General features: G+C 43.3%; 1 long non-coding RNA gene and 1 pseudogene across 1 annotated transcript; one reads left to right on the plus strand and one right to left on the minus strand.

Annotated features, from left to right (window-relative positions):
- Positions 1 to 194,843: 194,843 nt before the first annotated feature.
- LOC126100607 (uncharacterized) lies at positions 194,844 to 758,229 on the plus strand. Its single transcript, XR_007522186.1, has 5 exons — positions 194,844 to 194,923; positions 366,598 to 366,651; positions 575,286 to 575,359; positions 690,045 to 690,121; positions 758,114 to 758,229. It is a non-coding gene; the product is annotated as an uncharacterized LOC126100607 (long non-coding RNA).
- Positions 622,145 to 622,261, minus strand: LOC126102168 (5S ribosomal RNA; annotated as a pseudogene).
- Positions 758,230 to 930,873: the final 172,644 nt, after the last annotated feature.

A 930,873-nucleotide genomic window follows, 5' to 3' on the forward strand; every position in this document is an offset into this window, starting at 1 on the left:
ACACGCGATAGTTTCTCTCAAACCCAATTTTTCGTGAACGACATAGAAATACGTCTCGTTAAGGCTCCTTTCGCCGACGCAGTCCAAATTACTGTTATTCCACGTTTCTCACTTCACAGCCTTACATAAAATCCTGGAAGTCTAGGGCATTTCCACTGCAGTTTACACTCCACTCTCTACCCTCAACTTCTTCTTTCGTTTTCCAATACAGATCACATTTAATCGTAAGTTGAGCATAGCATTTAATAAATTAATTCACAATAAGTTATTACATCGTGCATATTTTGATAATGGGAAGTATTTTAGAAGCAACACTTTTACATAACAAAACGTGCTGAGAAGTTAATTACATCTGCATTCACAGAATATGCACTTCAAACAAACAAACAAGCAATCAAACAAACAAAACAAAACAAAAAGAAAGAACATTGATTTCTTAATTTACACGTCCACATCGTCAAAGTATCATCTAAATGATGGAACCTTTTTAACCATCGTTGTTGTTGTTGTGGTCTTCAGTCCTGAGACTGGTTTGATGCAGCTCTCCATGCTACTCTATCCTGTGCAAGCTTCTTCATCTCCCAGTATCTACTGCAACCTACATCCTTCTGAATCTGCCTAGTGTATTCGTCTCTTGGTCTCCCTCTACGATTTTTACCCTCCACACTGCCCTCCAATGCTAAATTTGTGATTCCTTGATGCCTCAAAACATGTCCTACCAACCGATCCCTTCTTCTAGTCAAGTTGTGCCACAAACTTCTCTTCTCCCCAATCCTATTCAATATCTCCTCATTAGTTACGTGATCTACCCACCTTATCTTCAGCATTCTTCTGTAGCACCACATTTCGAAAGCTTCTATTCTCATGGCTACACTCCATACAAATACTTTCAGAAACGACTTCCTGACACTTAAATCTATACTCGATGTTAACAAATTCCTCTTCTTGAGAAACGCTTTCCTTGCCATTGCCAGTCTACATTTTATATCCCCTCTACTTCGACCATCATCGGTTATTTTACTCCCTAAATAGCAAAACTCCTTTACTACTTTAAGTGTCTCATTTCCTAATCTAATTCCCTCAGCATCACCCGACTTAATTTGACTACATTCCATTATCCTCGTTTTGCTTTTGTTGATGTTCATCTTATATCCTCCTTTCAAGACACTGTCCATTCCGTTCAACTGCTCTTCCAAGTCCTTTGCTGTCTCTGACAGAATTACAATATCATCGGCGAACCTCAAAGTTTTTACTTCTTCTCCATGAATTTTAATACCTACTCCGAATTTTTCTTTTGTTTCCTTTACTGCTTGCTCAATATACAGATTGAATAGCATCGGGGAGAGGCTACAACCCTGTCTTACTCCTTTCCCAACCACTGCTTCCCTTTCATGCCCTCGACTCTTATAACTGCCATCTGGTTTCTGTACAAACTGTAAATAGCCTTTCGCTCCCTGTATTTTACCTCTGCCACCTTCAGAATTTGAAAGAGAGTGTTCCAGTTAACATTGTCAAAAGCTTTCTCTAAGTCTACAAATGCTAGAAACGTAGGTTTGCCTTTTCTTAATCTTTCTTCTAAGATAAGTCGTAAGGTCAGTATTGCCTCACGTGTTCCAACATTTCTACGGAATCCAAACTGATCTTCCCCGAGGTCGGCTTCTACCAGTTTTTCCATTCGTCTGTAAAGAATTCGCGTTAGTATTTTGCAGCTGTGACTTATTAAACTGATAGTTCGGTAATTTTCACATCTGTCAACACCTGCTTTCTTTGGGATTGGAATTATTATATTCTTCTTGAAGTCTGAGGGTATTTCGCCTGTCTCATACATCGTGCTCACCAGATGGTAGAGTTTTGTCATGACTGGCTCTCCCGAGGCCATCAGTAGTTCATCAGTAGTTCATCAGTACGCTATATTGTAATACGTTTTCATACGATTTTAAATTCGTGACGTATTTGTTGTACCTTATAGCACAAAGGCACATAGGTGAGGAAATTTTATTGACTGTAACAAAGAGATACTGAATCAAAGAGGAGAAGAAAGAAATTTACAGCGAGATTCGACTAAAATCAAGGTATCGGATGACAGGACACGTCATGAAGCGTCAACAAATCAGCAATTTAGCAGTGGAGGGAAGTTGGAGTGTTAAAAATTGTAGAGGAAGACCGAGTGATGAATACACCAAGCAGGTTCAGATGAATGTAGGTTGCAGTAGTTATTCGGAGATGACGAGGCTTGCACAGGATAGTATAGTGTGGAGGTGCATCAGTCTTCGGACTGAAGATCACATGAACTAAACTGAAAATATACTAAACTGCAGAAAAACGGCAAAGAAATAACTGCGCCAATATAATAACCAACTTCTGTAAAAGTAATTTCAAAGACTGAGCTGACATCGGAAACACATTTAAAATAGTTAGTACATGCAGTCATTATTCCTCAGTTGTTACTTCCATCACGTGAATCATGTAGAAAAGGAAAATGCCATCTTTTGCAACTGATTACTTCTTTTGCTTCTAACAAAACATGTTTCGTCTATTCATGATAGGAACCACATATGTATATGGTCTATAACGTAAAAAAATTATTTAGTTATATATGTATATATATATATTAGGAAACATGCAATTATTTCTGGCATCTCATCCAAATTATCCAATTCTGTATGTACTAGATGTATGGTGCAATGTGCATCTAACAAAATACTTATCCTTATAACTGAACAATTGAACAGTTTTGTTTATATTATAGACCACTGATGATACCTATAATGAACAGAAGAAACACGTTTACTTAAAAAAAATATTCAGTTCCGAAAGACGGAATTTTTCTTAGCTACATGGTAAACATAACATTCAAAATATTTCCCAGCTTTTGTCGACCACCTTCCCGCACGCTGTGTGAATAATCTGTAATTACTTCTATGGTCCATATCTAAATTCTCATTGATAACTTAAAGAATATGAGCCACACTATACTCATTCCTGATCTCCTCGATTCCTGTTCTCCATTTATTACTTATACGTCACTGATACGAGTGTACTACTTTTCAGTTTTTCCACAGGCAATAATCCGGAGCACGACGATTTTCGAAAAGTCGCTTCGTATTCCAGTCATTAGCATGTAATAGCAAACACGAAACTAGATACGCAAAGCTTTACTGGGAATTTATGCAACGCACATCCTGCGAATTAAACGAAGTCTTCGCACACAGATGACGATACACCCTTCGCTCTGACATTAGCTCACTTTGCGCTCGTTAACGCACCAATTTTCATTATTAGCGAGTATTCTTGTGGTGTAATAGAGCGTCGGTCAAGTCGGTGCAAAGCGTAACGTTCCACAGAATTGTGCTAATTTCAGATGTTGTAATGACCAAGTACAAATGAGCAACAGCAGCAGCCTGCTCCTTTATCGTTAAGAATGTGGAGAGTTTTTTAAACTTACTTTGCAGTTAAATCGTTTGAACGCTCATATTTAAATTAAATGACACTTGGAATGCTGCTATTGAGTCGCGGAAGGCCGCGTTAGCAGAACAAGAAGTTAATAGTTAAAAATTTGTGACAAGCGTAGATTACAGACCAAACAGAGAGTGGTGTTCGGAAAGTATGGTTACGAGCTCGTCCGCCTGCTTAGCTGGGCAGCAACGTGCTTGCCTCCCATGCACTGAGCCCGGGTTTTCCGCGGGGGGACTGGGTGTTGTGCAGCCCTGATCATCATTTCATACTCATCATCGGCCGCGTGTCACCCTATGTGGAGCCGTCTGAAATAAGACTTGCACTTGGCGGCCGAACCCGAATGGACCTCCCAGCCATACGATAACTTCATTTCATGTTTTTAGTACGAGCTAGAGACAAGTTGATGTTTTGAGGTGATGTGTGCCAGGCCACCACAACTGGTAACGCACTGTCTATAAAATGCAGGTATCTTTGTTAACGTTCCGGGACGGCACAAACTTCTAACTTGATACAAATCGTAGTCACAGAAATTATTCCTCAAAAGAGTGTAGATAAATTATGTCTGTAACTGTCAAGGTCTGTGCTCAATAATGTAAACGTGATCCTGGCAGTCATCAGAACCCATCGCGGCCTTCCGGTCGACCTACAATCACGCAAATTTGGAAGAAGCAGGGTTTCACAGAACAAGTAAAGGGAAAATACCGAAAATTTCTAAGTTGTAGTTATGCTACATAAAAATATATGTTTTGCTGTTACAAACTTACATTGTGTTCGTAATCTGTCAAAATGAAGAGATGCAAACAACTACAGAAGAATATCGCTACTAGAGGTCGGATACAAGGTGCTGTCAAAACTATTGCTCAAGAGAGTAGAAGAACAGGTAGAAAGTACAGTTGGCGACTACCAAGCGGGATTCAGGAAGGGAAGAGGCTGTATAGAACAGATATTTATCCTGAAGCAACTGATAGAACACAGGGCCTTCAAAAACAAAAAGACAGTAATAACCTTCGTGGACTTCACGAAGGCATATGACTCCATCGACAGACAGACTCTTGTTAGGATCCTGAAGAACAGAGGACTTGATGGAACTACACTAGAACTCATAAAATAAATTCTGACAGACACAAAAGCAAGGGTGACATTCAGAGGAGCACTTCAGAAAAATTTGAGATCAAGACTGGTGTTAAACAGGGAGATGGATTGTCACCATTGTTGTTCATTATAGCACTGGACGAAGTGATCAGGCAGTGGAGAGCAATAAATGATGAAATGGGAATACTAAAGACCCATGTGAGGGACAAAAGGGACAACAGGGCGCAAGTGGACTGCCTAGCCTTTGCAGACGACACAGCAATAGTAAGTGAGACGGAAGAAGACGCAAAGACACAACTCGACAACTTAAGTAAGGTAGCCAGAAAGGTGGGACTGAGGATCGCCTATAACAAGACAAAGACATTAAATACCACTGCAGACTGCGAAACACCGGAAGGCACTGTGCAAATGGTGGCCAAATTTAAATATCTGGGAGAATTTATAACAGGAAGGAGCAGGAGCAGGGCGGGAATAACAGAGAGGATAAAGAAGATGAGGTCAGCCTTCTGCATGACGAGAGACATACACAATAAAAAGAATATATCCACAGAGGCAAAGATACGCCACTACAAGGCAATGGTGAGGAATGCAGTATTATATGCTGCTGAGACGATGATACTAGGAAGAAATGGGGCAGAAGAACTTGAGAAAGAAGAGAGAAAGATACTGAGAAAAATACTAGGTCCCAAAAGAGGTGGAGAGAGGTGGATGCGAAGACCTAGGGAAGAACTGTACCGGAACTTGAGAACAATATCCGGGGAAATCAAACTCAAAAGGGCAATGTTTGCTGGACATGTAGTTAGGATGAGTATGGACAGAATGACGAAGAGAGTGTAGGAAACAACAGGGAGGACAAGTGGAAACACAGGAACCAAGTGGGTTGTTGAACTTCAGAAGGACTGGTTGGAATTGGGGATCAAGGTCGAAGGAAAGGAAAATTGGAGGAACAAATATGCACCGACCAATATGCCGGAGATCAATGACAGAGAAGAATATAGGAAAAGATTAGAGTGTCACCAGTGGAGCCGACAGGAGAAACGGAAACTGATGATCTCGGAAGGAGAGCGGGAGAGAAGAAAAGAAAGATTGAAGAGGTTCTGGGAGAAGAAGAGGAAAATGCAGTCTACGAAGGGGCTACCCGCGGTCCTACAGAGGCCGTAACGCAAGAAGAAGAAGAAGAAGAACAAGAAGAAGAAGCTGTCAAAATCTCAGGAACTTTTGTAAGGATTTTGGTCTGGTTTTCAGTAATAGGTAGAGTGATTCATGAGGAAGATTTGTGCGAATAATTTAGAAAACTGGCTCAGCTATGATCAAGTGAAGTCCCGTGCTTCTGTGAAAACGATGCGATTGCCATCTAGCGGTGACAGGCGTAAGGCCGCCCGTCTACTGCTCCTGCAGTCTATGTCTACGACAGGTACAACATCTGTACTGTTTCAAATCAAAGTAATACTGGTAACTGATGCAGTACTGAACTTCCGTTGTTTGGGATGAAGTTCCGATATCCCATAAAATATCCGTTGAAGTGTGCCACAGAACTATTCGACATTAGTGTAACAAGCGTAGCCCTACGGCCAGCTGTACCACTTTTCTGGAGACTTCCGTCAAATCTTACTAGTAATCGCAACAGGGATGAGAGTAGACGAACCCAACACATCTCCAATTACCAGTTAGCTCAGAATGTTAATATAACTTAAAAATTAATAAAATAAACGAAAAACTGCTACAGCAAATGTGAAACTGCACAAAAAAATTAAACTTGAAACTTAAAATTAAAGTTTTGGAATTCCCAAGACTGATATCATGCCGGTATCGATACCAGTAACAGATGAAAATCGTCCAGCTCTTCGATACCTGGGATGGATGAACGTCTGTATACACAATTATGTTGATATGGGAGCCCCGGTGTGGAGACCTTCTCGCATTTATCCCGATGTTTTTTTAATGAACTGTGGCCTAGGTGCAAAGTTAATCGCAGGAAGTTGGTAGGCATTCAGCACCGGCACTCAGATGGGTGAGTTTAAACTGCAAATTTGGCTCGTGCCGAACACACGATTGAGGCTGCTTCAAAATAAATGGTCGATAAAATTCGTGATATATCGCTGCAGGAATAAGATTCGTCAGTGTTGTTGTTGATGATGATAATAGATGTCCTTTGACGTATGACAGGAGGGATGAGGTACCTTATGTGAAGAGCTGTATCATGTGCTTATGGAGCTACGTGTATAGAGAAGTTCAAAACTCAACGGATCGCTCTTTTGTTGAATACAGAACGAAAAGCAAGGCTGAAGGACATTTCCACATCAGTGTTCTTCAAGAAGAAGAAGAAGAAGAAGAAGAAGAAGAAGATGATGATGATGATAGATATCCTTGGGCGTATGACAGGAAGGAGGAGGTACGGTATATGAATAGTTATATCATGTATTTACGAAGCTACGCGTTTGGAGAAGTTGAAAACTCAACCGATCGCTTTTTTGTTGAATACAAAACGAAAACCAAGGCTGAAGGAATTCCAAACACTGTCCATGGAAAATTGAAGCAGAAACACAAAATATAGCGGTACAACTATGTAGCAGACAAAACGGCGATTTTATGAAGCGAAGATGAAAGTACAGCCAGAAAGGCGATATGTAGTCACATTTGATGGACGGTAAAGCTGACAGCAACTGTTGTACTGTAGAGGGGATTTTTATACCTTGAGACACTTTCAGGCTTTCACCTCTAGCCCGCTCTGTAAAAGTTTAATGTACTTTCTTACTGTATTTCTAAATGATAGGCTTCACTTACGTGCTGTAGTCTTCCAGAAATTAAAAAAAAATTACAGTAAACAGTAAGTGAAGTCAAATTAAGCAGAAGTATTACCAAAAACCAGTTACAAGTTAAAAGAATTTTGAAATAGAAGCCATTGGAAATTGAAACATATTTCCGTTTTCAAGACAGGTACAACTGTTAAGACATTAAAGAAACTCATTCCAGTTACAAGTATCACACGTTCCATGGTAAAAGACCTACTTCTTTTTCAGAGACCGACCAAGTATGGCTTAACTGCTCATATGTTATACATAGAAACATGTAGCATTTTAGTCATCATAAACATATGTAACTGAAAATTTGACAAAAGACATCCTGAATAGCTTCAGTATGTTCAACTGTTTACAAATGCTGTGTAAAACACAACATCACGTCTGTAAACAAGGAAAGCTGTACAAAATGAGAGAAACTGAAAATGGAGGTCCCAAGTGCGCATTCCTTCATATCATCCTAAAATCAGTCACTAGAAAGAAGTACCAGCCAAAACACATCACCTGTTCCTAGGTACACTGTACTTCAGGGAAAATACTCTTCTCTACTCAAAGGTACCATGGCCACTGACTATCTGAAAAAAAGGTGAAAAAGCGACTGACTCATATTTCTCAACCTTGCTGTATTATTTGCATAGTGAGTGTGTAATCAAGTTTATCTCGCCAATACGACACAAGCGCCATGGCTGCAGATGACCTTTCCTCTTCTGGGAGGATGGTGTTCAGTTCCGTTCACGTAGAAGGCGTTCGTGCAGGTCAGTATCGCAAAATATCTGCAGCTGGACTGTTATTCACTGGTTCAACGTTTAGAATTGGAACACAGGTTGCATTTGCTGAAAATTCTGGTACTATTTCTGTACTTTGGAGCGGTGCTACTTTGTTGAGAGATGTTGAACAACGTTTAGGAAATATTTTTATTAATCACATAAAATCTTAACTGATAAATAAAATCAAGGGACCCATCCCCCTCCCAACCAACCTGCTCAACTACTACATACAGCTTGCAATGGCCTCAACACACGTCCGTTAAAAGAAAATAAAAAACGTTGCTTATACAGAAATATATCAAATTGATTCCTCACACTAATCATTTACCAGTGCTACAATTAAAATACCCTGAAAGTCTCTTAAAACAACCATATAACGTACATTATTATTTCAAGTCCAGTTAGATCATTCCATTAAAAAACATCACCTCAAGCAGTAATCACCACAATTTTTAAGAAATACAATATAGTCAAAATTGGGCCACACAAAGCACTCAGTACTCAAAACATTAGGAATAAGGATGGCTATGAATTATTACAGACGGGGTTAGAAAAGAACGCAACTACTGCCATTTAAATGGCAACGTAAGTTAACATGGAACTTCATAATGTCTTTAATGAATCGAAACGTTTGTGTAAATAAAGAACATAATCACCTTTAAACTTGTCAACAATGAAATTTATAGGACGTGCACTTCAAATGTTTTCTTGCACAGTATTGTTGGTCTGGAAGGAGAGCACTTAACAAAACATGGTACGCGTCTGACTAAAGGGGAAAATCATTAGTAAAGCTGAAGATGTTGCTGGAAAGTGTTTTAGGACTAAATGTGAGTAGCATTATGTGAAGTTTTGTCTGCGTCCATACCAATTGTAATGTTCCAGATGTGAATAAACAAATAAATTATGGTTTGAAATAATCAAAAGTAAAATAAACGCACAAGCAATTAATGAACATAGAATGAGATTCTCACTCTGCAGCGGAGTGTGCGCTGATATGAAACTTCGTGACAGATTAAAATCGTGTGCCAGACCGAGACTCGAACTCGGGACCTTTGCCTTTCGGGGGCAAGTGCTCTACCAACTTTTTTTTTCACGCTTACCACTTTTTTTTCTAATTATCATTTTGTTCGTTTTCGTTCGTTGTATGTGCTCGGGGCGGACGTCGTAAGACATCCGTTTTAGTTCGTCTTTGATCGGTTAACTCAGTTTTTTATTACAGAGGGCTGCTAACCCTCTGACCGAACACGCTGAGCTACCGTGCCGGCAACCAACTGAGCTACCCAAGCCAGACGCCCTCCCCACAGCGTCAATTCTGCCAGTACCTCGTCTCCTACTTTCCAAACTTCACAGAAGCTCTTCTGCGAACCATCTTTCCTACAATTAATATCCGGTTGTTTCCTCTCTTGATGAGGTTGTCTGTCACCTCCAATGGTGTAATAAATACTGAATGGTGAATGGACAAAAGGGATAATCCATTCTGTTTTCTCTGAAAGGATAAAACACAATTATCAACTTAATTCAGCTGATAGAGCTATATACATTATTTATTTTTGGAACTTATAAATAGTAATAAATGTTAGTCTAATAACTGTCATGTGACCCAATATGAGACAATAAACTGCCAAACTTGCCTGTCATGTCGAATTTCTCAGGCACGTCTTTATTCTCGGTAAAGTGGAGATGACCTCTCTGCTGTGGCTATAGTTACAGGAAGTGTGGCCAGTATATTCAGAAGGTTGTTAATATTTAGATACATGTTACTGCTGCATAACTTCAGTGCTTCCATGGCAGATGATGGTGTGGAATCTCTTTCACAAATTTTCTTCTCCATAAATGTAATTCAGCAAGATCATCTTCAATTTCTGTATGTTCAATGCAGATTTCAGTTAGGGCCATGAACTCTACTCGTTCTACTCGTTTAAGAGTTCACCGCTGGCTGAAATCAGGAACAGTGAAGAAAAGCTATACAGTACTTTCTTATTCTCTTTCTTTAATTCCGTTATAGAACAATCTAAAAACGGCATTAAGACGTGCCCTCTGTACTACTGTTCGGGATCATGCATCATGTAGTTTCGTCTGTTATTTTGGATCTTAATCACCCGAGGAACCAAGACAAAGACGTTCAGCTGTTGACAAATTTCAGTTGGTCCCTCAAGAACAGCCCCGAAAGTTTTTGCCCCAGAATTTTTACTTCTTCTGGAGTGCTACTTCCGTGGCTTCTTTCAAACACAGTGTTTGTTTCTGAAGTCACACTTCCAGTTTTCCCAACACGTCTGTCTTTCGTTATCATGACCCTTATCTTTAATGCATTTAAAAGGCCACTAGAAAGAGAACATATATGGTTTATTTCAGTTGTGACCCCTAAGCTTAACATTGAATGGATGACGTAAAAGTTACATTTACTGTCATGTAAAGGTAGCATCATTAAATTATCACAAGTACCTAATAATACTTCACCCTTCCAAATTATAAATAAAAAACCTTACCCTGAAATATCTCTTCAGGTGAAATGGACAAACAACACAATCTGAATTACGCAGAGCATTGCAACTCCCTTCTTGGTATGAGTGTGACGAAACGTTTGAAAACTTCAACAGGCTCCCTTCGTCGTTTAGCCCTTGTGTTAACAAATACATACTCAGTGATTAGTCAGCGACCTAAGGGCACAACCATCGGGTGTTGCTGCGCCATTGGAAACAGGTCCAATTTATGTATTAGGTACATCGTTGTTACATTGCTACGAATCAAATGCTCACTCTCAAGTCTAAAGCATTAAAAGTCTTTAAGTTCTTAGTAGCCACTACATTATTTAAGCCACGTTTCTTTCATTTCAAGTTTTAGTGATTTCAGATGGAATAATCGCACTCTACTGTTATCGATAGAAGTCCGTATAAGTGTTCGGTGATAAGTTAAGCTTCGACGTCAGTATAGTGTGACTTGCGCAGGAAGTAGAACTTTATCGCCACGATGAGGCGGGTAGTAAGGAGGGGGAATGTTGTCTCTCTGCTATAAAATGATGCAACTTTAGACACGCGTTCGTGCACACAATCAGCAAGTATGATATTAATTACACACGGAAGTAACAAGGTTATGTGAAAGCATTTGACAGAATTGTTCATGTTCAGGGACACAAGTTACTGTATTTATTTTTCAGCTGAAACACAATTCGTGTTCGCCGTGCTAGATCTCTTACATCACTGAAATTGGCAGCAGTCATGAAATCGACATGTACCGATAACGAGTACGGAGCTGAAGCTCAACTCAACAGCGCCAAACTCAGCAATGTAACACTCATCGTAAGTGCTCAAAATGCAAAATATAATCTTCATTACGACTTGTAAGTGCCATATTTTAACGTGAGTGACTTTAAAACTAGGCTCCTAACATGCACCGAGACAATGAGCTTACTCATACGTGGATCTTTGAGAATGCTGACGTGTGAGGATTTACTACAAATTAGTTCCTCATCCAACCTATAGTTGGTTCAACATAATTTTCTTGTGTTTCCTGTCTTCACAAAACGGCTAGGAAGAAATTTCCTTCTACTGCAGAAGGAAGAAAGAATATCAGGTATAATCGTTCCATGATGAGCGGGGCCAATGGAGACAAATTCGTAAGGGCAGGATGGGCTGGAAACCGGCTGTCTCTCGAGCAAAGGAATCATCCTGGCAGTTGCCTTGAGTGATCTAAGGTAACCTTGGAAAACATGATTCTGGATGACTGGACCGGTAGCTGAAAAGCTTTCTGAACCAAATGCAATTAACATGATAAAGATTGTGTCGGGAAAGAAATGTTGTTGTTGTGGCAAGAGAATGGTTTGATGCAGCTCTCGATGCTACTCTATCCTGTGCAAGCTTCTTCATCTCCCAGTACCTACTGCAACTTACATCCTTCTGAATCTGTTTAGTGCATTCATCTCTTGGTCTCCCTCTACGATTTTTACCCGCCACGCTGCCCTCCAATACTAAATTGGTGATCCCTTGATGCCTCAGAATAAGTCCTATCAACCGCTCCCTTCTTCTTGTCAATTTGTGCCACAAATTTCTCCTCCCCCAATTCTATTCAATACCTCCGCATTAGTTATGTGATCTACTCATCTAATCTTCAGCATTCTTCTGTAGCACCACGTTTCGAAAGCTTCTATTCTCTTCTTGTCTAAACTATTTATCGTCCACGTTTCACTTCCATACAAGGCTACACTCCATACAAGTACTTTCAGATTCCTGACACTTAAATCTATACTCGATGTTAACAAATTTCTCTTCTTCAGAAACGCTTTTCTTGCCATTGCCAATCTACATTTTCTATCCTCTCTACTTCGGCCACCATAAGTTATTTTGCTCCCCAAACAGCAAAACTTATTTACTACTTTAAGCATATGTTTCCTAATCTAATTCCCTCAGCATCACCCGATTTAATTCGACTAAGTAAGGCACCGAGGTCAGTTCGAACCTCTGCCGATAAGCTTGATAGCAACATAGAAATTAATAAAGCGAAACAAATATCTGTTTTGTAAAACTTTATTAATTTCTATGTTTGTATCAAGCTTATCGGCCGAGGTTCGAACTGACCTCGGTGCCTTACTTTTTTTCCAATAAGGCACGTAACACCCTTATCAGAATTTACAGCCAACCATTATCGCCACTCTCCTTTATCCCAGACCTGGAGGGCAGTAATTCACCTGCACCGTGTCACGGCATTAGAGTCACGACAACATGATAAACTGCGTCGAGGCACGCCGTCTACTAGCTTGCAGTCATAGTTCCTAGTGTTATTGGTCGTAGTACCCGTGTTCGAGAAGAAACGCTGCTACAAAACAAGATGTGTGCACACTTTATAAAGACTGGTTAATGAGAAGAGCTATACAATATTTTCAGCTCCTGCGTGACGTAGATGCACCATAAGATTAGATATTCCACGTCATTACTTAAAAATAATACACTCCTGGAAATTGAAATAAGAACACCGTGAATTCATTGTCCCAGGAAGGGGAAACTTTATTGACACATTCCTGGGGTCAGATACATCACATGATCACACTGACAGAACCACAGCCACATAGACACAGGCAACAGAGCATGCACAATGTCGGCACTAGTACAGTGTATATCCACCTTTCGCAGCAATGCAGGCTGCTATTCTCCCATGGAGACGATCGTAGAGATGCTGGATGTAGTCCTGTGGAACGGCTTGCCATGCCATTTCCACCTGGCGCCTCAGTTGGACCAGCGTTCGTGCTGGACGTGCAGACCGCGTGAGACGACGCATCATCCAGTCCCAAACATGCTCAATGGGGGACAGATCCGGAGATCTTGCTGGCCAGGGTAGTTGATTTACACCTTCTAGAGCACGTTGGGTGGCACGGGATACATGCGGACGTGCATTGTCCTGTTGGAACAGCAAGTTCCCTTGCCGGTCTAGGAATGGTAGAACGATGGGTTCGATGACGGTTCGGATGTACCGTGCACTATTCAGTGTCCCCTCGGCGATCACCAGTGGTGTACGGCCAGTGTAGGAGATCGCTCCCCACACCATGATGCCGGGTGTTGGCCCTGTGTGCCTCGGTCGTATGCAGTCCTGATTGTGGCGCTCACCTGCACGGCGCCAAACACGCATACGACTATCATTGGCACCAAGGCAGAAGCGACTCTCATCGCTGAAGACGACACGTCTCCATTCGTCCCTCCATTCACGCCTGTCGCGACACCACTGGAGGCTGGCTGCACGATGTTGGGGCGTGAGCGGAAGACGGCCTAACGGTGTGCGGGACCGTAGCCCAGCTTCATGGAGACGGTTGCGAATGGTCGTCGCCGATACCCCAGGAGCAACAGTGTCCCTAATTTGCTGGGAAGTGGCGGTGCGGTCCCCTACGGCACTGCGTAGAATCCTACGGTCTTGGCGTGCATCCGTGCGTCGCTGCGGTCCGGTCCCAGGTCGACGGGCACGTACACCTTCCGCCGACCACTGGCGACAACATCGATGTACTGTGGAGACCTCACGCCCCACGTGTTGAGCAATTCGGCGGTACGTCCACCCGGCCTCCCGCATGCCCACTATACGCCCTCGCTCAAAGTCCGTCAACTTCACATACGGTTCACGTCCACGCTGTCGCGGCATGCTACCAGTGCTAAAGACTGCGATGGAGCTCCGTATGCCACGGCAAACTGGCTGACACTGACGGCGGCGGTGCACAAATGCTGCGCAGCTAACGCCATTCGACGGCCAACACCGCGGGTCCTGGTGTGTCCGCTGTGCCATGCGTGTGATCATATCTTGTACAGCCCTCTCGCAGTGTCCGGAGCAAGTATGGTGGGTCTGACACACCGGTGTCAATGTGTTCTTTTTTCCATTTCCAGGAGTGTAGAAGTACCACCTCATAAATTGTCTTAAAGGTAAAAGATTTAAGTGTTATTCGTATTACCTTCCTTGTTTTAATAGAGGGCGGTTGTAATGAAACTTACGGTATTTGAGCCAGTGAGCATGGGTACCCACCTTTATGGGAATGACGTTGAGACTGTACGCTGCTGTATTTACGCTGTTAGTAGTGTTAGTGTCATGACCTGCAATTAGACGACGATACCGATACGGTGATGTAGGGCTGAAACACAAGCATCAGTGTGCTTTATACACACATCAAAAAAGTTTTGCATCACCTCGGTTCCGAGAGTTCCGTAACCTATACAGAAAATTGGAATAGAGATCAACGTAAACATCATTTCCGCCATTTTTATTGCTCATGAAAATCACAAATTCCATGTTGAACCACCATACAGTGAGATCCTAAGAGGTGGTGGTCGATTGCTGTCGACATCGGTACCTCTAACACCCAGTAGCACGTCTCTTGCATTGATGCATGCCTGTATTCGTCGTTGCATGCTATCCACAAGTTCATCAAAGCAGTGTCGGTCCAGTTTGTCCCACTCCTCAACGGCGATTCGTAGTAGATCCCTCAGAATGGTTGGTGGGTCACGTCGTCCATAAACAACCCTTTGCAGTCTATCCCAGGCATGTTCGATAGGGTTCACGTCTGGAGAACATGATGGCCACTCTAGTCGAGCGATGTCGTTATCCTGAAGGAAGTCATTCACAAGATGTGTACGATGGGGGCACGAATTGTCGTTCATGAAGACGAATGCCTCGCCAATATGCTGCCGATGTGGTTGCACTATCGGTCTGAGGATCGTATTCACGTGTCGTACAGCCGGAAGGCACGAGCAGCGCACTAGGGATGCAGACACGCTTGTATTGTGCCAGAAAGAGATACACAGTGATGAAAACGGGCATCGGGTAGCTATATGCAGATATAAAGCTGGCGGCAGTATCGCTTTGTTGTTGTTGCTGTGGTCGTCCGAGACTAGTATGATGCAGCTCTCCATTCCACTCCATCCTGAGCGAGCTTTCTAATCTCCGAATAACAACTTCAGCCTGCATCTTTCTAAACCTGCTTATTGTATTCATCTCTTGGCCCCCCCTCTACGCTCTACGATTTTTATCACCCCCCCCCCCCCCCGCCCCCACACACACACACACATCCCTGTAACACTAAACTGGTGATCCCTTGATGTCTCAGAAAATATCATACCAAGCGATTCCTCCTTTTGGTCATGCCGTGCCACAAATTTCTTGTCTCCTAAATTCTATTCAGTACTTCCTCATCAGTTACTTGATCGAGCCGTCTTCTGTAGTACCACAATTCTTAAGGTTCTATTCTTCTTGTATCCAAACTGTTTATCGTCTATATTTCACGTCCATACATGGCTGCACTCCAGATAAATACCTCCAGAAAAGACTTCCTAACAATTAACTCTATATTCGATGTTAACAAATTTCTCTTCTTCAGAAATGATTTTCTTTCCATTGCCTGTCTACATTTTATACACTCTCTACTTTGGCCATCTTCATTTACTTTGATGCCCAAATGGCAAAAATCTGCTACTTTGAGGGTCTCGTTTCTTAATCTGACTCCCATAGAATCACCTTATTTAATTCAACTACATTCGATTGTCCTTGTTTTGCTTTTGTTGAGGTTCATCTTATATCCTCCTTTCGAGACGATGCCCATTCGATTCAATTGCTCTTACAGGTCCTTTGCTGCCTCTAACAGAATTACAATATCACCGGCAAACCTATAAGTTTTTATTTCTTCTCCCTAAACTTTAATTCCTGCTCCAAATTTTTCTTTGATTTCCTTTACGGCACATATTGAATCACATAGGGGATAAGCTATAAGCCTATCTCACTCCCTTTTGAACCACTGCCTCTCTTCCGTGCCCTCGACTCTTACAACAGCCATCTGGTTTCTGTACAAGTAGTAAATAGCGTTTTGCTCCTTAAACTTTATCCCTGCTACTTTCAACGAGGGTATTCTAGTCAACATTCTCAAAAGCTTTAAAGCTATAAATGTAGGTTTGTCTTTCCGTAATATGTCTTTAAGATACGTCGTAGGATCAGTATTGCCTCGCTTGATTCTACATTTCTCCGGAATCCAAAGCGATCTTCCCCGAAGTCGGCTCTATCGTGTTTTCCGTTCTTGTGTAAGGAATTCGTGTTATAGTTTTGCAACCACGACTTATTAAACTGACAGTTTGGCAGTTTTCGCACCTGTCAGAAACTGCTTTCTTTGGAATTGGTATTATCATATTCTTCTTGAAGACTGTGGGGATTTCGCCTGTCTCATACATCTTACACACCAGATGGAAGAGTTTTTTCATTCTGGCTCTCCAAAGGCTATCAGTAGTTCTGATGGAATATCGGCCACTTCCGGGGCTTTGTTTCTACTTAGATCATCCAGAGCTCTGTAAAATTCTTCTCGCAGTATCATACCTCCCATCTCATCTACGTCCACTTCCTTTCCTATAATATGGCTTTCAAATTCATCTCCCTTGTATAGATCCTCTATGAACTCCGTCCACCTTTCAGTTTTCCCTTCTTTGTCTGGAACTGGCTTAACGTCCGAGCTCTTGAAATTCATACTGCTGTTTCCCTTTTACCCAAAGCCCTCTTTAATTTTCCTATTGGCGGTATCTATCTTTCAGCTGGTGAAATATGCTTCTAAATCCTTACATTTGTCTTCCAGCGATTCCTGCTTAGCAGTTCAGCACTTCCTCTCAATCTCATTTTTTAGACGCTTGTATTCCCTTTCGCCTGCTTCATTTGCTGCATTTTTAAATTACTCCTTTCTTGAGTTAAATTCAGTATCTCTAGTATTATCGAAGGATTTCTACTAGGCCTTGTCTTTTTACCTATTTGATTCTCTGCTGCCATCACTATTTCATATCTTAAAGCTAACCATTCGTCTTCTACTGTATTTCTTTCCTCTGTTCTGATCGACGGTTGCTTAATGCTTCCTCTGAAACTCTGAACAACCTCTGTTTGTTTCAACTTATCCAGATCCCATTTCCTTAATTTTTACCCTTTTCCACTTCCTTCGGTTTTACTCTACAGTTCGTAATCAATAAATTGTAGTCAGAGTCGAAAACTGCCACTAGAAATATTTTACAGTTTAAAGTCTGGTTCCTAAGTATCTGTCTAATATAATCTACCTAAAACCTTCTGGTGTCTCCAGATCTCTTCCACGTATAGAACACTCTTTTGTGATTCTTAAACAAAGGGTTAACGTTGATTAAATTATGCTCTGTAGAAAATTCGTCTTTCATTCCTTTCCCCCAGTCCATATTGACCAACTATTTTTCTCTCTCTTACCTTTCCCATTATCAAATTCCAATCCTCCATCACAAAGTTTCGTCTTCTTTAACAATCTAATAATTTCTTTCACCTCATCATACGTTTCTTCAATCTCTTCATCATCTGCGGAGCTAGTTGGCATGTAAACTTGTAGTACTGTGGTACTTGTGGGCTTCATGTCTATCTTGGCTGCGATAGTGCGTTCACTATGCTGCACGTAGTAGCTTGCCCACATTCCTATTTCTTATTCATTATTACTACTAATCATGTGTTACTTCATTTGACTTTTTATTTATAATCCTCTATTCACCTGACCAGTCCTTTTCCTCCTGCCATCGAACGTCACTAATTCCCATCATATCTAACTTCAACCTATTCATTTCCCTTTTTAATTTCCTAACTCACCTGCCCGATTAAGGGAATATAATATTCCATTCTCCGATCCGTGGAATGCCAGTTATGTTTCTCCTTATGACCACATCCTCCTGAGTATTCCCGCCCAAAGATCCGAATGGGTCACTTTTTTACCTCCGGAATATTTCACACAAGAGGAAGCTATCATAATTTAAAAATACAGTGCAGCTGCATGTCCTCGGGAAATATTACGGCTGAAGTATCCCCTTGCTTTCAGCCGTTCGCGGTACCAGCACAGCGATGCTGTTTTGGTTGATGTTACAAGACCAGATCAATCATCCAGATTGTTGCCCTTACAACTACTGAAAACGCTGTTGCTCCTCTTCAGGGACCACACATTTGTCTGGCCTCTTAGCAGATACCCCTCCGTTGTGATTGCATCTACGGTACTACTATCTCTATCGCTGTTGCACGCAAGGTATCGCGTCGACGGCAAGATCCATGGTTCGTGTGGGAATAGTATCACGTACACAAGGTATAAAGGGCAGTGCATTGGCGGATCTGTCATTTGTACTCAGGTAATTCATGTCAAAGGTTTCCGAATTGATTATAGCCGTACGACTGGAATTAATAGATTTTGAACTTGGGATACTAGTTGTAGCTAGGTGCATGGGACATTCCATTATAGAAATCGTTTGGGAATTAAACATTGCAAGAGGCACAGTGTCAAGATTATGCGGAGAATACCAAATTTCAAGTATTACCTCACACCATGGAAAATGCAGTGGTCGAGGCTTTCTCTTAACGACACCGAGCAGTAACGTCTGTGAAGAGTTTAGGCTGCTAGCAAACAAGCAAGACTGCGTGAAATAACGCCAATGTAGAACGGACGAAGAACGTATCCGTTAGGACACTGCGGCGAAATTTGGCGTTGATGGGCAGACGACCGACGCGAGTGCCTTTGTCAGCAGCACGACATCGCCTGCAGCAGCTCTTCTGTGCTCGTGACCACGTCGGCTGGACCCTATACAACTGGAGAACTGTAGCCTGGTCAGGTGAGTCCCGATTTTAGTTCGTGGGGACTGATGATAGGGCTCGAGTATGGCGCAGATTCCACGAAGCCATGGTCCCAAGTCATCAACAAGGCAATGTGCAAGCTGTTGGTGGCTCCATGTGTTGTGTGTTTACATGGTATGGACTGGGGCCTCTGGTCCAACTGAACCGATCATTGACTGGAAATTATTATGTTCGGCTACGGGAAGAATGCAGTAAATGAAGCAGGCAAAAAGGAATACAAACGTCTCAAAAATGAGATCGACAGGAAAAGCAAAATGGCTAAGCAGGGATGGCTAGAGGACAAAAATGAGATCGACAGGAAAAGCAAAATGGCTAAGCAGCGATGGCTAGAGGACAAATGTAACGATGTAGAGGCACATATCACTAAGGGTAAGATAGATACTGCCTACAGGGAAATTAAAGAGACCTTTGGAGAAAAGAGACCCACTTGCATGAATATCAAGAGCTCAGATGGAAACCCAGTTCTAAGCAAAGAAGGGAAAGCAGAAAGGTGTAAGGAGTACATAGAGGGTCTATATAAGGGTGATGTTCTTGAGGACCATATTATAGAAATGGAAGAGAATGTAGATGAAGATGAAATGGGAGATGTGAGACTGCGTGAAGACTTTGACAGAGCACTGAAAGACCTAAGTCGAAACAAGGCCCCGGGAGTAGACAACATTCCATTAGAACTACTGACAGCCTTGGGAGAGCCAGGCCAGACAAAACTCTACCATCTGGTGAGCAAGATGTATGAGACAGGCGAAATCAACACAGTCTTCAAGAAGAATATAATAATATCAATTCCAAAGAAAGCAGGTGTTGACAGATGTGAAAATTATCGAACTATGAGTTTAATAAGCCACGGCTGCAAAATGCTAACACGAATTCTTTACAGACGAATGGAAAAACTGGTAGAAGACGACCTCGGGGAAGACCAGTTTGGATTCCGTAGAAATGTTGGAACACGTGAGGCAATACTGACCCTACGACTTATCTTAGAAAATAGATTAAGGAACGGAAAACCTACATTCCTAGCATTTGTAGACTTAGAGAAAGCTTTTGACAATGTTGATTGGAATACTCTCTTTCAAATTCTGAAGGTGGCAGGGGTAAAATACAGGGAGCGAAAGGCTGTTTACAAATTGTACAGACACCAGATGGCAGTTTTAAGAGTCCAGGGGCATGTAAGGGAAGCAGTGGTTGGCAAGAGAGTGAGACAGGGTTGTAGCCTATCCCCGATGTTATTCAATCTGTATATTGAGCAATCAGTAAACGAAACAAAAGAAAAATTCGGAGTTGGAATTAAAATCCATGGAGAAGAAATAAAAACTTTGAGGTTTGCCGATGGCATTGTAATTCTGTCAGAGACAGCAAAGATCCTGGAAGAGCAGCTGAACGGAGTGGACAGTGTCTTGAAAGGAAGATATAAGATGAACATCAACAAAGCAAAACGAGGATAATGGAATGTAGTCGAATTAAGTCGGGTGATGCTGAGGGAATTAAATTAGGAAATGAGACACTTAAAGTAGTAAATGGATTTTGCTATTTGTGGAGCAAAATAACTGATGATGGTCGAAGTAGAGAGGATATAAAATGTAGACTGGCAATGGGAAGGAAAGCGTTTCTGAAGAAGAGAAATTTGTTAACATCGAGTATAGATTTAAGTGTCAGGAAGTCGTTACTGAAAGTATTTGTATGGAGTGTAGCTATGTATGGAAGTGAAACGTGGACGATAAATAGTTTAGACAAGAAGAGAATAGAAGCTTTCGAAATGTGGTGCTACAGAAGAATGCTGAAGATTAGATCGGTGGATCACGTGACTAATGAGGAGGTATTGAATAGGGTTGGGGAGAAGAGAAGTTTGTGGCACAAATTGACTAGAAGAAGGGATCGGTTGACAGGGAATGTTCTGAGGCATCAAGGGATCACTAATTTAGTACTAGAGGGCAGCGTGGAGGGTAAAAATCGTAGAGGGAGACCAAGAGATGAATACACTAAGCAGATTCAGAAGGATGTTAGTTGCAGTAGGTACGGGCAGATGAAGAACCTTGCACTGGATAGAGTAGCATGGAGAGCTGCATCAAACCAGTCTCTGGACTGAAGATAACAACATATTTGAAGACCATGTGCAGCCATTCATGAACGTCATGTTCCCATGAGAATTCATCATGTCACTGGGCCATAATCGTTAGCAATTCGTTTTACGGTTATTCTGGACATTTTGAGCGAATGATATGACGGCCCAGATCGACCGACGTGAATCCCGTCGAACTTTAATGGGAGATAATCGAGCGATCAGTTCGTACACAAAATCCCGCACTGGCAACACTTTCGCAATTCTGGACGGCTGCAGAGTAAAGGCTGTCCGACATGATATTAGAAGGTATCCAGTGATTTTTGTCACCTCAGTGTAATTCAAGAAGTTTGCACGAATAATCGAATATGAGCATAGGATATCTTGGTTGAATACTGGAAAAATGATTTTGCGAGGTTAGGAAAAAAATGAGCAAATTGAAAGTGCTGCTCAAAACATGCTGCTGCCTCATTGGAACAAAAAACATAACATCCTTTAAGTAAATTATGATCTATAGGATTGAATGTTAGCAAAAATATTCGATTTTGATAGTGATAAATAAAAATTTCGTAAATAATGAAATCTTAAACATAAATTAATGATCGTAGTTAAGTGGTCTTATAAGCTTCTTAGGAGCCTATGGCAAAATTTTCCAGTTTATTGCGTGATTGGAGATTCAGTTACGGCTTCCTGTTAAAAAACTAATGAAGAATAAAAAAATTAGTACGTAAGGCAAAATACAAACCTTTGGTCTTGTACTATATTTTTACATTAATTGTGAAGGTCTTTTCCTACGCGCATGCAGATAGCTAGTCCACTACCATACCAATCACGACTGTCAAGTGTTTTTATAGGAACGTTTACATTTTCTGCAACATCCCCCCTTGATAGGGCAGGATAGTATAATAAAACTGGACGTTATTTTTATGTCTGTCTTAATACATTTCATCTATTCGTTGATCGAACTAGCTACTCTCATTCAGCATGTAGACAGCAAATGCATTCGGCAGCAGCTGCCCGTATCGAGGACAAGAGGTACGAGACCTGCCCTTCACCCTGCGCTCTGCCGGTAATTAGTGGAGCCTAGACTTTAGTGAAAGGTGGCATACGACAATCTCTAGTGACGTCATCGCCTCAGTGCTACGCACATGCACAGGCACGATGGCGCTTGCAGTTCTCGGCGTAATTTCTAGTATGATATTTTGGTGCAAACAACAATCGTTAATTATGGGGAATTTCAGGGAGATTACATTGCGCTGTAGAGGAGACGAAAATTTTGGTGCAAACCTGTAATCGTCATACAAGTATGTGCATTTCACGGGGAATACATTACGCTGCACAGGAACCGAGGAGAGAAAGTAAAAAGTACCAAAACTGTTCAGTAAAATCACTTAAATCATAATATAATATTCAGGGCAATCATTTGCTTCATTTTCGTGGTATTTCGAAATGTGCAGCCTTTGAGTTTGTTCTAAAATCAGAAATACAACTTTTATATTATAGGAATACAAGGATTGAAGAAACCTAATACTGGAAAGAAAAGAGACATCACTACAAAGAAATGTACATTTACACTGCCCAGACACAATAATATGACCATCTGTCAAAAGCCTGAACAACCACCTACTCCAGTACGGACCGCCTCGAGACGCGCAGGTAAAGAGTCAGTGATGTTCTGGTAGATACCGACAGGGAGTTAGAGCCATTCTATGGCCACCTGGGCTAGGTTGCCAAGCTGCGTATCCATGGCACGAACACCACTATCGAGCTGCAACCACAGATTCTCGACTAGGTTCAAATCCGGAAAGTTTCGTGGCCAGAGGAGTACTGTAAACTCACCCTGGTCCTCGTCGAACCATGCATGAACACTGCATTATTCACGTTGCATTGTACTACTGGTAGATGCCATCGTACCGAGGAAACACCAACTACATGTAGGGGTGGACATAGTCCTTAAGTATAGATTCCTTGTGGTGATACACTGTGCCTTTCAGATTGACGAGAACCTACAGGGAATGCCACAAAGATATTCTCGAGACCATAACGCTCCCTGCTCCGGTGTGGACCCATCCGACGATTTTTGCAGGCTGTTTGCTTTCAGATGTACACGCCAGCGGCCATCTGTCCGGTGGATCATAAAACGTGATTCATCTAAAAAGGCCAGCTTTCGCCACTCAGTGGACGCCCAGTTACAGTTACAGGCGTGCAAATTCCAGCGTTTGTCCCCGATGAACAGCAGCCAGCGTGGGTGCACGAACCATGTCCCTGCTGTATGGGACCACACGCAGCAAAGTTCACTGAATGGTCGTTGAGGAGACACTGTTGGTAGCCCCGTGGTTCGTCTGGGCCGTCAGTCGCTCAACATTTGCGTGTCTGTTCGCCCGTACGCATCTCCGCAGCCATCGTTGAATCCTGTAATCTGCGACCTAGTGAGGTGGTGCAATGGTTAGCACACTCGCATTCGGGAGGACGACGGTTCAATCCCGAGTCCGGCCATCCTGATTTCCCTATACCTCTTCAGGCAAATTCCGGGATGGTTCCTTTGAAAAGGGCACGGCTGACGTCTTCCCCATCCTTCCCTAATCCGATGAGACCGACGACCGTGCCCTCCACAAAACAACCCAACCCTGTCATCTGTTGCCCGTGGTGCAGCGCAGTTTCCTCCACATCGGCTTTGGACAGCGCCATTTTGTCATGTACGGTGTACTTTAACCACGACGATACGTGAACAGTTTAGAAACTTAGCCGTGTCCGTAGTCATTCCACGCCTGGCACGAAACTCAATGATCGTGCCCTTCTCGACGTTAGATAAATCGCTCCATTTTCACATTACGACAACGACTGCTCTATTTTCAGGTCACGCTTCTACCCCCTACTCCCGATGCGCTTTGTGTATCCATCACTGCTAGTGCTTTCTGTGACTGCTTACTGCACGTTGACGTAGAAAATAGGCTCGCACGGAAGAATTTAAGTGTTCGTTGTTCCTGCGCGCTGTTATAGAATGGAATGGCATAGAAACATAAAGTGGTTCGAGAAAGACACTGCCAGGCACTTAAGGTAACTTGCCAGTGAATGGCTGGAAAAACGGTAATAACTTTCATAAAGTTTATGAGGGTCTAACTACATGATGTGAACTCTGAATACAAAGAAATTTTATGACAATGAAAGTGTTTTTAGGACGAAGATTTTGGTGTAAAAATAATCAGAATAGCTGTGAAATAACTTTATTCTATAAACATCTACGTCGGTCAGTAATTTTAAAGTTTTCCTGCTAGTTTATGTTTGAAGCCTATAGACTTATTAACTACTTTTCCTAGATGCTTAAAACTTTGTGCACACATTTATTACATTATCTAAAAAGTAGACTATAATCAAATGCTCTCAATCAATAGTTTTTATACTATAAATACATAAATTAGATAATCAAAATTAAGGTAATTTTCTTATAATCAATAAGGGTATATTTTTCCTCCTGGTGATAGTAAGCTGTTGTCTGTAGTCTACTTTTTTCAAATGGTTGCCTAAGATATCACAAAAAATTTCAGACCTCTAGCTCAAATAGTTTTGTTTTGCATGTGTTCCTCATCTTCTCTCTGCTACTCTCGCTCTTTGGTGCCTCAAGAGCCCATACTTTGTTCGGAATTTTTTATTTCACGGCTCGGGGTATAATTGTCCTCCTCGTTATAGTATGCTGGTGTCTATGGTCTGCTTTTCCCGAAATGGTGGCCTGAAATAATCACAAAAAGTTTCAGGCCTCTAGCTCAAGCAGTTTTGTCCTGCATGTGTTCGTGTTCCTCATCTTCTCTCTACTATTCTCGCCTCTTTGGTTGCCTGAGGAGTCCATATTTCCTGCGACTAATCTCTTCCTTCTCTGTGCTATTCTCGCCTCTTTGGTTGCCTCGGGAGCCTATATTTCGTGCGGGATATTTCGTCACAATTACATTTTTCAGTAAAGCTACTACTGTCGCCATTTTCAGCAGCTGTTGAAACAGTTTTCTATGATTTGCACTGTTTATGAACGGACTTACAGACTCGTGAAATGTAAATTAATTGTTAGGTTCAACAAAAAATGAAATATGACGTACAAAATCACATGGATACTTCAAGGCTGTGCTTCACAGAAGGACGAAATATAATGTCAGTGTTTATCCCGCTTGCTATGAACTCATCACCACACTCTGACTGAGTGTCTGAAGAATGTAAACCTGTCTTCGAATGATGGAACTTGCTTAATTAAATTATCCTCTTCTTCCTAATGATAAACGCTCTTTAACTCTTTCAAATTACCAGTTAAAATATTACGTAAATCATTAAAAGGAGGAAATGTAAACACTTGTTCCTCATCACATTAATTTAACCTGTTAGTCCATATACTTATGAATAAATAGAAAGCGTAATAAAGGAAAAAAATACACTCCTGGAAATTGAAATAAGAACACCGTGAATTCATTGTCCCAGGAACGGGAAACTTTATTGACACATTCCTGGGGTCAGATACATCACATGATCACACTGACAGAACCACAGGCACATAGACACAGGCAACAGAGCATCCACAATGTCGGCACTAGTACAGTGTATATCCACCTTTCGCAGCAATGCAGGCTGCTATTCTCCCATGGAGACGATCGTAGAGATGCTGGATGTAGTCCTGTGGAACGGCTTGCCATGCCATTTCCACCTGGCGCCTCAGTTGGACCAGCGTTCGTGCTGGACGTGCAGGCCGCGTGAGACGACGCTTCATCCAGTCCCAAACATGCTCAATGGGGGACAGATCCGGAGATCTTTCTGGCCAGGGTAGTTGACTTACACCTTCTAGAGCACGTTGGGTGGCACGGGATACATGCGGACGTGCCTTGTCCTGTTGGAACAGCAAGTTCCCTTGCCGGTCTAGGAATGGCAGAACGATGGGTTCGATGACGGTTCGGATGTACCGTGCACTATTCAGTGTCCCCTCGACGATCACCAGTGGTGTACGGCCAGTGTAGGAGATCGCTCCCCACACCATGAAGCCGGGTGTTGGCCCTGTGTGCCTCGGTCGTATGCAGTCCTGATTGTGGCGCTCACCTGCACAGCGCCAAACACACATACGACCATCATTGGCACCAAGGCAGAAGCGACTCTCATCGCTGAAGACGACACGTCTCCATTCGTCCCTCCATTCACGCCTGTCGCGACACCACTGGAGGCGGGCTGCACGATGTTGGGGCGTGAGCGGAAGCCGGCCTAACGGTGTGCGGGACCGTAGCCCAGCTTCATGGAGACTATTGCGAATGGTCCTCGCCGATACCCCAGGAGCAACAGTGTCCCTAATTTGCTGGGAAGTGGCGGTGCGGTCCCCTACGGCACTGCGTAGGATCCTACGGTCTTGGCGTGCACCCGTGCGTCGCTGCGGTCCGGTCCCAGGTCGACGGGCACGTGCACCTTCCGCCGACCACTGGCGACAACATCAATGTACTGTGGAGACCTCACGCCCCACGTGTTGAGCAATTCGGCGGTACGTCCACCCGGCCTTCCGCATGCCCACTATACGCCCTCGCTCAAAGTCCGTCAACTGCACGAACGGTTCACGTCCACGCTGTCGCGGCATGCTACCAGTGTTAAAGACTGCGATGGAGCTCCGTATGACACGGCAAACTGGCTGACACTGACGGCGGCGGTGCACAAATGCTGCGCAGCTAGCGCCATTCGACGGCCAACACCGCGGTTCCTGGTGTGTCCGCTGTGCCGTGCGTGTGATCATTGCTTGTACAGCCCTCTCGCAGTGTCCGGAGCAAGTATGGTGGGTCTGACACACCGGTGTCAATGTGTTCTTTTTTCCATTTCCAGGAGTGTATATTTGATAACTGAAAACTAAGAACTCAGCAGAATTTTCACAGCAATTTCATTCCTTTGTCAGAATCGACGTAGCTGCTCATCTCCATAGGTAGGTTTGGCAAAATCTGTAAGTCATCTAAGGGGAAATTCACAATTTTCTTGTATGGTTTCAGCCATTTAAAGTTCTCTCTTACACACGATACCAGACCGGCTTTCAATCCAAATCAGTGTCACCTGAAATGTCATGTACGACGGATAGCGCAATAACAACACACATGAATTCGTGGTCTGTTTGCAGGCATCAGGAAATGGGAAAACCACAAAAGCAGTGGATGGTACTTCCCACGTCACTGTGGGATCTCACACAGGAGTCGCCCTGGCGAAGCACTGACTTCGTGGCGTCACGCAGCTTTCCTGTCGGAGTCAACGGGAAATATGGGCCCTACAACGAATTTATGACGTCACACTAGTTGCCTTGCCCGACATACATCTCTGATACTTTCCCGTCCGGGGTCCATGGGAAATAAATATGCCAATGAAAAAGAACTAACTGAAAGTCTTAACTTACTCATGTGTTATTAAGAGCTTGCTTGTATTTAAAATAGCGGTTATGAACCATAAAATTTGTCTAAAATAGTAGCTCGCTTCACGCTGTAGACGATCACTGGGACTCGTGAGAACTTGTAACACCACAGCTCTTATGCTGTATGAATTTATTTTGATTTTGCTTTATTTAATGTTACATTGTTGATCTTCAGTAAGTGTGATAGAATCGATAACATAAAATTGTGTACTCTTTTCTTTGTCAAACCTTTGATGTCGTGATTTGATTCTATGCAAAGTAGTGTATCTGTAATTTAAAGTTCTTTGTCCCATTTGGAGGGAACAGAACTTATTGTATGTAATTGTAATTTTGTGTGAATAATTTTTTGTAGAATTGTCAATATGTGAAAATGTTGTTTTATTTAATGTATTTGTTTGCTGTTATGTAAATTGCTGATCCTCACTTAGGGTTCTTAGTTAGTTTGTATGTAAATGGTGTAGTGGTTCCCCTCTGGAACGGAAATGTGTAGCGCGCGCAAATTGTGGTTGGCATAGGTGGAAAAGATGGAACTGATAGTCAGTCGGGGAAGAGCAGCCAGTCGGAGACGAGCCACCAGTCGGAAAGGAGCTACGAGTCTGTGCACTGTCATTGTAAAGGTGCATATCGTGCTGATTCAGAGAGAGGCTTTTCCTGCTTCTTTCTAAAGCCTCGGATGGGTGGATAAATAGCTGGAACTATTCTGGAATTTGTATGAATCATCGCCATGAAGATACGATAAAGTCCGGCAATTCTACCTGCAATTCCACCTACCAACATGCAGTTGCCACCACATTGCGCAATCACTGTAACGTAATACTATATTGATGTACAGTGAAGAATCAGCCTAATGGATTTGTTAATGTGCTGAAATATAAGGTAATTCATATCGGAATTTATTTACCTAATACCTTGATTTTACTCCTCATCATAACACCTCTCAGGGTCCTCTCCGTTTGAAGAAAAGTGATTACCGAGTGTCCTTACTGAAAGTACGTTGAAGCCTAGAGCTTTGTTAAATAATGCCTCTTGAACTTATTAAAAAGATACTTAAAGCTAAAGTGGTAACAGAATGAGTTAAAGCAAATGTTATTTGTCCAATAATAATCTTTCTATTGAAACTGCTATTTAAAGTGCTGTTACTAACTTCAAACTTTAGGCTGAGTCTTATGAAGTAAATGAACACATTGTTGTCTGTAGTAAATTCTAAAAAGGAGAGTCAGTTTCTTGCAATTTTGTCAACATTGTGTTTCGTTGTAGTAAAAGTGAGAAAGCTGCAGTTGTGAAACGTTACATTCTCATGTATGCCAAGTGTTTGTCTCTCTTGTGTGCATATTAACAGTATAAAGACCACTCAGTTTGTGTAAACCCTGATAGTGATAGTGTTTTTCTGTATCTGTTATAATTTTGAAAATAGTTCCTGCTGCTCTAACTGTTAGCTTCAATCTTAAAACATATGTGCGTCAGAGTTCATTGCACTCGCGTGTTACTAAGTCTAGGTTGTGTCTGTTGTGTTGTCCATTATAGTTACTTATACCTACTGTTATAAACGAGAATGTTAATCTTTCTCTTGCCTAATTAGGCTGGCGACCGTTTCCCTTATTCTAGGAATAGTATAGCTAAACAAAATTTTGATTGTCACTATTCCAATATTAACGTAATTCTGACTTTCATTTCCGATAAGCCACTTCCATTAGGAACAATACGGTCAACTTAACAAAATTCCTCTCAGAGGGTAACACTGCTGTGTTGCTTTGTGCCATAGTTGCTTTTACAAAATTGTTTTATGTTACAACCTGCTTCTAGCATTGAGGTTATGGTACAGTAGTAACAGACAAAAAGGAAGTGTTATACGTGGCGACCGTGACAGGACTATTTGTTCTGTTGGGGCATACTACGTAATAAACCAAATTTGGTAATTGATTACGTAAGCTACGTAAACGCAGTTGGAGTGTTATACGTGGCGCCGCGTGACAGGACGTTGTTCAGCTTGCAACTACAGACGGAAAAAATTATAAGTAGTTAGCATTTTACAAACATTGAGTGAACATAAAACGTCCAGCGGCACGAACCTGTACATTACTTGACAGAACTAGTAGTGAAAGTTCAGTTTAAATTAAAAATAAAAGGTATCAGTACTTAATAATAGCTAAAATGGACAGGAAATCAGAAATAAGTGTAGACACGCGAGAGCAGAATGCAACCGAGAGCAGTTCAGGCAGCACACCAACAGATGGCATGACGCGCGAGTTAAATTACGTACGTTATCACGCAGACGTTAATAAATAGATCGAAGCTATGTGTGTAGCGCGTACTAAGCAAGACAATGTAGGCGATGTTGTCGAAGACAGTGGCTATGCTGATGAATCGAGGGATATGTTTGAATCACCAAAAACTGAAAGGAAAGTAGAACTTGAACACGAAAATGTAGCAGAACATAAAACTGAAAAGAATTCAGATATGATAGAATTGTTAAAAATGTTGTCTGCACAAATTGCAGCACAAAACGCAGCACTAGGTAGTGATATTAGTAAACAAATGCAAGAGCAGGGTACCAGACTTAGTAAACAAATTGAAGAAGTCAACTCAAAGGTAGGAACAGTGAGTAATGAAATCAAAAGTATTAAAAGCGAAATTACTGCCATCAATGGCAATATTGCCAACGTACAAGGACAAATTGATGACATTAACGAAAGATTTGACTCTGAAGTAATTAAAATTCAAGATCAAATTGAACCCTTAGTCTGTACTAAGGTTGACGAAAAGGTATTCGGTATTAAATCCGAAATACAAACAGAATGTAACGCGGAATTTGCACAGATTAAACAATCTGCAACAGAAACAAGCAGAGCTCTAACCAAACAGATTCTTACTTGCGAAAAGAAGTGTGAACATAACACTTCACAAATCCAAGGCAAAATGTATGACTTGGAAAGAAAAATACAAACCGGACCTACACATTTTACTGAAAAAATGCCTTTCAGTAAAATAATAGAGGGCGAGGAAAAATTCGACCCAGTAAAGAGACATAACGGATGGCACCCCTTAGACTTTGTAAAGAATTGCGAAAGAAATTTTCCTGAATATTTGACTGACCAGGAAAAAATTAATGTTGTAATCAGTGCATTAACGGGAGAAGCAAAAAGGTGGGGGTTGAATCTTGATACTAACCTGATGTCTTTTGAAATCTTTAAACAAAAGTTTATTGACGAGTACTGGTCAGAACAAAAACAAGACCAGTTGTGGCGTGAGTTTTTGATGGCCAGGTTGTATGACATCAGGGGTAGGCAAACCATGAAAGAATTCTGCGAATCATGGTATAGAAAACTGATACATTTAAAAGCAAGAAGGACTGAAGCCGAGATCGTTTGGGTTCTTTGGCAGAAATTGCCTGAGGATTCGAAACGATATGTTGGGAGTACACACAGTAGTTTTTCTGCTTTCTTGGAAAGGGTAGAGGATGAAGATCACTGGCGAAGAAATCGCGAGTACCGTCCCCATAATAACAGTAATTATTCGCGAGAAAGTAATGACCAAGCTGAACGACACGAAAATGAAAGATATCGTGTAAACGCGATTCAAAGAGGTCGTGCAAGAGGCAGGGGAAATTATACGACGCGCGGCAGAGGATACATAGCACGTAATTCCCAAACCAGAAACGAAATGGAAAACTAAAAACCGCGTGTGTTACGGGCCGGATTCACGCGGAAACCGGTTTTGGGCCCAAAGAAAAGATGCCAAATATTCGATTCGAGAAGGAAAGACGTGAACTACGGGGCAGGAAGGTTAAGGGCGCGCCTATAGCAGACGGGCGCGGAATGATACATAGTGGCGTTCCCAGTGCGAAGTCACGTGACTGTTCGTGCTCGGGCCAGCCGTTGCCGAAGCAGCATACATTGCACTTGGCAGCAGACATAAATGGCAGACGTCAGAACAAGATGGCTGCCGTAGAGAGAGACAGAAGAGGCGGGATCGGATACTTCCGATGGCCGGTTTCAGTAGTAGATGAATGTAGAAATGAAAATAAAGTTAATATGTCATATGATAATGATAACTCGGTATCGGAATCGTGTGAAAAGACTTTATTAAAGAATAAAAGGGAGCCAGAAAATGTGAGTGAAAAGGAGAACATTTGTACTGTTAATGATGTGTATGAGGTAAACGACGTAGATGTGGGGGAGATTGTGATGAATAAAGAGGAAAGGGAGGTAGAATATGCCACGCAAAAGACGTGTGCACAATTAACAATAGGTAAAAAAGAGGTAGAGGAGGACGTTAGTAATCATGACATTATGACCAGTGCAGATGAAATTATTGTTGATGGAAAGGTGTTTAATAGTTTTGATGCAGAAGGATCTAGTAAGAATTTCGCACGATTACCTGAAAATGACAGCATGGAAGAAAATGAAATGAAAATTAATGAAGTATGTGACGATTATACTAAGTATGAAGTTAAGGCTGAAATCGTTCAAAGTGATATAACAGAAGTGCCTGACTGTCCAAACGATATGCATTGTGTAGAAAATGAGTCGGAAAACGAAGTGACTGAAACATCTAGTGATAATCTGCCTCACTGTCTAAAAGTTGCTTTCCTGCTCGAATCTGATAACGAAATAGAACCTAGTGATAATTCAGATGATGAAGGGTACATGAATACAGATAAGAATGAATATTCTAACTTTCCCTATTGTTCAAAAGTCGAGTACTTAAGTGAATCTGATGGTGAGGAAGAGAGTAGTGATGACTCCAGTGAAGATGAATTTTCAGGTGTAGACGAAAGTGAATATACTTTTACAGACAGAGGGTATGAGAAAATTAGTGACATTTTTCTAAAGCAAAATACAGAAAGTAAAACTGGGCCAAAACCGAATGAATTATTCAGTAATATAACGCAGGGGCATAATTTGAAAGAACCTCCTGATAACACTATACTGGGGCAAGCCTTAACAAATGTTTTGAAGGAGTGTGAATTACAGGAACAAAAAGAACCACCTGTTAAAATGATAGCAGAGCAGGAAATGTTGTACCTTGCTAAAGACTTTGAAATTCCAAAACCTAAAAAGCCGCCTGATGAAACAAAACGTTGGCAAGATCTGAATAGCTTAGTGAAAGATGTAGAAAGTAGGAGGCCTAAAAAGCCACCAGATTTAGTAACTGTTTTATGAACCATAAAAGACTGCCTTGTTAATAAAGAGACTGGGGGCAGGGTGCTGTACTTGTATATATGTTGTTAATATAATGTATGGCTATTATTATTGTATCTGAGTGTTACCTGAAAGTGGATTATTGTTTTGTTGATCTTGAGGCCTGTGGGAGGTTGTTGCTTATTTATGGTAGTGTACTGTTTGACTTTGCTTAGGAAATGTTTATTTTCAATTGAATACTTACTGTTGCCAGTCTAATTATGAAGACAGGGCCATGTAGTGTGAGAAACCTGAAAACTTAATGACTAATGATGCTTATAGTAACCTAACGAGAGTGCAAAGAACTCCACAAGATAATAATTAATTTCTAATATACTTAAAGACCAGAAAGGGCTTATGTTTGCACCATGTTGTGTATTTAAAGGTACATGTCCTCAGATGAGGTTTGTTTAAACCTCAGGGGACATGCACTCTTTGCATTGTCAAGTGTCTGACGAGCACTAGGTACCCGAGTTGTTGCCAGCACTACTTCCATTTCTTTTCGTGCTGCCAACCTTCCTCTTCATCATTCAGAACTTTTACTATCTTCTTTCCTTCTTCTGTATCAGAGTGTATTGAATAGTGTGGAAATATTGTAGAATACTATGTATTGTTTGTGGACAAATAAATGGATAAATAATATAGGTACACTAGAAAATGACCAAGAATAATGAAAGTATAGTGGGTACTGTAAAGGAAAAATGTAATGGAAAAGCAATTGGAAAGAGAAATATGGATAAGAAAAGGTAAGACTACTGAAAACAAGGTAAATTAATATTATAATATAATTAAATGTAAATGTTTTTGAAAAAGAAAGGGGCAAATATGGTGTTGAAAAACTGTATATGTGTTTAAAACTGTGGAAATGAACCTGACTAATGTATGTAAGATAGATATGAGATGTATATGCCTTGTGCCACAAAAAAGTGGGCAGAAACCACTTGCAATAGGATATGAAATTATTGTCCTGATCTTGATGTATTTAATGACCTAACTGTGTGTGGAAAAGCAATGACAAATGAGTAGTAAAAATACTTTATCCTAACTTGATCCTGAATATGACATTTAATTTTTTTTCTCGATTAATGTATATGTTACCTCATTGTGTCATTTGAAAAGAAATGATTTTGTTGCCAGTGTCTAATTACTGTTTCAAAGTTGCAGGTTTTATGTTTTATACCATTAATGCAAATTTTACCAAAAATGTGACAGAATGATGAAAAACTTGGAAATGATGACAATAAACTGCTCAAAAATGTGTTGATGGGCAGTAAAACAAGACGAAGTAATAAAAATGCTGTGGTCGTGGAGTTGAGGACTACCATATATGCTATGTGAGCAATAGCCAAAGGACTTGCCATTGTGGGGCAAGGAGCTGATAAGTGGTCATGAACTGCCAAACCTAGAGGATGGGACAGTGTGTCAATTTAAAAATGTGTTTTTTAGTGTTCTTTATTTAAATTGTGTATTTGTGCCTAAATGTGTATGTAAAAAGACTGCTAAACCAATAATGGGCAGAATGTGTAACATGGACTGCTAGTGCTGAGGCAAGCAGTGAAGTAAGTTAGGTTTTGGTCAATGTGTTATGGACTGACTACTATTGTTGGAGTCAGTGAAAAGTTATTATAAAATGTATAAGGAATCTTATTTAAATGGATGTAGATGTTTTTGATTCTAGGTTTTTTTAAATAACTTAAAGTTTTGGACTGCCTTGTTTTAAAACACAGCAGTGATGATTAAAGATAGGCTCTGAATATGTTAGTGTGTTTATGTGTAACAAATATTTTGGACTGCTATTAATGAAGAGCAGCTTTAAAGTTAATTAATTTGAAAAAAAAAACCTTGCAAAGTTACTTTGGTATTTAAGGAGTCAGTTGGAAAAGGTTTCCATAGCTGTTTGTGTAAATATTTGTGCATATCTGGATGCAAACTGAAATTTTCAATATTTCATTAATTGCTGAACCTTGTAAAATGTACTGTGATCATTAATATGCTTGTGTGTCTGTGAAATTTTACATTCCTCTAAAATTATTGAGAGACAAACTTCTGTTTTGTTAAGTTAAAATGCTCTGTGCTATTATACATGTGTTTATTCTTTTATTTTATGTTGAAGGCTATACCTTTGCTACTAATATGCAGATTTATTTTGTGTACTGATTGCCTATTAATTGAACTGTATGTGTATGAAAAGAACATGCTTGAAGATATCTTGTGTAATGTTGAAAATTAGTTTCCTTCAACTAGTGTGAAATTGAAAATCGCTTGAAAGGTCTTATTTTGAAAATATTTTGAAAAAAAATGTGTGCAATTTCTTAGTGCATATACTGTATGTTTGTAACATGTATATTTTTTTTTCCCAACTAAAGTTGGATGAAATAATTTTTTTGTCACCACCAGCACCACTTAGGTGTTATAGATGTTTCCTTGAAGTATCCCTGACGGGAAACTTCAACGAAACATGGGGCATGTGTAACACCACAGCTCTTATGCTGTATGAATTTATTTTGATTTTGCTTTATTTAATGTTACATTGTTGATCTTCAGTAAGTGTGATAGAATCGATAACATAAAATTGTGTACTCTTTTCTTTGTCAAACCTTTGATGTCGTGATTTGATTCTATGCAAAGTAGTGTATCTGTAATTTAAAGTTCTTTGTCCCATTTGGAGGGAACAGAACTTATTGTATGTAATTGTAATTTTGTGTGAATAATTTTTTGTAGAAGTGTCAATATGTGAAAATGTTGTTTTATTTAATGTATTTGTTTGCTGTTATGTAAATTGCTGATCCTCACTTAGGGTTCTTAGTTAGTTTGTATGTAAATGGTGTAGTGGTTCCCCTCTGGAACGGAAATGTGTAGCGCGCGCAAATTGTGGTTGGCATAGGTGGAAAAGATGGAACTGATAGTCAGTCGGGGAAGCGCAGCCAGTCGGAGACGAGCCACCAGTCGGAAAGGAGCTACGAGTCTGTGCACTGTCATTGTAAAGGTGCATATCGTGCTGATTCAGAGAGAGGCTTTTCCTGCTTCTTTCTAAAGCCTCGGATGGGTGGATAAATAGCTGGAACTATTCTGGAATTTGTATGAATCATCGCCATGAAGATACGATAAAGTCCGGCAATTCTACCTGCAATTCCACCTACCAACATGCAGTTGCCACCACATTGCGCAATCACTGTAACGTAATACTATATTGATGTACAGTGAAGAATCAGCCTAATGGATTTGTTAATGTGCTGAAATATAAGGTAATTCATATCGGAATTTATTTACCTAATACCTTGATTTTACTCCTCATCATAACACCTCTCAGGGTCCTCTCCGTTTGAAGAAAAGTGATTACCGAGTGTCCTTACTGAAAGTACGTTGAAGCCTAGAGCTTTGTTAAATAATGCCTCTTGAACTTATTAAAAAGATACTTAAAGCTAAAGTGGTAACAGAATGAGTTAAAGCAAATGTTATTTGTCCAATAATAATCTTTCTATTGAAACTGCTATTTAAAGTGCTGTTACTAACTTCAAACTTTAGGCTGAGTCTTATGAAGTAAATGAACACATTGTTGTCTGTAGTAAATTCTAAAAAGGAGAGTCAGTTTCTTGCAATTTTGTCAACATTGTGTTTCGTTGTAGTAAAAGTGAGAAAGCTGCAGTTGTGAAACGTTACATTCTCATGTATGCCAAGTGTTTGTCTCTCTTGTGTGCATATTAACAGTATAAAGACCACTCAGTTTGTGTAAACCCTGATAGTGATAGTGTTTTTCTGTATCTGTTATAATTTTGAAAATAGTTCCTGCTGCTCTAACTGTTAGCTTCAATCTTAAAACATATGTGCGTCAGAGTTCATTGCACTCGCGTGTTACTAAGTCTAGGTTGTGTCTGTTGTGTTGTCCATTATAGTTACTTATACCTACTGTTATAAACGAGAATGTTAATCTTTCTCTTGCCTAATTAGGCTGGCGACCGTTTCCCTTATTCTAGGAATAGTATAGCTAAACAAAATTTTGATTGTCACTATTCCAATATTAACGTAATTCTGACTTTCATTTCCGATAAGCCACTTCCATTAGGAACAATACGGTCAACTTAACAAAATTCCTCTCAGAGGGTAACACTGCTGTGTTGCTTTGTGCCATAGTTGCTTTTACAAAATTGTTTTATGTTACAACCTGCTTCTAGCATTGAGGTTATGGTACAGTAGTAACAGACAAAAAGGAAGTGTTATACGTGGCGACCGTGACAGGACTATTTGTTCTGTTGGGGCATACTACGTAATAAACCAAATTTGGTAATTGATTACGTAAGCTACGTAAACGCAGTTGGAGTGTTATACGTGGCGCCGCGTGACAGGACGTTGTTCAGCTTGCAACTACAGACGGAAAAAATTATAAGTAGTTAGCATTTTACAAACATTGAGTGAACATAAAACGTCCAGCGGCACGAACCTGTACATTACTTGACAGAACTAGTAGTGAAAGTTCAGTTTAAATTAAAAATAAAAGGTATCAGTACTTAATAATAGCTAAAATGGACAGGAAATCAGAAATAAGTGTAGACACGCGAGAGCAGAATGCAACCGAGAGCAGTTCAGGCAGCACACCAACAGATGGCATGACGCGCGAGTTAAATTACGTACGTTATCACGCAGACGTTAATAAATAGATCGAAGCTATGTGTGTAGCGCGTACTAAGCAAGACAATGTAGGCGATGTTGTCGAAGACAGTGGCTATGCTGATGAATCGAGGGATATGTTTGAATCACCAAAAACTGAAAGGAAAGTAGAACTTGAACACGAAAATGTAGCAGAACATAAAACTGAAAAGAATTCAGATATGATAGAATTGTTAAAAATGTTGTCTGCACAAATTGCAGCACAAAACGCAGCACTAGGTAGTGATATTAGTAAACAAATGCAAGAGCAGGGTACCAGACTTAGTAAACAAATTGAAGAAGTCAACTCAAAGGTAGGAACAGTGAGTAATGAAATCAAAAGTATTAAAAGCGAAATTACTGCCATCAATGGCAATATTGCCAACGTACAAGGACAAATTGATGACATTAACGAAAGATTTGACTCTGAAGTAATTAAAATTCAAGATCAAATTGAACCCTTAGTCTGTACTAAGGTTGACGAAAAGGTATTCGGTATTAAATCCGAAATACAAACAGAATGTAACGCGGAATTTGCACAGATTAAACAATCTGCAACAGAAACAAGCAGAGCTCTAACCAAACAGATTCTTACTTGCGAAAAGAAGTGTGAACATAACACTTCACAAATCCAAGGCAAAATGTATGACTTGGAAAGAAAAATACAAACCGGACCTACACATTTTACTGAAAAAATGCCTTTCAGTAAAATAATAGAGGGCGAGGAAAAATTCGACCCAGTAAAGAGACATAACGGATGGCACCCCTTAGACTTTGTAAAGAATTGCGAAAGAAATTTTCCTGAATATTTGACTGACCAGGAAAAAATTAATGTTGTAATCAGTGCATTAACGGGAGAAGCAAAAAGGTGGGGGTTGAATCTTGATACTAACCTGATGTCTTTTGAAATCTTTAAACAAAAGTTTATTGACGAGTACTGGTCAGAACAAAAACAAGACCAGTTGTGGCGTGAGTTTTTGATGGCCAGGTTGTATGACATCAGGGGTAGGCAAACCATGAAAGAATTCTGCGAATCATGGTATAGAAAACTGATACATTTAAAAGCAAGAAGGACTGAAGCCGAGATCGTTTGGGTTCTTTGGCAGAAATTGCCTGAGGATTCGAAACGATATGTTGGGAGTACACACAGTAGTTTTTCTGCTTTCTTGGAAAGGGTAGAGGATGAAGATCACTGGCGAAGAAATCGCGAGTACCGTCCCCATAATAACAGTAATTATTCGCGAGAAAGTAATGACCAAGCTGAACGACACGAAAATGAAAGATATCGTGTAAACGCGATTCAAAGAGGTCGTGCAAGAGGCAGGGGAAATTATACGACGCGCGGCAGAGGATACATAGCACGTAATTCCCAAACCAGAAACGAAATGGAAAACTAAAAACCGCGTGTGTTACGGGCCGGATTCACGCGGAAACCGGTTTTGGGCCCAAAGAAAAGATGCCAAATATTCGATTCGAGAAGGAAAGACGTGAACTACGGGGCAGGAAGGTTAAGGGCGCGCCTATAGCAGACGGGCGCGGAATGATACATAGTGGCGTTCCCAGTGCGAAGTCACGTGACTGTTCGTGCTCGGGCCAGCCGTTGCCGAAGCAGCATACATTGCACTTGGCAGCAGACATAAATGGCAGACGTCAGAACAAGATGGCTGCCGTAGAGAGAGACAGAAGAGGCGGGATCGGATACTTCCGATGGCCGGTTTCAGTAGTAGATGAATGTAGAAATGAAAATAAAGTTAATATGTCATATGATAATGATAACTCGGTATCGGAATCGTGTGAAAAGACTTTATTAAAGAATAAAAGGGAGCCAGAAAATGTGAGTGAAAAGGAGAACATTTGTACTGTTAATGATGTGTATGAGGTAAACGACGTAGATGTGGGGGAGATTGTGATGAATAAAGAGGAAAGGGAGGTAGAATATGCCACGCAAAAGACGTGTGCACAATTAACAATAGGTAAAAAAGAGGTAGAGGAGGACGTTAGTAATCATGACATTATGACCAGTGCAGATGAAATTATTGTTGATGGAAAGGTGTTTAATAGTTTTGATGCAGAAGGATCTAGTAAGAATTTCGCACGATTACCTGAAAATGACAGCATGGAAGAAAATGAAATGAAAATTAATGAAGTATGTGACGATTATACTAAGTATGAAGTTAAGGCTGAAATCGTTCAAAGTGATATAACAGAAGTGCCTGACTGTCCAAACGATATGCATTGTGTAGAAAATGAGTCGGAAAACGAAGTGACTGAAACATCTAGTGATAATCTGCCTCACTGTCTAAAAGTTGCTTTCCTGCTCGAATCTGATAACGAAATAGAACCTAGTGATAATTCAGATGATGAAGGGTACATGAATACAGATAAGAATGAATATTCTAACTTTCCCTATTGTTCAAAAGTCGAGTACTTAAGTGAATCTGATGGTGAGGAAGAGAGTAGTGATGACTCCAGTGAAGATGAATTTTCAGGTGTAGACGAAAGTGAATATACTTTTACAGACAGAGGGTATGAGAAAATTAGTGACATTTTTCTAAAGCAAAATACAGAAAGTAAAACTGGGCCAAAACCGAATGAATTATTCAGTAATATAACGCAGGGGCATAATTTGAAAGAACCTCCTGATAACACTATACTGGGGCAAGCCTTAACAAATGTTTTGAAGGAGTGTGAATTACAGGAACAAAAAGAACCACCTGTTAAAATGATAGCAGAGCAGGAAATGTTGTACCTTGCTAAAGACTTTGAAATTCCAAAACCTAAAAAGCCGCCTGATGAAACAAAACGTTGGCAAGATCTGAATAGCTTAGTGAAAGATGTAGAAAGTAGGAGGCCTAAAAAGCCACCAGATTTAGTAACTGTTTTATGAACCATAAAAGACTGCCTTGTTAATAAAGAGACTGGGGGCAGGGTGCTGTACTTGTATATATGTTGTTAATATAATGTATGGCTATTATTATTGTATCTGAGTGTTACCTGAAAGTGGATTATTGTTTTGTTGATCTTGAGGCCTGTGGGAGGTTGTTGCTTATTTATGGTAGTGTACTGTTTGACTTTGCTTAGGAAATGTTTATTTTCAATTGAATACTTACTGTTGCCAGTCTAATTATGAAGACAGGGCCATGTAGTGTGAGAAACCTGAAAACTTAATGACTAATGATGCTTATAGTAACCTAACGAGAGTGCAAAGAACTCCACAAGATAATAATTAATTTCTAATATACTTAAAGACCAGAAAGGGCTTATGTTTGCACCATGTTGTGTATTTAAAGGTACATGTCCTCAGATGAGGTTTGTTTAAACCTCAGGGGACATGCACTCTTTGCATTGTCAAGTGTCTGACGAGCACTAGGTACCCGAGTTGTTGCCAGCACTACTTCCATTTCTTTTCGTGCTGCCAACCTTCCTCTTCATCATTCAGAACTTTTACTATCTTCTTTCCTTCTTCTGTATCAGAGTGTATTGAATAGTGTGGAAATATTGTAGAATACTATGTATTGTTTGTGGACAAATAAATGGATAAATAATATAGGTACACTAGAAAATGACCAAGAATAATGAAAGTATAGTGGGTACTGTAAAGGAAAAATGTAATGGAAAAGCAATTGGAAAGAGAAATATGGATAAGAAAAGGTAAGACTACTGAAAACAAGGTAAATTAATATTATAATATAATTAAATGTAAATGTTTTTGAAAAAGAAAGGGGCAAATATGGTGTTGAAAAACTGTATATGTGTTTAAAACTGTGGAAATGAACCTGACTAATGTATGTAAGATAGATATGAGATGTATATGCCTTGTGCCACAAAAAAGTGGGCAGAAACCACTTGCAATAGGATATGAAATTATTGTCCTGATCTTGATGTATTTAATGACCTAACTGTGTGTGGAAAAGCAATGACAAATGAGTAGTAAAAATACTTTATCCTAACTTGATCCTGAATATGACATTTAATTTTTTTTCTCGATTAATGTATATGTTACCTCATTGTGTCATTTGAAAAGAAATGATTTTGTTGCCAGTGTCTAATTACTGTTTCAAAGTTGCAGGTTTTATGTTTTATACCATTAATGCAAATTTTACCAAAAATGTGACAGAATGATGAAAAACTTGGAAATGATGACAATAAACTGCTCAAAAATGTGTTGATGGGCAGTAAAACAAGACGAAGTAATAAAAATGCTGTGGTCGTGGAGTTGAGGACTACCATATATGCTATGTGAGCAATAGCCAAAGGACTTGCCATTGTGGGGCAAGGAGCTGATAAGTGGTCATGAACTGCCAAACCTAGAGGATGGGACAGTGTGTCAATTTAAAAATGTGTTTTTTAGTGTTCTTTATTTAAATTGTGTATTTGTGCCTAAATGTGTATGTAAAAAGACTGCTAAACCAATAATGGGCAGAATGTGTAACATGGACTGCTAGTGCTGAGGCAAGCAGTGAAGTAAGTTAGGTTTTGGTCAATGTGTTATGGACTGACTACTATTGTTGGAGTCAGTGAAAAGTTATTATAAAATGTATAAGGAATCTTATTTAAATGGATGTAGATGTTTTTGATTCTAGGTTTTTTTAAATAACTTAAAGTTTTGGACTGCCTTGTTTTAAAACACAGCAGTGATGATTAAAGATAGGCTCTGAATATGTTAGTGTGTTTATGTGTAACAAATATTTTGGACTGCTATTAATGAAGAGCAGCTTTAAAGTTAATTAATTTGAAAAAAAAAACCTTGCAAAGTTACTTTGGTATTTAAGGAGTCAGTTGGAAAAGGTTTCCATAGCTGTTTGTGTAAATATTTGTGCATATCTGGATGCAAACTGAAATTTTCAATATTTCATTAATTGCTGAACCTTGTAAAATGTACTGTGATCATTAATATGCTTGTGTGTCTGTGAAATTTTACATTCCTCTAAAATTATTGAGAGACAAACTTCTGTTTTGTTAAGTTAAAATGCTCTGTGCTATTATACATGTGTTTATTCTTTTATTTTATGTTGAAGGCTATACCTTTGCTACTAATATGCAGATTTATTTTGTGTACTGATTGCCTATTAATTGAACTGTATGTGTATGAAAAGAACATGCTTGAAGATATCTTGTGTAATGTTGAAAATTAGTTTCCTTCAACTAGTGTGAAATTGAAAATCGCTTGAAAGGTCTTATTTTGAAAATATTTTGAAAAAAAAATGTGTGCAATTTCTTAGTGCATATACTGTATGTTTGTAACATGTATATTTTTTTTTCCCAACTAAAGTTGGATGAAATAATTTTTTTGTCACCACCAGCACCACTTAGGTGTTATAGATGTTTCCTTGAAGTATCCCTGACGGGAAACTTCAACGAAACATGGGGCATGTGTAACACCACAGCTCTTATGCTGTATGAATTTATTTTGATTTTGCTTTATTTAATGTTACATTGTTGATCTTCAGTAAGTGTGATAGAATCGATAACATAAAATTGTGTACTCTTTTCTTTGTCAAACCTTTGATGTCGTGATTTGATTCTATGCAAAGTAGTGTATCTGTAATTTAAAGTTCTTTGTCCCATTTGGAGGGAACAGAACTTATTGTATGTAATTGTAATTTTGTGTGAATAATTTTTTGTAGAAGTGTCAATATGTGAAAATGTTGTTTTATTTAATGTATTTGTTTGCTGTTATGTAAATTGCTGATCCTCACTTAGGGTTCTTAGTTAGTTTGTATGTAAATGGTGTAGTGGTTCCCCTCTGGAACGGAAATGTGTAGCGCGCGCAAATTGTGGTTGGCATAGGTGGAAAAGGTGGAACTGATAGTCAGTCGGGGAAGAGCAGCCAGTCGGAGACGAGCCACCAGTCGGAAAGGAGCTACGAGTCTGTGCACTGTCATTGTAAAGGTGCATATCGTGCTGATTCAGAGAGAGGCTTTTCCTGCTTCTTTCTAAAGCCTCGGATGGGTGGATAAATAGCTGGAACTATTCTGGAATTTGTATGAATCATCGCCATGAAGATACGATAAAGTCCGGCAATTCTACCTGCAATTCCACCTACCAACATGCAGTTGCCACCACATTGCGCAATCACTGTAACGTAATACTATATTGATGTACAGTGAAGAATCAGCCTAATGGATTTGTTAATGTGCTGAAATATAAGGTAATTCATATCGGAATTTATTTACCTAATACCTTGATTTTACTCCTCATCATAACACCTCTCAGGGTCCTCTCCGTTTGAAGAAAAGTGATTACCGAGTGTCCTTACTGAAAGTACGTTGAAGCCTAGAGCTTTGTTAAATAATGCCTCTTGAACTTATTAAAAAGATACTTAAAGCTAAAGTGGTAACAGAATGAGTTAAAGCAAATGTTATTTGTCCAATAATAATCTTTCTATTGAAACTGCTATTTAAAGTGCTGTTACTAACTTCAAACTTTAGGCTGAGTCTTATGAAGTAAATGAACACATTGTTGTCTGTAGTAAATTCTAAAAAGGAGAGTCAGTTTCTTGCAATTTTGTCAACATTGTGTTTCGTTGTAGTAAAAGTGAGAAAGCTGCAGTTGTGAAACGTTACATTCTCATGTATGCCAAGTGTTTGTCTCTCTTGTGTGCATATTAACAGTATAAAGACCACTCAGTTTGTGTAAACCCTGATAGTGATAGTGTTTTTCTGTATCTGTTATAATTTTGAAAATAGTTCCTGCTGCTCTAACTGTTAGCTTCAATCTTAAAACATATGTGCGTCAGAGTTCATTGCACTCGCGTGTTACTAAGTCTAGGTTGTGTCTGTTGTGTTGTCCATTATAGTTACTTATACCTACTGTTATAAACGAGAATGTTAATCTTTCTCTTGCCTAATTAGGCTGGCGACCGTTTCCCTTATTCTAGGAATAGTATAGCTAAACAAAATTTTGATTGTCACTATTCCAATATTAACGTAATTCTGACTTTCATTTCCGATAAGCCACTTCCATTAGGAACAATACGGTCAACTTAACAAAATTCCTCTCAGAGGGTAACACTGCTGTGTTGCTTTGTGCCATAGTTGCTTTTACAAAATTGTTTTATGTTACAACCTGCTTCTAGCATTGAGGTTATGGTACAGTAGTAACAGACAAAAAGGAAGTGTTATAAACTGTAGTGTCACGTGCTGTGGCGCATATCACAGGGTCCGTATAATTACCGTACGCCGTTGGCCCCGTGTTAGGTGTCAGCTGTCGCAGGCTCTATACCACGTAGTATTGTATTGTATTGTATTGTATGTTAACTGGGGACCTAGAAACGAGGGAGAGGCTCCGTCCCCGCCGCAGCCGCAGTGGTTCACAACCCCACGACGACTACCGCAGTCCATTTCACCCCTCCGCCGCCCCACACCGAACCTAGGGTTATTGTGCGGTTCGGCCCCCGGTGGACCCCACAGGGAACGTCTCACACCAGACTAGTGTAACCCCTATGTTCGCGTGGTAGAGTAATGGTGGTGTACGCGTACGTGGAGAACTTGTTTGCGCATCAATCGCCGACATTAACTGATGCGGAATAAGGGGAACCAGCCCGCATTCGCCGAGGCAGATGGAAAACCGCCTAAAACCATCCACAGACTGGCCGGTTCACCGGACCTCGACACAAATCTGCCGGGCCGATTCGTGCTGGGGACGAGGCGCTCCTTCCCTCCCGAAAAGCCGTGCGTTAGACCGCACGGCCAACCGGGCGGGCTACCACGTAGTATACTGTAGAGCGCCTCTTTGGAGCCCTCGCAACACAGCCGGGCAGGCGGGAGCCCGCGGCGGGTGCAAATGCACCAGCCTTATCGCGCGCACTCCCCTGCCACGGGGCAGAGTCGGCAGCGGCGCTTTCTTCGTCTTCGCAACCTCTGCCCAGTTGGGCTGGCCCGCCTCTAATGAGATGCCACGCTGTCGCCCGCCGGGTTGACGCAACGGCCGACGCCCGCCGCCGGAATCGTAAATCATCCGGAGACAACTGCTGGGCCAAACCTGACAGCGCCGCCCGCTCAAGAGCTCGCCACGCCGATCGCCGCCCGCCGGCTGTCGTCAACAAATTGGTGTATCGCATCACGGGGCACAGTAACGGCACAGGCAAGGCTCGACTGGGGGGCAGATTTGTGCAACCAGACATCGGAAAAAAAAACCACGAAATAGAGTGGGCTTTTCACGGTCCAGTCGCATTAATGTGACCACCGCCTCAGTTCGACGACGATTTGTAATAATCACACTCAGCAGGTGGCCACAGTAGCATTGTAGAGTGCATAAAGTAGGTCTGGGACACATGGATAACAGTGCAGTCGTTGTCATAATGCGGAAACGGAGCGATTTGCCTGCCGCTGTGGCCGATTTGTTCTAGGCGCTTCAGTCCGGAACCGCACTGGTGCTACGGTCGCAGGTTCGAATCCTGCCTCGGGCATGGATGTTTGTGATGTCCTTAGGTTAGTTAGATTTAAGTAGTTCTAAGTCTAGGGGAATGATGACCTCAGATGTTAAGTCTCATAGTGCTTATAGCCATTTGAACCATTTGGAGCGATTTATCTGACGACCGAAAGGGCATGATCATTGGCTTTTGTGCCAAGGGCGGAAGCATTTTGGAAACGGCCAAATTTGTAAAATGTTCGCATGCCACCGTTGATAAAGTATACCGCGCATGGCAAAATAGTGCTATCCTAAACTGGCGCCACGGTAACACCACGGGCCATAGACGACGGGGGTGAATGACGGCTGGAGTGAAGAGTACGGTCGAATAGATGTGTAGCTGTTGGGCAACTGACAATGTTGATGAACCAAGTGGCTACCAACAATGTCGCCTCAAAGACCGCTCAGCAAACATTGCTGTGTATTTATCTCTGCAACACGTACCCATGCTGACTGCTGTTCATCGGCGATTAAAGCTGGAATTTAGCGCGCCAATACTGCAACTGGATCTCCAAATAGCGGTGACAGATGCTTTTCAGATGAATGACTTCTTATGCTCCATCGGGCGGATGGCCGTTGTCGTGTATGCCTTGAAGCATCTGAAAAAAGAAAACACCCTGCAACTATCGTCGGAAGCTGGAAGGGTGCAGGTCAGAGGAGAGAACATTATGGTCTAAGGAATGCTTTCGTGGATTTTTCCTGGTTGATATTGTCATTCTGGGAGGCACAATGAATCAACAAAAGTATGCATCTTTTCTTGGGGCCATGTCTACCCCTACACGCAGTTTGTTTTTCCTAGGCAGGATGTCATTTACCAGATGGGCAATGTAACATGCCACACAGCTTGCAGTCTACGAGTGTGGGTGAGATTCCCGTACTCCCTTGGCCATCAAACTGCCCGGGTATAAACTCATTCGAGAATCCGTGGGTCCACCTCGACTGGGATGTTCGCACCATGGATTCTCAACCGAGAATCCCAGGGCAGCTGGCCACGGCATGGTTCCCTGTCGGTACCTTCCAGAACTGCATTGACTCTCTTCTTGCACGGCTCACAGCTGTCCGCGTTGAAAAAGGTGGTTATTCGGGCTTTTGACACGTTATAAATTTAATGTGACTGGACAGTCTTATTAGACACCGTAGTAACCCCACTTAGATGCCACGCCATTTGTGCAAGTCACATCATTAATTCCTTCAACACTAAAAAATCTACTCAGAGTTATTAAAAGGTAGGTCATCTGAAACCAGAAGGCTCCTGCCAGGACTATCCGCTGTTGACAGTCTAAAGCCTTTGCCCCTTTTTCTAACTAGAGGATACGCACTACAGCGCAACGCTGATCCCTGTAAGAGAAGATAAAAACACAGGCTGCCAGTGCTCATACAAGCACAGCTCGACAGGCGACATCGTATTATTATAATCTAAACGAAATTGAGAATTAAACACATCTTTGGAGAAAGATGAAAATTTGTGGTGGACACGGACTATAAACTAGATTTCTCGCAAACGGTCGCCTTGACTACCTCGGTCATCCAGAAACAGTCCCTGACCGACTCAAATTTACAGCTTATCCACACAAAAATGGTTCAAATGGTTCTGTGCATTATGGGACTTAACATCTGAGGTCATCAGTCCTCTAGACTTAGAACTACTTAAACCTAACTAACCTAAGGACATCACCCACATCCATGCCCGAGGCAGGATTCGAACCTGCAACCGTAGCAGCAGCGCGGTTCAGGACTGAAGCGCCTAGAACAACTCGGCCACAGCGGTCGGCTTATCCACACACAATTGAGGTAGTGTCCTTGCCCATTACCCCCACTATTCGCAGCGATTTGCTGATTTCCGCAAGATTTCAAGTGTGTTTGTGCATCTGCACTGAATGGATCAATGGGCCATCTTGCCCTAGTGGGATACAGAGTGAACAGGTTCAAGTGCAGATATTTCTACTGGTGACTGAATTCGGTGTACTGAGTAATATTACATCAGTATTGACGTCATTTGCAGGCTATTAATTATAGTTATTACACATCATATGTTTTTAAGTTGGGTAGTTACTCCAAGTACATGTGGCAAGATGCTTCTTTTCGCCTGGACAGTAGATCAGGTGTTGCAGTGTCGATGTATGGACGCAAAACGGTCAGTCTATACTGACAGGCGTACCCCACATAGTGGTGCAGCTACTCTTGTACAAGTAACATCAGGTCGTAGCATTTGTGACGTGTTTCTGGGAAGGCTATCAGAGAGTAGAAATAACCAACACACTGATGTGTGTACATACTAAGGTACGACATACACAAATATCTGCACATATCTATTACACCCTGTATATGCAGTGCCAGTTCTTTCGGACATGGCAAAGAAGAGACATCACCTATATACAACTAGGGCGAGGTGGTCCTATGACCCATGCAGAGCAGATGCACAAATACACTCGAAGTCTTATGGGAATCAGCGAATCGCTGCGAGTAGTGATGATAATAGGCAGGAGCACTACGTCAGTAGTGTGTGGATAAGATGGAAATTTAAATAGGTCAGAGACCTTGTCCAGATGGTCGAGGCGGTCAAAGCTCCCGTTCGCGAGAGACGGAAAGGCACAGGTTTGAGTCCAGGTCTGGCACAAATTTTCAACTTTCATCATTGATGTATTTCAACAGCAGCTAATGTCTTTATTTTGTTTAGATCATGATAATTTCTGGCAGCAGGATCAAAAACTGACATGTCCGAAGTAATAGACACTGCATGTACACTACATTATGATTTCAATAGTCGACAGGCCTAGCTCGACACTAAAGAGAGAAGGATGACCAGTAAATACTAGGTCTTATGCCTACTCTGACAAATTATGACCTCCCACTATTTCAAATTAGGCAAAGGGTTTCCAATTTTACATATTACTACTAGGATTGACACAACCCTCCTGGACAGCCCTGTGGGTTGAAGCACCTCTTCAGGGACGAATCCACGGGCGTCAGTGTGCCGACCAGCCTGGATGTGCGTTTTAGGCGGTTTCCCACATCCCACTATGTGAATACTGCGTTGACACCGATGTCCTGCCTTAGTTAAGCGACTCGAAAAGAAACAGAAAACTCTGGCAGACTTTCACGTGAATAACACTGCACTCTCCCCGCTGGGTGCACATATTCCGTCCCAGGAGGTGACGAGATGGCGACAGGAAGTGCATATGGCCTTCACTTAAACTAACCGTGACCCTGCGCCGATTAGGGACAAAGGCACGACAAAAACAAAAGTCGCCGCATAGTTCATCATCCACCAAGTACTCGGTAAAGTCGTGTAGCAGTGGAGTGAAACAATTTTCCCTATGAACTTCTGGGCGGCTAGTACAAATAACTAAACTTGTGAAACTGTTTTAAATACTTATAGTAAAATTCACCTGAGCAATTAATCAGAGAACCGACTCGTTAAGGGAGCATGTTATATCTCCTGGTGAGCAATGGGGCCGACTCTGTCACTGAGTTAACGTGGAAAAGAGAGTCAGTGGTCAGAAGGCAGTTCGTTATAGACTAAATGAAAAAGGCTGTAAATAGGAAAGTATAGAAGGTTTCATGTTTCATGTTACCTGAGTGATCAACATGAGATTTATAGACTTATAATATTGAAATATGTGTATAAAAAATCCTAGGTCAAGATCGCTAAAACTCCTTTACTCCGTAACTAGTTTCAGCTCATTTACGAGTCATCTTCAAAGCTGAAATATCGAAAATTGCATAACAGAAATGAAAAATAGTTTAATACACTTTATATTTAAAGTTCTAATTTATGATACATACCAACAAAACTTTTATTACTTGATTCCTTGATTCCGTATGTGCCAGCCACCTGGCATTACACACCATCATAATCTGTTCACTTGAATCACTTTTGTTGCCATGTACAAACTAACGTCATGGTTACATTTACAGTCTATCTAGAGTCATGTGTGCCTAGTGATAGAATGTATGTAACCATTCGTTATTGTTGTCCCAGCACCTGCTTTGATGGTATAAGGTGCCACTGGCTACACAAAACGGTCAGTACTGGTTCGCATAGCCCGTAATTTGGATAACAGCTGCTGTATTTCTGACTTATGAAAGCTAGTGTGTACATTTGTGGAATAGGAGGCCACCCACGTTCTACTAGAGGTCGTGCCAAAGAGATCCGAGGAACACACCGAGATTCAGCGCAACCTCTTTCTCTTACAGTCGGATATTGCCCCTAAAAGGTGGAAGAATCAGGAACGATCAACGGCCTGAGGATACAGATGACAATGGAAACCACTTAACTTCATAGGCATAATGTATATCCACAAGACATGTGGATCCTACTGAAAAGCTATTATTATGATTTCTCCATTGGCAAAAGATTCCAGATTAGTCCCTCATTCAGCCGCCAGGAGGGACTCCCAAGGAAAAGGTAACAGCGAGAAACGCCAGGAGCCTGAATATGGTAGGGAATGTAGAACGTCTGAAAAGGGAAATGAAAAAGCTCAGTGTAAATGTAATGGACGTCTTTGGAGGGTAATTGCAATAATAATACTAGACTCTCGCTAATCCGGCTATTCCTGGCACATATGGGTGCCAGATTAGCGGAAGTGCTGGATTATTGAGTTTCTGAAATTTATTTTATTCACTTACTTTCTTTTTATTTGTTTTGAAAACATAGGGGTATAGTGTACTGTTCTTTATTAAACCGAAGGATACAATTTTTAAAACATAGAGGATATACTTCATTAAATCCAAAAATACAGTACATTAATTTTCAAAGAAAACTTAGTCCTTGAGTGTATACTGTACATAATTATACTGTCGTATCACTCACTATGAAACATGTCCCTAATTTTTAAGTGTCACAGTGATGATACGCGAGGGTGGCATGCTTTATCACGCAACCGCTTTACAAGCGTCACATCGATACTGCATGTATCTGGTTGTTGCATAATGTACTCCGGGAAGACTTCGGCAGCTTCATGACCAGCAGCGTGAGAAATCTTCATGCTCTCTCCTCCTATGTCCTCTTCTTCATTACTTTCATCATTACATTCTTGCACGCTTTTTATTATTAAGTTTGGTCCGTATCACAGTTTTCCTCATTCAGCCACTTAGTAACATCTTCATCATCAGTTTCTTCTCCTCCTGGAAGGTTGTGGAACATGTCAGTGTACAAAGTAATTGACAATTCCGAATTAACTGGCTCATCGCTGTCACCCACTACTGAATCGATCTCGGCATCAATGGATGGCCACAATTTTCTCTAGCTCTTCATTATGGTAGCGCTCTCCGCTTTATCCGATGCTTCGGATGCTTGGAAACAATGTCACCTATGTTAATTGCTTTCCACGCCTTCAGCCTAGTCTCGATAAAGTCGTTTTCACTTTCGTTCAGTAAGGAGACGAGAAGCGAATGTCGATAATTGATTCCAAAATTCCCTGGTCCACGGGCTGAATTAGGGCTGTCACATTGGGTGGGAGAAAGAGTGCTTGTGCATGTGTACCATCGGACTTCAGAGAAACATTAGAAGGACGTCTGGGAGCTTCGTCAATTATAAGGATAGCTTTCAGTGGAAGCTTTTTCTTCTTTAGCTCTTTTCTCACTGCTCGAACAAACGTTTCATGGAACCACCGAGAGAATATTGGTCTGTCCATCAACGCTTTCTTCTGAACGCAATACTGCACTGGAAGAGTATTTACGTTAGTGTGTTGAAAACAACGTCGATGTTAGGATTTTCCAATCACCATAAGCGGTAGTTTATGACTCTCATTTGCATTACAACACACCTTTAATGTTACGCGCTGTTTCTGTAGCTTGTAACAATGAGCTTCCTTCTCGTTAGCTGAGCGACTTTCCCTGGTGACTGTCAGCTGCAGAATCCATATAGTTTTTCCAATTTGATAGCCAACGTTCGCTCGCTGCAAACAAGTTACTACCGCCAAGTTGTTTGTAAAATGCAGCTGCCTTTTCCTTTATAATCGAGCCACTGACTGGAATTCCTTTACTGCGTTGCTGTAGTTGCTGTATGAACCATCTATAAACACCTACGTCCAGTTCTTCATTCTCAGTCTTCAGCATAACCTTCCGTTTTCCCAACTCACTATCCATTTGTGTTGAGTACTGTCCAATAACATCTTCTTTCTTTTTGATGTTGTGAATAGTTGATCATCCAACACTGAACTCAGCAGCAATGGCTTTCTGCGAAGAACCTCGATTTAACTTATTTAAAATGTTGAGTTTCTGCTTGAGGTATAGCTTATAGTGTTTCCTTTTAGAAGAAATGATTCCGAACTGTAAAGAAAGTTACAATTTCAAATACAGTATATGAAGCAGTGTTTAACTAAGTATTGCAGTGCACGATAATTCATTGTGCACCTGTTTTTGGATGTGCGCCGGATTACTGAGAGGCCGGAATACTGAGGGCCGGATTAGCGAAAATCAAGTGTATTTCTGGTCAAACAAATATAGCGTCATATCAACAGCAGAAGAAAATGGTATAAATGGAGTAGTATTCGTTGTGAATAGGGAGGAAAGTCTGAGAGTGAGCTACTTTGTACAGTTCAGTGATAGGATTATTCTCATCAGAGTGGACAGCAAAATAACACCTATAACAATAGTTTAGAGATATTTGTATGCAGTACAAGCAGAAGAAGAAGAAATTGAGTGTATGAGGGCACTGAACCGGAGATTACCTACTGATCATGGATGACTGAGTGCAATGGTAAGGGCAGGAATTGAAAATGATGTTCGTAATGTTTATGGAGACTGTGTGCCTGGTACTAGGAACTGTAGAGAATAAAGGTCAGAAGAGGAGAAGGTACACCAGTAAAATACCTGGAAATACGGGATGATACCAACTGGATTACATAAAGATGAGACAGAGACTTCAAAACCAGATACTGGATTGTAAGGCATACCCAGTAATATTTATAGAAGCACACCACAATTTAGTGATGCGAAGAGTGGTCCAAATTTTAAGATAATCGTCCGGAAGAGTCAAGCGGGATACTGAAGTACTGAGGAATGACGAGGTGCGTTTGAAGTTCTCTAACTCTGTAGATAATGCGATAAAAAAACACAATAGCGAATTCAGATGAAGAGGTATGAGCATGTCTAAAACCGGCAATCTCAGAAGTTGGACAGACAAATTGGAATACAAGTGAAGTAGCTCCGAAGAAATCTTGTGTACCGGAGGAAACACTTCACCCGGAAAGAAACAAATAGGAAGTGCGGGGATGAAAAGGCCAAATGGCTCCAGAAAAAATATGGAGAACTCTAAAAAGAAATGGTCGTCTGATGGACGGATTCAGCAGACAGAAAAATAATAAGAACCTTCGGTGAAATTAAGAGCAAAGGTACCAACATTAATAGTACAGGAAGAACTTTACTGTTGACACAGAGGAAAGCGCGGTTAGGTGGAAAGAATGTACTGAAACCACTACAACGATGAGGAACTGTCTGTTGACGTGATAAAAGAAGAAATGGGAGTTCATGCGAAAGACGTAGGAGTTCCAGCATTAGAGTCAGAGCTTGACAGAGCAATGAAGACATACAGTCAAGTAAGGCAGAAGGCAAGTCTAACATTCCTTCAGAGTTTCTAAAATTATTAGTAGTAATGGCATGCAAAGACTATTGAAGTTCGCGTATGGATTCTATGAGACATCCCATCAGGCTTTCGAAGAAATATCATTCACACAATTCCAAAGTTGGCAACGACGGATAAGTGTGGAATAAAACACTGAAGCGCCAAATAGCTGGTATAGGCATGCGTATTCAAATGCAGAGATATGTAAACAGGCAGAATGTAGCACTGCGGTTGCCAACGCCTGTATAAGGGAAAAAGGGTCCGACGCAGTTGTTAGATCTGTTACTGCTGCTACAATGGCAGGTTATCAAGATTTAAGTGAGTCTGAACTTGGTGTTTTAGTCAGTGCTCGAGCGATGGGACACACCATCTCCGAGGTAGCTACGAAGTGGAGATTTTCCCGTACGACCATTTCACGAGTGTACCGTGAATACCAGGAATCCGGTAAAACATGATATCTCCGACATCGCTGCGGCTGGAAAAAGATCCTACAGGAACAGGACCAACGATGATTGAAGAGAATCGTTCAGCGTGACAGAAATGCAACACTTCGACAAATTTCAATGATGTGAAATCAACAAGTGTCAGCCTGCGACCGTCCAACGAAACATCATCGATATGGGCTCTCTGAGCCGAGAGCCCACTCGTGTACCCTAGATGGCTGCACGACACAAAGCTTCACTCCTCGCCTGGGCCCGTCAACACCGACATTGGGCTGTTGATGACTGAAATATGTTGCCTCGTCGGACGAGTCTGTTTCAAACGGTATCGAGCGGATGGACGTGTACGGGTATGGAGACAACCTCATGAATCCATGGACCCAGCATGTCAGTAGGCGACTGTTCAAGGTGGCGAAGGCTCTGTATTGGTGTGGGACGTGTGCAGTTGGAATGATATGGGACTCCGGATACGTGTACATACGACTCTGAGAGGTAACACGTACGTAAGCATCTTGTCTGATCACCTGCATCCATTCATGTCGCTGGCCGCTGTGGGCGAGCGGTTGTAGGCGCTTCAGTCCGGAACCGCGCTGCTGCTACGGTCGCAGGTTCGAATCCTGCCTCGGGCATGGACGTGTGTGATGTCCTTAGGTTAGTTTAATTTTAAATAGTTCCAATTCTAGGGGACTGATGACCTCCGGTGTTAAGTCCCATAACGCTTAGAGCAGTTTTTTTTTTCATTCATGTCCATTGTGCATTCCGATGGAGTTTGGCAATTCCAGCAATACAATGCGACACCCCACACGTCCAGAATTGCTACAGAGTGGCTCCAGGAACAGTCTTCCAAGTTTAAACACTTTCGCGGCCACCAGACTCCCCACACATGAACATTACTGAGCATATCTGGGATGCGTTGCAATGTGCTGTTCAGAAGAGATCTCCACTCACTCGTATTCTAATGAATTTATGGACAACCCTGCAGGATTCATGGTATCAGAGCTACTTCAGACATTAGTCGAGTCCATGCTACGTCGTGTTGCGGCACTGAGGTCCTCACGTTATTAAGAAGGTGAACCAGTTTCTTAGGCTCTTCAATGTTATATAGTCAGCTTAACAGTTCACTCATCCAAGTTGCTGGCGAGAATGATATACACAAGAATGGAAAATGAAAGTGAAGATCTCTTACGCAACGATCAGTTAGGTTTTACGAAAGGTACATGCAACAGAGAGGCAGTTTTCACGTTGCACTTGATAATGAAAGCAATACTTGAGATTGACCAACATCCACTGATAGCAAGTCTTTACGTAGAAAGAGCTTTCGACACTGTAAAACGTTGCAAGGTAGGAATACTCAGAAAAATAGGAGATTCACTGTTGACATTGCTATTCTCAGTGAAAGCGAGGAAGAATTAGAGGATATATTGAATGGAACGAATAGTCTAATGAGTACAGGATATGGACTGAAAGTAGAAATTAATTAAGAGTAGCGCAAATGAAATTACTGGTAAACTTAATACCAAAACTAGGGACCATGAAGTAGGTGAAGTAAAGGAATTCTGCTACTTTGAAAGCAAAAGAACATTATGGGGGACGAAGCAAGTATGCGTATACAAGGCAGGCTAGCACAGACAAAGAGGGCACTCCTGGTCGAAAGAATTGTACTATTGGTCCTTATTTCAGGATGAAATTTCTGAAAATGTGCGTCTGGAGCACACCGTTGTATGGAAGCGAATCACAAAAGTTGAAGAAACGGAAAATCAGAGAATCAGTGCGTCTGAGATGTTGACTCGAATGGGTCGCGGATGTGAGTACAAATGCATGAGATTGCATAAGATGAACATGTAGGAAAGCAACCCAACGTCAGCCAGGGCGCTGGGAGGCAGGAGAAGTTGCGTTTTTGTGGCAAGGGACGCTGGATCTACATGTCCAGCTACGACAGAATGTTCTGGAAGGACGACAGGACACGGGAGATGCACGTGATCGCGGGGGATTGCATCAGACGAGCCTATATAAGCAGGGCCGCTGGTGCTGCTAGGCAGATTCCTTCGACAGTTGCCTCAGGCGCTGGACCTGAGTCACTCTGTCCTTGGGACGGGACTGAGTTACTCGTGGCACTGAGCTGCACAGGGTACATGCAGGATTGCCCAAACTCACATTCAATGTGTTGGTGCCTCTTAGGGTTCGACAGTGGTCTTATTCTACCTCGTGTTTCACCTCAGTTATTTCATCAAAAGTATGCGTCCTTAATCCCACAGAGTTCCCTTATCTGCAAAGAATTTGCAGCTTGTTTTCCAGCACCAGGACTTCTAGTTGGACAAGCCACTTCATTACTGGATTTAGCGTCTAGCTCTCATCCTGATCCACTCGCAGGGGACTACAGACGCGACAATGCGTTGCTACAGAAGAGTGTTGAAAATTAATTGGACTCAAAAGGAGCGCTGGACGTAACCTCATACGACGAGAGATGTGAACACGAAATTCACGCAGAAACATCGTCGAACACGATGGTTTTCGTGGTCCAGGTGTTATGGAAGGGGGAGGCGCAGTGTTGCATGGGCGTGCTGACCTCCAAATCTTTGAACACGGTACACTCACATGTCTACGTTATTGTGACACTGTAATCCTTCCCCATTTGCGTCTTCTCAGGGGTGAGTTCTGCCCTATCTTCATTTTTCCGCATGACAATGCGCGACCACATCGAACTGCGGATGTGGAGAAGATATTCGGCGAATGGACTCACCTGCCCATTCCTAAGACGTACATCCCATCGAGCACTTGTGGAGTGCATTGCGAACACATGTTGCATGAGCCGGCTGCCGTGGCGGAGCGGTTCTAGGCGCTTCAGTCCGGAACCACGGGGCTGCTACGGTTGCAGGTTCGAATCCTGCCTCGGGCATGGATGTGTGTGATGTCCTTAGGTTAGTTAGGTTTAAGTAGTTCTAAGCCCAGGGGACTGATGACCTCCGATGTTAAGTCCCATAGTGCTTAGAGCCCTTTGAAGCATATTGCATGCACGAACGGCCATTCAGCAGTTGCTGGTCGAGGAATGGAACGCCCCACCACACGAACTCCTTGCCAGTCTTGTGTCCAGCATGGGAGCACGTTGCAGAGTATGTACTTGCGACCGTGAAGACCACACACCCCACTAAGAACAACGTCCTGCCTTTCGTAATGCGCAGGAGATCATCACAAACTTTACTGTCTAGTCTTTGAATAAAATGCCTTTTTTGTTCATCCCATTTGGTATTTATTTGAGTTACTTTCTATACAGTACTGCAGGAGTTCTTCCTACGTATGGTCGGTGTGTCACTGGGCAATGATGCTTGAGTGTAACACTTCATGTGAAAGTTACTTTCGTCCTTCGGTCTTGCACACCTGTGTATAATAGTACTCTGCATCCAACATCTCTAGATAAGTTAACTTTTTCTAATACCATCAATTTTAGACGTCTGAGCCATAACTGACAAATATTCCAACTCTCACTCGCGGTTCGGACGCACATGTTTGATGGTATTCGAAGAAACTGACAATTCTCCAGATTTTGTATTTTTAGCTCTACAATACTGTTTGTGAAAACTGCCACACCCAGATGGAATGGACTGTTAGGACGCTTAGAACGGTGGTGTAGAACAGTGGAACCATGATAAATATTTAAGATTACCGAGAGTGGCGTTCACATAGACCCAGCAGCGCCCTCTTTTGTGTGACCGGACAGTTCGTTGTTAACATCGTGCTCAGTCGGGGTAGCGCCGTCAAAGCGAGTGGGAACGCACGAGGTGGTGCTGGCGCGCCTCGTCTACGTCGAAGGGAGGAATATCAGCATGTGAGAGTTCCAAGGCGCAATATGATTGTTACCCTCGAAACGGGTTTGTCTCATCGCGACACTGCATTTCGTGCATGGCAAGTTGCCACGACAGTGGTTCGTGAGTGGAACGAATGGGTAGAAGACAGTTGTACACAGCGACGAGCAGGCTATGGACCGCATCTACATCTACATCTACATCCATACTCCGCAAGCCACCTGACGGTGTGTGGCGGAGGGTACCTTCAGTACCTCTATCTGTTCTCCCTTCTATTCCAGTCTCGTATTGTTCGTGGAAAGAAGGATTGTCGGTATGCCTCTGTGTGGGCTCTAATCTCTCTGATTTTATACTCATGGTCTCTTCGCGAGATATACGTAGGAGGGAGCAATATACTGCTTGACTCTTCGGTGAAGGTATGTTCTCGAAACTTTGACAAAAGCCCGTACCGAGCTACTGAGCGTCTCTCCTGCAGAGTCTTCCACTGGAGTTTATCTATCATCTCCGTAACGCTTTCGCGATTCCTAAATGATCCTGTAACGAAGCGCACTGCTCTCCGTTGGATCTTCTCTATGTCTTGTATCAACCCTATCTGGTACGGATCCCACACTGCTGAGCAGTATTCAAGCAGTGGGCGAACAAGCGTACTGTAACCTACTTCCTTTGTTTTCGGATTGCATTTCCTTAGGATTCTTCCAATGAATCTCAGTCTGGCATCTGCTTTACCGACAATCAACTTTATATGATCATTCCATTTTAAATCACTCCTAATGCGTACTCCCAGATAATTTATGGTATTAACTGCTTCTAGTTGCTGACCTGCTATTTTGTAGCTAAATGATAAAGGATCTATCTTTCTGTGTATTCGCAGCACATTACACTTGTCTACATTGAGATTCAATTGCCATTCCCTGCACCATGCGTCAATTCGCTGCAGATCCTCCTGCATTTCAGTACAATTTTCCATTGTTACAGTGTGGTCACAGCGCAGGATGACCGCCGTCTCGTTCACATCGCCGTAACCAACAGAACGCATTCGTGCACAGTGTTGACTCATCGTTGGAGCACTGCAACATATGTGGACGTGAGTGAGTCGAAGATTAGACGCCTACAGCTGAGGGCTGGACTGGTGGCGCACGTGCCATCGCACCGGTTTCCACTGACCGAAACCACCAACACGTCAGACTGCAGTTGACACGTGAACGCCGTTACTGGCCTGCTAAGTGGCGAAATGTAGTGCTTTCGAATGCTCTACCGTGATGAACGCACTGAGGCAGGCAGCATTGCCGAGCGGTGTAGCTAGGAAATGACAAGTGTGACATTTTGAGGCGGCATTGGCTAAAACGTGTGATTTTGTCTCCGTTGTGTTGATGGAAATCCGGGCAGAGAACGCTACACAGGCGAGGTTATAGCGCCCGAAACACTGCCCCTCCTGCAGGCAGCGCCACACGCTATGTTTCAGCAGGAGAATGCAAGCCTTCTTCGAAGAAGGGCGGGTACCACAGCTTCCTTCAGCTGCACGTTCGCCTGACTCGTCACCCATCGGACATGTTTGGGATGCAGTCCGTCTGTAGCTTGTTCGTCCTCCTGCAGCCATTGTCGACGCTTTTTTGATAAGCCTATAAAACCGCGTCGCAATGCGTTTCTCAGCAGCTCAGTCAGCGACCTTGATTCAATGCTACGACGTCTAGAAGCTCCCATTGCAGCACGTGGCGGCTCCACATTATACTGAATGTTCATGTCTGAAGTGCAAGCACAGTTCTATAATTCTAATCATTCGTGTATTTTCATGCCCTTACTCTGTGGAATAACTTTCATATTAATCACATGTCTCCTTCTCGATGATGATAATTTCACAAACAGCAGTGTATTATACTGTCTGCCTCCATAGCTGAGAGGGTCTACATCTACATCTACAGTTATACTCCGCAAGCCACCCAACGGTGTGTGGCGGAGGGCACTTTACGTGCCACTGTCATTACCTCCCTTTCCTGCTCAAGTCGCGTAGGGTTCGCGGGAAGAACGACTGCCGGAAAGCCTCCGTGCGCGCTCGAATCTCTCTAATTTTACATTCGTGATCTCCTCGGGAAGTATAACACGCTTACCAAATAACCCTGAGACGAAACGCGCCGCTCTTATTTGGATCTTATCTATCTCCTCCGGCAACCCGACCTAGTACGGATCCCACACTGATGAGCAATACTCAAGTATCCGTCGAACGAGTGTTTTGTAAGCCACCTCCTTTGTTGATGGACTACATTTTGTAAGGACTCTCCCAATGAATCTCAACCTGGCACTCGCCTTACCAACAATTAATTTTATGTGATCATTCCACTTCATATCGTTCCGTACGCATACTCCCAGATATTTTACAGAAGTAACTGCTACCAGTGTTTGTTCCGCTATCATGTTGTTGTTGTGGACTTCAGTCCTGAGACTGGTTTGAAGCAGCTCTCCATGCTACTCTATCCTGTGCAAGTTTCTTCATCTTCCAGTGCTTACTGCAACCTACATCCTTCTGAATCTGCTTAGTGTATTCATCTCTAGGTCTCCCCCTATGATTTTTACCCTCCACGCTGCCCTCCAATACTAAACTGGTGATCTCTTGATATCTCAGACCATGTTCTAGCAACCGATCCCTTCTTCTAATCAAGTTGTGCCACAAACACCTCTTCTCCCCAATTCTATGGAATACCTCCTCATTAGTTATGTGATCTACCCATCTAATCTTCAGCATTCTTCTGTAGCACCACATTTCGAAAGCTTCTATTCTCTTCTTGTCCAAACTATTTATCGTCCATGTTTCACGCTCCATACAAATTATTTCAGAAACGACTTCCTGACACTTAAATCTATACTCGATTTTAACAAATTTCTCTTCTTCAGAAACGCTTTCCTTGCCATTGCCAGTCTACATTTTAGATCCTCTCTACTTCGACCATCATCAGTTATTTTGTTCCCCAAATAGCAAAACTCGTTTACTACTTTAAGTGTCCCATTTCCTAATCTAATTCCCTCAGGATCACCCGTCTTAATTCGACTACATTCCATTATCCTCGATTTGCTTTTGTTGATGTTCGTCTTACATCCTCCTTTCAAGAACCTGTCAATTCCATTCAACTGCTCTTCCAAGTCCTTTGCTGTTTCTGACAGAATTACAATGTCATCGGCGAACCTGAAAGTTTTTATTTCTTCTCCGTGGAATTTAATACCTTCTCCGAATTTTTCTTTTGTTTCCTTTACTGCTTGCTTTATATACAGATTGAATAACATCGCCGGCCGCGGTGGTCTAGCGGTTCTAGGCGCTCAGTCCGGAACCGCGCGACTGCTACGGTCGCAGGTTCGAATCCTGCCTCGGGCATGGATGTGTGTGATGTTCTTGGGTTAGTTAGGTTTAAGTAGTTCTAAGTTCTAGGGGACTGATGACCACATATGTTATGTCCCATAGTGCTCAGAGCCATTTGAACCATTTTTTTGAATAACATCGGGGAGAGGCCACAACACTGTCTCACTCCCTTCCCAACCACGGCTTCCCTTTCATGCCCCTCGACTCTTATAACTGCCATCTGGTTTCTGTACAAATTGTAAATAGCCTTTCGCTCCCTGTTTTTTACCCCTGCCATCTTTAGAACAGTTGTTCCGCTATCATACAATAAAGGATCCTTCTTTCGAAGTATTCGCAATACATTACATTTGTCTATGTTAAGAGTCTGTTGCCACTCCCTGCACCAAGTGCCTATTCGCTGCAGATCTTCCTGCATTTCGCTGCAATTTTCTAATGCTGCAACTTCTCTGTATACTACAGCATCATCCGCGAAAAGCCACATGGAACTTCCGACACTATCTACTAAGTCATTTATACATATTGTGAAAAGTAATGGTCCCATAACAGTCCCCTGTGGTAGGCCAGTGGTTACTTTAACATCTGTAGACGACTCTCCATTGAGAAGAACAACTTGCAGTGATTTTTTTTTTTTTTTTTTTTTTTTTGCTAAAAACTCTTCAATCCAGCCACACAGCTGGTCTGATATTCAGTAGGCTCTTACTTTGTTTTTCAGGCGACAGTGCGGAACTGTATCGAACGCTTTCCGGAAGTCAAGAAAAATGGCATCTACCAGGGGCCTGTATCTAATATTTTCTGGGTCTCACGAACAAATAAAGCGAGTAGGGCCTCACACGATTGCTGTTTCCGAAATCCATATTGATTCCTACAGAGTAGATTCTGGGTTTCCAGAAATGACATGATACGCGAGCAAAAAACATGTTCTAAAATTCTACAACAGATCGATGTCAGAGATATGGGCCTATAGTTTTGCGCATCTGCTCGACGACCCTTCTTGAAACTGGAACTACCTGTGCTCTTATCCAATCATTTGGAACCTCTGTCCCTCTAGATACTTGCGGTACACGGCTGTTAGAAGGGAGGAAGTACTTTCGCGTACTCTGTGTAGAATCGAATTGGTATCCCGTCAGGTCCAGTGGACTTTGCTCTGTTGAGTTATTTTAGTTGCTTTTCTATTCCTTGGACACTTATTTCGATGTCAGCCATTTTTTCGTTCGTGCAAGGATTTAGAGAAGGAACTGCAGTGAGGTCTTCCTCTGTGAAACAACTTTGCGAAAAGGTGTTTAGTATTTCAGCTTTACGCGTGTCATCCTCTGTTTAAATGCCATTATCATCCCAGAGGGTCTGGACATGCTGTTTAGATCCACTTACTGATTTAACGTAAGACCAGAACTTCCTACGATTTTCTGTCAAGTCGGTACATAGAATTTTACTTTGGAATTCACTGAACACTTCACGCATAGCCCTCCTTACGCTAACTTTGACATCGTTTAGCTTCTGTCTGTGTTAGAGGTTTTGGCTGCGTTTACATTTGCAGTGCAGCTCTCTTTGCTTTCGCAGTAGTTTCCTTACTTTGTTGTTGAACCACGGTGGGTTTTTCCCGTCCCTCACAGTTTTACTCGGCACGTACTTGTCTAAAACGCATTTTACGATTGTCTTGAACTTTTTCCATAGACACTCAACATTGTCGGTGTCGGAACAGAAATTTTCGTTTTGATCTGTTAGGTAGTCTGGAATCTGCCTCCTATTACTCTTGCTAAACAGATAAACCTTCCTCCCTTTTTTATATTTCTATTTACTTCCATATTCAGGGATGCTGCAACGGCGTTATGATCACTGATTCCCTGTTCTGCGCTTATAGAGTCGAAAAGTTCGTGTCTGTTTGTTACCAGTAGGCCCAAGATGTTATCTCCACGAGTCGGTTCTCTGTTTAATTGCTCGAGGTAATTTTCGGATGTGCACTCAGTATAATTTCACTCGATGCTCTGTCCGTACCACCCGTCCTAAACATCTGAGTGTCCCAGTGTATATCCGGTACATTGAAATCTCCACCTAAGACTATAACATGCTGAGGAAATTTATGTGAAACGTATTGCAGATTTTCTCTCAGTTGTTCTGCCACTAATGCTGCTGTGTCGGGAGGTCGGTAAAAGGAGCCAATTATTAACCTACCTCGGTTGTTGAGTATAACCTCCACCCATAATAATTCACAGGAACTATCCACTTCTATTTCACTACAGGATAAACTACTACTAACAGCGACAAACACGCCACCACCAGTTGCAGCAATCTACCGTTTCTAAACACTGTCTGTGTCAGCGTAGATAGCGGCCGTGCGGAGGACCTAGGGTCGGTACTCCGTAAAGACAAGGATTTTTCGTTGTTGGGGTCACTGGAATAGGCTGCACTCAGCCATAGCACTAATAACGCTGTCCCAAACACAAAACGAAGAGCCAGCTGCTGTGGCCGAGCGGTTCTAGGCTCTTCAGTACGGAACCACGCGACTGCTACGTTGGTAGGTTCAAATCCTGTCTCGGGCATGAATGTGTGTAATGTCCTTAGGTTAGTCGGGTTTAAGTAGTTCTAACTTCTAGGGGACTGATGACCACAGATTTTAAGTCCCATAGCGCTTAAATCCACTTGAGCCATTTGAACAAAACGAAGAAACAGCACCATACCTATATGCAATTCTATAAAACAAACAGACCTCCAAAACAACAGGAATTACCACAACAAGACACCATCCACAAAAAACAATAAATTAAATCCCAACTAAAGAAGCGAACTATGTAGTAACCATCCATTGCATACAGCAGTGAGATATGTAAAAACTAGTTACAAGTTCATAGATATCAAGAAAAATCTGTTGCTAATATTGTATAAATTTCAAATCAAATAAAATGTATATAACAATAATATAAAAATAAAAACTGTAAATAATTAAATGTAAAACCACATGGCTTAATGGAGCATTGAAAAGCTCTCAACCAGTCCGCCTTGTCCCCATCAGTGATTGGGAACAGAAAAACCTCAGATGTCAGCTGACTAGCTACTTGATTGAGAAATAGCGGCTCCAAGGTCTCAAAAATCGGCAAAAAGGCCTGGTGAGCGTGCTGTCCAACACACCGCGTCCCATGAAGCCGCATGACAGAAGATGACAGCGGCGGCCGGTCCCTATCTCTTGTGCGGTTTGGTCTGGAGAGGACCCCATTAGTGTACTATTTTAATGACACGTCAAATCGTTTCAAAGATGTTTAAATTTTAAGTACTGAGTTTTGTTATCTAGTTCGTGTTTCTGAGGCTGTGTGAAGTGAAATGGAACACGATGCATGTGGTGGTGGTAAGTTCCTATGGGACCACAGTGCTGAAATCATCGGTCCCTCGGCTAACTTAAGCGAACTTAGGCTAAGCAATACAAATACTCAACCATGCCCGAGGGAGGACTCGAACCTCCTACGGGGGCAGCCGCGCGAACCGTGGCAAGGCGCTCCAGACCGTGCGGCTACCTTGCGCGGCCATAACGTACATGTAAGTAAGATGTAATTTTAAAACATCTTGTCCCTTATGATGAGTGATAATAACCTAAAATGGCAGCAATAATGAAGATTTTCATAGCTGTTGACGGTGTGCAAATGATTGTGTACCTACTGGAACATCATCGGGCGCGAATCTGTGTCACTCGGTCCGTGCTGAGCGAGTGTGGGGGAATCCCCTTCCGCTCTGGTTGACGTGCGTACAACAGCCGGGTCGCCCGCAGACAGCGTCACGTGCGGGATGTGGGCCGAAGGCGGCCCGTTACGTGTCGCGCCAGTGCCCGGGGACGGACCCTTGCTCTCGCGGAGGGGAGGGGGGCGCCGGGAAAAGCGGTCACGCAACGCCCCCCACCCTGGCCTGCCGGCCGGCCGCGCATTGCGTCGCACGCGCGCCGGTACTACGCACCGGGCACTCGCTTTCGCATTGCCGTGCGGTACTCCGAACGCTAAGCTGCGACGGTTTCGTCATCCCCTAGAGCAATGCGCAGCATACTCGAAACCAGAATGAGACTTGAATTGAAGGTTATTAACACTACTGGCCATTAAATTTGCTACACCACGAAGATGACGTGCTACAGACGCGAAATTTAAACGACAGGAAGAAGATGCTGTGATACGCAAATGATTAGCTTTTCAGAGCATTCAAACAAGGTTGGCGCCGGTGGTGACACCTACAACGTGCTCACATGAGGGAAGTTTCCAACCGATTTCTCATACACAAACAGCAGTTGATCGGCGTTGCTTGGTGAAACGTTGTTGTGATGCCTCGTGTAAGGAGGAGAAATGCGTACCATCACGTTTCCGACTTTGATAAAGGTCGGATTGTAGCCTAGCGCGATTGCGGTTAATCGTATTCCGACGTTGCTGCTCGCGTTGGTCGAGATCCAATGACTGCTAGCAGAATATGGAATCGGTGGGTTCAGGAGGGTAATACAGAACGCCGTGCTGGATCCCAACGGCCTCGTACCACTAGCAGTCGAGATGACAGGCATCTTACCCGCATGGCTATAACGGATCGTGCAGCCACGTCTCGATCCGTGAGTCAACAGAAGGGGACGTTTGCAAGACAACAACCATCTGCACGAACAGTTTGACGACGTTGGAAGCAGCGTGGACTATCAGCTCGGAGACCATGGCTGCGGTTACCCTTGAAGCTGCATCACAGACAGGGGCGCCTGCGATGGTGTACTCAACGACGAACCTGAGTGCACGAATGGCAAAACGTCATTTTTTCGGATGAATCCAGGTTCTGTTTACAACGTTGATGGTCGCATCCGTGTTTGGCGACATCGCAGTGAACGCACATTGGAAGCGTGTATTTGTCATCGCCATAGTGGCGTATCACCCGGCGTGATAGTATGGGGTGTCATTGGTTATACGTCTCGGTCACCTGTTGTTCGCATGGACGGCACTTTGAACAGTGGACGTTACATTTCAGATGTGTTACGACCCGTAGCTCTACCCTTCATTCGATCCATGCGAAACCCTACATTTCAGCAGGATAATGCACGACCGCATGTTGCAGGTCCTGTACGGGCCTTTCTGGATACAAAAAATGTTCGACTGCTGCCCTGGCCAGCACATTCTCCAGATGCCTCACCAATTGCGAACGTCTGGTCAATGGTGGCCGAGCAACTGGCTCGTCACAATACGCCAGTCACTACTCTTGATGAACTGTGGTATCGTGTTGGAGCTGCATGGGTAGCTGTACCTGTACACGCCATCCAAGCTCTGTTAGACTCAATGCCCAAGCGTATCAAGGCCGTTATTGCGGCCACAGGTGGTTGTTCTGGGTAGTGATTTCTCAGGATCTATGCACCCAAATTGCGTGAAAATGTAATCACACGTCAGTTCTAGTATAACATATTTGTCCAATGAATGCCCGTTTATCATCTGCATGTCTTCTTGGTGTAGCAATTTTAATGGCCCGTAGTGTAACATTATTTACCAATGCCAGTGCTATAGCCAGTAATCTCGAACTAATTCGCAACTGGGAAAAAAAACTTGTACAACACATAATCAAAAATATCGAGACGCCCCTATGTAATGCGGAACTAATCATTAGACGTTACGATAGGCAGACTCGCCTCTACCACTCTAGGGATTGATCGATGAGAGCATTAGGAACAAACAAGATGCGACGAAGTTACGTCCGGAAATGCATGGTTTTCATGCTAGAGACCATTTATTCAATCGTACTTTGTTACAGAGACTGCACTCTAATATGCGCTTTACTATTCAGCCATAGTTGCAGTACACATGGATTCCTCCTAAAGGGTGGCACTGTTCCTCATACGTCATACCCTAGCGCCCTCTCCTGCCATAGTAATTGGTAATATTGCGACCGATTCACTTCTCTTGCTCATTCACCTTGTAGTCAATGTGATACAGCGTTGAACACAATTGTTCCGTATTCTTATCGAGAGCCAATACTGTGTTTACTTACAGAAATTCAAATGGCAACGGGTGGCGGGCAGCAAGGTTGTATCAGCAGACTTATCGCCGCCGACAGAAACCGCAGCTTTCAATGTTTGCAACTGTGTGTCGGCGTTTGTCTGAGACGTTTCAGGAAGCAGGAAGCGTAAAATATAGTTCCGCACTGTCGCCTGATAAACAGTGTAAGAGCCTACAGAATATCAGACCAGCTGTGTGGCTGGATTGAAGAGTTTTTAGCGAACAGAACACAGCATGTTGTTATCAATGGAGAGACGTCTACAGACGTTAAAGTAATCTCTAGCGTGCCACAGGGGAGTGTTATGGGACCTTTGCTTTTCACAATATATATAAATGACCTAGTAGATAGTGTCGGACGTTCCATGCGGCTTTTCGCGCATAATGCTGTAGTATACAGAGAAGTTACAGTTAGAAAATTGCAGCGAAATGCAGGAAGAGCTGCAGCGGATAAGCACTTGGTGCAGGGAGTGGCAACTGACCCTTAACACAGACAAATGTAATGTATTGCGAATACATAGAAAGATGCATCCTTTATTGTATGATTATATGATAGCAGAACAAACACTGGTAGCAGTTACTTCTGTAAAATATCTGGGAGTATGCGTGCGGAACGATTTAAAGTAGAATGATCATACAAAATTAATTGTTGGTAAGGCGGGTGCCAGGTTGAGGTTCATTGGGAGAGTCCTTACAAAATGTAGTCCATCAACAAAGGAGGTGGCTTACAAAACACTCGTTCGACCTATACTTGAGTATTGCTCATCAGTATGGGATCCGTACCAGGTCTGGTTGATAGAGAAGATCCAAAGAAGAGGGGCGCGTTTCGTCACATGATTATTTGGTAAGCGTGATATCGTTACGGAGATGTTTAGCAAACTCAAGTGGCAGACTCTGCAAGAGAGGCGCTCTGCATCGCGGTATAGCTTACTGTCCAGGTTTCGAGGGGATGCGTTTCTGGATGAGGTGTCGAATATATTGCTTTCCCCTACTTGTACCTCCCGAGGAGATTATGAATGTAAAATGAGAAAAATTCGAGCGCGCACGGAGGCTTTCCGGCATTCGTTCTTCCCGTGAACCATACGCGACTGGAACAGGAAAGGGAGGTAATGACAGTGGAACGTAAAGTGCCCTCCGCCACACACCGTTGGGTGGCTTACGGAGTATAAATGTAGATGTAGATGAAGCCGTGAAGGACGTACCCGAAATTTTAGGGCATCAGATTCGGAAGAAATGGGATTAACACTGTGGAAGGCGCCCGCCTTATCAATACCAGGCAGCGGGCCCGCCAGTACAGGGTAAGCCAGACGACCGTGTGGAACACTGTCCATAACAATTGTTATTACCCCTGTTACTTACAGCGTGTGCAGGGCAAACTAGTGACAGATTTTCCACATCTGGAGCAGTTTTATCACTGGTTTCTTCACTATGCAACCACGATTCCGGGAATTGTGTCATCCATTCCATTCACAGACGAGGTTACATTTAGGCGGAGTTGTATCTTCAACTTTCATAACAGTCATAAAATGCCGCCTTGGTACGGTGACGGCGAATCATCAGCATCGGTGCAGCCGGAATGTGTGGATCCGGATAACTGGCGACCATACTTTGGTACCATCTTTCTGCCACGTCGATTAACAGGTGAAACCATCGGCGTTTCTTGCGGGTGACTATGCCTTCGCCGGCCGGGGTGGCCGAGCGGTTTTAGATGCTACAGTCCGGAACCGCGCGACCGCTACGGTCGCAGTTTCGAATCCTGCCTCGGGCATGGATGTGTGTGATGTCCTTAGGTTAGTTAGGTTTAAGCAGTTGTAAGTTCTAGGGGACTTATGATATCAGAAGTTAAGCCCGATAGTGCTCAGAGCCATTTTGAACTATGCCTTCCCTGCTGGAAGAAGTTCCATTGACGATTCAGAGGGTTATGTGGCTGCTACTTGATGTTACTCCAGCCCATTTCCCCGTTGACGTGCAGACGTATCTCAATCGTGTCTTCCCTGATCGATGGATCGGACGAATGGGTCCAGTTACATGGTCTACTCGTTCTCCGGATCTCAACCCGTGCGATTTCTGGTTATGGGGTCATCTCAAAAGTATCGTGTATGCAGAGCCCATTCCAGAAGTGGAGACACCGGAACAGCGCATTCATACTGCCTTTGACACTGCTCTGAAGCAGTCCGGCCGATGTGAACGTGGCATGCGTTCAGGCACACGTAAACAATTTGCAACACATACTGTAAGTGTGGCTGCATTGGCGCGTATTGGACCGCAGTCTCTGCTACAATGTATGATTAAAGAAATCGTCTCTAGCATGGAAACCATGCATTTCCGGACGTAAGTTCATTAGACCTTTTTTGTTCCGTGTCCACTCATCGATCAGTCCCTAGAGTTTATACACCCTTATAAAGGTGTAAGTAGGCTGTTTATGTTTTCTTATTGGCAAAGTTACGTAGCGCTCTATACGAAAATCACTGGCTGTGCTGTGTGCAGAATGTGGCTAGTTTGCATTGTTGTCTGCCATTGTGGTGTTGGGCAGCGGCAGCTGGATGTGAACAGCGCGTAGCGTTGCGCAGTTGGAGGTGAGCCGCCGGCAGTGGTGGATGTGGGGAGAGAGATGGCGGAGTTTTGAAATTTGTTATACTGGATGTTATGAACTGCTATATATATTATGACTATTAAGGTAAATACATTGTTTGTTCTCTATTAAAATCTTTCATTTGCTAACTATGCCTATCAGTAGTTAGTGCCTTCCGTAGGTTGAATCTTTTATTTAGCTGGCAGTAGTGGCGCTCGCCGTATTGCAGTAGTTCGAGTAACGGAGATTTTTGTGAGGTAAGTGATTTGTGAAACGTATAGGTTAATGTTAGTCAGGGCCATTCCTTTGTAGGGATTTCTGAAAGTCAGATTGCGTTGCGCTAAAAAAAATATTGTGTGTCAGTTTAAACACAGTCATGTATAATTGTTCAAAGGGGACGTTTCATAGGTCGACCCTTAGCCTAGGATACCTCACTGGAATCTTCTGATTTTTTTCTTGTAGTTTGTGTAATTAGTGTAGCTACTGTTTATTGCTAGCGCGTAATTATAGAGAGAATTTCCTTTGTGGTTGCAGTCTTTCATTGTTGTACAGTAAAACAGTTGTGGCATGCATGTAGATTTGCACCAAGTATTTCGCAGCTGCAATTAACTAGATATTATTTTCAGTGCTATGTTAATGTGTTCTCTTATTTTTGCTCTTCAAATTGTGCTTTACTGTGTTGTCGTGTGAAATATTGTCACAATAATGGCGTGTGAAAAACGTAATACTAGGCTCCAAAGTAAACTGAGAAATGACAGTGAAGACGAAAGCAGTGTGTTAGCGCCACCATGTAATGAATTAACTAATGTTCAAAGTAGTAATTTGGTAATCGTGCATAGGGAAATGGAGCGGGCTGCAAATAATGGAGTAGACAGTGAAACAGGTAGTGAACAGGGAAGCATTATCGATCGATCGGTCGGCAACAGCTCGCCTCAGGAATCTGGAATGACAGAATACAATATTGCAAATACTGTAGACTCAGGTTTTGGGTTCTCACCGATTTCTCAAATGAGTCAAGACACATTTTCCGCTTGTCAAAATGTGAATGTTGCCGGTGCAAATTCACTGCCGAAAAGCACTGAGGAACGTGTTTCAGACACCAGTGCACTGTTATTACAGTTAATGCAACAAATGGGACAAAGGCTACAAAAGTTAGACACAGCGCTTGAACAAAATCAGAAACAAATGGGACAAAATCTTCAAAAGTTAGACACAATGGTACAAAATTTTCAAAAGTTAGACACAATGGAACAAAATCTTCAAAAGTTAGACACAATGGAACAAAAGCTTCAAAAGTTAGACTCAGTGGAACATAAGCTTGAACAAACACGTGAAGATTTAACTACTGAGTTACATAACATTGAACTGAAATGTCAAAAAGTCTGTAATGATGTAAAAACACAAATTTGTGAGCATTTTCAACCTATTTTTTCGCGGCATGAAAATGCATTACAGAATCACGAAACAGCCATAATAGAACTCCAAACTATTGTTCATGAAAATCACGACACCTTGCAAGCTAAAACTGACTCAGTTGCATCTGCCGATTCGGTTACGCAACTTGCAAAAACTCAAGAAAACTTAAAGGACACAGTAGATACGATTTCAACACAAATGGACACTCTGAAACTTGGTTCAGAAAAACACACTGAGGAAATAAGTACACTATCGGAGAAAGTAGCCGAACTTTCGGATCAGTTCACTAAATTATCTGCAAAGGTAGATGATGATCTGAATGACACAAGACCTGTAGCCATCACTGACACAGAAGAGTGCGAACAAATTAGGAAATTCAAACAAAATCAGAATCAAATTAATACGCAACACCAAAGAGAAATCCGGGAAGTACAAGATCAGCTGACACAGGTAATACAAGAATTACGTGTTTCAGAGGCCACTCGTGCTTTAATACTGGAAGAGGGACATAGAAATACGGAACAGCCACAAAATAATAACTCAGGGCACTTCGGAAATTATGAAAGAAATTGGCAAGGTACACCGAATTTTGAGATGGAACCGCCGAAACGACGTAACAATGACCGATATGCTACTCGCCGACACGATGATTTTGACTATAAGCTGTTCATTACTACACGTAAATTCAAAACGTTTAAGAATTCTGCCAACGACATTCATCCACAAGCGTGGCTCCATCAATTCTCTCATTGTTTTCCTCCCAACTGGTCATTGGAGCACAGATTAGAATTTATGTGTGGCTTCTTGGAGAATGAACCAGCTGTAAGAATGCGATCGGTCATTCACGATTGTCACAGTGAAGGAGAATTTTATCATGCCTTCCTCACAGCATATTGGTCTCAAGCCACACAAGACCGAGTAAAACATGGCATCATAATGATGAAACATTTCGAACAATCTGAATTTTCCAGTCTTGTGAAATATTTTGAAGACATGTTGCGCAAGAATCAGTACCTGTCAAACCCATACAGCCCCTCAGAACTCATACGCATTTGCTTAATCAAATTACCTGAACATTTACGACATATTATTTTGGCAGGACGTTGCAAAGACGACATTGAAGCTTTTCAGGGACTGTTACAAGTACTGGAAATTGACACTGACAATCGCGGAACGCGAAAACAGTAGCACAACAATTACAGATCACATCCGTCACAATTCCGCGATGACAGAAATAATATACAAGGCTATTCTTTCAATGTAAATCGTGACTGAAACAGACACCACCCGTATGACAACCGTTGGCAGAGTAGTAATAATTACAGGGAAAGATCACCTCTCTGCGGTAATGACTATCACAGAGACAATCAGAGAAACAGACAATATGGGAACCAAAACAGTTATTATCAAGGGAGACAGAATAACTTTAGACGCAACGGTCCAGCGCGCAGTTACGACTCAGGAAGGAATTTTCCACCACTTAACCGACAAGAAAGAAACTACAGGAACTACCGACATGACGACAGACGAGATAATCATAACGACAGACCTGAATTTCATCAGAACTGGTGGGACTCAAACAGAGCAGGGCACTTTCGACAACGTGAATTTGTAGAAGCTAGGTCTCCTAATCTCAATAACGACGTGCGCCAACAAAGGAACAGACAATGACTCGCACCGCAAGCAGCCACCTGCGCCGGCTGGCTCAGAGAAAAATAACATAGACGCTAACCTTGAGCAAATTTTAGCTTTCCTTACCGACGTGTACCACATGATAATTGCGTTCAGGTTGAAACTCTGCGTACTAGGAAGAGTAAAGGTTTACACCACATTTCACATGTAAAACCGTTTATTGAAAGATAATCTGCTTTTTAACTTTGTCTTTGCCATAAATACGTTACAGCACAGTACTTTCATCATCACAACAATAAGCGTAATAACTAAGATATCTCTACGCAAAGCATTTCACTTTTGTGTATCATGAGGTAAGTACATTGATTTCTGCAGAACTTAGCTTTCGGAGGAAAATAACTATGACACTTCCACAGAGATTATCTTACAACAAGATGCACATTTAGCGCTACAGGACACGCATTTCAGTGATTAATTTTGTACTTAAACATTAATTTTTAAAGATTTTTGAATTACAAAGAAAGTTTCCCGCGATACAGTTCATTCCATTGCTGTAATCTGTAACACCTGAGGGTATAATTACATTAATCCTCAGGGGGGTACACGCTTACTTTGTGTATCATGTGTTTGGCAAGCACAAGGAGCCCTAGTTAATATGGTATTTGCTTATACAACTTTACACATCGGTACCATATTTCTCTAATACATAAATTACACAGCTATCTGATCATTTAACTGAGAGAGACAAACTTTTTTACTACGGCAGTGACAGATGTTTACGCAATTACACCGTTGGATAACTTCACACTTACGAAATTGTATTTTGTCTGTACTTTGTGAACTATTCATATTTTTTTCGGAACCATTGTGATAGTACAAGAGCTTTGAATGATATATTTGGTATGATATCATGATTTTTAAAGTACGTTTGAGGTAGATGACACTACTGAAATGAGCAGAGAATCTTCTTTAGGTTTTGAAATTATTGCAGAAAGCTACGACGTTTTTGAGATTTGACTGAGGTTTTATGATGTTATTTTTACGACGACGATGTGTATTCTGCTGTTGAGGTATGTTTGTGTCAATAAGATGATGCTACCATATATGAGGAATGTGATTACGTGTTTATATGTATATGAATAATGAATAGAAGTTAGGGACTCTGGCTTGTGAAAAAGGATGTTGCCATTCCTTTGTAGGGATTTCTGAAAGTCAGATTGCGTTGCGCTAAAAAAAATATTGTGTTTCAGTTTAAACAGAGTCATGTATAATTGTTGAAAGGGGTCGTTTCAAAGGGAGGCGTTGAGTATGGTGTCAGTAGGGAAGCAGTAACAGCAGCTCGGTCTCGAGAGCTCACAAACTTCGAACGTGGAATAGTCATTGGATGTCAGCAGGGTAGTAGATCCATTGGCGACATTTCAAGCCACCACGTTTGCAGAAGTCGATTGTTGGTGATGTGACTGTGAAGTGGAAACGGAAAGGAACAACCACAGCTGAACCAAGACAAAGAAGATCTCTAGTACTTACGGACAGGGACCGTCGATCACTCCACAGGGCAGCTGTACAGAATTGCAAGAAATCAGCGGAAAGAACGACTCGTCAACTGCAAGGTGCTACCAGGAGTCCAGCTAGCTCAATGTTAGGAAATTGAAAAGAATGAGGTACAACGGTCGAGTAGCTCTTCAAAAGCCACATATTTCTGCAGTCAATGCTAAGCGATGCTTTATGTGTGAAGAGTGGCGCCACTGGATAGTGTATGACCAGTAACGAGTGATTTGGATGTGATGACTTACAGTATATACACTGCAGAAATCCGATGGAAGGGTTTGGCAAATGGCTACATAACGTTACCTGCCGTCATGTGTAGTGGCGACAGTGAAGTATACAGGTGGTGGTGTCACAGTACGACGGTGTTTTTCTTGGTTAGAGCGTGGCCGCCTTATTGCGCTTACAAAAATGCTAAATTCAGAATTATATCAGCACACTGAGGCTCGTTTGGGTACTGGGACTCGTCTGTGTTTTCTGAGAGGTTAACACGGAAATTTCAAAGAAAAAACTAAGACAATGGCCTTCGTGCGGAAAGAACCCATCAGAACTAAAATAGTCATACATCAGAAGATTTTAGAGCAAGTAAACCATTTCAATTACCTCGGATGTGAAATGACATATGGCTACAGCAGAGATATTGAAATTAAGCTTAGTAAATTCAGCCGGCTGTGTGGAACAATTAACAGAAAACTAAAAAAAAACGAGGAAAGACACTCAAATTAAATTTTACAAAACTGTTGCAGTTCCCACACTGATCTATGGAAGTGAGACCTGGGTGATTACCAAGAAGCAAGAAAGCTGGATTCAGGCACAAGAAATGAAATTCCTTAGAGGTGTTCAAGATTGCACAAGAGAAGACAGGCTAAGAAATCAAGATATTAGAGAAGAACCGCAAATCATTAGCCTCAATCATAAAATTCGAGATTACAGAAGAAAATGGCAATTCACTCTCAATGTAGATAAGTGTAACGTGCTGCGAATACATAGAAAGAAAGATCCTTTATCATTTAGCTACAATATATCAGGTCAGCAACTGGAAGCAGTTAATTCCATAAATTATCTGGGAGTAGGCATTAGGAGTGATTTAAAATGGAATGACCATATAAAATTAATCGTCGGTAAAGCAGATGCCAGACTGAGATTCATTGGAAGAATCCTAAGGAAATGCAGTCCGAAAACAATGGAAGTAGGTTAAAGTACACTTGTTCGCCCACTGCTTGAATACTGCTTACCAGTGTGTGATCCGTACCAGATTGTGTCTCGCTTCCCACGCCCGGGTTCCCGAGTTCGATTCCCGGCGGGGTCAGGGATTTTCTCTGCCTCGTGATGGCTGGGTGTTGTGTGATGTCCTTAGGTTAATTAGGTTTAAGTAGTTCTAAGTTCTAGGGGACTGATGACCATAGATGTTAAGTCCCATAGTGCTCAGAGCCATTTGAACCATTTTGAACCAGATAGTGTTGATAGAACAGATAGAGAAGATCCAACGGAGAGCAGCGCGCTTCGTTACAGGATCATTTAGTAATCGCGAAAGCGTTATGGAGATGATAGATAAACTCCAGTGGAAGACTTTGCAAGAGAGACGCTCAGTAGCTCGGTACGGGCTTTATTTGAAGTTTCGAGAACATACCTTCACCGAGGAGTCAAGCAGTATACTTCCCCTTCCTATGTATATCTCGCGAAGAGACCATGAGGATAAAATCAGAGAGATTAGAGCCCACACGGAGGCATACCGACAATCTTTCTTTCCACAAACAATACGAGACACACTCCGCTGCAGAGTGAAAATTTCATTCTGAATACGAGACTGAATAGAAGGGAGAACCGATAGAGGTACTCAAGGTACCCTCCTCCACACACCGCGAGGTGACTTGCGGAGTATGGATGTAGATGTAGAAAATGGAACCATCATCTACAAAGAATGGAGCGTGAGAGACTTCCCTTAAAGGTAAAAAATTATAAGTACCATGGGAGAAGAGCCAGAGATGGGTACCGTAACAGGCAATTCCTGCCTAGTACCTGAAGAGAAGAGGAAGATGATGAGCGCACTGTTCAGCACCGTGTACTGCGTGCAGTAGAGGAGCAGTTTAGAGACAATCATCGTTAGCATGACAATGCTCACTATCATAAAGCAGCGTCCGTGAGCCAAGGGTTGGTAGACAACTGTGTTGTTGTAGCCTTAAGCCCGAATACTGGTCTCATGCTGCTCTCCGTACTACTCTATCCTATGCGAAATTCTGCATCTCCGAATAACTACTGTAACCTACCTACATCCTTCTGAATCTGCTTATTGTATTCATCTCTTCGTCTCTCTCTACGATATTTACCCCGCACATTTCCTTCCAATACTAAATTGGAGATCCACTGATGGCTCAGAGTGTGTCCTATCAACCGATCCCTTGTTTCGTCGAGTTGTTCCACAAATTTCTAGTCTCCCCAGTTCTATTCCGTGCCTTTTCTATAGTTATGTGATGTACCCATCTAACCTCCAAAGTCCTCCTGTAGTACCACATTTCAAAACTTCTTTTCTCTTCTTGTGTAAATTGTTTATCGTCCATGTTCCAGTACGATATATTGCTACACTTCAGACAAATACCTTCAGAAAAATATTCCTAACACTTAAATCTATATTCGATGTTAACAAATTTCTCTTCTTCAGAAGTGCTTTTCTTGCCATTGCTAGTTTACATTTAATATCCTCTCTATTTCGGTAATCGTTAGTTATTTTGCTGCACAAATAGCAAAACTCATACTACTTTAAATGTTTCGTTCCCTAATCTGTTTCCTCCAACGTCACCTGATTTAGTTGGACTACATCCTTGTTTTGCTTTTGTTCAAATTCAAATGGCTCTGATCACTATGGGACTTAACATCGGAGGTCATCAGTCCCTTAGAACTTAGAACTACTTAAACCTAACTAACCTAAGGACATCACAAATCCATGCCCGAGGCAGGATTCGAACCTGCGACCGTAGCGGTCGCGCGGTTCCAGACTGAAGCGCCTGGAACCGCTAGTCACACTGGCCGGCTTTGCTTTTGTTGATGTTCATCTTATATTCTTCTTTCAAGACAATGTCCTTTCCGTTTAATTGCTTTTCAAGTCGTTTGCTGCCTCTGACATAATTACGATATCTTCGGCAAACCTCTAAGTTTTTATTACTTTTCCCTGAACTTTATTTCCTACTCCAAATTTTTCTTTGATTTCCTTAACTGCGTTCAATGTACACACTGAATAACATCGGGGATAGGCTACAACCCTGTCTCACTTCCTTCTCAATCATTCCTTCCTTTTCATGCCCTTCGACTATTATAATTGCCGTCTGGTTGCTGTACAAGTTGTAAATAGCCTTTCGCTCCCTGTATTTTACCCCTAATACCTTCAGAATTTCAAAGAGAATATTCCAATCGACGTTTTCAAAAGCCTTCTCCAAGTCTACAAATGACATGAACGTAGGTTTGCCTTTCCGTAACCTATCTTCTAAGATAAGTCGTAGGATCACTATTGCTTCGAGTGTTCCTACATTTCTCCGGAATCCACACTGATCTTCCCCCAGGTCGGCTTCTACCAGTTTTTCCATTTTTCCGTAAATAATTTGCGTTATTAAACTGATAGTTCAGTAATTTTCACACCTGTCAGCACATACTTTCTTTGGAATTACATTATTCTTGAAGTCTGAGGGTATTTCGCCTGTCTCATACATCTTGCACTCCAAATGGAAGAGTTTAGTCATGTCTGGCTCTCCCAAGCCTACCAGTAATTCTGACGGAATATCGTCTACTCCCGGGGCCTTTTTTCGACTTAGGTGTTGTAGACAATAACGTTCCTGAAATGGACTGGCCTGCCAAGAGTACCTGCCCGAACCCAATCGACCACCTTTGGGATAAATTAGAACTTCGACTTCTCTCCACAACCCAGTATCCAACACGATTACTTTTCTGGAGGAGGAGGATTAGATTAGTGTTTAACGTACCGTCGAAAACTGGGTCATTAGAGACGGAGCACAAGCTCGGATTAGGGAAGGATGGCCAAGGAAGTCGGCAGTGACCTTTCACAGGCATTTGCCTGAAGCCATTTAGGGAAATAACGGAAAACCTAAATCAGGATGGCCGGACGCGGGTTTGAAACGTCGTCCTCCCGAATGCGAGTCCAGTGTGCTAACCACTTCACCACCTCGCTCAGTTTTACTATTCTGGTTTCGGCTCCTGAGGAAGAATGGACTGCTATTCCTCCAGACACCCAAAAATGCAACTGAAAGCAGTTATAAAGGTTAAGGGTATACACACTCCACATTAATATCCACTAATAGGTGTCCGGATACTTTTGATCAGGTCGTGTTCTTATGAAGGTTGATACAGAGGTGTAACAAAATACCATCAGGTTCTGTGGCCTTTTCTGTCTAGCGACCGTAATTTTCCGCATTGTCGGTCTCTTATCTCAATCTTCGTCTATGTTTCATCCTTTACACTGTAGAATAAAGGTACTGTCGTTAACCTTTCTATGAAGTAACTTCAGAAATCAGAATGTAGTGTTTCGGTCTTCCTTTTAACATCCTCATTCGACACGTGTGTGTTCAACGAAAGTCGAGACAGTTGGAGAACTTAAACTCATACGCAACCATTGGTACGTACGCGTCTTACGGTAAACTACCTGGGAACCAGTGGGAATATGCTGTGTGTTGATGCGATTGTTAAAGGGAAGTCTGCTTATGGTTTCTGGAATTCTCATAAATTTCAGCTTCCACCTATAGGCTGTGCTGTCTTCAAGTTTAATTGTAATCCCTCAGCTCCGCTCTTTGTTCTTCCATCGAACTAGTTCGCTCCTGCAAATAGGCAACACAGTGAAAAGATTTGCAAACCAACCTGCTGTCATAATTTCCCAGACAATTCATGGCTATGAACAGCACTCATGGGTTGAGGTTTGACGGTATACAAACGGGAGATAACCACTGATGTGTGTGCGTGTGTGTGTGTCTCTCTCTCCGTCTCTCTCTTTCTGTGTGTGTGTGTGTTTTTCTGAAGGTCTTGTAGATTTTATGCAGTCACCTTCTGGAACCTCTGAGGCCGGAAGTACTGATGAATAAGCCAGTATGCACCTCCACACCCCGCGTTGGAAAACGACATGGTGGGAAATATTTCTTTCATATTGTTGTTTATGACTTCTCCGACGAACAGGCCTCGGAAGGCACAGCGGTAACGGACTGGCCACCGCGTCATCCTCAACCAACAGGTATCACTGTATGTGGATATGGAGGGGCATGTGGTCAGCTCACTGCTCTCCCTGCCATATCTCAGTTCACGAGACCGGAGCCCCTACTTCGCAACAAGTAGCTCCTCAGTTTGCCTCACAAGGGCTGAGTGCACCCCGCTTGCAAACAGCGCTCGACGCACCGGATGGTCACCCAAGCAAGTGATAGCCCAGCCCTACAGCGCTTAACTTCGGGGATCTGCGGGAGCCGTTGTTACCACTGGGGCAAGGCCGTTGGCATTTAGGACTTCTACATTAATTAAGATAATCATATATTAATGTCTTTCACTCCAGTTCAGCAGATACAATAAAAAAAGGACACATCACTAAAAATTATCCGAATGGGATGAAAATCGATAGATGTGATATGCATATACGGACAAGTAAATGGTTATATTTTCACAATACTTGGATGATTTATTGGAGAGAAAGAGCTTCACAAACTGGCCAAATCAATGACAGGTTGGTCCACCTGTCCATTAAGCAAGCAGTTATTCGGCTTGGCACTGATTGACCGAGAGTGGTTGGATGTCCCACTGAGGCATATCGTGCCAAGTTCTGTCCAGTCGACACGTAGAATCATCAGAAATCCTCCTCACAACGCTCCAAACGCTCTCAATTGCGAAGAGATCCGACGACCTTACTGACTAAAGCACGGTTTGAGAAGCCCGAAAACAAACAGTAGAAACTCTCGCCATGTGCGGCCGGGAATTATCTTGTTGATATGTAAGCTCAGGACGGATTGACATGAAGGGTAGCAAAACGGGGTGGAGAATATCATCGACGAACCGCTGTGCTGTGTGGATGCTGTGGACGATAATCAAAGCGTTCCAGCAATGAAAAGAAATGGCACCTTCAATATTTTGAATATGGCTGCACTTCAGCAAGGGTAACAGAATAACATGTGAATAAGAGAGCCAACCAGCAGCAAAAAATGGTGACTTTCAATTAACCTTAACGATGATTTCAACGGATTTAAACGCGACTGCTTCAGAAGGACAAGACACAAGGTTCACATTTACTAACTGTTTGCTAATGTGAAGTTTGTGTCTTGTCCTTCCAAAGAAAGTTTGGTTTAAATCCGTTGAGGCCATGGTTAAGGTTCATTGAAAACCAGCATTTCTTGCTACTGGTTGGCTGTCTTATTCACCTGCTGCATTCCAGAACATCACTCCTGATTGTCAAATAGTGAGGCGGGCGACAGTCAAGTTGGCATCCCATACCACCCGGAGCGCCTCCAGATACATCTTTGCTGGTCATCGGGGCTCATTTCGAAGCAGGACCCATCACTGAAGAGAATTATATTCCAGCCAATGAGATTCCAGGCCGAATACGTGTCTGGAGACTTCTGATCAGTGATGGAATACCAACATGACTGTCGCCAGCGTATCCTGTCACGGGAAAAACCACTTATAACACTAACGTGCTGTGAAACACGCTAATGCTATCCTCTGAGAGGATTTCGAATTTTGACTGCGAACTAACGTACAAGGGTATCGGACTATAATTTTGAATATGGTGAAATTAACATAAAAACTAAACGAACTTTAACCTTTGGAGTTAATGAAAGTGGTAAAATCATAAGTGAATGAAAAAAAAGAAGAAATGAACGGTTGCCAGTCCAATTAGGCACATTAACTTGGAAATATATGTTTAATAAAATTGAATATTGGTTATTGAAGTTACTTTCGTTGAGATTTCCCTTTGAATAGCAAACAGGATACAAGCTGACACAGTGCAGTCTGAAGTAGCGGCAGTTACTAATAACGCACACACCAGTAAATTGTAGGGAGCTAATCTTCACCAAGCTCATACTGAAGACAGCTACACTCAAAAGCATTACTCAGTAAAATACTGAAATATTACTGCATGAAGTGCAGAATTGAATTTGGGCATGAGGGGCTTTTATCTAAACTGATGCAAAAAAAAATAAAGATGAATAATATAGAAAATATACTTTTTAAACCCGTCTACATATATCTGAAATTTCTGTTCGAGCACCTTGCGCGACGCTAACTACTTTCATCTCCTTTTAATTTTCGGACAACACCCTCTTTTCGAAGTTTCCACTTTCGTTTGTCCCTTATTTTAATTCTCTGGCCGTAAAATCCTTTGCAAAGTTTTCCCACTCATATTGCTTTAAACTACGAAACAAATCATCACGCCATTCCACGATCCCTGAAGACTCCTCTTCGCACAAATTGTCTGTCTTTTCGCTTTTACTTAATAACATGTCCGATTCCTTTCTCATTTCGGTGATATTTCTCAGCGAAACAGGTCCACCGAATCCCCTTGTGACATCATCTCTCTATACTGCCACTACTGCAGCCGCTCGCTCCTGCAGGTTGAATGCACGGGGTTGCTTAGTTCGCACGCTAGTGCCTGGAGCATAGTCTTTCGCTTCTAATAGATATAAGTGTTACAAGCGAAAGGCCAGGCTACTAGAAGCGATGGTCTGTGGTGCCATTTGTTTTCATAGCAGGACTCGTTTGATTATCAGCCGCAGCACCCTTACAGCACAGCGGTGCGACGGCGATTTTCTATGCCCCTCTTTGTTGCCCTTCACGGTAAGATACCCTGGATTTAAATTTGTCTTCGAGATCGCCAAACCAGAGAGGCCACTGGACTTCCCTGCAGTTGAGAACGTTTGGATCGTGATGGGCAGCGTCCTCCTACCATCTCGGGATGTTGGCGATCTAATGTGCCAGGTGGACAGATTTTGACTCTGTATTTCTGAGAAGGACATCCAACAATTCTATCAGTCAGAGCTAAGCGGAATAACTGCTCGCTTAAGGGCCAGAGTGGGAACAATGCGTTATTGAACTGTTCAATCTGTGAAGCTCTTTCTCTTGCATAAGTATTCCAATTATTATAAAATAGTAACCACTTGTTTGTCTGTACATGTACAAATACATCTACCGATTTCCGTCTCATTCTGATAATTCCTTCGTGATGTGCTATTATTTTTCCTTTTTTTTCTCAGATTGTATTTTGTTTCCAAATTCACTGCACGCTCTTCACGTGGTTCTCATTACGAACGTCTTACCGTAACACTTCACCTAACTTTCATACTCTGACATTTGAAATAATTCATGTAACTTTGGTCGGCCGGTTTTGATCTGGGTAAGATGTGGGTCCATCGTTTCGCGTTAGAAATGAGACAATCAAAACATTCGATGGCAACCCATGTTCCTTTGTCAGAAAAGGGGAAGACGATTCCATTTCCCCGTTGTGACCAAAGTTTTGCGGATTATTACCTTCCGAAGAGAACATAATAGCCGGCAAGTATTTGGCATATATTCCAAATACTTGCCGGCTATTATATTCCGTTCCACTGGTGGAAAAGATTATTGAGAAGAAGCATGAACAGCAAAATCAGATACCTTCATTTCATCAGAACTGTGCCGAAAAGTGCAATTTGTAGTAGGTATACATAGATACATATACAGGGTGTTACAAAAAGGTACGGCCAAACTTTCAGGAAACATTCATCACACACAAATAAAGAAAAGATGTTATGTGGACATGCGTCCGGAAACGCTTAATTTCCATGTTAGGGCTCATTTTAGTTTCGTCAGTATGTACTGTACTTCCTCGATTCACTGCCAGTTGGCCCAATTGAAGGAAGGTAATGTGCTTGTGTTGACATGCGACTCATTGCTCTACAGTACTAGCATCAAGCACATCAGTACGTAGCATCAACAGGTTAATGTTCATCACGAACGTGGTTTTGCAGTCAGTGCAATGTTTACAAATGTGGAGTTGGCAGATGCCCATTTGATGTGTGGATTAGCACGGGGCAATAGCCGTGGCGCGGTACGTTTGTATCGAGACAGATTTCCAGAACGAAGATGTCCCGACAGGAAGACGTTCGAAGCAACTGATCGGCGTCTTAGGGAGCACGGAACATTCCAGCCTATGACTCGCGACTGGGGAAGACCTAGAACGACGAGGCCACCTGCAATGGACGAGGCAATTCTTCGTGCAGTTGATGATAACCCTAATCTCAGCGTCAGAGAAGTTGCTGCTGTACAAGGTAACGTTGACCACGTCACTGTATGGAGAGTGCTACGGAAGAACCAGTTGTTTCCGTACCATGTACAGCGTGTGCAGGCACTATCAGCAGCTGATTGGCCTCCACGGGTACATTTCTGCGAATGGTTCATCCAACAATGTGTCAATCCTCATTTCAGCGCAAATGTTCTCTTTACGGATGAGGCTTTATTCCAACGTGATCAAATTGTAAATTTTCACAATCAACATGTGTGGGCTGACGAGAATCCGCACGCAATTGTGCAATCACGTCATCAACACAGATTTTCTGTGAACGTTTGGCAGGCATTGTTGGTGATGTCTTGATTGGGACCCATGTTCTTCCACCTACGCTCAATGGAGCACGTTATCATGATTTCATACGGGACAGTCTACCTGTGCTGCTAGAACATGTGCCTTTACAAGTACGACACAACATGTGGTTCATGCACGATGGAGCTCCTGCACATTTCAGTCAAAGTGTTCGTACGCTTCTCAACAACAGATTCGGTGACCGATGGATTGGTAGAGGCGGACCAATTCCATGGCCTTCACGCTCTCCTGACCTCAACCCTCCTGACTTTCATTTATGGGGGCATTTGAAAGCTCTTGTCTACGCAACCCCGGTACCAAATGTAGAGACTCTTCGTGCTCGTATTGTGGACGACTGTGATACAATACGCCATTCTCCAGGGCTGCATCAACGCATCAGGGACTCCATGCGACGGAGGGTGGATGCATGTATGCTCGCTAACGGAGGACATTTTGAACATTTCCTGTAACGAAGTGTTTGAAGTCACGCTGGTACGTTCTGTTGCTGTGTGTTTCCATTCCATGTTTAATGTGATTTGAAGAGAAGAAATAAAATGAGCTCTAACATGGAAAGTAAGCGTTTCCGGACACATGTCCACATAACATATTTTCTTTCTTTGTGTGTGAGGAATATTTCCTGAAAGTTTGGCCGTACCTCTTTGTAACACCCGGTATAAACCGGAATCTGAGGTCCTCTACCCTCACCGAGCGAGGTGGCGCAGTGGTAGCACTCTGGACTCGCATTCGGGAGGACGACGGTTCAATCCCGCGTCCGGCCATCCTGATTTAGGTTTTCCGTGATTTCCCTAAATCGCTCCAGGCAAATTCTGGGATGGTTCCTATGAAAGGGTACGGCCGACTTCCTTCCCCATCCTTCCCTAATCCGATGAGACCGATGACCTCGCTGTTTGGTCTCTTCCCACAATCAACCAACCAACCAATCCTCTACCCTCGCTAATGATTTTAAGTGTTCAATCCAGTTAATCTCGCTGTGCATGGCTGTCTCGATAAATACTGGCATTCATGCATCCAGTGGCATTCGTGTAGAATTTCCGATAACAACAGTTATGACACTCTTCCGCGAGCCACGCTCGGCGTAACTTGTGCCTTTAATAAGGCCCACTGTCGTTGACGTAGTCAGGGCTTATGCTAATCACTAAGGTACCCAACGATTTCAGATATCTTCAGGCTTCCTTAAGTCCATTGTGGTGACGCACTGCAGCTGCAAGTTAAATTGTCGATGTGTTTGGATATCACATGCAACCAGTCGCTGCTTTAAATTTTTTGATATGATTTATTTACTATACCATTAAGCAGTTTTAAAACGACTGCGGTTCGTTATCAGATGGAGCTGTTATAGGAATATTGTCCACATCGTGTTTAGCTTTAAGGGAATGAGTTTGAAACCAATTACAGCTAAATACGGTGTGCGTGTTTGTTCAACCTGCAAAACGCACATTATCAGAACCGATTTACCATCGATAATAGGAGGCTATGCGTTCAGTACTATCACTGCATCCAGCTTCACATGGTCCAGAAAATAAAGGTCCTTGTAACATCTCCATCTTATAACGAGCATGTGATGGCTTGAAAAGTAGTTCATTTTACAGGAAATAAATCGTATCGAAATTTTTAAAAAACGGCTGTTTCCAGATTACTCCAAAATAAATCGCCACTCTTTAGGTTAACTGACAGCACACAACAATTGAAGTATGGACCAAATATTTTTTCCAACACAATGACAAAGTTCTCAGCAAAAGCGTAATATGATTCGAACAAATCAAGAGATATCCGCTCGTGGACACCATCAACATGCTGAATAGTGCATCACCGTAGAATTTCTCTGGTCTCTGTGGTGCTCGATCTTTCACTCACAACCCAGTGATTCAATTGTCAGGTTCTCTCATGTTGAACGGTGCTGGAGTTACACACTGAAGCGTCAAAGAAACTGGTATACGTGTGCGTATTCAAATACAAAGATATACAGGGTGAGCACAAAGTCTTGCCTGATTATAAAAATTTATTACAGAATAACCGTTTGACATAATAATTTACATTTGATGTTCGTGTTACTAGTTTTTTTTAAGACCACTTACGTTAGTAAACCTCAACGTGTGCTGCCTTGGTAGCTCGGAGAATGTCGCGGCGGTTTTCCAGTTCCCGCCAGGTGTTTCTTAACATGTGTTCTGTCACAGTACCCACAGCAGCTTGTATCATAGTCTTCAGTTCGTCGTCGTCAGCAACTTGTGTGACGAAGACTCTGTCCTTGATATAGCCCCACAAAAGAAAGTAAAGGGGCGTAATGTCTGGAGAGCGGGGTGGCCAGGGTGTTGGACCGTTCCTTCCAATCCACCGATCCGGAAATGTTTCATCCAGGACGCACTATCAAAGCCCAGTGGGAGCAGGGGAGGGGGAGGGGAGTGCTCCATCTTGCTGGAAAATTATTCATGGTCGATATTCTTCTAACAGCGGGACTTTCATAGCGCGTGGTTTCCTGGATGAAATATTTCCGGATCGGTGGACTGGAAGGAATGGTGCAACACCCTGACCACCCCACTCTCCAGACATTACGCCCCTTGCTTTTTTTCTGGGGTTATATCAAGGACAGAGTCTTCGTCACACCAGTTGCTGACGTCGACGAACTGAAGGCTATGGTACAAGCTGCTGTGGGTTATGTGACAGAACACATGTTACAAAACACCTGGCGGGAACTGGAATCCAGCCTCGACATTCTCCGAGCCACCAAGGGAGCATACGCTGAGGTTTACTAACGTAAGTGGTCTTTAAAATATACTAGTAACACTAACGTATGTAACGGCATGAAATGTAAATTATTATGTCAAACGGTTATTCTGTAATAATTTGTTATAATCAAGGCAGGGCTTTGTGCTCACCCTGTATAAACAGAAGACAACAAATGTCCGGCGCAGCTGTTGGATCGGTGACTGCTGCTACAATGGCAGGTTACCCCCATTATCAAGATTTAAGTGAGTTTGAACGTGGTGTTATAGTCGGCGCACGAGCGATGAGACACAGCATCTGCGAGGTTGCGATAAAGTGGGGATGTTGCCGCATGACCATTTCACGAGTGTACTGTGAATATCAGGAATCCGCTAAAACATAAAATCTCCGACATCGCTGCGGTTGGAAAAAGATCGTGCAAGAACGGGTCTAACGACGACTGAAGAGAATCGTTCAACGTGACAGAAGTGAAACCCTTCCGCAAACTGCTCCAGATTTCAATGCTGGGCCATCAACAAGTGTCAGCGTGCGAACCAGCTTGGCTTTCGGAGCAGATGGAGAACCTCATGAATCCATGGAACCCGTGTGTCAGCAGGAAACTGTTCATGATGGTGGAGGCTCTGTAATGGCGTGAGCAGTTGGAGTGATGTGGGACCCGTGATACGTCTACATACGACTCTGACAGGTGACACGTAAGTAAGCATCCTGTCTGATCACCTGCATCCATTCATGTCCAGTGTGCATTCCGACGGACGAATAATTCCAACAGGACAATGCGATACCCCACATGTCCAGAATTGATACAGAGTGGCTCCAGGAAAACTCGTCTTAGTTTAAACACTTCCGCTGGCCACCAAACTCCCCAGACATTAACATAATTGAGTATATCTGGGCTGCCTTGCAACGTGCTGTTCAGAAGAGATCTCCACCCCCTTATACTCTCATGGGGTTATTGACAGCCGTGCAGGATTCATGGTGTCGATTCCCTCCAGCCCTACTTCAGACAATTGTCGAGTCGTCTTGCGGCACTTCTGCCTGCTCGCGGGGGCCCTGCACGATACGAATCAGGTGACCCAGTTTCTTTGGCTCTTCCGTGTAACTGAAGCATATAGATGTCATCCAGCTAACCGGTTTGGAACGTTAGTGTCGGAATTCCCATTGTTCAGAGAGACGTATATCACTGAAAGTTTACAATGACAAGTCGGCTCCACAGGGATAGCTCTAATACAGTCTGAAGGAAGTGCAACAAGTATTTCACGTTGAAGAAAAGGGAAGATATTAATAGCTACATATCACAATCTGTTTCACTCTATTATCCACCAAAAATTACTATTTTAATTAAAAATAGTTTTGGCCCTATATGAGTCTTCAGAATCAGTCTCGTCCTTTAAAAAAGAATCTATCTTCTGTGTCAACGTTGAAAAGAGTCTTCAACTGAAAAGAATAATTGTCATTTGTAGGGTACGTGAAAAAAAAAAACAAAGTAATGATTGCAAAACGAATTGATACTGGTTTCAAGAGAAATGAAGCTGTCGATATTAGAAGTGTAAAAGGAAATTTTCTTATGCACACCGAGGAAATGACTGCGACCAGAAAGTAATTTGTGTAGTAGCGTTGCTGAAGAAGGGAAGCTGGTCGCCCGTCTACAGCAGATACCAATACAAACGTGGAGCGTGTAAGTCAGTTGTTGCTAGAAGACCGCCATGTAACTGTGTGTCCGATACCAGAAGGAATTAATCTGAATCGTGATGTGTGTCATAAGATTTTACGCGATGACTTAGGGAAACGGAAACTTAATGCAAAACAGACGAACTGAAAGAGGAAAGACAAAGAATTTCTGCTGAACTACTGGATGGCGTCAAACATGATCCTACAATTCTGTCAAAGATTATTGCTGGGGATGAAAGTTGGTGCTACCAGTATGGCCCTCACATGAAGGGCCAAAATGCTACGGCGGAGTCCCGGATCACTATCCTCGAAAAAAGTAAAACAACAATCTTCGAGAAAAAAGACAGTATTGGTCGCATTCTTTCATAGCAAAGGATTAGTTAACAACAAGCAATAAGACGTCGTCGCCCTGATTTCTGGATTTCTCAGGACTGGTTCCTACTGCATGACAATGTTAGACCCCATACTGCTTATCTGTTATCGGGTGTCTGGCCAGACACTCTGTATTGGCCATCCCACATCCACCTTATTCGCCCGACCTCTCACCTTGCGATTTTTTGTTGTTTACGTGACCTAAAAGGTGACTAAGAAGAAAGCTTCATCAAGATATCGCAGACATTCAACGATTTGTGACAAACGAGCATACAAGCATCTCAGGCGAAAATTTCCCTGCTTGCTTCCAAGACTTCCGTAAACGTTGCCAGCTGTAAATAGATGGCCAACGGGACTTCTTCGATACGAGATAGGATCAGTTTGATAAGTGGAATTTTCTATTAAAAAAATCGTTTTGAACTATGGCGAAATAGGGGAGATAGTGCCACAAACATGATACGTGAACTGGCATGGTAGTCATTAAAATAAAGGCGTTTTTCGTTGCGACGGGATCTTCTCATTAAAATTCAGTCACCAGTTTTCTCCTCCCATTGCGAAAAAATTCTTTTGGCACCCACCTACATGGGGAGAAATGATCATCACGATAAAATAAGAGAAATCAGGGCTCGCACAGAAAAAATTAAGTGCTCGTTTTTCCCGCGCGCCGTTCGTGAATGGAACGATAGGGAGACAGCTTGAAGGTGGTTCATTGAACCCTCTGCCAGACACTTTATTGTGAATTGCAGAGCAATCACGTAGATGTAGATAAAGCTGCCCTTGAAATTTTCTGACAAAAGGAGTATTAACGTCTGTCTACCCTGTAGGTATCGAAGAAATAACTTCAGAATATTAAAACTCAAGAACATTGTTCTCTGTGGCGTTCAAAATGTGTTTAGCAGCAAAGATACCATTAACCTTTTTTTTTAAATGTAAGATTATCTCACTCTTACATAATGAGTCTAGATCGCAATGTTCTTTTCATTCCTTATTCTTTACGAAGCGATTCATCCACAGCCTTTATCAGAACAAAGAAAAACAAAACCTGAAGCATTAATAGGACGTAGTGCATCAACAACTATACTGTTCATCTCCTCTGTCTATTTACTCGTTCTCGTCCTGCTTTGGTTAGCCTGTTTTGTCTGACTCAGCATATAGATGTTGACGTAGATGTGGATAAGGTATCACCACTGTCGTTTTGAAGGTGTTTTAACGAGAAAGCGTAGTCGAAAATTTTTGATTTCACTCTACGTGTTTCAAGCAGTGGTTAAGAAATGGACTCACCGGGTTCACATCTTTTATCGGTCATTCGGAAGAGGATTTTCATTTGTTCTCTTATGCCACCTTGGGCGAATGCTAGAGTTAATCCTTTCGAAAACAACACTGATGACTTCCTCCTGCACTTTTGTTTAATTCACGTTGTACTGTTTCTCTAATTATCTTTTTGTCGCAGGAATGTTAAGATCTAATCTTCCTTTCTCTCCAGTTTTTCCACAGGACAAATTTCATTCCCATGCAGTTACATATTCCTGAGGTACAGAAACTTGTGCTTCGGTTCCGTCAATGTTACATGTAAGTTAGCCCCTCTTGTTGAGAACACTTTCCTTCGCCTAGGCCAGTCTGCTTCTAATCTCCTCTCTATTTGATCACTTTGTGTAAAATTTTCTCTTAACAGTAAATTTATTTCGTTACTTTTAGTGTTACGTTTATCTTAGTTTAGATTTTAAGCTATAAATGAAAAGCACAATATTGTGTATGCTCTACAGTATTAATTTATTGTGTTAATAGGTTTTTCAGATTACAATGTCTTAATCAACTTTTAACTATTGTTGTCTAACGGGATAGAATATATAAAAGCAACTCCGGAAAGCAATGAGGAGTAAATGAAGATTAGAAGATGGGGAAGTACTGAATTGTATTTCTTCATGTAATATTAAATCGAGACAGTGGGTCAGACTTTCACTATGTGAGGAACACCACAGCCCGCTGCATTTTCGATAGTAAAGATAAGACCCAGTCAACAGCCAACAGTGGGGTACACAAATTTACTCGTGCTGAATATGCTAAGAAGAAACTTACTGACTAGCTTTATTTTATAGGGATTGTTAATTTAATGGAAACTGTTTTGTCGAGTTTAGTGTTAATTTTATACGAATTGTTAATTTAATGGAAATTGTTTTGTCGAGCTTAGTGTTAACCTTTTTTGTTTCTGTTCCAAAATAAATCTAATTTATTTTTTGTTTAACATTTTTCATTGCATTACTATCAATGATGACAATTAGTCTGTTCGTATCTCACTATCAATGTGTAAAATTTTTTTCACTATTGTTCTTGAACGTTGTACACTCTTTGACGACGGTAGTTAAAATCAGATAACGGTGTTATAATCTGAAAACAGGTTCAAAAAATAAATTAATACTGGATAACATACTCAATATTGTGCCTTTCACTTATAAAGCTGTTATACCAAGAAGCCACAGAAGAATCAGATTTCAAGCTGTCTTCAAAACTCCTTTTTACTCTTCACTACTTTTCTTTACCCTAGGGGAGGCTTTAGCCCCAAGACATTTACATTTGTACCTGCATTCTTTCAAGTACACCGTCCTTTACGTTTATTAAATTCTGAAGACATCTCTACTTTCAGCTAAGAAGACTATGTTGCCTACGATCCTTAGAGTCGTCATCCGTTCCCCATCTCTTTTATATCTAACGCGAAATTTTCTTTCACTTCTATCACTTCTGTTACATGCAAATTAAAACATTAGTTACTGTAGCCCTGCCCTCCAACTAACTTTCATCGTTACCACTTTACTTTTGTACTTGTAGAATATTCATCAGTGTCCTTATTTGTGCAATAATAATAATAATAATAATAAATAAAAAATCTCCTTACGTTGCCGAAGGCTTTGTCCGAATCGGCAATTGCTATCAACATTTTTTTTACTATCCATAAGGTCAGGATTGCTTCTTAAAAGCTTTATCCTCTTTTCAACCAAATTCTTAGCTCATACCTCTTTAATTTTTCAATATATTATCCTCGTCAGTGTCACAAGTGTGACATGTCAGATAATTTGATCGAAAGTTTTTGCATTCAACTGCTCATTTCTTCTTCGTTAGTGTGATGAAAATCATATTCTAAAACCCTGATCGTAATTCTCTTGTTTCGTATACCTCCTCTCGTATCTCTCTTGTCTCCAATTGATTTCAATACCTGTGCAGTTACCTCAAAAACTTTCATCTTCTTTAAGCTCAGAAAATCTTGTGTTTTGCCAAACTCTGTCTACGTCAGGGGGATGATCTGTTTCTTCGTGGTATCTCTTCTCCGTGGTGAATATTCTCGGTTTGCTACTGCCAGTTATCTGATCTTGTTTCTACACTCAAGAAAGCTTTTGTTTCTGCATGCTGTAGGTTAAGAACTTCCTTTTAACTGTAAAATCTTTGTTTTAAGCTCCGTTTTCTATTTATTTATAAAGGGCGTCTCTCTGAAGAGACGTAAGGCGAATTTCCTCTGGTGTTTCGGTAGGTATCTGCAATTTCTTTTCTTTTTTTGCATTGTGCAGCTGGTGTCGGCCCAAACAAATAGTGTTCATCAGGACTTGCATGCAATGTCCAATGAAGGCGGAAAGCGTCGGTTTGTTTCACGTGCCTATTGGATAGAGCGGCCCCAGATTAATCTACTGCAATACTTGTTTTATGAAAATGTGTTAACAGTCAGAGTAAAACTAGAAGATTAACTGGAACTCAGGTAGCGACGGCGCTGACTGCTTCCACCAAGCATGCAGCGCTACGCAGTTACTGCTGGATTGCTGTTTATTCTTAGTGTTTTCTGCCCCTGTTAATAATACCGATGAAACGAATATCATACTAGACTATTTTACGAGCGCTCTATCGAATACGCAATATCCCCATTTAAAAATCACTAATTTTTGTAATGGGAAACAAAACCGACGCTTTCTGCTGACACTGGGCGACCCATGAAAGACGTGAAGAGCTGTAATCGTTTGCGCTGACCCCAGCCACACAAAGGAAAAACGCTGTTGCGAATATCTGCCGGAACACCAGAGAAAATTTGCCTGCCGACTCTTAGCATAGACGCGCGGTGTATCTCCTTCACAACTGCTGGTTTAATCAATGTTTCACTTTCTGTTAATTTCATTTTTAAGTAACTTACAGTGACTGTTTCCTGCCTTATTCTTTGAACTCTTGCCTTTTTCTTTTGCGAGAAATAAGCTAGAGTAGCTCATGAACAATCCAGTGTATGTTTTCTTCTGCTTTCTCTACACCTGTCACGACCTGTGCTATCTTAATTGTTTATTTCTTTGTCGCAGTCATCTTCTCTTTTGCTGAACTATTCTCGACAGCCATTGGTCGATTCCTCGGGATATATTCACCTACATCACCTCTTTCTCGATCATTTGAGAACACTGTTCGACCATCTCACAGTGTAAGCTATTTTTCCCTTTTCTACGGGAGCCCTTTAATGCTTTGTCGATAGTTCGGTGATCAGAATCGCATTAAACCAGGTTTATCTGCTCGATAGAACGGCGGCAGTACCTCTCTACGTAACGAGTGAGCCAGTTTGGCACAAAAGCTGAGTTTTTTTACAACACTAAGAGTGTGTAAAATCGAAAGAATTAAATACCTAATTTGATCTCTATACGATGTCAACAAAAGTGGCAACGGACTCTACTGTGCGAAAATCTTTCCTACATTTGGACTACTCTGTATCTGGCTGCTATCTTTCGGTTGGTATTTCCAATACAGATTCACCTCCTAATGTTATGTGCAAGTTAAGCGAAACCTTATACTGTACGCTTTAATTGTGCACAGAAGATGTATCCACGTATAACAGAGCGCGAATAGCATTAAGCTTTGTAACTGCGCACTTCTCGCGGTTAGCTGTAGCTGCAGCAGAACTGATTTCTTTCCTACCTTCGCCTTTGTGAGACTCGCAGGGGACCTTGGAACATTTAGGGTTATGCACAAGTCAAGGCGCTAGTGCAGTCTGTGTTACGCGGAGGTAACTAACTTCCAGTTTTATTTAACACAGTTAACATGCTGTGTGATTTCACAACAGGCTGTTTAAGCCTGCCTGGCAACGTGCCACTAAGAAATGATTCAGTACATTAGTTAATGCCACTTCGGCGAAGACTGAGAGGGTGACACAGAAGTTGTGTGAAAAAACAAGTTAATTATTACAGTAAAGTAATAACAACAACCGACCACTATCATAATGCAATACATTATGAATAAATGAGTAGCATCTTAAGAGTGGCTGGTTGTTGTTTTCTCTGTATTGTAAACATTAAGTAAGTAAATAACTAATTAAAAAGTTAAGCTGATTGATTTTTTTTATGAGAAATATGCTGGAGTAACTCATGAACCATTCAATGAATGTTTGCATCTGCTTTCACTAGACTTGTGCTGCCTTAATTATGTCTTTCCTTGTCATAATCGTTTTTTCTTTTCCTGATCTATTCTCTACGCTTCGTCGACCATTCACCTACACTCATATCAGAATCAACATGTATTACGTTGTGGTTTTCACATAAACACATATCACTTATTTTCTTTATACTAACGGTTCGCCTATGTCGACCTTTACTACAATGTACACTAACATTGCTCCTCTTGTCCAAATGCACTATAAAAATTAATGTACGTTCCACATCTACTCCTGAACTGCTGAATCGATTTCAACGAACTTGTTGTTGTTGTTGTGGTCTTCAGTCCTGAGACTGGTTTGATGCAGCTCTCCATGCTACTCTGTTCTGCGCAAGCTTCTTCATCTCCCAGTACCTACTGCAACCTACATCCTTCTGAATCTGCTTGGTGTATTCCTCTCTTGGTCTCCCTCTACGATTTTTACCCTCCACGCTGCTCTCCAATACTAAATTGGTGATCCCTTGATGCCTCAGAATATGTCCTACCAACCGATCCTTCTTCTAGTCAAGTTGTGCCACAAACTTCTCTTCTCCCCAATCCTGTTCAACACCTCCTCATTAGTTATGTGATATACCCATCTAATCTTCAGCATTCTTCTGTAGCACCACATTTCGAAAGCTTCTATTCTCTTCTTGTCCAAACTATTTATCGTCCATGTTTCACTTCCATACATGGCTACACTCCATACAAATACTTTCAGAAACGACTTCCTGACACTTAAATCTATACTCGATGTTAACAAATTTCTCATCTTCAGAAACGCTTTCCTTTCCATTGCCAGACTACATTTTACATCCTCTCAACTTCGACCATCATCAGTTATTTTGCTCCCCAAATAGCAAAGCTCCTTTACTACTTTAAGTATCTCATTTCCTAATCTAATACCCTCAACATCACCCGACTTAATTCGACTACATTCCATTATCCTCGTTTTGCTTTTGTTGATGTTCAACGAACTTACTATCTGCAAAAAGAAAATGTGGGGGTAAGAACCAAGTACCTTTCAAAGGGGCGAAGGTGGGGTAAAAAACTAGCGTATCTGGTGACGCGCAAATAACCAGACTATATCCATTCAGTATTTGAGAATGAGAGCAGTTCATGGTTTGCAACAAAGTTTAGACGTAATTTCAATTTTGACGAGATTTTTTGTCGGTGACATCCCCCACGATATGATGTACATTTTCGCTGTTCATGCAGTAAAACGGCCGCATCAGGTATTAAGTTTTAGTTTATTACTGTTTACTACTACATCTATTCGTAGCACAATTTGCAGACAGTATTTGCATATAACACTGAATGTACGTCCAAAACTATATCATTGTATGGCCCATAGTACAGGAAATATGGTATCTCAAACAGTGAGATGCGAGAAAAACTGCTGCATCATGCATGTCGTTTTAATTTGTTACTTCTTTACTACCAAGTCTATTCGGAACATATTTCTCAGACAGTATTTGTGTATACCACTGTATGTACCCGAAAAATTATATCATTGTACGACACAGAGTACAGAATATGCGACTTGAAGAATGTTGAGTTGCGTGGAAACGAAACTGCAGGGAGTTATTCGCTAGAGATACAGGTGAAATGTGTGAACAAATAGGTGTGAAACATTAAATAGTTGTGAAACGTGTGAGACATATTCGAAAACGGGTAAAGCCAAGGGTATAAAATCTCCTACTGAACTCCTGGATCGATTTCACCCAAAACTGGTATACATGTCGCGTACTGACAGAAATAAATACTGTGAGGGTGGGAACCACCAACTTTCTATTGGGGTTAGGACAATAATGCGGCGATGATGGGGAGAGAAGGGACGAGGGGGACATGGGCAGACAGGGAACAGGAAGGAGGACGTGGACAGAGAAAGGGAAGAAGAGGAGGAGAAGGACAGAGGCAGAGGGAGGAGGAGAGATGGGGAAGGAGAAGACTGACAGAGAAAGGGGGTGAGGGGGGAACAGAGACAGGTCGAAGAGGAGACGGGCAGAGAGAGAGCAGGAGGATATGGCCAGGAAGTGGGGGTGGAGGAGGTGGACGGAGAGGGAACGGAAGAGGAAATGGTCAAAGAGGGGAAGAGGGGGCAGAAGAAGATGAAGGAGGCGATAGGCTAATAAAAGACTGAAATAAATAAATACCAGGGCAACGGAGATTACTCAGCTAATAAAATACAATGCAGAGGGGCCAGATAAAATCACAAGTGCACTGTTTTGTCTTGTGCTAATACGTTCTAAATTTTGTAGGAGGAGGAACATTTACGACACAGTATCCAGGAGCGCCCGGCCTGGCCTGCCTGCGTAAGGACACGGGGGCGACAGCTGGGCCACGGTATCCCAGCAGCCATGGAGCAACATAGCGCCACTGCTACTATGAAGACAATAAGAAATTAAATTATATACTGTCAGCCCTGCTGACTAATTACCTGTACTAATACTTTTGTGCTGAGTTGACCGTACTTGATCCAGTTAGTGGCTGAATTATCTGAAATATTTAATAGAGGAGGAAATTCAAGGCGCACTGAGTATATATTGTCTTGAAGAATATACGTCAAGTGCATTATAAAATTTAAGTTGCTCTTCTTGGTATTTTAAAGTTTTCGCGTGGAATTGATTTGAAATATAATATGCAGTGCAAGACTTTTATTCAGTGTGGAAAAAGTAATTACCAGCGGAAAGAAAAAGTATTTACTCTCTGAAAGCACTAGAAACGCTGACAAAATTGGTAATTGAGATTTCGCGTAAGGAAGAAAGTGGTGTAAAAGCACACACAGGAAATTTTAATATAACAGATCGTTGCACGTCTACTGGGCATTCAATATTAGGCTCCTAATCGAGGTTGTCTCACCTGGACAGAATTTAATACTCTTTGAGCCTGCAGGAACGGAAGCTTGAGCCAATAGATTTAAAATAAATTCATAATCACCTCCCGACAGGAGGAAAGGTACAAAACGCAACAACAGCAGCAATTTCGGACTCCCAAAAGAGTTACATTTAGCACCCGCAAGCCTCGCTCGTTTAGGTATCTTGGTTTGGATGGGGGAAAAATACACTTCATGGTTACACACGTTGACATTCCTTTTAAACGAAAACTGCTCCTAATTTGTCCACAATTCACGTTATTTTCCATTTGCGGCAGCCAGCAGACCTATCTGAATAGCGACTGGCACTGACACTAACGCTCCATTGTCGCTTGTCGGTGAAAATATGAACCGATTCTGCAGACAACTTTTGTCATTATATCGAAAAATAATCATTTAAATGAAATTTTTGTAATATAATACGCTTTTAAAAGGCAATGAAAAATATAAAAAAATTCATCTGGTGAACATAAACACGTACCTAGGAACAAATGTTCTTTTGAAATTTTAAAGTGGTGCAATAGAGAAAATCTTGTCAGTACTGGTGAATTCTGTCTTATGCAAGACACTTTTGTTGTTTTGTTTCCTGCTAGACATGTTTCAGCACTTCTTGTGTATCTTGAGTAGGTTCATTTGTTTATTTTTCTTCTGCTAAAATTGCTGTTTCTTGTTAATGGTTAAAGAAAATTTTAGTACAAAATATTTACATTTGTAAAATGAACGATTATTGCCAAATATTTTACATTGATTTGCATACAGTACAGAGCTGAAACATGTATCACTGAGCTGTTTATTTACGATACATCCAAAGGTTCTAGTTTTGTAGTACATTTAGAAATTTTTGGAAGTTTGTGAAAAGTTCTATGGGACCAAACTGCGGAGGTCATCGGTCCCTAGGCTTACACACTACTTAATCTAACTTAAACTAATTTACACTTAGGACAACAAACACACCCATGCCCAGGGGGGACTCCAACCTCGGACGGGGGGAGCCGTGCGAACCGTGGCAAGACGCCTAACACCGCACGGATACCCCGCGCGGCTGTACATTTAGAAATAAAGTGGATGTATGCATGTGTTTACACACCTCACATGAAGCTACTGGATGTTTGTGCTTGTAGGTTTAGGTCTACTCCGAAGTCTAACGCTTGTCATCTGCAAACAGCAAAATGTTATCTAAATTTGCGTTTAGTATGCATTTCCGACTGAGGATCACTTTGGACAGGGTTATTTAGCATGCTTGTTACAGTTTTTGATGTTGTATTCTTTTCACTTAGTTTCTTGCGAAATAAGATTCTTATTTCTGTCGTTTTTATAGTTGCACATGCATTTTTACGATTAGTTCACAAAGCACAGAGTTTTCACCGCTATTACATGTTGCTATGGCTTGTGGTATTCATTTGTTTCGTGGCATGATTGTTTGGGATGTGGTGGGCGGATGTCGTTGACGATTGTGTGTGCGCGCGCGTGCATGTATGTGTGTGTGTGTGTATGTGTGTGTGTGTGTGTGTGTGTATGTGTGTGTGTGTGTGTCCAAGACAGGAAGAGAGAGAGAGAGAGAGAGAGAGAGAGAGACGGAGGGGGTTTGATAGACATGTAGAGGGAATGGTGTGCACTGTGGGGACAAGGGAATGTAATTGTAGAGGGTGATCGTTTGTTCTCTTTGTGTGAATATTACTTACATAGTTGTTCTAAGAGGGTTTTATTGCATGGTGGTTTGTATTTTTTCAGTATTTCCTTTTCTTGGGCTATTGATTTATGGATGTGATAGTCTTTTTCTATTGTTAATTTTTGGTAGAGGCTGTTACTAGTTTTAAGAATTTTTTAAGTTGGTTTCTATGTTCGTTCGGTGATGATTGTGTGCTGTTAGGTGATCCGCAAATGGTGAGTGTGAACTGTTGCTTTTCAGTGCTCTGTGCGGCTGGTCCCGGCGGAGGTTCGAGTCCTCCCTCGGGCATGGGTGTGTGTGTTTGTCCTTAGGATAGTTTCGGTTAAGTAGTGTGTAAGCTTAGGGACTGATGACCTTAGCAGTTAAGTCCCATAAGATTTCACACACATTTGAACATTTTTTTTTCAGTGCTCTGAAATGTTCTGTATGCTTGGTTCTATAATTCATGCAGGTTTGACCCACGTATACAGATTGACAACAGTCGTAATTTAGTTGATATAAATCCTGTTCGTTCATGGGTATTTTGTTCAGGCTGTAGAGTAAACAGAAGATGGTTACTTGCCAGTACTGTTTTTATTAGGCTATGTGTTACACGATTATTCCACTACATCCAATAATTAGTAAACGAAATCAAATTAAGAAGAAGTATTATCAAAAACAAGTTGAAAGTCAAACAGGTTGAAATAGAAGCTATTGGAAACTAATCCAAATTTCCATTTCCGAGACAGTGACAACAGTTAAGACATTAAACAACTTAAGACATTACACAAACTCAGTGCATCTGAAAATATCACATGTTCCTTCTTCTGTTTCAAAGTGCGTGGTGGTACTAACGACGAAGTACGATTTAACTGTCAACGCGTTACGTAACTGGTTTTAAAAATATCCAGAATTTTACTTACCATAAAACTCTGTAACTGAAGAATTCAGAATATCCTCGAAATAGCTTTAATATACCGTACGTGTTATATAGCACTTAAATGTGGAATACTCGTAATATTTAAAAACGGTACACAAAAAACAGCTTCTTGTCTCAAAATAAAAACAGTAGAAAATGCCGAAAACGGGCTCTAGCGCGCGAGCCTTTCTTCATGTGATTCTAAAACTGGTCACTGGATTGAAACACCGAGCATGAAACATTATGTGTACACTATCCTCGACGTACTATGCTCTCCCCTGGTTATTTAACCAATGAGGCACTCTGGCAAAACATTTCTCTTGAGCTTCTAATCACACAAAAACCAAAATATAAGCTGCCGGCCGAAGTGGCCGTGCGGTTAAAGGCGCTGCAGTCTGGAACCGCAAGACCGCTACGGTCGCAGGTTCGAATCCTGCCTCGGGCATGGATGTTTGTGATGTCCTTAGGTTAGTTAGGTTTAACTAGTTCTAAGTTCTAGGGGACTAAGGGGACTAATGACCTCAGCAGTTGAGTCCCATAGTGCTTAGAGCCATTTGAACCAACCAAAATATAAGCAATTTTGCTTTTAATGTAACTGGAATTTAAGATGCATGTTTCTGTGGAATGAGGTGTTACAATCTAATGGAAAAGAAGGACTTAGTGGGGATTGTCTTCTCGATTATTATCTGGTTACTTCATAAACACACATCAATCTTAATTCGCGTTACTAAAACTTCAGAACCGTAATTTACTTGTATTTTACCACTACCGTTAAAGCACGTAGCAGATGGCCACAATACGTGTTTAAAACACATCCAAAACATGAAACGAAGCGTAAGTAGTTTTTAACTCTCTGTTTTAATACTTCATTGTTGCCACACAAAGATAGAGTAATTGATACCTGATCTTTTCAGAACGTCGGTGATGGATGTCAAAATTTGTTTTGCGTACATGAAAACGTGAAATTTATTTCTCTCCATTACGACACCGTCAAGGGACCACAAGACGAATAAATGGCTATAAATTTATTTTACGATCTAGACGTGAACTCTCAGAAGGATTTACTTCCTTAATTAACAATAAATTATTACTGTAGATAAGGATATTACTGCACTTAGGGGTGTGGAAAATTTGACATATAGCTGGGGTTCAATTTCAGTAATGGCCAGGAACATTGCACTGCTCCCAAGCCCTTATAACAATAGAAAACAGATTCAACAGAATTTGTCAGTATTAATTTGCAAATACGTCTAGTGATTTATAAATGTTCTGTGCTTAGAATCGAAGAATTTAAAAGGGCTCAATGTTCTATTCCCTTCTTTTGTTCAGACGTACTGGTAATCTGATAGTCCTTGTGAAAGCTTTCATAGGTAATAAATCTTAGGAATTAATTTAGATAGTGCAAGATAAACATTGCATGCCGTGGAGATTATCTACTTGATTAAGAGGAATAATTTCTTAGAACTCATTTTTACGGTGTATTTTTTTACAAATATCCATCGAGACATAACCTCTTGTTATAGTTTACTGGCATAATTAAAGAAATTTTATGTTTCCTAAAAAGTCACAAAAATTCATAATATTATCATGCATATTCCATCCCGGAGTTATAATGAATTAAATTAGCCGGGGCAACAAAGTTACGCAGGTTCCGTCAGCGAAGTCGAGAATGAAAGGAACATTTATAAACCAACATTTAAAAAATAATGTTTTTTGATAAATATTCTTCATCAAGTCAATGAACAACATAAACATAGTTAATTACTTATAAGCAACTCGAAGCAGGCACGAAACAGACAAATTCAGCAAAAAGTTATCTTATGTGATCCATGCCTAACAACGATCATGAAATTATTAAACGGCGCCATTTTCAACTACCTTTCCGGGAGTCCTACGTAATGTCACAAAATGTAAATTAGTATGAGACCTATAGTTTCTTGCCTCTGCCGCAACCGGTAAGTAAAGGCTATATTTTGTTTGTTTTACTTGTTTAGCGTAAGAAATGATTTCGATGCCTTGCAGCAACGCAGACAACTAACTGTCAGTAGACAGCTTGAATCGCGTCTCCAGTAGCGAGAAGATGGGCGTGTCTGTCGATTGTGTCACCGGCAGAAATCATAAAAATAAAAAAATTAGAAATACTATTGTAATTGAAATAAGATGAGTAAGTTTGCTTTAAGACATTCATGAATTTACGTCAAGTAAGCCCGCCCGGCTAGCCGCGCGGTCTAACGCGCTGCTTTCCGAGCTGGAAGGCGTGCCGATACCCAGCACGAATCCGCCAAGCGGATTAGTGTTGAGGTCCGGTGTGCCGGCCAGCCTGTGGATGGTTTCTAAGGCGATTTTCCATCTACCTCGGCGAATGCGGGCTGGTTCCCCTTATTCCGCCTCAGTTACACTATGTCAGCGATTGCTGCGCAAGCACTGTCTCCACGTATGCATACATCATCATTACTCTACCACGAAAACATCTGAGGTTACACTCGTCTGGTGTGAGACGTTCCCGCACAATAACCCTGGGTTCGGAGTGGTGCGGCTGTGGGGTGGGTGGACTGCTGTGGCCTGTTGTGGGGTTGTGAATCACTGAGGGCTGCGGTGGTACGAAGCCTCACCGTCGTTTCTAGGTCCGCGGTTTAATACACACAGAATAAAGACATCCATTAAATAACATTTCACATCTCAAATTAGTACAAGACAGTGCATAGGAGAATACCGCATCACATAAACAGTGATGTACTGATTTATTACAAAACAGGGATTTTTTCTGATTTACTCATAGTTAAGTGAATAAGATTGACTGTATGTCTATTAACGGAAAGAAATGATGTAAAATCATTTTTTATATTCAAAAGAAAAGTATATTATGATTTGAAAACTTTACAACACAGACTTTCGTTGATTTTATTGACAGTTCTACGCTGACCTTTTATCAGAGTGAAGAAGTGTTGATGTACCAAATATTTCTGGGGACCATCTGACGAAAATCTCAAAAGCACCTAACAATAACAGGTGTCAGTTTTCTAAACGTTGGGAAGATACAGGTGTTCATTCTTTCCGCCCGCTGTACGAGATTGGAATAAAAGAGAAATGTTAAGGTGGTTCGATGAACCCTCTCCCAGGCACTTAAATGTGATTTGCAGAGTATCCATATATATATATCATCTGTCTCATTGATGATGGGAAAGATAAATGGCATTAGAGCGAAATCGCGTATCCCAGTCCACCGACGCAACGGCCTACATGACTTAACTTTTTTCCTTTTAGAATTTATAAACGTTTGTACGATCCAATGTAATGACCCTGCACATTTTTCTAAGGAACTGTGGATAGTGAAATTAATGTTCGAAACATGCTCAGCTGCGATATTACGCGCTTCGGGTGGTGGTATTGTAAGAGTTTAGTTTCCCCGGTCTATCGAAATATCGGCCCTACCTTCATATCGTAGTCTGCGTCTGCTGGTTTTCTATTTTGAAATGCAGATTTCTTTATGCTCTTCCGTACTACTATAATTTAAAAAAAACTCGCTATTTTCAGTTAATTTAATGTCAACGCAGGTGACGTAATAGTGCTCATTCACCAATGAACCTCATAAAATCATATAATCATTATATATATATATATATATATATATATATATATATATAGCGATGACTCTGCCGTATATAATCATTATATATATATATATATATATATATATATATATATATATATAATGATTATATACGGCAGAGTCATCGCTATGGTTTTTATGAGGTTCATTGGTGAATGAGCACTATTACGTCACCTGCGTTGACATTAAATTAACTGAAAATAGCGAGTTTCTTTAAAATTATAGTAGTACGGAAGAGCATAAAGAAATCTGCATCTCAAAATAGAAAACCAGCAGACGCAGACTACGATATGAAGGTAGGGCCGATATTTCGATAGACCGGGGAAACTAAACTCTTACAATACCACCACCCGAAGCGCGTAATATCGCAACTGAGCATGTTTCGAACATTAATTTCACTATCCACAGTTCCTTAGAAAAATGTGCAGGGTCATTACATTGGATCGTACAAACGTTTATAAATTCTAAAAGGAAAAAAGTTAAGTCATGTGGGCCGTGCGTCGGTGGACTGGGATACGCGATTTCACTCTAATGCCATTTATCTTTCCCATCATCAATGAGACAGATGATAATACACATAATATCAGAAACAAGCCAAATACAAGAAATACAGATATAAATTACAGATAAGTCACCATATATAAGGTCGTTTAATAATCGGAATTCATTATAGCAGTTTTGAAATACAAATTACTGAAGTTTTCTAAACGGAGTTTTATCTGCAGCAATGAGGGACATAAATCTGATTCCTCTCCTAAGCATTAAAATGATATAGAGACATACACAACCGACCCCCCCCCCTCCACTCACCTATAACAAACACACACATGGAGATACACTACTTGCCATTAAAATTGCTACGCCAAGAAGATGACGTGCCACAGACGCGAAATTTAACCGACAGGAAGAAGATGCTGTGATATGCAAATGATTAGCTTTTCAGAGCATTCACATAAGGTTGGCGCCGATGGCGACACCTACAACGTGCTGACATGACGAAAGTTTCCAACCGATTTCTCATACACAAACAGCAGTTGACCGGCGTTGCCTGGTGAAACGTTGTTGTGATGCCTCGTCTAAGGAGAAGAAATGCGTACCATCACGTTTCCGACTTTGTTAAAGGTCGGATTGTAGCCTATCGCGATTGCGGTTTATCGTATCGCGATATTGCTGCTCGCGTTGGTCGAGATCCAATGACTCTTAGCAGAATATGGAATCGGTGGGTTCAGGAGGGTAATACGGAACGCCGTGCTGGATCCCAATGGCCTTGTATCACTCACTATCAGTCGAGATGACAGGCTTCTTATCCACATGCCAATAACGGATCGTGCAGCCACGTTTCGATCCCTGAGTCAATAGATGAGGACGTTTGCAAGACAACAACCACTTGCACGAACAGTTCGACGACGTTTGCAGCAGCATGGACTATCATCTCGGAGACCATGGCTGCGGTTACCCTTGACGCTGCATCACAGACAGGAGCGCCTGCGATAGTGTACTCAACGACGAACTTGGGTGCACGAATGGCAAAACGTCAATTTTTTCGGATGAATCCAGGTTCTGTTTACAGCATCATGACGGTCGCATCAGTGTTTGGCGACATCGCGGTGAACGCACATTGGAAGCGTGTATTCGTTATCGCCATACTGGCGTATCACCCGGCATGATGGTATGGGGTGCCATTGGTTACACGTCTCGGTCACCTCTTGTTCGCATTGACGGCACTTTGAACAGTGGACGTTACATTTCAGATGTGTTACGACCCGTGGCTCTACCCTTCTTTCGATCCCTGAGAAACCCTACATTTCAGAAGGATAATGCACAATTGCACGTTGCAGGTCCTGTACGGGCCTTCCTGGATACAGAAAATGTTCGACTGCTGCCCTGGCCAGCACATTCTCCAGATCTCTCACCAATTGAAAACGTCTGGTCAATGGTGGCCGAGCAACTGGCTCGTCACATTACGCCAGTCACTACTCTTGATGAACTGTGGTATCGTGTTGAAGCTGCATGGGCAGCTATGTTTGACTCAATGCCCATGCGTATCAAGGCCGTTATTACGACAAGAGGTGGTCGTTCTGGGTACTGATTTCTCAGGATCTATGCACCAAAATTGCGTGAAAATGTAACCACATGTCAGTACTAGTATAATATATTTGTCCAATGAATCCCCATTTATCATCTGCATTTTTCTTGGTGTAGCAATTTTAATGACCAGTAGTGTATATGGTTTCGGTCAAAAGGAAAAACAAATGAAAGCAGTAACTAGGAAATTTGGCAAGACTTACACAAAAAATGACACTCTAGACAGAGAAAATGGAAGTTAAAGCGCTGTGTTACGATAACACAGTAGCTACAGGAAAAATCTGAAAACATTGAAATGGTTCTTTTCATGAGCAGCTCTTAGGCTTTCAAATAACGAATTAGAAGCTGATGGGAACTATCTTTCGAATTTATCATGAAAACTTCAGCGATGTGTTTTAAAGTTATAAACAGTATGTGAAAACGAAAAAAAATTATGTTATATTCCAGGACACCCACTTAAGGTGCCTTGTTAAAAAGGCGAAGCTCGTTCTTGTGCGCAAATCGGTCATTTTGGTTTGTGGAAATCGTAAAATAGGGGTTTGAATGAATCACTTCGGAGTGAGAAAAAGCATGTCATCAGCGTGAGAACACTTAATTAAACCCTAATGAGACGCTAAGTTACTTGAATAAAGGTGTGATTTAAATAATAAATTAAGAAACGTGTAATCGTCAGAGAACCACATATGCTGCGAGAGCCTACTGTGTCGGCAACCTTGCACACAGCTCTGTATTGAGGGCTGCCTTTTTACCTGCAAATGCCCTAAGTCCAAGTCATCTGATGCCTCCTTTTAACTTTAAGATCAATCTGTTTATGCGAGGATGCAAACATAGTGCGTTATCTGCAAATACGAGATTTTTTTCAGAATGAGGCAAAAGTGAACAAGGTGAGTTCTGGCGGGATACGTTAATAGGAGCTGATAAGTTTGTTCATGTCACCGTTAGGGATTTATTAGGAAGTTGTAACATCAGAGATGTAGTAAAGCCAGTCGTCTTTCCGGGTCTTCTTAGAAATCTGACAGTGACCACTGTTCTTTAACATGTGCTTTACGAACCACTGGTTTGTCCCACTGCGAAGGAAATACGTTGCAGTTCAGTTTTAACTCTTCGAGTAACAATACTGAGAAGCATCACTCAAGGTTGTCCCACACACCAGTCTCCCGGGATATTCCAGGACTTTGTGTGTAAAACCACCAATTGTTTTCAGCAGTGAAAACGCAACATTGCTACATACAGTAGGTATCAAGTACTAAGAGTGAAACGTCCCCTTAGAACAATTATACAAGACTGTGCTTAAACTGACACACAATATTTTTAGCGCAACGCAATCTGACTTTCAATAATCCCTACAAAAGAATGGCCCTGACTAACATTAACCTATACCTTTCACAAATCACTTACCTCACAAAAATCTTCGTTACTCAAGCTACTGCAATACAGCGAGCGCCACTACTGCCAGCTAAATAAAAGATTCAAACTAGGGAAGGCACTAACTACTGATAGGGATAGTTAGCAAATGAAAGATTTTAATAGAGAACAAACAATGTATTTACCTTAATATCATAATATATATACACTCCTGGAAATGGAAAAAAGAACACATTGACACCGTTGTGTCAGACCCATCATACTTGCTCCGGACACTGCGAGAGGGCTGTACAAGCAATGATCACACGCACGGCACAGCGGACACACCAGGAACCGCGGTGTTGGCCGTCGAATGGCGCTAGCTGCGCAGCATTTGTGCACCGCCGCCGTCAGTGTCAGCCAGTTTGCCGTGGCATACGGAGCTCCATCGCAGTCTTTAACACTGGTAGCATGCCGCGACAGCGTGGACGTGAACCGTATGTGCAGTTGACGGACTTTGAGCGAGGGCGTATAGTGGGCATGCGGGAGGCCGGGTGGACGTACCGCCGAATTGCTCAACACGTGGGGCGTGAGGTCTCCACAGTACATCGATGTTGTCGCCAGTGGTCGGCGGAAGGTGCACGTGCCCGTCGACCTGGGACCGGACCGCAGCGACGCACGGATGCACGCCAAGACCGTAGGATCCTACGCAGTGCCGTAGGGGACCGCACCGCCACTTCCCAGCAAAATAGGGACACTGTTGCTCCTGGGGTATCGGCGAGGACCATTCGCAACCGTCTCCATGAAGCTGGGCTACGGTCCCGCACACCGTTAGGCCGTCTTCCGCTCACGCCCCAACATCGTGCAGCCCGCCTCCAGTGGTGTCGCGACAGGCGTGAATGGAGGGACGAATGGAGACGTGTCGTCTTCAGCGATGAGAGTCGCTTCTGCCTTGGTGCCAATGATGGTCGTATGCGTGTTTGGCACCGTGCAGGTGAGCGCCACAATCAGGACTGCATACGACCGAGGCACACAGGGCCAACACCCGGCATCATGGTGTGGGGAGCGATCTCCTAAACTGGCCGTACACCACTGGTGATCGTCGAGGGGACACTGAATAGTGCACGGTACATCCAAACCGTCATCGAACCCATCGTTCTACCATTCCTAGACCGGCAAGGGAACTTGCTGTTCCAACAGGACAATGCACGTCCGCATGTATCCCGTGCCACCCAACGTGCTCTAGAAGGTGTAAGTCAACTACCCTGGCCAGCAAGATCTCCGGATCTGTCCCCCATTGAGCATGTTTGGGACTGGATGAAGCGTCGTCTCACGCGGTCTGCACGTCCAGCACGAACGCTGGTCCAACTGAGGCGCCAGGTGGAAATGGCATGGCAAGCCGTTCCACAGGACTACATCCAGCATCTCTACGATCGTCTCCATGGGAGAATAGCAGCCTGCATTGCTGCGAAAGGTGGATATACACTGTACTAGTGCCGACATTGTGCATGCTCTGTTGCCTGTGTCTATGTGCCTGTGGTTCTGTCAGTGTGTTCATGTGATGTATCTGACCCCAGGAATGTGTCAATAAAGTTTCCCCTTCCTGGGACAATGAATTCACGGTGTTCTTATTTCAATTTCCAGGAGTGTAGTAGTTCATGACATCCAGTTTTACAAATTTCAAAACTCCGCCATCTCTCTCCCAACATCCACCACTGCTGGCGGCTCACCTCCAACTGCGCAACGCTACGCGCTGTTCACATCCAGCTGCCGCTGCCCAACACTACAATGGCAGACAACAATGCAAACTAGCCACAGACTGCACACAGGACAGCCAGCGATTTTCATACAGAACGCTATGTAACGTTGCCAATAAGAAAACATAAACAGCCTACTTACAAGAGCCTCTCGTCATAGCGCTTGTGTCGCTGGAAGCATATCGGTAGAGCGCTTACGTGCATTTGCATTTATATCCTGCAGTATACAGTACATTGCGTGGCGGAGGATATTTCGTTCCAGTATTAACGAATTCCATTCCATTCGCATATTGAGTGAGGTAAAGCAGTAATCCCTTTCATTGTGTCCTCGTGATGCCTAAGCGAGATACCTTAAAACCAAGCAGAATCGCTCCACACTGTTCCTCGAATATCGGTTTTGTAACTTAAGCCAACATTATTTATCGACAGGAAGTTCGCCTTGTTTACAAAAGATTCCCACTGACGTTACCCGAGTCTCTCAGAAACATTTTCGCCTTGGCTACATCCTTATGTTACATAGCAGCTTATCTTTGAGCTCTTTCAATATTTTTTAAGAAGCTGGTGCCCCCACAGCTCTTACATATTTAAAGAACGTCATGATTTACCACCAAGAGTGGCTGAAGTTCTTTACTTAACAACCAGTCGCGGTCCACAGACCATCATCAGGCTCATAAAAAATTTACATCGTACTGGGCTACATAAAATCAGCGACGCCAAATAATAAAAATCGTTACATCGTCAATAGGAATGTGCCAAACAGCGCACGCATTCATAATTGTCAATATAATAGGACAGTAATGCACATTTTCGTGATTGACAGAGTACTTTATAATTCTATTCACAGATTTTTTTATTTATTATTTGACGCTATTGATTTTATATCGCCTATTGTGATGTTAATGTTTCATGAACCAGATGATGCTCCGAAAATGGTTCAATAAAAGAAATTTGATCAGCGGCTCTTATCGGTAAATCATGACGTACCACCTGATAGAAGCTCCAAACGCCTGTGCAGTACCCTAGAACTGGTCACGCTAACGTCTTATATGTGATTTCGCAATAAAATGCGTGTGTGTTGGACCTTCCATCGAGCTACGGACTCCCTTGAAGATGTCTCCCGCAGTCGGAGACGAAACGTTGGGAATCACCACAGAATTCATCAACCGACCACGCCATAGCAGCCCGGATAATTATAATGGACATGATATTTCCGGCCGTGAAAATCTACATTTTAGTATTGAAATCCTTTGTTTCACATGTGATTGCAGGGTTTCTCGGCATATTCCAGTCATAAAGAGGTGGTAGAAATACGTCAGCATAGTAACTCAATAAGCCAGGATAGCGGATTACAACTCAGCACGTCATGGGATTCCGGAATTACGAAAATACGATAGGAACGCTCCGTTCCGAAGGCAGCGGCTTCAGCCGATAGAATGGACAGACACCGGAACTAGATGCCCGCACCATGGCTGTGATGTCTTCGCCCACCACCGGCCGCACTGTGTTCCCACCCCTAGCACGACGCCGTCTTATGGAGGCTCATGGCTGGCCCGCGCGCAGAAGATGTCAGTGCGGCGGTTGAATAGGTACGGACGACAAAGCATCCTGACACTTCGCCTCAAGATGATGGATACAAAACTCATTGTAACGTTGCTACAAGACGACGCGACCACTCGACTGATCAACCGAGACTATATTACGATTGAAATATCGTTATCTGTTGCTGTTAAGAACAATGATAGAAATACACATATTTTGCTTTAACAGACAAATTTTTGATAATACTTTCACTTATTGTTTTTAAATTCAAGATTATGTAAAAATAACTTACCTGATTCGTGTAATCGCATTATCTTTTCATTATATCTGGAGGTTCTTTTAGCTACTGTTGTTAATGAGGAAAATTGAAGATGGCATGTAAACTTGTGTCTAGTATAATTTACAAAACAATACGTTACGAAAATTTACATTTAATTATTATTGTCCAGCATGAATTGATATCTTTCTTCATTGCTTCCACTCTTAAGGAGGAAGATGGGAAGCTGTGCAAGGGTTTCTCTTACTAGTTCTAATATATTACGTAAAACGAAATTATCGCATTAATGTTATCACATTACATTACTGTTATAACAACTAACAATTACAACGAAATCAGTTATTCGTACTTCTGTGCCAAAAGAAATGTATGTATGAGCCACCCAGCACACAGAATGATGAAATTACTAACCCTTCTTTCTCTTACTGCCATTAATTCATGTACTGTGTCACTTTCGTAGATGAATGAAGATTGTTTAAATTTCTACAAAACGCAGAGGAAATCTTCCGCTCAGTTTTACGTATGAGCAGCTGGCCACGAACCGATGTTGCATTGAGACCAGTACGCTGCTGTACTTTGAAGTATTACGTTACAGAACAGCTTTTCAGAAACCACTTCGTGCCACGTTGTTTATTATCAGGTCCAGTAACGTTATAAAATATGTGATGCTCTTCCTTTTTGTATCTCTGTCACTTTGAATTATACTTGCATATGAATAGCCTGTTTTCCATTTGCATATTTTAACAGTAACTCAAACAGGCCTGTCTGTTGGGTTATACCATCTAAGTTCTCTTTCATGTAATTCAGTGTTAATATTTATTCTGTCAACTAAACAACTAATCGTTCTCATGTTTGTATTTCAACGATATTACATTTGGTTTGTATTTCATATATATGAGAAAGGCTACACAGTCGGGACTTTTCAAAATGTAGAAAGACACAAGAAAAGGATGCTCTAATGGAAACAACATCATAGCGGCAGAATATTGTTATTCAAAAAGTGTTTTTCGGCTGTCGGCTTTAATACACCTGAAGTTAATTCTCTCACACACTTAGAGTGCATATAAGCACATTCAGTCATACTAAGGTAATGCTACATTACAAGTTTTTATAGAAGCATTTATCTCACTCGAAAGTGTCATCGTACTTTACTATCGCAGGTTTTAATATCTCATGTACAGTACTAAGATATAATCACGCCCCAAAAATGTAACGCCACTTACTTGTCTTAAAAAAGAAAAATATTCTACGAGCAGTAACAATTATTTCATTTTATGCTCAGAAATTCTCATAAATTGCAATAATATTTAATTACGTTGCAATGAATACGATTATAAAAATATTGAGTCAGATTACTTGGCATACATATAAAGAGTTGACAAAATAGGTGTGAATTTCTAAACTAATTAACTGAAATAAATGTAGGCTATTAAAATTCTAACTGAACTTACGTCAGTGTAATTGCCAACTTTTTATGTCTGTAGGCAAGTAGAAACCGTTTCCAGATGCATCCTCCTCTTCGAACGAAACTCCTCTCCACTCGTGCTGACTGTATCCAGTTCAATTAAAGTAATCCGATTCCTTAAGATTTGTGGGCGGTAAAAGGACTAAGTCCCACGACTCCTGCAGCTGTATATACTGCATCCACAGGATTGCGGCAGGCACGCAAAATAGCGGACACACCTTTAAAACTTATGGCGACGCAGTGGACGCAAAACAAATCTGATGAAGTTTTAGACGAATAAAGGGATAAATAAGCTGGAGTTTTTTTCAATTTAAAACAATTAAACATACAGTTGTTGTGTTTCATTTTGGCATATTTCATATACGTCGATAAGCAAATACTGTATGCTACGTTCATAACAGCTCCTTGGTCGACATTTGAAGCGCAAGACAGCAGCGATTCTGCGTGATATGAATTCGACAACTCATTGCTAGGTTTCCGGATGTATGTAGCACCGGATGTCTAAGCATCGGTCACATAATTTCTGTAAAACGAGCGGTTTTTTGTGGTGGAGATTGCCCCAATAGCGTATCAGATGTGTTCCATCGCTCTCAGGTCATTTCGAACTGGAGGTCAAGATATCAACAAGGGATCACTATCATGCTCCACAAACCACGGTAGCACGATTATGGCGTTGTGACTCGGGCAGTTATTCTGCTGGAACATGTAATCGCCGTCGTGGAAGATATCAAGCATAGCGGGATAGCTCAATACTACCCCAATCGACCTGCGCCAGTGGCTCATTGAATGTTTCGAACAAGCGTTCGTCTGGATAAAGGGTTCAAAATGGTTCAAATGGGTCTAAGCACTATGGGACTTAACATCTGAGGTCATCAATCCCCTAGACTTAGAAGTACTTAAACCTAACTAACCTAAGGATATCACACACAGCCATGCCCGAGGCAGGATTCGAACGTGCGACCGTAGCAGCAGCGCGGTTCCGGAATGAAGCGCCTAGAGCCGCTCGCTGTATGACGGGATAACCGGAGATGATCACTCACTTGATGTAACAAAAAACGTGATCCATCTTACCAGCCGAGCCGACACGTTTCTGATTATCCGCTATCCAGTCTCGATGATCAAATGTTGTTGCAATCGTAATTGAAGTGTCTTACGGTCTTCATGGAAACACTTAGGCGTCGTATACTAGGAACCCCAGTGTTCAACATTGTCTACGGAACGGTGTTTTCCGAAACACGCTTCTATCAGCATTGTACTGTGTTGTCATCGCCACTGACTACGCCAGTACACTGCAAAGAGGTAATATTACATTCAGTGGGGTTGCCGCCTCACGATATCCGTAGAGACGGGGTGAGTGTCGGAGGGTTACCTGCGCACAGGAATCGGTTAAAGATTGTGTACAGATACATTTTTATTGTTCTGAACAAAGGGGTCTGGGTGGCACCGAAAGCGTTGAAAGCACGCAGTTTTCTTCTGGATGGCAGATGAAAATATTTCAGTCACACCGCCGCTCAGAATTGACACGAAAAGGCTTCAGGACGTGACAAAGAGGGCGTCGACGAAACAACCCGTTCCCTTGGATCGTTAATTTACAAAAATTTTGTAGTTGAAAACGACTGTTTTCAGTGTTATGTGCAAGAGAACGACGTTCTTGATAAGCTTTTACACTACTGACACACCCGTGGCGAACCGCCCCTTCTCTAAGGACATTGTGGGGCTGCAACGTTATTGTCATCTGACTTCTTTGTAGTACAGCGCAGCCGCAATTTTTGCACTGGCATACCGGGTGGAATTAGGACCATTTGAACATGATCTAAAGCAACAAAGGCTATGTATGGATTTTCATCCCTCCTGTTTCACGCTCTCCTAGGGTATGACCACGGAGAATTGAAACATTGACAGAAACATGAATAAAATGGCAAACGGTGCTACTAAGAAGCCCGCCCCTCACCCTCCCCCCCCCCCCCCCCCCACACACACACACCGAGTTTGGCAACGCCATTGGTGCAACATGTAAACTTTTGTGGAGCTCATTAAAACAGAGACAACCCTTGACTTGTTCCCAGGTGCCTGCAGGCGACAACTCATGCACACTCCTCAGATTCTGCATGCCTGGAAGCAATCATTAGAGCAGAAGTGCAGCGCCACTTAGCTGTAATGTGTAGTAGGGCTGCTTCGGGCCTAGGAATTGGTCAAGCATTGTCTCGTACAGGTACATTTTTAATCTGCTCAACAAAGGTGCATGGGTGGAACCAAGGGCGTTGTCAAAATGGGAGGCCTTAGAGGGATCCTTGACCACTTTATTGGTACATGTGTCACTGTTCCAACTCTCTGTTATCACGATGCAGGCGATAATGAAACTGGAGGGCTGGAAAAGCATAAACACCCTTTGCTGCTTGGATCACTTTCAACTTCCCTCGAATTGATTTGAATGGTCCCTAGTGGTTCCAACCTGTATACCACAGGGGCGATTGTGGACGCTCTCCTCTCAAAAGTAGTAACATTATGTTCAGTGTGGCTGCCATCCCTTGATGTCCTTAGAGAAGGAATGAACCGTCTGGAGGTGTCATCAGTTTCAAATGTTGTGAAGTACATCGTGCTGCAAGCCGTCATTCAAGAAGAAGTGAGATGTGGTTAAGGGGGTAGGGGGAGAACGACCTTCCCATCGTGTGATACGTCCGCAGGGGCATTGGGCAGAATTTGTGTCGACCGTTAATGTTAGAAGGATCACTGAGCTGCAGTATTTCAAACTAAGGTTCTAGGTACCTTTGACCCAAGTTTCACAATTCTGTGTGTTGTGGGTTGGCTGGAGAGCCAACACCGGGTACTAGAGGAAGCCGAAAGGCACGCGTTTTAGCTCACGCAGGCTGGCGTGAGGTCTGGAACAGGACAAGGAAATTAGACTCCAGAAAAACGGACGTAGCTGGTGGAATACTTAACTTTAATCCACTAATGATGAGCGTCGCTCTTGACGGTACATGATTACAGTATCAATAGTAACTGGTACTGGCGCCTTGCTAGGTCGTAGCAAATGACGTAGCTGAAGGCTATGCTAACTGTCGTCTCGGCAAATGAGAGCGTATTTTGTCAGTGAACCATCGCTATTAAAGTCGGTTGTACAACTGGGGCGAGTGCTAGGAAGTCTCTCTAGACTTGCCGTGTGGCGGCGCTCGGTCTGCAATCATTGATAGTAGCGACACGCGGGTCCGACGTATACTAACGGACCGCGGCCGATTTAAAGGCAACCACCTAGCAAGTGTGGTGTCTGGTGGTGACACCACACTGTGTTGCAATGGGAAGAAAGACAGGTTTTCAAAAAGTGATCCTTTAATTCTTTCTCGCAGTGTTTTATCTGAGAAGGTGGTAAAAGCTATAGCGTTCTAACCGTGGTGAGAAATGTGATGAGCGGAGTGACATCGGTACACGTTTTTCTGTATGAAACATATTTAATCTACATCGCCGACTTCAGATACCTCAATTGACGAGGAGACGGTAAATAATGCGCATTTCACTGCGTTTAGTGGCTTTTGTAAACAGCACTGTTCCAGCGGAAATAACTAGTAACGATTACACTAATATCACTATTTCACACAGCTCAGCACTTCTTCATTGGACACTACGAGCGTTAGGAATCTCTTCTCTCGCAAATATAAATCATAAAGACTTATGGAATAAATATAATTTTTTGCAGAAGTTACTTTTGCTTCTTCTCATTGTCGTTACCTACGCTTTTTAAATCATACTTCAGTAATTTAACGAGGATTAAACTGAAATTAATTTCATTCAATTAAATGCTCTTCCATAGCAAAGTATTACCTTTTTACGTAGGTTCCCTCTTCTGATGTCGCCTTCTATCTTCTTGCGTTTACGTATACTGCTATTTTTATATCTTCTGAAACTTTTTCTTCATATAAATATGTAATTGTAGTGTTGGTAAGTGCTAATTCTATCTTTGATACGTTTATCAAAACGGAATGTCGATTTACGTGTTGTTTAATGCAATTTGCTAGTTAAATACAGGCATACAATAGAAATTGTGTCCACCATTACGCCTGTTTGCTACGACCAGTCAGGAAAGAGCAACTGGATCGTCATTGCTGAATCTCTTAGACCGAGTAAAATCTCTGAATCTGACAGATGCGTGTTGCATGACGTTTGTTTACATATCAGAATTAATCTTACTATGATGTTCCGGAGCCACTGTGAAGCTATGCTTTCTTGTTTAGTGAATGTTTGTAATTGTTTTAAACTAAGTGAATGCTACATTCAGTGGATGCTGGGAACAGTCAAAATTTAGCAGTTCCAAAATTACCTGTATCAGATCTTATAATCATCTCATTAGAAACGGGAATGGCCTCCTCCTCTTTTAATATGTTTTTTGGGTCAAACTCTGAGTTTGAGGGATCAATTACTTTATTGTTAAATTCTTTACATGAATTCAGTCGTCTGGGGGAAGTAATATTAGCATGGTTTCGGTTTCGTTACAAAGCCCACCGGCTAAAAAGTCCATAAACGTTCAACGATTTTGCGCCTAGTTATTATAATGTTCTTTTTAATGATATGTTTTAGCCTTTATGAGCTTATTGCATTGGCATAGGACTGGACATTTTACGCACGTCTGCTACTTCAGTCCACTGCGCACGAATAACGTCGAATTTGACACCAAGGAGAAAACCTCGTCGTGGCTGGAACTTACGTAGATACTTCTACGATCGTTTAGTGGCAAGAAAAGAGGGCATCATTAAAAGTTTTTAAAGTATTTCCCTGTAATCAAATACATGAAGCCTCCCTGCGCACTGCAAGAACGCTGAGGTGGCGATTCTTAGTAAAGGACAAGAGAAGAATCCGATAACAGCCAAATCCTACAGACCAGTTTGTCTTCCAAATTTTTTTCATCAAGATATCTGAAAAATTATGAAAAAGGTTTCTAGATCATCGAGTGCTACACGAAACGATACGACGATTCCAGAATGAGATTTTCACTCTGCAGCGGATTGTGAGCTGATATAAAACTTCCTGGCAGATTAAAATTGTGTGCTGAACCGAGACTTGAACTCGGGACCTTTGCCTTTCGCGAGCAAGTGCTCTACCAACATTTTTTTTTTTTTTTTTTGTTCGTTATGGTTCGTTGTATCTCGTCGTAGCGGACGTCACATGACATCCATTGAAGCTCGTTGTTGATCGTTTCACTCAGTTTTTTTTTATTACAGAGGCCAGCCAGCTCTCTGACCGAACACGCTAAGCTACCGTGCCGGCACCAACTGATCTACCCACGCACGACTGACGCCCTCTCCTCACAGCTTCACTTCTGCCAGTACCTCGTCTCCTACCTTCCAAACTTTACAGAAGCTCTCCTGCGAACCTTGCAGGCACTTGCCCGCGAAAGGCAAAGGTCCCGAGTTCGCGTCTCGGTCCGGCACACAGTTTTAATCTGCCAGGAAGTTTCATTTCAGTGCACACTCCACTGCAGAGTGAAAATCTCATTCTGGAAACATCCCCTAGGCTGTGGCTAAGCCACGTCTCCGCAATATCCTTTCTTTCAGGAGTGCTAGTTCTGCAAGGTTCGCAGGAGAGCTTCTGTGAAGTTTGGAAGCTAGGAGACGAGGTACCTGCAGAAGTAAAGCTGTGAGGACGGGCCGTGAGTCGTGCTTGGGTAGCTCATTTGGAGGAGCATTAGCCCGTGAAAAGCAAAGGTCTCGAGTTCAAGTCTCGGTACGGCACACAGTTTTAATCTTCCAGGAAGTTTCACGATACGATGGTTATCCACATTCGGAACTGCGAATACATTTAATGTATGGAGCTCCTACTATTTTTAGAAGAGGAAAGGCGTTTGTAGACACAGTTAATAAGACGAACGCGCTAGCGACAGGCATTTATTCTACATAAACTCTAGCGATGATGGTAGATATTACTGGCGCTTTCGGTAACCTACCGTAGCCGTCTTTCTTTGGTCGCCTTAGGAAATCGAGAGTCCAGAGACGCTGTACAACTGCGTGAGAAACTATTGGTGCAGGAAACGTGCGCCTTTCATTAGGCAGGCTAAGAAATAACGAAGATCATATCAAAAGGCTGTTCGCAGGGAGTAGTGTGTGGCCCAAAGTTTTGGGTTGTACGAAAGGGTGCTGAAATTAATACCTCCGATTTTTTAATTGTGTTCGCGACGTAGACTGAGATAATATTGCAGGTCACGCGTATTACTCGGTTGGATTTTCCGCTTCGCTGACATGTTGCAATTCTCTGCCGCTAGAGGGCTCCGAATTTTAGCGTGCAGTATGGCGGACTGTAACGTAACTATGTCGGTGCGTGAAAAGCATGCACAGAGAGGCCCTCAGGAAAATGAAAGCACGAATGCGAAGAGTTCGTCCACACATGGCGCACCTCCTTCTCCAGCACGACAATGCCAAATTACCTGCTAGGGCAGTGACATCTGTAACAATCCGACGCCCTGCGATCGCTGCCATCGAACATCCTCCATACAGTCCCGACTTGATCATATCCAATTTTCACCTGTTTCCAAAACTTGAAGAACACGTTTGAGGACTTCGCTTTGATAGTGATGAAACGGTGCAAGCAGAGGTGAGTCTGTGGCTCCGTCAATAGAGTCAAACTTTCTACACTGACTGTATCCACAAACTGGTCTTTTGTTGGGAAAAGAGGTAGAATGTTAATGAATCTTGTGTTACTGAAAAAGCCTTAAAAGTTTTCACATTAGAAATTCGGTATCATTAGATTTCAGCCTGCCCTCGTAGCATTGGAGCCATTACTTCAGACGTTACACGACAGCGGTAACGTAAGCGGAGTGGTAGCATTTCCAGATGACACATTCGTCGTAATCGATGGTTCCAGAAGAATTATAGAAGATAAATGTAATACAGCGCACCATGAACTTAAAGGATATTGTTGAAGCTACAGATTTTCAATAGTACCTCACAAAACTACGTACCTCCTGCCGCAAGAACGCAGCAATAAATTCTAAAATAAACGATATGACTATCAGAAGAAGTGTAGTAACTAGACATCTGGGTGTATTCGTGGACGAAAGTCGTAATTTTGCACGTAATATACGTAGATAAGGCTGGCAGGAAGGTACAAACCTGATGAAAACAATTCCAGCGTTTCTTGAAAGCAATAAGCGCATATTATCAGTCTATATTAGCATCAGTCGCAGGATATGGTGCGAGGGTTTGGGCTCATACAGTGGCATACGGAAAAGTAATGCCTCCGATTTTTTTGTGAGAGACCAGTTTGTTGATACCGTCACTACAGAATGTTTGACTTTGTGGACGAAGCCCCCGTCTCACCTCTTTTTGCACGCTTCAGCACAGTCAAAGTGCAGCACTCTAAGGTGTTCTCTAAGTTTTGCAGACAGGGGAAAATCGCAAAGGGTTAAATGGGGACCGTATGGAGGATGATCGATGACAGTTGCAGATGCCACAGAGCTCGTGTGTGGTGGGGCATACTGAAGGAGAAGATGCTCTTCGTGTAGACTAATTCCTAGAATTCGTGCTTTCAGCTTTCTGACAGTCTCGCAGTACCAGTTCCTCACGCACCGACATAGCTACGTTACAAACCACCATATTGTGCACTACACTTCGGAGACCTCTACCGGCAGACAGCTGCAACTACTGTCAAAGGAGCGGGATAGTCGACCGAATAATATGGGTGACACGTAACAACTCAACGAGTATTGAGAACAGAATAAAAAATTCTGAGGAATTATTTTTCGGTAGGACCTCATAGAGTGCAGCTTGTGAAGCTAGCTTCATTAGCCAGAAGAGATCATTGAGGAGTGTTACTAAGATTGAGACGTGCCTGCTGCACTGTTCTGAATGGTGGATAATTAGTAATTCTAGGAAAATGCCCATTGGTCTTGGAAACCAGGACAAGATGAGCTCTATATTGGTTGAAGAAAGGCAACCAAATGGAAGTATGAAGAATACTTCGAAACCGGTCATTTTAAATTAAAAAAAAAAGAAAAACAGCGACAGACAGCCAAAAAATGAACCCTTTTTTAATAAATAAGGATCGCGGAAAACTCCCTGTGAAAGTATGTCCAGTTTTGATGCAATTCAGTATTTTCGTCAAGACTGTCAAGCAAAAAGCCTTGATCCTGCTTATGCCTACATTAGATCTACATCTACATGACTACTCTGCAATTCACATTTAAGTGCTTGGCACAGGGTTCATCGAACCACAATCATACTATCTCTCTTCCATTCCACTCCCGAACAGCGCGCGGGAAAAACGAACACCTAAGCCTTTCTGTTCGATCTCTGATTGCTCTTATTTTATGTTGATGATCATTCCTACCTATGTAGGTTGGGCTCAACAAAATATTTTCGCAATCGGAAGAGAAAGTTGGTGACTGAAATTTCGTAAATAGATCTCGCCGCGACGAAAAACGTCTTTGCTTTAATGACTTTCATCTCAACTCATTTGTTACATAGTTTAATTCTTAATTTCTTTGCATGTTTTTGGTACTTGCATTATTTCATTCATAAATGTCTGGCGTATTATAGTATTTGAGAGTTGTAGCATCGCGTTTTAGTACCTGAATAGTGTAAAATCGCGTAGTCTCCTTCCGCCGCCGAGCAGTGTGTCAGCAGTGCGCAAGTAGCAGCATTACTGCATTTACTAGGCAATCTTGTATTTTAATAACCGTTTAAATTTTGTGTCGATTTGTTTGCGCTCTCTGTAGATTAGTTCAGACGTTCTTTGCACAACAGTTTTTAGCATGGATAGGGACTGCAACTGCTGTGTTCGGATGCAGGCTGAGTTGGCATCCCTTCGCTCCCAGCTTCAGGCAGTGTTGGCTTTGGTCACACAGCTTGAGGCTGTTGCCAATGGGCATCACTGTGGGGGTCCGGATGGGGGTTTGTCGGGGACGGCTAGCTCGTCCCATGCATCCCCCGATCGGACTACGACTGTGTTGCCCGGGATACTGCCCGTATTGAGGCTGATCCCTCACCTGTGGTAGAGTGGGAGGTCGTCTCGAGGTGTGGCAGGGGGCGAAAGACATTCCGGAGAGCTGAACGGAAGGCCTCTCCAGTTTGTCTGACGAACCGGTTTCAGGCTCTGTCTCAGGCTGATACTGATCTTCGGCCTGACATGGCTGCTTGTCCTGTTCCAGAGTTGCCCCTCAGTCTGCAAGATCCGGCGGTCGCAGAGGGTGGGCTTACTGGTAGTTGGGAGCTCCAACGTCAGGCGCGTAATGGGACCCCTTAGGGATATGGCAGCAAGAGAGGGGAAGAAAACCAATGTGCACTCCGTGTGCATACCGGGGGGAGTCATTCCAGATGTGGAAAGGGTCCTTCCGGATGCCATGGAGGGTACAGGGTGCACCCATCTGCAGGTGGTCGCTCATGTCGGCACAATGATGTGTGTCGCTATGGATCGGAGGAAATCCTCTCTGGCTTCCGGCGGCTATCTGATTTGGTGAAGATTGCCAGTCTCGCTAGCGGAATGAAAGCAGAGCTCACCATCTGCAGCCTCGTCGACAGGACTGACTGCGGACCTTTGGGACAGAGCCGAGTGGAGGGTCTGAATCAGAGGCTGAGACGGTTCTGCGACCGTGTGCGCTGCAGATTACTCGACTTGCGCCATAGGGTGGTGGGGTTTCGGGTTCCGCTGGATAGGCCAGGAGTCCACTATACGCAACAAGCGGCTACACGGGTAGCAGGGGTTGTGTGGCGTGGCCTGGGCGGTTTTTGAGGTTAGATGGCCTCGGGCAAGTACAGAAGGAACTTAAAGCGCTGATAGAAAGCACCGAAGCTGAAATTGTTATAGGTACAGAAAGCTGGCTGAACCCAGAGATAAATTCTGCCGAAATTTTTACGAAGGTACAGACGGTGTTTAGAAAGGATAGATTGCACGCAACCGGTGGTGGAGTGTTCGTCGCTGTTAGTAGTAGTTTATCCTGTAGTGAATCAGAAGTGGATAGTTCCTGTGAATTATTATGGGTGGAGGTTACACTCAACAACCGAGCTAGGTTAATAGTTGACTCCTATTACCGACCTCCCGACTCAGCAGCATTACTGGCAGAACAACTGAGAGAAAATTTGGTATACATTTCACATAAATTTTCTCAGCATGTTATAGTCTTAGGTGGAGATTTCAATTTACCAGATATAGACTGGGACACTCAGATGTTTAGGACGGGTGGTAGGGACAGAGCATCGAGTGACATTATACTGAGTGCACTATCCGAAAATTACCTCGAGCAATTAAACAGAGAACCGACTCGTGGAGATAACATCTTGGACCTACTGTTAACAAGCAGACACGAACTTTTCGACTCTGTAAGTGCAGAACAGGGAATCAGTGATCATAAGGCCGTTGCAGCATCCCTGAATATGGAAGTTAATAGGAACATAAAAAAGGGAGGAAGGTTTATCTGTTTAGCAAGAGTAATAGGAGGCAGATTCCAGACTACCTAACAGATCAAAACGAAAATTTCTGTTCCGACACCGACAATGTTGAGTGTTTATGGAAAAAGTTCAAGGCAATCGTAAAATGCATTTTAGACAGGTACCTGCCGAGTAAAACTGTGAGGAACGGGAAAAACCCACCGTGGTTCAACAACAAAGTTAGGAAACTACTGCGAAGCAAAGAGAGCTTCACTCCAAGTTTAAACGCAGCCAAAACCTCTCAGACAAACAGAAGCTAAACGTTGTCAAAGTTAGTGTAAGGAGGGCTATGCGTGAAGCGTTCAGTGAATTCGAAAGTAAAATTCTATGTACCGACTTGACAGAAAATCCTAGGAAGTTCTGGTCTTAGGTTAAATCAGTAAGTGGCTCGAAACAGCATATCCAGACACTCCGGGATGATGATGGCATTGAAACAGAGAATGGCACGCGTAAAGCTGAAATACTAAACACCTTTTTACAAAGCTGTTTCACAGAGGAAGACCGCACTGCAGTTCCTTCTCTAAATCCTCGCACAAACGAAAAAATGGCTGACATCGAAATAAGTGTCCAAGGAATAGAAAAGCAACTGGAATCACTCAACAGAGGAAAGTCCACTGGACTTGAGGGGATACCAATTCGATTCTACACAGAGTACGCGAAAGAACCTGCCCTCCTTCCAACAGCCGTGTACCGCAAGCTTCTAGAGGAACGGAAGGTTCCAAATGATTGGAAAAGAGCACAGGTAGTCCCAGTCTTCAAGAAGGGTCGTCGAGCAGATGCGCAAAACTATAGACCTATATCTCTGACGTCGATCTGTTGTAGTATTTTAGAACATGTGTTTTGCTCGAGTATCATGTCGTTTTTGGAAACCCAGAATCTACTCTATAGGAATCAACATGGATTCCGGAAACAGCGATCGTGTGAGACCCTACTCGCTTTATTTGTTCATGAGACCCAGAAAATATTAGATACAGGCTCCCAGGTAGATGTTATTTTCCTTGACTTCCGGAAGGCGTTCGATAGAGTTCCACACTGTCGCCTGATAAAGAAAGTAAGAGCCTACGGAATATCTGTCGAGCTGTGTGGTTGGATTGAAGAGTTTTTAGCAAACAGAACACAGCATGTTGTTATCAATGGAGAGACGTCTACAGACGTTAAAGTAACGTCTGGCGTGCCACAGGGGAGTGTTATGGGACCACTGCTTTTCACAATATATATAAATGACCTAGTAGATAGTGTCGGAAGTTCCATGTGGCTTTTCGCGGATGATGCTGTAGTATACAGAGAAGTTGCAGCATTAGAAAATTGTAGCGAAATGCAGGAAGATCTGCAGCGGATAGGCACTTGGTGCAGGGAGTGGCAACTGACCCTTAACATAGACAAATGTAGTGGATTGCGAATACATAGAAAGAAGGATCCTTTATTGTATGATTATATGACAGCGTAACAAACACTGGTAGCAGTTAATTCTGTAAAGTATCTGGGAGTATGCGTGCGGAACGTTTTGAAGTGGAATGATCATATAAAACTAATTTTTGGTAAGGCGGGTACCAGGTTGAGATTCATTGGGAGAGTCCTTAGAAAATGTAGTCCATCAATAAAGGAGGTGGCTTACAAAACACTCGTTCGACCTATACTTGAGTATTGCTCATCAGTGTGGGATCCGTACCAGATCGGGTTGACGGAGGAGATAGAGAAGATCCCAAGAAGAGCGGCGCGTTTCGTCACATGGTTATTTGGTAACCGTGATAGCGTTACGGAGATGTTTAACAAAGTCAAGTGGCAGACTCTGCAAGAGAGGCGCTCTGCATCGCGGTGTAGCTTGCTCGCCAGGTTTCGAGAGGGTGCGTTTCTGGTTGAGGTATCGAATATATTGCTTCCCCCTACTTATACCTCCCGCGGAGATCACGAATGTAAAATTAGAGAGATTCGGGCGCGCACGGAGGATTTCAGACAGTCGTTCTTCCCGCGAACCATATGCGACTGGAACAGGAAAGGGAGGTAATGACATTGGCACGTAAAGTGCCCTCCGCCACATACCGTTGGGTGGCTTGCGGAGTATAAACGTAGATGTAGATGTAGAACTCGCGTATGATATCTGCCACACTTTCTCCCCTATTAGGTGATAGTACAAAACGAGCTGCCCTTTTTTGCACCCTTTCGATATCCTCCATCAATCCCACCTGGCATGGATCCCACACCGCGCAGCAATATTCTGACAGAGGACGAACAAGTGTAGTGTAAGCTGTCTCTTTAGTGGACTTGTTGCGTCTTCTAAGTGTCCTGCCAATGAAACCCAACCTTTGGCTCGCCTTCCCCACAATATTATCTATGTGGTCTTTCCTACTGGAGTTGTTCGTAATTTTTACACCCAGGTACTTAGTTGAATTGACAGCCTTGAGAATTGTACTATTTATCAATTAATCGAATCCCAACGGATTTCTTTTGGAACTCATGTGGATCACCTCACACTTTTCGTTATTTAGCGTCAACTGCCGCCTGCCACACCATACAGCAATCTTTTCTAAATCGGTTTGCAATTGATACTGGTCTTTGGATGACCTTACTAGACGGTAAATTACAGCATCATCTGCGAACAACCTAAGAGAACTGCTCAGATTGTCACCCAGGTCATTTATATAGATCAGGAACAGCAGAGGTCCCAGGACGCTTCCCTGGGGAACACCTGATTTCACTGGTATCACATAGATACTGTAAATGACGCCGTTATAAACTAGATACAGTGAAAGAACCATGTTGCGTACAAAATATTATAAGTATTTCGTCTTAATATGGCTGATTTTGATTTGACTACACTGACTAAAACCGGAGAAGATGCTGGTGTAGGTATCTGGAATATGGGACTGGGAAGAAACTGACGAAGAGCTAAGTTGAGGCAAATAGGGTGAGTTGCTAGTTTATGCCTGCTCAGTGTGAGCGAAGCGGAATCTTTGAGACAAACACAGAAAAATAACGACGGGTTTAATATTTAATAGACTTTTAACCCGCGGCTTCGCCCGCCGACGGATACGTCACATATGTTTCACATATAAATGTCTGACTCTGCCGTTTTAAACCATGGGACCTTATCTATGGTATTCAGTCGTGTCGCATGTCTTTGATCCCTGAGCAGGATTGCAAATGTCATGCCTCAATCTGCGACTTGGTTAACACACTGAACAGCACAGGTAATAGAAAAATTGTACTTCATACATTTCCAATATTCCAAATCAATTAAATACAGGAAAGTAATACCAACAGGTATTTTTAGAACATTTTTACAAGTCCCGCTCTTCTTGTCCTTATATACACGCCACTATGAACAAGAAATAATCAACAAATAACGCAAAAAGCTGTCTGCCGTTATCACTCCAGAGCCACGTACTCTGTCTTTGCCTTCGTACATGTACGGTGGGTGTGAAAGAGCGATAATAGAGCTTTATTTGGATGTGTACAGAAAGCGAGCCACCCACCTACATTTAGGAGTATACCGCCTGCAGGAATGCGTTTGTAAAATGTGTTCTGTGTTTGCATCCGGTTTTGTTTGTTCTAAGAATTTCAGTAACACTGCTTTGGGAGACGTTAACAATTGATTAGGAGGAACAGGGACTAATGTAAGTTACTACCGACCCGTCCACAGGCTGATTATTAGGTCAGCTGCAAAATCATGACTCTGCATAATGGAACCTCTCAGCATTTGTTTGCAGCAATTTCAGACTCTACGGAGTCGTGTTGTAAGTAACATGAGAACGAAAGAAAGCAATCGAAAACTATACTACACAGAAATGGGTGTACTAAGAAGCTGAGAAACGGTTCATTTTGAACTGGTTGGGGTGGTAATGAGGACAATATGTACGGAATGTCGACAACTGGTGTGGTGAGACTTAATTAGCTTGTTGGTGATGAAGAGGTGGGATGGAATGGACGGGAATGGAGAATGTAGCCATAGCAGTCGTATGTTAGTTAACCCTAGGGAGAGATAATGTGGCTGTTACCATAAATATCCCATGGCGAAACTCAAGGCAATAGTGCCCTAGTAAGCATCATATACGTAATTGAGCAGTTCGTACTGATCATCGAAACAGTGCTAAACGCTGTACCTCTGAGTGATATTCAGTGCCTCTTGACGGTTTTGTGTGTAACTGTGTGTATTTTCTTGTTCATATAAAGCATTAACACGAAGCGTAATGGAGAAGTATCGTCGTTTATTTTGTGGAATAGAAGTGTCGCTAATATCGTAGATGCTCAGATACATGTGGAAATACTTTAATTTAATGTCATTGGAAATGTGAGAAGTACTTTAGCGTCCAAAGCAAGACAGTAAGTGCTCGGACCAACAAGATGCGCCGTCGCAGCTATCAGATGCTGCCCGCTCGACGCGGAGGTCATGTGGGTGTTGCACAGCTAAGGCGCTTTGAATAGATTGAAGGGGCTCAAAGGAAAGGGGTATTTAACACGCTACTAAACTGCATTGAAACCTGGCAATATATAGCGATGAATGCCTTGTGCTGTAGTGCTTTGAAAGCCTTTGGTTTATTGCCTGGCGGCTATTCAGATCGATCGCCCTTCAACACAGGCAAGCGAAATTAATACCAGATGATTGATAGACGAGGGCGTTGAGCTTGACGAAGAACGACGTAGTGCTGCGTTTACGGGTTCACAACCCCAGCACTTTGAAACGACTAAAAAATTATTAATCGAAAATTCAGTTGTATCGCGTCTGATGTTTTTTTTTTCAGCTCGCTATGGGTTGCTGATGTACAGATAATCTTGGCACTGTGACTGGATTTTGATGCAAAACATTTTCAGCGAGTACAGAAAAATTGAATGGCATCATCGTTTAAGACAGATTATGCCTTTCAGCGTTCAGAAATGGCAATGCCAAAAAGACGAAAAATTATTAGTAGCGCAATGTCCTTTTCTCAAAAATGCGTACATACATATGCGATGTTCTTTATTATTGTGACGTTAACTAAGCTTTCCCCTGGCTTACAATGTTGTAATGAAGTGCGACCTGATAGGTGTCGTTATTTAAATGTATTTGTTGACTGATACACATCGAAATAAAAGCGCCTTATTTTTAAAAACAGTAAGCAAACGGAATTGTCTCTGTTTGGTTGAATGGAAGTGTGAATTTATTCTACAGAGAAAGTAACTGCGCCACTACAGCAAAGCTGGATCTCAGGAACGTCTATAAAAATGTAGCCGTTATGTCCACGAATTTATGCAGTGCACTGCCTAATCATTTCTGCAAAAAGCACCACTGAAACAATTTCGGAATAATTGATTTTTCGATTTATACAGGCAATTTTTATCGACGGCAATCTAAATGGTGCAATGTATGCTGATTTCCTACGTAATGTTCTACCGATGTTACTACAAGATGTTTCACTGCATGACAGAATGGCGATGTACTTCCAACATGATGGATGTCCGGCACATAGCTCGCGTGCAGTTGAAGCCGTATTGAATAGCAAATTTCATGACAGGTGGATTGGTCGTCGAAGCACCATATCGTGGCCCGCACGTTCACGGGATATGACGTCCCCGGATTTGTTTCTGTGGGGAAAGATGAAGGATATTTGCTATCGTGATCTACCGACACCGCCTGACTACATGCGTCAGCGCATTGTCAATGCATGTGCGAACATTACGGAAGGCGAACTACTCGCTGTTGAGAGGAACGTCGTTACACGTACTGCCAAATGCATTGAGGTTGACGGACATCATTTTGAGCATTTACTGCATTAATGTGGTATTTACAGGTAAACACGCTGAACAGCATGCGTTCTCAGAAATGATAAGTTCACAAAGGTACATGTATCACATTGGAACAACCGAAATAAAATGTTCAAACGTGCCTACGTTCTGTATTTTAACTTAAAAAACCTACCTGTTACCAACTGTTTGTCTAAAATTGTGAGCCATATGTTTGTGACTATTACAACGCCATCTATCACAAAGCGAAAAAAGTGGTCCAACTAAAACATTAATATTTCTTTACGTACTACACGAATATGTAATAAAAATGGGGGCTCCTATTTTTAAAAAACGCACTTGATATCCGTTTGACCTAAGGCAGCGCGATCTAGGGGGCCAACCATAGCACCATCTGGTTTCCCCCTTCAAGCTAGACAACTTTCGTTCTTTGTAGTTTTTTCGTTTGACGCTTATTTCGTGAGATATTTGGACCGGTCACGACCAATGGACCACACTGTATAATTTTTGGATCACCAAATAGATCTGTTTAATTTTGTTCATAGCTTTGTTCTTGCTGAAGATACCTGCGAAAGAGGAAGTCATAATCACAATCAAACCACTTAATTCCACGTGCAGTACAATAAAATTTTACTCGTTCTCCTTTCCATAACGTTAACTCGGTGTCCCATGCACATTTCATCATTTATCTTAGATTTCATTTCACTGTCTTTCTACATTCTCACTACGCGTGGCGGTACTCAGATGTCACCTATTAAATACAGTGCTCAATCTGCTAGTGTTAGCTACGTGTGAATTACAGTATGCCTTCGGACGATGAAGTATGTAATAATCAATCTACATCTACATCTACATTTATACTCCGCAAGCCACCCAACGGTGTGTGGCGGAGGGCACTTTACGTGCCAATGTCATTACCTCCCTTTTCTGTTCCAGTCGCGTATGATTCGCGGCAAGAACGACTGTCTGAAAGCCTCCGTGCGCGCTCGAATCTCTCTAATTTTATATTCGTGATCTCCTCGGGAGGATATAAGTAAGGGGAAGCAATATATTCGATACCTCATCCAGAAACGCACCCTCTCGAAACCTGGCGAGCAAGCTACACCGCGATGCAGAGCGCCCCCTCTTGCAGAGCTGCCACTTGAGTTTGCTAAACATCTCCGTAACGCTATCACGGTTACCAAACAACCCTGTGACGAAACGCGCCGCTCTTCTTTGGATCTTCTCTATCTCCTCCGTCAACCCAATCTGGTACGGATCCCACACCGATGAGCAATACTCAAGTACAGGTCGAACGAGTGTTTTGTAAGCCACCTCCTTTGTTGATGGACTACATTTTGTAAGGACTCTCCCAATGAATCTCAACCTGGTACCTGCCTTCCAACAATTAATTTTATGTGATCATTCCACTTCAAATCGTTCCGCACGCATACTCCCAGATATTTTACAGAAGTAACTGCTACCAGTGTTTGTTCCGCTATCATATGATCATACAATAAAGGATCCTTCTTTCTACGTATTCGCAATACATTACATTTATCTATGTTAAGGGTCAGTTGCCACTCCCTGCACCAAGTGCCTATTCGCTGCAGATCTTCCTGCATTTCGCTACAGTGTTCTAATGCTGCAACTTCTCTGTATACTACAGCATCATCCTCGAAAAGCCGCATGGAACTTCCGACACTATCTACTAGGTCTTTTATATATATTGTGAAAAGAAATGGTCCCATAACACTCCCCTGTGGCACGCCAGACGTTACCTTAACGTCTGTAGACGTCTCTCCATTGATAACAACATGCTGTGTTCTGTTTGCTAAAAACTCTTCAATCCAGCCACACAGCTGGTGTGACATTCAGTAGGCTCTTACTTTGTTTATCAGGCGACAGTGCGGAACTGTATCGAACGCCTTCCGGAAGTCAAGGAAAATAGCATCTACCTGGGAGCCTGTATCTAATATTTTCTGGGTCTCATGAACAAATAAAGCGAGTTTGGTCTCACACGGTCGCTGTTTCCGGAATCCATGTTGATTCCGACAGAGTAGATTCTGGGTTTCCAAAAACGACATGATACGCGAGCAAAAAACATGTTCTAAAATTCTACAACAGATCGACGTCAGAGATATAGGTCTATAGTTTTGCGCATCTGCTCGACGACCCTTCTTGAAGACTGGGACTATCTGTGTTCTTTTTTATAATCATTTGGAACCTTCCGTTCCTCTAGAGACTTGCGGTACACGGCTGTTAGAAGGGGGGCAAGTTCTTTCGCGTACTCTGTGTAGAATCGAATTAGTATCCCGTCAGGTCCAGTGGACTTTGCTCTGTTGAGTGATTTTAGTTGCTTTTCTATTCCTTGGACACTTATTTCGATGTCAGCCATTTTTTTTTTTTTGTGCGAGGATTTAGAGAAGGAACTGCAGTGCGGTATTCCTCTGTGAAACAGCTATGGAAAAATGTGTTTAGTATTTCAGCTTTACGCGTGTCATCCTCTGTTTCAATGCCATCATTATCCCGGAGTGTCTGGACATGCTGTTTAGATCCACTTACTGATTTAACGTAAGACCAGAACTTCCTCGGATTGTCTGTCACGTCAGTACATAGAATTTTACTTTCGAATTCACTGAACGCTTCACGCGTAGCCCTCCTTACACTAACTTTGACAACGTTTAGCTTCTGTTTGTCTGAGAGGTTTTGGCTGCGTTTAAACTTGGAATGAAGCTCTCTTTGCTTTCGCAGTAGTTTCCTAACTTTGTTGTTGAACCACGGTGGGTTTTTCCCGTCCCTCGCAGTTTTACTCAGCATGTACCTGTCTAAAACGCATTTTACGATTGTCTTGAACTGTTTCCATAAACACTCAACATTGTCAGTGTAGGAATAGAAATTTTCGTTTTGATCTGTTAGGTAGTCTGAAAACTGCCTTCTATTACTCTTGCTAAACAGATAAACCTTCCTCCCTTTTTTGATATTCCTATTAACTTCCATATTCAGGGATGCTGCAACGGCCTTATGATCACTGATTCCCTGTTCTGCACTTACAGAGTCGAAAAGTTCGTGTCTGTTTGTTACCAGTAGGTCCAAGATGTTATCTCCACGAGTCGGTTTTCTGTTTAATTGCTCGAGATAATTTTCGGATAGTTCACTCAGTATAATGTCACTCGATGCTCTGTCCCTACCACCCGTCCTAAACATCTGAGTGTCCCAGTCTATATCTGGTAAATTGAAATCTCCACCTAAGACTATAACATGCTGAGAAAATTTATGTGAAATGTATTCCAAATTTTCTCTCAGTTGTTGTGCCAGTAATGCTGCTCAGTCGGGAGGTCGGTAAAAGGAGCCAACTATTAACCTAGCTCGGTTGTTGAGTGTCACCTCCACCCATAATAATTCACAGGAACTATCCACTTCTACTTCATTACAGAATAAACTACTACTAACAGCGACAAACACGCCACCACCGGTTGCATGCAATCTATCCTTTCGAAACACCGTCTGTGCCTTTGTAAAAATTTCGGCAAAATTTATCTCTAGCTTCAGCCAGCTTTCTGTACCTATAACCATTTCAGCTTCGGTGCTTTCTATCAGCGCTTGAAGTTCCGGTACTCTACCAATGCAGCTTCGACAGTTTACAATTACAATACCGACTGCTGCTTGGTCACCGCATGTCCTGACTTTGCCCCGCACCCTTTGAGGCTTTTGCCCTTTCTGTACTTGCCCGAGGCCATCTAACCTAAAAAACCGCCCAGTCCACGCCACACAACCCCTGCTACCCGTGTAGCCTCTTGCTGCGTGTAGTGGACTCCTGACCTATTCAGCGGAACCCGAAACCCCACCACCCTATGGCGCAAGTCGAGGAATCTGCAGCCCACACGGTCGCAGAACCGTCTCAGCCTCTGATTCAGACTCTCCACTCGGCTCTGTACCAAAGGTCCGCAGTCAGTCCTGTCGACGATGCTGTAGATGGTGAACTCTGCTTTCCTCCCGCTAGCGAGACTGGCAATCTTCACCAAATCAGATAGCCGCCGGAAGCCAGAGAGGATTTCCTACGATCCATAGCGACACACATCATTGGTGCCGACATGAGCGACCACCTGCAGATGGGTGCACCCTGTACCCTTCATGGCATCCGGAAGGACCCTTTCCACATCTGGAATGACTCCCCGCGGTATACACACGGAGTGCACATTGGTTTTCTTCCCCTCTCTTGCTGCCATATCCCTAAGGGGCACCATTACGCGCCTGACGTTGGAGCTCCCAGCTACCAGTAACCCCACCCTATGCGACCCCCGGGATCTTGCTGACTGAGGGGCAACCTCTGGAACAGGACAAGCAGCCATGTCTGGTCGAAGATCAGTATCAGCCAGAGACAGAGCCTGAAACCGGTTCGTCAGACAAACTGGAGAGGCCTTCCGTTCAGCCCTCCGAAATGTCTTTCGCCCCCTGCCACACCTCGAGACGACCTCCCACTCTACCACAGGTGAGGGATCAGCCTCATTGTGGGCAGTATCCCGGGCAGCCACAGACGTAGTCTGATCGGGGGATGCGTGGGACGAGCTGGCCGTCCCCGACAAACCCCCATCCGGACCCCCACAGTGATGCCCACTGGCAACAGCCTCAAGCTGTGTGACCGAAGCCAACACTGCCTGAAGCTGGGAGCGAAGGGATGCCAACTCAGCCTGCATCCGAATGCAGCAGTTGCAGTCCCTACCCATGCTAAAAACTGTTGTGCAAAGAACGTCTGAACTAATCTACAGAGAGCACATACAATTCGACACAAAATTTAAACGGTTATTAAAATACAACATTGCCTAATAGATGCAGTAATGCTGCTACTTGCGCACTGCTGACACACTGCTCGGCGGAGGAAGGAGACTACGCGATTTTACACTATTCAGGTACTAAAACGCGATGCTACACTCTCAAATACTATAATACGCCAGAAATGTATGAATTAAACAATGCAAGTACCAAAAACATGCAAAGAAATTAAGAATTAAACTATGTAACAAATAAGTGAGCTTCTGGCAGCTGCTTATCCAACGGCGGCATGGAGCACACAATGTTACACAGTGCATGGGAGAAGGATGAATTTATCAGTGGACGAGTTACGGAGAGTCGCATACCTCTCCTGCTGCTCTCTTCAACCGCCTCCTATCTTTCAGGATTTGAGGGGTATCCTATAGTGTTTTCTGTGTAGTCCAGGGACAACGTGGCGCTTCTCTGTGAAGAAGGTGGACGAATAACTTTTACCGTACGTCATTAATGATGCAAGGGACTCGTAATTAGTGAAGCATTCTTCAATTAAAGTGTGATTAGAAACCCTTCACTCATGTAATTTTATGTGGCGATCAAATGTTGTCTACTAAAAGGAATCTATAAGATCATTACTACCAAAAACTATAAGAAATTAGGTTAAATATGTGAGGGATGCAGGTGATCTAGGATATTAGAAAAGGAGACACAGAAACGAAAATGGAATACAGCAATGGTGTGCAAAACTTAAGGAAGGAAATAGCTTTCGCTAGGTCGGCACTGCTGAGAGAAATAGCTCGGTGCAACTTTTGTGGTTGGCAGGAGAGCCAACACCGTGTTACTAGAGGAAGCCGGGCCGGCCGCGGTGGTCTCGCGGTTAAGGCGCTCAGTCCGGAACCGCGGGACTGCTACGGTCGCAGGTTCGAATTGTGCCTCGGGCATGGATGTGTGTGATGTCCTTAGGTTAGTTCGGTTTAAGTAGTTCTAAGTTCTAGGGGACTGATGACCGCAGTAGTTAAGTCCCATAGTGCTCAGAGCCCTTTGAACCATTTTTTAGAGGAAGCCGAAAGGCACGCGTTTTAGCTCACGCAGGCTGGCGTGAGGTCTGGAACAGGACAAGGAAATTAGACTCCAGAAAAACGGACGTAGCTGGTGGAATACTTAACTTTAATCCATTACTGATGAACGTTGCTCTTGACGGTACATGATTCAGTATCAATAGTAACTGGTAATGGCGCCTTGCTAGGTCGTAGCAAATGACGTAGCTGAAGGCTATGCTAACTATCGTCTCAGCAAATGAGAGCGTATTTTGTCAGTGAACCAGCGCTAGCAAAGTCGGTTGTACAACTGGGGCGAGTGCTAGGAAGTCTCTCTAGACCTGCCGTGTGGCGGCGCTCGGTCTGCAATCACTGATAGTGGCGACACGCTTGTCCGACGTATACTAACGGACCGCGGCCGATTTAAATGCTACCACCTAGCAAGAGTGGTGTCTGGCGGTGACACCACAGAAACTTGCCGCGTACGAGTATAGAAACAACTGAGAGTACAGTACAAAAGGTAACTAAAAGAAGTAAGTAATCAGACGAACAGAAATGATACTTTTGTTCAATGACAGTTATTAAATCGAAGTCACGCTGGAAATTGCAAAAGACGAGACATGATTTTCAATAGTCAGTGATCACCGCGGGCGGCAATCCATGCTCTGCAATACTCCCATGCTGGTCATACGAGATCTTGTGGCCGGACATTGCGTTCCTCCACCAGCACGGTTGACGACTGTTGAACTGTCGCTGGTGCTTGTGGACGTGCAGCAATACAAAGCATCCCACACGTGCCAGGTGAGGTTTCATTTGGGAGAACGTGTAGGCCAGTCCATTTGCCGAATATCCTCTCGCCCCAAGAGCTACTCCACCTGCCCAGTTCGATGGGGGTCGCTCGTTGCCATCCATAAAAATGAAGTCTGCTCCAAGCGCACCTCTGAAATCGGCACATGGGGAAGGAGTACAGGCCGGCCGTTGTGGCCGAGCGGTTCTAAGCGCTTCAGTCTGGAACCGCGCGACCGTTACGGTCACAGGTTCGAATCCTGCCTCCGGCATGGATGTGTGTGATGTCCTTAGGTTGGTTAGGTTTAAGTAGTTCTAAGTTCTAGGGCCCTGATGACGTCAGATATTAAGTCCCATAGTGCTCAGAACCATTTGGACCGTTTGAAGCAGTACAGTATCACGGGCGAGAGTAAAGTGGAAAAATGTGGATATCAGTGCGCCTCCCGAAATAATAACACCTGCAACACCAAAACGGCCATGTTCGATAATGTCGCTGGGTGCATTATGGTTTGGTCACATTAAAAGAATGTGACCAGAAAGACTTCCGCGAAGAGCCCTAGAGTGGACAGAATCCGAACGAAGATCAACAGAAAGATTAGGGTGGAGAGACCAGATGAAGGATAACGTGAACCAAAGAGAACTACAACGCAGGGAGATGCTAAATGATAGACTGTGGGAGAAAAGAGAAACTTGAAAGATGCTCTGTGAATTACCTGCGTAACCAGAAATGTTTCAGGGAGGAGAAGAGAAGATAGAGCGAGAGGTGGGAATACGTAATGCAACCAGGAACGCTGTCAAACATGCAAAATTATATTGGTGTTCTAGATGTTATGGTGTGGCGAGGCATGATGCTGCAGGGGCGCACTGACCTCTGAATGCGGTACTCTCACCGGTCAACGTTATTGTGACACTGTACTCCTTCCCCCCGTGAGGCCTTTCAGAAGTGCGCTTGGTGGTCACGTAATTTTTTATGGATGGCAATGAGCGACCGCATCCAACTGGGCAGTTGGGGGAACTCTTAGAACGATAGGATATTCAGATGAAGGGAATGGCCGGCCTGTTCCCCAGACTTAAATTCCATCGAGCACTAGTGGGATTTATTGGGGAGATGTAGCGCAGACGTCCACTTGCACCAACGACTGTGCAGCATATATCAACCGCTCTGGTGGAGGAACGGAACGCCCTACCACAAGATCTCCTTGCCAACCATCTGACAATCATGGGAATGTTACAGAGCATAGTTTGCCACCCGTGGTAATCAGTCACCGTATGAGTCGTCTTCTTTAATTTCCATGATGACTTCGGTGTTACAATTGTCTCTGAATAAAAGTGTCGTTCCTGTTCATCACATGGTTCATTTCTTTCAGTTACCTTTCATGCAACATTCATGGAGCCAAGGTTTTGTGTTGTATTCTATTGTATGTTAACACGGGGGCCTAGAAACGACGGAGAGGCTCCGTCCCCGCCGCAGCCGCAGTGGTCCACAACCCCACGACGACTACCGCAGTCCACTTCACCCCTCCGCCGCTCCACACCGGACCACTCTTTCAGGGTTACTGTGCGGTTCGGCCCCCGGGAAACGTCTCACCCCAGACGAGTGTAGCCCCGATGATTGCGTGGCAGAGTAATGGTGGTGTACACGTACTTGAAGAACTTCTTTGCGCAGCAATCGCCGACATAGTGTAGCTGAGGCAGAATAAGGGGAACCAGCCCGCATTCGCCGACGCCGATGGAAAACCACATAAAAACCATTCACAGACTGGCCGGCTTACCGGACCTCGACACAAGTCCGCCGGGCGGAATCATGCCGGGAGACCAGGCGCTCCTTCCCACTCCTGAAAGCCGTGCGTTGGAGCGCACGGCTAACGGGGTGGGCGGAGCCAAGGTACTTCGCAGAGACACATCAGACGAAAGTTTTTGTCCATAAGTTTTACTTACCAGTGAAGTTTCACTGCACAATTATGAATAAAACAGATAAAAGAAACAATTTCACAGAGCACTAAAGAGTAGCATTAATAAAAATGTCTTGTCCGAAAGTTACTTCGAACAGGTAGAGACTCAGTTCATAAAGGTAATATCTTAGACCTCCTAAACCTGAACTTACCGAATCAGTTATCGTAAAGGAAGTTTTCAGTGATCATAAGGTTTTGCAGGGAATGCTAAGAAACGTACGAAGGTATTTTTGCTTAGCAAGACATACGGGGTACACATTGCAGAGTATCTGAATAGTCTGCATCAAATATTTAGTGATGAGGACAAAAAAAAAAAAAATGTGGACCACAAATGGAAAAAATCAAAAGCATCTTTCAATGTGCCTTAGACAATTATGTTCCCAGCAAGATCGTGTGGAATGGGAAAGACCCATCGTGGTTTAATAGCCATATTAGAAAACTGCTACGTAAAGAGAGAGTGCGTCATTACAGATTCAAGAAAAGCCAAAACTTAGCTGACGAACAAAACATGAAAGAAGCCAGAATGAGTGTAAGGAGAGCAATGAGATAAGAGTTCAATGACTTTGAAAAATAAAATTTTGCCAACTGCTCTGACTAAATACAGTAAGAGGTTTTGGTCTTATGTAAATTCAGTAAGCGGTTCGCAGTCCTCCATTCATTCACTCAGTGACTGTACAGGCGCCGAAAGGGAAGATAACAGAGGGAAGGCCCAAACACTGAATTCGGCCTTCCGAAGTTATTTCACGGCAGATACTGAGATAGTCGATCGTGAAACGGAAGGACGACTACAGTAGATTGGTAGTGAAAAGACATCAGGAGCAGACGAGTTACTTATAAGACTCTACAAAGATTATTCGAAAGAACTTGCTTCGTTCCTAGCAGCAGTCTATCACAGATAAGTGGAACAACGAAGGTTACCTAGAGACTGGAGAAAAAACACAGGTCATTCTCGTTTTTAAGATGGACAGATAAACATAATTATAGCTCTGTATACCGTAAACGCCAATCTTTTTAATTATGGAACATGTGTTATGCTCAAGAATTGTGACGTTTTTGGGGAACGAAAATCCTCTTTATGAGAGTCAACATGGACTCCGCAAACAGAGATCTTACACACCTTGTTCTGTTCCTCCGTGAGGTCGATAGCGCTCTAGACAACGACCTTCAGGTTGATATCGTATTCCTTGATTGGAGGAAGGCATTTGATCCCGTCCCGCACTGCCATTAAGTGAAAAAATACTTGCTTACCGGGTATCGGACCAGATTGCGACTGGATTCAAGACTTCCTCGAGGATAAAACTTAACACGTCGCTCTTAACGAAATAAGTTCAAATGGCTCTGAGCACTATGGGACTCAACTGCTGAGGTCATCAGTCCACCAGAACTTAAAACCACTTAAATCTAACTAACCTAAGGACATCACACACATCCATGCCCGATGCAGGATTCGAACCTGCGACCGTAGCGGTCGCGCTGTTCCAGACTGTAGCGCCTAGAACTGCTCGGCCACTTCTGCCGGCTGAAATAAGTTCGACAGATGAAAAGGTAATTTCCCGAGTACCCCAAGAAATGGTGAAAGTATCGTTAATGTTTAAAATAAATGTAAAGTATCTAGTAGAAAGCGCCGGAATCTCCTTAACATTGGGTGCAAATTATGCGTTTGTCTATAAGAAGGCAGCAACGCTAGAAGACAGTGTCTATTTGCAGAATTACCTGCAGTGGATTGATAAATGGTTCACGCTCTGGCAGTTGACCCTGAACGTATATAAATGTAAGATATCGCCCTTACATAGGAAAGGAAATTCACTACTGTACAACTACACTATTGATTACAAACTGTTGGCAATAATATCTACCATAAAAATCTAGGACTAACTATACACAGCGACCTTAAGTTGAATGACCATATAATACAAACAGTAGGGAAATCTAACGCCAGACTGAGATTCATGGGAAGAACCTTGAGGAAACGTAAGTCATCTGCGAAGGAAATAGCTTGTTCGACCGAGTCTTGAGTACTGTTCATCAGCATAGGATTTGCACCAGGTAGGACTGACAGGGGAGATAGAGAAGATCCAACGAAGAGCGCCACGTTTCGTCACGATGTTGTTCAGTTGCCGCGAGAACGTTACAGAAAAGCTCAACAAACTCCAGTGGCAGTCGTTGCATCACGAAGAGGTTTACTACTGAAATTTCGAGAGCGTAGTCCTTGGAAGAGTCGAACAGCATATTGATTCCTCCTATATACACCTCACGAAAAGATGGCGACGAGAAAATTCTAGAAATTAGAACTAATTCAGAGGATTACCGACAATCATTATTCCCACGCGCCTTTTGAGAGGGAACTGGGTAGGGGGGAATCAATGAGTGGTTCCAGAAGTACCCTCCACCATACACCATTAAGTAGCTTGCTGAGTATGATGTAGAAAGTCGCTGTACGTTTTATATAAAAAAAGATGAACCGTCCAGATAATGGGCAAGGCTTTATTATCCGACAGTGATTCTGATTCCCCGCTCGGTCTGTTATGGACACGGAGGAGAGCTTAGTGACAAACGGGCTTGGTAGACGGTCTCAGCTGAATCTCAAGGCGGCCGCCTCCGCCAAGGGCATTTCAAGGGTGCCTGCCCACTGACAGCAGAGTAACAGTAAATTCCGCAGCACTTCTCCTGTTCGGTCATTCTCTCTACGGCCTGCGGGCGGCTCCCTCCCGTCAGAGGTTCCAGTCCTCCCTCGGGCACGAGTGTGTGTGCCGTCCTTAACGTAAGTTAGTTTAAGTTAGATCAAATAGGGTGTAAGCTTGGTTTGGTCCCACAAGACCTTACCTCAAATTTCCAAATTTCTACGGTCTATAGCCTTTGGTCCGCACCATTTACTAGTGGACCTTACCTTTGATTGTGGTTGATTCGGACAGCTTCCTGGACTGTTTTGCGTCACTTACGGTGTATCTCGATAAGCTCTGGATTTTGTTGCTGGCTAACTGTTCACTTCGTGAACTCCATAGACATTTAGCTTCTTCCACAGGTTTCCGCATCACCGCCAGTGGGAGTCGTCATAAACTGTGTTCTACCAACGCAGAGTAGGATAGGAAAAATGCCTTGAGTGTGATTACGGGGAAGGAGATATGAAATATACTGGGTGTACCAGAAGCCTTTCCCTGATAACGAACAGTCATGTTGTTGTTGTGGTCTTAAGTCCAGAGACTGGATTGATGCAGCTCTCCATTCTACTCCATCCCGTGCATGCTTCTTCATCTCCGAGTAACTACTGCAACCTACAACCTTCTGAATCTGTTTAGTGTATTCGTCCCTTGGTCTCCCTTTACGATTTTTACCTTTCACGCTTCCCTCCCATACTAAATTCGTGATCCCTTCTATTCTTTTCTTGTCTAAACTATTTATCCTCTATAATTCAATTCCATACATGGCTACGCTCCATACAAATACTTTCAGAAAAGACTTCCTTTCACTTAAAACTGTACTCGATGTTAACAGATTTATCTTCTTTAGAAACGCTTTCCTTGCCATTGCCAGTATACATTTTATGTCCTCTCTACTTCGACCATCATCAGTTATTTTAGTCCTCAAACAGCAAAACTCATCTACTACTTGAAGTGTCTCATTTCCTAATCTAATTCCCTCAACATCACCTGATTTAATTCGACTAAATTCTATTATCCTCGTTTTGATTTTGTTGATGATCATCTTATATCCTCTTTTCAAGACACTGCCCATTCAGTTCAACTGCTCTTCCAGGTCTTTTGGTGTCTTTGGCTGAATTATAATGTCATCGGCAAACCTCAAAGTTTTTATTTCTTCTTCATGGATTTAATGCCCACTCCAAATTTTTCTTTTGTTTCCTTTACAGCTTGGTCAATGTACAGATTGAATAAAGTTGGGGATAGGCTACAACCCTGTCTCACTCCCTCTCCAACCACTGCTTCCCTTTCATGCCACTCGACTCATAATTGCCGTCTGGTATCTGTAGAATTGCCTGTATTTGATCCCTGCCATCTTTAGAATTTGAAAGAGAGTATTCCAGTCAACATTGTCAAAAGCTCTCTCAAATTCTAGAAATGCTAGAAACGTAGATTTGCCTTTCCTTAATCTATCCTCTAAGATGAGCTGTAAGGTCAGTATTGTTTCGCGTGTTCCAACATTTCTACGGAATCCAAATTGATCTTTCCCGAGGTCGGCTTCTACCAGTTTTTGCATTCGTGTCTAAATAATTCGTCTTAGTACTTTGCAGCCGTTACTTACTAAACTGATAGTTCGGTAATTTTCACACCTGTCAACATCTACTTTCTTTGGGATTGCAATCATTACATTCTTCTTGAAGTCCGAAGGTATTTCACCTGTCTCATACATCTTGCTCACCAGATGGTAGAGTTTTGTCATGAGAAGCTCTCTCAGGACTATCAGTAATTCTAAAGGAATGCTGTCTACTTCCGGGGCCTTGTTTCGACTTAGGTCTTTCAGTGTTCTGTCAAACTCTTCTCACAGTATCATATCTTCCATGTCATCTTCATCTGCGTCCTCCTCCATTTCGAAACATTCATAAGACATAAAATTTTTATCTTAACTACATATGAGATTTTCAAGTTTTGGTGTACATACATACTTACTGTTACTTTGTTACAGGGCCCATGCCGTAACAACAGCGGAATCAGATACCATCTGCAAACATGTACTCACACAAGGAGAAAGCTCAATGTGTCCTATGGTGTCATGAAACGCAGTCCCCACAAAGAGTCCAGGGAAAATTCCAGAATCATAGACAGCCAACGGATGTTAAAAGCATCAAGATGTGGTATGCGAAGTTAGGGAACGTCTGTGATCTCTCTAGAACAGGCAGGCCTGGATCTAGTGCGCAGGCAATTTAGATAGTGAGAGAGCAATAAAGCGGCTGGGGTGGATGAAATTAAGTCGGAACTCATCAAATACAGTGGAATGTCAGGTCTTAAATGGCTACACAGGATAATTGAAATGGCCTTGGAGTCGGGACAGGTTCCATGAGACTGGACAAAAGCAGTAATCACACCAATCTTTAAACATGGAAACAGAAAAGATTGTAACAACTACAGAGGTATCTCTTTAATCAGCGTTGTGGGTAAAATCTTCGCAGGTATTGTTGAAAGGAAAGTGCGAGTATTAGTTGAGGACCAATAGGATGAAAATCAGTGTGGGTTTAGGCCTCTTAGAGGTTGTCAGGACCAGATCTTTAGCTTACGGCAAATAATGGAGAAGTGTTATGAGTGGAACAGGGAATTGTATCTATGCTTTATAGATCTAGAAAAGGCATATGACCGGGTTCCTAGGAGGAAGTTATTGTCTGTTCTACAAGATTATGGAATAGGAGGCAAACTTTTGCAAGCAATTAAAGGTCTTTACATGGATAGTCAGGCAGCAGTTAGAGTTGACGGTAAATTGAGTTCATGGTTCAGAGTAGCTTCAGGGGTAAGACAAGGCTGCAACCTGTCTCCACTGTTGTTCATATTATTTATGGATCATATGTTGAAAACAATAGACTGTCTGGGTGAGATTAAGATATGTGAACACAAAATAAGCAGTCTTGCATATGCGGATGACTTAGTTGTGATGGCAGATTCGATTGAAAGTTTGCAAAGTAATATTTCAGAGCTAGATCAGAAATGTAAGGACTATGGTATGAAGATTAGCATCGCCAAAACGAAAGTAATGTCAGTGGGAAAGAAATATAAACGGATTGAGTGCCAAATAGAAGGAACAAAGTTAGAACAGGTGGACGGTTTCAAGTACTTAGGATGCATATTCTCACAGGATGGCAACATAGTGAAAGAACTGGAAGCGAGGTGTAGCAAAGCTAATGCAGTGAGCGCTCAGCTACGATCTACTCTCTTCTGCAAGAAGGAAGTCAGTACCAAGACAAAGTTATCTGTGCACCGTTCAATCTTTCGACCAACTTTGTTGTATGGGAGCGAAAGCTGGGTGGATTCAGGTTACCTTATCAACAAGGTTGAGGTTACGGATATGAAAGTAGCTAGGATGATTGCAGGTACTAGTAGATGGGAACAATGGCAGGAGGGTGTCCACGATGAGGAAATCAAAGAAAAACTGGGAATGAACTCTATAGATGTAGCAGTCAGGGCGAACAGGCTTAGATGGTGGGGTCATGTTACACGCATGAGAGAAGCAAGGTTACCCAAGAGACTCATGGATTCAGCAGTAGAGGGTAGGAGGAGTCGGGGCAGACCGAGGAGAAGGTACCTGGATTCGGTTAAGAATGATTTTGAAGTAATAAGTTTAACATCAGAAGAGGCACCAATGTTAGCACTGAATAGGGGATCATGGAGGAACTGTATAAGGGGGGATATGCTCCAGACTGAACGCTGAAAGGCATAATCAGTCTTAAATGATGAAGATGATGATGATGATGATGAGAGACACCTTCATGAGAAGTCCCAAGAAGTCAGTATGCAGGGCTTCACGTCAGTAGCAGATTCCGAAGACATCAGTGCACCGCATCCTACATCAAAAACCCTTTTCCGTGCGTACAAAGTGCAAATCGTGCAGTCCTTCCAATCAACCTTACAATGCTCCTTATGGCTGTGCCATGCTGGCAGAGGTTGAAGATGATGACTATTTGAAACGTACCCTTTTCTCAGATGAGGCCTTATTTCATTTGAAAGGTGTTGTCAACCGACAAAACACTGGGATCTGGAAGTCCGAGAATCCTACGGTGTGTTTGACACCCTCAGAACAGTCCTAGACGGAACGTGTGGTGCAGCATTATGCACAATAAAGTCATAGGACGTTTTTCCTTCAGCAGAAGAAGATAACAGCCAATACCCACCTCAGTGACGGTTAGATGTTGGTGCCTTCTGCCTGGCCGTCCAGATCACCTGATCTTAATCCTTGTGAATTCTGGTTGTGGTGTTGTGTTCAGTTTTCCAGTTACGAACGTAGATGAACTGAAGGTACGCATTGAATCCTGAACTTGCGCCAGCACCAGAACTTGGGGTACCTATACGTATAATTTGATGTTGATACCTACATTAAAAGAAAATGGTTCAAATGGCTCTGAGCACTATGGGACTTAACTTCTGAGGTCATCAGTCCCCTAGAACTTAGAACTACTTAAACCTAACTAACCTAAGGTCATCACACACATCCATGCCCGAGGCAGGATTCGAACCTGCGACCTTAGCGGTCGCACGGTTCCAGACTGTAGCGCCTAGAGCCGCTCGGTCACCCCGGCCGGTATATACCTACATCAGAATATTTTATGGTATGTATGGCTGGTATGCATGGCTAAAGTAAATATTTTTCATTTTTTCTTTTGTGTCACCAGACCTCTCATAGATTTTGCGTCAGCTAACTGAACTTAGTTAGTTACACCACTGTTTTTGATTGTAAAAGATATGAAGATGTCCGTAGCCGAAACAGATAATAGTGAAGTGTGAAAATTCGAGTGATCAAGACGGATCTTTCACATAAAGTACGATTCGGTTTGTCATTTCCATAAAGCATTCTTGACTTGTTTTCAGAGCTAATACACATGAGGAAAAGTGTGGTCTGTCAGACTATCCTTAGGGAGAATATTTTATCTGAGTTTGGAGTTAAGTGTTACATTATTTGGTGTCCAGCGATAACATCGGCGCCGATCGTGGTGGCCGAGCGGTTCTAGGGGCTTCAGTCCGGAACCGCGCGACTGCTACGGTCACAGGTTTGATTCTTGCCTCGGGCATGGATGTGTGTGATGGAAGTGCCAAGATGTCACGGCCCATTCATAGGCGAACTCACAGAAGTTCGATATGAAACATCGCTCCATACAATACTGACTCTCACGCTTTCTCAACAGACCGTTACTTTTATCCAAGGTGTTATCTAGCAGGAGCCGCACCGATCTTCTTAAAGACGAATCGTTCATTTTTTGATTGTAGTCCTCGGATTATTTTGCTGTTGGCTAGGTGCTTGCATTGGCATGGCTACTCGAATCGTCTTGATCTGCTAGCTTGGCTCTCAACACTCAGACGACGCCTGGACATCAACGACTCAGGGGAACTCTCCTGTGCACCTTAATACTAGTGGCAAACTTGTTGACAAGGTTATTGTAGACAAAAATAATGATACAATTGCGCACTAACAGCCGTCCATTAGAAACATTGGATGGTGGAGCATTGCTGAAGCGTTGGAACTCCTAGAATCTGTGTTATCTGCCTATGTTTACTCTGAAACGAAAGAAGGCCCAAGAGAAGTTATTTTCTCAACACAGAGGTATGGCATGTCATAGACAGACTTTAACTTATCCAGTCAAACTTCGAGTAACATTCATCGTTGTATCTTCCTAACATGTAGCCTCATGAAAGTGGATTTGCTTTCAAACGCAACTCACGAATAGCTGTCTGCAGAGTTTGATGGTTGCATCTCGCTTGCAGCCCGTCAGAATAAGCGACGTAATGAAAGCCAGTTGCAGTGAGCCTAAGCAACGTTAGCAGGAGGCACACTAACATTCAAGATTATCTATAACTGTCTTTGAGGGGGTCTTAACCAATGGCGCGTGTCTTACTTCACAGTAAGAAGTCGTGAGGTTCTACGGTGTTTCGTGCAGAAAACAGTTGATACAAGCACGTCGTATGAAACCGCATCTGTTTTCTAAGACAAATTACGCAGGTTATGACTTTGTTCACAGAGCGAGAATGAATTTCAACTGCTTCCTAAGTGTCCTAATTTCAGGTAGAAGAAATGACGACGCTGCCCAGAATCGGTATAGGTGAATAGTCGGACCTTCATATCGATCGTAGGAGTTCTTCATGACTACAGAAGTTAGCACATATTGTTTTCTTCCTTTTATTGAAAAAAAAATGCTCATCTCCACAATGCTCAGCTTGTGTGCGCCGTGGTATTCCATAAGGCATTAGGATATGACTGCCGACGCCAGTGTGACCCTCGATTACAATATGACTTGTCATGTTTGGAATTCATATGGATGCCTTTTTGTTATTTCAAAGAAATGAACGTTTTCCAATCTTCAAATGTTTCAGTAAACAACATGGTTGTAAAACTATTGTAGGCTACCATAGACTATCGTAAGTGTAGACTACAGTAGTTATCCTAGTAACTTAGACCAGTTTAGGTTGTACCCGCGTTACCTGTACGTTGGGTGTGTTGCATACCTCTCAGGCGTTAACTCATAACGATCGCTTTCATTAGGTATGTGATCAGTGTCTCACTATATTCCTCCTGAGTGAGGATGTATAATTTCCCAGGTAACCTACAGAACCTTTTTGTTCTACATAGTTATTCTCCTGCCTATTATTTAAGAATGAAGAGTATTTATAACAAAATTAAAATTGACAGAGTGGTGTCACCGCCAGACACCACACTTGCTAGGTGGTAGCCTTTAAATCGGCCGCAGTCCGTTAGTATACGTCAGACCCGCGTGTCGCTACTATCAGTGATTGCAGACCGAGCGCCGCCACACGGCACGTCTAGGGAGACTTCCTAGCACTCGCCCCAGTTGTACAACCGACTTTGCTAGCTATGGTTCACTGACAAAATATGCTCTCATTAGCATAGCCATCAGCTACGTCATTTGCTACGACCTAGCAAGGCGCCATATTCAGTTACTATTGATATTGTGAATCATGTACCGTCAAGAGCAACGTTCATCATTAATGGATTAAAGTTAAGTATTCCATCAGCTACGTCCGTTTTTCTAAAGTCTAATTTCCTTGTCCTGTTCCAGACCTCACGCCAGCCTGCGTGAGCTAAAACGCGTGCCTTTCGGCCTCCTCTAGTAACACGATGTTGGCTCTCCTGCCAACCACAATAGACAGTGTTTAAGTTTTATTCGAAAATTGTTGGTATGTAACGTGAAACAGATGGACGTTATAGGAAAAATAAAGAGATACAGATTTATCATATAACGCTAGAACATGCAGTTTTCTCAGCAGAAAAGTAAAATAAATTTATTAAAAACACCAAAAAATATGTTAAATATCGCTTCAATACTTTGTCGAACTTGTATAAAACATGTTTCGCATTTATCGATAACAGGAAAGTCTTGCCTTTGATCATGATGAAGAACATTCTATTAGTACAAAATAGCAACAATAATTATATATATTTTATGTTTGTGCTGTAAACTCTGTATCAAAAGTAATTGCTTCGCTTGCATAAAAGTGCAGAAGTTACATGATCAACTAATTTTTATTATTTATAAAATCCAATTAATGAAAGACCTACTAACTCTGAATGATGTGCGATTCTAATTATGGGCAAAAAATTAAGAAAAGTCGTCAGCTGCCATTTTCTGTCTTACAAATTCATTTATGTTCCTTTCCCTACTAATTCTACCAGTACTACCGGTAATACTAAAAATTTACTGTGTCATGTATGTAGTGTACCAGAACCACCGAATGGCAGTTTCGGTAGAGCGCAACTCCAGTAAACAACAATAGTAATAAGTGTGCAAGTGCAAAGCAGATATTTTAACTCTAGAAACTCTGCTCCAGTTTTGTTAAGTCGTACAAATTGAAGCAATATTCCCCAACCTGTAGCCCTTTACGGTATACCACACTTCAATTATTATTGCAGCTTCTTCGCGCAACAACAATTTAGATACAAAAATGGTTCAAATGCCTCTGAGCACTATGGGACTTAACTTCTGAGGTCATCAATCCCCTAGAACTTAGAACTACTTAAACCTATCTAACCTAAGGACATCACACACATCCATGCCCGCGGCAGGATTCGAACCTACGACCGTAGCGGTCGCGCGGTTCCAGACTGAAGCGCCTAGAACCGCTCGGCCACACCGGCCGGCAATTTGATACAAAGAATTTGGTACTGAACAGTGAAAACAATTAGTTTGTGGCTTTAGGTTGATATGTTTCATTTTTTACTAATTTCTAGGACACATATGTAACTACATCGTCTAGTGTGTGAACCGTCGCCCCAGTAGCTGAGTGGTCAGCGTGACGGATTGCCGTCCTCCGGGCCCGGGTTCGATTCCCGGCTGGGTCGGAGATTTTCTCCGCTCAGGGACTGGGTGTTGTGTTGTGTTCATCATCATTTCATCCCCATCCGGCGTGCAGGTCGCCCAATGTGGCGCCGAATGTAATAAGACCTGCGCCAAGGCGGCCGGACCTGCCCCGCGAGGGGCCTCCCGGCCAATGACGCCAAACGCTCATCATCATCAGTGTGTGAACCGAGCACGGTGGCACAGTAGTTTAGACACGGTATTCGCATTTGGACGGAGCGGTGTTAAACCTCATTTCGCTCAACCCGCTGTACGTTTTTCGTGCGTTCCGTAAATTTCTAAGGCAAATACCGAGGCAGTTCCCTTGAGCTGCTGATTTTCTTCCTCGATTGTTCCGAGTTCGGGCTCTGTCTCTAATTCCATCTTTGTCGACAGTTCGTTAAGCCCTAACTATTTCCTCGCTTGATAACAAAGAGAACTAATAGCTAGCATTATATACTTATGACTTTTCGTCCGTTCCTTTAATATTTATCGCCACTGAATAAGCACGTTAATGATAATATTGAAAGTTACGTCGGTTAATTAACGTATCAGATCAGTTACGAAATTTATTGCGCCTCATGCTCTCAGAGATGAGCAACTTAATTACGCAGGCGCTATTCGGGACTGCTAATTTCCTGAAGTGCTCGTGGCTTGGATGCCGGGACTATAAACTCCAGTCATTACTCTCGGTTGCTGCACTTCTCTCATTAGCTTTTACGTTCACTGCAGCCCCTTGATGCGATGCTTTGAGTAGCAGTCCAAGTGGGTGCACTTGAAATCTGGCTGTTACTATCGCCTCTCATCTAAATTACAGTCGAAAGATGTCAAGGCTGCTTAAACAGTACTGATGAAAACTGGAATTAATTCATGAGCTTTAACGATGAGTAAGGCTGGATCTAACCATAACTCTGGAGTGCGACGCCATAATAAAGATGAGCAACTGCTAGACAGCACTGAATGTTTGCTATCGGAAACAAATCGACATAAAGTAAGTCACCTGCATTTACCTATGCTATATTGATCAGCCAGAACATTATGATCACCGACCGACTATCGATATAAATCCGTCCAGGCGATAGCAGCGTCACCTCACGATGAGTGGCTGCTAGCCAGACACACGCGCGATGCGTGTAGTACCAGTGAGCGTGCTGCTCGTGTGGAGGAATGACTGCTAGTCACACAGACGGTGCATGTACACTACTGGCCATTGAAATTGCTACACCACGAAAATGACGTGCTACAGACGCGAAATTTAATCGACAGGAAGAAGACGCTGTGATATGCAAATGATTAGCTTTTCAGAGCATTCACACAAGGTTGGCGCCGGTGGCGACACCTACAACGTGCTGACATGAGGAAAGTTTCAAACCGATTTCTCATACACAAACAGCAGTTGAGCGGCGGCGTTGTTGTAATGCCTCGTGTAAGGAGGAGAAATGCATACCATCACGTTTCCGACTTCGACATAAGTCGGATTGTAGCCTATCGCGATTGCGGTTTATCGTATCGCGACATTGCTGCTCTCGTTGGTTGAGATCCAATGACTGTTAGCAGAATATGGAATCGGTGGGTTCAGGAGGATAATACGGAACGCCGTGCTGGATCACAATGGCCTCGCATCACTAGCAGTCGAGATAACAGGCATCTTATCTGCATGGCTGTAACGGATCGTTCAGCCATTTGTCGATCCCTGAGTAAACAGATAGGGACGTTTGAAAGACAACAACCATCTGCACGAACAGTTCGACGACGTTTGCAGCAGCATGGACTATCACCTCGGAGACCATGGTTGCGGTTACCCTTGACGCTGCATCACAGACTGGTGCGCCTGCGATGGTGTACTCAACGACGAACCTGGGTGCACGAATGGCAAAACGTCATTTATTTCGGACGAATCCAGGGTCTGTTTATAGCATCATACGTGTTTTGCGACATCGCGGTGAACGCACATTGGAAGCGTGTATTCGTCATCGCCATACTGGCGTATCACCCGGCGTGATGGTATGGGGTGCCATTGGTTACACGTCTCGGTCACCTCTTGTTTGCATTGACGGCACTTTGAACAGTGGACGTTACATTTCAGATGTGTTACGACCCGTGGCTCTACCTTTCATTCGATCCCTGCGGAACCCTACATTTTAGCAGGATAATGCACGACCGCATGTTGCAGGTCCTGTACGGGCCTTTCTGGATACAGAAATTGTTCGATCGCTGCCCTGGCCAGCACATTCTCCAGGTCTCTCACCAATTTAAACGTCTGGTCAATGGTGGCCGAGCAACCGGCTCGTCACAATACGCCAGTCACTACACTTCATGAACTGTGGTATCGTGTTGAAGCTGCATGGGCAGCAGTACCTGTACACGCCATCGAATCTCTGTTTCACTCAATGCCTAGGCGGTACTGATTTCTCAGGATCTATCCACCCAAATTGCGTGAAAATGTAATTACATGGCAGTTCTATTATAATATATTTGTCCAATGAATACCCGTTTATAATCTGCATTTCTTTTTTTTATAGCAATTTTAATGGCAAGTAGTGTAGCCAGTAGTGTAGCCAGTAGTGTGTAGAATGGTGGAGGCGCGAGATCTATCCGAGTTTGATCGAGGGGAGACTGCGATCGCCCGGAAACTCGGCGCGAGCATTTCGAAAACTGCACGACTTGTCGCTGTTCGGGGAGCGTTGTGGCGAATGTCTTCAACACGTGGTGAAACCAAGGTGAAACACCGTTCAAACGTCGTGAGATTGGGCGGCAGCCTCTCATTATAGATATTAGACGTCGCAGGTTAGGCACAATGGTAGACCAGGACAGGCGGCGCACTGCGGCGGGACTAACATCAGACTTTAATACCGGGCAGAGTGCAAGCAGTTTGTACACAGAATGCACCGAACACTCCGAACGATGGGCCTCCGCAGCCGATGATGCATGCACGAGCCAATGTTAGCACTACGACATCGGCAACTACGACTGAGGCGTGCACGCGACCCGACACTGAACTTTGGTGTAGTGCCAGAACGTTGCACGGTATGATGAATCACGATACCTTGTTCACCATCACGATGGGAGTGCGCGAATCCGTCGTCTTCTAGGGATCGGCTCCTTGGCGCCTGTACTGTGGGACGGAGACCAGCTGACTACAGCTACGTTACACTCTGGGGAACATTCACGTGGGTATCCATGGGTCCAGTGAAGCTTGTGCAAGGCATCATGGGGGCCCAGGGGTATCGTACGCTGGATGCAGACCACGTACACCCCTTCATGACGCTCATGTTTCCTGACGGCTGTGGCATTTTCCAACAAGATAATGCGTCATGTAACAAGGCCAGGAATATGATGGAGTGGTTCGATGAACAAAGTGGCGAGGTGCATTTGATGTGGTGCCCCCAAACTCGCCGGATCTGAACCCAATCAAACAAATATGGAATGTGATTTAACGTGGCGTCAGAGCTCTTCGCCGCCCTCCCCCGAATTTACGAAAATTATGTGACTTGTTTGTACAGATGTGTTGCCAACTCCCTCCATAGACCTACCATGGCCTCACTGCTTCCATACCGCGACATTTCGCCACTGTTATCCGTGCCAAAGCTATTAGGTAGGTGGTCATAATGTTCTGGCTGATCAGAGTTTTTATTCGTTTAATAAATTCCAACGCCTTTTATTTGCTGCAATATAACATTTATTTTCTAGACGCGTTTGGCCTTGTATATTAGCTGCAACTTCAGTAGTGTTTTTCAGGTTACTTGTCTGCCCTTCCAAAATCTGCTTTTCTTCTCTTATGATAAAAGGTTGGAGGACAGACCTATTCTTCATTTATGAAAATTCGGCACAAATTCACGACGAGATTATTTGGTTTTCTTGTTTCCAGGCTTCACTTTTCGTTAACTTAATGATGTAGAACACTTCACTACTGACAGGGAAGTCCGCCCCTGGTATCTGAGTAGTCAGCCCGACGGAATGTCAAACTTAACGGCCCAGGTTCGATTCCCGGCTGGGTCGGAGATTTTCTCCGCTCAGGGACTGGGTGCTGTGTTGTCCAAATCATCATCATTTCATCCCCATTGAGACGCAGGTCGCCGAAGTGGCGTCAACTTGAAAGACTTGCACCAGTGGAACGGTCTACCTGACAGGAGGTCCTAGCTACACGGCATTTCCATTTACTGTCAGGGAGTAACTTCATATTCATAGCGGGAGGACTGTGGCGATTTCAGTCTTAAGAAATGTTTACATGTCACAGCTCTCTTACTATACACGTAAACCTGAAATTATTGTCTGATAAGCACTAAAGTGCTTCACGTCATTTAGTTAGTGAGGAACTGTGATCACAAGGAAACCAAATATCTTGACGAGAATACGTGATGGATTCTGGGTATATGTGAAACGGAGGTGCGCCGTCCGACCTATGGCCAGGTAACAGGCAACGGGGATGTACTGTATATGGAGTGCTTCCACAAGGAGAGGTGGCACCTGGTTGTAACTTTTGTGAGATGGAGGCGAAGATTAATAGCTTTAGTACATTTAAAACTTTTAATGTATTTTACTGTGGATTATATAATGTAATTTACTGTCGAAGATAGTGACGAAGATGCGTTTTACATTACCTGATAACACAGTTTTAATATTGTCACGTAGTCAGTTATAAATAAATTTTGCAGTTTAAACTGACTAAGAGTTAAATAGTCAGGTATAGGTATTACCTATAACGTACTGTTGTTTACGTAGAAGATGAGGGAGGGCATCTGCTTGCCGAGAAGGCTTTGCTATTTGCATAATGGCACTTTGTTCGATCGTTATTGGATGTCTGGGCTGTCCACGCTTGGCTAGTTGAAATTAATGATCTGCAGTTAATGAAGTAAAGAGCGCCGTCGTCTCTACACAACTGAAATGAGCGAGAAACGTTTGTATATACTGATACAGCCTGACCAGCACCAACCTGCGCGATGCTGGAAGACGACAGAGGATATTTTGTTAAATTATTTGTCTTGCACTACTGCCATCACACACAGTGCGAGTCACAAAACTCCAGTCAAACACCACTCAAACACGAAATCTAGAAAAACGACATTCTGGAAGGAAATCATTGTAGCTGTGTTGCACGTACCAGACAGACTTGTTAACACCAATATGTACTTATAAGACAATAAACAAAACCCACTGAAGATGGAGAAACTTCTCAGAAGCGTGTATCGGTAGTACAACAAGAAAACTTGTGTTTGCTCAAGCCGGCTGGTGTGGCCGAGCGGCTCTAGGCGCTACAGTCTGGAACCGCGAGACCGCTAGGGTCGTAGGTTCGAATCCTGCCTCGGGCAGTGATGCCCTTAGGTTAGTTAGGTTTAAGTAGTTCTAAGTTCTAGGGGACTGATGGTCTGGAACCGCGAGACCGCTAGGGTCGTAGGTTCGAATCCTGCCTCGTGCAGTGATGTCCTTAGGTTAGTTAGGTTTAAGTAGTTCTAAGTTCTAGGGGACTGATGACCTCAGAAGTTAAGTCTCATAGTGCTCAGAGCTATTTGAACAATTTTTTTGTTTGCTCAAGGCAGAACTACATTTCCTTATTACATATTAGAAAGCAAACACGGACATGGAGAGAGTTTCGCAGCACAACAAGTATTTATTTCCGTTATTAATTTAATATATTTCTATGTATTACTACCATATTTTCCTCACACTGCATACATAGGAAAGAAAACTTACTGATATTTATGGATATTAACTTTCTGTCTCATGAAATACTGACGCTGTTGCTTCTTTGAGGTAATGTTGGGTGAGGGTTTGAAATCGAAGACGGGATAGGGCGAGAACGTGACGTCCAATAGTGTCAGCTGTTGTCACTGCTGTTGCTGTTCTTGGGTGGTCAAGCCTGTACTTGAAGATATTTTGTCATCAGTTAGTTCATTTCACTACTATTCCTCAACGATTATAATGTTGTGATGTAATTTTGCGTCACAATGTAGTGGTGCCACTAGGAAACACGTGGCAAATCAAGCGTGGAACCCATAAATCGCTACCAAAAGGTCCTAAACTCAGGGAGTATGTTAAATAAGAAGTGAAATGTACTAACTGATGCCAAAATATCTTTATGCGTGCAAAACATGTTTTAAATTCACCGAAATGCAGCTCAGCGTCATAACAACAGAACCTGATACCAAAGCTCGTCACTTTCTTGACTCCCCCTCCCTCTATTGTTTCCCAAGAGGTAACTGCATCACTATTACTGTAGACATAGCATATAAACCTAAAAAATTTATTTCTGTAGCTTTTACTTTCTCATGTATGGAATATAAAACACCCAGTGACGAGAAAACATTCTCTAATCCCATAGCAATGTATTGAATGATAACAAGGTAAATAATGTACCTAGTAGGAGTACCAGAAAGATAATCGTTCACAAAATTCAGGGTGCCTGTTGTGCTCACAGTTAAGTACACTATACCCTGTCCACAGGTAGAATGTTCAGACACCTGAATCCCTACCGCCCTCACTCAGTTCAATTTGTAGATTTAAGTACAGCAGCTTCATATACGTGTATTATTTTTGGTTATTCTCAGAAACCATTTTATAGTTCTTTTCTTACTAAATTCATTTGTAATTTCGATATCTGATTCAGCTGCAGATACCGGGTGATCAAAAAGTCAGTACAAATTTGAAAACTTAATAAACCACGGAATAATGTAGATAGAGAGGTAAAAATTCACACACATGCTTGGAATGACATAGGGTTTTATTAGAACAAAAAGAAACAAAGTGTTGCTAGACGCGTGAAAGATCTCTTGCGACCGTCGTTTGGTGATGATGATGTGCTCAGCCGCCACTTTCGTCATGCTTGGCCTCCCAGGTCCCCAGACCTCAGTCCGTGCGATTATTGGCTTTGGGATTACCTGAAGTCGCAAGTGTATCGTGATCGACCGACATCTCTAAGGATGCTGAAAGACAACATCCGACGCCAATGCCTCACCATAACTCCAGACATGCTTTACAATGCTGTTCACAACATTATTCCTCGACTACAGCTATTGTTGAGGAATGATGGTGGACATATTGAGCATTTCCTGAAAAGGACATCATCTTTGCTTTGTCTTACTTTATTATGCTAATCATTGCTATTCTGATCAGATGAAGCGCCATCTGTCGGACATTTTTTGAACTTTTGTAGTTTTTTGGTTCTAATAAAACCCCATGTCATTCCAAGCATGTGTGTCAATTTGTACCTCTCTATCTACATTATTCCGTGACTTATTCAGTTTTCAAATTTATACTGACTTTTTGATCACCCAGTATTTAATTTGTAACAGTCAACGTGCAATTACGAGCAGAAATTAACGGATCCAATGTGTTTGATCGCCACAGACTACGTGGCTACCCCACACGGCTATGTTCACAACACATCAGTGTATTACACATACGTAAAAAGTCATGGTGCCTTCCCAGGCACGTCAAATGTCTACGGGCGTCCCGTAAATAATTCTATCATTTTACCAAAATCAATTAAAGGGCAGTAGTCATGTAATTTAGTTTTTGATATGTTAATTTATATTAATTCATTAAAACTTCATGGTCTAATTTATAGTTTAATTAAGCTTCCTAGCAAGAGGGAAAATAGCACTTGAAACTAAATGAGCAACGGCAGCACACAAAAAGAAAACTACGAAGAACACATTATGGAAAACTAACATACTAGAAGATCCTAGCAACGGAAACCCATATCAGTCACTTATAAGATTATGTATGGTGAATGAATGTGTGTGTTGTATATTGCAACACTTTTCCGGTTTTCGCCTTTAATCAGATCCATAATAGAAATTTAATATACTTCCTCCTTCCATTTTTAAATGATGGCATTCACTTTTTATGAGCTGCAGAGTTTTTCTGTAGTTACGAAAATTTCTCAGAAAATGGAGATTATTCCAAATGTGAAAACATGTGTCAAGGTACAACATGGTCATGTACCTAGAAGCAAATATTCTGTTGAAACTGAAAAGTGTTGCAATCGAGAAAAGTTTGTCAGTACTGTATTTAGCCATCTGTCTATTATATTATTACTTTATTACGCACTAATCAACAGTAATTGAGACCAAATTAAGTAGAAGTATTATCAAGAGCCAGTTACAAGTTAGTTACATTTTGAAACTAAAAGTGTAGGAAACGAACACAAATTTGCTTTTTTAAAACAGAGAATATTGTTCAGACATTAACAAAACTCAGTTTATTTGTAAGTATCATCTGTTCTATGATAAAAGACACGTATCTGTTTAAAGATACAAGTAGGTGTACAACCAACAAAGTACAGCACGTTCTATATCTAGTTTCAAAAATAAATAGAACTTTACTTGACATACTATCCTTTAACTGTAGAATTAAAAATATATTAGAAACAGCTTTAATATATTACATGGCCCTTAAATAAGTAGTTCTCGAAGTATTTATAAATTCTGAACAAACCACAAACTCATATCTAGCACCAACAAAAACTGTAGGCCATCTCTAGAGACTCTCTAGTGACCGTTCCTCCATGCCATTCTACAATCAATCACTAGACTGAATTACCGACCACTCTGTTCCTAGCTACACTGTCCCTCAGGAGCAAAAGGCTCCCCAACAATCATCGAATTCAAATGACAGAAACTAATTGTTTTCGAAACTAAGGGAAAGGAAATAAATACAAAGCAAAGAAGAGCCTTACTATTTGGAATGAAGAACTAAAATATGTTGTTCAACGAAAAAAAGGAGCTATATTCACAGTGAATCATGACGAAAACTCCTCAGACATTGGAGGACTATAAAACACAAAGAACTGAATGTAAAAAATTAGTAATAACTGCTCATAAAAACAGCTGGTAAGGATCTATGTCTATTATAGAAAGACATGTGCATAGCTGTTTATTTGCTGCATTCAAAATACTGAAACAGCTAAACATAGAAGAAAAGGATGTGGCAAATTTAGGTTTTCTAAATAGAGAAGAGTAGGTGAAGTTCTGTAAAAATTTGTGGTCGAAAGAAACGGAAGTGGAAGAAGGAGAGAGTAGGGGAATATAATGTCTTTTGGAAATCGATAAAACTGAATTTAAGGAACTTCAAGATGCCTTAGAAAGCCATAAAAACTGAGAGCCTCCTGTAGCGGACTATATAAATCTAGAACTTTTCAAATACCTTCCAGAAGACACTAAGTTTAGGCTTTGAGATCTTTTATATCAGTACTCAGTACTGGCTACAAAGGAAAATACCAACGGAATGAAAGGAAGCAACTGTAATATGCATTTCTAAAAGAGGGGAAAAAACAGACCAAAAACAAACAAATTTTTGTGAAGGAAGGTTCTGCTCAGACAACATTTTCCAGTTGAAACAAATACTACAAAAAAGAAGAAAGTACAATTTAATAATATAAGAGTCTTTACAGGCCATGCTAGAGCTTTTGATAATGTGCAGAGAGGACAAATATGGAATAGTACAGAAAAAAGAGGAAGTTATCTGAAGTGTGTATACAGGAACACAGATAAATGTAAATCTAAAATCTGGTAATATCAACCAAGAAAATATTGATAAAAGAATCCGACAAGAGCGTTGTATTTTACTGAAAAATTTTAATTTGTATTTGGAGGACTTTTGAGGGAAAGGAAACAACAGATTATAAAATAAATATAGAGGACAGTTTCAAAGGAAGAAATTGTATCGAAACATTTATGTTTACTTCTGATCTTATTCTAGTTTTGAATAATGGAGATAGCTTACAAGGAGCACTATATGAACAATATAAAACAGAAAAGCTACATAATGCAAGAATATCGACAGGTAAAACCGAGGCCGTGGCATTCCATCGCTCACAACAATTAAGATGTAAATTCATACTCGATATCAAAAGCACTGAACAAGTTAACAATTTCCGATTCTTGAGATTTGATATATAATATCTTGGTGAAGTGGGTATTGGAAAAAAGATTGAGACATTCAAAATATGTGGCATAATTGAAAGAATGGCTGATGGAAAGTTACAAAAATACGCAATTCTAAAATTTTATAAACTTAGGTCTGATCAATGTGGACTGTACAGAGGTGAAAATGGATTATGGAATCTAGAACAAATCGTAGGCTCCCAGCCGAGATGAGATATCTAAGAACAGAAGAGACAGATTACAAGACGAAAACATCCAGATGAATGTAGCAATTTAAATCTTAACTGAAAATATTAGGGAATGCAGAAACGAATGGAAGAAAATTCAGAAACAATGGGCCATAAATGGCTTCCAAAACAAATGCTACAGCACATTTCTAAAGGAAGGGGGAACATCAGTAGGTTCCAGAGAAGTCAGATTGATCAAGAAGTCACAACATACCAACTGGCCTAATTCTTGAGGGAGAAGAAAGAAGAATTACACCAGGTTGAGCTAGGACAGCCATCAATATCTTATCCAGTTACAGGAGTCACTGTACCCAAAGACTCAGCTTGATAGCATCAGCGATTAATTATATATATATATATATATATATATATATATATATATATATATATATATATATATATGATTGTGTGTGGGTGTGACCTCCTCCCAAACCCCTAATTTGATTTCATGAAAATATGACACAGAAACAACAAGTCTCATGAGTATCATCATTTAGCAGTTCATAACCTCCAAGGTCTAATAGGAGTGAGATAGGAACAAAAAGTGTTTTTTCAGCCTCTCGCATGCAGGCTGCTTTGCATGACAGGTATGTTGTGTGCGAAAACATTCCTGCCACTTCAACCTGCTTAGAAGGGAAGCCTACATGTCAATATCGAGAGAAAGTTTACTGAGCCTAACATGTAAACCACTCTGCATGACAAGTGCATTGTGTTATAGTATCAGCCTGCATTATCAACCTGCTTTGCATGGAAGTCTGTACATCAGGGACAAATAAATGATTTTTTAGCCCCTGATGCGTTGCCTATCCTTTATGACTGGCAAGTTGTAGGAGTAATATTTGCCTGCTTTATTGCAATTTACTGCAGGTGCAAAATGTGCCAATGAGCATCGCTTGATACAGATTGAGGTAGAGGACGGGATGGACAGAGCAAGGGGGAGGAGGAAATGAACAGAGAGAGGGGAGGAGGGGAGATGTCTGAGGCAGGTGGGCAGGCATGGATAGGTGGTGGGCAGCTGTAACTTGAACCCGCAATCTTGGTGCTCCCTTACTTTCTGCTGGGCAGTTATGCCAACCACAGTAATATTCTGGAACCAAAATGCCTCACCTGCAAGTAAGTGATGGGTGAGATCGCCAAACTTCAAATGGTTTTAGAAAATAATCACAGCTGCCAGCCAACTTAGCATGTAGATATCAATAGGTAACAACAGCATTAATTACACAACAAATGTCCAATTCATCATTTTCTGATACAAAATTTCTGATGATTACAGCAGAGGAACAGCAGTAACACACTGGAAACCCATTCCAGGGATATATATACATATATACCAGCTGATCCTGAACCACCACCAGAAAAATTTCCGAAGTTTTTAAGAGATATTTTCTGAACATGTTGGTATAAGAAACACCTGGCTTCTGTGTACTTGTTACAGAGTAATTACATTTCATTTCATTTTTTCTCATTTATGTTTGAATCTTTATTACACTCAAAATACCTGCTCAACATTGAAAATCTCGACGGTGTGTGCTGTGTTGTTTGTAAACAGTTCCATTGACTCACAGTACTTGCTGTTGAGAACAGTAATGTTCACTTCACTCTTCGCCATCAGCCTCATATTCACTATTCCTCAGTTCTGGCAGTGTTATACTTTATCAGTGACACAGGGCAGCATGGATATGTTGACTGATGAAGGGTTGGCCTGTATGCATCTGCTATATAAGTTGTCCAAATGCAATTGAAGAACATCGGATGTACGCTATAATGAGCTGTTCTTGCAGCGACAGCAACCGCATAATACCGCATTTGCATACACTATGTGATCCAAAGTATCCAGATACCTATTGGTGGACATTTGTATAGGATGTGTTCACCATTAGCCTTTGTGACTGCTTGAACTCTGCTGGTGACACTTTCAATGAGGTGTCTGAACATCTGAAGAGGAATGGCAGCCGACCTTTCTCAAAAGCTGAGACTAGTGAGGGTAGCGATAGACGATGGTGTCCGTCCGCAGCTCGTGGTCTAGTGGCTAGCGTTGCTGCCTCCGGAAAACAGGGTCCCGGGTTCGATTCCCGACCGGATTGGGGATTTTCTCTGCCTGAGGACTGGGTCTTTGTGTTGTACTCATCATTTCATCATCGTCATTCATGACAGTAGCTACATTGGACTGTGAAAAAAAATGGACTGAATGAAAATTGGGACTTCGTATGGGCACTGATGACTATGCAGTTGAGCGCCCCACAAACCACACATCATCATGGTGTCTGAAGCTAAATCGACGTGGTAACTGATCCAAAATGAAATCATTTGCGTTCTGGTCACTACTCTGGGTAAGTCACTTCATTTCAAAACTGCTATAGTGCCCCAACAATTACCTCACAAATGCTTCTTTATGACAGGGTGCATGGTCATGTTGATAGTCATCATCCCCGAACCGTTCCTCTACTGCGCCCAGTACACAATACCGAAAAATGTGTTCATATGCTTCCGCGTTAAGCGTTTCCATAACGCAATAAGGAGACCACAGCCTAATCAAGGAAAATGCACATATCATATCACCACCTCCATACTTCACCGCTGGCATTACATACAGTGGCAGGTAATATTCACTGGGCAGTCGCCAAACACGAATCTTTACATCGTTATGCCACAGGGTATGATATGCTCCATCACTCCAGATCACTCGTTTTCCGTTACCGTTGCCCAGTGGTGTCACTTTTTATACCACCTCAACCGTCGCTAACGCTAAGGATAACACACATACCCATGCCCGAGGGAGGACTCGAACCTGCGGCGGGAAGGAGCCGTGCGGAACGTGACAAGGCGCTCAAGACCGCGGGGCTGTTCGTCACGGCCGTCGCTTAGCACTGACTACAAAAAAATGTGGGGCTTATGAAACGCTATTCGACTAATGTACCCGTTATTTTTAACTCCCCGTCTATAGTCATTGTGCTGTCTGGGCTAATGGCAGCACTTAAGAAATGAGGCGTGGTTCTTTCCCCCCTGATTTCATATGATTTTTTATAGCCACGTTTATCAACTCTCGCATCGGTGCTTGAGATGTGTCTAGTCTTGGCTTAGGTGTTGTCATTCTCTCACGTTTACACTTCACAATGACATCATCAACAATCGACTTGGTAGCTTTTGATAGCCAATGACTAGTACACGTTTAAGGTCACTAACCTCTGCTGACCGATCCATTCCGCTGTTGCTGCTTCTATACTGACAACACAACACTCCTCGCCTTGTTTTATGTTGGCGTGTCCTCCTCTTATGGTATCTAATGATCTATTCTCCATTACATAGGGGTGTCCAGATTCTTTTGATCAGATAGTGCAGGTGGCTACGAGAAACCGCATTCTTCAGTATTAGAATGGATGATACCAGTCATGTGAGTTATGCCAGAGCTTTGGTGACAAAGCGTGTCAGCAGCAGTCGATGCGTTTTGTTGTTGTGGTCTTCAGTCCAGAGACAGGTTTGATGCAGCTCTCCATGCTACCCTATCCTATCCTGTGCAAGCTTCGTCATCTCTCAGTACCTACTGCAAGCTACATCCTGCTGAATCTGTTTAGTACATTCATCTCTTGGTCTCCCTCTACGATTTTTACCCTCCACGCTATCCTCCAATACTAAACTGGTGATCCCTTCATGCCTCAGAATATGCCCTACCAACCGATCCCTTCTTCTAGTCACGTTGTGCCACAAATTGCTCTTCTCTCCATTTCTATTCAATACCTCCTCATTAGTTATGTGATCTACCCATCTAATCTTCAGCATTCTTCTGTAGCACCACATTTCGAAAGCTTCTATCCTCTTCTTGTCCAAACTATTTATCGTCCATGATTCACTTCCATACATGGCTACACTCCATACAAATACTTTCAGAAATGACTTCCTGACACTTAAATCTATACTCGATGTTAACACATTTCTCTTCTTCAAAAACGCTGTCCTTGCCATTGCCAGTCTACATTTTATATCCTCTCTACTTCGACCATCATCAGTTATTTTGCTCCCCAAATAGCAAAACACCTTTACTACTTTAAGCGTCTCATTTCCTACTCTAATTCCCGCAGCATCACCCGTTTTATGATCCCGTAATGGAAATTAAGCAAGTGTTTCAGAATCTTACAAGAATGACTACAGTCTTACCATCTACAGGTGTGCAGTAATGGCAGACAGCACATACCACTTTATGAGTTGATAGTATGCACTCTAACTGCTCTTCTCTGCCATTAACTCTTATTTACAGTCACATTTAAAACGCCTCTTACTGTTAAATTTCAACTGCTTACTACTCAATCTTCTTTGTCGTCTTTAATTTTCTTCATTTTTAGCCGTTACATAAAGATACTGTCGCTGCAAGAACAAACTCTCGAAGCTATTGTTATAAACAGACGGTAAAAGAACCAACCCCGAATGGGATCGTACGTCACAATCAAAATATAGAGCACGCGAAGAGTGCCAGTATTGCAGAAGCAGGGCAGCGTTCATAACTCACTGCGACAAAGCGATTAGAGCCATTGCAAGGAGCGCAAATGGTGCAATATCACAACATCCAGAACGCCGTTCTGCAAACTCCACAGTATGGACTAATAACATGCAATATCTGAGCTCCGCTGCTCCAAGGTGTTCTAGTATTGAACAAAAATGCAGGGGCAGGGAAAACTGTCCGTAACTGAGACATCGCAGTGCGGACAGGACCGCTGGCACCTCTGGTTAAACGAGGACAGATGAGTGGCTAACCTGCCATAATGACATGCTGTCTACCTTTAAATGCATCTGTTTTAGACAGAGGCTTAGATAGGAAAAGAGGAATATCTATTGGTGGAAAGAGAATATAATGTATAAGATTTGCCGATGATATTGTATTAGGGGCAGAAAGTGAGCGGACAATGAATAACATGCTGAAAGATCTGAATGAAGCTTGTGTGGAATATGGGATGCAAATAAACACAGCAAAAACAAAGAGTATGGTCATCAGTACAAGACGCAGACTGTCCAATATTAAAATAGGACAATCTACCATTAGCCAAGTAAGTGCATTTAAATATCTTGGAAGCACAATAACTGAAGACTTGAGATGTCACCATGAGCTGAAACCCCGAATTGCTATTCAACAGAAAGAGGAGACTCTTATGTGGTAAATTAGATAGAGGACTAAGGAAAAGGCTTGGCAAATGTTTTGTCTGGAGTGTGGCACAATATGGGGCAGAAACATGGATGCTGAGACGAGAAGATGAAAAAAGGTTAGAAGCATTTGAGATGTGGATGTGGAGGAGTTGTTGTTGTTGTGGTCTTCAGTCCTGAGACTGGTTTGATGCAGCTCTCCATGCTACTCTATCCTGTGCAAGCTTCTTCATCTCCCAGTACCTACTGCAGCCTACATCCTTCTGAATCTGCTTAGTGTATTCATCTCTTGGTCTCCCTCTACGATTTTTACCCTCCAAGCTGCTCTCCAGAACTAAATTGGTGTTCCCTTGATGCCTCAGAACATGTCCTACCAACCGATCCCTTCTTCTAGTCAAGTTTTGCCACAAATTCCTCTTCTCCCCAATTCTATTCAATACCTCCTCATTAGTTATGTGATCTACCCACACAAAGTGGAGGAGAATGGAGAGAATAAGCTGGATGGAAAGAGTGAGTAATGAAAGAGTATTGGAAAGGGTTGGTGAGAGAAGATGTCTGCTGAAGGTTGTAAGAGAAAGGAAAAAGAACTGGTTAGGACATTCATTGAGAAGAGGGTGCTTGCTAGCAGATGCTTTGGAAAGATTGATTTGTGGGAGAAGACTAAGAGGAAGAAGGAGATACAAGATAATAGACGACATAAAGGGAAGAGGAAATTATGCAGACCTGAAGAGGATGGCAGAAGACAGTACAACCTGGAGAACTACCATCTGAAAAACTGTCTTTTGGCAGAACACTGATGATGATGATGATGTTTCAGACGCCTCGTCCTCAGTGTATAGCCATTCCGTCTGCGTCGCCGATCCCAACGGAATGACATTCTAGCTGGTTACTAGCGAATCGCGATGTGCTGCTTGCTGCCTGTTTGAAGATTTCAGCTACAACACTGCAGACTGCCAGCTGTGGTTGGACTTCATCGCTCCACGTCGCTGCTACTTATGCGTCACAGCGGTGACTGATAGAAGGTACAGATCCTTGGAAATTAAAATTTTGTATTTGTGCAGCTCCACAGCCTATAGATGCTTAATGAACGTAAACATGGCCCGCAGTAGGCTACAATGAGATGTTTATTTTATGGTGCGATTGGGAAATGTCGACTAAGTGTCAATGTCAACCACATTTGTAATATCTGTATTTTATGTCATTTTCAAATCACTCTTAATTAGAAGTAATATGACTACATTTTACTTGTAATTAAGACTGACTGGAAAATTATATGAAGTACAGATAATACAAATGCGCTTGACAACGACGCTTGGCCGAAATTAGCCAATAGCACTATTAGATAAACATCGCATTGCACCCTACTACGGACCTTGTTTTATTAAGATCTACAGGATCTCCTTGAGGCGAAGGGACAAACCGACTGACTGCTGTCTGCCAACTTCTGCTTGCTGGATAGGCACCTGAGTGTCACCTCGCGGGCTGCACGTGCACCGCATTTCTGGCTGTATGCTGCGTGTGCTGATGGAGCCCTGGGCTTCTCCCTTCACAGCAGACTCACACCACGAGATACTGTGGGTACAGATACAAGCGCGCAACCCTCTTGGAGAGTGATGACGCCCGTCGTATCCACAGAGGCGGGTCCGCGGTCCGCCTGACTGGCCTCGCAGCACCTCGCTGACTGCTGTAAGCTGCAGAAGCTCCAGCATGTTCCACCCCTACACCTGAGCAAGCAGTCAGGCCTCTTCCCTGTGCATCAGAGACGGCAATATTCGTTGTAGCATTCACGTTAATAAAACGTCATCAGCATCGCTGATTGCTGTAAGCTACAGCATGTTCCTCGCCTACACCTTAGCAAGCAGTCAGGATTCTTTCCTGTACATCAGAAAAGGCAATATTGGTTGTAGCAATCACGTTAATAAAACATCAGCATCGCTGATTGCTGTAAGCTACAGCATGTTCCTCGCTTACACCTGAGCAAGCAGTCACGCCTCTTTCCTGTGCATTATAAAAGTCAATATTCACTGTAGCAATCACGTTAATAAAACGTCATAAGCCTCGCTGATTGCTGTAAGCTACAGCATGTTCCTCGCCTACACCTGAGCAAGCAGACAGACCTGTTTCCTGTACATCAGAGAAGGCAATATTCGTTGTAGCAATCACGTTAATAAAACGTCATCAGCCTCGCTGATTGCTGTAAGCTATGGCATGTTCCTCGCCTACACCTGAGCAAGCAGTCGGCCTCTTCCCTGTGCATCAGAGAAGCCAATATTCGTGTGTAGCAATCACGTTAATAAAACGCCATCACCCTCGCTGATTGCTGTAAGCTACAGCATGTTCCTGGCCTACACGTGAGCAAGCAGTCAGGCCCCTTTCCTTTACATCAGAGAACGCAATATTCGTTGTAGCAATCACGTTAATAAAACGTCATAAGCCTCGCTGATTGCTGTAAGCTACAGCATGTTCCTCGCCTACACCTGAGCAAACAGTCAGGCCTCTTTCCTGTATATCAGAAAAGGCAATATTCATTGTAGCAATCACGTTAATAAAATGTCATCAGCCTCGCTGACTGCTGTAAATTACAGCATGTTCCTCGCCTACACCTGAGCAAGCAGACAGACCTGTTTCCTGTACATCAGAGAAGGCAATATTCGTTGTAGGAATCACGTTAATAAAACGTCATCCGCCTCGCTGACTGCTGTAAGCTCCAGCATGTTCCTCGTCTACACCTTAGCAAGGAGTCAGGCCTCTTTCCTGTACATCAGAAAAGGCAATATTCATTGTTGCAATCACGTTAATAAAATGTCATCAGCCTCGCTGATTGCTATAGGCTACAGCATGTTCCTCGCCTACATCTTAGCAAGCAGTCAGGCCTTTTTCCTGTGCATTATAAAAGTCAATATTCACTGTAGCAATCACGTTAATAAAACGTCATAAGCCTCGCTGATTGCTGTAAGCTACAGCATGTTCCTCGCCTACACCTGAGCAAGCAGTCAGGCCTCTTTCCTGTACATCACAGAAGGCAATATTAGTTGTAGCAATCACGTTAATAAAACGTCATCAGCCTCGCTGATTGCTGTGAGCTATGGCATGTTCCTCGCTTACACCTGAGCAAGCAGTCAGGCCTCATTCCTGTACATCAGAGAAGGCAATATTGGTTGTAGCAATCACGTTAATAAAACGACATCAGTATCACTGATTGCTGTAAGCTACAGCATGTTCCTCGCCTACACCTGAGCAAGCAGACAGACCTGTTTCCTGTACATCAGAGAAGGCAATATTCGTTGTAGGAATCACGTTAATAAAACGTCATTCGCCTCGCTGACTGCTGTAAGCTCCAGCATGTTCCTCATCTACACCTTAGCAAGGAGTCAGGCCTCTTTCCTGTACATCAGAAAAGGTAATATTCATTGTTGCAATCACGTTAATAAAATGTCATCAGCCTCGCTGAATGCTATAGGCTACAGCATGTTCCTCGCCTACATCTTAGCAAGCAGTCAGGCCTTTTTCCTGTGCATTATAAAAGTCAATATTCACTGTAGCAATTACGTTAATAAAACGTCATAAGCCTCGCTGATTGCTGTAAGCTACAGCATGTTCCTCGCCTACACCTGAGCAAGCAGACAAACCTGTTTCCTGTACATCAGAGAAGGCAATATTCGTTGTAGCAATCACGTTAATAAAACGTCATCAGCCTCGCTGATTGCTGTAAGCTATGGCATGTTCCTCGCCTACACCTGAGCAAGCAGTCGGCCTCTTCCCTGTGCATCAGAGAAGCCAATATTCGTGTGTAGCAATCACGTTAATAAAACGCCATCACCCTCGCTGATTGCTGTAAGCTACAGCATGTTCCTGGCCTACACGTGAGCAAGCAGTCAGGCCTCTTTCCTTTACATCAGAGAAGGCAATATTCGTTGTAGCAATCACGTTAATAAAACGTCATAAGCCTCGCTGATTGCTGTAAGCTACAGCATGTTCCTCGCCTACACCTGAGCAAACAGTCAGGCCTCTTTCCTGTATATCAGAAAAGGCAATATTCATTGTAGCAATCACGTTAATAAAATGTCATCAGCCTCGCTGACTGCTGTAAATTACAGCATGTTCCTCGCCTACACCTGAGCAAGCAGACAGACCTGTTTCCTGTACATCAGAGAAGGCAATATTCGTTTTAGGAATCACGTTAATAAAACGTCATAAGCCTCGCTGATTGCTGTAAGCTACAGCATGTTCCTCGCCTACACCTGAGCAAACAGTCAGGCCTCTTTCCTGTATATCAGAAAAGGCAATATTCATTGTAGCAATCACGTTAATAAAATGTCATCAGCCTCGCTGACTGCTGTAAATTACAGCATGTTCCTCGCCTACACCTGAGCAAGCAGACAGACCTGTTTCCTGTACATCAGAGAAGGCAATATTCGTTGTAGGAATCACGTTAATAAAACGTCATCCGCCTCGCTGACTGCTGTAAGCTCCAGCATGTTCCTCGTCTACACCTTAGCAAGGAGTCAGGCCTCTTTCCTGTACATCAGAAAAGGTAATATTCATTGTTGCAATCACGTTAATAAAATATCATCAGCCTCGCTGATTGCTATAGGCTACAGCATGTTCCTCGCCTACATCTTAGCAAGCAGTAAGGCCTTTTTCCTGTGCATTATAAAAGTCAATATTCACTGTAGCAATCACGTTAATAAAACGTCATAAGCCTCGCTGATTGCTGTAAGCTACAGCATGTTCGTCGCCTACACCTGAGCAAGCAGTCAGGCCTGTTTCCTGTACATCACAGAAGGCAATATTCGTTGTAGCAATCACGTTAATAAAACGTCATCAGCCTCGCTGATTGCTGTAAGCTATGGCATGTTCCTCGCTTACACCTGAGCAAGCAGTCAGGCCTCATTCCTGTACATCAGAGAAGGCAATATTGGTTGTAGCAATCACGTTGATAAAACGACATCAGTATCACTGATTGCTGTAAGCTACAGCATGTTCCTCGCCTACACCTGAGCAAGCAGACAGACCTGTTTCCTGTACATCAGAGAAGGCAATATTCGTTGTAGGAATCACGTTAATAAAACGTCATCCGCCTCGCTGACTGCTGTAAGCTCCAGCATGTTCCTCGTCTACACCTTAGCAAGGAGTCAGGCCTCTTTCCTGTACATCAGAAAAGGCAATATTCATTGTTGCAATCACGTTAATAAAATGTCATCAGCCTCGCTGATTGCTATAGGCTACAGCATGTTCCTCGCCTACATCTTAGCAAGCAGTAAGGCCTTTTTCCTGTGCATTATAAAAGTCAATATTCACTGTAGCAATCACGTTAATAAAACGTCATAAGCCTCGCTGATTGCTGTAAGCTACAGCATGTTCGTCGCCTACACCTGAGCAAGCAGTCAGGCCTGTTTCCTGTACATCACAGAAGGCAATATTAGTTGTAGCAATCACGTTAATAAAACGTCATCAGCCTCGCTGATTGCTGTAAGCTATGGCATGTTCCTCGCTTACACCTGAGCAAGCAGTCAGGCTCATTCCTGTACATCAGAGAAGGCAATATTGTTTGTAGCAATCACGTTAATAAAACGACATCAGTATCACTGATTGCTGTAAGCTACAGCATGTTCCTCGCCGACATATTAGCAAGCAGTCAGGCCTTTTTCCTGTGCATTATAAAAGTCAATATTCACTGTAGCAATCACGTTAATAAAACGTCATAAGCCTCGCTGATTGCTGTAAGCTACAGCATGTTCGTCGCCTACACCTGAGCAAGCAGTCAGGCCTGTTTCCTGTACATCACAGAAGGCAATATTCGTTGTAGCAATCACGTTAATAAAACGTCATCAGCCTCGCTGATTGCTGTAAGCTATGGCATGTTCCTCGCTTACACCTGAGCAAGCAGTCAGGCTCATTCCTGTACATCAGAGAAGGCAATATTGGTTGTAGCAATCACGTTAATAAAACGACATCAGTATCACTGATTGCTGTAAGCTACAGCATGTTCCTCGCCGACATATTAGCAAGCAGTCAGGCCTTTTTCCTGTGCATTATAAAAGTCAATATTCACTGTAGCAATCACGTTAATAAAACGTCATAAGCCTCGCTGATTGCTGTAAGCTACAGCATGTTCGTCGCCTACACCTGAGCAAGCAGTCAGGCCTGTTTCCTGTACATCACAGAAGGCAATATTCGTTGTAGCAATCACGTTAATAAAACGTCATCAGCCTCGCTGATTGCTGTAAGCTATGGCATGTTCCTCGCTTACACCTGAGCAAGCAGTCAGGCCTCATTCCTGTACATCAGAGAAGGCAATATTGGTTGTAGCAATCACGTTAATAAAACGACATCAGTATCACTGATTGCTTAAGCTACAGCATGTTCCTCGCCTACACCTGAGCAAGCAGACAGACCTGTTTCCTGTACATCAGAGAAGGCAATATTCGTTGTAGGAATCACGTTAATAAAACGTCATTCGCCTCGCTGACTGCTGTAAGCTCCAGCATGTTCCTCGTCTACACCTTAGCAAGGAGTCAGGCCTCTTTCCTGTACATCAGAAAAGGTAATATTCATTGTTGCAATCACGTTAATAAAATGTCATCAGCCTCGCTGATTGCTATAGGCTACAGCATGTTCCTCGCCTACATCTTAGCAAGCAGTAAGGCCTTTTTTCTGTGCATTATAAAAGTCAATATTCACTGTAGCAATCACGTTAATAAAACGTCATAAGCCTCGCTGATTGCTGTAAGCTACAGCATGTTCGTCGCCTACACCTGAGCAAGCAGTCAGGCCTGTTTCCTGTACATCACAGAAGGCAATATTCGTTGTAGCAATCACGTTAATAAAACGTCATCAGCCTCGCTGATTGCTGTAAGCTATGGCATGTTCCTCGCTTACACCTGAGCAAGCAGTCAGGCCTCATTCCTGTACATCAGAGAAGGCAATATTGGTTGTAGCAATCACGTTAATAAAACGACATCAGTATCACTGATTGCTGTAAGCTACAGCATGTTCCTCGCCTACACCTGAGCAAGCAGACAGACCTGTTTCCTGTACATCAGAGAAGGCAATATTCGTTGTAGGAATCACGTTAATAAAACGTCATTCGCCTCGCTGACTGCTGTAAGCTCCAGCATGTTCCTCGTCTACACCTTAGCAAGGAGTCAGGCCTCTTTCCTGTACATCAGAAAAGGTAATATTCATTGTTGCAATCACGTTAATAAAATGTCATCAGCCTCGCTGATTGCTATAGGCTACAGCATGTTCCTCGCCTACATCTTAGCAAGCAGTAAGGCCTTTTTCCTGTGCATTATAAAAGTCTATATTCACCGTAGCAATCACGTTAATAAAACGTCATAAGCCTCGCTGATTGCTGTAAGCTACAGCATGTTCGTCGCCTACACCTGAGCAAGCAGTCAGGCCTGTTTCCTGTACATCAGAGAAGGCAATATTGGTTGTAGCAATCACGTTAATAAAACGTCATCAGCCTCGCTGATTGCTGTAAGCTATGGCATGTTCCTCGCTTACACCTGAGCAAGCAGTCAGGCCTCATTCCTGTACATCAGAGAAGGCAATATTGGTTGTAGCAATCACGTTGATAAAACGACATCAGTATCACTGATTGCTGTAAGCTACAGCATTTTCCTCGCCTACACCTGAGCAAGCAGACAGACCTGTTTCCTGTACATCAGAGAAGGCAATATTCGTTGTAGGAATCACGTTAATAAAACGTCATCAGCCTCGCTGACTGCTGTAAGCTACAGCATGTTCCTCGTCTACACCTTAGCAAGGAGTCAGGCCTCTTTCCTGTACATCACAGAAGGCAATATTAGTTGTAGCAATCACGTTAATAAAACGTCATCAGCCTCGCTGATTGCTGTAAGCTATGGCATGTTCCTCGCTTACACCTGAGCAAGCAGTCAGGCCTCATTCCTGTACATCAGAGAAGGCAATATTGGTTGTAGCAATCACGTTAATAAAATGTCATCAGCCTCGCTGATTGCTATAGGCTACAGCATGTTCCTCGCCTACATCTTAGCAAGCAGTCAGGCCTTTTTCCTGTGCATTATAAAAGTCAATATTCACTGTAGCAATCACGTTAATAAAACGTCATAAGCCTCGCTGATTGCTGTAAGCTACAGCATGTTCCTCGCTTACACCTGAGCAAGCAGTCAGGCCTCATACCTGTACATCAGAGAAGGCAATATTGGTTGTAGCAATCACGTTGATAAAACGACATCAGTATCACTGATTGCTGTAAGCTACAGCATGTTCCTCGCCTACACCTGAGCAAGCAGACAGACCTGTTTCCTGTACATGACAGAAGGCAATATTCGTTGTAGCAATCACGTTAATAAAACGTCATCAGCCTCGCTGATTGCTGTAAGCTATGGCATGTTCCTCGCTTACACCTGAGCAAGCAGTCAGGCCTCATTCCTGTACATCAGAGAAGGCAATATTGGTTGTAGCAATCACGTTAATAAAACGACATCAGTATCACTGATTGCTGTAAGCTACAGCATGTTCCTCGCCTACACCTGAGCAAGCAGACAGACCTGTTTCCTGTACATCAGAGAAGGCAATATTCGTTGTAGGAATCACGTTAATAAAACGTCATTCGCCTCGCTGACTGCTGTAAGCTCCAGCATGTTCCTCGTCTACACCTTAGCAAGGAGTCAGGCCTCTTTCCTGTACATCAGAAAAGGTAATATTCATTGTTGCAATCACGTTAATAAAATGTCATCAGCCTCGCTGATTGCTATAGGCTACAGCATGTTCCTCGCCTACATCTTAGCAAGCAGTAAGGCCTTTTTCCTGTGCATTATAAAAGTCAATATTCACTGTAGCAATCACGTTAATAAAACGTCATAAGCCTCGCTGATTGCTGTAAGCTACAGCATGTTCGTCGCCTACACCTGAGCAATCAGTCAGGCCTCATTCCTGTACATCACAGAAGGCAATATTCGTTGTAGCAATCACGTTAATAAAACGTCATCAGCCTCGCTGATTGCTGTAAGCTATGGCATGTTCCTCGCTTACACCTGAGCAAGCAGTCAGGCCTCATTCCTGTACATCAGAGAAGGCAATATTGGTTGTAGCAATCACGTTAATAAAACGACATCAGTATCACTGATTGCTGTAAGCTACAGCATGTTCCTCGCCTACACCTGAGCAAGCAGACAGACCTGTTTCCTGTACATCAGAGAAGGCAATATTCGTTGTAGGAATCACGTTAATAAAACGTCATCAGCCTCGCTGATTGCTATAGGCTACAGCATGTTCCTCGCCTACATCTTAGCAAGCAGTCAGGTCTTTTTCCTGTGCATTATAAAAGTCAATATTCACTGTAGCAATCACGTTAATAAAACGTCATAAGCCTCGCTGATTGCTGTAAGCTACAGCATGTTCGTCGCCTACACCTGAGCAAGCAGTCAGGCCTGTTTCCTGTACATCACAGAAGGCAATATTCGTTGTAGCAATCACGTTAATAAAACGTCATTAGCCTCGCTGATTGCTGTAAGCTATGGCATGTTCCTCGCTTACACCTGAGCAAGCAGTCAGGCCTCATTCCTGTACATCAGAGAAGGCAATATTGGTTGTAGCAATCACGTTAATAAAATGTCATCAGCCTCGCTGATTGCTATAGGCTACAGCATGTTCCTCGCCTACATCTTAGCAAGCAGTCAGGCCTTTTTCCTGTGCATTATAAAAGTCAATATTCACTGTAGCAATCACGTTAATAAAACGTCATAAGCCTCGCTGATTGCTGTAAGCTACAGCATGTTCGTCGCCTACACCTGAGCAAGCAGTCAGGCCTGTTTCCTGTACATCACAGAAGGCAATATTCGTTGTAGCAATCACGTTAATAAAACGTCATCAGCCTCGCTGATTGCTGTAAGCTATGGCATGTTCCTCGCTTACACCTTAGCAAAGAGTCAGGCCTCTTTCCTGTACATCAGAAAAGGTAATATTCATTGTTGCAATCACGTTAATAAAATGTCATCAGCCTCGCTGATTGCTATAGGCTACAGCATGTTCCTCGCCTACATCTTAGCAAGCAGTAAGGCCTTTTTCCTGTGCATTATAAAACTCAATATTCACTGTAGCAATCACGTTAATAAAACGTCATAAGCCTCGCTGATTGCTGTAAGCTACAGCATGTTCGTCGCCTACACCTGAGCAAGCAGTCAGGCCTGTTTCCTGTACATCACAGAAGGCAATATTCGTTGTAGGAATCACGTTAATAAAACGTCATTCGCCTCGCTGACTGCTGTAAGCTCCAGCATGTTCCTCGTCTACACCTTAGCAAGGAGTCAGGCCTCTTTCCTGTACATCAGAAAAGGTAATATTCATTGTTGCAATCACGTTAATAAAATGTCATCAGCCTCGCTGATTGCTATAGGCTACAGCATGTTCCTCGCCTACATCTTAGCAAGCAGTAAGGCCTTTTTCCTGTGCATTATAAAAGTCAATATTCACTGTAGCAATCACGTTAATAAAACGTCATAAGCCTCGCTGATTGCTGTAAGCTACAGCATGTTCCTCGCCTACATCTTAGCAAGCAGTCAGGCCTTTTTCCTGTGCATTATAAAAGTCAATATTCACTGTAGCAATCACGTTAATAAAACGTCATAAGCCTCGCTGATTGCTGTAAGCTACAGCATGTTCGTCGCCTACACCTGAGCAATCAGTCAGGCCTCATTCCTGTACATCACAGAAGGCAATATTCGTTGTAGCAATCACGTTAATAAAACGTCATCAGCCTCGCTGATTGCTGTAAGCTATGGCATGTTCCTCGCTTACACCTGAGCAAGCAGTCAGGCCTCATTCCTGTACATCAGAGAAGGCAATATTGGTTGTAGCAATCACGTTGATAAAACGACATCAGTATCACTGATTGCTGTAAGCTACAGCATGTTCCTCGCCTACACCTGAGCAAGCAGACAGACCTGTTTCCTGTACATCAGAGAAGGCAATATTCGTTGTAGGAATCACGTTAATAAAACGTCATCCGCCTCGCTGACTGCTGTAAGCTCCAGCATGTTCCTCGTCTACACCTTAGCAAGGAGTCAGGCCTCTTTCCTGTACATCACAGAAGGCAATATTAGTTGTAGCAATCACGTTAATAAAACGTCATCAGCCTCGCTGATTGCTGTAAGCTATGGCATGTTCCTCGCTTACACCTGAGCAAGCAGTCAGGCCTCATTCCTGTACATCAGAGAAGGCAATATTGGTTGTAGCAATCACGTTAATAAAATGTCATCAGCCTCGCTGATTGCTATAGGCTACAGCATGTTCCTCGCCTACATCTTAGCAAGCAGTCAGGCCTTTTTCCTGTGCATTATAAAAGTCAATATTCACTGTAGCAATCACGTTAATAAAACGTCATAAGCCTCGCTGATTGCTGTAAGCTATGGCATGTTCCTCGCTTACACCTGAGCAAGCAGTCAGGCCTCATTCCTGTACATCAGAGAAGGCAATATTGGTTGTAGCAATCACGTTGATAAAACGACATCAGTATCACTGATTGCTGTAAGCTACAGCATGTTCCTCGCCTACACCTGAGCAAGCAGACAGACCTGTTTCCTGTACATCAGAGAAGGCAATATTCGTTGTAGGAATCACGTTAATAAAACGTCATCCGCCTCGCTGACTGCTGTAAGCTCCAGCATGTTCCTCGTCTACACCTTAGCAAGGAGTCAGGCCTCTTTCCTGTACATCAGAAAAGGTAATATTCATTGTTGCAATCACGTTAATAAAATGTCATCAGCCTCGCTGAATGCTATAGGCTACAGCATGTTCCTCGCCTACATCTTAGCAAGCAGTCAGTCCTTTTTCCTGTGCATTATAAAAGTCAATATTCACTGTAGCAATCACGTTAATAAAACGTCATAAGCCTCGCTGATTGCTGTAAGCTACAGCATGTTTCTCGCCTACACCTGAGCAAGCAGACAGACCTGTTTCCTGTACATCAGAGAAGGCAATATTCGTTGTAGCAATCACGTTAATAAAACGTCATCAGCCTCGCTGATTGCTGTAAGCTACAGCATGTTCCTCGCCTACACCTGAGCAAACAGTCAGGCCTCTTTCCTGTATATCAGAAAAGGCAATATTCATTGTAGCAATCACGTTAATAAAATGTCATCAGCCTCGCTGACTGCTGTAAATTACAGCATGTTCCTCGCCTACACCTGAGCAAGCAGACAGACCTGTTTCCTGTACATCAGAGAAGGCAATATTCGTTTTAGGAATCACGTTAATAAAACGTCATAAGCCTCGCTGATTGCTGTAAGCTACAGCATGTTCCTGGCCTACACGTGAGCAAGCAGTCAGGCCTCTTTCCTTTACATCAGAGAAGGCAATATTCGTTGTAGCAATCACGTTAATAAAACGTCATAAGCCTCGCTGATTGCTGTAAGCTACAGCATGTTCCTCGCCTACACCTGAGCAAACAGTCAGGCCTCTTTCCTGTATATCAGAAAAGGCAATATTCATTGTAGCAATCACGTTAATAAAATGTCATCAGCCTCGCTGACTGCTGTAAATTACAGCATGTTCCTCGCCTACACCTGAGCAAGCAGACAGACCTGTTTCCTGTACATCAGAGAAGGCAATATTCGTTTTAGGAATCACGTTAATAAAACGTCATAAGCCTCGCTGATTGCTGTAAGCTACAGCATGTTCCTCGCCTACACCTGAGCAAACAGTCAGGCCTCTTTCCTGTATATCAGAAAAGGCAATATTCATTGTAGCAATCACGTTAATAAAATGTCATCAGCCTCGCTGACTGCTGTAAATTACAGCATGTTCCTCGCCTACACCTGAGCAAGCAGACAGACCTGTTTCCTATACATCAGAGAAGGCAATATTCGTTGTAGGAATCACGTTAATAAAACGTCATTCGCCTCGCTGACTGCTGTAAGCTCCAGCATGTTCCTCGTCTACACCTTAGCAAGGAGTCAGGCCTCTTTCCTGTACATCAGAAAAGGTAATATTCATTGTTGCAATCACGTTAATAAAATATCATCAGCCTCACTGATTGCTATAGGCTACAGCATGTTCCTCGCCTACATCTTAGCAAGCAGTAAGGCCTTTTTCCTGTGCATTATAAAAGTCAATATTCACTGTAGCAATCACGTTAATAAAACGTCATAAGCCTCGCTGATTGCTGTAAGCTACAGCATGTTCCTCGCCTACACCTGAGCAAGCAGTCAGGCCTCTTTCCTGTACATCACAGAAGGCAATATTCGTTGTAGCAATCACGTTAATAAAACGTCATCCGCCTCGCTGACTGCTGTAAGCTCCAGCATGTTCCTCGTCTACACCTTAGCAAGGAGTCAGGCCTCTTTCCTGTACATCAGAAAAGGTAATATTCATTGTTGCAATCACGTTAATAAAATGTCATCAGCCTCGCTGATTGCTATAGGCTACAGCATGTTCCTCGCCTACATCTTAGCAAGCAGTCAGGCCTTTTTCCTGTGCATTATAAAAGTCAATATTCACTGTAGCAATCACGTTAATAAAACGTCATAAGCCTCGCTGATTGCTGTAAGCTACAGCATGTTCCTCGCCTACACCTGAGCAAGCAGTCAGGCCTCTTTCCTGTACATCACAGAAGGCAATATTCGTTGTAGCAATCACGTTAATAAAACGTGATCTGCCTCGCTGATTGCTGTAAGCTATGGCATGTTCCTCGCATACACCTTAGCAAGCAGTCAGGCCTCATTCCTGTACATCAGAGAAGACAATATTGGTTGTAGCAATCACGTTGATAAAATGACATCAGTAACACTGATTGCTGTAAGCTACAGCATGTTCCTCGCCTACACCTGAGCAAGCAGACAGACCTGTTTCCTGTACATCAGAGAAGGCAATATTCGTTGTAGGAATCACGTTAATAAAACGTCATCCGCCTCGCTGACTGCTGTAAGCTCCAGCATGTTCCTCGTCTACACCTTAGCAAGGAGTCAGCCCTCTTTCCTGTACATCAGAAAAGGTAATATTCATTGTTGCAATCACGTTAATAAAATGTCATCAGCCTCGCTGATTGCTATAGGCTACAGCATGTTCCTCGCCTACATCTTAGCAAGCAGTCAGGCCTTTTTCCTGTGCATTATAAAAGTCAATATTCACTGTAGCAATCACGTTAATAAAACGTCATAAGCCTCGCTGATTGCTGTAAGCTACAGCATGTTCCTCGCCTACACCTGAGCAAGCAGTCAGGCCTCTTTCCTGTACATCACAGAAGGCAATATTAGTTGTAGCAATCACGTTAATAAAACGTCATCAGCCTCGCTGATTGCTGTAAGCTATGGCATGTTCCTCGCTTACACCTGAGCAAGCAGTCAGGCCTCATTCCTGAACGTCAGAGAAGGCAATATTGGTTGCAGCAATCACGTTAATAAAACGACATCAGTGTCACTGATTGCTGTAAGCTACAGCATGTTCCTCGCCTATACCTGAGCAAGCAGACAGACCTGTTTCCTGTACATCAGAGAAGGCAATATTCGTTGTAGGAATCACGTTAATAAAACGTCATTCGCCTCGCTGACTGCTGTAAGCTCCAGCATGTTCCTCGTCTACACCTTAGCAAGGAGTCAGGCCTCTTTCCTGTACATCAGAAAAGGTAATATTCATTGTTGCAATCACGTTAATAAAATGTCATCAGCCTCGCTGATTGCTATAGGCTACAGCATGTTCCTCGCCTACATTTTAGCAAGCAGTCAGGCCTTTTTCCTGTGCATTATAAAAGTCAATATTCACTGTAGCAATCACGTTAATAAAACGTCATAAGCCTCGCTGATTGCTGTAAGCTATGGCATGTACCTCGCTTACACCTGAGCAAGCAGTCAGGCCTCATTCCTGTACATCAGAGAAGGCAATATTCGATTAGCAATCACGTTAATAAAACGTCACAAGCCTCGCTGATTGCTGTAAGCTACAGCATGTTCCTCGCCTACACCTGAGCAAGCAGTCAGGCCTCTTTCCTGTACATCACAGAAGGCAATATTAGTTGTAGCAATCACGTTAATAAAACGTCATCAGCCTCGCTGATTGCTGTAAGCTATGGCATGTTCCTCGCCTATACCTGAGCAAGCAGTCAGGCCTCTTTCCTGTACATCAGAAAAGGCAATATTCGTTGTAGCAATCACGTTAATAAAACGCCATCAGCCTCGCTGATTGCTCTAAGCTACAGCATGTTCCTCGCCTACACCTGAGCAAGCAGTCAGGCCTCTTTCCTTTACATCACAGAAGCCAATATTCGTTGTAGGAATCACGTTAATAAAACGTCATCCGCCTCGCTGAATGCTGTAAGCTACAGCATGTTCCTGGCCTACACGTCAGCAAGCAGTCAGGCCTCTTTCCTTTACATCAGAGAAGGCAATATTCGTTGAGCAATCACGTAAATAAAACGTCATCAGCCTCGCTGATTGCTGTAAGCTTTGGCATGTTCTTCGCCTACACCTGAGCAAGCAGTCAGGCCTCATTCCTGCACATCAGAAAAGGCAATATTCGTTGTAGGAGTCACGTTAATAAAACGTCATCCGCCTCGCTGATTGCTGTAATCTTCTGCATGTTCCTCGCCTATACCTGAGCAATCAGTCAGGCCTCTTTCCTGTACATCAGAGAAGGCAATATTCGTTGTAGCAATCACGTCAATAAAACGTCATCCGCCTCGCTGATTGCTGTAAGCTACAGCATGTTCCTCGCCTATACCTGAGCAAGCAGTCAGGCCTCTTTCCTGTACATCAGAAAAGGCAATATTGGTTGTAGCAATCACGTTAATAAAACGCCATCAGCCTCGCTGATTGCTGTAAGCTACAGCATGTTCCTCGTCTACACCTGAGCAAGCAGTCAGGCCTCTTTCCTGTACATAACAGAAGGCAATATTCGTTTAGCAATCACGTTAATAAAACGTCATCAGCATCGCTGATTGCTGTAAGCTATGGCATGTTCCTCGCTTACACCTGAGCAAGCAGTCAGGCCTCTTTCCTGTACATCAGAGAAGGCAATATTCGTTGTAGGAATCACGTTAATAAAACGTCATCAGCCTCGCTGATTGCTGTAAGCTACAGCATGTTCCTCGCCTATACGTGAGCAAGCAGTCAGGCCTCTTTCCTGTACATCAGAAAAGGCAATATTCGTTGTAGGAATCTCGTTAATAAAACGTCATCCGCCTCGCTGATTGCTGTAAGCTACAGCATGTTCCTCGCCTATACCTGAGCAAGCAGTCAGGCCTCTTTCCTGTACATCAGAAAAGGCAATATAGGTTGTAGCAATCACGTTAATAAAACGCCATCAGTCTCGCTGATTGCTGTAAGCTACAGCATGTTCCTCGTCTACACCTGAGCAAGCAGTCGGGCCTCTTTCCTGTACATAAGAGAAGGCAATATTCGTTGTAGCAATCACGTCAATAAAACGCCATCAGCCTCGCTGATTGCAGTAAGCTCCAGCATTTTCCTCGTCTACACCTGAGCAAGCAGTCAGGCCTCTTTCCTGTACATTAGAAGAGGCAGTATTCATTGTAGCAATCTCGTCAATAAAACGTCATCGGCCTCGCTGATTGCTTTAAGCTCCAGCATGATCCTCGTCTACACCTGAGCAAGCAGTCGGGCCTCTTTCCTGTACATTAGAGAAGGCAATATTCGTTGTAGGAATCACGTTAATAAAACGTCATCCGCCTCGCTGATTGCTGTAAGCTACAGCATGTTCCTCGCCTATACCTGAGGAAGCAGTCAGGCCTCTTTCCTGTACATCAGAAAAGGCAATATTGGTTGTAGCAATCACGTTAATAAAACGCCATCAGCCTCGCTGATTGCTGTAAGCTACAGCATGTTCCTCGTCTACACCTGAGCAAGCAGTCGGGCCTTTTTCCTGTACATTAGAGAAGGCAATATTCGTTGTAAGAATCACGTTAATAAAACGTCATCCGCCTCGCTGATTGCTGTAAGCTACAGCATGTTCCTCGCCTATACCTGAGCAAGCAGTCAGGCCTCTTTCCTGTACATCAGAAAAGGCAATATTGGTTGTAGCAATCACGTTAATAAAACGCCATCAGCCTCGCTGATTGCTGTAAGCTACAGCATGTTCCTCGTGTACACCTGAGCAAGCAGTCGGGCCTCTTTCCTGTACATTAGAGAAGGCAATATTCGTTGTAAGAATCACGTTAATAAAACGTCATCCGCCTCGCTGATTGCTGTAAGGTACAGCATGTTCCTCGCCTATACCTGAGCAAGCAGTCAGGCCTCTTTCCTGTACATCAGAAAAGACAATATTGGTTGTAGCAATCACGTTAATAAAACGCCATCAGCCTCGCTGATTGCTGTAAGCTACAGCATGTTCCTCGTCTACACCTGAGCAAGCAGTCAGGCCTCTTTCCTGTACATTAGAAGAGGCAGTATTCATTGTAGCAATCACGTCAATAAAACGTCATCGGCCTCGCTGATTGCTTTAAGCTCCAGCATGATCCTCGTCTACACCTGAGCAAGCAGACGGGCCTCTTTCCTGTACATTAGAGAAGGCAATATTCGTTGTAGGAATCACGTTAATAAAACGTCATCAGCCTCGCTGATTGCTGTAAGCTACAGCATGTTCCTCGCCTACACCTGAGCAAGCAGTCAGGCCTCAATCCTGTACATCAGAGAAGGCTATATTGGTTGTAGCAATCGCGTTAATAAAACGACATCAGCATCGATGATTGCTGTAAGCTACAGCATGTTTTTCGCCTACACCTGAGCAAGCAGTCAAGCCTCTTTCCTGTACATTAGAGAAGGCAATATTCGCTGTAGCAATCACGTTAATAAAATGTTATCTGGCTCGCTGATTGCAGTAAGCTCCAGCATTTTCCTCGTCTACACCTGAGCAAGCAGTCAGGCCTCTTTCCTGTACATCAGAAAAGGCAATATTGGTTGTAGCAATCACGTTAATAAAACGCCATCAGCCTCGCTGATTGCTGTAAGCTACAGCATGTTCCTCGTCTACACCTGAGCAAGCAGTCGGGCCTCTTTCCTGTACATCAGAGAAGGCAATATTCGTTGTAGCAATCACGTCAATAAAACGCCATCAGCCTCGCTGATTGCAGTAAGCTCCAGCATTTTCCTCGTCTACACCTGAGCAAGCAGTCAGGCCTCTTTCCTGTACATTAGAAGAGGCAGTATTCATTGTAGCAATCTCGTCAATAAAACGTCATCGGCCTCGCTGATTGCTTTAAGCTCCAGCATGATCCTCGTCTACACCTGAGCAAGCAGTCGGCCCTCTTTCCTGTACATTAGAGAAGGCAATATTCGTTGTAGGAATCACGTTAGTAAAACGTCATCCGCCTCGCTGATTGCTGTAAGCTACAGCATGTTCCTCGCCTATACCTGAGCAAGCAGTCAGGCCTCTTTCCTGTACATCAGAAAAGGCAATATTGGTTGTAGCAATCACGTTAATAAAACGCCATCAGCCTCGCTGATTGCTGTAAGCTACAGCATGTTCCTCGTCTACACCTGAGCAAGCAGTCAGGCCTCTTTCCTGTACATAACAGAAGGCAATATTCGTTTAGCAATCACGTTAATAAAACGTCATCAGCATCGCTGATTGCTGTAAGCTATGGCATGTTCCTCGCTTACACCTGAGCAAGCAGTCAGGCCTCTTTCCTGTACATCAGAGAAGGCAATATTCGTTGTAGGAATCACGTTAATAAAACGTCATCAGCCTCGCTGATTGCTGTAAGCTACAGCATGTTCCTCGCCTATACGTGAGCAAGCAGTCAGGCCTCTTTCCTGTACATCAGAAAAGGCAATATTCGTTGTAGGAATCTCGTTAATAAAACGTCATCCGCCTCGCTGATTGCTGTAAGCTACAGCATGTTCCTCGCCTATACCTGAGCAAGCAGTCAGGCCTCTTTCCTGTACATCAGAAAAGGCAATATAGGTTGTAGCAATCACGTTAATAAAACGCCATCAGTCTCGCTGATTGCTGTAAGCTACAGCATGTTCCTCGTCTACACCTGAGCAAGCAGTCGGGCCTCTTTCCTGTACATAAGAGAAGGCAATATTCGTTGTAGCAATCACGTCAATAAAACGCCATCAGCCTCGCTGATTGCAGTAAGCTCCAGCATTTTCCTCGTCTACACCTGAGCAAGCAGTCAGGCCTCTTTCCTGTACATTAGAAGAGGCAGTATTCATTGTAGCAATCTCGTCAATAAAACGTCATCGGCCTCGCTGATTGCTTTAAGCTCCAGCATGATCCTCGTCTACACCTGAGCAAGCAGTCGGGCCTCTTTCCTGTACATTAGAGAAGGCAATATTCGTTGTAGGAATCACGTTAATAAAACGTCATCCGCCTCGCTGATTGCTGTAAGCTACAGCATGTTCCTCGCCTATACCTGAGGAAGCAGTCAGGCCTCTTTCCTGTACATCAGAAAAGGCAATATTGGTTGTAGCAATCACGTTAATAAAACGCCATCAGCCTCGCTGATTGCTGTAAGCTACAGCATGTTCCTCGTCTACACCTGAGCAAGCAGTCGGGCCTCTTTCCTGTACATTAGAGAAGGCAATATTCGTTGTAGGAATCACGTTAATAAAACGTCATCCGCCTCGCTGATTGCTGTAAGCTACAGCATGTTCCTCGCCTATACCTGAGCAAGCAGTCAGGCCTCTTTCCTGTACATCAGAAAAGGCAATATTGGTTGTAGCAATCACGTTAATAAAACGCCATCAGCCTCGCTGATTGCTGTAAGCTACAGCATGTTCCTCGTGTACACCTGAGCAAGCAGTCGGGCCTCTTTCCTGTACATTAGAGAAGGCAATATTCGTTGTAAGAATCACGTTAATAAAACGTCATCCGCCTCGCTGATTGCTGTAAGGTACAGCATGTTCCTCGCCTATACCTGAGCAAGCAGTCAGGCCTCTTTCCTGTACATCAGAAAAGACAATATTGGTTGTAGCAATCACGTTAATAAAACGCCATCAGCCTCGCTGATTGCTGTAAGCTACAGCATGTTCCTCGTCTACACCTGAGCAAGCAGTCAGGCCTCTTTCCTGTACATTAGAAGAGGCAGTATTCATTGTAGCAATCACGTCAATAAAACGTCATCGGCCTCGCTGATTGCTTTAAGCTCCAGCATGATCCTCGTCTACACCTGAGCAAGCAGTCGGGCCTCTTTCCTGTACATTAGAGAAGGCAATATTCGTTGTAGGAATCACGTTAATAAAACGTCATCAGCCTCGCTGATTGCTGTAAGCTACAGCATGTTCCTCGCCTACACCTGAGCAAGCAGTCAGGCCTCAATCCTGTACATCAGAGAAGGCTATATTGGTTGTAGCAATCGCGTTAATAAAACGACATCAGCATCGATGATTGCTGTAAGCTACAGCATGTTTTTCGCCTACACCTGAGCAAGCAGTCAAGCCTCTTTCCTGTACATTAGAGAAGGCAATATTCGCTGTAGCAATCACGTTAATAAAATGTTATCTGGCTCGCTGATTGCAGTAAGCTCCAGCATTTTCCTCGTCTACACCTGAGCAAGCAGTCAGGCCTCTTTCCTGTACATCAGAAAAGGCAATATTGGTTGTAGCAATCACGTTAATAAAACGCCATCAGCCTCGCTGATTGCTGTAAGCTACAGCATGTTCCTCGTCTACACCTGAGCAAGCAGTCGGGCCTCTTTCCTGTACATCAGAGAAGGCAATATTCGTTGTAGCAATCACGTCAATAAAACGCCATCAGCCTCGCTGATTGCAGTAAGCTCCAGCATTTTCCTCGTCTACACCTGAGCAAGCAGTCAGGCCTCTTTCCTGTACATTAGAAGAGGCAGTATTCATTGTAGCAATCTCGTCAATAAAACGTCATCGGCCTCGCTGATTGCTTTAAGCTCCAGCATGATCCTCGTCTACACCTGAGCAAGCAGTCGGCCCTCTTTCCTGTACATTAGAGAAGGCAATATTCGTTGTAGGAATCACGTTAGTAAAACGTCATCCGCCTCGCTGATTGCTGTAAGCTACAGCATGTTCCTCGCCTATACCTGAGCAAGCAGTCAGGCCTCTTTCCTGTACATCAGAAAAGGCAATATTGGTTGTAGCAATCACGTTAATAAAACGCCATCAGCCTCGCTGATTGCTGTAAGCTACAGCATGTTCCTCGTCTACACCTGAGCAAGCAGTCGGGCCTCTTTCCTGTACATTAGAGAAGGCAATATTCGTTGTAAGAATCACGTTAATAAAACGTCATCCGCCTCGCTGATTGCTGTAAGCTACAGCATGTTCCTCGCCTATACCTGAGCAAGCAGTCAGGCCTCTTTCCTGTACATCAGAAAAGGCAATATTGGTTGTAGCAATCACGTTAATAAAACGCCATCAGCCTCGCTGAATGCTGTAAGCTACAGCATGTTCCTCGTCTACACCTGAGCAAGCAGTCAGGCCTCTTTCCTGTACATTAGAAGAGGCAGTATTCATTGTAGCAATCACGTCAATAAAACGTCATCGGCCTCGCTGATTGCTTTAAGCTCCAGCATGATCCTCGTCTACACCTGAGCAAGCAGTCGGGCCTCTTTCCTGTACATTAGAGAAGGCAATATTCGTTGTAGGAATCACGTTAATAAAACGTCATCAGCCTCGCTGATTGCTGTAAGCTACAGCATGTTCCACGCCTACACCTGAGCAAGCAGTCAGGCCTCAATCCTGTACATCAGAGAAGGCTATATTGGTTGTAGCAATCACGTTAATAAAGCGACATCAGCATCGATGATTGCTGTAAGCTACAGCATGTTCCTCGCCTACACCTGAGCAAGCAGTCGGGCCTCTTTCCTGTACATCAGAGAAGGCAATATTCGTTGTAGCAATCACGTCAATAAAAGGCCATCAGCCTCGCTGATTGCAGTAAGCTCCAGCATTTTCCTCGTCTACACCTGAGCAAGCAGTCAGGCCTCTTTCCTGTACATTAGAAGAGGCAGTATTCATTGTAGCAATCTCGTCAATAAAACGTCATCGGCCTCGCTGATTGCTTTAAGCTCCAGCATGATCCTCGTCTACACCTGAGCAAGCAGTCGGGCCTCTTTCCTGTACATTAGAGAAGGCAATATTCGTTGTAGGAATCACGTTAATAAAACGTCATCCGCCTCGCTGATTGCTGTAAGCTACAGCATTTTCCTCGCCTATACCTGAGCAAGCAGTCAGGCGTCTTTCCTGTACATCAGAGAAGGCAAAATTCGTTGTAGCAATCACGTTAATAAAACGCCATCGGCCTCGCTGATTGCAGTAAGCTCCAGCATTTTCCTCGTCTACACCTGAGCAAGCAGTCAGGCCTCTTTCCTGTACATTAGAAGAGGCAGTATTCATTGTAGCAATCTCGTCAATAAAACGTCATCGGCCTCGCTGATTGCTTTAAGCTCCAGCATGATCCTCGTCTACACCTGAGCAAGCAGTCGGGCCTCTTTCCTGTACATTAGAGAAGGCAATATTCGTTGTAGGAATCACGTTAATAAAACGTCATCCGCCTCGCTGATTGCTGTAAGCTACAGCATTTTCCTCGCCTATACCTGAGCAAGCAGTCAGGCGTCTTTCCTGTACATCAGAGAAGGCAAAATTCGTTGTAGCAATCACGTTAATAAAACGCCATCAGCCTCGCTGATTGCAGTAAGCTCCAGCATTTTCCTCGTCTACACCTGAGCAAGCAGTCAGGCCTCTTTCCTGTACATTAGAAGAGGCAGTATTCATTGTAGCAATCTCGTCAATAAAACGTCATCGGCCTTGCTGATTGCTTTAAGCTCCAGCATGATCCTCGTCTACACCTGAGCAAGCAGTCGGGCCTCTTTCCTGTACATTAGAGAAGGCAATATTCGTTGTAGGAATCACGTTAATAAAACGTCATCCGCCTCGCTGATTGCTGTAAGCTACAGCATGTTCCTCGCCTATACCTGAGCAAGCAGTCAGGCCTCTTTCCTGTACATCAGAAAAGGCAATATTGGTTGTAGCAATCACGTTAATAAAACGCCATCAGCCTCGCTGATTGCTGTAAGCTACAGCATGTTCCTCGTCTACACCTGAGCAAGCAGTCAGGCCTCTTTCCTGTACATTAGAAGAGGCAGTATTCATTGTAGCAATCTCGTCAATAAAACGTCATCGGCCTCGCTGATTGCTTTAAGCTCCAGCATGATCCTCGTCTACACCTGAGCAAGCAGTCGGGCCTCTTTCCTGTACATTAGAGAAGGCAATATTCGTTGTAGGAATCACGTTAATAAAACGTCATCCGCCTCGCTGATTGCTGTAAGCTACAGCATGTTCCTCGCCTATACCTGAGCAAGCAGTCAGGCCTCTTTCCTGTACATCAGAAAAGGCAATATTGGTTGTAGCAATCACGTTAATAAAACGCCATCAGCTTCGCTGATTGCTGTAAGCTACAGCATGTTCCTCGTCTACACCTGAGCAAGCAGTCGGGCCTCTTTCCTGTACATTAGAGAAGGCAATATTCGTTGTAAGAATCACGTTAATAAAACGTCATCCGCCTCGCTGATTGCTGTAAGCTACAGCATGTTCCTCGCCTATACCTGAGCAAGCAGTCAGGCCTCTTTCCTGTACATCAGAAAAGGCAATATTGGTTGTAGCAATCACGTTAATAAAACGCCATCAGCCTCGCTGATTGCTGTAAGCTACAGCATGTTCCTCGTCTACACCTGAGCAAGCAGTCAGGCCTCTTTCCTGTACATTAGAAGAGGCAGTATTCATTGTAGCAATCACGTCAATAAAACGTCATCGGCCTCGCAGATTGCTTTAAGCTCCAGCATGATCCTCGTCTACACCTGAGCAAGCAGTCGGGCCTCTTTCCTGTACATTAGAGAAGGCAATATTCGTTGTAGGAATCACGTTAATAAAACGTCATCAGCCTCGCTGATTGCTGTAAGCTACAGCATGTTCCTCGCCTACACCTGAGCAAGCAGTCAGGCCTCAATCCTGTACATCAGAGAAGGCTATATTGGTTGTAGCAATCACGTTAATAAAACGACATCAGCATCGATGATTGCTGTAAGCTACAGCATGTTCCTCGCCTACACCTGAGCAAGCAGTCAAGCCTCTTTCCTGTACATTAGAGAAGGCAATATTCGCTGTAGCAATCACGTTAATAAAATGTTATCTGGCTCGCTGATTGCTATAAGCTTCAGCATGCTCCTCGCCTACACCTGGGCAAGCAGTCAGGCCTCTTTCCTGTACATCAGAAAAGGCAATATTCGTTGTAGCAATCACGTTAATACAATGTTATCAGCCTCACTGATTGCTGTAAGCTACAGCATGTTCCTCGTCTACACCTGAGCAAGCAGTCAGGCCTCTTCCATGTGCATCAGAGAAGGCAATATTCGTGTGTAGCAATCACGTAAATAAAACGTCATCAGCCTCGCTGATTGCTGTAAGCTACAGCATGTTCCTCGCCTACACCTGAGCAAGCAGTCAGGCCTCTTTCCTGTACATTAGAGAAGGCAATATTCGTTGTAGCAATCACGTTATTAAAATGTCATCAACTTCACTTATTGCTGTAAGCTACAGCATGTTCCTCGCCTACACCTGAGCAAGCAGTCAGGCCTCTTGCCTGTACATCAGAGAAGGCAATATTCGTGTGTAGCAATTACGTTAATAAAACGCCATTAGCCTTACTGATTGCTGTAAGCTGCAGCATGTTCCTCGCCTACACGTTAGCAAGCAGTCAGGCCTTATTCCTGTACATCTGAGAAGGCAATAATCGTTTTAGCAATTACGTTAATAAAACGCCATCATCCTCACTGATTGCTGTAAGCTACAGCATGTTCCTCGCCTACACCTTAGCAAGCAGTCAGGCCTCTTTCCTGTACATCAGAAAAGGCAATATTGGTTGTAGCAATCACGTTAATAAAACGACATCAGCATCGCTGATTGCTGTAACCTACAGCATGTTCCTCGCCTACACCTGAGCAAGCAGTCAGGCCTCATTCCTGTACATCAGAGAAGGCAATATTCGTTGTAGGAATCACGTTAATAAAACGTCATCCGCCTCGCTGATTGCTGTAAGCTACAGCATGTTCCTCGCCTATACCTGAGCAAGCAGTCAGCCCTCTTTCCTGTACATCAGAGAAGGCAATATTCGTTGTAGCAATCACGTCAATAAAACGTCATCAGCCTCGCTGATTGCAGTAAGCTCCAGCATTTTCCTCGTCTGCACCTGAGCAAGCAGTCAGGCCTCTTTCCTGTACATCGGAGAAGGCAATATTCGTTTAGCAATCACGTTAATAAAACGTCATCAGCCTCGCTGATTGCTGTAAGCTACAGCAAGTTCCTCGCCTACACCTGAGCAAGCAGTCAGGCCTCTATCTGCAGCAGTGGTAATATATTTTATTTATTGTTGAAATAGAAACTGCCATCAGTAACAAGGAGAAGTCAGTTAACAGAAATCCGGGACATTGATTTTTGCCTCAGTCGCTTCTCAAATATTGAACTGAAGGTTCTCTGGCATGAAAGTTAGTTTAGTTTTATCATCAAACATGCGGAACTTTCTGTATCCTATTCCGCTTTGGCAGAACACAGGTTATGGCCATCGCGCTGGCGGGAATGGTGAGATCGGTGAAGCTAATAAGCGGTTCCTGTAGCCACCAACAGCGGAGCTCAAAGTCTACAGCGAAGTGAAAGTCGAAGTAAGCGTGCGCAAGACAGTCAAGCGAGCGATGCGAATTGAAAAACGTAAACAGAGGCAAGGTCAGTTACTCTACTAGCAAACACGCGCATCGAAGACTTAACACAATAGCGAGGGACTGCCGAAACATTGTGGAGTCGTCGTATTTACGGACAGTCTCGCTTCCATGGGCGGATACGGGCAAAGACAGTGTGCCAAGTTGCCTGCTCCCACTGCCCGAAGTATTTCTGCCAGGCGGTCGACGAAGGTTTCATCTGAGAGTCCCGTTCCAGTGTTTTCCTTTAACGTTACTTGAGTTAACTAGACTTCTTAAGGGGGTAGTCTAGGGTAGAATTTTTTTTTTAGCCTAATTGTTTTTATTGGCTTAAAATGTTCCTTAGAGTTTTAGATTCATTTATACAATAATGGTCGTAATTGTTACAATATGTTAAATTCGCGATTTGCTGCATGGAGATCTGGCGCATCCGAGTGCTCGAATGCTACCGACGTAATACTGTAATGGTTACCGTTGGAATAGGGGTCCTGTTAGTTGCGGGTAGTATCAACTAAATCACTATTCTCAAGAAGATTTCTCTTCGTAACATGCTTGTCTCGCATCTGCTTTCTACCCGACCACGATGTTATTGCACTTGGCCCCCCATGGTCGTTATTGGGAACACGCGGTTACGTCACAGTAAACAAATACAGTGGCGACCAAGGTAAACGCATCGCATTGTGAATAATTTCAGGACAGTTGTGCATATACCACCATGTTGTTCAGCGTGTCCTTATGAAATATGACGACAAAAAATTAAGATAAGCCAACCGAAGCATCCTCACTTTAAGGATCAATAAAATTATGGTTGACTAATAACTTATCATTTCGCTTGTTTTTTATACGAAGTAAAAGGTGAGTGCTTGAAAATGTCAAACAAATAGATGTATACTGATAGAAAAGGTTCGAAAAACAATCCTAACCGGGCCAAAATTGCTTCGATTGTCAAGCAGAAGTCATTTAATTGATACAATTTGGTCAAAATGAGAGACTTTCGACAATAGCGTAAAAAAAGACCAGCTCTGCGGTACTGGCATTGTCAATTAACGGTTTGTTCAATTTAAACATTAAAAAACACAAGTTGAAACTTTAAACACTTTTTTTTCAAAACAACGGTTTCAAGTTGGCGGGATCTGTAACTTATGAAATATACAAGTAATTACATTATACTGTTTTGTAACTTGTGGTTCGGCCTCTCTTTACTGCAGTACGTAGGATTTTTGGTGCACGTTTTTGTAACGACTTTTTTGTCGAAAACATTGACTTTTATTTCAGAGTGCCGCCATTTTGCTGAGAACCGTGTTTTTGTTTACCTACGTACTACGTTAGGCAATATCATCAGTTTTCAAAGCAGTCTTTGAAATTTTGTTCTAGGCTGCAAATTGTGGCGTTGAGAGCTCCCACCAGCCGCCCTCGCACTCCACGAAGGCTTTCCGTCGATGTCGTGTAGTGTCCTCTGGGTGTAAGTTTTTTTGTTTAAAATAGTACATAGCATTATTATAAGGCCCACAATAAAGGACCAAAATTAGTTTTCTAATTTGTTTGTTATTTTATTGAAATCGCCGTCTTCCTCTTAAGTCACTATATGGACATAGTTCTGTGGGGATTTGTGATGAAGACTGTTGGAAGTGTAATTTGATGATTTTCTTTTGAACGAAACCAGTGATGACATAATAGATTTGTATCAATACAACTGTGGTGGTTTCCTGTTAGTACTGACCTTGATAAACATTTTTTGTTCTATCTAAGTTGATAAGGAACGACAGGTGTGAGAACTCTAATGCTGTTGGTCTATCAATCCCGAGTGAGGATTATCATGACGTTAATGAATGATTTATAAAACAATAAATTAATAGAGGCGAAATGTTTCTGTCAATACGAATAATTTTATTCAGTAATAACCTAAAATTCATTGATTTAATAAACTAGTGCGCAAAAGTTAAGGGCGAAACAATGCTTTGATCAATACCAAACCTCTGGGCTACACTGGTCACACTTCGTCCTTCTTTCACTTTCCGGTTGTTTTGTGTCCGGGTCATGTTCTAATGAAAAACACCACCGCAATGCCCTGTAACTGTTTACTGATAGACACTCACTGTCTATTCGTGTTCTTCCAACTGCCCCGTGTAAAGAGGCTACCCTCATTTGGCGCTACAGTCGCTCTGACCTCACGCGTTGCTACGTTTAGCTTTCTGTGCACGACTGGGAGACCTCTGGCAACATGCTCAGCCCTTTCATTGACCTTGAACTAAACTCGCTATTTATGCTGACATTAATAATTTCATGTGTTAGTTTTCTACCCTTAGAAACCACACGTATCTACTTCTATGTTTTCTAAACTATTGTCAACGAATAAAAGAAAGATTTCCATGTTTGAGCAATGAGTCTTTATTAAAAAAGAAAACATAATCCTAGGAACAATAAGTCTCTTACACTAACATTGGTGTCTTTAACACAGTTTTTGGAATTACCTTAAAAAAGTAAATTTACTTCAGCAATGTACAGAAATGTGTTTTGATATTAAATAATGATCAATTAACTAAACCATGACGAAAAAAGTAAACAAGGACACTCATAAAAAAAAGGCAGTAGGTACATGAACAAATCAACTAAGCACTCATTTTCATTCATCACAGTCAAGTTCACCTTTTTGTCAATGGATTGCATTTTACAAGCGTATTTTTGACGTTTAGAACATGTTTTGGTATTTTTTGTGTATTTAAGGCGTGGAAATATGTAGCATAGTGAGAGCTTTCACTTTTTTGGCTGACTCGGGCCTGCTTAGTCTTGCACAGCTGATTCGTCGAATCTGTTATTATTTTCCAAATTTTTACAAGAACTTCTTACATTGCAGTCCTCTGGCCTCTAGCAAAATTTCTGAAATTCGTTTACCTCTCTTCGATATTTGCTTTGATCAATGTCATACTTCTTTAAAATATCGATGCACCGTGTTGCTATTCTTATTTGTATCATTTTTTTCCATCAAAATAGCCATAGAGCCTTACCATTACTTGGTTTTCCTCACCAAAATTGTCTTCTTCTGCCTCTTCATCGTCCTGTATTTCTCTGTCAGTTTCATGACCAGATATTTCTGTTTCACTGTCACTAAAATTGGCTGCATCTTGAAAATAATCTAGTGTACCAAATGAGTGGGTGTCTCCACTTGCTGACAAAAACTCTAAATTTGATCATCTTTCAAACGTCACACCATACGGTCTAAAACAATGGACAACAATTCGTGATGACAAATACGAAAAGTAACTTTTAAAACTTCGTGTGGGAAATTTCGACGCCAGCTGATACCTACCTACGGAAATAATGACCGTTGCTTAGCATGTGCTTGTACGATGCAAAAGCACAGTCGGTGCTAAGATTAATAGAAGCGGAGTGGCAACGTTGCAATAGGAACGGAATTGTTAACAAAAGATTGGTATGTGGGGTAATATATTACCCCACGAATTTAGTTAAGCTTTGATTTCCACAGAGTCTGCAGCTCGTGGTCGTGCGGCAGCGTTCTCGCTTCCCGCGCCCGGGTTCCCGGCTTCGATTCTCGGCGGGGTCAGGGATTTTCTCTGCCTCGTGATGACTGGGTGTTGTGTGATGTCCTTAGGTCAGTTAGGTTTAAGTAGTTCTAAGTTCTAGGGGACTGATGACCATAGATGTTAAGTCCCATAGTGCTCAGAGCCATTTTAATCATAATTTCCACAGAGCAATTAATACACTGACGGAAGGAAAATCGCAACACCAAGAGGTTTAGCGACGTAAATGAAAGTTGGTAGGCGTGCTTTTACATCTGAAAAATTATGTCTATTAAAATTCCGCGCCATTAGCATAAGAGTGGCGCTAGTGGCGGTCGTTGCCGTTAGTTACCTTTGAGACTGGACGTGGTGAGTTGATGTTAGTCAAGAAGGAGGAAGTATAGTAGGGCTACGAGAAGCTGGATGTTCCTTCTGTGATACTGCAGAAAGACTTGACAGGAATGAAGCCATTGTACGTGAGTGCTGGCAGCGGGGGTCGCGAGAATGTACGGTCGCAAGAAGACCGGGCCGCCGCGTGCCACTACGGAGAGGGAAAACCATCGCGTTCGTTGTATAGCTCTGGCGCATCGTACTGCATCTGCAGCAACAATTTGAGCAGCAGTTGGCACCACAGTGACACAACTAACTGTAACAAATCGGTTACTTCAAGGGCAGCTCTGAGACAGAAGCCCTGTAGCGTGCATTCCACAAATCCCAAGCCACCGCCAATTACGATTACAGTGGTTTGAAGCAAGAGCTCACTGGAGAGCTCTGTTGTGTTTTCTGATGAAAGCTGATTCTGCCTCGCTGCCAGTGGCGGCCGTTTGTTGGTTAGAAGGAGGTCAATTTTTGAGGACCTGCATCCAACCTGTCTGCGGGCTAGACACACTGGACCTACACCTGGAGTTATTCAAGCACCCTGACTGCTAATTTGGACGTCAGACTGGTAATTCGGCTTGTTGTTCTGCCATTCATGAAAAGCATTCCGTGCGGTGTTCTCCAACAGCGTAACGCTCTCCCACAAACACTGTTGTAACCCAACATGCTGTCCAGAGCATGGACATGTTACGTTGGCGTTCTCGATCGCCAGACTTGTCTCCAACAAAGCACATATCGGACATCATCGGACAACAACTCCCTCGACATCCACAACCAGCATTAAGCATACCTATATTGACCGACCAAGTGGAACATGCATGGAACTCCAACCCACAAACTGACATCCCGTACCTGTGCAACAGAATGAGTGCACGTTTTCATGGTTGCATTCAACATTCTGGCGGTTAATCGGTTATTAATGTGCCAGCATTTCACATTTTCAAATGGCTCTGAGCACTATGGGACTTAACTGCTGTGGTCATCAGTCCCCTAGAACTTAGAACTACTTAAACGTAACTAACCTAAGGACATCACACACATCCATGCCCGAGGCAGGATTCGAACCTGGGACCGTAGCGGTCACGCGGCTCTAGATTGTAACGCCTAGAACCGCACGGCCACACCGGCCGGCATTTCACATTTTCAGTGGCTTATCTCGCGCATACATTAATCTGTGTTCTTGCTTAAATATGTTACCTAGACACGCCGGCCGTTGTGGCCGAGCGGTTCTAGACGCTTCAGTCCGGGACCGCGCTGCTGCTACGGTCGCAGGTTCGAATCCTGCCTCGGGCATGGATGTGTGTGAGGTCCTTAGGCTAGTTAGGTATAAGTAGTTCTAAGTTCTAGGAGACTGATGATCTCAGATGTTAAGTCCCATTGTGCTCAGAGCCATTTGACCATTTGTTACCTAGACAAACGTATTCCCAAAATTTCGTTAGTCTACATTAATTATTTTTTGAGGCTGCCATTTTTTCCCTTCAGCCTATGTTAAGTTTCTTTAAATAAATAGTCATTAAGTTTTGCAGAGTACTTATAATAATAACAGCTGAGGATTAGCAGATCAATAATATTGAACATAGCTATGATATATTGGCGTTATTATTAGCATACATAAAATGAAATCGGGTATTAGTGCTGACATTTCTGTTGGTGGTGAGGATGATGTGCTGAACAACATTACATCAGTATGTTCAAACGTGTGTGAAATCTTATGGGACTTAACTTCTAAAGTCATCAGTCCCTAAGCTTACACACTACTTAACCTAAATTATCCGAAGGACAAACACACACACCCATTCCCGAGGGAGGACTCGAACCTCCGCCGGGACCAGCCGCACAGTCTATGACTGCAGCGCCCCAGACCGCTCGGCTAATTCCGCGCGGCATTACATCAGTATTTTTGTTATTTGATGACTAATAATTACAGCTCTCACAAGTCGTGTGTTTTTACGTTGGATAGTACTTCCATGTGCGAATGACATAAGCAAGCCAATAATACTTATTTTCTCCTAGGCGGCAGGGCATATGTTGAAGTATGAACGGGTGGAGTCAAAATGATTGTCTATACTGCCTGGCATCGTTCGCTTCACGGTCCAGGTATGGCTACACAGAAAACATCAGGTCTTATAGTTTGTTATGTGTTCGTGGGAAGGCTATCGAAGGAAAAACGGATTTGTTTACATATTAAGGTACGACATACAAAAATATCTGCATTTGTACCCATTAAACTTTGTATTTATCAAGGTTAGCATCCCTGTTCATAGCCACTTCCACTAAGAAGCGACGAAATTTGCTGTGGGAGAAGCAGTGAACATCTAAGGCGGCCTTTAAGCAGAATTCGCTGGTCCTTGCTTTGATTGGAGACATTATCAAGTGAAGCTGCAAAATTTCACCGCCTTGTTTTCTGCGTTGCGCTCGTCGTGTCACACACGCAGATACAGTTCGCAGGGCCCACACAGCTAGAACTGTGTCAGTAAGACAAGCGATAGGGCCGCTAATAGCTGCGTCCGACCGCCGCAGTGCCTAAGTGGCCATCCCGTCAGCGACGTGACAGGAATCCGCGGCCGGACAGCAGTGCCGGCGGCGTAGCTCGTAAAATGCCGGTCACGCGTCTAAACGGAAACAGAGCTGCCCCGCTTCGACCTGCGCCGAAGACTTACGGCTGTGTGGTTGAGGAGATTTTCCTTTTTTTTCCCTTTTTCCTGCCCTGCGGTCCAGAAACAGCGCTCGTTCGGAGCCACTCTCGGAGAGCCGACAATCTGAGCCCAATTTGGGCACCCGGCGCTCGGCGCAGCGCGGCGCGTGCGATAGCGATAGGTCGAGAGGTCGACTCGGTCGTCGAGCGCCGAAGTCGATAGCGCTGGCGGAGGAGGCGGGAACTCGCTGGCCGCCAGACTCCAGCGGCGGTGGCGGCAGTAGAGCGGCGACCGACGCTCCAGGCAGACGCAGGGCGACGCAGTGAGTACCGCCGCGTAGAACGCAGCCTCGCCGCTCGCCCGCTCGCGCGCGCGCTGCCGATGCCGACGGAAAATGAGCAGAAACGCTCGAAAGACCAACTCCAAAATACCAAACTGAACAGTGCCCATTGTCCATAAATGTAATCATGGCGCATATGCGATGATGATCCACACAGTGAATCACACCGAATACGAAAACTCGGATAAAGCGAAATTAAGCAGCGGACCAGACAAAATGCTATGTCATTTCATAGGCTTTGTTATTCTTTAAACATGAGAGAAAAACCACTTTTCACGAAAAGATTTCACTCTCTGCTTTCTGCAATCGCAGCGCCACCCACGTCTGTTAGCCGTCTTTTTTTCGTCAGACTGAGGAAAGTAAACAATACTTGCTACTTTACCACTTGTTTTTGGGTAATCCTATTTCGTTCTGCTTTCGAATTCCATGATGGATGTGTCGAATTAATTGAATTGTGTGTCGAAATTAGTGAATTTTCTGTAAAAATCGTTTCACGTCTTATTTTTAAATATATTCTTTTACGCACAATGATGGAGAATTGGGCAAAGTTTCTACAGTTTCACTAGATGCATTTATTACTATCGCCGATAATGTAGCGTGTACAGCGTGGCTTCTGACACACGAAAATTTTCGGAGATCGTTCAGATCTTAAAAAATTACATTTTTGTGGACGAAATTAACATTGCAGTTTCTTTCCTCACACAGAAACGCAGAACACCGCGAAACGTATGTGCAGTTAGACGCGCATTCGAATGGCGAAATGAATATAACGATGGACCATTCGTGGAAAATTTGATACTGAAAAGTGACTACAAAACATGCTAATGGTTTTTCTCAAAGAACTTCCAATATACTGTGTGTATATACACAAGTAAATTTTGGAAGGAAATCTAATTATGCTAGTGTAATAAAGATTGACGAGATCTAAAATATAGATTTTTAAAAAATTCGTTGCATCCATTGTTTAACACAAAATATTTAACACTAAACATACTTCGGTATCCACAGTTTCACGTTAAACGTTCTCGCTGTATTTATTTTTCATTTTATTAGCACGAACTTGGTCGAAAAAGGGGTTGACCTAGAAACACAGTTTTACGGGAGACAGTTCTTGAATAATTCTTAAGTGAGTTTAATTAAAGTTGTGTGACTCCGTGAATGGAAATAGCCCGTCGATCTGATGTCACTTCTGATGCAAATAGTTATCAGAATATTTCAGGTCTCATACACATTTACATTATAAATAAGCCATATTTTATTGGATAATATTTTGCAGTGCTGGTGTACCAATACGTCTGTTAACAAAACTATTTAATCATTTGTGAGGAGTGATTTAGTTATTGGCATTACAAAATTTCACGAGTCCCTCTCTAGTTTCTATGATACCATGACAAAGTTGGTGGCGATGTGTCCTATGTTTATCCAGTAACGCACGTAATCATTGCCACGTGGTGTTAAACCAGCTAAGGAGATCCTTTGTAAATAAACCTCTCGTGCAAAACTATGTTGTTAGATCTTTGAAAACTAACACGTTTTTCTTTTTTTAACTAACTGGCCATATTCGGCGGTAACGAATTGGTAAAAGGTGAATACCGATAATCCTGAGTTACTGGAATTTCTCTCTCCTCTGGATTTCGACTGTGTGAGTAATGGAATTCAAAAGTATATCTTCATTGTTGGAAAGCCTGTCTCTAAGAGCTGTGCTGGTAAGTGTTACTACATGAAGCGTGTTACCCACGGATATCGGAACCACTATTTTAAGTATTAATTCATTAACTGCCCTTGTGAGCGAGTACACTATTCATGAAGTAATCATTGTGTGGATATATGTTTGCCTATGATACTTAACATTCTACAGTCACTTAAACTGAAACGTATAATCGGAATAAGTAAATCGGTTTTTCTCTCTTGAATAATTGCACTTTGTAACTCTCAGTGTTTCCGTCTGCAAATGTAAAGACTTTTGATGAGCACGTTACATTCGAAACGCAGTGCCACCAAGAGCGTTTTGTAATGAAAATATGCATTCAATTATTGTCATGAAGTGCATACTGTCCTTTTTTCACGTAACAGACGAAACCGCATATGACCTGACGGGACGGCCTTCACCTGTTGCTGAGATATATGAGGAAATATTTTAGCGGTAACTGCCACTTTTGTAAGTTAAGAGCGAGTGGAAAACTGAATAGCAAATGTGTTGAATAATTAAAGTCAATTAACGGTAGGCGAAAAATGTTTTACGTAATTACAAATTGTAGCTGAGAAAGCAGATTTATTGCTGTTTGCACACAAACACAGCTAGCGATTGTCGCGTGTGAATACTCCGTATTTTCTTTCCTTCGTAGGATGCAGTACGTGCTTCATCACAAATTATGTTTTGCTGCATGGTCAAAGAGTCTATATCATTTCAAGATTATGCATCAAAAGTGGACCTTCGCGCAGATATATTTTCGATACGGCTTGTTAGCAGATGTGATGTAGCTAACAGTCTTGGAGTTCAACGATGGTGATTGTAGGTCTCAAATAAAATCAGTGAAGCATATGGACACGGATTCTATCGAAAACTGGTCCATGATCGTAGAACACTATTTCCCGTTGAGGTCGCAGGGAGAGATTTTTCCTAGTAACCCTTATGTAAAATGCTGTGAATATTTTTCAACATTTCGTCTAGTGCTATATAAATTTCATAGTAGGTAATTCACTTGTGTTTCGGACGCTGTTTGGCAAAGCTAGTGTATCAATATTATCCTATGTAGCACTTAATCGTTTGCAAGAAACACGTACTGTATTTGCAATCATTACAAAATTTAACGCGCTCTTCTCGCTTCTGGAACAGCATCTGTAGCTTGGTGAGCGATATGTAGTTCATGAAATTGTGATGTACAGTATCGAATGCGCTGAGACTTGAAAAGTATTTGATTGAAAGTATACGTTTCAGAATACATTTCAGTCACAGCACGTAATGGCTTGACCGTCCTTGAAGAGTTGGCCACAAAGGAAAATGTCCTCTTATTTTAACACATAAGATATTTGTTCTGTCGTTTTCAATGGTAACTAACTGGTAAAACTGCCTTATTCTGGATTCTGGAATATTTATATTTGACTTTTTACCGCTGGGAAATGATATGAACCACAGAAAGCGGATCGGTAGATTCTTTGGTGCTGTAGGAAATATGGTAGGCGTTCGACATCCGACACGAAGATTAAACTGTTTACAGTCAGAATCTTACCTGTTACTATCACATACAGATTACGTATGTTAGCGACGCTCTTCAGTCAGGCAGCTTTCCTCTCCGAAGTTAGTTTTCTTCCAGCATTAACTACACTTAATTGTCGATTTCTGGCATGGTGTAACATGTCATGCAGAAGTAAGTGTAGTCCTGTCATTCTTTTGGTGTTTTATTGTTGTTATTTTGGTTTAAAAGTCTAAAACGTGAAGAACAGGACGCTCCGGATCTAATTAATAGCTAGGGTCCTTTCGTCCCTATAATTGCTCTAATATCGTGTCTGCTTACGGTATTTGTTGTTTATGGCTGCTTCTAGAAAGCTTTTCTCCCTTTACTTTTCTTCTTTACTCTCCGCATTTGACGTAGCCTAGTAGAACTACAAGGTCTGTAATAGTAAAATTTTGCTTTTGGTGCAAACGGACATTTCTCAAATGGAATACTTGGCTAGCCACATAAATTTTTATTTGTACAGGTTTAAAAAACTGAAGTGATCATAATTTGTAGCGTAAAGATGGAAGGAGGATTAGTGTTTTAACGTCCCTTCGACGACAACGTTATGAGAGTTGGAGTATCATCGCGGCTTGGGGACAGAAATCCACTGCGCCTCTTGCACAGGACTGTCCTTCCTGAGCATTTGCCGTAAGCCGTTTAGGTAATCTACGGAAATCCTAAATCTCTATGAACGTACGGGGTTTCGAATCGCGGTCCTCGTGACTACCAATTCATTCCCTTCCACTGTGCCATCTCGCTCGGTAGTATAGTGGTCCAAGCATTTTTATGGAGACGTGATTCTTTAAACTTATCCTCTTATGTTGCATTTACTTAATTGTCTACCATAAACATTAGGTTGATACCTAAGTTCGTAGCGTTTTCCCATAAGTTTAATAAACACAACAGATGCTCATAAGGTAGACTTTAATCATCAAAAATACGAGGGTAATTCGAAAAGTAAGGTCTCCTATTTTTTTATAAGTACTTAGACCTGTTTATTTCTACAATGGTTTACATCGGTTTACAGCTTGAAAAAAAATGGCTCTGAGCACTATGGGACTTAACTGCTATGGTCATCAGTCCCCTAGAACTTAGAACTACTTAAACCTAACTAACCTAAGGACATCACACACATCCATGCCCGAGGCGGGATTCAAACCTGCGACCGTAGCGGTCGCGCGGCTCCACACTGTAGCGCCTAGAACCGCTCAACCACTCCGGCCGGCTACAGCTTGAACATTTAGCTATTTTTCGACATAATCAACATTTCTGTCGATGCATTTTTGTAGACGCTGTGGCAGTTTCTGTATGCCCATGTCATACTAGTTCGTCACCATGCTTTTCAGAAAGTTATGAACCTCTTCTTTGACCTCGTCGTCGGAGTTGAATCACTTTCCGGCCAAATGTTCTTTTAACCTAGGGAACTGGGCGCCAAGTCAGGACTATAGGGTGGTTGGATGATTATGTTCCACAGAAACTGTTGCAGGAGAGCAACGGTTTGCCGAGCGATGTGTGGGCGAGCGTTGTCATGGACAATGTGTACCCCCTTGCTCAACATTCCTCTTCTCCGGTTCTGAATTGCCCGTTTGAGTTTTTTCAGAGTCTCACAGTACCTGTCATCGTTAATTGTGGTCCCAGAGGGCATAAAGTCGCGTAGAAGGATGCCGCCACTGACGTGATTGTTGCTTAGTCTCAGGTGTAAAGTGGTATGCCCAGTTTTCACCACCCATGACAGTTGAGTCCAGAAAGTTGTGATGTTTGGTTGCAAGGCGGTTTAGAAATGCGCAGGAAGCATCAACTCTTTGCCGCATGTGGTCGTCAGTCAGCATGCGTTACACCCATCTTGCCGGCCGGAGTGGCCGAGCGGTTCTAGGCGCTACAGTCTGGAGCCGCGCGACCGCTACGGTCGCAGGTTCGCAGGTTTGAACCATTTGAACACCCATCTTGCGCACACCTTCTGGTAGTTCAATGTTTCCGTTAAAATTCTGTGAGTGGTGCTTCGGGAAACCTCAGGAACCAACGTGCAGAGATCATACAGGGTGATCCTCTTATCTTCACGCATGCTTTCCTCAATCTTCGACACTGTCTCCTCAGAAATTGACGGTCTCCCGCTCCTTTGTCGTCGTGAATTTCGGTCCGACCAGCTGTAAACTCTCTACACCACTTACGAACATTTTTGACATCCATGCACGACTCACCATACACTTCCGTCAACTGGCGATGGATTTCAATCGGCGCAGTGCCCTTTGCGTTCAAAAACCGCATAACTGCTCGCAATTTGCACTTTGCGGTAACATCCAACAGGAGCTCCAATCTCAACGGCTGCCAAGCCAAAACTGAGCGCCTCATCGCGGCGTGCGCATGTTTACACACAGCGCGTGAAGCACTCATAACAGTGTGACCAACTGCCACATAACAGAGTTCTGTACTTATAAAAAAATAGGAGACCTTACTTTTGGGATTACCCTCGTATAATCTCTTTCACTATTTACAACAGTCGCCCAATGCAGGGGTAACATTTCGATTCCGCGACTGTAGAAGTCACGAGGTTTTGTGGCAAAGAAATCGTCGAGCCATGTTCGGAGCCCACTTTTATCGGGAAATGATGTTCCTTGAAGGCTGTTAGACAGGGAGCGGCGACGGTGAGAAACTGAGAGCGCAAAATCAGGTGAAGAAGGTGGGTGCAAAATGATTTCCAAACCAAACTCTTGTGCGAGGTGCATTCAAGTTCTAAGGCCTCCGATTTTTTTTCTCCGAACTGGAAAGAGATAGAAACATGCGCATTGTTTTAAAATGAGGCCGCGTTCATTGTCAATACGTACCAGAGATGGCAGCACCGTACGGCAGATGGTATTTTACTGCCAGCGGCGAGAATGAGAACTGTTTTAAATACTTAAAATGGCGACGTTTTCCTTACTTGAACAGCGTGCAATAATTCGTTTTCTGAATTTGCGTGGTGTGAAACCAATTGAAATTCATCGACAGTTGAAGGAGACATGTGATGATGGAGTTATGGATGTGTCGAAAGTGTGTTCGTAGGTGGGAACAACCTCGGGCTCGCAAAAGCCGGTCTGACGACATGATCGAGAAAGTGGAGAGAATTGTTTTGGGGGATCGCCGAATGACTGTTGAACAGATCGCATCCAGAGTTGGCATTTCTGTGGGTTCTGTGCACACAATCCTGCATGACGGCCTGAAAATGCGAAAAGTGTAATCCAGGTGGGTGCCACGAATGCTGACGGATGACCACACGGCTGCCCGTGTGGCATGTTGCCAAGCAATGTTGACGTGAAACGACAGCACGAATGGGACTTTCTTTCCGTCGGTTGTGACAATGGATGAGACGTGGATGCCATTTTTCAATCCAGAAACAAAGCGGCAGTCAGCTCAATGGAAGCACACAGATTCACCGCCACCAAAAAAATTTCGGGTAACCGCCAGTGCTGAAAAAATGATGGTGTCCATGTTCTGGGACAGCGAGGGCATAATCCTTACCCATTGCGTTCCAAAGGGCACTACGGTAACAGGTGCATCCTACGAAAATGTTTTGAAGAACAAATTCCTAAATGCACTGCAACAAAAACGTCCGGGAAGGGCTGCGCGTGTGCTGTTTCAACAAGACAACGCACCCGCACATCGAGCTAACGTTACGCAACAGTTTCTTCGTGATAACAACTTTGAAGTGACTCCTCACGCTCCCTACTCACCTGACCTGGCTCCTAGTGACTTTTGGCTTTTTCCAACAATGAAAGACACTCTCCGTGGCCGCACATCCACCAGCCGTGCTGCTATTGCCTCAGCGATTTTCCAGTGGTCAAAACAGACTCCTAAAGAAGCCTTCTCCGCTGCCATGGAATCATGGCGTCAGCGTTGTGAAAAATGTGTACGTCTGCAGGGCGATTACGTCGAGAAGTAACGCCAAAAAAAATGGTTCAAATGGCTCTGAGCACTATGGGACTCAACTGCTGTGGTCATCAGTCCCCTAGAACTTAGAACTACTTAAACCTAACTAACCTAAGGACATCACATACACCCATGCCCGAGGCAGGATTCGAACCTGCGACCGTAGCAACAGCGCGGCTCCGGACTGGAGCGCCTAGAACCGCACGGCCACCGCGGCCGACAAGTAACGCCAGTTTCATCGATTTCGGGTGAGTAGTTAATTAGAAAAAAAATCGGATGCCTTAGAACTTGAATGCACCTCGTGTAGTATTTTTTTGTCAGCAGAATGCGGGCGGGCGTTTTCGGTGAGTAGCGTCACTTCACGCACTCTTCCTGGTCGTGGGTCTTGGATTGCGCCTGCAGTACTTCTCAGTTGTTGACAATATATGTCAGCAGTGATGTTTTCACCGCAGTTAAGCAATTCGTAGTACACCACACCGTCGCTGTTTCACCAAACGCGTAACGTTCTCTTTTGTGGATGCGTGCAGGTACCATATTTGTACAGTGTTGCTTTGTTTGGGCTCAAACATCCCTTTCTTTTGCTTAGGATAAAGATACCATTTCTCATCACCTGTAACAATACAGTATAGGAATTACCGGTCCACGAGCCAATTGATGACTAGCAAGCAGAGATGCACGTATGGCCACTTAAAGCATGTGATACCATACACCCGATATTTGAACCTTCCCCATTGCATGCAAACGTCCCACGAATGTAGAATGATCACAGTTCACCACATTTGACTGTTCTCGAGTACACTGACGTGCACCATTGTGGATTAATGCGTTTAAACAACCTTCATCAAACCTCGAAGGGCTTCCTGAATGTGTAGTATCACTAATGTTCAAAACGGTCCTGCTTAAAACGAGAAAACCATTTTTTTGCCATAGTCTGTCCAATGACATTATCCTCATACACGGCGCAAACGTTTCTGGCTGCCTTTGCTGCTGTAAACCCTTTACTGAACGCAAACAGAAAAATAAGTCGGAAATGTTCCGATTTCTACATTTGGCACTCAGTTTTATAGCATACTCATCTCCACTCACTATCTCCCAAGAGAAAAAGACAGTACGGAAACCCACGTGGCAAAAGTGAACTACAAATAAAAGATGACAATCGATAAAACGTATAGCAACCGGAATACCAACAAGCAAATCAAAAAGGCCATGATCTTCTGCACCAAACTATTAAGTATAGAAGTAAGTGTTAAAGAAACCAGCAACCAGTGTAACGTCTGTATAATTAATTAAGCAAAACATTTAATGTATCATATGAAAACTAGTGGTGTAATAACAGAAAATTAATAAATGAGGATAAATGTAAGCAGAATGTCAAATAAATAAAAATTAATTATTTTTGGAGCTATTTTCCTTCTAAGGAGAAAATGACTATAACATTCGTGTTTATCTCGTGAAGCTACCCCAGGGTAAGTACAAAACAGTTTCCGTAAGTGATCCAGAACAGAGATATGAAACATTATGCAAGCGCGTGACGTTTAGAAGCAGTTTTGGGAGCGAGCGCGCAACTCGTGCTAGCTCGCTTCATTTCATTACTCAGTTACTGATGCTGAAAATCAGTGCAACATATCCCAATATTTTTGTCTTCAAAATATAAGTATTCAGCATTAACCTTGTACTCCACTCCCCCCCCCCCCCTTTCTTGTTGTTGCTATTGTCCACTATGGTAAACTCTTTTCAGAAGATTCGAGAGGAGTAAGATTTAGAATAAACTTTTTACTTATCGTTTCTCGCATAGTTGGCCCCAGTTCTTCATGTCTGGGGGTCTGATACCTGAAGCTGAAATTCTCACATTTTAGGCTCTCATGGTGCAGTTGATCTAAATAATTTTGAAGAATGTCATTGATGAATGTTTGTTTTTCCAATAATTTATTGTTTCACATTTTACTGTATCACACTGTCTTTTGAATTTTCACATTAACAAAACCGAAATTACATTGTTCGACCAAAATAAAAAATTACTTCCGATCACATCAGAGGCATGCTTACTACTATTTCACTCTGCGGTAATAACAATGTCCCAAGGGGATTACAAATGAATTTCTGTTAGTTCGATTACTATTTTATTATTTCATAAATGAATCCAGAAATAGATGTAATAAACAGTACTAGATTGCGTAATTAATAATAGAAATTTTAAGTGTGTCAAATATTTGATAATTCCAAATTTCCCCTAAAAAAAAGAAGAAAAAAATAACTTTACATTCAGAGCTAGTGCATATCGATTGTAACAACTAAAATAAGGTAATTCTTTTCATAAATTTTAGCTTCAAATACAACATATTGTGAAACTTCCTGGCAGATTAAAACTGTGTGCCGGACTGAGACTCGAACTCGGGACATTTGCCTTTCGCGGGCAAGTGCTCTACCAACAGAGCTACCCAAGCACGACTCACGCCCCGTCCTCACAGCTGTACTTCCGCCAGTACCTCGTCTCCTACTTTCCAAACTTCACAGAAACTCTACTGCGAACCTTGCAGAACTAGCACTCCTGGAAGAAAGGATATTGCGGAGATCTTGCTTAGCCACAGCCTGGGGGATGTTTCCTGAACCATTCTGGGAACATATTGTGTATAAAATTACATGAAATTTTTCAGAAAAACAGCTGAGATAATATTGGCCTGTCCAAAATTCGAAAAATATTTATGGTATCGAATACTACTGTTAAGGAAAAGTAATGCTAGAGGAGGATGACCCTTTACAACCTCCACCAAGCGCATCGCTGTACAATATTAATTACGTCCACCAGGTTTTTTTTAAAAAAAATGGTTTTATCTCCGCTTCAGTTGAAGGTCGTAAAAATCTTTTTTTATATTTTATATTATTTTATATCATCAATGTCTATCTTTAAGAATTATTTTCATAAAATAAAAACTGCGACTTCCCAACAAGAGTGTAAGTTTTTCGAAATCATATTATCATCCTTGCAATTAGTAACATCATAAAAATCATGTTATAGCACCGTAGCACACCTGTTTGTGAAGTGAATAATCAAATGGTTCAAATGACTCTGAGCACTATGGGACTTAACATCTGAGGTCAATAGTCCCCTAGAACTTAAAACTACTTAAACTCAACTAACCTAAGGACATCACACATATCCATGCCCGAGGCAGGATACGAGCCAGCGACCGTAGCGGTCGCGCGGTTCCAGACTGAAGCGCCCTGAACCGCTCGGCCACACCGGCCGGCAGTGAATACTCCTAAAACCCTTACACTAGGACCGTCCGCTGAGAATATGTGCCCAATTAAACGTTTTTTTTAAACGTTTTGTCTCGAAAGAATGTTTTTCGTTTCTTAAGTTAGTACTTTTTTGACTTACCGCAGTAAATATCATATAGTGAATGCGATTTTTAACGATTTTGTCGAAATATCTGTGAAAGTAAGAAGGTAATCGATACTTGTAGAAAAAGCAATCGATAAATCTTTGTACGCCTTACAAGTTTCTCATTTAACATTTTTTCTGTCCGACCTCAAATTATTACTTATTGAACAAAAACCTTTTTTCAGCTTTGCGGAGTTTTATGACCATGTTCGACATTTTGGGTCGAGTTTTTATGAAAAAGATGCACTATTTGTAGTTGAATCTCCTATAAGTTCAAATTTTTTTGGCTTCAGTTAATGATTTTTGCAAATTTAACATTAGGCCGTCACTGAATGCTTGAATATACAGGATAAAAGTGAAACCTAACATAACAGAGAAACCGACTAGCATTTCAAAAATTTAACGCATCTAATTATAGAATAATTTTATTTTCTTTCAATAATTTTCTCAAAAGTACATGATGTTTGGAGATTAGTTATACAAAAGTAACATTTACTTACGAAAAGGGTAAATAACGTACAGAAATCTTTGACACAGCACTGAAATGCAGTATATCTTTAGGTTTTATTCACGTCTTACACTGTTAGTTACCGATACCGGCTAGGTGGCAAGAGTGATTTAGTTATTCCAGCAGTCACTATGAAGTCGTATAACGGTGTGCTATAGTTCAGAGTCAGTTCAGGACTAAACATCACAAGTCACCACCTCAAAAACAAACTGTTATTAATTCGTACAATCGTTTCACCGAAACGAGTCGTCTACCACATAGGACACCTAGCTGGAGCGTCAGGACTAACAATGTTAAGCGGGAATAAAACTTGAATATATACTCCATTCAGGGCTGTGTCAAACATTTTTTTTCGTTATTTACCTTCCCCTCAATTACAGGTTACTTTTGTGTAACTAGTTTTCAAACATCCTGCAGACTATCGCCCGTTCCATGCTGGAGCATCATCTTACTGTCGTGAAAATTTCTCAAGGTCACTCACCTTTTTAAGCTCCTATCCTTATGGGTGCAAAATAATGTTGCTCTCTTCGACACGAACTATATGGAGAAACGTATACAACTGCTTTGGAGATTCGTTTCGCCGAATGTTTACTCAGAAGGGAGTACAGTTAGTCATTAAGTACCAGAAAATGCTGCCTTCACTCTGTCTGCAAGCGGAATAGGAAAGTGACTGATAAGCGATGATGATGTGTGGGATGCACCTTGAAGTGCCGTACGGAGTATGTAAATGTGGATTTTACGGAGTGTACAAACCATACACCTCAACATTGTTACTGGTGCTGATTTGCTGTTCTCCGGTACTGGGAACATTGTTAATTATGAAATGCGCTTTTGTTGTCACGTGGCTTAGAGTTCTAGCCACAGAAGGAATACAGCAAAATAAACTTTGCTAAGATTAAGCGGATCAGACTTGTTTGCTTGTGCACCGTACTAGGTTACATGGCTTTTTGTTTGTTGTCTCGACACTGCGTCATTTGCGTACAGAGTCTTAAGTAACCACACTGCGGAATTAATTATTCGTAGCTGAGAGGTACAGCACGTGTATGTACTGTAGCTACGCACGAAGCTATTATAAAAAGTAGATGACAAATAACATGTAGTATACGATAACAAACGGGCTTCCATTTGACATTAAACAATCCCATTATTTCCAGCTGTCGTTGCATTCCAGCTTTCTTCGTGGCACTGTTAACACTGTTGCGTACGGGCCAATTTTAATATCTAATTAAACTAACTATTTTTGATGTTAAGGTTATAAATGTTGATAAATACTAACTCCTTATTTGAAAAACGTGTCAGTTGGTCGATGGCTTCCAGAATTGAGCCATTAAGTTGTAATCAAGTGGTTGCGCGAACATCACTTCTATTTGTAATCATCTTAGCGAAATGACGACGCTTAATGATAGACATAAGTCAACGAAAAATGTTCTGTAAGCAACATAGGTTGCAAAGAGTGCTTGTCATGAGTGATCATTACAGCTGGAGCTTATGACGAACCGTGTGTGGCAGTTGCAAAATGGGCTGGTGCAAATGGCTCTGAGCACTATGGGACTTAACATCTGAGTTCTTCAGTCCCCTAGAACTTAGAACTACTTAAACCTAAGTAACCTAAGGACATCACACACACATCAATGTGCGAGGCAGGATTCGAACCTGCGACCGTAGCAGTCGCGCGGTTCCGAACTGAAGCGTCTAGAACCGCTCGGCCACACAGGCCGGCGTGACAGTTGCAGTTTGCACACAAATCATAGCAGTTCGTTTGTTTCGTGAGTTGGTGTGAGCTGTCATCAGCCTTGATCTGATTGGCTATACACTGAAACTCTAGTTTTATTTACCCATTTTATTTCACTGTATTTCTGCGTCTAGCACTTTTTCACTATCACATATTTTTAAATAGTAAATTAGACATATATCGTTGAACAACAAAGCGCGAAACTGACGGGCTAATGTAAGAATTTTGTTCTTTTCGCAAAGTTTAAAAACAGGTTAATACTATTGTTAGTATTGATCATATGTTATCAGTAAAATCGACCGTGATCTAGTCTTAATCGACTTAGAATATCCGTGGAATAATCCACTCGCTATAACTGGATCATGTAAACGGGCCTGGATCAGGCTGATAATTTGTTCTGCGGTTAGTTTCATTTCTGCGATTTACGTTTACGGTAAAATTATTAAGCAGAACTGAAAAATCCCTACTTTTCACTTAATGTGAATGGATTTCAGTTATCATGACGCAATGTTCAAAAATGTTCAAATGTGTGTGAAATCTTATGGGACTTACCTGCTAAGGTCATCAGTCCCTAAGCTTACACACTACTTAACCTAAATTATCGTAAGGACAAACACACACACCCATGCCCGAGTGAGGACGCGAACCTCCGCCAGGGCATGACGCAATGAAGTGTGCTTAAAGTATTACGGCAGCGAATAGAAATAAGTGTATTGTGTTATAGAGTGTGCTGCATATCGAACAGTACTATGTGAATACTGACCTTTCTTTTAAGGAAAGTCATGTCCTCAACTATAAATCTCACAACCAAATAAATGTAGTTTGATATCCATGTAAGGATCCTGATGTTAAGGACAGACCTACTCAAAGATCGCATAAAACTACTCGTGACGCAGTGAAGTGCCTCAAGATATGTCAACGAAGGAAAAAAGTATCGCCATATGAGATAAGCATTGAATCTCGTTGACAGCGAGAAAAGTAAAGATTAAACACTTACCGAATCTGAGTTAGGAGAAGGGAAGAAATAACCTGCTATCTTGTTTGATGAAGCACATTTGCTACCTGCACATAGCGAAACTGCAAATATTCTGAATCAGTGTTGCCGAATGGTGGTGCGAACCTCGGTCCTCCCACGCCCACTGCGCGATCCCGATCAATGCTTTGATTGTGTCTCAAAGATGGAGCAGGCAATTCGCAGCTACTGATCGTCATGGAACTGGTAAGAGCTGTCGAAAGACGACCCAAACTGGTGTAGCGTTTCTGCTATTTGGCGGTTGAGATTAATTAACTGCTTATCTGTTCGCACACTCCCGTTACCTGAGCGCTCAAATAATAATTCCGTTTCGACTCGTGTGGAACGTCCAGCAACATGGGATATAATAATCAAAACTCCATAACATGCGCAACGAGCATTAATTGAAACTGCCTGTTTATTGCCTTAAATAGACATTGCCGGAAAAGTCGTAGTATTCCCTTTTAGAAGCATCCAGTCCAATCAAGATTTATTGTTGCAACAGTGCATATGGAGTACATGAAATGATTAAATTTACAGACCAATAACACCAGCGATTCTGAGGTACCAGCTGTGCTGAAACACTCTTATTAGTATGTAGTGTAGCCTCCGCGGGCTGCAATGCAGGCGCTTACTTCGGCATATCACACAGATGGCAAATACTAACCTGGGATACGTTACGCCACTCCTGCTCGATGTGTTGACTTAGTTCTGTAAAAGTTGTTGGTTGACGAGTCGCACATGTCGCCTCTCGTTCCATCATACCCCACGCGTGCTCGATTGGAGACAAGTCCGGAGATCGTGCTGGACATTTAAGCTGCTGCACGTCTTGCAGAGCACGTTGAGTTTCAAGGGCAGTGTATAGGCGAGCATTATCCTGTTGGAATAACACATCACCTTCCTGTTGCAAAAACAGCAAAAGGCGGAGCGAACAATATACTATGTCTACCGAGTGCTAGTTAGCGTCCCCTCCAGGAACACCGAAGATGAACGAAAGCTGTAGCTTATCGCACCTCAGACCATAACGACTGGGATGGGACCAGGTCTACGTCGTACGCGTAAACGACCATCACTTGCGAGCAGGCTAAATCTGCTTTCACCGCTGAAGACCACGGTGCGCCATTGCATCTTCCAAGCGATCCCCTGATGGCACCAACCGAGACGTGCACGTCGTTTGATGTTGTGGCGTGAGTAGAAGGCGGGGTACAGGTGCCCGTGCCCGGAGTACCACTGCTAATAACCGGTTCGCAACAATTCCTATCGACACGTCTGCGCTCACAGCCGATCTTATCTGTACTGTGCTGTACGATCTACTACTGTAGACCTTACAATGCGACGATGCTGATGGGTGTCTGTGCTGTGTGGACGTCCAGAACCTCATTGGCGTGTGTGAGAATGTTCACGGGACTACTGATACCGCATCTCATGCAACTTGTGTGGCAATTCTCCAAAAGGACCATCTCGCCACTCGGAAGACCACAACTTGATCACTCTCAAACTCGCTCAGCTGGCTAGAGGATGGAGTGCATCACCATGGCACGCTTGCCTGAGTACTTCGCACGTCTGCATCACACTGAACCTTCTGGCTGTGAGCCTTCTTTATTAACAGACAGACAAAGATGGCGCTCTGGTAGCTATGCCACTACGCTACCTATTGGGGGAGGACGTTGAAGTCATTATCATTGTATCTACTATCCCCCAGGTGTCATATGCCGTCATCGCATCAAAATCGACGTTGGCAGTCCAAGAGTACTAATTTTTTTCCAGCAGTGTATCTACGTTGTTGGGTAAAATTCTGCCCTGCGCAAAAATCTACAGTTCAGAGCCACTAGAGTCTCTGTGAAGTCCAATGAATGCGTAGTTTGTGCTTTTTCCGCGAAATGTTGCGGACGGACCAGCAGTGGGTTCAGTTGGGGGGACGAAGCAGCCGGGAATGGAGCGCCAGTGAGGCGCGGACAGCCAGTACTTGCCGACTGCTGGCCACACACATGAATTGCCTGACGGAAGGAGATTGGAGCGGGAACGACCGCCGTTTGGTCGTTGGTTGGTCGTCTCATTGGGCATCGTGTATTTGGCCTTTTGGCCGTTTATGGGTCGGTTCCTTCCATGTGTAAAGATGTCGGGTGCCCAATGGTCAAGTGTTCCCTCTGCTTGGTTGGGTCCGAGCCAGTGTGTCCGGGTCGTCGTGTCTCAAGAGTTCCGAACGGACATCAAGGAGTTGGGATGAAGCTCCAGTGAGGTCTGCACAGCCAGCATTCGCCCGACCGCTGGAGACTCATATGAACTGTCCGACGGAAGGAGACTTGAGCAGGGACGACCGTTGGTTGGTCACTCGGTCGGTCGTCTCATTGGACGACATGTATTTGGTCTTCTGATCGCTTCTGGACCCCGTCAATTGATCATCTTGCGGGACTTTGGTCGGTTCCTTCCTTGTGCAGGGATGTCTGGTGGCCAATGAGCCGTTGTTCCCTCTACATGCTTGGATCCGAGCCAGTGTCTCCTGGACGTCGTCCGTCCGAAAGGACTCGGGTTGGACTTCCAGTGAAGTCTGCACAGCCAGTACTCTCCCGACCGCTGGCGATACACATGCACTGGCCGACGGAAGGAGACTTGAGCAGGGATGACCGTTGGTTGGTCGTTCGGTCGATCGTCTCATTGAGCGACGTGTATTTGGTCTTCTGACTGCTTCTGGGCCCCTTCAATTGGTCATCTTGCAAGACTTGGGTCGGTTCCTTCCCTGTGCAGAGATGTCGCGTGGCTAATGGGCAAGTGTTCCCTCTGCTTGGTTGGGTTCAAGACAGTGCCTGGGTCGTCGTGTCTCCCAGTTCAGAACGGACATAGAGTTGAGTCGGGTTGGAGCTGCAGTGAGCTCCGGACAGCCAAGACTCGCCCGACCGTTGCCAGCACTCATAACTTGAGTGGGGACGACCTTGGTTGGTCGTTCGGTCGGTCGTCTCATCTTATGACGTGTATTTGGTCGCCGATAGCTTATGGAAACACTGTGTGTGTGTGTGTGTGTGTGTGTGTGTGTGTGTGTATGTGTGTGTGTGTGTGACTTGTCATTTCTCCTCGTTGTTCCACGGTGATTGGTTTTAGGATTGTCGGAGTTCTTGGTGCATTCATATTAAGTAAAACTCTAGCACTGCATATCAAATATCAGATCAGTAATCACACTTCAGTACTGTCACTCAAATACAGGGTTATTACAAATGATTGAAGCGATTTCACAGCTCTACAATAACTTTATTATTTGAGATATTTTCACAATGCTTTGCACACACATACAAAAACTCAAAAAGTTTTTTTAGGCACTCACAAATGTTCGATATGTGCCCCTTTAGTGATTCGGCAGACATCAGACCGATAATCAAGTTCCTCCCACACTCGGCGCAGCATGTCCCCATCAATGAGTTCGAAAGCATCGTTGATGCGAGCTCGCAGTTCTGGCACGTTTCTTGGTAGAGGAGGTTTAAACACTGAATCTTTCACATAACCCCACAGAAAGAAATCGCATGGGGTTAAGTCGGGAGAGCGTGGAGGCCATGACATGAATTGCTGATCATGATCTCCACCACGACCGATCCATCGGTTTTCCAATCTCCTGTTTAAGAAATGCCGAACATCATGATGGAAGTGCGGTGGAGCACCATCCTGTTGAAAGATGAAGTCGGCGCTGTCGGTCTCCAGTCGTGCCACGAGCCAATTTTCCAGCATGTCCAGATACATGTGTCCTGTAACGTTTTTTTCGCAGAAGAAAAACGGGCCGTAAACTTTAAACCGTGAGATTGCACAAAACACATTAACTTTTGGTGAATTGCGAATTTGCTGCACGAATGCGTGAGGATTCTCTACCGCCCAGATTCACACATTGTGTCTGTTCACTTCACCATTAGGAAAATGTTGCTTCATCGCTGAAAACAAGTTTCGCACTGAACGCATCCTCTTCCATGAGCTGTTGCAACCGCGCCGAAAATTCAAAGCGTTTGACTTTGTCAACGGGTGTCAGGGCTTGTAGCAATTGTAAACGGTAAGGCTTCTGCTTTAGCCGTTTCCGTAAGATTTTCCAAACCGTCGGCTGTGGTACGTTTAGCTCCCTGCTTGCTTTATTCGTCGACTTCCGCGGGCTACGCGTGAAACTTGCCCGCACGCGTTCAACCGTTTCTTCGCTCACTGCAGGCCGGGCCGACCCGTTGATTTCCCCTTACAGAGGCATCCAGAAGCTTTGAACTGCGCATACCATCGCCGAATGGAGTTAGCAGTTGGTGGATCTTTGTTGAACTTCGTCCTGAAGTGTCGTTGCACTGTTATGACTGACTGATGTGAGTGCATTTCAAGCACGACATACGCTTTCTCGGCTCCTGTCGCCGTTTTGTCTCACTGCGCTCTCGAGCGCTCTGGCGGCAGAAACTTGAAGTGCGGCTTCAGCCGAACAAAACTTTATGAGTTTTTCTACGTATCTGTAGTGTGTCGTGACCATATGTCAATGAATGGAGCTATAGAGAATTTATGAAATCGCTTCAATCATTTGTAATAGCCCTGTATCTTCAGACTACCTATTAGAACAACTAAATAGTGCATAACCCACTTGAGACATATTCATGAATCAACATAACGCGCAATGCGCCTTGTAATTCCGTGTCTATATCTGTAAATACATGGGTTGGACAAAAATATGGGAACACGAGAAACGCCATATATTAACATGCCTAAAACGGTGTAGGCAGACCATTGATATTCTAAACACCTTCCAATCGCCTTGGAATGGATGAATACAGAAACCCTTACGGTTTTTTAAGGAATGTTGTACCATTCTTTCTGCAAAATAGTGCCATTTCAGGTAACAGTGATGGAAGTGGCTACCGACAACACACCCTTCTCTCGAATGTTGACGACAAAGCCTCAATTAGAAATGCGACACTTCATCCTCGTGCTCACAAATCCAGTCCTTGACGATATGTTAAAAAGGGGACCTGTTGCCGTGAAAGACGGAATCACCATTGGGGAACAAACATCGTAGCATGTGATGGAGTTCCATCAGCCAAAATGGTCACATAAGTCTTGACAGTACTGCGACATGGGATACCACTAATAGGTGACCAAATCATCGCCTCCAACTCCCTGCTTGTGGAGCTCCCTTCGTGTTGTTTTGATGATGACAGGTTTCGTGACTGCGATATTCTATTCTGCAGTGACGTTCGCAATTGTCCTTACGGTTCTGGTGACAATCCTCTTCAATGACCGTCCGTCATGATCATTCAGCATACACTGTTGTAACTCAGAGAATTATGTTTTTTCGCTTTCCCTGTACGCGGTATAAATCTACGATACGTTGCCTCTTGGAACACCAAAGGCTTCGGCTACCTTGTTTATGAAATCACGGACTATGCGTGCACCAACAAACCGTCCACGTGCAGCTTCATTTAGCTCCAACATACTGTCCTCACGACATTCAACACTATTCTGAACGCGACTGATACTTGTAACGTATTTAGGACATTGCTCTGGTGTCGTTCGTGGTCAAAAACAACAGCGCCGCCTGCTGTACGTTACTCCGTTCGTTGCACAATACAAAGACTGACCGGTACAGAGTTTTTTAAACATTTCTCCAGTAGCAGCAATGGTGTCCGGACACTTGTTGGCTACCGTCCATTGTCGTACTGGTACCACGGTGCACGTTGCTCAGACCAGGTACTTCTTATCCGAGCATTACTGCGTGACGGTGTATCATTCTTAGTACAAATGTTTTCAAAATAATTAATGGATGGTTAATTCTCCATTTATGGCTTAGTTCTGTCGCTCAGCAACATTTTCTTCACACACATATACAGGGTGGTCTGCCTGAAGCTTCGGATGAGATTATCTCGAAAGCTATACATCGGGTAAAAATAGAGGGTAAGACAAGTTCGTAAGCTCAAACGGGCACATCAAATGATACTACAGGTGACCCCCCAGCCCCCGTCCCCTGGGTGGGGCGAAGGTAACTTTTTAAGTCTTAAATGGAAATCCCCATTTTTATTGCATATTCGGATTCTCAGTAAAAAAGTAATCAAGTTTTGTCTGAAACATTTTTTAAACCATTGACACATGGCGCTGAAATAAAGAAAAATTAAAATTGGTGAAGAACTGCGATTTATTTAGAATCATCCGAGGAGGACGCATCAAATCCATACAAAATGTGCACCAATTCTTTCATTACGCCAAATTAAGCTATTTTTTTTTACAAAATGTATCCTACCCGTCACAGTTTTTGATGGAGGGAGGCGGAATGGTATTAAAATCTCGTAAGGGAACTCTTCACAATTGCATTACTCACCTGAACGTGGCGCTACCGTGGCCAAACTGCGAACTAGGGCTCAATGTAAAGGTCTGTGCAATGCGATCAGATGTCACTTCCCTTCCAGATTGTGAACCGTAAACATCAACTGACGAAAGTAAATTATTCTTTAGCGAAACATGGCTCACTATCATCCTACAGAGATTGTTGATGTGATGTTAATTTTAGGTGAATGCCATATCAATTACGCTGCAGCTGCGCAATTGTATGCGGGACATTATTCGAAATTTGCACTCAACGAGCTCGAAATGGACACATGCAAAGTCCACCTCGCCATCGCGAATACACTGAAAATGACGCTCGTACCCTTAATGTTCTCACCTGTAAGCTCAACTGGATCCCGAAATGAGTGCGATTCAGAGATAAACTAGAATACCGAAATCAACTGTTTTGAGGATTTTGAAGGCACATAAATATCATGCGTATCGTATCACACTGACACAGGCATCAACTACGAAAGATATGCAAATACGCGTGCAGTTCTGCCAATGGGCCTTGGAAACGATAAGAGGTGACAATGATTTTTTTAGATACGTTATGTTCACCGATGAAGCCACATTCAAAAACAATGGTGAATTAAATCGTCATGATTGTCATTATTGGTCCCCTGTCAATCCACACTGGCACAGATCCGTTGGCAATCAACACAAATGGTCGTTAATGGTCTGGTGTGGAACGTATTTTTTAACTGAAATGTTACAGGAGAATCTTATTAACAGCTTCTCCGCGATGATTTGTTGGAGCTAATGGAAGATGTTGATTTAGAAACTAGGCAACGAATGTGGTTCCAGCAGGACGGAGCAGCTACCCATTATGCTAAAAATGTGAGGAACGTTTTAAATTTACAGTACCCTGGTCGGTGTACAGGACGCAGCAGAGCAATTCAGTGACCTCCGCGTTCAACAGACCTAACATCTCCTGATTTTTTCTTGTGGGGTTATTTAAAAAAATATTGTTCATGACAGACAGCCCACAACCCGAAACGATATGGAGCAACGTATTCGAAGAGCTTGTGCAGCCACACCACGTGATGTGCTGCTCAAAACTGTGGACAAGTTTTGCAGACGATTGACTTAATGCATTGAAGCAAATGGGGATAATTTTGAACAATTTCTTCGTGGCTAATTTCATTAATTAAGCACCCAAAATTGTGATAGTCAAGGGGACTCACAGTAATGAAGCACCCCAGCATGTGAGAGGCAAGGGGACTCACACTAATGAAGCACCCCATGCGAACATAATTCTACTACGTCCATGTCGTTGTTCCTGGGTAATGCTAAAAGTAGGATACGGTACATTTTGTACAAAAATAGTTTAATTTGGCGTAACGAAAAAATTGATGCATATTTTTTATGGATTTGATGCGTCTTTCTCAGATAATTCTAAATAAATCGGATTGCTACTGATACCTTGAAATATGTAGGTGCACAAGTCATCCTGCATGGTCCATAAGTGTTTTGTGGTGGAGTTTTGAACTTTTGAACCTTAGTAATAATGATGCCGATCAGCACGCTAATGGCTGGGTGACCGTAGCTCTAGTACGTAGACGTGAAGTCGATAAAGTTGCAGGACTAGAAAGTTTTAACAGACGTGCATTCGAAAAAGCGATTTACATATGCTCCGTCCCTAACGATACCTTCCACCCCTCCTTCTTCGTGGTGCCCTGACAGTCTCCAAACCTCTTGATTACATCCAGAACGCGTGCGTATCATCGAGACAGTTTAATAATCGATAATAATGATTGGAAAAGTGTGCTGTCATTCAGCTAGTCACTTCGGTCTTTGCTTCCATTAACTTGTCATTTTTTAGCATCTGGGAAGAAGCTCTTCAACAAGGAGGTGCGTCTGTGTTATGTATTTCGCTGTATCAGCTGTTCTCGATGGCAAGCGCAGCTGTGAACGGGATGTGCTTGGTGCACAACGCAGCGACTCTCCCTTTGGTGGTCAGACGAAGCTGACCGAAACCTTGAGAACGAGTACCAACGTTCACGTTTCCATTCAGTCCAACATCGGACCACAAATATGGCTCCAAAAATGGGGTTATTGCACGATTCGACCAGCTGTCCAAACTGGAGATGCACAATGAGGCACAGCTCAAACTCAGTCAGGTCTGATAACGCTGTCTCGAACCAGTACATGGCGTCTCCCGGTCCTGCAGTTTGATTACGCAAGATCTGACATTGTTGACGTCGCTTATATCCCCTACCAGGCATGGTAACAACACTAAACACAAACAAAACCAAACACAAACGACACTAGTGCGCTCTGGTAGCCATCCTACCTGTCACAGACAGTTATAACTTTCCCCATACCTGCTGATGGCGTGCAGCTGTGCGAAGTTCCACTGACACACGACCACGTCTTCTGGATGCTTCACCCTTTCACTCGACAATGTAAGTCCGATGGTGGGAACGGCATTCACATGGTTTGAGGTGTTACTAGAGGTTCCGGGGTAGCTGCCGAAAAATCAAGATATAATAAGCATTCAGTTTATATCGCAGAAACACAAAATCCTGACGGAAACCATTCTTCGGTCAGGTTATCTGTTCTGAATAAAGTCTCTGTGAAGAACTAATGCTTCTCGTGGGCTTTTCGGGCTCAGTCGATAGAGCCCCACGTGCCTAATTACCCACGATAAACGCTTACGCACGGAAATGCACCAAGCGTACGCTGCGTGCAGGCTGCGCCCTCCGGCAACATTGCGGCTAGGGACAGCCTCTTATATTTATCGCGGCGGTAATTTAGCGAAATTAAAAAATAAAATAAGTGTATGGCCCACATTGGCCATCGTGACCGCCGCTTATTAATGCGGAGCTATGTTAGTGAGCATTTTTATGTGTTTTTGAACGCATGCGAGAGATAAAATTTAAAACCTGGCTGTTGTTCGCCTATTCTCGGCCAGGCTGAATAGGTCATTAGTCAGAACAATGCGTGACCCGTTAAACGAAGAGCCCCGTTTGATATCGAGCACACTTCACTCACACCCTCAAATTGGACGTCGTGGTACCTCATTATAGGAAAGCTGACACCTCGCACACTCAGAGGAAGTTGCTGTCCTGCCTTGTCAAATTATAAGTTTTTACAATTCGTGGAGGGATGATACAGTGACCTTTGACTTTTCTTAAATGTGGCATGTCTCCGATTTAGTAGGACTTTCGACTACCAAGGAAAATACCAAAACAACTTACAGGCAAGCGTCGTCGTCAATGTTTTGAGGATACTGCGTGGTGCCCCTTTTTAATAAAAATAAAGGGATATAATAATCCAGAAGTCAGTAACTGATATTGTCCATGAAAGACACCAATATACAAAACAGTAAATATCTTTTTAAAACAACTGAAAATAGTGTTGAGTACACGCGAAGTCACGTCTAAAACAGAGAAGAGACCTCAATAGATAGTTGTCCTTGTCGAATTTTAAAGAGACTCCACGCAGTACCTTATTAAAATGAACCGAAAGAGATCCAAAATGGCATCCATTTTGTGATGCTCTTCTGTAGGCCAGATACCTTTTCTGGTGTCTTTTGGACTGTGCTATGTACTCTTCAAGGTAATGTACTGCTTCTTTATTTTGCAGTATGCAGCTTAGAGGCATAAGCAGATTACTCGCCTTGGATGCCGTTTTGGCAACCTTTTGGTTCATTTTATTATAATCGGGCTCTGCGCGAAGGCTCTTGAAACTCGATAAGGCCAGCTACGTATTATGGTCATTTATGTATTTTAAACGTGAATTTGCGTGTACTCAACACTGTTTTATATCAGTAAGCTTTTTTAAAAGAGGTTATCTGTTGTGTATACTGGACAAGATCAGCTACTGGCTGCTGAATACTTTCGGCTGTTATATCCCATTTATTTTTATTTTACAGGGACACAACGCAATGTTCTTAAAATATTGACAATACTGTTTGTCTATTAAGACGTTTGCTTGTCGGCAGGCCATGTGTCTAACACCTGTTGTGCCACTGAGTCTGTTTTAATATTTTTACTTGATAGACCAAAGTTTTACTAAATCTGGGTCGTGCCATTTTCTTTTTAGGTCAAGGTGAAACGCGTGACTGGCAAACTGTAAAATAATAAAGCCTGTTTTTCTGTCAAGATTGTCTATCTCTGCAAACTTACCAAAATACCAATTTGCCGCATGAAATACCATTTGAAGTTAATGTATTCACATGTAGTAAACAGTGGCATTAACTGCACATAAGTTCTCTGGGAGAAATTTCCTGTATACCAACGGCTAAATGAAGTAAGAAAAGTACACAAGCTGTGCTATATGTTATTACTTTAATAATATGCCAATTCCTTTATGTCCTACACTCCTGTAAAAATGCATTGTCTTTAAGCAGATTAAGTATTAAATTCGGTAGGCGGCGATTATCGTGTTGTGTTGCATCTCTCCATGAACGTCGGCTCCTGTCTTGCTGACTGAGCGAGGTACCACAGTGGTTAGCACTCTGGACTCTCATTCGGGAGGACGAATGTTCAAACCCGCGTCCGGCCACCCTGATTTAGGTTTTCCGTGCTTTCCCTAAATCGCTCAAGCCAAATGCCAGGACGGTTCTTATGAAAGGACACAGCCGATTTCCTTCTCCAACCTTCCATAATCCGAGCTTGTGCTCCGTCTCTAATGACCTCGTTGTCGACGGGACGTTAAACACTAATCTCCTGCTTCTCCTGTCTTACTGCTGCTCGGTCCTGTCTGAAGTTGAGTGGCTACTGCACTGGCCAGTGCCGTCCCTGATGACCCTGAGAGGCGTTCGCCGTATTAGGCAAATAAATTGGTACGGATTGTGAACTTACTTACTTGAGTCGTTTTGATACCGAGAGTTCATAGGCTGTAGCACCATCTAGTTTCCAACTTTATTTTGTATACTCTGACTGGCAATAAAAGTGAAGCAGCCAGAAGACGTGATCAAATGCCAGTGTAACTTCGTACGAAGACACGCCATCGGTGGATATATAAATGATTAGAATTTCATTTATCTGTGACAGCTACAGCGGCCAACAGAGTACACTAATGTCGTTTGCGTTTAGTGCTTTTACTAGAACTGTTAGGTATATAAAGGACACGAATAGCGTCAGGTATTAGGTACCCGTGTGATGCAGCATTATCAGCACTTAACAGCGTTTAGAAGGGGGTTCATTGTGGGTCACCATTTGGCCAGCTAGTCGAATCGTCTAACTTACAGACTGGTGGGGCATTTGGATGTGACAGTGGCCGATGTTGGACTGCATGAGAACGTGAGGGAAGGTATACCCTTCGTCAAGGTTTCGGAGTAGAGAGGATATAAAATGTAGACTGGCGATGGCGAGAAAAGCGTTTCTCAAGAAGAGAAATTTGTTAACATCGAGTATAAATTTAAGTTTACACAAGAAAAAATGGTTCAAATGGCTCGGAGCACTATGGGACTTAACATCTATGGTCATCAGTCCCCTAGAACTTAGAACTACTTAAACCTAACTAACCTAAGGACAACACACAACACCCAGTCATCACGAGGCAGAGAAAATCCCTGACCCCGCCTGGAATCGAACCCGGGAATCCAGGCGTGGGAAGTTTACACAAGAAGAGAATAGAAGCTATCGAAATGTGGTGGTACAGAAGAATGCTGAAGATTAGATGGGTAGATCACGTAACTAATGAGGAAGTACTGAGTAGAATTGGGGAGAAGAGGAATTTGTGGCATAACTTGACTAGAAGAAAGAATCGGTTGTTAGGACACAGTCTGAGACATCAAGGGATCACCAGTTTAGTACGGGAGGGAGATGTGTGGTTAAATATGAGAGATGAATACAGCAAGCAGATTCAGAAGAATGCAGGTTGTAGTAATTACTCGGAGATGAAGAGGCTTGCACAGGATAGAATAATATGGAGAGCTGCTTCAAACAGTCTTTGGAGTGAAGACTACCACAACAACAACAACAAAGGGAAATGATTTTTACCAAAAATCTCGAAACATTTCTGCCATACTTAGGCCTACTTAAAATTTTACACGATACTCTTAAGAAAAATCAGACGGACATTAGGCTATGTATTTTAATGTATAAATATATATGAAACATATAAAGGTGAAACGTTGTTACATATCCTGTATTCATCCAAACGTTTATTAGAGTAACGTGCAAAAATTTATAGAAAAAGCTCGAAAACGTTTCTACCGATTTACTTTAAATTTTGAACGATTCTCTATTGAACATACAGACAACAGAATCTGAATTTACAATAACAATAAAGTAGGCTGAAAATCAGAGAGGAGGGGAAGAGGAGATTGACTGACGGGTGGGTAGAAAATGACATGGAGAGTAAAGGTAAGATGGAAGATCGACAGAGGGACCAGGAGGAGATGCAGAGAAAGGGGGAGGAAGAGTTGAACAGAGAGAGGGGAGGGAGGTGGTTAGGAGATCCTTTCTATTTTCTTCCTTTTCCGTTTAACCGGCTGAGCTATAGGAAAGCGTGGTCGGGTGCAACTAGTACTGTATATTTACCCATCTTTCCCAATAGCTTATTCCTATTCGTCAAAGCATTTCGAACTTCTTGTCGCATTTTACATTGTGGAACGCTTTTTCTACAACGATAGATCCGGTGTGCATGTCTTGATTTTCCTCCAGTTTTACTTCCATTATCAAACATAACGTCAGAGCCGCTCTCTGTTGTCTTTACCCTTCTTGTAGCCAAACCGATTGACATCTAACGGACCCTCAATTTTCTCTTCCATTCTTCTGTAAATTATTCTTGTCTGCATTTTATACGCATACTGTGAAGCTGACTGTGCGATCCTTCTCGCATTTATCGGCCCTTGCTGTCGACGGAACTGTGTGGGTAACATTATTTCCGAAAGTCTGATGGTACGTCGCCGGTGTCATACATTTTGCGCACCAACTTGAATAGTCGTTCGGTTGCACTTCCCCTAAGTAATTTAGGAAATCTTAGAGACTGCTATCTATCCCTTCTGCTTTATTTGATCGTAAGCCTTCCGGAGTCCTTTTTAAATTCTGACAGTAATAGTGGATCCCTATGTCTTCCATATTGACTCTGATGTCTTGGTACAAAAATAAAGCACAAAAAAATAGCTCTAAGCACTAATGGACTTAACATCTGAGGTCACCAGTCCCCTAGACCTAGAACTATTTCAACCGAACTAACCTAAGGACATCACACACATCCATGTTCGAGGCAGGGTTCGAACCTGCGACTCTAGCAGCAGCGCGGTTCCGGATTGAAGCGCCTAGAACCGCTTGGCCACAACGGTCGGCTAATGTCTTCTTCAATCACGTCATCAGACAAGTCCCCCCTCCCCCCTTCCTGTGTGTGTTATCGTATGTTAACTGTTCGTATATCGTATTTTCTGAAGCGGAAATCGAAGGCCAGCCCAGCATTTCCCTAAACAAGCTTGAAGAACCACCTGAAACCACACTCAGGTTGACCACTGCGCTGGCCATGCTCGTTAATCTGCCGCATGGATTCAGTCCCGTTCTAGCTCATCCTCCTTACTCGTAACCTAGAGAGCTGCACGCTATGCCACGCGAGCAGGTGATATTTTCTCTACTCCAAGGTAAATAATTAAAAACCCTGTAACGGTCCAACCACTTTCTGAAATATTCCGAAATCCGATCGTTGGACTGATATATGTGCACTGCTCTCAGACCAGTAAACCGCCTCTAACAGGCTCCTCGCCACTTCCACCGATAATTTCTGCGCAGCAAAATAGAAATACAGTTCGAAGGCAATAGGGCAAGAGTGACGCACATGCATCATACTCAAATTTTCACTGAAACAAATATAATGTTCTAGCTGAATACCTGGCACTGTCAGGGTATGTATTTATTCCATGTCTATTAGTCAATCTCCGTCTGCACCTCTTTCTTTCCATCTCCTCCCACGTCCACTATCGTTCCTTCTCTGTCCTCTTCCTACTCATCTCTTCCTTTCCTCTCTCTCTATCCATCTCCTCTCCCCTTTTTCAGTCCATTTCCTCCTCCCTATCTTTCTGTCCTTATCGTCCTTCACTCTCTCTCAGCACATCTCCTCTTTTTCTCTTTCTCTGTCCATTACTCCCCAATAACCACACCCCCCACATAATAGGCGGTTTCTGGTTATTACCCTCACAGTATTTCTTTCCAGATAGTATGTAATATCTGTACCAAGTTTGGTCAAAATCGATCCATAGGCTTAGCAGGAGTTTTTTATCCACAGATTTTCTGAATGCGAACATGTCACATATATTTCTCATATATTTAATATATTTCACTCATATTTGTGAACATATTTCATCTATACTTCGCACTGTAATTTTATTTTCAAGCTGCTCGATCTTTATGACAGTATAGCTCCTTAGCTACCCTAGAAATATTCAGAAACTGTTAATCTCTAATTTCAATACAGTTACTGCAAGCACAGTCAAACCATAGGACGCACAGACAGGCCTCTCGACAGTCATCTGTTTGCTGATGACCATGATAAATTAATAACAATCACAACTGCTCAGTATTCATATCATCCTCCATCCTCTACTTGTCTCCTGTCTCCTTCTCCCCCCCCCCTCCCCTTTCTGGTCAGCTGTGCCCCTCTGAACATATAGTCCCTGGAATGCATTCCAATACTACATCCACAAGATGTCTGCCATACAAGGCAGCCTAGCTGTCAGGGGCTACGAAATAATCTCATCCGCATCACCACCCAAATGGGATCTAGGTGGTTCTTATCATGATAGTATTTCTTCGTGGACAATAAGTAATATGTGTACCAAATTTAACACACACACACCTGTCTGTATGTATATGATATAATATAGACAAAGTGCAGAAATTCTATGGCTGTTCCGTTGAAGCAATAACAAGTGTGAGCACAGTAGCATCATGAGGTTTTATAGCAGGGAATGTGGAGACTGCAGTTGTGCACCAGACGTTACAACTCAGTGTGACTGTTCAGTGGCAGTCGCTTCACTTTTGTATAGCAAGCTGCCACCCCCCACCCCTTTCCCTTCTCCTACCAATCTCTGCGCGACGGCGCCCAGGGGAGCCGTAGCCAACTCACAAGCCCGCCAACGGGTATTTTACGCCCCAATTCTGTTTGATGTGGCATATCTTTGCGAAGCGAAGGTGCTGCTGGTAGGCAGAGAATCTAACGTTCTGCACGCCCTCGGTTTATTTAAGTGAGACTACATTACTTTTAGACATAAAGCGGCGAATAGTAAACAGCGAAGTAGTGGTTGCAACTTTCGATTTATTTTCCTTAGACATAATACATTTCAATAAGCGTTATCTCGTGATCAACATTAAAAACAAACAGTTAAAAATGTTTATATTATGGTCGTTTCAAAAGTTCCGTGCACTGTAAGATAAGACTGAAGAAAATGATTTATTTTACAAAATACCTTTACAGACCTTCAATATAACCTCCTTTCTTTCTTATGAAGTCTTACCAACCGTTTGGCAGTTTTTGTATTTCGAAAAGGGGACTTTTATTGTTGCGGTGTTTGATTACTCAAGTCACCTCAATGGAAGTTACGTCAGCTTTATCAGAACGTATGCCACCGAGTTGTTCATTCAGTTTGTAAGCAAATAAACGTCTCGTGTGCTGATATGACTGTATGGTGGATGGGGAAGCGTTTCTCATCGATATTTGCCAAGCATTTTATCACTGATAGCGCATATGCGGTCTTGCATTATCCTGCAAAATGAAGACACCAACTGAAACCTTGTCAGGACTTCTTCGACGAATTTTCAGGAGCCAAACATTTTGCAGAAACAGCTCGTAGTACGCTCCTATTACAAAAGTCCCCTGGGGCTTTCTGTTTGTAGTTATGACTTCATTCACGTCATAAGCAAAGATTATCATCAGTTTCAACTTTGAGTGCTGGCGGCGGAATTTTTTCACTTTTCCATTGTGACTTCTGAGACATCAGTTATGGCTCAAAATCTTGTATCCAGGTTTCATAATGTGGAAAAATTCTTCTCAGAAACTGTGCGTTTGTGCTATAATGTTAAGGAAAATCTTCTGCGATTCTTTTGCGACCTGCTTTCTGCTCTTCATTCAGGTCATGACGAACACATCTGGCAGCAATAACGTTTCAGTAATGTTTCGATAAAGTGAAGTGGCATACATTACATTACAAGCTAGCCTCAGTCCAACCAACCAACGAATTTCACATGTGTTAACATCTTTGTTTCTGTTGGTTGAGTTGTTTTGGAAGAGGAGACCAAACAGCGACGTTATCGGTATCATCGGATTAGGAAAGGATGGGAAAGGAAGTCGGCATATGCTAGGAGCGATTTAGGGAAATCACGGAAAACCTAAATCAGGATGGCCGGACGCGGGATTGAACCGTCGTCCTCCCGAATGAAAGTCCAGCGTGTTAACCACTGCGCCACCTCGCTCGGTAACTGAAAGACATTATGGCCTCATACGCAACAACATGTTTTACGTCAGTCCCCTCTCAAAAGGCGTGGTCTGGCGCATTTGATGGCCTTGAATTTCTTGGGTTGCCCTCAGTGCTTATTCGACCTTCACGGTGATACTGTGCTACGATGCACTATACTGAACCCAACCTCTTCTCAAAGCATTGCGAATTTCTGTTGCGGTCTTTCCAGGTAGGGATTGGATTTTGGTGTAGGTACGGTGGTGACTACGTCCTGAGACGGTTTCAGCTTCCACTTTAAAACTGAATCACTCATGACACAGCCACGTGAACAAAAAACACAAATACGATCGTCACGCCGAAAGTCTCGCTCACAATAGACGTGAATTTCAACTTGATCATAACACACATAACGGTCACGCGTGAACTCTGTGGAGGACTTTTGAAATGACCCTCTACAGTGCAGGCTTTCATGGACCATAGCTAGACTGTTACAAATTACAGTTACAATAACGAAAATAGGGAGTACTCACGTTACGAAATTTCGTAGAAAGTGCTAACATCTATAACGCAACAATGACTCTAACTAGTCTGTGCATGGAGTCGAACTGAGCTTGATTCAGAGATACAGGCGCGTCATTCCATTCTGTTTCAACTCTGTTCCGGAGTTCATCAATCGTAGTGCGCATGGAGCAGTGTCGTGCCACTCCCTCGCCAATCCATGCCCAAACGTTTTCAGTAGGTGAGAGATGTGAAATACGTGTTGGCCAGAGCAACAGCTGAACATGCCCTGAGTCTAGGTAGGTCAGTTGACCACGAGTTAAGATGAGATCTTGTGTTATGGTTCAAATTGCTCTGACCACTGTGGGACTTAACATCTGAGGTCCTCAGTCCCCTAGAAGTTAGCCGGCCGCGGTGGTCTCGCGGTTCTAGGCGCGCAGTCCGGAACCGTGCCACTGCTACGGTCGCAGGTTCGAATCCTGCCTCGGGCATGGATGTGTGTGTTGTCCTTAGGTTAGTTAGGTTTATGTAGTTCTAAGTTCTAGGGGACTGATGACCACAGCAGTTGAGTCCCATAGTGCTCAGAGCCATTTGAACCCTAGAAGTTAGAACTACTTAAACCTAACTAACCTAAGGACATCATACACATCCATGCCCGAGGCAGGTCTCGAACCTGCGACCGTAGCAGTCACGCCGTTCCGGACTGAAATGCCTAGAACCGCTCGGCCACAGCGGCCGGCTCTTGTGTTATTTCGAAAGGTAACGTCACGGCGATCTCACACGTAGGGCACAGCCGCTGGTCTCAACACGTCAGAAATGTTACTACTAACTACGAAAACCAGAGGTGATCGTGTTGTGCAGCCAGTTCCAATCCCTATCATCACGCGATGCAATGGTATTATGAAGGCAAATGCAATCTGGCAATATTCGCTCTCCCTCGAGGCATCGCATACAGTATTGTCCATTTTTACGCTGTGTGCAAAATGGGGATTCACCTAAAGTGACGGTGTCGATTGTGAGTCCATTGTTGTCGTTCGGCGCACCAGTAACGGCGCGTCTCTCTTTGCTGGCGAGGCAATAGTCCCACCTTCCTCATAATCAGTGGTACTTTAGACACCGTTCTCAATTTACATGTGATTGTCTCCCTACAAATAAGCCCATTTTCTGATTATATATTCAACAGCGCGGGATTAGCCGCGCGGTCTAGGGCGCTGCAGTCATGGACTGTGCGGCTGGTCCCGGCAGAGGTTCGAGTCCTCCCTCGGGCATGGGTGTGTGTGTTTGTCCTTAGGATAATTTAGGTTAAGTAGTGTTTAAGCTTAGGGACTGATGACCTTAGCAGTTAAGTCCTATAAGATTTCACACACATTTGAACATTTTTGATTATATATTCGAGACGTGGCTACAAGACCCTGTACGGCCGAACGTACACAATGTCGCTCCTCTCGGCCGCTAGTTGCCGCGTGGCCTGAGAGCCTTCATGGCGTAGAGAATGTCCCTCCTGAACTCATCCCTTTCATATGCACAGCAGTATCGAGGAATTTTAAACCTGCTATCGACTGACCACGTTCCGGCCAGTGTCTATCTACGAGAACTGCTGGTAAACGTTTTTCCTTGCTATATGGGTCATAACAGGGCATCTCACAAACAACATTCAAATGAGGTTTCTTAACGAGAAAATCACTGCGTAATCTTTCCTTATACTCAGTATGTAGAAGACGCTGCTCCTACCCTCTTTACGTGCTTGCGTTGAAATCCTAGTCATCGACATATCAAAGCATGTATTATATTTCATGTCAGTTTGACGTATGTTGCACCCCGCTTTCAGTATTAGTGGACATCGGAGTCTGTCTTTCCTAATATCTATATTAAGGGCAACAGGTCGTGGTCTAATGCATGTTTTTGTGACTAACACTGGAGACATCGTCAGAGGCTGATAATCAGGCTGTCTTTATCATCAATTATATTAGACAAACTTTTTGTTTATTTTATTATTAAAGACGCAGTTGTTTAATATACACACGCTTAAGAAACGCAAAAGCAATTATTGTCTAGGCAACGCGGATAAGTCGTAAGTGTCAGATCTAGCGTGGGAACCAGGGGCTAAAGAAGTTCAGTTCTACGATACTATCCAGTCATTATTATGTCAGCATGTACAGGCAGGCCACAGATATTCAAAAAGCATGAAAGCAACTGTGACAGAAAATAAGACAGACTGAAGTTACAGAAGTAGTTTGCCTTAGAGATAACTAAAAGCAAACAGCGCCAACTCTTCTGCAGTAGGGATAGCGTGAAGTAAGGTGACCCTCCCGCAGAAACGCATTGCTGTCGTGAATTCCAGGCAAGCGCATGCCTTTAACCCGGAGCGGCAGTCGCCTCATTTGACTGTCGCCTGCCGAACTATGCACTTCGAGCATTCTCTTCTCTGCGTCTTCACTACACGGCATGGTACCACAGTCGTCGTGTGCCACAGGCGCAATAAAAATTTTTGGCAATCTGGTCTTCGCTGGTCATCTGGGCTCAGTTCGAAGCGGGACTTACCACTGAAGAACATTCTACTTCAGTCAGTGAGATTCCAGGCCAGTTTCTGGAGACGCCCCAGACAGCAGTGGAATATCAGCTTGACTGACGCCCGCCTTACGGCCGGACAGCCAGGAGTGATGGTTTGGGGTGTCAAAGCAGGAACCCATTGGTTGCCATCAGCAGCACCCTGTAACGGAACTGAAATGATGGTGGGCTGACAGTAATTTGGAGCCCGCGCGTCTGAAACGGGCGCGCTTGTGTGAGACTGCCAGGGAGTGCACCCTGATGCCATCTATTGGCGAAACTGGGAATAGCGCTGCCTGTCAGACAATGCACTAAGCTTTCAGAGTCAAATGTATTCTTTTTCTTGGTAATTATAAGTTATTACTGTATAATTTAATGTTGTAAAGCGCTAGTAGTAAATTATTATGACTGGTATGGACTCCAGGGTAGTAAATATAAATATTCTTAAATACTAAATGATTTCGGTAAAAAGGTGGTAGGGGAACGCCCCCACTCTTGGTGATACGAGCGTAGCTATGGGTAGCTGGAGACACAGGGACTGAACAATGAAATGGCCTGGGGAGTGTTGACGTGATCGGACGTGCGTAACTGTGCTCACGCAAAAGTGATTGTGCAACAGCGAAGAGGCGAATATCGTCGCCGTTTTTGGAGTAAAACGGACGAATGGTTGTTGAAGCCGCCTCTATGCCACTGGGGCTGATTGTAAGAGTTCCTGCGCCCAGATTTTATGGCGGACGTGCAGTAGCTTATACGAGTGCTACAGCTCGTAGTTCCAGCCGCCATTAAGGGCATGAGGCATGAAGAGCTGCGTTAGCCACCGGCATCTCACCACCAGCACCGATACGTCTAGCCAAGGCAAGACTGCTTGCAATTGTTAAGTCGAACTTTGTATACATGTAAAAGGAGAATACCAGTTTTCTTTTATGCAAGTGCAGAGGACAGAAAATAGTAATGAGTAAAATTACGACGCATGTTGTTCATTGTAAAGTGTAGTAACCTCAAACATAGTATAGTGAAATCAGACTGAGGCCACCATCGCCTCTTTCATTTACAATTCTTTTGGTTGTAGAATACTTTAGCGTATAAGAATGTTGAAAAGAGCAATGGTCACACCAGAATGAGTCGCCTATTTACAGTTGCTTAAATTTTTCTGAGCAACCTTTCAAGTAAAGTCACTTAACTGATTCTGTATCAATGGTCCAAAGAGTAATATCCAAAATCATTAAATAAGTTGAAGGATAGAATTTTGTTAACTGAAGTTGCATAACCTGTCTTGGTAGTAATTACCAAGCCACCTCACAGAAATTGAGAGAGTATTTGCTTTGTAGAATCATCTAGAATGATCAGAAATAGTAATATTCAGAATTAAGTTTAAATTCAACTCAAGCCATTTCACTTTGAAACGAGCCCAAAAATTGATTTATTCTTTTGCTCCTTCAGAGCTGGCGACCGTAGTTATAAGTATTTTCAGGAGGATTCTACGGTAAGTCTGCTGCTCTCGTCGTGCTGATAGGATTATCCACTGCTGCTAGCAGTGGTGATTGGATACATAAGCTCACTACCAAGTTAAGTGGGTCAGGTAGGCAGTGTTACCGTGTGAACTGTAGGGCACTGTAGGCCGTGGATCGAACCCGTTCAATCATCACAGCTCTTAGGGAAATAGTCCAGTTAGGAGTGTACTATTCATTAGGTAAATACTGGCGAGTAACGGTCAAAAATGTATACGCAAGTGAATTTAGCAAGGTCCACGTAGCACCTAGTTAATGTGGTGCAATGGCGAGGGTAGGAGTGGAGTAAAAGTGAGCTGAGCTTGTGGCAGCTGTGCTGGATTCAAATATTAACTACGTGAATTCACTACTGCCTCTTACCATTGGGACTGAGCTATTTACAGTTAAAATACGTAGCAGTAAGCGCAAAGGCGTGACAGCTACAAGTCCGTATTGGTTTTATACATACGGAATTGGGAAGTGGGTCATTCCGTCAGTGGAGGGAGTTAAAACAACCGAGTCAGTGGAGAACATACCCCATTTACTGATGGAAAGATTCAGCGGTTCGGTCGCAACCCCTACGGCACAGTGGTAGGTCGATAAAAGTCTACGTCCCGTTTTATTGCTCTTAATTGCAAGCCATCCTGGGCTTACATTTCAACAAGATAATGTCCATACGCAAACAGCGAGAATTTCTGCCGCTTGTCTTCGTGCTTGCCAAACCGTACCTTGACCAGCAAGACCGTCTGATCTTTCCCCAACTGGAAACGTTTGAAGCATTATGAGCAGGGCCTTCCAGCCAGCTGGGGATTTTGACGATCTAAGGCGCCAATTGGACATAATTTGCCACGACATCTCTCAGGAGCACATCCATCCACCCTGTCAATCAATACCAAGCAGAAAAATTGCTTGCATATGGGACAGAGGTGGAGCAACGCGTTATTGACTTGGCTCAAGTTGTGAAGGTCTTTCTCTTGGTTAACTCATACATTTTTCTGAAATTGTTATCATTTGTTTGTCCTTACATTTACATCACATCTGCTGATTTCCGCCCCATTCGGGTAATTCCTTCGTCGCGCGTTGTTTTCTCGTCTTAGAGCGAATCGCGTTCAAGACCCAGAGCAACGGTTCATATGTCAGGGACACCCTTTCTTCCGTTTCCTTACGCATGCATCGTCTCCATACATTTGAATGTATAACGAGAGATATACTCAGTGGATATCAAAGACTCATTTAGTGATGTACAGACTACAGCCGTAGCTCTCGTGGTGTTTTGAAACGGCAATCCCAAGAAACAGTCAGCGTCGCCTTGCGAGATGACGATAATTGGATTTTCGCGTTTTTGGCGGTGATGCTTTCCTTCTTTGTCTCGGGATAGCACTATTACACCCGCACTAAATCGACTAGAGAATTCATCGGGATGGCCTGATACAGCTGCAACATTACCGCTGCTGTCACGGTTCGTCGGGCTTTTTGAGCGGGTGTCAGCATTTGCAGAATATATGAGGCGGAAACCTTTGTCGTATTCGAAATGACGTGCATATCTTGGAAACTGAAGCATGACTGATTTTCGCTTTTTCCACTATCACCTTGATTGCGGTTACTTCATATACCATCTGGCGATGTGTAGCAGAGAGTACTTTCTGTATCACTGTCACGCCCCCCCTTCCCCCCGCCTTTCCCTGTTCCAGTTGCAAACAGTTCGCAGCAAGAAGGATTGCCAGTAAGCCTCCGTCTGGGTTGCAACGTCTCTGATTTTATGTTCATAGACCACTTTGCGAGATTTACGTAGGCGGAAGCAATATATTTTTTTTTAATCTTCTATGAACGTATGCTCTCGAAACTTTAACTATAAACCTCACCGTGACGCACAACGCCTATTTTATAGTGCCTGAAACTGGAGTTGGTTGATCATCTCTGTGGCGCTTTCGTGCTAAACTAAATGAATCTGTAAGGAAACGCGTCGCTCTTCTTTGGATTGTCTCTATTTCCTCTATCAGTCCTATCTGGTATGGACCCCAGACTGACGACCAGTATTCGGGTACTGGTCGAACGAGTGTTTCTTTAAGCTAGTTCCTTTCTTGAGGAACTTGGTTTCCTGGGGATTCTGCCACTGAATCTCAATCTGTCCTCTACCTTAACTGCGATTAATTTTACGTGGTCGTTCCTTTTCATGTCGCTCTGTTTGCATATTCCTCGTATTTTATGGAAGCAACTGCCTCCAGTGATGGTTCTGCAATTTTGTAATCGTATAACGAAGGGTCTTTCTATGTATTTTCAATACGTTACATTTGCTTATGTTGTGGGTCAATTGCCACTCCCAGCACCTAATGCTGATAATCTGCAGCTCTTCCTGCATTTCGGTACAGTTTTCCACCGTCGCGACTTCTCTGTATACAACATAAACACCCACGAAAAGCACCATGGAACTTCCGAGTTATCTTTTGTGTCATTTATATATATTGTGAAAAGTAATGGTCCTGTAAAACTCCCCTGTGGCACGTCCGAAGTTATCCTTTCACATCTGAAGACTGCTCTCCGTTCAATATGACATGCTGTGTGCTGTTTGCTAGAAACTCTTCCATTCAGTAACACAGATGGTCTGATATTTCGTACGCTCGTTTTTGATTCGTTAGGCAGCAGTGCGGAACTGTACTGAATGCCTTCCTGAAGCCAAGTAACATGGTATCCATCTGTTCTCCTGTATCTACTGGTTTCTTGGTCTCGTGGGCGAACAGAGCTTGCTGAGTTTCACAAGATCGTTGCTTTCGGAACCAGTGTTGGTTCCTACAGAGGATATTTTCGGCTTACAGAAATGCCATAATTGCTTTTCGAGTACCATGGCCTTCACTTCCTTTGCTATCTTCGATTCTTGAAAGAAATATATGCTCTGACACTATGTTTACCATCATTCAGTCTCTGACTCAAGCGATCGTGCATTGTTGCCGTATACCTTTACCAAATTGACGTTGGTTGATGTAGCATCATTCCCCTTCCAGTACCGCATGACACTCCCCTTTACCATTGTTCTGCGCCATTTCGTTTTAGCCCTTCTTGCACGAGTGCTACGGTACTGAGGCATCATCATTCCAATGCGTACCAGGACTGCGGACATGTACCCACAAAGAAATAAAAAAATTAAGCACATTATTTTTTGAAGATGATAAAGAAATCTTTCTGACTGATCCTTATAGGCTCCATCGACTGGCCTCTCAAATGTATTCTTTGTTGCTATTCAAAGCGGCAGGTCGTTCTTCCAACATGTAGCGTTAACCAAGTACCGTCCCGCAAGAGTCAATTTAGCAGATTCGTTCCGCAGCTAGTGACCTACTTGACCCACAGCTGGCTCGGAAACTCCTTTTGTCATCATTTCGAGCAGTTGCTTATGAAGTGACTGCCCCTGAGTGTGTGGAATTTTCAGGCACTGGCCGCTGTCCCGTGTTAAACGGTGCTTAACCCTAATGCGTTGACGGTCGCAATTTGTTCCCCCGAGGACAAGGCGGAGGCGAACTTTTCTCATTACTGAGCTTCTCGTGCAAAGCTCGTTACAAGGTTAGCGTGTACTCCCGCTTGGTAGTCACCTCCACCGCTATTGTTTACTATTATCTCGGCGCAGTGTTTGCAAGTGAACAGTTACGACATTAAGTACCAACGGAAGGTTTCCATCGTTATAATTTGTTGCTGTTGAAAACTTCTACATCAATTCAGTCGAGGGAAGCAGGGTGGTATATACAATATCACTTTTTATTCAGGAGTAATAACAGATGAGGTGTGTGAAACTGTCGGAGCTATGAAGAGAAGAAAGGTGTCGTGGTATGATGGGTGGCCTTTCGGTAGAAACTATTTAAATGGGTGGTAAAGTAACAGACACGAAATTTATAAAATTAAGGAAGACGATTCCCTAAACCGGCAGCAATGATATAATTATCCTGATTCATGACTGAAAATCTGAAGCGACTGGAACAAAAACGCATATGACTCCTGTAAATAATAAGCGTAAAAGAACGGACCCACAAAACTACGGACCAGTATCCTTACCGTCAGTTTGCTACAGAGTTTCTGAGGATATTCTAAATCCTAATACAATAAATGTTTTTGAGTCGTGAAAGCTTCTGAACACAAATCAGAACGCTTGATACCCTACGAACCAAGAGTCTTCATCTACATACATACTCTGCAAACAAACGCACGGTGCGTGGCGGAGGGCACTCTGTACAAGTACTAGTCATTCCCTTCCCTGTTCAACCCGCAACTAGAGAGTGGGGAAAACGACTATCTGTATGCCTCCGTATGAGCCCTAATTTATCGTATCTTATGTTTATCATCCTTACGCCAAATGTATGTTGGCGGCAGAAGAGTTGTTCTGCAGTCTGCTTCAAATGCAGGTTCTCTGAATTTTGTCAACAGTGTTTTTCGAAAAGAACGTCGCCTTCCCACCAGGGATTACCATTCAAATTCTCGAGGTAACTCCGTAATACTTGAGTGTTCTTCGAACCTGCAGGTAACAATTCTAGCAAAAAAAAAAAAATGGTTCAAATGGCTCTGAGCACTATGCGACTTAACTTCTGAGGTCATCAGTCGCCTACAACTTAGAACTAATTAAACCTAACTAACCTAAGGACATCACACACATCCATGCCCGAGGCAGGATTCGAACCTGCCAACGTAGCGGTCACGCGGTTCCAGACTGAAGCGCCTAGAACCGCACGGCCACACCGGCCGGCAACAATTCTAGTAGCCTACCTCTGAATTCCTCTATGACTTCTTTTCACCCGACCTGGTGCGGATCCCAAGCACTCGAGAATAGGTCGCACTAGCATCCTATACGTGCTCTCCTTTATAGATGAACCACAATTTCCTAAAATTCTCCCAGATATCCGAAGCTGACCGTATACCTTCGCTGCCACAGTATTCACATGCGTTCCACTTAATATTGCTTTGCAACGTTACAGCCGGTCGTTGTGGCCGAGCGATTCTAGGTGCTTCAGTATCTGGAACCGCGCTGCTGCCACGGTCGCAGGTTCGAATCTTGCCTCGGGCATGGATGCGTGTGATGCCCTTAGGTTCGTTAGGTTTTAGTTGTTCTAAGTCTAGGGTACTGACGACCTGAGATGTTAAGTCCCATAGTGCTCAGAGCCATTGCAACGTTACATCCAGACTTTTGAACGACGTGACTTGTCAAGCAGGACTCCACTAATACTTTATCTGAACATTATGGGCTTGTTTTTGCTACTCATCCGCATTAACTTATATTTTTCTACATTCAGAGCTTGCTGCCATTCATCACACCACCTCCTAGAAATTTAGTCTAAGTCATCTCGTAGCCGCTTGGGCAACAGGCGGATTCCATATTCCTAGATTTCCGGAAAGTGAGTTGACATGAATGTTACTCATAAGCACTCAGTTACCATTAAGAGTGGAATACTTGGAGTGCTTGTCCGTGGTTAGAATGATTATTTCTTCTGTTACTGATTACTTCATTAATTGTCAGATGATACATTGGTTGATTAGTTGGGCGCAGGGTCAACGTGAACTGATTCGCAATGGCCCAAAAGTAGAGGTTGGTCGAAAAATACGCTGAATGCAATGAGTAAGGCTTAAGGCAACTATAAACGATAACATTTCATTAATTACATGCCAAATTACATTGATAACTCCTTAACACGTTGATATAAATTAAAATGAGTCGTAATATGAGACAATACCTACAATTTTTCCCAATCACGCGAGGTTTATTGACCCAGTATGCTTTCTCCTGCACTACTGTACTTCTATGTCATAATTGTACCAACATCCTCATTCGTTACGCACTTAGGCCCGCCATTATATTTTTTTCCTTGTTTTATTTTGAAAATACATCTTCGCGCCCGTCTGTATATTAACCTGCGTGGCTACTGGTTTTCAGTTTGTTGATTATCTGCACTTATATTTCTATATGCTCTGTTGATGAGAGCATTGTATTCTACTTGCCTCTTTCCTTGTTACTCTTTATCATATTTACTTGGAACGAATGACTATTGTTCTTTCCATGTATTGCTTTTATAACTACCACAATTTCTTGGCCAATTGTTTTCATCCTCCATCATTTCCAAAAATGTAAGAACTGATAACTCTTTGAATAGTGAGCAAGCTTTTCCACAGACCATATACGTTCTCTGATACCGCACGACCACAAACATTTTTAAAAAATCTGAGGAACCACACCTCTGTCATTGAATTTTTGCCCGTCCACATTATACGTTCTGAAGGCAACAAATTCTAATCAAACGCTTTCCTACTGATCAACTTTCATTTAGGGATTTTTTATTCATTCTTGAAAACTCATTTCTGTTGTTGAAAATGTTCAACTTTCACTATTTTCTATATCAGCTAATATGTCGGCTGTAGCGTAATACGTTACTGTATTGTCTGACATTAACAATACCTTTAACCTAGTAAAAATGAAATAACTGTTGTAATTCAAGATGTTCAAGAAAAAACAGCTAAAACAATGGAGCCTGGGTTAACTGAAGGAATCAAGAGGTTGGAATGCATTGAGACTAAAGAAATAAGATGATGAACGTAGTTACCCGTGCGAAAAATCGATTGAAATTTCTTAAACGAGGTTTCGTAAGTACAGCAGAAAAATGTTAGGATTGAAAAAGGCGGAAAACAGGCAGCCTTGTGTAACAGATGAGACACTGAAATTACACTGACTGACACAAGAAGAAGCACCAAGAAGACATGATCGAATGACGATGCACGAGTAATTTGGTACACGTACACATTATAAGCGGGTACGTCAAAGATTAGAGTTGCAATTCTCTGTGACAGGCAGTACGACTGTCGGTATGTATTAGTTTATTCAGTTGTAGTGACTCTGGTAGGGTACAGTGTAACCTCCCCACTATATTTAGTTTCTGTATGAAATTTAGCCCAAATTTACCTCCCATTCTATAAATGTCTACGTATTACCAAAACTATGTACCCACAAACTGTTATCCCAGTTAAAATTCATAAGCTAACCTTGGCTAAAAAGAAGCTAATTTGATTCGAACTGTAACTGTTCTGAATACAACTTGTCTTCATATTAAATAAGCAACTGAAGTAAAACAATTATCTGGCCATAATAAAAATTTCCACTTACCCAGCGTCTTAACAACAGCAAACAGGCAGCGGCCAAACTAGATTTCTATTTTTAAATAAAATTGCCAAACAATATTCAAACTGTTCCCACCAAATGGTACAATGTGATAACGCGTAATGATGCATATTCTTTAAACAGTGGGATGTGGAGAGTAACTATTCATATAAAATGATATTGCAAGAAATTTTTTGGAAATTTGTGGTAATCCTATGGGACCAAACTGCTGAGGTCATCGGTCCCTAGACTTGTATACTACTTAATCTAACTTAAACTAACTTACCCTCAGGACAACACACACACACACACACACACACACACACACACACACACTCATGCCTGAGGGAGGACTCGAACCTCCGACCTCCGACGGGGGGAGAGGGGGGGGGGGGTAGGGGCAGGTGCGCGAACCGTCACCGGGGCTACCCCGCGCGGCGATATTACAAGACGACGATTTTAGAATGAAGTATGTATTCGAAAAGACAGAGTAAAACATACCGTCATCTTCACATATAACATTGCTCTGAATAATACTACGCTTAACAAAGTGAACAATGAATTAAAAAGGTTACAGTGTTAACAGAGGACGGCTATAAAAACTAAATAGCTTAATCAGTTGATGTCTTTATGTTTGATTCAGGGAAGTGGGGCGGTCTTTCTCTCAGTCCTGGGCAAGTGAACAAGTTAATTAGCTGCCAATAATAATTTCTACAAATTAGATGCGCAGTGCTGCAGTCTTACTTTGAATTTATTCTCTTCAGAAATGACATTATTTATAATTTAAATAACTTTCGTCTTTAATATATATATCACATTTATTCTTGCTATCCTTTACAATAAAACTTTCTCCATCTAACAGATACCATCGCAAGTCAACGCATCCTTGTACTAATTATGGCTACAGTCCACGTACGGCAATAGTTTTCCCCCTAAAGTTTTCTGTTTACGTAAGCTTAATTGTTCGAATCGGTACAATAACTTTCTAACGCGGCAGAGAATATTTATGCATGCTGCACTCTATTATTAATCTATGTCGTCGCACAAATACATATGTCATAAACACACAATACTGAATGGGTTGAAAGAAATGTCACAATGTAAATCCATTTATGCTGGTTTATTCTATACTATTCACGTCCTATCATTGTGTTAAGGAAGTAACTTTTCTCTAAGCCGGGTGGAATTAGTTACGTAAGTTTCATTCAAAGAGTTTGTAACAAGATCCAGATTTCGTTTGCTACTTTAACGAAACTTCAGTACATTCTCACAATTCAATACCAATGTTCACTTCCTATGTCGGTAAATTACTAACAATCTATTACTTTGGGGCAAAGTTCAGTCTTCTCTGTATAATAATCAATTAAGACAAGTTCAGGTCTTTTCCTCTCTTGGCTTTACGTAATGATATACTCAAGGTTGCTGATCTACCTATTTCAAGTTTAATGATTCCTAGAAGATCGCAAAATTTCCAAAAATGCACAGAAACACTCTCGTCGCGCCTACTTACAACAGCACACGTTGAGATACGACCTGATCCAGCAAGCGCTAGCAGCACATTAACAACGTATGACTTTTTTCTCCTGTATTACGCAGTGTCCTCAAAGAGCACTCACAAAGAGCATTCTTTGAGTTTATTCGTTCTATTCCGTGTTCTATAATTACACTACTTTGCGAGCTACTATTAATTTAATTTGAAATTAATGCATTCTATTTCTTTTCTTTCCCTTTTTAAAACATTAAGTCACTTTATACTGGATTTATTTTCTATATACTTGCTACTATTCAAGTGATGCTATTCCAGTGGGACATGAAATGTGGATCTTGGATTTTGGGACTTTTATTGGGTTTTGGTTACTATTTTATAGTTTCAATTTTGCGCCCAATGGAAGCGGCGTTACAAGGGGGAGGGGAGGAGGAAGAAGGGGTTGTTCAATGTCATACTGATAAATGAGCTCATACTGCCAATTGCTTTGTAAATTTGACTCGAACTTGTAATCGCTGCAGTAACATCAAATACCCTCTCAACCCTTGAAGTTTTATTTCTTTTCCTTCTCGTGTCTGGCACCTTCACTTTTGTATGTCAGGCAGTGTATTAAGGAAACGAAGAAAAAGAAAGAAAATATTAAAAACGAATAGCAATAACGCAGGTCAGTATTTAAAGGAATGCAGCATGATAATATTCTTTGATTAAATTAATCAGTAATTACCGAAGCGAACATGAATTCCGTCGGGTGCTTCATGAAATCGAACAAGTGCTATGCCACACCTGTAATACGCAAATAAACAAAAAGGGAACGAAGGTAGTACTGAGCTCAGCAGGTGGATGGCGAAAATGTTATAGTGGGACAAGCTACTCCTGAAGACGTTGTGGTAGCATCCAGATCTGCCCCACGCTGGGCGAAAAAATGCAGTGATGTAGAAATATGTGCCATGTTGCCCTTATTAATGTGGTAAATTCAAAACGAGGTATGCTAATGGATAAAATTTTATGACCTTCTCGTTAGGAGGGTGCCCGATCTGATCATTGTCGGTTAAGCCGAAAGTAGCCCTTAATGGAGACATGCTCTGAATGTAGATCTGACATAGATGAGAACAAAAGTTATCATGAACAGTAGTTTATTAAAAAAAAAAGAAAAAAAGGACAGCATTAATAAGTGTTCTCAAAAAATGGTTCAAATGGCTCTGAGTACTATGGGACTTAACAGCTATGGTCATCAGTCCCCTAGAACTTAGAACTACTTATACCTAACTAACCTAAGGACAGCACACAACACCCAGCCATCACGAGGCAGAGAAAATCCCTGACCCCGCCGGGAATCGAACCCGGGAACCCGGGCGTGGGAAGCGAGAACGCTACCGCACGACCACGAGATGCGGGCAAGTGTTCTCAGGCTCGACGGACATGGCACAGGTCGTCTTGAATCATCTTATGTCTGCGGAGACGTGGGGTGGTGTCTGTCAACAGGAAGGAAAGAAGCAGTTGATGGGTGTTGACCTTTACTGGCGGGTGTATGTTGCCGCGATCCTCTCTGTCTCTGGGGACGGGCTGCGCAGAGCGAAGGTACAGCGACCGGTGGTGAGTGATTAAGGTGACCGTCTTCTGGTGCACAACGTTTTCTGCGTGTCCTTCACAGGTCACTCGTTACGAGTGACACATTCTCCGGGCAAGGTGTATGCGGATGTATTACATAGGCGGCACTTAAGGAATTCGAGTCAAAATTCGAATCATCGTTGGGAATTAAATTGCAAAAGCAGCATCAGATGATAAATGGAAGAGTCGCTCCAAAAACGACAAATAAAGTCAAATGTTCAAGATATGAGCATTGGACCGAAAGGAAGATCCAGCAATCACCCAAAGATTAGCTAAAGGTAACGTTTCGCGTTCTGGCCCTAGACAGGCTGATCGCACCCGACTGACCGCCTTGTCGTCCCCTGAAAGTGACGTCACTGGATGCGGTATGGAGGAGCTCTGCTGGTTATTGTCGGGTTTCTCGATCTTGAGGCCACTATTACTCGGTTAAGTAGATCCTCACTTATCCATACGAGGTTGAGTGCACCCCCTTCCAGTCTTCCCACCAAGGAAACTCTCTGGCTGTACAGGGAATCGAAACGGGGTCTTCCGCAAATCAGTCAGCCGCCCTGATCGTACAGCTACGTAGGTAGACAATCGTCCGAAAAGAAATCATAACCACACGAAGAAAGTTGAACCAGTAACCTGGGAATAATCAGAGTTCAGGCGAGTAGTTACAGAGACAAGTAGCAAGTGACTTCGGAGCCATCAGTGAGGTCAGATGATCAATCAGAAGGTCCAGAAGCCAAGAGAACCAGCCTCAGAAGTTACGAGCCCAAGACGAGCTAAGGTCGCCAAAAGGAGATGATCCTTCAGAGGCCGAGTTCCTGGTTTTGATTCTCCTCTCCTGTGCTGCCAGAGCTTGAAATTACGTGTCATGTCTTGTCACAGGCTGGTGAAATATTAGTGCCAGCCGATAGAAGATTCCTACTCGGCCATCCTCCTCTCAATTCTGACTAGCAAGAGGTTGGATTTACCGTTACTGTGAGGACTCACACGATCCCGCAAGGGCGTGTTTATAAAAAAAATTTTCGGGATAAGCTTGAAGGTAGTCTAAAATTTACAGTGCCCTCAGCTTCCTTAACGTTTGCTTCCTGGAGGTGACGGTCGAACGAATCAGTTTGTTTTCTCCGTGCCGAAGGGATGACTGTCGGGGAGTTTCTTCTGTTAATTGTGAGCCATTCACGACAAGATCAGCATTCTCCTCATCCAGGTTCCGAAGCAACTGGACCGCCTAAGTAAACACTCGAGTGGTTCCTTTGGAGTCGGGCCGGCGCGTCTCGATGGGGTCACGCTACGTTTTTCTGTTCACTACACCGAGGATGGACCTTAGCATATGAAAAGCAGGTCAGGTAAAGAAAAGCTGAGCAGCGAGTATTAAACAGCGCAAAATGCCTTTCCGCAAAAATAAATAGCTGTTATCATCAAAAAAGCGGGCACGAAATTGTGACAGTGGGGGGGGGGGGGGGGGGGGGGGAGAGAATTAAACTGATTAGCGGCCTTTAAATATGGTGTAACGATGTATTGTTGAAGATCATTTGAATTGATTCTACCGGGTGATTATAATTAAAGTGCAGCTACACACGGAAGTCGAGGGCGGACTGTAATTATCGAATTATCGCATGGCAGCGAAATTTAGTACATATGCTATCGCGCTAATGCGGGATCGTTTTGCACTGGGAAACAAATTATATCCAGTTTTGGCTACCCGCACTTTATACTGTTTGTATGGCAGTATGGCACTGACGCTGTCATTTTGACAAGCCATATCGTAAGTGAACAGTATGGCCATCGAGACGATAAACCGCGCGCTGTTAATGAAACTGATTTGTGTGAAGGGCAGCAATTACAGCGCTGCATTGAGAGAGTATCGCTGATGTCATTAAATGGTTCAAAGACGACAATAGTGAAATTGGAAAACATGGGTGAGCTTGAGATGGCAACTGAGAGGGGAAGGCGTCCTATTCCGGTCTTAGTTACTAATGAGGTTTCTGTTGTTGTAACTGATGCAGCACGTGCCCCAGATAGTGTAACGAGAACTGTCCATCCGACGGGGAACATTAGTGAAAGTTTTGCGGTTTATTTTACACAGATATCCGCACAAGATCCAGGCGGTGCAGCTATAGAAACCTCATGGTCCGTAGTAACTTTCTGAATTTCCTCGTACACTACAGGGTACAGTGAATACACAGAATTATCGAATTTGGGGTACTGTTAAAGCGTGTGTTATGCACGAAGACACATTGCACTCGCTGTATGTGACTCTGTGGTGTGGATTCACAACACCTTTATTCTCAGTTCATTCTTCTTTGAAAAGAATATGTCGAGATGATCCGTCAGTTGTACCGTGAGGTCTGTACGTTGTCGAGACCTCTTCGTGCAGCGTTTGATTACAGGGTTGGAAGAGAGCAAGTGTTTGGAAACCACTGTTTTCACCAAAGATGGGGCAACATCTCTGTCGCTAGCCCCGTGAAAGATCTGCTTCCAATAACATGTATTCTCCAGAGGTTTTCCAGATGCATGTCCTGCAAACTCACGTGATTTGAATCCACGTGACTTTTGGCTCTGGGAATATCTAGAAGAACGCCTTCACCAGGAGCACGTTCGGTCTCTAGGTAGTCTGAAGGCCAGTATACAGGAACACGTTGCTAAGATTCTACCAGCACAGGTGCGAGCAATTGCTGAACACGTCGTTTTATAGATGCAACATCTCGTCGACGTCTCTGATTCTCACATTGAACAATTTGTGTAAAAACTGATAATAATAAAATCAACATTATGCCTTTCTCACTTGTTTGATCTTTTATGCTTACGTCCCGTTCCTAATAGATTGCATGTGGACACTTTTCTATGCGACTTTCTTGCATTCAAAGCGCCAGATTTGCACTTGGTGGCCAAGCTTGGAACTATTTTTTTTTCCAGAGTAAATCGGTTATGCATTACCACATTAGAATATCTACCAAGCGTCGCTGCCATACGGTAATTACAGCCCACAGTGGACCTCTGTGAAGAACTACACTTTAATTACAGCCACAAAATTACAAATACATACACATTCCGCAAGCCACCATACGTTGAATGACAACGGGTCCCTTGTGACAATGTTAGTCATTCTCTCTCCTGTTCCATTCGCAAATGGAGCGAGAGAAAAACGATTGTCTATATGCTTCCGTACGAGCCCTGATTTCTCGTATTTTTTATCGCGGTCCTTTCAGGAGACGCATGTTGCTGACAGAAGCGTCGTTTTACAGCAAGTTATAAATTCGAGTTCCCTAAAATTTCTCAGTACTATTTCGCGAGAAGAACGTTTTCGTATCTCCAGGCATTTCCATTTCAGTTCACGGAGTATTTCATTTCGGTAAACCCGGGAGAGGCGCCGGATGCAGTACAGACTGCACACCACTCGTAGTTTCTGCAAAGACAGAGTGGGCGCACCTCCGCACTGCAGTTGCTCAGTAGACGTGAGGCCATAAGAAAAGTGCTTACGTTTCCATCGAGAAAGTTTTACAGAAGCTCTGGGGAAATACGTGAGGTAACTCTACAAATATACCGTCAAAACTTCTTCAGCGTCACGATTAGTTCTTAGTCGACGCTAAACAGTCAAATATTTCCAAATGTTTGAGTAGTTGTATTAAGAGTAAATTCTACTGGGCGTGTTTTGATTCTAGAACGGCCATCTTGGCAATAAAAGTCATCAATTTTTAAGTTGCAGCGTCTCTCCCCTACAGACCGGGATAAATTCCGCAATAAAATCTGGTACATATGCCACACATTTTATCGTTAGGAATACTTACCGCACAAATCAAATAACAGTTTTAAATAAGTGATTTCTGATTTCTTTGTATTTTCGTTCTACCAATAAGTAAACTTGTTACCTAAACAGTGAAATACTAAATATACAAATACCGTTAAAAACTATTCATAATACTTGATCGTTTTTCCTTCGCCCCCGCTCCTTTCCCAACACATGTATTTAAACCAGAAACGTTTTTTTACTTATCAGACAGAACATTATGACCACCGACCTACTATCGATATAAACCCGTCCAGGCGATGGCAGCGTCATCTGGCGAGGAATGACTGCTAGTCATGCACCATGCACCATGCACCATGCGTCACGCGCATGGTGCATGTAGTATCAGTGAGCGTCCTGTGCGTTTGTAGAATGGGGAAGACCCGCGACTGTCTGAGTTTGGCCGAGGGCGTATTGTGATGGCCCGGAGGCTCGGACGCGCATTTCGGAAACTGGACGACTTGCACGTGGTCGAGGAGTGCTGTGGTGTCTTCAACACGTGGTGATACCAAGGTGAAACCACGTCCAGAGGTCGTGGGATTAGGCGGCCACCCATTATTATAGATGTCGGACGTCGTAGGATGGGCAGACTGATAAAAGATGGTTGGCGGCGAACGGTGGCGGCACTAACATCAGACTTTAATGCTGGGCAGAGTACAAGTGTGTCTGAACACACAGCGCACCGAACCCTCCTAACGAAAGGCCTCCGCAGTCGACGAACCGTAAATGAGCCTTTGTTAACACCACGACATCGGCAGCTTTGACTCAAATGGGCACGTGACCATCGGCATTGGACGTTGGCGCAATAGCAGAACTTTGCATGGTCTGATGCATCCCAATACCTTCTTCATCATGCCGATGGGAGGGCGCGAATCTGTCTCATTTCACTGGAGCACATGTACTGCGTGACGTAGACAAGCTGGCGGCTGCTCCATTATCATCTACGGAACATTCACGTTGGCATCCATGGGTCCAGCGAAGTTCGTGTAAGACACCATAACGCCCAAGGATTATTTTACAGTGGTTGCAGGCCACGTACTCTCCTTCATAGTGAACATGTTTCCCGATGACAGCCGCATTTTTTAGCAATATAATGCGCCATGTCACAAGGTCAGAAGTGTGGTAGGGTGGTTCGACAAACACTGTGTTCCAACTGCTCTTCCCCCCCTCCCCCCGCCCCCCCCCCCACCAGTTCGCCAGATCTGAAACCGATGGTAACACATCTGGGATGTGACTGAACGTGACATTAAAGCCCATCGCCCACCTCAATAGAATTTACGGGAGTGAGGTGACTTATGTGTGCAGATGTGGTGCCAATTCCCTGCAGCCACCTACCAAGGATTCATTCCTTCCCTGACTGAGGTGGACATACCGGCTATTAAATTGGTGGTCATAATGTTCTTGCTGATCAGTATATATAGACTTAAAAATAGGTAGTATTGTAGTTTTTTTAGGACGCGGTTTGTCAGCCATAGAATAAAGAACAGACGTCGCAATGTAAAGATGTTTTCAGTGTCAAATGTTTTGTTTAAATGTTACAGTGAAAAAATAAAATCATAAAAATTTTACGACACAGAAAACTGGTATGTTTAGTTGTAAAACAAATTACTGAAAGTTCACCATGTGACTTCACATATACGATTTTCAAAATGTGCGCCATCTCTCCCTGTTTACTCCAACAATGATATGTTGATCGAACCGGTAGCTTCAATGTATTCTTTTAATCCGACCTAATGGGGTCTGAATATACTCTAGTCGTACTCAAGGACGAGTCGTGTAAGTGTTCTGTACACGGTCTGCCTTATAGACAAACTACACCATCGTTCCAAAATCTGATGTTGCTTCACAACGTTACGCCTAGATATTTAATCCAAGTGACTGCTTTAAGCGACACAACACTTGTACTGTAATCGAACAATACTGAATTATTTTTCCTACTCATTGGCATTACCTCACACTTTCCCACATTTAGAGCAAGCTGTCGTTCATGAAACTAAGCAGAAATTTTCGAAGTCATCGTGTATCGTTCTACAGTCAAAGATGACACAATTCTGATAATATAGCGCCATCAGAAAATAGTCTAAGATTGCAGTTCACTTATTCGTCAGGACATTCATATATATATACAGACAAAAACGGCCCTACCCCGTTTCTATGAGGCTCTCCTGACGACATCCTTTTGTCTGATGAATGATTGCCCTCAAGGACAACGTACTGGGTTCTGTTACTTTGAAAGTCATCAAGCCACTCACTTATCTCGGCAACTATTCCATATCCTTGGTCCTTCGTTAATAGTCTTGAGTAGGGCATAGTGACAAACACTTTTCGGAAATCTAGGAATATGGAATCTGCTTGTTACACTTCATCCATAGTTTGAAGAATACTGTCCGAGAAAAGGGTAAGGTGAGACTCCACGTGCAATGCTTTCAAAATGTGTGTTGACTTGTCGGGAGAAACTTTTTCTCTCTCAAGGAAATGGATTGTATTCGAAACTATAATTTTCTCGAGAATACTGAAGCAAACCAACGTTAGGCATATGGTCTATAATTATGAAGGTCCGCTCTTGAATCATGCTTTATAAAGGGTTTATCATAATTAATGGTGTAAATGCATACAATTGAAAGCACACGACACTAGAAGCTAAAATATCTCAGTAAACAAAGGTCCGCAAACGACCGTTTGCGAGGTAACTGCGACTTTGTAGCTAACAGCTATTACTGACGTGATTCTGTGTAAATACCACATGCCGGCCCTTAGTCTGGTCTTTTTTTACGTTTTCGAGACGTGGAGTTGTAAATGGAATGGATACGACAATACAGTACATAGTCAATGTGGCATTCATGTCAGTTGATTACGAAGCGTAAGTTGTGTTGTACTAGTACTGTTGGTAACATGGAACATTACAGTGACGACAAGCATGCGTATATGCATTGTTGTTGTTGTGGTCTTCAGTCCTGAGACTGGTTTGATGCAGCTCTCCATGCTACTCTATCCTGTGCAAGCTTCTTCATCTCCCAGTACCTACTGCAAACTACATCCTTCTGAATCTGCTTAGTGTATTCATCTCTTGGTCTCCCCCTACGATTTTTACCCTCCACGCTGCCCTCCAATACTAAATTGGTGATCCCTTGATGCCTCAGAACATGTCCTACCAAACGATCCCTTCTTCTGGTCAAGTTGTGCCACAAACTCCTCTTCTCCCCAATCCTATTCAGTACCTCCTCATTAGTTATGTGATCTACCCATATAATCTTCAGCATTCTTCTGTAGCACCACATTTCGAAAGCTTCTATTCTCTTCTTGTCCAAACTATTTATCGTCCATGTTTCACTTCCATACATGGCTACACTCCATACAAATACTTTCAGAAATGACTTCCTGACACTTAAATCTATACTCGATGTTAACAAATTTCTCTTCTTCAGAAACGCTTTCCTTGCCATTGCCAGTCTACATTTTATATCCTCTCTACTTCGACCATCATCAGTTATTTTGCTCCCCAAATAGCCAAACTCCTTTACTACTTTAAGTGTCTCATTTCCTAATCTAATACCCTCAACATCACCCGACTTCATTCGACTACATTCCATTATCCTAGTTTTGCTTCTGTTGATGTTCAACTTATACCCTTCTTTCAAGACACTGTCCATTCTGTTCAACTGCTCTTCCAAGTCCTTTGCTGTCTCTGACAGAATTACAATGTCATCGGCGAACCTCAAAGTTTTTATTTCTTCTCCATGGATTTTAATACCTACTCCGAATGTTTCTTTTGTTTCCTTTACTGCTTGCTCAATATACAGATTGAATAACAGCGGGGAGAGGCTACAACCCTGTCTTACTCCCTTCCCAACCACTGCTTCCCTTCCATGTCCCTCGACTCTTATAACTGCCATCTGGTTTCTGTACAAATTGTAAATAGCCTTTCGCTCCCTGTATTTTACCCCTGCCACCTTTAGAATTTGAAAGAGAGTATTCCAGTCAACATTGTCAAAAGCTTTCTCTAAGTCTACAAATGCTAGAAACGTAGGTTTGCCTTTCCTTAATCTTTCTTCTAAGATAAGTCGTAAGGTCAGTATTGCCTCACGTGTTCCAGTATTTCTACGGAATCCAAACTGATCTTCCCCAAGGTCGGCTTCTACTAGTTTTTCTATTCGTCTGTAAAGAATTCGTGTTAGTATTTTGCAGCTGTGGCTTATTAAATTGATTGTTCGGTAATTCTCACATCTGTCAACACCTGCCTTCTTTGGGATTGGAATTATTATATTCTTCTTGAAGTCTGAGGGTATTTCGCCTGTCTCATACATCTTGCTCACCAGATGGTAGAGTTTTGTCAGGACTGGCTCTCCCAAGGCCGTCAGTAGTTCCAATGGAATGTTGTCTACTCCGGGGGCCTTGTTTCGACTCAGGTCTTTCAGTGCTCTGTCAAACTCTTCACGCAGTATCGTATCTCCCATTTCATCTTCATCTACCTCCTCTTCCATTTCCATAATATTGTCCTCAAGTACATCGCCCTTGTATAGACCCTCTATATACTCCTTCCACCTTTCTGCTTTCCCTTCTTTGCTTAGAACTGGGTTTCCATCTGAGCTCTTGATGTTAATACAAGTGGTTCTCTTATCTCCAAAGGTCTCTTTAATTTTCCTGTAGGCAGTATCTATCTTACCCCTAGTGAGATAAGCCTCTACATCCTTACATTTGTCCTCGAGCCATCCCTGCTTAGCCATTTTGCACTTCCTGTCGATCTCATTTTTGAGACGTTTGTATTCCTTTTTGCCTGCTTCATTTACTGCATTTTTATATTTTCTCCTTTCATCAATTAAATTCAATATTTCTTCTGTTACCCAAGGATTTCTACTAGCCCTCGTCTTTTTACCTACTTGATCCTCTGCTGCCTTCACTACTTCATCCCTCAAAGCTACCCATTCTTCTTCTACTGTATTACTTTCCCCCATTCCTGTCAATTGTTCCCTTATGCTCTCCCTGAAACTCTGTACAACCTCTGGTTCTTTCAGTTTATCCAGGTCCCATCTCCTTAAATGCATTATATGGTTCAAATGGCTCTGAGCACTATGGGACTTAACATCCGAGGTCATCAGTCGCCTGGACGTAGAACTACTTAAACCTAACTAACATAAGGACAGCACACACGTCCATGCCCGAGGCAGGATTCGAACCCGCGACCGTAGCAGCAGCGCGGTTCCGGACTGACGCGCCTAGAACCGCTCGGCCAAAAAGGCCGGCATGTATTTTATGTACAGTAGAGCTAATGGCATTGCTCGAGAGGCTACACGGTTGTACCAAGAAGTATACCCTGTCCGAAAGCACCCCGTGAGTTTAACATTTCCAAGGATGTATCAACCTCTCCGAGGAACTTGGGGCTTTGCACATGCTGCGAGAGCGGGTAGGCCGACACGAATTACACCAGTGCTAGAAGACAGAAGATGACGTGCTGGAAACAGTCGAACGCACTCAAAAAATCTCGACAGGTTGACTTACCCCACAAATGCCTGGAATGAGCCACAGTAGTGTTTGGAGAATAATGCACCGCAATGCAGTGTACCCGCACAGTCTCCAGCGAGCTCCGTGCCGTAGTGAGGCAGAGTTTGGTCCTAGGCTAACATTGTGTAGTGGTTGCCACAACAAGCTGTAGGCAGCTCTAGGTTTGACAATAACACTTTACTTACAGATGACGTAGAGTTCTGTCGCGAGAGTATTTTTAATTTTCACAATTCTCATGTTTGGAATCATCAAGGCCATAGCCTAGTTGCTGTGCAGGAGTCTTCACATCAGCGACGTTTCTCATTGAATGCTTAGGGGTACTAGGGAATCGCCTTACTGGACTGAACATGTTACCAAATAAGCTCAATGGGAGGAATTGCCTTTAGTTTCTCCGGCATCATCTTGAGGGTTGCTTGAGGATGTTCTCTCAGAGCAACGTCAAAGGGTGTGGTACGTGTATAATGGAGCACAGACACATTCTGCTGCTGTAGTGACGCGACATGTAAAGCGCCAATATGATCAAACATGGATTGGGTGAAGAGGGCCTAAGCCGCGGGCTTCAGGATCACCTGATCTCAACCCTACGGATTTCATTGTTTGGGGCCACGCCAGTTAACACGGTTGAAGAATTGGAGCAGAGACTTGTCTGTGCTTGTCAAAGATTTCGAAGTGATCCAGATGTGTTTGAAAGGCTTCGACACCCAGTGCGGTGACTGGTCCAGACATGCATTGGTGTACGAGAACGTCGCTTTGAACACCTCCTTGTCAAGTAACTGTTGTTATCTACACTAAACACACCCGCACTTCTGACGAAGCGACTCTAATAACCTTCCTTAATATTATGCGGTACAGTTACGTTTATAACAAGGATGCCGTTTACACAGAATCAAGTCAGTGGTGACTGGTAAAAACAAAGTTGCAATTATAACTGAGACTTTTTTGCTTCTAATATCGTGTACTTTCAACTGTGTGCATTTACGCCGTTAATTATGATACACACTGTATGTGGGAATCACGTGTTTTTCCCAGTCGCTTGGCACTTTGCGCTGGTCGAGAGATTAACGATAAATGCAAGCAAAGAATAGGGGACAATGCTGAAGAGTACTCTCTGCGAAACCGAATTAGGGTTCCATCTGGACCTGGCGATGTACTTATTACATCTTTTTTTAAAGAATTAAGATGTCTTGCACTTAGTCAAGAGGATCAAATACCTAATAATGATTTACTGATAATTGGCCACATATTATAGTATGAGGCAGTATTGAAAACTGTAGTTGAAAGAATGATGGGAGGATATAATCACGAGGCCAAGCCAATATATGAGTATATGAGGCACACGTAGATGATACGCAAAGGCGTATTCTGTTGAAAACAAGCGATAGGAATGGAGGACTACATAAAACCAACCTTAGAGTTGATTGGTGAAAAAATCAACCTTTTTTTTATTTCAGTTTGAAGTTTCACCACTTTTGATAAATTACTGAATACTACCGTAGATATTGATATTGATATCAAATCAGCCGTTTACTTATCCTGCCTTCTTGTGTACTCTACCTATCTCAGGCTTTTAAATTACTGACTTCGATATTCAAGACTTCGACTTCACTTCTAATAATATCAAGTTTATTGTTTAAAGCACCTAGCTACTGACATTGCGCACTCGTTTCAAACTCCAAAATTATTAATGACATTATGCATTAACACTAGTGTGCCTTCTTATTACACGTTTCAGAACTGCAACAGTACCAGTAATACCTTTTTAACGCGGATTATGCATACTTTTCATTTTTCAGGACCATTCGAGAAATTCTAATTCCGATTCCACGAAAAGCGTTTCATGCCATAGTCTGCGCCTTCTACAAGTTGTACAGCTTGACAGTCTCGTGTTGCCGTATATTTCACTTCGCATTCTGTACCTGCACTGAATCTACAACGGCCACGTTTGTTGGATTTGTCGATTGCCTTTGATTTCGAACAATGCATTTTGCAGTGTGTGGCATCCTTTGTCCACGACTGTCTCTCTGTGAAACTCTTCCGCATGCCAATAGTGCGTGAAATTTCATATTTATTTATGTTCCGATGGACATATGCATGTTCCGATGAAATCCCTGCGAACTGTCATGAATGTGTGCGGTTCAAAGTTGGAAGCACAAATTTTATTCGCGCACGAATTTGAATTTAACAGTTCGCTGGGCGTTACATTATTGGCATCATCCTATTATGATGAGACGCGTGTAGCTATATCCCTGCTTTCGGCTAGTGATAATGATCGTCTTAAAATGTAACTAATACATCGAAATAAGGCATCGATTTCGACACAAAACTTCTGTGGTCAGAAATCATACTTTCTCCCATATTAACGTACAAAGGAAGATAGAAAATTAATCAGAATGATACAGTTTTTTTAAAAAAAGAAAAATATAAATGGAGAGATATACATCGTTAGTTTCGTTCAGTCTGAAAAGACTCGATGAAACTGAAATAACGCGGTACCAGTCCATAAGGACAACTCTGTTAGAGATCCAGTTTGTAATTTTTGCTCAATCTACATGAAACACATCCACTACTAGTATAAGGTGGGCAGTATTTACTTAATGTCTGCGAAACTTGTTTACGACCACCCGAAAAATACTTGCAGTTAATACTGAATAATTTCGAGAAGCACTGCAAATATAGTATATTGAAACTACTGAAGTCTGGTCTATCCACGTTCTCAATGTAATTATGCAGGTCTCGCGTGAATTCTTATTCTCATTCTTTGAAACAATGCTGAAACTTTGCGATCAACGAATACTTTCATACCAACAAGACAATGCTGCCTCAGCGATGGAATGTAACAAACTTAACACTGAAATGCAGATCTTTGTTGCAGGTATACAAGAAATAAAATTGCAAATAATTTTAAGTGCCAGAATTTGTTACAGACTAGTTAACGTGACACTATAATCTTTAGAAACTTACCTGATCGAATACTTGTAGAGAGTGAGTCAGTTATTTATTCGGATTACTAGGCAAGTTTCTTAAACTTTAAGGGAATTCTCAGAAAAATTACTGAATTTCGTTTTTCCTTATTTCATTATCAAGCACGCTTTCATCCTTTTCAAAACGCAGTTGGAGGGATGTACATCGATAGTTTAGTTCATTTTGAAAAGAGTCGAGGCCAACGTGTAAAATCTAATGATTTTCTTACGTATGTAAACCAGCAGAAAACTTCAATACAGGAACATTCACCGTACTCATCCTCGTGTTTCATTGCGATCTAGTCTCACACGCGAGAACTGGTTATTCTGTATGTAAATATTGGCTGTGTAGGTGGTTCCGAATTGTCCTGCAATTTCTTTTCACCTCACGTACGTTGAAGTTTATCGGACGTTATCTGTAAACTGGGCGCTACGTGGAGACCCTCTTCGAAACGAAATACTGACACTGATACTGTAAGAACAAAGGCACAACATCTTTACAGAGCTATCAAAAGAATCAAACCGGAAGACCTAAACCTACAGAAGGAAACTACGGGCCAATCATTACCATATTGACGACACAGTAGCAAATGAATCCAAACTTAAGGCGAGTGATCAATAACAGTTAACTTACAGATAACGTGCGAAAGAACGTAACATCAGAATATGATAATCGAGGTGTCCTTTTTTTCATTATTTCGTAGATCGTTTGAACGATTTCTGTGCAGATGTGGAACGAGTCAGTTTATGGCCTACGTGGAATGACTTCTTTGTGCTTATGGCTGAATCTTGACCGTTTTCACAAGACTTCGTAACTCATGAACTTAAATTTAATCAAAGTTAGCATATTAGCCTTACACACACACACACACAGACACACACACACACACACACAGACGGTGAAGAAAATGCATCAGTGATATCACGAAATTTAGCCACAATGGATATAACCTGCCGTTTTACTCAGCCCTGTCACGAAGTGGAGAAAACGGTTCTAAGACAACTTCTTTGCGCAATTCTGACCATGAATTTTGATTATTTAAACTCGTTTTACCTCCAATTTTAACTGAAGTAACCACGCAATAGCTTTGTAGTAAACTCCAGAACTAAGATAAAACACAAAAAAGTCTCGTAAATAATTTCGTAAATAATTAATGAAATGGACTGATAATTTAAGGAACGAGGAGGTTCTCCGTAGAATCGGCGAGGAAAGAAATGTATGGAAAATACTGACAAGAAGAAGGGACAGGAGGTTTGGACATCAGCTAAGAAATCAGCGAATAACTTCCATAGTAATAGATGGAGTTGTAGAGCGTAAAAACTGTAGGGGAAGACAGAGGTTGTAATACATCCAGCAAATAATTGAGGACGAGGGTTGTAAGTGGTGCTCTGAAACGGAAAGGTTGGCACAGGAGAGCAATTCGTGGAGGGCCGCATCAAATCAGTCAGAAGTCAGAAGACTGAAGACTCAAAAAAAAAAAAAAAAAAAAAAAAAAAAAAAGTTCCCAGCTATTATCGTAGCTTACATTACTACATGTCCCATGAAAGTTCAGGTGAATGTCATCCATAACTTAATTCCGTCCAATAATGTGCATGCGAGGTTCTGTGGAAGTTTCGAGTAGCCGCTCACCTGCATGACGACGTATCTGGACAAGACTATCGACCTGGTGTAACAAGAAACAGAGTTCATCCGACCAGCAGAGCGAAAGTTGATCTGCCGTCCAATCTCGATAATGCTGTGGCTGCAACAGTCACAATAGACAAATGTCGATTGTTCAACATGGGAACACGCGGGGGTCGTTTGCTGTGGAGCCGCGTTTGCGCTGAATGGTGTGCTCCGAAACACTTGTGCCCGAACCAGCACTGTAGTCTGTCGCCAGATCTGTCCTGCTTTACACACAGGACAAACCTCCGATCTCCACGTTCGGCGGCGAGGCGTGGACGTCCAATATCTCCTCACCTAATCGTGGTTTCACCATCCTTCAACCACATTCCAGAGATGCTCATGACGGCGGCACACAAGCAGTGGACCAGCTTCACCGGTGATGGAGCATCACAATCTGTTCCTTGTCTGAGTCGTAGACATAAGTAGATTTTCCCATCTGCAGCGCATATCGCCGCTAGAACGATTCCCACTTCGTCGCTGCTCCGCTCTTCTGTTTCTCTGACCGCGTCACGTGGCCGCAACATTGCGATGGGCAGTGATCACAACTTTTTGACTGATTAGTGTGTGCACACAACCTGAATCAAAGTACGCGTCGGAGATCTGTCTCTGATGTAGTGAAAGTTTTCTGAATTTACATTATTATTTTACTGATTTATAGTCAAATGTACAGAGTGAACGTACAACTAGAGCTAGGATACAGATCAATACGTTACCAGGACCCTTATTTCTAATTCACATATTTTGGCTTCAGCAAATCACAAGCACACCACCACCTTCGAATGTACTCTAGACCTCGGGTTCGGGTACAGATCTGTCCGTCACTACAGCTAAGGCTCAGTTAACACAGAAATGATGGCGTCGAGTCAGGGACTTGTCTCGTACGGGAAGTGTTGCTGTCAGAGAGACGCGAGACGGTCGAGCTACGAATTGATCAGATTATATCGCCTTCATCAGACAAAGATATTGACGCACTGGATCCTTTGTAACTAGTCGACGTTGAGCAGTGAAGAAGATACTGGGTACATTCGTTATGGTTCAAAGAAGGCAAGAGACGTAACACATTCGACGTAATGCAAGAACTGAACATGCATCCCAAACGTTTCCAACATATTTACAGGATGTCTGAAAAGTATTTCTATACTGCGTTAGACACAATTAAGAACAGCATTTAGAGAAAAGCAACGTAACTGGAATGTTTTGATCGTAATTCCTATTTTTCCTGTGATTTTCATTTGAACATAAACGTAACTATTGCTTATTTTGTTAGGATGTAAAAAATATTAGGACACTTTTCCAAAATCTGATCATCCGTGAATACATTCTAAGAAAAAAAAGCATCACGAAGGAATATCCGAATGGGACGGAAATTTGTAGATGTGATGTACATGTACAGACGAACAAATGATTACAGTTTCCCGAAAAACTGAATGATTTACTCCAGAGAAAGAGCCTCACAAATTGAGCAAGTCAGTAACGCATTGGTCCATTTCTGGCCCTTATTCAAGCAGTAATTCCGCTTGGCACTGATTGATACTGTTGTTTGATGACCTCCAAGAGGGTTATCGTGCCAAATTCTGTCCAGCTGGCGAGATAGATCGTCAAAATGCCGAGCTGGTTGGAGGATTCTGCGTACAATGCTCCAAACGTTTGCAATTGGAGAGAGATCCGGTGACCTCGATGGCCAAGGTAGGATTTGCTTAGCATGAAGACAGGCAGATGAAACTATTGCCGTATGCGGGCGGGCATTGTGTTGCTAAATGTAAGCCTTTGTATGGCTTGTCATGCCGGGCAACCAGACAGGGTGTAGAATATCTTCAACGTACCACTGTGCTGTTAGGGTGCCGCGGATGACAAACAAGGATGTCCTTTTATTGATTGAAATGGCGGCCCAGGCCATCACCCATCATAATTCCATGGTTGTCGGACCCTATGGCTGGCCACAGTCAGGTTGGTATCCAAGTATCCAACCACTGTGAGAGGCGTCTCCAGACAGGTATTCGGCCTAGAATCTCATTCAGTGGAGTAGAACTGTCTTCAATGATCAGTCTCGCTTAGAACTCAGCCCCGACGACCAGCAAAGACATATCTGGAGACGTCCCGGACAGCAGTGACATTGTCTGTCTCCCTGTCTCTGTGTCTCTTTTTTTTTAGTGTTTTTTAAGTGCTGTGGACCGGGAATTCCTCGTTACAGAAGGGTGTAGCTTCTTACCATGTAACAGAGATTTTGTCTTTTGGAGAGGGATAAGGTATTCTTTCACCCAGGGAAACTGGATGCCAGTCATTTTCAACGCCATGCCCAAGCGATTCCATCTGCGCGAGATGTCAGGGATTGTGGCGCATTAGGTCACGTGCTGCACGGAGGCTCATTGAGAGTAGCTGAGTATGTCTGGCATTTCCTCTGACAACCATACTGCACTAAGGAGAAAGACAAGTCATAACATCCAGCAACCGTGGATTTGTCAAACACTGCAAAGAACTGAGAGGTAATGAGAAAAGAAATCTGGCGCTATATAACATTACACTTGAGTGATAAAGGTCTGCCAGTAAAAAGTGCAAAGACGAAACCCTTACTTGTCATGTAACAGTATAGCCCAGCTGAAAAACGGAATTTCTGTGAGCAAATAACAAATGAATAGTGGATTTATACGTCAAGCAAAACCCATTGATTAACGACACAGGTTGTAACGATGACTAACTGCAACATGGACATTGTTAATTTTCTTTCGTGTCTTCTACTGCTGTTTGGATAGATTTGTGTTGCAGTAAACATTGTTTGTTTTGGCCTGTGTTGCCATACTTTTTGCAAATAATGTTTCTGTTTCTGCAATAATTACACAAAAAAATAATGTTTCAGCAACACGACGTCGTAACTGCACAGATTCACCGTTGTTTGTCCAGGAAAATAAAAAAGATAGTCATAATTTTTCAATGATAGGACACGTAATTGTGTAATAACTGTCACAAAAATATGCAAAATGGCGTTTTATCTCACATACACTGCAGCATCGAGAAAGCCCAAATATGTAACCTTGAAATAAGTAAGCTAATAGAAAAATTCCATTTCTCATTCATTGCTCGCTGGAACGCACGCCATTTGTTCGACAATACGTGAACGAAAACAGTTATTGAATGTTTCCTGAATGAAGGTATTAGCATGAATGAAACTTCAGTGCAAACAAAAAATTACTTATACACTACCTAAATAACTCTGCCGCTGGATTTGCGATTGTGTGTCTCGAGTTTTAAAATGAAAAAAAAAAAAAAACTTTAATGAAATATCAACTTCATGTGCGATTGTAATTCACTTCATGAACCACATACCAGAGGGAAATAAGACCCACGCATCCGCATAGTGCGCGGCCTTAATGTCGAGTGTTACTAATTGTAGCTCGTCGCTTGTAAATGTTAAAATGTATTACTTATTTACTCGGGACCGAAAAAACTATCGCTCTCCTTCCAACCTTCTATATGTATGCTATATTTCATATGCAGCAACCTATGCACTAAATCGCACCAAAAGTAAAATGGCCAGTAACTCCATTATTCACTGTAAAGCTTTCAAAGTATGTGTGGTGGGTTACTTATTTGGCAAGCATCACAATAATTATGGGCTGTAACGTAAACAGAAACAAGTTACTGTCAAGCTGTGGTGTCAGGCTATAATATGCAGAAAAATCAATTTTTTTACCGAATAGTTTCCTCAATATCAGAAGACTGCACATCGGAGAACAAGCACGAATCCTAAAACAGTGAGTTTCAATTTGTTACGTGAATAGTAAAAGCTTTATTGTGAAATGTATCTACAGAGACGATTTCAGTTTCGCGTCATCTACATAAATCATTTCCTTGGGGGATCTAATGAGTTCAGATTAATGAGAACAGCAGGGCGCCAGTTGAACGTTTGCGCCACTCGTGGTTGCAAATGGACGTGGCGCCGACTACGAAGCGACACGCCTCCGCCACGCTCCCTCAACGTGAACTGCTTCCTTTGTTAACACGGAGTTGGCCACTCCACGCCGTTTCTGTGTGTACTGGGCCAAAGACTCCGAGATGGAACCTAACACTCTCCAAATCCATTTATTTACTTTCGAATTTCACCGAAAATGGTTCAAATGGCTCTGAGCACTATGGGACTTAACATCTATGGTCATCAGTCTCCTAGAACTTAGAACTACTTAAACCTAACTAACCTAAGGACAGCACACAACACCCAGCCATCACGAGGCAGAGAAAATCCCTGACCCCGCCGGGAATCGAACCCGGGAACCCGGGCGTGGGAAGCGAGAACGCTACCGCACGACCACGAGATGCGGGCAATTTCATCGAAATTAAGGACGGTGGTAACATGGTATTTATCTTCTTATTTGCAGTCCAGTATACTTGGTGTAATAGCTCATGTTAGCAGTGCAGTTAGCAGCATGGGTTTCGTGACTACGAGGCTGACCAAGCTTGTTAAGGGTGCTGTGTCATCGTTTATTGTTGCGGCGCAGCATGTAACGTTGCTAGGATACAGCACAGACCGTGTGGCGCCGACCTGATAGCAGTGGTAGCTGACTTGGGGCGTTGAGGGAGCAGGAAGTGCGATGTGAGGCTGGTGCCATGTACAGAATGGGCATAGGGCCTGCGTCGCCGAAGCTACGCCAAAAGGTCACCAAGATGCCGTCACATCTGGGACATGCCTCACACGCCCGAAATCTAACAAAAAATGCCGATAAGTTTTCGGTTGTCAGGATCAAGAACGCAACCACACCTGTGTAAGCGTCAAACGTCCTTACTGTGCGTCAGGTGGGTGGAATTTGTTTTTAGTTTCTTTGTTATTTATTTTTCACAAACCGTACAGCTAATTTTCCCCAGCTTGCATCGTAGACTGCAAAATTAGTTAACAGTACACTAATTCATAATACATCGATGTATGTGGCAATAGGCTTCACAGGTTACTGAGCAACATTACGAAGTAAACTCGAATGAACAATAGCTAATGAAACAACTTTATTTAACTACTCTAATTTTAGTTTTACACCCTTCTCTGGAATATATATTAGCTAAGAAACAGAAACACAAAGCAGTTCTAAAAATTATTAGCTCATCTCAGTTAAAGCTGGAGGATAAATGAGCAAAGATTTCTAGAACTGCTGAACGAACTTCAACCTAGACCACAGATACAGTCAGTGAAGAATCATTTTTCTTCCCAAATAGTGTTTGTAATCATTATAGTTCCCTTCAAACTGGAATGTTTCACTTATGATAAATTTCATCAGTTACTTTTTGTATTCAGACTGTATGATGAAATCCTTAGCATTTTGAACTGGCACTGACGTAGGTGAGCACTAAAATTTGTTCTCTCTTTCGCTTCTCCTCTATAAAGACATACTCTCTAGGAACAATGTGCAACACAATATGTATCTTACGTCGTTAATGGCAATAAATAATGTACATATAATATTTAAAAAAATTTCTTTTTGCTGTCTTAACCTTAGGCCTGTTTTTGTTTTTATGGCCGGCAAAGAAGCGAAGTATATAAGTTGTTAAAGCAGGGGGGGACTTCAAACGTTAAAAGATACATTTTCCACTCAATTTCTCATTAATAGTCTACATTAATAATCACCACATATGTCTCTGGATGGAGATATTATAAATCATTCGTATTGTTCATGGTCCCGTTAAAACTGTAATAGATATTGCCTCTCCTACCTCTTTTTCTGTCTACATTTCTCTCTCTATGTCTTCACACATAAAAGCGGTTCTTTACTGTCGCCTTCATTAGGATGAAGTTTTCGTCGACAATTAGAGTCAGAGCTTCTTCATTAAAGAAGTTTTCCTGCTGGATGGCCCCTACCCGACACACTGCCGAGTAAAATAACATAAATACAGTCACTTACTTTTATCCGAATTTACTCTTTACAAAGAAATGTAATTAAAATTCTCAACGTGGTTATCAAATATTTTATGTTAACTCGTACTTGTATTATACTCGTTTCAAATTCATCAGTGGTACATCTACAGTATGACGGAGTGCAAGGACAGTAACATTAATCTGTCCATACGTGTTCACTTACAACTCCGCAATTTGCATGGAATGGAGTTCCCAGACCACGTCAGCGCCCGAGGAAAGGGCACTGCAGGCCGAGAACCTCGGTACAGTTCTTGAACTCTGCTTGTCGCTCGTATATTCAAACATAATATACACTTATAGGGCCGTCCATATGTGGAAGGCAGCACAGCACGAATGGTTCGCAGACATATTACTACTAGCCACAAGACACCAGCGTCAAAAAAAGGTTGGTGTGGGCCTCAGTGTATACGCTTTTACAGTTAAACTCACAGGACCATAACTAAGAATAAGTCACTCGTTCACACCGTCAATAACTACGACAAGGTCACGAGGACACGTATATTCTACGTAATGTAAGATTTGGGAGACGAAAACTAAAGAATGAAGAAGACAACGAAAATCCTTAAAAACATCGCTGTAGTTACTTCTCATAACCGGCGCTAGATATAACGAGTGAACGAGGGAGAAAGATAAGAGAAAGATGAATTTCCAGTAGCATGGAAAGTCGAAACATCTTTTTTATTTTTCCTTCTGTTTGTCCTTTTGGTTGTAGCGCCGTCTCTGTGATTAATAGAATACTCATGACATTAAAGAACGATGTTCATGCTTAGTTTTATTATGTCAACATTAATACAACATTGTAATCATGGGAAACAACCAGACTGTTCAGTAATGTGATCAACTGTTTAACCGTGTACAGCCAGAACTTCTATTGCTGCCATTGAATCATCCATACTACTTTCGTCTACTATACTTTGGCAGTTGTGACTCTCTTGCCATTGTCGACCCGCTCTTCCATATTTGTGTATCTCATTACGACTAATGAGGGCAGCTTATTATTTTTATTATGTCCAACAGAGCAGCTGTTCCCACTAGACTATCAAGTAAATCATTATTTTTGTTCTTGCTTCTTCATACAATATTCCACCATATAGCTAACCGTTTTCGCTGATCACTTGAATAATATCCAACACCAATAACTATATTCCTCATATAAGCCCTACTGTGTATATACGCGACGATAATTCTGCAATTCTGCATAGTACAAGTACATTTTATTGTACGATTGCTGCAGTACGATTGTACGTATAGCTGCAGATATAGTTGTGCCTTCTGCTGTACTTGGGAAAGTAAGGAGCTTAACAATGTCATTGATTTGAACATGTATTCAGAACTCACTACACATTCAGAACAAATGTGTCGACACCTAGGTGTAATAAACACTCGACTAATAATTCACTGTTGGTTACATAGGTATTATGAGGAAATTATCGTAATCTAATCCTTAAAAATCACTTGGCTTCTTTATGAAGATGAAAATGATAAGTATTCCGGCGCATCATAGCAAGGTCTCTAAAGTTTTTCAGACATAAATGACCAGATTGTGGCTAAAATCAATAAACCAAGTGCGGTCACCTATTTTAAAAATAAAGCAGTGAAAACACACAATTGGCTGAGATGCGCCCATAACGCTAAACGGAATTGGTAGCTAAGTTAAGTCTGCGTCATATATATGAGCCAGTCTGACCAGTGGACTAAAAGTGTATGATGGGTCACTCTGTGAGCACGTTAAAATTTCCACCCTAAAAGCTTAGGGAGTAGACCGAATAAACAGCGCAGATCACCCGTCTCGCTATCAGCTAAAACAACTTGCGTGTCGACATGTAAATGTACAACTTTTGTCGCATCGGAAAATAAAATGCACTCCGTTAAAATGAATCGTGCGGTACAGTTGCGATAACACAGCACACAAAAAAAAAGATCTTCACGCCTGTGTTAAAGATAAAATGTTTTAAATGAATTTGAAAACAAAGTTTTATCCACCGATCTGATGAAAAAGCATGAGGAGCTTTTAGGTTAAGCTGATTAAACGGATCAAAGCCATCTCTACAATCGCCCAAGGATCGTACTGGCAACGAAATTATGGGGATATCAGGAGTGTCCATCGCTCCATAATGTACGGTAGTCTGAGGATTATAGGTGCATGTCCATACCTACAGAGATAGTTACCGGTTTCTGAGCTTCACCTTAATGAATAGTCTCTCATTAGCTGAGCCACTAATCCCCGACCCAACAGTAAAATAGTGAAATGTATGACGGCGTACTGTACCTTTAACTAGTCAAATCCAAACATTTTAGGAAACAGCTGCGTCATGAAGCTTTGATACGGCATGTACTTGACGTCTCTTACAAATATAGCCTTTCTGAAATCTACGACCGTATCGAGAATTTTTTTTAATTTTTTCTTTTTTGGAGCGGGGAGGGGGTGGGGAGGTGCTAGGAGATCAGACAATGAGGTCATCGGTCTCATCGGATTAGGGAAGGACGAGGAAGGAAGTCGGCCGTGTCCTTTCAAAGGAAGCATTTGTCTGGAGCGATTTAGGGAAATTATGGAAAACCTAAATCAGGATGGCCGGACGCGGTATTGAAACGTCGTCCTCCCGAATGCGAGTCCAGTGTTCTAACCACTGCTCCACCTCGCTCGGTGAATAAAAAAAAAAGCACTCCGTCTTCAGGCCACCAGTGGCCTACCGGGACCATCCGACCGCTGTGTCATCCTCGGTGGAGGATGCGGATAGGAGGGGCGTGGGGTCAGCACACCGTTCTCCCGGTCGTAAGATGGTATTCTTGGCCGAAGCCGCTACTATTCGGTCGAGTAGCTCCTCAGTTGGCATCACGAGGCTGAGTGCACCCCGAAAAATGGCAACAGCGCATGGTGGCCTGGATGGTCACCCATCCAAGTGCCGACCACGTCCGACAGCGCTTAACTTCGGTGATCCAGTGAATTATAAGAAACATTATATTTGACATCCCTTTTTATATTGGGCAGTCAAATGAAAACGAGACAGATGGAAAAAAAATAAGTAAACTGTTTATTATCTGGTATCACTAAGCAAATATTTTCTATGTGAGGCTAAATTTTACGCTCTAAAACAAGTCGAACTATCCGAAAACCATTAACAGTAGCATCTATTTCACTATCCAAATACCACTGAGTTTAGCTGAGTTTAGGGATTAGGTGCGAATCTCCAAACATATTCGAGATGTAATATACCTCGATATCAAGTAACGATGGCTATTTTTCTCCAACATCGTACTCCATTAACCGCATTAAATGTTACTGGAAATTAGCTGCTAAAAAAATCAGCAAGATTTAACCAATTTATCCCAAAGGTAGTTACTTTTCTGCAACTAATGAGATTACCAAACTCCACCGACCAATACACACAGATGATTATTAACCCAAAACACAACTATCCTTATGAACATTTCTGTTCATCAGTACTAACTACAAAAAAAGAACATTTGCACTTTTTAACAACGCTCGATTGTATTTTATGGTCCTCCGTCAGTTCTCCAACAGCCAGCTTTGATGCAGGGGTTCTTTATCGTCCATGGCGCGCGCTCAAGCATTTTCCACTTCAGACAGGTTGGGAGCTTCCTCCTCCCCAGTAAACTTCTGTGTCATTATAACAATACTTTGTATTAAGTCAGAATGTATAAAAAATAACATTTCGCATCATTCAGACAACAGATCATGAGTATTCAGTCTAACGTTATCTGTAGGTAATATAGTACGACCCTCTGTTTATGGGACGCATTATTCTCGTTTTGGAACGTCACACACTACACAGAACTATTTGCTAGCAGACACAGTGCAGGGAATGCCCAGATCTCTTTCAAATTTGCTGGGATGTAGTTTGTAGCTGAATGTTGTCAGCAATGATTTTCACTATTTGTGGATACTACAAGAGAAGCCTTATTTCAGAACGTATGGTAGGTGATTGAGGAAATAGTATGCGTAACATTAGGATGTGACATCAGAATAATTCGTGATGTCATTACCTTGAGATGATTGCCTAGATTATTTCCCGTAAGACGTAATTTCGACTGTTGCAAGTGATCTCGGTGTAAATCGGCTCCGCGATGAAGGCCGACACGAAGGCCAGGCCACAATCTACATTTCGTTTCCTGCTTAACGCACGCATGCCTTTCTATCGCAGTAAATGAAAGGTCATGTGTACCTACGACCAATCTAGCTTCCTCAGAAGTCTGCAAGCAACGAGATATGCCAGGTGTGCAAGGTACACAATATAAATAGCAAACATTGACAAATAATTACGAGCTGACTAAGCAAAGAAATTAACTGACTATGCTGATTTTCAGGTCTGTAAATGTTCAAAACAAGGAGTTCTGATCACCAATACCAACTGAAAAAAAAAGACTGCTGGAAACGTTGGTGTAATTGTTTTCGGATCAAAACTCCAGGAAATATAGTACAAATGCTTCATGGATTTCTTCCCGCACCAAGAAATCCGTGAAAATGTCACCGCAAAAAAATGATGTTCTCATATTCTTCCGCAAATACACTCTTTGAAATAAAAACCTGTACTCATCTCTTACAGTCCATCACCTAATATCGAAATCAGTTTCCAATACCTCATTCTGCACAAAAATCGCACTGCTAAAAATTCGTTTTGTGTGTTACATATTCTTTTGGACGTATAACAATTATTTTGTTATTTCTTTTACTACGCTTAAATTTTCGCTCTCCCTCTGACTCAGTTCACAAAGCGTTGAGTTCAGTTAAAAGTTTTTTTTATTTAAAATAAAAAAGAACCTAAAAAAATTATGAGCGAAGCTAAAAGAGCCTTTCTGTCTGAGTGAAACATCTGTTGGCTGTAGACCTACGAGTCATGGATGTTAAGCTACTCAACTAGTATAGGATTCGTATCGTCGTCTGGCTATCCACATGTAAGTTTTAATTCGTTTCTCGTAACAACTTCCTGCGAATGGAGGATAGTAGATTAGAGGAGAGGGACTGAAACGTGTCCTTCCCCGTCAGTGCGCAGTAAGAGCTAAACGTCTATCTTTGATGCTTTTGACGTCGATGATGTTACAGTCTAATCCGCCTTCCAAACTTTGCCATTACATTCGACTGCTGTTCTCCTACTTATCAAACAATATTTTATATTTACGGCCTTGGTTTCAGCGTACGCCTTACAACTTTAAAAATTAAAAAAAATCAACTTCGGGGGGGGGGGGGGGGGGGGGGTTTATGGGCGCTCAACATCAAATCAACTTTCACTTGAGTGGCTGATGTGGTGGAAAGGGAGTGTGTGTATGTCTAACTACTATGAAGAGTTGAGCTTTAAACACTCTGCGGACACACAAGTACGCCTCCTCTCTCTCTCTCTCTCTCTCTCCCTCTCTCTCTCTCCCTCTCTCTCTCCCTCCCTCCCTCCCGCCAGCGTGCACGCACACACACACACACACACACACACACACACTCATTTGTGGTGGCGCAACACATACGCGACCACCAAACGGTCGCTGAGTTCGTATCTGTCACCTCTTCCTTTTCCATTAGGCATGGTTCAGGAGAAGCTGCGAGCATCCACACGATCCAATTATCTCGCAAACGGTTCGCTTGCCTACCCATCTTTATTATAACGTTTTCGACTGTACTATCCTACATTTACGCCTGTGTAAGTTTCTGATATTAATTATGACTCATCCTGTATTTTGCAGAAGAGGTGCTAGAAAAGCGTACGCCCATAGTACAGTCAAAGAGAGGAACGACTGGTTGTTTCTTTGACTGTCGCTCGATGCAGTCAAATATTTGTACTTATGACATATCAGCCGTCCTATAACCCCACTGCAGGGTCCTTCACATTGGTCTTCCATTCGCAAGCACTGGAAAGAACTGAATGCACGCAAAAAAAAAAAAGAATCGTTTGGTTATAAGACAAACTTACATGCACCCAGTCCATGGAATTTCACAGGATATTTTACCTAGGTCATCGAAGAAAGGACTAGACGGTCACAGGAACTCATAATACAGGTGAAATTATAAATATCTTGAAACTTCCTGGCAGATTAGAACTGCGAACCGGATCGAGATTCGAACTCGGGACGTTTGCCTTGAGGTACTGGCGGGAATAAAGGTGTGAGGACGGGTCGTGAGTCTTGCTTGGGTAACTCAGTCGATAGAGCACCTTTCAAGGAAGGCTAAAGTCCCGTGTTCGAGTCTCGATCCGGCATACTGCTATAATTTACCACAAAGTTTCATATCAGCGCAAAATCCGCTGCAGATTGAAAATTTAATTCTGGTATAACTTCCTTATTATATGACGTTGGCCTCAGAGCCTAATCGAAAGGCCGATACTTTCCGTTTCTTTTTATTTGTGAAACATTGCAGTAGCCTGTGAAACCTAATCTGGTTTCCCAATACAATACTTAATGAATGATAACATAATTATTAACAGTTTTTACATCACATTTGTCGCCAACCTCTCTTCATGGGTTATAGATTCTTTCAGTGCCTCATCAACATACGTACAGGGGTTGGACAAGAATAGGGAAACAGCGAGAGAAACTCATGTTTTAACATAACTATAGATGCTAATCCTGCCTGCAGCTTGCACTGATGTCCTTCACCACGAACGCCACCTGTGCAACGTCGTCAATACGTTGCAAGTGTAAATCGGGGTCAGAACATATGTATGCCTATAGGTGGGGAAAATCAGCTACTAATTTATCGTTGAAATTCGTGATGAAAACATTTAGCTGAATGGCAAGAACGTTATGCCATGAAGAAACGATTACAAGCTGATGTTGGAGGTCAACCATATTCAATAAAATAGTCTGCAATATAGTAATTGTACAGAGAAATTGTCAACAGAAGGCTTATTCTCACCGAAAGTTAATAAAAAATTATTATATTGTTGATTGTTTTATTGACTATAGTTGGATTGCAACAGCAACTTGTAATCATTTACATCCTGGTATAACATTCCTGCCATTCATGCCTGCTATGGCTGAAAATGGCCTATGACTGAATCCAGTAACACTGTGCAAAATACACTACTGGTCATTAAAATTGCTACACCACGAAGATGGTGTGCTACAGACACGAAATTTAACCGACAGGAAGAAGATGCAGTGATACGCAAATGATTAGCTTTCCAGAGCATTCACACAAGGTTGGCGCCGGTGGCGACACCTACGACGTGCTGACATGAGGAAAATTTCCAACCGATTCCTCATACACAAACAGCAGTTGACCGGCGTTGCCTGGTGAAACGTTGTTGTGATGCCTCGTGTAAGGAGGAGAAATGCGTACCATCACGTTTCCGACTTTGTTAAAGGTCGGATTGTAGCCTTACGCGATTGCGGTTTATCGTATCGCGTCATTGCTGCTCGCGTTGGTCGAGATCCAATGACTGTTAGCAGAGTATGGAATCAGTGGGTTTAGGACGGTAATACGGAACGCCGTACTGGATCCCAACGGCCCTGTATCACTAGCAGTCGAGATGACAGGCATCTTAGCCGCATGGCTGTAACGGATCGTGCAGCCACGTCTCGATCCCTGAGTCAGCAGATGGGGACGTATGCAAGACAACAACCATCTGCACGAACAGTTCGACGACGTTTGCAGCAGCATGGACTATCAGCTCGGAGACCATGACTGCGGTTACCCTTGACGCTGCATCACAGACAGGAGCTCCTGCGCTGGTGTGCTTAACGACGAACCCGGGTGCACGAATGGCAAAACGTAATTTTTTCGGATGAATCCAGGTTCTATTTACAGCATCATGATGGTCGCATCCGTGTTTGGCGACATCGCGGTGAACACACATTGGAAGCGTGTATTCGTCATCGCCATACTAGCGTATCACCCGGCGTGATGATATGGGGTGCCATTCGTTACACGTCTCGGTCACCTCTTGTTCGCATTGACGGCACTTTGAACAGTGGACGTTACATTTCAGATGTGTTACGGCCCGTGGCTCTACCCTCCTTTCGATCCCTGCGAAACCCTACATTTCAGCAGGATAATGCACGACTGCATGTTGCAGGTCCTGTACGGGCCTTTCTCGATACAGAAAATGTTCGACTGCTGCCCTGGACAGCACATTCTCCAGATCTCTCACCAATTGAAAACGTCTGGTCAATGGTGGCCGAGCAACTGGCTCGTCAAAATACTCCAGTCACTACTCTTGATGAACTGTGGTATCGTGTTGAAGGTGCATGGGCAGCTGTAACTGTACACGCCATCCAAGCTCTGTTTGACTCAATGCCAAGGCGTACCAAGGCCGTTATTACGGCCAGGGTTGGTTGTTCTGGGTACTGATTTCTCAGGATCTATGCACCCAAATTGCGTGAAAATGTAATCACATGTCAGTTCTAGTATAATATATTTGTCCAATGAATACCGTTTATGATCTGCATTTCTTCTTGGTGTAGCAATTTTAATGGCCAGTAGTGTAAAAGAGAGCTGAAGGTTTTCACCACGAATTTCAACGAGTGCTCAGAAAAGTGTTCTGTGAAATTGCAGTGCACTATATCGGAGCTAAGTGAACTTGAACGTAGGAATATTATCGGTGCTCTAAGTTGCGTGCTTCCGTTACGAAGGTAGCCAAAGTGTTTTATGTTTCAAGAGGCACCGTATCGAAGATTTATATTGCATCCAGGGATAGCGGAAAAACATCATCCGCTACTTCCTAACGCGGACGAAAGTGTGTGTTGAGTGATTGCGACTGACGGTCAATGAAGAGCATTATGACGACAAATGAGAGGACGACAGCTGAAAAAACCATTTCAGTACACGTGAACACTGTCACTCCGAAAACAACAAGAACGAAGCTCTATAAGCAGGGAATTGCAAGGCCAGCTAGAATTCCAACATCGTTATCAGAGATAATGCCCGTAACAGGAAAACGTGGTGCCGAAGCCATAAAACCCGGACTATGGAGTAATGGAAGAAAATCATTTGGTAGAATGTATCTTGTTTCACACTGCTTCCAACTTCTGGCCGATTCAACGTCCCAAGAGTGATACCTGGCTAGGGTTCAGTGATTATTTGGGCGGCCGTATTATTAACTGTTTTACGTCACATTTGTCGGTAATCTCTGACGGCAGCTTGTAAACTCTTTCGAGCCCCATCGACACTCATATTCACTTACAGTGCATGGCTGAGTGTACATCGCATCAGTATTATCGATTCTCTTTCCCATTCCGTTCACCGCGGGACTGCTACGGTCTCAGGTTCGAATCCTGCCTCGGGCATGGGTGTGCGTGATGTCCTTAGGTTAGTTAGGTTTAAGTAGTTCTAAGTTCTAGGGGACTTATGACCTAAGATGTTGAGTCCCATAGTGCTCAGAGCCATTTGAACCATTTTGAACCCATTCCGTTCGCGTACTGAACGAGGAAGAAATGACTATGGGCACGTCCCTATACGTGCCCTAGGCTCCCTTATGTTATTCTCATGACCCCTATGCGACATGTACGGTGGTGGCAGCCTCCAAATTTACCCAACAAGGTTTAGAGACAGAGATGCATCTTCATGCATCCAAGGATTTCTATTTGAGTTCCTCGAGCAATTCCGTCATAATTTCGTACGAGCTATGCCGCCTTGTTATGATCCTAGCAGCACGAATCCGAATTCGTTCGATGTGTGTTGTCATGTCCACTTCATAAGGACTCCAAACACTGGAACAATACCGTGTATTTGGCGGCACTAGCGTCTTACATACAATTTCTTTTAAAGGTGCATTTCATTGTCCCCAAAACCTTTCCAACAAGTTTAAGTCTTCCATTCTGCTCCTCCAGTACTGAAGTTACAGGATCATCCCATTTCATATCGCTTGTTAGTTTTGCCACTAAATACTTACACGATGTGACGCGCTGAAGACTAATCTTGTAATCAGATACTATTGACTTCTTTTTCTTTCTTATAGGCAGTATTTTACATTTGTCTATCTTTAAAGAGAGCTTCCATTCATTACACCATGTGGAAATTTTGTCCAAGGCATCTTCCAGTTCTATACCATCGTACAATGACGCTACTCTCGTGTGTATAACAGCATCGGTAGCGAGCAATCGTATAGAGCTATGATCCTGTGTAATAAATGATTTATGTGTACTGAAAACATTAGAGGTCGTGTTACGCTTTCTTAGGGCACGCCTTATTTTCCTTTAGTTCCGCTCCACGCCGCATCTGATGGTGAATGGCGGTCGGTCAACTACCACGTGGTCTTCAGGACCTCATCACGAGATTTCCTTTCTGTGGTGTCACCGCCAGACACCACACTTGCTAGGTGGTAGCTTTTAAATCGGCCGCGGTCCGCTAGTATACGACGGACCCGCGTGTCGCCACTGTCAGTAATTGCAGACCGAGCGCCACCACACGGCAGGTCTAGAGAGACGTACTAGCACTCGCCCCCGTTGTACAGCCGACGTTGCTAGCCATGGTTCACTGAGAATTACGCTCTCATTTGCCGAGGCGATAGTTAGCATAGCCTTCAGCTACATTTGCTACGACCTAGCAAGGCGCCGTATTCAATTTATATTGAGATTCTATTAATGTATCATCAAGAGCGATGTTCTACAAATGTGGATTAAAGTTAAGTATTCCAGAAGCTACGTACTTTTCTTTATAGCATTCATTACGTATCCTGTTTCAGACCTCACGCCAGCCTGCGTGAGTTTAAGCGCGTGCCTTTCGGCTTCCTCTCCTTGTGTCTAGGCTGTCTTGTCTAGACACAACACTTTCCTTTCCTTTTCCTTTGAAACATTCACAGTCCTTTGTAACGTATGGTGTTCTGTTACTAAAATACCAGTAAACACCCAATCCTTTATATGACCGAACTCCCTTGTGTAAAGTAACTTTATTCACACAAAGCATTGAGTGCTCTTGACAAGGGATTTCAAACTGATTCCGTAATTCCATATTTCCAGCAGGCTCTTGACACCTACCTCACAAATGGCTTGTAATGAAACTGCGCGCTTGCGGAATATCGTCTCAGTTAAGTGGCTGGATTCGTGATTTCCTGTCAGAGAGGACATAGTTCGTAGTAACTGACAGAAAGTGATCGAGTAAGGCAGAAGTGTTTTCTGGCGTTCTTCAAGGTAGTGTTGTAAGCCCTTTACTTTTCCTGATCTGTATAAACGATTTAGCAGACAATCTGAGCAGCGGCGTTAGGAGTTTTGCATTCATTTTTCGTCCAGTAAAGACATCAGAAGATCAAAACTAATTGCAAAATAATTTAGGGAAGATATCTGCATGGTGCAAAAATTGGCAACTAACCCTAAATAATTAAAGGTGGAGATCATCCACATGAGTGCTAAAAGGAATTCGTTAAACTGCGGTTACGTCTAAAGGCCTAGTTAAATCTAAAGGCCATCAATATCACTAAAAACCTAGAACTATAGTTACGAACAACTTAAATTGAAAAGAACACACAGAAAATGTTATGGGGAAGGCGAATTAAAGAAAGCGTTTTATTGGCAGGACACTTAGAAAATGTAACAGATTTACTAAAGAGACTGCCTACGCCACGCTTGTCCGTCCCCTTTTCGAGTACTGCTGCGCTGTGTGGGATACTTACAAGATAGGATTAACGGAGCACATCGAGAAAGTTTGAAGAAAGAAGAAACAGAGGAGAGAATATCACGAATGTGATACAGGACTTGGATGGACATCACTAAAACAAAGGGGCTTTTCGTTGCGACGGGAACTTCTCGCGAAAACCTACCTCACAAGTGGCTTGTAATCAAACTGCGTGCTTACGGAATATCGTCTCAGTTATGCGACTTGGGTTTATGATTTTCTGTCAGAGAGGTCATAGTTCGTAGTAACTGACGGAAAGTGATCGAGTAAAGCAGAAGTGGTTTCTGGCGTTCTTCAAGGTGGTGTTGTAAGTCTTTTACTTTTCGCCGGCCGGTGTGGTCGTGCGGTTCTCGGCGCTTCAGTCTGGAACCGCGTGACCGCTACGGTCGCAGGTTCGAATCCTGCCTAGGGCATGGATGTGTGTGATGTCCTTAGGTTAGTTAGGTTTAAGTAGTTCTAAGTTATAGGGGACTGATGACCACAGATGTTATGTCCCATAGTGCTCAGAGCCATTTGCACCATTTTTTTTTTTTTTTACTTTTCCTTATCTACATAAACGATTTAGCAGACAATCTGAGCAGCCGTCTTCGGTTTTTTGCAGTCACCAACTTTCTCCTGCGAATGTGAAAATATTTTGTTGATACCGACCTACATACGGAGAGATGATCATCATAATAAGGTAAAGGAAATTAGAGCTCGCACTAAAGATACAGATGTCCTAGTTTCCACGCGCTTTTCGTGAGTGGGATAATAGAGACTTAGTGCGAAGGAGGCTCGACGAAGCCCTTGCCAGGCACTTAAGTGTGATTTGTACAGTATCCACGTAGATATAGATATAATGCATGTGCTCTTACTGCTACATATTTTTCAAATGAAGTAACATGTTAAATATTTGAGGTTAAACATGTAAGTGTAAAAATTTTGGGAAGGTTTTAAATTATCCTTAAACATTGTTGGGGGCAGCTAAGTGCTCTCATTATGAAACACTGAATCAATATAGCCTGGGTAATCTGAGCTCCATTTTAAGCAAAAGCAAATTTTTCAACCATCTGAATGTTTATGACATATCTCCTGAACTATGCATCGCACCTCGATTCAGTTGCCCAGGAGCATTCAGTGGTGTCTGTGGATATTGTCTGCAGACTATGTTGCGAATAGAATAGGTAGAAAGGAAGCGATAAATTAAAACGTTATGTTTGATGCTGAAGCGAAAATATGATAAGTAACAATTTTTTTCTTTTCGTCAATTCGTATGAGATGTCAGGAGGAAAAGTTTCGTAGAGGTTTAAAATTACGTGCAAAATTTGTTGAAAGTCGCTAGGTACTCTCGTTCTCAAATACTTGACCAATAAAATCCGCATATTTGTCGGCCGTCAGTTACTCTGCCTCAACACAAACACACAGTTTCTGACTGTAACACCTGGATTATAGTGGTAGGCTTTTAATGTAAGATTATACCTCTTAATGAGTAGATTATGACAGCATTTTAAATTTTCAGATTCAAACAGTAATTACGCGAGCTATTGACAAACAAATGTTTATTGCAGGTGGAAGTATTAGCATAGACAACCTGCAACAGATTTTGCTTTTGGGTTCCAGAATAACGCCAAGTAATACAGATTGCTCGCGTTAGTGACATACTTGCTTAGATACAACATATGATTGTGTCTAGTTTCAAGTAGTGCAATGTAGAACGCCCTCCTGAAATCTAGGAAGACGGAATCTACTTGTTTACGTGAATCTGTTGCTTGCAAACTGTTGTGTATGAAAAGAGCAAGGCGTGTGTCATAGGCGTACATGCTTCCCGAACTTTGAATCTTATTCCTACAGTTCATAAATTTTCATGGTTGTTCTAGAGAGGAAGAAGAAGACACATTTGTTTCTGAACTTCCCCATTGCGCAGCAAGAGCACGACAGAAGCGCTCCCAGAACCTTTCGAATGAAGCCTCATTCGCAGGCTGCCACAGCTGAAGCGCAACTTACTCTGTAAACGTTTGCTTTCATGTCTTCACTGTTGCGTAGCAAAATAATGTCCGACAGTTCCTTTTGGCACGCGGTCAGCACGACCGTTGCTTGGCCTCAGTGATTTCGTCACCAGCGTCTTCCAAAAAAGAAAGTGAGAGAAACTACAGCGCGAGGAGTCTCCAGTGTTTTCGTCATCCAGCCGGTCGTTAGCGGACGCGTGAAACAAATTGGTGAAATAAAACAACGACAGCAGCAGAAGTGCCCGATAAGCGGTCACGGTTCACTGGAAAAGCTGTTCACGTAATCCGTGGCAAACACTGTGCGTGTAAGTTGCAGTGTTTTCGATTGTATTTAAACTCGGTGACTTTGAAAACAATGTTTACGACAGAGATTTTTTAATTTATCTCTTACACCCATCTCGTGTGAACATCGTGATTATTTACTGAAGTCAGCACAGGAGAAACCTGTGATGCGGATGACACCAGCTTTCTGAAACTTCGTCCAGTTGAAGGTTTTAGTCGCGTTTCATCCATAAGGGAGGTACTTGGACGGTAGACATTAATTAGCTGTAACACAGCCTTTTTTTGAATGCACTATAGTTTGTAGACCAAGTGTTTACGTGTATCTAGTACAGCGCAGTAACGCTGCGTATATTGACCGCACCTCGTTAGGTGCCGTCTTTCAGAGAAACAGCTCTCTATTAAAGTGAATGTGTAGGGGAAACAATTGCAGGTCATTCTTTTCTCCTGACGCTTCGACCACTCAGAATCACATTACAATTTCCTCTCTTTTTCCCTGTTTGAAATTTCCGATGTTTCCATTAGTAGGTTATGTTCTAGCTGGCGTCCTTATTTCATTCTTCTGTCCAATCTCGTCTCGTTCTTCCTTCATCTTTAAACCTTTCCAGATTTTTTAGTTTGATCCTAAACAGAGTTGTTTTTAATATTTAGGACTCTTCAGACATTTCTACATCCCCCCCAACTTTATAAATCCAAACCGAATTTCCATGTTTTCTAGAGGTTGTCGACTACCGTTTTGGTGAGACTGTTTTCATTTGTTCTGTATAAATGACGCAGAAGTGTAAGCATTGTCATTCGCAAGGATTCTTAAATTCTTCCAAATTCGGTACACTTCTCTGTTGCTTTGAAGCTTGCATCCATCTTCATTCCAAACTGCTCGAACAATTTTTCTCAGGATTTCTCTTTATCAGACCTCTAGCTTTTCTAGCCAATAGATCACCAAAAGGCATTCAGTGCCATAGAGGCATTCTTTTTCGATCACACTGCTGCTTTTCCATTTGAAGAGAAGCATTTATTATATCAATATTGGTCCAAAACTATTATTCAGGACACATTTCAGACAGGTCTTTTATCGCAAATAGTTAAATGTGACACAGCATCCTCAGTAGTCTGATTCCGATTCCGAAACAAAACGATATTAAATAAAGGAAGTGCATAAGTTTACATGAAGGATCAAAGCACTTACGACGTAACGCACATTGAAGACAGTGTGACGTGTGAGCTGAACAACATCGCAAAGAAGAATTTCTTGTCAGTTTCACATGGATATATGAACGGTCTGTGCGGATTTCGCAGGTTGCAGTAATCGTGTGTGGTGATGGCGCTCAGTACGCCTGTTGTGTATGGTGCGAATCGTCTGCCGAATAAACATTTTACCGCAAAATAAAGATATTCAACAATATCACTTAAGACATAAAATACAATCAGTTAGAGACATTTACCTAACATAGTCAAAATTTAAGTTAATGTATGTATCAAGAGAAGACCGTGTATTACGAAGAAATATTGTGCTGTGTGCACTATTCTTCTTGCAAGCAAAAATAATAAGGTTAATATCTTCCGGCGAAACGCAGTAGAATTCGCGAGGGGTCAATACAACACATAAATTTCGTGCAGATGGGCCATGAAACACTCATAATCGAATTTCTCCCTAATTATATTGGTAATTCCATTTCTCTAGTAACCAGAGGAAGCAAACCATGGTTGCGACGGTACGGTAGGCTAGATATCAGCGTAATGCTGCTCCCCCCCCCCCCCCCCCCCAAGATACCGTTTTCTCCCTGACAACGCGGAAGTTTAGTAACCTAATATTTTGGGAGCACAGTCCTTGGTTCGTCATTTCGTTGTTTTCATACAGTAGCACATCGTGGTTTTCCACGAATGAACACGATAATTTGGTCTCGCTTAACACATTCACAGTTACTCTGTGTTTCAAAATGTTTTATTTATTATTTTTGTTCCACTAGTCGTTAGATACAGGTTTCAGAGTTTTTCTACAGTATTAAGCAAATGCTGGAAAACAGCTTTCGACAGTGCTTACTAGCCTTCCAGATACCAGTAGCTTCCGTGTACAACACACGCTTTTGCTGGCAGACAGAATAGCCAATTACTCTTTATCTGTGGGCAGATACAATACCTGAAAATGATTAATACAGCTGGAAATACGACATCGATTTTGACCCGATGACGGCATATGCCATCTGGGGGCATAGCTACCAGAGCGCCATCTGTGTCTACGCTTTAATAGTTAACGCTCACAGCCAGAAGGCTGAATGAGGCGCAGGTGTGTGAAGCAAGCAGGCAACCATGCCACAGAGGCGCGCTCGTGCTTTTATTTTTTTATTTACACGTCAAGTTCCGTAGGACCAAATTGAGGAGAATCTCCAAGGTCATAGAACGTGTCAGTACATAAAATTACAACATAAAAGAAATAACAGATAAACATAAATGTTCATGAACCTGAAAAAAGGCCGTCCATAAGTTTAAGTAAACGCTATCAGCAATACAATAAGAATCAGCTTAATTTTCCAAGGAACTCCTCGACAGAATAGAAGGAGTGATCCATGAGGAAACTCTTCAGTTTCGATTTGAAAGCGCGTGGACTACTGCTAAGATTTTTGAATTCGAATGGCAGCTTGTTGAAAATGGATGCAGCAGTATACTGCACACCTTTTGCACAAGAGTTAAGGAAGTCCGATCCAAATGCAGGTCTGATTTCTGCCGAGTGTTAACGGAGTAAAAGCTGCTTATTCTTGTGAATAAACTAATATTGGTAACAAAAAACGAGAATAAGGAATATATACACTGAGAGGCCAATGTCAAAATGCCCAGACTCGTGAACAGAGGTCGTCAAGAGGTTCGTGAACTCACACCACTTATTGCCCGAACCGCCCGTTTCTGAGACAAAAATAACCTTGTAGAATGGGAAGAGTTACCCCAAAATGCACTCCTGGAAATTGAAATAAGAACACCGTGAATTCATTGTCCCAGGAAGGGGAAACTTTATTGACACATTCCTGGGGTCAGATACATCACATGATCACACTGACAGAACCACAGGCACATAGACACAGGCAACAGAGCATGCACAATGTCGGCACTAGTACAGTGTATATCCACCTTTCGCAGCAATGCAGGCTGCTATTCTCCCATGGAGACGATCGTAGAGATGCTGGATGTAGTCCTGTGGAACGGCTTGCCATGCCATTTCCACCTGGCGCCTCAGTTGGACCAGCGTTCGTGCTGGACGTGCAGACCGCGTGAGACGACGCTTCATCCAGTCCCAAACATGCTCAATGGGGGACAGATCCGGAGATCTTGCTGGCCAGGGTAGTTGACTTACACCTTCTAGAGCACGTTGGGTGGCACGGGATACATGCGGACGTGCATTGTCCTGTTGGAACAGCAAGTTCCCTTGCCGGTCTAGGAATGGTAGAACGATGAGTTCGATGACGGTTTGGATGTACCGTGCACTATTCAGTGTCCCCTCGACGATCACCAGTGGTGTACGGCCAGTGTAGGAGATCGCTCCCCACACCATGATGCCGGGTGTTGGCCCTGTGTGCCTCGGTCGTATGCAGTCCTGATTGTGGCGCTCACCTGCACGGCGCCAAACACGCATACGACCATCATTGGCACCAAGGCAGAAGCGACTCTCATCGCTGAAGACGACACGTCTCCATTCGTCCCTCCATTCACGCCTGTCGCGACACCACTGGAGGCGGGTTGCACGATGTTGGGGCGTGAGCGGAAGATGGCCTAACGGTGTGCGGGACCGTAGCCCAGCTTCATGGAGACGGTTGCGAATGGTCCTCGCCGATACCCCAGGAGCAACAGTGTCCCTAATTTGCTGGGAAGTGGCGGTGCGGTCCCCTACGGCACTGCGTAGGATCCTACGGTCTTGGCGTGCATCCGTGCGTCGCTGCGGTCCGGTCCCAGGTCGACGGGCACGTGCACCTTCCGCCGACCACTGGCGACAACATCGATGTACTGTGGAGACCTCACGCCCCACTTGTTGAGCAATTCGGCGGTACGTCCACCCGGCCTCCCGCATGCCCACTATACGCCCTCGCTCAAAGTCCGTCAACTGCACATACGGTTCACGTCCACGCTGTCGCGGCATGCTACCAGTGTTAAAGACTGCAATGGAGCTCCGTATGCCACGGCAAACTGGCTGACACTGACGGCGGCGGTGCACAAATGCTGCGCAGCTAGCGCCATTCGACGGCCAACACCGCGGTTCCTGGTGTGTCCGCTGTGCCGTGCGTGTGATCATTGCTTGTACAGCCCTCTCGCAGTGTCCGGAGCAAGTATGGTGGGTCTGACACACCGGTGTCAATGTGTTCTTTTTTCCATTTCCAGGAGTGTACAATACCGTACGACATAAGCGAATGAAAATAAGCAAAGTAGACTAATTTTCGTGTCGAAGTATCATTCACTTCTGATACCGTTCGAATAGTGAAAATGGCAGTATTAAGTCTTTGAACAAGATCCTGAACATGGGCTTTCCACGACAGCTTACTATCTATCTGAACACCTAGAAATTTGATCTGTTCAGTTTCACTAATCATATGTCCGTTCTGTGAAATTAAAACGTCAGGTTTTGTTGAATTGCGTGTTACAAACTGTAAGAACTATAGCCAACTGAACAAGTTTGAAAGCGGTCAAATTGTGGGTTTCTGATTGGCGGGATGTTCCTTTCGGAGAATTGCCACGCAAGTTGGACGTGCTGCGTTAGTTGTCAACGATGTTAGTATGAGTGGTTACATGAACATTCTCATTTCCATAGCCGAGGTTCTGAACGTCCAAACAACGCAAACACCCGCTAGGATCGTCGTATTGTAACGGCAACAGTGGCAGATCGTACAACTACCACAGCACAGATAAGAGGGACTGTGAGTTCAGATGTGTCAAAAGTAGTTGTTTCGAATCGGTTATTAACAGTGGGAGTACGGGCACGCACACCTGTAGCCCGACTTCCACTCACTTCAGAATATCGACCGACGTGCACGGCTCGATTGATGCCATCAGAAGATCACTTGGCAGATGCAGTGGAGCACCATGGTCTTCAGCGATGAAAGCAGATTCGGGCTGTATTCAAGTGATGCTCGTTGGCGTGTAAGACGTAGACCTTGTGAGTGCTGTTTCGTAGAGTGCGTTCATCGAAGACACACTGTCCTCCCTAAAGGCCTTATAGTGTGGGATCTGAAAGCTACAATTCTCGTTCACCTTTGTTGTTTCTGGTGGGACACTAACCGCGCTCGGTATGTGCAAAATGTTGGTAAACCTTTTATTTTGCCGTTCTTGCAACAGGAAGGTGATGCGTTATTCCAACAGGATAATATTCATTCACACACTGCCCGTGAAACTCAACGCGCTCTGCAAGACGTGCAGCCAGCATTATCTCTGGACTTGTCTCCAACGCATGCGGATTGTCATGAGACAAGAAGTGACTCGTACGACTCCTCAACCAACAACTCTTACAGAACTATGTCAATACATCGAGCAGTAGTGGCATAACGTACCCCAGGACAGTATTCGCCATCTGTGAGATCGAGTGGATGCCAGAGTCACGGCCTTCATTGCCACCCATGGAGGCTACACCACGTACTAACATGGCTGTTTCAGCAAGGGCGGAAGGGCGGATACCTGGCACCTCAGGGCCGCTTGTGATCTTTATCTGTAACTGTAATCATTTCATGTACTCCATATGCGTTGTTGCATAAATTAAGGAGAATGGCACAATGTGGTGCCACACAACGTGGCACTACACAAAACTGGCGCTAATAGCATAGGCACATAAGGAACACACACGACACGGATATGTAAGTCCACAGTATTGGTGATAAGTTGAGGAACCCGTCCCGAAACACATGTACTACAAAACGCCACTGTTTCATGTGCATATTCTCTGTCATCAGTATGGGATATGAACACCATGCACACGTACACATGCCGCACAACGGGTTGGCATACTCTGGATCAGGCGGTCGAGCAACTGCTGGGGTATAGCCTCCCATTCTTGCACCAGGGCCTGTCGGAGCTCCAGAAGTGTCCTAAGGGGTTTGAAGATGTACGGCGATACGTCGACCGAGAGCATCCTAGACGTGGTCGATGGGGTTTAGGTCTGGAGAACAGGCAGGCCACTCCATTCGCTCCATATCTTCTGTTTCAAGGTACTCCTCCATAATGGCAGCTCGATGGGACCGTGCGTTATCGTCAATCAGGAGGAAGGTGGGAGCCACTGCACCCCTGAAAAGACGGACATGCTGGTGCAAAATGACGTCCCGATACACCTGACCTTTTACAGTTCCTCTGTCAAAGACATGCAGGGGTGTACGTGGATCAATCATAATCCCACCTCACACCAATAATAATCCCACCCCACACTATCAAACCACTCCCTCCGTACAGGTCTCTTTCAAGGACATTAAGGGGTTGGTATGTGGTTCCAGGTTGACGACAGATGAAAACCCGGTGAGAATCACTGTTCAGACTATACCTGGACTCGTCCGTGAACATATCCTGCGATCACTGTTCCTATGACCATGTACTGTGTTTTTGACACCAGGCTTTAAGGGATCTCCTGTGACCAGGGTTCAGTGGAATTAACTTTGCAGGTCTCCGGGTGAATGAACCATGTCTGTTCAGTCGTCTGTAGGCTGTGTGTCTGGAGACAACTGTTCCAGTGGCTGCGGTAAGGTCCCAAGCAAGGCTACATGCAGTACTCCGTGGTCGTCTGCGGGCACTGGAGGTGAGATATCGGTCTTCTTGTGGTGTTGTACACTGTGGACGTCCCGTACTGTAGCGCCTGGACACGTTTCCTGTCTGCTGGAATCGTTGGCGTAATCTTGAGATCACACTTTGTGCCACACGGAAGGTCCATGCTACGACCTTCTGTGTTTGACCAGCCTCCAGTCGTCCTAGTATTCTGCCCCTCATAACGTCATCAATATGTGTTCTTTGAGCCATTTTCAACACACAGTCACCATTATCACGTCTGACAATGTCTGCACACTTACTCGCTGCACCGTACTCTGGCCTGCACCAACACACCTCTGCGAATGTGGACTGCTGCCAGCGCCACAGTGCGAGGGCCGCAGGTCAAATGCACCGCATGGTCATACCCCGAGGTGATTTAAACCCGCAAACCGCCCACCAGAGCGTTGTTTCACCATGTATCAGCATTATACTTAATTTATGAGCATGAGTGCATAAATCTTGAGTGAATTGGAAACCTTTAAAGGGGTGTAAAATTTTTTTCGGCAATTATATATGCAACCTGGGTTATTTACTTCTTTATCTTCATCTTCATAGACGTGAACATAATTCGACGGCAGCAACACTAAGCAGTCATTGACATACTTACTTTTGCTACGTTACTGTATCCAAAATCAATCAAATGCATTGGAATATTTCCCATATCGACGAAAGAGTTACACTCCACAATTGCCATGAGTTATGACAGGTTGCTGCGTCGCGTGCGACGTTCTTCACACTGTGAAATAGTGTCTGGTGTTCTCGAGAATCGATCAATCCTCTTCCTTTGCCGAACAAGCACGACGGGATTCCGATGCAGAAACATTAGACGGCTTAATGATTTTCACCTCACTTGCAGATGTCTCAAGCTACAAAACAACGTGCGGAGGAACGTAACCGAGATTCATTACCAGTTACATAGTGGCACAAAAATATTGATGCGAGTGTTGCGTGAGTGAATTCAGAGGCGTGTGTTTGCAGATGTCTGCCCCAGACGCCCCTCTTTGAAGTTAAAGACGGGGCGAGAAATAACGATATACGTCCGCCCGCTAATTACTTGTTTGGACAAAAAGATAAAAGCTACCGGGCAAACTCACATTAACACAAGGAGAAAACATTCTGAATACTCGTGACTGTTTGGAACACCAAATTAATTAACAGAACAGACGGTCCTTCACTGCCAAAAGCCTCTAGGAAAAAAACAGGTTCCAGTGTCATATACGTTACTAAGTAAAGACACCATCCAGAATTTAAAACAAGGATGATATTTCCGTCGAAAACAGAGGCAAAAATTACGTAACAATCCTGGTACTTTATTAACAATAGATCTGTTTTGTGTAAAAGTTAGAATTTGTGGGAACCAAACGAAATACAACTTATATGGGGCGCTGAACGTTAACAGATAAATGCCGCATGAATGGACATGTTGAAAATTTGGAATTGTGGGTTCCTGAAGATAGAGACAAACTATCCCACGAAATCATACTTCCAGAATTTCAAGAACCAGTATTAAATGAAGAATGTAGAGATATTCTTCAGCCTCCTAGCTTTCGCTTTCTTAGGAGCTGAGAAGACAAAATTAGACTAAGTACATGACGTATAGAGGCATTTAGTCATTCTTCATGCTGTCCATACAGGATTGGAACGGTGAAAAACGCTATCACGGGGTATCTACATCTACATACAAACTTCGCAAAACACCATGTGGTCCATGACGGTGGATACCGTATACCACCACCTGCCATTTCCTTTACTTTTCACTCCGAAATAAAGACGTGGTATTTGTGCTAAGGAAAACGTGGAAGGGAGGACCCACCAAAGTAACTTTCTTTTCACACAACCTGTCTATTTAACAATTGTATTGCATAGTATGTTAACCGGGGACCTAGAAACGACGGAGAGGCTCCGTCCCCGCCGTAGCCGCAGTGGTCCACAACCCAACGACGACTACCGTAGTCCACTTCACCCCTCCGTCACCCCACACGGAACCCATGGTTATTGTGCGGTTCGGCCCCCGATGGAACCCCCAGGGAACGTCTTACACCAGACGAGTGTAACCCCTATGTTTGCGTGGTAGAGTAATGGTGGTGTACGCGTACGTGGAGAACTTGTTTGCCCAGCAATCGCCGACATAGTGTCACTGAAGCGGAATAAGGGGAACCAGCCCACATTCGCCGAGGCAGATGGAAAACCGCATAAAAACCATGCACAAACTAGCTGGTTCACCGGACCTCGACACAAATCCGCCGGGCGGATTCGTGCCGGGGACCAGGCGCTCCTTCCCGTCCGGAAAGCCGTGCGTTAAACCACACGGCCAACCGGGCGGGCTTATTTAACAATACATAATCACAAATTTGTTTTCTTTACAAATTAACAAATTTGTGAAATGAATAAGCTCTTGCAAGAGTAATCAAAACAAGAACAACGTGATAATAATTACAAGGACTAGGACCTGCTGCCCGCCCGTTACCGGGTGAAATAGTGATGTTTACTACTGCGCTGGACACAGTTTCTCTTATTAAATGCTCTTCCGCAACACATAAAAACATAAGTAATATTGATTACAAGAGTGCTTCAATTACTCATACAGATGACGCAATTATTTTAAAATTTGGACACCGTATGTCGAAAGGTTCGGGCCTAAGATGGGCGCCTATGCTTAAAGGTTAAAAAAAATTAGGAAACAATTATGACCAAGATAAGTCTTGCTTCAAAGCTAGCAACCTTTCCATTTCAATCAGCAACCAAGGTGCGATTGGATCCTAACCCGTTCCTTTTGACATCTTATTCTGACTAAAGCCGTGGCGACAATTGGTTGTTAATATGTTAAAAGCTAAATTGCTTCTCAGCAATGAACGCCGCTCTGTAGCAACGCTTTGAAACATTACGTATGAGCACTTATTATAACAGAACTCACTCGGTGGAACCACAAGATCCAGTTAGACATACACCAATAATGACCCGGTCTTTCAAAGACAGGAACGCACAGCGTAGTACAACAGGTAGTTCAGATTATCTCAAATGCTATTATAATCAAGGAACTGAACCGGTTAACTTCTAAGTCTAACCACAAGACTCCTGTTTGTTTAGCGGCAACCTGTAACTTGGTCCAATTGTTCCGACTGTATTTCCGACCAGGAGTGACTCATTAAAACATTAATGTTCGAGTATGAACTAGAAAGGAAGTGAAATATAATATCAGGACAAATTTTCAAACGACAGCTAGTGTCTAGTACAATACTACGGTCTATATTTACGACCAAAGTGCCGACCGAGTAAAACTCTGAGGGTCGGGTACAAACCAGAATATAATTAGGAGGTCGAGTAGACAATGACACCAATCACAACGAGGATTACAGAATGTTACTCCCCTGTATCAGCAAGCAGCTCCATTGATCCACGGTGGGTCGCGGCAGTTTCTGAGTGGTGCCGATGACATCCCGGTAGAAGGGTGCAGCCAGGCCACGAGCGGTCGTCCTACGCGAATGCTGCCAACCAACCGACGGGATCTAGAATGAAATTTTCACTCTACAGCAGAGTGTGCGCTGATATGAAACTTCCTCGCAGATTAAAACTGTGTGCCGGACAGAGACTCGAACTCGGGACCTTTGCCTTTCGCGGGCTGTGGAAGGTAGGAGACGAGGTACTGGCAGAAGTAAAAGCTGTGAGGACGGGGCGTGAGTCGTGCGTGGGTAGCTCAGTTGGTAGAGCACTGGCCCGCGAAAGGCGAAGGTCCCGAGTTCGAATCTCGGTCCGGCACACAGTTTTAATCTGCCAGGAAGTTTCAACCGACGGGATGTCGGCCTGCTGTTTGTAGTCGACGCTGACCCCGGTGTAGCACTCCGGTATGTCCGCTTTGCGCAAGCCCTCCTTGCGCAGCTCGTGACTTCGGCCGCTCGGACCTCGTGACCACCTCTTGTCGCGACGCTACCGCCAATCCCCAAGCTTGGAGCCTCTTCTTTCGGGCCAGCGAACCCGTATATATATAGGCAAGCAAAGAACTTCCGAGGACACAACCCACAGATACGAACTCTTCCTCATAAATATTGGCAAGAGGGATAGTCAATACTACCCTTGAGCTAGTGGCGCCAGACAGAACAGTCTACTAACTTAAAGCGTCACGGCACAGGAAAGATGACTGTCTATTTATTCCTCCGTTCGAGTATTAATTCGTCTTGTCTTGGCGGTCCTTACGCAAAGTGTCCCTCCAGGTATTCAGTTTGAGTCCACGAAGCGTCTCCGTAATATGTGTGTGCTGATCGAACCTACCGGTAACAACTCTAACAGCACGGCTCTCTTCCTTTGATCTGACCTGGTGGGGATCCAAGACACTTGAGTAGTACTCAAGAAAGGGTCGCAATGGTATTCTATAGTGTTCTCCTTTATGGACGAGCCACACTTTTCTAAAACTTTCCCAACAGAACGAAGCCTACCGTTCACCTTCCCTAGTGCAACTTCACATTCTCTGTCCACTTCGTAACCCTTTGAAGCCTTAGCCCTAGATATTTCATACACGTGGTTGTGTTAAGGAACAAACCACTTATACTGCCTTCGAGCATTACACAATTATTTTTCCTAATCCTCCGCGTTACCTTAAATTTTTCCCACATTTAGAGAAAGCTGCCATTCATCGCACCAACAGGAATGCTGTCTAAGTCGTCTTGTATCCTGCTACACCCATTCAAGGACGACACTTCCCCGCAAACCGCAGCGTCACCAGCAAACAGCCTACGTTGGTACTCAACCCGTCCGTCAGATCATTTATTGGTATCGAGAATAAGGGCTGTCATATCACACTTCCATGAGGCACTCCTGACGATATCCTTATATCTGATGAACGCTCAATGTCGAGGTCAACGTACTAAGTTCTATAACTCAAGAAGTCTTCGAGATACATACCTGGGAACCTAATCCGTATGGGCGAACCTTCGTTAACACTCTGCAGTGGGGCACCTTGTCAAACGCTTTCCGGAAGTCTAGGAACATGGAATTTCTGTTGTCCTCCGTCCAAGGTTTTCACGATATCATGCGAGAAAAGGGTTAGCTGGGTTTGGCACAAGGGGCGCTCCCAAAATCTGTGCTTATTATTGGACAGAAGCCCGCCCCCGGTAGCTGAATGGTCAGTGTAACGGATAGTCAGTCCTCTGGGCCCGGGTTCGATTCCCGGCTGGGTCGGGGAATTTTCTCCGCCCAGTGACTGGGTGTCGTGCTGTCCTCATCATCATCCTATCATCCTCATTGACTGCAGGTCGCCGCAGTGGCGTCAGATTGAAAGACCAGCACTCGGCGAACGGCCTGCCCGACGGGGGGCCGTAGCCATACGATTGTCTGTCTCGAGAACATTTATTACATTAGAATTCAGAATGTGTTCAAGAATACTGCAGCATAGGATGTTAAGGATATTGGTCCTTTATTTTGCTGGCCCGTTCTTTTACCTTTTTTATATACAGCAGTCACCAGGGCTTTATTCTAGCTGATTGTGACTTTGCGCAGGGCGAGAGATTCGCCATAAATGCAAGCTACATTTATGGAGTATTTACACATATGTACCTGTAGATACTGGTACATATTATACCTTCGCTCCCACTGGACGGTGGCTTGCAGAGCACAGTTGTAGATGAAGATCTTCTAGAACAGGACCATATACTTCTGCAGTATGGCCTATATATATATATATATATATATATATATATATATATATAGGGCTATTACAAATGATTGAAGCGATTTCATACATTCACTGTAGCTCCATTCATTGACATATGGTCACGACACACTACAGATACGTAGAAAAACACATAAAGTTTTGTTCGGCTGAAGCCGCACTTCAGGTTTCTGCCGCCAGAGCGCTCGAGAGCGCAGTGAGACAAAATGGCGACAGGAGCCGAGAAAGCGTATGTCGTGCTTGAAATGCACTCACATCAGTCAGTCATAACAGTGCAACGACACTTCAGGACGAAGTTCAACAAAGATCCACCAACTCCTAACTCCATTCGGCGATGGTATGCGCAGTTTAAGGCTTCTGGATGCCTCTGTAAGGGGAAATCAACGGGTCGGCCTGCAGTGAGCGAAGAAACGGTTGAACGCGTGCGGGCAAGTTTCACGCGTAGCCCGCGGAAAATTGGCTCATGCCAGAACTGGAGACCGACAGCGCCGACTTCATCTTTCAACAGGATGGTGCTCCACCGCACTTTCATCATGATGTTCGGCATTTCTTAAACAGGAGATTGGAAAACCGATGGATCGGTCGTGGTGGAGATCATGATCAGCAATTCATGTCATGGCCTCCACGCCCTCCCGACCTAATCCCATGCGATTTCTTTCTGTGGGGTTATGTGAAAGATTCAGTGTTTAAACCTCCTCTACCAAGAAACGTGCCAGAACTGCGAGCTCGCATCAACGATGCTTTCGAACTCATTGATGGGGACATGCTGCGCCGAGTGTGGGAGGAACTTGATTATCGGCCTGATGTCTGCCGAATCACTAAAGGGGCACATATCGAACATTTGTGAATGCCTAAAAAAACTTTTTGAGTTTTTGTATGTGTGTGCAAAGCATTTTGAAAATATCTCAAATAATAAAGTTATTGTAGAGCTGTGAAATCGCTTCGATCATTTGTAATAACCCTATATATATATTGTGTGAATCCTTTTTAAATATTGTCTACCTCACCCATTAACACAACTTGGCAAATGTCCCAGACTGACAAAAGATACGAGGTCTGTATGTGACATCTTTCGTGTGTAAATTAACTTTTGTTAGCATTCTTCAAATGAATCTGAACCAAGCAATGGCTTAACCAACACTACGTTTATGTGCCCACCTCACCTCAAATCATTCCGGAGAGAAACTTATAGACACTTGCAGTATGTGCATGAGTCCATTGTCTGATGGTTGATCTCATTCTTTTTGTTCTTCATCTCCTTTTTGGTTGCCATATCCCGTATCTTGATGGGGTTACCATGTTATTCTGGATTTGACAATGTTAGTGGTAAAGGGTGTCGGATACACTTTCTTGTCGCCACCAGTCTTCCCCCCACCCCTCCCTTCCCCCGCCCTCGGCCCCTCCTTCTAGCACGGAATTTGTGTACGTCGTTTGTTTGCGTCTAGTGATATCCCAAGTTTATTGTGCGAGAACATTTTTTACTGTTCAAGCGTCGTTTACGTGAGGCGGTCCATGGGTACCAGCACAGTATCCAGTTAATCCAACGTGGGAAGCCGCCTAAAGACCACACCCAAGCTGACCTGTAGCATGCCCTCGTAGTTATTTCGACGGGCACGTTCGATCCGGGGCCGGCGCGCCTCCCCGAAACCCGAAAGTAGTGTGCTAAAGGGCGTGTCTATCCGGAGTGGTCTATCACTGATCGCATTATCATTCAATATGAAAACGTTCCGTCTGCTTATACGCATTACATAAAATTTATTAAGTTTTTGGAATCGTCTACTAATCCTGCCTGATTATTTGCAGCTCTCTCTACGTTTCATAACAAATTTCTAATGACACGATTCCCGTACATCATTGGGTAGCCTGGGATATATACATCAGCAACGAGCTGAAAGTCCTCCGATGACATTTACACCAAAATAAGCTTTTGTGTTAGTAAATGTCCAAAACTCAACTGTTTATGTACAGTTAATTCTAAATTAATGTATGTAGGTATTTCATGAATTTCGCGAATTACAAGTCAAGTGAGGTGCACTGATGAACGAAATGGTAGCGACTGTCTGCTTAATAGCGTCTTCATACACCTTTGGATACCGATAAGCATGGGATAGTTTCGACGTATCCTTGCTACTTTTTCACAGATGCATTATCTACTCACAAGTCCACAGACACACAGATTTAGTTCACAGTTGACCGCTGCGGGTCAGGAGATGGGGACCCGCCAGCGTAATAGGGGGCCTGAAGTACTGTTTTCTGAGTAGAAAACCAGTTAACAGCAGAGTAGGTCGGCCAGAACACATCATTGGCTTCGAAAGTGGACAAGTCTTTTGATGTCAACTGCGTAATAAAAAACCCAAAGGAACATTTTAACACTGCTAAAGTTGCCCAGGCCGACTGTTTGGTGATGCGACTGTGACTTGGAAATGCGAAGGAACAGCCGGCCGCTGTGACCGAGCGGTTCTAGGCGTTTCAGTCCGGAACCACGCTGCTGCTACGGTCGCAGGTTCGAATCCTGCCTCGGGCATGGATAGGTTTAAGTAGTTCTAAGTCTAGGGGACTGATGACCTCAGATGTTAAGTCCCATAGCAACCACAGCTAAGACAACATCAGGCACGCCTCCACTACTGACGGAGGGTGGTTGCAAAAAAAGAAAAAAAAACACGAAATCAGTGGAAGGCGCTGCCAGCTCAATGACTATGCATAGAGAGTTAAAAAGAATGCTCCACAATGCTCCAACTGCTCCTCAGAACACAAACGTTTCTGTCGTCACTGCTAAGCGACGCTTATGACGTGAATAATGACACCACTGGACAGTGCATGACTGGAAACGGGTAATTTGGACTGACTAATAGCGCTACTCTAGACCCGCCAGGGTAGCCGAGAGTGCTAACGCGCTGCTTTCTCGACTCGGGTGGACGCGCCGTCCACGGATCGAATCCGCCCCGCGGATTAACGACGAGGGCTGGTGTGCTGGTCAGCCTGGATGTGGTTTTTAGGCGGTTTTCCACATTCCACTAGGTGAATACCGGGCTGTTCCCCACGTTCCTCCTCAGTTACACGACTCGTAGGCATCTGAACACGCTCGCACTAGTCCCTTAATTACACTCGACGCAGCAGACAGTAGGGGTATACTGATTCAGTCCCGGGGGAGGGGGGGTACGGGGTGGCGGCAGGAAGGGCATCCGGCCACCCCTTTCCACTAATAACCTTGCCAAATCCGTTCCTAACAATGCCGACCCTGCGCCAGCTCGGTACATGGCACCAGTGAAAGAAAGAAAGAAAGAAAGAATAGCGCTACTCTCCGTCGCAATCCGATGGAATTGTTTTCGTTGGTGAATGCCTGGACAGTGTTGAATGCCAACAGTGAAGTACAGAGGAGGTGGTGTTACAGTACGTGGGCGTTTTTCATTGCTACGGTGTGGTCGTCTTATCGACCTTAAGAAAACGCTAAATACCTGAGGTTATGTACATATTTCCAGCTCTGTGTACTGTACACAGTGAAGAAAGCATTGGAGTCGATGATTGTATCAAAATGGTAATGCTTCCTGTCGTAAAGCATATCATAACCTAAATCCAGATATCTATAGTGACGTTTACATGTTGAATAAATTGTGTGCATGCTGTATTTTGTAGGTAATTTACATTCTTTTTCATATAGTTAAGTAACTATTACCCTGTGTAAAGTACCAGATATCCATCGACAGTTCACACCATTTCTGTAAGTTGCGATCTGGTGATTTGTGGGTGTGGAGCTGGCGCCTGATAGCATCTCAGATGTGTTACACAGTTTTCAGATCAGCCGAATTTGGTGGTCGAGATATCGAGAGTTCACTATCATGCCCCTCAAACCAGTGAAGCACGATTCCGGCCTTGTGGCATGAACAGTTATCCTGCCGGAATATGCTATCGTCATCGGGCAAGACACCGAGCATGGAGGGATGCAAATGAGGGTAGGAATCACATTTCTTGTTACACCACGCCCATGACTGTGTCTAGATAGGTTGCCGTTAAACTTAATAGCCACTCGAAACATACACCATCCAACGGACGCAGACAATGCATGTAAAATAGCAAAGCCGAGGACTTCCTTGTCGTGGGGTGTAAATATAACTCAAGGACGTAGACCAACACTTTTTTTAAACATTTTATTCTCTTTTCTGAATGTTAAAGTGGATATGATACTGCTTGAAGACTTTTAACAGAGCACTGCAAGATCTAAGTCGAAACAAGGCCCTGGGAGTAGACAACATTCCATTAGAACTACTGACGGCCTTGGGAGAGCCAGTCCTGACAAAACTCTACCATCTGGTGAGCAACATGTATGAGACAGGCGAAATACCCTCAGACTTCAAGAAGAATATAATAATTCCAATCTCAAAGAAAGCAGGTGTCGACAGATGTGAAAATTACCAAACTATCAGTTTAATAAGTCACGGCTGCAAAATACTAACACGAATTATTTACAGACGAGTGGAAAAACTGGTAGAAGCCGACCTCGGGGAAGATCATTTTGGATTCCGTAGAAATGTTGGAACACGTGAGGCAATACTGACCCTACGACTTATCTTAGAAGATAGATTAAGGAAAGGCAAACCTACGTTTCTAGTATTTCTGGACTCAGAGAAAGCTTTTGACAATGTTGACTGGAATACCATCTTTCAAATTCTCAAGGTGGCAGCGGTAAAAACAGGGAGCGAAAGGCTATTTACAATTTGTACAGAAACGAGATGGCAGTTATGAAAGTCGAGTGGCATGAAAGGGAAGCAGTGGTTGGCAAGGGAGTCAGACAGGGTTGTAGCCTATCCCCGATGTTATTCAATTTATATATTGAGCAAGCAGTAAAGGAAATAAAAGAAAAATTCGGAGTAGGAATTAAAATCCACGGAGAAGAAATAAAAACTTTGAGGTTCGCCGATGACATTGTAATTCTGTCAGAGACAGCAAAGGACTTGGAAGAGCAGTTTAACACAATGGACAGTGTCTTGAAAGAAGGATACAAGATGAATATCAACAAAAGCAAAAGGAAGATAATGGAATGTATTCGAATTAAATCGAGTGATGCTGAGGGAATTACATTACGAAATGAGACACTTAAATTAGTAAAGGAGTTTTGCTATTTGGGGAGCAAAATAACTGATGATGGGCGACCTAGAGAGGATATAAAATATAGACTGGCAATGGAAAGGAAAGCGCTTCGGAAGAAGAGAAATTTCTTAATGTCGAGTATAGATTTAAATGTCAGGAAGTCATTTCTGAAAGTATTTGTATGGAGTGTAGCCATGTATGGAAATGAAACATGGACGGTAAATAGTTTAGACAAGAAGAGAATAGAAGCTTTCGAAATGTGGTATTACAGAAGAATGCTGAAGATTAGATGGGTAGATCACATAACTAATGAGGATGTATTGAATAGAATTGGGGACAAGAGAAATTTGTGACAGAACTTGAGTAGAAGAAGGGATCGGTCGGTAGGACATGTTCTGAGGCATCGAGGGATCACCAATTTAGTATTGGAGGACAGCGTGGAGGGTAATAATCGTAGAGGGAGACCAAGAGATGAATACACTAAACAGATTCAGAAGGATGTAGGTTGCGGTAGGTACTGGGAGATGAAGTAGTTTGTACAGGATAGAGCAGCATGGAGAGCTGCATCAAACCAGTCCCTGGACTGAAGACCACAACAACAACAACAACAAAGTGGGATGTCCCAGATCCGGACAGTGAAGGGATCAGTTTATTTGAGCCAAATCGCAGCTGTGCCAGAGGGTTTCTGAATCGGGATTATTTGTGATTGGAACACATATGGAATACGAGAAGTAGGAAAATGTGGTCTGCAGTGTGAGGTGAACGGTGTGCTCCGAAACTATTGTGGCCTTTACTGCTTTAGAGGGATGGCATATTCCGACCTCCAAGTTCTGTTATGGAAGTGGACGTCCACACTTTGTCATTCCTACCACCCGTATTGTAGCTAGAATGTTTTCCACTTGCCTCTGCTTCGGATAAATACGAGTGGCATGCAATAAATAAAGTAACACAGTCTTTTTTTATGAAAACAGGTTGGTTTTATTCAGGATTCCAATACACCATGTTATTCCCCACTCCTTTGGCTACAAAACTCTATTTGTCAACATATCCTCCCTCCACTCAATGCGACTGGCTTACTCCACCATGTATTTCATTGTATTGTATGTTAACCGGGGGCCTAGAAACGAAGCCGCAGTGGTCCACAACCCCACGACGACTACCGCAGTCCACTTCATCCCTCTGCCACGCCACACAGAACCACTCTTTCAGGGTTATTGGGTGGTTCGGCCCCCGGTGGACGCCCCCCCCTCCCCCAGGATGGAACGTCTCACATCAGACGAGTGTAACCCCTATGTTTACGTGGTAGAGTCATGGTGGTGTACGGATACGTGGAGAACTTGTTTGCGCAGCAATCGCCGATATAGTGTAGCTGAAGCGTAATATGGGGAAAAAGCCCGCATTCGCCGAGGCAGATGAAAAACCGCCTAAAATTATCCACAGACTCGCCGGCTCACCGGACCTTGACACAAGTCCGCCGGGCGAATTCGTGCCGGGGACCAGGCGCTCCTTCCCAATCCAGAAACCCGTGCGTTAGACCTTAGGACTATCCGGGCGGGCTACTCCGTCTTACTGTTAGGGCCTACCATGTAATAACACTCTAATGGTAGACGTCGGAGCCAACGTCTTGCTGCATCACCTTCCCATCACAAACGTACTGCATGCTGCTAAGTGTATCCATCATTCGCCCAAACAGATGGAAGCCGAAGGAGCGAGATCCGCGCTGTAGTATCGTTTGAGGAAGAAGTTTTGTGCACTTTCGATTCACTGACATGTGTGAGGCCTTGCTTTGTCATTGAGAAGGAGAAGTTCGTTTGGATTAGAGTGTGCGCACGTTCCAACACTGCACGAGTCACAGCTGTGTGCGGCCGACCAGCACGTGGGTAATCGGAAAGGTTTGCGATACCCTGTTGCGAAGATGACAGACGCCTCGCCCATCGACTTGCCCTGCTTGTTTTCATTGCCAAGTCTTCGTAGACGTACTTGTCCGTAGACATAATTTTCGTAGACATACTTCTCTGTAGACATACGAGGGGCGTTTGAAAATTCCGTGCAAAAATAAAAACTACCTACGTGTTTGGGGTTAACCTTTTTTATTTCTGATCCAGTGTCCTTGTAGACTTATACACTTCGTCCAACGCTGTTCTAATTTGTTGATCCCTTCCGAATAATAGAAATTGTCCAAGTCTGCAAAATATCTATTAGCTGCTGCAATCACCTCCTTGTTTGAATAAAATCTTTGTCCTGCCAGCCATTTCTTCAAATTGAGGAAAAAATAGTAGTCCATGGGAGCCAAGTCTGGAGGATAAGGGGGATGTGAAACGAGCTGGAATCTTATTTCCATTATTTTTGCGACCACAACTGCTGAGGTGTGTGCTGGTGCATTGTCGAAATGGAAAAGGACTTTTTTGCGGTCCAATCGCCGGCGTTTTTCTTGCAACTCGGTATTCAAACGGCCCAGTATCGGTGAATAATATGCGCCTGTAATAGTTTGTCGATGAGAATTATCGCTTGCGAATCCCAAAAGACAGTCGCCATAACCTTTCCGGCTGAAGGAATGGTCTTCGCCTTTTCTGGTTCCGATTCTCCCGTGGTAACCCATTGTTTACATTGTTCTTTGGTCTCAGGAGTATAGTAATGTATCCATGTTTCATCCACAGTGACGAAACGAAGCTTAAAGTCTTGCGGATTCTTTTCTGAACAGCTGCAAACCATTCTTGCAACACTTCACACGATCCCGTTTTTGGTCAAGCGTGAGCAATCGTGGAACCCATCTTGCAGATAGCTTTCTCATGTCCAAATGTTTATGCAAAAGATTATGTACCCATACATTCGAGATGCCTACAGCACTAGCAATCTCATGCATCTTAACTATTCTGTCACCCATCACCATATCATGGATTTTATCAATGATTTCTAGAGTCATAACCTCCACAGGGCGTCCAGGACGTTCAGCATCACTTGGGCTCATATGGCCATTCCGAAAATTTTGAAACCACTTATAAACTGTTCTAATCGAAGGTCTGAGTCACCGTAATGTTTATCAAGCTTCTCTTTAGTCCCCTGGGGCGTTTTTCCTTTCATAAAGTAATGTTTAATCACCACACGAAATTCTTTTTCGTCTATTTTTTGACAATCACTCGACTTCCTTGATTCACACGAATGCCAAACACAAAGAAATAGAGCAATATGGCTGAAACTTGGTGTGCGTTCTTTCGAAAGATGCTACTAACTTAACATGACCTCGATACGCGTCGGTGGTGCCATCTCTCGGCATTTGCACGAAGTTTTCAAATGCCCCTCGTACCGCAAGCGCCTGTGAATGCCTGCGATGCTCTGGTTTTCCGCCAGAAGGAATTCAGTGACAGCTCTATGCTAGGAACTCACCTCCGATACAGACACCATTTTTAAGGTTACATATAGCGCCGTCACCTAACGGAACGTCATGAAATTACGAGGGCTGAAGCGGGAATATTCCACGACGTCTCACAACAATATCCATTGTGATTAAATCAACAGTCGAGATCGCAATAACATTTGTTTCGATTTGTATTAGAGCCATCCTCAGATTTTTATGTCCCCTGTGGCTGATGCTGGCGGCTCTTCGGTTCTGCACGTGGTACCACGATCGTACAGATTGCGTGTAAACACCTGTTATTGCGATCTCGACTGTTTTAATCAAAGTTAGCAACAGATCGCTGTGCTCTGTAGACAATGTTGTCTAAATTTATGAAATTACATTTTTTTAGCGGAAATTGACAAAAAAAGGAAGTGTTGCATTACTTATTTAATGTCTCTCGTACATTCTTTACCGTATCGTGTGCCCACAACTTCACCAGTCGGCATTCAACCTTACATCGCCCAGTGGTCACAGTTTTTTTTTTTACTCATCAGTGTATGTACTTGTATAAGAATGTACGGACCCTCAAACACTCCTTATCTTACGTGCTGGTATCTCCTCAGAGGAATGTCTTAAACAGCGCTCTCAGAAGAACCTGAGAAACAGACAAGCATAAAGTTACACGTTAGCCACCCTCAGCCATTCACGTAGCTCAAGCACGGCCATGAAGATTTATGAATATAGATGATGATATCAGCACTCGGTTTGACTCTTGTGTGTACTATGAAACGCCCACAAACGTGCTTGTGACTACAGGATGTGATAATGAATGCAGGACTATGAAATGAGGCGCATCTGATGACTCTAGATACCTGCACAGTACCGGTCACCATACTGTTAGGAGCAGTGATAACATTATATATATCGACAGAACTTAATATTCATAAAAACGTGTTGTTGTTTTTGTGCACATGCAAGTCAACTACTCTTTTTTCTCCGCTTTGTAGAATAGAATGAGCTTCATGAAAATTTTACTATTGTAGCGTTCCATGTTTTTAAACGAAATACAAGAAGTCTGAGATGAAGACAAGAGGCTTTTCAATAGTAAGGGGTCACTGTTGCAGCATTTGATTTACAAACAACGGAAACTTCTCGAAAACCTTGGTCAGAGTGACGACGTACAAGTATGACCTACTTTTGTCTCTGACAAGTGGATCGCGCCTACTTGTCATCACCGATTTCGTCCAAATTTATGTTATAGGGCTTGGACAGAAATAAAAGCGACAGAAATGAGAGATCCAGAGGGCAGAGCGTTTAGAAAAAAATAGCATTTTTGGCGCTGGCCTGGTAAAAACCTGAGCTATTTACTGCAGCCTATATTAGCGTAGCTTCCAGGCGCAGCGAGAAGACTACAGTGATGGGGGCTTGGGCCAGAGTTCTTATGGAGGAACAATTTTTTATTTTCAATTTCTGCGTTAGGCATGAGAAGGAAAGTGAAAGAAAAATGTGAGATTACAAATAACTCTCTAAAGAATGGACTGTACTCGCAGCGTCCACAAGGACTCTGGAAGTAAAATTTCAAGAATGGATTGTACTTAGAGCGGTAGTATCATTTAGACTGCATCATTCGAAAACTGTGTCAAAATACATTCCACTGTTCTTCATCGGATATACTCGCCAATGTCTGGCGAAATTCTGCGTTGTGCGTGGTTTGCTGCCAGACTGTGCCATGAGAGAGAACCTTTTATGAAAGTAAAGCAGCTTTCTTTTTATACAGAAATTTTAAAACAACCATATAGCTGTAACCATGCGGCGTCTATAACGTATGAAAGGGGTCGAGAAAATTACTGCTTGCCCTGTTTGATGATGAAAATTGCACCAGCACGTGTAAATCATCAACCATAATGTAATAAATGTATCCAAATTTATATACGAATTTGTTTTGCATGCATTTCAATCCCTTCCTGCAAATTCACTTCTAATCCCAAAATTTCCTTTGCCTTTCCTTTTAAAAAGGATAAAAAAATAAAAAATATATAAATATAAGTTACTGAGCACTATTTCCGTTTATTTGCAGTGTAAGTAACGTAAAACTTGGATATCAAAAACTTTTTCACGTAAGAATTAGACGCCACGACGCTATTATTACCGTCCTGTAATCTTCCCGGCATTCCAACCGCTGCTTTGAAATTGCTGCAAACTGCGCTAACGTAAAAGGCTCATGTCCCTACTGATCCGCGCCAAAAATGCCATTTTTTTCTAAGCGCTTTGTCTACAGGAGTTCCCACTTCTGTCACATATATTTCTGGCCAAGCTCTGCATATACCATAAATTTGGACGAAATTATTGATGACAAGTACGCGTGGACCCCTTGTGAGTCATTGCCTCAATCGCAGAAATGTATAGGCCTAGTGTACGTATGTGTATTTATCAGTGTACAGATAGTAAAATCAAGGACATGCATGACCTGTGGCATGAGCGCAACTCGATAATGCAGGCCTACACTTTCTTTTTAACTTTTCTTTCACTACTCCGAGTGTTTGAGATCCTACTCACTGAAGAGCTCAGTTCCGTTTTGACAAATCCCAGCCGGAGCAGAGGGCTTCACGATTGGGAATATTTGTGACGTGAATACCTACAATGGAATTACTCTCATAACCAAGGAAGCCCTCCAGAAAACTTAGCGCAAACAGAGAAATTGGCGCTATTTCCCAATTCTTTCGGGACAATACGTTTCAGACAAATAAGTGATCCTGCTTTCTTGTGTGTGTGAAACTCTTTGTGTGTGGAAAAGAGTAAAGTAAATTACTTGCTCAACTTGTACTATGCAAGCCTCTAAGTTACGTGATACACTTTCTGGCTAAAAGTATCCAAATACCTATTAGTAGAAAGTAATATGGGATGTTCCAACCTTAACCTTTACGATGTCTTCACTTCTGCTGGGGACACTTTCAGTTAGCTGTCTGAACGTCTGTGAAGGAACGACGGCCCACTGTTCCTCAAGAGTCGAAACCAGAGAATGTACTCATGTTGGACGTTGGGGGTCTGGATCGAAGTCAACGTTCTGACCCACTCCAAAGGTATTCCGTTGAGTTCAGGTCGGACACTGGGCAGTGCAGTCCCTTTGAAAAATGTTATTAGCCACAAGCCATTGCCTACCAAATACTGCTTTATGACAGGGTACAATGTTATGCTGGTACAAACAGTCATCGTCTCCGAATTCTTCCTCCACTGTACGCACCACACAATCCAGTAAAATGTATTCATATCCTACCGCATTTAACGTTTTTTAAAGCACAATAGGGGGATCTCACGCTAACCACTAAAAACATCCCCAAAACGTAACACCATCTCCTCTGTACTTATCTGTTCGCACTACACACTATGGAAGGTACCGTTACCCAGACATTCGCCAAATCTAATCACTTCCAACGGATCGGGTATAGTGTGATTCAGTACTCCAATCATTCGTCTCTAGTCATCCATTGTCCAGATGGACGTCACCGGGAATGCTGCTTAATATTGGCTATAGATATGTGTTTCTTATGAGGAGCTGCCCGACACTTCACCACATTCGTTTTAACTCCCTACGCGCAATCACAGTGCTAGCTGGACTGCAGTTATAACTCTGAAATTCACGAATGATTCCTTTCTGTGATTTCACGTGATTTGGTCGACGGTCCTTTCCTTTAGTACATTAGGCCTTGGTTTACTTGTGATTAGCTTTCTAATTTCGCTTTCGCAATCAAATCACCACCGTACTATTTGGCAGCTGATCCCTTCTGACTGACCTATACTGCTGTTATTGTTTCCGTAGTGAAAAGACAAAACTCCTCGCCGCGTTTTATAGTGGTGAGTCCGCCTCTTGCGACTTCTAGTGGTCAATTCCGTATTACATCGTGGGATTCGGATGCTTTTGATGAGGTACTGTACTTGCAAAACTTCCCATGTACTCTTCGTACATAAAACTGGCTGCAAGCCAACGTAGCAATGCTTGTATCGAAAATATCTATGACAAAAAATATTTAGGACACATAATTCCCAATAACATCACCTTTCTTCCGGCAGTATGTATTTCAGGTATCTGTTACACTTTCGTAAAATCTATACCGGTGTGTGACGATCCTTACAGCATGTGCCCGAATTTATCAAAGTGGTAAAAGAATCCTAACACTGGAATTATACTCTACAAATCACATGCTATGTATGTGATTTCCTTTACAAATGCACTGCACGCCCCCAGACCCTCCCAACAAATTTCACGATGCTGTTCACCAAACCTTATGCGTTCGTCCCATTCCCTGTCGCTTCTTAGTATCGCACTTAAACGATGCGACCTGCTGCGAATGTTCACCACGACAGTGAAATCGTGTGTTACAGCCAAATTAAAATACTCCACTAGGATATGGATTTTCTCGATGTATAATCGTCCGATTTTGCAATAGACTCTAAAATAAAAATGCGACTTAAAAATTTGTCAAATGCCTTGTGACGTGATTTGTCTAAAAGTAAGAAATAAAATTAGAGAAACGTCTGAAAACCTCATTTGCTGTACATGATCTCAAGTATCATTCAAAGGCGCGTCAAATGTGTCTCTAATCTGTTTTATTTCTTACTTTTACAGAAATGATTTCACAAAATATTTGACCGACTTTTTTCTGTTTTTTTTTCTTTTTTCAAGTTTTTTTTTTCAGAAAACTTGTTCCTATTGACACGTCATTTGCTTTCCTAGCACCTTCTGTTCTATAAATGTTCTGAATTAGATACTTGATTCGAAGGAAAGCAATATGACTGTTGAATGTAACTTTCTATACCCTATAAATACGAACTTTTTGACACCTCATTCGTTTTTCTAGAGTCTGCTGTTCTGGAAATGTTCTGAATTAGTACTTGATACGAAGGAAGCCATTAAAAACTAATTATCTCAAGAATGCGTCTTGTGTATGCAAAATAGCAAGGCCTTGAAGAGATAACGTTTTGACATGACATTTCCCTTCCTAGCGACTTCTGTTCTCGAAATGTCCTAAATTTAGTACTTGATTCGAAGGAAGCTTATTGACACTTAAATACGACACAAATACAAATTGTTATGCACAAAATATTTAGGTTCCTGTGAAATGAAGTCATTTACGTACCGGCTGTTCGCGAAACATTTTAATTTTTCGTCAAGTCACTAATTAAGTTTTGTTAATTACTCTGTTTACCTTCGAGTTGTTAAATATTTTTTTGCAAAACTAGACCTCAAGTTGGTCAGTTTCATACCGCATTAGTCAATTTCGTTAGCTTAGTCTGACAATGAAAATTTCGACAAGAATTCATTATGTAAGTTTCCCTCAAATCACTTATCAAATTTTTCTTATTTACCGTTCGTTTGGCTATGAAAATTCGAACAGAAACGCACTGCGTAATTTAATGGGCGTCTTTTCTTTGCTCTGCACAAAAATTTGACCAATGAACCGTAAACAAAAAAATAAAAGAAATTCTCCAACACCTTCAGAAGCTCCTTAGAGCCACATTTCAAATTTTCCGTCTGAGGCTCTACTATGTTGAGTTACAGTGGTGGGGTTTTACCGGCTACAGCCACCAGTATCGCGCAGATGCCTGCGCAGTTATTTCTGAGACGCAACACAGTACGCAGGCTCCGGAATCTCCTTCGACGGTGCGCCAGTGAAATCCGCGGCAGGCACGGCCTTCCTTATTGAATTTAACTTTCGCCTGCGCTGGCGCCGTAGCGAGCGGTAACTTGGCCCTGCCAATCCCCCTAATCCATTTTTATTCGTGTTGCCGGTATCATTCCTGTTTTCACGCACCGAAGTCGTGCAGAGTTTTAAAGAGCCCCGGCGAAGTTTTCCCGCAGTTCCAAGAGCACGGCTGTTTGTTCTCACTGCGCGTTACGGCGCCGCTATGCCCGCTCCCCCCCCCCCCCCCCCAGACCCGTCCAGGACTGTGATACCGCTCCGCGAGATGCGAGATTCTGCCAGTTATCTGATGCACGTGACTGCTTTCCCTAAGCGGACGGGCCAGTCTGGTGGTCCGAATTGCATGAAACAGTTCTCACGTGACGCCTCTCCCGGCTTACAGGCCCTGTTGGACACTGAGCTCACATTAGTGTCAAAGCCCATACGTTATATTCGTGTGTTATCAGCCGCGCACAAACTATCACTACGAAGTAAACTCATATAAACTGTAGGAGCATGTCATCTGAGGTGATCCATCCATATCTTGAACTCGTTTTATGCACCACTTAGTTTCGAGAACAGTTCAGACAAGCTGTTCTCTATCGTAGTACTGCGCGACGTGTCAGTTTTTAGGCTGTTGGAAGAACGAACCGTTATCATCATTATTAGATCAGTATTGAATATCCATAAAATGACTAAACGTCAAAAAAAAAAAGACACGCAAAATACACCTGGTGGGGACAAACGGACCAGAGACAAGAGTTGCTTTTGTTATAATGGGCTCGTCCAATGTGAAAGTTCTTTTATATTAGCTGGACAGAATGCAGAAGGTTAGAGAGAATTGGTAGGATGGTCACACGTGCGTTTTTCTTTCTTATTTTTTGTGATAAGGTAAGGATCTCAACTGATATAGGTGTCTCAATAGTATTCCATTATACGATTCACGGTTATGCTCGGTCCAGTCACGTTAATGAGACCACCGCATCTGTTACTAGTTATTTCCTTCGCAATGAAATATCACTTATCAGTAGCCTCCCAGTGCCTCTTACGTATATTCATGTATGGTCCTATATCATTGTCCCATTTCATAAGACGACTTCTTATTACTTCTGAATCGCATAATCATGTTTACAATTTTTTCTTGATTTTCAAAAGAGACTTACAATTTATTAATCTATTAATTTATAATAACGTTTTATTAATGTATAATAACATTCTATTAATTTATAATTTAGAGATTTTACTGGATATTTGTGTTTTTACAACTGTTGACAGTAGATCATTCCACTAATGCGGTAGCAAAAATGATTTGATTAGTTAACATCGTTGAAATACAGTAGTACAGGATGCACATGGTAAGCACAAAATGGTAAAATACTGACAGGAGCAGGCGAGGAAAACCCATACCAGAAGAAGAACAAGTTAATGTGACATCTGCCACAACAATTACGAATAATTATCTTGGAAGTAGAAGCAACAGCAATTGAAGAAAATTACATTACGGACAAAAACTGGAATGTGCATTGTTGAGGATATTGGATGTGTGCAGTATGTAAAGCTGAAAATTTTGGCATGATTCAGATGGAGGCAGAGGAAGGCATCAAGTGAATCGGAAGACTGGGAAACAATGACGTTCCCAAGTTGGGGGCTTTAGCGGTCGCTCATATGAGTATTCAATCGTCCGTCTCGCAACGGCCTTCTTCGTGCCCTGAGGCCGAAACGTCGGTTCAAATGGCTCTGAGCACTATGGGACTTAACTTCTAAGGTCATCAGTCCCCAAGAACTTAGAACTACTTAAACCTAACTAACCTAAGGACATCACACACATCCATGCCCGAAGCAGGATTCGAACCTGCGACCGTAGCGGTCGCGCGGTTCCAGATTGTAGCGCCTAGAACCGCTCGGCCACCCCGGCCGGCCGAAACGTCGGTTTTAGTTTATTATTGCTGTTACTTTCTAGCAATGACGCGGTATAATACCCAGAACAATTTTAATCACTATGTGTCTGAATGTCTGTGGAGGAAAAACACCTCATTCTTTCTTAATGTTGGAAACCAAAGTAGGTAGTAATGTTACACGCTGGGGCCTGGTCAGTCCGTAACTGCGCGACCGCTACGGTCGCAGGTTCGAATCCTGCCTCGGGCATGGATGTGTGTGATGTCCTTAGGTTAGTTAGGTCCAAGTAGTTCCAAGTTCTAGGGGACTGATGACCTCAGATGTTAAGTCCCATAGTGCCCAGAGCCATTTGAACCAATTTCGCTGGGGCCTGGAGCGACGTCGACGCTCTATCTCATTCACAAAACATTCTTTTGCGCTGAACTAGGGACTCTGGACGGAACAGCCCATCTCACGAATATTATTTTCCACAAACCATTGCCCCACAGATATTGCTTTATGACAGGGTACGTTGTCAAAGTGATACAAACAACCACCGTCTCCGAACCGTTCCTCACTGGACGCAGAGCACAATACTGTAAAATGCGATCGTATCTTTACATATTTCGCGTTTTCTTAAGCACAATACGGAGACTACATCCTCACTACGAAAAACACTTCAATTTCGTCGGACTAACCCCTCGCCCTCCCCCCTCCTCCCCCCTAAGGAGTTAACGGCTGGCAAAATAAATGATGGCAGGGAACGTTATCCAAGCAATCGCCAAACCAAAACGCTGTCTCGGATTATCACAGGGGTACAGTGTGACTCATCATTCCAAATCACTCGTTTTCAGTCATCCACCGTCCAGTGGCATCGCTCTTCAGGCTACCTGAAACGTCGCCTACCATTGGCTACAAAAATACCGCAATACCAAGAACGAGTTGTGCGACATAAACGAAAGTTGGATGGCGTGTTTCTACATATCGAAGGTTATGCCCATTCAAATTTCGAGCCATTCGCATGAGAGTGGCGCTAGTACAGCTTATGAGGAAGCAAAACAAGTTTGATTTAAACACACGCTATAACGGTCGTGGACGTTAGTTACATTTGAGATTGGACATGGTGAGTTGACGTTAGTCAAAAATACCTTTAAGACGACAAAGACGCCATTATCGATACCTCTTTAGAGTTTGAACGAAGTCGTGTAGCAGACAACAAGAAGCCGGATGTTCCTTCCGTGATGCTGCAGAAAGACTTGGCAGAAATGTAGCCACTGTACATGATTGCTGGACGGTCGCAAGAAGACCTGGTTCTGTACGGCCACGTGGCACTACTGAGAGGGAAGACCATCGCATTCGACGTATGGCTCTGGCGCCTCGTACTGCATCTGCAGCAGCAATTTGAGCAGCAGTAGGCACCACAGTGACACTGCCAGCTGTTACAAATCGGTTACTTCAAGGACAGCTCCGAGCCAGACGCACTGTATTGTGCGTTCCAATGACCAAACAACCACTACCATATGCGTATTCAGTGGTGTGAAGCTAAAGCCCATCGGAGGGCAGGGTAGAGGTCTGCTGTATTTTCTTATGAAAGCTGGTTCTGCCTCGGTGCCAGTGATGGTCATGTGTTGGTTAGAAGGAGAGCAGTTCAGGGCCTGCAACCAACCTGACTGCGTGCTAGACACACTGGATCTACATCTGGAGTTATGCTCTGTGATGTTCAAATGGTTCAAATGGCTCTAAGCACTACGCGACTTAACATCTGAGGTCATCAGTCCCCTAGACTTAGAACTACCTAAACCTAACTAACCTAAGGGCAGCACACACATCCATGCCCGAGGCAGGATTCCAACCTGCGACCGTAGCACCAGCGCGGTTCCAGACTGAAGCGCCTAGAACCGCTCGGTTACAGCGATTTCGTGTGGCAGCAGGGGTAGTTTAGTGGTTATCCCACGCTCCCAGACTACTGTATGTATGTCAACCTGGTGATTCGACCCGTTGTGCTGCCATTCATGAAAAGAATTGTGTGTGTGAAATCTGATGGGACTTAACTGCTAAGGTCATCAGTCCCTAAGCTTACACACTAGTTAACCTAAATTATCCTAAGGACAGACACACACCCCATGCCCGAGGGAGTACTCGAACCTCCGCTGGGACCAGCCGGAAAAGAATTCCAATGGGTGTCTTCCAACACGATAACGTTCTCCCACATACTGCTGTTGTAACCCAACGTGAGCTTTGCAGAATGTCGACATGTTGCCGTGGCCTGCTGGATCACTAGATCTGTCTCCAGTCGAGCACATATAAGACGCCGCCAGACGACAACTGCAGCGTCATCCACAATCAGCTTTAAGCGCTCCTGTAACGACCGACTAGTGCAACAGGCATGGAATTCCATCCTACAAACTCACATCTGGTACGTGTACAACACAATAAATGCACTTCTGCATGCATGCATTCCACATTCTGGTGGCTATGCCGGTTAATGTACCAGCATTTCACATTTCCAGTGGTTTATCTCGCGCTTACATTAACTTGTTATCTTACTTAATAAGTGTAATATTTAGCCCGCCAAACGTATTCTCGAAATTTCATTATTCTACGATGATAATTTTTGGTGTTGCGTTTTTTTCCGTCAGTGTACTTGACTTATGAGGAGCTGATCAACCATTGTGCCACTTTCTTCTTTACTCAGCACGAACAATAATTGTGCTAGCTGGACTAGTGGCTGCACTTTGCAGCCTACGAGTGATTTCTTCCACTGATTTCAGAGCTATTTTTTACAACCACCTTCCGTAATGCCCTCGGCCTGATCTTGGTTTATCTGCGGTTGTTCGTTTGCGTGTTCACCCCACATCACCAACAGTCCACTTGGGAAACCTTTGAAGGGTTGAAATGTCCCTGATGGCTTTGTTACCTAGGTGACAACCAATGACAAGGCTAGGTCTGAAGCGACTGAACTCTGCTGACTGAGCCAATTTGCTGTTATTGCTTCTCCACTGCCAAAACATGTTGGTCTGCCTCTAGTGAGATCTAGTGGTGAAACGTCAAGACGCATAATGAATTATTAATTGAAAGAGTAACAACTTCTAATTCACTACTGACCATTAAAATTGCTACACCAAGAATGAATGCAGATGACAAACGGGTGTTCATTGGACAAATACACTCCTGGAAATTGAAATAAGAACACCGTGAATTCATTGTCCCAGGAAGGGGAAACTTTATTGACACATTCCTGGGGTCAGATACATCACATGATCACACTGACAGAACCACAGGCACATAGACACAGGCAACAGAGCATGCACAATGTCGGCACTAGTACAGTGTATATCCACCTTTCGCAGCAATGCAGGCTGCTATTCTCCCATGGAGACGATCGTAGAGATGCTGGATGTAGTCCTGTGGAACGGCTTGCCATGCCATTTCCACCTGGCGCCTCAGTTGGACCAGCGTTCGTGCTGGACGTGCAGACCGCGTGAGACGACGCTTCATCCAGTCCCAAACATGCTCAATGGGGGACAGATCCGGAGATCTTGCTGGCCAGGGTAGTTGACTTACACCTTCTAGAGCACGTTGGGTGGCACGGGATACATGCGGACGTGCATTGTCCTGTTGGAACAGCAAGTTCCCTTGCCGGTCTAGGAATGGTAGAACGATGGGTTCGATGGCGGTTTGGATGTACCGTGCACTATTCAGTGTCCTGCACTATTCAGTGTCCCCTCGACGATCACCAGTGGTGTGCGGCCAGTGTAGGAGATCGCTCCCCACACCATGATGCCGGGTGTTGGCCCTGTGTGCCTCGGTCGTATGCAGTCCTGATTGTGGCGCTCACCTGCACGGCGCCAAACACGCATACGACCATCATTGGCACCAAGGCAGAAGCGACTCTCATCGCTGAAGACGACACGTCTCCATTCGTCCCTCCATTCACGCCTGTCGCGACACCACTGGAGGCGGGCTGCACGATGTTGGGGCGTGAGCGGAAGACGGCCTAACGGTGTGCGGGACCGTAGCCCAGCTTCATGGAGACGGTTGCGAATGGTCCTCGCCGATACCCCAGGAGCAACAGTGTCCCTAATTTGCTGGGAAGTGGCGGTGCGGTCCCCTACGGCACTGCGTAGGATCCTACGGTCTTGGCGTGCATCCGTGCGTCGCTGCGGTGTGGTCCCAGGTCGACGGGCACGTGCACCTTCCGCCGACCACTGGCGACAACATCGATGTACTGTGGAGACCTCACGCCCCACGTGTTGAGCAATTCGGCGGTACGTCCACCCGGCCTCCCGCATGCCCACTATACGCCCTCGCTCAAAGTCCGTCAACTGCACATACGGTTCACGTCCACGCTGTCGCGGCATGCTACCAGTGTTAAAGACTGCGATGGAGCTCCGTATGCCACGGCAAACTAGCTGACACTGACGGCGGCGGTGCACAAATGCTGCGCAGCTAGCGCCATTCGACGGCCAACACCGCCGTTCCTGGTGTGTCCGCTGTGCCGTGCGTGTGATCATTGCTTGTACAGCCCTCTCGCAGTGTCCGGAGCAAGTATGGTGGGTCTGACACACCGGTGTCAATGTGTTCTTTTTTCCATTTCCAGGAGTGTATATTATACTAGAACTGACATGTGATTACATTTTCACGCAATTTGGGTGCATAGATCCTGAGAAATCAGTGCCCAGAACAACCAACTCTGGCCGTAATAACGGCCTTGATACGCCTGGGCATTGAGTCAAACAGAGCTTGGATGGCGTACACATGTACAGCTGCCCATGCAGCTTCAACATGATACCACAGTTCATCAAGAGTAGTGACTGGCGTATTGTGACAAGCCAGTTTCTCGGCCACCATTGACCAGACGTTTTCAATTGGTGAGAGACCTGAAGAATGTGCTGTCCAGGGCAGCAGTCGAACATTTTCTGTATCCAGAAAGGCCCGTACAGGACCTGCAACATGCGGTCATGCATTATCCTGCTGAAATGTAGGGTTTCGCAGGGATCGAAAGGAGGGTAGAGCCACGGGTCGTAACACATCTGAAATGTAGCGTCCACTGTTCAAAGTGCCGTCAATGCGAACAAGAGGTGACTGAGACGTGTAACCATTGGCACCCCATACCATCACGCGGGGTAATACACCAGTATGGCGATGACGGATACACGCTACCAATGTGCGTTCACCGCGATGTCGCCAAACAGGGATGCGACCATCATGATGCTGTAAACGGAATCTGGATTCATCTGAAAAAGTGACCTTTTGCCATTCGTGCACCCAGGTTCGTCGTTGAATACACCATCGCAGGCGCTCCTGTGTGTGATGCAGCGTCAAGGGTAACCGCAGTCATGGTCTCCGATATGATAGTCCATGCTGCTGCAAACGTCGTCGAACTGTTCGTGCAGATGGTTGTTGTCTTGCAAAAGTCCCCATCTGTAGACTGAGGGATCGAGACGTGGCTGCACGATCCGTTACAGCCATGCAGATAATATGCCTGTCATTCCGACTGCTAGTGATACGAGGCCGTTGGGAGGCAGCACGGCGTTCCGTATTACCCTCCTGAACCCACCGATTCCATATTCCGCTAACAGTCATTGGATCTCGACCAACGCGAGCAGCAATGTCGCGATAAGATAAACCGTAATCGCGATAGGCTACAATCCGACCTTTATGAAAGTCGGAAACGTGATGGTACGCATTTCTCCTCGTTACACGAGGCATCACAACAACGTTTCACCAGGCAACGCCGGTGAACTGCTGTTTGTGTATGAGAAATAGGTTGGAAACTTTCGTCATGTCAGCCACCGGCGCCGACCTTGTGTGAATGCTCTGAAAAGCTAATCATTTGCATATCACAACATCTTCTTTCTGTCGGTTAAATTTCGCGTCTGTAGCACGTCATCTTCTTGGTGTAGTAGTTTTAATGGCCAGTAGTGTATATTCAAGATTTACCTAATGGCAAGTAAGAAAATAGTTATATAAAATTGCCTTCGTTAGAAACGTATTTTGAATTCAAGCATTCAACGTTTTTGCTGTTTTTCCCTCAGTAACGTTAACCGGCAGCTGCAGGGAAGTATATGTTCCAGGATACGCAGTGTGTGCAGGTCATAAGGCGAGGGCACCACGAAAGCCCACCTCTGTACGACTGCCCGCTGGCCATCTTCGTCAGAGATAATGAGATGTAACATTACCACCCTTTCCTGCTGTGAAACCTTGGCGCCTCCCCGGCATTAAAATTCCTGCCACGGTGGCAGAGGAATGCTGCACTGGGTGGAGTAGGATCGAAGCGGCGACGGCGGAAGGCAAGAGTGGTGTGTGCGAATGTGCGAGTGACTCCTCTTGCGGGTGCGTCTGAGGCCTCCAGTTAAGCCCTTTGGCGCTCTCCAGCTCAGAGGCTGGAGGAGAGGCTGGAAAAGCAGCTCGCTGCTGCCTGGGGCTCGGCAGCTCGGTCGCCGTCTGCTGTGGCTCGCTGTAAAATAAAATGAGGCTGGAATATACGGCAGGGCACTTCTTCGGTTACCTACCGCGGGAGAAAGTTGCATACTGCGGAAGGGATTAGGAGCATGCAGATGACTGGAAATGCGATATTTAGACTGTGTCACGCTCCACCGCTAAACAAGCAGGTTTGTTTTCGAGAGCGTATCGTTTCAGCTGTCAATTTGCCGTTCCGTGCCAGTGTCTTAAAAATGCTCTCTAATTTGACTTGATAACTTACATGTCTGCAGAGTATCGTCTCAGTTGTGCTACTGGATTTCTGATTTCCAGTCAGGAAGGTCACTGTATAGTAGCTGACGGAAAGTCGTCGACTAAAACACAAGCGATAACTGTCGCTTCCTAAGGAAATATTTCTACCCTCTCCTGTTTCTAATCTAGACTTAGGGGACAACCTCAGCGGTCCTTTTAAATCATTTGCAGTCAGGTTTTCGAAGGAAGCACTTGAGAATTTACGACATCTAGAAACAGATCGCCCCAGGTTGCCAATATCGATAATTTTGAGAGATGCATATGGGGCCTGAAGGTGGCATATTGAATCGCCGAAACTGATAATGAAAATAACATAAAATAGCTTCTCATTTTTTCACGGCAGTTTGACGAATTTCTCTATTAAATAAAAATTAAATATTTGCAGTTGATGCTGCCACTTATCTTTTAATGAAGTCATGAGAAGACCGAAACCTATTGCAAAATGATTTAGAGAAGCTATCTGTATGGTTCGAAAAGTGCCAATATAGCCCAAATAATGAAAAGTGTGAGGTCATCCACACGTTTTTCGGCTACACCACACAAAACAGAAATGTAAACGCTGTCAGTTCAATTAGATACCTAGGAATAACAATTAGATTGGAACAACGTAGATTGGAACTATCACATAGACAATGTTGAGGGGAAAGCAACCTTTAAAGATTACGTTTTGTTGGTGGAACGCTTATAACATGCAACAGGCCTACCAAAGACACTGCCTACACTACGCTCGTTCGTCCTCTGCTAGAGTATTTCTGTGCTGTATGGGATCCTTACCAGATAGGACTTACGGAGGACATCGAGAAAGTTCAAATAGGGGCTGCTCGTCTTGTATTGTAGTGAAGCAGGGGAGAGAGTGTCGCGGATATGATAAGCGAGCTGGTATGGCAATCATTAAAACAAACACATTTTCCTCTGAGGCGAGATCTTTCCACGAAATTTTCATCTCCAGCTGCCTCCTCCGACAGGGAAAATATTTTGTACCACCCAGCTACATAGGGAGAACCTATTATTGTAATAAAGGAAAAGAAATTAGAGCTCGCATGGAAAGAGTGGAATGGTACAGAAGTAGTGTGGAAGTGTTTCGATGAACCCCCTGCCAGGCACTTAAATGTGAATTGCCGAGTAGTCACGTAAATGTAGATGTGGATCCACAACGTTGTCAGATGTCACTAACACTTTGCTATGTCGTAGATGCCACAACATATTTCGTGTCTATTTTGTTTTTCTTTAAAGCCATCAGTGTCTTGACGTTTTAGACTCAGTTCCGTTACTACCTGTCGTACGCTAATGTTTCGTTTCTACGTAGCAGTTACCCTAAACAACATCCGTAACCTGCTTTTTTCATTTTCTAGTGTTAAAATTGAATAATTATACTTCAAATTGATGTTAAAATGATCCTTGACTACTCCTAGACGCTCTGGAGACTGTTCCACGTTCTTGTCCCTTTCTCTGGTAAGCATTTTCCATAGACCTCTTACACATGTATTAGTTTTAGAATTTTTTTCATCTCTTACTAAGCTAGGTGCCTCAGACTTTTAAGGACAAAATAATGCAGCTCCTAAACTTTCACGGAAGAAAATAATTGACACAAATATTAATGAAATTAATATTTCTTATCAACATAAATAACTTCAACCCTGTATCGTTGACAAAATTCGAAACGGCGGTCAAAGTTCATTACTGCAGCACTTCATGAATATTCTATTGATCTCATAGTTTAAAATAACTACACCCTATTCCTCACAGACGTTGCTTATGAGAAGGCCGTAGTTGTTGCTGTACCGGTAATCTGAGCATTGTATTCTTCGGAAACATTCTGACGTGCTGTGCAGAAGGTGGGTCAGAGACAAAGGAAACAACGCGTCTTGCGAGAGAGTGGTTCCGTAAGTGAGCGTCTCATATTGCGACTGTAGTTGAGAGAGACACCTCACTTGTTTATGGTCACTAAGGTCAGTGACATTACATGGACCAGAGCTCTGACTAGCACCCTGCGGAACACAGGGTAACTCTGACTCTTGGAAAGATAACAGGAAACTGATCATAAATCTGGAGGAATTTTAGAGGGAGCATTTCTAAGAAGTATGTATTTCTTAACACAGAGAAAGTGAACACTGCTTTAAGAGCAATAAAGATTATTTACAAATAACTCGATTGTTAGGACTCATAATCGTAAATGCGCAATCAAAGATGGGAACACATTCAAAGCGAATTCTGCAGAATGCAGCCGGCTGTGGTGGCCGAGCGGTTCTAGGCGCTTCAGTCTGGAACCGCGCGACCGCTACGGTCGCAGGTTCGAACCCTGCCTCGGGCATGGATGTGTGTGATGTCCTTGTGTTTTCGTAGTTTAAGTAGTTCTAAGTTCTAGGGGACTGATGACCTCACATGTTAAGTCCCATAGTGCTCAGAGCCATTTGATTATGCAGAATGCAAGATAAAGAAATTCTGATTTCGCTATCCTGTTTCTTACATCAGTATGTGTTTTTCCATGTTACTAACTAACTGGTCTGACAGATAAATTATCTGGGTAACCAGTGTTGCAAATGGCTAGATGAATTTATTGTATATGTGATACAAATGGTAACTAGTTACAAAAATCACTATGTTTAACGTAGAAGCGCAGAAGGCACAGACATAATGCAAACACTAGAGAAATCCTAAAGTCCCCAGATTCATAATCAACAAAACTTTCTACGAACGTATTTTAAAAATAAATAAATAAACGCTCATAGACAATGGCATACCAATACTGAAAGGCTTTTCTCTAAATATCTATATATAATTGTGTTTTCGTAGTTTAATCGGGATCTGTAACCACAGATTCTAGAAATTACCAGAAACAAAATCGAATATAATAAAATGACCTCGTCTGTACAGTTCACTTTTTTGTAATGTCTTCATTATTTTGTATGACCAGTTCTTTGGAAAAAAAGAAAACATATTGTAAGTTGCCTTTATATTCACAGAAAGAAGTTTTCGAGACGAATATAATAACACTAGTGCAAAATCTCCAAGACAATTTCAGGTCACTATTTCACAGAAAAAAATCACGTGTGAACTAACTTCTCTGAAGCCTGGATAAATAAACCTCATGAGACCAATTAAAACGGGTGTACAATAAATTCAAGTAGTTCGTCTAATATCGTTTCTCAATGACTTCCCATAGGGAAGGCAGCAGATTTCCCGATATTTGGAATACTCGTCACGCGTATGCATACCACGAACATCTTCCCACTCAATCGCTGTATATTCCTCATTGCTCTTTGTCTATAGCCTACTACATCTACTTTCACTGAGTCCCTAAGAGTGTGGTTTTTAGCTAAAGAACACGGTTCTTTCTTCCTTAGCTGTCGCATTTGCCATCGGCAACTTCTTTTTCGTTCCTTACATCGTATCTGAGCGCTGTCACTTTTAGGACTGGAACGAACGCGGTTTCCATTCTTCCTCCGAAATCTTTACCTTATGTGGCGAGCCAGAAACTGTAAATGCTATACCATGTGCAGCGCTGCATATTTAGGCAGTAGTGTCTGGAATGTTGCTGATGTCTTCGATGATAACAATAGGAACATTGAAGAGACTTTGTGGCAAGAGTTTCCTAGTTCAGAATAAAAAGCAGCGTCTATGAATGAGTCTGTGTAGAAAGGTGCAATTCCAGTCGTTCGAAGGACGTTATCAGCATTCTAAAGCGCTACTGTCGGTTTATAGGCCTCTTCGGAAATGTAAAGCATGTGCAATTCCCTCTCTACTCAGTCTAGCCGGTTCCCTGTTGCTGAGACATAATGTTTTCACTGAGAACATAAAGGAGACATGAAACGAATGCAATAATCATACAATTTATAAACTATTAATTTTCTGGTTTCACGAGATTTTATCAATTACATTTACATTGCGTGCATATGAATAGTACCCTTCTAGAAGTGATTCAGCTGATTTTTCCTTAGCAGACTTCGTAATCCTAATGAAGTGTTCAAGAGGATAACTGACCCAGTCCGATTTAGCACAGGCACACTGAAGCAGGAAAATCAGCTCTTGTTGCTATTTTTCATGTGTAAATGTAAATATTTGCCAACATATTGTTGAGTTGCTGATATATTTGTAATCACAATAATCGCCGCTGCACATTCACCAGAAGACGCTCCTCATTATTAATTCTAATGCCTCCGCAGACTTGTTCTGCGTGACTGAAACCCAATCTCGTAAGGACTGAAAATTTTGGTCGTCTCATAATTTCCTCCAAGTCAATTTTTAGGATGAAACAAAAGGTGTCTATTTTTTATTTGTGGACCTCTGGATTCGTGTTATATGTTTCTTGGTTTTTGAATACGAAGATCCTCAGGGCTTTCACGAGCATGTTTTTCTCCGTTCGACTAGCTTTTCTCTCAGTTTAGAGAAAGGAGTAGAAAAACTAGTGTTCTCAAATAATCAGAAATACATTCGAGACCCGTTTCCAACTGCCAGACTACAAAAACGTTTCTGTACTTCCAAACAATATTGTACAAGCATGTGTGAAAACTATGGCGGCTGTCTAAAATGGGCACCTCAAAGTCATCCCACAATCCTACAGTATTTCCAGTAGGTTATAATTTCAAACGTTAGTAAAAATTCGGAAAAAATGTTAGATATCTCTGTTTTTAGTCTAGAATATGATGGAATACTTTCCAGAAGAAAATTTTTGACATCTGCTACCAAAAAAAAGTAAAATTACAAGAAACTGTGATGATTTTATTTTTATTTTATTTTAATTTAATTTTATTTTATTTTATTTTTTGCTTCAACCAGTCGAAAAAACAGAACCACTGACATAGATGCACTGAAAATAATATACGAACATTCTCAAAGTTTATGGATGTATGTGCTATGTATCTTCTCGTGAAAATATAAGAGTATTCCGAGATAAAAATTAAAATACCGTAAGAGATGTGTAATCTTTCCGCCTGTGTGACGAAAAGGTCGCTGATGAATTTTCGTTCTGTTGGACCTTGTAGAAATTTCCATCGAGAAAGAGTATTGTCTCACGCATGAAAGCATTTTATTTACGAGAGACCCCGCGAGTGGCAGCAAGCGAGTATTTATATGCCGCCGCCAGGATTTTAGTTCCGGCGGCTCGATTTAATACGGCCGGGAGTATTCCATACATCCCGAAAATTTTGCTCTTACTGACCCTGCGTCATTGCATCCATCACCCAAATCGGCGATGTACGCTATACAAAAGTAACTGAAGCTAGTTTCAGGCCAATGTTCCCATTAAAGTGGAGCACAATATATTATTTCATGTGGTTTTGTGAAGCCAAAGTTTTATCGAAGTATACAACTAGACTGTTATCCTCAGTACGCAGTAAGAGCATTTTACGCAAAACTTCGTTCTTGCTGCTGCAATGTCTCTGCATTCCATTATAAATTTGTTCATTATACTTTCTGAATCAAAAACCGAATGAGCGGAGGAAACAAAGATCTGAGGTCACTGAGGCAGGATAATTTACTTTTTCACGTGATCGCTCTGTATTTTTCCAGCCGTCGGTTACTCTTCTCTGTCGTAGTATCGACGTACATTTCTACGTACTAACTTTTTGTGAAGTCGTCAAATTCCGTTTTCATTTATATCCCTTTGTTGGAGAATCAAAACACGTCCTCACATATAGAGATTCTGCCGATGTTACCGGACTGTTAATACAAACTACAGTCGATTCGAAAATACCACAAATTTTTCTTGTCATTTTATGAACGTGCACAAAATTTATGTTATTCCTTGGTTCTTCACTGCTCGCCAAATCACTAAAAAATCTTCATTACCCTCGATACGACAATTCTACGAGGGTGAGTCAAATGAAAACCTTGAATTTGTAATAACAAATCGAAATTTCGCGCCGTTATCATGTAAGTTGGTAAGCGTGCTACAAACAGCGTGCAGAATGGTTTGTACGTGGCAGCATACTGCACATGCACACATACAGTTGCAGTATCAGTATAAAGATGGCCTCCCCACTTGCGACTTGCACCAGGGAAGAACAGCCTTCTGTTATTCGGTTTTTGCGCAGTGAAGGTGTGAAACCTATTGAAATATTGAAATTCATCGACGAATGAAGGTTCAGTATGGTGATGCATGTTTGTCACAGCAGCAAGTCTACGAATGGAGTAGGAAGTTGGCAAATGGTGTGACTTCAGTGGAAGATGCCTACAGGGACGACTGTCACCAGTGCATCATACACAGATCTCCTAAAAAAATCATCTGCGCCTGAAATCAAATCAAAGCGACGTGGATTGCTGTCAGCAGGTGTCGTTTTGCAACACGACAATGCAAGGCCCCACACTGCCCGTACAACAGTTGCAACATTCACAGACCTGCATTTTGAGTGTCTTCCTCATTCAACATACTCTCCAGACCTTTCCCCAAGTGATTTCCATATGTTTGGACTACTCAAAGACGCAATGGGAGGTAAGAAGTTCCGTTCTGATGAAGAGGTACGCCACGCGGTGCATGAGTAGTTGCGCGGACTACCGAAAGAATTTCTTTCTAAAGGAATTTATGCACTTTGTAAGCGCTGGAGGACTTGCATTGAGCGTGGGGGAGACTATGTTGACAAGTGACACAGCTTTGTAGCACTTCTGCACGATAAATAGTATCTTAAAAATATTTAAGTTTTAATTGATGAAAGGAGAAAATATAAAAATGTAGCAAATGAAGTACCCAAAAGAGCATACAGAAGTCAAAAAAATTGATTGACGGGAAATGAAAAAGGGAAAAGGAGGAATCGCTGGAAGAGAAACGCAAATCTCTAGAAGCAGGTCTGACTAGGGTAAAGATAGAGGCCCTCTATAGGCAAGTTAAAGAAACCTTTGGAGAAAGGATATTAAATGTGCATATGGGTAATCGACAATAATCAAAGAAGGTACGGCTGTACGAAGGACACGTACTTGAAGATGATTTTGCGTAAAGGGGACACGATGTACATGAAGAGCTGAGAATTGTGATGCTGCGAGACGAATTTGACCGAGCACTGAAAGACTATGTAGTAACAAGTCCCCTGAGGTAGACGACATTCCGTCAAAATTATTCAATCCTTGGAAGAGCCAGTCATAGCAAAACTATTCCACCTGGTTTGCAAGATATAGAAGACAGACGAATACCCTCAGGTTTAAATAAGAACTTGCAATAGTAGAATGGCAGGTGCTGTTAGATGTGAATATTAACGAACCATGAGTTTTATAAGGCATGGTGCAAAATACTGGCACGAATTATTTACAGAAAGATGGAAAAAGTAGTAGACGCGAAGCGACGAGAAGATCATTTCGGGCTCGGGAGAAATGTAAGAATACACGAGGTAGTACTGACCTTAAGGCAAATCTTACAAGGTACACTGAACAAATGCGAACTTACGTTCATAGCGTTTACAGATTTAGAGAAAGACTTTAAGAATGTTGATTGGAATACGTACGAGTATTTTGAAATCCCCAAGTTATTAGGAACAACACACAGGGCGTGAAAGGTTTTGTAAATCTCATACATAAGACAGGTCGCTGTTATAAGAGTTGAAGGGCACGAAAGGAGAGTGGGAGATGCGAAGGTAGTGTGACATAGTAGTACATTATTGCTGATGGTCTCCAATCTATACTCTGAGCAATAAAGGAAATCACGGAAAATTTTGGAAAGAAAATTAGTGTTCAGAGAGACAAAATAAAAACAACTTGAGGTTTTGGCGATTAACTCTAATTCTGTCAGGCCTTGGAAGATCAAGTGAACAGAATGGGCAGTGTCTTGAAAAGAGGCTAAGATGCATGTTAACAAAAGTAAAACAGGAGTTATGGATTGTAGTCAAATGAAACCTGGGGTTTCTGAGGGAATTAGGTTAGGACATGAGACACAGAATGTAGCTTATGAATTTTACCATTTGGTAGCAAAATAACTGACGAGGTCCGAAGTTGAAAGTAAATAAAATTCAGGCTGGAAATAGCAAGTAAAGCGTTCCGAAGGCATTTACCTGTAATGTAACATAGTACGAAAGTGAAAAGTAGACAACAAACAATGTAGACAACAAGAAAACAGAAGCTTTTGAAATGTAGTGATTGCTGAAGACCGAACGGGAAATTCGGATAACTAATCAGAAAGTACTGGATGGAATTGGGGAGGAAAGAAATTTAAGGTAGCACCTGACTAAAAAAAAAAGGGATCGAGTGATAGTAATGCTGAAGACTGAACAGGAATTTCGGATAACTGATCAGAAGATACTAAATGAAATTAGGGAGAAAAAAAGTAAGGACCCACTTGACTAAAACAAGGAATCGAGTGATAGGACGCGATCCTGAGGTATCAAAGGATCGTCAGTTTGGTAAAGAAAGAAAGTGTGGGGGGTAAAAAGTGTTGATGTGGACCAAGGCTTTACCGTAGTAAGCAAAGTTCAAGTGGTTGTAGCTTTAACTAGTTATGCAGCGATGAAGTGACTTGCACAGGATAGACTAGAGTGAAAAGGTGTATCAGACCAGTCTTCGATCTACAGACCACCACATCATCATTCATAAATATGTCGCCACGATCAAACTAAGTACCAATCACCTGTAAAATATGATAGTAATGAGACGAAAAAACCTATGTGGAATCGTAAAGAGTGAGCACCATTCTTTATGGAAATAAACTGAATAATTACAGGTGGAAATCGGGAACACGAGATGGGAATCGCAAACCGGCTCCTCCAGCTTCTTATACCCGTAAGTAATCTTAAGATAAAGGACGCAAGCAAAATTTATATGAAATAAACTGTGGATATGTATATCTAAATCTAGAACATGGGAGGGGAATCGCAGACTAACTGTTCCAGTTTCGCTCGCAGAGTCCAGTAATTATAGTTGACACAAAACGATCCAAGTCGCTGGAATCGTTGAGTTTCATCTGGTATCCCTCCTGCTGCTGCTGCTGCGCTTCTTGCTAGGAGACTGTGACCACGTAGTGTACGCTTTTTACTGTGACGAAGTAAACGAATTGGTTACTTAATACACGAATAGAAACTGCAGCTCGTGTGAATACTCTCATGTGTGCGACGAAGTTGTTGTGTCGTACAAGATGTGACAGACTGTTGATAGTACGTGCCAAGAAAAAAATGTACTTCAATTGAGAACTACGCGTTACGTAATTTCGTATGGAAATAAAAGTATGTCTTTGGGGAGAGTATCCCATCGCAACGGTTGTCTGTTCGCGGCTAAAAAGCCTTGGAATCGGTTTCAGACACTGAGGCACCCCGATATACAGGGTTATTACAAATGATTGAAGCGATTTCACAGCTCTACAATAACTTTATTATTTGAGATATTTTCACAATGCTTTGCACACACATACAAAAACTCAAAAAGTTTTTTTAGCCATTCACAAATGTTCGATATATGCCCCTTTAGTGATTCGGCAGACCGCGCCGAAAATTCAAAGCGTTTGACTTTGTCAACGGGTGTCAGGGCTTGTAGCAATTGTAAACGGTAAGGCTTCTGCTTTAGCCTTTTCCGTAAGATTTTCCAAACCGTCGGCTGCGTTACGTTTAGCTCCCTGCTTGCTTTATTCGTCGACTTCCGCGGGCTACGCGTGAAACTTGCCCGCACGCGTTCAACCGTTTCTTCGCTCACTGCAGGCCGACCCGTTGATTTCCCCTTACAGAGGCATCCAGAAGCTTTAAACTGCGCATACCATCGCCGAATGGAGTTAGCAGTTGGCGGATCTTTGTTGAACTTCGTCCTGAAGTGTCGTTGCACTGTTATGACTGACTGATGTGAGTGCATTTCAAACACGACGTACGCTTTCTCGGCTCCTGTCGCCATTTTGTCTCACTGCGCTCTCGAGCGCTATGGCAGCAGAAACCTGAAGTGCGACTTCAGCCGAACAATACTTTATGAGTTTTCCAAGTATCTGTAGTGTGTCCTGACCATATGTTAATGAATGGGGCTACAGTGCATTTATGAAATCGCTTCAATCATTTGTAATAGCCCTGTACTGTATGTCTGTATGGAGCTCTCGGCACATTACAGAGAACGCGAAAACATTCCTGAGCCACTGTTCCAACTTTCATTTCTGTGACAAAGCCGCGTGTTACACGTGTTTCTGAAGCTTAAAACTCCACTGTCTGCAACAGTTACTGATAATAACAACAATAATAATACTAAAGAAGTAGATCAATAAAAATGAATAAATATAATGATAGAAAAAGAAAAAAGAAAGTAAAAAGCGAAAATTAAAAAAAATGTAATATCTCTCTCTTTCTCTCTTTCTCGCTCTCTCTCAAACATACACGCGCGCGCGCACATCTCTCGCTCTCCCTTCCTAGTCGGAAAATACACACCTGGAAATGGAAAAAAGAACACATTGACACCGGTGTGTCAGACCCATCATACTTGCTCCGGACACTGCGAGAGGGCTGTACAAGCAATGATCACACGCACGGCACAGCGGACACACCAGGAACCGCGGTGTTGGCCGTCGAATGGCGCTAGCTGCGCAGCATTTGTGCACTGCCGCCGTCAGTGTCAGCCAGTTTGCCGTGGCATACGGAGCTCCATCGCAGTCTTTAACACTGGTAGCATGCCGCGACAGCGTGGACGTGAACCGTATGTGCAGCTGACGGACTTTGAGCGAGGGCGTATAGTGGGCATGTGGGAGGCCGGGTGGACGTACCGCCGAATTGCTCAACACGTGGGGCGTGAGGTCTCCACAGTACATCGATGTTGTCGCCAGTGGTCGGCGGAAGGTGCACGTGCCCGTCGACCTGGGACCGGACCGCAGCGACGCACGGATGCACGCCAAGACCGTAGGATCCTACGCAGTGCCGTAGGGGACCGCACCGCCACTTCCCAGCAAATTAGGGACACTGTTGCTCCTGGGGTATCGGCGAGGACCATTCGCAACCGTCTCCATGAAGCTGGGCTACGGTCTCGCACACCGTTAGGCCGTCTTCCGCTCACGCCCCAACATCGTGCAGCCCGCCTCCAGTGGTGTCGCGACAGGCGTGAATGGAGGGACGAATGGAGACGTGTCGTCTTCAGCGATGAGAGTCGCTTCTACCTTGGTGCCAATGATGGTCGTATGCGTGTTTGGCGCCGTGCAGGTGAGCGCCACAATCAGGACTGCATACGACCGAGGCACACAGGGCCAACACCCGGCATCATGGTGTGGGGAGCGATCTCCTACACTGGCCGTACACCACTGGTGACCGTCGAGGGGACACTGAATAGTGCACGGTACATCCAAACCGTCATCGAACCCATCGTTCTACCATTCCTAGACCGGCAAGGGAACTTGCTGTTCCAACAGGACAATGCACGTCCGCATGTATCCCGTGCCACCCAACGTGCTCTAGAAGGTGTAAGTCAACTACCCTGGCCAGCAAGATCTCCGGATCTGTCCCGCATTGAGCATGTTTGGGACTGGATGAAGCGTCGTCTCACGCGGTCTGCACGTCCAGCACGAACGCTGGTCCAACTGAGGCGCCAGGTGGAAATGGCATGGCAAGCCGTTCCACAGGACTACATCCAGCATCTCTACGATCGTCTCCATGGGAGAATAGCAGCCTGCATTGCTGCGAAAGGTGGATATACACTGTACTAGTGCCGACATTGTGCATGCTCTGTTGCCTGTGTCTATGTGCCTGTGGTTCTGTCAGTGTGATCATGTGATGTATCTGACCCCAGGAATGTGTCAATAAAGTTTCCCCTTCCTGGGACAATGAATTCACGGTGTTCTTATTTCAATTTCCAGGAGTGTATAAACGCTACATAACGATAGCAGACGCTTCCACCGCTATCAAAACAAACAAGATATGAAAGCATCATGCAACAGCAAAACGATACACACAAAATGATGAAAGGACAGTGTACAGAAGTGTAAATGTGTTAAGTCCAGTGAAAGTGCTGTATGAAAATGCAAATACTCAACACACACACACATGGAAGGGGAAAAAGAATGGAATAAAAAACAAAAAACCGTTAGTAACGAAAATAATAAAAACTGTTTATAGTGATAAGTAAAGCGTGTGAACTTTTATTGATCAGAACAAACAAAATTTCTAGAGGAAAAACCATATCGTTACAGTGACTACTGAAGATACTTTAAAATAATGCGAAACGCGTCTGGTCTGAATAAGACTTTTGTTGAAGTTCCTAACGACGACAACTTGTATATGTGCAACTGCGGAAAAAGTGGCCATAAGAACAAAACAGACAACACAATTAATGAGCTGACGATTGTTGAGCAACTGTGCGTTTTATCGACAGTGTTGCTAATCAAAAAATGGTTCAAATGGCTCTGAGCAGTATGGGACTTAACATCTGAGGTCATCAGTCCCCTAGAACTTAGAACTATTTAAACCTAACTAACCTAAGGACATCACACACATCCATGCCTGAAGCAGGATTCGTACCTGCGACCGTAGCAGTCGTGCGATTCCGGACTGAAGCGCCTAGAACCGCTCTGCCACAACGGCCGGCGTTGCTAATCAGACATCGAGATGAAACACTTAACTGTTTTCCATCAATATTATTTCGTGCGCCATTATTAATCCTTTTTACTATTAATTACTAAAATGTTACAGCATCCGATATTCTGTGGCCAGTTTGCAACGGAATCCCTCAATGTCAGAATACGCCTGGAACTCAGTGTACAGGTATACAGTTACTACTATGTGACACATTCGTGTGATTTAAACACTTTTACGAATATTAAACTGACTTAACTCTAAAACCTGGCACTTCATGATAAAAATACATAATTTTTCTCTGATGGTCAGAGCTGCTAAATGGATAGCATACCACATCTAAATCTACATCTACGTGATTACTATGCTATTCTCAATAAAGTGCCTGGCAGAGGGTTCAATGAACCATCTTCACGCTGTCTCTCTACCGTTCCACTCTCGAACGGCACGCGGGAAACACGAGCACTTAAATTTTTCTGTGCGAGCCCTGATTTCTCTTATTTTATCGTGATGATAATTTCTCCACATTTAGATGGGTTCCAAGAATGTTTTCGCAATCGGAGGAGAAAACTGGTGATTGAAATTTCATGAGAAGATCCCGTCGCAACGAAAAACGCCTTTGTTTTAATGATTGCTACTCCAAATCACGTACCATGTCTGTAACACTATCTCCCTTCTTTCGCGATAATACAAAACGAGCTGCCCTTCTTTGTACTTTTTCGATGTCATCCGTCTGTCCAACCTGATGTGGATCCCACACCGCACAGCAATACTCCAGAATAGGGCGGACAAGCGTGGTGTAAGCTGTCTCTTTAGTAGATCTGTTGCATCTTCTAAGTGTTCTGCAATGAATCGCAGTCTTTAGTTTGCTCTATCCCCAATATTATCTATGTGATCGTTCCAATTTAGGTTATTTGTAATTGTAATCCCTAAGTATTTAGTTGAATTTACAGCCTTCAGATTTGTGTGACTTATCGCGTAATCGAAATTTAGCCGATTTCTTTTAGTACTCATGTGAATAACTTCATACTTTTCCTTATTCAGGGTCAATTGCCACTTTTCGCATCATACAGATATCTTATCTAAACCATTTTGCAAGTCGTTTTGATCACCTGACGACTTTACAAGACGGCAAATGACACCATCATCTGCAAACAGTCTAAGACGGTTACTCAGATTGCCGTTAATACAGATCAGGAAAACAAAGGGCCTATAACACTTCCTTGGGGGACGCCGGATATTACTTCTGTTTTACTCGATGACTTTTCGTCTATTACTACGAACTGTGACCTTTCTGACAGGAAATCATGAATCCAGTCGCATAACTGAGGCGATACTCCGCAGGCACGCAGTTTGGTTAGAAGACGCTTGTGAGGAACGGTGTCGAAAGCCTTCTGGAAACCTAAAAATCACAGGCACTACCTGATCAAAATGATCCGAACTCGTGTTAGTGGACATTAATATGAAGTGTGTCCATCTTTCGCCTTTATTACATCTTGAATTCTGCTGGGGACACATCCAATGAGGTGTTTGAATGCCTGTGGAGGAAAGGCAGCCCATTTCTCTGCGTAGCCGAAAGCAGAGGAAGTAGTGGTGTCGGACGCTGGCGTATGGAGCGAAATCGACGCCCTTCCTCATTCCAAAGGTACTCAGTTAAGTCCATGTGGGGCTACTGGGTAGGCCAGTCCATTTCAGATATGTTAATTCCCGCAAATCTTTCCTCACAGACGCTGCTTTATAAGAGTTTGCGTTCACGTGCTGATACAAAAAATTATCCTCTCTGAACTGGTCCTCTATTGTACGCAGTACACAGTGCTGTAACTTGTGTTTATATCCTTCCCCATTTAGCGTTCTCTTCAGCGCAGTATAGAGACCACACCTTAACCACGAAAAACACTCCCCTTACGTAATACCACCGCTGTGACCGAGCGTATTTAGGCGCTTCTGTCCGTAACCGCGCCGCTGCTACGGTCGCAGGTTCGAATCTTGCCTCGGGCATGGATGTGTGTGATGTCCTTAGGGTAGTTAGGTTTAAGTAGTTCTAAGTCTAGGGGCTGATGACCTCAAATGTTAAGTCCCATAGTGCTCAGAGCCATTTGAACCATTTGAACGTAATACCACTTCCTCCGTATTTCGCTGTTGACATTACACATGATGGCAGGTGATGTTTTCCAGACACTGGCAAAATCCAAACCCTTCCATCGGACTGCCGGCCAGTGTGGCCAAGCGGTTAAAGGCGCTACAGTCTGGAACCGCGTGACCGCTACGGTCGCAGGTTCGAATCCTGCCTCGGGCATGGATGTGTGTGATGTCCTTAGGTTAGTTAGGTTTAAGTAGTTCTAAGTTCTAGGGGACTGATGACCTTAGAAGTTAAGTCCCATAGTGCTCAGAGCCTTCCATCGGACTGCCACAAGGTGTAGCGTGATTCACCTCTCAAAATCAGTCGCATCCAGTCATCGACTTTCCGATGGCGTCGCTGTTTACACCACCTCAAGCGTCGTTTAGCATTGACTCCAGAAATGAACGGCTTATGAGGAGCTGCTTGGTTACTGTACATTGTTAACCATTCTTTTTAACTCTCTAAGCACATCCATTGTGTTAGCTGGACTGCTGGTATCACATTGGAAATCACGTGTGATTCGTTCCGCTGACTTCGTATGATTTTTTATAACCACCCTCAGCAGTGCTCGACGGCCCCTGCCCGTTAATACCTCAAGTATGGCTATCCTTGGTGTAGCTGTAGTTGTTCCTTCGCGTTTCCCACTTCACAGTCGCATCACTAAGCCGGCACGGTAGCTCAGCGTGTTCGGTCAGAGAGCTGGTTGGCCTCGCTAATAATAATAATAATAATAATAATAAAACTGAGTGGAAGGATCAACAAACGAACTTGAACGTATGTTATGTAACGTTCGCAACGACCAAACAAAAAAAAAAAAACTCTCAAATTGGGCAGCCTTAGAAGGGTTACTGTTGTGGATTGGCAAGAGCGCCAACCCGTTTTTGAGAGGAAGCCGAAAGGCACGCGTTTTAGCTCATGCAGGCTGGCGTGAGGTCTGGAACAGGTCAAGGAAATTAGACTAGCAAAAAAGGACGTAGCTGTGGAATACTTAACTTTAATCCATAAATGGTGAACATCGCTCTTGACGGTACATGTTTTACAGCATCAATAGTAACTGGTAATGGCGCCTTGCTAGGCCGTAGCAAATGACGTAGCTGAAGGCTATGCTAACTATCGTCTCGCCAAATGAGAGCGTATTTTGTCAGTGAACCATCGCTAGCAAAGTCGGCTGTACAACTGGGACGAGTGCTAGGAAGTCTCTCTTGACCTGCCGTGTGGCGGCGCTCGGTCTGCAATCACTGATAGTGGCGACACGCGGGTCCGACGTATACTAACGGACCGCGGCCAATTTAAAGGCTACCACCTAGCAAGTGTGGTGTCTGGCGGTGACACCACAGTTACTGCTTCGCTACTGACAACACAATATCCTCCGCCTCTTTTTACGAGTGTTTTTTTTTCTTTTTGTCTCCAATTGGTCGCAAAATGAAAACCGTAGTGAAACTAGAAACCGTTTTGCAAAATTTAGCTACACCTTTCAGTTACTTCTCCACATAATCGCCGCTCCGACTTTGACATTTCTCGTAGCGTGACATCGACTTTGCAACACCGTCATCACCTAAGGCAGCTGCCAGTGCATTCCGTCGATTCTCTACGCTGCTTTGTAGCTCTTTGTTGTGTCAAAACGCTGTCTTCGTAGCCAGCGGTCCATGTGAGCACAGAGATGAAAATAAGAAAGTGCGAAGTGTGGACTGTATGGTGGGTAATCGAACACCTCCTGTCGAAAACGCTGCAGGATCGTCTTCGTTGCACCTGCGGTGTGCGAGCGAGAATTGTCGTGAAGAACAAAACACATGACACTTACTTTACGTGGGCTGCATTAAAACAGGCGAAATCTCTCAACAGGCACTCGACACTTTACATGCTAACTGTGCGCTCAGAACTAAACAGTGCGACGTGACAGGAGCTATGAGCTTACTAGACACAGTGCAATACATATGCTCAAAGCTGTATCGGGTCCTCACTGTCGTTTTTGTTTCGCGACCGATAGGAGGTTGAAAAAAAAAAAAAAGAAGAAGTAGCCCTTGTATACTGGCGGGTCCGCTTGTCATGACAGCTTGTGGTCAATACATAGGGGTGTAAGTATATTCTAGCTCAGACGGTGTACACTGCAGACCCAAGCTGCTATCCTGTGAAGCAACCGATTCTCCTTTCGATCTATTAAGACATTTTCTTGGGATTATTTGACGTACCAAGGAAGGACATATCGTAGGCTACATTCCAAACTTCCCCTCAGTGTCTCATAGAGTAAGTACTTGTGAGGGTTGATGGTGATTCGTCCATCGGTACTATTCGAGAGTAGTTGGCTACGTATCAGCACTTGGTTTCACACTCATTCATTGCTCTTATCTCACACAAGCACGAGATCACATTCCTTCGAACTCATTACAGTCATCTTGTAGCGTTCCCAATTCCAACAGCAGATCCTGCAGGGCGTGTAGTTGTGTGCCTCATAGATAAAAATCTAAGGTGCGCATTTGATAAGTATAATAACAGGTCAGAGGGGAATCTGCGGAATTTATGGCATTCACTGCTCTAATTTAAAAAAAATGAAAATGTAAGTGAAACAGTGGGGCAACACAGTAGACGAGATGAAAAGAGATACTAAAAAAGTAACATAAATCACAGAAAAGTCAGTTTATTCTCAAATAATAAAGTTATCACTTCCGTAGGAACACTATGATAATACACGAATTGGTTATTCGAATTGTATTTTTATGTAATTTAGTTGCAAGACACAGAACACATATTTTCTATACGTACATCAAGTGACAAGAGTTTATTTACTGATATGAATGCGTGGTGTCTGTTCTTTCGGATATAACCCAAAGAAAACACACAAGGTGAAATTCGCAGCTGTTATACATGTCGTGTAAACTGAAGATGGAAGAGGGAGAAAGGAAATGAAATGAAAGAGAAGGGAATGAACTACTGATATCAGCTGCATCGGAACTTCATACGGAATAAGCGGCGACGAGTGAAAATATGTGCCACACAAGGACTGGAACCTGGGATATCCTGCTTATTAGGCAGTTGTGTTAACCGCTGCTTTAGCCAGAAACAGTGTTTTTCACAAATGCGCGGACTATCTCGGCACGCTCACAGGCCGACTCACATACCCACCTAATGCCAGCTGTCCACTGTCCCCGTCCATGTTCTCCGTGCTGTCTAATTTTAGATTCCCGCCAGAGATCGAAGGAAATGTGGATCAACACTGAAGATTGTGAATCCATCGCCCATCGAGATGAATCAGTTATACGAATGCACGGTTAACGTAACTGCCTAATAAGCAGGAGATCTTGGGTTCGAGTCCCAGTACGGCACACATTTTCACTCGTTTCCGCATAAAGTCCTCTAGCAGCTGGCATAAATAGTCCTTTCCCTCTCCTTTCATGTCTTTTGCCCCACACCGCCTCTCCACCTTCAGTCCACATAATATACACAGATCAAAAAAAGTTTTGCATGACCCCGGTTCCCAGAACTCCTGAAGACAGACGTTGACTGTGGATATTGTATCACAGACACAGTCCCTTTGACTGTTCATAAATGTCACTAAACCCACCCAAAGGCGTAAACAACCATGTATGAGCAGAGCCTATTAGACGGAGGGGGTCTGACAGTGATAAGTTCCAGTCATTCCACCAGGAAGGAGATACACGGCTCGTGTTGTCTGTTAGTTCAACCACGCCTAGACGATCAATACCACGGTCCGATCGCGCCCGCGTTGTTACTTTGTGCCAGGAAGGGCTCTCAACAAAGGAAGTGTCCAGGCGTCTCGGAGTGAACCAAAGCGAAGTTGTTCGGACATGCAGGAGATACAGAGAGACAGCAACTGCCGATGAAATGCCTCACTCAGGCCGCCCAAGGGCTACTACTGTAGCGGATGACCGCTACTTGTGGATTATGCCATGTAGGAACACAGCAACCATGTTGAATAATGCTTTTCGTGCAGCCACAAGACGTCGTGTTACGACTCAAACTGTGTGCCATAGGCTGCGCAGCTTCACTCCCGACGTGCCCGCATCTCGTGGTCGTGCGGTAGCGTTCTCGCTTCCCACGCCCGGGTTCCCGGGTTCGATTCCCGGCGGGGTCAGGGATTTTCTCTGCCTCCCTCCACTCTGAGGGATCCACGCCGAATCGCCATTGAGGAGTGGGACGACCTGGACCAACAGTGCCTTGATGAACTTGTGGGGTAGTATGCCACGACGAACACAGGCATGCAACGATGCAAGAGGACGTGCTACTGGCTATTAGAGGTACCGGTGTGTACAGCAATCTGGACCACCACCTCTGAAGGTCTCGTTGTATGGTGGTACGACATGCAATGAGTGGTTTTCATGAGCAGTAAAAAGGGTGGAAATGATGTTTATGCTGATCTCTATTCCAATTTTGTGTACAGGTTCCGGAACTCTGGGAACCGAGGTGATGCAAAACTTTCTTTTGATGTGTGTATATCACAGCTGCGGATTTCACCTCAGTGAAAGATCTCCCTTCCGATAACGACAGTGACGCAAGCTACGAATGTGAGTACGATTTTGATTGAAAAATGTAAAATATCGAATAAAACATTTCAATACGGCCATTTCGACTGGTACTCGTAGTTTTACTGGAATCTGATAAATTTATAATTTTTTATCCACCAAATTGGATCTCCCATTTTGAATTTCGTAATTGCGACATCGGATTCGTAATCAGTGGCACCGAAATTTAAAAAGAGCACGATTTAATAGAATTTTATATCTGTCTCCCTATTATGTCTAGGTTTCGAAGCGAGTCGACCCTATGTGCGGTGTTCAGAAATCGGTCACTGACATGTGCAGAGACACGACGCGTGTTACGATGCTAGGGACGGCAGGATGACGTAGCGAGCCTGCGCCTCGCATTGTTTTGGTGCGCGCAGCTGGAGTGTGGCGCGCGGCGGCGCTCCGCGCTGCGCCGTGGTGTCCTTGGCCGCGTGGTCCATTTGGCGCGCGCACCTCTCGCCTGCTGGGGATTTGTGGCCCCTGACTCCCACTGCGCGGCTCGCCTTTCGCGGCCAGCTGACCAGACAGCGCAGCTGTACGGTTCTGCAACCACGCACAGTAAGACCGGCCTCGCGCCTATTGAGGCACCTGGCACACATAGGCAGCACCCTGAACGGCAACCTGTTGTGCTCCCACATTAAAGAACGCGAGGGTGGTTAAAAAGTAAAGTAACAAGTCCAACACTCTTAAACAAAACAGAAAAATCGACGGACCACGAATGAATTGTTCGAATTCGACGGCAATCGGTAGCTGTGACGTACATACACGTACAAACAAATGATTACAATTTCAGAAATGTTGCATGATTTATTCAACAGAAAGAACTTCACAAATTGAGCAATTCGATAACGCGTTGATCCACCTCTAGTACCGAGCGAGGAGGTGGTGCAGTGGCTAGCACACTGGGCTCGCGTTCAGGAGGACGACGGCTCAGTCCCACGTCCGGCCATTCTGATTTATGTTTCCCGTGATTTCCCTAATTCTAAGAAAAAGATCCCTTGTCAGTAACTTCAAAATCCGCTTGTATCAATCGACCATTATACCTGTGATGTTATATGAATGTGAAACATTATATTTAGGAAGAAAGATGAAGAAAAACTCTTAATATTCGAAAGAAAAGTACTAAGGAATATTTTTGGGCCTGTATACGACGAAAAGAACATGGAATGGAGAATTAGAAGAAATGAAGAATTAAGAAGGCTGTACAAACACCGTAACATCGTCGAAGTGCTCAAGAGGAGAAGGTTGAATTGGGCACGCCATATAGCAAGAATGACAGAGAATACACTACCTAGAATGGCATTCAGTAGAACAATAGATTGAACGAGAGGAAGAGGGAGACCCAGAATCAGATGGCGGGATAACATTCGGGAGGACACAACTAGGATGAACAACAACAGCAACTGGACAAACAGCGCACTGGACAGGCAGAAGTGGAAGAGGCTCATAGAGCAGGCGTATGGTCAATAAGGCCCTTGCCACATGTAAAGTAAAGTAAGTGATTTCCCTAAATCGCTCCAGGCAAATGCCGGGATGGTTCCTCTGAAAGGGCACGTCCGACTTCCTTCGCCGTCCTTCCCTAATACGGTGAGACCGATGACCTCCCTGTCTGGTCTCCTCCCCCAAAACAACCCCTCTCCAACCCCCTCTACCTCTAGCCCTTCTCCAACCAGTTATTTGGCTTGGCATTGACTGATATCGAGTGCCCTCGACGAATATCGTGCCAAATTCTGTCAAATTTTCACGTCAGATCGTCGAAATCCCGAGATGATTGGAGGGCCCTGCCCGAAATGCTCCAAACCTTCTCAATTGGAGACAGATCCGGTGACATTGTTGGCGAAGATAGAATTTGGCAAGCACGAAGACAAGCAGCGGATGTTATCTTCCAGGCATGTCTCCGGCTTGGAATCTCATTGACTGGAGTATAAATGTCTTCAGTGATGAGTCCCATTTCGAACTGAACACCGATGACGACCGAAAACGTGTCTGGAGACGTGCCAGAAAGCGATGGCATACCTAACTGATTGTCGCCCACCGTAGTGCCCGACAAGCAGAACCCCTTTGATTGTCATCCATGGCAACCTTACAGCACAACTGGACTTCGACGATATTCTATGCCCCGTTTGGTTACCCTTCATGGCAAGCCATCCTGGGCTTACAGAGCAGCAAGATGCAGCCCGCACGCACACGGAAAGAGTTTCTACTGCTTGTCTTCGTACTTGCCAAACCCTATATTGGCCAGCAGGGCTGCCGAATCTCTTACCAGTTGAAAACGTTTGGATCATAATGCGCAGGGCCTCGAAACAGCTCGGGATTTGACAATTTGAGGTGGCAATTGGACATAAGTTGGGACGATATTCCTCAGGTGGACATCCAACAATTCTGTCAATCAGTGCCAAGCGGAATAACTACTTGCATAAGTGCCAGATTTGGACCAAAGTATTACTGACATGTTCAATTCGTGAAGCTCTGTCCCTTAAAGAAATCATCCATTTGTTCTGAAATTGCAATGATTGTTTGTATATGTGCATCTAATTTATGGACTTTCGTCCCATTCGGATAATTCCTTCGTGTGCGTATTTTATTTTTCTGTATTACAGTGTACGTGAGACAATTTTTATTCAAGAAATCAAAGAGATACACAAATTTTCTGAGGCATTCGTACATATTACTTTTCTACACAATCATAATAGTAGTACGAGAATTTGTGCTATCGGTGGCCCAAGTCTCAGAATCTCACTACGGAAACTATCTGCCTGAGCCTGGGTTAATTATGTATTCAGATGTTGCGCACTGAGGACATCATATCGTGTGCTCTGTTTTGCCGTTGTAGAAATTTCTGCGGCGCATTGCGGTGCTGTGGTTGATTTGCTGTTAGTGGGAGGTCGGCCCAAGATGAGACTGTCATTCAGGTGTGCATCGTGGTTGTGTGGCTCTACTGCATTACTCTGTTCTGCTCTCGGCTGCGGCTGGACCGATACACTAAAGCTTTACTTATACGTGATGTGGTGTTCGTTTCAGATTTAAAAACTAGAAACGCACACCACGCGGTGTGCTGGCCCATAGCAGTGTAACGTAGGTATAGCAATCAGCAGCTGCCAGAATCCAAAATAGTAACTGTCTTCAGTTTCCACACCTATTGTCGGCAAAGGGAAGAGTTGTGTTGCAAAACGCAAGGGGATCCGAAAGTGCCTATGGTGTCCCATGTTAAAATGATGAAATTTGAGGAACATTTATGGAAACACTATTATTTGAAAATTTGTCAACATGCACAGTGGTTCAGTCTTGAAGTTGGGACAGAGGGATATTTTATTATCTTTATAGTTTCTTTTAAATAACTTTTTGTTAAAAACTCTATTCTTTATAGAAAGGTATATTTAATGAAGTTACTTACTCACTATTGAACATATTGTCAAATGGCTGTGTTAAAAGTTTCACCACAAAAATCATTGTATGTAAGCTTCTTATGCCTATCGTTAGTGGTTGTTAAGAAAATGTTCCTTAAATTTAAAATAATCTGATTTACGGGAAATCCTAATGCTTTCAATACTTCACACAGTTTACTTGGTTGTGCGTTGCTATTGCATCTTGCCAAAATGCAGTGCTTTGATAACCCCAAACACTCTTTTTAGAATTCACTGGCCAAATTAAACTGTTGTCGGTTTCATTAGGATTCTGCGTTTTTCCATGCAGGCAACAGCTCTGGCTTATCAACTCACGTAGAACTGGTTTTGTTTCTTCTGTCACAGTGCTATCAAAGAGTACTTGTGATCATAGCCCTTTTTCGCATTACATTTGCAACAGGATTCTTTTCTTTCCTCAAATCACCAGCATTAGTAATATTTTGTCTTATTGGGTGCCCATAGTATCTCTGTAGACGTTCGATCACCTCGTCAGTAAGGCCCCCCTCTCCCTCATATAAAATTTGCATCGCTGAGTTCACGTGAACCTAAACTTTACTTGATCCTTCGAAACTGTGCTCCCATGCGCTTTTGCACGTGCACAATGCATTCCAGTTTTCAACTCGAAATTCGTTTCCTTACGGTTTCAGTACCTCTACAGCCTTAAAACCTTTGGAGTCACCATCACCAAGATCGTATTTGTAACTAATATTATATCTGGGCACTCATCGTTCCAAAATTTGTTTCACTTCTTCCGCTTTCATTGTTCTACTTGATACATTAAAATTTGCCTCACAAGTATTGCTGTGCTTTATTTTTGTACCTACAAAGTTTTGAATATATCACAACGATTAGCACTTTTTCACTTTCACCACTAGTAGCAGTTACAATCCCATTTAGAATTTACAGCCGTTTTTCTGCCAATATCTGTCTAAAGCCAATGTCAAGTCCCTGTAACCACCGAGAATTGCTACAGGTTCTTCCACTGCTACCTTCACGGTTTTCACGGCACATGTTCAATAAAGGATCCTAGCAGTTAGCAACAGTTCCCAAATTTGCATGGAGATGACGACAAGTTCATGATACCACAAAAGAGCTTACCAGCCGCACATCCTTTTCCAATGGATCGATAAATCGAACATTCCAATCGAAAACTTCAGATAGCCCTCCTTCACCACAACGATCGCTATCTGAATTATTGAAGGCCACTTTGTACTTGAAACTTGTACAGATTAGCTTCATCTCACAAGCTAAACCAGAGTGCTTTGCAGTTTCTGTTCCACTCACACATTCGTACACATTTTGCACAAAATACTTTCCTTCAGCCCAGAAGAAAACAGTCCAATATGCAGTACTCCGTTCATATTACCATCGGCACACACTCACAAAATCTATCACCTCCAGCAATACATCTTCTTTCTAGAGCCGGCCGGTATGGCCGAGCGATTCTAGGCTCTACAGTCTGGAACCGCGCGACCGCTACGGTCGCAGGTTCGAATTCTGCCTCAGGCATGGATGTGTATGATGTCCTTAGGTTAGTTAGGTTTAAGTAGTTCTAAGTTCTAGGGGACTGATGAGCTCAGAAGTTAAGTCCCTTAGTGCTCGGAGCCATTTTTTTTCTTCCTGGAAAATGTCTGTGGGGTATAATCAGCTTACTGTTTCCGTAACTACAGCATCACAACTTGGTATCAGTGTTAATTTTCTTTTCCCTACGCTCTTCCTTTTCTTACATACACAGTTATTCAAACGCGGCATCGCAACATAAAGAACACTTTACACGAGGTGTATAATATAACTAACAATAACAAATATGGGATATATGCTGCCCTTAGCGCTTCATTTGTTATAGACAACAGTGTAGCCAACCTTTGCACACTAACTAGAAGGATAATGTAACATAATATTCAACTTCAGTAGGAGAAAATACCAAGTAATGGTTCAAATGGTTCAAATGGCTCTGAGCACTATGGGACTCAACATCTTAGGTCATAAGTCCCCTAGAACTTAGAACTACTTAAACCTAACTAACCTAAGGACATCACACACACCCATGCCCGAGGCAGGATTCAAACCTGCGACCGTAGCAGTCCCGCGGTTCCGGACGGCAGCGCCAGAACCGCTAGACCACCGCGGCCGGCTATACCAAGTAATTCGCCAAGAACTGACAAGAGGCTGTCAGTTCCGTTTAGCGGTTCCACTCACTTCATCTGTAAACAAGAATAAACACAACTACTCCACTTACAAGAAATGTACAATAAAGATTGACTTGAAGAGGAATATTCAAATTAGTTTTTAAGAGTAAAATAGAAAAATCGTAATTTTCTGGATTTGACCTACCTCTGTCTTCCCGTACTGTAAGCCTCCTGTCGTCTTTTAAACTTCGACCTTCGTGCAAATATCTATCCTGAAACGTGGCCTGAGTAGAACGCCCTCTCTATACTAAGTTTAGAACTATGAAATCGTAAAACAAGGCTATCTGACTTCACCATTTTTAAATGTGTAAGGCAAGAGAAGAACAATAGTAGATTACTTGGCTCAACACAATAATCATGGACATAAGTAGACGCTTGACTGAATTGAGATAAGCACTTGAACATTAATATTCACTAAGTAACTCAGCTTGTAGCCATGTTACATACAATGGGCATGCTTTGCCCAGTCTGCTAACCTAGCCTTTCTATTTAGAATCTGATCTTCAACGACATAAATCAGTCATGTCGTATATACATGGATGAACTGCCAGCTATCCCTGTGGTTCCAGCTGCTGACTTACCTTCTGGTCTGTACAATTGTGGAATGACAACAGACGAAGTGTACCGCCGAACATTACTTCGTAAGGTCTCAGTTTGCATTTGTGCAACTCGGAAGTGTTAAATGGTGTACTGTTTCCTCGGGCCTCACTCGGCAACTAAAACCGATGCGGCCCCTCCCAGAGTCCTAGGGCTGCAGCACATCGAAGATCGAATCGCGCCCTACCGGTATTGGTTTGCGCAGCTCAGCACACACCACACATTATAAATGCCGTATGCTAACGAAAGGATCTTTGCAAGAGGACATATATAGCTGGACCACTGGTACTTGGCATTCCGTCAAAGTTTTCATTTTGTCCAGATTAAAACTGCTATGGACACACGACATGACATACTGCAGACAGTGTAATGTGAGTTGAATGATAGGATAAGAGAGTTCAAACTGTCTAAAAACTAACCAGAAACATGGGGATCTACATAACATCATTGGGATAAATCACCAGACGGTAAATATGACTTTGGTCGGTTCCTGATAGCCACTATTGCTACGAATTTTCATACACGAAAATTAAATGGTAATTTAAACAGTGTTTATGTTCGCATGATATGTCATAGTCGGCCACAGAATTGATGAATGGAGAATGCTATTAGGTTCCTCAAATTCAAATGGCTCTAAGCACTGTGGGACTTAACATCTGAGGTCATCAGTCCCCTAGACTTAGAACTACTTAAACCTAACGACATCACACACATCAATGCCCGAGGCAGGATTCAAACCTGCGACTGTAGCAGCAGCGCAGTTCCGGACTGAAGCGCCTAGTACCGCTCGGTCACAGAGGCCGGCTAGGTTCCTCAAAATCAAAACTGAATGCACTCATTTTTTATAATGCCAAAATACACGGTCCACTCAGATTAATGTGACCACTGTCTATGTTCGACGTCAACGTGAAAGAACCACTCACATACAGCAGTTGGCAGCACTAGCACTGGAGGGTATATAAAGCGCGTCAGGGGGACGCGGAAAACAGTGCCGTCGTTGTCGTAATGTGGAAACGAAGCGATTTATATGACATCCAAAATGACATAATCATTGGCTTTCAGGGCTAGGTTGGAAGCATTTACGAAACTGCTAAAGCTGCAAACTGTTCGTGTACCGTCGTGCTTAAAGTTCACTGTGCATAGCGAAATGGCACTATCCAAAACCAGAGCCAAGGCAACGGTGTTGCACCATGGGCCATAGATGACAGAAGTCACTGATGGTTCTGGAGTTGTGTATGAGTGAACAGAAGAGCAACTGTTGAGCAACTACTCGCCCAGATGAACCAAGGCGCTACCAGTAGTATCTCCTCAATGATCTTTCAGCGAATTTTACTGTGCATGGGCTTCCACAGCAGGTGCCCATGCTGACTGCTGTTAATCGGCAAAGAAGGCTCGAATTTGCACGCTAGTACCGCAATTGGGCGCCCACTGAGTGGCAACAAGTGGCCTTTTCATGTGAGTCACATTTTATGTTCCATCGGACTGATGACCGTTGGTATAAAATATATGGAAGCAAACAGCTTGCGTGCGTTATGTTCTAGAGAATGTTTTCGTGGCATTCCCTGGGTGGTCTCATCATTCTGGAAGGCACAGTGAATCAACACAAGTATGTATCTATCCTTCCGGGCCACGCCCACCCCTAAAACCATTTTGTTTATCCTCGGCACGATGGCACCTACCAGCAGGACAATGCAACGACTCACACAGCTCGCAGTGAATGTGCGCGGTTCGAAGAGCACCAGATGATTTTACTATACTCCCCTGGCCACCAAACTCTCCGAATTTGAACCCAATGGAGAATCGACGGGACCATCTCGATCGGGTAGTTCGCGCCATGGATCAAATGGTTCAAATGGCTCTGAGCACTATGGGACTTAACATCTGAGGTCATCAGTCCCCTATAACTTAGGACTACTTTAACCTAACTAACCTAAGGACATCACACACATCCATGCCCGAGGCAGGATTCGAACCTTCGACCGTAGCGGTCGCGCGGTTCCAGACTGTAGCGCCTAGAACCGCTGAGCCACTCTGGCCGGCGCGCCATGGATCCTCGACCGAGAAACGTACTGTCTTTGACAACGGCACTGGAGTCGGCATGGTTCCAAATCCCTTTAGATACCTTCCAATAACTCACTGTCTCTCTTCCTGCATGTCTGGCAGCCGCCCGCGCTGCAAAAGGTGTTTATTCAGGATTTTGACAGTTGATCACGTTAATATGATTGATCACATTAATATTATTGGTCAGTGTATTTGCATCGGTTTCAAGTGATTGCAAATCCTATGTTATGGTAATGTATCGAAACCTAAGCAACTGTTGTGTAAAATCGGACAAGCGTCAGATTTCCTGTGCTCTATGAGTCATTGTTGTGTCAAACATCAAGCCACAGGACTACACCAAAGTCTGCTGCTTCTTGCGTCTGTGAGACGGCCACAGTAAGATATGTCACTACAGACAGAAAGCCTAGCTTAGGTGTTGGTCACTGTAACTTAGATCACAGCAGAATTTTATTAACTGCTTGTTGAATCTAGAAACGTCCTACTCCTTGCTCTTCATGTAAACCTCAATCGTCTCTGATGCTTTTGCGGTAAAACGCGTGCGTGGAAACAGTGGGGTCGCTGGATCGAATTCCAGTCTTACCACGGAAATTTTCACTCTGCCTTTTATCTAGTCTTCACCTCTTAACTGTATGAAGAATACCGTAGAACCATTTGGATACTCCATGACTTTCCACCAATTACTATGAACTTTGACCTCTCTGACAGGAAATCACAAATCCAGTCACATGACTGAGACGATATCCCATAAGCACGCAATTTTACTACGAGCCGCTTGTTTCGTACAGTGTCAAAAGCCTTCCGGAAATCCAGGAATGCAGAATCGATCTGAAATCCCTTGTCAATAGCACTCAGTACTTCATGTGAATAAAGAGCTAGTTGTGTTTCACAGGAACGATGTTTTCTAAACCCATGTTGACTTGTGTCAATAGACCGTTTCCTTCGAGGTAATTCATAATGTTCGAGTACAATATATGTTCTAAAATCCTGCTGCATATCGAAGTTAACGATATGCGCCTGCAATTTAGTGGATTACTCCTACTACCTTTCTTGAATAATGGTGACCTGTGCAACTTTCCAGTCTTTGGGTACGGATCTTTCGTCGAGCGGACGGTTGTATATGATTGTTACGTATGGAGCTAATGCATCAGCATTCTCCGAAAGGAACCTAACTGGTATATAGTCTGGACCAGAAGACTTGCTTTTATTAAGTGATCTGAGTTGCTTCACTACTCCGTGGATATTTACTTCTACATTATTCATGTTGGCAGCTGTTCTCGATTCTAATTCTGGAATATTTACTTCGTCTTCTTTTGTGAAGGCATTTCGGAAGGCTGTGTTTGGGTAAATCTACTTTGGCAGCATTGTCTTCGATAGTATCTCCATTTCTATCGCGCAGAGAAGGCATTGATTGCTTCTTGCCGCTAACATACTTCACATACGACCAGAATCTCTTTGGATTTTTTGCCAGGTTTCGAGACAAAGTTTCGTTGTGCAAACAGTTATAGGCGTCTCGCATTGTATTTCCTGAGAAACAAGCCCTCTCAACTATTGCATCTCAAGGTTTCCAAGGAATTTGGTTTATTGATTGGCCAACGTTAATGACGCCGTATGGGTAACGTTCGTGACGTCTGTCTGTTCTGCATTCGTAGTGGCGGATTCCAATAAGTGATTTTTGCTCGGCAAAAGCTTTCAGCTAAGAAATATTTTGCATACACACACCAGGCCAACAGCACTTCAAGAAGGAATGAATCCTATGCAGATCATTGCATCTTGCTAGATGCAGTAATAAATAGTAAAGTGAGAGAGTTTAAACGACTGTTTTGAAAGTTCTTTGTAAAGTGATCAAAATACTATGGTTAACTTCTTTACTCAACTTCTGGAACTGAAGTGTCTAAATGCTTCTTAGTATTTCAGAGTGCTTCAGATGAATACAGAAAAAATTTTGGCTGATTACCTGCTACATTAAAATGTATTACTTCAAACTAGTGAGTCGAAAATATTGCGCACGCTGCTTCGCTTGCGTAGACTGTATGTTTCTCTTTAAACGAATTTTTTATGTAGATCACAAATTGCAACACCTTCTCAACTTCTCACGCTAAGTAAGGCCAAGGAAGCGTAGTCTTTTCCGGTTGTACTTCTGACCAAGAAGCGGCCGTGGTAGCTGGAGTCCAAGGTTTTTGTTAGTCAGGTCGTTCACGTTCTTGCGTTGACATATACATATAAACTTCCATCCTCTCACATGTAGTTCTTTATATCTAACCGAGAGGTGAATTACCAGTTTTCATAGATTTAGCTGTAAACTTTTTTTAACGTAACGAAGTATTTTCTTGGAAATTTTCATCTTGTATTTCATCCGCTTAGAGGGCTGAATTTCCAAAAACAATGAAACGTGTATTTTTTCTAAGCGAAGTGTCAAATACCACTTTTCATAGGCTTACCTTTAAAAATGCTTTACTAGTTCTTTAATAAAGAATTATTTTCAAAGAAACTTAACGTCTTAGAAGTTGAAGTTCCAAAAATACTAAAATACGTACTTCTTTTATTTCTCACTGAGAGGTCAAATACCAATTTTCGTAGTTCTAGCTTCAAAACTGCCTTAATAGCGACATATTTTCAAAAAGCTTTACGTCCCTTATTCCAACCCCTTAGGAGTGGAATTACTGGAAACAGTCCAATGTGTTATCTTTTTTATTTCCAGTAGAGAAGCCAGGAAGTATTTCCATAAAAACTTTCGCCTCATATTTCATTCCCATAGGAGTTGAATTTCCAAAAACAATGAAACACGTATTTTTTATTTCCAACGGTGAAGTCAAATTCAAATTTTCATAGGTTTAGCTTTAAAATGCTTTTATAATGAAATATTTTCGTAAAATATTTCATCCGCTATTCACCCCATTAGGGTTGAATTTCCAAAAAATACTGAAACATATTTCTTTGTTTGTTACTAAAAAGTCAAATACCAATTTTCATAGATATTGCTTTAAAATTCTTTAGTAATTCTTTTATAATGATTTATTTTGAAAAACAGCTTTCTCCTTCTATTTCACCCCCATAGGGGTTAAATTTCAAAAAGTTCTGAAACATAAATTGGTTTGTTTATGAACCGAGAAAGCAAATACCAATTTTCGTAGTTCTATCTTCAAAATTGACTTCATAGAAACATATTTTCGTGTGTCCTTAGCGGTTTGGGCTGGGCAATGATGAGTCGACCAGTCAGATATTGCCTTTTACACATAAAATTGTCTGCTTTCAGGTTAAACTATACTTCATGTACTAGGTACACTGTGATAATCAGTGACTTGCATCTTTAACGAATGGTTCAACTGGCTCTAAGCACTATGGGACTTAACATCTGAGGTCATCAGTCCCCTAGACTTAGAACTACTTAAACCTACCTAACGTAAGGACATCACACACATCCACGCCCGTGGCATGATTCGAACCTGCGACCGTAGCGGCGGCGTGGTTCCGGACTGAAGCGCCTAGAGCGTTCGGTCATAGCGGTCAACTGTCTATAACAGAGTTACAATTTTGAAACTAGGGGATGTTGTCTAGTTCTGTTAAAACTCCACTTCCCGTAAGAAGTGTGACAAGAGCGCTGTTGTTCTCTATATACATAAATGATTTGGCGGACAGGGTGGGCAGCAGTCTGTCGTTGCTTGCTGATGATACCGTGGCGTACGGTAAGATATCGAAGTTGAGTGACTGTAGGAAGATACAGGACGACCTAGAAAAAATTTCCAGTTGGTGTTATGAATGACAACTAGCCCTAAATGTGGAAAAATGTAAGTTAATGCGGATGAGTGGGAAGAAGAAGAACAAACCTGTGATGTTCGCGTACAGTATTAATAGTGTCCTGCTTGACACAGTCAAGTCGTTTAAATATCTGAGCGTAAAGTTGCAAAACGATGTGAGGTGGAACGAGCATGTGAAAACAGTGGTAGCGAAGGTCGACATCGGTTTATTGAGAGAATTTTAGGAAAGAGACTGTGTATAGGACGCTGGTGCTACCTATTCTTGAGTATTCCTCGAGTGTTTGAGATCTGTACCAGGTCTGATTGAAGGAAGACATCGACACAATTCAGAGACGGGTTGCCATATTCGTTACCGGTAGGTTCAAACAACATGTAAGTATTACGGAGATGCTTCGGGAACTGAAATGGGAATCCCCGGAGGGAAGGCGACGTTCTTTTCGAGAAACACTATCGAGAAAATTTAGAGAACTGGCATTTGAAGCTGACTGCCGAACGATTGTACTGCCTCCAAAAGACAAAGAAACTGGTAACTAGCCTAAAATTGTGTGGGACCTCCGCCAGCAATCAGAAGTGGCGCAACACGACGTGGCATAAACTCGACTAATGTCTGAAGTTGTGTTGGAGGGAACTGACACCATTAATCCCGCAGGGTTGTCGATAAATCTGTAAGAGTACGAGGGGGTGGAGATATCTTCTGAACAGAACGTTGCAAGGCATACCAGATATGCTCAATAATGTTCATGTCTGGGGAGTTTGGTGGCCAGCGGAAGTGTTTAAACTCAAAAGAGTTCAGATGGTTCAAATGGCTCTAAGCACTATAGAACTTAACATTTGAGGTCATCAATCCCCTAGAACTTAGAACTGCTTAAACGTAACTAACCTAAGGACACCACACACATACATGCCCGAGGCAGGATTCGAACCTGCGACCGTAGCAGCAGCGCGATTCCGGACTGAAGCGCCGAGAACCGCTCGGCCACAGGGGCCGGCCTCAAAAGAGTGTTCCTGGAGCCACTCTGTAGCAATACTGAACGTGTGGGGTATCACATTGTCCTTCTGAAATTGCCCAAGTCCGTCGAAATGCACGGTGGACATGATTGGATGCAGGTGATCAGACAGGATACTAACGTACGTCTCACCTGTCAGAGTCGTATCTAGAGGTAACAGGGGTCCCATATCAATGTTATCAATGCAGCTGCACACTCCTCACACCGTTACAGAGCCTCCACCAGCTTGAACAAACCCCTGCTGACATGCAGGGTCCATGGATCATGGATTCATGAGGTCTCCGTACCCGTTCACGTCCATCAGCTCGATACAGTTTGAAACGAGACTCGTCCGGCCAGGCAACATGTTTCCAGTCACCAACAGTCCAATGCCGGTTTTGATGGGCGCGGGCGAGGCGTAGAGCTTTGTGTCGTGCAGTCATGTAGGGTACATGAGTGCGCCTTCGGCTCCGGAAACCAATATCGATGATGTTTCGTTGAATGGTTCGCACGCTGACAGTTGTTAGTGGCCCAGCATTGAAATCTGCAGCAATTTGTGAAAGGGTTGCACTTGTGTCACGTTGAACTATTATCTTCAGTCGTCGTTGGATCTGTTCTTGCAGGTTGTTCTTCCGGCTACAGCGATGTCGGAGATTTGATGTTTTACCGGATTCCTGATATTCACAGTACACTCGGTACACTCGTGAAATGGTCATACGGGAAAATCCCCACTTCATCGCTACCTCGGAGATGCTGTGTCCCATCGCTCGTCCGCCAACTACAACACCACGTTCAGACTCACTTAAATCTTGATAACCTGCCACTGTAGTAGCAGTAACCGATCTAACAACTGCGCCAGAGACTTGCCTTGCCGGCCCTTGTGTCCGAGCGGTTCTAGGCGCTTCAGTCTGGAACCGCGCAACTGCTACGGCCGCAGGTTCGAATCCTTCCTCGGGCATGAATGTGTGTGATGTCCTTAGGTTAGTTAGGTTTAAGTAGTTCTAAGTTCTAGGGGACTGATGACCTCAGATGTTAAGTCCCATAGTGCTCAGAGCCATTTGAACCATTTGAACTTGTCTTGCACAGGCGTTGCCGACCGCGGTGCCGTATTCTGCCCGTTTACACATCTCTGTATTTGAATACGCGTACCTGTACTAGTTTCTTTGGCGTTTCAGTGTACACTGTGCATAAGGAGCACGAAGATAAGATAAGAGAATTTAGGACGGAGATGTACAGACACTCGTTTTTCCCTCGCTCTGTTTGCGAGAGGAACAGGAGGGAAAACGACAAGCAGTGGCACAGGGTACCCTCCGCCACGAGAGTATCTATTGTAGATACAGAAGTAGATACAGCTCTGTTCATCAAAATAACACATAAAAATGAATTGGATTCGTACGGAGCTTCTTTGCAATATGCTCGCGATTCAGAATATGGGGAAGAATGGATAAATTTGTAAGTTGAGAATGTGACGAGCATGTTTCAAGGTGTAAACACCGTCATGTAGATGACTCATGTCAGGTCCGGCGTTGTACAGGGTCACCAGAAACAGTCTGAATAGCGTTAAATGTTGTTACAGGGTACGTTGTACTGAGAAATAATTCTTAAGGAAAAAATTCTATACGTTGCGTCGTTTCCGAGTTAATTAGCATTGAAATAGACACTCAGGCGGTTGCGCTCGCAAATTCAAGCGGCTCCCTAGATACAAAAATTAGTGTCAGTTGTTCTCATAGCGTATGTGCTAGAGTACGAGACTGCTCAACCTTTGACTCTGGTCCGATTCTCGCTAGGATCCAATGTCTAAATTTTAATCACTCTCTTGTTCGTTTTCAGAAAACCAAACGAAGAATATGTTTGGTAACACCTTCTCTCTTGAATATGCGAGCGCCAGAGTGGCTAACTTCAATACTAATTATTATTAGTTATAGCGGTAACGGTGCAACGTATCGAATTATTTGTTAAGAAATATTTATCAGCAAAACCCACCCCACAACGCCTTCATAAGCTATTCAGACTGTTTCCGATCACTCTGTATAGAGCAAGAATACACAAACAACTACAGTGCTAAGATAAAGCTTATTTTCTATTGGCCCTCCTTCAGGCGACGTAGACACAGTATCAGTTGAAATTTTTGCAAAGGGTACTTGTTATTAGCTTCTAGTGTACCAGAAGGACCTTAGGAAGAATGTTTCAACCGTGTGTACTTGATCACGGTTAGATATAAACAAGTAATCAATTGAAAGTCTTGAAACAATGACGTAAAATGTCATAAGAGCCCCGCACGGTTTTGTTTACACCGCAACAGCAATTTCGGCTGCCATGCCTTTCAATTTTAACACGTTTCTCTCATATTTCTGAGAAAAACTAAAGCTATCGTTGACGTGCGTTGTATAACTGTACTCGTCTTTTCAGTAATGGGAATGGAAATGAGCGTTTGGCGTCATTGGCCGGGAGCCCCCTTGCGGGGCGGGTCCGGCCGCCTTGGTGCAGGTCTTATTACATTCGACGCCACATTGGGCGACCTGCGCGCCGGATGGGGATGAAATGATGATAAAGACGACACAACACCCAGTCCCTGAGCGCAGAAAATCTCCGACCCAGCCAGGAATCGAACCCGGGCCCGTAGGACGGCAGTCCGTCACGCTGACCAGTCAGCTATCGGGGCGGACTTTTCAATATTATCGAATGCCATTAAAAAGTGTGTCGTTCCATTTAAAAATAGTACGTCCTTCAGTATCTTGGGTGACAAAGAAGTTGATAATATCAACCATGTAATAAAAATACGTCCGTCTCTGCATACTATGATCAACCGAGAACCTCATTTCGACATCTTCAAGCTTTCACTAAATAAAGAGAGTGTTACGTCTTTCGCATCCCACCATGTATACCGCAGAAAATTACAATGAAAATTGAGGTGTTTTCTGCACTATAAGCAATGTAAACTTTTAATTATGCACAAAAGACAAACCAGTTTGCTAAAATCGGTCAGTTACCGATCTCGTATATGTATGCCGCGCGGGCACGTTGTGATATCGGTAGTTCCCTCTCGTTTTCTTGTTCTTGGAAGCAATAGCTCCTCGAGCTGTTCGTCGCGTGCAGAGCAGGTTTGTGGGCCAGCATTTAAGCCCTGTAGCGAAGAAGAAGCACTCTCGAAGTGACGGGATGTTGAGCTATGTGTCTGACAGCAAATGGAAGTAAATTCTGTGGCGTCGTGGCCGACAGTATCTTTGTCCCGCTGCTGAAAGTTGCGTTTTTGGTCACTGCGGGTTCGTTGGATCGAGTGTCGGCTGGGACCGTGAAGAGAGTTCGCTGAAGAAGCTACCTCTGCGCAATGCATGGAATCCAAACTGTTCTTGCAACTTGAATTTGCAAGGAGCTTGTTTCCACTGTGATGCCGTATTGGGTCCCTCTCTGCCAGTTTCAAGATCCGTGTGTAGGGGCATCAAGTGAATACGCTCCGTTGGTTACTGATTCTTGGCAAACTCGTCATAATACCTATTTGATGGCAGCTCTTGGTCGAGGGGTCATCAAATTACGCTACGATCTGCAAGAAATTATGGTAAGCGTCCGATTACCGCGTGTATGACTATGGTCTGTCGTACAGTGGCTATTCTAACTCGCCAACCTGGTTGTCCATCGTGACATGTAATCACTTTCATTCACGAATACTTCGAATCACCTCATTCTCGCTTCGTTTCTGTGAATGTGTGTTACTAAACTGGTTGTGCTCGAGCTGTTTGACAAAGTTTGGCCGCACCAAAAATTAAAATTTATGGTTTACTTTGGAATCGTGTACTTCATGCGCAACGTTTGCCTTTTTCAATAGTATTTACAGTGTCAATTTGTGTTGTCAATACAAATTCGTAATTAGTGGTTAGTATGCTACACGACAGCTTGGTACATCTGTTGTTTATATTGTAGGTTCAGCTAATAAGGCCTGGGTACGATAAATGCCTTTACTGAGAGTGTCTGTCTCCCTATTGGCTATCGCTATCCACACTATTTCGAATTTAATGTTGTCACCATATTCCGCTTGCTTGGAACCAGTGGTCTTCTTTCCATTTATCTGCAAACAGTCACGTGATAGTGGATGGCTGACGTTAATGACCTGTTAGCTATTTTCAGTAGTTTTTGCAACTTGTAATATGGAATATGCTGATTAATTTTATACACTTGTGATCTGATTAGACCTCTTTGCTAAGCATATATAAAATATTTTTAAGTTAATGTTGTTCTCAAAAGTATTTTTTTTTAATTTAATTTAATTCAGTCATTTCTGAAGGCTATGTAATACTACCAACAGTTGTGTTGTTAGAAATTAACGTAATTAATTCGAGTGTAGCTGCTCAGGTTGTCCTGCATCTTCTTCTGTTTTTTAATAAATTGGTTTGTGTTTTTAATAAATGTGTTAATAAATTGCTGGCACAGTATCCTTCCACTCAACACCAGCTCCCTACCACATTGCAATGTGCAGCCGATGTTTTACGCATGAATGTCTGAAGATAACTGGAATTATGTCAGAAATTTTATTCCTATTCTGATGTTATGTATCGCGTCGCTCTTTGCTTTTTCGTCTCTTCAAGCTAAACAACAGTAAAGATGAACCACAGTTTTGTCTTGGATCCCAGGTAAAACAATTTTATCTTGCTCGAATTTTTATTTCTTCTGTTCTCTGTGTCTATGGTCATTTTAGGTTACTCATCTGTTTCGGTACTTCGATCCTATTATTCAAGTAATCCCAACAATTTGTGCCGCGCTAGTGTTTTTATTTTTTCTGGGTACATAGGTACTAACATTCCCAGACAGGCTACTTACTTTACACGGTAAAATAAACTTTATTGTTAACTTCAGATCCAATGCAGGGACCACATAGACATCAACTCCCGCTGTTTCATCCTGATTTCCAATAAACGTAACAATCGACAGTAAACAGATATTTAATTAGTCTTTTGAAACTTTCAGCATTACACGTAGCAGCTAGTTTTCATTTTACTACCAGTAACAACTTCTACAGCGCCGGTAGAGAGGGAACTACGAGAAAACAATAGATCCTCTTTGGAAAAGTGTCAGGTTTTTTTACCAATCTGATCAAGCCGTTTGCAAAACCCAAAGACAAAGAAGGCTGAGGTATGTTAAGGGACCATTTGTACGAAATAAAGACACGAATGCTCGTAAGAAATATTAATGAACATTGCATTTTGTTCACTTTTGGATGTAACTCTAACGTTACCGGTATTTTCGATTAAAAAGTGCGTTAACACACAGTGTGTTTCCTGTTTGTCTGATCTCCAAAAGTTTGCTTCCCGATTCTTGTTGAGTTCTTTTTATTTTCCGTTTTTTCATTAGACAAGTCAAGTATCCTTAGCTAAATCCGTTATACCTACGTGGAAATTGTACAATAATTTTAAATGTTTTTTATCATACATTTTATGTTATGAATTCTGTTTTTATGGTTAATGTTTGTACCAATCTGTTTTCGGTGTGGTTCAATAAACCAAGTCGAAATAAGAAAATATTCCTATTTCCTCATAATATGTGCTAAGTAGTTATTCCTTTATGCTCCTCTGCAACGGATGCGGTGAAAGTGAATATTCGTGGATCAGAGCTGAAAGTAGAAGCAAAATTTTGTAACAGACACTTGCATGCAAAAGAGCCTTTTTGCGTAATTCTCTCGTCTACCTTTAGAAACTCCACACGCCGCTTTTCCCCAAGCGACTCTGACGGGCGATTAGCATATTATTAGAAAATTTGCAAGTAGAACTTCTCGAGTACTTCTTAAGTCTTTTTGTAAAAGGGGACTAAGGCTAGGTCGACGGTCTGTGTTCTACTTCGACACTGCCGCGAGCTTTGAACTAAAGTATTGTGATTTTATGACGGCTGTTGTTGGTGATTTAAAGAGAACAACGGAAATAAACAAGGTAACTGACAACTTTGACAAAAACTGCGAGACTCTTGGTACAAATTTTTGGAAAGATTTGTTGTAAGCACTATTCCGAAACTGGGTTCATGAAAAACGCTGTCGAATACAAAACTTTAAAACTGTTGTACGTTTACTTCCAAAAAGACTACGTATCCAGTAGTGTAGTGTTCAATTGCGTATATGACCCGCCACGTTAGCGGAGAGCGCTAATGCGCTGCTTCGTGAACTCGGGTAGGCGCGCCGACCCCGGATCGAATCCACTCGGCGGATTAACGACGATGGTCGGTGTGCCGGCCAGCCTGGATGTGGTTTTTAGGCGGTTTTCCACATCCCCTAGGTGAATACCGGGCTGGTCCTTACGTCTCGCCTCAGTTACATGGCATGCAGACATCTGGACATTTTCGCATTATTCCACGGATTACACTAGTCGCAGACATTTGGGGTACACTAATTCCGTCCAGGGGGGTACGAGGTGGCGGCAGGAAGGGCATCGGGCAACCCCTTAGTCTAACATTTCCGAATTCGATTAACCATGCCGACCCTGCGTACCTGCGGGAAACAGGCACAAGCAAAAGGAAAAAAAGTGTTAAGTTACGTATACGATCCATTCACACTAATGTCACCACCCCCCAAGTTCGACGTCAACGTGCAATAACCACTCACAGACGGCAGGTGGCAGAAGTAGCATTGTCAGGTATACGAGGGCTATTCGGAAAGTGAGGAACGTTAGGTCGCGAAATGGAAACTACAGTGGAAATCAAAACTGTTTTATTTGCATAGCTACAACTTACAGTTACTTATCTCTATAGTCACCGATCCGACTTAGACGTCTGTCGTAGCGTTGTACCAACTTTCCAATACCCTGTGCCTGTGCCAAAATGTTGTCTTCATAGCCAGCGGTTCATGTGAGTAGATATGAAACTCAGAGGGCGAAAATCACGGGCTGTATTGTGGGTAATCAAACATTTCCAACTGAAAACGATGCAGGAGCATCTTCGGTGCCCCTGCAGAATGCGACTGAAAATTGTATTGAAGAAGAAAACGCACGATAGTTATGTAATGTTGGCTGCATAGCTTCAGGCGAAATTTCTCACCAGGATCTCGTACTTTGTGGGAGACACTATTGTTCTATGTATCTTTATGTGCTCCCTATGTGCTCAGAACTAAAAAGAACGACGTAACGCTATCGACCAGAATACCAGAGACACTGCCCAACACACCTGTGCAAAACTTCATCGTTCCTTACTTTCCGTATAACCCTCATATAAAGCACGTCAGATGGGCGCGGAAAACATTACAGTCGTTGTGCAATGAGTAAATGAAGTCATTTATCTGACGTCCAAAAGGGCATCATTATTGCCTTTCGGGCCAAGGGTGGAAGCGTTTCCATAACGGCTAAGTTTGTAAACTGTCACCCGCCGGAGTGATTAAAGTGTACCGTCCATGACAAAACAGCGTTATCCGAAACCGGCGGCCAGGTAACTTTGGTGCACCACCGGCTACAGATGACAGGAGTGAAGGACGGCTCCAGAGACGTGTATGGGCAGATAGAGCGCAACTGTTGAGCAACTGACCACATCGATGAATCAGTTTGCTACGAACGGTGTCAACCCGAAGAACGTTCAGTGACAATTACTGCGTATAGGCCTCCGTAGCATGCGCCTGGTTGGTGCAACCATGGTGACTGCTGCTCACTGACCGATCGAGGTGGCGCAGAGATTAGCACACCAGACTCGCACTCGAGAGGACGGTGGTTGGTTGGTTGGTTGGTTGGTTTGGGGAAGGAGACCAGACAGCGAGGTCATCGGTCTCATCGGATTAGGGAAGGATGGGGAAGGAAGTCAGCCGTGTCCTTTCAAAGGAACCATCCCGGCATTTGCCCGGAGCGATTTAGGGAAATCACGGAAAACCTAAATCGGGATGGCCGGACGCGGGATTGAACCGTCGTCCTCCCGAATGCGAGTCCAGTGTCTAATAACCACATACCGGGGATGTTCATGTGACAAAGTGCACGGCCGATTTCCTTCTCCATCCTTCCCTGATTCAAGCTTGTGCTCCGTCTCTGATGACCTGATCCTCTGCTTTTCATTACACGCCAGTGCCGCTACTGGACGCCCACCGAGTGGCGATAGGAGACCTTTTCTGATGAAATACCTTTTATACTCCAAAGGACAGGTGGCCGTTGGCGTCAACGGCGTGAAACGTCTGAAAGCAACACACTTCAATACTTATCGAAAGGGTCCAGGCCCGTGGAGTATTATGGACTGGGAGATGTCTTCGTGGCATTTCCTGGCTGATCTCGTGACTCTGGAAGGCACAAAGAATCAACACAAGTATGCATCTGTCCCTGAGGAGCACGTCCATCCCTATGCACCGCTACATCCTGTGTGTTTTTCCTCGGCACGATGTCATCTACTAACAGAGCCATGCAACTTGTCACATAGCTTGCAGTATACTAGTACGTGCGTGGTTCGAAGTGCATTAAGATGAGTTTACCGTACTACCCTGGCCACAAGACTTCCCGAATTTAGATCTAATCGAGAATCTGTAGGACCACATCGATCAGGCTGCTCGCGTCATGGATCCTCAACCGAGAAACCTAGCGCAGCTGGCATCGGCACAGTAGTCGGAATAGCTCTACATCGCTGTCGGTACCTTACAGAACCTCATCCACTCGCTTCTTGTACGTGCAACTATTCACGCTGCAAAAGGTGGTTATTCAGGTGAGATGGAACACAGAATTTATCTACTGTCGGAGACCACTAAACTTCTCAGTCAGAAACAGGTAACCACCAAGACAGACACAGTCCAATAGTCCTAAAACATGTTATCGTTATAGCAGTTTGTAGAGATTTTGTCTGCTACGCGGGGATTTTAAAACTGAGCATAAATGAGAAAGCGATGAATGGGTTAGTGAAACACAGTATTACGCAAGAAAGACGTACAGACGTACTGCGCGTTGCAAGTCGTCTTGGAATTCAACATACACTGCCTGATCAAATTATACTGACGCCTATTATTGGACATTAAAAGGGGGGGAGGGGGGAGGGTACGACGTCAAACGGGCTGACTTGGAGCAGGTGAGGCACCACACGACATTTAATTTCCACTGTCTATACTTTTACAAATAAATTCATAAAACTTTCTCAGTATGACCAGGAAGGACTCAGGATTCGCACTCATACCAGTGGAAGTTCAAAAACATAACAAAATAATTTTTTGCCTGCTTTTGATACTATAGGTATACTTTTCTTCATAAGTAAGAGAGATTCTACGATGAATTTTGCGCAGCCTACAAACCATGGTTCAAATGGATCTAAGCGCTATGGGACTTAACATCTGAGGTCATCAGTCCCCTAGACTTAGAAATACTTAAACCTAACTAACCTAGGGATATCACACACATCCATGCCCGAGACAGGATTTGAACCTGCGACCGCAGCAGGCGCGTGGTTCCGGACTGAAGCGCCTGCAACCGCTCGGCCACAGCGGCTGGCCCTACAAACCATACTTGCAGGTTTATGAAACCCTAGAATTTTCCAAATCTGTTAAAAACTGTGGTAAAAATTGAGATAATTAACTATAAAATTTGAGTTTTTTCTAAACATAAAGTTTAAAACGTAACAGCTCATTTATTTTTTCTTAAATTAAATAAATTTTAGAGTTTCGTTCATCTGTATGTATGGCTTGTATGCTGTGCAAAATTCATCGAAGAATCTCTCATACTTATGAAGAAAACTGTAACTACAGCAACAAATTCAGTCAATAGTAAATGAAAAAAATGATGAAATTACACAAATTAAAAAAATTATTTTGTTATGTTTTTGAACTTCCACTGGTATGAGTGTGAAATCTGAGTCCTTCCTGGTGATGCTGACAAAGTCTTATGAATGTATTTGTAAAACTATAGACAGTGGAAATTAAAATATCCTGTGGTGGGTATCCTGTTCCAAGCCGGCCTGTTTGATTTCCTGCACCCCTTAACGTGTGTTGTGTTCACTCTTCGCCTAGCACTGCTCTGGAGGGGATACTTTCAGTGAGGTGTCTGGATGTCGGTGGAGGAATGCCAGCCCATTCTTTTCCAGAGTCGAAACGAGAGACGGTAGTGATGTTGGACGCTGGGGTCTGAAGCGAAGTCGATGCATCTCAAATATGTTCCAGTGGGGCACGCCAGTCACCCCCCTACCGTAACACCACCTGCTCCGTACTTTACTGCTGGCAGTACGCATGACTGCAGGTGACGTTTTCCAGGCATCCACCAAACCCAGACCGTTCCATCGGTTTGCCACAGGGTATAGCATGATTCACAATTGCAAATCACTCGCTTCCAGTCGTCGCTCTTCAGACCACCAGAAGCAGCGCTTATCAAGGACTACATAAATGATGATGATAAGCTGCTCGACTGTTGTATCCCATCTTTTTAACTCCCTACGTTCAATCGTTACGTTAGCTGGATTGCTGGTGGATCTCGTGAGTGATTACTTCCACTGATTTCATGCGATTTTTTTTATCACTGCTCTACGCGGCGCTCAACGGTACATGTCCATCAGAACATGAAGTATTTCCTGGACTTGGTTTAGCTGCGATTTTTCCTTCGTGTCACCACTTTTCACATCAGCAGCAGTCGATTTGGACAGCTTTGGAAGGGTTAACATCTCCCTGATGGCTTTGTCACATCCGGTGACTAGTCCACGTTTGAAGTCAGTGAGCTCTTCTGAACGACGCATTCTGCTGTTACTGCTATTCTAATGACGCCACTATACTCCTGGCCTCCATATAGACTGTCGGGTGCACCTCTCGTAATCCCTAGTGTTCAATTCCGCATTACAGTAATTTGAATTAACGCGCCACGCTACGGCAAGTGAGAAACACATTTGCAGAAGTGGCCACGTTTGTGGGAAGTAGCATCCCAACAAATCAGCTATCACTAGCATTGCTTCATTCACGAATGACGAACTCCACGAAAGACTTACAGTAAAACTTTGTGTAACCTCAGATTTCGTCTTACTGAAAACATCAACAGTGGTAGCACTTGTCACTGAAGGAGACGTCTGCTTGCACATTCTCCAGGTATTCCTGCGTTTGGCCCAATATCACTTTCGTTTGCAACATTATAGATTGCTTGACGTGAAATATGACAAAATGTAGCACCATTACTAGTTTGCCGAAATTAGGCAAAAAAAAAAGAAAAAAAACAGTACCAAACGCATCATAGTCAGAAAATTATCTAACTTCCGACACTTAGAGATACTAGCGGAAAGAAGACAAAGCTTCGAAAACTGGCTATGTTATAAACTAATTAAACGACAAGCGAATTCATATGATTAACGTAAAAGTATGTTTGCCTGTTATCTTTTCACAACTAAACCGCTTAACCCTTTTAAACGCAATTTGGTGAGGAGATAGCTTGAATGCTGCGGAAGAATGCAGGCTACTTTAGAAAGAGCACATTACAGGATATTTATTGATTTGAGGAATATAACGCGAATTAGGAAGAAATATTTACTTTTTGAAAAGCTGTTTACTCTTTGACGTTTGAACATTATCGTATTTGTGGGAATGCTTTTATTGGTTGATATGTTCTGCGTAATACGATTCAACGTAATGAATGCAATGTTTATACAATCCGAAACGTGTTTAATCCCTGCTTGTATTATTAAACCTGCAAGCACCTGTGTCTCTTGCGTTTTCTCGACTAAACAGCTGAACCGACATCGATGAAATTTGGTTGTAGATAGCCTGAACTCTGAGGAACTGGTCAACTTAAACTGTTCACAAGAGCCTGAATTAGAGAATGTAATTTCTTTTTACATCAGGAAACATACGCCTTTTTCAAAAATTAATAATTTGTTGCACAATATGCATGTTGTGTAATGTATAGCAGTTGGGAGGAGAGAGTGGGGCGCACGACATGAGCTATGGTTACGCGAACAGGCAGAAACGTTAGGGCAGCTGACCTTATGGAATCTACAATAGCTTACTTATGATTTCTCATCATAACAAAACTACCGACATACAAGAGCAGCCGTAGGTAAATAGCCATTAGTAATATACCAGGTGGTTATAATATTTTCTGAGTGCTGCAGCTCTAACTGTATACGTTGGAGGACGCTAAAATATCATAGGTGTGTTCATTAATTGACGTGCTCATGGAGTATGCTGAAAAAATAATAGTTCCACTTCTTGGCACCATATGAAAATAAGATGCTGTAAGCAGTCACTATGTGAAATATCTCCTGTTTTGACGTCAATACGTTGTTTTTCTCTTGGAAACACGTGTTGATTTTTTTCGTGAGGTGACTATCGTTGTAAAGGGTTAAGAAGGTGAAGCTTTCCGTAGGAAACGCAATGACTGTTGAGAAGAAAAACCGTGCTCTCCTGGTAAAGTTGTTTTACCAGAACTCTATAATATGGTCAAAAAATGTGGAGAAACAGATGAATTAGGTGATGTAGCATGGAGAGAGAAGTTGCTGCAGCGGATGCCTCAAATTCTGCAGTCATTGCTAGAGCTGCGCTATGGGAGATATCTTTGCCCTCGTCAACATACGAAAGATTTTGTCACGCATTTTACAGTGATATCACTACAAGATTCAGAATGTACACCAAGTGAAGCCGTAACTTGACCGTTTGTTTTCTAAAAATATGGCATTTCAGTGTCTGATCGCTATTTTTTTTATTTTCAACAACCGGTTTCAGGCTAGCTGCCTATCTTCAGATCATACACTCCTGGAAATTGAAATAAGAACACCGTGAATTCATTGTCCCAGGAAGGGGAAACTTTATTGACACATTCCTGGGGTCAGATACATCACATGATCACACTGACAAAACCACAGGCACATAGACACAGGCAACAGAGCATGCACAATGTCGGCACTAGTACAGTGTATATCCACCTTTCGCAGCAATGCAGGCTGCTATTCTCCCATGGAGACGATCGTAGAGATGCTGGATGTAGTCCTGTGGAACGGCTTGCCATGCCATTTCCACCTGGCACCTCAGTTGGACCAGCGTTCGTGCTGGACGTGCAGACCGCGTGAGACGACGCTTCATCCAGTCCCAAACATGCTCAATGGGGGACAGATCCGGAGATCTTGCTGGCCAGGGTAGTTGACTTACACCTTCTAGAGCACGTTGGGTGGCACGGGATACATGCGGACGTGCATTGTCCTGTTGGAACATCAAGTTCCCTTGCCGGTCTAGGAATGGTAGAACGATGGGTTCGATGATGGTTTGGATGTACCGTGCACTATTCAGTGTCCCCTCGACGATCACCAGTGGTGTACGGCTAGTGTAGGAGATCGCTCCGCACACCATGATGCCGGGTGTTGGCCCTGTGTGCCTCGGTCGTATGCAGTCCTGATTGTGGCGCTCACCTGCACGGCGCCAAACACGCATACGACCATCATTGGCACCAAGGCAGAAGCGACTCTCATCGCTGAAGACGACACATCTCCATTCGTCCCTCCATTCACGCCTGTCACGACACCACTGGAGGCGGGCTGCACGATGTTGGGGCGTGAGCGGAAGATGGCCTAATGGTGTGCGGGACTGTAGCCCAGCTTCATGGAGACGGTTGGGAATGGTCCTGGCTGATACCCCAGGAGCAACAGTGTCCCTAATTTGCTGGGAAGTGGCGGTGCGGTCCCCTACGGCACTGCGTAGGATCCTACGGTCTTGGCGTGCATCCGTGCGTCGCTGCGGTCTGGTCCCAGGTCGACGGGCACGTGCACCTTCCGCCGACCACTGGCGACAACACCGATGTACTGTGGAGACCTCACGCCCCACGTGTTGAGCAATTCGGCGGTACGTCCACCCGGCCTCCCGCATGCCCACTATACGCCCTCGCTCAAATTCCGTCAACTGCACATACGGTTCACGCCCACGCTGTCGCGGCATGCTACCAGTGTTAAAGACTGCGATGGAGCTCCGTATGCCACGGCAAACTGGCTGACACTGACGGCGGAGGTGCACAAATGCTGCGCAGCTAGCGCCATTCGACGGCCAACACCGTGGTTCCTGGTGTGTCCGCTGTGCCGTGCGTGTGATCATTGCTTGTACAGAGCTCTCGCAGTGTCCGGAGCAAGTATGGTGGGTCTGACACACCGGTGTCAATGTGTTCTTTTTTCCATTTCCAGGAGTGTATATTGCAATTACAGAGTAACCTGTCAGTACAGTCTTCTGGCAGGCAGTGGAATGGATAACATGTGGCTGGGGAATATTCTTTGGACATTTGTCAGGGATTTACCTGGACTCTTCCTGATCTGAAGAATAGCATACCACGACATATCGCTATGTTTACATCATGTATGCTGCGAGCAACTGGCAACCATGCTGCCTTACGGACGTAGCATGTTTCAGAGTCGGGAGACTATATTGAGTATGGGTGTAAATTGTGACCATATCCTAGTAAACGTGCCAGAACCTCCGCGATTCATCGTCTCGCCCCTTTTCAGGGACCAACGCCATATTATGACTGCTTAAAGCACCATATTTTCACCTGGTGACAGAAAATGGAACTATTACTTATTTCAGCATACATCGCAAGCGCACCGATTAATGATAATACCATTCAGCATCATGGGATATACAGAGTGTTACAAAAAGGTACGGCCAAACTGTCTGGAAACATGCCTCACACACAAATAAAGAAAAGATGTTATGTGGACATGTGTCCGGAAACGCTTAATTTCCATGTTAGAACTCATTTTAGTTTCGTCAGTATGTACTGTACTTCCTCGATTCACCGCCAGTTGGCCCAATTGAAGGAAGGTAATGTTGACTTCGGTGCTTGTGTTGACATGCGACTCATTGCTTTACAGTACTAGCATCAAGCACATCAGTATATAGCATCAACAGGTTAGTGTTCATCACGAACGTGGTTTTGCAGTCAGTGCAATGTTTACAAATGCGGAGTTGGCAGATGCCCATTTGATGTATGGATCAGCACGGGGCAATAGCCGTGGTGCGGTACGTTTGTATCGAGACAGATTTCCAGAACGAGGGTGTCCCGACAGGAAGACGTTCGAAGCAATTGATCGGCGTCTTAGGGAGCACGGAACATTCCAGCCTATGACTCGCGACTGGGGAAGACCTAGAACGACGAGGACACCTGCAATGGACGAGGCAATTCTTCGTGCAGTTGACGATAACTCTAATGTCAGGGTCAGAGAAGTTGCTGCTGTACAAGGTAACGTTGACCACGTCACTGTATGGAGAGTGCTACGGCGGAACCAGTTGTTTCCGTACCATGTACAGCGTGTGCAGGCACTATCAGCAACTGAATGGCCTCCACGGGTACACTTCTGCGAATGGTTCACCCAACAATGTGTCAATCCTCATTTCAATGCAAATGTTCTGTTGCTGTGTGTTTCCATTCCATGATTAATGTGACTTGAGGAGAAGTAATAAAATGAGCTCTAACATGGATAGTAAGCGTTTCCGGAAACATGTCCACATAACATATTTTCTTTCTTTGTGTGTGAGGAATGTTTCCTGAAAGTGGCCGTACCTTTTTGTAACACCCTGTATACACCCCACACTGCAACACGCGGCACACCGTCACCTAGTACACTGGAGAGTGAAAACATTATGTCCACATACATAACAGAGCGTTGGTCACCTTCGGAAAGAAACATATCAGCGATTCTGCTTGGCATGGATTCGACAACTGCTTGGTAGGTTTCTGGAGGTCCGGACACAGGTAATGCAGTTCCCGTAAATTATTGGCCAGTGGTCTGTAGCCCCAAATTTCCGCCAAATAGCGTCCCAAACGGGTTCCACCTTTTTCAGATATGTCGAATTTGGTGGCCAACCAATGTTACACGATTCTGGGCCTGTGAATGGACACCTATTCTCTTGAAAGATATCTTTATTGTTGGACAAGATGTCAATAGTGGAAGAAAGAATGTTCACGTAGTCCACAGTGGCCATGGTATCTGCGATTACTGTCACAGTTCCCCAGAAACCTTAGGTGAATATTCCCCACAGCATAATATCGGCCTGTATCAGTGGCATGGTGCATGTTGCGTGCAGCCATTCGCTTTCATTTTGGCGGATACAGACTCGACCTTCAACCTGCTGAAACAAGCAAAGTGATTCATCCGACCAGGCACCACGTTCCCGTTGATCCTCGATCCAGACTCGATGAGCCAGTGCCCACTGCGATCGTAATTTACGTTGCCGTTTGATGAGCAAGTAGGCCCCATTTGCAGCAGAGCGCCTTGTTCAGCAATATACACTGAACGGGATGCTCCGAAACACTTGTGCTTGCACCAGCATTATATTTTTTTGTCGTCAGGTCTGTCACAGGTTACCGCCTAACCTGCTTCACGGAGATTACAAGCGTCAGATATCCACGTTCTGCGGCGACGCGTGGGCATCTAGCTCCTTGTCACCTGCTCGTGGTTTCGCCCTTCTTAAACCACTCTCCACAGATCCTCACGACAGTAGCACGAGAACAGCAGACCAGCTCCACCGTTTCCGAAATGCTCGCTCCCAGGTACCAGACTGAATAAATTCCTCTTATTCAAATCCTCTAATGTCAATGTAATTTCCCCGTTTTCTGCCAGAATCGGCGCTAGAATGGTTCTCCGTTTATCTCTGCTTCATTTATGTACACCCGTGTTCAGAGAAAACAGAACATCTTGAACTACTAGAGGTAGGACGTTCATATTCACAGCATATGTACATTAGTATGTCCTGCAGAAATTATTAGCATTTCAGTCACCTCGGTTCAGTATGTGTACTGTTGCCTAGTAGGCACAGGGTCCGCCATGGACCCTAATAGCTTCTACCATGTGTGAAGGCATCGAAGTGTATAAGGCGCGAATGGCTTCCTCTGGTATAGCCATCCGCGCTACATTCATCTGGTTCCAAAGTTCATCTGTTGTGGTTGGCATTGTGTCACAGTGCTGCACCCGTCGTTTCACCACATCCCACACATTTTCGGTTGGCGACAAGTTTGGTGATCTGGCTGACCAGAGCAAAAAGCTGAGATCCTTTGACACCAAGAAGGTACGTGTTCACGCAGCAACATGTGGTCGTGCATTGTCTTGCTGAAAAATTGCGTCTAGGGTGTTGTGCAGAAAGGATCATAGAACGTCATTCACGTAGGTCACACTGGTCACAATGCCCTGGTCTCGCAGCAATTGTGATTTCTGGTTGGACCTAATAGCACATCACACCATAAGGCCTTGAATTGGCGCTGTATGTCTTGTGTACATGCAGTCACAGTGATGCCTCTCCTCTACATCTACATCTACATCTACATTTACATCTACATTTATACTCCGCAAGCCACCCAACGGTGTGTGGCGGAGGGCACTTTACGTGCCACTGTCATTATCTCCCTTTCCTGTTCCAGTCGCGTATGGTTCGCGGGAAGAACGACTGTCTGAAAGCCTCTGTGCGCGCTCTAATCTCTCTAATTTTACATTCGTGATCTCCTCGGGAGGTATAAGTAGGGGGAAGCAATATATTCGATACCTCATCCAGAAACGCACCCTCTCGAAACCTGGCGAGCAAGCTACACCGCGATGCAGAGCGCCTCTCTTGCAGAGTCTGCCACTTGAGTTTGTTAAACATCTCCGTAACGCTATCACGGTTACCAAATAACCCTGTGACGAAACGCGCCGCTCTTCTTTGGATCTTCTCTATCTCCTCCGTCAACCCGATCTGGTACGGATCCCACACTGATGAGCAATACTCAAGTATAGGTCGAACGAGTGTTTTGTAAGCCACCTCCTTTGTTGATGGACTACATTTTCTAAGGACTCTCCCAATGAATCTCAACCTGGTACCCGCCTTACCAACAATTAATTTTATATGATCATTCCACTTCAAATCGTTCCGCACGCATACTCCCAGATATTTTACAGAAGTAACTGCTACCAGTGTTTGTTCCGCTATCATATAATCATACAATAAAGGATCCTTCTTTCTATGTATTCGCAATACATTACATTTGTCTATGTTAAGGGTCAGTTGCCACTCCCTGCACCAAGTGCCTATCCGCTGCAGATCTTCCTGCATTTCGCTACAATTTTCTAATGCTGCAACTTCTCTGTATACTACAGCATCATCCGCGAAAAGCCGCATGGAACTTCCGACACTATCTACTAGGTCATTTATATATATTGTGAAAAGCAATGGTCCCATAACACTCCCCTGTGGCACGCCAGAGGTTACTTTAACGTCTGTAGATGTCTCTCCATTGAGAACAACATGCTGTGTTCTGTTTGCTAAAAAATCTTCAATCCAGCCACACAGCTGGTCTGATATTCCGTAGGCTCTTACTTTGTTTATCAGACGACAGTGCGGAACTGTATCGAACGCCTTCCGGAAGTCAAGGAAAATGGCATCTACCTGGGAGCCTGTATCTAATATTTTCTGGGTTTCATGAACAAATAATGCGAGTTGGGTTGCACACGATCGCTGTTTCCGGAATCCATGTTGATTCCTACATAGTAGATTTTGAGTTTCCAAAAACGACATGATACTCGAGCAAAAGACATGTTCTAAAATTCTACAACAGATCGACGTCAGAGAGATAGGTCTATAGTTTTGCGCATCTGCTCGACGACCCTTCTTGAAGACTGGGACTACCTGTGCTCTTTTCCAATCATTTGGAACCTTCTGTTCCTCTAGAGACTTGCGGTACACGGCTGTTAGAAGGGGGGCAAGTTCTTTCGCGTACTCTGTGTAGAATCGAAATGGTATCCCGTCAGGTCCAGTGGACTTTCCTCTGTTGAGTGATTCCAGTTGCTTTTCTATTCCTTGGACACTTATTTCAATGTCAGCCATTTTTTCGTTGGTGCGAGGATTTAGAGAAGGAACTGCAGTGCGGTCGTCCTCTGTGAAACAGCTTTGGAAAAAGGTGTTTAGTATTTCAGCTTTACGCTTGTCATCCTCTGTTTCAATGCCATCATCATCCCAGAGTGTCTGGACATGATGTTTCGAGCCACTTACTGATTTAACGTAAGACCAGAACTTCCTAGGATTTTCTGTCAAGTCGGTACCTAGTATTTTACTCTGCGGCCAGCATTTTCAAACAAACAGAACATGGATTCGGGCGAAAACACTATCTGATGCTATACCTGTCCCGAGTGACGCTATTCTATTCACCACTACCGTCTAGCACGTTCCTGCGCATCTGTCAAAAATAGGCGGAGTAGTGGACGACGCGCACGTAACTCCTTGGAGCAATAAACGACGTCGGACTGTCACTCCTGATAGTGTACGATGTGTTACACTGTTTCACAGTTGCGCCACAGCCAAGGAGGTCGCAGATATGTCGTGCAGCGCCATTCGAATGAGGTGCCGATCTTCTCTACACCCATACGTTACTTCTTTGGTAAGGCACGAGGTATTTTCCATTTGACTGCTGGCCCCTCCTCCACCCTCCCCCCCCCCCCCCCCCCCCACTGCACTACTGCCACGTTACTCCTTTTAAAAGATACTTGTTGTGACCCTTTTGCTAGAATGTCCTGTATGTAACAACGAAGCTGGTCCGATATTACATAAGCTCGAATTTTACGCACTAGTCAACAGTGCGGCACTGTATCTAATACCTTCCCGAAGTCAAGGAATATCTGCCAGCCGTTATTTACTGGCCTCTGAATGTTGCTACAGTACTCTCCTCTGGGCTGTTTATGAAAAAGCGCATGCGACGGCGCGGTACGGAGCATAACAAGGCGCATGACGGGGCAGCGCAAGCGAGATCTGACAGGTGGTCGCAGCTCAGAGCACAATGGAGGCGGTGGCTGTGGCGGGCAGACCTGCAGACAACACGATCTGTCTTGTGTTCTGTCCAAAGCGATCAGCAGACAGACGGCGTAACTAAGGAAGCAGCTGAGGAAATTGCCAGTTCCAACGAAGGAAGTGTAAGAACGAAAAGAACGCCAATTGTGTGCGTGTTTACTCGCCAAGCTGTGCAGCGCAACTGTACGCTTCTACGCGTGCACACAGAGAATGCTGGTTAGCCTTCTACTCAAGGGGCAGCAGCGCCTTTACTGGTAGAAAGTCATGCAGCTCCGTTATCTCTGTACTCTTTCTCACACGAGGTTGCAAAAACTAAATTTAGGAAAAGGACAGATTGCTACCCACAGTAAATCTGAGCCATTGGGTTGCAGACAGACGCAACGAAAATACTGTTTACCCATTATAGGTTCTGGACAAACCATTCTGTGGTGTCGCCGCCAGACGCCACACTTGCTAGGTGGTAGCCTTTAAATCGGCCGCGGTCCGTTAGTATACGTCGGACCCGCGTGGCGTCACTATCAGTGATTGCAGACCGAGCGCCGCCACACGGCAGGTCTAGAGAGACTTCCTAGCACTCGCCCCAGTTGTACAGCCGACTTTGCTAGCGATGATTCACTGACAAAATACGCTCTCAGTTGCCGAGACGATAGTTAGCATAGCCTTCAGCTACGTCATTTGCTACGACCTAGCAAGGCGCCATTACCAGTTACTATTGATACTGTAAAACATGTACCGTCAAGAGCGACGCTCATCATTAATGGATTAAAGTTAAGTGTTCCACCAGCTACGTCCGTTTTTCTAAAGTCTAATTTCCTTGTCCTGTTCCAGACCTCACGCCAGCCTGCGTGAGCTAAAACGCGTGCCTTTCGGCTTCCTCTAGTACCCGGTGTTGGCTCTCCTGCCAACCCACAACACATTCTTCAGCAAGAAAACACACACACACATTCACACAAGCAAGCACACATCACGCACACATGACCACTACCACCAGCAGCACCGACCTGGAAGCATTAGTGGATATTATTATGGTTTGTGTTGAAACGTCCCCTTAGAAAATTCATAAATTACTGTGCTGGTAAACTTCTAGGTTATTTGATACAGAGACAGCTGAGTAGAACTGAACGTACTCAGACATTTCTCTCTTTACTTATTCTGATCATCAATAAACTGACACACAATATTTTTAGCGCAACGCAATCTGACTTTCAATAATCCCTAAAAAAGAATGGCCCTGACTAACAATAACCTATACCTTTCATGAATCACTCACCTCACAAAAGTCTTCGTTACTCGAACTACTGCAATACAGCGAGCGCCAATACTGGCAGCTAAATAAAAGATTGTAACTACGGAAGGCACTAACTACTGATACGCACAGTTTCAAATGAAAGATTGTGATAGAGAACAATCAATGTACGTACCTTAATAATGTTCAAAGTATATATATATATATATATATATATATATATATATATATATATATATATCAGTTCATGATATCAAGTCTTACAAATTTACTCTTTCTGACGGACACACGTCCATATCGTCCACTCTTAAAACCCTGGCATCTCTGTCCCCACATCCACCACTACTGGCGGTTCACCTCCAACTGCACAACGCTACGTGCTGTTCACATCCAACAGCCCAACAGTACACAAGCGAATATTCCAACAATGAGTGCAACCAGCCACGGACTGCACACAGCACAGTCAGTGATTTTCATACAGAGCGCTACGTGGCGTCACCAACATAAAAACCTAAACAGCCTACTTACAGTGTTCATTCATGAACTTTATAACGGCTTGCACTCCCGCTGGAGAAACTTTCAGTGAGGTGACTGAATGTCTTTGGAGGAATGGCAGCCCATTCTCCCTCAAGAGCTGAAGCCAGTGAAGATACTGGAGATGGAAGCTATGAGATGGATCGAAGTAGAGGTTCTAAATCATCCCAAAGGCGTTTTATTTAGTTGACTGAGCAGTCCATTTCGGAACGTTATTGTCCTTCAGTCCTGTAAAGTGTATTCATATCCTTCGGCATTTAGCGTTTTCTTAAGCGCAGCAAGGGGACCACTCAATCTAAACACGGAAAACACTCCCATGTCGTAAAAGCATATACTCCGTACTTCCCGTGTTACCATTACACATGATGACAGTTAACGTTCTCCATGCATTGGCCAAGCCCAAACCATTCCACCGGATTGTCGGAAGGCAGAGAGTCATTAATAACTAGAGTCATCCAGTGTCCAATGACATCGCTCCCTACACCACCTCAGGTGTAGTTGAAAGCTGACTAGGGAAATGCGTGGCTTTGAGGAGCTGCCTCATTCTCTTTAGCTCGCTGCGCACAGTCATTGTGATAGGTGGAAAGCTGGTAGCACTTTGAAACTCACGAGTGATTCCTTGAGTCTGATTTCATGCGGTATTTTACAATTACCCTCTGCAATGTTCCGCTGTCCCTGTCCGTCTGTACGTCAGATCGCCCTGGTCTTGGTTCCAGTGCGGTTGTCCTTCGCGTTTAAGCTTCACAACCACATCACTAGCAACCCATTTGAGCAGCTTTATAAGGACCGATATGTCCCTGATAGATTTGATACTCGTGTGACATCTAATGAAGAATTCATGTTCGAAGCTAACGAGCTCTCCTGACCAACCCACGCTGCTGTTACTGCTTCTTATTGGCCGCCTGATCAGCTGGATGGTAACGTGCTTGCCTCCCGTGCAGAGGGTTCGGGCTCGATTCCCGGCCTGGTCGGAGATTTTCTCCGTTCGTGGACTGGCTGTTGTGTTGCCCTCATCATCATTTCATCCTCATCAGCGGCGAGCGAATCGCCCATTGTGGCTTCGACTGAAATAAGATTTGCACTTGGCGGCCGAACTTCCCTGATGGGGCCTCCCGGCCAACGATACCATACGCTCATTTCATTTTTTGCTTCTTATTGACAACACAATACTCCGCGTCACCAGCCGGCTCCGCCTCTGGTGGTATCTAGCGATCAATTCCACATTACATAGGGGTGTCTGGATACTTCTCGTCATATACGAGTAGTGTAAGTGGAAGCACATTCACAGACGAAACTCATAGGAGAGGTGGGGTCTTGACAAGACGAAGAGACTGAACCTGTATGACAGATGACAGGGCAATCTGTTCGGATGTTAACACATTTCAAAAATAGACGAAAATTCAAAATCAGAGAAAAATCGTAACCTTGTGTACAAAAGCAATACCAACGTCTCCTATGGATCATTTAAAAGCTAGTCATGGCACTGAATTTTTTCTAAAGAGTTTTGCACTTCGAATGTAGTGTGTGGACATTAAGCTGGGAATGTGGGTCTCACAGGGAGCGTGCAAGGGATAAGTCCCTGCAGTCGCACTATGCTCTGTGCCCTCGGTGGCTCAGATGCCATGTAAGCAGGAGATCCTGTGTTCGAGTCCTGGTCGGGACACACATTTTCAACTGTCCACGTTGATGTATGTTAACGCCTGTCGGCAGCATATGGTCTTGATTTAATTATCATTTCGATAATTTTTGTCCACAGTCGTGATGTAGTCCTTCCGAAGGGAGGTTCAGACTTCCCATATTTTAGGGATACTTGCATCTGTGTTTATACAGCCACTTCTGATAACAAAGAAGCGACGAACAAGGTCGCAAAAATAATAAAGACCATTTAACTACTGTTGATTGTGTTCACTTCAAAAAGGGAATCCCTTCCACTCTTAACTAAAGCAGCCTAGACCCAATACTGATTCTCGACGGAAGCTAAAACCACTCTGAAAACTCGAAATTAATAAATTCATAGCATCTCTGCTATGGACCCCTAAGACATATAGTAAGCCACGACTAACTGGAATCGAAGTTCTCGAAGTCATTTACGAGCAAACACAGAATTCATGCAGATTCCTATACAGTAGATTTTCGGTCTCGAAATGGGTCATAATATGCTAACAAAAAACGTGTTCCTTAATTCAGCAACAGCTTAACGGAACCTATTTAGGCTTCTACTTATGAGCATCTGTCAGGCAGACCTCCTTAAAACGAGAATGATCTTCAGCTTTTTTCCAATCACTTGGCTGCTCTAGGAACTTACGATAAATATTGCTGTTCCTAAAGTACAAGTACTTTCTTCGCTATAATCACTGTCACCAAGGGTCCGACGTTTTTGATCATTGTTTTCCACAAAGACATGTCGAAATATTTGCTGTAAGATTTTTTTGTAGTATTTTCACACTCATTCATATCTTCGTTCAATTTTGGATGTTTATTTTTACTGCAACATCACGGGTTAATGAAAGTGCAACGTAAGCCAGTAAAAATGTGAAACGCTGGTACATTAATAACTGGTGTAACCAACAGAGTGTTGAATGCGAGCCCTGCAATGCACTGCGTTGCAGAAGTGCAGGATGTCAGTTTGTAGGATGGCTTTAAGTGCCTGTTGCCCTTGGTCGGTCAGTACAGGGATGGTTAATGTTGGTTTTGATGACGCTTGCGCTAGCGTCCGATGACGTCTAATATGTGCTTCACCGGACACAGATCTGGTGATCCAGCGGGCCAAGGTAACACGTCGGCACTCTGTAGAGCGTACTGGGTTACAACGTCGGTTATGAGGGCGGGCGTTATTATGTTGGAAAACCCCCCTTGGAATGTTTTTCATGAGTGGCAGCACAAGAGGTCAAATGACCACAGCTTTGCATGGGATAACTCCAAGCGTACGACCAGTGTGTCTAACATGCAAGCGGGTTGGTTGCAGGACCTCAAATGGTCTTCTAACCAACTCTCGTCCGTTACCACTGGCACCAAGGCAGAACCAGCTTTCATCAAAAAACACTAGAGATCTCCAACCTGTCATTCCAGAAGCTCTCGCTTGGCACCACTGAAGTTGCAAATGGAGGTGGTTTGGAGTCAGTGGAATTCATGCAACTGGGCGTCTGGCTCAGAGCTTTCCTTGAAGTAACCGACTTGTCACAGTTCGCTGCGGCACTCTGCTGCCAACAGCTACTTAAATTTCTGCTGCAGATGTAGTACGATTCACCAGAGACGTACTCTTAATATGATGGTCTTCCATCGTGGCAGTGCCACGTGGCTGGCCGCAGCCCGGTTCTCTTGTGATGGTACATTCTCGTGACAACTACTTCCAGCAATTACGTTCAGTTGTTACATTCATGCCAAGTCTTTCTGCAGTATCACAGAAGGAAGGCTCAAAATGGCTCTAAGCACTATGGGAATTAACATCAGTTCCCTAGGCCTAGAACTACTTAAAGCTAACTAACCTAAGGACATCACACACATCCATTCCCGAGGCAGGATCCGAATTTAATGGGTTGATAATGGCATTTTTGTCACATTAAAGTTATTCTTGACTAACGTCAACTCACCACATCCAATCTCTTAGGTAACTAACACTCACGATCGTTACAGCGTGTCTTTAAAGCAAACCTCAGTTGCCTAGTGACTAGTTTGATGACGAAGTATCTTCGGCTCATACAATTTCATGGATCATGATACAAAACGAAAAGAAAATTATTTAAATCATCTCCGATCGCGCATAGCGACTTCAAAAGAAAATGCAACGACAAGCTCTTAACAAAATGAGCTTTCCCATGTACTTCATTCTGGGCCAGTGTAAAAATTACATGTTCACGTTCTATCTAATAACCAAGGTTGAAACTACAACGTGTAAACTACAAATCAAGATTCCTCCTCAGTATTACCGACCCTGCCGTTGTTTATAACATACCCCACGTAATCTCGATAACCGATTTAAATATTATATAGCGTCTAGCTACAAATGATTAATGAAACACATGTAGTACAGTTACCAGCCATAATGCACAGAAATAATGTTTCAAGTTTCATAGTCTTGCTGACAAATTACCTTCACAGGTTGCTAGAGCATAAATTTCTATTGTGTTGTATTGCTTCATTTGCGACCGTTGAAAATAATACGTACTTACTAACTGTTTGCTCTTTTCTTCATTTCAGGTGTGTTTCGTGGATTTCATGTGGAATTTTCCATGATTACAAAATTGGCGTAAGGTATGTGGCCATACAGTCTTACTGAAATTTTGAAGAATTTGTTTGGAATTACCTTAAAATAGAATTTACAACAGCTGTCGTTTTGAAACTGTATTTCCATCTTCCTGGAAACGTCTTTGCTGTAAAAAATCGAGCACAAGAAAGAGCTTCACAGTTTTGCGTTACTGTTGTCTTCCAGCGATTCGCTAAGTTTTATCTCGTATGTTCATCCAGGAGTAACGTTGTAACTGGCCCGCCCGACTAGCCGCTCGGTCTAACGCGCTGCTTCCCGAGCAGGAAGGCGTGCCGGACCCCAGCACGAATCCGACTGGCGGATTAGTGTCGAGGTCTGGTGTGCCAGCCAGCCTGTGGGTGGTTTTTAAGGCGGTTTTCCATCTGCCTCGGCGGATGCGGGCTGGTTCCCCTTATTTCGACTCAGTTACACTATGTCGGTGAATACTGCACAAACACTGTCTCCACATATGCGTACACCATAATTACACTACCACGCCAACATTTGGGGTTACACTCGTCTGGTATGAGACGTTACCCGGGGGGTGGGGGCGTCCACTGGGGCCCGGACCGTACAATAACCCTGGGTGTGGGGCGGCGGTGAGGTGGGTGGACTGCTGTGGCATGTTGAAGGGTTGTGGACCACTGAAGTCTACGGCGGGACGAAGTCTCTTCGTAGTTTCTAGGTCCCCGGTTCAATACACAATACACACAATGTTGTAACTGAAGTCTCATGTCCCTCAGATCCGTACTGATACAGGTGGATCATGTCTGATCGTATTCAGCATCCAACCATACAAAACGTCCATTGCGTGTCTGTATTCTTCGCTGCAATCCTGTATTACTGTAATCACAACTGTCTTGTATTAGTATTACTTCAGGTTACTTTGAATGAATTTAAATCTCTGTAGAGTCATTCTTCCGTACCACTCATATTTTTACTTTTATATTTATTTTTCAATTATTCTTTTCGAGCTTTGAAAATTTGTCATTTTGCGCCCCTAATTTTCAAAGAAGGGAAAATTAATTAATCTCGCTGTTACTATAATCTTATTTTCACGTCTGAAAACTAAAATTGACCGTCTCTATACACCTAACATAGAAACACGATTCTCGCGTGGTGTTCGGTGAAACACGGTCTTTGTGACCGAGCGATTCTAGGCGCTTCAGTCCGGAATCGCGCTGCTGCTACGGTCGCAGGTTCGAATCCTACCTCGGGCATGGATGTGTGTGATGTCCTTAGGTTAGTTAGGTTGTAAGTAGCTCTAAGTCTCGGGGACCGATGACCTGAGATGTAAAGTCTCTTGTGGCGTAGAGCCATTTGAACCATTTTTTGAAACACGGCACTAAAGGCAAAGACTCTAAGAACTGGCTGTCTACAGAATACCGAAGAATATTTACGCTGAGAACTAAAAAGTTACAGACTGGTCACACTTGAAAAGATGTTCTTGTTGTTGTGGTCTTCAGCCCGAAGACTGGTTTGATGCAGCTCTCCATCCTACTCTTGTGTGAGCCTCTTCATCTCCAATCAACTACTGCAACCCACATACAATGTGCTTACTGTATTCACCTCTTGGTCTCCCTCTCCGATTTCTACCCCCTTCGCCCACCCACTTCCCTCCAATATTAAATTGACGATCCCTTGATGTTTCTTTATTTTTCTTCAATTAGCCTTGTCTGTGTTACCTGAATTACATAAATTTGTATGTATGTATGTATGTAAGTGTCGTACATGCATATTTTCTGTTGTTTGGGTATTATGCCCAGAGAAATCAATATCTTTGTAAAATCAGTGATACGTATAGTTCAATGACAATGAATACAGAGAGACTGGTGGTGTGAGTCTGAGTGTATGGATTTACGAAAATGAGGATTTTAACGACAGAAGGATTAAAAGTTTGTGAAAAAAGGCCTATAAAGAAGTGTATAGAACGTGTGATTCTAAATGATTGAAGTCGTTGAGATTCTACAAGTGATTTATGAGAATCGGGGAGCTGACGTGTTAGTCATAAATGAAAAAACACTTTCGTGAAGGCGTTGCAGGTCTCATTGCTTTATGTGTCTTTTCTGTTTTATAAAGGATTGCAGTTGTACGTTTATGCAGGGTAACGATGTTGAACTTTCATGGATGACGGAGAAGGGTAAATTTATCAGTGTGAGGTAAGGAACTCTGGCCCGGAAACGACAGAGTCGAGGGCTATAAACGAAAATCGTTCTGATACCTTTGACTGTGGATCTCTTCCACTGCAAACACTTTGCTTTCCTTATTTTTAAAAGGTAGTATGGACCAAACCAAGAGAAAAATGTCTGTCTATTAAACATGCGCTCTAATGTGCGTACCTTAAGAGCTATGAGCAATTGTTCGTCTTTGCTACTGTGAAACACGTATGTATTTTAGAGCCCATGTCTACTACACAATTTTTTCTCGTTTAGGTCCATACTATCTTCTCCCAAAACATGGAAGGTAAAGAGGTTGCGGTAGAAGAGGTCCACTTTCAGAGGTATCAGAACGACTTTCGCTTACAAGTTTCTACTCAGTGCTTGATATATTTGTGGATGTCCTGGCGTACGAGTGTTGGGAACTTTGCAATCATAATCGCAGTTTGTAGTTGGCGGTACATAAAGGGGTAAATTATTTTGGAACAAATATTAACCTCGTCAATGGCATACACCATTAGAATTTTAACGTAACTAAGAAATACTGATACTGTTATATGATTTTGTTGGACTAGGCTTACTCCTGTGTTCTGGTAACGCTGCAAAACAAATTTATCGTCCTCTGTGTGGGCCACGACTACGGCTGATGCTGGAGCGATTCAATGGCACTCATTTTCTATGGCACTGATTTATCTGAAATTTAATATTCTTACTATAACAATTCCCAGTTTAGCGATCTGAATAAGTTGTTTGTATGTGTTTCGAGAGACGGGTTTTCTCAACGATTTTACCAGCATACAGGGAACTATGGACATACCATGACCGACAAATACTACCGACATTTGTGTAATTTCTTGTGCTGCGGATCACACATAGGGCTACGAACCTCTGCCCCTCTTAATGAATTGTATATTGCGATTATAATCGGATCTGTGACGAGCGAGATTAAATTATTAAGTGGTCATCTTGATTTTGGTAATGTACATGTGTGTCAGTGAAAAAGACCAATAAAAAGGTGTTAGCATGTAGACGTAATGTGCTGTTCCAGTCTCTTCTGTACCTAACGTCCATCACCGTTCCCTTTGGAACCCTACGTAATTCGGTGCTCTCCGATACACACGATCGAATAGCGGAGGAGTGGTACTCAAGCGTCAACTTTAGGTTACAATATCTCCGGATGTAATTAACATTTTACAATGCAACAAACGGCACTGATTACGTATTTGTTTATATGTTCAGATGTGCTAACAAAACTAACGGGGTTCCATTTAAAAAAACGTAGGTTTGTGTTAAAAAACATACTTCCGTGCATTTTTTTATGGTTTGTATTAACCAATTACACTAGCCCCTCTCCTCACGTTCGGTCTGTGGAATCGATTCGTCAGTATTTGACGTGGTAACGTTAGGTGACTCACCCTGTATACAGAGCCTATACAGGGGCGATGTTCTTGAGGACAATGTTATGGAAATGGAAGAGGATGTAGATGAAGATGAAACGGGAGATACGATACTGCGTGAAGAGTTTGACAGAGCACTGAAAGACCTAAGTCGAAACAAGGTCCCGGGAGTAGACAACATTCCATAGGAACTACTGGCAGTCTTGGGAGAGCCAGTCGTGACAAAACTCTACCATCCGGTGAGCAAGATGAATGAGACAGGCAAAATACTCTCAGACTTCAAGAAGAATATAATAATTCCAATCCCAAAGAAAGCAGGTGTTGACAGATGTGAAAATTACCGACCGATCAGTTTAATAAGTCACAACTGCAATATACAAACGCGAATTCTTTACAGACGAATGAAAAAACTGGTAGAAGCCGACCTCGGGGAAGATCAGTTTGGATTCCGTAGCAATGTTGAAACACGTGAGGCAATACTGACCTTACGACCTATCTTACAAGAAAGATTAAGGAAAGGCAACCTACGTTTCTACCATTTGTAGACTTAGAGAAAGCTTTTGACAATGTTGACTGGAATACTCTCTTTCAAATTCTGAAGGTGGCAGGGGTAAAATACAGGGAACGAAAGGCTATTTACAATTTGTACAGAAAGCAGATGGGAGTTATAAGGCTAGAGGGGCATGAAAGGGAAGCAGTGGTTGGGAAGGGAGTGAGACAGGGTTGTAGCCTCTCCACGATGTTATTCAATCTGTACATTGAGCAAGCAGTAAAAGAAACAAAAGAAAAGTTCGGAGTAGGTATTAAAATCCATGGAGAAGAAATAAAAACTTTGAGGTTCGCCGACAGCAAAGGACTTGGAAGAGCAGTTGAACGGAATGGACAGTGTCTTGAAAGGAGGGTATAAGATGAACATCAACAAAAGCAAAACAAGGATAATGGAATGTAGTCAAATTAAGTCGGGTGATGCTGAGGGAATTAGATTAGGAAATGAGACACTTAAAGTAGTAGAGTTTTGCTTTTTGGGGAGCAAAATAACTGATGATGGTCGAAGTAGAGAGGATATAAAATGTAGACTGGCAATGGCAAGGAAAGCGTTTCTGAAGCAGAAAAATTTGTTAACTTCGAGTATAGATTTAAGTGTCAGGAAGTCGTTTCTGAAAGTATTTGTATGGAGTGTAGCCATGTATGGAAGTGAAACATGGACGATAAATAGTTTAGACAAGAAGAGAATAGAAGCTTTCGAAATGTGGTGTTACAGAAGAATGCTGAAGATTAGATGGGTAGATCACATAACTAATGAAGAGGTATTGAATACAATTGGGGAGAAGAGGAGTTTGTGGCACAACTTGACCAGAAGAAGGGATCGGTTGGTAGGACATGTTCTGAGGCATCAAGGGATCACCAATTTAGTACTGGAGGGCAGCGCGGAGGGTAAAAATCGTAGAGGGAGACCAAGAGATGAATACACTAAGCAGATTAAGAAGGATGTAGGCTGCAGTAGGTACTGGGAGATGAAGAAGCTTGCACAGGATAGAGTAGCTTGGAGAGCTGCATCAAACCAGTCTCAGGACTGAAGACAACAACAACAACAACAACAACAAGCGACTTTTGCAAAGGAACAGGACCGGGCGACATTGGTTCACTATTGCGTGAAGCTTCCGTGAGGAACTATGGAAAATCGTTTAATGACTGACAAACCATGAGTTGGCAACAACGTGCTGGACGCCTATACCTCATCACTGAACATGGAGAGCGGAGGATCCGCGGCTCTGTTAAGCAGGACAGGCGCCTACATCTGAAAATCTGATGACACAGCACAGTGATAGTGCAGGAACAAGTGTTTCTGATAACTCCTTTCAGCGCAAGTTGTCGAACATGTGGCTCCACAGCAGACGAGCCCTACCTGTTCCCATGTTAACGCCGTCGCCAGTTACGGACCACGGATAAGTGGAATCGTGTTGCCCAGGTGGGTGAATAACGTTCCTTTTTATGTCAGGTCAATGGCCGTACCAAAAAAAATGGAAATGAACGTATGGCATAGTTGGCTGGGAAGTTGGCTGGCGAAGTTCAGCTGCCAAGTGCAAGTCTTATTTCAGTCGACGCCACATTGGGCGACTTGCGCGTCGGTGGTGAGGATGAAATGATGATGAGGACCACACAATATCCTGTCCATGAGAGGAGAAAATCTCCAACCCGGCCGGGAATCGAACCCTGGCCCGCTGAACGGGAGGAAAGCACGTTACTACCCAGCTAACCAGGCGGACGGTCGTATCCAGATATGCCGCTATCCAGGCGAATATGCATTGCGCTACTGACTCCGGCCGGTGGGAGCAGTGTTACGGTATGGGGGACAGTCACACTCCTATGATAGGAATCGCAAGCACCGTGGCAGCTGTAGACAACATGAAGATTATTGCGAACTATCTACATCCCTTTATGCTTTACACCTTTCCTGAGAGCGATGGCATCTCCCTGTAAGATAAATTTCGTCTCAAAAGAATCGAATCGATCGTTGCACAGTGGTTAGAAGGGCATAATAGTGAACTCACGTAGATGTCTTGGTCACCAAATTCGAGTGGCAAATGTTTTAGGGTGACGCTATCGATCGTCATTTCCGTGCCCGTAAGCCACCTGTAATTCATGGTAACACCATGGTACGCGCGAAGGCATCTGGTGTCACAAAGCTTCGGACCCCAACCAACGAGTCATAGAATGCATGTCACGCTGGTTCGCATCTGTATTGCATTCCAAAGGTGTTCTATTAAGCAGATTCTCAAATTGTTTTTTCCCTTCGGTGTAGGTTTTACCATCGCTCTATGATGTTCTCGTGGGCTATTAAGCAGATGGTCAAATCGTTTTTCCGCATCGGTGTAGGATTTACCATCGCTGTATGATGTACTCTTCTACTGTGCGGGAGCTACATACCATGGTAATGTCCTAAATATTTGTGGTTCTCTATACCAGTTTTGATAGGACTGAGAATAAATAAACTATCTCCATACTGTGTTTACACAACAACTTATTGCTCACGCTGTTATTTTGGTTGTACTGAACTCATGAGCTAGGACACGGGCATGCCACTTTCGGGTATAAATTCAGTATTTTGTGACATGTTAAAAGTAAGTCACCTCAAAGCTCGAGTTTAAATGCAACAACATTAGAACAGTATTAACGACGGGCGAAGCAGCAAATGAAGAAAAACATCAACATCACTATCAAGATTATGCAGAGAATTGGTAGACAGTATGCTGCCTGATATTTTGTGTTTGTATATAAGCTTCTTTCGGCATTATTGCCTTAATCAGTCATCTGCAATCAATCGTATTTATTTATATTTTACATAATATATAATTTATAAAGATTTTGTTTACACTGATTATTGTACTCAGTTCCTGACGTTGTAGACGGTCATAGGTTAACTTTAAGTAAACAATAATTGCTGTCCGTAGTTGTTGGATGTAATATTTTTTCAGTAACATTTTATAGTTTTTTTGATGATTTGATGTTGCACTTATATTATAAAACGTTTTTATTTACTATTTTGACAGTTGTAGAAATTCAAGTTTGACAGCAAATTGTTTTCTCAAAGATATTTATGTTGTTGTGGGTCGTGTCTCTACGGAAATATTATTGATGTGTTTTTAATCTCTGGTGCTGTCTCTACGGAAATATTATTGATGTGTTTTTAATCTCTGGTGCTTTGGTTATCCGTTATTAGAATACATGAATAACAGCGATATAGATATTCGACCCACCACAGTGTTAATATCTTTGAGAAAACAAATGTGACATAATATATTGATAAGCCGAAACGTCATGGCCACTGGCCACCACGACTTTGGTTGCCACCTGTTGGTGTTGCGGGCGCGTGACACGGTAACGAAAGTGTGTAAACAGAGCAGATACGGACAGAGGATCACCCTAGAAAAGATATGGGATGCAAATGGGAAATCCATTGAGAAAAGCGACTTTGACAAAGGGCAGACTATTATTACGCAGAGCCTGTGAACGAGAATCTCGTAAACGGCGAAGCTGGTCGAATGCTCACGTGCTACTGTCGTAAACATCTACAGAAAGAGAGAAAGATGTAGAAGGACAGTGAAACTACCACTAGACGCTAAATGGTAGGATGTCCAGGACTCTTCACAGAACGTGGGATTCTTCATTAGTACACGGAGTAAATGTGATAAGAAAATTGAAAGTGAAACTTATCTTCTTTTCAAAAAACTAAATAACTTCCAGTGGTCCTTTTTTCATCTTATTATTTGGTGAGGTTCAAAACATGTGCGTCCCTCATCTCCTCCCCAACTCTTAAACGAGGTAGGCGCTTGGAATGCACTCTGGATTATTCTCTCCGCTTCCCCTACTTGCCATCTTCAAACGGTTTCCGGGCGATAAAACTTTTTCCCTCTGAGGTCAGGAAGAGCCGGAGAGAAATTGTATTGCAGGTAGACGATCAAAGGCAGATTCCATATTTTTTTGTCTTGTGTAAAAACACCCTAAACGTTAACTGGAGTGAATAATTTACTCAAAACTCACTGTTCACAAAACGATCCACCGTTTGTTTTAACTACCTCTTTGTTTTCATCCGAAATGACAAATAACAGGTATTTCATATACTCTCTAGTTATTCGTGTTCCCAATGCATTTTCCTAGTACAAATCTGTCTGTGGAAGCAGAAATGTGCTGTAGCGCGTGAACTACAAGGCACGTCTAGGTAGTTTAGTAAACGAGCAGAGCTCTTAGAGATAACGAATGTTCAAAATGTATTTGAAGAAGAATATCGAAAGCGCGAAGTAGTCTCGAATTCTCTACGCTGAAACAGATTAATCTGCTGAGACCAGTCGTACGTAATAACTCAGATTGCAGCCTGTCAGCTTATAAGCACAGTTTTAGTAAATATTCTGAGAGGCGGCGACGGAGACTCGTGTGACTGTTATGAAAACTTATGAAACAGGAGCCATGAGAAAAATGTGTTACTGTTGATGGTGCTCCATATGCGGGCGGAGACCAACAAGCTTAGCGGCAGACAACGTCTGTCAAGTGCGACAGCTACAGACACAAGAAACGAATATCTCTGAGAGCGATATGAGAATAATCGTTAGTTAACAATGACAATGTTTAACTCCAGCTTTCGCAAAGGTTTTGGTGAGAGTAAAGGTCTGTTCTCAACTTCTACAAATTTACTCGCGAGCAAAAAGCTTTTTGAATGGAAAGTGCCACATATATTATTGGTACATGCGACAGACACTCACCACAGGGTATGCGACACTTACCCATCGGTTCGTGAAAAAGTGTGGTGGACAATCATCACGGTCGCACTACACAAGATAAATGACCTAACAGTTCATATATATGGCTCTGAACACTACGGGACTTAACATCTGAGGCCATCAGTCCCCTAGAACTTAGAACTACTTAAACCTAACTAACCTAAGGACATCACACACATACATGCCCGAGGCAGGATTCGAACCTGCGACCGTAGCGGTCGCGCGGTTCCAGACTGAAGCGCCTAGAACCGCTCGGCCAAAACGGCCGGCACCTAACAGTTGAACCGCGTATATTTTAAGCATGGAAGGCACTATCTATAGAAAGTTATCACAGAACTGAATTGTAGGCAAGGGTTCGTATTTGCAGCCAATAAACAAATTTTGAGACATAGACGAAAGTATAGTTATTTACGACAGTTACAAATTTGTAAATGGGACAATGCCTATTGACAGTAAAATCCTAAAAGTAGTGTAAATTAGAATGACAACGGTGTTTCTTGCAGGAAGCTAGTGCAAGTAGTTTACGAGATATCGCATTGTGAACATCTAAACAGCGACAGCTGTTTGCTCCATGCTATGCGTATATGCTAGGCAAAGAAGTTATATTTGTTTACATTGCATTGTGTGTACACTGCGCTCCTGTTGCTTATTGTGTGATAACAGACATAGCAGGACGTGCTTAGAAGATGATATTTTGCAAACCGAGAAAACAGATATGCTCGTGGTTTATGGTGAATATAGGAAGTATGCTGTTCGTTCATGTACCATGTACTCCCGAAACGTATCCCAGTAGACATCAACCTCTTCAATCTTTTCAACCACTCCAACCTCTTCAGACCATACAAATGGTTTGAAACGGCGTATTACTGCTGCCTGCACTGTAATTTCTATCTAAATGCTAGAACGTATAAAGCAGTCGTTGCAGTATAGACTACTAGCTTGTACTGACGCTAGTGGTGGTCATTTCGAGCACAGGCTTTCAGGGTACATTAGTTCTTAACGTGTCAGACCCAGCAGTGATACTGTAACCACGTCTATTTGTCCTTCGTTTGGCCAATGTCCCATTCAACAACACGACACCTCCTGAGACGTATTAACATCTATGTAGGGCTGCATATACGCACCCTCCCCCTGTCGGGGGTTCGAGTCCTGCCTCGGGCATGGGTGTGTGTGTTGTTCATAGCGTAAGTTAGTTTAATTTAGATTAAGTAGTGCGTAAGCCTAGGGACCGATGACCTCAGCAGTTTGGTCCCATAGTCCTTACCACCAATTTCCAATTACATACGCACCCATGTGAAATTCACATTCGTTTGTGCTACCACATGGAACAAACAACTGTCGGTGTTTACATTATTCGGACGATGACCCCTCTTAAAGTACTTATACTAGCCTCATGCAACAATCGCCACTGACGTTCTAATTTAGGCTACTTTGGTTTTGGTACTATCAATAGGCATTATTCCATTGAAATATCTGTACTTTCGCAAATAAATACACATTTTAAACTCGTAACACTCTGTGTATGGTCTGAAAAGGCGGACCACCATTACAATCTGTGAAATACGCACGTCAATTGCTGCTTCCCTTATCGAAATGCCTGCAGTGCAAGTTTTAGGTGATTCACCCAGTACGTTTGAGAGCACTTTGCGATGCACATTCGTTGTCAGGACTGATTCCAAAATATGCCTTTACTTCCAGTTTCCATCAGTTTTATAAAATTATAAAAAAGTGAATTATAGTTAATGCAAAAAGCTATGAAGACGAGAAAGATTTTTTTATTGCTCCATTTTGTTTGTGTAAATATCGAATTTTTAGACAGATCTTGTATAATTACCTAATATTAAGCTAATAACAATATATTTGAATTTTGTTTTCAGCTCATAATTATTGTATGAAACGAACTTTCACGAGGAAAAAGCGAAAGTAGCAGAAGAATGGAGTATGATGTTTCTTGAGTGTAGTAGACATACAGAAAAGACTTACACCTCTGAAGGAATCTTTCCTTAATTGGAAACGTTTGTTGCGTTTGGATACGTGATGTGGCTGTGGCGTGTCGGAGAATGAACTTTCGTAATCAGTAGGTTATAAGGCTGAGGTATAGACATTTTGAAAGTTGTTAGGACGCTTGCGTTTGTTAAGTCACTGATTGCAGAAACTGTGTGGAGAACTGATATTCTACACAGTCATTCATCGCAACCAGAACATCGGGAACTTACCTTCAGAAGTTTTTGAGGGGACAGACCTGATTTAATATGGTCAGCCTTCCCTCATAGTAACGTGTCATGTATGCATCTACGGTTTGTCAGGAAATATTATGAGTACTTCTTAGATATAAAGTTAAGTTCGTGATGTAACTTATTATAACTGAAATGGAAGGAAGAGACGGAATGAAACCGTGTTGCGAAATACAGCATTACCCTTTGGAACGTTACGACGGAGGACGTAGAAGTAACGTAGGCGTGTGATAAGCGATCGCCATCAAGACTGTTACAGGCCCTCACTCCATGAGACACTGTGTAGAGCTTCAGACTCGAACTAGAATATTAGTGGAATTTCTGGTTAACTGGGTATATTAACAACCATATCTACTTCCAATCCCAGAGAAAATCTAGAAGCTAAATTTTTTCTCTACACAGTAATTCGCAATTCCCATAGTAGATTAGGCATTATATATCAGTACGGAAATAACCTCGCATACTGAAGTGGATGTAGACGATGTTCCAAATGGAACCTCATATGTAAAAAACCTTGACTCGCGACGGAAATGCTAGCGAAAGGCGATAATTCAACCAAACGCTGAAAAACTGGTGATTGAGGCCGTGGAATAGAGAATAAAGGTATCAGATTGGAAAGGCAGATTACCGTTTAATATCCTGCCGGTTCCAAGATGCATCAAAAGTTCGTAAGAAGAAATTGGAAGGAATTCGGTGGTGTTCTTATCGAAGGAACCACGTGGCACCAACAATACATGATTTAAGAAAACAAACAAAATCAGTTAAATCTCTTTCGATTGCAACCTCGCGAAATCATGTTACAACTCCATTGCCTCAACTATTCTGCCATTTCTTTCGATAAAAAAAATCGGAATAAGAAATATGACGTACACTACGTGATCAAAAGCATCCGGACACCCCCAAAAACATACGTTTTTCATATTAGGTGTATTGTGCTGTCACTTACTGCCAGATACTCCATATCAGCGACCTCAGTAGTCATTAGACATCGTGAGAAAGCAGAATGGGGCGCTCCGCGGAACTTACGGACTTCGAACGTGGTTAGGTGATTGGGTGTCACTTGTGTCATACGTCTGTACGCGAGATTTCCACACTCCTAAACATCCATAGGTCCATTGTTTCCGATGTGATAGAGAAGTGGAAACGCGAAGGGACGCGTACAGCGCAAAAGCGTGCAGGCCTACTTGGTCTGTTGACAGACAGAGACCGCCGACAGTTGAAGAGGGTCGTAATGTGTAACAGGTAGACATATATCCAGCCCATTACACAGGAATTCCAAGCTGCATCAGGATCCATTGCAAGTACTGCGACAGTTAAGCGGGAGGTGATAAAACTCGCATTTCGTGGTCAAGCGGCTGCTCATAAGTCACACATCACTCCGGTAAATGCCAAACAACGCCTCGCTTGGTGTAAGCAGCGTAAACATGGGACGATTGAACAGTGAAAAAACATTGTGTGGAGTGACGAATCGCGGTACACAATGTGGCAACCCGATGGCAGGGTGTGGGTATGGCGAATGTCCGGTGAACGTCATCTGCCAGCGTGTGTAGTGCCAACAGTAAAATTCGGAGGCGGTCGTGTTAAGGTGTGGTCGTGGTTTTCGTGGAGGGGCTAGCACCCCTTGTTGTTTTGCGTGGCTCTATCACAGCTCAGGCCTATATTGATGTTTTAAGCACCTTCTTGCTTCCCACTGTTAAAAAGCAATTCGGGGATGGCGACTGTATCTTTCAACACGATCGAGCACCTTTCCATAATGCACGGCCTGTGGCGGAGTGGTTGCACTACATTAACATCCCTGTAATGGACTGTCCTGCACAGAGTCCTGACCTGAATCCTATAGTACATCTTTGGGATGTTTTGGAACACCTACTTCGTGCCAGGCCTCACCGAACGACATCGATACCTCTCCTCAGTGCAGCACTCCGTGAAGAATGGGCTGCCTTTCCCCAAGAAACCTTCCAGCACCTGGTTGAACGTAAGCCTGCGAGAGTGGAAGCTGTCATCATGGCTAAGGGTGGGCCAACACCGTATTGAATTCCAGCAGCACCGATGGAGGGCACCACGAACTTGTAAGTCATTTTCAGCTAGGTGTCCGGATTCTTTTGACAGCACAGTGTATTTTCACAAATGTGGTCGTAAAAGAGCTTTGCACTTCACCTAAACCCACTGTAATTGTGGTACAGTGTGTTTTGGTGATGTGAAAAGTGCTTTTACGACCATATTTGTGAAAATATGGTTTATATTTACGTGTGCTTCACGTCACCTCATCAGGATGCTGAGAAAAAAGGGCTTGCCACACAAAACATGACAAGCTACTTGTAATCAATAATACGCAAGTGGTCCTGAAATACCATGCAAACCTAGTGTAACCATATTACATAAAATAGAAACCCACATATGATGGCACAGAAATGCTGAAACATGTTCGGGAACTTGGAAAAAAACGTAGTTTGGATTACTGACTGTCCTTTCATCCAACAATTTTAGCTGCAAACACGTAAACACAAGGAGCTGCAAATTCAGATGATGAATATCTACTGTCGAGATTTTGATACGGTCTTGGAATTTCCGGAACTGATGTCTTCTCAGTATCCATATCGATAACAGTTAAAAAACCCTCGAGATTCTCGATTCCCTCGATGGATTAACTGTCTAAATACACAATTAAGTTTGTACGGAACACTCAGTGCGCGAAATATACTCACACTTGGCCAGTTTTTTACCCATCTCTCGCTTCCATTAACAATGGTGACCTTGCCACTGCTTTGCAAAATCTGATTTTATATATTTTCATGTACTGTTTATCATTCCATATAATGCTTGAGATTACTGCAGATTTTCATATATATCGTTATCACAATTACACTCATATCACACACAGTACGTTAAAAATGTGAAACATGTTCAATTTTTTGTCGTTTATTACTCTTTTCGGCCATGCTAATTATTTTCGTTGCAGTTCCATAATTTTTGTTTTACATAATTATATTTTAAGAATGTCTCCTGTACGTATTTGGTTTGGCCGATGAACTGGTAGCTCGAGCTTATCTACGATTTTTTATTAGTAGGCATTTTCATAGTTGAATTTATGTAATTTAATTCCTAGAGTATTTACTGACTGCCAAAGTATTAGGATATCGTTAGTACAAGCGATAAAATTAATAGGTAAGGGAGAACGTATTTGATTAAAAATGTTTTTTGTCTTACTTATCATTCTCTCTCGTGTATTTATTACTGTTTCTGTTTTGCGGTATAAGGTTTAATTAACGTTATGACACGTGGTGGGTACAGTGACTGAATAAAAATTTATTGACGTGGAAATAATACCTCAGGATGGTTCGTTTCTCCATTAGCTACTAGTGTACGAGCTGCGCAACAGTTCTGTGAGCTCTCATGCCTTTAGGTTGGCCATTACTGTTGTACGGAATTCTCCTCAATGCAAGAGATGTCACGCTATGATGAGACATGTATTACGTCCGCACACAGGCATGTGAAGTTCACCTTGAGCGGAGCGGTTTTGCTCCGACAGACAACCGGCTGCGATTACAACAGTTACATCGGCTGCTACGCGCAGTGGTCATTCAGCCCTGCAAGTGAACCTTCCTACCTCTAACTGGTCGCCCTTGACGCGTTGCGGGTCATTCTGGGGAATACGTATACCGCCATTTCTGAGGCAGAAGGAGAAAAAAATGCTTTCGTAACGCTTGTTTGCAGCTAGGGTGTCGATTTAATTATCATTTCATACTAGAGAAGCTCCATGGTCATCAATGGTATCTGTTCATTCGGGAACAGATACTACCTTCATATACAGGATGTTACAAAAAGGTACGGCCAAACTTTCAGGAAACATTCCTCACACACAAACAAAGAAAAGATGTTATGTGGGCATGTATCCGGAAACGCTTAGATTCCATGTTAGAGCTCATTTTAGTTTCGTCCACCTACGCTCAATGGAACACGTTATCATGATTTCATACGGGATACTCTACCTGTGCTGCTAGAACATGTGCCTTTACAAGTACGACACAACATGTGGTTCATGCACGATGGAGCTCCTGCACATTTCAGTCGAAGTGTTCGTACGCTTCTCAACAACAGATTCGGTGACCGATGGATTGGTAGAGGCGGACCAATTCCATGGCCTCCACGCTCTCCTGACCTCAACCCCCTTGACTTTCATTTATGGGGGCATTTGAAAGCTCTTGTCTATGCAACCCCGGTACCAAATGTAGAGACTCTTCGTGCTCGTATTGTGGACGGTTGTGATACAATACGCCATTCTCCAGGGCTGCATCAGCGCATCAGGGATTCTATGCGACGGAGGGTGGATGCATGTATCCTCGCTAACGGAGGACATTTTGAACATTTCCTGTAACAAAGTGTTTGAAGTCACGCTGGTACGTTCTGTTGCTGTGTGTTTCCATTCCATGATTAATGTGATTTGAAGAGAAGTAATAAAATGAGCTCTAACATGGAAAGTAAGCGTTTGCGGACACATGTCCGCATAACATATTTTCTTTCTTTGTGTGTGAGGAATATTTCCTGAAAGTTTGGCCGTACCTTTTTGTAACAACCTGTATAGTTAAAATATGGCTACCCGGCCAATAACCTTTTGCTATGCCCCAACTCGTACGGGACTTGGTAGAGTAATCTGCCACGAGCAATGAGTGTGATGGGCGAACATCTATTAGGCGCATTATGATTGTAGTGGTGTGGGCATGTTGGGAATGTGGGTCCCACGGGGAACGTTCAAGGGATAAGTCCCTGTAGACGCGTTATCTTCTGTGCCCTCGGTGACTCACATGGAATCTCTGTAATAAAAAAAAATTGAGTCAAAGAGTCAACGATCAACTTGAACGGATGTCATGTGACAAACGCAACGAACAACATCGAGGGAAAAAAAAAGATGGTAGAGCTTCTGTCATGTAAGCAGGAGATTTCGGGCTCGAGTCCCGGGCGGGGCACATATTTTTGACATGTCCCAGATGATGTAGATCAACGCCTGTTTGTATCTAGTGTGTCGATTTAATTATCATTTCATTTTAGAGAAGCTGCGTGGTCATCAATGGTATCTGTTCTTTCGTAAACAGAGACTACCATCATATATAGCTTTTGTGAAAGTTCAAAATGGGCCACGTTGCTTGAAAATGACCCTAATAAACGGCGTTACCAAAGGATGTAGACAGGAAGTATGTCCTTTACGTTTTTCATGAAATTACATTGTCAGTTGAATCCAATAAAGCGAAACTACTTACACCAAAATCTTCCAGTGTGCTCATAGTGGTACAGAAAGTATGGCGTAGATTTTCTGTAGCTAGCGACGTTCGTATCGTATTTGAGATCATGAAGACGTCATGAAATACAGTCGGACATTGAAGTCTACATACACTCCCATTTTGTAGCATGTTGCATACAGCCTGGGTGCACAGAAGTAGACGTGCAACTCTGTGCCTGCGTCCACGTCCGCAATAACATAAACCAAGATCTTCAGACCGGTGTCGTGCAGTGCAAGCCTGGTAGATTCAACAGTGGTTGTATACTGCGGTACAGAAGTCAACACACACTTCGAGTCTGTCATTGGTTGCAAGAGAGACGTTTCAGTGAACACAGTGCGAGTGGTGTAGTTTGCTGATATAATAGACGTGTATTGCAATACATAATTCGATCACGTAACATGGATTCAAAAAGAACCGAAATACCAGTGGAGGTGAGGAAAAATATTACTGAGCTCAGTAAAACGGGCTTTTCACTGCGGAAAATTGGGGAAATCGTTAGAAGCAGCTATGCAAGTGTCGAAACAGTACTAAAAATTACAGAGATCGAGGAAGCGTAGAAAACAAAGCTACATGTGGATGACCAACAAAATTATCTAACTGGGAGCGCCGACACATGATTAGAAAAGTGAATGCGGATCTCAGAATTACAGCTACGGAGCTGGCATTAGATGTCGCATACTAGTGGAAATAATGTTCATCCCATAACAGTACGGAGACTGCTGCACAATCATGGATTTGAAAGTAGAACAGCAAGGAAGAAACCGTTCATAAGCAGAGTAAATGAACAGAAGCGCCTAGAATTTGCAACTCTGCACAGGAATAAAGATTCCACATTTTTGAATACAGTAGTTTTCACGGATGAGAGTAAGTTTAACGCCTTCCAGTGTGATGGACAGCAAAAGGTGTGGCGAAAAAGGAATGAAAGTTGGAAGAAGAGAAATCTTATCCCATCAGTGAAGTAGGGTGGTGGAAATATTCTTGTGTGGGGTTGCATTTCTGGAGCTGGCGTTTGGAATTTAGTATTTATTGGAGGTATTATGGATAAATGGAAGTGTCTCACCATCTTAAAGGAGAATCTGAAGCAATCTGCGGAGAAACTGGGACTAAGAACAGACTGGTTGTTTCAGTAAGACAAGCAACCCAAGCATACGGCCATTGTCGTAAAAGAATGCCTACTTTACAATGTACCAAAACAGTTGCATTTGCCTCCACAGTCACCAGACATTAACCCAATTGAACATCTTTGGAGAGAACTAAAGCGTAGGATAAAAAAAATACACATCAAAAGCATTATGTGATTTTAAAGCAGCCGTAATGAAAGAGTGGAATAACTACACCTGCGTACACAAAAAGTTGATGGAATCTATGCCTCGGTGTTTGGAAGCTGTGATCGAAGCAGAAGGTGGCAATACAAAATATTAAACTGAGTCTGAAAGTGAAGAACATCACAGTGTATGTTACTATTGTACCTGACCGCTGTTTCATTTTTATGCTCAAGATGTCAGTATACGCAATTATTATTAAATATGCAGTGAACATGTTTTTTTTTCTTTTTTCTTTTTTTAGTTCCTAACATGTCTGCTTATGTCACAGAAAGTGAATACATAATATTTTCTTGACTGATTTTGACTTCAAGTGTTACTTTTAGGGTGTATGTAGACTTTACTGCCCGACTGTACGTAATGTTGCGTTAGTAAACAGTATTTACTTGTCAGTGTGCGTGCGAGGTCGTGTAGAAAGGAAACAAAAATCAGAACAATTTAAAGCAACGCTTTTCGAATTATTTCCTTTTATCTTCACGAGAAGATAATGCTTTTAAGCAGGCACTTCCCACGGCTCCTCTACTGCTCAAAAGTTTGTCTGTTTCCTTGAGAAGGTACAGCACTCACAATATTCTGCACTATTCATAGGATATGGTTGAACAGTGAAAAAATGTTACAGTCTACTTAAGACTGAGAACAATTATTACTCTTTAAGAAACAGTAAACAGCCATTACTTGCAAAAATGGAAGGTTTATTTACACCCATTTACAATGTTTACATTTTATAAAAACTTTTTGCTGCTTATTATTTTTTAAAGAAGATTTTATCCTACGATTGCTGCTTCAGCCATGAACAAAACTTTAGAAGAGTTACTATTCGTTACAGAATTAATCTGATTCTTAAGAGGATATCTCAATAACATGATGATATGCGACACGTTGAGCTCAAAACAGGATTTTGAATTTTCTTTAGTGGACAATGCACTGCCAGATACGCTGTTGGCATACGGTTCACGGACGGATTCAAAGCTACAATACATGACGGGCTCTCCTCACCCCCCTCCCGCAGTTCTTTCTTTGTCATGCTGTGTTTCGAGTCGGCCCTGGAGGCGTTCTAGAACGGCGTAATTTCCGGACTGCCCGTCAAAGGAACATATCGACATTACTTAGAATCTTGCAGCAATCAAAATTATTAACTTCTTACTAACAAGTTCAGTTGTCTATAAGATGCATCGATCAAATAGGTATAGCTCACTTCAAGAAAGACTTATCCGAAATATACTATAAAGGGCAGTCAAATGAAAACGAAACACACGGAGAAAAGTTAAGTAAACTGTTTTCTATTCAAATGTAATCGCCATAACTGCTAGTACGTATATTCCACTGTGAGGCACGCTCGTCAGTGCCTTCATTGCGGTCGCCTACGGAACCACGACTGTGTCCACGCGTGCACCTCTTCATCCGCGGGCCTCAAAAATTATGGATCTCGCGCCGGGAGATCGGGACTGTATGGAGGATGTGTATGGTCTTCCGTGTAAAACTTCCGCAGCGTACTCGAAACAACCTTGGCCGCATGTGGGCGGGCCAACATTCAGGGTAATGGTTCAATGACCTTTGACCTTTGACCTTGACCTTGACCGACAGCATGTGAGTCTACCGGTCATTCATGACGTTGAATGACAACTCATGACATTATCATTAAATCTGTCAACAAAGTAAAGTTTTAAAAATCTATGATGGCAGAAATAGCCCAACTGAGTTAGTGGAAAATAAGAAAAAACCACTTCCCTCCTGCTATCTCAAAGCGATAGCGGGACCGAGTTCGAGTCTAGGTCGGGCACACAGTTTTAATCTGCCAGGAAGTTTCTTGTCAGTTGTTGTTTGGACACACCAACCCATTCACGTAAATGCAAGTCACACACACATGACCACTGTCTCTGGCTGGCCTTGGCCGCTAGAGACAGTGGTCGTGTGTGTGAGCTGCGTTTGCGTGAATATGTGTGTGTGTGTGTGTGTGTGTGTGTGTGTGTGTGTGTGTGTTGTCTAATTCAGAAGAAGCTCTTACTTTTCTAGCAGTTTGTTGTGTCTGCCTGCGACTCAACATCTCCACTATGTGGTGAGTAGCAGTCTATTGTTTTCGTAATATTGATGTTCAAAATATTGTATTTATGAAATCAGGAGGTGTAGAAGAAGAAGGGGATGATTACGAAGAGGAATATGATGATGAGTACGATAAGCAAAATGAGGACAATTAGATGAAGAATGTGAAAGAGGAGAATAAGAAGAACAAGAACAAGAACTAGAAGAACAGGATGATGTTCACGATTGGAAAACAGTTTCTATCAAATCTCTAGCAGATATCGAACTGAATGAACTGCTAGGGCAATTAGTATTGTCGCTAGTTTCGAAAGTGGTGAGCAAAAATTCACTTGATAATGAAATATTATCTATTGAAGAGGAACACGAAGAAGTGTCGAATATCTCCCGAAATTTGGCAAAGATAAAGTCAAGTTGCATATCAGAACATTAAGTCTTATCTAGAATGCATAGCATGATGAGGAAACGTGTAACATTTACCACAAAACAATGAAGGCTTTTTGCAGCGCTTGGGTGTATAAGGTTTGTTTCCAAGCAGAGATGGGATCGCTACTCTTTCCGTGCACACACATCGCTGTTTGCATTAAAGATGTACCTTCCTTTTTGCATGTGCTGTGTGTCAGAATCCTGTTTTAGCTATAGTAAGAACATATATGTCGTAATAAATTCAGAATCAGCGAACAGTTTTGACTTGCAGAATAGACTGTAAATATACATTTTTGTACTTTGTTAACTGTGAAAAGCCGGCCGTGGTGGCCGAGCGGTTCTAGGCGCTACATACTGGAACCGCGAGACCGCTACGGTCGCAGCTTCGAATCCTGCCTCGGGCATGGATGTGTGTGATGTCCTTAGGTTAGTTAGTTTTAAGTAGTTCTAATTTCTAGGGGACTTATGACCTCAGCAGTTGAGTCCCATAGTGCTCAGAGCCATTTGAACAATTTTAACTGTGAAAAATATATCACTGCTGTTAAAATAGTGTAATTCTTTTTTATATCAGCAGAGTTAGATATAAAACACTTCTGTAACTCTTACAAATGCTGCTTAACCTAAAAGTTTTTATCAGAAGTACCAATATGAATGCAAAATGTTTTTAATAAGTAATAAAGGCAATTTAGATGGGGTATAAAGTGTGTGAAATCTTGCATATAATAGCAAAATGATAAAAAATTTGTTTATTTGTGAGATATCAACTCGGTCGTTGTCTCTGGAGATGCTACATGTCCCTCTGTTACCATGTCGGGTCGCCTCCGGAGTGTATATAAACAAAGCATATCGTTCTGCAGTTAAGTGATGTATCATAATAAAACACCCTATTCCTTCCTAATATCCCTTCTTCCTTCATGGAAATCGTGTTGTGCATGTGATGGTATTTTTATTAGAAGTTGGTGTAGCTGATTACAGCTTTTACAGAAGCCATAGTACTGAATTCAGCCGTTTGTGTTATATTTGTCATAAATGATATTTTTAGTGATGCTTTAACTTGTCTCTTCTCACAAACTGGCGATACCAAAACTATAAGGCCATGACAGTACACATTATCGGATTCAATACACTTTCAGATACTGTTGTAATGTAAACATTACAGTTTATTGTAATGCTGACAAATTGTAGAACATTGTGGCGTTGAATAAGCATCATAGATGACATAAAATAATTAATTTGAGCCTTACAAAGTTTTCACTTAACTTCGACTAGGTACCAGTCATTTTTAATAATTCTTATCAATATTTTTCTAATGACCATTACCTTCATTCTACCCTCACCATGACACATACTTTAGAATTCACAATCATGGTTTATAGATGGATATGTGTGGAAAATAATTTGACATAAACACTTGATAATCAACATTAACATCGCATTTTCTGCGCTGCCGACGTAGTTTGAAGGAATTTTTAAATATTGTGACATTTGACAAGATTAGCAGAACTTGGTGCAGTGAGCAACTTGTGGCACAGAGATGGAACATTTGATATCTTTAACAGTGCAGGCATCTGTTAGAGGCAGCAAGCAACTAGAATATAAAACTGCTGCAGATTTTATTTCGCTTTTTCTGGGTTTACACTGTTGAATTTAAATTAAAACTCAAGTTCGACAACTACGTATTATTAGTTTGTTATTTGTATCTGATATGCAAATGTTGGTTTTTAATTATTCATAAATAGTTCACATATTCCATAGCAGATGATATACAACTCTGAAAGATATTTAACGATGTGACAGGTTACTCAGTCCATAAATGTTTGTTTGGAAGTCAGTAATAAAAACAGACTTCGTCATTCTTTTAGCCAATTCAGATACTTTAATGTATTTTTTGTAACAATTTCGGGTACTTTTGGCATGGCCTAGATAGAGCTACCCTATTATACTATGAAAACAGATTTCGTCATTCTTTTACGCAATTAAGATATTTTAATGATTTTTATAAATATTTTGGGTACTTTTGGCATGGAATAGATGGGGCTATCCCGTTATTCTCTTACTGGGCTCTGTTTGTGTGAGAGGAGAGAGAAGGTGTGTGTCTTATTATTTTTTTTTTTTTACAAATAATTCAGGTTCCTCTGGATATTTTTGAGCGCAACCAAAATAGAACTACACTGGAATTGGCTATTGAATTTTAGTACTGGGTTATGACGGAGGAGAGGATAGGAAAGGAGAGGAGAGGATAGGAAAGGAGAGGAGAGGAGTGTCTGATGTAATTTTTTGAAAAATAATTCAAGCTGTCAAATACTTTCGGACACTGTTCAAATGGGGCTGTTTTGTATTTGGCTCTTTCCTTTTAATAACAGGCTTTGATTGTAGGAGACGAGAGGGAGGTGGAACACTATGTAGTGTGTGTGCACCATTCAACTCATATAATGCAAATCTTTGACTTTCAGATTGAGGTTAGGTAATTTTTACTGAATATTTGATATGATTTTCTAGTACTAAAATCGAATCGGTTGGAAAAAGGAGAGGGTACACAACTGTTCCGTTTCCATCATCTTGCATTTTTAATACTGCGCTATGACTGGCTGGAGAAAAGGAGAGGGAGATGGGGGAATGGTCGTGACTTGATGTGTACGTCAAAAATAACGTAATTTGACACAATTTTCAGAGCATCTCTTTAATATTATGCTCTGACTGGTCGGATTTGTCAGTTTTCGAACAACACAATTGGGTCATTTCCTCACGCTTGGATTTTTTTTAAAAAATTAGTATTTCATTATGACTGGCTAGAGAAAGGGGAAGGCGAGGACGACGGGGAGAGGGTTTGTAATTTCCCGATAACAAATTTGGCTGTTTTCTGATACTATGCCCTGACAGGTTGGAAAAAGGAGGTAGCGTTGGGTATAAAGCGCACCTGGTCTAATTATATCGTCTTGGGATGTTTATTACTGCGTTATAATTGGCTGAATGTAGGGGGGAGGCGAGGTGCTGACAGTTTTAAATTTTCCGTTCGCAGTTGGGCTATTTTCTCCATTTTGTATTTTTCAATGGACTCTCATTTTTCGTACTGCACTACGATTGGTTGGTGGTAAGGAGAACTGCACTGCGATTGGTACTAGACAGGGGGAGGGTTTTTTAATTTTCCTCTAATAGAGTTGGGCTAATTCCTCCATCTTTGAATTTTTATGTTTTATTGGTTGATTGATTGATTGATGATGTTATGGGCCGGCCGGAGTGACCGTGCGGTTCTAGGCGATACATACTGGAACCGCGAGACCGCTACGGTCGCAGGTTCGAATCCTGCCTCGGGCATTGACGTGTGTGATGTCCTTAGGTTAGATAGGTTTAAGTAGTTCTAAGTTCTAGGGGACTGATGACCTCAGAAGTTGAGTCCCATAGTGCTCAGAGCCATTTGAACCATTTTTGATGATGTTATCAGTTAAATAAACACATCATACATGACCTTCAGGGTCACGTGACAGTCACATAACGTTGTTCATGGTCAAGATCAAAGGTCATTGACCGCTGCCTCTGAATTCAGGAAACCCAAAAATCTAAGGTCAATTTGTCTCCAGAGTCACCACTGACATCCTACTATAAAGTTCTCATTTCCTTTCTTTTCTTTTGTAACAAGCTGTTCATTCGATTTTCAGGTAGTATTCAGTAATGCGTAAATGACATTCCAGAAGCTACGACAGCCACTGGATACTAAATGTATAATATATGTGGGAAATTAATTGTGGTATTATCAACGAAATTATTGAATTCAGTACGCACTGAAATAGGGAAGGCACTTTGCATACGTCATAGCGGAACAAAAATGTTCACATTGCGTATCGTCCAATCTGGCACACAGCAATGGCTGTTCCCTCTGAGAGAATCAGGAAACATACTTCCCAGTAAGTCTGCGTGTTCTGGTATCTCTGAAAACCGTTTATGATACCGGATACAATAAAGAACAGGTGAACGACAATATTCCTCATGAAACTAATGCGATCAGAGACGGGGGCAGTTGCGTCCATGTTCAGTGGTGTGTATCAGAGCGCATATCGCATAAAGTTTGTGTGATTGTGTATGATTTTACGCGCTTGTTTTCGGTGTCACACTGCTGAAAAACTGTCTCTGTATGTTTCCAGATCTCACACATACCCTGTATGGTCATAATGAGTGGCCTGTGAAGTTAACGGGTCGTTCTTCTTCACAGAGATTCCCTTTGTTTTAAGTAGTAATGCTCGTTGTGAAGCATAGGAGACTGTAAATGTTTTAGGTGTTTTAGCCGTACGCTAAGTAAGAAATAAAATATAGGGCTTGTTCTCAACTACAAATAACAATGGAAGATGAAGTTATAAATTAATTTTTTTGCGTCTATTGTGACTCAAGATTGCGGAAAATTCTCTTTTACGCAGGAAATTTGCACATAGTCGTATGTTTGGGATGGCGCTTAGCGACGAAAAATAACTTCGTAATAAATTAGGACTGATAACAATGCAACCACGACATCAGTTTGTCAGCAGTAAGTGTAATCTCGTACTAAATCAGGATTCTTCCAGACAAGTATGATTTGCTAGTAGTTTCAGCTAGAATAATTTGCATATATGTTTAGTGTATCATCCTTGATGTTCTTTTTTAATTGGTTCAAATGGCTCTGGGCACTATGGGATTTAACTTCTGAGATCATCAGTCCTCTAGAACTTAGAACCACTTAAACCTAACTAACCTAAGGACATCACACACATCCATGCCCGAGGCAGGATTCGAACCTGCGACCATAGCGGTCGCGCGGTTCCATACTGTAGCGCCTAGAACCGGTCGGCCACACTGGCCGGCTCTTTTTTAATTATTTAAATACATTTCACTCGCTGGGTAGAGCAGTCTGTTCTTGTAATGACCCTTATAGAGCCAGGACCTTTTGTGGAGGACCAGGACCTTTTATACCAAATACTGGGAGAGCTAGTAGTGGGGTAAAGGGAGGCCCAATCGAAAAAAAATTAGGATGGGTTATTCAGTTCTAGCATTTGCCTTGCAAAAAAGCGAAACCTACCGAAAATCTTCGTCAGAACTACGGATGAGAATTATTATTAATTTAATTCTGAGACAATATGTCCCAGACAAAAATGGAAGCCTAGTCTATGTGAAAATGTATTTGTTTCAGTGTCAAATCGATGATTTCTTAAATACGTGCAGTGTTCCTACCCCTTGTGTAGAATGCACTCCTCTATGATAAATTATACATAAAATTCTGTCATCTGAGAGTCACTATACGAAGTAGGAGAAAGGAAGGAGCAGTAGATTAACAATCAATCTAGGTCATTAAAGACAGAACCGAACGGAGAGGTGCAATGGGGAAAGCACTAGAAATTCCTCCTGGAGAAGCGGTTTTCTTACAACTATCCACGAAATCCGATTTACGTTCAAATGGTTTCCCTAAATCATTTCAAGTGACAGACAGCACAGTTCCTTCAACAAAGCCAAGACTGATATTTCTCTTTATTTTTGTTCCGTCCATACCGGTGTGACATCCCTTAGGACATTGATGCCAATGAAACGATAAAATTCTAGCCATCCTTCTTCTTTCATTAGCGAAGTTGGGTATAGGTGGAGCGGGGTACATGCTGTTGCCTTTTTGAAAGACTATCCCGGTATTCATCGTAAGTGGTTTAGTAAAGGAAACGATCGTATGGCATTATTGGCCGAGAGGTCCCGTCTGCTGTTGTTGAGGCGCCTGGTGCAAATCCTTCTATCTGACATCACTTCGGTGACTTGCGCATCTTTGTGATGAAATGAAATGATTACAACGCTAACAACCAGTCTCCGATCAAAGAAAATCACAGACACGGCTGGGAATCGAAGCCAGTATACCGCAATAAATTACAGTTAATCCAAACCAGAATGACTGGACTTGGATTTTAACCACGTTCCACTTTATACGCATTACTAGTATAAAACGAATCGAAATACCCATTTCTCGTGAAACGGTTGTTAAATGTTAAACTTCAGCAAACTGACGGACGGCCTAAATTTTCATGTACGAACTCCCAGGCTAAGCAATAGTAATCCTTCGTGAATACAATGCATCGTATGAAGTTAAGTTTGAGAATACATCATTTTTTATTGTTGTCAGAGTTCTGGTAATAAAACTCAAACGGCATGATTGATCTGAAAGAATGTGTCCTCAGTAAACCACAGTGATGTAAAACGATTGTCGCTCAGCGATCAATATTCCTACCCATCATCACCAACAGCACTCGCATCATCCGCAGAGAGCAGCACATTTTTAGTGTAGCCATCCTTCTCCGTCTCAAGCCACCTGTATCATTCCGAGGTAATTGCTGCAATCCATTTAACTACTTCCATTCTTAAGACTCTCTCTTATTCCCTTCCATGAATTTAACCTTCAAAGAGATATTTTACGAATTCACTATACCGAATTAATTGTTCAGTTAATCTAGTTTTGTCTTCCATATAGCGTAAATCGGAGTACTTTTTTTCTTGTTCTTGGATACTGACTTTCATTTCCGTCTACATTTGTGCTCCGAGGGCTGGTTTAAGGACCCAAATGACACAAGTAGCCGCTTGGGGCGCTAATCCGAGAGAGACCCCAGGGTATGCGAAGTGCAAGCTTTGTATAAAGGGCGTATCACAATTAGTAGCGAAAACTGACAGAAGTGAAAGCATACGGGGAGAAAGGGGAGGGAAACGTGGGGGGGGGGGGGGAGGGGAAGAAGGGGAAGCTAAACGATAAGTCGCTTGTGTGGAAAAATTTTCTAGAACACTCCCTGATTCCTCCATGTATCCATACTTGTATTGCCACATCACTTATTTCGTTTTCCCACTGCTCAAAATATGTCTTTTCAAAAACGGCTTTCTTGTTTTCATATTATTGAAGTTATCCGTTAATATATTACTTTTGTATCTGAAGACTACATTGGTTAAATAAAAAATAAAGACACATCCCAGTGCACTAGCCATGCGAACTGCTTTGTAATCTTATTACAATCATAAAGGGACACGAATTGTATGCTAATGATTTGAATGTTGTCTCAACACGCACAGACCCTGGATAAACACAAACAAACTCAAAATGATACATAAACTGGATATACAGGGTGGTTCATTGATCGTGACCGGGCCAAATATCTCACAAAATAAGCGTCAAACGAAAAAACTACAAAGATCGAAACTGGTCTACCTTGAACGGGGAAACCAGATGGCTCTATCGTTGTCCCGCTAGTTGGCGCTGCCATAGGTCAAACGGATATCAACTGCTTTTTTTAAAAATAGGAACCCCCATTTTTTATTACATATTCGTGTAGTACGTAAATAAATATGAATGTTTTAGTTGGACCACTTTTTACGCTTTGTGATAGATGGAGCTGTAATAGTCACAAATACACTCCTGGAAATTGAAATAAGAACACCGTGAATTCATTGTCCCAGGAAGGGGAAACTTTATTGACACATTCCTGGGGTCAGATACATCACATGATCACACTGACAGACCACAGGCACATAGACACAGGCAACAGAGCATGCACAATGTCGGCACTAGTACCGTGTATATCCACCTTTCGCAGCAATGCAGGCTGCTATTCTCCCATGGAGACGATCGTAGAGATGCTGGATGTAGTCCTGTGGAACGGCTTGCCATGCCATTTCCACCTGGCGCCTCAGTTGGACCAGCGTTCGTGCTGGACGTGCAGACCGCGTGAGACGACGCTTCATCCAGTCCCAAACATGCTCAATGGGGGACAGATCCGGAGATCTTGCTGGCCAGGGTAGTTGACTTACACCTTCTAGAGCACGTTGGGTGGCACGGGATACATGCGGACGTGCATTGTCCTGTTGGAACAGCAAGTTCCCTTGCCGGTCTAGGAATGGTAGAACGATGGGTTCGATGACGGTTTGGATGTACCGTGCACTATTCAGTGTCCCCTCGACGATCACCAGTGGTGTACGGCCAGTGTAGGAGATCGCTCCCCACACCATGATGCCGGGTGTTGGCCCTGTGTGCCTCGGTCGTATGCAGTCCTGATTGTGGCGCTCACCTGCACGGCGCCAAACACGCATACGACCATCATTGGCACCAAGGCAGAAGCGACTCTCATCGCTGAAGACGACACGTCTCCATTCGTCCCTCCATTCACGCCTGTCGCGACACCACTGAAGGCGGGCTGCACGATGTTGGGGCGTGAGCGGAAGACGGCCTAACGGTGTGCGGGACCGTAGCCCAGCTTCATGGAGACGGTTGCGAATGGTCCTCGCCGATACCCCAGGAGCAACAGTGTCCCTAATTTGCTGGGAAGTGGCGGTGCGGTCCCCTACGGCACTGCGTAGGATCCTACGGTCTTGGCGTGCATCCGTGCGTCGCTGCGGTCCGGTCCCAGGTCGACGGGCACGTGCACCTTCCGCCGACCACTGGCGATAACATCGATGTACTGTGGAGACCTCACGCCCCACGTGTTGAGCAATTCGGCGGTACGTCCACTCGGCCTCCCGCATGCCCACTATACGCCCTCGCTCAAAGTCCGTCAACTGCACATACGGTTCACGTCCACGCTGTCGCGGCATTCTACCAGTGTTAAAGACTGCGATGGAGCTCCGTATGCCACGGCAAACTGGCTGACACTGACGGCGGCGGTGCACAAATGCTGCGCAGCTAGCGCCATTCGATGGCCAACACCGCGGTTCCTGGTGTGTCCGCTGTGCCGTGCGTGTGATCATTGCTTGTACAGCCCTCTCGCAGTGTCCGGAGCAAGTATGGTGGGTCTGACACACCGGTGTCAATGTGTTCTTTTTTCCATTTCCAGGAGTGTATATGGCTCACAATTTTAGACGAACAGTTGGTAATAGATACGTTTTTTAAATTAAAATACAGAACGTAGGTACGTTTGAACATTTTATTTCGGTTGTTCCAATGTGATACATGTACCTTTGTGAATTTATCATTTCTGAGAACGCATGCTGTTACACCATGATTACCTGTAAATACCACATTAATGCAATAAATTCTCAAAATGATGTCCGTCAACCTCAGTGCATTTGTCAATACGTGTAATGACATTCCTCTCAACAGCGAGTAGTTCGCCTTCCGTAATGTTCGCACATGCATTGACAATGCGCTGACGTATGTTGTCAGGCGTTGTCGGTGGATCACGACAGCAAATATCCTTCAACTTCCCCCACAGACAGAAATCCGTTGTAGTAACATCGGTAGAACATTACGTGGGAAATCAGCATACATTGCTCCATTTAGATTGCCATCGATAAAATGGGGCCCAATTATCCTTCCTCCCATACTGCCGCACCATACATTAATCCGAAAACTTCACTGATGTTCCACTTGTCGCAGCCATCGTGGATTTTCCGTTGTCCAATAGTGCATATTATGCCGGTTTACGTTACCGCTGTTGGTGAATGACGCTTCGTCGCTAAATATCTGTCCTCGTCCCGTAATTTCTCTTGTGCCCAGTGGCAGAACTGTACATGACGTTCAAAGTCGTGCCATGCAATTCCTGGTGCATAGAAATATGGTACGGATGCAATCGATGTTGATGTAGCATTCTCAACACCAACGTTTTTGAGAATCCCGATTCTCGCACAATTTGTCTGCTACTGATGAGCGGATTAGCCGCGACAGCAGCTAAAACACCTACTTGGGCATCATCATTTGTTGCAGGTCGTGGTTGACGTTTCACATGTGGCTGAACGCTTCCTGTCTCCTCAAATAACGTAACAATCCTGAGAACGGTCCGGACATTTGGATGATGTCGTCCAGGATACCGAACAGCATACATAGCACACGCCCGTTGGGCATTTTGATCACAATAGTCATACATCAACACGATATCGACCTTTTTCGCAATTGATAAACGGTCCATTTTAACACGGGTAATGTATCACGAAGCAAATAACGTCCGCGCTGGTGGAATGTTACGTGATACCACGTAGTTATACGTTTGTGACTATTACAGCACCATCTATCACAAAGCGAAAGAAGTGGTCTAACTAAAACATTGATATTTCTTAAGGTACTACACGAATATTTAATAAAAATGGGGGTTCCTATTAAAAAAAAAAAAGAAACGCAGTTGATATCCGTTTGTCCTATGACAGCGCCATCTAGCGGAACAACCATAGCGCCATGTGGTTTCCCCCTTCAAGCTAGACGAGTTTCGTTCTTTGTAGTTTTTTCGTTTGTTGCTTATTTCGTGAGATATTGGCCCGGTCACTATCAATGGACCACCCTGTATTACTTTTGTTTCTGAAGACTTCGTTATTTTTAAAGTAGGAACACAACGACGAGTATTATTTTTCATTTGCCTGTTCAAAAGAGAAAAAAATGTTAAGAGAAGGTAGTCGGTCAGACTGTTGGGTATTGGTTTCACAGGGTCGTTGTATGCTATTTGATGCTTTATGCTTACTGGCGCCTGGGCAGACGTTTCTGATCTACTGTTTTCTTCTTGTCCGCTTTAGTAGAGGGATAAGCAATAAGAGTGCCGACAAAGAATTAGATCTCTACCAGTCGGGAATTTCAAAATGAAGTATTGTGGCGTTTTCCAAATAATTTCGAGGAAGTCAGTTAAGCTAATCGAAACTTGTAACCACTCAGATTTGAAGCGAAGGATGGAATCCAGTGCATCACAGACATCGTCGTTCCCTCAACATTCTGTTTTGGACCGTCGTGTGAAGAAAGTGTGAGACAGTACGGCTGAGAGACAATGAGTCGATTGTTTTAATTGGAAACGGGTTACTGATGACCTGAAATCAAATTGCAATGATTGCCTTCTGTGACATCTTGCAACAGAGAAAGCTGTAGTATTATAAACTTCATAGTTCTAGTTTAATTGCGACATCCTTTCATGATAATAATGTGAATAGTGCGTGCCTATAGAAGTAGCACCATCTAAGTATTATGTTATAATTTTCTGTTGCATTTACAGTTCACTCCGAGTTTCTGCATTAACTTTTACATTCTGAAAGTTACTTTACTGCGTGTGGCGGAGGATACGTCGATGGAGGACATCAACAGTGAAGTGGTAACCTGTTCTCTCCATTTCGGCTACTGTTTGTCTAATTTTTCCTGATAGCTTGCAAATGAACATAACGAGAAACAAAATGCTGGTACTCGAGGCAGTGTCGTCATCACATGTTTATGGAGCCCTAGCGACTAGGAAAACTTCAACCAATAATACTGATCCCGAGACGGAAGAAGCCTCTGTTGCTCATTGCTGTAGTCAAACTTTACATCTACTACTATATCAACACGCTTAAAACCAACGTCAATTATATGGCTGAGGGTACTTGCCATTGTGTCAGATGTTAGGGTTCTTTCCCGTTTCATTCACGTATGGGAGCGAGGGAAGAACAATTGCTTATACGTTATAATATGTCTAAACCTGTCTTTGCGGTCCTGGTTCTTGAAACTTCGTAACTAGGCACTCGCAGGATAGTTCCTGTCTACCTTCAAGCGTATGATTTCAGTTCTTCAGCATTTACATTACGCTCTCTCATGGATCAAGCAAACTTGTGACAATTCGTGCTGCCCTCCTTTACGTGCGTCTAATACCCCCTGGTAGCCTTGTTCACTAAGTGTCCCACAAGCTTGAGCAATATTCTAGAATGGGTGGCAAGAGTGAATTGTAAGTAATCGCCTTTGTAGACTGCGTTTCCCTAGTATTCTACCAATGAACCAAAGTCTGCCACCTGCTCTATCTACGGCAGAGTCTACGCGATCGATTCATTTCATATTTCAACGAACTGTTATACCCAGGTATTTGTATGAACTGACTGATCCACACTGTCACTGACTGATGTTGTAATCATAGTATACTATGTTTCTCCGGTTTGTGAAGTGCACAATTTATGGACGTTTAAGGCAAGCTGCCAATCTTTGCTCCATTTTGGAAAAGATATGACTGAATATTAGTGCTGCTTTTTCAGACAGTAATTCATTATATATGACAGCATCATCTGCGAGAAGAGTAAGGTCACTATTAATATTGCCTGCAAGGTTATTAATACACAACATGAACAGTAAGGGGGCCAACACACTTGCCTGTGGCACACCTAAAGTTACTTCTCCATTTGTCGATGACTGTCCATCCAAGATGATATTCTGAGCCTTGCCTACCGAGAAATATTTATTTCAGACACCAATTTCTCTTGATATTGCTTACGGTCTTACTTTCTCTAATAAGCGCTTGTGTCGTAGTGGGTGAAATGCTTTTTGGAAGTCAAGAAACTGCCTTGATCCTTGAATTTCACGATATCGTGTGGGAAAAGCGTCAGTTCTGTTTCACGTGACAGGTTTTTCCGGAATCCACGGTGGATGGCGTGGAGGAACACATTCTGTTGGAGAAACCTCGTTACATTTTAGTACATAACAGGTCAATCTGTATATTGAGCAAGCAGTAAAGGAAACAAAAGAAAAAATCGGAGTAGGAATTAAAATCCATCGAAAAGGAATAAAAACTTCGAGATTCGCCGATGACATTGTGATTCTGTCAGAGATAGCAAAGGACCTAGAAGAGCAGCTGAACGGAATCGACAGTGTCTTGACAGGAGTACATAAGATGAACATCAACAAAAGCAAAACGAGGATACTGGAACGTAGTCGAATTAAATCGGGTGATGCTGAGGTTATTAGATTAGGAAATGAGACGCTTAAAGTAGTAAATGAGTTTTGCTATTTCGGGAGCAGATTAACTGATGATGATCGAAGTAGAGAGGATATAAAATGTAGACTGGCAATGGCAAGGAAAGCGTTTCTGAAGAGGAGAAATTTGTTAACATCGAGTATAGATTTAAGTGTCAGGAAGTCGTTTCTGAAAGTATTTGTATGCAGTGTGGCTAAGTATAGAAGTAAAACGTGGACGATAAATAGTTTGGACAAGAAGAGAATAGAAGCGTTGGAAATGTGGTGCTACAGAAGAATGCTGAAGATTAGATGAGAAGATCACATAACTAATGAGGAGGTATTGAATAGAATTAGGGAGAAAAGAAATTTGTGACACACCTTGACTAGAAGAAGGGATCGCTTGGTAGAACATGTTCTGAGGCCTCAAGGGATCACCAATTTAGTATTGGAGGGCAGCGTGGAGGGTAAAAATCGTAGAGGGAGACCAAGAGATGAATACACTAAGCAGATTCAGAAGGATGTAGATTGCATTAGGTATTGGGAGATGAAGAAGCTTGCACAGGATAGAGTAGCATGGAGAGCTGCATCAAACCAGTCTCTGGACTGAAGACCACAACAACAACGTAACAGGTTCTAAAATAGTGGGTTTCTCTACTGGATAACGGCAGGGAAGACACAGATGATTATCGAGGTGTTTGTGAGGCACAAACTGGCAATCAGAATTTTATTGAGGGGGGCATTAGTAATTATTCTCGACAACATGGAGTTTCACGTGCTATTTGGCGCAATTTATTCTCCAAGAACTTTGTATTAATCGTTCTCATCGCGAAGACGCTTCGTAATTGCGATGAATATAACGTTATTGCCACGTGGAATCGTTTGCCAGCCCGTGAGTCTGCAAAAGGCTGACAGGAGGAGCGTCAGAGATATTACAGTGGCCGCAGTAGTTTTTTAGGATTTGTGTACTGTGACAAATGCAACACGTGGAGCGACGTCAAGGACGACTGCTACCTGAGAGAGCTAAAAGCAGAGACGATGCATCCTTGTTTCAAGGCGAATCTCTCGGATTTCACTTGCTTTTTGCAAATGCGCGAAGTATACTTAATATCTCCGGCAGTAGCTTGTGAGTTCATCCACTTGTATTCTACGGAACTCATAGTGAAGGTAGGAAAACCAAACTCCCCACACGGTCATCTATAACAGCACAGTACGAAGAGCTTGAGGAATCGCACTGACGTCATCATTGAAACAAAGACAGCTTGAGAGTATTCTGAAGTGAGGCTTCTCAGTTTTGGAAATAAAACTCTGGACGATTACTTCAACACTAAAAAACTCAGCTCTATGCCAACGCAGTCAGTGGTTCCTGTCAACAGTTACTATCGGTGAAATAATATTTTTGGTTTATAGGCGTTTAAAACTAAGGCTCGGCTGTTTCTACTGCTGTTACCCTGACAGAGATAGCACTGCAGTTGATAATGAACCAGAAATCACGTTGTTTCACGAAACTTTCTGTAACATGTAATTGCTACAGATGTATTTTGTTCGAGAGGGAGCTTGCATCTGGTGCTTGAGAGAACCTGAAATATACTGTGGTTTGATTTTATTCATCATAAGAGCAACACAGGCCATTCAACATCAGACAAACACGACAGTAACCCCACTGCGCACTTCTTTCTTATTTTACATTTTATTCGTTACTGGCAGCTAATAACCGCTGTTTTAAGCTGTTATGAATATTTTATCCCCAATAGATATGTGAGAATGGAACCAGCTCTTTTAAACCCGTAACACGTAAGTGGTTCCTCTCTGAATTTAGTTCCCTATCCAAAACATAGTATTCCCAGAGGTCCTTAATCACTAAAAGAGTTTGTAAGAATTTGGAAATACCTCTTTGTGTGAAAATGCACCTGAACTGCTATTGATAAATTTTTCATGGATTTTTAATTTCAGCGTAATAAATTCAATGTATGAAATAACAGATACTTATAAAAAACTGCATTTCATTAAGAATAATGTAAATAACATCCATAGGACAGGAATCGAGGAGCATGAATTGTAAGACACGGCATGATGAATAATTGCTATTTTAACTGTTTTGTAAAAGTTACAGAGCGAAGCTCTATGCTTTAAAGCATAACATTTTCAGTAAATAGACCCTCATATACAGGGCGATTCACAACTCATGTTAACATTTCTGGAGGTTGTAGAGTGAATTTAGTAGATCAAGGAATCAGTGTTTGGAAACGTCATCCAACGACGCTACAGAATGTCAAACCTATAGGCGCCGGCGCCAGTAAATGTATGTATATAGAGTATGATTCCGTGATGATGTTACAAACTTTCATTGACGATTGAGAAGGATAAATGTATCAGTTTGAGGTCAGGATCCCCGTACCGGAAACGAATGAGTCGAAAGTTATAATCGAAAACAGTTCTAATACCTTCGACAGTGGAATACATGTACCGGTACCGTGGAGGCGATAGTAAAGACTAAAACAAGAAAAAATATCTAGTAAGCATGGGCTCTAAAATGCATAACTTAGAAGCTATGAGCACTTGCTCAGTGCAGGAGATTTGTTTCCCACTAGCGAAGATAAATAGGTTCTCATAGCTCCTCAGGTACGCATTTTAGAGCCCCTGTTTACTGGTCCTTCTTTCTTCTATTGGCCCATACTACCACCTATCAAAGTTGCCTACCCTACGTTCTCAACAACAACAGCACCGGTACAGGTGTTCCACTGTCAGAGGTATCTGAATGATTTTCGGTTGTAATTTTCGACTCGTTCGTTTCCGAACAAGGTACCCCATCTCAAATAGATAAATTTATCCGTCTATATCATCCTTGAAAGCTTGTAACATCATCACGGAATCACTCTGTATATACACACATCAAAAAGAAGTTTTGCATCACCCCGGTTCCCAGAGCTCCTGAAGACAGACGTTGACTGTGGATATTGTATCACAGACATAATCCCTTTGACTATTCAGAAATGTCACTAAACCCGCCCAAAGATGTAAACAATCATCATGAGCAGCACCTATTAGACGGAGGGGGTCCAACATTCGATCAGTTCCAGTCATTACGCTAGAAAGGAGGTACACGGCTCGTGTTGTCTGTAGTTCAACCACGCCTAGACGGTCAATGCCGCGCTCCGATCGCGTCCGCATTGTTACTTTGTGCCAGGAAAGACTCCCAAAAAGGGATTTTACTATTTTATATTTCTAGTTTTTACTGTTTAACGAAGGCGATGTTGGCCTGATATATTCGAGGCTAAAGGATTCTTCTAAGAAATACCAAATTAAGATAAGATGCCTAAATAAGGCGAAAGGCGTCGTTGGAAAAAAAAACAACTAAAATTGCCACCAAGACTGTTTTTAACCAATACTTGCCATAATACCCGATACGATAGGAATATTGTCATTAATACGGTTTTGATAGGACGTTCGCGTGAACATCTTGGTGTATTTACATTTAATGCCGCCTGTACAGTTCACTTCTGTGACAGAATGGCTTACTAGCGAAGAGCAGTAAAGTGCTCAGATATGCATACGATGGGAGTCGCGACACAGCGCAGTGTTATGGATGTATACTTAGCGTTAATTCAGCTTGTGGGTTGAAAAGACAGATATTTTTCGCAAAGCATCACTTCTTTGGTTACAAAATTTACGAGTGAAACATAATGTAATGTGAAATCACTTAGAATTTGTGGACTAAGAATTGGCGGTTTTTTGGACGCCTGTGTAAAATGTATTTAGAAGAGCACTTTGAGACATTACCAATTTTCTGGGATGCTTCGGGCTTATAAATATGTATTTCAGCAAATTTCTTGCGGGTTTGGTAGCGCAGAATTTAATTCAAAATTTAATCTGGTTCAACATTGGCTTAGAACTTGTGAATTAAAAAGCGAATTAGCCCTATGGCCGCTACTAACCATTTACCAGTTTTCTATTCTTCAGCGGAAATCTTTCTGGAATTTGACTCGCTATATGTTGAAAAAAAAAGTAATTCATCCGGGATACTACATTTCTATAATTTCATTACAGCTTAGCTAGTTGCAGGTACCAGATTTCATGAGCGTATTACAGCGGTGTGCTGTCACCTCTTGACAGTCACCGAGCTGCGGTTAATTCCACCGACTTCATTGCAAGTAGCCAGACAGTTGATTGATTGCAGGGTGTGAAATAATTTATTCTACAGGATGGCACGTTGCAATGCACCAAAATTCTTCACGTACGCTCATTGTTGTCAACATCGCAATTAAATGGTAATGGGCTGCATAATGGAATGGGTTACGAACATTGAGGAACTTAGCTGTTGTTTTTGCTTTATCTTACTTCCTCTTGATAATGTAACCTAATGATTATTAACCAATGGTCTATAAATTTACCAACGATTTTGTTTACAAGGAACTTTATTTCTGTCGTAATAGCGAGAATGAAGATCATACAAACTAAAGTTAACGAAGTTAGTGGTCAGATCATTAACAAGACATCTCCTTTCCCCTCAGATAAGGCAGCGCTCATTTCTCACATCTCATCAGATGTCTGAGTAAGCTATTTCCTTTTAATAATTCCCAATAATCTGCGAAGGCAGGTCATAGGTCTATGACTATGTCATCTCAGCCTTTTTCTTATGGCTACAGATCTTGCCAGTGCCGTAGTATGCTGTCTGGCGGCCACTTACTGGGGGAAACTTACACCCAGTGCCCCTTCTCCTCTCCTGCCCGACCTACATCTCCCCATTTCTTAATTAATCCTCATCGCTGCTTAGCCTGTTTACGCTTTTAAAAGAGTTCAGCACAGCATGACGAAGAATTAAAGCGTACAGGTTCCAGTAATTCTTTTTTGTGTGATACAGATCAATGCATTGAACAACACACAGGCCAAAGTCACTTTGCTTGCTACGTTGATACGATTAGTAATTTTTGAGACATTCCTCGTGGCGAGACAGCGGCCTGGCTGAGTTTTTTAAAAGCAGATTGCAAACAGTATTGACTGCAAAAACTTTTATTCCGATGGTAAGCGGTTGCAGCCAGTATTTGACCACCCCAGACCATCACCCCATGTGGCAGTGAGTGAAGCGAGTGTTGTGACTCCACGGACGTCAACTGCTGCTGACGTTCGTGGAGTCACAACACCCGTTCCCTCCACGGCCACCGCCTACCATCATCGTGTGATGGTCTGCCGCTTGGTCAAATCCTGGCCGAAACCGGTTACCATCGAAATAAACGTTTTTGCGGTCGAGACTGTTTGTAACCCGTTTTAAGTTAACACGATTGCTTTTTCATTGTTTCATAACTGACCAGTACGAAGTTGTAACAAACTAAGTACCAAATCCAAAATATATTCATCACACTTTTGCTGCCTTGGTTCACTTGGCGTAACGAGACTGATTCCACTAGCAGCCGAAAACAAGAAGCATGTTTCTCCGTCCTAGGGAAACTGGTTTTTCAACACAGTCCAATGCGAATCTCTTCATGATTTCCCTTCATATATGTCCGTCCTTTTCTCACTTTAGTACCCTCCAATTCTTATCATTCTTCTTCTTCTTCTTCCTTGTCCTTCGCTCTCTCTCTCTCTCTCTCTCTCTCTTCCCATTTTCCTGTTTGCTCTTCCAAGAATTTGTCACAAAACTGCGTCGCCAACGAAACGACGCCGGTGGCAAACGCGCCGGATACCATAACCAACTATCCCTTGTTCTTTGATTGCATCGATGTTGTATCGGTGTTTTTTTCTTCATTACTTAGGTTGCTTGAACGTAATATACCAGACTGGCAAGTTTTTTTCTTTTTCTTCCATCGTCACCTCTTCTTGTATATAATTTGGCATATGTTCTTAGATTATTATAGCTATTTATTACAATATTTACAATAGATTTTTAATAACTGTCGCATTAACAGTTTTAATTTCAGATACTATATCGCTGAACATCTGCTAAATATCCGTAGAAATGGACCATTTGGTTTTCTTTCAGAGCCGATACGAAACCATCTAAATAAACAGAGAAGCGTGCCGTTAGAGCATTTGCTCCTAAGTAGATGTTTCAAACAGATGAAATTTGTGCAGTGGTTACGACACTTGTCTCATTTTTGAGAATGAGATAAAATCATAGCCCTGTCATCCTCATTTACGTCCTCTGCAGATCGTCTAAAACATTTGATCCTCCAGGATTCCCTCGATGTGACTGATGAATGGCGTGCATTCAAATGTTCAGCAGAATAAAAGCACTTCAGGCGAATGCTAGGATGGTTATTTCAACAAAAGAGGACAAAGTTCGTCCCTCATCCTCGTCCATGTGAGCTAGAGCTCCGTTAACAACGACTTGGATGCTTACGAGGTGTTAGAGTTGAACATTACTTTATATTTTATTTATTTAATTTTTTTGGATTAGAAGCGTTCCGGAAACTAAGGCAGATGGCATATATCGGCTGCTCATATTGTGAACTTCTGCGAGTTTTGAATAACAAGAACGTCCAGTGTTTTTGTTCATTTTCCAGTTCCATTCTGATTACAACAGAGGACTGCATTACACCAAAAGAGTAGATATATTGTAGTAAATAATGCGTTCCGAAATTCTGCCTCAAACATGGAAGCTACGTTAGTTTGTAGTTCGGTAGATAGTCCTACTTTCCATCCTTGAAAATATGGGTGACTTGAACTGTTGACTCAATGTGTATATACAGGGTGAAAAGTATTTAAACCGACAAACTCTGGGAGGTTGTAGGGGACATCAAAACAAATATTTTTCCCTAATGTCATTTTTTCCTATGAGGATTATTTAAACCGGTGGAGGCCGTATTACGCTCTTCAGTTGTTAGAGGCCGTATTACGATATTCAGTTGTTAGAGGGCGTATTACGCTCTTCAGTTGTAGGCAACTGCTGTCCACCAGTGTAGTAGTGCATTGTCTTTGTTTACTAATGGAGCGATGCACCTGGAGTGAGTCACTGACATGGTTGGTGCGTACTACATCCTAATCGCCGTATCCCGCGTCATACGACCTTTGCTGCTGTGTACCAACATCTGCATGAGACCGGGTCATTTAGCAGATTACCGGCACTTTTCAGTCGTCGTGTGCGTCGATTCCTGGACCGACGGTTCCCCGAAACGTGGATTGGCAGAGGTGGTCCTGTACCATGGCCTGCTCGAGCCCCAGATATGTCCTCTCTGGACTTTTTTATGTGGGGAGAGATGCGCAACCTTGTTTACGCAACTCCTGTTGCATCAGAAGAGGATCTGGTTGCCTGGATAGTAGCAGCAGCAGGAACAATTCAGGATACTCCTGGGGTTTTTGCCCTTGTCAGACAGAACATGATCCGACGGTGTAACCTTTGTTTACGTAACAATGGAGGCATTTTTGAAAATCTCCTGTAATTGAAATTGGGTTGTGTTAATGTGTTATCTCTTGGTCATAAAAAAATGGAAAAGTGTTTGTTGGTTTAATTAATGTGCCGCCAGAGAAATCTTCCTCTACCGGTTTAAATACTCCTCATAGGAAAAAATGACATTAGGGAGAAATATTTGTTTTGACGTCCCCTACAACCTCCCAGAGTTTGTCGGTTTAAATACTTTTCACCCTGTATACAGCGGTGTTCCTTCGTCCCATCCAAAACTAATGTTCCGAGCCAGAAACTAGGGTAAACAGGCCCATACCATCAGATAATGTCCACTGAATTTCAATATCTCCGCTACATTTCAACGAATAGCGCCTCTAGCAATTTGCGAAGTCCATAGACGCTCATATAAGTAAGAAAACACGTACAACGAGTCACTCCTCCGAGGAGCTCACTACACTGCTCTACAGTCTGGAGACGCAATTGTTCGCACCACTCTAACAGATTGATTGGTTGACGTTTTATTGTTTTATTGATATCTGGTAAAATGACCATGCAACTATCTACTGTTCGCATATTTACATAAAATAGGCACTGAGGGTAAAAAGTCTAACTAATGTTAGACAGTAGTAAAGCGATCTCATTCAGAGTTTTTTTCTCAATGTCTGCTATGTACCTCTTCCGTTTCTCATTACGAACAGGCAGAAAATGTATGAATTACTTCGTTTGAAATTTTTTATTGCTAGGTCATACAGGACACGTACTCCTGATCCCAGTAGGGACCATGTGGCCACAAGAAGACGTGTATTTTCGTTTATTGGATTCTTAATTAGCTTGTCTTGCTGAATTATTAATAAAGCGCAAGCAAACAGGTGCTTCCCAACAATGGCGATTCAGAACACTTGAGAAATTACCATGGTTTATCCTCATCCTCATTAAGCTGGAGGTTCTTCTTCAACTGTATCTACTTTTGTAGAAACAGGGTTTAACTGGAACCTTATCTTGAACTGCTAAATAGCAGCTGCCTTTTCAGAGGAGTTTAATGTGGAATTTATTGACGTTATACAATTTTAAACCGCGCTTTAGACCTTGTGATAGCGGCTTCCTAGCAGCAGCATGACAATGGAAATTTAATCCCTTGGTACCTTTACGGAGCAGTCCTACAATGACCTCTGTACGAGATTTTCAACAAGCACCCTCTGTAATAGTTGACGCCCACGTCTGATGGTTGCTTTGGGCGGAACACTTCAGAGTTCAGCGACCTCTCTCAATGAATTTCCTAGACCAGTCTGAGTGATGAGCTGCGTCGCTCTTTGAAACAGAATAGACAAAAACGAATTGTGCAAGTGTAGCTTTCTGAAGGGAACGTCAATTTTTTTTACCGAGCTAGATGGTGCAGTTGCTAATGCAATGGACTCATGTTCAGTTATAATCACTACGTAACTGAGACGTCAGCAGCCTGAGACGGCTGTTTTCTCACCTCAAATTGCTGCATTTCGAGAAAAGGAAATAGGGCTACAGCTGAAGCTGAACGATGCGGGAATACACGGTATCCCATTTATGTTTATCACTCGCTACGAAGATATGAATAGCATTGCATCTTTTTAAATAGCCCTCTGTACTTTTTATTTGATAAACCACTTTATCTCTTCAAGAACTGATCAATTAAGTATCACAGTGAACAATTCACGTAAACATGACACTGAAAACGTAACGTAAAACTGACTTTGAGTCTCCTATAGTACTAGTACATAGTGCAGGTACCAAGGGCAACGTAACTCGACAACTTGCTGGAACTGACTGTAAAAGAAATGGAAGCACAAGTAAAATGAACACCTGTCATTCGCTCAACCGCCTTCATTTGAATGTTTGAGTGAGCACAGAAATGGAGAACAGGTAAAAATTCTACTTACATATGGAGGCTGTAAGTTAGCAGAACTCTAACTGCAGTCGTGTTCTCTTATTTACAATACGGGTACATGTAGTGCAGTACTGTAGTACTATTGAACGTTATGGTGTGTATAGAAATTCAGTCCTAGATTATAGAACAGCGTCATTATTACTTTTATTCTATTGTGGTTGAAGGTATGCATAATGTTACTCAGGCGGATGGACTTGAGAGAGGGCGACATCCCGACAAGAACTCGTCTTTCTGTGACACTTAAGTAAACGGGAAGTTTCAATCCAAGGCAATGTAATCGTTGAAGTATTTGTGCAGACGAAGCGGCAGAATTTACTCTTCTCGCTTCTGTACCTCTGAATCCACACGTGGGCACACGACAGCTTCAACAAGAAACTGGAATTCCTAAAACTGGTGTACATCACATTCGAACACGCCACCAGTTCCATCCTTATCACGTGCACTTACACCAAGAATTGCTCGGCAGTGATTTCAAGAATCATTTAGTCTGGCAGAAGGCACAGTAGCAAATCTTCGCCAACCAGTACTTCTTTTTCGATGATGCTTTCATCGATGAATATTCCTTCTCCAAAAACATATAAATACAAAGACCATGCATTACTGGTTCGCTGAAAACACACGATGGCTTAGACAGATTCAACATCAGACTATATGGAAATTTAATGTCTCGTGTGAGATGCTATAGTTATGCTATAGTTATTAATCTTACTACATAACTGGTAAATTAAACGGCAGAGTATGAAGTGTCGCTGGAACCAGAATGCTTATCTAGTGTCAACACAATGGATGTTCAATACATAATGCCTTGCGTTCATATCGTGTTTTCAACCGAAGGTATTTTGTCAGATGAATCGGTCGTCGAGGAACAGTGAATTGGCCTGTTTGGTCTCGTGATATAATTCCTCTGGAATATTTTTGTCGGGGATAGATAGAAAATGTTGTCTACCGCAGTATTCCAACAACTCCAGTGAACATCCAGGAACGACGGTGCCTGATTGTAATTCACTTCAGCTGGCAGCACTGGAAGCAGCGGCCAACGTCACCAATCTGAACACCTTTGAATTTTGTACCCCTTTTGTGTCCACAATTGACTACTGTATTGAAATAGTATTATAGATATCCGTTCCTGTTAGTGACTAAGTTGAGTGCCGTGTTTACGTGATATGTGTGTGAACAGTTTATGAGTTGGCTCTCCAAATAAAAAAAATATACGATGCTATTTAAAAAAGACTTACTGCTGGTCAAACCTACAACAAAGCAGTCATACTGATGATATGCCATCCTGATAGCTAAACAACATTCGCTTGATAAACTTTTTATTTTTCTTCTGGGCAAAATGTTATTTAGTGTGGCGAAAGTAAATGAGATAAATTTTATACCACTGTTTGTAGAGTCACAATTGTAAGTTCTGCCCCAATTATCGGTGGCCGACTTTGCGAAAAAAGTAATTTTTATATTCGGACCATTGCGATAAGAGGGCAGGAAGTGTGTTGAGGATGCCAAAAGCAAGAGTATTATAATGGGTTTTCCAAGGAGGAAGACGAGCAAAACAAAAACCCAGAAAGCGATGAGTAGATGAAACAGATGACGATATAAAGCAAATGAGGATCCGAAGGCGGAGTAAGATACCTGATAAGAGACAAGAATAGGGGAAAGCTGCGCTGGAGCCTAATACGAGGTATAGGAGTTTACAAGTAAACCTCCGGTTATTTAAGGAATCGAACTCCCCCTGTGTGAAACGGCTCGAAAAGTCTGATCTCTTTACAAATATTTGATTTTGAAAATGTAAGAGAGAAAAAAATTAGGGAAGGTTTGAAATTATGCTTAACGTTTGTTGGAAGCGGCTAGGTGCAGTCATTATGAAACAATGGATGAAATCAGTTTGCGCAATTTGCGCTCCATTTTAAGCAAAAGCAAGATCTTACTTCATCTCAATGTTTGAATTGTATGTCGTACTTTGAAACAGTTTTGCAGGTAGATTTATTGGTATATGTGGATACTGTCTGCAAACTGTGTTGCGAATAGAACAGGTAATAAAGAAGTAATGAACTCAAACATCATGCCTGATGTTCAACTTTGACTTCGTGAACAGTGAAAAATGACTAAGCGATAAACTTTATTCCTTGCCTCTCTTTATGGTGGTTAGAGGGCGGGGGGGGGGGGGGGGAGCGCCTGCGAGAAGAAGGTCATTAAAAGTTTGAAATTATATGTAAATTTTTTGGATATCGGTAAGTGCTCTCATTCTCAAATTCTGAATGTATATATTCTCGGTATATGCGCGCCGTCAGTTACTATGCCTCAAGACAAACACACTGTTTCTGACTGTAATACTTGTGTTATTATACGCGTATTAAAGTTTTTAACATACGAATATGCCTTTTAATGAATGGTCTACGACAGCATTTTAAATTTGATCAATAACTATGCGAAATATTGAAATACATTTTTTTTGCGAAGTTATGTAGGCAACCTATACTTTTACCAGATTCCAGAACACTGTTTAGTAATATAGATATGAGCATAGTACATTCGCAAGTATATTCTACGCACCGTTTTGTTACTTACTGAGCTTACATTTCAGCAAGGTAAGGCCTGCACTTCAATAATTGCCCCACCCTATCATTTGGTTACACTCACGGGCGGTGCGCTTAAAAGGAAATGTTGTCGCTACCCTCTGTGAATGCTACTTCTTTAATTCTTACCTCGTGTGCACTAAGCGACATGTATGAAGGATACTCAGAATTACACTATAAGGAAAAAACAAAAGAAGAAGACGCACCACGAAGGAATTATCCGAATGGGACGGAAGTCGGTAGACGTGATGACGCGCACAGACAAACAGATGATTGTTGTTGTTGTGGTCTTCAGTCCTGAGACTGGTTTGATGCAGCTCTCCATGCTACTCTATCCTGTGCAAGCTTCTTCATCTCCCAGTACCTACTGCAGCCTACATCCTTCTGAATCTGCTTAGTGTATTCATCTCTTGGTCTCCCCCTTCGATTTTTATCCTCCACGCTGCCCTCCAATACTAAACTGGTGACCCCTCGATGTCTCAGAACATGTCCTACCAATCGATCCCTTCTTCTAGTCAAGTTGTGCCACAAGCTCCTCTTCTCCCTAATTCTATTCAATACCTCCTCATTAGTTATGTGATCTACCCATCTAATCTTCAGCATTCTCCTGTAGCACCACATTTCGAAAGCTTCTATTCTCTCCTTGTCTAAGCTATTTATCGTCCACGTTTGACTTCCATACATGACTACATTCCATACAAATACTTTCAGAAACGACTTCCTGACACTTAAATCTATACTCGATGTTAACAAATTTCTCTTCTTCAGAAACGCTTTCCTTGCCATTGCCAGTCTACATTTTATATCCTCTCTCTCTTTCGACCACCATCAGTTATTTTGCTCCCCAAATAGCAAAACTCCTTTACTACTTTAAGTGTCTCATTTCCTAATCTAATTCCCTACATTCCATAATCCTCGTTTTGCTTTTGTTGACATTCATCTCATACCCTACTTTCGAGACACTGTCCATTCCGTTCAACTGCTTTTCCAAGTCCTTTGCTGTCTCTGACAGAATTACAATCTCATCGGCGAATCTCAACGTTTTTATTTCTTCTCCATGGATTTTAATACCTACTCCGAATTTTCCTTGTGTTTCCTTTACTGCTTGCTCAATATACAGATTGAATAACATCGGGGAGAGGCTACAACCCTGTCTGACTCCCTTCCCAATCACTGCTTCCCTTTCATGTCCCTCGACTCTTATAACTGTCATCTGCTTTCTGTACAAATTGTAAATAGAGCCTTTCGCTCCCTGTATTTTACCCCTGCCACTTTCAGAATTTGAAAGAGAGTATTCCAGTCAACATTGTCAAAAGCTTTCTCTAAGTCTACAAATGCTAGAAACGTAGGTTTGCCTTTCCTTAATCTTTCTTGTAAGATAAGTCGTAGAGTCAGCATTGCCTCACGTGTTCCAACATTTCTACGGAATCCAAACTGATCTTCCCCGAGGTCGGCTTCTATCAGTTTTTCCATTCGTCTGTACAGAATTCGCGTTAGTATTTTGCAGCTGTGACTTATTAAACTGATAGTTTGGTAATTTTTACATCTGTCAACAACACCTGCTTTCTTTGGGATTGGAATTATTATATTCTTCTTGAACTCTGAGGGTATTTCGCCTGTCTCATACATCTCGCTCACTAGACGGTAGAGTTTTGTCAGGACCGGCTCTCCCAAGGCCGTCAGTAGTTCTAATGGAATGTTGTCTACTCCTGGGGCTTTGTTTCGACTCAGGTCCTTCAGTGCTCTGTCAAACTCTTTACGCAGTATCATATCTCCCATTTCATCTTCATCTACATCCTCTTCCACGTTCATAATATTGTCTTCAAGTACATCGCCCTTGTATAGACCCTCTATATACTCCTTCCACCTTTCTGCTTTCCCTTCTTTGCTTAGAACTGGGTTTCCATCTGAGCTCTTGATACTCATGCAAGTGGTTCTCCTTTCTCAAAAGGTCTCTTTAATTTTCCTGTAGGCTGTATCTGTCTTACCCCTAGTGAGATAAGCCTCTACATTCTTACATTTGTCCTCTAGCCATGCCTGCTTAGCCATTTTGCACTTCCTGTCGATCTCATTTTTGAGACGTTTATATTCCTTTTTGCCTGCTTCATTTACTGCATTTTTATATTTTCTCCTTTCATCAATTAAATTCAACATTTCTTCTGTTACCCAAGGATTTCTACTAGCCCTCGTCTTTTTACCTACTTGATCCTCTGTTGCCTTCACTACCTCATCCCTCAGAGCTACCCATTCTTCTTCTACTGTATTTCTTTCCCCCATTCCTGACAATTGTTCCCTTATGCTCTACCTGAAATCCTGTACAACCTCTGGTTTAGTCAGTTTATCCAGGTCCCATCTCCTTAAATTCCCACCTTTTTGCAATTTCTTCAGTTTTAATCTACAGTTCATGACGAAAAGATTGTGGTCAGAGTCCACGTCTGCCCCTGGAAAAGTCTTACAATTTAAAACCTGGTTCCTAAATCTCTGTCTTACCATTATATAATCTATCTGATATCTTCTAGTATCTCCAGGGTTCTTCAATGTATACAACCTTCTTTCATGATTCTTGAACCAAGTGTTAGCTATGTTTAAGTTATGCTCTGCTCAAAATTCTAACAGGCGGCTTCCTCTTTCATTTCTTGGCCCCAATCCATATTCACCTACTATGTTTCCTTCTCTCCCTTTTCCTACTCTCGAATTCCAGTCACCCATGACTATTAAATTTTCGTCTCCCTTCACTACCTGAATAATTTCTTCTATCTCATCATACATTTCATCAATTTCTTCGTGATCTGCAGAGCTAATTGGCATATAAACTTGTACTACTGTAGTAGGTGTGGGCTTCGTGTCTATCTTGGCCACAATAATGCGTTCACTATGCTGTTCGTAGTAGCTTACCCGTACTCCTATTTTTTTATTCGTTATGAAACCTACTCCTGCATTACCGCTATTTGATTTTGTATTTATAACCCTGTATTCACCTGACAAAAAGTGCTGCTCCTCCTGCCACCGAACTTCACTAATTCCCACTATATCTAACTTTAACCTATCCATTTCCATTTTTAAATTTTCTATACTAACTGCCTGATTAAGAGATCTGACATTCCACGCTCCGATCCGTAGAACGCCAGTTTTCTTGAATAGTCCCCGCCCGGAGATCCGAATGGGGGACTATTTTACCTCCGGAATATTTTACCCAAGAATACAGTAAAGCTGCATGCCCTCGGGAAAAATTACGGCTGTCGTTTCCCCTTGGTTTCAGCCGTTCGCAGTACCAGAACAGCAAGGCCATTTTGGTAAGTGTTTACAAGGCCAGATCAGTCAATCATCCAGACTGTTGCGCCTGTAACTACTGAGAAGGCAGCTGCCCCTCTTCAGGAACCACACGTTTGTCTGGCCTCTCAACAGATACCCCTCCGTTGTGGTTGCACCTACGGTACGGCTATCTGTATCGTTGAGGCACGCAAGCCTCCCCACCAACGGCAAGGTCCATGGTTCATGGGGGCGGGGGGGGGGGGGGGGGGGGAACAGATGATTACAGTTTCATAAAAATGGTGATTTATTCAAGAGAAACAGATTCACATATTGAGCAATAACGCGTTGATCTACCTCTGGCCCTTATACAAGCAGTTATTCGGCTTGGCATTGACTGAGTTGTTGGGTGTCCTCCTGAAGGACATCATGCCAAATTCTGGCCAACTGGCGTGTTAGATCGTCAAAATCCCGAGATGGTTGGAGGGACCTGCCCATAATGTTCCATACGTTCTCGATTGGCAAGAAATCCGGCGTCATCTATGGCCATGGGAGGCTTTGGAAAACACGACAACAAGCAGTAGAAATTCTCACCGTGTGCGGGAGGGTGTTATGTTCCTGAAATGCAAACCCAGGATAGCTTGCGACGAAGGGCATCAAAACTGGCCGTAGAATACCGTCGACGTACAGCTGTGCTGTAAGCGTGACGCGGATGATAACGAAAGGGGTCCTACTATGAAATGAAGTTGCAGTCCTGACCATCTCTCTTGGTCAGGTCATCGGGGCTGAATTCGAATCGGGGCTCATCACTGAAGACGATCCTGCTGCATTCAGTGGCAATCCAGGCCGAACGTGGCCGACACCAGTGCAAACGTTCTTGCTGATGCTCAGTGCTCAGAGGCAGTTTGCTCAAAGGGCGCCGTGAGCTCAGTCCCTTTTCCGTGAGCCACCTATTAATGGCCCTTGTGGTCACTGAAGCACCAGTTGCACGTCGGATCTATGGTAATGAAGAATCTGGGGCTCTGACTGCCTCTCTGACGATTGCTCAGTTCTCACGTTCATTCATCTCTCTAGGTCGACCACTTCCTTGTCGACGCTGTGTGGTTCACCCATTCCTGCCAACATCGTTGGATAGTGGCATCGTTACTATTCAAATGTCCAGCGATTCGCCAATTACTCCAACAGACTTCTTTGGGCCCAACTACACGCCCTCTCTCTAATGTTGACAGTTGTCCAAATGAGGACACGGAATGTGATTCGCAAAAACTAGTATCGAGGTTTCTCCTGTTTACTACCCTTGCCAGCTGCGAGGTGAAATGGCTCTGCAGCGTCATATATTCACCCATCGGTCTCCAATGTTTAGAATTTTACATTTTTCTTCGATACCTGTATGAATATCAGTTAGTGATCAATTTGCATAACTCCTTCGGTGGTGAGTGTCTTTTTTCTTTCTTTTCCATCAGGCTTCCCAGTGGTTTGATTTTGCCCACCCAATTACAGGCCAGAAGTACCGTGGACACTCTTCGTTATAACTTACAGATTCTTCTCCATCTTATGGGTAGTTCCCCTCCGTCCCCCTCCCCCGGCCAAAAAAGCAAGCTAGTGCCACAAATTCTGTCCGCTCCTCCGCCCTCTTTGACAATGCCGGTAGTCTTCGGCCGCCATTGCTGATGATTTTTACTCAAAATTTAAGCTATGGTTGTGACTGAACACTTGAGTCAGGACGTTTTCAAGTTTTGATTACTAGCTTAATATATTTCCCCTGGAGCAGCGTGACATTAATTATTGCCTTGAAGTACTGAAGTTGCGTTCGTTCGTGTATTTCCTGGCGCGTGTCTGTACTGCTGGTAGACTAGGAAATCCCGGCGCCACAATACTGAAGTTCCCCGCTAGAGGAACCAAAACGGATTGGAGCAGCCCATATGTGAAGTGTAGTACGGTGCGGTTATTCTCCTTCGGCAGTAGCGGAAATATGGCAACTGTGTCAATGTGCGTGACTTCTGTAGCAGTCCTTATTAGAATGAAGCTGTTGCATCATTTCCAGTGCTGCTGAAAGCAAATTACGAATGATACTGCACTTTACAGTGGACTTCACTATCCGTTTGGACTGTGCGGCTGGTGCCGGCGGGCGTTCGAGTCCTCCCTCGGGCATGGATATGTGTGTTTGTCCTTAGGATACTTTGGGTTAAGTAGTATGTAAGCTTAGGGACTGATGACCTTAGCAGTTAAGTCCCATAAGATTTCAAACACATTTGAACATTTGAACTATTCGTTTTTGGCTCCTCTAACGGCGGGCTATGGTAATGTGGCGTGGTGATTTTGCTACTGTACTGGCAGTGTCACAGAGTACCTTTTGTCAGACAAAACATTAATTAAGTGACTTTATTTTTCGAGCGGATAACTGAGAATAAGTGACTACCCCTCGAAATGAACGTCGCCTTCTCTCCAGGAATTCCCATTCGAGTTCTCAAAGCATCTCCGTAATACTTGCGTGTTGGTCGAACCTACTGGTAACAAACCCAGCAGCCCATCTGTGAATTGCTTCGATGTCTCCCTTTAATCCTACCTGTTGTGAATCCCCAACACTCGAGCAGTATTCTAGAATAGTCGCACTATCGTCCTACACGCGGTCTTGTATTGGAAAACGAACTCTCGAAAGTTTGAGAGTAGATCCGTGCATGGCACACACAACCTCTTTTGTAGCGTCTCTCCCATGGAAGTTTGTTGAACATTGCTGTCACGTTGTCGGGCAGACTCAACGGAGTTCGTTACCACTAAAAGAGGCGAACATGTGGAGGACTATCGACTATCCCTTGTCATCTGGAATAATTTTGATCTTTTCGCAGCTCCTCTCGCAAATGCCTGTAAGACTGTTTATGAGTAATTCAAGTCCTCTGCTTCTTAAAAGTGCTGACCAATCTGCTCAAGTGTAGGTTTCAATAGAAGTTACAAGAACAGTGGATTTCCCGTAGATCACCCATACTGAATATGCTACTACATTTGCAACACGGTCGTCGCAGACCACAGATCACCATTTCAACCCGCGGTTTTCGCATATCCAGCATTGGGAGAGAAGTAACATGTAATAATTCAGTATCGCTTGACGTAACTGATCGAGACTGAACATTCCTTGCCAATCTACACCTACATTTCCATCTACATACATAGTCCGCACTTGCCAATCTACACCTACATTTCCATCTACATACATAGTCCGCAAGGTACCGCACGGTGCGTGGCGGAGGGTACCCTCTACCACTACCAGTCATTTCCCTTGCTGTTCACTCGCAAACAGGGCGGTGGAAAAACAACCATCTACACTCCTGGAAATTGAAATAAGAACACCGTGAATTCATTGTCCCAGGAAGGGGAAACTTTATTGACACATTCCTGGGGTCAGATACATCACATGATCACACTGACAGAACCACAGGCACATAGACACAGGCAACAGAGCATGCACAATGTCGGCACTAGTACAGTGTATATCCACCTTTCAAAGCAATGCAGGCTGCTGTTCTCCCATGGAGACGATCGTAGAGATGCTGGATGTAGTCCTGTGGAACGGCTTGCCATGCCATTTCCACCTGGCGCCTCAGTTGGACCAGCGTTCATGCTGGACGTGCAGACCGCGTGAGACGACGCTTCATCCAGTCCCAAACATGCTCAATGGGGGACAGATCCGGAGATCTTGCTGGCCAGGGTAGTTGACTTACACCTTCTAGAGCACGTTGGGTGGCACGGGATACATGCGGACGTGCATTGTCCTGTTGGAACAGCAAGTTCCCTTGCCGGTCTAGGAATGGTAGAACGATGGGTTCGATGACGGTTTGGATGTACCGTGCACTATTCAGTGTCCCCTCGACGATCACCAGTGGTGTACGGCCAGTGTAGGAGATCGCTCCCCACACCATGATGCCGGGTGTGGGCCCTGTGTGCCTCAGTCGTATGCAGTCCTGATTGTGGCGCTCACCTGCACGGCGCCAAACACGCATACGACCATCATTGGCACCAAGGCAGAAGCGACTCTCATCGCTGAAGACGACACGTCTCCATTCGTCCCTCCATTCACGCCTGTCGCGACACCACTGGAGGCGGGCTGCACGATGTTGGGGCGTGAGCGGAAGACGGCCTAACGGTGTGCGGGACCGTAGCCCAGCTTCATGGAGACGGTTGCGAATGGTCCTCGCCGATACCCCAGGAGCAACAGTGTCCCTAATTTGCTGGGAAGTGGCGGTGCGGTCCCCTACGGCACTGCGTAGGATCCTACGGTCTTGGCGTGCATCCGTGCGTCGCTGCGGTCCGGTCCCAGGTCGACGGGCACGTGCACCTTCCGCCGACCACTGGCGACAACATCGATGTACTGTGGAGACCTCACGCCCCCCGTGTTGAGCAATTCGGCGGTACGTCTATCCGGCCTCCCGCATGCCCACTATACGCCCTCGCTCAAAGTCCGTCAACTGCACATACGGTTCACGTCCACGCTGTCGCGGCATGCTACCAGTGTTAAAGACTGCGATGGAGCTCCGTACGCCACGGCAAACTGGCTGACACTGACGGCGGCGGTGCACAAATGCTGCGCAGCTAGCGCCATTCGACGGCCAACACCGCGGTTCCTGGTGTGTCCGCTGTGCCGTGCGTGTGATCATTGCTTGTACAGCCCTCTCGCAGTGTCCGGAGCAAGTATGGTGGGTCTGACACACCGGTGTCAATGTGTTCTTTTTTCCATTTCCAGGAGTGTATATGCCTATGTATGCGCCCTAATTTCTCGTATCTTATCTTCAAGGTCCTTACGCGATATGTATGTTGATGACAGTAGAATGGTTCCACGGCTGGTTTTAAATGCAGGTTCGCAAATTTTTCCCAATGGTGTTCCTCGAAAAGAACGTCGCCTTTCCTCCAGGGATTTCCATTTGAGTTTCCAAAACATTTCCGTAGTACTTGCGTGCTGCTCGAACCTACTGGTAACAAACGTAGCAGCCCGCCTCTGAAGTGCTTCAGTGTTTTCCTTTAATCAAAGCCTTCTAGATACAAGGCTTACTCACAGCAGCCATATTGGCACGTGACGTCACAAACTGTTGGCCATCTTATCTTCAGTCGGCAGTCCTGTTGGCGTGTATGTTTTGTTGAAAGTGTGTGACACGTAAAAGTGACATATATTTCATACAGTATTCGCCTACAGTTCTTCGAAGTATGGGATACAAGTGCTGCGTTCCTTTTTGCCAGGGAAATTATAAATCCCAAAAAGGCATGAAAGTGCACATGTTTCGATTTCCCAAATGTGTGAAGCTTAGAAATCGCTGGATTGCAGCTATTCCCAGACAGGAATTTGTGTCTACGAATCATTCAAGGGTAAGTAAATGACAAAAAATTGTAGCGTGTTATTTTGTTCCAGTGCACCACATATGCCAATTGTTTTTAAAAGCAGTTATGTATCATGCAGCAGTATCATTTGTTTCTTAATTCTGGACCATTGCCGAGGTTAATACGGAGCTGGTTGCGAAAAGTCTCTCATATTTGCAAGTATTGTCACACAGAATAGTTATATTAATTAGTCTGACTCGAAAATGTTTTGTATTCCTTATCATTCCTACCAGATTATTGAGTTTCCAGTACTTTTATTTGGAAGAGCTACAGAATGATTTTGTTCAGTTTTACATATACAGATATTCGGAAATAATTTCAATTTGAATAAACTACCTTAGAAAATTGCTTTAATGAATTCTGTGTTCGACAGATTAAGCAGTATATAAAGTAGAATTTCGAGGTAAGGCCATTATGGTTAAATTAACGGCACTCTGTAACACGAATTTCAATCAAGGATAGAGGAGAAACAATCTTTTCATGTTTAAGGTTCTAAAGTTCTGGAGAAACAGGGAAATAAAATATTTCTCGGGTTTTTTGATTTATTAAACATTATGTCACGAGGTGCTCCATTTCGTCGAATGATTTGAGTTTCGTGTGAGATCAGCAAATTTTGAAGTGGTGAGGAAAATTTACGAAAATAACCAGGGAAAGAAATTTCTGAATTCTGTAGGAGCTCCAGCTGCTTTATTTCAAACCGGAAACGTCTGCTTGTTGTTGAATATTGCCGATTTTTTACTGCAAGAAAGCGTAGCTCCTGAGATAAAAGACAGAATTTAAAATTACAGTTTGTATTCAAGCGTAGAAACGCGTATTTAAGGCAAATCGTCAAAATAATTTTACATCTTGAAATAACATAGGGCAGTTTTGTTCAGTTACTTTACGCAATGATATAAATTTCCATACTTTCATTACAAGGACATGCAGGAGAGGAAAGCACGAGTATCTCTATGCGGTTTCAGCTCTAAAACTCGTCGTATAGCTGCAGAGTGCTTAACAGGAGCGTTCCGATACAGACTCGGCCATCAGTATGTGACGTCACAAGTGTGCACACAGGCCTATAGTCTAGGTGGTGTTGCTTTAATCCGACCTGGTGCGAATACCCAACACTCAAGCAATACTCAAGAATGAGTCACACTAGCGTCCTACACTCCTGGAAATTGAAATAAGAACACCGTGAATTCATTGTCCCAGGAAGGGGAAACTTTATTGACACATTCCTGGGGTCAGATACATCACATGATCACACTGACAGAACCACAGGCACATAGACACAGGCAACAGAGCATGCACAATGTCGGCACTAGTACAGTGTATATCCACCTTTCGCAGCAATGCAGGCTGCTATTCTCCCATGGAGACGATCGTAGAGATGCTGGATGTAGTCCTGTGGAACGGCTTGCCATGCCATTTCCACCTGGCGCCTCAGTTGGACCAGCGTTCATGCTGGACGTGCAGACCGCGTGAGACGACGCTTCATCCAGTCCCAAACATGCTCAATGGGGGACAGATCCGGAGATCTTGCTGGCCAGAGTAGTTGACTTACACCTTCTAGAGCACGTTGGGTGGCACGGGATACATGCGGACGTGCATTGTCGTGTTGGAACAGCAAGTTCCCTTGCCGGTCTAGGAATGGTAGAACGATGGGTTCGATGACGGTTTGGATGTACCGTGCACTATTCAGTGTCCCCTCGGCGATCACCAGTGGTGTACGGCCAGTGTAGGAGATCGCTCCACACACCATGATGCCGGGTGTTGGCCCTGTGTGCCTCGGTCGTATGCAGTCCTGATTGTGGCGCTCACCTGCACGGCGCCAAACACGCATACGACCATCATTGGCACCAAGGCAGAAGCGACTCTCATCGCTGAAGACGACACGTCTCCATTCGTCCCTCCAATCACGCCTGTCGCGACACCACTGGAGGCGGGCTGCACGATGTTGGGGCGTGAGCGGAAGACGGCCTAACGGTGTGCGGGACCGTAGCCCAGCTTCATGGAGACGGTTGCGAATGGTCCTCGCCGATACCCCAGGAGCAACAGTGTCCCTAATTTGCTGGGAAGTGGCGGTGCGGTCCCCTACGGCACTGCGTAGGATCCTACGGTCTTGACGTGCATCCGTGCGTCGCTGCGGTCGGGTCCCAGGTCGACGGGCACGTGCACCTTCCGCCGACCACTGGCGACAACATCGATGTACTGTGGAGACCTCACGCCCCACGTGTTGAGCAATTCGGCGGTACGTCCACCCGGCCTCCCGCATGCCCACTATACGCCCTCGCTCAAAGTCCGTCAACTGCACACGCTGTCGCGGCATGCTACCAGTGTTAAAGACTGCGATGGAGCTCCGTATGCCACGGCAAACTGGCTGACACTGACGGCGGCGGTGCACAAATGCTGCGCAGCTAGCGCCATTCGACGGCCAACACCGCGGTTCCTGGTGTGTCCGCTGTGCCGTGCGTGTGATCATTGCTTGTACAGCCCTCTCGCAGTGTCCGGAGCAAGTATGGTGGGTCTGACACACCGGTGTCAATGTGTTCTTTTTTCCATTTCCAGGAGTGTATATGTGGCCTCCTTTACACATGAACCACATTTTCCTAAAATCTCCCAATAACTTAAGTCAGCCATTCGTCTTCTCTGCTACAGTTCTCATATGCTCGTTTCATTTCATAGGCCTATCGCTTTGCAGCGTTCCTCACAGAAATTTAAACGACCTGATTGCGCCAAGCAGAACACTGTTAATGCTGTTTTAGAACATTATAGCTTTGTTTTTCTGCTCATTTGCGTTAACTTACTTATCTACGTTTATTTTTGGCTGCCATTCATCATAACGACTAAAAATTTTATCTGAGATATTTTATATTCTCTTAGAGTCACTCAACTTCGACACCTTCCTGTACACCACAGCATCATCAGCAAACAAACACAGACTGCTGCCCACCTTGTCCACCATATTGCCACGAAGAAAGTGTAATTAGATGAATGACTAACTTCACTTAAGCAAGGTTTATCAGCATTTGCACATACAAGAGCGCAGAGCGAACTGTCTCCGGTCAGAACACATACGGCATATATAGTTACAGAACATTCCAGTACAGTCATTCTTGATATTTGTATATACTTCAAGAATGACCTCGAACCGAATATTGAAATTAAAATTTTACATGTCAGGTGAGTTTTGAACTAACGACCCCCCCTTTTTTTTTAGTCTCATTTTGTTCGATTTTGTTCGTTGCATCTGCTCGGGGCGGACGTCGTAAGACATCCGTCTAAGTTCGTTGTTGATAGATTAATTTAGTTTTTTTTTTATTACAGAGGGAGCTAACCCTCTGACCGAACACGCTGAGCTACCGTGCCGGCTACCCTGCGTGTAACAGTCTAGCATCAGAACCGATACACCACAGCGAGCCACTCACAGAGCTGGTAATCTATTCCATATACTCTTACCTTCATGTACAGTACGCGTCTGGCACCGTATCAAATGCTTTTCGGAGATGTAGAAATATGGAATCTTCCTGTTGCCCTTCATCATTACTCGTAGGATATGGAAAAGGGCAAGCTGAGATTCGCACTAGCGATGTTTTCTAAAACCAAGCTGATCCGTGGACAGAGCTTTTCGGTCTCAAGACAATTTATTATGTTTGAACTCAGGTGCACCGCCATTCTAGGTTTCGCTGGCAGTGAAGCAGAGGTTGTAATTTGCTTAGCGCTCATCCTCAGTTAACCTCATGACGTATCTTCATCCAAACTTCTCAAGCTCTCGTACTGTAAAGTGGCCGTTGCTAACCATAATACGTTACCCTGTATCCGAGGTTATTTCTCATTTATGGTTATTGGACTGCAGTACTTGGCTATCCATTACAATCAAGGCCACTGGCTGGTCATTAAGCCAGATCGTGCGTTCGTGCACGTACGTTGCCATAAAACTTTTATGATACACATGTTCCGTCATATATGAGCTGATTGAGGCTATTTTGTTGCGTACGAGGTCATTTGGCTGTTATTAGACCGTACCATGTATAGGCGTAACATCCCTCATAAAAAAATTTACAACACGTACACTGCAACATATATGAAGAGGTGGAGTCCTTAAGTGAAGCTCTTTGTGGCAGGATAGTTCTTTCTGACATCTGACATCAGTTACTATCTTCATATCACTGCTGCTTATCCGGCGGATTTTCGGGTGACACTCAACTTGGTGTCCCACAGTCTGTATATATACATCACATCGACCCATTTCCATCTCATTCGGACAATTCCTTCGTGGTGCAGCGGCGTTTTTATATTATTTTTTTAATAATATTATACTGCAGCCAGAAAAAGGTGTTTCAGTTTATGAGATGAGTATTTCATAATGTTGTGACAACAAGGTACACTTGTCCATCGCTTCAGCGGTCGACCAGCTAAAGCAAACTTCTCGCCGAGCGCAGCAGCCAGATGTCAGAAAGAACTATCCTGCCACAAAGAGCTTCACTTAAGGACTCCACCTCTTCATATACACTCCTGGAAATGGAAAAAAGAACACATTGACACCGGTGTGTCAGACCCACCATACTTGCTCCGGACACTGCGAGAGGGCTGTACAAGCAATGATCACACGCACGGCACAGCGGACACACCAGGAACCGCGGTGTTGGCCGTCGAATGGCGCTAGCTGCGCAGCATTTGTGCACCGCCGCCGTCAGTGTCAGCCAGTTTGCCGTGGCATACGGAGCTCCATCGCAGTCTTTAACACTGGTAGCATGCCGCGACAGCGTGGACGTGAACCGTATGTGCAGTTGACGGACTTGGAGCGAGGGCGTATAGTGGGCATGCGGGAGGCCGGGTGGACGTACCGCCGAATTGCTCAACACGTGGGGCGTGAGGTCTCCACAGTACATCGATGTTGTCGCCAGTGGTCGGCGGAAGGTGCACGTGCCCGTCGACCTGGGACCGGACCGCAGCGACGCACGGATGCACGCCAAGACCGTAGGATCCTACGCAGTGCCGTAGGGGACCGCACCGCCACTTCCCAGCAAATTAGGGACACTGTTGCTCCTGGGGTATCGGCGAGGACCATTCGCAACCGTCTCCATGAAGCTGGGCTACGGTCCCGCACATCGTTAGGCCGTCTTCCGCTCACGCCCCAACATCGTGCAGCCCGCCTCCAGTGGTGTCGCGACAGGCGTGAATGGAGGGACGAATGGAGACGCGTCGTCTTCAGCGATGAGAGTCGCTTCTGCCTTGGTGCCAATGATGGTCGTATGCGTGTTTGGCGCCGTGCAGGTGAGCGCCACAATCAGGACTGCATACGACCGAGGCACACAGGGCCAACACCCGGCATCATGGTGTGGGGAGCGATCTCCTACACTGGCCGTACACCACTGTTGATCGTCGAGGGGACACTGAATAGTGCACGGTACATCCAAACCGTCATCGAACCCATCGTTCTACCATTCCTAGACCGGCAAGGGAACTTGCTGTTCCAACACGACAATGCACGTCCGCATGTATCCCGTGCCACCCAACGTGCTCTAGAAGGTGTAAGTCAACTACCCTGGCCAGCAAGATCTCCGGATCTGTCCCCCATTGAGCATGTTTGGGACTGGATGAAGCGTCGTCTCACGCGGTCTGCACGTCCAGCACGAACGCTGGTCCAACTGAGGCGCCAGGTGGAAATGGCATGGCAAGCCGTTCCACAGGACTACATCCAGCATCTCTACGATCTTCTCCATGGGAGAATAGCAGCCTGCATTGCTGCGAAAGGTGGATATACACTGTACTAGTGCCGACATTGTGCATGCTCTGTTGCCTGTGTCTATGTGCCTGTGGTTCTGTCAGTGTGATCATGTGATGTATCTGACCCCAGGAATGTGTCAACAAAGTTTCCCCTTCCTGGGACAATGAATTCACGGTGTTCTTATTTCAATTTCCAGGAGTGTATGTTGCAGTGTACGTGTAGTAATCTTTTATATGAGGGATGTTACGCATATAGTTAAAGGCTACCCGGCCATTGACCTTCTTCTGTGCAAATGCGCACTCTTTGCCTGAACCAACTTAGTATAACGACATTTGCACAGTTGTTGTTGTGGTCTTCAGTCCTGAGACTGGTTTGATGCAGCTCTCCATGCTACTCTATCCTGTGCAAGCTCCTTCATCTCCCAGTACCTACTGCAACTTACATCCTTCTGAATCTGCTAGTGTATTCATCTCTTGGTCTCCCCCTACGATTTTTACCCTCCACGCTGCCCTCCAATGCTAAATTTGTGATCCCTTGATGCCTCAGGACATGTCCTACCAACCGGTCCCTTCTTCTAGTCAAGTTGTGCAATAAACTTCTCTTCTCCCTAATTCTATTCAATACCTCCTCATTAGTTACGTGATCTACCCACCTAATCTTCAACATTCTTCTGTAGCACCACATTTCGAAAGATTCTATTCTCTTCTTGTCCAAACTATTTATTCTCCATGTTTCACTTCCATACATGGCTACACTCCATACAAATACTTTCAGAAACGACTTCCTGACACATCTATACTCGATGTTAACAAATTTCTCTTCTTCAGAAATGCTTTTCTTGCCATTACCAGTCTACATTTTATATCCTCTCTACTTCGACAATCATAAGTTATTTTGCTCCTCAAATAGCAAAACTCATTTACTACTTCAAGTGTCTCATTTCCTAATATAATTCCCTCAGCATCACCCGACTTAATTCGACTACATTCCATTATCCTCGTTTTGCTCTTGTTGATGTTCATCTTATATCCTTTTTTCAAGACACTGTCCATTCCGTTCAACTGCTCTTCCAAGTCCTTTGCTGTCTCTGACAGAATTACAATGTCATCGGCGAACCTCAAATTTTTTATATCTTTTCCCTGGATTTTAATACCTACTCCAAATTTTCCTTGTGTTTCCTTTACTGCTTGCTCAATATACAGACTGAATAACATCGTGGATAGGCTACAACCCTGTCTGACTCCCTTCCCAACCACTGCTTCCCTTTCATGTCCCTCGACTCTTATAACTGCCATCTGGTTTCTGTACAAATTATGAATAGCCTTTCGCTCCCTGTATTTTACCCCTGCCACCTTTAGAATTTGAAAGAGAGTATTCCAGTCAACATTGTCAAAACCTTTCTCTAAGTCTACAAATGCTAGAAACGTAGGTTTGCCTTTTCTTAATCTTTCTTCTAAGATAAGTCGTAAGGTCAGTATTGCCTCACGTGTTCCAACATTTCTACGGAATCCAAACTGATCTTCCCCGAGGTCGGCTTCTACCAGTTTTTCCATTCGTCTGTAAAGAATTCGCGTTAGTATTTTGCAGCTGTGGCTTATTAAACTGATAGTTCGGTAATTTTCACATCTGTCAACACCTGCTTTCTTTGGGATTGGAATTATTATATTCTTCTTGAAGTCTGAGGGTATTTCGCCTGTCTCATACATCGTGCTCACCAGATGGTAGAGTTTTGTCATGACTGGCTCTCCCGAGGCCATCAGTAGTTCAAATGGAATGTTGTCTACTCCCGGGGCCTTGTTTCGACTCAGGTATTACAGTACTCTGTCAAACTCTTCGCGCAGTATCGTATCTCCCATTTCATCTTCATCTACATCCTCTTCCACGTTCATAATATTGCCCTCAAGTACATCGCCCTTGTATAGACCCTCTATATACTCCTTCCACCTTTCTGCTTTCCCTTCTTTGCTTAGAACTGGGTTTCCATCTGAGCTCTTGATATTCATACAAGTGGCTCTCTTTTCTCCAAAGGTCTGTTTAATTTTCCTGTAGGCTGTATCTATCTTACCCCTAGTGAGATAAACCTCTACATCCTTACATTTGTCCTCCAGCCATGCCTGCTTAGCCATTTTGCACTTCCTGTTGATCTCATTTTTGAGACGTTTATATTCCTTTTTGTCTGCTTCATTTACTGCATTTTTATATTTTCACCTTTCATCAATTAAATTCAATATTTCTTCTGTTACCCAAGGATTTCTACTAGCCATCGTCTTTTTACCTACTTGATCCTCTGCTGCCTTCACTACTTCATCCCTCAGAGCTACCCATTCGTCTTCTACTGTATTTCTTTCCCCCATTCCTGTCAATTGTTCCCTTATGCTCTCCCTGAAACTCTGTACAACCTCTGGTTTAGTCAGTTTATCCAGGTCCCATCTACTTAAATTCCCACCTTTTTGCAATTTCTTCAGTTTTAATCTACAGTTCATAGCCATCATAGCCAATAGATTGTGGTCAGAGTCCACATCTGCCCCTGGAAATGTCCTACAATTTAAAACCTGGTTCCTAAATCTCTGTCTTACCATTATATAATCTATCTGATACCTTTTAGTATCGCCAGGATTCTTCCATGTATACAACCTTCTTTTATGATTCTTGAACCAAGTGTTAGCTATGATTAAGTTATGCTCTGTGCAAAATTCTACCAGACGGCTTCCTCTTTCATTTCTTGGCCCCAATCCATATTCACCTACTACGTTTCCTTCCCTTCCTTTTCCTACTCTCGAATTCCAGTCACCCATGACTATTAAATTTTCGTCTCCCTTCACTACCTGAATAATTTCTTTTATCTCATCATACGTTTCTTCAATTTCTTCGTCATCTGCAGAGCTAGTTGGCATATTTGCACAGAATCTTTGAAAATCTTAGGGGAAGACAAATAACTAAGCTGACATATTTTGCAAATTTTTAATCGTAATGTCATATGGAATTACGTTGTGGGGAAACTTATCTTCAAGAAAGAAAGTTTTCACTGCTCAAAAACGCGCTGTAAAAGTGAAGTAAGCAGACCCACGATCATGTTATGTACATCTGCTTACTAATGCTTCACAGTATATTTATTCCCTCATGACGTTTGTTGTAAATAACACACTGCAGTTCAAAAGGAACAGTGGTGCGCATAATTATAATACCAGAAGGAAAAATGGCACCAAAATTGTCTTTAGCACAAAAAGGGCTGCACAATGGTACAACAAAAATTTTTGGTAACTTACCCAGGGATATAAAATATTTGACAGACAGCAAAGTGAAATCTGATAACAGATTAACGCAACTCCTTTTATTCTGTAGAACAATTTGTATTACTGTAATATGCTATAGATGGTGGGTAGGACATGCTCACATCTGTAGATTTAAGAAAAAAAAAAGTGTTCAGCATGTAGCAATATTTAAAAATGAAGTTGTGATGTGTATGTAAAATGAATTGTTCAACATCATTACGAATTATCTTGCAAATTATTCATGGAACATAAAACCAACTAACTAAGTAGCTTTTCAATTTTATTTTATGTTTTAGTCATGAATTGTACGACCGAGATCTGAAACAGTAGATGAAGAGTTGACAAACTGTTTTTGTTTGGTAAACCAGAAAGTATCAGGCCACGACGGTGCTTTTAACACTGTCGATACGGGCCAGAGATGCACTAGGGCAGTGTTCCACGACCATATACGTCATATCTCCTGAACTATTTGTCGTGTAATAATATAATTGCGTAGGTACATTCGGTGGTACATGTCGATACAATCTGCAGAATTTCGTAGGATCAGAGGTAGTAGTGAAGGAGTAATAAGTTAGAACGTCATGCCTTGAGACTCGGGCTCCGTCTCGAAAGTGTTAAAACACCATTGTAGAGTCATAAGAAATAACTTTCGCTGGGATTTCTGTTGTTACTTTTGGTTCATGTATGTTATAAAAATAGAGGGTATTTTGAAACAAGAGTAGCAGTGACATATTTCCTATTTTTTGCGTCCGAAAATTACTCATTGGACTGAGTGTGTTGTATCAAACTTGATGAAGAGGAACTTTTGCTCAACAGACAGTTGAACGGGGCCTTCACTACGTCGAAAAGCTGCCCATCAACTAGCCTCACACTTGAGCCTACCTCCCATAGTTTCTCGTCACTTCCGCAGCGTGTCACGCCAGCGGATGTCCGGCCAGGACAGACTTTCACTGCAGTTCCAGCAGCACTGATCTATTTCTAGGTCACACCGCGCAATAGTTTCCGACGGTCGGCAAATTGCCAACTTCCCGGTTGGCTGCATTTATGATCCCTCTAGCTTCCAAAGCATGACCCCGATTCTCGGGCTTTACGATGTCCCGGGAAATGAAGTCGAAGTCGGTATCAGTCTCCACAGTTTACGCTTCACTTTCGGACAGTTTCTCGCCGAGCGCTACCTAATTTATATCATGTGTCATTACTGGTATCTAACGCGGTTGCCTCGCAATCTGATAGCTATCCAGTGTTTATATTCACAGCCTGAATAATAAATATACGGACAAAAATACGAAATTAAGTAATGGTGGGCGCATATCATTCTGAATTAAGAAAATGTAAAGCTAAGGGAGAACAAATTTCGAATTTGTTCTTAGTAATATAGTATGAAGAAGAATTAAGAAAATCTGAGATACCGTTGTGGATTAAACTAGATATCTGAAACCCAGGGGGGGACGAGGATGATGCACTGAGGCAGACGAGAAGTTCTGCAATACAAATAGAAACGCCTGTGGATGTAACAAAATATAATAGTTGATAGTGTAAGTAGGCTGTTTGGGTTTTTATATTGGTAACGCCACGTAGCGTTCTGTATGAAAATCACTGGCTGTGCTGTGTGCAGTCTGTGGCTGGTTTGCATTGTTGTTGGCCATTGTAGTGTTGGGCAGTTGGCTGTTAACAGCGCGTAGCGTTGCGCAGTTGGAGGTGAGCCGCCAGCAGTGGTGGATGTGGGGAGAGAAATGGCAGAGTTTTGAAATTTGTAAGAATGGATGTCATGAACTGCTATATATATTATGACTTTTGATGACTTTTCTAACTATGCCTATCAGTAGTTAGTGCCTTCCGTAGTTTGAATCTTTGATTTAACTGGCAGTAGTGGCGCTCGCTGTATTGCAGTAGTTCGAGTAACCAAGATTTTTGTGAGGTAAGTGATTTGTGAAACGTATAGGTTAATGTTAGTCAGGGCCATTCTTTTGTAGGGATTTTTGAGAGTCAGATTGCGTTGCGCTAAAAATATTGTGTGTCAGTTTAAGCACAGTCATGTACAATTTTTCTAAGGGGACGTTTCAATAGGACAAATGGTCGGTTGTTAGTGTAACTTCGTATGCGTACACACCATTGGTGACTACACCGACCATCCAGAACATTATGACCACCTACCTAATAACCGGTATGTCCACCCTTGGACGGACAACAGCGAGCACTACATCTGCACACCAAGCCACCTAATCCCCGTTAATTCCAGAGGGGGGGGGGGGCGATGAGCTCTGAGGTCACGTTCAAACACATCCCAGATATGTTCGATCGGCATCATATCTGGCGACTTGAGGGGGACCAGCACATCAAATGGAAGTCGCCACTGTGTTCCTCGAACCACTCCATCACTCTCCCGGCCTTGTGACATGGCGCATTGTGTGTGTGAAATCTTATGGGACTTAACTGCTAAGGTCATCAGTCGCTAATCTTACACACTACTTAATCTAAACTACCCTAAGGACAAACACACACACCCATGCCCGAGGGAGGACTCGAACCTCCGTCGGGACCAGCCGCACAGTCCATGACTGCAGCGCCCTAGACTGCTCGGCTAATCCCGCGCGGCACATGGCGCATTACCCTGTTGAAAAATGCCACTGCCTGCGGCAAATACGATCGTCATGAAGGGGTGTACGTGGTCTGAAACCAGGGAACGATACTCATCTGCCGTCATGGTACCTTGCACGAGCTCCACTGGACGGCTGAATGCCCACGTAAATGTTCCCCAGAGCGTAATGGAGGCACCGCCAACTTCTCTCCATCCTGCAGTGCAGGTGTCAAGGAGCTTTTCCCCTCGAAGACGACGGATTCGTGCCCTGCCATCATCATAATGAAGAAGGCATAGGGATTCAACAGATCAATCAATGCTCTACCACTGCGCCAGTGTCCGTTGCCGATGGTCACATGCCCATTTCAATCGTAGTTACCGAAGTCGCGGTATTAATACTGGCATATGCATTACTTGGTGGCTGTGGAGGCCCATCGTTAGCAGTGTTCGCTGCACTGCGTGTTCACAGACTTGTAAGCTGTCCAGCATTAAAGTATGACGTTAGTTCAGCCACAGTCCGCCACCGCTCCTGTCTTACCAATCTACGACGTCTGACATCTGTAATAAGGGTTGGCCGCCCAACCCCACGATGTCTGGACGTGATTTCATCTTGGTTTCGCCACGTGTTGAAGACACTCACCACAGAACTCCTCGAACACCCGACAGGTCGTACAGTTTCCGCAATGCTCGTGCCGAGCCTCCAGGCAATCACAATATGCTCTCGGTAAAACTTAGATAGATGGTGCTCCTTCCCCATTCTACAAATGGACAGCACGCTCACTGACTTTACATGCAACATGTGTGCGTTTGAATGGCAGTCATTCCTCGCCAGTTGGCGCTGTTATCACCTCAACAGGTTTATATCGACAGAAGGCCGCTCCTCATAATGCCCTGGCTGATCAGTCAGGCAAGAGTTACTATTCTCTGTGGCAGGTGAAACGGCCACCGGAGCTCATTACTGTTGGTTGTGTTTAATGTTATTACTAGGCCTGGTAGGGTATGTAAAAGGCGTGTACCGCGCAGATGTTGAGTGATCACTGCGAAAGACATGGAGACGTCACATATTCGTATGAGTCAGCATTATCAGTACCTGACAGAGTTTAAATGTGATGTCATTGTGGTATCCATTTGGCTGACTGGCAGAGTCGACGAATGTCCACATTTTTGGGGCATTCAGATGTAACAGTAGTCCAGTGTTGGATGCGTGGGAACGTGAGGGCAGGCAGGCTGATCGTGAAAGTTGCGGTCGACCATGTCTAACCACCGCAAGGGAGGCTCGCCGTATTGTGCAACAAGACCATCTCAACTCGTTCCCATGTGCTCCTGCCATCCGATAACGGGTAATAGATCTCTATCCAACATTGGTCAGACTCAAGCGGTAGCCGCCCTAGAGAATTACTGTGTCATGGATAGGCTGCCTTTAACACTACAATAGAAATGACTGCTTTTGGCGTGGTGCTGTGACCAGGAAACGAGGACTGCTGATGAATGGCGTCGCACTGTCACGGCTCTGCGCCACCACGGATGACCATCGTGTGTGGCGGCGACCTGTAGAGTGGTCGCATTCTTTCAGTGTTTCAATGATGCACAGTTGTGCTGCACCTGACTTGACTGTGGGGCGGCCCAACGGCTAGCACTTCAGATCACAACTTTTAGTGACTGAGGGAAGTCTTACTGCACAATGGTTCGTCACGGAGAGCCTGCGTCCTCACGTGTTACCTCTCATGCCACAATAACGTGGTGCCATTTTTCAACAGGACAATGCTCGTTCACACGTGACACGTATCTCTATGAACTGTCTGCGTAATACGGAGGCAATCCCATGGTCAGTAGCGTTTCCAGATATGTCGCCGATAGAATATCTGTGGGACCAGCTCAGATGTCAAATTCGTCCCTGTGCCAGTATCAAGGACCAGTTACGATTGTTCCAGCAGAGATTCCCTCAGGAAAGGGCAGAGTTGGCCTTATGATACCGCTTCCAATTGAATCAGTGTATGCATCCAGGCCAGAGAGAATGCGTCACATTTACAAGTGAGTTCACGATGTTAAGTTCTTTGTAAATTTGATTAAATTTTGTAATCAGTGAAACAACATCACAGACATTCTTAACGTATGAAGTTTCATTTCGTTCCCCCCTGCCCTTCTGGGTGCTTCACTTCTTTGTCAGGCTATGGCCGGCCGGAGTGGCCGTGCGGTTCTAGGCGCTACAGTCTGGAGCCGAGCGACCACTATGGTCGCAGATTCGAATCCTGCCTCGGGCATGGATGTGTGTGATGTCCTTGGGTTAGTTAGGTTTAATTAGTTCTACGTTCTAGGCGACCGATTACCTCAGAAGTTAAGTCGCATAGTGCTCAGAGCCATTTGAACCATTTGTCAGGCTATGTACATTTGTGTAAATATAGGTTAGACAGGTTTGACGCTTACTGCGTCGAAGCAGTACAAGCAAGTCTCTCGCCATTTCTATGTTGGCTTGCAACAACCAGAGAACAACTGTACAATCAAGAAATATCTCCTCGTTGGGCTGTGCATCATACGCGCACACACACACACACACACACACACACACACACACACACACACACACCGCACTTCATACGCACAAAGATTATCGTGGATGCACTAGCTTTTTAATATGACTTACGAAAATGAATGAAGGTTGCTTGGACTTGGACTGGATCGCTGTACAAGACATGCAGCCTGAAGGGGCATACCGGTACGGCGAAAACGACATGTGACGGCGAATCCCACTTGCCACCATCTCAGCATTGGGACTGCTGGTGGAGATATTCTCGTGCGTGCGACATTTCCACAGCATGTAGTCGTGTTCCCTATACGTCTGTTATCGGCTCTCTCTCTAGTGTACATTCAGCACCTGCAGTCCAGTTATGTTCGTCCATTTGCTTGCTTACAGCACTTCACGGGCGACCTAAACCTTCGACAAGACAAAGCTCCAACCAACACGGACTGTAGGGGAATAGATACAGGAACTCTATATGGACGTGAGGGTTCTTGTTTCCTCTGCCTTATCCCCTGCCCTCAGTGCTGATAAGTGCATAATGAACGCTGTCGAATGGGTTAACGTGCGCCGTGGACCTAGAGATGCGAGAAACCGACCGGTTAAATCCGTTATCGGTGTTTTAGTTATGAATAATCGGTATTTTTTGGTATTTAGTTGGTCTCGATTATAACAGGTGTTTTATTTTTTACTAATAATCTAGTTAAAATACGAATTATCAGTTTACCATAGCAACAGTGCTAAAATTTTTCCTTTTTAAATAAACAATTTTTTTTAAAAGAAAGGAGTTATTTTTATTTATAAAATTTGCATTGCCTTGAAGTATTACGTAATTACAGAAAGAAAGAAAAGTGATCGTGCTATTTTAATAACAATGCCGACAGAAAAGAGCAACAACACATGACAATAGAATTGGTGCAGCAATGCCGAGACAATAACGTCCCTATCAACGTGTGTCGTGGCTTAAGATACGAGCGTACGTGGGGTGACCCACCTGCTCTATACGCTAGTTTCTCGCTGTAGTTGCCAGGCATCCGTTGTATTGTAGAACGGCACCAACCATAGTCTGCAACCACTTTTATGAAGCGACGTAGCAATGTAATACAACGCTTCATCTGCTTTAAAAGCTTAAGGATTTGTCTGTCATTTCTGTGAAATAAGAAGGAAGGAAATCATGTAATATTAATAAATTAAAAAACTTAACCAAAATTCATTCATAGTATACAATAAAAATAGAAAGTAGCTCACCTGCTGCCTGTGTCTACGTAATATGCATTTATCTGCTTGTAATTTTTCCGAGGCCAATCAGCTCTATTGCACGGTTAAATGATGATGGCGTCCTCTTGGGTAAAATATTCCGGAGGTAAAACAGTCCTCCACTTGGATCTCCGAACAGTGACTACTCAGGAGGCTGTCGTCAACAGGTGAAACAAAACTGTCATTCTGCTGATCGGAGTGTGGAATGTTAGATCCCACAATCGAGCAGGTAAATTAGAAAATTTAAAAAGGGAAAGAGATAGGTTGAAGTTAGATATAGTAAGTAGTTCGGTGGCAGGAGGAAAAGGACTTCTGGTAAGGTGAATACGGGGTTAGAAATATAAAATCAAATTTGGGCAATGCTGGAGTAGATTTAATAATGAATAAGAATATAGGAATGCGCGTAAAACAGTATAAACAGCATACTGAATGTATTATTATACCCAAGATAGACATGAAGCCCACGTTCACCACAGCAGTACAAGTTTATGCGCCAAGTAGCTCCGCAGATGACGAAGATATTCAAAAAATGTATTGTGAGATAAATTGTTTGGATAGCTAAAGAAGGCGGAAATTTGATCGTGTTGGGGAATTGGAATTCGATAGTGAGAAAAGGAAGCGAAGGAAAAATAGTAGGTGAATATGGAGTGAGGGAAAGGAATGAAAGGGAAAGTAGCCTGGTAGAATTTTGCACAGAGCATAATTTAATCATCGCTAACAGTTGTTTAAGAATCATAAAAGAGGACTGACTGTGTACGTGGAAGATTGATTACATATTAGTTAAGAGAGATTTACAACTTGTACAGAAATCAGAGGGCAGTTATAAGAGTCGAAGGGTATAATAGGGAAGCAGTGGTTAAGAAAAGAATGAGACAGGGTTGTAGCCATCCCCAGTGTTATTCAGTCTGTACTTTGAATAATCAGTAAAGGAAACCAAAGAAAATTGGGTGTTGGAATTAAAGTTCAGGAAGAAAAAACAAAAACTTTAAGGTTTGGCGACGACATTGTAATTCTATCACAGACAGCAAAGGACTTGGAAGTGCAATCGATCAGAATGAACAGTGTCTAAAAAGGGGCATATAAGATTTACATCAACAAAATGAAAACAAGGATAATCGAACGTACTCCATTTAAATCAGGTAATGCTAAAGGAATTATACTTTGAAACGAGAGACTTAAAGTAGTAGATGAGATTTGCTGTTTGGGCAGAAAAATAACGGATGATGGCCGAAATACAGAGGATATAAAGTGTAGACTGACATTGGCAAGTAAAGAATTTCTGAAGAAGAGAAATTTGTTATCATAAAATATAGATTTAAGACTTAGGAAGTCTTTTCTGAAGGTATTTGTCTCGAGTATAGCCGTGTGTGGAAGTGAAATATGGACCATAAACAATTTAGACAAAAACGGAAGAGAATCTTTATAAATGTGGTTCTACAGGAGTCTGCTGTAGATACGTAGTAGATAACGTAACTGCTGAGGAGGTACTGAATGGAATTAGGGGGAACAAGAAATTTGTGGCACAACTTGACCAAGAAGGGTTCGGTTGATAGGACATATTCTGGGACATCAAGAGATCCCCAGTTTAGTATTGGAAGGAGGTGTGGGGAGTAAATTTCGTTGAGGGAGACCAACAGATGAATACATTAAGCTGAATCAGAAGTACACTATGTGATCAAAAGTATCCCGATACCCCCAAAAACATACGCTTTTACATATTAGGTGCATTGTGCTGCCGCCTACTGCCAGGTACTCCATATCAGCGACCTCAGTAGTCATTAGACATCGTGAGAGAGCAGAATGGGGCGCTCCGCGGAACTCACGGACTTCGAACGTGGTCAGGTGATTGGGTGTCACTTGTGTCATACGTCTGTACGCGAGATTTCCACACTCCTAAACATCCATAGATCCACTGTTTCCGAAGTGATAGTGAAGTGGAAACGCGAAGGGACACGTACAGTACAAAAGCGTACAGGCCTACTTGGTCTGTTGACTGACAGAGACTGCCGACAGTTGAAGATGGTCGTAATGTGTCATAGGCAGACATTTGTCCAGGTCGTCACACAAGAATTCCAAATTGCATCAGGATCCACTGCAAGTACTATGGCAGTTAGGCGGTAGGTGAGAAAACTTGGGTTTCATGGTCGAGCTTCTACTCATAAGCCACACATCATGCAAGGAGCGTAAACACTGAACGATTGAACAGCGGAAAAACGTTGTGTGGAGGGACGAATCACGGTACGCAAAATGGCGATCCGATGGCAGGGTGTGGGTATGGCGAAAGGCCGGTGAACATCATCTGCCAGCGTGTGTAGTGCCAACAGTAAAATTCGGAGGCGGTAGTGTTATGGTGTGGTCGTGTTTTTCATGGAGGAGGCTTGCACCCCTTGTTGTTTTGCGTGGCACTATATCAGCATAGGCCGTCTTTGATGTTGTAAGCACCTTCTTGCCTTCAACTGTTGAAGAGCAATTTGGAAATGGTGATTGCGTATTTTAACACGATTGAGGACCTGTTCATAATGCACGGCCTGTGGCAGAGTGGTTACGCGAAAATAACATCCCTGTAACGGACTGGCCGGTACAGAGTCCTGACCTGAATCGTGTAGAACACCTTTGGGATGTTTTGGAAGGCCAATTTCGTGCCCGGCCTTACGGACCGACATCGATTCCTCTCCCAGGTGCAGCACCCTGTGAAGAATGGGCTGTTATTCCCCAAAAAACCTTCCAACACCTGATTGAACATATGACTGCGAGAGTGGAAGCTGTCATCAAGGATAAGGGTGGGCCAACACCATATTGAATTCCAGCATTACCGGTGGAGAGTGCCACGAACTTGTAAGCAATTTTCAGCCACGTGTCTGTTGGTTTTGATCACGTTGTATATGTTGGTTACAGTAGTTATTCGGAGTTGGAGAGGCTCGCACAAGATAGGATAGCATGAAGAGCTGCATCAGGCGGAAGACCACAACACCAACAACATCTACTCTTAGCCCTTGAAACTGACGATTTAGTACTGACTGTCCCTGATGCCCAAGTAGTGCTATCATTCCAGATTACAACATGATTTTTTTAGCAGAGTTCAAAAAAATTGGAAGCATTAGGAATATACAGGTGATTTACTGTAATATCCAACCACTAACCATTTCTTAGACAAGTAGCGAACGGTGGGCGGACTAAGTATTCTTTTATTTGAGTATTTAATTAATATTTTCTTTCTAAGATTCTCGAAACTGAGAGAATCAAAATTTCTTATCTTTGTTCGATTTCGTCGTTTATTATAGGAAATAATAGGAATAAAAGACGAAAATCGGTTAGTTGAGAAACCGGTTATTTTGAGCTGTTTTAAAAGCCAGGTTAAACCGGTGCGGAAAAGAAATATAACCGAAAAGCGGCTGTTTCAGCGATAACAGCCATCCCTACTTAGACCCTGCTGCCAACTATCCCCTTATGTTGTAGACAATGATTGATCGCCCGTGGAACATCATAGCCCCTCCAACACTTTTTATGTATCGAAGAGTTCATACGACGACACGTCACTCTTCTTGCCATAGAGGAAGGCGAAGCTATCCACCACTGAACTGGCATTTAACTAAACAGGTCACGATTTTACATAGTGAACAGTTAAAGCAAGAACGTATCGTGTTTCATTATTGTTTGGTGACTTCAAGGTACCGTTAAGCCGCCTAACCGGAAACCGTTTCGTTCCCCGCCATACAATAGCTGCCCTTTCTTGTCGAGTTTGAGAGTTGGGTCTTAAGTGTATCTGTTAAGTGTGGGTGACTACAATGGCAGCGTATATACTCTGGTGTCTTGTCTGTGTTGCATGATGAAGAGAGGTCGGAGACAGTGAAACCTGATGTCGGCACGTAGCAACTTCTCTCGAAGAGTACCACGGGGAGCGAACCGCTTGATATCCTCTATTAGACTTGCGGATCAAGGTGAGCAGTGTTACACGGCTTCACCTCACGACGCCCTTGCTGGCAAAATACTGGTGATAAAAATTTCATTCGCCACTATGTTTAGAACGGACTGCATCGGATTCGGGCGTCTCCAAACGGAAGTATGTTAGCGACGGAGTTGGATGTCGTGAACCGTAATGGTCCTACAACACTGCTTTGACCGTATACCTGCAACTTCTTTCAGCTATGACGAATTTCTCTTGTTGAGGACGACGTAGAATTGTATTAGCCACGAACCCACTTACAGGCTGATATTCACCGCACTGGTTTTTTGCTTATCTTACGACCGACCGGAACTGCATCGAAAGCCTTCTCGAATTCAAGGAAAACAGTGTCAACGTGGGCACTACTTTCACGAACGAATACTGCTATCGGTGTCCCTCGCAACAGTTGTCTAATCGACACGTGCCATACAGGACAAGTGGTAATTAGGGAACTGTGACAAGTTGCTGCGATAAATATCCTATAGTCTTAAGGCGACCACATGCAATGCTTAAAAGTTTAAAAGCGGGCGCCTTGTAAAAATTACAGTGATCTAGGATTATTAAAACGTCATAGCCCTTCTTCTAAACGGGAATTACCTAACCCTGTATTCAGTCACTTGAACGTTTAGTTACTTCAGCGACCAAGAATAAAATAGAACTAGAAGGGGAACAATGAATTTCACAAAGGGCTTCAAAAAGTATGTCACACATTATCATGGCAGGCGAAGTAACTTCTCTGAATACTGAAACACACTTCAAAGAAAACATTTCCGTAGTAGGCTGTATAGTTATCCTTTATTTGTTGTGCGGCTGGCCGATTTCGAATCTAAGCCATTTTCCCGGAGTTATTCATAAGCATTACGCTATATGCCCTACGTGTTGTGGTATAAATTCGGAAAACCTTTTCCATATGTTCATTCATAGGTGGAATAATACATCTCTATTGGAAAATGAGATCTAAGTACTCAACAAGAACTATGTTTTCTATCTCAGATTTGCAATGAAAGTGTGTTATTCTATTCAATGTGAGATCTAAATACTCAACATCAACGATGTTTTCTATCTCAGATTTGTTATGTAGATGTATTATTTCACATATGAATGAATATACGGAACAGTTTTTTTTCTGTTGTATGCCACAACACGTAGGACACATAGCGTACTGATGATGAATAAATGCTGGAAAATGGCTTACACCCGAAATCTGAAAACGGATGACTTTACAGCCTAGTATTATGATTGTTTACTTTCACAAAATTCTTGGAGGCTGTGGACCCAAATATGAACAAAATATTTACACTTCAAAGAGACATAGTGAAGTGTTTGAGGTTGGCTTGGGCTGCTTGGTCGTCTGTTATACTTCACCTCACGCACCAAATACTTTAAGAAGTTGCCACCTGAACACTCCTTTTATATACAACGAATATTGTCGTTAAGTATTATTAATTAGGGTACAGCTAGTCTGTGCCCTGAATCCGTGTGCCTTCTTCCTCCAACTTGGCTCAGACAACGCCCCCTTTCAGGCTGCAGATAAATCTGCTGAAAATTACTTCTCGTTCTCGTTCACTCCTCCACATGAATGAGAAGTGAGATTGAATTCACATTCTTAAGTGGTTGAAATGGCTCTGAGCACTATGGGACTTAACATCTGAAGTCATCAGTCCCCTAGAACATAGAACTGCTTAAACCTAACTAACCTAAGGACATCAACCACATCCACGCCCGTGGCGGTCACGCGGTTCCGGACCGAAGCGCCTAGAGCCGCTCGGCCACACCGACCGGAAATTCTTACATCATCTTTAAAATTACAACTCAACACATGATAAATGAGGACAGCTACCAACTTGTATACTTCTTCTCTACGCTACATATATAACCGATCTGATATTCAACTTGATAATTAATAAGTACAATACATTTATTATCTTTGACACTCCGCGTTACTGGATTTCATGGAGCTCTTTCTTCCGCACCATCCGCTCCATGGAACTCCTATCTCCATCTCAGCAGGAAGTGTCGTCCGACTAATACCTACTTCCGTACAGTCACTGGATCTTTGGGTCTGGTATCAGCACCTACGATCTTAAACACCTGTGACCAATGGAGTGCTCACCACTTATCGATTACTCTCAGTCGCGAACATATTTTCTCCGACATATGTATTTAAGGACGTGATACCTCTCGTTCAAGGAATGGGATGTATCACGACAATACGTAACACTATTGTTCAAAATAGTCAGCAAATCTCTGTAAACGACGGTCGGAACATTCTACGTATCGTTAAATTCCTCGACGATAGAAATATGCTCACTGGTCACGTAGACAACCAACGACCACTGTCTGCGTTTCCTCGTCGTTGGAAAATCTCTTTCGGCTAGATGTTGTTCCGGCTTGCCACAAAGTTGTAGGTCGCATGGTGCAAGCTGTCGAGTGTACGGCGGATCAGTATCACTCACTTCTGTGTAACCTTGGTAAAGTTCTTGCCACCATTTCACACGGCTAGATGTGGCATTGCATTTGGTCCATGTACCTTCAGAATTTCACCGTGAATCTGCGTGCGGTTTAAATGTTTTGCGCATTAGATTCGTACTTCACCTTTGGAGTACGTTTCCAGTTGTTGTACCGAGCGAGGTGGCGCACAGGTTAGCACAATGTACTTGCATTCGGGAGGATGACGGTCCAAACCCGCGTCCAGCCATCCATATTTAGGTTTCCTTTGATTTCCTTAAATGGTTTCAGACAAATTCTAGAATGGTTCCTTTGAAAGGGCACTGCCGATTTCCTTGCCCATCGTTCCCTAATCTGAGCTTGCTCTCCATCTCTAATGACCTTGTTGTCGACGGGACGTTAAACACGAATCTCCTCCTCCTCCTCCTCCAATTGCGGCGCCACTTCACTCGCACTCTTACCTGTCGTCGGTGCTGCAGCAGCACTCTATTTCTAGTTATCACTAAATACATTACAGAAGGTACTTCTCATTGTACCAATTACAAGGTTTCCCTCCCGTTCCATTCACGCATAGATCGCGGAAAGAAGGATTGTTTGTATGCCTCTGCGCGTGCTGTAATTAATCTAATCTTGTCCTCACCATCTCTATGTGGGCAATACGTAGCGATTGTAGAATATTTCTAGATTCGTATTTTATAGATAGTCCTTGAAATTTTGTAAGTCTTCTTTGTCGGTGTCTGCTAACTCAAATTCTTCATCATCATAGTGACACTCTCCCACGGATCTTACAAACCTGTGACCATTCGTGCTGTTCTTTTCTGTACACATTCAAATCACCCGACAGTCCTAGTTGGTACGTGTTCCACACACTTGAGCAATATTCTAGGATGGGTCGCACGAGTGATTTGCAACCAATCTCGTTTGTAGACGGGTCGCATTTCCCTAGTATTCATCTATTTTATTAACTACCGACCCTATGTGATTGTTCCACTTCATATCCATAGAAAATGTTACACCTAACTATTTGTATGAGTTAAGCGATTCCAATAGTGACATTTTGACACTTTAGTCATAGGATACATTTCTTTCATTTTGTGAAGTGCACTGTTTTACATGGCTGAATGTTTAAAGCAACTTGTCAATCTTCGCACCACTTTGAAATCTTATCAAGATCCGACTGAATACTTGAGCAGCTTTTCTCAGACAATACTTCTTTATAGATAAATGTATCATCTGCGGACAGTCTGCAGTTACTATGAACATTTTCTGTAAGGTAATTAATATTAACTTCAACACCCGCCAGGATAGCCGGGAGCGCTAATGCGCTGCTTTCTGGACTCGGGTAGGCGCGCCGGCCCTGAAATCGAATCCGCCCGCCGGATAAACGACGAGGGCCTGTGTGCTGGCCAGCCTGGATGTGGTTTTTATGCGGTTTTCCACATCCCACTAGGTGAATACTGGGCTGGTCCCCACGTACCGCCTGAGTTACACGATGCACAGACATCTGAAACATATCCGCACTTTTCCGTGATTTACACTAGACGTAGACAGATGGGGTACTCTGATTCCGTCCTGGGGAGGGGGGGGGGGTACGGGGTGGCGGCAGGAAGGACCACCCCTTCAAATTAACATGCCGATTTAACCACGCCAACCCCGCGCAAAATGCGGGACAAAGGCGAAAGAGATAGATTAATATTAACTTGAACAACAAGGGTCACAACACACTCCCCCGGGACACACCCGAAGTTACCTTGACGTCTGTCGATGAATCGCCATCCAAGATAACATGCTGGGTCCTCCCTACGAAGGTATCCATAATCCACTCACAAATTTAGCTTAAAATGATACACGATCGTACTTTTGGTAATAAGACTGGGCTTGATACTGAGTCGAACGTTTTTTGGAAATCTAGAAATCTTGTCTCTACCTGCCTGCTTTGATCTGTGCCTTTCGGGATGTCACGTGAGAAAAATATTAGTTGTGTTTTACACGATAGATATTTTCCGACGTCATGCTGGTAGTCACGGAACAGGTCATTCTGTTCCAGTTGTGTCATTACGTTTGAGCTCATTGTATAACAAATGGATGTGAAGGATACCCGAAACATGTACTGTCTTCGGACAATGCATCACTCTTACGACGTAATGGCCTTACCGCGGGACGACATGTGTCAGCTGCTTTCTGAAACCTCTATGGCCGGCCGGGGTGTCCGAGCGGTTCTAGGCGCTACAGTCTCGAACCGCGCGACCGCTACGGTCGCAGGTTCGAATCCTGCCTCGGGCATGGATGTGTGTGATGTCCTTATGTTTGTTAGGTTTAAGTAGTTCTAAGTTCTAGGGGACTGATGACCTCAGCAGTTAAGTCCCATAGTTCTCAGAGCCATTTGAAACCTGTATGTTTAACAATCAGTGAGGTATCCCATGAGGCCCAGAGGCCTGACGTTTAGTGATTCGGTACAAAGAATACGTACTTAGCCGACTTCTCGTCATATAGCGTGCTAGGGCACAAAGTTGGTCATCGGGGGCTATCTCTTAGTTTCGGAGACGAGTTGACCTGGACACTAGAAGTGGGCAAGAAATCACGTATCTGTTACAAATCACAGTAACTAATAAGTCGCAGAAATCAAAATAGCAACTTCACAGAATCTGGCTACGATTTAAGTCACAACCTAGAAGTTACAAGGAGGATTTAATATTGAACAACGTGTGCCATTATTGGCCGAAATTCGTACTTCTTTCGGTAACTCTTGTGTCTTGCACTGTACTTCGCTGCGATTCCAGTGACAAGTCGCAAATAGAAGTTGCAAATAGCAAATGAGAGTATTGCTCATCAGTGTGGGATCCGTACCAGATCGGGTTGACGGAAGAGATAGAGAAGATCCAAAGAAGAGCGGCGCGTTTCGTCACAGGGTTATTTGGTAACCGTGATAGCGTTACGGAGATGTTTAGCAAACTCAAGTGGCAGACTCTGCAAGAGAGGCGCTCTGCATCGCGGTGTAGCTTGCTCGCCAGGTTTCGAGAGGGTGCGTTTCTGGATGAGGTATCGAATATATTGCTTCCCCCTACTTATATCTCCCGAGGAGATCATGAATGTAAAATTAGAGAGATTAGAGCGCGCATGGAGGCTTTCCGGCAGTCGTTCTTCCCGCGAGCCATACGCGACTGGAACACAAAAGGGAGGTAATGAAAGTGGCACGTAAAGTGCCCTCCGCCACACACCGCTGGGTGGCTTGGGGAGTATAAATGTAGATGTAGATGTATATTTAACATTTGACTCCATATCCGTTTGTTGGCCGAAGTTAGTACTTCTTTCTAAGAACCTTGGGTCTCACGCTATGGCTTTTTACATATGTCGAAGACATGAACAAAAAAGCTAATTTGCTCTGAGAAAAATTTTATATTCGGTTGAGGGTTGAGAACTGGTGAAACCAACGAATGTGAATGTCAAATAAAGGTTGTGCTAATAGATAGACCTGTTTATATTGTACATAAACTACTAAAAGTTCAATCAGAGGTTCACTATGTAATTTTTACGCAATATTTAACAACAGCGTACTCAGGAGAGGGAAATTTGTTTATCACTGCGGTACACTGGTAAACCTGGTGTGTATTTCCAAGTATTGCATTGAAACTTTTAACAGGAACATCACTACTTTCCGCTGTTTTCACTTGCACGTCGTCAACCTTCCAGCATAAACTAGACCTTCGGTTACGCTCAGGTCAATCTGTCATCACAACCAACATGTCAGGGGGGAAGGAACGGAAGGTCCAATATCGCATTCTAGCAAGTCTTTATCAGCACCTACACAGCAGGAAATCTTAGCGTATAGAACGGTTTAAACAAGGCAGAATGGAATTTTCAGTTTTCGCTCAGTTTATTTAACATTTATTTATCATTCCTTTCAAATCGCATAATGACTTCAGCGACACAGTGTTCCAACACTCATTTTGAATCTGCACGATTATCCCTCCTAAATGTGGATGGGTTCATAGAGCAGCCAGTAATCGAAGTGGGAGGAGGATTATTAAACTTTTCTACTGTTAACGATTACTAGCAATATAATTCACAATGTACAACCACTAGTATTCCCCGCAATGAAAGTAAATGAGTGGGGGAGGTTTCACACTTGGCATAAACGATCTCACCAAATTCATTCACAAACGTAGAAACTAACCTTATTTCTGGCAATGACGATCTAAAGACGCTGTGGCAACTTCTCCAGCTCAGCTGTCAATGATATTTTGAACTATCGCTATACCAAGTGACTAAAATTGCGGTGCAGATACCAGTGAACATAAGAAACCAGGAGAGCTTCTGTGAAGTTTGGAAGGTAGGAGACGAGGTACTGGCGGAATTAAAGCTGTGATAACGGGGCGTGAATCGTGCTTGGGTAGCTCAGTTGGTAGAGCACTTGCGCGTGAAAGGCTAAGGTCCCGAGTTCGAGTCTCGGTCCGACACACAGTTTTAATCTGCCAGGAAGTTTCATATCAGCACACACTCAGCTGTAGAGTGAAAATTTTATTCTAAAAACAATTATAATTCGTATTCCAAAAACGAACTCTTACTGTACTGTGGAGCAGTGTATGTTGTGATTCTCGACGTCACTATTAATAGTTTCAAACTTGTTCCGCCAGTAAAAAATTAAAGCCAAAGGAAGAAATGTAAACCATATTTAATATTGACTGCTTTGTTGAGATGAAATTTTCTCTGTAGACAAGCGAAACTTTTATGTATGATGTAACAACCGATGAAGAACTGTCGCAAACGTTAACAATACCACCTCACGTAACTTTCTGTCAGCTGGGTTGCTGAAACACTAACCTTAGGTCCTGGGAAGTATCGTGTTCACAGGCGAGAATATATTTCTTGGTTGCAGTGACACAGTTCACTTCTTACTTTCGAGTAATCACAGTGATAAATCGAAGAAGTAGCAGAAGTCGCAGAAATAGCATTAGTGTCAGAAATAGTATTGGTGGAGTGCGGAGAGGTGCAAATTTGTGAATTCGTTAACTGCGACAAATCACCTCTAAGAATCGCAGTTAACGAGAAGTAGCATTCACAGAAATCACTGACATCGGAAAGTCGCAGTTTAGCCCATCAGTGCTAGACAGTGCGCAGTGACTATTGCCGGAGGAAGTGCGCGTGCAGAGCCGGAAGAGCGCGCCGCCCCGCAGCGTGATTCCTGCTGGGCAGCGGTGATGACCACTTCCGGCCACACGGCTGAGGACCGCGTGATGCAGCAGATGTGCATGGCGCGGGCTGCCTCTGCTCTGAGAAGCGTTCTCCCCGCCGCACTAGCTGCACCCGTCACCTTGCCACGCTTATTTGTTACCGTGTGGGCCGTTACGTGCCGCAGCAGGACGTCCGATGAGTGCTTCTGTGTTGCAACGTTCACTAAATAAAGCTGTCCTCAACGTGAAAGTTGGTTCAGACTCCACGGTGCTTTACTCACTATGGCCCTGTCGGAGGTGACTCGCTCTCGCCTCCTTCGGACCACTGAACTGACATACAGGGGTCATACGAAACACCACGAGAAATGCATGTTCGAAAGTAAATGTTGACTATACTGACAGAGGTGGCGCAGTGGTTAGCACAGTGGGTTTGTATTCAGGAGGACGAAGATTCAAATACGCGTCCAATCACCAAATTTTACATTTTCCGTTATTTCCCCAAATCGCATATACATCTACATCTACATGGATACTCTGCAAATCACATTTAAGTGTCTGGCAGGGTTCATCGAAAAATGGTTCAAATGGCTCTGAGCACTATGGGACTCAACATCTTAGGTCATAAGTCCCTTAGAACTACTTAAAAATAACTAACCTAAGGACATCACACACACCCATGCCCGAGGCAGGATTCGAACCTGCGACCGTAGCAGTCCCGCGGTTCCGGACTGCAGCCCAGAACCGCTAGACCACCGCGGCCGGCAGGGTTCATCGAACCACTTTCACAGTTCTCTATTATTCTAATCTCGTACAGCGCGCGGAAAGAACGAACACCTATATCTTTCCGTACGAGCTCAGATTTCCCTTATTTTATAGTGGTGATCGTTTCTCCCTATGTAGGTCGGTGTCAAAAAATATTTTCGCATTCAGAGGAGAAAGGTGGTGATTGGAATTTCGCGAGAAGATTCCGTCGCAACGAAAAACGCCTTTCCTTTAATGATGTCCAGCCCAAATCCTGTATCATTTCTGTGATACTCTGTCCTATATTTCACGATAATACAAAACGTGCTGCCCTTCTTTGGAATTTTTCGATGTACTCCGTCACTCCTATCTGGTAACGATTCCACACCACGTAGCAGTATTCTAAAAGAGGATGGGCAAGCGTAATGTAGGCAGTCTCCTGATCTGTTACATTTTCTAAGTATCCTGCCAATGAAACGCAGTCTTTGATTAGCCTTCCCCACAACATTTTCTGTGTGTTCCTCCCAATTTAAGTTGTTCGTAATTCTAATATCTAGGTATTTAGTTGTATTTACGGCTTTTAGATTAGACTGATTTATCGTGTAACCGAAGTTTAACGAATTCATTTTAGCACTCATGTGGATGACCTCACAATTTTCGTTATTTACGGTCAACTGCCAATTTTTGCACCTTTCAGATATCTTTTCTAAATCGTTTAGCAATTTGTTTTCATTTTCTGATGACTTTATTTGTCGATAAACGACAGCGTCATTTGCAAACAACCTAAGACGGCTGCTCAGATTGTCTCCCAAATCGTTTATATAGATGAGGAACAGCGAAGGACCTATAACACTACCTTGGGGAACGCCAGAAATCACTTCTGTTTTTTTCCATCAGTTACTACTCTCTGACAGGAAATCACAAATCCAGTCACATAACTGAGACGATATTCCATAAGCACGCAATTTCACTACAAGCGGCTTGTGTGGTACAGTATCAAAAGCCTTCCGGAAATCCAGAAATGCGGAATCTATCTGAAATCCCTTGTCTATAGCACTCAACACTTCATGTGAATAAAGAGCTAGTTGTGTTTCACAGGAACGATGTTTTCTAAACCCATGTTGACTGTGTGCAACTTTCCAGCCTTTGGGTACGTATTTTTCGTCGAGCGAGTGGTTGTATATGATTGTTAAGTATGGAGCGAGTGCATCGGCATACTCCGAAAGGAACCTAATTGGTATACAGTCTGCACCACAAGACTTGCTTTTATTAAGTGATTTAAGTTGCTTCATTACTCCGAGGATATTTACTTCTACGTTACTCATGTTGGCAGCTGTTCTCCATTCGAATCCTGGAATATTTACTTCGTCTTCTTTTGTGAAGGCATTTCGGAAGGCTGTGTTTAGTAACTCTGCTTTGACAGCACTGTCTTCGATAGTATCTCCATTGCTATCGCGCAGAGAAGGCTTTGACTGTTTCTTGCTGCTAACTTATTTCACATACCGGGATGGATGCTTCTAAAGTGCACGGCTGACTTCCTTCCCCATCCTTCCCTAATCTGATGGGACAGATGTCGTCGCTGTTTGGTTCCTTCCCCCAAATCAACCAACCAATCAACCAAATGCAGATGCTAGCCAATTCTATAGGTTGCACTGTTGTGTTTGACCATGAACGGCACCTGTACCGTGTTCTCAATACCGTGAAACTGTCAATGGTGCTCAGAACGGTGTTTTGTGTAACTGTTAGGGCTCTATGGCGGAGCTAACTGAATTGAAACGTTGGCAAACTGTTGCTGCTCGTATGGTCGTAAGGTGTGTAATCAATCTGGCCGAAGAGTTTATTGTTCCAAAAGCACCATACGTTTATACTGCAAACAGGGAAGGTGGAGAATAAAAATCTGTTAAGTCACAACGCGAACGGAAATGAGTGTTGTGTGATCGTGATGGGCCGTCATTGAACATGATTTTGACGAAAAATAAGAAGACGACAGCTGCAAAAGTCATTACACAACTGAATGTCGCTCTCCCGAATCATTTCAGGAAAAAAAGAAAAAGAAGGGAGTTCCATAGGCAGAGACTTGGAGGGAGGGATGAAATTCCAACACCGCTCATCAGCGATGCAAATGCGCGCATCAGGAAAACATGGTGCCGAAGTCATAAAACCTTGGAAATGGCTCTGAGCACTATGGGACTTAAGAAGTGTGGATAAGAAAAGTGACGATGTGTTGGATGACGATCAGTTTGTCTTCAGGAAAGATAAAGGCACCAGAGACGCAATTCTAACGTTGCGATTAATAATGGAACCAAGAATAAAGAAAAATCAAGACACGTTCATAGGATTTGTCCACCTACAAAAAGCGTTCGACATTATAAAATGGAGCAAGATGTTCGAAATTTTGAGAAAAATAGGGGTAAGCTGTTGGAGAGACGGATAATATACAATAAGTATAAGAGCCAAAAGGGACTAATGAGAGTGGACGACCAAGGACGAAGTGCTCGTATTAAAAAGGGTGTAAGACAAGGATGTAGTCTTTCGCGCCTACTGTTCAATCTGTACGTCGAAGAAGCGATGATGGAAATAAAATAAAAGTTCAGGATTGGAATTACAATTCAAGGTGAAAGGATGTCAATGATACGATTCGCTGATGACATTGCTGTCCTGAGTGAAAGTGAAGAAGAATTACATGATCTGCTGAATGGAATGAACAGTCTAATGATCTAATGAATACAGAATATGGACTGAAAGTAAACCGAAGAAAGATGAAAGTAATGAGAAGTAGTGGAATGAGAACAACGAGAAAGTTAACATCAGGCTGGATGGCCACGCATTCTCGGACTCTTGGTAAGACCTTTAAAAATAGATATAATAGTGAGCATGGGTAATTGTTATTTTCGCTACGAATTACGAAACGCCCTGTGTACAAATTTCGCACTAGTGATGTCTTTGGCGCCTACCTCATTTTGGCGCCTCAGGCAGTCACTTGTATTGCTTGGGCTTTAAAGCAGCCCTGCCTTCGACACCAAATAATTTTGATACTTTTTTCTAAGAACCAAGGTAATCAAATCGTATCATCCTTTTTATTACGTTATCCCCATGTTTTTTCTTTGCTCCTCAAATTACTGTACAACTAGTGTCAGTTAGGTAGACATTCAGTTTTAAGTTGAGTAATACTCGTAAATTACGAGTACATTCCTTCTGTATTTCCCACAGAAATGGCTCACATATTCTCTTGTCCCTGCATGGCTACACATAAAAAAATCGTTTTCACTATAATTGTTCTGCATAGTACTTCATGTCAACTAATATGCACTTGAAGAGTGACATTCCATTAGCGAGAGATCGAAAAACAGGTAAATTAATGAATGTAGACTACATATACCAACTTATTCCATTTCATTTCTCGCTGCGCATCAAATCCTCATGTTAGCCGTCACTGACGGAGTGGAATACGTTTCTAATTGGATTCTACCATCAAAAAGTTTTGCAGCCGTAAAATTACTGCCGTTCATCGGCGCAACACGAAGTAAATTGCCGCAGGGGTGACCTCGGCAATTAGCGTTGTTAAGTTTTCTATTTTTAGCTCACTCATAGAAGCTTATGTCGTTGTACTCGTATTGTATCAAATTGTTTACTAGTCTTAAGGCAGAACTTGACTGGCAGTAGCAGTTAATATGGTTTATTGGCACACTTAAAGACACCGAGCACTTTATCCGTTAATGAGCGCGTACTCCATCGCCAATAAGATTTTAGGCCCTGAGAATACTCGGAGACTGCTATATGAATCTCGAAGCATGAAGTATTTTTGCGGTAAGAGGTCGGTCTTTGACTATAGGAGCATACGCTGGGACAGTGATAGACTAAGAATATAATTTCATAAAATTTATTCCATGTGCAAAAACACATACAGAAACATAGCAACACAGGTATATCAGAACCGAGCGGGAATTCCTCTAGTACGGAGGATCTCGACGTCTCGATAATTTTCAAGTTTCTTGTGCAATATTCGTAATATGAGTCCATGTTGATTTTCTATGACTTGCATTTAGTAGTCATCATATTTCAAAATGATATGTGGCTCAAGTGAGCGCAGCGCCATTGCTTCTGAGATTTTTATTTTGGCTGATAGTTTGTACGTGACGTGACGGACATCAAATTTTGATACTGGAATAATCTTGGAGAGAGAACGAGGCTCGCTGTCACCGTGGATGGACAACCTTGTTGTGCGACCATAAGGACCTAAGTGAATGAGAATGCACCGACGGAACCCATACAGTTATGGAACTTTGGTGCAGATTCAATGCAAAGCCGTAAAAAAGAAATAGTTTGAGTTATAGGTGTACCTTTAGTGTGGATTAAATAGAAAATTACTGTAGTTCTTTCTGAGTGAATTTAAATGAACACATGTCTTAAAGCAAAAAGAAAATTTATTATCTTTTCACTTGGAGGAAACAAATTCGAAGGAAGAGAGAATAATCGTAAAGACTGAATTATGAACTGAAAAACTTGAAAATTCGGGTCGTTAGTAATTATAAGTGTTAGGAACCTATACCGTATTGGTGTGTTTTCATTCACCAGAGGGGCCGGCTGGAGTGGCCGAGAGGTTCTAGGCACTACAGTCTGGAACCGCGCGACCGCTACGGTCGGAGGTTCGAATCCTGCCTTGGGCATGGATGTGTGTGATGTCCTTAGGTTAGTTAGGTTTAAGTAGTTCTAAGTTCTAGGGGACTGATGACCTCAGAAGTTAAGTCCCTAGTGCTCAGAACCATTTGAACCATTCACCAGAGGTTTTAGTTTTTATCAAGAGGAACTGTAGAACGTTTTGCGGTAGCTAATGGTTCTAATGGCTCTGAGCACTATGGGACTTAACATCGATGGTCATCAGTCCCCTAGAACTTAGAACTACTTAAGCCTAACTAACCTAAGGACAGCACACAACACCTAGTCATCACGAGGCAGAGAAAATCCCTGACCCCGCCGGGAATCGAACCCGGGAACCCGGGCGTGGGAAGCGAGAACGCTACCGCACGACCACGAGCTGCGGACTTTGCGGTAGCTACAGGAACAAAGTGGAATTTGAGTATCGTATATACTTATTGTTATTAATGTATCTACTGTAAATTTAATGTCTGACCTCTCGTACCTAGCACATACACACACACACACACACACACACACACACACACACACACACACACACACGCAAACGCGCGCTCGCGCACACACACACAGTGAGAGAGAGAAAGAGACAGAAGCGGGGGTGCAATTATATTGATATTATTTTGTACGGGTTTAAGAGTTTGAATCAAAACATACACACACATCACAAAAAGTTTTGCGTCATTCTGGTTTCCAGAACCCCTCAAGACAGAAGTTGACTGTGGATAGGCCGGCGGGTGTGGCCGAGCGGTTCTAGGCGCTTCAGTCTGGACCTGCGCGACCGCTACGGCGCAGGTTCGGATCCTGCATCGGGCATGGATATGTGTGATGTCCTTCGGTTAGTTATGTTTAAGTAGTTCTAAGTACTAGGCGACTGATGACCTCAGATGTTAAGTCCCATAGTGCTCAGAGCCATTTGAACCATTTTTGACTGTGGATATTATATCACAGACACAGTCCCTTTGACCAGAGAAGTCACTAAACCCGCCCAAAGACGTAAACAACCATGCATGAGCAGCGACGGAGGGGGTCCGACAGCCGATCAGTTCCAGTCATTCCACCAGGAAGGAGGTACACGGATCGTGTTGTGTGTAATTCAACCATCCCTAAACGCTCAATACCGCGGTTCGATCGCGTCCGCATATTTCTTTGTGCCAGGAAGGGCTCTCAACAAGAGAAGTGTCCAGTCGTCTCGGAGTGAAGTAAAGCAATGTTGTTCGGACATGGAGGAGATACAGAGAGACAGAAGCTGTCGATGACATGCCTCGCTCAGGTCGCCCAAGGGCTACTACTGCAGTGGATGACCGCTACCTACGGATTGTGGCTCTGAGGGACCCTGACAGCAACGCCACCATGTTCAGTAATGCTTTTCGTGCAGCCACAGGAGGTCGTGTTACGACTCAAACTGTGCACAATAGGATGCATGATGCGCCACTTCACTCCCGACGTCGATGGCGAGGTCCAGCTATGCAACCACAACATCATGCAGCGCGGTACAGATGAGCCCAGCAACATGCCGAATGGACCGCTCAGGATTGGCATCACGTTCTCTTCACCGATGAGTGTCGCCTATGCCTTCAGCCAGACAATCGTCGGCGACGTGTTTCGAGGAAACCTGGTCAGGCTGAACGCCTTAGAAACACTGTCCAGCACTCGCGGTAAGGTGGAGGTTCCCTGCTGTTTTAGTGTGGCATTATGTGGGCCGACGTACGCCGCTGATGGTCACGGAAGGCGCCGTTAAGTCTGTACGATACGTGAATGCCATCCTGATACCGATAGCGCAACCATATCGGCAGCATATTGGCGAGGCATTCGTCTTCATGGACGACAATTCGCGCCCCCATCTTGCACATCTTGTGAATGATGTCTTTCAGGATAACGACATCGCTCGGCTAGAGTGTCCAGCATGTTCTCCAGACATGAACTCAATCGAACATGCCTGGTATGGATTGAAAAAGACTGTTTATGGACAACGTGACCCACCAACCACTCTGAGGGATCTAGGCCAAAACGCCGTTGAGGATTGAGTCTATCTGGACCAACAGTGCCTTGATGAACTTGTGGACAGTATGCCACGACAAATACAGGCATGCATCAATGCAAGGGGAAGTGCTACTGGGTATTAGAGGTACCGGTGTGTACAGCAATCTGGACCACCACCTCTGAAAGTCTCGCTGTATGGTGGTACAACATGCAATGTGTGGTTTTCATGAGCAATAAAAAGGGTGGAAATGATGTTTATTTTGATCTCTATTCCAATTTTCTGTACAGGTTCCGGAACTCTGGGAACCAAGTTGATGCAAAACTTTTTTTGATGTGTGCATATATATGTCCTTGGGAGAAAGCTTTTTGCAATCTTTTGGAGACTATATATAAACATTTGTGAACGTGAGCAACTGTCGTCCGGTGGCTGTAAATAACACTGATATCCCGCTAGTTTCAAATGTGATGTTTTAATGAATCCATACATATTAAAAATGGATGAGTATATGTGTATATGAATGTGTTTACGTTCCACATCACCTCCAAAACCGATTTCAATCGGTACACATATTCCTTACTGTCAGGCAACAATCGCTATGGGGGTAAGAACCACCCAGCTATCGTAGTTCAGGAGATATGACTCCATAAATAATGAGATGCGTGAAAAACTTCCGCATCATGCATGACGCTCAAATGTATGAGTTCTGTGCTACTAACTGTATTCCCAATAAATTTAGCTCGCGGCATCCGCATATACCGTTAAATTCACCTATGAAAGTATATCATGATACGACACCAAATTCTGGAAATAGGACGTCAGATGTATCACAAGCTGCCGTATTATGCAAGGCATTTAAATTTATTACTTCTTTTCTGCTAACTATATTCGCAACACTTTTGCAGACATTATCTACAAATGCCGCTGAATGTACCTGCAAAATTAAATCATTTTATGGCACATAGATCGGCAGAAATGTCGCCATAAACACTGATATGGTGGAACAACTGTCACATCATGAAATGATATTAAAATTTATTACTTCTTTGCTACTAACGATATTCCTAATATATTTCACTGACAATGTCAGTGTATGTTGCTGAATGCACTTACAAAAATAAGTGCCTGTACGACTCATAATTCAAGAGATACGACGTCATGGACACTGAGATACGCGAAAAAATGACGCATCATGCTCTAAGTTTTAATACATTTGTTGTTTGTTACTAAGACACTCAGTCGGCCGCGGTGGCCTAGCGGTTCTAGGCGCTTCAGTCCGGAACCGCGTGACTGCTACGGTCGCAGGTTCGAATCCTGCCTCGGGCATGGATGTGTGTGATGCCCTTAGGTTAGTTAGGTTTAAGTAGTTCTACGTTCTAGGGGACTGATGACCTCAGATTGTAAGTCCCATAGTACTCAGAGTCATTTGAACCATTTGAACTAAGACGCTCCTATAACACAGTCAAGTTAAGGAAATCCCTGATATCTGGCAGCGCTTGCTTTCAATTGCAAACACTTAGAAGATGCAACAAGTCCACTAAAGAGACAACTTACACTACACTCATTCGTCCTCTGTTGGAATATTGCTGCGCGGTGTGGGATCCTTACCAGGTGGGACTGACGGAGGACATCGAAAGGGTGCAAAAAAGGGCAGCTCGTTTCGTATTATCACGTAATAGGGGAGAGAGTGTGGCAGATATGATACGCGAGTTTGGATGGAAGTCATTAAAGCAAAGACGTTTTTCGTCGCGGCGAGATCTATTTACGAAATTTCAGTCGCCAACTTTCTCTTGCGATTGCGAAAATATTTTGTTGAGCCCAACGTACATAGGTAGGAATGATCATCAAAATAAAATAAGAGAAATCAGGGCTCGAACAGAAAGGTTTAGGTGTTCGTTTTCCCCGCGCGCTGTTCGGGAGTGGAATGGTAGAGAGATAGTATGATTGTGATTCGATGGACACTCTGCCAAGCACTTAAATGTGAATTGCAGAATAATCATGTAGATGTAGATGTAGATGTAGAAGAACGAACGACTGTAGGCGAGAACAACAGCCATCTATTAAACTGTGAAGAGGCGTTGCCATAGAGACGTTTACAAAATCGCGTTGTAGACACGAGAAGAAGCTGTGCCCAGCTTACAGTCACTGTCCAGGGTTATGTTTCTTTAGCTGGGTACTGTACTTACACATTTGTACATGTTGTGCATAATTCTTTATATGACTGGTTCGTAATTTTAAGGATGTTTTCAGAATACAAGGAAAGGAATTTTTTCGGTACTGCACTACAAACACAGACCATTTTTCGTTTGCGTTTGTAATAGAAAATTGGCAAAACGAATACCCGAGCAATACCGGATTAGTCAGCTAGTAGTTTATAAAATAAATATGCACGATTTCAAGTAAACTCCTGCGTGATGGGTAAGCACACGAATCCGGTACTAAAAGATTATTTAAATCGAAGTGGACTGTTGTTAGATATTTTGTATATGTCTACGTTTTTTTAACCTAAAATTATTGTAAATCCTAACCAGCCAGGCTGTTTGAGCGCAGGTGTCAGCTGAAGCAAGGGAATCGCCGGCGGGAGAGAAGCAGATTCATCAACGGACTGGAAAAAGACAACGTAATACCTGAAGGATAATGGCTGTACTGCTGGCTGGCTGTGAGCTAACAGTTGCAGAGACGAGTAGTTAAACCTTTTTAGTACTTCATTATAGTGTCAGCTGAAATGAAGAATGCTTATACAAGCGTCATAATATAGTATGTTTCTTGGTTCATACCGCACTGTTATGGCTCTCATGTCCAGTAATATAATGGAGCGTGTCGGTAGGGTGATGTGTTCGCGGAACAGCCGTCCCAAACGCCGCTAGAAAGCGAGTGGCCTTACTGCACGTGGGTACGCCTTAGAGTGGAAGAAATCCGTCACTCAAGCTGTTGGATGCACAGACAATAACGCACATTCGAAAACCTCGTCGGTCTTTAAGTTAATTCATTACCTGTGTGAATAGGTGACGTCGTCCTCATCAACAGGGGTGTTTATTAAACTTACACCTATACTTGGGTTACCAATACCCCATACTGATTTCCATGCTACAATCAAGAAAGTCATGTACCATGATTGGAACCACGAATAGTATGTCTCGCAAACACACGGTCAGACAGCTAGTGGCACATACAATCGGACATTAAAAATCTTATGGGACTTAACTGCTAAGGTCATCAGTCCCTAAGCTTACACACTACTTAACCTAAATTATCCTAAGGACAAACACACACACCCATGCCCGAGGGAGGACTGGAACCTCCGCCGGGACCAGCCGCACAGTCCATGACTGCAGCGCCTTAGACCGCTCGGCTAATCCCTCGCAGCTTACCTCCTTACTCTGTTGAATCGATGTAAATAAGTACCGAATGATAGCAGAATACTTAAGAGAAGCTGATACACAGATTTTAACTTTATGCTGTAAGTCCACTGGGCTCGAGTAATCGTTTGGAGAGAGCCCAGTGGTTAGAATAATGAGGTATATCTCTGTATGTATGTATGTATGTATGCATGTATGTATGTATGTGTGGTGTGCGTACTGTAAGACCTTCGGTACACACACCATCAGATTATTTGACTTGTCGCTCTAACGAAGTAGGCGGGTGTCAGAAATATGTCTCTTGATCTTATCGTGACGTGTTTATCTTCTGCCGTTAGGTCAGACGATAGAAATGCCACTTGCACACTTAGAGTAGCAGATTGACAGTAACCAACTATAAACAGAACTTGATTAATTTTCACACACAATTATTAAAATAATAAAAAGCATAGACATTATGTAACTTGATTCTGGATGCTGTTTACAATTGACAATCTGAAGTTCCTTTGGTCTTGGTACGTTAATCTTATTCTCACATACCTCTGACACTTGACAAAGTGTCTATACATTTATCTTCATGGCTATGTACAGGAATATGGTAATCTTATTAGGCGCAGACTGAAACTTGACTATAGACTGGTACAGACTAATGTAGACTGGTACAGAGTGGTGCAGACAAATGCAGACTGACTGATCGAAGGTCTGTACAGTCATTTAATACCTCGTGCGTTCAGGTACCACTGCGCGAGTGTGATCCGTGAGGGGAAAAGGTTCTACATTAGAAGCAATCTCATTGGATGCGTTACATATTAATACGCGGATCGGCGGAAGCAGAATTTGGTCCGTCTCTAAGGCAGCGCCATCTTGTAGTGCGGTGACGGACGAGCGCTGCGCCTGCGCTGTTCTGCATAGCGGGGCGTTCTCTTAGTGGGAAAGTTGTGTACGCACTGACTACGCGGAACTATGTACACAACAGTATGTATTAATATTATTATTATTTTCGTCGACATCCTGTGGGACCACGCAAAGCATTGTGCCTCATTGGAGCATTCTTTCTAATCTTGCACGATTTTCTCACTTTTTTCTCCATGGGGTCTCTTTCTCTCTTCAGTCCACTTTATCCTTGGTCTCTTTGGGATTTCAGTCTCGACCTCACACGCCGCTTGTGCAGCCTGTCTCTGTATACCTTTCTGTCTTTATTGTCTGTTGGATCGATCTCTGCTTTTTCTAAGTCAGGTTCGACTTACGTGGTACATGTTATTGTTGACCTGACCCTTGTATGTATGTTAGAATTCTGTTGGTGAGTCATATTAGTGGTAGCCTTCTGACGTATCTGTAGAACTTTAACCTCGTTTTTCTTACATAAACTGCTAGGTATGACATCTCCTCTGCGGTTTTTTTAGAGTGTAATCTATATCAGTCTTTCGTTAGTTCTGGGCCGAGATTTTTTCATTATTTTTGTGTTCATCCTTCAGTATACTTTTCACGTTGCTTTTTGCACGCAGTGTTAGTGTCTCACTTGCACACTGTATTTCTTGCTTGATTAATATGTTGAGGTGTCTGACCTTTGTTTGAATGGACATGTATTTTTTATTATATCTGTCTTGTATTTTCCCACAAGTTCTCTTCATTTTTTTGTAGGAGTCTTCTATGAGATCGTTTCTCCTTCTGTAGGTTTTAGGATTTCACCTAAATTTTTGAAATGTGTAACTCAGTTTATCTTGTCATATTTTGTGTCTCATTTTTGTATGCAGACTTCTGGAAAGAGATTTGCGGGCTAACTTTTTCTGCACATTCTTTTAGTATTTCCATTTGTTTAGTTTCTGTTGCTTCGTTAACCGAGAGAACGGTCAGGTCCTGTGCGAAAGCTAGGTTTGCGATTTCTAAATTGTCCTGGGATAGTCCTGCTCGTGTTGGTTTGCAGTCTCCCAAGATTTTCACTTCTTTTTCCCATTACCTCATTACTTTATCCATGAGTAGGCTGAACAATAGTAGAGATAATTCGTCATCTTGACGTACTTCAGTTTTGATCATGAAGGGATCAGAGATTTTATCCATGAATTTACCTTTCTGTTTTGTGCCAGTCAATGTCTGTTTGGGTGTTTTCGGGTCGAGTCCCAGTTCCTCTACGATGTTGATCAAGGATAGTCGGTCAACACAATCGTATTCTTTCTTGAAATCTATGAAAGTGCAAATGATTGGAATATTCCTGATAGTCTTATATTTTAGAATTGCTTTCAGACTGAAGATTTGTTCTGTGCACGAACGACCGGGACGGAAGGCTGCCTGTTATTCACCGGTTTTCTGTTCTTACTGTTCTTCCGTTCTCTGGAGTAAATACGCTGAGAAAATTGTATAGCTGATTTGTAGCAGGGAGATTCCTCTGTAGTGATTCACATTCGTCCCGTCCCCTTTCTTGTCCAGCAGATGGGTAGATGCTCATTACCAGGCGTCAGGAAGATTTTCTGTATGTCAGATGGTTGTGATTATTTGTGTAAGTTCCTGTAACGACTTTGATCCGAGGTTCTTTTGTAGTTTGGCAGTAATGCCCTCTCCGCTGATATTATTTGTTACTGTTATTATTAAACAAAGAAGTTACAATTGTCTGTAAAGATTCGAACTATTGTACCTTCTTTACTTTTTAAACAACTTGTACGTGTAAATGAAGACACAAACTATCTTGAATAAGATATTCCATAGCGAACTATTTTAAGACTATGAGTGTATACTTCTTCCTAATGTAATCTCCTTGGTACATTGTACTATTCACAGTGTTTAGCTCATTCTGACGGTTTATTTTAACTCTGAGTTTTGTGTTTACTCTGTACTGTTATGACTAATAGTGGCTGTATGGGTAATGCTGCCGAAAGCCAAAATAAACAAAATAAAGAAGGAACCTCTCTGAAGTGCGACAAGGCGTCGTTCAGCATCTCTAGGGTTAGCAATCAGTTTTACGGTTGCTTGTGTTTCAGTGGGCATCATGCACGACAGTGGTTGTATTGGAGTCTACAGTTGTGATAGATTGCAAAGTAAGCATTTGAATGGAAGCCGACTTGTGTACTGAATGTTATGGTCGTTGTCGGAAGAATACTGGACAGTAAGTCGCAAACAGAGAATATTTTCAAAAGTGAAGCACGCCTCCCCTACCCTGCCCCCCTCCCTCTCCCCCCCCCCCACCCCCGCTCCACGAATCTCGAGGCTTCCGATATACCAACAGCGGTATCTCAATCCATTTTGCTTTATGAACGCCATACAGCTGATCATCAAATAATGCTACTGATGAAACAACCCGTAATCGACAAGCATAGGAATAATTAATAATTATCAATGAAACGAGCAAGCAAGGGAGCTTACAACCTGCGGCGATTTCTACATATTTATTTGGAAAGAAAACTATCGTCGCCTTTATTTGTATCTTTTGAGCGCTTTCGGTCAGTAGAACATCAGGGGATAGCTTCGAGACAGCAGTGACGACGGCATCGAGGTAGATCTCTGCTTGACACTCTACAGATACCATTCGTTATGACCTCGATACATACGTTGCTGTTGCCTCGAAGTTGTCCGATGAAGGCCTACTGACCAAAGGCGAACACGACAGTAAATAAATGCGAATGAGATTGCTTTTTACAACTGAACACAGTTGAGATGGCTATAAACTGTTGCCCCTCTCTGGACAGTCGACTGTTTTCTTAAAGTGCAAAGGTTTTAAATAGCACCCAAAGCTAGCTGTCGGACGCAGTTTGCTGGCTGATCTTCTACAGACGACACGTGTCTTCTGCAGTTAGCACAGTCACCCTGCACGAACACGAACGAAATCTATGGAACACTATTACTAGTACTCGAAAATTAAAGCTTCCTAAAAGGAAAAACACACGGAAGAAGAAGTGACAAGCAAGAAAAATACAGGTAATACATAAATTAACGTAGCTCCCTGCACAGCAGATGTTAAGCAGACAGCAGTTACGACGAGACGTTGAGCTACAGCTCAGGCCTCACGTTGCAACAGTTTACCTGAGTGCCACTTCCGTCGAGCAATAACGACTACGGCCGTACCACAGACGACTCTACACCGCCGCTGACATAATCTTCCACGTTCTGCTGTCGCGTAGTCTCACTAACCAGAAACTGTACCGCTCGCCCGAAATGTTTCATTTTTAATTTCAGCTAGCAGCTCGCCCTGGCTTCGCACGAGCAGCACCGACTGTCTACGGCTCAATGACCTATTTATAATATTTAGATATGTTAACAAACCTCCTTCCCAATTCAAGCTATCTGTTAGTGAGAATCGTATAGAAAATCCCTACAGCAGTTGCTGAGATTAGTCCGAACGTACAGACAGAAACTGCGGCGGTAGACTTTACTTTATCTACAGCAATACTCTGCAAGCCGCCTGACGGTGTGTGGCGGAGGGTATTTCTGGTATCAGTAACTGATCCCTCTTTCCTGTTCCACTCGCGAATGGCCCATGGGAAGACTGACTGTAGGTAAGACACTGTATTAGCTCTAATATCTCGAATTTTCTCGTCGTGGTCATTTCGAGAGATGTATGTGGGAGGAAGTAATATGTTGTCTGTTGTCTGACACTTCCCGAAAAGTACTATTTCGAAATTTCATTAGTAAACCTCTCCTTGATGCACAACGCATCTCTTGTAGTTTCTGGCACTGGAGCTTGTTGAGTATGTCTGTAGCGCCAAACGATCCTGTAACGAAACGCGCCGTTCTTCATTGGACCGTCTCTCTCTCTCTCTCTCTCTCTCTCTCTCTCTCTCTCTCTCTCTCTCCCCATCAGTCATACCTGGTAAGGATCCCAGATTGATGAACAGTACTCGAGAATCGGTCGAACAAGCACCTTGTGAGCCATTTCCTTCGTGCATGAGTTGTATTTTCTTAATATATTCCTATGAATTTCTGTTGTGGATTGGCAAGAGAGTCAACCCACTATGAGAGGAAGCCGAAAGGCACGCGTTTTAGCTCACGCAGGCCGGCGTGAGGTCTGGAACAGGTCAAGGAAATGAGACTCTTTAATCCATAAATAGTGAACATCGCTCTTGACGGTACATGTTTTACAGCATCAATAGTAACTGGTAATGGCGCCTTGCTAGGTCGTAGTAAATGACGTAGCTCAATGCTTTGCTAACTATCAGCTCGGCAAATGAGAGCGTAATTTGTCAGTGAACCATCGCTAGCAAAGTCGGCTGTACAACTGGGGCGAGTGCTAGGAAGTGTCTCTAGACCTGCCGTGTGGCGGCGCTCGGTCTGCAATCACTGATAGTGGCGACACGCGGGTCCGACGTATACTAACGGACCGCGGCCGATTTAAAGACTACCACCTAGCAAGTGTGGTGTCTGGCGGTGACACCACAATTTCAGCGTGGTATTTGGTTGTCCTGCTATTTGTTTTGCTTGGTCATTCTACTTACGGGCACTCTGGAATGTTATTCCTAGATATTTTACGGTAGATACTGTTTGCAGCAGTTTGTCATGAATAGTGTAGTTATTAACGATGGATTTCTTTTCCTACGTATGCGCAGTATGTCACATTTATTTATGTTTAGGGTGAACTGCCAGAATCTGCATCATTCATCAATTCTCTGCAGGTCGTTCTGTAAATCGATACTGTCTTCTGGCGTTGCTAATTCCTTATAGAAAACCGTACCATCTGCAAACAGTCTCAAAGAGCTTCCGACGCATTCTACTAGATTATTTATATGAACTGAAAACAGTAACAGCCCTAACACACTTCCTTGGGGTGCTCCCGAAATAACTTTTACATCTGTCGAGCTTGTCCCGTTAAGAGCAACGTGTAGAGTTCTGCCTGCAACGAAGTCTTGGTTTCAGTCGCAAATCTGGTTCGATACTCTATAAGCTGTTATTTCTTTCACTAACTGGCAGTCCGGGACGCTCCCAAATGCAAGTCAAGGAACACGGCATCAAGCTGAGCGCCGTTGTCTACAGCGCTCAGGATCTCATGGAGGAAGAAAGCGAAGTGAGTCCACGAGATTTGCGAAATCCATGTCAAGATTTTCGTACTCCGAAAACGTAATAATTCTTCAACGTAAAACATATTCCATTATCCTACAATAGACTGATGTCAACGGAATAGCCCTAAATTATGTGCGTCTATCCTACGGGTTTTATATAACGTACAGACATAAATAATCCAATATGTTTCATGATTTGGCTATAAGATTTTTCCTAATTGATCGAGTGCTGTCTGCTGGTCCCGTAATCGTTAATTCCATACGGTAACAGTACTGTTGCTGATAATTTCAGTTTAATTTCTTAAATGTGTATGTATTCATGGGTCTCTATAAAATATGTATTTAATTGAGTCTGTAGTCTGCTGTTGTTTATATAGTGTCGTATTGTCCCCTTTTATTCCTAGTTTTAATAATTCTTGGCCACCATCAGTCTGATCAAGCGTGACCTCAAGGTGAATTACGCCTGTAGGAAGAGAAGTCTTTTGAGCTTTAGGAAAGAGTCAGAACAGCGAGCTGGAATGGTCAGGTGTTCGTTTTAAGCCAAAAAGGTAAATCACAGGATCAGTTTCACCATCTACTTTTCTTGTAAATGTCTCCTAGTGCTGTGATTAAATACTATAGGATGTCTCATACTGCCGGCCGTTGTGGCAGAGCGGTTCTAGGCGCTTCAGTCTGGAACCGCGCGACCGCTACGGCCGCAGGTTCGAATCCTGCCTCGGGCATGGATGTGTGTGATGTCCGTAGGTTAGTTAGGTTTAAGTAGTTCTAAGTCGTAGGGGACTGATGACCTCAGATGTTAAGTCCCATAGTTTCGGATCCCGGAAAAATGTAGGAACACGTGAAGCAGTACTGACTACGATTTACCTTCAAGAATGTTAAAGAATGGCTAGCATGTGTTTATAGCATTTGTAGGTTCAGTATCGAGCTCAATCTCAAAATCGTCTGTCGTCTCTTAAAAATTTATCAAAAAAATGGCTCTGAGTACTATGGGACTTAACATCTATGGTAATCAGGCCCCTAGAACTTAGAACTACTTAAACCTAACTAACCTAAGGACAGCACACAACACCCAGCCATCACGAGGCAGAGAAAGTCCCTAACCCCGACGGGAATCGAACCCGGGAACCCGGGCGTGGGAAGCGAAAACGCTACCGCACGACCACGAGATGCGGGCAAAAATTTATCCCGAGTAAAATATTCATTACAGTGTTTACAACAGAGTCTGACGCTGTTTCTGATATCTGCGCACTTCGCACTTTACCACTGTAAATGATGTACATAATACTGGTTTCCTGTCTTACCACTTTCTTCACACCCACCCTCACCATAATTCCCACCAAACACGAGTACGGTGGGAATTTCGGGGATTACTACTGCTAACTAACAAACTCGTTATTTCAGAGTCTGAAATTACTTTGAACTACACCGCACTACTGCGGTACACGGAAACGTTGTGAGCGCTTTACGCCGAGTTTTCCTAGAAACAGGAATTTTGCGTCTCGTGAACAGGACAGGGCGTTTTGCATCGGTAGGAGCGCAAATCAAAAATACGTCGCGGATTTGCGTTTCCCCAGAAAATGAAAACGCAAGCGTGTTAAATATTCAGTCGGCACGTGTTGTGTGAGAAGAGTATTTAAGAAACGTATTACTCAATCCAAAGCTATAATGTACTGCACAGTGTTGATGGATAGCGTGGTAGAAAAGAACTAGTGGGTTTATCTATAACTAAGCATATTGCGGACTATGAACCAAACGATTATTTGCTTTAGAGTTACGTATAAAACCGGTCAGCAATAAATTTTTAACACTGTGTCGATTAAACTACGTCTTCCTCGCTACTGAAACGCACTTTTAGCTTTTTAACACAAGTTATAGCCAATTTGGACACGAAGTTTACCATCCTCGCAGCAATTGCTTGACTAGAACGCAGCGTACAACGCACCAGACTCGTCGGGAACCAGTTTGCCTGTCACGCCTGACGTAAAGCGCTGGCGCACTACGCACAGCGATTTGTCAGAAAACACCTTCGCTCTGTTCTGTCACTGTCGGCGACGCGACACACTACGCCGGTCGCATTACGTACTACGTGCAAAAATCCTGCTCCTCGGAAAAGCCGGCTGAAAGTGAACAAACGATGTGCACGCTAGGACGTCTCGCAGTGAACTACATGGCTGGGTATTACATATCTACGTCTACGTCATACTCCGCAAGCCACCTAATGGTGTATGATGGGGGGGGGGGGGGTACTTCTAGTACCACTACTTGATCCTCGCCACTATTTTCCACCCTCGAATGACGCGTGGGAAGAATGATTTGTTGATGAACCTTTGTATTAGATCTAATTTCTTGAATTTGTGGTGATCATTTTGCGATATTTATGTGGCGAGAAGTAATTGTTGTGCGACTCTTCCCTGAAAATGTTGTCTCGAAATTCCAGTTTTGTTGAGCACCTCTGTAACGCTCTCGTGCTGATTAAACAATCCCGGACGGGACGCGCCGTTCTTCTTTCTACAACAAACTGACATCGACGATATAGGCATATAATTATGTGGGTCTGTCCTAGGGGCCTGCTTGAAAACGGGAGTGATTTGTGCTTATCTCCAATCGCTAGGTTCCCTACATTGCTCCAGCGACCCATAACAGACTGCTGCTAGAAGGGGAAAAACTACTCTCGCATAACCTTTGTAGAATCTTACAGGTATCTCATCAGTTCCTGATGACTTACAGCTCTGCTCACTGAAATTGTTTGGATTTGGAAATACTAATTGCGTACTCATAGCCTCTAACAGCTTTAGAAGACGAAGCGTTATTGGCAAAAACGCGCTTCGGCCGCAGCCTAATGTCCATGCCGAGAAGGGCAGAGTTCTAATTCGTGCAACACTACTTTCAAAAATATGACAGCTCTAATATGGAAATTTATTTTCAATTTTCCCTTGCTATATCCTATGCGCTTAGAGTGAGACTTTCCTGGGTGTCACATTGGTGAAGTAGCTTTGGCTCCGAGAATTAACCCGAAGCGTGGCTGCTCGAATAGCGGAACGGGCGCAGGTGTCCCGTAGCGAAGCCCCTGCAGGCGCAGGCAGAAGCAGCGGATAAAAGGAAATCCACAAGCCGCAGCGAGCCGCTTAACTCGCGCGATGTTAGACTTACAGCAGTCCTGCACTGTGCAGACAATTTACTCCCATCCGCAGGGACTCGAGCGACGCCTAGCATGGAGTTCGCAGATCTCGGCAAAATCCTGGGGGCCATCTAAAGGACGTCTTGCCTTTGTAACTTTATGCGAAGAATTGAGCTGACTGAGCCGGGGATAGTTAACGTTTGCTGTAGCCTCGAGACACCAGAAGCAAGCAGTTTGTCAAATGAGCGAAGAAGAGGGATTATGTTTTTAAAGTTATTTATTGTATTCTTTTAGAAACTTATACCAAGATAATATCAATGTGAGTGAGAAAGTTTAGGAAAATGGGGTGGCTTCACGTAAAGGTGCGCCTTAATGAATATCACACACTAACGGAAAAAAAATCGCAACACCAAGAAAGAGTTGCGCGAAATAAACGAAAGGTGGTAGGTGTGTTTTTACATCTGAAAGACGATGTCTGTTCACGTTTTGCGGCAATCGTATGAGAGTGACGCTAATAGCGCCTCTGTGGTTTCACTATGCACTGTAATGGTCATGTGCGTTAGTTACCTCTGAGATTGGACGTGGTGAGTTGATGTTAGTCAAGAATGGGTTTAAGGCGATAAAGATTCCATTATCAAACACCTAATCGATTTTGCTTTACGGCCACTGTGGCCGAGCGCTTCTAGGCGCTTCAGTCTGGAACCGCGTGACTGCTACGATTGCAGGTTCCAATCCTGCCTCGGGCATGGATATGTGTGATGTCCTTAGGTTAGTTAGGTTTAAGTAGTTCCAAGTTCTAGGGTACTGACGACCTCAGATGTTAAGTCCCATAGTGCTCAGAGCCATTTGAACCATTTGATTTTGCTTTAGGTCGTGTAATAAAGCACTCCGCCTTCAGGCCACAAGTGGCCCATTGGGACCATCCGACCGCCGTGTCATCCTCAGATGAGGATGCGGATAGGAGGGGTGTGTGGTCAGCACACCGCTCTCCCAGTCGTTATGATGGTTTTCTGTGACCGGAGCCGCTACTGTTCGGTCGAGTAGCTCCTCAATTGGCATCACGAGGCTAAGTGTACCGCGAAAAACGGCAACAGCGCATTGCGGCCCGGATGGTTACCCATCCAAGTGCCGGCCACACCCGACAGCGCTTAACTTCGGTGATCTGACCGGTGTATCCACTGCGGCAAGGCCGTTGCCAGGTCGTGTAACAGGGCTACGATAAATTGGGTGTACTTTCTGCGACATTGCAGAAAGACTTGGCAGGAATGTAGCCACAGTGCATGATTGCTGGCAGTGGTGGTCACGAGAATGTACGGTCACAAGAAGAACGGGTGCCTGACGGCCACGTGGCACCGCCGAGAGGGAAGACTGTCGTGTTCGGATTATGGCTCTGCCGCACTGTTATCCATGTGCAGCAGCAATTTGTGCAGCGGTTGGCACTACAGTGACACAACGAACTGTTGCTAATCGTCTACTTCAAGGACAGGCGCTAGCCAGACGCCATGTAGCGTGCATTCCAGTGGCCTCAAACCATCACCGTTTGTGACTTCAGTGGTGTAAAACGAGACCTCACTGGAGGCGGAGTGGAGTTCTGTTGTGCTTTCTGATGGAAGCCGGTTCTGTCTCGGTGCCAGTGATGGTTTAGTGTTGGATCGGAGGTGGTCAGGTGAGCGCGTGCAACCAGTTTGTCTGCGGCCTAGACACACTGGACCTACAGCTGCAGATATGGTCTCCTGTGCTATTTCGTAAGACAGGAGGAGAACGCTCGTGATTATACCGCTCACCCTGGCCGCAAATTTGTGTGTCAGTCTGGCGATTCGATCTGCTCTGCTGCCATTCGTGTGCAAATTTCCAGGCGGCAGTTTCCAACAGGATAACGCTCACCCACATACGCTGTTGTAGCCCAACACGCTCTACATATGGCTTACATGTTGCTAATCATGCCGGATCGCCAGATCTGCCTCCAATCGAGCCCTTATGAGACATCGTCGGATGACAACTCCAGCATTAACAGTCCCTGTATTGACAGACCAAGTGCAAGGACATGGAATTCCATACCACAAACTGAGATGCGGCACCTGTACTACACAATGCCTGCAAGTCTGTATGGTTGCATCCAGCATCCTGGTGGTTGCACCTGTTATTAATGCACCGGAATTTCGCATTCGTAATGGCTTGCAATCTTAATCACTTCAATATGCTATCTAGATAAATGTATTTCCGAATTTCCATTGCTCTACATTAATTATTGTTTCGTGTTGCAATTTTTGTGCGTCACTTGTGTTTATTTTTAGGTCGGTCCTTAAAGACTGGAAAGTACCACAGGTCACACCAATACTCAAGAAAGGAAATAGGAGTAACCCATTGAATTACAGACCAATATCTCTGACCTCAATTTGCAGTAGGATTTTGGAGCATATACTGTACTCGAACATTATGAATCACCTTGAAGAAAGTGACTTATTGATAAACAACCAACACGGATTCAGAAAATATCGTTCTTGTGCAACACAGCTAGCTCTTTATGAGTAATGAGTGCTGTCGACAAGAGATCTCAGATCGATTCCTTATTCCTAGATTTCCACAAGGCTTTTGATACCGTTCTTCACAAGTGACTATTAATCAAATTGCGTGCATACGGAGCATCGTCTCAATTGTGTCACTGGATTCGAGATTTCCTCTCAGAGAGGTCACAGTTCGTAGTGATAGACGGTAAATCATCGAGTAGAACAGAAGTGATATCTGGCGTTCTGCAAGGTAGTGTCATAGGCCCTATGCTGTTCCTGTTTTACATAAATGATCTAGGTGATAATCCTTAGATTGTCTGCAGATGGCGCTGTAATTTACTGTCTAGTAAAATCATCAGACGATCAATTCCAATTAGAAAATGATCTACAGAGAATTTCTGTATGGTGCGAAAAGTGGCAATTGACACTAAACAAAGAAAAGTGCGAGATCATCGACATGGGTATTAAAAGAAATCCGATAAATTATGGGTATCCGATAGACCGAACAAAAAAGGGCTGTCAACTCGACTAAATACCTAGGAATTACAATTACGAGCAACTTAAATTGGAAAGACCAGATAATACTGTGGGGAAGGCGAAAAAAAGACTGCGCTTTGTTGGCAGAACACTTAGATGCGACAAACCCACAAAAGAGACTACCTACATTACACTTGTCCGTCCTCTGCTGGAATATTGCTGCACAGTGTGGGATCCGTACCAGGTAGGATTGACGGAGGACATCGAAATAGTGCAAAGAAGGGCAGCTCGTTTCGTGTTATCGCCCAATAGGGGTGAGAACGTCAGTAATACGATACGCGAGTTGGGGTGGCAGTCACTGAAACAAAGGCGGTTTTCTTTGCGGCGAGTTCTGTTTACGAAATTTCAATCACCAACTTTCTCTTCAGAATTCGTAAATATTTTGTTTACACCCACCTATGTAGGGAGAAACGATCATCATAATAAAATAAGAGAAATCAGAGCTCGAACGGAAAGATTTAGATGTTCCTTTTCCCCACGCGCCATTCGAGAGTGGAATGGTACAGAAGTAGTATGAAAATGGTTCGATGAACCCTCTGCCAGGCACTTAAGTGTGAATTGCAGAGTAACCATGTAGATATAGAGATAGATTAATGGAAAGCAGGTGAGAGCTTCATTATTGTTGACAAAAAGTCTTTCACTGGATTTGCGACGATATTTGGCTCAATAATGGTATCGCCCTAATTTTTAACTAAGTTGTATTGTTTTTGACATATGGTACAGGTTGTGAATCTTGATGTCTTATTTTGAAGATGCACTAGTTCCTAATTTTATGGCGCTACAAACGTCATATTATTTTATATCGAAGGGCTATGTGAGCGGGTTCTTAGTTGGTTTTGAAATTATCATGGCACTTGATATTGTTTTGCATACTTCCAGTGTCAGTAAGGATCATTTCATGAAATGTGGGTGTGATGTGGTTTTCAAATGAAATTTTGGAGACAAATTGATGGTACTGTGTAGCTTCGGCTTGTATGACGGTATTCCATATTAGCTATCAGCATAATAGAACTGCTTCCGTATAGTATTGGATTCCTGCCCTTGCGCGACTTTGACACTGAGCCATCCTCAACGTGTTAATTCATGAGGCATTGCTGCCATGTCTCATATCGGCAGCATATTTTCGGAATTTATTTAGACGCATTTTAATGTAAAGGAGGACATACAGGCCACACGGAATTTGTCCCATAGTGCTCAGAGCCATTTGAACCATTTTGACCTTTATTCCGGATAGCATTACAAAGTACTTTCTTTGGTCAGCCGTAAAAATGGTAACGATTACTTTTAAAATTAACACACGTACACTATTTCCAATTAATCCAATTATTATTAACTAAGAAAAACAAATGTTGATGTAAACAATGGCCAAGGCAGAAGAGAACAGAGTAATTGAAGCAGTTAAGAAAAAAGAATGCCTCAGAACAAGGGATGAACAACTTCAAAAAATTGAGAGATAACACTTTGTTGATATTTATCACTATTACTGACACAGATTAAGTTTGTCTTCTGGGGCCATGTGTATAAAAGATAATTTAATTACAGATTCGGAATATCATTTATAATAAGAAAATATATACAGCTTGATGTATCTTTTGAGTTATCTGTCAGCGACTGCCTTCTTTGGAATAAGAATTGTTACATTATTCTTCGAGTATGAGGGTATTTCGAGTGTCTCGTATAATGGCTCTGAGCACTATAGGACTATCTGAGGTCATCAGTCCCTTAGAACTTAGAACTAATTAAACCTAACTAACCGAAGGCCATCACACACATCCATGCCCGAGGCAGGATTCGAACCTGCGACCGTAGCGGTCACGCAGTTCCAGACTGAAGCGCTTAGAACCGCTCGGCCACTCCGGTCGGCGAGTGTCTCGTATATCTTGCAGGCTAGGTAGAATAGAGTTGTCATGGCTGACTCTCCTAATCGTCTCAATTATTGTGTAGTAATATCGACAAAAACAGGGGCAAATTTTGACTTAGATCTTTCTGCATTCTGCCAAATTCTTCACGCGTTATCACAATTCCCATTTCATCTTTATCTCCTTCATTTTCCTTTCTATAATATTACTTTCAAGTTCATTGCTCTTGTATAGGCGTTCCATATATTCTATCCACTTAATAGCTTTTCCTTCTTTGCTTAGTATGTGCTTGCCTTCTGAGCTCTTATTATTCATACATGTCGTTCACTTTTCTACAAGGATCTCTTTAATTTTCCTACAGGTGGCGTCTACCTTTCCCATAGGTATGCTTGTTTCTACAGCCCTGTATTTCTTCTCTAGGCATTCCTTTTTCTCGATTTTGGACCTTTTGTCAATTTCATTTGTTAGACTTTTGTATTCCCTGCTCATTTGCTGCACTCTTATGTATTTTTCCTTTCCCCAGTTAAATTCAGTATCTCCTGCGTCATACGTGGATTTTTACTATGCCTTGTCTTTTTACCTATTTAGTCCTTTGTTACCTCCACTATTTGAAGTCCCAAACCTACTCATCCATCTTCTATTGCAACCCATTTCCCTATCTCTTTCAATCGTTGCCTAATGCTTTCTCTGAAACTGCCAACAATCTGTCTTTCTTACAGTCCTGGGACCCACATCCTTAACTTCATACCTTCAGTTTTAATCTGTAGTTCATAACCATTAAATAAGGTCAGAGCCCACATCTGCCCATGGAAAGTCTTACAGATTAAAATTCTGTTTTGGAAGCTGTATTTTACCATTACTTACCATTGTATAACCAACTAAAATATCTCCAGGTCTATTCCACATATGCAACCCTTTCATACGATTCGTAAACCAAGTGTGAGCAATAATGAAATTATGCTCTGCACAAAATTCGACCAGGCTGTCTCCGCTTCCATTCCTTTGCACCAGTCAATGTTCTCCTACTATTTTTCCTTCTCTTCCTTCTCCTACATCGAATCCGTGCCACTTATCACAATTAAATTTCCATCTTCTGTAACTATCTGAATAATGTCATCATACATTTTTCGATCTCTTCAGCATCTGCGTAGCAATAGGCGCTGCTCATTTGCAAGTCTTTATTTCATAGCATCTCCCTGAAGATTTCGTTTCTCGGCAAACAACATGGTCATCTGCGAACTGCCTCATAAATTATCCGCCTCGTCATTTATGCAAACATGGTGTAACGAAAAGTCGCTGACGAAATTTGAGGGTCAACAGAGAGCGTCTTGAGGAACGAACTGAGGATCGGAACACTTGTCTGATAACTTCATCCTACCGCGCTATATATCGTCGAAGTTATTGGGACAAACGCCCACCACTAAGCCACTCCTCCGACAAACACATTATCTGATCAAAAGTATCCGGACATCTAATAAGCGGACATTAGTGTGGGATCTGTCTACCCATCGCCTTTATGACGGTCTGAACTCTGCTGGGGACACTTTCAGTGAGGTGTCTGAATGTCTATGGTGGAATGACAGCCCATTCTTTCTCAAAAGAGTAAGAAACCAGAGAAGGTAGTGGCTGAGGTCTGGAGCGAAGTTTAGGTTATAAGACATCCCAGAGGTGTTCCATTAGGTTCAGGTCGGGACTCTAGGCGAGTCAGGACATTTCAGGAATTTTATTGTCCACGAACCATTGACTCACAGGTGCTGCTTTATGACAAGGAGCATTGTTATGGTGATACAATTATCTACTCCGAAATGTCACATCCTACAACATTTAACGTTTCCTTAAGCGCAATAATAGAAACCTATTCTAACATGAAGAGCAGCCTCACACCATTAACTCCAGCCCCTATGTGCTTCACTTTTGGTACTGCAAATTACAGCATGTAACGGTATCCAAACATTCGCCACACCCAAACCCCCCCCCCCCCCTTCTGATTGTCAGGAAGCACTCTCGCCTTGTGCAGGCGGGCATTGTTTTGTTGAAATGTAAGCCCAGGATGGCTTACCATGAAGAGCAACAAAACGCGGCGTAGAATATCGTGGACTTCCCACTGTACTGTAAGAGTGCTACGGATGACAACCAAAGGGGTCCTGCTATGAAAAGAAATCTCACCCCAGACCACAATTTTGGTTGTCGCACTATATGATGGGAGACAATCAGGTTTGTATCCCACTGCTGCCTTGGGCGACCTCAGACACGTTTTTACTGGTCATTTTGGATCACTTCGAAGTGGGAATCAACACTGAAGACAATTCTACTCCAGTCAATGAGATTCCGGGCCGAAGACGTGTCTGGAGACGCCCCGGACAGGGGTGACCACGAAGGGCAAAAAGACTGGGAATACAATATCACCGAGGAGCCTCTGTACCGTAAAGTTACCGCGGATTACAACCAAAGGGGTCACGCTGTTAAGGGAAATGGCATCCCAGACGATCACTCTTCTTAATAGGGCCGTATGTTGGGTGCCAGTGAGCTTGATATCCCATCGCTTTCCGGAGAGTTTCCAGACATGTCATTAACTGGAGTAGAATTACTTCAGTGACGAGTCACGCTTCGAAATGAGCCCCGATGACCAGTAGAGACCTGTATGGAGACGCACCAGATAGCGGTGGGATACCAACCTGATTCTCACCAGCCTTACGGTCCGACAGCCAGAACTGATGGTCTGGGATGCCATTTCATTCCATAGAGGGAGCACATCGATATGTCGACAATATCCTACGTCCCGTTTTGTTGCCTTCGTAAGCCATCCTGGGCTTAAATTACAGCAAAATAATGTCAGTCGAGGGCTCTACTGCTTGTCTTCGTGTTTGCCAAACTCTGCTTTAGCCAAGAATATCGCCGGATCTCCACCCAATTGAGAACGTTTGGAGCATTATGGGTAAGGACCCCCAACCAGCTCGGAATTCTGACGCGCCAACCGAACAGAGCTTGGCACGATGTTCTTCAGGATAACATCTAACAACTCTATTAATCAATTCCGAGCCAAATAACTGCTAGCATAAAGATCAGCGATGGATCAACGCGTTACTGACTTCCTCAGATTGTGAAGATTGTTCTCTTAAATATATCTGATGTTGTAATCATTTGTTTGTCTGTACACGTAAATCACATCTACAGATATCCGTCCCATTCGTATAATTCCTTCATAGTGCGACGTTTTTATTTTTTGCTTTTGTTTTAGTGTGTAGTTCTCCTCATCAGCCCTTCTTGTAGACTGGAAACAGCTGCGGTCTTTTCCAGACATTTGGCACGCTCCGTTGTTCTAGCGATCTATTGATATAGGGCTGTCTCACTTTTGCAAAATAAACAATAGCTGGTGCATTGATGAATACCAGAATTGATACACTAGATTACTAATTAAGTTGGCCATGACGTCGTCACGACCAGTAAAGTTAATTAGACAGAAGTAGTGATTATACCTGTAGTTTCTTTGATGCATAGTATCAAGAAAACTTAAACAGATATGTACTTCTGGCACTTAAGATTCACTGGGTGTACAAAATGTTCAAACAACTTACAGGAAAGCAGTCTGTTGTTATCTTCGACAGCCGTTGATATTTCAAAAGGTTAGGTTTAATCTTGAATTACGTAGCATTATGCGATATATCTTGACTTCCATTTACTTTTTACTCAATGACAATTTCAGTGACCAGACGAATGAAATTGCCATGGAGGGCCCTTTGTCACCTGTATCGCCAATCTGCTTATGGAGGATTTTTAAGACACTGCCGGAAATTGGCGGCATTGAAACCTGCATACCATTTTTAGGTTTGTAGACAACTCTACTGCTGTCTGGCCTCTCGGCTGTGAGAATTTACACAGGTTTTTAGAACATCTGAATTCAGTTCATCCGAATATAAGGTTTCGTTTCACTGAGAAGCTGAACATGGTTGCCTATCTTACCTTGGTTGATGTTCTGGTCAGGAGGAAGGTTGATTGTACATTTTCGTATGCCGTTTATAGGAAACCAACTCGCGCTAATTAGTATGTTAAGGCGGATAGTTGTCACCGTTCGGTTCAGCATGGAGGTGTACTTTGTAGCTTGGTTCATAAAGCCCTGAAAGTCTATCTGCTGAGTCGTTTCATCTCTGTCACCTTTCGCCACAATGGTTGTAGTGAAACCCATATCAGATCCACCGATCAACCACGAAACAAGTGAGAGATGGAAAGAGCGTGTTGGCAGCTAAATCTACCGCTTCTTTTCCCTACCTAGATACCATTTCCTACAGTATTAATCATATTCTGCGGAAACACGTTGTGAAGTGTGTTTTTTGACCTCCATCTAAGCTCAGGACTGTTTTAGTGGCTTTAAAGGATGACATTGGCTTGCTTATGGCGGTTGTTTACCGTATCCCATGCAACTGTGGCATGTCGTACATTGGTGAGGCCATCACGACAAGCTTACGATATTCTACTATATTTGCTGGTGCAGAATATTGGCTTGGTGCTGTTTATCCTGTGGAATTTAAGAATACAGAGATTCTAGCGTCTACTTCCAGCTCTTTGAATATGTTATTAAGGAAGCAGTTGAAATTAAATTGTACAGCGCTCTTATGAGTAGAGACTAATATATTTTGCTTGAATTCTGCTTGGAATACTTTTCTCTCCTTCTCCAAACAACAGAGAGATGGAGCTGTTGCGACTTATTCACCACTTGATAATTAATATTCACTATCGATAACTCCTGACGCTGAGCATTTTTTATGGTTCCGTACCTCAATCGATAAAAACGGAACTCTTATAGGAAGACTTTGTTGTCCTTCTGCCTGTCTGTCTGTTTGTCTTGCTGTTCGACTGTTAAGAACAGTTTTTATCCGGAATGGGTGGACGTATGAACTTGAAATTTATTTCACATTCTAAGATCTACGGTACCTTAGCGGTGTGAAACATTCAAGCTTCTATGTCGATGCAATCAAAAGACACTGCTATCTATGTCATATTTTGATACCAGCAAATTCGGTAAAAAAAAAAAAAAGAAAAGAAACGCTAAGGGCTACATCCCGCTGACCTAGAATCATGAAATTTGCTAAGAAGCAAGGTTTCACAGTACAAGTAACGGGAAAAATCCTAAAATTGTTACCCTGTAATCATTTGTAAACATTTCACACGAGAAAATATTTCTTTGACATTTGTTAGCTATTCGTCTGTCTTTCCGTCTCGAACTATTTTTCTCAGGACTTACGATAGCAAATTCAAAATCACAAAAAAATTGAACTTAAAACATTCTCGAAAGTGTGGGAATTCCCGGAATCAGTATATTGTCAGTATCGGTATCAATAACAGGCAAAACTCGTCAATATTCTCTGCTTCCCGGGATGAATGAGTTGTGTGTATACATAACTAAGTTTATACGGAACACTAAGAGCAGGAGTCTTGGTCACACTAGGCCACTTTTCTTTATGTGGTGGCGCTAATTATTTTATGGTATCAGTGTGATGTATTTTACACATGCCGAATTACATTTCCTGTCGGTGTAGCCGTGCCTACTAAGGGTTAAAATTACCTTGCACAGAGCTATCTCGTTGGATTTGTGCGTTGGAAAAAATTACTGAGAAGAAACTGTCAAATGTTTTGTGAACTGATTTGTATAAAACTAAGAAATAACCCAGATTAGGGAAACAATTGACGCGCCTTTCATTGATGCTTGAATTTACGAACAGCAGTTTAGATGCAAGAAGACAGCTGAGTGAAATTCCAAACGATCTCCTGTATTTTTTTTAACAGATATAAATTATTGAACTTTAAATTCTCAGTCGGCAGCTTATTTACAGTACATGACATTGAATATAATTCAAAGCCATGTGAAATATTTTTGTGGTGTATTTTATTTCTAACATTAGAAAAATCATTTCACAAAAATTTGACTATCGTGCTTCATTTACTTTCAAATTTTGTTCCGAAAGCGTAAATTACAAAACGTTTAAATATCGATCGGTGTTCTCTCATTATTAACAGTATATACAGCAAGACGGAGCAGAGGGGTTCAGTTTACGTTGTGGTTAGATACACTCCTGGAAATGGAAAAAAGAACACATTGACACCGGTGTGTCAGACCCACGATACTTGCTCCGGACACTGCGGGAGGGCTGTACAACCAATGATCACACGCACGGCACAGCGGACACACCAGGAACCGCGGTGTTGGCCGTCGAATGGCGCTAGCTGCGCAGCATTTGTGCACCGCCGCCGTCAGTGTCAGCCAGTTTGCCGTGGCATACGGAGCTCCATCGCAGTCTTTAACACTGGTAGCATGCCGCGACAGCGTGGACGTGAACCGTATGTGCAGTTGACGGACTTTGAGCGGGGGCGTATAGTGGGCATGCGGGAGGCCGGGTGGACGTACCGCCGAATTGCTCAACACGTGGGGCGTGAGGTCTCCACAGTACATCGATGTTGTCGCCAGTGGTCGGCGGAAGGTGCACGTGCCCGTCGACCTGGGACCGGACCGCAGCGACGCACGGATGCACGCCAAGACCGTAGGATCCTACGCAGTGCCGTAGGGGACCGCACCGCCACTTCCCAGCAAATTAGGGACACTGTTGCTCCTGGGGTATCGGCGAGGACCATTCGCAACCGTCTCCATGAAGCTGGGCTACGGTCCCGCACACCGTTAGGCCGTCTTCCGCTCACGCCCCAACATCGTGCAGCCCGCCTCCAGTGGTGTCGCGACAGGCGTGAATGGAGGGACGAATGGAGACGTGTCGTCTTCAGCGATGAGAGTCGCTTCTGCCTTGGTGTCAATGATGGTCGTATGCGTGTTTGGCGCCGTGCAGGTGAGCGCCACAATCAGGACTGCAAACGACCGAGGCACACAGGGCCAACACCCGGCATCATGGTGTGGGGAGCGATCTCCTACACTGGCCGTACACCACTGGTGATCGTCGAGGGGACACTGAATAGTGCACGGTACATCCAAACCGTCATCGAACCCATCGTTCTACCATTCCTAGACCGGCAAGGGAACTTGCTGTTCCAACAGGACAATGCACGTCCGCATGTATCCCGTGCCACCCAACGTGCTGTAGAAGGTGTAAGTCAACTACCCTGGCCAGCAAGATCTCCGGATCTGTCCCCCATTGAGCATGTTTGGGACTGGATGAAGCGTCGTCTCACGCGGTCTGCACGTCCAGCACGAACACTGGTCCAACTGAGGCGCCAGGTGGAAATGGCATGGCAAGCCGTTCCACAGGACTACATCCAGCATCTCTACGATCGTCTCCATGGGAGAATAGCAGCCTGCATTGCTGCGAAAGGTGGATATACACTGTACTAGTGCCGACATTGTGCATGCTCTGTTGCCTGTGTCTATGTGCCTGTGGTTCTGTCAGTGTGATCATGTGATGTATCTGACCCCAGGAATGTGTCAATAAAGTTTCCCCTTCCTGGGACAATGAATTCACGGTGTTCTTATTTCAATTTCCAGGAGTGTATTTTACAATTGTGAAATATTTCAATTTTAGGTCAAATATTTAACTACTTTTTTCTTAATTATTCTGATTACTTTCAAGCAATTAAGCCCTGGTTTGCTAAACCAGACCTCACGCTGGTCAGTTTTATGGACCATTAGTCCATTTCCCACTCGTTTGGCAATGAAAATTCGGAAAAAAATTTCCCCTAGACCGCTAACTTTTGTATTAGGCGCCTCATTACTTTCAAGAAATTAGATCTTTCTTTGTAAAACTAGACCTCCCGCTTGGCCCTTCGATATACATCTGTCAATTTTGCAATCTTCGTCTGGCTATGGAAATAAGGACAAAAATTCATAGTGTAATTCATAGGTAATTATATTTTCGCTCTGCTCAAACATTTGGTCAAAAATGACTGGGTGTTCGCCCGTCGAAATGTCGGCAGTTGTCGAAGACTTCGCCCAGGTGCACTGCCATATGTTCTTTGGACAGGAATATACTTCATTAAAATTGCAAACAGCTGAGTATTATGAGCTTTCAAACATATGCTCTACTGATACGTTCTGACTGGTTAGGACAGTAAGTCGCACCGATGCTGGAACCTGGAACCTTTCGCGGGCAGTGCTCCCACAAACTGAAATGTCCCTGCACACACAACTGACGACCCAGCACCCCAACAACAGTTCTGCCAGTACCTCCTTCCTATTACCCAATCTTACCAACAAAAAGTCTCCAACATTCCTTAATGCCCTAGCACTCCTGGAAGACACAATATCACGGGGTAAATGGTTGAGCCATAGCACAGGAGCTGGACTCCGTAACGAAGTTTCTGCTCTCCACCTCAATGTATGCACTGTTTTAGAAGCCTTCTGACAGATTAAAACAGTGAGCTGGAGTGTGTATTGAACAGGAGCATCATCTTTCGTGGCACCACTGCTTTCTTAATTAATAAATACCGTATTCGTATTTCAGTCTGCGCTGACTGTGTTCATAAATATTATGAATACATTTTAAATCATTTAAAGACAGCCAGTCGCAAAATTAAATTGTTTAACTTAGACATTCACACATTTAGGCTATAAATGAATTAGCCACCAGGTATGCAATTACAATGGGAGTCATTAATGATGTAATGAAGCCTTCGCTAGTGAAGAAGTACAAAAGCAGACGCCTTTGCAGGACCTGTGAGCCGCGCGGGGTAGCCGCGCGGTCTGGGGCGTCCTGTCACGGTTGGTACGGCTACACCCTCGGAGGTTCGAGTCCTCCCTCGGGCTTGAGTGTTTCCGTTGTCCTTAGCGGAATTTCGTTTAAGTTCGATTGAGTAGTGCTTAAGCATGGCGACCGATGACCTCAGCAGTTTGGTACCATAGGATCTTACTACAAATGTGCAAAATTTTCCAGGACCTGCGGTGTACTATGGCGCTGAAGCATGGACAACAGAAGCGAAACATTCGAAAGGAACAGCCTGTGAAACGAAGTTCTTGGGACGAACACGTGGTCACAGCAAACAGGATCACAAAAGGGATGAAGATTTGTTAAAGGAACGTAAAATGAAAACCATCACACGTTATTTTTAGGACAAAGTAAAAGAAAAGGAAACATCTACAAAGAATCAGAGCAAAAAGGATCCCTAATTCCTTCCTGCATTACCTCCAAATGGTTCAAATGGCTCAATGCACTATGGGACTTAACATCTGAGATTATCATTCCCCTAGAACTTAGAACTACTTAAACCTAACTAACCTAAGGACATCACACACATTCATCCCCGAGACAGAATTCGAACCTGCGACCGTAGCGGTCGCGTGGTTCCAGACTGAAGCGCCTAGAACCGCTCGGCCGCAACTGCCGGCACACTACCTTCCCAACAGCCTAAGATCGCTTGGTCGACCGAAGAAAAGATGTCAAGAGAACTTCTCGACGATCGACGAGACCGTGACAGCTCAGGAGGCCCAATACTTGGAAATAAGATGACGATGCATTTCGAGCTCCAGGAATCGTAAATTCCTGCTGAAGGTTTAGTTTAAAAACAAGTTCCTAAAAGCATAAGGGGGGTCTGAGAACGTCTAAAAGAGTTCTAGACAAAAGACAAGAAGCTGTATTATTAGAAAGTCTGATTGTTACGAATTTTTTTGGATGAAAATGAAGGTGCCTATGTAAAAACATTAGTTTCTTTTTCTCCATATCAGTACTATGTGATTCTAAAATTACTACGGAGGTACAAGTTTAACAACCAGCCGAAACATCAGTTGTGAAGATTTTTAAATTTTTAGTGTAAAAGCTGTATCTTCTGGCCAGCCATTTGAAGGTAATAAGGTTTTCTTATTACACTATATGATAATGATAAAAGTCACATTTATCATTTTCTGTTTTTAATTTAAGCCACGAAGGGCAACGAAGGCAGAGAATAATAAATTCAAATGAAGCTAGGCATTAAGCTCACAGAGGTCACGAAATGTGAAATAATAGCAGGGAATAAAGCGGCCACCGCTCCCGAGATTGCCTGTTCCCACGCTAATTCAGCTTCGATGCCGTATATTTACCACTTGTCTCTCGCGTGTCCAAAAGCACCCTGTGCCTTTGCATCGAAACTACTCATCCTGTTCTCCCAATAGCATCGCCGTTTGACGATGATTTCAGTACTCTGTTGTACTCAACGAGCAGAATTAGTAGCTCCTTTATAAAATGATCTATAAAGTGAGCGAGTGATGAGAGCTTATTTACCTAAGAAAGTAGAGAAGAGATAAAAAGTCTTAAATAGAAAGGAAAACAGTAAGTCCTTCCAAATGAATCTCCTCCTTCCCTTACCTCACAATTCGTGACGTCTCCGTCATTCAGACTTTTGACGCACTCCTACCCTCTAGCTCCCTTTATTCATCAGTAAAACAAAGCTTTCCCATTTGTATCTACATCTATATCTACATCACATACACCATATGGGGCGTGGCAGATTATACTCTGCACCATTGTCATTTCCTTTTCTGTTCCACCCACAAATAGAGCGAGGGAAAAACGACAATCTATATGCCTCAGTACGAGCCCCAATCTCTCTAACCTCGCCTTCGTTGTCGTTACGCGAGAAGTACGTTGGCGAGATTACAATCGATCTGCAGTCAGCCCCAAATGCTGGTTCTCTCAATTTTTTTTTCAGTAGTGCCCTCGAAAAGAACGTCGCCTTCCCTCGAGTGCTTCCCATTAGAGTTCTCGATGGTTCTCCGTAATACTTGTTTGTTCTTCGAACCTACCGGTAACAAATCTAGCACCCCGCCTCTGAACTGCTTCGATGTTTTTCTTTAATCCGACCTGGTGCGGATCCAAAACACTGGAACACTACTTAATAAAGTGGTCGCACTAATGTCCTGCGTGCGGTCACCTTTGCAGAAGAACCACACTTTCCTAAAATCACCCCAACGAACTAAACTCGACCATTCGCCTTCCCAGCTACAGTCCTTATATGTTCATTCCATCTCATATTGCCTTGCAACGTTACGACTACATATTTTATCGACTTGACTGTGTCAAGTAGCACGCCACTAATACTCTTTTGTTCATTACGGGATTGTTTTTTGTACTCATATGCGCTAACCTCCAGTTTTTTACATTTAGAGCTAGCTGCCATCCATCGTACCAACTTGAAAATTTGTCTAAGTGATCTTGTACCCTCCCATAATCACTGGACGACGCCGCCTTCCCATACACCACAGCATCATCAGCAAACAGCCGTAGACTACTGCTTACCCTATCCGCCAGATCATTTATGTATATAGAACATAACAGTGGTCCTATCACACTTTTCTGGGGCACTCCCGACGATACCCTTGTGTCTGATGAACACTCGCGTTCGAGGACAACACACTGGGTTCTGCTACGTAATAGGTCATCTAGTAGGTTAACATCTTTACAAACACAGCAGACTTCATAATTAGTTTTTGAATGCATACGAAAATTATATCTAGACTTCAGGTGAATTTTCTGATGTAAACAGAGACGTGAGTGAGGCACATAGTGAATGCTGCGATGCATCAGTATATCAGTGAATCTAAAAGTGTGTGTGCTGTGGATATAAAAGCGACTCAGTGGGATACAAGTTAAGTGCAAAAATAAGTGCACGTAACTGTAAATTAAACGTAAATACACTCCTGGAAATGGAAAAAAGAACACATTGACACCGGTGTGTCAGACCCACCATACTTGCTCCGGACACTGCGAGAGGGCTGTACAAGCAATGATCACACGCACGGCACAGCGGACACACCAGGAACCGCGGTGTTGGCCGTCGAATGGCGCTAGCTGCGCAGCATTTGTGCACCGCCGCCGTCAGTGTCAGCCAGTTTGCCGTGGCATACGGAGCTCCATCGCAGTCTTTAACACTGGTAGCATGCCGCGACAGCGTGGACGTGAACCGTATGTGCAGTTGACGGACTTTGAGCGAGGGCGTATAGTGGGCATGCGGGAGGCCGGGTGGACGTACCGCCGAATTGCTCAACACGTGGGGCGTGAGGTCTCCACAGTACATCGATGTTGTCGCCAGTGGTCGGCGGAAGGTGCACGTGCCCGTCGACCTGGGACCGGACCGCAGCGACGCACGGATGCACGCCAAGACCGTAGGATCCTACGCAGTGCCGTAGGGGACCGCACCGCCACTTCCCAGCAAATTAGGGACACTGTTGCTCCTGGGGTATCGGCGAGGACCATTCGCAACCGTCTCCATGAAGCTGGGTTACGGTCCCGCACACCGTTAGGCCGTCTTCCGCTCACGCCCCAACATCGTGCAGCCCGCCTCCAGTGGTGTCGCGACAGGCGTGAATGGAGGGACGAATGGAGACGTGTCGTCTTCAGCGATGAGAGTCGCTTCTGCCTTGGTGCCAATGATGGTCGTATGCGTGTTTGGCGCTGTGCAGGTGAGCGCCACAATCAGGACTGCATACGACCGAGGGACACAGGGCCAACACCCGACATCATGGTGTGGGGAGCGATCTCCTACACTGGCCGTACACCACTGGTGATCGTCGAGGGGACACTGAATAGTGCACGGTACATCCAAACCGTCATCGAACCCATCGTTCTACCATTCCTAGACCGGCAAGGGAACTTGCTGTTCCAACAGGACAATGCACGTCCGCATGTATCGCGTGCGACCCAACGTGCTCTAGAAGGTGTAAGTCAACTACCCTGGCCAGCAAGATCTCCGGATCTGTCCCCCATTGAGCATGTTTGGGACTGGATGAAGCGTCGTCTCACGCGGTCTGCACGTCCAGCACGAACGCTGGTCCAACTGAGGCGCCAGGTGGAAATGGCATGGCAAGCCGTTCCACAGGACTACATCCAGCATCTCTACGATCGTCTCCATGGGAGAATAGCAGCCTGCATTGCTGCGAAAGGTGGATATACACTGTACTAGCGCCGACATTGTACATGCTCTGTTGCCTGTGTCTATGTGCCTGTGGTTCTGTCAGTGTGATCATGTGATGTATCTGACCCCAGGAATGTGTCAATAAAGTTTCCCCTTCCTGGGACAATGAATTCACGGTGTTCTTATTTCAATTTCCAGGAGTGTATAAAACTCGGAATACAATTACTGTACTGCACAGGACAACTGCAGCGTTTCAGCACTTTACGTGGACTGTATTTATATAGTCCACGTAAAGTAAGTATTGATGAACGTGTGACTATTATGCCAACTGAGATAAGTGAAAACATAAATAAAGGTATATAAAAGCGCCAGATTTGTACATTTATTCAGCTACTTGAATCCACAACCTAGGGCTCAACCATCAGTATCATCGATATTTCACTATTAAAACATTTTCTTTTTACTCCTTCTGAATTATTTTTAGTCTTCCTGTCGCAGCGAGAATTTTTAATACTGCCATATTCTTCTGAATTTCTTTACCTTTCACTTTCTAGTGCGTCCTATTTAGTCATTCTGTCAAGGGGATAGCTCTTTACAAATACATGAAAAATAAGTAATTTTCGTGGTGTTCTATCATGTAAAATTAAAAGTAACGCTTAATACGATGATATAGTTTTATTCCTTACACTTTTGTCTTTAAGACCTCATTTTTGTGTGCACATTGGACGCTGCCTCCAACGGCTGCACTAGGTGGAAGGACCCCTTGCAGCCGAAACTTTGGTCTTCGGAGGGAATTCCCGAAGCTCTCCTACTGGACCTGCAACATAGTAACTCGTACCATCACGCCGGCGCTCGGCCCGTATAACGGTCACAAATGTAGTCTGACGAAGTTCGTTTTTCCCAGAGCACCCACACTCATAACGTCTGTCATGATGCTGTACGCAGAACTATGGGAATTGTAAACGACAAAGCTTCTGCGTAATCTTTCCCTTCATGCAGAATGTAGATATTGTTACTCCCCCTCACTTAGTGCAGTTGTTCTTATCATTTGCATGTCAAAGCATGTGGAGTCGCCATTTCGACGTTTGATGTAGCCCGCCTTCATGTTTCTGTTTTAATGACGAGCGGTGTACATCAAAACCTACATATACTCTGTAGAATGTTATGTTAATTTTTAAAGCGTTACTTAATAATGTTGTACCAGTTTATACGTCCAATGTCTACCACATTTTTATAATAGCAGCAGCTCTTCTCGAGACTTTGGAATAGTTTACATGCTATAATCATTTGACACATATATACAGCCTAAGACCCTGTAAGCTTTCTATAAAAATTTATCTATAAATGAAAATATTGAACATTATTATTTCAAAAACTTTCCCCTCGTGTAACGTGTTCAACTGCTGAGCAGAACTGGCTGTTGGTCGGCCCTCTATTGCGCATGTGAACAGTGGCGTAATACGAAACTTTAAACTTAGTGAAATATAAATTTGAAATAGTAAAAACTAGTCGAGTTAAATGCCGAAGTAACCAACTGTGTACTCAGTGAAAGCTACTTAACTGAAATTCAGTGCTGAAGTACATAATGAAAGAAGCGTGACATGAAGTGCAATTGCTGATTTGAAATGTGCACAAAAATAATTACTACTCTACTCTGAAGAAAAACAACTGAGATTACCTAAAGTGTCCACTGTAAATTAATCTGCTTGCATAGCACAACACCTGATAATTTTGATACGAACTGTTCCTTGTAAGAATGCAAAGTGAGATCTGGACCGAAATAAAAGTATCTTGCCTTATACTCGGCATATTGTTTTGTGTTTGGTGAGCTGACCTTTTCGAAAGCACATAGAAATCAGCAGACGCAGCAGGTAAAGAAAAAATAAACTACTCACTGCAAAATTGTTTTGTTGTTTGTCAGAAAGTCTGTGCCTCTCTGTGGCGTAAAGTGCAATGCACACATGACAAAATACTCAAAACTTTACTAAGAATGATGGAAAGGGCTTCACTTTAAAGAGAGTCGTTCTTGAAAAATTAAACTCCGATTATTGTTAAAAAAAAAGACTATGTAACGGAAGGAGATCCTAACAGTTATGAAATTCTCTGAATACAAATTTACAGATGTTCCATCCAACTGCGATATTTGTAATAATAAAAACAAAGAGATCAGATTAAGACAAATCATGAATGTTTTTAGTTACCTGAGGACAAAGATTTCTTCCAGTTAATAACTCTGACAAACATTTCATTCTTGCGTATGCATTAATTACCTTGAAAAATTCCTCCAAAAACTCTTCTCGATCAACAGAATCGATAACAAAGGTTTACAAAGAAGTTCTCATCTCCAGATAATTTCACTCAAATTCACAAATATCAAGTCTCCTTCTCTAAATACTCGGTTGCTCACTACTGCGCCTCTAATATGATTGCGTGATACAGTTTTAAGGGTCTTATTCACTACTCGTGCAGTGCACTTATTCATCTCTGTCCCAGTACAGTAAAGGAGAATTATTAACAGTGGCAGAAAAGGTATGAAAATCTTACAGTATATCCTGCCCCCCAGAGTGAAATTTCATACGGATTGTCCTAGCTGTGGTAAGGCAAGGAAAATGGTTTTTCTATTACAAAGAGTACAATAAGCTGCAATTTAAGTAATATTACAAGTGTTGCGACTTTAGGTTACAAAATGTATAAGAGAATGCTCTGAGTTGGGTTTTACATATGAAGATTGTCTTTGCACAGAAACGGAGAACACACACTATTTGCCGAGTTTTGTACCTTTTAGGTCAATATTCCATCTCTTATAACCATCGACGATTTGTTTTAATGTTTCATGTCCTTAGCCGGCCGTTGTGTCCGAGCGGTTCTAGGCGCTACAGTCTGGAACCGCGCGACCGCTATGGTCGCAGGCTCGAATACTGCGTCGGGCATGGTTGTGTGTGATGTCCTTAGGTTAGTTAGGTTTAAGTAGTTCTAAGTTCTAGGGGACTGATGACCTCAGAAGTTAAGTCTCATAGTGCTCAGAGCCATTTTCATGTCCTTAAGCATGGCATTTCCTTAATCCTGGCATCACTTGGCACCAACGAAGATACTGTTTAATGTTTCTTGTCATTAATTCTGTGGCTAAACGAAGATACTGTTTAATGTTTCTTGTCATTAATTCTGTGGCTAAGGAAGGTAATTCTGCTAGTACAACACTGACACATTTATTGAAATATTGATGAAGCTGTATCGGATGTAGACTCAGTAAGGCAAATGACCGTCCATCACTGACTACACTCTGAACATTGTGGTAAATGTAGAATCATATACGAACAGACTTAGGGAAGTAATGTTCGCACGCAGTACTACAATTTCCATTAAGAATGTTCAAAAATTAGTTAAATCCCTGGCAACTTTTTTTCTTTTTCTAAGGAAACAACACAAAAATCTGAACTGCACGTGCAGTATTGTCCCTCTAAGAAATGACCTATGAATATCTGCGTGAAATAACCAAAATATATGAAACTTTCAGACACACTAAAAACATGACCTTATTCCTAGCAAATATGTAAAGGGGTACAAGAGCGTCACATGAAAATGTAAGACGGAGCTTATATGCAAAATATGACTACTTGAACAGGGTGTCTGCTAAGTCACTCCGTATTTAAAAAAAAAAAAAAAAATGGTTCAAATGGCTCTGAGCACTATGGGACTCAACATCTTAGGTCATAAGTCCCATAGAACTTAGAACTACTTAAACCGAACTAACCTAAGGATATCACACACACCCATGCCCGAGGCAGGATTCGAACCTGCGACCGTAGTAGTCCCGCGGTTCCGGACTGCAGCGCCAGAACCGCATGGCCACCGCGGCCGGCCCGTATTTTTAAACACTGATAATTTCTTTATTTGCGAACCTATATTCTTAGAACGACTTTTGTTAGAAACAGCACTCCTTGAGGGTGTGTTTAAAAATCATTTAAAACTTCCACATAAGCTCCAGCACTCCCTATGCCGTTTTTTTTTAAAGAAACTAGTACATGCGATACTGCTGCCTGCAACACGTTACCTGCAACATTGTCTAACTCATCAGATATTACTGCTTCCAGTTCATCCAAGTTCCGTGGTTTTTCTCTTGTAAACCTCCTCCTTAGCCCACTCCCAGAGGAAAAAAAATGCAAGGAGTTAAATCAGGGCTGCGGGCAGGCCATTCAATACGTCTGCCAATCCAACGATCAGTGAAACGATCTTGCAGCCATTCGCGGACGTTATTTGCAAAATGGGCAGGTGCTCCGTCCTGCATGAAGTGAAGCTGTGGGTTGTTCCATTGTGATACTACTGGTCATAAATGATCTTGTAACATTTCCAGGTATATTTTGCTATTCATTGTGTTCCACAGAAACAAAGGAACAACAGCTTCGGATGACGTGATACCACAGCAGACTGTCACCTTCGGAACCTCTGTGCTTTTTCAAAACATTCGTGTGGGTTTTCGACTGTCCAATAACGGCAGTTACACTTGTTTCTTCCTGTGTGGAAAATTGCCTCATCAGTCCACAGAATGTTCCCAAAAAGCTCACGCCAATCGTCATTCCAATCCAATAAAATTTTTCCAAACTCCATTCTTCTGTTACAGTCGTCAGGAAACAATTACTGCACATAATGCGGCTTCCACGGCGTAAAATTCTAAAAGTGAGATCTTTCTTAAGAATCGTTGCAACTGACCACTTTCACGAGATTCGTGACCAGTGATTTCTTAGGGCTCCTCGTGAACATTTCACGAACTCTGTCAATATTCTCTGGTGTCCTCGTAGTTGGTCATCTTCCTGCTCTTCTTGCATCGGCGACACTCTCTATTGTTAGTAATTTCGAATGTCAGTTTTTAACTGTTTTTACTTCCACTGTTGCATGGATCACTCGTTCAGTCCTCCATCACGTTTATAGTCGCACCACACATCCCAAGACCTCGTAACGAGCTGCTAGTTTGGCTTATTCTTCGACAGTAACACAGGCGGCATTTTCCAACTGAAACAGAAGATAAATTGGTATTCAACACGACATCAAGAAGTGCTGCTTATAAATAAATCAAGAAATTATGAGTTTAAAAATAGGTAGTGACTTAGCAAACACCCTGTGGTTACAATAATCAGTGTGATCAGAAAACATCTGTATACACAAATGATTGGGCAATATTGTGTGTAAGATACAGCGAGTGCAGCAAGTTTGAGGTTCCCTGCTGTTTTGGGGTGGGATTATGTGGGGTCGAAGTACGCCGCTGGTGGTCATGGAAGGCGCCGTAACGGCTGTACGATACATGAATGACATCCTCCAACCAATAATGCAACCATATCGGCAACATATTGGCGAGGCATTCGTCTTCATGGAGGACAGTTCGCGCTCACATGGTGCACATCTTGTGAATGACTTCCTTCAGGATAACGGCATCGCTCGAATAGAGTGGCCGTCATGTTCTCCAGACATGAACCCTGTCGAATATGCCTGGGATAGATTGAAAAGGGCTGTTTATGTACGACGTGACCCACCAACCACTCTGAGGGATCCACGCCGAATCGCCGTTGAGGAGTGGGAAAATCTGGACCAACAATGCCTTGATGAAATTGTGAATAGTATGCCACGACGAATACAGGCATGCGTCAATGCAATAGGACGTGCTACTAGGTATTAGAGGTACCGGTGTGTACAGTAATCTGGACCACCACCTCTGAAGGTCTCGCTGCATGGTGGTACAACACGCAATGTGTGGTTTTTACGAGCAATAAAAAGGGCGGAAATGATGTTTACATTGAGCTCTATTTCAATTTTCTGTACAGGTTCCGGAACTCTCGGAACCGAGTTGATGCAAAACTTCTTGATATGTATATTTAAGGTTACATATATCATATAACGTAGATGGTACAAATGAAAGAAGGAAAAGAAACAATAATTAACCAAACGAAATTCCGGTACACAAGACTTCATTGAGTGTATGAGAACCACGGGTTCAGTGCCTAATCCACTATATGGTTATAGGACGTGATATGCTATTTGGGACACGCTTGATAGTGTCTACGAAGAATTCTGCGGTGCTACGATAATGCGGAAATTGATGACGCAGCGGAAGCCTGAAAAGAGAACGAAGACGTAATCGGAGAAGCCTGAACATAGCACTTAACCAGGCGAACTATAGACCCGGTCGTAGTGGAAAGTAACTCGCTCACGTGACTAGGCACAGCCATAACCCAGTTCAAACTACTGCGTGTTGTTACCTCATCGAGCAGACTTGCAAAGTCAGCGCGAAAAATGTTTGCTGTTACGTCATTAAATTTATCTGCGATAAGGAGAAAAAATGTCAGTAGTGAGTGTAAAGGTGACGGAACGTGTAAGCAGAACGTTAAAGTTGATTAAGTCGATGGCGTGCAGTTTACTAAAGGGCCGACACGTTGGTGAGCGAGGTGGGAATCAAATATGTAGAAGGATAATGAACAAAATAACTATCGCATTGACGGTGTGGCCATAAGCGTTATTAGGAAGCAATTTCTGTGATCCTTTGGTCAACAAAGGAAAGCACCAACTTCGCGAAAACTTCATAGCATATATGGTTGCAGACTTTCTCGGCGTATTCGCGTAGTTAAAAAGTTTTCTCCGATGATCAGCCAACTGGTGGTCATAGGCTGAAGATGATGCGCATGACAATCATTGAAACGTTGCAGTACGACGACGCAACCACTCGATTAATAACTCGAGAAGGTTTATCAGATAAAATGGTTCAAATGGCTCTGAGCACTATGGGACTTAACATCTCAGGTCATCAGTCCCCTAGAACTGAAGCCTAACTAACCTAAGGACATCACACACATCCGTGCCCGAGGCAGGATTCGAACCAAGGTTTTACCATTATCAACTTTACAGCAGCTGTCGTGTTTGTATATTCTGCCATTCGTTCTATGTTACTACTACAGTACTTAAATCAGTTTATTCGATTTCTATTTTTACCATGAGTGAGAAGTGTGTGACATGCCGTAGGATCGTTAGTTCCGGGGTATGGTGTGATGGGTGCTGTAGTTTCTTTCATTGGGGCGAATGTAGTGGCGTGGGAAATGGGGACATAAGTGCGGCTCACCAGTGGTATTGTTGGATCTGCAGTAGCGATAGGAAGGGAAAATTGCAGCTCTTCAAGCTGACCTAGACAAGGGAAGGGATGATATGGACAGGCTAAAGACGGAGAAGGGTGAACAGAGATGGGAAGTGGCAACAGGTTATAGGGGGAACAGGCAAAGGAGAGCATCAGACAGCTTTGTCATAAATCTTGAAAATAGATTTGACCTGTTGCCTCAGTCAGAATCAGATGAGACTCATGTAGCTGAAGCTGTAGAAAGGGCACAACAAGCTTTCAAGGACTTGAAAAAGGTAGGGGAATTTGTAAAGAGAAAGAAAGTTCTGTTCTTAGGTAGTTCCCATGGTAGAGGTGTTGGCCAACTACTGCAGGAAAATCTAGGTCCAGAGTACCAGGTCACAAACTTTTTCAAGCCTAGTGCAGATCTGGGTCAGGTAACAGAGGATGTAGGTTCTTTATGCAAGGATTTCACAAAGGAGGATGCCGTGGTTATAGTGGGTGGTCCAGGAAATAGCATTGACAGAGACTCTGAATATTCCATAGAGAGTGACCTGGTGAAGATAGCATCAGCAACTAAGCATACGAGTGTGGGATTTGAGTTTGTGTTGAGAAGTCATGATCGACCCCATTTGAACTCTTCCGTAGGGAGGGTGAACTTGGAATTGGAGTGGCTCCTTAGGACGGATACAGGGTCTCATATTGGTTTGATTCCCGTGGATGCTATCGATAGGTGGGACTACACTAGGCATGGCCTTCACCTCCATAGGAAAGGGAAGGGAAAACTGTCTGGGTTGATTGCAGAAAACTTAAGGGGGGACACTGTCACAAGTGGTAAAATACCAGTGGTCACAGGTGTCAGAGGGATGTCTTTTTTAGGATAGGGAAGGGGGAAAGAAAACGAATTTTAAGAGAGATTGGCAGACACACTGAGTTTGAGAAAACAGATGAACAGGAGTCAGATTTTAGCATACAGCCTCCATTTAAACAATGTTTAACAGAAAGTAATCAGAAAGTACCAGTTCATCTTCGCCAAAGCAGTTATAATCCCATTAGTATGGAGTATCAGTTATCTTTATTACACCGGAACATTACAGGACTCAGAAATAAAGTTGATGAACTACTCATTTGTATCGATGAAATGAATTCATCTAACCAAATTGACATAATGTGCCTCTCTGAACATCAAGTGACCACTGGTATAGATATGTTAGACATTTCAGGATTTGAGCTAGCTTCCTACTTCTGCAGAGTAGATATGGATGGAGGAGCAGTTGCCACATTTATTAAAAACTGCCATAAATTCAAGAACGACATTAATAAATTCTGTTTAGAGCAGCATCTAGAAGCATGTGCAACAGAAGTATAGTTCCATAACAGATCCTATATAATAGTAACTATTTACCGAGCACCTGCAGGAAATTATAATCTATTCATAAATCATCTAGAAGGTCTTTTGGGTTATTTAACAGGAAAAAACAAAGAAATTTTGATTGCTGGTGACTTTAATACAGATTTTCTAATGCAATCTTCCAGTAAACATTTACTGCAGTTAGTAATGTTGTCTTTCAATCTAACTCACACTGTAAACTTTCCAACTAGGATCACTAAATACTCTAGGACAGCCATTGATAACATTTTTATAGACAAATCAAAGGAACAAAATCATATCATAAAACGTGTTATAAATGGACTATCAGATTATGACTTGCAGCTCCTTGTTTTAGATGTAAATTCTAAGCAGATTATCAAGACTGCTAAATCTGAGTACAGGAGAGTAGTCAATCAACCAAAAATTGAGTGTTTTAGAAAACTGCTCAAAGGTATGAACTGGAAAGATGTTTATAGTCTTCATGACATGAATGAAAACTATAACGCATTCATGAACAATGTCAGTACCATGTTTGAAAACTGTTTTCCTCTTAAGCCATGGATTACACAAGGAATAAAGATTTCCTGTAAGACAAAAAGGAAAATGTATCTGTCGACCAAGAATAGCTACAATGCTGATGATTTAGCTAAATACAAGGAATACTGTAAAATATTAAAAAAAGTAATTGAGACATCTAAATAAATGCACTATGAGAAGAAGGTAGCAACGTCAGGGAACAAAATAAAAATAATATGGTATATAGTGAAAGAGGAGACAAGTAGAACCAGAAAGGAACAGGAGCAAATAGCACTAAGGGTAGATGACACATTAGTAACCGATGGGCACAGTGTGGCAAATCTATTTAAGAAGTACTTTATATCCATTACTGATAGAATGGGATTGTCAGGATCAGTCAATATTGCCCTTAAATATCTGAAACTAGCCTTTACAAATAGCTTCAGGTACATGAATATGTCACTCACTTCACCAAAAGAAATAACTTCCATAATAAAATCTTTAAAAACAAAGAATTCTAGTGGTTATGATGAAATATCAACTAAGTTTATTAAGGGAGGTTCTTGTGAGTTTAGTACAATTCTAAGTTACTTGTGTAACCAGTCAATTATAACTGGGACATTTCCTGACTGGCTAAAATATGCAGATGTTAAGCCTCTATTCAAAAAGGGGATAAAGAGATACCATCAAACTACAGGCCGATTTCACTTTTGCCAGCATTCTCAAAAATTTTAGAAAAAGTAATGTACAGGCAGCTTCTCAACCATCTAACCACAAATAACATATTATCAAAAACACAGTTTGGATTTCTGAAGGGTTCTGATATCGAGAAGGCTATTTACACCTACAGTGAAAATGTACTTAATTCATTAAATAACAAGTTACAAGCAGCATGTATTTATGTGATTTGTCAAAGGCATTCGATTGTGTGAACCACAACATCCTTTTAAATAAATTAGAATTCTATAGTGTCACCGGCAGAGCTGCAAGATGGTTCAAGTCATACCTCGCTAACAAGAAACAGAGGGTGTCAGTGCAAGGGACTAGTCAATTAAGTCATCAGTCATCATCAGAATGGGAAGAAATTACATGTGGTGTCCTACAAGGATCCATCTTAGGGCCATTGCTTTTTCTTGTGTACATTAATGATCTCTCATCAGTTACACTGCCAGAAGCTGAGTTCGTTTTGTTTGCAGATGACACAAGTATTGCAATAAATAGTATGTCAAGAGTACTTCTAGAACGATCTACTAATGATATTTTCATGGATATTAATAAATGGTTTAAAGCCAACTCACTGACATTAAACTTCGAAAAGACTCACTATATGCAATTCAGAACCTGTAAGAGGTTTCCACACAGCATATGCATAAAGTATGAAGAAATGCAGATAGAAGAGGTTGACAGTCTTAAATTCCTGGGATTACAACTTGATAATAAATTCAGTTGGGAATAGCACACCACAGTACTGCAGAAACGCCTTAACAAATCTGTATTTGCAATTCGAGTGTTAGCAGACATAGGCGACATAAAAATGAAAAAGTTTGCATACTTTGCCTACTTTCATTCCATAATGTCATATGGTATAATATTATGGGGTAACTCTTCAAGTCAAAAAAAAGTTTTCAGAGTCCAAAAGCGTGTAATACGTATTATTTGTGGAGTAAATTCACGGACGTCCTGTAGAAACCCCTTCAAAGAACTGGGTACACTAACTACTCCCCCTCAGTATATTTACTCCTTAATGGAATTTGTCCTAAATAATATATCGCTTTTTCCAACAAACAGATCAGTTCATGCATACAATACCAGAAATGATCTGCACAAGGACTTAAAAGCACCTACTTTAGTTCAAAAAAGGGGTCCACTACTTAGGAACACTCATCTTCAATAATTTGCCAGCAAACATAAAAAATTTAGTTACAAATAAAGATCAGTTTAAAAGGAGCCTGAAAGACTTACTAGTGGCTGATTCCTTCTACTCCATTGACGAATTTTTTAATAGAAACAAATGATGTATTGTATATATTCATACTATCAGTATTGTTATTTCAGCTTAAAAAAGTTTACATTTTCCACATCCACGAGGATCTCCTCAGCACAGATCTATGGAACGAAAAAATAATCTAATCTAATCTAATCTTTATGAAGGGTCGCTCAATAAGTAATGCAACACTTTTTTCCTCGGCCAAATTCGGTTGAAAAAATGGGTAACTTGTTGTGGGACGTCGTGGAATATTATCGCTTCAGCCCCTATATTTTCATGAAGTTCCGACAGATGGCAGAGCTACATGTAGCCATGAAAGTGGCGTCTGAAACGGAGATACGTTCCAAACAGACAGCTGCCATTGAGTTTCTTTTGGCGAGAAACCAGAATATCACAGATATTCATAGGCACTCGCAGAACGTCTACGGAGACCTGGCAGTGAACAAAAGTACGGTTAGTAGTTGGCCAAGGCGTCTCTAATGATCGCAGAAAGGTCGTGAAAACCTGTCCCATATCCCGTGCGCCGGTCGCCGGCACACAGCTGTGACTCCTGCAGTGTTGGAACGTGCGGATACTGGCATTCGATGTGATCGACGGATCGCAGTCGAACACCTCGCCGTTCAACTCAACGTCGCTGTTCGTTGTGCTGACACACTCGTCCACCAGATGGGGTACTTACAGGTACAGGCCCGCTAGATTCCTTGCATAAAGAGCAACGAGGGACCTTTTGTTCGGAATTGCCTGTTCTTCACGAGGCTGATGGTGACGATTTTTTTTCGAACCTCGTTACAGACGATCAAACACGGGTTCATTATTTCGAACCGCAAACAAAACGGCAGTCAATGGAGTCGCGTCACACCATCTCCGCTTTGAGTATACTTCGTCACCCACTATATAGCCCGGATCTCGCAGCTTTCGACTTCCATTTGTCAGCCCAACGAAGGATGCACTCCGTGGATAACAATCCGTTTAGATGGGGAGGTCATTGACACTGCAAGACGTTGGCTCTGACGTTAACCAGTAGAGTGGTACTATGCTGGCATACAGGCCTCCCAGGTAAGATGGCGTAAGGCCATCGCATTGAACGGAAATTATGTTGAAAGATACGGTTTTGTAGACAAAAGAGTGGGGAACAATATGGTGTATTGAAATACCGAATAAAACCAACCTGCTTACATTACTTATTGTAAGCCCCTGGTATGTTTATTATTATCATTATTATTATTATCTTCGATTATTCCCTTTTGAGAGAGCGATTGAACTTGAGTAGTCATGATTGTTCTGCTTTCTTCTTTCTTCCGAAATTCTCTTCATATGTTCACTGTGTTCTCTCTTGCGTTCTTCCGACCATCTTTTTCCCGTTCTGTTCTCCGTATGTTCTTTTTTAAGTGTGCGTTTCTGTATGATGTTTCTAAACTGTTCACTATTGTTTACGTTGTCTTGTGTGATCCCCAGTTCTTTAATGTCTTCTTCTGCTTCAATCATCCACTTTGTCTTGTTTTTGCTCTTGTTTGCTATCTCAAAGATTTCTCTTGTGAGCCAGCTTTTATTCATCCTGCTGATATGTCCATAAAATTTCATCCATCTCTTTCTAATAGTGTTTGTTATTGTTCCTATGTCTTTTTAAATCTCTCTAGTTGGCCTCTTCACTCAAATTCCTTCCCGAAACACTGCTCCATATATTTTCCTCAGAATTTATATTTCCTGCTTTTCAATATCTCTGATCTTCGTATGACCATGAATCACTGTAGCTTCTGCAGCATAATGTGCTTCTGGTAGGACTACTGTATTGTAATGCCTTAGTTTCGCATTGACAGAAATAGATTTCTTATTATACTGATTCCAAGTGAGCTTATATGATTTTTGTTATCTGGAGATTCTATGTGTGTTTATTATATATATATTCCATGTATGTTTCTTGTATAGATAAGAAAAATTCCGTCTTTCACGACTGAATGTATATTTTGTTTCCAAGTGAACGTGTTCCGCTATTCATCAATGGTCTGTAGCATAAAGAATATTTAATTTAACGCATTTTGTTAGAATGTTTGTAATGGTTCCTGGCAAGAAATTTCAGTTATCTGACTATTTACAACTCCCATGATCCTTCTGTCAATTTTACAGCACGAGAGGAAGGCCGCGTGCAGTGTGAAACAGGAAATGTTGTGCAGTACGCAATGAAATATATAAATGTGATCTACTATCAACTGCAAATTTGTACTGTGTGCATCTAGTTTCTATAGAAGAAACAATGAATATATGAAAAGAATAGTAAAGAAAGCATAAGTGATCAACCGCAACCTTATCAGCAGTGCCAAAAACGTGACACATATTCCTACAGGAGAAGGTATTGGTCAAAAGCAGAAGTTCCTCGTTCAGGCCTTGAAGGCCCAAGCGACGTCGAAAGGCCGCCGTGTTATCCTCTGCCGTGCGGCGTCGAGCGGATGCGGTATGGAGAGGGATGTGGTCAGCACACCTCTCTCCCGGCCGTTTTATGGATTTTCCGGACCCGTGAGCCGCTATTTCTCGATCAATTACCTGTTCAGTACGCATGACGAAGCTAACTGTGCATCGTACCAGTCGTCCCACCATAGAGAAACCATTGACAGTATTCGGCATTGAACTCGGGTCCTTCACGTGGCACCCATCTACACTGTGCACACAGCTATGGAGACGGATAGGTTCCTATAATTAGATGTCCGGATGTTAATATCTGTTGAGGTATGGTACGTTTTACTGTGATGAGTAGTATGCAGTGTTATTTGGTGTATCCAGGGTTCACAAGTTATGGCATAATAAATTACCACACGTGTGGAGAGGTGCAAATCCTCAAGAAATCGTGCAGGTGAGGCATCAGGCTTGTTTCAGTGTTAGTGTATGGACAGGAGTTGTCGGGGACAGACTCATAGGGCCATACAAAAAAGGTTCAAATGGCTCTGAGCACTATGGGACTTAACATCTGAGATCATCAGTCCCCTAGAACATAGAACTACTGAAACCTAACTAACCTAAGGACATCACACACATCTATGCCCGAGGCAGGATTCGAACCTGCGACCATAGCAGTCACGCGGTTCCGGACTTAGGGCCATACAGCCACACAGATTAACAGGTGCTGTGTACCATCGATTCCTGCAACATGGATTATCAGCGGTACTGGAGAAAGGCACTCTTGCAGGAAGGCAGCGACTCTGGTTTCTGGACGACGAGGCACAATCCTATTTGCTAAGGATCGAGCAACAGTACTTCATCGTAACGTTTAATGAGGGAGGCTGTGGTACCACCCAGAGATTGCGATGCCACGCCAAAGTATGCAACTCGAATCGATGCCATAGGCATTAGCGAGGGCTCTGCAGTCCGCAACGACGTAGGAGAGGTGCTCCTGAAGGGCACGCCTCCCCCCTCAGTGCAGCACGGCCCTCACACTGAGTTCAATGTAGTACCGAGTTAACGAGGGTCATGACCTCACCGGAAGGAGTGAACATCAAACTAAAGAACTAACGTAATAGTTAAATTTTCCGAAGGAATTGTTCAATTAAATATGGAACATTGTACTACAAGTGAACAGTTTGTTAACTAGTGCATCAAGTGACGCTTTTCTAGTCAATGATAGCTGTAAATTATATAGTACTCCTGTGACAAAGAAATGTGTCAAATATATATGACGGTAGTATCTGTTCCCGAAAGAACAGTTACCGTGGATGACCATCCAGCTTTTGCTAGAAATGAAATGATAATTAAATGGACACCCTAGCTGCAAACAGGCGTTGATGTACTTCATTGGGGATATGTTGAAAATGTGGGCACAATGAAGTACATCAACACCTGTTTGCAGCTATGGTGTCCATTTAATTATCATTTCAAATGTGTCAAAGTTAAGCAAATCTTGCATTTACGTATGTAATAAAGTGAACTAATATTTCATGTGTTCCAGTATGCTGAGACTTCTCCCAGAGCAACCAAATAACCTATAGTTGTGGCTGGTTGGTTGTAGTTTCTTCAGGTCACAGCAGATGGATTGGTCGCGGGCCCCGGTAGCGTGGCCTCTCTTTTCAGCGAAATTGAATCCGTTGGATTTCTGGTTATAGGCAAATTTAAAACCATTGACGTTAGCCCAACCTATCGAAAATGTGGAGACGTCACACTAGCATGTGATCAACACATGAGACGCAATCCGAATGGAACGAGATGCATTGAAATTGTGCGTAACTGACACTGAAGAAGGACTGACGAATATGTCAGGATACTTACTAACCTTATGCAGCACTGCCAATAGTGTCTACTTCTATATAACAGACGGAGGGGAAGGGGAGGATAGATTGGTCTATATCTCTACGTATTGGTTCCAGACGTAATATTATGGGAACTTTTCTTCTAGTTTCGATGAATACTCCTTCCTGTAGGAATACGTGACACTGTTTTTAAACACCCTTATTTCGTAGTAGATAATTTAAACGTGCTGCTACGAAACCCTACAGATCTCCTAGCAAAATATGTACAGTCAAATAATGTTCTTTATATTATGATGATGCCTAGTATGAATAGGTGAAATATGATTGCCTAAAACAAGATAATCATTAAGTTACAAAAGTCGGAATTTTTCTTACCTACACGACAAACATAATTCACAGCAGTTGTTGCACAGAACCGGATTTTAAAGACTCACAAAAAAATTTTGAGCAAAATAACTCTCTCTGAGGGATTTGATTTTAAAAGTGCCGGAATAAACAAGTCGTCATGAGGGCGAATGTGACATTAGCATTTTACGAGAAAAATGAGCCACCGTATTAATCTGGGCAGTGGTTTGTTCAAACAGAAAGTGGTTTCAGTACACTATTCTACGAATACATATTTCCAAATCGTGCGAGTAGTAGTGTCAGATTAAAGGCCAGTGTTCACTTGTGTTGTGGACGGCACTGTCGGTATAGACGTACGGCGTGCGAGAGCACAGCGGTTGTAAAGGTACTTCATTGTGCGCTGTTACTTGCTCTCTTACCTGTTCCTCGAGTGTGACGTAATCACGACGATGCTGTCATCCTTACCAGGTCTCTTGTTCGCTTTGGCGGGTGATACACAGAAGTGCTCGGGCGGCAACGGGCAAGACCGTATCTAGGCTTCGACGATTGACACTGACCACTAACAAGGGAAACCCTCCGTTGCACCCCCCCCCCCCTTCCGCCCCACCTGCACAGATTTAATGGTAACGTGGCCCAGTGGATAGTACATCTAAATCTGAACACAGGTCAAGCATGAAAACAGGAAGAGGGTGTACTGAACTAGGAAAAAAATCAAAACAGAAACACTGAACTCTCCAAGAACAAGAAGTGCAATAAAGAGCATCCTGAATCAGCAACTGCGCCGTCAGTAAGTGGTGATGGTGTTGGACTGCCAAGCGGGAGAGCCGTGATCAGAATTCCCTCGTGCCATTAATTTTTTTTCCTAACATTATGAACTCTCCATCCGGCCATTGAAACGTTTGTTCTCTTTCTGTAGCCTTGACAGCTGTCGTACTATACACTGTTTATAGAATATGAGTCATGTGGTAAAAGTATTATACCGTCGAAAATAAATGTGAAGAATTGTGAGAGCAGCCAAGATACCCCAAGATACCCTCACAGAAAATAAAACACCACATAAAAGCGTGTGAACTATATTAAAACAAAGTCAAAACTTCCAAAACGGAAGGCAATTTCAAAAACATAAAAAAACATATGTTTTGACAGGGGGCAGAGGAACTGTGTGGTTGTGAAACTGTTGCGTTCATTTGTTGTAGCTTATGTGTCAAACTATGATCATTTCCTTGGGAGTGATCACATTCACATTCATACGAACATCTAAATCGGACAATGAGGCATATCTCACTCACTCACCAGGCGTACAAATTAGGTGCGTCGGTTAGAGATTTCTATCATATGACAGACGTACTGTCGCTAATACCGTGTATAGCACACCATACGCGTTTTGCGTTGGAGGATTCGGTTGACTTGCCGCCTTGTCATCAAACGTTTGCGGTTCCCATTCGAAAGTCACTTCTTTTCGGTTGCTAGTAGAGTAGCTGTGCAGAATAAACTATCATTATACGTCCCTACATTACACCTCGCTGTTGTAAACGGATGTTACACCACGATACAAACACAAATTCGAATACAGTGAACGAGAGGGAGTTTTGAAGACGGATCGCTCGCATTGCGGTCCAACCCCTTGACCACTTAAGGGGAGATTTCCTATCTTTTGGTTCTAAAAATCGATTTTTTTAAAATTGCATTTTTGGATCCTTAAAAATGTCTAGAATCCACCACTGAAACGGTTTTTCCGAATACGGAACGGAAATGTTTGTTATTCGCGGTTGAACAAAAAAATTCACCTGCCTGAAATGGGCATTATTCACGCACCAGCTTTTTCTTTCGGAGGACGAGTTATTGTACCGGTGCTTGGGATGAAACACACAAAATTCAAATGAAAGTTTGAACGCATGTGTTTGAAAGTTAGCCCCCAAGCATTTGCATTCTGGTGCGAAGACTGTGGGGATTGCGACTTTCTTGTCAGTGAGCAGCTTCAACGAAGGGTATTCAGCAATTCTGAAGACCTTGACGATGGACGTCACCCTGGGACTCTATTCGACTCAGTTCGCCAAGCATTCGGACGACCACCGGATTCAAGCGGCCGAAAACCGCTTGTCACCGGCTGTACGAGCGGCTCTGGAGCAGCGCATGATGGCCCAGAACGAACAGAAACGCCCTCTGTAAAGAAGAGGAAGGACTGGCTTATGGACCCGGAATAGCAGATTGAACGTACGTTGCATAATATTGCATTTATATGTAGTCAAAACTTCAAACGCGTTTTTGTCGAAATGACTTTTTTATCGCGCGGTATGGTAACTTCAAATCTACTGAAACGATTGGCATGATTCTTTGTTTCCGACGAAACTAACTGAATTGTCTAGGAGGTGTACCACTTTTATTCCGATCCATCAACTACAAGTCGAAAAATCGATGAAAAAAAACCTTTTTCTTTAAATGGCCGCCATATTGTTTCCTGTGGTCCAAATAAGCGAGGTACAACTCCTAAAGAATCATATATACTTCGCTAACGTCAACTCAATCTTGATTTCAGACGAGCCGGCTGACCTGTGACATACCGCGCGTGGAGGTCTACAGCGAAATTTTGTTTCGTTCCGACGGCCCTTCCGCCTTTGCTCTTCGACATTTCCGATAGAAAAAATTCCAGTTTGTAGAGGAAATATCAATAAACATTTTGACCAAGTGTGACATTGATATGTACAACACATCCCGAGAAAAAAATTGTCAAAAAAGATGCTTTTTTCGGGCCAAAGATAATAAACGTCCCCTTAACCACGACACCATTGCTCTTGCGGACTGCACTACGTTGCAATTCTTAAGTTTGCACCATTCACTGTTTCCATTTCATTCTTCTTTTCTTTATTTTTATTACGGTTCAGTACACTTTCTACCTGTTTTTATGCTTGATCGGTGTTCCGTTTTTGGCAGGCTGTCGATTGGGCTCTCTTACCACTAAATTTGTAGGGGGAGGGGGGTGCGATGGGAAATTTACCCTTATGAGTACGTTTCCTACTGGTCTGAATTCGGTACATGCTCTGGCTTTTTTCAAGCAGCGGAGCAGAATGTGAGTTAGTTATTTGCGAAAAAGAATTTTAGTGGGATGGGTGGGGGATCAAGAGGGATGATAGAGCAGCTGCGCTCCACAGTCTCTCGCTGGGTACGCACCTGACAACAGAAACTGAAAACCAGAAGCAACTGCCGTGGTTATTTACACAAAAGAACAGAGCTGAAGCCGCTGGCGCCAACGGATGATCTCAAACAGGTTTTCTGATGGGAGAAGTGAAGGACCAAAGACCGCTGTCAGATGCGCACAACATCAAGGAATGTTTTCGAATTTAAATCGTGGACGAGCGGTGAGGGCGCCTGAAGGGCGAACGAGGCGAGAAACTGGGGAATGAATGATGCAACAGCGCCGGCAGCACGCGAACCTCGCACCTCTCCGGTTACTCTGCCCTCCCTCCTCCCCTCCCCCCCCCCCCCCCCCCCCCCCGCCCTCCCGCTCACCACACCACAGGCACAGTCGTCGTCGTTCCTGGTCACTTGCGAGTATCGACCCACGGTATTTAAATGTTATTAAGTGTTATCATTGTTCCCTCATTGGCTGCATACTATATTCGCAAAAACACTTGCGAAAGCGGATAGTGTTACACCATGAAACACGAGTCTGATATTTATCGAACTTTGCGCGTATGGTCGTCACGTAACTGGCATCAAATAACTGAGCTTTCATTCCTTCCAGAACCGACGTCCGGCCGTATGAACTGTGAGCCCACGGGCATGATTACTCTCATGCATTTGTTGTGTCACGAGAGCAGCCGCTGAATGTCGTCTTGAGAAATATCTTGCGAATTCAGATCCAGTGTCACGCTATATGTGGTTAATCCTGCTGAAGTTCATAGCTTCCATCAATCTCTTTAATCAGTCACATATATTTGCCTTCCCATGTTATATGATCATATAAAGGTTATTTGTTTCAATTTGAGGCAACTAAATATCTCGAAAACGACGTATCGTACGAAAAAAAATGTTCTAGGTGAAAAGTTGATTTTAATAAAGTGGACATCTGTCTGTGCTGCAACTGGCCACCTCCTAACCACTTCTGCCGCATGGGCGAGGTGAGCTTTTTATTTTCGAATGGGAACCCTCCGTTTTTATTCCATATTCGGACTCTACGCCAAAAACTACGAACATTTTGCTCAACCCATTATTTCCCTTCGTGGTAGATGGGGTTGTAATCTATGAAACTTGTCCTAGAATCAATTACAATCAGGCTAAAATAATCCACAATAAATACATTAAAAAGGCACCAGTAACAATCATCGACTTCATACAGACAGTTCAGTATTTCATATTCATTCATCTCGTGATGTTCTTGTTGTCGTCAGTCCAAAGACTGGTTTGATGCAGTTCTCCATCCCGTGCAAGCCTCTTCATCTCCGAATAACTAATGCAACCAAAATCCTTCTCAGTCCACTTACTGTATTCATCTCTTGCTGTCCCTCTACTATTTTAACCGACCCTCCCCCTCCCCCCCCCCCCCAACATACACACACTTCCTTCACACAATTGCTGATCCCTTGATGTCTTGCTACGGTCGCAGGCTCGAATCCTGCCTCGGGCATTGGTGTGTGTGATGTCCTTAGGTTAGTTAGGTTTAAGTAGTTCTAAGTTCTAGGGGACTTATGACCTAAGATGTTGAGTCCCATAGTGCTCAGAACCATTTGAACCATTTGAACCTTGATGTCTCAGAATATGTCCTATCAACCGACCCCTTCTTTCCATGAAGTTGTGTCAGATTTCTTGCCTCCATAATTCTACTCAGGACACTCATTTGTTACGCGACCTCCACATCTAATCTCCAGTATTGTTCTGTCACCACAATCCAAAAGTTTCCATATATGATTACATTCCACATAAATACTATCAGAAAAGACTTCCTAACACTTAAATCTATATTCGATATTAACAAATTTCTCTTTTTTAGAAACGATCTTTCTTCTCATAGCCAGTCTCCATTTTATATCCCCTCTGCTACGGCCGTCTAATCTTGAGCTGAAGATTAGATGGGTAGATCACGTAACTAATGAGGAGGTACTGGATAGAACTGGAGAGAAGAGGAATTTGTGGCACAACTTGACTAGAAGATGGGATCGTTTGGTAGGACATGCAGTGAGGCATCAAGGGATCACCAATTTAATATTGGAGTGCAGCGTGGAGGGTAAAAATCGTAGAGGGAGACCAAAAGATGAATACACTAGGCAGATTCAGTAGGATGTAGGTCACAGTAAGTACTTCGAGATGAAGAAGCTTGCACAGGACAGGGTAGATTGGAGAGCAGTCTCTGGACTGAAGACCACAACAACTACGGCCACTATCAGTTATTTTGTTAACCAAATAAAAAAAGGCATTTATTGCTTTACGTGTATCGTTTCAGAATCTAATCCCATCAGCATCACCGTAATGTATTCGACTATGTTCCATTATAATTGTTTTGCTTTTGTTAATATGCATATTTTATCCTCCTTTCAAGACACCGTCCTTTTCATCTTTTCATATATACAACCTAATAACAACATAGGATAGAAATACTATTTTAAAATAATAGATCATTCATGTAATATATTATATTACAAATGGTATTTGTACCTACATGGCTTATTTTTTAACGTTCGTTTCAGTTTTAAGCAAATTAACTCTAAATTTTCTGTTACACACAAGATTAAAAGTCCTCTACTATCCTGTATACCTACAGTATAGGCTGTTTGGTTCTCTAAAAAGGTTATTATATATTTGCTACAACAGAGATATTTTCTGCAGCTGACGTCTTCACTATTTTAATACTATTTTTTGTGGAGTATGTCGAACAACATGTTTGCTCTACCCAGAGACCTGAAGGTGGTGAGTTATAGCACCGAAACTGGTGGTAAATAAATAAAAACTAATACACACAGCTGAAGGCATCATCGTTGTAGAACACAGTTCACTTTTTTATTTAGGATAGTTGAGGCAAACGACTGAATGGTCATTGTTGTTGTTGTTGTTGTGGTCTTCAGTCCTGAGACTGGTTTGATGCAGCTCTCCATGCTACTCTATCCTGTGCAAGCTGCTTCATCTCACAGTACCTACTGCAGCCTACATCCTTCTGAATCTGCTTAGTGTATTCATCTCTTGGTCTCCCTCTACGATTTTTACCCTCCACGCTGCCCTCCAATACTAAATTTGTGATCCCTTGATGCCTCAGACATGTCCTCCCAAACGATCCCTTCTTCTAGTCAAGTTGTGCCACCAACTCCTCTTCTCCCCAATCCTATTCAGTACCTCCACATTCGTTATGTGATCTACCCATCTAATCTTCAGCATTCTTCTGTAGCACCACATTTCGAAAGCTTCTATTCTCTTCTTGTCCAAACTATTTATCGTCCATGTTTCACTTCCATACATGGCTACACTCCATACATATACTTTCAGAAACGACTTCCTGACACTCAAATCTATATACAATGTTAACAAAATTCTCTTCTTCAGAAACGCTTTCCTTGCCATTGCCAGTCTACGTTTTATATCCTCTCTACTTCAACCATCATCAGTTATTTTGCTCCCCAAATAGCAAAACTCCTTTACTGCTTTAAGTGTCTCATTTCCTAATCTAATTCCCTCAGCATCACCCGACTTCATTCGACTACATTCCATTACTCTCGTTTTGCTTTTGTTGATGTTCATCTTATATCCTCCTTTCAAGACACTATCCATTCCGTTCAAGTGCTCTTCCAAGTCCTTTGCTGTCTCTGACAGAATTACAATGTCATCGGCGAACCGCAAAGTTTTTATTTCTTCTCCATGGATTGTAATACCTACTCCGAATGATCATAGAAAGTAGTAAACAGAAGAGTGAAAATAGCCAGGAGGACTTTTGGTGAACTAGACGGGATTAGATAAATCCAGCATGTGAGACGGAATGTTTAGGAATAGTGTGTGTTATCGGGTTTTACTTGCAGCAGAGAGATATGAACATTTGATGCAAAAATGACTGCAAAATTGAGGTTTGCTCATGTAGGAATGGGAAGATGCATATCGAGAGTTACTAGCAGAGAGAAGAAAACTATAAAATCGACCAGAAAACAGTCTGGAGTAGCGGACGTGATCATGACTGCAGTGGAAGTAAAAATGAAATGAATAGACAGGACACACAGCCGAGTGAATGGATGATAGACGAAAGTAGAACATACTTCGCTGGATTGCAAGGGTGTAAGAAGAGGTCGAGGCTACGAGCTATTGCAACGGGGATGTGATGTAGATGATGATGAATGGAGAAGTCTGGAGGGAGCCACTATCCATCAGTGAATTATGCTAATGACGATGTGAGTGGCTGCAGTATATCTGTTCATTCTTAAAGAAAAACAGTTTTTTGATAATTTGATGGCAACCTTTGCCATCTCACACAACACCTTTGCACTAATGTTTTGCGCTGGTGTTTCTTGAACCTACCTGGTACACAAACCCTTTAGGATTCGTGTAGCTCTTCTTTGATCTACTTACTCTCCTCTGCCTATTAGTGAACACAGTGTTGTCGCAGCAAGACAATATTGTAATTCCCAAATCCTCCAAAAATAAACGAAAAATGTACCTATTGTTAAAAGGAGATAAAAATTCACTTGACGCCTTCCTGAGAGACGATCTCTAGCGCTTTGAAATTAACAGTGCATCGGTAAGTATAGACCAGACGTGACTTTAATTCAAACAAATAATATCCATAGCAACTGAGAGATTTACACCAAGTAAATTACCCATTGGTATACAAAACGAATCCGAACACTGTTGCAGAAACAACGCTAAATGATTCCGAATCTAAACTGGCGATCTTTTTCAATAGCTCGAAATTTAATGCGCATTTCAATTCGAGATGCTTACAGAAGTTTCCACAACGAAACTTTCTTTCGAAACCTGGCAGAAAATCCAAAGAGATTCTGGTCGTATGTAAAGTATGCTAGTGGCAAGACACAATCAATGCCTTGTCAGCGCGATAGCAATGGAAATAACATCGACGACGGTGCTGCCAGAGCAGAGTTACTGAAGAAAGCATTCCGAAATTGCTTCACCAAAGAAGACGAAGTAAATATTCCAGAATTCGAATCAAGAACAGCTACCAACATGAATTATTTAGAAGTAGGTATCCTCTGAGTAATGAAGCACCTTAAATCACTTAATAAAAGCAAGTCTTCCGGTCCAGACCGCATACCAATTAGTTTCCTTTCACAGTATGCTGATGCAATAGCTCCATACTTAACAATCATGTACAACCTCCCGCTCGACGAAAGATCCGTACCCAAAGACTGGAAAGTTACACAGGTCACACTAATACTCAAGTAAGGCAATAGAAGCAATCCATTGAATTACAGGCCCATATCATTAACGTTGATACGCAGCAGATTTTTGGAACATATATTGTGCTCGAACTTTATGAATCCCCTCAGAGAGGCAATAAATCAATCAAATCTCAAGGCCGTAAATTCAGCCCAAGACCTAAGACTCACAGTTACAAGCAATTCCAATTGGAAAGAAAACATAGCAAATGTTGCGGGGGAGGCGAACCAAACACTGAATTTCATTGGCAGAACACTTAGAAGATGCAAGAGATCGACTAAATAGACTGCGTACACTACGCTTGTTCATCCTATTTTGAGTACTGCTGCGCTGTGTGGAATCCTTATATGACAGGATTAACAGAGTGCATCGAAAAAGTTCAAAGAAGAGCAGCACGTTCTGTACTATCAAGAAATAGCGGAGAGAGTGTCACTGGCATACATGATTTGTGGTGGACGTCATTAAAACAAAGGGGTTTTCGTTGCGGTGGCATCTTCGCACGAAATTTCAGTCACCATCTTTCTCCTCCGAATGCTAGAATATTTTGTCGACGCCAACCTACATAGGTAGAAACTATCCTCATGACAAAATAAGGGAAAACAGAACTTGCACGGAAAGATACATGTGTTCGTTTTTTTCGTGCGCTGTTCGAGATTAGAATAACAGAAAATTAATGTGAAGTTGGTTCGATGAACTCTCTGCCAGGCACTTAAGTGTGGTTTGCAGAGTATCCATGTAGATGTCGATGGACCATTCTCTCTCCCTCGCCTCTCACCCTCTCCCTCTTTCCCTCCCTCTCTTTCGCTTTGTGTGTGTGTGTGTGGGTGTGTGTGTGCCTGTGTCATATTAATCGTGGCATATTAAGGATCGCAAACAGAAGCATCGAATGTGGGCGGTGCATGCAACCCAATGCGTCTGTCACCATGTTCCAGGTTAATTCGATTGGACGTAAGTTTTTATACGACTGAATGTTATCCGAAGAACCGACGTTAACACAAATTGCTGCTTTTGCTGAACTTGCATGACTTCGAATTTAATTCCGATTCCGTGTGCGGTTTATTTAATCGAGGCGTGGGCTCGCTCTGCAATCATTCCTACCCTCTCGACCGAACACTAGGTAATGAAAATACTTTTCTGCAGCGGATGTGGAAGTGGCTTATTACCTGTAGAACTAAAAAGTCTAAGCGACAATATAGTAGGGCTATCAACGAGATAGAGCCTTCATGAATATCAACAACTTCTCTTCCAGCGGTGAACTTGTTGCCGAAGTTAATTTCTAACAAAAACCAAGGAAATAAAAAAAGAGTCATGACCGATCGTGGCGGCACACCACTCCTCTGCAGTGCGTTACGCCTGCCATTAGAATCTAAGCTATTTCTAAGTGGAACGGATGTTAGAGCTTAAGGCCCCTTTTACGGTAGGATCATTAGAGACGGAACACAAGCTGACTGGACAAGAATGGAGAAGGACATCGAACTTCACGTTTTCAAACACACTGCACTGCACTGACAGAAAGACCGTTAATTATATGATTGTACCACTGCAGAATAGTCACAGGAAGGAGTTACTTCCATGCAATATGTAGGAGTACGTCTCTGGAGCGAACTGAGGTGGAACGACCACATAAAATTAATCTCTCGTGAGGCATATTCATTGAAAGAATCTCCAGGAAGTGTAGTCCACCAACAAGGGAAATGGCTTACAAAACACTCGTTCGACCAATACTTGAATATTTCTCGTCAGTATGGGATTCGTGCTAGGGAGAACTGATAGATGAAATAGAGAAGACACAAAAAAGAGCAGCACGTTTCGCTACAGGTTCATTTAGTAAGCGCGAAAATGCCACGGAGATACTCAGACAACTCCCGTGGTAGATACAAAGGAAAAGAAGGCATTAGGTGCCACTGGCCATTGAAGTACATCAAAAAATGCGGACAGTTGAAAATTTATGCCGGTCCAGGACTCGAAACCAGATTTTTTCGTTTCTTGTGAACGGTAGCTTTGACCGCCTCGGCCATTCGGACGTGGTCCCTGGCCGCCTCAAATTACCAACTTACCTACACACTACTGATGTAGCATCCCCGCCCATTACCCTAACTATTCACAGCGATTCACTGATTCCTGTAAGAGTTCGAGCATTTTGCGTATCACAAAGTATCATTGAGCCGTCCCGCCCTATATATACGTCCGAAAGAAAAGACACCGCGTATATCACCAATGGCAAATGCTGCAAGAGAGACGTTCTTCATTCCAGCATGGCCTACTGTTAAAAATTCCAACAGCTTACGTTCCTAGAAGAGTCAGCCAAAATATAGCTTCCTTCTACGTATATCGCGCTAAAAAAAAAAAAAAACCAGGAAGAAAAATTAGAGAGATACTATCCCACACGAAACCTTACCAGCGATCGTTTCTCCCGGGAACTATACTCGACTGGAAGAGAAGAAGAAAGTGACAAAGGTACGTGAAGTATCCTCCGCCACGCACCGTAAGGTGGCATGTGGAGTATAGTTGTAGATCACCTTGGATGCTTTACAGATCCGCAGAAAATCTAAAGCTGAATTGGGGGCATGGGTGTCTGAAACCCGTACCTCCACAAATAGTGTCTAGTGCCTATACCATTGGCCCATCTTGCTCGTGATTCTACAGCGTAGTTACAATTAAACTTTCGCAAATTAAGCCATTGTGTACGGAAAACTATTTACCCTATGGGTCTACAGCATTACAGAAATGATGTTCCGATTGTGCGCTGCTGGATTTACGTTGTTCTAGTAGCGTTAGTGTCTGACTTTCCTTTAGGCTCCGCTACTGGTAAGGCGACGCAGGAGTAAACACAAGCGTCTGTGTGCATCACAGCTGCGGACAGTCAACGTGGGAGTGGACAAGGTAAGCAGGGCTTTACTCTTAAAGCTGTTTTATCAGAACAACAGCAATAGTGCTGCGTTCCTTAGCCACTGTCGACCCATTAAAGGAACTCGGAAAGGTCCTCTTTCCGAGTCCGGATTGAAGAACATGAATCGAAAGTTTGAATTAGCTGACGATTTGGGAATTGTTCCCGGGCGAGGCCGAAGGATAATTGCGCCACAAATTGTTGAAGAAGTTACTAATGCCTTGACTGAGAGTGCTGTGTAACAACAGCTGAACATTCCATCTGAGATGTTTACTGCAGTAGTAGAGCAGTCTCTAGTCCGGTTCCTGGCTGTCGTGAATGCAGATGGTTCTTACATGGAGCAATGTTTGTAGCCTGGAACGTAAACATGGTATCCAGTTAGCAAATATTACCCTCTCGCGTGGAAATCAGAATGTTCTGTTCATTGGTTTATTCGTTATTTCTCTTCCTAACAAATGTTCCCAGAAATTTTCATTGTCCTACGATCACTCCTTTTTCTTGCAAGGGAACCTCTCCATCGCACCCCCCTCAGATTTAGTTATAAGTTGGCACAGTGGATAGGCCTTGAAAAACTGAACACAAATCAATCGAGAAAACATGAAGTTGTGTGGAACTATGAAAAAAAATAAGCAACGTATACAAACTGAGTAGTCCATGCGCAAGATAGGCAACATCAAGGATAATGTGAGCTCGGGAACGCCGTGGTCCGTTGGTTAGCGTGAACAGCTGCGGAACGAGAGGTCCTTGGTTGAAGTCTTTCCTCGAGTGAAATGTTTAATTTTCTGTTTTCAGACATTTATTATCTGTCCGTCCGTGGCCGGCCGGAGTGGCCGAGCGGTTCTAGGCTCTGCAGTCCGGAACCGCACGACCGCTACGGTCGCAGGTTCGAATCCTGCCTCGGGCATGGATGAGTGTGATGTCCTTAGGTTAGTTAGGTTTAAGTAGTTCTAACTTCTAGGGGACTGATGACCTCAGAAGTTAAGTCCCATAGTGCTCAGAGCCATTTGAACCATTTGTCCGTCCGTCCGTCGGATGCGAGGTAACTGCGCCGTAGTATGGGGACGCTACACCAAAACAAACATCGAAACACACGACTTCAGTCGACTACAGCGCACGGAAGAGAGAGTATTCCTGCTAACGAGGCTCCCTGGCTGGCAGTTGACTGTTCGCTACTTTGGACGAGAGTGCATTAAATACGTGAGATGTATTCCGTGGGTAATATGAATCCAGGAAATATAGCTCGCGACTTCAATAACAAGGTCAATGAATATTTTCCGAACTGTAAGGAATCGGAAAGTTCCTTAAGGTATCGAACGACTGTCTAACATTTGTATGATTATTTCCTACATTTGTTGATAAACAGTACTAATCGCACGGTTTTGCGGTGCGGTCGCAAAACACAGACACTAAAGTTATTGCAGTGAACAGAGACGTCAATGAACGAACGGACAAATCATAACTTGGCGAAAATAAGGAAAGTAAACTTTTCACTCGAGGGAAGACTTCAACCAAGGACCTCTCGTTCCGCAGCTGCTCACGCTAACCACAGGACCACGGCGCTCCTGAGCTCACACTGTCCTTGATGTTGCCTATCTTGCACATGGACTACTCTGTTTGTATATTTTGCTTATTTTTTTCATAGTTCCATACAACTTCTTCCTGTTTTCTCGATTGATCTGTGTTCAGTTTTTCAAGGCCTATCTACTGTGCCAACTTATAACTAAATCTGAGGGGCGTGCGATGGGGAGATTCCCTTGTTAGTGGACCTCTCAAGTAGCAAAATTTTAATTATAATCATACTGTATTCGAGGTGGAATTCCCTTGTCTCCATCCGACCTGAGATTTGGATCAGACATTAATTTAGACGTTATACTGCGCAGTAAACAAATTTTTTCACATTCATGAAATATTTCCGTGAGTTAATGTCCTGTTAAGTACCGTAGAAAATGCAGGATCCTAAGAGGGTTGAAGCGAAATGGTGGAGAGGTTTTATCAGCGAGAAAAAGTTTCGAGAATGTTTGAAATTTTGTGTAAAATTTGCTGGAAGCCGCTAAGTGCTCTCATTCTCATATATTTGATGAATATAGTCTGGGTAATTTGCGCGCCATGAATTACGCTGCATCAAGATATTTCTCACTGTAATACTTGCCTTATTGTGTTAAACATTAAGCAAAATACATACCACCTGTTGAGCAGACAACATTTTAAATTTTTAGATTCGGTCAATAATTATATGAAATACTGGATATCACTTTTTTATCGGCCCTGTAAGCCGTGTACCGTGTACCTGTTCAGCCGTTTCGTGATGTATATAATGGGCCGTCGGGTATGACTTACGTTCTCCTCCAGTTGGGGCGGTGATAACTGAGGAAGCTGACACATTACGCAGAGGTGCAAGGGCAGCGAAATAATTATAACCACACTGCATTTGGGCCAGCCAGACAGAAATGTGTCGCTGTATGACTCCCCTGATTTAAATGGAAAACCGTTTCAATGTTACACTAATAAAGGCCGGAGAAAATGTTTTGTTAATAGAAATTCAAAGTCTTTCTTGTTATACTGTTGTGGTGTTCTCACATTTTTTAAAATTATTCATCTATGCAATGCCGATAATAAAATTTACGCTTCGTTTCGACATTTTTACACCTGTGTAACGCATCGTATTTCAACAAAACAAACCTTTTCTTAAAGAAAAAATAGCTCACTTGGTAAGAGCACTCCCAAAGAAAGCATAGTTTTGAGTTCGGAGCCTAAAGTTACGCCCAGTATTAACCTGACAGGATGTTTCATAACAGAGCACTCTTGGAACCGAGCGAACCATTCATTCCAGCCCTGAGAATGTTGCTTTAGTGTCCGTGTAGGAACGTTTTGTTTTGTTAGTGAGTGTTCTTTTTTTAATTTTTACATTATTGTGCACACGGTGCACTAAGGAAATAAATATCACTCATTACATCCTCTGAACGATGTCGTATTCCCTGAGTGTGCATACTTCTAATCCCTGGACTTTGTCATTTGTCTTCGCGTTGCGCTATACTAGTACACTGATAAGCCAAAACATTATGGTCACTGCCCACCGCGACGTCCGATGATGCCTGGTGGCATTGTGGGCACTTGACGTGGTAACAAAAGAATGTAGGCGGAGCAGACACGGGCTGCAAATGGGGAAATCTGTTGAGATAAGCGACTTTCACAAAGGACAGATTATTATTACGCAGAGCCTGTGAACGAGTATCTCGAAAACGGCGAAGCTGGTCGCATGTTCACGTGCTACTTGTTATGTGTCGACAGAAGTGCCGACACAGTGTTATTTAGAAGGGCCGAATAGGCACGCTATCAGCTCACCCAGAATATCGTGAAGTCTGAAACAGGATGCTCAATGAATGCTAATAAGAAAAGTACGTTGCTTTGGGAATACTTAACTTTAACCCATCCTTTTGGTATACATCGTTTATGGTGAATACAAGTAAGACTCTCTCCAGATACGGTTAACTGCGCCTTGCTAGGTCGTAGCTATGGACTTAGCTGAAGGCTATTCTAACTGTCTCTCGGCAAATGAGAGGAAGGCTTCGTACGTCTAGTCGCTAGCAATGTCGTCCGTACAACTGGGGCGAGTGCTAGTCCGCCTCTCTAGACCTGCCATGTGGTGGCGCTAGGTCTGCAAGTACTGACAGTGGCGACACGCGGGTCCGACATGTACTAATGGACCGCGGCCGATTTAAGCTACCACCTAGCAAGTGTGGTGTCTGGCGGTGACACCACACTACTGTCGCGAGCATCTACGGAAAGAGGTAGAAGGACAGTGGAACTACCACTAGGCGCTAAATGGTCGGACGTTCTTCACAAAACGTGGGGTTTGGAGAATTGTCTGCTCTGTAAAGTAGGACAGATTGTGATCTGTGGCATCTCTAATGAAAGAGCACAACGCTGGTGCACGCACAAGTGTTTCTGAGCACACGTGCATTGATGAACACGGAGCTCCGCAGCAGACCACCCCTGTATGTTCACGTGTTGACCCAACGACATCGCCAATTACGTTTGCAGTGGGCACGGAACCATTGGGGTTCTACCGTCAATCAATGGAAACATGTCGGCTCTCGAGGTGAATAACATTTTTGCTACACTATGTCGATGGTCGTCTCCACAAACGGCGTCATCGAGGTGAACGGCGGCTCGAAACGTGTAGCGTACCACGGACGCAGGCTGGAGGGAGCAGCATTATGCTATGGAAGACGTTCTTCTGGTAGCAACTGAAGACACTGACAGCGGCGAACCACTTGCACCGCTTTACGCTGGATGTCTTCCCCGACGACGACGTCATCTTTCCGTGTCTCGGAGCCAGAACAGTGCTGCAGTGGTTTGAGGAGCATTATAGTGAACCCACGTTGATGTTTCGGTGACCAGATTTGCCCGATGTAAATCGTATGAAACCCATCTGGGTCGCCGGCCGCAGTGGCCGAGCGGTTCTAGGCGCTTCAGTATGGAACCGCGCGACCGCTACGTTCGCAGGTTCGAATCCTCCCTCGGGCATGGTTGTGTGTGATGTCCTTAGGTTGGTTAGGTTTAAGTAGTTCAAAGTTCTAGGGGACTGATGACCTCAGAAGTTAAGTCCCCTAGTGCTCAGAGCCTTTTGAACCATCTGGGTCGCCACTGGGCGCCATCACCGAGTACGCAAACGGTGTCCCGTTATTTACGCGAATTACATGACCTGTGCGTAGACATGTAATGCCACAAACCTTCACAAACATACCAAAAAACTGCTGGATCCCTGATACGCAGAATCAGTGACGTAGTTCGTTCCAATGACGGGCAAACAAGCTACACTCCTGGAAAGGGAAAAAAAAAACACATTGACACCGGTGTGTCAGACCCACCATACTTGCTCCGGACACTGCGAGAGGGCTGTACAAGCAATGATTACACGCACGGCACAGCGGACACACCAGGAACCGCGGTGTTGGCCGTCGAATGGCGCTAGCTGCGCAGCATTTGTGCACCGCCGCCGTCAGTGTCAGCCTGTTTGCCGTGGCATACGGAGCTCCATCGCAGTCTTTAACACTGGTAGCATGCCGCGACAGCGTGGACGTGAACCGTATGTGCAGTTACCGGACTTTGAGCGAGGGCGTATAGTGGGCATGCGGGAGGCCGGGTGGACGTACCGCCGAATTGCTCAACACGTGGGGCGTGAGGTCTCCACAGTACATCGATGTTGTCGCCAGTGGTCGGCGGAAGGTGCACGTGCCCGTCGACCTGGGACCGGACCGCAGCGACGCACGGATGCACGCCAAGACCGTAGGATCCTACGCAGTGCCGTAGGGGACCGCACCGCCACTTCCCAGCAAATTAGGGACACTGTTGCTCCTGGGGTATCGGGGAGGACCATTCGCAACCGTCTCCATGAAGCTGGGCTACGGTCCCGCACACCGTTAGGCCGTCTTCCGCTCACGCCCCAACATCGTGCAGCCCGCCTCCAGTGGTGTCGCGACAGGCGTGAATGGAGGGACGAATGGAGACGTGTCGTCTTCAGCGATGAGAGTCGCTTCTGCCTTGGTGCCAATGATGGTCGTATGCGTGTTTGGCGCCGTGCAGGTGAGCGCCACAATCAGGACTGCATACGACCGAGGCACACAGGGCCAACACCCGGCATCATGGTGTGGGGAGAGATCTCCTACACTGGCCGTACACCACTGGTGATCGTCGAGGGGCCACTGAATAGTGCACGGTACATCCAAACCGTCATCGAACCCATCGTTCTACCATTCCTAGACCGGCAAGGGAACTTGCTGTTCCAACAGGACAATGCACGTCCGCATGTATCCCGTGCCACCCAACGTGCTCTAGAAGGTGTAAGTCAACTACCCTGGCCAGCAAGATCTCCGGATCTGTCCCCCATTGAGCATGTTTGGGACTGGATGAAGCGTCGTCTCACGCGGTCTGCACGTCCAGCACGAACGCTGGTCCAACTGAGGTGCCAGGTGGAAATGGCATGGCAAGCCGTTCCACAGGACTACATCCAGCATCTCTACGATCGACTCCATGGGAGAATAGCAGCCTGCATTGCTGCGAAAGGTGGATATACACTGTACTAGTGCCGACATTGTGCATGCTCTGTTGCCTGTGTCTATGTGCCTGTGGTTCTGTCAGTGTGATCATGTGATGTATCTGACCCCAGGAATGTGTCAATAAAGTTTCCCCTTCCTGGGACAATGAATTCACGGTGTTCTTATTTCAATTTCCAGGAGTGTATTAAGCAGGTGGTCATAATGTTTTGGCTCATCAGTGTAATGTTGCCTACTTTTCCGATTGGCTTCAATAATCCTTTTGTTTGTATTTCATCTGTTTACTGAATGATTATGCAAATAATATTTGGGCGCTGATGACCACGCTGTTTAGCGCCCGTAAACTTCAAACACACACACACACACACACACGCAAATAATATTTACGGCCGTCCAGCACATGCTCGCCGGTGGATGTCCCCACCAAGTCCGCCGATGCTGACGTTTCTTGATGTCAACAACTACTCGCAGAGGCCGCCGAGGCATCTCGTAGGGAACTGCGCAGCAGTACACGTGTACCGTCGTGAGGCCCGCCTGGGCCCAGCGAAGCGTAGTAATGGTGCTCTGCAGCAGTAATGCAATGGTGTCTAGTAATGGTGCTCTCAAGCAGAGCCTCCACTCGACCGCCCATGCCGGGATGCCGCCGCAGGTCCTTTAGCATGTTGCTCTCCGCAAAGTGCATACCCAATCTGCGGGTGTAGACTGCGCACAGCGTAATCCGTCCTCGGCGAGATGGCAGCGTAGAGAATCTACAGGACCGTCCCGAAGACTGACCCCTGTGGATCGGTAGCATACGTCACAGACATAATTTATTAAAAATATGGACCCAACTGAATTAGTTATTATTTCAATAAATATAAATTATTTATTAGTAATCTGCACACTGATAGAAAGACGAGAACATAATGTTTCGAACACAACCGTTAGCGAGGTGATAATTCTGTAAACGATAGCTAGATCGCTCTGAAAGATGGGTTTGGTTTCCAAGGAAATGTGGGAATACGGGAGGCAGTACTGACACTACAACTGACAGTAAAACATACACTGAAGAAAGTCATTTGTAGATTTAGAAAAAGAATTTGCCTGTGTATACTGCAATATAATCTTTTAAATTCTCAAGACAGCACGCATGAGGACGGACGGTGATCGACTAACAAAAAGAATATGGAGTTTCTTCCAGTCTAAGAAAACAAGACCGAGATGGTTCGAAGAATGTGAAAAAGATCTTAGACAGATTGGTATCTCAGAGAGAGAAATTCCTGACAGCAACAAATTTAGAAAATTGGTGAACAACTACCGGGGTATTAAAATGGCATCAACGTCCAAAAGACAGCGAGGACCTTTGTCCGAAGAGCATAAACAGGCACTTCTCGATGGGCTCAGAAGAGCTGGAGTCAAAGCTGGAACAAGAACGAGACCTAGACACTAAAATGAAATTGGTTGTTACCACGCAGTCCACAGAGGCTCAACTCGATAAAGAAAAAAATATATATGGATCGAAAGGTTGTCTATAACTTGTCTCAACCATAAATCACATTTCAGTTATAGATTTGAAGTACGTGAAAGGCGAACAGTAGTAGAGAAGGGAAAGAGACAAGCTTGTAGCATATCTCCGATTTTATTCAACGCGTACACACGTTGGTGTGTAGAATATATGAGTCTGGCGATATACCATCTGACTTTCGGGAAAGCATCATCCACACAATTCCGAAGGCGGCAAGAGCTGACAAGTGCGAGAATTATCACACAATCAGCTTAACAGATCATGCATCGAAGCTGCTTACAAGAATAATATACAGAAGAATGGAAAAGAAAATTGAGAATGCGCTAGGTGACGATCAGTTTGGCTTTAGGAAAAGTAAAGGGACGAGAGAGGCAATTCTGACGTTACGGCTAATAATGGAAGCAAGGCTAAGGAAAAATCAAGACACTTTCATAGGATTTGTCGACCTGGAAAAAGCGTTCGACAATATAAAATGGTGCAAGCTGTTCGAGATTCTGAAAAAAGTAGGGGTAAGTTATAGGGAGAGACGGGTCATATACAATATGTACAACAACCAAGAGGGAATAATAAGAGTGGACGATCAAGGACGAAGTGCTCGTATTAAGAAGGGTGTAAGACAAGGCTGTAGCCTTTCGCCCCTACTCTTCAATCTGTACATCGTGGAAGCAATGATGGAAATAAAAGAAAGGTTCAGGAGTGGAATTAAAATACAAGGTGAAAGGATATCAATGATACGATTCGCTGATGACATTGCTATCCTGAGTGAAAGTGAAGAAGAATTAAATGATCTGCTGAACGGAATGAACAGTCTAATGAGTACACAGTATGGTTTGAGAGTAAATTGGAGAAAGACGAAGGTAATGAGAAGTAGTAGAAATGAGAAAAGCGAGAAACTTAACATCAGGATTGATGGTCACGAAGTCAATGAAGTTAAGGAATTCTGCTACCTAGGCAGTAAAATAACCAATGACGGACGGAGCAAGGAGGACATCAAAAGCAGACTCGCTATGGCAAAAAAGGCATTTCTGGCCAAGAGAAGTCTACTAATATCAAATACCGGCCTTAATTTGAGGAAGAAATTTCTGAGGATGTACGTCTGGAGTACAGCATTGTATGGTAGTGAAACATGGACTGTGGGAAAACCGGAACAGAAGAGAATCGAAGCATTTGAGATGTGGTGCTATAGACGAATGTTGAAAATTAGGTGGACTGATAAGGTAAGGAATGAGGAGGTTCTACGCAGAATCGGAGAGGAAAGGAATATGTGGAAAACACTGATAAGGAGAAGGGACAGGATGATAGGTCATCTGCTAAGACATGAGGGAATGACTTTCATGGTACTAGAGGGAGCTGTAGAGGGCAAAAACTGTAGAGGAAGACAGAGATTGGAATACGTCAAGCAAATAATTGAGGACGTAGGTTGCAAGTGCTACTCTGAGATGAAGATGTTAGCACAGGAAAGGAATTCGTGGCGGGCCGCATCAAAACCAGTCAGTAGACTGATGACATAAAAAAAAAGTGGGAATGCGCCTTCATTCTATGCTTGAAACCCATGTATCCACTACTGGTAACAGTTAGTTGTTTTTCGATTTGTCTTACTTTTGTAAACATGTATCCGCAATTAGCCATTTTGTAATATACCATTGTAATTTTTCCAAGACCAGAATTAACTTAAATTTGAAAAAATTTCTGTGTAGACTGGCAAAGCAGGTGAAGGTAAGCCTCCAGGGCTCGAAATTAATCGTGCATTAAAATAAAACCACGACTGTGACTGAAGGCGGTTGTACTGTATTTTACGAAAGTAATACAGTTACAGAAGAAACACTGTAGTAATGGATAAAATTACTATAACATAAGCTTTCGGAATGTGGTGCTACAGAAGAATGCTGAAGATTAGACAGGTAGAGCAAAAAGCTAATGAAAATATCCTCAGTTGGAGGGAAAAGAAATTTAGGGCACGATTTGTCTACAGAAGGAGCTGGTTTATAGCACACATTCTCATACACCAAGGAATCGTCAGTTTGATAATGGTGGGAAACATAGGGGGAAAACTGTAGAAGGAGACTAAGGTCTAATTACGTTAAACAGTTTCAAAAGAATGTTGGTTGCAGTAGTTGTGAGTAGATGAAGAGACATGCACCGGATTGAATGGCATAGATAGAATAAAATATGCATAACCCAGTTTTCGGACTGAAGACCACAAAAACAAAAGACCACAAAAACAAAAGACCACAAAAACAACAACAACAAACATTCCTTTTATGACAGAGATTTTTATTTCATTTTCTATCCAGTTTCAATCAGTAATGATCATTTTCGGATAAAGCTGTTTCCCAATTTTGTAACTGTATACAGCAGTTTAAATACTTGACTAAGTAGCCACTACGGTTTGTACCCAGCGCGAATTATCCCAGAAACACCCACATACACACTGCCGCAAGTCGACGTAAAGAATGATTTGAAATCCAACCAGCGTCCAAATTAAGTCAAAGTAAACAATAAATAGTGGAGTATAGTAACAAGTTCGTGAGAGTTCCAGTGTGAAAAGAACAAAGGATAATACGAGAAGAGGGTGAGCTCTCTAGTGGAACAGTCACGGAACCGATTATGAAATACTGGTTTAGTCTTCCCCGACGAGACGATCTGTGTATTGCAATCGTTTTCGCTGATCGTAGAGGTGGCTAGTGCAGTGAAAAAAGTAACAACTCAAACCCTCTATTGTTTCCATGCTGGCTCCACTATACAGATAAAAAATGTGTTTCCATTGCGTTCACCACAAGAATAAACCTGATGTAAACATTACAACATGTTTCCTTCCACGTTGTCTGAAATTTCAATGGCTTTCACTTCACTTGGAGTGGAAGCCAAGCTGTCTTGAGTACAGTCAAGTACGGTACGTTTTATGGTGTGAGTTACGCGGTCACCTACTCAGCGATAATAGAGGTAACAGCTCCACCGTTGCATTTAACTCTGATAGCACTGGCCAGCCTGTTGGTCCAACCAACCTGCCGTCTCGTGAACAGTTGCAGTGAAGACGTAAGCGAGATGAGCAGAGAAACGATATAGCTTGGAGTGACATTTAATTCTTAAACAAAATGAAGTAATATAGAGTAAAATTCCGGCAATACGTTTCTTACGGGACCAGACGTAAAACATAATATGCTCTCGTTCTTAGCTAACATAGTAGCATATTGTAATAAAAAATAATAGTGATGTAATGCCTAAATGAAAAACAGGATAATTTTTTTGGGGGGAGCTATGTGTGACGTAAAGGTATTGCAGGGATTTCACCGTATAGTTAAATACAGAAGCCACTGAAGGTAAGTCAGTGAGCCATCTGGTAATCTCTGAGCTCCTTCCATATCGTAATCCGAGAAATACATTTCAGTTTTGGAACTGTTCTTTGCTATATTGATAACGAGCCGATCAATCCTTTTGTTCGAGACCTCCCTCGGGCATGGGTGTGTGTGTTTGTCCTTAGGATAATTTAGGTTAAGTAGTGTGTAAGCTTCGGGACTGACGACCTTAGCAGTTAAGTCCCATAAGATTTCACACACAAACCTTTTGTGACGTGGTGTTCTGCAACCCGCCAGCGTTCGGCAATGGCGTGCGACAATGTTACAGTACGTCTGGAAGCTTGAATTTCTTATTATTTCCCGAGACAAATCCCTTAACTTTGATCCGGATCAGTATTGCTGGGTTCACATTGCAGTAGTACGGTAGCAACTGTAAAAATGCACCATTTGTACGCTGTGTTCGATGCCGTGAAAATTATCGTTTTCCTTGTGTCTACCACGATTATCACTCTGGTCAGTGTGCGATCACATTTGTGTTTGTGGTATAAAACAATGGACACGGCCCCAATAAAGAGTATCTGAAAATTTAATTTGTGAAGTTTTCTTAATTTAAAAAATGTTTATTAACTATCTTTTACTAAATAACTATATTTAAGAATTTACATTTGCAATGGAATGTGGAATTTTGCCAATGATACGTGATTAGAAGCAAGATGATGTGCGTTTATCATTTTGAGAATTAGATATATTGTTAATGATCATTTAACTGATGATTTTTCTATTTAAATGTGTAGGTATTCGAGCTAAAATAAAAAGAAATAAGAAAATCTAAAGGACATAGGGAAATTCGAACCAGCAATCGACATAATAGCCGCTTACCTTTCCCTAACGCTAAGTCACGAGTCTTGACAGTAAAAAAAATTAAAAAATTAAAAATCTTTAAGTAAAAATAGCTGCTAGAAAAACTTCAAAGCCTATTTTCTCTGAAAACTCGTGAAAAAACATTAAGAACAACCTGTTACTCGCCGTTTTTACCGGTCTTCCACGCACTTACTTCCCTACGGAGCAGGAAGTAGCTTCAGTCATTTTGCCAATACCTACTAACAAAGCCCAAAGCCTTTTCAGAGTGCGACTGTACACGATTTTTGAAATAAAAACTTCATAGCTGAAGTATGAAAATAGCTTTGCTGGCTGTTAATACATTAGAATATCTTAAAGTTTCCCTTACAATGACGCTGTAATAAGATGTCTCGTACATAAGTAGTAGCTTCTTACAAGTGCGAAAACAACAACAGTGTACGTCTGCTACGGCTGATGACCAATCATCACGTTTGTGTTGCTTACATCAGGTTTATTCTTACAATGAACGAAGCTATAGTTTGGAAAACTTGAAGACAAGTTTGAGGTATACTGAAGGTTCAAGCCCGTCTGTAAGGAGTGCTCTTAAGTCACAGTCCTTAAGTCCACAGTCGATGTAAAGCAGATGTGTAGGTTGTAATTACGCTGTGGAGCACATCTTTTACTTATATTTCACATTATCGCTTTCTCGATACAGAAATTAACACTACCGAGAAAGAACAGCGCATCAAACAGTGACGCAATTTTAAGTTAAATTAATCATGTTCCCCATCGAAGCGTAACAGAACGACTAATGTTCACGATTTAAATTATCAAATTAACAGATGGGGTCGGATTGTTCACTATTGACGCTGTTGTTTACATGTAAATATCGTCGATAGACGACCGTAAGGTTATTGAACACTGTACGAAACTTGCCCAAGGTCTCTTGAGGGGGGCGAGCTTGAAATGTAGATGAATAGAAGATTATATACGTAACAAAGTGAGAAAACTCAATAGTTTCTAATTACAAGATCAGCGGTGAGCACTGTAGGCACGTCACATAAAACAAATGTGGTTTCGCTGGTATTGTGTTCTGTGTACTCTGTTTCATGTTTCTAGATTTTATCCTGGGCCAAACTATGGAAAAATCTTTTAAACATGCACTGGAAGATGGCGCATGGTCTTTGAGAGAAGCTATGCTTCCCTGTGAAGTTTCAAAAGTAAAAAGGTATGAAAAATGGTTTTTGATGACTACAGCTCTGCTAGTTAATTGTTATGGCACGTAGCATCGGCGCCAAACGATACTTACCCGAATCAAGGACAGGCGTACAAAATATAGTTCCGTTCAGGAAGTTGTGCGGGAGCTGAAGCACAAATCAAGCATGAGATGAATAAACACAAACGTCACTGTGAAATAGTTACATTGAGAAAACTCACACATTGAAGATCTGTATGTGGTGCTGTGCACAGTTCTTTGCCCGCTGATGGCGCTGACATGCACAAATTGAAGTCTCTGCGCAATTGTTCTGTTGCGGCTGACTGACGTTAAGTTTCACGAAGCTAACTGTCCTGGCCGTGAGTTGACGCCTCTGAGGCGAGGTAAACACTGAACAGCGATCTTACGTCACTGTATTGCGAAGTAGCTCTGCTTGCGCCGTCCTGGTTGGGACCGAAGAGTAACTGGCACTGCCGCAGTAGCGACTCCTCTACATGCGATCACGTCTCGCGTCCTGGTGATGCTGCAGCACAGTGGACGTTTGCCTGGCTCCGATCGGGGTTGGACGGCATCCGCACACAAATCGATTCTTGGACAGAAGAAAATGGCATACAGTCACTCCTGTTTATTTTCTCCAATGGCGCGGTTACCGGTTTCGAACCGTCAGGTACATGTTCAAACGGTTGTTCAAATCTGTTGTTGTTTCATTAGTTGTTGAAAAAAAAACAGATAACTGATAATGACCGAACAACGAGTGGTGACGAGTATGCGAACAGGAGTAGCCACCAATCCTTCCAGAAGGACCACACCGACAGAATACCGTAATTGTTTGACTCGCTCTTGCTGATAGATGGTCAACAACAACTGAAATCCGGAAGAGGCGACAAGCAGAGATTACCAAAGACCCTCGGATACAGATTACTGGAACCTGGATTGAGATCTCGAGTTGCCTTAAGTCAATTTTGCTCACACCAAAACACAGGCGAGAGACAGCTGCGTGGTGTGTAGAGAGGGTCAACAACGTTTCCTCAGAAGACTTAGTGAAAGGAGACACAAAGCAACGGAGTCCTGAGACCGATAACCTTCTACCTGGAATAGTGGACTGGGAATTTAATGGATATGTCAGTACAATTAATTTCGTAACCACTGAAGGGAGGCTGAAAGATTGCCAGAATGTGATAAAAATGGAAACCCTATTGTAATAGCCATCATGAACAGAGTACCAAATCACATCTTCCAGCAGGACAATGTAGAACCCCACACTGAAGTTGACATTTCAAACACCTTGAGTAATGTTAGAATCCTTGACTGAACTGATGGGTCCTCTGAATTGTCACCCATAGAGAATGTCTGCGGTACGATGGGAAGACATGTACTTTCATTGAAGCCTCCAACCACCAGTCTTCGCGACCTGACATAGCGTGTGTTCCAGGTGTGCCAATAAATTGCTGAGGATGACATTAGGAGGTTACTTGCTTCCATACCACAACGAATGTAAGATTGTATTTGTGCCCGTGGGGATTACACGTCTAACCTGCATCTGCATACGCCCGCATCTCGTGGTCGTGCGGTAGCGTTCTCGCTTCCCACGCCCGGGTTCCCGGGTTCGATTCCCGGCGGGGTCAGGGATTTTCTCTGCCTCGTGATGGCTGGGTGTTGTGTGCTGTCCTTAGGTTAGTTAGGTTTAAGTAGTTCTAAGTTCTAGGGGACTGATGACCGTAGCAGTTAAGTCCCATAGTGCTCAGAGCCATTTGAACCATTTTTTTTTTTGCATCTACATACGTACTCCGCAAGCCACTGTAAGAAGCGTGGTGGAGGTTACACTGTAACACTACTAGTCATTTCCTTTCCTTTTCTGCTCGCAAAGACAACGTGGAAAAAACGATTGTCTATATGCTTCCCACAGCATCATCACCGAATAACCGCACATTGCTGCCTATCCCGTTCTAAATGTTCAAATGTGTGTGAAATCCTATGGGACTTATCTGCTAAGGTCACCAGTCCCTAAGCTTACACACTACTTAACCGAAATTATCCTAAGGACAAACACACACACCCATGCCCGATGGAGAACTCGAACCTCCGCCGGGACCAGCCGCACAGTCCATGACTGCAGCGCCCTAGACCGCTCGGCTAATACCGCGCGGCGCCTATCCCGTCCATCAGAGTTTTCATGAATGAAGAAAATAATAGCTTTTCTATTACACTTCCCTATTGGACTCCTTACAATACCCATCTCTCTGACAAACAGTCGCCGTCATACTGTTGTTGATGATACACATCGGTTCTGAATTTAATGAGAGTTTAATCATTTAATATCCGTCAGATGATGAACATTCCCACAACGTTTGATAAATGCAGGACCGGTGCTTCTGTCTAAACCCCACAAGCCGCTGTATGTTGCCTGGCGGAGGATACTTCGTACCAATTTTTGTGAATTTCTATGCCATGTCATTTTCATATTGAGCAATGGGTCATACCTCTGTGCGTTACCTAAACTTTCTTACCGTTTTTTCAACATCCCTGCGTGAGTCTCAAGATGATGGCAGGGGAATTGTCACCCGCTCTTCCTGAATACTGAATATGTGACGTAGTCATTCTTACAGACATTCTCATTCACGTTTGCTGAGTGGTAACAGCATGCTTTCTCAGAAATGATAAGTTCACAAAGGTACATGTATCACATTGGAACAACCGAAATAAAATGTTCAAACGTACCTACGGTCTGTATTTTAATTTTAAAAACCTACCTGTTACCAACTGTTATTTTAAAATTGTGAGCCATATGTTTGTGACTATTACAGTGCATTCTTATCACAAAGAGATAAAAGTGGTCCGACTAAAACATTCATATTTCTTTACGTGCTACACGAATACGTAATAAAAATGGGGGTTCCTAGTTTTAAAAGACGCAGTTGATATACGCTTGACCTATGGCAGCGCCATCTAGCTTGCCAACCGTAACACCATCTGGTTTCCTCCATCTAGCTAGACAAGTTTCGTTCTTTGTAGTTTTTTCATTTGACGCTTATTTCGTGAGATATTTGGCCAGTGTGCGATTTGTGGTTTTACCAGTGGGGGGGGGGGATGTCTTAGGGGGTTAGTATAATTATATACGTTACTAGCTTGGACCGTGGCGTTACCCATGGTTAAACAGTTATTTATAAATGGATGTTAAGGCCGAAACTCACTATTCACGCGTATGCACTATCAGAAAAGCCATCCCTTGTTGTATCTTTAGAAGTACGTTATAGGTAAAGCTTATTTACAAAATCATCTACATACAGGTATACGAGGGGAATTAAAAAAGTAAAGGCACATTTGTGAAAAGCTGTATTTATTCAGATGATAGAAAACGGAAACATGCGTTATTTTTCTACGTAACCTCCCTGGACTTCAATGCAGTTTTCCAGACGTTTTACGAGTTTTTTTTATTTCATCAGATAATACGTTTATCGGTTGTATCTGTAACCAATTTTGCACCGCAGCAATGACGTCTTCATCACTTTCAAATATTCTTCCCTGTAGTGCTTCCGTTAAGGGTCGAAACATGGGAAAATCGCTTGGAGCCAGGTCTGGACTGTATGGTGGATGTTCCAGCACCTCGAATCTGAACTCCTTTACTGTGTCGGCTGTCCGTTTGGCAGAAAGTGGGCGAGCGTTATCTTGCTGCAGGATGACACCTCTTCACAGTTTTCCACGACGTTTGGATCTGATTGCAGGTTTTAGTTTCGTACGCAACACATCACATCCACCATACAATATAGACCTGGCTCTAAAACCTCGTTTACGCTGGGGCGACGTCTTGCAACATTGTGGCATGCTACGGAAATGTGGCGTGCGTCGTCTTGTCATTTAGTTCCAAATGTTTTGAAATGCTTAACTACTACATAACACTTTTTCAAATTTAAGCCGGCCGCGGTGGTCGTGCGGTTCTGGCGCTGCAGTCCGGAATCGCGGGACTGCTACTGTCGCAGGTTCGAATCCTGCCTCGGGCATGGGTGTGTGTGATGTCCTTAGGTTAGTTAGGTTTAAGTAGTTCTAAGTTCTAGGGGACTTATGACCTAAGATGTTGAGTCCCATAGTGCTCAGAGCCATTTGAACCTTTTTTTTTTCAAAATTAATAAGCAAACATATTAATAGTATTAATAGTAAACTTTCAGTGTTCGGCTCCACAAATTTAAATTATATGTAAAGTTTTACTCCAGTGCGTGGGAAATAAACATGCCAGGTTGGGATGCATAAACTAAAACCAGAGGAGGGGATGGTCTGATGCAGAGGGGGGCAAATCCCCCCCCCCCATCCGCCCCTGCAAATCGCACACTGTATTTGGCCCGGTCACAATCAATGGACCACCCTGTATATTATTTGTTGGCACAAATATTTATCTGTTTGAGAAGAAGAGGGAGGGGGAAAGCAAGCTTTGCGCCTTCTTAGGTCACCTCCGCCTGAAGCAGCTGCGTGTTGTGGTTTTAACGTCTTGGCTGAAGCAGCGGCCGCCCCGCTGGACCGGCGTGGCTTCGTGAGCGCCGCGGCGTGCAGGCAGGAGCCTCGGTCTGCGCAGCGGGTGTCGGATTACAAACCGCAGCGCAGCGCAGGCCCCGCAGCTCGGCTCGGCGTCTCGCCCTGCAGGCAGCCGAGCGCGACCGCCGACCACCGACCGCCGACCACAGATACGGCGGCTCCCCGCGGCGCCTGTTGCTTCACGCTCACAACGCTCACACGACACTCCCACCACACGCTACCGTCTCACGACTCCCGCTTTCCCGATTTGGAGAATCAGTTCCGCGCAGCACGCTCGTGCAACTCTTCACACGAGAGAGTAGATAATGCACTGTTCTCAAGTCAGCGGCGGGTGTGCTTGCACGGCGTTTGTCTCCCGCACCGTTAGAAACCTAGGCCCGGGATTACTCATTTTCCCGTAAACAGTTTTAAAGAGAAAAGAACAGCTTTTATGACCAAAGGCAATCACATGTATACAGGACTGAAATGAACTGTAATGACAATTTTTCAGTAGGTTGTTAAGAGAGATTTGCTTCATCCTTCACATACGATGCAGCTGATAACTAACAGAAAGTACAGAAAAGTCCGTTTTACCAACATTTGAACTCCATGGCCATAAACGTTTATAATGTTGTAATCTTGTAGAATGCTTTGCCCTCATTTACTAGTTACTGTAATTCCATCACAATGTCAGCATGTTGGTGCGTAAACATAAATAGTTTCCATGGAACTAGTTCCTTTGTTAGCTAATTCCACTATTTTTTTCTTAGATTCCTCTTATGTGTTCAATATTGTTCATAGTTTTCTGGTTTTCAATTAATATACATCTGATTTTCTTCACTGCTCTATTTCTCTATACTAGCACATTTATTTATTTATTTAACCTTATCTGATTAGGGCAATTAGGCCCTTTCGTATATCGGACGAGGGTTTCCCACATACAGTACCATTGTTACACCGTAGTTACCTTCAAATAACAATTGTAATATGAATAGAAATAATAATGATAATAATAATACGAGGGTAATCCCAAAATTAAGGTCGCCTATTTTTTATAAATACATAGATCTGTTTATTTCTTCAATGGTTTACATCAGTTTACAGCTTGAACAAAAAAAAAAGGCTCTGAGCACTATGGGACTTAACATCTGAGGTCATCAGTCCCCTAGACTTAGAACTACTTAAACCTAACTAACCTAAGGACATCACACACATCCATGTCCGAGGCAGGATTCGAACCTGCGATCGTAGCAGCAGCGCGGTTGCGGACTGAAGCGCCTAGAAACGCTCGGCCACAGCTGCCGACCGGTGGGGAAAGCTGAAAAATACTGTCGGCAAGGACATACCAACTATACCCGATGAGACTGCAGTCTGCTCGGACATTTCCGCTGAAATGCCAGCACGTGTGCAGCAATCGTTCCATACCAGACTGGAAGCGTGTATTGTCGCTGCCGGTGGTCAAAAAAAATGTTCAAATGTGTGTGAAATCTTATGAGACTTAACTGCTAAAGTCATCAGTCCCTAAGCTTACACACTACTTAACCTAAATTATCCTATGGATAAACACACACACCCATGCCCAAGGGAGGACTCGAACCTCCGCCGGGACCAGCCGCACAGTCCATGACTGCAGCGCCCCAGACCGCTCGGCTAATCCCGCGCGGCCCCGTTGGTCATTTTGATCACGATCTGTGATGGTCAGTTGAACCGTTACAGGTCGAAATTCACATTACTAGTGTAGGAACTTGGGTTGATCTGTAGTGTGTTCTATCACAAGTGTTGCACAAGTATCGGTGTGGAAAATACGATAGCACATAAACGACCCGCATTAGAATCCTGCGACAAACGCCACTGGCCGAGCGGTTCTAGGCGATACAATCTGGAACCGCGCGACCGCTATGGTCGCAGGTTTGAATCCTGCCTCGGGCATGGATGTGTGTGATGTCCTTAGGTTGGTTAGGTTTAAGTAGTTCTAAGTTCTAGGGGACTGATGACCTGAAAAGTTAAGTACCATAGTTCTCAGAGCCATTTTTTGAACAAACACCACTGACTTTCTAATTTACCCTACTTTTAGTGTCAGTAATCATTGTTACATTTAAAAAAGTGTATGTTTGCACAAAAAATACACTTTTTAACTATTATTGCAATCCGTTGATTGGCTAACAATATGAGCCCCAGACTACCAATCCATTCTGGGAAAACCACACATGAATAGCACTTCTCATTTCCACAATACTTTAGGTGCAAGTTTTAAGTGATTCGCTCCATATAAAGAAATTATAGGAACATAGTATAGATGTTTTCTGATATAGTGAGTTCTGGGCGTAGCAAATTTAAGAAGACTCCACAAGCTAAAAATACTGGGAAATGAGGAAGATGTGGTGGGAAAGAAAGCTGTACAGGGGTAAAGAGTGCTTAGAGGTGCAATGGTAGTCATTAATGTGACTTTAGTAGATATATCATTAACTGTCCTCTGGGGCTGGATTATTCAGTTCTCTAACATAATGCGAGAGGTTATTCCAGAGTCTGGTTCCTGTTACTGAGCAGAATTTCGAGAGAGAGGCTGATGGAACGCTACAGAAAGGATTTTGCTCTGATGGGAACAGGTTTTTCTGCTATATTGTTCAGACAAGAGCATTAAAGTCGAGGAGGGATACTGGGGACAGTGTAAGTTGATGAGACAGTAGAGATGTCTGTGTATGGAAATCTCTGTGCTTGTCTCCTCGCAGCCAGTTTAGGTGTGCGTAATGTGATGGTGAAATATGATCAAAGAGTCGAACATCAGACATACATCGAACACAGGCATTCATATCCAGTGCCAGGGGCCCTGAACTTTCCTAAGAAAGACCTTGCACCATTACATGACTCATCAATAATTCATAGTATAAGTGTTTGTTCAAGTTTCTTCTTCACGTCAAGACGGAACAGGTTTTATTTTTTTATTTTTGTAGTGCATGGAGAGATTCTGATGCTTTCTTACACATTGCAGTTACGTTCCCACACCATTTTAGACATTTATTTATCGTTATTCCTAGACTCCTCGCTTTTGACTGTATCTGGTGTTTGTTTTTCACCGCAGTTCTCTTAATCTTACTGCATCGCATCTGTTCTGATTTAACTCCTCTTCCAACTTCACTAACATGTCTCGGATCTTAAAATTCTGCAACGTATTGTCTCTCGATAAAAGTGGTTGAAGGACTTTCATTTATAAGATCTAAACAACTGGGACAGAAATAGCCTGACATGCCCCATACTTTTGAAGCCACTGCCCGAATTCCCTCGATATTTTTTCAATCAGGGGGAAAACCGATACTTCAGCGTTTTTTACGCGAGAGTTGGGCCTCCGGCAGCCCTAGCCAAGCCACACTAACCTGCCAGAGTATAAAGAGTTTGGCGAGATAATATGAACAGCGCTAAACCTCGACAGAGCTATGTCCACAACTGTCTCAGCCAGGACTGAATGTTTGTCTTGGATCACTACGACCTGTTTGAATTCTGAACACGCCCCATCTGAGACTCCCAAGTTAATATTAACTATTATCGAGGGTATGTGACTTCAAAGAACCCCTCCCCACCAGAGAAACACCTTCATACCAACTGCGTATTTCACTGTACCCATTAAGTACTGAGGTACATCCATACTTAAAGTAATGCGACTCAGGTGTTACAGATTACAGCAATGGAGTGAAATGTATCACAGAAAACTTTCTTTGTATTTCAAAAACCTTGAAAAATAAATGGTTTAAGTACAAAATTAAGCACTCAAATGCATGTCCTGTAGCGCTAAATGTGCATCTTGTTGTAAGATAATCTCTGTGGAAGTGTCGTAGTTATTTTCCTCCGAAAGCTAAGTTCTGCAGAAGCCAATGTACTTATCTCATGATAAACAAAAGTGAAATGCTGTGCGTATAGATATCTTAGTTATTACGCTTATTGTTGTGATGATGAAAGTACTGTGCTGTAACGTATTGTTGTGCTACGGAAAAGGCTGTCTCATTGTAGCTATACCACAAAAGTTACTATTAAACATGTTTTAGTTTCCAGAAGAATTCAGAAAAACTGTGCAGATACAAAACAGATACACCGCAAAAGCAACATTGTAAATTGTCACTCATTAGTAGCGTCGTGATAAAATCGTGTAGCTGTCACATTAACTAACCACTGTGTCATCTGGTATCTCCCAGAAACTACTTTAATTCAGAATGTATTTTCAAGTAAACCAAACTGTTGCATTAGAATCTCATTAGCAGTACTGGTAAATGTTCTAAGTATGTGAGCCTTATAGTCGTTACGTAATCGTGCAACTAACAAGGAAGAATGTACAAATAACAACACTGTGTCGTCTGTTCACTATAACAATGCATTCGTAATTACTTGTCTAAGTTCCCTAGGTTGTTGACTGGATAGTTAACTTCAAAACATCGTTGCATGATAACAGTTTCTAAGTGTGACAATGCATACTAGAAATGTGAAGTGAAACGTTTTATGGCAAAGACAAAGTTGAAAGCAGATTATCTCTCAATAAATGATTTTACATGTGAAATGTGGTGTAAGCCTTTACTCTTCCTAGTACGCAGAGTTTCAACTTCAACGCAATTATCATGTGGTATACGTCGGATTCTGTGAGGTCCATTGTAAACTAGAAAGAATTTGTGACTCAAGTGTTTCTTCTTATGTGACAATGAATGAGCTTTAATGAGAACTTTCTGACCAATATATAATTTCTTTGCATTTGCTTTACCGTGTAGTTTTCTCCATTTGTCTGCTGCAGATTTTATATTTTTAAGAGCCAAATCAATTATGTCTTTGTGTCGAAGTTTACGTGTATTCGGGAAAGGTACAAGCTCTCTGATTCTGTTCGGTGGTTCTTCATTCTTCAGTACAAGAGTAGGTGGTAAAGCAGTGGAATCATGAGGCATTTCATTCAGCAAATTTTGAAATAAGTGTAAATATCTGTCCCAATGCTGATGCTTTCTGTGACAATAAAGTCTGCAAAGCTTATTGATTTCTTTCATAATCCGATCAGACGGGTTACAATGTGGTGAGTACAATGAAATAAAAACAGGTTTGATTTTAAGGTTCCGAAGCATGCGTGACCAAAAAGCAGATCTGAATTGCGGTCCATTATCTGAAATGACTTTACTGACCATATGAAACGTCCCCTTAGAAAAATTTATACAAGACTGTGCTTAAACTGACACACGATATTTTTTAGCGCAACGCAATCTGACTTTCAGAAATCCCTACAAAGGAATGGCCCTGACTAACATTAACCTGTACCTTTCACAAATCACTTACCTCACAAAAATCTTCGTTACTCGAACTACTGCAATACAGCGAGCGCCACTACTGCCAGCTAAATAAAAGATTCAAACTACGGAAGGCACTAACTACTGATAGGCATAGTTAGCAAATGAAAGATTTTGATAGAGAACAAACAATGTATTTACCTTAATAGTATTGAAAAATCATAATATACATAGCAGTTCATAATATCCAGTATAACAAATTTCAAAACTCCGCCATCTCTCTCCCCACATCCACCACTGCTGGCGGCTCACCTCCAACTGCGCAACGCTACGCGCTGTTCACATCCAGCTGCCGCTGCCCAACACTACAATGGTAGACAACAATGCAAACTAGCCACAGGCTGCACACAGCACAGCCAGTGATTTTCATACAGAGCGCTACGTAACGTTGCCAATAAGAAAATATAAACAGCCTACTTACAATCCATGTAACATGCATCACTTAAAATTCGAATTATTGTATTCAACATTACAAACAATCCTGTTGGAAGAACATCCGCAATTGAGCATTTCAGCAGAGGTTGAAAATACCGCTTCAGTTGTAAATTTCTTTATTTTTACTTGTACTGTAGCTAACGTTCGATAACGCTAGATAGTGCAGTAGCTCGTGACGTGAACGTTGCAGGTTGGTAACCTGCGAGCGGCAAGGATTTCCTTCACCAATATTTGACTTCCTATTGAGTGGTTCGTATAATTCCTAATTAACAGGCTATGCGCCAATGTCGACGATTAAATTCCAAACCACACAATTAGTGGGTGTGACACTGTTGAACGTGATCCACCTCTGTAATAGGTACGTGAAACTCAATGAAGCAGTTGGGTCTCTTTGGGAAGAGTCGCAAATATGGAAGTAGTACCTTTCAATTAATATACAGGGCTACTCAAAAAGAAAGAACAGATTTCAAACATTTGTTGCTGCCAAACTACAGAAGACACACACGATTTCAACATTCCTGGAACGAGAAAAGTTCAAATTTCTATGCATTCAATGTGGGCACCATGTGTTACACGACAAGTATCACACGGTGGCTCATTTACTGGCACACACGAGGTAGCTGGTCTCTCGTTATCGAATTCACAGCTTCAACAATGCAATGTCGCAGACTTTCAAGTGTCAGAATTTCTCTAAACACGTCCTACGTTATCCGAATGACAACATTCCAAGCCGTTGGATTGGAAGAAGAGGAGCAGAAGATGAATTTCATAGCCGGTACCCTACCAGGTCTCCAGACCTCACTCCCTGTGACGTATCCTTGAGGTTAGGTAAGAGACCGCGTTTTTATCCCCCCTGTGCCTGACACTCTTGAAAGTTTTCGATATCGCATTGTTGAAGCTGTGCATTCGATAACGAGAAACCAAGTGGTTCATGTGTGGTAGGAAATGACCCACCGTTTTGATATTTGTCGTGTAACACATGCTCCTCACACTGAATGCATAAAAATTTGAACTCTCATCTTTCAAGGAAAGTTGGAATTGTGTTTCTATTTCTTGTAGTTTAGAAGCAACAAATGTTTGAAATCTGTTCCTTCTTTTTGAATAGCCCTGTACATACATAATCATATCAACCCAAAATTGCACTTCTCAGGCACTCATTATAGTCATTCAAATGATATAGGTATATACTTGACACTTCATAAACGATCTGAGGAAGACAGTGAAAAAATCCACCGATAGGACCTTACACTGCACAGAAATATTGGATCCATACATTGTTCCCAATACTAATTGTTTGAGTATAGGACTGAATTTAACTTTGATGCGAAGGTAGGGAATGTGGTAAAAAGAAATATGTTGGCAGGTAGCATCAGAGATTAATCTAGAGTCGACAATGAAGTCATTAATCAGTTCTTCCGACGTAAAAAGATAGCAAAGGAATCGAGTGTGGCTGACAGAGTCATACCAGCATCTTCCTCACTTGTGTTAGGGAAACCAAAGGAAAATTATACTGGCCAGACGACGCTATGAACGACAATCCTTGTCAGTATCTTTCCCTACGTCTTAATCCCTATTGCAACGTCCTCTAGCTTATTTCTCCTTTATGAGGACCCGCTCTTAACTAAAATCTCTCACTTTGGCAGGAGAGTGGAAATAGGATACGGATTCTGCGGCCTCGATTAAGTCAGCATCCAATTTACAAACTCCTGCTTATTAACAAAATCCCTAGTTGCAACCGTGGCCAACTAGCGTAATATGGTTCAAACTGCCGCATCGAATCAAAGATACGGAGCAGAACAGAAATTGTTCCGTTGTGGTTTGTACTAACTTTTCATTGTCCGCTGATAGAGTATGGTATTTTACGTAATTATACATTAAACTTAAACTCACCGAATAAACTATTAGTCAACCATAGAGAAATCATTACGATCATCTTCTAATACCGTGTAATTCCACCACTGGACTTGATAACCACCTGGATGACGTTAGGAAATTAGGTCCACACGGCTGTGCAGGTACGTCGCATCCAGATTAAGCCAATCACTCAGGGTTTGATCGCGCATTTCCACCAAACTGTAGGAGAGCTGAAATCGTCGTTACTGTTCCAACATGTCCCGCAGATATCCTGTGGGATTCAAGTCAGGTGATTTTTGGAGGCCAGTCGAGATTTAATGGGGTGGGGGAGTGCTCAAAAAAACAATCACATATTTTTCCAGCCCAACGAACTTTGTTGTTGCCGTCTTTATGTGCCTGAGTGAGCAACGACCTCTTGCGAAGTGACCGATTCCAAATCTTCATTGCATGCAGTTCCCGTCGCATTATTCACTGCCGGCAGCAACTGCTGTCGGGTTCGACAGTGATTTTGATTCACAAGCTGTGAAACGCATCTCCGGTCCTTGTCAGTCAGCATATTTTCCCGGCCACAGTTCTGACGTCGTATGTAGAGGCCACGTCTGTTACACTGCTGCTTATAGACACGTTGAAAAATCTGCCGCGAAGACCAACAAATCCAGCAACTTCACACAGCGTATGCAAAGTGCAGGGCCAAGAACGATGCTCCCTTTATTCCACTCTGTCATGTCGTTACATTTACCAGTGTTTATGTACAATGCCCGTTTGAAATGTAAGCGTCTCACTGACCACTACTGCCATACAAACATACAACATAGACAAAGTGCGCCCGAGGTTGAGGAAAACACTCGATTGCTGCGCCATCTGTAAAGGCTTAACGATTCATCTGTGGGTGCCCTCTGAAGTGACTAATTTTTTATGTGGTGAGCTTATCAAGATGGTTCTTGCACAGCAGTTTACTGAACAGTACTGAGTTGCCATTTCCATGTATTAAACATAATGAAGACAATATACACTACTGGCCATTAAAATTGCTACACCAAGAAGAAATGCAGATGATAAACGGGTATTCATTGGACAAATATATTATACTAGAACTGACATATGATTACATTTTCACGCAATTTGGGTGCATAGATCCTGAGAAATCAGTACCCAGAACAACCACCTCTGGCCCTAATAACGGCCTTGATACTCCTGGGCATTGAGTCAAACAGAGCTTGGATGGCGTTTACAGGTACAGCTGCCCATGCAGCTTCACCACAATACCACAGTTCGTCAAGAGTAGTGACTGGCGTATTGTGACGAGCCAGTTGCTCGGCCACCATTGACCAGACGTTTTCAATTGGTGAGAGATCTGGAGAATGTGCTTTCTGTATCCAGAAGGGCCCATACAGGACCAGCAACATGCGGTCGTGCATTATCCTTCTGAAATGTAGGGTATCGCAGGGATCGAATGAAGGGTAGAGCCACGGCTCGTAACACATCTGAAATGTAACGTCCACTGTTCAAAGTGCCGTCAGTGCGAACAAGAGGTGACCGATACGTGTAACCAATGGTACCCCATACCATCACGCCGGGTGATACGCCAGTATGGCGATGACGAATACACGCTTCCAATGTGCGTTCACCGCGATGCCACCAAACACGGATGCGATCATCATGATGCTGTGTAAAGAACCTGGATTCATCCGAAAAAATGACGTTTTGCCATTCGTGCACCCAGGTTCGTCGTTGAGCACACCACCGCAGACGCTCCTGTTTGTGATGCAGCGTCAGTGGTAACCGCAGCCATGGTCTCCGAACTGATAGTCCGTGCTGCTGCAAACGTCGTCGAACTGTTCGTGCAGATGGTTGTTGTCTTGCAAATATCCCCATCTGTTGACTCAGGGATGGAGACGTGGCTGCACGATCCGTTACAGCCGTGCGCATAAGATGCCTGTCTTCTCGACTGCTAGTGATACGAGGCCGTGGGATCCAGCACGGCGTTCCGTATTACTCTCCTGAACCAACCGATTCCATATTCTGCTAACAGTCATTGGATCTCGACCAACGCGAGCAGCAATGTTGCGATAAGATAAACCGCAATCGCGATAGGCTACAATCCGGCCTTTTTCAAAGTCGTGAATCGGTTCGATACTTTCCTCATGTCAGCACGTTGTAGGTGTCGCCACCGGCGCCAACCTTGTGTGAATACTCTGAAAAGCTAATCATTTGCATATCACAGCATCTTCTTCCTGTCGGTTAAATTCCGCGTCTGTAGCACGTCATCTTCGTGGTGTAGCAATTTTAATGGCAGTAGTGTAGTAAGGAAGTGTTTAACTTATAGACGTTAAAATTTCCACTTCACGGTAGACCTGACAAGGAGGGCAGTCTGTAGTCTGTGCTTCCAGCTGTGAGTCGACAAATCGCTGAATCATCTCGCGATGTTAAATGCTGCGAGCTGGACGAGTTACCATAAGGTGAATATAGGAAGGTGCTGTTCAGAAATTGTATTAATCGTTCATCCTAAGAATATCCTTGGCGCGGTGGCTGTCGGGAGTAGGAGTTTCTACAGAAGTTGGAAGAAGGATCATCACTTCGAACCGATATTCTCTTGTTTCCGCTCGCTATTGACACTTGTTTACAGTATTGTGTGCAGAGAGTATCTGCGTTGCGGATCTCGGTAAATTTAGAGTATTTCAATCTCATTTGCTTGTAACAGTTCTGTGATTTTTAACTCTGTGACTTACATCTGCTTTCTTTTACGAGTACGGAGACGTACTGAACACCCGTTTCCTACCTAACGCTGACTGGGTTTGCTGCGCCTAGAAACCTATCAGTACCAATGGAGACCTTTCGACTTCTATCAGTACCGCTATTTCCGTCATCCACTGGTCCAGAGTCTTCTTAGTGCAGTATTTATGCAGAATAGTTTTTCTAGCACCAGACTTGCTAAAAGGATTCAGAAGTTGTCACACGGTGAAAGATTATTATGCGCCAAAGACAAATATAATGGATGGATGAGCTGTGTGGATACTCCTTGAGACTGTAATATGTATCCGTATTATTAGTTTCGTTATAGGTAACATTTTAGTTCTCGTGTGCAAGATCTGTGCTTCGATAAGTATAAAAAGGTAATGGATTTATTACTTCCTTTCATTCCTTCAGAGAAGAGGTGAAGTTCAACAAAGAAATTTACTGAGAAATTTTCTCTGGGCTTGTGGCAATTAACAGAGCCTTACAGGTCCGTCACTGGAGACGTAAGATGTATTGTTAAAAAAGTTCCTTAAAACTCCTTTCCTTAAAACTCCGTTATACGTGTGGACTTCATTTCACAGCCATCAGGTCATTTCTGCTCCACGTTTGTAGACGGAAGGACCATTTTATTCTATTTACTTGTTGCAAGAACTTTATGGTGCACGTTCCATGTTCTATATCGAACTGTACATTTCATTATTGTAACACACCTGTGCAATCATTTTCTCAGCAGAACATGCAATTTAGTTTCAACATACTATCCGTACTTGAATAATAACCGCTCATCCAGAGTATTGCGCTGATATTATAGGTTAAACTAGTAAAACATAAACAACAAGGAAAATTGAATCAATTTTTGATACAACATTTGTGTAAGGGGCAGTGAAATGAAAATAAGGTAGTTGTAAAGGTGAGTAAGTAAACTTCAATGTTTCAAAAGTAAGTGCCATAACTGGTTATACATATATCTCACTGTGAGACAAGATGTTTAGTGACTCCCTGGAAAAGCGTTCGCGACAGTCTACGGAACCATGATTGTAGCCAGGCGTGCACGTCTTCGTCCAAAGCAAATCGACGGCCACGAACCTCTTTCGTCAGGTCCTCAAAAATGTGGAAATCGCATGCGGAGAGGTCGGTGTTGTATGGAAAATGTGTAACAGCTTCCCAGTGAAACTCCTGTGGAGTACTCCAAACAACCTGGCAACACAATGCCAGCTCACGTGTTGCCAAAGTTGTTTCGAACACTATCTTATCTCAAAGTGGCATTATTGTATTAACAGTTATGACGCTTACTTTTGAAATAATGAAGTTTTCTTACTTTCCTTCTGTCAGTCCCCTTTTGATTTGATTTCCCCTTACATTAACGTATTCATACACGTAAACCTTATAACAGTCATTCACTGTGGTAACAGTTCTTGTATTTAGGGAAAAGATTATAAAAAAAGGAAGTAGAGAAAATCGAATTACATATACGAATGCGAACACAACCAAACTGCAGTTTTCGTATGTTCCACCTAGTTAAACTGTAGAGAGGGAGGCACCTGCTTGGTATCTCATTAAGATCCGGTCGAGCAAAGCGCTACAAACATTTCTCAGGTGAGCTATAATTTCCTCCCTTAAATCTGTTACGATCAGCTTTATACACTGCAGTGTACAAATGCTATTCCCGCCTCCTAGTAAACTTCTGAAGTTCAGTAAAGCTATATATCAGCTTCTAATTCCATATGAAATGCGATTAAACTCTCAAGTCTCGGGTTATTTAGTGCTAACTTCAGCCTTAGATTTTAGCACAATTAACTGTTGCGAACAAACACCCATGTGCAGTCAAGTGTTGATACGTGATACTACTTCAGTGATTACAAAACCAAGTTACATTTACAAAGAACTTGGCAGTATGAGACCAATGAGCCCACTTATAAGTAAGACGTTGCGGTGTACTGAAATCTGGGCGGACTGAAATTTGCGCTCCGTGAAATTTGCGCCCAGAAAGGGTCGATGAAGGGTCCACTAACCCCTTGCCCGGCATGTAGAACAGCTGAGGGACGCTACCTAGAGGTTTATAAGCCTGCAATTTAAAGCCATAATATACAGAACGCTGCGAACTAAGAAGGTCAAAGTTAAGAGCGCATCGACAGCTTTCTACAAGAAATCGTCAAACATTGCAAAACCATGTAACGTATATCGGAAGGAAGAACTTCTAAGCTACGTCCTAGCCACCTGCTACTAAGGAGGTTTTCGGGTACTTGTTCTGCTTCCTTCATAATCAGTTAAACCGTGTTTTCTTATATGCGTTTTACTTATTCGTTTCCATCCATAAAAACTGTTTGCGAAGTAGTTAACATTATACTCTGATTACTTAATCACGCATATGAAAAGATTCCTAGAGCCAAATGTTGTATTTTATGCTCCTGTGATAAAATCAAATATAGCCAAGTCACTCAATAAAATGTAAATAGCACGTGAGACATTTACGTCATTAAAATATACATATGTGTCTTAGAAGTTTAGTACGGGAATGACAAGTTCACTCACAGAAGCAGAGTTTACATTCCACTGATATGTTTATTTTTAGCTCTGAATACCTTCATTTATCGTCATAGTAACCTAGCGAAAACAAATTTTGCGTTTGGTGCTTTACGTCGCGTCGGCTGTTATTATCATTAGAGATTTCGCTCGGATTTCTTTTTATAAGAGGGGACGGAAGCAACTATGGCCTTCGTATGGAATAATCCCAGCGTTTGCCCGAACTAATCTGTGAAAACACGGAAAACCGAATTAGGTATGACTTGGCATAGAACTGAGCACAGGTTTTTAAAAATAATCAGATTTCCGTCATGTTTTATCGAGGTTTGCGACTGGCTAAATGGCAAAAGTAAATTATTACCATTTAGGCTTGGTTAAAATCAGCTTATAAGCATCACCAATAATCTTTTTCAACTTTTTATTTACAAGTTGCTATTTTCGTTTTGTGTTTTTTCTATTTATATACATTTTCTGGTAAATTTAGTAAAGTTTTTGTAGATGGAGATAGCTTTCAAGCAAACCGTGATCTCACCATCCTCATCGTACTTTTTTACTACTTTGTCCAACCTTTCATTCCGTTTCATGTAGACTATTCTTTTTCGTTTACCTTCCACATTCAGCTCTGTCCCCCTTAACGCGAACGCTGAATTTTCTGCTTCTCTTTTCATAACCTAATCATGTCGTTGATTTTAGGATTTGGTTTAGCAAGCATCTTATTAATTTTGTGTTGCCAGTCTTCTAAGGCGTTGATTATTAGATGGCGCCGTTTGTAGCAACTCCAAAGGTTGGCAGGGTTTTCTTCATTTCCCAACCATCTATCTACAAAGCAGTCAAAAAACTCAGAAATCCTGGGGATATCTGGTGACTGTGAATGTATCTCCAGCCAGCCATGTATCTTCAGGCAGCAGAAACGCCAGCGCAGCACACACGCGAACTTGTTGTTTCACACAGTCACGTTTGCAGGTTTCCTTTGTGGAATATTTTCCACCAAACTTCGGAAAAAGGCGGATATATGTCTCTTTTTGTTTTGTTTGGAAAGAACGCAAAGATGGACAGATGCTTCTCCCATTACTTATAATCCGTAAGTCAGCGTGAATGGTGTATATTTGCGAAAACTGTTTGCTGCAGCACTTGAACTTATGATCAATAAGAAGTCTTGTTTCCTTCTTAGAGCGTCTCACCCTGCTCTTCCGTTAAAAACTATTATCTTTTCTCGTAATTTGTCGTCACTTAATAGAAAACTGCTGCCATCGTTCATAGCTAGTAACCCTGCTTTGAGGACAATTTCTTCTCTTGTCTGCGGAGCTCTTCCATTTCCCTGCGACTTTGCCCGCTGATAGTTACCAGTGGTATTCCTTGCTTGCTGCTCTGGAATTTCAGTGACAAAATCATACCCTCGAATATGTAGCCAACCCAGCTCCTCTGAATATATTGTGGAAATGGAAGTATCTTCCTCTCACGCCCTTTTCTTTGCCTGGTTCAAAGTTTTCCTTATTTCCAAACGAGAGTCATCCAGAGCTCCACAATGACGCTCGAGGGAAAAAATCACCGCCGAATCGTTGCTTTTAAGCATTCCTCGGCTGTGGTTTGCTTTCTGTCTTAAACAGCGCCGCGTCACAGTCCCGTCTTCTTTCATTCTCTTCACAGTGTAAGAATAACCGTCATAGTAATAACATGCTTACCGCGAATGGTCGTTGAAACTTCCATATCGGAAGTATTGTGATAGAAATACGCAAGTCGCACGATGTCAACTCTACGACAGCTACGCCGGTACTAAGGCTGTTCGTTCAGACAGTCAGCTACTGTGGTACAGGAGGTCTATCGGGGAGCAGCTCGCCCGTGTCCAGAGAGCAGGTAGTAAAGAGTAATTACGACGGTCCGGGAGCAGGTAAACCTGACACAAAGGGAGAAAGTATTGGGCGCAGATTTTACAGATTTCTGATTGGGCGCAAGTTTCACTGGGAGCAGTTATCAAGGGCTCGACGTAGCACCCCCGCTGGTGAGAATGCATACACTGATTCCGTTGAGAGGGGTGTCATAAAGCCATTGTAGGCTCTCCTGAGGCAGCCTGGCCCATTACTTTAGTAACTAATTCTTGATTTTTCTGGATGCTGACGCAGGTACAGAATTGTGTCGAAAATGGTCTCACACATGTTATATCGCTGACAGATCCGGACATCTTGCTGCCACGGAAGTAGCTCAACACCACCCTGACAATTAAAAGATACGTACCACACGTGGATGAGCTTTGTACTATTGAAAAATGGCACTATGAGACTGTTGCACGACAGATAACACATGAAAATGCGTACCATTGGGCCGACAGAGTTTGTCCATTCACTACCAGCCAAGAACTGAAGTCAAACCCGTTGACTTCCCATAGCATGACGCCAACACTAACACTGCTGTGCAATACTCAACAACAATGGTCTTGTGGAGTAGTGTTCATACGTGGGTCAATGTTAAACCATTCGTTAGCAGTTCATGCTTCTTTTTCATGGCACCACTCCAAACGTCGAGGTTTGGTTGTGATGTTAACGGTAGCCTACTCATGAGCCACATAATTCCCTAGTCCAGCTACTGTTAGTCTTCGACCAATGCCGCCGAATGACATCGAATGTTGCGAGAAGTCCATTACTTGTTCTCAGATGGAAGGCGCAGATGTGAAGCGTTACAATGTACTCGTAAGTGGTACACAATATGGGAATCCTTCAGGCTCGATTACCGGAACCTTGACGACGGGTATGCCTTCCCTCACATTTCAGTGTACTCCAGCAGTGGGCCACTGTCACAGCCGAATGCCCCAGAAAAGCTGAATATTGCACTGCTCGACCAGTGGGCCTGACGAAGACTCGCAATGAGGCCGCCTTCAAACTCTGTCAGGTGGTGATAACGCTATCTCACATGAGTATTTGCCACTTCTGTGTCCTTCATAGTTATTAGTCAGCATATGATGCTGTTTATTCCCCTTACATGCCGGCCGCTGTGGCCGTGCGGTTCTAGGTGCTTCAGTCCGGAACCGCGCTGCTACAACGGTCGCAGGTTCGAATCCTGTCTCGGGCATGGATGTGTGTGACGTCATTAGGTTAGTTAGGTTTAAGTAGTTCTAAGTTCTAGGGGACTGATGACCTCAGATGTTAAGTCCCATAGTGCTTAGAGCCATTTGAACCTCTTACAGGCCATATCAGAGCTACATTTATGATGGGAGCTGAAGAAATGAATCAAAATTTGTGCCATGGTGAGGACTTGAACCCAGGTCTCCTTGCTTACTAGGCAGGAATGTTAGCCATTACACCAGCACAGCACAGTAGCTAACATATCTGCACGGAGTACTCTAGTCGAATGCCCTCCTTAACAAAAACTTCACACCTTCAGCTTATTTTTCCCATGATACAAATTTTAATTCATTTCTTCAGCTTCCGTCATTATCGTAGATAAAGATGAGATTCAAGTATCTCGAAGAAAATTTAACCGTAGTAGATCCATAGACCTACAAGATCTGGTAACAACATTAAACAGGAACAACACTAATGTGCTCTGGAGGCCACTATACTTGTCAGAGAGGTTAACATCTCTAATCATTTACATACCTGTCGATTGTGGTACGTGTAAGAAGTCACATTGACATACGAGCATGTCTTCTAGTTGCTTCACCTTTTTTTTATGACGAAGAGTATTTCAAGCACCTTAATGTAGGCAACCCAAGTTACATCATCTGCTCCAGGAGCGGTAAATATAAAATGGATTGCTTATCTTAAGGTGCAAGAAATATTTTTCTGGGCCACCTGACTGAGCAATGCAAGTGCTGCAGATAGCTACATAACGAAAATAGAAGTAGAGTATTATTAAAATCTGAGAACTGGAGAGGTAGGGAAGGTGGGGAGGGGAATAGACAAAGAAGGGTACATTTCTCAGAGATAGAAAACACTGTTGTTCAGAACACAACAATAGAATCGTGGCGCAGTGTACGGAAAATTAGGAAACTCGTCTCCTAAAGCTCTCTTCAAAGTCTGAAAGGACAACATTACGTCGTTGCACTCCCTGTGGCTCGAATTTCAGCAACGTGCGACAATGTCTCTTTCCGTGCTTCTTCACACATAAATTGATGTTTCCGGATAATGACCTTCTGGAGTTCGTAAAACATCAAGTGAAGTGAAAGGAAGCAGCTGCCCACTACGGAGAACTTCGCCGCCCGCATCTCGTGGTCGTGCGGTAGCGTTCTCGCTTCCCACGCCCGGGTTCCCGGGTTCGATTCCCGGCGGGGTCAGGGATTTTCTCTGCCTCGTGATGGCTGGGTGTTGTGTGCTCTCCTTAGGTTAGTTAGGTTTAAGTAGTTCTAAGTTCTAGGGGACTGATGACCATAGATGTTAAGTCCCATAGTGCTCAGAGCCATTTTTGAAGAACTTCGCCACCGCCATCGTTATGTGTTGGTGCGCGCACTCCTTACCGTACCACTTCGTGTAGAATAAAGCGGATACAATGGACATAGGCATGTACAGTAGCAATCGCTGGAAGTAAGTAGCTATCGATATTTTATTGTGTTCTGTCCCTCTTGAGAACTGAGCTGACGACATGAACCAACGTACAGCCGCTATTGTGGATTTATTTCGAATCTAAGGGGAGGTAGTTTGAAGCAAGATCGGCCATCAACAAAAATACATCGCCACCTCAGATAAAATAATGAAACAAAGTGTGTTTTCCCGCAGTATTTCCCTTACATGACACATCTGGTGGTGAAAATCTCCGCCATTGGGCTAATCAAATTATCTAAATCCTAATCTGAAGGAAGAAAGCTTAGATTTTAGCGTTCCGTCGGTAGTTAAATCATTAGAGATGAAAATTTCAGTACGAACACTCAATTTTCTCATGGTACATTAGCTTCACAACCGGTAACAGCTTCCGGATGTATAGTTACAGCGTTAGTCTCCCCTATTAAAGATTTCCTGGTAGCTTACTACAATGATTCGTAGGTTATCTCCAATTGTTTGGTAAGGATAATCTCTCATCCCATCTTCTCCGAAACCAAGCGAGGTGACGCAGTGGTAAAACGCTGGACTCGCACTCTGGAAAGCGGAAGGTTGAATCTCCATCTGGCCATCTAGATTTCGGATAGTTTCCATTCCCATGCTCCCATAAGCTGACCACGTGCTCTGTCTCTAAAGACCCCGTCGTCGACGTGATGTTAACATCCCCGACCCCACCCACGCTTTCGTCCCTCCTGCCGCCTTGGCAGATTGGCCGCGTCTTCTGGCGAATAAGGTAAAAGTGAGAACAGTTCCCGAAACATCGCGAATTACATCCGTTATCTATCGAAGATTCTTTTGTGTCTCCGATACACCATCATATTCACACCTCCTCAAGTACGCTTTGACGTATGGGGACAGATTAATACGCTGAAATACATCCGTTAATAAATATCGAACCATAGCTTGGTTGCTTATTTAACCTACCCTTCTCATCCCTGCACGTGTTCCTGTAATGTAAGTAGCAAACTCGCAGTGCATAGGTTATTAAGCCACACAGCTTCGGACCGAAAAAAAACACGTCTTATTACTTACCGTTGGTGTAGTACACCGGCAGATAATTTCTAAGCAGTTTTCCCATACCCATTCAGGCCAGTCCCTCTTCATCTCTGCCTGAGAAACAGCACAACAAATAGTCCAAGCGCAGGAAAGTCACAATACAGATTTTAGACAGTTTGCATTAAACCGTACACTTCAACTCAGTATTTCGCGCAGGGGCCAATGGGAAAGGTTTTATCTATTTCTCTGTTCCCAGAGTACACTGCGAAAAGAGCGATATTACAGTGCACGTTTGGGTGTTGTTGTTGTAACCTAGAATCCGAAGACTGGTTGGACGCAGCTCTCTGTGCTACTTTACCGCGTGCAAGCCTCTTCATTACTGAATGTCCGGCCCCGGTAGCTGAGTGGTCAGCGTGACAGAATGTCAATCCTAAGGACCCGGGTTCGATTTCTGGGTGGGTCGGAGATTTTCTCCGCTCAGGGACTTGGTGTTGTGTTGTCCTAATCATCATCATTTCATCCCCATCGACGCGCAGGTCGCCGGAGTGGCATCAACTCGAAAGACCTGCACCAGGCGAACGGTCTACCCGACGGGAGGCCCTAGCCACACGACATTTCATTTCATTTCATCACTGAATAACTGGAATAACTGCAGTAACCTAGACCCTTCTGAATCTGCTTACTGTATTCACATTTTGGTTTCTCTCTACGATTTTTACCCTCCAGACTTAACATCCAGTACTAAATTGGTGACTCTTGGATGTTTCAGAATATGTCTCATTAACCAATACACTCTTCTAGTCAGGTTTTGCCACAAATTTCCGCCGGCCGCTGTGGTCGAGTGGATCTAGGCGCTTCAGTCCGGAACCACACGGCTGATACGGTCGCAGTTTTGAATCCTGCCTCGGACATGGATGTGTGTGATGTCCTTAGGTTAGTTAGGTTTGCGTAGTTCTAAGTCCAGGGGACGGTTAGCCTCAGATGTTAAGTCCCATAGCGCTTAGAGCCATTTAAACCATTTTTGAACCACAAATTTCCTTTCTTTCCAGATCTGTTCGGTATCTCCTTAGTAGTTATCTTACCTACCCATCCAGTCTTCAGTGTTTTTCTGCAGCCCCACATTTCCAAAACTTCTATTCTCTTCTTGCCTAAATTGTTCATCATCGATATCTCACTTCCACACATAACTACACTCCATGCGAATGCTTTCAGAAAAGGCTTCCTAACCCTTAAAATTTATATTCTGTGTTAACAAATATTTCATCTTCAGAAACGCAACTATTTCCATTGCCAGTAAACATTTTATATCCTCTCTATTTCGGCCATCATCGGTTACTTTATTGCCCAAATAACAAAACTCATCTACTACTTTAAGTGTCTCGTTTCCCAATCTAATTCACTCAGCATCTCCTGGTTTAATTCGACTACATTCCACTACCCTTGCTTTGTTTTTGTTGATATTCATCTCATATCCTTCTTAAGACACTGCCCGTTTCGTGCAACGGCTCTTTCATGTCTTTTGTTATCTCTGATAGAACTACAGCGTTATAGGCAAATCGCAAAGATTTTTTCCTTCTCCCTGGGCTTTAATTACTGCTCCAAATTTTTCTTTGGTTTCCTGACTGCTTCCTCAAAGTAAGATTGAATAGCATACGGGATAGGCTACAACTTTGTCTCATTCCCTTCTCAACGACTGCTTTCATCACCCTCGACTCTTAAAACTTCCATTTGGTTTCTGTACAAACTGTAATAGCTTTTCGGTCCCTGTATTACCTCTGATACCTTCAGAATTTCAAAGAGAGTATTCCAATCAATATTGTCAAAAGCCTTCTCTAAGTCTACAAATGTTATAAACATAGGCTTGCCTTTCCCTAATGTATCTTCTGAGAATACGTCGTAGGATCAGTATAGACTCGCGTGTTCATACATTTCTCCGGAATCCAAATTGATCTTCCCTGGCGTCGACTTCTTCCGTAAGTAATTTCTGTTAGTGCGTGTACAACACAAATGAAATATGCCATACCCCTTCCCTTTTATCAAAACGACGTTGTGACTTGCACGGGGACATCTGGTGACAGAAGCTAGTATCAGGTTCACGGTGAGCAAAGAAATCAGCAGAAACTAGCTCTGCAGAAAAGAGTGGCTACAGAAAACAGGATAACATTAGACACCGAAGCGCCAGGAGTGTTCTGCTTTACATGACGAATGATGTGCATAGCGTTCTACAGAAAACATCACATATACAAACTGCGTAGAGATTCCATAACATTGGGATATGGTGTCCAGTGTCAACCTGTAATGCCAGGCTTCCCTGTGGCCAAGTAATTTGACATCGTAATGGACTGCCTTGTCAAGAGTATTATGAGAATATCTTCGCATCCAATAAAGTTCTGACTGACATATACGATAAGTTAGAGACCTTAACAGTTCTGATTAATTAATTTTCGTTCACTTGAAAACACTCTGTGCGTGTCAGTGCTTTTAATTGGACGTGTAATAAGTGTGCTAATTAATTTGTGTGTTGCGTAATTCATTCATTCAGTTAGCTTCAACGGTACACTGTTTCAAGTAGACCCCTCTAAATATTGTAAGCGGAATATATACCGCTGTATCATCCCAGTACCGCTGTCAACGACATTTTCAAACAGTAAAACACACACGTCTTTCTGAAAGTCCGCCACAGATATGTTTTATACCGGCACAGACAAGGTATCAACGTTATCCGTGGCTTCTCATTACACACAGCGGAAACAGTACATATGTCTATTCCTTTAAGCCGGAGTCAAACCTATGTGGCAACTGATTTTTCATAACGTAAAAATAATTTCGCTATGTTTTTTATTAATTTTTTTAGTTTTTGAGGGCAGGGGGGGAGATCATTTAGTGTTTCGCTTAGCATGATTTTGCATACAGTAGCAGTTACTCTTTTATCGTTTTGGGACAAGTCAACTTTCCACACATTCAGATGCACTCACTCTCCAAAGGAAATGAGGAAAACAAGTAAACCATCGAAAGAAATACATTTAAACTCTGTATGAGAGTGCAATTGTTAATTGCGTACCACGTTTACGTTCCTGAAACCAGGTTGGCAGGAACTCAGAGAGCGCACAGGATAAGGTTATAATTGTGGATTGGGTCATTAACAGTTATTGTGAGTTGCACAATCAAACACACAACTTTATTTTGCTAAGAACCACTCATTTACACATTGCTTTAAAAGATCCTAACCAAATAATATGGCTGAAAGCCTAGTTAAAGAACTTGAGATGCTTTCCGGGCTGAAGGACCAAAATCACACCAAAAACGAGAACGGTTGAAGGCGTGGCTTAGAAATCCAAACAATTAAAAGTAGAAGGTAAAATTTTTTCAGTTTCAAAAAAGCATGCAATTGAAAACAATTAGGAGGTGAAGGCCTACACTACACGTCTGAGAGACAACTATAATTAAAACACGTTAATAAACAATTTTTCCAAACCAAAAAATTTCTTTTTAAACCTACAACATAATGGCCGAAAGCCTAATTAAATAAATATTAACTTACTGCGTGGCTGAAGGCCACAAATAAATTTGAAACAATGGCTGAAGGTCTCAACAACAAGTCAGACCAACAAATTAAAATAAACCCCTTCCTTCTTATAAAAATTTTTCCTTTAAAGAATGCACATGGCTGAAAGCCACACATAAATCCTCGGCTGAAGGCCACACATAACACATCAAACAACTAACGGCTTAGGGCCTGGATTACAAACAATTTCAGATAGAACCTATTCCAAGCAAAAAAAATTTTAAAAATAAAATCAATCCTCAAAATTTTAATTTTACACGGCTGAAGGCCTTTATGTAAAATTTAAAAAGAACTGAATTAATACACGGCCGAAGGCCTTGCACAATACTTCAAACTAAAATGAAAATCACAATCTAAAACAAACAGAACAAGTGGTGCTCAGAATTGTTACAAGGGTCGGCCTGAGAAGGTAGCTCAGATGTAAGGTGAAGTGAGAGAGGCAGCCAAGAGTTGAAGTTAAATAATCGGATAGCAACCCAAACTAGGGACAGCCCAAGGACTGACCAACAATGTAACCAATTCCCTTCTCTCCACCCAATGGCACAACGATGGAAAATATCGGCCTAGGAGGAGGATACGAACAGCACTACGTCTTCAGAAATTGGCGTCTAAAAACAAATGGTTCAAATGGCTCTGAGCACTATGCGACTTAACTTCTGAGGTCATCAGTCGCATAGAACTTAGAAGTAATTAAACGTAACTAACCTAAGGACATCACACACATCCATGCCCAAGGCAAGATTCGAACCTGCGACCATAGCGGTCGCTCGGTTCCAGAATGTAGCGCCTAGAACCGCACGGCCACTCCAGCCGGCGTCTAAAAGCAGCTAAGGGAACAATAACCACTCTAAGCAAAATATGAACCAAACAAGTTAAAAGGCTGTCAAACTACACGCCATTCAGGACAGCATCAATACGACTTGGAAAGGCACACTGTCAGAAAACTATGCTAACGACCAGGACAGGTAACTGGGGCGTTAACGGCCACATCGCAGAAAATACCTCTGGTGCACTTCACTGGCAAGTAACAGCCAATTTTATAATTAATCACAATATAGGCAGACGGCTACAAGATTTCACCAACTCCAACATATCATACGTTGCTGCTAGCCCGAACAGCCCAGGAAGCAACAACCCACAAATGAACGAAGAGATGTCACAATAGTCGAGGTTTCATAACAGGGTAATTGATAACTCAACTTTAGCATCCCGGTTTGGTGGGCAACGAACTTTGTCGCTCTCACAGCTAGCGCCTCACGATCCGACAGTGGGTGCACACCGCCAGCGGTGTCGGCCTGGCTGCACATCATGGAGACTTCCTAGCTGCTCCGTCCCAACCGACTGACTCAATCCAGCATGCAGGGAGCATTAAAATAACTGCTCAAGCAATACCACACAAGCTGCACATGGTTACATGAAAACACTTCCACAAAGAACTCGAACAATACTAAAATGGTCACTGTGGAACAACAAGGACGAATCACAGGTCGACACGCACAGAGAACCCAGAAGCAGTCGGCGACCAAATACGCGTCGTCCGACGAGACGACCAACCAAGGTCGTCCCCACTCAAGTCACGTGTGTCAGCAACGGTCGGGCAAGTCATGGCTGTCCGGACCTCACTGCTTCTCCGTCCCTACTGAACTCCCCACACACGACGTCCTGGAAATACTAACTCGTCGCTCCAAAAATAGTACGAAAGTGCTCTTATCGACAAGCGCTGCTGCTGCCACTCACGGAAAGGCAAGCTAGCAGCTTAATGACACCAGTAAATGGAACAAGAAACAGGACGGCAGTACCGCAGAGACAAGATGTCAAGCAATAAGCAGCACTGACACGAGCCGCGCACAGCTCAGTTCCACGTCACAAACGTTGCTCAATGAGGTGACAGTCTGCATCAACGACTGCTTCGAACCGCACTAGAGATTTCTCTACTGCTGCCCGAAATAATGGTAGCACATGGAGTCTTTAGTTGTCGTGGCACAGCTCGTGCACTCCTAGAAGATAGCACATTGTGTCCACCATTGTCAGCAATGGCAACTGTAACTTCAACAATTTGTGGCACAATCGCTGTCGGCCTCTCTCGCGAGCAATTCCCAAATCGCCAGTAAATTTGAACTTACGGTCATGTTCTTCAACGTCGGTGGGGAAATTACACCTCTCCATATTCCTTTTAGCCATCAATACTTGCGAAGAGCAGCAGCACTACTGATGTTGTTTTGATAAATCAGCTTAATTAGAAAGGCCCTGGTCTCCTCGTTCAGACTCACGTTGAACGTAATGGACGCTGATGACTGTCTTTCGACCCTACATCGCCATATCAGTGCTGCTGCTTAACGGCATGTCACGACACTAACACTTTTAATACGCAAATCCTGCAGCGCACAGTCTGTGCAACATTCCTACAAAATTGGCTACGTATACGGTCTCTGGGAAGACAATCATACATCGCAGTTTGTACTGAAGAGGTTCAGAAAAACTGTTCTACACGTGAAAAGGTTTTTCAAAGACCCCTACCACTCACAAAATTTGCGATCAGTCAAATTTTGTGACTCTCTTAGAAACTTTTTCATATTTTTGACGAGTCACAGGTCGATTAACAGTGAAAATGGCTTATTTATTGCGCTGAAGAAACATTCGCTGGTAACACGGAATAGAAGTTTCAGATTTCATTTCCTGTAGCCTAAGAAAAACGTCACTTTGCCTTACACCCTTTGTTTGTACCTGACTATGATGCGTTAAGTATAGAGTGTATTTCAACATGCTGTAACCCTAAGAGGCACAGCACAGATGTACGAAATTTAACCATGACATCGGTAAATTGTTTAACGATCAAGAATTTTTCATCACAGTTTCCCCTCTCCTACAGTGGTACGAACTACAATATGATCACTTGAGAGTTACAACTCAGTGCAATGTAACAATCCACAGCGTTTATTAATGGTTTTCTTCTACATCACTGAATGCAGTTACTTAAATGTTCCGTAGATCATTTGAAGGTTCTTATATGAAAATGAGGAATGAGTTAGTTTACGGGATATGTGTACGTGATTAGTGTTGACAATAATGGACACTATTTTTTTAGTCCTACTCGTTCAGTTACACATAGAGAAAGTTGCTCAGGAAAAATGTAACTTAGCTTTAAAAAATTGATTTGTTACCTATCAGAGATTTTATTGTATTGGGAAAAAGATCAAAAATTTTTGTTGCTGCATGTTGAAGTTCTTTCTGAGCCACTGACAGCTATAATAATGACAATTAAGGTAAGTTTTCGCTCTAGTGTTGCAGCCATGGATATCAATGTCCTCAAATTCTGAAGGATTATTTATGACGAATTTCATTGGCGAATATACAAGGTGTAAAAGGTGTAAGTGGAGATATTTGTATTGGTGAGTCAGGGCTGTGTACCGAGCAACATTACAGCAGTTTTTACATCATTTGCAGAGTAATAATTACAGCTTTTACAAGTCGAATGTTTTTAGCTTGGGTAGTCCTTCAAATACATGTGGCAAGAGCAAGCCATTAATACTTATTTTTCCCTTGGGCAGCAGTCGGGTGTTGAAGCATGGATGCATAGATGCATAATGGTTAGTCTATACTGACAGGGGTGTCCACTTAGTGCTCCAGTTACGACTACGCAGAAAACCTCAGGTAGTAAATTATGTGATGTGTTTCTGGAAAGCCTGCTGGAGTCAGAGAACAAACAACCAACACACTGATGTGTGTACATGTTCAAGTACCCCATATAGAAGTATCTATTTATATCCATTATACCCTGTATTTATTGTGAGCCCGCAGCTCGAGGTCGTGCGGCAGCGTTCTCGCTTCCTACGCCCGGGTTCCCGGGTTCGATTCCCGGCGGGGTCAGGGATTTTCTCTGCCTTGTGATGGCTGGGTGTTGTGTGATGACCTTAGGTTAGTTAGGTTAAAGTAGTTGTAAGTTCTAGGGGACTGATGACCATAGATGTTAAGTCCCATAGTGCTCACAGCCATTTGAACCATTTGAACCATGTATTGTGATGGCACTGTTAAAATGCATAGCAGTAAGTATCACTTCCACGCTTATCACATAGTAACAGGCATTCTGAATGTCTAAAGATCAAGTCTGGTGCATTTCTTGTGTCCTAAAATAAAAGAAAGTTCTTCCACTTGTAATACCATATTATGAAAATTAAATATTTTCTGTGTAGTTGTTTCAACAACAGAAAGAAAAAATTTCTGCTCTTTGTATTACTGAAGGGGAAGATAGCTAACTATTTTAATCATCAAATAAATTATTGTTCATTATTGACCAGACTAGTACATTTTACAGAGAGACAGATTATATAAATCTCTCCAAGCAATTAAAACTAAAAAGTAGAAACATTTAAGTTTTTGGAACTAAGATCAGAGGAAAAAATACAAGTTAACACCTTAAAACAAAAGCACTGGTCACTTCGCAGCACTTCATGTAGAGCTACACTGGTAGCAGACGGTGTTATGACCCTCCAATGCTGACGTAGGTCAAGGAAGCGAATTGACGTGCATATTCCAGTCGGTTGTGTGGAGTCATCGCATGAAGTTGGGGGAAGACGTGCAGGCATCAGAGAAAGAAGCTATCGTAGCTGGCCGTCTTCATTACCACGCGGTGAATGAAGGTAGCCGAATTATTCGTGAATCAGCGCGGACTGCCGAAGACGTATACACCCTCTACTACTCGCTACCATGTAACACGGCCCAAGAATAATCGTCATACGAAGAACCTGACCACCATGGATCACAGATGAATGTGATGCCTCGTAGAAGACATTTAGTACCCGCACAAAATACTGCGCTCATAGAATGCAGGGCCATCTCAGTCGGCTTCCCAGTTAACATTGCGAGTGGAAGTACTTGTAGTGGACATTTGGTGCCAGGTAGCTCGCAGGAAGTCGTCGTTCGCAGCAGCACATAAAGCTGCATGCATTTAGTGGGCCAAACAACACTGAACTTGTACAGTAATTGACTGGAGACGTGAAGTGCGACTGCTTTACGAATCATACAGGCGTTGAATGACAGACAGCTCAATGATGTGTTTGAACCGCAGTGAGTGGATGGAACAGACAGATCGGAGGTGTTTTAGGTATGTTCTTCGTAAGAAGACTTGGTCCCAATCATTCCAGTTACCGTGAACCTGAACCAGGACGTTTTCTTTTGACATATTCGGTGACCAAGTGCTGCACTTCTTCTACATGTTAAGGATAAGTATGCTGTGGACACTTCTTTCCACCACGATGATAACAGTTGTCGTATTAGGGCCATAAGTTTCTGGTTCGAAGGACATTCAGGCACACTAGCACACCTCGAGTGGCTTCCAAATATCACAGAAAATGTCTGGTACTATTTGGAACAGCGGGAGAGGAGTGAGACCACAACAGTTAACATCCCCTTAATTTTGTACCTCCACAAAATTTAATGCTCAAAGTCTGGATCAGCAATAAATCACACACTTGAAAAAATTTGTGGAAACTACCGTTATTAGAGACAGAACGAAGGAAGATTAGGGTTATCGTCTCGTCGACATCGAGAGCATTAGGGACGGGGCATAAGCCCGGTTTGTTTCAAGGATAGGGAAGAAAATCGGCCGTGCACTTTCAAAGAAACCATCCAGGTATTTGCGTGGAGCGATTTAGGGAAATCGCGGAAAACTTAAATCTGGATCGCCGGACGGGTATATGAACCGTCGTCCTCCCGAATGCGAGTCCAGTGTGCTAACAACTGCACTACCTTGCTCAGTGTGACCGCAGAAAAACCAGCCAATGAATACGGCGCTTGAGCAGGTAGCGTAAGCCACATTGCTGTGCTGCAAAACAAACACGCGTCTGTGTGGAACAACAGCGAGTTTCTTGCGTATAACTGGTACTGTCGTTTCACTTGACATAACTAGAAATCTCGTTTCTAGTGCTTGGAATTAATTCTCTTGCATTTCATATCGAATAAAGTTCTGTGCGACGAGAGATGTAAGCCCGACACGTGAAGTGGGACGGAGGAAAAACGGCTCTGTGCTGCACAGACAGGAGCGCGTATTAGTATTTTCGGTATTGCATTGAGAAGGAAAAGGAAAAAACGTGAGCCATCATTTCCTGTTTTCCACTTTCTAAAGAGGATTGTAACAGCTTTGAAAGTAACAAGAACACTTTTATAACGAGAGGGATAAAACTCTGCAATATACACTGTGATCAAAATTTTCTCAACGTGACTGCAGCCACCATGAAAAAAGCGGCCGAAGAAGAGGTAAGTGGTAACTTCGGTCGATTTTCAGAAGGACGCCGTTCGTTGTCTTATACATATACAATTGTTATAAGATACTTTAAAATCCGACGTTGTCGAAAGTTCTCGCGTCGCTTCAGACTGACGATCTTTCTAAAGGTAATAAATTTTCATTGCCTACAGTGATGGAAGACTGCAGTGATTCAACTGTTAAAGGACATGAAGTATAAATGGAAAGGACAATGAGCACACTTATGCTAGTAACTCGGGTGTGTTAGCATGCCATCTTAGAGACTATAATCACGAATTACTGTCTCTTGATGAAAGTATGGAAATTTTACTTTCGGCAACGAGGGGCAGATCACTATCTGTCCTCGAAGAAATTAAGATCTTTTACAGCACGGAAAAGAAGCAGACAGAGCTATAAATGAAAAATGTGATTTCAGCAAAAATTGCTTTTGTTGCTTGTTTCACGACTATTAGTGCTCTATGGGTTATTGAAGAGCGATGTACTACATTATTTGCTTGTGAAAAAAATCCTCACCAATGACACATTTTGTTTACCTTTTTAAGTATTTTTCAATTTATAAGTAATACAATATTTCAAACATCTAAATTCTTGTTACAGATTCAGACTGTATTTAATTCCTTACCTGTCTCATTTCAATCTGCAAAAATATTTGCCTCTTTCTTAAAAACAGTTTAAGTATTTATAGATTTCATTTCGTGTTCGGCGCTATGCGCTGTTCTGTAATTGTCGCGGTATCTTTTTTTCTTTTTTTTTGGAGGGGGGGGGGGGGGGATGACGTGTGGCATTCCACAGTTGTTAACGAAACCGCGATGATTGTTCGTTGTTTTGTAGTACAGTGCAATGAATGATGGCTACCGTGTTACAGGTCTAGATTCCTACTAAACCATAAATATAATTTCTTTTAATCGTGCTAAATGGCACTGCCCCATACGCGCTTTTTAATAATCTTTGTCATTTAAGAATTACGCCAAATGTCATAAGTATTATTGTCATTAACAGCACCTACTGGTAAAATTGTCTGCCTTCTACCATGTGGAACTGCCTACGTCAGTTCGGCACTGATGGTATGGAATGGAGTAGGAAGGACAAGAAAATTTGAATTGATTTTAATAAGTGTGTTTCTCCACTGCACTGCGTTGTTGCAACGTATTGATTTTAGTATCTTGTCTTATACTGTGAGTTTCATGCCACAGATCTGATATGATGTTCTCTCGAAACGTGCCACGAAGTGATAAGTAAAATTATTTTGGTGATCAACACAAGTGCTGTACCATTTAGTACCAATATGGTAGCAGATCTCCGTAGAGGCTTTTTGTTTAAAGTGGTACAAAGTTGGTATTAGAGACAACGAAAGTGCAGACCAATTGGCGATATCTGTACTGTGTCTACTTTCCACCGATTTCCCATAGTACACTCGGTAACCGAAGCAAAAATAGAGCAGACAACGTTAGTCGACACGGACGCATCATGGAAGGCACAGATATTGGGCAAATCAGCAACAGATTCCACGCCACTCCTCGATTCTCAGTTCGGCGCTCGCGAGAAAATATGTTGTTAGTTGTAATGGACTAAGAGCAGATCGCATGAATACTAGTAAAAAGAGACATTTGTTAATAACCTTTCATGCCACGTTGGAGAAGAAACTGTACACACACTAAGATAATGTGACAAACACAACAATCCAAGAAGTTACATCTGATAATATTTTTTAAATATGAAGGAGTGTTTTTCTTTTAGTGTAGTTTAAGTTTCATTAATAGGTCCATTGGCAAATGAATATTCCACTTCATTCGTCTTTGTAAAAGAGGGTTTCAAAGTTTGAGGCACTTTAAGTATATTTAATTAAGAAAATTATGGCTTTTGTTGTAATGGGTTCGTTATACTAATGTATTTAATAAATTATCTGAAACAGTTGTTTGGTGATGTATATATGATTTGGTTAGGTAATACATTGTGTGTTATACTTTCTAATAAAAAGAGACAAACCTCCTCTTCCATTGTGTAATGTAACTATACTGGTGAAACGAACTTTACTGTGACCAATAAATAAATAAAAAATTAACTTCTCTTTGCACCATCCTTTTTCACTGTTTCAGAGGGGATTTTAATTTTCCGAATAGGCCATAGTGCATATGCATGAAACATGTTGCATAGTTGTACAACAGACTGATGTCAGCGATATACAGGTTGTAAGTGGTACTTTAATACGTACATATATCAGTGTGTTGTTTTTTTTTTCTCTGTGTCAGACTGTCTTCCCACAAATACCTCATAAACTTCACACCTGATATTTCTGCACAGTCATACTGTACCGCTCAGTGCACTGCACCTGTCGCTATGGACTAATCGTTTTGTGTACACGCCTCCACACTTCAGCCCCTGACCTGCTGCCCAGGGTACAATAAGCATTAACGACTTTCTCTTGCCACATGTACTTGAAGGTACTAACCAACCTAAAAACATACAGCTTGTAATGGCTATAATTATTAGACTGCAAATGACGTAAATGCTTGTATAATGTTGTTCAATAGACCGTCCTGTCACCAATATGCATTTATCTCCGTTACACTATGTATATACTTTTGTCTGCCGCCAATTCTTAAAAACCAGGGTTGCATGTTTACTAAATACTCCTGTTATGCCGGCCGGAATGGCTGCGCGGTTCTAGGCGCTACAGTCTGGAACCGCGCGGCCGCTACGGTCGCAGGTTCGAATCCTGCCTCGGGCATGGATGTGTGTGTTGTCCTTAGGTTAGTTAGGTTTAAGTAGTTCTAAGTTCTAGGGGACTGATGACCTCAGAAGTCCCATAGTGCTCAGAACCATTTGAACCATTTGAACTCCTGTTACGAAAGCTTAATCCATAAACACAGCAATTGCCATCGTAAGGTATGCACTGAATGTATACCAGTAGTGAAAACCAAATAGTAGAGCCACTGTACACGTAGCGATTCGACGAGACACTGAGCACTACATATAGCGTGGAAGAATTTATCACCGCTCACCCTGAGGCCAATATCCACGTGAAAGTTTCGGCGCACGTTTCACGCTGGTTCCGCCTATTGCAGCCGAGGACGGCACTGTCGTAGTAGGCAGATGCAGCGTCTCTGAGTGGCTGTCGATACCCGTTGCCGGCGAGAATACTGAAACCTGTGCTTTCATTACAGTACTAGTTACGGAGGAGAGCAGTCTACCTAATTATCTAAAAGTGCATTGAACAGGCCATTAAAATTGGATATTGCCGAAATATATCTCAATAATGTTGTCTGGCAACACTGTGGTCACACAAATTGCAGCCACATGTACGAAAATATTATCGGCCATTGTTGGTCGGCGATGTTTGCAGTAGTACATTTATGGGCCATACGGGGCCACACTATTGCCACAAAATGGACGAAAGTGAGCCAGCGGAAATGTATACAGATTTTCTGCTTTTGCATCACACAAGGAATAAAGTTAGAAAGAACAAAAAGAATGGAGTTGCTAAGTAAGTGGAAAATTTCAAGAAATTTTACTCGTGAACTAATTCTAGATGCATTCTTTTTCTAGAATTTTACCAGAATGTCGAAATGATATTTCGGATATCTCGTACATACAATTGGCCCAATAATGGCTAAAATCGATACAAATATAAGAGAGTGTGTACCAATTATAGCCCGACTGGCTATAGCCCTTCGGTTTTTAGCTACTGGTGATTCGTACAGAAGTTTAAAGTTCTTCTTTAAAATGTACTGTTCATCAGTAAGCCCCCTAGTACCAGGAGTATGCAATGCTTCGGCAGAAGCACCGAAGGATGTCATTAGGATAGGTTTAAGAGAAGAATACAGCTTTTATAAATATTTTACTTTTATCCACCAGCACACACCACTTTTACGCCACGGATGGGAAACTGTTGGCAGTCCGGCCAGCAGGATAAATTCGTGGCAGAGATAGCGAGATGCTTGCGTTGTACTCCTATCGGGACACATTTTAGGACTTTTTCCATTGTTTTGTTCACATTTTTCCAGTCGTGACTTCTGTATAGTATAGTAGATATACGCTAAGTTCAAGCAGTTAAGGTTTTTAAACTTTTGCTACGATCAAAGAAATGATGGTTGAATTTTTTTAGTATTACAAAAACAACCCATGTCTATGCGTGAGTGATCAAAAGTACTTTTGGACGAATATTTAGTGTGTTCGCTAGTTCGTAGGATTTGTGGATATTAACACACTAAATTTTAAATAGTCTGAAGACCTTCGTATTTGCCTGTCTGGTTCCAGTATTTTGTTTTTCTTTTCTTTTTCGTATTAACATTAACAAAAAATTGTTGTCCATTTTGTGAAAGTGTTGAAATGTTATAATGAATTGGTAGCAATCAGTTTCTTTTATAGATACTTATTTTTCCATGAAATTTAAAATGTCTGTCATACTAATTTCAGATGTTTACATTCATTTGAGTGCCTGAACGTAATGTCTTTACCAACGCGGTTGCAGAATTTTGCAGCGGAAATTATTTTAGACTGCTACTGAAAAATGTAGTAAGTAAACGAACCATTTTCATGGCTCGTAAATAAGTGTGATAGAGGACATAAAATGAATATACTCTATACTTTTGAGGGATAATTTGTTGGCTTCGTTTCTGAGAAAAGGACTACCATTCATACCGGTGCGTTACCCCATTAACGTTAACGTCAAGGGCGCAATAGTTTTGACTTTATGCGCTAGGAGCGCTGCTGTCGTGTCAAATGATGAGCCGCCTACGAGCTTAAGTAAGTATGCAAATGACGCCCGGAAGTCACCAAAGGTTGCCCATGTCTGGTTTATACTAATAACTGCTGCTTCAGGCCCGCCTCAAGATAGTATTAAACTCATTGCATGAATTGCAAACTACGCGTATGAAGAGGCACCTGCGCTTCGACTTTTCCTATACAACTTTTTTTCCTCGCATTTGGCGTAGGTTCGAAGACTTCGGAATTTTTGTATCTGTCGTCAAGAGTTATTCAGAGTTCATCGGCAACAGATTGCAAACTTTCGTTTTCGGATTACTTTTGACGTCCCATAGGTCTGGTCGTCGTTCTCCCGTTTGTTCACTTCTTCACTGATGTACACAACAAACTCACAACTACAAACAACTAACATAACTAGTGGCTGAATGCACGCGCGCAGACTTTCTAACAAAACCGAAACAAAACTGAGAGCGAGAGGGAAGCATTTACAGACAGAAACAGATATTACCCTGAATACGAAATATTCTCCATCCTTGGCGGACAACAGCGGTAACCCAACGCCAGTACGTCTGCAACTAACTGCAGCAACCTGCAGAATCAGCAACATTCCCGAACGTACCTCAGAGTTGTTGCTGTGCAGCAATCTTGATGTCAACACTATTGTGACTGAACATCGTCGTAAAATATGGCCCTTGTAAACGCACCTTGAGAGATTATTGTGAATTTACTCATCTGTGATACCGATTCCGTGTTGCAACGGAGAGCTATCATATGAAGCTCTGCACGTATCCGCCAACGTCAGCGTTGTCCACACGCAGCGAGAAGCGAACGCCGTGTTCGGCTGTCACGGGACCCAAATCGTGGGACGGTCCGCTGGCCTTGTTCAGGCAAGCGACAGTAATTACCGTGCTGCGCCGTGGTGTGTTGTGGTGTGTGGTGTGCGACCAGAAGCCAAGCAGGTGCGGGGCGGGACACGCGATGCGCCAGCACTGTGTGCCCGACTGCCCGCTACTGCTGTGAGGTCAGCAGTTGGTGGACAGAGCGACGGGGCGATCGACCCCAAACACGAGAGATCTACATTCACCTTGTGCTCTAGCGATCTAAATTACAATGTCACGCTGGTATTATCTTGATCATAAAGGCGATAATGACGATTAGTGGTTTAGGGCACTAATCGGCTACGACATCAGCGCGATTTCTCGAAACAAATTAAACTAGAATGATGAAAACCCATTAAAAATACAGAAAAAATAAAATTTAAAACTAAGTTGCATCCTCACAGAAGGGAGGCCGTTTGGGATTCGCGTGCAGCGCCTGTCGAAGTCACTTGGTGTGGGGCATGTACAACCGCAAATCCAAGGTTTAACCGCCTGCCACGCTGGTTACCGCAGAGACGCAGAGGAATTTTAGGTTTATTGCAGTACAAGAGAGGCTGCACTCCTTCCTATGTTTTTAATACAGTATTTCATGGCATTGTAACTAAGCACTTGCAAGATGCCATAAGTGGTATCAGTAGTGGATCTATCGCTATCTGACTCTGGGCCTGTTTTTCGTGAGAACACCGAGCTATTCTTGGCATGAAAAATTAATTTAAGTGATGATTTCCTCTACATCTGTTTCTTATCTGACGTATTCGGAATGAATGTAGGGACTAATCATAGTTAAATAAGAGAAGTAGGATTCAATCAATAAATGTTTGATTATAAAATAAAAAGAAAAGTGTAAGAAACACAACATGGAAACCTAACAAATATACATTTACAAATCCTACTATTTACCCTATCCGAGACTGGCAAAATACATAGCGTCATGTGTTATTTTCTTAAGAACACAGGAGAGGTTGATAATGTTAACACTTTTGTTAGTTCTAACCACCACTTAATCTGGCGTAGACAACGAAAAACTCAGAAAGACGCACTAGTGGAAGTGTACGTATTTAACTCTACTGTACCCTGTATTATCTCGATACGCAAATATCACCCATGTGATCAGCAAAGTGTGGAGCCTCCGTGTCATAGAAGACTAGGTCCGAAAACGTCTGTGGTTAAATTGTTTACGAGACTCTGCAGTCTGCTTGCCTATACTGGCCAGGAACGGAAGTGTGTCTAGTGTTCGAGAGTAAATGAGCACTTCTCAGTACTAAAAGCGCCACACTGAAGTACCAACCTGTTCCTCTGTCTACAGAGAAACAAATTGCTCGTCTTTCAAGTAGTGCAATCAGCACTATACTAAGTAGGACAGAGACCAGTCACTGGACACGTTGCTAGCAACGTTCCAGAGCAGTCTTGCTTTGTGACTGACGTGCTCGCCTCCTCTCGCTGGACTGGGCCGCACGCTCTCAACCAAGCCTCCGTTATTCCAGTGTCCATTTTGGGACACAGCCAATCACGGCTCTCCATTCGGAGCGATTTTCTCCTATCCTTGTAGGATGTGAAACCGTCTTTTAACTGATAATTCTCACATGTAAGGTGACCAAATTACCGGCACATTACACAATACACGTCTGTAACTGTATTTATAGGTCTGAACATGGGGGCTCCGTTGGTTGCTCTGTTGTTTTCCCAGATCACGTCCTCAAGATCCAACGCCCCAAGGCTTTAATGTCTTCGATGTGGAATTATACAAGATCTTGTGCGCATTGGAGCAGATGAAATATACTTCTAGTTCCAAAATCCTTGTCTCTTCCGACTCACTGAGTGCCTTTCATTCTCTACAACGTTTTTACCCAGCAGAGAAAATAGTTCGGAATATCCAGAATGCCTTCATCCATATACAAAGGCTGGTGAAGGAGATGTCCTTCCACTAGATTCCAGAGCACATAGGTATTAAGGGAAGCAAAAGGGCAGATGGAGCAGTGAAGGAGGTGTGTCTAGAACATCAGATACTTCAGCATGCCTTCCCTCTGTTTACTACTGCCTCGCTGTCGAGGTACAGAGTAGAGATGAGATACGGAGCGAGTATGAGGTTAATGTTGTGGGCTGCATACTTCACAAATCAAGGCGCCACTGCTACATCAGTACCGACGGGCTTCCTTCGTTCCCACTGTAATTCCGCGCATGTGACGAATCTGAGAGCTGGCGCTGTGGTCGCTCCATACTCGTCGACTCGTTCTCTCTTTCTGAAGCATGCATGAGTGTAAGACTTGTCGTGACCTGTTGTTAGTACGGAAGACGATTACACGACCTTGCTGCTATAAAGTACACTACTGGCCATTAAAATTGCTACACCAAGAAGAAATGCAGATGATAAACGGATATTCATTGGACTAATATATTATACTAGAACTGACATGTGATTACATTTTCACGCAATACGGGTGCACAGATCCTGAGAAATCAATACCCAGAACAACCATTTCTGGCCCTAATAACGGCCTTGATACGCCTGGGCATTGAATCAAACAGAGCTTGGATGGCGTGTACAGGTACAGCTGCCCATGCAGCGTCAACACGATACCACTGTTCATCAAGAGTAGTGACTGGCGTATTGTGACGAGCCAGTTGCTCGGCCACCATTGACCAGACGTTCTCAATTCGTGAGAGATCTGGAGAATGTGCTGGCCAGGGCAGCAGTCGAACATTTTCTGTATACAGAAAGGCTCGTACAGGACCTGCAACATGCGGTCGTGCATTATCCTGCTGAAATGTAGGGTTTCGCAGGGATCGAATGAAGGAAAGAGCCACTGGTCGTAACACATCTGAAATGTAACGTCCACTGTTCAGAGTGCCGTCAACGCGAACAAGAAGTGACCGAGACGTGTAACCAATGGTACCCCATACCATCATGCCGGGTATACGCCAGTATGGCGATGACGAATACACGCTTCCAATGTGCGTTCACCGCGATGTCGCCAAACACCGATGCGACCAGCATGATGCTGTAAACAGAACCTGGATTCATCCGAAAAAATGACGTTTTGCCGTTCGTGCACCCAGGTTCGTCGTTGAGTACACCATCGCAGGCGCTTCTGTCTGTGATGCAGCGTCAAGGGTAACCGCAGCCATGGTCTCCGAGCTGATAGTCCATGCTGCTGCAAACGTCGTCGAACTGTTCGTGCAGATGGTTGTTGTCTTGCAAACGTCCCCATCTAGTGACTGAGGGATCGAGACGTGGCTGCACGATCCGTTACAGCCATGCAGATAAGATGCCTGTCATCTCGGCTGCTAGTGATACGATACCGTTGGCATCCAGCACGGCGTTCCGTATTACCCTCCTGAACCCACCGATTCCATAATCTGCTAACTGTCATTGGATCTCGTCCAACGCGAGCAGCAATGTCGCGATACGATAAACAATAATCGCGATAGGCTACAATCCGACCTTTATCGAAGTCGGAAACGTGATGGTACGCATTTCTCCTCCTTACATGAGGCATCACAACAACCTTTCACCAGGCAGCGCTGGTCAACTGCTGTTTGTGTATGAGAAATCGGTTGGAAACTTTCCTCATGTCAGTACGTTGTAGGTGTCGCCACCGGCGCTAACCTTGTGTGAATGCTCTGAAAAGCTAATCATTTGCATATGACAGCATCGTCTTCCTGTCGGTTAAATTTCGCGTCTGTATCACGTCATCTTCGTGATGTAGCAATTTTAATTGCCAGTAGTGTAGTAGTGACAAGGCGATATGACCGACTGTCGGGATCAGATGGACTTTAACGAAACTGTGTTTTGTGAGACTGTGGAGGGTCTAACACGAAACTTAATTGATGCAAACTTCACAAATGCAAATGTGTTCCATTTGAGATAGAGTGATATCTCGAATAAGTTTCACGCTACAGTCCATGCTTTAGACAAAAAAATTACAAAATTCGAGTAATGCAAACAAAATGGTTGTATTCTTGTTCATTACACCTCCACAATGAGAAAACATGTGTGCTACGTCAAACGAAAACTGTACACAGAGTAACGTCACTGTTGTATCCCTGGGACAAAAAAGTGCGCTATTTTTGTATTAATTTGGTCATGGCAGCTTGTGTTTATGGGCTAACAGCGAGTGGTGTGGCTTATCATTAATTTCTGTAATTTATGTTAATAATAAATCGCCAATTAGAGATTGCACTTCAAACTGATACTGTAGCTACACACTCGGGAACGCGTCGAAAGTGTGTTTATGTCAGAGTATTTGTTAGCCATTCTCTGAACAGATATTAAACATTAAAATAAATTTACAGCAGTCTTCGATAAAGTTTTATCTATATAAATGTATGTATAAACAGAAAAATATTCTCTGCTAACCGATCTGTCGTTATATTGGTATATAACTTGCTTTGTCATTTAGGGAGGTAAGACATTATGTGACATTTCAACTTGCACTCGAGTATGGCTGTAAAGCCGAAATTATGATCGTGTCAAGTTAGTGAACAGTAATTTACAGTTACGGCGGAAATTCGTTCAAACGGTTGCGTATGTGGCTGGAATGCCACGAGCTCGCGATTGTACTTGCGAACTCGAGTACTCGCTCTCCTTTCTGAGCGAGTCGAGTTCACTTATCGAGTCCACCTGTCGAGTCCATGTGCCGAATTCACTTGTAGCCTACTGGAAGCCCCCACGTCGGATGTTCGAGTACTCCCTCGGGCATGGGTGTCTGTGTTGTCCATATCGTAAGTTAGTTTGCGCTAGATTAAGTAGTGTGTTGGTTTAGGGACCGATGACCTCAGTAGTTTGGTCCCATAAGACCTTACCACAAATTTCCAAAATTTTCCGACTGTAAGTGACAGACAATAAGGTGCGTCTAGTGAAGTCCCCTTCGCGCTGATATGCGATATGAAGCTTTGAAAAAAAAAAAAAAAATAAAAAAAAAAAAATAAAATAAAATAAAAACGGACGCGGGTTTGGACTGTCGTCCGCTCGAATGCGAGTCCAGTGTGCTAACCACTGCGCTGCCTCACACCGTTACCGTTACCTCCTTTCAGCCCCACAGGCAGGATGAGATCCTCTTTGCTAGTGTTTGCATAGGCCACAGCCCACTGAAGCACGGCTTCTCACTACGGCGCGAAGACCATTCGATTTGTGGTGCTTGTGGCGTACAGATCACAGTGTACCACAATTTGGTGGACTGTATTTTATTTTCAGATCAGAGGGCATCAGCTCATTTGCCGATAGATTTGCCTTCTATTTGAATGACAATCAAACGAATGTGGTATAAAGTTTAAGATTTTGTGAGTAGTCCGACTTGTGCCTAAAAAAATTTGGGTGACGTTTTAAATGTGCTATCAGCGTGGCTCGTTCAACAATATTTTTGTAAGTGGTCAGCCAGCCACCTATCCGCACGTATCTGTTTTAGTTTCCCTCTTGTCTAACTCAGATCTATTCATCAATTATAGAACATTTGAACAGTGACAACGCTATCTTCCACGATCGCGAGTGAGACTGTGGGAGAATGAGTGCGATTTTATCTCTGATTGCTTGCTATCTCGTTTCTTATATGAGTATTTTCTTCGTTTTAATCAATTCGTTTCTACAAATACACATACACACACACACACACACACACACACACACACACACACATTAAAAATACAACCTTGACATTCATAAAATACCAACCACAAAAATCGAACAAACCACAGCAGAATTACTGGGTAAAACTTTGGGTAAAATACCAGTACGGATACAGCTGGAAAGGGGACAGATGATTATGCTGGATGCTATTTAGAAATAATGGGTGACCGTGCGACACTGTGTCACATTAAAATCTCACAGACAGTATTTTGGGAAGAAGTCATAACATCGCACAGAATCTTAAACCACAAACCGGGCTCGCTTCATTATTGTTTAAAATAGAGGGCACGTACTTTGGGAGACCCCGATCTGCATTTCAGTTATGACAAGAAACACCCTAAATTTAAAACATGTCGGGACCGACACCTGTGTTCCACATCTACGACACACCAGGGGCTCCTCGCGACGTAAGGGAAACCCATATGTCAATGGCAGTTGCCCAGTCACTACTCTTGATGAACATTGATATACCTGTACACGCCATCCAGGCTCTGTTTGACTCAATGCTCAGGCGTATCAAGGCCGTTATTACGGCCATGGGTGGTTGTTCTGGGTACTGATTTCTCAGGATCTATCCCCCCAAATTGCGTGAAAATGTAATCACATGTCAGTTCTAGTATAATATATTTTTCCAATGAATACCCGCTTATCATCTGCATTTCTTCTTGGTGTAGCAATTTTAATGGGCAGTAGTGTATTATTCCTGGGCACAAACGTTTGCAGTCTGTTCACGAATATGTGGCGATTTCCGAGTGTGTGATTAGGCAGGGATCTGAAAGGACAGCTTACAATTGTGAGAGTCTAAGGACTTGAAAGAGAAGGAGTAGTTGAGGAGGGGTAAAACAAGAGTGTAGCCTATTTCCCATGTTATTGTCTTTACAGTGTGTAAACAGTAAAGGAAACCGAGGCGAAATTTGAAAAGAGAATTAAAGCTCAGGGAGAAGAAATTAAAAACTTTGATGTATGGCTGATGTCACCGCAATTCCACAAAAAAAGGGCAGGAAAACCAGTTGAAAGGAATGTTTCGAAAAGAGATTACAACGTGAATATCAACAAAAATAAAATATGGATGATCGACTGTAGTCGAATTACATCGTATGGTGATGAATATATTACACTACGAAGTGAGACACTAAAAATGGTACTGTATTTGAGTTTTTCTGTTTGTAAAGCAACATAACTGACGATCGCATAGGTAAGATTATACAAAACGCTCGCTGACAACAGCAAGAAAATATTTTCTCAAAAAGAAAACTTTTTAACATCGAATATGACTGTTACTAAACCTATCTTGAATGTGTTTGTCTGGAGTGCCGGCCTTAGTGACCGTGCGGTTCTAGGCGCTTGAGTCTGGAGCCGAGTGACCGCTACGGTCGCAGGTTCGAATCCTGCCTCGGGCATGGATGTGTGTTATGTCCTTAGGTTAGTTAGGTTTAACTAGTTCTAAGTTCTAGGCGACTGATGACCTCAGAAGTTAAGTCGCATAGTGCTCAGAGCCATTTGAACCATTTTTTGTCTGGAGTGCAGCCTTGTACGGAAGTGAAACGTTGGTGATAAACCGTTCATATAAGAAGCGTATAAAAGTATCTGAACATTGTTAATGTCAAAACCTTCTTGGAATCCTAGCGAAGAAACGGTACGCATGCGACATTTTTTCACATAAGGAGATTTGTATTTATATCTCACTTTAACACTCCAAGATTTTCAATACAAAGTTTTTATCCGCGGCATTAACGAACTTAAAAGAAAAACGCAGACAAAATGTCGCCACACACAGGTACTTTATTAAGCAATGAAACTCCATGAGCCATACACTGATGCTGCAATACACCAAACCCTTTTTCTTATCTGTTATGTCATCTTGCAGCAAAGAACGTGAACGGTATGAAATTTGGTGAAATTTACCTACGTAGATAGTGAAATAGCAAAAGGAGCGTATTTATTGGAAAACCATCTGCTTTGCGCCTCGAATGAGAAATGTAACACGTAAAACAGTTAACAATTATTTTGGGCAATGGAAAGAGAGAAGATAATTTGAAGCGCGAAAGTCAAATTCTGTTTCTCGATGAAATTGAAGTCACCTTTAAACTTTCTGATCGAAGGAGTAGTCTTCGCATTTTCAGGAAATAATGTACACCGTCCGTCCTAGAGGTATCGACGTACAAGCGATATCAGTACAGTCCTTCTATGACAGCTTGAACGCTGAACTATAAACAACAGAGGAGCATTCGACCAGTCAGCTGTGAGCAGGCAGTAATGGACGTTCGTCTGTAGTGTCTCAACGTTGTTCTAGCAACAATTCGCAATGGAGCGACATCTGTAAATCAAGTGTTCAGCACATTTTCTAGAATACTACATGCAATGTCTGTGTTTAACGCTCTACTATGCAATGCCCTTCAGATATGTATGCTTGTAGGCACGCCTGAAGGACACTGAATAGTACACCTTACACGCAGATACTGCAAGTAGTGTTTACAGGCCTAAGCAAACGCTTCGACGATAATAACTCTTTTCCTGTGCGGGAATAATAGCGCCGGCCGGTGTGGCCAAGCGATTCTAGGCGCTTCAGTCTGGAACCGCGCGACCGCTACGGTCGCGGGTTCGAATCCTGCGTCGGGCATGGATGTGTGTGATGTCATTACCTTAGTTAGGTTTAAGTAGTTCTAAGTTCTAGGAGACTGATGACCACCAGTATTAAGTCCCATAGTGCTCGGAGCCATTTGACCTTTTTTCTTTCTTTTTTTTTCTTTTGGGAGTAACAGCGACTGTGCATGTGCAGGATGTGGACACACGGAGACATATGGAGGTGTGAGTCGATGCTGGATAGACGAAGTGGTTAAGATGACCACACGTATAAAGTGGGAAATCCACGTTCGTGTTCTAGTCCGGCACAAATCTTCATATGTCGTCAATAAATTATATATCTGGAATCTCATCGTATTCGCAATTGGGAATACATTTCTTGTATTCTCTATAATGTTTTGAACAAGAACATAGGACGTCCAAAATTTGTCCCGTACACTTTGGCTCCAGAACAAAAATAATTACGTATCGCCGCCTAACGCGACTTGACTAAAATACAAAATTTCTGAAGAAAAAAAAAATCATCGCGGATGACGAGAGTTGGTGTTAATCAGCATGAACCTATCACAAAACGACGAAGCACAGAGCGTCACATGAAGGGTCAACGCTTTGACGACATAACCGACATTCCGGACAACGTGTCGCTCGATTTGAACAACATCTCAAAGAAGGACTTTTCTTAAGGTTCCACATTATTTTACGCAAGGGGGGGGGGGGGAGGGCAGACTGTGTAGAGAACACCTGAAGCATTAAAACCACCGTTTTAAAGTTTCTCAACTTTTTACTAGTCCAATCTCTAAAATTTTTGGACTGAGATGATTTAATGTTATGAATTGTATTTTTATAACTGCAATATTAACGGCAAACAAGAGACATTTTTAAGATATCAAAATATACGACAAACTCAAAAATAAATCACGTAAATTGCCTAACATCACCGAAACATGTGTGGTCAGTAAGCAAAGACGAGACAGTCTATTTTTGTAAGGCCGCCGCTCCGAACCAGTCAGTAAATTTCCAGCTTCCAGCCGGCGTTATCGTGTTACTAACTCAGTATAGAACTAATTCTATTAGTCGTTTATCAGCATAAGCTGCTCATAGTTCGTGTAATTTGTTCGGTCGTTAACCCGCACCCGGTATCGAGCCAGAATTGTTGCCGCAACTATTAAGGAACTTCTGTCACACTTCATAAAGCGGTTAACAGTGAACAGTTCAGTACTTCTGATGGAAATTCACAAGCTACAAAAATATTCTACTCACACAATGAAACAGAGGAAGTGGAATGTGTTAAGTGTTTGAGAAAACATGTACATTACAGTCTTAATTGGAATACCCACATCCAAAAATTAATAAAGCCCCAAAGTTCCACTGCATTTGTAACACGTATGGCAGATACATGTGATTTAAAATGAAGAAACTAGTTGCATTTTGCCTTTCCCAAATGTGTTATGGTATCATTTTAGAGAACTTAACTTATAGGGATAGAATATTGTTGGAATACAGAAGCGTATTTTAATAATTGTTTCTGTTGTTTGTTTTAGAACATCCTGAAGGGTAACCCTCAAAAAACTTGAGAATTTGACAATTATTTTCATTGATGTCTTTTGTCGTTGACAATATTTGTCTTATCTCAAAAAACAGTAAAAGCATGAATGTAACACTAGGACTGAAAACAACCTCAGCAAATAGTTCAACGGTTCACACAGTAAACACATAAAGTAATCAGATATATGTATCCATCAGCCTGTCAGAAGACAGAAGCGTATTTTAAGAATTGTTTCTGTTGTTTGTTTTAGAACATTCCGAAGAGTAATCTTCAAAAACTTGAGAATTTGATAACTGTTTTCATTAATATCTTTAGTCATTAACAATATTAATCTTCTCAAAGAAAACAGGGAAAAGCATGGATGTAACACTAGGACTGAAAACAACCCAAACAAATAGTTCAATGGGTTAACACAGTATACACAGAAAGAAGTCAGATAAATGTATGCATCAGCCTGTCACAACATATCATATGTCTTGCGGGTGATGTGATAGAGTTTAAGACTGAATTGAAGAAATTTCTCTTCAGTAACTTTCTCTACTCCATTGAAGAAAGAGTCTTCATAAAAGCTCTTTAAATTGATATAACAGATTACTAAATGATTAACATTAGCACTATAACAAAACAAGTAGCTTCGTGATAAGGTCCAGGAAACTGTGCTTTTCCGACCAACGGCCTTGTCGTCCTCTGCCATATGGAATCGTTTGGGAATGGACTGGAAAGGCCTGGGATCAGCACAACCTTTTTTCAAATGTTTAATAGAAATTTTTTGGCCTTCAGCCTACACCATACAACCCGCTCATACTTACATACTGCTAGAACATGCATAGTTACAGGCAGACCAGTACTGTGTAATAGTGTAAAATCAAATGCTACAGAAGACTTTTGTGCTGTCCATTGTCAGTAATACGAGTATGTTAGTCTTACTCCAATGAATTTGTACATCACGTGGAATAGACTATGATCCTGTGTTGCTAGCAAAGCCGTCACGCAGGTTGGCAACGGATGACCTACTGACACTCCACTCCTTTTCACATTTGTCAGACATCAGCAAAAACACCCTGTGAGTGCGTTAGCGTGTACAGAATAAATGACTGGGGTTAGGAGTGGCCCCTTATTCTATGACAGAGCACACCGGTGTTCATCTGTACACAATTTGTTTAATTTCAGAATTTTTGTCAAAGAAGTACACGAATTTACATAGATTGTGATGTGACACTTGCAGCACAGTTGTCAATATAACACATTACGTCCTGTTTAGCCGAAATAGCACTGAACATAACAACACCAAATTTAAATTGAAGGTTCTCTACAAGTTGAAGTTGTTCACTATTACGACAAATCATCAGAATTCCGGTTCTAAGTTCGGTACTATTTAGGATGACAATCAAGTCTACGGAGGATGGTTAGTTTTTCTGACGAAATTAGCAAAAGATTAACTCAAGGCTGCTCGAGTTCACAGTGGATGCGAGCTGGTGAACCAACAAATTTACGCCTCTGCTAGTGGCATTTACCTTAGCTGCTCGGCTGCTCTCGCCCTCTGAAAATCCTATAAAAAAGCGAACCAAAATCTTTAGTGATTTTATCAGCAGAAACTGTCCTATGTTTCTCGTTAGGCGAGAAAACATGCACTCATCCCTAGCCTGGAAATATGGCGATATACATGTGCACAGATGGAGCAGTGTGTATACTGCAGTTCCCTCTCAGCTCTCACAGGAACAATTAACTTTGTGGCTGTTTCGTTTGTCCGCTGTTGGAGCTCAACGATTCTTCAGCTAATTTCTAGCTGAATGTCAGCCAAAGTCGTCTTTTGGCGTCATACAAAACGTGATGCGCCCCGTTCTACACTTGATACTAGTTCAGAGGAGAGCCCCGAAGTTTTAGGTCTTATGACTTTCGTAGCGAACTCTAACCCACCTGTGTTCTTTTGTGCTTCATGTCATGGCTTTTCCAGACCAATGGCAGCATTCCTTTCATCTTGTGGAAACTACCTCTGCCAATCACAAAGGGCCTACCTTCAAACTACGTCGAAATTTCGCCCCTTTCTGCTCCTCTCAAGTTTATTCCAGCCAGTCGGACATTTTGTGCCCGCTCCTGACGCCTGAAAGTTACACGTATACATCATGAGTACACCACAGGCGTTTCACGTGATCAACTGTGTCGCTGGTCTGTTTGTATCTATCTGGAGTTTTATAAAGAATTTATCCGTAGCAAGCAGCGCTGGCCCAATACCTGCTCTCCTCGATGTATCGCCCAGCGCATTTGTTGTCCCTTTTGCCATGGGTCAATAACCCCTTTTTAAAAGGTGTTCCATTGTACTGGGCTACGATGACACAATTGCCCCAAAACCAAAAACGTTTCCTCCAGCATCTTTTTTCACCTTTTGTTCATTGACATGCAGGACTTGGGTTCGCTGTGTTAATACTGTTGAATCAAGAGTTATCCCTTTACATTACATACTGTACATTTTAATAGGCAAATCTGCTCACTATCGCCGAAGTATGTCAGATGACATACTCTTCTATGTGTTACGACATACAAAATCTCTCATGTAAGGTGCGAAATTGATATTCATTCAGTCACCTTACAAACTTACTTCACAAGTAGTCTTTCCTTGCAGCCCGGGGAACACAAGGAAAAAGTGACGCGTCTTCTTCCTCTCCACAGGGGCAGAAAGGTGTCTCTACGATGTGCAGCCTGGGAAGATGTTTACAGAACTATACTTGGTTAAATTTGAGTCTGGGTATCAGAAAGGCAAAGTGCCGAGTCATTGAATTTGTAGGGGATTTCCTGGAATAGGGGACCGACAGAGGAATTGTTGATCTTCCAGCCATTGTCAGTTCTCCAGATTTTTGAGACGCCCCATTTAAGTCGCTGCCTCAAGTAGGCTAGGTGCATCTCGTTCCAGTGCTTCTACCAAGGAAAACAAATACTACCAGAGTCACCCACACGGTATTCAGATGCGCTAAGCCCTCAGCTGCAGACAGTGCAGTACAACAATAGTTGTCTGTATTGTATTTAAACGACATACGTGTCTTGCACTGCTTTCTACAAACCACAGGCCCATCGCTAAGGGATCCATGGAATGTAACGTTAAAACACGGGTGGCGATCTAAAGCTATTAGCTGCTAAAATATGCTGTAGCGTCTCTGTTATGCCGAAGTGATGAATAGCTTATACTAAATAAATGTTTACGAACACAGCCGCGGACTAATATGCGGTATTCTTTTTTCTTTAGGCAATAACTGCTGAAGATTGACGTTGTTCTACGTACTCAGGAAACCTCAAGACGCCAACATCCTCCCGTTTACTGTGAGTATTCCAGCGCTTAAAAATGTGTCTTATGTACGACTCAAAAATTTATTTGTTATCATATTAAAACTTGTGAAGTGATCGTTGTTTATCCTTCAACGTGATTTCATGACTCATTTGCATGTCCTTACGTTTTGCGGTCGAGTTCTACCATGAATGATACAGATTTACACTACCTCTGTTGTTACTATATGGTAATCAAATTATATGGCCCAACCCGATAACGCATTTCTGTACGTTATAGTCTAATATTTATCTTTTTTATCGGAATTTCAGTCTGCAGACTATCCTGACAAGCGCAAAAGAAATCTCTTCCTTTCATTGTTCTTACTAGACTGAAATATCGATTCTATCACGATTTTCGTCAGACTAGAAACTCACTCATTTCCAATGTCTTACATACTCATATTGAGACTGAAATAAGGATCTAGAATTTTGTAGCTCCTCACTGCAACACGAAACTTTTAGTTTGTCACATTAATGTTATTCAAGCAGGTGACCTTCCACTTAACATTAGTTTAATTTGTTCTACAAGGACCGTAAAACATAGCTTCCAAGAATCCATGGTGATACCTGCTTCCCTCTTCACCCGCACATTTTTCTCGAAACCACTACCATGTTTCAGAGGAAAAAACATACGAAAAATGCTTCTGGTAACAAATCTTCACTTTCTTTCATGGCAGGATCAAATAATTAAGGATAACAATCAACAGATGAAAATAAAAATGTTCAGCTATTATATCCTCCCCATTCCAGATGGAAGTATACTGAGGTGAGAATTTGTCATAGCAATATGCATCTATACAGATGCCAGTAGTATCGCGTGCACGAGGTACAAAACGACACTGAACTGACGGAGCTGTCATTTTAACTCAGTTGATTTATGTGAAACGTTCCCGACATGATTATGGAGGCCCGAGGCAACAGACTTTGAGTGGTCTAGGAGCTATCACTGCCGCCTCTGGATCACGGAGTCCCGGGTTCGATTCCCGGCCGCATTTGGGATTTTCTCTGCCTGGGGACTGGGTCTTTGTGTTGTGCTCATCATTTCATCGTCATCCTCATCATCATTCGTGACAGTGGCTAGATTGGACTATGTAAAAAAATTGGACTGTGGCAGTTTTTACGGGCGCCGATAACTGTGCAGTTGAGTTCCCCACAAACGAAACATCATCAACAGACATTGAACGCGGAATGGAACTAGACTCATGGCACATTACATTTCGGAAGTCGTTACGGAATTCAGTTTTCCGAGATCCACAGTGTCAAGAGTGTGCCGAGAACATCAAATTTCAAGCATTAACACTCAGCAAGGACAGCACAGTGATCGACGGCCTTCACATAACGACTGAGAGCAGTGGAATCTGTGTGTAGTTGTCAGTGCTAACAGACAAGCAACACTGTATGAAATAATCGTAGAAATAAATGTGGGCTGAACGACGAACATATCCGTAAGCACAGTGCGGCGAAATATGGTGTTAATGGGCTGTGGCAGCAGCTGATCGACGCGAGTGCCTTTGCTAACTGCACGAAATCGCATAAAGCGCCACTTGTGGGGTAGTGACCATATCGGTTGGACCTTGGACTACAGGAAACCAGTGGCCTGGTCAGATGAGTCCCGGTTTTAGCTGGTAAAGCTATTAATAGGGTTCGATTGCGGTGAAGACCCCACGAAGCCATAGATCCAAATTGTAACCAAGGCACTGTGCGAACTGGTGTTGGTTCCATAATGTTGTGGACTGTGTTTACATGGAATGAATTGGGTCATCTGGTCCAGCTAAACCTATCTCTGACTGGAAATAGTTATGTTCAGCTACTTGGAGACCATTTGCAGCCATTCATGGACTTCATGTTCCCAACCACCAACCATTTCAGTAGGCCATAATTGTTCGCGATTGGTTTGAAGAACGTTTCTGGACATATCGAGTGAATGATCTGGCCACCCACATAGCCAGACACGGACTCCATCTGAAATGTATGGGGCATAATCAAGGGGTCAGTTCGTGCACAAAATGTTGTACCGGAAACGCTTTCGAAATTATCGACGGCTATAGTGGCAGCGGGGTTCCATATTTCTGCAGGGAACTTCCATTGACTTGCTGAGTCCATGCCACGTCGAGATGCTGCATTACGCCAGGCAAAAGGATGTCGGACATGATATTCGGAGGTATCCCATGGCTTCTGTCACCTCAGAGTATTACGGCAGATAATGTCTCCGGGCATTCACCAAAGCCTAATCCTTACATTGGATTGTCCAAGAAATGGTGTGATTTTCTATTAATCCACTGTCCAGTGGCTTCCTTCTTCACACCACCCCAAGCGTCGGTCAGCAATGACCAAAGAAATGTGTGGCATATGACGAGCTGCTTGGCCTTCGTGCTCCATTCCTTATAAATCACTATCTGCAGTCATTGTTATAACTGGATTACTGGTAGCACTTTAAAACTCGCAATTGATTCCTCCTGCTGTTTTTATGTGATTCGTTAGAACCACCATTTCGATGCTCCACAGACTCTGTCCGCCACCACATGAGGTCATGTCGGTCTTGTTCTAGTTGTGGTTGTGCTTTCAAGTTTCCATTTTACACTATTAGCCACTGAAACGTCCCCTTTGAACAATTATACATGACTGTCCTTAAAATGACACACAATATTTTTAGCGCAATGCAATCTGACTTTCAATAATCCCTACAAAAGAGTGGCCCTGACTAACATTAACCTATACCTTTCACAAATCACTTACCTCACAAAAATCTTCGTTACTCGAACTACTGCGATACAGCGAGCGCCACTATTGCCAGCTAAATAAAAGATTCAAACTACGGAAGGCACTAACTACTGATAGGCATAGTTAGCTAATGAAAGATTTTGATAGAGAACAAACAATGTATTTACCTTAATAGTGTTGAAAAATCATAATATACATAGCAGTTCATGACATCCAGTCTTACAAATTTCAAAACTCCGCCATCTCTCTCCCCACATCCACCACTGCTGGCGGCTCACCTCCAACTGCGCAACGCTACGCACTGTTCACATCCAGTTGCCCAACGCTACAATGGCAGACAACAATGCAAACTAGCCACAGACTCCACACAGCACAGCCAGTGATTTTCATACAGAGCGCTACGTAACGTTGCCAATAAGAAAACATAAACAGCCTACTTACACCACTAACACTGCTACACCAAGAAGAAATGCAGATGATAAGCGGGTATTCATTGGAAAAATATATTATACTAGAACTGACATGTGATTACATTTTCATCCAGACGGCCGGTGTGGCCGTGTGGTTAAAGGCGCTTCAGTCTGGAACCGCGTGAGCGCTACGGTCGTAGGTTCGAATCCTGCCTCGGGCATGGATGTGTGTGATGTCCTTAGGTTAGTTAGGTTTAATTAGTTCTAAGTTCTAGGCGACTGATGACCTCAGAAGTTGAGTCGCATAGTGCTCAGAGCTATTTGAACCATTTTCACCCAATTTGGGTGCATAGATCCTGAGAAATCAGTACCCAGAACAACCACCTCTGGCCGTAATAATGGCCTTGATACGCCTGGGCATTTAGTCAAACAGATCTTGGATGACATGTACAGGTACAGCTCCCCATGCAGCTTCAACACAATACCACTCTTCATCAAGAGTAGTGACTGGCGTATTGTGACGAGCCAGTTGCTCGGCCACCATTGACCAGACGTTTTCAATTGCTGAGAGATCTGGAGAATATGCTGGCCAGGGCAGCAGTCGAACATTTTCTGTATCCAGAAAGGCCCGTAAAGGAACCATGGGGTCGTGCATTATCCTGCTGAAATGTGGGGTTTCGCAGGAATAGAATGAAGGGTAGAGCCACAGGTCTTTTAACACATCTGAAATGTAACGTCCCCTGTTCAAAGTGCCGTCAGTGCGAACAAGAGGTGACCGAGACGTGTAATCAATGGCACCCCATACCATCACGCCGGGTGATACGCCAGTATGGCGATGACAAATACACGCTTCCAACGTGCGTTCAGCGCGATGTCGCCAAACACGGATGCGACCATCATGATGCTGTAAAAAGAACCTGGATTCATCCGAAAAAATGACGTTTTGCCATTCGTGCACCCAGGTTCGTCGTCGCGTACACAATCGCAAGCGCTCCTGTCTGTGATGCAGCATCAAGAGTAACCACAGCCATGGTCTCCGAGCTGATAGTCCATGCTGCTGCAAACGTCGTTCAACTGTTGATGCAGATGTTTGTTGTCTTGCAAACGTCCCCATCTGTTGACTCAGGGATCGAGACGTGGCTGCACGATCCGTTACAGCCATGCGGATAAGATGCCTGTCATCTCGACTGCTAGTGATACGAGGCCGTTGGGATCCAGCATAGAGTTCCGTATTACCCTCCTGAACCCACCGGTTCCATATTCTGCTAAAAGTCATTGGATCACGACCAACGCGAGCAGCAATGTCGTGATACGATAAACCGCAATAGCGATAGGCTACAATCCATCCTTTATCAAAGTCGGAAACGTGATGGAACGCATTTCTCCTCCTTACACGAGGCACCACAACAACGTTTTACCATGAAATGCCGGTCAGCTGTTGTTTGTGTACAAAAAATCGGTTGGAAATTTTTCTCATGTCAGCACGTTGTACATGTCACCACCGGTGCCAACCTTGTGTGAATGCCCTGAAAAGCTATGTAGCACGTCATCTTCGTGGTGTAGGAATTTTAATGGCCAGTAGTGTACTACCACTTGACCAGGAGTCGGTTTGGACATCTTTATAACAATTGCAGTTCCTGTAACGGCTGTGTTACTCATGTGACATCCAATGTCTCGTCCTTCTTAGCTCTCCTGACCATCCCACTCTGCTATTACTGTTTCTCTACCGACATCACATTACTCCCCGTCTCTTTTTGTAATGGCGGGACCGCCTCTCCATACATCTAGCGGTAAATTCCGCATTACATATGTGTGTCCGGATACTTTGGATCAGACAGAGCATGTTTAGCATGATAATAACTACAGTTGGATAGTAATCTTCCGTCGACAGTTTCATCATTGAGGGTGGATCAATAGAACAAATGGAGAGGAACAGGTAAAGGTAGTCGTGATAAGTATCAGGAATCTTGCCAGTACTTATCAGAAGTGAGACCACGGGACACTTCAGTCAGAATGTTCAGGCAGAAATTAGTACGTCGTACCTCCGCGTTGAGCCACCAGAGTCCGAACCACTTTGCCACCTCGCTTGTTTGATCTGGCGGCTGTCGCCACGAGCAGAGAGGCAGCGCAATATTTGGAGTGGGTGAATGACACGAGGCGCGTTTGTCACCTTGGCTGTAGTTTCACAAAACTGCCGGTGGGCGTTTTTGCCTCGTCACCGGCTGAGCCGAGCCCGGCTCGCGCAACGCCCGCCGGCTGGCTTACGCCCGCGCTGCTCCCGGTGAAATCGGCCGCCGCGTTTAAGGTGAGATCAGTGGCGGCAGCCGGCACAGTGCACGGGCCGACAGTCCTGGCGAAGCGGAGCAGCGGATCGCGCCGGTGTGGGTCCAGCCACCTCAGTAAGGTAATTGACGACAAACTTCTCGCGTCTATCACATCCCGTAGTGCACGAGATACGTGATCTATGAGCTTTTCTCGGGGTCAGTTATTGATGTCGTATTTTCGGGTGTTCAGCACCCGCAAAACAGAACAAAATATTAGTTTTTCGTCTACATGTACATACGTCCTCTGGAATCACAGTGAAGTGCATGGTGAAGGGTACTTAGGACCGCGGGAAGTACTTCCTGCACTTGGTCTAATATTGTCTTCGTGTCCCCAGATTCCTCACTCTCTAGAGTCTTTACCCACTGCTTATCGAAACATTCTGCGAACGCTGTCACGGGATAATTTTTGTCGAACTTCAGGTGCCTGCTAGTTCAGTTTTTCCAGCATCCCTGTCACGCCCTCCCTTGAGTTCAAGAAACTGGTGACCATTATTTGTATTCCTTGTTAGTTCTATATAGTATTGGTCCCACAAACTAGAATAATATTCTACAGTGACGGAAAAAAATTGCGACACCAAAACTTAATTAATATAGAGTAATGAATTTTCGGGAATAGATTTGTCTAGGAAACATATTTAAGGGGAGATTTACTATCTTTGGCACGAAAAAGCATGTTTTTTGAGAATTTTTTTCTCGGGATGTCTTGCAGATATCAATATGAAATTTGATAAAAATGTTTACTGATATTGCCTCTACAAACTGGAATTTTTTCGACCGAAAATGTCGAAGAGCAAAGGCGGAAATGCTGTCGGAACGAAACAAAATTTCGATGTAGACTTCCGCCTGCGGTACGTCACAGGTCATCCGGCTCGTCTGAAATCAAAATTGACTTGACCTTAGCGAAGTATATAAGATTCTTTAGGAGCTGTACCTCGCTTAAGTTATTTGGACCATAGGAAACAAAATGGCGGCCATTTGAAAAATAATAGGGTTTTTTCTTCGATTTTTCGACTTCGTCGGCCAAGTAAAAATATTTATAGTTGATGGATCGGAATAAAAGTGGTACAACTCCAAGAAAATTTAGTTACCTTAGTCAGAAGCAAAGAATCATGCCAATCGGTTCAGTAGATTTGAAGTCACCATACCACGCGATAAAAGAAAAGTCATTTCGAGAAAAACGCGTCTGAAGTTTTGACTACATATAAATGCAATTTTATGCAACGTACGTTCAATCTGCTATTCCGAGTCCATAAACTAGTCCTTCTGCTCGATGTGGGCCATCCTGCGCTGCTCCAGAGCCGTTCGTACGGCCAGTGACAAGCGGTCTTCGGCTGCTTGAATCCGGCGGTCGTCCGAATGCTTGGCGAACTGCGTCGAATAGAGTCCCACGGTGACATCCATCGTAGTCATGGTCTTCAGAATTGGCGAATACCCTTCGTTGAAGGTGCTCACTGCCAGGAAAATCGCAATCTCCACAGTCTTCGTACCAGGATGCAAATGCTTCGGGGCTAACTTCCAAACACACGCGTTCAAACTTTCATTTGAATTTTGTGTGTTTACTCCCAAGCACCGCTACAATAACTCGACCTCCGAAAGAATAAAACTGGTGCTTGAAAAAGGCCGATTTCAGGCAGGTGCATTTTTTTTGTCCGACCACGAATAACAAACATTTCCGTTCCTCTTTCGGGAAAAACGTTTCAGGGGTGGATTCTAAACACTTTTATGGATCCAAAAATTCAATTTAAAAAAAGTCAATTTTTTGAACCAAAAGATAGTAAACCTCCCCTTATGTGATTAACGTTGCTAGATCACACTTTAGTCTAAGCACGAGACAAGCCATTGCAAATGTGAAATGCTCGTACGTTAAAAACCGGTGTAAAGGCCAGAATATTGGATGGAAACATGAAAATGTGGAAACGTTGTGTTTTGCCGGTACCCGATGTCAGTTTGTGTTGCACTTGGTACGTCGACACAGGGACGGTTAGTGTAGTTTGTGGAGTACGCTGGAGTTGTCGTCCGATGATGTTCCTTATGTGCTCGGTTGGAGACAGATCGAGCAGACTAAAGCAACAGTCCGCAGCTCGTGCTTGTGCGGTAGCGTTCTCGCTTCCAACGCCCGGGTTCCCGGGTTCGATTCCCGGCGGGGTCAGGGATTTTATCTGCCTCGTCATGACTGCGTGTTGTGTGCTGTCCTTAGGTTAGTTACGTTTAAGTAGTTCTAAGTTCTAGGAGACTGATGACCGTAGCAGTTGAGTCCCATAGTGCTCAGAGCCATTTGAACCATAGATGTTAGCCGGCCGCGGTGGTCTCGCGGTTCTAGGTGCGCAGTCCGGAACAGTGTGACTGCTACGGTCGCAGGTTCGAATCCTGCCTCGGGCATGGATGTGTGTGATGTCCTTAGGTTAGTTAGGTTTAAGTAGTTCTAAGTTCTATGGGACTGATGACCACAGCTGTTAAGTCCCATAGTGCTCAGAGCCATTTGAACCATTTGAACCATAGATGTTAAGTCCCATAGGGCTCAGAGCCATTTGAACCATTTTTTGAACTAAGGCAACATGTCAGCGTGTTAGGTTACAACAGCAGTACGTGAACGAGCGTTATCCTGTTGGAAAACACCCATGGGGATGCTGATCAAAAATGGCAGCACAACAGGTCGAATTACCAGACTGACGTACAGTTTTGCAATCAGGGCGCGTGGGATGCCCACGAGAGTGCTCCTCTTCTCATACGAAATCGCTCCCCGGACCGTAAGTTCAGGTGTAAGTCCAGTGTGTCGAACACGGTCTAACATGCAGATACGTTGGTTGCAGGCCCTCAACTGTCCACATTCTAACCAGCACTCAGTCACCACTGGCATCGAGACAGAACCAACTTTCATCAGAAAATACAACAGACCTCCAACCTGCTCTCCAAGGAGCTCTCGCTTGTCACCACTGAAGTCGAAAATGGCGGTGGTTTGGGGCCAGTGGACTGTCCGCTACAGGGTGTCTGGCTCGAAGCTGTCCTTGAAGTAACCGATTTGTAAAAGTTGGTTGTGTCACTGTGGTGCCAACTGCTACTCAAACGGCAGCTGCGGTTCGATGCATAAGAGCCATACGCCGAAGACGATGATCTTCCCTCTTGGCAGTACCACGTGGCCGTCCGGAGACCAGTCTTCGTGCGGTCGTACCTTCCAGTGACCACCGCTTCCAGCAATCATTTAACAGTGGCAACACTCCTGCCCAGTCTTTCTGCAGTATCGTGGAAGGAACATCTAGCTTATCGTAGCCCGATTGCATGCCCGCGCTCAAACTCGGTGAGGTACTGATAATGGCCTCTTTGTCGGCTTAGAAGGCATTCTTGACTAACATAAGCTCACCACGTCCAATGTCAAAGGTAACTAAGGCTGACGACCATTACAACGTATATTTAAAGCCAACGTGATTTGTATCCTCATAGTGGCGCCAGTAGCGCCACTCCTATGCAACTGGTGCGACATTTTAATAGACACCATCTTTCAGATGTAGAAACATGTCTACCAACTTTGGTTTATGTCGCACAACTCCTCCTTGGTGTTATGACTTTTTTTTCATCAGTATAATACAGGTCATATAAGTGATATGTAAACCTTGCGTTACCTACGAATGAACCTAAAAATTACTATAAACATTTATTTGCGCAAGTCTGCTGATTCCAGCTGCAATTCTTTGATGTCGTAACCATAGTGTTCGACTTTCGGCGTTTTGTGATGTACATACAGGGTGTTTCAAAAATGACCGGTATATTTGAAACGGCAATAAAAACTAAACGAGCAGCGATAGAAATACACCGTTTGTTGCAATATGCTTGGGACAACAGTACATTTTCAGGCAGACAAACTTTCGAAATTACAGTAGTTACAATTTTCAACAACAGATGGCGCTGCGGTCTGGGAAACTCTATAGTACGATATTTTCCACATATCCACCATGCGTAGCAATAATATGGCGTAGTCTCTGAATGAAATTACCCGAAACCTTTGACAACGTATCTGGCGGAATGGCTTCACATGCAGATGAGATGTACTGCTTCAGCTGTTCAATTGTTTCTGGATTCTGGCGGTACACCTGGTCTTTCAAGTGTCCCCACAGAAAGAAGTCACAGGGGTTCATGTCTGGCGAATAGGGAGGCCAATCCACGCCGCCTCCTGTATGTTTCGGATAGCCCAAAGCAATCACACGATCATCGAAATATTCATTCAGGAAATTAAAGACGTCGGCCGTGCGATGTGGCCGGGCACCATCTTGCATAAACCACGAGGTGTTCGCAGTGTCGTCTAAGGCAGTTTGTACCGCCACAAATTCACGAAGAATGTCCAGATAGCGTGATGCAGTAATCGTTTCGGATCTGAAAAATGGGCCAATGATTCCTTTGGAAGAAATGGCCGCCCAGACCAGTACTTTTTGAGGATGCAGGGACGATGGGACTGCAACATTGGGCTTTTCGGTTCCCCATATGCGCCAGTTCTGTTTATTGACGAAGCCGTCCAGGTAAAAATAAGCTTCGTCAGTAAACCAAATGCTGCCCACATGCATATCGCCGTCATCAATCCTGTGCACTATATCGTTAGCGAATGTCTCTCGTGCAGCAATGGTAGCGGCGCTGAGGGGTTGCTGCGTTTGAATTTTGTATGGATAGAGGTGTAAACTCTGGCGCATGAGACGATACGTGGACGTTGGCGTCATTTGGACCGCAGCTGCAACACGGCGAACGGAAACCCGAGGCCGCTGTTGGATCACCTGCTGCACTAGCTGCGCGTTGCCCTCTGTGGTTGCCGTACGCGGTCGCTCTACCTTTCCAGCACGTTCATCCGTCACGTTCCCAGTCCGTTGGAATTTTTCAAACAGATCCTTTATTGTATCGCTTTTCGGTCCTTTGGTTACATTAAACCTCCGTTGAAAACTTCGTCTTGTTGCAGCAACACTGTGTTCTAGGCGGTGGAATTCCAACACCAGAAAAATCCTCTGTTCTAAGGAATAAACCATGTTGTCTACAGCACACTTGCACGTTGTGAACAGCACACGGTTACAGCAGAAAGACGACGTACAGAATGGCGCACCCACAGACTGCGTTGTCTTCTATATCTTTCACATCACTTGCAGCGCCATCTGTTGTTGAAAATTGTAACTACTGTAATTTCGAAAGTTTGTCCGCCTGAAAATGTACTGTTGTCCCAAGCATATTGCAACAAACGGTGTATTTCTATCGCTGCTCGTTTAGTTTTTATTGCCGTTTCAAATATACCGGTCATTTTTGAAACACCCTGTAATTTTACATTTAAATGATGTAAGCAGCCTCTCACCACTATAAAATAAAATCAAGATCGGTCTGGAAGCTTTAGCAGTTTTTTAGACCATAATCAATTACATGTAAGTGAAAAAACTCTGAGGTTACAATTATTTCGTGTGCAAAAGCTTTGCCAAAGGTTATATGCAATAACGATACCAAAAAAGTGAGTCATTTGTCTTTTTTTCCCAGGAGTCTATAAGAGCATTTCAGTCACCAAACTGGTTGCATTTCTCTTTCTCATTATTGTTAATGACTTCTTAAGTAATAGAACCCAGTACGTTGTCCTCGATGGTGAGTGTTCATCGGAGGTGAGGGTATCATCTCGAGTGCCCCAGGGAAGTGTGGTAGGTCCGCTGTTGTTTCCTATCAACATAAATGATCTTTTGGATAGGGTGGATAGCAATGTGCGGCTGTTTGCTGATGATGCTGTGGTGTACGGGAAGGTGTCGTCGTTGAGTGACTGTAGGAGGATACAAGATGATTGGACACGATTTGTGATTGGTGTAAAGAATGGCAGCTAACTCTAAATATAGATAAATGTAAATTAATGCAGATGAATAGGAAAAAGAATCCCGTAATGTTTGAATACTCCATTAGTAGTGTAGCGCTTGGCACAGTCACGTCGATTAAATATTTGGGCGTAAAATTGCAGAGCGATATGAAGTGGGACAAGTATGTAATGGCAGTTGTGGGGAAGGCGGATAGTCGTCTTCGGTTCATTGGTAGAATTTTGGGAAGATGTGGTTCATCTGTAAAGGAGACCGCTTATAAAACACTAATGCGACCTATTCTTGAGTACTGCTCGAACGTTTGGGATCCTTTTCAGGTTGGATTGATGGAGGACATAGAAGCAATTCAGAGGCGGGCTGCTAGATTTGTTACTGGTAGGTTTGATCATCACGCGAGTGTTACGGAAATGCTTCAGGAACTTGGGTGGGAGTCTCTGGAGGAAAGGAGGCGTTCTTTTCGTGAATCGCTACTGAAGAAATTTAGAGAACCAGCATTTGAGGCTCACTGCAGTAGAATTTTAATGCCGCCAACTTACACTTCGCTGAAAGACCACAAAGATAAGATAAAAGAGATTAGGGCTCATACAGAGGCGTATAGGCAGTCATTTTTCCCTCGTTCTGTTTGGGAGTGGAACAGGGAGAGAAGATGCTAGTTGTGGTACGAGGTACCCTCCGCCACGCACCGTATGGTGGATTGCGGAGTATGTATGTAGATGTTGATGTAGAATGTGACAAATGACGACCAGTGACTGCTGTTTTGCCTTGATTTTAAAATACATGACTGTATTGTGAGAGGTATGTCGTTCTAACCCCACAGACATTGTTGCCTGACAGTAAGGGACATGTCTGCCAAGTTTTGTTGAATTCGGTCCAGTGGTTTAGGAGGAGATGTGGAATATACATACACACATACATAAATCTGTTTTTATAACATGTGTGTGTGGATGAAATGTGCTGTTGTTTTTGGTTTGTTCTTGATGATCATGGTCATTATCGTTCTTATAATGAGGGTCTAAGAAGCGAAGGAAGAAATTAATGGATATCAAACTTACTAGTGGCTAAATCAACATTACTAACGTGGAAATCCTGTTTCTGTTAACTGAAATTTGCAACTTAGCCATACAGCGAGTTCATTAGTATTTTCGAAAACTGATAACTGTTTTATTACGACTCAATGTTCACTCTAAGACAAAAAAATAAAAAAAAACAGCACGTTACGAAGAAATTACTCTAATGAGACGAAAATCGGTAGATGAGATGTGTATGTACAAAGAAACAAATGATTATAATTTCAGAAAAATTGAATGATTTATTCAAAAGATAGAGTTTCACAAATTGAGCAAGTCAGTAACGCGTTGGTCCATCTCTTGCCCTTATGCAAGCAGTTATTCGACTTGGCTTTGATTGACGGAGTTGTCGGATATCCTGCTGAGGGGTATGGTGCCAAATTCTGTCCAACTGGTGCGTTAGGTCGTAAAAATCCCAAGCCGGTGGGAGGGCACTGCCCATAATGCTCCGTAAGTTCTCAACTGGGGAGAGATCCGGTGACCTTCATGGGCAAAGTAGGGTTGGGCAAGCACGAAAGTAAGCAGCAGAAACTCTCGCCGTGTCCGGGCGGTCATTACTTTGCTGAAATGTAAGCCCAGGATAGCTTTCCGTTAAGGACAACAAAACAGGGACTAGAATATCGAGGACATACTGCAGTGCTATAGAGTGCCGCGGACGACAGCCAAAGGTGTCCTTCTATGAAAAGAAACGACTTCCCTGATCATCACTCCTGGTTGTAGAGTCGAATGGCGGCCGACAGCCAGGTTGGTTCCCTACCGCTATCCGAGGCATCTCCACAGCCGACTTCACTGGTCATCGGGGCTCGGTTCGAAGCGGGTCTCATCACTGAAGACACTTCTACTCCAATCAATGATAATAATCTAGTCAATGATATTAGAAAGTATGATTATCAGAGAAAGTATCTGTGAGTTATGCAGACGCAAGAGGCTAATTCGAAATGAATTCTCTTCCAACTAGTAACAGTACTACATTACACTTGTCCGCCCTCTGCTGGAATATTGCTGCGCGGTATCGCATCCTTACCAGGTAGGATTGACGGAGGACATCAAAAAAGTGCAAAGAAGGGCAGCTCGTTTCGTGTTATCGCGCAATAGTGGTGAGAGTGTCACTGATATGATACGCGAGTTGGGGTGGCAGTCACTGAAACAAAGACGGTTTTCTTTGCGGCGAGATCTATTTACGAAATTTCTATCACCAACTTTCTCTTCCGAACGCGAAAATATTTTGTGGACACCCACCTACGTTCGAAGAAATGATCATCATAATAAAATAAGAGAAATCAGTACTCGAACGGAAAGATTTAGGTGTTCCTTTTTCCCACGCGCCATTCGAGAGTTGAATGGTAGAAGTAGTATGAAAATGGTTCCATGAACCCTCTGCCAGGCACTTAAGTCTGAATTGCACAGTAACCATGCAGGTGTAAATGTAGTACACAATGGATGACTTTGTACAATACTCAGTTAAGTCCATCTATACATATTATAAAAATAGATTTATGTATGTGTGTATGTATAGTCCACATATCTCCTCCTAAAGCACTGGACCGATTTCAACGAAACATGTCCCTTACTGTCAGGCAACAATGACTGTGTGGATTAGAAACACATACCTCTCATAGTTCAGGAGGTATGACGTCATAAACAATGAGATGCGTGAAAACTGCCGCATCATGCATACATTTAAATGTATTGCTTCCTTGCTACTGCCTCTATTCGCAACAAGTTTAGGAGACAGAGCCCACAAATGCTGATGAATGTACCTAGAATTTGTATGACCCACACATCAGGAGATATGACTTCATAAACACTGAGATGCTTGAAAAAAAAAGCCTCATTATGCATGAAGTTTTAATACATGTGTTGCTTCATGTTTTCTGACGAAATAGTTGTAAATATGGTTCTTGCACGAGACGTCAGGTGTTGAGAAATTTCCACAGTATTTTGTCGGTGCAACTGACTGACATGTTCACGTCTGGTGAACACACAGCGTGTTGACCGCACTTGAAGATTTCTGTCAGTTGCGTCGACGAATTACTGTGGAAGTTTCACCGTGTCATCCAACGTCTCATCCGAGAACCATATTTAAAAGTCTTAATACATTCCTGCTTTACTACTAAGACACTCCTACAGTCGAGTCAATTTAAAGAAATTCCTGACACCTGGGATCGCTTTTGACAGTTGTTGCCGTGGAGACGTTTTCAAAATCGCGTTGTAGATACGCAAACCATCTGCACCCAGTGTACTGAAATTATCTCATAGTTCAATAGTGTTATATGCGATTGCAGTCTTTCTCGGCGTATTCCACTGAGGAATTCTTCTCGGGTTATCAGCGGAGTCGTGGCGTCGTCTTGTCGCAACGTTTAGATGAGTTTCGTACCCATCATCTTCGCCAGAAGATGAGTTTCGTACCTATCATCTTCGCCAGAAGATGATGGGTACAAAACTCATCGAAACGTTGCGAAAAGACAACGCCACCACTTGGCTGATAACCCGTAAAGAATTCATCAGTTCAAGAGTGTTTTCACGAATTCATGGAAATGAATCTTTTTAGAACTCACCTAATTTTTTGCTTTCGTTTCTAATAGAAAATTGAAAAAATGAACACCGCTGCAATGCTAGGTTTGTCAGCTAATCGTAAATAAAACTAAAACAAACTCGTTACTTCGAATTATTTTTGTAAACTGGAAAATGCTCTTTTTACAATTCACAACTTTTGAATAGAACATCAAGCAGCCGCTTTGCAATTTAATATTTCTTTGACCAAGCGGGAATGTGGAATTTAATCAAACGTCGTAGCTTAGAACACAACTTTATCTCACACATTCACAATAATTATAGTGACAGGACTTTTGAGATACTGCAGGACGACACGGGCTTTCAGTAACCTTTTGTTCTGCACCGCAGAGGCCACATAATTAGAGACAGAACCCTCAGCAAAGACCGCGTAGTTTCGGTCCAGTGAACTTCTGTCAGCAGTTAAGATTATAATCTGGGGGAAGAAGAAAGGGAAAGACATCAAACACTCAGCAAAGATCTTACAGTCTTTATGTTAGAAGCTATTACGCCCTAATCTCTTCATTCCGCTTGTTTAATCTCTGTTCCCATCCAACAAAGCGTAACCCTCTCTTCCAAGCTCTGCTGTTCCTTGTAACCAACGACAGAAACCGAAGTGGTCGTATTTATCTGTTTATTCCTTTTTTTACCTTGGCCAGATCTCGGTTTCAAAATGTGGCTACTAGGTACAAGAGAGACGATTGGAATTTACGTTAAGTAGCGACAATAATAGTTACTCACCAACACAAAGTAAAAATACTATTGGTATTCACTTGGATGCGTAAACAACTCTATTAGATAACTCTTACGTTTAACACACTAGCAGTTCTCTCACCCTGTGTTTTTTTCACAAAACTGCTGCAAGATGAAACGAATAAAAATATTAACTTTACGAAGCAGGGGAGACTACTTCAGCACATAGTGTACGCCAAATATAATGTAGAAAGATGGAGGTACTGAGATCGTGAAGTATATAACCTTCTTGAAAATTCACAAGATGGGGCGGATGGTTAGGGGGGGGGGGGAGAAACGTAAATGGCTAATGTCCAGAGTGATGGCATTTTAAAGGAAATGACCAAAAATATAATTAGTTTCATTAACACTATCCATTATGGAATATGGTATAATAGAATTGTTTTGCATAATAACTCATAAATTACTGTTGTTGCATTGGTTGTGTATGTATGGTATGTTGTATTTAGGGCCTGAAGATGATGTTGTAACAACATCGAAACTAGCTGCCAATAAAACCAACACCTTAATAGAGCTGGAGGAATTTCGTCATTTTTTAGCATATAAAAGAAACAGAGATTACTGAGTTGCTGCTAAAAGCTTAAGGTAGAATATGCGTTATTGTTTACTGGTTAAAAATGTTATTGCTCAGGCAGTAATGGTTACTGTATTCACTCTAGATCTAGCTTAGGAGGATGTTATTCGGTATTATATTTAGAGAGGTACAACCTCGCAAGTATCTCAGAAAAACATCAACAGTACATCAGAAATCATTTCTGGTTGTATTAAGTGTTTGTGCAAAATGCCATTCAAAAGAAAAAAATAATGTATACATCTATAAATGTTTTCCACTTAGTTTACAAACAAGTCCTAAGGGCATAACGTTTGTTACAGCTTCTGTTTTATACAGTAATCACCATTTCAGTAATAGTCCGTTATTCGAGTAATTAAAAAAAAACAGTTCTTGTTACAGTAGTATATTATAGTTTAAACTTTAACAGCAAATTTAAGTTACTGTCTAATGAGATAGAATGCAGTTTATAACAACACCTGTCCATAGCCAATACAAAATGTTGATATGAATGAGAGGATGTGATTTTACGTCTACGTAAAATCTAAATATGCTGAGGGAAAGAAGTAGCAACAGCAATTAATGTAGAGTAATGAAATTTCGGCAATACATTTGACTAGGTATCATACTTAAGTGATTGACATTGCAATATCACTCGTTATTTTAAGCACGAAATAAGCCATTGCGAACGTGAAATGCCGGTACGTTAATAACCGGTGTAACCGCCACAATTTTTAATGCAAGCATGCAATATGTTGAACAGGTACCGGATGTCAGTTTGTGGGGTGGAATACCATGCCTCTTGCAGTTGATCGGTTAATCCAGGGACGATTAATGCTATTTTTGGCTGACGCTGGAGTTATCTTCTGATGATCCATATGTCTTCGATTGGAGACAGATCTGGTGATCGAGCCGATCAAGGCAAAATGTCGACACTCTGTAGAGCATGATAGGTTACAACAGCGTTATGTGGACGAGTGTTATCCTGTTGGAGAACACCCCCCTGAATACTGATCAAGAATGGCAGCACAGCAGGTCGAATCACCAGACTGACGTACAGACTTGCAGTCAGGGCCCAGGGGGTAACCACTAGAAATCGCTCTCCAGACCGTAACGCCAGGTGTAGATCCAGTGTGACTAGTACGCAGACAGGTTGGTTGCAGGCACTCCACTGGCCTCCTAACCAACACACGGCCATCACTGGCACCGGGACTGAGCCAGCTATCATCAGAAAATGTAACAGACCTCCACCCTATCCTCCAATGAGCTCTTGCTTGGCACCACTGAAATCGCAATTGGCGATGGTTTGGGGTCAGTGGAATGCACGCTACAGGGCGTTTGGCTCAGAACTGTCCTTGAAGTAACCAACTTGTAACAGAACACTGTGTCACTTTAGTGCCAACTGCTGCTCAAATAGTGCTGCAGATGCAATACGATTCGCCAGAGCCATACAATAAACACGATTCTCTTCTCTCTCCCTAGTGCCACGTGGCCGTCCGGAGATCGGTGTTTTTTGTCGTACATTGTCGTGACCACCGCTGCCAGCAATCATGCACAGTGGCTCTATTACTGTCTAGTCTCCCTGTAATATCAGAAAAGGAACATCCAGCTTCTCTTAGCTCTGGTACACGACCTCATTCACGCCTTTCACGCCTTAACACGCTGCTCGCACACATGAGAGGCCATTGGTAAGTACAGGGCTGAGCGCACGTCTACGTGACGTCAGTGATGTAATGGTCGTGGCAACGATAAATGTTTATCAAAGCACTTTGGGCAAACCTCTTATAATATAGCAGAGAAGCTTTTATCGAATATCTTTTATAGTTAGAGTGAAGGCCTATCTTTGATCAGAGTTCACCACTGTATAAAGGCTGCTTTGGTGCGTGGCTGACACCACAGTAATCATTCCAAAGTGTGAAGAATACGAAATTCTTCATAATACAGAGTAGGATGGCTACAAAACCCATAACAGGCGGTTAGAATTTTATAAAGAAATAGTTGCAGCAACCAGATGCATTCGAAGTGGCTGCACTGTGGATGGTGTTAAGCTTACGTATAAAAGGAAATGATGTGGAAAGAAATGGAAATGTGAAAAGCTAATTGTGTTCAAACTGTACATAACTGATATGAATGTTTTTATCTGTATTCTAAATAACCTAACTTAACCTTCATAAATCCCTCATTAGGTGATTTTTATATTAGTTCTTACGTTTCTGGAACAAGATATAAAATAGTACACTGTAGGAATCGAGTACTACCCTGTTACCTGGAACAGCTTTTGCCTGTTGGTATAAGTTTTAACCCGACCATGAGATGATATTCAGCAAAAATAGCGTTCGTGATTTAAACAATGAAACACTGCACCATTTACGTATTTTTCATGATTTCCACGATGTATGGCGAGAATTTATTTTCACTATAGTACAAATATTTACATAGGTATTTTATGTCATGTTTCGGAAAATCGAATAAACAGTTCTGTCCGGTTGTAGTAAACCATACAAACACACCTATGGCCGGCCGCTGTGGTCGAGCGGTTGTAGGCGCTTCAGTCCGGAACCACGCGGCTTCTGCGGTCGCAGGTTCGAATCCTGCCTCGGGAATGGATGTGTGTGATGTCCTTAGGTTAGTTAGGTTTAAGTAGTTCTCAGTAGGGGACTGATGACCTCAGATGTTAAGTCCCATAGTGCTTGGAGCCATTCGAACCATTTGAAACTCAATTGCAGGGCCAGAGAGGTAAACCTCCGTGAATATTTCTTCTTGATAATGAGAATAAATTCTCTAAATGCGTCATATTAAGCATGAAAAGCTAATGCAGTGCAGTGCTTCATTTTGCAAACCACTAATGACACAATCGCAGGCTTTCCAAAAAGGTCGATTAAGATGAATGACATTCAGTCACGACGTTTCTTAAATACTGTGTATGCAAACATGAGTAGCCATTTTAACGATTGCAGATTAGAATGTTTGTTCACACACTGTCAAATTATTTTCGTCGTCATTTATGTCCTCATACTGTAGCTCACAAGGCAAATTCTGGTGACAACTTTGAGCATCTTCTCCTGCAATCCACGGTTTCACTCATAGTCGTTTTCACTTTTCTTTTCGCCGGCCGGAGTGGCCGTGCGCTTCTAGGCGCTACAGTCTAGAGCCGAGCGACCGCTACGGTCGCAGGTTCGAATCCTGCCTCGGGCATGGATGTGTGTGCTGTCCTTAGGTTAGTTAGGTTTAATTAGTTCTAAGTTCTAGGCGACTGATGACCTCAGCAGTTAAGTCGCATAGTGCTCAGAGCCATTTGAACCATTTGAACCATTTGAACCATTTTTCCTTCTTTTCAGGCAACACGTTCGCCACCTACATATGCTGTTGCACAGACGATTAACTGTTGAACATCCATTCCTAAACAACTGAGACGAAAAATTTTACGATCGTGTTAATGATTCCACTAAGGTAGAAGTCACTAGTCATAGAAGTTACACGAAATCTTTGACAAACTTTATTGTCAAAGATCTTTTACAGTTCAATACGGGCCTCAGGCTTTATGTGTTTGTATCCGCCAGCAGTAACACTACATTGCTGACCTCACACAGACGTGCGCTCAGGCCCGTATTTATTTTTGGTTATGGGACACAGAGTTGTGACGCCACGTTTCCAAAACTGGAGCACAAGTTGGCCGTTGTCGGTTGTTATCGTAAACTATTGATACCACCCGGCGTTTGGATGTTATTATACATCTTCTTCAGCTACCTTTCAGTTTTGCGCTCTTCTTACAATTAAAACTACTGGCGGTTTAAATATTCCCTATGACCTCTCTGTATTAGCAAATCGTAGCATACACTCGTGGCAGCCTGAGTCTCACCAAATCGAATTTGATAGTCTCCTACCTGCAAACTGTGCTCCACCATAGTTGATTAATGTGATTCGTTCCTTCTACAGTTGCCCTTGAGTTCTATCAGTCTTTGATCACAGTTCTTATTGTACCCACGTACACGCGGTATCTTGTAAATTCCTGCTTTCTCCAACAGTTTGCAAGCGTCCTTGGTCGACTCTAAGTGTTCCTTTTTCTTTCATATGTGTTTGCAGCCTATGCCGTCGTCAGTTTCTCCAAGGGCTTCCTTGTGCGGTCGGTAACGTCTTTAATGAACTGTAGAGAAATTTTGGATTTTGCAGACGACAGTACATTGCTATGATCTTTACGTGGCGATCTTATTTCAGTGTACTGATACCCATTAATCAGCAACACACAGATCAGATATTGCATTTCGGCATCGAGGAGCTCTGGTTCGCAGATGTTCCTCACTCTATCCGCTAAAGTTTTATGACAAACCTCATTTCACGATTATGGTGATTTGAATCCCGATATATGTAACTGTTCGTGTGAAGGAAAGAAGGACGATTAACGTCTTACATCCCGTCAACTACGATCTCATTAGTGACGGGGCACGAGTTCGGATTGTTTATGTTAAGGCTATCGTAGTATTAGTAGAATTTGCAAACAAAACAGACTTATTCTAATAATTTCCGGGAATGCAGCCGGATCCCGTCGACATTCTGCCACGATATTTCGGCCCATCATCAGTACTCACCAGATTATGGTCGGACGTCTCTGGGCCGAAATATTGTGGCAGAATGTCGACGGGATCCGGCTGCATTCCCGGAAATTATTAGAAGAAGAAATACGCCGGGAAAATTTCAGAAGTCACATAAAACAGACTTAGCATCTGGAAACGTTAGTGTTGAAAGGTCATTAATACACACAAGAAAAAATGCACTTATATGAAAACATACAGGGCACCAGGTACAGTTAGTTGCCATCGGGATGGAAATTGATAGCGTACTACAGTAACTGTTTCCTGTTCGATTGACACGATTAGATATAGCCCCCAGAATTTCTTGTGATACCACAAAGATGTTGTAACTAACACAGTCAAATGCCTGTGACGGATCACAAAAATCCAGTTGCCTGTAATTTATTGTGCGATGACTTTTTCGCAATTACATTCTCACTGTACTTATGAATATCACATCCCTTTAAAAATGCAAACTGTGACGTCGACAATATAAGTTCGTAGCGTAACACCGAGGAAATGTAACTGAAGAACACGCCAGATAACAGCACCGCCCTATTTGCCCCACAGAAACAACAATGGAGGCAGTAACAGCGGATACTCCAATAGTCTTTATATGTAAAAGAAATGTAAATGTCTTACGGTATTGTTGGCTGCGATATCTCACGGGATATGAAAACTGTGTCGTATGCGAATTTGTAGATTGTGGGTTAACGTAATGGACGCGTTATGTTTATGTTGTATGACGCTCCTTTCCAATAGCAACAATGGGGACGTCGAACTTAACGTCCCCATCCCGTGGACGGATCACCACCAACAGTGTCAGAAGCCCTCACTTCACGAGGCACTGCGGAGGGGTTTGTAATTTAGCCCGGGAGAATGGCGCTACGCCGTGTGATAAGGTACTTTACGTAACCTCTCCTCCCCTTGCCAGCTAAGTACTGGGAGTGAAAATTTCATCCACCGCCAGGTTTCGAACCGGCTTACCTACTAATGGAACGCCGTTATACGTGCGTGCATTATCAGCGGGCGTCATTGAAAGCGACGCGCTGTAATACGCTGCACGTCTACTCACAAATGCTCTTCTTAATGTCGAGTTGGCTATTTTCAAAGGAATGAAAATCACTTGATACCGATTAATAATTAAACATCCTTTTCCACAAGAATAGAAGCAGGACGTACAGTGTATTTACCTTACCTTGGCTACTCATGACGGTTTGCTGGCAGTATACGTAGAACTACCTCCCACGGTGATGGGGCAATCTTTCCTCAGCTATGTATTTCGATTCGTTTCGTTTCGGGAGCGGACGATAATGACGATTCTTCGCTCTCGGCGATGCCGAATGACTTTGTATTTTCAGTTTCCGTGCCCATCAAAGCATCTCTCCTCCTGAACTCATCACAACATTGTTAACATTATACACATCGCTTTCCTCCATCTTCTGGTGTTACAGCAGAAAAAGCAGCAGCCATTCTTTTCCGCTCGGAAATGTATATCACGACTGTGGATCATTGCGAGATTCTGCACCAGTTTTATGAACTTAGGTCTGGTTCAAATGGTTCAAGTGGCTCTAAGCACTATGGGACCTAAAATCTGAGGTCATCAGTCCCATAGATTTGGAACTACTTAAACCTAACTAACCCAATGACATCACACACATCCATGCCCGATGCAGGATTCGAACCTGCGACCGTAGCAGCAGCGCGGTTCCGGACTGAACCGCTCGGTCACAGCGGCCGGCGACTTGTTCTTGATTATATCCTGTTTGTCAACAGGTATCCGGACAATCGTATGTAATGTGGAATTTATTGTGACGGGTTGTCACAAATAAACAGGTGATAAATGACATGAATATTGCACGCGTAAAATATAAGAATTGAAATACGACTATATGTATAGTCACAATGAACACTCCTTTTTTGTAATACGTCTCCTTTGCTGTGAAATCGGGTTAGAGCGTAGGTACGTTTATACTGGTCAGCCAGAACATTACGACTGCCTGACTACTATTGATACAAACCCGTCCGGGCAATAGCAGCGTCACCTGGAGAGACACGCGCTAGTCAGACACGCGCTCAGTGCACGTAGTATCACTAACAAGGGAACCTCCCCATCGCACCCCCCTCAGATTTAGTTATAAGTTGGCATAGTGGATAGGCCTTGAAAAACTGAACACAGATCAATCGAGAAAACAGGAAGAAGTTGTGTGGAACTATGAAAAAAAACAAGCAAAATATACAAACTGAGTAGTCCATGCGCAAAATAGGCAACATCAAGGACAGTGTGAGCTAAGGAGCGCCGTGGCCCCGTGGTTAGCGTGAGCGGCTGCGGAACGAGAGGTCATTGGTTCAAGTCCTCCCTCGATTGAAAAGTTTTCTTTTTTTATCATCGCAAAGTTATCATCTGTCCGTTTGTTCATTGACGTTTCTATTCATTGTAATAAATTTAGTGTCTGTGTTTTGGGACCGCACCGCAAAACCGTGCGATTAGTAGACGAAAGGACGTGCCTCTCCAATGGGAACTGAAAACATTTGATCGCAAGGTCATAGGTAAACCGATTCCTCCACAGGAAAACACGTCTATATTCGATACGACACTGGTGACGGCATGTGCGTCATATGACAGGTATATGTTGTTGACCCACCTAACTTGTACACTTGGCGAATGGGTAAAAAGATTCTTCTACCTTGCCCGATTTAGGTTTTTTGTGGATGTGATAATCACTCCCAAAAAAATGATGAAAACATAACGGACGGACAGATAATAATTGTCTGAAAATAAAAAATTAAAATTTTCACTCGAGGGAAGACTCGAACCGAGGACCTCTCTTTCCGCAACCGCTCACACTAACCACGAGGCCACGGAGCTCTCTAGTTCAAGCTGTCCTTGATGTTGCCTATCTTGCGCATGACCTACTCAATTCGTATATTTTGCTTTTTTTTCATAGTTCCACACAACTTCTTCCTGTTTTTTCGATTGATCTGTGTTCAGTTTCTCAAGGCCTATCCACTGTGCCAACTTATAACTAAATCTCAGGGGGGGGGGGGGGGGGGTGCGATGGGGAGGTTCCCTTGTAAGCATGCTGTCCGTGCGTAGAATGGGGAAGACACGCGTCGTATCTGAGTTTGACCGGCGGCAGATTTTGATAGCCCGGAGGCTCGGCACGAGCATTTCGGAAGCTGCACGACTTCTCGGTTGTTCAAGAACTGGTGTGGTGAGTTTCTTCAAAACTTGGCGAAATCAAGGTGAAACCACGTCCTACCGACGTGGGGTTTGAGCAACAACCCCTCATTAGAGATGTCAGATATCGTAGGCTGGGCAGATTTGTAAAACGTGACAGACGGTGAAACATGGCGGAAATAACGTCAGACTTTAATCCTGGGCAGAGTGCAGATGTCTCTGAATACATAGTGCACCGATGACCCATGTATAGCCAACGTCAACATCACGACATCAGCAGTTACGACAGAAACGGGCACGTGACCACCGGCACAGAACTTTGGCGCAGTGGCAGAGCGTTGCATGATCTGATAGGTCCCGACATCTTCTTCATCGTGTCGATGGGAGGCCGCGAATCCGTCATATTCCAGGGGAACAGCTCCTTGACTGCGGCACGGAGAATACTCTATTATGCTCTGGGAAGCATTAACTTAGGTATCCATGAGTCCAGTGGAGGTCGTGCAAGGCCCCTTGACGGCTAAGGAGTATCGTACACAGGTTGTAGACCACATACGCCCGTTCATGACGGTCATGTTTCCCGTGTGCAGTGGCATATTGCAACAAGATAGTGCGCCGTGACGCAAGGACAGAAGAGTGATGGAGTGGCTCGAGGTACACAGTGGCAAGTTACAATTGATGTGGTGCCCCCCAACTCATCAGATCTGAAACCATCGAGCACATCTACGATGTGACTGAACGTTCTTCGCCACCCGCCCAGGGATTGACGGGAAGCAGGTGACTCGTGGGCGTGGATGTGCTGCCAACTCCCTCCATCGACCAACCAAGGCCTCGTTGCTTCCATGCCATGATCGTCGCCGCTGTTACCCGTTACAAAGGTGGACTTACCAGCTATTAGGTAGGTGGTCATATTCAGTGGAATGAAAAACCAGTCCAAGATACAAATTTTTACTTTTTATTCATTCGATGAATGATTTTCAAACCATCATCCAGCATGCTGGAAGTTGGTAGGTGGTCGTAATGTTCTGGCTAATCAGTGTATAGGCCTATAAATAGACGGAACCAGCCTAACACTTGTGCTGATGTACACTGTCGTTGGTAACACAACGCGAAGCACTGTTCAGTAGAAACTATTTCTCGTAGCACTCTTCAAAGACAAAGTCCACAAACTTATGCAGTTACTTGTAGGTTAACTTGATGAGTCTAACTGCTTGTCTCTATCTCTGTTGTCACCAGACATGGCACCTATGTCGCTGCTAGCAGTGGGGTAGGCATCGACGAACATAGCCTGGAGTAGAACTGACCTCGTGGCCATATGGTGACCACAGCAGTTAAGTCCCCTAGTGCTCAGAGCCATTTTTTGAAATTGAAGTCAGTGATATGGATCTGTAATTCAATGGGTTATTCCTATTTCCTTTCTTGAATATTGGTGAGACCTGTGCTACTTTCCAGTCTTTAGGAACAGACCTTTCGTTAAGTGAGCGGTTGTATATGATTGCTAAGGAAGGCGCTAATGTGTGAGCATACTCCATCTCATTGGTGTAGTCCGCGATGCTCCGATAGCAAGGAGCATCTTCGCGGTGTCGATAGCAAGAACCAGCGCTATGCGTATCGACTGCACCACAGAATCGACCACTAGTCGTTATGAGACGCACAACCGCCAGGATGAAAGAAGACGAGGAGTACAGTGTTACCATTAGAGGAACAGTAACGGAAGACTGTGTCGGTCAGGAGACTTCAGGGATTTCGAAGGTGGGCTAAGTCACTGGATGTCACCTGAGTAGCAAATCCATTGGGGAAATTTCAGCCCTTCTAAATCTGCCAAAGTCGACTATCGGTGATGTGACTGTGAATTGGAGACGCGAAGGAACACCCAACGCTAAACCGAGACTAGCCAGACCACACGTACTGACGACTGGAACCGTCGGGCATTTCGAGGGGTGGTTCTAAAATGACATCAGTGGAACGAATCACTCGTGAGCTACGAATTGCTACCGGCAATCCAGGTAACACAATGGGTGTAGAACCCGGTACAATGGTCCTCCTCACAAGCCATACATTTATGTAATCAGTGATAAGCGACGGTTGAGGTGGAGTAAAGAGTGATACCACTGGACAGCAGATAACTGGAAAGGAGTTGTTTGGAGTGATGATTCACGCTAAATCCTGTGGTTATCCTATGAAAGAGTATAGATTTGGCGAATGCTTGGAGAATGTTACCTGCCGTCATGTACAGTGGCAACAGTGAAGTGCGAAGGAGGTGGTGTGGCGGTAGGGGGGCATTTTTTGTGGTTAGGGTGTGCTTCAGTGATTGCGCTTAAGAAAAGGATATGAACACGTTTTACGGCATTATGTATTGCGCCCAGTAGGCGAACATTTTGCAGACGCTGATTGTATCAGTATAACAAATCACTGCGTCATAAAACAGCATCTATGAGGCAGTGGTTTGTGGACAATAACGTTACTGACGTGGAGCGCACAGAAACCAGATCTGAATCTAGTGGAATAACTATGGAATGAGCTACAGTGTCGTCTTCGCTCCAGGCCCCAGTATCGAAAATAGTTACTTTCTCTGGGTTCGGCTCACGAGAGAGAATGGGCTGCCATTCCTCCAGAGACGTCCAGACACCTCACTGAAAGCGTCCGCAGCGTAACGGTGAAGGCTTGGGCACACCCCGTATTTATGTCAGCTAATAGGTGATTGGATACGTTTGATCAGATCACGTACGCTAGCAACCAGAGGAAAACGAAATTATTCTCTTGCAAAATTTGGCGATGAAGGAAACAGTTGAATGTTGGTGCTTTTCAACTAACGCCCTAAGTATGAATTTTCTTAGATCTGGCTAATAATGTATGTGATTCCTGACCAGACAAGTCTGTACTTAACGCTTTAGCGAACGAGAGGAAGGTAGTTTAATCTGCTTCTTATCGTAATACGAAACAGTATAAAGAAGACTGCCATTATACACTCCAGGAAATTGAAATAAGAACACCGTGAATTCATTGTCCCAGGAAGGGGAAACTTTATTGACACATTCCTGGGGTCAGATACATCACATGATCACACTGACAGAACCACAGGCACATAGACACAGGCAACAGAGCATGCACAATGTCGGCACTAGTACAGTGTATATCCACCTTTCGCAGCAATGCAGGCTGCTATTCTCCCATGGAGACGATCGTAGAGAAGCTGGATGTAGTCCTGTGGAACGGCTTGCCATGCCATTTCCACCTGGCGCCTCAGTTGGACCAGCGTTCGTGCTGGACGTGCAGACCGCGTGAGACGACGCTTCATCCAGTCCCAAACATGCTCAATGGGGGACAGATCCGGAGATCTTGCTGGCCAGGGTAGTTGACTTACACCTTCTAGAGCACGTTGGGTGGCACGGGATACATGCGGACGTGCATTGTCCTGTTGGAACAGCAAGTTCCCTTGCCGGTCTAGGAATGGTAGAACGATGGGTTCGATGACGGTTTGGATGTACCGTGCACTATTCAGTGTCCCCTCGACGATCACCAGTGGTGTACGGCCAGTGTAGGAGATCGCTCCCCACACCATGATGCCGGGTGTTGGCCCTGTGTGCCTCGGTCGTATGCAGTCCTGATTGTGGCGCTCACCTCCACGGCGCCAAACACGCATACGACCATCATTGGCACCAAGGCAGAAGCGACTCTCATCGCTGAAGACGACACGTCTCCATTCGTCCCTCCATTCACGCCTGTCGCGACACCACTAGAGGCGGGCTGCACGATGTTGGGGCGTGAGCGGAAGACGGCCTAACGGTGTGCGGGACCGTAGCCCAGCTTCATGGAGACGGTTGCGAATGGTCCTCGCCGATACCCCAGGAGCAACAGTGTCCCTAATTTGCTGGGAAGTGGCGGTGCGGTCCCCTACGGCACTGCGTAGGATCCTACGGTCTTGGCGTGCATCCGTGCGTCGCTGCGGTCCGGTCCCAGGTCGACGGGCACGTGCACCTTCCGCCGACCACTGGCGACAACATCGATGTACTGTGGAGACCTCACGCCCCACGTGTTGAGCAATTCGGCGGTACGTCCACCCGGCCTCCCGCATGCCCACTGTACGCCCTCGCTCAAAGTCCGTCAACTGCACATACGGTTCACGTCCACGCTGTCGCGGCATGCTACCAGTGTTAAAGACTGCGATGGAGCTCCGTATGCCACGGCAAACTGGCTGACACTGACGGCGGCGGTGCACAAATGCTGCGCAGCTAGCGCCATTCGACGGCCAACACCGCGGTTCCTGGTGTGTCCGCTGTGCCGTGCGTGTGATCATTGCTTGTACAGCCCTCTCACAGTGTCCGGAGCAAGTATGGTGGGTCTGACACACCAGTGTCAATGTGTTCTTTTTTTCCATTTCCAGGAGTGTAGATCGTCGTCCTAAAAATAAGTAGATGTCTATGTGTTTTAAAAAAAAATGCTCTCCATGTATGAATAACAGCCAGAAGTTTTGCTTTGTGGAACGAAACCCACGTCACCGTTTGCTTGCACAGAGATTAAACATTGACGATTCTCTTCTCATGCTGTCACTTTGTCAACATTTACTCACAGTGGAATGCCTGTGAAACCACCTTTCATTTAAATAATGCACTGCCCGTTTTAACCCTCGTAGTCCATTTTCTCCTTTAGTTATTACGTCCACTCGTTAACATACGACGATTCGTTTATTCGGCCACTTTTTAAAGCTAAATCCCATAGACATAATATTTTTATTAGAGTTTCTTTGCTAGCCTTTGATTTTATTTTTGTGCAGCAAAAGCTGTGGATGTTTAACTTCAGCTACTCCCACCATATGATGCTTTCGTATGGCATCATATTCTGGGGTTGGTTCAAATGGCTCTGAGCACTATGGGACTTCACATCTGTGGTCATCAGTCCCCTAGAACTTAAAACTACTTAAACCTAACTAACCTATGGACATCACACACATCCATGCCCGAGGTATTCTGGGGTAACTCATCATTGAGTAAAAGAGTGTAATCAGAATAATTGCTGGAGCTCATCCAAGATCATCCTGCAGACACTTATTTAAAGAGCTAGGGATCTTCACTGTAGCATCACAATATATATATTCACTTATGAAATTTGTTATAAACAAGCCTTTGGTCACTTTGGCATCAGAAGTCTGACAGATATAGCATTTAAAAGGAAATTAAAAGAATTTCTGAATGACAACTCCTTCTACTCATTAGATGAATTTTTGGATATAGTAAGTGGGTAATTTCCCCACCCCCTCATCCAAACACCCAAAAAATAATAATATTAAGTGTCATGTAACATTTTGTGTAATGTAATATCTTGTATAGACACCTTTTATTAACCTAACACATTCCACATCATTACGAAGTGTCGTATTCATGATCTATGGAACAAGTGCTAATGTAATCTAATCTATCGGACGCTCAAACAACTTACAGGATGTGAAGATATTGCTAATTATGAGACATATTCCTTTTATTTTTCTTCTTTCTTTTTTCTCTGTTTCATTAACACTGTACACATATATTTGATGGTTTAGAAATATTTGTTGTTCTGTTCTGTAGTATGAAATGTAACCATTTTTTGCTGTCTTGATATTGCTACATGAATCTCTTTTAATTGAGCATGCAAAAATATCAGTGTACGTTTCATCTTCTCTGTAATTCTTATGTGAAATGCGCTGTGTGAAACCATATTTAATATACAGCACTGTTGAATGAACTGTGATGCGAGAGCGATATCGATAGTTCGCAGTCGGTCAGTGAAGGCAGTCAGAAGGTTTGCAGTGTCGTGCTGTACGTTTAGTTTACATTGTGTAATCGTGCTAGACTGAATCGCTCGAAAATTCATGGCTGCGTTCCTATTTTTCAGTCACAGTTTAAACTAAACTTCAACGTGGCCGTTATGGAACAAAATGTTATACTTGGTGGACACTGTGAGCTTCGTTGACTATTGTAAACTGCAGTGACAAAGCTTACGCGAATGGACTCTGATGGTCTTGATTAGAACCGAACTGTTTTGCACGCAACCAAGTTACACGAACTTATTATCTTCTGTGTAACCTAATGAGCTTCCACGCGCTAAAACTTCAAATGTCGCCGGAAAGAGTTTTCAACTGTTTGTCGCGTGTGGTGCCGTTTTTCTCCAGAACTGTGATTACACAACCGGGACTGCTAAAAACGGACGGACTATAACTTTGCGATCAGCGAGTAAAAGGACATTTTATGCTGCTTTAAAAAAGAGATGTGTGTGTAAAGAACGCTATAATGGTACACATACGAACGTGGATATATATACACCAACAATTACGTCCACCAGCCTGTGACAAAAGGAATGATATGAGGATAATAGTACCGTCTGGAGAATCATACTCTGAGATAAGCTACAAAGCAAAGCTCTCTCTCCTTATAAAGACACAAAGGATTTCGTGTCGTTTCAAATGTAATTTCTTTCTCTTTTGTGATAAACTTTTCTTATTATTTGTCTTCCATAGAAATAAATGTAACATGAGTGAAGCGTATTTACTATCAGTGTTGACAATATTAAGTTCACCTTCAAAAGTAGTTATTACTATTTACTTTCTCTATCTTCTTAATTTATTTTATTATAATTGTTATTGAATTTTTTACGTATTCTTTTGGAGGGTTGTGTTTTGACGATTGTGAACAATGTTTTTCTATCAGGCGCATTTACGTGTTATGCTGTGGTACTTGCCAGCCAGCCTAGGTTGTGGTGTCCGCCATCAAATTGCGAGCGTCGGCAGTACCACATTTAAGCAGCTCGTCCGCTATTGGTGCAAGCCACGCTATAGCTGGGAATTTTGAATCGGCCAGCTGACATATACATGTACTGTGTTTACATTCAATAAGATGTACTCACGAGCAAGTGCGAGTTTATTTGGCTTTTACAGTTATAACTGATCAAAATTATAGTGATTTCCTACATTATTTAAATTTCGGGAGTTTTCACGTTTTATGTTCTTTTGGCGTTTGTTGCCAAACTCTGACGTGGTTACTTTCGTTAAGTTTGGAAGCAAAATAGGTTCTCTTGAGCTTACATAATCGAAATTCTCACTTAAAATCACGCAAAGTAGATCTCTGAGAACAGGTTTCTTCACATACGGCTCAGTTCTGACAGAACTAGGTAACACAGCATGTATTTCTTAATTTCGTTTCCCCACTGAGTCATTCTCTTCACAAGAGACGTAGCAAATCCTAACATCAGCCGGCTACATGCCAGTAACTTACATGAATAAAAGTTGACATTTCCTTGTGTAGTGCATAATACTGTAATATATGCTTCCGAGTAACACAGGCATCTATATCGTCAATGTGATATTAATTGTGTGCACTTCTTTTGGTATTGATTGGGATAGATACTTTAGCCCCACTACGTTGCCCATCTTTCCACTATTTGCAACATTTTTCTTGCACATTCTATCGCATTCTCCGTTGGGACTGCTACACCTATCTTCTCCTTATCGTTAGAAAACGTAATGACTTTCGACACGCAGTCATGTCTTCCCGCTGAGACATTTACCTCAATCACTTTGCGTGCTTACGCTGCGAGGAACAACGAGCGCTTCTTTGACGTGGGAAGAGTCTGTACGTACTCACGTCACCAAGATAGTTACCGCTACGTCCGGGTCTACAGTTAGCTTTGTCGACTGATACGTGCAGCCCTGCCTCCCCTAGCTATGACTCGAGTTTTACACAGTCCAATCACACTAATGTGACCACCGCATATATTTGACACCAACGCGCAGTAACCACTCACAGATGGCATGTAGGAGCAGTACAAGGTAAAGGGTATAAAAAAATCGTGTCGGGGAGGGCGCGGAAAACAGTGCAGTCCTTGCCGAAATATGCAAATGGGACGATTTATCAGACGTCTAGATGAGCATGATCATTAGTCTTCGGGCCAGTGGTGGAAGCATTTCGGAAAAGGCTAAGTTTTTAAACTGTTCGCGTGCCGCCGTGGTTGAATTATACCGTGCATGGCAAATTGAGGGTGTCCAAAACCGTTGTCGAGGGTCATAGATGACAGGGTTGATCGACGGCTACAGAAATGTGTACGGACGAATAGACGTGCAAATATTGAGGAACTGACTGCCCAGATGAGCCAAGGCGCTACCAACAGTCTCCTCAACGAGCGCTCTGAGAACGTTGCTGCCTATGGTAAACTAGACCATGCCTAATTTTATTATGCCAAATTAACAAATTATCTCCCTAAGCAGTTATTGGGAAAGCAAGAATAAATGCCCTTTTATTATTATTACCTTCTCTTCCTACGTTTAATAATGCAAATTACACTTATATATATATATATATAATTTACGTAAAGCGAAAATATTGTGAGGTTAGGAATAATTACTCTGAGATCATAGATATATTTTACTGCTACGAAAAATTATCTCTGATATGGGTATTAAATATTTCTTTTTCTGACAATGAGTCGAAATAAATTGAAAACTCTTTTAATACTGAAATATTTCAATACTTCTTCGTCAGGTTCAAGCCAAAGATAATGCAAATTTCTGCTAGTGTTGTTTTACATAAAAATAAATTTTCGACAGTCAGAGTTATTCGTGCTGTGTTAAGTGAAAATCGGACTCTGTAAATGACTTTAAAATGCAGGTTGTCCAGAACGTAGAGGGCCAGCAATCAATGAAAATTAATTTTAAGCTACTTTTGGGCATTAAAATACGACACGAGTTTCCTCCCGCACAAACCATTGGCCAATGACGATGGCATCTTACAGCAGCACAAAGCAACGTGTCACACAAAAAAAAATGGTTCAAATGGCTCTGAGCACTATGGGACTTAACATCTGAGGTCATCAGTCCCCTAGAACAGAACTACTTAACCTAACTAACCTAAGGACATCACACACACCCATGCCCGAGGCAGGATTCGACCCTGCGACCGTAGCGGTCGCGCGGTTCCAGACTGTAGCGCCTATAACCGCTCGGCCACACTGGCCGGCCGTGTCACACAACTCTTAGTGTGTGGTGTGTGGTTCGAAGAGCTCCAAAATGAGTTTACCATACTGCTATGGCCACCAAAATACCCGACTGAAACTCAACCGAGAATCTGTGGGACCACCTCGATAATGCTTGGAAACGAGAAACTTAGCGCAGGTGGCCACGGAAGTGGCGTCAGCATGACTCCACATTCCTGTCGCTACCTTCCAGAACCGCACTGATTCTTCCCCTGCACGTCGCGTAGCAGTCCGAACTGCTAAAGGTGGTTATTCGGGTTTTTGACAGGTGGTTACATTAATGTGATTGGACAGCGTACGTCAAAAATGTGTCGGCTTCGATACCAAGAATAAAATTAAGCCAAACAAGTAAAACCTGTTGTATTTTTCTTGTTTTTTTTTTTTTCAAACGTATACGTGTACTCTCACATAGCGATGTTACGAGCGCTGATATCTACCTGTGTTTTGTACAATATCGAACCGCCATTCAGTACTTTAGTAAATGGCAACGAGGTAGACTGGAGATAAGTAAGTAGAATGCTTATTGTTTCAACAGTAATCGCCATAACTGTTAATACATTAACCTCACTCTGAGACAATGCTGTCAGTACCTTGATGGAAAAATGTTTGCGCTACCCTACGGAATCATGATTATATCCAGGAGTGCAGCTCTTCGTCCGAGGCAAATTGACGGTCACGAATGTCTTTTCTCAGGACTCCAAAAATATGGAACTCGCATGGAGAGAGATCGGATCAGTATGGAAGATATGTGAGAGCTTCCCAGCGAAACGTCTGCAGCGTAGTGGAAACAACCTCCTCGCGGAGTAGCCGCGCGGTTTGAGGCGTAATGTCACGGACTGCGCGACCCCTCCCGCCGAAGGTTGGATTCCTCCCTCGGACATGGGTGTGTGTTGTTTTTAGCATAATTTAGTTTAAATAGTGTGTAAGTATAGCGACCGATGACCTAAGCAGTTTGGTCTCTTAGGAATTCACGCACATTAGAACATTTGGAACCACCTTGGCACCATGTTGGCGGGCACTATTCTGCAACAGAATGATGCCGTTTCGACGACGCTTCGGGGGTTTCGCTGGGAAACAAATACACATTTACACATCCTCCATACAACCGCTAAGACCAGCACGTGGGTAATCGGAAAGGTTTGCGATACCCTGTTGCGAAGATGACAGACGCCTCGCCCATCGACTTGCCCTGCTTGTGTTCATTGGCAAGTCTTCGTAGACGTACTTGTCCGTAGACATAATTTTCGTAGACATACTTCTCCGTTGGCATACGAGGGGCGTTTGAAAAGTCCGTGCAAAACTACTTGCGTGTTTGGGGTAAACATTTTTTATTTTTTGACACAGTCTACTTTTGGACTTATGCACTTCGTCCAACGCTGTTCTAATTTGTTGATCCCTTCCAAATAATAGGAATTGTCCAAGTCTGCAAAATAGCTATTAGTTGCTGCAATCACCTCCTTGTTTGAATAAGATCTTTGTCCCGTCAGCCATTTCTTCAAATTGGGGAACAAATAGTAGTGCTAGAGAGCCAAGTCTGGAAAATGGGGGGGGGGGGGTGGTGAAACAAGTTGGAATCCTATTTCCATTAATTTTACGACCACAACTGCTGAGCTGTGTGCTGGTGCATTGTCGTGATGGAAAAGGACATTTTTGCGGTCCAATCACCAACGTTTTTCTTGCATCTCGGTTTTCAAACGGTCCAATAACGATGAATAATATGCACCTGTAATAGTTTTACCCTTTTCCAGATAGTCGGTGAGGATTATCCCTTGCGAATCCCAAAAGACAATCGCCATAAACTTTCCGGCCGAAGAAAAGGTCTTCACCTTTTTTGGTGCAGATTCTCCCTTGGTAACCCATTGTTTAGATTCTTGTTTGGTCTCAGGAGTATAGTAATGTATCCATGTTTCATCCACAGTGACGAAACGACGCTTAAAGTCCTGCGGTTTCTTCCTGAACAGCTGCAAACCATCCTTGCATCACTTCACACGAATCCGCTTTTGGTCATGCGTGAGCAATCGCGGAACCTTCTTGTGGATAGCTTTCTCATGTCCAAATGTTTATGCAAAATATGATGTACCCGTTCATTCGAGATGCCCACAGCACTAAGAATCTCATGCACCTTACCTCTTCAGTCATCCATCACCATATCATGGATTTTATCAATGATTTCTGGAGTCGTAACCTCCACAGGACGTCCAGAACGTTCAGCATCACTTGTGCCCATATGGCCACTCCGAAAATTTTGAATCCACTTATAAACTGTTGTAATCGAAGTTGCAGAGTCACTGTAACGTTTATCAAGCTTCTCTTTAGTCTGCTCAGGCGTTTTGCCTTTCATAAACTAATGTTTAATCACCACACGAAATTCTTCTTCGTTCATTTTTTGACAATCACTCGACTTCCTTGATTCACACGAATGCCAAGCACAAAGAAATAGCCGGCCGGAGTGGCCGTGTGATTCTAAGCGCTGCAGTCTGGAGCAGAGTGACCGCTATGGTCGCAGGTTCGAATCCTGCCTCTGGCATGGATGTGTGTGATGTCCTTAGGTTAGTTAGGTTTACTTAGTTCTAAGTTCTAAGCGACTGATGACCTCAGAAGTTAAGTCGCATAGTGCTCAGAGCCATTTGAACCATTTGAACCACAAAGAAATAGACCAGTATGGCTGAAACTTGGTGTGCGTTCTTTCCAAAGATGCTACTAACTAAACATGACCTCTATACGCGCTAGTGGTGGCATCTCTCGGATTTTGCACGGAATTTTAAAATGCTCCTCGTATGATCCACTTATTGCACCTAACAAAGAGCTGAATCTGGAAGAATATGCACCCCTTTTACAGCATTGTCTCTTGGGTACGATAGAGGAACTGTTCGGAGGCAATGACTGTATCAGCTTGACAATGGACATTGTCATAAAGCAGCATCTGTGAGGCAGTGGTTTGTGGCCGTAACATTCGTGAAACGGACCGGCCTGCCTAGAATCTCGATCCGATCCAAATGGAACACCTTTGGGATGAGTTAGAACGTCGAATTCGCTCCAGACCACAGTGACCAAATTCATTATCTTCTTGGGTTTCGGTTCTTAAGAAAGGAAGAGCTACCATTCCTCCACAGACGCTCAAGCACCTCGCTCAAAATGTCACCAGCAGATTTCAGGCCTCATAAAGGCGTACAGTGGGTACATCCTGTATCAATGTTCACCGATAGGTGTCTGCATTTGTTCGTTATACAATATTAGCCTTCGGCACAAAATAAAAGAATGTGTCTGCTACATTTCAAATGGTCAGCATCAGTGTTGTCACCTTACTCCTGCTCAGAGACGAATGAATGCAGTGTCAGGTCAAGCTGCCAAAGTAAATCAGTACCCATTTACTCCATCAGCCTCCTAGCAACTGCCGAAACTAACTGCGAAACTGATACCAAGCCGTACGCCACAATTATTAAGTGTCTTTTGGATCAAATTATCATTTACACAATTTCTAATGGCACTGTAGGACAATTTACAGCATGATTCAGTGGATAGAAGCAGTATTTAGGAACGCTCACAGGTTGTCGTTTCTGTTCGCACCCAAATCACGTTTTTGACTGAACGGGGCTGACATGGGGATAGATGGGCTAATAACGTACAGAGACAAAAATACCAAAATAAAAGCCAACCAGTCGCATTTGAATATTAGATTTTTCAGAGACAAAGTATTTTGAAGGATATTGATACATGTTTTAATTGATTAATAATGATTTACCGTTGTTTATATGAAAGAAGTTACCTGTTTAGAGGTGTTTTGGTGTTGTACATCGGCCGTGATACCTCAGGTGCTTCAGAATGCATCTTAAAGGAAATGTCGAAAGGCAAATTAAGTTGGAGCGGTCTCGTATTTTGCTTCGTGGGATCAATTGATGGAAGCTGTCCCCCACAAAACGTATCAGCTCACATCGCATAAGTGGTGCCTGTTACTTCCAATAAATATTAACAATGTTGGTGATTGTTTCTAAACAGAAAAGCCGGCCGCTGTGGCCGAGCAGTTCTAGGCGCTTCAGTCCAGAACCGCGCTGCTGCTACGGTCGCAGGTTCGAATCCTGCCTCGGGCATGGATGTGTGTCATGTCCTTAGGTTGGTTAAGTTTAAGTAGTTCTAAGTCTAGGGGACTGATAACCTCAGATGTTAAGTCCCATAGTGCTTAGAGCCATTTGAACGATCTAAACAGGAAGTCAAATGTGAAAACTTCTGTCGCGCAATGAGAGCTCATTACGTATGAGGGGCGTTCAATAAGTAATGCAATACATTTTTTTCTGAAAGCAGGTTATTCAGGATTCCAATACGCCATATTATCCCCCACTCTTTTGGCCAAAAAATCGTATTTTTGAACATATCTCCGTTCAGTTCGACCGCCTTACGTCACCTTGTACTTGTATGGTACCACTGTACCAATATCTTTCTGCATCAGTCTTCTCACCATCCATGTACTGCTTCCCGCGGAGTGTATCCATCATTGAGCCAAACAGATGGAAGTCGGAAGGTGCGAGATCCTACCTGTAGAGTGGTTGAAGAAGAAGAATGCACCGAAGTTTTGCGACCTCCTTTTGAATGCGCAGACTTGTGTGAGATCTTACGTTGGCATGGAGGAGAAGTTCGTTTGCATTTTTATGGCGACGAACATGGCGACAAACATGCTGAAGTCGTTTCTTCAGTTACCTGAGGGTAGCACAATACACTTCAGAGATGATCGTTGCACCTTGGAGGAGGATATTAAACAGAATAACCCCTTCAGAGTCCCAGAAAACTTTACTGACTGAGTGTGCGGCATTCAACTCTTTCTTTGGAGGAGAGGTGGTGTGGCGCCATTTCATGGATTGCCATTTTGTTCCCAGTTCGAAGTGCTGATCCCATGCCTCATCATCTGTGAGGATGTTCGACAAAAAATGTTGCTTTCAACCTTGTATCACACAAAAAATTCCCCACAGATGGTCTTTCTTTACTCTTTATGGTCTTTTGTTACGCGGCCAGGGACCCAGCGTGCATTCACCTTTGAGTACCTCAACTGGTGGACGAGTGTATCAACACAACCAACAGAGACGTCCAGTTGAGAAGCGAGGTGTTTGATTCTGATCCATCCATCACCTCGAATGAGAGTGTCCGCACGTTCCAACACTGCAGAAGACACAGATGTGTGCGGTCGGCCAGCACGCGAGGGATCGGAGAGACTTGCGCGGCCTTGTGGCGGTGATGACAGACGCCTCGCCCGACTCACCGTGCTTTTGTTCACTACCAAGCCTCCGTAAAGATTCTGCAAGCTGCTGTGAATATCTGTAATGATATGGTTTTCCACCAAAAGAAACTCAATGACGGATCTCTTCTTGGAACGCTCCTTCGTAACAGACGCCATTCTGTAGGCTACACGTAGCGCCGGCACCTATCGATCTTCATAGAACTGTAGGAGCTGAAACGGGAATATTCGACGATGTCAGACCAGAGATTTTCAACCGATAAATAGTGGAGGAAGAAACGTGTTGCATTAATTCTTGAGCGCTCGTTGTAAATAAGCGTAGAAAACACATACAGGTTGTTCCATTTATCTTGACCACCCTCAATAACTGTTTGTCCAGATGCAAATTACAAAATGTTTCAAGCAAATGTTCTTTAGCCGTCAGGGGGACATCAATCAACATAATTGCCTTCGTTGTAGTTTTGCTTTCTACAAAGATGTGAACAGCAGTATGACTTTTTTAAATGGCAGCACGTATTTTTTATTCGGTAATTCAATTCCTCTCCTAAAGACCTATTCAAAAATGTATCACAGTGTACCATTCACTGAAACACAAAGTTATTAATTATACAACACAACACTGTCTTTGATCCTGGGATCACAAACTCGTACACTTGCTGGAGCTGTCAGAAAACAAATGAAAACCAACTAAAAACGTAACACAGAATTGACTTTGACTCTCCTGTACCATTGCCCAGGATTAGAACAATCAAAGGTGCTCATAGTGGCCATCCTGGATACCGATACACCGGTGCACTCGTTGAATGAAAGAATTATTTACTACTTCCAGTGTTGCTTGCTGAAGAGAATTACAAGCAAGCACGATACGTTCCTTCATGTCCTCTGGAGTTGCTGGAATATCGCGATAGACAACATCTTTAATGCATCCCCAAAGAAAAACGTCCAGAGGATTTAAATCAGGACACCTAGCAGGCCAAGTAACTGTTCCTCCTCGACCCAATCCATCTGGCAGGATACCTTCGATTCAGATCACGACGTGAACGCAAGGCATTATGTGCTGGACATCCATCGTGTTGATACCACATTAGCATTCTGGTTCTTAGCGGCACTTCATCCAGAAGAGGAGGATGAATTCGTCTGAGGAATTTGGCATACGCTGTGCCGTTTAGAATAACATTGATGAAATAAGGGCCAATAATTGTAGTACCAAGCACCCCACAGCAGATGTTAACGCTCCATTGAGGCTGATGTTCCACCAGTCTAAGGCATCGTGGGTTGTCGCTGGACCAATAATGCATGTTCCTCGTGTTTACCTGTCCTTTGTTTGAGAAGGAACATTCATCGGTAAATAGAGCATTGGAGAAGTAGTTCGGGTTGGTGAGGATTTGCTGCAGTGCCCACTGACAGATTCGTACACGATTCTGGAAACCATTCCCATGCAACTCTTGATGTAGGTGTACATGGTAAGGATGGAACTGGTGACGATGTACACTGGTTTTAGGAATGCAAATCTCCTGTTCAAACTGTCGGCGGCTCACATGTGGATTCATAGCAAAGGAAGCGAGAACATTAACTTCAGCAGCTTCGCCTGTGCGAGTGCTACAACGATTGCGTTGTAGTGGGTTGAAACTTGCCTTTTCTTGAAGCGTCGCAACAAGACGAGAAAACACTCGTCGGGAAGGTGAGTTCTTGGCAGGATATCGCTCTCTGTACAGTTACGCTGCCTGCGTTGCATTTCGCGTATCTTCAACAACAACAATCAAAGAAACGTTACGTCGATGCAGTTTGTAGGAAGGACAGTCTTTACTGTATTCCTACTCTACACAACAGTATTTAAAAGAACTAAACTACTGTACTAAATGTACGCGTACATAAGAAAACAGTGTTGCAATTACTGTTCTGCTAACTTACATTCCCCATAGGTGAGTAGCATTTCTACCTTCTCTTCGTTGGTGTACGTTCTACTCACACAACTCAGACGATCGGTTCTAGGCGCTTCAGTCCGGAACAGCGCTGGTGCTACGGTAGCAGGTTCGAATCCTGCCTCGGGCATGGATAGGTGTGATGCCGTTACGTTAGTTAGGTTTAAGTAGTTCTAAGTCTAGGGGACTCATGACCTCAGATGTCAAGTCCCATAGTGCTTACAGCCATTTGAACCATTTTTTGAACAACGGAATGACGAGTGTGCATTCTACTTATGTTTACATTTGTCCTCCGTCAACGTCAGCACGTGGATGTGTTCCATTACCCAAAGTACCTGCACTAAGCGCTGGGAACGTCATCGTCAGTGTTGTGCTAATTACGTAATAAATCGTGTTTCAGTGAATGGTACACTGTGATACGTTTTTGAATGTCTTTAGGGGAAGAAATGAATTACCGAATAAAAAATACAGGGTGCCATTTAAAAGAGTCATACCACTGTTCATATATTTGTAAAAAACAAACGTACAACGAAGGCAATCGTCCTGATTGATGTCCCCCTGACGGATAAAGAACATGGTGGTCAAGATAAATGGGACACCCTGTATATGAAGAAAGACGGATAATTTATAGTATTTTGTACTAGAAAATTTAGATTCCGATGAACAAAAAACATACCGTCTAGAACATTCGACTAGATTTACATCTCGCGCTTCCAATCGATCTTAAGCTACCAGAAGAGCGAAGAATTTAAAAGTGTTATTTGTCAGTAGGCGGTAATGAGCATTGCGCCGCCAGCCCCGTCCCGTACACTGCGATGCAGAAGCTTTGCGTCCTACAGGTAGGAGGCGGGTTCTGACTGCAAGGTCCCCCACCGCCGCTGCGGCAACCGCCGTGCTGCACGACTCTCGCAGCGCTGCGGCAGGTATTGTTCTGGTAGCGCCCGCTCGGCGCGACTCTGCACGGCGTTATCTTATCAGCCGGCGGCGACTAGCTCGCTAACCCCGCAATTGTCCCGCCTCAGATATGCGCGCGGCTTGCCACGACCTCGGAGCCGTGACGGCGTTCCCCCCCGTCCTGTGTACGCAGCAGCAGCTGCAGCAGTAACCAGAGTCCTCTACACTCCAGTCAGTCCCTGCAAGGGCGATGTTTCGTTTCAGAGCGCTTCCTCTTCTTCATTGGCCTTTATTGTTTAACCGTACGTCCCAAATATGGGAAGGTCGCATTAAATCTACATATACATGGTGTTTCAAGAACATCACGTATGTGACTGACTTTCTGGGGCTAAGGAAGTGTTCCAAGACATATATATATATATATATATATATATATATATATATATTTTTTTTTTTTTTTTTTTTGATGAATGGTTTCGTCTCCTACTGGCTGAGTCATCATCACAAGATAATGTTTTTATTATTTTTTCCATTTTGTTATTGATTTCACAATTATACAATCTTGTCATATAAACGCTTTTTCAGGATCATACCGACAAACTCTGAGTAGTGCTAGCTCAGACAAAGAGGATCATTTTACTTAGGAACACGCAGTCTTAAACTAGTGAAATCCCTGGGCTAGCAGGACAGAGCGGGTGAGGTTATATTTGTGGAAAGGGGCCAAAATAAGTTGCTGTCGGTTACACTCTACATATAAATTTTATTATCTGAAACACAAAATAACATAAGCAAGAATTGAAAACTTTCAAGGTTTTAACGAAAGAGCTCCTTTGATTTGATTTGAATCGGCTGAAAGTCACATATGAAAATCCAGGGCCCAAGGCCTAAGCATGGAATTGAGGTACAGGAGTTCTTCTGGAAGTTTCACATCTGTCAAAAAAAAAAAAAAAAAAAAAAATGCTGAAGGCCACACATTAAGCAAGAACAGTGTTACGGCTTAAGGCCAAAACAAAGATTTTCAATATTAATTCTAAATAGCCTGAAATCCGGCCGAATGCCGCATATCAACCAAACAATTTAATGGCTTAAAGCCTAGGAAGAAGCGCTTTCAATTTAACAGGCTGAGGGCCTTAGCTTAAAACAGTTCATGCAAACTCAGCTGAAGGCCTCATACTAAAGAATAACAATGTTATGACTTTAAGGCAAGATCAAGATTTCAAATTTTTAATTTAAGAGAGATTAAAACTCGGCTGAAGGCCAAACAGAGTACTTAAGACTAGAAGGAAGTCACTATGAAAACACAAGGAGCGGCGCTCAGAAGGTTCCAAGGGTCGGCCTGGGAAGTAACGCTAACGCACATTTAGATGAGACAGGCAGCCAGACCAACAATAGGAAGGCAACCCAACCGAAGACCAGCCGACACACCAACCAAATCAGTCTGCTCCACCCGACAAGCAAAACGACAAGACGTCAATAGCTCAACGTTCTAGATACTGGTGCTCAATCCAGCCAAGTCGGAACAAACGCCCGAAACTACCAACAACACCTCAGCTGTCGAACTACACGTCGTGCTGGGCAGCAACAACACGACGATGAAAATACGCTGCCAAAACCTACGTCAACACCCAGGGCGGATAAGCGGAACGTTAACGGTCACAAGGCAGCAGATAAAGCTGGTGCACGTCATTAATGAAGGAGTGAATTAAATTAAGTTAAACCCCATCCAAGAAACGGCTGCAGTTCTAGCCGACTTCAATGCACACACGTTGTTGCTTGCGGGAATCTTGCAGATAGCAACAACCAGGATCAAAGGAAGAGAAGTGATAACAGTAGAGGCTTGATAGTAGATTAAGTGAGCACTCAAGTTTAGAGTCCAAGATCAGTGGGCGTCAAACTTCGTAACCCTCACAAGAAGAGCCTCACAACTCCAACCGCGCATTCACGCCGCCAGCGGCTCCGGCCCGACTCTGCGCGACTGGGACCGCTCGCTGCTCTGCGCCAACCGACTGACTTCCAGACACCCGAAACTGTACAAGACCAAATAAATACACGTCGGCCGATGAGACGACCCTCCGAACGACCAGCCAACGGTCGTCCCGCTCCAATCTCCTTCCGTCAGACACTTCATGTGTGTCGTCAGCGGTCGGCCAGCACTGGCTCTCTGGGCCTCACCAGCACTCCGTCCCCGACTTCACTGCTGCTGCGTTCCGACTGAACATCCGACTGACTCCACTGCTGGTCCGTCCGCAACTGACTTCCAGACACACGACAACCCGGAAATACTATCGGTCGCTCCAGATATGGTACGACTGTGCACTTATCGATAAGCACTGCTGCTGCCACTCACGGGCAAGTAAGGCAGAACTTAGTGACGCCAGTAAATGGAATAAGAAAACGAGGCGGTAGTGCCGTAAACGAAGATGACAAACAATAAATGGCATGAACACGAGCTCCACATGGCTCAACTAGTTCTTAAAGTTATACGTGCTGCAGTCACATTAATGCGGCCACAATCTATGTTCGACATAAACGTGCAGTAATCACTCACCGATGGGCATGTGGTAGCACTTGCAGTGGTGGGTGTATAAAGCGTCGGGAGGGACGCAGAAAATAGCATATCTGACGTCCAAAAGATACGATCACTGGCTTTCGGACCTAGGGGGCAAGCATTTCCGAACGGCTAAGGTCTTAAATCGTTCACGTGCTATTGTTGTTGAAGTGTATGGTGCAGGGGAAAATGGTGCTATCGAAACTGGCAAAAATGGCTCTGAGAGCTATGGTACTTAAGATCTGAGGTCATCGGTCCCAAAGAACTTAGAACTACTTAAACCTAACTAACCTAAGGACATACACATCCATGCCCGAGGCAGGATTCGAACCTACAACCGTAGTGGTAGCGCGGTTCCAGACTGAAGCGCCTAGAACCGCTCGGTCACACCGGCCGGCTTGAAACTGGCGCCGAGGCAAGTGTGGTGCTCCATGGGCCATAAACGACAGGGGTGAACGACGGCTGCGGAGATGGGTACGGGCGTATACACATGCGTGTGTTGAGCAACTGACTGCACAGATGAACTTACGGGCTGCCAACACTGTTTCGTCAACAACCGTTCAGTGATCGTTACTGCGTATGGGCCTCCTCAGCAGATGCTCGGTTCATGCACCCATGTTGACTGCTGTCCATCGGTGACGGAGGCTGGAATTTGCACGCCAATAACGCATCTGGACGTCTGATGTTTGGCGACAGTTGACCTTTGCGGACGAATCACGTTTTATGGTCTATTCACACGTGTCCGCTAGTTCGTCAGTGTGGTGCAGGACGGAGGAGGAAGCGCTGTGATCTGGGAGATGTTTTAGTGTCATTCCCTGAGTTATCTCGTCGTTCTGTAAGGCACAATGGATCAACACAAGTGTGGAAAAAATTGGTTTTAAGGTCTTATGGGACCAGACTGCTGAGGTCTTCGGTCCCTAAACTTTCACACTACCCTAAACTAACTAACGCTAAGGACGACACACACACCCATGCCCGAGGGACGACCCGAACCTCCGACAGGGGAAGCCGCGCGGAACGTGACAAGACGCCCTAGACCACGCGGCTAACAACACAAGTATGTATCAATCCTTGGGAACCACGTCCACCCCCAGTTGCAGTTAGCTTTTTTGTCAGCACGACGGCGTCTACTAGCAAGGCAGTCCAATGTGTCACACAGTTCGCAGTGTACGTGTGTGATTCGAAGAGCACGAGAATGAGTTTACCGTACTCCGCTAGCGACAAACTTCCCGGATCTAAACCCAACTGGGAATCCATGGAACCACCTCTATCTGACTGTACGCTCCATGAAACCTCAAGTGGGAAACCTAGCGCAGCTCGTCACCGCACTGGAATTGGCATGGCTTCACCACCCTGTCGGTACCTTCCAGAACCTCCTTGACTCTCTTCCTGCTTATCTCGCAGCAGTCCGCACTGCAACACGTGGTTTTACTCAGGCTTTTAGCAGGTGGTTACATTAATGTGACTGGGCAGTTTCTGAACAAACGAATTTTGTTAACATCTAATATTAATTTAAGTGTTGGAAAGTTTCGCTTGAAGGTAGTTGTCTGCAGTGTAGCCTTGTACCTTGTATGGAAGCGAAAAGTGAACGTTAGGTAGATCAAATAAAAAGAGAATAATAGCTTTTGAAATGTGATGATGCAGCAGAATACTCATGGTTTAATCGATAGATCATGTGACTAAGGTACTGAATAAAATTGCGAAGACAAGAAATTTGTGACACATCTTGACCGAAAAGAAGTAATCGGTTAATAGGGCACGTTCTGAGACAAAAAGAAATCATCAATTTAGTATTGGAGGGAAGCATGTGAGGTAAAAATTGTAGAGGAAGACGTAGGCATGAATACAGTGAGCAGGTCCAAATGGATGTAGTTATTCAGAGACGAAGTGGCTTGCACAGGACATAGCAGCATGGAGAGCAGCATGAAACCCATCTTCGGAATGAAGACCACAACATTAACAATGGCGTCACTCTGGTGAAAAGGGTATAGCTAGCTACCGGAGCACGGAGACAATAGATTTACATCTACTACATATACACGTACACCCGCAACCTACCTTATGATGTTTGCTGGAGGGTATTTTTTGTACAGCTGTCTCTTTCCCCCTTTCCTGCTCCACGTGCGAATGGTGCGGGGGAAGAACGATTCTCCGTCGCCAACTTTGATTCCATCACGAACCGTTGTGCACAGAGACCGTAGAGTATGAGAAAGGAGAGGCACGCAGCAGTTAGTTGCAATCCCATTAGTTTTCATTATTCTGGCAAATCTAGATTTCGGCTATAAATAACCATCTCCAGTACTAAAATACAAGGAAGAAACACACAACCAAAATTGGTTTACTTTACATAGAACAATAAATAAACACCGTGTTACCCAAAAGCAGCTATCCACTCTGGTCAACATAACATTTTCTTTACAATTGAACAGACTGGCAGCAGTTCATGTCACCATATGTTTTTACACTGTATAGGCAGAAATACAATGTGGCCGTTGTTTATAGCAACAGGCAAAGTTTACGTCATGTATTATAAATAACGACCTCTACGTTACAAATTCACTACCAGAGTTTTGTTTGAGAGGGCATTTGTTTGTTTCATTACATGTGCGTGGTTAAAGCAGCCTTGTCGTTTTTATCTTAGTTATTTTAGTATTATGTTGACAGATCTTCGCAAAAAAATGTTTGTAAGGACTTTATTTCTTATATAATAAATATTTAGTGGGTCACATAACCACTACGATAAGAGTGACTAGGCTAGGTTTTAAGTTTCTTACGAATTTCAGTTTGCAATGTAGTTGTACTTTATCAGGAAGACCTTCAAAAAATCCTTTTAATTTGTTAATTTTTATTTTTAAAGTTACCTAATAAATTATGTGAACCTGTTAATGATCCTTCGCATCATAGGTTTAGAGGGATCGCTTCACCACTGAGATATTGAAAGTACGTTGTAATTTGGAATTTCTTGAATATTTCAAAGTGACATGCAAATATACTTTTTGATTTTAGATATTATAAAAAAAGGCTTTTTAAACTACTATATTGAAACAAAGCACTCCGTCTTCAGGCCACAAGTGGTCCATTGGGACCATCCGACCGCCGTGTCATCCTCAGTTGAGGATGCGGATAGGAGGGGCGTGTGGTCAGCACATCGCTCTCCCGATCGTTATGATGGTTTTCTTTGACCGGAACCGCTACTATTCGGCCGAGTAGCTCCTCAATTGGCATCACGAGGCTGAGTGCACCCCGAAAAATGGCAACAGCACATGGCGGCCGGATGGTCACCCATCCAAGTGCCAGCCACGCCCGACAGCGCTTAACTTCGGTGTTCTCACGGGAACCGGTGTATCCACTGCGGCAAGGCCGTTGCCATATTGAAACAAAACTGTCAGTTAATTCGTAACATAGAGGATGTTACTTGTATTGCATGACGTAAACTAAGGATGTTGTACTTAGTGTAAACAAAGGCCTCTGTGTCCTTCCGCTTATACACCTGTAACGACATATGGTGACATGAACTGCTGCGACTCTATTGAATTGTAACGAAAACGTTATTTTGACCGGAGTGGATAGCTGCTATTGGATAACATGGTGTTTACTTATAATTCTATGCAAAGTAAATTTATTTTGATTCTCCAATTTCTTCTTGTTTTGTAGTTCTGAATGTGGTTATTAATAGCCGAAATATAGATTCTCCGTCGTCCTCGATGTGATCTGAATCTCTCTAGTTCTACCTTCAAGCTCTTTTCGTGAAATATAGGAAGGAGAAAGCAGCGTGTCGGTTGCCTGTTGCAGAAACATACGCAACCTGAAATTTTATCAATAAACCATACAGTGATTCACAATGACTCCCTACTTGTGTTTGGAGGTGAATGAGCATCTTCTGCGTTTACTAAACGAACATTTGACGAAATGCGCAGATCTTCTCTGTATCTTCTCCAATCCCACTATCAGTCCTATCTGCTAAAGGTTTCGGACTGACGAGCCTTAAGTATCGAGTGCAACGACGGTTTTGCAAGCTGCCGCCTCCACGGATGGACTGTACTCTGTGACGATACATCCAGTCACTCTGTCAGATACGTATATCTCTACTGTTAGCTTTATATAGTTGTTCTACTTTAAATATATACTTCCACACATTTATTGGGTGTGGTTGCATCCAGTGGCTGTTTGGGAATCGCGTAATCAAGCAAATACAAAAGCTTCAAGATTTCTCTCCATTTATAATGCCAGAATAACATGGTGCTCTATTTGCTAAGAAACCTTCAATTCCATCAGATAGCTGATCTGATATTCCATACGCTCGTGTTTTGTTTCTTAGGTTGCAGAACATAATTGTACCGAATTTCGTCCTCAAGTCAAGGAACACGGCACTTACGTGGGTGTCGGTTTTTACTGCCTATTTCTAGAGATTTCCTTTCTCCAGAAAGGTTACAATACGCGAGCGTAGAACGTGCCGCTATCGGCGACAGCTATGCAAGAGGCAGCACTTGTAAATCTCCCACCAGCGCACCCCCAGGTGAGCGTCGCTCTTCCATCTCTCCCCGTTCGCACTCTGGTGCTGCCACGCATACACGCCACCAGAGGACGCAGAATCCACATCACGTCACGGCCTTGGGCCCTGGTTTGCCAGCGCAGTCATTTAAGCAGCCGCGCTCAGAGCTTCGCACCAGATCCAGTGCACCTGTAGACATATGGACATTAGCAAGGAAGTGAGGACAATACAGCGATGTAGAACGACGGTTCTAAACGGTACTAATGAGATTTTGTTTCTATCGAGAACATTACTCTAATTGTATATAACTCAGTACCACAGAAGAACATATAGCACTCAAAGAAACGTATATGCCGGCCGGAGTGGCCGAGCGGTTCTAGGGGCTACAGTCTGGAATCGCGCTACCGCGGCGGTCGCAGGTTCGAATCCTGCCTCGGGCATGGATGTGTGTGATGTCCTTAGGTTAGTTAGGTTTAAGTAGTTCTAAGTTCTAGGGGACTAATGACCTCAGAAGTTAAGTCCCATAGTGCGCAGAGCCATTTGAACTATTTTTAAAGAAACGTATAACTCAATTATTAAGTGTACAGTTGTTAATAAACTTATGTGTTATCTTTTTGTAGATGTCTGACAGCATTTATAGGCCACATCCACTAGCGACAGAAAAAAACGTGTTTCAAAATTCTACAACAGACTGCCACCACTGATACAGGCCTATAATTGAGTGCATCTGCTGGACGTCCTTTGTTCACTCACTCATCCCCTCTCCTCAGCTAACAACTCTGACGCCTGTGTCGGTGTCTCTATTGTTAATACTTACTCTGAACATGTTTACTTCATTGCTCGATACTTTTTTTAATTAAAATATTCTGTAACGTAAACGTATCGGAACTTGTAATGTGTATAACACGCATTTAATTACTAGAACTGCCAGAGATGTGATGTTACATTCGACATTTACATTTGTGCTCCCTACGCCTTGCATCTACTTCGGCCAATGAAAATAAAGAAACAAAAAATAAACGTGAAAATCCACGCTGCACCACTCAGTGCGACGAATTCATATCGCTCGCCAGCGTTGGATAAAAATAAGTATAGCGAAGAAAAAATTAGTTAAGGCCAGAAGACATCAATCTAATACCGTGTGGCACAGCCAGCTCTCTTGATAATGACCTCATTTCGGTGAGGAAGAGAGACTGTGCATGTATCTAATATCCAGCTAAAGCCATTTATCGATTATTAACAGGATGTGCTGAAAAGTAGTACCTCTGGATTTTTTATATAAAAAATCTTGTGAAATAAAACAAACGTTATGGACAATATACGTCGTTATTGTTCAGGTCTACGTATTTGTAGCCCTCTGCCCTTACATGCCTCGAATTGTAGCTTGTAGCATTGAGGTGAATGACGTTATCTGTGTAGGTGCGTGAGAAACAGCGTGCTGTAGTCGAGTTTCGGGTTGCAGGGGTTCGTCCGCACATAAAGCATCCTCTCCCTCGCAGTGACAATGCCGGCGCACAAGCGAGCGCTGCGACATTTGCAGCAATAAGACACCTTGGGTTCACTGTCACCGATCATCTTCCACTCAGTCCTGACTGGGCCTCATCCGATTTTCATCTGTTTCCGAAACTTAAGGATTTCGCTTTGATAGTGATGAGGAGGTACAAGCGGAGGCGAGGTTGTGGCTCCGCCATCAAAGGCAAACATTTTACAGTGACTGTATCAACGATTTGGCCTATCGTTGGAAGAAACGTCTTCGTCGCCAGGGTGACTATGATGAGAAATAAATATGTAGATGACAATAATAAAGATGTAGAATGTTGAAATCGTTTGTTTGATTTCAAAGCCTTTAACAGCTTTCGCATAAAAATTTCTGAGCTGTTACTTTCCAGTACGCCCTTACCCGCCAGGGTGGCCGAGAGCACTAATGTGCTGTTTCCTGGGCTTTGGTAGGCGCGCCGGCCCCGGATTGGATCCGCCCTGCGGATTAACGATGAGGGCCGGTATTCTAGCCAGTCTGGATGTGGTTTTTAGGCGGTTTTCCACATCCCGCTAGGTGATTACTGGGCTGGTCCCCACGTTCCACCTCAGTTACACGACTCACAGACATGTGAACACTCTCGCACTATTTCATGGCTTCCACTAGACACAGACACTAGACACTACTTATGTCCCAGGAGGTTTGGGGTGGCGGCAGGAAGGGCATCTCGCCACCCTCTGCAACTAACACTGCCAAATCCGTACTAACAAGACCGACCCCACGTTGGCGTGGGACAAAGCCCAACGAAAGAAACAAACTTTCCAGTACGCCCTCATAGAGTCTGCAGATCCAAAGACAAGTGGGGATATTGATTTCTACGTTTCACCTACAGTTCTAATCAGTATCAAACATTTTTATAGGATTAATATGGGGTTGTTTAGTGGATCAGTTAAGGTACAAATGGTAACTGAATGATCGTCAAACCAGAAGTGAATGCATTACAGCTCTGTGAAGACCACTGTTGTCATATTGGAAGGTGGAAGAATCCACAGCATAGTCATCACGAAGATTCAGAAATTGTTGAAATGAATAGCCAGGTTTATGTTCACGTAAACCTCTAATTAGTGGGCCCAAGTTGCAGTAGCAAAGCACCCCAAAAACATCGACGAACCCCCATCTGGCGGGAACACTGTAGGCTAAACGACTCACTGGGCACGTTACATCATTTGATACCAGACGAAACACACCGCACTCCTTCTGTCAGATGCTGTCCAGTTTCTGTATCGATTGACCCATGGAAGGTAGACGGCTGTGAAGAACCGTCCTTTGTGAGAAATTAATCTCCAGATGGCCGTTTCATGCAGATTTCTTCCCAATTTTCGCTCACAAACCTATTGGGATAAGCCCAAAGACCTGTCGAGTATGAACGTGATTATCATTGAATAGCATCTCTGGTCCTTATCGAGTAGGATCTTTCTTCGACTACTGTTCTTATGCCACGTTACACCACTGTGACTGATACACCAGTCCTTGTAGGCACGTTGGAAAATATGCGTTGGTACACCAACAAATTCTGCATCTTCATTTACGGCGTGGTCAGGACACATCCAAAAAATGGCAGCTCATTTCTGCCTTTCAGGCGCGTCTTCACGTAGACCCATTCTAGTGCGCTAATTTCATACATCCGTCTGACAGGTACACTATAAGATCAAAAATATCCTGCCACATATCAGTGGACATTAATTAAAAAATGGCTCAAATGGTTCTGAGCACTATGGGACTTAACTTCTGAGATCATCAGTCCACTAGAACTTAGAACTAATTAAACCTAACTAACCTAAGGACATCATACACATCCATGCTCGAGGCAGGATTCGAACCTGCGACCGTAGCGGTCGCGTGGTTCCAGACTGCAGCGCCCTGAACCGCTTGGCCACAACGGCCGGCGGACATTAATATGGAGTGTGTTCACCCTTGGCCTTTATTAAGGACCATACTCTGCTTTGGACACTTTCTATGAGGCATCTGAATGTCTGTGGAGGAATGGCAGCCCATTCTTCCTCAAGAGCCGAAACTAGAGAAGGTGGTGATGTTGGATGCTGCGGACCTGGAGCGAATTCGAAGTCATAACTCATCCCAAAGGTGTTCGACTATGTTCAGGTCGGGACTCTGGGCATGCCAGCACAGTTCAGAAAGGTTACTGTCCATAAACCGCTGTTTCACAGGTGCTGCCTTACAGCATAGCATAGTCCGTGGTAATACAATCATCGTCTCCGAATTGTTCCTCTACTACACGCAGTACATAATTCTGTAAAATGTGTTCATATCCCTCTGCATTTCGTGATTTGTTAAGCGCAGTAAGGGGTTACCACCTAACTACGAAATATACCCCTATATTGTAACACCATCTCCTCCATACGTCACTCGTGTCGTACACATGACAGCATTTACCAAACCTAAACCCTTCCGTCCGATTGCCAGTGAGTATAGCGTGATTCACCAGTCCAGATCATTCGTTTCCAATCACTCACTGTCCAGTGGCGTCACTCTTCACATCACATCAATCGTCTCCTAGTAGTGACTATACAAAACTGTGGCTTATGCGGAGCCGCTGGACCATTCTTTTTAACTCACTATGCGTAATCATTGTGCTTGCAGGACTACACGTAGCATTCTGAAACTCACGGGTGATTCCTTCCGCTGATTTCACGAGCTTTTTTGCAACCAGTCTCCGCAGTGCTCGAAGGTCCCCGTCCGTCAATACATAAGATCTGCCTGCTCTTAGTTTAGAAGTGGTCGTTTCTTCGCTTTTCCACTTTAGATTCACAACAGTCGAATTGAACAGCTTTGGACGGGTTTAAATGTCATTCAGGTGACGTAAAGTAACTAGTCGACGTTCTAAGTCACTGAACTGCCCTGAAATACCCACTCTGCTGTTACTGCTCCTCTACTGACAACACAATACCCTCCGCCTTCTTGTATACTGTTGGGTCCACCTATCATATTACACTACTGGCCACTAAAATTGCTACACCAACAAGAAATGCAGATAATAAACGGGTATTCATTGGACAAATATATTATACTAGAACTGACATATGATTACATTTTCACGCAATTTGGGTGCATAGATCCTGAGAAATCAGCACCCATAACAACCACCTCTGGCCGTAATAACGGCCTTGATACGCCTGGGCATTGAGTCAAACAGAACTTAGATGACGTATACAGGTACAGCTGCCCATGCAGCTTCAACACGATACCACAGTTCATCAAGAGTAGTGACTACCGTACTGTGACGAGCCAGTTGGTCGGCCACCATTGACCAGACGTTTTCAATTGGTGAGATATCTGGACATGTGCTGGCCGGGGCAGCAGTCGAACATTTTCTGTATCCAGAAAGGCCCGTACAGGACCTGCAACATGCGGTCGTGCATTATTCTGCTGAAATGTAGGGTTTCGCAGGGATCGAATGAAGGGTAGAGCCACGATTCGTACCACATCTGAAATGTAGCGTCCACTGTTCAAAGTGCCGTCAATGAGAACAAGAGGTGACCGAGACGTGTAACGAATGGCACCCCATATTACCACGCCGGGTGATACGCCAGTATGGCGATGACGAATACACGCTTCCAATGTGCGTTCACCGCGATGTCGCCAAACACGGATGCGACCATCATGATGCTGTAAACTGAACCTGAATTCATTGGAAAAATGACGTTTTGCCATTCGTGCACCCAGGTTCGTCGTTGAGGACACCATCGCAGGCGCTCCTGTCCGTGATGCAGCGTCAAGGGTAACCGCAGCCAAGGTCTCAGAGCTGATAGTCCATGCTGCTGCAAACGTCGTCGAACTGTTCGTGCAGAGATCGAGACGTGGCTGCACGATCCGTTACAGCCATGTGGATAAGATGCCTGTCATCTCGACTGCTAGTGATACGAGGCCTTTGGGATCCAGCACGGTGTTCCGTATTACCCTCCTGAACCCAACGATTCCATATTCTGCTAACAGTGATTGGATCTCGACCAACGCGAGCAGCAATGTCGCGATACGATAAACCACAATCGCCATAGGCTACAATCCGACCTTTATCAAAGTCGGAAATGTGATGGCACGTATTTCTCCTCCTTACACGAGGCAACGCCGGTCAACTGCTGTTTGTGTATGAGAAATCAGTTGGAATCTTTCCTCACGCCAGCACGTTGTGTGAATGCTCTGAAAAGCTAATCATTTGCATCTCACAGCATCTTCTTCCTGTCGGTTAAATTTCGCGTCTGTAGTACGTCATCTTCGTTGGGAAGCTATTTTAATGGCCAGTAGTGTATCCAATGGCCAACTGCGCATTACATAGAGGTGTCCGAATACTTTTGATCAGATAGTGTACACACCACTTCAATGTCGAGACTCACCTCGGCAGTGGATGGTCACATTAGCGCCTGCTGCGAGTTCTGTACCGTCTACAGTGCTCCAAAGCGGTCAGAGTGTTGTTGCACGGGGATGACTAACGTTTTTCGGTTATGGCGCTGCTGGCCTTGCCAAACGTGACGGATCAGTTATTCGGCAAACAGGGAGGAGTGACTCGGCGCCACCTGCGGGTTTTTCTCCCCCGTTACGACACTCTGCGGCCGGCGCTAGCTCCGAGTGGCGGCGGTGCCTAGCGGCTACCCGCGGCTGTGTTTGGGTCCGGCCTTGCCGGCTGAGCGACGCCGAGTTTTCGCCTTCCGCAAGCGAGGCGCGTTCAGTCAATGCAGCGGCCTTTCTAATCACGGCGCTGCCGCTTGTTAGAGAGGAAAGTGGCTGGCGGTGAGCGCCGGAGCCTGCCCTGCCCTGCCCTGTCCTCCAGTCTAACATTCCTGGCTATCCGGCAGGGAACTGAATGCGTTTTCTCTTCACCGATACCTACACCTCGTACGTGGCACCAGGATCGACTCTGACAGATTGCTGGCATGCAAATAACTGCTTATACGCGGTCGTCAACAAAACATGAGGAGACTAATTTAAAGAGCTGTCTCGGAATGAAGGCTATTTCCGAAGAGTTCAGGGACGAAATTTTCTCTGGCTATTAGCCAACAACAGCGTCATCTTGCAGCAATATTTCGTTAAGACTTATAATCTTCGTCGCAAGATGGTGAGTCGGAAAACCTGTAGAAATTTTGTTTCAAGATGACACCTCTGTTGTCGTGATCTTCAGTCTGAAAACAGGTTTAATACAGCTTTCGGCGCTTGTCTAGCCTGTATAAGCATCTCCATATCTGCATTACTACTGTAGCCACCGTGAAATTAAACCTTCTTGCTGTATTCGACCCTTGGTTTCCCCGTACAATGTTTAACCCGCCAATCAACCACCCAACCTTCCTTCCTTTAGCCAGCCGCTGTGGCCGAGCGGTTCTAGGCGCTTCAGTCCGGAACCGCGCTGCTACTACGGTCGCAAGTTCGAATCCTGCCTCGGGCATGGATGTGTGTGATGTCCTTAGGTTAGTTAGGTTTAAGTAGTATGGGAATGACCTCAGATGTCCCATAGTGCTTAGAGCCATTTGAACCATTTTGCTTCCTTTACCAAACTAACGATTCATTGATGCCTAGGACTGTGTCCAGTGGACCAGTCTCTTGATTTAACCAAGTTATGTATACTGTATGGCAAGAAAAGTATAGCACTCAGAAGAAGATGAGGAAACGAAATGAAATTTCACGGGTTGACAGAGTATATGACGATATTTCTCTGATTATAACATCGAATCAGGTAAACAAAGAATTAAGCGATATGAGAGCATCTGTCAGCGTGACGTTCCACGTACCCATATAATTTTCAGCATTCTTCTGTAGCACCACATTTTAAAAGCTTCTATTTTCTTTTCCTCTGAAATGCTTATCGTCTACGTTTCACTTCCGTACAAAGTTACATTCCAGAAAAATACGTTCAGAAAAGACTTAATGACTGTTAAATTTACACTCTGTATCACCACATCTCTGTTTTTCGTTCTATTGCCAGTCTGCATTGTATATTCTCACTACTAAGTCCACCATCAGTAGTTTCGCTGCCCAAATGAGAAACCTCATCGACTACTTTTAGTATCTCATATGCTAATCTTATTTCCTCTCCTTCACCTGAATGACAGAGTGCTTATAATTAAATTTTTGCTACTTGAGAGGGCTCCCAGATAAACGAGTGCTCGTAGGACAATGAAACTTCGTGGAAACGTTTCTAATGACACGAGGAAGAGAAATAATGAATAACAAGCTGTGTCACGATAGCTGAACATTTCTTGGTCGACCATAGAAATTAAAATGTGTTTCTTTCAACGGTTTATTCGTTATTTCTCTTCCGCATGCCCTTACAAGTGTTCCCACAAAATTTCTCTGTCGTACAATCACTCATTTTTCATGTAGCCATAGTGTAATTGTAACTACTCATAATTCAACTACATTCCCTTACCCTTGTTTTACTTGTCTTGATGTTCATCTTATAACTGCTTTCTAAGACACTGTCTATTCTGTTCAACTCTTCTTCCAAATTCTTTGCCGTCTGACAGAATTACAGTGTCGGTGGTAATTTCAAATTTTTTGTTCCTACTCCCTGAATTTAAATTCCATTTACAAATCATTACTTGGTTTACTTTACTGATTGCTCAATGCACAAATTGCGTAATATTAGGGTAATGCTACATTTCTGCCTCACTATCTTCGCAACCACTGCTTCCTTTTCACGTCTTCCCATTCCTGTAACTGCAATCTGGATTCTGCACAAGTTGTACATAGTCTTTCGCTTCCTATACCTCTGCTACCCACAGAATTTCAGAAAGTGTTTCAGTCAATGATTCCAAATACTTTCTCTAAATGTACCAATGCTTTAAACGTAAGTTTTGCTGTCTTTATAAACTATTTCCAAAGATAACCGTAGTGCCAGTACTGCCTGGCTAGTTTCCACATTTCTTCTGAACCCAAAATTTTCCCCGATGCCGGCTTCTACCATTTTTTTCCATTCGAGTCAGTATTTTGCAAGCATTTTGCAGCAATTGTGAGCGGATGTCGTTTCTTCCACGGTTCTTCTTTTGTCTGAGGTATTTCACTCCTATGTCAAATTCTTCTTGCAATCATCGGCGAGCATGGCGGCAACATGGGGAGAGCGGAGAGGTCCGATTCTTCCAATGTACTGGATACCCGTAACGATGTTGCTCCTGGCATGATGTGAGAAACCATCTGGTTCGACATCAGGTACCAGCTGGTAGTCATTGAGGGAAATCTGACAGTACAGCATTACGTCATGGACATACTGTGTCTTCATATGTTATCTCCCACGCGACATTACTGTGGACATTTTTCAGCAGGACAATGCTCGTCCATACTTGGCATGTGTCTCTACGAACTGTCTGCATGATGTTGAGGTTATCCCGTTGCCAGCAAGGTTTCAATATCTCTTCCAGACAGAGCGTCAATTCTGTTCCAGTGTCAGTATGGAGAAAGTCAACAATCAGTCACAACAATTGTGTGCCAAGAGAAGAAGATAAAACGTCTTCGTGTCATCCTTTCCAACGGAATCAGTGTATGCATCCAGGCTAGATGGGGCACATCGTCGTACTAATAAGCGGGATCATACTGTCAACTCTTTCGTAAATCTGACTAGATTTTGTGATCACTGAAATAATGTCACGTACCGTGTGATTCCTTGAGGGCTCTCCACATTTCCTCCTCCAATACTCGGTGTTTCACTTTTTTTTGTCAGTCACTGTGTAAGCGGAAAGTATTCATTGAAATGTTGCGGCAAAAGTGGTCAGCTATTTTTAGTTGCCTCGAGTGAGCGCTTGGCAGCGGGTAGAGTTCGCCGTGATCCAGCGCTGGCGGCCGCTGCGAAGTGTAAGGCCACTTGCTGACCCAGAAAGCCGCGCCGGGAATCCACCACCTGGCTCTGGGGCCGCGCGGAGCTGGTCGGCGTCGAACTACGAGATAAAAACCAGCCTCCTGCTGCATCAGCAAAACAGCGTCCGGCCTGCTACGGCAAACACTGTGCATATCGCGCTATCTCAATGGCTTATTACTGAGGCTGCCGCATGCATCGTACATTGCTGGCAGTGAAAACTGCGGCAGCAGGGAGGATAAAGAGTAGCGACATTTTACACACTGTGCATTCGCAGTGTAACAGGAAGAATACCGTATTTTACGGACTACAAGATGAACTTTTCTCTTTGAAAATTTGCCTCCAAAATTCAGGTGCGTCTAACACTCGAAATTAATATAAAAATGTCCAGTATTTGATTTAAAATTCCCACCAGACTTAAGAATGGCCATATATTCTATGCCGCGGGAAAACTATCCGTATCTGGCAATATTGGATTCAACTGGCAGCAACAGTGCACCGATGCGACGAACATGAGTTGCGCGGATTCACAAGCTTGCTAACACTGTCTCCCTCCCGCCCCGCCGTCACAAACCCAGAACATTGTTTAGCCCCTCTACAGTACCAGTGAACTTGAACTGAAAGTGATTTGTCTCATCAGTAACAGCACGATATTTTTGTTAGTAGTTAGTTTCGTAATGGAAAAAAAATAAAATGTGTTCATATGATTCTTCTTCTTCTTCTTCTTCTTCTTCTTCTTCTTCTTCTCAGCGATCACAGGTCCTGTAGACCACGCGCTGCATCGACGATCTGCTTCCACGGCGTTCTATCTTTCGCAGTCTCTCTCCACTCTGCGGAAATTCCTAATGCTGCGATGTCCTTCTCTATGTCACCTCCCACCTTCTACGAGGTCGACCCAATTGTCTTGTTGCATGGAGAGTTCCTTCAAATGCTTTCTCGGTGATTCTGTTGTTTTCAATTCTAGTCACATGTCCAGCCCATTGCAGTCTGCTACTTTTTAATTTTTGGATGATAGTGCGTTGCTTCATTATATTCATATGATGCAGGCTATAAATTGAAACTAATAGGATATGCTAGCCGAGCGGTCTAACGCACGGCTTTCCGGAGTGGGAAGGAGCGCCTGGTCCCCGGCACGAATCCGCCAGGCGGACTTGTGTAGAGGTCCGGTGAGCCGGCCAGTCTGTGTATGGTTTTTAGGCGGTTTTCCATCTGCCTCGGCGAATGCGGGCTGGTTCCCCTTATTCCGTCTCAGCTACACTATATCGGCGATTGCTGCGCAAACAAGTTCTCACGTACGCGTACACCACCACGCAAACATAGAGGTTACACTCGTCCGGTGTGAGACGTTCCCTGGGAGGTTACAACGGGGGCCGAACCGCACAATAACCCTGGGTTCGGTGTGGGGCGGCGGAGGGATGAAGTGGACTGCGGTAGTCGTAGTGGGGTTGTGGTCCACTGAGGCTGCGGCGGGGACGGAGCCTCTCCGTCGTTTCTAGGTCCCCGGTTGACATACAATACAATACAATACAATAGGATATGCAGAAGAAAATTAAAATACAGCAGCTGAGCGGCATTCAGCTCTCCACCAACAGAAAAAACCGGTCTTGATTGACGGGCTAGTAAAGACGAACTGAAAAAATGAGGAAGACGAAATGTGCAAATAGAGGACTGAATGCAAAATGGTCAATACTATAAGAAGAAGATTTTCAGGAATTCTAAAGATCAGTTAGCTTTTATAAACAACGTTTCTTCTTTAATCTGATTTTGCAGTCTAATAATAAAAATAGCAAAAAAGTTTCCCCCAGGCTGCGATTAAGCCATGTCCCCGCAATATCCTTCCTTCCGCGAGTGTTAGTTCTGCAAGGTTCGCAGGAGAGCTTCTGTGTAGTTTGGAAGGTAGGAGACGAGGTACTGGGGGAATTAAAGCTGTGCGGACGGGGCGTGAGTCGTGCTTGGATATCTCAGTTGGTAGAGCACTTGCCCGCGAAAGGCGAAGGTCCCGAGTTCGAGTCTCGATCCAGTACACAGTTTTAATCTGTCAGGAAGTTTCAACCCTATTATCACTTTCGACCTTCGTGACAACAGTGAAAGTAAGATTACGTAAGTCAATCACATCGCAATTATGAGCAATGTGGGATTCACGCTTGCATCTCGAGATGTCCACTAGCGCCACGTTTCGTTCAGTTCAAGCGTCAGCTACGCTTTTCAATTTCTCGGGACGTAATTGGCGTATGGCGATGCAACCAACGCCATTTTTTTGTGACATTTCATGTTATTGATTGCGTAAGAAACAATACGAGGTGTCCATTTAAAATCATTACTTTGTTTGGAAACTAATACTTTCTTACATTTTAGAATGTCTCAGTATTTATTTTCACGAGCCCCTGTCTTACATTCATAGTAGTGAAAGTCGTTTTTCAGTACCTATTTCTGTTCCAGAGATATTTGCGATGAAACATTTAAGTGGGCCACCATGTATAAAGAAAAGGGATCCAGAACAAATCCCTGTGCCACAGCCACATTACATGACCCCAGTCAGATTCAAGCCTCTTACCTATTTGTTGACACCAGATGACAATCTTCTGCTTCCTATCGTCCATATATAATGTGAATAGTTCTTGATCTTTTTCCCTAATCCCATAATGTTCCAACTCTTGCAGGAGTACTGTATGATCAACACAATTAAATGCTTTTGTTAAAGGAAATACCTACTGTCGTCCAGCATTCATTTAGCCCTGTTGGCGCCTCACAAAGAATAGAATACATAGCATTTTCTGAGGATACTCCCTTCCAGAAGCTATCCTGAGAATCTGACAGCAATTTACATTTACTCAGATTTTCCACTACTCTCTCGTACACTGTTTTCTCAGAAATTTTCCAGAACACTGGTAACAAACAAACTGGCCATTTTTATAAAGTGGTATTATGACGAGTATTTCAATCTGTCAGGTAATTGATCACACCTGTAACACAAACTGCGATGGTGACTGAGTACAGAACTAAAGTGTGATGCACTGGTGTGGATAATTCTGCTTGAAGTTTCATCATATTCAAGAGAATCTTTACTCTTTCATTATATAATAACTGATTCAGTTTCGTTCTTGCTTGCTTGCTGCAGCTGCACATGATGTAGCTGTCTATGAAAACCACCTTTCAAGAGCTCTACGTATCATGTACCTTAAATTTTCTACGTCACCTCTGAAACATTGGGAAACAGTTATTTTAGTACTGTTCGTCCTGACAAAATAAGACACGATGAAATACTTGATTTTCTATTGATATAACACACTTTTTGTTTTTGACCAATAGTTTTCCGTGTTATTTAAGCATGGATTCTGATAAGCTCGATATTAAGTGCCCTTAAGCAACAACCATCTCAGCCAATGTCCCCTCTCGCTCGAGTAAGAAATGAAGCATGAAGTAAATATTATTGCTGGACAATTAGAAAGCAGACGAATCACAAAACCGTGAAACGTAGACGTGCTCACTGACCGAGAACTCCACATCTCGCGCGCCCCTCCAACAGAGCAGCGAAAGTTAACGGCTCGCGCTGCACCTGCTGAGCTCGTGCCTCGAGAATGCGGAAACTTGCCACCCGAACGGATCAGCTCGATTTCGGTGTACACCGGTTCGAAACCAGACGAGGAGCTCATAAATACTACACGTTGCCCCCGGCGGTTTCGCAACGAAACGGTGACCCCAGGCCGTGGCGTGCCGATCTTCGAGCACTCTCTCAGTGTTTCTAACAGGAGAACGAGGCAGCTCAGTAATTGACGCTAAGAATACGTATTTAAGAAGCGTCAATCAGATTTCGGTTCTCCAAGATTCCGCTACATCACATCGGGTGGTCCTTCAGCACGGCAGTGAGTGATCTCTCATTCTACATCTACACCCACACTCCACAAGCCGACTTACAGCGTGTGCCACTGTCACTTTCCCCTTTTCTTGCTCCGATCGCAAATTGTTTGCGGGAAGAATTACCGCTGGTACGCTGAGGCGACAAAAGTCATGCGATAGCGATATGCACATACACTATGTTATCAAAAGTATCCGGACACCTGGCTGAAAATTACTTGCAAGTTCGTGGCGCCCTCCATAGGTATTGCTGGAATTCAGTATGGTGTTGGCCCACCCTTAGCCTTGATGACAGCTTCCACTCTCGCAGGCATACGTTCATACATTCAGTCAGCTGCTGGAAGGTTTCTTGGGGAATCGCAGCCCACTCTTCACGGAGTGCTGCACTGGGTAGAGGTATCGACATCGGTCGGTGAGGCTTGGCACGAAGTCGGCATTCCAAAACATCCCAAACGTGTTCTGTAGGATTCAGGTTAGGACTCTTCGCAGGCCAGTCCATTACAGGGATGTTGTTGTCGTGTGACCACTCCACCACAAGCCGTGCATTGTGAACAGGTGCTCGAACGTGTTGAAAGATGCAGTCGCCATCCCGGAATTGCTCTTCAACAGTGAGAAGCAAGAACGTGCTTAAAACATCAATGTAGACCTGTGCTGTGGTAGTTCAACACAAAACAACAAGGTATGCAAGGCCCCTCCATGAAAAACACGACCACACCATAACACCACCGCCGCCGAATTTTACAGTCGGCAATACACACGCTGGCAGATGAAGTTCACCAGGCATTCGCCATACCCACACCCTGCCATCGGATCGCCACATTGTGTACCGTGATTTTTCACTCCAAACAACGTTTTTCCACTGTTCAGTCGTCCAATGTTTACGCTCCTTACACCAAGCGAGGCGTCGTTTGGCATTTACCGGCGTGATGTGTTGCTTATGAGCAGCCGCTCGATCATGAAATCCAGTTTTCTCACCTCCCGCCTAACTATCATAGCACTTGCAGTGGATATTGGTGCAGTTTAGAATTCCTGTGTGATGGTCTGGATAGATACACATTACGACTCTCTTCAACTGTCGGCGGTCTCTGTCAGTCAACAGACGAGGTCGGCCTGTACGCTTTTGTGCTGTACGTGTCCCTTCACGTTTCCACTTCACTGTTACAGCGGAAATAGTGGACCTAGGGATGTTTAGGAGTGTGAAAATGTCGCGTACAGGCGTGTGACGCAAGTGACACTCAATGACCTGACCACCTTCGAAGTCCGTAAGTTCCGCGGAGCGCCCCATTCTGTTCTCTCACGATGTCTAATGACTACTGAGGACGCTGATATGGCGAACATGGCTGCGGGTAGCAGCGCAATGCACCTAATATGAAAAACGTATGTTTTTGGGGGTGTCCGAATACATTTGATCACATACTGTATGTAGATGGAAGTAGTATCGCTTACACAAGGTATAAGGACAGTGCATTGGCAGAGCTGTCATTTGCGCTAAGGTGATACATATGGAAAGGTTTACGACGTGATTATGGTCGCACGACAGGAAGTAATGGACTTTGAACACGGAATGGTACTTGGAGCTAAACGCATGTACAACTTTAGGGTATCCAATATTCCTAGATCCACACTGTCAAGAGTCCTGCGAGAATATTATATTTCAGGCATTGCCGTTGAACACTGTCAACACAGTGGCAGATAGCGTTCACTTAACGACCGAGAGCAGCGGCATTTGCGTAGAGTTGCCAGTGCTAACAGACAAGCAAAGCTGCTTGAAAAGTCGCAGAAATCCATTTGCGACGTGCGGCGGTCGTATCCTGTTAGGAAAGTGTGGTGAAATGTGGCGTCAATGGGCTATGGCAGCAGACGACCGGGCAGAATGCCTTTGCTAACAGACCGACTTCGTGCACAGCACCTCTCCTGGACTCCTAACCATATTGGTTGGACCCTAGCCTACGCGAAAACCGTGGTCTGGTCAGATGTAAGCGCTGAAGGTAACGTCGTATGTGGCGCAGATCCCACGAAGCCGTGGACCCAGGTTGTCAACAAGGCACTGTGCAAGCCGTTGGTGGCTCCATTGTGGTGCGGGCTTGTTTCACTTGGTACGGACTGGGTCCTTTGATCCAAGTGAACCGATCATTGACTGTAAATGGTTATGTTCGGCTACTTGGAGACCATGTGCCGTCATGCATGTTCCCAAACAACGATGGAATTTTTATCGATGACAATGTGCATGTCACCGGGCTACAACTGACCGTGATTGATCTGAAGGACATTCTGGACCATTCGAGCGAATGATTTGGCCACCCATCAAACATTTATGGGACATAATTGAGAGGTCAGTTCGCACACAAAAAAATCCTGTACCGGCAACACAGTCGCAATTAGGGACGGCTGTAGAGGCAGGGGATAATCCATGCCACGTCGAGTTGCTGCAGTGTTTTTTTTTTTTTTTTTTGGGGGGGGGGGGGGGGGGAGGGAGGTCATCAGTCTTCTGACTGGTTTGATGCGGCCCGCCACGAATTTATTTCCTGTACCAACCTCTTCATCTCAGAGTAGTATTTGCAAACTGCTTCCTCAATTATTTGCTGGATGTATTCCAATCTCAGCCTTCCTCCACAGTTTTTGCCCTCTACAGCTCCCTCTAGTACCATTGAAGTCATTCCCTCATGTCTTAATAGACGTCCTATCATCATGTCCCTTCTCCTTGTCAGTGTTTTCCACATTTCCTTTCCTCTCCGATTCTGCGCAGAACTTCCAGATTCCTTACCTTATCAGTCCACCTAACTTTCAACTTTCTTCTGTAGGACCACATCTCAAATGCTTCGCTTGTCTTCTGTTCTCGTTTTCCCACAGTCCATGTTTTACTACCATAGAATGCTATGGTCCAAACGTACATTCTGAGAAGTTTCTTCCTCAAATTAAGCCCTCTGTTTGATACTAGTAGACATCTCTTTGACAGAAATCCCCTTTTTGCCAGTTGCCAGCGCTAGTCTGCTTGCTCCGACCGACGTTGGTTATTTTGGCGCCTAGGTAGCAGAATTCCTTAACTTCATCTGCTTCGTGACTATCAATCCCATTATTAAGTTTCGCGCTGTTCTCATTTGTGCTGCTTCTCATTACTTTTATCTTCCTTCGATTTAATCTCAGTCCATTCCTTAGGTTTTTCATACCATTCAGCAGATTATGTAGTTCCTCTTCACTTTCATTCAGGATAGCAATATCATCAGCAACTCGTATCATCGAAATCCTTTCAACTTGAATTCTAATTCCCCTCCTCAACCTTTCTTTTATTTCCATCATTGCTTCTTCGATGTACAGATTGAACAATGTCTGTGTGTGTGTGTGTGGGGGGGGGGGGGGGGAGGAGACTACATCCCCTGTCTTACACCCTTTTTAATTCGGGAACTTCGTTCTTGGTCGTCAACTCTTACTATTATTTCTTCGTTCTGGCACATATTGCATATTACCCGTTTCTCCCTATAGCTCACCACTTTTTTCTTCAGGATTTCGAACATCTTGCCGGCCGGCCGCGGTGGTCTCGCGGTTCTAGGCGCTCAGTCCGGAACCGCGCGACTGCTACGGTCGCAGGTTCGAATCCTGCCTCGGGCATGGATGTGTGTGATGTCCTTAGGTTAGTTAGGTTTAAGTAGTTCTGAGTTCTAGGGGACTGATGACCACAGAAGTTAAGTCCCATAGTGCTCAGAGCCATTTGAACCATTTTTGAACATCTTGCCCTATTTTACATTGTCGAATGCTTTTTTCCAGGTCGACAAATCCTATCAACCTGTCTTGATTTTTCTTTAGTCTTGCTTCCTTCATCAACCGCAACGTCAGAATTGTCTTTCTAAAGCCAAGCTGATCGTCATCTAGCACATTCTCAATTTTCTTTTCCATTCTTCTGTACATTATTCTTGTCACCAACGTGGATGCATGGGGTGTTAAGCTGATTGTGCGATAATTCTCACACTTTTCAGCTCTTGCAGTCTTCGGAACTGTGTGAATGATATTTCACTGAAAGTTAGATGGCACGTCGCCAACTTCATACGTTCTGCACACCAACGAGAAGAGTCGTTTTGTTGCCACAAGCCCCAATAATTTTAGAAATTCTGATAGAATGTTGTCTATCTCTTCTGTCTTATTTGCTGCACTACGCCGCGCAAAAGGAGGTCCAACACGATGCTGGGAGGTATACCGTGACTTTTGACATGTCGCTGTGTCTCCGCGTGAGTTCGAACGTATGTAATTCATCTTCACGGTCTTTTCGCGAGATCGAATCAACATGTTTCTTCACTCTTCTAGAAACGTACGCTCTGTGAACTTTATGGGTAAACCACACCGTGATGCAGATCGCCTCTCTTGATGCGTCTGCCACAGTGTTTATCTGAACATTTCTGTGATGCTTTGCACTTATTACGTCAACCTGCAACGAAACGCGCTGCTCGTCTTTGGATTTTCTCTATTTCCTCTCCTTGTAACTATCTGGCACGTATCACAGATGAACGAGCGGTATTCAGGTATTGGTCGAACGAGGGTTTTGTAAGGTACCTACTCTATGGAAGCACTAATTTTCTTGAAGATTCTTCCCGTGAATATCTGTCTCACATCTGCCTTATCTGCGGTTAGATTTATGTGGTTGTTCTACTTTAAATCGCTGCGTACGCATACTCACAGATATTTTATGGACGTGACTGCTTCCAGTGATTATCCTGCTATCGTGTAATCATTCTGTAATGGCAATTTCTACCTATTTGTGACCAGTATCTGATATTCATTTATACTGAGGATCAACTGCGAATCCTGCCACCAAGAGCCGTCCTCTGCAGGTGTTCGTGCATTTCGCTACAATTCTGTAGCTCTACGACGTCTCTACTTGAAACACAAACATCCGAGAACAGCCTCAGAGAGCTTCCAGCGGTGTCCACTGTGTCATTTGTGATTATTGTGAAAAGCAGTTGCCCAATAACACCCCTTTTGGGTACACCAGGAAATTTTTCTTAGGGAAGAATGACGGAATGATACGACACTCTACTTGCTAGAAAGTCTTGGATTCTGTCACACAGCTGGTATGGCACGCCGAACTCCCGTATTTCACTCATTAGACGATAGTGCATATCAGTATCGCCTTCCAAAAGTCGAGGAACACGTCATCAACTCGGGGCGCCGGTATCTACAGCTTTGGGTCTCGTGGACGAACAAAGCGAGCTGGGTTTCAGATAGTCGTTTTCGAAATCCATGTTGACTCTTACAGAGCGCATTTCAAAAAATGTTCAAATGTGTGTGAATTCCTAAGGAACCAAACTGCTTAGGTCATTGGTTCCTAGACTTACACACTTCTTAAACTAACTTAAAGTAACTTATCCTAAGAACAACACACACATCCATGCCAGGGGGAGGACTCGAACCTCCGGCAGGAGGGACCGTGCAGTCCGTGACATGGCGCCTCAAACAGCGTGTCCATTCGGCACGACGGCACATTTCACCAGATATATCAAAATACTCGAGAAAATACTTTCCAAATGCACGCAAATGTCACACAATGGTGAAATCACTGTTCATCACATCTGCCAGTTCTCGAGTACACTGGCGCGGATCATAGTAGATTAATGCGTTTAAACGATCTTCGTTAAATCCTGAAGGTTAACCGGGACGTGGAGAGTCACCAATGTCAAAACAATCCTCCTCCTTAAAACGAGAAAACTATTTTCTTGCCGTCGCAAATGTTTCTGGCTGCCTCCGCTGCTGTCACCCCTCTGTTGAACGCAAACAGAAAATTATGTCGGAAATCTTCTGATTTCTCCACTTGGCACTCCGTTTTCTAGAGTTCGCAACTCCAGTCACTATCTCCAAACGATACGACAATACGTAAACTCAAACAGCAACAGTGAACAGTAAATAAAAATTGAAAATCGATAGTTTAACGCGCAGCAACTGAAATACAAACAGAAAAAATCTATGAACCCATGCACTAATCTAATAATTTTGGCTTTAGAAGTCGTTTATCAACTGTAAATGCTATATTCTCTTTTCTCTGTGAGGTACTGGATGGATCACACAAAAGGTTTCGAACGCTAGGCATATTTTTTTTATTTACCTAAGGCGTTTGCTTGTGTTGCTCACAAAATATTGCTCTAGAACTTGGGGGGGGGGGCTCACAATTGGTTCACCTCTTACTTTAACAACAGGCATCAAAAGGTCATTGTTCACAGTGTTGATAACGGCTGTGATGTGGGGTCTGTGTGGGGTACGATCAAATAGGGGGTGCCCCAGGGATCAGTGTTGGTGCCACTCCTGTACCTTACTTATATAAATGGTATGCCCTTTACTATTACGGGTAATTCTAAAATATTTCTGTTTGCTGATGACACTAGCTTGGTAGTAAAGGATGTTGTGTGCAACACTGACTCTGTCTCAAATAGAGCAGTTCATGACATAATTTCATGACTTGTAGAAAATAAACTAACGTTAAATCACAGTAATACTCAATTTTTACAGTTTCTAACAGTTCAACAGAAAGGGAGTATGAAACTGAACAGTTCAAATTTCTAGGTGTTCACATAGATAGTAAACTGTCGTGGAAAGCCGGCATTCAGGATCTTGTTCAAAGATTTAAGTCTGCCATTTTTACTATTCTAAGGGTATCTAAAGTAAGTTATTGTTCAACACGAAAATTAGCCTACTTTGCTTATTTTCATTCGCATATGTCGTATGGTATTATATTTTGGGGTAACTCTTCCCATTGTAATGGAATATTTTTGGCTCAGAGACGGGCAGTTCGAGCAATAAATGACGTATGTTCGCGGACCTCTTGTCGAACCCTGTTCGCTAGTCTGGGTATTTTGACATTGCCCTCTCAATACATATATTCTTTAGTGTCGTTTCTTGTTAACAATGTAAGCTCCCAAGAATTAGCAGCTTTCACTCAGTTAATACTCGATATAAGTCCAATCTACATTTGGATCGCACTTTCTTAACTCTTGTACAGAAAGGTGTGCAGTATACTGTTGCATCCCTTTGCAATAAGCTATAACAGGAATTCAAAAGTCTCAGCAGTAATCCACGCGCTTTCAAGAATTTCCTCATGGGTCACTCCTATTCTGTTGAGGAGTACCTTGAAAAATTAAGCTGATTCTTATGTTATATTGTTGATTGTATTTACTTAAACTTATGACTTGACTTTTTTTGGTTCATAAACATTTTATTTTATCTGTTATTACTTTTATGTTGTGATTTCATGTACTGGCACGTTCCATGACCTTGGAGATTTGCTCTTCAATTTGGTCTTACGGAACTAGAAGGGTAGATAAAGTAAATAAAATAAAATAAATAGAAATTTCTTCGCATTTCGTTGATTATGGGAAAATGCTTACATTCATGGGAAGTTGTAAAGGGAGGAAGCAATATTAGGGTTAAGCGCCCCGTTGACAACGTGATCATTACAGACGGAGAGCAAACAGAGGATTCGTCGCTGGATTTAGCCTTATGTGATTTAGGGAAATCACGGAAAACTTCAGTTTCGATGACCGAACTCTCATTTGAAACTGCGTCTTCTCGAATACAAGTCCAGTGGTTATAATTACGCCACCTCGCAGAGTATGAGCAGTTGTATAGCAACAAAGTATCGACGATATGGTGCGCTGGCCAACTGAGCTGGAGCTATAACTCTATCCGTAGACGTTAACGCAGTCCTTCTGTTGTTTCTTTTGAAAATGAATGTGTAACTGAGACGCAACTAATTCTGATTTTGTTATTTCTGATACTTAAACTGATGACACACATCGGTCAGGCCGGGAATCAAGACACGACTATGTGCTTTAGTCTGACGTGCTTTCCCCTGCGCCCCCTGATTCAACACTGGTTCTCCCACTACGCTTTACCATAAGCAACTCTGAAAAAAAAAACTACACAATCACTGGCAACGGCTTTGTCGACCTTTATTCACCGGACAGATTCAGACATGATACAAGATTGGATTATGTAGATAGTAGAACATTCTTCGAAATAGGCAAAAGTAATGGTTACCATACATGAATCACGTTACCATAGAAAGGAGTCTGCGGTATGTGGAGAGATGTCAAAGGTGAACATTTTATTTTAGTACGACCCTTTACAATGGCTTATGGGCGTAATTCGTACAGGATTCCTTTAAGCATTACAGTTGCTCTTACGTTTCGTGCTTGCAAAGAAATATTGTAGAGATTTTCCATCCCATGCAAGACAGAAATGCACACAACTCACATGCAGGATTCTCGCATTACAGGCCTAGAACTTCCTACAGTATGCCTTTACTTGATCTCCCTTTTCCCGATAATTGTGTAGAGTGCAGTGCAGGAATTAAATTGAAACTATATGGTTTACACTCCAGTATTCAACTATTGTTCCCTTAGCTCGTGGCTAGGTATGCGTATCAAAGGCGTAAAGGCTATCTCCGGTGTGGATCCACTTTCTAAGCCCTCTGTCGGTGAAATGCATTACGCGAATCGCCTTGTCCTCAATAAGGACCGACCGATCGATCAGGTCCAGATTACCCATGTATGGCTTGTCGGAGTACCTGCGGCAGGTCATAATTTTCTAAAGGGCGCCTCCAATGTAGCAGTATGCAAGCAAGTGCTCTCATTTAGCCGCATTCGCCTCGACACCGGTTCTCGGACCAGGTCGGGAGAGAGCTAGTGAAAAGATTAACATATGAAATACGAATGTACACGTCTGTCAAAACTAGTAACAGACAGTTTTATTAGATTTATAGCTTACCACAGGCGAAAAGGAAGCAATACATTCATCACTACAACCACACATACACACACACACACACACACATACACACACACACACAACTGACATAAAATGCTGCTTTCACCATGCAGAGCTGTGCAAAGGATTGACATATACACTCTATCACAATAAATAAATAAATAAACGACGCACTACGAATTATCGGAAGGGAACTGAAAACTGGTGATGTGATGTAGATCTACAGAAATACAAATCATTACAATTTGTGAAAAAATGGATAATTTATCAAGACAAAGAGCTTCACAAACGGAGTCGGTAGATAACGCGTTGGGCCATTTCCGGCCCTTATGCATGCAGTTACTCGGTTTGGCACTGGTGGACTCAACAGAAACAGTTTCACAAATGGAGGAAGTCAATAATGCATTGGTCCACCTTTGGCCCTTATGCATGCATGTCCAAAGGAACGGGTACTGCGGTGACTGCAGCCGTTATGAAATACATTAAGTGTATTCACAATTCCGGATATGAACAACCATCGGCTGTAGAAGAGAATGACAACGATAGAAATTTGTGCCGGTCTGGGACTCGAACCTGGATTTCCCTATTGTCGCAAGCGGTCGCCTTATTAATGGGCTATTCATGCACGACTCAGCGCCAGACGGGAATGTTCCTTTGAAGTTGCATGCAGGAACATTGCATCGTAATTCGGAATATCATATGTCTCCACCGACATCGGGCAAGCTACTTTCAATTAAATATCTCGCCTGTACGGGAATATACACTACTGGCCATTAAAATTGCTACACCAAGAAGAAATGCAGATGATAAACGGGTATTCATAGGACAGATATACGAGGTGCATTCAAGTTGTAAGGCCTCCGATTTTTTTTCTAATTAACTACTCACCCGAAATCGATGAAACTGGCGTTACTTCTCGACGTAATCGCCCTGCAGACGTACACATTTTTCACAACGCTGACGCCATGATTCCATGTCAGTGGCGAAGGCTTCTTTAGGAGTCTGTTTTGGCCACTGGAAAATCGCTGAGGCAATAGCAGCACGGCTGGTGAATGTGCGGCCACGGAGAGTGTCTTTCATTGTTGGAAAAAGCCAAAAGTCACTAGGAGCCAGGTCACGTGAGGAGGGAGCATGAGGAATCACTTCAAAGTTGTTATCACGAAGAAACTGTTGCGTAACGTTAGCTCGATGTGCGGGTGCGTTGTCTTGGTGAAACAGCACACGCGCAGCCCTTCCCGGACGTTTTTGTTGCAGTGCAGAAAGGAATTTGTTCTTCAAAACATTTTCTTAGGATGCACCTGTTACCGTAGTGCCCTTTGCAACGCAATGGGTGAGGATTACGCCCTCGCTGTCCCAGAACATGGACACCATCATTTTTTCAGCACTGGCGGTTACCCGAAATTTTTTTGGTGGCAGTGAATCTGTGTGCTTCCATTGAGCTGACTGGCGCTTTGTTTCTGGATTGAAAAATGGCATCCACGTCTCATCCATTGTCACAACTGACGAAACGAAAGTCCCATTCATGCTATCGTTGCGCGTCAACATTGCTCGGCAACATGCGACACGGGCAGCCATGTGGTCGTCAGCATTCGTGGCACCCACCTGGATGACACTTTTCGCATTTTCAGGTCGTCATGCAGGATTGTGTGCACAGAACCCACAGAAATGCCAACTCTGGAGGCGATCTGTTCAACAGTCATTCGGCGATCCCCCAAAACAATTCTCTACACTTTCTCGATCTTGTTGTCAGACCGCCTTTGCGAGCCCGAGGTTGTTTCGGTTTGTTGTCACACGATGTTCTGCCTTCATTAAACTGGCGCACCCACGAACGCACTTTCGACACATCAATAACTCCATCACCACATGTCTCCTTCAACTGTCGATGAATTTCAATTGGTTTCACGCCACGAAAATTCAGAAAACGAATGATTGCACGCTGTTCAAGTAAGGAAAACGTCGCCATTTTAAGTATTTAAAAGAGTTCTCATTCTCGCCGCTGGCGGTAAAATTCCATCTGCCGTACGCTTCTGCCATCTCTGGGACGTATTGACAATGAACGCGGCCTCATTTTCTATCTCTTTCCAGTCAGGAGAAAAAAAATCGGAGGCCTTAGAACTCGAATGCACCTCGTATTATACTAGAACTGACATGTGATTACATTTTCACGCAATTTGGGTGCATAGATAATCAGTACCCAGAACAACCACCTCTGGCAGTGATAACGGCCTTGATACGCCTGGGCATTGAGTCAAACAGAGCTTGGATGGCGTGTACAGGTACAGCTGCCCATGCAGCTTCAACACGATACCACAGTTCATCAATAGTAGTGACTGGCGTATTGTGACGAGCCAGTTACTCGGCCACCATTGACCAGACGTTTTCAGTTGGTGAGAGATTTGGAGAATGTGCTGGCCAGGGCAGCAGTCGAACATTATCTGTATCCAGAAAGGCCCGTACAGGACCTGCAACATGCGGTCGTGCATTATCCTGCTGAAATGTAGGGTTTCGCAGGGATCGAATGAAGGGTGGAGCCACAGGTCGTAACACATCTGAAATGTAACGTCCACTGTTCAAAGTGCCGTCAATGCGAACAAGAGGTGACTGAGACGCGTAACCAATGGCCCCCCATACCATCACGTCGGGTGATACGCCAGTATGGCGATGACGAATACACGCTTCCAATGTGCGTTCACCGCGGTGCGATGTCGCCAAACACGGATGCGACCATCATGATGCTGTAAACAGAATCTGGATTCATCCGAAAAAATGACGTTTTGCCGTTCGTGCACCCAGGTTCGTCGTTGAGTACACCATCACAGGCGCTCCTGTCTGTAATGCAGCGTCAAGGGTAATCACAGCCATGGTCTCCGAGCTGATAGTCCATGCTGCTGCAAACGTTGTCGAACTGTTCGTGCAGATGGTTGTTGTCTGGCAAACGTCCCCATCTGTTGACTCAGGGATCGAAACGTGGCTGCACGATCCGTTACAGCCATGCGGATAAGGTGCCTGTCATCTCGACTGCTAGTGATACAAGGCCGTTGGGAGCCGGCACGTAGTTCCGTATTACCCTCCTGAACCCACCGATTGCTTATTCTGCTAACATTGGAAACTTTCCTCATGTCAGCACGTTGTAGGTGTCGCCACCGGCGCCAACTTTGTGTGAATGCTCTGAAAAGCTAATCATTTGCATATCACAGCATCTTCTTTCTGTCGGTAAGTTTCGCGTCTGTAGCATGGCATCTTCGGATGTAGCAATTTTAATGACCAGTGGTGTACATAACGGATGTACGAGTATAGGTTGTAGACGTATGGCTGCCGACATAAGGAATTTTGAGTCTGTCTATGAGTCGTCCACGTATAGCCTAATGGTGCCGGCACGGTAGCTCAGCGTCTTCGGACAGAGGGTTAGGTGCCCTCTGTAATAAAAAAAAACTGTGTGAATGGATCAACGATGAACTTCAACGAGTCTCGTGGGCCATCCGCCCCGAACGCATGCAACGAACAATACCAAACACAATGAGATTAAAAAACAGAAAAGAATAGTAAGGCGATCACTCGCGCTAAACGGGAAACCCGGTTTCGAGTCCCGGTTCGGCAGAAATTTTCATTGTCGTCATTCCATTCTACAGCGGATGGTTGTTCATATTGGCAATTGCGGATACATTTAATGTATTTCATAACTGCTGCTGTCGCTGCGGTGCCCCTTCTTTGGACATGAATGCACTACCAGAGCCTGCACCATTCATCAGCTCTCTACAGGACATTCTGAAACTCGTTACTACCTTCCGATGTTGCTACTGTATTATACACAACCACATCAACCGCGTACAGTCTTAAAGAGCATCAGATGCTATCTACTACATCATTTATATATACATATATTGTAAACATTTGTAACGGTACTATCATACTTCCTTGGGGTATTCCGGACATTACTTTTACATCTGTTGATTTTGTTCCGTTGTGAGCGACGTATTGAGTTCTATCCGCAAGGAAGTCTTGAAACCAGTCGCAAATCTGCTCCGAAGTTCGATATGCTAGGTTTTTTTCCACTAAACGGCAGTGCGGGACGATGACAAATGCCTTTCTGAAGTTAAGGTTCTCGGCGTCAACCTGAGGGTCGTTGACTACAGCCCATTGGGTCTCATGGAAGAACAAGGGGAGCTGAATTTCGCAAGGTCTCTGTTTGCGGAATCCGTGTTGATTTTTACAGAGAAGGTTTGAATTCTTTAAAAACGTCCTAATTCTTGATCATAAAACATGTTCCAGACTTCTACAACAGATTGCCGTCAACGATATGAGTCTGTAAATGTGTGCATCTGTCTACATCTACATGGTTACTCTCCAATTCACACTTAAGTGCCTGGCAGAGGACTCATCGAACCATTTTCATACTACTTCTCTACTCTTCCACTCTCGAATGGCATTTGGAAATTTCGTAAATAGATCTCGACGCAAAAAAAACCGCCTTTGTTTCAGCGACTGCCACCCCAACTCGCGTATCATATCAGTGACACTCTCACCCCTGTTGCGCGATAACACAAAAACGAGCTGCCCTTATTTGCACATTTTTGATGTCCTCAGTCAATCATACCCGGTAAGGATCCCACACCGCGCCGAAATATTCCAGCAGAAGGCGGACAAGTGTAATGTAGGCTGTCTCGAGTTTGTCGCATCTTCTAAGTGTTCTGCCAACAAAACCCAGTCTTTGTTTCGCCTGCCCCACAATTTTATCTATGCGGTCTTTCCAATTTAAGTTGCTCGTAATTCTAATTCCTAGGTATTTAGTCGAATTAACAGCTCTTAGATTTGTGCGATTTATCGTATATCCAAAATTTATCGGATTTTTTATAGTACCCATGTGGATGACCTCGCACTTTTCTTTGTTTAGTGCCAGTTGCCACTTTTCGCACCATGCAGAAATTCCCTCTAGTTCATTTTGTAATTGGAATTGATCGTCTGAAGATTTTAATAGATGGTAAATTAAAGCGTCATCTGCAAACAATCTAAGGGGGCTGCTCAGATGATCACCTAGATCATTTATGTAAATCAAGAATAGCAGAGGGCCTATGACACTACCTTGCGGAACGCCAGGTATCACTTCTGTTCTACTCGATAATTTACCATCTGTCACTACGAACTATGACCTCTCTGAGAGGAAATCACGAATCCAGTCACACAACTGAGATGATACTCCATATGCACGCAATTTGATTAATAGTCGCTTGTGAGGAACGGTATCAAAAGCCTTCTGGAAACCTAGGAATACGGAATCGATGTGAGATCCCTTGTCGACAGCACTCATTACTTCATAGGAATAAAGGGCTGTGTTGCGCAAGAACGATATTTTCTGAATCCGTGTTGCTTATGTATCAATAAGTCATTTTCTTCATAATGTTCGAGTACAGTATATGCTCCAAAATCCTACTGCAAATTGAAGTCAGTGATATGGATCTGTAATTCAATGGGTTGCTCCTATACCTTTCTTGAATATTGCTGTGACCGTGCTTCTTTCCAGTCTTTAGGAACAGACCTTTCGTCAAGTGAGCGATTGTATATGATTGGTAAGAATGAGTGCTTACGGCCCATCTTAAGAAACGGGAATAACCGGCGCTTTCTCGCAGTCGGTATGTACCATTCGTTGCTCAAGACATCTAAGATAAACTTTTGCTGTATGGGAGCAAGTTCGTGTTTGCATAATCTTGGCAGAATCGTACAGGAAACTGATCTGCGCTTGATGTCGCTGCACTTGTAACAGTCCGCCGCTTTTCAAACCCGTTGAGTAGTGAAAGCTAGTGACAAGAGCGGAGTTGATGCCTTCCAGATGGGGTGCTGGCGGAAGATGCCACGCGTGCCATGGACAGGGAGGAGCACCAGTGTCTCCGCTATAGAAGAATCTAGCGTCACAAGAAGATAAGCCGTGCATAGCTAAGGGCATTAAAATCTCATGTAAGAGAAAAAGGGAATGTCCGCCGCTTTTCAAACCCGTTGAGTAGTGAAAGCTAGTGACAAGAGCGGAGTTGATGCCTTCCAGATGGGGTGCTGGCGGAAGATGCCACGCGTGCCATGGACAGGGAGGAGCACCAGTGTCTCCGCTATAGAAGAATCTAGCGTCACGAGAAGATAAGCCGTGCATAGCTAAGGGCATTAAAATCTCATGTAAGAGAAAAAGGGAATTTATGTAAACGCCAAGCAAATCAATATCCGACATTACTTGCGTATTACAAAAAATACTCTAGTATTTTAAGGAAAGTCGTTACAATGTCGAGAACTATGCATGTCCTGACAGAGATAAGTAATGTAGATAATACCGTTAAAGCTATATGGTACATTGGCGAACGTGAGACAGGGCAGCAAGTCAGTGTACAAGATTCCATAACAAGTAAACTAAATAAGAATGTTGTGGCGGATAATTCACAAGTTGAAAGTACTTTTAACAGTTACTTTCTAAACGTAGCAGCAAATATAGGATTAAAGAACGTCATGTATGTGCCTCTTCAAGGAGCTAGGCATTTTAACTGCACTGTCACGATACATACATTCGCTAGTAAAAAGTTAACTTCATTACCCATTGCTCAAGCTGTCGTTTGCTCAGAAAGGCGACAAAAATATTTAATAGTTTGCCCTATAACATAAAATGTCTGACAGGTAGTGAAACAGGTTTTAACGTACTTAAATAATTTCTCCTGGACAACTCCTTCTATTCCGTTGGCGAATTTCTACTTAAAAACTGACAGTAAGGAAAAAGAAAAAATTTAAATGTACTTCCCTGAGTATGACTAAAAATAATAATATCTTCATTACTGTTAACGCTAATAATCCATACATATCCTGTAAATCGACACGTTCCGCGTCTTTTTGTTAAAAATTCGTTCGTATGATATGTGGTGGAACTGACTGACCAAGCAATCTTCCCGTGTCATCTAAAGACACTTCCAGTTCCTTGGGCACATTGTGAGAAGAGAAGGGGATAATTTAGAAAAGACCATCTTGCAAGGCAAAATGGAAGGCAGAAGACCCCAAGGAAGCACAGCAAGAACATGGTCGGATCAAGCGAAAAAGATAACCAACCCATCTCATTATATTATATGGGGAAGAACTGATCGCTGTGGATGGAAATGCCTACCCGAAGATTCAGTTCCTTAAGAAATTAGTGATGAAGTGAGGTCACGACACTCAGCAATGACTCAAAAAATGGTTCAAATGGCTCTGAGCACTATGGGACTTACCTTCTGTGGTCATCAGTCCCCTAGAACTTAGAACTACTGAAACCTAACTAACCTAAGAACATCACACACATCCATGCCCGAGGCAGGATTCGAACCTGCGACCGTAGGGGTCGCGCGGCTCCAGACTGTAGCGCCAGAACCGCTCGGCCACTCCGGCCGGCAGCAATGAGTCGATTGACTAATGATGATGTCAATGGATTCCCGCCTGCGGCTCATATCGTAGCCAGAATGGCCCTGTCTGGTCTCTGCTCCGTTTATATACTTTCTTACCACGTCATGTGCCCAAGACCCTACCAAGCGGCATTCAGTGGTAGGTGGTCATATTCGTTTGTATTATCACCATGGTATACAGGTACTGAAATGGACTTTCTTTCTTTCGCTTACGCGATAGTCCTGCAGCGATCGCAGGGTCGGCATGGTTACAACGGATTTGGCAATGTTAGTGTTAGGGATGGCCGGATGCCCTTCCTGCCGCCACCCCGTACCCCTCCCCCACCCCCCCACCCCCCGGACGGAATCAGTGTACCCCAACTGTCTGCGTCTAGTGTAAATCGTGAAATAGTGCAGACATGTGGCAAATGTCTACGACGCGTTTAACTGAGGCGGAACGTGGGGACCAGCCCGGTATTCACCTAGCAGGATGTGGAAAACCGACTAAAAACCACATCCAGGCTGGCCGGCACACCGGCCCTCGTCGTTAATCCGCCGGGCGGATTCGATCCGGGTCCAGGAAGCAGCGCGTTAGCGCGCTCGGCTACCCTGGCGGGCTGGGTACTGAAATGGACTGAGGTGACTAAATTCGTGGGATAGCGATATACACATGTACCGACGACGGAAGTACAGTGTACACAAGGCATAAAAGGGCGGTACATTGGAGGAGCTGCCATTTGTACTCAGGTGAGTTACGTGAAAAAGTTTCTGATGTGGCTGTCGCCCCACGACGGGTGTTAACAGACTTTGAAAAAGGAACGGTAACTGAAGCTGGACACATGGGAAACTGCATTTCGTAAATCGTTAGGCACTCAACATTTCGAGGTCCATAGTGTCAAGAGTGTGCTGGGAATACCAAATTTCAGGCATTACCTCTCACCATGGACAACGCAGTGGCCGAGGGACTTCACTTAACGACCGAGAGCAGCGGCGTTTACTTAGAGACAAGCAGCACCGTGCGAAATAACCGCAGAAATCAGTGTGGGACGTACGACGAACGTATCCGTTAGGACAGGGAGGCGGAATTGGGCATTAATGGGCTATGGCAGCAGACAACTAACGCGAGTGCCATTGTTGACAGCACGACGTCGCCTGCATTACCTCCCCTGACCTCGTGACTATGTCGGTTGAGCTGTAGACTACTGGGAAATCGCGGCCTGTTTACACTAGTCCCGATTTCAGTTGGTGAGAGCTGATGGTAGCGTACGAATGAAGTGCAGACCCCACGAAGCCATGGACCACGGTATTCAACAAAGCACTGCTCAAGCTGGTGGTGGATCCATAAGGGTGAGGGCCGTATTTATATCAAATTGACTGGGCCCTCTCGTCCAACTGAACCGATCAGTGACTGGAAGTGGTTACGTTCGGCTGCTTGGAGACCATTTGCAGCCCTTCCAAACAACTATGGAACTTTTATGGAGTACAAAGCGCATGTCACCGCACCGCAACTGTTCACAACTGGTTTGAAGAACATTCTGTACTACTTGAGCGGATAACATGGTCGCCCAGATCGCCCGACATGAATCCCATCGAACATTTATGAGAGATAATCGAGAGGTCCTGTCCCTGCACTTCCTATTCAGGTTGGTGTGGCGACGTACCATCTGACTTTCGGAAAAATTTCATCCACACAATTCTGGAGGCTGCAAGAGCTGACCAGTGAGACAATTATCGCACATCCAAGTTGCTGACGAGAGTAATATACAGAAGAATGGAAAAGAAAATTGATGATGTGCTAGAAGACGATCAGTTCGGCTTTAGAAAAAGTAAAGGCAGGAGAGAGGCAATTCTGACGTTGAGGTTGATAATGGAAGCAAGACTAATGAAATATCAAGATACATTCATACGATTTCTCGACCTAGAAAAAGCATTTCACAATGTACAATAGTGCAAGATGTTCGAAATCCTGAGAAAATTAGGGGTAAGCTATAGCGAGAGACGGATCATATACGCCAACAGCCAAGAGGGAATATAAAGAGTGGACGACCAAGGATGATGTGCTCGTATTAAAAATGGTGTAAGACAGGGAATGTAGTCTTTCCCCTCCACTGTTCAATCTGTACATCGAAGAAGCAGTGGTGGAAACGAAAAGTTCAGGAGTGGAAATAAAATTCAAGGTGAAAGGATGTCAATGATACGATTCGCTAATGACATTGCTATCCTGAGTGGAAGTGAAGAAGTATTACTTGATCTGCTCAACGGAATGAACAATGTAATGAGTGCAGGATGTAGACTGAGAGTAAATCGAAGAAAGACCAAAGTAATGAGAAGTAGCACAAATGAGAGCGGCGAGAAACTTAACATTAGGATTGTTGATCACGAAGTAGATAAAGTTAAGAAATTCTGCTACCTAGGCAGTAAAATAACCAATGACGGACGGAGCAAGGAGGACATCAAAAGCAGACTAGCAATGGCAAAAACGGCATTCCTGGGCTAGAGAAGTCTACTATTATTAAACATAGTCCTTAGTTTGAGAAATAAATTTCTGAGAATGTACGTCCGGAGTACAGCATTGTATGGTAATGAAACATGAACTGTGGGAAAACCAGAACAGAAGACAATCGAAGCATTTGAGATGTCACGCTACAGACGAATGTTGAAAATTAGTTGGACTGATAAGGTCAGGAATGAGGAGGTTCTGCGTAGAATCGGAGAGGAAAGGAACCTGTGGAAAACACTGACAAGGAGAAGGGACAGGATGATAGCACATCTATTGAGACTTGAGGGAATGACTTCAATGGTACTAGAGGGAGCTGTAGAGAGCAAAAACTGTAGAGGAAGACACAGATTGAAACATATCCAGCAAATAATGAAGTAAGTAGGTTGTAAGTGCTACTCTGAGATGTTCGTGGTGGGTCGCATCAAATAAAACCAGTCAGAAGACTGATGACAAAAGAAGAAGAAGAAGAAGAAGAAGAAGAAGATCGGGAGGACAGCTCGTGCAACAAATCCTGCACCGCCAACGCTCTCGCAATTATGGACGGTTATAGAGATAACATGGCTCAGTATTTCTGCAGGGGACTCTAACGACCGTCCGTGCCACCTCGCCGGACAAAGGAGGTCTTACACGGTATTACGGTGTCCTTTGTGTGTTGTCACCGCAATGAATTAAAAAAGTATAATTGTTCTTGAATAGCGATCAAGAGGGCAAAAATATTGAATAATGAAGATCATCTGAAACTGGTATAACGATTTTGACATTTATAGACTGATATATTGTTATACAGTGAAAGCTGCCACCATGATTTCATTTCAAGCGTTCAAGTGAGGCCAACATTTTCTAGTGGATGTACATCTGTCATCCAGGAGGGTTGGTGGTCTGCTGTAGGATTCTGTTCTTATCATCTAAACCCTGCGAGCTAGGCGTGGGACTGAGGAATTTTCGGGTTGTTACCGTGCAAGCTTTTTCTTATAGTTAACTGCCCGTTCTGAATAACTGTAGAACCCTGTTCTCTTCAGTAAATCCCCAGTCGAACTGAGACTTGAATAAAGTGGTTTCCGATTGAGAAGGCTTGGGAGAGAATTATCGGTTCCAGTGTTTGCCTTATAATTATAGGAACCGTTCCCAAAATGTTTCCCGGAGCCGGGGGATTGGATGAATTTTTATTTTATATAGTATGTTATTTGGGTTCACAGATACGTTGAATATTTCGATCAACTTTCCTCGCCCTTGATTGCATGTATATGTTGTAAATCCCACAAGTGCAACTGCGGCTTTAAACTATTATCAAGTGTTCTGAATGCGGAAACACAGCAATTGTTTGCCCATATTGACAGTCGTTGTGCCACAACAACCAAACCATCTGATAAGGGCTTAAAGCTGCTATTGTAATTGTGCGATTTTTAGGGTGCTCAACGAAAGAGTCCATGATTTCAAAGTTAAATATGTTGAAAACTAAGATCGACAGACGAGTGCAACAAACGGTATGTTTATTCTGAAAGATGAAGAAATTTTAGGCAGAAGTTTCGAAATAGTTCGAAAAGCTGCCAACAGATGGAGCTAGCTGTACGCTGTACAGCTCGTAACAATATCAGCGTGCATAATTAAAATCGTCCTCTGCAATCTCATTAGAACCGCTTCGAATTATTCACTTCTCGCAGTTTGGAGATGGCGCAAGCGAACAATGAAATTTGCCATCACATATTATAATGCCTCAACGGAAACGGATTCAGATGCCACACATTTAGCCGATTCAAGCTCGTCCAGCGAGGTAGGATGTTTCCAGTAGACAGTGTCTTTCAGCGTCCCCCACAAAAAGTTGTCACAGAATGTCAGATCAGGCGAATACGACGTCAGTCCACCCCTGCGCCAGTAAATTGACAAGAATCCAACGCGATGACTCTACTCCCTAAGTGTTCAGTAAGAAAGCGAAACACCTGTACGGTGTGATGTCTGATCCAGTCTTGCATGAACCACTCGATGCCTTGATCCTCCAGCGCTATCTGTGTGGCGAAAGACTGTTCCAAAATTGCAACTTAATTTTCAATAGTGATCGTTTGTCATATGAAAAAAAAGCACCAATAATTCCTCATGCCACATACTGCAACCCATTGCAGTCGTTTCGGTTCAAAGTAATGAGAATTTTCGTAATCGCAGAATCGCCAGTTTTGTTTCTTCACAACTGCATTCAGATGGGAGTGTGTTTCATCTGTGAACCAGACGCAGCCAACATCAACTCCTCCTTTATCAGTCATTGTGACAGTCTGGTTCGCAAAGTCAGCCCTCAGTCGCACAGATAGAGCAGGTATGGGCTGTTGGCTCTGGATGTTGAACGGGAACGTGTGTAGGCTCTGTCTTGGTAACGAGACGTGGGGGTGATTTTTTCCAATACGAATAGGAAACTAATTAAAGTAATATCTGTCTCTGTAAATGTGTTTTAAGTTCAATAGGAACTGATTACTAATATACCGACGGGCTTGGCATGTAATTTCTAATACTTTGCATCGATCTTAGTTCGTTTCACGAGAGTCTTCGTGGCTTTCACACTGATTTTACTATATTCAAAACTAAGATTGATATTTACTTTCTTGGAGATCAGTTGCGTCTTCTTCGTATAACTGCCCTTTCGTCCTTGCTTCTATACCTTGTGTGTGCCTATCATATTTATTCACTCCGCTTCGCAACTACATCTAGCACATGTACCATTACATCTACATCTACATCTACATGATTACTCTGCAACTCACAATTGAATGCGTGACCTGAAGTGGATTCTCCTAACAATTTAAAACTATATACCGAACCTGAACTCATTTCACCATCGTCACTGTTTGTCCCAGTAGGTGCAGTGTGTATATCAGAATACGATGCCCGTAGTTTGATATTTTGCGTATGATTTTAATGTACACAAGTATGAAGAAACTAGACCAAGTACAGCTATTAAAAGATTTCTGTGTTAACTAAATATCGTGTGATAATATTTCAGAGGACGGATATAGTAATACACAGGGTGCTCAATCCGTAACAAAACCGATTTGCGTGGACTTTTTTTTTCCTGGTCAGCTGGCGGCGGCGCTGACGGGGGAGTATATTTCCTCTCCGCATTGAGGGCTATGTGTAAAAATCTTGCGCAGGCAGCACGTGTTTGTTAGGCGACACAATAAATGCATTGATTGAAAGTATTTCAAGTGAAGTGGAGAAATACAAGTATTCTATTCCCAAAGTATTCATGTACGGTTCACACATGCGTACAGAAACAGCGCGTGCACTAAGGATATTACTTCAAGAGGAATTCTCTGATGTTAAAGTCCTTAATCGGAGTGCGAGTCATCTCTTGATAAATAAATTTCGTGAGACTGGAAGTGTTCTTAACAGGAAACATAGAAAACCACGTACAATACTCGCAGAAGAAACTCTGAATAGCATTGGAGATGCTCTGGGAAGGTCACATAGAAAATCAGTTCGACATCATTCTCAGTAAATGTGAGTTTCCTGTGGCTCTGTTCAAATGGTTACCAGCCCTATAAAATAACTGCAGTGCAAGAGCTTAAACTAAGTGACGCTGCATTAAGGTTGCGGTTTTGTGAATCGGTGGCGAATAGGGTGCATGATGGAGAAATTGACCCTCACCTAACTTTCTTCTCGGACGAATCACGGTTCCTTCTAAGTGGATACGCTAAATCACAAAATAACCGTTACCGGCGGTCTGAAAAACCTAACGTAATACACTAGGCACCCGTGCAACATGTCTACCTATATATGCTTGCCAAAACCTACCTTCTCCAACAGTGGCTCCGGATTTCTCCCTAAATGAGAATGTTTGGAGCATTAAGAGCGGAGCGCTCCAACCAGCTCGGTATTTTGGTGGTCTAATGTGTCAGTTGGACAGAATTTGGCACGATATTTCCCAGGACATCCAGGAACTCTATCAATGCCAAGCCGAATAACTGCTTTCATAAGGGCTAGAGATAGATCAACGTGTCATTGACTTGTTCAATTTGTGAGGCTCTTTCTCGTAAATAAACCGTCCAGTTTTTCTGAAATTCTAACGATTTGTCAGTCTGTACATGCACATCATATCTACCGGTTTTCGCCCAGTTCGGGTAATCCGTTGATGGTGCGTCTTTCTTTTTCTTTTATTTTTTTCTTAGGGTGTATGAGCTTATTACACAAAATGATCACCACTTATGTAAATCACGACAGTCAAGTGAAGAGTGTTTTCCTGGCAGTTGTACAGAGTCAGTGCATGGAGATGGCTCCACATCATGTCGTCACTGAATGGCGGAAATGAGCTTTGGACAAGCCGACGATCACACTGAATGAAGTTGCCCAATTTGATGGTCTATAAAAACGCTGTCTGTGCGATGGGTCTACAAAGGCATGGTCTGTCAGTTACAGCCATTTTATCAAGGTATAAGAAAACTGACTGTAAAAAGATCTTAACTGCCAAAGATCGGAGCCGAGTGTCCCACCTTTTGCTGAGACAATCGATTTCAAACCAGACTGCAGTAGCTACTGTTAGTGAATGTAGATCCATCGTAACCAGTTCCGAGTGAATACTGCGACGTGTACTGCACGCAGTGAACATTTCGAGTCGCTTGCCTCGTAAATGGCCATTGCTCACAGCGTCATACAAAGCAGAACGTGGCCGAAACTAGACAGAAACTAGACAATAGCTGACTGGAGGCATTGTAGGGTCAGATGATTCCCGGTTTTGCCTCTTCTGAAGTGATGCAAAGCGTCATGTTCACTGGCAGCCCATGAGGCGTTTAATGTGACAGGGCCGGCCGGAGTGGCCCAGCGGTTCTAGGCGCTACAGTCTAGAACCGCGCGACCGCTACGGTCGCAGGTTCGAATCCTGCCTCGAGCATGGATGTATGTGATGTCCTTAGATTAGTTAGGTTGAAGTAGTTCTAAGTTCTAGGGGACTGATGACCTCAGAAGTTAAGTCCCATAGTGCTCAGAGCCGTTGAACCATTTGATTTGTTTAATGTGAAGCGTTTTGAAAATCAGGCTGGAGGCGGTTCTGTGAGGTGGTTGATTTGGGGGAAGAGGACCAAACAGCGAGGTCAACGGTCCCATCGTATTAGGAAAGGATGGGGAAGGACGTCGGCTATGCCCTTTCAAAGGAACCATCCCGGCATTTGCCTGAAGCGATTTAGGAAAACCACGGAAAATCTAAATCAGGATGACCGGACGCGCGTTTGAAACGTCGTCCTTCCGAATGCGAGTCCAGTGTGCCAACCACTGTGGGGCTTTTCACGCCATTACTTGGGCACATTCAGGTTAACGTGGACATGTACGAGGACTTTTATTTCAACACATTCGGTGACTAAGTGATGTACTTACCTCATAATGAACATCCTGTGGACACTCCCATCGTCCATGATGATAATGCTGTGTCGATGGTGCTATACGCATACGTTTCCGGTTTGGCAAAAACTCAGGCACCCTACCACAAAGCCGGCCGCTGTGGCCGAGTGGTTCTAGGCGCTTCAGTCTGGAACCGCGCGACCGCTACGGTCGCAGGTTCGAATCCTGCCTCGGGCATGGGTGTGTGTGATGTCCTGAGGTTAGTTAGGTTTAAGTAGTTCTAAGTTCTAGGGGACAGATGACCTCAGATGTTAAGTCCCATAGTGCTCAGAGCCATTTGAACCATTTGAACCCTACCACAACTTTACTGGAAACTCTGCTGGCTTCCTAAGTAATGCAGTATTAAGCCCACAGAAAGCATCTGGAACACTTTGAATCAGCGGAGGAAACAGAGCAATGAACATCCCCGCAATTTGGTAGTCCTACGGGATATAATCACCAATGAATGGCTTCAGTTGGATATAACATACCTGAATAAACTTGTGGACTCCCTTTTCCGGAGAACTTTGGCCATTATTGTGGCTAGACCCGGTGTTACGCAGAATTTACGTGATATTGCCTGGGGGTGATCAATATTTTGTTGTATGCTTACTAGCGGTTCTATCAGGATTCCACTTATACATAGTCTAGTAACATTGATGTGATCACCAACTATGTTCGGTGTAATAACCACTTACAGACTGAAGGTGTCAGTACTGGTAGTGGAGGGCATATAAACCATCTTGGGGGATGCTGAAAACAGTGCAGCCATTTGAATGTGAAAACGGAGCGATTTATGTGACGTCCAAAAGAGCGTGATCATAGGCTATCGGACCAAGGGTTGAAGCTTTTCCGAACACGATTAAGTTTTTAAATCGTTCGTATGCTACCGCGGTTAAAGTATAAAATGCATGGCGGAATGGTGCTATACAAAACAGGCATCGAAGTAACTGTAGGCCACCATGGGCCATTAACGAAAGGGGTGAAAGACGGCTGCGGAGATCTGTACGAGAGAACAGTCATACCACTGTTGAGCAACTGAGGACTCAGATGAACCAAGGGGCCTCAACGATTCAGCACATGTTGCTGCGTATTGGCCTGTGCACCATGCGCCTGATCCATGCATCAGTGCTGACTGCTGTTCATCGGTAACAAAGGCTGGAATTTGCTCGCCAATAGCGCAGCTGAACGTCCACTCAGATGAACCACGTTTTATGCTCCGTCGGACAAATGTCCATTAACGTGCATGGCATGATACGTCAGAAAGTAACATTCCCTGGGCGATCTAGTCATTCTGCAAGGCACAATGGATCAACACAAGTATGGATCTATCCTTGGGGACCATGTCACCTCTAAATCCAGCTTGTTCTTCCTCAGCACAATGGCATCTATCAGCAGGACCATGCAACGTGCGCGACAGCTCGCAGTGTATATGCTTCTTTCGAAGAACACCAGGCTGCGTGTACCGTACTCCCCATGAGTCGCAGAAGCCCACGTTGCAAAAGATGGTTATTCATCCTTTTGACAGGTGTTCACATTAATATAACTGGACTACGTAGTAAAACCGAGGCTACTACACCAGCTGTTTCATTTCCTCTGCTACATGTCATTTCTGAACGCGTTTCATATATTAAGTATGCCTTCTCTGGAAATAAGTCATTGTTGTAATTAGGGGATGCCGGGGGAATACTGACAGACCCCTGTGCTATATTAAGTAAATGGAGGGCGTATTTTGAGCATCTATTAAATGTACACCATGAAGCAGGAAATGAGCAGGCGTACGAAATGATGTGTTGGCAGAAGAGCCAACACCGTGTTGCTAGAGGAGGCCGAAATGCACGCGTTAAGCTCACGCAGACTGGCGTGAGGTCTGGAACGATTAAAGGAGTTGAGTCTAATAAATAAAGTACGTAGTTAATGTAATACTTAACTTTAATCCATAATTGGTGTACATCGGTCTGATGGTTCATGCTTCATTAGATACATAGCAAAGGATAAATGGCGCCTTGCTAGGTCGTAGCAAATGACGTAGCTGAAGGCTATGCTAACTATCGTCTCGGCAAATGAGAGCGTATTTGTCAGTGTAGCATCGCTACCAAAGTCGTCTGTACAACTGGGGCGAGTGCTAGGAAGTGTCTCTAGACCTGCCGTGTGGCGGCGCTCGGTCTGCAATCACTGACAGTGGCGCCACGCGGGTCCGTCGTATACTAGCGGCCCGCGGCCGATTTAAAAGCTACCACCTAGCAAGTGTGGTGTCTGGCGGTGACACCACACGAAATACATACAGAAGAACCCCTGATACCTGAGCCAACGTTAAAGAAAGTAAGAGATGCAATCAACAAATTGAAAAACCATAAAGCACCAGGATCAGATTGCATAACTGCAGAATTAGTTAAAAATGGGGGACAGAAATTGGTGGAAGTAGTTCACAGAGTGATAACTAAAGTATGGAACTCAGAGATGATCCCTGAAGAGTGGCAGGAGTCGATTCTGGTCCCAATTTTTAAGAAGGGCGACAAACTGGATTGTAGCAATTATAGAGGGATATCGCTATTACCAGTATGTTCCAAAATTTTCTCGAATATTCTGCTAAGCAGGCTTACACCATATGCAGATGAAATTGTGCGGGATTTCGGAGGAACAGATCAACTATATACTAAATATTCACCCTTCGCCAAATTTTGGAAAAGAAATGGGAATACAATAAACCAGTTCATAATCTTTTCATAGATTTTACAAAAGCATATAACTCAATATTGCAATCAAAATTGTACAGAATTCTTTTGGAACTTGGAATGCCAAAGAAGTATGTTAGACTTATAGAAGCGAGTGTGAAAAACACAAAAGGTAGAGTACGCGTGGGGAAATTGGAGTCAGAAGAATTTGTAATAAAGAACGAACTTAAGCAGAGAGATGCTCTGTCTCCGCTACTTTTTAATTTAGTCCTAGAATATATTGTACGAATGGTAGCAGATAATTCAGAGGGTTTGGAGTTAAAAGGAAATATTAAGATATTAGGGTATGCAGATGATCTAAACATCATTAGCGATAGGAAAGATCCTGTAACAGCAAATGCGAATGCGTTAATCAAGGCTAGTGAAGATGTAGGTCTAAGGATAAGTGGAGACAAAACTAACTACCTGGTTACTACTAGAATGCCAACAGCTGTAGATCAGGAAATGTTAAGAGTTGGAGACATGCAGTTTGAAAAAGTGAACACATTTAAGTATCTAGGCGTGGACATCACTTCGAGAAATGAGATTGAATCCGAACTGAAGAAGAGATTACGGGCGGCAAATGCGTGCTACCTCTCACTGAATAGATTACTGTCATCACGGATATTGTCTAGGAATTTAAAGATTAGAATATACAAAACTATTATTCTACCAGTTATGCCATATGGGTGTGAGACTTGGTCTCTCACTGTGCAAAATGAAAAGCCGTTTCGAGTATTTGAATACAAAATATTCAGGAAAATTTTCGGAGCAAAAAGGGATGACATTAGCGGAGAGTGGCGAAAACTGCATAACGAAGAGGTTCACGAACTCTATTATTCAAGCCCTGACATAATCATATTATTAAATCACGCAGGCTGCGATGGGCGGGTCGCGTATCTCGAATGGATGAGGGCAGGGCAGCGCGCAAAGTACTGGTAGGGTACTTAGAGGAAAAACGTCCTGTGGGGAGACCGAGGCGTAAATGGGAGGACAATGTGAAGGCTGATCTGAGGAACCTAGGTATTGAAGGTGAATGGAAGGAAATAGCCCAAGTCAGGGACAGATGGCGAAAATACGTTGCTGAGGTAATGGACTCTCTAGTTCGGTATGACCAGTGAGTAAGTAAATGGCTCTGAGCACTATGCGAGTTAACTTACGAGATCATCAGTCGCCTAGAACGTAGAACTAATTAAACCTAACTAACCTAAGGACATCACACACATCTATGCCCGTGGCACGATTCGAACCTGCGACCGTAGCGGTCGCTCGGCTCCAGACTGTAGCGCCTAGAACCGCACGGCCACTCCGGCCGGCAGTGAGTAAGTAAGTAAGTAAGTAATTAGCATTGGCTATAAAAACGTAATCACTCGGTAACTTTCGATATTGGAATGCAGCTATTCCGAAGCCAAGCGATTTCTGAAAATTTCGTTAGGAAAGTGCTTTTAGAAAATGGAAGATACATGGTCGAATAATGACATTACGTGATAGTGCAACAATGCTCAGTGCATAATGAAATGAAGTCTAACGCAGAGCAGACTGTGTATGATACCGTTTGAGCATTACATTGTAACTACGCTTACTAACAGCCTAGCGGCATAAGTACATCAGACAATACATAAACTTATTGCAAGATATGGCAGGTGTCTGAGTTAGTGACTGCGAGGAAAGTTGATATAGGACGTGTATAGAGAAATAAGACAAAGACGACTACGTCACTGTTACTCATCAACTCATTCCTGAATACGTCCCAGAATTAGTGGTCTAACGTGTTTTATAGCATAGCGCCCTGAATACAGAAGGCGTATTTTCTGCCGGTAACAGATCCGCTAGAGATTCATTCCTTTCAGCCGTTAAACACTCGTCGCAATTAAAACTGACGATGGCTGCCTCACAGTACGCATCCTCTCCTTCCGCTTCCTTTCCTTCTTCCAGAGAACCATTTCCACTGAAACTGCCAATATCTAGCGAACTTAACAGTTCCGTGGGCAGTGCGTCAGTTGGCGCGCGTGCCGAATACTGCCGGCCGATCAGCTCACATTAACGGTAATGCACCGCAGTTACAATCAGGTCCCGCGCAGTGTACTCCTGATTTTAATTCAGCTAGTCAGCAGTCCCTGTTTTTTCTCATTTTCATTTTCTTTTCGCGTTATTTTCGGAGCTGTGGCGCCGTGCGGTGGATACGCTTTGCAGAACTCGTTCCGGCCGAACTGCCTCATTAGCGGGCAGCATTTAAAACCGGCTCCCGGTGCTTACGGTCCGCCGCGCGATCTGGCGTGTTATTGCAGCGAGCGGCGATCATTTTAATTTCGCAGCCGCGCCCTCGCACTCACCGCTCCCATCTCCCCTCTCCGCCCCCCACCCCCCTACCGCGGAGGCCCTCCAGTAGACGCGCCCACGCCCAGATCTCGTTCCGCAGAGCAACCACCTCCACCACCTCCCTTGTGTGTTGGTGGCCGCTATCGACTTGCAGCTTAATAATTAATCTGCTTTGCCCGCCACAGGCCGCGCCATCACATTTTCGGCCGACCGGAGCCGCTGCGTTCATCTCGCACGCATGCCACGTACCGAGCCTTTTTCTTCTACTTTCCGCATAGTTTTTCCTCTCTGGCGCCTTTCCTGGGAGGATCGGCAGTGGCAAAAGCTTCTCGGCGGAACAAGTTGCATCGCTTCCACCTCGACTGGAAAATCTGGAAAATGTCCTTTACTTCCAATCATCACAGTCTCATAAAAGACAATCAAACTGACAAGGGACGGCCTCTACGTACGGGTCACAGTTTTAATCTGCCAGGAAGATTCATATCAGCGAACACTCCGCTGCAGAGTGAAAATCTCACTCTGGAAACATCCCTCAGGCTGTGGCTAAGGCCGGTATTACACTATCAAATTTCTTTGTCCAATATCTTTGTCAAATAACTTTGTCAAAGAAATTTGATGGTGTAATAGGGCATTGTGTCAAATGTCGTCAAATATTTGATCAAATTTAGGGCCTCGCTGTAGACTTGATCAAAGAAGTCGCTTGTCTTCTGTTCACTGCAATGTGACATGTTACCACGTGGAACGCTAGCATCGCTGCAGCATTCTGTCATCTGTAGTGTTTTGAACAACATTGCCAGTAAATACAATTGGTGTGTACCGACAACTACAAAATTAATAGAGATGTATAAAGCTGATGAGGCGCTTTACAACGTGAGGCACCCTGAATACAAAAATAGATTAAGAAGATTGGAGACCTAACCTAACCTAGCCTAACCCTCTCCTGTAGCAAGGAATCGGAGTGGTACAGTGAGTTTGTCTTCTGCAGATGTAGCAATTATTAAGGGAATATTGTGCTTTTTGATATGAGGATACACTTCACTGAGCACATACAGAAATGTATGCTCAGCCATTCTTAAGTACCTGATGTACGACTTGACGTCCTCCACCATAAGCTCACGTAAAAAGTTTTTGTTGAATGCTTTTTATCGTGTCGTCGTGAAACCCACGCCTTCGCGCAGGTACGTTTCCTTTTTTTCCCCCGCTTCTCTTCCGCATGTGCACACAGTGCAATTGTAGTACATGTAACTGCTGCGGTTAATAACAAGCTGTTGTTGTCAGCCATCTTAAACGTTGACGAAAAATATAATGACAGTGTAATACCCCTTCTAGCGCTACGTCAAAAGATCTTTATCAAATATATTTGACGGAATATTTGATCAAATCTTTGACAAAGAAATTTGATAGTGTAATACCAGCCTAAGCCATGTCTCCGCAACATCCTTTCTTCCAGGAGTGCTAGTTCTGCTAGGTCCGCAGGAGAGCTTCTGTGAAGTTTGGAAGGTAGGAGACGAGATACTGACAGAATTAAAGCTTTCAGGACTGGGCGTGGTTGGGTAGCTCAGATGGTAGAGCACTTGCCCGCGAAAGGCAAAGGTCCTGAGTTCTAGTCTCGGTTCGACACAGTTTTAATCTGCCAGGAAGTTTAATATCAGCGCACACACCGCTGCAGAGTGAAAATCTCATTCTCGAAACATCCCCCAGGCTGTGGCTAAGCCATGTCTCCGCAATATTCTTTCTTCCACGAGTGCTAGTTCTGCAAGGTTCGCAGGAGAGCTTCTGTGAAGTTTGGAAGGTATGAGACGAGATACTGGCAGAAGTAAAGCCTTGAGGACGGGGCGTGAGTCGTGCTTGGGTAGCTCAGACGATAGAGCACTTGCCCGCGAAAGGCAAAGGTCCCGAGTTCGAGTCTCGGTCCGGTACGCACTTTTAATCTCCCAGGAAGCTTCACATCAGTGCACACTCCGCTGCAGAGTAAAAATCTCACTCTGGAAACATCCCCCAGGCTGTGGCTAAGGCATGTCTCCGCAATATCCTTTCTTCCAGGAGTGCTAGATCTGCAAGGTTCGCAGGAGAGCTTCTGTGAAATGGCTCAAATGGCTCTGAGCACTACCCGACTTAACTTCTGAGGTCATCAGTCGCCTAGAACTTAGAACTAATTAAACCTAACTAACCTAAGGACATCACACACGTCCATGCCCGAGGCAGGATTCGAACCTGCGACCGTAGCGGTCGCGCTTCTGTGAAGTTTGGAAGGTAGGTGACGAGGTACTGGCAGAAGTAAAGCTGTGAGGACGGGGCGTGAGTCGTGCTTGGGTGGCTCAGACGGTAGAGCACTTGCCCGCGAAAGACAAAGGTCCCGAGTCCTAGTCTCGGTCCGGCACACAGTTTTAATCTGCCAGGGAGTTTCATATCAGCGCACACTCCTCTGCAGAGTGAAAATCTCATTCATAGGACATGTCAATAACAGGTTATCAAGTCATTGAATGCCCACGTCGGTAGATCCCCGGTCAGCGTTGCAGAGTGCTAAGAAGAGCCCCACACCCTACCCCGCCCCAAACCGAGACTCTGCATGTGCCCTTTTCAGACATATTTGTTATGCAGCCCTTGAAATTGGTTCAAATGGCTCTGAGCACTATGGGACAACATCTAAGGTCATCAGTACCCTACAGCTTAGAGCTACTTAAACCTAACTAACCTAAGGACATCACACACTTCCATGCCCGCGTCAGGATTCGAACCTGCGACCGCAGCAGTCGCGCGATTCCTGACTGAAGCGCCTAGAACCGCTTGGCCACCGCTGCCGGCGCAGCCCTTCCGCGCTCTAGCGATTGAGCAGACCATCATCAAGTTTTGGCTCAGCAGTGTTTATGGAAGAAATGGACAACACATAATTTTCTCAGGACCAGCCATAACTGGTATGCTGATGCGTCTCTAAAGTGGAAAACAGCATCTCCCTCACAACGTAACTGTGGCACCTAAAGACAGACGATACGTCACAGCACCCAACACTGCAGTTCAACGTTATATGGGAGACATGTAGATGATTACCTGACAGTGACACCAAGATCAACTGATAATATTAACAACTGTGAATTTTGTGACACCATCTACATCTACATCTACATCTACATTTATACTCCGCAAGCCACCCAACGGTGTGTGGCGGAGGGCACTTTACGTGCCTCTGTCATTACCTCCCTTTCCTGTTCCAGTCGCGTATGGTTCGCGGGAAAAAACGACTGTCTGAAAGCCTCCGTGCGCGCTCTAATCTCTCTAATTTTACATTCGTGATCTCCTCGGGAGGTATAAGTAGGGGGAAGCAATATATTCGATACCTCATCCAGAAACGCTCCCTCTCGAAACCTGGCGAGCAAGCTACACCGCGATGCAGAGCGCCTCTCTTGCAGAGTCTGCCACTTGAGTTTGTTAAACATCTCCGTAACGCTATCACGGTTACCAAATAACCCTGTGACGAAACGCGCCGCTCTTCTTTGGATCTTCTCTATCTCCTCCGTCAACCCGATCTGGTACGGATCCCGCACTGATGAGCAATACTCAAGTATAGGTCGAACGAGTGTTTTGTAAGCCACCTCCTTTGTTGATGGACTACAGTTTCTAAGGACTCTAAGAATCTCAACCTGGTACCCGCCTTACCAACAATTAATTTTATATGATCATTCCACTTCAAATCGTTCCGCACGCATACTCCCAGATATTTTACAGAAGTAACTGCTACCAGTGTTTGTTCCGCTATCATATAATCATACAATAAAGGATCCTTCTTCCTATGTATTCGCAATACATTACATTTGTCTATGTTAAGGGTCAGTTGCCACTCCCTGCACCAAGTGCCTATCCGCTGCAGATCTTCCTGCATTTCGCTACAATTTTCTAATGCTGCAACTCCTCTGTATATTACAGCATCATCCGCGAAAAGCCGCATGGAACTTCCGACACGATCTACTAGGTCATTTATATATATTGTGAAAAGCAATGGTCCCATAACACTCCCCTGTGGCAAGCCAGAGGTTACTTTAACGTCTGTAGACGTCTCTCCATTGATAACAACATGCTGTGTTCTGTTTGCTAAAAACTCTTCAATCCAGCCACACAGCTGGTCTGATATTCCGTAGGCTCTTACTTTGTTTATCAGGCGACAGTGCGGAACTGTATCGAACGCCTTTCGGAAGTCAAGAAAAATAGCATCTACCTGGGAGCCTGTATCTAATATTTTCTGGGTCTCATGAACAAATAAAGCGAGTTGGGTCTCACACGATCGCTGTTTCCGGAATCCATGTTGATTCCTACATAGTAGATTCTGGGTTTCCAAAAACGACATGATACTCGAGCAAAAAACATGTTCTAAAATTCTACAACAGATCGACGTCAGAGATATAGGTCTCTAGTTTTGCGCATCTGCTCGACGACCCTTCTTGAAGACTGGGACTACCTGTGCTCTTTTCCAATCATTTGGAACCTTCCGTTCCTCTAGAGACTTGCGGTACACGGCTGTTAGAAGGGGGGCAAGTTCTTTCGCGTACTCTGTGTAGAATCGAACTGGTATCCCGTCAGGTCCAGTGGACCATCGTTATTATTACCGTCAGTTATTACTTGTGTTACGTTTTAATAACCTATAGCTTTGCAATATTGTACTGCTAGTTTACGTGATATATCTTGCGATACGTTTCACTCGATAAATAAATAAATAAATCTGGAAAGCAGAAGCCCTTATTCGCAGTATGGCCCTTATTCGTAGAGTTCTATCAGACAACCACTGGAGAGGAGCAAGATTATCACCATATGGAATACGGTTGGTTCGTGGGAATAACGTGTTAGCAAGACTTCGGCTTTATAGTTTCATCCACTGGGTAGTCATTATGTCGTACAAATATCTACAGTTATGATATTCGGTTCAGATACACTTCGTGAAGGAACTCACATGCAGCAGATGTGCAGATACAATTATTCTCTCCCAGTGCTACCAACAGTAATACTGAAAGAGCTACTAAAATTAAATTGCCCGTTAATACCAAAGAGTATCGGTGCACATTAAACGAAAACGAATGTTCGTTGGCTGGTAGCGACAATTTTTATTTTGTGCATTGGCGCCTGTAAACGGCTACACATTTATTACGAACTCACAACTTAGTTATTTCATATTGTTAATCACGAGCACATGTGGGAATTAGTATTAGCAGCAGGTGGCTGGTCGTAATTGTATTCATGATTCACTAAAACCACAATCAAGGGTGTAGGCAAATTAATAAAATAAAACTGCTTGGCTGGCGTTAAACAGGCAACATTGTGAGCGTAGAGTCACACAGAAATGAAATTTGAAAACTGTTACCAGTATTACAATAAAAATTCACAGAAACGCACAGAGAAAAGTTGGAAACATACGTTTCATATATAAAAAGTAAGATACGGTCAGAGCAGTTAAATTTTCAGCCTGCAAGTAGCACTGGCAGTCGTTCCACAGCAGTTGCCCTTTGCTGTTTAAACACCTAATATGGCCGCCACAAATGAAAAATAATGGACACTAGCTGTTGTATGCTATGTGGACAGGTCAAAAGCGCTTTCCACATAATGGAAGTTTACATTCGACTGCAAGATCCACTGTGGCAATGTACACGGTAGTGATTCAACAAAGAGCAGCCGTACATCCCTTTTTGAGATGCGATCTGTAAGCTGTTGTCCAACGTACGAAAGCAGGGAAAATATTTCTCGTTTTAGCATAGAGACGACATTGATATAAATGGAATTTTATGTTCCACTCCCCCCCCCCCCCCCACCCTTCTCCTTTTGATTTCACCATCTCTGCACATGACCACCTTTTCAGAAACATTCTTTGCTTTCACTACGTATAATAAAAAAATAATGAGTTGTAACATAGCATTTTCATAAGTTTTTACGATTTACGTGAATGTCTAATCAACATTTATATTCATGTGTAACACTTTGACGTGTTTCTGCCGGCCGGAGTGGCCGTGCGGTTCTAGGCGCTACAGTCTGGAGCCGAGCGACCGCTCCGGTCGCAGGTTCGAATCCTGCCTCGGGTTCTAAGTTCTAGGCGACTGATGACCTCTCAGAAGTTAAGTCGCATAGTGCTCAGAGCCGTTTGAACCTACCTTTTTTTTTTTTTTTTTTTTTTTTGGCGTGTTTCTACCAGTTCCACCTGGAGATCATTTTGTTACTTTCGACGCCTCGTAACTAGTAATGCCTTGTACTAGCCAGTAACCTCCTGGAATGTGTAACATGCACAAGACTCCATACTGGTCCAATGGTTTTTTTATCCCACGTAATGGTATGCGGCTCTTGCGCGCTACGCTACTCTTGTGCTCTCTGTAACCTTTCCAGATTTTTCTGATGATGATTTGCAATCGAAATGAGTCAATAAATCAGTTGCCTCACATCCAGAGACTACTTTACAAGAAAGAATATATTTTGAATCAGCGCCATTTTAGCATTGTTCCTTCATCAGAATTTTATTTAATTTCTTTGGTACGTGTTACACATTAATGTCAATTATGTCAGCATGGCATGAGAAGCGATTTGTTTATATGGTTTTCTAAAGCAGCTGTGCTGAGCATTTTTCGCTCAAATGAAAGGACGGCAATAATGTGTCATAAAATTCTTTACTTATGGTTAGTTGTGGTCAACGGCAATTGATCCAAAGATAGTAAACGTTCTGTGTGGATGAATGTCGTACTTCTCCAAAGATGATGCGCCTGAGAAGGATAAGAACACAAGTTTCTTGTGGCGTCATTTTTTCGCAGCAGTTTACAAGGAAACATCTTTTTGTATACTGCACATGATTTATTGAATTTTATTTATGCACCGAAATGCTTTTCGGCTTGTTAACGAAACATTTTCGATGGGTGTTCTGGAACATGACCTGAGCGTTTCGTTGTTACGTATTGGTTATAGCTCTACAAACTCTTCACTGACTTTTTTAATAATAAGGTGAAAACGTACTTTGGGTACAGTGTCTAATTCATATGAAATGTTATGTTACGAAACAATAGCGACAACACGAAATGGTGAAGGTTTTCAATCGGTTTTCAGCATGACGAAAAATTTCATGATGATCAAATAACTGAAACAGATGCCTTATTGTAAATACCTTTTCATTCCATTAGAAAAAACTTTCGTGGACTTTTTTAAAATCTATAACCAATATGTAAAAAGTGAAAATCGGTCATATTCCAGGACATACATTGAATATGTCTTATTAAAAAGGCGAAACGATCACGGTTGCACAAACAAAATAAAAATTCATATGCAGAATGCGAAAGGTGCTTTTTTTTTTAACTACTGTAATTCACACAATAAAATTTCATGCGTAGATGAAAAGACCTATAAGTTCACAATGACACAGAGGGCGATTGGGAATTAAAGATATTTGAAAGTACTGGTGCCATGCGCACAGATCAAGAAGCAGCTTCCTCCTACATATCCGGTATGTTGTGGAAAGACAATGGAGGTAAAATAAGAGAGATTAGAGCTCACATGAAGGTTAAAAACAGTCGTTCTTTCCGGCCATTGCCAGGATGGTCGTTAGAGTAATACTTTTTCATCTTTTCTGTGTACTTTAATTTGTTTTATTTTGTAGGCGTAAATTGCATCCATTAACTTGCAAATATCGCTTGTTTATTATAATAAAATATTCTGAGATGTTAGGCAGCGTCACAATACTCTTTAAGACTCTTCGACTCTCGACGTTTCGATTCCGCAGCCGAGATCATCTTCAGGATTCCACTCTTAGCTCTGAATGACTGAGCACTATCTACACTAACTAAAGACGATGTCGCGTTCGCTTATGAGAGGCAATTCTCCGGCGTTTTACCAGAAAAATGGGATACAGAGTAAAAATATTTAGGCTTCTACCCATGGGACGCTGTCATTAGTTAAATACTGAAAGAAGATACTGAAATAGGGAGAGATTCCAAAATAATATTGTTGTTCTGCCACGTCGGTTCTTGCCTTGTAGTTGGTTATACAGGGTGTTACAAAAAGGTACGGCCAAACTTTCAGGAAACATTCCTCACACACAAACAAAGAAAATATGTTATGTGGACATGTGTCCGGAAACGCTTACTTTCCATGTTAGAGCTCATTTTGTTACTTCTCTTCAAATCACATTAATCATGGAATGGAAACATACAGCAACAGAACGTACCAGCGTGACTTCAAACACTTTGTTACAGGAAATGTTCAAAATGTCCTCCGTTAGCGAGGATACATGCATCCACCCTCCGTCGCATGGAATCCCTGATGCGCTGATGCAGCCCTGGAGAATGGCGTATTTTATCACAGCCGTCTTCAATACGAGCACGAAGAGTCTCTACATTTGGTACCGGAGTTGTGTAGACAAGAGCTTTCAAATGCCCCCATAAATGAAAGTCAAGAGGGTTGAGGCCAGGAGAGCGTGGAGGCCATGGAATTGGTCCGCCTCTACCAATCCATCGGTCACCGAATCTGTTGTTGAGAAGCGTACGAACACTACGACTGAAATGTGCAGTAGCTCCATCGTGCATGAGCCACATGTTGTGTCGTACTTGTAAAGGCACATGTTCTAGCAGCACAGGTAGAGTATCCCGTATGAAATCATGATAACGTGCTCCATTGAGCGTAGGTGGAAGAACAAACTAAAATGAGCTCTAACATGGAAATTAAGCGTTTCCGGACACATGTCGACATAACATATTTTCTTTATTTGTGTGTGAGGAATGTTCCCTGAAAGTTTGGCAGTACTTTTTTGTAACACCCTGTATTCATAGCTGACTGAGTGTTTACTTCCGTGACAGCGGGTAGCCACAAAGACGGCGGCCGTAATCGTAGGTGCTCGTTCTGTGGTATCTTGTCAGATTCCAGAGGGGATAACTCTGTTATCATGAGTCTGACGCCACTTTCATTAAGAAATTGCCGTCTGCCAAAGTTTCACGAAGAGGAATAGCCGCTGAGACCTATAGTGAACGGAATTAATTCTCCAATGTACGTTTTAGTTTTAGCTCGTCGATTATTGAAGAAGCTGAAGCTTCTTGTTGGAAGAAAAAAGAAAGATGCAACACGAAGGAATTATTTGAATGGGTCTGGAATCGATAGATGCCAGCCGTTGTGGCCGAATGGTTCTAGGCGCTTCAGTCTGGATCCACGCGGCTGCTACGGTCGCAGGGTCGAATCCTGCCTCGGGCATGGATGTGTGTGACGTCCTTAGGTTACTGAGGGACTGACCTCAGATGTCAAGTCCCATAGTGCTTAGAGCCATTTGAACCATTTGAAATCGATAAATGTGATGTGCATGCACAGACAAATAAATTATTCCAATTTCGCACAGGCTGGGTCACTTATCCAAGAGAAAGAGCTTCAAAAATTGTGGAAGTCCGTAACGAATTGGTCCATCTCTAGCCATTTTACAACCAGTTTTTCAGCTTTGCATTGATCGACAGAAATGTTGGATGTTCTCCTGAGAGATATCTTACCAAATTCTGTACAATTGGCCCGTTAGATTGGCAAAATGGTTGGAGGGCCCTCCCCATAACGCTCCAAATGTTCTCAACTGGAAGGATATTCGGCGACCTTGCTGGGTTTGTCAAGGACGAGGACAAGCTGTAGAAACCCTAGCCGTGTGCAAGCGGGAATTATCTTGATGAAATGTAAGCCCAAGATGGCTTGCCGCGAAGGGCAACAAAACGGGACGTAGAATATCGTCGACGTACCGCTGTCCTCTAAGGGTGCTGTGGCTGTCAACCAAAGCGATCCTGCTATGAAAGGAAGAATCACCCCAGACCAACACTCCTGTTCGTTGGCCCGTATCGCGGACGACAATCACGATGGTATACCACAGCTGCCTGTGACGTCTTCGGACTGGAATCTCATTGACCGTTGTAAAACTCAGCGATAAGTCTCACTTGGAACTGATCTCCGGTGACCAGGGAAGACGTGTCTGCAGACGCGCCAGGCTGTGGCGGGGTACCAACCTGACTGTTATCCGCAATACAGTCCGACAACCACGAGATTCGTCTGCGGTGCTGTTTCTTTTCATAGCAGGAAAACTTTGGTTGTCATCCACAGCACTCTTACAGCACGTCGACGACATTCTACGCCCCGTATTGTTGCCTTTCAGGACGAGCCATCCTGGACTTACATTTCAGTAATATTTCAGCAACGGACGTCCAGCACGAACCACGAGTCTGCCGATTTGTCCACACCAGCCGCCAGCCCAGTTACTACTCGCTTTGAGAATGACTCCTCGCCAGTGGTGGAATGGGAAATAGCTCAGAGGCGTAGTAGGCTGTGAAAGACTTCCTGAATGCTGAACGTAAGGCCTGACCGGTTAATTAGACAAACAGGTTGCAGGTGCTGTCTGTGGCTGACAATGTCTCTGGCAGATGCAATCGCTAGTCCTGTTTCAAAGGAAACCTCATAGACTGAAAGATCCAGGCAATCACAGAGGGTGAGATTATTTGTACTTGGGAGCACAAATGTTGGGCACGTTATAGACTCCTTTACGACATGTCTGCCAGAAGGGGGAAGAAAGCCAATGTGCACTCCATTTGCGTGCCAGGTGGAGTCATTCCAGATGTGAATTGGCTCTTTCCGGATGCGGTAAAGAGCACAGGGTGCCGCAACAGCAGGTTGGTTCAAATGGCTCTGAGCACTATGGGACTTAACTTCTGAGGTCATCAGTCCCCTAGAACTTAGAACTACTTAAACCTAACTAACCTAAGGACATCACACACATCCATGCCTGAGGCGGGACTCGAACCTGCGACCGTAGTGGTCGCGCGGTTCTAGACTGTAGCGCCTAGAACCACTCGGCCACTCCGGCCGGCAACAGCAGGTGGTTGCTGACGTTGGTACCAATTGAGTATGTCGCTTTCGATCAGAAGAGATCCTCTCTAGTTTCTAGTGGCAGTCAGAAGTGGTAAAGGCTGCCAGTCCTGAATGAGATTTTCACTCTGCAGCGGAGTGTGCGCTGATATGAAACTTCGTGGCAGATTAAAACTGTGTGCCGGACCGAGATTCGAACCTTTGCCTTTCGCGGGCAAGTGCTCTACCAACTGAGCTACCCAAGCACGACTCACGTCCCTCCAAACTTTTACAGAAGGTCTCCTGGAAGGTAGGAGACGAGGTACTGGCAGAAGTAAAGCTGTGAGGACGGGGCGTGAGTCGTGCTTGGGTAGCTCAGTTGGTAGAGCACTTGCTCGCGAAAGGCAAAGGTCCCGAGTTCGAGTCTCGCTCCGGCACACAGTTTTAATCTGCCAGGAAGTTTCGCTGCCAGTCCTGATTGTGAGATGAAAGCAGAGCTCATCATTTGAAGCATAGTCGACGGGACCGATTGCAGATCTCTCGCACCGTGCCGAATGGAGGCTCAGACGGTTCTGCGACAGTGTAGTCTGCAGATTCCTAGACTTGCGCTATAGAGTAGAGGCTTTCGGGTTTCACTATATAGGTCGGAGTCCATTACACGCAGGAGGCGGCTACATGGGTAGTGGGGGCTGTGTGGCGGGGACTGGGTGGTTTGTTTTTGGTTAGAAGGTGTCGGGGAAACACAAAAACGCCTTCAGTCTCAAAGGGTGCTAATCGAACTCGGGAAGGACGTAGATCTAGGAACCATCGGCATAACAGTTGTAAACTGTCATATCTGTGTTGGGAAAATACCAGACCTCCAAGCGCTAATAGAAAGCAGTGATTCGGAGATACGTTCAACCGAAACTTTTGCCAGGGACCTAACAGTGTTCAGAAAGGATGGGCCAAATACAGCTGGCGGTGGCGTGTTTGTTGCTGCTAGAAGTAGGTTATCTTGCATCGAAATTGAAGTAGATAGTTCCTGTGAGTTAGTGTAGATAGAGATCGTACTTGGCAACCGAATAAGAAAACAATTGGCTCTTTTTACCGACTTCTCCTTTTACCGACCTCCGAACTCAGATGGTACAACTGCTGAAAGGTTTAAAGAAAACTTGAGTCTAATTTCAAACATGTAACCGTTTCATACAATTATAGTAGGTTTTGATTTCAATTTACCCTCCATATGTTTAAATGCGAAATTTTGCTTAACACAATCTCTGGAAATGACATGGAGCAATCACTTCATGAGCCCATTCGAATAGTAAAAAGCTTTGAAAACACACTTGAGCTTTTAGCAACAAATAATCCTGAGCTCCTAACGAGAATTAAAACGGATAGAGGGATCAGTGAACAAAGGGTTGTCGTAGCGGGAATGAATACCCTAACACCCAAATCCACCAACGCTAAATGAAAAATATATCTGTTCAAAAAAGCAGAAAAAAATTCGCTTGACGCCTTTCTGAGAGAGGATCTCCAGTCCCTCTAAATTACCAATTTAAGAGTAGACCAGATGTGAACTGAATGCACGGAATTAGCATCGACAGCAACTGAGAGATTTATATCAAATAAATTAACAAACGACGAATCAGCTCCTCCATGGTACAGAAAACAAGTCAGAACACTGTTGTGGAAACAACGAAAAAAGAATGCCAAATTTAAATGAATGCAAAATCTACGAGATTGACGATCTTTTACAGAAGCTCGACTTCGATGTGAGATGCTTATAATACTCCTAGTTTCCACAACGAAACTTTGTGTCGAAATCTGGTAGGAAATCCAAAGTGATTCTGGTCGTATGTAAAGTATGCTAGCAGCATGACACAGTCAATTCTATCGATGACAATACTGCTAAAGCAGAGTTCCTAAACACAGGCTTCCGAAATTTCTTCACCAAAGAAGACGAGGTATTTATTCCAGAATTCGAATCAAGAACAGCTGCCAACACGCGTAACTTAGGAGTGGCTATTCTCAGATAAGTAAAGCAACTTAAATCACTTAATAAAAGCTAGTCTTCCAGTCCATGTGTTATACCAGTTAGCTTCCTTTCGGAGTACACCGATCTAATAGCTCTATACTCAACAATCGTATACAACCGCTCTTTCGACGAAAGACCTGCACCCAAAGACTGAAAAGTTGCATAGGTCTCACCAGTATTCAAGAGAGGCAATAGGAGTAATCCACTAAATGGTAGGTCGATATCATTAATGTCGGCATGCAGCAGGATTTTGGAACATATATTGTATTCGAACAAAATGAATTATCTCTTTTTTTTTTTAATCTGATTTTGTTCGTTACTGGTCGTTGAATTCGTTCGGGGCAGACGTCCCACAGCGCTTGGTTAATTTCATCGTAGATCCATTGGCTCAGATTTTTTATTACAGAGGGCAGCTTACCCTCTTTTTTCCATGTATTTCGCTGCGTTTGGTCTGGGGCGACGTCACAAGACATCCGTTCAAATTGATCGTTGATTCCTTGGCTCTGAGCACTATGGGACTTAACAGCTATGGTCATCAGTCCCCTAGAACTTAGAACTACTTAAACCTAACTAACCTAAGGACAGCACACAACACCCAGTCATCACGAGGCAGAGAAACGTTGATTCCTTGACTCAGTTTTTTCATTACAGAGAGCACGCAGCCCTCTGACCGAACACGCGAGCTACCGTGCCGGCATTTCAGATTCATTCTGTATTTCTAGATTTCCAGAAGACTTTTGACACTGTAGCTCACAAGCGGCTTGTTATCAAATTGCGTGCCTATGGAAATCGTCTCAGTTATGCGACTGGATTCGCAATTTCCTGTCTGTGATGTCTCAGTTCGTGATAACTGACGGAAAGTTATCCAGTAAAACAAAAGCAATATCTGGCGTTCCCCAAAGGGCCTTTATGTTCGTTAGCTATATAAACAATTTAGGAGATAATCTGAGCAACCGTTTTAGATTATTTTCAGATGATGCTGGCGTTTATCGTCTAGTAAAGTCATCAAAACACCAAAATCAATTGCAAAAAGATTTAGATAAAATGTATGTATAGTGCGAAAATTGGCAGTTGACCCTAAATAATGAAAAGTGTGATGATGATGTCTGGTTTGTGAGGCGCTCAACTGCGCGGTTATCAGCGCCCGTATGAATTCCCAACCTTTGCTCAATCCCATCTCGCCACTTTCATGAACGATGATGAAATGATGAGGACAACGAAAGCACCCAGTCATCTCGAGGCAGGTGAAAATCCATAACCCCGCCAGGAATCGGACCCGGGACACCGTGCTCGGGAAGCGAGAAAAGTATGAGGTTATCCACATGAGTGCTAAATGGAATCCGTTAAATTTCGGTTAGACGCTAAATCAGTCAAATCTAAAGGCCGTAAATTCAACGAAATATCTAGGAATTTCAATCATGAACAACTTAAATTGGAAATAACACATAGAAAATGTTATGGGGAAGGCGAACCAAAGAGAGCGTTGTAATAGCAGAACAATTAGAAGATGTAATAGATCTACTGAAGAGACTGCCTACGCCACGCTTGTACGTCCTCTTTTGAAGTACTGCTGCGCGGGGTGGGACCCTTACCTGAGAGGATCAACGGAGTAAATCGAGAAAGTTCAAAGAAGGCAGCACACATCATACTATCGAGAAACAGGGGAGAGAGTGACACTAACAAGGTACGGGATTTGGTGGACATCATTAAAACAAACGCTTTTTATTCGTTGCGGCGGAGTCTTCTCACGAAGCCTCGGTCACCTACTTTCTCCTCCCAACGTGATAATATTTTGTTGAGGGCGACCTACTTTAATGAAATTAAATAAAATGAAATAAATTGGTTACTTTTTTAAAATTTTTTTTTTATATTTTTTCCTTTGTTTCTTTCAGTTACGAACTTTGTTGTAGAACCCCTTATTTACGTGTGGTAATAGAAATTCATTTAGACAGAATTAAGTACATTTAAAATTACGTTAACTTAGTCAACCCTCTCATGCTCATAAATTCATATTAACTGATTAAGAATATTTAGTTGAGAATTAAATCTTTTACATAAATCGGCCTTGGCACACATTTTCTAAATGCAGTGGTTTTTTTTTATTATTTACTGAATTCTTTCCTGGCGTTAGCTATGGAACACAAGACTGTCTCTATTAGCAGAAAATGGTTAAATATTGCCAAGCCGACGTTTAATTATCATTGATAAAACACACTTCGCTATACATTTAAGTTATTTGAAGGAACCAACAAATTGTTAAATTTCAACGTTAACTATCTGCCAATGAATGCACAAATGTGAAACTAGTAATAAATTCCGTCAGTCTCAGGATCGCTGTAAAAGAAAAACATTTTCTTAATTCACTGCTAATTTTTATCTGCTCCCGATTACGGGTTTGGTTAATTTTTCTTAGCGGAACAATTTTTTAAATGTGCCGCCTCTGCAAATCGTTCGGTCGCGGAACAGCCCTGCAACACCAGCGATAATTGCTAAAAATGCTGAAAATTCTTTAAAGAAATATTATAGATGACATGGGCAAGCTAATTTACATTAGTAATACACACTTTTGATAAATTATAATGTATTTAGACCACAACAATAATTCAACTTACATTAGTTTGTAATTTCTCCTCTAATGGCGGCTAAATCTAGATACAGACAAATGAAGTCTACCCATTCATATAATGTACGTCACAGTTTCCTCTCTCTCTCTCAGCTCTCGAGGAAGACGACAAAGAATGCACACTATGTATTCCTATTTATACTACTCGAAACTGTTAATGTCTCTTTGCAATCTGCGGCTGTATTTTACATTTTTCTTATCGCAGATATTGACACATTTCCTGATTACATTATGAGTATAGAAATATTACAATCATAAATACATCGAGAATATTACTACAGAAAATATTACAATAATAACGAATGTCCTTTACACAAAATTAAATAATATTTTTTTGTTAAATAATTACAGTATATACAAATTGCTTCATAGCGGCGTATATAGTACAATTAAATTTTAGTTTATTAATAGTGTGTGTGTTGCCAGGGAACGTTACACTACACAGGGAGAAATGATCACCATAATAGAATAAGGGAAGTCATAGCTCGCACGGATGATGTATGTGTTCTTTTTCTCCGCGCTCTGTTCGAGAATTGAATAATAGAAAATTAGTGCGAAGGCGGATCGATGAACCATCTGCCAGGCATTTAAGTGTGATCTGCGCAGTAACCATGTAGATGTAGATGAAGAAGATAGCCGGCCGGCGTGGCTAAGCGGTTCTAGGCGCTACAGTCTGGAACCGCGTGACCGCTATGGTCGCAGGTTCGAATCCTGCCTCGGGCATGTATGTGTGTGCTGTCCTTAGGTTAGTTAGGTTTAAGTAGTTCTAAGTTCTAGGGGACTGATGACCTAAGAAGTTAAGTCCCATAGTGCTCAGAGCCATTTGAACCCATTTTTTTTTTTTTTTTTTTTTTTTTTGTGTGTAGAAGATAATGGCCATTCGCAATTGGTGAGAGTTTCTCCTGCTTGTCTTCGTGCTTGCCAAACTCTACCTTGGCCAGCAAGGTCACCGGAACACTCCCGAATTGAGAACGTCACGACATCCCTCAGGAGGACACCCAATCAGTGCTTGCATGAGGGCTGGACCAAAGCGTTACGGACGTGCTTAATTTTTGAAGTTCTTTCTCTTAAATAAATTATCCAATATTTTAGAAACTGTAATCATGTGTTTGTCTGTGCATGTACATCAGATCTACCGATTTCTGTCCCATCCGGATGATTCCTTCGTAGTGCGTCTTTTCTTTTTTTCTGAAGAATGTTTGCTTACAGTTGACTTATTCTAGAAACACAGTGGATTTTTTAAATATGTGATTGGGTTGCTATGAGTTCACTTTTGTCGTCAGTAGTGGTTGGCCTTTTTTTTAAATGGAGTTTTTCCTCAAAAACCATTAGATAATTGGGAAATCCGCCATATAGGTGAAATGTTTGTTGTGTGGCCAAACAGGGAAGAACTGCAAAAATTCCACAGTTTTCTGAACAGCACTCACCCGAAAATCAGTTTCACTTGGACAGTCAATCAGCTTCCTGTTGTCAGATGTGTTTATCTACAGCACCTAATAATACTCCAGGACGCAAAGTTTATACGAAGCCTGCCAACACAAACAGGTATTCGGACACAGCTTTGCACCATCACCTACCACAAAAGAGATTCGCTCTGAACACTCTGTATTCGCGCGCATTCCGCATCGGTGACAGTAAGAGTAATTCTTGATACTGTAACTCTTGATTCTGTTGATCTCAGAATACTGAATTTCCTAACGATTTCATAAATGGAATGTTCCATGCATCTGGCCCCTATTACCGTTCCGCGTTCACATTCTGTTAATTTCAGTCGTGCAGCCGAAATCACGTTGGAAACCGTTTTACATGACTCACCTGAGCACAAATGACAGCGCTGCTAATGCATTTCCCTTTTATACCTTGTGTACGCGATTCTGTCGTCATCCGTATTTGTGTAAATCGCTATCCCATGACTTCTGTTACCTCAGTGCTAAGTGTCATAACGCAAGATTTTTTTTTTAACACTAAGTGTTATTCATGCATAGTTAGTGGAGACTGTAAGCAAATGTTACGTGGAAAACAACTGCCCTTGGGCCGTGGCGTGAGGACAGAAGGGACCCCCGTATGTCTTCCGTTGATTTATGCTCAGCCGGCACGAATTCCTGTGCACATCCCGCCATTCGTCTCGCGTTATCACGCCCCTTCCAGGCGTCATAGCAGCCACCGTTTTGCTTCAGTAATGGTTTCCGCCGTCCCCCTGTATTCTGGGAAGACGGAAGGCTGCAACAGCTGCGCGCATTTCTCACTTGTTAACAACGGATGAATACGTATTACGTTGACCATCACCAAATTTAATTAGCGGGTTTATTTGGACAGTAATTACGCGCCTGAAGGTTTGGCTCCAGCAAATAAAAGGGAAAATTCGGATACACGGCCTGGAAGTTTTACTGCTAATAATGATGCTTAAATATATGAGGAAGGTGCCATTTTAACACCTAGTTAAGAGCTCTATCTTAGAAACCTGACGAAGTAGCGCAGTGTTGTATCTCTTAAAGACGGTGAGTCTTTTACCTTTATTTTAAGAAAAGTATTTGACAGTGCGTGTCATGACATGGAAAACTACTGAATTAGGAGAGTAATAGTATGGTATTCTGCCTTACAGAAGGTCTTGTCGTGGGTTAAGCCTCTTCCACTTTTGTCTGTCCATAGCCAGTCTCTTCATTTCTGAATAGTCCGCCCCCGGTAGCTAAGTAGTCAGCGCGACAGAACGTCACTCCTAAGGGCCCTGGTTCGATTCCCGGCGGGGTCGGAGATTTTCTCCACTCAGAGACTGGGTGTTGTGATGTCTTAATCATCGTCATTTCATCCCAATCGACCCGCAAGTCACCGAAGTGGCGTCAAATGGAAAGACTTGCACCCGGCGATTGGTCTACCCGACGGGAGGCCCTAGTCACACGACATTTACATTTTTATTTCTGAATATTTGCCTCCTTTGATACTGTCCAGCATTTGATATCTTCTTTTTCCTCTTCCCCTTTTCCTCTCCACCATTCCTTCTGTTCCTTCCTTCAATAAACAGTCCCTCCTCAAACAATGTCCAATCTAGTTCCGTTTTCTTTTTCTGATGACTTAGGAGAAAAGCTGAATAAATTTTCGTTCCATACCTAAAGCGTCGGAAGGGTGATACGTTGTGGTTCCATTGCTTCTCTTAATACGAGGGGGCATTCCGATAGTAAGTCCCATCCTCTTTGTTAACACGGAAACTTTGTTCCCAAAAACAGATACACCATGGCATCACGAACTATACACCTTTAACTATTTTTCGACATAGTCGCCACCAAAATTAAGTCATTTGTCGTAGCCTGCTGTAAGTTTGAAGAAACTACTCTGGTAAATCTGTCCTTTGGTGCAAGGAACTGTCGCACACCCTGCTCCAGCTCAGCATTGGTTTCGAAGTGACGTCCCGAGAGTGCAGCTTTCAGTGCAAGGAACAGGTAAATGACCATTGGGGCAAGATCGGGGCTGAAGGCCGAGTGATCCAATCCCTCTCATCCAAAGTGACTAATATGATCCTGTTTCGTTCATCCGGCCTGCAGCCCCAATCTTGCGCCACCGGACTTTCACCTGTTCCCTGCATTGAAACACGTGCTCTCCGGACTTCACTTACAAACCAACGCTGAGGTGCAACAGGCTGTGACATTCCTTGCATCGCATGGCACTGAGTTTTATCAGAGTGATTTCTTCAAAGTGACGGCACACTAAGATAGATGTTTCAATGTATATGGCGACTATGTCGAAAAATAGTGCAAGGTGTATAGTTCATTGTGCCATGGTGTATTTGTTTTTGCCTATAATTTTCCGTGTAAAAAAACATGACGAAACTTCCTTTCGAAACATCCCTCAGATTTATCGATGATGACCGGTGATCAAAAATTCTTCAATCTACTAATGACACTGACATTCACAAAGATGTGGAATGTAATAGATAGGATGCAGATAACAGGGTTGTGGGTAATATTAACTCACGGCTTGCGGGAAACAGATTGAAGATTAACTGCATGGAAACACAATACGAGTAATTTCTTAAACAAGACACTTATGAAAGCGAAATTTGGTAGAAAAAGGCGATCAAATGATCATTAACGACAAACATTTCAAATCCTTACAACAGAAGGTAGATGAAAAGCTCCTTTGGAAGTATCGTGTACAGAACCATGAACAGAAAATAAGTACTGCTCTCTTTACCACAAGAACAGTCTTCACTGTCACTGACACTGAAGTGCCAAAGTTGTTTACTTTGCATACTTTCTTTCTCTTTTATCCTATGGTATATTTTGGGGTTGGTGCAAGTATATGCATTCAAAGGACCATTCTGAGCGCAGACAAGGGCTGTCACAACGATCTGCAGTGTCCATTTGTGAACTTCGTACTGTCAATTTTTCAAGTGCCCCGGAGTTCTGACTCTACAATCACTGTGCATATAGTTCTTCGTAGCATTTGTGGTTAATAATATAGACTCATTCAAAAGGAAATGCTACATTCACTTCTGGAACACCAAACGCAAAAACGATTCCCTCACGGTTTACAGTTCTTTAGCCGTTGTACAGCAAGTCTGGTGCAATCTTTCGTTTTAAATTAGCTTCGAGCAGAAGAAAAATTTTGGGGATACGCCTAATATTTTCTAATGTCAGTCGAAAGAATATGTTATGAAACACTTCTTTTATTCTGTACAGGAATTTCTTGCAACAGTTTACAGTCTTGCACTGTAACGATTTACTTGTATATATGAGGGGGTTTAGTAAGTAATGCAATGCAATTTTTTTCTCTGTCAGTTTTGGCTGAAAAGACTGTGCAAATTTTTATTGGCCATCGTGGAACATTCCCGCTACAGCCCCTATAGTTTCATGAAGTTCCGATAAGTGTTGACCCTATACGTAGTCTTCAAAATGGCGTCTGTAAGGAGGTGCGTTCCGAGCAGAGAATTGTCATTAGGTTTCTACTGGTGGAAAAATAGACCATTGTAGATATTTATAGGCCCTAGCAGAATGTCTACGAAGACCTAGCAGTGAACAAAAACACGGTGAGTCTTTGGGCGAGGCGTCTGTCGTGATTGCAACAAGATCGCACAAACCTTTCCGATCTCCTGCATGTCGGCCGCTCGTATACAGCTGTGATTCTTGCAGTGTTGGCACGCGCAGACACACTCATCCGAGGTGATCAACGATCACAATCAAACACATCACTGCACAGCTGGACGTCTCTGTTGGTAGTGCTGATACACTCTCCACCACTTGGGGTACTCAAAGGGGTATTCCAGTAGAGTGGTACCATGCGAGCGTACAGGCCCTCCCAGTAACGTGACGTAAAGCCGTCACATTGAACGGAGATTGTGTTGGAAAAGGGGTTTTGTAGCCAAAAGAGCAGGGAATAATATGGTGTTTGGAATCCTGAATAAAATCTACCTCCATCCAGAAAAAAAAATTGTGCATTACTTATTTAACGCACCTCGTACTAATTGTAAACCTTTTCATTTTCATTGTTTTTTGGTTCTCAAAATGTCCTGTCAGCTTTCTGTGAATTTCTTACTGCCTGGTTTTGTCGTAAAGTAGCATTGGGACACATTATCCCATTAATACCTAATGAATATGTTCAGCCGGTTACGTGACTCGCTTTAGGCAAGTGGAGTGGCCATTTCTTGAAAGAAACCGCGGTTAATATCCTGTATCGTCCCTCTGCTTGCGATGCTAATACTCTCTGTCAAATGCCCTCGACATCGAGTGGTCGTTAAACACCTACCTTCCTGCTTCTTCTGCTTTCTACGGTGATATAATGTACAACTCTGTTGTTATACTCATTACTGTATAAGGAGTCAGTGTAGAACATTCTAGCTTCTTGTCTTATGAACACTCACTGGCCATAGCTTGTCATTGTGTTCCACTGTTTATAGCTGCGTCAGATATATAACTACAAAATGATTCAAATAGTTCTGAGCACTATGCGACTTAGTTTCTGAGGTCATCAGTCGCCTAGAACTTAGAACTAATTAAACCTAACTAACCTAAGGACATCACACACATCCATGCCCGAGGCAGGATTCGAACCTGCGACCGTAGGGGTCGCCCGGCTCCAGACTGTAGCGCCTAGAACCGCACGGCCACTCCGGCCGGCACATAACTACAATGTGGATGAGTGTGAGGTGTCCATGCAGAATTGTTATGTGTGTGTTGTTGATGATGACCATACACATCTTACTCTCTAAGGCTAAATTCAAAGGGGCCTGCGAACTTTACGTCAGTTCACGTGTTATGACGTTTATGGAGAATGAAGCTCTTATCTATAAAAATGATAATGGATTCCGCAAACAGAGATCCTGCGAAACCCAGCTCGCTCTGTTCCTCCATGAGATACATAGCGATGTAGACAACGGCGCTCAGGTTTATGCTGTGTTCCTTGACTTCAGGAAGTCGTTTGACACCATCACGTAGCGTCTTTAGTAAAAAAAGTAAAGGGGAGGGAGGGGGTGGAGGGCGCGTAGTGATAATCCGATGATTCAATGTGCCATCCCTCTACATGCTATCACATCGCCATCGATGTACAGGGTCGGGCGTGGATGGGAGGAACAGTGGCAAGAGTAGTAGGAAATTACAGGCAATAAGATGCAGTAGTGAAGTCAAAACTCAGTGAACATCATTCCAGCCACAACGGCGGAATTAGGTCCTTCTCATTCGTCTTCGCACAGGACACAGAAATATGACCAATGTCTTTTTACTTCGACGAGAGGACTCTCCTTTAGGTGCAGTAAAACTTCGAAGTATTTTTTTTTTAAACCGACCCGCAAAAGGAAATCGTGGGCGAGAGAAGGAGGTGCTCGCATTATGCTCTGTCTGTGACGCATTTTGGGATATTCACCATCCTGTTTTTCGCATGTTTCCACTTTGTCTTCCGTATATTAAAGCCGACATATGTTAAGTTCAAGCGATTTAGACTTTTAAACCTTTTTAAAATAAACAAGGTAATTATGGCTTAATTTATTTAGTGTTGCAGAAACAAGCCCATGCCTACGGGTTATTCATCAAAAATATTTTTGGACAAATGTTTCAAAAATGTTTGTTATTGCTATTTATGAATATTAACACGCTAAATTTCAAACATTCTTCTGTTTTCCAAAAACCGCAAACTTACTCCTAATTGCTTGTCGACTGGATTTGCTTGTCTCATTGCCGTATTTTTCTTTTTCTATGCTTTCTAGTATTAATGTACGAGGGTCATTCAATAATTAAAGAGACAAATTGGTCTGGAGAAAAAAAGTATTCAGTTTTACAAAACAATACTTTTTCTAATTGTCAACATAATCTCCTTGAACATTTATGCACTTGTTCCAACGCGCTAAAGCTTTTTTATCCCAGCTGCAAAGAACTCTTTACCTTGATGTTTGAACCAATTTCCCACAAACGTTTTCACGTCCTCGTTTTCCTGGAACCTCATCCCACGTAATGCCTCCTTCATTGCACCAAACAAATGGAAATCACTAGGTGCTAAATCAGGACTGTAAGGGAGATGAGGTAGTACTTCCCAGCCCATTTTGTCGATGGCTTCACGGGTTACTTGAGTAATATGAGGACGTGCGTCGTCTTGCTGGAGAATCACAACACTCCTCTGAGATCCACGACGGCTCTCTATCCTTGTTTAAAAGCAAATCTGAGTAGTATTGTCTGTTCATTATACGCCGCTGTTCGAGATAATCACAAAAAACTGGACCTTCAGCATCCCAAAACACCGTCAACATGAATTTTCCTGCTGATGCTTGTGTTTTGAATTTTTTCTTAACAGGTGAGCTGATGTGCTTTCACTCCATGCTTTGTCTTTTTGATTCTGGCTCGTAATAGTGAACCCAAGTTTCATCACAAGTTAAAATTACGTTGAGGAAGTCTCACATTCTCTTTCACAACGTGCCTTTAGCTCTGGGCACACTCTCAACCTTGTTTCCTTGTGTAGCTGCGTCAACTCCTTTGGGACCTATCTTGCACCTGTTTTGCGGTACTTCAGCTTGTTACAGGTAATGTTACGAACTGTAACAGCACTAAATTGAACCTTATCAACTACAGGGAGTTGAAACTGCAATTGGTCGACAAGAACGATGTTCGTCAGTCACTGAGTCTTGACCATTTTTGAACTGCTCTACCCGCTTGTAAAAATTTTCACCATTCATACAATCTTCACCATAAACTTTAGACATTCTACAGTATATATTCGCCTTCAGCGAGTAAAAAAGAATAACATAATGTTGTTGAACTAATGTGGAAGTTTCAAGCGAACTCGCAAACTTGAAATGTTTTTTTAAGATGATGATGTTTGATTTGGGGGGCTCTCAACTACGTGGTTATCAGTACCCGTACAAATTCCAAACCTTTGCTCAGCCCAGTCTCGCCACTTTCATCATGATGATGAAATGATGAGGACAACACAAACACCCAGTCATCTCGAGGCAGGTTAAAATCCCTGACCCCGCCGGGAATGGAACCCGGGACCCCGTGCTCGGGAAGTGTGAACGCGACCGCGAGACCACGAGTGTGCGAACGTAGTTTTAAGGTTATAAACAAAACAATGTTCATACATCAGCTGCCCAGGGCTCATCCCAGTGATGCCAACTTAAAGCCATAAAAGTACCAAACTTTCCCCACAAACAGTTTTTTCTCCAGATCAATTTGTCTCTTTAATTACTGGATCACCCTCGTAAGTAAATAATTCTTTCCATTGTGGACGTATTAGAAAATTGCAACTACTGGAAGTGAAGGTAATTTGTAATGAATTAGCTGCTTCCAGTTAATTTTGAAGGGGTTTATTTTTCCATAGTGACATTTCAAGGTACTTGGCATCTTCAGAAGTGTTTTCATTTCATTTTTTTTTCAGTTTTTAGGATTTTAAACTTATTCATCTCTAATTCATCAAATTCGCTGGCAGTCGTGCTGTTGAGTCCCCTTAAACAACAAACACACCCTAATGTTTCATGCTTCTTTACAACTGTACGTCACGTCTCTTCAGCTTGACCGCTAAATATTGGTGTTTTCCTCTAGCAGGATTCGAGCCAGCTCTACCCAACTCTAGAGTCATCGGACTGGACCACACCAGCACCCAACTTCAGCTGCAGGGAAGGGTGAGTAAGACTGTAATCAAAATTATTCAAATAACAGGCAAGTGGAATGTTTTAGAAATGGCAACGACACTAATCGCATGGAAAAAAAATACAGTCTCCATACTCGCAGAAGGGTGGCCAAGAGACATGTATTATCCATTTTGTAGACACCGTACACTTTGGACATTATTACACTCTTCCCTTCCATCGACGGAAGAAAAATTTTCAGCTCTCCTGTACATCATGTTGATTATGTCTGATTAAACAGTTAATTGTGTACGTGATTGAACATCTGCCCCTGAAAGACTCGCCGACCACACATATTGCTCTCCACAGATCGAGACCGCTGACCTTTCCAGTGGAACTACGCATTATCTCCTTTGAAGTAATAGCATGTTTATGATTCAGTGTCAGTTCGTAGACCAGTTGTCAGTGATGTTAGGCACTACCCCTCGTGACGATGAGTGCCGCCTCAAAGCTGTGGGCCAGTGGAAAAGCGATTATGTGAATAAGATGACGTTGGTTGTGCATCATAATGCTTAAAGTGCATATTGCTCACAGCGTGATTTTAGTGCTATTCTGTTGTGTTTAGCGGTGACGTTGCAAGAGACACTAGTAATATCTCAACATTTTTTCAGGATCTTCAACATCCATTAAGATTATTAATTTTGTAGTCAGTTTGTCTAATGCAGCGAAGGGATTTCACAGAATACTGCCATGCATCCAGTGCCTTGAGTACCGATATTTCGGCTGTATTTACGTCCAGATACTTTCAACATGACTCGAAAAATTGTACCGCAAGCTGTATTCCAGAAATTTCGTCGAATATTAACGCTGTTTTCGGCATCTGCACATTTTTGTAAGAGTAATGGTTCAAGAGTCGATAAAGCCTTTTAGGTATTTCTTGTATGAGGTACTGGCATCACTACTTCTGTTAGTGATTGAGGATGTTTTACTGAACAACATTACATCAGTATTTACATCGTCTGTGCAGACCAATAATGACAGTTACTACAAGTCGTATTCCTTTAGGTTGGGTGGTACCTCCAAGTACATGTGGCAAGAGAAAGCGATTAATGTTTACTTTTCTTGGCCAGCAGATCAGTTGTTGAAGTCTGTACAGGCGAATGGAAAACAGTTAGTTTATACTGACAGGTGTAGTCTACTTAATGGTTCAGCTACCACCGTGCAGAAAACGGCTGATAGTAAATTTTGTGACGTGTTAGTGTGAAAACTATTTGCCGCAGAGAAGGAATAATTAACACACTGCTGTGTGTACATACGCCGGCTGTGGTGGCCGAGCGGTTCTAGGCGCTTCAGTCTGGAACCGCATGACCGCTACGGTCGCAGGTTCCAATCCTGCTTCGGGCATGGATGTGTGTGTTGTCCTTAGGGTAGTTAGGTTTAAGTAGTTCTAAGTTCTAGGGGACTGATGAGCATCGATGTTAAGTCCCATAGTGCTCAGAGCCATTTGAACAACCACCTCTGGTCGTAATAACGGCCTTGCTACGCCTGGACATTGAGCCAAACAGAGCTTGGATGGCGTGTACAGGTACAGCTGCCCATTCAGTTTCAGTACGATACCACAGTTCATCAAGAGTAGTGACTGGCGTATTGTGACGAGCCAGCTGCTCGGCCACCACTGACCAGACGTTTTCAATTCGTGAGAGATCTGGAGAATGTGCTGGCCAGGGTAGTAGTGGAACATTTTCTGTATCCAGAAAGGCCCGTACAGGACCTGCAACATGCGGTCGTGCATTATCCTGCTGGGTTTCGCAGGGATCGAATGAAGGGTAGAGCCACAGGTCGTAACACATCTGAACTGTAGCGTCCACTGTTCAAAGTGCCGTCAATACGAGCAAAAGATGACCGAGACGTGTAACCAACGGCACCACATACCATCACGCCGGGTGATACGCCAGTATGGCGATGACGAATATACCCTTCCAATGTGCGTTCACCACGATGTCGTCAAACACGGATGGGACCATCATGATGCAGTAAACAGAACCTGGATTCATCCGAAAAAATGACGTTTTGCCATTCGTGCACCCAGGTTCGTCATTGAGTACACCATTGCAGGCGCTCCTTTCTGTGATGCAGCGTCAAGGGTAACCGCAGCCATGGTCTCCGAGCTCATATTCCTTGCTGCTGCAAACGTCTTTGAACTGTTCGTGCAGATGGTTGTTGTCTTGTAAACGTCCCCATCTGTTGACTCAGGGATCGAGACGTGGCTGTACGATCCGTTACAGCCATGTTTGACTTCTCCACTGCTAGTGATACGAGGCCGTTGGGATCCAGCACGGCGTTCCGTATTACCCTCCTGAACCCACCGATTCCATATTCTGCTAACAGTCATTGTATGTCGACCAACACGAGCAGCAATGTCGCGATACGATAAACCGCAATCGCGATAGGCTACAATCCGACCTTTATCAAAGTCGGAAACGTGATGGTACGCATTTCTCCTCCTTACACGAGACATCACAACAATGTTTCACCAGGCAACGCCGGTGAACTGCTGTTTGTGTATGAGAAATCGGTTGGAAGCTTTCCTCATGTCAGCACGTTGTAGGTGTCACCACCGGCGCCAGCCTTATGTGAATGCTCTGAAAAGCTAATCATTTGCATATCACAGCATCTTCTTCCTGTCGGTTAAATTTCGCGTCTGTAGCACATCATCTTCGTGGTGTAGCAATTTCAATGGCAAGTACTGTATTAAGGTACAACTTAGAAAAGTATCTGCACTTATATCAGTTACACCCTGCATCCGCCCGGCTAACCGCTCGGTCTAACGCGCTGCTTTCCGGGCGGGAAGGCGTGCCAGTCCCCGGCATGAATCCGCCCGGCGAATTAGTGTCGTGGTCCTTGTGCCGGCCAGCCTGTGGATGGTTTCTAAGGCGGTTGTCCATCTACCTCGGCGAATGCGGGCTGGTTCCCCTTGGTCCGGGTCAGTTACACTGTGTCGGCGATTCCTGCGAGACCGGCCGCGGTGGCCGTGCGGTTCTGGCGCTGCAGTCCGGAACCGCGGGACTGCTACGGTCGCAGGTTCGAATCCTGCCTCGGGCATGGGTGTGTGTGATGTCCTTAGGTTAGTTAGGTTTAAGTAGTTCTAAGTTCTAGGGGCCTTATGACCTAGGATGTTGAGTCCCATAGTGCTCAGAGCCTTTTGTTTTTGATTGCTGCGAAAGCACCGTTTCCACGTACGCGTACACCATAACTATTCTATCGCAGGCATTTGGGGTTACACTCGTCTGGTGTGAGACGTTCCCAGGTGCGGGAGTGGGGCGGGGGAATGGGGGGGGGGGTTCACTGGGGGCCGAACCGCACAGTAACGCTGGGTTCGGTGTGGGGAGGCGGTGGCATGGGTAGACTGCTGTAGCCTGTTGTGGGGTTTTGAACCACTGTGGGCCACGGCGGGACAAAGCCTCTCTGTCGTTTCTAGGTCCCTGGTTTAATACATACATACATACACCTTGTATAATGGTGCATGTTATGTGTCTCAAAACTAATTGTACAAATTTTTGGGGACAGATTCCTCACACCAAAACAAGAAAAAATATCTAGTAAATATTAGCTCTAAAATGCGTTCGTTATGAGCTATGAACACTTGTTCATTTTCGATGCTATGAAACAGATCTCTTCTACTGAAAGATCTTCATTTTCCAAATTTTGTCAGGAGATAGTACGGCCCGAAACAAGAAACAAATGTCCAATAAACATACAAACTCTGGATTCTTCGTGGTGACGATGTCTCCATGTGCGGATGATGTACGTTGGGTTGCCTATTTTAAATGGAATATTTTCTGGGCCAATTTTATGTTGCCCATCCTGTATACAGAATGTCCCTGGAAAAAAGGTCGGTTTCTAAGAACATGACAGGAACGATCATTCAATGCGAAAACAATCTAGTAAACATGGGTTCTAAAATGCATACCTTAAGAGATACGAGGACTTGTTAAATAGATGCGTTTCACAGTAGCGAAACTAGACAGGTTGTCATAGGCGTTAAGATATGCACTTTAGAGCGCATGTTTACTGGTCTTGTTTTTCTTGTTTTGTCCCATAGAACCACCTCTCAAAATATGGGAAGGAAAGAGCTTGCAGTAGAAGAGATGTGTTTCACGGTGTCGAAGATGAAGACGTGTTCATAGCTCTTAAGGGGTGTATTTTAGACTCCATGTTTACATGACGTTTATTTCTTGTTTTGGTGTAAGGAACCTGTCTCCAAAGTTTCTAAAAGTATTTCTGTACAGTTTCTGTTTGTCAATTTACGCTTTCTAATCAGACATTTCACTTGCAACAACCAGAAGTTCATATTTTAGCCGATTCGTGCAAGCAGTTATTCCGGGAGTACTACACGCAAACAAAGCAGTGAAGAGAACATTGCTTATCGATCCGTAAAACTAACGGGTCGTGTTAAGAAACACGTAGCGTTATAATGACAGAAAACATTTTCATGAACGTAACAAATGCATCGATCTAAACGATATTTTCATCTATTATACCGAAAGTAGTCACTGAACTTCTAGGAAATGCGCGCCTTGTCCGGCAAGAAAAGAAATCAGAATCAAATGAATGAATATAGTGGTTCAGTCGATGGTTTCTTTCATTCTACCAAAAGTGGTCACGGTTTTTCGTAACAGCAAGACAGTCTTCAATTGCGAGGTGGCATTGATCTTAATCCTATCGGAGAAAAGTTACCCGTGGCGCCCGAGGCTCTGCTTTCCACCTACTTTCCTCTGATCCACTGATTTCCGTATTCCTTCTTCAGGCGTGAGGCCGTCTGGTTGTGGGCAGAAACTACTTTCACGTTGTAACCGCAGCTGCGTGCGCTGAATAAAGAAACGGCAGAGTAACGGTAAAAGTTAAAACGGCTTCAGATGTCAATTTTACACCGAGATGAATGCGAAGAGATATCGTATTTACAGTGATTTTTAAAATATCTAAATTTTCTGATCTTCCGATCAAGTCTATAATGCATAAGATTCTGACCGAGCAACCTGTCGACGTATAAATAGGACAGGTTTTGTGAAATATGCAGGTTTGGAACAGACTGGGTATAATATTCAGTAGTTGTTTGGCTTATGTCAATACACACACGCCAATTAGCAACAACATTATGGCCAGTCTCCTACTCGTTAACAAATCTGAAAGTCGGAAACAGTACGCCAGACCAGGGAGTCCTGACTTACTGGAGATACGCTGTACCAGCAGAACAATCCGAGCATACCTTACACCTGTCAGTGCTGTTCTATTACGGGTTTTGACTACTAGTGTTGTTACATATGGCACGGAGGGACCAGTGATATGGTAGATGGGATAACGTGAAGTTATCACCGATAGCAGGCTGAAGTTTTAATTTAGAACTCAACTTGGTAAAGCCGTTCTGTGCCTCATCCTCTGACACAGAGATGTTGATTCCTCAGTATACTCCGTGAAGTTTTATTTTCGTTTTCGTTTATACGCAAATTCGAAGTGATCGTGTGGAATTAGAGACGTCTTTCTGTACGTTGTCAACAAAATAATTAACAACGGCAGATGAAAAGAGGATATAAAATGTAGAGAGGCGATAAAAATAATTTATTTTATGAAAACAATGAATAGATTAACATCAAATACTAACTTAAATAGCCGGCCGAAGTGGCCGTGCGGTTCTAGGCGCTGCAGTTGGGAACCGCGAGACCGCTACGGTCGCAGGTTCGAATACTGCCTCGGGCATGGATGTGTGTGATGTCCTTAGGTTAGTTAGGTTTAAAAAGTTCTAAGTTCTCGGGAACTAATGACCTCAGAAGTTGAGTCCCATAGTGCTCAGAGCCATTTAAACCATTTTTTGAACAAACTTAAATGTTTGAATTTTTTTCACACTCTTGACACTGTGGATCTCGGAATATCGAATGTCTAGCGTCAACTACAATTCCGCGCTGAAAGCCTGTTAATTCCCGTCGTGCGGCCATAATCACCTCAGAAACATTTTCACATGAATCACCTGAGTACATATCACAGTTCCGCCATTGATACCTTGCGTAAGCGATACTGCCGCCATGACTTATCTCAACGCAGCTTTCCGCACGACTCTGTCGAGAGACCTGCGCCAACTCGTCTATGCCATCTGTATGTCCGCTGGTCGGAATGCTAAAGATCATTAGAACAATTTTTTGTCGAAACGATTTCGAACGCACCAGTTTACAGGGCACATGATTAATTTTAGTGCATGTCTACATGCTGTCGATTTACAGGCTCCTAAATGGCACATTGTCAAAATTTAACACTAACAAACGTATTATTTTCTGGCCTACTTTTTGAATTATAAATTCCCCGTCGGAAATAGGCTGTTTTTTGGTTTAAGAGAACATTCACGAAACTGCATTTAAAATTAGCTGTTTCACAGCCACCAGCTTTAAATACAATTTCTTTTATGGAATACAAGGTGGTGTCCAGAAGAAAAGATTTTAAGTCAGATTTAAAACTTGCTTTACTATCTATCACATATTTTGTGTTATCGGCATAATGATCAAAAAATTTTATTGATACATACTGAATTGCTTCTTGACACACTGAATTCTTTAATAATGGGTCATTTTTTCGTCTTGTGTTGCAAGTGTGGACATCACTATTTTCCTGTAATTGGTATAGATTATTTTGATGAAGTTCGTTAACGAACATATTTATTGTGAAGGTGCCGTTACAATACCTTATTCTTTAAAGACACACCTACAAGATTACAGTGTGTGATCACTGCATTGTACTGTTACTGGTCGCTTTCGTACGATCAGTATTTCCTTTCTTGTGATGAGCTACCCCAGAAAATTATTCTGTAAGAAATTATTGAGTGAAAGTATGAAAAATATGTTACGATCTTGAGTCTTTGGTCTCCAAGCCTAGCTGTTATACGAAGAGCAAAAGTAGTTGAACTTAGTTCGTTTGAACGGCACAGTAACATGTTTGTCCAGTTCAAATTTTCCTCAAAACATGCACTCAAAAACTTGGAACATCGTACTCTCTTTACTTATCCCAGTTTATCTGCTACGTCAGTTGTTGGTATGACACCTTTTGCTGTATAAAACTACGTATAGTGTGTTTTAAGGGAGGGTCCATTGTTCCATTGTCAAAGAACCGTTCAGAAATTTTCTGAAAAACTACGTTAATAATTTCTTTTTCGTACCTTTCTCTCTGGTGGGATTTATTATAGTTCTAACATCGTCTTCAGAAAGTGCATATTCCGCTTGATAAATGTTTACTGAAGATCAGTCATACACATAATGAATAGGAATGGAACCAAAATTGAACCATTTGGGACTCTCTTCGTTTCACACGCTTTCTGCGTATGCAGTACCAAGTGGATTCCTGCAGAGGCTTCTTTTTTTGATCTCCAGAAAAACCGTCATTATGACGTCACTACCGAACCGGTATTTGCATAGTTCTGAGAATCTTTCCTGTGATCCTTCTGGAACGATCTACACTTTTTTTTATAATCATATGGCACGCATCTTTGATCCAGAGAGCTACGATCAGCTATTGCTAGCAGAAGGATCAGCTCTTATTCGATATGGAATGCAACGGACACCAAGCCAAATTATGTTTTCTCCATGCGATTTGAGCTGACTCTGTTATTTCTATATATCTTACTTCGGGATCTGTGAAACGGCCGAAAGTAGAAAGTAAAAATGGAGTTGTTTCGGTGAAGGAGTACTCCAAGAGAGAAATTTATCGTTTCGGCCTTCTTTTGTTTCTGTGCAGTCATAATTAACAATGACTTCGTTCTCGGTCATTTTTTTCAACGCTTTTGGTAACACCATCGCCACCAAGAAACTTAAAGTCAGTAGCTATGGACTACACACGTGGCAGAAAAATAAAATTTATGTTAATCCTGTTTAGCTGCGTTATTTCAAAAATGGTTCATATGGCTCTGAGCACTATGGGACTTGACTTCTGAGGTCATCAGTCCCCTAGAATTTAGAACTACTTAAACCTAACTAACCTAAGGCATCACACACATCCATGCTAGAGGCAGGATTCGAACCTGTGACCGTAGCGTTCGTGCGGTTCCAGCCTGTAGTGCCTAGAACCGCTCGGCCGGGGGCCGGCGCTGCGTAATTTTGGTTCGATTAATGATAAAGTATAAGTGACACAGTAACCTTTAGAACCGTAACTATCACGTCACGGGATACACAAACTGTAGCAATGGAAACGTCTCTATCATATCACTGAATATATAAACTGTGAAAATTGTAGGTGATTACCCACAAGCTTACATTCCGGAAAATAACACGCGGTTTATTCTATATATAAAAAACTTTTAATGAAGGAGAGAGGATTGGTTTAGAAAAATAGCTAATTTTATTTCCGTTGACACGTTTTTTAGTAATTAAACTAGATAAATTAGGTTGGCAATAGTGTTTTAAGTTGTTAACTGCAAATTATTCACTGTGTGTAGGCGACAATTAACTTCACTACATGCATCATTAATTTTTAGATTCTAATGAAATTCTTGGTGCGTGATGTTTCGAACACAAAGATCTTACCTTAGATCTACATTGGAAACAATTGTCTGGCGTGGACAGAAACGTCAGACACAGCAACTGGCTGCGTTATTATCATTTAACGCGTCTGGTTTCATTTTTCCGTTTTTGATATAAATTTTGTAATAAAGAATATTTATCACGATATCCGCTCGCATATACTTTCGAGATGGTTTCTGAAGAGTTAAATTACTTGCAGCAGTATCTGGAAATGAAAAACTAACTCAAAACACTACACGTATCAACAAAGAAAACTTCATTCTAAATCTGCGACAGCAACCCTATGTATCTATCACCAGTCTGCGATTGCAAAGCTTACATAGTTCTGTATAACACTTGTGATATATATGTTTGTCGAAGTGGAAGGATTTTTCTCATTTTATTCCGTAAACACGTATACCGACAACGCGATGTTTTCCAGAATATATATTTTTCGGATTTCCGCAGGTCGCAGGACTCCCCTCGTCGTGTGAAGTAATGCGATTTCTGTTGTTTTCAGTCATGATTGACACAAGATACATTTTCTGATGTCAACACAGCGACACGTGCTTGATAGATTTATTTTCCGTCGTCAACGTGATGGGATATCGGAAAATATATGTTCAATAAATGACATCGGGAAAATCACCTGCAGCTAACATTTCATACTCGTATCGTTTTGAAGAAGAAAAATATCTTCCCATTTATGAAGATAAAATTTGTAGATACAATTTTTCCTTCGTGGAAATAAAATACCAATTTGACAGACTATTTAGATCCGACTTAAACATTATAAATCTTACGTTTTTCTTTGTAACTGCCCAGCTATCGGTATATTAATTTTATTCTCAGATAGTGTAGGGCACAAAAAATAATTCCAAAGGAGGACACAAAATAATCAGATCAGTATTTGTCTAAAATTAAACTTTAATTAAAAATTAATAATGATTTTCATCGTTGTTTGCATTACCGAGTATTCAGTCACGTCAGTTGAGACTTGGCTGAGATCATTCTGCTCGCACAGTTAACTCCTGATTGGAAGCTGAAAAGCAATACTGTCGATAGGCAGACTTCTGGTTGCACAGTCACAGCGGCAAAGCTAGCTTTTGTAGGGCCGTGAGTTAGGTATATGAAATCAGAATTCTGCTACTGGGCTGTGTGGTAGCTAGCTTCATACAGAGCTATTCAAAAAGAAGGAACAGATTTCAAACTTTTATTTCTTCCAAATTACAAGAGATAGAAGCACAACTCCAATGTTTCTGGAAATAAAAAAGTACAAATTTTTATGCATTCAATGTGAGCACCATGTGTTACACGACTAATATGAAAACGGTGGCTGATTTCCTGCTATATACGAAGCAGATGGTCTCTCGTTATGGAACGCACAGCTTCAACAATGCGATGTAGCAGACTTTCAAGAGTGTCAGTCATAGAGTGGGTAAATACGAGGTCTTTTACCTAACCCCACAGATAAAAGTCACAGGGTACGAGATCAGAAGACCTGATCCTCTTCCAGTCCAATGTCCCAGACCTCACACTTAGCGACCCTTATCTGAGGGGTTATGTACAAGATCCGTTTTAACCCCCCCCCCCCCACCACCACCACAAGACTGACACTGACATCGCATTGTTGAAGCTGTGAGATGTGTCACGAATGCAAATTCAAATCATAGATTTTATTAATTCTAGGAACATAAAACGTAACTGATACAAAAATGTTTAGTAAACGACTTTCAGTAATGACAACAATAAAAAGATTTTTTCATTGTAATCGATAATTTTTTTCTCCCTTAATGAACATATCAGTCTTCATGTAGAAGCTGTTGGCTATGGCGATTATACAATGTAATATAATATTATAAAAAAATGATTTAATTCGTAGAACCAAGGATGACCACGTAGATACATGTATACTCTGTCACGGCTGAAGCAGGAAAGAGATTACACGAAGTCGCTGTGACCTGCAGAGAGAAAAATTAGATGAACGCCGAAAATAGTTGAAATTTGGCAGCGATAAAAGACAGAGTTTGTACACAGCGTATGAGAAACACTCGCCGAACTCACGCAGTTCCAGCCGCTACCACACAGTTGCCAAGCGGCTGGCGTGTATAAGCAAATTGCGAAACGACTGTGAATTGTATAATGTATGGAGTGTTGAGGCACATTCAAAACACAAATGAGGTCGTATTTCGGAGTTAACTGTTCCGGTGTAAGTTATATCAGCAATAAAAAATATCCCCAAGAGTGTAAATAACGTGCTTAGTTTGGAACGTATAAAAATGAGTGTGAAATCCGCAAAGAAACTTGTGAAACGAAGTGAAATCGGCGCAAGACATCAGCAGTCATAAAGTTCGTGCCAAGCACGCCAGTATGTATACTTGTAAAGAGTTCCTTTTGAACTTAAACACATCAAGTCACAATTCATTTCCTGTCTTAAACTATTTTCGATGATGCGGTTACAACTCTGCTACTGTCAACTCTATATATTACAATGCACTGCGATTTCTTATTAAATGTTGGCATTAAAAGGAGACGGGACATTTCTTTCATTACGTTTTCCTTTTCGTATTGGAAAAGTCAGCAGTACGTTTAGTGATTGGGAAATGTGGAAGTAACACCATTAACAGTTCTCCGTTTATGTCTTTCCATTCTTTTGTTACTCGACAGCAGCTGCTTGGAGCACTAGCAACTCTTCAGGTGTAAAACCATTTTACAGCTGAAACGATGCTAGCGCTCCAAGCGGATGGCGTGTAGGAACTTGACCCAACAGGATTCATGTTGAAGTTTTTTCCCCTATATACTTTCGCGACTGTTTGTCGTAGACTGTGGTATGTGTCCCTTTACTTGCGGTATATTCATTATTGTCTTTGGCCTCTACCAGATATGGTTTATTCATATCAACAATCGAGGTAAATAGGAATCACAACTGAATGTTAAATCAAGGCGGAAAAACTGTCATGCTGATCTCCTAGCAAATCAGATAGGATATTATTATGAAAACCAACGATTGCTCCTAGGATCCCCCAACTCGTGAATTCGGTTTCATCAGTCTCACTATACCAACTTAATGTTTATTGGTAACTGGGTAAACTGCATGTGCTGTCGACAATGTGTTAATGAATTTTCATCTTCATCGCTCAAAAGATTTTTTGCTGGTGCACAGTTTGTAGTACAACATTGCGTTTATATTCTCTTTCTTTATGCTGCTGCTTGTGTTTTCTTATGGACTGTCTTTTCTATCAGCTGCAGGATGTTTATTGTGATATTAATACTGTTTCTAATCTAACAGTTGTATTAGTTATTCGTTGTAGAGTGTGAATCAGATGGAAGATCCAACCTCCCTGAGCTGTAAGATGAGGATGCTTTTTAGTATGCCAAGTACAGAGGCTTTGATGGACAAAGGAGCTGTGGACCCATTTGGTAGGATATTGTAGATGCAGTTTCGAAGAACTTGTCCCATGGTCAGTGAGCCTGATGATGGAATGGTCAGACTTGTCATGTCAAGACCTGTGTTAATTTTTTTTTTCCCTTAGTAACTCAACTTTGAAAAAAGTCCGTTGACAAAATTTTAGTTACCGGCATGAATTGGAATTTTGATGTATTACATTTTTCGGCTGTTTTCTGCACTTGAAACTACCTGTTCCACAGACCTGAGTTCTGTCGCTTTGCTACGCCAACCCCACTTTGCACGAGGTGACGTGTGATGAGGGTACTGATTCGTCTACTGAAAGTGATCGAAAGCTAGCTAAATATTTGTAGAGAAGGACGACTTATATTTTATCTATAACTTCCTTTCCAAACTGATATGTAGTATCCATATTAATTTCATTTCTTCTATTGCAAAAATATAAAATACTGATATACTTTTTCGAACGTACTGTACGTTTTTTTGTACTCCATGAACATAAATAAGCATGACAATTGACAGTCCTTTGAGTAAGATACAGACTTCGACGTTTTTACATAAAATTGGACCACAGTTAGGAATGAGTCCTGTCTACTCCTATATACAAACATTGATGTGTGTGTATGTGTGTGTGTGTATTTATGAACGTCCCACATCTCCACCTAAACCACTGGACCTATTTTAGTGAAATTTCGTACATGTAGTTACTGTCAGGAAAGAAAACCTGTGAGGGTAAGCCACATCTAGCTCCAGGTTATGTGGGTGAAAGCAGTTGGTAACACCTTACACATGACAGGTGTTACCAACTGCTTTCACTGCCCTGCATGAGTGGCGTGTTTCTGCAGGTAGTTCCAGAAAGCTTTCCAGTGGTATAAGTCTAGAAGGGAAGGGTACAGCTGAGCACAGAAAGGAAGGGGAAGGACATGGGTAGTGAGGGGGAAGTAGGAGTGGACAGAGAAAGGAGGAGGAGTAGATGGACAGAGAGAGGGGGTGGAGGACGTGGAAAGAGAGGGGGAAAGGATCTTATGAACAGAAAGAGGGGAGGAGGAGATTATATAGATAGGAGAAGGAGAAAATGAACAGAGAGAGGAGGAAGAGACAGACATCCAGAGGAGGGTGGAGGACATAGAAAGAGATAAGGGGAGAAGGGGATAAACAGAGAGAGAAAGAAGAGAAAATTTTCAAAGAAAGGAATAAAGAAGATATAGTCAGGAAGAGAGGGTTGAGGGTATGGAAAAATGAGAGGGAGGAGGAAAAGATAGAAGGAGATAGGAGGAGGAAAAGATGGACAAAAAAACAGGGGACAAAGGAGATGCAAACAGAGGGGGAGAAGAAGGTGATGATTAGAGAGAAGTGAGAGAAGGAGAAGAGTGAAATATATGTGCCGTAAGTGGATGCCAGTAATGCTGTGGGTAAAAGGCTAGGTATGTGTACATTCTGAAGAGTAATCTGCACATTTTATCAGTGACAAGAGGAAGAAAATTGTGTACTGGTGGCTGCAGCTTAAGATTGTTGTTATCTTGCTAGACTAAAAACTGCAGAGATCTGTCCATAATAATTATCTATGTTAATGTTTCGTAAAATGAATTCTACTGGCGGAAAAACTCTCGGTATACCATTTGAAGTACATTCGTCATATCAGGTGGAATCTGAAGCATCTGTGGATATTGGTCAGTGTGACTTTTAAATGTGGCTGACTATGATTCAGATTTTTTATGACTTAAGCAAGATTAGAGTAGGACAACGTATTTGTTTTCACGAAGAAAAGCGTGATGTGTGAACAATGTTAAATTTCCCTTTCCTATTTTTCCAGCCTTTAGAGTGTCTGCTACAGGACTTGTTATGCAGAACATTGCTCTTTTCACATGTAGTATAAAGTTTCCTGTCGACTTTTGAAGACAAACAGATACTATAGACAGCAAGAGACCATCCAAATTAATCGTGGGAGTTATTAAATCTGAATATGTGTGTGCACCCATGTAGTCCACAGTCATCTTCGTCCGTTTTCTACCTTTGATTGAAAGCGTTCTTTCACCCTCCATCTGATTTTCCAAATTGGGCTGATTTTGCAATGTTCACACATGATTCGCTGAAACCAGCTATCTGTTCTTTGTATCTGTAACAATTCATTCAATGTTCCACAGCTTTATCTTTCTCTTATGTGGTGATTTCAGTTTCCGTCTTTTCCAGCAAAGCAGAGCTCAAGTCATTAACAAACCGACTGGTTTCGACAGTCAGGTCTTGACAAAATTGGAATAGATCCACACAGTATCAGAAGAAGGATCATTAGCTATAATCTGGAGATGCAGTAAATTTAAATATTATATGTGGGGGCACGAACAGATTTTCCATCCTGATGACAGACCACTGACATTCCTAAAAGTCTGCCAGCTATTACATAACCGACTGAACAGATTTGTTCTATTTCTTCAGTAGTTTGATTGGGAAAAAAAAGATACGTAAAATGGGTAAAAATTGGTTCCCAGGACCTTTGTTTGGACTACCTGAATACAATGATGAGGTGTGCACAAAAGAGGAATGGACCTTTAGACTTAAATATTTTAGAGCAGTGGAAATGATGGGCAAAATCAAGGCCATCTGTGAGAACATGAGACGGCATCAAAACGTGGACAATTGTTTAAAATGGATGAATAGCGAGTTTGATGCCTTTGACGCTAATAAAAGAAGGACTTTCTCCAAAATATATATAGGTGCTTTATATTTGAGAAACGGAAGTAATTCCGAGATTTGGAGAGAATGGTGGCAGTTCCAGTAAATACGAGAGGTGACTGATCATTATCATTTGGCTTATGCCCATTCTGATGCTAGTAAGTGCACTGACGAGGTATGGGAATGTATCAAGTTTAACAACTTGATAAGGAGAACAGCTGGGAAGATTAGATCTTGCAATTTGTACCAAAAGGCTAAAGTAACTAATGCTACTAACAGCGGCTTGATGCAGACTATCAAAGCAAATGATCTGTTGGAAATAGTCGCTTGGATTTGTTCAGTCTCTTACCAAAAACGTCAGAGAATTTTGTCCATATTTTAGTAGTAGTGGATCTGGTTTCAAAATTTATCAAACGATACTCTTTGTGGAGACCAACAAACAAAGATGTAAATAACAAGATGACTAAGACATACTTTGCAAATATGTAGAACCCTTCAGTAACGGATCCCAATTTTTGTCAAAATTGTCATGCACAGAATATACCACTGATGAAAGAAAAAGCTAGTTAAAGACAACTTGAGTGAAGAAGTAGTAGCTTGGATTCATAGACACAATAAAAAGTTCAAGAACCTAAAATTTCACATTAGAGACTTAGTTTTGTATAAGACCCATGAAAAATCTGGTCAATCAACCATGACATAAATAAGTTGGAATTCGTGTATAACGGTCGGTTTAAAATTACTTAGAGTTTATGGAAAACTGTTAGAAGTACATAATATCACAGATCTCAGAAAGTGCGAACCAAGAATTGTGAATGATAGTACCAAGGCTTAGAAGAATAGTCTGAATGACGCAATTTAACATGTGAATAACAGCAAAATCTGATAAAATGTTTTAAAATTTCATGATTTAATATTTCATGGTATGATAAAATTATTGTATTTATCAAGTATCTAAAATACGTCTTGTAAGTTTCAAATATGCTAAAATTAAAGCATGAAAAACAAGATATGATTCTAGGAAAAACTGACTTCGTGACAATATTACTTCACAAGTGAGTAATAAATAATGAGTCATGTTTAAAAACTTGTGAGAAAGGACTCATTAAATAACGAAAGCGAACTAATTCGCTACTGGCCATTAAAATTGCTACACCACGAAGATGACGTGCTACAGACGCAATATTTAACCGACAGGAAGAAGATGCTGTGATATGCAAATGATTAGCTTTTCGGAGCAGTCACACAAGGTTGGCGCCGGTGGCGACACCTACAACGGGCTGACATGAGGAAAGTTTCCAACCGATTTCTCATACACAAACAGCAGTTCACCGGCGTTGCCTGGTGAAACGTTGTTGTGATGCCTCGTGTAAGGAGGAGAAATGCTTACCATCACGTTTCCGATTTCGATAAAAGTCGGATTGTAGCCTATCGCGATTGCGGTTTATCCTATCGCGACATTGTTGCTCGCGTTGGTCGAGATCCAATGACTGTTAGCAGAATATGGAATCGGTGGATTCAGGAGAGTAATACGGAACGCCGTGCTGGATGCCAACGACCTCGTATCACTAGCAGGCGAGATGACAGGCATCTTATCCGCATGGCTGTAACGGATCGTGCAGCCACGTCTCGATCCCTGTGTCAACAGATGGAGACGTTTGGAAGACAACAACCATCTGCACGAACAGTTCGACAACGTTTTTAAGCAGCATAGACTATCAACTCGGAGACCATGGCTGCGGTTACCCTTGACGCTGCATCACAGACAGGAGCGCCTGCGATGGTGTACTAAAGGACGAACCTGTGTGTACGAATGGCAAAACGTCATGTTTTCGGATGAAATCAGGTTCTGTTTACAGCATCATGATGGTCGCATCCGTGTTTAGCGACATGGCGGTGAATGCGCATTGAAAGCGTGTATTCGTCATCGTCATACTGGCATATCACCCGGCGTGATGGTATGGGGTGTCATTGGTTACACGTCTCGGTCACCTCTTGTTCGCATTGACGGCACTTTGAACAGTGGACTTTACGTTTCAGATGTGTTTCGATCCGTGGCTCTACCCTTCATTCGATCCCTGCGAAACCCTACATTTCAGCAGGATAATGCACGACTGGATGTTGCAGGTCCGGTACGGGCCCTTCTGGATACAGAAAATGTTGGACAGCTGCCCTAGCCAGCACATTCTCCAAATCTCTCATCAAGTGGAAAAGTCTGGTCAATGGTGGTCGAGCAACTGGCTCGTCACAATACGCCAGTCACTACTCTTGATGAACTGTGGTATCGTGCTGAAGCTGCATGGTCAGCTGTACCTGTGCACGCCATCCAAACTCTGTTTGACTCAATGCCCAGGAGTATCAAGGCCGTTATTACGGTCAGAGGTGGTTGTTCTGGATACTGATTTCTCAGGATCTATGCACCCAAATTGCGTGAAATTGTAATCACATGTCATTTCTAGTACAATATATTTGTCCAATGAATACCTGTTTATCATCTGCATTTCTTCTCGGTGTAGCAATTTTAATGGCCAGTAGTGTATATAGGGATAAGCGATGTTCTAGGGTACATTGTCCTAGTGAAAAATACTGACAAAACAAACCACAATTTTTAATTATTTTTGTAAATAGAAATTTATATAGGTGTTTGTAGTAAATAACGATGGAAAAAAATCAAATATATTTGAAGAAATCTTAATTCGTAAATGAAAAGAGTGATACCCATTTACGAACGGTAACATTTAAAACGATTGACATAAATACACAATGTCTGAAAAATAAGTAAATTATATGGCCATTTCTATGGACAGTCCATATGCTAGGATAAATCTTAAGATAAAAATTGACTAACAAAATATTTGTTAAGTTACATGTACATTATAAATATTTACTGAAGGGTCTTATCTTTACTTTGTGTAGTATATAACAGAGCTGATATTCTGACGCACGGAAGAATAGTTGTTGTGAGGATACGTTATCTTGTGATCATTCTTTTGGGAATAATGCTAGAAAAAGTGGAGCTTGTTTAAAAGAACAACTACATGAAACACATTAAACGATAAATTTTTCAAAATTATTTTCGATACAGCTATGATTAATCTCGACATGTGTAGTTATTTTATGTGTATATTACCTTGAAAAGATAAAGAGGTGTACCATTTTTTTCTGTAATTATAAATGACTGCAATACCTGAATTTCAAGGGTTTAAGTAAACACTTCATTAAAATTACATATGTTGCCGCCAAAGTCAAGCATTTTAAATGAATGATTGGCTTGATGCACTCCTGGTGATACGTACTACAGTAATGGGAAAGAGAATGTAGCAAGGTTTTGATGTGTACAGACATTTTGTCAATGGCCACAGATTTATATTGTGGTAAACATTGTGTTGAAACATTTTTAAAGTGGCGTGGCGTCTATGTGCCCGCTATTAAGCCGTTACTGAATTTCTAAAGTCTGGGACGGAGGAATTTCTGGACTTGTAATACTGTGAAGCTTTGTGAGTCATGGCTGTCATTGGAACAATGGCTCTGGAAAGCATCCTGTTGGTCAACGTTCAAATATTGTCAGGAACGTGAGGAAACAGCTTAAGATTACTGACCAGGAATCATCGAGCTCAGCAAACACAAAAAACTTCGAAAAAAATATTCTGAAAAGACAAATTAATTAACTTATATTTTTTCCATTAGTACTATTTTGCCACATAACAATAATTTGCCTCTCCTTTGTATGTTACCTTACGCAAAACAATCCAACGCTCGCACTGATACCTGCTGAACAATTTTAATTATTGATTTCATTCTATCAAATTGGCCATAATGGGATAAGAAAACTAAAATCATCACTGCATGGTGTTATCTCGAAATATTTCTCAGAATGTTTCGTTTAAGTGAATCTGGGCTGTATCATAGATCGTTTCGTGTTGTATCCTTTAGCCACTAATATCAGTGTTAGCAGTACAAATCACCTTAGATGTAACTGCACGTTAACTATACCTATAATATAATATAAATGTGGCGTAAAGGTGACCATTAGTATAATAATCAGTAGTTGTGCATTCAGGCTGACTGGGTCGCCATGGTAAAATCAAATATCAAGCAGTGAATGACTTTATTTCTCATATGGCACGTTTCAGAATTTATCCATCTTCAGATACCTAAAGAATATCTGATACAAAAATATTTTATCAGAGATAGTAATGGATGGATATAGTATTCCACATTGACTGTACATGGAACCAAGTAATATTTCTTAGTTTTATATGGACATAAAACGCAATCCCCTACGATTGATTTTTATGTTTACTTAAATACTTCCTAAGTTTCATAAAAAAAACTGGTTGTGCTCATTAGTAGGAAATTGTTCTTCTATTTGATGTAAGGGCAACAATGCATTTTGGGTAGTTTGTGGTACCTAGTTTGAGTCTGACAGACGGACTGCCCTCTTTTTAACAAAAATGTACTGTTATTCTTCCCCTGTCTCACTGCCTGTATTTACATTTGTAGCATTTGTTTTCCCCCATGAATCATGGACCTTGCCTTTGGTGGGAAGGCTTGCGTGCCTCATTGATACACATAGCCGTACCATAGGTGCAACCACAATGGAGGGGTACATGTTGAGAGGCCAGACAAACATGTGGTTCCTGAAGTAAAGCAGCAGCCTATTCAGTAGTTGCAGGGGCAATAGTCTAGATGATTGACTGACCTGGCCTTGTAACATTAACCAAAATGGCCTTGCTGTGCTGGTACTGCGAATGGCTGAAAGCAAGGAGAAACTGCAGTCGTAATTTCTCCCGACGGCATGCAGCTTTTCCTTATGGTTAAATGATGACGGCGTCCTCTTGGGTAAAATATTCCTGAGGTAAAGCCGGCCGCGGTGGTCTAGCGGTTCAGGCGCTCAGTCCGGAACCGCGCGACTGCTACGGTCGCAGGTTCGAATCCTGCCTCGGGCATGGATGTGTGTGATGTCCTTAGGTTAGTTAGGTTGAAGTACTTCTAAGTTCTAGGGGACTGATGACCACAGATGTTAAGTCCCATAGTGCTCAGAGCCATTTGAACCTGAGGTAAAATAGTCCCCCATTCGGATCTCCGGGCGAGGACTACTCGGGAGGAAATCGTTATCAGGAGAAACAAACCTGGCGCTCTACGGAACGTAGCGTGGAATGTCAGATCTCCTAGTCGCGCAGGTATGTTATAAATTTTAAAAAGGGAAATGTATATATACTGGGAATCAGTGAAATTCGGCGGCAGAAAGAACAAGACTTCTGGTTAGTTGAATACAGGGCTATAAATACAAAATCAAATAGGGGACATGTAGGAGTTGGTTTAATAACGAATAAAAAAAAATAGGAATGCGAATAAGCTGCTACGAACAGCGGAGTGAACGCATTATTGTAGCTAAGATAGACACGAAGCCTACGCCCACCACAGTAGTACAAGTTTATATGACAGCTAGCTCCGCAAATGATGAAGAGATTGAAGAAATGTATGATGCCATGAAAGAAATTATTCAGATAGTTAAGGAAGATGAAAATTTAATACTCATGGAGGACTGGAACTCGATAGTAGGAAAAAGAAGAGGAGGAAAAATAGTAGGTGAATTTGGATTGGGGATAAAAAATGAAAGAGGAAGCCGCCTGGTAGAATTTTGCGTATTCTAGCTAGCGCTTGGTTTAGAAATCATGAAAGAATGCTGTATACGTGAAAGAGGCCTGAGACACGGGAACGTTACAGGAAGTTCGGAACTAGATTTTCAATTGTAGGGCATTTTCAGGGGCAGATCTGGACTCTGACCACAATTTATTGGTTATTAACTGTAGATTAAAACTAAATAAACTGCAAACAGGCAGGATTCAAAGAAGATGAGACTTGGATAAACTGAAAGAACCAGAGGATGTAGAGTTTCAGAGAGAGCATTATAGAACGATTGACAAGAACAGGGGAAAGAAATACAGCAGAAGAAGGGTGGGTAGCTTTGAGAGTTGAAATGGTGAAGGCAGCAGAGGACCAAGTAGGTAAAAAGACAAGGGCTAATAGAAATCCTTGGGTAACAAAAGAGATATTGAATGTAATTGATGAACGGAGAAAATATAAAAATGCGGTAAATGAAGCAGGCCAAAAGGAATACAAACGTCTCAAAAATGAGATCGACAGGAAGTGCAAAATGGCTAAGCAGGGATGGCAAGAGGACAAATGTAAGGATGTAGAGGCATATCTCACTAGAGGTAAAATAGATACTGCCTACAGGAAAATTAAAGAGACCTTTGCAGACTTGTATGAATATCAAGAGCTCAGATGGAAACCCAGTTCTAAGCAAAGAAGGGAAAGTATAAAGGTGGAAAGAGTATATAGGTGGTCTATACAAGGGCGATGTACTTGAGGACAATAGTATGGAAATGGAAGAGGATGTAGATGAAGATAAAATGGGAGATATGATACTGCGTGAAGAGTTTGACAGAGCACTGAAAGACCTGAGTCGAAACAAGGCCCCGGGAATAGACAACATTCCATTAGAAATACTGACGGCCTTGGGAGAGCCATTCCTGACAAAACTCTACCATCTGGTGAGCAAAATGTATGAGACAGGCGAAATACCGTCAGACTTCAAGGGGATTGCGTTTTATGTCCATATAAAACTAAGAAATATTATTTGGTTCCATGTACAGTCAATGTGGAATACTATATCCATCCATTACTACCTCTGATAAAATATTTTTGTATCAGATATTTTTTAGGTATCTGAAGATGGATAAATTCTGAAACGTGCCATATGAGAAATAAAGTCATTCACTGCTTGATATTTGATTTTACCATGGCGACCCAGTCAGCCTGAATGCACAACTACTGATTATTATACTAATGGTCACCTTTACGCCACATTTATATTATATTATAGGTATAGTTAACGTGCAGTTACATCTAAGGTGATTTATACTGCTAACATTGATATTAGTGGCTAAAGGATACAACACGAAACGATCTATGATACAGCCCAGATTCACTTAAATGAAAAATTCTGAGAAATATTTCGAAATAACACCATGCAGTGATGATTTTAGTTTTCTTATCCCATTTTTGCCAATTTTAATAGAATGAAACCAATAATTAAAATTGTTCAGCAGACTTTAAGAAGAATATAATATATAGGCGAAAACGAATATAAACGTTTTTAATAAACATTTGTAGAACAGTAATCAATTTTTTTTTAAATTTTGCTTTCAAAAATGCAGTCTTGATCGCACCACGTATGCTTCAAGAACATAGGTGACCGGTTTCGGTCATATCACATGACCATCATCAGACCCATGGCAACCTTCGAAGATGGTATGTAGAGCACTCTTCTCAGCAGCTGAGAAGAGTGCTCGACTACCATCTTCGAATGTTGCCATGGGTCTGATGATGGTCATGTGATATGACCGAAACCGGTCACCTATGTTCTTGAAGCATACGTGGTTTGATCAAGACTGATTTTTTGGATGAAGAATATAAACGTCTCAAAAATGAGATCGACAGGAAGCGCAAAATGGCTAAGCAAGGATGGCTAGAGGACAAATGCAAGGATGTAGAGGCATATATAGGGGTAAGATAGATACTGCCTACAGGAAAATTAAAGAGACCTTTGAAAAAAAAAAAAAAGAACCACTTGTATGAATATCAAGAGCTCAGATGGAAAACCAGTTGTAAGCAAAGAAGGGAAAGCAGAAAAAAGGAAGAAGTATATAGAGGGAATATTGTGGAAATGGAACAGGACATAGGTGAAGATGAAATGGGAGATATGATACTGCGGGGAGAATTTGACAGAGCACTGAAAGGCCTAAGTCTAAACACGCCCAGGGAGTAGACAACATTCCATTAGAACTGCTGATAGCCTTGGGAGAGCCAGCCACGACAGAACTCTACCATATGGTGATCAAGACGCTTGAGACTGGCGAAATACCCTCACACTTCAAGAGGAAAATAATAATTCCAAGCAAGTGCTGACAGGTGTGAAAATTACCGAAGTATCAGTTTAATAAATCACGGTTGCGAAATACTAACACGAATTCCTTACAGACGAATGGAAAAACTGATAGAAGCCGACGTCGGGGAAGATGAGTTTGGATTTCGTAGAAAGGCAAACCTACGTTTCTAGCATTTGCAGACTTAGTTAAATGCTTTTGACAGTGTTGACTGGAATAATCTCTCGCTAATTCAATTCTGAAGGTGGCAGGGATCAAATACAGGAAGCGAAAGGCTATTTACAATTTGTAGAGACACTAGATGGCAGTAATAAAGAGACGAGGGGCACGAAAGGGAGGCAGTGGTTGAGAAGGGAGTAAGACAGGGTTGTAGCCTGTCCCCGATTTTATTCAATCTGTATATGGAGCAAGCAGTAAAGGAAACAAAAGAAAGTTTTGAAGTAGGAATTAAAATCCAGGGAGAACAAATAAAAACTTTGAGGTTTGCTGATGTCAGTGTAGTCATGTATGGAAGTGAACATGGACGATAAATAGTCTAGACAAGAAGAGAATAGAAGCTTTCGAAATGTGGTGCTATAGAAGAATGAGGAAGATCAGTTGGGTAGATAACGTAACTTATAAGGCGGCACTGAATAGAACTGTGGCGAAGAGGAATTTGTGACACAACTTGACTAGAAGAAGGGATCGATTGGTAGAACACGTTCTGAGGCAACAAGGTATCACCAATTACGTATTGGAGGGAAGCGTGGAGGGTAAAAATCGTAGAGGAAGGCCTAGGGATGTATACACTAACCAGATTCAGAAAGATGTGTGTTGCAGTAGCTACTCGGAGATGATGAGGCTTGCACAGGATAGAGTAGCGTGGAGAGCTGCATCAAACCAGTCTCTGCACTGAAGACCGCAACAACAACAACGAGAACAACAAAAACAACGACGACAAAAAACGCATATGTTTGCTTTGCTATTGTATATTTTGGTTTTATTCACTTGTCATACCGCACAGCACAGCTGTTGTAGATTTTGACGATATGTGGTACCACCTAATACTCGCTAATTTAACAAATATTTGTCTATCCTTTTGTCACTGTAATATCATAACCATTTGTATAAAGAAAATATTTCTTTTACAGTAAGTTCGTTGACAACCATCAGACACACGGTATTATAATAAATGTACAGTAGTTGATGCGCCTTGACGCCATTACATATTCTGTAATAACACCTGGTGGCAAAAATGTCTTCTTGTGTGTGTCAGTAGTCTGCGAATTTTTGTTTCACATATAACTGGAAACGCCATATCTACGTGTAGCAATCTCTCCTGGGTGTTGTTTGCGGCAGGTGATTTCAGCCAAAGAGTAAGTGGTTTCAGCCAAAGAGGAATGCTACAGACACCAATTACTATATATTTTTATGTTTGATTTTTGTAGATATTTAATTATCGATAAATTTCGAATCGGGCGATATGAGCAATAAAGTAATCCCTTGCCTGACGTTTGCCTTTTACCACTGCGACCCAGTCAGCCTGAATGCAGAACTACTGATTTCCTAGAATATAGTTTTGCACAATGGATGTAATAACAGATAAGATATATATAATACGCAGCCATTCATTCCTCGAAATCGTAAATTGGCTTATCGAGTGAACACAACAGGAACAACAGTAACTGCTAAATTTCTCAGACTCAGCTGCTCCACTCAGGGAGTGTTCCTTTATTTTCGTGTTTAGCGCTCTCGGTATTCTGCAGGAAATTTCCCTCCAGTTTCTCAGTTGTTAACGACGTCGGCGGGCACCGCCTCGCCGGCCTCTTGTAATGTCACGCCTGGGAGGGAGGAGCATCTGCCGGAGACGGCAGATCCCCGGCCTGCGACGTTTGCTTATTCACAAGTCTGGCACGTTTCCACCACCCCCAGCGCCGTACTGTAATTGTGAGCGCTATTCGCCACGTAATCCTCACCCCCGTAGTCGTAAACGACGTTGCTGCCAGCACTCGGAGGCGCACTTCTGACGTGTTTACATGAATTCAGGCAGTCGCCAAGAGGAATGGGTGCGACGTCGAAGCGGAAGACGACACCAAGGCAGTGTTCGTCTGAAACAACAGAAAACAAGAAACAGCAGGGGCGCTAAGTAGTTGTGCGAGACATGATCTAGGTTCAAATGGCTCTGAGCACTATGGGACTTAACATCTATGGTCATCAGTCCCCTAGAACTTAGAACTACTTAAACCTAACTAACCTAAGGACAACACACAACACCCAGCCATCACGAGGCAGAGAAAATCCCTGACCCTGCCGGGAATCGAACCCGGGAACCCGGGCGTGGGAAGCGAGAACGCTACCGCACGACCACGAGATGCGGGCCACGATCTAGGGTAAACATTTCGAACTCTTTCAGAGAAAAAGGAATAGAAGTTAAAAGTAATAAATCACCCCATTTGGAAAAAGGAATACTGTAGTCTACAAGAATATCAAGGGTGATGAATCTTTCGCACATACTGTTACCAGTCTTACAAGATGAAAAAATTGATAATTGAGAATATCAAATAGCACGGCAAAAAAATGTAATTAGAGGTAATGTCAGGCAAGATACTTTTGCTTGTTCATTTATATTTTTGCATAATACACTACTGACCAAATTGCTACAACAAGGAGAAATGCAGAGCTTGGATGGCGTGTACAGGTACAGCTGCTCATGCAGCTTCAACACGATACCACAGTTGGTCAAGAGTAGTGACTGGCGTATTGTGACGAGCCAGTTGCTCGGCCACCATTGACCAGACGTGTTCAATTGGTGAGAGGTCTGGAGAATGTGCTGGCCAGGGTAGTAGTGGAACATTTTCTGTATCCAGAAAGGCCCGTACAGGACCTGCAACATCCAGTCGTGCATTATCCAGCTGAAGTGTGGGTTTCGCAGGGATCGAATGAAGGGTAGAGCCACGGGTCGTAACACATCTGAAATGTAACGTCCACTGTTCAAAGTGCCGTCAATGCAAACAAGAGGTGACCGAGACTTGTAACCAATGGCACCCCATGCCATCACGCCGCGTGATACGCAAGTATGGCGCTGACGTATACACGCTTCCAATGTGCGTTCACCGCGATGTCGCCAAACACGGATGAGACCATCAAGATTCTGTAAACAGAACCTGGATTCATCCGAAAAAAACGACGTTTTGCCACTCGTGTACCCAGCTTCGTCGTTACGTACACCAGCGCAGGCGCTCCTGTCTGTGATGCAGCGAAAGGGTAACCGCAGCCATGGTCTCCGAGCTGACAGTCCACGCTGCTGCAAACGTCGTCGAACTGTTCGTGCAGATGGTTGTTGTCTTGCAAACATCTCCATCTGTTGACTCAGGGATCGCGACGTGGCTGCACGATCCGTTACAGCCGTGCGGATAAGATGCCTGTCATCTCGCCTGCTAGTGATACGAGGTCGTTGGCATCCAGCAGGGCGTTCCGTATTACCCTCCTGAACCCAAAGATTCCATTTTCTGCTAACGGTCATTGGGTCTCGACCAACGCGAGCAGCAATGTCGCGATACGATGAACCGCAATCGCAACAGGCTACAATCCGACCTTTATCAAAGACGGAAACGTGATGGTACCTATTTCTCGTCCTTACACGAGGCATGACAACAACGTTTCACCAGGCAAAGCCAGTCAACTGCTGTTTCTGTATGAGAAACCGGTTGGAAGCTTTCCTCATGTCAGCGCGTTGTAGGTGACGCCACCGGTACCAACCTTGTGTGAATGCTCTGAAAAGCTAATCACCTGCATGTCACAGCATCTTCTTCCTGTCGGTTAAATTTCGCGTCTGTAACAAGTGTTGTAGCAATTTTAATACCAGTTGTGTATATGTAACAGAAACAATAAAAAAACATTAACGAAGGAAAGATAATGTGTAATAGATTTGGTTTCGATATTCCACTGGTGTGCACGAAAGTAACTTTAACGTAAAGAGTCACCAAGTGACAGAGCCCTACGAAACTTGGACCGTACATAGTAAGAACTGCTACAGCACAACGCAGAAGGTAACTGAAAGAAATACGCAATGAAACGAACAGAAACGACATTTTTATTCAAATACGTTAATAACTGAAGGAACTACGTAATGAGGCGAACAGAAATGACATTTTTATTCAAATCCATCAATTACACTGAAGAGACCGTGATTTATGATGCTCCCCTGGATATTACAAAACGCGAGACATGGCTCTTAATAAGACGTATGATCACCACGGACTGCAGAGCATGCTCTGCAACGTTCTCTCATGCTACCCACAAGGTTGGTAAGGAATCCTTGCGCTAGGGCGTCCATTCTTCCACCAGCATTGTTGACAACCAATGGATCATCATTGGTTCATGTAGACGTGCTGAAATACGTTTCCCCATGCCGCCAGCACGTGGTAATTGGGAATTAAGTGGGGAACTGGCAGACCAGTCCTTTTAGGAGCGGGCCACTGTGGCCGAGCGGTTCTAGGCGCTTTAGTCCGGAACCGGGCCGTTGCTACGGTCGCAGGTTTGAATCCTGCCTCGAGCATGGATGTGTCTGATGTCTTTAGGTTAGTTAGGTTTAAGTAGCTCTATTCTAGGGGACTGATGACCTCAGGTGTTAAGTCCCATAGTGCTCAGAGCCATTTGAACCATTTTTGAGCCATCCAGAAGTTGTCAACCGCATTGTTGAAGGAATGAAACTCCCTGCCAGAGTAATTCTTCACCAACTTTGTGGCCACTATAGGAGTACGTTGCAGAGCATGAATTTCCGTCCGTAGCGGTCACACGCCTTTTGTAATGTCAAGAGGATGATAATGAATCGCGAAGACCTCAGCGTAAGTACTGTCTTTCAATAAAAGTGCAATACCTTTTCGTCTCACTGCATATTTATTTCAGTTACCTCCTATGCTATACTACACTATTCTATACTGTACCATACTGCGGCAGTTCTTTGTATGATCCAAGTTCCATTGAACTATGTTACTTGGCAGTCACACATCATGCGAAAGCGACTTTCGTCTTTCAGTTCTGCACAATAGTGTACAACTTTAGCAGGTTGAGAAAACGATACGAATTACACTATTGGAAATTGCGATGGATGCGACAGCCAACCATAAATTGGTTACAAGTAAAATTAAGTCCAGGTTGCTTTAAAAAACTAAACAAGCATTTGGGAATAGGCATCACCCACCTGGAATAAGTGAATTAATTTTTCGATTTGGGAACTACAGTGACGGATCACAACAGAAGACATACAAGATATAAAAGAATCGCAGTGGCCAAGCTAGTTTTCGGAGATAAAGACAAACCATTAATACACAGGCACTTCAGTATAAGAAAAGGGAAAAGTTTTTCAGATCATTTATTTCGAGATTTTTAAGCTAGGAATGAGAATCGTGAGCTCTCGGTAAACAGAGAAATAATTAGTAGCTGACACTTTCCCTGTACTGCAGAGTAGTAAGAACACTTCCTTTACACCAAGAATAATAATAACTAATAACAGAATGACAAAAGAGAACTAACACAAAAGGACAGCGATTAACACAAAGGGTGTACCCAGCGAAGGAGGTGGGTACCTATGCGTGACGTCTCAATGAAGTGATTGAGCCAGTTCCTATATATAAAAATGTCAACATAGAATCACGCTCAGAGCATTGAGAAAGGAGAAGGTCTCAAAGTTATCATATAAACCTAACGTGAGAAGTAAAGAGTGAACACAAAGAATTAGTCTCATATGTAGCTGTTATCTTACGTACTTCTACTGTAAGAGTTCAAAAGGCGCTGCAAAGATATTTTGCTGTGATAGTCACATTTTGTAGAACTAGTTGAAACAAATACGCTTCAGCTCGCACAAATTCATGTCCTCATGCCTGCTAACACTAATTTACATAGTTTCTATTTTTTACTATGGCTTTTGTCTAAAATCATTCAATACTTTGAGTGTGTTTGAAAACGTAGTATTCAAAGCAACTAAAGCAGTCCATTGAGGATCATAAAGAATAATTTAGGTAGAAGGAAGAAAGATTAGAGTCTAACATCTTCGTCGGTAACGAGATCATCAGTAACATAGGTTCGTCAGTTATTACGGAAGAACTATCTTGTTCGTTTCAAAGGAATCTCTGTAACAAAGGGAAGGAACGCAGGAAGTATGATTAGGGTTTTAGGGTTTTAGAGCCCGTCGACAACGAAGTCATTAGAGACGGAGCTCAAGCTCCTAATGTGCAACATGAGGAATGAAATCGGCTGTTCCCTTTCAGATCCCGGTATTTGTATGGAGAGATTTAGGGAAATCAGGGAAAACCTAAATCTAGATGGCCGGACTCCGATTTGAACCGTCGTCTTCCCGAAAGCCAGTCCAGTGTGCTAATTACTGCGCCACCTCGCTCGCTGCGGTATTTGCAGCAAGCAGATTAGGTAAGCACCTAGAATCTAAATCTGGGTTGGAAGACGGAGATTTGAACTCCGGGTCTGCTACAAGTCTAGTTCAGTGCCTAAACTGAAATATTTATTGCCTAAACTGAGTATTTATTACGCAGTTATATTGTGTAAACATTTTAAAATGCGAGACCAAGAGCGGAACAATATTACTGTGCAATGTTTATGGCTGGAACATGTCAGTTAGAACGGTTTCTTTATAGCGACCATGTCGGCGCTCGATGATGCAGAGCATGTAGATACTGCGGCTGAAATTGCTACGTGCTCCAAAAAGGAAAGCAAGAGGTCGCGGCGGTGTGTGAAAAAATAGTTCGTAAGGCGTTCTACAGTCGACTATAGTAACATGCTTAGAGAAGTTGCAGCAGGACCAGATAATTATCGGAATTTTTCAAGGACTAACGAGGAATTTTTCAACTAATTGGAGAACTTCTTTATACCTTACATACAAAGAAAAGATACCGTTCGTATACTCGTCGGATTTCATTTTCCACAATTGTGGAAGTGACGTAATTCAGAAAATGCTAAGGAAGCAAAGGCTGCTGCATTCTCGGTTCAAAAGAGAACGCATAAATTGTTCAGGCGTAACATCAAGCGCAGGCACGTCGGCCGGGAACGTTACAGCAGAGAGGGCTGTGGTGGTGGTGGTGGTAGTGGTGGTTAGTGTTTAACGTCCCGTCGACAACGAGGTCATTAGAGACGGAGCGCAAGCTCGGATAAGGGAAGGATTGGGAAGGAAATCGGCCGTGCCCTTTCAAAGGAACCGTCCCAGCATTTGCCTGAAACGATTTAGGGAAATCACGGAAAACCTAAATCAGGATGGCCGGAGACGGGATTGAACCGTCGTCCTCCCGAATGCGAGCCCAGTGTGCTAACCACTGCGCCACCTCGCTCGGTGAGGGCTGTGAGGCGACGTCAGCCAATAGTACGCTGTCTAGGACGACACCATGACAGGAGCGGCCCCTATACGAAAAGAATATAAGCGCCCCTCCGCCTAGACGCGGATGCACTGGAAGACGAGCCGTCATCCAAACACTTTAGCCGTGACTCGTGAACCATTGTGTTTTGCTTGCATTGATATTGTAAATACCAAAGTACATTGATTATTTGCATGTCGCCAACTGCTTGCAACACCTCTTTGTGAAAAGGCAAAGTTTAGTATTGTCAAATTAAGTTACTGTAGTAATCTCCATTAATAAGATTTGCTCGAATTGTTGTCTAGCTATCCGAGAAAACAGCTTTCTAGGCACCTTATATTAGACTAGTGGGCAGGATACGACACAAATGACGATAGGCAAAGGTTAGTAAGATTCATGCGTCTGTAAAAAGATCGAAGCGCGAAGCATACAACTACCACCGTCATACCTTAGCAAAAGATGTGGCCGAGAACCTGAGAAAATTCTTTGTTGATCCATTATGGACTGTGGTACAACGGCTGGCATGTATTTCTTGATGCAATAATTTACCAACAGCCGTATGTATAGTAGAAATTTATTTTATGAACTTTCTTATGTGCTACCAGTGTCGGCATTACATTGATGCCACCTTAAGGCCCCACACGTCGTAGTCGTAAAATCTCTATTCACGGAAGGAGCCATATAAATGGATCCGTGAATCAAATCGCTATGCAACAGCTCTTGGTTGCCAGAGCGGTTTGGAAACATCGATGGCATAAATGTAATGCCGAAACTAGTAGCACATAAGGAGTTCATAAAATAAATTTCTACAATACATACGCGCTTTTGATAAATTATTGCTTCAAGACATTGAGAAAATTCTGGTCGTACGTAAAATCACTAAGCGGGTCTAAGGCTTTCATCCAGTGCACCCGTTGACTAATCTAGTGTATCAGTAGAAGACAGCATAAGGAAAGCCAAAGTTCCAAAATGCACGTTTAAGGAATCGTTCACACAGGAGAATCATGCAAACATATAGTCGTTTCACCATCGCACAAACTCCCTTATGGACGTCATAATAATAGGCATCCCTGGCGTAGAGAAATAACCGAAAGAGTTGAAAGCAAATAAGTCGCCAGACCCGGATAGAATCCCAATTAGGTTTTACAAACTCGGCATCGACCCCTTATTTAGCTAGCATTTATCGCGAATCTCTCGCCCGGGCAAAGTCCCACGCGTAGGGAAAAAAGCGCATACAGTGAGGGTAAAAGCACGGACCTGCAAAATTACAGACCAATATCCTTAACATCGGTTTGCTGCGCAATTCTTTAACGTATTCTGAGCTCGAGTATAATAAGCTTCAGTCCCTCGTGCGAAACATGATATACTACGAACTGTGGCCGGCCGGCGTGGCCGAGCGGTTCTAGGCGCTTCAGTCTGGAACCTCACGATCGCTACGGTCGCAGGTTAGAATCCTGCGTCGGGCATGGATGTGTGTGATGTCCTTAGGTTAGTTAGGTTTAAGTAGTTCTAAGTTCTAGGGGACTGATGACGTCAGATGTTAAGCCCCATAGTGCTCAGAACCATTTGAACCATTTTGCGAACTGTGGATGAAGGGCAACAGGCAGATTCCATATTTTACTAGATTTCCGGAAAGCATTTGACATGACGCCCCACTGAAGAGTGTGAAGGAAGATACGAGCATATGGAATAGGTTCCCAGGTATGTGTGTGGCTCGAAGATACAAGGTGACGTAGATAAAATTTCTAGTTGATGTAATGAATAGCAGCTCTTAAATGTAGAATAATGTAAGTTAATACAGATAAGTAGGAAAAACAAACCCTTGATGTTCGATACGCCATTAGTAGTGTCCAGCCTTGACACAGTCATGTCGTTTTTAATATCTGGCCGTAACGTTGCAAAGTGATATGAAATGGTGCTAGCATGTGAGGACCGTGGTGGGGAAGGTGAATGGCCGACTTTGGTTTATTGAGAGAATTTTGGGCAAGTGTGGTTCATCTGTAAAGGAGACCGCATATAGAACGATAATGCTACCTATTCTTGAGTGCTGCTCCAGTGCTTGGGATTCGAACCAGATCGGTTTAATGGAAGAAATCGAAGCAATAGACTTGTGATCGGTAGGTTCGAGCAGTGTACAAGTATTATGGAGATGGTTCGGAAACTCAGTGGGAATTTTTAAATGAAATCATTCCACTTTCGGTTACTAAAACGTTACTTACTGCGAATGCAGTTTCGACTGGTCGTCATTTTCAAGCAGTGTGGGGTGTTTAAACTCACTCAGTAATATAAAGCTGTGATATGCTGTGTAATGGCAGTTGCATGTGGTGTTATTAATTTATCTCTTGTGCAATGCACCATACACGTTAAAATACTGGTCACATAATGATATAAACACTGAAGTGTAAAATTCATGTAGCAGGCGTGGTAAATTGATCACAAAATCGGAAAATACCACGCCTACTACATAAAATTTAAAGTTAAGTGTTTATATCATTATTTCCCCAGCTTTCTAACATGTGTGGTATGTGGAACAGCAGATAAATTCACAACACCACATGCAACAGTTCTTACGCAGCACATCACAACTTTATGTTATTGAGTGAGGTACAACATCCCACAGTGCTTAAAACTGACTACGTGTCGAAACTGCAACCGCAATAAATACTGTTTGAACAGACTAAAGCGGAATAATTTCATTTAAAAATTTCACAAAGTCTGGGTACCTAGTCATCGGTAAACTACAAATGGGAATCCCTGGCGGGAAATCTACGATCTTTCCAGGAACATTGTTGAGAAAATTTAGACAACTGGTATTTCAACAAAGTGACTGCAGAACGATTCTGCTGCTGCGAATATATGAGAACATTTCGCGTAAGAACCACTAAGATAAGATACGAGAAATAGGGCTCATACGGGAGCATGTAGACAGTCGTATTCCCTCGCTCTGTTTGCGAGTGGAGCAGGAAAGGAAATTGGTAGTAGTGGTACAGGGTACCCTCTGCCACACACCGTACAATGGCTAGTGCAGTATGTATGTGGATGTAGATATGAAACTTGAATAAGTAAGATACGTTATTGTAGGTGATCGGTAGGTAGCGTTTTTGCGTATTTCTGCAACACCTAATTCGGGTTTCTGAAACGAACAAATAAACAGTTTTCGTGTTAGATCCCTGCAGTTAAACACTTTCGTCGAATGATTCTACAGCTGATTACTGTATATGTAAGAGTTAAATATGTAATCAAACTATTCTCCTGAATGCTTTTCAACCGAAGATTCCTTTCATTTGTCTTTCCTGATATATTCACGTTCATATAGAGTCACTATAAAGTTGTTTGCTGTCCGCATATCGAGAACTCTCGGCAGGAACTGTTGAGTATTGCACAATATCACCATTACGTAACACTGTATATTGAGTGTTATATTGAGTGATCGTCAATATTTTTACAGCCGTGCAGCCTTCTTCAGCATATTGCTCAAACCATCAATAACGCTCTCAAACGGTCAGTATTACTGCACAATACTCAGCATTACGCAATAAATATTGAGCGTGTGAAGGCCGCTTAAGCCACTGTGCCAACTCGAACAGTAGTATAAATGGCAACTGAAGATTTCCGCCGCATCCGTGGATGAAACGTTATCAAATTGGCGCTAAGCCTGAAATAATTTTGCTTTATTGCAAAAAACTCGACGTTGTTTGACCAGAGCATCGACGAAAGAATTCCAAAGCGCCCGGCGTGCTATCTTTCCCCGCTTCTCAGCTCTGAGTTTCAGTGGCAGCGACATTCCCGTTTCCTCCTTAACGAAGGACACTCGTGAAAGGACGAAGTTTGGACCAGGCCAATCCTCTTACTCCTCGTATTGGAATCTCGGTCTTCTTCCGACGGCGATAACATCGGAAAAAATAATGAACAAAAAATTGTTTGCTGGCCGAAATGATGACCAAGGCCTGAAGGGGAGAGAAATAGGACAGGGGGGAGGGGGGGAAGAGGGGGAGGCGAAGGAGCGGGGATGAGACAAAAGTTTGTCCCGCCGCAGGCCACACCCCTCCCACACCCACCCCCATCAGCAACCACAGCCACGTTTAATCCGCATCGCTGTTGCCCCTCCGTTCAACGAAGCGAGAGCTCAACTTCATTTTTAATTTAAATGCAGCCTGCAGGCAGAATAAAGTTTTCTCGGTTGCGTTCAGCAACGAGCCGTACTTCTCGTTGTGACAAAAGATCTGTGCATTATGGTGTATAGTGTAAACGGAATGGTTCCACAACATTCGGAGACGTCGTAGTGTTATCAGAGAAAATCGGTGTAGCTGTTTCCTACATTTCCAATCCTCGATATAATGATCAACATATGAAATAGCTGGTTTCTAATTGTGAGAATAGACACTACGTTTGAGCAAGCTAATTTAAAGCTTCTGGTGTTTCCCTAAATATCTATGTGGCGAAGTTGGGATATCTGCATTAGCGGAACTATGACTCTTTTCTCCCGTTCCTTCGCCTTCCTTTCTACGAATCCGAAAGTGAACATCGAATTCCAGACATTGACAGTCGATGCCAAGGACGCATTACAGCATCTTTTATAATTTCACTGCATAAAAACAATTCCCCCAAATACAATGAGGAGCATTGTCTGACTGTAATATTTCATAATTGGGTGAATGACTTACACAACATTTCCTTCCGGTTTGGTAACCGGTAAGGAGTCTTGATATTCAAAAATTTGCAAGAAACCATGCATGCACTGAGCTGGTGCGCTGCTACCACCAGTCTCCATCGATTGTCATCCCGATCGTTGTGAGTCGATTTTCGATGCCTGCTTGTCTTCTTCGCATCTTTGGCGGATGGTTATTTAACTGCAGAGCGCACGCTCTGCAGGGGCTTGGTGTCGAGTATCAGCTGTGTGAGCCATAGTGACGTGTGGCTCTGGCGAGTGATCAAGTCGGTACGACGAAGGAGCATGGGCAGCTGCCGTGGCGTGTTTCGCAGTTTGAATGCAGATCGGCTGCCGATGGTGATTGGGATTTTCTGGAGATTTTAAAGACAGATTTCCTTCGCGTCTGTTACATGTTACTCAAAGTGAACGAAGTGGAGTCGTCGAATTGTTTCTTGGTGGGTTCTGTTCACGTTAATTGAATATCCGAGTGTACTAGAAACTATCTTGCTTTTTCAGTTATTTGTCATTGTACTTACTCTGGCCGCCTGATTGTCGATGGTATTTAAGGGAGTTTTAGCTAAGCACAACAAACAGACATGAAGCCTTGCTTAATGCGTACCTGGAGGTCATGCCAAATAGTACGTAAGTCTAGGCCGGACGTTAACGAGCGAGCCGAAATAATTTTCCTATTTCCTGTTCTTATGTTATTATTTTATTTCTTTGTTCTAGAGAATTAGCTTATCAAGTTTTAAGAGCCGTTACTGGGTAAGTGGTCATCTAGGTTAGTCAGACTTGGGTTCATTGGTGCCGTGTGTAATAAAAGGTTTATTTCTAACCCGTTGGGCAGATAGATTTGTCTATCTGATGCACCAGAATGTTGTCTGCCGCTGATGTGTTTATGTTTCAGATAATTGGCAGTGGTCGACGCGAGCAAACTCCGATTGGGTTATCACGGTGGAAGAGGGAAATTTAAGGACTTTGATCGGTGTCTGTAGTTATGTTGATAGTGTCCTGCAATTCCATCTTTCCGGTGGAGCGTTGTGGTTTGCTGGAAACTTAATTACAGCCCAAAATTGAGTATAGCTCCATTTTACCTTCTCGCCCGTGAGTCTTCTCTATCTGGTAGTACCTCTCAGTCTGCTCGCGTCCATCACTAATTTTCAACTTCATAATTGTAATGGCTCCATGTTAAGACTATTTAATATCCTATTATATCCTGGCCATGAAATGTATGTGAACCTCGTACCTGTGAGTAATACTAAAGAGGAGCTTAGTCGAACGTATTAATCTGATAATACGTATAATTTGTAACAATTGCTTAAAATCAGTCCATGGAAGCAGTTTCAGAATTTGATATGAGTTGTGTGAAAGCCAGTCCCCATGGAAGTAATGAAGCATCAGTTAGGTCAATTAAATTTTATTAATGGGTTTTTATGAACATTGTTTTAAGTAGTGAAAATTGCTTGAGTAAATTTGAAAAGATCTGTATTTGTCACATTTAAATGCATTAATGTTCCAGTCTGAGTACTGCTGCTGGTTCTGTAGGCCAGGTGCCTTTTATTATAATCGTCTTACTCTTGGCTTCATTAACAGCATGTGTTTGTAATAAAGAAGAGTTTGGTAACTACAAACTGGTTATGTGTTTAATTTCGATGTGTCGAAAGGAAAGACGCATTATGCACAGCTAACAATACCGAGTAAATTTCCATTAAGTTTTCCCTTATACACATCCAGAACAAGCTACAGTGAATGAATATCAGATAAGTGATACTAACGCACGTTATCAATGAACTATTTCATTTTCTGAGGAAGAGACCGATTGAGCGGTATAGTGTAATTCAGCTGAAACTACTGATAGCCCCAAGTGAAAAAAGCCTAAATGATACCGATATCGAAGTAATTAACGCTGCTTTATGAGTGAATTTTCACGGGTAGTTTGGCTAAAAACAATTACAATAGTTTCGGTGGTTCAGGAGGTACGCTCTAAGACATGTATAGACAAATAAATGATTACAACTGCAGAAAAACAGGAGGATTTATGCAAGAGAAGCAGCTTCACAAAGTGAACAAGTTGGTCCAACTCTGGCCCTAAGCTAGCAGTCATTCAGCTTGGTATTGATTCATATAGTTGTTGGATGTCCTCCTAAACAATATCGTGCCAAATTCTGTCCAATTGGCGCCGTACATTGGCAAAAGCCCGAGATAGTTGGAGGGCCCTGGCATAATGCTGCAAAGGTTCTCAACTGGGAAGAGGTCCGGAGTCCTTGCTGGCCAAGGTAGTGTTTGGCAAGCACCAAGACAAGCAGTATAACGTCTCGCCCTGTGTGGGTGGGCACTGTCTTGCTTAAACGTAAGCCTCGGGTGGCTTGCCTTGAACAGCAACAAAACTGGTCATAGAATGAAATGATAAGTAAGTCAAGATCCTAAGCTGTCAACAGGTGTTGATATACATCAACGAGAACAGTTCGAAATGTGTGCCCCGACTGGGACTCGAACCCTGGATCTCCTGCTTACGTGGCAGACGCTCTATCCATCTGAGCCACCGAGGGCACAGAGCATAGGGCGACTGCAGGGATTTATCCCTTGCACGCTTCCCGTGAGACCCACATTCCCAGCTTAATTTCTACACACTACATTCGTAGTGACCCTGCCGTTTACACTCATTACTCGCGGCAGGCAATCTTTCGAGTCCCCTAGGCCAGCAACGTCATCGGATCTCTCCCCAGTTAAGAATTTCTGAGGAATTATGGGAGGAACTCCAGCCAGGTCCGAATTTTGACGATCCAGCGCGCCAATTGGATAGAATTTGGCACGATATCCCGTAGGAGGATATCCAATAACTCTCTCAATCAACGCTAAACCGCATATGTACTTGCATAACGGTCAGAGGTGGACCAACGCATTGTTTATTTGTTCAATTTGTGAAGCAATTTCTCTTCAATAGATCATCAAATTTTTATGAAATTGTGTTCACGTCTGCCGATTTCTATCCCATTCAGGTTGTCGGATAGTTATTTCGTGCTGCGTCCTTTCTTTTTTTCTGAAGTGAACATCTTAGCTGAATCACCCTATACATCTACGTGTTTGTGTGTGTTTTAATATTGTCTGTGTGCTGTCTTCGGTTAGTTTTACTACTAGTGAGTTGTTGTTTAAGTTTGATCACTTATTAATTGTTTGCTCTCTACCACGGCTTTTAGAAAATGGTACTTCTCGTATAAGCACAATGATACAACGTCTGAATTAAAGAACGTAAACTATTAATGAAAATGAATGTGTATCAGTCCACTACTGATCACTTATTGCTTTCTCTCTACCACGGCTTTTAGGAAATGGTATTTCCCTTATACACACAATAATACAAGGTCTGAATTAAAGAATGTAAAATACTAATGAAAATGAACGTGTATTTCAGTACACTACAGACACCTTAGTAAATTAAGGCAAAACGTATCACACAAAAATAAATTTGCATTTATTCAGTTGTACATAGCCAGAAACTAAAAATCGTTCATATAATATTACTACCGACTGATGTAGAGAACCGACAACATTAAAAATGATACTTTCAGTAACAGTTATTTACATCATTGCCAGTTTCAAACGGTATACCTTATCTTCAGATTACGTTTATTCTTCATTAACGAATTTAATACATTTGTTGGAGACTGCAGCATTGAAACTGAGGAAAGAACAAAATATTCTAACGCACACTCAAGTACGTGAGTACGTAACGAAATATTTTGTTGTCTTCTGAGGTTCGAAGTTTACGTTCTCCAACACATAAAGTTCATCCAGAAGAATTTGCGCCAGTGTAAGCTACAGTCATGGAATTTCCGTAATATAAATAACAGATACTTTTAGTACAAGATTTATTATTCGATAGTAAACTACTGGACGTTGTCAATTCATTACAGGAACTTCTCGGTATTGGTCAGTATCTCAATAATTTGGTCTTAACATTGTTTCTCGGCGTCGACAAGCAAACTCTGATGAAGTAAAGATTTCAACTTTTCTTCCTTAAATTTCACTTGAAGCATGGAACTCTTTGCGATTCTTCAGTTTCTTCTGATGTATCTGTTGATGTACCCGTTGGACATTATGAACTGGCACATATCCGCGGACCGTTTGATCGTGAAATTTTTTATTTGTATCCCTGCTGCGACTAACAAATGACACAGCTTCTACATTATATGTCATCAGCATCGAGATTTGACGGAATATGACTCCTCAACGACATAATATCTTACTAATATTTTAATAAACGATAATTATGAAGTCCATTGAACATTCCTTTTAAAATTATATAGAGAAATGGCAACGTAACCAGTGACACAGTGCATGAAAGACACTCTCAAAGTTTTGTATGAATGTAATGCTGCTTCCTTAGTTTTGAAAACCACCAGCAGGAGTGCCATCGGACCGTAGTTGCTTTCAATGGCGGCAACCCAGACCGGGTAAACATTCTGTGTTCTAAAATTTACCCGTTGCCAGTTGGTAGTGAGAGCGCAAAAAGCATTACGTGGGATGTTTCACAATACATTACCAAAGTAGAATGATACAAGAAGCTTTAGGAGAATGGTTGTTTGTGCGATCCGAAAGTTTTGGGCCAACCGGGAGTGTCAGAACAGAAAGTGGAAAGAGGACTGTGTGAAGGATTTTTTTTTTTTTCTCTTGTGGGGCTACATCAAATATAGCAGCTACGTTGCACCTCCTCCACAGAAGCCTGAATTCTTGCGACACTGCACAACAGCACTTATTCTTACTGTCACTCCTGATATGCTGGATAGGGTACGGGCAAAATTGTACTACTGATTAGCTTTGTACTGTGTGCTGAATAATGCACACATAGAAAATTTATAGACAAAAAAAAAAAAAAAAAGCTTTGGGAGTTTGTCTTTCACATTCTGTATCATTTGTTACCTTGTTCTTGGCATTTTATCTGTAAGGATTTTATAAAATGTTTCATAGACTTTATACACTGTCCAGTCACATTTGTGTGATTACCTGACACAGTTCTCAATAACGACCTTTTCCAGCACGTACCGCTGCGAGACCAGCAGAAACGGAGTCATTAAGGTTAGGTTAGGTTCCAACAGGGATAAAAGAAGGATAAAGGGCCATCCTGAGTCCAGTACTGTAGCCAGCTACACTAGATTCCTTATTTGAAGATCCGTGGCGTGAACAGTCTGATCAGCGATTGGGTTTGGATCCGAGGAGTTTGATAAACTCATCCTGGTGTTCTTCGAACCACATACGTACACTGTGAGCTACATGTCACGGTACACTCTCCTCTCCTGCTGATAGATGACATCGTACTGACGAAAAACAAACTGTATGTAGGGGTGGACATGCTCCCCTAGGATAGATGCATACTAACATTGATTCAGTGTGCTACCGACAATGACGCGATCACCCAGGGAATGCCATAGTGCTCTTTCCTTGTTTGTTTTCAGACGATTCATTCCATACACACCAACAGCCATCTGTCTGACGAAGCATAAAACGTGATTCATCTGAAAATGCCACCTGTCACCACTCAGTGGACGTACATTGCGGCATTGGTATTGTCCTTCACCGCCGATGAACACCACTCAGCATGGGTGCATGAACCAGCACATCCGCAGAACGGTCGTTGAGGTGGCACTGCCGGTAGCCTACACATCTTCTTTACTGTCGTTCACCGCTGTCATCCACGACCCTTTGTGCACAACAGGTCCTCGGCGCCAGTTTTGGATACTGCCATTTTGCCATGCATGGTATACTTTAACCACGGCAGCAAGTGAACAGTTCACAAACTCAGCCGTTTCGAAAATGCTTCCAGCCTTAGGCTGGAAGCTGAAGTCCGTGTCCTACTGGAAGGCAGAAAAATCGTTCCGATTCCGCATTATGACAAAGACTACCCTGTTTCCAAATCCCCCTAGTACGCTTTACATTCCCACTACTGTCAATGTTGCCACATTCTCTCTGTAAGTGGTATTGCACGTTCACGTCCAACATAGGAAGTAATCACATTAATGTGATGGATTATGTTATTGATTTGTGTATTGCATATACACTAACTTACAATAGCAACATATCTTTCGTTCCTCTTGGTTCAAATGGCTCTGAGCACTATGGGACTTAACATCTATGGTCATCAGTCCCCTAGAACTTAGAACTACTTAAACCTAACTAACCTAAGAACAGCACACAACACCCAGCCATCACGAGGCAGAGAAAATCCCTGACCCCGCCGGGAATCGAACCCGGGAACCCGGGCGTGGGAAGCGAGAACGCTACCGCACGACCACGAGATGCGGGCCCGTTCCTCTCGAACTTATTCTCAGAAAGGGTCATTTCAGGCATGGCCATTGGAAATATTTTCATTTTCACGGTAAACGATACAGCCGAACCGTTGCAGGATAAAAATTTATTGAAATCCTTCAAAAAATGGTTCAAATGGCTCTGAGCAATATGGGACTTAACATCTGAGGTCATCGGTCCCCTAGACTTAGAACTACTTAATCCAAAATAACCTAAGGACATCACACACATCCATGTCCGAGGCAGGATTCGAACCTACGACTGTAGCAGCAGCACGGATCCGGACAGAAGCGCCTAGAACCGCTCGGCCACAATGGCCGGCATTGAAATCCTTAACCACGGTTTCGGTATATCTAAATATACCTTCATTAGAAGCAAAAATACACCTGGACAGGAAGACAACTTCATTAGAAAAAGAAAAAAAAAACACCCAAGGTAGAAAAATAAAAGCAAACACTTATGGCTTTAAGTAACCATGAAAATTACTAAAGTATTACAAGCACAAAAACTTTTTGTCACTTACTAAAATCACATCCTGCAGTGTAGATGCATAAAACAATCGTGCCATCTCTTCATAATTATGCTGTACAGACAGAGTTGATATTTTAGTTTTAACTACTGGTGCCGCCTTTGCTCGATTGTTTTATGCACCTCCACTGCAGGATGTGATTTTAGTAAGTGACTAAAAGTTTTTGTGCTTGTAATACTTTGGTAATTTTCATGGTTACTTAAAGCTATAAACGTTTGTTTTTTCTTCTAACTCAGTTATGTTGCTAAGTTTTTTGCTAATGAAGGCGTCTTCCTGTTCAGGTGTATGTTTGCTTCTGATGAAGGTATATTAAGATATACCCAAACTGTGGTCAAGGATTTCAGTAAATCTTAATCCTGCAATTGTTTGGCTACTATCATTTACCGTGAAGATTTTTAATAGTAGCTGTGATAGCCATGTTCAAAATTTTGACATTTTCATTTTGCAACAAGAAGCGTCGTCAGCATTGAAAAATGCTCGCCGAATTACCGTACAGTTCGGCGAATTGATTTGAACACTTAACTGCTATTGTGAGTCACAAGAATTTGAAGATCTGTCTTGTAATCCCGTCGCTAACACCACCAGCAGATGTTAACTGCCTACGAATTATGGGTCGTAGGTAACTCGAGGAGAATAAAAGGTATTGGCTGTATGGAGCTAACTGGAAGGGCTATGTCGATCCAGACGGTACGCAACCATCTCTACACGATCAGTTTGTCTTCTAGGCGTACATTACGACCAACTCTACAAACCACACTACACTGAGGTGCGTGAAAAAGACGGATAAAGGAGCATGGGGGTGCCAACTGGATCAATCGCGTCGAGTTCTCTTCATCGACGAGTGCAGGATTTTCGAACGCCAAATGGTCGTCAGAAAAGAGAGTGTGGACTACTAGGGACTAACGTACACCTCAGTCGTGCGGTCACATGAATCAGCACGGATTGTCATATTTTGGGCCACTGTCAAGGATGGATGTCGGTCGCTTCTCATACGTAGCAAGGGTAATTTAAGAGGTGTGCTGTGTCGGACCAGGATCCTATTTCCCAGGCCTACAATCAACACTGAGACGCCAGCAGTCTAGGAAGGTAGGACATAGAGTGAGTTACTGTGAACAGTTCAGTGGTAGTGTTGTTCTCGTCAGAATCGACAGCAGTCCAGCACCTACAACAATAATTCAGGTATATTCGTCGACGTCGCAAGCCTATGAAAAGGCAGAGACGGTATATGGGGACATGAAAAGGGTACTACAGCACGTAAAGGGAGATCTAATGGTTGTGGGGGACTGGTATGCGGTTGTAGGAGAAGGAGTAGAAGAATGGGTTACGGCAGAATATGGAGTTGGCACTAGAAACGAGAGACGACAAATACTAATTGAGTCCTGCAATAAATTTCAGATAGTAATAGTGAATACTCTCTTCAAGGATCACAAGAGCAGGAGGTATACTTGGAAAAGGCCGGGAGATACAGGAAGATTTCAGTTAGATTTCATCATAGTCAGACAGAGATTCAGAAATCAGATACTGGAGATTCCGATGTCATATATTCGATTGTGAGGTGTACTTGGGACAGATAGAGACCCAGATCACACTTCAGTGATGATGAAGAGCAGGAGGAGACTAGTCAGGAAGAAGTGGGGCACAGAAGTACTAAGGAATGAAGAAGTACACCTGATGTTCTCTAAGGCTACAGATATTGCGATAATGAGTAGCTCATCAGGCAGTTCAGTTACAAAAATGTAGGTACAAGGATGATAATTGCGAAGAAACCAGGGTAACAGAAGAAATACTTCAACTGATCGACAGAAGAAGGAAGAACAAAAATGTTCAGGGAAATTCAGAGACACAGAAATACGAGTCACATAGGAATGAAATAAATAGGAAATGCAGGGAAGTTAAGGTGAAATGGCTACATGGAAAATGTGCAGAAATCGAAAAACAAATGATAGTCGGAAGGACTGATTCAGTATACAGAATAGTCAAAACACCCTTCAGTGAAATTAAAAGCAGCGGTGGTAACATAAAGCGTGCAATGGGACTTCCACTTTTATACGCATAGGAGAGTGCGGATAGGTGGAAATGATACATTGGTGGCATCTATGAGGCGGAGGACTTTTCTGATGACGTGATAGAAGAAGAAACCAGAGTAGATAGGGAAGAGATAGGGGTATCCAGTACTAGGATGAGCTTTGAGAGGCTTAAAATCAAATGAGGCTGAGAGGGAACAGGCAAATACCATTCCACTGAAATTTCTAAAAGCATTGGAGGAAGTGTCAACAAAACGATTATTCACATCGCTGTGTAGAATGTATCAGTTTGGCGATATACCATCAGACGCTTGGAGAAAACATCATCTGCAAAATTCCCAAGACTGAAAGAGCCGTCAAGTGAGAGAATTTTCGCATGATCAGCTAAACAGCTCATGCATCCGCAAGAGTAATACGCAGAAGATTGGAAAAAAATGAGAATTTGTTACATGATGATCAGTTTAGCTTAAGAAAAGATAAAAAGGCACCACACAAGCTATTCTGACATTTTGGTTGATAATAGAAGCAAGACTGAAGAAAAATCAAGACACGTTGATAGGATTTGTCGACATGGAAAAAAAGTTCGAAAATGTAAAACGGTTCAAGATGTTCGAAATTCTGAGAAAAATATACGTAAGCTGTAAGGAAAGAAGGGTAATGTCATACTATTACCTGTAGCCGCCCCATCCGCCTGAGTGTAGATTTTATTATTAAATTCGAAGTAACTGTGAGACAATACGATTTCCAAAAGAGGTACAATTCATGTGACGCTACTACGATTGATGTTTTCCTGAACTGCAGTAATATATGTTTAATGATTTATATTGTTTCTTGTAGGGGCACATTTCTATTGAATATGTGATGTCAAAAGAGATGATCTTCTCATTGGGTTCGATTTGGATGGCTATTTCTTTTGCCAAAGTGCGTGAGTTTTTTATTGTATATTGTTTTTTGCATGTAAATGATTCTGTCAATATCATATTGAGCTTTTTGCTTATAAGGTAAGTCGGGCTATAAATGCAGTTAACGATCGGGTATATAGGAGTGCATGTAGTCTACGTGTGCATGGCTTCAAACCCACAGAAGCATTTTCACAAAATCAGATAAATAGCAAAGACAAAAAAGGCTATCACATCATGTAATGCCTTTTCAAATGATTTTGAGACAAAAAGATGGTGCGGTTATGAACCCATGTATACCTAGACTAAGATACACAAGCTTTTGATTCTTGTATATCCAGTCTTAAGCTGCGTTAAAAGTCCAACTTACCTACTCAAAAGCTCAATACGATACCGACACAATGTACAATAAAAAATTTACCCACTTTACCAAAAGAGATACAAATCCCACACAATACAAAGCTCATACCTTTTGCTATCAGCAATTTATACACGAATGTGCAAGTACAAGAAACAATTACAATCATTAAACACAACTAACCGCAGTTCAGAAAAACATCCGTTGATTTCGTATCTCTTTTGGAAGTTGCATTATCTCAGAACTGCTTCAGATACAAAATTATTTACAAATTACAGCTTTTTTTTACCACGTTTCAGTTGTCATTTTACCAGTCCGTTTATTCATGTCAGAATTTTTGGTATGTCGTTTATCTCGATTGACATTTGGTGGCGTCAGAAGCCGCAGGCTAAAAAGCGCTGCTTCAGCTAAAAAGGAGGGGGGAGGGTTAATGTGTGGAGACAGGTTTTCTACTCCACATACTATGTTTTGTGTTTGTGTGACAGTTTTTATGTTGGCAATATTAATTTTAGCCTTGTTAGTGTTAGAATCTGTTGTATTACAAAGGGATAAATATATATATAAGCCTAAGTGAAAAAATTATTCTACTGGTTGACTGTCGTCATAAATAAAATTCAAAATCTTTTAAAAAAAAGGTGAGGACCTACACCTTTGGAATAGACAACGAAGTGACATAGTAAAAGGTAAATATGGTAACGGCAAAAGTCGTGAACTACATGATCTACGTATTTCCAATTACAGGAGCTCGAAACTCACGGAATGAGAAATAAACACTGTGTATACCACGACCGTCTGAACGTAAATCTCTTACCATTTTTCTTAGCCGAGAATGTGGAGCTATGGTAAGCATTTGGCTCGTTCGAGCTACACGCTAATTGCTGTCGATCTAATAAGACTCATTTTAAACTAAGACATTGTCAATTCCTCTGCTATAGGTTTCGTTTTATTTCAGTTCTGCAACATTCAAAGCAAATGCTATTCTCTCTTAAGTCCGAAAAAGTTCGTATCCCTGATCAGGAAGTACAAGAAATGCAACTTTGTCGTTTATTGAAGCCATCCAGACCGAGTTTGAATGTAACACTGGTACGTAGCAACAAGCACTTTCTAGAGTACTGATCCCTGCTTACAGGCATACCATCGCTCTCGTCGAGGTTCATTAGGGTGCAGCAAGCAATTATTGTACTTTCCAAAGCACCTCTGCTACCCGATGCGTTGATTATCGTGTGTTCTGCCGGGGAACTGCTGCCGTATGAATAGGCTGGGATGCCTCTGCCTCGCTGGACAGGGGGTGCCTACGAAGCGAAGTCCGAACAATGACTGTCGGCCTGCATTGTCCTGTCCAACCACCTCGCCTTCATCCGAATTAGACCGTCCGCTCCTAACACGAATCAAACAACGAAGCAAAGTACCGTCACGTGACAAGCACAAAATTCTGCTCATATGTTGTAACGTGTCCGCTCGGGCGTACGTTAACTCTTTAAAGCCTGTACTATGGTAAGTTGACGGGCTTCACCTTGTAAGAAAGGATTTTAGTAAATATGTTGACCGCGTGTACCTGAATGGAGGCAAAATCAGACTTCCACCCACTCAGTAACAACAATGATACGTCAAGCAAGTCTAAAGTGCAACTACACGTTAGGATGGACAAGAAACATATACAGCAGATGCTACCAATTGTTAATAACACGGTCGCCAGCCTAATTAGGCATTAAGTGAGTTTTTTCCTTGTACAAGTGGATATACGTACAAGCATAACAACACGTAGTAATACTGCATTATATGGTAAATTTTAGAAGCAGAAAAATCTACTGAACTAATATTTTCCCTTTCTGTACTAATTTGGACAAGCTATAAATACACAACATTACATTATAATGATTACTACAAACTGCGTTTTGTCTATTGATCCGACTAAAATCGGGCATAGGTTACCCTAGAAACAGCACTTTTGAAACACACATACAATGTCAATTTTAAGAAGGGTAAAACACTGATAAATTTAGGTTTTATATTGACTTTAACTTTGCTGGTCAAAGCAGTTCAGTACACTTCAGGATTCAAATGAATAGAAAAGAAAGAAAGGAGAAGGGGGGGGGGGACCCTGAAACTGTTATGATCACTGTAGTAAAAGTTTGATCATTGAGAGCCTTAAGCATTCTAGATTTCCAATATATGATTTACCACTCTTTTTGTCTTATTTCCTGCTCATTTAACTATCGTTATTTTCGTCTCAATTTAAATAAACTTCATTACTAAACCAATTTCAACATTATCTTCCAACTTGGTCAGACCTATATTACTCGTCCAGTATTTCATTAACAACAAAGTTCTTTAAACATCATTCTAACATAGATAGGTCTGCAGGTAATTATTATTAACATAAACTTTAAATCTTCATCTTGGGATACTCGGATTGCACAACATGTGGAAAGGACCCTGTCTAGGTTAGTTGTGAGGATGATTAATTGATAGGACAGTTCTGGTAAAATTTAAGTTATTATTGAACAGTATGTAGCAAAAGTGACACTGGTCCACACGAATACAGTACTGAAAGTTTCAACCTGTTCATATCGATGAGGCGGTCGGCAGGTGGCGAGACGGCGAGGCACAAAGCACACGTGCAATTACAGCAATGGCTCATGAAATACCGGCACTTTACTTCTTCATGGCGTCGCAGTGCTTTTCCATTTAGTGCCTATGGAATATTGTCATGCTGTATAGACGTCGGAAACAGCGCATCCGAGGCTCAACGAAACCACTTTTTCCAGGAGAGCCTCCTCGATCCAGCACGTGTTTCTCAGATCGATGCCCAACTCCGACTACTACTACTGAGCCCTTTATGCCGTGCAGCGCCCGTGTGCATTTTCCCGCGTTCGCCTGCCTCCACCTTTTACCGCTCCCCTACAGACAGGGTATTCACCAAAGGTTTTACATTCCACATATTCTAATACATTGCCTATGTATGGACCAGGCGTACAAATACAACTTTCACATCTTCCAATAGTTTGAACCTTAGGTACACTTCCCTTCGATTACAACATTGCTTGAAATTTGACATAAATATTAAAATTTACATCGAAAATTGTTTATAGCTTCTTCAACATAATGACATGAAACAAAAAAGAAATAAAATCAGAACATCGATTATACTAACTTATTGAAATTCAGAAGAAAAAATTTTATTACAAATACAGTAGGATAACGTTAGTGTTGTTACAATGTCAGTAGTGACAGCGGCTCACAAGTTGCTACGCACACTGTCGTTTAAGACATGGCTACCGAAATCAGCAACAGTAAAACGAAAGCCGCAACGTTGAACACTGATTTCAAACTCTCACAACCGGATGAAATTTGCTATATGAAGCCCATTGGGTAACTTCCGTACCACTGTGTGGATGCTGCAAATACCGTTGTGTCGCGCGGTGTAGCTGCGCCTTGCCACGGTTCACGCGGCTCCCCCCGTCAGAGGTTCGAGTCCTCCCTCGGGAATGTGTGTGTGTGTGTGTGTGTTGTCCTTACAGTAAGTTAGTTTAAGTTAGATTAAGTAGGGTGTGCGCCTAAGGACCGCTGACAGCAGTTTGGTCCCATAGGAACTTACCACAAAAAATATTACATACCGTTGACTGCGACGTTAGAAAAAGAAATTTGTTACTGACTTTGGGTTCGATAGTAGCCTCTTTACAAGACGATGAACGCAGAACTGGATTCAGTGTGACGACAATACTAGACCTGCAACTCGTTCCTGCGCACTTCGTAGGATGACAGAACACGTACCACGATTTATCCCTGTCTTTTTGCTTCTACTTCGTTTTACATCTACATATACATCTACATTTATACCCCGCAAGCCACCCAACGGTGTGTGGCGGAGGACACTTTACGTGCCACTGTCATTACTTGCCTTTCCTGTTCCAGTCAATTCCTTTTTATTTCAGGGTAAAATGAAATTAAACATACTGCAGGAATATGTTTAAAAAATACAAATTCTTCATCTTCATTGGTTCCTTTAAAAATGTCTTCTCAGATTTCTGCCCTCGAATTCTCTCAAAATACCGTGACTGAATCATTATGTCTGGTTCGGTGATACGATATTTTTCTTCTGTGTTCTGAACCTAACTGATCAGATTATTTTACAGTTAACAGTTGACCATCATGGTGGAATAAACGTCTGACATACCAATAAATGAAGGTAGCCAGTTTTCCTTGTGAACTTTCTGAGAGAAATAATCGAAAGATTTACATAAACAACGCTAGGTGCCCTCCAACAGTACTGTTCGATAGAAAAATCAACATTAAAGTCTCCACAATCAATAACTCTCCAATTAAGAATGCGTTTCCTAATTAAAATTAGCTGCTTTGTGATACTTAAGATATTTTCTGCAGGCTGCCAGTAAACTGCTTCTCCGTTTGCTAATGCATGATAGTAACATAACATTCACAGATCTATTCTGATCATTAACTTCAATGACCTGCAACTTACCTTCATTTTTTGTTTGTATAACCACCCCTTTTTTCATAGCTTAGCAACCGATGTAAGTTTTTCTTGAGTCGGGCGACTGATCCAGTGTAGGATTTTTTATTGTCTTTCGAACCATATTGTTTATGTTGTGGCAGCAGATAACACGTACACAAAAAAATGCAGAAAAACAGAACGATCACTAAATAGATGTATTTGTCTGTCTTCTTACAGAATTTGAACCCATTCGTACCAGTTTAAAACATAAAAGTGGCCCGCTTAAGAAAAACTCAGAATTGTTTTTGCACATAAAATTCTAATGAAACTAGACTTTTGAGAGCAAGTTTTCAATTTTATCGAAATAATACATTTTTTACTTATTTCATTCACTTTGAACCGTTTCCGCGCGTTCAGTTCTTGTAAGAACGAATTTCACATACTATGTTTTGCTCTATTTTAACCATCGTATCTCGACAACGGATAAAGATCAGTGGATAAAAAAATTCGTTTTGATGTTATCTTTTTATCTACATTCGCGCAAAGTTTGAACCGATTCGCACACGTCTGAAATATAGAAACAACGCACTCCCAGATAAATGTGTTCCTTTTTTTTTTTTCTTTGCACGTAAAATCCAAACCAGGCAATATTTTTTTCAAACGGTTAGAACCCCTCTTAGACCGAGGTCCGATACACCACTGGAACAAATTTGAAGCATCAGTCTCGCCTCAGTCCGGAGTTATTTAAGGATGACTTTTTGTGGACCCTAAACGAGGGTAACTGTTTTTGCACGTAAAATCCGAACAGAACACATACAAATGGTGTCGTTAGCTGAGCATTAATTTCAGCCCAATTAAAATATTTTGCAAAAAGGAATTAATCGATTCGCACAATTTGCCGGCGTGCCAGCTCCGGGTCGTCGTTCAAACATTGCTTGATACACTAAAACATAGCTGCAGTAAGACAGATTTTCGAACGGCTACACAAATGCCCGCCCGTTCGTTCTACAGCAAAAGTTTTTACGCCATACTCCTAGCGCAAATAGGAACCGACCACCAACACCTCCCAAACGGCGATTCTGCATGCGGTCTTTTCATACATACTTGTTATTCCGCTTCAGCGCTGTAACGGTTACGCACAAGTTGCGGGATTAACAGCTTTCTGCAGTATGATATGGTGATTGTGAGAATTACTGCAGCTCCAGACGTGATCATCATAATCTCTCATATTGTGTTTTGCAAACCAACCCACATGAAAGCAACACAGACATTCCTCTACGTTATTTCAGTTCCTAACGACACCGCAACAACTTGGATAAACGTCCATTTCGAATATTTTGGAAATTTGTGATAAGGTCTTATGGGGCCAAATTGCAGAGGTCATCGGTCCCTAAGCCTACACACTATTTAATCTAACTTAAACTAACTTACGTTAAGGGCGACACACACACCCATGCCCGAGGGAGGACTCGAACCTCTTACGGGGGGAGCCGCGCGGACCGTGACAAGACGCCGCAGACCACGCGGTAAACGTCCATTTTGACAATAAAATTTTGCGTGGCCTCTTCGGTTAAAGTTACTTGTTCAGCGAAAGATGATGCTTAATGTATTCATAAATTTGAGTTTTTAAAAACAATCCATAAATAATAATTATCCAGCAACACTAGCATAAGACAGTTAACTTAGAACTTTTAAGCTAGAATACTTCAAATAGTGAAACTTACTAATACCCCAAAGGAAAATTACGAGGGAGGTTCAGATGAAAACCTCATTTTTTTATACGAATGAAGTAATACATAAAAATTGCAGATTTATCATTTTTCAACGTAGTCCCCACGACGTATAATGCACGCATTCCACAGCTTCGAATGAGCATGGATTCCTCATGAGAACTCTTTAGGAAGTGAACGCAGCCACTAGCGTACCGCGGTTTTCAGCTCTTCACCGCATCTGAAATGCTTGCGTCTTAGCGCTTCTCTGAGCCGTCCGAACACACGAAAACTACTAGGATGAAGATCACTGTTCAAGAGATTCAGCTATACCTCGTGTTGTAGCTACGGTTGAGAGGGCAGTGTGGGAATCAGTATTTTCGTGTTGCAGCAAAACACGTGTAGTTAGAAGTCCTCGACACTTACTCCTTATTCCAAGGCGAGGGTCATTTCGTAGCAGAGCTGAGTATGAACTGCTGATTAATGTTAATGTCCTTTCCAGTAAAGCTCCAAAATAACCGATTTTGCTTTGCGAAAGAGAGTGAGCACGATTTTTCCTGCCCACGGTTGAGTACGTATTTTTTTTTTGTTTCAGCGAAGAGCTGTAGCCCATTTCTTGATCGATATTTTCATTTCAGAATGGTGACCATTGCACCCAGGTTTCATCTCCTACCACAATTCTGTCCATAATTCATTATTATCTTCTATCTGGAAACATTCCAAGAGTTCCTCACGGGCGTCGTACAACCGATCACTCAATTCAGCAGTCAGCTGGCGTGGCTATCGTTTTGCGGGCATTTTATTGAATCGAGGCATATCACGGACGATATCGTGTTCTGAACCGACACTAACATCCAAAATATTGGTTATTTCGTTTACGCCTGTTTTCCTTCGTAAGCTTTTCCACGGTAACATTACTTTCTTTCGTTACTTCGTGATGTGCCTGGCCCCGGCGTGGAGCGTTTTCCAAGGAAGTCACACATTTTTTGTCTTCCTGCGCCACTCGCACAGTTGCTGCTGAGACACACACGAATCAACGTTCTGTGATTTCGACCTGTGACTCATTTCTGATCGTTTAACAGCTTCACAACTCAAAATATGTATCACAGATTCGCTGCTCCAACGCTATGCTTGTCGACAGCGGTGGCGATCTAAACTGACACAGGTTCCTTTTTGTTGATGCACAAACACGCTGCCAACTACTCGTTATTTGTCGAAATACAAGGCTAGCCTCTGCTTGGTGCAACGCCGATAGTACAGCTTTTAGCAATTTCATCAGACGTTTAAGGTTTTTTTAAAATCATCCTCGCAGATACAATAAATAAATTACACTGCGTTCGGAGCGTTACTATGTACTGGACTACTGGTTACGGATAGACAACGTTGGAATTGGCAGAAATGCTTTTTTCATAGATATTCGATTATTTTTTAATTAGTTCTATTGTTGCGTTTGATTTAACTGTATGGTTCAGTTGGTGAATACTATTAAATGTAATGTGCGGTGTTTAAATGTTCAGTTCGTTTCCAAATTAAGTTGCTTTCAATTGAGGCACGCATTGTTCTTGTTGAATATGTGTTTTGACAACGCCATAAATACGCAGATTTAGTCATTTGCTGAAAAAATCCAGAAAATCCTGTTTCTCATCGTAATGCGGTTCGTAGACTTACTGGGAAATTTCGAGACACAGGCTCAGTGTTAGATGCCGAACGAACTGGAAGACCATGTAGACTAATCTAACAGAAGCTGTCGGACATTTCTGCTTCCATGCACCAGAGCCCAGGAAAATCAAGCGGATGTTGACGCAAGAAAAAGTATCGGGCTTTCCACCGCACGTAAAGCTGTTAGGCAAACACTGAAATTGTTCCCGGATAAAATGACAGGAGTGCAAGAATTGCAAGATGAGGATCATGAAAAGCGAATCCGTTACTGCAAATGGGTTACATCGTTAATTGAGAGGTATACCGCTGATATTCTTGATGTCACCTTCTATACTGGCAAGGTCTGATTCCGTCTCCCTAGTCACATTAACACACAGAACACACCAGTATGATCAACGGAGAATCCTTGTACGTTTTCCTTGTGTTGTGCTTGAAACGCCACTGCATGATTAGAAAATTGGAGTGAGGCTAGCAATATCCAAACGGCGCATTACCGGATATTTATTTTTGGAAGAAACCGTGAAAGTTATTGTTTTATTATCTACAATCTCATTGTTCGACTAAAGGATGACGAGATCACCTCGTAGCTTCAATAATATGGTGCTACTGCCCATACAGCCAGAAACATGATGCGTCTTTTCGAAGAGCTTTTTGGGGAGCGTGTCGTCTCAAAAAGCCTATGTCCCCTTCGCTCACCTGCCCTTATTACGCCAAACATTTTTCTCTGCGGAGCGGCAAATTTTGTAGTGTATCGCAGTCGTCTATTCACGCTTTGTGATTTAAAAACTGAAATAACTGCGTACGTGAGAAGCACATCAGAATCACGTCTACACAATGTGTTTGCCAATCAAATTAAGCGGATTCGGACTTGTAAAGCAAAAAAAGGACATCAGTTACAACATGTGTTGTACAACAATTTTCCGAACACCTTGAATCTGCCAAAAAAATAAAATAAAATTGTTTACAATAGATAACGTTGATAACGAGCAGTAGGGCATATTTTTTGATCGAAAGAGTTGATTAATGGATGTTATTTGATACATGAAATCGCTTACTGCCACTTAAACTACGCAGGATGTCCCATACATTAATCCTTAAATACTGGCGCTGGTGTGCTACATGCATCATCTCTCTCTTTCTGTTTATTCTCTGAAGAAACTGTTGCTCAACTTTGGCGATTCACTTATCGTATCACTGAAGTCTGCAAACTTGCTGGCACGGTAAAATTTCGATTGACATTTATTGCTTTTTTCATGTTTAATTGCTAAAACTTTCTTTGCTGGACCTTTTTGCACACGCTAAACTCACTATATGTCTACCATAATAACGGAACAAAAAGAGCGCGGCTGCTTGAGGGTTATGGGTAAGAATTATGCAGCCGATGTAAGATCCTAAACTATTTTGAGGCCAGGAACCAGATGAAGTGTTGAATAAGTAAGGTGTAGGATGCATGTTTTTGTAATGTTCCTACGGTTTACAACAAGCAATTGCCTGCCGTGGCCACGCTACTGAACCAAATTTCAAAATAAGGAAAAAAACTTCTGTGATAAACATAATTTTTGGCTGACGGTCGTAAATGGGGAATTATTCAGTGCAAGAAATTGCAAAGATATGTTTCATGCTCGGTGCAGCAAAAATTTAATGCCAGAAAGTCGAAGGAAGACGCACAGGAAAGTTTCACAGTAACGTGGTCTGAATTGGAAGAAACATACCGCCTTGGATAGGATCCTACGAGAAACTGGATCGTTTAAATAATCGAAAACCGGTCACAGTTCTCGATAAAGGATAGTTAGCATGGTAGAATTCGAGGCGATGTTAGTTCGTGAGATTGCCGTCCGGGGTGGCCAAGCGGTTAAAGGCGCTGCAGTCTGGAACCGCGTGACCGCTACGGTCGCAGGTTCGAATCCTGCCTCGGGCATGGATGTGTGTGATGTCCTTAGGTTAGTTAGGTTCAAGTAGTTCTAAGTTCTAGGGGACTGATGACCTTAGAAGTTAAGTCCCATAGTGGTCAGAGCTATTTGAACCATTTTGAAGTTCGTGAGATTACAAATTCGTCAATAAGCGCAAGTTGACCGAAAAATGTGCGTTTCGAAGAATACAGTGTGGAGGTTGGTAGTGGAGCAGCAATTACACGCCTTCTATAAACTTGTGGAAGCAATGGCGAGGAAGGAAGGAGACAAATGATTTGTAGACCAGAATGCAGTTTTATCAGCGGAGTATCCAGTGCAGTACTGAAGTGCCTAACTTCGTAAAGTTTCATTTGTTCACGTAGGCTTCCTGATTCAACCTTGATGGTGTGTTCAGGTGCTGTCATATTTATGTATGTTTTGATGGAAATTCATACTCCATTCTCGTCTCACCCCATCGGCGACGATTGTCTGTTGTCTGTCAATATGCACATGCTGTAAAGGTGTAAAGTCTTAAGTACTCTCAGTACTCAGTTTCTCCACGTTTGGAGAGCGCTGCTTCTCTGCATCTGCGTACTGCATTGGTGAATAACAGCTACAGTTGCTAAAAAGCTCCTTTTGGAGTTCCATACCTCAATCAGTAAAAACGGTACCCTTGTAGCATTTCTTTGTTGTTCGTCCGTCTGTCTGTCTGTCTGTCTGTCCGACAGTTAACACCCATTTTCTCAGGAAAGTTGTTGGTGTTGTGAAAAATTTAAACTTGTAAGTCAATTCACTCAAAAGATTTGGCCAATTATGTCACATATTTAGACACGCGCAAACTCATTCGTCAGAACTTATAGGGTACTTCTCGTTGACTAGAGTCATGAAATTTGGAAACAAGCAAAATTTCACAGTAAAAATAAAGGAAAAAATTCGAAAATTATTAATTTGTCATTATATCGCAAGAAAATTTTTTTTTTTGTCATTTGTTATCCGTCTGTCTCTCCGTCCGTCTATTTAGTACCAGTAATGATAACGCAAAAATCCTCAATATTCTCGATTTTCGGGGTGGAGGAACTACCTATATACATGAATAAGTTTGTATGGAACCCTCACAGTGGAGCGAGGCCTACTCGTACTACGCCAATTTTTGTATTTACAAGTTGCAGCTTTTATACTGTGTTGTGTACATAGTTCCGTGTAGTCAATGCGTACACAACTTTCCCACTAGAGCGCGCCCCGCCAAGCACAACAGCGCATGCGCAGCGCTCGTCCGTCTCCGCACTACAAGATGGCGCGCCCATAGAGATGGACCAAATTCTGCTTCCGCCGACCCGCGTATTGATATGTAACGCAGCCAATGCGATTGCTGCTAACGTAGAACCTTTTCTCCTCGCAGATCACTCTCGCGCAGTGATACATGAACGCGCGAGGTATTATAACGAGTGTACAGACCTCCGAATAGTCAGTCTGCATTTATCTGTACCAGTCTGCATTAGTCTGTACCAGTCTGTACGAGTTCTACATTTGTCTGTACCAGTCTATAGTCAAGTTTCAGTCTGCGCCCAATAATATTACCATATTCCTGTACATAGCCATGAAGATAAATGTATAGACACTTTTGTCAAGTATCGGAGATATATGTGAGAATAAGATTAACGTACCAATACCAAAGGAACTTCAGATTGTCAATTGTAAATAGCATCCAGAACTAAGTTAAGTAATTTTTATGCTTATTATTTTAGTAAATGTGTGTGAAAATTAATCAAATTCTGTTTAAAGTTGGTCACTGTCAATCTGCTACGCTAAGCGTGCAAGTGGTATTTCTATCGTCTGACCTATCGGCAGAAGATAAACACGCCACGATAAGACCATGAGACATATTGCTGACGCTCGCCTACTTCGTTAGAGCGACAAGTCAAATAATCTGATGGTGTGTGTACTGAAGGTCTTACAGTACGCACACCACATACTGAATCCATTTTCTAGTGTACTATGAAACTGACGTTGCAAATGCAACTAAACGCTGTGCCTAATGATGTAATGAATATTTAATACTTTACATAACAGAAATGTAGGAGTTTCGTTACGAAAAAACTCTAAATTTACACATGTACAATATAAGTTCGGAAAAATAGCAATGCAAACGTAGCTTTCTCTGTGCTCTGGTGATCAAAGTCAAATTATTATGAACGTAAAATTCGGGATTATTAAAAGTGATGTGTCCAATAACATCGTATGAAAAATGGGCACGTCGTGATTTTGATACTGTAAAAGCATTGGTATGCATTAGCATTAAAATAAATTAAACACGATCCAGTCACATTCACGTCACCACCGGCTATGTTCGACGTCAGAGTGCAAAAACCACTCACAGACGGAGGTGACAGCACTAGTAGTGGAGGATATGTAAAGCGCGTCAGCGGGACGCGGAAAATAGTGCAGCGGCTGTAGTAACGTGGAATCGGTGGGATTTATGTGAAGGCCAAAAGGGCATCATCAATGGCTTTCGAGCTACGGATGGGAACATTTTCGAAACGGCTCATGTGCCGCCGTAGTTGAACTACATCGCTCACGGTAAAATGGCGAAATCTTAAACCGTAGCCGAGGAAACTGTGGTGCACCACGGGTCATAGATGACGCCACGGGTCATAGATGGCATGGGGTGAACGACGCCTGCGGAGGTGTGTGTAGGCTAACAGACGTGCAACTGTTGAGCAATTGGCCGCCCAGATAAATCAGTCGGCTACCAGCAGTGTCTCCTCGACGACAATTCAGCGAACGTTGGTGTATATGAGACTCCACAGCATATGTCTGTTTCATGTACACGTGCTGACTGCTGTCGATCGGCAACAAAGGCCGGAATTTACGCGCCACTACCGCAACTCGACGTCCAATGAGTGGCGACAGGTGGCTTTTTCTGATGAATCACGTTTTATGCTCCAACAGACAAATGGCCGCTGGCGTATACTGTGTGAAATGTCTAAAATAAAATACTCCGCACAATGGGTGACTTAATAGTAACTGCGAAATTGTTTTTGATACTTTGCACCGTATGACTATCTTCTGTGAGGTAACCTACCTAGGAGAAGGGGCAGAAGTATGATGTGAGACAATAAAGTAATGAGACTGATGTAAAAAAAAATGTTGCTTACCGTTATAGTGAAGTTCAGTATTGTCTCCTTCAAAGTAGTCCCCTTCTGATTGGACACATTTTTTCCAGCGCTTCTGCCATTGATGGTAACATTTCTGGAACTCATCTTCTGTTATATCCACCAAGACCCTCGTCACAGCTTTTTGGACATCTTGTGTTGTTTGAAAATGATGAGCCTTGACCGCCGTTTTGACACTTGGAAATAGAAAAAAAGTCGCACGGAGCGATATCTGTTGAATAAGGTGACTGTGGTAGTAGTGAAATTTGTTTTGAGGTTAAAAATTACTGTACTGACAGAGCAGTATGGGATGGCGCATTATAGTGATGCAGGATCCAACATCAATGTTGGCACAGACGCGAATAACTCTTTTACGAAGTCTTTCTAAAATTTCTTTGTAGTAGTATTGGTTAACAGTTTGGCCAGGAGGCACCCATTCTTTATGAACAATTCCCTTGGAATCAAAGAAGCACACAAGCATGCATTTCACTTTTGACTTTGACATGCGAGCTTTTTTTTGGTCTGGGCGATTCCTTTGAGCACCACTGCGAACTTTGGCGTTTTGTCTCTGGATCGTACTGACAAAACCAACTTTCATCACCAGTGATAACACGGCTCAACAATTCTGGATTGATTTCCGTTTGCTCTAACAGATCGGCTGCCATATTTTTTCGTGTTTCTCGCTATTGTGGTGTGAGATTTTTGGGGACCATTTTTGCACAAATCTTTCTCATACCAAGATTTTCAGTTATTATTAGACGAACCGTTACTCGATTTATGTTCAGTTCTTTTGCAATCATTTTCACGGACAATCTTCGATAAGATCATACGAGTTCACACACCCTGGTCAAATTGACATACGTCCATGAGGTTGATGGTCGTCCACTGCAGTCTTCATCTTCAACATTCATTCTGCCTTCACTAAACATTTTATGCCAACGAAAAATCTCCTGGACATAACCTCCTCTCCAAAAGCCTTCTGAAGCTTACAGTAAGTTGTCGTCCCGTTTACACCCAATTTAACGCAAAAAGAAATGGCATACCGTTGCGCAATATTATGCGGTTCCATTTCCATGACGAGAGACACAAACACATGTTAACTTGTTGCTGCACAATTCACGACTGAGCAGTTGCATCGATGTGTCGTTGGACTAGAATGGCTTATAGACCAAGGCCAAACATATTGTGCCTACACAAGCCTGCAGGCTTGCCACATCTTGCAAAGAAAATCAGTCTCATTACTTTATTGTCACACCTCGTAAATCCTCCCTCGTAGCAGGATCTCTATTCTTAATACTCCCGAAGTCACACAATCCTCCTTGGTTTGGTCTTCGAGGAACAGATTGTTTTGATGTTACTCCAAACGCTCACCTAATCCAGAACCCTACGAAGAAAGTTGCAGGATCTGGTCTTCTGTGTGGCGCATATTCTAAACTCAGTTACATCCGAACTGGACAAGATATATGTGGCTGCATCTTGAACAAATGAGGTTGTTGCGAAACGGGGGCGTGTGACTGTGTTGCTTATGAACAGACAATAAGACACATTATGGAGAACTGCTAACTCCATGCCATTAAAGGAAGTCTGAAACACTTGGGTGGTATGAGACCGAGCGCTACTGTCTGTTTATTATATTTAAGTATTAAACTGTTAGTTCATTGTATTTGTTCTATAATGTCATACCATAATAGCAGTTGTCCATTTGTAGGTTGTTATTTTAGAAGAGTAACTAGTAGAACATATTTTGATGCCACCTCATGCAAGACACGAGACTTTCATCCACATTGTGCTGCAACAATTGTAGGGCACTGTTCCTATTGTTGTTCGCGACACGTTGTCGTTACGACATGACAGTACAAGATCGACTTTAATATTAATGTCCTTGAACACCTGAACAGCAGACGCCCTTATATTTGAATTGGATGATGAGGTTCTGTCCCGTAGCCCAAGCGATCGCCGGATCTCACTCCTGTGGATTTCTTGTTAGTTTTAAGGAAGTCGTTAGAGTGTGAAACGTCAACATAAACCAAAGAGGAACTGGTTAATAGGGTCCTAGCTGCCCGTATCATTGTGCAACAGGAATATTTAACAGAGTGCGGTGGTAAGGCATGCAGTGAGACAGGTGGCCATCATTTAGAACAGTTGTTACTTCGTGTGAACTGCTCCTGTGAATCAAAAATTAAATATTCATTCTCGACCATTAGTTCCTTAATCAAAATAGTCATATTGTTAATATTTTCTGCCAGTTTTCCACTAATTATTGAATTTTGCTTCTTATCAAACGTCTTTCACATAACTGCTTTTACTATCTTCAGCGGATTTTAGGTCTCATCTCTTTTATGTATTTCCAATGGGTCTTCAGTAAACACTTCTGGACTGTAAATTCCTCGGATAAAGTTAATATTGAACAACATTTTAAAATACAGAGTGTTTGGAAAGGAGCTCCCTTGCTTTAAATATAATGGGGAAATTAATGGAAAATTACATCATTGAGTACATTATCATGAAAGAGAATTCCTTCGAGTTTTGTTTAAAGTTAGTAGATGTCAACGTGGGGTCCATTAGTTGTCCTGCACACATCGCGATGATATTCTACTTCTCGCCACGTATTGGTTCAAATGGCTCTGAGCACTATGGGACTCAACATCTTAGGTCATAAGTCCCCTAGAACTTAGAACTACGTAAACCTAACTAACCTAAGGACATCATCCACACCCATGCCCGAGGCAGGATTCGAACCTGCGACCGTAGCAGTCCCGCGGTTCCGGACTGCAGCGCCAGAACCGCACGGCCACCGCGGCCGGCTCGCCACGTATTCACCAACATTTCAGGTGTAACTATCGTAAGCGCCACGATTCTTTCCCGTAAATGACTGATGTCTCTAATACACATCATTTTTTATGTGGCCCCAAAAGAAAAAGTCCAGTGGGGTTAAGTCTGGGCTTCGTGGTGACCGACGTATTGGGCCAGCCCTGCCTATCCACCTTCCTGGAAAGAGACTGTCAAGAGCCGCACGCACATGGTTACTGTAATGAGGTGGGGCGCCAGCTTGCTGAATAAATACAAGCCTCTTTTCCGCCTCGGTATCGTCCATTTGGTGAAATACATACCTTGTCAACATTTCACAGTAAACGTCCCCGTTTATTGTTTTTTCTACAAAAATGAAAGGACCAATGACACGATCTTCCATCAAACCGCAATTTGGAAGGGTCACATTGGTGCTGAATAACTTCATGTGGTTGCTCTGCCCCTACAAATTCTGCAGTTAGGAGGATTAACTGTTCCACTGACATGAAATGTAGCCTCATCACCGCACGCACGCCTGGACTGAAATGAGAGAACACAGAAAAAAAACACCACTTGTGCCGTCGCAAGGTCGAGCAGACCTACCAGGTGCAGGGGAGCCAAACTTGGAGAGTTGATGAGTCAAACAACACAAACTAAAATTGTGTATGTCACTTCGTACAGATTCTAGAACACATTAAAACCGGGGAGTACTTTTTCAAACACCCTGTACTGCTGTGCAGTGCATTTCACCTTGCTTTGCAAGGAATGAAAGAAGACTAAGTTAAGCACCGCCAATGTCAGGGCTGTTAATGGAAAGCTTGGACTGGGGAAGGAAATCCCACGTATCCCTTTGAAAAGAATCATCACAGCACTGGACTAAAGTGATTTAGGGAACCCAAAGGAAACCTAATTCTTAATGGATAGACGAGGTACTGAATCCTATCTCACACACTGTGCCATCCCGTTTGGTGACGCTTACTGGTCACAGAAAATGTTTGCCATAGTTCAGTACTGCCGCTAGGAGTAACCGCGCCATAACAGAGTGATATCTGGCCTTAAATACGAGGTGCATTCAAGTTCTAAGGCTTCCGATTTTTTTTCTCCAGAGTGGAAAGAGATAGAAACATGCGCATTGTTTTAAAATGAGGCCACATTCATTGTCAATACGTCCCAGAGATGGCAGCACCATACGGGAGATGGAATTTTACCGCCAGTGACGAGAATGAGAACTGTTTTAAATACTTAAAATGGCGACGTTTTCCTTACTTGAACAGCGTGCAATCATTCGTTTTCTGAATTTGCGTGGTGTGAAACCAATTGAAATTCATCAACAGTTGAAGGAGACATGTGGTGATGGAGTTATGGATGTGTCGAAAGTGCGTTCGTGGGTGCGACAGTTTAATGAAGGCAGAACATCATGTGACAACAAACCGAAACAACCTCGGGCTCGCACAAGCCGGTCTGACGATATGATCGAGAAAGTGGAGAAAATTGTTTTGGGGGATCGCCGAATGACTGTTGAACAGATCGCCTCCAGAGTTGGCACTTCTGTGGGTTCTGTGCACACAATCCTGCACGACGACCTGAAAATGCGAAAAGTGTCATCCAGGTGGGTGCCACGAATGCTGACGGACGACCACATGGCTGCCCGTGTGGCATGTTGCCAAGCAATGTTGACGCGCAACGACAGCATGAATGGGACTTTCATTTCGTCGGTTGTGACAATGATGAGACATTGATGCCATTTTTCAATCCAGAAACAAAGCGCCAGTCAGCTCAATGGAAGCACACAGATTCACCGACACCAAAAAAATTTCGGGTAACCGCCAGTGCTGAAAAAATGATGGTGTCCATGTTCTGGGAGAGCGAGGGCGTAATCCTTACCCATTGCGTTCCAAAGGGCACTACGGTAACAGGTGCATCCTACGAAAATGTTTTGAAGAACAAATTCCTTCCTGCACTGCAACAAAAACGTCCGGGAACGGCTGCGCGTGTGCTGTTTCACCAAGGCAACGCGCCCGCACATCGAGCTAACGTTACGCAACAGTTTCTTCGTGATAACAACTTTGAAGTGATTCCTCATGCTCCCTACTCACCTGACCTGGCTCCTAGTGACTTCTGGCTTTTTCCAACAATGAAAGACACTCTCCGTGGCCGCACATTCACCAGCCATGCTGCTATTACCTCAGCGATTTTCCAGTGGTCAAAACAGACTCCTAAAGAAGCCTTCGCCGCTGCCATGTAATCATGGCGTCAGCGTTGTGAAAAATGTGTACGTCTGCAGGGCGATTACGTCAAGAAGTAACGCCAGTTTCATCGATTTCGGGTGAGTAGTTAATTAGAAAAAAAATCGGAGGCCTTAGAATTTGAATGCACCTCGTACACGACAATGTGCAACGAGGTACGTAGACAACAGTCTGCTCCGCTTACAGGCACCGCAGGAGTTACAATTTACTGACGAACTGTATATTCGATACTCTCCGCAAATGATCTGTGCACCACCAGACGTCCGGCAGTGTACGTCCTGTTTGCTGGCTCACTTACTATGAAAATCGTCATGACCGAGATTGGACCACAAATGAATGATGTGGTTGCATCCAGGACACCCATCGATAATGATTCACTCCTGGACAGACGATGCTGAGATTTTCCCGATACCCTGCTCAGCTGGATGGACGGAAAATCACGTGACATAAGACTCTAGAGGAGCGAGAGCAAGCAATACACGGGAAACTATGAAACAGCAACAACAAGAAGCTGTCAGCCTGCTTAAAATTCGATAATTTCGTGCAACAGTGGAAGAACTGGCATTAAATCGTTCCTCAAGGTGCTGTCTTTAAACTAAATTATTGTTGCAAGTTGCCATACAGTGTACGAGTATATTGTACATGCAGAACAGTAAATGGATCATTTTAAAGGCAGAAATTTATAAATGTTTTACTGATCATATAATATTTGTAACATGCATTAATAGAAAATAAGTAGTACCATTCTGGTCTCACTTCATTCCACATTCCGATAAAACTAACATTACTTGATACAAATGTCGCCATTTTGATATGCATATCTGTACCACTATTATCTAATACTTTATCGCATGTTGCACTACATTTAATACCTTCTGCTATCGTTCTGTGTATCCTGCACCATATTACAAAAAGAATGAAAGTAGTTATTCCACACTGCCCTCGCTGAAAAGAAATTGACTGTGGCTGGTTCGGTAAATCAGAGCGAATAAGTGATTAGGCAACACAACGGTCTGGAAGTGTGGTGGACATGTTTGTGTCACTGAATTCTGCCGGTGGCTAAGGCTTCAAATCTCATGTTTTATTTCTTTATTTCTGCCGATTATTTCTTGTCCTTGTTGACAAGCTGCACACTAAAACACACGTGCAGTATGCAAGCGCCCCTTTACAGTATGCGGGCTTTCAAAAAAAAATTAGTGGTGTGGCCCTAAACTACGTACCCTCAGACTCTTTATAAACAATGTCTTTTACGAATCCCCACAAGAAAAGATCCAGAGGCGTCAAGTCTGGCGAACGAGCCGGCCACGACACATCTCCTCCGCGTCCAATCCAACGATTTGGAAATTGTCTCTGCAACCCATTTCTAGCCATCGGCGAAAAATGTGCCGGACACCCACCGTGTTGATGAAACATTCTGCTCCTTGTTCCTAAAGGTATTTCTTCCAATAACAGAACTAATGTTTCTTGGAGGAATGTGGTGTACTTCCTACCATTAATATTTCCTTCGATGCAATATAATAATTCTGTACTCCAGAATCCCACACCATACATTCACCGACCACGGGTTTTGGTGTGCAACATTCAACAGCCAACATCGATTTACAGTTGCCCAGTAACTCATGTTATGCAAATTAATATTTCCATGTTACGTGAATGTAGCCTCGTCAGTAAATAAAATCAAATTAATAAATGTGTCATCCCTCAGAATCTGAAGTTGAGCCCATCGGCAGAACTCAATCCGACGCATACAATCCGTACCAGTCAATTCTTGGTGGAGACTGATATGGTAAGGATATTTATGGCGATGCAGAACACGAAAACACTACTCTGGCTCATGCCAGATTCCCTTCCAATTTGATGCGAACTAACGCAAGAATCTCGAACAACAGTGGCAAGAGCACCAATTTCCGTTTCCTCGTAAGTAAATTTCCTTAGACGGATGTTTCCGATGCGTTAAAGATCCAGTTGGTCTCAATTTACCAAACATATACATATACATATACATATGTATTTAAATGTACGTTCAGCATATCTTTCAGCGTATAAATCTCTCTCATTGAATTGCGTTGCCATTCTCTGTAAATTAGAAGCATATCGACATGTTCTTCGAAGGAATACATGATTTACATTCGCTTGATCCGACGATATTAGTCTTACCGTTCCTATTAGTGTTGTATTGTGAAACCATCGAATGGTGTTTACATGTCATGGCACGTTAGATGGATACGTCGTATTCGGGCGAATATTTACTATTTGCACGATATGCGAGAGACAATTGTCAGAGCATGTTCTTCGTTAAGTGCCGAAGTGATAAGGAATACCACTCAATCCGTGATAAGAAGATTGCAGTAGTGCACTGATACCAATGGTCATCACTTCAAACACCTTCTGTAAGTAGACGTTCTTGCCAGCTTTCTGACCTCTGTTGACCTTCAAAGACGTTACTGTTACACATCACTGGATTCATCTCGATAGCCGCTATCAGAAAATAAGTACCAAACTATAGCATCCCATTTAAGACCTTGACCTTCATATCTCTGACGCGATTCCACCCAGCAACGAAAAACAAACGTCATTTTATGTCCCTCATTGACCCATGCAACATTTGTCCCACAAACTTTTCAGCTCCTATCACACTTTCGAAGTTAATGGTTCAAATGGCTCGGAGCACTATGGGACTTAACATAAGTGGTCATCATTCCCCTGGAACTTAGAATTACTTAAACCTAACTAACCTAAGGACATCACACACATCCATGCGCTTCGAAGTTATTCTAGGTGGCAATAGTTAGTGACTCACCCTGTGTATACAGGGTGAGTCACCTAACGTTACCGCTGGATATATTTCGTAAACCACATCAAATACTGACGAACCGATTCTACAGACCGAACGTGAGGAGAGGGGCTATAGGGTGTAACAAAAATTGGAGGGAGGACACACGTAGACGAAGAAATTGTGTTATATGAACATGGATCTGCAAACGCTTGTTTCCATGTTACAACTCATTTCTCCACCGAGTTTCAACGGGATCAGACTGTAAATTTTCACAATCGTTGTGTGTGCGCAGGCGTCAATCCTAACGCAACTGTTGAAGCAAGTCATCAAAAAAGATTTTTGGGCCGGCATTGTTGGTAACTCTTTCACAGGGCTTCACTTTTTTCCGCTCGGTCTCAACAGTCAAATTTATCATAACTTCGCAGAGAATGTTCTGCCTGATCTGTTAGCAAATGTGCATTTAGCTGTGTGACAAACCCGTACACAATGACAATTATTGAACTATATGAAAAAAATGTAATGTACTTACGAACTACGGCGTGTACACACTTTATTCAAAATTATACGTCACTAACGATGTTCGGATTTAGGTTATGCATGCCATAATCGGCGATGATGTGGCGCTGACGAATAGCGAAATTCTGCATAACCCGCTGCAGTGCCGGAACATCGATGCTGTCGATGACCTCCTGAACGGCTGTTTTCAGCTCAGGGATGGTTTTGAGGATATTGCTGTACACCTTGTCTTTAATATATCCCACAAAAGAAGTCGTACGTTTTCAGATCCGGAGAATATGGCAGTCAATCGAGCCCCATGCCAGTGGCCTCTGGGTACCCCAGCGAATGAGGTCCCCAAAGTGGTCGTCCAGGAGATCACTCTTCTGCTTCGATGGGGTCGAGCTCCGTCTTGCATGAACTTCATCTTGTCGAAATCAGAGTCACTTTGGATAATGAGTATGAAATCATCTTCCAAAACCTTCACATACCGTTCGGTAGTCACCGTTCCATTAAGGAATATCGCGCCGACTATTCTCTGAGTGGACATTGCGCACCACACAGTCAGTCATTGAGGGTGAAGAGACTTCTCCACTGTGAAGTGCGGATTCTCAGTCCCCCAAATACGCCAGTTTCGCTTATTGAAGAGCCCATCCAAATGAAAGTGGGCTTCGTCGATAAACCAAACCATACAGCGCATACTAATTCCCATCATGCTCCGCGGTAAACCATGCAGTTTGAACATCCTAACGCAAACCATTCAGAAGTTACGACAATTTTATTTCATATAGTTCAATAATAAATGCTCCATGCACGATAGAGCACCTCCTCATTTTAGTGTTAGTGCCTTTCGGCTTCTAAATAACAAATGCAGTAACAGATGGATGCTAGAGATGGACCAACTGCCTACCCCCATTGGGACCGATGACTTCGCTGTTTGGTCCCCCAGAATCAACCACCCAACTGGCTTTCACACTCCCCTGACCTAAGCCCAATGGACTTTTATTTGTATGGGCATCTGAAATATCTTGTGTGTGGAACTCCAGTATGAGATGTTCAGAATCTCCGTGCCCTTATTATGGAAGGCTGTGAAACCATACACAATATTCCAGGCATAATTCAGCGCATCCGAGGTTCACTATAAAGGCGGGTTGATGCTTGAATCAATGGCCACGGAGTGCATATTGAACATCTTCTGTGGGAAAGAGTTGCACTGTCCATAACTTAACGCTACACTGGCACAGAAAAATACTGCTCAAGTTCCTTGTAAACTAAAGGATCCAGTAGATAAAGCGAAAAGTTTTAAAGATACATTGAAATAATTTCTGCGTGACAGCTCTTTCTGCCCCATGGATTAGTTTCTGATTATATCGTGTAAGCCTGCCGCTGTGCCCGAGCGGTTCTAGGCGCTTCAGTCCGAAACCGCGCTCCTGCTACGGTCACAGGTTCGAATCCTGCCTCGGGCATGCATGCGTGTGATGTCCTTAGGTTAGTTAGGTTTATATACTTCTAAGTCTAGGGGACTGATGACTTCAGACGTTAAGTCCCATAGTGCTCAGAGCCATTTGAACCATATCGTGTATATTTGGGTAGAATTATTATATTTTATTTTACAATAAGATTAATCTTTAAAAATCAGTTACATCAATGGGCAGCATTATGAATATTTTAATAGGGAATGTATTTGTTTGTAAGCCCACAGAACGTTACACATCACATGTCGTTTTCTCAAGCACAGTCCGAACATACAAATAACCATCTAATTAACAATACTGGAAGGTCATTTTTCTTCTTGGCCATTTTAAAGCGGCAATTTACAGATTTAGAAAATAAAATCTCCATTTCAAATCTCAGATATTTTCGGTCTTCGACCTTGCCGTGTCGCCTCACTGCAGTTTCCGTTGTTCCCCGGATTAATTACAAAAGCAACGGTGGGTTTTTCGTCAAGGCAAAGATTAAGGCTCAGTGTTGCTTCCTACAGTGTAAAGATGTACACTTCGTAATACTGTAAAAATTCGATTCAAAAACGTTTCTTTCTTCCTTCTCAACTTATCCTCGAACTTCTTACACAACTACGACTTTGTGTCAAAAATTGCTACTTATCAGAAAGCTTGTCACCTGGAGAGTAATAATACGGTAAACAGGAAATGGCTGACACTCGTAAACCACCCAAGTCGCAATCTCATTCTGGTTCTTTTCTTCTTTTTTCAGAGAAGATTAGCTGTAGCGACTGGTAAACAGCTTTCGCAACGACACGGCGAAGCCAGCCGAGAGACTATACCGAGCTAGGCCGCACTGGTCTAAACACCCCACGGCTCCGATAAAGGCAAGTACCTATCGCTAAGTATTTGCATGCTTGTTCACCTTGTGACTCCAGTTAACACGATACTGAGGTATGTAAGATCTGCCTCACATGACTATACCTCGCCGTTCGTACACAACGTCTTATTTGTTTGAACTAATGCTGAAGTTACAAACATATATGTTACATTGACGCTGCAGGTGCTCTGTGTTTAACCCTTGTAGTACATTACTGAACAGAAGATTTGAAACACTAAAAAACAAAAAGAGAGGGAGATAAGCGTGTCGCAGATGACTATCGGAGATAGGTTACACTTTCAGTCCAACATTACAAATTTTTGAGCGTTTTAAAGCTACCGTCGTTAGCTGTTGGTGAAACTTTGTGGGTGTAGCATGACAGAGTGTACCTCACATTTTATTATTGGACCCATTTATGCAAAGTATGTATACAATGAGCGAGTAATAAACGAAATTCAGGCGTAAGGAAATTTAAGTTCCGGGATAAGAAAAAAATATTTTCAAGTTTGCCACCAACATTGTAAATCTGTCAGAGAGAGCAAAGGACCTGGAAAGTTTGAAGAGTGGAATGCAAAATGTCTTCAGAGAAGGTTACAGACGAATATCAACAAAAGTAAAACGAGAGCATGGGATGTAGAACCATGTCAGGCAGTACTCAGGGAATTATATCGGGAAATTAGACGTTAAAAGTAATAGATGTGTTTTTCTGTATGAGCTGACAAAGAACTGGTGATGGCTGGAATACAGAACATATAAAATGCAGATTGGCAGTCACAAGAATAGGCTTTTTGCAAAAAGAAAAATCAAAATGTTACGAATACTTTTCTAAAAGTATTGACTAGAGAGTAGTCTTGTACAAAAGTAAATCGTAGACAGCAAACATTTAAGAGAAGACGAGAATTCAAAATTTTAAAATATAGTTCTACAGAAGAATGATGAAGATTTGTAGATTTGATAGCTGATGTATGGGTAATGGATCGAACTGGCGAGAAATGAAACTTATGGACTTCATAAAAAGGAGATGATTTACAAAATGCCTCCAGAAACAGCTATTCGTCAATCTGGAAAGGAGGGAATTGCAGGGTGTAGAAAATGTAGACAGCAGGGGCGGCCAACAATTTGGTAGCTCTCTGGGTGTGAGGAGGGGCAAGAGGGGGAAACTAGGAACCTGGCGCATTTAAATGGCAATGCAATTGCACTGCACATGACTTTGTTTTATATTTAATGTTTCTGAATAACATAAATCAAAAACTAAACAAATTTCCGGTATTATTTAATTTTTATTCGGCACAAATTATCGACATCTAGACAGATGCAAACAGTTTCACAGGTTCTTGCACTCAGATTGCCATGCAATCATGACTTGTTTAGTTTCATAATCGATGAGCCCTTCACACACATTTGTTCATCGAAATATGTAATCTCATGTGCCAGCTCGTTATGGGTATGTGCAACCTCTTCTTGTGGAAAACAACTTAGATCTCCTGGGCTGTACCTTCTTTCTTTGTAATTGTAGTTATATACTCTTCTTGAAGTCTGAGGGTATTTCTACATCTACATCTACATAATTACTCCGCAATTCACACTTAAGGGTCTGGCAGAGGGTTCATCGAACCATTTTCATACTACTTCTCTACCATTCCACTCTCGAATGGCGCTTGGGAAAAAGGAACAACTAAATCTTTCCGTTCGAGCTCTGATTTCTCTTATTTTATTATAATGAGCATTTCCCCCTGCGTAGGTGGGTGTCAACAAAATACTTTCGCATTCGGAAGAGAAAGATGGTGATTGAAATTTCGTTAATTGATCTCGCCGCAAAAAAAAACACCTTTGTTTCAGTGACTGCCACCCCAACTCGCGTATCATATCAGTGACACTCTTACTACTACTGCGCGGTAACACGAAACAAGTTGCCCTTCTTTGCACTTTTTCGACGTTCTCTGTTAATTCTACCTGGTAAGGATCCCATACCGCGCAGCAATATTCCAGCAGAGGATGGACAAATGTAATGTAGGCTCACTCTTTAGTGGGCTTGTCGCATCTTTTAAGTGTTCTGCCAACAAAGCGCAGTCTTTGTTTCGCCTTCCCCACAATATTATCTATGTGGTCTTTCCAATTTAAGTTGTTCGTAATTGTAATTCCTAGGTATTTAGTCGAATTGACAGCCCTTAGATTCGTGCGATTTATCGTATACCCAAAATTTATCAGATTTCTTTTAGTACCCATGTGGATGACCTCGCACTTTTCTTTGTTTAGTGCCTGTCTCATATAACTTGCACACCAAATGGAAGAATTTTGTCATGGGTATCTCTCCCAAGACTCACTAGGTCTGATGGAATGTCTTCTGCTCCCGGGGCCTTGTTTCGACTTACGTCTTTCAGGGCTCAGCCAAATTCTTCTCGCAGTATCATGTCTCCCATCTCTTTTTCATCTACGTCCTCTTCCATTTCTATAACATAGTTTGCATCTCCCTTGTATAGACCCTGTGTATACTCCTTCCACCTTTCAGCTTTCCTTTTTTTAAGACTGGTTTTCCATTTGAGCTCGTGATATTCGTATAGTTGCTTCGCTTTTCTCGAAAGGCCCCTTTAATTTTTCTGTAGGCTGAATCGCTCAAAACAGGCGTGGTACTTTTGATTAATTTCGATCAGGAAGGTTTTGTTGTGAATACGTTTGGCAATAAAGGGCTTTGTAATGGTGACGGTGTATCGATCTCTTTGCCATCGGCGTATAATAGACTGTGTGGGGAGAGTAATGTGCTTGGCTACCCTAATTAGTTATACTAGAACGTTCACTGGTGTTCGCCAGCGATTTTTGAACTTCGCTAAAATTTGCGACACAGCCTTAACTAATATAGTAGCAGCCGTGATAGTTAAAAGAACGTAGTACCGTATTTAAGACCGATCTGTAATGAGTGACATACACTGCGATCCAGAGAAATTCTGTGTGCCAACACGGCTACTATCAAAATCCGTACGGATCCCTTTACTTTCTGATAAAAGGTACCAACTTTATAGCCATCGTAAATTAAACTCCATTTCGTATGTTGTTTCCGCTCGTCACATTTAACTCTTCTGAAAGCTGCACTCCTGTAGCACACTGTTTGTCATCGTTCGCCGGAACAGCCTGGTTGCTGGGGGCGTATTTACTGTCACTGCCGTCCATCAAAAACACGCAAGCAAAGCACTTTCATGTGTATCTGCGTAGTCACACATTCGATATTTACTCGGTCTAATGTACAGTAAGTCTTTGCTAATGCACTGTGCGAATGAACGTTTTCAGTAGTATCAAACAGAGGTAGTTTCAATGCAGATTAACAACTGAGAATTGAGATTCGTTAAAATTAATGATATCACTGCGTTTTTTACGAGAGAGTACTTCAGACTCGGTTGCCAGGAAAATATTTACAGGCGATTATATGGAAAGCGCAAAACATTCCTCGTTTTCCAGGAGATTAACAATAAGTGTGATTGATACTAAATCAAAAGTGAATTTTGTAGGCGTCTGACAGTGATAGTTCCTGGCGATTTTGCGGTAAACTTAAGCCATTACTAAGGTAATGATTAAGCTAAAATGTGCGTTTAAATCATGAAAAAGTTTATAAATGCAAAATGTGATTTTATGAGTCGGCTACGATGAAAGGAATTCAACTATAGTGAAACCAATTTCTGAGAAACGACAGCATTTCCGGCAGACCACTGCAAGGGATATGATTCCCAAATTATTCGACCATCGATATTTGTTTGTATGTTGTTCTGTAGTAGCTTTGAAACGCCGTCCCACCTTTTATAGTCAAAAATGCGCTGGAGTATCAAATCGGTTTTAGATTTTGCCACCTGTTAAGGCCCTTCCTAAACAATCGAGAATAGCATAAATGACGAAATCCATTGTAGAATGAGTACGACATCGTACCTCATCTGCCAAAAACATTGTCATTTCATGAATACAATGTGACTGTGGTGCCTACCAGAGTGAAAATACTGACAAAAAAATTATTTTATTGGAACATTTATTACGTCTTTCTGTCACATTGTCTCAGTCTTCAGCAAGCATCAGTTTGATTGGAAACGCAAGCTTTAGATTATTTACGTCATCTTGATTGTCAGGAGACGTCTGACTGCTAGGGCTGACGTGTGCTCTTAGTGGCGGACGAGCTTACTGTCGGTCGCCGCCGAGGTTTCCTGTGGGCCCCGTTATCGTTGCAGTGATGGCATCTGGGAGAGGCGCTCACATTCGCAAATGCAGGGAAATGGCAACGAAGGAAGGAAAGACTTACCTGGCAGGAATTGTGAAGTGGTTCAAATGGCTCTAAGTAGTCTTAAAACTACTTAAACCTAATTAACCCGTTCTCGCTTCCCGCGCCCTGGTTCCCGGGTTCGATTCCCGGCGGGGTCAGGGATTTTCTCTGCCTCGTGATGACTGGGTGTTGTGTGTTGTCCTTAGGTTAGTTAGGTTCAAGTAGTTCTAAGTTCTAGGGGACTGATGACCATAGATGTTAAGTCCCATAGTGCTCAGAGCCATTTGAACCATTTGAACCTAGTTAACCTAAGGACATCACACACATCCATGCCCGAGGCAGGATTCCAACCCGCGACCGTAGCAGCAGCGCGGTTCCGGACTGAAGCGCCTAGAATTGCTCGGTCACAACGGCCGGCTAATTGTCAAGTGGAAAAGAGAAGCGGACCGCCACCGACACCATTTCATTCGTTTGGTAAACCGTTTTTCATTTTTACTGTTCGAGGACATTCTCTTTCCAGCATAAGTCTCCAGGCTTCGCTAAGATTTAGATACCTAGTGGTTATAATTAAAGAGCAGCTATTCATTGAGGTCCATTGTGGACTGTAATTATAGTATGGCAGCGAAACTTGGCAGATATGTTATTGCGTTACTGCGGTACCTATTAACACTGGATGTAAATCTGGCGCTGTACAGCATCTAGTCGACGTTTCTGGTGCCCATATTGAAAAAACTGTCAAAGCGGCAGCTAATAATAAAATAACATTACACGTTTCTCACTTTTATTGACCTATTCTGCCCGTGTTCTGCTCCTATGCCACTTCGTATGAAAACATTTGTAGACGTCTTTCTTGCATTTACAGCTCCAGATTTGCATCAGGTTGTCAAATTGAAACTTTTTTTTCCAGCGTAATTCGGTTCCGCGTTAACGCACTGGAAAATCTACCAGGTTTCGTTCCCATAATATAATTACGGCCTACACTGGACCTCTGTGAATAGCTGCACTTTAATTATAACCACGTGCTAACACCTTTGTTAAATGTGCAGGTGCCCTTGCGACATCTTGTGAGTTGTCTCACGGTGGAATCGCAGGAAGACAAAGCGTGGAATAGAACACTGGTACTTTCAAACCATATGTTCTGATTTACCAAAGAAGTGTCCTTGAACTCGGGAAAATTAGACAGTCCAAGTTGGATTGGAAAGCGAAGGCCTTTCGTTTGGCTTGCGCGACTGCCGAATTTCTCTACCAAGATACTTTTTTCCTCTGCTGGTTTACTTGAAATCATTCCTGTACGAAACACCAGTACACACTGAGGAAATTGTTGGCGTAGCCGTAGCGGTCTGTCATATTGTGCAGTAGACACTAATGATATTTGAGAGAGTGTAGCAAAGTATTATGCACCGTTGTAATGCTTGCACTGATCATAATCGCTTGGGACAGCTGCTATGGGCTTAAATTGTTGCCACAAGTTGTATGCCGTTTACGAGGACATACTAAAGACTAATGCCTCCGAATCTTTTATGTGAAAATTCTTAACTACAAGGTGTACAACTTTGCTTCCGCCGTTTTTTCCCCAACATTTGAGGCTTTAATGAAACAAATTGGTTACACGTGTATCATTCAAAGTATTTTCCATCGCTGGCCACTACTTTCTACCATCTTTCGGGCAGTGTACGAATCTCGCGTCGAAAAAATTGTTCATCTTTTGAAGCGATCCACGCATCGATCCAATTTGAGACTTCTTCATGAGATCGGAAGTGTTGGTCAGCCAGGCCATGCGCCATTGATATAAACAGGTGATAGTCAGAGGGAGCCATGTCTGTAGTGTACGGCGGGTAGGGTAGGTCTTCCCTTTTTAACGTTTCCAAGTACGTTTTGACCTATTTTTGCAACGTGGGGTCAAGCGTTGTCGTGCTGCAAAATCACTTTATCGTGCCTCTCGCTCTATTGCGTCCATTTGTCTTTTATTGCTCTCCTCAGACGCGTTAATTGCGTTCGATAACGAGCAACTGTGATTGTTTCACTTGATTTTAACACCTCATAGTACACGACCCCGAGCTGGTCCCACCAAATGCAGAGCATAATCTTGGAGCCGTGAATATTCGGTTTGTGCGTCGACGTGGAAGCCGGGATATCCCCATGATTTATTGCGTTTAGGGTTATCGTAATGAACCCATTTTTCGTCCCCGGTCAAAATGCGATGCAGAAATCCCTTACGTTTTTGCTCCTGAAGTAACTGTTGGCAAACACACGAACGCCGTTCAAAGTCTCTTGGTTTCAGCTCACACGGGACCCAAGTTTCTTCTTCCTGAATCAGGCCCATACCCTTGTGACGTTTTGAAATGCCTTGCTGTGTCACTCCCACTAATCGTGACAATTCGTCTTGTGTTTGACGCGAGTCTTCACTCAGAAATGTCTCCAATTCTGCATCTTGGAAAACATTCTCTCTTCCACCATTTTGCCGGTCTACGACATTAAAATCACCGTTCTTGAAGCGTTGAAACCACTCGTGACACGTTTTTTCACTAGTAGCGTCCTTTCCATATGTACCTGAGAGCATTCGATGAGACTCAGCCGCTGTTTCCTTCATATTGAAACAAAACAATAACACCTCCCGCAAATGACGAGAATTAGGCTCGTAAACTGACATTTTTAATCCAGAACAACTTTATGGTGCAGACACAAATCGACTAATGTTTGAATGATGTTATGTTGACGGAGGTCCAAACTAACTGTCTGACGTCTGCGATCTGTTTCTTTTGACCGCTACTTACCGTTGTCGCCACCTATCGGCAAACGGCGGAAGCAAACTTGCACACCTTGTAAAACAAGCGTTATTAACACTCTGCACCCTCTGCCGCTAGGGGGCTCACAATTGTGGCGCGTAACCTGGCGGCGCGTAGCGTAATTACGTTGGTGCGTGAGGAACAACGTGCTGCAATGGAGTTTCGAATTTGAAGAGTTCGTCCACACATCGATCGAGCACCCCCTGCTTCAGCATGACAACGCCAGCGCTACGAAATTTAAAACAATCCGGCGTCTTGTGTTCACCGTCATCGGTCATCCTGCATACAGTCCCTATGTGGCCCTATCCGATTTTCATCTGTTTCCAGAACTTAAAGAGCACCTTCTAGGACTCCACTTTGACAGTGAAGATGCTGTCCAAGCAGAGGTGGTGATGAAGCTCCGTTGTCAAACGTTTTACAGTGACTGTATCAACAGACTGGTCTCGTCTAACATCTCCATAGTAACCAACTTCTTCGTACATCTATGATATGCCGTTGGGGGACATTACCTACCGATACTCGCCGCTTTGCTGCTACATTTTTCGAACGGCGTCCACCGTCATCATAGAAATCAACAACATCGCCACCATTTTTCTAGCACGCACCTGGAGAACAATCTGTACACAACGAATTCGATGTTTATTTGTTTCGTTTTTAAGTTTTTAAGGTTCTTGGCGTATTTATTTGACAATATCTGCATTTCTTCTTTATTGTAAATTTGTTCTACGTAATATTGTAGTTTTGGTAACTAATAAGTATTTCTTTTTGTACATAATTCTTTTGATTTGGACCTGATTGCCTAACGCTGACCACATGCTGTCAGCTGTGGGCTGAGGAGGAGTATTTAAGAAATAGCTGCTGCTCTCTCCAGCAGTTGACTGTCATTCAGCTGTTCCTGCTCCGTGTACATCAATTGTCCATCTGTATGGGTATATCTATTGAGACCTGATAGTCTATGGAAGGCAGGAATCGGTTACGATTGTGGACGGGGCCGTAATCAGTTACTATTGGTTGCCTTTTACAGTTACAAACAGTTTATTTTAAACTAGTAATTCCAGACTCAACAATAAATAAAATACCACGCTTTGTCAATGAAGGAATAAACTACTGTTCAAATAATAGTGCTTTTAGTGAGCTATAATTTAGCAAATCACCATTAAATACAGATACAGCAGATAATGTTTTAAAAGCAAGCCACTGTGATCTGGGCAGAAGGCCTTACACGCCAGGAATGGCAATAAATTACGAATTGTTTAAAACTCGCTGCAACTTACATATTATAGGTATTGAAATAATAAATGCAAGTCGCCACAAAAACAGTAGAAGGTATCAGACGCCAGGAATGGCAGTAAATAAGGTTTTAAGGCTTACTGCTAAAATACAAATACCAAATTAGAATTTTAAGGCAGGTGACCACAATCTTACACGCCAAGAATGGCAATAAATTGAGATTTTTTTGAGAGCTCGCTACAATTTACAACCTACAGGTATTAAAATATTAAAGGTAAGTCACCACAAACACAGCAGAAGGCATCAGATGCCAGGAATGGCAGTAGATAAGGTTGTAAGGCTTACTGCTAAAATACAAACACCAAATTAGAACTTTAAGTCAGATGACCACAATCACGGCTGAAGGCCTTACACGCCAGGAACGGTAACAATACAAAAAAAATTAGAAACCTGCTGTAAGACAGCAAATACAATAGCAAAGGTTAATGAAACAACAAGCAACTGATCAGCAAACGGGTGAACTTTGTAACACAAGGGGCCACAGACGGTGCTCCAGGAATCGACCTCTGAGAAGGTCCGGCAACAAACACTTTCGCGAGCAATGAGATAGGCAGCCAAGAGTTGCATTCACTTCACAAGATGGTAACTCAGACTAGTGGCAGTCTAACGAACGACTAATGATAATCTCGCTGAAGCTATCTGATGTCCGATAAACCAAATTCAACGATGGAAAACTATGCCAGAGCCGGAACTGGCGGTCTGCACTATGTGCCCAGAATACTGTGTTTAGATCTCCCAGAACGAGAAAGGAACCACTACCGCCAGAGTAGAAAGCACTCCACTCGCTGCTCTTCGCCTTGGCGACAGTATGAGCAGCAACACGTACCCAAGTCACTGGAGAATCACGAGATATCACAATGGTGGAGGCTTCTCTAATTGAAATGCACGCATCTTAAAGCTTGCTGGATCCGGCTTACGACGAGGTCGTGCGCCCTCGTGACCACAGCCCTTCCATCTGGCAGTCCATGCGTGCCACCAGGGGTCCCAGCGTGTTCACGCACTGCGCGGACCTGGCTCTCCTGAGTCCCCAACCGAACTGGCACACTCACACGACCCGAAAAAACAACTACGTCGCCCCAAAGAAAGGGAACAGTTACCACATATCGATAACCGCCACTGCTGCCACTAGCAGACAGGCAACGCTTGTGAAACCGAGCGGCGCCAGTCAACACGAGAAGAAGACAAACAACTGTAACCATGCCAACTAAACGATACGTCTCGCCTGCAACAGAGGGCGAAAACCTACAAACAGCACCAATGAGAGCTGCAGCGCGGCTCGTTTATGTTTTGTAATTGTATAGCTAAGTTCCTTTCATGTATTCCTCTAATTTATATCCTGTATAATATTACATTTTTGAAGATCTGAAGATGATCATGCGATGACGGAAACCGGTCACCTTGTATTAAACGTGCCTTTGCGATCTAGACTGTTTTATAATTTATTTCATACTGGTCTCTCGTTGGGAGAAATGTGTTCGTCGCTAGGGTGACTACGTTGAGAAATAAATATGTACACATGAAGAGTAAAGATGTAGAATGTTAATAAAGTTTGTTTTATTTAAAAAGCTTTAAGTGTTTCCGCATCACTTTTCAGCTCGCCATCGTATGTCAGTTACTTCATTTCCCAAAGTACTGAAGTCAGGATACTCTTACCACCTGCACAATCTTGAACACAAAGTTTTGGCATGAACTTAATAAGAAATTTTACTATTCTTTGTCGTCGTGAATTATAAAGTATCATAAGCAAGGTATCTACACTCCTGGAAATTGAAATAAGAACACCGTGAATTCATTGTCCCAGGAAGGGGAAACTTTATTGACACATTCCTGGGGTCAGATACATCACATGATCACACTGACAGAACCACAGGCACATAGACACAGGCAACAGAGCATGCACAATGTCGGCACTAATACAGTGTATATCCACCTTTCGCAGCAATGCAGGCTGCTATTCTCCCATGGAGACGATCGTAGAGATGCTGGATGTAGTCCTGTGGAACGGCTTGCCATGCCATTTCCACCTGGCGCCTCAGTTGGACCAGCGTTCGTGCTGGACGTGCAGACCGCGTGAGACGACGCTTCATCCAGTCCCAAACATGCTCAATGGGGGACAGATCCGGAGATCTTGCTGGCCAGGGTAGTTGACTTACACCTTCTAGAGCACGTTGGGTGGCACGGGATACATGCGGACGTGCATTGTCCTGTTGGAACAGCAAGTTCCCTTGCCGGTCTAGGAATGGTAGAACGATGGGTTCGATGACGGTTTGGATGTACCGTGCACTATTCAGTGTCCCCTCGACGATCACCAGTGGTGTACGGCCAGTGTAGGAGATCGCTCCCCACACCATGCTGCCGGGTGTTGGCCCTGTGTGCCTCGGTCGTATGCAGTCCTGATTGTGGCGCTCACCTGCACGGCGCCAAACACGCATACGACCATCATTGGCACCAAGGCAGAAGCGACTCTCATCGCTGAAGACGACACGTCTCCATTCGTCCCTCCATTCACGCCTGTCGCGACACCACTGGAGGCGGGCTGCACGATGTTGGGGCGTGAGCGGAAGACGGCCTAACGGTGTACGGGACCGTAGCCCAGCTTCATGGAGACGGTTGCGAATGGTCCTCGCCGATACCCCAGGAGCAACAGTGTCCCTAATTTGCTGGGAAGTGGCGGTGCGGTCCCCTACGGCACTGCGTAGGATCCTACGGTCTTGGCATGCATCCGTGCGTCGCTGCGGTCCGGTCCCAGGTCGACGGGCGCGTGCACCTTCCGCCGACCACTGGCGACAACATCGATGTACTGTGGAGACCTCACGCCCCACGTTTTGAGCAATTCGGCGGTACGTCCACCCGGCCTCCCGCAAGCCCACTATACGCCCTCGCTCAAAGTCCGTCAACTGCACGTACGGTTCACGTCCACGCTGTCGCGGCATGCTACCAGTGTTAAAGACTGCGATGGAGCTCCGTACGCCACGGCAAACTGGCTGACACTGACGGCGGCGGTGCACAAATGCTGTGCAGCTAGCGCCATTCGACGGCCAACACCGCGGTCCCTGGTGTGTCCGCTGTGCCGTGCGTGTGATCATTGTACAGCCCTCTCGCAGTGTCCGAGCAAGTATGGTGGGTCTGACACACCGGTGTCAATGTGTTCTTTTTTCCATTTCCAGGAGTGTATAATGTCGCTTGCTTGCTACACAGGAAGATAAGCCAGCCCTGCGTCCAATGCATTTGTCGGCTTCTTGAGAGTACGTCTAGCAGGCAGTTTCTCCACGTCCGTTGAGTCGAGTACAGGCCGTGGTACCTTAAACGGTGGTTTTGCTAAATGGGTACAAACTGCAGAAAACTATCCCTATCGACACAGATGAGGCAAACTTTGCGAGATGTGGTATCATCAAATTCCACTACACCTGCATGTGGGCTACGGAAAATTTCCATGGTTTTGTGGCAGCGAACTATCAGCACCAGTTCAGCTCAATATGTGGGCGAGGATTATTGGCGACAGCGTCATGTGACTAGTAATGCCTCAAACATCACCTCACATGCAAAGCATGTCTGCACTTCCTATGACTGACGCTACCTCCCCTGCTGGAAGAAGTGCCTTTGGTTGTAAGAAGAATAGTGTGGCTGCCACGCGATGGTGCTCCAACTCACTGCGTTCTTGAGTACCAACTGAAAACTGTACTACAAACAGATCATTCACATTTTTCTGATGTTTTCTTACGTGTGCTTTCAACAGTCGTACACTTTCAAGTATTTTATATCTTCACCTTCAAGTGGGTGCACCTCCCTCAGAACGAATTTTTGGCCAATTATTCATACAAGACGTTAAACTTAGTATACGCTTCTGCTCCAAACGGACGTGACGTAAGAAGATGATCACTTTCCGCGTGCGCAAAGCCTGTTGTCTCCCTCCTCTTCTCAAAAAGCTAAATATTTGTGACAAACAAGAGTATACATGGCAATGCTGTTCGTTTCCCTCGCAGCAATTGAAGCTGTCCTCTTAGGTTCCTGCCTTACCACAACCTCGGATATAGCGACATATTCGGAATTGAATAGCCAAATATTTGTAACAGGCGAAAAATTGTAAATGTCATTGTAGCCTGTTTCACTCGCAGCAATTGAAAATCGCCGCGTATTCGGAAATAAACAGCGGAATTCTTCGTTTTCTAATCAGACGGAAATATAAATAAGATCAAATATTGTAGAACATACTTCTATTACATTCATAAGAAAGTCTCAGAAGGTGTCAACAACACTAAGATGTAAAAAAAGGGAAAAAGTAAGTAGGAATATCAGCACATAGCAGAAGTCGAACCTACAAATTAATTTTTTTGACACTGTAATCCACGACATCAACTGACATCTAATGTAAAGGATGACGTATTCGTGCTAAGTCTTCAATACCTAATTACCTTGAAACGGGTTACTGCAAGTGGTAATAAAAAAACAGCTATATATGCCGAAATAAATATGGCGTCTGTCGCAACCAGTCCCTTCGGTTTGGATCAGATGCATGTTGTAGGTTTATCGTCTTCATATGTCCATATGTCCCTCTCTGCTCCTTTCCCTCAGGGACCGTTTCCAGCAGTTTGCATCCATTTACCAAAATCACCCCGTGTACTCATCACAGAACCACAACAGAACAGCACTTGAATCGTGAAGTCACACATAGCAGTGTGTACTCGAGTAGTAGACAGCTGGGTTTCGCAAACTTTCTTCCATACAGGCTGAAAAAACTGATCGTACGGCTTTATTGGCCTCAAATACAGATTGAAATTCCCTACGTCGAAAGGAAGAGCCTTCTGCAGCACAAATAAAATCTGGTACTCGGTAATAAAGGACTCGTAACGCGAGGATCCTGTGATAAAAGCTGGGACAGTACTGTGAAGGCAAAAATAAAAATAAAAATACAAATTTTAAAAAGGAGCAGTGCATGATTCGTTTTCGGCTTTGATTGTTCGTTCCCAGACTGCTGACGTCAGTAATATCCGAAACGGATATGGAAACACAATGGGATAAAAAGCGTAATGCTTACAAAGGACGTAACTCGAGCATTCTAATTTCCAGGGCCAGTTCTTTTCAGACCGCAAGGTCTGTGGTCGTGATAATTAGCTTAATATTAATCACAGTTATCCACGAATTTCTGGCGTCTACTTCGCATGTTTTCCTGTTGTATTCTCAGTAAAGGTGTCCAGACGGCACACGACGGCATTGTTCCACGTTTGATTTGTGTAAGACATACTATTAATCTTTATAACGGTACACTAGCTTAATTTTGCATTCAATTTTTCTATCTCAAAAAAGATACCTTTTCACAGTGTTCAGAGCAATGGAGAAACACTACTAAAATATCTAGCAGCATTTTCACACCATAATAATTTTTCTACGTATCTACTAAGTGTAAGCTAACACTGTGCGCAGAATCAAGGCTCGAAGGAGGATTCTCAAGTTTTACTGGCGAAACTGGAATTCGAATGCTTTTCCAGAGCACAGATTCAGTGCATCTGAATAGCTCCTTACATAGTTAACTTCAACTTACAGGGTTAACTTCAACACAGAGTTTAAGTTTCCTGCTGGAACCATGTTTTTAATATGTTAGTAACATAGTAGGTACCAATCTACGATTTTAACGAAGCAATAAACGATTATTTTAAAAAATATATTTCGCACACGTTTATTTTAAACGGAAATCGAGAATATTATGAAACTACACTGACGGAAACAAAATCGTAACACCAAAAAGTAATTAATGTAGAGTAATGAAATTTCGCAAATATATTTGTTTAGTCAACAAATTGAAGCATTGCAAAATCGCAGGTTAATGTTAGCGCGAGATAAGCAGTTGCAAATGTGAAATTCTGATACATTAATAACCGGTGTAATCGACAGAATGTTGAGTCCATGCAAGCAAAGGTGCATGCATTTTGTTGTACAGATGCCGGATGTCAGTTTGTGGGATGGAGTTCCATGCCTGTTGCACTTGGTCTGTGAATACAGGGACGGGTAATGCTGGTTGTGGATGAAGTTAGAGTTGTCGTCCGATGATGACCCATATGTACCCGAATTGAGACAGATATAGTGACGTCGACACTCTGTAGAGCATGTTGGGTTACAACAGCGCTATGTGGGCGAGCTTTATCCTGTTGGGAAACACACATTCCCCTCCAATGAGCTCTCGACTGACAGCACTGAAGTCGCAAATGACGGTGGTTTTGGGTCTAGTTCGGAGCTGTCCTTGAAGTAACCGATTTGTAACAGTTCGTTGTGTCACTGCGGTGCCAGCTACTATTCAAAGTGTTGCTGCAGATGCGGAACGATGCATCAAATCCATACACCGATAACGATGGTCTTCTCCCCGCCAGTGCAACGTGGCCGTCTGGAGCCCGGTTTTCTTGTAACCGAACATTGCTGTTACCACCGCTGACAGCAATCATGCACAGTGGCTACATTCCTGCCAAGTCTTTGTGCAGTATCGCAAATAAAAAACATCCAGCTTCTCGTGGTCCTTTTACACGACCTCGTTCAAACTCAGTGAGGAGTTGGTAACAGACTTAAGCCATCCTTGACTACCATTATATCACCCCGTCTAATCTCAGAGGTAACTAAAGCTCATGACCGTTAAAACGTGTATTTAAAGGAAACCTGAATTGTATTCTCATAGTGGTGCTAGTAGTGACTGGTTTGATATCTGATTAGATATCATGTTAAAGCTTGTAGAAACACGCGTGCTATCTTTCGTTTACGTCGTACAACTCCTTCTTTATGTTGCCTTTTTTCCGTCAGTCTATTTACTGGGTGGATTTTCTCTGCCTCGTGATGACTGGGTGTTGTTTGATGTCTTTAGGTTAGTTAGGTTTAAGTAGTTCTAAGTTCTAGGGGACTGATGACCATAGATGTTAAGTCCCATAGTGCTCAGAGACATTTGAACCATTTTTATTTAATGGGTGTTTACTTTATCCTGAAACGTAATTTCGAAAGCCGCTCATCGCTGCATAGAAAACAGACTAAGAGCCTACGCAGATACTTAGAAATATTTTTCAGTTCAAAAAAATGGTTCAAATGGTTCTGAGCACTATGGGACTTAACATCTTAGGTCATCAGTCCCCTAGAACTTAGTACTACTTAAACCTAACTAACCTAAGGACATCACACACATCCACGCCCGAGGCAGGATTCGAACCTGCGACCGTAGCAGTTGCACGGTTCCTGACTGAGCGCCTAGAACCGCGAGACCACCGCGGCCGGCTATTTTTCAGTTCCAATTTTAAATGTGACTGGAAGCACCTTTATCATCTGATCTTATATACTGTGACAACACGCTAATGGTACAAAATGTAACATCGTAAATTTCTAAAATTAAACTATACTCGTAACGTGACGGTCTGACAATACGTAGAATTCGTGTACTTCATCGAAATACTGTATTCAAACGAAAACAATGAATGACATACCGCGCATTATATTATCGTCCTGTCAACTTTAACATACATTTGATTTTCAGTATTAGCGAGAGTTAATATGAATATATTGACATTACAGAATATAAACGAATTTGAGTGATGGGGGTAATTTGTCAGGATTTGGTAGACGTATCGCGGAATTTAACTAGAGGCATAGGAAAACCTGGAAAGACATACATAGCTTTTGTGTGAAAAGTGTTCATCACGTCGGAAAAAAAACTGACAAATAAACCATTCATTTGCAAACTTAACTGAAGTACGCGAGATTTAATAAGAAAATGAAATAGTACAGACAGTCGATGGACTTTAATTAATCATAAATATGTCGATTTTTTTAATTAGTCTTTCAGTATGGATTCATCAAAGGTATCCGATACTCGAAATGGTACGCTTCTAACAGAAACGTGTGCTTAACCTCTCTTTCCGCAAACTGTGAGCGTTTGTCTTGTGCCGACTGAGAGAGTGAGCCTCCTTGCCTGAGAGGTCGAATTTCATTCTCAGAAACGGGAGAGTTTTTCTTTGGATTCCGTCCTGTCAATTTCGAGAGAACAACTGAGGGTGCACCTGAGAGAAAAGTATGGGAAGAAGATATTAACGGCCGATGAAAAGGAGTATGGGCCACATCCACTTCCAGTGCTGCTGTCCATCGCATTAGGCGCACGGTAAAGCAGTGATCGGTTTTATGGCTAGCCACGGAGTTTCGTTACCATCTAAAATATTTCAAATAATCTACACTACTGGCCATTAAAATTGCTACACCAAGAAGAAATGCAGATGATAAACGGGTATTCATTGGACAAATATATTATACTAGAACTGACATGTGATTACATCTTCACGCAATTTTGGTGCATAGATCCTGAGCAATCAGTACCCAGAACAACCACGTCTGGCCGTAATAACGGCCTTGATACGCCTAGGCATTGAGTCAAACAGAGCTTGAATGGCGTATACAGGTACAGCTGCCCATGCAGCTTCAGTACGATACCACAGTTCATCAAGAGTAGTGACTGGTGTATTGTGAGAAGCCAGTTGCTCGGCCACCATTGACAAGACGTTCTCAGTTGGTCAGAGATCTGGAGAACGTGCTGCCCAGGCAGCAGTCGAACATTTTCTGTATCCAGAAAGGCCCGTACAGGACCTGCAACATGCGGTCGCGCATTATCCTGCTGAAATGTAGGGTTTCGCATGGATCGAATCAAGGGTAGAGTCACGGGTCGTAACACATCTGAAATGTAACGTCCACTGTTCAAAGTGCCGTCAGTTCGAACAAGAGGTGACCGAGACGTGTAACCAATGGCACGCCATACCATCAAGCCAGGTGATACGTCAGTATGGCGGTGACGAATACACGCTTCCAATGCGCGTCCACCGCGATGTCGCCAAATACGGATGCGACCATCATCATGCTGTAAACAGAACCTGGATTCGTCCGAAAAAATGACGTTGTGCCATTCGTGCACCCAGGTTCGTCGTTGAGTACACCATCGCAGGCACTCCTGCTGTGATGCAGCGTCAAGTGTAATCGCAGCCATTGTCTCCGAGCTGATAGTTCATGATGCTGCAAATGTCGTCGAACTGTTCGTGCAGATGGTTGTTATCTTGCAAACGTCCCCATCTGTTGACTCAGGGATCGAGACGTGGCTGCCCCATCCGTTACAGCCATGCGCATAAGATGCCTGTCATCTCGACTGCTAGTGATACGAGGCCGTTGGGATCCAGCACGGCGTTCCGTATTATCCTTCTGAACCCACCGATTCCATATTCTGCTAACAGTCATTGGATCTCGAACATCGCGAGCAGCAATGTCGCGATACGATAAACCGCAATCGCGATAGGCTACAATCCGACCTTTATCAAAGTCGGAAACGTGATGGTACGCATTTCTCCTCGTTACATGAGGCATCGCAACAACGTTTCACCAGGCAACGCCGGTCAATTGCTGTTTGTATATGAGAAATCGGTTGGAAACTTTCCTCATGTCAGCAAGTTGTAGGTGTCGCTATCACAGCATCATCTTCCTGTCGGTTAAATTTCACGTCTGTAGCACGTCATCTTCGTGGTGTAGCAATTTTAATGGCCAGTTGTGTATTTGAGCTAGGAACAAGGGATAAATCAGTTTTTGGTTTATTCCGGACCAGCAGACATTTGTACGGCCATTCGAGCATCTGTATTGCTGTAGCCATGTTACGGTATATTAAGCAAGGTTTGAACGATAAACCGGAGCTGGCACATAGGCAAACGATGCGAATCGATTAATTTCTTTTGCAAAAGATTTTAATTGGGCTGAAATTAATGCTCAGCTAATGGAACCATTTGAAGGTGCACTGTTCGGATTTTACGTCACCATGGTTTGGGCTAAAGAGCCACCCTCCCGTAAGTCCAGACTGGAGCGGGAGTGATGGTTCAAATTTGGTCCTTCGATGTTTCGGACTTGGTGTAAGATAATTTTTATCATTTTGAAAAAATCTTGCCTCGTTTGGATTCTTTGTGGAAGAAACAAATTTTTCTGTAATGTTTTCAAACGCACCACTTCTGTACTCTAAATTTGTACGAATCGGTTCAAACTTTGCACGCAGGTAAATGAAAGGATAAAATGAAAACTAAATTTTTTATTGCAATAATCTTTATCCGTTGTCGAGATACGTTGATTTGAAGTCGAGCTACATGTGCCATATAAAATTCATTCTTACGTGAATAGAATGCGCGGAAATGGTTTAAAGTGAATCAAATGAAAAACGCATTCTTTACGATAAAATTGAAAACTCAGTTTCAAAAATCTAGCTTCATTCTGAATTTACACTTTTTTTTAGTTTTCTTACACGCACCGCTTCTATGTTTCAAACTTGTGCGAATCGATAAAAATTTTGTAACAAAGTAGATAAGTACATATAATTATGGTCGTCCTCTTGTTTTGTGAGAGCATTATCCGTTGCCACGATATAAGCAACATGGTTCGAAAGACAATTAAAAAAAATCTGTACGGTACCAGTCGTCACGCGAGTCAACAAAAATCTGCATCCGTAGTCAAGCTGAGGGGGTGTAATGTCAAAAAAATGGTAGAGTAAAAGCTGGGAACCAGAATGGAAAATGCTTCTATCATAGCACAAAGAATGGCGAAAATGTCCTGAGCAGAGTTAAGGATGGAAAAGAAGGAAACCAGCCTTTCGACTTATCTGGCAGCTTCAAATACATTTAAATCAAAACGTCTTGACATTTTAGCTTTTTCTAGCATTTAATCCAGCTTTCCCAGCGCAGTTAGCTGCCTTAGCTGCAAGGTGTTGGCACATCTGCACCTTGTAATTTATGGGTTGAAGTCCCTAATTCAATGCCCGAAATCTAGAAGATTGGCCTGTCATACTAAAAACTTATATCACCATGTGGCTGAAGACCATACACGTAATAGCTGAAAAAGTTTTTCTGTGGGGGGGTATAAAATTTTTCGGGGAGGGAGGACGCAAAAACATTTTTTTTGATTTATGGTTGGAGAGGCTGATTTTTTGCCCGAGGATACCATTCCTCCCTCAAACCAGCTCCCTGTTACATGCATGGTGAGGGGTGTAAGAGCATCTAGCTCAGACTCTCCAGGTTCCTTCTTTTAATTACTTTTTATTAGCATCATTTATGATTACATCTTAACGTTTCACACGAATGAGATGATAACAAAAACGGCAAACAAAATACGTAACCCTACACGAGGATAATATTTACACATTTCCAATGAAATGAACTTTGGCGCCTGCGCAACGTATCCCTGCCGACGAATAGGCACACAGTCCCATGTAACGCTTGCTCTGCTGCAACCGCACCACCAACGAGCTCTTTCCAATTCCAGTTCTACGGTTCTGGGCTGTTCGCAGACGACGGGCACGTCAAAATACGCCAATGCAGACATTTACTTGGCAGGACCCAGTTTTCCTCTCTCTCTCTCTCTCTCTCTCATGCACACAAACACACACACACATACGGGCACACACAAACACACACACATACGAGCACACACACACACACACACACACACACACACACACACACACATCTGTTTAATATCACTGGTGTGATGGTACGGTGGTAGTATGAGGGCCATATTTCATGTATTCCCGACTGCTCTTTCACTATGTTGCGAATTTCACAAGTGGCAGCGTACGTAACAGCCACAAGCTTGAATAAGCGTCGACGTCCTACTTATCCAAGGTCCCCCACCAACCTATATGGGCAACTAGCCAACAAAGAAAATGAAATGCTTCCAACGGCAATGTATGCAGGAACACAAGGATACGTATTCATGTACTGAACCCGTACCGTTAGCAGCGTCCGCTTTACGCAGCGATACAGCTGCGATTGTGCAGCGAGTGACCCTTTGGCAGAAATACTCGTCTTTGAAGCCACGAACAAAGCTTTCACCTCGTCTCCGACATTTTTCTGCAGGCAGTTCGCTCCTCGATCCAGCGCATTTTTATCTGAGCGCTTCGCCCTTCATTTCCTCCAGTGAGAAAACAAAGCCAGAAACAAAGAAGTGTTTGGAAACGACTCCTTGTTAGAGCATCTGGAACAACTAGAAAGTGCTGTACATCCGTGTTTGCCTGTGAGTTTCACAGTTTCCAACATGTTCACAGCTACAAATCATCGTTTAATCCTAAACGTTTTGCTTAGTGCATTATACACTCCTGGAAATTGAAATAAGAACACCGTGAATTCATTGTCCCAGGAAGGGGAAACTTTATTGACACATTCCTGGGGTCAGATACATCACATGATCACACTGACAGAACCACAGGCACATAGACACAGGCAACAGAGCATGCACAATGTCGGCACTAGTACAGTGTATATCCACCTTTCGCAGCAATGCAGGCTGCTATTCTCCCATGGAGACGATCGTAGAGATGCTGGATGTAGTCCTGTGGAACGGCTTGCCATGCCATTTCCACCTGGCGCCTCAGTTGGACCAGCGTTCGTGCTGGACGTGCAGACCGCGTGAGACGACGCTTCATCCAGTCCCCAACATGCTCAATGGGGGACAGATCCGGAGATCTTGCTGGCCAGGGTAGTTGACTTACACCTTCTAGAGCACGTTGGGTGGCACGGGATACATGCGGACGTGCATTGTCCTGTTGGAACAGCAAGTTCCCTTGCCGGTCTAGGAATGGTAGAACGATGGGTTCGATGACGGTTTGGATGTACCGTGCACTATTCAGTGTCCCCTCGACGATCACCAGTGGTGTACGGCCAGTGTAGGAGATCGCTCCCCACACCATGATGCCGGGTGTTGGCCCTGTGTGCCTCGGTCGTATGCAGTCCTGATTGTGGCGCTCACCTGCACGGCGCCAAACACGCATACGACCATCATTGGCACCAAGGCAGAAGCGACTCTCATCGCTGAAGACGACACGTCTCCATTCGTCCCTCCATTCACGCCTGTCGCGACACCACTGGAGGCGGGCTGCACGATGTTGGGGCGTGAGCGGAAGACGGCCTAACGGTGTGCGGGACCGTAGCCCAGCTTCATGGAGACGGTTGCGAATGGTCCTCGCCGATACCCCAGGAGCAACAGTGTCCCTAATTTGCTGGGAAGTGGCGGTGCGGTCCCCTACGGCACTGCGTAGGATCCTACGGTCTTGGCGTGCATCCGTGCGTCGCTGCGGTCCGGTCCCAGGTCGACGGGCACGTGCACCTTCCGCCGACCACTGGCGACAACATCGATGTACTGTGGAGACCTCACGCCCCACGTGTTGAGCAATTCGGCGGTACGTCCACCCGGCCTCCCGCATGCCCACTATACGCCCTCGCTCAAAGTCCGTCAACTGCACATACGGTTTACGTCCACGCTGTCGCGGCATGCTACCAGTGTTAAAGACTGCGATGGAGCTCCGTATGCCACGGCAAACTGGCTGACACTGACGGCGGCGGTGCACAAATGGTGCGCAGCTAGCGCCATTCGACGGCCAACACCGCGGTTCCTGGTGTGTCCGCTGTGCCGTGCGTGTGATCATTGCTTGTACAGCCCTCTCGCAGTGTCCGGAGCAAGTATGGTGGGTCTGACACACCGGTGTCAATGTGTTCTTTTTTCCATTTCCAGGAGTGTAGATTCATCTTTGAAACTGAAAACATCAGGACACTTTTTCACGAATTCGTATTGAACGGCTTTCAGCAAACGTACATGTTCCTCCTCTTCGAGCATCTCTTATTAGCAGCTGTTGAATAATTAATCTCTCTATCTTTTATTCAACGGCTGGTATATTTCCAATATAAGCTTTCTCAGTAAGTCACGATAGGAAGGGATTATGAATACCAAGAACTATGTTATAAACATAAGACCGTGACGAGAAAGAAAAACGTACATACTAAAATATATTCAGTTTAAGGCCATTCTCAGCACAATGAAACGTACATGTTAACGGCATAAGAGCAGGTCAAGAAAAAGTGCAAAAGTATAGCAAGAAAAACTGAAGACAATCCTTCTCCTGTTAAAAAAAACCCTCCTCGGAGTTCTTTTCGCTTCCGGGAGCGTGACCTTGTAGCAAGAGTCTCTAGCCATAAAACTTTACTTTGACTTAATAACATGAAGCATTTCGCACATTAATCGGGAAAGAAATTTACATAGCATGTCAGTAAATACACAATTATATAGGTATACACTGATTTTTTCCCTTATATGTCTTTGTAGTCTCGTGTATGATGCTTAAGTATTTTTCATGGGTAGCATAAGGAACGCTATACTCTTTCAGAAATTTACTGCTTAGCAACATGTGGCATTTAGCAAGAACAGTCACTCTTCATATAAATCAAGAATTTTGAAGTACGAACGTTTATTGCAAACATAACGTCGACCAAGAGGAAATGCTGCTAAGAATACCCCCTTCTTCGAGCGAAGTGACGCAGAGATTTAGTCAATGGTCTCGCACGACAATCCAGATCTTCGTCCGGCCTTTGTAACGCGGCAGTCAGATTTACCGGTTAAATATCTTTTTCAATTAAGAGTAATGACCCTGAGCATATCGAAACTCCGACGCCACGTTACAAATGGTTCAAATGGCTCTAAGCACTATGGGACTTAACATCTCAGGCCATCAGTCCCCTAGACTTAGAAAAACTTAAACCCAACTAACCTAAGGACGTCACACACATCCATGCCCGAGGCAGGATTCGAACCTGCGACCGTTCCAGACTGAAGCGCCACGTTACAACGAAAATTTTATAGCGGGAGTACTGTACATTCGTGTACACCATTTTGAAATCGAAAGTAGAGTAAAAATAACAATTTTGTTCACACAGTAACTGGACGGTTGATGCAGGTATGTTCAATATGTTAGCATCCTCCAGAACTGATTTTACATAGTAAGAATTTTATATACCAATAGAATACATGCATTCATACAAAATACATTATTAATCATGCACAAAATAACTTTAGCAATTAAAAACAGTGTGCAGATTGTTAACTGGTGTGACGTGACTTTAATGGCTTTTAAATCTATACTAATAATAAATCTGTGGAACTGTACTCACGATCTGTTTGCTTACACAAGCTAATCTTCAAAACTACTCGACGAATTTTCATAAGAATTTCGCAACCACCTAAGTATAGCTCAGAGAACCATATAGCCTTAATGTCATCGAAATCGGATCATGGAAGAAAAAGATATGGCAGCTGTTTTATACATACGAATATAATAAATGCGAAAATAACTCTTTTTTACGTTTTCAAAACTAATCGATTTCGATGAAATTGGGTATGGAGGTAGCCTGAACCTTGAGGAAGAAAAGAGGCTGCTTTAGAAAGTATGTAGTACGAAATATGTATTCAGGTGAACAATATTAAACGTATTAGGGAAAAATATTTAGTTTTTAAAAAAGCTATTTACTCTTTGATTTTTGATTTTTATCATATTTGATAAAGTCCTTTTGTTGGTTGATGTGTATTACGCGATACGATTCAAATTAAAGAATATAGTGCTTACCCAACTTTTAGTGTGTTTAATCCATACTGCTACACTGTTTGTTGCATAATACACTGAAGCTCCAAAGAAACTGGTAGAGGCATGCGCTGCGGCCGGCTACGCCTGTATAAGACAAGTGTCTGACGCAGTTGTTACATGTCTTACTGCTGCTACAATGGCAGGTTATCAAGATTTAAGTGAGTCTGAACGTGGTGTTATAGTCAACGCACCAGAGATCCCCTTCGTGGAGAAAACGACGAAACCGCGCGAGCACGTAAATGCCTAGATGATCTTCACCATTAATTCAGCTTTTAATGTGGCCATTTTAATATAACTTTCGCCTCCATGAGGGACACTGAAATATGAAGAGGACATAGCGCAGTGGGTATTATAATTATCTTAACTTGGTTAGGCCATGAGTCAACCTTTCATAGTTCAATATTAAAGTTGTCTTGTTTTTTTTTTTTGTTTTTTTTTTTTTTTTAAAAGGCTTTTCCTTATTTCTCGAAACTGCTACCGCATTACTTTTCCTGGATGACAACGAATCTGTAAACACGGTTCACGGTCTGTAAAATATACAGTAGCAACAACCGGTTGTTTTGATGGACTTTTGACACACTATCGAAAGTGACAGATTTCAACGTGATGACTGTTTAGTGCAGTTTTGCCAAATTGATTCTCTACGGACTATAAGATTAATTTTAATTTCAATTACTTTCGCAACACTGCCTTTTAGTTCAAAAGCTCGAATAATGTCCAGACTGCATTATATGAAATATTATCCGTTCTAGTACGATCCGAATTTTGAGGAATCAGACAACTCTTAATCGAGAATCGGCTTTCAACAGCGAAACGGAGACAATCTGACCAAAACCCAGATTTGCGGTAATCCAGTTCGAAATTCCAGCGTCCGCTTCACACGATAGCGACGATACGCGGAAACCACAGTCGAAGGCGAAACAAAACACTTGATGACAAGCCATCAGGACATTTCACAACGTTCTTCGGAGAACCTCAGAAACGTGCCAGAAATCGCGCACACGCTTCTTCGCCTGCACTTTTTCGCCTGCGTTTCTTTTAACGCAGCTCGCAGCATTTTGCCTCCCGCCTGCTCTTTGTGTGTTTGCGGGAAACAAGTCTCTAGTCCATTCCACGGCGTGCCTGCGGTTTAGGAAATGAGGGCGCCAGCGCATTTTTTCGACCCGCACAGAAATGTTCGTTCGCCCGCACTTGCGGCTGCCGACATTCTCCTCCGACCCTCTGAACAGTACGCCGCAATTCTTCTGGAAGGCCGCAAGTCGTCGGTCGAGACTTCCCAGGTGACAGCATTTGGGCGTGGACTTGGAGCTACTTCGATAGGAGCGCTTTAGTAAGCTGAAATTCTCAAGCAGCTATTACACTATTTCTCAATGACGCTACGAAGTGAAGAACCTGACAGTTTTACTTCGACTCTGACGTAATTGTAGATGGTAGACAAGTAGATAGTGGACAAGAGGAAAGGAATGTAATTAAAATAAGGAAAAGAAACTCGCTTGGACGTATATTAAGAAAGGAGAAGGAAATTATGAAAATATTCTTAGGTGGGCTGTAACATAGCAAGCTGGGAACCATTCCAATTTTGTTTTGGTATTTGCCTCCTTAAATATCTTTTTTTTTTTAATTTTCATTAGTTTCAGTGAGAGATGTGCCACAAGATAAAGTTCTCATTCTGTAATTCCGGGTATAAGACTAGGCCCAATTTTGATAAATTACATCAGTCAGAATAAGTTCTTAATTAATTTGAACCATTTCAAGTAACTAGTTTTGCTAAGGCTCACTTCATTTAACTAACACTAATTATTACCTACTGCAGTCCCATCGTTTATATGCAAACATACGTAATTAATATATTACTCATAAAGTTAGGAATATAACTCATATAAATCCTTGAAAAAATGGAAATGAGCGTATGGCATCGTTTTGCCGGGAGGCCCTATCCAGAGAATTTCGGCCGCCATGTGCAAGTCTTATTTCAGTCGACGTCACATTGGGCGACTTGCACGCCGGTGATGAGGATGAAATGAATACAACACAACACACAATGCCTGAGCGGAGAAAATCTCCAACCCGCCCGGGAACCGAACCCGGGCCCGCTTGCATGGAAGCGAGCACGTTACCACCCAGGTAAGCAGATGGACATAGAAATCCTTGAAATTGGGCATTTCGAGGCCTTTTCGGACGGAGTATTCATATCGGTACGTTCCTCCCATTAAAAGTGCTGAAGTAATTGTTGCCTAGTGATTTAGGGTTAGGAAGTAGAGGGTGTTCACTGCTTGTGCCTCATGAACAGTAAAACCACTTCAAAACCGTTGCAGTCTTAGTGAAGAACATTACATTGATAGATCGAACTTACATTGACTGACAAAAAAAATGAAGCACTGAGAGGAGACGGTGGGATGTCAATGTACCTTCGTACCCGTACACACCATCGACGAGTGTCTAAATGACCAATGAAAAGTATATAAGGACCGTGAACAGCGTTGTAAGTTGAGTGATTGCTGTGAAGAACACGGAGATGGTACGTACTCGTGTGAAACAGCGTTATCTGCACCTGACAACAGAGTTTGAAAGGAGCCTCATTTTGCGCCTCCATTTGGCCGGCTGGTCGAATCTTGTAGTATATAGATTTGTTGGGTATCAGGATGTGACAGTCATCCGATGTAAGACTGCACAGAAACGAGAGGGCACGGGGCATACTCGTCTAGGTTGCGGTCGACCACCGCAAGCGTGCGGCACCGTATTGTGCACCAAACCCATCGGAACGCATTCACTTCCGCACCTGCCATCCGAGAGCAAGTAATGGACTGACTGTATCATGCTGTGTCGTCCCCCACCATTGATCGTAGACTAGCAGCAGTCGGACTAGGAAATTACTGTTTCGTTCGAAGGTCACCGTTAACACCACAACACAAACGGCTACTTTTGGTGTAGTAGTGAGTCGGGAAGCATGGACTGCTGATAAATGGCGTCCCACTGTGTTCAGCAATAAATCGCTGTTCTGTACTACCCCGAGTGAGCATCGTTGGCGAGTACGCCGGCGATCTGGAAAGAGAATCAATTCTTCTAATGTTTTGGGAGGCACATCGGTGTTACTCCTGGCGTTATAGTGTCGGGAGCCATTGGGTATAACTTTTGGTCACGGCTGGTAGTGACTGAGGGTAATGAGACGGACATTCTGCGTCATCGTGTGTCACGTCTCATACGACGGTATCGTGGTGTAATTTTTCAACAGGACAATGCTCGTTCACCCATAGTACTTGTCTCGAACTGTCTGCTGGATGCTGAGATACCCTGTGGTCAGCAAGACCTCCAAACGTCTCCCCGATAGAACATGTGTGATACCAGCTCAAACGTCAGCTCCATCCAATTGACACTACCCAGAATATCAATGACCAGATTGGTCTTTCTTTTTATTGTGATTCTAAAAAAGATGACAGGTCGCAAAAACATTAATGGAACTGTTTTATTTTCATAAGACGTTTTGGGTGTAGCCTGTCATCTGATGACATTATAAATCAATAACGTGTTTTTACATTACATGTGTGAACTTGTACAGAAACGTATTAATACAAGCACAATGGTTTGAAACCAAAATTCACATAAAATTTTTTTACGTAAATACATACCACAACGTAGCCCGTCATCTGATGACCTGATAGATCAATAACGCGCTTTTACATTACAAATGTGAACTTGTATAGAAACGTAAATACATACCACAGTCCATAATTAGTACAATGCTGTGAGAAAGAAGTCTTTAGACTCGTGAGGCTTGAAGTTACTATGTTCACATAAGGAAAGAAATACTGAAATGACATGTAGAAATCTGACAGACGTATGAACATAGCGGCTCTCTACACTGTATCAGAAACCTAGTTTACAATACATGACGTGTGATTGGTGGCACTAGAGCCCGCCAGCAGAGGATGGTACACCATTAACTTTTAACAAGATTTATATTAAACAAAGAACAGACATTTATACACATTTATAGTGGCGTGTATTTCGTGCCAACATATAGACAAAGTAAAACATATTTAAGACAAAAAAGATAAAAAAGGAAAAGAAACAATTTCAAAAAGTTTTAAAAAATAGTAGTTTCTAAGTAATTTGCTTTGACACTACGTATACGCTACAAATAAAGCGGAAGGTTGTACATTTGTACTAGTGAATAATGTGAAAAAGATGTTAAGCTAGCGTCTCCACAAAAATGCTGAAAAACCATTCTCTGTTACTTGCTACTTGTTCATTGATTATGCTATCTGCCTTAGTACGACGACGAACACAAATTTCAAGATCTTCTGAAATGTCCAAATCACTGCCTTCGGGTTCAAAATATAGAATGTTAAACTACTGTCAGCAGGACAAAAGTGGTGGCCATTATCCCTCAATGACAGCCCAGAGAACAGCCTACTTGCGTAACTGTGCTCCCTCAATTTTGTTTTAAAATCACTTCCCGTTTGGCTATATAAATACTGTCACAGAACCCGCATTAAATCCTATAGGATCCTACATGACTAAATTTGTCTAACTTCTCATCCAAGCTATCGCGCAGAAATGAATTGAAGCAGTGTAGACTCTAGTTTTCGTGTAAAATGTCATTATCAGAGAAAATACATGTTAATTTGTAATATTTCAGTTCGTTTCGTTATCGTGGCTTCTATATTCGTTCGCGTCAAGACGGTTGTGCACGTCCTCGTGAATAGGAACTGATTGCCAAGCACATATCGTGAGCTGCACATTTCAGGACAAAATATAATTACAAAAAGCGGAACTGTATCCATCATATGAGACGAACAATGGATATCAACTGTCCATAGAACACGACAAGAATTTCAGTCAACTTACCACTGCAGCGCACACACTTACGTATGAGTCTTTTGGTATAAGTAGACAAACAATTTTACCAGAGATTCGTGTGTGAACTTTGTTTCCCCGGCCCTGTAGAGACTAATTAATTAGAGTAACGCATGCTGTTGGTGTAACAGAAGCTGAGCGTGTCGTGGCAGAACGGGTAAGTGGACATTAAGGCACTGGTCAACGTCAGCATTTTAGTGTGAGTGTGAGAACGCGTATAGCAGTACATAATTTACTACCGGCATGCTTACTGGTGTCTTACCCACTGGTGTAATGATACAAGGATCTGCAGTGCATCACGTAATACACTCCTGGAAATGGAAAAAAGAACACATTGACACCGGTGTGTCAGACCCACCATACTTGCTCCGGACACTGTGAGAGGGCTGTACAAGCAATGATCACACGCACGGCACAGCGGACACACCAGGAACCGCGGTGTTGGCCGTCGAATGGCGTTAGCTGCACAGCATTTGTGCACCGCCGCCGTCAGTGTCAGCCAGTTTGCCGTGGCATACGGAGCTCCATCACAGTCTTTAACACTGGTAACATGCCGCGACAGCGTGGACGTGAACCGTATGTGCAGTTGACGGACTTTGAGCGAGGGCGTATAGTGGGCATGCGGGAGGCCGGGTGGACGTACCGCCGAATTGCTCAACACGTGGGGCGTGAGGTCTCCACAGTACATCGATGTTGTCGCCAGTGGTCGGCGGAAGGTGCACGTGCCCGTCGACCTAGGACCGGACCGCAGCGACGCACGGATGCACGCCAAGACCGTAGGATCCTACGCAGTGCCGTAGGGGACCGCACCGCCACTTCCCAGCAAATTAGGGACACTGTTGCTCCTGGGGTATCAGCGAGGACCATTCGCAACCGTCTCCATGAAGCTGGGCTACGGTCCCACACACCGTTAGGCCGTCTTCCGCTCACGCCCCAACATCGTGCAGTCCGCCTCCAGTGGTGTCGCGACAGGTGTGAATGGAGGGACGAATGGAGACATGTCGTCTTCAGCGATGAGAGTCGCTTCTGCCTTGGTGCCAATGATGGTCGTATGCGTGTTTGGCGCCGTGTAGGTGAGCGCCACAATCAGGACTGCATACGACCGAGGCACACAGGGCCAACACCCGGCATCATGGTGTGGGGAGCAATCTCCTACACTGGCCGTACTCCACTGGTGATCGTCGAGGGGACACTGAATAGTGCACGGTACATCCAAACCGTCATCGAACCCATCGTTCTACCATTCCTAGACCGGCAAGGGAACTTGCTGTTCCAACAGGACAATGCACGTTCGCATGTATCCCGTGCCACCCAACGTGCTCTAGAAGGTGTAAGTCAACTACCCTGGCCAGCAAGATCTCCGGATCTGTCCCCCATTGAGCATGTTTGGGACTGGATGAAGCGTCGTCTCACGCGGTCTGCACGTCCAGCACGAACGCTGGTCCAACTGAGGCGCCAGGTGGAAATGGCATGGCAAGCCGTTCCACAGGACTACATCCAGCATCTCTACGATCGTCTCCATGGGAGAATAGCAGCCTGCATTGCTGCGAAAGGTGGATATACACTGTACTAGTGCCGACATTGTGCATGCTCTGTTGCCTGTGTCTATGTGCCTGTGGTTCTGTCAGTGTGATCATGTGATGTATCTGACCCCAGAAATGTGTCAATAAAGTTTCCCCTTCCTGGGACAATGAATTCACGGTGTTCTTATTTCAATTTCCAGGAGTGTATATACTGTTCGATCCTGACGCAATAGCTGTCATTGTCCACATACAGCGTGTTCCATCAGAAATGATCCATATCAGGGATACTGCAATTACGACCATTTGAAGCAAAAAATTCTATTTAACATGTTTCTACAATGCGTCCCTTAAAAGCTATGAGTACTTGTCGTCATCAATACTGTGGAACACATCTCATTTTTCTTGTTTTTGTCTGTACTACCTCCGGCCAAAATATGGAAAGCAAAGAGCTTACAGAGGAAGAGATTTGTCTCACACTATCGAAAAATAAAGAAGTGCTCATAGCTCTTAAGGTACGCTTTTACAGCCCGTGTTTACTAGACTTTTTGCTTCGTGTGATCGTTCCTGTCATATCCCGGAATATTGACTATACCTACTGGGACACCGTGTATACACGTTGGACAGAACGAAGGCATTCAACATCGTATTTATTCGTGGACACCGGGCAAGCGACTTTCAAGTAAAATATCACTCCTATACGGGAATATACATAATATAGTACGTAAACAGGTCGTAGACACATCGTTGACGAGATATGAAAGTTTGGGTCTCGCCGTGAAAGGTGCTCGGATAACCAAATGGTCAATTGTTGTCATTCCATTCTACAGCTGATGGTTGTCCATATTTGCACCTGCGAATATATTTCATGTATAGAATAAAACTGACTTGGAAAAAAATTCAAGCATCTTCAGATAGACAGTCCAACGTACAGTCTTAGACATAAAAACTGACCGCCGGCCGGCCGCCACAGAGACTAAGTCCGAGTCGTTCACTTAAGGTGGCCAATAAAACTGACTGCTCCTGACAAGTCTTAAGTCCGGCCATCTGCACAATCTGGCATCACTATAAGATGCGGAAGTGATAGGAGGAAGTATTGTCTACTTCCGAGGTGATATGGATGGAGTAAGCCCGAGGTCTTGCGGTAATCGTCGTGCATTCTAAACTTAGAGTCGCATGTTCGCGTCCAACTGCATATGTTAAGCGAATTGTCTTCGATGTTCAATCAGACTCATAAGTGTAGACAGAAATGTGGTAAATATATATATATATATATATATATATATATATATATATATATACCATATTTCGGTCTAAAGTTATGATTGAACATCGAAGACAATTCGCTTAACATTCTACCCACCCGCAATAACAAGTATTCCAGAAACAATTCCGCAGTAAAGCTCGTGGCTGCGTCGCGATCATAACAGCTTACGCTCGAGAGTTTCCTCGCGTTGCCGTCGGCCAGACGCCACCCGCCGCCTGAAATCTGGCGCCGTCCATGTGAAGGCGGCGCCACGCTGTCCGTGTATGTATCAATGCCACTTTCGAATTTGAAGTTCTAGCTATCATCTTGCAGTCAAGCATTGGATTTTGCATACTTGAAAATCATGAACTACAGTTAAGTATTGTAAAATTAAGTCGCAAGTGGAAAAAGGTGTAACATCTGCAACACAACGTTTACTTTTGGTATAACAGAGGGGTGAATGTAGAGGGGGCTGCTAGAAAGATTTGAACTGTGTGTGGAGCGAGTGCTTTTGGAAATAAATGCGCCAGAAAAAAAATATTCTTGTTTCAACAAAGATAGTTCTGGCATGAATGATTTTCCACATTAAGGAAGTCTCGACTACTGATATATGTGACAGATTACCATTTTACCGTCATGCGACATTTGCATTCAACAGGCAATGTTCAGAAGTCTGGTGTAGGAGTACTGCATGCTCTAATTCAAAACAACAAAAATCAACGCAGTGTCTATTATTGAACGTCATCAGGTCGCTCATTGAGCATTCCTATGCAGTACTGTTACTGGTGACGTGTTATTATGCCTTTTAACTCCCCAAGAAGAAATAAAAGGCAGAGCCCCACCAAAAGACGTAGACTAGAGCAAAGAGTAGTGTGAACATAATATTTTATATCTGATAGCTCCAAAAGTGTGTTTTGGACTACGAATTCTGCCCCAAGGGGTGTGTGCAACACAGCCGGAATTTGTTGTCAACAACTGAGACACCTTTCGATCGCAGTGTAAGAAAATCGAGCAACAGAACTTCATCACTTATGCTACTGCATGATAACTCACTCTGTTGATTTGAGAAACAAAACTATCCGGGAGATTGATAGGAAAGTCGTCTCTCAGGCACTTGTATTGATAGGGAAGTCCTCTCTCAAGCACTTGTCCCTCTCGTCATATATTCGTAAAATTTTACCTTTCCCGCTCTTGATCGATCAACAGTCAAGGCAATTCATTTCTGGACGAAAATACTCTTAAAACTACACTGGTTTAATGACATCGTTAGAACCAGCGGGTTTCTACAGGCGTAGAATTTGTAAACAACTTTAGGATTGTCAGATTGTTTTAGATACCGTGAAAGAAAATTCAGCTTCTGATTATTTTCTCTTTGATGATGACTGTTGCAATTAGTAAACTAATGGAAAATGCAATTAAAATATTCACTGTACTAATTCAAATTAAATTCAGCTTGCTACAGAAACATCACGACGGCAGTCTATCTTAATAAAGCATTAAGTGTCTGTAAGACAATTGAGCGTATTTTAACACGAATTAGTAGGATATTACCGACTTTTGACTTCGAAAAGATCTGTATTTACTTCATTTCCTGTATCATTCGCAAGTATTATGAAAATGTGGCATTTCAAAGATAAAACTATGTATTCACAACAAAAAATATCTCGGCAGAAAACGAAAGTGCCATTATGAAATTGGCAGTACCGTAAGGTTTTCGCTCTGACACTAAGGGTTACTGTAAGTAGCAAGACGAATTTTGATCGAGCGTTATCTTACGATTCCCTTATTGAGTTTGTATCTGCTTGCTTGTGGCTCTACTACAAATGAATTAAAAATCTGGCTTTCAGCGAGTCTCGAAAGGCTAACGAAAGCAGCTTGCACCTGGTAGCCTTCATGTTACCTAGGAACTGTTTTTTTCCTAAAGTGGGATGACATCCTTTTGTGGTTGAATTGTTGGCAAATGTCAGTCAGACGTGTGCCGTTGGTCTAAGCGTTTCGGTATGTTGGATTTGTACCAATGATTTTTCTACAGGTTTTTTCTGTTCCAAATAGAGTGTTGAAGTGTCCCATTAGTATTTTCACGTCATCTTGGAGAATTTTGCTCGTAGTATTTTCGAGTGTATTCCAGAATTTTTCGACATTTTTGGTGTTTTTCTTATTTTCGGTGTTGGAGGGGGCATGTGCATTGATGTGTGTATATTTTTTATTAGGGCTCTGAATGAGCATAGTCATATATCGATTGTTGATGGGTGTGATTTCTTTGACAGAGATGATGATAGATCTGTGTTCGAGAAAAGCAATGCCAAAGATTGGTACGCCTTTCGCTACCTTTTGTTGTATTTTGCTCTTGAAGATGCAATGGTTTCCGTAACGCTAGGTTTCACTGTCAGTTAGTCGTGGTTGGTGGAGAGCAAGGATGAGAATTTTTTGTTGGTCGATTTCTTTTGTGGGATTATTTAGTATTCGTGCTTGGATCAATGTATCGATGTTTAGTTTTCAAATGCATGTTTTCTGCTTGTAGGGAAATTTACCAGAGATCTTCGATATTCTCTGCCATGCTAACCTGGACTCCCCAGAATCCGAAAATCCAACTGCCGCCTGTCGATAGACGGGTTGTGTACCACCTGGGGTAAAGTTGACTTTGCTTGTGTTTCGTTGGTTTGGCTTGGGTGATAACAGGGCTGGACAGGACCAGAGGGTGTTGAAGCCTTTGGAAGCAAATATTTTCAGCCGAGCTCACTGAGCTAACAGTCGGTGACCAGAGTAGCGGTGATTTTCATTCAGACGTGCGTGGATTTTGGGTTCAACGGATTGAGTAGGTGTTCAGGATTGTGTTAGTATTTGGTTCACCCCAAGTATTTGATTTCCTCGGTACCACCCATATGGGGGAGGGTTTCCCCTATCGGCCTCACGGGATTATTATTATTATTATTATTGTCATTATGTCATCAGCAAATCCGATATGGTGCATCTTCCCACCACTGAAATAGAAGTGCATTGCTCGATTCAGTATCTCCATCACATAAATATGGGTTCTAATTACGTTTCATTGCTGCTAGTAGACATATTTCTCACTTTTTTTAGGCAATTGCTACCTGTTACCCCATCATGGGAATTTATGTGCGCAGCATTGTTGCAATACAGACGTTCAAATTATCCGATTTCTGTAATTTCACTTCAATATCACATCGTTCTAATCGGATTCAGCCAGTCAGGCTTAATGTGGATATCCGAATACGACTCTCATCATTTCATAGACTGGGTAAACCACATTCTTAATCGGACGGTTGAATCTAGAGCACTTATTTATGACAGGGCCTGATTTCTTAAACACTGTGGAAAATAATAATACAATGTGCTTATTACTAATATGTTATTTAAATATAAATATGTGAACGAACGAGATAACAGTTTATTTACAGGAGCAGAGCCCCATCCATCATAGCAGAGCAGTGCGAGATTGGTTTCAGGGCCAAGAGAGGATAAAGCTGTTGCCGTTTGTTCCACGATCACCGAACATCAACCAGATAGAGAATATGTGGGCAGAGGTAACAAGGTCATTGCCATGTGGACCTACAAATGCAAGCGACCTTTGGACGACTATAGAAAACGTATGGTGGGAAGTAAACCATCACACTACACTGTCGACGACTTAATGAAATCAATGCCCCTACGCCTTCGAGAAATCTTACGTAATGATCGTGGGTGGGTTGCTTACTAAAAATATACTCGTCCACAAAACCCATGTGGACAATTATCTGATAGTCGATCTAGCTTTGCTTTGTCGCAGCTCTTTAGATACAAGTCCATTTACTTTCAGTCTCCTCCTTACAATTCTTGCAAAGCAAGGTAACTGAAAAACTCATCCCCTCGACGCCAACTGAGGAACTGACTGGTGCATGTGTTGTTCAACACACAGTAGTTGTCACCCTCACTGGAATCAATGACTGTATGTGTGTGTGTGTGTGTGTGTGTGTGTGTGTGTGTGTGTGTGTGTGTGTGTGTGTTTCGTGTTCACGCACACTCTGAATCAATACTATTAACATTAGAGAGACAACCAAGAATATATATTGCTTCAAATATGACTGTAAGGTATTTTAATGCGATGGGAAGTTACAAACTGAATTTTTACCCAACCCACGACCTGCATATTACGTTAAGTAAGATGTATTAACTCCATAGTATCGTTAGCAGAGACAGTGCGCTCTTGTTGTCGAGGCTCGCGACAAGTGCAGCGATTAGCAGTGCCCAATGCCGCCACGATTTGTTTATGTTGGCTGAGCGTGGACACTGCAGCAGACGCTTCGCCATAAACAGAGAGAAATCACCTTGGCTCTGACTGCAGTGAGCGGAAATCACTGCCTGCGTGTTCTTATACACTCCTGGAAATTGAAATAAGAACACCGTGAATTCATTGTCCCAGGAAGGGGAAACTTTATTGACACATTCCTGGGGTCAGATACATCACATGATCACACTGACAGAACCACAGGCACATAGACACAGGCATCAGAGCATGCACAATGTCGGCACTAGTACAGTGTATATCCATCTTTCGCAGCAATGCAGGATGCTATTCTCCCATGGAGACGATCGTAGAGATGCTGGATGTAGTCCTGTGGAACGGCTTGCCATGCCATTTCCACCTGGCGCCTCAGTTGGACCAGCGTTCGTGCTGGACGTGCAGACCGCGTGAGACGACGCTTCATCCAGTCCCAAACATGCTCAATGGGGGACAGATCCGGAGATCTTGCTGGCCAGGGTAGTTGACTTACACCTTCTAGAGCACGTTGGGTGGCACGGGATACATGCGGACGTGCATTGTCCTGTTGGAACAGCAAGTTCCCTTGCCGGTCTAGGAATGGTAGAACGATGGGTTCGATGACGGTTTGGATGTACCGTGCACTATTCAGTGTCCCCTCGACGATCACCAGTGGTGTACGGCCAGTGTAGGAGATCACTCCCCACACCACGATGCCGGGTGTTGGCCCTGTGTGCCTCGGTCGTATGCAGTCCTGATTGTGGCTCTCACCTGCACGGCGCCAAACACGCATACGACCATCATTGGCACCAAGGCAGAAGCGACTCTCATCGCTGAAGACGACACGTCTCCATTCGTCCCTCCATTCACACCTGTCGCGACACCACTGGAGGCGGGCTGCACGATGTTGGGGCGTGAGCGGAAGACGGCCTAACGGTGTGCGGGACCGTAGCCCAGCTTCATGGAGACGGTTGCGAATGGTCCTCGCCGATACCCCAGGAGCAACAGTGTCCCTAATTTGCTGGGAAGTGGCGGTGCGGTCCCCTACGGCACTGCGTAGGATCCTACGGTCTTGGCGTGCATCCGTGCGTCGCTGCGGTCCGGTCCCAGGTCGACGGGCACGTGCACCTTTCGCCGACCACTGGCGACAACATCGATGTACTGTGGAGACCTCACGCCCCACGTGTTGAGCAATTCGGCGGTACGTCCACCCGGCGTCCCGCATGCCCACTATACGCCCTCGCTCAAAGTCCGTCAACTGCACATACGGTTCACGTCCACGCTGTCGCGGCATGCTACCAGTGTTAAAGACTGCGATGGGGCTCCGTATGCCACGGCAAACTGGCTGACACTGACGGCGGCGGTGCACAAATGCTGCGCAGCTAGCGCCAATCGACGGCCAACACCGCGGTTCCTGGTGTGTCCGCTGTGCCGTGCGTGTGATCATTGCTTGTACAGCCCTCTCGCAGTGTCCGGAGCAAGTATGGTGGGTCTGACACACCGGTGTCAATGTGTTCTTTTTTCCATTTCCAGGAGTGTAGTAACCAACGTGGGACTCTACTCACAGGTGCCATGGAGTAACTGCAACGGGTATCATGTCATTAGTCATCAGAATATTAACCAGTGATGAAATGTCCACTCTATTTGAATCCCAAGAAAATAGGAACCTTCTCACAAAGGAATATCAAAATTTATCCAACATCCAAAAATAAACTGCAGGGCTTTCAAGTATGCAGTAGAAGCACACAAGGAAATATGATGTCTTGGAACCGTATATTTCATTTCCTCTTCTCATATTAACGCCCTTGTTTTAGTATGAGGTGAGAAAATAAACAAGATAAACTAAAGTTCCTGAGAAGCATGTCAGTCATCTCCTCTTCTCGTATCATAACTTTTGTTTTAGTATGAAGTAAAAAATAAACAGTTTAAGGCTGTGAAGCATAATATAACAACAGATTCTTATCGTAGGCGCTATCGGAAACGCAAAAAGCAGGGAGCTGTCCATTCTATTGTCCAACAGTCTGTCTCCTTCCATGCATTACTCCCGCTAGGACATTTTTATTTAAGGACTTGTGGGCATCAAGTTCTTCAGCAGAACAAGCCTTATGTTATTGTGCTAATTACGGTATGGAAAAAATGCAACAAAGACAATTTCCCTTACAGCAGTGGGGACATTTGCAAATGTCTGTATTCAGCAATGACTGCCAGCTGCCACAACACTGCACAGAATTCATGCGGCAGGCAACACAACCGTGCGTGCACTTCAGACTTCATTCAGTAAGACGTCAGGTGATGGATGGAAACGTCAAATTATTGTCGCTTTCCGAGTCGTATTCAATCCAGAATGAGGTGTTATTAAGGTAGTTGAGCGTTCTAGCAATTACACTTTTATAATTCCCATATGAGTATTCCGATAGCCAAAAGAACCCGTTAGTGTGAAACTATCGGGAACTGCATTAATATCAAACTGCAAGAACTTGAGACAATACGTGAACTCTTCTCTTCGCTGGGTTACCTATTACTGTTATTTAGAATTGTCTCCGTCCTAGGCGTAATACAAATGGAACTTCAGAGGCGCTTTCCGTTATTCTTGACAAACATCAGCAACTTGTAATCACTGCGAGTTACAACTGCTTAATGATATGGCTCACGTTGTCAGTAGTTGTGGTGGTGTTATGCTCTAAAAACTGCTTACAGTAACGTTAATGATGGCACACATAATTTAGCACTGACTACCTATTTAAGTAAAGATAGTGTTGTGGCGTCTTCGCTTCTCTTTATTTTGCCTCAGCTTGAGTAATCCGATTTAACGAACATAGTACTTCATTCGCGGGCTGCTAATGATACAGTATGACTACAGAGATCATCGTGCGGGTATTACATTAATTCTGCAATGAATTGCTTAACAAATATTACCCTCAGCTATGTAGCTGGAATGACTCATTACCAGGTACTCTATGTTGCACTTTGTTAAGTGATCAGTTCGCTGTAATCCTGCTTCTTCTGTTTGTAAATACTTGAATACTTCAAAAGTATTTCAAATGGTTCTGAGCGCTATGGGACTTAACGTCAGAGGTGGTCAGTCCGCTAGAACTTAGAACTACTTAAACCTAACTAACCTAAGGACATCAGACACATCCATGTTGGAGACTGGAGTCGAACCTGAGACCGTAGCTCTCGCGCGGTTCAAGACTGTAGCGCCTAGAACCGCTCGGCCACCCTGGCCGGCATACTTGTATACTGACCATTCGTTATTTGACTAAATATGAACTACAATCTGATTCGCATATATATGAGGTGGGTTAGCGCCGGCACAAAGCAATCACTAACGGTTGGATGCCGTTGAAGTCCCGTTACACTGATGGCAAGACAAATGTTCGCAAATCACCTCTATTGCCTCAAAAAACAGTTCAATCTTAAATATCGAAGGACCGACGTCCACACTGCCACAGCGCGTTGAAATACAGCTAAGACGGCAGATGAATATTTGTGACCGACTGCGCTTCGAACCTGGACCTCCTGCTTACTAGACAGACATGCTGATCACTGCACTATCAGCCAGCCGGCCGCGGTGGTCTAGCGGTTGTGGCGCTGCAGTCTGGAACCGCGGGACTGCTACGGTCGCAGGTTCGAATCCTGCCTCGGGCATGGGTGTGTGTGATGTCCTTAGGTTAGTTAGGTTTAAGTAGTTCTACGTTCTAGGGGACTTATGACCTAAGATGTTGAGTCCCATAGTACTCAGAGCCATTTGAGCCATTTTTTTGGGGCTCAGCCTTTCATATCTTCCTAGGAGGTTAACGATAAAGGCATCATAACACGTCACCAGTAACAGTACTGCATAGGAATGCTCAATGAGCGACCTGATGACGTTCAATAATAGCCACTCCGTTGATTTTTGTTGTTTTGAATCAGAGCATGCAGTAGTCCTACACCAGACTTCTGAACATTGCCTGTTGAATGCAAATGTCGCATGACGGTAAAATGGTAATCTGTCACATGTATCAGTAATCGAGACTTCCTTAATGTGGAAAATCATTCATGCCAGAACGATCTTTGTTGAAACAAGAATATTTTTTTCTGGCGCATTTTTTCCAAAAGCACTCGCTCCACACACAGTTCAAATCTTTCTAGCTGCCTCCTCTACATTCACCCCTCTGTTATACCGAAAGTAAATGTTGTGTTGCAGATGTTACACCTTCTTCCGCTTACGACTCAATTTTACAGTGCTTAACTGTAGTTCATGATTTTCAAGTATGCAAAATCCAATGCTTAACTGCAAGATGATAATTAGAACTTCAAATTCGAAAGTGGCATTGATACATACACTGACAGCGTGGCGCCGCCTTCACATGGGCGGCGCCGGATTTTAGGCGCCGGGTGGCGTCTGGCCGGTGGCCGGTAGCTGCTGCAGCGCGAGGAAACTCTCGAGCGTAAGCTGTTATGATCGCGACGCAGCCACGAGCTGTACTGCGGAATTGTTTCTGGAATACTTGTTATTGCGGGTGGGTAGAATGTTAAGCGAATTGTCTTCGATGTTCAATCAGACTGATAACTTTAGACCGAAATGTGGTAATATATATATATATATATATATATATATATATATATATATATATAGTTGGACGCGAACATGCGACTCTAAGTTTAGAATGCCCGACGGGCTTACTCCATCCACATCAGCTCGGAAGTAGACAATACGTCCTCCTAACACTTCCGCGTCTTACAGTGTTGCCAGATTGTGCAGATGGCCGGACTTAAGACTTGTCAGGAGCGGTCAGTTTTATTGGCCACCTTAAGTGAACGACTCGGACATAGTCTTTGTGGCGTCCGGCCGGCGGTCAGTTTTTATGTCTAAGACTGTACATATGCGCTCTAGGATGAATAAATAGTGAGAAATAAAAAGAATCTTTCATTCTGCATCTGAATATTCCCGGTTTGAAATATCCTGGCGGAATAACACTATGTGTCGGACTATAACTCGAAGACACTTGCGGGCAAGGCAAGGTCCATGCATCCCAGGTACAGTACACAGTTTCAATTTGTCGAGATGCTTCGAAACAGAACTCTCTCCACTGCAGATTGGAAGATTCATTCTGGAAACCAGTCTTCGGCCGTGGTTAAGCCACTTGTCTGCGGTATTCTTTTTTTTAAAGAGGGCAGATGGTTCATGAATCATATAATACCAAATTTCGATGTCGTAAACAAAAAATAACCTACTTCTGTAAGAAACAATTATGGGGCCATCCTCTCCTGGACGTATTTACATTTTACCAATTTTTCCGCAGTAAAAACAGAGAGTTTGTTACATGAATTTGTTCAACAGCATTTTCACAGCAGTGTGATCTAGGAACACACGATTCTCACGGATTAATTGCGGTTGCACAAAGACCACCAACGTCCTTTTGGTTCAACAGTATTCTGTCTTCTCTGCATGGTTCACGTCGAATTGTCAGTGCTAACAGACAAGCAACACTGAGCGAAACAACTACGTACAACGAACGTTCCTGTTTGGTCAGTGCGGTGAAATTTCGCGTAAATGGTCTATGGCAGCAGACGACCGACACGAGTGCCTTTGCTAACAGCGCGGCATCGCATGCAGCGCGTCTCCTGGACACGTGACCATATCGGTTGGACCCTTGACGACTGTAAAACCGTGGTCTGGTCAGGTGATCCACGATTTCGGTTGGTAAGAGCTGGTGTTAGGTTCGAGCGTGGCGCAGACCCCACGAAGCCATGGTCTTAAGTTGTCAACAAGGCTCTGTACAAGCTGGTGGTGGCTCCATAATGGTGTGGGCTGTGTTTGTATGGAATGGACTTGGTCCTCTGGATGGTCGGCTACTTCGAGATCATTTAGAGGCAATTCATGGACGATATTTTCCCAAACTACCATGGAAGTTTTATTGATGACAATGCGCCATGTCACCTCGCCACAACTGTTCACGATTGGTTTGCAGAACGTACTGGACAATTCGAGCGAATGGTTTGGCCATTCAGGTCGCCCAACATGAATCTCATCGGACATTTATGGGACATAATCGGGAGGTCTGCTCGTGAACAAAATCCTGCACCAACAACACTTTCGAAATTACGGATGATTATAGAGGCAGCAAGGTTCAATATTTTTGGTAGGGACCTCCAGCGACTTGCTGATTCCATGCCACGTCAAGTTGTTGTACTATGTCAGGCCAAGGGAAGTATCTGATGCTTTTAGTCTCCTCAGTATTAAGTTCAGAATAACTGTTCTATTGGCACGCAACCGGGATGTGCTATGACGAATCTGTCATCGTAAGAGATGACTACAAGTGGTCGTTGGTTACATAGAGAGTGGCCGATTACATTGAGAGACTGGGCTGATTACAAAGAGAGTCGTATGAGCGCCACTGCGCTCAGATGTACATAACGTTGCGGTTGAAGCGGCGAAAGGAAATATTTTGGGTTGTGTCTTTGCTGACGTTTCCGATTCGTTGCTGCGTTTGGCAGCAACTGTCTTATTTGTGCAGCGGTCGTGAGGTACCAACGTTTTCAGAGACATTGTTCGCGGACGACACCACACTTTCAATCATTGAAACCTACAGTGTCAAATATCTTATACATTCGCCTCCTAGATGGTGTACATCCTTCGGAGCGCATTTCCAGCCGTATGACCATACCTGGCATTTTGACCCTCGTTTGCTCAGGGATCGTTCCCTGCAGTTTGTCCCCATTTAACAAAAAAAAAAAACCGTATATTACACTGAGGTGACAAAAGTTACGGTATACCTCCAAATACTGTGCCGAACCTCCTTTTGATCGGCATAGTGCAGCAACTCAACAAATAATTGGAAGTTCCCTGCAGAAATATTGAGGAAGGCTGCCGCTATAGTCGTCCATAATTGCGAAAGCCTTGCCGGTGTAGGATATTTTGCACGAACTGGCCTCTCAATTATGTCCCGTAAATGTTCGGTGGGATTCATGTCAGGTGGTCAAATTATTCAGTCGAATTGTCTTGAATGTTCTTCAAACTAATCGCAAACAATTTTGGCCTGGTGACAAGGCGTATTGTCACCCATAAAAATTCAATCTTTGTTTGGGAACATGAAGCCCATAAGTGGATGTAAATGAACTCCAATTAGTCGAACATAATCATTTACAGTCCATTCCATGTAAACACAGCCCACACCATTATGGAGTCACCACCAGCTTGCACAGTGCCTTGTTGACAACTTGCGTCCATGGCTTCGTGGTGTCTGCGCCTCACTGAATCCTACTATCACCTCTTAGTGACTGAAATGGGATCATCTGCCGCGGCCTCGTTTTGCCAGCCGTCTAGGGTTCTACCAACACGGTCGCGACCCCAGAGGTAGCGCTGCAATCGATATTGTGCTGTCAGCAAAGACACTCGCGTTGGCCACCTGCTGCCATAGTCCATTAACGGCAGATTTCGCCGCACTGCCCTCACGGATACGTTCGTCGTACGCAACACATTGGTTTCTGTGGTTATTTCATGCAGTGCTGCTTGTCTGTTAGCACTGACATCACTACACAAACGCCGCTGCCCTCGGCCGTTCAGTGAAGGCCGTCGGCCACTGCGATGTCCGCAGTGAGAAGCAACACCTCAAGTGTGGTATTCTCGGCACACACTTGTCACTGTGGATCTCTGAATATTGAATTCTCTAACGATTTCAGAAATGGAATGTCTCATTCGTCTAGCTCCAACTACCTTTCCGCGTTCAAAGTCTGTTAATGACGGCTCCATCAATGCACTGCCCTTTTGTACCATGTGTACGCTATACTATTACTACCTGTATAATGTGCATATCACTATTTACTTTGTGAACAGCAAACGACTCTATAACATACAATTCTGGTATTACCGAAGTTTTCATTACATATGTGTATTAAGGGGGGTGGGGTGGGGGTATGACGTCAGACGGGCCGACTTGGAGCAGGAGAGGCACCACAGGGCATTTTAATTTTCACTGTCTATACTTTTACAAATAAATTCATAAAACTTTGTCAGTATGACCAGGAAGGATTCAGAATTCACACTCATAGCAGTTGAAGTTCGAAAACATAACGAAATAATTTTTTTTTTACATGTGAAATTTTATCATTTTTTTCACTTACTAATGGCTGCATTTGTTGCTATAGGTACACTTTTCTTCATAAGTAACAGAGATTCTTCGATGAATTCATCACAGCATACAAACCATACTTAAAGGTGTATGAAACTCGAGGATTTTCAAAATCTATTAAAAAGTGTCGTAAAAATTGAGGTAACTAACTATAAAATTTGTGTTTTTTCTAAACATGAAGTTTAAAATATAACAGCCCATTCGTTTTTTCATAAATGAAATAAATTCTATAGCTTCATATGTAAGTATGGTATGTATGCTGTGCAAAATTCGTCGAAGAATCTCTCTAACTTATGAAGAAAAGTGCACCTATAGCAACAAATGCTGCCATTAGCAAGTGAAAAAGATGATGAAATTTGACACCTACAAAAATGTATTTCGTTATGTTTTCGAACTTCCACTGCAATGAGTGTGAATCCTGAATCCTTCCTGCTGATGATGACAAAGTTTCATGAATTTATTTGTAAAAGTATAGACACTGGTTATTAAAATGTCCTGTGATGCCTCTCCTGTTGGCCCGTTTGACGTCCTACCCCCCTTAAAAGCAAAGTGTTGAGTTTTGTCTGGATGTTATGAATCCAGGCACAAACCTAGTTTTAGCTGGGGGTGCTGTTACACGCAGTCGCGCGCCGCCGTCCAGGTCACCATCCGAGTTCGCTCGATTGTCAGCGGGGGCGGTGGGTGACGGCAGGCCCTCGCTGTTGTAGCTCTTTTCTCCTATTCTGTTCTGTTGACGTACGGACGGAACCGGACGGCGAGTGTTTGTGTGCGACGGCGCGGCTGCGAGTGGTAATTATCGATAGCACTGTCGACCGGCGCCCGCGTCGCGCCGCTGCGCCTCCCCGGATTACCAGGTTAAAGCCGACGGGCGCCGCACGTGCTGTGCCAGTCTGTCCTCTGCTGCGGCGGCCGCTGCCCCCTGCGGACCTCACCGTAGCATCACGTGCTGATGGTACAACCACCGTACCAGCCAGCTAAACTGCTCAGCTGAGGGAACGAAGCCGGAAGCCGACCAACCACAAAGAAACCTTAAAAAATTCGTCATACATGCCCGCCCATTTTTGTGGGTGTACCCTTCGTCATATTACACTACTGGCCATTAAAATTGCTACACCACGAAGATGATGTGCTACAGACGCGAAATTTAACGGACAGGGAGAAGATGGTGTGATATGCAAATGATTAGCTTTTTAGAGCATTCACACAAGGTTGGCACCGGTGGCGACACCTACAACGTGCTGACATGAGGAAAGTTTCTGTTGTGTCTAGACAAGACAGCCTAGACACAATGCGAGGAAGCCGAAAGGCACGCGCTTAAACTCACGCAGGCTGGCGTGAGGTCTGAAACAGGATACGTAATGAATGCTATGAAGAAAAGTACGTAGCTTCTGGAATACTTAACTTTAATCCACATTTGTAGAACATCGCTCTTGATGATACATTAATAGAATCTCAATATCTATACTGGTAATGGCGCCTTGCTAGGTCGTAGCAAATGTAGCTGAAGACTATGCTAACTATCGTCTCGGCAAATGAGAGCGTAATTCTCAGTGAACCATGGCTAGCAACGTCGGCTGTACAACTGGGGCGAGTGCTAGGAAGTGTCTCTAGACCTGCCGTGTGGCGGCGCTCGGTCTGCAATTACTGACAGTGGCGACACGCGGGTCCGTCGTATACTAGCGGACCGCGGCCGATTTAAAAGCTACCACCTAGCAAGTGTGGTGTCTGGCGGTGACACCACAGTTTCCAACCGATTTCTCATACACAAACAGCAGCTGACCGGCATTTCATGGTGAAACGTTGTTGTGATGTCTCGTGTAAGGAGGAGAAATGCGTACCATCACGTTTCCGACTTTGATAAGGTCGGATTGTAGCCTACCGCTATTGTGGTTTATGGTATCGCGACATTGCTGCTCGCGTTGGTCGTGATCCAATGACTTTTAGCAGAATATGGAACCGGTGGGTTCAGGAGGGTAGTACGGAACTCTGTGCTGGATCCCAACGGCCTCGTATCTCTAGCAGTCGAGATGACAGGCATCTTATCCGCATGGCTGTAACGGATCGTGCAGCCACGTATCGATCCCTGAGTCAACAGATGAGGACGTTTGCAAGACAACAACCATCTGCACGAACAGTTCGATAACGTTTGCAGCAGCATGGACTGTCAGCTCGGAGACCATGGCTGCGGCTATCCTTGACGCTGCATCACAGACAGGAGCGCCTGCGATGGCGTACTCAACGACGAACCTGGGTGCACGAATGGCGCAACGTCATTTTTTCGGATGAATCCAGGTTCTGCTTACAGCATCATAATGGTCGCATCCGTGTTTGGTGACATCGCGGTGAACGCACATTGGAAGCGAGTATTCGTCATCGCCATACTGGCGTATCACCCGGCGTGAGGGTATGGGGTGCCATTGGTTACACGTCTCGGTCACCTCTTGTTCGCATTGACGGCACTTTGAACAGTGGACGCTACATTTCTACGACCCGTGGCTCTACCCTTCATTCGATCCCTGCGAAACCCTACATTTCAGCAGGATAATGCACGACAACGTGTTGCAGGTCCTGTACGGACCTTTCTGGATACAGAAAATGTTCGACTGCTGCCTGCCCAGCACGTTCTCCAGATCTCTGACCAATTGAGATCGTCCTATCAATGGTGGCCGAGCAACTGGCTTCTCACAATACGCCAGTCACTACTCTTGATGAACTGTGGTATCGTGTTGAAGCTGCATGGGCAGCTGTACCTGTAAACGCCATCCAAGCTCTGTTTGACTCAATGCCCAGGCGTATCAAGGCCGTTATTACGGCCAGAGGTGGTTGTTCTGGGTAATTATTTCTCAGGATCTATGCACCCAAATTGCGTGAAAATGTAATCACATGTCAGTTCTAGTATAATATATTTGTCCAATGAATACCCGTTTATCATCTGCATTCCTTGTTGGTGTAGCAATTTTAATGGCCAGTAGTGTATTAAATTGTTGAGGGGTATTCAAGGCTGTCTACGGCACTGTTGAAAGAGTAGAAAATGGTCATTTGATTTGCGTATTAACTCATCACTATACACTGTCTCATCAAAAGTATCTGAACGCATATTAGTGGACAGTAATAGGTGGTATGTCCACCCTCCCCCATTATAACGGCATGAACTCTACTGTGGACACTTTCAGTGACGTTTCACGAAATCAGCGGAGGAATGGCAGCCGTTATTCCTAAAGAGTGTGGAGCGACGTCCATATTATAACTCATCATCAAGGTGTTTCATTGGGTTCAGGTCGGAACTCTGGGCAGACCAGTACATTTCAGGAATGTTATTGTCAGCAAAGCATTGCCCCATAGATACCACTTTATGACAGTGACCATTGCCATACTGACATACACCAAATCCAGCACTTCCACGCCGTAATTCATAGAGAGTGCATATACTGGGACAGTTAGTAAAGGTCAGAAGATGTTCTATATCCTGATACTCGCCACAATTACGTCTGTCGTGATATTCACTGGAAATACGCCTGCTCTGATGGGATTCAGACTCCTCCAAATCTTCCCACACAAGTGCTCGCCGCTAAATATCTTGAGGATAGTCGTTTGGAGGCTTGGTGGGTCCTTTATTGCTGGATTTAAGTCTTCCAGATCCATAGGAATCTTCAAATAAGGAGTAGCATTCATCAAATGTGTACGCTCAAGCTTCTCATTTGTTTCGTGACCGGCTCTTAGTGGGTTGGGGTCCGTAACTTCCGCCACTTTGTGACGTTCATCAAAATGGCTCTGAGCACTATGGGACTTAACTTCTAAGGTCATCAGTCCCGTAGAACTGAGAACTACTTAAACCTAACTAACCTAAGGACATCACACACATCCATGCCCGAGGCAGGATTCGAACCTGCGACCGTAGCGGTCGCGCGGTTCCAGACTGTAGCGCCTTTAACCGCTTGGCCACCACGGACGGCTGACGTTCATCGAGCGGAGTGTGTTTCATGCAAAGGATTATAAGTCGACATGTCTAATTTAAGCTTAAGTTCACCTTTTTGACACGTACAGACCTAGGGCACACTAGGTAAGCGTAAACTGCCGCCATAAACCGCAGTGGCTGGACTGTGGTTCTCAACGCCTGTGGACCATCTTTCCATTTGCTGATCTAATTTTCTCAATATTTTATTTCTAACTGCAACATTACGATTGGTCTTTTCGCAGTTATGTTTCTACTGCAACGACTGGTTCAGCACGATAATCAGGTGCAGAGACTTGACAAAAATACGAGAACACCTAAGACGCAACACATTACCATGCCTAATATGGTTTGGGAAGCCTGTCAACATTCAGAACACTTTCCAGTCCTCTCGGAATGGATAAATACAGGTCCTATTTGGCTTTCAAGGGAACTGTATACATTTCTCCTGCAAAACAGGGGAAAGTTCAAGTAACGACGATGGAAGTGGACTGCGGTCAAGCACCCTTGTTTCCAAAATAGACAACAAAAGATTTAAAAAATTGAGAACTGGTGCCTGTGGTGACTAGGACATAAGTGACAATTTATCCTCACGCTCACAAAACCAGTCTTGAACGATGCGGGCAGTGTGAACAATGGCCCTGTCGTCGTGGACACAGCATCACCACCGGCGAGCAAACATCTTACCATGGTATCGACCTGATCAGCCAAAATGGTCGCATAATCCTTGGCAGTAAAGCGGCTTTGCTGAGTACCATGAGACCCATGACATACCACGATATGGCTGCAAAAATCATCACCGCACCCCCCCCCCCCCCCTCCCACGATCACTCTCGGGCCGGCCAGGGTGGAGGAGCGGTTCTAGGCGCTACGGTCTGGTACCGCGCGACCGCTACGGTCGCAGGTTCGAATCCTGCTTCGGGCATGGATGTGTGTGATGTGCTTAGGTTAGTTAGGTTTAAGTAGTTCGAAGTTCTAGGGGACTGATGACCTCAGACGTTAAGTCCCATAGTGCTCAGTGCCATTTGAACCATTTGACACAGACTCGGCCAGAAGTAGTAAACAGCGTGAGAAAAGACTCATCCGACCAAATTACATTCTTCCGTTGATCCAGATCCTAGGTTTTATGGCTTCGGCAACATTTTCTCCTGTTATGGATATTTACATCATTGATGAATGGTTTTGGAACTGCAGCTCGCCATGCAATTGCCGTCTTCTGCAGATACCTTCGTGTTGTTATGGCTCTGAGCACTATGGGACAACTTCTGAGGTCATCAGTCCCCTAGAACTTAGAACTACTTAAACCTAACTAACCTAAGGACAGCACACACATCCATGCCCGAGGCAGGATTCGAAACTGCGACCGTAGCGGTCGCGCGGTTCCAGACTGTAGCGCCTAGAACCGCTCGCCCACACCGGCCGGCGTGTTGTTATGGTGCTGACAGAGTTCGCGACTGTGACGTTCAGCTCTGCAATAACTTTTGCACCTGTCGTCTTCTTGTTTTCCGTCACAGTCCTCTTCAATGACCGTCTGCCACGGTCACTCAACACACACTGAAGCCCACGATGTAACTTAGCGGATGATGTTTTCCTGCTTTCCCAGTGTGCTGTATAAATCTTCGATACGGTGCCTCTTCTAACGCCGAACACAACTCTCTTGGGTACAGAGGCAACCACCGTACGGGAGCCAACAATTTGCCCACGTACGAAATATTGGAAATTTGTTGGAAGGTCCTATGGGACCAAACTGCTGAGGTCATCGGTCCCTAGGCTCACGCACTACTCAATATAGCTTGAACTAACTTACGCTAAGGACAACACACACACCCATGTCCGAGGGAGGACTCGAACCTTCGACCGGTCCACGTTCGAATCCACTTAGCTCCGATATAATGCTTTGACAACTATACAGAACTTTGTTCTTGTCAGGACTGGCACTTGTAGCATATTGAGGACACTGAACAGATGCCGTTCGTGGTCACATACAACAGCGCAACCTGCAAGCTTGACTAGAATCTGCATTTATGTTCAAGCAAGCATTTCTTGCCATGTTTCCATATTTTTGATCCAGTCCTGCATACCTGTTTATCGGTATGTTCGAGGGTGATGTCATTCCAGCTTACATTTATCTTTCGATTTTCTTCTTTTGAGTGGTGATCGAAAACATTGACATGTGCCTTTGAGAGATTTCGTTAAGGGAATTTTTCAGTTGATATTCTCACATGGTGCTTGGATCGCGTTTCAAGTTTTGTTCTACCACCTCAAAGCTCTTTCCTTGAGCTGTGGTGGCCAGATCGTCGGCGTACAAGAATTAGTTCCGGTAATTTGTTTTTGGTTGGTCAATGGTACACAGGCTACTCTGCGTGAGTCAATTGTTATGATTTTTATGCCCTTGTCACTGACTCTTTCTACCCTCCCGCGTGACAGAATTTTGTGTTTCGTGGCAGTGACCGAGTGATTTTTACAGACTGTGTTGGGTACTTTATAAAAAACTGAGATAAATAAATGTGCGATTTTTTAACTGTTACTGTATTGGTTTTTAGACTTAACGAAGTACTTCTCGGAGAGACAGACTCAATGATATAACAGTATCCTATGTCTCACTTTAAACTACGGAGCTAAATGTTATTCAAATTTGGATCCTGTGTTTCTACGGTAGGATATACTTGATGTACGATGTATAACCCTTCGATGAACTTAAACTAAATGCAGCAAGACCTTGGTTTCAACATCGAATTATCTTAATCTTTTCTAGTCCGTTGCGAGCTGAGTCAAATTTCCTTCAAGCCTGCATCCAATCGGAGAGTTGCGCACTTTCTACAGTGTCCATATACTCCAACTCCAGTGCTCCGTTACATCTTCGTGCTTAGAACTCTGTTGCTCAAATACACTTTCAGTACTGTATCGTTAAAATACTTCAGTTCGAATATTTTTACATCCGACCAAGGTTAAATTTTAATGAGCCCATCCTTCCCAAAGAACGGAAGCTGTTCTGTTACACGCCTTATCCACCAATACAAACCTATTTTTTTCGTTCCAGACATAAGAAATCTCATCCTCCAATTCATTTCTACACCACTCTTTAACTGGCACTGTAGTTCACAGTCCACCTTTCATGCGCACCTGTTATGTCCTCCACGCAGACGTCAGCATCATTCCCTTAACCGAATCATCTCCCACCCTCCCATCTGTTAAATCAAACATGAATATACTTTTCTGAAAGAAAATCATCAATTTTTCGGGCCCGTGGCGGTCTAGCGGGTACTACACTAGACATTACATTTCGGCAATCGTTAGGGAATACAATATTCCGAAATCCATAGTGTCAATGGTGTGGCGAGACTACCGCATTTCAGGAATTAGCTCCCATCACGGACAACTCAGTGGTCGACGGACTTTACTTAACGACCGTGATCAGCGGCGTTTCCGTAGAGTTGTCAGTGCTAATAGACAAACAATACTCGGTGAAACAACCGCAGAAAACAGTGTGGGACGTACAACGAAGGTTCTGTTATGACAGTGTGGCGAAATGTGGCGTTAATTGGCTCAGGCAGCAGACGGCCGACGCGAGTGCCTTTGCTAACAGCACGACATCGCCTGCAGCTCCTTTCTTGGGCGTTACCACGTCGGTTGGACAATGGACGACTGGAACCCGTGGCTTGGTCAGATGAGTCCAGATTTCGGTTGATAAGAGTTGATGGTAGGTTTCGAGTGTGGCGAGTGTGGAGCAAACCACACGAAGGCATGGACCCAAGTTGTCAACAAGGCACTGTGCAAGCTGGTCGTGGGTCGTGGGTCTATGACGGTGCGGGCTGTGTTAACATGGAATGGACTGGCTCCTCTTGATGTTAGGCTAATTTGAGACCATTTGGAGACCATTCATGGATGTAATATTCTCCAACAACGATAGAATTTTTCAGATGACAATTCGCCATGTCAGAGGGCCACAGCTGTTCGTGACGGGTTTGAAGAAGATTCTGGTCAATCCGAACGAATAGTTTGCTCACGCATTTTACCCGACATGAATATTGTTACATCCTACCAAGGTCAAATTTTAACGAGCCTATCCTTCCCAAAGAGTGGAAGCAGTTCTGACACCTGCCCTACTCACCAACACATCCGGTCCGGACAGTAGATATCTCATCCTCCGTTTTACTTCTGCACCACCCTTCGACTGGCTCTGTAGTTCACAGTCCACCATATGTGTGCACTTGTTATGTCCTCCTCACAGACGTCAGCATCATTCCCTTAACCGAATCATCTTCTCACCCTCCAATCTGTTAACTCAAACATGCGAATACAAGAAAATCTTCAATTTTTCGTGGCCGTGGTTGTCTAACGCGTAGAGTACCAGACTGCGGTCATGGAGGTCACGGGTTCAGTGCCGTACAGGGGCCGGGATTTGTCCTCATTCCAGTCCCTCCAAGACGGCCCCATGTGCATTTAGCTTGCTGCCAGATAAGTACCAGAGATGTTTCCCTAGTGCAAACTGCGGCCAAAGCTATTTGTCCGCCACCCTGCCTTTCCTATTGCCGCGACAAAGAAAAGCTGTACTCTACTTAGAGTCAGACCAACAGCCAGGTCAGGGGCTATGCACCGCAGACTTAACCGTCAATATTTTGACAGGTGTGATGTTGTCCCACATTTCTTACCCCAGTCTTTTTATATCTTCACATGCATCGTAAACAACATTCTAGATTATCTGTTTCACATATTTTATTATTTCTCTGTCCTACAGTCTTTTCCCATGTAATACTCCTTCCATTGTGAAGTCACCTGATCTGGCTGCTTTAGAAGATGGGTCTCTAACGTGACTATTCTTCCAACAATTTTATTTGCAGTATCTCTTCCTTAAGTGTTTTAACTACACGGTCCTGTCACAATGTGATAACTGCCTATGTTCGCCGTTAAAGTGCAATAACTACTCACAGACGGCAAGTGGTATCACTAGCAATGGAGGGGGAGGGGAGGCGAAAAATACTACAGTTCTCGTCGTAACGCAGAAACGGTACGATTTATCTGTTATCCACAAGGGTATGTTCATTGGCTTTCGGCTAGAGGCTGGAAGCATTACCGGTACTGCAAAATTTCGAAACTGTACGAGTAACGCTTTGGTTACAGTATACAAAATGAATCTATCCGAAACCGGTGCCGAGGCAACCGTGTTGCACCAAGGATAACAGATGACATTGCTGACGACGAGTGCGGAGACTGTACGGGCGAATAGACATGTAACTGCCGGGCAATGACCGCCCAGATAAAGCAAGAGGCTACCAAGTGTCTCCTCAATGAACGTTCACCGAATGTTGCTCCGTATGCGTCTCCGCATCAGGCGTCCAGTTCATGCACCTATGCTGACTGCTGTTCATCAGTGACAAAGGATGGAATTTGCAAGTGTTGTGCTACGTGGCCTTTTGATATGAGTCACTTTCTATGCTCCATCGGGGAGACAGCTGTTGGCGCTTACGGTCTGGTTCTAACAGCACCAGGATTAGTTTACCGGATTTAAATGGCCACCAGACACCCTGAATTTAAAACCAATCGACAATCTGTGGGACCAGCTCGAACGAGGTGTTGGTGATGACGTAGGCATGGTTCCCCATCCCTGTCGGCACCTTCCAGAACTCCACTGACCGTCTTCCTGCATTTCTCGCTGCGATCCGCGCTGTAAAGTATGTTTATTCAGGCTTTCGACAGATGGTAACATCAGTGTGACTGGATAGCGTATCTGCTTAATATTCAATATTTCTTGGGAGCAACACGTTCCATTTGTTTCCAGTTTATTCTTCTCTGGTTTCCCCACGTTTCATTTAATTTCCATATATCTCTATACTTATTTTACGTAAATATCGTCCTCAATTTTACATTGATTTTTGACCAGTAGAGCCGTTTAATGGAAGGAAACCTGCATAACCCTGGTTTTGATATGTCCCTTGCATCGACTATGTCTTACAATCTTACTTAGTAAATGTTCATTCAGTTTTTCCTCTTTGTCATTCACATTTTTTATGTCTAGCCTATCATTACTCCCTGCACCAATTATCTCGCGTGACACTGCTTCCCAAATAAAAGTTTTCTTTCACTTACTCCTTTTTGTTATTCACGGCATTTATGTCTAGAAATCCATTGTTCGCCTTGCTACTGGACATTTCCTATTCGCGTTAATTGAGAGAGCTGTGAGGAGCGGAGACGTACAGCACTAGAGCATTGTTCTCTATATCTAATATTTAACCAACAATAAACAAGAAGTTATCCTTAAATGTTTTATGTAATAGGCATTCTAACAGCTTTTATATCAAAATCTTCGCTAATATACACACGAAACAAAACGAAACTCAAGATTCGTCAACAGTTGTGAAACGCCCGCCAAACCTGCTGGGAAGAACAGGTGATTAGAATTGTGGAAAGGGCCAAATATGGTGTCGGTCAGGTTCAGTCAAAATTGTAATTTATTGTAATTTAATAACACCTTTAAACCAAAACGGCACAGAGCCGAACCTTTAGAACTACGAGTTTCAGAAAGGCAATTATTCCGTGGCTGAAGGCCTCCAAACAAGGAATCTTAAAGCAACAAGATAAATCTCAAGTGGTAAAACATGCAGCTAAAATTGCAAATAAAATAATTAACATACACATACACAGAGAGGCTGAGAGCCTCAAGGCAAGGGTGAATAGACAAACATAAACAAGATGCAATACAAAGTAAAAATTTTCAAGATTTTAAAATAAATTACCATATCCTTTCCAGGGGCAGAGGCATAAAATCCAGTAAAAGCAATAAATTTTTTAAATCATTGGCTATGATAGATTATAAACAGACAATTAAACACCAGTGAGACGTACAATAAAGAAAACGACACTCAGAAGCCTAGAGGGAGGTCGGTCTGCCCTCGTTCACTTAGGTGAGACAGCTGGTGAGCCCGACTACATTTGATCTCTCGGAACCCAATCAGGGAACAGCCACGGACCGACCGACAACACGACTTGCTAGCCATCAGTCAGTACATGATAACTCAAACACAAAAAGTTACAAACGTGATTTTCCACAATGAAATATGCATTAAGCTGTCAAAACTACACACCATATTGGACAGCGACAACAGGTGAGAAAAGGACGCTGCCTGAAATTACGTTAGTGTCCAAGGCAGGTAACTGGAACACTAACGGCCACAAGGCAGAAAATTCCGCTGGTACACTTGAGTTGTAGACAATCAATATACACTCCTGGAAATTGAAATAAGAACACCGTGAATTCATTGTCCCAGGAAGGGGAAACTTTATTGACACATTCCTGGGGTCAGATACATCACATGATCACACTGACAGAACCACAGGCACATAGACACAGGCAACAGAGCATGCACAATGTCGGCACTAGTACAGTGTATATCCACCTTTCGCAGCAATGCAGGCTGCTATTCTCCCATGGAGACGATCGTAAAGATGCTGGATGTAGTCCTGTTGAACGGCTTGCCATGCCATTTCCACCTGGCGCCTCAGTTGGACCAGCGTTCGTGCTGGACGTGCAGACCGCGTGAGACGACGCTTCATCCAGTCCCAAACATGCTCAATGGGGGACAGATTCGGAGATCTTGCTGGCCAGGGTAGTTGACTTACACCTTCTAGAGCACGTTGGGTGGCACGGGATACATGCGGACGTGCATTGTCCTGTTGGAACAGCAAGTTCCCTTGCCGGTCTAGGAATGGTAGAACGATGGGTTCGATGACGGTTTGGATGTACCGTGCGCTATTCAGTGCCCTCTCGACGATCACCAGTGGTGTACGGCCAGTGTAGGAGATCGCTCCCCACACCATGATGCCGGGTGTTGGCCCTGTGTGCCTCGGTCGTATGCAGTCCTGATTGTGGCGCTCACCTGCACGGCGCCAAACACGCATACGACCATCATTGGCACCAAGGCAGAAGCGACTCTCATCGCTGAAGACGACACGTCTCCATTCGTCCCTCCATTCACGCCTGTCGCGACACCACTGGAGGCGGGCTGCACGATGTTGGGGCGCGAGCGGAAGACGGCCTAACGGTGTGCGGGACCGTAGCCCAGCTTCATGGAGACGGTTGCGAATGGTCCTCGCCGATACCCCAGAAGCAACAGTGTCCCTAATTTGCTGGGAACTGGCGGTGCGGTCCCCTACGGCACTGCGTAGGATCCTACGGTCTTGGCGTGCATCCGTGCGTCGCTGCGGTCCGGTCCCAGGTCGACGGGCACGTGCACCTTCCGCCGACCACTGGCGACAACATCGATGTACTGTGGAGACCTCACGCCCCACGTGTTGAGCAATTCGGCGGTACGTCCACCCGGCCTCCCGCATGCCCACTATACGCCCTCGCTCAAAGTCCGTCAACTGCACATACGGTTCACGTCCACGCTGTCGCGGCATGCTACCAGTGTTAAAGACTGCGATGGAGCTCCGTATGCCACGGCAAACTGGCTGACACGGACGGCGGCGGTGCACAAATGCTGCGCAGCTAGCGCCATTCGACGGCCAACACCGCGGTTCCTGGTGTGTCCGCTGTGCCGTGCGTGTGATCATTGCTTGTACAGCCCTCTCGCAGTGTCCGGAGCAAGTATGGTGGGTCTGACACACCGGTGTCAATGTGTTCTTTTTTCCATTTCCAGGAGTGTAGTTAATTGCACCGCATGGCTGCTAAATTTCAGCAATAGAAACACTCGGTGTTGCTCACAGGAAAACCTCCCCAAGCCGGCCGTTGTGGCCGAGCGGTTCTAGGCGCTTCAGTCCTGAACCGCGCGACTGCTACGGTCGCAGGTTCGAATCCTGCCTCGGGCATGGATGTGTGTGATGTCCTTAGGATAGTTAGGTTTAAGTGGTTCTAAGTTCTGGGGGACTGATGACTTCAGATGTTAATTCCCATAGTGCTCAGAGCCATTTTGAACCTCCCCAACAGCGAACCACCGAAAAGAACCACACAACATTAATGGACGTAGCTTGGGTAGTTGAAACTGCTACTCAACTTTGAAGTCCTGTGTCGGTGAACCACGAAGCTCATAGCGATCGGACAGCTCCACACACGCTCCGACACTGCGCAGGGACCGCCAGCGGACCCAGCCGACTGCACCGCGAGGAGATAACTTCCCTGGTCCGCAGCAATTGACCGACCAGCCGCAGAATGCCGAGAACATCTAAAATAGTCATCAGTGAAAATAGCGCCAACTACACACACAACCTGACAAACACTTGCACAAAGACCTGAACGATACTCAACAGTAACTAAGCACGCACGAAGACAAATCGGGAATCGATGCACACACACACATACACACACACACATAGCCGACTCATGAACGATCGTCGAACCAAAACGCGTCGTCCGGTAGGACGATCGACCGAAGATCCACCAAGACTGCGGCCCTGCTCAAATGATGCGTGGCGGCAACGGTCGGGCGAGCCATGTCGACGCAGACTTGACTGCTGCTCCAACCCGACTGCACTAGTGCCGCATGGCAACTTCCGACTGGCAGGTCCGGACTGCGCTCCAGACGCGTTCCAACTGACTGGCAGACCCGAACTCGCAACCTGAACTTCCTTACGACAGACAACGACCGGGAAGTAATAACAGTCGAGCAAAGATACTTTGAGAGGGGATATATCGATACGCGCTGATAGCGCCGGTCACGGTCAGGCAAAGCAGCAACTCAGTGACAGCAGTAATTTAAATTAACGTAGTGAGGTGGAAGTACGTTAAAAACAGGGTGTAAAACAGATGATGGCGGGACCACGAGCCACGCACGGCTCAGGTTGCTCTTGCAACATGAAGTTATTTGTCGGCAGTTATATGAAGAAAAACATTATCAGCTTGAAATGTTCCGACATTTACTAAATAAGAAACAGGGTGTAAAGGAATGAAGAAAAACTGCGGATAATATTCCATCTATTCAACACTGAATCTTTTTTAAGTTGGTCTCATTTGAAAATAAATGAAAGACACAAAAAATAAGGCGCCACACGACTACACTCTCGCTATGACACTAAAAAAATATTTCCTTCCGTTTTAATTCTCGTATCAGTTTTCGAAACATCTTCACATGCACAGTTATCGGCTTCGTAATATTCGCTTTCTCTTTGACGGGTTCATTCTTTTCAGTCAGTGAATAATTCAGCCACGATTATCCGAATCACAGTTCCACAATTTTGACTGCACGTCAATTTCTCTTTCAGTACATATTTTAAACTGTCAGGTTTGCTAATATTTCTTTTGTTTAGTGTTTTATGTCATAACCACATTATACACTCCTGGAAATGGAAAAAAGAACACATTGACACCGGTGTGTCAGACCCACCATACTTGCTCCGGACACTGCGAGAGGGCTGTACAAGCAATGATCACACGCACGGCACAGCGGACACACCAGGAACCGCGGTGTTGGCCGTCGAATGGCGCTAGCTGCGCAGCATTTGTGCACCGCCGCCGTCAGTGTCAGCCAGTTTGCCGTGGCATACGGAGCTCCATCGCAGTCTTTAACACTGGTAGCATGCCGCGACAGCGTGGACGTGAACCGTATGTGCAGTTGACGGACTTTGAGCGAGGGCGTATAGTGGGCATGCGGGAGGCCGGGTGGACGTACCGCCGAATTGCTCAACACGTGGGGCGTGAGGTCTCCACAGTACATCGATGTTGTCGCCAGTGGTCGGCGGAAGGTGCACGTGCCCGTCGACCTGGGACCGGACCGCAGCGACGCACGGATGCACGCCAAGACCGTAGGATCCTACGCAGTGCCGTAGGGGACCGCACCGCCAGTTCCCAGCAAATTAGGGACACTGTTGCTCCTGGGGTATCGGCGAGGACCATTCGCAACCGTCTCCATGAAGCTGGGCTACAGTCCTGCACACCGTTAGGCCGTCTTCCGCTCACGCCCCAACATCGTGCAGCCCGCCTCCAGTGGTGTCGCGACAGGCGTGAATGGAGGGACGAATGGAGACGTGTCGTCTTCAGCGATGAGAGTCGCTTCTGCCTTGGTGCCAATGATGGTCGTATGCGTGTTTGGCGCCGTGCAGGTGAGCGCCACAATCAGGACTGCATACGACCGAGGCACACAGGGCCAACACCCGGCATCATGGTGTGGGGAGCGATCTCCTACACTGGCCGTACACCACTGGTGATCGTCGAGGGGACACTGAATAGTGCACGGTACATCCAAACCGTCATCGAACCCATCGTTCTACCATTCCTAGAGCGGCAAGGGAACTTGCTGTTCCAACAGGACAATGCACGTCCGCATGTATCCCGTGCCACCCAACGTGCTCTAGAAGGTGTAAGTCAACTACCCTGGCCAGCAAGATCTCCGGATCTGTCCCCCATTGAGCATGTTTGGGACTGGATGAAGCGTCGTCTCACGCGGTCTGCACGTCCAGCACGAACGCTGGTCCAACTGAGGCGCCAGGTGGAAATGGCATGGCAAGCCGTTCCACAGGACTACATCCAGCATCTCTACGATCGTCTCCATGGGTGAATAGCAGCCTGCATTGCTGCGAAAGGTGGATATACACTGTACTAGTGCCGACATTGTGCATGCTCTGTTGCCTGTGTCTATGTGCCTGTGGTTCTGTCGGTGTGATCATGTGATGTATCTGACCCCAGGAATGTGTCAATAAAGTTTCCCCTTCCTGGGACAGTGAATTCACGGTGTTCTTATTTCAATTTCCAGGAGTGTAGTTTTATTTAAGGGCCAGGAAGAAGCGTGATGTCGTTTTACTATTTTAATTTATTGAAAAGCAAACACTTCCGCTGTTGTCATTGGCAGAGTGTCTTCCATGTCTCCAATGTGTGTCCGTGGGTCAGTGTCCCAAGGAGATTTCTTGGGAGGAACAAGATTTCAAGAAGACTGCGTAGTGAACTTAATTCCTGCAAAGCATTTAGTTTATACCAGTAAATCAGCATCACCATGTTTAACACGTATCTGAAGAACTACGTATCGTGCAATGTTATAACTTTGCATGTGCATTCAATAGTATATATGGATATTGCCTGAAAACTTTGTTGCTTATACAAGGTGTAAAACTTTGCTTCCGGCGTTTTTCCCCATTTGAGGCTTTAATGAAACAAATTGGTTACAGATGTATCATTCAAAGTACTTTCCATCACTGGCCACTACTTTCTCCCATCTTTCTGGCAGTGTACGAATCCTTCGTCGAAAAAACTAAAATAGCCTGAATAGGCGAAGTCACATTTTAAAAATGCGGTACCTATGTACCGCATTTTTAAAATGTGACCACGCCTATTCAGGCTGTTTTAGTTTTATTGCTAGACCATGCCCTCGCAGACATATTATAGAATCAGGTTTATCTTCTGAAGAAGACTCAATTACTTGGGCTGAAACCTAGGTAAAAGTTGGTTTCATTACCGCAATCGAGGCTGATACTTTCTTATATATTAAATTATCGTTATGTTCCGCATGAAACTTGGAAAAATTGCAACTTAAACCTGCCTTTTACTAAAAGAATTGTAGGACGAAGAATGTTTATCACGTACCCGAGTTTTATAGTGGTTCAGGCATTTTCAAAATAGCCGAGAAGACGTTGAAGATGATTCACGGCCGGGACGCCCTTCAGCATAAAAAACGGATGAAAATTTCGAAAAAGCAGATAATATGATTCGACCTGACCGTCAGTCAAGTGTTCGATTGATTTCTAAAATTGTGGGAAACGACAAAGAATGCGCAAGGAAAATCTTACGTGGCATATTTAACATGGGAAAAGTGGGTGCGAAACTGTTGCCGGAAATTCTCGCAAAAATGCTTGTACTGACACTTAATACCATTGAAAATGATCGGAATTTCTCGGAAAGAACGATAACATGTGACGTAACTTAGTTTTTCACTTATGATCCAGAAACTAAGCGCCAGTCCATGTACTGGAGGAGTCCAACTTCGCCGAGAGCGGAAAAAATCGAATGAGCAAATCAAGATTCAAAGTTGTAATTTTTCGATATTTATGAAACTGTGTATCTTCACTGGGTTCCTGAAGGACCTTACTCAGCTCCGGAAGAAAATAAGAAAAAAAAACGATCCAAATTGTGGAAGAACAAGTCATGGGCTCTGTATCGAGTCAACGCACCGGTTCATACTGCATTCTACGAGGGTTGAACTTAAATAGTGGCAACTATTTAATCACAACCGACACAAAAGAATTACATGTTCTCACCTGTTACTGTCCTTCAAAGTAGTCACCAGCGGTATGTAGAACCCGTTGCCAGCGATGTGGAAGGCGTAGTATACCGTTAGCAGAGCCTGTACTGTTGATGGTGAGGATGGAGCGGTCTAAAGTTATGATCATTCTGGTGTACGACTGTGATGGTGTTATCCTAACGCATTACGTTCCTCCACGGCAGACCGTTAATGCACAGTATTACTGTTCGTTTTAGGAGCATCACCTGCGACCAGCTTTTCGAAAGAAGCGGCGACACTTTCTGCAACAGCCCACCCATCATTTTGCACGACAATACGCGGCCGCATACAGCGCAAGCTGTGGCCTCTCTGTTCTGTCGATCGGACTGGGAAGTACTGTGCCATCCACCATACTCCCGGACTTAAGTCCTTGTAACTTTGATTTGATTCCTAATCAAGGAACCACTTCGTGGCATGCACTTCAGAACTGTTCCAGAGATTCGACAGGCAGTAGACCGCTCCATTCGCACCATGAACAGAACAGGCTCTGCTAATGGTATACTACGCCTTCCAAATCGCTGGCAACGGGTTCTACACAACGCTGGTAAGCACTTTGAAGGACAGTAACAGGTGCAAACGTGTAACTCTTTTGTATCGGCTGTGAATTAATAGTTGACACCATTTAAGTTCCAACCCTAGTATGTCAACAGGCTTCTAGCGAATTACAGCATCCCAGTGTTAGAACAGCCAGCTTATTGAGCTGACCTAGCACCAGGTGACTTATGTACTCCCCAGGGTCATATCTGCAGTAAAAGCAACAAAATTCCATTCTTTTTCGGATAAAATAATTTTGGGTAATGGGTCGCGTCGTTGTAAATTCTAAAACAAGCAAATTGCCGACGTTTCGACCGTCTTGGTACAGTCCTGTTAAGGGAGATCCGTTGAAGCAGTGGAAGAAAATTCACATAGAGCGTTGTAGGGATAGAAGAGAGAAGTATGTTGAGGGTGACAACAACTAAATACACTCCTGGAAATGGAAAAAAGAACACATTGACACCGGTGTGTCAGACCCACCATACTTGCTCCGGACACTGCGAGAGGGCTGTACAAGCAATGATCACACGCACGGCACAGCGGACACACCAGGAACCGCGGTGTTGGCCGTCGAATGGCGCTAGCTGCGCAGCATTTGTGCACCGCCGCCGTCAGTGTCAGCCAGTTTGCCGTGGCATACGGAGCTCCATCGCAGTCTTTAACACTGGTAGCATGCCGCGACAGCGTGGACGTGAACCGTATGTGCAGTTGACGGACTTTGAGCGAGGGCGTATAGTGGGCATGCGGGAGGCCGGGTGGACGTACCGCCGAATTGCTCAACACGTGGGGTGTGAGGTCTCCACAGTACATCGATGTTGTCGCCAGTGGTCGGCGGAAGGTGCACGTGCCCGTCGACCTGGGACCGGACCGCAGCGACGCACGGATGCACGCCAAGACCGTAGGATCCTACGCAGTGCCGTAGGGGGCCGCACCGCCACTTCCCAGCAAATTAGGGACACTGTTGCTCCTGGGGTATCGGCGAGGACCATTCGCAACCGTCTCCATGAAGCTGGGCTACGGTCCCGCACACCGTTAGGCCGTCTTCCGCTCACGCCCAAACATCGTGCAGCCCGCCTCCAGTGGTGTCGCGACAGGCGTGAATGGAGGGACGAATGGAGACGTGTCGTCTTCAGCGATGAGAGTCGCTTCTGCCTTGGTGCCAATGATGGTCGTATGCGTGTTTGGCGCCGTGCAGGTGAGCGCCACAATCAGGACTGCATACGACCGAGGCACACAGGGCCAACACCCGGCATCATGGTGTGGGGAGCGATCTCCTACACTGGCCGTACACCACTGGTGATCGTCGAGGGGACACTGAATAGTGCACGGTACATCCAAACCGTCATCGAACCCATCGTTCTACCATTCCTAGACTGGCAAGGGACCTTGCTGTTCCAACAGGACAATGCACGTTCGCATGTATCCCGGGCCACCCAACGTGCTCTAGAAGGTGTAAGTCAACTACCCTGGCCAGCAAGATCTCCGGATCTGTCCCCCATTGAGCATGTTTGGGACTGGATGAAGCGTCGTCTCACGCGGTCTGCACGTCCAGCACGAACGCTGGTCCAACTGAGGCGCCAGGTGGAAATGGCATGGCAAGCCATTCCACAGGACTACATCCAGCATCTCTACGATCGTCTCCATGGGAGAATAGCAGCCTGCATTGCTGCGAAAGGTGGATATACACTGTACTAATGCCGACATTGTGCATGCTCTGTTTCCTGTGTCTATGTGCCTGTGGTTCTGTCAGTGTGATCATGTGATGTATCTGACCCCAGGAATGTGTCAATAAAGTTTCCCCTTCCTGGGACAATGAATTCACGGTGTTCTTATTTCAACTTCCAGGAGTGTATGTATGTTTTTGAAATAAATGTTGCACTGCAATAGCCCTGTTATTTCGTAGCCACACCTCGTATACACAATTTATAACTGCAACACTTGACTTAACGTAATATTGTAGTTCTTAATGAGTGGATTATGACAACATTTTAACTTCTCAATTTCGGTCAGTAATTACATGCAATACTGAAAATCAAATATTTGTTGCCACTTGAGGCAGTTAGATAGGCAATCTTCGAGTGATTCAGGGTGACTGTAGCCCGCGTTAGGGGTTTAGTAAAATAGATTCTGCAAAGGCTGTAACAATCCTGCTGTTGAGCGCCCCAAAACCAATATGATCATTATCATCAACAACAACAAAATCATCAGTAACATCAATAACATATCTTTTCCTCTTCAGTTGTCGTTTCCTGTTCAGCCTGCCTCCCTGCAGTGCGCAGAAAGTTCAATTTAGTGTCTGGGAGTTCTGCAGCCGGAAGTGCGTCACTGCGCTTCAAGTTTACCACCCGACGCGCGGCATTGCGAGGAAGGCAAGGCCGCATTCGTTCCTCCGGAAACGACAAAGGCGACCACTATCTTTACTGTCCGCGTCGTAATACTTTATTTTTTCAACGACTGGCCAATAAAACAGAAAAGAAATGAAGATGGTCTGACGGCTGTATCGATAAGTTTTCCTTTCTGGAAGGCGGCAGAACTGGCAGTAAAACTGACTTATATATGCGTCTCAAGCGTATCTCTGAATCGGCGGGGAAGGCAGCGCCTGACGGAAGTTAGACACGCTCAGGCGTGTGGTGTTGGTGAAAGCACATAGCTAACGGCATTCCGGCAGTTCCTGCAAGTCAGTGCGTTGCAGAATCTCAGGTAAACTTAATGTGTGCGCTCGTTGATTTCAGTTAAACTAACTTTCCGCCTTTTTTCTCTCTCTCTCTCTCTCTCTCTCTCTGTGTTTATACTGCTCGCTTCGTCTCGTGAGTACATTTCGGACGTTCTGTCTGAAGGCTGTTCGAAATGAAAGCGAGACGATCATTGTTTTACTGTGAGTGCGAAGCTAATGTTAATGAGTCGCAAAGCACGTTGAGTGGATGACTTGTTTTAGTGGATGATTTATTTCTGTTTTAGATCTTACTCTAGCAATTCAACATCTACATTTGTAGAGTGGAAGAAGTAGAAAACTTACTCTCACATATGTAAGGACAGTAAAAAATTGTGTATCTGTTTGGTACATAGGTATCCAGATACTACAGAATCATGCTGTTGACCTCCTCACTATAGAAACAATAAGGCAAATTAAAAATAAATGATGTATTAAGAACGTTACAAGTCCCATGCCAGGAAACCGACTGGTTCTAAGTGGCAATAAGGGAGCTTTTCTTCCAAGTATCATTGCGATTGTTTTTTGATAGTACAAGTGCAGAAATACAGCAGAATTAGTGTGACTAATAGAACTATAGTCAACAAAAACCATGTCTCATTTCTTTTACATTCGTTTACAAGAGAATAACAAAATTAAATTCATAGAAAAATCTCTGACGGGGGACCATCAGACCTGTTAATCACTGATTTTGATAAGTTGGGTTGTTGGGGTTGGGTTGTTTGGGGGAAGAGACCACACAGCGAGGTCATCGGTCTCATCGGATTAGGGATGGACGGGGAAGGAAGTCGGCCGTGCCCTTTCAAAGGAACCATCCCGGCATTTGCCTGGAGCGATTTAGGGAAATCACGGAAAACCTAAATCAGGTTGGCCGGACGCGGGATTGAACCGTCGTCCTCCCGAATGCGAGTCCAGTGTGCTAACCACTGCGCCACCTCGCTCGGTGTTTTGATAAGTATTAGCTGTGTTGTAGTGAGGTGAGTCCTGAGTACTTATATGTGACGGCCTCTCATTATCGTTGCAGACATTCTCTGCGTACCTTCTATACCTGTAACTTTAGTTGTGTTTCTACCAATGGAATATATCATAGTGGTTAAAGTACATGGCCACTATGCTGGTAGTGCGGGCTCAGGTCCCGCCTATGTACTCTCACTTTTTCAGTTTCATTACATAGCTCATGTCATGCAAAATTATTCAAAACGGAGTCATTTCCGCCACAGTTATTTCGTTAGTAAAGCAACCAATACAGCACAATTTCTTCAAATATGTATTACATTTGTTACAAGCAGATTACAGGTCGCCTTACTCGATTTTGCTCTCATGCTAGAACAGAATTCCAACTGGTATTTGTCGGGTCTAGTGAAGCAGGGGATACAACCCGTCGGCATTGAACAATGACGTCATTCCTTAGTCATAGATAGTAATGTCTTCACTTGGAGCCATAGATAATAAAGCAGTTCTGTGTTCTAATAAGCGCTATCATTAAAATAATTGAATGTGAATCTAAAAGCGATCGCTTGATATTAGATACAGATGCTTCAGTAGCTGATAAGTGTTTTTTGGCTTTAAAAAAAAAAAAATCACGAGATAGAATAAACTGATCCTACTTTATTAAGCAATCAATAAAAAAACTAAACTAAAACATAACAGCAAAAGACAAGTGAAACACAAAGGTTAAATAAACAATCAAAACATATAAAATGAAACAGGTTGCAAATGTAACGTACGTGTATTTTCAGTTTATTCTATCTCGTGAGATTTTTTTTAAAGCCAAAAAACACTTATCAGCTACTGAAGCATCTGTATCTTAGGATCAGTTTATTCTATCTCGTGAGATTTTTTTTTAAAGCCAAAAAACACTTATCAGCTACTGAAGCATCTGTAACTTCTAATGGGTGCGGGAGTTCCGACTCACACCAACCCACCTCCCCAGGAGTCGGAACTCCCGCACCCATTAGAAGTTACAGATGCTTTAGTAGCTGATAAGTGTTTTTTGGCTTTTTTAAAAAAAAACTCACGAGATAGAATAAACTGATCCTACTTTATGTTAGTAATAGCGGAGACGAAATAAACAGCACATCTACAATTTGTATCCCGTGTTCCACTTAGGGTTTACTGAAGCGGAGGATACATCGTTCAGGTGAAGAACAGGACAGTAATGCTAGTGAAAACGAAGAAATCGCCTTACGACAAACTCGTATTCCGGACTGTACTTAAGCAACACACTTCGAATGAGCTTTTAATTTGTATCGGGTTTCATTTGCGGTTTAGTGAAGCAGGGGATACATAGTTCAAGTAAACAACAGGACAGCAATGCTAGTTGAAACTAAGAAATCGACTACGCTGAACTTGTATCCCGTACTGCACTTAAGCAATACAGTTCGAAAGACTTTCGAGATACAACTGACATACATGTAACGTGATGTATTCTTTGCTAGTAATTTCATTCATTTCTTTCCATTGTATTTTGCGGAGAAATACTAAGATACAAACACGCGATATTGTTAAGGTGAAAATACTACTGGCCCTTTCATATGTGAAATAAAGTTTATCTCTCTCGCATTCCTTTGTTTCTCAACATTCTCCTCAGCTCTTTCATCTTTGTAATATATGCTCTCTGGCGACTTGTGACGTCATTGTTCAAAGCTGACGGGTTGTATCCCCTGCTACACTAGACCCTATTTGTCTTAGAAGCAACCGCGTATTTTAAGTAAGCTGTCGACTTGCAGCCACATGGATACTTCCGAAGCGTTACCGCAAAACGCATTTCTTACACATTCATAAATATGGTTATTTCTTCGATCAACTTCGATGTGACCTTCGAATATCTGATTCTGCCTGTGAATGCAGGTGTAACATATTGATAAGGAATTAAAGAATGTATTTTTGTGGCATTTTCTCTCGATGTAATTTCTCTGCTAGTATTTAGAAGCTCGGTAGCACTGAGTTTTTTTCGTACAAATTTTAAACTGTCTATAAAAATAAAAGTCACAGGGTTGGAGCACATTTGGGTGGAAATAACTTTTACGGTGCAGGTGCATGATCTTCTTTCGTCTACCAAGATCTGATCGGAAACATTTCACTGATCAGTCTGCCATCGCCACGAATCAGTGACGTAAAGAAAAATTCTTGTCCCATGTACGGAAGAATGACAGACTTTAAACATCATCGCGCAGCACTTTTGTGAACTACCCTGATTTCGTACAGGTCACAATTACATTTTTAAATTTGTGAGTCAACTCGTCAGCACTTTCTTGACAAAGTCGACCGAATTTAGTGAATGGTTCTTGCAAATATAAGTAAAAGTAAGCTATTGTCTTTTCTGGCGGCGTTATACATTGAAGAGCCAAAGAAATTGGTACACCTGCCTAATATCGTGTAAGGCGTCCGCGAGCACGCTGAAGGGCCGGAACACGACGTGTCATGGACTCAACTAATTTCTGAAGTAGTGCTGGAGGGAACTGACACCATGAATCCTGCAGGGCTGCCCATAAATTCGTAACAGTACTAGGGGGTGGAAATCTCTTCTGAACACCACGTTGCAAGGCATCAAAGAAGTGCTCAATAATGTTCGTTTCTCTGGAGTCTGGTGGCCAGTGGAAGTGTTTAAACTCAGAAGAATGTTCGTGAAGCCAGTCTGTAGCAATTCTGGACGTGTGGGGTGTCGTATTGTCCTGTTGGAAATGCCCATGTCCGACGGAATGCACAATGGACATGAATGGATGCAAATGATAAGACAGGATGCTTACGTAATTGTCAACTGTCAGTGTCGTATCTAGACGTATCAGGTGTCCCATATTACTCCAACGGCACAAGCCTCACACCATTACAAAGCCTTCACCAGCTTGAAAACTCCCCTGCTGACACGCGGGGTCCATGGACTCATGAAGCTGTCTCCATACCCCTACACGTCCATCCGCTGGATGCAATTTGAAACGAGACTCGTAGACCAAGCAACGTGTTTCCATTCATCAACAGCCCAATGTCGATGATGACGCACCCAGGCGAGGCGTAAAGCTTTGTGTCGTGCGGTCATCAAGGGTACACGGGTGGGCCTTCGGCTCCGAAAGCCCATATCGATGATGTTTTGCTGAATGGTTCGCACGCTAACACTTGATGATGGCCCAGCATTGAAACGTGGAGCAATTTGCGGAAAAGTTGCACTTCTGTCACGTTGAACGATTCTATTCAGTCGTCGTTGGTCCCGTTCTTGCAGGATCTTTTTCCGGACGTTGCGATGTCGGAGATCTGATGTTTTACCAGGTTCCTGATATTCACGGTACACTCGTGAAATGGTCATACGGTAAAATCCCCACTTCTTTGTTGCCTCGGTGTGCTGTGTCCCATCGCCCTTGCGCCGACTATAACATCACGTTCAAAGTCACTTAAATCTTGATAACCAGCAGTAACCCATCTAAGAACTGCGGTAGACACGTGTTGTCTCATATATGCGTTGCCGACCCTAGCGCCGTATTGTACCTGTTTGCATATCTTTGTATTTTTTTAATGTAAATCATTTCTGATTCTGTATTTTCCTTGTATTTTAGCATTGAAGATGGTTGTTTATAGACGAAATCTGGATAAGCACACATAATAAAAACCAATGGGATTGCGACTGACGTTCTTTCTTCTGACAAAATACTGTGTCACACGAGGCACCTAAGTGTCCTTCACAGTGATCACTCAACGTCTGGTCTGTTCATGCAACCTATACACCCTACGAGGTCCAGTAGCAACACTAAACACGAAGAACACTAATGCATCCTGGCAGTCGTTCTACCTGTCACAGAGAATTGTAATCCTAATGATTTACATACCCTCCAATGGTGTATATGAACACAAAGTTACATCGACATCCAATCATGTCTTCCAGCTACTTCACTATTTTGTAAGGCAGTGCACATTGAAGGAGATGTGTTTCTTGAGTCATTTTGGATCGTGGAATTTCGTGAGCAAGGCCTTTTTTGGAATGTTTCCCACTGACATCCTGACGCTGCAGCTCTTTTTCGAATATTGTTTCTGCTAATCCAACTTGGTCCATTCCAGTCATTTGAAAAATATTCAGGAGTTGGTCGACCGTGTGCCGTACAAGTAACAACTTTTGTGCATGCTGCACACTTCCTTGAGATTCATCCAGTTGCTTTCTCCACCACTAGATTTTTATTCTGGTGCCACTTAATATCTCTCCGAACAGGTACTCCTAGATGCTTGAGATCTGTATCTGAATCCAATGACTGATAGCCTTGTGTACAGAAGATGCTGTATTCCACGCAAATCTCCTACCCCAATACAGGGTGTTACAAAAAGGTACGGCCAAACTTTCAGGAAACATTCCCCACACCCAAAGAAATAAATTATGTTATGTGGACATGTGTCCGGAAACGCTTACTTTCCATGTTAGAGCTCATTTTATTACTTCTCTTCAAATCACATTAATCATGGAATGGAAACACACAGCAACAGAACGTACCAGCGTTCACTTTGTTACAGGAAATGTTCAAAATGCCCTCCGTTAGCGAGGATATATGCATCCACCCTCCGTCGCATGGAATCCCTGATGCGCTGATGCAGCCCTGGAGAATGGCGTATTGTATCACAGCCGTCCACAATACGACCACGAAGAGTCTCTACGTTTGGTACCGGGGTTGCGTAGACAAGAGCTTTCAAATGCCCCCATAAATGAAAATCAAGAGGGTTGAGGTCACGAGAGCGTCGAGGCCATGGAATTGGTCCGCCTCTACCAATCCATCGGTCACCGAATCTGTTGCTGAGAAGCGTACGAACACTTCGACTGAAATGTGCAGGAGCTCCATCGTGCATGAACCACATGTTGTGTCGTACTTGTAAAGGCACATGTTCTAGCAGCACACGTAGAGTATCCCGTATGAAATCATGGCGGTGAATCGAGGAAGTACAGTACATACTGACGAAACTAAAATGAGCTCTAACATGGAAATTAAGCGTTTCCGGACACATGTCCACATAACATCTTTTCTTTATTTGTGTGTGAGGAATGTTTCCTGAAAGTTTGGCCGTACCTTTTTGTAACACCCTGTATAACCATTTCGATTCAAGGCACTTCAGCGTTTCCCTAGTCATACTTGAATGCAGAGAATTGTTTGAATAAGTTCTGGATATCGCGCCCGAAATCACCGATTTCGCAGTTTTGGCGTGAAAACACCTATTCGCTCCTCTGTAGAACTTTCTTCTGTGACAACACACCGCTAGTAACTACAAGACTAATAATGCATAAGCAGTGGTTGAGCCCACAACGGATTTGTACCAAGCGCATGCACCTGACTGTTACGAATTAACTTTGTGTAAAGCTGTAAACTTGTGTAGTATGGTAACGCGTGCATCTGGGACGTTGATTCGGGTAACATTGTGAAGAGCTTGCGGGGTACTACAAGGACGAAAGTGAGACAGTAAAAATATTCCTCAGAATATTAGGGAAAACCTGTATTAAATTGAAAATAACAAAATATTCTCGGGATTACATAAAACGCAAATCAGACGAAAGCTCGCGTGGCAAAAAATCCACAAAGCCTAAGGAGTCCAGTGCCGAGTGAATGCCAGGTCCACCGGAGTGTCGAAAATGAGGTGAAATTACAGCGCAGAGCAATTACGTAACTGCCTCCTCAGGCGCACAGTGGCCAACGAGTGTCCAAACTTGTGATTTACCTTTCCTGTAATCATTATCATACTCTTTGTAACCACTGTACTAAAGACATTTATAATAAAATAACGTATTAATACGAAACGCTTGTTATGATTTTATCCTGACGGTTCCACGGGAAATCTACTCCGCGGACCCGAACTAACCTAAACTGCTCTTTTTGTGTCTCCACAGGCTATCAGACACCCACTTGAAAGTGTCGCTGGCAGAATTCAAACCATCATAAATACGAAGGATAGACATAACTCACTCTAACGTACACAAATATTCATCAGGCCCTGTACATCGCCCGACAGAGTTCGATGGAAAAGTTAGCTGAGAGGTTGTATATACAAACCTTTATGTACCGTTGTATATACAAACCTTTTCTTCTAAGAATTGCGTCCAAAATTCGGGTGTGCATCGTACTCGAAGTTAATATAAAAATGTTCAGTCTCTGATTTAAAATTCCCACCAGCTTAAAAGTGATGACAATTTCGATACCGTGGGAAACCTCTCTCTATCTGGCAACATTGGATTCAACTGGCAGCAACAGGCACCCATTGCGACGAACATGAAGCTTGCTAACACTGTCTCTCTCCCGCCCTGCCATCGCAAACCCAGAACAATGTTTATCCTGTGACGCGTCATTGCAGTCTACGGTGCCAGTGGACTTGAACTGAAAATGATTTGTGTCATCGGTAACAGTACAATAATTTTTGTGAGTACCTGGTTTATTAATGGAAAAAATAAAAGATATTCAAATGATGCGGGCTATAAATTGAAAGAAACAGGACGTGCAGAAAAACATGTAAACATAGCAGCTGAGAGGCATTTCGGCCTTCCACCAACAGAAAAAGACAATTCACGATCGGTGGGCTAGTAAAGAAAAACTGAAAAAAAGAGTAAGACTAAATGTGCAACAGAGGACTGAATGCAAAATAGCCAAAACTGGATTCAGAATGATACTACAATTAACACAAAAATGATTTAAATACACGCTCGTAAGCTGGCGCTACGGGTAGAATTTAACAGATTAAGGATGGAGTTGGTTGGTGCTGTAGGCTTATGAAGAGTCATGAACTTAGCATGCAAACCAAAACCAAAATATCTCAGAAAATGCCATAAGAACGTGAAGAGAAAATCTTATCTTTCCACAGATTTATGAGTAACGAAGCCAAATAGCAAATATGGACGAAACTTCTCTGACATTTGATGTGCCAAGCAGCAGAACTGTTGCCTTGAAAGGCGCTAGAACTGTAACCATAAAAATAAGTGGACTCGAAAAAATGCACTGCACTGTTGTACTTTAATGTTGTGGTGACGATGCAAAATTTATTCCAATGATCATTTCAAGCGCAAAACAACGACGAAACATTCGGATATGCCGCCATGAGTTGTTGTTCATGTAATTGACGAGGGTTGATGAGGCTGGTATGAAATTATGGATTAACAGAGTGTGGAGAAGAAGAAAAGGTGCTCTATTGAAGAAGAATTTGGTAATAATTTGAAAAAATTGTGTAAAACGGAAATTGAGGCAGGGAACCACAGAGTTTGCTCTTATTCCGGGAGGACTTACTTCACAAATGCAACCTCTTGGTGTCTCGATTAATAAACCATTTAAGTTGTTTATGAGAGAGGAATGGAACAAATGGTTGACGGATGAAACCAACATAAATTCAGGCCGAAGGGAGCTTTAAATGACCTGTAATAGCCGGCCGGCGTGGCCGAACGGTTCTAGGCGCTACAGTCTGGAACCGCGAGACCGCTACGGTCGCAGGTTCGAATCCTGCCTCGGGCATGGATGTGTGTGATGGCCTTAGGTTAGTTAGATTTAAGTAGTCCTAAGTTCTATGGGACTGATGACCTCAAAAGTTAAGTCCCATAGTGCTCAGAGCCATTTGAACCTATAATCAAGCACTTGTGTCAGTGGATAAAACAGTTGTGGTCTAGAGTGAGAAAGACATTATTGTTAAATATTTCAAGAAGTGCGGCATACGTAACGCCCTCGATGGCAGGGAAGAGCAGCTCATATACGAAAATGACAGCGGCGACAACGAATAGAAAGAAGAAGAAGAAGGTTCGGACGACGATTTTCAGGAATTTTAAAGGTCAGTTCGGTTTTATAAACTAAGAATTTGATTTTCGTCGGACTTTGAAATCTAATAATAAAAATGGTAAAAATGTTATTTTAAAAAAATTACTTAAAGATTAAGGTGTATCTTATAGTCTGTAGCGTCTTGTAGTCCGTAAAATACAGGATGTATTTATTTCCCGTAACACAATGTGAATGGAGAACTAAATTGTAAGTTTGTCTTTCCTTTGCCTTCCTGATTCACAGGAATATTCTTCCTACCGCACATCATCATATTTTAGTGCTTTATATAAATATTTGTACCGTGAGGAAATATCCGAGGATAAGAACAGCTGACGGAACTGGAGCATCGGGCAGGCCATCTCTCGAGCGAGCCGTCGCTCGCGTATGCCGGCACCTCGTGATGCTGCTGCCTTCTTTTTTTCGTGACCCTGGAGACTACCAACGACCTGAAGCGGGAGATTAGCGATTTAAACGAACGCGTGTGTTTTAATGGCCCTCTGATAACGCTGAGCGGCTCTCCAAAAGTATCGAAGAGTCCGAGAGTTAGGTCACAGAAGCGAGTGGAAACGACGCGCGAAAGGCCGTCTCCACAATTTCAGATAATCTCGGCGACTCAGTGGCGATGACATCACACGTCTAACGCGATACTTCCAAAGCCCGTCAACTGTGGTTGCTGGCTGCATGCGCTGGTATCACAGTGGTAAACATGAACTGACTGAATGGTACTCTCTTTCGCAGACTGTTCTATTTGCGCCATGAAGTTCTTGCTGTTGCACCTGACCACCAAATTTTTCATTACAATACGGTCGATTTTTAGTACGTTCTCCAACATCGCCACAACCATATTCCGGTCCATAAGGCCGCATTTTCCCTGGTAGCCTCGCTCTTCCTATTTGTTATGGTTGGTACTCTAGATTTGAAAACGTCTCCGATTCAAAAAATGTGTTAATACACGGAAGCGCCAAAGAAACAGGTATAGACAGGTGTATTCAAATACAGAGATATGTAAACAGTCAAGATACGGCTCTGCGGTCGGCAACACCTATATAACACATAAGGTGTCTGGCGCAGCTGTTATATTGGTTACTGCTGCTACATTGGCAGGTTATCAAGATTTAAAAGAGTCTGAATGTGGTGTTATAGTCGGCGCACGAGCGGTCGGACACAGCATCTCCGAGGATGCGATGAAGTGGGGATTTTCGCGTACGACCATTTCACGAGCGTACCGTATCAGGAATCCGGTAACACATCAAATCTCCCACATCGCTGCGGCCGGAAAAAGATCCTGGAAGAACGGGACCGACGACGAATGAAGAGTATCGTTCAATGTGACAGAAGTGCAACCCTTCCGCAAATTGCTGCAGATTTCAATGCTGGGCCATGAACAATAGTCAGCGTGTGAAACCATTCAACGAAACCTCATCGATATGGGCTTTCGGAGCCGAGGGCCCACTCGTATACACTCGATGACTGCACGACACAAAGCTTTACGCCCCACCTGGACTCATCAGCACCGACATTGGACTGCTGATGACTAGAAACATGCTGCCTGGTCGGCGGAATCTCGTTTCAAATTGTATCGAGCGGATGGACGTGTACGGGTATGTAAACAACCACATGAATCTATGGACTGCATGTCAGCAGGGGAATTTTCAAGCTGGTGGAGGCTCTGTAATGGTGTGAGACGTGTGCAGTTGGAGTGATATGTGACCCCTGATACGTCTAGATACGAATTTGACAGGTGACACTTACATAAGCGCCCTGTCTGATCACATACATTTATTCATGCCCATTGATCATTCCGACGGACTTGGGCAATTACAGCAGGACAATGCGACATCCCACACGTCCAGAATTGCTACACTCTTCTGATTTTAAACACTTCCGCTGGCCACCAAACTCCCGAGACATCAACATTATTGAGCATATCTGGATGCGTTGCAAAGTGCTGTTCGGAAGAGATCTCCACCTTCTTCTACTCTTACGTATTTACGGACAGCCCTGCAGGATTCATGGTGTCAGTTCCCTACCGCTCTACTTCAGACATTAGTTGAGCCCATGCCACGTCGTGTTGCGGCACTTCGGCGTGCTGAAGGCACTTGTGGCGATGAGTGCTTCTGCTTACTGATAACATGTAAGGATAGTGCACAAAGTAATAATACTACCCATTTCGTGCGGTGTAGACAACTCTTAGAGGCCCTGAACAGGACAAAACCACACATGTGTATGTATATTGACGTTGGATTAGTGGGTTTAGGGCCATTCATGCAAACAAACTATTCCACTTATTTTACATTGATTAAACACGGGTTAAAGGGCCGACAGTTGTTTCTAAAACCGCAATGATTCTATAACATTTCAATCCCAAGATTTTGAAGGTGAGTGAAGAAGCGGTATATCATCATAACGCTTATATAATCACTCTTAGACATTTTCGGCGTTGTAAGTGGATCGATTATGATATTGGAGAAACTAATTCACTGCTATAAATTATTATCGTATCATTATGTAAACATGGTTACCTGAAATGCTTTCATAGGCCTTTCCAGTAGCCGTTCTTACGGTATGGTCACAGAGGCCACCAGTAATAATCTGACAATCCAGCTCGTTACAGAATATCTTCACAAACTGTGTCTTCCAACGAGCCGGCCGCGGTGGCCGTGCGCTTCTAGGCGCTTCAGTCCGTAACCGCGAGACTGCTACGATCGCAGGTTCGAATCCTGCCTCGGGCATGGATGTGTGTGGTGTCCTTAGGTTAGTTAGGTTTAAGTAGTTCTAAGTTCTAGGGGACTGATGACCTCAGATGTTAAGTCCCATTGTGCTCAGAGCTATTTGAACCATTTTCTTCCAACGACACATCTTCCCTAGACGTATCGCTGTGGCCATTTTACGCCTCCAACGAGTCCATCGCCTCAACCTGCGAATCAGGGGACATCGCTTCGTCCGACTATGCAACCCACATGGACTACGACGGCGAGCAGGAGCCCGTCGACGTAACCACCTCCTCCTTCATAGACGAACAATGACGACGTGACAGTTAGCATGGACAACTAAAAGCTGTGACAGATGTGCTTTCAGTATGAAAGTAGATTACTCGGACCCCACAGAATTTCTCCGTTAAGCTGCTTGCACAGTAGAAGCCTTTCCTTTACAATCACATGGACTATGAGAGCTTTGGTAAAAACAACTCTGCTATCAGTCGTTTGTCCACACAGTTTCCAACGCACAGTTGTCGCTGACGCTGTGTTCTTTAGAAATGGGTATAATACAGCAGTCGCCGTGCGGTATAGAGCGCCTTGCCACGATCCGTGCGGCTCCTCTAGTCGGAGGTTCGAGTCCTCCCTCGGGCATGGATGTGTGGATCGTCCTTAGAGTAAGTTAGTTCAAGTTATATTAAGTAGTGTGTAGGCTTAAGGACCGATGACCTCAGCAGATTAGTCCCATAAGACCGTACCACGAATTTAAAAATAAATAAATAAAAATAAAAAATAGCTCAGCTGTCGCTTTCAGAACAATGGTCTTGTTATTCGAGGTAACAATCATTTCAACATGATGGTAAATCAACACAACAGCAGAATAATCACACTTACTGGCAGTTCAGGAGACGTGAAGGACATTATACTGCACGGGGCAAAAAAAAAAGAGACTGGTTGATTAGACATAATATACACTCCGAAAAAATTCACATACAGTCTTTCGAAAAAAAAAAACGTAAATAACTGTTGTCCAACAAATTTTACTATCCAACCAATTAATCAGTAAATTTATGTGCTACGTCACATGATAATATTGTCCCTAGACGTAGTGTGAAAACTTTCTGATAAAGTGGACATGTTACTCTCCAACTGATACTTTCAGATACGAAGACGTTTCATGTGGATTCGAAAGCGATCATAATTTTAAAAACCGGACAAGTGCAAATAGGACTCGCGCTCTGAAGTTTCTGCACAAGCTTATTGTATACATAGATAGCGCATCGATAGATAATCCACGAGTATCATCATAAGTCACATGAATGATCGTACCTTTTGATTACGTTGACTTAGAAGCTTAAAATTTCTGCACCTCCAGAGAACCGTAGGCGTTAGTATTTGACCTGATTTTCACCTTGATACCTCTGTCTGTTCCTGTCAAAAAGTGGTCAGTTTCTCAAAGTTGCAATTGATTAAGACACACTTAAGAAAGAAACACGATGTACCAAGGAAGACTATCTGCGTTGTTAGTACTATCAACTGAAGGGGAAATAGCGGCTGGTATTAACTACGACGTAAACTTAAAAAAATTCAGTGAGGCGAGAAGCCGAAAGGTTCGTTTATTTTAATGTGTGTTTGTTTAATGTAACTTTTGTCATTGCAGTAATTATAATAATAAAAATTATGTATAATATTGTTGGTGTATAATTCAGCTCATTTTATTTAACATTTTCTTTCTGACTGGAAAGTGAAAGGGGCCTCGCAATGCTGATTCGTCGTTCAGTGTTTCGCCTAGCACCGCCATTATTGTTACTACAATGTATGCAATGGTTCAGTACCGCATTGTGACGTGAAAACTGCCTTAGAAACTGACAGTTTGTGCAGAAGTAATGGGCAACCGCAGAAGCCTTTCGAAGAGGTGGCCAAATTCTATAATTGTAGTTTTTTTTATGTAACTTCGTCACATTATTGTGTAGTCATGCCATGTGAAATGCCGAACTCGTAATTCCGTTGACTTCAAGTGGCGGTGTGTTGCACACTACAGAGTTTGAGTAGGTGGACATCTTTTCGACCTTGAAATTTCACACTTTTTGCCTTTCTTCTAGGAAGCGACAACCAAATTATTGAAGACCGTATCACGGAACTAAAGTTGATTTGTTTGTAGTATTAAAGCTCAATCAGTGTTGTGGAGTATGACGATATCCCGTCCAACATTCCAATCAGCGCTGGAATTTTTCGTACTGAGCACTTCTGCTTCACAGTAGCTTTCGTTCAGTTTGTTATGACCGTATGTAGTTAACAGTCTTATTTCCCGCCGCGCTCGGCGATGTTAAATTTGCAGACTACTAGAGTTACAGTCAATCACTGCTATCAATTTGTGAGATTTGTTATGAATAACTGCCGTTGTAGTAACAACGTAACGTTCATCTTTTCACAATTTATGTAGTTGAATTTCCGCCGTACACATCCGCAATGGAGGTGGAGAGGGACAGACGGACAGAAAAGGGATCCTATAGGAATTCGTTTTTATAGAACTGAGGTACGAAATCCTAATACTGAATGCAATCTAGAATTCTAGTCCCTAAATGAGGTGTTTAATCCGGCTTGTTAAAACTGTTTCGTCGGATCAATCAACACAAAACCATGCAAATTAGAAAATACGAAGAAGCACAATAATGCACGCAATCTAACAAAGTGACACAATGATCATCTCTGAGTTAAGAAAGTAGAGGGGGAGGGAGAGGTTCAAATGGTGCAAATGGCTCTGAGCACTATGGGACTCAACTGCTGTGGTTATACGTCTCCTAGAACTTAGAACTACTTAAACCTAACTAACCTAAGGACATGACACACATCCATGCCCGAGGCAGGATTCGAACCTGCGACCGTAGCGGTCGTGCGGTTCCAGACTGTAGCGCCTTTAACCGCTCGGCCACTCCGGCCGGCGGAGGGAGAGGTAACTGCACTGAGCTGGATGCACACAGTAGGTCTTCTGTGTAGCTGCTACTTTGTCGTGTTATAACGAGACCACTGCACCACCTACGAGTACAGTTAATTTTGTTATAGTTAAATGCTTTCATCTTCTCCACCCTCCACACAGCGATCACGTTTCACAACTATTGAATGAGATGCTTCATGTACTTTTGTTTAGAGAACATTACACAGTTCACAATTACTTCTAATTTATACGTTGTACGTGTTACTTGATTTGATAGCATATGTGAAACGGTTCTAAGAAATGTTTTGTTGAAATACAAACTTAGGCTGATTTGCGAGACTTTTGATTTCATCATAGGAAATGATGACTTATGTGGAATGATAAACATTTGAGAAAAAGTCTGGTAGTTGAGGAAAATTTCTTCATTTAATCTTTATAAACTAAGTGCGACATCTTTAACTCAAAGCCTGTGGTGTAACGAAGATGGAGAGTGAATTTTGTTTCGAAATATCCTCTCACACAACTCAGAGTAGTTTCATTTAACTAATTCATCGCGAGGAACTTCGTTTTTCAATGCTGATGACCCAGTACAAATGAGAAAGTGGTTTTAAACAACTCCCAGATGTTATGGGAAACCTGAATACGAATTTCTTTTTTGTCAATATCAATTTGCAATCGGTAAGAAATAGTTCTTTCAGCTGTACTGCAATAACTGCAGTAGGCGCCTGTCATTGTTTCACAGTGATGGGTAGCTAAACACATAATAAAAGAAAAGAAAAAAGACTTTCGCATTTCGTTACCGTCATGTCTAATTTTGTGCCATGAGAAACTCCTAAAGCGCCTAGGTTTTTTTTTATTTTCAAATAATACTAGCACCTACCTAAACTTTTTCTCGCTTCGCTGTTCATTTCCGTTTAGGTAAGATTTAATTGCTGGCGATATCATCTTCACAGTGTTTCCTGAGATTGTGACGGGTGTAAAACAATTTCATTGCTTATCCGTCTCCAGCATCCTACAGCGCCTTATGCAATATTCACAAAGGAGTCCCACGGAAAGCCATTAACGTAATTACGACAGAGAGTTTCTCACTTTTTTTACCTTCCAGTACAAGAGGACTGACAAAAAACTGGAAATTACACTTTTGCCTTAATTTTAAACGGTACATTTTCTGTTCCTTGCGCTTTGGGAATCTTTCTAGTCCATCGTCCGCAGAAAGCAGATACATTTCCCATGGGATAAATGTATTTCCCGTTAAAAACGGTACACTCATACACAATTATTTTGGTTTCACTCAAAGAATAGTGTTAAAAATCCAGCTTATCTGTACAAATTCCGTTAGCCAGCAATATTTGAACAGTGTGTTAAAGCACTGTTTATGTATGAAAAACAGCCCATATGACTTCAGCATCCAAGAAACGTAGCGTTCAATAGAAATGCTCCCTCCCCACGAAAACAGTTTATTCCTTTTCCTTGCCGTGTACATACATGCGAGTCTCCTTATACTTATAAGACGAGCTTTTGGGTTGAATTGATATATTTAAAACAATACATAATTCATCTTACGTTCGGAGGTACTGTAATTCGACGGACTATGTCGTTGCATTAGCTGTAATAATCATCAACATGACGACGATCTCTTACATACTTTCTGCAGACTGTTCCCCAGCAAAAACGACGAACCATGTGTTTTGGCTTCGTTTGGACTCCAAGGACTGTGGTTACACATTTTTAGGTTCTCGCTTCCATTCGTATGACAACACGGACCAATTTAACGACGTGCTCATTCATCTAACCGCTATGTTACGGATTTCTGTCCGTGGTACTGAACAAATATTGTTCTAATGTGCGTGAATTCGTAAGGGACCAAACTGCTGAGGTCATCGGTCCCCTAGACTTACACACTACTTAAAGTAACTTACGTTAAGGACAACACACACATCCATGCCCAAGGGAGGACTCGAACCTCCGGCGAGAGGGGCCGCGCAATCTGTGAAATGACGCCTTAAACCGCGCGGCCACTCAATGCGGCACTAAATAAATAAATTAGATTATAGTGTAAATACTGCACATGCGGAGAAACTTAAAATGTGTTTGATGGTTTTCTAAATGGTGCCATAGTCCTTTCTCCGACCGTTTCATACGTATGTAGACTCAAGAGGAAAGTGTTACATTTTTACAAGTTGATGACGTTGTTAACGATTCGTTCATAGACTATGTGATCAAAAGTATTCGGACACCTGTTACAGTCTAAGCCAAAAGATGACCCACCACGAAGTAGTTATTGAAATTGGACACTAACTGATGTTCATGTAGATATCGACGGAAAACGCAAAATTTTTAGCTTTCTCGGCTGATGGCTGAACGTGTGACGCTGCAGTGCGTTTTCATCGCGCAGCTGTAAAGGATGTCGATACCAGGAAACAAAGTCTCTGTGAGTTTCATTTCGTGTGCTCATTTGGACAGTAAGTATGCGTTGCAGACATGCGCTTGAACAATATACACAGATGTCTGCATTTGAGAGAAGGTGTATGTATAGTTGGGCTCCAAGGAGCCGGTTGGAGTAAGCGCTGAATCACTCGATATTTGAATAGCGGCGATGCCACTGTTCGGTGATGTTCGCAAGAGTGGATGAACCATGGCCGAACACAGCGTCAAGAAGGAAGACCGAGATATCATCAGAGACGCACTCAGAGGCCCGGATTCATCATCATCATCATCTATCCTCGTGCAGCTGGTGCTTCAGTGACTACAGCAACAATTAATAGGCACCTCGTAGAGAGGGGACTCAGTTCACGCCGCCCCTTGCACCAACTACCATTGGCCACCGTACACTAACAAGCCAGTTTGCAGTGGTGTCAGGCATATTCGTCCTCATCTCTCATTCAGTGGAGTAGAATTGTCTTTAGTGATGAGTCCCGCTTCGAACTGAGCCCGATGACGTCGAAGGCGTGTCTGAAGACGCTCCGAGCAACGGTTGGATATCAGCCCTGATTGTCGGCAGCCGTAGGGCCTGAAAACCACCACAGCAACAATATCCTACGCGCCATTCTTTACCCTTCACGGCAAGACATCCTGGCCATATATTCAGCCATATAATGCCCACCTGCACACGGCTAGAGTTTCTGCTGATAGTTTTCGTGCTTGTCACAACGTACCTCGTCCAGCAAGGTCGCCGGTACTGTAAGCGAATGGGGGAGGGTGGGGTTATAGTACATACTCCGCAATCCACCATACGGTGCGTGGCGGAGGGTACCTCGTACCACAACTGGCATCTTCTCTCCCTGCTCCACCCCCTAAACAGAACGAGGGAAAAATGACTGCCTATATGCCTCTGTACGAGCCCTAATCTCTCTTATATTACCTTTGTGGTCTTTCCGCGAAATATAAGTTGGCGGCAGTAAAATTGTACTGCAGTCAGCCTCAAATGCTGGTTCTCTAAATTTCCTCAGTAGTGATTGACGAAAAGAACGCCTCCTTTCCTCCAGAGAATCCCACCCGAGTTCCTGTGTTTGCTAATTGTACCCACTCACCTCGTAAATCCAATCGTCATTCGCTTCTTCCTTTGCAGTCTAGGAGCAGCAGCTTGAGTATTGCTGTAATAAACAACTAACAAGGGAAATAAAGGAGTGCCAATGACCGAAATTTAAGTTTCAGCCTAGTTTAATCCATTGACGCTTTCTTTAACATTTGCACTACACAGGGCTGCACTGTTACACTGTTCACAAAATAACAAACATGTTGATACACTGATACATACAGTAACACTACACCACAATACATCATCTGCAATCCGGATGCGGCGTTCGTGCAACATCGGTAATCCAAGTTTCATTTACCGGCGCGGATGAAATGCTCGCGGGAATCTAATCATGTTCTCGCGACTGTTCTCGTGGTTTCTGACATCGCGAACCGCGGATTACGTCTGGTGAGGAACACGAATCATTACACAGCATCAAACACCTTTATAGTCACAAAATTTACTTGTTCTCTTAGCCTGATTCCTTAACATCTTCACACCAAGCACACGGTTAAACACCTCCACGTGACTCCCTCGCTCGTTCTGGCGCGAAAAACCAAAGAAGCGACCATAGCGCTGTCATCATAATCGATATCAGCGCTACTCGATACATGCTTACATACTCTCCCCAGTTGAGAACGTTTCAAGCGGTTAGACGAACGAGCACGTCGTTAAATTGGTCCGTGTTATCATACAGGGTGTTTCAAAAATGACCGGTATATTTGAAACGGCAATAAAAACTAAACGAGCAGCGATAGAAATACACCGTTTGTTGCAATATGCTTGGGACAACAGTACATTTTCAGGCGGACAAACTTTCGAAATTACAGTAGTTACAATTTTCAACAACAGATGGCGCTGCAAGTGATGTGAAAGATATAGAAGACAACGCAGTCTGTGGGTGCGCCATTCTGTACGCCGTCTTTCTGCTGTAAGCGTGTGCTGTTCACAACGTGCAAGTGTGCTGTAGACAACATGGTTTATTCCTTAGAACAGAGGATTTTTCTGGTGTTGGAATTCCACCGCCTAGAACACAGTGTTGTTGCAACAAGACGAAGTTTTCAACGGAGGTTTAATGTAACCAAAGGACCGAAAAGCGATACAATAAAGGATCTGTTTGAAAAATTTCAACGGACTGGGAACATGACGGATGAACGTGCTGGAAAGGTAGGGCGACCGCGTACGGCAACCACAGAGGGCAACGCGCAGCTAGTGCAGCAGGTGATCCAACAGCGGCCTCGGGTTTCCGTTCGCCGTGTTGCAGCTGCGGTCCAAATGACGCCAACGTCCACGTATCGTCTCATGCGCCAGAGTTTACACCTCTATCCATACAAAATTCAAACGCGGTAACCCCTCAGCGCCGCTACCATTGCTGCACGAGAGACATTCGCTAACGATATAGTGCACAGGATTGATGACGGCGATATGCATGTGGGCAGCATTTGGTTTACTGACGAAGCTTATTTTTACCTGGACGGCTTCGTCAATAAACAGAACTGGCGCATATGGGGAACCGAAAAGCCCCAAGTTGCAGTCCCATCGTCCCTGCATCCTCAAAAAGTACTGGTCTGGGCCGCCATTTCTTCCAAAGGAATCATTGGCCCATTTTTCAGATCCGAAACGATTACTGCATCACGCTATCTGGACATTCTTCGTGCAAACTTCGTACAAACTGCCTTAGACGACACTGCGAACACCTCGTGGTTTATGCAAGATGGTGCCCGGCCACATCGCACGGCCGACGTCTTTAATTTCCTGAATGAATATTTCGATGATCGTGTGTTTGCTTTGGGCTATCCGAAACATACAGGAGGCGGCGTGGATTGGCCTCCCTATTCGCCAGACATGAACCCCTGTGACTTCTTTCTGTGGGGACACTTGAAAGACCAGGTGTACCGCCAGAATCCAGAAACAATTGAACAGCTGAAGCAGTACATCTCATCTGCATGTGAAGCCATTCCGCCAGACACGTTGTCAAAGGTTTCGGGTAATTTCATTCAGAGACTGCGCCATATTATTGCTACGCATGGTGGATATGTGGAAAATATCGTACTATAGAGTTTCCCAGACCGCAGCGCCATCTGTTGTTGAAAATTGTAACTATTGTAATTTCGAAAGTTTGTCTGCCTGAAAATGTACTGTTGTCCCAAGCATATTGCAACAAACGGTGTATTTCTATCGCTGCTCGTTTAGTTTTTATTGCCGTTTCAAATATACCGGTCATTTTTGAAACACCCTGTATGAACGGAAGCGAGAACCTAATAATGTATAACCAGTTCGGAATTTTGACGATGTAAAGCGCCATTTGTACAGAAGTTGGCGCCGTATCCCTCAGCAGGACATCCAACGATCTGTCAGTCAATGCCAACCCGAATCACTGCTTGCCTGAGTGCGAATAAATTCTCCAATTTTTCTGAAATAGTAATCATTTGTTAGTGTGTACGTGTACATCGCTTTTACCGATTCTCCTAGCATTCGGATATTTCCTTCGTGGTGTGTCGTCTTCTTATCTTAGAGTGTAGTTGACACTAATGTGGAGTTGCGCACTCTTTGTTCTTCTGGCGGCTTCAAACTTGCAGGACAGATTGAGTGGAGCGACCAGGACTTCTTGCTGCGCCGGGCGACACGACACATCGTTTCTGTGCTCTCCGTCAATGCGAGTTGCTTCTGCGTAGTATCTCGAGTCGCATCACGTATCGTGTGAGCTGCGCCTAATTTCTTCCACGAGTGGACAAGCTACTACTGTAGACTGGGAACTCTCAATTTTTCCACAGTCACACACATCTGAGTGTCGTTTCCCAGCTTAACACAAATAATGCAGCTAGGGACCATGAACGCTAATGAGATGTACGGTGGCCTAACATGGATTAAGGTGTTTCAGCTGCTGTGGTTACCTGATATCAGCGATAGTACCATGGACTCTTCTAATTTTTGTAACTTCATCCCAACCACGTTGCAACTTTTTAACGTTTCAGAATTTTAAGCTAGGTTTGTCTGCAATCAACAAATTTTAGATTTCATGGACTTTCTACATCTCTGTAAACAGGTACGACACAGTCATACATGTGTCACAGTAGTATCGACTGGGAATACTCTAAGAATCATAAACAGGGCTTCAGTCGATACAGTCCTAAAAACTCTATAGAGTTTTATGAATATAACTCGTTGTGCTCTTCCTCCTATGCCGGCCGCTGTGGCCGAGCGGTTCTAGGCGATTCAGTCCTGAACCGCGCGGCTGCTACGGTCTCAGGTTCGAATCCTGCCTCGGGCATGGATGTGCGTGATATCCTTAGGTTAGTTAGGTTTAAGTAGTTCTGAGTGTAGGGGACTGATGACTTCAAATGTTAAGTCCCATAGTGCTTAGAGCCCTTTGAACCATCTTCTCCGTATAGTCACTTAGCTCTTCAGTCGCAACAAGTGTTCCCATGCACTCACCGCAAAGCTCACTAGTGGACTGGAGATACTTTTAAGATAGACGTGCATAGAGTCCAGTCATATTTTGTAACCTATTGTGCGTAATTTTGACTGCCTTCTGCGAAACTGTAGCTGCATATGCCGAAAATTTTCTTTACTCATCAATGTGCACACCTATGTGTGAAACGTAGTAGGCTCATTCTGCGCTTTTTATGCTAGTGTAAGAATGGCCCTCCGCCTCAAAAAATACAACACGTTTCAAAAAGATTCATCCAATTTCAAAATATTGCATCTCATACAGGGATTTAGAAAAAAAATTTGAGGTGAATGTTAACTTCAGCATTTAAACTAAAAAGTCGTCTTGGTGCCAGAGGTAATTTCCCGGTAGCTTCCTCGCTGGCTCTTTCATTATCCAATGTGCATCGGGTCGAGACGGCGATGGTACGGAAACAAAAGGCATATTACATTCACCATTTCACTGAGAACTGCACCTGGCTATGTTGGATTAAGGGACGCACAGCCCTCGCAACCCACTACTTCTGTCGACGTTCGCCGAACCTCGTGGTATTGCCGTAAATTCAGCTTAATATCTAGGAATTCAAATTACAACCAACTTAAATAGGATAGAACACACAGAAAGTGTTGTGGGGAAGGCTATCCAAAGACTGCGTTTTATTGGCAGAACACTTACAAGATGCAACAAATCTACTAAAGAGACTGCCTACACTACGCTTGTCCGTCCTCTTTTGCAATACTGCTGCGCGATGTAGGGTCCTTACCAGATAGGATTAACGGAGTACATCGAGAAAGTTCAGGGAAAGAGCAGCACGTTTCGTATTGTCGAGAAATATGGGAGAGAGCGGCATGGTCATGATGAAGAATTTGGGGTGGACATTATTGAAATAAGGCTTTATAATCTCCCCCCTCCTTTCTAATTTTAGCTATTGTCCACAACAAGTAAAGTCGTTTACAAAAAATTTGAGAGGATTGCAATAAAATTTATAGTTTTTCAAGTAGAGTTGGCTCCAGTTCTTCTTGTCTAGGGGTCTGATAGTTGAAATTCTCACATTTTAGATCCTCATGGTTGAATTGATCTAAATGAATTTGAAGATTGTTGTTGCAGAATTTTTGTCGTTACGTTAATATATTTTGTCACATTTTAGTATATCATACAGTCTTTTGAATTTTCACAGTAACAAAGCCGAATTTAAATTGTTCCCCCAAAATACAGAAATACGTCCGTTCACATAAGAACCATGCTTATTCTGCTTCACTCTGCGGTAATAACCATATTACAATTTTTCTTGACAAATGAATTTCTGTTAACTTCGATTGTTATTTCATAAACGAATTCCGAAATAAACATAGTAAACATTACTAGATTGCGAAATTAATAATAGAATATTCAAGTCTGCCAAATAATTCGTAATTTCAAATGCTTCTAAAAAAAATAATTTTAACTGTATATTCAGAGCTAGTTCTTATCGATTGTAACATCGAAAATAAAGTAATTCCTTTTCATAAATTTTAGCTTGGAATATAACATATTGTGTATAAAATTATATGAAAGTTTTCAGAAAAGCAGCTGAGATGATATTGGCCTGCCCAAAACTCGATATATGATACTCGTATCGATAACTACTGTTGAGGAAAAGTAATGCTACAGGAGAACGTCGTGTTACAGCGTTTCTCGTTTAGGTGAGATCTTCTCCCGAAATTTCAACCATCAGCTTTCTTCTCCGATTGTGAATATATTTCATTGGCGCGAACCTACATATGGGGAAAGGATCATCATAATAAAAGCAGGGTAATCAGAACTCGCACGGAAAGATATAGGTGTTTGTTTCTTTCCTCGTGCTGTTCGAGAGTAGAATAATAGAAAATTATTGTGAATATTGTTCGATGAATTCTCTGGAAGGCCCTTAAGTGTGATCTGCAGAGCATAAATTTAGATGTAGATGAAGCTGTAGATGTATGTGAAGGCAGTAAATCCAGTGATGCTCGCAAAAGTATAAGACAAGTTTGACAGTCGTCCGCATGCTTTCCGTGCGTTTTGTGGAGAGCACTTAAAACATCTGTGTAAGATAAATGAAAATTCTGATCCTAAAAGTAATTTTTAAAAAAAGTATCGCAACGTTGTATGTGCGTGCCTCTAAAAGATATACGCCTGTAAACTCAAATGGTTCTTTCGAAAATAAAAACCTTGTATTTATATGTTTAAGGTAAAAATTACCGCAAGTTTCTCTGCATTCAATAGCCGTAGAAGATATGATCTTATGGGAAACATCTTTCTATAACCCCCAGTATACAGTATGTTCCATTTATCTTGGCCACCAAACAACTTATTGTCCACTTTGTGTCAAGCAGCTGTTGCGTAGTTAGCAGGGGACATTAAACAGCATGATTCCTGTTCTTGTAACATTGTTCGTTACAAAGATGTGAACAGAATTTTTTTTTAACAGTACCCTATATTATTAATTCGGTAATCCACTTCTTCTCCTCAAGGTTTGTTCAAAAACGTATCAGAGTGTTCCATTCCTATAAAATTGAGGTTACTAAACATGTAACACAAAACTGACTTTGACTTTCTTGTACAAGTATTACCCTAAATATCTGGAGTAATGTAACTCGTCCCCTTATTGGAGTTTACAGTGAACAAATGGAAACGTATAGAAATTACACATCGGTCATTCAGTAAACCTTCTTCAGCTGAACGTTTGTGTGAGTGTATCTCTGGAGAATGCAAGTCAGCAGAACAGTAACTACAATAATGTTTTCTTGTTTGCATCACGGGTTCTTTTGGTACTGTTATGCTAACTTACGAGTACAATCTCCATAGATGAGTATCACTTCTAACTTCGTTGGTGTACGTTCTGACCTCACATACTTTAGACTGAGGACAACTGACTGAACGACGGTTATGCATTTTCTACGTGTTGCCATTTGTTTGCTATTTGTCTACAGCAAGAACACAAGCTGCGTTAACCCGGGTACCTGGTCTTAGCAATATTCCGATACAAGTCAGTATTCGATACTTTTGTTTCGATACCGAGTACTCTTAGAATCGAATCATTTTTTCGATACTTCCTCGGTTTCCGAAAGAAAGTTGATCTGTTGTAGAGATGGAACATGCAACCAACTTACAGCGTTATTAAAGGTCCTTGGATACATCACAAAAGGAGTGTCAGAAAATAAGTAAGTTACAGTTTACAAAATTATACCAATAATTAAGTGTTCATCTACAGAACTTAATAGCATCACAGCAGTCTCACATTTCACCATTGTCAGAGAATGCAAGGACGGTTTATTGGGGGTGCTGAAGAAAAGGTATAGGTTAACTGAATTAAATAATCGTGCAGCCATTGCCACTTTATTGGTTCCAAGGTTTAAAAGTCCGCATTTTGAAGATCCAGCAGCATGTGTGCGAGCCACACAAGAAACACAAAATTATGATCTATGAGGAACAACGTAGCCCAAGTGAATCGGGGAAAAATGATGCTTCGTCTACTGTAACAAAGGACTATCACTTTTGGAAATATCATGAACAGCTAGCGCAAGACGCCAAAAAAATTCAAAGTGACGGAGTATCTAATTGTAAAAGCCTTTAATATCTTTAAAAAGCAACCCATCTGCTGAGTGGGGAGAAATGAAAAGGATTTTTCTTTGTTTCTACAAATATTCTCAACAGTGTCTTATCGTCGTTGCAACGTTTGAGCCTGTCGAGTGTTTGTTTACAAAAACTGGTGAAACTATGACTCAGAATAGGAATATGTTGTCTTCTAAACTTCCAAAAGATTATAATTGATAAATAAAAGTATTTAACGTGTTTTATTAGATTACATAAAACGATCAGTAAAGCAAAGTATCATAATATACTCAGCATTACTTTATTTGCATAAAAAATTAAAAAAGTCTCTAAGTAGATATCGATACTTTTGTATTACTTATATAAGTAGCATTTCAAGAATACCTGATTACTACACATTTGAGGAGGTATAGACACTCTGATGGTATCGGAAAAACCCTACCTCCATGGTGTGCTAGTGTGGAAGAGTCAAAGTCAGTTTTGTGTTACGTGTTTAATAACGTCATGTTTACGTGACTGATACACTATGATACATTTTTGAGGAGGTCTTCAGGAGGGGGAGCGGATTACCGAATACAAAATATAGAGCGCATTAAAAAATTTCATACGGCTGTTCATAGCTTCGTCACGAACGAAGTTAGATGAAAGGAACTCGTACTATTTAAAGTCCTCCTTGTAACTAAATAATATTTGTATGATACGTTTTTTATTTTGCTTCGGGCCAAAAAAGTTATTTGGTGTGTCAAGACAAACGGAACACCTCGTACGCCTTTCAGAAGTGCTTCTTTTTCATCGCATTCTCATGGTGTATGTAGAATTTAGGAAGAATTCAGTTCGTTCTTGTACGGTATATGCGGCAAGATATCCCCATAGACGTCAACCATCTCGGCAGCCATTTATCAACCTCTTCAACCAGTTACGTGCAAGTGGTGTGTAACACCTAGGCAACTTAACAGAAAGAAACAAGTGACGAAGGAAGAAGGGGAAAATTAGTGTTCTTGCTGCTGTTGCAGCTGATCCGCACGTTAGCTCCAGCGCAGTTGTACGTGGAAGTGGCACGAGTCAGGCAAGTAAGCATACGTATTCTCCATCGACATAGATCCCATACCTATCACATCTCTCTCTATCAAGAGCTACATCGAAACCATTATGGTTATCTTGTTAACGTCTGTACATGGACCTTAAGACAGGATACTCCAGATGTATTATGTCCTGTTTGGTGATGAATCCAGATTTACCCATCATGGCCAGGTAAACCGCCGAAACAGACACTATCGGTCTGTTGACAATCCGTGTTGGGTTCATCAGGTGGAACGTCAGCGTCCATGGAGCGTAAACGTGTGGTTTTGGATGGTGAACCATCAGCTCGTATGCCCGTTTTCATAGACAGAACACTGAACGCGCACAAGTGTCGCAGCCACATAACAGACCGTCTTCCACAGATGCTAGAAGGCATAGTGTATCAGTCACGTAAACATGACGTTATTAAATACGTAACACAAAACTGACTTTGACTCTTCCACACTAGCACACCATGGAGGTAGGGTTTTTCCGATACCATCTGCAGAGTAGAAGGAACCCCGTTCCCGAATTCGACATCTGAAGACTTTTTTCTGTGGGGAAAGCTGAAAGACGCTGTCCACAGGGACATACAAGTTACACGTGATGATATGCAACGACGTTATTACTTCACCTGCTCGGACACCTCCCCTGAAATGCCAGGACATGTGGAATAGTCGTTCCATACCAGATTGGAAGCGTGTACTGTCGCTGTCGGTGTCACTTTGAATACTACCTGTGATGGCCAGTTGCCTCATTACTGATCAGAACGCACATAACTAGTGTATTCACTCGTGTTGTTCTTTAGTATGTACTACCACAGGTACGAGGCGTATTCGAAAAGTAAGGTCCCATTAGGCGCGAAACCACTGTGAAAATTCGATGGAACTTTGAACAGATGTGTTGGGCAGTGTCTTTAGTGTGCCTGTCGATCGCTTCTTTTCAGTTCAGTGCGCGAAGTGATCACGTAGAAATGTCTAAAACAACAGTGCCTCCCGCCAAGAATGTGGATCTGGTGAGGGATTTCGCCAGAAGCTACACAGCCCACGTAACATAAATGTCATGCGTTTCTTTGTTCAAGAGAATATTCAGCCGCATTTTGCAGACACTGCCCAACACATCTGTTCAAAGTTCCATCGGATTTTCACAGTAGTTTCGCGCCTAATGGGACCTTACTTTTCGAATACGCCTCGTACCTGTGGTAGTACATACTATAGAACAACATGAGTGAATTCACTAGTTATGTGCGTTCTGATCAGTAATGAGGCAACTGGACATCACAGGTAGTGTTCAAAGTGACCACCGACAGCGGCAGTACACACTTTCAATCAGGTATGGAACGACTATTGCACATGTCGTGGCATGTCAGGGGAGGTGTCCGAGCAAGCTGAAGTAATAACGTCGTTGCATATCATCGAGTGTAGCTTGTATGTCCCTGTGGACAGCGTCTTTCAGCTTTCCACACAGAAAAAAGTCTGCAGGTGTCAAATTCGAGAACGCGCTGGCCAATGTACGGGTCCACTGCCTCCAGTCCAACGGTTTGGAAACAATTCGTGAAGACATGCTGTTGTACTTCGTACACTGTTGGCTGGATGGCCATCATACTGGTATCACAGGTTCATACTACTCTGCAGACACGCTCCTGCAGCGTTTTCGATGGTGATTGTTTGTCCTTAACTGGTTCTATCCGCCGTTCATTTCTGCTCACATGAACCGCTGGCTACGAAGGCAACATTTTGGCACAAACAACGAAAGGCAGACCAGAGTAGACAACTGGCGAAAAGCACAGGCGGCTGCTTTCTGTGAATAGGGTACTGGTAAGTTTGTACAACGCCACGACAAATGTCTAAGTCGGAGCGGCGACTATATAGGCTAACGGTAGGTGTGGCTAACGGTTGCGAATATAAAATTCTTTATTTACACTGTGGTATTCATTTCGCTACCGATCGGACCATACTTTCCGATCAGCCCTCGTATTGTACAAGTGACAGTGTAGAAACTGTAACTCTTCAGGCTTTCCCGGCGATCTAATGACATCTTGTGTTGTCGGGTGTTCTGCCGGATATCAGCGTCGTACTTGCACGATATTTCGGTCACGTAGCTCGTGACCTTCATCAGGTGCGACCTGAGACTGCTCCTCGAGTGGACCTGGTCCAGTATTTATGCCTATGGCCTTCCCCCTCCACCAACGGCTGCAGGCGCTTCCTCTGTGGAAGATGGAACACCCAGAAGTGGGACTGGTGGGCGCGGACCGCAGAGGGAACATCCAGAGCCGCAGCGGACGAAAAACGGAGCGGCAACGCTCCAACAGGTCGTGGTGAGCGGGCGCGGACCGCAGGGGGAACGCTTGGTACCCCAGACCGTAGATGAAACCCCCAGGAGCGGGTTTGGTGGGCGCGGACCGCAGAGGGAACACCTAGAACCGCAGCGGACGGAAAACGGAGCAGCAACGCTCCAGCAGGTCGCAGGGAATGGGCGCGGACCACTGAGGAAGCGCCTGCAGCCGTTGGTGGGGGGGAAGGCCATAGGCATAAATACTGGACCAGGTTCACTCGAGGAGCAGTCTCAGGTCGCACCTGATGAAGGTCACGAGCTACGTGACCGAAATATCGTTCAAGTACGACGCTGATATCCGGCAGAACACCCGACAGCGACTCGCAGTAGAATCCTGCAAGAAACATCGCTGATATTCTAATTTACACCGCTTTTGGTTTGTTAATGTCAATAGGCATTGTTCCATTTAGGAGAGTACATGTTTGCATCAAAAATACACTTTCTCATAATTATTACAATCTGTTGATTGGTTTACAATACGAGCCCCTGACTATCAATCCATCCTGTGAAAACCGCACATCAATAGCACTTTCCATTTCCGCAATATTTGCAGTGAAAGTTTTAGGTGATTCACCCTGTATTACGAACCATGTTAAGAGGAAATGTGTGGCTGTGTTGCGATGCAATTAATACAGAATATACGTGTAAAACGTGATCGTAATGATATGGTTCCGGAACCTCACGAGATCCAACAATCGGAGCCGACACACTAGGGCAAACACACTCTGTTCAGGACTACGCTACCGTGCGTCCCAGAGGGCTGAGTATGTGTGCGTAGGTAGCAGGCCCACTTAGCGGGACAATGTCCGGACACACACGAGGCCGTGTGTTGTCCGGGCACTGGCGAGCCGGCGGCCGCCGAAGAGGTTGCGAGCACGGACCCCGTGCCTGACAGCCGCCTCGCCTTTTTGAGAACCTTCACCTTTCGATCGACGCGCACTCACGAGCGCGACCTCTGAGGCTTTCTCCCAGAATATCAAAGATTCATGCATGCACTCCGTACCTTCCTCAAGAGGACCTTCGGTTCTGCTGCGCACACGAAATACAGGAGACTATAATATACACGCTGTGTAGAAACGGTTTATTCGAAGCAGCCGTGTACAGGACGAAGCATGAATGGAAATTTGCAATTGTAAGGAGTGGTTGAGGAATGGATGCAAAACAAACTTGTTTTAAAAGTACGATTGTGTTTAATTAATAATTCATATAACTTCATAGGATAATTTCAAGACAATTGAAAGAAATAAAATTCTACTGGCCTTAGCAGTATGCTCCTCGGGTACCAGCGAACTCTCTCAACGGGTTCATGTCATCTGAATTAAACGCTAACAACATTAGTTCAGGTAGACATTCCGAAGTCGCAAGCAGAAGATGAAGAGATAGATAAACTATATGAGGATACTGAACGGGTGATTTGATTATGTTAAAGGATAAGATAATCTAATAATCATGGGAGACTGGAAAATGGCAGTAGGGGAATAGCAAAAAAAAAAAAAAAGTGACGCGAGAATATGAGTTTGGAGTAGGAACGAGAGAGAAAAAACGCTAACTGAATTCTGCAATAAATTTATTTAGTAATTTCGAATGTACTATTCAAAAATCAGAATAGGAGGAAGTTTATTTGGATAAGGTCTAGAGATACGGGGGACTTAAACTGGATTACAGCATCGTCAGAGATTCCGAAATCAGATACTAGATTGTAAAGCTTAGCAAGGTTCAGATATATAAGCGGATCAAAATTTAGCAACGATGAAGAGTAGGCTGAAGTTTAAAGAGACTCGTCCGGAAGAATAAATCTGTTTCTTCATATTTTTCTTTGCTCTTCCTGTTTATTTCACTCCTAAATGACTTATGTTTCCGTTCGCTGTCTTTCCCTGACTGAAGTTCTGTCGGGTGATTAGATGCGTTTAAAATTCTCTGAGAGTATAGATACTGCGATAATGAATACCACGGAAGGGAGCTCACTTGAAGAGGGCTGGACTCTCTGGAAAGAGCAATCACGTAAATTCGACAGGCAAACATAGGTACGAGGGGGTAATGGCGAAGAAACCTTGGATAACAGAAGAAATGCTTCAACTGATCGACCAAAGAAGGAAATACACTCCTGGAAATGGAAAAAAGAACACATTGACACCGGTGTGTCAGACCCACCATACTTGCTCCGGACACTGCGAGAGGGCTGTACAAGCAATGATCACACGCACGGCACAGCGGACACACCAGGAACCGCGGTGTTGGCCGTCGAATGGCGCTAGCTGCGCAGCATTTGTGCACCGCCGCCGTCAGTGTCAGCCAGTTTGCCGTGGCATACGGAGCTCCATCGCAGTCTTTAACACTGGTAGCATGCCGCGACAGCGTGGACGTGAACCGTATGTGCAGTTGACGGACTTTGAGCGAGGGCGTATAGTGGGCATGCGGGAGGCCGGGTGGACGTACCGCCGAATTGCTCAACACGTGGGGCGTGAGGTCTCCACAGTACATCGATGTTGTCGCCAGTGGTCGGCGGAAGGTGCACGTGCCCGTCGACCTGGGACCGGACCGCAGCGACGCACGGATGCACGCCAAGACCGTAGGATCCTACGCAGTGCCGTAGGGGACCGCACCGCCACTTCCCAGCAAATTAGGGACACTGTTGCTTCTGGGGTATCGGCGAGGACCATTCGCAACCGTCTCCATGAAGCTGGGCTACGGTCCCGCACACTGTTAGGCCGTCTTCCGCTCACGCCCCAACATCGTGCAGCTCGCCTCCAGTGGTGTCGCGACAGGCGTGAATGGAGGGACGAATGGAGACGTGTCGTCTTCAGCGATGAGAGTCGCTTCTGCCTTGGTGCCAATGATGGTCGTATGCGTGTTTGGCGCCGTGCAGGTGAGCGCCACAATCAGGACTGCATACGACCGAGGCACACAGGGCCAACACCCGGCATCATGGTGTGGGGAGCGATCTCCTACACTGGCCGTACACCACTGGTGATCGTCGAGGGGACACTGAATAGTGCACGGTACATCCAAACCGTCATCGAACCCATCGTTCTACCATTCCTAGACCGGCAAGGGAACTTGCTGTTCCAACAGGACAATGCACGTCCGCATGTATCCCGTGCCACCCAACGTGCTCTAGAAGGTGTAAGTCAACTACCTTGGCCAGCAAGATCTCCGGATCTGTGCCCCATTGAGCATGTTTGGGACTGGATGAAGCGTCGTCTCACGCGGTCTGCACGTCCAGCACGAACGCTGGTCCAACTGAGGCGCCAGGTGGAAATGGCATGGCAAGCCGTTCCACAGGACTACATCCAGCATCTCTACGATCGTCTCCATTGGAGAATAGCAGCCTGCATTGCAGCGAAAGGTGGATATACACTGTACTAGTGCCGACATTGTGCATGCTCTGTTGCCTGTGTCTATGTGCCTGTGGTTCTGTCAGTGTGATCATGTGATGTATCTGACCCCAGGAATGTGTCAATAAAGTTTCCCCTTCCTGGGACAATGAATTCACGGTGTTGTTATTTCAATTTCCAGGAGTGTACAAATAGTTGAGGGAAAGACAGGAATACCAAAATGTAAGTCACTTACGAATTGAATAAGCACGAAGATCAGAGAAGCAAAGGCAAAATGGCTGCCAGGAAAATATGAAGAAATCGAAAGAGAAATGATGGTCGGAAAGACCGATTCAGCATACAGAAAAGTCAAAAGCAAAGTGTTAGCATTAAGACTGCAATGAGAATTTCACTGTTAAGCCCAGAGGAGAGAGCGAATAGATGGAAAGAGTATACTGAAGGTCTCTACGAGGGGGATGGCTTGCCTAATAACATGAAGAAGAAATAGGAGCCGAGATGGAGGACATAGTATTAGAGCCAGTATTTGTAAGACATTCAATGAAATAAGGCAGAAGGTATAGATAACATTCCTTCCGAATTTTAAAATCATTGGGGGAAGTGGTAACTAGATTACTATTCAAGTTTAAGTGTAGGATCTGTGACACTGAAGACATATCATCAGACTTTCAGAAAAATATCGTCCAGCAACCCCGAAGATAAAAAGGGCAAGTAACTGCGAGAACTATCGCACAGTTGGCTTAACAGCTCATGCATCCGAGTTGCTGACAAGTACAGTATACAGAAGAAAGTGAAACAAAATCTCGATCAGTGTGGTTGTCGGTAAGGTAATGGCACGAGATGGGCAGTTATAACGTAGCGATTGATAATGGAAGCTAGGCTTGTGAGAACTGAAGACACATTGATAAGATTTTTCGAGCTAGCAAACGCATTCGCCAATGTAAAATGGTGCAAGATGATCGAAATTCTCAGAGAAATTGGTGTAATGTATAGGAGAAGACGGGCGGTATACAATGTATGTAACCGAGAAACACCAAAAAGAATGGAAAACTAAGAACGAAGTGCTCGGATTAAAAAAGCTTTAACACAAGGAGACAGCCTTTCTCTCTTACTGTTACATCCGTACATCTAAGAAGAAGTGACGGCAATTAACGATAGATTAAGTGATGGTATTACAATTCACAGTGAAAGAACAATAATAAGATTCGCTGATGTAAAAGTGAAGAAGAATTAGAGGACTCTTTTAACGGATTGATCTATGATACGTTATATGGATTCAGAGTAAATCGAAGAGAACCGAAAGTAACGAAGAGGCGCCGAAATGAGTTAGCGTTAAACTTAACGTCAAAACTGAGAACTCGAAGTAGACGAACTGAAGGAATTCTGCTTCTAGGAATCAGCATACGCAAGGAAAAGGCTGCTAGTGTGAAACATTGGTCATAATTTGAGGAAGAAATTTCTGATAATGTACGTTTGGAGCACAGCATTGTGGGGAAACCGAAGAACAAGACAGTCGAGCCGTTTGACGTATGGTGCTATTGAAGAATGCTAGAAATTAAGTGCATTGATAAGATATGTGAAACCGTGAATTACCAGAATCAGGGAAATGATGTGGAAGGACATCATTTATCCCTGAAGAACAACATTAAATTTTTTATATGTTTTCTTTGATAACAACAGGTCCTCTTTGAAAACAGATAGAAAAACTTAAGTTAATTTGCCGCTACAAGGCGTTCAAATTGATGAGTGTGTCAGCAGTTAAATTACAACAATAATAACCTCAAAAAAGTCAAAAAATAAGACCTTAACAATATTGGTCTTTTTAAAATTTTCAAATTAATTTTAAATAAACCAGCCAATCAAAATAATTAAAACAGTTCTAGATAAATTTCTTCACGCGAATTCAAGACCAAGACATTAGGCAGACCCCCAAAAGATACATATTAAAAAAGATAAGATCGGTATTACACAAAAAAAATTACAATAAAACTTAGAACAAGAATACAATATGTATTAAACATTAAAGAGAAAATTTCTTTTCCGACGCCAGTTAGTCAAATGCCACTTGACCGACAACAAAAGTTCGCTTACAGTGCAAGTCATATAACATAAGATACTCAACTTGAGCACAGACTGACAGGAAGCTCAACTGCAAACAAATACCAAGCCGCGCTAGGAAATGCTCGAGAGCCATGCACACGCGGCGAGAAGCCGCCGACAAGGAACACTGCCAGCAACTTAGTTAATGCTGTTAACAAATAAGAAAGATAAGTGTCTGACAGGATTAGCCTATACTACAGTCACAGTTACGGTTTAGGCATCATTGGACTTTTAGAGCGTTTCCAATAAGTTGATGCGCCCCAGTAAATAAGCTTCGCTAACAGACAATTACAGAAAGGAAGCTGCAGCTTCTTCCAGGAAGAAATAAACAACTCGCTAGGGTCCTACCATTAGCCGAGGCTCACAATATGCTTAAAATGACTATATAACAATAAAACAAGACGATCCACCAGCTTCTAAAGCATCGTAAAAACAAACATTGAAACTTAAACAACTTGTTCTCTTGCATAAGAATTTTAAAACAAACAATTTTTTTTTCTTTAGAGAACTAGACAAGATGTAGGACACTGATACAGCTATGCGTGACACCTGGGCACTTTACGTAATCATAACAACATTAACCTGGCAAATTTCATTAGACAGAACGCTGGCCAGTAGATTGAGTTAAGTTACTTGAAGATTACGCAGAGCAGGCACATCAATACATTAGTGTTAGTATCGCGGAGCCCGACAAGAAATCGTGCATGACGACTCAGTGAACATAAACATGAACATCTGTTCAAACAGCTCGCGCAGCGGGAAATCCGTGCCGGAGCTGATCAACTAGTTGCGCACAACATAGGCGAACCAGACCTTTGCCTTCTGCCCAGTCCTGGCGAAGAAGGGTAAACGAGGACCCGGAAAAGACGTCGTGCCGCTCCACAACGCACATCCGTTGCTCCGAGCACTGCTGCTGCTCCCGGCTCCACACTGTGCGAAAAATACCCTGCCGCGCTATTCAAGGGCTTCTCTCTCCCGAGACGCGACTCTAGAATAACAGGACGTGCGTTAAGACGTCCGGCAATAAATTCCACGGTGCTAGCGGGATCTGTGGATGGTAAGTTTTTTAGGGGAAGACTGAGATTTGAATATACCCAACAAATAATTGCGGACGTAGGTTGCGAGTACTGCTCAGAAATGAAGACGTTGGCGTAAGAGATAATTGCGTGACGGGCCGCATCCACTCAGTCAGAACACTGATGGCTTAAAAAAAGTATTTCTTGATGCTCAAGTGTTTAAGAGCTTAACTAAAATGGCAGAAAGTTCATTTCGAAAGCCTTGTCTTTCTTGCGCACGGCAGAACACGGCGAAACAGCCACTGTGCAGTGGGATCTCCTGCTAAATTTCGGTTTAAAAAAATAAGGTGAGGGCTCTTCACCAATAAGGTTCCATGGCCATTCGGTCTACTTTTTTGTATTCCCCAAATTTAGAAAGCTGTCTCAGCCACTCCTTCTCACAGAAAGAATTAAGTGTGCCCCCTCCCGCTTTTGGATGGTTGTTTTGGCTTGGGAATCGATAAATGAGAGGACTCCTTAGGCCAGCCCCCAGAACCGAGGCAATAAAAGGAGAAATCTGATATGATTCACCCTCTTTTATCTTGGGTTTCTCAAGAGTGTCACTCAATAGCGATCGTGCACATTCTGCGATCGTTGTTTCATGTCAGCACAGTACTACAGACAACGTCTGCTGCTCCGAAATTGCAAGAGCATCTAGAAGTGATCGTAGGCGTTATATCAGAATGGTTTAGATTCTCTACGCTCTTGTCCCACTAGGTACTGCTCCAAAGAGTGCACGTCAGGCTTTGGCCACCACTTCCGAATTTTTATGAGGTAATGAATCATGGACCTTGCCGTTGGTGCGGAGGCTCGCATGCCTCAGCGATACAGATAGCCGTACTGTAGGTGCAACCACAACGGAGATATCTACTGAGAGGCAAGACAAACGCGGGGTTCCTGAGGAGGGGCAGCAGCCTTTTCAGTAGTTACAGGGGCAACAGTCTGGACGATTGACTGATCTGGCCTTGTAACATTGAATAAAACGGCCTTGCTGTGCTGGCACTGCAAACGGCTGAAAGCAAGGGGAAACTAAAACGGCAAGTCTTCCCGAGAGCATGCAACTCTACTGTATGGTTAAATGATGAAGGCATCCTCTTGGGTAAAATATTCCGGCGATAGAATCTCGGGGCGGGGACTACTCAGGGGAGAAAACTGGCGTTCCACGGATCGGAGCGTGGAATGTCAGATCCCTTAGTTGGGCAGGTAGGTTAGAAAATTTAGAAAGGGAAAAGGAAAAGTTAGATATAGTGGGAATTAGTGAAGTTCGGTGCCAGAAGTAACAAGACTTCTGGTCAGGTGAATACAGGGTTATAAATACAAAATCAAATGCGGGTAGTGCAGGAGTAGGTTTAATAATGAATATAAGAACAGGAACGCGGATAAGCTACTACAAACAGCATAGTAAACGCATTATTGCAGCCAAGATAGACACGAAGCCCACGCCTACCACAGCAGTACAAGATTACATGCCAGCTAGCTCCACAGATGATGAAGAGATAGAAGAAATGTACGATGCGATAAAATAAATTATTCTGATAGTGGTGGGAGACGAAAATTTAATAGTCATGGCGGACTGGAATTCCATAGTAGGAAAAGGAAGGGAAGGAAAAGTAGTAGGTCAATATGGAATGGGGGTAATGAATGAAAGAGGATGTCGCCAGGTAGAATTTTGCACAGAGAATAACTTAATTACTTGGTTTAAGAAACATGAACGAAGGTTGTATACGTGGAAGAGGCTTGGAGACACTGCAAGGTTTCGGATAGATAATATAATGGTAAGACAGAGATTCAGGAACCAGATTTTAAACTGCAAGACATTTCCAGGGGCACATGTGGACTACGACCACAATTTATTAGTTACGAACTGTAGACTAAAACTGAAGACACTGCAAAAAGATGGGAATTTAAGGAGGTGGGACCTGGATAAACTGATAGAACCAGAGTTTGTAGAGAGTTTCAGAGGGAGCATTAGGGAATGATTGGCAAGAACGGGAGAGAGAAATACAGTAGAAGAATAATGGGTAGCTTTGAGAGATGAAATAATAGTGAAGTCAGCAAAGGATCAAGTACGTAAAAGACAAGGGCTAGTAGAAATCGTTGGGTAACAGAAGAGATATTGAATTTAATTGAAGAAAGGAGAGAATATAAAAACACAGTAAATGAAGCAGGCGAAAAGGAATATAAACGTCTAAAAAATGAGATCGATAGGAAGTGCAAAACGGCTTAGCAGGGATGGTTAAAGGACAAATGTAAGGATGTAGAGGTATATATCACTAGAGGTAAGACAAATACTGCTTACAGGAAAAAAACTATAGAGACCTTTGAAGAAAAGAGAACCACCTTAATGAATACGAAGAGCTCAGATGGAAAACCAGTTCAAAGCAAAGAAGGGAAAGCTGAAAAGTGGAACGAGTATATAGAGGGCCTATATGAGAGCAATGTACTTGAGGGCAATATTATGGAAATAGAAGAGGACGTAGATGAAGATGAGATGGGAGATATGATACTGCGTGAAGAATTTGACAGAACACAGCAACATCTAAGTCGAAACTAGGCCCTGCTGCTAGAAAACATTGCATTAGGACTTCTGATAGCCTTGGGAGAGCCAGTCATGAAAAAACTCTACCATGTGGTGAGCAAGATGTATGAGACAGGCGAAATACCCTCAGGTGTTGACAGGTGTGAAAATCATCGAACTATCAGTTTAATAAGCCATGGCTGCAAGATACTAATGCGAATACTTTACAGATGAATGGAAATGAAATGATCGTACGGAATTGTTGGCCGGGAGACCCCATGCGGGGTGTTCGGCCGCCGATATTGCAAGTCCTTTTTAGCTGACGCCACTGCGGCGACTTGCGAGTCAATGATGATGAAATGATGATGAAAGACACACAACACCCAGTCATCATGAGGCAGAGAAAATCACTGACCCCGCCGAGAATCGAGCCCGGGACCCCGTGCCCGGGAAGCGAGAACGCTACCGCAACACCACGAGCTGCGGACAGATGAATGGAAAAACAGGTAGAAAACGACCTCGGGGAAGATCAGTTTAGATTCCGTAGAAATGTTGGAACACGTTAGGCAAAACTGACCCTATGGCTTATCTTAGAAGAGAGATTAAGGAAAGGAAAATCTACGTTTCTATCATTTGTAGACTTAGCGAAAGCTTTGACAATACTGACTGGAATACTCTCTTTTAAATTTTGAAGGCGGCAGCGGTCAAATACAGGGAACGAAAGGCTATTTACAATTTGCACAGAATTCAGATGGCAGTTATAAGAGTCGAGGGGCATGAAAGGAAAGCAGTGGTTGGGAAGGGAGTGAGACAGGGTCGTAGCCTGTCCCCGAGCTATCCAATCTGTGTACTGAGCATGTCTTAAAGAAAACAAAAGAAAAGTTTGGAGTAGGTATTAAAATCCAGGGAGAAGAAATAAAAACTATGAGGTTTGCCGATGACATTGTAATTTGTCAGAGGCAGCAAAGGATCTGGAAGAGCAGTTGAACGGAATGGACTGTGTCTTGAAAGGAGGGTTTAAGATGATCATCAACAAAATCAAAACTAGGTTAATGGAATGTAGTCGAATTAAATCAGGTGATTCTGAGGGAATTATATTAGGAAATGAGATGAGTTTTGCTATGTGGGCAGCAAAATAACTGATGATGGCTGAAGTAGAGAGGATATAAAATGTAGACTGGCAATGGCAAGGAAAGCGTTTCTGAAGAAGAGAAATTTGTTAACATCGAGTATAGATTTTTAAGTGTCAGGAAGGCTTTTCTGAAAATATTTGTGTGTAGTGTAGCCATGTGTGGAAGTGAAACATGGGCGATGAATAGTTTGGATAAGAGGAGAATAGAAGCCTTCGAAATATGGTGTTACAGAGGAATGCTGAAGATTAGATGGGTAGATCAGGTAACCAATGAGGAGGTGCTGAACAGAATTGGAAAGAAGAGGAATTTGTGGCACAATTTGACTAGAAGAAGGGATCGGTTGGTAGGACACATTCTGAGGCATCAAGGAATCACCAATTTAGTATTGTAGGGACGTATGGACGGTAAAAATCGTAGAGGGAGGCCTAGGGATGAATACACTAAGCAGATTCAGAAGCATTTGTGTTGCAGTAGTTAATCGGAGATGTTGAGGCTTGCACAGGATGGAGTAGCGTGGAGAGCTGCAGTCTCTGGACTGAAGACAACAACAACAACAACTTTATCGACGGTTACCAGTTTCTTTTCTCTCTTAATTCTGTATATGAGGCCTTTAGACAAAGATAATTCCCTTACCACTTACCATTGTGACTAGTAAATGCTTTTTCAATCGCTTAGCGTGCACACTTGCCGTTCCATCATAGATCATTACTCGGTATTGATGTTTGCTGTAACGTGTATAACTGTTAAACATTGTTATTAACTCTAAATATCCTATGGCATCATAGTGAGAGATACTACTAGATTGGTGTTTTTCCACAAATGCTTGGTGTCGTTATTAGTATCTATAGATTTGGTTCCCTCTTTCTCACAATAGTATCCATATGTAAAGACTGTTTTGTTGAAGTAATTTTGAGAGCCGTTCGAAAAGTAAGGTCCGATCAGTCGCAAAATGGAAACCACAGTGAAAATTAAAAATATTTTATTCACAAGTTAGCCACACCTTCCAGCTACCTCTCTAAATAGCCGCCGCTCCGATTTAGACATTTGTCGTGGGGTTGTACAAACTTTCCAGTACCCTCGTCGCAGAAAGCAGCCGCCTGCGCATCTTCATAGCCCGTGGTTCATGTGAGCAGAGATGAACAATGGAGGGTCCAATTAAGGGCTGTATTGTGGGTGATCAAACACTTCCCATAGAAAATGCTGCAGGAGTGTCTTCATTACCCCTGCAGAATGCGGCTGAAAAATTGTCTTGAAGAAAGAAATGGATGACATTTATGTTATTTGAGCTGCATAGCTTCAGGCGAAATCTCTCACCAGATCCACATACTTGGCGGGAGACACTGTTGTTTCCGGCATTTATACGCGATCATTTTTCGCTCTGAAATGAAAGGGTGACGTGAAGCAATCGACAGACACACTAACGACACTGCCTAACACATCCGTGCGAACTTCCATCGGATTTTCTCATTGGTTTCCATTTCACGCCTCATTAGACCTTACTTTCCGAATACGCCTCATAACTTCTTAGGCGCCAACAACACGGTCATCTGGTTGGTTGGTTGGTTGATTGGTTGATTGATTTGGTGGGGGGCATGGGGGGGGGGAGGGCCAAATAGTGAGGTCATCGGTCCCATCAGATTAGGCAAGGATGGGGAAGGAAGTTGGCTGTTCCCTTTCAAAGTAACCATCCTGGCATTTGCCTGAAGCAATTTAGGAAAATCACAGGAAACTTAAATAGTATGGCCAGACGTGGGCTTGGACTGTCGTCCTCCAGAATGCTCGGTGGTCAACGTCTAGAGGGTGTGCCAGGAATGCTGCGATGAACTTCGAGATTTTATAGAGAGTTAATTATTTATTTCAAGTTTCTGTTACCAGTCACTTTTTATTTTATGCTTAATCTAACATAATGCAACGCGTTTCGAACATGTTTTGTTCATCTTCATGCGTTTATACATATACACGTGCATAGAGAAATGTTACTTAAAAATGAACAGTGTTAAACTAGATGGCATCTTGAAGAACAAATCAAGGATAGGAACCCATGTCCGGAAACATCTTCCAACAACGCCAAAGTTATAGGCGCCAGCGTCTGAAACTAGTCCATCCCTTCGGCAGCAAATATAACTTTGTAAGCTGTCGGCCCATAGGCGGAACGTCTGGCAATGTTGTTCCTTATTCAATGATCCTGACTGATTGCCGCAATAGCAGCCGAGAAGTTGGAGATAGCTTCTGCGTAAAAAGGCCTTGTCTCCTACGAATACAATGCGCTGTTGCCTTGGTGGATTACCGTTTTATATATGGGTTGCCATCTGCAGTTTATTTTGTTCCTCTGCACCGAAAACCATTGGAGATTTTAGAAGCGTCCAGGAGAAAAATAAACTGCAGACGGGAACCAGTGTCTGAAAGCGTCATCCACCAAGACAATAGAGCATCGAACTCATGGGAGACAGCGCCTTTTTACACAGCAGCTAGCTCCAATCAGTCGCAGTCACTGAATAAAAAACAGTATTGCTAGACGTTCCGCCTACGGTTCGGCAGCGTATGAAGTCCCCTTTGCTACCGAAGGGGTACGCTAGAGGCAGGCGCCGGCGCCTATAACTTCCACCCTCTGGAGCGTCGTTGCATGACGTTTGCGAACACGGTTTCCGGTTCTCGATTTATTCCTGAAGACACTCTCTACAACACTCGAAGCTTATATCAACACATCTGGGGCCCCTGTACATTTGCTATTATATCAACTTCCGACTTATCTTGTAGAATTAATCTAATAACCCTCTTTCCCTGAGGCTGAAAATTGATCCGAGGAGGATCAAGCAAATCATTTGCTCTCACGGCAGCAAAAACCATCGACAAACCAGAAACCAGCATCTCCACACAATGGATGAAACATCGTTAAAAATTTGTTCTGTACTTCATACTTCCGAAGAATCAGCTCCCAAAAGGGCTACAGAAACCCATGAGCGAAACGAGGAATAGAAAAAAAACTGCCACTATCTATGAAGTACACTGAGGTACTATTACCCACAGGTATTGAAACTAGTAATTTGGGAACAGATTGTCAGAAGTCCTGCATGTACTAAAAGTTTGTTAACAAATCAATCTCGGTGCTACAAAATCAGAAAAGTTCAGAGTCACCTCGATGTGTGCATTTGCAATCTTATATTAGCTGACAAATCCGGCCATTGCCAATGTATTCATTTTGATAATTTAACTTGTTTGTAATGAAGTATCGAAAGAATTTCGTTTCCATGTATTCGTGAAAACACCTTTGAAATTATGAGACAGTCGTACAAAGAAATATGCATAATATGCAAACGTATAAATACAGTATCCGAATTAAGAAACATGATCCCGGAAAGGTTCTGTACGTTGGGGCAGGTTCTTAGCGTGTCTACAACTCGATTCTGTAAACATCTCTACACCAACGCCTCTTCATTGCTCTACAGACGGCTATCGTTTCCGTCTACACCCTTTTGCGCTTCGCAGTTAAAAACTGCCAGATCTCAGAGATTTCCTTAAGTTGACGCGACTGTAAGAATGTCTTAGTAGTAAAGAATAAATTTATTAAAACTTCATGCATGATACGGCGTCTTTTTCTCACACCTCACTGCTTATGACGTCATATTTCTTGAACTGTGTGTCGTATAATGATATACTTGTGTAGATACATTCAGCAGCATATGTAGATACTGTCAGCGAAATATGTTGCTAACGGAGTCAGTAGAAAAAAAGTTATAAATTTAAACGTCATACTTGATGAGGAAGTTTTTCACGCGTCACAGTGTTTACAACGTCATATTTCCTGACACACTTTCGCAGGCGCACTTAAGGGCATACCTGGATACCATCTGCGAAATTAATTGTGAATGCAATTAGTAGCACAGAATTAATACATTTAGACATCATGAGTGATTCGGCAGTATGTGGTTCTTACTCCAACAATTATTATTGCCTAATAATAAAGGATATGTGTACCAAGTTTGGTTAAAATCAGTACATTGGTTGAGGAGCAGATGCGGAATATACATACATACACAAACAAACATGGGTCCATACATCCATTTTACAATATATACGGGTTTAAATAGGTACTCCTGTATAGTCACGATATTCTTTTTAAAAGTACTACACATTTAGAAACGTTATACACTTTGGTGAGAACATCAAATACCTCAACTCTATCTTCGCCAAACAACATTGTTAGCAATCACATTGCCTGAAATACAAACAGTTGTTCTTTTACACACCAGCGCTCTTCCCATGAGTTTTTCATCCAGTTGGTTCAGAAGCCTTGGGCATTTGCCAGTTATTATTTTACCACTGCCAAGAAAATCAGTACACTCGTAACACCTTTCTGATAGACGAAATCGACTTCGCTTTGTTCTGCCCACTGCTGTAATTGCCGTATCATTTCCACAGTAGCAAATCGATCCAAATATTTCTGAGAAAATCATTTTCACACTTGTTTTCAGTCGTTATTCAACAAACACCATGCAGTAAACATTCTGATAGTTTATTCTGCCTTCTGAATGGCTAGCACTGCTTCTTTTAGTATGCTTGTGGAGTCAGTTATTTCATACAAATTTATTTACCTTGCATCGGAATGATAATGGCATCTATTGTGCGCTACATCTATGACCCTAGATCTGTACTCGTTGAAGAGTGATCGATAGTCGAAAACGGATGCCAGTAGCCGTTCGTTTATGTTTGCCTTGAGACAGTAGTAATTGTGATGTGGTCTGAGCTAAAAAGCAATTATTAATACAACGAATACAGCAGTGGTGGATTTTCCTGTTGGCTTTTTGGTATAAATGGATAGTTTAGAGAGAAATAACTGCAAGTGATTGATTAATATAGGAAGGACGAATGCAATCATGACTGTTCCGGGTTCAGTATAGGGAACATCAACCAAGATAAGTGTTTTGTTTAATCTAGAACCGTTGAAGGTAATACTAACTGTTAATTAAAGTTTAATAAGGAAAAGCAGTTGGTTGTTTTCCTTAATTGTTTGTGTCAGAGTTTTCTTTAAACCGAAATGTTTAGACACGTTTTTCACTCAGATTATTATGCGTAAACTACAAACGCAGCAGGTGAATCCGTAATTTACCTGCTCACAAACTTTGTCGAAGTCCCGAGGATTTACGTTTAATTCTCGTGTGATCTCTAGATATTTGTGAGTACCAAGCCTTAATCACTTATGTTCTCGTTGGGACTGATCAACAGAAATAAAATAATGATGCGTATTTCAAGAGTTCATGCCTTAGGTGATTCTTTAAAGAAAGTTCCGCCTAGAATTCTCAATTAGTAACAGCTTATTTTGCTTGTTTTTATTTTACTGAATTCGCCCTTGGTTCAATAAATGTGTCACACAACTGATATTTCCATTTCTATGAATTTGTAATTACGGCTTGCTATTTTTTGTGTAAGATCATTCGTTTTTTGGTTATGTAATTAGGGCTGATTATTGTTGTGTGGACTTGTGAATCAGATATTCTATGGTGACTATACGTCATGCAGAGTAAGGTTTTCGCTGTATTCAGCTACCAGATGTTGACAACGAATGGTGGTGCGGGTTTAACGGAAAGTTCAATTGAAGAGTGCTACAGTTATCAGTTACAACCTATCTTCCAGTGCCATATTATGCGTTTTCTCAGTTATTTTCATTTGAAATTGTATGACTTTTTCATTTCGATCACATTCTCTGAGAAATATGTCCACATTAAATTCATCAGACGAGTTTTTACCACTGAAAGCTTCTGGTGGTTTATCATAGCCGATAAACAGTCCGGAAGTTTTTTATCTGCACTGTACCCCAGTTTATCCAGTTGTATGAAAAACACACAACTATTCAAAAAGTCGTATAATAACAACTGTCCTTATGAAATGCGCTTAAGTTATTGCACAAAATAAGTCAACATAAAAGAAACAAAATTTAATTTTGTCAAAACTATCTATATGTGTAGCCAATAAGTTTTGCGTTTGCCCTAGGACCAACATAATTAACAATGAAAGAAATCCTCGTCTCTAGCAACAGCGATCTAAGGAGTCTTCAGTGGCTGACCGACTTTGACTGCGCCTGTGAGGAAACCTTTAACGATTACCGTAAATGGCAAAAACTTGCTGCACTCTCTAGCGTCTTCCGAGAGGGAGCCATAAATTCCCGGCCTCCCATTTTTGTGTCGCAGACGGGCTCGACGCTCAGGAATTTTAGGAAGGCAAGAAGCTATCTATGGCAGAACGCCGAAAGTCCTTCAGTTTAATTCCAGTAAGAACAGCACCTTAAAATTTCGCTTAGTTACAGACATTGATCGTCGGTGAGTTTTGAGTTGTTTGCGAACTATGCCTCTACTGCCGCCGTACTGAAATCCAAACAAGAGATTCAGCTAATAATTTCTACATTTTATTTCGTTTTGCAGTTCGAATGCTAAAATAGGGTATGCAATTAGTTCATTCATCTTTATAAAGAATAGAATTCTTGTCACAATTCTAGAGAAGGTGTTCCAGATATCGAAACGGTCTGATTCGTCTTATTCGTATCAACTTCCGTAGAACAAGTCCTCTATCGTACCTGTAATACCATTGCTAATCCTGTCGGTACTTTAGTTATACCCTTGTTGAACTAGGTCGATACTTTACAATTCATATCAATTTATTCAAAGCCAAAACCATTTTGTCCACCATAGATAAATTTATTGGAACTAACTGAATATACATGGCTTCATCATTTATTTTCAGTACTAACCAGTTTAGGTCCTTGGCCATTTTCAGATGCGGGCGTACATCGAATACGTGTGTGTCATCTGATTGAAAACCATTTCGTTTTACATGGGAATAAAAATTTTCTCCCACACGAAAGTCAAATACTTGCACGTATGTACGATAGTAACTAGAACGACTGGGAGCATACACGGCAGTGCTTACTTTGGTCGTTCTGGTGGGTATCGTTTTCAAATAAATAGACTCACTGTCAGGCGAAATAGAGAATCGTTATAGAATTCATGCGTAGTCCACTCATCGAGCCTCTAGGCTTTGACGAGACATTCCAAGTACCCCCGTGCAAAATAATATTGTAGACACGATGTTACTGGTACTAATACGCTTACGGTCTCTGTGGGATTTGACTACACTGCTACTCTACCTTATAGAAACAATTTGCTTTCAGTGAACGCATATCCACCTCTTAATCTCTCTAGCGCTATTTGAACAGTATATGTAAATAACTCCACCAGTAACTCAAGAAGTATCATAATTGTAACAGAAACATCAATGTGTTTCAAGTTTAGTTGGCAGAAACTCGTTTCAGCGTCGCTATCAATTGACAAGAAGCCGTACGACGCCAACTTCGTCATTGCATAAAGCTTATATGAGTCAAAGACGCAAAGTCAGCTGTGACTTTTAACACGTCTCTCGGTGAAGTGAGAGGAAATCCTGTGCAGATGGCACATTTTACTTGGCCAGCACTTTTTGAGAAGTCCATAAAATCACAGTGCGCCCATTTCATCACTCTGTCAACTTTTCCTATTACTTTTAATCTTTGGTTATGTCAAATTCTTCTTGCCTCAGTCAGATATGTCTCTACCGTTAGCTACTATATCTCTCTTCTAAACATTAGTTTTAATTATTTTTTGTATTTGAAACTTACTGGCAGATTGAAACTGTGCGCCGAATCAGGACTCGAATCCAAGACCTTTACCTTACGTGGGTAAGTGCACTTCTGACTGAGCTACGCAAGCACGACTCACGACCCGTCCTCACAGCTTTACTTCCCCCAGTAGCTCAACTCCTACCTTCCAGACTTCACAGTTCTGCTGCGAAACTCGCTAGACTTCCACTCCTGGAAGAAAGGATTTTGCGTAGACATGGCCTAGCCACAGCCTGGTGTGTATTTCCGGAATGAAGTTTCACTCTGCAGATGAGGGTGTGCTAATGTCAAACTTCTTGACAGATTTTTGTATTTCCCTCGTTACCTCTGTTCCGTGATTCACTAAGATAGTATCTGAAGCGCAGCTTTTGCTATGCGTCCCCTGGGGGAATCGTTAGGTGTCCTTCCTGCTCATGGAAAACCACCTGCACAAATGTTCTGGCCACCAGGATGGGTATTTGATAATCGGCGGTATCTTTGATCCGCAAGTGGCAACGCTAACCTCTCGTGGCATGCGCCCTACCCAGCACCGCTACACAATGCTCACAATCCAATCCTTCTGTAATGGATTTTAACAGCAAAACGGTAGGGTTGTATCGTTACAATGAGAATTCGTACTGTGAATCTCCATTTGTACATGTTTAGCGTTGTCGCTCCAACTTAAGCATTAAGGAGCAATAACGGTGCAAGTGTTTTGCTGTAGCACTACCTCACCGGGAATTTCGTTCGTCCCAAACTGAACGCTTTGGAGTGCAATTTGTTTGCCGGATCGTCAAGCCCTTTTTTCCTCTGTTTGCTAGAAACGTGCCTGGCTTTAATTCCTTCTCGCGCAGAACCCGTGAATGGATAGCTGCTTCTATTGTACGCCTCTTTTGTCTCCCGCACTCGGCTATTGCAACGCCATGTCAGCGATTTTCTCATCGCTGATGGAAAATGCAAGAGTCGAGTTTAATCTCCGAACTCCGCTACTCCGGAGTTGACTATGACATTTGTACGTTCTCCTTGATGCAAAATATGTCTTATTTTCTTTGATAGGCTGTCAGATTGGCTAAATGTGAGCAGGGTGATAGTGTTGTATCACTTCAACAGTGATTTATTAATTATGACACCAGTCGTTATTGGTTAAAATAAAAGCAGATTATTCTAACATCGACACGTTTAGAGCGGGCTACACCATCGTGTGTGTGTGTGGGGGGGGGGGGGGGCTAGTCTACGGAATTATCAGTGCACTTGCTAAAATAATTCGAGACAAATGTGATTAAAATGTCTGAAACACAAAAAATAGTGACAATAAATTTGTTTTGGAGAAAAATGCTCACTCTCTTTCCACTCTCTCTGATAGCCACTCACACGTTCCCATTAACACGGAACCTTTAAGAAACTATATAAATTTCTGTTTTTAAATGTGCATAATACAAAAAGAATGGTAAAATAATGACACGGGGATATGTGGTTGGCTTATCATGATGAGCCAGATCCACCCTGATAGCACTTTACAAACTGTTGTTTAGTAAATTTTAAAGACGTTTCATACTCGTCTCATAAGCAGCTAAAGTGGAGAGCAAGTATACACCTACATTAGCTGCTGCTCTCTCGTCTGAATATACAAGGTTTCGAAATTTAAAAGTGGCAACTATGCGAGGTATACTATGCCTTCCACATCGATGGCAACGAATTCTGCACAACGCTGTTGACTACTTTGAAGGACAGTAATAGGTGCAAACATGTAACTCTTCTGTATCGGTTGAGAATAAATAGTTGCCACTATTTAATTTCCAACCCTCGTATTTACACCTGATACAAAACAGATACACGCTTCAGAGTTTTACTGTCCTTCAGAGCAGGCATCAGGATTGCAAAAATGTTCAAATGTGTGTGAAATCTTATGGGACTTAACTGCTAAGGCCATCACACTACGTAACCAAAATTATCCTAAGGACAAACACACACACCCATGCCCGAGGGAGGACTCGAACCTCCGCCGGGACCAGCCTTACAGTCCAGGACTGCAGCGCCTGAGACCGCTCGGCTATCCCGGGCGGCCACCAGGATTGCGTATAATACGTTGCCAGAGATATGGAAGTCATACAAACCCTTAGCAGCGCTGTTTGTATTAGTATTTCCGATGGCGCGGCCCATTGGCTGAAGAATCTCCGTACAATTCTGGAGCGAACTCACAAAGTGCTTCCTAAAACTTGGAAATCATGTCGAAGTGACAAGTCCAGGGAGTACGGTGGATGGTGCATCACCTACTAGCCACCTCCATAATCAGTCACAGCTTGTGCTGTATGCGCGCGAGAACTGTCCTACAAAATAATTGGTGGTTCTGCAGAACGTGTAGTAATACAGCACTCCGACGGTATATCGTTGGGGAACGGTATGCGTTAGGGCACCATCATCATACTCGTAGACGACAGTCAACATAGATTTCAGATTGCTGAGGCTCTGATTAACTTTCGATAGTCGTGATGACCCGTAACGATGCCATTCGTTTGATTGGCGTTTTAGGTGTGGCTCTTAACGATTTGGTCCAGTGTCAGCCAGCATGATGATACAACGTAAGAAAGCCTCTCCTTCTCGTTTATACCGTTCCAAGTGGGTACAAGAAATGCCATATTTAGCCATTTCTGCATTTCCGGCAAATCATGCAGAACCCATCGTCATGCAATTTTCTCATGCCCATGCTTTCCTCCAGAATGTGAAACACGGTCGGAAGCGCTAATTTTGTTTCCATCATTTGACAGCGATCATTGTCCATTAATGCAGTCTACATCTACATCTACATGGATACTCTGCAAATCACATTTAAGTGCCTAGCAGAGGCTTCATCCAACCACCTTCAAAGTAACTCTCTCTTCTAATCTCGTGCAGCGCGGGTAAGAAAACGAACACCTATATCTGTTGCTATAGGTTATCTGTCTTGAGCTGACTGCAATCTAATTAAAAATAATTACATCAGACGCGTTTAGATTTTATTTAGAAAGCACCTTCAGTGCTTATTCTGTAAACTGGATACATACGTTTGTCCTTTTTCTATTGCTTTAGGTTAAAAACAGCATTTTCTTTATAAAGTTAGTCTGCAGGTTACTTACTGTCTTTCTTTACATATTCTGCAGGCCAACGTTTTTAACCTAAAACAATCAAAAATGTATAAACGTTTGTATCCAATTTACAGAATAACCACTGAAGATGTTTTATAAATAAAAGCGAAACGCGTCTGATGTAATTCTTTTTAATAAGATTTCAGTCAGCTCAAGACGGATAACCTATAGTGAAATATGTTAACAGCTGCTGCGGAAGATGGCTACGCAAACAAACGTATTAGAACACCTATATCTTTCCGAGCGAGCTCTCATTCCATTATTTTGTTATGATGATCGTTTCTTTCGACGTAGGTCGACGTCAACAAAATATTTTCGCATTCGGAGGAGAAAGTTGGTGATTGAAATTTCGTGATAAAATACCAACGCAACGAAAGACGCCTTCGTTGTAATGATGTCCACCCCAAATCCTGTATCATTTCAGCGACACCCTGTCCCCTGTTTCGCGATAATACAAAATTTGCTGCCCTTCTTTGAACTTTCTCGAGGTACTCCGTCAATCCTATCTGACAAGGATCCGACACTGCGCACCAGTACTCTAAAGGAGGACAGACAAGAGTAGTGCAGGCAGTCTCGTTAGTAGATCTGTTACATTTTCTAAGTGTCCTGTCAATAAAATGCAGTCTTTGGTTAGCCTTCCCCACAACATTGTCTGTGTATTCCTTCCAAAAGCAAACATCTTTGACAGACACGAATATGTCCTGGTCGACAAATATTTGCCACATATTGGCATCCATCGCTGAGAGCTTTTACCCTTCGAACTGTCTTGATGACACTGTCAGGCTGTACGACCTCTGACACATTCAGTTTTTATCCAGTTCTGTTGTTACTGTTTCGAAAGCATCCTAGCAGCGCTAGATTAGACCATCCGATAGACGAGGCTCTATTCTTCTCCTATCTAGCATACACGTTTTGTGGGAAAGAGAAAGCCCATTAGAGCCGAGGCAAGAAAGGTGCAGGTAAGTAAAGCATGGTACAAGTAACTTTCTTTGATTTTGCTGCGATGCGTCTCTATAGCAGTGTTGCCACTACTAGAAGTTCCAAACCTCGCAAGATACAGTCAGCCAAAATGTGACGCACCATGATATGGACGCCACAGGCGCCACGCACTGGAGCGTCCCGCCACTGGAGAAAGAAACCACGCTTCATAACACTACGACCCATACGTGGACGACTGAGAACTGCAACATTTCATCTGCTTGTAGGAAGGCACATCACAGCCATGGTACTAAGTTTACGATATTTAGCTTATTCTCGGTACCTTCTAGCCTCTCTTCTTACCATATGTTAAAAATTACCCTTCAAAAATTATGAATTACAGTGCTCGAAAACTTCTAAATTATTTGATTTTCAAATTTTCAATTTCCTTTTTCTGGCGGACACACGTCCAGATCGTCCGCTTCTAGCAACCTCTCAAAACTCTGGCATCTCTCTCTCCACATCCACCACTGCTGCCGACTCACCTCCAACTGCCCAACGCTACCCACTGTTCACATCCAACTGTCCAACACTACACAAGCGAATATTCCAATGAGTCCAACCAGCCACAGACTGCACAAAGCACAGTCAGTGATTTTCAAAACGCGCTACGTGGCCTTACCAAAATAAAAACCTTAACAGCCTACTTACACATGCATGACTCAGTGCCTGAACAGAGAAGTGATGTCATGTATAGGGACAACACATCGAACCACCTGATTATCGTTACACACCTCCTTGGCTGCCAAATCTGCTGATTCGTTTTTTTTAATTTCCTTATTCCGTGGCACCTAACAGTTAGGCGCCTTCTACCCCAAACATCGCAGGTGGAAAGGGGCACCCTGGATATTCTGGAGTAATTTATCTGCTGAGAATTAAGGCCACTCATGGAGTCGTAGCAGATTAGCAATTTTGCACTCCGAACATATCTCATGTGCTCCACTGAAATTAAGACTGCACTTTATTTTGCGTCGCAAAACATTAAGTTACTTCGTTGCCGGATGTTGAGAACATGGCCAGAAAAAACCACAGGACAAGGAATGCCAGTTTGCAAATAAAACTGCACTGAACAACAAAATTAAAAGATCCTTTTTGAAACTTCGTAACTGTCCTCCATTCCGAAGTATAAGTTAGAATTTTGACTCAAAGGTGCCTGCGATGTTCCTCTGTAGCGGTGCTAAAGCCTGGAGCCGCAACACGTCACCTTCTGGCTCAGCGACGCTTAAAACAGCAATGTGTCCACACATGCGGAAAAAGGCCACAGCTCGGAGCTTCAGGCGGTTTTAAGGTGGGTTAATGACGTCACATTGGACCAAATTTCACCGCAGCTCTGCCCAGCGCCACGGTGGACGTGTCACAAGATGGAAACTTTTTGAAGGACATCATCTTTACGCCAGTGACTGTTATAAGCTTTTATTACAAGATAGAAAGTCCGATACACACTCTCTTACCCACATTTGACACCTTTTTTTCGCCGCCCCTGCGGTGGAGGTCAGAATCGTGACACCCAGCGCTGAACTCATGCGGTTTTATTATAGGTGGTTGAGGGAATCATATCAGACACACCGCCGCTCAGCATTCTCTTATACACTCCTGGAAATTGAAATAAGAACACCGTGAATTCATTGTCCCAGGAAGGGGAAACTTTATTGACACATTCCTGGGGTCAGATACATCACATGATCACACTGACAGAACCACAGGCACATAGACACAGGCAACAGAGCATGCACAATGTCGGCACTAGTACAGTGTATATCCACCTTTCGCAGCAATGCAGGCTGCTATTCTCCAATGGAGACGATCGTAGAGATGCTGGATGTAGTCCTGTGGAACGGCTTGCCATGCCATTTCCACCTGGCGCCTCAGTTGGACCAGCGTTCGTGCTGGACGTGCAGACCGCGTGAGACGACGCTTCATCCAGTCCCAAACATGCTCAATGGGGGACAGATCCGGAGATCTTGCTGACCAGGGTAGTTGACTTACACCTTCTAGAGCACGTTGGGTGGCACGGGATACATGCGGACGTGCATTGTCCTGTTGGAACAGCAAGTTCCCTTGCCGGTCTAGGAATGGTAGAACGATGGGTTCGATGACGGTTTGGATGTACCGTGCACTATTCAGTGTCCCCTCGACGATCACCAGTGGTGTACGGCCAGTGTAGGAGATCGCTCCCCACACCATGATGCCGGGTGTTGGCCCTGTGTGCCTCGGTCGCATGCAGTCCTGATTGTGGCGTGGCGCTCACCTGCACGGCGCCAAACACGCATACGACCATCATTGGCACCAAGGCAGAAGCGACTCTCATCGCTGAAGACGACACGTCTCCATTCGTCCCTCCATTCACGCCTGTCGCGACATCACTGGAGGCGGGCTGCACGATGTTGGGGCGTGAGCGGAAGACGGCCTAACGGTGTGCGGGACCGTAGCCCAGCTTCATGGAGACGGTTGCGAATGGTCCTCGCCGATACCCCAGGAGCAACAGTGTCCCTAATTTGTTGGGAAGTGGCGGTGCGGTCCCCTACGGCACTGCGTAGGATCCTACGGTCTTGGCGTGCATCCGTGCGTCGCTGCGGTCCGGTCCCAGGTCGACGGGCACGTGCACCTTCCGCCGACCACTGGCGACAACATCGATGTACTGTGGAGACCTCACGCCCCACGTGTTGAGCAATTCGGCGGTACGTCCACCCGGCCTCCCGCATGCCCACTATACGCCCTCGCTCAAAGTCCGTCAACTGCACATACGGTTCACGTCCACGCTGTCGCGGCATGCTACCAGTGTTAAAGACTGCGATGGAGCTCCGTATGCCACGGCAAACTGGCTGTCACTGACGGCGGCGGTGCACAAATGCTGCGCAGCTAGCGCCATTCGACGGCCAACACCGCGGTTCCTGGTGTGTCCGCTGTGCCGTGCGTGTGATCATTGCTTGTACAGCCCTCTCGCAGTGTCCGGAGCAAGTATGGTGGGTCTGACACACCGGTGTCAATGTGTTCTTTTTTCCATTTCCAGGAGTGTAGGTGGTCGAGGAAAGCATTTAAGACTCACTGTCACTCAAAATTGACACGAAAAGGTCTCAGCGTGTGGCATAAAATCCGCCAGTGAAACAATCCCTTTCCTTGGTGCGTTGATTCCCACACATTTGGCTGTCAGAAACGACAGTTTGCAATGCGGTGAGCAACAACACGACGTCCTTGACAGTGTTAGACTCTGTTGCCACCTCCTGGGAGTTCCAACCGTACTCTAAGGACATATTGGGCTGCAACCACACTGAACATGCTCTGGATACTCGGGAGTGTGGCCTCGTTTTTTTGCTGTGGTATACAATGTGAAACCATTAGGGGCCATTCAAAAACATTCGACGGAATTTGAATGCGATCCGAAGCAGCGAAGGGGTTTTATGTTTTTTTCAGCGCTACGGTTGCTCTAATTTTAAGGGGCTCCGGAAAGGCTCAAAATCATGAAAAGTTCAATTTTTCCTTTTTTGCGTTTTCTGAATCTGCAGACTATTACCTTTTAATAGATATATAATTTATTCAATTCCGAAGACTACAAATATTTTAAATTTTTTTGAAATGTGTTCTACATGGGCGTGACCCGCTGTGGCGCTGTTAAACTACTGTCAAATGGTGTTATTATTAACGTCGGTGTTCATTAGGTACATTTTAGTGATGTGAGATAAAGTATGTGTTGTGGCTAACCTGTGATGGTTCAATATATATCGCTGGTGTGATTGTCGATTGTTTCATGTTTATTTACTCTGTCGTTATCTCGAAAATATTCGTAATTAATTCTGTTTCTTGAGTCTCTGTTTTGTTGAAGTATAATAATGAGTAAAAGTAAAGTTGCTGTTGCGACTTTCAATGATGGCAACATTGTAAGGTGCAAGGTATTTAGAAATATGGGAATGAAGATAGGTTCTAACATGGTACGAGCGATGCTTGCTTTAGACAAGGAACGCCTTCGGGCTGCAGACAGGGCTGTAAAGAGTCTAGAAATACAAGCAAGAGTAAACAGGAGGAGGAACAAGAGGGAGCTGGAGGAGGAGTTTGCAGAGGATGAAGATAATCCATCCTATGGACCTGGAATGCACTAAAAAGTTAATCCAATCTTTGTCGCTCGATTCCCAAAACTTTTAGTTTCTCATACTAATTACATGTTTTCTAAGGATCTTCCAAACATATTTGTTTCAAACTTTCAGTAAATGTTACACAGTACCTTCTGCATAATTTAACACAGCCTTTTTCCAAAAAACTATATATTTTTGAATATATAAATAAAAAATTGCAAAAAAATGTTGTGAATTTTCATTACAATTGAAAAAAAATCATCTTTAATAACTGAACTAAATTTTTGTAAAATCCCTGTGTTTAGTTGTAGCCCATATTCCAATAAATAGTCTGTAAAAAGTTCAACTTCCTACCTCAAATACTTTGTGAGGAAAGATGTAATTTATAAGCGTTATTTTAACATTGCAAGTATAGGGCGTTCCGGAGCCCCTTAATTCAGTGCGTGGAAACACTGCAGTCATTCCTTTCGAGGTGCTTTGCATAAGCTGTTGCCTCGTGGGCTTAGGGGTTTTTTATGTCTTCGATGCCACGCGGCGTAGCCGCGCGGTCTCAGGCGCCTTGCGACGCTTCGTGAGGCTCGCCTCGTCGGAGGTTCGAGTCCTCCCTCGGGCATGGGTGTGTGTATTGTCCTTACCTTAAGTTATATTAAGTAGTGTGTAAGCCTAGGGACCCATGACCTCAGCAGTTTGGTCCCATAGGAACTTACCACAAATTCCCAAAAAAATGTCTTCGATGACAATGTTTAAGGAGAGTTAGTGCAGATTTAGAGCCCGAGAAAATGGCAAAATTTTCCTCCGGTATCGTATTACAGTACTTAACGGCTTCCTAGATCGCGGTAAGCTCTGCAGTCATTACCGAATATTTCCCTTGTCAGACTGTTCTTGAGTCCTATTTGTGCACGAGAATGCGAAAAGGTACACACTGTTTCCGCCTGGTTCTTTGAGCCCTTGGCTACTTGTCTCGCTGCTAACGCAAGACGTAGTTTGGAGAAGCTGGGGTAACCGGCAGGTATAATGTCACATCCGGTTAAACGACAGTACAGAAGTATGTCCAAAAACGAGCAGCCGTCGTGCAGAGATGCTCAGTCGAATGTCTGGTGTGCCTCTATGACTGATTCTCGGTATGGCAGTACCACAGTTCAGGCGCTCTTCCGGGAAAAGCCAGATCCTGCACCACGAGCGCTGCTCTCACTTCCCGTTCGCAGACGGACTACACAAGCAGCTGCGAGGGAGCACCCAGGCGCCACGGCCCCGCGTGGGTGCCCGCCGTCAGCTTTAAGCTGTGCGCGCGTCCGACAAGGCGTTAATGACGCGCGACAAGCCATCAGCGGGCAGCAAATTGAGCGGCCGGCTTTTTGAGCTCCACACACACACACACACACACACACACAAACACGTGTGTGCTTGTCTGCCCCTGGCGCGGCACAAAGGGAGTTTTAATGCGGTGGCGCGCGCGGGCGACAGAGATTTCACTGTAATCATTTGGCTGGCCTAACGCTAGCACTAACGAACCATCGACCGCGGCCGTCCTACGAAGCTGAAGGGAAAACGAGGAAAGAAAACCACGTGCCGCTTACCTGTCTCGGAGACACTTCAGCAGGCAGTGACGGCCTACACTTCCTCTTCACAGCCCTTCCAACAACACTTAACGAAGCAAAATAAACACATGCTGATGGAATGAACGCTTAGTTTCGATTTTTTCAGTTGTTCTAGAAGTTTACATAGAACTGAAGGACAGTAAAGGAACGGACACGAAATAACAATGTAATGAAGTTTCCTACAAGGTCTGCAAATGTAAACATAGGTTACAGTCGGTTGTAGTTGTCGTGGTCTCCAGTCCACAGGTTGGTTTGATGCACCTTACCACGGCCTGCTATCTTGCGTGACCCTCTTCATCTGCTTAACTACTGCAACCTACATACGTTTGAAACTGCTAACTGTCTCCCTACAGTTTTTGCTTCTCTGCCGCCCCCCCCCCCCCCCACCAACCCTGCATTATCAAATGGACTCGATGTCACAAGATGAGTGCTGTTAACCGATACCTACTTTTAGCTGAGTTAGGCCCCAATTCAGTTAAGTACTTCCTCATTATTCATTAGATTTAGCCACCTAATCTTCAAAATTGTTTCGTCGCACCACGTTTGTGAAACATCTGTTCTTTTCTAGACAGAGCTCTTTGTCGACCACGGTTCACATCCGCTGAACGTTACACCCCAGAAAAGCTTTCCTTGCATTTAAATTTATGTTCGATGCAACCACATTTCTCCCTATCAGAAACGTTTTTCTTGCTATTTCCTACCTGCGTTTTATATCCTCTCGTCTTCGGCAATCGTCAGTGATTTTGCTGCCAATCGCAAATCTCATCCAGCACTTATAATGTCTCTTTCCCATATCTATTCCACAACATTCCATTACTTTTGTTTCAATTGTACTGGTGTTCAACCAATAACCTTCTTTCAAGACACTGTTTATTCTGTTCAACTCTACTTCCGTGACTTTTGCCGTCTTTGGGTGAATTAAAATGTACTCGGAAAACTTTTAGTTTTTATTTTTTCCGTCAATTTTGCTTCCCTTTTCAAATTTCTCCTTGGTTTCCTTTATAGCATAGTCAGTGTACAGATTGAGTAACATCGGGGGTTGGCTACAACTTTGCCTTACTCCTCTGTAAACTACTACTTCCTTTTCACAACTTTCTGGCCTGCAGTCGGGTTTCTGTACAAACTATAGATAAACTTTCGCTGACTATATTTGATACATGCTGCGTTCACAATTTCACACAGTGTATTCCAGGCAACACAGTCAGAAGCTTTACATCAAACCCCAAAAGCACCAACGATGGTTTGCCTTTCTTCAACGTATTTTCTAACATAAATCGTACGGTCAACGTTCCTAAAAAATGGTTCAAATGGCTTTGAGCACTATGGGATTTAACATCTGAGGTCATCTGTCCCCTAGAACTCAGAACTACTTAAACCTAAGTAACGTAAGGATATCACGCACATCCATGCCCGAGGCAGGATTCGAACCTGCGACCGTAGCAGTCGCGCGGTTCCGGGATGAAGCGCCTAGAACCGCTCGGCCACAGCGGCTGGCTCAACGTCCCTACATTTGTGCGAACCCGAAACTGATCTATCCTGAAGTCGGCTTCAACAAGTTTTGCCAGTCTTCTGTGAGCAATTAGTGTCGTTATTTTGCAAAATATCTTGTAGTAAATTCATTTCGGGACTGCAATTGCTTTAAAAGATAATAACTTTACAAACTTTCGACCCCCATGTCGCTTGCTTGTGGAATCCGCCAATATAGCAGAAGTCACTGAAGCAGTTTGGCATCTGGAAACAAACGTTAACAAATGTTTCAGTTCATTCTTTCCTGTGTGAGACACCGGCAGCCCTAAGTAAGGACAGCATTCATAAAATTCGTTGTATCCGCATTTAGTTTTACAGGTTCCCGCCTCTAAATCCGGGGTCGCTAAGGCAGAACCGTTAGGTGGCAGTCCACTCGCAGGAAGGCGGTTTCTAAAACTAACTATGGGACAAATTTACAGGATGAAAATGTAGCCATTTGTCTTATTGATTGTGAAAAAGCCTGCAGTAGAGTACAACATCATAAACTTACGGAAATTCTGGATATGTTCGCAAATAATATAGGGCAGAAGAGAAATGATACAGATAGCAGAACTGTCCTCCGCCGCACATAATTAAAACGGCTTACAGAGCATAGATGTAGACGTTAAACTTCTCTTCGAACAGTAACATCATCATGGAGCACGAGAGTGTTGTCCACTCCAGCCATTTGACCATATACACTGAAGTGGTATAAACATGCGACTAACTCCATGACTCAAATACACCATGTTAGTTTGTGCTACAGATAAAATCAAGTGAGCAACAGTGCTAATCGCAGCTTACACTGAATGCACGAGGCCTATTCGTAAAGTAAAGGCCGCGAAATGGAAACCACTGTGAAAATCAAAACGTTTTACTTGCAACAGTTAGCTACAACTTCCAGCTACTTATCTCCATTGTCGCCGATCTGACTTAGACGTTTGTCTTAGCGTTGTATCAAGTTTTCAATACCCTCGTTATAGAAGGCAGCCTCCAGTGCTTTCCGTCAATTCTCTACGCTGGCCTAATGTGCCAAAATGTTGTCTTCATAGCCAGCAGTTCATGTGAGCAGAGATGAAACTCAGAGAGGGACAATTACGGGCTGTATTGTGGGTAATCAAACATTTCCAATTGAAAACAATACAGGAGCATCTTCATTGCCTCTGCAGAATGCGGCTGAGAATTGTCTTGAAGAAGAAAACGCACGACAGTTATGTAATGTTGCCTGCTTAGCTTCAGGCGAAATTTCTCACCAGGGCCTCGTACTTGGCGGGAGACACTATTGTTCTACGTATCTTTACGTGCTCCCTGTGTGCTCAGAACTAAAACGAACGACGTAACGCGATCGAAGGGCATACTAGAGACACTGCCCAACATACCTGTGCAAAACGTCATCGGATTTTCACTGTGGTTTCCATTTCACGACCGATCGTTCTTTACTTTCCGGATAACCGTCGTATCATATTTTATTCTTTGCAGCAACAGAACATACACAATTTAGAAGCCGGGATGTCATATAACAAGTTCGTATATCGGCCATTAACAAGTTTTCAGGAGAGCAAGTAATGACAGTCAGTTGCCGGCTGATGTTCACAGCACCACAGATGCAGCTGCCTCTCACCAGCGTAGGTATGGGGACACCCGACCGTTAAAACCGGTACCGATATTTTAGTTTTGAGTAACCGATGTTTTTATGTTTACGTTCGCTCTCTGTAAAAAAGGCTTTTTTATTTTTAACTAATAACCGGGTAATAAACCGGCATATCATTTTGCCTTAGAAGCAGTGTTCAAATTTATTCTAAAAACGAGCAATGCTTTCACAAAATTTGCATTGCTTTGAAGTAATCAGTTATTACAGAAAGTGGGAAAGGTAATCGGGGCTATTGTAATTACAACTCCAACAGTTAAAAAATAGCGACACACACACGGTACAAGAATCAGTACAGCATTAGTGAGCCAATAATGTACCGGTTGCCGTGTGGCGTAGCCTGGTAGATGGTACGTGTCAACACAGATTCCTCGACCTGCGCCATAGGGTGGTGGGGTTTCGGGTTCCGCTGGATAGGTCAGGAGTCCACTACACGCAGCAAGCGGCTACACGGGTAGCAGGCGTTGTGTGGCGTGGACTGGGCGGTTTTTTAGGTTAGATGGCCGCGGGCAAGTACAGAAAGGGCAACAGCCTCAAAGGGTTCGGGGCAAAGTCAGGACATGCGGGGACCAAGCAGCAATCAGTATTGTAATTGTACACTTTCGAAGCTGAATTGGTAAAGTACCGGAACTTCAAGCGCTGATAGAAAGCACCGAATCTGAAATCGTTATAGGTACAGAAATCTGGCTGAAGCCAGAGATAAATTCTGCCGAAATTTTTTCAAAGGCACAGACGGTGTTTAGAAAGGATAGATTGCATGCAACCGGTGGTGGAGTGTTTGTCGCTGTTAGTAGTAGTTTATCCTGTAGTGAAGTAGAAGTGGATAGTTCCTGTGAATTATTATGGGTGGAGGTTACACTCAACAACTGAGCTAGGTTAATAGTTGGCTCCTTTTACCGATCTCCCGACTCAGCAGCATTAGTGGCAGGACAACTGAGAGAAAATTTGGAATACATTTCACATAAATTTTCTCAGCATGTTATAGTCTTAGGTGGACATTTCAATACCAGATATAGACTGGGATTCTCAGATGTTTAGGACGGGTGGTAGGGACAGAGCATCGAGTGACATTATACTGAGTGCACTATCCGAAAATTACCTCGAGCAATTAAACAGAGAACCGACTCGTGGAGATAACATCTTGGACCTACTGATAACAAACAGACCCGAACTTTTCGACTCTGTAAGTGCAGAACAGGGAATCAGTGATCATAAGGCCGTTGCAGCATCCCTGTATATCGAAGTTAATAGGAATATAAAAAAAAGGGAGGAAGGTTTATCTGTTTAGCAAGAGTAATAGAAGGCAGATTTCAGACTGCCTAACAGATCAAAACGAAAATTTCTGTTCCGACACTGACAATGTTGAGTGTTTATGGAAAAAGTTCAAGGCAATCGTAAAATGCGTTTTAGACAGGTACGTGCCGAGTAAAACTGTGAGGGACGGGAAGAACCCACCGTAGTTCAACAACAAAGTTAGGAAACTACTGCGAAAGCAAAGAGAGCTTCACTCCAAGTTTAAACGCAGCCAAAACCTCTCAGACAAACAGAAGCTAAACGATGTCAAAGTTAGCGTATGGAGGGCGATGCTTGAAGCGTTCAGTGAATTCGAAAGTAAAATTCTATGTACCGACTTGACAGAAAATCCTAGGAAGTTCTGGTCTTACGTTAAATCAGTAAGTAGCTCGAAACAGCATATCCAGACACTCCGGGATGATGATGGCATTGAAACAGAGGATGACACGTGTAAAGCTGAAATACTAAACACCTTTTTCCAAAGCTGTTTCATAGAGGAAGACCGCACTGCAGTTCCTTCTCTAAATCCTCGCACAAACGAAAAAATGGCTGACATCGAAATAAGTGTCCAAGGAATAGAAAAGCAACTGGAATCACTCAACAGGGGAAAGTCCACTGGACCTGACGGGATACCAATTCGATTCTACACAGAGTACGCGAAAGAACTTGCCCCCCTTCTAACAGCCGTGTACCGCAAGTCTCTAGAGGAACGGAAGGTTCCAAATGATTGGAAAAGAGCACAGGTAGTCCCAGTCTTCAAGAAGGGTCGTCGAACAGATGCGCAAAACTATAGACCTATATCTCTGACGTCGATCTGTTGTAGAATTTTAGAACATGTTTTTTGCTCGCGTATCATGTCGTTTTTGGAAACCCAGAATCTACTCTATAGGAATCAACATGGATTCCGGAAACAGCAATCGTGTGAGACCCAACTCGCTTTATTTCTTCCTGAGTCCCAGAAAATATTAGATACAGGCTCCCAGGTAGATGCTATTTTCCTTGACTTCCGGAAGGCGTTCGATACAGTTCCGCATTGTCGCCTGATAAACAAAGTAAGAGCCTACGGAATATCAGACCAGCTGTGTGGCTGGATTGAAGAGTTTTTAGCAAACAGAACACAGCATGTTGTTATCAATGGAGAGACGTCTACAGACATTAAAATAACCTCTGGCGTGCCACAGGGGAGTGTTATGGGACCATTGCTTTTCACAATATATATAAATGACCTAGTAGATAGTGTCGGAAGTTACATGCGGCTTTTCGCGGATGATGCTGTAGTATACAGAGAAGTTGCAGCATTAGAAAATTGTAGCGAAATGCAGGAAGATCCGCAGCGGATAGGCACTTGGTGGAGGGAGTGGAAACTGACCCTTAACATAGACAAATGTCATGTATTGCAAATACATAGAAAGAAGGATCCTTTATTGTATGATTATATGATAGCGGAACAAACACTGGTAGCGGTTACTTCTGTAAAATATCTGGGAGTATGCGTGCGGAACGATTTGAAGTGGAATGATCATAAAAAATTAATTGTTGGTAAGGCGGGTACCAGGTTGAGATTCATTGGGAGAATCCTTAGAAAATGTAGTCTATCAACAAAGGTGGTGGCTTACAGAACACTCGTTCGACCTATACTTGAGTATTGCTCATCAGTGTGGGATCCGTACCAGATCAGGTTGACGGAGGAGATAGAGAAGATCCAAAGAAGAGCGGCGCGTTTCGTCACAGGGTTATTTGGTAACTGTGATAGCATTACGGAGATGTTTAGCAAACTCAAGTGGCGGACTCTGCAAGAGAGGCGCTCTGCATCGCGGTGTAGCTTGCTGTCCAGGTTTGGAGAGGGTGCGTTTCTGGATGAGGTATCGAATATATTGCTTCCCCCTACTTACACCTCCCGAGGAGATCACGAATGTAAAATTAGAGAGATTCGAGCGCACACGAAGGCTTTCAGACAGTCGTTCTTCCCGCGAACCATACGCGACTGGAGCAGAAAAGGGAGGTAATTAAAGTGGCACGTAAAGTGCCCTCCGCCACACACCGTTGGGTGGCCTGCGGAGTATAATTGTAGATGTAGATGTAGAGTGTGCGACACTTGCACGCATCTGTCATCCTCAAACTTCTGTTCTGTTGCAGAACGGTACCTCGCTAGTTTGAAAGTATTTTACGAAGTACACCAACAATAAGGTGCAATGCTCAATTTGCTTTAGAAGATTAAAAACGGTAGGAGGCACAGCAAACTTGTATCATCATACAAGGAGAAAACAACCATTACGTTCTTAGGAAGAGACTGATATAGTGATATACTGGAAGGCGGCCGGTGTGGGCGAGCGGTTCTCGGCGCTACAGTCTGGAACCGCGTGACCGCTACAGTCGCAGGTTCGAATCCTGCCTCGGGCATGGATGTGTGTGATGTCCTTAGGTTAGTTAGGTTTAAGTAGTTCTAAGTTCTAAGGGACTGATGACCTCAGATGTTAAGTCCTATAGTGCTCAGAGTCATTTGAACCATTTGATATACTGGAAATTTTGAAATTTGTGGTAAGGTCTTATGGGGCCAAACTGCTGAGGTCATCGGCCCCTCAGCCTACACACTACATAATATAAACTAGCTTACACGCCGGCCGGAGTGGCTGTGCGGCTCTAGGCGCGTCAGTTTGGAACCGCGTGACCGCTACGGTCGCAGGTTCGAATCCTGCCTCGGGCATGGATGTGTGTGATGTCCTTAGGTTAGTTAGGTTTAAGTAGTTGTAAGTTCTAGGGGACTGATGACCTCCGATGTTAAGTCCCATGGTGCTCAGAGCCATTTGAACTAGCTTACACTAAGGGCGACACACTCACCCATGCCCGAGGGAGGATTCGAACCTCTGACGGGGGAAGCCGCGCCGACAATGACAAGATGCCCTAGACCGCTCGACAACCCCGCGCCGCGACTGACATACCTATTCCTTTATTGACATGCTATAAACTAGGGATAGTAACCGAATCCTTAGTTTTGTGGCTGCTTCAAGATGAAAAAGTCACACCGTACAAAAATGACGGTGAAGGGAATCATTAATTTGTGACCTTTCGCTCTCGCCCTTACCACACCCGTCTCCTTCACTTTTGCCATCTTTGCTGGAGACAGTGATACCAGTTTCTGACGCAGCCCCCATCTCATATCGGTCGAGATCTCCTACTGTTTCACCGAGCGAGGTGGCGCAGTGGTTTGACACTGGACTCGCATTCGGGAAGACGACGGTTCAATCCCGCGTCCGGCCATCCCGATTTAGGTTTTCCGTGATTTCCCTAAATCGCTTCAGGCAAATGCCGGGATGATTCCTTTGAAAGGGCACGGCCGACTTCCTTCCCCGTCCTTCCCTAATCCGATGAGACCGATGACCTCGATGTCTGGTCTCCTTCCCCAAAGAACCCAATCCTACTGTTTCACCTTCATTAGAATTTTTCGTCTTTGTGCAAAGTCTACGTTTATTACTGGAGGAAACATCTACACTCCTGGAAATTGAAATAAGAACACCGTGAATTCATTGTCCCAGGAAGGGGAAACTTTATTGACACATTCCTGGGGTCAGATACATCACATGATCACACTGACAGAACCACAGGCACATAGACACAGGCAACAGAGCATGCACAATGTCGGCACTAGTACAGTGTATATCCACCTTTCGCAGCAATGCAGGCTGCTATTCTCCCATGGAGACGATCGTAGAGATGCTGGATGTAGTCCTGTGGAACGGCTTGCCATGCCATTTCCACCTGGCGCCTCAGTTGGACCAGCGTTCGTGCTGGACGTGCAGACCGCGTGAGACGACGCTTCATCCAGTCCCAAACATGCTCAATGGGGGACAGATCCGGAGATCTTGCTGGCCAGGGTAGTTGACTTACACCTTCTAGAGCACGTTGGGTGGCACGGGATACATGCGGACGTGCATTGTCCTGTTGGAACAGCAAGTTCCCTTGCCGGTCTAGGAATGGTAGAACGATGGGTTCGATGACGGTTTGGATGTACCGTGCACTATTCAGTGTCCCCTCGACGATCACCAGTGGTGTACAGCCAATGTAGGAGATCGCTCCCCACACCACGATGCCGGGTGTTGGCCCTGTGTGCCTCGGTCGTATGCAGTCCTGATTGTGGCGCTCACCTGCACGGCGCCAAACACGCATACGACCATCATTGGCACCAAGGCAGAAGCGACTCTCATCGCTGAAGACGACACGTCTCCATTCGTCCCTCCATTCACGCCTGTCGCGACACCACTGGAGGCGGGCTGCACGATGTTGGGGCGTGAGCGGAAGACGGCCTAACGGTGTGCGGGACCGTAGCCCAGCTTCATGGAGACGGTTGTGAATGGTCCTCGCCGATACCCCAGGAGCAACAGTGTCCCTAATTTGCTGGGAAGTGGCGGTGCGGTCCCCTACGGCACTGCGTAGGATCCTACAGTCTTGGCGTGCATCCGTGCGTCGCTGCGGTCCGGTCCCAGGTCGACGGGCACGTGCACCTTCCGCCGACCATGGCGACAACATCGATGTACTGTGGAGACCTCACGCCCCACGTGTTGAGCAATTCGGCGGTACGTCCACCCGGCCTCCCACATGCCCACTATACGCCCTCGCTCAAAGTCCGTCAACTGCACATACGGTTCACGTCCACGCTGTCGCGGCATGCTACCAGTGTTAAAGACTGCGATGGAGCTCCGTATGCCACGGCAAACCGGCTGACACTGACGGCGGCGGTGCACAAATGCTGCGCAGCTAGCGCCATTCGACGGCCAACACCGCGGTTCCTGGTGTGTCCGCTGTGCCGTGCGTGTGATCATTGCTTTTACAGCCCTCTCGCAGTGTCCGGAGCAAGTATGGTGGGTCTGACACACCGGTGTCAATGTGTTCTTTTTTCCATTTCCAGGAGTGTATAAGAAACCAAAAATCGGTTATTTCAGAAATCGGTTATTTTGAGCGGTTTTAATGATCAGACTAAACTGGAGACGAAAATAAAGTGGTGTAAGCGAAAACCGGTTCTTTCAGCGATAAGCACCATCCCTACATCAGGGCCAGCAAGTAGCCCGCTTTTGCCGTTTTACCACAGACGTAAGCGCCCTCCCACCGCTGCCCAGCCTGGCACCGTTTCCAGCTGCCACCGGCCGCATGAGCGTTTGAACGAATTCTCAGCACCTGACCTTAAACTGCCTGTCTGTTTACTTGCTTCATTACGTGACAGACTTTCAATTCAGTTGATCCGCTTACACTAGCACAGCTAGGTAATGGCATTACACATCGAATAATGCTACCATCAACTTATTCTTATATACGATTTCTAGCTAACAGAACACTGAATGTCTTTCTTACTTGCGATCTTCAGAAGGAAATGTAGCGTCTGGATCTGTCACCAGAAGAAGCAGTTGTACACACGAAGTTATGTCGTTATGAAACTGTTTCTAAACGCAGAAAACTTAAAGATGATCAGTGGTACCTGAAAAGACTGGCAGGCAAATCTCAACACACGAAAGTTTGATATAACTCTCATAAACTGGAGGACAGTCCTTGTGTAATTTGACGTGAAAAAATCGTCAATCACCTACTGCATAAGTCAAAGTCGTCATATATCTTGTGGTATCAGTCTGGATACGATCATACAAATTTAGCTGTGTGAAAGTCACACTGAAAAAAATCGGAAACACACGCTGAGGAAGTGCTACTCACCCAGGAAGGAGATCGCTTGTTCGATGAAATATTTAGTATAGTTCGTCGGTCAGGTCCATTAAGGAAACACTAAAGAAGGTTCAAACTGCAGTTGCGTGTTTTTTCTTGTGTCTGTTTAGTAAGTACAAGAGAAGTATAGAAACGCTTACCAGGACAACCGACAACAAAGGCGCTGTGTGTCGAAGGCAGCATTATTCTCAAAACTTTGAGAACACACGTTCCAGTACGGGCTAATAAGCTTATTACTTCCTCCAATTTACATCTCGCGTACCGACCAAGAATAGCTCTGGAGGAAACTGAGTATTGACACAGGAGTACAGAGACTTTTTTCCTATGCACCTTTCGCGAACTGAACAACAACGGCGGAAATTGGTCTGGCACATCAAGTAGCCTCGGCCAAACACCACATGGTGGCTTGAAGCGTACAGGCGTAGAGGCAGATGTCTGCAGCAATTCCTCTGCATGAATCTCTAACTCATGATGTTTGTTAATAGCGAAAGAGCAGATTCTATTAACAGATTCATCCGTCGATTCTTGGTACAACAACGTCATAATTACAAATGAAAAGTACAAAATTGTGGATGTTCTGAAGTATTAATTTGTTTCGTTGTCCATTTTCGACCTCCCTTTACATTTATTTACTGTTAAACATTTTTAGCTAATCACCACTGCCATGCGAAGATGATATTTACTCTCTGTTTTGATGCGAAAATCTTTTTCAGTACTCTTCACTAGCATTGTCGCAAGCTAGACTGTGGTACTGTACCCTCTGCGACAACCATAGTGACTTAAAGTCTTATGATAACCGTGTAAGTAGAAAACAGTTTAACGAAATTAATTAATACTGTAAAACATCCTCAGTTTTGTAGTTCTCATTTATAAATTGCACTGTATTTATGTCGTCATCAACGAACCAGTATAACTTACGTAAGACACAGTCTGATCAACAATACGAGATAAAGTATTGGGCTTATCCGCTTAGTCCTCACAAATTAACTGGCTCGAACAATAAAACACGTATTTCAATTCTGAATTTAATTCCAGAGATCGTGAAAGCGTCGTTGTGCACATGATGGAATTAGGAGATAATAAAACGAATTGCAATTAAAGCAGAAAAAGAGTGGAAACTATTAACTTTATTAAAAATAAATTTCCTTGGTTCGTGTAACGTTTCGCGGCAGAGATAATTAAAGCCGAAAAGAAAGGAATGGTATGGAAATCAGTTCAATGAATAAGTTGACATCTTTAAATCCGTTCCATAACTAAGTAAATAGCTTGATATTCGTTCACGAAGTGGAATTTTGTTGATTACACTTCACAGGATTATTGCAGAGAAACGAGGACAAAAAAGAATAATGAAAGACACGGAAGTAATTCAATTTTGTGAAACGCTATCTCTGAGTGGAATGCCATAAATCAGCGGACAATGAAACGGGGATTAAAGTTACACAAATGAGGTTTCCTACATTGTGTCGTTAGTCAGAAGAGAGTAGCATGAATACTCGGAATAAAAACGCAGTCTAAATGTATGGAATAAGAATATACGGGTTGCCAGTTATGATGGACCCTTTCTTAACCGTCAGCATTTTGTGTGTTATGCAAGCAGGAATGTCAGGAAGAGACTGATTAGTTTTTTAAGAGCAACCCCTACCAATCGTGCAATTCATTATTTGGCTGTCAAAATTTGTTAAAATATAAGACATAGAAGCTGTGCTACGGAGATTAAATTAACCGGCATACTGGCTCTGCATATTGGAAATTGTGAAGTTTCATACTGTGGTGTGTGTAAAGAATGGCGTCCTTGGACACACGTGAAGATGACAATGCTAAGGAAAGAATAGCTATGACACCCATCGTAGTGCAAAGAGTACTCAATTTTTTACGAATTTTGATGATGTGGCTGTTACCGAGCCATCAAATGTAAGAGTTTAGGTTCATAAGTGAATTCTTTGATCCATACTGGGAAACGCACTGTATTCACATTAAGTAGAGACCCACAGTAACAATAAAAAGGAAGCAACGTACGAAATTTGTCGAAAAGTCACTCAGAAAGGAATACTTTAATCGACTGATTTCTCGGGAAGAATTCATCAGTTTTTTTTTCTAAGGACAACATAGGTAATTGACAGACACGAGAGATTGTCTGAGAAGTCATTTCAAATGGTTAAAATGGCTCTGGGCACTATCTGAGGTCATCAGTCCCCTAGACTTAGAACTGCGTAAACCTAACTAACCTAAGGACATCACACACATCCACGCACGAAGCAGGATTCGAACCTGCGACCGTAGCAGCAGCGCGGTTCCGGACTGAAGCGCCTAGAGCCGCTTAGCTACAGCGGCCGGCGGAGGTGTCACTTCTTTTCACACTAAAGCCCTGTTCGCTGTCATCCGCGGCATCCTTACAGGACTGCGGTACGTCGACGATATTCTACGCCCCGTTTTGTTGCTCTTAATGGCAAGCCATCCTGGGCTTACATTTCAGCAAGATAACGGCCGCCGGCAATCGACTAGAGTTTCTATTGCTTTTCTTCGTGCTTCACAAACCCTGCCTTGGCCAGCAGGGTCGCTGGATCTCTCCACAGCTGAGAACGTTTGGTGCATTATGGGCAGGGCCCTCCAACCATCTCGGGATTTTGACGATCTAACGCTCAAATTGGGCAGAATGTGGCACGATATCCCTTAGGAGGACATCAGACAACTCTGTCAATCAGTGCCAAGCCGAATAACTGCTTGCATAAGGGACAGAGGTGGACCAACGCGTTACTGACTTCCTCAATTTGTGAAGCTCTTTCTCTCTTCAATAAACCACTCAATTTTTCTAAAATTGTAATCATTTGTTTATTATCTACCGATTTCCGTCCCATCGGGATAAATCCTTCCTGGTGCGTCGGCTTTTTTTTTAGAGTGTACGTGCAACTTGCTTAACCGATACAGTAGAATAGGACACCAAATCACTGTCACAATCACAGTAGCAGAATGGTTCAAATGGCTTTGAGCACTATGGGACTTAACTTCTGAGGTCATCAGCCCCCTAGAACTTAGAACTACTTGAACCTAACTAACCTGAGGACATCACACACATCCATGCCCGAGGCAGGATTCGAACCTGCGACCGTAGCGGTCGCGCGGTTCCAGACTGTAGCTCCTAGAACCGCTCGGACGCCTTGGCTGACTGTAGCAGAATTTAAGTACATAAACTCAACCACACGTTCACAACTTGAACATCGAAACAAAAATCACAATCGAAAACTAATCGCACAACAACTGGACTACAACACCCGATATGAAACTTATCTCTGTAACAGTTGTACTTCTGTAATAAAAGATGGACAGGTGTTATATGGAATGTTTTATCTGAATTAGTCTACCTCTTAAAATATTAACTATTGTCACGACAATAAATACGTCATGCTACTGATTTGGAGAATATAAAATTGAGATGTAGAAAAATTGCAGAATGTTCGCAACGTCTACTTAAAATATCAGGCTCTATACCAGTGGTCCCAACCTTTCTTAGACCATTGCGCCTGAGTACAATCAGACATTAGCTAGTATCCCTGCCCTCCCCGCCCCCTCCCTCCCGCGTGTTGCCCCCTCTCTTCCCCCACACTATCACCAAACTAAACTGTAGAATGAAAGACTTCCCTTGGAACACTTTTATTTTTAAAATGATGGAAGACGAATGATATTTAGTTTGCGAATGTGTGTTGGGAGTGGCGGGGGGGCTATAAATTCTACCCACAACTCCTTCTCAGATAAGAAAGCTAGCTACCTGCAGTGAAGATAGAAACTTCTTACAAGAAATACTTCCCTCTCTATTGCGGCACTTGCTTGACCCGCACACTGCAACCCCATTTAAAATCAACCAAGTTAAAATATGTGCACTGTACTTACTGTTCGTAAATCTGTTGATTGCTGCACTCCTTCTTCTGAACTGACAGATATTGGACGACTTCAGGCTGTTGCTGGCCGTTGTGGCTGAGCGGTTCTAGGCGCTTCAGTCCGGAACCGCGCTGCTGCCACGGTCGCAGGTTCGAGTCCTGCCTCGGGCGTGGATGTGTGTGATGTCCTTAGGTTACTTAGGTTTAAGTAGTTCTAAGTCTAGGGGACATATGACCTCAGATGTTAAGTCCCATAGTGCTTAGAGCCATTTGAACCATTTCAGGCTGTTAATGTTTACGTTTGACCACAGCCACTAATAATAATAATAATAATAATAATAAATACTGTGTACAGGACATTAGTAGCCCATATGTAGTTACTGCTGTGTCGTGCTGCCAATTAATTTAGTTATCTGTTTCTAACTGAGTAATGAAGCTATTTCTGGACTTTTGCAGTTACTATGTACACCTAGAAGAAGACATTTTCTTCAGATATTTAGCGTGTCTTACGCATATGTCTCACTTTTATCAACAGCGACGTACGGGACAAGGTACAACATATATGTGTAGTGGGTGGACAATATGAGGAATCTGTAACCTCCACTGCATTAATGCTAGTTACTGAGCAAAAGTAGCTACTGATAACCTATATAATGAATATTACGAATTTACAAAATTGTGGAAATAGTAATGATCTGCTCAAAACAGTTTAGTTTCGTGACTGAAGCAGAATCGAATCGTATAGTTTTTACCCCTCAGAAAATCTCATTTTCTCGCTCAGGGGATAATTGCCCTCTGGTTGGGAAACGCTTCTCCAAGACATGTGTCAGCATGTACTGCTTTTTCTTTGGTTTATTTTTAATGTTTGTAACTGCCACTTGGTACGTTACGATAATGCATGCTGCTAGAAACACAGAGAGAGTACCTTACGTACCCAGGGCAAACAATCAGGAAACAATCAGGAAACATATTGGGAGACTCTGAGTATGTTTCTGGTTTCGGGATGAGAACAGTCTACCTATGGCATCGAGTAACAGCCCCCTCAGTAACAGGACCACCCACACTATTAACTAAACATGAGCGTAAATATTGATAGTGCGTTGCAGCCCCATTCCGTGTGGATCATGACGCGTGTAAACTATTCAGAGAGCTTCCTCGACCCTAGCGCCCAAGGCTCGATCGATGCGTTTGGCGTGAACTCCACGTGTCTCAATTCAAAGGCTCCCTTGTTCGCGACGTAGACATGTGGTCCATCTCTCTTCGTAACAAATGTTTCACTCAGTGATTGTATCATTGGAAAACAATGGTGTAAGCTTATTCCATTCTGCTCTACAACAAAGTTTCCCCTGGACTGTTGTCTATCGTCCGCAGCTCGTGGTCGTGCGGTAGCGTCCTCGCTTCCCGCGCCCGGGTTCCCGGGTTCGATTCCCGGCGGGGTCAGGGATTTTCTCCGCCTCGTGATGACTGGGTGTTGTGTGATGTCCTTAGGTTAGTTAGGTTTAAGTAGATCTAAGTCACATAGTGCTCAGAGCCATTGGAACCATTGTTTGTTGTCTATCCCGGAATAGGCATGGAAATAAGTAGCCCCAAAGAAACTGGTATAGGCATGTGTATTCAAATACAAACAGATGTAAACAGACAGAGTACAGCGCTGCGGTCGGCAACGCCTATATAAGACATCAAGTGTCTGACGGAGTTGTTAGATCGGTTACTGCTGCTACAATGGCAGCTTGTCGAGACTTAAGTGAGTTTAACGTGGTGTTATAGTCGGCGCACGAGCGATGGGACACAGCATCTCCGAGGTAGCAATGAAGAGCGGATTTTCGCATACGACCATTTCACTAGTGTACCTTGAATGTCATGAATCCAGTAGAACATCAAATCTCCGACATCGCTGTGACCGGAAAAAGATCCTGCGAGAAAGGGACCAATGACGACTGAAGAGAATCGTTCCGAAAATTGCTGCAGATTTCAATGCTGGGCCATCAAAAAGTGTCAGAGTGCGAACCATTCAATGAAACATCATCGATATGCGCTTTCGGAGCCGAAGAACCACTCGTGTACCCTTGATGACTGCATGACACTAAGTTTTACGCCTCGCCTAGGCCCGTCAACACCGACATTGGACTGTTGATGACGAAATTTGTTGGCTGGTCGGACGAGTCGTTTCAAATTGTATCGAGCGGATGGACGTGTACGTGTATGGAGACAACCTTATGAATCCATGGACCCTGCATGTCAGCAGGTGTCTGTTCAAGCTGGTGGAGGCTCTGTAATAGTGTGGGGCTTGTGCAGTTGGAGTGATATGGGACCCCTGATACGTCTAGATACGACTCTGACAGATGGCACTTACGTAAGCGCCCTGCCCATTGTGCATTCCGACGGACTTGGGCTATTCCAGCAGGACAATGCGACACGTCCAGAATTGCTACAGAGTGGCTCCTGGAACACTCTACTGAGTTCAAACACTTCCGCTGCCCACCATGCTCCACAGACAGGAACATTATTGAGCATATCTGGGATGCCTTGCAATGTGCTGTTCAGAGAAGCTCTTCACCCCGACCAGCCGTGGTGGCCGTGCGGTTCTAGGCGCTCCAGTCCGGCGCCGCGCTGCTGCTACGGTCGCAGGTTCGAATCCTGCCTCGGGCATGGGTGTGTGTGATGTCCTTAGGTTAGTTAGGTTTAAGTAGATCCAAGTTCTAGGGGACTGATGACCACAGCAGTTGAGTCCCATAGTGCTCAGAGCCATTTGAACCATTTTCTTCACCCCGTCATACTCTTACGGATTTAAGGACAGCCCTGCAACATACATGGTGTCAATTCCCTCCAGCACTGCAGCACTACAGCACTACTTCAGACCTTCAGCCATTAGTCACTGCGGCACTTCTGCGTCTTCGGGTGGGGGAGGGGGGCTACACGATATTAGGCAGGCGTACCAGTTTCTCAGTTTCTTTGATTCTTCAGTGTGATATATATATATATATATATATATATGTGTGTGTGTCTGTGTGTGTGTGTGTGTGTGTGTGTGTGTGTGTGTGTGTATGTGTCTTAAGAGCAAATTTACGGAAAGAATTTCAATGCTGCTGTAAACGTTCAGAGACGCAAAATATTTGCAAGTATGTCCCTGTTTATATTTCGGCTGGGTGCAAAATGAATACACAATTAAAAGCAAAGTTAAAAGGAACTAGGAAAATTTATAACGATGACAAGAGAATTACCAATCAAGAAAATGACAGAAGCGGCAATCCAATCTTCGAGGTGATGCCAAATAATCGGTATTATGTTGTATCGTCCATTGGTGGAAGACTACTTCGAAAAAATGTACTTTTGTTATTAATTGGGACGGGAGGGGGTGGGGGGGGGAGATATTTGGGATTTCATGGGGGTGGGGGCGGGAGGGGGGCGAAGTTGAAGAAGCAGTTGTGTGCATACAAGAGAATTTGTGACAGTTGTACGCAGTGACGTTTGTGTAGGGATGAAATGCGTTGACATTTATGGTGTGCCCAAGACATTTTTAAGAAGTGTCTTGCTTTCACTTTCGTTGGCTTCGCCGCTCGCAACCTGACCGTCACAGTTAAATATAACCTAGCCCTCGTGCTAAGCCACATGTCAGTCTGCCACAACAACCAGATCTTTGTTTTCTTCCACATTCGTTGACTTCGCCAATTAACTACCAAACTAACAGTTTCAAACCTAACCCAGATCTCGGGCTAACTTCCAGATCAGTCTGTTGGTCTGTCAACACAACCAGGTTTGTTGCTTGCGCGCTTGTAGGTTTCGCCAACTCAGAAACAGAAGAGTCGCTTATCCCAGCAAGAGGCTCAGGCACAGCAGAAATACCTATCCGCAGAAGTGTCACTGCGCACAATAATGTTACAACCCACATTCAAGGTACCTTAAGCAATTACTTACGAGAAGCACCTAAAGGGTCCTATATTTGCGTCACCTTTCCTTAAATCCTTGCCATCTAGTTCAAGTCAAAAAATAGTATAACATTACTCTGAGTACTTCGTGAAGTTCATTTGCAACACGAACTACTTGTCTTAGAGATAAAAGTCTGCGCACTGGATGACAGATAATGACTCAGTTGTTTATGTAAGCAAATAGTGTTATACACAAAATCCGCAGGAACGTCCCGATAGCGTAAAGATACGCAGCGGTGAGCTGATCGCTGCCTAGCCCACTCATGCAAGTCTACCTATATATCTTACGTTGCCATCTAGACCGTTTCACAGTAGACATGAAATACAAGGAGTGTCCTTTACAACGAGATATTTTGAAACTGAACGATGTAATGGCCTGTTTGCAGTGTACGTCACTCTCAGTTTCACGATGTGATAGTGTGTAATACCATTTCTACAGTGTACAAATCAATTTAGACCAACGGCCTTGCAGCACGGGTAACACCAGTTCCCGTCAGATTAGCGAAGTTAAGCGCTATCGGCCTTGGCTAGCACTTTGATGGGTGACCGTCTGGGCTGCGAAGCGCTGTTAGCAAGCGGGTTGCACTCGTCCCTTCTGGGGCCAATTGAAGAGCTACTTGATTGAAAATAAGCGGGAGAGCGGTGTGCTAACCAGGTGCTCCTCCATATCCGCATGCAGTGACGCCTATCGTCTGAGTATGACGCGGCGGTCGGTCGGTCCATTGGGCCTTTCGAGGCCTGTTCGGACAGAATTTAGTTTAGTTTTTTTCAGTCTGTTTAAATCTTCATGGTACATCTTCTGCCAAATACATTTTCATTACCGCCGCCACACTTTTTTTTAATATACTGTGACAGTCAGTATTTTTATTTTTTCATTCCGAAAATAAATTCAAATATTGAAAGCTGTAGCATACCGGTTTCAATTTTACATTCTACTCTCCTAATTTTATTTTTATCTTACTCTTTAAGCCATTAATTATGGTAGAAATACATCACGATTTTATAGTTTGGCCCTCTGCTGCCTATTGCAAAGTTTTCCAATGTTGTCACAGCTTGCAATATTAGCTATCGATTTCTATAAGCGGTGAGAAGTTTCAATTCTCACGTTTTTTTACGAAGGAGCTCTCTGCAGGGATGGCTAGCATAGCATGAGGCACGCCCAAGAATATTTTTTTGTCATCCGTTTTCTGACTAATTCGTTTCGGGTCGCCACAAATTCCTCTCTTCTCAGACTAGCTCCTCACTCTATAACTACAGTTATTTGTTGGATATATTCCCATCTCTGTCTTCTTCTACTGTTTTCATGCACATAAGCTCCCTTCAGTACCATGGAGGTTATCTCCTGATATTTTAACAGGTGTCCTATCATCCTGTCGCTCCTTCATGTCAGTGTTTCCCACATATACCTTTCGTCGCAGAATCTACGGGGAACTAGTTCATTCCCTATCTTATAAATCCAAATAATTTTCAACATTCTTCTGTAACACCACATCTCAGACGCTTCAGTTCTGGTCTTTTTACGGTTCTCTCACTGCCCGTGAATCACTATCATGCAATGCTGTACTCCAAACATACATTCCCAGAAACTTCTTCCTCAGATAAAAGCGAATGTCTGATTTAATAGATCTGTCTTGGATGGAAAGGCTCTATTTTCCAGTGCTAGTTTACTTTTTATGTCTTCCCTGTTTCGTCCGTCAAGTGTTATTTTGCTTCCAAGGTGGCATAATTCCTTAGCTTCGTCTCTTCATGGTCTAGGCGCGTCAGTCAGGAACCGCGTGACTGCTACGGTCGCAGGTTCGAATCCTGCCTCGGGCATGGATGTGTGTGATGTGCTTAGGTTAGTTAGGTTTAAGTAGTTCTAAGTTCTAGGGGACTTATGACCTCAGATGTTGAGTCCCATAGTGCTCAGAGCCATTTTTGAATCTTCATGGTCACCAAATCTGACGTTAAATTTCTCGCTATTCTCATTACTTCCGTCTTTCTTCGGTTTACACTCAATCCATATTCTGTACTCATTAGACATTTCATACCATTCAGCAGGACTTGTAATTCTGTTTCAGTTTCACTGAGGATGGCAATGTCATCAGGGAATCGTATCACTGACATCCTTTCACCATGAATTTTAACCCCACAAGTGAACCTTTCTGTTATTGCCGTCATTGCTTCTTCGATATTACAGATTAAACAGTATGGGCGAAAGGCTACATCCCTGTCTCACATCCTTTTTAATCCTAGCACTTAGTTCTTGCTTTCCAATCTTATCGTTCCCTCTTGGTTATTGTATATATCGTACATTAGCCATCCTTCCCTATAGCTTACTCCTATTTTTCTCAGAATTTCTAACAACGTGCACCATTTGACATTGTCGAGCCTTTTTCCCAGGTCGACAAATCCTATGAACATTTCCTGATTTTTCTTCAGCCTTGCTTCCATTATCAACGGTAACATGAGATCTGCCTCTCCGGTGTCTTTTCCTTCACAGAACCCAAATTGATCGTCATCTAACTGATTCTCAATTTTATTTTGCATTTTTTCTGTAAATTGTTTTGAATAGCAATTTGGATGCGTAAGCTCTGAAGCTGATTGTGCGATAGTTATAATCTGGAAGCACTACTTCATGTCCTTCACACTTTAGGGTACTGTATGAGGCCACTTCTAAATTTCGCTGCATCACTGCCTTTAAAATTGAACTGGACTCAAACTATTGGTCTGATTTTCATACCGAATACAGCAAACTTGTTGGAATTTTCAAGGAAAGAGACCATCGAATTCAGAGACATTTTACAGTTAAGTACAAGTTGTAACAATTTCATTCAGTTTTATTTTCGAAATGATTGTTTAGCCATGTGACACACCAGTTCAGTGATCATGGCTGACATTTTCATCGATGATCTAGAAAGTAAAGTTTTAAAATCTGACCAAGCTTTTTGTGGATATAACTGGTTATTATAAATATTACGTAAACGATGCTTGTTGATGGTTCCGAGGAATACACAGAGGAAATAGTAAAAAATGTTTAACGACGCCCACCAAAAAATTAAATTTAGTGTATAACGCGAAATTGACACCAATTTACAGTTTCTCTGCCTGAACATTAAAAAGCAGGCAATAAGCACGCATGTACTGTCCACAGGAAACCGACAACAACTGATGCTACAATTTCCAGTGATTCATGCCATCGACAGCCTTATACAGAGGCTGATCTTCGTATCTTAGTACGCAGGGCAGTGAACGTCCCAATCAGCAAGGAGGATAAAGACAGACCTAAACATCATTAAGAAGATAGCGGTTACTAACGGTCACAAAGTAGACACTGTTAATAAATTGATGTGCAAATGTAACAGGAATAGGCAGAATAAACTTAAAGAAAAAATGAAACTGGTCACTATGCCGTACTGTGGAACAGTCTCGCAAAAGGTCGCGAACATTCTTAAAACTCACGGTGTTAAGATAGAGTTCCAGACAAATCATGTAGTTAGGTGTAGCCTGAACAATGTTGTCGATGAAAATCTAAAAAAGTTTGAAAGATTAGGAGTTTTTAAAATACACTCCATTTCTTATGATGCAAACTACATTGGACAGACGGGAAGAACATTTTCCATAATGTAAAAGGAAAATGAAGATGCGTTCAGACTAAGTAACTGCCACAGATCATCTATTACGAACCATGGGTACGAATCAGGCCATGCGCTTACGGGAATAGATGATGGCTTAGAAATACTACACACACAAAAGGAAGGACGGGAAACTCCACTTCTTTAAGAATATTGGAGACTCATGAAAAGAAACATAACGATATTCTTAACATACGTGTGAAAGACAATGTAACTAAATTCCTTAACGACTTTTTAGAATTATTTTAAGGCAGATGCATAACCATAAATTTTCAATACTTCTTTGACGGGAAATCAGAGCAAATACAGAGGTCTACCGACAATCATTCTTCCCACGCCCAATTCGCGAATGGAACATGGGAGGGGGAAACAGTTAATGGTAGCAGAACTACCCTCTGCCACACACCGTGTGGTGGCTTGCGGAAAATTGATGTAGATGTAGACAAAATATCTAGAGCCTGACATTCTTAGACAATGTGCAAGTGGCACTTTGGGATGCGAGGAAATGTAGGGGACCAGTAGAATACCATTATGATTGAGGCAATATCTGCTCTTACACAGTAATACCACGGTCTTCTCAGTTCACAACAACCCCCAGACATCTGGAGAAGCGTCAGTCTGGCACTCAAGGAGGTCACGACATACCAACAGGAGGCGCCCGGTTCTGTGTGCGGGTTGAGATGGGGCAAATACTGTCAGAAGTCAACGAGTTGAATATAAGACGAGGTCCCCACAGCCCAACGCCTTTAATTTTATTTTATTATGTGAAAGCCGCAAATCTGTTGGTAGACGTTTAAACGTTTTAATCTCATGAGATGACTTTGGTAACATGATAAGAGGACTGTGTCTCAAAACGGGTTGTTGAGTCGTATGTAGGACAGAAAACGGTTGAATGCTACACATTCTTACAGTTGGAATTTTTAGCTGTGTCAAGAGAGAGGGTATTTTTTTTTTAATGTGAAAATCTTAGCTTTGTTGGGGAATTGTTACTGTATTTTTCTATGTATATAAGGAAAAAATTTGTAGGCACATTTCATCCAGCATTCCTGTTTCTATAACCGGTTCAAAAGTGGGAAACAATCATATGATATCGTAGTTATTTTTAATCCTGCTCAGAAAACTGCAAGATATATGGAAATGTAGTTTCATTTTTAGTTATGTATTTAAAACGGATGGGCTGTACGCCTATAAAGACGAAAAAACCTGCCAATAATCGCAAAACCAAGAGATATGATGATAAAAATGGTTCAAGTGCCTCTGAGCACTATGGGACTTTACATCTGAGGTCATCAGTCCCCTAGAACTTAGATCTACTTAAACCTAACTAACCTAAGGACACCACACACATCCTTGCCCGAGGCAGAATTCGAATCTGCGACCGTATAGGTCGCGCGGTTCCGGACTGAAGCGCCTAGAATTGCTCGGCCACAACGGCTGGCCATATGATAATAAATTGATAAAGTATGTACTACTTTTATGCTCGGTGAAAATTAGCGTTAGTTGTAACTTTTATCCTTTACGTCAGTAACATTCACCTACGAAGGTGTACATTACTTCTGATATGAGAACTAAAAACATACCAGAATTATCAAATACATAATTTAACACGTTTCAGTCATCTTCACTATGAAGCACCATTTACTTGCCTGAAAAAAAATCATTTCATTGTAAGATAACGAAATTAAAATCGTTGAGCTAGCGATTTCTTATTGGCTGCAATTTTGTTTCTATTTTATAGTGACTATGCTTATTCGCTACAGCTGTCAGGCAGGAGAGACGCAGTTCCTTAACAATGGTGAGCAAATAGACACGTTGACAGCTATGAGTAACTCGCAAATTGGTGGCCTCGCCAGTACGGATGCTTGCATCTCGTCATTTTCACACAGTGTCCTCCAGTCCTCGTGTCAAGGCTATATGTTTAGAAAGTGCGCGATTCGTTACTATTCACGCTCTTATGCGCAGTTCCTCCCTACCCTTTGCTGTCTCCAGGTTGCACAACACGCCATTCTATATCCTTTCGTGTGTCGTCCGGCGTACTGGATTACACTGTCACCTGTAAGACAACAACGACTTGTGTTCCACTTTTCGAAAGTGAAATGTTACGCATGTATCTTAAAGCAACATTTCCACTTGTGATGCTGTGATGTAAATTAATTCTGACTTTAACTGCCAAATCATAAGTCACGATAAAAATAACTTCCATTTGCTCATTTCCTTGTCCACTGTCATAAATAAAACAACAGCGGAAACAAAAACGTTCCACTCGCGGCTAGCGTCTGATACGTTACGATGCAATTGCAGACGCGGGAACGACTTTGAAATAATTAAATTCTGCTTCCTTGCCCGAAGATTCTAAATTGTTTCTTCTGAAAAGCTTCCGTGTCCTTTCAGTGAAACTGTGGAGTTCGATGCACACACAAAAGCAGCGAAGGAGAAGCTTTTGCCGGCCGCGGTGGTCTAGCGGTTCTAGGCGCTCAGTCCGGAACCGCGCGACTGCTACGGTCGCAGGTTCGAATCCTGCCTCGGACATGGATGTGTGTGATGTCCTTAGGTTAGTTAGGTTTAAGTAGTTCTAAGTTCTAGGGGACTGATGACCACAGATGTTAAGTCCCATAGTGCTCAGAGCCATTTGAGAAGCTTTTATGACAATTCAATAAATGTTCCAGTAAACACTACAATACCAGAAACAGATCCTCGTGTTACATACGTTACTTTAGATGAAGAGACATTTGCTCTTAAAAAATACATATTATAAGCTCTTATCCAGTAAGTAATTTACGAAGGTTGGAACTTTAATAGTGGCAACAATTTATTTACAGCTCGTACATAATAGATAAGTGTTTCAAAGTTTTACTGAACTTCAAAGTAGTCACCAGCATTGTGTATAACCCGTTGCCAGCGATGTGGAAGTCGTAGGATACTGTTAGCTGTGCCAGTTGTGCTGACAGTTCGAGCAGCGCGGTGTATTGCCCGACGAATATGTAGCAGTTCTGAAGGGAATGCCGTGAAGTGTGACGTGTTTCCTTCAGTTTAGAAATCAAGTTGAACTTGCGAGGGCTTAAGTCAGAGAAATGCAGTAAGTGGTATAGCACTTAGCAGCCACATCAGTCAAACAAAATAGTAACAGCTTGCACTGTACGTGCTTAAGCATTGTCCTGTAAAATGATGGTCAGGTCCTGCAGAAAGTGTCTTCACTTCTGTCTCTGTGCTGTTCATTTATGGAACACAACCTACGGCCATACCCGTACACGTCCATCCGCTCGATACAATTTGAAACTCGTCCGACCAGGCAACATGTTTCCAGTCATCAACAGTTCGCCGCGCGGGATTAGCCGAGCGGTCTTGGACGCTTCAGTCATGGACTGTGCGGCTGGTCCCGGCGGAGGTTCGAGTCCTCCCTCGGGCATGGGTGTGTGTGTTTGTCCTTAGGATAATTTAGATTAAGTAGTGTGTAAGCTTAGGGACTGATGACCTTAGCAGTTAAGTCCCATAAGATTTCACACACATTTGAACATCAACAGTTCAATGTCGGCGTTCACGGGCCCAGACGAGGCGTAAAGCTTTGTGTCGTGCTGTCATCAGAGGTACACGAGCAGACCTTCGGCTCAGAAACCCCATATCTATTACGTTTCGTTGAATTGTTCGCACGCTGACACTTGTTGATGGCGGAGAATTGAAATCTGCAGCAATTTACGGAAGGGTTGCAGTTCTGTCACGTTGAACGATTCTCTTCAGCTGTCATTGGTCCCGTTCTTGTAGGTTCTTTTTCCGGCAGCAGCGATGAGATTTGATGTTTCACCAAATTTCTGATATCCACGGTATTCTTGTGAAATGATCGTGCGGGAAAATCCCGACTTCATCGCTACCACGGAGATGCTGTGTCCCATTGCTCGTAGGCCAACTTTAACACCACGTTCAAACTCACTCAGATCTTGATAACCTGCCATTGCAGCAGAAAAAAGTGATCTAACAACTGCGCCAGACACTTGTTGTCTTATACAGGGTGATCCATTGATCGTGACCGGGCCAAATATCTCACGAAATAAGCGTCAAACGAAAAAACTACAAAGCACGAAACTTGTCTAGCTTGAAGGGGGAAACCAGATGACGCTATGGTTGGCCCGCTACATGACGCTGCCATAGGTCAAACGGATATCAACTGCGTTTTTTTAAATAGGAACCCAGATTTTTTATTATGTATTCGTGTAGTACGTAAGGAAATATGAATGTTTTAGTTGGACCACTTTTTTCGCTTTGTGATAGATGGCGCTTTAATAGTCACAAACATATGGCTCACAATTTTAGACGAACAGTTCGTAACAGGTGGGTTTTTTAATTTAAAATACAGAACGTAGGTACGTTTGAACATTTTATTTCGGTTGTTCCAATGTGATACATGTACCTTAGTGAACTTATCATTTCTGAGAACGCATGCTGTTGCAACGTGTTTACCTGTAAATACCACTTTAAAGCAATAAATGCTCAAAATGATGTCCGCCAACCTCAATGCATTTGGTAGTACGTGTAACGACATTCCTCACCTTCCGTAATGTTCGCACATGAATTGACAATGCGCAGATGCATGTTGTAAGGCGTTTTCGGTGGATCACGATAGCAAATATCCTTCAACTTTCCCCACAGAAAGAAATCCTGGGACGTCAGATCCGGTGAACGTGCGGGCCATGGTATGGTGCTTCGACGACCAATACACCTGTCATGAAAAAAACCGCTTCAACCGCACGCGAGCTATGTGCCGGACATCCATCATATTGGAAGTACACTGCCATTCTGTCATGCAGTGAAACATCTTGTAGTAACATCGGTAGAACTTTACGTAGGAAATCAGCATACATTGCACCATTTAGATTGCCATCGATAAAATGGGGGTCAATTATCCTCCCTCCCATAATGCCGCACCATACATTAACCCGCCAAGGTCGCTGATGTTCCACTTGTCGCAACCATCGTGGATTTTCCGTTGCCCAATAGTGCATATTATGCCGGTTTACGTTACCGCTGTTGGTGAATGACGCTTCGTCGCTAAATAGAACGCGTGCAAAAAATCTGTGATCGTCCCGTAATTTCTCTTGTGCCCAGTGGCAGAACTGTACACGATGTGCAAAGTCGTCGCCATGCAATTCGTGGTGCATAGAAACATGATACGGGTGTAATCGATGTTGATGTAGCATTCTCAACACCGACATTTTTGAGATTCCCGATTCTTGCGCAATTTGTCTGCTACTGATGTGCGAATTAGCCGCGACAGCAGCTAAAACACCTAATTGGGCATCATCATTTGTTGCAGGCCGTGGTTGACGTTTCACATGTGGCTGAACACTTCCTGTTTCCTTAAATAACGTAACTATACTGTGAACGGTTGTCCAACTAAAAGATCCATATTTCTGTACGTACTACACAAATATGTAATAAAAAATGGGGGTTCTTATTTAAAGAAACGCAGTTGATATCCGTTTGACCTATGGCAGCGCCATCTAGCGGGCCAACCAGAGTGCCATCTGGTTTCCCCCTTCAAGCTAGACGAGTTTCGTTCTTTGTAGTTTTTTCGTTTGATGCTTATTTCGTGAGATTTTTTGACCCGGTCACTATAAATGGACCACCCTGTATATGCGTTGCCGACCGCAGCACGGTATTCTGCCTGTTTACATATCTCTGTATTTGAATACGCATGCCTATACCACTTTGTTTAGCGCTTCAGTGTATATAACAGCGCTAACGTAAGTATTTTATGTGCATCCATGTTCATGAACAAACTGTATTGTTTGCGTGCCAAATTATGCCGTCTACTCCACAGCAGAAAATTGAGAGCGCAAAATCACGCTAAGCAGCTCATCCCGTGTGACGTTCGACGCCCCATCTGCGTGCACGTTAACTTTAGCTGCCTCGTCCTATGTGCCGACGGCGCTAGGCTTAGCCACTGTGACAGTAATGAAGTATAGTTGTTACGTGTGTTGCGAATCGGACTCGTAATCAAAAATGATTCAAGTGGCTCTGAGCACTATGGGACTTAAATTCTGAGGTCATCAGTCCCCTAGAACTTAGAACTACACGACTGAGCATTAAAATTGCTACACAAAGAAGAAATGCTTATGATAAACGGGTATTCATTGGACAAATATATTACATTAGAACTGACATGTGACTACATTTTCACGCAATTTGGGTGCATAGATCCTGAGAAATCAGTACCCAAAACCACCACCTCTGTCCGTAATAACGTCCTTGATACGCCTGGGCATTGAGTCAAACAGAGCTTGGATGGCGTGTACAGGTGCAGCTGCCCATGCAGCTTCAGTACGATACCACAGTTCATCAAGAGTAGTGACTGGCGTATTGTGACGAGCCAGTTGCTCGGTCACCATTGACCAGACTTTTCAGTTGGTGAGAGATCTGGAGTATGTTCTGGCCAGGGCAGCAGTCGAACATTTTCTGTATCCAGAAAGGGCCGTATAGGACCTGCAACATGCGGTCGTGCATTATCCTGCTGAAATGTAGGGTTTCGCAGGGATCGAATGAAGGGTAGAGCCACGGGTCGTATCACATCTGAAATGTAGCGTCCACGGTTCAAAGTGCCGTCAATGCGAACAAGATGTGACCGAGACATGTAACCAATGGCACCCCATACCATCACGCCGGGTGATAGGCCGGTATAGCGGTGACGAATACACGCTTCAAATGTGCGTTCACCGCGATGTCGCCAAACACGGATGCGACCATCATGATGCTGTAAACAGGACCTGGATTCATCCGAAAAAATGACGTTTTGTCATTCGTGCACCCAGGCTCGTCGTTGAGTACACCATCACAGGCGCTTCTGCGTCAAGGGTAACCGCAGCCATGGTCTCCGAGCTGATAGTGCATGCTGCTGCAAACGTCGTCGAACTGTTCGTGCAGATGGTTGTTGTCTTTCAATCGTCCTCATCTGTTGATTCAGGGATCGAGAGGTGGCTGCACTATCTGTTACAGTCATGCGGGTAAGATGCCTGTCATCTCGACTGCTAGTAATACGAGGCCGTTGGGATCCAGCACGACGTTCCGTATTACCCTCCTGAACCCACCGATTTCATATTCTGCTAACAGTCATTGGATCTCGACCAACGCGAGCAGCAATGTCGCGATACGATAAACCGCATTCGCGATAGGCTACAATCCCACCTTTATCAAAGTCGGAAACGTGATGATACGCATTTCTCCTCCTCATACGAGGCATCACAACAACGTTTCACCAGGCAACGCCGGTCAACTATTGTTTGTGTATGAAACATCGGGCCGGCCGCAGTGGCCGTGCGGTTAAAGGCGCTGCAGTCTGGAACCGCAAAACCGCTACGGTCGCAGGTTCGAATCCTGCCTCGGGCATGGATGTTTGTGACTTCCTTAGGTTAGTTAGGTTTAACTAGTTCTAAGTTCTAGGGGACTAATGACCTCAGCAGTTGAGCCCCTTGTGCTCAGAGCCATTTGAACCATTTGAGACATCGGTTGGAAACTTTCCTCATGTCAGCACGTTGTAGGTGTCGCCACCGGCGCCAGCCTTGTGTGAATGCTCTGAAAAGCTAATCATTTGCATATCACAGCATCTTCTTCATGTGGGTTAAATTTCGCGTCTGTAGCACGTCATCGTCGTGGTGTAGCAATTTTAATGACCAGTAGTGTACTTAAACCTAACTAACCTAAGGACATCACACACATCCATGCCCGAGGCAGGATTCGAACCTGCGACCGTAGCGGTCGCGCGGTTCCAGACCGTAGCGCCTAGAACCGCTCGCCCACTCCGGCCGGCGGACTCGTAATCGTTGTGGAACACAGGCTCTGAGTTGGTATTCGCCTGTATCTAGTGAGGAGCGTGATCAAAGCGCGCGTGGCAGTAGCAGAAGGGCACGCTACGCCCCGCCCGGTAGCCAGCCCGTACTGTACAGCAAGCCCGGACCCGCTTTCCACTGGCGTCGCACACTGACCCAGTACCCCGCAGCTGGACGCACGCCAGCACCGGCCGCCGCTGCCGTAATCCTTGCGCAACGCCAGCTGCAGGTGCCAGCACCAGCTGCCACCGGACCCAGGGCGCCAACGACTTGTTCCTGGCGTTCAGCTACCCACGGTCACCTGCAAACCCGTCTAGATATGTGATGTCCTGAACTGCGTGCCAGTGAAATCAGCACCCACTGAAATTTGCGCCCAGAAAAGTTGGGGGAAACGTTTAAACTCCGCAGCTTTCCCGGTAGGTGGAAGAGCCGAAGCCACTTTCGTGGTCTATTACTTTTAATACACTCCTGGAAATTGAAATAAGAACACCGTGAATTCATTGTCCCAGGAAGGGGAAACTTTATTGACACATTCCTGGGGTCAGATACATCACATGATCACACTGACAGAACCACAGGCACATAGCACAGGCAACAGAGCATGCACAATGTCGGCACTAGTACAGTGTATATCCACCTTTCGCAGCAATGCAGGCTGCTATTCTCCCATGGAGACGATCGTAGAGATGCTGGATGTAGTCCTGTGGAACGGCTTGCCATGCCATTTCCACCTGGCGCCTCAGTTGGACCAGCGTTCGTGCTGGACGTGCAGACCGCGTGAGACGACGCTTCATCCAGTCCCAAACATGCTCAATGGGGGACAGATCCGGAGATCTTGTTGGCCAGGGTAGTTGACTTACACCTTCTAGAGCACGTTGGGTGGCACGGGATACATGCGGACGTGCATTGTCCTGTTGGAACAGCAAGTTCCCTTGCCGGTCTAGGAATGGTAGAACTATGGGTTCGATGACGGTTTGGATGTACCGTGCACTATTCAGTGTCCCCTCGACGATCACCAGTGGTGTACGGCCAGTGTAGGAGATCGCTCCCCACACCATGATGCCGGGTGTTGGCCCTGTGTGCCTCGGTCGTATGCAGTCCTGATTGTGGCGCTCACCTGCACGGCGCCAAACACGCATACGACCATCATTGGCACCAAGGCAGAAGCGACTCTCATCGCTGAAGACGACACGTCTCCATTCGTCCCTCCATTCACGCCTGCCGCGACACCACTGGAGGCGGGCTGCACGATGTTGGGGCGTGAGCGGAAGACGGCCTAACGGTGTGCGGGACCGTAGCCCAGCTTCATGGAGACGGTTGCGAATGGTCCTCGCCGATACCCCAGGAGCAACAGTGTCCCTAATTTGCTGGGAAGTGGCGGTGCGGTCCCCTACGGCACTGCGTAGGATCCTACGGTCTTGGCGTGCATCCGTGCGTCGCTGCGGTCCGGTCCCAGGTCGACGGGCACGTGCACCTTCCGCCGACCACTGGCGACAACATCGATGTACTGTGGAGACCTCACGCCCCACGTGTTGAGCAATTTAGCGGTACGTCCACACGGCCTCCCGCATGCCCACTATACGCCCTCGCTCAAAGTCCGTCAGCTGCACATACGGTTCACGTCCACGCTGTCGCGGCATGCTACCAGTGTTAAAGACTGCGATGGAGCTCCGTATGCCACGCAAACTGGCTGACACTGACGGCGGCGGTGCACAAATGCTGCGCAGCTAGCGCCATTCGACGGCCAACACCGCGGTTCCTGGTGTGTCCGCTGTGCCGTGCGTGTGATCATTGCTTGTACAGCCCTCTCACAGTGTCCGGAGCAAGTATGGTGGGTCTGACACACCGGTGTCAATGTGTTCTTTTTTCCATTTCCAGGAGTGTAACTATTTTGATCAAGAGGAGTTTAGACGCCCGAAGAATTCTCATTTTTCCAACTAGTTTTTACAATGGGGCTAATCATAACACATGAGGGCTCTCGCGTCAGTCGACGGTCGTAATTTAATATATTATTTATTGTTATATAGTAAGATGGTATCTGTTCTTTCCCACCCAGTCCATGAGCGGAGAAAATCCCGACCAAGCCGGGAATCGAATCTGGGCTCGTAAGACGGCAATCCGTCACGCTGACCACTCAGCTATCGGGGCAGACACTGATATAACATTAGTCTTGGGATACCGATACGCACATGTACAGATGGCGCTAGTAGCGCATTTGCAGGGTAATGAAGTGCGGTTTATTGGCGGAGCTGTCATCTGCACTTACGTGATTCATGTTAAAAGGACTCAGACGTGATTATGACAGGTAAGTAACCAGACTTTGAACTCGGAATGATAGTTGGAGCTAGAGGAATAGTGCCTTTCATTTCGGAAATCATTAGGCAATGTCAAGAGAGTGCCGAGAATACCACACTTCAGGCGTTACTTCTCACCACAGTCAACGCACTGGCCGACGGCCTTGACTTAACCGCTGCGTAGAGTTGTCAGTGCTAATAGACAGGCAGCGCTACGCGAAACAATTGCAGAAATCAATGTGAGGCGTACGGCGAATATATCCGTTATGACAGTGCTCGAAATTTAGTGTTAATGGTGTATGGCAGCAGACGACGGACGCGAGAAACTTTGCTGACAGCATCACCTCTCCTGAACACGTGACCGTATCGGTTGGGCCCTGGGAGACTGGAAAACTGTGGCCTAATCCGATGAGTTCCAATTTGAGTTGGTAAGACCTGATACTAGTGTTTCAGTGTGATGCAGACGCCGTGAAGCGATGGATTCAAGTTGTCAGCAAGGCACTGTCCAAGCTGCTGGTGCCTCCATGATAGTGTGGCTGTGTTTACATAGAATCGACTGAGTCCTCTGGTCCAACTGAACAGATCATTGACTGAAAATCATTAGGTTCGGCTATTTTGAGATCATTTGTGGCTATTCATGGACTACATGTTCCCAAAAAACGACAAATTTTTTTATGGACGACAATACGTCGTCACTGGTCCACAATTAACCACGATTAGTTTGAAGAACATTTACACTCTTTGAGAGAATGATTTGGCCACCCAGATCGCCCGCCATGACTTCCATCGAACATTTCGGGGATGTAATCGAGAGCTTAGTTTGTGCACAAACTCCTGCACTAGCAATACTTTCGCGATTATGGACGGCTATAGAGGCAGCATGGCTCAATATTTCTGCAGGGAACTACGAACGACTTGTTGAGTCCATGCTACGTCTAGTTGCTACCTACGCCGGTCAAAAATAGGTCCGACACGATATCAGGAGATACCCCATGACTTTTTGTCAGATCACAGTGTGTGTACTAACGTACGTTGACATCCACCACGTATCTGGGTGCTCCACGTTATTTTCTTTTCTTTTTCCGGGAAGTATAACCAGGACAAGTCGGCCGCGGTTCTAGGCGCTTCAGACCGAAACCACGCGGCTGGTACGCTCGCAGGTTCGAATCCTCATTCGGGCATGGATGTGTGTGATGTCCTTAGGTTAGTTAGGTTTAAGTAGTTCTAAGTCTAGGGGACTGATGACCTCAGATGTTAAGTCCCATAGTGTCTAGAGACATTTGAGCCATTTTTATAACCAGGACAGGCATAGCTTCCTTTGTTAGGAACTGTGAGATAGGCGAGCTTGCTTTGTGCACACCAAGCACCCCAGTAAGGAAAATCGAGATACTACATAATAGAAGTTTCGTTGCACATGCTCCTTCTTTTCTGACAAACTAATACAGTCCCACAGTCTAAATCTACATCTACATCTACATACATACTCCGCAATCCACCATACGGTGCGTGGGGGAGGGTACCTCGTGCCACAACTAGCATCTTCTCTCCCTGTTCCACTCCCAAACAGAACGAGGGAAAAACGACTGCTTATATGCCTCTGTACGAGCCCTAATCTCTCTTATCTTATCTTTGTGGTCTTTCCGCGAAATGTAAGTTGGCGGCAGTAAAATTGTACTGCAGTCAGCCTCAAATGCTGATTCTCTAAATTTCCTCAGTAGCGATTCACGAAAAGAACGCCTCCTTTCCTCTAGAGACTCCCACCCGAGTTCCTGAAGCATTTCCGTAACACTTAGCAGCCCGCCTCTGAATTGCTTCTATGTCCTCCCTCAATCCGACCTAATAGGGATCCCAAACGCTCGAGCAGTACTCAAGAATAGGTCGTATTAGTGTTTTATAAGTGGTCTCCTTTACAGATGAACCACATCTTCCCAAAATTCTACCAATGAACCGAAGACGACTATCCGCCTTCCCCACAACTGCCATTACATGCTTGTCCCACTTCATATCGCTATGCAATTTTACGCCCAAATATTTAACCGACGTGACTGTGTCAAGCGCTACACTACTAATGGAGTATTCAAACAAATAAAGGAATCTTTTTCCTATTCATCTGCATTAATTTACATTTATCTATATTTAGAGTTAGCTGCCATTCTTTACACCAATCACAAATCCTGTCCAAGTCATCTTGTATCCTCCTACAGTCACTCAACGACGACACCTTCCCGTAAACCACAGCATCATCAGCAAACAGCCGTACATTGCTATCCACCCTATCCAAAAGATCATTTATGTAGATAGAAAACAACAGCGGACGTACCACACTTCCCTGGGGCACTCCAGATGATACCCTCACCTCCAATGAACACTCACCATCGAGGACAACGTACTGGGTTCTATTAGTTAAGAAGTCTTCGAGCCACTCACATACTTGGGAACCAATCCCATATGCTCGTACCTTAGTTAGGAGTCTGCAGTGGGGCACCGAGTCAAACGCTTTCCGGAAGTCAAGGAATATGGCATCCGTCTGATACCCTTCATCCATGGTTCGCAAGATCTCATGTGAAAAAGGGCGAGTTGCGTTTCGCAGGAGCGATGCTTTCTAAAGCCGTGCTGATGCATGGACAGCAACTTCTGTGTCTCAATGAAATTCATTATATTCGAACTGAGAATATGATCGAGAATCCTGCAACAAACCGATGCTAAGGATATTGGTCTGTAATTTTGAGGATCCGTCCTTCCACCCTTCTTATATACAGGCGTCACCTGCCCTTTTTTCCAGTCGTTCAGGACTTTACGTTTGGCGAGAGATTGGGGATAAATGCAAGCTAACTAAGGAGCCAATGCAGTAGAGTACTCTCTGTAAAGCCGAATTGTGATCCCATCAGGACCTGGCGATTTATTTATTTTCAACCCATTCAGTTGCTTCACAACCCCAGGGATGTCTATCACTATGTCCTCCATACGGGAATCTGTACGAGACTCAAACGGTGGTATGTTTGTACGATCCTCCTGCCTGAAACATTTCTCAAATGCTAAATTTCAAATTTCAGCTTTCGTTTTGCTGTCTTCCGTTGCCAGGCCAGACTGATCAGTGAGTGAGTGAGTCGCTTACGACACTGTAATTGCAGTGTGTTATCGAAAGTTTCGGCTAAGAAATCAAGCGAATAATTTTGTTCCAAATGGTTACCGTAAAATAATTGTACTTGCAGGTAAAAGGTCGCGGGAGAAGATTTTTAATTAACGACAACCATTTTTGCCACTCACAGCTACTTAAAGTCACAACATTTTGGTTTGCTCAAGGGACTCGTACTGCGCGGACTGGAACACAGAGCTGTCTAGTGGCGACACGCCTTTTAACTGGAATACTCCCAGTTCTCGCGTAGCAAACAGTTCACACCGTGTGAGCTCCATGTTACGCTCTGCTGGGGTGCTTCCTGGCGGAAGCAATCAGGGCCACACACCGCAGATCCGGAGTGATGTTCACTGCGGCCGCACCATCATGGTATGCGAATTTAACCTGGCTACTCACCTGCTGTGTACCAGTGCCATACTTCCAGTGTTAGGAAATTACCCGGTCATTGTAATATACAGAGTGAACCCATACTCCAATTACAAAACTTGCAACGTTTCCCAGGAATATTTCCTGTGTATTTTAGCGTAAAGGACTCGCGATATCCGACAGCTCGTCACAGAATAATCGCTTTTTGTTTGATTTCTTACCCCCATTCATCTCTGTATCTGTTTTGCACGGAAAATGTGTGTATCACAGTGCAAATGTCGAGGCTGTTCACTGTGTGCCTATTTTGTAAACAAAATTATGTACTCGCAGCACTTGCTGTTGATAACACTAAAGCCACCTTTCTCTTCAGTCTCTATCTCGCATTCAGTACTGCTCGGCTCTGTGCCTCCTTTGTTTTACCGTCAGAGCTATTTGTTTGTGAAGAGGGATACACAGCGGTTGGATAGGTTTATTGATAAAGTATTGATCGATATGCACGTCGTACGTGAGCTATGGAGCAAAATGCTGAAAGTAAAATGGATCATGTCTACATACTCCACATATTAGGTTGTCGCATCTGTTCGTCTGATTGGTTTCTGTGTCATTTTCCATCTTTAATACTCCTTGAAATAGTCTTGTTGAAGTTCTAATTTAATTTAATTTTTCTGGGTTTGTTTATTAATGTCAAATGTTATACAGGGTGAGTCACCTAACATTACCGCTGGATATATTTCGTAAACCACACCAAATACTGACGAATCGATTCCACAGACCGAACGTGAGGAGAGGGGCTAGTGTAATTGGTTAATACAAACCATACAAAAATGCACGGAAGTATGTTAGTTCTGTTAGCACATCTGAACATATAAACAAATACGCAATCAGTGCCGTTTGTTGCATTGTAAAATGTTAACTACATCCGGAGATATTGTAACCTAAAGTTGACGCTTGAGTACCACTCCTCCGCTGTTCGATCGTGTGTATCGGAGAGCACCGAATTACGTAGGGATCCAAAGGGAACGGTGATGGACCTTAGGTACAGAAGAGACTGGAACAGCACATTACGTCCACATGCTAACACCTTTTTATTGGTCTTTTTCACTGGCGCACATGTACATTACCATGAGGGGTGAGGTACACGTACACACGTGGTTTCCGTTTTCAATTACGGAGTGGAATAGAGTGTGTCCCGACATGTCAGGCCAGTAGATGTTCAATGTGGTGGCCATCATTTGCTGCACACAATTGCAATCTCTGGCGTAATGAATGTCGTACATGCCGCTATACATCTGGTGTAATGTCGCCGCAGGCTGCCACAATACGTTGTTTCATATCCTCTGGGGTTGTAGGCACATCACGGTACACATTCTCCTTTAACGTACCCCACAGAAAGAAGTCCAGAGGTGTAAGATCAGGAGAACGGGCTGGCCAATTTAAGCGTCCTCCACGTCCTATGAAACGCCCGTCGAACATCCTGTCAAGGGTCAGCCTAGTGTTAATTGCGGAATGTGCAGGTGCACCATCATGCTGATACCATATACGTCGACGCGTTTCCAGTGGGACATTTTCGAGCAACGTTGGCAGATCATTCTGTAGAAACGCGATGCATGTTGCAGCTGTTTGGGCCCCTGCAATGAAGTGAGGACCAATGAGGTGGTCGCCAATGATTCCGCACCATACATTTACAGTCCACGGTCGCTGTCGCTCTACCTGTCTGAGCCAGCGAGGATTGTCCACGGACCAATAATGCATGTTCCGTAGATTCACTGCCCCGTGGTTTGTGAAACCCGCTTCATCGGTAAACGGGTAGAACTGCAACGCATTCTCTGTTAATGCCCATTGATAGAATTGCACTCGATGATTAAAGTCATCACCATGTAATTGCTGATGTAGCGACACATGAAACGGGTGAAAGCGGTGACGATGCAGTATGCGCATGACACTACTTTGACTCAGTCCACCGGCTCTCGCAATGTCCCGTGTACTCATGTGTGGGTTCATGGCAACAGCAGCTAACACACCAACTGCACCCGCTTCTCCTGTGACGGGCCTGTTACGGACCCGTCTGCGTACTACGACCATACCTGTTGCATACAGTTGGCGGTAAATGTTTTTCAATGTGCGGCACGTTGGATGCTCTCTGTCCGGGTACCGCTCTGCATACACCCTGCAGGCTTCAGCTGCATTTCGTCGACACTTGCCATAGATGAGTATCATCTCCGCCTTTTCAGAGTTCGAATACACCATGGTCACAGTTCCTACAACACTACTCTATCACAGACGTCTGGTAACACGGTGTACTACAGTTGGTCTGCGTGCGGAGACGAATGCAGAATAACAATAGCAGCAAGCGGACACTGCGACAGCTAGACCAAAACACAACAGTGCACTACAGCCACACTCGTAAAGACGGTCGTCATCGTAAACATGTTCCTGCAGATGCTACTCGCCGACCGTGGCCCGTGTTTGTTACAACACGCAACTGAACGTCGGAGGTTTCAAGCGTCAACTTTAGGTTACAGTATCTCCGGATGTAATTAACATTTTACAATGCAACAAACGGCACTGATTGCGTATTTGTTTATATGTTCAGATGTGCCAACAAAACTAACGTGGTTCCATTTAAAAAAACGTAGGTTTGTGTTAAACAACATACTTCCGTGCATTTTTGTATGGTTTGTATTAACCAATTACACTAGCCCCTCTCCTCACGTTCGGTTTGTGGAATCGGTTCGTCAGTATTTGATGTGGTTTACGAAATATATCCAGCGGTCACGTTAGGTGACTCACCCTGTATATACACACGGTTTTCTAGAACAGTGTTTATGTTTTTCGTGTTTGCTCCATTCATATGTATTCATTATTCAGCTTTTTAACTTTTAAATTACCACTGCAACGTCAAAGATGACATTACTGTGTGTGTGTACCTCAATGTAGAACAAAAATTTTAAAATGTGTGTGAAATCTTATGGGACTTAGCTGCTAAGGTCACCAGTCCCTAAGTTTACACACTACTTAACCTAAAATATCCTAAGGGCAAACACACACACCCGTGCCCGAGGGAGGACTCGAACCTCTGCCGGGATCAGCCGCACAGTCCATGACTGCAGCGCCTTAGACCGCTCTCTAGAATAGTAACATCCTTTGCAAGTTGTTTACAAATATTGTAACTTCTTTGGCGACGATATTCGGTTAAAATCTGATGATTGCCCTGTATGCCGAAAACCGGTTAACCTAAAAAATTTATCCTGTAGAGCAGGCTCGTCCAAGAATTGCGCCCGGCGGGCGCGCCCGCGCCCCGCGTGCGCAAGGCAGTGTAGTTCAGCGCCCCGTCCGCGACCATGTGTCGCTAGTGTCGCCATAGGAGCGAGAGAGAGAGAGAGAGAGAGAGAGAGAGAGAGAGAGAGTGAGTGAGTGAGTGAGAGATAGCTGCGGAGCGAGTGAGACCGCACAGCACTGCTCTGTGCTCGACTGTCCCGCGGTCTGATCCAACGTAAACAAAATATTCTATTTTAGAAATAATTTTATGTAAGGGATATAAAATGGTTCAAATGGCTCTGAGCACTATGGGACTTAACAGCTGAGGTCATCAGTCCCCTAGAACTTAGAACTACTTAAACCTAACTAACCTAAGGACATCACACACATGCATGCCCGAGGCAGGATTCGAACCTGCAACCGTACCAGACGCGTGGATCCGGACTGAAGCACCTAGAACCGATCGGCCACTCCGGCCGGCTAAGGGATATAGTAATCATTCTTACTGTTAGTGGTTACAAGTAAATATTTTTTGTTATACTTCATGCTACAGCTTTTTGAATCCCTTTTCAGAGTTTAGAAATCGGATCCTTAATTTGCTATTTTGTACGCAATAATTTTAACCGACCAAGTTTGAAAACTTATTGAAAATAGAATTAAGGTTATAAAGCTCTTTAATTCTTACAGTCAATATAGTTAAAGAAGATAGTTAACGTACTACACGTTTTTCTTTTTCGAGGAAACGATTTTGTCTAGGTTTGTTACAATATTCCGTGAGACTGCTATCCTCAAAGAATTAGTCAAATTTTTATCGCCAAGAAATGAACGGTTCGTAGTTTTAGCAAGATTTAAAAGAGAGAAAAAGCGCTCACAAATATACGTAGAAGCAAACATTGAGAGAAATTTGGCCGCATGCTTGTGCAAAAGAGGATATTTCTCTCGTGGAAGACATCTGTAAAAGTCATCCAAAGTTTTACACATAAGAAAGCGGTTCTTCAGGCGGATATCGCACTGCAGGTCAATCTGCTCTAGTTGAAGCACCTGTGAGACGTCTTCTGCCCGAAGGGAAAACGGGCGAACAAATATATGTAAGGCCGGCTGAAGCTCACTTATCTCCAAAAATCTGTTTTCAAACTGTTCGTGTAATTCGCAAATAATTTGAACATAATCTGAAAATTCCACATCTTCTTTAACACTGTCTAGTGCAGGAAAGTGTTCACAATTCTTCTCACTCAACTGTTTTCCCCACAAAATAAGCTTTTTTTTAAATTTTTATTTTTTTAATGCTTGAATCGTCTGCACTAAATCAGCAACAGAGTGATTTTCGCCTTGGAGTGAAATGTTCAAAGTATTTAAATGACCAGTAAGGTCACTCAAAAATGCCAAATTCGCCACCCACTTAGGATCACAAAGTAATTCTTCTGGACATCCTTTCATTTCAAAAAGGTATTTATTTCACCCATCAAGGAGAAAAACCGATGAAGCACCTTTCCTCTGCTCAGCCATCTTACTTCGGTGTGGTAGGGGATGTCCGGGTATTCCGCTTGGATATCAGCCAGAAATTCTTTAAATTGGAGATGTGTGAGTCCATGCGATCGAAGATGATTAACCGTTCGAAGAACTGTGTCCATAACATTTTTAATGTTGACAATCTTGGCACAAAGTGCCTCCTGGTATATCAGACAATGGACTGCCGCGAATAAGGAACAGCCGACTTCAGTCACTTTTGACCTGACGTAACCCAGGAATCCAGTGCGTATCCCTCGTAGCGCAGGGGCTCCATCCGTTGTTACACTGGTAAGGCGCTCCTATTTTAAACCCATTGACTCGAACACGTTTTCCACGACTAGAAAAATATCCAAATCCGTGGTCGAGAGGCGCGGCGGGCGGTCGGGCGGTCCGCACGGCCAGCTAAGCGACACGGCTCGGCCACTGCAGCAACACACGAATTCGCCCGGGGCGCTGGCCGCGGGCGATCGCGGGCGCTAGCGCCCCAGGGGCACAGTGTGGACGAGCCTGCTGTAGAGCATTAGCAGTATACTGCTTTTTATTCACTATAATGTTGTTCTAAGAAGAGTCGATGGAAGGATCAGTTAACTTGAACTTAATCACTTTTAGAATTATTTCACTTTATTTTTAAGCTTCCATGCCTCAGTCGGTTAAAACGAAACCCTTGTAAGACCACTTCGTTATCCGTCCGTCTGTCTGTCTGTCTGTCCGACTGTTAATAGCCCCTATTCTCAGGAACGAATTGATGTATCAGGTTGAAATGTTATTGTATTGTGTGTAAACCAGGGACCTAGAAACGACGGAGACGCTCCGTCCCCGCCGCAGCCGCAGTGATCCATAGCCCCACGACGACTACCGCAGTCCACTTCACACCTCCGCCGCCCCACACCGAACCACTCTTTCAGGGTTATTGTGCGGTTCAGCGCCCCGTGGGCTCCACCCAGGGAACGCCTCACACCACACGAGTGTAGCCCCTATGTTTTCGTGGTAGAGTAATGGTGGTGTACGCGTACGTGGAAAACTTGTTTGCGCAGCAATCGCCCACATAGTGTAGCTGAGGCGGAATAAGGGAAACCAGCCTGCATTCGCCGAGGCAGATGGAAAACCGCCAAAAACCATACACAGACTGGCCGGCTCACCGGATCTCGACACAAGTCCGCCGGGCGGATTCGTGCCGGGGACCAGGTGCGTCTTCCCACTCCGGATAGCCGAGGTTGAAATGTATGCCACATCTTGGGCTCTACGGTTCCTCCAAGACGCAAATGGAAACTTCTACGTCAATTCGATCAAAATTTACGGCCATTACTGTCACATATTTTGATATTTGCACACTCACTATCGAAACCTTTAGGGTGCTTCCCGCTGATCTAAAATCATGAACTTTGGCAACAAGCAAGATTTCACAGTAAAAGTAGAAGACAAAAACCGAAAATTGTTAATTTGTACTTATAACACACATAAACAATTCGGTCATTTTTTATCTGACTGAGTGTCTGTCTAGTCGTCTGTTAAAACCTCTTTTCTTCAGGTACAGGTTCGCATACCAAGTCGAAATTTATAACTCACATGAAGGTGTATGGTCCCTCGGTGCTTAAAAAAATTTAAGCTTCTAAGTCAATGTAATCAAAAGATACGGCTGTTTATCTCACATATTTTACACACGCAAACTCACTCATCAAAACCTATAGGGTTCTTGCCGTTGACCTAGAATCATGATATTGGGCAAGAAGCAAGGCTTCACTGTAAAAGCAAAGGAAAAAAATGCCAAAAATTGTCAGTCTGTTATTATATCACACCAAAAAAAGTTTCTTTGGTTGTTTTTTTTTTTTGGGCTGTCTTTCTGTCCATTGTTAAGACCCCTTTTTCTCAGGTATGGGAAGACGTATGCCTTGCCTGTAACGATATCGATAAGAGGCAAAAACTGTCGAGATTTACGGTTCCTGGGATAGATGAACTATCTGTATACATAATTAGTTTGTACGGAACTCTCGGTGCGCAAGTCCTGTTCGGGATTCTTTAGTTGAATAGAAACTGGAGCTGTTGTGATCTAAAACCGATATGAGAAATAAAAGCATTTAGGAACAACTGGGTGAAGTTCTTTACCCACTCACACAATCTCTCAAGTTGTCTTTAGATGCTGACGATGTTTATTCTATGGCACAGCGCGGAGCGAATTACTCGCTGTCGACTCAGTACGTCCGCCTTTGCAGTGAAACTACCAACGCGGTATTTACGCGAGCAACGCAATAAAAACAGCGAGCGATGGTTGTACGAGCGAACCGGTCTAAATTGAGTGAAACTTGCTTGCTCCGGAATTCAAGAGCTACCCTGTGAAAGCGAAATGCAGCAGAAATTTCATTAGCGTATGGTCAGAACACTGTGTCTGGCACTTCCGAGGCCCTGAGACCTTTGAAACAACCCGCAGGGTGGCGAAAGGCGTGCGGTGCTGTCAGTGTAAACATGAGCTAACAAAATTATATCGCTCGCCCGTGTTTTACGCAGCGTTATCCGTGGTGCTGACGGGCGCAGAAATCAGAGGTGCTTTATGTCCTCCATGTTCAAAGGTCGAATGTTGGTACAGCGGACGAGACCACATCGATCAATCCTTTCAACCTCCGCAGCCCATACATACGAAGTAGAAAATGTCCTTGCTACAGATCGACAAACCCCTTTTTTTCAGTCATCTGTCTTCCATAGAGTTTTTCCGTTTCTAATTTACGCCAGTCCGTCTCTCTACATCTACCACGATCGAAATAACGCGATAATGTCACTCACACTTTCCAATCTCTGAGCATCCTAATAACTTTTGTCTTACACTTTCTTTCCCTGAACCATAATTCATTTTTTTCTTACACTTTCACTTATAACACCATTATTATGCCACATCCGTGCACACATTTAAATGTAATTAATTCTTAGGCCACAATTATTTATGCATGTCACTGTAATTTGCAAATATCCTCATGAGTGCAATAAGCAGGTGCAATATGAAAACACACAGATATTATCACCTTTGTCTTTTCCCTGTTCCACGAGGTTTATTATTTTAACGCGGTGTGAATTAATGCTGTCACACTCAACTTCTCTATTAATATCTTTTTTTTTTGCCCCTGAATGGAATTGTTGCTGGTCGTTGAGGGCCTTATAATAATTTACTAGTAGGCTGAAAAAAACGTTCGCTGATCTACTTAATTAATCGAGTAATCTGCTTACAGAATTTTCTTGTTCAGTCTTTCCGGTGTATATTTGTGTATTTGAATATAGCTGTTTTCTTAAAGTCATGCATATTATATCGATGTTATAGAAAAACACACCAAAACCAGTTCTATAAAATTCACCTACATCCGATGTCTCCAAAACACATTTCACTGTTAACTTTCTCAAAAACAAGTGTCCAAGTGGTTACGAAAAATTTAGTAGCAAAACAAGCAAATGTAGTTCAGCACGGCATCTTAAACACTAAGTTACTTGTGTAAGTTATCGTTTCAAAGTGACATTTTCCCACATAGACTTCAACATGTTATTGTTCGCTAAATCGCAAAACTGGTGATATAATAGAAAAGAAATACCAGTAAATCTCTTTATTGACAGAATTCTCAAAACATTTCGAAAAAACCGTATGCAGTAAAATATATTTCATCTGAGCACACAGAAATCATTCTCGGCAACAAACAGTTTAGATTTCAGAAAGTACTATCAACCGAACAGGCTTTATTTTTTTTGATGGATGATATATTAGATTCAACAAATAGGAAGTTATTAATATTGTGAATATTTTGTGACTTGGCAAACGTTTATGCGTGTATGAGCCATGACAGTCTTACGTAAAAGTTAAAATAGTGTCGAATAGTAGACACAGTGGGTTCCTGTATGACCGAAAGCAGTGCCTATCAGTTCCATATCGGCCACATAACAGTACTAGTATGTATTCGAAATCTGAAGGAGTCAAACATGTTTTACTACATTGTTCTATTTCGGGCCTTGTCACGGTCAGTGCGGCTCCCCCTGTTGGAGGTTCGAGTCCCCCCTCGGGCATGGGTGTGTGTGTTGTCCACAGCGTAAGTTAGTTTAAGTTACATTAAATAGTGTGTGGGCTGAGGGACCGACGACCTCAGCAGTTTCGTCCCACAAGACCTTACCACAAATTTCAAATTTTTGGGCCTTGCGTTGTTTGTGATATATGTAAATGATTTTCCACTTGCCTTGTCTAAAATGCAAATTTTATCCTGTTTGCAGGTGATACAAGTATGTGAGTAAACAGTAGTACCATTCTCCTTACTGAATCAGCAGCTAACAACATATTGAAAAAAAATTTCAGCCGACTGTCAACATCATCTATGTACTTGGAGAAATACATGATAACACACTTGGCTGTCCCACAGTATATTTATTCAGTACCGGTTGAACGACAGGGAGACTATCTCAAAAAAATGAAACACTTATCTTCCACTTTTGTTCAATAACAATTTTTTTTAAAATCTTGTTTTGATTTTACTCCCTCGCGAATGTTGTACTTTGGTCTGACCATCGGTGGCACGACAGTCACCTGAAGTGTAATCCCTGCACAGTAGATCCCAATTTCCCAACTGCTCTTATTATGTGAGTGGACAACACGGTGTTTGATCATCAATATCACATGGTTTCTGTGCAAGGAGGGTGTAAACACTGTGGATATAGACACACGAGTGGGGGCAATGTGTATAGAGTGTACATCATCATGAAAAGAGCTCTTGCAACAAAACAATGCGCATCTGCATACGAGTTAGACAACCACGGCTGCTATCGCAGATATGGAGCTCCTGGTAATGCCGTACACACCGTGTTCTCTTTTCTTGGCCCCTTTTCCTGGCACCTTTTCCAGGCTATGAAGAAACCTCTACATTATTCCACTGATTGGAAGTCCGAGCATCTGTCCTGCGGTGGGTGCGACAGACTCCAGAAAACTGATTCAAGGGGGGCCTACAGAAGTTACAGGGAACGTGTTGTTGTCGTGTTGTAAGAGCCCTTTTCGTGACTGTACACATCTCCAAACACTGTCATCCTCCTACCACAGTAATCACATACAGTCCTTGATGATCACACTCCATGTTCTCCACTGACGTAACGGCAGCAGTTGGGAAATTGGGCTGTACTGTGCAAGGATTACACTTCAAGTGATGTTCCTGATACCGTCAGTTAGACCAATGTACTACATAAGGTCACAAAAAAAACAGCGTCAGATGACTCGTTAACCCTTACAGATGGCACAGTTATCAAGTCACGTGTTCAACCGTGCGTGCACTGCCTCCCTGTGAGCAAAGACAGTAGCAATCACTGAGACATTTATGTTTCAGACGGACATTAAACGTAAAGTGGCAAAAAGAGGCAATCGTGTTTGACTGTGCCCACTGTCATACGGTGTGTGAACCTGCTGGATTTGTTGGTATTTCGCAGCGTACTGTTCAACATGTCTGCAAGCAGTGGTGTAACACACTTGGACATGAAACAGACGTCAAAATTGTGGCTGGAAAAAGATCCGACTCAGAGGGACCGGAGACGCGCTACACGGCTACTGAGTCAAAATCATTCCAAATACGACAGGAAGTGCTGCTGGCAGTGAATAAAGGTCCATCCCAGCCTGCTAGCAAGAGATCATGTCCGAAAGGACACACACCACGGAATCAGCAGCCGTGATACTTTATATGTAAACTGAAGGTGGAGGGGGAGGGATGAATTGAATTATTGATGTCAACTGCATCGGGACATTACGCGGAATCAGCGGCAACGAGTGAAAATGTGTACTGGACTGGGATTCGATCCTGGGATCTCCTGCTTACTAGGCAGCATCTGGGACACAGTATTATCGCAACTCGGCACACCTCACGGCCGACCCATGTTCTCACTATGCACTACCTATCCGCAGTCACTGCCCATTTCCTTCATGCTCGCTACTCTGAGATTACCACAAGAGGTCAGACGTACTGGTGCATCCTCACTGAAGAACGTGGACCAATTGTCCATCTAGGCGAATAAAATATATGAATACGTGGTGACTGTTCTTTCGGACCTTCAGTTTACGTAAGGCACATAAAGCTAGGATCCTCAATAGGCTAGAAATGACAGAACATGGTCAGTAACTGACTGGTGGAACGTCATATGGTCTGACAAATCAAGGTTTTGCCTATATACAAATGACACACATCGTCGAGTGCGCCGAAGGCCAAATGAGGCACTTCGTCCAGGTCAGGTGCAAGTCAGAGGTGGGTCTGTGATTGGGCCCACACTCCGAGGTGACCATTAACATGAAGAAGCATGTTTATTTAATCGTTGTGAATGATCAGTTTTTGCCTCTCGGTCAACAACTCGATGGTGAGTCTACTGTCGATACCCCTATTTTTCAAGACAACAGTAAAGTTCATCAGGTTGGAAGAAAATATGGCTGATTTGCTGAAGGCTCCCTCATCCTATTACGTCTCGATTGGCCTGTAAAACCACCTGACCTGAACACGATAGAAAATTCTTGGGACATGTTGGAACAGCAGGTAAAACTCCGACATCAGCATCCCCGCAATTTGGTGAAAATACACGATCAGCTTCAAAGCGAGTGGCTTAACACAGATGAGATGTACCTGCACATCCTCGTGGACTCACTTCCTAAATGAATTCAGACGTTTATGAAGTACATGGGCGGGATTACACGGTATTAAACGATGCTTGTAATGATTTCTCTAAAGGTGACTATTTTTTGTCCGTCGAGCTAACTTGCAGCTATATTGATGAGTCAAATGGCGCAGTATGAATGATGGGAAAAAACAGCGTAAAAAATATGGAACGCCCCTCGTAAATTGTCAAGTGCGAAGTCATTCGCTTTCTCGTGATGGTCTCTACAAATCTGTTCTCCCAGATCTTTGAGTGCACTTTTGGGTCAGTTTGTGAGACACGTCAGCCGCCCATGTGACCGAGCGGTTCTAGGCGCTTCAGTCCGGAACCGCACTGCTGCTACGGTCGCAGGCTCTAATCCTGCCTCGGGCATGGATATGTGTGATGTCTTTAGGTTAGTTAGGTGTCAGTTGTTCCAAGTCTAGGGGACTGATGACCTCAGATTTAAAGTCCCATATTGCTTAGAGCAATTTTTTTGAGACACGTCAGCCGATACAGCCCCTTCCTTAGGCTGACACGCTCAGCTGCCAGTCGGAGGCGTTATCACACCCACTGCAGGAGTTACAGCCGTTTCGCCTGTGGGCGTCATTAAGCAGTAAACACGGAGAGAAAACAAGGCGGAACGGAACGTCTGCAGAGAGGGCGCGACGCGGCCGGCTTCCCTCTCGCCCGGCCCTGGTTAGTGCTCGGGTCACGTCCTGTTGACAAAAGGGCTAAGCGCAGGCGGGAGGGCAGAGGTGCCCTCTGTCCTCGGCCTACATAAAGAGGTGGCGGCGCCCCCTGCGGAGACGAGACTGGACTCCTGTTTCACTTGTTACGTGCCGGGTCGCATCCCAACGTCCTGCGAGGGGAGTCGCGAGCTCTGTGATATGACTTCTATTGAGTTATACGCGCGTTTTGTTAGTTTAAGATCCATTGCAAGCTCCTTACCTACAATTAAGCGAGTGTCTCAGATGAAACCTGCTATACCAAGCATATCTAAAAATTGGTTCTGATGTAACATAACTGATAGGTAGTGAGCGGGAGCTGGGAGCAGGACTGGCAGGCGACCAAATAAACACCACTCACATTAAGATTTATAAAGATTTTATTGCGTAGGCCACGGCTGCATTGATTTATGTAACCACCCAAATAACATAAATAACTGCCAAAAAATGTACAATAAGACAAAGGTACTGAAAGAACTAGCCATGTCCTTGCGCGAGGTCGTATTATACTTCATTCCTGGTTTCTAGTAGGCGTCGATAAAAAGTATGTAAATGCATTTTCCAGGATTGTGGCGGAGGAACGTATCAATATAACGTGAAACAGGAGTTATAGCTGCCGTTGTGGCCGAGCGGTTCTAGAACTTTCAGTCCGAAAGCGCGCTGCTGCTACGGTCGCAGGTTTGAATCCTGCCTCGGGCATGGATGTTTGTGATGTCCTTAGGTTAGTTAGGTTTAAGTAGTTGTAAGTCTAGGGGACTGATGACCTCAGATTTTAAGTCCCATTGTGCTCAGAGCCATTTTTTACCAGGAGTTATAATGACTGATTTATTATCAAAAAATCAATGTTAAACGATGGCAACCTAAGGCAACATTAACAAGGTAACAAACAATATTAAACAATGGCAACCTGTGCCAACATTAACAAGGTAAAATCATAGACAATAAACAATTTAATGGCAACCTATTTAAGTGTAAACTACAGTTCTATTCCCTTAATGAAGTCGGAGGAAGGCAAAAAAAAAAAAAAAAATGTTCAATGTGTGTGAAATCTTATGGGACTTAACTGCTAAGGTCACCAGTCCCTAAGCTTCCACACTACTTAACCTAAATTATCCTAAGGACAAACACACACACCCATGCCCGAGGGAGGACTCGAACCTCCGCCGGGACCAGCCGCACAGTCCATGACTGCAGCGCCTCCCGCATCGTCCCCTACGCACCTCGGAGTATGAGACCTCATCGTCATCGTCGTCCCTTTATGAACTGTGTTAAGCTCAAATATTTCATTTAATTGGTAGAATTAAAAATGGTTCAAATGGCTCTGAGCACTATGGGAGTTAACATCTGAGGTCATCAGTCGCCAAGAACTTAGAACTAATTAAACCTAACTAACCTAAGGACATCACACACATCCATGCCCGAGGCAGGATTCGAACCTGCGACCGTAGCGGTCGCACTGTTCCAGACTGAAGTGCCTAGAACCGCTCGGCCACACCAGCCGGCTTGGTAGAATTATCACATTGTAGAATTCTTTGTGTCACCAGTGTTTCCACCTGTATAAATTTTATTAATCTTTGGCGCTTAAGAACCACCAGAGAAATTGCCCCGGTTCTCATGCAAAAGCTTTATGTGTCATTTAATGTGCTGGGATATTGTAGTACAGCCAATGGCTCCACGAACTCAGATGGAAGTTGTGTGGGGAAGCGCCTTCGGAACTGGGGGGCTGGCACTCACTTCTTTCTGGACGTATTATGATTTTATTGTAAAGGAAGTGCCGAGAGAGTTTTTTTGAACAGCTTCAATACATATGCAACTCAATAATTAAAATCTCATTTAAATGGAATACTATATTCACATGGATAAAACTGATATACCACAGAAATAGTGACTTTTAGTAGATCACAGATGTATTCTTGTCGTCCTATTAGTTTAAATTCAGGTTTGCATGTGATGCAGCGGTGAGAAATGCTGAAAGCACCGCCAGGCGATGAGGAGGGATGCTCACCGCCTGAAGTCATAATGAGTCGTACCGCGGGTACAAGTTCTGGGAAAATCCGCCCCACGTTCTCCAAGGAATCGCTGGCCACCGGACGGAGGTTGTTGACATGCAGTGCGTCATAGGAAGTCAGGCCACTGTACAGAAACGCATATAACATCTCGCATAGAGAAGCGCCTGGCGAAAACGTTTTACGAGCAGGTTATGGAGTGAGAACTAGCCCTCTTTAGCTGGAACGCACCTTTGTATACGAGATGTCGAAATCTGCCCATTTCCATACAAAAACACAGAAAAGTGGAGATAAACATGCCAGTGATGAATAGCAGACGCTCGATCCTGGGGCTTTGAAATTGTGGGAGGCCACCCAACACTCTGGCTTTGCAGGAAGACAGTGCTCTTTGATGTGAAACGTACATCTATTGGCTAACGTAAACAAACTCTGAGTTAGAACGAGACACTGGATGGTGACGACGTGAGCACCTCATTGGCTGAGGGAAGCGACGGAGAGAGAATGACGTTAGTATTTTCGTTAGACTTTGGTAAAAGACAAGTCATTGGTTAATCAGGTGAAGGAGACGAGTTTTTTAATGAGCAGTTTGATCGGTAGGCGCTCGGAAGATTAGGATCTGAGCCAACCAAATACTATGAGCTACGGGAAACATGGCAATGGAAGAATTCCTTTTACTTCACATTAGATTTGAAATCAGCGGTGCGAAAGTAGAATTTTGAGATCGAGATCAAACTCCGTAGCCTTTGACGCTGACAGCTGCCGCACAGCCTCCTGAGATGATGTGTTGGGAACTTAGAAACATATCAGGCTAACTGACTTTTCATAACTGGGATTCACAGTCATGTAAAATTTTTTGAAAGACATCATGTTTACGCTAGTGACCGTTTAACATTTTATTTCCACTATTGGAATGAGAACGACATATAAATGTGTCAGTGGGTATAAAGTTGACATGGCTTAAAGCCAAAACACCTGCACTTGATAATGGCCTAAGGCCGAAATTGCAATAGTGGAAATAAAAAGTTTAACAGTCACCGGCGTAAACAAGATGTCTTTAAAAAAAATCACTCTAATTTGGACTTAGCCGCTGGTGGGGGTGGTTAATTCCACCAATGATCGATTCCTCATCCACTTTGAACCATCACCTGCAGTACTATAGGCGCTATGGTGAGATCTTGCCACAGATTTGAGATGAGTAGTAGGGAAATTAGAATCAGTCTTCCATACTCTGATTATTTCAAGCTTCATTCTGTCTCTTTCCACGGCCTATGAGGTGCTCACCTGATTACCGTCCAATGTCTCGTTCTAAATCAGAGAGCTGTACGTTCCACATCAAAGAACACTGGCTTTCTGCAAAGTCAGAGTGTCAGGTGGTCTCTAGCAATTTCAAAGCCCCAGGATCGATCGTCTCCTATTCAGCACTGTTATCTTCACTTTTCTGTGTTTATTCCGGGAAAATGGCCAGTTTTCGACATCTCGCACACAAAGCTATGTTCCAGCTTGTAAAACGTTTTCGCCAGGCTCTTCTCTATGGGAGATACTACCTGCGTTTCTGTGCAGTGGCCTGACATCCTGTGGCGTTACTGCATGTCAACAGCCTCCGTCCGGTAGACAGTGACCCCTCGGAACACTTGTTGTGGCCCTTCCAAGAACTTGACTCTGCGGTGCGACTCTCTTACCACTTCAGGTTGTGAGCATCCCTGTTCATTGTCTCCCACTGCTTTTAACATTTCTCATTGCTACATCAGCCAAAGTTGTGCTTCCCAGAACACACCAATGTTGTGGACAGATTTCAGAAAGATGATCACTAAGTTCACTTGCTCCTTATATCGGCCATGGTTATACCAAACATGTAAATTTGAATTTGCCGGCCGGAGTGGCCGAGCGGTTCTGGGCGCTCCAGTCTGGAACCGCGCGACCACTACGGTCGCAGGTTCGAATCCTGCCTCGGGCATGGATGTGTGTGATGTCTTTAGGTTAGTTAGGTTTAAGTAGTTCTAAGTTCTAGGGGACTTATGACCACAGCAGTTGAGTCCCATAGTGCTCAGAGCCATTTTTAGCCAAATTTGAATTTAAGCTTATACAGCAGCACGACTACATCAGTTACCTATTGACAGTAGTTAGTTCTATGGTATATCAATATTATACAAGTGATTTAAGTATTCCGTTTAAATAGGAATTTCGTTATTGAGCTGCATATGTGGCGAGACTGTTCCAAAAAGCTGTGTCGTCACGTCCTTTAGAATAAGATGATAATGCGCCCAGGAAGAAGTCAAGTGCCAGACCCCTGTTCTGGAGATGCTTCCCCAAACATCTTCTGGCTGAGTTCGTGGAGCCATTGTCTGTACTACAACATCGCAGCTCATTAGATAACATGTAAAAATTTTGCATAAGAACCGGGGCAATTTCTCTGCTGATTCGTAAGCCCCAAAGATTAATAAAATATAAACAGGTGGGAACACCAGTGACAGAATTCTACAATGTGATAATTCTACCAATTAAATGAAATATTTGAGCTTAACACGGGTTAATAAAAGGAATAAAATTGCAATTTACAGTTTAAATACGGCAACCTGTTGCTTGCAAATATCCAAGAACTTCGTGAAAGCCGTGAAGAAGTTTAAGTTAGATTCAGAATAACTGGCTAGTAAAGATACTCAGAACTCATAATTTTAATAACATCAGTCTTAAAGTGTTGGTTAGAGACCTGACAATCTTAATCAGAAGAATTAAAAACATAAGATAGCATAAATTAAAAGGAGTCTTTAAATATAAAAATAGATAATTTAACTCTTGTAACTTAAAGCGGCAAGTAAGCCGAGAGAAAATTCCAGTTCTCAGACTTGCACTGTCACACAAGGATGGTAAAAATACCTGCAATGATCCTCGCCTGAACCTGCTGAAACAAGGAGCCAAACAAATTTCATGCAGCCAAAGTTGTGCTTCCCAGAACACACCAATGTTGTGGACAGATTTCAGAAAGATGATCACTAAGTTCACTTGCTCCTTATATCGGCCAGGGTTATACCAAGTGGGCCCTGCGCTCTTCCACAGCCACTACATCAGTGCATCCAGCGAGTGCTGGCGACCGATCAAAGCACTTAGCCCACCGTGTATTACAGCCTTCGGCTAGCACGTCCAGTTCATCGTGTAGTTCGACACTGCCACAGTATGCTGCACGTGGCCTTTTTTTTTCTTTATTGTGATTTTGATCACCTTACACAAAGGCGGGCTGTCAGCAGCATAGTACGCCGCTCTTCAGCCTTGAGTTTTACAATAAGTATTACATAGAGGTGGCACAGAGAATACAATCAAAACGGCGGGCAAAAAATGTAGACACTAAAAAAAAAAAACTAAAAACATGGAGCCGTTCACGCTGGACGAGAAATATCACT

Source organism: Schistocerca cancellata, chromosome 9, assembly GCF_023864275.1.
Source record: "Schistocerca cancellata isolate TAMUIC-IGC-003103 chromosome 9, iqSchCanc2.1, whole genome shotgun sequence".
Classification (NCBI taxonomy): domain Eukaryota; kingdom Metazoa; phylum Arthropoda; class Insecta; order Orthoptera; family Acrididae; genus Schistocerca; species Schistocerca cancellata.